General features: G+C 50.3%; 5 protein-coding genes, 3 long non-coding RNA genes, 1 other non-coding gene and 2 pseudogenes across 41 annotated transcripts; 6 read left to right on the top strand and 5 right to left on the bottom strand.

The window, feature by feature from the left end:
• Window positions 1-10,645: 10,645 nt before the first annotated feature.
• Window positions 10,646-59,309, bottom strand: DYNC2I1 (dynein 2 intermediate chain 1). Of its 10 annotated transcripts, XM_072776783.1 has the most exons (26): window positions 59,162-59,192; window positions 51,807-51,860; window positions 50,289-50,667; window positions 49,261-49,332; window positions 48,735-48,826; window positions 46,451-46,759; window positions 43,625-43,701; window positions 40,643-40,697; window positions 36,423-36,500; window positions 35,467-35,683; window positions 34,196-34,298; window positions 32,054-32,183; window positions 30,429-30,540; window positions 29,436-29,524; window positions 28,197-28,326; window positions 23,569-23,741; window positions 22,627-22,789; window positions 19,939-20,052; window positions 19,785-19,846; window positions 19,312-19,363; window positions 16,564-16,624; window positions 15,809-15,908; window positions 15,493-15,624; window positions 13,556-13,779; window positions 11,905-11,971; window positions 10,646-11,307 (listed from the first exon to the last, which is right to left on the bottom strand). In XM_072776783.1, the coding sequence occupies exons 4-26, from the start codon at window positions 49,274-49,276 to the stop codon at window positions 11,050-11,052; spliced, it is 2,814 nt and encodes a 937-aa protein (XP_072632884.1). In that variant the 5' UTR covers window positions 49,277-49,332; window positions 50,289-50,667; window positions 51,807-51,860; window positions 59,162-59,192; the 3' UTR covers window positions 10,646-11,049. The 10 variants fall into 10 exon arrangements, 9 of the variants coding, with proteins under 9 accessions (XP_072632884.1, XP_072632878.1, XP_072632880.1 ...); XR_012007752.1 differs by lacking the exons at window positions 11,905-11,971; window positions 49,261-49,332; window positions 59,162-59,192 and adding exons at window positions 14,306-14,485; window positions 52,219-52,343 and having other exon boundaries at window positions 10,646-11,224; XM_072776777.1 differs by lacking the exon at window positions 49,261-49,332 and having other exon boundaries at window positions 59,162-59,262.
• Window positions 59,310-68,507: 9,198 nt separating this feature from the next.
• ESYT2 (extended synaptotagmin 2) lies at window positions 68,508-150,812 on the top strand. 3 transcript variants are annotated; one of them, XM_072776787.1, is made up of 23 exons: window positions 68,508-68,946; window positions 98,851-98,892; window positions 99,744-99,878; window positions 103,037-103,113; window positions 107,294-107,366; window positions 107,604-107,693; window positions 115,260-115,315; window positions 120,946-121,066; window positions 123,524-123,700; window positions 124,702-124,784; window positions 126,164-126,212; window positions 127,303-127,392; window positions 127,857-127,952; window positions 134,146-134,208; window positions 137,394-137,468; window positions 138,633-138,719; window positions 140,442-140,591; window positions 141,699-142,084; window positions 143,502-143,600; window positions 145,096-145,227; window positions 147,071-147,176; window positions 147,831-147,880; window positions 147,975-150,812. In XM_072776787.1, exons 1-23 carry the CDS (start codon window positions 68,635-68,637, stop codon window positions 148,018-148,020), a joined length of 2,595 nt encoding a protein of 864 aa, XP_072632888.1. In that variant the 5' UTR covers window positions 68,508-68,634; the 3' UTR covers window positions 148,021-150,812. The 3 variants fall into 3 exon arrangements, with proteins under 3 accessions (XP_072632888.1, XP_072632889.1, XP_072632887.1); XM_072776786.1 differs by lacking the exons at window positions 68,508-68,946; window positions 147,831-147,880 and adding exons at window positions 98,506-98,739; window positions 130,544-130,645; XM_072776788.1 differs by lacking the exon at window positions 134,146-134,208.
• Window positions 150,813-156,596: 5,784 nt separating this feature from the next.
• On the top strand, window positions 156,597-220,753 carry NCAPG2 (non-SMC condensin II complex subunit G2). Of its 13 annotated transcripts, none has more exons than XM_072776794.1 (32): window positions 156,597-156,704; window positions 157,731-157,842; window positions 158,107-158,226; window positions 160,379-160,449; window positions 161,657-161,845; window positions 162,192-162,306; window positions 163,982-164,136; window positions 165,680-165,814; window positions 169,048-169,142; window positions 170,605-170,674; window positions 173,964-174,050; window positions 178,992-179,087; window positions 180,416-180,541; window positions 189,048-189,227; window positions 189,597-189,674; window positions 190,712-190,864; window positions 193,518-193,740; window positions 193,984-194,081; window positions 195,733-195,906; window positions 198,120-198,190; window positions 199,115-199,268; window positions 199,384-199,557; window positions 201,071-201,187; window positions 201,279-201,419; window positions 201,832-201,931; window positions 204,941-205,128; window positions 206,786-206,926; window positions 210,949-211,052; window positions 211,789-211,889; window positions 213,399-213,498; window positions 217,748-217,828; window positions 220,299-220,753. In XM_072776794.1, the coding sequence occupies exons 4-32, from the start codon at window positions 160,420-160,422 to the stop codon at window positions 220,348-220,350; spliced, it is 3,528 nt and encodes a 1,175-aa protein (XP_072632895.1). In that variant the 5' UTR covers window positions 156,597-156,704; window positions 157,731-157,842; window positions 158,107-158,226; window positions 160,379-160,419; the 3' UTR covers window positions 220,351-220,753. The 13 variants fall into 13 exon arrangements, 11 of the variants coding, with proteins under 11 accessions (XP_072632895.1, XP_072632897.1, XP_072632898.1 ...); XM_072776796.1 differs by having other exon boundaries at window positions 158,115-158,226; XM_072776797.1 differs by having other exon boundaries at window positions 157,731-157,824.
• Window positions 220,754-240,019: 19,266 nt separating this feature from the next.
• On the top strand, window positions 240,020-966,333 carry PTPRN2 (protein tyrosine phosphatase receptor type N2). Of its 4 annotated transcripts, XM_072776804.1 has the most exons (24): window positions 307,425-307,457; window positions 384,026-384,201; window positions 386,066-386,179; window positions 443,894-444,007; window positions 505,305-505,407; window positions 512,700-512,853; window positions 533,617-533,977; window positions 551,226-551,429; window positions 552,636-552,676; window positions 556,141-556,499; window positions 569,909-569,995; window positions 586,858-586,937; window positions 721,546-721,610; window positions 856,914-857,126; window positions 877,787-877,981; window positions 902,535-902,682; window positions 916,649-916,722; window positions 923,237-923,314; window positions 934,618-934,737; window positions 935,737-935,903; window positions 941,998-942,051; window positions 944,271-944,335; window positions 957,608-957,681; window positions 964,734-966,333. In XM_072776804.1, exons 3-24 carry the CDS (start codon window positions 386,158-386,160, stop codon window positions 964,803-964,805), a joined length of 2,850 nt encoding a protein of 949 aa, XP_072632905.1. In that variant the 5' UTR covers window positions 307,425-307,457; window positions 384,026-384,201; window positions 386,066-386,157; the 3' UTR covers window positions 964,806-966,333. The 4 variants fall into 4 exon arrangements, with proteins under 4 accessions (XP_072632902.1, XP_072632903.1, XP_072632904.1 ...); XM_072776801.1 differs by lacking the exons at window positions 384,026-384,201; window positions 386,066-386,179 and adding an exon at window positions 240,020-240,263 and having other exon boundaries at window positions 307,407-307,457; XM_072776802.1 differs by lacking the exons at window positions 384,026-384,201; window positions 386,066-386,179 and adding an exon at window positions 240,020-240,263 and having other exon boundaries at window positions 307,407-307,457; window positions 551,229-551,429.
• LOC140605539 (uncharacterized) lies at window positions 246,723-250,774 on the top strand. 2 transcript variants are annotated; one of them, XR_012008187.1, is made up of 3 exons: window positions 246,723-247,381; window positions 248,400-248,599; window positions 250,031-250,774. It is a non-coding gene; the product is annotated as an uncharacterized lncRNA (long non-coding RNA). The 2 variants fall into 2 exon arrangements; XR_012008188.1 differs by having other exon boundaries at window positions 248,521-248,599.
• On the bottom strand, window positions 470,329-481,457 carry LOC140604961 (uncharacterized). Its single transcript, XR_012007756.1, has 3 exons — window positions 481,281-481,457; window positions 471,670-471,871; window positions 470,329-471,370 (listed from the first exon to the last, which is right to left on the bottom strand). It is a non-coding gene; the product is annotated as an uncharacterized lncRNA (long non-coding RNA).
• Window positions 562,790-569,244, bottom strand: LOC140604957 (uncharacterized). The gene is made up of 2 exons (XR_012007755.1): window positions 568,705-569,244; window positions 562,790-565,008 (listed from the first exon to the last, which is right to left on the bottom strand). It is a non-coding gene; the product is annotated as an uncharacterized lncRNA (long non-coding RNA).
• Window positions 725,262-728,195, top strand: LOC140604960 (ER membrane protein complex subunit 2 pseudogene; annotated as a pseudogene).
• Window positions 966,334-992,092: 25,759 nt separating the features above from the next.
• On the bottom strand, window positions 992,093-993,110 carry LOC140604962 (vesicle-associated membrane protein 5 pseudogene; annotated as a pseudogene).
• Window positions 993,111-1,021,870: 28,760 nt separating this feature from the next.
• DNAJB6 (DnaJ heat shock protein family (Hsp40) member B6) lies at window positions 1,021,871-1,095,370 on the bottom strand. Of its 6 annotated transcripts, none has more exons than XM_072776806.1 (10): window positions 1,095,218-1,095,370; window positions 1,064,885-1,064,975; window positions 1,061,722-1,061,831; window positions 1,059,211-1,059,270; window positions 1,058,359-1,058,469; window positions 1,047,412-1,047,543; window positions 1,045,158-1,045,299; window positions 1,044,520-1,044,590; window positions 1,028,642-1,028,854; window positions 1,021,871-1,023,313 (listed from the first exon to the last, which is right to left on the bottom strand). In XM_072776806.1, exons 2-10 carry the CDS (start codon window positions 1,064,947-1,064,949, stop codon window positions 1,023,231-1,023,233), a joined length of 987 nt encoding a protein of 328 aa, XP_072632907.1. In that variant the 5' UTR covers window positions 1,064,950-1,064,975; window positions 1,095,218-1,095,370; the 3' UTR covers window positions 1,021,871-1,023,230. The 6 variants fall into 6 exon arrangements, with proteins under 6 accessions (XP_072632907.1, XP_072632909.1, XP_072632908.1 ...); XM_072776808.1 differs by lacking the exon at window positions 1,095,218-1,095,370 and adding an exon at window positions 1,095,101-1,095,119; XM_072776807.1 differs by lacking the exon at window positions 1,095,218-1,095,370 and adding an exon at window positions 1,094,740-1,094,799.
• Window positions 1,039,069-1,039,175, top strand: LOC140605568 (U6 spliceosomal RNA). The gene has a single exon (XR_012008208.1). It is a non-coding gene; the product is annotated as a U6 spliceosomal RNA (small nuclear RNA).
• Window positions 1,095,371-1,132,871: the final 37,501 nt, after the last annotated feature.

A 1,132,871-nucleotide genomic window follows, 5' to 3' on the forward strand; every position in this document is an offset into this window, starting at 1 on the left:
CCCAGGGCATGATCCTGGAGACCTGGGATCGAATCCCACGTTGGACTCCCGGTGCATGGAGCCTACTTCTCCCTCTGCCTGTGTCTCTGCCCACCCCCCCCCCCCCGTGTGTGTGTGTGTGTGTGTGTGTGTGTGTGAGAGAGAGACTATCATAAATTTTTTAAAAAATCAATTAAAGGAGATGCGATCCAAACTGGAGTTCCTAACGACGAGGGTTAATGAGGTAGAAGAACAAGTGAGTGACATAGAAGACAAGTTGATGGCAAGGAAGGAAGCTGAGGAAAAAGGAGAAAAACAATTAAAATATCATGAGGATAGGTTAAGGGAAATAAATGACAGCCTCAGAAGGAAAAATCTACATTTAACTGGGGTTCCAGAGGGTGCCGAAAGGGACAGAGGACCAGAAAGTGTATTTGAACAAATCATAGATGAAAATTTCCCTAACCTGGGGAGGGAAACAGGCATTCAGATCCAGGAGATAGAGAGATTCCCCCCCTAAAATCAATAAAAATCGTTCAACACCTGACATTTAATAGCGAAACTAGCAAATTCCAAAGATAAAGAGAAGATCCTGAAAGCAGCAAGAGACAAGAGATCCCTAACCTTTATGGGGCAAGGTATTAGGATAACAGCCGACCTCTCCACAGAGACCTGGCAGGCAAGAGGGCCGGCAGGATATATTCAGGGTCCTAAATGAGAAGAACCTGCAGCCAAGAATACTTTATCCAGCAAGGCTCTCATTCAGAATAGAAGGAGAGATAAAGAGCTTTCAGGATAGGCAGAAATAAAAGAATATGTGACCACCAAACCAGCTCTGCAAGAAATATTAAGGGGGACTCTGTAAAAGAAAGAGGAAGCCTTAGGAAACAATCCAAAAAAACGGGGACTGAATAGGTATCATGAAGACACTAAACTCATATCTTTCAATAGTAACTCTGAATGTGAATGGGCCATTTTAATGATCCCATCAAAAGGCACAGGGTTTCAGACTGGATAAAAAAGCAAGACCCATCTATTTGCTGTCTACAAGAGACTCATTTTAAACATAAGGACACCTCCAGCCTGAAAACGAAAGGTTGGAGAACCATTTACGAATCAAATGGTCCTCAAAAGAAAGCAGGGGTAGCCATCCTCATATCAGATAAATTAAAGTTTATCCCAAAGACTGTAGTCAGAGATGAAGAGGGACACTATATCATACTTAAAGAATCTGTCCAACAAGAGGACCTACCAATCATTAATATTTATGCCCCGAATGTGAGAGTTGCCAAGTATATCAACCAATTAATAACCAAAGTTAAGAGATACTTAGATAATAATACACTTATACTTGGAGACTTGAATACGGTGTTTTCTACAATTGATAGATCTTCTAAAAACAACATCTCCAAAGAAACAAGAGCATTAAATGATACACTAGACCAGATGGATCTCATAGATACTTAACAGAACTTTACATCCAAACTCAACTGAGTACACATTCTTCTCAAATGCACATGGAACTTTCTCCAGAAGAGACCACATACTGGGTCACAAATTAGGTCTTAACCAATACCAAAAGATTGGGATCATCCCCTGCATATTTTCAGACCATAATGCTTTGAAACTAGAACTAAATCACAAGAAGTTTGGAAGGTTTTCAAACCTGTGGAGGTTAAGGACCATCCTGCTAAAAAAATGAAAGAAAGGGTCAACCAGGAAATCAGGGAAGAATTAAAAAGATTCATAGAAACTAATGAGAATGAAGATACAACCATTCAAAATTTTTGGAATACAGCAAAAGCAGTCCTGAGGAGGAAATACATTGCAATACAAGCATCCATCCAAACACTGGAAAGACCTCAAATATAAAAGCTAACATTGCAGCTAAAGGAGCTGAGAAGGAACAGCAAATGAAACCTTCCCCCATCAGAAGAAGACAGTTAATAAAGACTCGAGCAGAACTCAATGAAATAGAGACCAGAAGAACTGTGGAACAAATCAACAAAACCAGGTGTTGGTTCTCTGAAAGAATTAATAGGACAGATAAACCATTAGCCAACCTTATTAAAAAGAAGAGAGAAAAGACTCAAATTAATAAAATCATGAATAGTATTTTGATAGGGATTGCATTAAACATGTAAATTGCCCTGGGTAACATTGACATTTTCACAATATTAATTCTACCAATCCATGAGCATGGACTTTCTTCAGAGAGTTAGAACAAATTATTTTAAGATTTGTGTGGAATTAGAAAAGACCCCGAATAGCCAGGGGAATTTTAAAAAAGAAAACCAGAGCTGGGGGCATCACAATGCCAGATTTCAGGTTGTACTACAAAGCTGTGGTCATCAAGACAGTGTGGTACTGGCACAAAAACAGACACATAGATCAATGGAACAGAATAGGGAATCCAGAAGTGGACACTCAACTTTATGGTCAACTAATATTCGATAAAGGAGGAAAGACTATCCACTGGAAAAAAGACAGTCTCTTCAGTAAATGGTGCTGGGAAAATTGGACATCCACATGCAGAAGAACGAAACTAGACCACTCTCTTTCACCATACACAAAGATAAACTCAAAATGGATGAAAGATCTAAATGTGAGACAAGAGTCCATCAAAATCCTAGAGGAGAACACAGGCAACACCCTTTTTGAACTCGGCCACAGTAACTTCTCGCAAGAAACATCCACGAAGGCAAAAGAAACAAAAGCAAAAATGAACTATTGGGACTTCATCAAGATAAGAAGCTTTTGCACAGCAAAGGATACAGTCAACAAAACTCAAAGACAACCTACAGAATGGGAGAAGATATTTGCAAATGACATATCAGATAAAGGGCTAGTTTCCAAGATCTATAAAGAACTTATTAAACTCAACACCAAAGAAACAAACAATCCAATCATGAAATGGGCAAAAGACATGAACAGAAATCTCACAGAGGAAGACATAGACATGGCCAACATGCACATGAGAAAATGCTCCGCATCACTGGCCATCAGGGAAATACAAATCAAAACCACAATGAGATACCACCTCACACCAGTGAGAATGGGGAAAATTAACAAGGCAGGAAACCACAAATGTTGGAGAGGATGCGGAGAAAGGGGAACCCTCTTGCACTGATGGTGGGAATGTGAACTGGTGCAGCCACTCTGGAAAACTGTGTGGAGGTTCCTCAAAGAGTTAAAAATAGACCTGCCCTACGACCCAGGAATTGCACTGCTGGGGATTTACCCCAAAGATGCAGATGCAGTGAAACGCCGGGACACCTCTACCCCAATGTTTATAGCAGCAATGTCCACAATAGCCAAACCGTGGAAGGAGCCTCAGTGTCCATCGAAAGATGAATGGATAAAGAAGATGTGGTCTATGTATACAATGGAATATTATTCAGCCATTAGAAATGACAAATACCCACCATTTGCTTCGAAGTGGTTGGAACTGGAGGGTATTATGCTGAGTGAAGTAAGTCAATCGGAGAAGGACAAACATTATATGGTCTCATTCATTTGGGGAATATAAATAATAGTGAAAGGGAACAAAGGGGAAAGGAGAAAAAATGAGTGGGAAATATCAGAAAAGGAGACAGAACATGAAAGACTCCTAACTCTGGGAAACAAACTAGGGGTGGTGGAAGGGGAGGTGGGTGGGGGTTGGGGGTGACTGGGTGACGGGCACTGAGGTGGGCACTTGACGGGATGAGCACTGGATGTTATTCTATATATTGGCAAATTGAATACCAATAAAAAATAAATTTATTTTAAAAATTGAAAAAAGAATAAATTTAAAAAAAGGAAAAGGACAAACATTATATGGTTTCATTCATTGGGGAATATAAAAATTAGTGAAAGGGAATAAAGGGAAAAGAAAGAAAATGAGTGAAAACATCAGTGAGGGAGACAAAACATGAGAGACTGCTAACTCTGGAAAATGAACAAGGGGTAGTAGTAAGGGAGGTGGTCCGGGGGTTGGGGTGACTGGGTTATGGTCACTGAGGGGGGCACTGATGGGATGAGTACTGGGTGTTATGCTATATGTTGGCAAATGGAACTCCAATAAAAAATTTTTTTAAATAAAAAAAAAGAACGAAGAACAATCAATCAATCAATCAATCAATAAAAATTTTAAAAATGGGCAGCCCCGGTGCTCAGCAGTTTAGCTCCACCTTCAGCCCAGGCCCTGATCCTCGAGACCTAGGATTGAGTCCCACGTTGGGCTTCCCTACATGGAGCCTGCTTCTCCCTCTGCCTGTGTCTCTGCCTCTCTCTCTCTCTCTCTCTCTTCTGTGTGTCTCTCATGAATAATTTTTTAAAAAGATTTAAAATTTAAAAATATTAAAAAGATGTCTTTTAAGTAAAAGTCTTGAGTTTGCGACAACCAGATGGTGCGTCCCAATACTCTGGGGAGACCCTGTTATCATAGATTTATAAATATCATATCAGCATGAAGCTGAACTATCAAGATTCCAAGTTCTGATGGTAGCTTTTTAATTGCCTTGGGGTTGTTTTGCTTGGGGTCTGTTTCCTGTTCTCGAGGCTAATTCCCCCCTGTCCATGCATAGGGCAGGACCGTGCTCCCCCACACTACACCCCTGATCAGCACTCCAAGGGCAGACGGGAGACCCCTCCCCAGCTGCACTCACCCTCCCCCACGTGTGGAGGCCTCCGGGGCATTCTTGAGTCAGGCTGAATGCCTGGTGTGCTCAGAAAACCCAAGAACTGTACAGACAGGCTTTCTATATTTCTCATCTCCATTCCTTATTCCATTTGGATTTCTTATAGCAAAGAAACCCCTTCATGTATATGGAATCAACAGTTTATAACATTTTCACAAGGCTTTTTTGGGACTACAGTCAATGATCAGCAACACACAATAGTGGCCCAACTCTACATGACAATCACTAGACAAACTGGACACCCTCTGACATGTGTACACATCTGCATGGAAAAGTACTATGTTTTAGACTTGGACTTGTGTACTTTACTTCCCCTCTCTAGTAATAGTAAGAAATGACATGCACTTTAATTTGCCAAAAGCAATGCTTGTATTCTGGCAGCAACATGCTACTTCTATTACATAGTAAAGTGAATACCAGAACTACAAAGGCAGGAGGTGTAAGTGAATTTTTATAGGGAAGGGAAGTTGTCAACTAGCAGCAAATGAAGAATGAGTAAGGAAACTTCTTGTATGGAAGTTACTTGACCTGACTGTGGGTTTTCTGAGTATTTCACATTACTGCATATCAAAAATAGAAGATCTTTCAAAAAAATAAGTAATCACCCCCTTGATATCACCCTGAACAGACTGGATCCTGGTGGGTGTCTTTAGAATCACATTTCTTAGAGGAGAGCTCTGGGTTGTACTCTCCTTGCAAATGTGTGCGGTTTGGGGATCGTACATGCAAGCTCTGCAGTGAAGCCCAGGAGGTGGAGTGGAGGGACGGCCGGAGATGTGCTGTCCTGCAGGGCTCACTCTCTCACAGCCCATGTGCCTTCTGCAGATGCCCAACCCAGAGCATCCGTGAGGAGTGTGCTTGTGTTCAGAGGGCTCCAAGCAGCACCAACAAGCCACCGAGTCTGGGGGAGCAGCAGCCTATGCCCACGTAAGAGCTGCAAGTACACACGTCCCCAGGCCCAGCCACGGGCTGGGGAGACCCAGGAGAGGTGGGGACCTGAGTTGGTGACCTGTGCCAGGTCAGGGGCATCTCTCCAGGCTTCTCTCCTGGACTCCTGCCCTGGGCACTGGCAGATGCATGGCCCTGAGACCATCCTCCTGGTGACTCCTGGTGCCAAGCTCCCCGGGGCTGGGACCTTCACGATGTCTGTCTACAGAACAAGCCTTAACCTGTCAGAAGGCACACTCTTCAACAGGATGCCTAAAGTCCACAAGGCAGGAGACAACAGGTGTTGGGGAAGACATGGAGAAAGGGGAGCCTCATGCACTGCTGGTGGGAATGCAAGCTGGTATGGCCACTGTGGAGGACAGGGTAGAGGGTCCTCAAAATGTTAAAAATAGAGCTACCCTACAACCCAGCGATGGCAATGCTGGGAATTTACCTCTCAAATACAAAAACACTGATTCAAAGGGATACATGAACCCCTATGTTTAGAGCAGCATCTACGATAGCCAAGATATGGACACAGCCCACATGCTCGTGGACTGATGGAGATGGAAGATGTTGTATGTAATACAATGGAATATCACTCAGCCTTCACAAAGAATGAAATCTTGCCATTTGCAATGACATGGATGGAGCTAGAGGGTATTATGCTCAGTGAGATAAGTCAGAGAAAGACAAATACCATGTGATCTATCTCATATGTGGAATTTAAGAAAGAAAACAGATGCACAGATGAACATATGGGAAAGAGGAAAAGATAGGAAGGAGAGAGGGAAACTAGCCATAAGAGACTCTTACTGAAAGAGAACAAACTGGGGCAGCCCCGGTGGCGCAGCGGTTTGGCGCCGCCTGCAGCCCAGGATATGATCCTGGAGACCTGGGATCAAGTCCCACATCAGGCTCCCTGCATGGAGCCTGCTTCTCCCTCTGCCTGTGTCTCTGCCTCTCTATGAATGAATAAATAAAATCTTAAAAAAAAAAATGAAAGAGAACAAACTGAGGGCTGCTCGAGGGAGGAGGTGGGGGATGGGCCAGACTGGTGATGGGATGGAGGAGGCACCTGTTAGGAGGAGCAATGGGTGTCGTATGTAACTGATGAATCACTGAATTCTGCTGCAGAAACCAGGATTGCACTGAATGTTAACTACCAAAAAAAAAAAAGGACTCTCTTGGTACCCTCACAACATAAGGGATGATCATACAGCTAGGAGGGAAAGAAAGACAGGGTCCCTGGTAGGGATGGGGGAAATAGGTGCTAAGTTCAGGACGTGGCCAGGAAAGCAGATCACCCCTGAAACGTGGTGCCAGGGCCTGAGGCAAGGCTCCATCAAGACAGAAACCCGAAGTCCACCCTACAACAAGGCAGCAAGCATCAAGCAACAAGTCACCTGCTGGAGGACAACAGAGGGAACCCCAGCTGAGGATGGAGCAGATGCTGAAGCAAGGCTCTCACAAACAAGCACTATCCCCCAAGACCCACAGGATCTATGAGAGAAATTGGTAGCAACAGCAAATCCCAAACACATCCAGCCCCGATGAGACTGACTCAAGCCCCAAGGGAAAGAAAGGCCTGGCAGAAGAGAAGGCTGGCCACTGCCAGGCCTTGGTCTCTACTGTCCTACACCAGATATGCCACTTCCAACAAAAAAAAAGAGGCCTACACAAAAGGAAGAAAAAAATATGACAGTGATGTGACAATTAGCCGACTAGTTCACAGGGAGGGAACTTAAAATAACTATGATCAACACATTAAGGTTTAAAATGGAACAAGTGGACAACACACAGGATCAGATGGGTAATTTCTTTTTTTTTTATAAATTTATTTTTTATTGGTGTTCAATTTGCCAACATATAGAGTAACACCCAGTGCTCATCCCTCAGATGGGTAATTTCAACAGAGAGATGGAGACTATAAAAAATTAATGTGATGTAAATGCTAGAAAAGAAAGACACAGCAGCAGGAAAAGAATGCCTTCAGTGGGCTCATTCTTAGACTCAACACAGCCAAGGAAAGAATCCATGAGCTGGAAGACAGGGCAAGAAAGTTACCCAAACTGGAACAGAAAGAGGGGGGAAAAAGAAAAGGAAGAAAAAGGCAGGATGGTTGTGAGATAATATCATACAATCTAATGCATACATTGCTTGAATCTGAGAAGAGAGAACAGGGAAAAGAAATATTTGAGGAAATAATAGCTGAGGACTTTCCAAAATTAATGACAGACACCAACCTGAAGATCCAAGAAGTTCAGAGGATGCTGAGTAGGGTGGGGGGTGGGGGTGGGTGAGGGGTTGGGGGGCAAGAAACCCACACATCATATTTAAATCGCTGGTAAAATTAAAATGGAAATCCTGAAAGCAGCTGAGAAGAGGCCTATTACTTACAGGGGACAAAGATGAAAATGTGGGCATCTTCTTTTCAGAACTGGCTGACGATTGGGGGACATCTGTACTGAATGAAAGCACCAAACCCAGGAAGGGACTGCTGCACTCAGTGGGGATGCATCTCAGAAAAGGGAGCCTGGGAGCTCAGCAGGGGAAGCGGACGACTGTTGCTTTCAGCTCAGGTCCTGATCTCAGGGTCATGACATCAGGCCCTGGGTCGGGCTCTGGCCTCAGTGGAGAGTCTGCTGGAGAGTCTCTCTTCTGTCTCTCTCTCATAAATAAATTGTTTTTAAAAAGTGGAGACGGGCAGCCCGGGTGGCTTAGCGGTTTAGCATCGCCTTTGCCCCAGGGCCTGATCCTGGAGCCCCGGGATCGAGTCCCACCATCAGGCTCCCTGCATGGAGCCTGCTTCTCCCCTCTGCCTGTGTCTCTGCCTCTATCTCTCTCTGTGTATGTCTCTTATGAATGAACAAATAAAATCTTTAAAATAAATAAGTAAATAGTGTAGGAGAAATAAAGACTTTTCTAGACAAACAAAATTCTTAGGAACATTAAACGCCCAGGAGGAAGAGGGGGGTGGGTGCCCTGCGCCACCCACCGGGGGTATGATACAATCTGGGGCAGACTCACGTTAAACACATGCATGTTGTAAGCCCTCAGGCAATCACCAGCAACTCATTAAAAGAGATATTAAGTGCTTAAGTCAACAGACATAAGATGGAATCATAACAAAAATGCTCCATTAACTAAAAAGGAGGGAAAAAAAGAAGAAAAATAAAATTCGTTTCCTTGACGCTGAAAGCACACTGATGGCGGACGCAAATGCTGACCTTGTTGCTGTCTGTGGAGCACCTCCCAGTGAGCCTTCTGACTCAGGTAAGTAGGTCTTTTATCAACTCAGGGAGTTCTTCCTACAATTGTTTATTGTTACTTCTTTTCCATTTGTTCGTCCTTGGAAACACTTAGAATTCCTTGTCTGGACCTCAGGTCTTCCACTGTTTCCTCAGTCTGTCCCTCTGCACATTGCTGAACCATCATTCCTTGTGGAAAATACACACTCATCATCCTCAGTGTGGGTTAACTCTGTCTCTAGCACTTAATGTTAAACCTGGTTTCTCCTGTGGCTTTCTAGTCCTTCTCACAGAAGCCATTTCTCCTCGTAGCCTATCATTTTGCCATTGTTTGCTGCTTGCCCATTTTTCTTCCTCTGGCTGTCTGCAGAGCTCTGCTCTTTCTCAGTCCTCAGGATGAGATCCCTTCGTCTGCCGTGTAATGTATTTCACAGCACTCCAATCATCACGAATAATCTACTGCTCCTCGGAGTCTGGCTGCCAAGAGCAGGGTCCAGCGGGACCTTCCCTCCTAGACACTGGGGTCAAGTGTACACGATCCCAGCCCAAAGCAGACACACTGGCCCAGAGCCACTGGACTCAGATGGGGCCTCCTCTTCTGTCCTTTTGTCTCCAGATGCTCTAAACAAGCTCTTCAAACAGCAGTTCCCACCCCAAATGGGCTTCTCCAGTATAACTGCTGGCAGGGCCCTTCCAATCCCCATGCCCTCAAGGATAATTTTGACAAAATTGTATGTTGGCATTGATCTTCCTCTTGGTGTTTCCTGGTGTTGGGGCCTCCGTGTGGAGGGGAGAAAGGAGGTGCCACTGGTGGGCATGGGAGGGCTTCGCCTGTGGAAGCAAGAGCAGCCACTGAGGGAGGAGCAGTTCTGCAGGGATGCAGCAGAGTGCACACAGGAGTCTTGAGTCTAACACCCAGGCTTCAACAGGAGGACCTTGGTCTTTCAATCCACTTTTCAGGCAGAGTCCAACGATGCCACATCTCGAAGCTGCTCCTAATCAGTGGGCCAGTCTTTGGTAGCCATGCTTTGTCTCTTCTGCGTCTTCTTGAGCCTCTACTGGGATTTAGAAGAGTTAGTGTGGCTGCTAACTTGATGCCCTCTTACTCTGGAGGCCACTGGAGGTTACTGGTTATCACTAGAGAAGCAGTTAGACTGCTCTCAATTCCACTGTAGGTCAGATTTCACAAATAAGGACCTGAGGGCTGGTGGTGGATAAGGGGCCGAGGGGCCGGGCCTGTTTCCAGGATTAAAATCTCCACACCCAGCTACGTCAGATGGCAATCTGACAGTACTCTGCTATGCATTAGCGAGAGCCACATGGACCCCTCACCCAATGGCCATGCGTTCCTTTCTTCCTTCTTTCACCATAGGCTGAGTGCCTACTGTGTGCGAGGCAGGCACACAGCCCTTGAAGATGATAGTGACAAAAGAGACACGTCTCTGTCCACAGAGCTCCCGGTCCAGTGAAGGAAGCAGAGGTCAGCCTCCTGGACACCAGTTCCATGGTGAAACACTCATGCTGCTGGCCAAGTGGAAGCTCAATGTGGCCAGAGAAGACAGAAGCCCTGCCTGGACCCTTGCTGACCATCCCACCCTCACTGAGCCAGGGACACTGGGTGTGGGACAGGGGCCATCCCAGACTTTCTTGGATCTCATCTCAGAATTCAAGAGAATTTATTTATTTGTGTTATTTTTATATAAGGACATTTTAAAATACTAAAACATAATGTAAAATGTGTCTGACATTCAAATAATGTGAAAGAAAAACAAGAAAGTTTTAAGAAAACACGGTTGACAGAGGTCATTTCAATGACATCACTCCTTTAATTTACACCTGAGCATGTCCTTTTCTGCAGGACTAAGAAAACTGTTCATTAAAATACATTCATGGTACATAGTTTAAAAAATAAATGTGCTAATATTTTAAAGCTATTCAAAGAATAAGTAAAAATATTCTCAGAGAAGAACATAACCGACATGACTATTTCCTCTCAAGTTCAACATACACTAAAATGTTTGTTGTTTCCATTCAAAAATAGTGATTTATTTACTGGGAACACTGAGGTAACATTCTTATAAAACAAGTTACACACAGAATCCACGCCTTCTATCTACATCAATGTACATGCCCTCAGATAGAGCTGGTCTCTCCACAGGAGTCATCACCTGGCCCTGTCCCCCACAATGAGCACACCTGCAGCCCCTCCCCTACAGGGCCTCCTGCAAGAGCCGCTGCAGCCTCCTCAGCTCGTCGCGCACGGGGGCCACCCAAGCCCTCCTCAAGTACTGGATGTCCACGCTGCCAGAGGCTCTGGCCAGCACCAGGGCCAGGAAGCTGCCGCTGGTCTTCTCCGCTTCACCCACGACCGTCATGGCCACCAGTCTGAAAGCAAGAGGCACAGCTGTGTGACTGTGAGTCTCCCAAGTCATCCATCCTCCAAGGAGGGAGCAAAAAGGAAGAGAATTCTGAAAATTTCAGTGTCAAATGAAAGGTTAGGCCAGAAATAAACGTATAAAAACCTATAGAAACCACTTAGAAAATGCACTTCTGTGGCTGACCGTTTGCGAGCCGACCGGCCACAATGAAGGACACGCCAGGTCAATGCCCCAAGCACTGGGGCCCTGTCCAGCCTATGCCTCCCAGTGACAGGGATGCAGGTGGCCCTACAGTGCCCGGCAAAAAGCCTGAGGCCAGCCTCACAGCCCTGACTTTGCCTCCGCCACCCCCTCACTGCCACCTTCTCCGTTCGGGTCCAGTCTCCAACCTCTCCCCTCCCAGGCCACCGGCAGACATGCAGAGGCATGCACCCCGTGTGCGCTAGAGGCCTGCTGACTGGTCAGGGCCAACCCCACCCCAGTCCCCACACGGCTCCGATGGGCAAGACTCCTGGGACATGATCTCCCGTCTTCCTCTGGTCACTCAGAGGATAACTCTGAGACCTGGCTCAGTGGCATCCTCCCCACCCCGAGGTCTCCCCTAGCCCCTGACCGTGCCTGATTTGGTTGGGGGTCCCCAGCATCCTGGGAATGCCCGTCACACACTCATCCCACCTTACAACTCACCAAGGAGCTAAGGCCTGTTGTCTCCTTGCAATGACCAGGGGCCATGAGCTGCGAGTCCATGACTGGCCTAGGACAGGAGTGGTGAGCCCCTCAGGGGTGCCAGCACTCACGGGTAGCAGGGAACCCCGCTGTGGCCCCCCAGGGTCTGAGCGCCCGCTGAGGTCCTGTAGACTTGCCCCACGGTGCAAGGCTAGCACGGCACATCCTGACGGGGACCAGGCCCCTCGGAGGTAGCTCGGCACACACCCACCCACAAGCCCGCTCTGGAGTGCCCCACACGTTCAGGGCAGCTAAGCCAACCAGGAAAACTTACCATCACAGAGGGAGGCAAACCAGGGGTGACTCCTAATCATAGCGTCATGCTAAGGGTCACTGGAGGGGGTGGGAGATGGGTCACGGGAGGGGGGGGGCGGGCATGGGGGAGGGCACATGATGGGATGAGCTCGGGGTGTTACAGGTAACTGACAAGTCCCTGACCGCCACCCCAACAATGATACTACACCGGCTGTGACTTAAATTTTAAGTGATTTAAATTTTAAAAAATTACAAGAGTCACCTCAACACTGTTCAACTATTCGTGTCAAATACAGGTCAAACTTAGTTGCCACAAACTTGGGGGCATGAGTACAGGTGACAAACACGAAAGGCCCCCACAGTGACTGCAATGCATGCCCAACATGGGCTGCAGAGTCCACGCAAGCACCAAGAAGACACGCTAAGAGCACATGTCGGCACCACAAGACCTCTTAGGCGCTTAGTAAACACTTGACTAAGTAACAGGCAAACTTTTGGGAATGAACTGTGTGTGCATCATGTGCTTCTATGGGAATCACAGTCTGGAGTTCGATGATGTACTGGTCTAATAACTAGAGTAACGTAAGAATAATGAGTTCTGGACCTAAACAACTGCGGTTCTTGTTTTCCCAGGTCTTATTGGTGTGTCCCCACGTTCTGTCAAACCATGCCCTGGGTTTGATCATGGCTTGTCCTCTTTCTTCCACAAAGTGGAAGATGCTGGCTGGCCTCGTCCTCCCCAGGTCATAAGGAGCCTCCATTTCACAGCAGGAATATAAAATTCCAAGGAAGAAAATAGGTATAGAGACAAAGTGGGGACAAGAGAGAGTCCTTCATAGTGAAAACTCATTACATATTTCAACTTTGGATTAAACATAACAAAATGGAATTATTTAAAGCATCAAGAACTACTCACATGAGTGTGTTTCACATTAAACTGTGCAGAGGCTGGGTGGACTGTGATGTTGGTGTAGGGCCGACAATGACACTGACGTGAAATTAAGGGAATTACTGACTCCCGTGGAGCATTTCTTTTTAGAAACTAGAAGGAAGACTCTGTATGTTACTCGGCCAAATACTGAATTTAAACATCTAGTAAATGAACATAACTAAGGAACTCACAAAAAGTGTTTTCAAGGGAAAATAGTAGAGTGTGAATTCTCTCATTCAGACTTTTCCGGATGGGATATGAAATAACATTTTCTAAAGTGGTTTTCAAAATATTAAATATGTAACTATAATAATAGTTAAATTTAAACATAAGTAACCATGTCTTAAAGCATAGTTACCTTACACATGAGACCATCCAGGATGCTTCTGAAAGGATCTGCCTATGAGGGCACATCATGGGACTCACCTGTCTGGAGAGATGAGCTGTTTGGCCACAGGACCCAGGTCACTTTCCAGCAGGTCCCAGATATAAATACAGGATGTCTCATCCTGGGCCAGGAACACAGCAGGTCTTGTCAAGGACCAGCGGAGGCCGGTGACCGCGTGGCCCTCGGTGCTGTCGTTCCACTGCAGGAGAGGGCACTCGGAGGTCAGCTGGTGTAACCGGATGCTTCCATCTGAACAGCCGGCCTGGGAACAGGGGTGGAGATGGTTGGTCTCCATTCTCTCTTCCTTTTCACTCAGATTCAGTAGCGGCAGACACTTCAGAGCATTGGCTCTGTCCTCACAAACCATAAGGTGAGCACTCACCCTGGAGATGCTGATACACTTTGGACCCCTGCCTCCTTCCCAAACAGTCAATACTGAACTCAGCAAATATAAAAACAGGTGTTTATCTTTAACAAAGTTGAATTTTGCTAATTCAACCATCAGCCATTAAGACTGGCCCTGAAGAAATCATTTATTTACCCACCTTTTAAAAAAGATTATATAAGTGTAAACCATTACTGTGGTTATATATTCCAGTTAGATTGAGATTTTTATAAAACAAAACTTGGCTGGTTTAGTAAAAGCCCAAATTTTTAGCTTAGAGAAGCTTAATTACTATTTAAATCATTCTCTTTAATCCTTCACACCCTTCCTCCAAAACAGCAGTAGCAGGAGTTAACAACCACGAGATGGCCTGTGTGCTCTAGGGTCGAGCACATACACATACAGTGCGGGCAGAACAAGCCGGGCCTCCCGCTGCCAGGCGAGTGGAGGGAGCACTAAAGGTGCATGGCCAGCACCGAGTCTGTCAGTGGGTATGGAGCTGTGTCTGTCCACATCTTGGTTTCTTGGTATTTTTCTACTGACGGGAACCAGGACTGCTTGGAGAAGTGGCTGATCCCAGAGTCTGCTGTCCCAGAAAGCACAGAATGAGGTCAGAAAACACGAGAACCAGCCTGAAGGATGTGCCCAGGACAGTCTGGGCGGCAGGGCAGAGGATGTAACACAGTGAGGAGAGGAAATAGCCCTGCGTCCACTTCCTGTCCTAAAGGCACACAAGCAGGCCTGCGGAGGACAGAGGGGAGGCCTTCCACAGCTGATAACGTCACACTTAGGGCAAGACTAGAAAACCACCATCTGCCAATCACCCAAATGACGGAGGCAGCCACACCTGGATGCCAAGCTCAGCAACGGACTCTGGGGAGCTGTGCAGGGATCTCTCTCTCTCTCTCTCTCTCACACACACACGGGAATCAGACAGGGAATGCGGGGACCCCACATGGAGGGAGCTGCGGAGAGGGCTCAGCACAAACCCAAATCCAGTCGGGGGGAAACATCATGCAGACTCAAACTGAGGAGCACTGTATGCCCTTCAAAAACATCAAGGTCAGGAGAGACTGAGGCACTGTCCCAGAGCTGAGTGAGCTTATGCCCTGGCTGTGATTTTATTCTAACCCAGAACATCATCGACCCACCCATCAGAGAGCGGGGGCTGCGCCGGGCCTAACTTCCTGGTGGTCGCGGCCAGACTGCGGCTGCAGGACAATGACCCTGCTTTAGAAAACTACACCAAACCATTTAGGGACAGAGTGGCATTTCTGCGACTTCCTCTCAGATGGTAAAGCACGTGCATCCACACAGACTGGGAGGGTGAGGACGGAGCCACAGAGGTCAAGTGTGGTGTGAGGGGCTGGCGATCGTAACTTCTCTGTAAGCCCAAATTATGGGAAGATAAGGAATTTTAAGGCCCATTCTACAGCCACGTGGAATGACCTGCATGAGCTGCACAGAGGACACAGTCTCCCACACCGCCCATTGGCACCAAAGTGATCAACTTTAAGAATAATCCCCAGAGATCACAGCCGAGTTTTGCTGCCCAAACAGAAATGGTGCTTCAACCAACAGCTTCTTTACCAAGAAGACTGGTTCTCCAAACGGTGAGAAGTCAATCACGTTCACTCGGACGGGTCTCACATCGTGTTGCTGAGGTTTGTACAGTTTGGGAGATACTCTCAGATCTTGCCTGGTGCCGTGACTTATCAGACCCTGGGAGCAAAGAAGAGCAGTGGTGACCATGGAGAGTGAGGCAGGAGGTGGGACAAGCATCTGTTCTTGATACAATGGTACAGCATTGTCGTAACAGAAGCAAACAAGAAGTTAATCTTCAATGAAGATATTTGCCAAGCGACCAGGGAAGGAAAATGAATTAGAGTGAGATTTCAAGTCTTACCATGTCTGTGCCGACAATGAAGTGACTAGGGTCTGACGGCAGGAACTTCACATTCAGGGTTTGTGTGCAGCCCCAGAACTCACAGCCCTTCTGACACAGGCTGTAAAGTAACAGCAAAGATGAGCAGATGTTTGATCCTAACCCAAATTATGTGTCAAGCGACTAATGGTGATGTACAGTTTCAGCGCACGTACAGATTCCTCACTACGACCCAGACCTTCTAAGAAGAACCATGCTAATACAACAAATTCTCCAAGGGAAAATCGTATGCTGGTAACCCCCAACAACAGATGGCAAAAGAAAAGATGCTTGGGAAATAAATTTACACGGAATATATAAATACCACAAGCGATATACGAATATTTAATATTTGTGTCACATAAAGTGATAGGAGTAAAAGCAAAAATTAAAATTTCTGAAGAAACTTTCATATTGAGGTTTGTTTCTTGAAACTTACCTATTTAAGTTCAGAGTTATGTGAAAACTTGGTGAAAAATAGTCAAATTGTACCAATTTATAAGATAGAAATTATTTTAATCAAAGAAAATATTGTTAGCTCTATACCTGGGAACTGTATTTACTACAAGGACTCATTAATATTAAACTAATTTAGCAAAAATAATGTGAAAGGTTGGATTTTTCAGCACGCAGCAGAACATCTTCTGTTCATGCAATTACTTAATGTCACTTCCTTCTGTGGGAAATCGGTCCTGTGAGAGGAGGGGATGTCCTGACCCAGAGCAGCACAGGCTTACCTGTCGCTCAGCTGAATCGTAGTGCTGTGCACCAGCTTTATCCTCCCTCCAGGTATCAAGCCTACGAACAGGAAGCCATAAAGAAATGTACCTCTTAATACAAGTTAAATCAGAATCCAACTGGAGTTGCCTGAAATTGTTTTTCATTGTTTAAATATCTGTGTTAGGAAAAGATGCCAAAATGTGGCCCATGAAGTGTTCCCTCCCTCAAGCAGGCACGGTTCCTGCAAACTGAACTAGAAGAAAGGAGTGTGAAACCAGTCAAGACTCCTTTACATTTTTAGATTTGATAAAGTAAAATAATGGCAGTATGCTAAGCAAAAAAAAAAACCCTCCAAACCCCAAGCCCTCAAGTCCCAACAGGAATTCGTTGCTGTAAATGCCCACTGGAGGCCCCACGCTGGTCAGAAACTCCCAGGACCTCCCTCCTCACTATGCGAGGCATGCCCGATGGGCCTGCTCCTCAGCACTGGCACCCCTTCCCTGGACTCCTAACCCCAACCCTCAGCCCCTCACAGGCTTTGCCTCCGTTGTCTGTTCCCAACAGACTCCTCCTTTTGTATAATCACTGCAAATGAGGGAACTAAAAATTTATGCATATGGAAACCCAAGTTCTGGGCAAGGTATTGCCTAGAACCGTGGGAGTGGGGAGACCGTAACCACACAGGTAAATTCCACTGGCAATGGGGCGGGGGGCGGGGTGATTCCTCACACATGACCAGCTCCAACACAGTCTCGACTGTGATGTTGAGTACTGCTGTTGCAGACTTGAAGCCACCCTCCCACAGGAGCTCCAGGGCTGAGTCTCCCCACGTCACAACCTCACCTGGGAAGCCTGCCCTGCCCTTGGTCCTCCGCGGAGCAAGGAAAGATGGTGAATGATCAGCTCTAAGTGTGACCTGAGTTACACACACATGAGAGCTTGGAACTACCCCCATACACTCCCATGGGCACGTAATGGCCAGCACCCCTCCACTGAGTTCTGGTACGAATTCATCCCCTCTTTTCCCAAAAGCAAAGTGGAAACATGGTCAGAGTTTGGGTAAGTGGTCCTGTAGATAAAAGAAGTTTTTATACAACAACACTTCACAACAAACTTTCCACATCACTACCAAGTATTTTTATGCAAAATGATTTTGTCTCTATGGGAAGATCACAAACTAACCATGGAAGACACTCTAAGTCCTCATCACCATCTAAAATTCCTAAGAAACGCCCCGGTAATGGCCCAAATGAGCAACAGCCCTGGGATGTGCTTGAAGGCCACAACGTCCTCGGGCCCAGGGCATACACCCGGGTGAAGGCAGGTGAGCCTGAGCCTGACTGTGAGCCCAGGGCCAGGAGCGCCTCCCTGACACCCACCTGCTCTGACGCTCCCAGGGTCTGGGGCCCCCAGAGGCTCCACACACTCAGGACAATGGTCTTGTCATGAGCAGACTGGATGCTCGGCCTTACATGTGTTAGCAGTGAAGTCAGGGAAATGACCCCGCCCCGTTCTCATGGCCAGCCGGGGGCACAGTCCACCGGCACTGGCCCTGACATGCAGCACTGGCACCTGCTGCGTCCCGTCTCTAAGTCCCTGATTTCTAAATGGTGGGAACAAGATGCATGTTGGCCAGGCTGGTCCCTGGAAAGCCAGCACTGACAGCTCATGACGTGAGGGCAAGTCAGGGAACGCCAGACCCGAGGAAGACTCAACAATTCCCCCAGATGCATCCTCCCTGGAGCGGGGCCTGGATGCCACGGCCCAGAAGCAGCAAAGTGCTGGAGCTGCCACCCACAACTGAGGCACAGCAAGGAGCAGACTGGGTCCACAGGGGACTCCTCTCAGGCCAGGGCCACCTGATTTTCTAGCCTTTCCCACGGGAGCTGCCTGCTGCCAGGAACTAGGCAGTCCCCAGAAGCCACAAGCTCCCAACAAGCCCCCAAGACGCAGTCTGACCAGTGCACCCCCATCCGGCATCCCGGACCAGTGCTAACTCTTCAGCATCTCAAAGGGGAGTTCAGCTGTGAGAATCTGACCAAACCGCTGAGCCAAGATGGACCCCAGCACTGACCCTTCACCTATATCCGCCTCATAATCATACTGAAAATCACACCCAGGGATGGGGACATCACATGCTAACTAGACACATAGGGTATGTAGCAGCATAAAGAAGCATGACCTGTGAGTGTGCCCTACACATTTACATGTCACCCTTTCCCCACCAGAGTTTCTTCAAAGCCGTGGCCAACAGCTCCTGGGGAGCCAGCCTGAGGACCCTCCACCATGCATCCCAATGCTCTAGCACAGGCCCCAGCAAAGCCCCGAGCTCCCTTCGGGGCTCCTGGCCATTTCTACCGCTCTCAGCACACACCGCACTTCTGACATGAGGCCCTCCCAGCGCCCTGCCAGCACCACCTGCGCTGATGTCCCAGGATGAGGGCTCGGGCCCAGGGTGACTGACATGTCAAGAACCAGAGGGAGACAAGCCACAGTGATTGTGTGTCAAGCACTCAGGACAGAATAACACACACAGACAGGCAGGACCTACAAGCCCACAATGATGCGAAAGCACCGTGAGCTCCAAGGAAGGTCAATGAGTCATGCGGAGGTGCCCACCCAGCGGCAGGTGAGGTTACATGACACTCGACTGTGGCGCTCATCTTCAGGCAGCTTTGTGCTTGTTTTCAGAGTGGTTGTCGGGATCTCTAACCTCCACTCACTGCAAAACACTAACTAAAATTAAGTCTTTATGTCACACTTACCTAAGTCACTCACTGAACCTGCGATATCTGCCCTGGGTAATTCCACCACCACCTAAAACAGAACATTGACATATTACCATGCATCAGGGGTGACGAGGCCACAGCCTGATGATGTGCAGGTCTAACCAGGGCCGCGTGCTTTCATCAGTACTAAAACACTTCTCTGCTCCAGAGAAGAGACTGATCGCTGACCTCGGAACTAGTATTTTCAATGTCGTGAATCCCTTTCTTTGACCTCTATTCACATCTCTTCACTCAAACCAGTGGCCAGAGCCTCAGTGCTACCTTGAGAGCCCCGCCCCCTCCCCAGGCCCCGCCCCCAGGAAGTCATGCCCTCCAGGCATGTCATCCTGTCATCAGGTCACCGTGTCATCGCAGTCCCACCAGCAGGTGCCGACCCGGCCTGGACTGCCACAGGGGCCAGCGGGCAAGGGGCGCAGGCCTGGTGTGAGCCCAGGGCACGGCCTACTCACCCAAACGTTGAGCACCCCACTCTCATCCAGGGAAGCAATGTGGAAGGACAAACCTGACATTTCTAGTGGAAACAGAAACAAGAATGGCTTATGAACAGGAATCCACGGTTCACAACCTGCTTTAAGGATTTTTACAGAAACGAAAGTCGCATACCTTCTTGCATAGAAAAGGGGGAAAGCACAAAACTCTGTTTTTTGTAGACAGACGTGGAGATGGATTCTACCGCTTGGATGGGACTGCAGTGATTCACAGAGGTCAGGACACCATCTAGGGTCAAAGCACACAGGACCGATGAGGGAGTCAGTCACAAGCACGACTAATGCTGCGTGGGGTATGGCCACCCTGACGCCACAAGCAAACCACGTGTGATCATGGCACTTAGCGTAACTGTGAGGCAGAGACCCCGGACCTCAGCACACCCGGAAGGAGACAAAGGACTGATCATTCCAACAAGTCCCAAGTCCACGGGCACCGAGGGCCGGAGGAAGTGAAGGCTCTTGTGGGGGAGGGGCCGAGGTTGAACAGAGATACTAGCACCCGCAGAGAGAAAATCCACCTTACCGCGCAGGCCCAGGGTGTGGGGGGCTCAGCAGCTCCAGAGAGGAATGGAGGAAGGCTGGCAAGGGTGTAGACACCCACCTGCCTGCCCGGGACAGAAACGGCACTTCACAAACTAACACCACAGAGCTCCTGTGACCTATAAGAGCCATCCACAAAATGTCCAAGAGGAGGGAAAAATCAAGACAAACCACATACAAAATTGCAGAAAAAAGAAATACAGGATGCAAATCAAGGCACTGAGATGAAAATTCTCCTCCCCCAAACCTGCGCTTAGCAGAGCCCAGAAGTCACGACTACAGACGAAACCACACCTGTTCAGACACTACCTGAAAATGCTCTCAACGCAAGAAAACAGACACACCTGACACCAGACCCAGGACGGACAGGATGGGGGGGCTGAGGCTGAACCCCGGGAAACAGACAGGGGAGGACACACCTGATACCAGATCCAGGACAGACAGGGATGGGGGGGCACAGGAGGGGCTAGGGCTGAACCCCGGGAAACAGACAAGGGAGGACACACCTGACACCAGACCCAGGATGGACAGGGATGGGGGGAGGGGCTGGGGCTGAACCCTGGGAAACAGACAGGGAAGGACATACCTGATACCAGAACCAGGACAGATGGGGATGGGGGGCTGGATCTGAACCCCGGGAAACAGGGGAGGACACACCTGACACGAGATCCAGAATGGATGAGATGAGAGGGCTGGGGCTGAACCCTGGGAAACAGACAGGGGAGGACACACCTGACACCGGACCCAGGACAGAAGGGGATGGGCGGCTGGGGCTGAACCTCAGAAACAGACAGGGGAGGATAAGACTGACCCCAGACCCAGGACAGGGGAGGGGACAGGGGGGCTGGGGCTGAACCCCGGAAAACAACACACAGGGAAGGATAAGACTCCAGTTCCTAGAGCTGGAGGAGGGGCCCTGGAGCAGCATCTGGGCAGCCCACGTACTGGGAGGAGCACAGAGGAAGTGAGCACGATGAGGGGAGCACACTGGGGGAGCACAGGAGGAACACAGTGTGGGGAGCACTCCAGAGGGAATCACAGTAGGGGCAGCCACCAGAGGGAGCACCGTAGGGGAAACACACTGCGGGGAGCACAGTGATCCATCAGGAGCACTTACAACCACACCATAAACGCAATCCTCTATGACAGCACCCAGCCCTAAGGTACCTCTAAACCCCTGTATCCTCAGCAGCAGCATGTCTTCCCCAAGGAGCCCCCCGTGTGGTGCACGTCACAGACCCCGACACCAGAACCCTTCACAGGGACCCCGGGGAAGGATGGTCCCCGTGTCTCCTGCAGGACAGCCACCCCTGCTGCAGCTCAGCCACTGAGAAACTTCCAGGAGCCTGAGCCCCTGTGAGCCTCTGCTTCTCTTCAGCGACTTCCCTTCAAAATGACCCTCCCACATCCTCCTCCTCCAGGAAATAACGTCCCTCCACTCTGCTTCCCGCACTTGCCTATAGATCCCACTGCATGCCTGTCCCGGGTTGCGACCCTCTGCCATTCCCAAATACATCCACCTGTGGTGGTACGATAACTGGCAGCTTTAAGGCTCAGTATAAAACACAGCTGTGCATGAAGTGAGCATTAAACACACATGCAGCAGATGTGTGCTGTTGTCATTGGAAGGGAGAATGGAACAGAAAGCTTAAAGGGCTACGAGCCACAGCCTGGGAGAAACACTCATCTGATGCAAAGGTTATCCAAAAAACAATTTTTTTTAAGGAAAGAAACTTCTTAAGAAAGCAACAATAAGGCAAAAGCAATCACTCCTTAAAATGTGCAAAAGATCTGAAGAGACACCTCTTCGAAGAAGACACGCAGGCCTGGGTGGTGCAGTCTGTTGAGTGTCCGACTCTTGGTTTCAGCTCAGGTCATGATACTGGGGCTTGGGGTCGAGCCCCACGTTGGGCCCCCTGCTCAGCGGGGAGACTGCTTCTCCCTCTGCCCCTCCCCCAACTTGTGCGCGCGCGCTCTTTCTGTCAAATAAATAAAATCTTAAAAAAAAAAAACCCTAAAAGTTATTTGACAGAGGACTTATTTAGAGTCCAGATATTTAAGGAGAAGGAGCATTCTAATCTCTGATGGCCACAAGCTGAGCACTGCCTCGTAGATCCTTGTTCTTACTATTCACTCAATGCCTCTTTTGCTCCTAGGTCAGATCTCCTCCTCTGGGGTGATCTGAATGCACAAATGCATACGCCCCTCAGCTCTGTCGCAGCTTTTCTACAAGATGCCTGATGAGCAGGTGGGCATCACTGACCAGTAGAAAATGTTGCCATCCTGAACGTCCAGAAGCAATCACCCAGCTTCACATACTGGTGTATTCTGGAATCTTCCCGTAGGTCCCACAGGATGATGGAGCCATGCGCTGTCCCAGCAAACAGTAAAAAGGCTTTAAAAGGGCTAAAGCAGCAGCAGGTGACCTAGAATGACACACACAGAGGCTGAAGGCCACAGTCCTAGGGGAACAGCCCTCCCACACCCCACGGTGCCCCATGTGCTCTCCACCCGGGAGCTATGGGAGTGGATGTTGGCTCCGCGGGGAAGGTAGGGAGGACAAGCTACACCGCGGGACTGGAGTTCACAGACATAGTGCCACACACATAGCTGGCACGGGGTGTGCACGACCATCCCTCTGTTCAACCCACGTAGCCAGGCCCAGGATGGCACAGCCATGTTTGTCAAAACCTGATTTTTGAGCCTCAAAACCTGTTACCTGTAAAACTTATTCTTCTTCTTTAGTGAAAATCAGTGACTCTGAGATCAAAGAACATATGAACAGGAAAATACAAATATGTATTTTCCCAGTCCAAAAGGAAGCAAACCTAGGGGCTGGAAGAAGCATGAGAGGCCTCTGAAGACCTTCAGGCCACAGAGAAACCCCTAAGATACCACAACTCAAGTCATGGAGGGCAAAAAGGCCATCCTGGGGCCCCAGAGCCACAGCAAGGGCGGCCAACCTCTGGACGTCTGTAGCTACACTGATGCCCACTAGTGCCCTTGGCCCCCCAAAGCTGTGATAACCTGGAGTTCTTCAGTCTGAGCTGAGTGTTGAACTAACAATTTCCAGAGTCAAAGCAGATGGAACAGGGCCGAGCCGGGAAGTCCCCGGGGTCCAGCGCTGCCATCGCCTGGCACCCCACCCACCCCTCCCACAGCCCGGCCCCATCTCGGGGCCCCTTAGACTCTCCTGCAGCTGTACCTTCGACTCACACAGCAAGACCTTCTGGGGCCCTGAAGGTTGCCGGATGTCCCACACGCACAGCACGTGCCTGCTGTCCAGCGCAGGGGCAAAGGCCGCTGCAGGCAGCCCGTGCACCGACACCACCATCTGTCTCTGCACCTGGGAGGCACATAAGCAGGACACTTCTCGATCTGGGGGTAGAAATGAGGAAAGTGTTTCTGCACGTTAGTGTTTGCCAGGAGCCATGTGATGTTCACACACTTAGCAGTCAGATATGTCCCGCTAATGACGAAACAAGCAGAATTCTTTCAGGGAGGCCTGGGCCAGAGGCAGGCTTTCAACAAGCGGCCACCACTCCCCTGGAGAAGCCGAGCGAGCCTCAGGGTTTTCGATGCCAGCGCAGGCTGCACCTCATCTACTAGCTGCTCCCAGAAGACCTAGTGGCCCGGAAGCCTTTGTCAGGGGTTCCTTGATCCCATGGTCTTCACACAACGAGGCCTCCCCCAAGAGCCGAGAGCCCCCCACCCCCACCCCGTGCTGTCCTGGGAACACGAGCATGATGCACAGCACCCTCGCTGCCTCAGTCAACAGGCTAGCATTGGCCGCCCCCTCTGCAGCACGTGTCCAAGGAGGGCGGAAAAGGGGGAAAACAGGACCCAGTCCCCCAGTTGCAGGTGAGACCCACTCCTCACTCTGTCAGGCAACCTGTCATCTGATCTCACTTCCTTCTGTTACCTCAAAATTCATGTCACTGAAGGGGCACCTGGGGGGTCATCTCAGGGTCGTGAGATCAAGCCCCATTGGGCTCTATACAGGTGTGGAGCCCACCAAGGATTTTCCTCTCCCCAACCCCTCCCCATCACCCTGCTTTCTCTGGCTCCCTCTGAAAATAAAAATGCCTGTTACTGAAACACAAAACAAGCGCAGTGCTGACACAGGGAAGCCAAGCCCGCCTCCCAAGGAGCACCGTCCCATGTCCTTCACAAGTGACTCTAGGTGCACAGACACCACCCAGCCCCCTCTGGTCTTGGGAGCTGCGCTTCCTCATCAGCACCTGGAGGAGGGTAAGGTGGAGTGTGGGAGCGAACAGGTATACTGTGAGCTACAGATACAATCACCGCTTTTCTCATAGAGTAACTCCTATCTTTTGAAACTAAAACGTTCTCAAAGAATACAAGTTTTTTAAATTAATAATGCCACATTTGTTGATGTCAAACACAGAGGGAACAATTGTGAATCTACATCTCTAAGCAGTGGGCAGCGCAGAATACGCAGCTCTAGCCAGGGCAGCAACACCTGGGTTCCCCCAGGCCAGGGAGCGGGTCTCAGGGGCCCCCGACTGGAACACGACAGCCAAACTCTCCCGTCCTCCGAGGACCACAATGTGCCTTTACTGAATTCAATCCTAATACTGTGTAGCTGCCACCATCTCACTATAGAGTTTTTATTTACTGTCAGTTCAGGCACTGAATACAGTTTCATTCTTCGTACAAGAATACCTCTGTCTCTCTGTACATACAATACAGCAAACAAGTTATTTAATAAATTAAAAAATACCCTTCCTCTCCTTCCAAAGGCAAGCCAGTACCAGGCTGTGGCAATGACCTCACCAGCCAGAACCACAGCAGAGAGGTGAGCAGGTCAAGAAGCATGAATCTGACCATGTGAACATACTTTGCTCACAGCAATGTAAACGGTTGCATGGGGGCATGTGGGTGGCTCAGGGGGTTGGGCCTCTGCCTGGGGTCCTAGGATCAAGCCCCACATCGGGCTCCCTGCTCCCTGAAGCCTGCTTCCCGGAGCCTGCTTCCCCCCTGCCTCTGCCTGCTGCACCCCCTGCTCGTGCTGCCTCTTTAAATAAATAAATATAAATCAGGGACATGACAGGGATGTCCACTGCTATTCAACATAGTACTAGATGTCCTTGCCTCAGCAATCAGACAATAAAAAGAAATAAAAGGCATTCAAATTGGCAAAGAAGTCAAACTCTCTCTCTTCGCAGATGACATGATACTCTACATAGAAAACCCAAAAGACTCCACCCCAAGATTGCTAGAACTCATATAGCCATTCGGCAGTGTGGCAGGATACAAAATCAATGCCCAGAAATCAGTGGCATTTCTATACACTAACAATGAGACTGAAGAAAGAGAAATCAAGGAGTCAATCCCATTTACAACTGTACCCAAAAGCGTAACATTCCTAGGAATGAACCTAACCAAAGAGGTAAAAGATCTATACCCTAAAAACTATAGAACACTTCTGAAAGACATTGAGGAAGACACAAAGAGATAGAAAAATATTCCATGCACATGGATTGGAAGAATTAATATTGTGAAAATGTCAATGTTACCCAGGGCAATTTACACGTTTAATGCAATCCCTATCAAAATACCATGGACTTTCTTCAGAGAGTTAGAACAAATTATTTTAAGATTTGTGTGGAATCAGAAAAGACCCCGAATAGCCAGGGGAATAATAAAAAAGAAAACCATATCTGGGGGCATCACAATGCCAGATTTCAGGTTGTACTACAAAGCTGTGGTCATCAAGACAGTGTGGTACTGGCACAAAAACAGACACATAGATCAATGGAACAGAATAGAGAACCCAGAAGTGGACCCTCAACTTTATGGTCAACTAATATTCGATAAAGGAGGAAAGACTATCCACTGGAAGAAAGACAGTCTCTTCAATAGATGGTGCTGGGAAAATTGGACATCCACATGCAGAAGAATGAAACTAGATCACTCTCTTTCACCTTACACAAAGATAAACTCAAAATGGATGAAAGATCTAAATGTGAGACAAGAGTCCATCAAAATCTGAGAGGAGAACACAGGCAACACCCTTTTTGAACTTGGCCACAGCAACTTCTTGCAAGATACATCCATGAAGGCAAAAGAAACAAAAGCAAAAATGAATTACTGGGACTTCATCAAGATGAGAAGCTTTTGCACAGCAAAAGAAACAGTCAACAAAACTCAAAGACAACCTACAGAATGGGAGAAGATATTTGCAAATAACCTATCAGATAAAGGGCTAGGATCCAATATCTATAAAGAACTTATTAAACTCAACACCAAAGAAACAAACAATCCAATCATGAAATGGGCAAAAGACATGATCAGAAATCTCACAGAGGAAGACATAGACATGGCCAACATGCACATGAGAAAATGCTCTGCATCACTTGCCATCAGGGGAATACAGATCAAAACTACAGTGAAATACCACCTCACACCGGTGAGAATGGGGAAAATTAACAAGGCAGGAAACCACAAATGTTGGAGAGGATGCGGAGAAAGGGGAACCCTCTTGCACTGTTGGTGGGAATGTGAACTGGTGCAGCCACTCTGGAAAACTGTGTGGAGGTTCCTCAAAGAGTTAAAAATAAATCTGCCCTACGACCCAGCAATTGCACTGTTGGGGATTTACCCCAAAGATACAGATCAGTGAAACACCGGGACACCTGCACCAATGTTTCTAGCAGCAACGTCCACAATAGCCAAACCATGGAAGGAGCCTCGGTGTCCATCAAAAGATGAATGGATAAAGAAGATGTGGTCTATGTATACAATGGAATATTCCTCAGCCATTAGAAATGACAAATACCCACCATTTGCTTAGACGTGGATGGAACTGAGGGTATTATGCTGAGTGAAATAAGTCAATCGGGGAAGGACAAACAGTATATGGTCTCATTCTTTTGGGGAGTATAAAAAAAATATTGAAAGGGAATAGAGGGGAAAGAAGAAAAAATGAGTGGGAAATATCAGAAAGGGAGACAGAAGATGAGAGACTCCTAACCTTGGGAAACGAACAAGGGGTGGTAGAAGGGGAGGGGGGTGGGGGTGACTGGGTGATGGGCACTGAGGGGGGCACTTGACGGGATGAGCACTGGTTGTTATTCAATATGTTGGCAAATTCAACACCAATAAAAAATAAATAAAATATATATAAATCTTTAAAAAATAAAAAATGCATGGTCATGCGTGTTAATGGCAGCTTGGCTCCCCTCGCTCAGCATCTGGTGCTCTGGGGCCAGCTGAGGTCTGAGGACCAGGACCCATTAAGAGCAGCTCTCATCTTTAAAAAAGAAAAAAAAAAAAAAAAAAAAAAAAAAAAACGGCAGCCCAGGTGGCTCAGGGGTTTAGCGCTGCCTTTGGCCCTGGGAGACCCGGGATCGAGTCCCACGTCAGGCTCCCTGCGTGGAGCCTGCTTCTCCCTCTGCCTTTGTCTCTGCCTCTGTCTCTCTCTGTGTCTCTCCTGAATAAATAAATAAAATCTTTAAAAAGAAAAAAAGCGGCTCTAATATGGCTCACTGGACACCCACTGCACACTCCCTTAGGCCACTCCCTGGGGCCCTCCCCTCTGAGAAACCGAGTAATAGGACTGAGAAAGACACAGGACCTGCACTACCCACAGTAGCTCAGCCTCTGCTCCCTTCCAGGACAGCCTCCCCTGACCTTTGGCAGTGCCTGCAGCTCTACTTGAGAGCCAACCTCACGCTTCACTGCAGACACTGAACGTGTTCTGTATTCAGTAGACCCCGTGACGTGGGCACAGGACGCAACAGGAGGGGTCACCACTTTACCATAGGTGCCTGCTATCAGACAGACAGCACAGCAAGGACAGGCCCTTACCCTGAAGGAAGGGCAGGCTGGTGTTCAGCTGGGAGGAGCTGTCACTGATGGCCAGGGTGCCGTCCACTGCCCCGGGGCTCCAGCTGGGCTCTGCGGCCACACGGTCCTCTTCCAGCAGAACAGCAATCACCTGCATTTCAAATACATTCACTTTGATAAGAAACACAAAGCATGTATCATGACCTACACATCTCTTCATTCCTGACAATGGCCACTGACCTCCAGGACATCACAGAGATGGACAGAATGAAAGGATAATGTTCTTTCTGAAAGTAAGAGACTAACAGGTAAAGTTCCATGAACACAAACTCCACAACAGAGTCATTATTTAATGTTAAATGTCATTTTTTATAGTAAATGCTCTGCTAAAAATAACAGGAGGGGAAAACAGCCGACACCCTGGTTTCTTGATTAAAGAAGAGGTATAAACACTGCCAGGCACACACCAGCACCATCTTTCCCATGTGGCCACGGCAAGGACAAAATGAGCAGTGCCTCGCTAGAAGGGCTCTAACAGAGTCAGGTGCACCCAGGCAGGATGGAGGCACCAGCATGGGAGGCTGGGGCAGGGGAGGAAGCACAGCTGGGAGGTCGAGGTCAACCCTGACCCCACTGAGCTCCAGGCCTCACTCATTCCCATGCCAGCCCCATTTCCCAAGTGCTGTCTCCTCGTAGCTCCCCAGGGACTGACCCTCCAAGGGGAAACTATACGTCAAAGCATGATCGCTCCATAAAGCGCAACTCTCCGTGACACAGCACAGGGACAAAGGGGCCACCACGTGTGCAGAACATGGACAGAAGAACAGGCTGCCTCCAAATCCACAGGTCAGGGTCCACTCATTGCACATGGCAGACAACTGAGGACAGGGGTATTGGGAATGCTGATCCTCTGGACAGACACACGGAAACATGGGGGCCGAGTGTTCAGAGACAGCTGGGGGCGTGTGGCAGGAGTGCAGGGCTCGGACAAGGCCACAGGCACGAGGTGATAACCAGCAGCTCACATGAGGTTCCACAGCCATTCCCATTATCTTGTATTTTGTGAATTTCCACCATCAGCTAAAAATCATGGATTTGCTCATTTCTAACGCCTGGTGCATGCCTGCCCTGACAGCATGCTATGCCTGTTTCTTAGTCTGTATTTATTTCAAGAATGTATTTGGTATTAAAACACAGAATCCAAATCCACAGTCAGCGTTGTGGGCCAGTGAGCGTGGACAGACATAGGGCAGTGCGTACCTGGCAAGCAGCGCGAAGGAAGCTGGCCAGCCTGGGCGTGTTGACCTTCGGGGCTGCGGCCACCTCACGGACATCTCCACTCCCGCTCCCTAGAGAGAAAGGGACTGAACCCACTGAGCTGACCCTAACGTCATGTCTTACACAACTCAGGGACCAAAGAGCTGTTACCAACTTTTCCCTGGAAGGAAAAGCCAGAGAATTTACATTGTACTCTCTAGATTTACCATGATGCTTCCAAAAGCAGCTACATCTTGTTTCACAGAAGGTCTGGACACAGAGTCCTACTCACAAGCACTAAGTTAAAGGCATCAATTCAATCACTTTGCAAGCGTTTGGTGGGGGTAGATCTGGGGATCTTCTGCACTCAGGGTGTGGTCTCCCACAGGAAAAGGAGCGCCAGCGTCCGGGGCACACAGATGAGTCCTCAGATAGGCTGGCAGGAGGACAACGCTGTTGTGCAGCAGGATACCATGCACTCCTGGGGTCCACTCTTTGCACAGAAGTAACATATCCAAACTGTGCCTGACACATGAAATTCTCTATTAATGAGCACAGGCCCATTTCAAAGTGCTTGTTTGGGACACAGACGCCTCTGTGTTCAGGAATAAAGTGTTATAAACCCCGGTCAAGGGGTGCTGGGCCTTTGGCTCCAGTCATGACCCCGGGGTCCAGAGATCGAGTCCCACATCAGGCTCCCCGCAGAGAGCCTGTTCTCCCTCTGTCTGTGTCTCTGCCTCTCTCTGTATCTTTCATGAATAAATAAATAAAATCTTAAAAAAAAAAAAAATAAACAGTCAAGGGACACAGTGGGCCTCCTGCTCAAGCTAACATGGGTGGCTCCTGAACACAGGTCTGCTCTCATGGAGAGTTTCGGGGGCCCCCCAGCCTCATGCTAACAACCACATGGAAACCAAACGGGTACCACACGGTACCCGTGGGGGAACACACTCAACACCGGCACCAACACAAGGACGCTGCACTGTGGGTGCTCACCCCCTGACACAGCCGTGCCCTCTCCGGGGTGCTGCGTCCACACCCCCCTGGTCTCAATCTCTTCTGTCTGGATGTCTCGGTCAACATTATCCTCATTGTACTGAACATAGGCCTTAAAGAAGAGAGAGATGCAGGAATTAGCACCAGGTTTCAACTTCAGAGCAATTTCTCATCACTGGAAAGAAAAAACAGTTAAAATGATTAAAGTTAATAATGTGTCTTCTTGCCTCCATCGAAAGTATTGTGGTATAAATAACAATCATGCAAAGACCACTTGTCCTAAATGCTGATATCCACAGGCCCAATTTTTGAAAGTCTTCAAAAAGTCACACTAAACTGTTGGGTAAAACCTGGACAGAGCAGTGGAGAGAGCGTGCTGAGGCCGAGGCAGACTCCCGAGTCCCTGAAGGGAACTGATCCAGGCACGACTGCAACAACCAAGGCTCCACGTTAAAACCTGACGTGGGGCTGATGACAGAGGGCTGCGGGTACGGGGCCTGTGCCCCTCATCTCCGCCCCAGGGGAACCCCTAGACTCAGCAGGAGGTTCCAGTACGAACCCAAGGACCGGGGGTGCCTCCCTCAGACAGCGCTCCTCCCGCCCCCGCATAGCCAACAGCTTCCACCACCCCTACTCCAACTTCACAGGGTCCTTGGCTTCACAAACTGCTTTACGCTTGCTGCCTTCCTCCTGGAGCTCTTCATCTGAGCACAGACCCCCTTCTTCTCATGGGGGATCAAGGACCCTGGAGACCTCCACTCACACAAGGCAGATGCTCCCACATCCCTGGTCTGAGAACACTGCCACCTCACCCCCCAGTGTTCTAGTCTCTGATGACACACTCTGGCTTTGTAAGACCTAAACACAACATTTCTTTATTCTTTTTATTTTTTTAAAGATTTTATTTATTTATTCATGAGAGACCTAGAGAGAGGCAGAGACACAGGCAGAGGGAAAAGCAGGCCCCATGCAGGGAGTCCGATGCGGGACTCGATCCTGGGACTCAGGGATCACACCCTGAGTTGAAGGTAGACACTCAACCACTGAGCCACACATAACACAACATTTCTTATCTCAAAACGGTACATGCTTTCATAAAGATGATTTTGTTACTAATAGCTCCGCGATGAGCAACATGCGCAAAACAGCAAGGTAATCTTCCCTAGGCCAGGAGGACCAGCTCTGAAGCCAGGGCGTGTCGGCTTTTGGAGGTCTGCCCTGTCAACTCTGTCCTGCTGAGAGTCTTACACCCGCATTGGGGACAGAAGAACACTGTACGAGAGGACTCCCGACTTTAGAACCTCTACGGTCTTGCTGGAAGATGGACAGCCATGCAACTAATGCCTAGGATACTATGGGGAAGTACAAAGTGTGGAGTGCCCCAATCCACCCCTGGGGGAGTGGGCATCTGCCCACACTCAAGCCTGTGTGGCATCTGCGGGTATGTGCACAGTCTCTCCATGTTCATGAGCACCACACAACCAAGGGGTTCTCTTTCCCTCAGGTCTCTACCCCCTACACCGTTCCCCGGCTCTAATATCCACAATAAGATGCAGAACGGCATAAGCACACCTTCCTGCACTTTACGTGCTTTTTTTCACTTAGTTAACACACCTTCCACTAACCTGCTTGGTGTTTTTTTTCCCAAAATTTCTGATGTACATGTCATACTCATTTACTGGCGGTAGATCCAAGAGAGAGAAGGTAAATGAAAAATCCAAGTCAATAAGCCGAAGCAGTTTTGTACTCCGCGTCCTTTAAAATAAATTGGAAATGACAAAAGTTAAATTAATACTATGCAAAGGAAAAACAAGGAGAGTGTAAGGAATCTCATGATCCAATCAGGTAATCGTCAAGGCCCACTGTGTGTGTGGGTGTAGGTCTGAGGTATTTAATAGTTGCTGACAATAAGACAGTCAAGCACACACTACGAAGCAATTATAGGATGAACCAAACTGTTGAGTATTCTAATTCCATGCACCTAGTAGCAAGTGCACACCTAGAATTTTCATGGAAAGCAACCACCTCACTTCATGGATTGACATCGTGGTCAGAGGCTCACATTCTGTGATGTCACCTGGGTCATAGCCAGGTGCATGCTGTTCTCTGGGCCGCTCCTCTGAGATGACGGGACAGGAAGTAGCCAAGCAGCCCCCGACACAGCTCATCGCCCCCTGCCCAATGGGCCTGCCCACACACTGCCTGCCCGTGCGTGGCTTTCCTGGGCCTCACACTGCTCCTCGGCCACTGGAGCTGGGCTCTCCGTCCTTCTGGCTACCCTGATGTGGCATGCCCAGGGACCTCTGCCTGGCCAGAGTGTTTTCTCTCTTTCATGGACTGTGATTTCCACAAGCTGGGGCTCAGCATGCATGTGGGCAATGGTCCTCCACCACTTGGGCATCTTGCAAATGGGATCTGCTCCCTCTCTCCCTGTGTTTGCTCCCATCCTTGGGTTTTACCAAAAATGCCATCTTCCCATAATCTTACTCTCTGGCCACTGTCACCATCCTCCCAAATCAGTCCCTTCAGTCCTCCACATGTAGTATAATTTCTGACCTGAAATAATTCACATAATACACATACGCACCACGTATCATAATATGGCAACATCCCAGGGTCTGCTGCCCAGCGCCAGGTGACCTGCACCCACAGAGGGCTCCCCCTGCCCCTGACAATCACTATACAGAACTTGGTAACGATCATCTTCATGCTTTGCAAAATACAGTTTTATCTTACATTTATATATGCCTAAACATCACACTGTGTGGTTCTGATGATCTCTGAGTTTATAAAAATTATGTTAAACTATATGTAGTTTCCAAGACTTGAATGAGGTGAAAGCAAAAACAAAACCCAGCCATAGAGGCAAAAAACTGGCTTTGCTACCTCACTGGGAGGCCCAAAATATGAGGACAACAAAAATGATATGAAAACTTACTCTTATTATTCATGATTCATTTGTTCATTAAGCAAAGTTTCCTGAGGACCTACTAAGGCCACGTACTGAGCTACATGAAAACCATTTAATTTTTACATTTACTCCTAAATCATATTTGAGTTTAATATGGCAGACCCTTGACTTGAGACTGTATCCTTGACTTTTATAACCTTCTGAGCTGTAAGCTCAGACCATGACCTCTGGCTGTCCTGGCCCAGGACTCAGCTCTACTGCTCACCAGATGTGGACCTTGAGCCCACTCTCATCTATGAAGTGGGGCTCTAGGAGCCTGGTGAGCAGTTAACCCAGGAGGCCCGTGCCCAGGGCACAGGGGGAAAACCGCATGTCATGTTTTCCCAGCTCCTAGTCCTCCTGACCCTTACAGCTGCCTCAGCTTCCTCATCGGAGAAACAGATGCAGGGACACTGAGCTCACCCTGGGCTCGCCCTAGGCTTGCAGGTGTGGAGCACAGGTGATGCTGGCTGTGCCTCGACGGGGAGCAGCAGCGAGATGTGGCGAGTGCCATGCTTGCTCGGTTCTGGGAGGTGCGGCCCTGGGAGCCTGCCTCTGCCACCACAGAGCCTGACGCCTGGGCTGACCAGAATCTACAAACACTGAACACCACGTGGCAGGAGACAGCAGCGCATGCTTACACTGTTACACCATATCTGAACATGGACAAGTGTAGCACAAATTTAAAAATCAGGGATGAAAATAAAAAGAAAAGCTCTATTTTTTAACCTATGTCAAAGTCTATTAAAACTCCATGATAAAAAAAACAAAAAAACAAAACTCCATGATACCCCTCACAAATTCCTAACACACCTACTTTTGCTTAAGGGCCTGAGTCCGACTCTTCTGACGGCGTGAGGCTGTTGCAAAATCCACGAAAATTCCACAAACAGGGGCTCTGCAAGGGGAGCTGTTTGCATCTGTACAAAAAAGAAAGCTATTTTGTGAAGCTGAACTATTTCTTTCAAGCAGGAGCTGCTCTGGCTATAGAAACACTGGTTTCACTCTAAGCTAAGGGCACTCGCCAGCTCAGTTCCGTTGCCTGTGCGGTGGGCACAAAGTCCAAGGGTCCTGGGTCGCCTGGCTGGCTCTGTTGGAACAGGTGACTTCATCTCCTGGTCATGAGTTTGGGCCCCATGTGGGGCGTAGAGATTACTTAAAACAAAACTTTAAAAAAATGAGGCTAATAATCATCCTGCCTGAGCTTTATTTGGATTATTACATCGTATTAATTACTAATAATTAGTTGTATTAATCACTATTTTACTAGGTAATTTAAAGCAGTGTCTTATCTAGTAATATTTTTAATATTACCCTATTTGACTTTTGTGCTATATTTAATGCTATTTTATCAGAATGTCATAGCTTTCCCTTTAAGCAACTTTAAAATACTCACTTCCATTCTTTTAATTTAATTTTTTTATTCATGAGACAGAGAGAGAGAGAGGCAGAGACACAGGCAGAGGGAGAAGCAGGCTCCATGCAGGGAGCCTGACATGGGACTCGATCACGAGACTCCAGGGCCACACCCCGGGCTGAAGGCAAGCACTAAACCGCTGAGCCATCCAGGGATCCCCTACTCACTTCTATTCTTACACGTGACTTTATCACACCGCAATGCCAAGAATTTTTGAGAACACATTTCTAATTTCGTACAGGATATCCTTGAGGAAGAAGGGCCCACTAGGGAGCGCTCATGAGACATGTCCAGTGGGTCACATTCCTCACTGCAGCCACCGCCCACATCTGCTCTGAGCCTCCCGCCAGCAGGGTCCTTTTCCTTGTGAAACGCAAAGACGGTGGCACCAGAAAACAGGAGCACACAGCGCAGACGGACCGCTCCAGGGCCACTGGTTCCTGCGTGGGTGCCCGGGAATGATGTGTGCTCACAATCACCTGCAGGCAGCAGGCATGAACCCAAGCGGGGAGGCCACGCGCAGCTTCTCCACCCTGCACACTCATTGCCAGAGTCCTCTCTAGCACCGTTGCAGGAGCACATGAGACCCGCATCTCTGCCCGATAACAGTGACTGTCCACAAGGACTGTGCAGGCGTGGCGCCCTCTGTCCTGAGACACAGATGCATGTACCTGTCTCTGAGCTCCTCTCACCCTCCAGCAGACCTTGCTTCTGCGATAGTCTGTAGGACAACTCGCCAATCCTTTCGTTTTCTGCATTAATGGCTTTATGAATTTCCTGTATCTCCCTTTTTCTGGCCAGAGGAAGCTCTTCAATCTTCTCTTTCAGTTCCAGCTCGTTAGAGCTATCATCATCTCCATCACAAACCTCAAAGTCATCTTCATAGTCCTACAAACAATAATCACATTTTTGGAACATTTAAGACAAACTGGCTTTAAAGCACACACATTTGGAACAAAACATACAATTTAGAATTTAAAACAGACAAAACCTCATTATGGCTAAGAAAGATTTTCATAGTTTACAGATGTCAACGCCACTGAGTTATAAATCTCTATAAGCTACTAACTTATCCTCTGAAAATGAACCACACTGTATAGATTTATGTACACAGACAGCCATTATAACGATAAAGTGCTCACATTTTTGTGCTGAGGCTGTGACAGTGTGTGTATATATAAACACATTTACAAATATACATCTGGAGATCCCTGGATGGCTCAGCGGTTTAGCGCCTGCCTTTGGCCCAGGGCATGATCCTGGAGTCTCGGGATCGAGTCCCACGTTGGGCTCCCTGCATGGAGCCTGCTGCTCCCTCTGCCTGTGTCTCTGTCTCTGTCTATGTGTGTGTGTGTGTGTCTTTCATGAATAAATAAATAAAATCTTTTAAAAAAACATATACATCTGTTCCAACAGACACATACATGTTTGGATGCAGTGCCCTTAATGGGCTAAATTGTAAAACCATGTAATCACACCACATTGGTAATAACCCTAAATCAAACAGACATGGAATATTAAGAGCAACAAAAAGAAAGAAATATCAAGCTATGTAGTTACTATACTTAAGCAGATTGTAAGAACAAATTATTTTTAAACTCGGAAAAATTTTAACTTTTATACAGACTTCAAAATCATCTTCAAAACAAGCTGCATATTCGTCAGCCCCAGCATTTTCTGAATCAATGTCCTCCTTTTCAATTTCCTAGAGGTAAAAATCAAACACGTAAAAAAATCAATCATAAATTTGAATCTTGCAAATAGGCTGGGAAAATGTTTTCTAAGATAAATTTAATATTGCTAATTTTAAAACGTATTTATAAAACTAACATAACCCGGGACACCTGGGTAGCTCAGCGGTTGGGCGTCTGCCTTCGGCTCAGGGCATGGTCCCGGAATCTGGGATTGAGTCCCACATCACGCTCCCTGTGAAGAGCCCACTTCTCTCTCTGCCCCCCCCCCCCCGTGCCTCTCATAAATAAATAAAATAAAATAAAAAAAACAACTAACATAATCCAACTTCAACTTCTTTAAGAAATGCCATGCTAGCTAGTAGATATGACCATAAAGAGAAAAAAGTTCATGAATTTATCCTTTCTGACAAACCCTAGAACTCTGACAAAAGCTGTAACAGGAGGGTCTTAGCAAGGGCAGATGAGCTGTGCCCCTCAGAATCGGAGCACACCCCCACCACCTCATTACTCCAGGCCTGGGGATAGCAGAGGTTCACTACGTCAGGCTCTGGAGGTGTAGGGAGGCTGCATGGATACCCTACAGCCATGTCGTGCAGGGGTTTTCAGCAAAACTCACAGCATCTTGCTGCTGAATCCTGTTTCAGTGACCCGGACCCCTGACACTGACACACACACACGAGGGGACTCTGCACCACGTCCAAGGCTGCATCCCCAGTGTGTGCCAGGCTCCTTGCCGGGGGTGGCAGAGCTGACACATCACCTCTTTGCAGAGCTAGAGCCCAGGCAGGGATGATGACGACAAGGTGCCACCAGCAGCAGCTCAAGCACCCTTCCTCCGTGGCATTAAGCAGATCGGATACTGATTGGATCTGGTCTGTTATCAAAGATCTCCTCCTAGAAGTAGTGCCACTTCTGCAATCTCCCTGGTTTGGTGTATATTTCTGGAAATAATCTGCTACTTGACTCTGTCTGACTGATAACAAAGCACATGTTTTGAGATGTGTCTAGTTAGTCTCTTCAATTCTCCTCAACTTTCCTGAATTTCAATACAGAGCAATGATGAAAAGGTTGGTGAATCCCTCAGCTGGAACTATGTCCCTGCCACGCTCCCTGCAAAACCTCCTGTGTCCCCACAGAGAATGACTGTGGTGTCTGTGTGCACACAGCGAGTCACACCTCCTCCAGGCTGGAACCAAGACACCTTCAACACCACCCCAGACTCTCACATTACAATCTGCCTCCCCTTTGTGCCAATACTCTGCTGTCTACAAGGAATAATAATTACCCTGAAAAAAAGGTACGAGCAAAGCCAAGAATCACTAGTAAAAGCGTATCTTTGGAGAGGAGCGCCAAAACACACTCTCCTCACCACCCTTTTTTGTTTTCCTTGCCTCCAAGCAGCTTCCAGGGGGAGGCGCCAGTCAGCCAGCAATAACCCAGTAATCCAGAGCAGCCCCAGACCTCACCTGGCCCCCACAGAAGTGCTGCCCTCAGTGGTTGAGGACTGGGATTTTGGCCCTGAGGCATACAAACACGGTCACCTAGGGCAAGTAACACCTGTGCCTCGGTTTTCTCTTCTGAGAAATGGGGACAGAACAGTACAGTGGTCCCTCCACCAGGGATGCAAGCCAAGACCCCCAGCAGATGCCTAAAACTGTGGATGATACCAACTCCCAAAAACACACTACTATTTTCCTACACATACGTACATATGATAAAATCTAATTTAAGGTGAACAACAACTAATAATAAAATACAACAGGGCAGCCCGGGTGGCTCAGCGGTTTAGCGCCGCCTTCAGCCCAGGGCATGATCCTGGAGACCCGGGATGGAGTCCCACGTCAGGCTCCCTGCATGGAGCCTGCTTCTCCTTCTGCCTGTGTCTCTGCACCTCTCTCTCTCTTTCTCTCTCTCTCTCTCTCTCATTGTCTCTCATGGATAAATAAAATCTTTAAATAATAATAATAATAGTAATAATAATACAATTATGATAACCTGTAGTAAAAGTTCTATGACTCTGGTCTCTCTCTCTCTCAAAACATCCTCCTGTCCTGCACTCACCCTTTTCGGGATGATGTGCACTGATAAGATGCCTATGTGATGACATGAAGGGAGGCGAGGGACGAAGGCATGTGACGCAGCGCTAAGCTACTGCTGAGCTTCTGACAACGCGTCAGGGGAGCATCATCTGCTCCCAGACCACTGCTGATCATGACATCTGAAACTGTGGGGAAGGGGGCACCACTGGACCTAATTCCTAGTGACAGCAGCTGATAAAGTGACCCAGCAAAGGAAGCATTATTTCCATTCCTGTTGTGGTTACTGGCATGAGACATCAATACCCACAACTATTCAGTGGATAAAACTGGGGACACCATGGTACATTGCCATGAAGAAAATAAGGAGCTTTCCACGTATTCAGAAAATCATCCTGCATATTATAGGCTTCTCATAAGGCTGAAGACTTAAAATAAGATAAACTCAGTGTTGATGCTCTAAAACATAGGACCTAATTATAAGCAAAAGTGAGCTGTCAAACACATTCAAGAATCCTTCAGGGGAAAAATATATCACATATTTTCCTCTGCTGGCAAAAAAAAAATGTAAACTATATCTTATTGATATTTTTATATTGATTACCTGTTGAAAGAATATTCCAGAAGAGCTGCATTATATAACATGTTATTAAAATGAATTTTGTTTCTTTTTGCCTTTTTAATGTGATTAGAGAATTTATAATCATAAATGTGGCTCACATTATAACTCTAGTTAACAGTGCTCAACCAGAGCTCACAAGAATTAGAAGACATAAGGAAAACACTATAAAATCTATATATTTTCATCCAACAACTTCAGTTCAATAATTTATCCCCAAAAGGTGTGAGGCAGATCTGCATCATTTGAACAATGAATTGAGAAAAACAGGAGGCTGCATGGGGTGGGGGGTGAGGGGGGTACATGTGCAAAACAGAAAAAAGGCATCACTAAGTCCCAAATACATAGACTAACATACAGTTGTAAGTAAAAGATAGTATAGCAAAAAGATTACCTAGGAAGAAACTGTTTTAAGGTTAACTTTTTTCCTTAGCAGCAGCTTTACCTAGATGATGAGTGATCCACCTCCCTCCCCCAAAACTGAAGGAATAAAACATACCCACATCGGAACAACACATGCCCTGTGATCTACTTGACGTAAAATTCCATGTGTTCGCATATAGAATAGAGATACATAAAAATATGGCACAAAATGTCAGATGATTATCTCAAGGTCACGGGTTTCAGATAACTACCAAAGAAAATGACAGAACAAATTCTTCTTCAGAAGTAATAACCCAAAGTTGCTTGCCACATAATAACAAAACAACAAACGGGAAAATGGCTGGATGATAATTAAAACCTAAGGCCCACTACTTTGTAGTTCCTAAATATGCACCATGAGGACTATTGGCATGGTACTAATGATGATGTGCTCCGAAACACAGGGACTGGGAATGGCCCTCCATCCAAAGCAGACGGCTGCGGGAGGGTGGACCACATGTGGGGAGCCGGTGTTGGTAACATATGGACAGAATGTGCCCACAAGGTCATCGGACACTGGGTTTCCTGTGGGAAGACTTTACCACAGAGGCAATTTCCTCACTTGCCAGGTTTCTGACCTCTTCTGGAGACAGCCGTGGTGATCCCTGTGTCCAGGAGCTTGCTCCTTCCCCTACAGGGCCTAGTGCACTGGTGGGAAATGCTGTCACTCTATCCCCTAGTGAAAGGCAGCCCAAGTCTCTACAATCATAGAATCTCCGTTTCTCCCTTTAACTCTGTATTTGGAGGCTTTTGTTGGGTATGTGTTCATTTACAACTGTGACATCTTCCATCATCACAAAGGTCCTTAATTTCACTAACCTTCTGTCTCAGGGTCAATCCTGTCTCACTCTAGTGAAGCCACTCGAGCTCCAACACAGCTGCCACGTGATGCTTTATCTTGTCCAGTTTTCTACTTTCAATCTATTTGAGTCTTTTAATCTAAATACGTCTACTATGTCCTCAAGTAAACCCATCTGCAGGCAAAGCCTATCTCAGGCTCTGCCTCCCAAGGGAATCACACACTGAGACTCATGGATAATCTGGCTGCATAATAAAATTAACATAAGTGTCTTACCTTCCTTCTTGAGTCTTTATCTTTTCCATTATTTCTTACTAAATTCTCTGTATACCTAGAAATTATGATCAAATTCAAAATTAATTTTAAACAAAGACTTGAAACATGAAGCATTTTACATTTCAGTGAAGGCCCTTACCAATATCTGATGTCACTAAGGGCTGCAATAGCCTGGCAAACTTCTGAAGCATGTCTCATTAGAACTGCAGACACTAAAGTCCTTCTACATGTTTAGTATTTCAGCAGCAATTCAAGAAAGAGAATATCCTCAGTAGAAAGAAGAAACTATGTGTTTTAACGAAGTTGTATGTATGTATGACTCTCTATCCTTATGAGTTCTAGAATACTCCTGTAATTTTATTAGCCAATCCCAAATATTATTTTACATTTAACATATTTGTATTCCTAAGGGAAAGATTTAACTTAAAATACGTTCTATTTTTAAAGATTTTTGTTTATTTATTCGTGAGAGACACACAGAGAAAGAAGCAGAGACAGAGCAGAAGGAGAAGCAGGCTCCCTACAGGGAGCCCGATGTGGGACTTGACCCCAGGACCCCAAGATCACACCCTGGGCGGAAGGCAGGTGCCAAACCTCTGAGCCACCCAGGCATCCCACATTCTATTTTTTAAATCAGATTTTCTACATTGGTGAGGGCCTAAAATTTAGGCTCTCAGAATTCCAAACCGATTCTCCATTTTCTGAAGACACAGAGAAGTGAGAAGCCCTGTGCAGCCCAGCAGGTCTGCAGCACAAAGTCTGGGAACCTGCATCCCCAGTGTAAGTGCTAGCTTTGCTCAGACTTCAAAATTCAGGCAAAGTACTTTTAACTCGAGTTTCCCTGATTTGAAAAGGAATTATCAAATGTGGTTGTCATAATAACAAATTAAAATCTAGAGAGTTTACACTCAAACTCTACTCTGTAATCTTCATCAAAATAAAAGGAAGGAAATAAATAAATAAATAAATAAATAAATAAATAAATAAATAAATAAATAAATAAATAAATAAATAAATGGCTTCCTGGGATCCCTGGGTGGCACAGTGGTTTGGTGCCTGCCTTTGGCCCAGGGCGCGATCCTGGAAACCCGGGATCGAGTCCCACATCGGGCTCCCGCTGCATGGAGCCTGCTTCTCCCTCTGCCTATGTCTCTGCCTCTCTCTCTCTCTCTCTCTCTCTCTCTGTGACTATCATAAATTTTAAAAAATAAAAAAATAAAAAAATAAAAGGCTTCCTCACAGCAAAGGAAACAATCAACAAAACTACGAGGCAACCTCCAGGATGGGAGAAAATACTTGCAAATGTCTTATCTGATAAAGGGTTAGTATCCAAAATATATAAAGAACTTTTAAAACTCAATACCCCCCAAAATTTCAATTTAAAAATGGGCAGAAGATATGAACATTTTTCCAAAGGACATCAGATGGTCAACAGACACATGGAAGGATGCTCAACATCTCTCATCATCAGGGAAACGCAGATGAAACCATGATGAGCTATCACCTCACACCTATCAGGATGGCTAAAATCAACAACTCAAGAAACAAGAGGTGTTGGGAGGATGTGGAGAAAGGGGAACCCTCCTGCCTTATTGGTGGGGATGCAAACTGGTGTAGCCACTGTGCAGAACAGGATGGATGTTGCTCAAAGTTAGAAATAGAGCTACTGTATGATCCAGTAATTATATGACTGGGTGTCTACCAAAAGGGTACAAAGATATGGATCCAAAGGTGCATATAAACATGCGCCCAAAGTTTATAGCAGCGTTGTTCACAACAGCCACACCACGAAAGCAGCTCAAGTGTCCCCAGGCTGATGAACAGAGAGAAGATGTTGTATATATACACACTGGAGTATTACCCAGCCACCAAAAAGAGTGAGATCCTGCCATTTGCAACCACATGGATGGAGCGAGAGTATTATGCTAAATGAAATAAGTCAGTCAGAGAAAGACAAATACCATATGCTTTCACTCATATGTGGAATTTCAGAATTGAAACAAAGAAGCAAAGGGGGGTAAAAAAGGGAAGCAACCAAGAAACAGACGGTTAACTCTGTAGAACACACTGCTGGTCACCAGAGAGGAGGGGACGGGGGTAGGTGAGACAGGTGACAGGATTGAGGAGTGGTGTACGGAAGTGCTGAATCCCTACATTCTACACTTGATACTGGTATTTCACTGTGTGTTAAGCAACTGGAACTTAAATTAAAACTTCCGGGCAGCCCTGGTGGCGCAGCGGTTTAGCGCCACCTGCAGCCCGGGGTGTGATCCTGGAGACCCGGGATTGAGTCCCACATCGGGTTCCCTGCATGGGGCCTGCTTCTCCCTCTGCCTGTGTCTCTGCCTCTCTCTATGTCTCTATGAATAAATAAATAAAATCTTAAAAAAAAAAAAAACTTCCAAAAAAAATCTAGAGCTTATGTACAAAATGAGAATTTACCCACAAACTCTCATTTGTAATCTTCACAAAACAGGTGCTGTTATGAGACTTTTGCCAGTGAAGAAACAGCTCTGGAGGGCTGCCCAACATGCCAAGTAGAGGCAGGCATGCCATTCCTGCAGGTTATTAAAGCTGCAAGGCCAAAGAAAACACATTTCATTTGTGCTCTGACTTACAGACACTGGTTGGGGGGCACTGGCTGGCAGAAAGAGGAGCCAGGAGCCCACCTGCAGAAACTGTACCCTCTCCAGCCATTGAGTTCAGCAAGGGCAGGGGCCGCCTCTCACATATGCACACCTCAAAGTGAATACTGATTCTCAAGTTTGTGTGAGCAAATATAAAAAAGGCAAAGTAGGACTAGTAATTTATAACAAGTTCCCAAGCTCCTCTAGTGCACCTAGAATATAACTTGGAGGGGCTGTATCAAGACTAAATGAAGTATATCTATAATTCACTCTCATTCACTGGATATAATCAGGCCCAGTAAGAAAAACTCATTTTAAAGCATTCTATGAGAAGCACAGTGCACAGAACAGTCACCAGAGAGCGCATGTTCCTTCCTGGCTGCCGGCTGGATCTCTCCTTGAACTTGCACCCCGATTTCTGTGCTCATTGTTCTATGAAACAAAAAATTCCATGATGCTCATTAGTATATCATAATGAAGTAACTACTAATAAACTCCGTAAAACAAGCATGGACTCAAAATTTAATAAAAGCATCTGCACCACAGGAATCTTCTGAAATAACTGTTTTTACCAGCTATCTTCAGTAAATTACATAATGCAAGGAAGATGAGTAAAGGCATACTAAAAGGTGATTATACATTACCTTAGTAAAAGACATCTATGCTTATCAATTTCACATTACTTCAGATACATTTGACTAGCTCCTCATACTGCTTAAAATTATGAACTTTCACAAATAATGTGGCTATTTCATAGATCCATCTACCTATAGAAAATAAAATTCAAACAACTGATCTATAAATTCTACTCTGTAATTCTCTTGAATTAAGTGAATTTGTAAAAATAAAATTAAAACCATCAGATTGCAAAACAACATATCTAAGTAGGTCATTTAAAAAGAGAAGCATCGGGCAGCCTAGGAGGCTCAGCAGTCTAGCGCCACCTTCAGCCCAGGGCCTGATCCTGGAGACCCGGGATCGAGTCCCACGTCAGGCTCCCTGCGTGAAGCCTGCTTCTCCCTCTGCCTGTGTCTCTGCCTCTCTCTCTCTCTGTATGTCTCTCATGAATAAATAAATAAAATCTTAAAAAAATAAAATAAAAAGAGAAGCATCTGTGAAGTAAGTGCTGGCAGGAAGCATAGTCTGGAGGAAGATCATGAGGCCAGAGTGTGACAGGTAAAGAGCCCAGGGGGACCAGAGGCATGCCTCCCAGGAGCAGAAAAAGCTCAAAGACCTGGGGGCCGATCCATGAAGAGTGCAGAACAGAAGAAAGTCAGTCTGAAGGGCATATCAAAAGCTTTAAAAACAGTTAAAAATATTCAAATAGTTTCTTTGATCTATAAATACTTCTAGGAAGTTATTGCTATAAAACAATCAAAGAATAAATAAAATCTTTATAAAAAAAGGGGGGGGGAGGGAACATCTGGGTGGCTAAGCGGTCGAGTGTCTGCCTTTGGCTCAGGGTGTGACCCTGGGGTCCCCGGATCGAGCCCTGGGTCAGGCTCCCTGCTCAGTGGGAAGTCTGCTCTCCCTCTCCCTCTGCTCCATGCCCTCATGCTCTCTCTCTCTCAAAATCTTAAAAAAAAAAAAAAAAATCATATGAAGAAAGTGAGAGAGAACCCAGGAGAACCCAATCTGCAGGACCGGTCCTGGTTCATACCTGTGGCCTGGCATAGTTATTAGTAGTGCCCCCTTGTAATTTATGGTCCCCTCAGCAGCAGTCACATCCATCACCAGGCTAACACACTAAGTTAAAAAGCGTATTTTGAGCATCTGAAAGTCAAGGCAAAGAAAGATGTGGAACACATAATGCTCACTAGTCATTCCTCATATACTCCATACTTATTTATTTCCTCATCATATGGTTTCTCCAATGGAATATAAGCGCCACAAAAATAAAAACTTCTGGCCACAGCTGGGTCCTCAGCACGTAGAACAAACACTGGCACAGAGAAGCTACTCCAGAAATATAAACAAATTATTGAAAGAAAAGAAGTTTATCGTCCATGAGATTATGTTACCCCTTATGGAAGGAGCACTCTTGAGGGCAGTAGCTTTATTAACAAGGGGCCCTTCATACATCCAGCCACAATAAAAGCCAAATGTGTAAACTGTGACAAGTCTCAGGAAGGCATTTCTGGGGGAAACCAAACAGAATGTTCCTAGTGACTAAATTGGATCCAGGGAATGTAAAATAGGTAAGTTTAATGGAACGTTAGTGGTAGGATCTAGGTGGCAGAAACTTGTCAACTTTGCTGTTGTTTAAAAATGTTCATGACTAAAAATTGGGAAAAACACACTAAAAAGACCCTGTTATAGGGAAGGAGATTTAAAGCACAAGAGGACACATGCCTGTTTGTGAGGGTCCATTCTCACCTCCGGCCTCCCTGTGCTTGGTCTGGTGATAGGTCTCAGGTGATAGGGTGGGGGTGCAGCCCTGCCCAGAGGGAAGGATGGGCAAAGGCAAGGAGGCGGCAGGTGCGGGCATCATTTACCCGCTCAGCAAAGAGCCAGCCAGGGTGGGCACGAGGCCAGGCAGCAACTGCAAAGATGTTTCAGGACATCCTTAACAAACGCTCCTCAACACACACGGACACACACTTTGATGGATGGCCCCACTCAATCAGAGGCCCCAGGCTTTGGCCCCAGAGGCCTGACTCTCCTGAGCCTCATGGCACCTGACCCTCACTTTGCTTCCACCTGAAAGGAAGCACCAGCAACAAACAGGAGAATGAAATCGCTTCCCTTCAGAGTCTGGAAAAACAGAACAGTGGAAGTACATATGTGAGCACGGAAGATACACCAGTAGAGGAAAACATCAAGCAACTGCAGAAATTACGTCAACATATGTGGGAGGAAAATTAGACCCTTTGCAATCAATAGTTTTATTTTTGTGTCTGTTGGTATTGCAAACTTACACTACTAATTCTAATTCAAACATTTTGCTATTTTGTTCATTTTTCCACTTAATATCATCTCCTTTTTTTAATGGTTCAAAATTTCAGTATTATCATAGATTTCTGAATATACATTAAAAGTACATTCACAATATAATCAGAAAATCTGACTTCCTACTAGATCAGCAATTTCTCTACACTGATCACATTGCACAGACGTGAACCAGGTTTTTGCCCTGTGGTCTTAGGGGCCTACAGAGCCGAAGGGGCATCAGAAACGGTACCTTGGACTCCCTTTTCTTAGGCTCTTCTCTTGTCAGCCTCTCTCTTTTATCGGTGCTACTGTGGTGCCTCTCTTCATCTAAATGAGAGCCTTCCTTGTGGCGTTTATCCTTGTGCCTTTCTTCCCCTTTCTTGTCTGAGGACGAATTACTTTTTTCTTTGGCATACTTGTCTCTTTTTTCCCTTGTGCTGCTTTTTTCTCGATGTTTCTTTTCTCGATCTGGTTCTTTCTGCTTCCTGTGTCTCCTTTCACCTTCTTCTTTATAAAGCCAATACTTAAGAGGATTGTCTTTACTGTCGCCGTACTGCAGCTTTGAACAGGACATATTGAAAAACGCATGAGCATCCGAGCCATGGGTAGCTGTCCTTCACACATGCTACAATCAAGGCAGTGAGGCTGCATTGCCCCTCACTCCACTACCCTGACTCGGAGGATGGCCTTCTGGAAAGAAAAACCCACTGCTGGCCATGCAACCCACAGGACGGTGGCCACGCTGCACACCTGCCTCCCCCAAAGGAGGAGGGAAGGATGGGCAATGGGCATCAGGGGCAATCTCCCCTGATGTGGAGAGGCACATCCAAAGTCCTCAGCATGGCACATGTGCCCCCTCCCCAACTGTGAATGCACCCTGAACTCCACCAGCCACAGTCCTGCCTGTGAGATGTGTGGCTTCCGCGAGCAGAGCACCACGTGCCCTGCCAGTCCCTGATGTTGGTAGTTCACATGGAGATTCTTAAAACTGGGCACCACCATTCAGTCATCTCTGTATCCCCGAAACCACTGTGGCCACTCAGGAATGACTGGGATATCCACCCCACAGTGACACAGGGCTCTTTGAAGAACACGCTGCTGATACGTCACATTTTTGGGTCAGACTCACGGTTTGGGGAGCATTGCCAGTGTGCCTCAACAGAATCCCAAATGGAACTGCCCTTTCCTTCCACCCAGGGCCTTCTCTACTCACAGCCAACAGTGGGTCTCTGCTCCCTCTGCAGCCACCGGGTGCTTACCTCCTCCTTGGCTCAGCACCCCCACTCCCGCCACCCCTCCTGGGGCCACCCAGCAGCTCTGACTCCTCTCCTGCCCCCGATGCCCACCCACCCTGTTCATCTCTGCCAGGATAACCTCCCATGCTGGCAAGCTCCATGGCCAAACTCCTCAGTTGTAAAGTCAGATTACTACTACACACTTGTCACCAAAATAAATTCTATGGAGATTAAAGATTGAAGTGGTAAAAAAAATTTTAAGGACCCAGAATAAAATACAAGCAAGCATTTACATTACCCTGATGGGGGGAAAAGGCTCTTTAGCATTACGTTAACAACCAAACAATAAAAGACAGACCTGACTACTTCATAACTTTAAACTTACTCACAAAACAAAGATTTCACAAGTAAAATTTGAAACAGAAATAACTAGCAGAGAGTTTATCTTGAAAGTACTCTCAGAATAAAATGCTCCATGAGGAAAGTAAACAAACGTACAGGGAGTAACTAACAACAGGGCGGTAAACCCTTTCATAAAATGCTAAGAAGTACTTTGTTCTGAATCAAATTAACAAAGATTAAAAATTATGACCATGCCGGTGGCTGCTTAGCTCAAGCTTATCATCACACTTTGATGATATAAATAATCACAGCTGGTCTGCAGTGCAAATGGAGTAAATTTACATTTACTTTCATCCAGTAAGTTCATTTCCAGAAATTAATCCATAGGAAAATAATTATGAATAAATGCAAAAACTTTGCATTGTAAAGACATCTGTGGGGTAGACAGATGTCTTTACAATAAAAAAAAATCAGAAGCAACAGAAGTGTCCAACAAAAGCAGAGGTATCAAGAAAACTAGGACACATCTGCATCAGTGAGTGTTGTCTTGTGCAGCCATTAAAATATTATCGAGAAAAAGGACTTAGAAAAATGCTCCGTGTATCCAGATTAAAGTTTATAAAAGAGTAAAAATCCAAAAGTGGGTATATATGTACATTTACAAAAATGCATACATAAAACCTACTTTGTTAGGATATATACTTAAATATTATCAATAATTGTCTTGGGGTAGAACTTGTTTTTATTTTCTTCTTATTATTTATTCATATTTTCCAAATAGCCCAAAATCACCATGTATTTCTCCTGGAAAGAGAACAACATGTAAGGAAAGTGGCTGAGAATTTCCTCAGACTTTGAATCCTGTGTGACAACACTTTTCAAAAATGCTCCTACTAACAATGCGTGAATGGCCTCCACTCTACAGATGCCAAGGACCCCTCCAGCTTGCCCACGTACCTTTCTTTCTCTGTATCGTCTTTCTCTCTCCTCGTCCCCCCTCTCAGGGTCTTTATCTCTCTTCTCCTTCTCTTCTGTTCTCACTTTGCTTACTACAAAAACAGAACATTATTTTTAGCATTTCCAAACTTGACCACATCATGATGATCTTCTAACATCTTGCATTAACAATGTACTGTATGTTAGTTAACACATAAGAAAACATTCTTCCATTAAAACACATCCTCCAATATCAAGCATGGAAAGTTCTAGAATCTAATAAAATGGGCTAAAGAGGGAAATCACAATGGCAACAGCGACTGAAGCAACCTGGAAAATATAGAGTGACCCCCTGGAAACTCAAGCCCACACACACATGCCTAGTCCACTATGAAGAACCAGCTCAGTTGCCAAGTGCTCGGAGGCAAAGAAACACCTGCCTCGGAGACAAAAGGGGAACTGCGCCAGCCCCACAGCCTCCTCGAGCCCACTAAGGGTACAGTAGGTGGAGGTGGCCCCTATGAGAAGGAGGCAAAGTGCAGCCCACCTGCCAGCACACACATCTACCCACAACTTGAGATCTCTCCCTGATGGTGAAAGGAGAGCTTCACTTTTGAATCTGTACAGACAAAAAAAAAAAAAAAAAAAAAAGTCATTAGACTTAAAATGAAGAGAATCAACAATTTAAAAGATGAGGATGAAATTAAAGAGATCATTGAGACACAGTTCACTCCTTCACAAAGTGCTAGTGGAGCACTGACTGCTATTCTGGGATCCTGGGACTCAAGAGATCAAAACAACAGGGCAGGGAGCAAAGGGCCAGGCTCTGCTGACTGCGGAGGAAAAGTGGGGTCCCACTGACCCCCAGGTTTTCCTGCCTGACAGAGGGAAGGATGTAGTTGCCATTGACTAAAATGGGGGAGGTTATGGGGAAGCAGATTTGTGGGAATTCCAGAAGCTGTCCAGGACCCACTAAGTTTCCAACATCTATCAAACATCAAAGGACAAGAGGATCTGTGAGCCCGGAATTCAGGGATGAAACCTAGGCTGGAACCAAAACCTGGAAGTCAAGAACAGATGACCAGCACTGCAAATTATGAGAAAGGGTGCAGTCACTGAGGGAGGGAGCAGCCACCGAGGTCCACAGAACAAGGCCACACGTCACAGCAGGGGAGGCTTGGAGGAGATGCAAAGAGGCACAAAAACAGACAAGGAGGGAAAGGGACATCAGAGAGCCTAATCGTGTAACTGTTCGCATAAATGATACAGTGAAGGAACAAGATCAGGTAGCAAAAAAAGAAGATCTGAGAACAAAAACAATTCTATTAGAAATACACATGAAGAACATCAAAATACTAACCCTACAAACAGGCAATGGACAGTAAGAGAGATGCTGTGAAACATGCCAAGTGGTGACCCCGTGAGCCCACAATCCCACCCTAAGTCCCTCTAACCCAACAGCAGTGCACACATATACTTCGAGAGCCTCACAGGACGCACACCGTGGACACACACAGAGCCCCCCCCAGAGACACACACAGAACCCCCAACCCTCCCCCCCACAGGGACACACACCTGCCCACGTCTTGCCCGCCCGGTCCAGGAGCGGCCGGCCCAGCAGACTCTGGTGGACGGCCGTCTGCCGGAGCTCCTCCTTCCTGGCCCTGCGGTCTCTGTCCTTCTCGCGGTCTCTCTCTCTGCCGTGAGACTTGTCTGCATCCGGCTCCCAGTGTCTGTCCTTATGCCTCTCTCGGTCCCGGTCCCTGGAGTCCTTCTTCCTGTCCCTCAGCTTCTCTGGGTCTCTGTGCCCGAGAGTGTTCTCCCTGTCGCCGGGCCGGTCCCAGGCCTTGCTATGCTTCTGATCTTTGTACTCAGGGACGTCCAGGTCTGCCTCCTTATGCAGCCTCTTTTCCCTGTGCTTCCTGTCATCCTTGGGACTGCCCGACGGCACCGCCTACGTCAGAAGAGGAGAGTGAAATGCAGGGTACAGGTCCCCCTCCCCAAGGGTCTTCCCGCTCCCACAACTGCTTCCCCCAGATACGTGGGCCTGGGAGGGGGGCTCTGAACGCAGGGCCGGCCCGTCCCCCCCAACGACCATGGGGCACTGAGGCTGGTCTGAAGGTCCCAGCCCCACAACCTAGGACAGCACACACAGACTCCCGCAACAGTTTCGGGGGTCTTGGTCTCAACCAGTTAACCTTAAAATAAAACCGCCAGTGGCTCTATCCCAGGAACTGGGTTTGTGCGGGAATAGCGGAGAACTGCAGTCTGCGACAGCAATGCCATGGCACGACCACAGGTGATGCTGCAAAGACAGGAGGCTCTCGTACAGAGGGTAGGGGGACTCGGAGGGGCTTCTAGCGGCTACACGTCCACGAGTGTAAACCGGGAGCCAGGAAGCATCTGGCTTCCCACCACGAGCTGCTGCCAGGGCAGGAGGAACCTCCCTCTCTCCATGGGTATAGCCCAGAGGCCTCCCCAGGAACACACACGTCCCCCTTCGGGTCTGCAGCCTCCTGGCTCTAGTCCAAGGGGGCTTCTTTCACACGTTTGCACAGCCCAAAGTGCCTCCATGCACACCACACATGCACACACTCACAGAGACCACACGCGTGTGCACACACCACATGCACACACCCTCACACCACACAAGCACACACATGCACACACTCAGAGACCACTCAGAGAACACACACATGTGCACACACCATACACACATCTACACATGCACACACACACACCACACAAGCGCACACATGCACACACTCAGAGACCACACATGTGTGCACACACCACACACACAGCTACACACACACATATACACATATGCGCACACTCTCACACCCAGAGACCACATGCATGCACACACAGACACAGATGGCCCGAGCCCTGAATCAAAACAAAAACCTGACAGAGCTGTGCACCGCTAGGCTGAGCAACCCTGTGCCTCCACAGTTCCGACCTAGTAACCACAGGCCTTTATCTCATCTCTGGAATGAGCCACATATAAGCAACATTGAAAACAAGGTAAAACTACCCAAGAAACCATCCAAGGTCCAAATGACCCCAACTCAGATCTTTAAAATTCGGTACCGAAAGATGTCTTCTGAGCTCATCTGCTTTCCAAGTATCATCTTTTGTTCTTCTCTAAAAAGAAAAGTATAAAGTCAGAATTTTTAAAGTTTAAAAAACTACTTTTGTACAGTCTAGTGAGCTGCTTTTTCATTAGGCCATTTAAGTCAATGGCAATTAGGTCTTGACATGCCAGAAATCACTACCTTCTAGAAGAAAAGGTAATAGTAATACAAATTAAAAAAAAAAAAAGTATTCCCTAGTCCAAAATTACCTATAAACAGCTACAGAATGTGTTCCTCTGGCTACTTCATCAGTGTACGTAAGCCACACTCCTGCCTCCCCGTGTCACCCACTCCCAACAGTGCTTCCGGAGGCCAAGGGAGCAGATGCCCTTGGAATGTCCCTGCCTGGCAGGCCTCCCCCCACTCACCCCCAGGTACTGAGCACGCAGCAACATGACTCCTCCGTCAGCACACATATAGTCCACCTGCCATGCGCAAGACTTATTTAGATAATGAAGGAGCTCATTAAGCAAATTAAGGATATTTCCTGTAGACAAAAGGCAGATTTATCCAAGTTCTCTCTTTTTCCCTTGGAGAAACACTGCTTTGAGGGTACAAAATAAGTAAAATTTTCCTAAGTTTCAGATTTAAAGCAAATGTAATACAAATGAAAAACAAAAACTTATTCATGGATAAGCCACCAAAAATCATCCTCGTGTTGTAGAAATCCGGGAAACAGAGTTCGCAATAGTTCATAAATACACCTACTAGAAATAAATAAAATGCCATCAATTATAAGAACCTAGCAAATACATACCATAACCACAAACTTTACTGTTATCTACTATAACAAGAAAACATATTTTTTTATAAATTTGTTGATTTAACAAAATGGGACCTCAGTAAGATATGGTATAAGATGATGAGCAATCAGCACAGCTATCACAGTTTCTGAAGATTGAAATTTTCCTTCTCTAATTCACTGCCCTGGGTAGAGGTTTAATACAGGACCTTTTCCAATCAAATGGTCCAGAGCTCGTTTGCCATGAGAGAGACCCCTACAGCGTGGAAGGGCACCTCCAGGGCCCAGGGGCAGACCTCCTACCACCTGTAATTACATTACTTTTGCTGGTAAGTAAAAACCATGAAGGCAACAGCTCTCTGATAGACCACAGGATCTTCCTTCTGCCTCTTGCAAGATCAGAACAACGGCCTTGCTCAGCCCTAAAGCTTTTTCTTTTTTTTACTTTTAAATGTTTTATGTTATAAAAAAAAAATTGTTTTATGTTGTAAAATAACACACAGTTCTCGCATGTCCTATCACACTCCCGTGTCACACCTACCTTCAGGAATTCTATGTACATAAGTACTTCAGACAAGGAGCCTTTTGTCTTTTTCACCCTACGCCTGGCTAAGGTTTTTTAAAGACCAAGTCCACCAGCATTTCAGCCCCTGCCCAGTGGACCAGAATTTAATTGGTTTCTCCATGTACAGAATAGAAAGGCAAAGTCAGGAGAGCTGCCTATACATCACAGTCTTCAAGCTACAGAATTACTCAGTCCACACACAGACAAACCTGAGAGGCCAATGTCCACACCAGGTGACCCCGGGGTGCGTGTCTGCTGTGTGTAAGATAAGCAGCGACTCCCGAAAGAGCCCCAGTACAGCCGCCGGCACCTCACATGAGCCATCTGGTGAACGGGCTGAGTGAAGCTCTCTGGAGCACTGTGCAGGGAGTCTTGGACAGCCTTCAAGGTGCTATCCATCTGCCCCTAGAGTATAGCAGGACTTCAATGGCATTCCCTGCTCTTCTCGTCCACTTCATGCTGACAGCCCAAGAGACCCAGGAGGAGGGTGTGGGAGCTGGGCACCTCGCCCAATGTCCTCTCAGGAGGCAGGGCCTGCAGAGTACCTCCTCCTGGGCCATTGCCCTTTCCCCTCATTACATGATGTACTGTTTATTCTCGAGCCAGACTCAGGTAGGAAAGCCAGAGCCTCATTCTCTGAGTCATGCTCCAGGCCTGTTATCTCCAGTCATCCCTCCAGCCCCACTTCCCTGTTCCCAAAAAGCAGGTTCCCCAAAGCACATGGATCCCAGAACACTGCGCCTCAACTAAACAGCTCAGCCACCTGGATCTGCCTCCAAACCCCTCAGTGGATGTAGTTTCCACCAGTTACACCCACCAACCCAGGAGCTTCCAGGGTGTCCTGGACGGGCAACCCTGTGCAGCCATCCGATGCCCTCAACACCTGCACCATCTCAGCAGAGCAAACGCTCACGCGCTTGCCAAACATTAAAGCTAAATGTCAGTTGAACCAGTTAGTTGCGTGTTAGCAAATGCTTAAAAGTGTTGTTTTGTTTTCCATAAATTCTTTGAAAATGGCTGCCCCAGCTCCTGATACCTGGGGGCTGAGCACCCCTGCCTTCAGTACACTAGTTGCTGGTCGCAGCGGCTGGGCTGTATGCCAGGACTGGTCTAGTGGGCAGGGTACCCACATTCCATTCTCAGATCAGAGGCAACCCATCACCAAGTCCTACTATTTCTTCTTGTAACATGTTTTCTAAAGTGAAAGAAATCCATAGTCCCTGTCCAGTCCAACTGCCCTAAACCCAGCCCAGACCTTCACGTAGTGGAAGTCACATGTTGTGTATCTGCAGCACCACTCATCCAACCCAGGGGTTCTTGTTTAGAGCGCCCAGAGGTGATGTCCTTCGTGACATCAGCAGGAATGCCCAGAACTACAGGCTGGAATGAGCAGGGATACTGGAGGCCACAGAAGGGTGGCCGCCCAAGCCCACAAAGTGACTGACTAGTGTATTTGCCTGAAGACCCAAAGGGGGGAGCTGGCTCTCACACAGCTCTGGGACTGAGACATAATCTACCTCTATCTTATTCAAAATTATCCCTTATGCGAGAAGATGTTTTATATTATCAAATTCGATTACTTAGGGGTGCCCAGATGGCTCAGTGGTTGAGCGTCTGCCTTCGGCTCAGGGTGTGACCCCAGGGTCCTGGGATCGAGTCTCGCATTGGACTCTCCGCAGGGAACCTGCTTCTCCCTCTGCCTGTGTCTCTGCCTCTCTCTGTGTGTCTCTCATGAATAAGTAAATAAAATCTTAAAAAAAAAGAACTAATTCAAAGGGATACATGCACCCCAATGTTTACAGCAGCATTAGCTACCCTAGTCAAATTATGGAAGCAGCCGAAGTATCCAATGATTGATGAATAAAGAAGATGTATATATACACAATGGAATATTACTCAGTCATAAAAAAGAATAAAATCTCGCCATTTCCAAAGATGTGGATGGAACTAGAAAATATTATGCTAAGTGAAATAATGTCAGTCAGAGAAAGACAACATGATTTCACTCACATGTGGTATTTAAGAAACAAAACAGGGATCCCTGGGTGGCGCAGCGGTTTAACGCCTGCCTTTGGCCCAGGGCGCAATCCTGGAGACCCGGGATCAAATCCCACATTGGGCTCCTGGTGCATGGAGCCTGCTTCTCCCTCTGCCTATATCTCTGCCTCTCTCTCTCTCTGTGTGACTATCATAAATAAATAAAAAGTTAAAAAAAAAGAAACAAAACAAATAAGCATAAGGAAAAAAAGAGAGAAATCAAGAAACACTCTTAATTATGGAGAACTGATGGTTACCAGAGGGGAGGGGTGGGGGGATGGGTTAAATTGGTGATGGGATTAAGGAGTGCACTTGTCTTGATGAGTGCTGGGTGATGTATGAAATTTTCAAGTCACTATATTGTACACTTGAAAATGATTTAACATTGTATGTTAAATACAGTAGAATAAAATTTTTTTAAAATTTTTTTCACTTTTAAAAATGAAAAACAAAAAACAAAAAACACTTCCTGTTCTAAGCCCAAGGGAAGACAGTGCTTCAAGAGCTATCTCCCTCTTTATTTAAAACAATAAAAGTTGTATGATTTCAAAATTAATTAAATTAGAAATAACAAGCAGATGAAACTAACAATAAAGTTGGAAAAATCAGAATATAGAAAAAAAAAAAGTCAAGGAGATGGAAAACATGAGCCATGAATTCAACATCTAACATGAGACTGAATCAGAGTTCAAGAAAGAATGGGGGAAAAAGAAAGAAGAAAACGTAGAATACAAAAAATGTCCTAGAAGTAAAAGTAGACTTGAGTTTTCATTTTGAAAGGGATACTTAAGTGTTGAAAATAATGAATGAACAAAAGATCCACAATACACATACCGCCACATGTGTCCAGAAAACCAAGGACTAAATCTTCTGGGGAAAAAAAAAAAGTTACTTTCAAAAATATCTCATCAGCCCAACTGGTTGACAGAAGATTAAAGAATGCCTTCAAAGTCCTGAGGTAAGTATGGGGCACATAGGTGGCCCAGTCAGTTAAGAGTCTGACTTTAGCTCAGGTCATGATCTCAGGGTCCTGGGACTGAGCCCCATGTCAAGCTCCCTGCTAGGGGTGTCTGCTTCTTGCTCTCCCCCTCCCTCTCTGTCTTCCTTCACTCATGTGTGTGCTCTCTGTCTCTCTCTCTCTCAAATAAACAAATAAATAAATGAATTTTCAAAGTCCTGGAGAAATTAATTCTGATCCTAGAATTCTATGCTAAGCCAAAGTTTCAAACAAGTGTATTAGTATAATAAAAAAACTTTCTTAGAGTACAGTTTCCTCCCTACATATTTTAGTTAAAAAGGTACTCGAGGGAAAAAAAAAAAAGGTACTCAAAGATTTACTCCAGGGAAAAAAGGGAGGATTTCAAGACTGCTGATGATAGTGGATCCAAAAAACAGTACACCTAACCCAAAAGTACAAAGAAAAGAAATTCCCAGAAGATAGCTCTGAGAAGGTCTAGAAAAAAAAATTAGCCATAATTAGAACAGAAAGTCAGCAAACTCTGGAAAGAATTTTTTAAAGCAGATTTTATTAAACAGATAATAGGGCAGCCCCGGTGGTGCAGCAGTTTAGCACCGCCTGCAGCCCAGGGTGTGATCCTGGAGACCCGGGATGGAGTCCCGCATTGGGCTCCTTGCATGGAGCCTGCTTCTCCCTCTGCCTGTGTCTCTACCTCTCTCTCTCTGTGTTTCTCATGAATAAATAAGTAAATAAATCTTTTAAAAATAAATAAATAAACAGATAATATGACTGATTAAAAAGCTAAAATATGGGATCCCTGGGTGGCGCAGCGGTTTGGCGCCTGCCTTTGGCCCAGGGCGCGATCCTGGAGACCCGGGATCGAATCCCACGTCGGGCTCCCGGTGCATGGAGCCTGCTTCTCCCTCTGCCTGTGTCTCTGCCTCTCTCTCTCTCACTGTGTGCCTATCATAAATAAATTCTTAAAAAATTATTTAAAAAAAAATAATAAATAAATAAAAATAAAAAGCTAAAATATGTAAGTGGTAAGGTTAAGGAAAAAGGCTTACATTTTGCCAAAGAGAAGGCAAACACGACCTACAGGAAAATCAAAGGACCACTTAAGAAAGGCAGGGTCCAAATATGAAGTAAACTACATTAAGGAACAATTTATTGAAGGCAAGAAAATCTGATCTATTGACTCTGTTCCCAGGAACATAGATAGTTCCTTGAGCAACACAAGCTGAGGGATACAGGACCACATTTTCTCTATCAGCCTATTCGCACACCTTACTTAGTTCTGCACTGAATATTGCTTATACAACCATGGTATTATAGTATGCACAGACTTTTTAGTTCAAAAACGTACGTATAAAAAAATCAGAAAACGCAAGTTAACAACGACTTATGAAAACATAAGGGAATGGTATAGAACGTGACAGAGGCCAGTAAGCTGGAGGACTTAAAAGATAGATGGAGGGTGGTAGTGTAGGGTAGAAAGTTCCTAATCCTAACCAGCGGGACGTTCAAAGATACTATCTAAAGTGGACATAACACAAAATAGAAACAAAGAACCTTATGTAACATTGTCAAAGTAAATGATAGAAAAAAACAAAAATAATAGGAAAGGTAGGAAATGCAAGGGAACTAGAGCCCTCACCTTTTAGTGTTCATCGATCAGTACACAGAAAATAGCAAACAGGAGTTAGTGAGCCTGAGTTAAGCACTTTTGTACGCACTTCTATGACACTGATTCGATCCTCATAAACGCCCCCGTAAGTCGCTACAGTTATTCCCAAAGTCTCCAACCAGAAAACGGTGTAGTCAGTTTCCCCACAGCAGAGAAGCAAGCTCAGAAGCCAGAATTCACTCCGCCACCGCCACAGCGACCTTCCAGGCCCACAGGGCCTCTGCCTGCAGCCCACCTCCAGGTGAGGGCCCCTCAGACCCCGCGGGGGCGGGGGTACACAGCACTCAGCCCCAGGAGGGAGGAGGAGCCCCCGCAATCAGCCCCGAGAGGGCAGAGGAACCCGCACTCAGACCCTGGAGGGTGAGGAGCCCGGTTCTCAGCCACCGCACTCAACCCCGCACTCCGCCTCTGGACTGCAGGAGGATCCCTGCACTCAGCCCCCGCACTCCACCCCTGGAGGGCAGGAGGAGCCCCGCAGTCAGCCCCGGGAGGGCAGAGGTGCCCCGCACAAGCCCCGGGAGGGTGAGGAGCCCCGCACTCAGCCCCCACACTCAGCCCCGGGAGGGCAGGAGGAGCCCCGCACTCAGCCCCGGGAGGGCAGAGGAGCCCCGCACACAGCCCCCGACTCCGCCCCTGGAGGGCATGAGGAGCCCCGCAGTCAGCCCCGGGAGGGCAGAGGTGCACCGCACTCAGCCCCCGCACTCAGCCCCTGGTGGGCTGGAGAAGCCCCACAGTCGGCCTCGGGAGGGCAGGAGGAGCCCCGCACTCCCCCCCTGGAGGGCAGGAGGAGCCCCGCAGTCAGCCCCGGGAGGGCAGGAGGAGCCCCGCACTCAGCCCCCGCACTCAGCCCCTGGTGGGCAGGAGGATCCCCGCACTCAGCCCCGGGGAGGGAGGAGGAGCCCCGCACTCAGCCCCCGCACTCTGCCCCTGGAAGGCAGAAGGAGCCCCGCACTCAGCCCCTGGTGGGCAGGAGGATCCCCGCACTCAGCCCCTGGAAGGCAGGAGGAGCCCCGCACTCAGGCCCGGGGAGGGAGGAGGAGCCCCGCACTGAGCTCAGGGAGGGGAGAAGAGACTCCTTCCCGGCAGCACCGCGGTCTCTCCGCCCCCCCACCCCCACCCCCACCCCCACGCCCGCGGGCCCCTCTGAGGACTACAAGCGTTTGGCCGCACGACTCCGGGGAACCACCGCGACACCGCCTAGCGCGCGACACCACCACGGCAGGAGGGAGGCCAGGACACCGACAACCGTGCGGGTGTATATATATATACAGGCCAACGGGAGACCCCCGGGCCCGCCCCGCGCGCCGCCCGCTCGCACCCACCTTCCCAGGCTCCATCGCAGCTGGTAGGCCCGGGAGGCCCGCCGGCGTCCCCGGCTCCTAGCAACTGGCAGGCCCTGGCAGCCGAGCGCCGAACGACCGCGGTCCGGCATGCCGCGCGGCGGCCCCTAGCGCGCTCGCGCCACTTCCAGCTCCGTGCAGTTGGCAGGCTCGAGCAGAAGAGCGCCGAGCCATCGCTGTCCCAGAATACCCCGCGGCCGGCTCCTAGCAACCGACAGGCGAAGCGAGGGAAGGCGGAGCCATTGCTGACCGCGTAGATTACCCGCCTCCCCACCGGGTCTGAGCGGCGGGCTGCGGGCAGAGACCCATGTGGGCTGGGAAGGTGGCGGGGGCGGGGTGAAGCCCCGGTCAGCGTTCGGTTGGCTGGAGGCGCTGGGAACCGAGCTGGGCTGACCCTCCGGCCTGGCTGGGACGTCCGGAGTTACGACAGGGAAACTGAGGCACGGCTTCTGAGCCGCCTGCTACCTCAGCAGCTCCCTCGGTTCCTGGGTGCCTGCATCCGCAGAGCCCACGGACCAGGTGCACTCAGGTTCTGGAGCAGCATCAGGAACCGTCTCTCGTCCCACCTCTTAGAAGCAAGAAAATTAGGCACCCTAAACTCGATTGAGCAAATACACAGTAGATTGGGAGAAGAGATTTTCCTCTCTGTGCGCTCGGCACCTGGGAGTGTTTGCCGGTTTCGCAGGATGCTGCGGATCCCAGAGTATCTGACAGTTGGACGCACGGTTTCACGGTTCTTTATCTAAGACGAGGGAACTGAGACGTTGAGAGGGCTATTCTGCATTCCAGGTTTATTTTACCAGAATTATTTTATTGGAAAGTTAATATAAAAGTGCCCTTGAGCCTGCAGGCCGAGGAGGGTGGCCCTGTTCGGACGCGGGGCGGTGTGACCTCGGTTACCGTTTCCACCACCTGTATGGCCCAGTCACCACAAGTGTGACTGAGACTGCACTTAGGTTCTCAGGCACACACGCAGGGTAGACTCTCAAATCATAGTAACTGTCTGCCTTCCTGCAGATAAAGAATGTATTCTGCAGATGTGATCATTTTGAATCACATGGTATTTGACCATTTACCTAACTTCTAGCCTGAGAGACACGAATAATGGATGCAAAGAGCGTTTGATATTCCACTGTACTCTGGTCCCTGGCATATCAGTGCGCCCTTTTCATTCTCGCTCACGAACACTCCTGTTAGGAAGAACGTAACAGAAAAGATCAGTTGGAAAGGCAGTTTCAGTGATAGCTGTGACACGGGGAATTGCTCCAAGTGAGCCCCAGACTCATTTCTCATGAGGCCATTCCCTTAATTCTCGAGCATTCGTGTGAGGTAGACATGTTACTGTTTTTCCAATGAGGAGATGGAAGGCCAGAAAGGTTAAGCACTTGCCTAAACTCACAAGGCCAGGGCAGCCCCGGTGGCGCAGCGGTTTAGCGCCGCCTGCAGCCCAGGGTGTGATCCTGGAGACTCCAGATCTTGTTGGGTCGGGCTCCCTGTGTGGAGCCTGCTTCTCCCTCTGCTTGTCTCTCTCTCTCTGAATGAATAAATAAAATAAATCTTTATTTAAATAAAAAATAAACTCACAAGGCCAGAGTGTGGATGTTCTGACGCCAGAGTCCACACTCTGTCAGCCCAGGAAACAGCTGACTCTGGGAAAGCCTCGGACCCTGTGGAACAGGAGGCTGAGGTCATGCACTCCACATGACCAACTTGGGTGTGGCCCTGAGACCCTGCTCTGCTCCCCCAACTCCCAATGCAGCCAGACTCCTTCCCAGATCACTCGGTGCTGACTCTGCAGCCCCGCTGTGTGCTCACTCCCTGCTTCCGCGGCCACCAGCTCTCCTTCACGAGCATCCTCAGATGCATCGTGCTCACAGGCTTGGTGGATGCTGTGTCCTCTGGCTCATGTCCCCACCACCAGTGCCCAGTACATGGCTACCAGCCCATCTTTCCTCACACAACCAACTTCTAAGTAATGCATTTGACAGTCCCACTGCATCCTGTAATGTTCTATTGTGTTCGTGTACTGGGTAGATGCCTTCCTAAGTTCATCTGATGACCTGGGAAGCTAGAGACAGGAAACTACATAAACACTGTCTAGACCTCTGGAGGCTCCTAATTGCTAGGACACAGAAACAGGCAGGCAGCTGCCCAGAAAATGCAAAGCAAGGGTGTGAGGGATGGCTGTCTGGAAGAAAGAACTGAGGTCAGGAAGGACGCATAATTTCCCAGACAGACAGGCTGGGAAGAACAGTCAGGGCCCAAACGCAGAGACAGGAAGGGCTCCAGAAAATAGGGTGACTGTACCTGTAACCGTGCTGCCAGTGGGAATATAATGTGAGCCACGTACATCATTATCAATTACCTAGCAGCCATATTTTAAAACGAAACACACAAAATCAAATTCAATGATGTATTTAGCCAAATACACACAAAACATCATTTTATCATATCGATTTAAATATTGAGTTATTTTACATGCTTCTTACATCATCTTCAAAACCTAGGGTGTATTTTATTCTTGAGGCACAGCTCAGTTCAGACCAGCCACAGTTCAGGGGCTCACACCCCCATGTGCAGCAGGGCAGGTCTGGAGCGCAGGGTACATGCGTGGAGGTGGCAGGGTCCTAGAGAAGCATGAGGCGGGCAGAGAGGACGCTGAGAGGAGGACATGGCCATTTGGGGAAGGGCATTGAAATGGCATGAGGTGAAGACTAAAGTGCTGCTGGGTGGTGGGAAGAGAATGCTGTGTTTGAGGCTGAAGGACAGGGCTGCGGCCAGCCCAGGGTGGGGCCTCCTGGTGGCTCCGCTCCTCTGCCCTCCCCCAGCCACCTGTGCCCCAGGCCCTTGGAGCCCCAGCGGCAGCACCTTGCACACCCTCCCCTGTTCACGCTGGTCCCACGTGTGTGGTAGATTTCTCCTACATCCTTTTTCTAGAATTTAAACATGTCTGTCCCTCTCCTTTGCTGGACTGTAAGCCAGTTTATGATTCTAGATTATGATAAAAACAGAACCTTTTTTCACAGTAATAAGCAACTTTGTCACAAGAGTCAAGAACTTTCCTTTCCCAGCCTCTTTGGTTTTGGAGGTCAGGTAGAGCTGGTGTCACTCCCAATGTCCCATATACGGCATGCTATAACACCTGCCTGTGGGATTAACTGGGATTAACTGTGGAGGACATGGAGTCCGGTGGGCCCCTCACTGGCTATGTAAACCAGGTGGTGTGTTTCAGCACCTCGTGCTTCAGCCAGAACCTCAGGAACCTGGGGATCATGAGGTGACCCTCCTGTACAGCAGCCATGAGCATGACAGGAGCAATCACGTAAAGCACCCAGAACAGCACTGAGTGCAAATGCAGCACAGGGCCTAACAGGTTTACCACTGCTACCAACAGACCGGCACTGGAGTTATAAACACCTAGGGCAGGTGAAAATAGGTGGGTGCCAGAATCAGGGCCTTCCTTCACAAATGCATAAATTACCTGCTACTGCCTGGAACCCTAACTGGAGCCCTTCCTTCAGGAGTCCTGCCCCTGGCATCCATGCCCTGCCCTTGGGTGTGAGCAAGACCTGTTGAGTGTGACGGGATCAACTCACAGGGCCAGGCTACTGGTCAAAGGGGAGGTAATCCTATGTGGGCCACTCCTACTGTCTGTGAAGAAGATGAAGAGGCCAGAGGGGGCATATGTAAGGAACATAGGTGACTCCTGGCTGTCACCCAGCAGAAGTCAGGGACCTGTCCCTACAGCTGCAGGGAACTGGATTCTGCCAACACCCTGAGCGAACTGGGGAGGGGATCTCAGATGACAGTCTCCAGAGGTGACCACAGCTCAGCCAACACTTGCTTTCACCTAATGAGACCTGAGCAGAAGCCCTCATGAAACCATGCAAATATCATCTGCAATATCGAAAAAAAAAAAAATGGAGTGGGAGGGACACCTGTGTAGCTCAGTTGGCTAAGCGTCTGCCTTTGGCTCAGGTCATAAACCAAGGGTCCTGGAACTGGGGTCCCCACTTGGGACGCCTGCTTCTCACTCTCCCTCTGCCTGCCACTCCCCCTGCTTATGCATGTGCTCTCTCTCTCTCAAATCTTTTTTTTGAAAAAATACATCGTAAAAAAATCCTAGAATGTGGCTTGTGACTTCTAGATGGCTCCAGGTGGGTGCTCTAACACGTACCATCTAATTCAGACTCCCCCCTCCCAAGAACATCAGGGCTCCCCCTCACCTGCACAGAGCTGCTTCTAGGGCTCCTGAGGGCTGAGCTGTATTCAGCAAAAAGTGTAGTCATGGAAATAAGCATAAAGTATACAAAGGACTAACTCGAGGAAGGAAATACCACAAAACGTTTCACAGAAATGGATATATACAAGTTGTTTTTGAAGGATGAACAGGAGTTTTGCATCAGGACAGAGGGCGAAGGGCAGGTCAGATGGAGGAGGGATGAGCAGCAGTGTAGACCCTAGATCAGGAGGACAGGTGAGAAGCAGGGTCAAAAGTGGACAAGAGCCTGTCCCGCACAGGAGCCATAACTTCACATTAGAGGCAAAGGAAACATAAGGAGGGAAGAGATTCAATCAAACCTGCATTTTGAATTGGACATTTGATAGAAATATGAACTTTTACCAATGACATTTGAATTAATTTCATACTTAGAGAAGATATGCAAGTACAAAGCACTCCCCATCTCCGTTGCCCAGATTCCCACCGTGAACCTCCCGGCACATTCACTCCACTTGTCTATCATCTAGTATTCATCCGTCTACACACACACTTACCCATTATCGTTAGACTTGTTCTGAGTCATTTGACAAAGAGCTTCAGCTATGATTACTCATCAGTCTGAAATATTCCAGTGTTTGTTTTCCCAAAACAAGGACAGCCTCTGCTCCACAGCCCTCCCAGTCAGGGCGTCAACATAGATACAGGTCTGTTGTCCAGTCCACAAGAGCCCCTTGTTCACTGTCCCCAAAACATTCATTTTCCTTCAGATCCCACAGAGGAACATGTGTCCCACATAGTTGTGTCTCTTCAGTCTCTTACGATCTGGGATAGTTCCTCAGTAAGAACACAGAGGGGGGATGCCTGGGTGGCTCAGTGGTTGAGCGTCTGACTTCAGCCCAGGGTGTAATCCTGGAGTCCTGGGATCGAGTCCCACATCGGGGACTCGCATGGGAGCCTGCTTCTCTCTTTGCCTGTGTCTCTGCCTCTCTCTCTCTCTCTCTGTCATGAATAAATAAATAAAATCTTAAAAAAAAAAAAAACCACAAGGGGACCCACACTGTATCTGTCCCCAAGTCCCTAGGCCATAGTTGGGTCAAACTTTCTCATGCTCTCCAGCAAAATGCCCCAGAAATGCTGCTCTGTTCCTCTTTCCCTTAGCAATTGATAAGTATCTTGTAGAAAGGATTCCAGTATTATTCCTCATCAAACTCACCTACCATCCTCAGCCTTTGTTGATGACTTGCTCTTGTACTACAATGACAGCTCAATGATGACCTTCCACTTCTTTCACTCTAATGATTTATTTTCCGTGCATTCCTCACTCACTCATTTATCTACATCAGAATGGACTCATGGGTTCCTGTTTTACTCCCTGGCTTGTAATCTGCCAATCCCCATTGATTTTGCTGTTCAGGTTGTCCCAGACTTAAACAGTGAGAGTCCTTCACGTTGCCTCCATGTCCTTTGACAGCACATGATTCTTTGAGCATTTTCTTACCTCCCAGCACAACAAGATATTCCAGGCTTGTCTTGTACTTTCACTGCTCCAGCCCTGAAGTCAACTATTTCTCCAGAGATCTCTGGTTTCTTATTAGAAAATGGTATTTAGAAGCCAAGATCTGGGAGTTACTTTGCTTATTGGTCCTGGGGTACCAATGCTTCTGGACACTCTCAGTAGACAGCAATAGAGAACATATAACATAAGCTATAGACACACTAATACAGACAATCTGAAACTATTTTTGGGTCTCTCTACATGTATATCAAACACATGAGTTTATACCTCCTCCAAGTTCAGCCCAACACATGAGGGTTCTTTCTGGACTCTCCCTTTCCACACTTGTATGGTCTTCTCCAACAGCAAGAACCCTGGCTCTCATTATCCTCAACATTATGTGCTGACTTGCTAATATAACCAGGCTGAACAAAGTCCACCTGTCACCCCAGATAGGCCTGCCTCCTCCATGGTGGGGAGGGGAGTTCTCTGTGGACCTTTTAGAAAGGGCAGGATTAAAGGACTACCAGTCAAGTAAGAGATTTTTGTAATGATCTGAGCAAACAAGAAAGGACCAAGCCTTTTCCAATTCTTCTGGTCACATAGCACAGAAGCCCACTCAAGTAGCTCCAGTAATGAACGTATGGTTGTGTCACCAAAGGAGAATCTCAGAAAAGATTGGCATCTTGGTGAGCAGTATGAAAGGAAGAGAGCAAAGTATGCTCCCACGGTCTACAATGAAACGTACGGGGAGGTGAGAGTGAAGGAGCTAGGGCAGGTAGTTGGTAAGGCCCAGACTCAGGCGAAAGGCGATGTGAAACATAGCAGAAAGGATTCAACTTCAACAGAAGGCAGCTCTTTTCTTTGAAACTGGAAAGGTTGAGGGCTGAGACTGACACTTTATAGTTTTCTTACATCACTCACAATGACGTTCTTTCCTCTGAAAGTAGTACCTTTCACTGGAGAAATGTCAGCACAGAAGGTAAGGAAGGAGGTAACGTGGAGAGCTTGCAGGAGATTGGGAGGTTTAAAAATACTAGCAGAAACCCAAGAACCAAGCTGCACCTGTTGCTAGACTCTACAGAATGAGAGGGCTTCTGGCTCGCTGGGGTGATTAGGACAGGAAGGGGCCAGGCCAGGCACTCTTGGCGGTGAGGGCAGCTCAGTGCTGTGCACCGCAGACATGTCTCTTCAGGGCACCTCACATCCCTAGGCCACGCAGGTCAAATACTCTACTCGCACCTCCACTCAGAGGTGCGAGATGTTTTACGTGGCTTGTGTTCCTTCAAATCTTTATAGGATGTGAGTCTACTGCTCTCTGCAGGAAAGACCGCAGGACAGAAAGGTTCATGCCCCTTCCTGTGTTCAGAAGGGAATTAAGTGTCTGGAGTTTCTAACAGTCTTGAGTGAGACTTGGTGTTAGGACATTTAGCTGTTGCACAGGAAAAGGTTTGAGATAGGCCATTTTCTACACTTACAATTTAGTGTAATTTGGGGACAAGCAAGAAAAGAGAACTTCTTCCCTTGCTTGAGGTTTGCGTCCCTGCCCAAAGTTGGGTGTCCAAGACCCCAAGGCAATGTTTCTGGTAGGAGATCCATCGTCTACCTCCGTGGCCACCCGCACATAGACGCACAGGTAGTTACACAGACGGAAGACGGGGGCGGGGGTACCACTCACCCAGGCGCCCAGCCAGCCTGAAGACAAGACAGACACGACACACTAATAAAACAGGCTGCTTGAAGCACTGCGGAGACGGCGGCATGCCCTCGAGGCATGCACAGGCGGCCCAGCCTCGGAAGGCCCGCGCCTGGAGGACTGGGCCGCTGCAGGGTGGTCCCTGACCATGCTTCCCCCTCCGGGCACTGCGGCGGGGGTGTCCCAGGGTCGCCACAGACACCAGGGTCCCCACGGGGGTCTGGGCCGACCTCGGGGACACGAGGCGCACAGGCGGCCAGGGCGGGAACTCAGGCCGGAAGGTGTCCTGTGGTTTGTGGGGCCCTCCCAAGGGTAGGAGGGCAAACTAGCTCTGCGGTACCGCAGAGGGACCTTGGTTGGAGTTCCATGCGCCGAGGACTAACTAGCGGGGAATGACCCCGGGTTTCCTGGACAGTCAAGGACCCACGCGGTGTGCGGGCGCCTCCAAAATCACAGGGGACCGGCCTGCGGGCGTGCGCGCGCCTCCGCGGGGATCCAACCTCCAGGACGCCGCTGGGTTCCAGTCCCCGGGCTTCGTGTTCTGTACGCCAGAGCGGAGGGGGAGCAGCCCACGGACCGCCCCACGGAAGGGGACGTGGCCACAGAGGGAGGGCGACGGCCCCGCGGAGGGAGGGAGACGGCCCCACGGAGGGAGTGGGACGGCCCCACGGAGGGAGGAGGACGGCCCCACGGAGGGAGGAGGACGGCCCCACGGAGGGAGGGGGACCGCCCCACGGGGAGAGGAGGACGGCCCCACAGAGGGAGGGCGACGGCCCCGCGGAGGGAGGGAGACGGCCCCACGGAGGGAGTGGGACGGCCCCACGGAGGGAGGAGGACGGCCCCACGGAGGGAGGGGGACCGCCCCACGGGGAGAGGAGGACGGCCCCACGGAGGGAGGGCGACGGCCCCGCGGAGGGAGGGAGACGGCCCCACGGAGGGAGGAGGACGGCCCCACGGAGGGAGGAGGACGGCCCCACGGAGGGAGGGGGACCGCCCCACGGGGAGAGGAGGACGGCCCCACAGAGGGAGGGCGACGGCCCCGCGGAGGGAGGGAGACGGCCCCACGGAGGGAGTGGGACGGCCCCACGGAGGGAGGAGGACGGCCCCACGGAGGGAGGGGGACCGCCCCACGGGGAGAGGAGGACGGCCCCACGGAGGGAGGGCGACGGCCCCGCGGAGGGAGGAGGGCGGCCCCGCGGAGGGAGGGGGACCGCCCCACGGAGGGAGGGGGACCGCCCCACGGAGGGAGGGGGACGGCCCCACGGTGCCCTCACTGCCCGCCCCGCCCCGCCCCCCGGGAGCGCGCTGGGCCCGACGTCCCATTACACACTGAGGTCCTCACGGGCAAAGGTGCGCACACACCGGGACGCGCCCTGCTCGGGCCGCAAGACCCACCCGCCGAGCTCAGCCCGCCCTTCGGGTGACGTCACTCGTAGGCCCCGCCCCGTCCCGGAAGCGTCAGCAAGTCGGGCCCGCCCCCGCAGCCAAGGGATGGGCCCTGGCGCAGGCCCGCATCCAGCGCCGCAACGGCGCGCCCCGCCTCGCCCGCCTCAGGTGACGACTCTCCGGGCCGCCTCAGCGGCGCCCCGCCCGCCGCCTCCCACGTCGGCCCCACCCGCTCCCGCCTCCGAGGGCGCCCGCCCCGCCCCCGTGATGACGCCACATGCTGGCCCCGCCCACCCGCCGTGGGTACGCGGCTCGGGTGCAGGACCGCGTCGCCGCCCCCCCCCCCCCCGTACGGCGCCCCACCGGGCGATGACGTTCACGTCGACCCCGCGTTTACTGTTGCCTCCGGGGACGGGGGCGGAGCGGCGCCCGCAGGATGACGTCACCCACCAGGCCACGCCTCGCCCCGCGTGGTGATCCCCCTGCCCCGGGCCGGGGCCGCGCCCGCCGCCGCCTCGCCCACCCTGCGTGCTGACGTAGCACGCCGCCTGCGGGCGGAAGCGCGGGCGGGCGGTTGCGGCGGCCGGGTCCCCTCAGAGGGGCGCTGGTGCGCGGGCCGAGGCGCGGCGGCCGGGTCGGGACGCGAGCGCTGCGCGATGAGCGGCGCGGGGGACCGCGGCCCCGAGGCCGGCGCTGCCCGGGCCGAGCCCCCGGCAGCGGGGCTGAGCGTGGACGTGGCGGGGCTGCTGGCGCAGCTGGCACGCAGCTTCGCGCTGCTGCTGCCGGTGTACGCGCTCGGCTACCTGGGCCTGAGCTTCAGCTGGGTGCTCTTGGCGCTCGGGCTGCTCGTGTGGTGCCGCAGGAGCCGCGGCCTCAAAGCGACGCGCCTGTGCCGGGCGCTGGCGCTGCTGGAGGACGAGGAGCGCGCCGTGCGCCTGGGGGTGCGCGCCTGCGACCTGCCGGCCTGGGTGAGTGCGCCTGGTGCCCCGGTGCGCCCCGCCCGCCCCCCCCCAGCCGTGCGGTTGCGGGGACCTGCGGGTGTCCTGAGCGCCGCCAGGCTCCCCGCCCCCGCTGTCTGTCGGGCGTCCCCGCGGCCAGGGCCGCGCCCGCCCCTCCCCCGGGTCCGCAGACCCCCACTCGCATCCCCCGGCCGGCAGCCCGGGCAGGCCCGCTTAGGGGCGGGGGGCGGGGGGCGGGAGGCGGGGGCGGCTGGCCCCGGCCCCAGGCCCCGGCCCCGCTGGCAGTGACTCGCGCCTCTGGAATGTGCCCTGGGAGGCGGCGGCGGGAGGTGCGCCCAGCGTCCGGCCGGGTCCCGCCGCCCCTGCCCCTGCCCCTGCCCAGCCCTGGGACCGTGGGCGCTCGTGGTCCCGGGGAAGGGAGCGGGGGGACGGTCCCCAGAAGGGGGCTGCGAGCCCTTTCACTCTTCCTCTAGGAAGCTCTGGCTCTGTAGGGTGGACGTGACTCCAGCCTGAGCTTCGGAGGAGGGGTCAGAGCTCTTGGGCACTTGCACGGACAGCGAGAGTCTTGTTAATTGATCATTTTCACCCGGGAGCTTGTGTGCACAGTGGATTTCTGCAGCGAGCACAGGCATGCACTGGCTTCCCCCCTTTTTCTGCTCACTCCGAACTCTAAGCGGGAGTTGCTGTGACAGCTTCAGATGCAGGAAATCGTGGTCACTTTACGATCAACGGCGTTCCCCGGAGGCTTGGGGTGACCGTGGCGTGACACGGCCGGCCAGTGAGGCTCGCAGGGGTGGTGGTTTCTTGGCGGAGCAGAGCGCCTGGAGAGGAGCGGCTGTTTCCAGCCCCGAGACCCTCGCGAGGTCGGGCGTGGGGTGTGAGAGCGGGGTCAGCCGGGGGCCAGCCTGCTCGGTACCACCTAGCGGGGCAGGCCACACTTTCTGTTTCCTTCGCGTAAAATCAGCGAGTCACACACACGGTTTGAAGTGAGGCTCGACAGTAGGAGCAGCCTGCTAGGAGAAAGCGAGCATTCCCGTCTTGGCAGTACTGGGACGTTGTTCTGGGGCCCCTGAACTTCAGGGTGCTGTCTTGCTGTGAGTGAGATGTGTCTGCACGTCTTCGTGGTGCGTCATTGACAGCGGTGATTCATCGTAGGGTGGACGCTAGGAAGTCCTGAACCAGTGGGTACCCACTTCCTAAGCCGCTCTGGTCGTGTCCATCCCTAAAGTAATTTATGCAGGGTGTGGACAATCGAGGTAGGGTGACTACTCCGAGAAAGAGCATGTACACTTTTGAATTAAGGGGGGCGGCTGGGGCGGGGGGGGAGGCTACCGGGATATGAAACATGGATCTCATTTAACCCTGTGAAAGTTCTATTAGGCCTTGATCCTATAGCTTGTATATAAACCGTGTTGTTACTCATTCTACACTGTTTTCCCGGTCAACAGGGAAAATGCTTGACAAGTGTGGATCGGTGGATGAGGACTGGCCTTTTGTCCAACAGTGTTAATTGGGCCCCGTAAAATTAGACCAGGGGTGAAGGGAATATTATTGAAGAGTTTTTATAGAAATGAAAGAAAAAAAAAAAAGAAATGAACAAGGACGATTTTCCAGTGAGATTTTTATTTGAAATATTAGAACTGGTATGAAGTCTGCCCCTTTCCTACTTTTACGGCTGTCCATAAATGCTGACTGGATGGCTGCACATAATAAGTAGAAACTCAAATCTGGCATATGCAGTACTACTTAACTGTTTTGACAGTTGGTCTTTTATTGCTCTCATACTTTGATGATTAACATTTAAAGCAGCCAGCTTCCTTATTAGGCAGTTGTGTACTCTTAATGTACAAGCTTTTCTTTGGGGAGAGTTCTTTTTCCTGTAGTTATTCTGGGAAGTCCAGGAGAATTTATCTCTAGCCAAAACTGAGTTTGTGTGGGCTAAGAAACGAACAAGAGAAAAGAATACACTTTGGTCTCAAAAAAAAAAAAAAATACACTTTGGTCTCATATGAAGGAGGACAAATATTTTTTATTCTTAATGTTAATCATTGACTTACACTTTAATAAAATTTGGTGAATACTTGTAAAAAATAGTCACATAGCTATATAAGAAACCACGGTTTACCTCTTTTAAACAGTGGTTGCCACTTTACAGTTAGCTCTTAGAGCAATTATGTGCTTCCAGAAGATGTTAGAGACCTCTTCATGCTGTGAAGGAGATGTGGATGCTGCTTTGGTGGTGTTTTTTTGTTTTTTTTGTTTTTTTACTTATACTGGTGCTTCTGCTCTAATTTAAAAAGGAGGAAGACTGTTGCTCTGAGTTATTTGGTCTAAATGCTTCATGAAGTTAGAACAGAATGCCTCAAGAGTACTAAACATAGAGTAGTAATGTCTGTTTTTTTTAGTTTGAAGTAAAAAATGGATTTAGAGTTAGGATATATGTTAATATATCAACTTGTATGCTCTGGTTTTAATAATACTTGTTTTAGATTAATAGTCTGTATTTCAAGATGGGAAACTATAGAGCTAGTACTGAACTGTAAATAAATTTAGGAATTAGAAATATATGGGATATGTTAAATTAATGTTATATTAAGTATATTTATATACTATAGCTCTCTATCTTGTAGAGAACCAAAGAACCGAAGTATGAAAAACTGAGTAGTAATGTGGTATTCTTGTTAGGCCTAGTGAACCTTTTATCTTTTCTGTAGACTTTCATGATTTCTACACTGATCCCAACATTTAACTTAGAATGATATCACAGATGTTGTGATTATGCTAAAAACCGTTGAATTGTACATTTTAAATGAGCAAATTGCATGGTATGTACATTATATCAGTAGTGCTATTAAAAAGTGTTATAGATATTGAATTTCTTTTAAAAATAAATGAAAAGGGTAGTTACAATACAAAGTAAGCCACACATATGCCCTTGCTTATGGAATTCCAGCAGAAACTATTACAACTCTTTTTAAATTTCATTAAGCTTTTTATTTAAATTCTAGTGTAGTTAACATATAGTGTTATATTAGTTTCAGGTGTACACTATATTGTAAAACTGCTATAACTTTTAAAAATTATTGTTCCCAGAACACCTGGGTGGCTCAGCAGTTGAGCGTCTACCTTTGGCTCAGGTGTGATCCTGGGGTCCTGTGATCCAGTCCTGCATCAGGCTCCCTGCAGAGAGCCTGCCCCTCCCTCTGCCTAAGTCTGCTTCTCTCTCTGTCTCTTATGAATAACTAAATAAATCTTAAAAAAAATTATTGTTCCAACTTAAATTTCAAGGCATTTATATTTTAGAGAATGTTTAATGAAAAGTGTGGGCTTATGAATGAAAACTAGCAAAATAAATTTTTTTACCTTAACACTCATGTTACCATAAATATTGGCTAGACAAACAATTTTGATAAATGATGCAGAAATCATGCAGAGATATAGATAGCTTAAATGTGTGTTTTTCTGTGATTATTCTAGACTTTGATTCAAGGTATTGATACATAATTATGTATAAAATTTTAGGGTATAGATTGGTTTTATATTAGATTCATTTTATCATAGCATGATTTTAGAATGTTGTTGAGTCTTTATGGCTTTTAAAATATTTTATTGATTGATTGATTGATATTTATCTATTTACTAGAGACACAGAGAAAGAGGCAGAGACACAGGCAGAGGGAGAACCAGGCTCCCTGCGGGGAGCCCGATGCAAGACTTGATCCCAGGACCCTGGGATCATACCCCGAGCTGAAGGCAGCTCAACCACTGAGCCACCCAGGTGTCCCATATTATTTTATTCTATTTAAATTCAGTTAATTGACATAGTGTATTATCAGCTTCAGATTGTTATGGTCTTTTGTGTTAAGTTACTATCTGTTTTGGTTTCCATGACACAGTGCTACCTCAGATGAATTTTCTTTCTCCATTTAAAGATCTGGGCACCTACTGTATGCAGAAGTAGAAGAGGTCATCCTGCTTTCATGTGTGTGCTGTCTTTCAGATAAACACAAGGCAAGATGTGATGGCCCCAGTGCCCTAGCTGTCAGAACAGAGGATAGGAGGTGTTTAGTGGTGAGGCAGTGCATATAGACAAATTTTGTGGACATTTAAGAATAGAGGAACGTGACATTATACTCTATGGAAACAGCACAATAAAGGTGCAGAAGCAGGAAATCAGGCATATCCTGTGGCGGGAACATCAGAGCTCACCTGGACTGTCCCATCTGGAGGAAGCTGTTTGGAAGGAAGGTGATGAATTGAGGCTCAGGGGTGAGAAGCAGATGTATTCCATCCAGCTGGGGTGCACGTTCTCAGGGCAGCTCTCCCAATTCACAGGGAGCCTGTATTGGGCATAAATATAAATAACTGCTTTTTTAAATTCAGTGTTTTAGCATGGGAGAAAGGGGAGATAGTGATGTATTCAGAATTAAGCTTCTGAAATCAGAAAGTAGAAACCCCTGTGCAGTGGGAGTGGTGTTCTCTTCTTCTTTTAGCTGCCAAAAAACAAGCCAAGATTATTGCTGGATTGTTGTGCTTTGCCCCAGGAGGTAGCTGAAAGTACCCAGCCACCTTCCCCCAAATAGACCATTCTCTTTTACCCTAATGATCTTATTGTGCTTATACTGAGTCACCTTGTGTTCTTTTGGAGTTGGGTGGGGCACAGTTCTTACATAAACAGTATCAGTGGTTTCTTTTGTGTGGAGTCATTTTTCTATTACACGTGTTTTACTTGAGAGTTTTCTTGTGATCTTTCTCCTGGTTACTGACTTTTCTTCATTTTTCTTAGCTGTTACAAGAGTCTAATTTTTCTTTTAAGGAAACCATTTATTTTTTTATTTGTTCCTGGAGTAGATTACATTTTAAGGAAGTAGTAGTTCAATTTACATGTAGGGATTAGAAATGAGCCTTTATGGATTCATCGAGTTACTCAACCCACATTTATTAGCATTTGCAATGTTCAGGTCTCTTGCTGGGTGATAGAGATGAACATGTGTAAGACAGGCCTTAAAAATTCAAAAATTTACTAGCTGGTAAGAGCACAGATCTGTGTGTAAATCTAGTTTTAGTCATAGTGTGCTTTTGTAGTTCTTTTTTTTTTTTAATAAAAGTAATACAAGCTCATTTTTTTTAATCCTGGAAAAAATCTATTAAAAACATCATAATTCCAAACCACCCATAATTGTAGTTTATGGAGAATTACAACAACCTTGAATGGAATTGTTATTGTGATTTTTTTTTCTGTTTGTGATAAACCATACTGAAAATAATTTGTTCAGGAAAATGTGGTTTAGATTTTAAGTTTTTTTTTTTTTTACTTTTAACTATGTATGGAAAAAGGAAAGGCAGGCCTTTCTTAGGTCTTTCTGTTGGTAAAGTGGTATGCTCATTTTCTTAAAAACTCTGCCATTTAGAGCATTTTGTACATTTCCTAAGGTAAATCTGGAGTTGTTTTTTTTTTTTTTAAGATTGTATTTATTTATTCATGAGAGATAGAGGCAGAGACCCAGGCAGAGGGAGAAGCAGGCTCCCCACGGGGAGCCCGATGTGGGACATGATCCCCCAACTCCAGGATCACTCCCTGAACCAAAGGCAGACGCTCAACCACTGAGCCACCCCGGTGTCCCAAATCTGGAGTATTTAAATCAATGCATTTGATAATTATTTATTTTTTAAAATTTTATTTGAGAGACAGCGTGCGTGCATGCACGCACACGAGCAGGGGGAGGGGCAGAGGGGCTCAATCCCAGGACCCTGGGATCGTGAACCCAGCCAAAGGCCGATGCTTAACTAAGTCACCCAGGCACCCCTAAACCAATCTATTTTAAAACAAAGATTTTATTGGTGAGGATTAAAACTTTATTCTAGGTTTTGTTGAACTAGCTATGCATAGAAGTCCAGTTTTATGCTCTTGCTGTCTTTGCCTGCTTTGTGAAAGGCAGTTTTATGATTATTCACAATGGACACCTCTGTGAGCCCACAGTTCAGCACCTGGCGGATTACAGCAGGGTATGCAGACGAAAGTATCAGTGCAAAATAACAGCACATTTTGAATGCACCCGTGTGTCAAGAGCAGTGCTTTGTTTCCTAGTGACTACATATGGGAATTGGCAACAGCCACACCCAACAGCAGATGTGGAAATACTAACCTGACAGTTCACACTGTGCTTTCCTTTTTGTTATTTGCAAGATTGTCATTGAAGTTGAACTTAAAGTTCTTTTCTTTACTCAGTGAAGTTCCTCTTACCTATTTTTAATGAACACACAGTTGTGTTTTTATGTCCGCAAAACATACAATCTTTCTAGTATGAGAAGAAAGCAACCTCATTGTAGAACATTTCAAGCTTTGGAGAAGCGTCAAAAGGAAAAAGTCACCTGCATCCTACTAACTAGTGATGACCACTATTAACCTTTTGATGATTTTCTGAACCTTTAATGCATATGGATATGTGTGTGTGTTGTATCTTTCTTCATTGTGCATTATGTTGTGGACATATGTCATTATTCAGAATATGACTTCGGTTATTGCGATATTACCTATTTAATGGGGATGCTGGGTTTTATTTAAATGATGTCTGATAGATTTCAAAAACAAGATTGTTAGATATTATCTGGTGAGAAAGAAAACTAGAGTTTGAGACATATTCAATATTCTGTTCTTTTCAAGTTATAAAATATTTATTTGAGCTATATATCAGATCTGTTCTGGGACACATGAACTATTTCTGAACTCAGGAGAATAGCATGATCATTTTATATAGAGAAAACTCACTTTGGAGGCCCATGTTTCATATGGTGTTGATGTTCAAATGCATAGTCGATTCATCCAGATGCCCTCGTATGTAAATAACCTTGAGAAGGAAAGCATTCCCCTCACGAGGAGTCACAACTTTTCAGTAGCTTATTCTTTGCTGTGTTGGGATATTAGTTTGTTAACAGGAAGAACGTTTTAAACTGAAGTAGCGGCTTCAGGTAGCAGTGTCCTGATGGCTACTGGAAGGTTGCTGAGAAGACTCCCTGGGTTGTCACTAGCCATGTGACCAGTTAATCTGGCAGCCCTTGGTCACTGAGTGGTGTGTGGCACGACCATTCCCACACGTGAGGGCGTCACTACGTGGGCGCATGCTGGAGAAGCAGATTCTGGCCCTGGTAACTGAATCCAGTCCTTTCTTAACTGTGCATGTGGGCAAGTCGGCCACACCTCTTAGACCTTAGGTTCCTCCTCACTAGGTAAGCATTGAAATGAGCTGTGAAATGAACATGGTGTGGCTATGAGGCTGGAATGAGGAAAGGCCCAGGGAAATGCTGGGCCTGGGAGGGCAGTGGCTGCCCAGGGTGCCCTTGAGCTGGTGACTTGAGTGGCTCCTGCTTCCTAGCAGTTGCCCTTGTGTTGCTGCCAGTTTCCTGCTGCCTGAGTCACTTCTCTTACCCACTTCAACTGAAAGGGGGCAGATGAGACCTGGAGTTTCTCTTTGTTTCTGTTTGCTGTGGTTTGTTTGTTTTGTTGCTAAGAGTTTATCTACATTAATGCTTTGTTATTGTTCACACTGGAAAGTACTACTACTAATTTCTCTCTCTTCTCTGTACTTCTCTAAAATGATAGCCAAGGAACCTATGTTATTAATCTGCTTCCCTCCTGGTGTTTCCTTACATGCTACCCTGAGGACATGGTTCTGCTTGAAGCAACTGCCCTGATGCAGTAGATAACCATAGTTGCATTCCAACCGTATCATGTTGTAAAGTTGGTTCATTCTCACACTCATTCCCTTCCTCTTGTGAATAAGTGTTGGTTAATGACTAAAGTGGGGATTTGAAAATCTCCTATTTCTGGGTCAGTTATAGTATCTGTGGAGTCGTTCCCTTCTGTTAGCATCTGAGGGGTGATATGTGTTAGGTTTCCCTAAAATAAGGTAGAACTGTGCAAGATAAACCTGATAATGTGGGAGGAGAACATTGTCCAACTTGTTTCATGCCATAAATACTGCACTGGAGTACATGTTATAAGCTGGTTTTCAGTTACGCTGCTTACATTCTAAGATACCAGCACCAAACTGCTAAAATTATTGATCTGAGCAATACTCTTATTTTCTATTTTCTTAATAAATGTTGCTTTCATATTTACTAAAGCATTTAGTTAAATTTGCTTTGTCCTGTACTTGTGTGTAGAATTAGGAGTTTGAAGACAAGGACTTTTAATATTCATTAGAGCATCTAGCAGAATGCATTTATATATAATTTACTTGGTAAAACTAGGGAATTTTTAGAATAGTGAACTACTGGTTGCTTGTTTCATTAGGACTTTCTATACCCAGTTTGTACATTGTTACGTAATGTCCGTGTTGCCATTATTGTATATGTTTGAGGTGAACTGTCTACTGAGTTAATTTATTATGCTTCTGCTATAAGTATTTAAATGGCTAGCAAATGAATACATGAGATCTGTTAATAGTTTCTAAGTTAATGTCTAAGTACTGGGTTTCTTTTTTTTTTAATATTTATTTATTTATTTATGAGAGACACAGAAGGAGAGAGAGGCAGAGACACAGGCAGAGGGAGAAGCAGGTTCCATGCAGGGAGCCTGATGTGGGACTCGATCCTAGGACTCTAGGATAACGCCCTGGGCCGAAGGCAGGCGATAAACCACTGATCCACCCAGGGATCCAGTACTGGGTTTCTAAAAGCAAAAGCCCAAATGTAACTCAAACCATAATTCAAACCATTGCTTTCTGCTTTCCACCTATATCAAATCTCCCTAGGCTCCCTCTCAAAAGGATGCTGTGATTGTGTTATGGCATACCTGGCTTATCCAGGATAATCTCAACTCAGGATCCCTAGTTTGTCATGTCTTTTTTGCCATATAAGGCAACACTCACAAATTCTAGGGATTAGGATATATATATGTATATCTTTTGGGGGGCCATTACATACGCTACCCTGTGTCTTGGGATACCTGGCAACCAGGATGGCTAAACAATGGTAATTGTGGCTCAGCCATAGTTCATCAGTTCTGAAAGATACTCCCAACCCCACCCCCCACTTCCTATCTGTGGACTCATCTCATAACCATGTGTCATTGTTGAGTTCAGCATGCTCTTTCCTTCTTAGGGCATAGAAAATAATGTCTGTTTTATAATTGATCTCGTCTTGGATTCAACACTATGGCTATTCCTGTTCTCTCTGTGGCTGAGAATTATGTGTGGTCTTGAAGAGATGGTATAAGTAGAAACAAATGGGAGAAAGAGCTGAGCCTTTGGAAAAAGGGTGGCCTACAAGTGGCAGTGCTTTTGCATTGTAGATGACGAGACAAGCACAAGAAGCAGGGCCTTGCACTGTGTCAGTGTAGACATTAGGGAAGCATCAAAACATTTAAAAGAGTGGTGTGTCTCAAGTTTAAAAGGGGCCTGTACAGGGTGATGTATGAAAGTGTTAAATTACTGTATTGTACCCCTGAAGCTAATAGGACACTGCATGTTAACAATTGGAATTAAAAACTTTTTTTAAAAAACACTTTTTAAAGCAATTAAAAATACTTTAAAAAAACAAAAAATTAAAAGGGCATGTGTAACAAGATACATTTTGGAGTGATATCCAGACAGACCGAGAGGACAAAGACTGCGGTTGGTCTGAGCATGAGGAAGGAAGGAGTGCCTGAATCTCAATGGAATCACATTGAGAAGAAAGGAAGAAGAGGCGATGGAAAAGTGAAAGATGACTCCAGGTTACTTGCCTGAGCTCCTGGGAGAGGAGAGGATGTTGCCATTATGCCAAGAAGGATATATAGGAGCAGCAGTTTGGAGGCCTAGGGCTAGGGACAGGAGATTATTAATTTTGTTTTATAAACATGTCAGGTGTAAGAAGCCTAGGGGAATTTCAAGAGGTATTATCCAAACATCAATGAGAAGTAGATGAGATCAAAGAGACACATATCAGCATGTGTTCAGCTCACAGGCGATGGGTGGCTGAAGTCATGCTTGAAGAGGGAGATGGAGGAAGCACATGTAGATAGCATAACAGGAGCTGATGGCCTGGGGCACACCCTTGGTGATTCTGGAGGAACTCAGAATGGGAAGGTAAAGAACACGGTTAATGCATTTAGTGCTTATACTGTGTGCTTATCTAATGCTCTATGTAGAACTCATTTAACCCCCACAGACCTGTTACCCTCATTTTACAGATGAGAAACTGACACCATGCTAACTCTTGAGAGGTACTGTGACTTGCCTTTGGTCCCAGAATCTGAAGTGACAGGGACAGAATATGAACTGGTACCTTTGCTAGCTGTTGCTCCATTGTTTTTCTGCTCTCCACTTTCTCTTGATAATAGTGAAGAAGATACTGGGGATTAGACATTGTCTTATCTAGTCATTTTGATAATTTCCACTTTTCAGAGGAGGAAGCTAAGGCCTTAGGAATTCAGCAGTTACCCACAGTCACACAAGTACCAGAGTGATGCTGGGCTATGAGGTCAAGTGTCCCTGCCTGCCATACCCTTTCCACTGCTCTCAGGGCCCAGAGAGCTGGGCCCAGGCACCTGCAAGGGTGAAGGTGGCCTTGCTGCCAGTAGAGCACACTAGCACACTCTCATGGCCTGTCTCAGGAGCAGATTGGACATTCAGTTTATATAGCATTTTTATTTTTATTTTTATTTTTATTTTTATTTTTATTTTTATTTTTATTTTTATTTTATTTATTTATTTATTTATTTATTTATTTATTTATTTAATTAATTCAGGATAGACATAGAGAGGGAAAGGCAGAGACACAGGCAGAGGGAGAAGCAGGCTCCTCAAAGGGAGCCCGATGTAGGACTCAATCCTGGGTCCCCAGGATCATGCCCTGGGCTGAAGGTGGCGCTAAACCACTGCGCCACCCTGGCTGCACAACATTAACATATTTAATTATTACGTTAGGGGTAACAAGTGGACAAGGGTGTATATTTCAAATGTTTTTGATCTATGCAAATATTTGGGACAAATAATAGAAACATTCTTCGTGGTCTTTGTTTCCTCCTTACATTTCCAAGTTTTTGTATGGGATCATTTTCTCCTGACTATAGAACTCACTTTCATATTTTTTTTAGTGCAGGTCAGCCAGCAGTGACTTTTCTGTTTGTGTTTGTTTACAGAAAAAAATGAGCAAATAATACAGAGTTCTCATATTCCAACCTATATACAATTTTTTTTGAGATTTTATTTATTCATAGAGATGCAGAGAGAGAGAGAGAGAGAGAGGCAGAGGGAGAAGCAGGCTCCATGCAGAGAGCCTGACGTGGGACTCCATCCAGGGTTTCCAGATCACGCCTTGGGCTGTAGGCGGCCCTAAACCGCTGCGCCACCGCCACCGGGGCTGCCCCATACAATTTCTTATATTAACATATTGCATTAGTGCCGTGTATTTGTTGCAATTATTGAAGCTGTTGATTCTTTTAGCTAAAGTCCACAGTTTACACTAGGAGTCTCATTTATTTTTTTAAATTAATTTATTTAGAGAGAGCATGCACACATGAGTGGGTAGGAGGAGCAGAGGGAGAGGGATCAGCTGACTCCCCCTGAGGGCAGAGCCCCATGCGAGACTCAGTCCCAGTTCCTTGAGATCACCACCCCAGTCGAAAGCAAGGGTTGACACTCAACCTACTAAACCACCCAGGCGCACCAAGAATCTCTCCTTATTTTGTAGAATAGTATCATTGCCCTAAAAAATCCCTCTATTCCCACCCTCTTCCAAGCTCCTGCGTGGTTATTGGTCTTTTTACTGTCCATAGAGTTACCTTCTTCAGAATGTCAGGTAGTTGGAATTACGTAGTCTGTGGTTATCTTTATTGCAAAAATATTTCAATAACAAAATTAACTTTTAAAACATGTGCAGTTCGGTGTCATTTAGTACCTTCACAGTGTTGTGCAACTATCACCTCTGTCTGGTTCCAAAACATTTTCATCACCCCAAAAGAAACCCTGTGCCCATTAGCAGTCCCTTCCCATTTCGCCCTCCCCCTACCCCAGCAGCTGCTGATCTACTTTCTGTCTCGTGATTTTCCTATTCTGAATATTTCCTGTAAATGGAATTATACAATATATGACCTTTTGTGTCTGCTTTATTTCATTTAGCATTATATTTTCAAGATTTTATCCTAGAGTATACACCATTTCTTTTTATGGTGAATAAAACTCCATTATATGGATATACCACAATCTGTTTATCATTTGTTTATCATTCCATCCATTGATGACCATTTGGGTTGTTGCTTTCTTTTGGCCATTGTGAATTGTGCTGTGAACATATGTGGACAAATTTTTATTTGAATACCTGTTTTCAATTTTGGGGGGCGGTATATACCTAGAAGTGGAATTGCTGGGTTTGACTTTTTGAGGACCTGCCAAACTGTTCTCCACAATAGTGGGGCTATTTTACATTCTAACCAACAATGCGAAAAAGTTTCAAATCCTCTACATGCCTGGCAACGCTTGCTATTTTTTAAACTATTTATTCGACTTTAAAAAAAAATATTTATTTATTTATTTATGAGAGAGAGAGAGAGAGAGAGAGAGAGAGAGAGAGAGAGAGGCAGAGACACAGGAGGAAGGAGAAGCAGGCTTCATGCCAGGAGCCTGACGTGGGACTCGATCCCAGGACTACAGGATCGCGCCCTGGGCCAAAGGCAGGCGCGCCAAACCACTGAACCACCCAGGGATCCCCTATTTATTCAACTTTTAACCAATGGGCACTTACAAAACTTTTTTTCTTTTTAGTAATCTCTGTGCCCAACGTGAAGCTCAAATTCAAGACTCCGAGATAAAGAGTCACTTGCTCTACTGAGCCAGCCAAGTGCTCTGAACACTTGTCATTTCATTTTTTGTCTTTTTGATTATAGCTATCCTGGTAGATGTGAAGTGGTATCTCATTGTGAGTTTATTTGCATTTACATAATAAGAAATACCACCTTTATGTGATAATGTGCATTTCTTCCCAACTCCACTTTTTTTTTTTTTTTTTTTTTTTTTTTTTTTTTAAGGGAAAGCACTTAACTCCACATTTAATGAGTTTTTTGGGGTAGTTTTAAAATTGGCTATGTTGAGAATATTTACATACTAGAGTCGGCAATCTCAGAACTGGTCGTAAATGTGTAACAGCATATCACTGCTCTGAATGATGTTCCCCTCTTCCAGACAGGGCTCACCTGTCCTTTAAAGGCAGAATGGGAACAGGTCACCTTAATCTAATAAGGTTCTGAGTTAGGCCTAGGGCAAGTTGCAGGGAAAAGCTCTATCTCGTCTGATCTCATCCATTTTCAGGCATAGCTCCCCAAATGTTGTAACTAGAGACATGCTGTGTTGACTAAGTCCCTCTTCATTCAATCTTAGGGTCCACATTATGCTTTCTCAGTATAAGGAACCTGCCAAAAGCTCTGTTTTGCTTGTTAGAGGCTAGTTCCTGGTCCTGAGTAGTTTAAGAATTTGGCAAACACCTCAAGGGTAAAACTATAAGAGTAAGTTCACTTCCCTCTGCCAAGGATCTTGGACCTGGGGTCCTCTTGCTCAGCTGACCCCACCCAACTCCCTATTCTTGACTCTGGTCTTGTGGGATTTCCATTACTCTGGCTTCTCTGCTTCTTAGGCATGTTCTCAACCTTTTAGACCACACCCCTGGGGGAAGACAGCCTTGGAATGTCAACTCACCACTGTAGTGCCTTCTCCCCTGCATTTTAGCCCCTCTGGCCCTTCTTGCTTTGGCAGATTTCCAGTGTCTTCAAGTGCATATATGCATATGTGAGAATGTGAACATGTGTGCTGAGTGTGTTTTCATCTGGCTTCTCTCATTGGTCTGCTGCAAGGTACTCCTATCCTCATAGCTTGAAGCCAGTGTTATTTTTAGGGAAAAGTGGGTTTGTGAACTCCTAGTATATTGCCCTGTGAAAATTAGAAAAAAAAAGTATTTTGTTGACTGTGTGATTTGGAAGTGGGATGGGAAGATAGATTCAGGAGAAAGGGATTAGGGGTCAAGTTTTTTTATTTTTATTTTTAAGATTTTATCTATTCATGAGAGAGAGAGAGAGAGAAAGAGACAGAGACACAGAGAGAGAGGGGGGCAGAAAGATAGGCAGAGGGAGAAGCAGGCTCCCTACAGGGAGCCCAGTGTGGGACTCAATCCCAGGACCCCAGGATCACGCCCTGAGCTGAAGGCAGACACTCAACTGCTGAGCCACTCAGGCATCCCATAGGTGTCAAGTTTTATTCATATAATTTTATTTCAAAATGTTTTCCTGGGTAAATATTTTACATTTATGTGGGTTTCATGGTACTTTTCCCCTCAGCTTTTTATTTAAATTCCAGTTAACATAAAGTGTAATATTAGTATCAGGTGTAGAATTTAGTGATTTGTCACTTACATATAACACCCAGTGCTCATTACAACCAGTGCCCTCCTTAATCCCCATCACCTATTTAACACATCCCCCCAATGACTTCCCCTCCAGTAACAGTTTGTTCTCTATAGTTCAGCTGTTTTCTTGGTTTTCCTCTCTTCCCCTTACCCTACATTGTGTTCATTTGTTTTGTTTCTTAAATTCCACACAAGAGTGAAATCATATGGTTTTGTCTTTCTCTGAATGACTTAACTCACTTAGCATAATATCCTCTAGTTCCATCCATGTCGTTGCAAGTAGCAAGGTTTCATCCTTTTTTTATGGCTGAATGACATTCCATTGTATATGTTGAGCATCTTTTCATGTGTCTGTTGGTCATCTGGATGTCTTCTATAGAAAAATGTTCATGTCTTCTCATTTTTAAGCTGGATTGTTTGTTTCTTGGGTGTTGATTCTTCTAAGTCCTTTATATACCTTGGGTACTACAGGGTACTTTCTAAAAAATTTTTAAGTAGGCTCCATGCCCAGTGTGGGGCTTGAACCCGTGACCCTGAGATCAAAAGTCACACGCTGTACCAACTGAGCCAGCCAGCCATTTCAATTTTTAATTGAAATTTAAAATTTATTTATATATTTACTTACTTATTTTAAATATTTTATTTATTTATTAATGAGAGAGAGAGAGAGAGAGGGGCAGAGACACAGGCAGAGGGAGAAGCAGGCTCCATGCAGGAAGCCTGATGTGTGACTCCATCCCCGGACCCTGGGATCATTCCCTGAGCCAAAGGCAGATGCTCAACCTACCCTGCCACCCAGGCATCCCTAAAATTTCATTTTTAAATGAAAATACTGTTAGCACTAGGTGTGAGACAACCTGTAAATTTTAAACGGTAGAGCTTGAAGTAAACAGATAGAGAAAAATCCAGTTTGGGCTTCACTTATTTTACCTGTGAAATGGTACCTGACAAGTTTGGTAAACTTGGGAAATACCTGTCAAACATGACCATTGAGTGAATTTATGTTTTCATGGGTCACAAGCACTGTTTCATTTATTTTATACTTTATAGTTTCAGGAGGAGGACAGGCTGAAGACACTGGTAATGTGAATTATAAGTAGAGGAGAAAAATGGATTTTTAAACCTTGACATGTGTCCCATTTGTATATAAGGAGGGGAGGGAAATCTGGCTGCCCTACAGAATAGTTTGGCTAGCACTGCCTCAGGGGAGCTTGCCTGGTGTATGCTCTGGATGTGGAGTCAGGGTCAGAGTCCAGACCTCCATGGACCCCAGCTCAGTGGCTCTTGGCCAACATCAACCTAATGGGGCTCAGATCTTTCATCTGCAAAGTGGTGAGGAAGTGCATTGGTTGATCTCTCAGGTCCATGCACCCTCTTAAAAATAAAAATGTACCAGGAGCAAAGGATGGGAGTGGAAGAGTAAAGGGGTGAGGTGATGAAGGAGTTGGGGTTGAGGAAGGGAAAGAGTAGGTTGTGCTGGGTAAGTATAACCATTGGTTGTTAAATATACAGCCTATGATGCAGTAAAACAATTTATTCATGTATCATTATGGCCTCACCAAATAGCTCTGACATGTATACAAGTTTGTAACTTCAGAAACAAGTTAGGACCATAGTGGCATGACTGTGTTCCTGCTTCACTAACGGTTAGGCCAGGCACCTAGTAAGGGCACATAGATCACTGATATGTCCTTGTTTGTTGGCTTATCCACTGACAAGGAACCTTCCATCAGGCTACTGTCTCTAGGCCTCTGGAATTACATATTTGGTTCTGATATTATTTGGGGAAATATCAGAATAAAATATATGAAGTATGGTAACACTGTATATTCCAGGGAATAGAATATTCATTTCCTTTTTATTTTTTAACAGCTGTATTAGAGATATAATCCACATACCATACAGTTCAGCCACTTAAAATATACCATTCATGGTTTTTCCATGATTGTGGAGCTAAAATCACCAGTGTCTGATTTCCATGATTGTGGAGCTAAAATCACCAGTGTCTGATTTCCATGATTGTGGAGCTAAAATCACCAGTGTCTGATTTTAGGATGATTTCGTCCTCTGTTAAACTCCACACCCACAGGGCACCCAGGGGGCTCAGGTCATGATCCCAGGATCCTGGGGTTGAGCCCCATGTCTGGCTTCCTGCTCAGTGGGGAGCCTGCTTCTCCCTCTACACCCCCCCCTCATGTTCTCTCGCTCTCTCTCAAATAAATAAACATCAGCAAATCCATGCCCACTAACGCTCATTCCCCGTTCCCTCCATGTTTCTCACACTAGCCCTAGGCCACTACTGATCCATTTTCTGTCTCTATAGACTTACTTGTTCTGGGCAGCCTGAGTAAAGAGTCAGTACGTGGTTTTTGTGACTTTGACTACCTGTGTGATAGAGAGGTAGATAGATGATAGAAAATGAGAGGTGATAGGTGGTTGATAGAGAAGTGGTAGATATTATACCCACTTCCTGATTTTGAGGGTGCTCTGCAGTTGTAGAAGATCCACTCATTGTGGAAACTGGGAAAGTGCACACAGGGCCTTATGGTGCTTTTTGCAATGCCTGTAATTATTTCAGAAGAAAAGAATGGGGTGCGTAGGGGGCTCATTCGGTGAAGCATCTGCCTTCGGTTCAGGTCATGATCTTAGGGTCCTGGGATCAAGCCCCACATCGGGCTCCCTGTTTAGCAGGGAGGCTGCTTCTCCCTCTCCTTCTGCCTCTCATGCTGGAGCTTGCATGCTCTCTTTCTCTCTCCCAAATAAGTAAACTAAATCTTTTTTTAAAAAGGTAGAGATTATTGAAGATGCTCTTGGGATCTAGTTATTGTTTCTGCGTATAGTTACACATATAGAGTGAATAAACAGCGATCTTATCATTTCTGTATGTAATGATGCACATATAGTGAATAAACTAGTGGGTTTTCTGGGGAGAATTGGAGAGAGCCCAGGATTTGATCAAGAAATATACATTTTTGTGATTATTTTCTCCAAGATTTCCATCATTAAGTCTCTTATATGGAAAAGAGACTGATAGAGTAAGCCTGTCTTGTTTCTCCCTGGGAAATCCTGTAACATCAAAATGGAAGGTGTGGGTTTTTTGGGTCTTGTTTTTTGTTTTTAGGTGTTTCTGTCACAGTTGATGACAGGCATAATGGGAGGTGTATCAGAATCTTGGTTTCAAACATCTAGTAAAAATGATATTTAGGAAAAAAGTCCTAATGTTTTCAGGTGCCTTATTATTTATTGTTCTTCATTGCATACCAGTAAGGAATAAAAAGAGAGAACAAGTAGATTTTGGGTTTGTAAATATCTTTGACTTCATTTTTATTTTTTTAAATTTCATTTTTATAATGCTTCAAATATATAGTTTGTGTGAGAGAATAAAATTAAGCTCTTAGAAATATGTAAACCTGTTTCTTAAAAATGAAAAATTCATAGTAAAATTTCAAACATGTAATGACTTCTGAGTCCATGTAGATGTTTGGTATTCCTGTCAGTTCCATACTCCAGGGGATTTTATTTTATTTATTATTTTTTTTAATAATAAATTTATTTTTTATTGGTGTTCATTCAATTTGCCAACATACAGAATAACACCCAATGCTCATCCCATCAAGTGCCCCCCTCAGTGCCTGTCACCCATTCACCCCCACTCCCCGCCCTCCTCCCCTTCCACCACCCCTAGTTCGTTTCCCAGAGTTAGGAGTCTCTCATGTTCTGTCTCCCTTTCTGATATTTCCTACCCATTTCTTCTCCCTTCCCTTCTATTCCCTTTCACTATTATTTATATTCCCCAAATGAATGAGAACATATAATGTTTGTCCTTCTCCGATTGACTTATTTCACTCAGCATAATACCCTCCAGTTCCATCCACGTTGAAGCAAATGGTGGGTATTTGTCGTTTCTAATGGCTGAGTAATATTCCATTGTATACATAGACCACATCTTCTTTATCCATTCATCTGTCGATGGACACCGAGGCTCCTTCCACAGTTTGGCTATTGTGGACGTTGCTGCTAGAAACATCAGGGTGCAGGTGTCCCGGCGTTTCATTGCATCTGAATCTTTGGGGTAAATCCCCAACAGCGCAATTGCTGGGTCGTAGGGCAGGTCTATTTTTAACTCTTTGAGGAACCTCCACACAGTTTTCCAGAGTGGCTGCACCAGTTCACATTCCCACCAACAGTGTAAGAGGGTTCCCTTTTCTCCACATCCTCTCCAACATTTGTGGTTTCCTGCCTTGTTAATTTGCCCCATTCTCACTGGTGTGAGGTGGTATCTCATTGTGGTTTTGATTTGTATTTCCCTGATGGCAAGTGATGCAGAGCATTTTCTCATGTGCGTGTTGGCCATGTCTATGTCTTCCTCTGTGAGATTTCTGTTCATGTCTTTTGCCCATTTCATGATTGGATTGTTTGTTTCTTTGGTGTTGAGTTTAATAAGTTCTTTATAGATATTGGATCCTAGCCCTTTATCTGATAGGTTATTTGCAAATATCTTCTTCCATTCTGTAGGTTGTCTTTTATTTATTTTTTTTTTATTTTTTATTTTTTAAATTTATTTATTCATGATAGAGAGAGAGAGAGGCAGAGACACAGGCAGAGGGAGAAGCAGGCTCCATGCACCGGGAGCCCGATGTGGGATTCGATCCCGGGTCTTCAGGATCGCGCCCTGGGCCAAAGGCAGGCGCCAAACCGCTGTGCCACCCAGGGATCCCTGTAGGTTGTCTTTTAGTTTTGTTGTCTGTATCCTTTGCTGTGCAAAAGCTTCTTATCTTGATGAAGTCCCAATAGTTCATTTTTGCTTTTGTTTCTTTTGCCTTCGTGGATGTATCTTGCAAGAAGTTGCTGTGGCCAAGTTCAAAAAGGGTGTTGCCTGTGTTCTCCTCTAGGATTTTGATGGAATCTTGTCTCACATTTAGATCTTTCATCCATTTTGAGTTTATCTTTGTGTATGGTGAAAGAGAGTGGTCTAGTTTCGTTCTTCTGCATGTGGATGTCCAATTTCCCCAGCACCATTTACTGAAGAGACTGTCTTTTTTCCAGTGGATAGTCTTTCCTCCTTTATCGAATATTAGTTGACCATAAAGTTGAGGGTCCACTTCTGGGTTCTCTATTCTGTTCCATTGATCTATGTGTCTGTTTTTGTGCCAGTACCACACTGTCTTGATGACCACAGCTTTGTAGTACAACCTGAAATCTGGCATTGTGATGCCCCCAGCTATGGTTTTCTTTTTTAAAATTCCCCTGGCTATTCGGGGACCCAGTCTCCTATAGTAGTAGTAGCTACTGCTGCTCTTCCTTCAATAGTAGAACAAAGCTGGATTGATTCCGTGTGGTATATAGAACATGTGCAGTTAAGTCAGTGCTATGATTACGTATGTATCTTCTGGTCCGTTTCAGTCAAAACATAAGCATATAAATTTGAATAGTAGCATTTGATTTGAATTTAAGACCAAAAACAACCAGATTGTCTTAAATGTGTTAGTGAAGGAGATGAGAAGACATGTTTCCTATTCTTAGACTCATTTTAGTTTGTAAAATTGATGTAATTTATGCCAGAACCTCAATTCTAAATCAAGATTATCACATAATCTGTTTGACTTTTCTTTAACAGTTGCAGAAAGAATGTCTAAATGACTTTAGAATTTTGTTAAATTATGCTTCTAGCCCTTGAAAAATATCCATGGATCTGCATCTGTATGTAAGGCATTAAATAAATCTCTTGACATTAGTATTTTGATAAAGGGTATCTAATTGTTGTCTGGGTAGAATTTATGAAGTGCCCCTGTTTTGACTCTGCCATTGAATATTAGCCCTGGCTTAAATTCTCCCATGCATGCACTGAAACTTATGCCCCTCTCATCCTTCAAAAATAAATGGATGAACAAATAGTTCATCTAACCAGGGCAAATAATGCTATGTGAAATTACAGAAGGTAAAATTTCTCTAATGTATATATTAGTGAATTAGAAATAAGAATTGGTTTTCAAATGATTTAGACAGCTTGGTTAGTTATAAAAGATGTGCTGGGATAAACTTAGCTTTTTAGTTTGGTTTTACTTTTTCCTGATTTACAAATATAGGTAGTGATCATTCATATAATAACAATAGTAATGCATTATTGTAGATAAACATGCTTTAAGCAAACATTTATGTATGTTAATACTTCCCCTCTCTGCCATTGCTTGAGCCAGAAGAGTGTCAAGATCATGGAGCTGAGGTGTGGTCCATACTTGTGGCTCTCCATTGGGGTTTCAACCAGACTTCCTTTGTCAGCAGCTAGTTCTTATTTCAAACTGTTAAGAGTTTAAGACCACAGAAGAAAGCAACAAATTTACTCCATTAGGTATGTGGTGAGCATAATAAAAAAGTGATTACGTTACTGCCTTTGCTCTAAGGTAAACACTGCAGGAATATTAGTGCTTCTCAGATTCCCTGGTGAAATTTCTTGTTAATGTAAAAAGCACCAAGGAGAGAATTTTAAAAATGTTTCCTGGTGGGAAAAGGCCCTTAAACAAAGGTGGATTTTCCAGCATGGCCATTGTATTTTAATGTCTTTGTGCAATATTATTCCTTCTAGTGTATGAAATCACACTGTTACACAGTAGTCCAAATCCACGTGAAGTGGACCCAAACTACTGAGAAAGGTACAACTGTTTGGACTTTGAGAAAGGTTAATTGCCTTCTTTACTGCGTGAATTAGTTGGTTGCCTCCCTTTTATGTAGACAAGGAATAAGTAAACCCAGTTATTTTGTAGTTTCTTTTTACCATCTAAATGACTAATTTGACCACTGTTAATATTTCATTACAGGATTGTTAGGTTTTGAGAGAAACATTCCTCTCTCATGCTTTTAACCTTGAATATTTTCTTTGTAGAGGTGCTTTTAGGATAAAGCACCCCAGTATCTTAGAGAAAATTATTGTATTAAGATTTCTTGACTCCAGTTTTTAGAATTTGCATCTGTATGGAGCCTCTGGGGAAGGTGGGAGCAGGGCAGATTGTGAGGAAAGATAGAGGTAGTTTACAATAACCCTTCTGGGAAATAGGTAAAGAAGTTCAATATAAAAAGATCGGAGGGCACAAATTTATGTTGGTACCAGTTTCACTGGAGTCATTTTCTCTGGTATGTTCAACAGCCAATCTGTCAGAATGCTCGGAGCTCCTCACTGATATGTTTACCAAGAGGTAACATGTACACTGGAAGATACTGATGACTTACAGTTTAAAATTTTTGAAATCCTTTCATTTGGAAATTTGTCCAGTGTTAGTACTTAATACTTTTTCTAATGCCTTTTTTTTTTTAAGATTTATTTATTTATTCATGAGAGACACAGACTGAGAGAGAGAGGCAGAGGGAGAAGCAGCAGACTCCTCACAGGAAGCCCAATGTGGGACCCGAACACAGATCCCGGGATCACGACCTGAGCTGAAGGCAGGCGCCCAACCGCTGAGCCACCCAGGCATCCCTCTAATGCCTTTTTTCCCCCTCATAACTATATAATAGAAAGAAATTGTGATTTCTTTCCCCCCTCCAGGTTCCATGGAGAAGTCCCCAGGTCCCCTCCACTTATCTCAGCAGGCTATACATATTTTGTTGTCTGTGTCTGTCAGGACTGGAAAGCACCGGCATGGAGAATTGTAGATGTCCACTTGATCCAAGGTCAAGAGAGTGAGACCAATTTCTGACATTCTTGTACTGGTGTCCTATACTTCCATCTTTGTTGATAGCAGTTCCAAATCCTGGATTCTATACACTGGGTCCTTGGACTCCTTTTGGTTGGTTTGTGAGTTAACCGGAAATTTTCTGGGTAATTTTAACTTGCTGCAAGTCTTTTTCCATTTGCATTGATTTTAAAATTAAGCAGTATGCAGACAAGACAATATTAAACATTTGAAGATTTTTAGTTAGTATCTCCCCAGCTTATGAACTGTTTGAGTGCAGCTCAGATCTATTTAAGTAAACCTGCTGTGTACCCCCAGGCAAAGGTATGTGTTATTACTTAAAGGTTTTCTAAAAACCGAGTTTCTTTTGTGATATAATGAATAAAGTATAGGCATATCATGTTTTCTTAGAATCTGTGGTTGTCCTGTTATTGCCTAATTTGATCTTATTTTTGAGAGGTAAATGTTAATTTTAGATAAGGAAATTGCTGAAAAGTCTTTTTTCAGTTTGTAGGCTTACGTAGAACTCATTGCATGGTGTAGGAAGGTTGGTGTTTTGGGACTGCCTATATGTGGGTGGCTCTCACTTGTGCTGGATGGCTGCTGAGGAAAGGCTGGCTTGGGTTTATGCTGGTTGGGACCTCCCCCAGGTTCCAAAGGCACACTCAGAATAGCTGTATCAGAAGGACTGAATTCCTTTTTCCTTTGCCCCGAAATAGTGAAAGAATTCTTTCACTGGAACCAGTCACCGCTCCAAGTAAGAATTTAGTAAGTTTTTGGTATTGGGCATGGTTTTGCTATTGGTTTTTATTTGTTTTTGAGTAGTGCCTAAAGGACAATGCAAAAATGAGCAAAGCTCAAATCTTTCTTAGGATGAGGAAGAACGTGAACATAAGTGAATTTGATGAACTTAATTGGCCAATTTCCTGTTTGAAGTTTAATGACATTTGGTTTCCAAAATGATCACTTTATTCATTTATCCTTTTACTTAAAAATATTACATCAATCATGCTTCAGGTGTCATAGATACATATCTTCATATTTTCCCAGAGCATGATTACCTTATTATAGATTTTTTTTTTAATAAGGGAAGGAGTCCACAACACTTATACTGTATGTTTCAGTGCTGGTACCGTGAGTGAAGTTTAAAAGGACACCCCACACTCAGTGTGCTTCCTGTGTAGTTGCTGGTGCCCAGTCCTCTGCCAGTGCTGGATTGAGCACTCATGTTCCACACAAGTGCTAAGTGTCCACATTGTCTTCAAGGGGAGTACTGTTTGAAGAAAAAACTCAGTCCTTTAATTGAACTTCAATTTTAAGTGTTAGCCTACATTATTTTTAATGCTCAGAAATGGGGAAAAAAGATACAGTGAAAAAAGTTTAGCTGTGCTCTGACTTGCAGCACCCTTTGTACTTCAGCAGGTGGGACAAGGAGAGTCTCTTCCCTCCAGCCTGTTCCCCAGTGTCTTTGAACAAATTAGTCATCCTCTGTGAGTCTGTTTCATGACCTATTAGATGGAGCCACTGATGGTTCAAAGTGTTGGGAGGATTAAACAAGATACTGTATGTTCTTGGCACACAATTAATGTTCTGTCTTTGTATATTTGGTTTAATTTTTTTTAAAACAAAACAACTTTGGTAATATCAACATCATATTAGAATCCAAAATATGTCTTTGTTCTTTTTAAAGATTAAAAAGAGATTTCTTGTGTAGTGTCAACTTTTAAATATAGTCAAAACTTAAGTAACCATACAATGATTCTTTCTAGTTTGTAGAGATAACATAAATAATAAATACAAAAACTTGTTTTTTAATTGGACTTAGAAAGGAAATTTAAGTGGCTGTTGTGTTTTTTAAGTTCAAAGATAAGATTTGAAACCAAATGATGTGTGTTCATAGACTCTTCTGTGATATAGGAATGTGTTTTCTATTTTCTCTGTACATTCCAGTTTTTATCTTCGATGTTTTTGCTACTTTAAATTCTGTTTGGTGGAACATAAGCAAATGTTTATGAATATGTATTAGTGAGAAGCAGATTTTTTGACTTAGTAAATAGAATTAAAATTTGGTAACAGATTTACTTTCTTTAATTCTGATATATTTTTCTTTGACACTTTGAAATAATCCCTTATAAATTAGAAGTCTCAGAACTATTGAGTGCTTTGGGATCCTACTACAAGGAGGTAGCTTGACTCTCAATGCTAGCTAGTTCACTTGCATTGAGGGCTTATTTGTACGGGTGGTTTCTCCTTATATTTTCAGAATAGATTGGGGGTACTGCAGAAGTGTTTCCTTGAATGCTAATCTTCCATCATTTCTCTACTGAACACTCTAGCATTGACCCATTGCTTGTAGAATAAAATCAGCACCCCTTTGCACAGCATTCAGTCTGGGCTTGACCTTATTTTTCAGCTTCAGCATTTACCATTCCTCCCATCTCCAAATCCAGCCAGTATAAATTGCATATGCTGTTATTTCTGCATAGAATAGTCTCTTTACATAGCAAGCCCCAACTGATTTTTCCAAACCAATATTACACACTGTTCTTCCCAGATTTCTTATGGACTCTTCCAGGCAGCATCAGATAAATTCCTTGGGCTCCCAGATCTTCCCTCACAGACCAGTGGTTACACCTTTCCACACCAGCCTACTCCACCATCTGTGAGCTTCCCAGAGACAGGAGTGTGTCTAAGTCTATGGTAGTATCCTTAGCTCTGAGGACGGAGTCAGAAGTTAACTGGTCAAAAAATAGCTGCCTCAGCCCATGTCTCAAAAATGGAGTCTATACGTGTGCAGTAGTTTGAGAAATAATAGCATGGTGACAGAAATGCAGTAACAAAATCAGAATTCACACTAATCAAACTGTATTTCTGTTCTGGTGCATGATGGTGAGTTAGAGAAGCTTTATTACATAAATTTAAATTCTGTGGACAATTTGTGGGACTGTTGTGTGTTTTGCAGGAAAAGTCAATAACCTTATAGGGTTACTCTTTTTTTTTTTTGTAAAGATTTTATTTATTCATGAGATACACAGAGAGAGGTGGAGACATAGGCAGAGACAGAAGCAGGCTCCATGCAGGGAGCCTGATGTGGGACTCGATCCCAGAACTCCAGGATCATGCCCTGGGCCGAAGGCAGACACTCAACCCCTGAGCCACCCAGGTGTCCTTGGTTACTCTGTCTTTAAGTACCACAGGGTGAGTAGGAACTTGTTAGCATACCATTGGACCCAATTTGAAAAATACCAGTGAAGTTAAAGAAACCAAATAATGTTAGAGAAGGCACATGACTTCATTGTGGAATGTTTTTTGCAGAAGTCATTTTATATTTAATAAGTTGCTTAGAAATGGGATTGCTGGGTCACAGGGTAAATATATTTGGGATTTTATCATTACTGTTTAAATATCATCGCCCTCTCATGCAAATGTTAGGTAAAACCAGTCTTTAAATTACACTTTTCTTAGTCTTGGGTGAAATACTGGGTCTAGTGATTGTGTTTTATTGTAAATTGCTATCATGCTTGCTGAACTTTGCTATCAGCTATTTCAGGACTTGTACTGTATTTGATGTCCTGAGTCCAGATAAGTAGATCACTATTAAATACAAAATTTTCTACTTCTGACTTAGTACTTCCTATAATTTAAGGCATATAACCTGAGTTTTGAGCTTTACTCTTCAATGGGAGTCTGCCCTACTGAGAACTTGATGGACTCTGGGTTGACTATCTCCATGCCACTCTTTACATCCCTCAGTAATACAGTGGTCAACAGCAGGGGCAGACAGATCTGATTTTCCATCCCCTTTCTGTCACTTAGTAGCTATCCTGTACGTTGGAGGTATTAATGATTCCTATTTGTAGATTTGCTGTTTAGAATGAACTCAGAGCATTAGAAGGAAAAGCTGACCGGGGTTGGGGAGTGAAGGAGAGGCAGAAATGGTGACTCTGAGATTTCTGGTTTGCTCAATTGGGTGGATGGTTAGAAATAGTTCAGGTGCAATGCAGGAGAGAAAATTAACACAGGTCCCATATATGTGACTTGGGAGATGGAAAGCTTCATGGACTCGTTGAGACAATTCCTCAGTCTACTCTGAAGGCAGTTGGATGAGAAGAAGGAAGAAACGTGGACACATGCACTTCTGCAGCAAATATCTGAGGATAATGGGCGTGGATCCATGTCCTGGGTTGTGCAAACTAGTTGTGTCTACCTTATAGTCTACACATACACACACACACACACACACACACACACACAGAATTAGCTCAAATAATGTATTTTGATAGCTTACCACAGAACCTGCCACACACATAGTAGCACATAGTACTGCCTGACTAAACTGGTTACCAGTTACTTTTATTATTTCAACCAAGTATACTTGGGTTTGAAAACTCATAATGCCCTTAACTCATCTTCCAGAAACACGGATGGACAGAGATTTATTATCTGTTCCTCAGCCATCCAAGGGACGGGGTCTTCAGCATCTGCCTTCCTTCGCCTTCTTCAAACCTTTTATATGAAAGGCTTTGAAGGGACCTCAACCTTATTGACTACCTCATCATATGATCTTAGCTTTCTTGGATTTGTGGACTCTAAAAATCTGATGATTTATCTTTAAGTAAATTTGTATACATACAGCTTTGTGTGTGTGGATTCCCAGACAGGATCCTAATCTTTGAGCTTTAAATTTGAAGTGGGTGGAAAATCTAGATTAGTCAAAGCTTTCTATGTGTGAGGCATTGTACTTAGGATAGGTGGTTATGGGCTTTTAGAACTTAGCAAGAATTCAGTTCTTCGAAGAAACTAAGGAATCCTAAAGAAAAAAGTGAAAACTGCTATAAATACATTTTACCTCTCAGTAGTAGAAAGAAAACCTTTTGCACCTACAGAGAACGTTTCTCTGAAGTATGTGTGATTAATAGATGGCTCTCTACCAGTCAATGAAAAGGAACTGACCATTTACCTCCTCCCTGCTCACTGGAGAAAGATGCAGCCCATCTGGCCCAGATGTGTCTGGGAAGACCTGAGTCTATCCCGTCTCCTGGTTATTGAGGGATATCCATCTATAGAGGTGCTGGGACCAGCCCCCCAAGAGCCTACCGTGTTCTCAGTAGGGATGGACATTCTGATGTTTGCCTTAAGTGATGATTTGCGGCATCACAAGCTTAGAATCACAGCAGGTGAAGTCATTGTTTTCACAGATGGTGTTTCACTTGTTTACTGGGGATAAGGTATAAATGAACATATCCTTTCACTTCCTAATATTTGGGAACAAAAAAAGATCTGAAAACAGGTAAAAGGAAGTCTTAAGTGACAGATTAAACTCATCTTGCTATAACTTGACATTGGGAATATTTCTTTATGAAGCAGAGCAGCAGTTTAAGATTTCTAGAACTGAGGCCATATCTCCTGTGCAGGCCCCTCTCACTGACATCCTGGCATCATCTGCAAGCCCATGTGGTCCTAAGGATTATCTTGATGTGGATCGCTGCTATTTTTATTCAGTGTGGAATGATACAGGATTTTAATCTAAGTCCAACACTGTATTGAGGTTTTACCCTTCACATGACATTAGAGAAATTTACAAAAAGAATTTACAGTAATTTCAGTAATATTCTAAATAGCCACAAATATAGATGTCTCTGAAAAAGCAAAGTCCACACAAAGAGTCAGGAGTGTTGTTATTAGGTGGAGTGTTGAGCAGTCGGTCAGTTCTGAGCAGCCTCTCTTTAGAGCATCTCTCTAGAGACACTTCTTTCCTTTGTACAAGTATGTTCTGCACTGGGCCAGAGGGAGGGGTTGGGTACACAGAGTGATTGTGACAAATGAAGATTTCTGGACAGAACCTGAGTGTGACTGTGCCATGGGGCTGAGGAGTGATTGTGAATGGTGACATGTTTGCGAAGTTGTTTGGAACTGAGGTGAGCTGATTATAAGGGGAAATGGCCGAGAGGGGAAGTTAGGAAAAAGGTAACCAGTAAATAAAGAAGAATATATTTCTGCACAAAGGAGCCATTATTGTTTGGTTGAATTCCACAGGGCTGTGATAAAGACAAGATTTGGGCATGGCAAGTCAGAAAAAATGATTTGAACCAGGTCTTTGATCTCCCGATTGATAAACATGTAGGAGTTTATGGCCTTCAGTGAGGGTAACTGAAATGGAGCTCCTGTGTTCCTAGAGTTCTAGAGCTAGGCAAACTAGCATCATGTGTGGCTGGGAAGCCGAGCAAGGCCTCCCTGTGAGTGGGTGTCAGCAGGTCCGGCATCACCAGGAAAGGCAAGCCTGCCGTGAGAATTGCCGACTCTATCGTTTGCCTTGAAATTGTAGGAGAAACACACCTACAGTGAAGGGGTTCTGGCTCTCCCCTGGTAGGTGCTCTGCTTGTGCTTTTGGTCCTTCCTGTTGCCATTGTGGCTAGTTGGATTCAGAGGGACAGGGGCCAAGGGAAGACCATCTCTGTCCTGTGAGGGAGCAGCAGAGCACACAGCCTGCAGAGGAGCTGCACACACTTCATTTTTGTACCCCGTCCAGTCACTCTAACACGCCCCCAGATTTTCAGCTTCTTTGCAGAAAGTAGTTCCACAGTGGTTTGTCCTCTGGATTTACACAGTCTTTGCCAGCTGTTCTCTTCCCTAAGTCATTGCCTTCTTGAATATTATCCCTCCCAACTCTCAAGACTTTTTCTTAATTCTGGAAGGTTGCCTTCCCTTTGGTTTTGTCCCAGGATGGAGTCAAGCTAACTGACTTAGAAGGCATTATTTCTGTTCCCTCTAGCCCACCCTCGTGGTTTGGGTATCCTGAGTCTGTGACATGGAGGGGTGGGCTGCCCAGGCACGTGGACAGACACACAGGAGGAGGAGGAACCTGCTGTCCCCTCTCGTGGGGCAGTGATGTGGCCTCCCCCCAGGAACCAGCTGTGGCTGCTGCTTTGCTCCTCAGGACGAAACATGAGAGCACTGTCTTCCTGGGAACCTCCCTGCCCCCTGCCACCCTGTTTTTCTCTGGCCAGCTCCTCTGAGCTAGACTGTGGGGTGGGGGGTTTGTCTTTCACTGGCTGCTAGTGTGGCAGTTCTCGAAATCAGAATGTTTCTCAGACCATCTCTCAGTCATCCTTACAGAACTGCCTGTGACCCATTGTACCTCTAAACCAAAAATATGGTTTTCAGAACGTTGGTATGGCCTGTGTGGTATTCTTTCTTTGAGGAAGTACCTAGCATTTCTCAGAGGAGAACTCCTTACCCAAAACAGCTTTAGCCTTCCTCTGCACAGGGTTTTTATTTTAACAGCAAAGAAAATACCTTTTCATCTTTTTTTTAAATAAGTTTGTTTCTCTATCTGTAAACACTCATTTTCTGCAGTATACAGGCCCTACTCACGGAGAACTAGAACTATAATATTCATTTAGGAGATGGTGTGAGAGGAGCCAGTTACAGAAAAGCATCTGCTGGCTGGTTTGGGCCAAAAGAGGAAAGTAAGAGGGAAAAGTGGGTTCTTGAAGACTGAGAGCATAGATGTTTGGATACAGATGGCAGTGCTGGCCATGGAATGGAGAAGCATGTCTCTTCAAAAGGAGGAGATTACAGCGGAATACTCTTCCCAATGTTAAGCTTCCTTCTGGACCTCAGAGATACAAAGAGGGGACTGTGGCATTGGTGGTCACTAGACTTTTCTGCCCCAAAGTGGTGTTGGGACATAAAGAACCAGAGTGTGACACGTTTCAGTTTCTCCTCAGAAGCCATTGTGCAGAACTTCAGAGGTGGGCAGGTAAAGAAGTATTATCTAAACAAGCATGCAGTAACAATATCAAAGCCTGTGTGACATTTTATGTACAGTTGCTGGGAGTCCATAAGTCATGTGTATGTTTTTTTCTCTTAGGTTCATTTTCCAGACACTGAAAGAGCAGAATGGCTAAATAAGGTAAGAGTAGAATATACTAAATACCAGATTATCAATGGGAGTTAGATGAGTTGCCATCTTTCCATTTTGGGGAATTTGGATGTTGACAATATGTGAACTCATTTGGACTTAGTGGGCTGGCTCCTGCTCTCCAAAACACTGAGTCATAACTAATATATTACTTTCCTAAATGGTGAAAACTGTGTCTTTAATGCGAAAAAATTGATTATATATTCATAGCTGTGTTTTTGGTCTTGTGTCTACTTCCCTGGTTGGCTAGTCCTCAAGTCTATTTTATAATGATCACAAGCACAATTTTTTTGAAATACTACAAAAAGGAGTATAACTCCCAAGAAACTTAGTAATTAATAATTATTTTTAAAGGTTATTTTTTAAGATCATATACTTTGAAGTAGATGTTTGTCCCTGTATTTTATATGTCCTTAGAGCTACAGAGGAGGAACTAATTAATGTTTGCCTTACAGCACCAGAAGTTAGTCCATTATTAAAGAAAACTCATTAATGTTTACTAAAAAAAAGCCTAAAAAAAAACAGATCTGTTTTAGGTTTTTAAAAATGAATTGGAACCACAAGGCTTTCTGATTTTTTTCCTAAGCAACTTGAAATGTACTAATATGCTTATAGGGAGTGCTTACCCAGAATAACTAATTCCTGTAGCATATTAGTTTTTTGTTGAGGTCCATTTTTGAAAATCAGATCATGTTATTTTGCGTAACAAAAGTAGACACTCCCCCCTCTTTTAACTTTCAAAAATTCTGGTAAACTATAGAGGTGTAATTTTTCATGATGACATAAGTACATTATTATGTATTAGAGCATTTTATTTGACATGGGTTCTTTCTTCTTTACAGACTGTAAAACATATGTGGCCTTTTATTTGCCAGTTTATAGAGAAGTTGTTTCGAGAAACTATTGAGCCAGCTGTGCGGGGAGCAAACACCCACCTTAGCACTTTCAGTTTCACAAAAGTTGACGTGGGCCAACAGGTTGGTTTCTTAAGTATTCTCAGTTGTGCGTATGGTAGAATTGGTGTGAAAACTTAAAAAAAAAATATTAAACTACTTTATGGGGATCCCTGGGTGGCTCAGCAGTTTGGCGCCTGCCTTTGGCCCAGGGCACGACCCTGGAGTCCCGGGATCGAGTCCCGCATCGGGCACCTGGCATGGAGCCTGCTTCTCCCTCTGCCTGTGTCTCTGCCTCTCTCTCTCTCTCTCTCTCTCTCTCTATGTCTATCATCAATCAATCAATCTTTAAAAAAAAAAAAAAAAAAAAAAAAAAAAGGAAAACTACTTCAAATTACTTTCTAGAGAAAAACCTGTTCCTGAGGAAGGCCTGGCAGGGTGTCTCTGCAGCTTGTCCCTGTGCTACCTCATGTGGGACACCCTCCCCTCACTTGTACTCATTCTGCCCCTGCTGTCTGTGGCCAGTTCAGTCTCCTTGGGCAGTTTCTCTCAGTTCCCAGTATGTCCTTGTACCTTACAGCCTTCTGTCAGAATTACCTTTGCAGTTTTTCACAATCTGTCTCATTGGAAAGGGAGTTTGTATGTGAATTCATACTAAAAGTTTAATAATTGACAACAAACTTAAAGGCATTTACCCCTCAGGACATTTAAAATCAGCCATTAAGGACTCTGGTGCCAGGCTTGTAGAATCACATTAACGATGTGGATGAAGGGAAAGATAGATTTTGTTATTAGAATCATACAGAAAGAAAAACTGGGGATGCCTGGGTGGCGCAGCGGTTTAGCACCTGCCTTTGGCCCGGGGCGCGATCCTGGAGACCCGGGATCGGATCCCACCTTGGGCTCCCGGTGCATGGAGCCTGTTTCTCCCTCTGCCTGTGTCTCTGCCTCTCTCTCTCTCTCGTATGACTTTCATAAATAAATAAATAAATAAACAAACAAACAAACTAACTAACTGCTAATTCCTAAACTACTAGTGAAAGCCTCAAGACAACATCTAAATTAGTTGAGCATAGCGGGCTTCCTTTTTTATTTAAGTCAGTGTTTACAGTGATTAGCAACAGCAAACAGTGATTGCTGCTTCCTGGTTCAGTGGAAGTCGTGTGATTTTTGTCTCTGTATCATGTATTAGATTGTATTGATTAGATTAAAACAGGTAACATTTTTCTTAACTGAGGTATAATTGACATGTAACATCGTATTACTTTCCAAGGTAGCATTGTTTTGTATGCCTAATGAAAATTCAGAATTCAGTATTACTTTTAAATACATACAGTTTACACACACTTAGTGCTCGTTCAGTAGACCCAAACAACACACCATTGCCATGTGCTGTAGTTTAGATTTCCTTGCTTCACACCATTAGGGTTTTAATAAATGTGGCCAGGAGTGTCTGACCTGGTTGTTGTGTTATGTTGTCAGTGCTCCTAGGTCCATTCCCATCCTTTACTCCCTAGGCCATCTGTCACCTTCCTCCAACACCAGATGATTTTCTGTGTGCGGAGAATGCTCCATCTTATCTGCAGTTACTCAAAAACTGGGGTCTCCACTGTAGGCACATGTTGTACTTAGCCATCTTTCCTCTTGGCTGTGAGGTGTCCAAATACATTAGAAGCTCGGGATCTGATCGTCCTCTTGTTGAAGCGCAGAAGTGCCTGCATAACCTAACACTTACCTTTCACATGTACTTTACTTTCTCTGACCTAAAACAATAACAGCAGATAGGAAAACACAGTTATAGGTAGAATGTTATGTGAGCATGAAGCAAGAGTTGACAGTTTTTCTGTAAAAAGCCAAGTACTATATGTTTTAGGCTTTGACAGCCACATGAAGTCTTTGAGGCATAATCTTCTTTCCCCCCATTTGTTTTATAATCGTTTATAAATATAGAAGCCTTTCTTAGCCAAAGGCTAAATTTAACCTGCCGGCCATGGTTTGCAGTCCCATAATGTAAGATGATATGCTTGTGTTTATGGAGATTTAGAATTCTAACCCCAGCTGGATTTGTTTTAGGGAGAATTATGTTCATTTTCTATTACACACTCTGAGATTATCCTTGGGAAATAGGACGAATGTTAAGAGTAGTGCTGACTTATCAGAGGCAGCATGGCATCGTTACCAAGTGCCCCAGTATCTTACAAGTACAGGTGAACCTGGGCTCTCTGAGGAAGGAACAGGCTAGAAGGACATGCAGAGCCCCGAGCAGGGTGCTTTGTACACACCTGATGTCAGCGGGGTTCTGTTGCCTTCAGGTGTTCACTCTGTTGAGATAATGCCCAGTCATCTGGAGTGGGGTTGGCCTTGCTGCTTCTCCTCATCTCATATGTCATGTTAAGGGGATAAAGGGAATATTATCTAATGCAGACAGTTAAACTAAAGGTCCTAAGCCCCTGTACCCCATTTTCACTCCTCAGCATAATGATTTGAACTGTGTTCATTGTGATTCACCAGGGAAAAGGCTGGGAACCTAGGGCAGCAGGAAATGTAGATGCACAAAGACTTAGAAATTAGTCCTCCAGCTAGTTGAGGGGTAAGATGTTAGGGCACCTAAACCTCATAGTAAGCTCTAATACTCCAAAGGGAAGGCATTTCTTCAGCTTGAATGTTTGATGCTCAAATGTGAGGTTGAGAACCTCTCTAGAAGCAATCTCAAAGTGCTAAAATGAGAATAGGTTTTTGAAATGGTATTAAAGCTGGGTCCTTGAAACATGGCGTGTATTATAATCTGCTGTTTCTTCTTACAGTCATGTGATTTTTGTCTCTGTATCATGTATTAGATTGTATTGATTAGATTAAATCATACCTACAGCATTTTTTATTTCATTCAAAAAGCCCCATTTTGTGAAAATTTTAAGAAATGAAAAATTATAAGACCTAAAGGGGAAAAAAAGCTATGTTTCAAACCATGTCAGGACAGAATAGAGGGAAAAGAGGTCTGACCTCTAAGCGCTCACACACCAGACACATTCCCTCTGTCCTTTGATTTCACAGTAGCCTTGTGAGATAGATGCCATTGTCACCCATACTTCACAGATGAAGGCCTTGGAGAACGGAGGCCTGATTACTTGTACTTTGAAAGCAGAAGTTTAATTCCTATAGCCCAGGGCTAAGTTTGTCCTCATTTCTATGCCATATTGCAAGGTTTGGGGTTTTTTTTTTAAATAAGCTGCCTCTTGTTTCAGCCTCTTAGGATCAATGGTGTTAAGGTGTACACTGAAAATGTGGACAAAAGGCAAATTATTTTGGACCTTCAGATTAGGTAAGTTTTTACTTGTGTTATATTTATGTCATAGGTAATGACATACAATGTCATTTAGCTGTACCCATAAAGTGGAGGATATAATGAGCACATTTCTTACCTGATGTTTGGTGGAATTTGACTAAATTGTTGAAGACCCAAATTTATTTACTTTCTGTGTCTTAATTCTTGATAGCCTAGATAATTGCCAACATAAGCATGTTAAATTAAAAAAATTAAAGACAGGGCGCCTGGGTAGCTCAGTCGGTTAAGCATCTGCCTTCAGTTCAGGTCATGATCCCGGGGCCCTGGGATCGAGTCTTGCATCAGGCTCCCTGCTCAGCAGGGAGTCTGCTTCTCCTTCTGCGTCTGTACATGTGTATGCTCACTTGCCCTCTCTCTCTCCCTCCCTCCCTCTCAAATAAATAAATAAGTAATCTTTAAAAAAAAATAATAAAGACACTACAAGAAAACTACAGGCCCATATCTGATGCCAAATTCCTCATCAAAATACAAGCAAACTGAGGGATACCCGGGTGGCTCAGCGATTGAGTGTCCTTTGGCTCAGGGCATGATTCCGGAGGCCCAGGATCGAGTCCCACATCAGGCTTCCTGCAAGGAGCCTGCTTCTCCCTCTGCCTGTGTGTGTGTCTCTCTGTCTCTCTCTATATCTATCATAAATAAATAAAATCTTTAAAAAATAACTAGTAAACTGAATTCAGCAGCATATTAGAAGAATTATATACCATGACCAAGTAAGATTTATTCTCAGGGTGCAAGGATCCTTCAACATATGCAAATGAATCAGGCATACATTAATAGAATGAAGGGGAATGATCAACTCAGTTGATGTAGAGAAAGCATTTGAGAAAATTCAGTTTTCTTTCATGATAAAAACAGTCAACAAACTGGGAACAGAAGAATAAAAGGTATAATAAAGGGTAAGAGGTGTGTGGCTGGCTAGTTGCAGGAGTGTGTGATTCTTGATCTCAGGTTCATGAGTTCCAGCCCCACTTGGATGTGGCAATTACTTAAATAAATAAATACTAAAAAAAAAAAAAAAAAGGCCTATGTGAGAAACCCCCAGCAAATATCGTTATCAGTGGTGTGAGACTAAGCTTTTCTTCCAAGATCAGGAGCAGGCATGCCCACCTCCATTTAACATGGCCCTGGAAGTCCTAGCCAGAGCTGCTAAGTAGGAAGAAAAAGGCAAGGCATCCAGGATGGGAAAGAGGAAGTAAAATTGTCTCTGTTTACAGGTGGTATGATCTCATATGTAGAAAATCATAAGGATTCCACAAAAAAGCCTCGGAGAACTAATAAATTCAGCAAAGTAGCAGAATATAAAGTCAGCACACAGAAAATCAGTTATGTAACAATGCACAGTCCCAGAATGGAGTCAAGGAAAGTCTTGTTTACTTTAGAATCAGAAGAGTAAAATTTGTAGGAATTAATCAAGAAGGTGAAAGACTTGTACAAAGAAAACTATAAAACACTGCTGGGAGAAATTTTAGAAGACGCAAGTAGATGGAAGGCATCCCATGTTCTTTGTTTGGAAAACTTAATATTATTAAATGTCAACACTGAAAACAGTCCATAGAATCTGCACAGTCCGTATAATCACATGTCAGGTAAGGGTTTAATATCTGAGGGTGTAAAGAACCCCTAAAACTCAACAGCAACAAACAAGCTGATTTGGAAATGGACAAAAGGTCTTGAATAGTCATTTCTCCAGAGAAGATATACAAATGAGCAGTAAGCACATAAGATCCTCCCCTCATTACTAATCAGGGAGATGCAAATCAAAATCATGATCTACTTCCTCATACCCATCAGGATGGCTACTGTCAGACAACAGAAGGCAGCAAGTGTTAGCATGGACATGGATAATGGACCCATGTGCACTGTTCATGGGAATATAAAAATGGTGCAGTTTGCTGTTGAAACAGAATAGTTGTCCTTCAAAAAATTAAACATAGAATCACTGTTAAGACCCAACAATTCCACTTCTGGGGCTATACCCAGAACCAAAAACAAAGTTTCAAAGAGATAATCCGTACACCCACATTTGTAGCAGTTCGTAACCATTAAAATGTGGAAGCAACCCAAGTGTTCATTGACAGGTGAGTAGATAAGGAAAATGTAGTCTGTACGTGTAGTGGAATATTACTCACCTTTAAAAAAATCTTCATGATGAACACCAGATGATTAAAATAAAAACTTATAAAAGACTTTGTGACTTTGGGATATTGCTAATTAATACCATCCTAACGCTAAAGAAAATAGAAGGAAATTCTGACACCTGCTGCAATGTAGATGAACCATAAGGACATTATGCTGAGTGAGATAAGCCTGTCATAAAAAGACCAATACTGTATGATTCCACTTAGATGAGTACTTAGGTTAGATGCATAGAGGAAGAAATTGGAATGGTGGGCATCAGGGTGTGTGGTAAGTTGCTTCACAGGGATATTCAGTTTTATAAGATGAACAAGCCGTGGAGGTGATGCTAGTGATGGTTGCACGATAAGGTGAATATGCTTGATACCACTGAACTTAAAAATGAGTAAGATTGTACAACATACATTCTGTGTGTTTTACCACAATAAAAAGTAATTGAGAAAAAGATTGACAGTCTGCCAGGTGCCACACCTGGCAGATAAAGGTGGTTTTGTTTAGTTCTTGTCCTCATTCTTTGTGCACTTGCTCATGGCTTCCTGCATCTCTCTGAGGCCTTAAACAGCTGTGGAAGGGGAGCTGCTGAGGTGTGTCAATTGACAGACTCCACTCATAGCTTTCTTTCTTTTGTCCTTGACTGAGGATCCTTTTGTTTTATAATGTCATCTTTGAGTTTCTAAAGTATATATATATATAGTAAACGTACAGAGTTTATACCAGTGACCTTTACTTTAGAAAAGAGCATTGACTGCCTCTAATGATCTGATTGAAAAATCTGTATCTTTAAAGTATCAGGTATTACTACAGACACTGTTGTCATCAGTGAGATAAAAGGAAGCCCTATGTCTTCAGCTTGGCTGTACCCTGGGACTGTCCACTAGGCTGATAATGAGCTTCATGAGGATGGAAACTTTGTTCTCTGGTTCCAGCACCAAGGGAGGATTTCATACACATTTATTAAATAAACATTTGAATGTATCAGTTAATGGACGCCATTGTGAAGACGCAGTCTGGCTTTCATGGTTTTAGCAGTCATAACAACATATGCAGATTATGCTGCTCAGATATTTATGTCTCTAAAAAAAAAAATCTGCATTCCACTTTCTTCTATGTTCCAGGCTGGAACTTTAATTAGGTTATTGGCAGTGGAGATGGGGGAGGAGTAGTTGGCAGATACTAGGAAATAAAAAGATCAGGTCTTAGGGTGAAGAGGAGAAAAGTTTTGAGATGGGTTTTTAACAGGTGATTTTATCAGATACATCCAGAGTCATGCTCAGTAAGAAGAATCCATAGATGCTGGCGTTAACACCAGGACATAAATATTGAGAGAATTCATCCCAGATGCCTTTCATTAGTATTTTACTTGTGTGTTTAGATATTCTCTTTGCAACATCTCTCAAACTGCCCCATGTTCTCAGGAGCATGGTGTGCTGCCTTTGAAGGTGGGAGTCAAATCAGAGATCCTGCACAAAACATAGATGATGTTTCACGTTCATACTGAGAATAGCAAGCCTGGCATTCAGCATCATGCTCTGTTCTTGTTTCATTTGTTTCATTTTGTATTAATGACTGAAATTATTTAATCATTGAGTAAAATTGGTGCCCCTAAAAGATGCATCATTTCTAACCTTTGATGTCACAGAGCCCTGGAACACTGTTGGTAGTTTTCTCACTACCAGGGAGCATAGGTGTAAAATTTACTTACGGTGAAATATAATATGAGATTTTCTTTAGGTTTTAAACAAACTCAGTTGTTTATAAAACAAGTGAAAACTACATTCCATCAAGAAACAGATCCAGAAGTTGCACTTTGAGAAGTGACATGTGTAATTGGTGTGGCTGCATCGAATCTGCTAGTGGGGATGCCTGCGATTCTGGGCAGTAAGATACTCGGGCATGGGCCTCAGGTCACAGTTTTGCCTGTAGGCTGATTTTGGTTGTTCTACTATCATTTTACTCAGATTATATACCTTGCATGTCTGTGGTGATTAAGAGACAGTAATACAGAACTTTTTCTGGCTAGTTTTGTAGGAAACTGTGAGATTGATTTGGAGATCAAGCGATATTTTTGTAGAGCCGGTGTTCAAAGTATACAGGTAAGGTTTTTAAAGTTTCATAGTCTTCTGAAATTCTGTATGCTCTGTTCAAAATGAAAACTGTGAAGTTTTTATTAACTCAGAATTTCTTTGAAGTTAAGTTTTTTATTTGTAGGTTATACTTGAAGTCAGATGCTCAGAAGTCACTGAGATGACCATGTGTCCTCTTTCTTGCATCAGTAGGTGGCCTGTGGGTTTGTCTTATGTGACATGTTCTGATTTCTCGTTTGAATTTAGATTCATGGTACAATGCGGGTGATCCTGGAACCGTTGATTGGAGACATGCCCTTAGTGGGAGCCTTGTCCATTTTCTTCCTTAGGAAACCAGTAAGTCAACATTAAGTTCATTTTTCCAATTAACTGACAAAGATATGTAAGGAGAGAAACATAGTCTGTCCTTCTCTCACTTTTCCCTTTTCTGTTACATGAATCCTGTGAGTGTTTTTATGCTTCTTTATGCTCTTAAAGGAGGGCTTCATCTCTTAATAGACAGCTTTTTTTCCCCCTGATTATAAAAGTAGTATGTTTCTTACAGGAGATTTGAAAACATAGATTTTTTTATTTTTTTTTATTTTTTTTTATTTTTTTGAAAACATAGATTTTTTTAAAAGTGTGGGTTGTAACTAACATTCAGCTCCTATCACTGAGTGTGGTTTATAGATATTTGCTCATCTAATCCTCATTAACTCTGCAGTTGAATACTAATGTAGGTTCCTTTTACTGACCAGGAACTGAGAGTCTAATTTGTCAAAGTTACAAAACCAGTAACTCCAGGACCCCAGGCTGACAGTTGCTATTCTCATACTAACCCATAAATCTCCTTGGCAACCCCCACGAACAAAGGCTGCCATCATTCACATGCATTGTCTTTCTGTCGTGGTATGTTTAATGAACTACATAGTACATGGTTTTTAAGATTCATAAAGGTTTTGGAGGGCTTTTTGACTGAAAAAAAAAATATATATATATATAATATTTTTAAGTAGGCTCCACATGGTGTGAAGCCCAGTGTGGAGCTTGAACTCATGACTGGGATTGAGCCACCCACATGCCCCTACTGAATTATATCCTAACACTTGGATACACGATAATAATCATCACTTCACATTGCTAGGCATATATGTATATTCCACATTTTATTATAAATAGTCAATACTTATTACTCATTATTAATTCAAAAATAAGACAACAAAAATGTCTTTCCTGCCTAGTCTCCTCCTCACCTTGGCCCCTCCCACTCACCTGGGTGGCTCCTTACCTACCAGGCTCCTCTGATGTGGCCTCCTGCAGCCTCTGACTGGCTTCCTGCCTTGACTCTGTCGTCAGTAGACTTCACTAGAGTTAACCTCCCAACGTGCACACGGACCATAGGGACCATCTCCTTCTTGCAGACAAGCGTCATAATCTAGGTGGGGTCTCTCTCCAGCCTCATTTCCTGGCACTGCTCTGATGAGCATCCCAATTTCCAGCCACAAGGAAGGATCATAACCCAAGGATTGTACTGACCCCCATCATTGCTCATCACCTCCCTTTGTCTTTTCCTCCTCCCAGAACACTGTCTTCATCCCTTTGTGCAGTCCCTTCCAGAGACACAGGAAGTCAGCTTTCCCCATATTCCCCAGTGCCATAGTGGCCTCTATGTTGTGGCCTACTTCTCATGAACTCTTTGAAAGCTACAGCCAGATCTGTCTCCATACAGTTTAGTAAATATCTGATGGATGAATTGATCTGTATCTCAGTTATCTTTTCATAATATACCCTTTTTGTAACTTCTGTGAGTCCTTTTCTGGAGGTACCATTAACATCATGTATAGTTTAAAAAGGGAATATTAATTTTTATAATTTGATTTAAATAACTTAATACAAATTATTGTTAGGTTTTTAATATACAAGTTTGCTTAGACCAAACTACAAGTCGCATTTTTTTATGTGTAAAACCACAAGACTTTCGTGTCTTCACTTTGTTACCTCTAAAAGTATTACTCTGATTTGCTTTTTATTGCTTAAATAACAGGCTTATTTTGAATGTATTTTAACTACATAAAACACAGTAAAATTAAAAGGAATAAAAGAATTTCTTGTAAAAATTTAATTACAATTTTGAGAAATGGAGAGCTTCATAAAAGATTTAAAATTCATGTTTCTTCCCCCTCACCTACCAGTTGTTTAAAAGCCATTATGCTTAAGAAACTTCCTTCAGGGCAGCCCAGGTGGCTCAGCAGTTTAGCGCCGCCTTCAGCCCAGGGCCTGATCCTGGAGACCCGGGATTGAGTCCCACGTCAGGCTCCCTACGTGGAGCCTGCTTCTCCCTCTGCCTGTGTCTCTGCCTGTCTCTCTCTCTGTGTCTCTCATGAATGAATAAATAAAATCTTTAAAAAAAAAAACTTCATTAATGAATATAAAAAACTAATCTTTAATAAATGGCTAAGTATTTTTGATTTACAGAGAATTTTTAACAGTTAAAGACCTTTTTTTCAGTTCAGAAAATAATGAAATCTGAGTCTTTAAATCTCCCTCAAAACTTAGTAGTACTCTTCCTTAGGTTGAGTCCTCCATAGGTATATTTACTTTAAAAATAACATTGCCATGTAACTTCCAGACAAAATCTTAGTGTCAGAAATGGATGAGGCTGTGAAAAGTTCAGAATTATTCATTTCCTTATATGGTAAGTAAAGTCACCACACATATGCTTTGAAGAGAAGGGAATTTTTTTTTTTTTTCAGTTATTTTCGACTGGAAAATATGAGAACAGAACTCACTACTGGTTGCCAAGTAATTCTTCCTCACCCAAAGGAAAATACAGCTACAAAGATTTGGGGTTTTTTGGCTATCCAGATGATTTAGAAATATAGTGTCAGAGACTCTTATGAAACCTTTGCACATTTTTGTTCTTGTTGATTTGTTTCAGTTAGGTTTGATGATATGCTACTTGTAAAAAAAAAAAAAAATTCAAAAGTTATAAACTTTCAGAGCACAGTAAAAGCAGTATATATGGTGGTTCAGTGACAGACTTGGGTTTCTCCAGCCTGGTCTTCCACACCTGGATTTTCTCTTCTGACCATGTGCCTTGTGCTGTAAACAGTTTGTTTAATCTAAGACCAAATCTCCTCATCTGTGACATGGGGACCACATGTCAGTGGGCATCTCCTGTCTGTGACACGGGAACTACATGTCACTGGGCATCTCCACATCTGTAACACGGGGACCACATGTCAGAGGATGTCTCCCCACAAGATTAAATGTTAGTAGGTATAAAACAGTAGGTGCCTGGTGCATAGTAAGTCCTCAGGCTTTTAAGATATTAAGTATTTTCCTACACATAGGTTTAGCATTCTGGTGGGTCTTAACATTAGAAGTCAAGTTTTGGTTAAACAGAGAACCTTGGGTAAAGGTTCTGGTAAGGGCCAGAACAAGCCAGTGTCTCCCTTTGGGCGTCGCAGGGAATTGGTCACTCACTCATGCTAACCTGACTGTTGTTGAAACTGCCTCTGGCATACACTGGGAGAGATGTTTCAGAATCCTCAGTTACTTGTTAGGTCTATTCCAGGATTACAGATTAGCCTCAAGTAAATCCAGGAGGTTTCTTCCAGAACTCATTCAGAAGATGATCCAGGGCATGCCCATAATGTGTTTATCCTAAGACAGTCCTCCCAGCCAACAGTCTGAACCACAGATTGCATTTCTCCATCTGTAAAAATGGAAATATCTTTATTTTACAGCGACCATGAGAAGAACTTGAGTTCTGTTTGCTACACATCCAGCAACTGAGATACTTTGATCAAAGGACAGGAAAAAGGAAAGGCTTTATTTAAATGAAAATAGCATGTATTGCTCTCTCACGAAACCTACTGGAATGCAGAATTTGAAAGCCTTTGTGACTGTCACACAGGCCTGATAGGCCCTTGCTGCATTCTTTCTTCCCTGTGAGACCAGCTTCCTCTGGTCCTCCAGTACACATGCCAAAAACAGGGCTGCCAGTGCACTTCCTGCCTTCCGTTCCCTGCTCCATTCCCCACTCCAGCTATGTCAGATATAGACTCCTAGACTGGCTGGGAGGAGGAAGGTTGCAGTGTTTGGATCAGGTTCCCGGAAGCCAGTTCTACAACCCTATGTAGACGGCAACAGTGAGGTGGAGAGGCAGGGCTGGGCAGACAGGTCCACCAGGGCCTGCCAGACTGGGGAAGGTCCCAGACTTAGACCACACATTAAGTCATCTGGGAGCTTTGGGGGTATTTATCCTGCCAGGTATTTGGTATCTTTCATTATTTTGGATAGTCTTGCCCTACCCCCATTTGGGACCGGGGAGCTCCTCATTGCCCTGGCCTGTACTGGGCTTCACGGCTGGCGCCCTTTCAAGTGACCTTGCCTTCTCCTTTTGCTTGTGTCTTTGGTGGGTCTTATGCAGGAAAGAGTCTGCACACCCACCTCCAGTAATACAGGATCTGTAATGGTCAGGACTTGAGATGGTGTCTTCTCCTATCCCCCAGCTGCAGTGAGCCTTCTCCTCTGTGTCCCTGTTCCCAGTGGCTTCTCTTCCTTACCATGGAAGGTGGAGTTTGTGTCCTTCCAGCAGCACCCTCCCTGCTGTTCCCTCCCTGGCCTCACCCCTGCTAGAAGTGTTCTCGGTAGTCTCTGTAGCGCGTGCTCGCTGCTCAACCCACCAGGGCAGGGCAGTTGGAGATGCCCTGTGTCTGGATTTCAGAGGGCTTACCTCTGGCTCACCTGTACTTGGTCTTTAGTGATGACGATCCAGCTGGAACCTCTCAGCTGCCCTGGGGTAGCCATAGTCACCCTGTAAAAAAGAGTTTTGGGCGGGTGGCCCTGTCACTCAGCTTTCCTGTGCATTCAGCAGTGGTGCCTTTCCAGTTTTCAGCATCCTAGGTGGAAGCTGGAAGTCCCAGGAGTTTCAAAATAAAAGCATTCTTGACCTTTACCACCAGTGAAAAGTGACTAATTGAAAAACTCTGGAGAAGGGTGGGAGCCTCTGGTCTGTACTGTACAACTTAATGTACCTGGAACACCTGGTGTATAGTAAGTGCTAAAATAAACAGTTGAACTGTCCATCTCCCTCCGTCCATCCAACCATGCATTGATGGAAAAGCAGAGAGGAGATGGGATGTCTGTGGTTTTCATGAAGTACACAGATTCATTTGTGTTGTTCAGTTGAGTTGTAACCACACTACTGCTTCCATTTGTCCTAGAAGAGCTGCAGCAGCCCAGAGGGGTGGTTGGGAAACATCTCACTGTCTCTTCAGTTTGTCCCAGTGCACTTAAGGTGGGGGCAGGGGACCTGGGGGTGCTGCTTTTCCCAAGTATTGCCTCGCTCCCTGCCCTCTCCTGGCTTCCCCCTCTTTGTGCTCACTTTCCAAATCTCTCTCACTCATCCTCAGGTACATGCACACTTGTTCTCACGTGTGCTTATACTCATCCTCGTTCTCACACATGCTCACTCTCACATGCTCTCACACACTGGCTCACACACAAGCTTGCTCTCCCTCCTTTCTCACTACCCCTCCTCTGTGGCTCTGGACTCTTCTTTTCCTCCCTCCCTCCCCTGTGCTTGAGCTCCTCCCTCAGGCCTCCAGTGGCCCCTTCCCTGGGGGCTCCTTTCTTGGATTTGGATCTCTTCCCAAACGCAGCTGACTCCTGTTCTAGCCTCCCTGGTGTTGTTTCTCTGAACTTGGGTAGCATTTAAATGTATCTCCTCATTTTGACAAGGGTCATAAAAGGAAGCCCTCTTATGTTAACAGTTTGCGCACCAGTCCTGGAATCACCTGCTGCTTCACAATCCCTTGGAAGATGTATTTAGAGATCATGATCAGGGTGCTGGCTGGCCAGTGCTGGTTGCCCCAGACTGCCATTGCTTCCACACCTGTTCTTGGGGGATGGGGGGGGGGCATAAGGGCACCAATATGAGTTTGTACTGATATTTGCAATAAATTTACATTTAATTTCTCTTATTCTGAAAAATCTTAAGTCTTTTAGGACTTACTAAAAAAGAATTTCCAGTTTTGGTCTATCCAAAAGAATCTTGACTCTTCTAGTTTGTATTTATTTATAACTGTGTATTTCCCAAAGGGATTTGAGCAGTTTTATTACTGTAATTATATGGGTAATTGAGATCATGCAATCTCAGCATTTTTTTCTACAAATATAAAGCACAAGTAATTTTATTATGTGTAATACACACTTTGACAAGAAAGCAGTGTTTCCAATCAAGCTTTTTTTTAAAACCCATCTGTATCCAATAAATAGAATCTTATCTTAGCCAACTGTATAGGAATTATTCTAATACCCAAATACCCACTAGAAAATTGAGCAAATAAAATACATATGTTGACTGAATGGATAGAATATGTTCCACTGATACCAGGAAAATGCAAATTGAAACAGGGATAAAGTACCATTTTTAAACTACCAAATGGACTGATTTTTAATATGTTTTTGGTGAGAGTATAAAGAAAGGACATTTTTACATTTAGGGTGGGAATATAAATCAGTACAGTATCTTGTTTATTAAGGCAATTGGGTAGCATTTGTGAGCATAAAAAAATGAACATGTATACAATGGAATATTACTCAGCCATTAGAAATGACAAATACCCACCATTTGCTTCGACGTGGATGGAACTGGAGGGTATTATGCTGAGTGAAATAAGTCAGTCGGAGAAGGAAAAAAAATTATATGGTCTCATTCATTTGGGGAATATAAAAAATAGTGAAAGGGAATAAAGGGGAAAGGAGAAAAAAATAAGTGGGAAATATCAGAAAGGGAGACAACATGAAAGACTCCTAACTCTGGGAAACGAACTAGGGGTGGTGGAAGGGGAGGGGGGGCAGGGGGTGGGGGTGACCGGGTGGCGGGCACTGAGGTGGGCACTTGACAGGATGAGCACTGGATGTTATTCTGTATGTTGACAAATTGAACACCAATAAAAAATAAATTTATTTTTTAAAAAATGAACATGTAAGGGCACCTGGCTGGCTTGTTCAGTGGAGCAAGACTCTTGATCTCGGAGCTGTGAGTTTGAGACCCATGTTGGGTGTAGAGATCTTTTAAATAATCTTTGGGATGCCTGGGTGGCTCCGTTGGTTAAGCATACGACTCTTGATTTTGGCTCAGGTCTTAATTTCAGGGTCGTGGGATCAGTTTGAACGTCGCATGGGGCTTTGGGCTCAGTGCACTCTGCTTGAGGTTCATTCTCTCCCACTCCCATCTGCCCTCCCCCCACACACAGATGTGCACTCATGCTCACTCACTCTCAATATCTTCTAAAAAAAATACAATTTGTTTATTTTAAAATTTTTTATTTATTTGAAAGAGAGCACAAGTGGAGCAGGGAGAGGGAAAAGCAGACTCCCTGCTGAGCAAGGAAACCAATGTGAGGCTTGACCCCAGGACCCTGAGATCGTGACCTGAGCTGCAGTGAGACACTCAATGGACTGAGCTACCCAGGCACTCCCAAAACAAAAATTTGTAAAAAAAAAAAAAAAAAAAATATATATATATATATATATATGTCTTTGACCAAAACTTTTACTTTTTGAATGCTAGTTTGCATGTGCTATAAGAATGTGTATATAAGAAGATATTAACTGAATCCTTACTTATAATAAAAGAGAAATTATAAATATTCTAAGTGTCCATTAATAGGATGAAAGGTATATAAATTACTTGATTTTATCAGAGGGACAGATGCTATCAAAAACACACAAGAGAGAACACTCTGCGTACCAACAAAGGACAATGACTTTGATATTTGACAAAGTGAAAAAGGTGTAGTAGGACAGTGTTATGAACTCATGCATTTTGTTTATAAAGAAACCTGTATGATTTGATTTGATAATTGGAAATAATTTGGAAACTTAATATTTTGCCCTTTTCTTAAACAGCTTATAGAAATTAACTGGACAGGACTGACTAATCTTCTCGATATCCCAGGATTAAAGTAAGTATGATCTCATGCCCTAAGGTTAGCTTGTTGATGGTGTAATGTGTGTTTCTAGTGTCATGAAAACACAGAATGGGCACCAAGCAAAATCTGTGCCCCTCAGGCCAGCCCTTGTGTGCGACTCAGGCGAAGAGATTTGGGTAGGCTCCACACTCTTGACTGCATCTGGGACACTGGAAGGAGAGTGAGTGAGGGGGTTCGACAGCATCACTCACCCTTCATTTTACTTTTCCTTCATCATGAAGCATCTTTCCAGCTTTTGTTGTTTCTTTTCATTTTTATTTTTTAAGTAGGCTCCACATCCAGTGTGATGCTTGAACTCACAACCCTGAAATCAAGAGTCACACTGTGAACTAAGCTAACCAGGTGCCCCAAGCATTGGTGTTTGAGAAAAGTAGCAGCCTTTTAATATCCTTCAAGTTAATTTTTAAATTTGTTTTTTCTTATTTTCCCAGAAAAATGAAACTTCAGAAGTGAATTTATGAAAAAAAATTTTTAATCTATAAAAAAATAATAATAAAAAGAAGTGAATATATGTTTCAGAACTAGCCCTTTGGATTCTTTTCAGGCTGTGCTACTGCCTTGCATGCCTCCAGAAGCTCCTCACAGAGGGGTAAATGTAGGTACCAGACCTAGAATGTATAGGTTGGGTGTGAGAGCTGAGAAACCTGGACTTTCTGCCTCACATCACTGGAATCTCTTCATTATTCTGTTGGAATGTCACATCTAAAACATGAGGAAATTTGCCCATAATAAACTTAGGAGACCATGAAGGTCACATCCCTGCTGTGGGGAAAGTGAAATCTTCCTCAGGTCACAACCATCATCTCACCTGATGGAAGGTCCCTGTGTGCGGTGAACCTATTAGTTGTTGCCAAGCAGAAAATTCTGGAAACCTGCTTTTGCGGTTTACTCTTATATTATTTGAAGGTTGGAATACATTACTTATTGGTTACAGTTAACTATGTTCCTAGTAGATAACTTGTCTAATTGGATTTTCTTTTTTTCTAAACTAGGTCAGACACTAGTCTGTTTTTTTTCTGTTCCCATGTGTTTGTTTAGGTCCCTAAAATGACCGCTAGAAAGAGCTTTATTTTGTTTCATCATCAGGGAAAATTTAGGACTTTAATAAAATGAGGCATGGTCCTAATAAAAAAAATATTTCTTAGATATTGTGGTTTAATGGACATAGAAAGTACTGTTCATCTTGAAAAGATCTTTACAAAGAAAGGACAACTTAAAGAATTGTTGAAGTATTCATTAGGATACTTGGTTGCAAGCTATAAGTCCAACACAAGTAGTCTTTTTTTTAAAAAAGTAAATGAGCAGGGAGTATTTGGCTGCCTCAGTTGGAGGAATGTGCAAGTCTGAGATTGAGGTCCAAGGCCCACATTGGATGTGGAGATTGCTTAAATAAATAAACATTTTTAAAAAGTAAATGAGTAAATAAATACTATTTTTTATTCATTTATCCAGCATGTAGGTATTGAGTGCCTGCTATGAGCCAGCCACTTTTCTGTGCTGTAGTGTAGCTGTGAACAGAACTGTCACACCTGCTCTTGCAGGGCTCCTATCAGACTGGCTTCTTCCTAGCTGGTGTCACTGAGCAGTCTGGAGCACTCTCTGGGTGAAATCAGTCACAGGCAGGCATTGTTGTCCATGCGATGCCCTGAAGACTCCCTGCCCAACTCTCGACTCTGGTTTTCTCTGCGTGGGTTTGTTGTTAAGCAGGCCCTTACTGTGAATTAGCAGCTTCTACCTTCTGTTCTTCATGCTTAGCAACTTCAGTCTGAAAAGAACCTTCTTCTGCTCGTTCTGGCAAAAGTCTCAGAGCTGACTTGTTTGTCCACCCATCCTTGGACAAACCCTATGATTCTGATTATTAGGTGTGGGTCTCATGCCCATCCCCAGAGGAGAAACAGGGGCACCAGGAGAAACCAAGGAGGAACTTTCACCATTACTTGCATCTGTGAGAACAGATGCTGATTAGCCAGCAAAACAACAAACCTGCTGTTTAGTGTAGAAAATGTTTGAGGTGGCTCAGTTGATTAAGCAGCTGACTCTTGCATTCAGCTTGGGTTATGATCTTGGGATCCAGGGATCAAGCCCTACATCGGGCTCTGTACTCAGCAGGGAGCCTGCTTGAGGACTCTCCCTCTCCCCCCGTAGACTTTCTCTTTCTCAAATCAATAAATCTTTTTTTTTTTTTAAATGTGTTTGTTCTGCTTTCCTGTTGTATGCATCATGGGAGGACTGAAAATAAATGCAAGCTTGTCAAGCAGCTACCCTGTAAATAGCATTATATTAGTTCCCTTAGAGAGTGAGCCAGAGGGCGTATTTTACCTTTGGCAAGCCTGCTGCTGGGGGAGTCCATCTCAAATCATTTATTTAAAAGAGAGAAACCTGGGTGGCTCAGTTGGTAGAGCATGCAGCTCTTGATCTAGAGTTTTGGAGTTCAAGCCCCATGTTGGGCATAGAGCCTACTAAAAAATACAAAATACAGTGAAAGGGCTCCTGGGGGATAAGTTAAGTGTCTGACTCTAGCTCAGGTCATGATCCCAGGGTCCTGGGACCCAGCCCCATGTTGGGCTTCCTGCTCAGTGGGAGTCTGCTTCTCCATCTCCCTCTGCTTTTTCATGCATGCTCTCTCTCTTTCTCTCACAAAAATAAATCTTTAAAAATAAGGTAAAAGACAAATTATACACACTCACACATATATGTCTATACACATGGAGAAACATATACACTCAGTTGTACTTAATGATAATGACAGATTCTCTTTATACAGTAATAGCTTCAAGCTATTTTATATATAGATTTCTATGCACATATATAAAATATATTTAGTATGTAGAGAATTATATATGTCATTAAAAATATATACTCATGTATATTATAAATTTGGAAGGAAATACACGCTAGTTCGAACCAGAGCTATGATATAAAAGGTATATATAAAAACATCCCCTTTAAATAAAATAATATATTTATATAGGATGTATATAAACAAAATTATGTAAAATTTATGTAATAAAAGATATTTTATATTTATATAAATGTTACGTAATATATACATATATACTTAAAACTTGGGCTGTGCTTTTCTCACTTAAAGACTTTCTAGCAATCACTGCTATGGCAAATCTTACAAGAGTAAATATTCGGTAACTTTGAACCTAACAGATTTTGCCCTGAGGGTTACAAAATGAGCATCTATTTGCTGTATTCATTGATTAAAAACAGAACCCCGGGGCACATGGGTGTTTCAGTGGGTGATGCGTCTGCCTTCAGCTCTGGTCATGATCCTGGGGTCCTGTGATTGAGCCCCACATGGAGAACCTGCTTCTCTCCCTCTCCCTCTGCTGTGCACTCGCTCTCTCTCCCCCTGCTGTGCTCTCTCTCTCTCTCTCTCTGTCAAATAAAATCTTTATGAAAAATAAAAACATAACCCAAGGTATTATGAAGTAGCAACACTGCCTAAATTACTGTACTTCACCATAAGTTGGCTACCCCTATCAGTGAAGAGTCCTAAACTCCGTGCTAAAGGTATAGGAAGGGATGAGAATTATGGGAGAAACAGAAATAAGGGCTGCCCGATGGGGCAGCAGTTTAGCGCAGCCTGCGGCCTGGGGTGTGATCCTGGAGATCCGGGATCGGGGCCCACATCAGGCTTCCTGCGTGGAGCCTGCTCCTCCCTTTGCCTGTGTCTCTGCCTCTCTCTCGCTCTCTCTGAATAAATAAATAAATCTTAAAAAAAAAAAAAAAAAAAGAAACAAAGAAACAAAGTGATGAGCAGGCAGTTCTGAAAGACAGGCCTAGATACAATAGCTGTTTCTGACCATGACAGCAGCCAGGACCAGCAGAGGGGCCCGCTAGATGTTGGGAGTGATTAGGAGCAGCACTGCAGCCCTGACGCAGCTCTGAGGAGGCTGGTGGGTGTGCAGTAGGGTAGAAAGGTGAGCAGGAGTGAGGCATCAGGATGGGTCTGCTGCTGCTTTCCTGGGTGTTGGGCCTCAGTCTGTATGGCCAGGTGGTGGTGAGGTGGTTGGCCTACCACCAAGGCATTTGAAGCATATCATCATCAAAGGATCTTGTGTTCCAGCAAATTTTTTAATATAAACAAACCTAGTATTTTTGGGAGGAAATGACTAAACTGAGAATATGCTTGATCTTGAAGCTCTGAAGGCCCACCTCACACTACTGCTTAATGGGCATATATCTGACTATCTGCCAGCTGAAATCCTCTCTGTCTCTTTAGAGTATTAATGTCTAATTAACTGACCTCTTCATAAAAGAGCAGTGTTTTCTGTGGGGTTTTGGGTATTTCAGTCTTTTTTCCATCTTGAACTGAAATGTCCTAAGTAAGGTAAGACCTCTTATCTTGTTACTGTGTTTGGATACCCAGCTTCCAGTAAATGTTCAGTTATTACTGCAAGACTGTGCCTTTCACTCTGTCCCAGTAGGTATTTCTCTGTGTTCACATCTCAGAAGTATGGGCGGGAAGTAAGATTCTCTTCAAACTTCTCAGTTCTGATTAAAAGTGTTCTTCTGGGATCCCTGGGTGGCGCAGCGGTTTGGCGCCTGCCTTTGGCCCAGGGCGCGATCCTGGAGACCCGGGATCGAATCCCACATCGGGCTCCCGGTGCATGGAGCCTGCTTCTCCCTCTGCCTGTGTCTCTGACTCTCTCTCTCTCTCTCTCTCTCTATCATGAATAAATAAAAAATCTTAAAAAAAAAAAAAAAGTGTTCTTCTGCATCAGTGAAACTTCATTGATGTGTGCTTTCAGAAAGTGTCCTCAATGCTCACATTTACCCCAAAGAATAGCCCAAAACATGTTTATTTTCTACATTTTATTCATGTTACTGAGTTCTCTGTGCAGTGGCAAATAGAATTTCAAAATTGTGACAGTATTCAGTTCCCAAATATAGTGTGAAGAGAGAATAAACTAAATTATTCTACTTCTTTGGGGGATCCCTGGGTGGCGCAGCGGTTTAGCGCCTGCCTTTGGCCCAGGGCGCGATCCTGGAGAACCGGGATCGAATCCCACGTCGGGCTCCCGGTGCATGGAGCCTGCTTCTCCCTCTGCCTGTGTCTCTGCCTCTCTCTCTCTCTCTCTCTCTCTCTCTCTCTCTGTGTGACTATCATAAATAAATAAAAAAATTAAAAAAAATTATTCTACTTCTTTGGGAGCTGTGAATATATAAGGGGAGAAATTTAATGTAAGAAACATGGAATGAGTAGGGAAGATGTTTGTTATGGTATTCCTTGCAGTTTTTTGAACATTTGAAATATGCTAAAAAGAAATGTAATGTGTCTTAGTCAATATTAAGTCAATGATGAAGTTATGTAGGAATATATGAAACATTATTTAGAATATTATGAAATGTAGCCAGAATATTAACTGCGTGTTCTCAGCTATGTATGTATCCCACATAATAGTCACCGTAGCCATATTGCAGCTAAAGTATTGAACTGCTTGTTTTAAATATTGTCTTTAAGAAATTAGACAATTCTGTCTTTGTAAATGGGGTGTTGTTATCAGTTTGTGCTAAGTTAACTGTTAAAGTGATAACTAGTGTTGCTATGCCTGATAGTTGGTTTGTTCTTTTTACTTCCCACCTGATAGTGGTCTGTCGGATACTATCATTCTGGATATAATATCAAACTATCTGGTGCTTCCCAATCGGATCACTGTTCCTCTTGTCAGTGAAGTTCAAATAGCTCAATTGCGGTTTCCTATACCAAAGGTAAGTATGCTTGAGCACTCATTAACGCTTAGACATAGACACAAAGAAGCTTATCACATATTCGGGTATTATAACTTCCTGTGATTTTCTCTCTCTCTTTAGATGTATTTATTTGAGAGATCACAAGCAAGGGGGAGGGCAGAGGGAGCCCAATTCCGGATCCCAGGACTCTGGGATCATGACCTGTGCTGAAGGCAGACACAGTCACTCAAGTCACCCAGATGCCCTCTCATGATTCTCTTAAAAGTGACCTTGCCACTAGGATCGTGATGTAATAGTTTGTCCTATCACACTCCTTAGAAGGTTGGCCAGTATGCATCTCAGAGACTTCAGGGCAATTCTTGAACCCCAGCCGTGAACATCCAAGGTGCTTATGGGGATTTAATTCTGCAAATGTTACTGCAAGTCATGAAAGATCACTGTGACAGCTTAATTATCTCAGAAAACACATACTATTTGTGTTATCAGAACATAACAGCTTAGTCTAAGTGATGGGCACTTTGTATAATGACTGTTTTCTCTCAGCTGTGAGAGTATGGTTTACCTCTGGAGTCATTTCATAAGCACCAGGGCAGAGACAGTGCTTGTGTTACAGCTGCCCTGGACAGGATGGAAAAGGCAAGGCGTGGATCTCAGTCACAGCCCTGGAGTCTAACAGCAGCTTTGCTTTTTGGGCGTATTATTTGGCGTGTGTGAACCTCAATTTCTTCATCTGTAAATTGGGGGTGATGCTTAGCACACACAATTAGGTCACAGATATTGGGGTTGCCTTCAATTGCATAAACTACATAGCCTCAAAGACAGTGAGAACTTTCTAGTCAGGGACAGAATTTCTTCCACTGGTCAGAGAGGAGGTGCTTGGCGTGCATGGACCCTCACAGGTTAGTGAGAGCATTACCCTTAAAAGTGAAACCCCCAGGGGTGCCTGCATGGCTCAGTCTGTTAAACATCTGATCCTTGATTTCCACTTGGGTCATGATCCTCAGGGTTGTGGGATCAAACCCTGCTTCAGGCCTGCTTAAGATTCTCTCTTTCCCTCTCCCGCCCTTTCTTCCCTGCCTGTCTGTCTCTTCCTCCTTCCCTCTCCTCCCCCACTGCCTCCCTCTCCACTCCCCTTAAAAATAAAGGGAACCGGAGCCGGGAGGCCGCAGGGGGCTCTGGCACCACTGCTCTGTGTCTGCTGCAGACCCAAAGGAGGAGACCCGTGTGTCCCTGGGGAGGCCACTGGGTTGTCCCCGAGGTGGGAGGGAGGTTCCTCCTGCCTTGGCAGCAGCTGGGAAGCCAGCTGCTTCCCTGCTCCCTCGCTGATTGGGTCAGTACTATTACCTGGTAATTTTAAAAGGGTTTGTGGAGGACAGTGCTGCCCTGTGCTAATGTTACCGCCATTGTTTGCCCTGAAAGAAGTGTGAGTAAGTATTTTTTATTTTACCAATTAAACATTTTAGGGAAAAAAAAGTTTGCTTTAAACTCCATGAGTAGGGACACCCGGGTGGCTCAGCAGTTGAGCGTCAGCCTTTAGCTCAGGGTATGATCCCAGTCCCGGTGGGGAGCCTGCTTCTCTCTCTGCCTATGTCTCTCTCTCTCTCTCTCTGTGTCTCTCATGAATAAATAAAATCTTAAAAAATAAAAATAAAAATAAACTCCATGAGTAGTATAGTATGTATTTCAAAGTTTTAGTTTCCTATCTGTAAAATAAATATGACGACAGTACAGTTGCCCCTTGAATAACACGGGTTGGGCCACTGACACCCTGAGCAGCAGAAAATCTGCATATAACTTTCGATTCTCCCAGAACTTAAGTGGTAGTAGCCTAGTTTTGGCTAGAAGCCATACCAATGACAGAAACAACACATGTTTTGTATGTTATGTACTATTCTGTATCATAATGTCAGCTAGAGAAAAAAATGTTACTAAAACTATATAAGGGAGAGAAAATTTATAATTGTGTATCGAAAAAAATCCATGTGTAAGTGGATCTGTGCAGTTCAAACCTGTTTTGTTCCAAGGTCAATTGTTTTTCATGGAATTGTTGTAAAAATTGAAGTCATGAGTGCCTGTCGAGGGCTTAGTAACACTTGAGACTTCCTGTAGTGGTGCTTCTCAGTGACTGTCTTATTGAAATGGATGGCTGTTGGGTGAGCCTTGGGGCTCTGCAGCTCAGGCTCCTGGAGCACACACTCCCCTGGACCCTGCCAGAAATCTCCCAGGAAGCTCACACCTCACCCCCCTCCCTGGTGTGGCCTCCCAACTCAGGATCCTATTACTCGAACACTGTCATCTCGCCCTGCTTCGTCTCCCTCAGCACTGCCACCTGACACATTGCACATTTACCTTATTGCTCGCTGAACAGGAAAAGGGTCTTTGTTTCATTCTCTCTCCGTTCTGTGAGCATGCAGTCATTGTTCCACGTCTGTCAGATGACCCAGCAAACCATCCACACATTCTTCTCCTTTTCAGGGTGTTCTAAGGATACATTTTATTGAAGCTCAGGATCTTCAAGGGAAAGATACTTATCTTAAGGGACTCATCAAGGGAAAGTCAGACCCATATGGAATTATTCGAGTTGGCAACCAAATCTTCCAAAGCAAGGTCATCAAAGAGAGCCTCAGTCCAAAGTGGAATGAGGTATATGAGGTAAGATATGTCCAGTGGCATCAGTTAGCTTCTCCGCACGTTCTGATTCCACTTCTGTGACACAGGAGTGTGGTTGGTTTAGAGGGTAACAAATCATTTTTGCTTTAACTTCCCATCTTTAAAGTATTGTACCTCTGTCCCTACCTTACAACGTTCTTGTTGTACTAACACATAAACAACACATAAATTTTAAACTTTAATTGCATTAAACTGTCACAGTAAATAATTGACAAAATGATTTCTGTGGTTGTTAACATATGTAACCATTTACAAACATGAGATTATGTTTTGTAAATTCTCATTTAATACATGTAGACATCTCTGTGTCAGTACATAGAGATGGACCTGACCTGTCATTGCCATTCACTGAGTAGATCCCATCATTTCTTTACCCAAAGAGATCTTGGCTGTCCATGTCAGCATTGGAACCACTGCTGTTACCAATGCGACGTGAAGGTAGTGTTCTTCACTTGACCACTTTTCTCCAGATCAGCTTCTCAAAGTGGAATTGCCACCTCATTATGCCTTTTTTTTTTTTTGCAAAATTTTTCTCCAGAACAGTTATCCACTTTATACTTCAGCAGCTCCCCATCTTCCTGATTCTGTTTATTGCTAGATGTCTTACTCTCTAAGTGGTGGTAAATGGAGCACCACTTGTAGCTACCCCAGGAGCAGCACTTGACCAGAGCTGCTTTAGGACTACAGAGATGTGCCAAGCCTGTACCATTCGTGGGTGCTGCCTTGGGACTTCATTTCGGAGCAGTGGAAACGCAATCCCAGAAAACTGGAAACAGTAGAATGTTACTATGTGAGCACGTATTTCATCACGATTTCCCATGGGAAAATCTGTGTGTCAAACCAGACACATTGGTTTGACGATGATGTGAAAGTGCTTTACAACTACTTGCATGAGAGAAATACACCGTGCTGTTAACTACTGTCATCATCAGCTGCTGCCAACGCTAGTAACAATGTGAGATAACTACTCATTATTTTTTCAGGCTTTAGTCTATGAACATCCTGGACAGGAATTAGAGATTGAGCTCTTTGATGAAGACCCAGACAAGGATGACTTCCTAGGAAGGTAAACCCTTTGGGAAGGACAACACAGGGTACCTTTCTTCTGAGTGGTCACACATAAAACTAATACAGCTTCAAAAAATAGGCCTATGTATGTGTTGCATGTATTTTTACGTGGCTCTTAGGTAAAATGTTTGTTTCACCTTAAATTTCTTAAAGTATGTTTTATTCCTAAAACAGCTTACATTTAAGGACAAGAAGGAAAAATTCTACATCTCTGTCTGTCACAGCAGCTACTGGCCACATGTTGCTATTTAAATTAATCAAGTAAATAGAATTTTAAATTCACTTTTGTAGTTGTACTGCCCCCATTGAAGTGCTCATAAGCCACATGTGGAGTGTGGCCCTGATGCCTGTGAGGCTCTCCAGCTCTCACACCATGCTGGCAGCTTCACTCTAGATTGAAGAAACGAGTTTTTAAACTTTTTCCATTTGTTGAGTTATTTAGGGAGCAGGAGGGATAGTAATTTATACCGTGCCTACACATTGGAAAAATAAATTTGCTTACTTAGAATAACCAGTACAGCTAAAAAAGATATTTTAAAAAATATATCTAACCCTGATGTTTATTACTTAACTGAATTTCTTGTAGCAAAAAGAAAAAGGGATAGATGACATTGGACAGATTTGGCCTCTTCAAGAATAGCCTGTGCATTATGCTGTGACTTCAGAGTTCATTCATTAAGAGGTTTAACAAGGAGTGACCGAGAGCTTATAAGCAGGGCAGTGACAGATCAAATGTACATTCTAATAAAGCCACTGTGTGGCCCAGAGGACCAGGGACTGAGACTGGGGGTTGTGGCGATAGCTCAGGAAAGAGCTGGGTGGGCTCACCTGGTGTAGGGGCAGGTGCTAGAGCAGATGGAATGCCGTTTTCCCATCCTCATCTCCCGCTTCTGCAGGGGGAGCTCCAGGCTTTGCGGTAGAGCAGGATTCTTAGGGGAAATGGAAGGGGCTCTCAGTGGAGCCAGAGGCCCCTGTGGGGCTCCAGAGACCCGATGGTCCAGGGCTATGGAGCGAGGATGGGAAGGCGGCCCCAGTGACTGCCCTGTAGTGACGACGAATGGCAGCGCCGAGGGGCTTGCAGACATTTTTGGCACATTGTAAATAGCTACATTGTGGGGCAGACCGCAGTTTTTACACCTGATCCTGGCTTTGCCAAACTGAGGATCCTCACCTCCCAGAGACTCACCCTGGCTTGTTTCCTTACTTCTCTTCATAGTTTTGGGATAAGTATGAAGAGCTGGAAGAAGTCTTTTCTTGATAAACTGTAGCATTTTGATGCATTTCCGGAGCACTTTTTGTAGACAAATGTTTAAGGTTATTTCAGTTGTAAGAAGTGTGTTTCTATGTTCTAAAGTTGTTGTGTTGTTATTTCTATAGTCTTATGATTGATCTTATTGAAGTTGAAAAGGAGCGCCTTTTAGATGAAGTAAGTTTTCTTTGAGTATTATTCTATTTCATGAGCATTGATAGACCTGCTGCCCCCACACAATGTTCTGAGAACTTAGGCCTTTTAGTAAAAACAAAGTGAAGAGAAATAAGTTCAACAGCTCAATCAGATGGTATGTACTGAGTGCCCCCCATGTGCTAGAAATTCATAAGAGTACAAGCACAGACCTACTATTTCAGGCAGGTGTGTGCTTCCTTTGGGAGTCAGGATAGAGGCTATGAGAAGCCTCCTAAAAGTGGGCTTTTTAAAGAAAGCTAGAGTTAATAACAGCTAGCACAGTGCAGTTGGTGAGAAATGGTCACGTGAAAGCTGCCTATAAATACAGTGAGAATTGACAGTAAGCAGACACTACTTTCAAGATATTGCTATCAGAATAAAAAATATTCTTAAAAAAGAAAATTTTGAGGTGGCTTCTAAAAGATGGATATAATTGGGATAAGTAGGCCATGATTAACCAAGTAAGTGTTGAGGTCCACTGCTTTCAGAGTAACACATTTTCCTTCCTCTGCACTCAGGGCAATCTCTCAACACTGAGATTTGGGGACTATCTTTGATTAATTGCTTTGTGGTTTTTAAGCTGAAACAGTCGTGTGCTATTTTATTAAGTAGTATAGTGGTGGTTAAAAACAAGCATGTGAACTTTTTTGATAATGAAATTCCGTATTTGGGATCAGTGTTCTATTATCTCCTGGCACATAAATTCTATTAAATCTATACATGGAAGCCTGATAATACTGGACTGTACTAGAGGACATTTGAATCTTGTGTATAAATTAGGGATGAAAATAGTATTTATTCTACAGTGGTTCCCTTCATGTAAGTAAAGCATTGAGCACGGCCCCCAGTCAGCAGGCAGTCCTGGGCTGGTTCCAGCCTGATGCTGCTGTGTCCTCTGGGGCCTTTGGCTCATTGGAAGGACACAAAGTGAACTATGGTAGGCCTTGGTCCTTGAGTACTAATCCCCAACTGTCCGTGCCTCACGTGAGAAGCTCTTGATGTTTGTGGAAGCTGCTTGACTGGAAAGATTGACTCAGGAGTACTTGTGTGAACGTTTGCATTCTCTCCGCAGTGGTTCGCCCTGGACGAGGTCCCCAGAGGAAAGCTCCACTTGAAGCTGGAGTGGCTCACGTTAATGCCAAATGCTTCAAACCTTGACAAGGTGCTGTGATGTGTTTCCCATGACAACCACCACCCTTCATAGCTAAGAGTAGTTTCTTCAGGGCACTTTGCTACTGGCTTAAAAAATAACAGCAGTAATTTTGATTACTGTGCTATAAGTCACTACAGTCATGTCAGGGATAAATTAAAGATAATGGAATTTTTTTTGAAAGACAGATTTACAGGTCATTCCCACCTGTTTTATGAGATCTTCATGCTTTGTGCTTGATACATTATGGAGGCTGTGGAGAGCCACAGATTATCTTGCTTTCTTTAGTTGATTCATACAGATTCTTGTCATTAAAAGTATATTTATTGTGTTCATTCTCTTTGTGTTGCATGTATTGGATGATTTATTTCCCCACCCCCTCTTATTTTCTTGAGCATTGCAGACATAATCAGGTAGAAATAGTCTAAAATCTTATGGAAATACACCTGCTGAGGCTTCTTGTCCTTTCCTCATAGGTGCTAACAGACATCAGGGCTGACAAAGACCAAGCCAATGATGGTCTTTCCTCTTCGTTGCTGATCTTGTATTTGGATTCAGCAAGGAACCTTCCGGTAGGTAATGCCATGGGAGCTCCCTTGGGTGCTCCTTTCCTGGTAGCAGATGTTGCTGCATTCAGCCACACTGTGTCACCTGTTACTATTCCTGTGTTTTCACTTCACTCCCACCTGGAGAGCACCAAAGGGAAGGGATCAGTGTGTATTTGCTTCACGACTATAATTTATGTCTATACACTTTACTGATTTATCCAGATGTTCAGAATTATTTTTACTCTGACATGTTTTATGAAGACATCTCCGTCACATAGGAAAGGAATGTTCCTTGTAGTTAGAGGAGAAGATATTCTGTAGAAACTCACTAATTATTAAAATAGAGTTACCTAAAGATGGAAGCTGTCTCTAATTGTCATGGAAGTAAAATGAAGCAGCTCTGCCTACAAGCCCAGAGTCCATCCTGGCTGTAGTGTGGCAGGATGACAGACAGGCAGCCTGGAAGAGCAGGGCCGCGGAGTGCAGCCTCTGGTGTTCCCCCCTGGTGCACACTGTCCTGGTCATCTGTCACACTCAGCTCCTGCAGCTCAGAGCAAGTGCCCCTACTCATTTGCATCATAACTGTTTTGCTCTTAGAAAAAACTGTGAAGTACAGCTTTTGAAGGTAATGACTGTGGGGAAGAAAAATCATACTATTTTCATTCACGTGAGCACCACACTTTTTTTTTTTTTTATTAGAGTTCAGTTTGCCAACATATAGCATAACACCCAGTGCTCATCCTGCCAAGTGCCCCCCTCAGTGCCCGCCACCCAGTCACCCCAACGCCCCGCCCACCTCCCTTTCCACTACCCCTTGTTCATTTCCCAGAGTTAGGTGTCTCTCATGTTTTGTCACCCTCACTGATATTTTCACTCATTTTCTCCTTTCCCCTTTATTCCCTTTCACTAATTTTTATATTACCTCAAATGAATGAGACCATATAATGTTTGTCCTTCTCCGATTGACTTATTTTACTCAGCATGATACCATCCAGTTCCATCCATGTCGAAGCAAATGGTGGGTATTTGTCATTTCTAATGGCTGAATAATATTCCATTGTATGCATATACCACAACTTCTTTATCCATTCATCTTTTGATGGACACCGAGGCTCCTTCCACAGTTTGCATATTGTGGACATTGCTTCTATGAACTTTGGGATGCAGGTGTCTCGGTTTTTCACTGCATCTAGATCTTTGGGGTAAATCCCCAGCAGTGCAATTGCTGGGTCATAGGGTAGCTCTATTTGTAACTCTCGGAGAAACCTCCACAGAATTTTCCAAAGTGGCTCTACCAGTTCACATTCCCACCAACAGTGCAAGAGGGTTCCCCTTTCTCCACATCTTCTCCAACATTTGTTGTTTCCTGTCTTGTTAATTTTCACCATTCTCACTGGGAGCACCATACTTTAAACTCACTATTTAGGATAGTGTGACCATTATATAAACATATCGTTTTGATCATTTCTCCTGAGTGCCAGTTCACTTATTCAAGAGATGGCCATTCTTTATTTCATTGTGTCAACCACTAGTTTTGTGAAATTTGGTGAAAGAAAGACCATAGACTATAGCCATAAGGTACAGGTTGTTTTCCTCCCAAAATTATAATAAATTCTCACCCATCCAGGTGCATTTGCATGTAATCTCCCCTTGTGCTCCCCTTGTTGACATCTACTTGGTGGAGACAGATAAGAAAGCAGTGTGTTCACTGCCCTTCATGGTTTGCATCTGAGTGTCATGTTGGGCTGTTTTTACCTCACCTCACACAGCTAGATTATCTCCTTTATCTCATGAAATGCCCTAGTTTCACTTAGCACCTTTCAAGGTTTTAAAATTGTGTTTTACTTACATTTAGCTCAAAAAGAAATAAATGTACTTGGTGCATCTCTTTGTTTTAAAGTTTTTAACAAAATATTAAAAATGATCATTTTTTTAATACCAAGAAGATGTAATTGAGCACTGTGTGTAATTATATGTGACTGTACTCTTTCAGTGAAGAGTACAGGTTGACTGATTTTAACTTTACAAATCCTTATTTTTTCTTAAAGTGTTACTTTTTGGCCTGTCTTCCAGTTAACTCTGTGACTTTTTCTGTTATAATTTCAATTTGGGGAAAGTTGTTATTTAATTTAACCTTCCTACAGAATTTCTCGTACAGCAGAACTTTGTTTATAATCATAGTAATGTTTGTTATAAAGTCTTTTATAATGCCTGATGGAAGTGAATTTGTTGTATATTTTAGGATACAAAGAATAGTAGTAGTGAATTGGCAAGAAAGAATTAGGCCTCTTTCAAACTGTATATTTTGTCACGTTAAATTGAAATTTGAATAACATCACGTAAGCAAAACAAAAGCAAAAGTGAATTTATTAATCTATTAAGATGGCACTTTGTGCATGAAGTATGCTCTGGGTGTCAGAGGCAAAGGATCTTTGTGAAACCACTGCCCTGTTGGGTGTTTGTTTTAAATGGGAGCATTTGCCCACCGGTCCTCCTGCGTTTCTGTGGGATGCTTTGACTCTGCCGTTGCACTCCTGTTTATTACGGCTTCCTGTGCGTTCATTGACCGCAATCCACCGTTCTTTGCTTTCTCCTCCTGTTTCTACTCTCCTAAGAGTATCTACGAGGGAAACTTTGGGTGTGGCTACTTAAAAGAGAGGCGAGCGTCGGGACTAGTGTTTTGTGAAAATACTACCTCAGTCTATAGAGCACTATTTGTGAGTTCTTCAGTGTTCTTTCTTCCTTTTGTTTTGATGGAGACTGCTAGAATGTGGGCTGGAACTTCTAATGCCATCAACGCTCTGGTGGAATGGTGTGGCATGCTTTTTAAACTTTCTTGCATGATTTCAGTTACTGTCCGTGTGTTTCTTTTGTGCTTGTTTTGTAAAAGTAACACTGCTGTAGCCAACTTTGGTGACTGCATCTGATGATGAGATGAACAAACCTGGTGAGTCATGAAGAAGCCATAGTGGTTCATCTCAGTGTGAGATGTAAATATTTTTTTGCAAGCTTTCAAAAAACTTCCTTAAATCTACTTTTTCCTCCTGACAAAACACAGGAGTGTCAGAACTTGGCTTTCCCTAAAGTGCAAGCCTTGGCCTCACGGATAGTCAGGACAGAAGTCCACCTGTTACCCTGGAAACTTACCTTCTCCCTCACTTTTTACCCAGAGCTTCTACGGGAGAAAAAAGCATATTGGGTTTGGGATTCAGCTTCTCTTAAGGAACTTACAGAATTTCCAGGAGTGGATAATTGAACATTTCTAACCCTTCTCTGGGAAGCTGATTCCGATCTCATTATGTCTGTTTCCTGGGGCCTTGATTCCCAGTACTGTTGGTGCTTTTAGCTGACAGTTATTCTTCCTTGCTTTGAGGTCAGAGAAGGTCACCAATGGCTTAGTCATCAGTCTAGAAAGTTATTCTTTCCAGACTGATTTAATTCAATAAATAGTGAGGTCCTTAAAGTTCTTTAGCCTTTGGATCTAATAGTGGTAGTGCTTTGCATTTTTGAAGGATTTCCATTTCTATTTCCACGTGCATTTTCAGTTTATTCTTATTAAAAAAAAAAAGAAGGGTGGGGCAAAACTTGAAGACTAGGTGTTCTGTCCCATTTTATAGCCAGGGAAGTAAAGACTCAGACCCTGAAGGCTTTGCTGAGCTGTGGAGAGTCACAGAGGCAGGAAATGGTAACCATGGATGGGCTCCTCATTCTTGGCTTGTTCCTGTTAAAGGCATATTAAAAGTCAAAATGAGGCCACTGATGCATATGGCAACCATTCTCTGCCGTGTTTTTATAAAATGACTTTGTTTTAGGCATTTCTTTAGTGGAAGATGGTCCTGTGAGCTGTTGCTGCTGCAGAAGCTCCAAACTACAGCAGCTTTCCTCAGTTACTTCTCATTCTCTAACTCTTAGGAAATATTTCTGACCTTGTGTCAGGATTTTTTAATTGCTTTACATGATATTTAGCTCCTACATTGCTGGGTTATCAAAACTAGCTTTCCTCCCACATTTTCAAAATCACATACTAGTACTGCCTAACGATTCAAATATAGGCATTAACAAAATGTTTTATAAAATAAATTTGAAATTATTTGATTGCCTTTTTTCTTTTTTAAACCCATTGGTGTTCAGTGTGAAATTAAATCATTGCTTTCTCAATTTTCCCTCAAAGGCCTGATACCATTGGTATTTCTAATAAAGGCCAGCTCCATGAAGACTCTTAGCTTCTACCTATTGAGAATACTTAATTTCCAACCCCAGGCATGTGTTACCACCACTGAGGCCATCTGCAAACCCTTAGTGTTACAGGACTTTCTCCTCTTGGAAAGAGCTTCCTGACAATATAGACTGTCAGCACTTTGCCTCTTTCTTTTGATGAAATTTCAGGCTGAATTTGAACCTGGAACATGGAGGGTGTTCTCTGGCTCCCAGTGGCTGGCTTTACAGCCTGAGACTTAAATGGTAGCATACGTTTGCTAAGCACCTTCCAGGGGCTCTACCTATATGGCTCACTTAGTCTCAGGCCCTCATGATCACTTTCAGACAGCACATAGAGTGTGAGGGACTGAGGACAGACCCAAGGTCACAGGCAGTTAGTCACAGAGCGAGAATTTAAGCTCAGCTGTCTACTCCTTCCTAGTTTAAAGTATATTTGTTATCACTTCAAGTTTGTAAGCTCATAGAGCTGTCCATGGAGCTTATCTGAGATGAGTGTTCTATATACTTTCTACTTTCTATATAAATATGCTAGCTGATGTGAAGACTACTGGGTGTGATGATGCCAGGTGCCATCTCACTTTTAAAAAGTACAGGTGGTATTACTTTAAAATCTTTTAAAAACAAAGCAGGGGCACCTGGCTGGTTTAGTTGGGAGAGTATGTGAGTCTTGTTCTCAGGATTGTGAGTTCAAGTCCCGCTGGGGGTAGAAATTACTTAAAAATCTTTTAAAAGTGCAGGTAGCTGTTACAGTGAATAGCCCATTGGCAGAATATGCAGTGACACCCAGGGCTCACCGTGGGCTCCTAGTGCAGCGGTGTGATCTGGCCTGCCTGTCCCTGAAGCCTATACAGCTTTACACAATCTCACAGTGCTCCGCTAGCACCCTGACCCACACCACGGCCTCTCTCCTCATTTTGCTTTCACTGATGCATGTTAGAATAATATATATACTTAGCCTAGATCACATCCATCCAAAGTGAAATTCAGAAAGGTTTTTATGACACCTGAAGATGGTCAGTCCTCACACCTCAGGGCAGTGGTTCCCAGCCTCACCTACCCCGGCTCCTGGGGATCTGATGGATCCCATTTTTAAAGCTCCACAGGCCACCTCAGTGTTCTGGCCTTTATGTCACATTAATTCCTTATGGCCAAATTTTTTTTATCTTCTCACCTGGCCCACCTGGCCACAGGAGGCAGGGGGAAGCCAGTTGTCCATCTTTCTTCATTATGAAATCTGTTTAATGAAAACATAATAAAAAAAGCAGTTTGTCATATGAAGTCCATAAAGGAGCTTACAGAACAACTTAGTCACCCTCTGTAAGCCAAGAAATCAATTAATTAAAAAAGTCGATAAAAGTAGAACAAAAAACCCATAATAGAACTTTAAAGCCAGGACAAACTTTTGAAGTGATATGATCAGAAGATGCCTCTGCATTTGATGCTTAGGAGAGAATGGGAGTGAAGTGGAGAAGGCCCACACCTGCTGTGGGTTTGCACAAAGAAGGAAGTAAAGTTGCATCTGCTAGGGTAGGATATGATCTGACTTGTGAGCAGTTTGGGCATTGACAGCCCATTCATTTGTAGTTCAGATAAAACCTGTAGTGTATTTATGGTTGATATTTTAGGGTTTTATTCAAGTAAAGGATAGTAAATAAAACCCTTTCTTAAAGTGTCCCTCCTGGATTTTTCAAATCCCAAAGACAAGAGGGCTGGGAGTAAAAAAGAACAGTGATCCTAAAGGATTGTAGTAATCATAGAGGAAATGTGTTTTGATATTTATAGATTAAAGGTTTATTCTCAGATGAAACCTTACTCATAAAGAAGGATTTTATGTGCTAACAATCAGTTTTATTGTTTTTTTTTTTTTGTGTGTCATTCTTGTTGGTGGTTTTCATTTAAAAATTTTTTTGTTCTCATAAATTTTCATGTCATTAACCTTACAAAACTCATTGCATGTTTTATTAACCCTTGGTATATTCATTTTCTTCTGACTTGAAAGAGTAACCCATTAGAATTTAACCCTGATGTCTTGAAGAAGTCTGCAGTTCAGAAAGCTTTAAAGGTAAACTAAAGCTTCCCTTTGAAAAGTTAATTGAAACATATTGAAAGAGATGATGCTTTTTAACTCTCATGGGTCTATTGACAAATTGCCTCCCTACTAATGTAGTAGTTAGTTATCTAATTAGATGCTTTTTTTGTTACCCAAGAGTTGTTAGTTAGAATTTGTCAACTGTGAAAATAAATTTTATAAAGTACCAATATGGTAAACTAGACTTCTGTCTTATTGGCCTTAGGCAGCAGTATCTAAGGTGGTTTTAAATCATCTGCATTTTATTTGGATTTGAATTTGTGAAAATGGAGAAAGAGAAGATCTGTTTAAAAACTTAACCAATTTCTAGATTATGATTTCAAGATATTCCTTCCTTGTGGAGTGTGACTATCCATTTAGAAATCACCTCTTCCAATATGCTGAGTTAGGGCTGTCTCTGAGTTGGTTGCCTCATGGCTTTTGGTGCTGCTGAGTTTGGGTGACAGATCTTTTGAGAAGCTTTACATTTCGTTAAATGAGGTATATTGAAAACTAAGCTCCACTCCCTAAAACAACATGAACATGTATTTTCTGGCTAAATTGTTTTCTATGACTTACAGTGTTTTATTTCTGTCTCTCTGATTTCTTTGAATGTTTAAGGCTTAAATATTGGGGAGGGGGTGGATTAAATGTAATTGTCTTAAGAAAATTCTATCCAAAGGAATCAGGAATGGCTTTTAATCAGCTTCATCTAGAAGAATAGTTCAGTTTTAAAAGAGAGGAAGACAAACAGTGTCTACTTTCCAATATAATATTTATTAAGCCCTTACCTACTCTGAGATGAGGTGTGGCCTAGCAGTGAATTACTCCTTTATAGTACTAGTTGGCACAGCAGTTGAAGTAACTGCCCCAAATACACTGGAAGGAATTAGATTGACAGTCTCTCTTCACCATTTCTGTGATATTGGAGGGTCATTGGCCAGTGAGACACTATGGTTGGAACGAAGGCTCTAGGTCATGTCTTGGTGTGAACACTTACCAATGTGACCTATGGCAAAATGTTCAATCGTCTGTTAGACACTGGTAATGATACGATCTTTTTTGGAGTATTGAGTAAGATTATGCATGTAAGAGAGCTTAGTGTAGCTATTGTTAGGACATCATTTCATTTAAACCTAACAAGGCTTTGGAAACTGTATTGTGTACATTTTTTAGACATGAAAACCAAAGTTCGAGTAGTTGAAATATGTAGGTCTCAATCAATTGCAAACAGCTGAAATATAATTCAAGATAGTCTAACTTAAAAACTCATGTTTTCGAGGTATCTGACTGGCTCAGTGAGTAAAGAATGTGACTCTCAATCTTGGGGCCGTGAGTTCAAACCTCCTTTGGGCGTGGAGCCTACTTAAAATTTAAAAAATGCTAACAAAATAAAAATTCATGTTTTCATTATATTTGTGTCTCTGACTCATGCTCATACATTTTAAATATTGCATCACGGTAGGAGACTTAGTGATTTAACCTTATTTCATGGAATCTAAAACATCATGCATTTAAAAATACACCATTATTTTATGTACTACTAAAAGAGGAAAAAAAGGTCCAGTTAAGGTTTGGTAGTGCTTATGTTTATTAGAAGAATTTTTAGGTTTAAGATAAATACAGATTTTTGTTACATCACACACAACAAAAGGAAAATAGAAGTAAAACAAATCAGTTAAAGTAAGAACAGCTATCTCACAATTGGGACCTGCTCAAAAATAAATATATAAAGTTACCAATTGTAAGTTGCATTCTGTTTTCAAGAGAGGTTAGAAAGTAAAAAAAAAAAAAAAAAAAAAAAAAAAAAAAAGTGTGTCTCAGAATTGATAAGGTATAGTAACTCAGGAATGAATGCCTGCTTTTTCAGAGATGAAGTAACTTACATTAACTGTGAAGTAGTTTCTATATTAAAGCAGCTGATTTATCAGAAGGTGCAATATCTTAAGTAAGACAATTTTATTTCCCTATAACAGAATCGTGACCCAGGGCTCTGCCATTCTATACCTCTAGCCCAAAGTGGCACTGTGGAGGGCGGTCGGGTCGCCCCTCATTGAAAGCCGGACTGTTACCTGGCCACATCCAGCTGCATGGGGAGTTCAGAAATAGAATTTTCAATTACAGAGCACTTGTGCTCTGCTGGAACTCCAGGGTTCCAGTATTAAAGGAAGGATTTAGGAGAAAAGTTAGTATTCTCTACCAGCAGTCTATAGCTTTGGATATTTTTTTTTAACAATATTTATTTCATTTTGCAGAATTTATTTACATCAAAAAGATGAACCAGAAAATAAATTGTCACAGTATGTTTGGGCTAATAATATTTTATTTTGGTGATAATATGAATTCGATGCCTATTTTTATCATTGCTGCAGTGTTGAGGATCGACTCTGAAATTGTTTAAAAAACATTTTTATGACCTAATTAATTCTCACTAACACAGATATTTAACTACATCTTGTGGGGCTAAGTTATAAATAAACCTCATGTCCCATATATGTTGTGTTTTACTGTGTTCTGTCACCTGTTTGCTAAAGTATGCTTCTTACCATTTTTTCTCATTCCGGGATATTTCTCATATTTATATCTGCTTAATTTAATGCAATTCTAGATTGATGTTTATTCTTCCAGTCAGAATTAACTTAGGAGCTGGTAAGCAAGATTTAATACCTGATAGCTACATGTTTGCACAGAAGGTACTCAGTTAAAAACATGAAGACGTCTCTGATACTTTGTAGTATTTTTATTATTCCAACCAGGGAACTGTTCTGAATTGTACCCTACCTTTGCCCTTCCTCATGCTTTTCTGTTTCCATTCGCTGCAATTAATCATCCTCTTATCCCAGTAAGATAAGTTTTGAGAACTGGAATTAGCATTAAAGATTTTTTGGAAGATTCTGTTTTTCCAAAATAATTTGCTTTAAAAATGAAGGACTTTAACATTTAAAAAATGCATACAAACAGGAATTTTTTAAATTTATTTCATGGTAGATACAATTATGCTTCGGGATATACTCAGCAACTCTTTTCCAATTAAATTATTCCCAGATATTCCTTGTAACTGAAGTATCAGAAATAAATAGAAGTGATTATTAATATGAGCCAATAATCTCATTTTCAGTAAGCCCCATTTCAAGATGTATGCTTACTTATTTTCTCTTTTTTTTTTTTTTTTTGGATAGTCAGGGAAGAAAATAAACAGCAATCCAAATCCTCTTGTGCAGATGTCAGTTGGACACAAGGCCCAGGAGAGCAAGGTAAAGCTGCCCACTAGTTTTCTGGGATGTGACTGTTGCCGGTCTCAGATGAGAACTGTTGTCAGCTGGCTGATGGTGTGGGCATGAGATCATTGATTTCCATATTTTCTCTTGTTTTCTCAAATCAGTCATCTCATAGTTAACCATACTTCTTTATTGGTCAACACATTGTTCGTTTTTAAAAATAGCATTAAAAATACATGTTTTTTGCTTAATTTTGTGAGTGAATGACATAGGATAAATTTCTGAGTTTCCTTGGAATGCTCTTTTATTTTGTTGGAGAGATAGTCAGCAGTCCTTAAAATTCAACAAACACAATTCTGCTTAAGAATTGAGAGGGCAGGGATCCCTGGGTGGCGCAGCGGTCTGGCGCCTGCCTTTGGCCCAGGGCGCGATCCTGGAGACCTGGGATCGAATCCCACGTCGGGCTCCCAGTGCATGGAGCCTGCTTCTCCCTCTGCCTGTGTCTCTCTCTTCCTCTCTCTCTCTCTCCCTGTGTGACTATCATAAATAAATAAAAATTAAAAAAAAATTGAGAGGGCATTGCTGTTGCTGTAATGCCTTCCACTTTCCTAATATAAGAGAAAACATTTTGTGAATTATTTAAAGCTACAGGCTATTCACTTTTTTTTTTAAAAAAAGATTTTATTCATTTATTCATCAGAGACACAGAGAGAGAAAGAGAGAGAGAGGCAGAGACAAGGCAGAGGGAGAAGCAGGCTCCATGCAGGGACCCTGATATGGGACTCGATCCTGGGACTCCAGGATCACGCCCTGGGCCAAAGGCAGGCAAACCGCTGAGCCACCCAGGAATGCCCCCATTGTTCACTTTTAAATGTTCACAATTTAGGAAGCTTCCTGACTTACCAGCATTTTGTAGTCCCTGAGGAAGAGGTAGGACAGCGACCAGACAGAGCAATTGAGGTCGTCACTGGGATGGGCACACAGTTCATTCCCCTGACCCACTCTGAAAACTTTGGACTGTACCCACCTTTGAACACTTTTCACAATTAATATGTAATATCACATGTTGAGTAAATAAATGTCTTGGAATTTAATTAAAGTTATCCTAAGTTTCCAAACACAGTAAATGAATAAACACAGTCTCAGTAGCCCTTTTCTGCAGAAAATATCACAGAGCTGATACTTGGTTATTTCTTTCAGATTCGATACAAAACCAATGAACCCGTGTGGGAAGAAAACTTCACCTTCTTCATTCACAATCCCAAGCGCCAGGACCTCCAAGTCGAGGTATTTTATTTGCATTTTTAAATAGTTTCATTGAAATATAACCAACATACAAGTTGCTGCACAGATCTAAAAAGTACAGTTTAGGGGACCCATCACTGTAATGGACACGTCTTTGTCAGATTTATCCCTAAGTATTTCATACTTTTTGACATGTAAATTCTTTTTTCAAATTTCAACTTTTGATTGCTTGTTTCTAGTATTCGAAATGCAACTGACTTTTGTATATTGATATATTATTGTACTGAGTTGTTCGCATAACTTCTTATGGATACTTTAGGGTTGTCTTCAATCTGGCAGTCATGTTTTCTGCTAATAGTGTCCTTTCTGCTTCTGTGTTTCTAATTTGGGTGCCTTTCATTTCCTTTTCTTGCCTGTCACCCTGCTGTGGCCCTCCCACCTCTGGAGTGAATACCCCTCCACCTCCTTCCTGATCTTAAGGGGAGAGCCTCAGAGTTTCACCATGAAGTCTCTTAGGAAGTTTCCTTCTACTCCAGCTACTAACTAGTTTGCCGAGTGTTTTTTTAATGAATGGATGTTGAATTTTCTTAAAGGCTTTTCTACAACTATTGAGATGATCGTATGGTTTTTCCTTTTATGTTTGTAAATAGGGTGAAATATGTTGTTCATTCTCAAATGTTAAACCTTCCAAACCTATATATGGGGATAAGCTCCACTTGGTCATGATGGTCATAGGCGTGGAGCCTACTTAAAGAAACAAGGAAAACTGTGGGAAAAAAACAACCTAACAAGAATAGTACCTGTTACAGAAATAATGCTGAAAGATTATTTAGGAGACAGAAATTACCATGCATTTATTTATTTTTTTAAAAGATTTTATTTATTCATGAGAGACAGAGAAAGAGAGAGAGAGAGGCAGAGACACAGAGGGAGAAGCAGCTTCATGCAGGGAGCCAGACATGGGACTTGATCCCTGGTCTCCAGGATCCCACCCTGGGCCGAAGACGGTGCTAAACCCCTGAACCACCGGGGTTGCACATTACCATGCATTTAAGTGGATAGTGTGAATTTTCGAAACAAGCAGGTAGATTTTGAATAGAGAATGCTTAAAAGGTACTTAGAAATGTTTTTCTCAAAAAAAAAAAAAAAATGTTTTTCTCCAAAAGCAAGTATCACCAGTAGAAACTTGGTAGACACATCACTATGAATGTATATTTGTCATCGTTTTCACAGACTTTAAGACGTTTCTCCCTAATCTTCAGATTTGAATAGATTAATTACTCTCTATTAACTCACGCTTCTAGTGGATTCCTTAAACACAGTATTGTCTCATGCTCATTGTAACTGTGTGATCAGGAGGTAGCAGGCACATGGGCTTGGGCACATTGTAACCTCACTCGTCACAGGATTCTGAGGGGTGGCCATGGTGTCCGTCGTTTATGAGAACCTACTTAGAAATGGCGGAAGTGGGGATCCCTGGGTGGCGCAGCGATTTGGCGCCTGCCTTTGGCCCAGGGCGCCATCCTGAAGACCCAAGATCGAATCCCACATCGCACTCCCGGTGCATGGAGCCTGCTTCTCCCTCTGCCTGTGTCTCTGCCTCTCTCTCTCTCTCTCTGTGTGTGTGTGTGTGTGACTATCATAAATAAATAAAAAATTTAAAAAAAAATGGCGCAAGTGTTTTTTAAAGATTGGATTTTAGACATTTATGCATTTTCTGTCTTTACCTTCAGAGCTAAGTGTGTTGTGTCTTGTGTCTTGCAGGTCAAAGATGAACAGCATCAGTGTTCTCTGGGGCATCTGAAGATCCCTCTCAGTCAGCTGCTTACCAGCGATGACATGACCATGAACCAGCGATTCCAACTCAGTAATTCAGGCCCCAACAGCACTCTAAAGATGAAGATTGCCCTCAGGGTACTGTCGTCTTCTGCATCATGTCCAGGAGTGGATGGGTTCGTGAGCACTGCTCCCGAGTGTGGTAACAGGCATGGGACACTCGTGGACGGTGATCACGCACTTGTCTGGGAAGCAGGGAAACCACTGCTGGCAGCATCTCAGTGCCCAGGGGACATCCGCCCAAGTTGGTATTTCCAGATTGCTTAAGCAGACCAGATTAAAATTTTAAAGGTCATTCAGGAGAGAAAATTTACTAAAACTCTACAGGGTGGTAGAAACTACAAACAAAAATTTTTTTTGTCCAAGATAGACACTGATTCTTGTGTGCCTAAGGAAATACTCAAAATAAATAAAATAAAAATGCTAAAACTCACAGATTTTTAAAATGCAAATTAAAAAGAAGAATCCACTTTTAAAAAAATTAAAGCAAACTTAGTCTGTGGAGAATGCAGTGTACGTGGTCTCTTTCCACTTGGCCCCAACTCTGGGGATCAGCATAGTTTCTCCAGAAAGGCCTGCAGTGTCTCCAGGACTTAAATCATAGAGCCCTTTGAATCAAGAACCCTTTCTCTGCAAATCTGACTTTCCGTAAGAAGAAATGCAGACAGGCCATGAACATAAAGCTGTTTGCCGCAGCTTCATTTTATAAAAGTGGGAAAAGGTGACACTGTCACAGTAATGCCAGAGTGCAGGGTTTGTGGAATATAGGCTCTGCTCAGTGAGTGTGAGTATTGCACACTTGACATAGGAAAGCCAGCAAAGCAAAGGGTCCGCATGCTCACACGAGCCTATGAGCATGAGGCCTGCTCCTGCATTGAGGCTGGTGTGTATGGAGGCCACTGGGGAAGATGTCCTTGCCTCTCATCCTCTCTTGGGGGCACTCAGCTCAGGTTCACCCATCAGGGACATCGCTTCACAACTGTGCGAAAATGTGTGCAAATGGAAGAGGCTGAGGAGAAATACAGAAATGACATTTCATGACGAAAGTGTGATCCTTTGATTAGATTTCCTTTTCTAAACTGTAATACGGCATTGCTTCAGTAATAAGAATTGTTGAACGTACTGACAGGTATCAGGCTGTCCTAGTGTCGCTGATTTTAATTTCATTTTCATTTCCACCTCTAGGTACTCCACCTCGAAAAGCAAGAAAGGTCTCCCAACCACCAACACTCAGCTCAAGTAAAACGACCTTCTGTTTCTAAAGAAGGGAGGAAAGTGTCTGTCAGATCTCATATGTCTGCATCACCAGGTTCTGGTGACAGCAGCACGGCCCCATGCACACCAGTTATTGGGAGCAGTGATAAGCCTGGTGTGGAAGACAGAGCCCAGCCTGTGGAGGCCAGCCCCCAGGGGCCCCGGGACCTGGGCAGGAGCTCCTCCAGCCTCCAGGCTGGTGCCACCTGCTCCCCAAGCCACATCTCCGTCAAGGAGCCCACCCCAAGCATCGCCTCTGACATATCACTGCCCATTGCCACCCAGGAGCTTCGGCAGAGGCTGCGGCAGCTGGAGAAGTAAGTAGACACCCTCTTTGTTCTTGTCAAGTCAGAGTACATGTCTCTCATGCTGCAAGGATGGAACATCATCTTAAGTTAAAAGAACCTACAGTGGCCTTGGTTTTTTACTCAGAGTCTTTGACTTTTAAAATAAACCTGCCATTTTCTAGGACCTAATATTTGACTCATTTAAGGATCAGGAAGCAGTGGGATAGCATGTTCCATGAATAGGAAAGGGTCTGAAGCCACGGCATTTCTGTCCTCATACCAGGAAGGCAGGACCCTAAGCTGATGTTTGCTGTTAGCACTGTGATTGTATCTGTGCTCCCAGAAAGAGTCCTGTTTGCTCAGCATGGCGCCACTAGCCCTATGTTATCTAGTCTCTGGATGCATATTTAGGCTCCAGAGTCTTCAGAGGAGGAGGAAAATAGCTGACAGTTGTCACAGGCTTCAGACCTTGGCCTTTAGCTTTCAGCAGAAGGAATAAATGTGCACTTGGAAGCTACTATTTCTGTTCTTATTCTCAGAGGTGTGTTGAGGAATCAGAAATGGAGGCAGAGATAAAGGTTGTGCTCCTGAGTCTAGAGGAGAGAGTATGCAGGTCTGTGACCCACACTCAGCACGATTTTCTCCTTCAGACTTTCTTGGGTCCACTATTTGGGGAAAAGAAAAAAAAAAAAAAAGCCAGTCCTTTCTCTCTTGCTTTAAAAGGAAATAGAATTTTAAATAAGAAAGTACTTTTTCTGGGGCACCTGGGTGGCTTGGTCAGTGAAGCATCTGCCTTTGCCTCAGGTCATGATCTCAGGGTCCTGGGATCAAGCCCCACGTCGGGGTGGGGGGCTCCCTGCTCAGCATGGAGCCTGCTTCTCCCTCTGCCTTTGTCCCTCCCCCTGCTTGTGGTCTCTCTCACACACGAAGGCTCTCTCTTTTTCTCTCTCCCCAATGAATAAATCTTGAAAAAAAAAAAAAGAAAGTACTTTTTCTCAGGAGCCAAATTTGGGGAGCAGCTGGGATTTTCCCAGCTGGGCGTTGCATCTTGAGAGTCTGTGCCTCACCCCTGAGAGAGAAAGCCAAGAGGTGGTGCTTCATCCGGGAGGCTGCCCATAAAAATCAGAGCAAGCAATGTGTGTGGGGCTCTGAGAACACATATGTAGGTTTGGATACAGATAGGCCAGACGTTGCTTTGCGGAGACCAAGGAATTATTAGGGGACCTCTGAGTCTCATTTTTACCATGGGCCTTAACTGAAAATGCTGTCAGTGCTGAATAACTCAGTTATATTGAAACCTTGTTTGAAACGTGAGCTCAGCTGGTTGATTCCAAGTTCAAAGTTTAAATTATTTTCAAGTCCATGGGTAATTTGGTTCCTTTTTGTGCCAGGGACACACACCCCTCAGTCCTGAGGAGAGCTGTAATTCTCTGCTTTGCTTCCCCAGTGGGATGACCCTGGGGCAGTCGCCCCTGGGGCAGATCCAGCTGACCATCCGGCACAGCTCACAGAGAAACAAGCTGGTGGTGGTCGTGCACTCCTGCAGGTGAGCTTGGGCACTAAACAGGTTGCAAAACACTTAGTTGTAGCCTCACCAAACAGGTGAATTTATTTTATCTTTAAAGAACAAAGTCATTAGATTATAGCATAACCGTAGTATTCAGTGTTGTGTTCTTGATATTTGTTTCACAAGTATTTTATATTCATAGCCATTTTGGTTGCTTTGAAATACATTCTTGAGCTGCCATCCTGGATGTTTAAATTGTCCTATTATGTATAACAAAGTAATGAACATATGTTTCTTTAAGTGTCTCTTTGGAATTAACTTTTCAGGAATAAGTGTATATCAATTCAAAGGATCCAGAAAACTTTATAGGATCATGTTGGTATTGCCAGTTATCTCTGTAGACTGTTTCTGGAGCAAACCAGTTGACATTGGCACAGAGTGTACAGGCGTGCCTTTCCCACCCCCAGTCAGGAACAGTTCATTGTTCAGTGTACTGATCTAGTAAGTGTAAGGACATGACAGTGTTGCTTTAATTTGTATTTGAATGGGATGCCTGGGTGGCTTAGCCGTTTAGTGACTGCCTTCGGCCCAGGGTGTGATCCTGGAGTCCCGGGATCGAGTCCCGCATCAGGCTCCCTGCGTGGAGCCTGCTTCTCTCTCTGCCTGTGTCTCTGCCTCTCTTTCTCTCTGGGTCTCTCATGAATAAATAAGTAAAATCTTAAAAAATAATAATTTGTATTGGATTAGTGATGATGATATGAAGCCAAATAAATAGTTCTCTTTTAGGAGACTTGTCCATCCCAGGAGAAGGTATGATGTTAAGGTGTGACATAAATATTTGCATCTTCTAAAAGGCTCTTAGAAGCCCAGGAGTTAAAGTGAGTGACATTTAGAAATACATATATAAATGTAGAGTTTAGTTTCATACCTGTTTATTGGCACTTTATTCATTCTTGCTGTGAGATAATTACTTTCACCAAATAGTCCCCTGACTGGATTTCCAAGGTGATCAGTAGGTGAATAATTTGAAGTAGTTGTTGATCATTAAATACTAGACTGTGTTTGGCTCAGACCAGTTGTCCTAGGACAAGAGCAGCATGAGTTGCACAAAGGAGGTGAGGGGTTTGGGTGAATGGAGGGTTTGTGGGCTGAGCAGCCCAAGCAGCCACACCCGTGGAATGTGGGTGTCCTTGCTGGGGTGTCCCAGCGGGTGCTTCCTTTAGCTGTGAGGCCCACCATTCTCCCTCAGGAGAGATGACAGCCAGGGTAAGTACCATGGAAAGGGAAGCAGCACATTCTGCTCTGATGCCAGCAGAGCTAAGTGTCAGAATGTCCTCCAAATACTGGGCTCAAGAAATGGAGGCAGAAGTCACCTCCGCCAACAAGCGAGCAGAGTATGAAGACAGGAGCACACTTTGCTCCTTTGTGCTGCTCAGCATTTTAGATAAATAGGAATTCAGAATAGTTAATTTGAATGTGACACTACCATTTTCCTAGATTCTAATATTTAGTGTTCTCTGGTTTGTGTCATAAGAAATCTCATTGCCTTCTCTGAAGATGGCTCTGACCCATATGTCCGCATGTATTTGTTACCAGACAAGAGGAGATCAGGAAGGAGAAAAACACACGTGTCAAAGAAAACACTGAACCCTGTGTTTGACCAGAGGTATGGTGTTCACTGGTGGGGGGAGGGGGGCAGGAAGGCTGGATCAGTGCCTCTGAGCCCCTGATGCATTCAAACCAGTGCTCTGTCGGGAAGTATCAATAAAAAGTCACACTAGCACCGTGGCTAAACTAAGAATTTAAAAATAAGTATATATTAATTTTTTTCTTCAGATTTTTATTTAATTTCTAGTTCATGGACATACAGTGCAGTATTGGTTTCAGGAGTAGAATTAGGTGGTTCATCACTTATATACAACACCCAGGGCTCAATTTTAAGTTTTATTATAAATAACAATAATTAACCTATAACATCTTAAAATATTCTTCTGAAAAACAGCTAGTTTCTAAAACAATAAAAAAAAATAGTGAAAATAAATAAATGGCATTATTTAACATTTTTGCAGATCTCTTTAATGCATGTCTTAATAGGGATCCCTGGGTGGCGCAGCGGTTTAGCGCCTGCCTTTGGCCCAGGGCGCGATCCTGGAGCCACGGGATCGAATCCCATGTCAGGCTCCCGGTGCATGGAGCCTGCTTCTCCCTCTGCCTATGTCTCTGCCTCTCTCTCTCTCTGTGTGTGACTATCATAAATAAATAAAAATTTTTTTAAAAAAATGCATGTCTTAATGAAGGTCCTATATGCTTTTGCCATCACTTTGATGTGCTCATCTCCAGAGAGGGCCTTGGGGGCTTAGGAGCCTCAGGAGCCACATTTAAATAAGCCTCAGTCTGTACAAACTGGGTGCCTTACATTAGAGTCTCCATAGCTAAAAGTCCACCAGCATTTTGGGAAATAATAAAGTCAAATGGTGTCAATATCTGTCACTTCTGTTTACATTTATCTGTAAAAGGACTGGTCCTTTATCATATTTTCATGCCAACAGCTCTGTTTAACCAACAGAGACTGACAGGTGTGGTGCACCTGGGTGGCTCCATGGTTGAGCGTCTGCGTTCGACTTGTGACCCCTGGGTCCTGGAATCGAGTCCTGCATCAGGCTCCCTGCATGAATTCTGCTTCTCCCTCCTCCTATGTCTCTACCTCTCTGTGTGTATCTCTCATGAATAAATAAATAAAATATTAAAAAAAAAAAACTGACAGGTGTGCACCAGATTCTGGTATCAGTGTGTCTTGACTGTGTTCTCATGAAGCCCCAGCATTTAAGGTTTCAGAAACCTGACCTGCCAGGTTCCTAGCTACTCTAAATCCGTGGACAAGCCGGCCACCTTCCAGCCATGTCCCTGTGGGGCTGGGGGCTCTTTGTCCCCTGGTTTACTAGAGACCCCACCTCACAATGGCCAGACACCAGCCAGCTTTGAGGATGTGGTTCCCTGCAAGCATTTTGGTTTGCAGCCTCTGACTTCAGTCATTAGAAAGTGCACTGGACATCTGTTCCCTTCTGTGAAGCTCTGTCACATAATACCTTCCTTCAGTTCACTCACCCAGGCTTTGTAATCACTGTTCTTTGGTTGTTAGACCTGGATGAGAGAACTTGTCTGCACTCCCTGCCATGCCCTGTAACATCCACAGGCCCCATCGATAGGATGATGACGACGATGGAGGCTCAGGTGTGGATGTTCCAAGAACACCCCTCCCCACACATGAGGGCCTTTCCCCTACTTAGAGTGCTACAATCGTCACCTCACATTTGGAAAATAATGGGAAAAATTTGTTTTTGAGTCTTTATGAAATGCCAAATCCAAACATTGAACAAAACTCAATTGTATAATAAAAACCAGCATAAGATTCAGAACTGTCTCATAAGCAGAAATGTCATTTTTAGTCATAGTAAAATACAACAAAGTTAAGGGGAAATTTAAGGAAGGTCCTCTTTTTTCCATGTCAGCTTTGATTTCAGTGTTTCATTACCAGAAGTACAGAGGAGAACGTTGGATGTAGCAGTAAAGAACAGCGGCGGCTTCCTGTCCAAAGATAAAGGGCTTCTTGGCAAGGTAAGTTTGAAAACTATCCTTGGTTAATTCCTATTTTTTTATAAATAGTAAACACTTAACCAAAATGCATTTTTTTAGACCATACTTAAATAAGTGGAAAGGAGTGAGCTCCCTGTGTGATTAATGCTTATTTATAAAATAATAGACAATAAAAGACTGTTGTCTTAAATCTGAGTACATTTTCAAGATTATTTTATTTTCAATGTTTTTACATATTTTTTTTAATGTTTTTACATATTGATAGCATATATTCATCTAACAAATTAGTGGCTTTATTTCTCTGAACTTATTCTAGTTTTTGTGTAAATTCACATGTAACTCTTACACAAGATTGCATATTCTTTAATATTAAATGTACACAGAGGTCAGGTTAGGAAAGAGGAGTTTTCAGCTATCGATAGCAGTTACCGACTGTTCATACCAGCTGTGCTGCCATGAGTGGCATGTGAGCCAGTATCCCAGTAAACTATCTGCACTGGTTCTTATCTGCATTTGGAGTCTGCTGGATACGGGGTGCAGCCCTTGGACCCAGTGACCTAGTGTCTCACACACGGAGGAGCAGGTTCCACTGCGGCAGGAAGAAAGGCCGGGAGGCTGGCGGAGGGTGAGTGGGGCTGCTCCACCCACTGCAGAAGATGTCGTTTGCCCCCATAGGTCCTGGTGGGTCTGGCATCCGAAGAACTAGCCAAGGGTTGGACCCAGTGGTGAGTTCCCCGCACAGACAAGCCTGGTGTGTTTGCTGCACAGCACTCTCCCCAGCTGACCTCACTTCTGTCCTCATCCCCTGTGCGCCCCTAGGTACGACCTCACGGAAGATGGCACGAGACCCCACGTGGTGACGTAGTCTGTGCCGATGTGAGGAGCCTGCTGCTCTGTGCCCTCCACCCTCCCACACGTGTATCAGGACTACGTTTATAATTTCAGTGTATTTAGTTACATAAATCTTAATAGTTTTATAAGCCATGTTGACATTTTAGGCATATTTGGCCAATATTACCGTTAGATTTTATATGTTTAATTTTCTGTAGTATTTCACCAGTTACTATAGTATGTAAAGGGGTAGCAGCTCATTACTGTGTCTCATAGAGCTGTGTGTCTGTAAGTCATGTCTACTAGGAAGCAGGTGTATGTACATGCTTTACTGTTGCCTTGTTTTGTACACACTGAGGTACATTATGCCATGTAAATAGACTATTTTTTATAATCTCTACATGCTGGTTTGAATTCTGAAGAAAATGGATTAAGGAAATATATTTTTTTCTTCTAAAATGTATTAAATTCTTATGACAGATAATCATTTTGTCTTTGCAGGATAAAGTTCTCAGTGACCAATTTTATGGTGTTTCTTTTTAAAAAGAAAAGCTGAAAGATTAAATATTAGTATACTTCTGCCCGTCATGAATGATAAAAGTATTCAAAATATTACCAGTTTCATGAATGTAAAGATGTATTATTGAGAGTTAGTTGAAGTGCTTATAAGGAAAAGTGTGTAACTGAGTAATACAAAATACTAAGAGCATTGTCATGGTTCATAAATCATGGTGCACTAATTTGAAATTCTTTATGTAAAATGAAATGTCTTAAGTTTATTTTTAATTGCTTGATATAACTTATTCCTAAATAGTACACAAATACATAATTATACTTCCTAAAATATAATACAGATTTTCCATGTTAGCAGTTAGGCTGCCTGTAATAGTCGGTCATGAGCTTGTTGATTTTCAGTGTTGTCCCAGCCTGTGAAAACAGGCTTACGGGATCACCATAAAGTTTGTGGGCTAGATCTGAGGAAGCAGGTAGGAGGTGGTTTAAACACCAACAGCTCATTGATTTATCCATCAGTGTGACATTGTACATTGGACCCCCTGCGCGGCGCTCAGCTTCTGGGCCCTGCACAGAGGGCCAGAGGGTTCCAGCATGGCGGCTATTGACTTGTAAATAACCTTTTCCTGGGTCTCCTCATTTATGCCATGACTGACCTCAGTATTGGGATATTGTTATATCGTTTTTATTTTGTAATTTTTTTTCCTTTTTTGGATTACTGTAGCATGTTTTATATACTTGAGTCCCAAACTTCTTGGGGGATGAGTTTCTGCAGCAGTGTTGTAAGCTGTGCACGTCTACGAGAAACGGATGCAGAGTTTTAAATATTTTAAGCTGTATGATGCAAATGACTTCCTTAGCCATAAGAACATTCTAGAATCATATCTGACTATATTGGGGGGATAGAGCTTTGTGACTGAAATTGGAGATCTTACCATAAATCGTCTCATGGACTCATGGACTGCTCATATGACCAAACATACCAAAGTGCCTGTGGTGGACGCTGATTGTTACTTCTGCACACTTCTGCCTTCCAGCAGATTTTTAGGTTTGTTTTGATTTACCCTTGGAGCCAGGGGTTTATTTATAATGGAGTCTATAGTTCACAACACATTTCATGTAATCATAAAGACTAGTATAATCTCATTGTTTCCTATTTAATGAAGCTTCACTATAAAGCCTCACTATAAACCATTTCCAATGTTAATGTACAGGAGGAAGTTTATTAATATTGATGCACACATGAACATATATGCACACAAAAAATTTAACAGGTATTTTAGTAGCATGATAAAGGCAGGTAACTCCTTACTACATCTAGTTGCCTGCTCATGGTATTAGATTTATTGAAGATTTATTTGTTTTCTTAATTGGTCTGTTGAAAGGCTTCTGGCATAATCTATTAAAAAGAGAACCACTCACTGAAATTCATCATACCAATAATTTTTAGCAACATCCTAAACATTTGGGTTTTGCAATCATATGCTCACCTATTTGGTACATATTTACTTTATGGAATGCTTAATTTAAGCAGTTAGGCAAAATAAATACAACGGAATAAATACAACGGAAGATATAAAGCTAGTTAGCATGACCCCTGCCTTGTGACGCAGGGACAGGGAGTCTGGGAACAGACCCATCTGCAGGTCCTGAGGCCTTTGGCAGCAGGCTTCATTCTGTTTAGAAGGAGAGAGAGAATGGAAAGGGATGGTTCTAAAGACATAAAACGTTTCCAGATGTGATTCTGTCTTTCGTGGCAAGATGAGCATTCAGTGGGGAGCTCTTATGCTCTTTGGGGATGGGTGAGAACCCACTGTTGAGGCCACACCCAGTGCTGCAGGGTGAGTTCTCAGAATGTTCATCACTGGTTCTTAATCATTGCTTCATCCAGGAAAAGGGAACATTGACTTATTTATATTGAGCCAAACCAATGGGAGGAAAATTAAATGGATTTTAATTCTGTGAGTGTGTACACGTGGGTGGTTTATCCTGTGCCTTAAAGTATGGAAGTGCTGGTGGTGTTTTCAAATCTCAGATCACAGCTGTATTCACTGCAACTTGTGTACTTGGAGAACTCATTCTACAGACACACTTCATTGGGAGGTCAGCTCTTCAAGGACTGCAGCTCAGTGCAGACCAGTGTGTGTGTGTGTGTGTGTGTGTGTGTGTGTGTGTGTTTATACTCGGGTTATCACCCGCTGCAAGTGGAGAACGGCAGAGGGTTTTTTATTATTATTAGAAAATGTCCTTTTTGATCAACTAATTTTACATGACAATGCATGTATTTATTCAATAAACTTTTGTGTTAGCTCACTTGGGATTTGTTTTTCCTTTGTGTTTTGAAATGAAGCTTTAGGTGTGGGATCTAATAATTTGAGAAGTAGATGCAGTATGTTATTCATACATGCTAATTGTGAATTCTTTCCTTTTCAAAAGAAGGTGGGATGGTTGACATTAGCCCTCACATTCCCATCTGGAAGCCCTCGGCCGGCCCGCTGGTGCCTGCGGCCACGCCAACACATAGGCCTCCCCTCTGTGCTGTTGGTTGCCAATGAAGCTCACATACCACCTCCACCTTGTAAGTGTGGACGGATACATGCTTTGTTCCTGTCCCATTTTTGGGATTCACTCTACATTCTGCTTATAGCACTGACATGCTGTGGTTTTGTGTATCTGCAGTGTATGCCGCCGGGCCTCGTGTGCCTTCCACACGGTGTCCTGTCCACCTGTCAGGTCTGCCTGGGAGCCTGAGATGGAGACCTCTGGCCCCTGTGCTGCTGTTCCCATGTGCAGATACTGGGTCCCTGCATTCTGCCAGAGTGCACCCACTCGGCTCCTGTCTCCTGCCTGTCAGCTCCGTGCAGCAGCCGGAGGGATCTTTGAAAACACGTCTCTGTTGCTAGAATAAAAACCAAGAGCATATCAGGCCATGGGACGCCCTCACCTGTATTTCCTTCCACACTGCCGCTCGCCATAATGCTTCCTCCCATTGCTGCACACGTCCACCTTGTGCTCCTTCCCACCTCTGTGCCCCCAGCGCATTCGCACGTGGGCCTGGCCAACTCCTGTTGCCTTTGGGTTCTCAGCCCAGGGTGCGTTTCCTGGGCCACCCCTCACAGCACCCCCCATTAGCCTCTCAGCACCTCATATGCATGCTTAATATAATCACCCCAGGGATCCCTGGGTGGCGCAGCGGTTTGGCGCCTGCCTTTGGCCCAGGGCGCGATCCTGGAGACCCGGGATCGAATCCCACGTCAGGCTCCCGGTGCATGGAGCCTGCTTCTCCCTCTGCCTGTGTCTCTGCCTCCCTCTCTCTCTCTATGTGACTATCATAAATAAAAAAAAAAAAAAAAAAAAAAAAAAAAAAAAAATTTAATCACCCCAGCTGCCTGTGAGCCCGGGGGCAGAGGTTGGGTGGTGGTACGTCCTTTTCCAGCTCTTAAACTGCTCTCAGCCCATGGTAAATAGCTGCTGGATGAATTACTTCTCAAGTTTGGCAGACCTTGGCTGATTTGTCCTAAGTTTCCATTTAAAGAAAGACACATATTGACAGTTCTTAGTAAAGCCTAAAGAGAAAGGTACGATGAACATGAAGAATAGATAGTATTGCAGCAAAAAGCCAACAGTGTAATTATCTGAAACAATTGAGCACAAAGGTGGGAAAGGAGCAGAGAAGTCTGCCTTTAGTTTGTGTTCTGGAAATCCTGGGTGATACGCTATGAGACGAAAAAAAGATGATAAATGGGAGAAGTTGTTTTCAAAATACGAGATTGTCTACCTGTAAAATCCAAGAAAATATCTGAAAACTTATTAAAACAAGTGTTTAATAAGGAGCCAGTCATGAAAACATACAAAGCTCTGTGTCTCATATACTATTACCAGCTACTAGACAATATAATGGTGGGGGCCTGGCTGGCTCAGTGGGTCCTGAGCTGGGGGTTGTGAGTTTGAGCCCCACATTGGCTGTGGAGATTATTTAAAAAAATGGAAAAAATAAAATATAATGGGAAAAGTCATGCAGCAGCCTTGGGACTCTGCTAGTGGTGACTGCAGCGAGAGGGGGAGCGTGCAGCCTGGGTATAGAGCACCCCCAGGCACCCTCATCTTCAGGGAACTGCCCCTCCATGACCTGTGTGGCTCCTGGGAAAACTATCAAAAACCCTCAGTGGCATTTATGCAACATGGTGGTTGCATGGGGCAGGGATATCAGTCAAGAAACATGAGGCCAGCCAAAACAAGGGAAGTCTGGAAAAGGAGTTGCACATGGAGGAGGGCGGGGTGCACCTGCCGAGCTGGGTGGGGCCCAGAGAAGCCCAGGGCCCAAAGAGTCACCACGGGTGTTCTGTCCTCAGTCAAGGAAATCCCTCCAATCCTTAGCTCCAAACAGCCAGCTGGGCAGACTTCAGAGGCAGCTTTTAGATAATTTGCCCAAGAAAGTTGCTAAACCAGAAACAACAAAGTTAAGGAGGAGGGTTCTTACAGAGTTGCCATACTGTGTCCAATTTTCTTTGTATTGTTTATTTTATTTTATTTTATTTTATTTTATTTTTATTTACTTTTTATTTTATTTTATTTATTTTATTTTATTTTATTTTATTTTATTTGAGAGAGAGACACAGGGATAGTGAGAGAGCACCAGCGGGGAGAAGGAGAGGCAGGAACACCCCCCCCCCACCGCCCCCCCCCCACCGTGAGCACGCTTGCTCACTCGCTCTCTCAAATAATGAATCCATAAATCTTTAAATAACTAGATCATTCTTCGTAAAGTGAAATGCCCTGACAGCCCATTACATCAGTTATTCTTTTACTAAACTGTCCTATTATCACAAATATTTAGACCATCCTTTGCGTTTAATTATGCAGTAACAGCCAGTAGGATGATAGTCCATTTTCTAGCTCATAAATGGACAGGAAATTTTCCAAAAGAGTATAGGACAGAATATATGACACGAAGTGAGTTAACAAGTCAGCATTTATTTGGATAAAACAAGACTAATCTAGGAGCCACATATAATCAGTACACTTGGAATTAATGTACCCAGAAGGTTTTGAAAGGCAAATGTGACTTTTCCGTCACAAGACTTGGATGCATGACAGTAAGGGATCAGGGGCCACAGGTGTGATGACGCTGCTGTGGCTTCACCGGGGTGCGTGCCTTCCTGGGGTGGTGCAGGGAGGGACGCTCACCAGGGTCCCTGCCAAGCCCAGTGGACGCTCATCTTCCGATGCATTCGGTGAGTGCCTCCTGTATGCTGGAGTGTGGGGAACAGTGTGGGGCCTGCCCTGGGGGGTGCACAGTGACCCATGCCAGGCCCTCACCCACCATCAGGGGCTCTAATCAATGAGCCTGCGGGACCCAGGGCACTCTGGGGGGGGAGGGGCGCTCTCGGCCGCCAGGGACACCCAGGCAGCTGAGCCTTGCTGGGCCTGTGAGGGCAACGGGGGCTCAGGCCCCCAACCCACCCCAGAAGGGGTGCAGCGAGGCTGAGGACTGGCTGAAGGGGCTGGCCATCCACCCACAAGTTTTAAAAGGAGAAGGAAGAGGGAAGACATTTATAGCCAATCTCTGGTCAGTTAGGAGTGAAATTTTGGGTGCGAGGTGGGGGTTCATGCTTTCTTCCACCCATGTACCCAGGAGGCTTCAGCAGGGGACACTTCACCTCTGCACCCTCAGGGCTTCCCCAGAGCTCATGTCCATGCAGGCAGGTGTGGAGCAGAGAGGACAAGTGAGCGCCGCGAGGTCCCAGTTGCTACTGCTTTTCCTTCCAGGGTTGTTCAAACACATCCACAGCCACGTTTCCCAGGTTCAACATTAGAGATGCTACAGCGTAAAAGCATGAAGAGGAAGGGAAGTTTCTGCGGCCTCCTGGTGAGTCACCACCCCACCCTCTTTCTTGGAATCCAGACTCAAGACTCATCTGCGGGTTCCCCCTGGGCTGGTGTGCCCGGGATGCCTGTGAAATAAATGCTCCTGGCGTCAGCACCAAGCTGATGATCTGACCAGTGGCCTCCTTCTCTTTAGATTATTTTCCCAGTTCTGAATATGATGATGAAATGACAAATCTTGTGTTTTCTTATGAGGCAGAGACTATTTCTGGAAGGATAACCAGGAAACTGGTAACAGTGGTTCCCATTGAATTTGAATAATTCATATTTCTTACTTGCTCAATACAAAATAATTTTTTAAAAGACTTTATTTATTCTTAAGAGACACACAGAGAGGCAAAGACACAGGCAGAGGGAGAAGCAGGCTCCCTGTGGAGAGCCCGATGCCGGACTCGATCCCAGGACCCCGGACTCGATCTTCAGCTGACCTAGGGTCAGCTGAAGGCAGGTTCTCAACTTCTGAGGCACTCAGGCATCCCTACAAAATATTTTTTTTAATAAACCTGAATTTTATCTTCAGCCTCAGTTTATATTGCCTTACCATGGGGTCCAATGTTAATCCTCCACCTCTTCTCATTACCACATGGTAAGGTTCTCAAGAGACAGATCACCCCAAAACTCATTCACTCATTTATTCTGAAAACATTTTCTTTAGGCAACTAAAATGGGGTGGGGGGGGGAAGCCTGGCTGCTCAAGCAAAGCATGAGATCCTTAGTCTTGGGGTGGTGAGTTTAAGCCCACGTGGGGCACAGAGCCTACTTGACAAAAACATACAGAAGCAAGGCTGCCAGACTCACTGCAAGGCTCTAGGGCTGAGTAGGCTGTGGTGTTGACACAGGGGCACAGACAGGGCTGTGTATGTGTGGGGTGCTCCAAGGGCTCAGGACAGATGGGAAGGTGTCAAGGGTTTTCAGGAGGCCTGGCTTCATCCATGAGGAAAGGCCCACTGTGTGTGTGAGGGAGCCAACTCCGGTCACCGCCTGTCCCATCCCAGGTCATACAGATGGTAGTGAGGGGCGCAGCCCAGTGCCCAGATGGTGTGGGTCCAGACCCCCACCCCAAAGTGTCTGCTGCTTCTTCAGGAGGCAGAGCCACCAGAAAGAGGTAATGGGGTGCTGCGAGATGGAGCGGAGATGGGGCAAGGCTTCCGTGGCCGGGAGGGGCAGCTGGATTTCAGGTGTGGCTATCTGCAGGTTGACCGAGGGGTGGGCAGTGAGTGGGGGGCTCCTCAGCTCCCAGATGGCAGGTGGTGCCCGAGACAGGGCGACAGCATCAGGAAGGAGCCCAGGGTGCCCGGGGCTGGGAGGAGGTGCTGCTCTGCGGTGGGAGGGGTGGGCCAAGGGAGGGGTTGGTGCTGGGGTGACATGGGGAGGGGGTGCACAGAACTTCCCAGGCTGTCATCGGGCCCTTCCCCTTGCCTTGTGGCCGCCAAATTCCCCACATACCAGTACCCTGCCTCAAAGCCCAAAATTTTATATTGCTCAGTGCAATGATAATAGTTTTGATTCATTTATTCTTTTAATAAAGCACGTGATTAAAATTTGACTTTTTAAATAGATTTATTTATTTATTCATGAGAGACACAGACAGAGAGAGAGGCAGAGACACAGGCAGAGGGAGAAGCAGGCCCCCTGCAGGGAGCCCAATGCGCGATTCTATCCTGCATCCCAGGATCACGACCTGAGCCGAAGGCAGGCGCCCAACTGCTGAGCCACCCAGGAGTCCCTGTTTGACCATTTTCATTTTTCCTGGAGTGGCAGCTGGAGGTCTGCAGCTATGTCTGTGGCTCGCGTGGTGCCTCCACCCGACACCCCTGGGCCAGGACAGCCGCGGCCACTCGGCCTCGCGGAGGCTACATCAGGGGAGCAGAATCCCCTCTGGATCTTTCAAGCCGGAGGGAGCCACGTCCTCATGGGGGACCAGGTAGGGTGACAGCAGGTTGGGCTGGCCGCGGGGCCCCAGCTCCGGAGAATTCGGATGGCACTGCACGTTTATGATCATGGGGCCATCTTAAAGTCCATCTTTACTATCACGTTGAGATCGCAATCACTTCAGCTGTTTAAATCAATGATAAAACATTTAGACCTGAGACTGAAAATGCCAGACCTGCGCAGAAGCGGGAGGGGCGTGGCCGGGAGCGGGGGCGTGGCCGGGAGCGGGGGCGTGGCCGAGGGCGTGGCCGCGGCTCCACCCAGGCACGCTCGGCTCTCGCGAGAGCGGCGCGTGATGACGCGCGGGCCGGCAGGGCGCGTCCGCGGCGCGGGCGGGCGGGTTTGAATCTGGTCGGAGCGCGGGAAACGGCGGCCGTCCTGGGCGAGGTGAGCGCCGCGGTGCCGGCCGGCGACGGGCCCGGGGCGGGGGCGGGGGCGGGGGCGGGGGCGGGGGTCGGGACGCGGCCGGAGCCGGGCGGGGCGTGGGCCGCGTGGGCCGCGTGGGCCGTGGCCCGAGCCCGCGGCTGGCTGGCGGCTGTGAGGCGGCCCCGGGCCGAGGGGAGGGGACCGTGGACCGGCCTCGGGGAGGACGCGGCCCGCCTGCCCCGGCCCCAGCGCCGCCCCCAGCTCTGACCCCGGAGCCGCGCTTCGGGAGCCTGTCCGCACGCGTCTGTGAGGACCCGAGGGGGAACGGCCGGCTCGGGGCGGGGCGGGGGGGTCGGGGGCGTTGACCCGCGGCGACCCGCCCCGTCGTGTGCCGCCGCCCCCTCCTGTGTGCCGAGCCCCCAGCGGCGGACCGGGCTGCTCCCCGCCGGCGCGGCGTCCCGCGGGAGCCCCAGGGCACAGCTGGTGGCGGGGAGCCGAGTCCCGGAGAGCCGGGCCGGCCCCCGCCGGGAGCAGAGCGGCCGTGCGGTCCGCGCCCTGGCCTGCGCCGCCCGGGAGTGTGGGGTTAGTCATCACCTCTGGGCGGGTCCGCCCCGCCGCCGGGCCGACGGGGAGCTGCTCGCAGCTCGCAGCCCGCGGAGACCTGGCTGCTGTCCGTGACCACGGGGCCCTGACTGTTCCCGCCGGCGCCGCTTGCAGCGGTGCACGGGGTTCTGGTCCCTGCCCCCTGGGGCTCCGACTCAGTCTTGCAGACGGAGCGCTGCCAGCGGCTGTGAGGGCAGCGTAGGATCCCCCGGGGCCCCCCCGCCGAGCCCCGGAGCCCCGGAGCCCCGGGCGGGGGCTGCACACAGGCCCCCCAGCGGGTGGGTGGAGCGCCTCGGAGCGCCTCGGAGCGCCTGGCGCACCTGCCCTGCTAACAAGCTCCCTGGTGGCCGCGCCGCTGTGACGGTGATGGTCTTGTTAGAGGATGGCGGCCTTCAGGATTCAGCAGCTGAGGTCAGCCTCTCCCTTTGTGTTTTTTTCTGTTAGTACCTTCTTTCATTGACTCCAACACTTTGTGTTCCTGTTCTGATGGAATCAGCCTCCTTTTTCTGAGCTGACTCAGACCTGCCTGAGCATCGTGGTAAGGAAAGGAGAGAAGGTGAGCCTCCTAGAGCCTTCGTTGCTAACGTCGTTAGTAACGTTATGTCGATACTATCCTTGATAAAGTAATAGTTATTTTTTAGATATGGTAATGTTTGTGTCATAATATTGTTAGAAGCCGTTTACCATAGATGTTATGGGATCTTTTTTTGTTTTGTTTTGTTTTTGTTTTTTTTAAATTTTGGATGTTAGTACCAAATTACATCTTGTAGGAAAAGTTATATTTGCAAATTCAAGTTTCAGTATGACTGTTTTCTGCTAGGGTTACAGAGTAAATGCCATATGAAAAACAGTTTCATCTGTCATGGAAAAGCGAGAGACATTTGTACAAGCGGTGTCTAAGGAGCTGATTGGAGAGTTTTTGCAGTTTGTTCAACTTGATGTAAGTTTTAAGTTTAGTTTTCTTATGATTTGGTTGTTTACGTCCACAAATGAAATATAATCCTCTCAGTGAATCCTTAGGGACCAAAGTTTATTCAAAAAAAAAAAAAAGAACTATATTCAAATACACCTGCTGATGGGCAGCGATGCACACACTGTATTTCCTGCTTCTTTTAAGAGACTTGTAAGAATGCTAAGTGATGTAGCACAAGGTGCTTCTATTTACTTAAATATTTATTGATCTCTTGCTTTGTGCGTGGCATGAGGAAGACAACTTTTTTGGTCCTCAGGTTATTTACAGTGTTGTGGTGGATCCAGGTGTGTAAGTATAGCAGCGTAACAAGGCTAAGCTGGGGCAAGGATATGGGAGGGGGCCCACATTCAGCCACGGACTGCTTCCTGTCCCAGTGGAAAGGGTATGGAAGCTGTGATTAAAGAGTAAACAAGTCAGCCAGTCAAAGAGGGATGTGGGGAAGGACCTCTCCAAGTAGAGGAGATAACTTTAAAGACCAGAGAAGATACACTGTGTTTGAACTTGAAGATATTTGGTAGGGCTAGGGCATAGAAATGCCAGGTCAGGCAGGAAGAGGCAGGGGCTGAGATTTGGATTATGACAGCCCTTCTTTACCATGTTATCCTGAGAGGAATGGGGGCTTGTATACACATAGGTGGAGAGTAGTGAAGAGGCTGTGCCCTGCACAATGGTGGTTGCATTAGGAGATATGGGTGCCTTTGCAAGCTGTCAGGTTGCAAGGTGGTGGTGCTCTTGACTGGATGTAGGCCACGGTGGATTCCAGGTTCTGACTTGTGGTGCCTTTCAGTAGGAAGAAGGCAGGTTTTAGAGGGACGATAGGCTCCATTTGGGACATTTGGATGACTGCCAGGGGGATGTGCACACGATGACCAGTAGGTGGATCAGTAGCTGTACCTAAAGCCCAAGAAAGAGGCCTGCATAGTGACAGATTTGGGTGTCCTCAGCGACACTTGGAAGCTTCAGTCATGGGAATGCAATGGGACCATCTGTAGTGTAAGAAGAGAAGCCTAGGACAGAACCTTGAGGAACCCCAACAGTTAAGGTATCAATTCTAAAACACTTGTGACTTTGGGTCAGAAGATGCATGTCATTTGTTTTGCTCATGCAGTGAAAATTAAGTTAGTAGTAATTAAAAAAAAAAAAGTAGTAATTAAGTAGAGAGAAACCTAATAGAAAATTTATTGCTAGCAACATTTATGAAGTTTTTTTTTTTCTTCTTTTTTAAGAGATTTTATTTATTTATTCATGGGAGACACAAAGAGAGGCAGAGAGAGAAGCAGGCTCCCTGCGGGGAGCCCGACGCAGGACTCTATCCCAGGATCCTGGGGTCACAACCTGAGCCAAAGGCAGACGCTCAACCACTGAGCCATCCAGGCATCCTGGAATTATTTTTAAGAGGGAAATGAATTATGATTTCATATTGTAAAATAGTACCCTGTAAACAAAAATAGTACAGACTCACAGGCAGCACATCTCAGAAGTGTCTGTTGAGAGCACACTATTTAGATGTTATATAAACACTTGTTTTAGTAGGAGTGTAGATGATATGTCTTCTGTTATGTGTGCAATACACGTGTGGTTTAAAGTTTACAAGATTATTGTTGCAAACTTTTGTCATAGTATTAACTACTATCACAAACTAAATTGATGATGATGAAGCTAGTTAATATTAATTTAAAATCAAAAGGCCAAAATAGCAACATCTGGGTAGCACAGTCCCTACAGGATCAGGCTGATGTAGTGACAGGGCGCCCTTTGAGATCCTTGTCCGCAGCTACCCCTGGTCACATGCCCTAGTGCCTTGGACTGTTGCTCAGCAGCACATATCTCAGGAGGATGCTGAGTTAGTCATTGTATTCATAGTCATTCCTTTTAGCTTATGAGTAGCAAGCCTTATTAACACTTAATTATTTAGTATCTTAATCACCGTGTAGCTATTAGTTAAACACGAAAATGAGAAGATGTAGGATTATGCATCACTTGTTTTCTTCGAGTTGAATGATATGAAATGCCATTCTGTAGGTCAGAATAGTTGAGTGTAGGCAGCTGTTTGGTGGCATATCCTTCAGTTTGCACTTCTTTGATGATTTGGTTAAATTCATTTTATGCGTTTTGACAGGAGCTGCATAAGTGGTGTTTTGTCTTCCTCAGTGGAGGCACATGATGTCCGTTTGTCCTGTTATTGCTGAGGTTAGTTTTAATTAGTCACTTAGGTTGGGGCTATACCAGATTTCTCCACTGTCAAGCTGCTGTTTCCACCTTCGTAATTAATAAGTGATCTTAATTGGGGAAGTAAGTTGAGATTAGGTAAATACCCTGCTCTTCATCAGACTTGTACCTTCTGGTTTTAGTGTCAATTGATGATTCTTGCCTGAAACATTTATTACTATAATGGCTATTATAGTATATAGTATAGAAAATTGTGATTTTCTAACCCCATATTCCTTCCATATTTATTCATTGGTGATCTATAGCATGCTGATGCTGTTTGTTATTTATTTATTTATTATCAGTTTCGTTTCACTGGTTCTTACTTTATTGATTGGGTTATAATCCATTACGGTCACTTGATTGGTGCTCACATTGGCTGCACACAGTCCCTTTAAGATGAATGCTCTACCCCTTTGGTAATGGTTTCTATTTGCTGTATCAGGGAGTAAGCTCATCAGCTCAGAGTGAGAAGAAATGGTTGGCTCGGGGGTTTTAGGGATAGTTGAGAGGATCCGATATAATCTCATTGGTTAAAAGAAGAGAATGATGTCTAGAGATGAGTAAGAGGGGGTGTTGAGGGTCCAAGTTGGGTTAGAGATCAGCAACTTCAAGTATACTCAGTTGGCTTGGCTGTGTTGTTGTTCTTGTACAGCTCCAACATACTTTGTGCCCTGATGATAGGCCTGGAGTGGTGGACATCTGGATGGATTGATTTTAGAGAGGATATTTCTAAGTGGGTAAAATTTTTAAACTCCAAAGACTAGGTTACTAGGGCTGAATATATAGATGAGAAACCTGCTACTTTCTTATTTTACTTTTTGAATTTACTTATTACACAGAGTGAGAGTGTGTACACACAAGTGAAGAGAGGGACAGAGGGAGAGAGAGAAGCAGACTCTACGGGGCTCCATCCCAGAACCCTGGGATCACGCCCTGAACCAAAGGCAGATGCTTCACTTACTGAGCCACCCAGGTGCCCTGGCATCTGCTACTTTCTGTCTCATAATTCCTGTACTTTTCCACTTAGGAAAAGTATTTCAAAACTACAGCTCAACTCTTGAAATGGTCATTAGCTTAGCACTTAATGAATGCACTTAATTTAGCAAAACTTCCTTTTGATGCCATTATAAAGGGGATAGAACTAATTTTTGTAATTGAAATATAACAATTGCTATTTATTTTGCAGAAAGATGCTTCTGACCCTTTCAGCCTAAATGAATTACTAGATGAATTATCAAGGAAACAGAAAGAAGAGCTATGGCAAAGGCTCAAGAATTTATTAACGGGTGTATTGTTAGAAAGCCCTGTGGCTGAGTGGCAGACGTTGGAAGTCCAGGGTGAAGACATTATGGAAACAGAGCATGAATCAAAAATGGTAGTAGTAATTTTTCAAATAGAAAATCTGTTACCTTTAATTTGTTAAAAAAAAAATATTGTATGTAATTGAATTTTAAGTGATGAAAAAAGCTAGAATTTAAGAAAGAATATTAGGAGTATGTTTATTATAGTTTTACTTTAAACAATTCTGCCCATTATTAATCTGCTATTCAATGTTGCTGTTCTCTTTAGACAACTGACCTGTATTCAAATTTAATTTACTTTTTAGAATAAGCTAGAAGTGTGGGTTAATTTTTATAAAGTTAGTAACATTCACGTTTCTTTTTAAAATTCTATTTTAAGTTGATTTTAAGTCACTTGAATTTGAATTTTTTCATTTGTAGAAAAACAGCATAGAAATAATTCATGCAATTACATGTGTGGTTCTTGCTTCTGTATCTGTAATAAATGAAAGTGAGAACTATGAAGACTTACTGGAATGTGCAGTGATGTTGAATGGTGAGTTGCATTTGTGATATCATGGCATGTTTAGAGGTGGGCATCTACTGGTTCTCTATGGAAGGAGCCAGTCTTCATGTAGAAGCAGAAGTATTAAGGTGTAACTTTGCTTTTAAGCTCTTTTACTTCAGCTAGAAAAGGAGCAAAGAAGTATTCTTTTTTTTTTTTTTAAGTTTTTTTTTTTTTTTTTTTTTTATTCATAAGTGACACAGAGAGAGGGGCAGAGACACAGGCAGAGGGAGAAGAAGGCTCCCTGTGGGGAGCCTGATGTGGGACTCAATCCAAAGACCCCGGGGTCACACCCTGAGCTGAAGGCAGATGCTCAACCCTTGAGCCACCCAGGTGTCCCAAGAAGTATTATTTTAAGGGCTATCCTGATGCACTGATTTAGAATGTAAATTACTGAACAACTGACTGCTGTTCTCAGATTTTCCAGTACGTCTTATTTGACCTATGGGACCAGTGGTAAGAGCTTATTAAGGAAAAATGGTCAGATTATAAATTCCTCAGTTGGTGATTACTGCCAGAAAGTTTCAGTTTAACCAAGCATTTGTGACGCTGCATCATTTTTTAAATATGTTATGAAAGTGACCTGAGAAATAGGTGTTGACAATTAGGGGAACTTTACTATTAAAATTTGTATCATGGTGCTTTTCAGATTTTAATTAAACTGTAAAACTGTAGTTTCTAATTTAGGAGGAGCACTAAGAATTAATGAGAATATCTAATTATAAAATACATAAAACTATTTTACAGATATAAAAGATGCAAAAATGATTTTAAGTAATGAGAAGAAAAATCACCTAAGTGTCCTCACTTTCACATTGTAATTAATTCTGTATGACACGCTTTCCCATCAGACTTTGCATTCTTAGTGCTAACACTTAGATGTATGTAGATGTTTTATTCAGAATTCTTGCATTGAAATACAATGTCTGATTAAGATGTTAGCCCTAATCAGTATATAAATAGTTCCCAGTGTTTTGTGAATGTAACCATAGTTTATTTTCAGTCTCCAAATAACTTTTATAAATGATTAGTGCTGATATTGTAGTTGTTTCTAACTTCCCATTAATTCAGGAATTTAACGTGTATGTAATGGCATTCAGATATCTATGGATTATAATTATGAACATATTATTAGTATTTTCATTTCATTCTTGAGCTTTTCAATTAATAAAAGCACTGCAGTTTTTGTATTCATTTTAATAATTCTTTTTTTTTCCATTTTAATAATTCTTTTACTGTTTTTCGCCAGTGAGCCAGAATTTGAGGCCAACTTATGAAGGACAGTTGTAGTGGGTTACTGGTCACCACACCTGACCTGGGTTTGGTGTTGAGTATTACCTGTGGGTGTTGTAGTGCTTACGTTTGGGTAGTATGAATACCTGCCTCTCTTAAACGAGGAGTTTGGACAGTGTGACCCTTCTGAGTCTTACAGTACTAAAATTCTGTATTCTATTGGATCTGCTTTTATAACAGTAGTTAACAGTTTTTTACAAGTTATTATCATTTGTATTCTATAAATAATGTATATAAATTTCTGGCAAGTTAGATGTAAACTAGTGTTTGCTTAGCAAACCTTTGTGAGTCATGGCACTTTACACTATTGACTCTGAGCTAATATTAGTTTATAGTAATTTACTAATTGAACATTTACTGTGCTCTGTTTTAGGTATTTTATATGCATTACCTGAATCTGAAAGAAAGCTGCAGAGTTCCATTCAGGATTTGTGTGTCACGTGGTGGGAGAAAGGTCTGCCTGCCAAGGAAGATATGGGAAAGACTGCTTTTATCATGCTGTTAAGGAAGAGCCTGCAGACTAAAACAGTATGTTTACTTTTTAAAATAGTGCATGTGTTTATACCAGTTATGAATTATGTTCACTCATAAGTGGCCTGACTGCAGTTGCTTCCTGGGTTAGGGTCTTTTTTAAGATGTTTGGGGGAGGGCAGCAGGCAATGGCTCCACATTGCAGTTTCATGCAGGCTTTCTCCTCTACCTTCCAGGGTGTGTGGTCCTTGCCCTCTCTTACCACTTCATGGTAGCAAGGCGGCTGCTCCACCTCCACTTTGTTGTGTGAGTTCCAGGCTGGAGGAAGAGGCAGGGAAGCAGCAAGGGCCAGACCTCAGAAGTTCTTAACCTATAGCCACATCTATCTGCTGCAGATGGGATTTTGAAGGGTTACATTGCCACTGTTAGCAAAAGTGGATATTTTTAGTAGCGAAGAAGGGATGAGATAAGTGGGAATGGCTGCCCATCTTAGTGTGGTCCTCTGAGACTGCATAGGATTGGATGTGTGTGGTGAAGGGTGATGGGGCAGGAGTGGTAGAGAAAGTCCTTGGGCCCACGTGGAGGCACCACACCTGTAGGATGTGGGGTCGTGTCAGACTAAAGCCTAGACCTAAAGTTTTAGAGAGCAGGTTTGAGGATTGGATTTAACTTGGTGCATTTCTCAGCCTTTCATCTTTGGTGTGCAGTTAAGATATCCAGAAAGAGAACTGTTTCTGTCCCCTGATCAAGAGAACAAAAGATATTTAATGTTCATCTTAGAAAATTGGGCAAGTGAAGAAGGGAAAATGAGGAAAATGAAATCCTCTGTAATTCCACTACCTAAGGAATTCCCATTTTAGGGATATTTAGGAATTTCTCTTCCTCTTTCTTCCCCTCATACCTTTACTTTCTTATGGCAGATTCTTAGAAATGAGATTCATGGTTAGTGGGTTTGACCTTGATACCCATTGCCAATTTCCTAGCAAGCTTGCACTTCATCACACTCCCACTATCTGGGTCTGTCTCACCATGACCTCCAAGGAGCCGCCAGTTTGATGACAGAAAAGACTGTCTACTCCCACAGTTTGTCATAGGATTGTCATTGTTGGTTTATCTTTTTAAAAACTGTTTTTAAAAAATCATTTTTCCTGTCTTTCTGTTTAGCTTTTATTTTTTATATTTGTTTGTTTGTTTATTTATTTATTTATTTATTTATTTATTTTCTGTTTAGCTTTTAAATCAAGACTTTACTTAATGTCTCTAGTGTTTTACACCTGTGTGGTAGCATGTGGGCGCCACTAGCAGCACAGGGCTATTTAAGTTTCACTTGTAGTGAGGAAAACTAAACACCAGGTCCCTCATCGCATTGGTCACACTTCTGTGCTCTGTAGCCTAACAGGGCTGGTGGCTGCTGCACTCGGCATTGCAGAAACCAGATAGTGCTGCCTATTGGTGCTTCTGTTTGCTTTTGCCATGGTTTTTTCCTTTTTGATGAATAGAGTTGTAATTATTTATTACATAAAGTGTTCTTATTGTAAATTTGAAATGTGACCTTAATTGTTTATTAAAAAACTAACATTTTTCTTTATGTCATTTCTAGGGCACTGACATATGTCGGCTTTGGCGTATTCATCAGGCTTTATATTGCTTTGATTATGATTTAGAGGAAAGTAAAGAAATTAAAGATATGCTACTTGAGTGTTTCATAAGTGTTAAATATATCAAGAAAGAGGAGGTAACCAGGTTTTTTCTCTTTTGGTGTTTCTGTGAACTGCTTTTTAATGGTTGTTTTCCCTGAGTTCATGTAGTTGCTTTTGTACCACACTCAGTGTTCTAATGAAAGAGTCAGCCTAGCTCTCGAGTTGTTATATTTATTGCACATTTTTACCACATAGTAGTATTATGCATACATTTTATAAATTGTTGCTTATTTCATCATTAAATCAGATGGTAATAGGTGGCTGTGAATCCTAGGGGAGCTGGGATTACACTTTAAATTAAGAATGGGGATCCCTGCGTGGCGCAGTGGTTTGGCGCCTGCCTTTGGCCCAGGGTGCGATCCTGGAGACCCAGGATCGAATCCCACATCGGGCTCCTGGTGCATGGAGCCTGCCTCTCTCTCTGCCTATGTCTCTGCCTCTCTCTCTCTCTGTGACTATCATAAATAAATAAAAAATTAAAAAAAAAATAAATAAATTAAGAATGATCGGGGATCCCTGGGTGGCTCAGCGGTTTAGTTGCCTACCTTCGGCCCAGGGTGTGATCCTGGGGTCCCGGGATCATGTGCCACATCGGGCTTCCTGCATGGAGCCTGCTTCTCCCTCTGCCTGTGTCCCTGTCTCTGTCTCCCTCTCTCTCTCTCTCTCTCTCTGTATCTCTCATGAATAAATAAATAAATCTTAAAAAAAAAAAAAGATTGAATGGGAGATGGGCTAGATAGGTGATGGGCATTAAAGAGGGTACTTGCAATGAGCACTGGATGTTGTGTTTAAGTGATGAATCAGACCAGAAACCAATATTGCATGGTATGTTCACTAACAAATTTTTTTCTTAAAGATTTTATTTATTCATGAGGGAGAGAGAGAAAGAGAGAGGCAGAGACACAGGCAGAAGGAGAAGCAGGCTCCATGTAGGCAGCCCGACTTGGGACTCGATCCCGGGACTCCAGGATCATGCCCTGGGCCTAAGGCAGGCACTACACCACTGAGCCACCCAGGGATCCCCTCACGAACAAAATTTTAAAAATAAGGTTGAGAAAGCACTTCCCAGTGGATTGAACGTGACACTCTGCCCTAATCCTGGCTAACTGGCATATACTCAGAACCATCATCACATAATATTCTCAGATTTCTTTTTTTCTGCCATCCAGTCAATCCAAAGAGCAGCTTCTGGCCACTGCTGCATGGTCCGTTTTGGTGGTCATTCCCACATGAGGCTACTGAGCATGTGGACTGTGGCCAGCAAATTATAACCTTCATGGATTCAAAACTTATTATGAAAAAGAATGTAAAATGGCTCATTAGCTATTTTTATATACTTATTACATATTTAAATGGTAATAATTTGGTTATGTTGGCTTAGGTAAATATATTATTAAAATTAATTGAATCTTTTTTCCTTTTATTACTGTGGCTATTAGAAAATTAAAAATTGGGGATCCCTGGGTGGCTCAGCAGTTTGGCGCCTGCCTTTGGCCCAGGGCGCGATCTTGGAGTCCTGGCATCAAGTCCCATGTCAGGCTCCCAGCGTGGAGCCTGCTTCTCCCTCTGCCTGTGTCTCTGCCTCTCTCTCTCTGTCTATCATGAATAAATAAATAAATAAATATTAAAAAAAAAAAGGAAAATTAAAAATTATGGAGTGGCTTGTATAGTTCTCTTGAACAGTTCTGACTTGTTATCTTAGGATTCGGATGTAGTCCTTTACTGAATGTGGACTATATTCCCATGCTAGAAGTGCAAAGAAGAATGTTTATATTACAGAAAATAGCCTTTGTTTGGTCATTGCCTCATACATACATGAGGCAAAAGGAGGAAGTCGCCACTCCTCCCTGAAGTAGGTGAGGAAAGACTTCTTGGATTTGAGGTCCATAAATGAAGGTCCTACAGCTAGTCAGGAGCAAAGACACGGTTTGACCTTGCTTTGCTTGCTCGAGCATACCCTCTCCAGCTAGAGAGGTTAAAAGGGCCATATGTGGTCACTGATCATACTGACCAGATCCCTGTCTGCTCACCTACTAGATGGTGGCCTTAATGAGACTACTTTGAACCTTGTGTTTCCTTCTGTAAAATAGGAAGCACAGTGGTTCTTTGTCACAGTTCCAGAGGGACAAAGTGCCGTGCATACATGCCTAGAGCCATTAGCATAGCGCCTGGCAGGTTCTGAGCACGTGGGAGGTATTCCAACTGCTCATTGCTGTTACCAACTCATCGTCGTTGGTAAAGACGCCTCAGGCCTGTGCCCTCAGCACCTCCAGGACTGTGGTAGAGTGTGAGGCTCAGAGCCAAGCAGCAGAGGGGGCCAGACAAGTCAGTTCCACTTACAGTGACTTGTACATAGTGGGTGCTGACCTGCATGTCAGCCTGTGTGTGTGTGGAGGTGCAATTGGTAGTACAGGCATAAACGTATGTCTCTTTTAACACTCCCCCTTTTTTTTTTTAAATAGATGTCTTTTGAATTTATGATATCTAAACTTAGTTTCCTAATGAGTCCTTACTTTGGTTAGTTCATTCTGGATAAATGACAAATATCTTGTGCTATCATGTCAAGTACTTATAGTAAATACTTTTTAAGTATTAAAAAGTATTACCCATGCCTTTTGCAAGCATGGGTGCCCTGCTATTTATATCAAAGTGTGTTGCATTTCTATGGGATTCCAGAGACAGTATTGGTGGACTGGTAAGCAGTAAAGAGGTGAGGGTATTGTTTTCAGGAAAAGTTTTAGATATATTTTATGTGCTGTATAGAGTGTAAGTATCGTATTACTGCTTTTTAGGGCCATGTGTCATCTAGTAGTATGCATATAAACTAACACGGGGACTGTGTGTATTTGAAAATTCTAGTTTGGCAGATACTAAGCCTCTTCACAAGTCCTCACTTTTCTCATTTATAAAAGATGAAATGAAGGATTCTTTGATCTTAGCTAATGTAGACAGAGCCAGAATGAAATGTTTGTGGAGCATTTACAAATTGAGCTACTGAGCAGTATGGGACATGTCTGTGCAGTCCTGTGGCTGAGCACAGGAGATCAGTGCTGGACCCTCCAGAGGGGAGATCCTTTTGTCGTGGCCCTGCTCCTGAGCTCTACCCTAGACTCCAACACCCCCATTGAGGCCCTGAGTTGTAGTTATATATGCTTCCTTCACTGAGAATAACAGACTTTTCTGTTACTAACATCCAAGGAATTGTTTCCTTTTTAGTTATCTGAACTTTTTATTTGGTTGCAACATTGTATCTTATTTTTTTTTATAGGGAAGAAGATTTCTTAGTTCACTCTTCATTTGGAATGTAAATTTTATTAAAATGATCCACGAGACCATTAAAAACCAGTTACAGGGGTTACAAAAGTAAGTATTGAGGGCAATTGGTATTTTGTGTTGTCTTGATGATTTTAGAATATGGTATTTGACCTGACTTTTAAAGTTATATTAATTGGGACACCTGGGTAGCTCAGCGGTTGAGCATCTGCCTTCCGCCCAGGGTGTGATCTTGGAGTCCCCGGATGAAGTCCCACATCCAGCTCCCTGCATGGAGCCTGCTTCTCTCTCTCTGCCTGTGTCTCTGCCTCTCTCTGTGTCTCTCATGAATAAATAAAATCTTAAAAAAAAATAGTTATATTAATGTATTGGAAGCTTTAAAAATTATCTCTTAGATTATATTATTTGTGATGTACTGTTTTTACTATGTGTTGTTTTTAACTACATATTATGTATTATTGTATCACTGTATAGTTTTTTCCCCGCTGTAGGAAGTCATTTTCAGTAATGACATTTAAGTTAAGATTTTAACTCGTGGTCGTTCTTTAAATAGTCAAAATATTTACCAGTTAAATCTTAGTCTCAATTGCAGTATGGACATGGACACGGAATAAATTCCAGGTCACAAGTACTTCTGATACCATTTTTTTTTTTAAGATTTTATTTATTCATTCATAAGAGAGAGACAGAGACACAGGCAGAGGGAGAAGCAGGCTCCATGCAGAGAGCCAGATGTGGGACTTGATTCTGGGTCTCCAGGATCACACCCTGGGCTGAGGGCAGGCGCTAAACTACTGAGCCACCCAGGGATCCCCTTCTGATACCATTTGAATGTAATGTCTACTTTCCTGTTTACTGTGGACTGAGCTATGTGGTTGGGTGGGAAGAGTCCTGCAGTCAAAGAGTCTAGGGATGCATGCACAAGTCGGAGCTCTCAGCCTCTTAGAACCTCACAGCAGTTGGAGCTGTCACGGTGAATGTTTGAATGTTTTCTGTTTGCCAGGTGTAGGGTTCAGTGCGTAATCTGCTCTGCAGCTGAGTACTTAGTGTGCATTTTCAAATGGAATCCTTCAACTGTTGAGGTGGGCTTGGTTGCTGAGTTTCCCTCTGTCAGGCAGCTAGCTTTGGTTAAGTACTGAGCTGAGATTTGACTCTGACTCAATGACAGAGCTCCTGCTGTTTGCTAGAATGCTTTCTCCTCCTGTTTCCCTACTGGCAGAATATTGGGGTTGAACTAAGGGGCTCAAACTCATGACTTCGAGATCCAGGAGTCCCTGGCTCTGTCAGAAAAACAAAATAAATAATAAACTTTAAAAAAAAAAAAGTGTAGGGGATCCCTGGATGGTTCAGCGGTTTAGCGCCTGCCTTTGGCCCAGGGCGTGGTCCTGGAGTCCCGGGGCGTCGGGCTCCCAGCATGGAGCCTGCTTCTCTCTCTGCCTGTGTCTGCCTCTCTCTTTGTGTCTCATGAATAAGTAAAATCTTAAAAAAAAAAAAAAAGAAAAAAAAAAGTGTAGTGGTTTGAACATGCATTAACTTTCTTTTTTTCCCATAGATCTTTGATGGTATACATTGCAGAAATTTATTTCAGAGCTTGGAAAAAGGCCTCAGGAAAAATATTGGAGGTATTTTCATTTTATTAAATGTTAACATTCATTTTTGTTGTATTCTAGTAAATAATAAGTTGTCATGGATAGTCATTTAATATGTGTTGATGCTCTTTGTCAAAATAAAGTCAGATAATGAGACTCCATGGGATGGAGACTTCATTCTCATTCCCACAAATGTTCATGCTCAGTCTGAGACCCAGGATTCCTGCCACTCATTGAGATGTGTGGTTTGAGTGAAATCAAGATTTGCCCCATATCATTTTGGTAGGTTTATTGGATCTGTAATGTCCACCCACCTGTAGCTGCCATGCACTGGGAATGTGCCTAGTCTGAGTTGAGACGTGCTATAAGTGTAAGAAACACACCAGATTCTGAAGACATAGTGGGGGAAGAAGAATGTAAAATATCTCATGGGATCCCTGGGTGGCGCAGCGGTTTGGCGCCTGCCTTTGGCCCAGGGCGCGATCCTGGAGACCCGGGATCGAATCCCACGTCGGGCTCCCGGTGCATGGAGCCTGCTTCTCCCTCTGCCTGTGTCTCTGCCTCTCTCTCTCTCTCTCTCTCTCTCTCTCTCTCTGTGACTATCATGAATAAATAAAAAAAATAAAAAATAAAAAAATAAAATATCTCATGATTGTTGTTTTAAAAATACTGCTTGCATGTTGAAATGATAGTGTTTTGGCTATATTGGGCTGAACAAAATACATTACTACAATAATTTTGCTTGTTTCTTTGTTTTTAATATTGCTATGAGAAAGTTTTTATTTATGATTTTATTTACTTGACACAGAGAGAGAGAGAGAGAGAGCACAGGCAGGGTGAGCTGCAGGCAGAATGAGAGGGAGAAGCAGACTCCCCACTGAGCAGGGAGCCTGAACTGAAGGCAGATGTCTAAATGACAGAACCTCCCAGGCACCCCACCACTAGAAAATTTAAAATTGAGTTTGTGGTTAGGGTTCTGTTTCTGTTGGGCTTTTTTGCTCAGGAACCTCAAACTACCTCTTTCAGTTACATTATTGTTGAGAAATTAAAGACATTTGTTTTGAATTACGGCTAACCTTGAATGACTGTGGAATATCTATCTGCATTATGAAGATGTGGCTGTGTAATTCACAATCACAGTAAGGCTCAAAGGCTCTTTTGGAAAAATATCAGAATACTTTTTGTCAATATCCTTTGTGTTTTTCTTATACTAGTCTGTCAAACATGTTTTCTTTCTGAGAGTAAAATTTTTAATCTAAGTCAGAGAGGGGAGCAGGCCCTGAGCTGGTGGGTTGGGGAGAACTTTACTGATCTCTGGAGCTTCCTTCTGTCCACTCTGCTCCTGTGCAGCTTAAACTTGCTTTATCACTGACTTCCACTTCTAGAAGAGGAAATGATCTCTCATATCCCCTGCTGACAGCATCTACAGTCATTTTGCAGTGTAAAAGTTTTTGGAGGAAGGGACAAAACCAGGACATTGCTATACATTTTTGCAGTTTTATTATTCATGACATTTGTTCATAGGAAAGAATATTGGTCCCCCTTTTCTCTAATAGTGGATTTATTTGTTTGTTTACTTAAAGATTTTAGTTATTTATTCATGAGAGGACAGGCAGAGACACAGGCCGAGGAGAAGCAGGCTCTCTGCAGGGAGCCTGATGCAGGGCTGGATCTTGGAACTCCAGATCAACTGCTGAGCCACCCAGGTGTACCTCCAATAGTGGTTTTAAAAATAAATGTTGGGCAGCCCGGGTGGCTCAGCGGTTTAGCGCTGCCTTCAGCCCAGGGCGTGATCCTGGAGTCTTGGTATCGAGTCCCGCGTTGGGCTCCCTACATGGAGCCTGGTTCTCCCTCTGCCTGTGTCTCTGCCTCTCTCTCTCTCTCTGTCTTTCTCTGTCTCTCATAAGTAAATAAATAAAAAAAGATAAAAAATAAAAATAAATGTTTGTAGGGGTGCCTGGCTGGCTCTGTTGGTGGAATGTGCAACTCTTGATTTCTAGTTGTGGGTTTGAGCCCTGTATTGGGTGTAAAGATCACTAAAAATAAATAAATTCCGTTTAAAAAAAATGTAATAGTTGCACACATAATTGTTTGATCGAATCTGTACTGAATTTTAGTGCAGCTCTGTACTTCTCAGGCTCGGCTTCCCTCTTCCTCCCTCCCTTCCAATTTTTCAAGCAAGTTCCAAATAGGACATCTCATATCTATGTGCTTCAGTATGCATCTCTAAGGAATATGGTTATATACGGCCTTTAACATACTTAACAAAATTAACATTTTCCGGGTATTTTTTTTAAAACATTTAAATTTCTCTGCTTTGTTTCAAAAATGTCTTTTTATAGTTTTTTTAGGGAAACAGGATCCAATAAGTCTATGGCATTTCCTTGTTACGTCATTTAAATCTCTCAGAGCATTCCTCCCTCTCTCCTTTTGTGTTTTTAAAACCTGTGCCCCGCATGAATATGTTGAAGAAACTGGGTCGGTTGTCCTGTAGAATGTCCATATTCTGATAGTTAACTCTAAAGGTTCAACTTTTGTGGCACAAATACTTAGTAGGTAGTGCCATGTATCCCATGTCAGCGTGTGGTTCCCCGTAGGTAGTGATGCTAAGATTAGTGGCTTCAGGTGAAGGAAGTATTTTCAGAGATAATAAAGGGGGCTAATAGTAGTAACAGGCTTTCCTAATGTCCTTCCCTAAAGCCATGGGAACCTAGGGCTTGGAGGCAGAGTCCAGGGTAACGGACCAGAGGATCCGCAGGGGATTTCGGCTGCTCCCTGTGGTTGGGTCTGCCTTCTCTGCCCAGTTCTGGAGGTTGTAGGTGTTGTGGGCTAACCGAAGAGCTCCCTACAGCCAACTCCCTACTGCCCTCCATGGAAGCCCTGAAAGATGTTGTTTCAGGCACTTTGGAGTCCTTGTCCCCATCTTGAGGGTAGTTCAGCGTCAGCTCTGGGGAGGCTCTTGGAACAGACTCAGTCCCTAGGTCGTCTGGTTCAGGATGACTCAGAAGAGAGGCCCTCAGGGCATGCTCAGGCTCTGAGCCATCTGGCTTGAACTAGCCTCAGGTGGTAGGGAGAAGCTTGCTGTGCCACCTGGCACAGATTTGGTATTTCATCAAACAAGGTAGAAGAAACCAAAGGAATATCAAAACTAAAGGGATTCCAAGAGGTATAGATTTGAAATAGGAGTGCTCTGAGTGAGGGATCCTGGTGCTTTCCCTCATGATCTAGAGGACCCGTGGAGCCGCCTCAGCAGCTACGCTCCCTGTCCTGACCTCTGTCGGAGCACGTGCGCCAAGTACTAACAATGTGTTTGCCATTCCAGACCATTGAAAACAGCTGCATCCAGGACTTCATGCACCACGGGATCCACCTTCCACGCAGGTCTCCTGTGCACTCTAGGGTGCGTGAGGTAAGCAAACCATTGTGGTGCTAGTCATGGATTTTTTGATAAAGCTGATAAGTCCTAGCTTTGTTTTTAGATTATTGTTTTTGTTAAATTTAAAAATTAAGTTAACCCCTCTCATGCATCAGCCTAAAGGACTTTCTCAGAGTCTTAGTATTTGGTATCTGGCAGTTTTAACTAGAAGAAAGGTATGTTATTGAGAGTCAGAACTTTTTTCAAATAATCTTTAAATTCTTTGACATAAAAATGTTCAGAATCATTACTGTCTAACTGCCATACCACTTTTTCAAAAACAATATTTGGAATTATTTTTATTACTTATTTTCATATGTTAAATTTTCATTTTGATATTCTGTAAACCAAATGGAATAAATGTTTGGATAGTTTCTTGTGTGTGTTTTTTTTCTTTTTTAATTTTTATTTATTTATGATAGTCACACACACACACACACACACACACAGAGAGAGAGAGAGAGGCAGAGACACAGGCAGAGGGAGAAGCAGGCTCCATGCACCGTGAGCCCGACGTGGGATTCGATCCCGGGTCTCCAGGATCGCGCCCTGGGTCAAAGGCAGGCGCTAAACCACTGCGCCACCCAGGGATCCCCTCTTGTGTGTTTTTAAAAGCTAATCTCAGGGGTGCCTGGCTGGCTCAGTCAGTAGAGCATGTGATTTTTTTTTTTTAAGATTTTATTTATTTATTCATGAGAGACACATAGAGGAGGCAGAGACACAGGCAGAGGGAGAAGCAGGCTCTTTGCAGGGAGCCTGATGTGGGACTTGATTCCCAGACCAGGATCACGCCCTGAGCCGAAGGCAGATGCTGTACTGCTGAGCTACCACGGCATCCCCAGAGAATGGGATTCTTGATGGCAAGGTCATGAGTTTGAGCCCCATCCATGTGTAGCATAGAATTTACCCAAAACAAATTTAAAAAAATTTTTTAAAGCTAGTCTCAGAATTTAGATGTGAATTTTATACTTACATTGTAAATGATCTGACTAAATGAGGCTTTATTTTCAATGTCTTAATGACACTGATAGGTGTTTGATAATAATAATGATCTTGGCAGATGGAATTGGGAAATGTGGTCTGTTTAGGACACAGGGTCAGTATCCTGAACCAGGAGTGATGCCTTGTGTGTTTGCTGTTAGTTTTGGCAACTGTGTATCAAGAAGCTAAATGAATAAAGACTTACCTTTTTAGTGTAGTGAAATTACTATTATTTATAGAATGTAAACATACATTAATTATATTAAGCTTGAAAGGATAAGGAAACATTTCTTTACATTATTGATACTTTACTTTGAGTTATCCAAAGATAAACCCAGAGATAAATATATCTAGTTGATGCTTGACCTCCAGCCCCAATGACACACAATCCTAGTGTGGCTTCAGTAAGTTGTAGGTCAGCTTGGGTCATTTATTTGGTGTTTCAGATTCTCTCTCTCTCTCTTTTTTTTTTTTTTTTTAATATATATTCATTTATTCATGAGGGATAGAGAGGCAAGATTCTCTTTAATCATAAAGAATGATAGCATGTTAAATTAGATAAATTTGTGATGTTGATTGCTTCCTTCTTAGTACCAAATAAGTTAAGACTTTTTCCCCTAAGGCTTCTTTTGATATTTGATTTTCTGCTCTGGTAATCTGAGTAATTAAGATATTATAAGTATAGATATCACTGATTGGTAAACTATGGGAAAATACATAGAATTAAAAGGAAGAGCATTAATTATATTTCACTTTTTGAATGCAGTATGTTCCTGGACTTTTAATTCTTATTGTTGCTTACAACACATTGTAGCTTCTTCCTCAAATCCCTTTTTTGGGTAAACATCACATTTCTATAATAAATTATTTTACTGATATGTTGAAAGAAGGTTTAGGAAATGCTTCAGACATTTGAAAGTAAAAATCCCTATACTGTTGATGAAAATCTTCTAACATTAGGTATTTGGGGTTTTTTTAAGATATTTTTTATTTATTTGAGAGAATGAGAGCACACAAGCAGGGGGAGCAGCAGAGGGAGAGGGAGAAGCAGGCTCTCCGCTGAGCAGGGAGCCTGACATAGGGCTCCATTCTGGGTCTCTGGGATCATGACTTGAGCAAAGGCAGATGCTTCAGGCAGACTGAGCCACCCAGGCACCCCTAAAATTAGGTGCTTTTAATGGTTGCCTAACTCTGGGAATATATACTAAAGCCCACTGAATTATGTACTTTAAAAGAGTGACTTTCATGGTTTGTGACTTATAACAATAAAATTGTTTAAAAATCTTCCTGTACACATTCAATGCAATCCCTATCAAAATACCATGGACTTTCTTCAGAGAGTTGGAACAAATAATCTTAAGATTTGTGTGAAATCAAAAAAGACCAAATAGCCTGGGGAATATAGAAAAAGAAAACCAAAAAAAAAAAAAAAGAAAAAGAAAACCAGAGCCGGAGCTCATCACAATGCCGGATTTAAGTTGTACTACAAAGCTGTGATCATCAAGACAGTGTGGTACTGGCACAAAAACAGACACACAGATCAAGAGAACCCAGAAATGGGCCCTCAACTCTATGGTTAACTAATATTTGACAAAGCAGGAAAGACTATCCACTGGAAAAAGGGCAGTCTCTTCAATAAATGGTGCTGGGAAAATTGGACAGCCACATGCAGAAGAATGAAACTAGACCACTCTCTTGCACCATACACAAAGATAAACTCAAAATGGATGAAAGATCTAAATGTGAGACAAGAATCCATCAAAATCCTAGAGGAGAACACAGCCAACACCCTCCTTGAACTTGGCCACAGTAACTTCTGGCAAGATACATCTATGAAGGCAAAGGAAACAAAAGCAAAAATGAACTATTGGGACTTAAGAGAAAAAGCTTCTGCACAACAAAGTAAACAGTCAACAAAACTAAAAGACAACCTACAGAATGGGAGAAGATAATTGCAAATGACCTATCAGATAAAGTGCTAGTATCCAAGATCTATAAAGAACTTATTAAACTCAACAGCAGAGAAACAATCCAATCATGAAATGGGCAAAAGACATGAACAGAAATTTCACCAAAGAAGACATAGACATGGCCAACAAGCACATGAGAAAATGCTGTGCATCACTTGCCACCAGGAAAATACACATCAAAACCACAATGAGATACCACTTCACACCAATGAGAATGGTGAACATTAACAAGACAGGAAACAACAAATGTTGGAGAGGATGTGGAGAAAGGGGAACTCTCTTGCACTGTTGGTGGGAATGTGAACTGGTACAGCCACTGTGGAAAACTGTGTGGAGGTTCCTCAAAGAGTTAAAAATAGATCTGCCCTATGACCCAGGAATTGCACTGCTGAGGATTTACCCCAAAGATATAGATGGAGTGAAAAACCGAGACACCTGCATCCCAAAGTTCATAGCAACAATGTCCACAATAGGCAAACTGTGGAAGGAGCCTTGGTGTCCATCGAAAGATGAATGGATAAAGAAGATGTGGTCTCTGTATACAATGGAATGTTACTCAGCCATTAGAAACGTGATTCAACGTGGATAGAACCTGGAGGGTATGATGCTGAGTGAAGTAAGTCAATTGGAGAAGGACAAACATTATATGGTTTCATTCATATGGGGAATATAAAAATAGTGAAAGGGATTAAAGGGGAAAGGAGAGAAAATGAGTGGGAAAAATCAGAGAGGGTGATAGAACTTGAGAGACTCTTAACCTTGGGAAGTGAACAAGGGGTACTGGAAGGGGAGGGGGACAGGGTGACTGGGTGATGGGCACTGAGGGGGGCACTTGACAGGATGAGTGCTGGGTGTTATAGTATATGTTGGCAAATCGAACTCCAATAAAAAAAGTTATACAAAAAAAATCTGTAAGGAGCATTTGTGTGGCTCATTCAGTTGAGTGTGTGACTCGTGGTCTCAGCTTTGATCTCAGGATCATAGGTTCAAGCCCTGAGTTGAGCTCCAGGTTGGACATGGAGCCTACAAAATAAATAAATGAATGAATAAATGAATACCTACCTACCAACCTACCTTTCTGTAAAGTGAGTATACGATTGATACCAAAACTTGATAATATTTTACACGCAAAAGAACTGTAGTATAATATCACCACCGTCAATAAAATTTTCTACATAAAAAATTAACAATCAGAAAATAATCCCCAGACTGTAGTTCGTTTAGGATAAAGTTGATTCAGGTTCAAACACTTAAAGTATAACCTATTGTTGGATAGCTTAACTTAGTTTTTATTTTCCACTTATCACTAATAGAATTTTAGTTCTAAAGAAGAGTGGTGAATTAAGGAATTTTGGCAAAACTGAGTTGCTGGAGACAAGAGTCTGAAGAGTTATGGGAAGACTGGCTAGTGAAGAGGGCAATAGGACAAAGTAGTGGATGCTGAGTGTACAGCCCATCCTTTGATTGTTCCTAAGCTTGGGGATGATCAATATCTAAGTTAAGCTGGTACGGTAAAGGCCCACGGAGCAGTGACACCCATTTTGAGATATATGCATGTTTCAGATGCTCTTCAAGGTTCTTCGAACCAGACACTTGTAGCCAGCTCATTTTGGAACCAGAAGGGGCTATAGAAACCATTCAGGCTGACTCCTTTACACACACTCCTCCTCCACTTCACCTTGAAGGTCAGAGGTCTCTGAACTCATTTTGAGGTTATTTGACTTTTGGTAGAAGGGTAGAAACTATGACCCAAAGTCATTGATCTTTGTTTCTTCATAGGCTTCTTTCCATGTGATTTCTCTCATGTGTTTAGTACAGTCAATATCTATTGTTATATCTTCTCTTAGGGAAGAGTTGTCAAGACTTGTGAAGCATGAGGGCCTGTTTTGGTGTAGAGGACAACCTGCCCTCTCTGTTCAAAGTAGGATCTTAAATGCTGTTTTTGAAAACATTACCTTTCTTTCTTTCTTTTCTTGGATCTCAGGTGCTGAGTTATTTTCATCATCAAAAGAAAGTTCGTCAGGGAGTGGAAGAGATGCTTTACAGATTGTATAAACCCATCCTTTGGAGAGGACTAAAGGTACACCTATTAAATACTCCATCCATGTTAAGAATGTGCTCATTATGCTTTTGAATTTATTGTGCTGTAATTCAGGCTTGTGATAAGGCAGTATAAATGACACTGGAAGCTGGGGGCTTTCTGAAGTTTGGGACACTTTTTTTTTTTTTTTTTTTTTAAGATTTATTCATGAGAGACACACAGAGAGGCAGAGACACAAGCAGAGAGAGAGAAGAGAGAAGCAGGCTCCATGCAGGGAGCCCAATGTGGGACTTGATCCCCGGACTCCAGGATCATGCCTGAGCCGAACATAGACGCTCAACCGCTGAGCCACCCAGGCATCCCTGGGACAAATGTTTTATTCTTGTATTAAAAACATTTTTAGGCCTATTAGACTGGGAATCTGAATTGGTTTAGTGCAGATTCCACAGTAGGAAGGGCATTTGTCATGCCATATAAACCAGCAGAGGTGTTGAGGTTCTGTATAGCTGAGCTGGGCCATCCTGGCTCTCAGAACCTTCTGCTGATGACTGAGACACAGAATCACAGCTGTCGGGGAGTGATGGAATTAACATGAATGATTTTCTACATGGTAAACCTAGTGTTTCTGTTTCTTAGTGACATAAGATGGGCTTTGAGATGAGGAATTGGGTCTTTATTTTTTTTTTTTAAAGATTTATGTATGTATTTTAGAAAGAGTGTGTGCATCTGTAGGGAGGGGCAGAGGAAGAGAATCTCAAGCAGACTCCCACTAAGCAGGGAGTCTTACCCCGGGCTCAATCTCACAACCTATGAGATCATGACCTGAGCTGAAAGCAAGAGTTAGAGGCTTAACCAACTGCACCACCAAGGTGCCCCCAAAACATGTGGTTTGTACCCTCCTTCCGTCTTTCTTTTCTTTTCTTTTCTTTTCTTTTCTTTTCTTTTCTTTTCTTTTCTTTTCTTTTCTTTTCTTTTCTTTTCTTTTCTTTTCTTTTCTTTTTTTCTTTTCTCTGTCTTTCTTTCTTCCTGTCTTCCTTTCTTCCTTTCTTCCTTCCTTTCTTTCGTAGGCTCCACGCATGGAGCTTGAACTCATGACCCTGAGATCAACACCTGAGCTGAGATCAAGAGCCAGATGCTTAACCGACTGAGCCAGCCAGATGCCCCCAGGTCTTTTAATATCTGTCCTTACTGAGCCAAGGGTTTGGTTTAGCCCATGGATTGTCTAAGTTTGGTCAGTTTAAAGGTTGTAATTGTCTTTAATATGTAAGTAAGTCTATATTGAGATACTTAGAACCATTTAGGAAATCTATATTGAAGCCTTTGAATGTTTGCTCTTTGGATTCTGAAACACTCTTTCCTTATTCCAGGCCCGAAACTCTGTGGTCCGGTCAAATGCTGCCCTACTGTTCATTGAAGCATTTCCTATTAGAGATCCAAATTTCAATGCTATTGAAATGGATAGTGAAATTCAGAAACAGTTTGAAGAACTCTATGTATGTATTGCATGTGACTGAGTCCCCTATGATGTCAGCTATGTCTGGGCCTGTTGTGGGTCCTGGCCCCCTCCTCCCCCACCCCCACCACTCCATAACTACCTGTGTGCTGCCCTCTGATGGCAGGCTTTCTAGATCTTGACACTTCATAGAAATCCATGTTCTTCCTGGTGCCTTCTCTCACAGTGTGGACCCAATAGTTTTATTCTTTTTGTCACCTTTGGAACATCTAATTATTTATTACTCTGTATAATTTTAAATGTTTTCCCTGTCTTCTTGTGTCCCCAGCACGGAGGCGGTATAATATGTAATTATAGTAGATTCCCAGATTTGATGCTACTTCTCTATAATTGTTATCACTTTTGGCAAGCCACTAACTTTTCTGTCTTTATCTGTGAATCGGGGATGTTGGTATTGCCTGCTCTCAAGTTGTGGGGTAGTGTGGATGAACAAACACTGGTGATGTTTTAAGGCAAGCCTGTGAATAATGCCTGCTGCAATAGATTTTTCAAACGACTGATTTTTCTTTTTTCTTTTTTTTTTTTCTGACTGATTTTTCAAATGAGACTTTAGAGCATTAGGATGCCACATTTATTTCCAAAGATACATGGATCTTCTTCATCCGGCTGGAAAGTGCTATCCTCTGTCTATTCCTCTACCTTCCCTTACATTTTCAGGGCTTCCTAACACAAGCTAAAAAATATTATTTATTGTCCTAGTTAGTAGAATAAAATTTTAGGAAGTGATAGCAAAAATGCCATGATAAAGGTGGTTAACCATGGCATTCCTAAAATACTTCCTTTTGTTGGTTTGTTTTTTAAGGTTCAGGATTTTTTTTTTTTTTTTAAGAGAAAGGGAGCTAGCACGAATTGGGGGAGGGACAGAGGAAGACAAGAGAAGCAGACTCCCTACTGAATGCAGAGCCTGACATGAGGCTCAGTCCCAGGACCCCGAGATCATGACCCAGCCAAAGTCAGATACTTAACTGACTGAGCACCTTGCTGCCTGTTTGTTTTTGATTTAATGAAAAATCTCAGGCATGCAACAAGTTGAAATAATAGTATAATGAATATGTATAGACTTGGCTCTTTGTATGCACATACATATATACATATGTGCACACGTGTGCATATACGTACATACACACCTCCATACAGACACACATCTAAAATGAACAGTCATTGGTATTTTGCTTTAAGTGCCTTATTTGCATGTATATTTATGTAAAATTCCCCTTGAGAATCATTAATTTTGTGGGGCTAATGTTGGTAGGCAAATCAAAGCTAGATTTTGGTAGTTTTTAGCCAAAAAATCTATGAAAACGTTTATTTTTCCTTTTTTAGTAGAGATTTTATTTTATTTATTTGAGAGAGACAGAGAGAGCATGAGCCAGAGGAGGGGCAAAGAGGGGGGAGAAGCAGTCTCCCTGCTGAACAGGAAGCCTGACTTGTGATTTGATCATGACCTGAACTGAAGTCAGGCACTTAACTGACTGAGCCACCCAGGTGCTCCAACTTTTGCTCTTTTTAACTCAGGTGTCCAAATCTGTGAACCACTGTTGTTTTTAAATGTGTAAGTGTCTGCCTTGGATGTGGTGATGGAGTGTGTGCTGCCAGTTTTCTACAGTACCTGCCATTTCACACATGCACAGGGAGGGTATGGCCCCCATGCTCCTGAGCAGAACACGTGCAAGCAAACTATAGATATCTTGCTGGGGACCTCCTTAGCCCTAGTGCTGGGCAGCAGCACACATAGCGATGGAGAGCATGGAGCCACACATTTTGTTTTGAATCCCACTTAATAAGTTTGGTCTTCATCAAATTGCATAACCTCTCTCTAGTCCTGTTTTTTCTTTAAAATTAGAAATAATATTCTGTAGGATTGTGATAAGGTCTCAATGAAAAATTGTAAGTGAAACATTTAGCTTAGTCCTAGCATTAAGATGACTAATGGTTATAGGTAAAAGGGATTTAGAGTACACTTATCTTTATAAGCACCGAGTAATATGTAGAATTGTTGAATCACTCACTATATTATACACTGGAAATTAATAACACTATGTTAACTACACTGGAATTAAAATAAAAAAATATTGTATAAAAAATGACAGTGGTTGTTACTGTCCATAGGATCATTGAAAATATGTAAAGTGATGTGATTATCCCATATAATATGAGGAGCATATTGGTGAATCCTATGTCTCTTGTACTAGAAACAAATGAATTTCTAGAGGTGTATAGGGAGCTGTTAGTCTCTTAGAGAAGTAGATGCCGTCAAGTACGTGGTATCTTGGATATTCTTAGAATATTGGCTAGTGATTGGTGTAACTATAGCTCTTTCTATTCCATTAAAAATCCCTTATGTTGTAAGTTGGAGAAATCGTACTGTGAGAACCTCATAGTTGGTAGAAATATTGTTTGAATAAAAATGTTTCCAAACTACAGAGGTTCATATAATTTTAGCAAATGTGTGATATGTACATGTTAATAAGTTTAAGAGGCAGGACCTATGAAATAATTGTTTTACAATGAAAAATAAATTAGGGGGATCCCTGGGTGACTCAGTGGTTTAGCGCCTGCCTTTGGGCCAGGGCGCGATCCTGGAGTCCCGGGATCGAGTCCCATGGCAGGCTCCCTGCATGGAGCCTGCTTCTCCCTCTGCCTGTGTCTCTGCCTCTCTCTCCCCCTATGTCTATCATGAATAAATAAATAAAATCTTTAAAAAATAAATAAATAAATAACGATGTGGAGTACTTTTAAAAAAAAATGAAAAGAAAAATAAATTATATATAGGAATGGAGATTCTTTAAATTTTTTTTTTTTATTTATTTACGATTGTCACACACACACACACAGAGAGAGAGAGAGGCAGAGACACAGGCAGAGGGAGAAGCAGGCTCCATGCACCGGGAGCCCGACATGGGACTCGATCCCGGGTCTCCAGGATCGCGCCCTGAGCCAAAGGCAGGCGCTAAACCGCTGCGCCACCCAGGGATCCCGGAATGGAGATTCTTAATAGAGAAAATACCTAAAAGAAATGCCAAATCTCTGTTAGATTCTAACAGGTAAGCCGTATTAAGACTAGAATGCAGTCATCTATATTCAGATTAATCATTGTTAATTTTGTTTTTGTTTTGTTACCTATTAAAAAATAAAAATTACCTAATGTTAGGAGCACCCAGCTGGCTCAGTTGGTGGAGCATACAACTTTGGATCTCAGGGTCATGAGTTCCAGCCCCAGGTTGAGTGTAGAGATTACTTAAAATCTTTTTAAAAAAATTATTAAATGATATTTTATTTGAATAGAAAGGAAGAAAAAACTAAAAGATGATTGAAGTTAAATGTTTTTTCAGAACAAGAATTAAGTTCTAAATGATTCCTCTAAGTTTAACAGATAGAAAACACCAATGGTATAGTTGTTTAAAATTATGTATTTCTGGGCAGCCCTGGTGGCCCCGTGGTTTAGCGCTGCCTTCGGCCCAGGGTGTGATCCTGGAGACCCCGGATCGAGTCCCATGTTGGGCTCCCTGCATGGAGCCTGCTTCTCCCTCTGCCTGTGTCTCTGCCTCTCTCTCTCTCTCTCTGTGTCTCTCATGAATAAATAAATAAAATATTAAAAAATAAAATTATGTATTTCTTAGTGGAGATGGGTTTGTGTATTTCAAGTAGCAAAACTTAGCAGTCTCATAAAAATGAGATATCAATGTCTAAATGGGTTTTTAAAATAATAGTTTCAAAATTGAACATAATAATAGTCTCTGCTCCAGCAGAAAATGACTGGTGTGTGAGCAACATATCCTGTGGAGGCTGTGAATCACTTCTGGGGGTGAAATGAACCCGTGGGCAGTCATCAGAGCTTTAGGAGCTGAAATAGTTTCCATCAGCCCTGCTCTGCAGCAGGGCATTTTTTGGAGGCATAGATTTCTGAGTATTTGAATCCCAAAGTATTATTTTTTTCCCCTAACACCTAATTTGTAGTTTGGCCAGATCAAGAGAATTTTTTTATGTTCAAAATCATTTTTTTCTAGGACTGTTAAAATAGTCTGTATTGTTTTCTAGCATCAAGTGTTTCTGAAACTTTCAGGATGTTTTTCTCTTTTTTAAGAGATTGGACAATAATAGTCTCTAAAGTTCTTTTTTTTTTTTTTTTAAGATTTTATTTATTTATTCATGAGAGACACACAGAGAGAGGCAGAGACATAGGCAGTGGGAGAAGCAGGCTCCCTCTGGGGAGCCGGATGCGGGACTCCATCCCAGGACCCTAGGATCATGCCCTAAGCCAAATTCAGATGCTCAACCACAGCCACCCAGGCGTCCCCAGGATGTTTTTCTGTGTCTTGATTTTTTTCCTCCCCTCTGCTGAGTTTACCAGGAAACTTAGTCTATTCGTTTGAATCTTAGGCAAATGAAGCTTTCTTAGTGTAATCTCTTTATTTTCTTTTTCTTGATGCCTGTTCTTTCCTAGCTCCTTTTAGGAGGCAGTGCAGTATAATAAAGAGCATCTGACAGGCCAGATGATAATGAGGGTAGGTCCGTGGACCATGTGGTCACAGCTATGGGCTGCATAGAAGTGAGTGAGTGTGGTTTGTTCCAGTAAGACTGTGTTTGAGAACACCAAAATTTAAATTTCATGTAATGTTCACATGTCACAAAATATTATTATTCTGTTTTTTTAAGCATTTAGAAATGAAAAATCATTCTTAGGCATTGTGGACCACACACAGATGGGCCTGGGCTGGATTTGGCCTCCAGGTTGGCTGAGAGTTCGTGATCTTGTTGGATCAGGTACTGAGTAAATGGAAACAAGTTTTCATGAGGACTGATAAAGGAGATAATCCAATACGTAAGAGCAGTGATCATTTCCTGGTGTCCTCCATGTGCCTTAGCTGTTCTTTCATACTTTTGTTCTGTTGGTGTTTCTCAAACTTGAGTAGTGTAGAGAGTTTCTTTTGAAGTTCAAATGTTGAAGCGTCCTGTGAGCGTGTGGGTGTTGAGACACAGTGACTCTCCTGGAGAAGCAGCATCACAAGTGCCCACCCTGAGTGACTTTGGCAGTCCTGGGATTGTTTGGGGATACAGAGATGAGCCCAGAACTCGTATGAGACTGTGTGCTAATAAGCTAATTATCCAGAGTATATTTTTGAAGAATGACATTGAAAGTAATTCATAGGAAACAAAATCTATAAAAGAACTATCCAAAGATAGTTCTTCAAATTCCAAAAGTTCTCTCTCTCTTTTTTTCCCCTTTTTTATCTTGCTGTTTGTTTTTTCTCTGATGACCTATTACTTTTCTGTCCTTACTTTTGAGAAGAGTTGGGTGATGAGGTGGTTGGCAGGGGTTTTTCTCTAGTTGGGTAGGCATTTTCCTTTTTTTTTTTTTATTTTATTTTTATTTTTTTTTATTTTTATTTTTTTTGAGTTAATTTGTTTTTTTTTTTAATTTATTTTTTATTGGTGTTCAATTTACTAACATACAGAATAACACCCAGTGCCTGTCACCCATTCACTCCCACCCCCCGCCCTCCTCCCCTTCTACCACCCCTAGTTCGTTTCCCAGAGTTAGCAGTCTTTACGTTCTGTCTCCCTTTCTGATATTTCCCACACATTTCTTCTCCCTTCCCTTATATTCCCTTTCACTATTATTTATATTCCCCAAATGAATGAGAACATATAATGTTTGTCCTTCGACTGACTTACTTCACTCAGCATAATACCCTCCAGTTCCATCCACGTTGAAGCAAATGGTGGGTATTTGTCATTTCTAATAGCTGAGTAATATTCCATTGTATACATAAACCACATCTTCTTTATCCATTCATCTTTCGTTGGACACCGAGGCTCCTTCCACAGTTTGGCTATCGTGGCCATTGCTGCTAGAAACATCGGGGTGCAGGTGTCCCGGCGTTTCATTGCATTTGTATCTTTGGGGTAAATCCCCAACAGTGCAATTGCTGGGTCGTAGGGCAGGTCTATTTTTAACTCTTTGAGGAACCTCCACACAGTTTTCCAGAGTGGCTGCACCAGTTCACATTCCCACCAACAGTGTAAGAGGGTTCCCTTTTCTCCGCATCCTCTCCAACATTTGTTGTTTCCTGGGGTAGGCATTTTCCTTGTATGGTAAGTGGCTTGTTGTTTTGCACAAGTGGGCAGGGCTTGTCAGCAGATCGGGTTCCCTTTGGGTTCTGTGGCTGAGGGTTACTTGAGGCCAGTGACCCCATGATAGGGGAGGGGCCTTTCCTCCTGGTGGCTTTTTTTTTTTTTTTTTTGGACAGGTCTGAGCTCTGGCAGGGTATAGGAATGTCTGATCTGGTCACAACCTTTTCTGCTCTTTCTATGAAATCTGTTTTTACTTTCCTTCTTGTAGAAATCTCTAGTTTTAGGGGCACTTGGGTGGGTCAGTTGGTTCAGCATCTGCCTTTGGCTGGGGTCGTGATCTTGGGGTCCTGGGATTGAGGCCCACGTTGGACTATGCTCAGTGGGTAGTCTGCTTATCCTTCCCACTCTGTGCTCTCTCTCTCTCTCTCTCTCAAATAAATAAAACCTTAAAAAAAAAATCCTTTGTTTTCAATGTTACTATCTCTACTACTTTGTCATTTTTGTCAGATTTGGGGAGGAGAGGAAGTAGGTGCTTATTCATCTTAACTTGAACAGCTTTTTTCCACTGATTACAGAGTAAGAATTATTTGTGCTTTTAAACTTTTATAATAGAAAAATTTGCACATAATAGTAGAGAGCCTAGTATGATGAACCCTGTGTACCCATAATACAGTTTCAGTAATTACTGGCCCAAGCCTAATCTATTTCTTCTTTGTTTTTTTTTTAAAGATTCATTCATTCATTCATTCATTCATTCATTCATTCAGAGAGAGAGGCAGAGACATAGGCAGAGGGAGAAGCAGGCTCCATGCAGGGAGCCCCGACGGGGGACTCGATCCCGGGTCTCCAGGATTACACCCCGGGCTGCAGGTGGCACTAAACCGCTGTGCCACAGGGGCTGCCCTTCTTCTTTGTTTTGAAGCAGATCTGAGATATATCATTTTAATTCTTAAGTATTTCAGTAGAAATTACTTAGTGATATTTATTTATTTATTTTTAAAGATTTTATTTATATATTCATGAGAGACACAGAGAGAAAGGCAGAGACACAGGCAGAGGGAGAAGCAGGCTCCATGCAGGGAGCCCGATGTGGTACTCGATCCTGGGACCCCAGGATCACACCCTGAGCCAAAGGCAGAGGCTCAACCATTGAGCCACCCAGGCATTCCAGTGGCTTTTTTGTTTAAAAAGGATAATCATGCCATCATCACAACTAAAGAAAAATGATTAATTGAAGTTATCAAATATTGAGTGGTGGCTTAGTTTTTTAAACACTTAAAAATTTTGTTTTTAATTTTTAAGTAAACTCTGTGCCACATATGGGATTTGAACTGAGGACCCTGAGATCAAGAGTCACACGCTCCCTTGACTGAGCCAGCCAAGGTTCTCCTGGGTCATTGTTTTTGAGTGATATTTCAAACAGTTTTTCCTGTTTTGTTTGAATCTGTGTCTAAGACCCACGCATATGATCAGCCAATATATTGGTAAGACCTGGTAGCCTCAAGTCTCTTTCTCCTTTTGGCTTGCTATTTTTGTTGTTGTTGAAGAAGCCAAATTATTCTTTTGTTTCTTTCATTCTGGGTTTTATAGAACATAGCCCTGTGGTGTTGTGTTCCTCTGCCTTTTGTCTTTCCTGAATGTCAATAGGTGTAGAGTTGATCGATTATTTTTGTGGGGAGTTTGTTTATTGTGTCAGATTCTTCATGGGGCTGTTGTATACTTCCATTCAGAGATAAACAACATAAAAAAAGAGATAAACAACATCTCGTTTATTTTTGTATTTTTTTAAAGGGGAGGTGAGGGGTAGAGAGAGAGAGAATCTTATGCAGGCTCTACACCCAGCATGGAGCCTGACGGGGGGCTCCATTTTACAACCCTGAGATTATGACCTGAGCTGAAACTAAAAGTTGGACATTTAACTGACCGAGCCACCTAGGTGCCTCCTCTTTTTGTATTGTTAGCAACCACTAATGACTATTTCTTGGATTAATTCATTACAGGTAGAATTACTTTATTTTGGGCTTAGTGCATTACAGAATTTTGGAAATTCAAGAGAGTGGTTTACATGGACTGTGCCTATAGGATCAGCTGAAGTCTGCATACCTCACTGAATGTGGTATTTTAGGCTCTGCTGTCAGCAAAGTCCTATAGATGGGATTGACAGATATGGCACCACACATGTCTGGATTGTCCTCTTTAAATGCTCAACTATAGAAATGATAGTTGATATAGAATGATAAATAGAAATGATATAGAAATGATAATGTGTGAATCTGTATAGGACCAGTATTTCTGTAACTTGAAATGACTGCTTCTTTGTGAATGCACAGAGTGCTAATCTGTAAAGCCAGTGTTGATATTAAGGAAACTGATTTAAGATTTTAAGTCTTTTTTTCCCCTGCAACTTATAGAGCCTATTAGAAGATCCTTATCCGATGGTCCGTTCTACTGGGATCCTTGGTGTTTGTAAAATAACTTCCAAATACTGGGAAATGATGCCTCCAACCATTCTTATTGATCTCCTCAAGAAAGTAACTGGGGAACTGGCATTTGACACAAGCTCAGCTGATGTGCGCTGTTCTGTCTTTAAGGTAGGATTTAAAATGATAAAGCAATATTTATCATAGAATAATGAAAAAATACAGAGAAAGAACAAATTTTAAGTCACTTGTAATTCTGCTTTATAGATATAACTCTGGGCACTTGTAAAGAATTGTAAATGTCTTCTACAAAAAAGACCTACTGGAAATAATACCAGTTTTTGATGTATGGCCAGGATGGGTAGGCAGTGCTTTTAAAACAGGAACTGTATATAGTAATTTTTTTAAAAAATTAATAGTTAAAATTGACTTTTTTGGTGTACCATATGTACTTTTAACAAGAACCTACAAAACTGTCCTTTCTCCCATCATCTAGTTTCAACAGTTGTCTAAAATACATCTCCTCTTGTTTCATCTTAGGCCAATCCATTGTCTCCCACTATTGGTTACTTTGAAACAAACCCTGGACATTGTATCAGCTCATCAGTAATTATTCAAGTATGATGATTAAAACATAAGGTCTCGTTATAGTTAATGATAATAATATTGTATGGTGCAGATGGTAACTACACATTTTGTGGTGAATATAGCATATGTATAGAATTGTCCAACTACTATGTTGTACACCTGAAACTAATGTAACATTGTATGTCTATACATACAGTGTCAGTCTATACAACTGACTATAATTCAAACAAAAAAGAGGTCTCTTTAAAAAATTGTTTTTCCTAATAAGTGGACAAATGAAGGTGGAGTATATCAGATATTCATATTGCTGCCTGGTCTGAGTTTGGGGAGGTCACTCAAACCACCTGTCAAAGGTACACATGTCTGTAGGCATGCATCATGAGTGCCCCCGGCGGGTGTTCTGTAATCTCTGGTTGTCATGTAGGATTGAGTCAAGAAATAGGAGAATTCATGGGCTACTAAAAAAATGTGAAAGGATTGTTGAATCCTAGCTTTGGACACAAATTGGCTTTGGAGCCCTCCACCAGCACTTGTTCTGTGTTTCTTTCAACTCTGAAATCCTTTAAAGTTTGGCTAAGAGCAGTACCTGGGGAGCTCAGTTGTTGAACATCTGCCCTTGGTTCATGTTGTGATCTCAAGGTCCTGGGATCGAGTCCTGCATTGGGCTCCCTGCAGGGAGCCTGCTTCTCCTTCTGCCTGTGTCTGTGCCTTTCTCTCTGTGTCTCTTGTGAATAGATAAAATCTTTTATAAATAAATAAATAAATAAATAAATAAACAAACAAACAAACAAACAAACAAATAAAATTTGACAGAGAAAGCATTGCAGAATTATTTCATAACTGCTTTAATTTGTTTGGGTGGGACAAAAGATGAGCTGATTATCAGTGTTGAAACTATACTAATTCATTAGAAGTTTGCTTTTTATATGAAACAGTTTTATAAAAGTTTCCTGTCGGTATATTTATTTCACTAGTAGTTCACTAATAAAGATGGAACTGAGTATTTTCTTAACTTTTTATTGTTTATATTCTAAATTTGAATTGTTTCTATTTCTCCTTTTTGATAGTGTCTGCCGATAATTTTGGATAACAAATTAAGCCACCCACTATTAGAACAGCTTCTGCCAGCACTGAAATACAGTCTCCATGACAATTCAGAGAAAGTGAGAGTGGCTTTTGTGGATTTGCTGCTGAAAGTGAAAGCCGTGCGGGCTGCTAAGGTAGGATAGGCAGGACTTTATCATCGAAGATGTGAAATTAAGAAGTATATTCGTTTTCATCAGCACAAAGACAAAGCAATTTTAATTCCAAGAGTTTTATTAATCATGTTTAAACTAGTGGATGTCTGGTATGTTCTGCCAATTTATTTGTGTCATAAAATTTTGTTTTGTGATTTTTACTGAAGTTTCTAGAAATATCATCAGTGTATTTTCTTTCTGAAAGACATTAATGTAAAGCAACCCCCACCTTAAGTTTTATTTTTTTAATTTTTATTTTATTTATTCATTTATTTATTGAAGATTTTATTTATTCATGAGAGACAGAGAGAAAGAGGCAGAGACACAGGCAAAGGGAGAATTAGGCTCCACGCAGGGAGCCCGATGTGGGACTTAATCCCAGGACTCCAGGACCACGCTCTGGGCTGAAGGCAGGCGCTAAACCGCTGAGTCACCCAAGGATCCCTTAAGTTTTATTTTTATCATATGCATAAAAGCTTTTGTTCAAATACTGAAATGCTTGCCACTCAGCAAGGACTTAAATATTACTAGGAGAATTCCCTTCATTTTATAGAAGGAAGGAGTAATTGTGCTGTGATGTACATTTAACATCGTGTAAACTTTGACAGTGAGGGTGTGCTCCCTTAGCTTGAGTCCAATTTAGCTTTTGTCTCAAAGTATTAGATTTTTTAACTTCATTTGTTAATGCTATGTCTTTTCTTCCTCCACATAGTACTTTTCTGACATTGACTTTAAAATGCTATTTTGTCCCAACACAGAATTTGGGAAGAACCTGACATGTCCAGTAGTCTCGGGTTAACCATATAGACCTGTGCTGTGTTCACAGAATGAAAGAACGCTATGTTGCAAGCAGTGTAGCAAAGCAGGTGAATGGTGAATCCATGCATTGGCCATTTGGTCTTGGGTTGAATCTGCTTCTGTGGTGGTTGTGAATTTGCACTGCATAGTTAGGTGCACTGGAGTGTGTTGGCAAGTGTTCTTTGCTGGTGGTGTTGTTAGCTACAGATGTGCTATTCAGGATTACAGCTCAGTATACCCAATAGCCCATCTGGACTGACACGCAGGCAGGAGGGGGAACAGGGAAGGTAGATCCTTCAGGTCAGATCCTCAGACTCATCACCCCCCTTCTCTTAAACCTTGAAAGCACTGCCTCTCACCCTTGAGTAAAAGTCTCCAGTCACCTAATTGCCAGCCTTAGTTTTGTAGTTAGTTGGCTAGACGCTCTACTCTGAAGCCATCTGGCTCTGTGGGGCAAGGGCTGATAGAGAGAGGTAGGCTGCCATACCATCCTCTCTGTTTGACTTACTGCTGGCAGCACTGTGGTGCTCTTTGCCTCCCCAGAACCAGCTGAGTAGACTGTGGGACTTGGACTTATTGTCTTTACTTCAATTACTTTTTTGGAAATACTGAGAGGTATGAGTGGAAGTATCCCAGGAGGTTTCCTGGGTAAGTAATCAGTAGTGTCAGATACTCAGAGATTTCCTGGAAGGGGAGGTATGAATATCTTCATCTGGATTTTCCATAGAGGTCATTAGGACTTTGGCAAGAACAATCTCAGTGAGAGTAGAAGCCATGCTACTGTGTGCTGAATTATAAGTGGGGTGAGGAAGTGGAAGTAGAGGCAGAGAGAGGTCCCAGGTGGAAGGAAAGGTGAGCTGCAAGGAGTCAGGAAATTGAGTTTTGGGGGAGTTTTGGGGGGTGGTTTTTGTTTTAAGAGTTGAGATGACCTGAAAATCTTTCATTGCTGATGAGAAAGATCAGTTGAAAGTCCTGGAAAGGAGACAAATTGTTAGAGCCAGGTCCTTGAGGAGAATGCATGTCAGTAATATTATCCCCATTATACAGAGGAGGAAACTACCAGGCATAGGTATTTGCACCGGATTGCCAGCTGAGAAGTGACTTAGGACAGAATTTGAACATTTCACCATTAGAATCTATTTCTACTACTATTTTTCTCTTGTCTGGAGTGTCTTGCCTAGAAGTTTGGCCCTCTTCTTTAGGCAGTAGATGACTTTGAGGCTTTTGAGCAGAGGGACTATAGGACAGTTGTGGTCAAACAGCAGCTGTAAGGTGGGCTAGAGGAGGCTGGTGTGGTCCTCTAGGCAAGCTGGCCCTGCAGAGGGGGAGGCCACACTGTGCCAGAGGGTTCCGCCCACTGTGGGATGCAGACCAGGTACCTCTGGGGGTCAGGAGTGATGTCTCTGTGTCTCCGACTTAGGGAATGGCATATCCGCTGTAGCTTTCTATGTCCAAACTGTTGTCAATTTTTCTATTCACTGTTCACATTAATGGGCCAAAGCTTATGGTGTTTTAGGAAATTTTTAAATTTTATGACTGATAATCACAGCTATCATTTGAAAGTTTACAGCAAACATGTTACTAACAAGTTGTAATTAACCCTCCCAAAAGTGTTATACTTAGGTACCTTCTAATGTCAGTGCTTCTTACAATATGAATTTATTCTAATTTCTCTACGGAAGAGTCACAGATTCTGGTATAGTCACTTGAAATGAGTTCTCTTGAATATAAAAATTAGTTCCTTTTTGACTTTGCTCAGGAATTTTTGCTTAAAAAGTGTTTTTAAGACTGTAGGGACAATTGACTATTTCCTTCTGTGTGTGTGCTCCATACATAGTTTTGGAAAATATGCCCCATGGAGCATATTTTGGCTCGTCTGGAATCAGATTCCCGGCCAGTGTCTCGGCGCCTGGTGAACCTTATCTTCAACTCTTTCCTGCCTGTGAACCAGCCGGAGGAGGTGTGGTGTGAGCGCTGTGTCACGCTGGTCCAGATGAACCATGCGGCCGCCAGGAAGTTCTATCAGTATGCCCATGAGCACACCGCCTGCACTAATATAGGTATGGGACACCTGCATCTCAGTGCTTGTTATGTTGTCTCCCTAAAAGCATAAGCAATGCTATGTATCCTCAGCATTGGTCATTTTAATAAGCCTCATGCTTTAGTGCATTTCTTAATGATTTCCCTTGAAATAAGACTCTCGATGGTTTGGGATTATAATTTTACTATTAGAAAGACCATTTTTTTGAAGAAACATACGATTTTTATGTATGTTTATGTAATGATTATCTTAAACATTTTAGCAAAGCTGATCCATGTGATTCGCCATTGCTTGAACGCCTGCATCCGGAAGGCAGTGCTTGAGTGCCACGAGAGCCATGAGGAGAGGGAGAAGGAGAATGTGAGTGTGGTCCGGTTTGCCCTGGCTCAGCCATGCCTGTGGCCATGTTACCTTTGAGGCAGACAACACCTCTGTGCTCCATGCTTAGAGACAGGCAGAACGCTAGATGAAAGCTGGCATTTCCATGGACTGTTATGTTGGCAATATTTTTATTTCCCATTCCTTTAGTATTGATAATTCAACTAATTATTTTAGAAGATCATAAATAGTGTTTTTGAAATAATTGTTCTATATCTTTTGTAGTTCACTGTGGAATTGGGGCAGATTTAATTCAGAGGAAAATTTATTACTGGTAACACTCCCAAATATTCTTGGCCTTAAGCTGTATATTTTATTCTGGCTTTGATGTAGCATACACCTGGATTGGATTCTGGATGTTACCATATTTTATAATTAATGAGTATTATTATTGTTCTTAAGGACTTACCCATAGCCACTATTGTGAGATTCTACTAGAAACATCTGGGGGTTGAATATCTAGGAATGAACTTTATTTAGAATTGCCTTTTAAAAAGTAATTAATTGGGGCCCCTGGGTGGCTCAGTCAGTTGAGGATCCAACTCTTGATTTTGGCTCAGGTCATGATCTCACAGTCCTGGGACAGAGCCCCAGTCCGACTCTGTACACTGGGAGGTCTGCTTGAGATTCTCACTCTCCTTCTCCCTCTGTCCACAAACATGCCTGTATCCTCTCTTTCAAATAGATAAATAAATCTTTAAAAAAAATAAAAGTTTAGAAAATAAAACGTAGTTAATCAAAAGGACTGGTTAGCTGCTATTTCTTCAGAATCCAGAGTGACCACTTATAAGAAATTTAAGGCTTAGACATATATTACTTATAAGCATCGTAGTCCCTTTTCAGGAAGTTGTCTGTAGTGGTTGTTTTCAGGTTGTCAGACTGTCTTGGTACAGTCCCATTGTAGGACTGGCTAACAGACCCCATCCATGTGTGTCTGAGCTCGTTGTGTTCTAGGGCTTATGTTCTGTGTAGAAGACTTGGCCAGAGCGCATTTGTGGTTTAAGTGGAGCATTCAGAAGAACATAGTGATTATTGCTTATGGCCAGCATAACCTCAGATATGAATGCTATGTTATTTTAGAACAGTGATTGAGTGGGAGTTGGTCATCATCAGCCCTCACCAGACCTGCAGAGTGAAGTGGCTGGCAGACAGCCTGGGGTGATCTGATGGTCCAAGTGTGTAGCTGACTCTCAGTAGCAGTCACATCTAGGTAAATTCTTCCCTCCTCCCCCAGTCTGTTCACATCAAAGTTTATGGCAGGAAGTAACATCTTTTTTTTTTAAAGATTTTTTAATTAATTAATTAATTCATTCATTCATGAAAGAGAGAGAGAGAGAGAGGCAGAGACATAGGTAGAGGGGGAAGCATGCAGGGAGCCTGATGTGGGACTCAATCCCAGGACTCTGAGATCACGCCCTGATCCAAAGGCAGACACTCAACCACTGAGCCACCCAGGGGTCCCTAGAGATTTTCAAGTAGAGGATAAAGTCATTTTCATGAAATGAAAATAGACTTGATAATCTTTTATGTTTTTGCTTTAAGTCTGAAATTCTGAGATGTACTTTTAAAGATAGAGCTGTTGTAATAATTGTTCTGATTTAATTCTTTCACAATCAAATTATTTGTGTCTTAGGTTCTGGACAAAACACTGTCTGTAAACGATGTTGCATCCATGGCCGGTTTGCTAGAAATCATTGTGATTCTCTGGAAAAGTATTCACAGAAGTATGGAAAATAATAAGGAAGCCAGAGTTTATACCATTAACAAGTTTGCCTCTGTGCTTCCTGAGTACCTGAAAGTCTTCAAGGTAAGCCTGCTCACACTGTGGGTGGGTATATTAAGATTACATTTGTGCAGTGTTAGCAGAAGTGTTCAACACACTTACCTGGCAGGACCTGGTTGGTCATCTGTAAGGGCAGAATGCTGAGCCAGTACATACCTGGCAGGGTAAGTGGCCTCTTGCCGTTTTTGCAAGTGGAGGCCATGTGTCCTTCTGCTCTATATCTCCAGCACTCAGGGAAACGTGGGGTTGAATGCTCAGTTTTCCTGTCTTCAATGGTCTATAACACTATTTGAGAATCTAGTTTGATTCGCTGGGAATTGAGAAGGAAGAGTTTGCAAACACAATATCAGAGTGGCTAAGTTTCGTGGGCACTTTCAGGCATTTGATGGTGTAAGCAGATGGGCTTCTGTAGTGTTTGAGTTGCATCTGCAAGTAGAACCATGCGTGTAACTTCTATTTGGATGAAGGAAACTTGTTTCTTAACTTTTTACTTCTGAGAGAAGTTCCTATTTCCAAAACAAATAGAAATAAGACTGAGCGAGAGATGAAAATGTACTCCCAATTATAAAGCAACCATGGTTTAAGTATAGACTATAAGGATCCTAGGTTTTTGTTTGTTTGTTTTTTTAAAGATTTTATTTATTTATTCATAGACACAGAGAGAGAGGCAGAGACACAGGCAGAGGAAGAGAAGCAGGCTCCCTCCATGCAGGGAGCCCGATGCGGGACTCAATCCTAGGTCTCCAGGATCACACCCCAGGCTGCATGCAGGCGGTGCCAAACCGCTGCGCCACCAGGGCTGCTCAGGATCCTAGGTTTTATGAACCATCCTTCTCTTGGTGAATTGTACTTTGGGGCTCTTCCCAAACTGCTTATGTGACCTTGACCCCTTAGCTTTTCTGAGCTGCATTTCTGTGACTATCAAGTCTCTAAGCTTCATTATGTCCCTGAAATGCAACTCTGACCTATTCAGGAAGGTAAATAATCTAAATTGCCATTATTAGTACATTTAAAAGCTTAAATAATTACATTGGACTGAGAAAACAGCACTATCTCAAAATTGTCAGACCAGAACACAGAAGTCCATGGTATATTGGATGAGATGATAGATGAGCAGTGTGGCCTGCAGGTGTCTAGGGACCCAAGGAAGGCCATTCATTTCAGATGATTCTGGCAAGTGGTCGTCTCTGCCCTCAGTTGCTCTAAGGACATTGTGGTCTTCTTTTTAAGTGAATAAACAGTCTAAAAGCCAGACAGAGTGGAATTAGTGGTGATTTTCAGTCTACTTTTGTAACTATAAGAAAACATTTTCTGTATTGGGACTTGGGGCGGGGGGGGAATGAGTCCACTCCAACCAGATGCAAAGTGCAGGTCAAATTTCAGTGTTGTTTCTGCTTTTGTTCCATGTATGTTTTCAGGAAATTTGTAATTTTTTTTTTTTCTCTGTTAGAGTCCACCATCTCTTCTCTTGCAAAACAAGGATATTTTCTATTAAGTGTTCTTGATTGAGCCTGGTTTACTCTTTGTTTTAATGGGGAATCACAGTAACACTGGTGTGGCTATAGCTTATTAAGTGCCACTGAGGATGGGGTGCTGTGGTGTGCCTCACTGGGTCCTTCCAGCTGCGCCCTCCGCTTTTGCAGAGGAGGAGGTGGACCTCACTGCTGCCTCTTCCTCGGTGCTGTTTCAGCTGGTAAAACTGTGGAGTCTGGTTGGACCTAGATTTGGCTTGGTACCTCCTAAGCCTAAACATTTTCCATTGTACTATACTGTCTTTCCAAAGATTTTCTGACTATTTTATGGAAAACTTTTTCTCTGACTAGTTCATTCTCTTGACATTTATGTTCAGGATGCCAAGTGGACACAGTTCATTTTTTTCCCCCTTTCATCAGTATTATTTCTATAATAGGAATCAGTGCCTCGATAGCAAAGAATTTGTCTATTCTGTTTACGGATAAATTCCCCGAGATCTAGGTTGGCAATTCATACACAGTACATGCTTAAATATGGTCACAAATTAATAATACATCACACACAGTGGTAAAATGTCATTTAAAACTTTGAAACTGCTTCTCAAATATGAGGCTTCCCAGTAGGTTTGTTTCCCATGACCACTGACAGGAGTGCTCTAGTTCTTACTGAGTGTCTCTAAAGGTAAGTTATTAGGAAGTTAAATGGACATCTTTTGAAAATGTCATTGCATTTAAATACCTTTTTTCCCCTTTTTATGCTTTTAGGATGATCGCTGCAAGATCCCTTTATTTATGCTTATGTCCTTCATGCCAGCCTCCACGGTGCCTGCATTCAGGTATTCTCTCTCTCGGGAGGTAGTGAATGGGAACCCTGCATCCCTGTGCTTGGTTATTAGTGTGGCCTTCAACAGATTGTCATGCTTCAGTTTTAAGTTCACAGTGGTGGCGGGAAAGCAGCAGGATACATTTTCCAGCGGGCTCTGGAGTTGCTAAGGAATATAGAAGAGGCTACATGGAATTCAAGCAGTGTGCTTCCAAGCCCAGCAGGCAGGGCCTTAGGAGTCATGCTGCCTGTGCGTCTGGCATGACGCGGGTGCAGAGTGTACGTGGGCTCGGGGCCTGGCCTGGAAGGAGGAATGTGAGGAACCAGGTGGTTTTCTGTCAGTTACACCTGAAGACAACATTGTGGAGACAGTGGGTTAGAGAAGATACATTATTGAAATTAATTGTATCTGTTTTTCCTTACTTTTTTAAAGGTGGCTACTAGAAAATTTTAAATGACATAAGTAGCTTGCTTTTGTGGCTCATGTTGTATTTTTTACTGGATGGTGTGTTCTAAAATGTTGGTTACTATCTCAGTAAAAATGGCTCAGTTTTATTCATATTTATGGAAAATATTAATGTTTTGATGCTAAGCAAAAATCATTCTCCAAAAAGTAGGAGTCTTTGCTCTGGAGTCTTACTCAGATGACAGAGAAAAGAAAAGCCGGGGGTTTTATGGAACTGGCATGTCCTTGATGACTTAATACTCCTATGGGACTGCCTTGACTTCCGTGTTCCTGAAGCTGCCTCAGATTCAGTATTTCCTGTTGGAACTTACCCTGTGTAGTAATTGTGGGGAAACTATGTTTATTCCTGCAGTGGAGAATATCCAGGAGTACCCTTAGTTTTTAGCTTCCTTATTTTTTTTTCACCTTTTTGCAATGTGGGAAATTGTTACTGAAATGTTAGATCTGATTTTATGTATTTGACGTTTTTAGCTGTGGTGTGATTTCCACATTAAGAAACCAGGAAGAAGAAGCAGCAGACAAGCGTTATTGTACTTTGTTGGACTGTCTCTGCTCCTGGGGACAAGTGGGACACATTCTGGAACTTATCTGCGACTGGCTGCCAGAAGAACAGCCCCAGAGCAAGGTGTATTTCTGTCATGGTTCTTTAAAATTGCTGAGTGAGGATATGTGTGTTAGAAATCATATGCTTTCCTGAGAACATGTATTTTAATTGTTACTTTATCGCTCTGTTTTTTCAGAGTAACTCAGCATCTAAACGGAAGGTGAAAATCCATGATACACGCCCAGTAAAACCTGAATTAGCTCTGGTTTACATAGAGTATTTGCTGACCCATCCAAAGAATCGGCAGTGCCTGCTCTCTGCTCCCCAGAAGAAACTTAACCACCTTTTGAAAGCACTTGAAATGTCAAAGGTAATTTTATAGAACAGATATGGACACTGAAAGTTGTCCATGTAATTAGTAGGAGTGACAAAATAAGCTCTAAATTTTTCATACTTAAGAGTATAAAATTTTTCCGTCTGGAAAGGAGTTAAGAGTTATCTATCCCTCCTCCTTCAATTTGCAGGCGGGGACGTGACACTCAGGTGACTCACTGGCGGGGCAGGGGAGGAGCCAGCTTACAATTTGGGCCCTTGGATAACCCTGTTTCTCAGAACACGCCAGTCTAAAGGAAGACTTCTTCCTGCACTTCCCTTGCTGTACTCCTGCACATTGATGTGGGAATACTAGCTTCTCCTCACAGTCCTTGGCAGGCTTTTCTAGGAATCTTTGAAGAGTGTTTCCTATGAATTCAGCATCTCCTTCTTTCTTACTGGCTCTCTGGCCGTCTCCTCCAGGGTCAGCCCTCAGAGACAGCATCTGTGACTGCTGCTAAATTTGGTCATGCCAGAGGCAGAGTATCCAGTGCTTAGCATCAGATGGGGAATGGGAGGGAGAGATCTGAAGGAGGAGAAGGAGGCTCACAACTGTCCAGGAGAGGAGATGAGCCAGGGCTGGCTGCCCCGCATTTGTAGGCAGAGCTGGGATTTTGCCCATGGACAAGGCTGGGCACTGGCTATGCTACTGTGCAAAAGTAAGGCTGCCTGTGGGTTTTGGGAAAGACGGATGGGTGCATTCCCCTGAAGGCTTTGCTAGGGGCCACAGATGACATCCCTACCTACTAATGCCGGTGGGACCTCCTCCCTATCTGTGTGACAACCAAACACAGGCTTTCCCAACACTAAGGTGCTCCTCCTTTTAGGGTACAAGGTTACAGAGCCATGAGCACGCTGAGGCTCTGACCCTGCCTGGGTGGTGACAGCATTGTTCCTGGGAGGAACTGCCTTTCTTTCTCTTCCTTTTTTTTTTTTTTTTTTTTTTTTTAAAGATTTTATTTATTTATTCATGAGGCACAGAGAGAGAGGCAGAGACACAGGCAGAGGGAGGAGAAGCAGGCTCCATGCAAGAAGCCTGATGTGGGACTTGATCCCGGGAACCAGGATCACACACGCCCTGAGCCAAAGGCTGATGCTCAACCTCTGAGCCACCCAGGCATCCCTCTTTCTCTTCCTTTGATGGTCTCCTCCCTCTCAGCCTCCTGACTGGGAGCAGGTCAGAGTTTGCCCCAGGGGCAAATGCTTTGTGTGCTTGATCCTGATCAATAACTGTTAGGAGTTTTTATCTTGTTCTTTAGAAGGAAGGATCTGCTCCTGAAACCAGGAGTACACTGTAAACTAACTAGAATTTAAATAAAAACTCAAAACAAAAAAAAAAATAACAGGAGGATCTGTTGGGGGAGGGGAGGAAAAAGGGAAAACCATTTCTCAGATGGTTTTGTGGTTTAGTTAAATCACCTCCGATGGCAGCTATGTGTCAGGTTCTCCAGATGGTCCTCAGTGTACACATCTTAGTTGGAACATGGCCACATAAGTGTTTTATTTTGTAGGCAGATCTGGAATCGATTTTGCAGTTGCCAGGTGGGAAACCTCACAACTTTAGTGAAGCCATGGCTCTGCGAGCCTTCAGCCTCCACTGCCGGCTGAGTGTCCACCTTCAGCACCAGGTGAGTCTGTCCCCCACTGCCTGACCACACATGAAGCATGTTGACAAAGCAGGGTCCGTTACTAATTTCTCTCTCTATTGTTATTGGACAGTTCTGCTCACAGGGGAAGGTTTACCTGTCTATTTTGGAAGACACTGGGTTTTGGTTAGAAAACAAAGTTCTGTCTTTTATCCAAGATCAAGAAGAAGAATATCTCAAGCTTCATAAGGTGGTTTATCAGCAGATCATCCAGGTTAGAAGTCTGACCACATGGAAGCCTTCTCTTCACCAAGTTTGAGACGTGCTTCCAGATTTTATTTTCTGTTTTAAAGTTATAACTTTAGATAGTAATATTGTTCTCCAATACTCACAGCATCATGCAACATCCAGAGCTTGTCTTTTCCCAAAACATAAGCATGAAATAGGTTTTCATTCATGTTTGTGGAATGGCATAAAATGAGTTTCCATATTTCTTATGGAAATAAAAATGAGAACTAATGTATCTTTTTGAAAATTCCTTTGTAAAATATCTTTATAAATACCTGCTTTAGGAGATAATTAGTAATACAATAAGATATTAGAAGCTTTACCAGGCTGAATTTATTCTCCTTTTTTGGCTCTCAGTTTCTTGGTAAATCACACCAGCACATCTGTGTCTCTTACAGACCTACCTGATGGTGTGTAAAGATGTTGTGATGGTTGGCCTTGGCGATTACAAGTTTCAGATACAGCTTTTACAGTGGAGTCTCGGAATCATGCAAACAGGTATACTTCTTTCATTAAAGGACTCATTTAGAGCATTCAGTCATCAAACCAGTCATTTCCACCTCCTTCGCTTTGCTAATTGGGACTCTTTTTTTTTTTTTTGGGGGACTCTTGATTTCAGGAGACAGATATATAACACAAACTAGCTCGTACCAACAAAGGAATTCATATGCTGCTGCAGCTGGGAAGCCCAAGGGTGTTTCTGGTGTCAGGCAGTTCCTCTCCCAGATTCTCCGCTCAGTGCTCTGCCAGGTGGTGGGCGGGGGCAGTGGCAGCTCTGAGCCTATCTGCTCACCACGTGGGGAGTAAACCCCCCTCAGGACCACTGGGAAGTTGCTGCTTCCCTGAGGGACAGGGTGACGGTGGGACCCACAGGAACGAATACCAAGGGGTCTGTGCTCAGTGTGGTGAGTGAGTGAGGGATCACCTCCTTCCAGGGGCCCTGGGGCCAGATTCTCACAGCCAGTGGGGGAGTGATCCAGGCTTTGTCTCCCATCTGTCAGCAGAATTCAGCTGAGAGTGCTGCCATATGACCCCACTCTCCTCGACTACCTCCCCCTGGGTATAGAACTATTTCTGAATTGCTCTCACTGTACATCCTGATGCTATGTCTGGTGGTTTCTGCCTGAAGAGGTTGAGAATGATGTCATCATTTGTAGATTCAGTGTTGAGGTTTGAACATAGAGCTCTTGAGTCGTGCGTGGTGGTACTGACCCCGTGCAGGCAGCCTTGGGGTTTGACAGGGGGTCGTGCTTGGGTGGTGCTGAAGCTTGGGTGCCAGCCCCTCTGCTCTGCCGTTCCAAATATGCACTTCTTGAAATGCACCTGAACTGCAGGGGAGATTGTGGATGAGTTGTTTAAATACCCACAGGTCGAAACTGAACAAATACTGTTTCAGAATCTGGCTTTTCTTCATTAAATCTTGTATCACTTTTACTTTTGTTTTTTTTTTTACTTTCTGTTGTGAAACATTTTTGACTTAAGTTTAATGATTGAAACAATGAAAAATGATTTGTATTTTTTTAAGGTTTTATTTATTCATGAGAGATAGAGAGGCAGAGAGAGAGAGAGAGCCAGAGACACAGGCAGAGAGAAAAGCAGGCTCCATGCAGGGAGCCCGACATGGGACTCCAACCCGGGTCTCCAGGATCATGCCCTGGACTGAAGGCAGCACTAAACTGCTGAGCCACCTGGGCTGCCCTGATTTGGTTTTTTTTTTTTTTTTTTTTTAACTTCTAACTTCATTTAGAATTTAGGAGTTGTTTTCCCCTAAGGACTGAATCTACTCTTAGTATTTATAAAATTTGTAATTCCAAGGGTTAGCTGGAAGTTTAGATCTCTGATGTTGCCAGTTTCATTACGTAAGGGGTATCTGTTCCCCCCCAAAAAAGACCCTAAGCTGCTGACTTTACCTGAACCAAACTGAAGTGCACTTTGCATTTATATATTCCAACATTTAGAGGCTTCCCAGGGGGAATCAACTATGGCCATCCTTTGTAACCCTGTCACAAAATAGGGTTATACTTAGCAACTTAACAGGGTGCCCCCAGAGTCTGTTGTTGATGGGGCTCTTTGCTCTACTTGACAGAATTCTAATAAAACATTTAAGTTCTAAAACCAGTCACATTTATATTATTATTGTTATAATATGACATTTTCCATGCTAAAGTGCATATTTAGAGGAGGTTCCCTTGAAAGGAGCGGAGTCCCCACACAACCCAAATATAAAAATCTAAGCTCACACAAATGCAGGTGTTTCAGCTATGTACATTTTGAAAAACAAACAAACAAACAAACACACCATGTGTTCTGCAAAATCAGTGACTAAAAAGTAACGGCTGGTGGGAAAACACAGTCTCGAGCAGGTTGTTAAGAGAGTGCTGTGTGCCAGAGCACTAGGAGATGGTTATCCTGGCAGAAAGCCAGCCTGTTTAAAAAGGAAGGTTAGGGGGATCCCTGGGTGGCTCAGCGGTTTGGCACCTGCTTTTGGCCCAGGGCATAATCCTGGAGACCTGGGATCCGGTCCTGCATCGGGTTCCCTGTGTGGAGCCTGCTTCTTCCTCTGCCTGTGTCTCTGCCTCTCTCTGTGTGTGTGTCTCTCATGAATAAATAAATAAAATTAAAAAAAAAAAAAAAAGAAAAGAAACAGTGAAGATGCTTGAGAAGCTTCCTGGAGGATGAGACCCCTGGCTATGGCTTGTTTATTTATGAAAGAGAGAGAACATGCGAGTGGTGGGGGATGCACAGAGAGAGAATCCCAAGCAGGCTCTACACCCTTAGCACGGAGCCTGACATGGGTCTCCATCCACAACATTGAGATCATGACCTGAGCCTAAATCAAAAGTTGGACACTCAACCGAGACTCCCTGCCACACATACTCACCCTTCCCTGGCTCTGTTTTTACAGCTCAACTTAAAATCAAGATGGTATAGAATCTGAAATGAAAATTCAAGATCTCTAGGATGAACTGGGATTAAGCTCACATGTGGAAAATGCTTTACCAAATTGATGCAACTATACACACACGTAGTAAAGGAAGTGATTCAGAAGAGAAAATCAGTACTAAACTACAAAATGTTGGAAATTTAACACAGTTGGCCTATGACATTTGTAAATCACATTTGAAATCTCTTGGGCCATCCCTCTCAGGCTTGTGCCAGTAGAGCTGGTGTGAATATTGCCATTACCTAAGAGAATGAGACACATTCTCTAGGCCCGGTGTTCCAGGGGCCACACTGTCCACATGGGTAGTAAGCCCACCAGTGATCAAGTTAAATAGATTGTTACTGTTGTTGAAGGTATTGCTGTTCTATTTAAAAGGAACAAGTTTTTAAATTTTATTTATTTTAAAATTTATGTGTGTTAAAATTTAGATTAATCTCATCAACCTGATATTGGCTTATCAGTAACAATTTAAGTTATCATGATACACATGTGTTGTGTGAAAATGTAATAATTTAAGCTAACTTTTATGGTTAGATAACTGATGTTTCCAATATTCTTTCTAGTGAAGGGCTTCTTTTATGTGTCATTACTTCTTGGCATTCTGAAAGAGGTAACTGGAAGTTCCTTGAAGCAGACACCAGATTCAGGTGAAGAAGTTGCCACGCTGTTTGATATGGTCCAGAAAGTATTTCAGAAAATGTTGGAATGTATGGCATGGAGCTTCAGGAAGCAACCAGAAGAAGGCCTACGGGTACTCACGCCCTCCCAGTCATTAAACCATGCTCACCCAGAAGGCAAGGATGCATGAGGATGTGTCACCTCACACACAGGCTCAGCCAGCACTTGCTTGTGCCATTGGGCTGTTGGGTGGGTCGCACCCCCATATGGGAGACGATTACCAGGTGTCGACCTTCTTCAGTGTGTGGTGCAGTCAGAGAGGTGGTGCTGTCTGCACTGGGGCAGGATGGCTAGGAACCCACCTTTGACTCTTAATCTTAGAACAGGTTTTAATAAGCCCAGGTAAGCAGGCCTTCTGCCAGAGAGGACAGGAGACACATAACACATTACATCTGGCTTGTGAATGCTCAAATGTTATTTCATAGTTTTCCAACTAAAATACACTTTTGAGAATGCTGATTTTGATTATATGTAGATAACAGGGACTTTATACTACTTTCTATCATAGGCTACCCTCTCATCATGTGTCAGCTTCCCCCTCATTGGGAGTGAGAGCTGCAAAGCTGGAGGGGCCATGGTTCCCTTGCTGATCAAAGCTCCTGTGAAGTGGGACTCCTGAGTAGCCAGTTCATGTGGCAGATACTGACCCATGTGCCACATTTGCTTTCCTTCTGAAGTCATCCTGTCATCAGAGGGTGTCTGTTTTTTGTTTTTTTTTTTAAGATTTTATTTATTCATGAGAATACCCAGGAGAGGGGGGGGGGCAGAGACACAGGCAGAGGGAGAAGCAGGCTCCATGCAGGGAGCCTGACGTGGGACTCGATCCTGGGTCTCTAGGATCACGCCCTGGGCTGTAGGTGGCACTAAACCGCTGAGCCACTGGGGCTCCCCCATCAGAGGGTGTCTTAAGTAGTGGTTTATTTTTTTTTTATTTTTTTTTTAATTTTTATTTATTTATTTATGATAGTCACAGAGAGAGAGAGAGGCGCAGAGACACAGGGAGAAGCAGGCTCCATGCACCAGGAGCCCGATGTGGGATTCGATCCCAGGTCTCCAGGATCGCGCCCTAGGCCAAAGGCAGGCGCCAAACCGCTGCGCCACCCAGGGATCCCCTTAAGTAGTGGTTTAAAAATGCAGATTAGCTGTTCTTTTTAAGTGAAGCTTTAAAAAATGCTGAAGTGGGAGGATGTTTATGAAACATTGAAGACTTTCAATTTTTTTCTGTTCTTAGCTGATAGAAGGTGATGGAAGGTTGCTGGCCATGTTTTCCTAGCTTACCAATTCATCTTTGAGTTAATTTGAAATGTTTCTGTTTTTGATGAGTTGGTTCAAGTGTCTTATCTATTCAGTTTGTGCCAGAATCTTTTACTTTCTCACCAAATCTTTTACCATTGGCTGTGCAGTTCCTCTCAAAACACATGGCCTCTTGGTTTTCTTTTATTGTTAGTGGTATTTCTTTATCTTTTCTTTATTTATGTTATTGGTGTGTCTATTCTTGGCATTTTTTTTCTTTGCTTTTGGGAAAAGAATGGTGTAAAAGTAGCTCCCAGTAGGCTTTGGTCCTGTCTGTCCTTTTGTAGCCACAGTGCCTGAGAGATCTGAGTCAGCAGTGGCAAGGGCAGGAAATAAGATTGGGGATTCCTGGACCCCTAGGGAGGACAGTAGGAATGCTTATCCTATAAGATGTCTTTTTTTGACCACTAAAAAATGACTGGTGTGTTTTCTCCTAGCTTCTTTATTCAGTTCAGTCTCCTCTTCATGAGTTTATAATGACTGTTCAGTCTTGGCACATGGACACACCCGTCCACCGGGGCATGCTCTCAACTGTGATCGCTGCATCTGTGGTGGAGATAAGTCACCAACTACGAAAGGTGAAGTCTGTTTATTCTGAAACCACCCTGTCTGTTCCTGACTGTACAATATGCTATTCTCTATTAGCAGCACATTGTCATGTTTTCCCAAGTATTTTTTAAGAGCTCAAAGTTTAGTAGGTGTCCTGCTCCTCCAGCCTTCACAGTCCTCTCACAGTTCCAAAGCTGGCTGGTGACTCAAGTCATGTGACTACTGGGGACATATGTTAAGGGTGTTGTCATCTTTGATTAAGACCAAGCTAGTACTTCCATTGTGAACTTTTTTTTCCTTCCTGCATTTTATTTTTTTTTTAAGATTATTTATTTATTTATTCATTCATTCATTCATGAGAGGAAGAGACACAGGCAGAGGGAGAAGCAGGCTCCATGCAGGGAGCCCAATGTGGAGCTCGATCCCGGGACTCCAGGATTATGCCCTGGGCCGAAGGCAGGTGCTAAACTGCTGAGCCACCCAGGTGTCCCTCCTTCCTGTATTTTAGAGATCTACCTGAGTGATATATTTAAGACTTCCCTGACAAGGCGAAAGCAGCCATCGTCAGTGGAGCAGGGTAAGGATGGTGCTTGCCCTGCAGTTTGGGGTAGTTGCAGGTTTGACAGCTTTGCTGGAGGATAGGCCTTACGTTTCTTTTTCATGTCTAAACATAGGATATGTGAACTTTAGATATGAGTTTAAGCACAAAACTTATTCATTCCTACTCTGTAAAGGACTGGTGTTTTCCTAGCAGTTACATAGTTTTTACAGTTAGCCTAATTGGGTAAAGATTGACATAAACAAAATGTTAATTCATGTGAGAACAGAAAGCTCTGTTTCTTCAGTGAAATCCTCGAGGATGGAGGGAAGGCACAGCGTAGTGACTTAGAAGATAGAAAGGTAATGATAAATGTTTCTCAGTATGAAAAGATGGAATCTGATAGTCAGTGGCATTGTATTATATAAATTCTGTATTATATAAATAATACCGTAAGACCATGAGTATAAAAAAGCCAACTAAATTCCTAAAACATTAATAGAATTTAGGGCTCTCCTTAAAGCTTGGTTTAGGAAACTAGTAACTAGATTATATATAGAATAAGAACTGGAATTTATTAACTCCATTGAGCCTTATAGCTAACAACTATAAATAAATCAGTGGCCCCTGCGCCAGGCCTGACTCACCAGTGACTCTGTTTTTTTAAACGAACTTATATTGTACACAGCCACACCTACTACTTAGAGATTTTCTGTAACTGCCGAGCTGAGTAGTTCTGACAGAGCCAGTATATTTTACTACTTTATGGAATATATTTGCCGACCTCTCTTCTGTATCCTTAAAGATTTGTGTCCTTGTTCCAATCATGAGAAGTTAGCTCCGTGGTGGACTCGTCCCTTTCCGTTAGTTGGCATGTATGTAGGAGCTTTGTTGGTAGGTGCAGACGCACTCAGGACTGTTATGTCTTTTTTTTTTTAAGATTTTATTTATTGGGATCCCTGGGTGGCGCAGCGGTTTAGCGCCTGCCTTTGGCCCAGGGCGCGATCCTGGAGACCCGGGATCGAATCCCACATCGGGCTCCCGGTGTATGGAGCCTGCTTCTCCCTCTGCCTATGTCTCTGCCTCTCTCTCTCTCTCTCGTTGTGTGCCTATCATAAATAAATAAAATAAAATAAAATAAATTTAAAAAAGATTTTATTTATTTATTCATGAGAGACACAGAGAGAGAGAGAGAGGCAGAGACACAGGCAGAGGGAGAAGCAGGCTCCATGCAGGGAGCCCGATGTGGGACTAGATCCCGGGACTCCAGGATCGCGCCCTGGGCCAAAGGCAGGCGCCAGACCGCTGAGCCACTCAGGGATCCCCAGGACTGCTATGTCTTTGTGATGCAGTGGCTGTCTGATTGTTCAGGAGATGGCTCTTCTTCCTTGTATTCTCATTATAGTCTGCTCTGGCATTTGTCAAGGGTACCTAGCATCCTTTTTTTTTTTTTTTTTTTTTTTCCTATGCTTTTACTTTTAACCTGTTTTTCTTTCCTTTTTTTTTTTTTTTTTTTTTTGGTATATATATATTTTTTTTATTGGAGTTCAATTTACCAACATATAGCATAACATCCAGTGCTCATCCCGTCAGGTGCCCCCCCCTCAGTGCCCGTCACACAGTCACCCCATCCTCCCACCCACCTCCCTTTCCACCACCCCTTGTTCGTTTCCCAGAGTTAGGAGTCTCTCATGTTCTGTCACCCTCACTGATATTTCCCACTCATTTAACCGGTTTTTCCATGTGTTTCAGAGTGTTTCTTGTAATCACCACATGGGCAGCCCTTTTTTTCTTTTGGTCCAGTTTTACAGTCTCTGCCTTTTACCTGAGGTGCTCAGCCCATTTGATTTTAATGAGATCTTTGACATGTTTGGGTTTAATTTGACCATTTCAGTGTTTGTTTTCTATTAGTCTCCCTACTTTTCTTCTTTTCCTGCCATTTGATGGATGAAATGTTTGTAGTGTTCCATTTTATCTTCTCTGTTGGCTTTATATTGTCCTTTGTATAGTTTTAGTGGTTTCTCTGGAGATTTTAGTAGGTTCATTTAACTCACCAGTCTCCCTACAGAAATTACAATGTCCTTGTGCATAGTAAAAGTCTTGTAACAACGTTCTTCCAGTTAGCATTCTCCTCCGTGCTGTATCTGTACTGTATCTTACTGCTACATATGCTAAAAATCTCAGGATATATTTTTTAAAATTTATTTTGTTTTAAATATTTTATTTATTTATTCCTGAGACACAGAGAGAGACAAAGGGAGAAGCAGGCTCCTTGCAGGAAGCCTGATGATGAGCCCAATTCAGGACTTGATCACAGGACCCTGGGATCATGACCTGAGCCAAAGGCAGAAGCTCAACCACGGAGCCACCCAGGCATCCCCATCCCCCCCCCTTTTTTTTTTAAAGATTTTATTTATTCATTTGACAGACAGTGAGGGAGAGGGGGAGAGAATCTTAAGCCGACTCTGCACTGGGCTCAGAGTCTGACATGGGCTTGTATCCACTGCCCTGAGATCATGACCTGAGCCGAAACCAAGGGTTAGATGTTTAACTGGCTGAGCCACCCAGGGACCCCAAGATACATTTTTATTTTAACACATCGCTAATTATTTGTCTATCAGAAATGCATTTATAACATTTAAGATGTAAAGTGTTTTAATGAGAAACAGCTATTTCAAACATAATGATGATTGACTTTGATATCCACGTTAGTATTATGAATCCTCCAAAGGGCATGTGGAAAGGCTCTTTAGGACTACAGTGTAGTTAGACCTGAGTCGAGTCCCCTGATAGCCAAGTGGTAGGTGAGAGACAGTAGTGGGATGTATGAGGGAGGAGGTGATGGGGGTAGAGTGGGGTCAGGAAACAAAGACATAGCTCCTCGCATCCCTGGCCCCCACCCCCTCCAGAGCACGGTTCTGGATTTAGATTTTCCAAAGAGCCATTTGCACGTGGAGTTCATTCACCACTAATGGGTGACTTTAAACTTGTAAGGTTGATGATGAGGGGCATAAATCTAGGCAGAGCCCCTACGTGGGTCCAGGCCAACGTTACTGCCCTATGGCTGGTTCTCTGGAGGACACTGGCAGTGCCTGGGGCGGGGGTGCTCCTGGCCAAGGACACTGCTCAACATTCTGCAATGCATAAGGTGCCCCACAGCAAGGAATTATTCAGTCCAGGATGTTGGCCATGCTGAGACTGAGAAAACCTGATCCTGGATGAGTAAGAATAGCTAGTTAGACTTGCATAAAAAAGCATTATTTACAGAAAATACTACATTAAAGGCTATCTGACAAAAGGCTTATTGATTGTGTGTATCTTTTCATTTCCAGCTGATGAATAATATACCCCTATCTACAATAATAGATTAATCATAATAATTGTGCTCATTTCAACAGTTAATAAAAACTATTCTTTTGAGTTTTTGGATGAAAATCCACAGCAGTAGAAAACAAGTCATTAGCTCTGTCTCAGTCTCAATTTAGAAATTACTGATTTGGAACTTCTTTTTAGATTTCTAATATAGAAGAGCTCACCCTTCCTGAGGGGCTGTCAGACCTCCCACCATTTTCAAGGTGTTTAATAGGAATAATAATGAAGTCTCCAGATGTGATCAGGTAACCATGCTCCCTTTATTGCTTTGAGATTCTTCTTGTGACTGGAAGCTCTCGGTAGATTTTGCTGTATTCCTTCAGCTCTCAAAAGTGCTTTTTTTTTCCATGAGAAAAAGGTTTCAGAGAATTTTCTCTCATCAGCAATTAAAAGTAGTTGCATTATTTAAAAATTTTGCATTATACCTCTACAAAGAGAAATTCTAACTTTCTTTCAAATACGTCTATCTGAAAAGTCCCTGGTTATGCTTACTAAGTATACCCCGAATGCCTGATGAAGTCAGTGCCCTTGTGGGTTCTTTGGGCACATGGCTGTTCCTGTGTCACTTGGTTAGAACTCCAGGGCTTGTTGTGGCAAATCCAGGACTGGTGGCCTAGTTGTCTGATACCCGAGGAACTGTAATAGCAGGTCTATTCAACGAAAACTGGAAAATCATCATACTTAGCAGCTGTGAGTTGTTTTTCGGTGATACTCAATTTTTTGTGCGTACTGTGTGTATACAGAGTAGCTGTTTTCAATGACCAGAATGTCCCTGTTCCCCTTCTAAGAAAGCATCATCAGATGTTAATATCTTACCTGTGTGATAGTGAGAATTACGAGAAGAGTTGAATCAACTTCCCATGTTACCTGAAAGCTAGAATTCATGGTGGTTGATGAATCTTAACGATCTTAGTCTTTCTATAAAGTATTAGGATTTATATACTATAGAATAACTCCAGATGTTTATTAATTTGTTTGCAGGTCATTTTTAGATGAATTAAAGGTGTGTGTTACTTCTGATGATATTGAAGGCATTGTGTGTCTCTCAGCTGTTATGCGTATTATTTTGGTTATTAATAAAGGTAGGTTAAACTTTCTTTCCTATCATCTGGGTTATTGTTGGGTGTGATCCCACACAGAACTGTTATAGGGATGTTTAGAAACTCTGTTCCATGCTTGCTGCGTCCCCTGCCAATCAGACTCCCTCTGCTCACTAACCCTGCTCTGGCCTGGAAACAAGTCCTATCCACACCTGTCTCCCTCCCCCACTGGACTGATTACATGTCCCTCTCTGTGCCTCAGAATTGAAGTTCTATTGATTTGTCATTTGTTACCTGTGCTTAAAAGTCTGAATTTACTTTTGCTAATGATAGTGTTTTGATCTTAATTCTTTTTTTTTTTTTTTTTTTTTTTTTTTTATTCATAGAAACAGAGAGAGAGAGAGGCAGAGGCAGAGGGAGAAGCAGGTTCCATGCAGGGAGCCTGATGTGGGACTCGATCCAGGGTCCCCAGGATCAAACCCCAGGCTGTAGGCGGCGCTAAACCGCTGCGCCACCGGGGCTGCCCTTGATCTTAATTCTTAACATACAAAAAAAAAAAAAATCTTAACATACTTGTTGTTCCACTTAACCTTATACCTGCCTGTTTTGAATATCCCACCCAGTTGAAATAGTACTGTGAAAATAGTTGGAGACGCCTCTAAAATGCTCACCTCAGTATAAAGTGGAGTAATGTCCCTGCATATTACTGTTGAGTTTCTATATTTCTTACTCAGTTTTACTAATGTTGAAATAATTTTCTAAGACATAACATATTGACATAGCATAAGACATAACAGAGAGTGCTTCTATCGCAGCAAGCTGTCCCCATAAGTCTGATCGCGTGGCATGTCTACTGAATTAGGATACTACTTTGTTACCCAGGGCAGACATCAGAAAAGACTTCTTTTTTTTAAGATTTTATTTATTTATTCATAGAGACACACACATACAGAGAGAGAGAGAAAGAGAGAGAGGCAGAGACAGAGGCAAAGGGAGAGGCAGGCACCATGTGGAGAGCCTGATGTGGGACTCGATCCAGGGTCTCCAGGATCACGCTCTGGGCTGCAGGCGGCGCTAAACCGCTGCGCCACTGGGGCTGCCCAGAAAAGACTTCTTTAAGGGACTGTCTGAGCTGAGGTCTGGAGAATCAGGGAATATTCCCTACAAGAGGGAGTGATGGTGGGGTGCTGATGAGCACCTAGTACTTAACTTCATGCCGCACAGATGATGACACTGAAACGTGGTAGTTGTGATCTGTGGCGGAGGTACAGGTGAGGATCCAGTCTCTGATGGCATAGACAGAACTCACAGGATCATGTCTGCTGGAGCTGTCCCTCAGAGCTGATGAGGTGCTTCAGAAAGCATCTATTTGACCTTCTCACATCCCTGTTGGGACAGTTACTGTTGCATAGGTCACTGGGTAGATAGACTTGGAGGGTGGGGAGGCTCCGTCTTCCTGGATTTGACCTACATTGATAGAGTATGCTTGTGTTACCACCACAGTAGCCACGTTAAAATCTTTTCTCTGCTTTGGTTATAACTTCCCTGTAGGTAAACAGAAGAGTTCAAAAATGAAGGATGTTGCAGCCACTGTTCACAGAAAACTGAAGACATTCATGGAGATCACGCTGGAGGAAGACAGCACAGAGAGGTAAAGCACTAGATGCATTGGATGGATGTTTTTAAGAGCTGTGGGTACTCCACAAGCACATTTACAGCCAGGCAGTGAGAAAACAGGATTATAAGGACAGAAACATCTCTTTTGGAAAACTCCTTGAGCATATGTTTAATTTACTTCCTAATTTTGTTTTTAAAAACAAAAACAAAATTGTCATCTGATAAATATTACTCCAGAAAAGGCATACAAACTTATTTTATATGGTTTTTAAAACTAGGCAGATTAGGGGGCAGCCCTGGTGGCACAGCGGTTTAGCGCCGCCTGCAGCCCAGGGCGTGATCCTGGAGACCCTGGATCGAGTCCCACGTCAGGCTCTCTGTATGATGCCTGCTTCTCCCTCTGCCTGTGTCTCTGCCTCTCTCTCTCTCTGTCTCTATGAATAAATAAATAAAATCTTTAAAAAAAAAAACAACAAAAAAATAAACTAGGCAGATTATTGTGAGTGGTTTGCTGTTTTTGAAACCGTGGGCATTTCTAGGACATAATTGCCCAGTCCCCAGGCATCCACAATGAGGATGGGGAAGGTCCCTCCAAAACTTTGAAGAAATACTGGTCATTTCTTGCTTCCTGGGTGGCCTGTTGCTGCCACAGGACTGCTCCGAGGAAGATGTTCACTGGGCTCCTCCAGCCAAGTGTGTTTATTGTTGCATTTGCTGTTTGACATGCAATATGGCTTTCTATAGACACTGTTGTTACCTGTGTTTGATTCTCAGACCAACTGCAAAAACAGTGTTTTTCGTGCTGTTCTATGAACCTCATAAAGTTAAGTGTTATAGAGCTCTGAACTAGGTAATAGTTTTAGGTATGCCTGGGAAAGTAGCCACTTTTTCTTAGCTACTTTCTCCTTTGAAGAAAGGCTTCAAAAACCCTAAATTGCTAACTTATGAACAAGGACTGTTTTAGCTCTTTCTTCCAATCTGTACACCTTTTATCGCTGCATTAGCTATGTCGTCCAGTGCAGTGTTGAAAAGCAGTGATGAGAGGGGACATCCTTGACTTGTTCCTGATCCTAGTGGGAAAACAGTTAATTTCTCACCATTAAGAATGATGTGAGCTGCTGATATCTTGTGGATGTTCTTCATCAAGTTGAGGACGTTCCCCTCTATTCCTAGTTTATTGAGAGTTTTTATAATGAATGGGTGTTGGATTTTGTCAGATGCTTTTTTTGCATCTACTGATGTGATCGTGTGCTGTTTCTTCTGTAGTCTGTTGTTGTGATGGATTATACTAAATGATTTTTGAATGTTGAACCAGCCCTGCATACCTAGAATGAATCCCACTTAGTCTTGGTGAATACTTTATACACTGTTGTTATTAATTGTATGCAGCTGATTGATGGTGCTGTGAAGTTCAACTATGTTCTTAATGATTTTCTGCTTGCTAGATCTGTGCATTTCTTTCTTTTCTTTTTTTTTTTAAGATTTTAATTTATTTATTCATGAGAGACAGAGAGAGAGAGGCAGAGACACAGGCAGGCAGAGGGAGAAGCAGGCTCCCCAGAGAGAGCCCAATGTGGGACTCGATCCCAGGACCCCGGATCACAACCTGACCCAAAGGCAGATGCTCAACTGCTGAGCCACCCAGGCATCCTGAGATCCATGCATTTCTGATAAGAGGGATTTTGCCTCATATCTTTTGTGATCGTGATAGTAGGTGCATATGAATTTAGAACTCCTATATCTTCTTGGTGAATTGACCCTTTTATTTTTATGGAGAGTCTTTATTTCTAGAAATGCTTTCCCCATAAAGTCCACTTCGGTATTAAGACAACAGTACCAGCCTTGTTTAGTGTTTCCTGAGTGTTTGTGGCATTCCAGTCAGAAGGCAGAAACCAAATAGTGACTAGGACAGGGAAATCTCTATGTCGGAAATTCTTAGGAAGGTGTTTTGGTATAACAGGTTATTGGCTAGTGAAGGTTAAAGCCAACCTTAAAGCAGAGAGAAAATGCAGATGTGAGGAGCAACTGTGCTCCTAGGGAGAATGCACACCCTAGGCTGAGACTGCTCCATGGATGGAGAAGTCCTGAGGCCTTCTGATGGGACTCACTGGATTTCCGGTCTCCAGGGGGCAGGGGAAGGGCCAGGGGAGCTGCTGGAACCAAAGCTGGAGCCTTCTGCCAAGCCTGTGAGCTTCCATGTGCTGTTCCAGGCAGGTAGCTGCTGGCTAGATAGCCGCCCTCGGGAGCCCAGTGGGGACAGTGGCCTAAGAGTCTCCTGGAGAAGGCTGGGCCTTGCATGACAGGGCACTGCAAAGTCTGGTCTCTACAGTGGTCAGAACTGGGAAGAGAAAGTCCCCACCGACCAGGTCATTGACTAGGGCACTGGAGTAGGTAGGGGTTTGCATGACCTCAGTTGTGAGCAGAGGGAATGTATTCAATTATATACTTCATCCTAAAAATTAATGAATATTTACCATGCGGTTTTAATAAAGGCAGGTTTGCCACTGCATATGAGATGGAGAAACCCAACAGATTCTTAGGTTTTATGAGCTTGTTTTATTTCTAGACATTTTTGGGGGAGAGGGGCGTGATCTTCTGATTTGGAGGAAGTGAGGAATGTTTGTATATTTCAGAAAACACATGGGAATGTAAATAGTTTTACATTTATAAAATCACACAACCTATAGGGCAGCCCCGGTGGCTCAGCAGTTTAGCGCCACCTTCAGCCCAGGGCGTGATCCTGGAGACCCGGGATTGAGTCCCACGTCGGGCTCCCTGCATGAAGCCTGTTTCTCCCTCTGCCTGTGCCTCTGTCTCTCCCCCCCTCCCCTGAATAAAAAAATAAATAAAATCTTTAAAAAAAAAAAAAAAAAAGAATTAGGGGATCCCTGGGTGGCTCAGCTGTTTGGTGCCTGACTTTGGCCCAGGGTGTGATCCTGGAGTCCTGAGATCTAGTCCCACATCGGGCTCGCTGCATGGAGCCTGCTTCTCCCTCTGCCTGTGTTGCTGCCTCTCTCTCTCTCTCTGTCTGTCTCTCATGAATAAATAAATAAAATCTTAAAAAAAAGAATTATATATAAATAAGTTATTTTCATAGGATGTGATAACAATCTCAGAAGTCCAAGCAGTTTTTAAAATATTTTATTTATTTATTTAGAGAGCGTGAGCTGGGGAGGTGGGGACACAGAGGGAGAGAGAGAATCTTGAACAGAATCCATACCCAGTGAGGAGCCCAAGGTGGGGCTCGATCCCACAACCCTAGATCATGATCCGAGCTGCAGTCAGAGTCACACTGAGCCACCCAGGTGCCCCAGAAGTGCAAACATTTTACAAGATTTCTTTGTTCTTAGAAATACCATTTGCAAGGATAAGTTTTTTGGGTGTAGAATGCTGTGTGTGTACTATTGTGAAGATGTTAGAGAACAAGGCTATTTGCTCCTTATTAGAAATTTCTTTTATTCCCACTTGCGCAGGGTTTTAAGGTAAGTACTTAAATCACATTAGTTATATTGAGAGGGAAAGAAAAGCCTTAGAAGTTCAAAACTTGGGGCATCTTGAGTGACTCAGTCAGTTAAGCATCTGACTAGGTTTCGGCTCAGGTCATGCTCTCAGGATCGTGGGATTGAGCCCCACGTTGGGCTCCCTGCAGATATTAACGCTGATACAAAGATGGCAAAAAGAGTTCTTCCCTTTAAGGAGGGAACATCCAGTAAAAATAGGACTAGATCATGAAATTTGGGCTTCCTATATGTGCGAGAAACATGCTGTAGAAAACCAGCATCTAAAGAAAAATCATTCTAAAATAGACAAGATTTAAGACTAAATACAAAAATACTACTGATTTAATGCTGAGGTAGAGACATTAAGGCAAGTTAACCTCTTTTAAGACTCTGGAAACCCTTTGATCCAATTAATATTTTAGGCAACGGGGCATTAATTCAGAAGCCCTGTTTTCTTTTTCTTTCTTTCTTTCTTTTTTATTTTTTTTAAGATTTTATTTATTTATTTATTCATAGAGACACAGAGAGAGAGGCAGAGACACAGGCCGAGGGAGAAGCGGGCTCCATGCAGGGAGCCTGACGTGGGACACGATCCCAGGTCTCCAGGATCACACCCCAGCCCTCAGGCGGCGCTGAACCGCTGCGCCACTGGGGCTGCCCAGAAGCCCTGTTTTCTTGACGAATGCACTACTTTTCTCTCCAACACTGTTAGTATTTTGTTAACTGGTCTATTGGGTGCTAAATAAAAAATGCTTCTCATTGCATTTTAATTGCCTCACCCAGTATAGCATACTATAAACTGGACATAATTTCTCAAGAGGAACAGCATACGTTTGCCAGCACAGTGGTGCATTTAAATGCCAAGTATGTTATATTTATTACTTTCATAAATAGTATGGAAATAGCAATAAATTTATAATTAGAAATTTTAGAAGTATAAATATTTCTTATGGCTCAGGTTATATCATGAATTTTTCCCACCAAGTAAATGGACTGTAATCATAAGCAAATTACTTGCCAATATTAATTATGCCTGTGTGTAGGCAACTTGTATAGTGTCCAGCGTAAACCCCCAGCATTAAGCCTTGTTATTAGAACCTGAAGGGAAGGGGTTCTCCATGACAAAATCACCTCTGTTTGGTTATCAAGCATTTTATTCTGCTGCATGAAATTTTAATAGCCTTTTTAAAATGATTTTGGGACAGGATGCTTTTTTATACCTCATTTAGAGGCAAGCTTCAGTCATCATCAATGCCCAGTGGACCTTGGTATAGATAATTTAAAACCAGATGTAAATAAAAACAGGCATTGTTTATCTTATTAATTGTTTTTCTCGGAAAATTTATTTTGTCTGCCCCTCCTGTGGCTGTGGTCATGTTGGATATTCTTCAGCGCATGAACACACCCTGCTGGAGGCCGTGGGGCCTGATGGTGGATGGGGTCAAGTCTCAGCTGCTGAGAGAGATTTAAAGACTTTGAGAAAAAAAAAAAAAAAAAAAGACTTTGAGAGCTCAGGTAGGCAAGCACCTCACTTGGCTCCAACATCTCATCACAAGAACCCTGGCCCAGGGAGGTCATTTGGCTAAGGCTTGCTGCCGCTCGCTGTTATGATAGTGACCTCCACAGGCCTGTGCCTCTCACTGTCCACCATCCTGCCTCTGCGGTGTCACGAGGGCACGACAGAAGAGCCACACATGTAGGGTAGCCCAGCAGTTAGAAAGTCAGAACAGCCATTGCTCAAGTAACAGGGTGGGGGGCGCAATCAGACCATTAATAATATGATCTTCAAAGGAAAAATCAATTATACCACAAAAGGCTGAATTAGAACTAAAAATCCTAAATTAAAAATGTCTCTGATGCACTGGAGAGATGTCATTGTTGGGACTCAGATTCCAGATGGTCTGAAAGATCACGTGGTAGGAGAATCTCAGGACACAGGCCTATGGATGAAGAGGAGTCATGGGGTAAAGACAGGTGAGAAATAGACCCAAAAAAAAGCAGTCATTTAACAAATAGTAGGAGAAAACTTCCCAGAGCTGAAGAAATGTGGAATTTTAAAGATTCCTTTTTGTTTCTTTCACTAAATTGTGGATGGGATTAATGGAAAAAGAATCACACCTAAGTAAGTCTGTAGATAAAATTATCGAATTCTGGGGGTAAAGAGAAAAATCGCAAAATCTTTCTAGGTTTGTGCTGCCCCTGCTATGGCCGTTTTTTCACATGTGGAAATTGAGCAGGTGAAGCATGGCGAGTCTGACCTGAGATGTGGCTAAGTGTAAAGTGCACACCAGGTTCTGAAGATAGTATGAAAAAAGCAGTGTAAATTTTGTTATTTTTATGTTGATTACAGGCTGTTGTATTTGGGTATCTTGAGTAAAATAAAATATATTAAGATGAACTTCACCTTATATTTCTGATCTCTTTTAATGAGGTGAGTAGAGAACTTAGTTCCATGCCTGTTTGTACTGATATGAGGCCAAGCTGTTGTAGACCAACCATGGGGTGGGTTAGTCTCCACGAAGGGCAGGACTCAGACACTCACTGAGCAGGGAGTCAGCTGAGACGTCCCTGGGGACAGAGATTGGTATTTGTGTGTAGGGCCCACATCCCCTCTGAGGGACATGCTGGGTACCCTCGTGGTCACCAGGTGGTGAAGGAGGAAGGTGGCACATACTTGTAAATGCCTGTGTGAGGACTGCTCCGAGAGGGCTCCTGGCATATCCTTGCAAGGCATGGTGGGGGAGCAGCTAGAGTGGGCTCAGTCCAAAGCTGGTTCTGTGGGATAGGGAGAGCAACTGTCTCCTGGGACAGGTGTGGGGGAGGGCCAGGGAAGTGAGGTGCGTTGAAAAGTGATTGAAGTAAGTGTCAGTGTAATAGCTAGTCTTGGGGAAATAGTTTCCATTTGTTTTGTGTTTTTGTGGAAGGAAATAAAGCCCACAACTGTGAAATGTACTTATCATATTTATGAGTCTGCTGTGTATCTGAGTCGTGGTTTAATCCTCACAAATGAGAGTACTTCTGAGAAAATAAATAGGAGGTCACCTATAGGAAACCTGGCCTGGTGTTTTGTTTGCACGAAGAGTGCTTTGGGTCTCTGTGAACTGCTGTTGGCCGCAGGAGCAGTGATGACGACTCTGTCCAAGTGTGGTTTCCTCTGATCAGGATTCTTGCTCCATTTACATATGAGAAGCAATTGGTGAAAGTTACTGAGTATTTCAGCTTTCTCTCTCAGTGTGTATTCAGTTGCGAAACGTTTCTAGGTTTATTTTGTGAAAGTATATGTTAGGTTATCTTGGTCGCTGATTTCTGTTAATTGTCTTTCTTTGTGTTTTAGGTTTCTCTATGAATCATCATCAAGAACTCTGGGGGCACTTTTGAATTCATAACTAAGCCAACGTCTATGATTGTGTGAAAACAGAGAAAAAGGACTTAGTAAAAATGAAATGAATGTATATTTTCCTAGGTTTTTAATATTAATAACCCGTATCATAGGGGTGGGATTTATTTGGGGAATTATAAGTAGGAAACTCAGAGGTTCTTACGCTTTTGCCAGGTGCCTGCATAAATAATATATTTAATATAAAGGACTCTAGGTATCATTGGTGCAGTGCAGAAACCTGTGGTGCAAAAACAAAAAAAAAGTTTTCTAGCAAACATGGTTATTTTAAAAATTACTTATATATGTGCTTGTGTGTGTATACATACACACATATATATGTGTGTGTACATATATATATATATATGTAAAATGTTGCTTGAAGCTATGAGTAATAAAGCGATGAGAACATCTGTGTGTGTACCTTATTTAAAAATATTATATGGGAATCCTTGGGTGGCTCAGTGGTTTAGCACCTGCCTTTGGCCCAGGGTGTGATCCTGGAGTCCCGGGATCGAGTCCAGCATTGGGCTCCCTTCATGGGGCCTGCTTCTCCCTCTCTGCCTGTGTCTCTACCTCTCTCTCTCTGTGTCTATCATGAATAAATAAATAAAATCTTTAAAAAAATATATGAAGCTTCCCTTTTAGAGACAATAGTTGAATTCTGCCAAGAGTAGAAGGTGTTAAAGCAGAGGGAGTGGCTGTGCCAGATGTAGGGAGAGGAGCCACATGTGGGGTCCTACAATGGCCTCCCTTCCCCTTCTGGTCTTGATGCTGTTTTACTGGATGTTAGGATGGGCCCAGTGGCTCTAAGTATGAGTGACAGAGAACAGAGTCCTTCAGCCTGGAGGTGAATCACTGTTATTTTGTCTTTTTTTTCTGAGAGCTGACATGGTGCCAGTGGAGGACCAGCCCATCGTCCAAGACCCTGGCTTTCTGCTCCCAGTTACCAGGTCTGTGAGTCCGTTAGCCACGGGCCCCGTGTTGTGGTAGAGCAGCTACCTGTGATAGATGGGACATGAGACTTTAGTTGCTTGCTCATTCTGTCCTCTGCCCCCAGCAAAATGGTAAAGAAACACCAATTTCACTATTTCTCTAAGAAAGTACCATAATTAATGGACTGCTTACCATAGTTAAAAGCAGTTAGGGTAAGGTTTTTCTGAGATAGCTGAGAAGTGGGAGGTGAGGGTTACTTATTTTAGCTTTTTTTTTTTTAAGATTTTATTTGTTCATGAGACACAGAATGAGAGAGGCAGAGACCTAGGCAGAGGGAGAAGCAGGCTCCATGCGAGGAGCCTGATGTGGGACTCCATCCCAGGACCTACTCTGGGATCATACCCTGAGTTGGAAGCAGAGCTTAAGTGCTGGGCCATCTAGGCGTCCCTCTTTTAGCTACTTTTGAACATAAGACTTTTATTCTGTATTGGCAAATGTGATTTATTCTTTCTTTTTTGCCCTTGCTCGTGTTTATTTTAGTATTAAGAAATGAACTGAGGGGCTCCTGGCTGGCCCCATTGGTGAAGCATGCCACTCTTAATTTTGGGATTGTGAGTTTGGGCCCCATGTTGGGCCCAAGATTTTAACAAAATCTTTAAAAAAGAAAAGAAATGAATTGAGGAATGCTCTGTCTTTCTGGATTCCTGGAAGAGTTTGTGTAAGATTAGAAATAGTTCCTTGGATTTGTTATAATACTCAATTAAGTCTGTCTGAACTTGGTGTTTTCTGTGTGGGAAGAGCTTGGTGTTTTCTGTCTTTAATTAAACATTTAATTAGCTTTTTAAGTATATATATGAGTTTTCGGAATAGTCAGGTTTTCTCTTTTACCTTGTGTCCGTCTTGATGGGAGAAATAATCCAATTTGTGAAAAAATAATTTCTCTCCGGCCAAAACAGTTGATAAAATCCTAATCTAAGTATAAATCCTAGAGGAATCCTGTGAATGCATGAGGACGCTCAGAGCATCAGTGTCTACAACAGCTGGTGGAAGTAGTGGGCAAGGCAGGTGGAAGTAGTGGGCAAGGCAAACTCTCCAGAAGTAGGAAGTAGTGGGCAACAGCTGGTGGAAGTAGTGGGCAAGGCAAACTCTCCAGAATGATGGGCAGCCTGGGTGGCTCAACAGTTTAGCGCTGCCTTCGGCTCAGAGCATTATCCTGGAGAACCAGGATCAAATCCCGCATAGGGTTCCCTGCATGGAGCCTGCTTCTCCCTCTGCCTGTGTCTCTGCCTCTCTCTATCTCTCTGTATCTCATGAATAAATAAAATCTTTAAAAAAAAAAAAAAAACTCTACAGAATGAAATCACACTATGTTAGTCTGTGACTTGTTTTTTCCCTCGACACCATGATCCTGAAGTGCCCTCCCCATCCCCACCTCGTCATCCCTAACAAAGCAGAAGCCACGTTCCCCCACACCCCTCACATAATATATCAATATATTATTAACATATTGATAACATCAATAAGCAAGGAAAATAATTCAGAATGTTGAGTATGGGAGAGAAGGGTAGATAGCATGTAAGATTCTTTTTTTTTTAGCATATAAGATTCTTCAAAGCAAATGCAGAAATAAACTGGAAATAGATATTTGTGTGCTCGTTTTACGGCTTATAACCTTACACACATTATATTCTTATGTATTCACTATTTAACAACGTAAACAGAAACAAATGTAAACAATCAGATGTAAGGAAGAGAAAGCAAACATATCTTTGGCACAGGACTTGGAAGCATTCAGATACAGATCTCTGCACCTGTGATCACCACTAGGCCAGCTCTAAGAAGTGATGGCCACACACAGTGAAGATGCCAGAACCACTGTGCAGACAGTGGAAGGAGGCTCAGAGAGCTGCCTGTGTCAGTGTGGGCACTGCTTAAGGCAAGGTAACCCCCTGTGGGGCTGTGTTCCATGGGGGGACACAGCCCTCGCTGAAGCCAGATGTCTACCCTGGGGGCAGGCCCCCAGGGCCACACAACAGGCCAGTAGTGGCTCCCTGGCTGACAGTAGGATAGCCCGCTGAGGAGCCAGGCTCTTGGACAGCCGTGGCATTACAGGGCCGGGAACAACAGGATCCGGTGGTAGCAAGTGAACATCGGGCAGGTGGGTGCAATGGTCGTAAAGACAGCGAGGCTAGAGGGCTTGTTCCTGCCCGGGGGAGTCCGAGGGGATCTGAGGGGGGTCCTGGATCAGTGTCCCACAGTAGGTGGGCATCCAGGGCTCTGGTCAATCTCTACCACCTGAGGAAGTCTGGGATATAGCCAGAGGCCTCTCAGAAGTGGCCCCCAGTGAAAAATCTCAATCCTTGTCCAGGTTCCAGACTTAAGCTGTGAGTTACCAAGGGGCCAATTCCCCAAAAAAGAAGATGTACTTAGTCTCTCCCCAAAGTGGCCTGTGACTGCTCTGGGACTCTACGAAAAGGTGATCCCCAAATATTGTGAAGTCCCTGGGTCTGAGCTGACCTAAGTGGGGAGCAGCGCTGGGCTGCAGGTCATAAATGGAGCCTGGCCAACTGACCCACAGGACATGGATGTGCAGAAGGCTACACAGAGGCCTCAGAAACAGCCCTGCCCCACTGAGCCAGCAAGTGAAGCATGACATGTCAGAGGAGTGGTGGAAATGGTGCCATCAGGAAGACCTGAGGAGGATAAATGGATGGAGCCATCCCCCTTCTCTTTAGCTCACTGCTTGGCTCCCACAGAGCCAGATGGATCCTGGAAGACGAGTGTGGATGCTGCCACCTGGTCTAGGGTTAGCAGGTGGCCTTGGACTTGGCCTTGGTGGGTTCTGGTGGGCAAACATCTCTTCCATCCTTATTTGGAAAAGAATATGAGGGATTCTTCACATATGAAATGAACAAAAATATATATAGTTTTCCCCTAAACTCATGGTAACCTTCTCACCCTCAGTCCAAAGAAATCCTACGTGGACATGTTGCTGGAGGCCAGCCAGTCCCACGATTCTAGGGCATCATGTTGGATAGGGCCGTGTGAGCAAGAGATGGCTGGGTGTGGGGCCTTGCGCACTCTGTGGTTGGGAGGTAAGTCTTGGGCGATTAAGGATATGCCATGTTGTGCTTTTGTTCATACACCGCGGCCTGGATCCCTCATGGCCAGTGAGGGAAGAGGAAATTGGCTGTGCTAATGTTGTGGGTGTAAGCCCAGTTGAGTAGGTGTAGTCCTCCCTGTGGACAGGGCAGGACTCGTGCCCCACATGGATCAGCCTCAGAGGACAGTGGTGAGGGTGCGTCCTCCTGAGGACACAGCTTATGCTGGTGCACATGGCCATCCACCTTCAGTAGCCAAGCCCCTTGGGGTGGCCAGGGTGCAGCAGCCGGGCCTTCTGGAGGCCCAATTGGGGCGGTCTCCCGGTGCAATACATTGTGTACGAGCTCAAGTGGAGCCCTGTCTCCATGAGCACAGCTGAAAGGTGGCCAGCTGGTCAGAGGCCAGAGGTGTGTGCATGGACGTGAGTTGGCCAGGCAGGCAGCAAGAAGGAACGGAAGACCTGGCACCACCTGTTAACATCCAGCAATAAGCCTCCTACCACCATGTACGCACAACCGGCTTCACACCACAGTCCAACAGCAAAGCACCCTCCAGGGATTAGGCAGCAAACAATGGAGACGACGTGACAAGGCCTGATTGGTCATGTGACCACCTCATTCATCAGACTCCCGGGGGGCAGCACGAACACCAGCCCCAGGGCAGGGAAGGGGACCCCCTCGTGCGGAGGCTATCCAGTGCTGCCACCACCCAGCAGCCCTGTTAGCGGACCATCTGGCAAGCTAGTCAGTCCCCTATCTACAGATCCGTGAAGACAGGTGGCTGTTCTTTAAAAACTGCCTTAACACAAAACAGTAAACTAGAAACTGTTCCTCCAGGAGCACATGCTGGCTGAAGGCCCTGTGGTCGCACCTCTCAGGCCCACATCCTCCGGACCTTCTGCCAAATTTTTTAGCCAACTCATGTCTGAACCACACCTCTTTGTAAAATAAAGGACATTTCTGAAGGATTAATCTCAGCAGAGGTGTCTTCATTCTCCTGCTAACATGTTACATTATGTGGCTTTTCTGTCCCGTTGCAGCCATTTTTGGTGTTTCTTTTCCAGGAAGAGGAAATTTTTTTTTTTTAGGAAGAGGAAATTTCCCAGTTTACATTTCCCCATAGATTCCTGGCACCAGCATTTGACAGGGAGTCCTGTGTCCCTTGGGGACATCTCTTCAGCCTGTCACTCATGGCACATGAAGCGCCTCCCACTGCTGACACAGCAAACAACAAATGTGAATAAGCTGCCCGAATGTATTTGAGAAGCTCACGCAGAACCGTTTCTAAAGGGTTCTGGATCTCCTGCCTCACAGACTGATGGGTGCAGTGTGTAAATGTGTACGAGGGGCAGACATGAGCCAGGCTTCCAATTCCTGCCCATGAATCAACTCACACAATAGAATGGACTCTCGCTCCATGACCTCTCCAGGTTCCACTGAGGCAGTCTTCACCCCAGCTCCTCGGTTGCCCCCACTGAGCCTCAGGGACCCCACAGTGTGCTGACCCCATGCGTCATGACCTCCATGACTCTCTACTCTCATCCAGTCCTTCCACGCCTGGGATGGGGCCCAGAGGGAGGAGAGTTTCCTCTACTTACGCGGTACATTGTGGCCATGCCAATTTGGGCCTGTCCTGAATCTGGTAGAGGGGCTGAAAGACCATTGTTAAGTTTCTAGGGTAGATTGTTTTACAAGACATAAATTCCTGGGATAAACACAGTGTGTGGATTCATGCCTTCTGAGGGGCCCCGTGGTATCTGGGTAATGGCCACACATTACGTGTTCTAACCCCTGGAACCTGCCCATATTACCACACATGGCAAAACAGATGTTGCAGATATGATGAAGGTCGAGATCTTGAGTTGGGGGAGGTGATCCTGGTCTACCTGCAGGCACTGATGCCACATCCCAAGGGCCCTTATCAGGGAGCCAGGCAGACTGGTCACACGCACAGAAGGCAGAGTGACCACAGGGGCTGATATGAGGGATGTAGCCACGAGCTGAGGACTGCAGGCAGCCAGTGCAAGCTGGCAGAAGCACGGAAGGGGCCTTCCACTGAGGCTTCAGAGGCAGCGTGGCCCCACAAGACCTCGATTTAGGCCGGTGAGACCTCTGGCTGCTGGCCTCCAGAACCCTGAGAATGCATTTGTGTTTTAAGCCCCAAAGCTTGTGGTACTTTGTCGTAGCAGCCACAGGAAATGCACACAGGTGTAGGAAACTAGGATGTTGGGCAGCTTCCCCAAAAAGATGCCAGTTGCATTGTGCTGCACCCTTGTCCTTGGCCACCCGCTCCTAAGGCTGTTTCTGCCAAGTGCTCGAGGAGTGGAGCAGGGTCTCCTGGCCAACACAGGGAGGCAGTCCTGCATCTGAGCTGCCTCCCCAGTAGGAGACCCTCCTGGAGGGAGCTTCTGGTCCCCTTCTAGGGCTGCCTGGACACTGCCCGGTGGTGCTCTGCTTGTGTTCAGCTGTGGGTGACGGGAAGGGACCATGAGATGCACGTGGCATGAGGAGAAATGGCCTAGGGCCAGCACTGTGTGGTGGCCGGAGCTCTGTGACCCCCTTCTTGCACCCATTCCACAGCCCCCCTGGGTGTCTGGCGAGGGTCTCCTGCGGGGTACCCTGAGGATTAATTTCTGAGGGTCCATGGCAAGCCAAGATAATCTTCTCCAGAAGGAAATAATCACGGCCAAGTGCCTGCTGGTGCTCCAGACGAAGGCGCTCCGGCTGGCGTCATGCTACCCTGTCTGCAGCAGCGTGCAGGCCCACCTGTGCAGCAGCCTCTGCCAGCTGGCTTTAGGGCCAATGGCAAAGCAGTCTGCCCTGTGGCTGGAAGACCTTGTGCTTGGAGGGCGTTTAGGGTTATCCGGGACCTGTAAGAATGTGCAGCTCCCGATCCTGAGAGTTTCCAAGGACTACTCTTCCTTCTAGGTGCTGGGCTGTGCCAGCTCCTGTGTGTCCACACAGCTCCCCACGCCAGTCGCGGGGCCCTCCCACGTTGGGGTCATGCCCACCTGCTTCTTGGCTTGGCTGTGTGTTGTACTCTGGCTGTGGCATGATGCGGGCGTGACCCTTGCTGAGTTCAGACTCGGGCCTGTGTCCTGCGTTTTTGCTGTGGTCATGAGGATGTTCCTGCCCTCCAAGACACCTCTGCCTCCTACACCGGCCTTGCTGGAGTGTACAGGTCATGGAGCGGGAGTCACCACCTGGAGGTGTTCCAATCTTTGAGGACAGGTGTCTGAAATTCTAGAGAAATTGTTATTACTTTTTAAAAACCTGAATAACTTACATGTGGTAAAACTCACCAATCCTAAGTTTACAGTTTCATGAGTTTTAAAAAGTATATTCAACCACACAACTCATAGCCCCCTTCCGATGAGGACCTTTCCATTGCCCCAGAAAGTTCTCTCCTGCCCTCAGTCCTGGAGGTTCCTGTCACTGGGTGTTGTTGCCGGTTCTGGAGCTTCATGAAATGAAATCACACAAATGTATTCTGTGTCTGGCTTTTTCCCTTTTTGCACGTCTTTATTGTTCATTCTTTATCACTGAGTGCTATTCGATTTTATCAAGATACCACATTGCTCACGTGTAGTATTGGTTTTGATTTAATATCTTTGTAGGGAGGGGTTGCTCAGAGACTTTCTCTTTGCTTCCAGCTTCAGAACCTGTTCTTCCCACGGCAGGGGTCTAATCTGTAGCTCCCAGCACTAAGGCTGACATCCCAGGGGTATGCTCAGTTACCCGGGAAACGACATGGGGTGTGTCTGGTGGGCCGTGGTGGCAGACCACAGTGACACCCTGGCTCGCCAAGGGGGCGCATTAGCCCATAGTGCTGCCGTCCCCAGAAGTGTTAGCGCTCGCCCTGCCCAGGCCCAGACTGGTGCTGATGGCCGTCCTTTAGCTCTCTCTGGAACAGTGCTCAGCACCCACATGCACAAGCATGCTCCCATGGAGGCACGCCCGGGGAGCTGGTCATGGGACCCTCCCAGGGCACGTCAGCAGGCCTCCGGTGCTCCTCTGTTCTCCCCACCTTCCCCTGGCCCTGCAGCACACTCAGTATTCTACGGCACCGAGAAGGACATAGGTTTTTTGGTGGCATCCTGTACAGTGGGGGCAGCTGGATGTCACCCAGGCCCTCACTGAATGGAGGGAACCAGAGGGCTGTCTTGCCCTGAGCTGTGCTGTGGTGGTGGAGGGGGGCGTCTCCAGTGCACCCAATCATGAAGAAGAATAACCATTAATATTATTATTATTTTGTGCTCCAACATGCTGGAACTTCTCCATCAGGCCCCTGGACTCCATAAAGGCTGTCTCTTCCGTGGGTGATTAAGGTGAGACACTAGAAAACTTTTTTTCTGCCATCGTGATGATGTCCTGCCCCATTTTTTTTTTGAAGTTTTTAATTTTAATTCCAGTGTAGTTGATGGACTGTGTTGCTGTGTTGGTTTCAGGCACACGGTACAGGATTCAGCAACTCTACAGGGCACTCTGCTCGTCCTGATGAGGGCTGCCTCCAACCCTGTCACCTGTTTCCTCCACCCCCACCGCTCCCCCTGCCGACTACCAGGGTGTTCTCTGTAGCTAGAGTCTGTTTCTTGGTTTTCCTCTCTTTCTCCCTCCCACCCCCATCTCTCTCGCTCTTTCCTTTGCTCCTTTGTTTTCTGAAATTGCACATATGAGTGAAATCATGTGGTATTTGTCTTTCTCTGACTGACTTATTTCACTTAGCACAATACCCTCTTGCTCCATCCGTGTAGTTGCAAATGGCAGGATTTCACTCTTCTTTATGGCCAATACTCCATTTGGTGTGCATGTACATACATATATCATATATCCCACTGTGTATCCACACACCACATCTTCATCCATTCCTCGATGGATGGGCACCTGGGGTACTTCTGTAACTTGACCATTGTAAGTATTGCTGCAGTAAACACAGGGGTGTATGTATCCCTTTGAATTAGTGTTTTTCTGTGTTTTGCCGTAATACCCGTCATGCAATTCCTGGATCACAAAGGTAGCTGTATTTCTAACTTTCTGAAGCCCCTCCTTCCTGTGCTCCACAGAGGCCACCCCACTTTACATCCCCACCAACAGTGCAGGAGGCTTCCTTCTCCACATCCTCCCAACACCTGTTGTTCCATGGGGTTTTGATGTTGGCCATCCTGACAGGTGCGAGGTGGGATCTCACTGTGGTTTTGATCTGCATTTCCCTGAGGCTAAGAGATGTTGAGCATCCATCCATGTGTCTGTTGGCTATCAGATGTCTTCTTTGGAGAATGTCTTATACCCATTTTTGAAGAGAAAGAGCACATGTGCAAGTGGGGTGAGGGGCAGAGGGAGAGACTCTTCAGGCAGAAAGTGGTCCAGTTTCACTCTTCTGCAGGTAGCCGTCCAGTTTCCCAACACCACTTGTTGAAGAGACAGTCTTTCTGCCATTGGACATTCTTGCCTCCTTTGTCACAGATTGATTGACCATATAATTGCGGTTTTATTTCTGGGTTTCTTTTTCTGGTCCATGGATTATGCCCCTGTTTTTGTGCCAGTGCCACACTGTTTTTTTGTTTTTTGTTTTTTGTTTTTTTTTAATCACAAGAGCTTTGTAGTATATCTTGAAATCTGGGATTGTGATACCCCTCTCTAGCTTTACTTTTCTTTTTCAGGATTGCTTTGGCTATTTGAGGTCTTTTGTGGTTCCATACACATTTTAGGATTGTTCTAGTTCTATGAAAAATGATGTTGATGTTTTGATAGGGATTGCATTAAATGTGTAAATTGTTTTGGGCAATATAGACATTTTAACAATATTTGTTCTCCCAGTCTGTGAGCATGGAATGCTTTCCCAGTTGTTTGTGACATCTTCAGTTTCTTTCATCAAAGTTTTATAGTTTTCAGAGTACAGGTCTTTCACCACCTTGTTTGAGTTTATTCCTGGATATTTTATTATTTTTGGTGCAATTGTAAATGGAATTGTTTTTTAAATTTCTTTTTCTGCTGTTTCATTATTAGTATATAAAAATGCAACAGATTTCTGTACATTAATTTTGTATCCTGCTTTACTGAATTCACTTTACTGAATTCATTTATCAGTTCTAATAGATTTTTGGTGGTCTTTAGGGTTTTCTAGGTATTGTATCATGTCATCTGCAAACAGTGAAAGTTTTACTTCTTCCTTACCAATTTGGATGCTTTATTTCTTTTTGTTGTCTGATTGCTTTGGTTAGGGCTTCCAGCACCATGTTGAATAAAAGTGGTAAGAGTGGACATCCCTGTTGTGTTTGTGACCTTAGGGGGAAAGCTCTCAGTTTTCCCCTGTTGAGTATGATGTTCACTGTGAGTTTTTCATAGATGGTCTTTATTATATTGACGTATTCTCCCCCTGGACCTACTTTATTGGGGAGTCTTTATCATGAATGGATGTATTACTTTGGCATATGCTTTGTTTGCATCTATTTATTTATTTTTTTATTTAAAAATTAAAAAAAGATTTTATTCATTTATTCATGAGAGAGACACACACAGAGAGAGAGAGAGAGAGAGAGAGAGCGGCAGAGGGAGAAGCAGGCTCCATGCAAGGAGCCTGATGTGGGACTTGATCCTGGGTCTCCAGGATCATGCCTTGGGCTGAAGGCAGGTGCCAAACCACTGAGCCACCCAGGGATCCCCTGTTTGCATCTCTTTAAATGATCATGTGGTTTTTATCCTTTCTTTTATTGCTGTGATGTATCATGTTGATTGATTTGTGAGTATTGAATCACCCTTGCATCTGGGGAATAAATCCCACTTGATTGTGTTGAATGATTTAAAGATTTTATTTTATTTTATTTTAATTAATTAATTAATTAATTAATTTATTTATTTATTTATTTATTTGACAGAGAGAGAGAGAGAGCATGAGTGGGGGAGCAGCAGACAGAGGGAGAAACAGGGAGCCTGATGTTAGGACTCGGTCCCAGGACTCTGGGGTCATGACCTGAGCCAAAGGCAGACACTTAACTGAATGAGCCACCCAGGTGTCCTGTGGTGAAGGATTCTTTTTAAATATATTGCTGGATTGAGTTTGCTAGAATTTGTTGAAGATTTTTGCATCTATGTTCATCAGAAATATTGGCCTGTTGTTCTATTTTTCTTTGGTGTCTTTACCTGGTTTTGGTATCAGGGTAATGCTGGTCACATAGAATGAATTTGGTAGTTTTTCTTCCTCTTCTACTTTTTGGAATAGTTTGAGAAGAATAGATATTAATTCTTTAAATGATTGGTAGAATTCTGGGGCACCTGGGTGACTCAGTCAGTTGGGCATCTGACTATGGCTTGGGTCATGATCTTGGAGTCCTGAGATCGAGCCCCATGTCAGGCTCCCCACTCAGTATGGTGTCTGCTTGACCCTCTCCCTCTACCTTTCCCCTGCTTGTGCTCTTTCTTTTAGATAATGAATAAATTAAAAAAAAACCCTAAAAACCTAAAAATAAATATTTGATAGAATTTGCCTATGAAGCCATCCAGTCTTGGACCTCTGTTTGTTGGGAATTTTTTGATTACTAATTCAGTTTCATTGCTGGTTATCAGTCTGTCCAAATTTTTAACTTTTTTCTGCTTCAGTTTTGGTAGGTTATATGTTTCTAGGAATTTATCCATTTCTTCTAGGTTGTCCAATTTGTTGGCATATAATTTTTCATAATAATGTTACAATTGTTTGTATTTTGGTGGTGGTGGTTGTTATTTCTCCTTCTCCATTTGTGATTTTGTTTATTTGAATTCTCTCTCTATCTCTTTCTCTCTCTCTCTCTCTTTTGAGTCTGGCTAGGGGATTATTAATTTTCTTGATCTTTTGAAAGGACCAGCTCTGGTTTCATTGATCTGTTCTATTGTTTTTTTTAGTTTCTCTTTCATTTATTTCTGCTCTGCTCTTTATTATTTCCTTCCTTCTGCTGTTTTAGTGTTTTGTTTGTTCTCCTTTTCCTAGCTCCTTTAGTTGTAAGTTTAGATTGCTTGAGATTTTTCTTGCTTCTTGAGAGAGGCCTGCTTTACTATAAACTTTCCTCTTAGAACAGCTTTTGCTGCAGCTTGAAGATATTGGATCATTGTGTTTTCATTTGTTTCCATGTAATTTTTTATTTCTTTGTTTTCTTTTTTTTAATTTTTATTTATTTATGATAGTCACAGAGAGAGAGAGAGAGGCAGAGACACAGGCAGAGGGAGAAGCAGGCTCCATGCACCGGGAGCCCGACGTGGGATTTGATCCCGGGTCTCCAGGATCGCGCCCTGGGCCAAAGGCAGGCGCCAAACCGCTGTGCCACCCAGGGATCCCCTATTTCTTTGTTTTTTTGGTTGACCCATTCATTGTTTAGAAGGTGTTATTTAACCTCCATGTATCTGTGGTCTTTCCAGATGTTTTTCTTGTGGTTGGTTTCTAATTTCATAGTGGTCTGGTCAGAAAAGATGCATGGTGTGACTTTGGTCTTTTTTAATTTGTTGATGCTTGTTTTGTGGCCTAATATGTGGTCTATTCTGGAGAATGTTCCATGTGCTAATAAAGAATGTGTATTCTGCTGTTTTAGGTTGGAATGTTCTGAATATATCTGTTAGATCCATCCAGTGTTGCTTCACTTTAAACGATCAACATTTGATTATTGTTAATCTGGATCTATTATTTTACTAGGAGTTACAAAATGCTGATTTTCTAAATATGTCTTTCTTTCTTATTGGTCACCTGGGCATCTTCTGCAAAGAACTTTCCTTCAAAAATCATTTGACGCCTGAGTGGCTTAGTGGATGAGTGTATGACTCTGGCTCAGGTCATGATCCCAGGGTCCTGAGATAGAGTCCCACAGTAGGCTCCCTGCATGGAGCCTGCTTCTCCCTCTGTGTGTCTCTCATGAATAAATAAATAAAATCTTTAATAGAAAATCATTTGGTTACCCTGAAACATTATTCATGCAGAAGTCAGGATAAATGCTTTTATTTCTTTATTTTCCAATTTTTAGGAGAATGAGTTGGTGCCCTAGCAGCTTTTTTTTTTTTTTTTTTTCATGAGAGACACACACAGAGAGAGGCAGAGACCCAGGCAGAGGGAGAAGCAGGCTCCATGCAAGGAGCCCAACATGGGACTCGATCCGGGGACTCCAGGATCATGCCCTGGGCCAAAGACAGGCGCCAAACCACTGAGCCACCCAGGGATCCCCATCCCTAGCAGCTATTAAAGGGTTATTAATGCTTTCTTAGTATCATTGTCAGCAGTGCATTTTTATAAATCTGGCAAATTTTAATCCATTGCACTCGTGGTTTTTTGTTTTTGTTTTGTTTTGTTTTTAAATGCTCAGATTTTCATGTCTTTGGCCAGTAGTAGCCTTTTTCAAGTTTGTTTTTGTGGCCTTTTGACATGACTCTGGTCTTCTTTAAAAGTTTCCACACTAGGAGCATCTCAGTTCTGGATTTTTGTGAGACATTCTGGTGTGGCTTTGAGATTAAATCTGACTTCACATTTTGGTGTAGCCTCTCATTGTCTGTGAGGCTTGGGCAACTTATAAAAACTTTCTGAGCCTCACTTTATCTCTAAAATCTGGATAATAATGCTCATCTCACATCAGTGAGGTTATAGATATGAAGTGCATCTGAAACATTTCCCCTTTCCTTATTTCAGAGTATATTTCTTGACATCCCTCCTATGCACTGTAGTGTTTTGCCAAGTAGGTGGTAGCTGTGTAATGAAGCTTACCGACTGATAATTTACACATGGTGAGGCCATTAAGGTAGTGCTCGGGAAGGTGTTATTAATATCTTAGAGTGTTGTGTGAGTGCATGGCATTCAAATTGGGATTTCCTCTCTAACTCATCCCCAAAGCTACTTGGTTTTCAAATGATACCTGTTGGGAATTAGAGTCTAAATCAGATGTAAGTGCCCATCACCCAGTCATGGGCACTGAGGGGGGCACTTGATGGGATGAACACTGGGTGTTATTCTATATGTTGGCAAATTGAACACAATAAAAAATAAATTTATAAAAAATATAAAATAATTAAATCAGATGTAAGGCTGTGTTGGTTTGGCTCTGCCAATAGGTATCATTTGAATTCTGATTTGGGACTAATCCACCACCCCATGTGGTCTTAGCTCTGTTCCATTTGGTCAGAGAGATACTTGCCTTTCCAGAGGGGACTGTAGTTTAATTAATTGAGGCTTGTAGGGTCTTCTATAATCCTTAGGCGGAAACACAAATTGTAAATGAGGAGGCTCTCTCATTACAAATGAACCAATGGAGTCTCACTTTGTGGGAACTCGAGTTCTGAAATCCAAATGGCAATACTCATAGTTACTCTAATTGAATGTGGCCCAAGGACCCTCAAGCTGGCACATTTAAGACACATCAGATTGCAGATGGTTGGCTTCCAACCTGGCCCAGAGCCGAGCTGGTCAGAGAACTGACAGGAGGCCCAGGCTGTTTGTAGCCCTGGTCTGAAGCGCTTGGCCAGACCAGATATTTTCTTTGGCACAGTGGTCCCTGTGGGTCCAGGGGCATGAACTCTGGCTGATAACCTGGGGGAAAGCAGGTAGTTGGAAAAGGTCTCCCAGAGGTGAAGCAATGTCCAAGGCTGGCTTAATCTTTTTTCTGCAACTGGGAGACTTTCAGCCAGGTCCTTGTACGACTCATCCATCTAGAACATGCTAGGAAAGCACCATAGGATATGGATGTCCTCCAGAAACAGACTGATTAGCCAGCTTGTTGGGAGAATGTGACTTTCTGTGAAGCTTAACTTTTGGTCAAGTTCGCTAATGGCACATTGCTTCAGATGTTCCCTGATGCATCTCCTTCTGACTCTAAATTAAAAACCAACACTGATTTAAACATGAAGCCCCTTGTGAAGCCAAATGTCTCTAGCATCACCACCCTAAACAGCACCCAGACAGTGTCCTGGGCAGGACACTGTCCTGGGCAGGCTGACCCCTGCTCTGGAGAGCACTAGATGCTATCACAAGGACTGGCTTGTGATAGCCAGAACTTTCTCACCAAACTGTCAGATGGTGAACCAGGAGGGCTGGCAGCGGTGGGATGTTAGACTCTGCAGCGAGATGCTATGGATCTGATGTTTTCACTTAAACTGGCTGTAGAATCTTAGGAAGATGGTTGGGATCTCCTCAGCTTGATCTCCTCACTTGTAGAATGGGGGTAGCCACAGTGCCCATCCGTCACTGCAATCACTGTCTGGCCTCTTGCTGGTGCTTTATAAAATTGGGCATTTCTCTCATTATTATCTACTCATGACTGTTTACTGGCAATAAAGAATCTGAGGCCAGCTCCCTCACACAGGTCTGCAAGCCTATGAGCAGAGGACTGAGAGGCATCCAGCAAACCTGGCAAAGCGAAGGGCTGCATGGGAGGCAGGGAGCCTGCAGAGCCCAGGAAGACCCAGATGCAGGCCTGGGGATGTCACTTGGCTTCAGGAACCAAAAGGCAGTCCCCGGGGGCCAGCACTGCACGTTTCTAGCTCATGTCACTATGATGACCCAGGCTCCAGGACAGAGCATCTGCCTGGGCTTGTTCACACCTGAGTTGTTACCTGGTGGAACATCTTGACAAACACACATTTGGTGGGAGAAGGCCCACAAAGACAAATAGGACTGCCGTTGGCCAAGGGAACGGTGCCTGCAGACAATGTGAGCTGTATGCCACACAGGGTCAGCCGGCCCTCCTGCCCCCTGGGCCTCTGATGACTGGCAAAAGGCCGGTAACACAGTATCCTGTGTGCCCAGCCCAATTCTTCCCAGTTCTGGGGTCTCAGAGCAATACTGGGGATGCGGGTTCCCTTCCCCTGCTCTGGGGCTGTCCCTCCTGGGGGACAGAGAGGTGTGCTGCGGAGGTGAGAGGAGGCGGGTGTGCTTGTGACTAGAGCTCAGGAGTGGCCAGTGCTTCCCGGTGACAGAGAGCTGTGTGGGCTGCCTCATGTGCAACAGTGGGGGTGGCAGTGGTTGGTTCTGGCCCTCGGGTGCCTCTCTGGGGCCAGCAGCTGCCTTTCCTCTCAGGTGCCACTGGACCGTCAGATGACTCACACGCTGTTCACAGTTCAAACAGACACCCGGGTAGCTAGCTGTGTTTAAGTGATGAGAATGAGCCAATTACAAATGGCCAATCTGGCAGTTTTAACTGTTTTTGTCAATACTTCCAATTTCATCACAGCTAACCAAACTGCTATGACGTTCAGTAAGGGCCAAAGTGCATCTAATAATTGAGGATGTGTGCTACCCCATATTTGGGTGCCTCCATTCACACAGAATGTGCAGAAGCGGTCTGTGCTCACCCTGAATCACACTGCAGATCTCTCCTCCTTGAGAAAGCCATTCCCTGTCGAGTGGGAACCCAGGGAGCACACTGAACACTTGGCTGTCCCCTGAGGGACAGGGTAAGGCCGGACACAAGCCCCGCAGTCAGCGACTGAGCTCTCACCATCCCATGGAATCCCCCACAGCTGACCACCTTCTCAGTGTACAATCAGAGGCCCAGCTGCCCCGCTGGGAATATTCTGGTCCTAAACGGGTGTCAGTTATTCTGTGATGTCAACTCTGATGTCTCCCAAGTTCCTGACCGATGCTGTCAAAACTGTCAGGTTGGTTTGATCTGTCACCGCTCAGCAACATTCAAGGTCACAGAGCTGGCACAGGCGGCCTCAGAACTGAATCCTGACCTCCCAACCCCAGGCCCCATGTTCTCCCTGGGAGTTCCACCCCACTTATCTCCTCAGCCTAACAGGAGGTCCTCAGAGAAAGGTGAGGATCAAGGGTTGTGTCTGAGCTTGCAGGTCTCCGTGGATGAGGGACTGACCTATGAATGCGAATATATTCTCATGTGACCTGTAAGGTGGTGCTGCGCAGAGCAGACCATGGCACACTGTGCGTATATATCATCAAGAGTAAGTGTGACACTAACGGACTAAGGAATTTCGTCAGTGAAAGCCGCGAAGTATAAGTGCAGGTAGGGATGCCGCTATGTAAAGGGCTCAGGAATGAGCAGGTGTTGGAAATGCTGCAGAGCTGTACACACAGCAGACAGGTGCATTCGTGTGCCTGGTACCGCATCCAAGCATGTTTTCACACACACACTGGCTCACGCACACATAGCACACACGAACATGCACGCACTTCCACATGGTGCAGTCATATGTGCACACGGGTGCACATGGATGCACATGCCCACACATGTGCTCACAAGGACACGCACATGCTGCCTCCTCGTGTGTCTGGGTCGTGCACTGAGGATTCCTGTGGTGACCATCTGCCTGGCCTGTGCTCCAGAAAGAGCCATGCACAGCCCTGTTTTAGATCAGAAAGCTGGGCTGCCCCACACTGAGCCCTGGACCCGGCCTGTGCTCCTTGGCTCTGCTGTCAGCTGCTCCTGTCATTTCAGTGGCGTGGAGATCTCGTGGCATGTGAAGCAGAGCCCAGCACCTGGGAAGCCATCCACAGCGCAGTGGGTTTTGTGCTTCCTCCAGTATTTCTTTTCTTTTTAAAATTTGCTTAAAAAGATTGATCGATTTTAGTGAGTCAGCACCAGGGTGGGGGAGGGGCAGAGGGAGCCTCTCTGGCAGACTCCCCTTCCCCCAAGTGTGGACCCCAGCCTGGGGCTTAATCTCAGGACCCCGAGGTCATGACCTGAGCCAAAACCTCAGGTGTATGCCAGGCCCTGCTGGCAGGCCAACTCTGCCCCCTAGGCACCCCTCTTTGCCTTCCCTACTCTGCTTCTGTGCTTCCACTCTCCCCTTCTCGGGCATTGACCTCTAGCTGTGCAGACCCTGCAGGAACCCCAGTGCTGCGTCCCTTGGGGTGAAGCAGGCTTGGGGGCAGGAGACCACCGTCCAGAGCCAGCAGACAATGAGAACACCCCAAGCTCTTCCTGGGGGGGCTCCTCAACGATGCCAGGGATGGTCCCCCAGGATGCAGGCTCAGGAGGGGCCCATGGCTCCTCCATGTCCTTCACGGGAGATCCTGCCCAGGGTGAGCGTCCCAGTGAGCTCCGTGTTCCGGTGGGCACAGGTAGACCCAGCTGGTGCCCTCTGCAGCTGGACCGTGGTGACTGTCACCTACAGCAGAGAATGGGTAAGTCCACTTCTGTCTGCTGACAGGTCCCTGGGTACCACACAGTGACGTCATTGACCCGTCACCTGTAATACCCGCATGCTTCTGCATCACCCTGTGGGCCTGTCACAAACATGCTTTACCTTCTGGTCCATCTAGATCCTATTTTCCTTCTCGTTGTTTCTGTGGCAGCTGGCTCTCTGTAGTCCGGGCAAAGGTGGAGCAGGAGGACGATGGTTGCTCCTGCTCTATCCCCACACAGTGGACCAGCGCCCTCTCTTGGGGGCAGTTCCCCGGGCCTTTGGGTGACAGAGTCCCTGCCCATCAGATAGAGACAGAGAAGGAGGAAGTGCTTTCTCAGGCACAGGAACAGAGGGTTAAGCAGGATGGGATGAGGAAGGGCCCTGGCGTCAGCAAGGAGGTAAACGCCGGGGCAGTCAGGCCCACGATCTAGTCCCAACTGTAGATGGCTGGGGTGGAGCCGAAGCCACCTCACACTCTACCCCACCTGCCCAGACCAGCCTTGTTGGGGTGATAAGGGGCAAGGAGGGAGAGGACACAGGGAGGCTGGCCGCTGAGAGGCAGGCGGCAAAGACAAACGTGCATGGTTCATGCAGCAGGAATGAGCTTGACCCAGGCCAGTGGGACCCTGGGGGTGAGAGGAGAAAGGAGCACTGACCCAGGCAGGGGGACAGTGGGGGTGAGAGGATGAAGAAGCACTGACCCAGGCCAGTGGGACCTCAGGGTTGACAGCTGGAAGGAGCTTTTTCCCAGCTAGCAGGACTGCAGGGGTGAGAGGAGGTGCAGGCCTCCCCAGTGCTGAGTGGAGCAGGTGGGGACTGGGACGTCCAGGGGATGGACACACAAACCACACCGGCACACAAAGCCACATACATATGACTCTTCCTGGAGACACTCACACTCACACTCATACTCACACGGCTCCCTCTGATGCCTCAAGCACCCCCAGGACCCCTGCAGCCCTGTCCAGGTTTTCAGGGGTAGAAGGCTCCTGGGAGGAGCTCCACAAGCCCCTCCCCCCCCCCCCGTCCGCTAAGGACCCCTGGACGGTGTGGGGTGGGGTGGGGGGCAGCGGAGACTGCAGCAGAGCGCCTGGGGCCGCAGTGTCCTCCCCCCAACTTCCGCCCCGTGGCTGAGGACCCCACACCCCCAGACCCGGCTCCAGGCCCCTTTCTTGCGGGCCCGTGACGCTGGGCACTTACACCCACATTAAAGAAAACTCCCTGTGGGCACCAGCCACGTCCCTGCGTGGGTCAGCGCGGGTGGACACCTGCCCAGGCGCCGAGCGGAGCAGGGCCGGGCTGGGCCGTGCGGTTCTGTCCCTGCGGCCGCGGCCTGGCGGGGCAGGGGTGCAAGTGGAGGGAGCCGGGTGCGCAGGGGGCGCCGAGGCCGCTCGGCTGCAAGGTTGGGGGGGATCGCGGGGGGGGGGGGGCGGAGTGGGCGGGGCCGGGCGGGGCGGGGGCGGGGCCCGGAGAGGGCGGGGCCGGGCGGGGGCGGGGGCGGGGCCCGGAGAGGGCGGGGGCGGAGCCGGCGCGCGCGCGCTGCAGGGCGGGGGCGGGGCGGGGCGGGCGGCGCTGTCCGGTGCTGAAGCGGCGGCGGCGCGGGCAGGAGCGGGGAGGAGCGGGGAGGAGCGGCAGGAGCGGAGCTCTGCAGAGTGGGTCCCGCCGCCCCCGCCGCGCCGCCATGGACTGAGCGCCGCCCGCCGGGCCGCCGACATGGGGCCGCTGGTCGCGCTCCTGCTGCTGCTGGTGCCGCCGCGCGCCGCGCCCGCGCCCCGAGCCCGGCCGCTTCCGGGGCTTCTCGGTGAGTGTCTGGGGTGAATGGGGTGTCCTGGGGCGGGGGGGGGGCCTCTCGGCGAGTGGGGGTCCGGGTGGGGGAGGGACGGGGTGGGGTTGCTGGGAGAGCCTGGGGCGCAAGGAGGGGGCTTCTCGGCGACGGAGGGGGGAGGGGAGGGGAGGGGGAGGGGCCTCCGGGCGGGGGCGGGGGCGGGGGCGGGGGCGGCGCGGTGGGTGACGGGCGTGGGGAGGGGTCTTCCTGGTGAGTGAGGGGGCGAATGGGGGCGGGGGCGGGGGGCGGGGAGGAGGTTCGTGGGCGCGCTCCGCCCCCCCAGCGCCTCCTTGTGCTCGCCGCAGCGCCCTGCCTCAGTTTCCTCCCCGGCGCCCCAGCCCTCGAGGGTTTCCGGCCGGTCAGCCCCCGCGGGCGGCCGGGAGCCCCGGGAGGCGCGGGGCTGGTCTGGGGCGGCGGGGCCGGGCCGCGGGGGCTGTGGCCTGCGTGGTCAGCGCGTGACCTCGGCCGCCCCCAGCCTCGCCGCCAGACCGGGCCGCCGTGAGGCCGCGGGGCCGGGAGAGGTCCGGGGTCCGCCCCCTTGCAGGCGCACCTCCGGCCGGGCCCTCCCCGCACCCTCCCTGCACGCAGGCTTTGCGGAAACGAGGCGGAATGATGGGTGGTCGGTGGGTTTGGACAGGTCTGGGGCGGGCCGGGGCGTGCCGAGGGCACGGGGCTGGGCGGCCCGGCTGCTTGGGCCTGGGCTGGCCCTGCCGGGCTCCCGAACAAAGGCTGCGAGGAGAGCGCAGGCTGCGGGGCCCGGGCTAACGCAGACCAGTGCCCTGGATGTCCGCCTTTCGTGGGGCCTGGCGGGCGGTGTGGGCCCAGCCGGAGGGCGAGCTGCTGATCGGAAGGGACGCCCCGCTTACCCCACATCCGGGGTGCTGTTGTCAGTCCCGTGCCCCCTGAGGGCGCTGTACCAGCCGGGTCATTCGTTTGGGGGGGGGGGGGATCCTGGTCTCCAGGACCCTGCCCCAAACTGGGAAGGAAGGTTGGTGGGACCTGGTGTGAGAGCCTTTGGTCAGCTGGCCAGGTGCAGCGGCCTCAGGCCAGGGAGAACCAGGCTCAGTGGTGTCTTCTAGGAGGGCGGCTCTGTGGGGTTTGTGGGACCCTGTCCTTGACTCTTCTTTCTGTGTTAGAATTCCAGGTCAGAGCATTTTGCTTTAATCAGAGAAAGGAAGAAGGGAGAGGTGGCTGAGGGAGGGAGCTAAGGAAAACCCAGAATTGGAAGGCTCTCAAGAGAAGAAAATTAACCTATCATGGACGATATTGCACAACAAAGCAATGATATCTTGGCTCCAGGCTGCCTCATTTTCCCTCCGTGCTGATACTGCCAGGGAGTGTCCTGCATGTGGGCTCTGTTTGGGGCAGGAGGGCTCCATAGGTCTTTCGGGTCTGCTCAGGGGCTCCAGCTGGTGGGGTTAACCTGCTACTTTCCCATGTGATTGGAAGTTCCCTGGCAGTTCTTCAGAGAGCAAGCGCTAGGTGTGGTCTTCCTGTGTGGGGATCCAACCTGGTGCGGCACATAGCTTTGTGCACCCATGTGAGGCCCCCATGTCCTATGCACCCTGAACGCGGCTCCCGTGTTCTCAGGATTCATGTACGGTCTCCAGAAAGTGCAGGGGGAGCCGTGATCACCCCTGGAAGGTATATGTCGCCATTGTTCTGTTCCGCAGCCGTTGGGATTTCGTCTGTGGTCACACTCAGTATGTTGGTCCAAATCACAATGAAATGCATAGTGACCGTGATCCGTCACCTGGAGACCTTAGTCTTGGCCTCAGCTATGCCATTGGTACCCTGTTTATTCATTTAGCTCAAGTCAGTGCCTAGGGAACACACCGTTCACAGAAACCTGACTTTCTGCTCCTGCCTTGCACCTAACCTAACTTGTAATGTTGTAGGTTAGAACAAGGGGTTCGATACCGCTGAGGCCTGAGACCAGGTCTTGCTGTACAGGCTGTCGTGCCTGGAGCCAGACAGGGAAACCAGGATCAACAGTAGTAAGAGCGAGTTTGTTCTCTTTGTTCTGAGCCACGTCCTGTGACACTGTGTTTGCACAGCAGCTCCTGGCAGCATCCCGGTGCCGTGGACACCCCACCTTTGCCCTGTCGTCCAGGGTACCCTCCCCTGTAATCGCTTTAGCTCCCTGCTCGTGCCCATGCGTCCATGTCATTCTGGTGCAGGAGACGTCTTTGTGACAGTTTCCCATCCATATCAGCCGCACGGGGTGGGAATCGTGGCATCCCCGTTAGAGAGAAGATCTGACGTTGCTTCCAGTCAGCATTCCATCACTGTGTCAGGCCCTCGTCCAGGATAGCGGAGTGGTTTTGTTCCATCTTGGGGGCTCCTTGGCTCCCTCCCCTTGCCTTTCTCTGTGGTTTCAGGGCCTCCTTTTGGTCAGGTGTTCAGGAAGATGCACTTCTGATTCAAGTGTAGGCTGTTGGTCTTTAAGCCACGCTTCAGTCTTGGGAAGCCAGTTCATGAACCAGCTCCAACAGCCCCTACACTCAAGAGCAATCCTATAAAAGACCCTTCTCTTGCTAAAGAAATAAGGACCCTATTTGCCAAAGGACAGAGTCAACCTTTCATGCACATTTTTCTGGAAGAATCCGAAGTCAGAGGTTCGCGGTGTCTCTGGCTTAGAGGAAGGTGTTTCGTTTGTGCCCCTGGGCCTGATTTGCCCCGTGTATTTGTCACTCCCAGTGAGTCCCCTCAGAGCTGGGGAGGGGGCAGCAAGGAGCAGGAGGCTTGCTCTGGGAACTAGATAGTGAGATTGTTTACTTGAAATCAAAGTACCCTTGCTGCTGCCAGAGCACCCATCCACTTTGTGTCCTTGGGTCCATGGCTCTTGATTCTGTGGTGTGTGTGGTGAGGAGTAGCCCTCCCCTCCCCTAGAGCACCCCCTTTTCTGGCTGCGAGCCATCTTTGCCTGCTCTGTCCCCTGCTCTGGCTCCTCCAGCATCTGTAGCTCCTGTTCCCATGCAGAAGGGAACCCGGGCTTCTGTGGAAGGGAGCTGGCGGACCACGGGCTTCTGCAGGGCCAGGTGCATTTAGTGCTGCCCTCTCCCGCGTCCAGAGATGCAGTTGCACGTGTCAGACTCTGGAGGAACGTGCAGGGAATAAAGGAGGTTTTGAAATGGCTTCCTCTCAGCCAAGCTGTGCATCCCTGCATCTTGCAGCTCTTCTTTAAGAAGCCACTCTGCGTTTGTCCCTGGTTCCCAGGACCTTGGTCCTGGTGTGCACCAAGTAGTCCAATTTTTGGTAGTTGGCTTTATGGCCTCTTTTGTGGTGGTGCCAGGCCCTGTGGCGTGTGTGTGCAGAACCTGCATAGGCCCTAAATGTGCAGACCTGTTGGGTCTCTGGCTCCCGCGCAGAAGGGTAAACCCAGGCCCTTGCTGGGGAGCTTGACAGCTGACAGCAGTCACTGTTTCCTTTACGTGCTAATAATTGCTGCATTCTCATTTTATTTTGATCTCCTTTTGTCTTCTTCTTCTTCTTCTTCTTCTTCTTCTTCAAGATTTCATTTATTCATGACAGAGAGAGAGAGAGAGGCAGAGACACAGGCAGAGGAAGAGAGAGAGAAGCAGGCTCCACGCAGGGTGCCTGATGTGGGACTTGATCCCCGGTCTCCAGGATCACACCCCTGGTGGAAGGCAGCACTAAACTGCTGGGCCACTGGGGCCGCCCCCCCCCTTTTTTAAGGCAGGCAGTATTACCTAAATTGTGAACGCAGTGATTTTCCCCCCTTTTTAAAAATTTTTTGAAAGTCGGGAATATGCGTTGAGGAAGAGGAGAAGTTTGAAAGAAGGATGGGCTTAGCTGAGTGGTCCTTGTACATGGTGTTATTAAGAAATGTTTCTGTTGGGGCGCCTGGGGGGCTCAGTGGGTGATCCCGGGGTCTTGCTCCATGGGGAGCCTACTGGCCTGCCTCTCCTTCTGCTCCCCCCTCCCCATGCTCACTTTGTTCTCTTTCCCTCAAATAAATAAATAAATAAATCTTAAACAAAACAAAACAAAACAAAGGTTTATATGACCATGATCTCTTGGAACATTACATTAGAATATCAAAATTCCTGATGAAAAGATGTTTGTGACTAGATGTAACCCAAACTAAAAATAACCCTTTGGCTGAGGGTGGCATACATTTAAGATACTCTGGATATATGTACATACTGCGAGTTCAAGGATTCTTTTATGTGTGGAGAGGCAAAAACCAAAACATAAAAACCTTAAGAAATGGGCAGAAAGGGTCTGAATTCAGATGTATCCTAGTAGACGCAGGCCCAGAGAGGCTCACTTCACAAGAACCTGTCTTATCGTTACTGACAAGATGTTCCGTTTCCTGAGAGAGCAAACAGCTGAATCCATAGCAGATAACTCTCTGCTCCACATAAAAGCACCTGGCAGCTGTTTCCACATTAGTCTAAATTGACCTTCATGAGTATGAACCCAGCTGGACTTGTTTTTTTTTTTTTTAATTTTGGTTGATAGGGGGCCAGAAAAGCCAAGAAGCAGAAAATAACCCCGGGCACTTTTCTGGTGGCTGGAAACAGTTACTTGTTGAAGGAAGAAGGAAGTTTTTTTCTCTTACTTCATGCTGTCCAGCAGGTTGGCCACAAGCGCTATCTAAATATTTAGGGCAGGAAGTGAAAGGGGGTGCGGTTCTCTTGGAAACACCTCTGTTCACTTGTTCAGTGAGTCTTTTGTTTGTTAGTGGCTTCTGGCTGATGAGTGGACACGCCCCTGTAAGGGGAGGGCTCTGAACTTTGGACGGGGGGGGGGGGGGGGGGCGGCAGCTGATGTGTTTCTGTCCTTCTATAAAGCGATTGTTGTGTGTGCTCCATGTGAAGAAATAAGTAAGCTCGGTGACCATCGCTTGGCCTCACGTCTGCAGGAGGAGGTGGAAAACAGGGTGCTGTGGCTCTTTCCTCCGTCCCCTCAGCTCCTGCCCATGGTTCAGAAACTGCAGGGATGCTCCCGGTCAAGACATGGGGCTGTGAGGGCCGTGGAATGGGCGGGGGTGGAGGGGGTGGGGAGGGGTTAGTCAGCAAACAGATTGGGGCACTTCCTCTTTTTATTTTATTTTGTTTTTCACTTTCTCTTTTTACATTTAATTAGAAGTGAACGTACAGTGAAATGGAGCTTTTTGTTTTGGTGGATTGTTCCAGGTATAGATTCTGACGGCAGGCGATAGAACAGCCCCTTCCAGCCAGCGTGGCTCTATGCTCTCCCTTTGTGGGGACAGCCTGCCCTGTCCCTTGAGCCCTTGGCAACCTCTGGAACCCTTCACGTGCCATCACAGGTTCTTGCCAGAAACACCCCGATAAGTGGGCATTTGCATCTTCCGTTTTACAGATGGAAAGACTGAGGCTTGTGGTGGCCCAGCAGAGTGCCGTGAGACACTTGGTGCTGGGATTGGATCCTGGGCCCGAGTCTCCTCCTTGTAGCGGGCAACCCCAGGATGAGGCAGGGATGGCTCTGGGATGCAGAGCCCGGCAGGAGGGACTCGTGCACTCTTGCAGCAATGCGTCTCTGTAATGCCACGGGGACAGGAAGGTCTCCCTCTTACTGTTGCCGGGTCAGAGGGGTTTCCACTTGTCAGGTTGCCTTTCCGAAGGAGCTTCAGGGCCCGGGGGCTCTGTGGGCCTGTTGGACAGAATTTGAAATTGCTCTTTGGTCCAGAGTGGTGGGGCTGGGCTGACTCTCTGGCTTGGCTCTTGCCTCTTGCTCCAGGTGTCAAGTTCCAGGACCTGGTTGGCCTCTCTGAGGGAGGCTTGGTGCTCAGATATGGAAACTGGATTTTGGATGCCGTTGGCCTCCCCTGGGGCAGGAGTGCAGGGGCCACCGAAGTGTTCGCGGCCTTGTGTGCTCATGGGTTTCCTTGTCTCCGTCAGTCATCCGTGTGGTAATACGACACTGGGAAGCAGACCTGTGACAAGAAGAAGCCTGCTTCAGACAAAGGGGTGAGGGAGGGGTTGTTCTCATGAGAAAACTGTACGCAGAGTCCACCTGAGCTGGACATCGAGTGGCGCCCAAGCCAGGGAGACCTTCAGCCGCTCCGTACTTTCCAAGGCATCTGGTAGAGGAAGGGACAGGATTCCTGCGCACTGACCACCCCCCCCACCCCGGCACACGGGCGTTCTGTGTCCCCGTGTGTCCTGAAGGGCCTTTAGGCTCTGATGCAATGTCTGTACATGAGGTACAAAGGGTGTTTTTTTTTTTTTTTTTTAATTTTATTTATTTATGATAGTCACACACACACAGAGAGAGAGAGAGGCAGAGACACAGGAAGAGGGAGAAGCAGGCTCCATGCAGGGAGCCCGACGTGGGATTCGATCCCGAGTCTCCAGGATCGCGCCCTGGGCCAAAGGCAGGCGCCAAACCGCTGCGCCACCCAGGGATCCCTTTTTTTTTTTTTTTTTTTTTTTTTTAACAAAGGGTGTTTGGAAATGGTTTGTTTGGTGGAAGGGGTTCTCAGAAGGAAGGCCGACCTGGTTTCCAAAAGGAGAAGGACTTCATGTTAATGGCGCGAGTCGGTTTTGAGTCCAGCAGCGAAATGCGGTCAATTTGTCAGGGGACAGAGCTGCCAAGAAAACTGGCCACGCGAAGCTGATGCTTTTCCATTTGGGGCAGTGGCTTCAATGCAGTGCAGAGTGGTAGTTACGCTCAGGTAGGGCCGGAAGCTGGCGCGGTGAGTCGCGTGTTCCCTGACACAGCCCGTGTTTAGTGGTGGCAGGCGAGGCACCAGCGGGAGCTTAGTGCTCAGGGCCACGCAGGGAGTGGGGTCCAGCCTGAGGAGGGGCGTGGCACCGTCTGTCCGTGCGCCTTCCCCATGCAGGCACATTCTCTCCTGCAGAAGCACACGTGCTCTTACCAAAATAGACCGCACGACTTCCTCAGTCTCTCTCCATTTTTTGCCTAAAAACAGGTCTAGGTTAAGGTCACTCGTCTCCCGTCTAAGTGTTGTATGAGCAGCATGTGGATCAGCTTATAAGTCCACATGGGAAATACCGAGGATGGGTGTCCGTCTGCGTGACCAAGCCTCACCGTGTTCCCATCCTTGATTCCGTGAAATAACAAACACGGAAAGGAAACAGGTGATTTCTGAAAACATGGTGGGGATGAGTGGATACGGGTCCAGAACACAAATTAAATGATAAGAGATAATGTTTCCATGCAGCACGTTGGCAGACTGAGGGGTTGCTTGTCTTCCCAATCTGGTAGTCCTCACAGTTTGCACTTACATTAGAGGTCAAGGGGGAAAAGTCAAGGGAAAAGAAAGGACTTCACCTGTAATTTTTCTGAATTTATACCATGAGCAAAGTACCGAATTCTTCATGTTTTTGAGAGGATTCTATGAGATGGTGCAGAGTCCTTGGTAATGGCAGGCCCAGCTGTTACTATTCTTGCAGGTTCCATTTTTTTTTTTCCAGTTAACGTTGGAGTTTGGTGGCCACACAGGGTGGAATATTGTTATTATTGAAAATATTAATACTGTGGTGAGTCCGAGTCTCAGCTAAATTGACTATTGAGATTTTTTAAAGCATTACCAGTACACTTTATTTTTTAAAAAGATCTATTTATTTTAGAGAGTGTGCATGTGCACACATGGGGTGTGGGGGTGAGCGAGAGCCAGAGACTCCCAAGCAGACTCCCCACTGAACTCAGGGCTCGATCTCATGACCCTGAGGTCATGACCTGAGCTGAAATAGAGTTGGGTGCTCAACTGACTGAGTCCCCCCCCGGTGCCCCACCACTGTTACATTTTAAATAGTAATATCATTTAGGTTTTTTGATAAGCATGTTTAAATAGCTAAACAGTTTGGGGGCAGACCTGATCATGTTGTAATGAGCATGACCAGTGGTGAGAGCACCTTCTAGCATTTATTTCACATCATCCCTTCAAATAGCAGAAAGCCCTTGAATAAAGGAACTGGCTTGAATGGTACTTGTGCATGTTTCTTACATGTTTGAGTGGAAACTAGAGTAAAAACTGTGTGTACTCCCTCAGGTACACTAGAATTTGCTTTTAAAATATTATGTAATATTTGATAAGTGCAAAAATCAAAGCACTTCTTTAGTATATTTGATGCGTTTAGGTTGCATTGTTTTTAGATGTTTGGATTTTTGTCTTATCACCGAGGCATGAAAAATATTAGGACTCACGTGGTCTTGTAAAAGCATCGAGGGTCACACCGGAGTGTCCCACCGCGGTGTGCGTATCTACCTCCCACAGCCGGGGACAGCAGGTGCACACAGTGAGGGGGAGACCCCAACAGCATCCCCTGCCCTGGAGCCCCCGTGGGGGACAGCAGGTAAGTACTGTGATGGGAAGACTCTGATGGTGTCCCCTGCCCTGGAGCCCCCATGGGGGACAGCAGGTGCACACTGTGAGGAGGAGACCCCAATAGTGTCTCCTGCCCCGGAGCCCCTGCGGGGGACAGCAGGTGTGCACTGTGAGGGGGAGACCCTGATGGCGTCCCCTGCCCTGGAGCCCCTGTGGGGGACAGCAGGTGTGCACTGTGAGGAGGAGACCCCAATGGCGTCCCCTGCCCTGGAGCTCCTACAGGGGACAGCAGGTGCCCCCACTGTGAAGGGGAGACACTGACAGCATCCCCTGCTCCTAGAGCCCCCCACGGGGCACAGCAGGTGCACACTGTGAGGGAGAGGTCCCAGTGGCTTCCTGGAGCAGTGTGAGGGCTGAGTCTTCTCTTGCCCCACGCAGGCCTCCCAGGTCTGCACCGTCTGTACTGCTACCCGAGGCCTTGGGGGGTGAGGACGAGCTCAGCTGTGCCCTGGGCTCTTCCAGAAGAGGCTGTGGTGGCCACAGGGGTGGCGTCCCAGGGGTGGGCCAGCGCCTCTGGGGGCTCAGACTCCGGAAGCTTCTCTCTCCATGGGCCCTGGGCTTGGATGTTGTGGTTTGAGGCTCAGCTGTGGGCCTGCCAACCGAGTTCCCCTCCGCAAGTGCTCTGACTTCTCAGGCGGCCTTGGTGGTGTCCAGCAGCCGCCACCCCCTGCTGTGTGTCCCGCCCTGCCTGTCCCTGTACCTGGAGCCACTCTCCCCCTCCCCTGCTAATGGGGCCCTGCTGCCTGCCCAGGGTGCAGCCGGGGGTGAGTCTCGTGGGCTCAAGGTTGGGCTGGCCTGTGGGATGGCTGGGGGGGCCCATGGTTTGGGTTGTTACCATCCCGTGCGCCCTTTGACCTACCTGGGGCTGCTCATAGTCCTGGGGAAGGTCTGTGGCCTCTGAGGCTGGGCTTTATTCCATTATTTGCTCCCTGTGTTTACTGGGCTCTTCCCCGCAGCTTCTCTCTTAGAGAAAAGATGAGCAAAGGCTGTTCCCCTGCTCCTCTGGCCTTTGTGAAGTTCCCTGGATGTTTGTGGGCCACCAAGGAGGCTGGGAGTGAGCCACGGGTGCCTAACACCTGGGCGCCACTCTGCTCCTGCATGACCACAGCCTTGACATCCACGTGCAAGGGATGGTGCACTTGTGTTCTGTTACTGTTGGTGAACTTCTGTCATGTGCAGCTTGTGTCAGCAGCACCTGAGTCCCCAGACTCGGGCTGCCTGAGTCTCCTGGCAGGAGTACCTGTGGGAGGAAGTGAGCAGAGGTGCCAGTGAGGTGCATGGGTTGGGGGCGGCCGGGGCAGCCCCACGAAAGCTTCATGCTGGGGGGCCAGGCTCTGGGACCTGCCCAGAAAGAACCGCCAGGTTCTGAGCCCCAAGGACCTGTTAATGTGTGTTTCAGTTCCCGTGGCCTGGAAAACGCTTCAACAGAGGGCTTTGTAACAATTGAGCTGGAAAAGGAAAACTATGATGTCAGAAGGAAAACGGTGCAGAGGCTGAACTGCCTCCTCCAGTGGACCCTGTCCGGCAGGGTGCTCAGGCACGATGGCTGGCTTCTCCCCGGGGTCACTGAGCACATCTTCTTGGCAGCGGCCATGCCGGGCCTTGGGTCTCCTGTTTGCTTGTTTTGTTTGGAGCAAGAAGCAGGGACTTCAAGAGAGCTTAGTAAGTGTGGATGTTCAAAACCCAGCTCTTTTTTTTTTTTTTTTTTGTATATTTTTTTATTGGAGTTCAATTTGCCAACATATAGTATAGCCTCCAGTGCTCATCCCATCAAGTGCCCCCCTCAGTGCCTGTCACCTAGTCACCCCATCCTGCCGCCCACCTCCCCTTCCACTCTCCCTTGTTCATTTCCCCGAGTTAGGAGTCTCTCATGTTTTGTCTCCCTCACTGACATTTCTCACTCATTTTCTCTCCTTTCCTCTTTATTCCCTTTCACTATTTTTTTATATTCCCCGAATGAATGAAACCATATAATGTTTGTCCTTCTCCGATTGACTTATTTCACTCAGTATAATACTCTCCAGTTCTACAGAGGATGCTGTTTAACATGAAGTTCTAATTGCTCGGAGTCTAAACAGAGGGAAGCATTCTGACCACTTGAATAAAGAAACCTTTCAATTTTTTTAAAAGAATGACTGTTTTACTTTAGAGAGAGTGAGAGAGTGAGCCTGAGTGGGAGGCACAGAGGGAGAGGGAGAGAGAATCTCCAGCTGACGTCATGCTGAGTGGGGAGCCTGACACAGGGCTCGATCTCACAACCTGACATCACAGCCTGAGCCCTGAGCCAGAGGCAGGCACTTACTCGACTGTGCCACTAGGCGCCCCAAGAAACCTTTTTAAGTAGAAATATTATTTTTCAGAATAAAGATTAGACTTTTAGTTTAGCCCCCTAAGAAGCGAGATCTACTTCTTTTCTTTTTTTTTTTTTTAAAGATTTTATTTATTCATGAGAGACACACAGAGACACAGGCAGAGGGAGAAGCAGGCTCCCTGCAGGGAGCCTGATGTGGGACTCGATCCCATGACCTGAGGCAAAGGCGGCAGATGCTCAACCACTGACCCAGGCGTCCCTTATTTTCTAATTTCTATGACAATTTCCAATAATTGTCCCTTTCTCACATATAGTGAACTTATATTTTCATTTATTGTTGTCATCGAGGATGGGGGTCCATGTGTGCGGATTGAGTAACTAGAAATGAGTAAGGTATGTTGCTGGTTGCTGGAAACTATCATTCACACATGGGAAGCCAACGTCTAGGAGGATGGACCAAGGCAATACCCAAGAACACTGTGGGAATATGAATAATTACTGGTAAAAAGCATTCAGACAAAAGAGGACCAAATGTTAGCGACGACATGAGATCTTGCTTCATTATGTGTATTTTGTCTTTTTGGGAAGTAAGATGCAGTTCTGAAAGAACATCTTGATTTAGTGCTATTCTGAGAAGATAAAAATGTGCAATCAGGCTGAAAATTTGGGTATTTATATAGATATGCATGTTCTCATTTTTCAAAGGTTTTGAGGGATTAAAATATCATTGTGAAACCTATTTTAGGATAGTATCAGTGCATTAATGAAGAAGTCATTAGTTAAAAAGTGATGTTTTTGGTCTCAATACTGTTGAAGAGTATACAGTATTTGTTGAATAATTAAATATTCTTCATAAGAACTGTGAAAGAACACCAGACATCTGGGGTAGATTTAAAGTCAAGCACGGTAGAAAAAATAATGTTCTAGACTGTTAGAGGCGATCTTACATAAACTAACATGTGTCACAAAGATTGTGATTAAACGGGTACTCACTCCAAAATCAGAACCTTATTTTGGAAGACTCTTCCTTGGTCTGGATGTATCGTTATTGTGTTCCTGTGGTTGTAGTTCCTCCAGAATTATCAAAAGACGCTGCTGCTTCTCCATGTCAAATAAGTGAATGCTGGAAGGAAGGACAGGCTCTGAAGAAGGGGCAGAGGGTTGTTCTGACTTGCAGCCTGGAGGATATGCAGGTGGGGAAGCTGGTGGTGTCATGCTGTCATCTACTATCTCAAGTCACAAGATGCTGTTAGAACAGTGCCTACTACTGATGATAATATAGACAAATCCACATTTGGAAAAGTCTGGAGGATGATTTATGATTTTTTTAGCCACCTTCTGTTTGGGTCTAATTAAGTTTGCTCTGCTTTTGACCTCAGCGTGTGACTAGGAGAAGAAGATCACCCCACCATCTGTGTCTGTGGTCGTCAACAACGCGTCATCTCTTTGCAAGAATCCGTTCAAATCTCTGCTGCATATCGAGTTAGTTAATATGGGTCCTCTGGTCCGTTTCGGCCTCACCAGGCACAAGGCAGTACAAGGAGCTGCTGTGCATTGTGAGGACCAGAGGAGGGGCTTCTCTCCTCCTTCACCAGACCTCAGGGGACCTCCTAAGGCTGTGGGTTAGTAGACACGTATGGAGTGTGCTTAATGATGAGTCAGTGTTGGGATGGGCTTATCCCAATACATACACTCATTGACTCTGCTGAATAAGTAAAACAATCACAGACTTTTACTTATTTTTTATTTTTTAATTTTTTAAAAGACTTTTAAAATTTATTTATTCATGAGAGATACAGAGAGGGGCAGAGACACAGGCAGAGGGAGAAGCAGGCCCCTCACAGGGAGTCCGATGTGGGACTCCATCCCAGGACCCTGGGATCACCACATGAGCCAAACGCATATGCCCAACTGCTGAGCCACTCAGGATCCCAATCACAGACTTTTAGAGCTGGAAAAGGTCTTCTGGTCCGGTGTCAGCAAGTTATCAGTACGAAGTGAGGAGATTCAGATTGAGGGACGCCAAGGTCGGGCGGCCTCCCAGACTGACCCAAACAGAGGGACCGAGCAGGGACATCTTCATGTGACAAACGAATGTGCTGGGTGTGGGGAGCCCTGGCTACAGTCAGGAAGGTGGCCTCATGATTCTTTAGGGCCCCTCTGGTTCCTCTATGGTCAGACTCTGTTTTCAAAAGTGATACTGAGAAATGACTATCGTCACAAATAACATCATCTTATCTTGAAAATGTCTTAACTGTATCTGGCCTCATCAGCACTAAAAGCTGATGTTTACTTTTTAAAAAGTTTTTTCATTCATATTTTATTTATTTATTTGAGAGGGAGACAGAGCACGAGTGGGGGAGGTGCAGAGGGAGCAGCAGGCACCCCCACTGAGCGTGAGGCCTGATACGGACCCGAACTCAGGACCCTGAGGTCATGACCTGTGCCGAAGGCAGAGGCTGTGCCCACTGTGCCCCCAAGGCACCCTGAAGGCTACTGTTTTCTGCATTTCTAGGGCACAGATTCCCTTTCTCATCCCCTAGCCCATTTCTCTGTAGACGAGCATAAAACGTCAGTGAAACACGATGGAATGTTGGTTATCCGTTGAGGCATCTGTACCAGGAGCAGTCATTCATTCATTCCTGTCCCGTGTTTTTATAAAGCTAAGATGAGGGCAGGAAATACATTCCCAGATATAAACATCAGATTTCCTTTCTTTTTCTTTTTTTTTTTTTTTACTCTTTGAACTTTATTTTATTTAAAAAAATTTTTTTTATTGGAGTTCAGTTTGCCAACATTTAGCATAGCACCCAGTGCTCATCCCACCAAGTGCCCCACTCAGTGCCCATCACCCAGTCACCCCCACCCCCCGCCCACCTCCTCTTCCACTACCCTTTGTTCGTTTCCAAGAATTAGGTGTCTCTCATGTTTTGTCACCCTCACTGATATTTTCACTCATTTTCTCTCCTTTCCCCTTTATTCCCTTTCACTAATTTTTATATTCTTTGAATGAATGAGACCATATAATGTTTGTCCTTTTCCAATTGACTTATTTCACTCAGCGTAATACCCTCCAGTTCCATCCACGTCGAAGCAAATGGTGGGTATTTGTCGTTTCTAATGACTGAGTAATATTCCATTGTATACATAAACCACATCTTCTTTATCCATTCATTTTTCGATGGACACCAAGGCTCCTTCCACAGTTTGGCTATTGTGGACATTGCTGCTATAAACATTGAGGTGCAGGTGTCCCGGCGTTTCACTGCATCTGTATCTTTGGGGTAAATCCCCAACAGTGCAATTGCTGGGTCGTAGGGCAGGTCTATTTTTAACTCTTTGAGGAACCTCCACACAGGTTTCCAGAGTGGCTGCACCAGTTCACATTCCCACCAACAGTGCAAGAGGGTTCCCTTTTCTCCGCATCCTCTCCAACATTTGTGGTTTCCTGCCTTGTTAATGTTCACCATTCTCACTGGTGTGAGGTGGGATCTCATTGTGGTTTTGATCTGTATTTCCCTGATGGCAAGTGATGCAGAGCATTTTCTCATGTGCTTGTTGGCCACGTGTATGTCATCTTTGGTGAAATTTCTGCCCGTGTCTTTTGCCCATTTCATGATTGGATTGTTTGTTTCATTGGTGTTGAGTTTAATAAGTTCTTTATAGATCTTGGAAACTAGCCCTTTACCTGATACGTCATTTGCAAATGTCTTCTCCCATTCTGTAGGTTGTCTTTTAGTTTTGTTGACTGTATCCTTTGCTGTGCAAAAGCTTCTTATCATGATGAAGTCTCAATAATTCATTTTTGCTTTTGTTTCTCTTGCCTTCGTGGATGTATCTTGCAAGAAGTTACTGTGGCCAAGTTCAAAAAGGGTGTTGCCTGTGTTCTCCTCTAGGATTTTGATGGAATCTTGTCTCACATTTAGATTTTTCATCCATTTTAAGTTTATCTTTGTGTATGGTGTAAGAGAGTGGTCTAGTTTCATTCTTCTGCATGTGGATGTCCAATTTTCCCAGCACCATTTATTGAAGAGACTGTCTTTTTTCCAGTGGATAGTCGTTCCTGCTTTGTCGAATATTAGTTGACCATAAAGTTGAGGGTCCACTTCTGGATTCTCTATTCTGTTCCATTGATCTATGTGTCTGTTTTTGTGCTAGTACCACACTGTCTTGATGACCACAGCTTTGTAGTACAACCTGAAATCTGGCATTGTGATGCCCCCAGCTATGGTTTTCTTTTCTTTTTTTTTTTTTAAGATTTTATTTATTTATTCATGAGAGACACAGAACGTGCACGAGAGAGGCTGAGACACAGGCAGAGGGAGAAGCAGGTTCCATGCAGGGAGCCACATGGGACTCAATCCCGGGTCTCCAGGATCACTCCCTGGGTGGAAGGCAGCACTAAACCGCTGCGCCACCCGGGCTGCCCTATGGTTTTCTTTTTTAATTCCCCTGGCTATTTAGGGTCTTTTCTGATTCCACACAAATCTTAAGATGATTTGTTACAACTCTCTGAAGAAAGTCCATGGTATTTTGATAGGGATTGCATTAAATGTGTAAATTGCCCTGGGTAACATTGACAATATTAATTCTTCCAATCCATGAGCATGGAATATTTTTCCATCTCTTTGTGTCTTCCTCAATGTCTTTCAGAAGCGTTCTGTAGTTTTGAGGGTATAGATCCTTTACCTCTCTGGTTACGTTTATTCCTAGGTATCTTATGCTTTTGGGTGCAACTGTAAATGGGATTGACTCCTTAATTTCTCTTTCTTCAGTCTCATTGTTAGTGTATAGAAATGCCACCGATTTCTAGGCATTGATTTTGTATCCTGCCACACTGCTGAATTGCTGTATGAGTTCTAGCAATCTTGGGGTGGAGTCTTGTGGGTTTTCTATGTAGAGTATCATGTCATCTGCAAAGAGGGAGAGTTTGACTTCTTTGCCAATTTGAATGCCTTTTATTTCTTTTTGTTGCCTGATAGCTGAGGCTAGGACTTCTAATATGTTGAATAGCAGTGGTGAGAGTGGACATCCCTGTCTTGTTCTTGATCTTAGGGGAAAGGCTCCCAGTGTTTCCCCACTGGGAATGATATTTGCTGTGGGCTTTGCATAGATGGCTTTTAAGATGTTGAGGAATGTTCCCTCTATCCCTACACTCTGAAGAGTTTTGATCAGGAATGGATGCTGTATTTTGTCAAATGCTTTCTCTGCATCTATTGAGAGGATCATCTGGTTCTTGTTTTTCCTCTTGTTGATATGATCAATCACATTGATTGCTTTATGAGTGTTGAACCAGCCTTGTGTCCCGGGGATAAATCCTACTTGGTCATGGTGAATAATCTTCTTAATGTATTGTTGGATTCTATTGGCTAGTATCTTGTTGAGAATTTTTGCATTTGTGTTCATCAGGGATATTGGTCTACAATTCTCCTTTTCGGAGGGGTCTTTGTCTGGTTTTAGAATTAAGGTGATGCTGGCCTCATAGAACGAATTTGGAAGTACTCCATCTCTTTCTATCTTTCCAAACAGCTTTAGTGGAATAGCTCTGGTTTCTTCTTTAAACATTTGATAGAATTCCCCTGGGAAGCCATCTGGCCCTGGACTTTTGTGTCTTGGGAGGTTTTGGATGACTGCTTCAATTTCCTCCCTGGTCATTGGCCTGTTCAGGTTTTCTATTTCTTCCTGTTCCAGTTTTGGTAGTTTGTGGTTTTCCAGAAATGTGTCCATTTCTTCTAGATTGCCTAATTTATTGGTGTATTACTGCTCATAATAAGTTTTCAAAATCATTTGTATTTCCTTGGTATTGGTTGTGATCTCTTCTTTCTCATCCATGAATGTTATTACTGTGAGTCTTTTCTCTCTTCTTTTTAATAAGACTGCTAATAGGGACGCCTGGGTGGCTCAGCGGTTGGGCGCCTGCCTTTGGCTCAGGTTGTGATCCCCGAGTCCGGGATCGAGTCCCGCATCGGGCTCCCTGCGAGGAGCCTGTTTCTCCCTCTGCCTATGTCTCTGCCTCTCATCTCAATCTGTGTCTCTCATGAATAAATCAATACATCTTTAAACAAAATAAGGCTGCTAATGGTTTATCTATCTTATTAATTCTTTCAAAGAACCAACTCCTGGTTTTGTTGATCTCTTCCGCAGTTCTTCTGGTCTCTATTTCATTGAGTTCTGCTCAAATCTTTATTAATTGTCTTCAACTGCTGGGTGAAGGTTTCATTTGCTGTTCCTTCTCCAGCTCCTTTAGGTGCAAGGTTAGCTTTGTATTTGAGTTCTTTCCATTTTTTGGATGGATGCTTGTATTGCAATGTATTTCCCCCTCAGGACTGCTTTTGCTGTATCCCAAAGATTTTGAATGGTGGTATCTTCATTCTCATTAGTTTCCATGAATCTTTTTAATTCCTCTCTAATTTCCTGGTTGACCCTTTCATTCTTTCTTTCTTTCTTTCTTTCTTTCTTTCTTTCTTTCTTTCTTTCTTTCTTTCTTTCTTTCTTTCTTTTGACCCTTTCATCTTTTAGCAGAATGGTCCTTAACCTCCACGTGTTTGAAATCCTTCCGACTTCTTGTGGTTTAGTTCTAGTTTCAAAGCATTATGATCTGAAAATATACAGGGGACAATCCCAATCTTTTGGTATTTGTTAAGACCTGATTTGTGACCCAGTGTGTCGTCTATTCTGGAGAAAGTTCCATGTGCACTTGAGAAGAATGTGTATTCAGTTGCGTTTGGATGCAAAGTTCTGTGAATATCTGTGAAATCCATCTGTTCCAGTGTATTATTTAAAGCTCTTGTTTCTTTGGAGACGTTGTGCTTAGAAGACCTGTTGATTGTAGAAAGTGCTACATTCAAGTCACCAGGTATAAGTGTATTATTATCTAAGTATGTCTTAACTTTGGTTATTAATTGATTGATATACTTGGCAGCTCCCACGTTCAGGGCATAAATATTCATGATTGTTAGGTCTTCTTGTTGGTTAGACCCTTTAAGTATGATATAGTGTCCCTCTTCATCTCTTACTACAGTCTTTGAGAAAAACTTTAATTTATCTGATATGAGGATGGCAACCCTGCTTTCTTTTGAGGACCATTTGAGTGGTAAATGGTTCTCCAACCTTTCATTTTCAGGCTGGAGGTGTCCTTACGTCTAAAATGAGCCTCTTGTAGACAGCAAATAGATGGGTCTTGCTTTTTTATCCAGTCTGAAACCCTGAGCCTTTTGATGGGATCATTAAAATGGCCCATTCATGTTCAGAGTTACTATTGAAAGATATGAATTTGGTGTCATCATGATACCTATTCAGTCCCCGTTTTTTTTGGATTGTTTTGTAGGGCTTCCTCTTTCTTTTACCGAGTCCCCCTTAATACTTCTTGCAGAGCTGGTTTGGTGGTCACATATTCTTTCAGTTTCTCCTATCTTGGAAGCTCTTTATCTCTCCTATTCTGAATGAGAGCCTTGCTGGATAAAGTATTCTTGGTTGCATGTTCTTCTCATTTAGGACCCTGAATATATCCTGCCGGCCCTTTCTGGCCTGCCAGGTCTCTGTGGAGAGGTCTGCTGTTAACCTAATACTTCTCCACATAAAGGTTAGGGATTTCTTGTCTCTTGCTGCTTTCAGGATCTTCTCTTTATCTTTGGAATTTGCAAGTTTCACTATTAAATGTCGAGGTGTTGAATGGTTTTTATTGATTTTAGGGGGGGGGGATATCTCTATCTCCTGGATCTGAATGCCTGTTTCCCTCCCCAGGTTAGGGAAGTTCTCAGCTATGATTTGTTCAAATACACTTTCTGGTCCTCTGTCCCTTTCGGCGCCCTCTGGAGCCCCAATTAAAAGTAGATTTTTCCTTCTGAGGCTGTCATTTATTTCCCTTAACCTATCCTCATGATATTTTAATTGTTTTTCTCCTTTTTCCTCAGCTTCCTTCCTTGCCACCAACTTGTCTTCTATGTCACTCACTCGTTCTTTTACCTCGTTAACCCTTATCGTTAGGACCTCCAGTTTAGATTGCATCTCATTTAATTGATTTTTAATTTCTGCCTGATTAGATCTAAATTCTGCAGTCATGAAGTCTCTTGAATACTTTATGCTTTACCTAGAGCCACCAGTAGCTTTATATTTATAATTGTGCTTCTGAATTGGCTTTCTGACATTGAATTATAATCCAAATTTTGTAACTCTGGGAGAGAGGACTGTTTCTGATTCTTTCTTTTGTGGTGAGTTTTTCCTTCTAGTTATTTTGCTCAGTGCAGAGTGGCAAAACAAGGTGTACTGGAAAAACGAGAAAAAGAAAAAAAGGGGGGGGGAACAAATAGAAAACAAAAAACAAGGAGGGCTATCCTCTGATTCTATATACTGTAAGTCCCTAGACTTTCCCTGGAACTTTCCAGCAATGCTGGGTCAAGAACTTACCGTGTCCTTCCAGCTGGTCTTCTGGGGGAGGGGCCTGCTGTGCTGGGAATTCTCAGTTGTGTGTACCTGGGGGAGCTGCCCAGCCAGGTGCACGGATCAGTGGGAGCTGTTTATACTGTGAGGCCCCTGCTCCCTGGTGGCCCCGCTCAGTCCCAGGTACAAGGTGACACCAGGAGGAACAACAGTGGTGGTGGCCAGCTCTCCAGCTCTGGAGTCGGCTCCCGCAGTAACTACCGCAGTCTCCCAGTCCGCAGGGGCCTGGATGCTCCGGGGGTATGGGTCCCTATCTGCACAGCTCAGGGCTGCCCAGCGGCAGGAGTGACCTCCTGGCCTCCGCCTGTCCTGGGGAGATGCAGGATCCTGGGCTGCGTCCCCCGGCATCTTGGGCTCCGGGGCCTGTGCCGCCCGAGGTGCTCCTGGGCCCCGCCAGGTGCATGCTCCAGGCCTTTAGGGAGCTCGGCCACGGTGTGTGGCGCACCTCCTCTGTTAGTGTCCCTGGAAGCCAGAGGGCATCCCTGCCCCTCCTGGAATCCTGCCCGAGTTCCCTGTCAGCACCTTTCTGTCTGGGAAAATTGGTAAAGCTCCTGGTTCTACGCGACTGGGCTTTCCTGTCCTGGAGGCTTCTCCACCTGGCCTTAGCCCGGCTCCTCACGGGGGCCCCCTCCCCCTTTTTTATTTATTTTTTTCTGTCTTCCTACCTTGATAGAAGTGCGAACCCTTCTCACTGTAGCGTTCCACCTGTTCTCTCTTTAAGTCTCAGGCCGAATTCATAGGTTTTCAGGATGATTTGAAAGGTATTTAGGTAAGTTGGTGGGGACAGGTGACCAACATCAGATTTTCTTGCTGCTGGTCATTGTGCGTCACTCTAACCTCTGGAACAACCCTTTAACATTTAGGTTCCTAGCCTAAGAACACTTCCAAATAAGTTAATGACGATTCTTCAGCCTAGGCAGTGTCAGGGAGTGAGATTTACTTTTCAGTTGGAATAAAATGTAGATCACTCAGAAAATATAAATTCTCATTTGCCGAAGAACAAGTTCTGAAGCCATTTCAGTGGCAAAGATCCCGGATAAAGTTCTGTGTCCAATAGTGGTGGACGGTGGCTTTGAGTAACCACTGAGAACATAAGAGAATCCGGGCCAACAGGAGGAAATACAAGAAAGGTCAGAGTGAAGACTTTGGGGGTTGACACCTAAGACAGGAAAGAGCAGCATGTCAGTCAGTTCTGGGGAGGGACCACAGGGGTTCCTGGTGTGCCTCCTGGAGGGGAGTTGGGGACCCAGTGGGCTGCACGCTGGGAGGGATGGTCCAGCGAGACAGGCCAGCCATCCTCGCAGGGCAGACACCCGGGTATGGGTCATCGTAGTTGCCGGTTGGGCCCTTGGATCCATAGCCACCAGAACCCGTCGACTTTGGAAGGCGATGGCATCATTAAGATTTCCTGGCAGCTCCACAGTTTTTCATGTTGATGCTCGGGACCAAACAAAATGACATTCTGCGGGGAATTCAGACGCTTATCCTTTGCCCAGTTTCTTCATTCTATGAACAAAGAATGCCAGCTTCCCACTGACCTATAATATTAGGGAAGAAAACCTCTGGTCAGTACTGTGGGCTGAGGACCTGCTATACGTCAGGCACCATTCTGGGCATTGGATATGCAAACATGGACAAGGCAGTGTTGCTGCCTTCCAGAACCTTCCCTGCGTTTCCTCCCTCCAGAACCTTCCCTGACTCCAGAAAAATGTCTGTCTTCTAGAATCTCCCTGCCCTCCAGAACCTTCTTTGTCTTCTAGAACTTTCTCTGCCACCCCAAACCTTCCCAAACCTTCCCTGCCTTCCAGAACCTTCCCGGCCTTCCAGAACCTTCCCTGCCTCCAGAAGCCCACCAGGACCTTTCTTATGCATCTTTAGTGCTTATTCTACAATAAAAATTTTAAAGTTAATTTACTTAATTCTGGAGAATATTCAATGCCACATATCCTGTTTTTGGTTTGGGAAGTTCTTCTCTGTGTGGCAAGATTTTGGTGAGTGAACACTACATTTTTTATTCCATGTACATTTATTTCATTGTGTTTCCTAGTTCTTGCCAGGAAATGGAAGCAGCACCCGTGAAGTTGTCTTTTTACCTTTGGGGACCTGTAAACAGATGCTTTCTGTTAGACGTTTTCCAAGACGCGGGCCTCATCACAAAGTGTAATGTGCAAATATTTTACGAAAGGATCACAGAATAAAGTGAAATGCTATAGGGAACTGATTCTAGATTGAAGACACATGAGCTGGGTTGTCGGGTCCTGCTTGAAAACACCGCCTGAGAAGCTCAGGATGTCCTGGCTGCAGGGCAGTGAGCACTGGGGTGGGTCCTACGTCGTGGCCTTTCTCCCTCTCCTCTTCCTTGTTTGTGGTGCCTTGGCTTTGCGTGGGGTAGCTGCCCCAAGGATATGACATCATGGGTGTGGTGCTGTGAGCTGTTTCCTGGCCACAGGCTGCGGCTGACCTCGGTTCTATGATGAGCGTCAAGGCTTGAGGTCCTTGTTGTCCTCAGTGTCTGTGCTGGGGGGCGGTGAGCGCAGGGGCTCATGTCTGCGCTATGGCATGGCAGCCGGGAGGGGCCGGAGGTCATGGGTCGTGCAGCCCGAGGGATAGTGGGCAGGAGGAGCTCTGATGCAGGCTTGACGGCTGGGCCATGTGGCAGGGGTGGGGGTGCTCAGGGGGCCCTGCTGTCTCAGTCATGACCATCTGGGCCTGGGGTCCAGGCTGTGAGCGAGTGAGTGCAGCACTTGACTACTGGATTGGGGGGCAGATTCGGGGGTTTCCTCCTTGGTGACCTGGTGGCTCAGAGCCCCTGAGTTTGTGGTATGTGGGTCCCTGGGCTGGGGCAGCACCCCTCAAGGGGTAGGTGGAGGGGCGTGGGTCCAGGACTGAAGTGGGGGCAGAGGCGGGAAACCCAGGACACCTACTTTATGATGCGTGAAGGCCTCGGACACTGGGCTCGCCGTCCAGTTTCTGTAACCCACAGAGAGGAAGGAAACGTCGCCCTGAGGCAGACACTTCTCCATCTTCTGGAGCCACCTCTGCCCTTTTGTCCCAGCTTCCCCTGTGTGCAGGGCTGAGGTGCGAGGTATGGTGAGGGTGGGAGGAAGGGGGACACAGTGTCCCGGTTGGTGCGTATGTGTATGCTCAGGAAATCGAGAAGGAGCGTAGGGGCGGCGGTGGGGCTGTGGGATTGCTTGTTGGGATTGCTTGTTGCTGGGGAGCGGGAGGGCGGCCAGGCCCTGGGAGCCGGAGAAGGGACAGGCGCCCATCCTCCTGGCCTTCTGTGCTGAGGCTCTGGCTTCCCCCTTTTCTGTTCCTTCATCTCCTCTACAGTGTGACTGATTGCATTGCTTCTATTATAGCCAGCGGCCTGGTACCTTCTTTGTGGAAAGCGAGGTGGGCGGTGCACGGCTGTCCTGCACCCACAGGCTCACCAGGCCACCCCGTATCCAGCCGTCTGCCCCAACTCGCAGCCGTGGACTGGCATTAGGTTCTCAAGTGGCAGGCAGTGGAGTGAAGCACGTCCAGGGTCGCCCTGCGTCTCCCCGAGGCCCCAGTGGGCTGTGTTTCCAGGAGATGTGTGGTGATCTGGTTCTGGGAGGTCAGTGCACATACCCTGAGAGGCCTGGTCTGCGACCCAGTGGCCGGGCGGTCCCCCCGGGGAGTGCACCGTGTGGATTGCTTGCACTGAGCGTGTGGAGGCCCAGACCCATCACCCACTGAGATCTCTGATGCTGCAGGTCGGGGAGTGACTCCTTCCCATCAGGTCAGATTCACTTTGAAAGACTTTTTAAAGTTCTGAGATTTTTTTTTAATTTTTAATTTATTTTTTAAATTTATTTATTCATGAAAGACGAGAGAGAGAGAGAGAGGCAGAGAGGCAGAGAGGCAGAGACACAGGCAGAGGGAGAAGCAGGCTCCATGCAGGGAGTCCGACATGGGACTCGATCCCAGGACTCCAGGATCACGCCCTGGGCTGAAGGTGGCGCTAAACCGCTGAGCCACCCGGGGATCCCCCTAAAGTTCTGAGATTTTATTGATTTATTTATTGTGTTGTGTGTGTTTTTTTTTTTTTTTTTTTTTTTTTAAGTGATCGCTCCACCCAACCCGAGTTCAAGAGCCTCACACTCTTTCGTGTGAGCTGGCAGCCTGCCCGGTTAGGGGTTGTTGATAGCAGCTGGTAGGTGTGTATTTTTAAGTATTCTAAATTGGAAATCTAAAGATTTGGCAACTTTCTGTAGGTTCCTTTGAAATTAAAAACAAACAAATATGGTTACTCATCTATGAAATCAAACAAAAATAGAAACCATTATTTTATGGAGTATTCTTTTCTTTCAGTTTTTTTCACAGGCAGAGGGAGAAGCAGGCTCCCTACAGGGAGCCTGATGCAGAACTCGATCCCAGGACCCTGGGGTCACGCCCTTAGCCGCCTGCAGGTGTCTCAAACACTAGTTTTTATTAATGAGAGTCACCCTGTTGAATGCACACATCAGCAGCAGTCGTGGATGGAGCTGGTTGTGTGTCCCTGCAGGATGACCTGCACCTCGTCCTGCGTATCTGGGATGGCGTTGGGCCTGTACGCTGACACTGCTGCTCCTCCCTGTCAGTGCCCTGTCCCCTGCCTCTGTCCTGCACACGATACCTCCCATGCCTTGTTCTGGAGGCCACGTCCATGCCTGATGCCTCCAGCACCTCCCGTGGGTTGATTGACTTGGATGTTGGGTTGCCTGCTTTGGGGGGTGGGCCAGCTTGTGCATCACATGGCAGGGACTTGTGCATTTGTCAGATAATGAGGGAGCCTGCAGGTCTGGAAGGAGCCCGCTGCGACTCAGCCTTGACATTTTACATCGCCATAATGAAAAGCCTTCCTAAAATAAGTGCTGCCTGCGTAATGTCTAATATATTCTGTTTGGAGGGTGGAAAATGCAATCGCAGGCACAGCCCAGTCTCAGCCAGCCTGTTTGTCATGGTGACAGGACGGCCTGTTGTGAGCTCAGGAATTTTCTGGCCTAGGAGAGATTGGAATAAACACCATAAATATCCAGGGAGGTGCAGTGCAAGTTACATTTCATTCATTCGTTGGATGAAAGCCATTTAGCTTTCTTTAATTCGTTATCGTTTCTGTGGTTTTAGTGTTTGCCATCGGACCTCCCATGATGTCAGGATGGTCAGGGAACCCATGGGGACCAGGACAGCTAACTGGGGAGGACAGATGTGACCCTCCTATGGGGTTGTGCCCACCCACCTCCCACCAGATAAGATGCTGAGGAAGATGTGCTGCAGACGCTTAAAGGGAGGAAGCCGAGGACCTCAGAAGAGCCCTTTATATCAGCAGCCTGGGGCCCCTCACTTTTAGGCACTCAGGGTCCTTGGGTCCGTGGCGTTTTGGGGCCATGCTGGCCACACTGCCGGGCCAGCGGTGCTGGGGCTGGGTGCCCCTGCTGACCCTCTGGCTCCTGCTCTCCAGGTGCTCAGGAGCCAGAAGGACCTTCTGATGTTTGTGGACAAGCAGGTCACCAATCTTCAGCGCCAGCAAGGCTGTTCATAATCCCAGGGAGGGGCTTTATGGGGGACAGGAGGGAGGGTGGCTGGGATACAGGAAATGACCTACGGGGACAGAGCGGTGGCTAGGGAGTGGGTCCAGAGCCTGGAGATGTGGGAGCCTCCCAGCACCTCTGTGCCGCAGCCTCAAGTGTGAGGGAGCAGTCATGCTGAGGCCCGCGGCAGGTGTTTTGGTGCCTTGTGTGGATGTGAGCCCACGGAGGGGCCTCCTGGCACCCCAGTACCCAGTGTCCATGCCCAGCGGGTTCTGCTGTGGCCTGGGGGTCCTCATTGCACCAGGGTCCAAGGGGAGCTGCACCCACGTGCCCATGGCCCCTCAGCACCGGACCAGGTGGAGCCCGACGGCCGCTGGGGTTGGGACTGGGGTGGCCCCATGTCCCCCCAAGGCTGTGCCTCGGCCTCTACGCTGTGCCCCTTACATGGAAGTGGCTTCCCTTGCTCCTTCCTGACGGTCGGTGTCAGTGGCCCAAGTGATGCCCTGTGAGCCATGGTGCTGCAAATGCCATTGGATCCTGGGCCTGAGATGCAGGTGTAGCCAGGCTGTCTTTGGTCCTGGGCCCCTGGCTGTCTACCCCACCCTGTGCCCTCCCTGCAGTCTGGTTCTCCAGGCCTCCTCTGCCTCCCAGAGGGTGTGTGCTTGATACAGCTGCAGCTGGGCCTGCACCAAGGGTCTCCGGGGCTTCTCATGGGTGCACATCCCACCAGGGAGCTGGCATGCACACAGAGGGGTGTTGGGCCCCCGCCTGTCCTGCGGCCCAACCCTAGCACGGCCTTCATCCTCCTCGTGTTCCTTGCTGATACAGGCTGGGGAGCCCTGCTGGGGCCTGGGGAGCCCTTTCCTCACTGGGCCCCACCTGTCAGACTCTTACCTGCCCTGCAGACAGGTGTGTGCCGGGTGAAGCTCCAGCGGGACAGCTCCACACACACATGGGGACTAGGTGGGAGGTGAGGGGATGAAAGTGGGTGTTCCCGGTGTGCTCAGGGGTTGGGCCCTGGGGTAGCAGGCTGGCAGGCACCCTTGCCTGGTCTCTGGGTGTGCCAGCCCGAGGCTACAGGCTGCTTGTCTTCGCTTGTGACCCCCAGGCCTCACGGAGCACAGGGGTATCCCCACTTGTGCCCTCCTGGTGGGGTGCAGCCGCCTCACCTCTTACTGGGTGTCGATCATATTCACCACAAAACACACCACCGTACAACCCCGGGTTCCACTTGTGGGAATTTGCCCCACGACCACTGGTGTGGGGAGGACGCTCAGTGTGTCTCTCCAGGATCTTTGTTGCTGGAGTCATTGTTATAACACGAAGAGCAACGTCATGTTTTGTAGCCGGAGGCTGGGTAAGTGTATCAGATTCATACAGAGAATCTTGCAGTTGTTAAAAAGAACAAGGTGGAAACTCTGCAGAGATCTCATTAGTAACAGAGTGACTGGCATCAGGGCTGCGTTCAGGTTGTCTCCTGTGACATGCAGGACCAGGTGGGAGAGTCTGCGATGTGCTTCAGATGCTCGGGCACTGGCTTCAGAGCCCTCAACCACCATAGTAAATATGCAGGTGTGAACTCACTGCCAGGCTTTAAAAATATGCACTGGATCCTGTAAATAAGGAAGGCCTCTTATTTAAAAACAGGAATCTTGGGGGCACCCGGTGGCTCAGCGGTTGAGCGTCTGCCTTTGGCTCAGGACATGACTCCAGGGTCCTGGGATGGAGTCCCACATGGTCCTCCCTGCATGGAGCCTGCTTCTCCCTCTGCCTGTGTTTCTGCCTCTCTCTGTGTCTCTCATGAATAAATAAATAAAATCTTTAATAAAAAAATAAAAAATGAAAACAGGAATCTTATCAAAGACCCCACCCACCGTCTTTTCAGTGTCTTAGGAGCTAAGAGGAAGGTGGGTGAGACTGGGCCTCTGGAGGCCCTGCAGGGTCATGGGACCCCCTCCCCTGTAGCCACCCCACTCACCTGGGTCAGGCCCTGGCACGGAGGGTGGCCTGAACCTGCCCGGATGCCCGAGTGTTGGAGGCAGGAATGCACGTCCAGGGTCCTAGTTGTGCTGCCAGGAGCAGCTGAACGCTGTGTAATTAGCTCTGTCTGGGAGAGATCTCTGTTGTAATCGAGTTGTATTTCCAGGGTTTTTCGGCCCAGTCGTGTTCTCTGCTTGTACCAGCGGGGGGTTGGCACCGTCTCACCCCAACCGCAGATTAGGAAGCATCAGGGTCCATTTGCAAACTCCTGTGTGAACCCACTTGAATTTTGTGGTTCTCTGACCCACCCCCGTGTGTGTTCCATGTTGACCTTTCCCCTACCAGATGTGAAGAAAAGGCCGCTGGTGAGTTGTCAATGCTGGACGATCAGTCCTCGAGATTCTTCGTCCAGGAGGCTTATCCTCTCTGGGTGTCCCCTGCCCCTGCCTGTAGCTGCGTGTCTGTAGGCCTGCTTCCACGGCAGGGGTGTCGCGTTCCCTCCACCAGACGCCACCTTCGTCTGCAGGTGGCAGCGGGCTCCGTGCGCGTGTGGCGCGGCCTCGGTGGGCCGCTTGTCTGCAGCCTGGAGGCCGCTCTTCCCGGAGCAGAGACGGGACTTCAGCCTGTGCCGGCACTGACGCAGGGAAAGACCGGGAAACACTGCATTTCTGCAGGACCTGATCTCGGTATAAAGGCTTTTTATGTCTTTGGTTCAGTGTTGAGTTGATTCACTTTGTTCACATGTGGAATGTTGAGCCCGGTTCCGTGATGCTCTGGGATGGGCCCCCAGCAGTGCCCGTCATGGCATGGATCCCGAGCTGCCTGTCGCTCTGTGGATCCCATGGGGTGGGTGGCATGGAAGGCACACTTCGTGGACTGTGAAGGCCGCGGGGACCACTGGGCCTCTTGTTGTGTGGCTCCGTGTGCTCCCCAGGCCTCCAACACATGGGCCGTCTGTGTGAGGATCGGTGCCAGCCTTAGGAGCTGCAAGGACTGTTTGTGACCAGGGGCTTTAATGTGTCGCTGACTGTGGGATGCAGAGGCGCTGTTGTGGCGTGGGCAGGCCTGGGGTTGTTGCGCCTGCTTGGCTCTTGTCTGCTGTCATCATCCCTGTTGGTCTCACAGGCGCTTCTCAAGCAGAGGGAAGGTGAACATGGGCCATGTACTGTGTCCCCAGCCCCGAAGACTTGCACCAGGCTCATGAAACCCCTGGAGTCGCGCATCCGTGGGCTTGTTTGCTTCCACGTGGCAGCAGGGAGAGGGAGGGACACGGAGGCTGAGGTCTCACACCTGTTGACCATATCTTGGGGCTCTGAGGCCTGGGACTGTCCTTGAGTCTCCTCTGTTGTGACTGAGCTCTCACTGCCCCCCTCCCCCCCCGCCCGGGTGTTAACCTAGTAGCAGCATCGGGGACACCAGTGATCTCAGGCGTGTCTGCTGCCCCTTGAAGGGGTCCTGTCTGGCATGGGGCTTCTCAACTGACATGTGCCCGAGTTGAGGGGGAAACATGCAAAATGCAGTTTCTGATTCAAATTTGGACCCTCAGGGCAGCACTTTTGGAGCCACACTTTTTTAAAATTAATTTTTTTTACATTTTTAAAAATTTAAATTGAATTTGCCAACATACAGTATAACACCCAGTGCTCATCCCATCAAGTGCCCTCCTCAGTGCCCGTCACCTGGTCACCATATCCCCCTGCCCACCTCCCCTTCCTCAACCTTTTGTCTCCCAGAGTCAGGAGTTTCTTATAGTTTGTCTCCCTCTCTAGTTTCCCCACTCTGTTCCTGTCCTTTCCCTTATAATTCTGGGGCCACAGTTAGAAAGCAAGGTTTGGATTAATGTTAGAACCAATAAACTAGGGATCCCTGGGTGGCGCAGCGGTTTGGCGCCTGCCTTTGGCCCAGGGTGCGGTGCTGGAGACCCGGGATCGAATCCCATGTCGGGGTCCCGGTGCATGGAGCCTGCTTCTCCCTCTGCCTATGTCTTTGCCTCTCTCTCTCTCTCTGTGTGACTATCATAAATAAAAAAAAATAAAATAAAATAAACCCCAATAAACTAAGCAGTAAGAGCCTTGTTATTTGGGGATCAGGAAAAACATTTCCACTTGCTTTAAAAGAAAAAAATGAAATAACACTAAGCCCTGCTGGTGTGTGTGTGAGGCCACTTGGTCTTCTCTTTAAAAAAAAATCTATTGTACAGATTTTGGAGGTTGTCCTACATTCCCCAAATTACTAAAGAAGGTGGAGAAACCACTCCCAGACATCTGCCAGAGGCCAGTTTTCCAGGCAGGTCTTTACCTTGTGCACTGGAGGTGCTTGCTTTCCTACAGCGATAGGTGTTGCAGATTTATAATTTGAAAGAGTCCCTGAAATGTTAGTGAGACTTGTTGGGGTTGTTACTTCTAGAACCATCTGAATATTCTGGCTTCCAGGGACTATGGGAATAATCATGCTTTCCTGATCCCCTTAATCTTTCTGAGTTTTTGAGATTTATTGACGTAGTCAAGTTTGTGAGGGTGGGGGGATTTAAGACCAGAACCTAGGGCTCCTGACACCCCAGCCCATTCACAGAGCTCTGTGTGCAGGCTGCCTCCGGGTGCCAAGATTGTGAGGCTTCTCGATGTGGACGGACCGGCCATCGCGTCACTGACCAGGGCCCAGGCACAGCTGAAGGGACGCAGTGGTGACTTTAGGTCAGGTGGTGCGGAGGTCAGGACAGCGGACTTCTTGTAACAGGGCATTTGCAGCAGCTCTGCATTCATTTTTTGGCGAGCCAGGTCTTCTCAGCTCTGCCTTTGGGGATGACGCGCAGTTGCTCCCTGTCCGGTTCTGTTCTCAGAGGGCAATCGGTGAATTCCTGTAAGAGCCCCGTACTCTTTATGCTGAGCGTGGTAGGTTCCCTCCACTGGAAGCCAGGTGAGGACCTGTATCTCAGGGCCACTGTGAACGTTAGATGAAATGCTTCGTCCCGGGCAGGCAGTGGGCAAGGCCGGCCATTGCCCATGCTAGGCTGACAGTTCTACTCTGAGTCACTTCACAGTAAATGTCAGTTCCTCTTTCATCTAACCATTAATTAGAAAGAAATGCCTTTATTTTGTCCCCTGGATAGGTCAAAACATTCCCGTGCTCCTCCGCAGGTCTCACACATCATCAGAAGCCACACGGTGTAAGAATCGACACGTGCCCCCTCTGGGAGCTGAACGTGGGGTATCATACACCCTGCTCACAGCAGCAGCACTCAGTGGGAGCAGCCCGGGTGTACTGCTGGGTGACGGGATATTGCTCAGCCTTAAAAACAGGAGGAAGTTCTCACACTTGCTGCACCATGGACCAGCCTTGAGGATATATTATGCCAAGTGAGATAAGCCAGCTCCAGAAGGACAAATACTGTATGATTCCACTCTCTCTAGAAGGTCCTAGAGTCGTCAGGGGCCTAGAAACAGAAACTAGAGGGAGAGGGCTGGGGGGTCAGTGGCCTAGGCCATGGCTCAGCCACGGGGGTGGGAAGGGGTGTCGGGGTGCGAGGTGGGCAGGACTGCATTTGGTCTTAGGGGCACAGTTGGCACTGGGCTGTTGCAGCTCCCACACGGAGGCCTTGCTGGCGGTCACCGCAAGGCCAAGTGCGGGATGTGGGCTGGGCAACTAGTGCCTTACCCATGGAGCAAACAGTGGAGGTGTCTGTCTGCAGGAAACGTGGGAAGAGCAACTCAGCCCTGTTCGCTTCTTTTATGTGAGTAGTGGGATGTTGGGCGTCAAGCAGCTCTGGGCGCTCATGTGGACTGTGCAGGGGTGGGTGGTGCAGGGTGCACACTGATCGAGCAGCTTCCTGTAGGGACACAGCAGAGCACGTAACAGGGAAGCAGGGCCAAGGATTCTGCTCTCTGAGGAAGGACCACGCTTCTACCGCATCCTTAGTCTTTTGGAAGAGAATAAAAATACAGAAACGGAAACTGGTGTGATCTCTGAAACACCCATGTTTGTGGACCCACTGCTGCGTCCCGGGCTGGGCTGGCAGCAGATGCATCCCTACCCTTAGGAAGCCAAGTTTCCCCGACCTGCTGGGTTTAACGTCCTACATCTTGTCCTAAATTCTGGGTTTAACGTCCTGCATTTTGTCCTAAATTCACCACTTCCGAATTCAGGGGTAGCCTCTCCACCATCTCTCCTGCAGGCGCCCTTGGTTTTGTGTCTTTCCTGTCATCTCATGGTTTTGTTGCTCTGGATGAAGAGCTGCTCATATTGAGCCTTGGGATCTGTCTGTCTTATGGAGGCAGCCTGCTGATTCTGGGGTCCCTTCCACTCCCAGGTCCTGCCCTGGAGCCCCCCACACCCCCAGGGCCACCAGCAGCCAGACCCCGGGGCAGTGGGGCCTTGGGGGGATGTGGCTCTTGTTGGGAGCTGCTCAGGAAAACCTGAGGCGTCATCTGAGTGCGGGCTGTGTCTGAGCACCCTGGCTCGACAGACAACCCCCAGCAGCAGGGACTCCAATTCCAGGTGATAGTCTGCAACCAGGAGATTCCACCGGAGGATGCGGCCCTGTCTGTGCTGAGCCCCTCTGGCACATCCCCCCACAGTGCAGTCCTAGGTCCCCAGGGCTCGTCATGGGCAGCTCGTCATCCTGAGCAACTGGGGAGAGGGCTCGGGGGTGGGTGGGGCAAGAAGGTCCCCCCGGATCCCCATCCAGGGCTCACGATCCTTCTGGACCAGAGATGGAAGCACGTCAGAGCTTCAGGCTCTCAGCTGTGGCTCCAATCAGCCCCCGGGCATCAGGCTAGAGTTAAGGGAAAGAATTAAATCTCTCTCTCTTTTAAGATTTATTTATTTATTTGAGAGAGTGAGGGTGCGCAGGCACATACGGGAAGGGCAGAGGGAGAGAGGGTCTCAGGCTGACTCCAGGCTGAGTGTGGGCCCGACGTGGGGCTCGATCTCAGGACGCTGAGCTCACGACTGGAACCAAAAGCAGGAGTCAGATGCTCAACCAGTGGCACCACCCAGGTGCCCCAGTCTTGTTCATTTTTAATTATGTTCTTCCCGGGGTCTTATTGGAAATCCCGGTAGGCCTCCGAGCCCTGCGTGAGTTTGGAGGGCGGTGGTGGGGCCCCTCTTTTGGGGGCAGTGGCTTAACTGTGGGGACATGGCCAGGGACTGGCTACCCAGCTGTTCCCTGCTGCCGGGCCCTTCGTGGCCGGAGGCCAGGTTCAGTGCTGTTGTAACTGATAGCAGGCCTCATTCTGTGCCATCTGGGTTTCCTCCCCTGGAGTCTGTAGGCCTGTTGGCCTGTCGGGAATCTGCTGCCCTTGCATTAGTCACAGAGGAATTGGACCCAGAAAGAAATCTCCTGGAGGGGGAGAAGCAAGGGGTCCGTTTTGTGTCTCTGCCTTCCGAGTGCACACATGACTTAGAGACAGATTTTATGCTGAGACGAGAGCACCCACCCCGTAGACCTGCAGCAGGGAGAGGCCTGGGCAGGGGTGCCAGCGTTGGTCTCGGCTGCCGTTGCCTGGGTGCCACAGAGCCACAGGTTGGCCAGCACCCTCCTGTGCCCCATCTCAGCCCCACCCAGGTCCGGCCAGCCCTGTGGGTGGAATGGGATGGGTCTTCAGCTGATGTCAGGGGGCTCATTTGCTGCCAAACGGTGGTGGGAGGGATCATGCCCGAGTGACTCACTGTGGGAGGTCCATGTCAGCTTTGGTTCCAAAAATAAGATTCTGTCTTTCGTTAAACAAAAGCCCGAATCATTCACGTAAACATTATCTACCTATCTACCATTCTCCCCTGGAACCCTGGGGCCTCTTGGTGCAGGCCAGGACTGGCATTGGACAAAGGGAACCTACAGATCAGCCTTAGACTCTGTCCTCAGGCCTCTGTCCTGGTGCCAGCTTTCTGCTGCCCGCCCAGTGTCAGAGAGTGGCTCTACGGCAGATGGCTGGTCCTTCTCCAAGGGAAGGAGGCTCTGCTGCCTTGAGGAGGAGCCAGGGCAGAGGGTCCCATGAGGCCCATCTTACTGTGTACAGTCCTAAAGCTTCCCTTCCTGGTTCAGCCCCTTTAGTCCTGTTGCTTCCTAGGTGGTGGCCAGGGCAGTGACCACCTCCTCTTGGTCTGGGTGTTAGGGAGGCCCTCAGCCTGGGGGCCTCTGGGTTCATGCCAGCTACTTGCTGGGCTTCTCCCTGGCTCCTGGGTACCCAGTACTGTGGGTGGGCAAGGGTATGTCCTGCTTTTTGAGGGCATTTTGATTAGTCTTGATGTACGGTCCTTAAAAAGTGTCTACAAAATACTGTGGGTGGAGCAGTGCCGCTGGGCAAGACATTTGAGGCAGCTTCATAAGCCGGACAGGGCCTGTGGGCATCCAGCCCTGAACTCAGCTTTCCTGGGAGTACTTTTCATCAAAGGGTCCTTGTGTTTCCAACATGATTCAGCTGCCTGACCCGTCAGAAAGTCACAGGAGTGTTTTTAAGGGGCTCTGCTCTCCAAGAAAAGTAAACGGTGATAAGTCAAGCAGTAGCAAGGAGGTTGACTTTGCACAGAGCTCAGTGTGATGGGATTGAGTCTCCACGTTGGGGTGCAGTGTGCAGGGAAGAAACCTCTGCGGACAGGGTCACTGCCTGGGGTCTGCAGATAGGAAAAGCAGGCATGAGGGTAGCACCCTGAACTTCTGGGAGCTGCTCAGTTGTGTGCCCCACAACTTGGTCTGGATTCTGTCACCTGGGAGGTGAGGGCACTAGAGACACCTGGGCTGCCTTCCTGCCCAGCTGGTAACCACGCTTCTCATTCATACCCCCTGAAGACACCTCACTGGATGGCGATTGTGTGATGATGGTGGCCTCAACGTTAGAATACACGTGAGCCCTCATGCCTGCTGGCTGCTGGCCCCGGAGGCAGCTGGGCCTCTAGATGGGGCCAGTGGCTGGGGTTTCTATCCAGGATCATTCTGGCCACTTGCTTTCTCTTTAGTTGGCCTTCTAAGTGCCTCAGAGATAATGCACTTGTTATAACTCGGGGGACAGAAGCTGTGTCTGTCCAGTGACCACTTGCTCATGGAGAGTGACACATGGACTCACCTGTAAAGGCATTTACATGTTGCTGGCAACGATTTATGACAAGGTTAGAGACTGTGCTCAAAGTTCATGCTGCAAAGACCTCCAATCTCTGGGGCAAGTGGAAACCTGAAAATGCCAGGAAGTTCTCTATGTGCTGAACTGACGCCAACTCCTCTATACCTGGCACCCAGGAGGGTGAACTAAATGACCACAACTCCTTCTTTCTTCTCCCAGAGGGAAACAGATCCCTTGTTTCTTGTCAGTGAGCTCCTTCACCATCCGAAAGTCCCCCTCAAGACATGAGGTAGGTTGGATGTTAGTCTCCAGCCACATTGCGTCCACTCCCAGGTGCCAGGGAGGGGCTCTGTGTGCAGCACTCTTGCGATGTACTGGGTGTTAGGGTAGGACCTGGAATTCCTCCTGGCTGTGGGTTGACGTGCGACATTTCTGAGTCTCAGTTTCCTCAGAAGGAAATTGAGGACTGAGGGCCTACCCTGTAAGGCTGGGGAGAGTAAAGAAGACAACGTGGAGCACATCACAGACCTGAACTACTCGGTGGGCCACAGGGTCGCCGTCAGTGAGCTAGTCATTTGGGGTTCAGTTGCCGGCTGCTCACGGCCGAGCATTTTGGCAAAGGCCTGGAGTGCAGATGTTGCAGTGGAAATGCTTTGTCAATGGTGGTGACACAGTTGTGTCTCGATAAAGGGAGCTCTGATCTTCCTGGCAGCCAAAGCAAAAAGCCCCCAGACTCAATAGGTGACATAGTTGGTGCAGGTTGCTCCAAGAAAACATTACAAAGAAACTGGACATGCGGGATCCCTGGGTGGCGCAGCGGTTTGGCGCCTGCCTTTGGCCCAGGGCGCGATCCTGGAGACCCGGGATTGAATCCCACATCGGGCTCCCTGCATGGAGCCTGCATCTCCCTCTGCCTATGTCTCTGCCTCTCTCTCTCTCTCTCTGTGTGACTATAATGAATAAATAAATAAAATCTTAAAAAAAAAAAAAAAAAAAAAAGAAACTGGACATGCACTTCTGCTTGGGCAAAATCCCCTCCCCTGGACATGCAGTTACCAGTGAGATTGTGAGGAAGCATTCACAGAGTTGGCCTCAGGTCAGACCTGAGCCCTGTGTGGGGGATGTGTGTCCAGCTGCACAGAGGAAGACACACAGTGAGGGTGGAGGGCCAGGTCCAGCCTCAGCGGCCTGCTCCCTTGTCCAGCGGGCCCCAGTTCACCTGGCTGAAGTGGTTCCGGGCGTCTGCCCACATTTGGTTTACAGCCCTCATAAGAAATTACTGCTAAATTACATCTTGTAAAACGTGAGAGTCTTAGAGGAAAAAGGAAAATAATAAGATGCCTGGTGCCAGAGAATGTGCTGGTCCCTCCTTCACCGTGGCTTCTTACTTCCCCATCGAGGGTCTCGCATTGCTACACCCCTTTGTTCGCCAGCATGAGGGGTCAGTAAGCGGTTCCATGGATTAAACTTTGAGATGGCCCCACAGGGGTCAACCTGGGACAGACCATATCAATCCTGGGAAGCCTGTAGAAAAGAGAAAGAAATGATGCCATGGAGCGTCTGCATAAGGGATGAGAAATCTTCCTGGAGTTTACATGTAATCTGACAAGTTATTTTGGGGACAGGTGAAGTGTTTGATGAACACTGACATGGACTTAGCCAGTGGCTGTGCCCTGCTCTTTGGACCATCATTGGTTCAACTGGGTGTTGGCTCGGTGGTGGCAGCATGAGCTTGGAAAGGCTGTTGATGGAACCGTGTGTAACACCTGCCTGTCTTGCCTCTGGAAGGTTCCTCTGGTTCATGTCCAAGTGTGGTGATGAGAGCCAGACAGGAAGCAGAATGATTGTTCCCCAGAAAGGCAGCTGACTTCATGTTTTTTTACATGTTTTTCTTTGTCTAACTGCTCCCTGATGTTACCTACTGGATAGAGGGTTAAATACTGAGATTTGGGGAGTTAAACTATTTTTGTTTAATTCTTTAGAAGGATGGTGGTGAGATAACTTTAGAAAAAATTAAAAACTTGAAAAAGGGACTGGTCAAATTCCCAAACAAAGCTGACTAAATAATGAGGAGGCTCCTGGCCTTGGTGCTGAGGGGTCATGACCGAGTTTGGGGAGATGGGCTTTCTGAGCAATGGCGAAACAAGCCTAATGGGAGATGTTGGATGGCTTTGGACATTTGGATTGGGCAGCTGAGACAGCATGGTGTGTCCTCATCTGGGGCATGGGTGGCTGGGGGCTCCAGAGTGAAATCTGTACAGACCACTTGTTAAGTGCTGTGTTTGTAGAAAACCCCAACCAACCCCTTGCCTTTATTCCTCCCTGAAGAAGATGATGCACCTTGTTTGAGGTCTTGGCACTTGGAGTGCCTTCTGGGGAAGGTGGGCGCCAAGTGTGGGGTCATGAGTTCCGGTGTCTAATGATGAGCATTGTGTGGGGTGGCGGGCTGCACTCCTGTCTTAGGGACAGCCTCTGAGGCTGTTGAGAAGTGTCAGATATGTCAGCCCTGCGTGGGGTAGTCTTAAAGCTTAATTGTGCCTCTGGCGGAGGAGGGGTAAGCTTCCAGATAGGACATAGAATTGGCTCCTCACGTTAAGGACTGGGTGAAGGATATCACTAACTTCCTCAGGGGGTCCTGATGCCTTCCTCTGGTGGGCTCTCTGAGGCCACTTACAGATCTATACGTAAGGGTTTGTCCCCCTCTGAGGCATGTTGGGCACCCTGAACAGGGCTTGATGTGGCCTATGAGCAGGGCTCTGAGGATTTGTATTCAGTATTTCCTGGTATTTACCACAGTTGCAGTTAGGCCTCATACACATAAAATGTGGTTTTGGATAATGCAGCACTTGACGTAGGCTCATGTTCGTATTTGCAGAGCCAGTCTTGTAATTTTAAATTTTCTGCCATCTTGGATAGAGATGATGCAGTTACCCTCAATCCTGTGTTTTCATCACATATCAGGAGGTTTTCAGTTGCCATAAAAAGGGATGAAAAACAAAACAAAACAAAATGCCCCATTTGTAGACTGCAGACCTTTTGGAGGGTTTTATGAAATCAAACCGACGATCAGCGAGGAGCATCTGAGTGGTGCTGGTGCTCAGGCCTCTGAGCTGAGGACTACCTTCCCTGTGTCCCGTCCACTTCTTCACCTCTTTTCTGAGTGACCTCCATGGGTTGAGGGTGGGAGAGGCTGTCCCTGGTGAGCACGGCCAACGTGGAAGCATCAGCTGGGAACCTTAGCTACACCCTCATCTCTTCAGGTCTCATTTTTCTTGTTGGAAAGTGGATTGATGAGACCACTGTTCCTAAAGCAGAAGAACCTGTTCTTCCTTCAGATGAGCGGTTTAAAATGTGCATGTCCTCCAGGGCACGGAGCTCATAGTCGGGGGGCAGTCACCATAGCAGGGGGTGTGCCCCTTCCCTGTTGTGGGTCCCCTCCTGGGCCGTGCCCTGCAGACTCAGGGATCCATGAGCTCTGATTTTCAACAATGGTCTGGCTCTTCCTTTCATAGAGACTTCTGGAATTCCACAGCAAAATCCTCAGCAGTGGGAAAGGGGCACCGGTTTGCTATCAACATGTTAGTATTGAATAAAACAGAATTTTGAAGTTTTTCATCATTAACATTTGATAAACTGAGAAAAAAAAAGTAATATTAGGAGAAGAACAATCTGGTATGCGGAGTTTCCAGCAGCCTAGGCCTGTTGGGTTGAGGGTGTGGCATGCGCAGATCCTCGTTCCAGTGATGCATAGCAGAACCATAAGGTGGGTGGCAGGGAGGCTCCTCTCACAAACCTGACCTCCCGAGGCATGAGTCCCCCTGTTCCTCGGAGGATAGAGGGTGTATGCAGCCTGGCTCCCTGTTGCCCTGAGGCCCAGTCTGTAAACCTGTGGTGTAGATGAGCTAGTGCAGCCAACCTTCATCACAGCCTGGGAAGCCTGGCCGTGGCCAGCTCCTGCGGTCTGCGCCCGGGCCCATGGGTCTTCTGTCCAGATGTGATGCCAGGGACCCAGGGGAGGAGGACCCTGCAGAGTGAAGGGCCAGCAAGAAAGCAGAGAGGAGAGGCGCGTCCGGGGCCAGCCAGGATCCTAGGTGTCCTCAGGCTGTGGGGGACGCAGGTGCCCAGGCGTGGACCTGTGCCTGCTGGTGGATGGTACGCTGTGAGGTTTCCCAGGTGCCTCCAGCAGATGAGGCAGGTGCATGGAGATGGCTCTGCCCTGAACCTGAGCCCGAAGGAGCCGCTCCCTGTGCTCAGCCCCTCTCCTGGAATGGACACCTGGCTGCCTTCTCTGCTCTGCCAGGGGCCTACCTGCAGTCGGAGCTGCACTCTGCAGGACACGATGAGGGGCCTGTTGGGACTGGGGAGGCAGGATCAGGTGCGCGGCCCGGGTCAGTATTCCAGTGTGCAGTGATGAGCTGCTCATGTTTATCTATCCATGGAGAGAAAGTGCATACTTTTTTAATTTTTATTTTTAAATATTTTTTTCATTTATTTTAGAAAGAGAGAAAGTTTGGGGGGGGGGGCAGCAGAAGGAAGGGGAGAAGCAGACTCTCTGCGGAGCAGAGAGCCCGATGTGGGACTTGATTCCAGGACCCTGAGGTCATGACCTGAGCTGAAGGCAGACACTTCACTGACAGACACACAGACGCCAGAAGAGCCGGATGCTTTAACTGACTGAAGCACCCAGGTGCCCCGTAAAGTGCTTAGTTTTAAAGGAGAAACCCCAAGGATATTTAAAAGACAAGCAGCAGCAATCCCACCAGTTTGCAGGGTAAATCTATGGTAATCAAATGTGCACAACCAATATTACTGTTACTTGCAGTGAGTGGTACTTCAGACATGAATAAGATGAATAATTTACTAATCCACACCTTAGTGCATTTGAATATAAATTTTAAATGATTCTCTAGCTCATTAGAATTCATAGCATATTTTTAGATGAGATTTAGAGAAATAGTTCATGAGAAAATGTGCTGCTGTTTAACCCAATGTAGTTCTTTGCAGTTTCTAACTGTGGGGAATTACAGCCAACACTCAGAGCATTATTATCCATGAAACATTTCTTTTTTTTTTTTTTTATATCATGAAACATTTCTGGATCTGTAATTCAGTTTCTTTAAGAACCTTGAGAGAGCAAAGCATGATGATCTCCAGCTGTACTTGGAAAGACTGACCTGTAGGGATGAGGTTGCTTCCTGTCCAGCAGGTGAGCAGGCTCAACTCAGGTGTGAGACCTGAGGGTGTGGGCTGCCTGCCCGGATGCCCCAAGGCTGTGGGTTGCATGAATTGCCTCAAATATGTTTGCTTGTCTGTCAAATGGGAATAAAATGCCGAGTTCGTGTAGTTGCTTCCTTTACGAGGTGAGGATGTAGAGCGTTGACGGGTGCGCAGTCAGTACTCACGGATGTTGGCAGGCCCGGCCACTCTGCCTCGTCATTCTGTCCTCAGGTTTGGGTGGTGCGGTGGGCATGGGCACGTCCAGAAGGGGTGCAGAACAGACTCAGCCTGTCGCAGGGGACGGCACCTGCTGCTGTCCTCACTGCACGGGGCATGGGGAGATTCAGCTCCTGTGGAACCTGGGCAGCCTGGCGAAGCATGAGTCTCCGCGGATCGAATCCATCACATCTATTAATTGATACAGATATGGTGAAATATGCTGGACACCTGCAGGATCGTGAAATACGGGACGTGGTGCTTCTCTGGAGACGCAGTGACACCCCGATTAGTAATGCAGACACATGAAACAACTAGACTCAGATTTGAGATCGTACCCTGACAGGTTTCCACAGGGAGACCGAAGCACAGTAACGGCAGCAGTTGCTAGGAGAGAAAGTACTGAAAATAAAATGTTTATGATTGTGTTCATCGATTGGTAAACAAAGTAGAGTCTTGAAAACAGCTTCAAAATGGGATGCCTCGGACAGCCTGGCCGTGAAACAGACGCAAGGCTCCTGAAAACCTTGACACCTGTGTGACTGTGGTTGCCGCCGTGCAGATCCTCATCCTCATTGCCCCAGGAAGACTGCAGGTTGCCCTGGTGTCTTACTCTCTTCAGGTCTTGGGAGGCCAGAGATTTGCTTCCAATGCTGGAAGAAATGAATCTTGAACAAAGCCACTATTTTCTCTCTCCAGGAGGATGACATTTCAGCATTTTGGAAAAGCAGTTCTTTTTTTTTTTTTTTTTTATTGGAGTTTGATTTGCCAACATATGTATAGTCCCCAGTGCTCATCCCGTCAAGTGCCCCCCTCAGTGCCCATCACCCAGTCACCCCCACCCTCTGCCCACCTCCCCTTCCACTACCCCTTGTTCGTTCGTTTCCCAGAGTTAGGAATTTTCTTGTGTTTTGTCTCCCTCACTGGTATTTCCCACTCATTTTCTCTTCTTTCCTCTTTATTCCCTTTCACTATTTTTTATATTCCCCAAATGAATGAGACCATATCATGTTTGTCCTTCTCTGATTGACTTACTTCACTCAGATAATACCCTCCAGTTACATCCACGTTGAAGCAAATGGTGGGTATTTGTCGTTTCTAATGGCTGAGTAATATTCCATTGTATACATAGACCACATCTCCTTTATCCATTCATCTTTCGATGGGCACCAAGGGGTCTTTCCATAGTATGGCTATTGTGGGCATTGCTGCTATAAATATTGGGGTGCAGGTGTCCCGGTGTTTCATTGCATCTGTATCTTTGGGGTAAATCCCCAACAGCGCAATTACTGGGTCGTAGGGCAGGTCTATTTTTAACTCTTTGAGGAACCTCCACACAGTTTTCCAGAGTGGCTGCACCAGTTCACATTCCCACCAACAGGGCAAGAGGGGACCCCTTTCTCCACATCCTCTCCAACATTTGTGGTTTCTTGTCTTGTTAATTTGCCCCATTCTCACTGGTGTGAGGTGGTATCTCATTGTGGTTTTGATTTGTATTGGAAAAGCAGTTCTGCTGCTGGAATTGGAAGCAACACATAAAATGTGGGAGGTCAAGGGGAAACTCGCAAATATTACAAGGAAAGGAGCATTTGTAGATGCAAGTGAAGGGACAGTCATATAGCAGAGAGCTAAGTAAGACATGACCTGATAGTTCTGGGAAGGAAAACAAGTAATATGGGGTAATATGGCCCAAGTATTTGGATTTCTACGCATGCAACATGTTGGCTGGAGAGCCCGGAGCCGGCGGGTGGCTCCATAGGCAGGTGGGAGGTGGCCTGGGGCCCCCATGTCCCCCGGGGCACAGTCCGCCCTCCTCCCCGGCCCGGCCTGGGCCTGCACCTGTGCTGAGCACCCCTCGGCCCTCCCCTGCCATAGGCCCCAGTCTGCTGGCAATGGGAGCCCCGCACCGAGGAGGAGGAAGGATGCCTGGGGTTTCCTCCTTGACTCTCTCTCCGTGGTGACCTCCCTACCTGCCGGCGGCCCTGGGCTGTGGGTCAGGGCCCCCGTGCTGTGTTGCTGCCAGCCTAGGTCTGCTCCTCTGCGGTTTGTGCGGCCCCAGACACTGCACACCCCCTGTGAGGACTCAGTTCCCCTATTGTCACTTGGTGCCTTCTGAGAGACATTCATTTCCCTGAACCATCTGTCTGCGGAGCAAATGCCTCAGCCTGGGTGGCTGCAATGGCACATTGGTTCCTCAGCTCTGGGCACTAAGTCCAGGGTCAAGGTGGCCACAGATTTGGTGTCTGGTGTGTGTCCTCCGGGCTTGCAGATGCTGCCACCTTGCCTGGTGTGCTCACTTGGCAGATGGGGGCAGAGCGGGCTCTAGTCCCTTCCTGTGACCCGGCTGGACTCTATCCTGGGATGCCAGCCTGCATGGCCCAGTCCCCACCGAGAGGCCTCACGTCTGAGACTGGGGTGTGAGGCTGGTTACTGTGTCCTCCTGGGAGCTTGGGAGGAACCAGGCAGGCCATCCAGAACTCTATGAGCCCTGACCTGCCTTCCTGACTGCTGGATCCAGCACGTCTCTTCCTGGGTTTGATCTCGGCTGACAGGGGTTCTCAAGTCCAGGATGGCCCGGCCGCCCAGGTGGCCTCCTCTGCACCTGTTGTGCAATAAAGACTTGGCCCAAGCAGACTCGCTCATGCACTTTTTCTCTTATTTGCTGTGTTCTTGAAAATGACAATGATATTATGAGCCCTATCAAAGCCTCAAATCTAAAATCTTCTGTTTTATTCAGCAGGCCTCTGTTCATTTACCCAGCCCTGGACCCTGACCCGCAGTGAAGAGCTTTCACTGAAAAGGCATTTCAGACATTTTGGCTCAAGTTTTCATGTTGTCATGATGATGACGACGATGATGATGACGGTGATGATAGTTTTATGATTAATATTTTAATTGACCGGATCAATGAGATTTTGGGCCTTAACATCACCGACAACAACAACAAAGCTCGTCTGGGGCTGGTTTGGGCGTGTAGTTGCTTTAGAATATTCTAGCCTTTTGGGTGAGCTAAAATCTAATTTTCCTGTTCATCTTACCTGATATGAAACTGGGCTTTTAGGTTCTTCATGTTTGAAATATTCTTTTTTGATATAAAAATAACAGAGGCTCATGGTAGAGCATTAGATGTCTGTAGAGAATGAAGAAGAGAAAAACAATAGCACCATGTGTAACCATGATATTAGGGTTTGGTGTGTGTTTCCTGTCTTTTTTAATGCTTGGTTAAAGAAATTAACATGGGGAGGCCCAGGTGGCTCAGCGGTTGAGTGTCTGCCTTTGGCTCAGGTCATGACTCCGGGGTCCTGGGATCAAGTCCCACATCGGGCTCCTGCATGGAGCCTGCTTCTCCCTCTGCCCGTGTCTCTGCCTTTCTCTCTGTGTCTCTCATGAGTAAATAAATAAAATATTTTTTTTTAAATCAACATGGTTGAGGATGCACAATATCTACCATACATGTCCTGCTTCTTTCCTCTTACATCAGGTAAGCAGTTTATCAAGTAATTGAAAAGCTCTTCATAATCTCATCTTTAGTGTGGTTGCCTAATGGCTGTCTTCATATGTTTTGAGTAAATAACCCCTGTATGTCATGAGAAAGGGCCGATCCCCCGGGACATCCTCAGGGTTCCTCTGCTCTCTCTACTGAGCATCAGCCGTGGGAGGCCAGGTTTCAGAGGCAATTGAGTGTTGGGAGAAATGCAACGAGGATACGAGGATACGGGAAGCACCCGGCCAGGTGCTGCCTCTAAGCTCGCATCGTAATCAGCACCACAGGGGCTCCTGACAATCATGATATAGGTCCCAGCAAAGCCCTGTTTTACAGAGAGTGAAACTGAGGCCCAGGATGGTATGAGTCATCCCCCCAGGTTTACACAGCTGGACAGGGGTACAGTGGGGATTTAAATCAGCCCATTGTTTCCTGCCAGACTATTTGCCAAGAGTATTAGAGGCCGAAGCTGCCTTTCTCTTTGACAGCATCATAGACAGAGGGCGGTGAGCCTTTGCTTCAGGTGCCTGGGAGCTTAAATACTTCCCTGAATGTGTGAGCTAGAGCTGCCAGGAGGAAACCCTTGGGGCCTTGAGCACCAGATTGTGAGATTGTCTGGGTGGTGACACAGGGATGCGGGGGTGGCTCAGGCCTCTGAGGGCTTGCATGGGTGCTCAGCACTGACAGGGAGTTGGGTCCGTGTTGGCGAGTCCCGCCTGTTCCTTAAACCATCAACATGAAAGCTTCTGCGGCCCACCCGCTATCTTGGTCTGTCGTGCGCTTCCTGCCTGACCTCGGGGCAGGAGAGATGGAGGGACTGTGGCTCCTGGTCTAGCAGCACGTCTTTGCTGATGAGCCATGCGGACCCGTGGGATGTAGGAAGAGTGTCTTGTCTTCAGGGGCTTGTGGCACACTGGACATCAAATTCATGTTGGGAAGGCTGCCAGTGACGTTGGGCAGTGACTCGGCTCTGGCTTGGCTGGTGACAGCCACGCTGGCAGAGAAGCATGTCCTGGGAGGCGGTTGTGGCCATGGTCTGGGTGCACCTGTCCTACAGATCCATGGGGGCTCTCAGGAGTGCGAGGGTGGCAGGGTGGGCGGAGCCACCTTAGCGAATCCACTGGTAAGCTCCCTGCCCCTGCCCCTGCCCCTGCCCCAGGGGGCGGGGGCGGTGAGGACCCCACAGCAGGCCCTGCACACCGAGGGGATGGGCAGGGATATCTCCAGGTATTTCTGGGCAAGGTGTCCCTCCAGCAGGCTGTCTGCTGCACGAGGGAGACCAGCCAAGGGCACAAACTGTGGGAGCCCCATTAACTGGATGTAGGCAGTGGGGGGTTTGTCATTAGTATTGTTGCTTGTATGTTCGGTCTGTGTGCTCAGCGTCTGTATCGCGGGAGGAAATTCCAGAGACATCTTGCAGAGAGCCCGTCGGGGAGCCTTAGGGAGCTCGCAGGGAGGGAGCCGTGTGACGGCCGACTGGCATGTCCCTCATCGCACGGTCCCATGAACCCCTGGGTCCCAGGCGCTCCTGTGGTCTCCACAGCAGCTCAGTGTCCACAAGGAGCTGGTGGGACTGCAGGGTCCCCGGGACAGAGGCCCCTCAGGTGCACAGGGCATCACCCAGCACCTCCTTTTCTGAGGACCTGTCCCAAACACGGGGTCCAAGTTTGTGGATGAACGTGTCCCTTTTTCTTCCTAACTTTGTAGTTTTTAATGCAGCATAAACTGATTCTCAGAACAGAATCAGCGTGTTTATGTGATCGGTGAAACGGGAGGACCCAGACTGCTTTGGTTTTTTGCCTTTTCTGTTCCTGTAAGAGAACAACCACCATGAACACTTGGGCTTCTCAGGCCCTGGGTGAATATTTGTGCAGCAGGTTTGTAAGGATGGGTCCCGGATGGTTCTAGAAGGGGTGGGGTGGATGGTGCCAGTGGCCTTACTGTGTTAGTTGCCAGCATGTATGTGATTCGGTACATATTTGTATAAAAATGAGATAAGATGTGCTGGGGCCTAATCATGATCTCTTATTATCTACTACAGGCTGGGGCGGCCGCGTGCTGGGATTGAGCTGGTGTTTTACAATTGTTTTCATGTGATAAAAACTTCCTTAGTTATTTTTCTGAGGATGATGTTTTAATGGCTCATCGGTTTTGTGTTTTCCTGAATCCTCTGCGCCTGTGAGGGCCTGGCCCGGGCTCTCGGGCTTGAACGTGGCTGAGGACTGGAATCGGGGTGGGGGACCCTTCCCTGCCTCTGTTACAGTCCACAAGGCAATTGCAGCAGCGGGTGGGGCAAGGCTGGAGACAGTTGGACGATGTGGTAGGACTGGGAGGGAGCGGGAGGGCCCGAGGCCCGAGTGTTTGAGCAGGCCTGTGACCCAGCCACCCCTGGTGAACGGAACACGCAGTGTGCTGGCTCCCGCGAGCTCTGGAGAGCCACCTGGTCGGCGGCCCCCGGACACTGGATTCACATGGAGACCTAAGCTTCATGGGCCAAAGTACGGCTTAGGGCTTCTTGGTCTAAACACAGTCTTGTTTTTGGTGTTTGTTTTTGTTTGTTGTTGGCCTTTTGGCTTGAGCTGGAGTTGGAGTGTTTCCCATGGATAAGCTTGCATGCTCATCATGGGGAACACAGAGGTGAAACAACCTGAGGGTCGCTGGAGGGGATGGGGTGGGGATGGGTCCCTGGGTGTCAGGCATGGAGGAGGCATGTGACAGGATGAGCACCGGGTGCTGCATGAGACTCTACCTCTGATACCAATAATATGTAATATGTTAATTAATTGAATATAAAGAAAATAAAAGAAAAAGAAGTGCTTACTCAGTTCTTGGAGCAGAAGAGAGAGACATGAGCTCCATTTGCAACTATAAAGTTTCTTATTGGTTTTTCCTTTATTTTTTTCTCTTTTAAAATTTTTAAAAATTGGAATGTGAAACAGCTTCAGATTCTTTGGCTTCTGGATTTAGTTGCTTTGGTCAAGGAAATAGTGGTGCTTGACCTACGAAGACTGATTGTGTCCACACAGGTTGGTTGTCCTGTGCTTTCCCTGCTCCTGCAGCAAGTGCTCTCACATGCATGCACATGAATACGTACATTTGGAGGTGACTCAGCCACATGGTCCCCCCACAACGCCAGCAGGCCTGGGCTGCTGTGAGTGAGAGCTGCCATCGGGAGCTGGAAGGAAACTACCTGACTCTGGATCTTTTTACCTTTTCCCCTGAAAAGGGGGAAAAAATGGGGATTTGGGTGTAAAGTCTGTCTCAAGAATATGTGTTTCTTTTCCTCTGCTTCCAGCTCTTCGTGGTGGAAATTCCAACCACTGTATTCTCTCCTTCATTCTGTGTGGTGATCACTTTCCTTGTTCACAGGATCCTCCTTCCCTCTGGGGCCTCTGGTACAGGGGGTCCCAGGGGGTCTCATGCACCTGCTGACCCCTGGTACGGGGTCCTAGGAGGTCCTGGCTGCCTGCTGACCCCTGGTATGGGGGTCCTGGGGAGTCCCATCCACCTGCTGACCCCTGATATGGGGGGTCCCGGCCATCTGCTGACCCCTGGTATGGGGGATCCTGGGGGGTCCTGGTCACCTGCTAACCCCTGGTACAGGGGATCCTGGCTGTCTGCTGACCCCTGGTACAGGGGGTCCTGGGGGGTTCTTTCACGAGCTTCAGGGAAGCCCCATTCAGATGTCCCTAGAAACTGGGGTCTCCTCAGGACTCATGGACGTTCATTTCCAGCCCTTGAGGAGGAAGCCTGGTGTGAGCAGTTGGCTTGAGCAGAGCCTGGGGTCCGTGGCAGCCACGTCCAGAGGGGAATTTGCGGGCCTGGCCCTGAGGGTCCCTGGCTTTTAAGCCCCAGATGTATGGAGCCTTCAGGTCAGCATGCTGGGCTTGGGATGGTGTTTTAGGGCGACATGTCTCTGTGCTGTCCCAGGGGCCTTCTGTGAGGCGTGGCCTCTGGGGACGGCGTGGCTGGAGGCTGTAGCTCAGGATCTGGGAGGGAGTGATCCACAGAGGTGTTTGCTTGACATGAGGGTGGATGGGGAGGCCCCTGAGTGGGGTGCTCTGGACTGAGCAGGAGAAGAACTTCAAAATCCCCATAATACATCTAATTATACTAAATAGTAATTAAACATTGCATCTATTAATATTCGCATCCCAAGAACTTGAAGGCTCCTGGCAGGGGGGTGGGGGGACTGGGAGCAGCAGGTGTCACCCCCTGAGGACACAGGAGCCGCGGCAGGAGGAAACCTGTCCCCGTTTCTGCTGAGATGTGCACACAGCTACAGAGCAGGGTGGGTGCCAGGAGGGAGTTCAGTCTCTATGTCCAATTCCTCCCTCTTTCCTTCCTCAACCTGGAAGGATCCCCAGGGCAGAAGGTTGGAAGTGCAGGCTCGCCACACACGCCTCCGGGGGCTGAGGCTGTTGTCCCTGCCGCTGTCCCTGCCAGTCCTGCTCCATGTGGGGCAGCTAGGTGTTGTTCCCGGCGGGGACCTGGCTTCCCAGACAGCTCGACCTTAGCCCCAGACCACGTCCCAGGAGTAGCTCTTGTCCTGCAGAAGAGCGGCGGGTCTGGGCCTGAGGCTGGAAAGGCCCCAGGCTCCCCCGCCCCCATTCCTGAGGTGCTGCGTAGGCTGATGTTTGCTCTGATGTCCTTGCTGATGGTGACCAGGCTGACACGGGCTGTATTTCCAGAAGTCACAGGGGCGGGCACCACATCCCCCTTCGGAAAGGCAGTTGGATCCTGCAATGTCCATCCCGAGCACGCCCATGCTCTGTTGCCTGCTCCTGGCACCACCTTCTTTGCTCACACGTGCCTGTGTCTGCCCAAGAGGCCCCTTCCTCTCCCTCCTTGTGGTGGAACCTGAGGGGACGCTCTCTTGCCACGACCTCATTTTCCACCCGGGTCCCCTCAGGCTGCTGCTGTGACAGACCCCACAGACAGTGGGCTGGAGAGACAGCTGTGTGGTCTCAGTCTGGGAGCCAGAAGTCCAGGAGCAGAGTGGCCGGCCTGGCTCCATCGGGGACTCTCAGGGGATCTTTCCGGGTTCTCAGCTGCCTTCTGGGGTGGTTGCACCGACCCTTGTAGCCGCGCCACACCGAATCTTTGCCTTCCTTTCCACCTGGAGTTCCCCACGTGTGTCCGGGTCTCCCCGGCTGGGAACACGGCCTTGTCGGGTCGGGCCCACCCTGAGGACCACATTCACTTCAGCGCATGACGTCTGTGGGGCCCTAGCTTCCACCGGCGGCCGGGTTCTGAGGTGCAGGGGACTTGGACTGCAGCCTGTGCATGTGGGGGGGGGAACGCAGTGAATTCAGCCTGTGACCCCCAGAGAGGTGCTTTCGCATCTCACGTCCTAGGGAGATGTGTGGCAGCTTCTCTCTGGCCCTCCTCTGCCTCCCTTGCCCCGTTGCGCGGCCTGCTGCTGCCACACACCTGTTCCCACCTCCTACCACCAACTCCGGGTACCACACTCCTGGATCGTCCTGGCCTCTCCTAGTTGGTTCTTGCCTGTGCTGTGTTGCCCTTGTTCCCCAGAAGCACACATGCCTCCCTCATTCTCATCTTGCTCTTCTAAGGCCTCATCTTACAGTTTTTAGACACCGGCAGCCACCTTAAGCTGGAGACTCCCAAATCTGAGTTTTGTCTTGTCCTCTCCCCTCAGCCCTTGGCTACTCTTGGTGTCTGTGATCATCTTTTTTTTTTTTTTTTTAAGATTTTTTAAAGATTATTTATTTATTTATTCACGACAGAGAGAGAGAGAGAGAGAGAGAGAGAGAGAGAGAGGCAGAAACAGGCAGAGGGAGAAGCAGGCTCCATGCAGGGAGCCTGACGTGGGACTCAATCCCGGGACTCCAGGATCACACCCTGGGCTGAAGGCGGTGCTAAACCGCTGAGCCACCCAGGCCGCCCAGTGTCTGTGATCATCTTAGACACAACCATTCAAGGGGAGTGTGTCATTCATCCCTACCCAGCAGCCTCTCTGTCCTCTTAGTCTCCACATCCATTGCTATGGAATTGGATCGCATGGAACGAAGGGTGAGGTTGGCTAGAAGGAAGATCTTGTGTGATGAGCAGTGTTAGGGAGGAGGAAAGTGGACGCTGAATTCTGTGCGTAGAGCTTGCCTAGTGGGTGCTGTGCCAGGGCCGTTCCCTCAGACACCACTCACCCCATTCTGTTCATGCCCACGGTCAGCATCTCCTGCAGCACATCCTATCTCGTTGATGCACTGTTGGCGGTGAGGGCAGGCTAGAGGATGGTTCACTTGGATGCACACGGGTATGTACCCTCCCAGACGGTACATTATCCTGATGTGGACGGTCCTTTCTGAGCCATTACCCATCAACGTATTCTTCACAGTTGTCTGCAGATCGATTTTGGGGTTGTTATAGCTTCAGTATTTTGCTGGGTGTGAATAGGCCTTGTGGTTAGAGTCAGAAGCAGAGGGGAAAGCCATTTAGTAGGAATGGTTGGCTACCTGGAAGCAAGAGGCCTGGTTCTTTGTCGAGCTCCACAGCCTGTGGGGCCCCTGTGTAATCGGCCCAGGGGCTCTCTCAGGACCCTCTGGGTGGTGGCAGTTGGACTTTATTGGCCATTAGGGTAGTGGTTATGGCATAAGGCATGATTTTTGTCAAAAGCATCACACATTCAGTTAATTCACAGGGACCCGTGCTCTGCGGAGCCAGGCCCTTGCCTGCCTTCCCCACCAGCATCCCCATGTGGTGCTTGAGATGCTCTGCAGAAATCTGCTTTTTGTAAAACAAATGAGTCAAAGGTTTTGTATCCTTTCTTTGAAGGACGTAGAGAGCAAATGTGAATGCATTTCTCCCTGGGGCAGGGCGGCTGTGTGCAGCAGGGTCTCCCTTAGCCTGGGTGTTGCTGACAGAGATGGGCCTCTAGCGGCTGCCTCACAAAGGAACAGCTCCGGGACGGGGGCGAGAACTCGGTGGGCCTGACTCGTGTGCGTCTGTAAGCGGCATCTGAACTTGGAGTCTAGATCCTGCTCAGTGGCCAGTGGGTTCACACCTGTCGCTGGGTGGGGGTGGGGGTGGGGGTGGGGGGAGAAGTCACCCATGGAGGGTGGGGTCTCTGGGCCACAGTGCTGAGTGGGCGGGAGGTCCACACTCTGGCTCTGGAGACTCTTGCACTTGATGCTAATACTCTGCTCCTGTGAAGATGCCGACGTGTTGGGCTCTGAGGGCAACATGCACCTGTGACACGTTCTGTCTGGGGCCGAGAGGGTCACAAAGCCGCAGTCTTACACTAGGTGTGATGTCAGGAACTGCGGGCCGTTCACAGAGGAGGTGTGCAGTGTCCAGATTGGGCAGGTGGGTCGCTTGCTTTATGTGGTTGGCAAGTTTCCAGTGAGGGTCAGAGCGCAGACTCCTGGGGGGCTGAGGACACCCAGCCCCCATCTCTGGAGGGTTAAGCAGCTGTGCTCCTTGGTGGTTCCATGGAGAGAAACCCTGCAATCCTGTCCTGGTGGGGACACAGGAGTTTGGTTGAGTTCTCTTGTCCGTGGAGCTGAGGGAAATCCTTGGGTGGGAACGGCAGCGATGTCATCGTGGTCTGTGTGGCGGTGTCTGGTGAGCCCCGGCTTTCCCCAGAGCATGCCCCCCACTCCTCTGGCAGCCTCATTACAGGTGGGAAACCAGGAGAAGCTACAGGGCTGGGTTGGGCAGAAACGGTCTCTGACCCGGTGCCTCTGTCTGCGTCTTTGTATTTCTGTTTCTGTTGGCTACACATTTTTTAAAACAAGGAGCTGCAGCTTTTTTAAAAATGTAAATGCTATTTTAGGTGTGTTGCTGCCATCCCGCAGAACAGCTAGAGGCCATGATAGTTCAGGGCGGTGGAAGTCAGGAACCGCTGCTCCCAGCGGGGCCCCTGCCCCTGCCCCTGCACCTGCTCCGTGGGCTGTGCCTGAAGGATGCTCTGCTGGAGGTGGGAATCCGTGTCAAGCCCCTGGGGCACACCGCTCTGGAAACCACCTCCTGGAGACTACGAATAATTTCCTCATAGCAGGAACGCAGATAGGAGATGTTCCCCCCAGACTGATGTGAACACTAGTTTCCATGAAGGACTGAACTGCTTGGTTCTTTAATTTCGGGGTGAGGACGTATTTCGTGGTCGTTTAAGCAGCTCTCCCCCCACCCTATCCTGCACCATTGCCCCCCAGCCATAGGGCGTGGCGGGGTTTCGTTTGAGACTCCAGACTACACGTCCTGCAGGGATGGGAGCCCCCATCGTGTTGTGCTCTCCTCGGGGGCGGCGGGGGGCGGCCTCACAGCTGGATGTGTGCTCCTTTCTGGGCTGTGGTGTTTTGTAAGAAGAAAGGTCAGTGTTGAGCTGGGGCCGCCCAGGCATCTACGAATCGCTGCGTGTGGCCTCAGGGAGGCCCATCACCTGCGGTGTTTTCTGTGGTCCACGGCCTTCCTGGGACTCGGCGTCTGGCAGGGGTGGCTGGTGCCATCCGCTGTGAGGCAGAGGATGCGGTGACAGTGGTGATTTAGTTTGAGGAGCCCTGCTGCGCTGGCCTCACCTGCAGCAGCCAGAGGAGGCAGTTGGATCTCCCCCAGCCGTGTGGCTCTCCCACTGCATTTATGGGGAGACATTTCGGGAGCACTGAGGAAGGAGCCCTCTTCTCCTTGGGGACAGTGTGTGGCCACTGATTCTTGAACACTGTTAGGACTAAGTTCCAGAACCATCCAAACCAGTGCAGAGACTGGTGCCTCTAAGATGCCCAAAGCCATCAGTGTCACACAAGGAGGGTGTGTAGCGGGGTGCAGGGGTTAGTGAGTCTGGAAATGAGCAGGACCAGGTCCTGTCTGGCTTGGCCTGGAATCCCCATCCCTGAGGCCACGACTCTGACTTCAAGGCAGCTGGAACCGACTGAAGGTATTCCAGCTGGAGAGTAATGCAGTCCCTTTTGCATTTTATTTTATTTTTAAAAAGATTATTGATTGATTAACGAAAGAGAGAGAACATGAGCAGAGAGGAGGGGCAGAGGGAGAAGCAGCCTCCCCAGTGAACAGGGAGCCCGACGTGGGGCTCGATCCCAGGACCCTGGGATCATGACCTGAGTCCCCCAGTCGCCCCCACTTAAGCGTTTTATAAAGATTGTTCTGGAGACCAAGTGGGCAGTGAGAGGAGCCGGGCAGCAGCTGGATGGGAGGTGGTGGCGGAGAGAACGGACTGCTGAGATACCCAGAACGCAGAGGTGATAAGATTGCTGATTGTTGGGAGGTTAAGTGCAGGGTCGTCCTCTGGAAGGTCCTGCGTGTGGCTGCACTTGTAGGGAGGAGGTGCTGCTGCCCTGTTTCCTCTGAGGCCCTGGGGGCTGCCCAGCACAATACAAGGGGATTGGCAGAGGGATTAAGGGGAAATACCTGAGAACTTGAGTGCCTGTGTCAGGTGTGTGAGGTGCTGAGTGAGGTGAGTCCCCCTGGGCTCTACCTGTGGGCCACCTGGGCTGGGTCCAGCAGCTCGGGGCTTGCTGTCGCCTGTGCCAGGCGGGCTGCCTGTGGGTGCGGGGTTAGCCTACAGCCCATGTTCACAGGGTCAGTGAAGACACGGAGGTGGTGGGAGTGTGGAGGCTGTGCCTCCAAAGACGCTGCCAAGGAATGGGGAGTGATGGTCCTGAGGTGAAGGCAGTGCAGCAGTCATGGGGGCCTTCGGGTGTGGAGACCATCCTAGCCCCGGGGAAACAGCCCTCGTTTCCGGCAATAGGATTGAAAGAGGTCTCGAGAACACGAAGGGCAGGCCCCTGACACACAGAGCCTTGAGGCTGCCCCTCGCTCCTGGAGGTTGGCAGGCCCTGGGGGAGGGCAAGCGCGTGGCGCCCACTTGGCTGCCTGTTCTGTTCACTTGTCTGTCTGCCCGGTGCATGTCTGCTCCATGCCCTGTGGGGTGGGCATGCCTGGTGCTCGGGAACCTTCTGAGCTCATGGGGACACCCCTGGGTGTTGCAGCCTGGGTGTGGCAGCCTGCTGTGGTGAGCATGGCCGGGGGCAGGGGGAGGGGGGCCCACCCAGATGGGGAAGGTGGGGGAAGCCTTCCACGCAGGCCCGGGGCAGGCAGGGAGGAAGGTGCCACAGAGCCTGAGCAGAGGGTGCTGGGGCCTGGGGAGGCCACTGCCCACAGTTGGCTGGGGGGAAGGGTGGGGGGCCTTGGTGCTGGGCAGGAGGGCCTGTGGCTCTTAGGGACGCAGCTGGCCGGCACTGGGGGCTTCTGTGGTCCCAGGGAGTGCGGCCGGAAGGGAGCAGACAGGCCAGGGCCCAGGATGGGTTAGGAGGCCGTGTGGCAGCAGATGGTGACGGAGGCTGAGGACAGGCCTTCAGAGGGGCCACTGCTGTGGGCCGGGCCGTGACCATGGGCCGTGCTGCTGGACTGCACATCTGGGGATCTTGGCAGAGTTTAGAGGCATATTTAGGATCCAGGTTAGAGCCGTAGATGTGGAAAGTGCGCAACGTGCAAAGAAGAAGAATCAACAATAGAGTGTGGGCGACACTGACATTTGGGGGGTGGTGGATGGGAAAGGGCAGAGGGCTCGAGACCGGAAATGGGGTTGGGGAGTGACTGCGGGGGTCATCAGGCCTTCACCTAGGAGTCTGCACAGGTGGGGAGGGGGCAGCTTGAGACCCCAGGTGCATCCGGGAGGGGTCGGCACAAAGCAGTTGCCTCGAGTGGGAAGGGTTCCTCTAATGTTGTGATGTCACGCTGCCAACAGTGGCATCACCGGTGGGGAAGGTATGCTTGGCGCTCCGCCCAATTGGGACCCCTGCTCCCCACCCGCCCACCCTCTCTTGGCACTCTTCTTTTCCGTTCCCACATTTCCTCGTCACCTTTACTGTGCCAGCATCTTTAATTGATTGATTAAGACAGAGTGCTGAGGGAAGAAAGTATGGATGGTACGGTGTGGATGGCATTGCTTTCTTCTGATAATTTTCCCATTGACTTGCTAGAGACTTTCGTGATGAAAGAAAGCAGGTCCAGGAGGTCCCTGAGCCTTGGACGTGCCACAGACAGTTTGGGCAGGTAGATGATTATTTTCTTTGGAGAAGTCAGCCATGAACAGTACATTCGTGAGGTATTTTTCTGCTCCAATCTTCATTTTCTTTATTTTAAAAGAAATTGCATATTTTAAAGGTAAATTTTTAGACTGGCATAACTTTTAACCCTGAAATTCTACAGAAAGTGTCTCTATTTTCTTTTTGACTAAACAGATGGGGCAGACTGGTTGTCTTATGTTCTCTTTTCATAAATATTTTCAAATCATTTCATTAATTTCAAGCGAGGAAGAAGCAAACACAAGTAAACAGGTGTTTGCTTGTTGCTGGGAGATGTGTTTTGCAAAGTACACCTGATTCTTCTTGCCTTTGCTTCCATGGCTTGGCCTCTGGGCCTTCAGGGACCCTGACTGTCCCATGAGTGTGGCCCTTGCTACTGAGATGATTTCTGGGCCAGTGGGGCCTAGGGCTCATCCTGGCCATGGGGCTATCCCACCCCTCAGGGAGGCCCAGCTGGATGAGCAGGGACAGCCCTCCGTTGTGGGCTGTGCAGGTTTCATGGCTTTGCAGACCTCTGAGGTGCGCCTCTGCAGGCCCCATGCTTGCAGGGCGTCCTCCTCACTGCCCTGCAGCCTGTGCTCCCCAGGTGAGCCCTCTCGCTGGCTGCCGGGTGTCAGGGAGGTCCCCGCGGAGAGGTGGCCCTGGGAGGGCAGCTGGGGTCTACGCAGCGATCCCTCCTGGGGTCAGGCTCTGACGGCAGGAGATGGTACCATGGTTCTAGCTTCTGCTTCTTGTATCTGAGTTTCTGAATTCAGGTTTATCGATGAACTGCGTTTGGTAATTTAAAGGTGAGCCAGACCTCTGGGGTCTTCCTGTGCTAATGGGTAGAGTGAGTACACAATGAAAATCACATCTCTCAAACTTGGGAAGAAATCAGGATTGTTTCCTGAACCTCTTTTATCCGGTGATGTTTATAAATCCAGGAATTGATAATATGTAGAACATTTCATATTACAAAGATGGTAACGTTCCTTGGAGAAAATTTAAAGCATGGGTAAGCAAAGAAGAGAATAAAATGCTTATATATTCCCACTGCCCAATGTAGAGGACCATCGGCGAATTTGGTGCTTTTTACACCCCAAATGTTTGTAGATAGCTTGTAGCAACATACAGCGTTCTTGATGGTTTCTTAACTTCCGTTGTGTGTCCATTCTATATATATATAAACATATTTTTAAAGATTTTATTTATTTATTTACTTATTCATGAGAGACATAAGAAAGAGGCAGAGACACAGGCAGAGGGAGAAGCAGACTCCATGCAGGGAGTCCGATGTGGAACTCGATCCCAGGACCCCAGGATCATGACCTGAGCCAAAGGCGGATGCTCAATTACTGAGTCACCCAAGTGTCCCTAAATATATTTTTTAAACACCTTTTTTTGTTTGTTTCAAATCTTAAATTCCAATTAAGGAATTAAGGGAGGCCGGTGTTGCAGAGTGGCCGGAGGCAGCGACGCTCTTCTGCAGGCCTCATGTTCTAAGATGTTTTGCTGTCTTCCGGCTATGTCCCTGAGTTCCCCCAGCACCCCTGTGATGGAAGGAGGGGTGGTACTTGATCCTTCAGCGAATTTGGAAGCGGAGGTTTCTCACTCGCGTTATGTGGGTGAGAGGTGGTTTGTAAACATCTTTCTAAAATCTTAACACATGACACCTTTACAAAATCTGGAAGTCTTTTTTTTTTTTATTTTCATTTTTAAGTAATCTCTATACCCAGTGTGGGGGCGTCAAACCCACAGCCCTGAGATCAAGAGTTGCCTGCTCCACCCACAGAGCGAGCTGGGCGCCCCTGGAGCTCTTTTTGTAGGACTTTAGCGTGAGGGGAAGGGAAGCAGCGCTGACCCCACAGCCTGACAGCCAGGAGCTGACTACACAGTTCTGTGTGGTGGGGAAATTGGAAGATGTGTGAGGTCACTTCAGGACGGAACTGGTTAAAAAGTTGGTGTGCACGTGTAGAGCTCATTATTTTGTAGTGATTGACATTGATGACAGTAAGAAATATCAAATGCAGGATTGTTTACAATGTATTAAAAGCAGTTCATAAAATCGCGTGCACCATGTGATGGCAGTTCTCTGACACATGCCAGGAAAGGTGCCTGGAAATAGGGATGTTACCTCTGGATGAGGAAGTAACTAGTACGACTTCCTTCTGAGGATTTTCTGCATTTTCTTAATTTTTGAGACTTATATGACATGAAAAATCTCTGATAATAGTTTCAGTTTAAGTAAACAGGTGCTCAGAGAATGTGTAGTTTGTCCATGGACATGGGACTGATTTCTGGCACCTTCTACCTCTAAGCAGGAGCCCTTTCCAACAGTTGAGGTTGGATTTTTGGTGTTCAGTGCCATCATTTCTGTTTCCTTGTCATCATGGTGCCCACTATGACCCTCCTCAGAGGCCTGCAAGGAAGGGAGAGCTTCCATCATGGAGAAAGCCGAGCTGCTGGGTGGGGACAGCTCTGTCCTGCACCCCGCAACCTCTTCGGCCTCTTCTCCCTCTTTCTCAGCCCCCCAGCCTTGCTGCCCCCCAGCACCCTGCAGGTGTGCAGCCACAGCTCACACACAGATGGGAAGCGTCTGTTTAGTAAATTTGCACAGGATGCACAGCTGGGAATCCAGAAACATGTAGGCTGGGAACGGGGTCAAGGGGGATGTGACCTCCCAAGGGAATGAGGACAGACTCCAGTTCTTGGGGTTGGGAGGTTGGTGGTGGGAATGGTCAAGATGGTCTGAAAAGAAGACGGCTTGTGTTGTCACATGAAGTCAGGTCCATGGTGTGATGGGGCCTGGGAAGGCCCGGGGCAGAGTCCAGGTTCAAGGGTGCATGGCTGCCCATAGGAGCATGTGCTATAGGTGAGGCTGGTCATGTGCTCCTGTGATGCCTGAAGCTGGGGCAATGAGAAATGGGGACTCGGGGGACAGCGGTGGGCCAGGCAGACACAGAGCCACTCACGGAGCTGTGTGGGACCCTGTTTTGGTTCCCGCCCATTTCTCCAGGCCAGCTTTCTAGCCCCCTGTTGGTCTTCTGAGGAGTGTGCACCGCTTCCAATGAGCCAGGGCCAGCGAAGTATTTCTGTGAACAGTCAGGGCTCTTGGGGCTCCTGGTGTGTATGTCTGTCCCAGCTCTGGGACTCGGCTATGGCAGGACGAAAGCAGCCATTCACCAGGGTGAGCAGGGAGGTGGCTGTGTTCCAGTAACACTGTGTTTACAACAAAAAAACAAGGCCGTCTCGCCTGCCCTGAGCAAGCCACTTGTTCTTCTGTCAGAATGTGCTAGAGTTGAGTGCTCTCGCAGACCTCTGGCAGCTACATGGACTCTGACTCTGGTGATAGGAGGGGAGAATCAGAGCGATGGGGAAGAATGTTTGTGCCCCCAGGTGGCTGTGCCAGTCCTGAAGCTCCGTTTAGCTCTGACATGTGCGCCCTGTTTCAGCACAGATCCACACAGGCAGTGCAGAGAGCAGGGAGGTTAGGTGGGCAGAATGGTGTGAAACCATATTATGTGACAGCTGCACATGTTTTAGTTAAAGAAGAACGGATCCAGACATTGGAAAGTCTGCCCTGTGGAAGAGGGGAGAGGGAGAGGAGCATGCATCCACTGGGAGATAATGTAAGCTTGTCACTCTGGGGGGTGTTTTGTTACCTCATTTCAACATGGAGAGGTTTTGCTCTGTGGAATGCCAAGTATTGGGAGCATCTGTGATGGAAGCTTCCAGGAGATAGACGTATACTCAATAGACTAAAACCTTAAAATAGAGCTGTCCCAACATGAGTTGCCCCCTTGGTCATGAGGGATGTTTCTATCCGGACTGGTTGTGTCCCTCAGAGGGTGGCCTACCCAGGGATGTGGCTTCTTTGGGAGGCAGGTGTGGCTCCATCAGCCACAGGACCTTCTCCTTGGGGATCACTCCAGAGCTTACAGCTGTGCCTCTTACCCACACATAAGAGTAGCTAGTGTGTGTGTGCTGGAGGTGGGAGGGGGGAACCCAACAGTTTGGAACAAATCTGTTCTCTTCTAGGATTCCTAGATCTGGGCTGGGGGAGGACCTGAAAGAACAGAACCTTGCCCTTGGATTGTATGGGGTTAGCCACAGGGATGCCCAGCAGAAGGCAGGCTGTTCTCACACTTAACAGCTGGCCCGGTAGTCACATTCCAGGTGGAGGAGCCATGAATGCCGTCTTCAGATACTTGGAAAACCAGTGGTTCTCAGATGTTAGAAGGCACTAAGCATGCATCGTTTGCTTGGCCACAGCAGAGGACAGAAAAGGACCTGAGAATAACACAGATTAAACTGGATGAGGGGGATCCCTAGGTGGCGCAGCGGTTTGGCGCCTGCCTTCGGCCTAGGGCGCTATCCTGGAGACCCGGGATCGAATCCCACATCGGGCTCCCAGTTCATGGAGCCTGCTTCTCCCTCTGCCTGTGTCTCTGCCTCTCTCTCTCTCTCTCTGTGACTATCATAAATAAATAAAAAAAATTAAAAAAAAAAAAACTGGATGAGGTTATAGAGGGAAGAGTTATTTTCACAAGGAACTGGTGATGACTTTCCCTGTGAGGTCTCAGGTTGTTCCACGGTTGAGATCCCACCTCATACCTGTCAGGATGGCCAACATCAAAACCCCAGGAAACAATAGGTGTTGGGAGGATGTGGAGAAGAAGGAAGCCTCCTACACTGTTGGTGGGGATGTAAAGTGGGGAGGCCTCTGTGGGGCACAGGAGGGAGGGGCTTCAGAAAGTTAGAAGTAGAGCTATTCTGTGATCCAGGAATTGCACAATTAGGTGTTTACCCAGAACACAGAAAAAAACTAATTCAATGGGATACATGCACCCCTATGTTTACTCCAGCAGTACCTACAATGGTCAAGTTACGGAAGTACCCCAGGTGCCCATCCATCGAGGAATGGATGAAGAGCATGGTGTGTGGGTACACAGTGGGATATATGTATGTACATGCACACAAATTGGAGTATTGGCCATAAAGAAGAGTGAGATCCTGCCATTTGCAACCACATGGATGGAGCAAGATTATTTTTTTTTAATTTTCTTTTTTTTTTTTAATTTTATTTACTTATGATAGTCATACAGAGAGAGAGAGAGGCAGAGACATAGGCAGAGGGAGAAGCAGGCTCCATGCGCCAGGAGCCCGATGTGGGATTTGATCCCGGGTCTTGAGGATCGCGCCCTAGGCCAAAGGCAGGCACCGAACTGCTGCGCCACCCAGGGATCCCTGGAGCGAGAGTATTATTCTAAATGAAATACGTCAGCCAGAGAAAGAAAATACCACATGATTTCACTCATATGTGGAATTTCAGAAACAAAACAAAACCAAGAAGAAAGACAACAGCCCCAGACTCTTAACTAGAGAAACCAAACTGATGATCACAGAGGGGAGGTGGGTGGGGCCGGGTGAAACAGGTGATGAGGATTAGACTGCATGGACTGTGATGAGCCATGAGATGGTCATGCATGGAATTGTTGAGTCACCGTATCATACACCTGAAACTGTCATGATGCTGAATGTCAGCTGTGCGGGAATCAAAAAGATGGGAGAAGTTCCCCTGTGATGTCCCCAGTTGCCTCTAGTTTCAGATCAGTGTTCAAGGGTGTGTGTGTGTCTTGGTTTCCAGTGTTGGGGGCAGCACATTGCCATGTCTTGTTGGGGGACAAGTGCTCAGAAACAGTGGTAGAAACACTTTTTATCTCATTATTTATAAACAAACCCAGAAAATTGTCAGTGCAAGAATTCTTACATCGGGCCACGGGAGTAGGTTTTGCTTTTTAATCCTCATTATGTTACCATGTACATTTAAACATACATCTAGTCTTAACATTGAACTTAACTCGTGATGTCTTGAGCCTGGGGTGTTTTCTGCGTTTGATGAGTCACTGAACTCTACGTCTGAGATTAATGAAGTCTCTATGTTGGCCAGTTGGATTTAAATTTAAAAAAATTGAGCCCAGTATAAATGTAAAAGTTAGTTTACATATAATTTTTCTTTTTCTTTTAAAGATTTATTTACTTTTGAGAGAGAGAGAGAGAGAGAGAGAGAGAATGCTTGTGCCCTGGGTGGGGGGTGCAGAGAGGAATCCCCAGCAGTCTCTCCTTGAGCACGGACCCCAACGTGGGACTTGATCCCAGGACCCCAAGGTCATGACCTGAGCTGAAACCAGGAGTTGGATGCTTGACCGGCTAAGCCACCAGGCGCCCCAACATATGATTTTTAAAAAAATATTTTATTTATTTATTTGAGAGAGAAAGAGAGAGAGAGAGTGAGTGCGAGCAGGGGTGAGGGGCAGAGGAAGAAGCAGGTTCCCCGCTGAGCAGGGAGCGGGACATGGGGCTTGACCCCAGGCCCCAGGATCATGACCTGAGCTGAAGACAGATGCTGCACTGATGGAGACTCCCAGGTGCCCAATTTTTCTTACATAATTAATTTGAAATAATTGTGCCACTTGTCATTTGGGATGAGAAAGAATTTGGGTCCAAAGAAATAAACTGCAGAGCGTTTGTGATAGTTACTTAATGATACAACCATTACTGATATGCTGATCCTGGTTTTTATTTTTTATTTTATTTTATTTTATTTTTTATTTTTTTATTTTTAAAAAATATTTTATTTATTCATTCATGAGAGACACAGACTGAGAGAGAGGCAGAGACACAAGCAGAGGGAGAAGCAGGCTCCATGTAGGGAGCCCGACATGGGACTCAATCCCAGGACTCCAGGATCACACTCTGGACCAAAGGCAGGCACTAAACCGCTGAGCCACCCAGGGATCCCCTATTTTATTTTTTTTAGATTTTATTTATTCATGAGTGACAGAGAGAGACAGACAGACAGACACAGAGGGAGAAGCAGGCTCCATGCAGGGAGCCCGGTGTGGGACTCGATCCTGGGTCTCCAGGATCATGCCAGGATCATGCCCTGGGCTGAAGGCGGCGCTAAACCACTTCCCTAATCCTGGTTTTTAGATGAATATTATTTCTAAAAGCCCATGCCCTTGCTTCATGCGGGAGATGGAGAGCTGTGGGCTCTGGGCCAGGTCTGGGGGGAATCAAATGTGTACATCATCAGGACCCCGCTGACCTGCGTGGACCTTGAAATAGGACCCATGCCACGTTCTGTCATGTGATGAGGACCAAGTGACCTCCATCTCCCCGGGAGGGTCCTGAGGTCACGTGATGGTCACAGTGGGCCTGCACCCAGGATGGCTGAGGGTCCAGTGAGTCGGCCCGGCACGACGGAGAGGCTCGTTGCCCCATAAGCCACGCACCTCACGTGTCCAGGCAGGTGTGGCTGTCCCGCCCATGGGCCTGCCCCTCAGTGACCCTAGATTTCACTTTGCCCTGGCCTCCCTGAGGCTCCCCATGGGCGTGCGCATGACCGTCACCCCGGGGCTCCCTGCAGCAGCCTCCCTGCGCCCGGTCTGATGGTGTGGCCATCCGCACTCTCCGTGTTTGATGTTGGAGGCTCTAGTTAGAGACTGGCTGGGGCTTTCCCGTATCTACGGAAACAAGCTCAGAAATGCTTCTTAATCCCACAGAACAAGTCAGAAGATGCCCTTCTCTTGAGGATATTATTCCATTTCAGGAAACTGAAGACAAACGCCGAAGGGCCGAGCGAAGGGTCACTCAGTACACGTCACAGATCAGATGCATCAGCAAGTTGTTAACAGCCATGTCCTAACTTCAGTGAGCCATGCTGGAAACACCGAGGTAGTAAAGCAGGAGTGTCACGTGTTGGCAGCACGGTTCCTGGTAATCGGCTCCTGCACCTTAAAAATAAAACACAAAGTTATTGTAGATACCCTGAACTTGGAACAATTGTCATTCATATATACATTCTTGTGTATTTATTAACACACACAGTTAGGAACTTGAACTCAAGGAAGTTACTCAAGATTAGAATCTACTTTTTCTGAGGGGTGTCTGGGGGGCTCCATCGGTGGAGTGTCCGCCTTCAGCTCAGGTCACAATCTCAGGGTCCTGGGGTCGAGTCCCGCATCAGGCTCTGTGCTGGGCGGGGAGCCTGCTTTCCCCTCTGCCTCTGCTCCTGTGCGCGCTCTCTTTCTCTTTCAAATAAAAATAAAGTTTATAAAAAGAAAGGAATTTAGTTTTCCCTTATTTTAGAAAACCGTCAGAGAAGCCACTGGCTGGCGGGTGGCAGCTGCAGGCCGTCCCCCCCGTGGTGCTGCAGTTCCATGTGGGAGAGGCTGATTTTGCAGGGGGCCAGCAGGACAAGGGTCAGGATCGTGGTCCCTGCCTCAGACACTAGCCATGTTCTCAGACACAAGAGGATGTGTGTGTCACACCCCATGGATGCAAATGTCACCTGCAGGGACGGAGCCAGCAGAGCTGGGTGGGGGGGCACTGCGGTGACCCAGTGACCAGCCTGGTCCCAGGGCCCCCTTTCCCCCCGAGACGGGCACCAGCTCACACACGTGCGTGTGGCTGTGTGGCTGGCAGAGAAGAAAGCCTGGGCCCTGAGGGGGGAAATTTGACCTGCTACGGCCCGCAGGTCAAGGTCAGGGAGGTCGGTGCTAAGGTGCAGTGAGTGGGTAGTGTGTGGCCCCCACAAGGGAGTAGGGCCACGTGTCTGCTGCAGGGCCCGCTCTCTGCTCTCCTGGGTAGGTGGCCACACAGCTGCAGGGCCTGGGACCTCGCTGGCCCCATTGTGACCGGCCTGGGTCTCAGGCCCCCCAGCAGCAGGCCCAGAGGCCACTGTCTTCCTCGCCGAGGGACTGGAGCGCACTGGGGTCACTGCAGCAGGGGGTCAGTGCCTGCAGGGGACAAGAGGCCAGATGCCCTGCTGCTCTGAAAGCACAGGCCTCTGGGGGCTGGTGAGGGGTAGCCTACATCATGTGACTTTGCCGTGCGTGTGTTGTAGGGAAACCCTGGGACCCTGGCCCGGCACGCAGAGAGCTGCACGTGCTGCCACTGAGCAGCCTGGCATCCCTACCTGATGCCTGTGTGATGGCATGAAGTCGGTGTTCGATCCTGGGAACTGGTGGTGACAGACCGGCCAGCACTGGGGAGGTGGCTCTGGGGACAGGAGCCTTCCTGGGTCCGGCTGTCACCCTACCTGCCATGGTGGAGCCCACCGTCCGGGAGCTTCCCCAGTGGCTGCGCATGGCAGGAGCGACGGTGGGCTGCTTGGGGAGCACTGGACTGCTTGGAGAAGACGTGGCCCGCAGACCCGGCAGGTGGCGGCCTGGGCCCCGGGTGCCTGTGGGCGGGTGCTGGCTGTCTCGGCCTCACCAGTGCCGGCTGGTGTTCTGGTGCATGCTGTGGCTGGGGCTCCCATCACCTGGGCACAGGCCTCTGCAGAGCTGAGTGGACACCTTATACAGAGGCTCCTTTGTCCCTCGATGGCTGTCAGCTCCCACCCGCGGCTCCCAGGAGCATGAGCCCTCCCTGCCTGGGCAGACACGAGCCCAGCGTCTGCCCCTCTGGCCCTCGGGGGGCTGCCCTCGCCCTGGCCATGTGGGTGTCCTGCTGGAGGAGGGGGGCTGCTGCCACCGTCGGGCACCCGGCCCTCTGCCTGCACGTGGGGCCACCTCCTGCTCTTAGCAGGGGGCGGGTTAGGGGCCCAGCACAGGGAGGGGGCACATGTGCCGGGCATTCTTCCCTTGGAGGCGGGTCTTTCCTCCATGCTGCAAGGACGCCTATGCCCAAACGTCTTGTAGCTGCTGAACTGAAGGCTGATACAGTTGAAATGTGGGCTCCCATCTGGGAGCTGGGGCTCTGGTGGGTGCTGCTCAGCCTCCTGTCCCTACAGGCTGACACCGGCTTTGAGCATGCTGCAGGTGTGCTGGTCACTATGCTGAGTTGCAGGGCCCTCATCTGCGAGGCGGGGCCCTTGGTGGGAACTGGGCAAAGTTGTCAGGTTGTGTGGTGTCTACTGGGGAGCGCTCAGTGGGAAGACGGAAGGGACCCTGTGAGAGAATCCACGCATGGGAACACTGTTCCTTGTGAGAAATTGCCTTTGGGATGAGGTAACCTTGTCTTTGCTGATGTGCATGTGTGCAGAACCCGCTGCTGGCTGGCTGTGGTCGTCGTCTTATTTGGCTACGATACTGAACCATTTCTGGCTTAGTAGCATTATTGGTTCTCAATTTTAGGAAAATCTCCTGAGAGTTCTGGGTTCTGAGAATCTTCCAGTGGCTTTGAGGAGATGCAGCCACTGCCCCTGTTCCTGGGGCCCTTGTGACAGAGACGGTTTTGTTATCTGCTGAGAGAACCTACTTCCCCTCCATCCTTGTCTCCGTGACTTGGTCACAGATCCTCCCTATTCTGCTCTCAGGCGTGGGCTCCATCCCTGTGCTTCTGCAGAATCCTGGGTGGGGGGGGGGCAGCGGGGAAGAGCAGGCCAGGTGTGAGGAGTGTACCTGGGGGGCGAGGAGTGTGCATGGCGGGGGAGTGAGGACCGTGCCTGGAGGGGCAAGGAGTGTGCTGGGGCATGTGCCTGGGATGGCTGGGCCCCAGTGATAGGGTGGTCATGCACCCTCTGTGGCAGCGTCACAGCCTGGAGGGGACTCTGGGCACAGAAGGGCTGGCGTGGGGTCCAGGCAGCGGGGTGGGGGGTGTTTCTGCTCACAGGGGCATCTCCACCGCAAAACACAAATCCCTGAGCACCTCAGGAGGATGGGAGGTGGGGGGGAGGGGCCTGGCTCCTGCAGAAGTGCTGTGTTCCCTCTGTTTACAGGAAGAGAAAGAGGCGTCGAGACGGTGACACAATCTTGCTTAGTGTTCTGGGAAAATAAGGAAGAGAACAGAATTAGACCTAAACAGGGCTGGTATGTGTGTCTGTGCATGTGGTTGTGAGTGTGGCTGTGTGTGTGTGCCTGAGTTAATGTGTGCATGTGTGTGGTGCGTGTGTGTGCATGACCGCAAGTGCGCTTGTGCGTCCTGAAGCTGGCGGGAAAGCTGTGGTGTGACGAGTGGGGTGCACCCAGCTTCCCAGCCGAGTGCCGGGGGTTCAGCCAAGGGGGCAGCATGAGCATTTTGTGAACATTGCCTCAGGTTCATGGGAAGGGAGGGTAATGGCCTTAGGACTGAGGCACTCGGGTTTCTGCCACCAGGCATGAAGGTGCCCACCCAGGATCTTGCTTCCTGCATGGGACGGGCTGGCCCTGCAGTGGGCTTTGGTCCTGGCAGCATTCACGAGCCCGACTGTGAGACGCAGTGCCAACAAATTGGGTTCAGGGCTGCACCCAGCCTGCGGGGGTGGGGAGTGGGTAGAGATGGAGTGCGTCTAGCGGAGACCCCGGGGCGGGGCAGTGTGTGCCACATAGATGAGTCTTTCTTCTGTGGTTCACAGTCACAATTAGTATTAGGAGGCGGCTGGTACTTAAAATGAAATGTGGCCTCTCATGACTTAGAGCAAATAACAACATGAATAAATCCATAAAATTAGCCCAGCCTGCTGGAGCAGCACTGCTGACCGACACCTTCACGTGCAGCGACATCTGTCTGATGCGGTTGTCCCGGGTCCCCGGGTGCATAGGGTGAGGCCCCTTGGCAGCAGGCGGTGGTGCCGGAGCCGGGATTCAGGGCTTCACTGTGCTGCCGTCTCGTTCCTGTTGGGTCCAGCTGCCAGCTGTGGTTAGCGAGGCTCGGAGAGCGAGTCCAGGTTTCTAGCCGCGCCCTCTCCTCGCAGGACCTGTTGTCTGTGGCTGCCACGTGAGCAGTGCGGGGTCGTTCGTGTAAGTGAGTCAGGCTCGAGCGGGGGGCCTTCTGTGGGCCCTGGAAACGCCCGGAAGGATCCTGCCACGGAAGAGGGATCGTGCGGTGTCTGTGAACCTGGGCGGAGGGAGGGGCAGCAGGACCTGACACTGCAGAGCCCCTTAGGCGTCTACCTCCTGTCCTCCCCGCAGACCGTCCCCGGGCAGCTGAGGGGTGTCTCCAGGGCCCACAGCAGCTGGGCTCTGCTGCTGGTGACACTGAGCCTGGCCGAGCCCTGGGCCCTCGCAGGAACAACACTGGACGCAGCCTTGCTAGTGCCCGGGCGACAAGCTGGCTGTCGGGCAGGTCCCGGCTGCTTTCCCTCCGGGCCTCCTGGGCCTGGCTCGGGTCGCAGGTGAGACAGGAGTGGGAGCGAGCAGCTCTGGGACAGAGCTGTGCGGATGTGGCTGCGGTGGACGGCTCAGGGTGGCTCACGGATAAGCAGGGGTGGACATGCGCTCCAGCCACCCCGAGGCGTGGGAGGGTCTGTGTTCCAGGGAAGCCGTCCTGGCTCGGGGTTGCGGTCCTGGGTGGCCCGCCGAGGAGCGGCTCCTGGGACGTCTCCTGGGGGACACGGAACCATCAGCTCTTGCTCTACAGTGGCTGTGATGGCAGATGACCTCGTGACCTCATGGTAACCTGTCCCCGGACTCCATGCCTCTGGTTCCGGAGCCACATGTGCTTTTGGGCCTTGCCAGCCCTTCCTTGTTACAGAGAAAGCTTCCGACTCTAGGGGTTTTAGAGCAGGTGAGTAGTAGGAACTTCATGGTGATGCGAGGGATGGATTCCTCCAGTGGAGATGCCCCTACCTGCCGTTCCTTCCTGTGCATCCGGCTCCGGGCACCTGCTGTGGGCCGACCCGGGTGCACAGAGGAAATGGCAGAGGATCGAAGGACGCGGTTATGTGGTTCCTCTTGTCGGGAACCTCCTGGCCGGCAGAGGAGGGTCGGCCCTATGTGGACAGTCACCGCAATGTGCAGGGCCGGTGGCCAGTGCTCGTGTGCTGGTCGGGTTGGGAGAGTCCACGGCCTGGGTGCGCTGAGTGGACAGTCAGAGTTCGTTAGGAGGCGCCGCGGGATGCAGGTGCTTGTTGGGAATACACTCTCCGCGTTGCTAGAGACCTAACGTGCTCAGAACACATCCCGGCTTTGTCAGCAGGGGTGTGTGGCCAGAGCACCCGGCAGCCTCCGGATGGGGGGCATCCGAGTCTCGGCCTCCCCCTCCCCTGGGTCTCCATTGCACCCTTCCTGTCCGGCTCGCCCTGTTTGACATCTGCCTTCTCGGACCCTCTGTGGTGGGTACAGGCATTTGGGGTCACACTCCCCATTCCTGACTGTTTCTGGAAAATGAGAGGCCCCTCCCCGCCTCCTCCTTGCGTTCCTGGCAGTACCTGGGGCCGTCTGTCCACGTGGGGCCTCATCCTGGGCATTAGGCTCAGTGCTGGATGGGATGACCCAGCGCTGTTGACAGGGCTCCGTGGGGCCGAGGATGTGTCTGCATGGACGCCCTGTCCCCCAGCCCCGCTCCCTCTGCTGCTCCCCTGGCGGAGATAGGAGGTTTGTGAGTGTGTCCTGACGGAGAGGCCAGGCCGCGGACACGTGTGTGTCCTCTCATGGACTCGGAGCAGGTTCCCGAGTTCAGCTTTATCTCACAAGAGCCAAACCCAAAGGGCCATTGGGTGGACGCGTGGGAGTCTGCGGCTGGGACGGCCAGGGCAGCGGCACTTACCCCTCTCTCGCTTGTCCTCCCCAGGCTGCTTGTTCCAAGATGACCTCTGCTCATCGTCTGAGACCTGTGTGAACGGTAAGTGTGTGGGGCAGGTGTGTATCCACCCTGCGGGCCTGGGCGGGCTGGCCACGTGGGGCAGACATTCGGGGTGGGTTCCTTTCCCCAGCACTCCTAGGGTTGTGCGGCCGAGACCTCTCTGGCGTGGTGGATGCGCGCCACATCGTTTGCAGGCAGGGGGGCGGGAGGGTGTCAGTGTCACGTCTGCGAGCCCCCAGGACTTCCTGCGAGTTGCCCACAGTAGGTGGGGGTCTGGGGCCCTGCCCGCCCGCAGCCCCTTGTGTGCCTCTGGCAGAAGCCACGCGTCCTCTACACCCCTGGTTCCTTCCCTCACAGGCACAGACAGATGTGCTCGGGGTTCTGGGTTTGCAGGGCTGGTGTCCCCCCAGCAGCAGGGTCGGGGGCAGCCCCAGGGCTTCCTGCTGCAGTGGCCTGGCCTCTCCAGGCAGCCCTGGCATCCTGTTTGCTGGCTGCAGGTCTGGGCGCCGCCAGTCCGTGGCGGCCCTCACCTGTTGGGGGAGGACTGAGTCCGACACCTGCTCGGAGTTTTGCCTGGCACTGCGGTTCCTGGACCACACGGGTGTGCAGCTGCCTTGGGTTTGTGGGAGGAATGAGTGTGACTGGTGTGGCCGCTCCACTCCTGCTGTGCTGGTCTCTCAGGTCATTTGTGGGCGTGTTGGGCTCCCTGCTGTGTCCTGGCACAGGTGCCGCTCACTCCCCCAGGCGTGTGTGCAAACGAGGCCGTAGGTGGGGCCCGGTTTACAGGGGCCCGGTCCCTGGAGGCTATGCACGAGCCACAGGTGCCGTTCACTGTCTGGCTGCTGGGGGCCTGGCATGGGGCAGCCCTGAGGGTCCAAATGCCAGTACCTGCTGCCGTGAGTGTCCCAGGAGAGGATGGGCCTGTGCACCTGGGGTTTTGGGGCTGCCGACGCTCCTGCTTTGTCCTTGGGACGAATGGCTACAGCTCTGCACGGTGCTGTTCTGTGTGGTTTGGGGGAGGGTTTAGGGAAAGAATTCTGTGCAGATCATGGTGCCGGTGACCCGGGCAGGGGGGTGGGGGGAGACAGTGCGGTCAAACCTCCCTGATGGTGGACGCAGGGGGTCCTGCTGGCTGGGTGCCTGCGACCCTTCCCCGTGGTCGGGCCTCACCCTCAGCCTTCCACCCCCACCCTGGGGGTGGCTTGTGAGTTCACCTCATGCAGCTTTTATTTGGAGATGGCTTTTAAGAAATCTTGTTTTTAAAAATCTGCCACCTGCCCTCGGTGAAATTCGATTATGAAGGAAGCAGATGGGTGTGTGTTTAAGTTGGAGACGTAAGTGGCCCCAGCATAGTTAGAACTACAGTTCTTTTCCCATCCCTCGTTCTCGACAAGAGCTGGCCTCAGGTCATGACACTGTGGGGGTTTCCTTCCCTGCTTCCTTCCCTGCATGGAAGCATGTTGATGTCATGCAGGATGATGGCTGTGACTCCTGGGGTAGATGGCGTCTGCTGTCTTTCTCTACAGTTTGGGTCTGGGAGGCAGCAGGGCAGGAGTCATCTGGTCTTAAGCTGTGTCTCTGAGTAGCTAAGAGGGAGTGAGAGGAGGACGAGGCGGCCACTGCATCGTCCAGGCCGCTGGCTGCAGGGCAGACAGGTGTGACCTCACAGCTCTGGGGGCATGGGCGGGCCACCCTGTGGAGTCCAGAATGTTCTGTGGCAGACACAGCTTCCCTCTCTTCCTCTCCACTCCTCTCCTTTCCTTGGAAACAGAGATAGGTAAGCCTGTTAGCCTCAGAGATGCTCTCCAGTGTCCCCCAGACTTTCTGAATCACAAGTCAAAAGGTTTCATGGGATAAGATACTTTCTAAAGAAAGACAAAAGATGAACATACTTACACCTCCCAGGACGGTTACTGTCAAAACCTAAAATAGAAACAGGAAGGACTGTGGGTGAGGCTGTGGGGAAATCTGACCCCTTGTCCCCTCGAGCACCATTGGTGGGAGTGTAAGGCTGCGCCCCTGCCAGCAAGGGGTGTGGACGGTCCGGCAAAGTCTGACGTAGGGTCACCATGCGATGCCCTAGAGGGTGGCAGGCAAGGACTCATGTAGTCATGTGCATACCCGGTGTCACAGTGGCAGCGAGCACGGCAGCCAGGAGAGGGGCAGCACCAGTGTTCAACGCAGTAAACACAGGGCCATGTGCACACCGTGGGTTCGTGTCAGCTTCGAAGGGGAGGGATTTCCAACACCTGCTCTGACATGGATGCACCTTGAGGAGCTCAGGGATATAAACTAGCCTCGAATGGTGCGTGCTCAGGGGCACCTGGGGGCTTGGCTGGTGGAGGGTCTGCCTCTTGGTTTTGGCTCAGGTCCTGATCTCAGGGTCATGGGATCGAGCCCCGCGTTGGGCTCCCTGCTCATCGGGGCATCTGCTGGAGATGCTCCTCCTCTACCCCCCTCCCATGCTCACTCTCTCTCTCAAATAAAAAATTCTTAAAAAATAGCGGGGGTGGGGGCAGATGCTCTGTGATTGCATGTCAGCGAGGTCCCTGGAGCTGTCCGATCCATTGAGGCAGGTGGGCAGCAGGGGCCTGGTTGGTGGGGATGCAGTTTGTGTCTGACAGGGACAGCATTTGAGTTTGGGGAGATAGAAGGTTCTGGAGATGGCAGAGGTGATGGTTGTACAACCATGAGAATGTGCTCAGTGCTGCTGAACTTAGACATGGATTCAATGCTGCAGTTTAGGTTATGGATGTTATGTTATCTAATGTCACAATTAAAAAAGAAAAAAGATAACCAGACTGGGAGAACCATTATTGGTAGACCAGAGAGTCTCATTCTTGCGAAGAACTCCCACTCCTTATGAGAAAAAGGCAGAGCCCTGAATAAGAAATTGGGGCAAAGATGCAAATGGTGATTTGCGGAAGAGGAAATGAAAATGGTCCATGTGTTCAATGGGAATGTTTACCCTGAAGATGGTTTAGGGAAATTTAAACATAAACCACACTCAGCAGATTGGCAGATTAAAAAGATAAGTGACGCATCCAGTGCTGGTGAGAACGCGGGGAAGTAGGCACACATTCCCCTGGAGTATGAGGTGGTCACAGTCTCTGCTGTATAATCTGGTGATGTCCATTAAGTGACAAATATAATAATATCATAGCATAATATATTATGATAATACAATACAAAATAATATAATATCATATAATAATATAGTAATAATATAATATAATTCAGTTTGTTTTGGGGGAGTCACATAAATAAAAGCAAAGCTGTGTGCCCGTATTTGTGGTGGCAAACCCTGTGACACCTGTGAGTCCACTGATAGGGGAGAGGTCTGAATTATGGACGGGCTGCAGCTTGGGAAATTATGTAGATACTTAAAAATGATTTAAATATCTGTTTGCTAACCAGGAAAATGTCTTAAAAGCAATTGTCAGAGCAGCAGTCATGATACGATCCTGTTCCTAGGAAAGCCTGTGTCCATGCCCCTCGGTGGATGAACAGAAGGGAGCTTTGCTGGCCAGGGTGCCGCCAAGCGCTCAGCCCCACAGGGGCATCAGGTGCAGGCTTGGAGCTGGGCCGAGTCCAGAGAGAGGGTGGCCGGGGTCGGTCCACAGCCTCATTCCTGCAACGGCGCTTCCCGGGGCATGGAAGCTGGCCCCTGAGGGCACAGGCTGAGCCCCGACATGTGAAGGGGCCTCCTTCCCGGGACTCCTTCGTTTTTCCTCCTCCTTCTGTGTCCTTTGTTTCCTTCCAAAACTTTCTTGGGCTGTGAAGGAGGACGACCAAATAAATGTATTTGTTGAAAGTGCTCACAACACTTTTTTTCATTTTCGTGTTTAGTGATCATGAACTGGGCCTGTCAGCAGAGGTGCTGATCTCCTGGGTGCCCCACAGGCTCCTCTGGTTTATGGCTCTGGAAAAAATAGGATAATAGGAAGCTTTAATTTGACACCAGGAACAATGACAAGTATAGTCAGCTTGGAGAGATTAGGTAGTAGCAGGAGAACCTACGCCCCGACCCTGGAGAGGCTGGGAAAGCCTTTGGGATCCAGACACCCCTGAGGCCCTGGTCCCTGTGGGATCTGGACACCCTGAGGCCCTGGTCCCTGTCCTGTGGGGTGTGGACACCCTAAGGCCCTGGTCCCTGTGGGATCTGGACACCCCGAGGCCCTGGTCCCTGTCCTGTGGGGTGTGGACACCCTAAGGCCCTGGTCCCTGTGGGTTCTGGACACCCCGAGGCCCTGGTCCCAGTCCCGCGGGGTCTGGTCACTCTGAGGCCCTGGTCCCTGTCCTGTGGGGTCTGAACACCCCAAGGCTCTGATCCCAGTCCTGTGGGGTCTAGACACCCCAAGGCCCTGGTCCCTCTCCTGTGGAGTGTGGACACCCTGAGGCCCTGGTCCCTGTCTTTTGGGGTGTGGACATCCCAGGCCCTGGTCCCTGTCCTGTGGGGTCTGTTCACCCCGATGCCCCTAGCCAAGGAGGTTCTTGGGTACAGCTGGCTCTGTGGGAAGGGCTCTGCTCACCGGGAACCCAAGCTTGGTGCTCAGATCTGACTCCTCTGGGTCATTTCAGGGAGCCGAGCAGCGGGTTTTATAGAATGGATTTTAAACATCAGCTTTGTGGGAACCATTTCACTTGTGTTTTGGAAGGAGGTAGTCTGTCTTGACTGTTTAGGTCATAAGGCCACACTGTGGAGCTACTGGCTGTCCTGACTGCGCTCCTAGATGCCAAGGACATAGACTTGATAATGTTTTTGTCTAGATAGACAAAAATTCTGGATAAAGGTGTTGGGGAAGGGCAGCCCCGGTGGCGCAGTGGTTTAGTGCCGCCTGCAGCCTAGGGCGTGATCCTGGAGACCCTGGATCGAGTCCGATGTCAGGCTCTCTGCATGGTACCTGCTTCTCCCTCTGCCTGTGTCTCTGCCTCTCTCTCTCTCTCTCTGTCTCTATGAATAAATAAATAAAATTAAAAAAAATAAAGGTGTTGGGGAACCCAGCAACATCTGTGAAGATCATTTTAACGGCAAGATGTAGAGGCCAGATCCTCAGGGTTTGACCTTCACTTGCTTTTCTTGGGCAATTCCTGAGCATGGTTTTGGGGGTTACCAGGTGAGCTTTGTATGGCAGCCCGTTATTCAAGGCTAGGGGACGTCTGCCGAGAAGTCTCCTGGCCTTGCAGAAGTGATAACTCGTGGCCATTCAGTTTTAATTTTATCCAGTTGCTCAACAAGTCCGTTCTCCCTGGAGGCCCCTGGGCATGCCGTGGTTGCCATGGTTGGCATGGTGGGCATGGTCACTATGGTCACTGTGGTCCCTGTGGTCGAGGATGCGAGTGAGACTCGTCCTGAGACCCCAGAAATGAGGAAAATGTTTAGGGTCTGAATATTCTAAATCCTTCCCTTGGGGGCAGCCTGAGGGCTCTCAGTGATCCCCGAGGCCCTTGGACCCACTGAGGGGCCGGTATTTCCTTGGCATTTTCCTGAGTCTCAGGGGGGAAGCCACACTAAAGGGCTGTGTGCCCAGGGTGGCTGCTTGACCTGCGTTGGATTTTCTTAAGTGTCCTGGGGGCTCCTCTGCCTGCGGAGGAGAAAGAATTTCTTTCAGGAAGCACGACTCTCCGCCATGTGCCTGCTCCTCCACGATGATCTGCCCCCATGGAAATGAGAGCAGGGAGGAGGTTGACCCGACCATGGGGCTGGGGGACTGCCTCTGGACATGAGCAGGGGGTGCAGGCACCACAGCTGCCCCCCAGGGGCTTCCTCTCACCAGGCCCCAGAGGGAGGGCTCTGTCCTTGCAATGACCTGCTGACCTGTGGGAAACCCCACATGGGCCTAAGTCCCCAAGGCCTTGCGTGTGACTAGGCCGCAGCCAGCTGAGCAGAAAGCGGGCAGGCAGGGGCTTTGTTGCCGGCTCAGCACCTCTTGATGCTTCTGGATCCCTCCAGCAGACAATGTGGACGTGCCCGTCTGCCCGCACCAGCTGATGGGCTCACCCTGTGCCTGGGCCCCTCCTGGACGCACGTCCTCCTCCTCCTTTCGGCTTCGTTAGTCACCTGCTCTCACTTCTCATCCTTTGATGGAGATGTGCTCACGTCAGAAGCTTTGAAAAAATGGAAAGTAGCAGGAAAGCAGAAGGCATTTCCGTCGACAGTGTCTGCTTGTGGTTTAGCGGCACTGCCTGCGGCCTTTACCCCATGCTGCAGGTGCGGGTCCTGGGTTGTCAGTCGCCCTTCCATCTCCAGCATTTTCTGAAGCTGTGCACAGCCATCTGCAAACCTGCTTTGTACTCTGTGCTTGTGCTGGGAGCCCCCGAGTATAACATAGCCTTAAAAAACATTTGCATCTTTTCTAATGTTTAAAATATGTTCACATATCAAAGCAGAAGAGAGCTTTGTGCTTGACGTTTTCTTTAGTATTTTGGCTGTTTTCCAATGAGATATTCTTACGAATCAGATCAGTGCATCGTGGGCTGTGGGGCTTTGAGGGGGGGAATCAATGATTATACCTTCAGAATCTGTTTTTAGGACATAGCATCTGTGTTTGCTTGTCTCCCATTTAGGGTTATTGGCCATGGACCCAAGTCCACTAAAAAAGAATTCAGAAACCTGCCTTCATAGTAGTTAGGTCACCGGTACGGCTTCGTGTAAACGCATTTCTAGAACCTTCTCTACGTGGACATGAGGGTGGCACTTCTGGAGCTCTGACAGCTCTTCTCCAATGGCCAGAATTACCTGAGTTTGCTCTGTGACTTGTGTGTCCTGTTTGTTTCCTCCTTGGCCTTGGGTCCCCTGGTGCACAGGTCCCGCGGTTCCTGCCAGCTCTTCTCGGCAGTGGCGTCTGTGTCTCACCTGTCTCGCCCTCCTGTCTGCTCCTCGGGGCCCGAGACCCACCCGTGGGGTGAGGTCAGACTCCAGAGGCCAGCCTGGGTGTTTGAGGTCACAGCCAGGTGGCTCCAACATCAGGGGTGCGTGGCAGCAACCGCCCTGTATGTGGCTCTGTCTCCGTTGCCCGCATGCCGTCCGGTTCCCGTGTGCCGTCACCCTTGCTGTCCGTTCGTGCTCTGACTTGCCTGCCTTCCACTGCTCAGCACCAACACTATGGCTTGTCCTGCTCACGGCACTTGGCACTTTAACGTCCCTTCCAGACTGAAGATTTCCGAGAAGCCCTGGAGTGCTGCCATCCTGCTGCTCATTGCTGTGTGCATGTGGGCACACTCACGGCTCTGCTGACCCTGTGCCTTGAAGTGCAGGGGGCGGTGATGGGCAAGGGCACGACCCTGTGTCAGCCTAGCTCATGTCTGCGGGAACATGCCCAACTGCTCTTGCCTGCTGTTTCCTCCTCACCCTGCCCTCATTCTCCAACTCAGGCACCTGCCTGTTCCTGTCACTGGGCCTCCTTCTGTCCAGGCCACAGTTGGGGCACAAGGAAGTTGTGAGCTCACTCTCCCTGCTCTCGGGGTAGCCGATGCTGGTTGGGGCTTGGAACTGACTGCTCTGCTCAGAGGGCATTTCTGTGACTTCCTTGGGGACCCTGCTTGGGGCCAGACGATAAGACTGCATGAGTGTGGGCCTGATGACGGCTCTCGGGGGAGCCGCAGGGAGGGGGACGCCTGAGGAGGGTCGTGCAGGTGGTGGCTCCCATGTGCAGTGCAGGGGCAGCCCTCCCATGTCCTGCTCCGGTGTTGGGTCTTTCTTGCGTGTTGGTTGAGCCCCAAGGGTGGAAGCGGAAGGTGGGAGAGTAGGGCTCCTGCGCAGCTCATGTTTCTTCCCGGACGGTTTCCATTTGGTGGGTGACCCAACGGTGAGTCTTTGTTCAGGATGGGGTCTGTGCCGCTGCCACTGCCGCTGTCACATCTGCCCGCTTTCTGTGGTCGAGCTGCTGCGAACCTGCGATCTGTGGGGTTCAGAGCCAGGCAGCGACACTAACTGTCCTCTCTCTCTGATGCATTTTTAGGGGTTGGGTGTGGGACAGTGGGGCCCTTTCCTGCAGCTCCTCCAGCCAGAGCTGTTAAATCTATTTAGATTTCAAGCAATGTGTAGAAAGGACATATTACGGAGATTTCAAAGATTTTTGTTTGTTTTATTTTACTTTAATAGAGAATTTGGCACACTTAAAAAAACCCAACAATTCAGATACTTATGTTTGTCGGTTTGAAGCTGAATAGCTGTTTGGAGAGTAGGAAATTAGAACCCAGTGTTTGAGGAGCCACCACACACATATTATCCATAAAATGCAATGCAAAATTATCTCTCAAACTACATGGTGATTGTTTCCAGAACTTTCTCACATGCCTCAGTTTTCCGGAGACATGCCCGCCACGAGGAAGCACCTTTGGGGACCTGAGAAGGATGTCACATTGTGAAGTGAACTTAAAGAGAAAACTTATTAATTTCTAATTAATGTGTTGTTTTCTAGCTGACACATGCCATGGACTGAATGTTACCATGGTGGCACCAGGACTCTCCTCTGTCAGGAAGTCCTCCTGGTTGACCTAGAATCCCCTCCTCCTCTCTGAGAAGGCAGCACATGCCCCAGGTGATTGATTACCCACTGCTCATGTGCTCCTGAGGTTGGGGAGTGTCTGTACTCTGGGGGCCAGGAAGCCACCTGACTGCAGGCACCAGCGGTGTTGGCAGATCGAAGGAGGTTGTAGAGATCAAGGAAGGGACAGGAAGGCGTAGTCCTGTGCTCAGTCACAGTGTATAGGTTCTCACAATGTATAGTTGCATCTGTTACACAGATTTTTAAAATAAAAGGTTTTATTTATCCCCTGGACCACCCCCAGAGGGATCCATCCATCTCTCCTGCTCTCCTGGGGAACCCCCTCACCAAGCCCAACTCTGTTGATGTGAAAAATGAAATGAAATATATTGGTGAAAAATAAAAAGGAAATAAATCCTTAAAATAATAATAATAATAATAATAATAATAATAAATAATAATAATAATAATAAGATTTTGTTTTCCTAATGGTAACCTATAAAATCTGGAAATAAAGACTAAAGGACACAAAAAAACTACCCCAAAGATAACACCATACCTCATTCTAGTTCTTCCTTTTGAGCACGATGTTTTTGTTGTTCTGAAATGTTCAATATGGGGACGCCTGGGGTGACTCAGTGGTTGAGCATCTGCCTTCAGCTCAGGGCATGACCCCGGGGTCCTTGGATCGAGTCCTGCTCCCTGCAGAGCCTGCTTCTCCCTCTGCCTGTGTCTCTGCCTCTCTCTCTGTGTCTCTCATGAATAAATAAATAACATCTTTTTTAAAAAATGAAATGTTCAATATGTATGTTCAACGTGCTCCAATCACGTATGTGAGTGCCTGGTGTGCACCGCCTGGTGGGAGAAGGAGAGCATCGTTATTAGTGGAGCCACTTTGGAATTATTTTGATAACAGAAGATGGAAGCAAGTCTCGTTTATAAAAAGAGAAAGTGTTAATCACTGGGGTCCTTCCCCTGCTTTTAGGTTTATCACATGTTGCTTCAAAAATAAATTATGCCAATAGTGTATGGACATATTCTCCTGGAAAATGAACGCTTTGGAAATACATCGACCCCAGGGGAAAGATCTTCCTCCGTATCCCTTCCCTCGGCCAGCCATCACCCCACCTGCAGGCAGTGGTGGTTACCAATGGCCGCGTGCCCCACCTGGCTGACGTCCATGCCCCTTAACATGGAATGTGCCAGGCGCTTGCTCATGATAAGGGTCCAGCAAGTGCAACTCACTGGTCTTGCCCCCTGGACTGTGCTCAGTGAATTTATTGCCCAAACAACACGTACCACCCAGGGGCTGTTCCGTGGGCAGGGTCATGCCCCCTCGTCCTCACGGGAGGGCTGTGGGATGTGGGCTGATACCACCCTGCGTGACCAGGAGGCTTGTGGTGCTCCTAAATGCCGATTAATCAAACCTAAAAGGAATGGAAATTAATTACTGAGTTAAACAGTGTGAAGCAAAATTTCATCTGGCTTATTAGCAGGAAGAGAAATGCAGTTTTGAGCCTCTGCATTAATCACTTGAGTTAAGCTGGATTCAGCTCCATTTGTGCACCTGTGCACAGCTATAGTGTTTCCCACCCGTGCACAGCCTTGGACGTGCGTGTTCCCACCTGTGCACACTCACACGCAGCATCACAAATACGGCCCTGGTTAGTCCTACTGGGTATGTCTGTGTAACTAAAATAACCAGTAGTGGGGAAATAACGTGGGCGCGTATCGTTCCAAATAAGCAGTAATAGCGGGTTTGGGGCTGGGTGTGTACCTGCAGCTCAGCCTCCTGCCCCAAGGCTGGGTGTTGAGGACGTGGGCTCTGGTGGATTGTGTTTCTGCACATCACGGTTCTGAGGACTGGGGCCCCAGACACCTTCCCGTCACACTGCCTGCTGACCCTCACGGAGACGTGTCTGCATCTTGCAGCTTGAGGCGGTTAACCAGGACCCAAGATGGGCCCACAGGGTCGCGTGGACTTTGCCGTCACCATTGCAGTGGCTCCTTGGCCCGTCCCCAACGTGCCATGGGGCCTGCCACAGCTCCTTGTCGCTCTTGTCCTTAGCTACTGGGAGGCCCCCAGGATGCTGCCCACGCACACCATATAGCTTACATGTACCACCTGCTGGCCGTGGCCTCCTTCGTCATTGCCTGGACCCTTCTCAGGATGCTTCCTTCAGCTGAGAGGCCGGTGTCATCCAGAGCCCGGCACCTGCTTTCCTAGCTGCTCACATGTCATCCTGCCATGGAGTTCCTCCCGCTTCCCCTGGGAGGCCCCCCCCACAGAGGTGGTGGGGCATAGGGGGGCTGCCCAGGGCCCGCTGGTTGCTGACCTCGAGGACTGTGGATATGCACATTTCTAGGACATTTCTGAAATACTCTTTTTCCCTTGTGTCCCCAGTTTCTAGGGTGATATACTAGCTCATTGAATTACCTCCCCAGTCTCCACTTGTGAGGTTGGGGTAGGACAGTCAGCTGTCTGGCAGAGGAGGCCCGTGTGCATGTTTTCCGGGGCACATCCAAACCCAGAGCCACTGAGGGTGTTTCTCCAGGGGGAGTTCTTGGGGAGTGCCGGTTACACTTGTGTTTCCTGCAGCATCCACAACCCGTAGCCTTCACGCTGTCGCTCCAGAAGCTTCATCAGCGTTCTGATGGGTGAGCAGATGCCACGTAGGGAGTCTCCAGGTACACCAGGCCCCCTCTGTCTGGTTCAGAGTTTGGGTGATGCATGGTCAGCTGTGCATGGGCGACACGGCCGAGGTCCATGAGGACTGTGACCACCCCCCACACTTGCACTGCCTGCCTTTCTGGCCCGAGTCTGTGCTCTGAGGTCACTTTAGTGTTACGGGTTCTAAGGATGCTACCAGCACAGAAGGAAGGAGATGCTCTGCTGTGAAGGAGCACTCGGTGCCTCAGGGGACAGACCAAGCAGATTTAACTAAATCAGAGCCAAGAATTGTGAATAGTCAGGTTTATATTGCAGTCGTTTCTGCTTTGCAGGTTTTTTCTTTTCCTTTCAAATGCTTAAAACAGTTTGTTTTTGTGATACTTGCAGCCAACCTGATGTTTATTTTATTTTATTTTTATACAAAAGGATTTATTAAAAAAAAAAGGATTTATTAAAAAACCAGTAAGACACTACTACATCATGACGCTGTCACACTGGGCTTTTAACACAAGACTTGCTCTACAATACTGGGGGGAGGGGCGTAACACACAAATTGATTCGGAAGCATAGCAATTAAGAAATAAAACAATGTAAAATTAACATCAGAAGCAATAGCTCATTCTTGTCCACAATGTCACCGTCACCATGAGGGCCGGATGGCTTGGGCTCTCTTGAAGCCAAGACGGTGGTTCCATCAAGTCACTTAGGGCCACACTGGATCTTCCGAGTGGGTGGCTGTGCTCCCCACAGCAGCCTGAGTCTGTGGTCTGTGTGGCTGTCAGTGCTCAGAGCGGGGAGCTTGGCTTCCTTTCCTCCCCCACCCCAGAGTCTGGTTGCCATGGAGATCAGAACACCCTCCAGAATGGGGGGGCTTAGTGTCCTGCCTTTTCCCACATTTTCCCAGGGCGCAGTGGCACCTATCCGTCTCTGACACGGTGTGTGCATTCATGTCCGACCACAGGCCCCATCTGCTCTCCTGAGGGCCGGCCCACTTGTAGGCCGTTCCAGGAGTGGGGTCATGCGGGCCAGCTGGGGGGACACCCACATGGATGCAGCCAGTCCCAGCGCAACGTATGGACAGAGAACAGACACGGGTTGTGGCAGGAATGGTTTTAGAGTTTTAACGTATCTTCAAGGCTGTTCCTCCTCCCTTACTAGGATGCTGAGAATAGAATTGTAGTATTTAGAGGAATCTGCTAAAGGCTGATTTATTTATTTTTTATTATTTTTATTTTTTTATTTTTATTTATTTTTTAAATTTATTTTTTTGATGTTCAATTTGCCAACATATAGAATAAGACGCAGTGCTCATCCCATCAAGCGCCCCCCTCAGTGCCCATCACCCAGTCACCCCCACCCCCTGCCCACCTCCCTTTCTACCACTTCTAGTTCATTTCCCAGAGTTAGGAGTCTCTCATCTTCTGTCTCCCTTTCTGATATTTCCCACTCATTTTTTCTCTTTTCCCCTTTATTCCCTTTCACTATTTTTTATATTCCTCAAATGAATGAGACCATATAATGTTTGTCCTTCTCTGATTGACTTACTTCACTCAGCATAATACCCTCCAGTTCCATCCACGTCGAAGCAAATGGTGGGTATTTGTCATTTCTAATGGCTGAGAAATATTCCATTGTATACGTAGACCACATCTTCTTTATCCATTCATCTTTTGATGGACACCGAGGCCATATTGTGGACATTGCTGCTATAAACATCGGGGTGCAGTTGTCCCGGCGTGTCATTGCATCTGTATCTTTGAGGTAAATCCCCCACAGTGCAATTGCTGGGTCGTAGGGCAGGTCTATTTTTAACTCTTTGAGGAACCTCCACAGTTTTCCAGAGTGGCTGCACCAGTTCACATTCCCACCAACAATGCAAGAGGGTTCCCGTTTCTCTACATCCTCTCCAACATTTGTTGTTTCCTGTAAAGGCTGATTTAAATTTGATTCAGTTTTGCTGGAGGTGTTGGGGGGAGACATGAAATTGGCATTAGGGATCAGAAGCTGTTGGGGGGCTCAGGGGGCTCAGTGGGTTGAGTATCTGACTCTTGATTTCAGCTCAAGTCATGACCATAGGGTTGTGAGATCGAGGCCCAGGTCAGGCTCTGTGCTCAGCAGTGAGTCTGCTTGAGAGTCTCCCTCTCCCTCTGCCCCTATGCCTGCCTCTGTGCTCTCACTCTCTCTCGCCCTCTCTCTCTCTCTCTCATGCTCTCTCGCTCAAATAAATAAATCTTAAAGAAAAAAAAGTTGTTGATATTTTCAGATACAACCAAGAAGCTGGATGAATGATGAAATCAGTGGTTGTGCCACTTTGAGAAGCCCCAAAATTCTTTATCCTTAGAGCAAAATTTTACACTGAACTTTGGGTCTAAAGATTATACTTTAAAAAAAAACCTTAATTTTTGGTGAACGGGAGACTGTTAGCCCTGTTCCAGTGGTCAAGGTAGTGGTGTGTTGGTAAATGTCCAGCAGCCAGCATCGAGGGGGCAAGGAGGCTGATTTCCAGCCAACATGATGCCACTACAGGTGCTTTGAGAGGACATGTGACATTCAGCATGTGGGGCCCTGGATGACCCTTGGCATCTTGGGGCATTGATCTGGAGGAGTTTGGAAGCAGTTTCCACAGAGGCTGGGCTCCCAGTGGAGCACCAGGTAAGGGGCAGGCAGCCATAGGTCTCTGTTCACGCTGACGCAGGTGTTCCTCACTGCTGCTCAGCTCAGGAGATCAAGCTTGGCTTGGGACCTGCCGCACTTTCAGGGTGCGAGTTTGTGAGCTGTTCCTCCTGGATTATCATCCCACTGGTCTCTTGTGTTGCTGAAGCATCACTAAGCAATAATAATAGTGTGTTTGCATGGGTTATACGTTCCTGAGTGTTTTCACATCTGTTGTTAGATTTCAGCAACATCACTGAGCAATTTTTTTTTCTCCCTGAGGCATTTTTGTTCTCATTTAACAGATGACAAACTTGGTCCCTTGGATGTTAAATGTGGAGATGCAGGGACAGAATCCCATTAGAACCCACAGTTGACCCAGCCCATGGTTCTTCTGACTGAATCATGTACCTTAACAATTCACGTTCTAGGTTCACCATGAAGATCCACATTCTAGGTTCACAGCGAAGATCCACATTCTAGGTTCATGGCAAATATCCATGTTCTAGGGTCACGGGGAAGATCCATGTTCTAGATTCACCTCAAAGACCCACCTTTTAGGTTCGTGGTGGAGATCCACGTTCTAGGCTCACCATGAAGATCCACATTCTAGGTTCTCTTTGAAGATCCATGTTCTAGGTTCACAGCAAAGATTCACATTCTAGGTTCTCTGCAAAGATCCATGTTTTAGGTTTGCTGCGAAGATCCATGTTCTACGTTCTCTGTGAAGATCTATGTTCTATGTTCCCTGTGAAGATGAATGTTCTAGTTTCTCCACAAAGGTCCACACTAACCATTATTTGCCTCTTGTGAACTCTTTTTGAAGCCAACAGAAGAGGAAACAGTCATGTGTGGGTTAGATGAGTGTTGAAGTGTGAATAACCGCATGCCCAACAACCTCTGCAGGAACCTCCTAACTCTTGCTGCCTCTGCAGGCTGCCTTATAACTGAATATCTCTGTTTGCCTGAAAATGAATTTCAGGGGCACCTGGGTGGCTCCACGGGTGGTGTCTGCCTTTGGCTCAGGTCTTGATACTGGGGTCTTGGGATCAGTCACACATTAGGCTCCCTGCAGGGAGCCTGCTTCTCCCTCTGCCTGTGTTTCTGCCTCTTTCTGTGTCTCTCATGAATAAATAAATAAAATCTTAAAAAAAAGAAAATATATTTTATTGAGAGTGAGTCAGGAGTCTCCCTGGACAAGTTCTGTGGCCAGGCTTCCCACCAGCTTGGGGAGGTTCTTGGTTATTTTTACATTTAGAAATAAAAGTAAACAAAGGTCTTCCCTCTATTCATTTGGCTTGAAATCCATATGGTTTGTGTGGTTTTAAACTTGTTTTCAGAACTGGAAGAAATCTCAGAGACTGGAAAGTGGGTAAAGGTGCACGTGTGAGGCAGGTTCACACTGCTGGAGGAGCCGGAGGCTTGGTGGTAGGTGCGATGGGAGCCAGGGGGCTAGTCCGGTAGGCCTCCTGCACATGCCGGGAGAAGGCCCTCCGCTCTGCGGGCCCTCAGCATCTTCCATGGTGGAGAAGAGCTGTTCCTTGGCTTTCCTCTGACCTCAAGTCCTGTGCAGTAGTATGACGGGGACAACTTACTTTCCTGTTTGTGCCTCCATTTTGGGGAACAGACAAAGCTCTCATATTTTTGCTGAAAATAAGACTGATCATCTGAAAGAAGAGGAGCGAGTGAGGAGGGAAACCCTACGGCCTGAGGGCTCTCAGCATCAGCAGCTGATGTGGATGGCCCTGCGGGCTCCTCTGTCCATGCAGAGCCCAGGTCAGCTCCAGGCAGAGTGTTGGGTGTCTGAGCAATGTGACGTGGTGAAGAGACTGCAGCTAGTACAAGACGATGGACGCGTTCAGGTAGTGATCACCTGGTGCCCTGGCTCAGGCGAGCGCTGGCCTTATCAGGATCGAGGATGGCCTTCAGGTTCCTCCCAACAGGGATGAATGGAGCGGGAGATGGTGATGCTCTGGTCACCGGGTAGGTCCTGTGGCCAGTGGTCTACCCTGGAGTCCCTGAGGGTGGGGTGCCGCTTATCTGGGAAGGAGAAGACTTTCCCCCCAGCCCCCCACCCATGTCTTCTCTGCTTTCCCACCAGGAGGCATCCCAGCTCATCCCTCGTGTCCTCCGTGGCATGCACTCAAGGTGTGTCCTGCCGGGGGTGGTGGGGGTGGTGCGACTGGTGTCATCCTTTCCCTCCCACAGTCTCTGGGCATCTGTTTGCTCCTGAACACTAGTCTGGGGGAGTGGGCTGTGTTCAGGGCGTTCCCAGGGTTTGGCAGCTGTAAGAAGACTGCTGGGAGTGCCTTTGTGTGGGCCTTTGGGGACCCGCTGACCTCGTGAGCTGGAGGGGGGTGCTTAGCTCAGGAACCACCTGAAAGTTTCCTTCATTCAGGTTAGTTGAGAGTCTCGAAGGATGCAGAAATGTAAGAAATAAAAGTAAATACGTAAAAAGTAGATGGTCCCATGAGCCACTAGAACCACACCTCGTTGTCTTTCAAGTCGTCTCTCCTGCTGTTCAGTCTTAGTGTTCCGGCAAAACAGAGCAAATTATCCTTGTTTTTCCAGTTGTTGAAACAAAACATTATAACCATATTTGACGATAATCTGTGTCCAAATAAAACTCTCCCACTTCGACTTTATTACTTTCCAACAAGTCAGATCCCATTGTGATGGTCGGGAAACTCTCCATTCCTTATGGTTTCCTTTGGCTAGGTCTCTGCCTCACCTGCTGTGTGGCATGAACAAATGTTCTTCGGCTACTCCGATGACCTGGGTAAGAATTTACTTTTCTTGTTTGTTTCAAGGAACAGAAATTCACTTAAGCGTTAATAAGACCACTGTGGGTGACGGGGGAGCGGCACAGGGCTAGTTGCCATGTCACAGGTGCTTGAGTCATCGGCTTTGTCTGTTAATCTGATTGGCTCAGGTCGGTCTTCAGACTCCAGCCACTGAGTCACGTGTCTCCTGGTCCAGTTGGGTCAAAGTCGAGGGGCTCTTGAGCTGCTCACACCCCCTTTTCCAGCAGGGCTTGTAGGCTTCTCTCTACCAACCTTCTGAAAGTGTATCAGCAGTTCATATTTTGTTTCTTCATTGTCTGAAAAGAAACACAAAGCAACTAGAATCAAGCTTCATACCTTTTTGAGTCTGTTTATTGTGAATTCACATTTTCACTTTCTTAACCTGAAAGCACATGCATATGTGTACCGTCATGCACACTGTGGTCACCATCTCTGGTGCACACATATTGGCCTGGAGGTCAAGAACGTGGGGCCAGTCTGGGATACCAGCCTTCTTCTTGAGCTTCTCTATTCATGTCACTTCCCCATGAAGATGCTGGATTTCTCACCTGTAAAGTGAGGAACTTGGCTACATCGGAGGTTATCAACCTCGGTTGCCCATTAGAAACACCTGGAAGCTTTTCAGTAACACTGGTGCTCGGACATGGCCTGGCAGACTTGAATCAGAGTCTCTGAGGAGTGGGGCCTGGGCATCCACTTGCTGTCTTTTCTTCCCTTCTTCTTTTTTTAAGCTCCCTGAAGTGAGCTCCAGTGTGTAGTTAAGTGGAGAAGCACTGAGCTGCGTGATCTTTAAAAAACCTTCTGGCCCTAAAAATTCCATGTTCTCTGCACTAAAATGCCAGCTGTGCTTTGTGCGATGAAGCCAAAGGCATGGGGGAAATTCAGTCTCCTCATTATTCCTTCTGTGGTTTGTTAGCAAGAACAGCACCAGCATAAACGATCTTTCTCTGTGGACACACAAATCAATGCAGATGACTAACTTGTCATTTAACAAATTGCAGATGACAGTGTAAAATCGTCTTAGGTAAATAACCAGAGTCTAATTGAGTGATGGCTTTCTGGTTTTCATTTTTAAGGATATTAGTATAAGACACAGGAAGACTATGAAAAAACTAGCAGTTGTTACTGATACCTGCATGGTGTTTCACAATTTATAGGAGATTTTGTATGCTTTATTTCACTGGAGGCACAAAATTCCAGTTGTATCTTAGATTGGCTGCTTGTCAGCCTGTTACTCTGTCAGCTGGAAGCAGGACAGAGTAGTGGGGAAGCAGGCAGGTGAGCAGTTGGCCACAACATAATACAACATAACAAGACCTACAAGGTCTTTAGCGGTAGAATTAACCAAGTTATGGAGGCCGGTGACTTAACATATATCATGTAAAGTGAGGAGATAAGCTCTGTGTTTGCTTTATGGGATCCTTTTGATTACAACATAGATGTGTCATGCTATGGGAAGACTCCTGGGCAACAAGGGAGAAGATCTGGGTTCCAGGCCTGAAACTGTATTTCTAGGCTGAGCAGCTGAGCACACACGACCAGGGCCTCCCTGTGCCATAGGCTCAGGAGGTTGGAGGTGCTGCCCAAGTCTAGCATATGCCTGGCATGTAGCCGGCTCTTAATGAGCATGTCCTGGAGGCTGTTGGACACATACTCAGGTAGTGTCTGGGGCAGTGGACTCGGTAATGAGCATGGGCCATGGGGGTCCAGCAAGACCAAGAACTGAGTCTCCTAGGGACTCAGAACTACTGCCTCCTTCTAAGCCCCAGTTTGCTAGTGAGGATGATAATATCTTCCTTGTACAAAGGTGAAATGGGGTATTGCCAGTAAAATGTTGAGTATCTAGTGGCAAGTACTGGACACTCAGTGAGTGTGGGTAAAACTGTTATGACAATAAATGTCCACAGTGAACATCTGTCTATGGACGGAGAAGCAGCACACAATGGGTGTGTATGTGAAGTTGGGTTAGGGAAGCTCTGTGAAGGGGAGGGCAGGAGCGACATCAATGAGAATCAAGACAGACTCAGGGAAGGGGAGGAAATTGTGAAGGCTGTAGAGACACCACTGTGTCTCTTCACAGCAGTTTTTTGAGGTGGGCGCTCATAGTATCTTCCCATGATAGGCGAGGAGGCCCAGGGTAGTTTAGGAACTGCCCATGATCACACCACTAATTAGTGCTGGAATCAGGATTTGTACTTGTCTGTAATCTGGGCTATTCTACAGCCTAAGAGACTCTTAGAACTTCAACTTCCTTATGTCCAAAATGGGGATAATACTCTTTATCTGAAGGTTAAGTGATAAAGAGCATAAATGGTTTCGCATAAAACCTGGCACACTGGTGATTTTTAATAAATGGCACAATAACTCTGATGATGATGGTGATAATGATGATGGTTACGATGGTGGTGCTGATGGTGATGATGATAAGAATGGTGATGGAGATGTTGGTGATAGGGGTGGATGATGGTGATAGTGGTGATGATGATGGTCACGATAGTGCTGATGGTGGATGATGATAAGGATGGTGATGGAGATGTTAGTGCTGGTGGTGATGGTGGTGATTGGGGTGGGTGATGGTGACAGTGGTGATGACAATTTGATGGTCATAGTGGTGATGATGGTGATGCTATTGATGCTGATGATGGCAGTGGTGATGATGGTGATGACAAGTGGGATTAAGAAACTGGGAGAAAGTGGAGGTAGGAGATGATGGGTTCACCTGGACTCTTGGACTTCCAGTTATTTAATTCTTTATTGAAGGGTGTGGTCTGATAGTGCCTGCTGGGAGGGAATTGGAGATCTTGTGACAGGATCTGGTTGAGAGCATTGGCTGCCGTGAGTGAAAGTCTGCACCACTTTTGAGAGGTGATCGATAAGTTCACCCAAGCACCTTCAGGAAAGTCTAACAATTTGTTTAATGTTTGGAGAAATATGGGGAGGGTTGTGATTTAGGTATGGTGGAAGGTGGTCCAGCTTAGGGGCTCTGCTGTGTGGACACAGAAAGGAGAGTAGCTGGGGCGCCTGGGTGGCTCAGTCTGCTGAGCATCTGCCTTTGACTCAGGTCATGATCTTAGGGTCCTGGGATCAAGCCCCATGTTAGTCTCCCTACACAGTGGGAGTCTGCTCTCCCTCTCCTTCTGTGTGCTCCTGTGTTCTCTTTCTCTCTCTTGAATAAATAGATGATAGATAGATGATAGATGATAGATAGATAGATAGTAGATGATAGATAGATAGAAAGGAAAGTAGGGAAAGGTGTGAGTGAGTCAAGTGGGGGAAGCACAGACGGTCCATGCATCTGGGGAGGAATGCACATTGGAGAGGCCGTGGCTGTTCTACAAAATTGGGGAAGATTTTCACCCAGATGCTTGGTACCTCAGTTAGCTAGAAGTCTAATATGCGACTAATGAGAGAATTAGTTGTTTTTCGTGCAAGTCCTAGATACACTACTACTTTTCAGACTCAGTAACTCAGATTGGAGTAATTTATCCTAATGAAATGTTTTAAAATACAGGGTTGAAAACTAATGTGTAAGGATGTTTAACAACTTTCCTTATAATGTAGAAAAACTAAAACCACTCGTGTGACCAGTACCAGCTGAGATGAGTTGCAGGAGAGCTGCCGGCAGCCTGCAGAGCTGGTTGTGAGGGCTCCGCATGGCCCAGGGAGCATTCGCGATGGAGTGCGAAGTCTGATAGGGGAGGCAAGGGGCGGCCTGCAGTTTGGTGAGCTCAGCTATGTCTAAAAATGAGTAATTATACAGAGAAGAACATTAAAAGAAAACGTGTCTATAATGATTTTTTTGTTCATGCTTCTCTGCATACTCCAATTTTATGCTGTAAGATTTTATTGCTCATATAATGAGAAAAAAAAGTCATCAAAAACTGGGAATTTAGCAACTTGGCAACTTGTGCTTTTTTACAAGGGGATCTCTTAACCTTAGGTGAAACCGCATGGCCTTTGGGGACACTCGTCCTTGTAGGAAGTACTGTGGTTTCTTGGCAGCGCGTCGGGGGGATGAGGAAGCTGGTGCTCCCTGTGTGCAAGGAGGTTCCTCCCCACAGCCTCTGCGGAGAGTGGGGGTCTTTCTGTCCGCCTTCCCCTTCCCTGCCCCCCTGCTCAGGGCCCGCCCCCCGCCCCCAGGCCTGCCGTTCTGAGATAGCCTGCCCCTCAGGCGCTGTGTCTCTCACCAGCCTGCAGGGTGGAGGGTGGAGTTCGGTGGGCAGCTGGGAGGGGTGTCTGACGTCCTGGGGACCCACCAGGGCCAGCGCCTCTAGCTGCACAGCTCCTGTTTGTCCTGAAGAACTTTTGTGTGCAGGTGGCTGGATGTGGAGAATGTCTGGACTCCTGGCAAGAGCAAGAACACGGATGTCTCCTGGGGTGGGTGCCTGGCTGGTCAGGGAATGCCCCAGGCGCCTGGGGCTTGGTCCCCTTGTTGCTGTGAGGGGTTCTGTGAGGGGAGGTGGAGGGGGAGCCGGGGCCCCAAGGGACATCCTGTGGTAACGGGGGGGCACCCGCAGGCAGTGGGGTCCTGGGGACCCTGGCTGCAGGGCTTCTGTGCGACCTTTGTGCACAGAGAGAAGGCCTGAGCACTGCTGGTCTCGGCAGGATGGCGTGGACCCGGCAGGCGTGGTGTCCTAGGGCCACAGGGACTCCAGGTTGCGTCCTCTGTGCTGCCGTGTCTGTGGGCACCTCCGGCGAGTCGTGTCCTGCTGTCTGTCCTCAGGGTGTTCCCTGGAGGTGGAGACATTGGAAAGTGTGGTCTCCACAGTCCTTGTCACCTCGGATGTGCGGTGAGCGCAGCCTGGGGCGGCCAGGCGGAGGCCGTGCTGTCGCCGGGTGACAGCCTTGCTCTGTCTCCCCACGGGTGCTGCTCCCTTGTGCTCACACCCCTCCTGCTCCCTGCATATCCCCCCCTCCTCTCTAGCTGTGAGCATCATCTGCCATTGCACGCACGGAGCCCTGGTGCCCCCAGAGCTAAGCCACTGGCTAGTGATGGGGTGTGATCTGGATCTGCTCTGTGCCAGCTCAGGCAGACCCGAGGCCGCTGCCAGGGTGTGAGGCTTTGGGAGCAAACCCCAACTAGGGGCACAGGGGGAGCTGGCAAGACTGGGTTCTCTGGGCCCCAGGCTGGATGGTCAGGCCTATCTGGGCTTGAATCCCAGGACTGCCAGCCAGTTAGCCTCTCTGGGCCTCCGTTTGCTCACGTGGAAGATGGGGCACCCCGGGATAGTTGGGGTACGGGATGAGGATGAGTTGCGGGGCTCCCCCCATGGCTCCCGCCCTCACCTGGGGACATGTGTGGGGTGGCGTCTGAGTAGGAGAATGTGACAGCTCCTGGTCCTTGGGCCACACCCTTGTCAACTAGGTCAGAATTAGAGGTGAGGCCCGAGCTCCACAGGTGCCCACAGAGCTATTTCTGGAGTCGCGCTGGGGCCCGGCGCTGCCGCAGGAGAGAGGTTGGAAGCGGCGCCAGACAACAGGAGGGGCAGGCAGGCTGACGGGGTTGGGGGGCTGTGCCCAGAGAGTCTGCACTGGGGTTTGCTTCATCCAAGTTTAGAGGTGGAGTCACAGCGAGGCCAGGTGCCAGGGAGAACCACCCCCCGAGCCCACTCACTCCCCCTTCCCAACCACTTCTTCCAACTCCCAGATTCTACAACCAAAGGAAAGATGTGAAAATCCACCTGTGCAGAGCTGGGGGAGATTGGGAATATTTCCAAATGGAAGCAATTTAGGTACAGATGTGTGAGGCTGTGCTGAGAGGTTCAAGATGGGAGTAATGCAGTCCAGATGATGCAAACTGTGAGTCTGTTCTTACCATCCCTCCTGGGAGGCCCGGGTCAGGTACTTGGGAGGGGGTTAGAGGACATCCGTCCTTGCGGGCTCACTGTGGGGCTGCCAGCACCCCCCCCCCCCCGGCCCGTGTCAGTATCTCTGCTGTTGGGCCAGTGATGTGGTGGGAGCTCCTGCAGGAGGGACCAGCAGCAGCACTGAGAGCTGCCAAGGTGCTCATCGTTGGTGATTCCAGAGACGTTCTGCCGGAGTGGAAGTAGGAAACAATGATAATGAGGATTTTGCAGTCAGATAGTGAGGGCTTTACGAAGTGAAGATTCTGGGAAAGGATTCAGGAAACTCATCATCAACCAGTTACAGTTCATCTGGTTCATACTGAAACAATAGGGCTTACTAAGTCCATCCTGTATGTAAGATATGTGGATCTTGTTAGGTTCTTGAGTCAAACAATTCAATTATAAGATGATATTTTTATTTTTTATAAAATTTTTTATTTTATTTTACTTTATTTTATTGTTTTTAAGATTTTATTTATTCATGAGAGACACAGAGAGAGGGAGAAGCAGGCTCCCTGTGGGGAGCCTGATGTGGGACTTCATCCCAGAACCCCAGCATTATAACCTGAACTGAAGGCAGATGCTCAACCACTGAGCCACCCAAGGTGTCTCATTTTTTTTTATTTTTGAAAAATATTTTATTTATTTATTTCAGAGAAAGAGACATCGTGTGTGTGTGAGTGAAAGAGGGGCAGAGGGAGGGGGAACCTGCGCTGACCCAAGACTGGGCACCATCTCACCACCCTGAGATCGTGATCTGAGCTGAAATCAACAGTTGGATGTTACCCAGGTGCCCCAAGATGACATTTTAAAAAAATATTTTATTTATTTATTCATTAGAATACACAGAGAGGAGAAAGAGAGAGAGGCAGAGACACAGGCAGAGGGAGAAGCAGGCTCCATGCAGGGAGCCTGATGTGGGACTCGATCCTGGGTCTCCAGGATCATGCCCTGGGCTGAAGGCAGTGCTAAACCGCTGAGCCACCAGGGCTGTCCTCAAGATGACATTTTTAAAAGTTAATTGGGGAAAATTTAATAGTGACTGGATACTAGAAATTTATTAAGGAACCATTGTTCATTTTGCTAGATGTGATCATGGGTTTGTAGTTACATCTTTTGAAGGTAACGTATGATGTAATAGGTCTCCTGTGACTGACGCCAGGTCCTCCCAGGGGCAGGGTGGGAAGCAGGAGTAAGATGAATGAATGTATGTCATCACTTTGTCCACCCACTTCGGTGTGTGCTTGAGACTTCGTGTGCATGTCACCAGGCTGGGTGCTCTGGTCCTAGGGCAGTGGGTTTTGTTTCTGCAGGATGGAGTGGTTGCTCCTAGGCAGCTCCCGGAGGTGGGGGCGAGGTGGACCCAGAAGGGAGTGGAGCCTGGCCACCCGTCTCTTGTGTCTTCCCAAAGTGGGCTCTGCACACAGCAGTGAATAAAGGGGTGGGGACCGCATTCTTGACACTCTGCAGGTGGGGCTAGGTGATGGCCACGGGCAAAGCGTGGGAAGTGTGAGTGCTCGCCCATGGAAAGGCCTTACCGATTATGTTCATGGATGAATTATCTATGCTTCTGGTGTTGGACGCATTGACAGGAGTGGGGTCTGTTCCTGCAATTCGTTTTGACGATCTGACGCGTGGCTGCACTTCTCCTGTGGCTAAAGATAAATAGAATTGTCATCTTTGGCATTTGGTTCACTCACTTTCCCCTGTTCACTTGCTACTCATCGAACACTCTTGAGTGAACAACGTACCAGGTATAAGTGAGCGATTGGTGCTGTGGCTGCAGCGTGTTGCTGCAGGTAAGTGAGGGTGGCCGTTGCCACAGGGTGGCCTCTGGTGGGGAGTGGCCCTGGTCTGCAAGCCAGAGGGTGACGGCCAGCTTGTATGTCTGATGGGGGGCAGAGAGGGGCAGGAGGCTTGGCCGTATGTTGCCATAGTTATTTGTGTGACTCTTTCCCCAGGAGGCTCTGTGCTGTGCTTGCCCATGCTCTGCTCTCCAGGGAGCACCCTGGATGTGGGAGGAAATATGTCAATATTTTGTGGTTGAAGAAAAGGAATAGTTTTAAAGACAATTGTATCATCATGTGGGAGTGTTGTGCTGTCCCCACCATGTGGTTCCTAGGGCAGCTGCACCATGCAGTGATTGTGTCCCCATGGGGCTGGCTGGTCCAGGCTGGGCTCTGAGTGATGGGCATCTGGGAATCTCTGAGCCCAGCTGTGCTGGGAGGGATGAGAGGGCAGTGCTTGAGCCAGCAAAGGGAGAGGTGGTGTAGGTGATGCAGATGACACAGGGAGAGGTGATGCAGGTGATGCAGATGACACAGGGAGAGGTGATGCAGGTGATGCAGGGAGAGGTGATTGCAGGGAGAGGTGATGCAGGTAATACAGGGAGAGGTGATGCAGGTGACACAGGGAGAGGTGATGGAGATGATGCAGGGAGAGGTGGTGCAGATGATGCAGGGAGAGGTGATGTAGGGAGAGGTGATACAGGTGATGCAGGTGAGGCAGGGGGAGGTGATGCAGGGAGAAGTGATGCAGGTGATGCAGGTGATGCAGGGAGAGGTGATGCAGGTGATGCAGGTGATGCAGGGAGAGGTGATGCAGGTGATACAGGGAGAGGTGATGCAGGTGATGCAGGTGATGCAGGGAGGGGAGATGCAGGGAGGGGCAGTGAAGGCCTGTCTCCCTGGGGTGGGCAGCCTCTGGCATCTGCCGGCTTCAGGTGTGCACCGTAGTCTGGGTGAATGGGTCCCCGGATCTAAAGCACAGATATGCCAAGTTGGGGCAAGGGTGTGTTCTTTGATTATTTCCTTAGTGGATTGTGATTCAGTAAATAAAATAATTTCTTCCCGACACATCAACCTGAGGTACCTGTTAAAACCACTCTTGTCACAGAGACAAGCAGCTTTAAGAATGTTACTCCGTCTCTGTGTCTTGTTTCCGTTTCTTGCCAGATTTACATAAGGATTTCCCTTTTCTGTGTGGTTTTACCTCAGGCAGAGGCACCATCTCCGCTGGAAGCCTCACTGCACACGCAGGCTTGCCACACAAGTGATCGTGGGCCTCTTGGCTGGGACTTCTCAGTGGTTTATCACAGTTTGTATATTTGCCCATCGAGAGACTCTTTTTGATTTTTACCTCCGGCCCTAGACCACAGCCTCCTCCCCAAGCCTCTGCCCTCTGCATCCCCTGGAGCCACTGCCATGGCCATGATGCAAGTGTGAGGACTGGACGCTGTCGTTTGTCGCACTTGCCTGTCCCTTTGATCCTCATTCCGCAGGTGGGATGGTACGTGTTGGGCCGACGGCCTGCTGTTTGCTCCGCTGCATCCGGCTGGGACCTGGGTGGGGTGCATGGAGGCCCGGGTGCTGCGGGCCGCGGGGGTCTCCGAGACTGCTGCGTGGGAGCATGGGGCACTTTGCTTCTCATCCGTGTATCTGGCACATTGATGGAACGGTTTGCACACGTGTCGGCATTACCGTGCTGTCTACAACTGGAACACGATCCCCAGGTCTGTTAACTGCCACCTTCCCGGGAGCCACCCTCCTTCACAGGGCTTCTCTGCGAGCTGGCCATTCCGAGTGACTGCCACCCCCGTGCACCCCATCTGTGCTTCCTCATCCAGGGCTCTTGTCACAGTCTGGATGTCACCGCATCGTCTGCCATCTGGAACGTGAGCTGCAAGGCTGGGGGCCTTGCCCGTCCTGCCGTCTGTGTCCCCAGGTCTGTTCGGCCACCTGCCGCCAAGTTGGGGCAAAGCACCTGTTAGTCAACAGTTAGGATTTATTTCGTGTGTATGAGACACATTGCTTTAAATTTCCTCTCAATTAATTTGACCAAACTCATGCATATAAGTGGTTTTAAACATTCAGTCCATGGAAGGCGACGATCAAAGCAATAGACCCCGCCCCCCAGGTCCCCTGGGTCCCCCAGCCCTGAGAGCACTACTTGTCCATCTCACCGCACGCTGTCCCCTCTTCTTGTGGGCCCCCTGGCCCTTCCTCGTGGAGTTCTGCTGAGAAGCCCAGCTCATGGCTGCCTCCCACAGGGACCCCGTCCTTCCCCGTCCACTTCCTAGGCCATTTGGCCAACACTGTACTTCACCGTGAAGCCCTAACACCTGTCTGTGACTATGGCTGCAGGTGGACCTCGGGCAGGTTTCTGACATCGTGGCTCACTGGGGTGTCGAGTCCTGTGCCCTCAGTGGGGGCTTTGTCAGCTCAGATGGTCTCTGTCTCCCTTCACTGTTGCCCCAGTTGTGCCTCTGGGGGTTTGAGTTCCAGGGGCTGCTCTCTCAGTTTCATTTCTAAGCTCCTGGTTGCTTTACCCGAGTGTCTTATCCTTGTCCGTCTGGCCCCTGCTCCCACCCTCCGCTTCTCAAGTCCTGTGCCCAGAGTGTTTCTTCTTGGAATCTGGGCTCTTGGGCTCTGGGCTCTGGCTCGAGCTCCGTGTGGGCCCTCCTCCCGCACCAGGTGTCAGGGGGCTTCTCGCACAGTCTGTGAGCGGCAGGACATGGGCTGCAAAGCCAGGGCCCGGCTGGGATGGGCGAGGACCCCACTTCCTGCATGTGGAGCACAGGGCTCAGGCTGGGCCGAGGGGGTGAGGGCTGCGCAGCCCCCGGGAGGTAGACCGGGCACTGTGGTTATGCGTGGAGGGCAAGTCTCACCCTGTGGAGCGAGGCCGTGGATGCCCATGCCTGATGCCAGGACTGGCCACGGGGCTTTAAGGTGTCAGTGGGGCATGGCCAATCTGCACCCCAGGGCCCTGCCCCTCAGGGCATCTGCACCAGCTGAGGTCTGCTGACCCTGGGGTGGCAGGGGCGTTGCCGTGGGCACTCCTGGGACTTGGTGGGGGGTTCCTGGGGGCCTGGAGAGCACAGGCATGGTCAAGGTGCAGACAGGCTGCAGGGAATTCCAGCAACGTGGAGACAGGGAGCAGAGAAGAGCACGTTCTCCTGACAATGGGGGAAATTCCGGTTTTGATTCTTTGCTTGATTCTTAGTGGCTCATGGGTGGGGCTTGTCTTCAGGTAGAGAGGGCAGGTTAGGAGATGGGGGCCAGGCTGAGCTGTGGTGCAGAGCCTCTAGCGCCACCTCCTGGCCCTCAGGGCCATGAGACATCACCTGCCCCTGCGCTGGCACATGTCCCCTTCTGCTGAGGAATAGGGGGGGTTGCTCAGCTCTGACACCACGTCCCCTGCCTGCCCCCACTATCTGCTGGGAGTGCTTGCATCCCTAGGAGTGGGCAGTGTGCCCATGACCCCATGGGCCTGCTGCCCACTGTCTCTGCCAAGCCCTACTTCAGAATTTCCCAGCTACCTGTCTGGGACAGAGCAGCTGTCATCACGTCCTGCAGCCCTGCTGACCACTCACATGTGGGCACCGTGCTTTGCAGTGTCTGCCCTTGAGTTCTGCTGAGAAGCAGTGGAACCCTCACCTGCCCCTCACCCTAGGCCTGGTGGGGGTGGTGCAGCATCCCTACCAGGATCTGCAGGAACCAATTCATCTAGAGTCCGTGTGGACTCCTGAGAATATTCCCCATAAGTAGTGCACTCAGTTCTCGGTTATCCATCCTGACATGGAGAAAGCGCAAGTCGAAACACAGTGTTAGGGGAGATGAAGCCTCCTGATGTAAGTACTTCGCCTCTTGTGACCATTAAGTTTGTTTGCTGAACATTGTCTTTGACGATGAGGATGGCATGGGAGGAGGCTGGATACTGCGTGGAGGTGAGATCCAAACAAAAAATTTCTAATCCCCACAGACTTCTCTGTTTGCAGAAAGAGGTAAAAATGTGTGATACAGACTAATAATTATTAAAAGTCATTCAAGAGTGATTTTGTTCTATGTGATCCTGTTCTCAAATTATAACTGATTTTTCGAGATTGAAGTTTCATAAAAAATAAAAATGTACTTTGTTTTTCATTTGTTTCCATTTATCCTGAGGCAGACCCCCTTTCCACTAGTGTAGAAGGCAGCACATCATCCTGCACCTGCAGAATAAGGGGCTTGTTTGCTTATGAAGCAAAATCCAAAGGGCGGAGTTTTATGCAAACTTTATTTACTTTTTTTCCGTTCTAAGGGTAATATTCTTTATTAAAGAGAAACTGTCCAGAAGAGCAAGAAAACAAAGGGATTCATGGTTCTGTCACTTGATACAACCATTGTTGCTTGCTTTTTTTTTTTTCTTAAAGATTTTATTTATTCATGAGAGACAGAGAGAGAAAGAAGCAGGCTCCATGCAGGGAGCCTGACATGGGACTCCATCCTGGGACTCCAGGATCACACCCTGGACTGAAGGTGGTGCTAAACCGCTGAGCTACCAGGGCTGCCCACATTGTTGCTTTCAACCTCTTTTTTTTCCTAGTATTTTTACACTTGGACATGGTTTATGCATTTATAAACATAATCGTTATTAGAATTCTGTCTTGGAATTATGTAATAAATATTTTCCCATGTTATTTCATGTTCTTTTTAAATATAACTTTCACCAGAGTCGTTTGGGGCCATAAAATTAATGTGAAAATCAAAATCCCCTTTAACTGGAAGATTCATTCACCATTGTTTTAAAAGATTCATTTATTTACTTGAGAGAGAGCAAGAGAGTACACATGTGTGCACATGCCAGGGGAGGGGCACAGGGAGAGGGAGAGAGAATATCAAACAGATTCCCCACTGAGCACAGAGCTCGATGCAGGGCTTGATCCCAGGACCCTGAGATCACTCCCTGAGCTAAAATCAAGAGTAGGACACTTAACCCCCTGAGTCACACGGGTGCCTTTGGCTCACCGTTTTGTGAGGAGACTTTTGTTGAGCAAGTGTCAGTGCCAGACTTCTGAGTAACAACGATGGGAAAACACTCTGCTGACCTGCTGACTGCACCTTATGGGGAAAGAGGAAAGTTGAGGCGTGGAGCCTTAAGGATGGGGAGAAGGAGAGCAAGCTCTAGAGGGAAGTTGTAGGCAAGCATTAACTTAGCGTTTGCAAGCTGTGGTCACTGTCTCACGGACTCCTCCCTGATCTTATGCTGGTTGTTTGTATCCGTGCTCCTCCCCCAGGGCAGGGGAGTTTCCTATCTCGCACGATCCAGGGCAAGGACATGGAGGCCAGTCATTTGGCTGCGCTGCAGTGTCTTCACTGGTGCAGTGTGAGAAAATGGAGGCTTTCACGGTCCTCAATTGTGTCCAGACAATCCTCCATTGTCAGTAGGGCCATGGTAGGTATGCTGTACACCCATAAGTGCTCACTTTAGAAGAAATGAAATGTGTAGGACAAGTTAATTGTGGGGACAACATTTTAAAAATATCACCTTCCTTTCAAACTTCCAAAGAATTGATTAATCCAGCGGTAATTAGACAGCCTTGGAGCATAGACACACACACACACACACACACACACACACACACACACACCTTTCCAATTCTCTATTGCAAAGAGCGTTGGTATGCAAGCTGTAAAATTAACACACATTCAGATGATGCAGTACAGTGCCACTCAGATATTCTTAAACAATTCCTACACAAAATATTAACTAATATAATCCAGTAGCACATTAAAAGGATACTATGTCAGAACCAACCATAGGCTCATTCCATGAATAAAGAATGATTCAATAGTAAGACATTAATACAGTTTACCCTATTGATAGGTTAAAGGAGAAATACAGGTGTTTATTTACAAAAAGATTTGAGAAAATTCAACATCTGTTTCTTGATAAAGATTCTTATTAATAAAATAGGAAGAGATGGAAAATTCCTAACAGGAGAAATTTTATAGGTAGGGAGAGAAACTGATAGAGCAAGTGTTAGAACCCAGCATAATGACACAGATTTCAGCATTCATATGTGCATACACGTGTGTACATGTAGCTATAAGCTATCAACTGTTATTTAGCATTGCTTTGGCAACATCAACCCATGGCAACTCACCCTTGCTACTGGGAACTTTTGCTGCTGGGCATCACCTGGGAGCTTTTAAGAGCTTCCATTGTCTCCATTCTGCCTCAGGTCACTGGAATCAGAATCTCTGGGATTGAGACCACTGTATTAGCAAATTCAATAAATATGAAAAATTTAAGAGGTATAAAACCAAAAGGAAGAGACAATATGATCATTATTTCCAGGTAATATGGTTATATACCTGGAAAACCAAAATGAACCCATTAAGTAACTATTGCCAGTATTTGGTGGGGCGATTGGTTACACATTTAATATGGAGATGCAGAGCTTTCCTATATATCAACAACCAACAGAAAACACAATGGGAGATGCTTAAACCATCTGGAAATAATCTGGAGGATGTGCAGGTCATGTATGGAAACCCTCTCAAACTCTGCTGAGGGACTTCTGGTCTGAGTATGGTGACCAGCCTGCAGTGGACTTTTACCCTAAAGCTAATAGAAAAGCTGGATAAATGACAGAAAATTACCTGTGGAAGATACCAGCGAGGTACAAAGATAGCCATGGTCGCAGGAAGTAGAACCAGTTCAGGTGACCCACTGTCATTGCATTTGCCAATCAATAATCAATGCTGGCAGAGGGAGGGCAAGAGAGAAAGCAGCTGCTGGAGGTTTCAGAGTGGTCGTTCAGGGCCTGCCAAGGTGTGAAACTTCTGGAGGACACCCTAGGCTTTATGTAAGGACCTCTGGAAGGCTGGGAGTACCTACAGCAGGAGAAAGGATGGATAGAAAGGACCCCATCTCCAGTCGGCCTGGCTGCAGAGGCTCGGGTAATCTGCCCCGCACTGCTGGCTGCCAGAGATGAAGACTAGCTCTTTATGGGGTAAGATCAGCTTGAGTCTCTTCTGTGTTTCACACACAATATCGGCATGTGGTCAAAACTGCCCTGCCTGGGGAGTGACGGGACTGAGAGAGACCAGCCAGACAGCAGAGACAGATGCAGAGGTGATGCAGGTATTGGAGTCATTAGGCTCTGACACTGAAATAATGGTGATTAATATATTCAAAACAAGTTGATCAGTGGAGAATTTCAGAAAAATACAATCATCTATAGAAAAGAACCACATGGACATTCTAGCCCTGAAAAATGCACTACCTAGATTTAGGAATACGATCTCTAGGGTTAACAGCAGACCAGACAAAGTGAATGTGAAGTAGGTCAGAGGCCATATCCAGAGAGGAAAGGATGGAAAAATACAGAGAAGACATATGGACATTGCAAGGAGGTAATGTACTGTGGATTGAAGTCCACAAGGGGGAGGAGACAAGAATGGGGAGAAGCCAGTTTGAAGGGGCAAAGCCTAATAGGTTTCCAAAATGTGTGAGAGACATCAAGCAAAAATTCAAGAAGCCTTATGAACCCTAAGAAGAACACACACACTCATACACACACGGGAACAGTGTAGAAAAATTGCTGAAAATGAAAATTTAAAAATAAGACCTAAAAACAGAAGAGGCACATAGCCTCCTAGGTTATGAAAGACTCCATGGCAGATTGCATATCTATCCCACATCTTCCTTTTTACCTGCACACATACCTATTGCGAGTGACCTTGTGTGACAGATGGCCCTCCTGCCTACTGTTTTATCCTGGGCTCAGTTGCTAGTGTGGCCAGTCTGAAGAGGAGGAACTAACAGAGGTGCTGGTCTTGACACTGGGGACCTCTCCTGCTCACAGGATGGTCGTTTGAAGTCTGTGGATCCTTCTGCATTTGGGAGCTGACCTCCACAGGAGGGGCAATGAGAAGATAATGGAGGAATATCTAAAGAACTGAAACAAAGTAGCTGCCAACCTAAAATTCTATACCCAGATAAATTAACTTTAAAAAGAAGGTGAAATAAATGGATAGATTATCTGTGGCCTGAGAGGGAAGCATGGTGGAGAAGAGGTGAAGAGGGTTGAGGAGGTAGATGCATGGGCAGATCCAAAACTCCTTCTGAGAGGCATGAGGACAGCTGGATAATTGGCAAGACAGTGTTTCTGGGTAGGAAGATTTAATATTATGTCAGTTGTCTCCAAATTACCTTTATGTTTAAGCAATTATGATAAAACATGAAAAAATTATGTTAAAATTAAGGAAGCTAGTTTTAAAGTTCATGTTGAGACATATGTCTGAGGCTGAAAGTTATGAGGAAAGTTACAAAACAGTTATGTTGTTTGTTGGGTGTTGACTGACCATCCCATGCAGCACTGTTTTGTGATGATGGGGTGTTCAAACCCAAGTGGTTGTGATCATAAATAGGCAGACAGATTGAAGGAAAAGAATAGAAAGTCTAGAAATAGACCTGAATGCATATGGGTATTTAGTATATGATAATCATGACATTTGAAATCAGTGGGGGAAAAGATGTATTATTCAGTAATGATTTGGGGACAACTGGCCAGACATTTGGGAAATACAGAGCTGGGTTCCTCCCAAACTCCTAACCCCAAAATAAAATCCAGATGGTTCAAAGATTTAAAGTATAATGGGATTTTATAAGTACTAGAAGGGACCTTGGGGGAATTTTTAATAATTTTGAGAAGGAATAAGTATTTTAAGCAAGACAGAAAACCCATTAGCTATGAAAGTTTAAAATACATATACTTTTAGTTCATCATTCCCACTCCTACGAAATTACATGATGAATATGCTTAAGTGTATGCATAAGGAATTAAATGTAAAATGATTCTTTGGAACATTGTAATAGAAAAACCATGAGCATCTTAAGTATCCTTCAAATTATGGCTCATCCTGAAGCTGGAACTGTATATGTGTTGATTTAGAAAGACCTCAGAACATTTCAAATGAAAAATGAAGATGCAGAGTAGTTAGGATCCATATGAGAAAAAAAATGAAATTGGAACTAATTTCTTGTAGAAAAAGTCAAGTCCTATATGCTTAAGTGTGAAAGGCAAAATGATAAAGGCTTTACGATGCAAATACAATGATTTTGTGACTCTGGTAAACAAAGATTTGGAAACAGGACCTAAAAAGCACTAACCACAAAAGAGAGGAAAGCTAATTCTATTACATTTAAATCAAGAACATCTCTTAATTAAAAAGACGCTAGAAAGAGAGTTAAAAGACAGGTAACAGAATGGGAAAAGAAATTTTAAAAATCAATCGATTAGCTAATTAATTAATTTTGAGAGAAAGAGGGAGTAGAGGGGGGAGGGCAGAGGAGTGGGAGAGAGTATCTGAAGCAGGCTCCACTCCCGGCTCAGAGCCTGACCAGGGCTCGATCTCATGACCCTGAGACAATGATCTGGGCCAAAATCAGGAGAGGGATGCTTAACTGCCTGAGCCCCCCGGGCACCCCAGGAGAACACATTTTTAACACTTACCGCCAACAAAAGTCTCACACTCAAAATATATAAAGAATCCTAAGAAATCATTAGGAAAAGACATACAGCCAAGAAAAATTGGCATAATGTTTTAACAGGACCTTCTACAGAGAAAATCCAGTGATTGAGAGATACATAAGATGGTGTTCACCGTAATTATTAAATTGGAGGAATGAAATTGAAGCCACATGAAATAGAGTACATCAGTTGCTCAAACTGGCAAAAAGTCGAAGTTTACAAATTTTGGATGTTTCTGAGAGTTGAGAGCATGAGAACTGGGGCCTGGTGGTGGAATGAAGGCGGAGTAAACAGGCAGGATGTGTCCCCGTGTGTGTGGCCAGTGTGTGTGTGTCCCTGCGGGAAGGTGTTCGGGACGGTGCCAGTAATCAGCAGGCAGAAGTCTGCAGCCTGGGTGATGGAATAGGAAGAAAATTTATATTTCTTGCAAATTCTTTTTTGTGTTTTTGCTTTTTTTTTTTTTTAATGGGAAAAGAAGTCACTTTGGACTTCTACAATGCATATTAAAACCATGTAATTTCAAATATTTAAATGCGATGCAGCTTCCCTGCATATATCTCAGTACAGGCCTGGGTCTTGCATTCCTGAGTCGGGCATCTGTCCACGGCGAGGCCAGGGTCTGCATGGGTTCTGCTGCTGGGGCCGCTTCGGGACATGCTGGTGCGTGCTGCTGGGGTTGAACACGGCAAGACAATCTGTTGGAAGGATTTCTGGAACACGAGCTAAGTGTGCCCTTGGTGTTGCTCTTGGCAGTGACGTGGCGTTGCTCTTGGCATGACTTTGCAGGGTGCTCAGGGGGCCAGAGTTCGTGTCTGAGCTGCACCATGGGACCCGTCCTGAGAGAGACAATGTGCCCACCCAGGGTCAGCTCACTGTGATCGTTTCAGCACATGGCCGAGTGGCTCTGTCTACACTGTAAGCTCTGCACTGGTCTACAGTGGGTGTTTCTCCTTGTTCTGAGCAAAGGAAACAATTTATTGAATTAGCTTACTGTTTCTGCATGTCCAGCAGACAATAATGAGTGTGTTTACAACTAAGAAGTAGTTTATGTCTAAGTTCCTTTTTTTAAAAAAATATTTTATTTATTCATAAGAGACAGAGAGAGAGAGAGAGAGAGGCAGAGGCACAGGCAGAGGAAGAAGCAGACTCCATGCAGGGAGCCCGATGTGGGACTTGATTCTGGGACTCCAGGATCATGCCCTGAGCCAAAGGCAGCTGCTCAACTGCTGAGCCACCTAGGTGTCCAGTTCCATTTTTTAAAAATCTGTTTTTATGGAGGTTCGATTTGCCAAGATACAGTATAACATCCAGCGCTCATCCCATCAAGTGCCCTCCTCCATGGTCTAAGTTCCATTTTAAGGGAGAAAAACTAATATACAAAGATATGCTTGGGTCTCCTCATGAGTTCACAGGGGACCCTGCTGTTTTGTGCGGGGTCAGGTGCGGTTCTGCTGAGCAGAGAGGGGTTCTCGGAGAGCAGTCTCCTGAGTCCTTTCTGCCTCCCAACAGTCTCTGGTGATGTGAGATGAGCAGACATTGCCGATGCACTAGCGTGGCTCGTGTTCATTGAGCACCTACGATTGTAGACAGTAGAATTGTAACGTAAGCAGTGGGCTAGCCTTTCTCTGTGATGGACTCTTCAAGGAGACAGGCAGAGAAGAAGCTTGTCACCTGTCTCCTCCCTGCCTTGTCCCCAAGCTTTGCAGTGCTCGTTGCCACATCCTGAGGTCACCTGGATGCTCCTGAGTCCAGGCAGTGATCTGGGTGAGGCCTGGTGGCCAGGGAGCCCGAGAGAAACTGCTACAGGCTCACTTTCGGGCATGTTCACACTGCCGACACCTTCGTCACCTCCCAGCCATCGTCTAAATCACACGCATTTGAGTTTTCCTTTTTGGGACATTGTAAAGCTGGAGACTATAAGAAGACGTCACCTGGTCACAACTGTATTGGCCCCTTGGCGTTCCTCCCATAGGACGTGAGGGTCCCAGGGATGAAGGTGAGGATAAGCTGTGGCTGGGGCATGAAGGGGACACGGCCTGCAGGTCAAGCTTGTGCTCAGCCCAGCCCTTCACCCCGCTGTATGACTTGTGACACTGCTGAGGAAAACCCACGGCTTCACAAGGTGAGCACAGACACGGGCGGTGGTAGGTGTGTGTGGGAGGAGAAGGTGGCAGATACCTGTTGCCCTCATGGGAAAGGTGTTAGAAACTGGGCCTTCTGGTCACGTATCTGGAGGCGGAAGAGAGGGACATGTGCGGTGATCATACTCCCCTGCGCTGCCGTCACTTGGCCTCTCTGCCAACGTGGCATTGGAGGCGGGTCCTAGCTCTGCCATCTTCATTTTAATTCCAGCCATAATACAACCTTGAAAACCTAATAACTTAGGAACAAAAGGAGATCTTAGTGTTTCTGTTTGCTGGGAAATCACAGAGGGTTACATGACTGCAGAAGTGAATTAAAGTTCACAAGTGTAGTTAGTTTATTTGAAGGAGGCTCCATCCCAGCACAGGGTCCGGCATGGGGCTTGAACTCAGGACCCTGGGATCAACACCTGAGCTGAGGCCAGGAGTTGGACACTCATCTACTGAGCCCCCGGGTGCCCCCTGGTCATGGGTTTACATAGTGCTGAGAACTCGCACCTCCTTAGTCCCACCATCTAGGTTGCCAGCGTGTGGAAGGCAGGTCTCCGCCAACGCTGCTCTGCTTTACTACATGACTGCGTGGCCGAATTTCAAGAAAACTGAGCCAAGAAGAGTCCCATCCCCTGATGCCTGTAACCTTGTCAGGTCAGGCTCCAGCTCCACTCACTTGCCACATGGACATGGCGGGGCCCATGTGTGTCTCTGCCTGGGGGGACCGGAGGTGTGAGTCCGTGTGTCTAACCCCAGGGGCGGCCGAATGCACAGGTGTTTGCTTTCCATGTGTGGTGATCCCAGGGCGTAGCCGACTTGGGGACCATCTCAGGATGTGGTACCCTGTGGGACCCTGTGGGTGTGCAGCTGCCATCAGAACTGTGGAAACATCACGGTTCCAGGCTTGAATGTTCTGGTGATGGGTGATGGGGAGGGTGAAGATCAGAACACGATTTTCTACTAGAACTTCCAGCAGCGTGGCACACTGCCTTACCCTGTGACTCTGCACCCAGCACCCACTCCAGGCAAACAGAGGCTTCGCAGAGGCACCTGTCGGAGGTGGGGCCTGCTCATCCCCTGTTCGTGCTCCTCCCCTGCTCCTCTCCTGCTCCTGCTCCTCCCCTGCTCCTGCTCCTCCTCCTGCTTCTCCTCCTGCTCTTGCTCCTCTCCTGCTCCTCCCCTGGTCCTCCCCTGCTCCTGCTCCTCCCCTGCTCCTGCTCCTCTCCTGCTCCTGCTCTGCTCCTCCTGCTCCTGCTCCTGCTCTGCTCCTGCTCTGCTCCTGCTCCTGTTCCACTCTTGCTTCTGCTCCTGCTCTAGCTCCTCCTGTTCTAGCTCCTCCACTTCTCCTGTTCCTCCCCTGCTCCTGCTCCTCTCCTGCTCTGCTCCTACTCCTGCTCTTCCCCTGCTCCTGCTCTAGCTCCTCCTCTTCTCCTGTTCCTCTCCTGCTTCTGCTGCACACTCAGCGCAGCTGGCTACTTGCACTTCATCTGGAAGATTCCTGTGGACTTTGGGTTTAGCCTGGATCCAGACAAATTGGCATTGTTACATAAGACCCTGTTATCAGGGTCTCTGCCTGAAAATCACACCCTCCTCTGAAGCTTGCCTACTCACTGGGGCGAGAGGGGCCTCTGTCCAAGAGTTGGGGGTGGGAGTGGTCAGCAGACACTGTTAAAGGGCATCAAGCTTTCAAATGCAGGTCAGGTCAGGTTTTAGAGGAAACATGGATGTAGGTGTCTGGTGGGAGCTTGCTGCCTGTAGGGAGGGCTTGTCTAGAGGTTGAAGCTGTGGCTGAGCTGGGGATGGGGTGGGAAGGGACCTGGGGTCCAGTTGCTTCACCTCTACCTGGAGCTGAGCATGTCTTGCAAGGCTAGTGACAGAGTACAATGGCTGCAGAACCCTCCGCCCATCCCTCAGGCCAGTGCCAGGTGGGAGAGGACTCGGCATCCTGGCATCCTGGCGGGAGAGGACTCAGCATCCAGGAGGGAAAGGACTCGGTGTCCTGGCGGGAGAGGACTCGGCGTCCGGGAGGGAGAGGACTCCGTGTCCAGGAGGGAGAGGACTCGGCATCTGGGGGGCAGAGGACTTGGTGTCCAGGAGGGAGAGGACTCAGCATCCGGGGGGCAGAGGACTTGGCATCCTGGCAGGAGAGGACTTGGTGTGGGGTGGGAGAGGACTTGGTTGTTCAGGAGGAAGAGGACTCGGCCTCCGGGTGGGAGAGGACTCGGCGTCTGGGAGGGAGAGGACTCAGCGTCCAGGAGGGAGAGGACTCGGTGTCTGAGAGGGAGAGGACTTGGCGCCCGGGGGTCAGAGGACTCGACGTCCTGGCGGGAGAGGACTTGGCATCCTGGTGGGAGAGGACTGGGTGTCTGGGAGGGAGAGGACTTGGCCTCCGGGAGGGAGAGGACTTGGGGTTCCAGCAAGAGGACTTGGTGTCCGGAAGGGAGAGGACTCGGTGTCTGGGTGGGAGAGGACTCGGTGTGGCCAAAAGAGGACTCAGTGTGGGGCAGGGGAGAACTCAGAGTCCAGGTGGGAGCACTTCGAGAGTGAGGGGTAAGCCTGCTGTAAGGGTGCCGTGATGGGACCCTGGGATGTTTGGGGCATGCAGGGTGCTCCCCCACCTGCGAGTGGTTGCACTGTCCACCGCACTGCCAGTCACCCTGGCTGCCCTCGGACTCAGCACCTGGGACCTGACCGGGGCCTCACACACTCGGGATGCTCCGCTGCAGTCCAAGTGACTGTGGACTACTGGGGTCATTTCTGCTGAGTTTGACTTTCAGGAAGGGACCCAGGGGGTGGGCTTTAGGGAGATGGTGGCTTGCCAGGTGGGGACAAGTGGCTGCTGATGCCCAGTGACAAAGAGCTTGCCGGAACATGGCCTAGATACTCTGCCTACCCCCTTGGCCTCCAGCTCCCCGGTAAGATTGACCAGGTGGGCAGGGAGCAAGGCCTCGGTTCATAAACATCTGTGGGAAGAATCTCATTAATTCTCCCTTGATTCATTGGATCCTTCCCCAAGAAATTCAGTTTGTGTATCAGTTTGTTACCAATCGGTGCCTGGACGTATGGACAAATCAGGCAAGAGGTGACTGAGGCTGTAGATGCCCTTTGAGGTGCTGCTGGAGGCGCAGCATCTTCTGTAGCATCAGTACATAGATTTCTGGGCTGACGAGGACCAATCTGGCCCATGATCTGGATCATCCTGTAGAAACAGTAGTTGCTTACAGAGGAGGATTAAACAGAACAACTATATATATCTCCGTCCTGCAAGGGCTCTGTTCTGCTTTAGTGCTTATGTTTTATATTTTTGGGCCAATGCCTTTGACACCTGGTTTTTTTTTTTTTTTTTTCTCTTCTAAGTCCCCATGCCTGGAGTGGAGCCCAGTGTGGGGACTGAACTCATGACCCTGAGATCAAGACCTGAGCTGAGATTAAGAGTCAGACGCTCAACTGACTGAGCCATTCAGGAGGCCTGACACTTTGTATTTTTAGCGATTTTTTAACCAACTAATGTGGGAAGTTTGTGTTTGGACCCTCTCCTCTTATTGTCTCCCGTATGGTGGGAACAATGGAAGTAGATGAAGTCTGTTTTAATTATTTCAACAATGGAAATGTATTATTTTGCTTTCAGATAAAAAAATATCGTAGATACATTTCCTTCCATGCCTTTTTCATATGCAGGTTTCTTCTAATTAAAGCATTTTACACAATAAAAAAGGAAACATGCCAAATGGTGATTATTTGGGCAGTACAGAAAGGTGTAAGGAGTAAGATCGAAATCACTCACTTTATCCTAAAATACCAAAATAATCATTGTGAATTATTGTAACTGACATTTGAGTGAATATCCTTCCAGATACTTTTTGGGACACAAAAATGGAATCCTATAATTCTCTAGATCTTTCTTGTCCCTTGTAAAAATACAGACTCCTTTACCCTGGTCTGCTGAATAGTGTTCCATGGGCAGGTACTGAGAGGTAGTTCCCATTATATGGAAATGTGGATATTTACTGAACCAATTCTCTAGTGATGAATTTGAGTAACGGAATACTAACCATTAATGAGATCTGTCCTAAGCCCTCGTGTATTTGCATGTGGAAGGGAACGGGTGGAAAATACTGTGGGTTTCAGTGTTCTCTGTTCTATTTCAGCCCCTTTAACCAGCATATGATGAGGTTCTCATCTCCTGTTTGGGGAAACCATAATTCTCAGTTGTTTAACTGTATCAGGTGGCCAGAGAATGGTCTCTATCATTATCAATGTTGAGTGAGTCTGCCTGGTGCTAGACCCTAATGTACTCATTCATGTAAAGTCTATGACCCTTCCTAGGTACCAAGGTCTCCAATTTGGAGCCTTTATGGAAAGCATCTAGCTCTTAGGAGTAGGACCTGAAGGTGTTTGATGTCTCAATATCAAGCCCTTGGAACATGTTTGAGGTGGTGTCTTTGCCGACAAGAGAGAGTTTTCTAGTATGGTTCTTCACCTTTGTGGGCTGTGGCCACCATGTATCCTGGTAGGTTTAATGTGTATTCTTTGTTCTTATAGACTGAGTCTGGGGAGAGTGTCAGCTCACAAGTGATGACATGTTGGAGGGCAGGAAGTTGTCAGGACCCAGTAGGATTCATGTGAATGCATGTAAATGAAGCTGTTTCCTAAGTGATTTAATACATTATGAGAAGGAAATGCAGATTGTGCTATAGCATGACACCACAGAGTCTGAAACTACCCTTCCTGTGGTTCAGTCCTGGTCACTCCCAGGACTCAACATTTCCACCTTCGAAAATGAGCTCCAAAAGATCTAGCCTCCCTGTAAGTGCTGTGAGATATACCACTTAAGTCCAGAAGGCTTTGCATATTGGGTAGTTCTATTGTTAGGCTTTCAAAACACATCTTGCAATTAATATAGAATTATTTATGTATCCTATACTTTCCATATCTATTTAACAGATATTTAATATTTAATATCTATACTAACACACACTAAGAATTGGTACTTAAATTCCCCTAGAATGGGGGTTGGCAAATTATTCCTATAAAGGGTCAGACAATAAATATTTTTGACTTTGAAGGCCATGTAAGGTCATTGTCTCTTCTTCCTCCTCTTTTCTTCATCTTCTTCAACCATTTAAAAAGGCCCTATAAGGAGAGACCAAGGCCAGGGTTGGATCTGAGGGCTGTACTTTGCTGACTTATGGTCAGAGTCTCTCCTACAGAGTCATTGGCAGTGGAAGTTCTGCTGATCCCTGTGTCACTCAGCTGAGCAGCCTCACCAGGGTTTTAAAGGTTGTTTTTTCACACAGAGTGTATTCATATTTGGCGATTTCCAAGAACATTTATGGTCATAAGGATTCAGCTACAGACTTCTCTTTGGGCTCAGATGACCTAGTTTGCAGCAGAGCAGATTTCCTGCAAAGAACAGCTAGAAAACCTGGATAACAAACATAGGATTGAAGGCACTGGGCAGCTGCTAAAGCAACCAGGAGTGGGGAGACCTAGATCCAACAGAGATGGGGCCAATAGAGAGCCAACATCTGCAAGCTGCTCTTTCCCTCCATGCATTTGCAATTCTTGGAAAATGAGGCTGAGAAACTGGGGAGGAGTTGTTGGGGAAAGGCATGGAAAAGAGAGAAAGCAGCAGAGCATTTTGTCATCCCACTCAAATGTGTAATTCTTCAGATTGTGAGGAGAGGTAGATGCAGGAAGAGAGTCCAGCACCTATGGCTTTCTCCCCTGAGGCATTTGCCTAATTCTTACGTTGCATGGCTGAAGGCTAATCCAAAGGATTCAGAAAGCAGAGAGAATTTTTGGCAGTCTCATGATGCCAAAGAGAGAAAACTGGAATTCCAGAATTTCTAAGAAAGGGAGGTCAGAGCCCACATCCTAGGTGTTCTCTGAAACCCTGGATGAGTTATACCCAAGGTATGTGAATAAACCAGAGATAGAATAACCCTCACGGTGATGAGGAGGGTTAGGCCTTGATTGAATTAAGCAAACTGGCCCTACTCTGGCTGGGTGACCAAGGAAGAAGGTAAGAAGATCAAGTCGGTCAGGGCCTCTGCAGGTTCATAGATGATGTCTGGTATTCAGTTGTCAAGAATAAATGGCCAAGACCAAAACACAAACACAGATAATAAAGAATTCTTGTAGTTATTGTGCTTATCACACTTAAATTTTAAAGTAACTGTGATAGCCATGTCCAAGAAAATACATGACAAGACAGAATATTTTACCAGTGAAATGGATTCTTTTTTTAAAGAGAGAGATAGTGTGTGTGTGTGTGTGTGTGTGTGTGTGTGTGTGTGGTGTGTGGGGGGGTAGGTTTGGAGGGGATGAGGGAGAGGGTGAGATAGAATCTTAAACAGGCTCCAGACCCAGCACAGAGCCCAAAGTGGGCCTTGATCTCACGACCCTGAGATCATGACCTGAACTGAGGTCAAGAGTCAGACACTTAACTGAGTCACCCAGATGCCCCAAGGGAAATGAATTCTGTGAATAAAATAATCAGATTGAAATATAGCACTGAATGTAAAGATTTAGTGATGGGTGTAACCAAAGATTAGACATGGCTGAAGAGCAGATCACTGAAGTGGGAGTAGGTCAGTAGGAAATAACCAGGCACAATGACAGCCCAGTGGGCTCAGTCAGAGGAGCGTGTGGGCTCCTTGATCCTAGGCTTGTGAGTTCCAGCCCACATTGGGTGTAGAGATGACTTAAATGAATAAATAAATAAAAATTCAGAAAAAAGAATAATAGAGTAAAGCTGATAAAAACTCTAGAAAAAAGTATGTGAATGTGGGATATGCTTTTAAGGTCTAGTATGTGTGTCCTCTAAGTGGAGTCCTGGAATAGAGAGAAGCCAGTGCAGAGACAATGTCTGAGGAGAGAATGTCTGAGATTTCTTTTTATAACTGAAGAAAGTTTACCAAACCTTGGATATTAAAAGAGCTACTAAATAGCCATTATATAGGCCCGGAGAGGTTGACTATTGGCAGTTTCATGTGGTTCAGCATCATAGAATGAATTCAAATCAAACCACACCTTTGAATATCACAGCAAAATGAGTAAAAAACCAAAGTTGAGGAGAAAATCTGGAAAGCATCCAGAGAAAATATCTGTCGACTCAGAAATATAATGCTCACTGAGATTATTTTTCAAATATAATGGTGAAATAAAGATACACCCAGACAAAACCGGAGATGTTCCACCAAGAGAAGACTCTCACAGAAACATCAAGGGGGGTTCTTCTGACAAAGGAAAATAGCTCCTTGTGGAAGTGGGAAATGCAGGCAGAAATGCAGAGCAGTGAGGGAGGCAAGTAGGCTCCCAGGTGCTGACAGGGTGGGAGCGACGTGTCCTTAGGTTCTAGCACGATGCTGGGTACAGTGTGTGTTGATGCTGTCATGAGTCAGGGGTCCTGTTGTGATGTCTAGGGTGGTCACAAAAACCATATGCTAGTAAAGGGAAACAAGGAAGTAATAAAAATACTCAATCTAGAAGGAGGCGTAAGGGAGAAGATAAAAGGAAACATAAAGCAGGCAGGACAGATAAAAAATCAGTGACAGGATGGTAGGTACCAATGCCGATACACCAGTAATGGCATTGAAAAGAAATGGGTGGGTGGGGGGGGGACGCCTGGCTGGCCCTGTCAGTGGAGCATCTGACTCTGATTTTGACTCAGGTCATGATCTCAGGGGTGTGAGATTGAGCCCTGTGTGGGGGGCTCCGTGTTGGACATACAGCCTACTTGGGATTCTCTCTCTCTCTCTGTTTAAAAAAAAAAAAAAAGAAAAAGAAAAAGGAAAAAAATGGGCTAAATATTTCTTTTTCTTGTCTTTTTTTTTTTTAAACAGAGAGAGACTGAGGGTTTGGGCAAAGGGGCAGACAGAGAGGGAGAAGCTTAAATAGGCTCCATGCCTAGTGTGGAGCCCCACGTGGGGATCAGCTTCACAATCCTGAGATCATGTCCTGAGCTGAAACCAAGAGTCAAATACTTAACTGGCTGAGCCACCCAGATGCCTCTGGGCTAAATATTTCAACTGATAATTAAAGATTGACATTCATAAATTCAACTGTATTATGTTCTCTTACAAGAGGCCATCTTAAATGTTGGGATATACAAGACATGAAAATAAAAGAATGGAAGAGGGTACCCTGAAAACACCTAAGAGGACTGGCATAACTGTACTAATATACAGAGTTGATTTTGAGGGGAAACATGTTTAGAGATAAAAGAAATCAGAATAGAACATAGGAGTCTGTTGAGCAGGAACACACAATATCATACATTTAATGCCTCTGATGTAACTTCAAAATAAATAAGGCACAAAATTGAGAGAATCAAAGGAAAGATGGAAAAAATGAGCACAGTTACACATTAGCATATCTTTCTAAGTAATTGATAGAACAAAGAGACAAGACAAAACCAACCAACTCATTAAATATGCAAGAGATTTGGAGAATAAGGCGAGCAAACAATGTGACACCCACAGAACACTGCACCCGCTCAAATAGAACACGCATTCTCTTCAAATGGACGTCACCATAGATCCTGTAGATCCTGTAGGTGTTAATAAGACAATGAAGGAATATCATGAACAGTTTTGTCTATAAATTCAGATAGAGTGGCAAACTTAGGTGTATGTATATTAGGTGTGTATTCCAAACAGAAGTGCAAACATAGATACATGAGGGCTGTGTACAGGAGCGCTCCTGGTAGCTCCATCTCTAACACCCCGAACTGGAACATGTTCAATGTGTCTATCATTTATGTACAGAGGGTGTGTAAATAGATGTGTTCACACAGCTGAATACTATAGAGAAGATACAGAAGAACAGCCAAAGCGTCACATGCAACAGTATAGATGAATCTCACAGACACAGCATGGAGCAGAGGAGCTGGATGGAAAAGAGGACCTCAGAGCATGATTCCACTTACGTAGGGTTCAGAGTTGAGGTGGAACTTGGGTGCTGTTATTCAGGGTGACGGTGGCTGGTGGGGATGGGGAGCGTGCATGTGGGTAGAGAGCTGGGCTCCCATGGATGTGGCACTCTGTGAGGACCCATCTGGCTGGATGCCTCTCATGTGCACACTGTTTGGAAGGCATGTGGTATTTTAATGCTCATGAAAATATTTCTCTCACTGTGGTTTGCATTCATAACACTCTAGACACATTCCGTGGGCTGTGAAAAATATTTTCCTAGCTGATCCCCATAGGGAACCTTGCAAAAGGAGACTCTGAGTGTTCAGTGACCTTCCCGCTCCAGGGAGGATGGCCTGAGACAGACGCACCCTAGCTCCAGCTATCGTGGGCGTCCCCGCTCCCGCCCCCAGCAGCCATGGCCTGAGTGAGAGGTTTGCTGTTAGTGCCGTTCCCGAGCCGGGTTCGTGCAGACACGTACTTAGGGAACATGGCAACGCCGTCTGAGCACCTGTCCCGTGCCCTGCCCAGGCCACCGTGCAGACGCTTCCGCATAGCACTGCTTTTAGGCTCCAGGGTATCCCTGGAGAGCACACACGATGATGACCTCCCCGAGCTGCGTTTTCTCTCCTCCTTCCTGTTCCATGAAAGGTACGCACAGTCGGGGAATCTGGGAAATGCACCGGTTACATCAAGAACATTCCAAGGCCCTGGGTGCAGTAGTTGGCTCAGGAGGGGTCATAGGACCCACGCTGATCCAATCAGAATGAATCATGGGAGTTGGAGAAATCTGGCGAGAGAGCCCTCTGTCTCCTCAGGTGGACAAGGAGGCAGGTGTGAGAGCACGCAGGTGCGCCCGAGCCATTAGGTGACTCCCGAGACACACGGGCAGATGGGGGAGAGCGCAGTGCTCTGGTAGCCTGGCGGAGCTGTCAGCCTTGGCCCCCTGGTGTCAGCCCTTTTCTCCAGTGCTTTGGTTTGAGTGAACCAGCATGTTCCTGATGTCAGGCTGGTGCTGGTGACTTCCCACGCCCTGATTGTTCCATGGATGAAGATTCTGATTAGCTCCGACTTGTTCAAGACCACACCACTGACGGCGGAGCCAGGAATCAGAGGGTACGTGTGTCTCAGCCCCATCCTTTCCCACTAAACCGTGTCAGCAGACGTGGTACTGGCACTCATGGAGCGGCTCTAGCTCGTGGGTGTGGAGCCCTCCCAGGACAGCTGAGCCCATGTGAGCCTGCAAGGTGTACATGGCACTGAGCGTTCTTACCCCTGCAGGTCTCGGAGGCCACGACACCTGCTGGCAGGGGCTGGTGAACCGGCCTTGCTGCGTAACTGAGGCACTTACCATCAGTGTGATTGTCCTGCCTGTTGGGTCCCTTACGGGGTACAGTGGTTGGAGCAAATTCCGCATTGCATGAGACAGCTTCTTAACCTCATGTTGTCTTAGGGGCTGCTGGCGAGGTCTGGGGAGCGGGCCTACATCTCTGCCCTCTGTGGATCCTTCATATTCGACCCCCTTGCTTGTCTCCTTCTAAGTGATTGCTTTCCTGTGGAGGTGTAGGCTTGCCATTTCAGACCCCGTTAGCTCCCAGTCTGTGGCATACTATGGGAATCTGCTCCTGCATCAATTTGAATTTAAATCGCATTTAGTGAAAAACCAGAAAGCCAGTCTACCTCCATCTTTCCGTACATTTGCATGCTTGCAGTTCTGGACTGGAGCATTTTCCTCTTGGTGGACTCTGCTGTTTGGAAGGGCACTTTGTGCCCTGAGCCCTGGGCAGCATGGGAAAAGGTAGCCGGGATAGGACCTTGAGCTGGAATGGGGTGATCCCGGGGAAGCCGAGGTGCCTGTGCAGTCTGGAGAAGCTGAGGACCAGGGCTGAGGACTAGAGCTGATGGACAGCGGCTGGGACATGGAGATCATCACGGAGCTGGGGGTGAAGTGTAAGCCTATAGGGCAGGAAGCTGGGAGAGCAGGTGAGTGCTGGAGCGCCTGGGAGCGTCACATCAGAGGGCGGCATCCAGAGTGTGCATCAGGACCCTGCTAATCGGCCTCCCTTGAAGCTTCTTGGTGCACGGCCACCTCCATGGACCTGCTAGAATGTGCCATCGGTTTGGATAGAAGTGTGTTCTTCCTGGAGACACTGAGCAGCCTGTCCTGTTGTGAGAAGGGGCAAAACCAGGTTCCAAGTGGTTCTGGTGCTGAAAAGCTGTCCTTCCCATGGGTAGACGCTTGTCCTTGGCATGGCCCCTGGAACCCACTGCAAGGCACAGACTGGCTCAGGAAGCAGATTCTTTGGTAGCAGAGCAGTTGTATAACATTATGAGTCATTAACAAAAGAGCCAGAGCTAGGAGTCAGGGTCTCGGGTCCCAGGACAGGCCTCACTGCCAAGCGTCACGTCACCCCAGAATGATCCCATCTGATCTGGCATCTGTGGAAGAGTCCAGGTCCTACTCACCGGCTGCTTTTCTTGCCCCTGAGATGTGCTGACACCAGGTGACGGAGCAGGGGGTTGGGCGGTGAGTGCAGGACATTTTTTGTTTTTAACCATAGTTCCTTTTATTGCTACAAATCATTACTGCTATAGAAAACAGTTGTTTTTCTTAGAAAAGACCCCGAAAGAAATGATTAAGTAAAATGCAAACACAAATAAACTGAATTTTCCCAGGAAGAGCAGGAATGACAGTCACAACTGAACTGTGACTCCCACAGGCCACTCAGGGGATCTACTAACTGGACATCATCTACCTTGGCAAAATGGAGCATGGTGAACTAGGAGCACATGACGGGTACTGTGTGCCATCGAAAGGAGTTCTTAAAATTATTTTTTTTAAAGTTCTTAAGTTCCAGTTAGTTAATGTGCAGTGGTGATATTAGTTTCAGGTGTTTTTAAAGTGATATTGATAAAGAGTGTTCCAAGGACATAAGGCAACACTTAAGAAATGATGTTAAATGAAAAAGGCAGCTGTAGGATTATAGAAATAATGCGATCTCAAATGTGTAAAGAGTGTGTGAATGGGAAAGAAAGGAACTGTGCCAGAATGTTCATGGCAGTTCCTCCGATTGGTGGTTATGAATAATTGTAGTTTCCTTCTCTCCTTCTCTGTATTTTCTGTGTGTCCAAACATTCTTTAAAAGAACAACCTAAGCGACTATCCAGAAAGGCTTTTTAAGGGTCTCGGCATTGCTGCCTGTTTCTGAGCTGTGGAGAACAGACTTTTTGGAGCTGAATCATACCTTTCCTTTTGTATACCCAGCACCTCATGCTTCCTTATTTAAAAAACTACTTTTTAAAAATTTTGGCCTGAAATAAAATGCTCGGTGTCCAGTCTTGTGGGAGCCAGTTTCACAATGGCTCCCGTGTAAAAGATTCTCAGTGGGTTTGTTGGGTTCCATAGCACCGCACCTAACCCGTGGTCAGAGGTGAAGAGAACACTGAAACTTGGAAAACAAACAGAATTTAAGGCAGATTAGATATGGAGGCATTAGCTAACAAGGAGCAGGATTTTAGCCTCATTCTGATGGTGAATCAGGGTAGAGCTCCAGGGCTGCAGCCACAGACCCGTTCTGGCCTCTGTAGCCCTTCCTCCGTGTGCACTTCTCAAGCACATGTGCACGTCGTCCCAGGAAAACCCCTGTCTCACCCACACCCCAGACCTCTGGCTGCACACCTGCTCTCTCTGCACCTGCACCTTCCCTTCCTTACCTGAGACATCTGCTTGGTCACCTACTCAGTGCGCCCCCTCCCAGAGGGTTTCATGAGGCTGCCCCCGTGCACTCGGATGCACCTCCAGGTCCGTGTCTGTCTCTTGTGCAGTATTTTGTTGTGACAATATATTTCCATCTCTCTCTACCACTGTGTCAGGCAGGTTTCCAGAGAAACAGAATCAATGAGGTTGTGTGCACACCTGTGTGTCTGTGAGGACAGTTATTTTAAGGAATTGGCTCATGTGATTGTGGGGCACAAGTCCACCACCTGTAGGGCAGGTCTGGGTCTGTGAACTCAGGCCAGAGCTGATGTTGCCGCACGAGGTGAACTTCTTTCCTGGACACCTCAGCCTTGCTCTACAGACCCTCCACTCGCTGGCTGGTGCCCACCCATGTTATGGAAGGAACAGTGGTGGTTGGTGCTCACAGGTGCTCACATTGGAACACAGTGGTACAGCCACACCCCCACATTAGTGTTCACTTAAACAGCTGGGTGCGGGGGCTTCTCCAAGCCAACCTCTGTAACCATCATCTGGGACCTGTAGCTGCACCTGCAGTCCCTGGAGGATGGAGGGTGGCAAGAGTGCCAGGTCTGTCATCACTCTTGGTCTCCAGCACCCATGGTCCAGCTTTGCTCCTGCATGGAACGCAGCGCTCTCCCCCATGCACAGCCAACGCATTCTAATTACAGATTCTAGGAGTAGGCAAGTGTTGATGGGCAGAGTGAAAACAATGCCCCACTTTGCTCCTTGACTGAATCGCATTAGAGTACAGGAGTCATTGATAGGGCTTCTTGTTTTATCGGTGCTTCTCTTCCACTTGGGCCACAGTTTAATAAAGCCACATGGAGAATGGGCTGCCTAGTGAGTAGAGCTGGTGATACCACCCATCCTGCTGCCTGGGCCTCTGTGTCTGCATGGGATGTCTGTGTGGGGTGATCAAGTGGGTGTCCATGTGGGTGTCTGCGTGGGGTGTCCACATGGGGACACTGTGCACAAGGCACAGGGCACTCCTGGGCCACATGTCACTGCATCTCGCCTTGTGAACACCATTCGGTGTCTTGAGGTGGGAGAGACAGCCTGTTTGGTCAGTGTGGCATGGCCATTGGGGCGTGGCCATTGGAACGTGGCCAGCGGGGGGTTGGCCCAGCAGGTGGCTCCCAGGGCGGCCTTGCCAGGTGGAAGCTCCTGGATGTTGAGTATGCTCTTTATGTCCTCCAGCTTCATTTTCCTCATCCATTAAGGCAAGTAAGAAATTATCACCTCACGGGGTGTAAGGGTGACATAAAATAGAACAAAGTATCAAATACACAGACTCTGTACATCCCAGCAGTTTTTATAATTAAATTCCCGTCTGGCCTCAATCATCTGGTCTTGGCAGGTGTGTGGCATTTGTGTAACCTTGTCACCTAGAGGGGTCACCAGGCTCAGCTCCAGGACCTGCTCCAGAAGGCATGCGGGGCCAAGCGGAGTGCTCAGTGATGAGTCAGAGTTTGGGACCCGCTGATGGACAGTGAGGCCCCTTGAGGGGGATCCAGTGAGATACCTGCAGATTTTACTGCCCAGTGCCCCAATGTCCTCAGGGTTCTGTAGGCCCCTGGGCAGGTGGGGCCCGTGGTGTTGGGAGAGCAGCCTGCCCTGCCCAGGCCTGTGGTGGGGGGGGACCCAGCCCACAGGAGAGACGCGGGTGCACTTTCTCCCTGCTGCTCCCTGTTAGCTCCTCGCTTACCTTGGCATCTCCAGAGTGATGACAGAGAATGATCGTGGGGTCTCACGTGCAGGTTAAGAAACAAGACAGAGGAGCAAGGGGTCAGCAAGGCATGGTCAGTGGGGTGTGGTCAGTGGGGTGGTCAGTGGGGGCATGGACAGGGAGGGAGGAGGAAAGTCAGGGGGAATCAGAGAGGGAGGCACCGGGAGAGAGTCTGGACTCTGGGAAAGAGACGGAAGGTCCCTGGGGGGATGTGGGGGGGATGGGTCATGGGGGGGCTTGAAGGGTGACCGGCATGTGGGAGGGGACATGATGGGACGAGTCCGGGGTGTTGCAGGGGAGTGATGAATTCCCTGGCCTCTACCTTGAAACAAAATGAAAGAGAAAAGAAGACAAAGTGACAGCATGTGGGGTGAATTTGCACAAGGAGCTGACGTGGGGTTTCTTGTTGCACTGGGGTGACAGCACAGAAAGAAGCTCCGCCGGGTTAGAGGGGGCTCCGGTGGGAAGCTGGCCTGTGCCCCACGGCTGCCCCATATCATGCGGTCCCAGGAGCACCCAGGGCCACCAGTGGGGGGGGTCTTGCCTCCCCACCTTCTGTGCAGGGGAGACCCCTCCAGCCCTAAGCAAGCGAATCGCCTGTGCTCCCACCTCAGGCCCCACTCCGTGCTGCAGGTGGCATTTGCTGCTCCTCTCTTCCTTTTCCTGTCTTCCTTTTATTCAGAGTTCTCTGAGACGTGCCAGGCTTTGTGTACGCATCAGAATTTTCCAGCTCCTTCCATGTCCATATTTGTGCTTGGTGAAGTCTGATGGCTTCTGCAGCTGCCACCGAGGGGATTTGCCAGTACCTCTGCACGTGTGTCTTCCCCTGTCCTGTCCCACACGTGGGGATGCTGTCCTTGCAGATCCCAAGCCTGCTGCAGGTTTTCAACATCATAGATTGTTCTCGGTGACCCTTGAACCTCTTGTAGGCCAGCGCTGACCCGGTTGTCCATCTTGGAGGCAGGGCTCAGCCAGCTTCCAACAAAATTGCATGTTAACGATGCTTCTTTTGTAGGTTCTCTTTGGATAGTGGATTCTGTGGGGTTTGTGTGACGAACCCTGATTGCTGACGACTGAACTGCCTCTGTTAGAGTGACGTGGTTGGCAGCCTTAGCACCTGTGCTGTGGAAGATTGCACCCACGCCCCCGAAGAGGGAGGAGGACCTGCATTGTTGGTAGTTAACATGGCCTCATTGCTCTACTCCAGACCTTAGGGATTATACTGATTCTTTATTTTCTCCACAGCTATTGATGAATATGTGGCAGTAAAATGTTTGATCACTACTTCTAAATGTAAGAATTTTAGATTTCAGTTATCTCCCATTTATATCAAACAGAACATATGGCTCTCAGAGCAGCGCAGAACATATTGGAGAGAAACACAGCAATTTGCTCCACTATTCAGCTTTATTTTTTTTTTCCACTTTCATGGAAACCATAAGATTGTTTTTGTGTTTCAGATCAAACATGTTTTTGAGCAAAGAGTACATTACCCAGCTGTCCTAAAAGCCATTACTTATCACTGTTCAAATTTAATCTGAGCCATCTGTTACATTTCTTTCTTTCCATTTATTTTTGAGGCACATCATGGGAAAGCTGCTTCTTGACATATCTCACTTGGAGAAATTACAAAAAGGAAAATATGTCAGAAACTTTAGATAACATTTTGTCGATGCATTTTGCATAAATAATGAAAAGTTATATTCCACTTAGGATTCAATAACTGTGCTCTTACTCCAACTTAAATCTGAAGACTTCAAGAAACAAAATAAATCTTGTATTAATATTTCTTAATGGGTTGGGTCTCAAAAATAGACAACAGGTTAAATTCCTCCTTTTAAGGGGGCTGCACAGCCCGGGAGCAGCTCGGAGGGGCTCGGGCAGAGGAAGAGGCTCTGTGCGGAGGGGGCTGCGCAGCCGGGAGCGCGAATCCAACAGCGCAGGCTCCGGAGCACAGGGTGCCGGGACACAGCCCAGGATCCGGCCTCCCCCCAGGACAGGCAGAGGCCGGGAGGGCCCAGGACAGCAAGGACGCTCCTGCCCCAGCTGAGCAGATCAGCGGCCCTGCCCCGGAGCCTCCAGGCCCTGCAGACGGAGAGCTCCCTAGTTCCTGCAGGGGCTGAATCCAGGTTTCCAGAGCTGGCCCCGCCACTGGGGCTGTTCCTCCTGCGGCCTCACGGGGTAAACAACCCCCACTGAGCCCTGCACCAGGCAGGGGGCAGAGCAGCTCCCCCAAGTGCTAACACCTGAAAATCAGCACAACAGGCCCCTCCCCCAGAAGACCAGCTAGAGGGACAAGTTCCAGGGGAAGTCAAGGGACTTAAAGTATACAGAAACAGAAGACTCTCCCCCGTGTTTTATTTTTTGTTTTTGTTTTTGTTTCTTTTTTTCTTTTTGATTTCTGTTTGCTTCCCCCACCCTTTTTTTTTCTTTCTTTTTCTTTCTCTTTTTCTTCTCTTTTTTTCTTTTTTTCTTCCTTTTTTCTTTTTTCTTTTTCTCTTTTCTTTCCTTCTTTCTCTCCTCTCTTTTTCTCCTTTTCCCAATACAACTTGTTTTTGGCTACTCTGCACTGAGCAAAATGACTAGAAGGAAAACCTCACCTCAAAAGAAAGAATCAGAAACAGTCCTCTCTCCCACAGAATTACAAAATCTGGATTACAATTCAATGTCAGAAAGCCAATTCAGAAGCACTATTATACAGCTACTGGTGGCTCTAGAAAAAAGCATAAAGGACTCAAGAGACTTCATGACTGCAGAATTTAGATCCAATCAGGCAGAAATTAAAAATCAATTGAATGAGATGCAATCCAAACTAGAGGTCCTAACGACGAGGGTTAACGAGGTGGAAGAACGAGTGAGTAACATAGAAGAAAAGGTGATGGCAAAGAGGGAAACTGAGGAAAAAAGAGACAAACAATTAAAAGATCATGAAGATAGATTAAGGGAAATATTATTTGAAAGAATAAGATAGATAAACCATTAGCCAGCCTTATTAAAAAGAAGAGAGAGAAGACTCAAATTAATAAAATCATGAATGAGAAAGGAGAGATCACGCCAAGGAAATACAAATGATTTTAAAAACATATTATGAACATCTATACGCCAATAAATTAGGCAATCTAGAAGAAATGGACGCATTCCTGGAAAGCCACAAACTACCAAAACTGGAACAGGAAGAAATAGAAAACCTGAACAGGCCAATAACCAGGGAGGAAATTGAAGCAGTCATCAAAAACCTCCCAAGACACAAAAGGCCAGGGCCAGATGGCTTCCCAGGGGAATTCTATCAAACGTTTAAAGAAGAAATCATACCTATTCTACTAAAGCTGTTTGGAAAGATAGAAAGAGATGGAGTACTTCCAAACTCGTTCTATGAGGCCAACATCACCTTAATTCCAAAACCAGCCAAAGACCCCACCAAAAAGGAGAATTACAGACCAATATCCCTGATGAACATGGATGCAAAAATTCTCAACAAGATACTAGCCATAGGATCCAACAGTACATTAAGAAAATTATTCACCATGACCAAGTAGGATTTATCCCTGGGACACAAGTCTGGTTCAACACTCATAAAACAATGTGATTCATTATATCAGCAAGAGAAAAAACAAGAACCATATGATCCTCTCGTTAGATGCAGAGAAGGCATTTGACAAAATACAGCATCCATTTCTGATCAAAACTCTTCAGAGTGTAGGGATAGAGGGAACATTCCTCAACATCTTAAAACCCATCTAGGAAAAGCCCACAGCAAATATCATTCACAATGGGGAAGCACTGGGAGCCTTTCCCCTAAGATCAGGAACAAGACAGGGATGTCCACTCTCACCACTGCTATTCAACGTAGTACTGGAAGTCCTAGCCTCAGCAATCAGACAACAAAAAGACATTAAAGGCATTCAAATTGGCAAAGAAGAAGTCAAACTCTCCCTCTTCGCCGATGACATGATACTCTACATAGAAAACCCAAAAGTCTTCACCCCAAGATTGCTAGAACTCATACAGCAATTTGGTAGCATGGCAGGATACAAAATCAATGCCCAGAAATCAGTGGCATTTCTATACACTAACAATGAGACTGAAGAAAGAGAAATTAAGGAGTCGATCCCATTTACAAGTGCACCCAAAAGCATAAGATACCTAGGAATAAACGTAACCAAAGAGGTAAAGGATCTATACCCTAAAAACTATAGAACACTTCTGAAAGACATTGAGGAAGACACAAAGAGATGGAAAAATATTCCATGCTCATGGATTGGCAGAATTAATATTGTGAATTGTCAATGTTACCCAGGGCAATTTACACGTTTAATGCAATCCCTATCAAAATACCATGGACTTTCTTCAGAGAGTTAGAACAAATTATTTTAAGATTTGTGTGGAATCAGAAAAGACCCTAATAGCCAGGGGAATTTTAAAAAAGAAAACCATATCTGGGGGCATCACAATGCCAGATTTCAGGTTGTACTACAAAGCTGTGGTCATCAAGACAGTGTGGTACTGGCACAAAAACAGACACATAGATCAATGGAACAGAATAGAGAACCCAGAAGTGGACCCTGAACTTTATGGCCAACTAATATTCGATAAAGGAGGAAAGACTATCCACTGGAAGAAAGACAGTCTCTTCAACAAATGGTGCTGGGAAAATTGGACATCCACATGCAGAAGAATGAAACTAGACCACTCTCTTTCACCATACACAAAGATAAACTCAAAATGGATGAAAGATTTAAATGTGAGACAAGATTCCATCAAAATCCTAGAGGAGAACACAGGCAACACCCTTTTTGAACTCGGCCACAGTAACTTCTTGCAAGATACATCCACGAAGGCAAAAGAAACAAAAGCAAAAATGAACTATTGGGACTTCATCAAGATAAGAAGCTTTTGCACAGCAAAGGATACAGTCAACAAAACTAAAAGACAACCTACAGAATGGGAGAAGATATTTGCAAATGACGTATCAGGTAAAGGGCTAGTTTCCAAGATCTATAAAGAACTTATTCAACTCAACAGCAAAGAAACAAACAATCCAATCATGAAATGGGCAAAAGACATGAACAGAAATCTCACAGAGGAAGACATAGACATGGCCAACACGCACATGAGAAAATGCTCTGCATCACTTGCCATCAGGGAAATACAAATCAAAACCACAATGAGATACCACCTCACACCAGTGAGAATGGGGAAAATGAACAAGGCAGGAAACCACAAATGTTGGAGAGGATGTGGAGAAAAGGGAACCCTCATACACTGTTGGTGGGAATGTGAACTGGTGCAGCCACTTTGGAAAACTGTGTGGAGGTTCCTCAAAGAGTTAAAAATATACCTGCCCTACGACCCAGCAATTGCACTGTTGGGGATTTACCCCAAAGATTCAGATGCAATGAAATGCCGGGACACCTGCACCCCATTGTTTCTAGCAGCCATGTCCACAATAGCCAAACTGTGGAAGGAGCCTCGGTGTCCATGGAAAGATGAATGGAGAAAGAAGATGTGTTTTATGTATACAATGGAATATTACTCAGCCATTAGAAATGACAAATACCCACCATTTGCTTCGACGTGGATGGAACTGGAGGGTATTATGCTGAGTGAAGTAAGTCAATCGGAGAAGGACAAACATTATATGGTCTCATTCATTTGGGGAATGTAAAAAATAGTGAAAGGGAATAAAGGGGAAAGGAGAAAAAATAAGTGGGAAATATCAGAAAGGGAGACAGAACATGAGAGACTCCTAACTCTGGGAAACGAACTAGGGGTGGTGGAAGGGGAGGAGGGCGGGGGGTGGGGGTGATTGGGTGACGGGCACTGCGGGGGGCACTTGACGGGATGAGCACTGGGTGTTATTCTGTATTTTGGTAAATTGAACACCAATAGAAAATAAATTTATTATAAAACAAATTCTTCCTTTTAACTGTGATCCAATTGAAATTTTTATGCAAAGACCTAAGGTGAAATTATAGTATGCAGTGTATGTACTAATGTATCACTAATTGGTAATGTGACTGGTGAGTGTGTATAACTGGTTTATTTTTATTCCAAAGCCTGGATGAAAATCTGAGCCACACAGGCTCAGGCAATACGGTTTTGTCACTCCAGCAATGAACTTGGATTCACTTAATTTTACCACAGGAGGACCTTGGCAGAATTGGGCACGTGGTTGCCTTCTGAAAGCTGCACAGGTTTTAGAAATTATAAGAAGATAATGGGTCAACTTTCTCTGCATGACTCTTTTTGGAACCTAGGGTACTTTATTTGTGAGAACCGAGGCCCCATTGGCCATGACACGTCTGTGACATGGCCATGCTGGGGACAGGGCCACAGCTCACTAACCAGAGATGGGGCGGGGATGGCCTCATTCCACTTATGGTCATGACAGACGCCCTTGCAGTGCATATGTCATGGTCGGGGATGCAGGGGAGGGAGGCGAGGGCCATGTGGCAGGGATTATTTTTTTGGAAAGCCCGTTTGGTTGAGAATGAAGATCCCGTTTTCATGATTTACACAATCCCCAGTCTTTGGGAAGGGAAATCAATGAGATTATGCCTACACGTGTGAATTGATTAGGCATGATACCCGTTGGCCTCCTCTGCCTGGAAATATCTCTTTAATTGAAAGCATAAGACAGCTTTGCAAATAGGCTGAATCTTATTTGCCTTCTAGGAAGAGGGAGAACTCGAGCTGACTCTTCAGCAGGACGCTCCCACCCTTGGAAAGAGGAGCTCAGGGTTTGTACTCTGAAAAGAGCCGTTGAGGGACCAAAGGCGCAAAGGTCTGAGGGAATGCTTGGCAGCAGGACCACTGCCCCAAGGGTTGGTTTCCCGCCGGTGGTCTTTCCTGGGCTTCTGCTGCCTCTCCACGGGCTGTGCTGGGTCCCAGGTGAGCTCACTGCATTGTGAAGAGAAGCCAACAGTGGTATTTTGGGGGAGACGGTGCTGCCCGTGGTCCTTGCTCACTTGCTGAAGTGCTTGTATGCAGATGTGGCCAGAACCAGTTACAAGGTCGCTCTTCCCTTGGAGACATTTTCCTAGGAAGTTTTTTAATTCCGGTAGAGTTGACGGACTGTGTCGCTGTGTTGGTTTCAGGCACACGGTACAGGATTCAGCAACTCTACAGGGCACTCTGCTCGTCCTGATGAGGGCTGCCTCCAACCCTGTCACCTGTTTCCTCCACCCCCACCGCTCCCCCTGCTGACCACCAGGGTGTTCTCTGTAGCTAGAGTCTGTTTCTTGGTTTTCCTCTCTTTCTCCCTCCCACCCCCATCTCTCTCGCTCTTTCCTTTGCTCCTTTGTTTTCTGAAATTGCACATATGAGTGAAATCATGTGGTATTTGTCTTTCTCTGACTGACTTATCTCACTTAGCACAATACCCTCTTGCTCCATCCGTGTAGTTGCAAATGGCAGGATCTCACCCTTCTTTATGGCCGAGCATAAATACTGCTCATATTCCCTTGCAGATGATACACCACATCGTTCTCCATTCATCTATCAATAAACACTTGAGCTGCTTTCCTAGTTTGGCTGTTTTAAATACTGCTGCAGTAAACATAGGGGTGCATTTCCCCTTCGAATTAGTGTTTTTCTGTGTTTTGCAGTAATACCCAATCATGCAATTCCTGGATCACAAGGGTAGCTCTACTTCTAACTTTCTGAAGCCCCTCCTTCCTGTGCTCCACAGAGGCCACCCCACTTTATATCCCCACCAACAGTGCAGGAGGCTTCCTTCTTCTCTACATCCTCCCAACACCTGTTGTTCCTTGGCCATCCTGCCAGGTGCGAGGTGGGATCTCACTGTGGTTTTGATCTGCATTTCCCTGAGGCTGAGAGATGTTTTTTTTTTTAATTTATTTTTTATTGGTGTTCAATTTACTAACATACAGAATAACCCCCAGTGCCCGTCACCCATTCACTCCCACCCCCCGCCCTCCTCCCCTTCTACCACCCCTATTTCGTTTCCCAGAGCTAGCAGTCTTTACGTTCTGTCTCCCTTTCTGATATTTCCCACACATTTCTTCCCCCTTCCCTTATATTCCCTTTCACTATTATTTATATTCCCCAAATGAATGAGAACATATAATGTTTGTCCTTCTCCGACTGACTTACTTCACTCAGCATAATACCCTCCAGTTCCATCCACGTTGAAGCAAATGGTGGGTATTTGTCATTTCTAATAGCTGAGTAATATTCCATTGTATACATAGACCACATCTTCTTTATCCATTCATCTTTCGTTGGACACCGAGGCTCCTTCCACAGTTTGGCTATCGTGGCCATAGCTGCTATAAACATCGGGGTGCAGGTGTCCCGGCGTTTCATTGCATTTGTCTCTTTGGGGTAAATCCCCAACAGTGCAATTGCTGGGTCGTAGGGCAGGTATATTTTTAACTGTTTGAGGAACCTCCACACAGTTTTCCAGAGTGGCTGCAAGATGTTGAACGTCTGTCCGTGGGTCTCTTGGCCATCTGATGTCCTCTTTGGAGAATGTCTGTGCATGTCTTCTGTCCATTTTTAAACTGGATTATTTATTTTTATTTAAAGGTTTTTATTTATTCATGAGAGATAGAGAGAGAGAGGCAGAGACACAGGCAGAAGGAGAAGCCGGGCTCCATGCAGGGAGCCTGATGTGGGACTTGATCCTGGGTCTCCAGGATCAGGCCCCAGGCCAGAGGCAGCGCTAAACCACTAAGCCACTGGGGCTGCCCTGTATTATTTATTTTTTTGGTGTTGAGATGTATCACATATATATCTTAAATATTTTATTTATCCATTTTGACAGAGAGAGAAAGAGTATGAGAGAGAAGAAGCAGGGGGAGGGACAGAGGGAGAAGAAGGCTCCCTGTTGAGCAGGGGGCCTGATGTGGGGCTCTATTTAGAGTCTCCGGGATCACAACCTGCGCCGAAGGCAGACGCCCAACTGATTTAGTCACACAGGTGCCCCAAGTTGTATCAAATTTTTATATATTTTGGGTACTTACCATTTATCTAGATATGTCATTGCAAATATCTTCTCCCATTCCATAGGTTGCCTTTTAGTTTGTTGATTGTTTCCTTTTTATTTTGCTCTAGTTCCAAGTTTATTTTTTGCTTTTGTTTCCCTTGCCTCAGGAGACCTTTCTAGAAAAATGTTACTATGGCTGATGTCAGAAATTACTGCCCATGCTCTATTCTAAGATTTTTATGGTTTCAGGTCTCACATTTAGATCTTTAATCCATTTTGAGTTTATTCTTATGTACAGTGAAAGACAATGGTCCAGTTTCCCAACACCATTTGTTGAAGACACAATTTTTTTGCCATTGGACATTCTTGCCTCCTTTGTCACAGATTAATTGACCATATAATTGTGGGTTTATTCTGGGTTTTCTGGTCCATGGATTATGCACCTGTATTTGTGCCAGTGCCATATTGTCTTGATGACCACAGCTCTGTAGTATAATTTGAAGCCCAGAATTGTAATACCTCCAGGATTGTTTTGTTTTGTTTTTTCAATATTGCTTTGGCTATTTGGGGTCTTTTGTGGTTCTATACACATTTTAGTTCTAGTTCTGTGAAAAATGATGTTAGTGTTTTAAAAGGATTGCATTAAATCTAAACGTTATTTGGGGCAGCGTAGACATTTTAACAGTATTTGTTCTCTCAGTCTGTGAGCATGGAATGCTTTTCCATTGTTTGTGACAACTTCAGTTTCCTTCATCAACATTTTATAGTTTCAGAGTACAGGTCTTTCACCTCCTTGTTTAAGTTTATTTTTGGGTATTTTATTATTTCTGGTGCAATTGTAAATGAGTTTGTTTTTTAAATTTCTCTTTCTGCTGTTTCATTATTAGTATATAGAAATGCAACAGATTTCTGTACATTAATTTTGTATCCTGTGACTTTACTAATAAATTCATTTATCAGTTCTAATAGATTTTTGGTGGAGTCTTTAGGGTTTTCTAGGTATAGTATCAGGTCATCTGCAAACAGTGAAAGTTTTACTTCTTCCTTACCAATTTGGATGCTTTTTTTAAATTTCTTTTTGTTGTCTAATTGCTTTGGCTAGGGCTTCCAGCACCATGTTGAATAAAAGTGGTGAGAGTGGACATCCCTGTTGTATTCGTGACCTTAGGGGGAAAGCTCTCAATTTTCCCCTGTTGAGTGTGATGTTCACTGTGAGTTTTTCATAGATGATCTTTATTATATTGAAATATGCTACCTCTGGACCTACTTTGTTGAGGATTTTTTTTTTATCATGAATGGATGTTTTACTTTGTCGAATGCTTTTTCTGCATCTATTTAAAAATGATCATATTTTTTTAATCTTTTCTCTTATTGCTGTGATGTATCACGTTGATTGTTTTGTGAATATTGAACCACCCTTGCATCCAGGGAATAAATCCCACTTAATTGTGGTGAATGATTTTTGTTTTTTGAAGATTTTATCTGTTTATTCATGAGAGACACACAGAGAAAGGAGAGATGTAGGCAGAGGGAGAAGCAGGCCCCATGCAGGGAGCCCGATGCGGGACTCGATCCTGAGACCCCAGGATCACGCCCTGAGCTGAAGGCAGATGCCCAACTGCTGAACCACCCAGGCGTCCCATGGTGAATGGTTTTTCAAAATGCATTGTTGGATTTGGTTTGCTAGTATTTTGTTGAAGATTTCTGCATCTACGTTCATCAGAGATATTGGCCTGTTCTATTTTTCTGTGGTGTCTTTATCTGGTTTTGGTGTCAGGGTAATGCTGGTCTCATAGAATGAATTTGGAAGTTTTCCTTCCTCTTGTAATTTTTGGAATAGTTTGAGAAGAATAGATATTACCTCTTCTTTAAATGTTTGATAGAATTCGCCTGTGCAGCCATCTGGTTTTAGACCTTTGTTGGGAAATTTTTGATTACTGATTGAATTTCATTGCTGGCTATCAGTCTGTCAAATTTTTATTTCTTCCCGCTTCAGAGTTGGTTTGTTTCTAGGAATTTATCTATTTCTTCTAGAAATTTTATCTATTTCTTTATAGAAATTCTATGTCAAATTTGTTGGCGTATAATTTTTCATAATTATTACAACTGTTTTTCTATGGTGTTGGTTGTTATTTTTCCTTTTCCATTTGTAGTTTTGAGTTCTCTCTCTCTCTCTCTCTCTCTCTCGTTTGTTTTTTGAGTCTGGCTATAAGTTTATTGGTTTCCTTTTTTTTTAATAATAAATTTATTTTTTATTGGTGTTCAATTTGCCAACATACAGAATAACACCCAGTGCTCATCCCGTCAAGTGCCCCCCTCAGTGCCCGTCACCCATTCACCCCCACCCCCCGCCCTCCTCCCCTTCCACCACCCCTAGTTCGTTTCCCAGAGTTAGGAGTCTTTATGTTCTGTTTCCCTTTCTGATATTTCCCACACATTTCTTCTCCCTTCCCTTATATTCCCTTTCACTATTATTTATATTCCCCAAATGAATGAGAACATACAATTTTTGTCCTTCTCCGATTGACTTACTTCACTCAGCATAATACCTTCCAGTTCCATCCACGTTGAAGCAAATGGTGGGTATTTGTCGTTTCTAATGGCTGAGTAATATTCCATTGTATACATAGACCAGATCTTCTTTATCCACAATAGCCAAATTGTGGAAGGAGCCTCGGTATCCATCGAAAGATGAATGGATAAAGAAGATGTGGTTTATTGGTTTTCTTGATCTTTTCACAGAACTAGGGCCTGGATCCATTGACGTGTTCTATTGGTTTTTGTTTTTGTTTTTTTAGTTTCTTATCGTTTATTTCTGTCCAATCTTTATTTTTTCCTTCCATCTGTTGGGGTTTTGTTTTTGTTTTGGGCTTTATTTTTTTTCCTAGCTCCTTTAGGTGTAAGATTAGGTTGAGATTTTTCTTGCTTCTTGAGAGAGGCCTGCTTTACTATGAACTTTCCTCTTAGAACAGCTTTTGCTGCAGCTCAAAGATTTTGGATCGTTGTGTTTTCATTTTCATTAGTTTTTATGTGATTTTTTATTTCTTTGTTTTCTTAGTTGACCCATTCATTGTTTAGTAGGTATTATTTAACCTCCATGTACCTGTGGTCTTTCCAGATTTTTTTCTTGTGGTTGGTTTCTAGTTTTATAGTGGTCTGGTTAGAAAGGATGCATGGTGTGACTTTGGTCTTTTTTACTTTGTTGACACTTGTTTTGTGGCCTAACATGTGGTCTATTCTGGAGAATGTTCCATCTGCTAATGAAAAGAATGTGTATTCTGTTTTAGGTTGGAATGTTCTGACTATATCTACTACGTCAATCTGGTCCAGTGTGCCATCCGAAAGCACTGTTTCCTTGTTGATTTTCTGTTTGGATGATCATTCCATTTATCTAAGTGGGGCATTAAACTTCTCTATTACTGTATTTCTATGGATTACTTCCTTTGTTTTGTGTATTGGGGTTCTCCCCTGTTGATTGGATAAATATTTACAGTTGTATCTTCTTGTTGAATTATCCCCTTTATTATTATACAGTTTCCTTCTTTGTGGAGATATTTTGGATGAAATTCTGTGCACGAGAGCATGACAATTAGCAACATATTGGGCTTTCAGCGAATCCCTGTTGAATAAATAACAGGTAGTAAAAATCTTTGACCGTTCATTATGTTTGTCTATACTGGTGGGAAAGGTCTTCTCCTTCAAAAATAACCTTTGGAAAAGAGTCTACTCCTTGCTTCTAGATTTGGAGATGGTAAAATAATGAAATGCTAAGCTTCCAAAGACATTATTTGCAATCTTAGAAATCTCTTGTTGGTGAATATTGGCAAACTAAAGCAATATAGTGGGCTTGTTAATTGTACTGTTTACTTGGAGCGCTCAAGACAAATATATCATTTTAATTCTGCCTGGCAGTGCATTGCTGACTAGCCTCCTGGCATGAAGTGGAAGCGGGAGTTCTGTGCGAATCAGTATCAATTCTTCAGGAATAATGAGGGAAAGAAAAAGCTGATGCTCATTTGACTTTCCACTTTAACAATGTTTTTGTGCAGCCCTGCATTTTTCTGAGTCTTAAGGGCTCCCCAGTGCCCTTGATATAGACTTCCTGCATCCACGACGCGTAATTAAAGTAGAGAAGGGATGTTGGCTTGTTACAGTGTGTGTAATGTTTGCAAAACAGCTGTTTCTGAAATGGGGCCTCCTTGGCCAGAAGGGCTTCATGTTAAGAAAGATTCTTAGGCTTGTGCTGTCATCCTAGTGATGTCTCCAAGTGGTGGAAGTGCACAAAGATGCTCACTGGGAGTCGGTCATGGGAACCATGTTGCCCAGGACATGGGCTTTTAGCCCGGACAGTCTTTCTGTCAAAGCCCGGCAACGTTGCAGGTGTGCTTGGATGCAGGGCTCAAATAGAGTGCTGTGCAAGCTGGCCAGAGAGGCGGAGTCGCTCATGGAACCAGAGCCAGACCATCCCTGCTCTGCCCCACGGTGCAGGACCTTTCCCAGGACCACCACGCTGACACTGGGCCAAGTGATCGCTAGTGACCAGTGGGGGTTACAGTGGCTGGAACTCTCCTACTGCTGGTTGTCAGTGGATACGGGTGTGAAAACCACTAACATTGGTTTAGGAGGGTGGGACTTAAACCATCAGAAACATTGAGAGTTAGTGTTCCAAGTCTCCTTTGGACTGCACTTGCTGTCTTGTATCCTAACTCGGAGATCTGAAGTGAGCATCTTTTCTGTGACTGGGTAAATTGTCATGCACTTTTCTAAGTTTGGATCAGCTTCCATCAATTTATCCTTTGCATGTTGAATGTTGTGGAGTATTCTCTGAGTGTTCCTTTAATGTATTTTGGCTGGTTCCATCTCCTCTCTGCATCCCTTTCCTCACAACCACATCCCTCATTTATGTGGATGACTTTTTACTGACTTCCTACAGCTGCACAACTAGCGTCTCTCAGATGAGGCTGTGTCCATATTCACCAGGCCAGCCATGTCTTCTCCAATTCCACTGGCCTTTGGTTCCAGTTTCACTTCCTATATTATGAGCTTTTACTTCTTTTCTTCACTCTCCTCTTTCTTGGTTGGTGCCCTCTTTCTGAGTGTCCATTCCTGCGAAGCATCCTGTGGTTTATCAGTGGAAGACAAGGAGCCAGCACACCTGCCTGCTTTGCGGGCTGTGTGTGAACAGAAAGAAGCAAGCATGGTGACCCATCACTGACGATCTTTGGCAGGGGTGCCGTGACTGGCCATGGTACAGTGCTGTATGCACACGGTGATTTGTTGACTGAGGACTCTCTCCATCTGGCGACTGTCCCGGCTGATATCCCTTGAGAACTGGAATGTGAACCGCACTCTTGGGTGCTGGTGCTGGGTAGCTAAGCTCTGGTGACTGTGCGTGCTCAGCTGGTGGAGTGAGTATTGCCTTATGCCCACCTGTCATAGAAGGGCCCCAACCTGGCTGATGACTGAGTGTAACTAAACTGTATACATATATCGACAGTCTCAGGACAGCTTTGATGTGTCATCAGGTTTGGGAGACATTGATGTATGGGATCTCATGTTCATGAAACCACTGGCAGAGTTGATCTGGAAGAGAAGAGAGCAAGAGCTCAGTGGACAGTGATTGCTGCTGGAGATGTCAGAGATGGAAATGACAGGAAAATGTGCTCCAGGGCATGGCCCCAGAGGGCAGGTGCAGGAAATTCTAGCTGTTACAGCTGCAGCTCTTTGAGGTGACTGTCCAGCTCCTACGGATCATGTTCTCTCATTGAAGAGCCTCGTAGAGGCAGTTTCATGAGCTACTCTGAAGTCGCCTCTTGGTGACTAAGTCTAGGCTAAATCACCCGAATTAGTTTAATTTTCCTTAAGACTTTTCTCATTTATCAGGCAAGGAGCCTGGTGGAGGGTCTTTGATGCAGGGTGTCCCCATGTGTGGGATGGCGATGAGCCACTGGAGGGTGGGGAAGAAGTTGGCAGAAATAATTCTGAGGTGGGAACTGGCTTGTGATTTGTGTTGAGAAAATAGGGCAGTGTTGTCTTTACTGCTTTTGGAATTGATACGGGGAGCTTGGTTCCTGCTTCACGGAGTCGGAGAATGAATCTCGTGGACAACAGAGAGTCAGTAAAGCAATAGAGGTTTATTAAGCAGAGATACAGAGAGAGCTCTCAGGAGTGAGCAGGGTCCCGACACGGTTGCCACCAAGGGCTTATAGGGTCAATCTTTTATAGGAGGCTGACGGGGGACTGTAAACTTATCAACATCGGGGTGGGATCTAGAACAAACACGTTGGGCTTGTAACAAACAAGATGGGTCTTTGTAAATACCCTGAGTGCAAACAAGGGCTTCCTGTCTCCTCCATAACATTTATTCTCTACATCTGAGGTCTCTGTGATCACTTAGGAGCTCTAAAAGGGGGAGACTCCCTAACACTGTGGCGCTGGGGAGCCAGGTTTATTTTTCTGTTTTTACTGTCTTATCTCTGTTTCCTTGGGATAGATAGGAGCCTGACTCTGGGCCTTTCGGTGTCCTTGGGGCTTATGGGAGCCCACAGATTTCTGGAAGCCTGACTTTGTGCCTTCCCCTTATCTTTCCCTGCCTTGCCCTATTTGCCCCTAATTCATCCCTACATCAGAATCACTCGGGGAGGTTTTAATGAAGCTGGCACTGAGGCTGCCCCCAGACCAAAGACGGAGAACCTATGGAGGTGGGACCCAGGTGGCTGGTGTGTGCAGCAGGGGCTGAGGAGCATGATGGAGGCTTTGGGGGCCAGCGTGTGGGGCCTGGGGGATCCCCCAGACCCTGCGGCAAAGCACTGGTCGTCTACCCAGCTACAGCAGGTGGGTTTCTTGGGTCGATGTGCTGGAGGGTTTTGTTGTTTGGCTCTCATTCATTGGGTTTCCAGCTGTTTGCCAATGTAGTTGAGCGGTCAGAGGGTAATCAGAGAGACAAATGAATTAGGAAAGATGAAGTGGAAAGTGCAGGTTATAGCCATGCAACCAGTTGGGAAAGTAGACTGAGCTGCTTGGCTTCTGTTGCATGGAATTATGTCCAGAGCACCCCCCTCCATTTCAGTCCAGGCCAGAGGGTCTCTTTCTTGTCCCTCAAATGTGGATGACTAATAACGTTCTCCTCCAGCAAGTTGGTGGCTATTCATCAGTGTGATGGATTTGGGAAGGATGGATATTGCACTGTAAGGCTGTCCCTGGTGGATGCCTTGCCCATCCCCCCGACCTGCTTTCCACCGCCCTTTGCCGTGCTGGTGGGAGCCCCTGAAGCAGCGACCATGTCGGTGTGGCCTGGGCAGGGGAGCAGTGCAGTATGGACAAGCGTGCTGCACTTCAGACCTCATGGTGAAGGCTTTTTTGGCCAGAGAAAGGGGGTGGCTTATTCTCACGGAGGATTCTCAGTGGGTGGTTCTGATGCGTTACTTACAGCCAGGAGAATGCCGCATCTCTTCTGCAGTCCTTTTGCTCACACATGCAATTACTGGAGTGAAATTTGGTCTTGGAGGATGTGATGAGATTCTATTTTAAGGCTAATTCTCTCTGTGGTGAAGCCTGAATGGCCGTTGTTAACGCCCTGCTACCCTCCCGGATCTGTCCTTTTGGGCTCAATGGCTCAACCCCTTACCTTCTTTTAAATTTCTCCCAGGTGATCACCCCAGTAAGCTCCTTCATCTTACCCTCAGGGTTCAGGGCTGCCCTCCTGACTTATGCGTGGCTGTGCGGGTTGCCTCCCTGCTCAGGGGTGGGCGGCAAGTTACTGGTCCATGCAGGCCTCGCTCTTAACAGAGCACTCTGGCATCCTGCATCACACCAGATTTGCTGGAACATGGCTTACAGCCCTGCACACAGTAGGGGGTGGGAGGGAGTGGGGGGTGGTGGAGGCTGGGGCCCTGACTTCAGGGTCAGGTGCAGCCAGGCAGAGGAGGGAAGTGTCAGGAGCAGCAGGTCCTCATGGGTGCAGCACTGGCCGAGCCTGACAGGCAAACTCCCAAGTTCTCAGGTGGCCTACCCCTCACGTAGGGCTCAGGGATGAAGGAGAACCTCATGCACCCTGAGCTAGTAACTCATCTGAGCTTTCTGTGGGAAGAATCTCCTCACTCGCTGCTGCAGTGACCAGGGGTGCTCCAGCTGTGGCCCTGGCCTTGGACATGCTGCGGGTGTGCAGGCTGGAAATGACAGAGGTGTGGTCGTCGCCCCTTCATCAGCCTCAGGTCTGGATCGGGCAGGAGGAAGGGGGCAGCCAACTAGAGGCACGTTAGGCTCATTTACATCATGTTTGCTCAGAGGTGCTGTTTTATTTCAGGTTTGTGTGTATTGTGTTCGGAGGCTAAGCGAGCTGCATATTTATAGGCACTGAGCAGCTGGGCTCCCCTCCTCTGTCTCCTACCCCCTACAACTTGTTACAAACAAGAGACAAAGGGTGGTTTTGATCCTGAGCTACACTTTAGGTGCAAATTTGTCTGTCTTGCTGTGGATTATCCACTAGGTCTTCAGCTAGCTGTCGATCTCTTAGATTGCAGTAAGAAAGCAGATGAATGCTCTGTGGGCCTCGGAGAAGCAATTGCCCTTGGGGGGAGGCCTGAGACCCATGGAGTTGTTGATGGGCCTTCCCTGGGTCTGGGCGCCTGTGAGCCCATGTCGTGTGCATAGCACCCTCAGGAGATGGGGCCATGGTCTTCCTGGGTCGCAGACTCCCTTACCCAGGGTCACACAGACACTGTCCAGGCTGGCTGTTCACCCCCCAGGAGCTCTGCCCTGACCTCCAGGGCAGCAAGAGAGCCTGTCCCCTTGGGCGGGGGGTGCGGGCAGCTGGAACTCTGCGGGGAATCCTGACCTTTGTGGGTGAGGCTGGAACCTTGGGGTGGTCCCGACCTCGGGCGGGGGCGGGGTGCCGACCTCTGGGAGAGCTCAGCTTCCAAGGGAGCCTTGACCCCAGAAGGCTCCTAAGCTCAGGGCATCTCCTCACCTTGGGCTCCTGGACGGGCAGCAGGAGCTGGGGGGTGGTTTTTCCACCCCGTTGACTGTTGGCTGAGTTTTCCAACATGAGGTACAGAGTGCTCTGAATGTCAGGGGAGTGAATCTGTGTTATCTCCTGACAGCAGCCCTTTTTAGCAGGGCGATCACATCTCAGGGACCAAGAGGGGCTCTCCTCAGGCTCCCTTGGGCCTGCACCTGGCATAGATCTGAGGGTGATGGCAGTGGGTGTCCAGGCAGCCTTGCTGTTCTGTTGGGGATGGGAGTGCATTGGGAGGGAGCAGCCAAGCGGCTAGGGACACCTGGGGGCTTGGCCCACACTCTTGGCAGCAGAGGAAGCTTGGCCTGCAGCAGGCTGACTGACTGCCGTGTCTTGCCCATGATCTTCTGATGCCTCGGTCCTTGGAGAATGCCCAACATCTGCCAACCTTGCATAAAAAGCAGTGCCTGTATTTTTAAGAATAATGAACTTCCTGGTACCAGATAGGATTGTTTTATTAACAGACAATACACTAATGAGTTGCTGGTCTTTTGGCCTGAAAATAGTGGCTTTTAGATGCTATTTAGAGTTGTTGACAAATGCGAGGTTCCTAACGGCTGCTATGGCAGGACACTGTGGGGGCCCCTGGGGTGTGAAGTGTGAGCCGACCCATTCATGGCCACACTTGCACATTCAGTGGCTGCAAACCACCGTTGCTGTTGACTGAGGTCTCGTGGGCACAGACCTAGCTGGAAGCTGCCCTGCCCTTGGCCTCGTGGTTCTGGGCATCTGGGCCTGGTCCCAGGCAGGCTCAGGGTTGAGGACATGTGGCGAGGGGTCGGGGAGCACATTCCTTACAGAGTACTCCTGCCAAGCTGCTCCAGCCCAACTTTGTGTAAGCCTAAGGAAGTGTAACCTTGAAACCCAAGCCTGTAAGAGGCTTTGTGGATGACTCAACCAGTTTGAAGTGGTTTCTTGAGGATGTCGAGGACTGGCATCAGCCTCCAGTATGAGGTCTGACTCCTGGCCCCTTGAGGGCAGTGCAAGCCTGGCAGGCTGCTCGATGGTGAGCACAGCAGCTGTGGCTTCTTATCCCATATGTGCTGTTTGGAGGAACGATGACAAGGGGTGACTTTTCAGGACATGGAAACCTCTCTGGGAAGGCGGAGCCATGAGAGACCCAGAGCCAAGAGAAGTACGGTTCTGATTTCAGGGTTATAACCATGGGCTTTCAGATGTCCTCATGCAGGGTTAGGAAGAAACAGCTCCCCCTCCCAATGGAAAAAGCTCCAAAGAAATGCAGGAGGCAAGAATAAAGTTGAGTTTTCATTGTAGTGTACATGTTGTTGGCTGGCTTACCACCAACTCCACAAACTACTGAGTGTTTGCTCTATGGAAAGGTTATGCTGAATGCTGCGGAAATCAAGGAGACAAATGCGGTCTCGGGAGAGCCCACAACAGTGAGGAGAAGATGGTCTTGTGTGTACGAGGACAGCCCAGGCTGCCAAATCGCTGAGGCATGACACCATGCAAATGGCTTCTCACACACATTTCTTGTCTCAAAGGCCCCACACCATCACGTGGGGACCTGATGACCCAGGACGGTCACATGCCTTTTCTGTACTCCGTGTGTCTCTTCTTAGAAGGACACAAGTCATTGCATCCTGGGCCCACCCTAAATCTAGGGTGGTTGCATCTTGAGATGCTTGACTAATACCAACTGCAAGCACCCTGCTTCCAAGTAAGGTCATGTTCTAAGGTTCTGATCGAACACAAATTTTGTGGGGACCCTATTCAACCCATCACAGGGCCCTCTTCCCAAAGGAGTAAAGAGCCACTGACATTTCTGTTCTCACTTTAGGTTTAAGGACACAGATACTTGGAGAGGATGGTCTTGCTCGGCGCCTTCAGCCTGTTTGGGAGCTTCTGCCATTTATTGTCCACAGTGCTTCCCAGGGCCGAGGAGCCCTTGCTGGAGCTGGAAGTCAGAGGGCATCTACTCCATCACTTCCGCTCTGTAGGAGTAGGGAAACTCGTTAGTCTAGGATTACCTGGCAGGACAGTGATGGAGTCTGGTGTTCTGATTTGTGCTTGTTTGATCCTGCTGCACCTTCTACCCCAGGGGACAACACCCATGTTCTCATCATTGTATTAGGGTGATGCTCTGATGTTGGGAAGTGAACTATAGAAAGAAGATGGCATGCTGGGCTGGGAGTGCCCCCCAGAACATGCCTGAAGGTGGGAGGGGTGGGCCAAGGTGATTTGGCAGTGGGCTGTGTTTTTCTTAAATGATGCTGGATGGGTAAGGTATCCAAAGACCTTGACAGTCATCAGCAAAAGCACTCCAATTATGCTTGCAGCCTCTAGGGGAGGTCCAAGATGAAATTTGGATCCTGAACCTAGTCAGAAGACTGCTCAGGTGGGCATCTGGAGTGGTGGAAACCATGTAGACACGCTCCCCATCCTCAGGAAGCTCTGGGAAACTAGTGCATGGCATCTACTCAAAAAGGCAACAGCTTTCTTTCTTCTTAAAACTGGATTTTTTGACAGGCGATGTCAACACATTTTTCTCAGCTCTTGACTTCAGTTCTTAAAATATTTCTCAGATCCTGCAGGAAATGTTCTGAATGTCTGTACCTCTGCAAGGGCCCCTCTTTGTCCCCAGCACTGGCTTTGGAGGAGCCCTGAGCCATCAGCCGGCCAAGCCCCTGCCCTTGGGCAGGTGAGGAAAAAAGCCAGCCAGATGTTACCTGTTCCTGAGACCTCCAGGGATGTCCTTGACCTTCTGTTCTGCTCAGCCAGAGGATTAACTTGTGACGCTTCCTAAACTCTTGTGCACAGCCTGGTCTCAAAGCTTGAACAGTTCCCTCTGGGCCTTTTCCAAAGTATGGAGGATGGCAGCAAGGGCAGCTGCAGGAGAACCTGCCTGACTTTGGTTGGTTTGGTTTTAGCTGTGAGCTGCCATTTTCTTTTGTGTGAACGATGGTCTGTGGCTGTCCCCACATTGCACCTGGATGAGGCCTCGGTCCTAAGGATGAGGGCTTGCTGTCAGCCTAACATGTGGCAGCAACTAGAGAACACATGCCTACCCTGCTGCCCATCCCCATCCAGCCCAGCCTGTGTCCAGCCTCCCACTGCTCAGAAAGGGAGAGTGCTGCCCACGGTCCCGCAGCTGAATCATGGCAGAAGCCAGCTAAGAAATGGAGCCCTGTGTGTGGTCTTCTCACACACCCAGGTGTCTCCTCCCAGGCCCTTTGACAGGTTTTCTTACTGATGACTCCTAGCCAGCAGTGCTCATAGCCAAGGGACGTGGGGACCATGTTAAACATATCTAACCAACGGGCAGGCACATGAACGCTCTCTGCAGGAATGATGGGCAGGCTCTGGTCAGTGCCCCTCTGTGGGGTGCCCCACAACACATCCCCTTCTCAGGTGTGGGTGACCTCTGTGGAGGTCGGCCAGTTTTTCTGCCTTGCTGGTGTGGCCCTGGTCATTTCTTCAGAAGCCACAGCAGTGCAAAGGTGCCAGGCCTGGCTGGAGCAGAGCTCGGGTTCGAGTCATAGGTGCATCAGCCCCCAGCCTGGGTCAGCGGCCCTGGGTCAGGAAGAGGTGGAGTGTATGATCTGTGCATGTTTCTGCACTTACCTCACGTGCCTCACCAGGCCCAGGAATCCCTAATCATGGGCAGAGTGGCTGGTTTCCAGCTATGGATTTTGCCCGGCCAGTCCTGAAGATCTCCCATTTTCAAGAGTCCCTTTGACCATGCAGCAGGCCTGGGTGAGCCCTCACCTCTTCAGGGCCAGAGAGGTATTTTCAGGGCCACCACAGGTTTTGTTAACTCGAAAGGATTGTTGCTTGCAGAATGAATCTGGGGGGTAGGGGTTTGGAGGAGAAGCTGGTTGCTTACACATAGCCTTTCCTTCATTTCCTGCCATTTCGTTGTCTTGGGAGTTGCATGAGCCAAGAGGAGTCGTCATGCCAGCACTAAGTGGAGTGATTCTCAGTCGCGTTAGTGAGGCAATGAGGCAAGATCCGAGTCTTTGATTTTGTCATTTGTAGTTTTGCTCATTCTCAAATGCCTTCCAGGTGTCAGGTACCCTCTTGGTCTGTGTGGTGACCCTGACATCGCCATCCAGCCAGAGCTGCTGAGGGAGCAGGCCAGACATCTCAGTCCTGACTGTGGACAGAGGATGTGGCCCTGGGCAGCACAGTAGCCAGCCGGTGGGCCACTGCTTCTTGAGGGAAGCAAGCTCTGCACACTGTCCAGAGATCAGGTGTTGGCCTGAGCACAGGCCAGTGTATGTGAGTGCAGAGGGTGGGCACTGAGATGAGGCCCGGCGGGTGGGAAGGAGAGTTTGAGTCAGGTGCTACCCCTGCAGGAGGCCTGGAGAATGGAAATAGTCCCCTGGGGCCAGAGAGTAAACCTAGGATGTTCATCCACTTGTGGAGATGCCACCCATTCACTGTAAGATGGGAATTCTGAGTAAGGATGTGTAACTTCTGAGCGCTGTGATAGTTAAGACTGCATGGTGAGGGAGATAGGATGATTACCTTTTGATGCTTTTTTCTTTTTTACTTAAAGAGGGTAAAGTGATTGCTAGAATGGGTGGTGAATATGGAGATTACCTCTGTATCTTCTAAAATAACATTGTTAGAATTCCAAACTGTCTTTCGTATCTATAGGAATATACAAACAGATGTACATATTACTGAGGAAGTCCAGTGTTTATGCCAGCCGTATTTTATGTAAACATATTGGACTTTCGGGACACCTGCCCAGCTCAGTGGGTGGAGCGGGAGATGCTTGATCCCGGGGTTGTGAGTTTGAGCCCCACATTGGGTATAGAGATGACTTAAAATCTTAAACAAAACACAAAAAACACTTCTCACCTTTGATCAAAATCTGAAATTTTAATCTGACTCCCCTTCTTCCTCCATCTTTTATATTATCACCATAGTCAAACTGCAAAGACCTGGTTATATGTTCAAGTGTAGTTCAGCAAACATAGGGGAAACATTTATATTATGCAGTTACCTTTTCTTATCACTTAGACTTTTTTTGAGGCCACCGAATTACCCATTTTATTTAATTTTGACATATATAGTAATAAGTATCATTTTGCAGAAATAAGTAATAAATATCCACTTCCTCCCAATTTCACTCAAAAAGAGAAGAGCTTCCTGTAAGATGTTGATGAACAGGGTAGCCCGGGTGGCTCAGTGGTTTAGTGCCGCCTTTTAGCCCAGGGCGTGATCCTGGAGACCCGGGATCGAGTCTCACATCAGGCTCCCTGCATGGAGGCTGCTTCTCCCTCTGCCTCTCTCTCTGTGTCTCTCATGAATAAATAAGTAAAATCTTAAAAAAAAAAAAAAAGATGCTGCTGAATGGTTTTCACAGAGGGGAGGCCTGTGGGCTCCTGCCCTCAGGGACTGATTGCTGCTGCTTTTTAAAATTCTATTTGAAGCGTTCCACTATGGAGGGAGCTACTCTAATCCAAGCTACCTTAACATGGTGTGGCCTAGGAAGAGGAAAATTGTGCTTTATTCCTTTCGTTTATTAAAATTAAAAATATGTATAAACATATTCTTATTAATTTTTTCATTATTTTATTAATATTTTATGATGCCTCTGATGGTATTTTGCTTTCAATCCCAAAGATACTGTAAGGATGTGTTTTGGTTTCAGCCTGGGAGTATTTCCATCTGGTGTAGAAGACCACCAGATGTCACTGTAACTGAAAGAATAAAATCTCAGCGTGTTGGTGCCTTTGTCATTCTGTCTACGCATGTTTCTTTCCTGTTCCGACTTCTCAGGCAAGGAAGAGCTCTAGGGAGCATGCATACACGTCCTCATGGCCGCTAGTTTGTGGATGTTGTGGGAGACATCTTGCTTTCATGCTCTTGAAGGCTTGTTTCTTAATAAATGCATTGTGAATTTGTTCTCCGTTCCTCTCAGCAATGTGATATTTTAGGATCAAGGTTTTGTTGAACCATGAGCACTGGCTCCCAGGTCAGGGTCATGGTGGGTGCTGTGCCTGGGCTCTTGGGGATCTTTGGTCTTACTCTGGGCCCAGGACCCAGAAGGTTGAGCTCGTCCCAAGTCTGAGAGCTCTGGGGGGCTGATGGGGAGGGCTGAGGGTGTGCACTTATGTGCTTTCTGGGGCAAGTGGCAGAGTGTTACCTGAGGGCAAGGACTTGTGCACTGTGTACTTTGTCCATTCTGTGTCTGTAACAGTGTCTGCAAAGTTGAGCAAAATCCCTTTGCCTAAAGTCCCGTCTGTGCCTTTCTGAAGCTTTGCTGTCCAGGGTGTCTGATAGCAGGCGACAGAGACAAACCTGTAACAGAAACAAAAACCAGGAATGTGGTCTACCTTTTTAAGATGGAAAGGAATACAGATTTGGTTGAGGTAAGAAAAGCTCATGCAGAGAATAGCAGATGCTGTAGAACTAGCTAAATCCTGCTTTGCAGCAGGGAGAATTGTGTAGGTAAAATACTGTTCATTAGAAAAACTCTTGAAAGTTGTTTGCTGCCTGCCAATTTTGGAGGCAAGCCCGCAGCACATTGAGTCTCAGGTAGGCAGGCGGGTGGCGAGAAGCATTCCCTAGAGGCCTGTCCTGGAGCTGCAAGCTTTTCAGGTGCTCTCAATAAGGAGACCTCAGCCCGTCGGAGTCAAGCCCAGAATGCTGGTTTGCAACCCAGTGAAAGATTTGGAGGTTTTACTCCAGGCCATGCAAACTGCAGCCACATCTGCTCAGCTCCCAGTGTCTGCTCTGCCGGAGGGACGTGGGACAGGCGCACCCCCAGAGAGAGGCCTCATGGCGCCCTTCTGGGCAGAGAATGCAGGGCCACAACATAGTGCCTTGCCGCTCGAACAGGGACAGGTCCCACTAGGTGGTCAGGGCAGCAGTGGGATGTTGGATGTCCTGCGGCAGAAACTCTGTGTAGGGAATACAGCCAACAGATGCCTGGAGCAGGGCCTCCTGGGGGGATCTGGACATGTCTTCATCCAAAACCTCAGGCCTGTCTGCTGCCCAGGGACAGTGGCAGCAGCATCAGCAGGTGCAGGAGGGACTCTTCCTTGGGAGACCGACGATTATGGATTGTGTTCTGTCCTCGGGCCTGCTGTTGGGTATCATCGCTCTGATGGGATAAAGTACCTCTAGTGGTGGCTCCTGTGTGTGCTTTTGGCTCACAGCATTGCTTGTCCCAAGTTCTCCTTTGGTGACTCATCTTGACCTGCTTTGTAGAAACTCCCGTTTTATTTTTCATTGTGCTATTAGATATCTATGACTCTCCCAGCCCCAGTGTTGGGACATCGCATTTATAGTGAGTAAAACTGACGTTTAAAATCTTTGGTGGGATTTGCTTCAACGTGGATGGAACTGGAGGGTATTATGCTGAGTGAAGTAAGTCAATCGGAGAAGGACAAACAGTATATGTTCTCATTCATTTGGGGAATATAAATAATAGTGAAAGGGAATATAGGGGAAGGGAGAAGAAATGTGTGGGAAATATCAGAAAGGGAGACAGAACATAGAGACTCCTAACTCTGGGAAACGAACTAGGGGTGGTGGAAGGGGAGGAGGGCGGGGGGGTGGGGGTGAATGGGTGACGGGCACTGAGGGGGACACTTGACGGGATGAGCACTGGGTGTTATTCTGTATGTTGGTAAATTGAACACCAATAAAAACTTAATTTATTAAAAAAAAATCTTTGGCGGGGGGACGCCTGGGTGGCTCAGCGGTTTGGCGCCTGCCTTCGGCCCAGGCGTGATCCTGGAGACCTGAGATCGAGTCCCATGTTGGGCTCCCTGCATGGAGCCTGCTTCTCTCTTTCTGCCTCTCTCTCTGCCTGTGTCTCTGCCTCTCTCTCTGTGTCTCTCATGAATAAATAAAATCTTAAAAAAAAAATCTTTGGTGGGGGTGATAGTACACTCGGATTAAGTGATTTTTGTAAAATTGACTCTTCTTATTGTCCCAGTGGCACCTGTCATTCTGGAAGGTCTAGAGGACTGACATGATCAATTAGACGTAGGTCACTGTGGGCTCTCCCCCGTCCCTCCGGGTTTTGTTCTTGTTTTCCCATGTGTCTCGTCCATACTTCTCGGGCGTGTGCAGGAGTACTCACAAATGTGAAGTCACAGTGAACTTGGTGACTCTTACCTGCATTTTAAATGGTCTTACATTGATTAGTTGAATTGTTATGTTAACCTAAGAGGTAAGGCAAATACCTTTCAATTTGCTCCCTTTCAATTATTGTTGATTTTTTCCGAAGTTCATTGTCCTAGAATCAGAATTTCAGAACTGGGAGGATCCAAAAGATGTCTCAATTCTGTGGTTCCTGACCTGTTCCCATCGCCCACTGCTGTCACTCCAGGCCACCCGTAGGTGAATGTGTTGTGGTGAATAAACTCTCTCTCTCTCTCAGGAGTTTGAGCCTCATAGGAGCTTGCTGTGGCCACAGGTTCTCAGAACTGCTGCCCGGGAGAGCCCAGTCTGTCTGCGTGTTGCCGTCCGTCCTCGTGCACAACCAGGCAGGAGGGGGCTCTTCTTGGTCATGCTGCTGTCGGGCTGTCATGCTGGAATTACTTTTTTAAAAAACTGGTATGAAAAAGGAAATTCCCTAACAGGTGTTTTTGTGTAATTTGTTTTGTTAGCACAAAAGGCTGCTTCCCCTGGTTTGCTTGGGAGGCCCTTTGAGCACCATTGCTGGGCAGGCCTGTTCCTGTTATGGGCCTGGATGTGGGTTCTGCCCTGCTTTGCCTCCTCTGTGCACACTGTGAAGGCACCACGATGTCTTCATGGGAGAGGCTTTACCAAAACCTCTGAACAGCCTTCCCAGAAAGGGGCAGAATGCCTGTCTTGTCTGCCTCGGGTAGGGTGCATGTAGAACATTCTGGATCATGGCAAACATGTCAGGGACAGTAGCAGGAATCTTGGTGACCCCACATATTTGATGGAGATGCTTGAAATCAGGACTGGTGTAAAAGGACAGATGTGTCTAATAAACAACTTTGACTGCTCTTCAGTTTTTCTGGGTGATACGCTATTAGGGGCTATAGTGTGTCTCCCTCCAAATTTTACATTTTGAAATCTTCACTCCCAGTACCTCAGAATGTGACCTTATCTGGAAATAGGGTCATTGCAAATACAGTCAGTTAAGATGAGGTCAGTAAGGCAGACCCTGATCCAAATATGACTGATGTCCTTCTGGAAAGGGGCCATTTGGATGCAGAGACAGACACAGAGGGATAACGATATGAGGATACAGGTAGAAACAGCTTACTCTGCACCAAGCAGAGCAGCCTCTCCAGAAAGCAGCCCTGCTGACACCTTGGCTGGGACTTCCAACCTCCAGGACTGGGAGAAATAAATTTCTCCTGTTCTGAGCCCTACTGCCTGGGACTTTGTCATTGCACCCCAGGGAACTAACACCAGCTCTAGCTCTTGAGCTGAGATTTAGCCCCTGGTCTATTTTGGGATGTCAGCTTACCTTCTTGCTTCTCTCCCAGCTGCCTTTGGGTCTCTGACCTCAGATGGTCACCTTTTCTCACTAGCTCCTTGCCTTCCTGTCCTACACCCAGAAAAACTCAGCTTTCCACTTGAGTGGGGAAAAAAATACTCACTTAGTTTTGGTCCAAAAGCATCTCTTTTATTTTTTATTTTTTTGAAAGTCTGTGCAACCATTCTTAAAGTGACAAGAGGAGGCAAAATCAGTGAAGTTCCCGTGGAAGCAGAATTAATGGCCTGACAAGATTGCCACATCCATCCTGTGGTGTTGGGAGCTAATCTCTGAGAATTTTAAAGTAGATACACACAGAGTCATGTGTTTTGGAAGGAAAGAGAAGTTGCAGATGAGGCTGCAAGGCCAGCCCTGGAATCTCCCCGGCATCCTTTGACACTGGATATGAGGTTGTGTGGGCCTTGAAAACATGGGAGTGGGGAAGCCTGGCTTTTCTTTCAAGTCACAAGCTGTGACGTGGCACCAGGAAAAGGCAGCGGCCACCTGTGTCCTAACACATACTTCATGTCTGGCTGGTGAAGACCTGAAGGCCCCATGCTGGGACCCAGAGGGGAGACCATGGATAATCCACTTAAATGCTGGGTCTTGAGAAAACCCTCAAGTTTGCCTATTTCTTGTTTGGTGAAGGACTCCCCATTTCTTTCTTTTCTTCAATTACTGCAAACCCTGAAATTAACCCAGAATCTGCAGCCATCAAGAGAAGATACTAGTGGGTGGCATACTGTAATTTGATGAAAGGAACACTTCCCCTTCCACACTTTTAAAACTGGAATTTGGACATATCACGTGTTTCATCTCTCCAGTGGCCCATGCATGATCGCATGATGCATGTAGTCTTCTGTATAACAGAGCGTCCACATGTGTGCACGTCCGCCTGGCTGGCAGAGATGTGGGGTGGAAGGGGTAAGTTCCCTCTTTCCACCTGTAATTATCTTTCTGCTTCAGATGGCACCTTGGCGCTAGTGCTGCACATGCTGAATACACTTGGAGGGTTGAAATGAAAAAGGCATCCGTCATGATACCCTCCTGGGAAGCTGATGGGATGGAGACTACAACAAGGTAATTGGGTTGCAAGAGAAGCATCTGGTTTTCTGCCTCTTTGCAATAACTGTAGAGGTAGTCAGATGGGAAAGGAATTTGGAGGTGAATAAACAACCGGTGCTCTGAATTATACTCTTGCTCAATCACCTGAAACTTACAGGAGGAAGAATGGGAACTCTGGCATGCTCTACCCCATGTACAGCCTGAGACACAACCAACCGCACTGCTGGCTGGGCTCTCAGACTGGAGGCCAGGCCATCAATCCACTGTGCATGAAGCCTTGGAAAGGAATTTTATCTTTTGTTTTGCATGGTTTTTCAGCCAACCTGAATTTGGCCATGAGATAGTAAGGTGTATCGTAGAAAATGGCACTAATGGCAGGCAGTCACTGAAGATCGTATTTTAGTTCTCTTGTGAAGGATAATTACTTATTATCTCAGGAAGGACCTTGTACTATAATTATATCTGCAATTACAAGATGTGAAAATTCCAACTAATTTTCTAACAGCCCTACTTGCAAAGTGTCATTGCGAAGACACCCGTGCCTGGGAAGTTCAGGCCCGTTGTTGTTCTCTGTTGGCCCCCATAATGCCGAGGGAGTGGTAGTTTAGGCCAAGTAAGGGGAGATTACAGTTATTACAAGACTGGGGATCGCTAATATCTATCCACAAAACACTAAATCACATAATCTCTAATTACATGCAAATATTGTCTAGGGCTATTCAGTAGTAAGTCTGAGAATCCTTGGAGAAGTCCAAGCTCAGTTGAGGAGATAGTTTTACAAAAAGCAGGCAGAAGGGTTCTGGGAAGATGACAGAGCAGGAAGCACCAGGTAGATGCCTCGTACCTGGACAACAGCTGCACTGGTAACTCTGGAGTCTACTGAAGGCTTGGACTTCCAGGGGAAGCCTTGGACAGTAAATTGGGGTTAATTTTGGTCAGTTTCAGCTAAATTTCAGTTTAGTGCAGGAGCAGCTACCTGTCTCCCACCCTCAGTCCCTGGCAGGCAGCTGTGAACGCATTCTGGAAACATTTGCACGTGGCTTGTGCAAGCCGGGGTGGGTAAAAATGCTTTCAAATACTGAGTGTATGTGTTCTAATGACTGATTCTGCTTCTGATCACAATTCTGCAGATAAGGAGGGGGTGGCCACTCTTGCACCTCCCTCTGTTCCAAGTCCCTCCCCCTCCAGCTTGTGACTTACACGGGTTTTAAAGGGCCAGTGCCCCACTTTTACTCCCTTCACCCGTCACTTTTCACCTTTTGAGAGACAGACATTAAGGGCTAGAACATTAGAAAACAAGACATATATGGGGAAAATATATTATACCTTTGGCTGATCCTTGGCACAGAGATAGCCCACAACAATAAAAAACCCAAAAACTATAACAAAAAAGTAACAAAGTCCAGTGAGTCTTGGGGAAGGAGAACATGATTTCAATAATTACCACATTATTAGATTCAGATGTCCAGTGTTCAACAACAACAATGATGGCAACAACAAAATCACAAGACATACAAAGAAACAGGAGAGTATGGCCATTTCAAAGGAAAAAAGATAACTTAGCAGAAATTCCCTGAAAAAGGTCTAATGGTAGATCTATTAGATAAAGGATTTAAAGCAACTGTCTTAATGGAAGATGCTTAAAGAACTTAAAGGAAGATGTGGAAAAAAGGAAAATGATGTGTGAACAAAATGGAACTTTCAAAAAGAGATAGAAAACATAAAAAGAAATTATGGAGCTGAAAAGCACAGTAACTGCAGTGAGCATTTTACTATAGGAATTCAAAGGCTGATCTGAACAGCCAGAAGAAAGAAACAGTGATTGTGAAGGCAGGACAATGATAATTACTGAATCTGAGGAACAGCAGGAAAAACATTTGAGGAAGAGTGAACAAGCCTAAGGGACTTGTAAGAATCTAGGGAGACCACTGTGAGAATACCAGTAGAAGACAGAAGGGCAGAGAGAATATCTGAAGAAATAATGGCTTAAAAATCCCTAAATTTGATGAAATACATAAATATAAATGTACAAGGTCAATAAACTCCTAAGTAAGATGAACTCCAAGAAATCCACACTAAGACCCATTATCATCTAACAGTGAAACAACACAAAAAGTGAATCTTGAAAGCAGCAAAAAAAGAAGCAAACTGTTGCATATAAGGGATTGTCAATAAGCCTGTCAGCAAATTTCTCCTCAGAAACTCTAGAGGCCAGAAGACTGTGGGCCCATTTATTCAACATCCTGACTGAAAACAGCTGTCTACCAGAGTTCTATATTCTTTTTTTCTGTATATATATTTTTTATTGGAGTTCGATTTGCCAACATATAGCATAACACCCATTGCTCATCCCATCAAGTGCCTCCCTCAGTGCCCGTCACCCAGTCACCCCAACCCCCCACTCACCTCCCTTTCCACCACCCCTTGTTCGTTTCCCAGAGCTAGGAGTCTCTCATGTTCTGTCACCCTCACCGATATTTCCTACTCATTTTCTCTCCTTTCCTCTTTAATCCCTTTCACTATTTTTTATATTCCCCGTATGAATGAAACCATGTAATGTTTTTCCTCCTCCGATTGACTTACTTCACTCAGCATCATACCCTCCAGGTTCTATCCATGTTGAAGCAAATGGTGGATATTCATCGTTTCTAATGGCTGAGTAATATTCCATTGTATACAGAGACCACATCTTTATCCATTCATCTGTCGATGGACACCGAGGCTCCTTCCACAGTGTGGCTATTGTGGACATTGCTGCTAGAAACATTGGGGGTGAAGGTGTCTTGGTCTTTCACTGCATCTGTATCTTTGGGGTAAATCCCCAGCAGTGCAATTGCTGGGTCATAGGGTAGCTCTATTTTTAACTCTTTGAGGAACCTCCACACAATTTTCCAGAGTGGCTGCACAGTTCACATTCCCACCAACAGTGCAAGAGGGATCCCCTTTCTCCACATCCTCTCTGACATTTATTGTTTCCTGTCTTATTAATTTTGACCATTCTCATTGGTGTGAGGTGGTATCTCCTTGTGGTTTTGATTGGTATTTCCCTGATGGCAAGTGAAGCTGAGCATTTTCTCATGTGCTTGTTGGCCATGTGTATGTCTTCCTCTGTGAAATTTCTGTTCATGTCTTTTGCATATTTCATGATTGGATTGTTTCTTTGCTGTTGAGTTTAATAAGTTATTTATAGATCTTGGATACTAGCCCTTTATCTGATAGGTCATTTGCAAATATCTTCTCCCATTCTGTAGGTTGTCTTTTAGTTTTGTTGACTGTTTATTTTGTTGTGCAGAAGCTTATTCTCTTAAGTCCCAATAGTTTATTTATGCTTTTGTTTCCTTTGCCTTCATAGATGTATCTTACAAGAAGTTGCTGTGGCCAAGTTCAAGGAGGGTGTTGGCTGTGTTCTCCTCTAGGATTTTGATGGATTCTTGTCTCACATTTAGATCTTTCATCCATTTTGAGTTTATCTTTGTGTATGGTGTAAGAGAATGGTCTAGTTTCATTCTTCTGCATGTGGCTGTCCAATTTTCCCAGCACCATTTATTGAAGAGACTGTCCTTTTTCCAGTGGATAGTCTTTCCTGCTTTGTCGAATATTAGTTGGCCATAGAATTGAGGGCCCATTCCTAGGTTCTCTGTTCTGTTCCATTAATCTATGTGTCTGTTTTTCTGCCAGTACCACACTGTCTTGATGACCACAGCTTTGTAGTATAACCTGAAATCTGGCATTGTGATGCCCCCAGATATGGTTTTCTTTTTCAATATTCCTTAGGCTATTTGGGTCTTTTCTGATTCCACACAAATCTTAACATGATTTGTTCCAACTCTCTGAAGAAAGTCCATGGTATTTTGATAGGGATTGCATTGAACATGTAAATTGCCTTGGGTAGCATTGACATTTTCACAATATTAATTCTGCCAATCCATGAACATGGAATATTTTTCCATCTCTTTGTGTCTTCCTCAATGTCTTTCAGAACTTTCCTGTAGTTTTTAGGGTATAGATCCTTTACCTCTTTGGTTAGGTTCATTCCTAGGTATCTTATGCTTTTGGGTGCAATTGTAAATGGGATTGACTCCTTAATTTCTCTTTCTTCAGTCTCATTGTTAGTGTATAGAAACGCCACTGTATTGTATTGATTTTGTATCCTGCCACACTGCTGAATGGCTGTATAAGTTCTAGCAATCTTGGGGTGGAGTATATTGGGTTTCCTATGTACAGTATCATGTCATCTGCAGAGGGAGAGTTTGACTTCTTCTTTGCCAATTTGAATGCCTTTAATGTCTTTTTGTTGTCTGATTGCTGAGGCTAGGACTTCTAATACTATGTTGAATAGCAGTGGTGAGAGTGGACATCCTTGTCATGTTCCTGATCTTAGGGGAAAGACTCTCAGTGTTTCCCCATTGGGAGTGATATTTGCTGTGGGCTTTTCATAGATGGCTTTTAAGATGCTGAGGAATGTTCCCTCTATCCCTACACTCTGAAGAATTTTGATCAGGAATGGATACTGTATTTTGTCAAATGCTATCTCTGCATCTATTGAGAGGATCATCTGGTTCTTGTTTTTTTCTCTTGTTGATATGATCTATCACTTTGATTGCATTATGAGTGTTGAACAGCTTTGCATCCCGGGGATAAATCCCACTTGGTTATGGTGAATAATCTTCTTAATGTACTGTTGGATCCTATTGGCTAGTATCTTGTTGAGAATTTTTGCATCTGTGTTCATCAGGGATATTGGTCTGTGATTCTCCTTTTTGGTGGGGTCATTGGTTTTGGAATTAAGGTGATGCTGGCCTCATAGAACGAGTCTGGAAGTACTCCATCTCTTTCTATCTTTCGGAACAGCTTTAGCAGATTAGGTATTGTTTCTTCTTTAAACGTTTGATAGAATTCCCCTGGGAAGCCATCTGGCCCTGGACTCTTGTGTCTTGGAAGGTTTTTGATGACTGCTTCAATTTCCTGCCTGGTTATCGGCCTGTTGAGGTTTTCTATTTCTTCCTGTTCCAGTTTTGGTAGTTTGTGGTTTACCGAAATGCATCCACTTTTTCTAGATTGCCTAATTTATTGGCATATACCTGCTCATAATACGTTTTTAAAGTTGTTTGTATTTCCTTGGTATTGGTTGTGATCTCTCCTTTTTCATTCCTGATTTTATTAATTTGAGTTTTATCTGTTTAATAAGGCTTGCTAATAGTTTATCTATCTTATTCTTTCAAATAACCGACTCCTGGTTTCGTTGATCTGTTCTACAGTTCTTCTGGTCTCTATTTCATTGAGTTCTGCTCAAATCTTTATTAACTCTCTTCTTCTACTTGGTGTAGGTTTTATTTGCTGTTCTTTCTCCAGTTCCTTTAGGTGTGAGGTTAGCTTGTGTATTTGAGTTTTTCCCAATTTTTTTTGAGGGATGTTTGTATTGCGATTTATTTCCCTCTTAGGACTGCTTTGCTGTATCCCAAAGGTTTTGAATGGTTGTACCTTAATTTTCATTAGTTTCCATGAATCTTTTTAATTCTCATCTAATTTCCTGGTGGACCCATTTATCTTTTAGCAGGATGCTCTTTAACTTCCATGTGTTTGAGTTTCTTCCAAATTTCTTCTTGTGATTGAGTCCTAGTTTCAAAGCATTGTGGTCTGAAAATATGCAGGGGACAACCCCAGTCTTTTGGTATCAGTTGAGACCTGATTTGTGACCCAGTATGTGCTCTGTTCTGGAGAAAGTTCCACGTGCACTTGAGAAGAATGTGTATTCAGTTGCATTTGGATGCAAAGTTCTGTAAATATCTGTGAAATCCATCTGTTCCAGTGTTATCATTTAAAGCTCTTGTTTCTTTGGAGATGTTGTACTTAGAACATCTGTCATTTGCAGAAAGTACCGTATTGAAGTCTCTTACTATTAGTGTATTATTATCTAAGTATGTCTTTACTTTGGTTATTAATTGATTGATACACTTGGCAGCTCCCACATTAGGGGCATAAATATTTATGATTTAAATATTTATGATTTATGATTGTTAGGTCTTCTTGTTGGATAGACCTTTTATGTATGATATAGTGTCCCTCTTCTTCTCTTACTACAGTCTTTGGGATAAATTTTAATTTATCTGATATGAGGATGGCTACCCCAGCTTTCTTTTGAGGACCATTTGAATGGTAAATTGTTCTCCAACCTTTCATTTTCAGGCTGGAAGTGTCCTTAGGTCTCAAATGAGTCTCTTGTAGACAGCAAATAGATAGGTCTTGTTTTTTTTTTTTTATTTATTTATTTATTTTTTATTTATGATAGTCACAGAGAGAGAGAGAGAGAGAGAGGCAGAGACATAGGCAGAGGGAGAAGCAGGCTCCATGCACTGAGAGCCTGACGTGGGATTCAATCCCGGGTCTCCAAGATCGCGCCCTGGGCCAAAGGCAGGCGCCAAACCGCTGCGCCACCCAGGGATCCCGATAGGTCTTGTTTTTTAATCCAGTCTGAAACCTTGTGTCTTTTGATGGGATCATTTAGCCCATTCACATTCAGAGTAACTATTGAAAAATATGAATTTAGTGTCATCATGATACCTATTCAGTCCCTGTTTTTGTAGATTATTTCTTTGGGTTTCCTCTTTCTTTTACAGGGTCCCCCTTAATATTTCTTGCAGAGCTGGTTTGGTGGTCACATATTCTTTCAGTTTCTGCCTATCCTGGAAGCTCTTTATCTCTCCATCTATTCTGAATGAGAGTTTTGCTGTATAGAATATTCTTGGCTGCATGTTCTTCTCATTTAGGACCTGAATATATCCTGCCAGCCCTTTCTGGACTGCCAGGTGTCTGTAGAGAGGTCTGCTGTTAAGCTAATATTTCTCCCCATATAAGTTAGGGATTTCTTGTCTCTTGCTGCTTTCAGTATTTTCTCTATATCTTTGCAATTCGCAAGTTTCACCATTGAATATTGAGGCGTTGAATGGTTTTTATTGATTGAGGGGGTACCTCTCTATCTCCTGGATCTGAATGCCTATTTCCATCCCCAAGTTAGGGAAGTTCTCAGGCATGATTTGTTCAAATACACTTTCTGGTCCTCTGTCCCTTTTAGCGCCCCCTGGAACTCCAATTAAACGTAGATTTTTCCTTCTGAGGCTGTCATTTATTTCCCTTAACTTTTCTTCATGGTCTTTTAATTGTTTTTCTCCTTTTTCCTCACCTTCCTTCCTTGCCGTCAACTTGTGTTCTATGTCGCTCACTCTTTCTTCCACCTCATTAACCCTCGTCATTAGGACCTCCAGTTTGGATTGCATCTCATTTAATTGATTTTTAATTTCTGCCTGATTAGATCTAAATTCTGCAGTCATGAAGTCTCTTGAATCCTTTATGCTTTTTTCCAGAGCCACCAGTAGCTTTTTAATTGTGCTTCTGAATTGGCTTTCTGACATTGAATTGTAATCCAAATTCTGTAACTCTGTGGCAGAGAGTACTGTTTCTGATTCCTTCCTTTGTGGTAAGTTCTTCCTTCTAGTCATTTTGCTCAGTGCAGAGTGGCTGTATGAGCAGGCTGAGTCATAAATATCAACCATGACCTAAGTAAATTTCACCCTAGATGATTCTGGCGAGGTCAAAGACCAGAAATTGAAAACAAAGATCAGAATGAAATAAAAACAAAAGGACCACTAAAGTGAAAAACAAATTTTAAAACAAAGTAGTAAAAAAATAAAAGGCCAAGAATCCCAAAGAGAAGTAGAAAAAAAAAAGAAAAGAGCAAAAAGCAAAAGTAAAGAGGAAGAAAGAGGAGAAAAGAAAAAAAAGTGGGGGTACTGGAAGATGGTAGTGGTGATGAAGTTGTAGTGGAGGGAGAATGTAGTCTACCTTGAGGGGCCCTAGAGGAGGATCCTCTTGGTTCTGAGTATATTATGATGTGTATGTTAGAAGATGCTTATTCCCAAATTTATATAAACCAGAAATACTTGTAGAAAGCCCCAACAGTGACCACCAAAACATAAATGAGATAAAAGAGAGGGGCAGAATGAGAATGAAGAGAGAATATAATCTCACAGAATGAACCAGCATGGTATACCACTTGATTCTGGGTGCATGCTGGTCATGTTTTAGAATGTATTAACTTCCACCATTGTAGAACAAAATGAGGCAGAGAAAACAAACAACACAAAACAAAACAAAAAAAACGTATCTTGGATGTCTCCCCAAGTTAAGGTGAGTATTTTTAAGGGAATCTAGAAGTGGAAAATATATCTAAGACCTGTAATTGTAGAAATATGAAAGTCAAAAAGGAAGAAACTTGTTAGAAGTGGAAACCCTTCTCTCTGTAGCTTTCCAGCTGTCCTCTGTTTAAATCTCAGGTTGAATTCATAGGTGTTCAGGATGGTTTGAAAGTTAGCTAGGTAAGTTGGTGGGGCCAGGTGAGTTGAGGACCCGTAGTCCTCCACCATCTTACCCCCTAAAATCCAGAATTCTATATCCTGCAAAACTTTCCTTCAGAAGTGAGGGGAGTCCTCCACCACCTTGCCCCCTAAAATCCAGAATTCTGTATCCTGCAAAACTTTCCTTCAGAAGGAGGGGACTTTCCCAGGTAAATAAAGGCAGAGGGGGTTCATGACGAATATACCTGCCCTTCAAGATATGCTAAAAGTAATCCTACAAGGTGAAATGCACGCAGACAGCAGACACTAGACAATAACTCTAAGCTGTATGGAGAAATAAAGATCTCAGAAAAGGTAACACATGAGCAGTATAAAAGCTAGTATTTTAACAGTGGTTTGTTTTCTACATAGTCTATTTTATTATTTTATTTTTATTTTTTAAAGATTTTATTTATTTTATTCATGGGAGATGCAGAGAGAGAGAGGCAGAGACACAGGCAGAAGGAGAAGCAGGCTCCATGCAGGGAGCCTGACGTAGGACTTGATCCCTGGTTTCCAGAATCAGGCCCTGGGCTGAAGGTGGCACTAAACCGCTGAGCCACCAGGGCTGCCCATTTTCTACATAGTTTAAGAGACTAATACATTTAATGGAAAAACTCCAATTACCAGTATAAAAGCTAATACCAGTAAAAAGTAATAATTGGTATTACTATAACTTTGGTTTTTAACTCTGAATCTTATTCTCTACATAATTTACACAATGAATGCATTTAAAAATATTTTTTTTGGCATATAATATATAAAGATATAATTTTGTGACAGCAGCTGAGAGGGTTGGAAATAGAGCTATAAAGGAGTGGAGTTTTTTTTTAAATTTATTTTTTATTGGTGTTCAATTTACCAACATACAGAATAACACCCAGTGCTCATCCCTTCAAGTGCCCTCCTCAGTGCCCGTCACCCATTCACCCCCACCCCCCGCCCTCCTCCCCTTCCACCACCCCTATTTAGGAGTGGAGTTTTTATATAATATTAAAAGTTAACATATTATAAGTTCAACTTAGAATGCTATAATTCTAGGATCCTAAATGTAATCCCCATGGTATCACAAAGAAGATAGTTCTAGAATATACACAAAAGGAAATTAAGAAATTTAAGCATTTCACTACAAAAAAAAAATCAACTAAATGACAGGAATGCAAGACGTGAGGGACAAAGAGCTATAGGTCACATAAGACAAATAGTATAATCACAGAAAGAAATACCTCCTTTTCAGCCATTACTTTAAATATAAATGTATTAAACTCTCCAGTCAAAAGACAGAGAATGGCAGAATGGATAAAAACACATGATCCATCCGTATGATATCTACAAGAGACTCACTTGAATCCAAAGACACAAATGGGTTGAAAGAGAAAGGGTGCAAAATTAGTTTCAACGCAAGCAGTAATCAAAGGAGAGCAAGGGTGCCTATGTTTATTTCAGGAAAATTAGGCTTTAAATAAAAAGTTTACAAGAGACAAGGAAGAACATTGTATGTTAAGAAAAGTTTCAATAAAGCAATAAGATACAACAAGTATAAACATGCACCTAACGACAGACCATCAAAATCTACAAAGCAAAAGCTGACAGAGTTGAAGGGAGAAAGTGGAACAGTAGTTGTTAGACTTCAATACCCCACTCACAGTAATAGATAGAAAAAAGCAGAAAGAAAATGAATAAGGAAACAGAGGACTTCAATACACTATAAACTAACCAGATCTAACAGACATTTTATAGAACCCTCCACCCAACAGGTACACACATCCTCTTCTCAAGTGTGTATGGGACATTTTCCAGACCATACGTTAGACCAGTTAGGTCTCAATCAATTTTAAAAGATAGGTATTATATAAAGTATCTCCTCCAGCCACAACAGGATGGAGCCAATCACAGTGGAAAATTCACAATATCGTGGAAATTAAACCATATACTTTTAAACAACCAATGGTTCAAAGAGGAAATCACAAAGGAAATTAGAAAATACTTAGAGAATGAAAACAAAACCACAACTTACCAAAACTTATGGGACACAGTGAAAGTAGTGCTAAGGGGGAAATTTATAGGTACAAATTGTTACATTAAAAAAGAAGGATAGGGATCCCTGGGTGGCGCAGCAGTTTAGCGCCTGCCTTTGGCCCAGGGCGCAATCCTGGAGACCCGGGATCGAATCCCACGTCGGGCTCCCGGTGCATGGAGCCTGCTTCTCCCTCTGCCTATGTCTCTGCCTCTCTCTCTCTCTCTCTCTCTCTCTCTCTCTGTGACTATCATAAAAAAAAGGATATCAACAACCTAACTTTATAACTAGGGAACCAGTAAAAGTGTACACTAAAAGCTAGCAGAAAGAAGGAAATAATAAATATTAGGGCAGAGGTGAGTGTAACAATAGAGACAATCAATGAAATCAAGTTTATTCTTTAAGAAGATGAACAAAATTGACAAACCTTTAGCCAGATGGACTAAGAAGAGGGAAGACCAAATTACCAAAATCAGAAATGAAAATGGCTGATTCTACAGAAATGAAAAGGATCAAGATGATTCTATGAATAATTATATGCCAAGATGTTGGATAATCTAGATGAAATGGACAGATTCCTACAAACACAAAACCTACAAAGACTAAATCTCAAAGAAATAGAAAATCTGATTAGACTTTTAAGTAGAAAGGAGGTTGAGCCAGTAGTAAAAATCTCCCAATAAAGAAAAGCCTCAGACCTGACAGCTTCAGTGGTGAAGTCTACAAGCACTAATGTCAGTTCTCTCAAACTTCTCCAAAAAAATCGAAGAGGAGGGAATACTTCTAACTTATTCTGCAAGGTCATTGTAGTCCTAATACCAGAGCAAAAGATACTAGGAAAGAAAGCTATAAACCAGTCTTCCTTAGGAACCTTGATGCAAAAATGCTGGCAAACTGAATTCTACAGCATTCACAGGGATTTATTCCTGGAATGCAAGGGTGGTTCAACATGGGAAGCTCAGTGTATTATTCCACCACATTCACAGGGATTTATTCCTGGAATGCAAGGGTGGTTCAACATGGGAAGCTCAATCGGTGTATTATTCCACCACATGAACAGAATGAAGGGAGAGAAACGTCACATGGTCATCTCACTTGATGCAGAAAAAGCATTTGGCAAAATTCAAAAACATTTCATGATAAAAACAGTCAACAAAATTTGGTTGACTCTTGAACAGCATAGATGTGAGCTGCCTTGCTCCACTTATATGCAGATATTTTGGACAAATACAGTTTCATACTGTAGGTGTATTTTTTCCTCCTTATGATTATTCTCAGTAACACTTTCTTTTACTTTATGTGAGAATAAAGTGTATAGCATATAAAATATGTGTCAAATGATTGTGTTATCAGTGAGGCTTCTGGTCAAAAGTAGGAAATTAGTAAAGCTTTTGGGGAATTAGTAGTTTTACTCATTTTTCAACTGTGTGGGGAGTTGGTGCCCCTAACCCCCATGTTGTTCAAGAGTCATCTACCTCCACATAATGAAAGCCATATAGAAAAATCCACAGCAAACATAATACTCGATGGTGAAAGGCTGGAAGCTTTTCCTTTAAGATCAGGTGCCTACTTTCATCACTTTTATCTGGCATAGCACTAGAAATCTGGTCAGAGCAATTAAGAAAGAGAAATAAAAGGCATCCATATATAAATCTGTATGATCTAAAGACTCTCTTAAAGAAAGTGTTAGATCTAATAAATGAATTCAGCAAAGTAGCAGGATACAAAAGCATACAAAAAACAGTTTCATTTCTCACATAAGCAATGAATAATCTGAAAAGGAAAATTTATTTTTTTAATTTTTAAAATTATTTATTTACTCATGAGAGACACAGAGAGAGACAGAGACACAGGCAGAGGGAGAAGTAGGCTCTCTGCAGGGAGCCCGATGTGAGACTCGATCCCAGGACCTCGGGATCACGACCTGAGCCGAAGCAGAACACTCAACTGCTGAGCCACCCAGGCATCCCTGAAAAGGAAAATTTAAAAACCAATTCCATTTATAGTAGCATCAAAAAGAATAACATACTTAGGAATTAACCAAAGAGGTGAAGACTTGTACAATGAAAACTATAAAACATTGCTGAAAGACATTAAAATAGGAGATATAAATAAATGAAAATATATCTCATGTTCATGAATTGGAGACAATATTGTTAAAATGCCAATTACCCAAAGTGATCTATAGACTCAATATGATTCCTATCAAAATCCCAATGACGTTTTTTGCAGAAATAGAAAAATTTGACCTAAAATTCAAATGACATTTCAAGGTATTCTGTATAGCTAAACAATCCTGAAAAAGGACTAAAACTGGAAGACTCCTACTTCCTGATTTCAAAAGTTTGTGGTAATCAAAACAGTTGTAGTATCAGCATAACGATAGATATATAATATAGACCAGTGGAACAGAATAGGGAGCCCCAAAATAAACCCTCATATGTATGGTCAAATGATTTTTGACAAGGCACAAGGAGCATTCAGTGGGAGAAAGGACAGTCTTTTCAACAGGTGAAATCTGAAAACTAAATATCCAGATGAAAAAGAATGAAGTTAGGACCTTTGCTTAACCCCACATACAAAAATTAATTCCAGATGGATCTAAGACCTAAATGTAAGGCCTAAAACAATGAAACTCTTGGAAATAAACAAAAATCTACATAAGTAGATTTAATAATAAATAAATAATCAAAGGCATAGGTGACAAAAGAAAAAATAGACAAATTATGCTTCGTGAAAATTTTCAAAAATTGTGCATTAAAGGACACTGTCCACAGGGTAAAAAGGTAACCTACAGAATGGGAGAAAATATTTGAAAACCCTAGGCGATGAGGGGTTAATACCTAGAATATACAGAGAATATGTAGAGAACCTCTACAACTCAACAACAACAACAACCCAATTCAAAAGTGGGTAAAGGACTTGAGTACACATTTCTACAAAGAAGATATACGAATGGCCAAAAAAGCACATGCAAGTCTACTCAACACCACTAATTATCAGGAAATGCAAATCAAAACTGCACTGAGGTACCACGTCATACCCATTAGGGTGGCCACTCTCAACAAAAGAGAAAACAGCAGTACTGGCAAGAACGTGCATTGTCAATGGGAACGTCCCACCTTTGGTGCAGCTGCCTTGTGAAATAGTGGACATTGCTCAAAAAGTTAAACCTACAATGACCAGCTGTTTCACTTCTAGGTTTGTACTCTAGAGAATGGAAAGCAGGGTGTTGAAGAGGTATCGGTATACCTTCGTTTGCAGCAGCATTATTCATAACAGCTAAAATGCAGCAGCATTTTGCAGCAGCATTATTCATAACAGCTATAATGTATATTATATATATATACATAACCCTAGTGTCCAGTGATGGATGAGCGGATGAGCCAAATATGGTATATCCATACAAGAGTATTTTTTGGTCTTAAAAAGGAAGCAAATCTTGATGCTTGCTGCCACATGGATAAACCTTGACGTTATGCTCATGAACTCAGCCAGTCACGAGAAGACCGATTCTGTGTGATTTCGCTTCTGTGAGGTACCCGGAGAAGTTGAGACCATAAAGACGGGAAGTAGGATGGTATCCCTAGGGGTTGGGTTGGGGGAAGAATGGGAGGTCAGTATTTAACAGGTGTAGCGTTTCAGTGTAAGAGGCTGAGAGGTGTTACGGGCATGGATGGTGGTGATGGTTGCCCAGCAGTGTGAATTGTTTAATACCTGTGAACTGGACACATGGAAGTGGTTAAGGTGGAGCATTTTACGTTGTGGGTATTATGCCACCATAAAGGCAGGAAAAACAAACAACTGAATCGATGATATCATTATAACGTACTGAGATATGCAGGTTTTGAGAATGGATTTTGATGAATTGCAAAGGCAACCAGGCCGTTAGGGTGGAATTGATTTATTTGCATAATCTGATACAAGAACCATAGGTAAAATGGTCCTAAATGATCTTGAGTGGCTGGTCATTCATTAGCAGACATGTGTGGGTGGAGGGAGAGCATGAATGAGAATAATGAGTCCTAATGACTGCATTGATCCAACTGGAACTGGCTGATAAGGCGTGCCCATCAGTTAGCATCCCTGCCCACTCCCTCTCCTACCAGGCAGTGAAGCCTGACTTGAAGCCGGTGATGACTTATTTGAAGGTCGTGAGGAGCCTTAAAAGGGACGAGCTGGTCGGTGCCTTGCATCCCCAGCGGTAGGATGGGATTAATAAGACGGATCTCCAGCGGTAGCGTGAGGCCCACCTGTGGCCCGGTTATCCCTGAGGCAGAGGGGAGTGAGCTTGCCCACATGTGCCTGGCGCTGCCCCAGCACACATGGGGGTCCTCTGCGACAGGAAGCTGGGGTGGGAAGACCTGATCAGAAGCCACAGGTCTGAATTTCTGTGGTTTGGGACACGGCCTCGGCTACCTGGCCTCTGGTCCGCAGCCTGGTGCGGGCAGGGCCTCGGGGAGCAAATGTGGTGTGCCTGGGGTTGCCTGGACACCCTGCGCATGTCCCTTGCCGGCCCCTGGGACTCCGGGCCATCTCGAGTGTCCTGCGCTTCCTGTGCTCACCTCTGCTGCCCTCAGGTTTACCTGTAGTGGGCACTCCTCTGTGGCCTTGCCAATGTGCTTCTCCCTGCCATAGACGGGTGGCCCCTCTGGTCCCGCTCAGGGCCCTGGTTAGGCCAAGCTCCATATGGAGAATGGAACGAAGAGCTGGGGGAGCTGGAACCTGGGTGCAGATGCCCTCGGGGTTCGGGGTGCTGTCCTCATGTGTGCACATCGGGGGAGTTCTGTGGGGCTGGTGGCTGTGACAACGGAGGGCCTGGCAGCTGGGAGGGCTCTGAGGTCAAGATGGGTAGTTACCCCCACCTCAAGTAGAGGCGGCCTGTAGACTCATGGACGTGGGGGGCAGGCAGGTGGTGGGGACCATCTGACCATCTGACCTCTGAAGTTTGAGCAGTGTGTCTGTACTCCAGAGCTTCCGGGCTTCCGTTGGGCCTGCAGGTTGCACGGTGTCCTGTCCCAAGTACACTGGCTCCGTGAGCCCTGGAACAGGCTGGTGCCAGCGGCAGGGACACCGCACTGGGTGGCGTCCTTGCACTCGGTGGCCTGCAGCATTTGGCTCCATGCCACCACCTCCTGTGTCTGTGCTGTCGGGCCTCCCCTCCACCAGTGCTTTGGGGTGGCCACTATACAGGAGCACTGGGCACTGCAGGTGCTCCCCAGGGGCCGGGCCAGGGTTTGGGGTGGTGGTGAGGTGCTGCGGGGCTCAGGGTGCCAGGGGGTGGGGTACAGCCATGTGCAGGCTGCTGTGCAGCCCAGCAGTGGGCTGGGTCCTAGGTGCCCGCCCGTGGCCAGGTGGGCCCAGGCACCCGGAGTGGGGGAAGCAGGTGTGGTGAGAACCACGTGCATGCCCCCCTCCCCTCCTCGTCCCTCCCCACTCTGTCCCTGGAGCGGGGTGGGGGGGGCGGGGGGAGGGCAGGGCTTTGTTCCCACAGCTGTGCACGGGTCCCTAATTTACAGGTACCTACTTTAGCGAGGACCTTATTGCTCTTATTTTAACTTGGGAGGAGTTCATGGCCTTTCTCCTGAGGGTGACTGTGTGTCTGTTCCTCCGCACTGAGCGCTCCTGAGAGGAGCAATGTCCCTTGGGTCCTGTGGGCCCGGGGCCCCAGGACCTGGAGCATGTCCACTGTGGGCCACACCATGCATCGCAACCATCAGCGCCTGGCTTGGGCCTCCCGGTGGTCACTCATGTCCCACTTGGCCTCCCCTTTCCTTCATACCTGCCTCTGTTCCCTGCTGCCTCTTGCTGCTGCTCCATGCTCTTCTTTGTCACACCGTGTTTGCTCTGTGCCCATCTGTCCCTGCCCCCAGGGCAGCCTCGGTCCACACTGGAGCTGTCCGGTCCATGCCATGGCAGCCATAGAACCAGTTGTGGGAGCTGCAGGGACGATAGCGGGTCTCCGGTGAAGCCTGGAACGGTGTTGCAGCGACGCTCCCAAGGCCACCAGCCAATTAGCCTCAGGAGATTCATGATGCGGTCCTGTGAATTTTGGGGAAGGATTTAATTTATTCCAGCAATTATCAACCGAGCCCCTGTCACGGAAGATACCGGGATTCACAGGTGCCATGGCATCATGTGCTGTCTCCAGGTGTGCGTCCTCCTGAGTGCCTCCTAGACCCTCATTCTAGCCTCTGCAAACTGGCCAGAGTGGAGAGTGTGGGGTTTCCCCCGATGGGGCAGTGTGGGCATGGTCCTGGGTGGCCTGTGTTTTCTGCGCGATGCCCCCTGTCCTTGAGCAAATATGCATGGGCCGAGCCCCCAGGTGGGCCTACTGAGGGTGGCCCCGAGGTCCACGCGTCCGAGACACGAAGAAGCCAGGTCAGCCCGGGCGCCTGGTCCTGTGAGGACAGTGGTCAGCACTCTCCCCAGGTTGGGCTCCAGATTCCTCCAGGTCCCGTTGGCACTGCTTTTGGAGTGAGGGCCGCTGTGCAGACTCCCTGTCCTGCAGCTCAGCCTCATGTGCTGTGCCTCTCTCATGCCCTCCCCTCCTGGGCTCCAAGCACATCCTTCCCCAGGCATCTGGCTGTATGGCAGGTATGCCCGGATGGGAACGGCCTGCAAGGTGTGCTTCATGCCCCAGTTCTGCAGTCCTAGGTGCACCCAGGGTCCCTGCACATCCCATCAATACAGGCACCGGGCCTTCCACCACCTGCCTCCTGCCGGCCACGTCAGGCCACGACTTAGAGATCATTTTCTCCATTAAAATACATTGAGGTGTTTTGCTAAACACGAATTTTTCCATAAGAATTTACTCTTGGCTGTTAAACTGGCATTTTCTCCCCCTACTTGTGATAACAACGGCTCTATAGAAGAACGCGTTTGTGACTGTGATGTGGCGCATCGGGACCTACAGCGTCACGTGGGCCCCAGGGACACCCTGGGCCATGACCTGCCCCCTGCGAGTGCTCCCGTCACCACCCTCAGCCTCTGCTCCCCAAGGACCCAGGTGCTTCCCTTGTGGCAGCAGAACAGGAAAGAGGCTCTAGTCTGTGAAAGGTTCCTCAGCACCAGGGGATGGGATGCCACAGAAATGAAACAGAAGAGGACTGAGGTCTCTGGTCTGCACCTTTCTGTGCCCCACGGGATGGAGCTTGGCCTGCCCGACTGGTCGGGCTCCCAAGAAGCGGTGAGGACCTTGTGAGTTTGGGCAGCCTTGGGCCACCTAGAGTCCCTGCCAGCCGCAGCACTGACCCTGGTTCCTGCCCCCACCTCCCCCATTCCCTGTTCTGCCGCCTGTCATGCAGTATGTGCAGAAGCCACCCCTCTGTGATGCACACAGCAGGATGGAGTGCGTACAGAGGGCTCCAGCTTCACTGCTTGCTCGGCTCTGGCTCAGAGGGTGAATATCCTAAATCGGGGTATTTTCCCAGGATCTGGGGGAGGGGAGCCACTGGAATGGGGGTGATTGCTGGATTGGCGTTTGAAGTGCTCACCCTGCTGCACCCTGCCTGCGTTTGTGGCTGGGGGTTGCCACCTCATCTGGTGGCCTGTGACTGGTGAGGTGTGTCCCAGCAGCTAGAGAGATGCCGCTTGTGATAGGAGATGGGGAGCTTGTGAGGACAGTGTTTCCAGTTATTCTTCAATTTGGTATTAATTGAAACCAGACATCAGAGGTTAATGTAGTTTTGTTGTTTTTATTAGATTTGCATTGACTTGGCCCATGGGACATTATGTCAAGACAGCTTTGAATCTCAGAGAAATGGACTTGAGAGATCATAAAGTGATCCTATTGATTTTTATGGTTGTTATTTTGTTGTGATATGAAGAAATTTTCCTGGGAGGGTTTTGAGGTGTCGTATGTCTGATAAACACAACAATACACCAGACTAAAAACAAAACCAAAAATCTGTGCAAACCTGAAGTAGGGAGATAATAGGAAAACATGTTGTTTTCTGTCCAAATAAAGTAGCATATGAGTTCATGCTCCTTTTAAAAATGTGATGGATTGATGAATTGGTCCAAAGGTGACCAAGATAGTGGCTTCAGGAGGAATATTAATCACTTGTGTTTTTTACTTTGGGAAAAACACATGAAATTGGGGGGAACTGTTTGGCTTTTTCTCTCTCTTTTTTTTTTTTTTTTTTTTAGAGATTTTATTTATTTACTCATGAGAGGCACAGAGAGAGGCAGTGGGAGAAGCAGGCGCCCTGCGGGGAGCCCAATGTGGGACTTGATCCCAGGACACAGGATCATGCCCTGAGCCAAAGGCAGACACTCAACCACTGAGCCACCCAGGTATCCTGAACTGTTTGTTAAATAGAATGTTTAAAGGTTAAGTTTTGGGCTGTTGGAGCAAAAGATACATTTTTAGGATGTTTTCCCTTCTGGCCCTTTGCTTTCTGGAGTATTTCCATGAAAAAACCTATCACACTACCAACTCTACTTAACTACCTGAAATGAAGGGAAGTACAGGTGCAATGCAGATGTGGTTTTATTTTTAATCAGATGTGTTATAATCAAAGCAGATTTTTAATATTACAGATAGTTTGAAATACTGGTCTGGCAGGTACTGATGCCTCAATCTCATCCCGTCAGGGCATCCCCCACCATCCCCATACTGTATCTTCCCCTCATTATGATCCTTTGACATTGCTCCCTGGTGGGATTAAAAGTTTGGAGGACTAACTGCCTCACTTGCTGCCCCTCTTGCCACAGGAGCCCCAACTAGTGGCCAAGGGAGGATGGTCGGGTATAAATGGAGTGTGATTACCCCTTGGTGGGATGGTTCTGATGTGCATGCTCACAGATTCTCCATGGGGTAATTATGCTCCGGGCACCCACAGTGATTGCTGGCTGGACAGCACATTCATTATTGGAAGCCTGACCTTTCTTGTCTCCCTTCCCCAGTGTGGTAATTTCTTATCCTGCTTCCAGGGAAATGGAAACAAGGACAAAAGTTTGCCCATCCAAAGAGCTTAATGTGATTGCCTGTAATGATACCACTATCACCAATTCTCCAGGCACACACAGTTCCCAACTGGCTTCTTCTTGCCTCCGTATTAAATATCAGTAGGGAGCCCGGGATCATCAGACACTTACAGAACGCCTATGATAAAAGATAGGAGCCTCCCAGAAAACACAGAGAAGACGAAATGGCCAGACTGTGGAAACCAAGCAAACAAATAAGATATTTATAACTCTGGGAAAATCAAAAAGGAGTGCAAGAAAGGAATACTAATCAGGGTATACTACATGGCCTAGCTGGGAGTAGCATTTACAAAGTCGTAATGTTGTAAGGGTCTAATATTAACCTGATAGAAATTGTAATAAAACTGAATGGGACTATAGAGAATGTGTGTGTGTGTGTGTGTGTGTGTGTGTGTGAAAGAGAGAGAGAGAGAAAGAGAACTGGATATATTTGTGATTGAGAGGTAGGTTCCCATCTTCATAGTGTAGGAAAAGTCAATAGAAAATGTCTAAATCTCACATAGATCAGTGGAACAGAATAGAGAATCCAGAAGTGGACCCTGAACTTTATGGGCAACTAATATTCGATAAAGGAGGAAAGACTATCCATTGGAAGAAAGACAGTCTCTTCAATAAATGGTGCTGGGAAAATTGGACATCCACATGCAGAAGAATGAAACTAGACCACTCTCTTTCACCATACACAAAGATAAACTCAAAATGGATGAAAGATCTAAATGTGAGACAAGATTCCATCAAAATCCTAGAGAAGAACACAGGCAACACCCTTTTTGAACTCGGCCATAGTAACTTCTTGCAAGATACATCCACGAAGGCAAAAGAAACAAAAGCAAAAATGAACTATTGGGACTTCATCAAGATAAGAAGCTTTTGCACAGCAAAGGATACAGTCAACAAAACTCAAAGACAACCTACAGAATGGGAGAAGATATTTGCAAATGACATATCAGATAAAGGGCTAGTTTCCAAGATCTATAAAGAACTTATTAAACTCAACACCAAAGAAACAAACAATCCAATCATGAAATGGGCAAAAGACATGAACAGAAATCTCACAGAGGAAGACATAGACATGGCCAACATGCATATGAGAAAATGCTCTGCATCACTTGCCATCAGGGAAATACAAATCAAAACTACAATGAGATACCACCTCACACCAGTGAGAATGGGGAAAATTAACAAGGCAGGAAACAACAAATGTTGGAGAGGATGCGGAGAAAAGGGAACCCTCTTACACTGTTGGTGGGAATGTGAACTGGTGCAGCCACTCTGGAAAATGTGTGGAGGTTCCTCAAAGAGTTAAAAATAGACCTGCCCTACGACCCAGCAATTGCACTGTTGGGGATTTACCCCAAAGATACAAATGCAATGAAACGCCGGGACACCTGCACCCCGATGTTTCTAGCAGCAATGGCCACTATAGCCAAACTGTGGAAGGAGCCTCGGTGTCCAACGAAAGATGAATGGATAAAGAAGATGTGGTTTATGTATACAATGGAATATTACTCAGCTATTAGAAATGACAAATACCCACCATTTGCTTCAACGTGGATGGAACTGGAGGGTATTATGCTGAGTGAAGTAAGTCAGTCGGAGAAGGACAAACATTATATGTTCTCATTCATTTGGGGAATATAAATAATAGTGAAAGGGAAAATAAGGGAAGGGAGAAGAAATGGGTGGGAAATATCAGAAAGGGAGACAGAACGTAAAGACTGCTAACTCTGGGAAACGAACTAGGGGTGGTAGAAGGGGAGGAGGGCGGGGGGTGGGAGTGAATGGGTGACGGGCACTGGGTGTTATTCTGTATGTTAGTAAATTGAACACCAATAAAAAAAAAAAATAAATAAAAAAAAAAAGAAAATGTCTAAATCTGAAAACTTGAGAAGTAGCAATGTAAGTGTATCATTCAGAGAAATGGAGATGAATACCAGAAGATTCAATTAATTGCACTGAAAATGTGTTCCTGTAGGGAACAGGGCAGGTGTTGGAGAGTTAAGAGGTTTGTTGGTTTTCCTAACAAATCTAGATTTTTCAATTTATAGGCAGCATAATGTTGAAAAGTAAATCCTAAAATAAGAGGAGTTAACTTTGACAACAGTAATGACCACAAAGCAAACAAATACAATATATGTGTTCTTTTTGTTGTGGCGGCAGATGTGTCAGGAGCCTCTGCCAGCAGAAGTCATGGCTGCTGTACTTGTACTGGCAGAGGCCTGGTGGATGCTCAGCAGGCCTCAGCTCTTCCGTGGAGCTGAGGGAGTGGGGTGGCAGAGAGGGAGGTAGGTGGCCAGACTGCAGCCTCCACCCCTGTAGAGCTGTTGGGGGTAAACACAACCTAGTAATGGGACACCTTCTATTTCTGATAGGATAATATCTAGTATTTATTGGGCATGATGTATTTTGCTGTTCCGTCTGCATTTTCAAAACAGATTTGTTCCGGTGTGACCGATGAGTTGGGGGAACACATCGAATATGAGGCGAGTTTTGGGTTGGCTTGTGCACGATGACTGATATGTTTCTAGTCTGGTTAAATATTTACAACTAGATTTGTAAGTTTGACCACCTCCCCTCAGGACCCTGGGAACTTAGTATAAAACGTCCACGCTAAAGAATCCTTGAGGGGTCTGAACTCCCCCGACCTCAAAATCAGACAAGTCTCATCATCATCTTTTACGGTTCTTGGCCTTGGTGTTGGATGAGTGAGGACCTCCCCCGGCGTCTTGCTCTGTCACCGTCCTGTGTGTGTGTTGCTTCACGATTCCCAGGGTTTCCTTACTTACAGACCACACCATCCCATGTGTGCGTTTTAAAGGGCGCTTCGTTTCGTCTCTACGTGTGGAGCTGCTTATATTTCATGGTTATACTTTTATTCTCTATTTGTTTCTCGTATCTTTTTGGTTGAAAGGGCCTCCAAAGGCTCCTCTCCTCTCGTGGGTGAGGAAGCCAGCCCTGAGAAGAGTGGGGTGCTCTTAGGAGGCAGAGGCAGGGAGACATTGAGAGATGGTTCCCACGTGGCAGAACCGAAGCCCAAAGTCGTGTTTTGGGATCCTGAGACCAGCATCTTCCTTTCAGTCTCACTCCCTAACTTACCCCTACGAGTTCCAGTGGTGAATTGCTAAGATGTGAGAGTCCCAAATAATGCAGCATCTGGACCTTTTCTGGGCAGTCCTCTTTTAAACTGGGACACAAAAAGCTGTCCCTCCAGGAAGGAGGGCAGAGGTTCTAGGACAGGCTGGGGAATTGGGGCTGCGGGGCCCGTGTTGGGCCAAGCGTCATGCTCCGAGGCCAGGCCTGCTGCTGACCCTGCGGGAGGTGTGGGAGATCCAGCTCTGCTGCATCTGTTAGTGGGATGAGCTTCTGCAGCCTGGGGTTGAGTCCTGACCACCCCCCGCCCCACACACACAGATGCTGGGGCGGAGTCCCCAGGCCAAGACTGCAGAGACAGCAAGAGGGACACCTGAACACAGCAGAGTCAACTCAGTGAGCTCACCCTTCCTGTGCTCACTTCTGAAGGACTTTCAGTTTGGGGCCATTTTGCATATTTGAAAGAAAATATGTACTGTAACCTTTATCTCAAAATACTGTCGTTCTATGTTTCAAACAGTTTCTTTTTTGGTGAAAAAGCTCAAAAGGCCTTTGATACTGACAGAGAACCAGCCTGGTTGGGACGAGAGTCTCTCCCAGGGCCCTCGGCCCTGTGGGCCACAGTGACTTGCCATATAACCTGAAGTGGGACTGGGCTGTCCTTCGAGCAGGGTCCCCAGGCTGTCCCCACGCTGTTCCCAGGCCATCTAGAGGCATCATTTAGCCTCCCCTTCTAAGAATTTGGGCAATTTGGTCCAACATGTGGAGTGCAGGTCACAGCCAGCCTGAGTGTGAAGGGTGTCTGGGAGGGAACCGCCTTCCCACGACACTTACCTGGGACTTGCCGGAACCACCTGGGCAGCTTGAGACTGTCTCCTCCTGGGCCCTTGGCCAGAGGGTCCAGAGGTCTGGGGCGGCCAGTGATGGGGACCTGGCCTCCCACCATGGATGGCCAGACAGGAGCTGAACTCTCTCAACTTGTAGCCCGGGGGCGGGCCTGTGGTCCCACACCCTCCTCCCGGCTCAGACCAGAGGGGCAGATCCCTCCTGACCCGGTGCCATCTCGTGGCCACGTCCTGGTATTGCAGCCCGTGGCCCGCGCCACCCAGCGGGTGATGGTGGTCCTGCCTCAGACCTTGGAGACGCCTAGGAACAAGGGAGACCTGAGGCTGCCTTGTGCTGGGGGGCAGGGGGTGCTGCTTGACAGTGGCAAGGGGCATTGCTGGGGCCGGTGGGGTGGCTGGTCTGAGGCTGCAGGGGCACCTCAGGAGCAGCGTCCTGTGTGATGGCTGCGGCATGTGTTGCTTGATCTGCTTGATGCTGACCTGGCAGGAGGGCAGGACTGAGGAAGTTCCACTGATGACCAGGTCCTGGCTTGGGCCATAACAGTGTGGCAGGTGGCATGGGCTGCCGTCCAGGGCAGGACGGGATGTTGGGGCCTCGGGAGGTTTCGGCTCAGGCCAGGCAGAGGCAGCACCCACCGTTTCTCTCCGTCCTCCATGGCCTTCGGGTCCTTCTCATTCCTGCAGGAAGAGTTTCCTCATCCTCCCATCTGTGCCTTCATGGTCTTCTTCCTGTGTTCTGGGTGGGGCAGGACTGTCACCAGGCACAGCAGGTTAGTAGCCCTGGTACCCACAGGAGGTGACCAGGCATGTGGCCCCTCCGTGTGAATGGAGAGCCCGGAGCCACTCCCCCAGCACAGCCTGTCGCCTGTCTGCAGGGAGTGATGGCCACATACTCCTGCTTGGCCTGTTGCCTGTCCCTGCCACCCTGAGCTCGGGATGGGGCTCTGCCCGGGGGATTGCCCACCGTCATCAGGTATCCTCTGAACTGCTGCCTCCTCCCAGAACGTCCCCTGCTCCCACTGGCTCTGGGGTCTCCATCCCCAGTGCTCCGTGACTGAGGTAGCTCGGTTGGGGCTCTGTGGGCCCAGCTGGTCCTGTGAACTGCTGCGGGGCCACCGGGGGGTTCAGGGGGAAGAAGAGATGGGAGCAGAGCTGTGAAAGCCCCGGTCTGGGTTAGAGCTGGGGGGGTAGGGAGGCACTGGGCTTGAACCCAGCCGGCAGGACCTGGTGGAAGATGTGGTGGAAGGTCCCTGATGTGAGGAGCTGGCGCCTTGGGGCTGTGTGGCACAGTCACACACCATGACGCCACTGCTCAGGGTCAGACAGTTGGGTGCTAGTGACCACCCTTATGGTGACTATAGCATTTGCAAGGATCACCCCCTAACCTGTGAGAAGTTGCTTTGAAAAACAAGAAACTTCATTTGATGAAAATTACATTTGGAGAATTTGGTTCCCAGGTCCAAAATCTGCAGAATGAGAGACTGCAGCCCCCAGGGGCACCAGGCAGGGGCCCGCGTGTGCTCAGGGACCCCTGCAGCACCCGACGAGCCCTGCCCTTGTCCCCTGGGAGCCGTGTCTGCATTGTCGGGGGTCCCCTGGGCGCCCCGGGTGCTCTTGTGGGACAAGCTGCACTGGCTTCCTGAGGGTGTGCTCAGACAGGGTGCCACACTGGCTTTCTCAGCTTATCGCCACAGTGTTTAGGTTTCTCGGAGGTCTGCAGGAGATCTGAACTCAAGGTTGGGGCCAAGAGAAGCCGTGTTGTTGGAGTATGAACACTCACAGCTCCTGTGTTGTCCTGGTGTCCTGTTTGGGGAGGACCTTCATGTGGGAGCTGCTGTCAGGGGCAGGCATGCTGCTGAGGCCTGGGGCGAGCCCCCCTGGGGTGTGGGCGGTCTGGGGGCGTGGCTGAGCTGCATGGGGACCTGGGGACGCCCTCAGTGACCCATGGGCACCTCACCACCCTGGCAGGGCGCTAGCTGTAGGTCCTTCCGTGTGAAGGGTCCTGAGCTACGAGGTTTAGGTAACTGCAGTGGAATCACGGGTGTAGGGAGAGGATGGCCGCCGGTGCTGGGGGGCCCCTTGCATCCCGCTGCCCCCTCCTGTGTCCCCCCACCATCCCCCCCAGGTCCCTCTACCTCGTGTGGTCCCTGTGAGCTGGTCTGGTTCCCATGGGGTAGGGAGGGTGTCTGACCGTGGCCTAGGCCCACCACCTCCAACAATTGCTGAGGCAAGCCCCTGCTCCCCTGGGGCAGGCTCGGGAGCTGCCAGGTCAGGTGGGTGTCCAGGGGTGGGGGAGAAGGCACGCTGCCATGGCACACATGGGGACAGGAGAGGGAGGCAGGAGGCCGGCGGGTGGATGGAAGTGCCATGGCATCAGCTGCGGGAGAAGCATCCAGGCTGTGGGGCTGGCCAGGTCCCAGGCCCCAGCTCTTCCCCGCCCCAGGTCGTCTGTCTGTGGAAGCTGAGAAGACGCGGCAGGAGGACAGTGTGGGGGCCTGCGCCTCCCTCCCTGCTGTCCTGCTTCCCTTGGGAGCTCTGAGGGCCGCCACGTGCACTGACCATGGGTCCCAGGCAGGTCCTCTTGAGCTATCAGCCGCTGGGACCCAGAATTGGATTAGTGAATATGGCATCTCTTTATTTATATGTGTTTCCCATTTATCGATCTCGCACAGATGCCGTTATGTTTAATTTGCTTAACAAAAGGAGTGTGTGTTTCATAATTCAGAGGCGAACTGTGATGATTCACACATGCTTCAGTATCTGGGGGGGAGGGGCTGCCTGCGCCTTGATGACTTCCATTGCTCAAAGACCAGACAATTAATTGAGATGCCACCACAAACAGAAGGCACAATACATCTCTCTGCTAGTGAATTCACTCTTCAGAGCTTAAATCTGAAACAGGTGCCATTTCCAGTCATCGTGCACTTTGCCTTGCATGGCTGATGAAGGCAGGGATGTGTCACCCGTGTGTTTTCTAACGTCTGTATGGATTTTTTTTTAAAATCAGGTAAAGCAGGTGTGTCTAGGAATTGCTAACCAAGATGCGGGAAAGCTTGGTGGCATCACTTAGGCTCTGTGTTCACCACCTGCTTCCACCTCTGTCCCCACATGTTCTGTTGGGAAACGCTGGGGAAGCCGTCGTCATTGGCTGTGTCTTCATCATGTGGGGTTAATATCCCATCCCTGCAGGATCCAGTCACCCTTGGGGAAAGCCCGTTCCTTCAGGTCTGCCGTGGCTGAGCTCGGCAATCAGGATGGAGAGTAAAGAGAAGTTTAGTAGAATCTGGATGCAGTCTAACAAAAAAAGATATATTTGGTCTTTGTGTTGAGTAACAGACTTTGGTTTTTAGACTAGTTTGAGGTTCACGGCAAAACCACGTGGATAGGGCCAGTTTCTCTCATACCCCTTCCACAGCACGCCTCTGTGTGGACACGTGTCATTGTGCATTTGTTGGAAACCCGCAGGGAGTGAACCTGCGTGGTGACCCTGGGCTGTGGCGCATTGTGGGTCTCAGTTCTGGCTCCCAGGGTCCTCGCTGTCTCTGAGTGATGAGTGTCTCTCATACGCTAATGTGATGGCCTGTGGCTGTGCCCCGATGGCTTCAGGATGGGAGCTTGTCCCCAGAAAGACTGGGGGTGATTAAAGGATTGGAACTCCCAGCACCACCTGACCTCCAGGGAGGGGAGGGGGAGCAGGGGTTAGATCAGTTACCAGTGGAATATTACTCAGCCATCAGAAAGGACAAATACCCACCATTTGCTTTGTCATGGATGGAACTGGAAGGTATTATGCTGAGTGAAGTAAGTCAATTGGAGAAGGACAATCATCATATGATTTCACTCATACAGGGAATATAAGAAATAGTGAAAGGGATTATAAAGGAAAGGAGAGGACCTGAGTGGGAAAAACTAGAGAGGGAGACAAACCATGAGAGACTCCCAACTCTGGGAAACAAACGAAGGGGTGTGGAAGGGGAAGTGGGTGGGGGATGGGATAACTCAGTGATGGACACTTGACAGGATGAGCACTTGGTGTCATACTATATGTTGGCAAATTGAATTTATTTTATTTTTTTTATTTTACTTATCTATTTATTTTTTAAAAGACTTCATTTATTCATGAGAGACACAGAGAGAGAGGCAGACACACAGGCAGAGGGAGAAGCAGGCTCCATGCAGGGAGCCCAATGTAGGACCCGATCCTGGGTTGCTGGGATCACGACCTGAGCTGAAGGCAGATGCCCAACCACTGAGCCACCCAGGCTTCCCAAGGCAAATTGAATTTAAATAAATACCAATAGCTAATGACTTAATCAATCATGTCTATGTAGTGAAGTTTCTATAAAAAAATCCCTAAACCCAAACTGAAGGGATTCAGAGAGCTTCCTGGCTGGTACACCTGGAGAAAGGGCATGAAGCTCTGCACCCACCTCCATACCTGGCCCCAGGCATCAGCTCCATCTGGTGCTCCTGAGTCATATCCTCTGTAATAAATAAGTGATCTAGTAAGTCACCTGTTTCTCAGAGTTCTGTGAGCGACTCTAGCACATCACTGAACCAGGGCATGCTGGGAACCCCTGATTTATAGCTGGTGGTCAAAGCTCATGGGATAGCCCAGACATGGGACTGGTGTCTGGTTGTGGTCACCCACAACCTGTGACTTCAAGGCCTTTGTTGCCTCAATTTCAAAGCCTCTGATTTGAGTATCAGAGTAGTGGTAATGATAAATGTTTACGGGCTCCATAGTGTCAGGCCAGGCGTGGGAACGTTCCTCCTCACAAAGCTCCTTGTCTGCTTGGGATCATTTCGCTGCTCTGGGACGGAGAAGGGAGGGAGCCCCGACTGCGAGAGCCTGCGGCGGTCCACACCAGGGTGAATCTTCCAGACCCCCTTACAGGCATGTGGCAACAGTGGACCTGGCAGGGCGAGTGTGCGTTTTGGAAGGCGTTTTCCCCGAGCCCTGGGGAAGGTGCTCATTCACCCCAGTTTTGCTCACAGATGGGACATGAGCCACGGTGACATACTGCCTTCCCTGAAGGGAAAGTCGCAGGGGAGGGAAAAAGTGTTCATTCCATCCAGGAAGAGTCATCTCAGAGGCTGCATGGGCCATGGGGCCCTGCTCGGGGTGGGGTGGGGGGGGTAGTGCACGGCGTGCTGCTGGTCGAACTCCGCAGGATGCAGCCACATCAAGGCCACCAGGAGAAGCCCAGAAGCCACTGCAGTATGAGAACGGAGGGTGAGGGCAGAGGAGAGAAATGCTCTCTGTGTTCTTGCAATACAGGCAAATATTGGTATGATTAGGTGCACTTAAATGCACATTCTTTATTCACAGAAAAATTTCTCTTCCCCTTGCCTTGGTTTGGGGGAGTACGACAGGCAAGTGGGAGAAACACATTCTAAACTCTCATGAACTAACGTACCACGAGTCCACACTGACAGCTGGAAAGAAGGATGGGGTGGGGTGGAGGCTAATGGTCCCAGACAAACCCTTCCGTTGGACGTTTGTGCTTAATTTAGTAACAGACATTTGTTGGAGGAGAAGAAAAACACTCATTAAACTAATGAAGTATCAACCAACTGTGGAGAATATGAATAGATGAGAGAGCTCCAAAATTGCACGTGAGGGGCATTTCAGTTCCCCCCAAACCATATTTAATGATCTGGTAATACATCCCACTATGAATATAGGAAATAAGGAAAGACGACAATAGGAGGTTGCTCATAATGTCATCTGGGTCACAGACGTCAGCAGCTGTAGATGCGGTGCTGAATCCGGAGCTTCAGGATGCAGCGCTGAGACGTGCTTCTCAGCCCCGTGTGGTCCTTGGCAGGTCGTACGTGTACATTTGGTGATGGGGTTGTTTCCCTTCAAGGTAGGCTGAGGATCAAGGGATTGTTTTAATCACCGGCCAGGGCAGAATTGTGACCCAAGACACCTACTTGAACAGATTCTCGGGAGCCAGTGCCTGCGGGCTGCAGTCCTGTTCAGGTGCTGAGAAGGTTTCTGCATAATCGTCCTCTCAGATGGAGGGATGAGTTGGGGTGAAGGGCTGCCCTCCAGAGTTGGGGGTCACCATGCCCAGACTCTGCTCTGGGGAGTAGGGCCAGGGCCCACCCCAACCCCCTGTCAGCCCAGCAAGTGCAGACAAAAGGAAGAGATGGGGATTTGTCTATCAAATGTGGGGGAGGACACTTTGAAGCACACTTAATCTGGGGAGAAGATTTTGATAAATAGGGAGATCTCAGTTTTCAGGAGAACAGCCTGAAGTTTCTGTTCCCTTCAGGTGGTGCTGGGATGGCCAGAGTTATCATCCTAGCCCCTCCCTGTGTTAAGGGTGTGCTGATGAAATGGGGGAACGGAGTTATCTCTGACCCGACGGTCTGAGGTCTCCTGGGGGTTTGGGGGTGACCCCGGATGTCATCACGTAATAACTTCAGCCAATGTGGCAGGGCCTCTGTTACCTGGAAAAGGACATTTTTTTGAAACTTGAAAATTAAAGATGGGATGACTTGACGTTATAATCACCGAGAAAAATGCTATTATGATCTTGATAGTAGTGTCTCTGACGTTCTGTTTACCGAGGATGTTTTACATTTGTGTGGGAAAAGGTGGGTTTTCCATCGGATCACCTCCCAGCCGCTCTCTGTGGTTGCCATACAGAGGCATGTTTTTTGTGGAAATAAACCTAGACGTTGACTCTGTTTTGGTTGTTTCATGTGTACTTTTAGTGTTTCCTCAAATCTTTGGAAAGCTGAAATTTCATCAGAGTAAATTTTCCTGGGTGCAGTTAAAAAAATTTCTCTGTGGCATCTTACTTTAGTTGAAATGGAACAAAACCTGATCGTCAGAGCTGCCCGCATTCAGCAACTTTCTGTAATTATGGGACTCCAGTGGTGTTGGTCTATGTGGACAAAGTTGAGGTTCTTGTCTGGGTCATCAGAAGAGAGTAAATGGTCTTATCATTACCATCCTGAGGCCCAAAGGCATCAAGGAAGCAAAGAATAGGAAACTCACAAGTAAGAAATCCCCATTCAGGAAAGCGAAAATACTGAATGGAAGCTGCTCCAGTGAACCCCAGTATTTTAAAGATGTGGAGGTGGGCAGCCCCGGTGGCACAGCGGTTTAACACTGCCTGCAGCCCAGGGCGTGGTCCTGGAGACCCGGGATGGAGTCCCACGTCAGGCTCTCTGCATGGAGCCTGCTTCTCCTTCTGCCTGCGTCTCTGCCTCTCATTCTCTCTCTGTGCCTCTATGAATAAATAAATAAAATCTTAAAAAAAAATAAAGATGTGGAGGTGGTACTTTTGAGAAGCCAGACCCGCTCAGTGCTTAGTTGATACCATCTACCTGTGTTTGGTTGGACTCTGACTCATGAAAATGCCTTCTGAGCATTAGTACCTCAACGTCTGTACTTTTGGTACCTTTTACAATAAAGGCATATTCAAGAGTTACATATAATCATATTTGGTAGATCAAATTATTTTAAACATATGATGGGCCTTCCCTATGCGTATAGAGTTTGTGGTGATTTTTGATAAAAGGAAGATTCATTTTGTCCCATAAATGCTCCTCTGGCTCAATCCCTTCTCCGAAGTGGGGTTCCACTATTCAGAACTCATTTGTGTTGACCTAAGCCATGATCTTCCCCATTATTTTCATTGTGTGCTTTGGTTTATATTGCCGAGATTTTGGTCAGGGAACCCTCTCCCCTCACCATAGGGGACAGGCTTAGCTTTAACTCTTCTCAGTAGGAAAAGCTCGTGGACATGGGATCATTGCTTCTGTAGTCCTGAATTCATGATTTTATGGCCCTGGTCCCAGAAAGTTGGGTTCTTGCTCCCACTGTTGTTTGTCTCATGAGTTTGAGATCCATATGAGGATGGTCAGGGGTCTTCTCTGCTCTCTGGGCTACCGTGGATCTTCACAGCGAGCATACTCCTCTGCTTTGAAAATTTGTGGTGGTGCAGACTCTTGGCCAGGCTTTGTCCTACATGGTGACTTCAGACACTGCTCTGTAGGTGATATCTGTGGACACATACACATCCCACAATGTTGAGTGAATAAAGGCAGAGTGTGTGATGGTGGCCATGCATAAGTCACTGGCATAGAACGTGTGGATGATCCATGATAGAGCAGGGGGTCCTTTGGGGTGAACTCTGAAGATGTTTGGGGCTGGAGTTTGCAACAGAAAGCTATGGTGCAAAATGGAGAGCGTTTTCAAACCAAGGATTCCAGCAAAGATGATTCCTCCAGTGTGCTCAGACTTTCCGGATAATAGTGATTCTTTTATATTGGAGGATTTAAAAATGTTAATGACCATTGCTTGTTAGCGTCTATGCATCTCTTAAGGACTTAGACTTCTGCTTCATGAGAAAGAAGATTCCACTTGAGACAGTGTACGCTGCCACAGCCCCCATGTCCTGCCACCCAGGGCCAGGTTAATGTTTTCGTAAATTCCCATTCTTCTGGCACTTGAATGTAGATTGATGATACCTTTCTTTCTTCACACTCAAAGTTCTTCTGTGACCTTCTGTCTTGATAACTCTATTGAGAGTATTATTTTGACTCTTGAACGTCAAATTAAATTTTTAAAAAAGATTTTATTTTATTTACTTGACACACACAGAGAGAGAGAGCATGAGAAAGAGCATGGGCAAGCAGGTAGAGGGAGAAGTAGGCTCCCCATTGAGCAAGGAGCCCAAAGTGGGGCTCGATCCCTGGCCCCTGAGATCATGACCTGAGCTAAAGGCAGATGCTTCACCAACTGAGCCATCCAGGTGTCCCTTCAAATTAAATTTCTGATACTCTGGCTACTTCACTTTTAACAATTATTTCTTGGATTCTCTGTGGGATATTTAGCATCTTTGATTCCATGTAATTAATAAGAAAAGAAAAGCATGTACTCTACCAAGTGCTACACCTTAAACTGGTAACTCCATGGGCTCTTCTTCGAAAGGTTGTACTTCAAAATTTTAAGTGCTTGTTACTTTCTATTCTTTGATGAGAGTGATCCTATTTATCTCGTTGCTGTGTTCTGAAGCAAATACTGGTTCCATAGATTAAATCAAACAGGTAGATTCAGTAGTGGAAAAGCAATGCCTTGATCTATCTGTCATTTTGCCTATGATCACGTTTTTGGAAAGAGTTATAAAAATAATTCTTCAAAGCTGTTTAATAAGAATTTTTTAAAAATTTATTTTATTTAAACAAATTTTTTTTTTGCACGTTGTTTTTTTTTTAATTTTTTTTTCATTTATTTATGATAGTCACACAGAGAGAGAGAGAGAGGCAGAGACATAGGCAGAGGGAGAAGCAGGCTCCATGCACCGGGAGCCTGACGTGGGATTCGATCCCGGGTCTCCAGGATCGTGCCCTGGGCCAAAGGCAGGCGCTAAACCGCTGCGCCACCCAGGGATCCCAACAAATTCTTTTTAAAAAGATTTTATTTGTTTATTTGATGAGAGAGAGCATGCATGAGTAAGGGGGAGCAGAGGGAGAGGGAGCAGACTCCCCATTGAGCAGGGAAACCAATGTGGGGCTCAATCCCAGGACCCTGGGATCATGACCTGAGCCGAAGGCAGACATTTAACCCACTGAGCCCCCCCAGGTACCCCAGTTTAATAATTTTACATTAGGTCTGTCTTTTGAACTCTGGTCAGATGTTCGGTTCAGGAGATGTGTCTTCCAGGTGCCCTGATATATTACCATGCACGTTAATGTTCTCCATGTAGCCTGCAGTGATAAACACTGATACACTAGGAGGGTGTTCAAGGGAGTGAGCGTTACTTATTAACATATTCCTGATAAACCTGAAGAGCTCGCCACCACAGGGAACCATCTGCCCTTCTCAAAAGACAAACATACACATACCCAGGACCCAGCAATTCTGCTCCCAGATACCTGCCCAGAGAAATGAAACATATGTCTGTAAAATTTATTGTTTGAGAACTTTCAGAGGAACTTTCTTCTTAACAACCAAACTGAAAAAAGAGAACGTCCAACAGGAAGACAGGGTTCTAAACTGTGGTGTGTCAGTATAGCGCAATGAGGCTCCACGCTAAGTAGAAGCCACTGTGACACAGAGCCACCCACACAGTGACCTGGGCTGGAAGCAGGACCCACGTACGAGTGCAGAGGAAGCCACTTACACAATGTGTCAGCACGGGCACGACTAGTGTGTAGTAGGAGAGATAGGCCATTTCCTGGCTGTGCTGCTGACAGGAAAGAGACACAAGGAGTCTTACAGATGATGGCTTGATAGAGGAGGGGATAACGTGATGTGTGTATTTGCAAAAGTTCACAGGACTGTGCTTGGACGTAGATTTCTACTATATGAAAGGACGTAGATTTCTACTATATGAAAAACTGGAAAAACGTAAACAACAAATAATAATATCAGGAACCCATGTGTCTGTTTCTCCAACTTGTTACCGGTGGAGTTTTCCATCTTTGTGGTTTTAGCTGCTCTGGTTGGGATGCGGTGGGATCACATAGTGGTTTTAACTTCCATTCCCAATGGCCCAATGTAGTGTGGCCTTTTCTCAACAAAAGAGCTTGGCACACGGGCACCTCATTCTGATGCATTTGCTCCATAGTGGTTGGGTACTACCCGGTGCAAGACAGAAGGCCAGGGGCAGCCTGGGTGGCTCAGTGGTTTAGTGCTGACTTCAGCCCAGGGTGTGATCCTGGAGACCCGGGATCAAGTCCCACGTCGGGCCCCCTGGATGGAGCCTGCTTCTCCCTCTGCCTGTGTCTCTGCCTCTCTCTCTCTCTCTCTCATGAATATATAATAAAATAAAAAAAAAAAAGAATGAAGGCCAGGCTGGCTTGGGAGGCAAACCTTGGAGCAATAGGTGCATTCCTCACCACACTCTGGGTTCCCAGGAGCCTGGCCTTTGCCTAATGGGGCCACCCTGAGTTGTGTCTTTCTAAAACATGGTTGTCATTCGTCTGGATGTTTCCGAATCCTGTTTTTCCCTTAGCTCCCATTTGTTGGGAGTTGGCTACAGTGGAGTATAATTCTCCATCTCAGAGATAGACAAATCACATTAATTCAGCAGGCAACAGCAATCTCTAAACCAAAACAAAAAAACAAAAAAACAAAAAACAAAAAAAAACAACAACCAATAACTGTGCCAGGAGAGACAGACTTTATTTGATCAGGTGGTACCTGGTGTATTTTTTACTCTGAGGAGATGAAGGGACTCTTAGTGAATATACGTATGTTGCAAAAATGATCTTGCAGCCTTTGGGTCAACTAGTTTACTAAAAAGGAATATATTTTTCTTTAAATCAATATAACTTGCTGAAGATGAATGTATTTAAGAACATGGTGGGTAATGCTGTGAAATTAATGTCATTCATACTCAGTTGGAATAGAAATGCCTTCAACCTTTTAGCAAAAGCAAGAGCAAATTATAGCAAAAATTTCATTTCAGAAGTCATCTTCATTTAGAATAGGCTGGGCCCCGAGGTCAAGTCATCAATTTTGATATTCTATTTCCATAATGCGATTCTGCAGTGTATGTGCATTATGATGGGAGCCACATTTGCTTCCATATTAGTTTTATAAATGGCTATGTTAATAGTCTTTTATAGACAAAGCTGCCTTTGGCTCCTATCAGCACAAGTTTCTTTTGCGTGAAAATACTTGATTTAAGATGCCCCTGGGTCTAACTCCTTGAGGTTCTGCTTTTGCTGAGCACCGGGCCCTGACTGCCCACCTGTCAGTGGACTTGGTCCAGCTTCTGCCTTGATTTTCAGTAGGACTGTCCTGACTGGTTCTCAGTGTCTGGAGCCACCAAAAAGGCACTGTGTTTGGGGAATTTGGGCAGCTCCCACCGCCTGACCGCTGACTGAATGCTGGAGGGGCTATTTTTGGACCCTGGCTCACCGCACAGCTGTTCCTGTGTGTAAACAGTAGGCAAGGCTCAGTTCTTGTATCTTCACTTGCACCACAGATTCCTTGTCCTAAAATCATAGTTTCTCTGTGAAGGTCTGGTGGGACTGAGCGCCGGGAACAGCCCAGGCACTGGGGATGGATGGTGCGGCCCCGGGGTGGGGGGGGGGGAGGTGCAGAACCCTGTCTTCCCCTCCCCATGAAGCTGCACTTACCGGACGTGCATCTCATGGTCCAGCTGACCGTTGCCAGATCCTGGTTCCCTCTCAGGTCCTGATCGAGGATGGGAGAGTTTGGCGCTTTCTCAGGTGGGCTTGTTGTCTGACATTTGCTGTGTATGGAATTTTGTCAACTTGATATTTCTCTGATAATTTATCAGCCCGAGGTGTGACACTGGCAGGAATAAGAAATTTTTCTCAAGGTTTGGGACAAAACAAGAGCTATGAAGCATCAAGATCTGGTTATTTAAAGTGAGCACTCTCAATGTGTGCTACCTGAAGCTCCCATGACAGTTAGGGGACCATGGTCTGTCCTGGCTGGAGGCGGTGGTGGTTGCTGGGTCCCAGGAGGTCACCAGAGAGCTGGGTTCTTGAGTCAACACACAGTGTGAAACCTTGTCCTGTTACAGTAGTGGATGCAGCGTGTTCCTTAGACAAGGAGCAATCTTGATGTGGTTACCCCCCACCGGAGGTTTGTGCTATATTATGATACATCGGTGGCTCCTGATGTCTGCCAGACCTGGTTTGCTCCTGAGTGTGCACCGTGTCACTAGGTTGGTTCCCTGGGGTGCATCTAGGAGGGAAGGTCAGACTCGCATTCGGCCTCTAACAGCGAGAAAGTGGCCCCGTGTCAAGTGTCCGCCACTCGCTCTGTTTTGCTGGAGCTCTTGGCTGTAGCTGCCCCGAAGATCGCTGGGGTCCTCAAGCCTCTAACATGAATTCAGGCTGTGGAAGCTGCATTTCCACGGGAAGGATGTGGATGTGCAGAGGGCCCCGGGGCGGGAGAGGGCCCCTGGCGGGAGAGGGTCCTCTGATGCCAGGAGGGTGTTCCTGGGGCGCTTTCCCACTCTCAGGGCAAAGCCTTCTCAGAACCTACCTGACCTGCCACTGCCTCCACGCAGACCGCCCCTCTCATCCTTGCCCCAGAGCAGCTGGATGGGTTGGTGCATAGATGGCTCCGCAGGACTCACACACAGCAAGCGTGCTCACCATGCGTGTGATGTCCTGGCTCGGTGTCCGTGGCCCTGCTCCCCCTGCTCCCGAAGGCCCCAGGCCCCTTCTGGATGAGCACCCGTCAGGCCCCGTGACACGGGAGCGCAGAGACCTCCTCTCACGCAGTCCTTGCCTTCTGGGTGGTGTGTGGGCTTGGAGGAGGCTTGGGGGAGGCCTGTTGGAGGCCACGTGGGAAGCGTGCCCAGCCCAACCCACCGACAGTGGCCTTGCCAGGGGGTGCCATGCCCTCTGGCAGGAGGAGGCTTCTCCTGAGTGCCGTGTGGTGGCTCCCGAGTGGCAGGGCCGTGTTAAGTTGGATCTTCGGGGTCCCCTGCGGCCAAAGTTTATCTCTGTCATCCTGTGTGAACTTGCCTTTCCTGGCAGTGCCCCCGGACCCTCCCCGTCCAGTGCGGCCTGTTCACACGCTACGTGGGAGAGAATGGCTGCCGGGCCTGCGACAGCCCTGCAGGAACTGCTTTGCTCGTTGCTCTCCTTGAGACTTCTGGTTACTTTGCAGGTTTCTTTCCCATTGCAAGGCCCCTGAAGCAGGAGCCAGCTGAATGGCAGCTGTGCTGGGACCTCCGGTGACCAGAGGCAAAGCGGAAAATCCAGGTGAAGGGCCCTGGCTGCAAGGACAGCTGGCTGTGAAAGGAAAGTGTCCTTGAAACGAGTCCCACCAGATGCGGCGGGAGGAATGCCCACGACGGCATGGCCTCCTGTCGGTCAGTGTGTGCTGGTCACGGAGGTGCTGCTGAGGCAGCACGTGCAGAGAAACGAGGGCTGTGGGCACTGCGCAGGGTTGCTGTGGGAATTCCTCATGATTGCCAAGCAGCAGAGGCTGGTGTGAGATATTGACAGCCGATGTGTGTCCTGCTGCTTCTTCCAGTAATGATCGTGCGCGCCTGTGTGTGTGCATGTGCACATGTGCCTGTGCGAGTACATGTGTGCACCCACAGAAGCTTCATTCATCAAGGAGATGACTCTGCTCACTGCCACTCGTCATGGGTTTTCTGCCCGGGTAGATGCCGCTCCGGGCAGGGCAGGTGTGTTTCCCAAGCACTGCAGCTGGTTGACCAGAACTCTGAGAATCATGGAATAGATGTACCATGATTTCTTATGTAAAAAGATGGGGAAGGATGGGAGGAGAGAAAGGAAAAGTCACACTCTGTGGGTTAGAAGGAGCTTAAAACGTCTCATTTTTCAAAAGTGCCAAGTCTAGCTGCTTGGAGCCCTGACAAATCCCCAGTGACCATTCCAGCAAGTGGAGACTTTTTTTTCTGGTTGTGGGCCTCCCACAAGGCGCTTCCAAGGGGGCATTTCCACCCGCGTGCCTTCCGGTGCCTTCTTCCTTTCCCCAGTCCTCACTGACCCAGAACTGGGGTATTGCAGATTGCCCGTGAGGGGCAAGGGATGATGCATGTGGGGATAAATCACCCTGAACCGACTCCCCCTTTAGGACAATGACAGGAGTGTGTTTAAGGTGAACACAGAGAAACACGGACTCAACAAATCTGTCACCATAGCCAGCACTTCAGCTCTGGCTCTTGTTCTTTCCTCGTAGAAGTCAAGCCTGTGAATCTACAGATAATAGTTCATGGCAGGGGTGTGTATATTTAAAGATAAATGTGTCATGGTGATCTGTGTGCAGAGAACCCAGACAGCGGGTGTCAGAGGCGGGCCCCCACACATCAAGGGCATGGGCGATGGCTTCTAGCTGTATGGGCAAAGCTCAAGTGGCTGGATGCCTGAGCAGGGAATTATGCATGGTGAGCCTTTTGCACGGTCTTTCAGTGTGAAGTTTGATGTTTAATTGAACATCTACCCAGCTTTAATACGAACTTCTTTATTAAACTTACATGTGACTCTGCCTCTTTACTTCTATTCTCAGATCTTGGGCAATATTTAAAAATTGATTTGCTACAATCTGGAAGAATGGAGATAAATTCCTAGAAACACACAGCCTTCTAAGCCTGAATAATGAAGAAATAGAAAATCAGAATAGATTGATTATAAGTAATGACATTGGAGCACTGATTTAAGAACTTCCCCCAAATAAAAGTCCAGGACCAAGTGGCTTCACAGGTGAATTCTACTAAATGTTTAAAGAAAAGTTAGGACCTATCCTCCTCAAATTATTCCAAAAGATGGAAGAGGAAGGAGGGCTTCCAAACTCATTTTTTGAGGCTGGCATTGCTCTAATTATGAAACTAGACAGAGCTATCACAAAAAGAGAACTACAGGCCAATGTCTCTGATGAACATAGATGTAAAAAATCCTCAATAAAATACCAACAATACATTAAAAAATATCATTCACCACAATCAGTGGGATTTACTCCAGGATTATTTCAACATCCACACCTTAATCAACATGATTCACCACATGAATAAGATGAAGGTTAAGAATCATATGATCATCTCTGTGAGACACAGAAAAAGCATCAACAAAATTCAACATCCATGCGTGATAAAAACTCTTAACAGAGTGGGTACAAAAGGAACATTTAAGTATAACAAAGTCCACATATGACAGCCCATAGCTAACGTCATAGTCATACTCATCATACTCAGACAAAGCCTTCAGTCTGAGATCAGAGACAAGACAGGGACGCCCATTCCTACCACTGTTATTAGACATTGGACTAGAAGTTCTAGACACAGCAATTAGGAAATAAAAAGAAATAAAAAGCATCCAAATCGGAAGGGAAGAAGAGACACTGTCACTATTTGCAGATGGTCTGATACTGTAGACAGATTCCACCCAAACACTATTAGAATGAACGCATGGATTCAGTAACACTGCAGGATGCAAAATTAACACAGATAAACTGGTTGTGTTTCTAGATGTGATAGTGAGCTCTCCGAGGAATTAGAAAAACAATCTCATTTATAGTCACATCAAAAATAATAAAATATTTAGGAATATATTTAACCAGGGAGATGAAAGACCTGTACTCTGAAAACTGAGATATTGATGAAAGAAATTGAAGAAGACATAAATAAACAGGAAGATACTCTGTCTTCATGGATTGGAAGAATTAATGTTAAATCTTAAATCATGGCAGTAAAAGGCCAAATAACTAGTCTATAAAGGAATACTCACCTTCATTAGTAGCCATTGCAAATCAATAGCCACATGCAAACGAAAGGGAGTTATCACTTCATATCCATCAGTTTGGAAAAATGAGGAAATCTAAACACAGAGCATTGGTAGGGAGACAGGAAAGGAGGGGTGTCTGTCCGCTGCTGGGGCATGGGGAGAGGCGCACGTGTCCAGCAGCAACCTGGACGATTCATGTGGTGAATCAGTGCTTGGTGCTTGGTGACTTCCAGAATGTGTTCACCGTGACCCTGTGTCCTCCGGCAGCGCCCCCCGCCCCTGGCTGAGAGTGTGCCCCAGATGTGTGCAAATTCTCGGGGGTCCTGTAAGCTGCCCCTGCGAGTACAAGGTGGTCCTCACAACACCGAGGTAGCAAAGTAGAAGAGACTTCTCACAGCTTTTTATTTTATTTTATTTTTTTTAATTTTTTTTTTTATTTATTTATGATAGTCACAGAGAGAGAGAGAGAGGCAGAGACACAGGCAGAGGGAGAAGCAGGCTCCATGCATCCGGAGCCCGACGTGGGATTCGATCCCGGGTCTCCAGGATCGCGCCCTGGTCCAAAGGCAGGCGCTAAACCGCTGCGCCACCCAGGGATCCCTCTCACAGCTTTTTAAATCCTGTATCAATCCATGTAGGCCTGGAGTATGAAAATATATACCTCTCCTCTCTAGAAGCTTTTTGAAAAAACAGTGTGCCTATCATCTACTCTCTGTAGGAAAATACAGCATACTTGCCAACCTGGAACACGGAACAAAAATAACATCTCACACTTGCAAATGTGTTATTTTCTTACAGAATTAAAAGGAATTTTTCTTACACAGCTGAATGCTCCCTATAAACCAAGGCACTAAATATCTTAGTCTTATTTGAATGTGATAGCAATGTACTTTGAGATGTTATTTAAGGAATCTGGAATAATTTATTCAAACTGCAGACCTAAAAAAAAAAATAAAATTTAAAAAAGAAAACCCTGCAGACCTTACCCGGTTATTGTCATGACAGTGTGATGACAGCAGGAGAAGGCAGCTTTTCCTAAGGCTATACTTACTGGGGTCATTTAATAACAGTTCACCTCTGAACCCTGTTGCGGCCCTCTTAGATAAGTCCTGGGCTCCCCAAAATTACACACACAGGTGCTCTGAGTTTCACCAGGTATGAGGCTCTGCATGCTCGAAGCACTTTAAGGAAAGGTTTAGCTCTTGTAAAGGTTTCTGATAATATTGTAGAACTGTCCTTCAGAAGGGGCGTGTCTCACGCACACACTTTCCAACAGTAATTATGTGGCTTTAAAGTGGACGAGCCTGTCATGCTCGTTACACAGCAGCGACCCAAATCAGCATCACACGAGACCTGGTCCGATGGGCAAACTTGTCATGTTACCTTAGTTGGCAGCTCTGTAATTACAGATAAAGTAGGAGAGTTGTTCCTTTGTGTGTGTCCAGTGATGCTGCTGATGGAGCAGCGTTACACCAGGAGCACCCGGGCTGGGGGCTCCTTCTGCCTGTTTCTGCTTTCCAGCTCCATGGACATGGTGACGTTTAGTCGGGGCTGGGTGGCCGTCAGCTGGCTGGGCGTCTGGGAGGCGGCGGCAGGCTCGGTGCCACACTCGGCTCTCCAGGGCCCTGGGCCAGGTGGGGGGTGATGGCTTCCACACCTCTCCTGTCTGCAGCTGGATCGTGGTTTCATTGGAGGGGTCGGTGGTGGTACAAATAGGGATGACCTGTACGCAGAGAGAGCAAGTGGAGACCAGACACTGGTGAGAGGGAGAAGGAGCCTGAGCACCAAGCAGGGAGGTGAGAACGGAATTGGATGGACGGGGAGAGGTCAGGAGGTGGGCCCAGGGCAGGCGCTGGATGTGCTCCATGCTATTGCTGAGAACATGCACTGGATGGCCCTGATGTGGACGCCGGGAAGGCCCAGTTTGTGTCGTGGCCCCAGGATGACCAGACATCAGTAGGGCGCAGGTCGTCTACCCCGCCTGAGGGTGCCTCCTTCCCACCAGGACCCAGTGGGGTCCCTGGTGAGGCTCAGGGGGCACCAGAGGCCAATCTCCTGGTGACTTTGCATCCACATCTGCACCAAGACCCCTCCGGAGGGTCCCCTAGTCTGACCCTCCCTACGAAGGGTCAGGACCCCGCTAGGCAGTGCCTGCACTGAAGTAAGACCAGCTCTGATATCAGAAGCCTTGCAGGAAGCTGCTCTCCAAGAGCAGGGCTCCCTTGGCCTGAAAATTAGACCCCAGGCCTTGGAGTATCCCAAGTAGCTGGAATCCTGTTGGAGGCATCCGTGCCACCCTGGGTGTGAGTGGAGACTTGGCGTCCCTGTCATCCTGGTGTAGACGAATGCAGCTGGTGGCCATTAGAGGTTGCTCTGTGGAGAGCTGGGTTAGTGAGACCCCGCATGGGTGCACTTACCCTTGGACGCTCCACTCCTAAGTGTCTTACAGGTCATGGGGTCTGAGGGGACGTGCCCACCTATTAGTGAATTTCCTTTATATTAAAAACTATCAGAGAAAGGAAAGCAGTTTCACCAGGCTCCTTGGTTAATGAGAGCAGGTTGCATGTTGGGCGCTTTCCTTAGGCATCTGGGCTCTTGCACGGCCTGCCATTCTTAATCATATTTTAATTTTCAAATAAATTGCTTTCATTATCCTTTCATTTACAGTACTGTGTGTGCATCACTGCTCATTAATGTTTGTCAGCACTTTGCTGCAGTGGGTCTTTAAATAGCCATGGCTACAGTGCCGTAATTAAGGATGATCCATGTTGGTTTACAGGGATTATTATTTTTTGTAGTCTTTGGGAAAACAGCCTTAGAGGGCTGCTGAAATTGGGCCTTGCAATGGAAACACTTGAAGGCCACATGAGGATGGGAACTGTCCTTGACCTTGATCTGGAGAAGGTTTCCATGGTTCCCCTGGTCCTTTCATCAGAAGGTTCATCTGGTGTGTCTGGCACGGCTGGCGTCAGGCACGTGTTCCTGGTTGTCAGCCTCACCGAAGATCTCTTGCCAACACGAAACCAAATTAAGTTGTTTTTGTAGATCCATTATTAACTCATTTCCCCTCAAGAGCTGACCTATCCAGATTGGAAACCAAGATATTTTAAAAGTGAAGAGCTTTCTACTGGATATGCTTGTTTCTAATGAAATTTTGGGGTGTCGGTAATGTATTTCCATCTCTGCGTGGATCAGTTTGGACTGTTGGGGTTCTGGGGTGTGGGCTGGTCAGAGGCCTTCCATCGCTCTTCCTGAAGTGGGGGCATGTCTTCTGTTCAGTTTTTCATTCACTCACTCAATTTTTTTTTTCTCTTAAAACACTGCAATAAAATAGACCTATGAAATGTACCGTCTTAACCATTTCTAAGCTCGCTGGTCAGGGCACTAAGTGCGTTTGCACTGAGGTGCGACTGTCCCCGCCATTATCTCTGGGGTGTTGTCATTGTCCCCAGCTGAGACTCCATCCCCATCAGACACTGCCCCCAGCCCCCTCTCTATACCCCGTGTCTATGGATCTGACAGCTCCAGGAACCTTGGATTCTGGAACCACGCAGCCTCTGTCCTTTTGTGTCTGGCTTGTTTCATGAGCACAGTGTCCTTCAGGTTTATCCGTGTCATGGCAGTTGTCAGGACGTCCCTCCTCTTTTAAGGCTGGATGCTATTCCATTGGGTGGATTCAGCACGTTCTCTTCACCCATCATCTGTGGACATAGGTGTGCAAGTGTATCTTTGAATCCCTGCTTTTGATCTGATAAATTCTTATGAGGTCATTTCTGTGGGCCAAGCATTGTGGGAGATGGGACCCAGCCTTCCATCGTCAGAAGGACTCAGGTGGGCGATCAGGTGATTCCAGATGCAGGGCTCACAGGGCTCACAGGGCTCGGGGTGGGGGTGGGACAGGTGATGCTGAGGTCAGAGGAGAGAGTCCTGGGGGAGGGAGGCACAGCCCCCACAGCGTTCCCAGCCTCACACATTGAGGTGGATGGATCAGCTCCCAGCCTATGTGGTGGATAATTGGCCCAGACTCCAGATGGTAGTAGTTGTTTCTAGTAGTGAAAAGTTATTTTAAATACAGAAATGTGCTTTGTACAGAATTGAGTTTCTTCTAATAAATTAGTATTTCCTAAGACTTTGGGCTCACACCTCTGGGCTGGCTCTCTGAAGCCTATTTCTCCTGAATGACCATGCACTGGGGAAGGTACACGGAGGCAGCCGTGCTGCTTCACAGGAAGACATTTGGGGGAAGGACAGGCTTTCAAAACTGGGCCATTCAGCCGGCGGGACGTACGCCCACCACCCTCTGCCCACAGTGGGCTCCCTGACGTGGAGGCCATGAGGGGTTGGACAGGCCCTCCTGTGTCTCCTGGACTTGGTGGCCGTGTTTCCTTGGCGTTCCAGGCCCTTGGGATCTTGGGATCACCCGACTCCATTGTGCCAGTACCGGTGGCTCGCTAGGTCACGGTGGTCAGTGAGGACAGCATGGCCACGTGGGCATCGCTGTCTAGCCACGTTGGCAAAGGACCAGGTCCTGGTGGGCCCAAGGGCAGGACTTGGATTTGGGGCTGGGGGCCGCAAGGCCTTGCGGAAGGATGCGGCTCCTGGCCCTTCCCACAGGCCACCCCTCTGCCAGGCCCCATGTGTCCTGCCAGTGAGAACAGGGCCAGGGGCAAGGAGTGGAGGAGGCCCTGGGTTGGGTCACAGGAGGTCAGGGTGTCCTCCTGAGGCTCATGCGGGGGCAGGCCCTGCAGGTGACCCAGACTCCAGGCTCTGGGGGTGTCCAGGTGGCTGGGACCTGGCTGTGCCCCACGCCAGGTTGGAGGGCACAAGTGTGGGTGACTTGGAAGGTGGGACCTGCATCCTGAGGAGCTTCCTGAAGCCTGTGAGAGGCGAGGGGCTAGGGTAGGGGAAGGAGGGGAGGAGATGGAGCAGGGGGAGGAGGGGAGGGGTGGGGAAAGGCAGGGGGGAGGAGGGGGAGAGTGGAGCAGAGAGGGCTCCCCACACAGTGAACCTGGCTGATTCACACGCCCCCATGGGCTCCCTTCCTCTCCCCTCCTTCTGTCTCTTCATCTCCATCCCTCCCCGTCTCCGTCCCCCCCCATCTCCGGTCTCTGTCCCCCCTCCCAACCTGGGCAGTAGCCCTTCTGTTGCTGGAGTCTCTGGGTGCAGGGGTGAGGGATGGATGGCTGCCAGCACCCGTCAGAGGACGACTAAGCATCTCTTTCCCCTCATCCTGCGTCATGTGCCATTTTCCTTCCGTGCTGCTCGCAGCCCCCATGCCAGCCTCTTGGTTCTTGTCTGAATAGTCGATGGAACGTTAGGGGCTGATAAGAGGAGCGGCAGGTTACCTGGCAACGGGCTGGAGCGCAGGGCTGCTGATGGGGAGATTAGCCGCAGATAAACCGCCTCCTTCCTCCCCTGCTGCTTATCTGTGGACCCACAGCAGACACAGCCCGTGGGGTTGGGTGGGGCCTGAGCTCCTGACTCTGAGGCCAGGGGAGCCCTGGGGCCTGCCTGCCGGGGAGGGGGGATGCACCCCTGGGGATGCTCGTGTGGGACCCTCCCTTGACCTGGCCCCAGGTGCCTGCTCAGCTCGTAGTGGGGGCTGTATCCCTCCGGTCACCTCTGGGAACAGAGCATAGCAGGCATCCTGGAAGTGGAGCTGCTGTGCTCGCCCGACCTAGGTCCTGCAGGAAAGCAGGGCAGGCTTGGGGCTTCACAGCGGAGGCACTTCAAGTGGGCATGCCACCTGCAGAGGCCTGCACACGGGCCCGGGCTGGTCTGGGTGCTGCCTCTTCTGTGTCCTAACTGGGTCGTGCTCCCAGCAGCCTCCCTGGTGTGGGTGGGAGGCTTGAGGCCCGGCTGTGGGGGAGCACGCCTCCTGACAATGGCCCAACACTGGACTTGGGCGCAGAAAATGCATTCAGACCACTCGGCTCCTCCCATGATGTTCAGAAAGAAGCAAACACAGCAAATGCCAAGGCCTCACCGACCAGAGAGGCTGACCAGCAGAGGACGGTTACCCAGCACGGCCACAGGGCCAGCTCCTCCTGCCCAGGGTGCTGGGAGGCCACTGTGTACCCAGTGGCTGGACCTCCTGAGGCTGCAGCTCTGGGCTGGGAGGGCTGCTCCGCTCTGGGCCCTTGTGCGCCGACGGGCGCAGTGACAGCCTTTCTTGGATCCAGGGACCTGGGTTCAGGCAGCTCATGGCCCAGGTGCTCCCTGCAAACAGCACTTGAACCAGGAGAAAGGCCCCCAGGAAATACCTCCTCCCGCGGGTACACCATGGGGAGCTGGGGCCTGGCGTCTTCGGGCTGCTCTCGTCCCTGCCATTTGCTCCATGGTGTTGCCCCGTGGTGAACACAGAGGACGGCGGCGACCGTGGGCGTGGACCCTGAGCCCCGCCGTGGCAGCGAGAGCACCAGTTCTGGCCAGCGGCCCGTGGCACTGTGATGTCCCCACTCAGGCCCTGACTGTTGTTTCCTCCTGTCGGTGGGCACCTGGCTGCCGGAGCATCCTGGCAGGGTTGTGGGGTGGGGGTGGGGTGCCTCGGGCAGCCTGCTCGTCCCCGACGCAGGCCCATGCTTTCTCATCTACACAGCATGAGGGCCTTAGGGACGTGCACACCCTGTTGTCTTCTACTGGAAGCAGAACCCAGTTTATTCTTGAGGTGCATGGCCCAACCTGCCCACCTGCTCCCCGGGGCCATGGGATGAGCCGACAGCAGGGCCATGGTGTCAGGAATGAGCTGCGGCCGGCAGAGCCTGGAGCACGAGGGGGCCAATAGCACAGGATGTGAGTGTGTCCATTCGCATGTGCATTCCTGCTCACACCTGCTTGGTGACAGTAAGAGGGGAGCTTACTCGGCGGGAAGGGCTCGTGCTTTGAGGCTCAGCATGATTCACGTTTGTGTATCAGTAAGGGCAGCCTGCGCCGGCTGCTCTCCCTGGGAAGCCCTGGGGCCCAGAATGTTCCATCCTGGTGATTCCACTGCTCCAAACGCTGCAGGGCCAGCCTCCTCCCAGGGGTCAGAAATCAGAAGTCAAAATGCAGCTGCACGTGACAGCAAGGCTGTGTGGACCTGATCCTGCTTGGTTCTCCAGGCAAGCAGCAGCAGGAGAATGTTCTTCTGGGCATGGCTGCGTGGACATCTCAGCATCCATGGCGGTGGCTGCCGGGGACAGGGGCAGAGGCACCTTCTCTTTGCAACACCAGAGGCTCCTCTGCTGCGTCCCCGCAGTTTTCTCCGCGGCCTGCATCTGAAGGCTGGAAACGAGGTTCTCGAGTCATGCCGCGCATGCTCCCCAGATCCTCATGAGTTCAGGAAGCTGGTTCCGAGTGATCGTTCTTGGAGGGCTTTCGAGAGCCGACTGCACTGTCCCCACCTAAAGGTGTCCCATGCAGGTCCCCAGTGCCTAGGGCAAGCTGGGAGGCGTCCTGGCATGCTGAGTGGAGCTGGCCTCTCCCTCAGCCACAGACCCTGTGCTCTGGGCCGTCCTGTGTGCAGGCACTGCAGCTCGCAGGGTCCCGGGTTGTGTCTGGGTCTGGGGTCTGGGGGGCCAGGGTCTGCGTCCCACCTGGAGCTCAGCCGGGGCAGCATCTGTGGTAGGTGGGCCGCTGGGTTCCTCCTCCGCGGGTGTGACTTCAGGCGATGGAGGACGCTGTGGCCAGAGCAGGTGTTTGAGGGCAGGATGATTCCAGGAAGCTGCTTGTGTGCCACAGGGTCTGTGCAAGGCCTGGGGCTCCTTGCCAGATGGGGCCTGGCTGCCTCCCGGTTCCCGGAGCCTCACAGGTGCCGCCACCGTATGCTCTGCGCCCCAGGCCAAGCACCGTCGGAAGATGGAGGTGCCACCGCCGCCTGCACCCTGGCCCCTCCTGGAGCCGTCGTACTGGGGCCTCTCTGGTCTTCACTGACCACTGAGCGGGCAGCCTGGCTTCCCAGGCTCCTGTGCGACCAGCCAGCCGACACTCCCAGAGCCCCTTGTGTCAGGTCCCAGGGGGTGTCAGCTGGATTCACCCCTGATGCAGAGGCCGTGAGCAGTTGTTTACTGTTGACATAGGGACATGTTGTCGGGGGTCAGACGTGAGGTGGCCCTACTTCTCCGTGACAGGCTGGAATCGCCGCCCTGTCACACCAAGAGTCCTCGGAGCAAAGCGCACTGTCTCCAGGGGCTTGCGGCTCAGACAGCCCTGGGCTGCTGGATGCCTGCCCTCGGCCCCAGGAGGCTGTGGAAGAGCAGCTGGGAGCCTGGGGCCTCTCAGCCCCCTCAGGTAGGCAGTGATTGTGTAGTGCCCTGGCCTTGCCTCCTCCAGAAAGCCCTCTTGGATCAACCCTGACTTCTTCGGCACATCGGGCTCTCTCTGGGCATGTGCAAGTCTCTTCAAATGTGGGGGGTGGTGTTTCCCTGAATTCCGGTGGCTGGGCCCGGCGTGTGGACAACAGCGTAGGTGGGCGCAAAACCTATGCTCATGGTCTGAGCTACAGTTAATTCGAACTCGTCTGAGATTGGACGTGGACACTGCCCCCAGGCGCACCTATCACCAGCAGGTGTAACTGGTCTCAGGAGCCCACGCAACTGCTCCCTGTGGACGTGGCCCTTGCCACGTGGGCTGGCTTCACCCTGTTCCTCTCTGAGCACGGGCTCGTTTAACTCTTATTTCCAGTTGTGTTTTTTGTGGAATTTTTAAGTGATTTTCCTGTAACGTAATTTAAATTTCACCACATCAACCTTTTTGAAATGTACAACTCACGGTGCTAAGGACATTCCTACTGTTGTTCCACAGCTGCTGCTGACTTTCCTCTTCAGAACTCCTTCCGTCTCCCCCAGCCCAGGCTCTGTCATCATTAAACACTGATCCCTCTGTGTCCCCCCGTCCCACATCCTCCTGCCCCAGCTCCTCTGCCGCGTCTGTGAGTCTGACACTCCGAGGGCCTCAGGGGTCAAATTGCACAGCATCTGACCCCTTGTGATGCTCACTGGGTGGCAGGTGGCAGGATTTGCTCCCTTCACAGCCTGAATAATGTTCCGTTCTGTGGACGGACCACGTTTTGACAACAGACAACTGTTCTCCTGTTGCTGGACACCTGGCCGCTCCTGCCTCTTGGCTACTGTGAATAGTGCTGTGGGGAGACAAGTCAGTCCGCAGTCCCTCCTTTTAATTCTCCTGAGTGTAAACTCAGAAGTAGAATTGCTGGGTCATGTGGTTTGATTCTTTTTAGGAAATGTGAAATGCTGTCTCCCAGCAGCCGCACCACTTATATCCCCACCAACAGTATGCGAGGATTTTTGTTTTTTTAATTGCTTGCTTTTTATTTATTTACTTTAAAGATTCATTCATTCGTTTCTGGAGAGAGCGCGTGTGCATGAGTGTGAGCTGGGCATGGCTGAGGGGGAGGGTCGAGCAGACGCCCTGCTGAGCAGGGAGTCCCGGGTTCGATCCCAGGACCCTGAGGTCACGACCCGAGCCGAACATACAACTGACTGAGCCACCCAGCTGCTCCTAATTATTTGCTTTTTTAAGGAAAAATCACATTTGTCTAGATGCTTTACCAAGATTGTTAGCCTCTTACACTCTGGGCTTCCTTACAGCTCTTGGTTCTTTCAGACACTTGTTGGGGCATATGTGACCCATGGTAGCTCTCAGGTCTCTGCCTTTGAGTTGATTTCACTGGGTGATGTGAAGGCAGCTGAGCAGTGACACAAGTTCTCGGCCCTTGTCTCATTCTCTGCCTTGAGCAGAGCTGGCAGTGTCTAGGCTGCAAGCTGTGCCGACCCAGGTCTGAGCAGCAGGCTTGGCCCGAGCACCTGCGGGGGTTCCCGTGTGGTCTGTGCATCAGTTACTCAGGGTGGCTCACCGCCGCCAGAGAAAGTCCGGGACTCCTGCTCACACCCATCCGCATTGCGCGTTTGGGCTCCAGGCTGCCAAGAGGAGCTCTGGGAAACCCTAGGGGCACTGACCCCACAGCTGGTGTAGGGGTGGGGACCACCTTTGGGAGGGCCCTGAACTCTCTGGCCGGGGTGGCATGTCATGGTGCAGAGAGGTCCACCCCAAACTACTGCTGGCATCGTTTGGCTAAAAACAGCTGTGTGCTGGTCCTTCCAACTCCTTCCTCAGGGCCTCAGCGGGTTATGTTTTTCTGATATGGGCTTAGGTGTCTGGTCCTGCTTCCTCTGCCCAGGCTGGGGGCCGGCTGGCTCAGCTGCACAAGAGACACGGCGTTTTAGTAACAGACGGCGAGCAGCCCTAGGCCAGCCTCCCACAGACTGCGTGACCTGCAGCAAGTCACTCAGCCTCTCTGGGCCCTGGTTTTTCTGACCAGGGCAGGAGACCACCAGGCAGCGTACTGGGGAAGCCAGGTTTACCTGGAGGGGCAGGAAGGCTGGGGTCCGAAGGGGCCTTGGAGTGCAGGCTAGAGAAGAGGGATGCGTGGGCCCGCACAGCAGCACACCCATGCCGGGGTCTCTGAGCTGGGTGAGGTATCTGCCTGCAGATGGAGGCCCTTGGCCTGGTTGTGAACCTGTGTGCACCTGTGTAAGAGTGCAAGCGCATGGGCTTGTGTGGGTGTGAGCATGTGTACACATGCAGGTGTGCAGGAACGTGTTCACCCTGCCCCTGCCTTGGGGGGCACCACCACCCTCTATCGGCGGGGCTCCAGCCAGCTCGTGGGGCTGCCCCACTGGGTGCACACAGGGTCTGGGCCATTGTGGCTTCTCTGGAGCTCCCCAGGCGGCCGTGGCTGATGAGGACCCGGTGCTGCGGGGAGGTGGCCACGAGGGGTCACTGTTGCTGCTTCATCCTCGAGGCCAAGTGGGATGGGGGGAGCGGGTTGCGGTGAACAAGGTGTGAGATACACTGTACTCCCTAGATGGCAGCTGTGGGCGCTCAGATACCAGATATGGCAGTTACGGCCTCGGGGTCAGGCATGGGGATGGGGCTCCCTGGAGCACGTCTCAGCCTGTGTGAATCCCTGGAATGTTCCAGGAGGTCCCATGGTCAGACCTGGGCCTGCTTCCTGGGCTTCCCATGCAAGCTCACGGGAGCTGTTCTAGACAGAGCCCTCTTGCACCTTTTGTTCCGCGGGGGTGGCCGCCGTGTCATAAGGTGAATGAACGCATTTGGTGTTTACTGGATATAGTATGTTGAGAACCTGAATGCATGTCACAGGCCATCATTTCTGTGATTGTGGAAAGAAGCCAGGCTGGTCCCTTCACTAGACCCCTGAAAGCTCTTGTTTTCACCCCTGCAAGGAATTCTGCATATGCAGGATTTATATAATGTTCCCCCTTGCCCAATAATAATAATAATAATAATAATAATAATAATTTTTTAAAAAGACTTTATTTATTCATGAGATATACACAGATTGAGGCAGAGACTCAGGTAGAGGGAGAAGCAGGCTCCATGCAGGGAGCCTGATGTGGGACTCGATCCTGGAACTCCAGGATCACGCCCTGGGCTGAAGGCAGGCCCTAAACCACTAAGCCAGCTAGGGATCTCAATAATAATAATTTTTAAAAAGTAGTCTCTACACTCAACGTGGAGCCTCACGCAGGGCTTGAACTTATGACCCCAAGATCAAGACCTGAGCTGAGATCAAGAGTCGGAAACTTAACTGGCTGAGCCCCCCAGGTGCCCCTGCCCCATAATGTTTTGAATACCACCTCCGGTACACCCTCACTTGCAAAGGCTTTATAATTGTGACACCTGGGATCCCTGGGTGGCGCAGCGGTTTAGCGCCTGCCTTTGGCCCAGGGCGCGATCCTGGAGACCCGGGATCGAATCCCACATTGGGCTCCCGGTGCATGGAGCCTGCTTCTCCCTCTGCCTATGTCTCTGCCTCTCTCTCTCTCTCTCTCTCTCTCTGTGTGACTATCATAAATTAAAAAAAAAAAAATAATTGTGACACCTTTTCTGCCCCTCCCTTCTTATTCCGAGAACATTGTTCTTAAGGTTTCCAGGAAACTGAGATAATACATTTACACATGTGTATTGTTTACATGAATAAACTATTTACACAAATTATTGAACAGGTATATGCATTGCAATCATTTCTAAATGTGCCCTAAACGAATTTTCCCACCCTGAACCTCTAAAAACAGTGATCACATTGTGTTTCTGAATTAGCTAGTCTTGTTATTTCTTCCTAGAGGAATGTAACAAAGTTGTATAAAAAATAAAAACAGGTAAAGACATTAGAAAAAGAAGGAGAGAGGATTAAGTATCATGGGTGCAAAGAACACGGTTACTTCCTTGAAAAAATACTGCCGGAGCCCGCATGGTGAGAGGGGTCAGCAATGAGGCGAGAGCAGGCAGTGAGGCCCCAGGAGGCAGAGGGTGGGTGGCTGTGGGCCTGGGGCTGGGGGTTCCTCCTGGGATGGGTCTTTTTGAATGAGTCTCTGATGATACCGTGAGGGGCATCTCAGCAGGTATACAATTTAGGCTCCTAGGCTTTTTTTCTAGAATGTACTTTAATGTAAGCCTGAGGCGAATTGCATAAGGGAAAGTGAATAGAAGTGTTCCCTCCTGTAGAGACCTAAACCAGTCTCTTCAAGCCCATGGCCACCTGGAGGCCTGACACTCAGCAGCCCCCACAGCCACAGCGTCCTGAGAGCAAAGGTCCAGGGTCTCTGGACGTGAAGGCCCTTCCCCAGAGCAGGAGTCCACTAGGACCACCTCCTCCACATATGAGATTGGGAATGGATGTGCTGGGGGAGAACCAGTGCCCTGAACCCAATCAGAGTTCACAGAGGAGGAGGAACAGGGTTTGTGTGTTTGCTGAGGAAAGGTAGAGGCGCATGCCCTCATTTGCAGGCCCCACCATGAGCCTCCTGGGCTTGGTCTCAGCGATCCCTGGTCCTTTGTCCAGCCAGGTCATCTGCTGGGAGATGTGGACATCTAAATCAGTGCGAGATTTCAGCAAATTAGAGAACTAGCTAATGGTGTTATAAGTTTCTGTGGGCATCTCAGCTTCTTCTCAGGCAGATGGAAAAACACCAGTTAATCAGTCACAATTAGTTATTGAGCCCACAGTGGGTACAGACTATGGTATCAGATGTGGGAGCTATAAGAGGTGGAGCTGCGATGCCTGCCTGCAAGATCCCATAGAGCCCTGGGGTAGAGGAGAGTGTGAGTGCCAGAGGGATGTGCAATGTGTGTGCACCTGTGTGTGCACTGGTGTGAGCCATCTGTGTGTACACCTGCATGAGCATCTGTGTATACAGTCTGTGCGTGCAGCTTGTGTGTGCACGTGTGTGTGCACCTGCGTGTGCAGCCTATGCATGTAGCATGTGTGTGCACCTGTGCATGCACCTGTGCTTGCAGCATATGTGTGCACTTATGTGTGTACCTATGCATGCAGCTGTGTGTGCACCTGTACATGCAGCCTGTGTGTACACCTGTGTGTGCAGCCTATGCATGTACCAATGCGTGCACCTGTGTGTGCAGCCTGTGCATGCACCTATGTGCATATGTATGCACCTGTGTGTGTACCTGTGTGTGTAGCCTGTGCATGCACCTGTGTGTGCAGCTTGTGTGTGTACCTGTGTGTGCAGCCTGTGCGTGCACCTGTGCGTGCAGCCTGTTCATGCAGCTTGTGTGTGTACCTGTGTGTGAGGCCTCTGTGTGCACCTGTGCATGGACCTGTGTGTGTATCTGTTTGTGCAGCCTGTGCATGCAGCCTGTGTGTGCAGCCTGGAGATGCTCAGCCCCGCACACCAAGGGAGAAGTGGTCCGGGATGAGGGCACTGCCCCAGGCCCCCGACATTATTTAAGGGACATTGATGTTTATGAGTGAAAATGACATTTGGCAGTGGGACTAATGCTCCAGGTTTGTCCTGGTTACGACAAACATACAGACAATATCATACAAGCTGTTTTCTCCCATTTTTCCAGAAATCTAGCAAAAACCCCCATTGAGGTTTCTCTTTCTAATGGAAGATGCTAGCTACCCAGTTGTGGTCAGTGATGCTCAGGGGGTGGGGGTGGGGGAGTAGCACCCACTTTCTTAGCACCACCACATCCCCTCTTTATCGGTGTTTAAGACCGTGTATTCTCCGGTGTCTGGAAGCAGTGAGGCCCAGTCTTCTGCTCTGTGAAACCAAGGGGGGGAATCACCATTCCAGAAATTTGGACTTGGGAGCATGGCCTTAGAATTCCACTGAGGTCAGCAGGTTTGGGGGTTAAGAGTATGTGCCCCGATCTGTGGTTCATGTGGTTGTTGCCCACGCAGGTCTGGAGGTGATGCCCCGAGGAAGGATGCAGTCACCCCCTCCCCTGCCCAGGGGCCGTTGGGTAGTCAGCTTCCTCAGCTCTCTAGGTGGCAGCGAGACAGCTCATTACTAATTTGGAAGAACTCACATTGTGTGGGCCATCGTCAGGGTGTCCCCTTGAGCCCCGGAACCTCTCTGCACCATGGACGCATGGAAGGGGCTGTCCTGTGGCTGGGCGCATTGGCATCCTCTGGGTTCATTTCTGATGGGGCCGTGGATCTGTCCTGCTCTCTTGTTCTCTGGCGGCCACCCTTGCTGACCCATGCTCCCCTGGACAGGCAGCTCCTGTGACCCCATGACTCCTGACAAAGTGCAAAACAAGCCGTCAGGCCTCAGCAGCTGGCGGAGGTGGGGGGCTGATACTGCCCCATGCCCTCAGGCCTTGTGGACCCTGCTTGACCTGCTTCACACCTGGAGCTCTGTCCCTTGGTCCCGGAGGCCGAGGGACTGGGTGCTTCTTGCCGCCCCCCCCCCCCGAGCCTGCTGCCTATCTCGCATCCTCCCAGCCCCACACAGGCAGCCCTGCTCTACGGAGGTTAAAGCTCAGCCAGATGCCACTTTCTTGGGTGAGGTCAGGGCCCCTGCCGCATGCTGCCCTCTGGCACATCCCTCTGTAGCTGGTATCGCAGTTACAAGCAGATAGTTTGCATGTCTGCTTCCGCCCCAGATGCAAGACTTGCAGCTGTTCATCTGTCCAGTAGATGGGAGGTGGGAGCAGGGCTGTACGTTTCCTGGGGCCGGAGTACCAGTAAGAGCTGTGTGGGGAGGGACAGGATCTACCCTTTGGAAGGGGAGGGAGTGTTGCAATGCGCAGCAGATGGGGGCCTGGAGGTAATGAAAAGTATGTTGAGAGTGTGCACAGTCATCCCGAGGACACAGAGAAAGCTCGTGGAGTTGTTTGTTGAGAAGTAAATATGGAAATCCGGTTAAAGTAGGGAAGTATTAACAATATCTGATTCTCAGATGTACTCATGATGTTGGAATAGTAGTATCCTTGGTTCTTACATGCGGTTTGGCAATTAAAAAATTGGTAGAGGTGGTCCATGTGTGTATGTGCGCACACACATCTGTAAATACATGTCACATGTGCACAGCACAAAACATGGAAACAGACACATCCATGCAATACATATGTAGGCAATGTGCACACACATATACATGTGCAGATGCAAACTTACATGCTCATGAAAATAACGCACACATGTATGCAGGTGCACAATACACTGTATATACACATGTAGATGCACGCATGCACACACAAACACATCCACACGTGTGCATCTACACTGTGCTGTATTTCTAAAGAAAATCATCTTTGTGTAAAAGTGGACCTAGAAAGTTCTAACTACTGTTGTTCAAGGGTCAACTGTCCAGGACGTTCTGGAAAAGATGCCAGTGGAGATAGTGAACTGATCAGTGGCTGTTGGGGGGTGAAGGGGTTACAGGGATAAATAGGTGGTGCACAGAGCACTTTCAGGGAGTCATGCTGTATGACACCGCAGTGGTGAACATGCACTATCGTGCATCTGTCCATAGAATGTACACCGCATAGAACGACCCTGCTAAAAGCTGCAGACTTCGGGTGATGGTAACGAATCAATGTGGGCTTATCAGCTGTGGCTGAGGTACATCCCTGGCAGGGGCTGCTGATTATGGGGAAGGGGTGCATTCGTGAGAGCAGGAGGCATATGGGAAATCTCTGTACCTTCCCTTCAATTTTGTTGTGAACCTAAAACTGCTTTAAAAAAATAAAAAAATAAAAATAAAAATAAATAAAGTTCATTCGGGGCACCTGGGTGGCTTAGTCAGTTGAACATCCAACTTGTGATTTTGGCTCAGGTCGTGACCTCAGGGTCATGGGATGGATCCCCGTCTTGGGCTCCCTCTCCCTCCGCCCCTCCCTGCACTCAGGCACACGCACTCGCTCTCTGTCAAACAAATAAATTAATTAATTTTAAAGAAATTTAAAAGAAATTTTTTTTAAATGTACCAGGGAAAGGTGTGACCTACCTCATCAGCTAGGCTGTGGTCTAGCAGCAAAGAGAATTAATAGTTTAGTTTCAATGTTCAAATCATTAAAACCAAATTTTTAGCTAAAACTAATTTTAAAAGCACAAAAAGATCCTATGTATTACATTATATATATGTGTGTGTTTTAAATACCTATTTAAGGGAAAGATTTCAAGAACATCCAAAAATATTTTTCTGAGAACATATTTACAACATTGTGCAGCACAGACCAAATTGAACAAATGATGCCTTTATAATTCAGAAGGGAGTTCATCCGCTTGGGATACCCCGAAATAGGCAATGTCTGTGGTGGTTCTTCTCTGGTGAGGACGGCCACCGCATGTCCGGAGCCGGATTTCTCTTGCCCCCGAGGCCTTGGTCAGGATGCCAACCTGTGAAAGTGGGGTCAGGCCATCTTACTGGTCTAGTCCCCATGCACTGTGGTTCTGCCCTGGAGACCCTCCATCTGCAAAGGGAAGAAAACATGTCAGGTGCATTCTAAAGAGTTCTTCATTTTTCTCTCATAAATGTGCCATCCACAGGCACAGAGTTCTTTGCACAAGGTAAAATCAAGGACCAGAGCCACGTGCTGTGTTTGTGCGGAGCAGGTTGCCTGTCATGGGTGATGGCAGGAGGACAGGGCCCTCCCTCGGAGATAATGAGGGCTGGGACTCCCTCTGGCTCACGGTGGCCATCCTGGTGGTGGAAGCTAGTCCCTGAGGCAGAGGGTGGCGCCGTTGACCCCAGCGTGGCAGAGGTGGCTGCAGGAGCTTTGACTTCCCTCCGCGGCCATTGTCTGCCTGCGCCCAGCAGCGTGCGGTCGTCCTCCCAGAGCCACTGGGTTTTGCAGAGTCCCCTAGAAATCCACGATGTGCGCCCAGTAGTTGAGGTGATTTCCTGCTAATTCCACGGCCCTGATCGCCCTGAGCACACACGTAATATCAGACCAGTAATTACCCAGTCAGCCTGGCGTTGGGCAAATGTGTTTCTGCTAATTAAACTTGTTGCATTTGAATGGCTTTCTTCAGCTCTACTTGGTGCAGTGAGACCGTGGTAAACAATAAAGATGTGTTTCCCCTTCCATCCAGGCCTGAAACTGCAGATGGCTGCCCTGTGGATGAAGTACTGGCCCTTGAATTAGTCTTTTGTGTGTATGAAAGACAGTAATTAGGAAGTTTGAACCCCCTACAGGAAGCTTATTTCAAAGTGAACAATTTGCCGAATAAAGACTAATTGGGGCCTAAATTAATTAGAAGGTGTGGTTTGAAAAGATGATGAGCAGAGTCTGTCATTTTAGACAAATGGAAGAGAGCTAGATAAATGGGTCCCCGTCCTGGAGCACCTCTCCTTGGCCACCTTGCAGAAGGTTCCCTGGGAACTGACCTCGCTGCCGTCCCCAGGTTGCCCCCGCCCACTCCTGCATGGCAGACAGCCCTTCCACCCCGAGTCCTCACAGCTTCTGAAGATTAATATTTATATTTCCTGGGTGTCCTGTTTCTCATCTGGAAAACCGGCCCTGAATGTTATTGATTTTTTTTTTTTTTTTTGTCATGGGACTGTCAGCAGCAAAGCTTCGGGTCAGAGAGGGGACAGCCAGGGGCAGGAAATGATGAAACATGAATGGTGGGGAGGGCCAGGGGGAAGGAATGGGAAAGTTGAAGAGAAAACGCAAACCCTCCCGAATGCACGTCCTCTTCTCTCTACCTTTGCAATTGTGTTTTCCACGATGGTCTCTTATTGAAGTAAACCGTCACCTTCCCAGTGCTCTGAATTCTGATTGAGTCGTGTGACTTTCTGGGGCCTCGCTGCCGTGCATAATTAGATATATTGCAAGGATGTGTTTAATACCTTTCTTCTCCCTGAAAATGAAATGTCACTTTCCCTTTCTTCTCTGCTTCCCTTCTCCGCAGACGGAGTGTTCGGAAGGTGCCAGAAGGTTCCAGCACTAGACACGGACCAGTATGAAGTGCCGCCGGTGGTCCTGCAGCGCCTGACAGCCACCCTGCAGAGGCTCTCCCACACAGGTAGGCTGGCCTGGCCGAAACCGTGCCCTGGGACTGGGCCAGGCGCCCGGGCGCACCTAGGGGGCCTCGTAGGTGATGAGGAATTACAAGGACTGACTCTGCCCGGGTTGCAATGGAGAAGAGAGGGCTGGGAGCAGGCCGGCTTGTTCATGGAAGGTTCCGGCAGGAATTGGAGGAGGCCCCGTGGGCTGCTGCATGGAGAGGAACCATGGTGATTCTGTCATGCTTCAGGGGACGGGCTGGCAGCCTGTTCAGCGCTGCTAGACGGTGCCCGACCCTGTGGCTCCTCAGCCTCCAGAAAACCAGTTTGCCCCCAAGTACAGTGATTATGCAGGTTTTTGTTACATGATTTTGTCACAGGAGATACCTGTTCCCTGTTAACTTCAGGGCCTGCTAAGAAGATAATTTTAAAAATGACAATAATCTAAAGATTATCATGCATGTTTATAACATGTGTAATTTATATCATGTATGTCATCTGTAAAATGGAGGGGAAGCCACGTTGTATCCGTACGTTACTGGGACCTGTTCCTACTCTGTGCGGCCTCCCTCCTGGGCCCCAAGAGCTGGGGCAGGAGGTCGACGGGAGAGCGGCGGGGGCACAGCTCCTGTAAGGCGAGGTTGCCCATCTCACGGTCAGGGGCCAAGAGAGCCACGGCCGTGCCCCTGAGCCTGCTTTCCTTCTGCATCACATCCTATGGGGCTTATCCGTGGCTCCATAATGAAGACAATCTGTGGTCCAGTAAGTTTGGGAAACAGGACTTGTTCTGTTCATAACGTACGCTGGCCGGGTAAGATGCTGGAAAGTTCTGCGGGAAAGGGTTATGTTCATCCAGATGCACTCGGGGGCCTCCGCTGGTGAAGCCTGTGGTTTTGTAAGTCCAGGCAGTCCTACCACCTTTCCCACCAGAAGGGCCTTGGCTCCACAGGTCAAGGAATGAGCCTGGAGATCCCGCCAGCTGCCAAGGGTGTCTGTGACCATTATATGTTGCAGAACTGGGGAAATAACTACAGGGTGGATTTGGTCACCTGACCCCTGTAAGCCTCTGCTCTGACCGGTGGACCAGGGCGACGATTTGGGTTTTCTGCTCTTGGTGTCAGTTCGGAGTTGGTGCTTGGCAACCATGGAAAATTCTCATTCTTTCCTTCTCCCGTGTGCACAGTCATCCTGACGGAGGCCACAGGTCCTTTTGGAGAAGGTTGGGAGAAGGATAACAGTGGGAATGTATGGCTCGTGTAGCCTTCAGGGGACCTGCCCTCAGCTCCCCATCATCCGTGGGCTCTGGTCTGTGAGATGGAGTTGCCAAGTCTGGAAATAGCTGGAAGAGCTATGACTCTGTCTTGGTGATTCAAGCCAGGCCTCAGTTGAGTAGATCTAGAACCTTCCTGTTCATGCAAGTCGCTAAGACTTCAGGAGACCATCTATCTGTTCCTGTGTAACAGTGAAAGGTTGGGTCTCAATGTCCCCCCTCAAGCAGTGTGCGGAAGACCTGTGAAGCTGGGGACCCACTGGCCTTGCAGCTCAGTCCCCTAGGGGCTGGACTGTGTCTTTAGTGTCCACGTGAGTAGGAGCCACACAGATGCTACTTTGTGGACGTGGTTAAACATGGAGGCAAATAGCTTTTTAATTAGTGGATTTTCTTTTTTTAGAGCTGGTTTAGAGTTACAGAAAGGTTAAACAGTCGGAATATACTCCCTTAGCCCCACTCCCGGGAGATTTCCCCGTTTCTAGCATCTTGCCTTGACGCGGTGTGTTTGATGCAGTCGATGAGTCCGTGCTGATATAATTAACTAGCGTCCGTGGTTGACATTAGGGTTGGCTTTTTGTTTTGTACGCTCTGCGGGTTTGCACGAGTGTCCAGTGACATGAGCATCATGAGGACCCTACAGAGTAGTGTCACTGCCCTAAAAGTCTGCCCTGTTTGTTCCCCCCACCCCCAATCCCCTCCAGTCCTCTGGTGGCTGATCTCTATGCTGTCTCCCTAGTGTTGCTCTGTCCCGAGCGTCATGGAGTTGGAGTCACACGTGTACGAGGCCTCTTCAGACTCGATTTTTTTCACTTCGTCCTGTGCGTTTAAAGTTCCTCGTGTGCCTCCATTTTCATGGTTTGACAGCTCATGTCTTTTTAGTTCTGAGCAACATCCCATTGTCTGGAGGAGTGGCCTTGGTAATCTGTCCACCTAGCTCAGGGCGTCCTGCTTCCTTCCGTGTTTGGCAGTTGTGAATAAATCTCTGAAGTGTCTGATGTGGAGGTGTTTTCAGCTCCTTTGGGTCAATACCAAGGGGTACATTTCTGGTTCATATAAGGGTAGATTTACTTTTATAAGAAACCACCAAACTGTCTTCCAGAGGAAGATGTGGAGGGGTGGTGGGCGGCAGGGGGCGGGGGGGTCACTAAACCTCCTGGAGGCTCAATTTCTCCATCTGGTAATGGACAGTCTAGATTGCCCAGCCCTCCCCTGGGTCACAAAATCCTCCCCTAGGTCACCTGGCCCCGCCCCAGGTCGCCTCGCCCCGCCCCACGCTATGACACTTAGTTCTGCCCTGTGACATCTGTCTTGCTTTAGAACCCCTTCCCCGGTTCCAACTTGAACCCCTCTGGTGGGTCCTGGAGCAGGTGCGCAGATTCCTCGGGAGCCACCTGGCGCTGCCCACAGAGGCTGGGAGAGGTCTGGTGGGGATGGGGTTCTGTGTTGGAGGTGGTAGGTTGCTTCTGCGGCAGGTGTCACCAGAGGGCATGTCAAGTGATGGACTGGGTCACGGAGGTACCCCTCCCTCCATTAGCTTGTTCTTGGGTGGCACATTGCATCTCTTTTTGTTGGCTTGGGAGTCATGTCCCAGTAGGGCCAGGGCGTGAGTGTGAAGTGGGCTTATGGTCTAGCCTCCTGGGAGTGTCCTTGTGCTTTTCTGAAGCACACTGTCCTAGAAATTTCTGGAATGATTTTGTAGTCCCTTTGGGCTCCCTGGCAGCTTCTTGCCCCAGCTGGTTTCCCCCCTGCCCGCCTTCCCGCTGAGGGCTGGATTCTCCTCTGTGCTTCCAGCCTCCCCGGTCAGTGCCCTGGGGAACCGTGGCCCACGGGGCTTGGGGTGGACTTGCCTCCGAACTGTGGCAGGTGGGTGTGGCCCCAGGCCTTGGGCTGGGCCTGCAGTTCTCACACGTCGGATGAGGGCTCTCTGGGAAAATCACAATGCAACTGGAGAGGGTGAGGTGTGGGCATGCATCTCAGTTGCTCTTCATGAGGAGCTGGAATTGGAGTCCTGCTACAGGGCAAGACCGGGAAATTTCCACAGGCCGCCTCCCTAGGAGCCCCCCCTGCCCCCCTTCACTCTGAGTCCTGTCTCTTCCTTTAGCAGACCCAGGAGGGACAGGGAGACAGAGGAACGGCACTTCCAGGTGGCAGGACGTTGCCCTGCCCCAGGCTGAGATCCCTCTGGCTCTGCTCCCTCATGTGACTGGGTGCCCCTGGCTTCGTCTCAGCCCCCTGCCCAGCCAAGGCCTGGCTCTGGCAGCCGACAGGGAAGTGGCCCCAGGAGGCCGGGTGGCACATACTCTTCACTGTCTTGCTTGGGGCCTGCCTACCTGCTCGGCCTACACCGTGGACCATCTGAGCTTCCTGATGCCGTGTGAGCCTTGATATTGGCTTCAACTGTTCCTATATCACCAGTGGAGGCTCTTGGAGACAGGGGTGTCTCCTTGGAGCCAGGGGGCACAGCAGCTAAGCGGGGTGCAGAGCTACACCCACTGAGCATCAGCCCTGGTGTGTCACACAAAATAGGACATGAGCACAGTGGCCGGACAGCCAGGCCTTTGGGGATGGCCCTGACCTAGGCCTGCTCTCTCAGCACTGTCGGCCTCCCCACTTGTGACCTCTCTTTCCTGTGGCTGTTGGTTTCCCTAGACTCGGAAAACTCATCCTTGGAACTTGGAAAATGCAGGTTTAAGGGCCCCCATCCCAGTGGTTCTGAGCAGGGCCTGGGAGTCTGTCTTCAGTGAGCATGGGGACAACCTGTGCCCAGATGGCTTGGTCCTCCCTGGCCCTTTGCCGTGTCTTAGCCCTCTGCCTGGACCATGTCCGAGGGCCCCCGTGCTGCTCCTGTACATGAATGGGGACAGGTCCATGTCAACCCGACCAGCATGAATTTATTTATTTATTATTATTTTTTTAAATTTTTTTTTCCAGCATGAATTTAAAGTTGGGTAATTGTGACCCTGGATTGCTTTGCCTGATGTTTGTCCTACAACAAACCTTAGTGTGAATGCAGTTCGCTGCTGCTCAGTGGGGGGGTCACTACCTCCCCTCCCATCGACACCTGTGTGCACACACACACGTCCATGTACACGCATGTGTGAGTATAGTCACGCATACGTGTGTGCATGCATGTACCACGACATGAACTAATGCACACACATCCATATGCACACATGACCACGACCACACACATGAGCACTGGTATGTGCACACATGGTCACCTACGTGTGCACACATGTACCACGACATGGGCTAATGCACACACATGCACACACGCATGCCCACACATCCATCTGCACACACATGGCCGCACACGAACACTGGTATGGGCACACAAGGTCACCTACATGTGCACACATGTACACACACATGCACACATGTATGTGCCCCCACCACTTTGGAATCCCTCATCTACTGCTTGCTTCCAGCAGCACCATATAATCTGGACTCTTTCTCTGATTTTTTTTGATCAGTGGTGTCTACTATCTTCTCCAAATGTTCTTTGGCTGTTTTGGGTTTCTCACCCTGGTCATGAAAGGCTCACTACGGGATGACACTCTGGAGGTGTTGGGGAGTTTAGGAAGGAAACAACCTTTAATCCTGCTGGTTTCCTGAACTTGGTTAGCCTGATGTGAGATGGTTTTTAGGGAAGGAGCTTTCTGAGAATCCCTTAAGATCATTCTACCCAGGCAGGTGCCTTTGAAGTAGAGCGGGTTGCGAGTTTTACACATTAAGGCTGCTGTTTGGTGACATGGTTTTGCCGGTCTCATTGATGGCTGCTTGCACTGCCTTTGGGGAGCCTTCCTCATGAAGAAGGAAGGGAAAATGTGATTTAATTGTGTAATTTTCCTTTTCCATGTAAATACATACATCAAGGAAAAAATATGTTCACTTTCTGTTTACCATTCTTGTGTCCTACAAGAAGGGTTCTTTTCATTGTTCTCTCATGTATTAAATTTTTAAAAAATACATTTCACTTCTTTTGACAAGCCATTAAAATCCAGCATTTAAATGTCACTCGTTGGCACATAATTTGCTGTCATGAAAACAACTATGGATTTATTTCCTGGCAAGAATCTCCTGTTGTATTGAGCTGTACGTCAAAACCAATAGGAAAATTAAAAAAAAAAATCTAACTCAGTTTTATAATTCCTTAAGAGAGAAGGAGGAGAGATCATGTAATGGTGTGGATCACCATGATGACCACACTTGATGACCATCGGAGGAGCTGGCTGCTGGCCCTGCGTTACACACACGCTCTACACCAGGTTGCTTTGTGCAGCAAGTCGGTTAAGCTGAGCTTTGGCTGGCTTCTTCATTTTCCTCCTTGATCCATCTCTGCGTGCAGCCAACCCCCACTTACTAACCCGTCCTGTCTTGTTCGGGAACCTGCACTCTGCCCCAGTGGTTGGGGCAGAGTGCAGGTTCCTTTCTGCAGAGTGCAGAGTCCTTTCTGAGGCCTAGCTAAGGCCCGCCACCCCATGTTCCAGGAAGATGCGGGGCGGGGAGATGGAGACGTGCCCGTGCAAGGCATGTACAGTTGCAGAGCTGATACTTGTCCTTCCCAGGACATCCACACATGGTGAGAAGCTGGTGGAGGGGCCCCTGAGTGTGAACGACAGGAGGTGAAGGGAGAGGCCATGAGAGGGCCAAGGGGACAGAGGGGCAGCTGGACTGTTAGGTCCAGGATGTAGAGAATACTCCTAAGTCAGGAAGAAATAAAGTCCACTCAGCCTCACTAGGAATCAGAAAAATGGACGGTCAGATCGTAAGAGGTTGTTTCATTAACTATAAGATGGCAAAAATGAAAGAACCTGACAATCCCAAGTATTGGCCAGAATCTAGGGCCCATTGGAAATTCTTAGGCACAGTGGATTGCAGCCAGTTTGGAAGCTGTTTTGGCAGCAGCAGAAGTGATGAAGTGAATGTCCTGCATCCCGGCTGTCTGCCTCTAGTTATGCACTCAGATTATATATCTGCTCCATCTGCACCGGTCATTGCCACCTCAGTGGTGATATGGACCGATGGAGGTAACCTACCCGAGCACCCATCAGTCAGGATGCGATTCCACGCTATATGTAACCAGGGCCAACAGACCGGAAGCACATGTATCAGCATGCCTGCATCGCACAAACATGTTGAGCAAGTAAAGCGAGGTTGTACCAGACATGCAGAGCCTAAGACTACGTGAAGCTGACAGAGGAGAACCGCACCATCAGTGTTTAGGAGAAGTCACACATGTGGCCCATGTGGAAGGGAGGAAACACGAGGCCAAGTACAACGTGAGGACAGCTGTCTCCTCTGGGGTGAGGCAAAGAGAGAGGTTTGGGCAGGCAAGGGTCTTGAATACAGAGCTTTCCATCTTACCTAAAACAGTGGTGAGCACAGGCCATTTATGAGGTTATTTTATTCCTGTTTGTGTGCACAAAACACTCGGTGATACAATAACTAACAAGGCTGACAGCGCACAGAAGATATTACAGACCAGGAACTGATGAGGGAAACAGCAGAAAACAAGGAAGGGCTAAAGAAATCATAAAAACATCAAGGAGTTAAACAAACAGCTGGGGTCTTCGACATGACTTATAAAGCAGAGAGACCCCTGTTTGACCAGGATCAGGAGTAGGTGCCCGACAACGGAGAAAGAGGCGTCAGGGTAGGTGGGCTGAATGTGGACATGACAGGAGGATGGGCTCAATTGCTTTGCTCTAAGTGTGTGAAAAAAAACAGTTAATAACATAAACCAGTAAGAGTGACTCAGAATGATGTACAACACCTGACAGGCCTAAAATCGCTTAAAAAGTCACATATGCACATTTTCAAGAAGTTGGTTTAGTGAATTCAGTGAACATTATCTATATTGTGGGGAATCCATTCTGTTCACAAACTATCCTCTCATGACAGAGGACCAGCCACATGTAGAAGAGGGCGCATGCTGTGGACACACACAGCCTCCAGTCTGTGTTCCTTTATTTTATTTATTTATTTTATTTATTTTTAAAAAGATTTTATTTATTTATTCATGAGAGACCCAGAGAGAGGCAAAGACACAAGAAGAGGGAGAACCAGGCTCCATGCAGGGAGCCAGATGTGGGACTTGATTTCGGGACTCCAGGATCATGCCCTGGGCAGAAGGCAGATGCTCAACCACTTAGCCACCCAGCTGTCCCCAGCCTGTGTTCCTATAAATATACAGGTAGCAGCCCGGAGTCTGCCACAGCCTTCGTGCAGTTCAATACTGACCATCCTCTCCTGTTGGGTGAGAATCCTCCTGAACCACATTTTTCTCCCAAGTCCGTATTTGCTTGCAGCCTCTCCTCCTTGTCTCTCATGCACCCCTCCCTCCTGGAGGGCTCTGCGATCAGAGGCGAAGTGAGGAGTCTTCATTTAATGGAAAGTCCTTCCGAGACAAACATTTTCTCTCTAAAGAAGTAGAAATAATAGTCCAAGGGAGCTTGGTGCATGGTGGGCCAAGGTTGGCCAAGCTAAGAGGAAATGCGCATCAAATGCACGGCCCGCAGTGTCATTCACACGGCCTCTCCACTTTCCCGAAGCATTCTTGGTGGATTTCCTGTGAACAAAGGGCTCCCCTGGTACATGTCAGTGTTGGTTTCCAGATTATTGATACCAGGACAAACTTGGGACAGCTGAAGACTTAGCAGCCACTTCTAAATGTTGATCATTTGGAAATAAAGAGAAAACAGTTCTATAGTCAGAAGGGAAAATATGATAGATTTTTAAAGCTTCATTTTTCCTCAGCTCCTTAGAGCTGTGATGCCAGAAACTACATGGTTCGAGCCTATTCCTCTAGGAACTCCATTTTCAGAGAATCTGCCTTTCTCCACCTGCCGCACTTCCACCGTGGTCTCTGGAGGAGCAGAGTAACTGGGAAATGTGTGTCTTTGGGGGCAGAGAGCTCATATTTTCTGTGCTATTCTAGGGCGTCCAGAATGTTGCTGCTGGCCACACTCCAGCTGTGCACCTGCCCCCTCCCCCCACAGCTCTCCCTGTTTTGTCCAGGAGGCTACTGTCCTCCCAGGAGCATTGGGTGCCCTGGGGATTGACCTCGGTGCCCATGTACCACTGCATGCCCTGTCGGCGGCCTCCAGAAGGTAGACACAGCTAATTCTGGACGATGGGTTAGGAGGGCTTGGAGTAGCTGATGGATTCATCTTCCACATGTGGGACTGTGGAGTCACCTCCTCCGTGGTATCTGATAGTTGCTGAAGAAAGCTGGTGGGATTTGATGACTACCAGCAGACCTGGCCCCAGTCCGTGTTACGGTGGAGGTGCAGTGGCACACGCACACAGGCAGGCAGGGGTCAGTGGGCACGCACCTGGTTCTCAGTAAGGAGAGGGGGGATGTGGAAGGAGCTGGGTTCCATGACCTGTCAGAGTTTGTCTTCTCCCACTCTCCTTTCATCCCCCTGGTTCTCAACTCCAGCCTGCCGTCCCATCCTGTGTGGTGGCATCCCCGCAGGGGCTCGTCTACACAAACCTGCGATGTTGCGCGTTTGGGAGCCGATAGTGGATAACTGCATGACTGACTCTCCGGGCAGAATAGATGCAGGAGACAGGAATCAGTCTTCCTGGGCTTGGATGCACTTCGCTGACACTGGACGGAACCTTTCATTACCTGGAAGACGTACTACACATGTGGGAATGGAGAGAGAACGAGGACCTGCTTGTCCTTAGGGGGCAAACCAGAGTCATTCTCTACACGTATTTGAGAATCAGGGTTTTGCCTTTTAGAAGATAATGGATATCAAGAAATATATCCTTTGTTATGATTAAAAGGTAGATTTCTTAACTTTGGACACTGTGAAGGCTTGCATTTTTTTCTCATATAAGCTAGAGATTTTGCTTTTTAATTTTAATGCATGAAGCCAGATAGCCTCATCCCTGTTAAAACTATGAAAGTGAAAGTTTCGTTGAGGGTGCTCTTGAGCATTAATGGAAACGACCTCAGGAAGCTGCTGGCATCTGCTTTAGAAACCCTGGGTGAGGACCGTCTCTGCCTCGGCCCCATCCCGCTGGAGGGTTAGATGCACCCCCGTGAGGACTGTTTCTGCCTCGCTCCCCACCCGCCGGCGAGGGTTAGATGCACCTCCGGGTGAGGACTGTCTCTGCTTTGGGCCCCCTCAAGGAGAGTTAAATGCACCCCCGGGTAAGGACCGTCTCTGCCTCAGGCCCCCCTGAGGAGTGTTAGATGCACCCTCCGGGTGAGGACTGTCTCTGCCTCGGCGCCCCCAGAAGGGTTAGATGCATCCCTGGTTGGGGACCATCTCTGCCTCAGGGCTCCCCTGCCAGGAGAGTTAGATGTACCCCTGGGTGAGGACCGTCTCTGCCTTGGGTCCCACCCTCAAGAGGATTAGATGGACCCTTGGGACAGCGGTTGAGGCCTGGACAGCCTGGGAGCCCCCCCCCACCCCGCCCCGGTGGGTAGCACACTCTGCGTGTGGAGAAGCAGGAAGCAGGGGGCCCATGGGCTGCTTACGTGTTACATGTGTCAGGGGCCGGCAGCCATGAGCCAATCAGGCCTTTGTCTGTGAGGTAGTTGGAGCCTCAGGTGCGGGGTTACCTATCTCATGGGACAAAAGCCTTGGACTCAGGTGGCAGAGAATCACCACGGACTCTGGACCTCTTGGCGAGAAGGGTTTTATTCATCTTCTTTCTCTCCCTCATTCACCTCTCTCATCTCGACTAAACTTCTTGTGATTTTGTCGGTTTCTGGGGGTGATCTCTGGTCGCAGGCGTGGATGTGAGGCCATGTGAAGAGGCCATGAGGAGAGTTATGATGAAGAGCAGACATGCGGTGTGGATGGAACACTCGCAGCGCCGGGATCTCCTGTGAAGAGCAGTCACCAGGCCCCTCCAGGATCTCACATCTCAAGACAAAGGGCAGGTGCATGAGCACCTTGGGGAAAATACTAGAAACTACCCAAAACCTGGTTTGTTTGCCAAGACTCAGGGCAGAGGGTCCCCAGACCTCAGGGAATTAAGACAATGCAAAACAGAAGCACACGCACACCTGTAGGTAAGTGCAGTTTCGTTCTTGACTATCCAAAATCCTCGAGCTTGAAGACAGTCGTCCACAGTACCAGTGACAGAGCTAGGTCCTCGCCAAGGAGGTCCTTGTGGAGGTCAGCAGGCCGACTGGGTGGCTGCAGGAGGAGAATTCCAGAACGCATATAGAGGGAAGCTGCTATGTGACCTAACAGAACAGGATGGGGATGGACACCCACCCCCCAAGAGGACACGCTTCCCGCTCCTGGCTCTGTGGTCACCACTCCTGGCCAATTGTCCAACAGTTTATCCTCCAGCTTCCTTAGGGGTCAGATGCCCCTTCCCCTAAACACTTCCCAGTAAACCCCGTCCAGTCGATGTGAAGCATTTAGGGGATGCTCCCGCCGTTCCTGGATGTGGGGACGGACAATCATGGATGTCAGGAGCAGGAGGGTACGGTGCTCCACCAGGCCACGTGGAAGGGGCTCACTGGTCAGGGCGTGGAGTCGTCGCAGTGGGTCCTGAACGTCATCAGGGCGTGTTCATGCTCTCGGTTTCCCTGAGCGCTAGGAGTGGCTTCTGTGTGACGGTATGGAGGGCAGATGGCGGCTGAGTGCACGGACGCAGCAGCGACGTGCATCCTCCAGAGGCCACAGCAGATCAGCCTAATGTTGGCTGGGCTTCCTGGCTTAAAGCCCGGTGTCCCCCTGCGGCACCTCCCAAGGGCTGGTGCCATGCAGACGGGGAGCGAGGCGCCCCGTTCTTATGTGGTGCCAGCATCCTGCTCACACTGACAGGGTCACGAAAGCTGTCATGCCATGTGCAGAGATAGGGAGAGGGCAGGGGTCCCGAGGAAGGCAGAGAGGGGCTGGTCCCACCTCGGCCTGTAGGGCTCTGCAGGAGGCCCCTGGTCCCCAGGCCATGCCGTCGGCTGCCGTTTCTTGCCACCTTTCATTACCCCGTGACACCTGGTCCTTGGTCTTCCTTGTTCCTCAGGATCCCGACGGGGGTGTGACAGTGGGCTGAGTGCAGCGGCGGGGAGCCTCGCCAGGACAGCAGGACACGGGGCAAGCACACCCGAAGTGGCGAGTGCTGGCGGGGAGGTGTCATCACTGCTTGGCTGTTTCCAGGAGGGTTAGGTTGGCAGTGGGCACGGAAGATGGTGTGGAGGCAGGTGCACAGAGAGGGCATGGTAGGGAGGCCAGGCGTGAATGAGGTATAGACTCCTCTGGTAGCCTATTCAGGGCTGCTATGTGTGCACGGGTGCCATGTGTATACCGGTGCTGTATGTATACAGGTGCCATACATATACAGGTGCCATGTGTGCACAGGTGCCATGTGTATAGGTGCTGTGTGTGTATACAGGTGCTATATGTGCATAGGTACCGTACATGCACAGGTGCCCTGTGTTTACAGATGTCACATATGCACATGTGATGTATGTACACAGATGCCATATGTATGCTAGTGCCATATATACACAGGTGCCATACATATACAGGTGCTATGAAGCCTTCAAAATCATTCCTGTGTGCCGGCCTGGGCCCTCTCCGAGTTGCTTGGGGACATTGTGCTGGAGCAGCGGGAGAGGACGTGAGCTACTCAGGGAGGCGTGTATGGGGAGAGGCGGGAATCAGTGACCACTGTGGGCAGGGGGGTCAGGGCACTCTGCGGGGGGCTGGGAATTGGGGCCGAAGATCCAAGCCTGAGGAGGGCTGCCAAGCTGCGTCCCCTATGCGGTCATGAGGAAATGTGCTGACAGGTGTAAGGATCTTCAGTGTGGCTGTGGTGTGGTGACCAGGGGCCCAGGGACTGCTGGGGCCAAGTCCCCTCTCCGTCCTAGCTGCCTGTGTGATGCTGGGCTTGCATGCACTGTCCTGCGCCGCCGCCGTCCGCTCAGTAGGAGTGGGACTTGCAGGGACGTGCAAGAAGTGCTGCAACTGTCAGCTGGCCATTTTTTGGGATTATTACTCCTTTAAGGCGTAGCTGGTCTTGAGTCCTGTGGGCTCAGCTTACATGTGGATTGTACACATAACACCGATGAACACACTTGCACACATGTGTCCATGTGCTGGGGAGAGTCTAGAATGTCTGTCATGGAAACACAGTTTGGATTGGCTCTTCTAAAAAAAAAAAAAAAAGGAAAGATTTTATTTATTTATTAGAGAGAAAGAGCTTTAGAGACAGAGCAAGCACAAACCGGGGGCAGAGGCAGAGAGGGATGCAGGCTCCCCGCTGAGCAGGGGGCCCCAAGACAGGACTGGATCTCAGGACCCCAGGGTCATGCCCTGAGCCAAAGGCAGGCACACACCACGGAGCCCCAGGTGCCTGGGGATCATCTGTCTAAAGCATATTTTAAACATGTGATTGATTAACATATGACCTGATTTTCATTTCCTTAAATGAAAGAATGTTTTAAAAGCAGAACAGTCATTCTGCAGAAAGTGCTGTTTCAGTTTTTGCTTCTCTGTGATGTGGACTCAAGGACGCAGTTGGTCGAGGTAGCTGCTTGAGCTGCATTTCGGTCCACGTCTCTCCCTGGTTCCGCCCTGGTGTCAGGGAGACTGTGGCTGAGCCCGTGTGTGCCCTGGTGCCATCCCTGAGTGCCCGCTGCCAGCTGGCCCCCTGCCCACTGCTTTGTCCTCCCGCCTGGGGGTCTGGGCAGCCAGCTCCATCCCCTGAGACGGGCTCGCTGTCCTGCTGTGGAGGCAGCACTGTGATGAAGAGTCTTGTAGGGACGAACATAGGATTGTAAACGGTAGGAGCTGATGTGGTCTCCTCTGCATACACGGTGAATACGGCCTCCAGGGGAGGGCACACCCATCTCCCCTTGATTTCCGAGTCTTTTCCTTCCGGGGGCTGAAGCCGTGCTCGGGGGTGGGTAGAGAAGGGAGGCTCTGGTCACTGGACGGGCCACCTGTGTCATCGCGTGTCAAAGTCTGAGCTTTACGGATGTGGCCAGGGACCCCAGGCAGCCGCCTTTGCCCCCAGCATGGTGCTGACTCTTCCACGCCTGCCCTATAGCCCCACGTCTGCCCCACCCTCGATGTCAAATATGAGATATTCCCTTTCCCTGTTACTTTGGTAATAAGTCACTTTTCCCAAGACACAGAGAAAGGCTAGTGAGTTGGTTTGTTTTTTGGGATGATGTGCTTATGATGCGGGTGGGAATTTTTGTTTACAAACAGAAAATGTACCTGAAGCTTCATGGGGCAGATCCCAACCCTTGTGCTCCATGGGTGTACACAGACGGAGCCAGTCCTGGGGGCACTTGGACCGCCCATGATAGGACGGTAGTTGCAGGCTCATTGGGACCTTCCGCAGGCTTCGCAGGGATGGGCCCAGAGGCCAGAGCCGCGGCTCAGACTCGGCGCCCCTGACCTCGTCTAAACCTCACCTCACACAGGTCTCTTAAAAGAGGTGAGTTTCCACGAGGCCACGAATTTGGGGTCACTGCCAGTGGCCGGTGACCCAGGGGCCCCACTTCTCTCCCCAGGAGAGGCGAGAGGCGAGTCCACAGGGCCGACAGAGACCCTTTACGTCTCAGGAGAACTAGGATTTACTCTGGTTTATATGTCGTTGACCCAAAGCCTTGATGGAGATGCGCTTCTGCCAGGAGCCTAGATGGGGACGTGGCCCCTTGAGGACGTGCTGCCAGGATGCACTGCTCATCTGGCACCTGTGTGGCTCAGAGGAAGGAACTAGGGCAGACTCTCAGGTCAGGGGAGCCCAGCTCCAGGACCCCCTGCTCCTGGCCTGCCTGCCAGTCTGGATCTGTTGCTTCCTCTGTCAAATTAGGAGAATTGAAAATTAAACTTACGTGGTTGGGGGGATTGTGGGAGATGAGGGCGTCACAGGACTTTCCTACAGGTATCTCTGTGCACATGGCTGTGGCCGACCTCTGGGTTTGTTGGTGACCCATCCTCCCCGAATGAACCTTCCGGGATACACTCAGTTTTCTCACTGGACCTCAGTGTTTAGGAATGCGTATTGCCCCCATGTCCTTTGTGTTTCCAAATCCCAGAAACATGAGATGCAGGGTAGAAACAATGGGTGTGAGCACTGGTTGTGTCCTTACATTAATGCCTGGTTCAGGGCACTCCCTCGGGGGCCTGGGGATGTGGGGTTCTGGGGACCTGGGGGTCTGGCAGTCTGGAGGCCTTGGGTTCTGGGGGCCTGGGGACCTGGGGGTCTGGGGACCTGTGGGCCTGGAGTCTGGGGGCCTGGGGATCTGGGAGCCTGGAGGCCAGAGGCCTGGGGGCATGGGAGCCGGGGGTTTTGGAGGCCTGAGGTCCTGGCAGGCACTTGCCACAGGAAGGGCTGGGCAGCCGGTTCTCTGGGCATCCCCACGCCCCCGCATTCCCTTTCACCCCGACAGGCTTTTATTTCTGTAGTTTGAACCTGGTAGTTAAACTCTCTCTGCAGAAAGCGCTTCTTCCGTTGTTCATGTTTGGGCAAATTTAAAGATTGATAATGTCGTCCTCAGAAAGCAAGAGGCTTATGATTTTCCTCCTGTTCCGTTAGTCAAGTGGCCGGGAGGATCCAGCAGGGTGGAAACACCAGAGGCCGGCCTGGCCTCCGCGGGCCTCCTGCCTGCCTGCTCTTCCTCCTTTGTTGTTCCCACACTCCTTTCATCTGCTGCTCCTCTTTTCATCTGCTCTGTTCTCCCTTTATCTCAAAACCAGAATGAAAGGCCTTCAAAGGCTGAGTTTCAAAACACATCCCCCAGAGAGGGCCAATTAAACACATAAAGATGGTCCGTGTGCAAAGACTGGAGTCTTCAGGGTCACAAGATTATCTTGAGTTTGCAGGTGGAGGGCCCCTGCTGCGCCCTCCTGGCCTCACCCTCCCGGGTCCTGCTCTGCAGACTGTCCTCACGCCACAGGCTGGGGACCCCATCCCCACGGGGCCGCTCGCAGCATGCCCCTCCTCCTTCCAGGCTACGCCACTCTTAGTGTCACTTGGCTGGTTTTAGAGCTTGGGCTTTTGCACGCGGAGCTCCAGCTTCTGGCAGGGCCCCCGCATCGGACACAAGGCAGGCAGACACGGGGCATGTGGGCCTCGGGTGTGTGGCGTTCTCACGTGTGCACGTATACCATCTGTGGAGAGCAGACTGACCGACAAACCCAGCCTCACACACCTTCAGCTGTTTGCAAGCACCTTATTGTTTGGTGACGTGGGCAGCTCGGGCTGTCAGGTCACGCAGGGGCTTGTGCAGCTGGGTATGCTGGGGAAGTCAAGCACTCAGGGGAGCTCCAGTCGGGCAGCGAGTGGCATGGTTTTGGTCACTGATTGCATCAATTATTGTGATTTGACCTTGACCCTCATCTTCAGGAGCGAGCTGGGAGGTCACCTATAGGAGGCAGGTGGTCCCCGCACTCGGTCCCACTGTTTTATTTGTGAGGAATTGCCTTCTGGAAGGGTGCTCCCCTATCTATCTTCCTTCCTTCCTTCCTTCCTTCCTTCCTTCCTTCCTTCCTTCCTTCCTTCCTTCCTTCCTTCCTTCCTTCTTTCTTTCTTTCTCTTTCTTTCTTTCTTTCTCTTTCTTTCTTTCTTTCTTTCTTTCTTTCTTTCTTTCTTTCTTTCTTTCTCTTTCTTTCTTTCTTTCTTTCTTTCTCTTTCTTCTTTCTTTCTTTCTTTCTTTCTTTCTTTCTTTCTTTCTTTCTTTCTTTCTTTCTTTCTTTCTTTCTTTCTTTCTTTCTTTCTTTCTCTTTCTTCTTTCTTTCTTTCTTTCTTTCTTTCTTTCTTTCTCTTTCTTTCTTTCTTTCTTTCTCTTTCTTTCTTTCTTTCTTTCTTTCTCTTTCTTTCTTTCTTTCTTTCTTTCTTTCTTTCTTTCTTTCTTTCTTTCTTTCTTTCTTTCTTTCTTTCTTTCTTTCTTTCTTTCTTTCTTTCTTTCTTTCTTTCTTTCTTTCTTTTCTTTCTTTCTTTCTTTCTTTCTTTCTTTCTTTCTTTCTTTCTTTCTTTCTTTCTTTCTGATTTTATTTATTTGTGAGAGACACACAGAAATAGGCAGAGACACACACAGGCAGCGAGAGAAGCAGGCTCACTATAGGGAGCCCGATGTAGGAATCCGGGATCATGCCCTGAGCTGGAGGCAGACACTTCATCGCAGAACCCCCCGGGCACCCCTGCCCTGTCTTTCAGGAATCATCACGGGGAGGCTGGGGGTAGCAGGGGGCTTCCTCTGGCTGCCCGGGGACCCCGCAGGAAGGTGCCTTTGAGCGGGACATGGGGCTCTCTCCAACACTGGGCTTCCTTTCCCTTTGCTGAACCTTCAGAGAAGGCGTGGGACCACTCTGCTCTCCTCACATGGGCGATCCCCCTGCGAGGACTCTGTGGGGGGACGCCATCCAGGGACGAGCTGTTGGAGCCACAGTGGGAGGGGGGAACAGGCCAGAGGGGAAGGGGGCTGACAGGTGCGGCCCTCCCTGCATGCGTGTGTCCCCGGGTCAGGGCCTCATGGGATGTGACCCCACAGGTCAGCGAGGAGGGGCAAAGGGTGCTGGGAGGGGTAAAAAATCAGAGACCTGAGGAGGAGAGAATATTTGTTTATTTTTTCCAGCTCAGTGTTGGAGCCAGATGTCCAGGCATGGGGTAGGGGTGCTGTGGGAACCTGCCGGTGCATACGCCAAGTGCCCGGGTGGGGTCGGCTGCAGGGCCAGCTATATTGTCCTTCGAAGTCACTCAGAGGTGCCTCCTGGTGGTGTTCCTGGTTGGGCGGGGGGCCTGCTGTGTTGAGGTGACACGTGGAGCCCACAGTGCCCGTCCCATCGCACCCCCGCTCTCGCCCCTCCTGGGGTCCTGCGCTGTGGTTACCAGGTCTGGCTCCTCTGGAGAGCAGCGTGGGCTTCGCGGACTCAGGTGGACCTGGGGGATGACGTGCATGTCCAGGCTGGGCACTGAGCGGGTCCCCTGACCCAGGACACGGTCACCACGTAGCCGTCCCACCTGGGGGTGGGGCTTGGGCTTCTCATGGCTCCAGTTGCTCCTGTGCACATGTGTCCCAGGAGCCACACAGGCACTAGGGCCAGTGGGTTTGGGGGGCACTGTTTCAACGCCAGACTGCGGGGTACTGCATGTGTGTGTGTGGGAGGCTGGGGCTGCCACAGAGGCTGCTGGGCCTCTGACTGCTGGGCGGCAGTCAGTGTGGGCCCCCCGCAGCTGGCTCCCTGTGCCCCGGATCAGAACCCGGCGTGCATCAAGTCTCTGGAGCTCTGAGCACGCTTTGTGCCAGGACAGCGGGAGCTTCGAGTGGCTGTGGGGGTGGTTTAAAAGGAGGAGGGGAACCGAGAGGCCTGCAGTGGGGACAGCGTGGAAGGGAACTGGGCCTGGGTGAGGATCTCCTAGGGCACGAGTGGCTGGGAGGCCCCTGGGGAGGAGCTGTGCCTTCCAGGCTGCAGGAGCTCTGAGGGGGGAGGAGGAGAGCTGTGTTCCTGGGGATCCCACAGCAATCCTGGGGACTCTGCCCTCCGAGAGCAAGAGTAGCAGAGTCAGAGGGGCGGTTCTAGGGCTAAGGTCAGGGCGATGTGGGCGGGTGAGGCCATGTGTCCTGGAGTCTCCGGATTCAGGTGAAAGCCCAGGTCCACCCTTCTCAGGACGTGGATGGACGGCGCCCTGGGACGCTGCTGTGCCCTGCCTCATGTGACCTCGGAGGCAGTGGCGGACCCCCTGAGCCCAGAGGCTTTCCTGCTGGGTGGTCTGGCTGGTGGGTGGCTGTGCCCCTGGCGGTGCCTGAGGGGGGGCAGCTCAGAGGCTGGTGGAAAACAGCACCTTGCCTCTTACCAAAGAACAAAAATTACTCACTATTAAATGCAATTAGCAATTTTAAATTATTAATGGTGGTAAAAGAATGTGTCTATTCAACAAGTAATTTGTTGTAATTTTTAGTAATTGAAAGTAATTTCTAGCAATTAAATCCCAATTTAGTGCATTTTCTGGGTGATACCCTTGTTCCAGGGGGTGCGTCTGATTGTACCATTGGGCGCTTTTCTCCAGGCACTTTGTTCAGGAAAATGCGCCGGGTGAGATATTTCGGGCGAGTGAAGTAACCAAATCTTGGAAGTACGGCGGAAATCCAGAACTGCCACGGGCCAAGGCCCCAGCACTGCGCTTGGCTTGCGGGTGGGACTGTGTGCCATTGGGGGGCCCAGGCCTTCCCCCCCGCCCCCGCCTGAGCTGCCACCCCTCTGCTGACTTGCAGGGTCGCCCCTGGGAGCTGGACCCTGTGAGGAGCCCACTTGTCCAGCAGGGCGCGGGGTTGCAGTGAGCTGGCTGGGGCAGCAGGTGGCCTGCGCTGGGGGCTGGGGCTGGGAGAGAGGGCAGTGGCTGGACACCAGGCTGCGTGGGGTGGACCCTCGTGACTTGCCCCCTGAGCTCTGGGGGCAGGTGTGCTGGGAGAGCTGGACCAGGGAGTTAACCTAATCACAATGGATTTGCATGTGAAAAGCAGCCCAGAGACTGTCTTTGTCTTCCACCGAGGGGATCTTACCCCATGAAGTCTGTCATCTCCTTTGTCAAGTAGCAAATAAATGTTCTGACTAAATTCTTCAGAAATGAAATGACTTGGTATATCTGGGAATGTGCTTTATTCCCCTTGCAAATTAGTCCTTTTAACCACGCACAACGACTGCCCACTGCCCAGGGTAGTAATTGAAACCGGAGAGTGAACGGCCTTCCTGTATTTATCTTCTGTTGGAACGGTGTGAGTGTTGCCCTTGCCTCTGTGCACGATGCTGGCTTCTTGGGGGGCGGTCCAGGACTTCCTGGGCAGCAGCCCTGTCCCCTAGGTGGACGGGGTTGTGCACCCAGCCCCTCCCAGTCCCTGGGCCAGCGAGGGTGGCATGTGTGTCCCTGAGGTCCCTGTCCCCACCCCTTCCCCCAGGATCGCTGTGCGCTCAGGGCTCCCCTGCACTGTCTTCCTCCTGTTGCCTGGGATCCTCTGCCAACTCCGAAGTTCCCTCCCGGCCCCTGGCCTGAGCTCCTCAAGGCTCAAGTCCATGGCGGCTTCCGAAAGTCTCCCCAGGATCTCACGTTGGCTCCTGTGGTGAGTCTCACTTCCTCAGACTAGGATCCTATTTATAGCAAACACTTGGAATGCCTCCTCTCCTGCTTTAATATGAAATTAATAACAGAATTCCCAACATGCGACGATTTAAAAAAATGAATATATTGCTAGGATGTAAAGAGAGCTGGAAGGAAGACAAATTAGCGTAGGCCAGCATGCATCTTGGGCACGTGCATGCACTGTGTAGACACGGTCTCGGCTGGAACGAGATGCTGGCCTGGGATCCCAGGGGATGGCAAACTCAACGCAAAATGATTCCCAAGCGTGCTGTGAGGCCCAGCACCATTTCTGGGCTGTGATGCATACTTGGTACAGGACGACGGGGAGGAGGGATCTGTGTCCTGGAGGCTGCAGTCCTGCTTGAGATTTCACGTGGGGACTGGATTCTGGGCATGCACCAGGGCCTGTGTGTGTCCTCCCTGTGATGTGCTTCCTCCCGCCGCCAGGAGCCCTTCCTTCCTCCGCTCATGTTTGTGGCTGGGCTGCCGGCAGGCAGTGATGGGGATGCCAGGGCCACCAGGAAGCCAAGCTGGTTTCACTGGGCAAGTCCGCTCCATGAATTACTGCAGCAAGAGGGGTCCTCCCACCCCAGAAAGGCCGCAGGTGCGGTGCTCCCTGTCCTGGATCGTTTGTTAAGGGCAGTTCTGTGTGGCAGCCCGGGAGCTCGGGCAGGCTCTGACCTTTTCAGTATCTGTTGACTCAGTCTTTGAGTAGAAACAGCAATTTCACCTGCCAACGTCTCTTCACGCAAAACAGTTAGGGGGGTGCAAGGCTAGCAAAGGGCAGTAGACTCCCCTTCTACAAAGTTGAGCAGAGAAAGCAAAGGTAAAGACTGAAGATCAAGGACCAGCCTGTGCTCTCAACATAGAAACGAAGCAAAGACAAAAGAGAAGAGGTAATGTGTCTTTCATGAATAAATAAGTAAAATCTTTAAAAAAAGAAAGAAAGAAGAGTTAAGAGCCTGTGGAAAGGCCCACAACCCTTCCATTCTCTCCACAAATGCTAAGCACGCAGTTGCATCTCATTTTTTCCAGCAGATGTTTGCTCACTGCCACCATGTGCCCACCTTGCATGCCAGTCCTTGCAGTGGGCTAAGGAAAGGTGACCTTGGGCTGGCGGGGCTCCTTCTGGTCCCATGGTGTCTTGGGGCAAAGCATTAAACCACCACCACCACCACCACCACCACTACCCTGCCATCCTCCTCTGTCCGGTGAGGATGCTGAGACACGGGCCATGGAAGGAGGCATCCCGGGAGCTGCCCGGCCCATACAGGCTCGCGTGGACCAGATGCGAAGCCTTGTGTTAAACCACGGAAGTGTTGGGGTTAATTTGTTGCCATAGTGTCACCCAAACCTGACACGGAGGAAACTCACAGTCTAAGGGAGGCTGACTTACATTGTGATGGCACTGCAGGGCGATTGGAGCAGAAGCTTGGCATTCATGAGGGAGCTGTCCTCAGAGATCCCCAGAATTTGTGAATTCACACTGAGGCAGTGTGTCCTCTGTTCCTTAGTGGCTGTAGTGTGATGTGAGAAGTTAAGGGAAATTTGGGATCATTGGATAGTTTTATAGAGTAGGACTAAGCACTGGCCCCCGAGCTGGGCAGGCTCATCCCCAGGCGGTGATGCTCCCCAGGCTTCAGTGTCCAGGGGCCCCTGACCTCTGGCTGCAGACGTGTCTCAGCCTAGACCCTTCCCTCCCCCAGCATGAGTCTCCTATACATGCACCCAGGACTCCAGGACAGATAGTGCAATTGGTCCAACAATCTAAGAGCTGAGCGTCAGAGCCCTGTGCACCAAGCTGGTCGTCACAGGTGGAGACACTCCCACAGCTGTCAGATGCCCGTACCCCCTCAGACCAGCAGACAGGACAGGGACAGACCTCAGTCCCTGGGCTGCGCTGGCATCAGAACACCTCTGATACGTGTGTGTAGGGGGGTGTCAGCAGTGCTGGTGGTGGATGTGGGTGTTCAGACCTGTCCCCAGAGTCATTCCTGGAGGACACAGTGAGGAGGGCCCAGGGAGCGGCCAGTTCTCTCATGCTTGTAGCTGCTCCCGGACACTCGCTCCCCTCCTTGCTTGTGTTTGAATGTCATTAGCGGGCCGAGCAGAGGCCTGTGCCTGAGAGGCCGTGAGCTGTGCTCTTGGACGGGTCATTCTGGGCTTGTGACATGTCCGGTCGATGGATGTGCATTCCGTGACCTTTCAAGAAGTTCAAGAAATTCACTGGGCATGTCCTTAAAAGGTACCTATCTGGGGATCCCTGGGTGGCTCAGCAGTTTGGCGCCTGCCTTTGGCCCAGGGCGCAATCCTGGAGTCCCGGGATCGAGTCCCACATCAGGCTTCCTGCATGGAGCCTGCTTCTCCCTCTGCCTGTGTCTCTGCCTCTCTCTCTCTTATCTGTGTCTATCATAAATAAATAAATCTTTAAAAAAAATAAATAAAAGGTACCTACGTGTGTGAACAGTCCAACTGAGCCATTAACGTTTGTGGAACTTGGCACGCAAGGACCCACCCTCAACGTCTGCAGAGATGCCTGAGCACCTGCCATCCACGGTCACCCCCTGCAGGCTTCAGAGGGGCCCGGACTTTGATCTGTCAGGTCTCCTGAGGGCTGCCCTGGTTGGTCCAGGCTCCTCACGGCCAGTTATACCTTGACCCGCTTCCTTGTGACATTGCTGTGAGGCCAGCTCTCCCGGCTGTTCAGTAGGGACAGGCAGAGTGCTGGGATGCAGGTGTGTTCAGAAAGCACACGTGGTCGTAGAATCCTGGCTGGAGGTCCAGGTGGATGGGGCAGGTCCTCTGTCCTGTGAGGTTGGCTGGCGGCTTTATCATGGACCCCTCTTCTGGGAGGGACAGGGGCCCAGGGATTGGCCCTTATGCAGCCAGTCGTGGCCAGGACTCCCAGCGCTGCTGCCCTGATGAACTCGGGCCCCTGTGGCAGTGAGCCCGTGGACTGGGGTGGTGTCTGAGAGGAGCACCCACGTCCTTGCAGGAGGGCAGCTCTGACCGTCACCTCTGGGGAGTGTGGTGCTGTGCTCCATGGGTCTCACCTTGGTCCGTCCCCTGCCGCTGGCCTGTGGGATCAGCCCGGGCAGCACACACCACAGCCTGGCCTCCCGTCCCTGGCCTCCCGTCACAGGCCTCCCGAGCATCCCTCCTGCAGGCTGGCCCCATGTCTCCTGTTGCGTTGGCCCCAGCTCGCCCCCTGTGTGTCCTGGGTATCCAAGGGTCTCACCCTGCACTGCTGTCCATGGGTGACAGCCTTCCTGCCCATGGCAGGTCCTGGTCCAGGGCATGTGGGCAGGGCCGAAGGTCCTATGAGGCCACACACAGGCCGCAGCTGCAGCCCTGGGTCTATCTCATGTCAGCACAGAACGGCCACAGCCTCCTCAGGGGAAGCCCGTCACCTCCCATGCTCAGAGCTCTGCCACTTGGGCCCGAGACAGAGAAGGACGAGAAGAGGCCGTTGTGTACGCCGCCCGCAGACTGCGTCCCCCGCTCTGTGTGGGAAGCTCACCCACGGGCTCCTGCTGCCCGGCCGGCTGTGTTCTCTCGTATCCTGTCGGCTCGTCCTGCCAGTGGCTGTTTTGCCGCTTGTTTTCACTCCCAGGACAGAACGTTCTCTCCTTAAAGCACCAGCTGATCTCCTGTTCTCTCCCTTCTCTCAGGGACTGAAAAACCCAATTTGAGTTTGCTCAAATAGCTTTAAAATCAGAGTTTACAGAACATCCTCCTTGCACACGAGGCCTGCTGGGTACAGCGTTTTGAAGGCTTCCATGAAGGAGTACGTAGACACGGTGGGTTAGTCACAGCTGCTCTTCATGGGGAGAAGCCACGGGGAGGCCAGTGGGGCAGCTTATAGGTCAGAAGAGGAGGTAGATGGTCTGGGAGCCCTGGACAGGCCCTTGGAGGGGAGGGTAAGCGTTGCTGCCCTGTGAGCGTCCACTGAGCTGCACAGCAAGTCAGTGCCCGCCTGAGGCCCCAGGGAGGTGGGGGGGGCGTACCTGTGCCTCTGCATCCTTGTGGGTGCTCCCCCACCCCCCACCGGCCCCATGTCACTCCTACCGGGTCTAACAGCCAGGGAGTCTCCCTGTCCTCAGAACCCAGCCCCGTACCCCCCAGGAGGAAGGAGAGGGACACACGCCTCTCTTCTGTTTCTTCCTTGAGGTCTTGGTTCTAGAGCTGGAGCAGGGCCTGGGGGCTCATGGGCTTGGAGAGGCTGGAGCGAGGAACAGACGTGAGAGAACTGGGATCCCAGTGAACAGGCCGTAGACACCTTCGAGAGGCCGTGATATGTCATCTGGAAGGATGCTTCCTGCGTGCTGTCTCCCTCGGGCAGGGCACCTCTGCCCCCTCCGGGCCTAACAGCCAGCCCCTGGGGAGGAGCCGGGCAGCCGTGCCCCACAGCAGGCACTCTGGTTCTCGGCTACATGTGCTAGGCTTTGGAGGTCTTGACGTGGCGCCTTTCTAGGGGTGTGCGTGGCCCCTGTGGAGCCCAAACCTCCTCCTGCCCGTCGTCCCTTCATTCCTGTCCCCCATGCTCGTGAGACCAGGCTGCAGGTGGGGCCCTTGTGGGCAACACATGTGCAGTTCAGGCTGCCTGCTCCAGGAGCACGCGTGAGGGGACGGCGGGAGCCCTGGGGCCCCCACGGTGCGCGGACGGCATGGCTACAGCAGGATCAGGTGCCAGGGCGGCAGGGAGGGGAGAAGGCCCACCTGTGGCTGGTGCAGATGCCCTTGGGGTGTGCGGTGGCAGCCCTTGTGGTGGGCGGTGCATGGGGCAACGGGGGCCAGGCTGAGGAGGCTGCTGCAACGTCCTGAGAAGCGTCAGGTTGTGGGGACCTTGGAGTGCGCAAGTGGTGCCCGGTGCGTGAGTGCCTCGATGCCCCATCACCATGAGGGGAGCATGAGCAGAAGGCTGGGAGGCCTGCCCTGGACGTCCCAGCCCTGCTCCCCCACCACAGCTCCACCTGACCCTGGAGGTCCCTATGTGCCGCACACCGCCCTGCACGTCTGCCCCGAGGGACTTCCGCAGGCAGGGAAGCTGACATTCTGGCCTGAGGCCTCGCTGGGAGGGCCCTCCCCAGGACACGGGGCGGGGAGGCTGATGGCAGGGCTGGGCGGGGTTCAGGAGGGTTGGGAATGACCTGCAAGGCCAGCACCGGACACTGAGTGCATGTGGGCAGAGGTGCTGGCGCCACGCCGGTGTCCCCACCGCGTGTCCTCAGGCTTCCCGGTTGTTCCCACATGTCTGAATGCTGTTGGTCCTCTGGAGACTGGGCTTTGACCACGGGCACCACTGGGCCTCTGGGAGGGCAGGGCCCGGGGGAGCCAAGCCACACATGGCGCTGAGCAGCCCGCAGCTTCGCCCACCTGCGACCGGAGCTAGAGCTCGCAGGTGCAAAGCCCAGATGCCACTTGGAGTGGAGGGACAGCCAGCGACAGTGCTGGAGCTTCCCAGGTGAATGAGACCTGCACATGGGCAGCTCGGCCCCGCCCACCTGCCTGTGGGTGGGCAGGGTCCTTCCTGACAGCAGCTCTGAGGATGCCCAGGCCCGGGTCATGGGGTCACAGGGGTCACAGGGCGAGAGAGCACCAGCCGTGGCTGCAGGGCCTGCCTACTGCCCTGAGGCCCCCGCAGCCCCACTGCCCTAACCTCACCTTGGCAGGTGGTGTGTGTGGGGGGGTGTGCGTGCACACATGTGTTTTTGTGTGAAAGTACATGTGGAGGCATGTGTGCACATGACTGAGTGCGTCAAACCATGTGAACGAGTGTGTACATGTATTTGTGTGTCAGTGGTATGGGTGTGATGTACCTGCTGTGCCTCAGTATCCCCCCATGTGCCTCAGTGTCCCCTGTACCTCAGTGTCCCCCCTGTACCTCAATGTCCCCCGTGCCTCAGTGTCCTCCATGCCTCAGTGTCCCCAAATGCCTCAGTGTCCCCCCTGTACCTCAGTGTCTCCCTGTGCCTCCATGAACCCCCGGGCCTCAGTGTCCCCCATGCTTCAGTGTCCCCACGTGCCTCAGTGTCCCCCCTGTACCTCAGTGTCCCTCACGTGCCTCAACACCCCCCCCCAGCACCCTCTCGTCCTTGCCGGACGCTGGTAGGATTTGGACAGCCTTCCCTCCAGTTGCCCTGGGGAAGGGAGGAGCCGCCCCTGGTTCCACGGCCACTGCTTCCCAGGGTCCCCATCCCGCTGTCACAGCCCCTGTCCTCGTGCCCTCCCAGAGGCATCTCCACCCACCGAAGCCACCCTGCTGGCCCACTGAGTACCAGCGCCATCAGGGAGGAACCCACTGTCCGCAGCTCATGGAAGTGCGGGCGTGCACGTTGCGTGCGGGCAGCTTCTCTGGGGCATGCAGCAAGGGCTGTGGGGCGTGGGCTGGCCCGGGGCTGCAGGGCATCCTGCAGGGCCCACCGGCCGCCTCCTGGCTGCTGCCCTTGTGTTCAGGGAGGCAATGGTGGGGATCCACGGCCTTCCGTCCCCTCCCTGCCCATGCCGCTGAGCACCTTCTGTGCTGGTCTGGGCTGTGGGTTTCCACGCCCGCCTTCTCCCACAGTCAGGACGACGACCCATGTGCCGGTGCCACGAGGGTGGGGTGTCCGGTGGTGGAGGCTGGGCATCCCCGCAGACCCTGCCCTGGGTCAGGGCCGTCTCGCCGCGATCGACTCCCAACGCTGCAGTGGGACAGCTGGTGTGTATTTGTGCGTGAGTGTGTTAGGAGTGCAGGGATTTGAACCTCAGTGTAAGAACACGTAAGAGGGAATGTCAGGGTCATCTTTGCGTGGAAATCCTGAGAGCTCACGTGTCAGCTTCACAGCCCTCCTGGGCTTCGGTCAGCGGACTGTTTCTTCAGGTTTTCAGGAAGAGCTATATCCTGCCGGGGCCATGGCTTCCCTCATCTGTGATTTATGACAGTACATGTTCCAACACGTTACTGACAAATTATTTATGAAGCAAAGTTTTGTATATAAAACCTTATTCCCCCATGGAATTATTTATTACACTTGAGCTGTGCGCTGAGGAGACAATCTCAGGGGAAGTGACAGGAAATCTTGAGCCAAGCCAGCAGCAAAAATGGGAGGGCAGCTCCGGGCAGCGCCCTTGCTTCAGAGCCCGCGGTATTGAGAATCCACTTTGGTGAGTTTTGGGACCTCTGGGGGCTGCCCTGATGTGTGCCTGGGAGCCCACAGATGGAAGAAAGGCGTTTGCCTGGTAGACATGTAGGCATTCCAAATCTGTTGGGCACATTATAGTCTCCTACACATGTGTGCACATGCATGTGCATTCACACACAAAGACATAACCCCATGCAGACAGACACAAATGCACATGCATGCAACACATGCACACACATGCAGAAAACACACATACATGCATGCCCATGCACATACAAATGCACAAACCTGCAGATACAAAGACCCTCATGCAGTCCATATTCATGCAGATCGCATGAACACACAAATGCACATGTATGTTACACACAAATGCACACATGCTTACATGCACTCACACAGATAACATGCAACAAACAGGTGTGTACAGAGATGCACACATATATGCCCCTGCACACACAAGACAATATATGCACAACAAGCACACATGCACAGGCATAGACACATGAAGACACAAGTGCGCACATGTACAGCCACACATATGCTCACACAATGTACATGTATATAACAGACACGTGCATGCACAAACACATGTACACATGCAAATGCATGCACACACATGCTGCTCTTTGGTGGAGGTTGAAGGAGTGCATCGCCCTCATCCCAGCTTGGGAGGAGGTGGGATCAGCAGGAAGGGGGTTGCCACTCCTCTTGGGACTCTTGGGGGGGTCCTCCTCACAGACTTTCCAAGCCATGAAGCATTTCTCATTATGCAGTTTCTGAGGTGAGAGAAATATTCTGCTCTGACTTCCCACGGGGGTATCTCTGCTCTTGGTGAAGACAGCCTGATGCCGACATTCTCAAAGCCAACGTAGGTTCTTCCTCTTGCCTCCTATGGGGTGTCCTGGGCTTCGTACTGCTTCCTGCAGCATGTGGTGGGGGCGATGGAAGGCACGGGGTCACAGACTGCTCACCCTCCCTGCGTTCCCCGCATCTGCTTCTCAGGGTGTCAGCCATCTACCGTCCTGGTGCACTGTGGGCCATCGTCTACTTCCCTGAGTTCCCCTGGAAGTTCTGTGTCCACCAAGCTGAAGCCCGTGATTGTAGAAGTGCTCTGCCTTGGAAGGAGCAGGCACAGAGGGGGCCTTCCAGAGCGCAGTGTGCGCAGAGCTGCTTCCCGGAGACCTTCCCGGGTACCCCACTCCTGCCGCGTCCTGCTTACCGTGTTGGAATTATTGCGTGCCCTTTACTACATCCCATGCCATCTCCTTCCCGACTGCAAAGGCCAGCGGGGTGCTCCATGTGGGGCTGCCGGCGCCTGATCGTGGGAGAACCCTTGTGGTGGGGGCTTCTGGTTCACACGGCACGTGAAACCACATCTCAGAGCATTTCCCCAAAGTTTCACAAGATGCAGGATGGGCAGGCTGGAACAGACAAGTACATAGGAACAAGGAAAACCGGTCCTAGGAAGGATAGACCCACAGTCCACTTGGGCCACTCCTTATCCTCCTAACAGGATGCAGGACCGTCTTCTGTGTGTGGCCACCAGGAAGTCCCCATGGGGCGCAGAGCAGAAGCCCAGTGGACAGCAGATCCATTTCCACCATGCAGGAAGTTTCATCAGGGTGTGGACCATGGGAAGCAGATAAGGTCTTCTGTGAGAACCAGGGCAGGGAGGAGGCCTCCCTAGACCAGGGCACCCAAAGGCAGCTTCCCCTCTGGGGTCTCTACCAGGCCGCATGTGGGAGGCTGACAGGGACCCGGGGCTGAGGTCAGGGGCACCGTGAGGAAGCCATCCCTGGAGGCAGGGACTGAGGTCCTCGGTGGAGTTTTGGGAACGGGCCCCCAGCAGAGAGTGGCTGAGACATGGAGCATGGATGCTCAGCAGAGTCACAGGGGAATTCTGAGTGAGAAGGGCCTCGAGGACGGTCCTCATGGACAGCTGGTGCCTGACCTGGGGCCCCTGCCCTGCCTGCGGAGTAAAAGCTTTCTCATGAACGGCTCCAGGTAGAAAGGAATGAGGTGGCTGTGATAAAATATTTGTCCTGGCAACTTCTGGGCTTTGGCTAAAGCAGGGCTCAGAGGAAGGGCCACGGCCTTTATTGCCGACACTGCTTTCTGGGCAGGGATTTTCTCAGCACAGTCAGGGACTACCGGTGGAGGAAGAGTCATTGCTGCCCCAGCAGGAAGTTGCGGATGATGCCCGCTGACCAGGCCAGGCCTGGCGAGGTCAGCGAAGACCCACTAAGGCCCCGGTGTTCTGTGGCCCAGCGAGGTCAGCGAAGACCCCACACATGCTCCCGTGGTCCATAGCCCTAAGCATATCAGCTCTTCTTCAAGCTTCTCATCCTTATTCCTGTTACCTAATGACCCTGAATGTCTGTGCTGTTCTGGCATCACATTTGTGACAAACGAGGGAAGTGCAGAGACAAAGCACATCTGTCCCCTGAAACTACTGTCCTTTTCAGCAGCCAGGTCGGGTCACCGCTGACACCCAGGTGGGCGTCCAGCCGTGATGGGGAGATAAGGGCTGAGACAGCGATGGTACAGGTTAGCCGTCAAGAGTTGTCTCCACATTACCTGAGACACGCAAGTTAGTAGTGTGTGGGTGACGTGTACGAGTCAAGAACTTGGAAAAAGAATGAGATGCACTTGAGGAAAGCATAAAAGGGCTCCTGGGTGGCTCAGTCAGTTGAGTGTCTGACTCTTGATTTCGTTGGGCTCAGGTCATCTCAAATGATCTCAGGGTTGTGGGATCGAGTCCCTGCATCAGGCTTTGCACTGAGTGTGGAGCCTGCTTGGGATCCCCTTTCCTTCCACCGCTCACTCCCCACTCATCTCCCTTGCTCTCTCTCTCTTTCTCTAAAAAAATGAAATAATTAACAGAAATTAATGGATGAGTTAGTTATAGAGACTCAGTAGAATTAATGAATAATGATAAAAGCCAGTCCTTTAGGATTCTTTAGGAGGAAAAAACAAGAAAACAAATAAACTGTCAGCCTAATAAAAAAAAAAAAGAGAGAGATGACACAAATACATAAAATTAGGTGCAAAACGTTATTAAAAATAGAATAGCGTAATAGTATTAAAGAAGATGATTGCAACTGAGTACTTTGTAAGCACATGAAGATGCATTTAAAAAGTTTGAATGAAATAAATTCTTGTTTTAAAGAAACAAGTCATAAAATCCCAGTGGAGACGACGTAGGCTGCCTGAGCGACCACAGCTGCTGGATTTGCTCCGGGGCCCACTGGGCCTGTCGGTCCTACAGGTAAATTATTTCAAGTCTTCAAGAAATTGGTAATTTCAGTGCCATTGAAAGTATTCCAGGTGATAGATAGATATTGGAAATTTTAAAGTCAAGCACTTTTGTTTCATAGTCTTTTGGTAAAACAGCAGAATCCAGAAACAGACTCAAATACACATAGAATTCGAGTATGAGAAGGATGGATTTTTAGATCTATAGGAAGAAGACAAATTGTTCAATAAATTGGGTTGTAATTGTTTTGGGGGGAAGTACCCGAGTTCTTATTTTTTTTTTAAGCAAAAATGAGTTTTAATTGGACCAATAACTTAAATGGATGACTGTTGTAGTAGAAAGTATGCATTCGATGTATTGGGGGAGCTTTATAATTGTGACCCAGAAGTGAGAAGCCATCAATGGAAAGACCAGTGCATTTGATGATACAAAACTTAAAAAAAAAAATTGAACAGAAGGAGGCTTTATATAAAAAGCTGCAAGAGTAGAGGACTGGCAACAATGCAGCCTTTCAAGCAAGGGTGCCTTATACCAACAGACGTGAAAAGCAGGACAAGGCAGTCAGAACGTGGCCGATCGCCAGCACGCGGGTTTCAGAAACAGGACCTGAGGGATCCCTGGGTGGCGCAGGGGTTTAGCGCCTGCCTTTGGCCCAGGGCGCGATCCTGGAGACCTGGGATCGAATCCCACATCGGGCTCCCGGTGCATGGAGCCTGCTTCTCCCTCTGCCTGTGTCTCTGCCTCTCTCTCTCTCTCTCTCTCTCTCTCTCTCTGTGTGTGTGTGACTATCATAAATAAATAAAAATTAAAAAAAAAAAGAAACAGGACCTGAGTCACCTGTACATACATAAGACATTCAGCCTCACTCATAACGGAAGAGAAACAGACCAAACAACCATGAGATATGAGCATTTACCTAACAGATCAACAAAAGGAAGACTTGGGGAGGGGAGGGGCAAGACGGCGGAAGAGTAGGGTCCCCAAATCACCTGTCTCCACCAAATGACCTAGAAAACCTTCAAATTATCCTGAAAATCTACGAATTCGGCCTGAGATTTAAAGAGAGACCAGCTGGAATGCAACAGTGAGAAGAGTTCGCGCTTCTATCCAGGTAGGAAGACGGGGAAAAAGAAATAAAGAAACAAAAGGCCTCCAAGGGGGAGGGGCCCCGCGAGGAGCCGGGCTGAGGCCGGGGCGAGTGTCCCCAGGACAGGAGAGCCCCGTCCCGGAGGAGCAGGAGCTGCACCGACCTTCCCGGGCGGAAAGGGGCTTGCGGGGAGTTGGAGCAGGACCCAGGAGGGCGGGGATGCCCTCGGGCTCCCGGGGACACTGACAGACACCTGCGCCCCGGGAGAGTGCGCCGAGCTCCCTAAGGGCTGCAGCGCGCACGGCGGGACCCGGAGCAGCTCGGAGGGGCTCGGGGGCGGCTCCGCGGAGGGGGCTGCGGGGCGGGAGCGCGAATCCAACAGCGCAGGTCCCAGAGCACAGGACGCCGGGACACAGCCCAGGATCCGGCCTCCCCCCGGACAGGCAGAGGCCGGGAGGGCCCAGGACAGCGAGGACGCTCCTGCCCCAGCTGAGCAGATCAGCGGCCCCGCCCCGGAGCCTCCAGGCCCTGCAGACGGAGAGCTCCGGAGTTACTGCCAGAGCTGAATCCAGGGCTCCAGAGCTGGCCCCGCCACTGGGGCTGTTCCTCCTGGGGCCTCAGGGGGTAAACAACCCCCACTGAGCCCTGCACCAGGCAGGGGCAGAGCAGCTCCCCCAAGTGCTAACACCTGAAAATCAGCAAAACAGGCCCCTCCCCCAGAAGACCAGCTAGACGGACAAGTTCCAGGGGAAGTCAAGGGACTTAAAGTACACAGAATCAGAAGATACTCCCCCGTGGTTCTTTTTTTCTTTCTTTTTCTTTTGTTGTTGTTTTGTTTTGTTTTGTTTTGCTTTTTGATTTGTTTCCTTCCCACACCCCTTTTTTCCATTCTTTTTCTTTCTCTTTTTCTTATTTTTTTTCTTTTTTTTCTTCCTTTTTTTTTCTCTTTCACTTTTCTTTCCTTCTTTCTCTCCTCTCTTTTTCTCCTTTCTCCAATACAACTTGCTTTTGGCCACTCTGCACTGAGCAAAATGACTAGAAGGAAAACCTAACCTCAAAAGAAAGAATCAGAAACAGTCCTCTCTCCCACAGAGTTACAAAATCTGGATTACAATTCAATGTCAGAAAGCCAATTCAGAAGCACTATTATACAGCTACTGGTGGCTCTAGAAAAAAACATACAGGACTCAAGAGACTTCATGACTGCAGAATTTAGAGCTAATCAGGCAGAAATTAAAAATCAATTGAATGAGATGCAATCCAAACTAGAGGTCCTAATGACGAGGGTTAACGAGGTGGAAGAACGAGTGAGTGACATAGAAGACAAGTTGATAGCAAAGAGGGAAATGAGGAAAAAAGAGACAAACAATGAAAAGACCATGAAGATAGATTAAGGGAAATAAACGACAGTCTGAGGAAGAAAAACATACATTTAATTGGGGTTCCCAAGGGCGCCGAAAGGGCCAGAGGGCCAGAATATGTATTTGAACAAATTCTAGCTGAAAACTTTCCTAATCTGGGAAGGGAAACAGGCATTCAGATCCAGGAAATAGAGAGATCCCCCCCTAAAATCAATAAAAACCGTTCAACACCTCGACATTTAATAGTGAAGCTTGCAAATTCCAAAGATAAAGAGAAGATCCTTAAAGCAGCAAGAGACAAGAAATCCCTGACTTTTATGGGGAGGAGTATTAGGGTAACAGCAGACCTCTCCACAGAGACCTGGCAGGCCAGGAAGGGCTGGCAGGATATATTCAGGGTCCTAAATGAGAAGAACATGCAACCAAGAATACTTTATCCAGCAAGGCTCTCATTCAGAATGGAAGGAGAGATAAAGAGCTTCAAAGACAGGCAGCAACTGAAAGAATATGTGACCTCCAAACCAGCTCTGCAAGAAATTTTACGGGGGACTCTTAAAATTCCCCTTTAAGAAGAAGTTCAGTGGAACAATCCACAAAAACAAGGACTGAATAGATATCATGATGACACTAAACTCATATCTCTCAATAGTAACTCTGAATGTGAACGGGCTTAATGACCCCATCAAAAGGTGCAGGGTTTCAGACTGGATAAAAAAGCAGGACCCATCTATTTGCTGTCTACAAGAGACTCATTTTAGACAGAAGGACACCTACAGCCTGAAAATAAAAGGTTGGAGAACCATTTACCATTCGAATGGTCCTCAAAAGAAAGCAGGGGTAGCCATCCTTATATCAGATAAACTAAAATTTACCCCAAAGACTGTAGTGAGAGATGAAGAGGGACACTATATCATACTTAAAGGATCTATCCAACAAGAGGACTTAACAATCCTCAATATATATGCCCCGAATGTGGGAGCTGCCAAATATATAAATCAATTATTAACCAATGTGAAGAAATACTTAGATAATAATACACTTATACTTGGTGACTTCAATCTAGCTCTTTCTATACTCGATAGTTATTCTAAGCACAACATCTCCAAAGAAACAGCTTTAAATGATACACTGGACCAGATGGATTTCACAGATATCTAAAGAACTTTACATCCAAACTCAACTGAATACACATTCTTCTCAAGTGCACATGGAACTTTCTCCAGAATAGACCACATACTGGGTCACAAATTGGGTCTGAACCGATATCAAAAGATTGGGATCGTCCCCTGCATATTCTCAGACCGTAATGCCTTAAAATTAGAACTAAATCACAACAAGAAGTTGGGAAGGACCTCAAACACGTGGAGGTTAAGGACCATCCTGCTAAAATATGAAAGGGTCAACCAGGAAATTAAGGAAGAATTAAAAAGATTCATGGAAACTAATGAGAATGAAGATACAACTATTCAAAATCTTTGGGATGCAGCAAAAGCAGTCCTAAGGGGGAAATACATCGCAATACAAGCATCCCTCCAAAAACTGGAAAGAACTCAAATACAAAAGCTAACCTTACACATAAAGAAGCTAGAGAAAAAACAGCAAATAGATCCTACACCCAGGAGAAGAAGAGAGTTAATAAAGATTCGAGCAGAACTCAACGAAATCGAGACCAGAAGAACTGTGGAACAGATCAACAGAACCAGGAGTTGGTTCTTTGAAAGAATTAATAAGATAGATAAACCATTAGCCAGCCTTATTAAAAAGAAGAGAGAGAAGACTCAAATTAATAAAATCATGAATGAGAAAGGAGAGATCACTACCAACACCAAGGAAATACAAACGATTTTAAAAACATATTATGAACAGCTATACGCCAATAAATTAGGCAATCTAGAAGAAATGGACGCATTCCTGGAAAGCCACAAACTACCAAAACTGGAACAGGAAGAAATAGAAAACCTTAACAGGCCAATAACCAGGGAAGAAATTGAAGCAGTCATCAAAAACCTCCCAAGACACGAGTTCAGGGCCAGATGTCTTCCCAGGGGAATTCTATCAAACGTTTAAAGAAGAAACCATACCTATTCTCCTAAAGCTGTTTGGAAAGATAGAAAGAGATGGAGTACTTCCAAATTCGTTCTATGAGGCCAGCATCACCTTAATTCCAAAACCAGACAAAGACCCCACCAAAAAGGAGAATCACAGACCAATATCCCTGATGAACATGGATGCAAAAATTCTCAACAAGATACTAGCCAATAGGATCCAACAGTACATTAAGAAAATTATTCACTATGACCAAGTAGGATTTATCCCCGGGACACAAGGCTGGTTCAACACCCGTAAAACAATCAATGTGATTCATCATATCAGCAAGAGAAAAACCAAGAACCATATGATCCTCTCATTAGATGCAGAGAAAGCATTTGACAAAATACAGCATCCATTCCTGATCAAAACTCTTCAGAGTGTAGGGATAGAGGGAACTTTCCTCAACATTTTAAAAGCCATCTACGAAAAGCCCACAGCAAATATCATTCTCAATGGGGAAGCACTGGGAGCCTTTCCCCTAAGATCAGGAACAAGACAGGGATGTCCACTCTCACCACTGCTGTTCAACATAGTACTGGAAGTCCTAGCCTCAGCAATCAGACAACAAAAAGACACTAAAGGCATTCAAATTGGCAAAGAAGAAGTCAAACTCTCCCTCTTCGCCGATATGATACTCTACATAGAAACCCCAAAAGTCTCCACCCCAAGATTGCTAGAACTCATACAGCAATTCGGTAGTGTGGCAGGATACAAAATCAATGCCCAGAAATCAGTGGCATTTCTATACACTAACAATGAGACTGAAGAAAGAGAAATTAAGGAGTCAATCCCATTTACAATTGCACCAAAAAGCATAAGATACCTAGGAATAAACCTAACCAAAGAGGTAAAGGATCTATACCCTAAAAACTATAGAACACTTCTGAAAGAAATTGAGGAAGACACAAAGAGATGGAAAAATATTCCATGCTCATGGATCAGCAGAAGTAATATTGTGAAAATGTCAATGTTACCCAGGGCAATATACATGTTTAATGCAATCCCTATCAAAATACCATGGACTTTCTTCAGAGAGTTGGAACAAATCATCTTAAGATTTGTGTGGAATCAGAAAAGACCCCGAATAGCCAGGGGAATTTTAAAAAAGAAAACCATATCTGGGGGCATCACAATGCCAGATTTCAGGTTGTACTACAAAGGTGTGGTCATCAAGACAGTGTGGTACTGGCACAAAAACAGACACATAGATCAATGGAACAGAATAGAGAACCCAGAAGTGGACCCTCAACTTTATGGTCAACTAATATTCGATAAAGGAGGAAAGACTATCCACTGGAAGAAAGACACTCTCTTCAATAAATGGTGCTGGGAAAATTGGACATCCACATGCAGAAGAATGAAACTAGACCACTCTCTTTCACCATACACAAAGATAAACTCAAAATGGATGAAAGATCTAAATGTGAGACAAGAGTCCATCAAAATCCTAGAGGAGAACACAGGCAACACCCTTTTTGAACTCGGCCACAGTAACTTCTTGCAAGATACATCCATGAAGGCAAAAGAAACAAAACCAAAAATGAACTATTGGGACTTCATCAAGATAAGAAGCTTTTGCACAGCAAAGGATACAGTCAACAAAACTAAAAGACAACCTACAGAATGGGAGAAAATATTTGCAAATGACGTATCAGGTAAAGGGCTAGTTTCCAAGATCTATAAAGAACTTATTAAACTCAACACCAAAGAAACAAACAATCCAATCATGAAATGGGCAAAAGACATGAACAGAAATCTCACAGAGGAAGGCATAGACATGGCCAAGAAGCACATGAGAAAATGCTCTGCATCACTTGCCATCAGGGAAATACAGATCAAAACCACAATGAGATACCACCTCACACCAGTGAGAATGGGGAACATTAACAAGGCAGGAAACCACAAATGTTGGAGAGGATGCGGCGAAAAGGGAACCCTCTTGCACTGTTGGTGGGAATGTGAACTGGTGCAGCCACTCTGGAAACCTGTGTGGAGGTTCCTCAAAGAGTTAAAAATAGATCTGCCCTACGACCCAGCAATTGCACTATTGGGGATTTACCCCAAAGATACAGATGCTGTGAAACGCCGGGACACCTGCACCCCGATGTTTATAGCAGCAATGTCCACAATAGCCAAACTGTGGAAGGAGCCTCGGTGTCCATCGAAAGATGAGTGGATAAAGAAGATGTGGTCTATGTATACAATGGAATATTACTCAGCTATTAGAAACGACAAATATCCACCATTTGCTTCAATGTGGATGGAACTGGAGGGTATTATGCTGAGTGAAGTAAGTCAATCGGAGAAGGACAAACAGTCTATGTTCTCATTCATGTGGGGAATATAAATAATAGTGAAAGGGAATATAAGGGAAGGGAGAAGAAATGTGTGGGAAATATCAGAAAGGGAGACAGAACGTAAAGACTGCTAACTCTGGGAAACGAACTAGGGGTGGTAGAAGGGGAGGAGGGCAGGGGGTGGGAGTGAATGGGTGACGGGCACTGGGGGTTATTCTGTATGTTGGTAAATTGATCACCAATAAAAAATAAATTAAAAAAAAAAAGACTTGGGGTTCCGCCCGGTGCTGGGGGGAGGGAGGTCCAGATAGTCCACCCGCCACTGTGAGGCTGAGCCGGCAACTCCCAGAGGAGGCTCTTCCCTGTTCAGTGTGAGTCTCCCTGGCACCTGACCTCGTATGCCTCCACCAGGAGTCCACCTGTGCTACCTGCTGGTAACCAGGATATCCTGGTGGGGACCTCCCAGCATCGCCGTGTGGCCAAGAGCTGGCGGTGGGCGTGGCGTCCATCCATGATTGCAGATCCCTAGGGGCTGCAATCCAGAGCATAGCCCCAGCCTTCATTGTGTTCTTCTTTCCCTCTGTCCCCTTGCCTTCTGCCCTGCCATCTGGGTCCCCTCAGCCACTCTGGATGGATCCCCTTTCCTCCCACCCACATGAGGCCCCATGCGAGGCTCCCTCACTTGGCCTGTGTTCTCTTTCTGCCTGGATGCCCCAGCTCACTGTCCGAGGGTCTCACCTTTGTGCTCCCTTCGGGGGGCAGGGGGGTTTATCTCAGATCCCTCCCGACAGTTTGGACACTTCAGTCCTGAGGGAGCACCCCTCACCCTGCAGCCCATCCTGCTGCGAGTAGCTGCCCGGGTGCCCGAGGCATGGGGTGGACCGCCCTTGCCTGTGCAGACCCTGTCTTTCTCATTCCATGAGCCCCCGGCCCTTTGTTTGCCCGTTCCTGTTTCTGTCTGTATTCTGACTTGCACCATTTCCCACCCATAAGCTACTGGAATTTAGAACTGCCTGTGGTTCTGTCAGGGTGCAGATTTAGAATTTAGAACTGCCTGTGGATCTGTCAGGGTGCAGATCCCGGTTGGGGCCTCATCTGGGCATTCCTAAGGGAAGGGCAGGGCCTGCGCTCCTGCTCATGGATCTCTGGGACACGCTGAGCAGGAAGGACACATAGGGTCTACTTTGTGTACATGTGGAGCCGGAGAGTCCCCTTTGACAAACTCGCTCTTGGCTGGAGCCGACCTGTGTTTGGGCAGGACGTCAGTGGTGGGAGTGGGTCCTTGGGCAGCCTCGGCTCCTGGGAGGGCTGCGTGGGCTGGGCAGGGGCTGGGCAGGGGCTGGGGAGGCAGCAGGCTAGTTGACGTTCCCCAGAAACCCCAGGTTAGTCAGTGTCACCCTGGAGATCTCAGGCTAGTCGGAGACCCCAGGTGGGAGGGGCTGCGATGGAGCGAAATTCAGGGGACGCCTTCCTCCAGGTTACCAAGGGCCCGGAGACAACAATGATGGGTGGCGGGGGCAGCGCTGGAGTGGGCAGGGAAGGGAGGAGACTGTCGACCCAGGCTGCCTGGTGAGCTGGGGGGGCGGGGGGTGCCGGGTCTGGTGTCCTGGGAGCCTGCCGACCTGCTGCAGAGGGCCTTCCCAGATCATGTTTGGGCAGGATCTCCGGGGACAAAACAGGACTGGATCCTGCCGAGGCTAGAGTGCGTGGCCCACACCCGGCATGCCGGGCAGATGCTTTCAGCCCCTGGACTCTGAGGACAGAGGCGAAGCTCTGTAGGATAAGACTTTCAGGGTCCATGGAGCTGACACAGGCAGGAAGTGAGTGACAAGCTGGCGTCCCTATGCCATGGGCACCTGGGTGGCCAGGCCAGAGGATGCCTGTGTCGGGACCCGGCGATGCCGGTGGGTGTATTGTTGCATCAGCGCATCATATCGCAAGCTGGGCTGGCAGATGGTGGCGGGCATCCCTCTGAGCATATTCGCAAGCATGAAGCCTGGGTCCTGGGAGAACGGGAGTCCAGTGCCCCCCATGACATGCCTCCCACGTGGAGCTGCTCCTGCCATCGACAGTCTCCCTGGTGGTGGTTCGGTCACTTGGGGCCCAGCTTGGCGGAGCTCTGGATGCTGTTTCCTCACCTGAGAGGATCGCTGCTGCCGGCTTGTGAGGCGCCTGCTGTTGTTTCCGGGCTTTGTCCTCCTCTTGTTGCTGCGGGGCTGCTCCCGGCCTCCGTGGAGATGCCCATCATCGTGCCCTCTAGGTCTCCCTTGAACACGAAGCTGTGCCATAGGAAGGATTCTAAAAGTCTTAGGTTGTGAGCTTCTCTGCCATTGAACATACCGTCCTGCCATGTGGCCCCGGTGAGCCCCTTGCATGGTTTCTGGCTTGCTTTGTGACATTAAGCATCAGTGACAACCGTGACCGGTGGCATCATCAGGGTGATGGGAAACAGAGGTGCCATCCCGTCCTGTCTGCTGGCAAGGACACAGAGTGGAGGCCGCCAGCCCTTCCCTTGGTCTGTGTGTGTTAGACCCTGAGTCCCAGGAGGGCAGGTACTCAGTTGGGGGGAAGCTTGGTCACCTGGGGGTACCTGACAAGCGTCCTACATGCATGATGACATGGAGGCGTCCACAAGGTTGTCTTCTTGTGGAGACTCTGATCAGGAACTCTCCAGGGGACCAGGATGGCCCATGGCTGAGAGCAAACAGCACAGACACATGTGGAACCATGATCACTACACCCCCAAACTACGCATGTGGAGAATGAGCTGGTGGTTCTAACAGGTTGGGTCTGAGTGGATGTTTAACCTGCCATTGGGGTCACGAGGCCGGTGACTGAGACTCGACTGGTAAGAGGCCTGCCTTGGTGCACTAAGCAGGCTTCCTGAGATACCATCTGCCCAGGGTCATTGGAGCCCGCCTCCTGGGGCACAGCCCAGGCAGGGGGCAAGGGAGGGGGCAGATGGGGGTGAGGACCCAGCACCACCTCTGACCCCTGGGGCGGTGGTGTTTGCATTGTCAGCTCATCTGAGGCTTCAGAAAGGGGAGAATCCACCGGTTGCCTGTGTTCCCACAGCAGGGGCTCCCCTGGGTCTGCCCCGGGTGTAGTCCCTTCTTCAAGCCCTGGGCACTGGCCAGGACCCACACGTGCAGCTGTGGGGGAGGGTCAGTCATGCCCCAGGGGCCCTCCATGTACGCTCCAGGGAGCCCCACTGCTGCTGGCCTTTTCATAGGGAAATCCTCACCTTGGGCCGGCTCCGTGGACAAAGCGTACACTCCCGTCTGTGGCATGTGTGCACCTGTGCAGGCATGTCCGTGTGTGTTTGCGTGTGTATCACGGCGGGCTCTGTCCCAGCAGCCTCTCTGTAGACGTTCCCCTGCAGCTCAGGGCCTGTCGTCGTCACTGCATGCAGCAGATGTGTCCAGGAAATGGGTCTGAGTGATGGAGGAGCTGAAGGAGGATGGCTTTCCAGGAGTTGAGTCCCTGCAGTCCCTCCCTATCCTGCGTGGTTTGGGGTCACCCACTCCTTCCTGAGTGTGGGGTCCTGGGCAAGTGGGGCTGTCATGTCCTGAGCTGCCTCTGTAGGAGAGGTGAGGCCATCAGATTTGGGGGAGCATGTATGGCTGTGGTCTTGTGGCCTCTGCGCTGTTGCTTTAGGGGCCTTAGTTTGCCCTTTTTTGAACCATTTTTCTCAATCTCTTCTTCTTTCCTGGAGGCTTTTTTTTTTTTTTTTTTTTTTTTTAATTTTGGAGAGAGAGCATAGCGAGGGGCAGAGAGAGAGAATCTCCAGCAAACTCTGTGTGGAGTGAGGTGCCCAATGCAAGACTCGATGTCATGACCCTGAGATCATGACCTGAGCTGAAACCCAAGAGTCAGCCACTTAACCTACTGAGTCCCCCAGGTGCACTTTTTGGGAGCATTTTACAGGCAGATCCTGTCTGCCTGTCTGGACACATGGCAGTTTCCCTCCAACATCAGACAGACGCACGGTCACCGGAGTAGGAGGCAGGGGAGCAGGGGAGGCAGGGCCAGTGTCCTGGTTGAGCCGGGTTGGGGTCCACCAGGTGCCCCACAGACCAAGGGGGACAGTCCCATGTGATGTTAAGCTTTGTATGGTGTTCCTTGTGAATGCAGCACACATGATAGCCCCAGGGCCTGCTGAGAGAAGGAAGAGGACAGTGTTCTCTCTGTTCCCAGAAATCCAACCTAAAGAAGGTTCTGTGGTCTCCTTGTGGGGATGGTCACAGACTGGCTGAGTCGCCAGCTTCGTGGTCAAGCACCTGCCTCAGTTCCGAACAGCGTTGGTACACGGGGCTGGGTTTAGGGGATCAGAACGTGAACTTGGCCAGGAGAGATCTGCAACATCTGGTTAGAGTATTGGAAGCAAAGAGTCATATGTTTATCTTAAATTGTCCCAGGATTAGTGCTTAGTATGTATTTAAAGCACTTGGCAGTGGGGGGGAGGCTGGGGGGCTCAGCAGTTGAGCATCTGCCTTCAGTTCAGGTTGTGATCCCAGGTCCTGAGATCGAGTCTCACATTGGGCTTCCCACATGGAGCCTGCTTCTCCCTCTGCCTGTGTCTCTGCCTCTCTCTGTGTCTCTCATGAATAATAAATAAAATCTTAAAAAAAAAAAACAACACTTAGGAAAAAAATAATTCTTGTTTGTTTTTTTTTGAACAGGTAAGTCCTATTAAGGAAATGGTGCCTTCTGCATACCGCATCTGGTTCTTAGGTTCCGGAGGGTGGATATGGGATTTTGGATTGAATTGCCTCTCAAGTAGCCAACCTCAGGTTTAGGGAGGAACGACCAGATTTCCCTAAATAATCGGTGTCCATTTGAAAAGCGGTTTGCTTCTCCAGCACCTCTATCTTTCACATCATCAGGAAACCCCAACAGCGCAGGTTGGCCTGGAACAGAGAGAAGCGAATTGGGGCACGTGGCTCTGGTCAGGGAGCCCTCCATCTGGTGGGTGCTGGGCAGTCATGGGGCTGGCCTGCCGCTGGCCGTCTCCTGGAGACAGGCTGGCGGGGGACTTGCTAGCAAGTCCATGAGTTGCTGGGGGGTGTGGGTTGTCGCCGGTTGGGATCAGGCAGGCAGAGGTGAGGTGGGAGTGGCAGGGAGAGCTGGGGATGCTGAGCCCGAGGATGCTGAGCCCAGGGATGTTGAGAGCCGGGGATGCTGAGCCTGGGGATGTTGAGCCCACGGATGCTGGGCCCAGGGATGCTGAAGTCGGGGATGCTGGGCCTGGGGATGCTGAGCCCGGGGATGCTGAGGCCGGAGATGCTGAGCCTGGGGATATTGAGCCTGGGGATGCTGGGCCTGGGCATGCTGGGCCCGGGGATGCTGAGGCCGGGCATGCTGGGCCCAGGGATGCTGGGCTGCCATGGCAATAGGGAAGCCGCTGCTCAGCCAAACAATACAGCAAGCCTCACTCTCCATCAGTCTTTTATGTTTTGAGAAATAAGAGCATGATGGGAAGTGAGAGGAGGCCAGACTGCTGGATTGAGGATGAGTGTTTGCAGGCGGGGAAGCTGCCATCCTCGCCATGGGGGCAGGTCTCCTCACCTCCTCCTGGGTATTCATCATGTGTGGGTGGAGGTGCCAGAGCCCAGGAGTCCCGTGCTCCTACACTCACAGGCCATGTTCTGAGTCCGTCAGTGTCTACACACAGTGACAGCAATAATGTCCACGTGAAGAGAAAGGCGGTTATTTCCCAGTTCACTGCTGGTGACTGTGAGGTCCCAGTGACAGTGACTGGGGTCCTCCCTCCCCACGTGCGGGATTTCCTTCTGCCTGGGGTCTGTGTCCCTGCTGTGCCTTGAGGTCCCGGGTGTCCACGAGATGATGCCACGCCACCCGGGCCTCGTTACCACTGCTCTGCCCTCATGCCTCTGCTGTAGTCGAACTTGATTTCCACCAAGATTTCAGCGCTGCTTTAATCTCTGTACCTGTTATAATCCAGTCACAAAGTATTCACATCACTGTCAATATTTCATCTTCTTTCAGGAAAATTTCCCACAAGCATTTTATTAACAAATGAATTGTTAATTTTTCCCCTACCAGATAGCATTTCACAGAAATTGTCTTTCCTAAACCACACAGTTCACAAGGCAAATTTATAAGTGGCTGAAAAATGATACAAAATAGTGGTGTCAAGTTGTAAGAAAATACCAGGAGTACAGCTCAAAAATTAAATGTGTTTTGTGTCACATCCAGAAAGAAACAAGAGTGAAAACTGTAAGAATTCAGTTAGAGTCATAAAGATAAGCTTGTCTCTTATTTTTAATTTATTTCTTTTTAAAGATTTTGTTTATGTATCTGAGAGAGAGAGAGCAAGTGAGCAAGAGCAGCGGGAGGAGCAGAGAGAAGCAGACTCCCCACTAGGTAGTGAGCCTGAACCTGGGACCCCAGGATCATGACCTGAGCCCAAGGCAGACGCTTCACTGATGGAGCCCCCCAGGTGCCCTGAAACTTCTCTTTTTTTGGGCAGCCTGGGTGGCTCAGCAGTTTGAGCGCCTGCCTTCCGCCCAGGGCGTGATCCTGGTATCCCGGGATCGGGTCCTGCGTTGGGCTCCCTGCGTAGAGCCTGCTTCTCACTCTGCCTGTGTCTCTGCCTCTCTGTCTGTCTCTCTCTCTATCATGAATAAATAAATTAAAATATTTTTTTAAAATCTTAAAAAAATATTTTTTTCTATGAGAATCTTTCGTTTTCTCTTTCTTTGCAGATGCATGAGTATTTGTGCGCATGTGTGTGTGCATGCTATGCATGCATGTGGTGTGTGCAGTGCATATGTGTGGGATGTGCCATGCATGTTGCTGTGTCTATGTCGTGTGCATGTGCTCTGTGTGTATGTATACCATGCATGCGTGTGTATATATACTGTGCATGCATGTGTGCTGTGTGCATGCAGGAAAGAGCAGAACATAGCCCTCTCTGTTTTATAGAACTTCTGCATTGCTTTGGTTTTAGTTTTGTTCAATACACATGCATTATGCCTTCAACATATGAAAATAAAGGAAAATAATCCATGATCGTTAGAAACTATAGATAAGTGGAAACTAGAGAATGTCTGCATGGACTTCTCCGAAAGGTAAAGGCTCCTGGCACCTTGCCCTGTCTGCACCTTGGTGCGGAGCTGGGGCCCGCCACAGCTGCCTTGGACACTATCTGTTTAACTCACCTGATGGGGTGAGCATGTTCCGTGTTATTATAGCATTTTCATGAATATTTTAATGATTGTGAGACATTTTGAGTTGACATATGATAGTTCATGTAATATTTTATTTACTGTCAGGCATAGAAACAATTTTTTTACTTTTATAAATAATATTCACTACACTTCTCAACATTAAGTTTAGAGAATGTGTGCATGTGTGTGTGTTTCCTGTTTACACCACACTGCATGGGAGGCTCTTGGCGTGTCTTGTCAAATTAGGGTAGAATTGTTTACAACTCAGTAACGAGCGACTGGTAATGAATGCATGTTGGTCACCGCTGACCAGCCGCCTGGTGGGGACGTCACAGAGGGCTTGCAACAGGCTGTGCTGGGCCCTTCCCAGCCCCGAGGACTCTGGTAGTTCTGCTCCTAAACCACAGCCCAGCTGGCCCAAGAGAACCCTCTTCACGTTTTCAGTTGTGTACAAGTTACAAACCAGAGGCTTGCAGGCCGACCCAAATCACAGGCGGTGGTGTGCACATGTGTGTGCAAGCATATGTGCAAGGGCACGTACACATACATGCATGCATGTGTGTATGTGTGCAAGCATGCATACAATGACATATGTGTATATGCGTGCATGTGTGTGTGCGCAAGGGCACGTGCACATATGTGTATGTGTGTGTATGTGTGCAAGGCCATGTGGGTATATGTGTGCGCGTGTGTGTCTGTGTGCAAGGGCACATGTATATATGTGTGCATGTGTATGTGTGCAAGGGCACACACATATATGTTCACACATGTGTCTTGTGCAAGGGCACATGTATATGTATGTGTGCATGTGTGCAAGCAGTGTGCAAGGACATGTGTGTTGTGCATGTGTGCAAGGGCACATGTGTGTGCAAGCATGTGTGTCTGTGTAAGGGCACATGCATATGTGTGTGCGTGTGTGTGCACAGTGTGCAAGGGCACATGCACATACGCGTGCGTGCACATGTATCTGTGTGCAAGGACACATGCATATATGTGTGTATGTGTGCAAGCATGCGTGCAAGGGCACATATGTATATGTGCACAAGGGTGCATCTGTGTGCATGCATGTGCATGCATATGTTTTTGTTTTATTTTGTTTATTTGATCTTACGTAGTGTTTTAGGAATTTTGAGTTCATTGCAAACATATTAAATTGTTCAAACAGAAATAACTCATGGGTTGTCTGGAGAAGGCAGAGGCCTGGCCCACTGAGCCTGTGCTCCTCTGGACAAAGGTGGTGGCCCTCGCCGGCCTGAGCCTCACTGCTGCCTGGTGACCGTAGCTCCGAGGCACACACGTGTTGGCTCCCCGCTGTCGGGAGCTGGTGGCCCTGGCCCCGTCTTGGTGAGAGCCAGAAAGGGAGTCAATATTCCACCTTTGCTTTTAGCAGGATGTGCTTGAGCCCCAAGATGCAGGAGGTGGGTGCAGATGCTGGCAGATGCGGCGCCAAGCCAGGCTGACCTCACAGACCAGGTGCCTGAGTCGGGAGGAGGTGCTGGTCCCACCCCACAACGCCCTGTGCCTCTTAGCCTCTACAGGCTCTTGACTTGGGCTCTGGATTCAAGATTTTACCTTAGAAGCATGTCAGGGCATTGTCCCTTTTCTCCCCTTGCGATGATCCCTCATCCTATATCCTTGGGAACAATGTGTTGTCATTTTATGAAGTAAGTTCATAGTTTCCTCTGCTGGTAGTAGTTGTGGTGATAGTATAGTTTTTCTCCCTTTCCCCTGGTGCTCGTCTCTGGGTGGGCATCTCGTGCGCCCACCCCGGGGCATGTTGTTGCGCTGCCGTTCCCAGCCGTGAGCCTTTGGGCATGTTGCTTCCTAGGCATGTGTCCCAGGGTGCCCATCTAGACAGCCCATGTTCGCCCTGTGCAGTGGGTGCCCCGACAGGCGTGTCAGAGCTGTGGGGTGGCGCAGGTGCGATGTGCATGTCCTGTGTGATGGGCCCACTCTCCTGCCGTCCCCTTGGAGCTTCCTTTGCATTTCCTGGGGAGGCTGCCAGTGTCTGCCCCTTTGTGCCACGCAGCCCTCCCTTGAAGGAAACTCTACGGGTCATGGGCACCGCCCTCCAGAGTGGTGCCTACACGGCTTCTTCCCACCTCAGCCCCAGACAAAGTCCACATTTGCCTCGGAGGCCATCCATGTCTTCCGGCCCCTGAGAGCGTTTCTCTTTGCGGGTACTTGCTGGCAGGTGCTCCAGGCACCGAGCAGCAGCAGTGGCGTGCCGGGGGCTGCAGTGGTCAGCGTGCAGGTCTCTACCCTCCTGCGATCACCCCACACCAGGAACGGCTCCCTGACCACTCCCTCCATGCCGCAGGTGCTTCCTGGCTCAGGCCTGGCCCCAGGCCTGGTCCCTCTGCTTGCTTCTTGAAAACGCTCCCCATTGTCATTGAAGCCGTGCTGTTGACGTCACTTTATTATGATCCATCAGCACACGTGGTGCCTCGCCTGCCAGCTCAGTGGGGCTGAACCACTAATACAACCACGGACCATCACTGCCCTCTGCATGTAAGTCCTTTAACATAGTCAAAAGAAAAAGGCAAATGCTTGAGGATGTGAGTCATCTGACTTTGGGGAGTCTGCTGGACAGGATGATGTGGGGTGAGCTGGAAAGCGCTCAGGCTTCAGATTCAGCTTCTGAAATGCAGTGACCCCTGCCTGAGGGTCATGTGCACCCCTCCAAGGAGATGGCGTTTTCCTCAGGAGGACACATGGGTCAGAGTTGGGAATGGTCCTCGCCAACTTCCGCATTTACAGATGGAGACTCAGGTGTGAAGGGTGAAACACCTGCCTACGGTCATGCCATGTGGTAATGGCAGCATCTTGGCTCCAGGTCTAAGCCTGTGTCTCAGTTGTCTTGGGGTCTCTGACGAGATACCACCAACCTGTCTCACTGTCGGGAGGTTGTGAGCACAGGTACGCGTCCCGCGGCCAAGATGCGCGGGGAGGGCCTCTTTCCGTCTGCAGACAGCACCCTCCTGCCACAGCACTCATGGGGGACGAAAGGCTCCCCCTTCCTTACTCTTCTTGTCAGGGCGCCTCTGCCGTCACACTGGCTCTGCCATCACAGCCTCAACCATACCCAGTCCCCTCTGAAAGGCCCACCTCCCAACTCCTGCTACCTGCTGTCCTCTCTCGTGTGGGTCTGGGGCACCACCCAACGCACCTCTCAGGCACCAGCAGACTCACCCCAGCTTCACAACGGCGTTTCTGCACCAACGCTGCCTTGTCCCTTCCTAGAAGATCTGGCTTCAGCTCACGTGAAGTGTTCGTGTTTTGCTGCACAGACCCAGAGGCTTAGAAAACGTGTATTTTAAGTAAGTCTAATAAATCCATTGATCACCTGCAAATGCAGCCTCGGCTGCAATACTCATTGTTAATGAGTTTTAATACCACACCATCTACTGGATGATGACATCATGTGGCATTCATTGCAGCAGGTGGAGAAGGTGTCTCACAGTCCCGCGTGGCGCCCTGATGTACCTGGAAGTCATGTAATGGGGAACCACTTTCCAGGGAAGCCTTTTCAGTCTAACAGAGATGGCCGGGTCCAGGTGGTGCCCATGGAGTGGGTGGCTCCGGCGCCCAGTGGGTGACGAGGGGGACTGCGCCTGGAGAATGGACTGCGCGTGATGCCATCCCGCTGCTTCGTGTTCTGGGCGGCCAGTTGTCTGCAGCCACTGCGCAGCACTTCCTAGAGCAGGGAGCAGTCAATGGTCTGCGGGACTCCCACGCCCTGAATGTGGACATGCGAGTTCCATGCAGGTCTGCTCTCAGTCCAGGCAGGAGGCTCACTAAGCCCAGTGCACACACCTGGTGGGTCAGGCCTGTTCCCAAGAGTGGACATGTTCTGTCTCAGGGGATCCACGCACATGTGCTCTGACACCTGCTGTCTGCCAGCGTGATGAGGACGAGGCCTCTGACGTCTTGATCAGTAAAACCCAGCTGATCCTGAGTCCCTGTCAGATGGACAGGGTTCAGTCCCATTTAACCAAGCTTAGGAGGTACTCAGTACTCAGTCCTAAGGAGAGACAGCTGCTCAGGAGGTACTTAAGACTCAGTACTGCCTCATGCCAAGTACAGAGTGCTGTGTAGGAGGTACTCATGACTCAGTACTGCTTCATGACAAGTACAGAGTGCTGCATAGGAGGTGCTTAGTACTATGCAACAACGGCTGCTCAGGAGGTACTTATGACTCAGGACTGCTTCTTGCTGAGTACAGAGTGCTACATAGGAGGTGCTTAGGACTCAGCAGTACTTGGTCCTCGGCTGAATCTGCTACTTAGGAGGTACTCAGTACTCAGAAGTACTCAGACCTAGACTTAAGTAAGCTTGCTCTCTCTGTGCAGGGACCTGGCCTCCTGGGTTCCCCAGCTGAGACCCCAAGGCCTCTGTGGTGAGTATGGCTGTGGCCTGGCCTGGGCTACAGCATGACCTGGACACATGAGGAACCAGCTCTCCATGGGGCTTTTCCTCTCACGAAGCAGCAGCAATGGCTTTCCGTGTTCTTTGCTCTCTCATTACAGGGCTGAGGCTGGACACAGATCACATGGGAGGCCACACTGTGGAGAGCTTTCACACAGACCAGGCAGGAGAGCACGTTGAGCTGCGCTGGTATAGACACTGAACCGTGTGTTCCTCTTGCTTTAATTCTGAGGAGGAGACACTTTTTGTGCTCTGACTCTGGTGTGTGAAAGCCCAGAACTTTGCTGGCGCTCAGCTCTCCTTGGAGGCTGGGCTTCTATTGTAGCAGCCCGTGCTGCATGGCGGAACGTTCTCGGCCCCACCTCCGGGGCCAGCAGGTCTTGTTTCCTGTAGGGAGTTGAACCCCGATGTCTACTCCACTTCTGACCCATGGGGCTGAACCCATCTCCTGAGTAACCGTTGTGCGGACATCTGGGCTGCATAGGACCTTGAGCCAAGCAGGTGGGGGGGTTTGGCTCCAATTGCAGCTGGGGAGATGTGTGTGCAGTTAGCTGGGGCGAGGCAACGACAGGGCTGGGGAAGGCCATGGAGGCTCAGTGGGCAGCCCTGCATCTCTGTGGGCTTGGGGGTCACCGGGGCCCCCAGGCCTTAGGATGTAGTTTGGGTCCAATCAGAATCAATGAAGATCTGAAAACAAACAGCAGCCAAAACAAGCAACCGGCTTTGGCAGGAGGAGAACACAGGGTCCCTGTGAGACCACGTCTCGTGTCTAGACCACGACGGGAAAGGGGTGGGTCAGACGCTGGAGCCCCACGGGCCTCTCCTTTCTCAGGTCACTGTGCTTTTGTAGGATCATGGGAGTCATATGGATCGTTCCCTGGACGCTCAAAAAGTGTCCGCATATATTTCCTTAGTTAGCTGGGGGAGGGAATCAGGCGGTGACGTGTCACCAGGAGTGCCGAGGGTGGGCAGACGTTTACCTGAGTCCCTCCCGGGCTGAGGCATGACAGACGGAGGCAGACAGGGCTTCCTTTCCAGGTGGAGCAAAGCCAGAGGGAGCAAGGACTTCAGGACGCGAGATCATTCAGGCCAAGTGTGCTGGGATGATCCGTCCTTCCAAGGCTGTAGCAGGGGAGGTGAGAGATTTTAATGAAAACATAAAGTTTGTCAACACATCTGAGGGGAAATATTGCTAAAGCTGGGGCTGTGGGGGCACGGTCGGGGGGGAGGTTGAGAATCGACCTGGCGTTGGAAAGATTTATGAGAGATCACAGCTGGGGAAGCTTTGATGGCTGTGCGGGGAAGGAGGCTGCACAGGGAAGGAGGTTGTGCAGGGACAGAGGCCGCACCAGGAAGGAGGCCCTGCCGGGATGAAGGCTGCATCAGGAAGGAGGCTGCACTGCATGGGCAGTTCCAGGGCCTTCCTGCACCGACCACCCGGCCCGACCCATCGTCCACCTCCCGGAGGCCTGCGGTCACCTACGGCGCCTTCCCAGAGCCTGGCGGTCAGGTTCGTGTCACAGTGCAGCCAGCGGGGCAAGGGGCCTGTCCTCTCTCTGGAGACGGCCTTGCGCCCCATCCCGGCACGTCCCCTCTTCAACCCTGCTGACCGCCCTGCCTGGGTCCCAGGGTGTTGCCTCGGGCCACGTGTTTCCAGCCTGAAATGTTGGCCCCTTCTCATGCTCTATGCCCACCCCTCACCGCCTTATGGTTCCAGGGTGGTTAGCCTGGCTTGCTTCTGCCTTGAAGCCCCTGCCCTGCTTGCTCCCTGCCCCTCACACTCCAGCCGTTCCTGCTGACTTCTTAATGGGTCCTGTCCACTGTGCTCGCCTATCCACTGTGCTCACCTGTCCACCGCCCTTGTCTGTCCACTGTGCTCACCTGTCCACCGCCCTTGTCTGTCCACTGTGCTCACCTGTCCACCACACTCACCCTTTCACCGTGCTCACCTATCTACACTCTCACCTGTCCACTACGCTTACCTGTCCACACCCTCACCTGTCCACACCCTTACCTGTGCACCCACTCACCTGTCCACTGTGCTCACCTGTCCATACTCTCACCTGTCCACCATACTCACCTGTCCACACCCTCACCTGTCTGCCACTGCCCATCTTTCTTTACCCACCACCAATTTGCTTTCTTTTCAGCACTTACACAGACCAATGTTTTCTTATCTGTGAGTTTATGATTATTGCGTCTTCCTCTGTGGGAATGTACGTTCATCAGCAGGAGCAGGAATTGGATCCTCCTTCACACTCTGGTCTCCGCCAATGGGAGCTTTGAGTGCCGAATACACACCCGACTCCCTCTACTTTATCCATTTATTTCCAAATATTTAGCAAATTCCCATCAGGTATAAAGGGCTGGTGCAGGTCACGAGCACACAGGGTGAACATCAAGTTTAAATTTCCTAACGCTGCTTCAGGGGGTTCCTTTTTTGATGAACCTGATGTTCTAGCGGTGACCAGTAACAGTGATGGCATTTACTCTGCTGCTGCGGGGGTCCAAGGTGAATTCACATCCTGTTGAGATCTGGCATCTTGCAAAGTGCATATTACAGCAGAGTGGACACCCTGGATGTTTAATTAATTGGCTTTTAAAAAATGATTTCATTTATTTGAGAGTGAGCATGGGGGGAGGGGCAGAGGGAAAATCAGGCTCCCCCTTGAGCAGGGGCCTCTCCCCAGCCCCCAGCCCAGTGTGGGACTCAACCCCAGGACCCCGGGATCTTGCCCTGAGCTGGAGGTAGGTGCTTCATCGCCTGAGCCCCACAGGCACCCCTGCACTGGAATTTTAAACAAACATACCTGAGTATGCAATGTATTAATGTAACATACTTTAGTTTTCAGAGTTTGCCCTGGGAAGATGTGTCTTCTTGCTCAGAACACTTATGAGCCTTCTCTGGGCTCTTTCTTCACTGACATGGGTGTCTCTGCATCTCCCAGGCACGGGGCCTCTGCTCGTGGGTGGCAAGTCTGTGGGCAGTGGCGTCAAGCTCTCTGGTGCCAGGTGGGGCCCAAGGGGTGCACCCCAGCTCCGCAGGCTGCTTGTCACACTGCTTCCCATCTGGAGATAGCTGTGAACGTGTGCCAACCGCACTGGTTTCTTGCGTGGTTTGTAAACTGTCTTTGAAAACATTTTCCAAAGAGGCTGGGGCTCTGTGTTTGGAAGTGTTGGGTGTGTAGGTTCCGACGTGACTTACAAACAAGTCTCCGTGCCTCACAGTGATGCTTCAGTCTGTTCCAGGGGCTGTGAACGGCGAGTCAGCCCTACCCGGGCACCTGGTGCCCTGGCCTCTGCACGGGGCTCATGTGCTGGGCCTCAGGGACGGCCTGCTCGAGGAGAGCCCTGCTGACCCCTGGTCTTCCACTTCACACCACCATGTTGAGAGGACCTCTCTCTGCTGCCAGTCCTCCTCGTGCTGCCGCTCACCAGGACCCTCCTTAGTGGAGGTTGAAGGACGCACACTCTGGTGTTGTTCACTGGTGTCACTCTGTGGTCTTCCTAGCCATGTCCTCAGATGTGCTGCACACCCCCACCTCATATTATAGCCCCGACTGTGTTCACGCTCTGCTGAATGACCAACTAGCAGTATCCCTTGTGAAATAAAACGCCAACTGACTCGATTTTTTATTTCTCCCTGGGTTTTATCGAGTTAGAAGTAACTCCTCTCCCTCACCCCCGGAAGTCTCCTCCTCCCAGTTGTCTCTGTCTTTGGTTTCCTCCTCCACCCTGCACCGTCTCCTCATGCTGGCAGAGCCCTCTAGATCCTTCTCCCAACACTGACAGAGGACTATCCATGCCCCTTTCCTTGGACAGACGCTCCCCTCTCCATCCTCCCATAGCTCCCCTCTCCGTCCTCCCATAGCTCCCCTCTCCGTCCTCTCATAGCTCCTCCCCTCTCTGTTTTCCCATATCTTCTCTCTCCATCCTTCCATATCTCCCTCCTCATCACTCTCTTGGACTCTTGTTTTTCTACATGGTTTGAGGAGTGCTTTCGAAGGCTGTGGTTGTCACATGATGTTGGGGGCAGGCTCTCTCTCTCTGGGTGTTTGCTTGGGGTGGGTGACACCTCCTGGAAGTTCCTAGTGGAACTATGATAATTCTTCCAAAGCTGTTTGTTTGCCCCTCTCTGCACTCTGCTCCTTGGCCTGGCACTATCCCTCCAAAGGGACCTGCCACTGGTGGGCGTACTTGCCAGGCTGCAGGCCATGACCCAGTGAAGACTGTGAGAGTTTTAGGGTGTTGCAGCTGGAAGTTCTAGAAAGTAAAGTAGAATAGAGGGAAGAGGAGAAAGCAGGACCAGCTAAATACGAACTGCAAACCAGTGTTGGGGGAGTGATAACAGGTGCTTGTACTGGGTCTCACCGTCAAATGCACACCTTCTCCTGACACGGCTAGGAGAGTTGAAAGCCGTGGTCTTACTTTCTCATGGGAAATTCAGACATCTTTGTTGTGTATTCTGTTGGTCATTGGCTAACTTATTTCTTGCCCAGAAGCAGGGCCTCTTCCTCTAACCTGCTGGTCTGCCAGCTTCACGCTTGGCCCCCGTTGACTCACCTTCCCCCTTCTGTGTCCTTTGCCTCCATCCCCAAATCAATCCTGTTGAAAAACAAACCCAGGGTCTATGCACAGGCTGGTGTGCCCCCTACCTCGTCCTCCTTTGGGATTCCCTATCTCCCTTGGGGCGGCCAGGATGCCTGGCTGCCGGCCTTGACCCCTCCTCCTTCACTCCTGCATGGAGTGGATTGTTTGTCCTTGGCCGTCTTGCTTCCGGAAACTCTTGAACTCTGAGTTATAGCCACAGTATCTCTGGGGCAGGCTGTGTTTACACCCCCTTCCTCTCTCTCTACTTCCTTCCATTCATTATTCACAAATCATGAGGATTAAACAAGAAACACTTAGCACAGGGCATGGCCTGGCCCAGCATTAAGGCTCAGTCGGTAGATACTATTATTTTTTACAATTTCTATTATGTTCATATTGTTATTTTTATCACGCTTGTAGGACACAGTTGGATATTTATGTCGAAAGCTCTTGTGGCTCCACAAGAAAGCAGAAGCCCTTCCTGGTTGGAAAACAGGGCGTCCTGTGACTGCACACTGTCCCCTGACCCCTCTTCTGGCCCTCAATAGACTCACAGCCTTCCCACCATGTCACGCCCTGTCCTCAGGGCACACCACATGACATCCTAACCTTCACCTCTTCTCCTGCTCTCCGTTCTTCTGAGATCCTCCCCAGCCTCGTGCCATCTGTTAGAATCCTATTTCTCCTTCCTGCCTTGGTTCAGAGACCATTTTTCTCTTTGAAGCTTTTCCTGGCTTTGCACCCCAAATGAATCTCTTCATTCCTCTATTTTCCTGTAACTGTTTACTTGTAACTTTATTGCGTAATTGCCACACTCTGACTAAGTTCTGAATGAATTATGTACCTGTCTGTGTCAGCACTACACTACGACGGGTAAGAAGAGGTCAGGAGTCATGTCCGTTCCCAGGTGACATGTGTCTGATACAGAGCATGAAGAATGGGGCTGGAGGAGGGAAATCACATGGTGTGTGACATCTCTGGACTGGCTTTCTCACTCAGCACGCTGTTCTGGGGACCCGTCCAAGTTGTGGCTGCATTGGTAGTGTAGCTATTGGTCTCGTTGCTGAGGACCACTCCACCATGGGTGCAGCCGTAGTCTTTTGACCCACTTACCCATGGAAGGACATTTGGTTTGTTTCTGACATTTATATACAAGTTTGTATGTGACCATGTCTCTGGGGTAAATGGCGAGCTGTCATTTGCTGGTTTGTGCGAAAAACAAATGTTTAGTTTTTAAAGAACCACCAAACCCTTTTCCAGAACAGCTATGTTGTTTTACAGACCCACTTGAAATGAAGAAGTGACCCCATTTCTCCACATCCTTGCCAGAATTTGGTGGTGTTACTTTTATTTTTAGCCTTCCTGGTAGAGTGATGTGGTGTCTTGCTCTAAGTTTAAGCTTGCATTTCCCTGATGGCCAACAACGCTGGACAACTTTTCATGAGCTAATCTGCCATCTTTTGGGAAATGTCTCTTTGTGTCTTTGACTCTTTTTCTAATTGACCTTTTAAAATGTTCACTTCTGAGAGCTCTGTGTTCCAGGTCCTGGTCGCTTCTCAGCTGCGTGGCCTGTCCTGGTCCTTTGTGTGAATATTGGGGTGGTCCATCCGGTCTGCCATCTTTGTCCACGCTTGTTTGGTGCTGACCCAAAGGATGCTTTGCCTGCCCTTGGTCCCAAAGATTTTCTGCTTTTTGTTCCCTAAAATATTCATTGTTTTATGTTTTACATTTACATCCATTATCTGTTTGGTTACTTTTTTTGTGTAAACTGTGAGGCTGATGTTGAGGTTTCTGTTTTTGCCCCTGGGTGTCCAGTAGCCTCCACACCATTTTGTAAAAGATAATCTGTCAAACATTAGGCTACTTTTGCACCTTTGTCAAAAATCCATTGGGCATATTTGTATGGGTCTATTTCTGAGTTACTTTGTTCTATTGATCTGTTTGCCTCCCCAATACTATGCAGTCTTGATTACTGTACCTGCGTAACAAGACTTGGCATTAGTAGCATGATTCCTCCTGCTTTATTTTTCTTTTCCCAAATTGTTCTGGCTACTGTGACTTCCTGGCTCTTCCATATAAATTGCTTGTCTGTATCTGCAAAGAATCTTACTAGGATTTTGACAGGAATTGTGTCGAACTGCTATACCAATTTGAGGAGGATTTTCATCGTTATTATGTTGAGACTTCTGACTTGTGAACATGGCATGTCCATCATTCATTTAGATCTTTGATTTCTTTCATCCGTATCGTAGAGTTTTTAGCACTTGAGTCCCGCACATGTTTGTTAGATTTATATCTGAGTATTTAATTTCTTGAGAGACTATGAATAGTATTTTAATTTCAGTGTCAATGTGTTCATAGCTGGTATGTAGAAAAATAGCTTATGTGTTCTAGGAGTGTTTTGAAGATTCATTGGGATTTTCCATGTAGAAAATCACATCACCTGGAATTAGATAATTTTATTTCTTCCTTTTTGATATGCTTGCCTTTTCTTTCTTTATCTTGCCCTGTTGTCCTGGATAGAACTTTGAGCTATGTTGAATAAGAGCAGTGAAGAGGAGGCATCCTTGCCTTTTCCAGATCATAAGTGGAAAGCCAGTTTCTCACCATTAGGTATGATCTTAGCTGTAGGGCTTCTGCAGATGTTTATGATCAAGTTGGTCAATTTCCCCTCATTTCCTATTCTTCTGAGAGTTTTCATCCTGAATGAGTGTTGACTTTTTTCAAATACTTTTTCTGCATTGATAGGATCATGTGCTTTTTTTTCTTCTTCTTTAGCTTATTAATATGGTGGATTACATTGATTTATTTTGGAATTTTGAACCAGCTTTGCATTTCTGGAATAAACCCCATGATTTAATAATTATTTTAATATATTGTGGGGTTTTGTATACTAATAATTTCCTTAAGAATTTCTATATCTGTATTCATGAGGGATACTGTTCTATGGGTCTCTCTCTCTGTCTCTCCTCTTTGGTCTTTGTCTGCTTTTGGTATCAGGTTAATCTTCACTACACAAAACTAATTGGGAATTATTTCTTCTTCTTTTATATTCTGGAAGTGATTGCATAAAATTCATATTAATTCCTCCTTAAATATTTGGTAGAATTATCCAGTGACATCATCTGGGACCACACATTTCTTTTTGGGGAGGTTTTAAATTATGAATTCAATTTTCTTAATAGTTGTAGGGCTATCAAATTATCTATTTCATATTGGATGAGATGTGGGTGTTTGTGTTTTTTGAGGAATTGGTCCAATTCATGTAAGTTGCCATGTTTATGTGCATAGACTTATTTGTTCCCTTATGAGGTCTTGCAGGGTCTGTATTGATATCGGTTTCGTTGCTGATACTGGTAATTTGTGATTGCTTCATTTTTTCCTTTGTCGGTCTTGCTAGAAATTTGTCAATTTTACTGATCTTTTCTGGGAACCAGCTTTTGTTTTCACTGACTTTCTCTGTTTTTCTTTTTTCTGATTTGAGTTATACCAATTTCTGTTCTTTATTATTGCCTTCATTCTGCTTTCGAGTTTATTTTACTCTCCTTTTTCTAGCTTCTTGATTTGTACATTCAGATGATTGATTTGAGACTTTTTCTAATGTAAACATTTAGTGCTAAAGAGTTCAGTCTTACCACAGCTTTTACTGAGTCCTGCAAAATTTTGGTTTGGCATTTTCATTTTTATTCAGGTTAGTGTATTTTTTCCCTTGGATTTTCTTTGGCCCGTGGATTATTTAGAAGCTTTTTGTTTAATTTCTAGGCGTTTGGAAATTTTCTTCTTATAGATATGTTATTGATTTCTAGTTTGACTCCACTGTGATAGAAGAATGCACCTCAAATGATTCTGATTCTTTTAATTTTGCTGTGATTTGTTTTATGGTCCAGGATATGGTCTCAGTCCGTGGTTTGTGGGCACTTTAAAAGAGTGTGTGTTCTGATCTTGTTGGGTGGAGTGTTCTATAAATGCCGATTAGAACTATTGATTGATGGTGCTGTTGAGTTCTTCCCCAGCTTTACTGATTTTCTCTTTATTTGTTCAGTTGCTGCAAAAGTGATGCTGAAGTCTCAACTGTAAATGTGGGTTTACCTATTTCTCCTTTCAGTTCCATCAGTTTTTGCTTCACATATTTGCAGCCTTGTTGTCTGGTGTATATGTATTTAGGATTCCTATGTCGTCTTGGTAGATTTACTCTTTTATCATTATATAATGTCTCTCTGTCCCTCATAATTTTTTTAATATATTTTTTATTTATTTATGATAGTCATACAGAGAGAGAGAGAGAGGCAGAGACACAGGCAGAGGGAGAAGCAGGCTCCATGCACCAGGAGCCCGATGTGGGATTCGATCCCGGGTCTCCAGGATCGCGCCCTGGGCCAAAGGCAGGCGACAAACCGCTGCGCCACCCAGGGATCCCCCTCATAATTTTTTCTGATGAGTAATTTATCTGTTATTACTGTAGCCTCTACTACTTCCTTTGATTGATGCTTGTGTGATACATCTCTTTCCAGCCTTTACTTTCAGCCTGTCTCTAGCATTATATTTGAAGTGAGTTTCTTATAAACGACATATAGTTGGATCATACCTTTTTAATCCACCTAGTCAATGTCTTTTCACTGGTATATTTAGCCCTTTTACATTTATACATTATTGATATACATTGGTCCTTTTACATTTATAATTATTGGTATGTTAAGGCTTAAATCTCCTATTTTACTATTCTATTTTTTCTCTGTTTTATTTTTTCTGCACTCCTTTAGGGTTATGTTGACTTTTTTTTTTTTTAAGAAATCCATATTGATTTATTTATAGTGTTTTTGAGTGTATCTCTTGATAGCCGTTTTAGTGGTTGGTCAAGATATTGCATTATATATACAAAACTAATCACAGTATACTATCATTGTTTTACCAGTTCGCTTTATGGCTCTTCCCCTGTTTATTATAATTATCTTGAATATTTCCTCTGCATATATTTAGAAGCACAACAGACAGTATTGTGTCTGCCTCAGTTGTCACACATAATTGACAAAAGTCCAGAGAAGGAAAACTCATCGCCTTTACTTTCATTCTTTTCTCCTTCCTCGTGTTCCAGACTTCCTTCTTCCATCTTTGCCTTTCTGTTTAAATAAGTTCATTCAGCAATTGTTTTTGGGCAGGTCTGCTACAAACAATGCTCTCATTTTCCCTCTTTTGAGACTGTCCTAATTTCCTTGTCAGTTCTGAAGGATGTTTTTGGTGGGTATCTGGGTAGATTTTGGGATTCGGGGCTGGTGGTTCTTTTCTACCAGTGCTTGAAGGATGTTGTGTGATTTCCTTGTGGCCTCTGTGGTTTCTGATGGGAAATGAAATCCTTTGTCATTCGGATTGTGTTTCCCTCAAAGGTGTAAGGTATCATTTTTCTCTGGCTGCCATCAAGATTCTTTCTTTACATTTAGTTTTCAGAAGTTTAACTGTGTGTCTTCGAGGAGATTGAGTTTACTCTGTTCAGGTGCTCAGCTTTGTGGATACTTAGATTTATATCTCTTGCCGTAGTTGAGAAGTTTTTAGCCATCATCTTTTTGAATGCCCTTTCAGCCCTGTTGTCTTTGTTTCCCTCCCTGAGACTGATGATATGAATGTTAGATCTTTTGTTATAGTCTCACACTCCCTGAGGTTCTGTCCATTTCTTTTCCAGATTGTTTTCTCTCTGTTGTTGGAATTAGGTAATTTCTGTTATTCTCTCTTCTAGTTTATGGATTTTTTCCCTCTGTCTCTCATCCTTCTATTTAGTGCATCTGCTGCATTGCTTATTTTGGTTATTATATTTTTCAGTTACATTATTTCCATTTGGTTCTTTTTATATCTGTGTATTTACTGAGACTTTCTATTTCCTTGTTAAGCCTTCTAGTTTTTTATTTCTTTCAAGTATGTTCATAATTGTTCATTGAAGCATTTTTATTATGGCTGCTTTACGATCTTTGGCAGGTAATGCTAACATCTTCAAGCATCAGTGTTGTGGCTACAGATTGAGATATTCCCCGGTTTTGGTATGACAAGTGATTTTCTCTTGAACCCTGAACATTTTTTGTATTCCATTATGAGACTCTGGATCTCATTTAGGACTTGTGTTTTAAAGCTTTTTCTGACACTGCTCTGCCAAGGCCTGGGGAAGGGGTCTCTGTCACTAATATGGGGGTAGAAGGAAGTCTAGGTTCTCCACTAGACTTCGGCTGACATCTGAGGGAAGGGGTCTTGTCCATATGCTGGGCAGGGTAGATGGTGGGAGTTCGAACTCTGTATGTGGTCTCCACTGGGGCTTGACATGGGGGTGGGTGGGTATACCACCCCTTCCATACTTGGCCATTCTGCTGACCCTGGCAGGGTCGGGGGAGATCAGGGGGCCTCATTCCAGCTTCATACGAGAGGATGCCCAGGGTCCCCTGGCCTTTGTTAGCTTGGCTGTGGGTTGGCTTCTGCTTTTTTGGTGATGTTTGATGGGAGTAGAGCTGTTATTATCTAACGTGTGCCATGTTTGTCTGGCCCCCTGGCTAGGGAGAGGTGACCTGTCAGGGCTTCACCTGCACTTGGTATTCCCAGATTGCTGACTCAGCTCCAGTGTGAGGGGCACAAGGTCCAGAGGGCAGCCCAGGGAATGCTGCCTGTGTGGTTCCTCGGATTCCATGGGAGTGCAGCCGTCCTCCCTTCACAGCCTTCTGTGCACGAAATCTCCAGGGATCTCATCGTGCCTGGTGGGGAGGGCAGGGAAAGTACATCTTCCCATCTCCCTGTAAGCAGGTCGTCTCTTCCCAGTATGCCTTAAAGATGAGTCCAGAGAGGGCATCTGACCCCCAGCCTACGCGTTGCTTGGAATCCAAATGCCCAGTTTCTGCATGCTCCCAGGAAAGCTTAGAAGCCAGTCTAGGGGTTCAGGGTTGCCCTCAGATTGCCTGTCTGTAACACTTTTGTCAGTTGGCCAACTGTTGTGACTGAGCCCTCCTCACGGACCCCAGAATTGACACAGCTAGACTTCTGTGCTTCTTAAAAAATACATATATATCATTGAGGTTTTGTTATTTTAAATTTTAAAATGAAAGGTTTTTTATAGGAACTTCCTTTTTGTGCTCTCGATTTTTTTGGTTTCCTGATGGATATTAAGACCACCCTTTGGGAATGGCATGTTTAAACTATGCTTATTTTCTAAATCCACAATGCTAAATATTATGCTAATACTACAAATGTGCTTTCAATTGAGAATACTCCTGGGAGGGAACCAATGGTTAACAGCCACATAAGCGTGCATTTCTTATGGGTGGTTTTTAAGTTGCTTTTGGCAAATGGAAGATTCTTGCTTATTATTAAGTACATTTAATCCCAAAGTAAGCGTAACAGTGATTGTAGGGCTGGGTCTCCCTGCAGCAACCTGTTCTCTAAATGCCATATTCAAGCAGAGCTGCTTGGAACAAGTTGCCATAGGAGGCCGGCCTGTTTGCTGAATTTTCTCATCAGCTTCCCTTTTGGGTAATGCCACAGAGCCTTTGAGACTTAGAAATGTTCCAACTGTTTGAATCTTGCCATTTGTAAGTATGAAAAAAAATGTTAGATTTACATTTGAAAAAAGAATTCAAGTGTGTTCGTGAAGGCGGCTTCTATCTGCTGAGCCCTTCCTTCCCTTTATTCCCCAGAACATGTGTTTCTCAGCAAATTCTGGACTACCCTGCACTGCACTCACACACACAGGCACTGAGCTGTCCTGATCTGAAGATTTTGGTAATGTGTTTTTGAACAGGGCATAAAAATATATCTCTGTAATTACATGATATTTAGTGATTAGATAATTATGGATAATTGCACGGGGTAGTTCTAAGTGCTAAAGTGTTACCATAAGATCTAAAATGTACAAATTGCATAATAATTATTCTTGGGAGTTATTTGGTAATTCTGAGCATAATTATCATGTGATCTGCAGTGCATGTAATTAATGCGTAATCACATGGATTTTGCCTTCATAACTACTTCACTCTTGTTATAAAGCTCTTTGTCATAACATTTGCGTATAAATATAATGTAATTGGCTCCCAGATACAGCACATTAAGCCCTGTGATAATTGCCTTCACAGTAACAATATTCTTATTTCATCACAATTGTGTGGCTCTTCGGCAGGATGGAGTTAGAATGAATTGCCTGAGATTGGCCGTGAGTGGGCAGGACAGTGGCTGAGCACATGTGCTAGGAACCTTTCTGTGAGAAAGTCTGTGTCTTTCGCTGGGGTACATTCATCTTGCAGATGAAACGACACCGGCTCAAGGCCTCCTTGCTGTCCAGCCACAGACACTACTGAGCCTCATGTTGTTCATCTAGTAAAGTGCCGGTCTTATTTCTGGGCCAGATGTCTCAGAAGACGGGGACTTGTATGAGAAGAGACCTTCTTAATAAACTGCAGTGAGAGGGAGCCCTGGGTTGTTGATGGCATTGAAGACAAACTTTGAAATGGCAGAAGTTTATCCTGAGACTGAAATAAGACCTTTGGCTCAACTTCTGGGTTGATAACACAGCTTTTGCAACTTCCGCCAGGCTTTAAGTGGCAGGACGACTACACCCAGAACATGATGGCCCAGGAGCTCTCAGATCTTCCCCAGACCTACCCGCGACACCTGGATACCCCTAGCACAGCCAGGTAAGCAGACGTGGTTATGTCTCCAGGCTCTCTGCCTGCAGCCTGCATCTGTCAAGCTTATTTTGTTTTTGTTTTTGTTTTTGTTTTTGTTTTTGTTTTTTGGTGAATTTTTGTGTTCTTTTTATTGTTTTACAAGTTTATTCATTTTTTTTCCTTGTTTGTGTATTTTGGGTTTTTTTGGTATATTTTTTATTGGAGCTCGATTTGCCAACATATAGTATAACACCCAGTGCTTATCCTGTCAAGTGCCACCCTCAGTGCCTATCACCCAGTCACCCCATCCCCCTGCCCACCTCCCCTTCCACTACCCCTTGTTCGTTTCCCAGAGTTAGGAGTCTCTTATGTTTTGTCTCCCTCTCTGATATTTCCCACTCATTTTCTCTCCTTTCCCCTTTAGTCCCTTTCACTATTTTTTATATTCCCCGTATGAATGAAACCATATAATGTTTGTCCTTCTTCGATTGACTTACTTCACTCAGCATAATACCCTCCAGTTCCATCCACATTGAAGCAAATGGTGGGTATTTGTCATTTCTAATGGCTGAGTAATATTCTGTTGTATACATAGACCACATCTTCTTTATCCATTCATCAAGCTTATTTTTATTTGAATTTATTATCTTCTGGTGTAGAGGGTCCAGAGGGTTGGAAAGTCCAAAGAGGAGCTGTTGGGTGCTTCCCTCTTCACCGTGTCCTAGCCCGGGAAGCAACCTGCCCTGGCATGACCCTTTACTCAGATGCCGTCCTCATTGATGGACGTCCCAGGGGCCCTTCCTCTCCCTTTCCCAAGACCCTTGGAAAGCCCTGCATCTTCAGAGACTTGGCCGAAAGCAGAAAAGTCAAGATTTCTCGTCTCCCATTTCACTGGGAAAAAGGAAAAGGAAAAGGGCCTTCCCCAGACACTTAGGGCAGTTTGGAAGGTCCATTGTTTTCAGAGACTATTCTGAAAGTTTAGTTAGAAAAATCTCAGTAACACAGAAATGAGGGTATCTGCCTGTAGCTCATGTTCTTCTCATAAGTGAAGCAACTAAGCCAAGAAGTTCGTTTGCAAACCAGTGAGATGACGTGAGTGGATGCCCATGAAGAATTCATGCGCACTGAGGACACATTCATTGTGTTGACCCCCTCACTAGCCAGGCGAGCTCCTGGAGGGGAGAAGGCATATCCTGCTTCTTGCGCCCAGCCTGTCCACTGGAGCGCCTCCTTTGTCGGAGGATGTGCTGTGACCGCCCATGGGTGTGTGCAAGACTCTCTGTAAGAAGAAACCACCACCAACCAAAGTCAGGCTGTCTTGAATTTCTGTTTCTGTCTCGTGTGATTGCATGCTCTTTGCATGGTCTTTAAATCTCACTTGGGCGTTTCTGTGCTGCCCACTGCTCCTTCCTTCCTCGTGAGGGCTTAACTTCACTAAGTGTGAAGTGCACTGTCCTGGGTGACCTTGAACTCCACAATGAACAAAGAATGGCTCCCGATCCCACCAAGGAATAGGGCGTCACTCAGGGACCCGTGTTTGCACACAGGTGAGGCCACTGGATGGACACGTAGGGGCTGCCTTCTTACCGGCATCAATATTGTGATTTTTTTGGCTGGGTACAGCATACTTTATTGATGCTACATGACAAAGTAGGGCTCCCCAAGTCCCTCCCCTTCCTCAGGGGGTCTGGGATGTAAATTGGAGGTCAGGAGATTCTCAGTGTGTTGGGGGATTAAGTCGGGGCAGGGACTCCCCAGCAGCTGAGGGCCTCTCTCCTCTTCTTGTGCCTCTGCTGGAGGTGGTGGTCAAGGGGGCTCTTACTCCATGGAGGCCATGTAGACCATAGGGTCTACCACTCAGGTGCTGTGGTCAAATTCATTGTCGTACCAGGAAAGGAGCTTGACAAAGTGATATTGAGAGCAGTGCCAGCCCTGGCATTATAGGCCCATTGATATGTTGGGGGATGGGGACACAGAAGGCTAGGCCAGTGAGCTTCCCATTCAGCTCAGGGATGACTGTGCCCACAGCCTTGGTGGTGCCAGAAGAAGCAGGGATGATGTTCTAGGCAGCTCCACGGCCATCACGCCACAGCTTCCCGAAGGGGCTGTCCACAGTCTTCTGGGTGACAGTGATGGCATGGATCAATGGCCAAGAGTCCCCCCCCAATGCCAAAGTTGTCATGGATGACTTTGGCTAGAGTGGCCAAGCAGTTGGTGGTGCAGGAGGCATCGCTAACAGTCTTGAGGGAGTTGTCGTACTTCTCATGAATCATGCCCATCGCAAACATGGCGGCTTCAGTAAAAGAGGTAGAGACGATGACCCTTTCAGCTCCACCCTTCAAGTGAGTCCCAGCCTTCTCCATGATGGTGAAGACCCCAGTGGACTCCACAGTGTACTCAGTACCAGCATTACTCCATTTGATGTTGGGGGGATCTCACTCCTGGAAGAGGCTCTGACGTCAGGCACATGGAGGTTGCCGCACTGCAGCTTTATCGGCACGAGCCATGCCCACAGTCACTTCGGAAGCCTGCCTTGGCTGCCATTAATGCCTTTGGTCTTGGAGTCCGTTTTTCTAAAATTAGTGCTGCATTCCTGTTTTCTCTCTTTTTATTTGCTGCTTCGTTGATCTGGCTGCCCTTTAAAAGTCCACCCTTTGCATTCTTCCATTTTTCCATGCAGCCTTCCTGGGAAAGGCAGGTGGCAGTTCCTCCTGCCCCCGGGGGCCCTGGCATCTCTCCTCTGGGGGGCGGGATGAATGTGCCTCTCTTGTCTTCAGGGTTTGCATTCAATTCGTGACCATCACTGTTTGGGTTTGCAGATATTTTTAGAGCACAGGTTGAGTCATTATTGGCAAAGAAGTCACTGCTGTCTATCACCCTGTGTGCATGGCTGCCTTCTGCCCCCCTGGCATCCCCGCCGGTGCTGCTTCCGGCACAGAGCCCCAGTACCTGGCCCAAGCCTTTCACCAGGTTGACATTTGGTCGATATTTGCTGAATCAGTGAAGAAAGGAGAGAATGAATGAAAACTACTGGTGACTTTGAATTATTTATGGGTAACTCCGCCACCCATGAGCCCTTCCTTGCTTTTTTCACTGCACAGGGCAAACGCATTCCGCTTACACTCTGCAGAGCATTCTGGATAGGTTGTGGGTGTCTGCAGTTGGCCAGAAACACACTCAGCATGTTTCCTACCAGACAGCTGACCTTTAGAGGAGTGAGCTTGCTCGGATAAGGCTAGAACCATCTTCTGAATGCCCAGCCCTACTCAAGCTGACAGCAAGTGAAAGCCAGGGAGTGGGCCCAGAGGTAATTAAGGAACTGAGGGGAGGCGTTGGGAGTCATGAGAACATAGGAAGGAAGCTAGCCCTCTGCTGACACTCCCATGGGCAGGAGGCCAGTGTGTATGTAGCTCCGGCGAGGTCCCACGGGGCTGTTGTTAACCACAGTTATCATGACTGAGAGAGGAGTGGCAACCAGGTTCACCATGTGCTCTCTGTGAAGATTTTGTTCCTGGTTTGGGCTTTTTTCCTTCAACAAATTGGGTGACAGCTGAAAGCCTCTCTATTATTTGGAGCCAGAGGCCGATGCCTGCAAGTGCAAGAGGGTAGTGAGGTCCTACAAGTAAAATATTTTTACTTTTCTTGAAGTGGAAAATATGTACTTATGAAGTTTTGATCGACTTCAAGCTGAATGACAGAAGAGAGCCCCATTTGTAAGTTAACTGCTCCAGGGTTGACAACGGGTGTGCTCATCAGTGTTCCATCTCACAGGGTCGTAAGCAAACCCACCAGCAACAGTCACCCCAGGAAGATGAACAAGACAAGTTAGAGGCACGTTTATGAGGTTAGCAACTCATCCTGGGGGAAGACAAACTACCGGAGAAGTGAACTGACCTGTTAAAATTACCCTGACCCACAGAACATGGGATCCATCCAGGCAGTGATGGCCCAAGAAATGCTAGCCATGCTTTGAGATCAAAGACCTGTGACGTCCTTATTGGCACACCTGTGAGGTCTGATTACGTGTAACTTAAAAGGCATGGGAAATAAAAATAGGACAACTTTATCCGATTGAGATAATTAAATGCAAATAAGAGGATTTTCTGTGAGTCCCAGCTTTTTTTTTTTTTTTTTTTTTAAGATTTTATTTGTTTATTCATGAGACACACAGAGAGAGGCAGAGACACAGGCAGAGGGACAGGATCCCTGTGGGGAACCGGATGCGGGACTTGACCCTGGGATCACGCCCTGACCTGAAGGCAGATGCTCAATCGCTGAGCCCCCCAGGCATCCCTGTAAGTCCCAGCTTTTATGAAATATAGACAAATACCACACCTAATGTCAGTGATCCGTTCTTAGAAATCAGACTTCCTATGTGAACAAACTAGCTGGGATCCTGCTCTCCATTACTTTAAGTGGAAAATCTATAATGAGTTACACACCCACCTTAAGCCACGTTTCCTGAAGTATGTCAGAATCACACCAAAGACCTAGATGTAAGGAGCAGACTGTCATGTTTATATAAACTACTCAAGACACTGTTTCCTGGTCCCTGAAGGTAGATACTGTTATTAGCACATTGAGCATTTTATTTGTGCTAACACAGCCTGCAAGACATCTACACAGACCAGATGCACAGGTGTGGATGCACAGATATGGACACACACATGGACACACACAGACACACACACGACCCTGAGTGGGACAAACCCCCTGCATTCTCAGGCTTCAAGCTGTGCCCCCACTTCTCCTGATTTGGGCTCTAAGGCCTACACCCTGTGCCTGGGGAACCAAGGCCCTCCTGTCTGCACACCAGAAAACCTTGTTTCTAGGATCGTCATGAGACAGTTATCATAGGTGGTACACGTATAAATAAAAATGAAAATCAAATGATTACTTAAAAGTTAAATCTCTCCAAATGAAAAAAAAATCTCCACAGAAAGGACAGGAAGAAATGAAAAACACGGCAGGTGAGTCCATGCCCTTGTGTGCACTGATTTTCTAAAACTGCGTCTGGACGTTGGGTAAGCTGTGCTGCCTTCCTAGCAGCCTGGGGATATTTTTGTTCAACGTCAAGGCTACTTCTGGCAGATAATTAAAAACAATACAAATTTTAAAACCCGGTATTTACTTATGTGAAGGTCAAATGCATTTTAGTATGTGAAGAAACCCACCCACGTATATCGCTACGTAAATGTCAAAGCTGTAATTGCTTACAATTGTTTATTATTCAAAAATCAGCTGCCACATTGGGGAGCATGCACTACAGAGGGTACGTTTGAGGTTGTGTAGAGTTGCCATAGGAAATGTGCCCAGTTCTTTGTACACAAAGCAGACTTCTGGTTGTCAAAGATGCCTAACAGAGGCTGGGAGAATTATTTTCTATATTTTTAAGATTTTTTTTAAGATTGTATTTATTCATGAGAGACACAGAGAGAGGCAGAGACACATGTGACAGAGGGAAAAGCAGGCTCCATGCAGGGAGCCCCGTGTGGGACTCGATCCCAGGACTCTGGGGTCACGCCCTGAGCCAAAGGCAGATGCTCAACCACTGAGACACTCAGGTGCCCCCCAAACTTACTTTCTTTAAAAAAGAAAGGAAATAAGACATTCTCCTTTCAGACCAGTCCATAATTCGATCGCCCCCACTACACCACAATTACCAGTTTTGTTATGCTGAACTCACTTTCACTGACAATAGTTTTTAGATTTCAGAGGACGTGTCATTTAATAGGTTAGTAAGGTGAAGTGCTGGTGTCTTGGGCTACCCCTGCGTGGACTTAGAGGTTAATGGCTGTATCTGTGTTCACTCATTCGGTCCATGTGAACTCACAGCGGCTGCTGAGTTAAGCTCTGCATAATTCTGGGCTTGGAGCAGAGAGCAAGAGCACGTGGAGGGACATGACCTTTCCCCTCAGGCAGCTTTCATTCTGGTTTAAGGACATATAGCAACAAAAAGCACACGTTAAATAAGGAAAGTGTTTCCAGCTGGTAATAAATGTGATCCAGACCGTGATTTCAGGGACGTACTAGACGGGGACCAGGACGTCGTGGAGGGTTGGCAAAGGCATGTGTGGGCCACAAAGGGCACGAATGGCCTGGGACGTAGGACGGGGTTGGACCTTTTCCCCGTGAGTGATGGGACCTGGTGCACTTGCTGCAGAGGCTGCGGGGCTCCAGGCAGGGGTGTGACAGTAGCAGCACCTGCACCCTCTGCCACACGGCCACCCACGCATGGCCACATGTGACCCAGGGAGGCAGCAGTGCAGGCGGGAGCCAAGGGTAGATACGGGGCATGTTTCCAGGTCCCATGAAGGACGGTGTCCATGTGTGAGCACAGAAGGGAAAAGAGAAAGGGGAACAGTGCAGCCTGCAGCCCCAAGTCTGCTGCTTCCACAGCGCACATCTATTGCCTTTCAGTTCTGGAGGCAGAGGCTCTGCCCGGGCATCATAGCCTCAACACCTTCTCTGGGGCCAGGCCACGAATGTTTTCTTCCTGGTGCATTCTGTGGCTGGATGTCTCTCTCCCCGACATTACTCTGACCCCCACCCGGCCTCTTTTAATGCCCTGTGATCACATGGGGTCACTAGGTAGCCCAAGGTCTGGGAGCAGCACGTCCTGCCACCTGCTGGCCCTGAGCTGTGGCACCCCACTGTTGGCAGGGCTGGGAACGGTCTCTTGGGTTTGCTGTGTCGCAGCTGCAGACGCCCAGCCCTGTCCAGGGGTTTCCCTGCTCCGTTGTTGTGGCGCCCCTGGATGGCTGTGCATGTGGGGTGTTCCCCTGGGTGTTGGGCAGGACCCGGGAGCTCCATCCCAGGGCTCTCCTGCACCGCGACGCATGCCTCCATGGCTGGGGAAGGCCCACCTGCCCTGTGTGTCATGAGGTCAGTGGGGGTCAGCTGTCCGTTCTTCCTCGACCACACTCAGACCTCAAACCCCCTTCCGTGGAGACGTCCATGCCCACGGCTGCGCGAAGCCCTGCTCTCTGCTTCTCAGATTCCCGTTGCACTGACAGTGAGATGTCTGTCAGCTTGTGTCGTGTCCAGTGGGTCAGAGGGGCCACGTTGAGAATGTGCTCCAGGCCTCACCTGCCTTTGGGGTCACTCAGGTCCCCACAGCAGCTTGGGGGGCGCATGACAGATCCAAGCCCATGGGCAGGGGGCACCAAGAGGGCAGGGACTGGCCCTCTAGCCACCAGGTGAGTGTCCTCACTCGGCCCCCACACCATCCGCATGCATTTCACGTGAAGCTGAGGCCCAGGCGGCTCATTATTGTGAGCAAACATATGACCAGTTTGTGGTTCTCTTTTGTTTTTCAGGACGTCAAAGAAGAGCGTGGATCAGGACAGGCGGTATGGCCTAGAGGATGACCATGCTCTGGCCAAGGCCGTCCAACGCTACCTGCAGGCCCTGTCCCAGGCTGTGGCTCTGAACATGCGCCCCAGGACAAAGCACGACCAACCACTGACTCAGGTGACTCTCATGGCTTATTCTGCAGTCTGGGGCATGTGCAGGTTCCTCTGGCATGCACGGGGTTTCTCTCCCATGTCCCAGGCTTTGGGTGGTACACGGAGGGCCTGGCACACACAGACATGTCCTGGACCCCTGTGAGTCACACACACATCAGGAGCCCAGCAGTGGCTGTTCCCCCACCCCCCAATCAACACTAGGCCAGCCAGTGGTCCAGGCCCCAGGGCGGAGGGGGGGGAGGCTCCTCAGGGTGTCCTCTTCGGGATGAGCCAGGGAGCTGTAGGAAGCTCACCACTAATCACAGACGTGAGCCCTGGAGACAGCAGAGAGGGTGTTTCCACCTTCACCACCTGGACTCGGGCAGCAGTGGACACAGCTCTGTGGGGGTGGCTGGCCGTCCCTGAGTGCCTTGAGCCGTGCTGGGTCACACTGCATGTCCATCCTGGGGACACCAACCGGGGCAGGCATCCCGTGTGGTGCGGAGTGGCTGGCGCCAGGTTCCTGGGTAGAAGTTCATTCTGTCCCAACACTGAAACTGCCCTTGAGCCATTTCAGGGTCTTCAAAAGATCATTTTGAAGAAACAGAATGACAACTCTCAGTTAGCTTCTAGGCTGGAAGACGACCGCCTGTGACACTGGGGTTGCCAGGTTTTGACTCACCTGGAAAGAGCAGGCACAGGGTGCTGGCGACCGTCAGAGCCCGCGGCCCTCCCGCATCCCAGGAGGGGGTTTGGGCAGCATGTTGAAGTCTAGAGTGACCGTGGGCATGTAGGGTATCTGCTGCAGTGTACACCTTCTGGTTTCAGTGTTGGCCACTGGGGGTTGACCTATTTTCCTTCCCGCAAGTGATGCTTGGTGGACGAAGGTCCCCTTCCTCTGAGGCTTCATCAGAAGGTGGTCGTGGCTCCGGAAAACATGGGAGAAGCAACATGGGTCCCTTCGTTGATGATTTTCCTGCCAAGAAGCCACAGAAATGATTGAAGCCCACCCGGGGCTGGGATTCTGGGTAGTGGCCACATAAGTTCCTCATAGAGGGCGCAGTGCCGATGAGGCCTCAGAGTTGCCTTCTTGTGGGAGTGTTTGCTGAGGGGGGATGTCCAAACCAGGTGCATGTTTTCCTGGGTGCTGCGAGCCTGTGGGGTGAGGTCAAGGTATTGTGGGCTGGGAGCTCCTCCTGAGTCACGTTTCTATGCTGGGTCATGGGAACGTGTTTGCCCAGCTTCCACCGTAATATCGAGGCCTTGGGTCCCCACAGGTGAGCTGCTGGCGAGAGAGAGAGTAGGAGAAGCCGGGAGGGCCCCTGTGCCTGGTGTGAGCCCCTGACAGCCTGGACCCTTGGCCAGCTTCCCAATGTGGACCTTAACGCTGAGTAAGCTGGGTCCACTTAACACTTTTTTAAAATGTTAAGATTTTTTATTAATTCACTGATACTTTCTATGAGCCAGATGCTCCACTGAAGGCTTGGGTGAAGGTTGGGATTGTTAGGACCTCTTCCTGGGGAAGTTGGCAATGGACGTGGTGGGTGCGATGCCAGACACCCTGGAGCAGATTCAGACCTGGATCCCACCCATGTGGTGTGGCCTCAGGGCTGCTGCTTGGCCTCTCTGCCCCAGGACCTGGCTTGCAAGTCAGGCTGTAACTATCCTATGGTCATTGTGAGGATTTAGCAAGATAGAACCTGTTGAGCTCACAGGGAAGGCCTCAGCTAATGGTCGTCGTTACCTCTCATCATAAATGGTCTTCAGACCCACGGGGAAAGTGGTCAGGAGTCTAGGAAGCATAAGCTGCTCCGTGGTGGGGCCCCCATCTCCTGAGGAGAGCTGAGGACACGGCTGTGCCGACAAGGCCGCTTCCAGCTACACCCTGGCACGCAGAACCCACAAGCTCTGCAGGTCTTGCTTGTTGACTCCACCACACACTGGACCTCCAGTGTCCCCCCAGTCCTGAACATGGGTGACTCAAGTCCATACAAATGTAAAATCATCATTTTGTTGGCCCCGTTGCCCTTTGACATGTCTTCGTTGAAAGGGACATGGACCTTCGTGCTCAGCCCTGGCTTCTGCTGGGGTTCCTGGGCTGCTGCAATGAAGACATTGCTGCGTGTCCCTGTGTGTCAGACCTGGACGTGGCTGTGGCAGATGGAAGGGCAAGGAAGTCATTCATTAAAAGTTCCCGAGACCCAGAAGATTCAGAAGATGCTTGAATGATAGGAACCCGCTGAAATCTGCCTGTGGGATGGTTTACCATGTTCCCCTGACCTTCTCTTGGACCTTCTCTGCTGGCTCCAGGACAGCCACTCACCTCTGTGCCTTGGGACCCTGGTGAAGCCCCATCAGCTGTCCCCGTCCAGTGCAGCTGTCCCCGTGCAGTGAGAGCCTCAGTGTCCATTCTAAACCCAGCACCATGATCCTCTGTAATGTGGTCATCTACTCACTTAGCCTCACACTAAAATAGGAGAGTCCAGTTTAGAATAGAATTTGCTCCCTGGACGTGGAGGGGTGTGGGCAGCGCCTGGGTTCTCTGCCATCTTGTCTTGCTGTTGGCACCTGCTACGGGTGACCTGAGAGCATGACGTCGGGATCAGATAAACTGCACCAACTGTGAAGCCTTGGGAAGTGGGGCTTCTGAGACTCTGGCAAGGTCTGTGCCGCAAGTGTTGGGAGCAGCTGTGGCAATGCCATGGGAGGTGCCCAATGGGAGCTCCTGGGGGCTCCCAGGGTAGAACCAGGGCGTGACCTCCCAGGTAGTAAATAACTGCCAGCTCTGCCTAGTGGGTTCTGGTAGGCCTGGGCGTGTGTGTGAATCTGTAGCTTCCTTACACTGGCCAGTAGGATTTGCTGCGGTGTCTTTCCAGGCCTGGCTCATGTACACTGTGATTCCACCACTGAGTGTCTGGATGCATATCCTGGGATTGCTCCTGTTTTAGAAGAACGTGTGACTGGTGTCTTTGCATGGACCCTAATTCCTTTGAGAGCCTCTGACTAAGATGTGGGGAGGGCTGAGCTCTGAGGCTGTGGGGCCCTTGCCTCTGACTCTACCCGAGGGCCACTGGAGGCATAGGGAGGGGGTATCCATCCCTGCCTGTGCTCCATCTCAGGAGAGAGAAATGGGAGAGAGGGACTGGCGCTGGTCTTACCACACATTTCATCCATTTGACACGGCCAAGTTTGGCTTCCACAGTGCCCAAACACCCACCCAGTAGGATGGCCACACACCATGGTTTGTCTGGACACTTTTCCTCACAGATGTCCCCGGGTGAATCATGAATAAGTGGTTGTCCTACCACATGGCCATTTTAGCACCACAGTCACAAGGACTATTCAGAAAATGAGCACTTGGGGGAAAAAAGAAGAAGAAAAGAAAATGAGTACTTCGTGGCATTTTTGGCTTAGGCTTTTTTCTTCTATGTTGAGATAAGTGCTTTTCAGTATTAAAAAATGCATGAAAACTTAGAACTTATTATTTTCTCTGTCCAGTGTAATCTCTCTAATGAATAAAGCCTGGATAAAGTATGAGAAGTCCATAATCAGATGTTACCCATCTACACAAAAAAGCGCACTTTTTTTTTTTTTTTTTGCCACAAAAGTATACCCAGTTAAGGCTTTGAGCAGTGTTTTCTGATTTCTGCCCTCTCAAGTGTTGAAAATCTTAGTTGGAAATTTCAGCTTTATACACTCAGGATCTTTCAAGGTGCAACCAATTTCCAATGAATTGTTTTATAAATAGTCTTTTCTTTCTGTGTTTCTTTTTTTCTTTTTTTAAGATTTTATTTATTTACTCATGAGAGACAGAGAGAGAGAGAGAGAGAGAGAGAGAGAGGGAGAGGCAGAGACCCAGGCAGAGGGAGAAGCAGGCTCCATGCAGGGAGCCCAACGCAGGACTCCAAGCCGAAGGTGGCGCCAAACTGCTGGGCCACCAGGGCTGCCCTCTTTGTGTGTCTTCAAAGATCTAACTCTAGCATAGAGAGAGAAACATTGTGAATTTATTACCTTCAGAGGCATTAATACTCTTTACTTCATAACAGAAGCAAAGGGAGTAGAACAGCAGTGCTGCTCTGTTTTCTCACTCAAGCAGCATCCTTGTTCCCTGGGTGTTGTTGGGGTGGAGGCAGCTCCTGTCTTTATGGACCACAGCAGCATTGGTTAAATGTCCTTGTAAGTCACTCTAGAGAACACAGTAAATTCTTAACTTACACTATGCTGTAGAGGAGATTAAATCCTAAAATCATTACTTGGAAACTGATTTATTTTGTAAACATTGTCTCAGCATTTTTCATGTTCAATAGGCTGTGCTTGGAGCTGGGATTAGAAAGATAAACCCTAGTCCTGCTGCTGGGACCTCACAAGTCCTCCCAGGTAAGGGAGACACGCAGGTACAGTTAAAGGTGGAGCAGCAAGGCAGTGCAGGGAATACTCAAAATAAAGAAGGCCTGTGAACCAGACGAGTGGGTCAGTGAGGGCTTCTTGGGATGGGCACTGGAGGAGCAACTAGAAGTCACTGGGTAGACTCAATGTGCAGAATGTCAGGAGACCCCCCAGTCCCACCTGAACAGCATGAACAGGCCAGGTGAGCGACCAATCCTAGCTTTTAGAAAACCTCTTGGATTGCTGATGATACAAAGAAACCCAAATGAACTGAATTCCAAAAACTAGTGAGGTCATTCTAGGGGAGAAGAGGCCCCACTACTTTTATATTGGCTGCAACAGCAGGAGGGGAACCAGCTGTAGGAGGGATGGGAAGAGCATGGCCCCAACTTTAAGGAACCACTGACAGTGCATGGAGACCGGCATGAGGGGCAGGAGCCCCAGGAGCAGCTGCACAGAACACTGGGTGTACAAGAAGACAGCATACTGCAGGGGGAGACTGAGAACACCAGACCCTCCTGAGCACTCTTCAGCAGCCCTCTGGAGGCTTGGGACAAGGCAGAGTAGTAGGATAAGTTGCACTGATGGGGAGTAGAAAGGTGGGGCCCACAGAGCAGTATTGGCTATAAATCAGAGATAGCTCCCATGGTCATAACAGTGGCAGCTGTCTGCAAAGCATAAAGCCATCCTCAGAGTCACACTAGGGCTGAGGTCCCAGTGCTGCTGAAGAAAAGGCCTGATCCCATCCTCAACATAACTATCACCAGTAGGTAACTGAATCTGACTCTGCAACAAAACCAACACCTATTTCAAGTACATCTCACATGAATTCAGCCCCACAATAGCAGACCAACAGGAGAAGGATCTGCCCTTTCCCAGGGATAGACATTACTTCCTTCATTCTCTATTATTCTTCATATAAAACCCAGCTTACAATCAAGAACAGGGAGATGCGTGAAGGGACAAGATGTGACTCCTGGTCAAGAGAGGAAAGAGGCAATAGAAGAATACCCAGATGTGACTCAGGTGTTGTAATGATTAGGAAACGATGCTTTAATAATGAAATATATTAAAGGATTGAGTGGGGAAAGTAAAAAAAAAAACATAAATGAACAAATGGAAAACTGCAGCAGAGATAGAAACAATAAAAGAACACCAAATTGGGATGCCTGGATGGCTCAGTGGTTTAGTGCCTGCCTTTGGCCCAGGGCATGATCCTGGTGTCCTGGGATCGAGTCCCATATTGGGCTCCCTGCATGGAGCCTGCTTCTCCCTCTGCCTGTGTCTCTGCCTCTCTCTTTCTCTCTCTTTCTGTCTCATAAATAAATAAAATCTTAAAAAAAAAAAAAGAACACCAAATGGAAATGCTGGAATTGAAAGCAATAAGATCAGAAATAAAGAATTCATTTGATGAGTTTAGTAACAGACCAGACACAGTAGAGGAAAGAGTCTGTGAATTTCAAGTCAGATCAATAGGAATGATCGAAAATGAAACATAAGAAACATAAGAGGTCCCTGGGTGGCTCAGTCAGTCGAGCATCTGCCTTCAGCTCAGATCATGACCCTGGAGTCCTGGGATTAAGTCCCGCATCAGGCTCCCTCCTCCACAAGGAGCTTTCTTTTCTTCTCCCTCTCCCTCTGCCTGCTGCTCTGCCTACTTGTTCTCTCTCTCTCTCTCTCTGCCAGATAAGCAAATAAACAAATAATCCTAAAAAAAGTAAAAAAATGAAACAAAACATCCAAGATACATGGGGCAATATTAAATACTCTAACATGTGTAATTATAATCCCAGAAGGGAAAGAGAGAAAGAGATGGGATAGAAAACGTATTTGAAAAAATAATGCCTGGGATTTTCCCAAAATTGATAGAATATAGCAAAACATAGATGCAAGAAGCTTAATGAACCCCAAGGAGGGTAAACAGAAAACAAAATCTAAGGAAAACCAAAGTAAAGAGAAAATCCTAGGGGTATTTCAAAGGGAAGAAAAACATATTATATCTTGGAGAATAATTATAAGAATGAAGTCTTACTTCTCATTAGGAGACCAGAAAACAATAGAACATCTTTAAAGTATTGAAAGAAAAGAAAAAAGCTGTCAATTTAGAATTCTATGTTGTTCAGAACTATAGGTGAAACAGGGAAAATCTTTCTCTGGAAGACCCCTACTACAGAAATGCTAAAAGTATGCCTTGGCTTTAAGAAAAATGATGTCATAGAGAAGCCCATATCTAAAAAATAGAATGAAAATGACCAGAAATGGTAAATTTTCAAGTAAATATAAAAGATACAAATACATAAGATGTACAAAATTTTGATAAAGATTATTGGATATTTAAAAGAAAATAATAAAAATTATTGTGAGGTTTGGGCACCTGGGTGGCTCAATTGGTTAAATGTCTGCCTCCAGCTCAGGTCATAATCTTGGGGTCCTGGGGTCGAGCCCCACGGCAAGCTCCCTGCCCAACAGGGAGTCTGCTTCTCCCTCCCCTCTGCTTCTCCATGCTGCTCATGTGCTCTCTTGCTCTCACTCTCTCTCAAATGGATAAAATCTTTTAAAAAATTGTATTGTGGATTTTATAGCTTATGTGGAAGAAAAATATATGGGAACAGGAGCATAAGAGTGATTTGTGAGGTCCTCTAATATTATATGAAAGTACATTGTAATAAATTAAATATATACATTATAACTTACATAGCAAGCATCTTTAAAAATAAGCAAAAATAGTTATACCTAAAAGTCAATTCAGAGATAAAATGGAACGCTTTGTTTATCCATATGAAGAAAAGAAAGGAGGAAGTAAGAGAGAAATGAAGACCTTATGAGCTGAACATAAAACAAATATCAAGAAGGTAGACTTAAGTCCACCCATATTGATAATTTTTTTCCATATTGGTAATTTTATCATACAAATGGACTAAGCCCTCCAAATTAAAAGCAGAGAATTAATAAAAACAGAAAACAACTGTATTCTATTAAAGCTAAAGCACATATAATTAGAAAGACATATATAAGTTGAAAATAAAAGATGGAAAATGTGTACAATAGAAACTCTAAGTATCAAAGTTGCTATGACTTAATTTTAATCAAAGAACACTTCAAGACAAGAGCGTAATCAGAGATAGAGCAGTTAAGAATGACTAAATGATCAATTCATTAAATGACATAAAAACCTTTTTATGAACCTAATGTCAGCACTTCAAATACATAAAACAAAAATATGAGAAAATCAAAAAGAAAATCAAACGACTATGCCCGTAGTCGTTTTTAGAGATTTTAACTCTCCTCTTTCAAGCACTTCCTTTTTCAAAAGATTTTTATTTTTATTTTTATTTATTCATGAGAGATAGAGAGAGAGAGGCAGAGACACAGGCAGAGGGAGAAGCAGGCTCCATGCAGGGAGCCCAATGTGGGACTCAATCCTGGGACTCCAGGATCACGCCCTGGACCGAAGACAAGTGCTTAACCACTGAGCCACCCAGGCGTCAAGAACTTCTTATACAAGTAGATAAATTAACATTAAGGATATAGAATATTTGAACAATACCATCAAGCAACTTAAACTAATTGATATTAATAGAATGTGTCTAAAAACTGCTAAATACACATTAATTTCAAGTATACACAGTATATTTCCCAATGTAGATCATGTCTGAGGCCATAAAATAAATCAATAAATACCAAAGGATTAAGATCATACAAAGAAAGATAAAGGAAAAGAAAACTTCAGATCATTATCCCTTAGAAATACAGAAGCAAGAATTCTAGGCAAATTTTAGCAAATCAAATCCAAAATTATATAAGAAAGGATAATACATGGTGGTACAGGGAAGTTGTATACATTTGAAAGTTATTCAGTATAACCACATTAACAAGAAAAGGAAAACTATACAATAGTTGTAAAAGATGCATTTGACAAAAGTCATCAATTTCATCAATTTCTGATGAAATGAAGAGGACTGAATACTTTCTACTTAAAATCGAGAATTAGACAAGGAGGACTGCTCTTGCCTCTTCTGTATTGGAGAGTTTAGCCAGTGCAATAAAGCAAGAAAAAGAAATAAAAAGCATCCAGATTACATGACCGTCTTTGCAGAAAATTTGGTGGAATCTACAAAACAACTAAAACTAATAAATGAGAATGGCAATGCCATAAAATGCAATGTAAATGTACAAAAATAATTGTATTTCTATATACTATCCATAAACAATTTGATACTAAAATTACAAGAAGCCATTTACAGTAGCATGGAGATTATGAAACAATTAGAAATGTAACAGAGTATGTGTAAGGCTTTGTATACTGAGAATTAAAAAAACATTGATGTGAGTACCTGGAGAAATTCTAAATTAATGGAGATATATGTCAAAAAGCTCAAAAGTGTTGAGGTCCCCCTAAGTGATGTATAAATGCAACACCAAAAAGTGTAGTCAATAAGAGAAGAATTCATAAGTTGGACTTCAAAAGAACTAAAAATTTTCTTCTTTGAAAGATCCTGATAAGAGAATGAAAAGACAGAGGATAGGCTGGGGGGAAAACTTTGTGAATAATACACCTGAAAAAGTACTTTTCTCTAAGATGTATAAAGAGCTCTCAAAACATATTAAAATGAAAAAGAGGAGGCAAGTAATGAATTGAGCAAAAGGTTTGAAAAGGGACTTCACCAAAGCAGATAAATGGTAGCAAATAAACTCGAGTGGAATGTTCAACATTATCCATCAGAGAAATAAAATAAAACCATCTAAGGAGCTGCCACCAGGCACCTGCTAGAATTTAAATTTCAGTTGAAATTTAAAAGAGCGTCCATACCACGTGTTGGCCAAGGGGTGGAGACATGGAACTGTTACCCACTGCGGGCTGAGATATGCCCACTCCATGATGCAGCCACTGTCACACTCCTCTCCAAGAGCCATCAGAGCTTTGTCCATTTGAAAACTGAACGTGAAAATTAACAAGACAGGAAACAACAAATGTTGGAGAGGATGTGGAGAAAGGGGAACCCTCTTGCACTGTTGGTGGGAATGTGAACTGGTGCAGCCACTCTGGAAAACTGTGTGGAGGTTCCTCAAAGAGTTAAAAATAGACCTGCCCTACGACCCAGCAATTGACTGTTGGGGATTTACCCCAAATATTCAGATGCAATGAAACACCGGGACACCTGCACCCCGATGTTTCTAGCAGCAATGTCCACAATAGCCAAACTGTGGAAGGAGCCTTGGTGTCCATCGACAGATGAATGGATAAAGAAGATGTGGTCTATGTATACAATGGAATATTCCTCAGCCATTAGAAACGACAAATACCCACCATTTGTTTCGACGTGGATGGAACTGGAGGGTATTATGCTGAGTGAAGTAAGTCAGTCGGAGAAGGACAAACATTATATGTTCTCATTAATTTGGAGAATATAAAAATGTGAAAGGGAAAGGAGAGAAAATGAGTGAAAATATCAGTGAGGGTGACAAAACAGGAGAGACACCTAACTCTGGGAAATCAAGAAGGGGCGGTGGAAGGGGAGAAGGGCGGGGGGTTGGGGTGACTGGGTGATGAGCACTGAGCGGGGCACTTGGTGGGATGAGCACTGGGTGTTATATGTTGGCAGATTGAACTCCAATAAAAAAAATTAAAAAAGAAAAAAGAAAACTGAACGTGAATAGTCACGGCCGCTGTAACAGTAATTCCTAACAGCTGGAGAAGCTTGAATGCCTATCAACAAGCGAGTGAAGAAACAAGTGGCATGCGACTCAGCAGTTGAGATGGATGAATTATTGATGTGTGCCATAGCTCAGTGACTTTCCGGATCATTATGCTGACAGACAGAAAGAACATGCACACGCTTATAGTTTTATTTGTCCGCAGTGTGAGAAAATACAAAGTAGTGTAGGGGCGATGGAAAGGAAATCGATGGTTGCCCGAGGGTGAGGGATGGACACGGTGGGAAGGAAGTGTTAAAAGGGGAAGCGTGTACTCTTTGGGTGATTTGCATTCACTGCTTTTCCTCTGCTGATGGTTTCATAAGTATATGGTTGTGTTAAAACAAGTGTGTGCTGTTTATTGTGTGTCAGTTACACCCTAGTAAAGATGAAAAAGAAAAACAGCTGCGCCAGCCAACACAAAATATTGGGGAATTTTGAACAGATACCTCATTTGAAAAGACATGTAAGTGGCCAATAAGGGCATTAAAGGTGCTAGACATCATTATTCAGTGGGGAAAATACGGCGTAACACTGAGAAGAACTACTACTTCCTGTCCACTGGATTGGCTAAAATAAAAAACTGATACCAACTCTTGGTGAGAATGTAAAGTAATAGGGGCTCTTGAATTAGGGGAAATATAAATTGTTACAGCCACTGCACTGGCAGATTCTTTACAGTTGAACACCCATCTGTCTTGCGACACATTAGAGGAAGGACAGGGTGTGTTCGTGGCAGCCATCTCCTCAGGGCCCCGGCCTGGAAACCAGCCAGGCATCCTCTGCTTCCGAGGAGGTGCCTCCTTAGCAAATCCGATCTGGGGCAGAGGTCAGGGTTCCCTCCTGCCCTCCTCTTAGCCGTGCTGCTGAGACTAGTGTGTGCCAAGGCATGGAGCCCCGAGGACCGAGCCATATCCATGATGTTCATTTGGTTAAAACTTGCCTTCTCATGCCGATCTGTACCAATCTTCAGTGGGGAGCTGCGATCTCATGGTGGAGCGCTTCCCAGGTTTGTCCCACTGTGTCGGGAGGGGTGAAGCAGAGTTACTAAGGACTGCCATCCCACCCCACGCACTCAGCACTGAGCTCTATGGGCGGACAACCTACCTGTCTCTGCACGTTTGTCTGCCCACCTGGCAGGTGTGGAGCATCTGAGGCGTCAGTCAGCAGGGCGGGAGACCAGGTGGTGGCCACAACGTGGTATGTTTGCCCACACACCATCTCTCCCAGACCTGTGGCCTGACCCCATCCTGGCTCATGCTTCCACCTTCTGTCCTGTAGGACCCCAAGCCAGGTCCTGCCTAGAGCGAGGCAGCCAGCCCGGCCCTCCCGCAGCTGCCCTGCTGGTGGGAGAGGACAGAGCAGGAAGCCACGAAGCAGCTTTGTGAGGGGTCATTAGTCCTTGCTTTTCTTTCACGTTGGATCTGTGTGTGCAGAAGATCTTCTTTTTCTGTCCTTAGTTTTGATCTAACTTCCCATGTGACCGTGTGAGAGAAGCTTCTCCAGTGTTCTCTGACATTTGTCTGCTTCTCTCGTCTGGACTCTTGGGAGCAACTGGACAGACGGAAGAGCCTCAGCCTTGCAGTGTCAGGCTGACTGCACTTTCTGTAGACTTGTTCTTTGTGAGGATTGAAGTTCCCAGGGATGTTTCGTGGTTTATAGAGGGGGACGTGGAGGCCGAAGAGGCAGTGACATGTCCACTTTCAAACTCTTACCTGGTGGCAGAGCCCTGAACTCTCATCCAGAGTTTCATGTTTAGTCTTTAAGCCAACAATAAGGTCACCGGGTTTCCTCCTTCATACTCCATGGAACAGCAGGTCTGTCCCTTCCTCCAGACAGATCGAGGGTGAGTCTGAAGCCAGGTGCATGGGCTATGCCCCAGGCCCACTCCTCACTTGCCAGGACATCAGCTTTGTCTCTGTAAAATGCTGTGGCTGTGTCCACACCATAGGGTTGTTGAGAGGGTCAAAAAGAATTAAAACACATAAAACCAAAGAACAGCCTGGCAGCAGCACTCCAAGAGCAGAAAGCCCTTTGCGATGACCCGGATGTATCCTGGCAGTCACCCCCGGCAGCAGGCCTCTGACTCCATGCCTCATGCTCATCCCCGGGGACAGGACTGGGGATGCAGCTCTCGGCCTCAGTCCACTCCAGGTAACTTGTGAGCTGCTGTGTGTGAGGCTGTCTGGGCAGGTGCTGGGAAGGACAAGGTGCAAACTGGGTAGCAGGCAAAGTGGCTGTGACAGGGAGGAGCGGCAGGGTGGGTGGGGTAGGGAGGAGGAGCAGAGGTGTTGGCTTCGGACCACCTGCTGTTTCTAGGCGCATCCCACACACTCCTGATTTAAAACCCACAGCTCATATTACCCTCAACTTTCTGCAGAATTCACTGGTCCTGAGTTTAGAACTGAACATCTCTTCAAGCACATGGAGATTGTGAACTCTGTAAAAAGTGCCTGGGGACGATATTTTTAAGTGAAAGCTCTGGGTCTCAGCTGCAGAGAAAGACAGACCAGTGTGAGGCTCCCCTAAAGGCAGACATTTCTTTAGTCCTGGCAATGGTGCTCCTACGTGGGGCAGGCTGGCTGCTTGGAGCCTGAGGACCTGGGCAGGATAGCCTTCTCTGTGTTGGAGGAAGAGGTGGGGGGGAGGGGAGGGAAGGAGAGAGATGGGGAGAGGAGGGGAGGAGAGGGGAGAAGACAATGAGGGAGAGAGACAGAAGCAGAGACATTGACAGGGAGGAAGAGACCAGAATCTTCCTCTAAGGCCCAAGCACAGAAAAGCACAGCAGGGTAATCCCTTCTTTACACTGATGAATTGGAGGTGGGGGCCCCTGGCCCCCATGGGGATGCCAAATCTTGCCCATCCAGTGGCATGTGGGTCGCCTCAGTAGGAAGCCTGTGGATGGTCCCAGTGTTGTGGGCCTTGCTACTAGCAGCGAGCTCATCTCGATCAAGGGGCTTGTCAATGCTGCCTTCAGGCTGTGAGACAAATGGGGGACACTGCTGTGTGGTCAGAGGAGGCCTAGTCTATTTCCTAATTTGTTTTGGGTCCCCAGCCTACGAGCATACCTGCAAAGCATTGGAGACCAGTGGAGAGACAGGAACCTCGTGCACTCCAGGTTTGCAACGTGAGGGTGGCTGAGAGCCTCCGGGCCTGCCTGGCTGTCCGAATCCATAATTGTACTGACTGGGCCTGGAGTGGGCAGGTGCCGGGAGAGGAGGGAGGACTGATGTCTGCTCTGGTGCCCGGGTACTGGTGAAGCTGGGAGGAAGGGGAGCTTCATGCCCATTCCAGGGGTGGGCAGAGGGGTGCCGGGTGGGCTGTGGCTCTAGAAAGGGCATCAGCCGGCTCCTCACAGCCGCTCTGATTTCCCTCTGACATCCAAGTCGATATGACTGGACCTCCTTACAAACAGACTTTGAATGTTACATAGTCTGTGACCTAATTCTTACTCCCGTCTGCGGTTTGTCTGAGACCTTCTTTCCCCAGAAGGTAGTCCAGAGATGACGCACCACATCCTGGTGCTGGTGATGCTGCTGATGGAGATGATGAGGGTGCTGTGCTGAGGGTGCTAATGGTGGTGCTGCTGATGGAGGTGATGGGGGCACAGTGCTGAGGGTGGTGCTCGTACTGATGGTGATGATGTAGGTGAGGGCGCAGTGCTGAGAATGGTGACGGTACTGATGGTGGTATTGATGTAGGTTATGTGGGTGTAGTGATGCTGAGGGTGGAGATGGTACTGATGATGGTATTGATGTAGGTTATGTGGGTGTAGTGATGCTGAGGCTGGTGAAGGTACTGATGATGGTGTTGGAGGTGATGAGGACGCAGTACTGTGGGTGGTGTTGGTACTGATGGTGGTAATTATGGAGGTTACGGGGGTACAGTCATGCTGAGGGTCATGACCGCACTGATGGTGTTGCTGCTGATGTAGGTGATGATGGCGCAGTGCTGAGAGTGGTGATGGTACTGATGGTGGGATCATTATGGGGACTGTGTTTTTCAGAGGTAATGAATCGTGGTGGTGGTGATGATGCTACCACTACACGTGGATCACCTCCTCCAATTTGTGTGCTGAGCCTGGGGACCCACCCGTTCACTCCCTAATCCTTGGTCCTGCTGGAAGGAAAGTAACTGTTTCCTGGGTTGGACATAGTGGGAGGGGGGCTCAGAGTGGCATGCGGAGGCCACTGTGCTGGTGGATCAGGCTGTCCCACAAGAGCAGTATGCCCCCAGTTTATTCAGAAGTTGGTTCTACTCCTCTCCTGCAGCCTCACTGTGGGTAAAGGACGTGCCAGGATGAATGTCATTTCAGGGCGACATTTGCCGGGCTGTGGTGGCTGTTCTCAGCTGCCTTTTTTTTTTTTTTAATTTTTTTTCAATTTATTTATTTATGATAGTCACAGAGAGAGAGAGAGAGAGAGAGAGAGGCAAAGACACAGGCAGAGGGAGAAGCAGGCTCCATGCACCAGGAGCCCGATGTGGGATTTGATCCCAGGTCTCCAGGATCGCGCCCTGGGCCAAAGGCAGGCGCCAAACCGCTGCGCCACCCAGGGATCCCCTCAGCTGCCTTGATCAACGTGTCCTGTGCCAAGGATGCCCTGCAAGATTTCTCTAATGGGTGGCACAGAGAATAATGCACCGGAGTGGCCCTACCATGTGCCGGGAAGTGGCCAACTTTTGTCCCTTTATGTTGCTGATTTCCAGGTTTGGGCAACTACGGTCCTAAAGGGGTTTTAGCATTATTTTAGGGAACCTGACATCATCGGTTTGTTCAATTCAGACTTAAAACATCTTCCAAAGGGGGAGTGGCTTCTGCTCAGTCAGTCCGTGACTTCCTACTGTTTTTTTTAATAATAAATTTATTTTTTATTGGTGTTCAATTTGCCAACATACAGAATAACACCCAGTGCTCATCCCGTCAAGTGCCCCCCTCAGTGCCCGTCACCCATTCACCCCCACGCCCCGCCCTCCTCCCCTTCCACCACCCCTAGTTCATTTCCCAGAGTTAGGAGTCTTCATGTTCATCTCCTTTTCTGATATTTCCTACCCATTTCTTCTCCCTTCCCTTCTATTCCCTTTCACTATTATTTATATTCCCCAAATGAATGAGATCACATAATGTTTGTCCTTCTCCGATTGACTATTTCACTCAGCATAATACCTACTGTTTTAAAGTAAAGGAAAGTCCCAGAAGGTAAAGTGAGTAACAGCAGTAATCACAGTAGGAGCGGTTGCCACTGGCTCTCCCGGCAGGCACTGTGCTGGTCATCCCCGTTTTGCAAATGACCCAGAGGTTAAATAAGTCACCCCAGCATGGTTCCTGGGGCTTGTGAGGTCAGAGGTGGGATTTATACCTGGGCGTCCAGCCCCACCCGCCACTCTCTCTTCTAGGACCTGCCACCAGCGTGAGCCTACTCTTACTGTGAGTCTCCCAGCTGCCAGCGCTCCTACATGTAGGGTGGGGGCCCTGCCTCTGGGTCCCCTGAGCTCCCCTGAGGACACTATCGTGCTGTCTGTCCTTTGCAGAAGACCCAGTATGACCTGTAGAAACTGATGTTTCTCTGTTATTTCTACAGCTTGCCCACGGAAACACTCTTTTCCCCACTTCTAATTGGGTTCACGGATAAACAGACTCCAAAATAGACTGTTTGTCCCCATCGACTATATGGGTAATGTTCTCAGCAATTTGTTGTGCACGGTGCTCAGCCTGGTTTGTCCCTTACCTGGAGCCTTCCTCTTGGACCATAATTAAAGGCCCTTTGAATGGAAGCTGCGGGTTAGGCTGCACCCGTAGCAAAGAGGAGAGATGCTGGTGGGTACATTAATGAGGCACTTGAACACTCTCTGTGGCCCCCAGCACCATGACCTGACGGGGTGTTCAGAGGCAGCCTCTCTAAGCAGGAGTTGCAGCTGGGCTCAGGATTGACACTTGCACACAATTTGTGGGAAACTGCTGGAGGGGCTATTTGTGTGGTAGCATTTTATTTTCCTCTCCCTTTCCCTAATGAATCTCACTTCCCCCTTTTCTAAAGGAAAAACGGTTGATTTTAGCTGGTACTTGGACAACTTTAAACCATTGCGATGACCAACACCAAGGAAATACAAACGATTTTAAAAACATATTATGAACAGCTATACGCCAATAAATTAGGCAATCTAGAAGAAATGGACGCATTCCTGGAAAGCCACAAACTACCAAAACTGGAACAGGAAGAAATAGAAAACCTGAACAGGCCAATAACCAGGGAGGAAATTGAAGCAGTCATCAAAAACCTCCCAAGACACAAAAGGCCAGGGCCAGATGGCTTCCCAGGGGAATTCTATCAAACGTTTAAAGAAGAAATCATACCTATTCTACTAAAGCTGTTTGGAAAGATAGAAAGAGATGGAGTACTTCCAAATTCGTTCTATGAGGCCAGCATCACCTTAATTCCAAAACCAGACAAAGACCCCACCAAAAAGGAGAATCACAGACCAATATCCCTGATGAACATGGATGGATGCAAAAATTCTCAACAAGATACTAGCCAATAGGATCCAACAGTACATTAAGAAAATTATTCACCATGACCAAGTAGGATTTATCCTCGGGACACAAGGCTGGTTCAACACTCGTAAAACAATCAATGTGATTCATCATATCAGCAAGAGAAAAACCAAGAACCATATGATCCTCTCATTAGATGCAGAGAGAGCATTTGACAAATAACAGCATCCATTCCTGATCAAAACTCTTCAGAGTGTAGGGATGGAGGGAACATTCCTCAACCTCTTAAAAGCCATCTACGAAAAGCCCACAGCAAATATCATTCTCAATGGGGAAGCACTGGGAGCCTTTCCCCTAAGATCAGGAACAAGACAGGGATGTCCACTCTCACCACTGCTATTCAACATAGTACTAGAAGTCCTAGCCTCAGCAATCAGACAACAAAAAGACATTAAAGGCATTCAAATTGGCAAAGAAGAAGTCAAACTCTCCCTCTTTGCCGATGACATGATACTCTACATAGAAAACCCAAAATCCTCCACCCCAAGATTGCTAGAACTCATACAGCAATTCGGTAGTGTGGCAGGATACAAAATCAATGCCCAGAAGTCAGTGGCATTTCTATACACTAACAATGAGACTGAAGAAAGAGAAATTAAGGAGTCAATCCCATTTACAATTGCACCCATAAGATAACTAGGAATAAACCTAACCAAAGAGGGAAAGGATCTATACCCTAAAAACTATAGAACACTTCTGAAAGAAATTGAGGAAGACACAAAGAGATGGAAAAATATTCCATGCTCATGGATTGGCAGAATTAATATTGTGAAAATGTCAATGTTACCCAGGGCAATTTACACGTTTAATGCAACCCCTATCAAAATACCATGGACTGTCTTCAGAGAGTTAGAACAAATTATTTTAAGATTTGTGTGGAATCAGAAAAGACCCCGAATAGCCAGGGGAATTTTAAAAAAGAAAACCATATCTAGGGGCATCACAATGCCAGATTTCAGGTTGTACTACAAAGCTGTGGTCATCAAGACAGTGTGGTACTGGCACAAAAACAGACACATAGATCAGTGGAACAGAATAGAGAACCCAGAAGTGGACCCTGAACTTTATGGTCAGCTAATATTCGATAAAGGAGGAAAGACTATCCATTGGAAGAAAGACACTCTCTTCAATAAATGGTGTTGGGAAAATTGGACATCCACATGCAGAAGAATGAAACTAGACCACTCTCTTTCACCACACACAAAGATAAACTCAAAATGGATGAAAGATCTAAATGTGAGACAAGAGTCCATCAAAATCCTAGAGGAGAACACAGGCAACACCCTTTTTGAACTTGGCCACTATAACTTCTTGCAAGATACATCCACGAAGGCAAAAGAAACAAAAGCAAAAATGAACTATTAGGACTTCATCAAGATAAGAAGCTTTTGCACAGCAAAGGATACAGTCAACAAAACTAAAAGACAACCTACAGAATGGGAGAAGATACTTGCAAATGACGTATCAGATAAAGGGCTAGTTTCCAAGATCTATAAAGAACTTATTAAACTCAACAGCAAAGAAACAAACAATCCAATCATGAAATGGGCAAAAGACATGAAGAGAAATCTCACAGAGGAAGACATAGACATGGCCAACATGCACATGAGAAAATGCTCTGCATCACTTGCCATCAGGGAAATACAAATCAAAACCACAATGAGATACCACCTCACAGCAGTGAGAATGGGGAACATTAACAAGTCAGGAAACCACAAATGTTGGAGAGGATGCGGAGAAAGGAGAACCCTCTTGCACTGTTGGTGGGAATGTGAACTGGTGCAGCCACTCTGGAAAACTGTGTGGGGGTTCCTCAAAGAGTTAAAAATAGATCTGCCCTTCGACCCAGCAATTGCACTGTTGGGGATTTACCCCAAAGATACAGATGCAGTTAAACGCCGGGACACCTGCACCCCGATGCTTATAGCAGCAATGTCCACAATAGCCAAACTGTGGAAGGAGCCTTGGTGTCCATGGAAAGATGAATGGATAAAGAAGATGTGGTTTATGTATACAATGAAATATTACTCAGCCATTAGAAATGACAAATATCCACCATTTGCTTCGACGTGGATGGAACTGGAAGGTATTATGCTGAGTGAAGTAAGTCAATCAGAGAAGGACAAACCTTATATGTTCTCATTTATTTGGGAAATATAAATAATAGTGAAAGAGAATAGGAGGGAATTGAGAAGAAATGGGTAGGAAATATCAGAAAGGGAGACAGAACATAAAGACTCCTAACTCTAGGAAACGAACTAGGGATGGTGGAAGGGGAGGAGGGCAGGGCGTGGGGGTGAATGGGTGACTTGCACTGAGGGGGGCACTTGACGGGATGAGCATTGGGTGTTATTCTGTATGTTGGCAAATTGAATACCAATAAAAAATACATTTATTATTAAAAAAATAAACCATTTCAATGAATAAAGTGACATTGTTTGAGACATAAAAACCATCTCAGAGGTGATGTCCAGGCTCCTTTGATGGAAATTGAGTCTCAGGAGGTCAACAGATTTGCTCAAGTTCACATATGAGAACAGTGACGAGAGCCCCTATCAACCCTAGTTTTCGGATTTTTGACTTGCTACCCCCTAAATCCCTCTTGGAAGACTGAACCCACATATCTTTGAAAATAGCCAGACTGGGAGTCTGAACCATGTGGCTTAAATTCAGTGATGGCCACACATCTTAACTAGATCCCAAGGTCTGCTCACCACTGACTTGACATTGATCTTGGCCCCCAGTGAGGTGCGTTTAGAAAATGTGAATGGGCAAGATTTTAAAAATGTATGATTCATGGAGCCATTGCAGACCACAAAGGGGACTCTGAATAATCCCGGGACAGCTATAACTTCCCTGAGAATCTTCACGTTGGAAATGTCTATGTTGGAAATGTCTATGAGATTTTGATGGTCTCATAGTCGGAAGTAGAACAGTGAAATTCCTAACATGTTTATGGCTGTTCCAGGGTGAGGACCACTAGGCCTCGATTTGTCTAATAGCAAGAGTCTGATGAGAAGGTCCCCTCCTGGGAAAATGGACTCAGTGAATGAGGAGGGTCTACAGGTGGGGACTCCGTAAGAGGCCGTGCTGGTTGGATCGTGGACTTCGTATCACATCTAGTGGTTAAAAGGGAGACAGAAAGGAGTTGGAGTGAAGTGAAGACCATAAGGCAGAGAGGTAGGTGCTTCTACTGAAAGACAGAGTCAGTCACGGTTAGAGAGCTATTTTTGCAGCAACAACAAACACCAGGGCAGGTGACGGCCCTGGAGAAACCTTTCTCTGCATAAGAGAGAAGGCCATGAAGAGATGCTCCACGTCGTTAACTGTCGGGGAAATGTGAACCACAGCCTCATTACGCCACCCCATCACTCCCACTGAGGGCTGCAAGGAAGCAGATGGCTGATGACAAGTGCTGGCCAGGAGCAAGGGATACGAGTCTTCACACTTTGCCAGCGGGAGCGTAACGCGGTGCACCATGTTGGAATCATCCTGGCGTGCAGAGATGCCATACTACCTGGAAGTTTCATGTCTGGGCATAAATCCAAGAGAATTGGAAACATGTGTCCCCCCAAAACTGGTAGATGGACGTTCATAGTAGTATTATTCCTAATGGCCCCCAATGAGAAACCACCCAACTGATAGAAATCACCCCGACTGATAGAAAACGTGCTTTCTCTGTCCAACAGTGTTTTTTTCAGCCACAGGAAGGAATGCAGTACTGGGTGTGCTGGGAAAGGCCACATGGTGTACGAGTCCGTTAACATGACCCGTCCCAAACGGATGACTCCGTAGATACAGAAAGTGGACAGGTGGTTGCCTTGGGCTGGGGGAACGGGGACGAGTGCGAGGTTTCTTCTGGGGTGATCAAAACATTCTGGAATGAATGACCGTGTGGTGCTCTCACTACCTGGATATACTGAAAACACCGAGTCGGGTATATTTTGTGGTCTGTGAATTCCGTTTCCATAAAGCTGATGTTAGGAAACCAGTGCCAGATGGATACGGGCCTTGGAGTTTGGTCTTTTGGGCCTAAGGATTGGGGTGGGCATTTCAGAGATGCTGGTGCCACCTGGAGCCTTGAGCACTGAGGTCAGACGCCCTCTCATGTGGTTGACCCGGAGGCTTACCTGCTGTGTTTGATCCTTGGCCCTGCAGGGTGAGGATCCCCGTGCGGACGGCGTTCTGACCTTCATGGCGCAGACCTCTGCCCTGACTTATGCTCCAGGGCCCCGAGCCAATCACCCCGGGGGCCGCCCTTTATGGACCCGTGGCCAGCTGCAGCCTGACGAGCTCAGCCCCAAGGTGGATGGTGGTACTGACAGGCAGAGCCTGGTTGCTGCACTGAGCACCTCTGCAGCTCGGAAGTCCCCAGCACCCCACAGTGAAGGCGACCTGGGGCCCCAAAACATGCCACGTGCACCCTGGAAAGCAGCAAGGGTCCTTTCGTCCCCGGAAGCCCTGCAGAAATGGCCTTCACCTCCAGGAGACCCCAAGAACCCCCCTGCCTTGGGCAATGGTAAGTCAGCCTCCCAGCCCCCTGGGTTTTTGTTGTTTCTGTTCCTCTGGCTCCTGCCCAGGGCCAGTCCTTTGTACTCTGCCCATCCTGGAAATGGCTTGTGATGTGGCAGCGTTGCCCCCTGGGTCCTGGCTGAAGCCAGTGGGGTGTGAGGAAGGGCCACCCACCCTCCCGTTCTCTGCTGCTATAGCAGAGAAGATGGACCTAGTCGTACCCGGCGGGGTGGCGGGGGCACAGGGGGCAGGAAAGGGCCCTTCCGGGGTGGCTGAGGCACGGCTGTGTGGGCCCTGGCCCTGCAGTGTCCGTCTCATTGCTTCACTGATGAAGGTGCTGCAATAGGGAAACATGGCCAGATATGGCACCCAGGCCATGTTGGCTACAGAACGTTTTGGAAAATGGAGCATGACGGTGTTTGGATTCAGCATAGGTCACGCCCACACTCCTTCTGGTCCAATGCTGGCCACCTCAAAGAGTTATGGTTGTTTCCTGTCCCCAGAAGGACCCAGTCTGAAGCTAACACCACCCACCCACAGTGAGGGCACCATTCAGGCTTTCAAAGTGACTAGCTTTCCATGCCACTCCTTTGGGGCTGTCATGCAGGTTATGCCATTGCACCCTGTCCAAGGAAAGGGGTACGGACTGGCTCCAACGGCTCCATCTCTGGTGTCTTTATCTTCTAGCAGCCTTGTTCTAAGACCATAAAATAGAAAATGAGACTGATAAAATAGGTCTTTGTCTTTGAAGATACACAAATAATAAAATTGAGCAGAGAGAAGGGTTTTTAAACTTCTAAAAAATGAATCGAGAATCACATTAACACCAGCAGTTGGTTTTCTCTAAGTGACGCCTTAATTGGATTTGCTCTGGCAGTCATCTTTTAAACCTATGGCTGCTTTTCAGCTAAGTAGGTCCCTTGTTCTCTCTCTCTCTCTCTCTCTCTCTCTCTGTCCACAAAGCCATGATGACACCTTCTAAATGGAAGGAATGCAAAGTCATAATCAGAGGGAGGCGCGTGTGGCCGTTACCAGTGCTTTCTTCTCATACTCGTCTTGGGAAAGAATGCAGACTGTGCACTTGCTTATAGGACTTGTTTGCCCATGAGTGCACCGCTGGTGCGACAGGTGCTCCTCTGAGGAAGGCTGCCACCTGGACCAGCACCTCTCCCTCCTCTGGGGGCTGCTTCTCCTCTGCGTTAAGCTGTGTGCTGCTCAGAGGAATCCCTTTCCCTGGCCTGCTGCCTTCTGCACCCTCCTAAGAACCAGACTCTCTTGGGGGTTGGGGGGGGCATCATCCGCTGATTTGGCTTTCCCATTGTCATTGCACCTTCCATCCCCCTGACTCAGCCTCCCCTGACGCCCCTGCTGTGAACATGCTGCAGAAATTCACGCCCAGCCACCCTCTGGCCACCCACCCACCAGCCACCCTCCGGACACCTTCCGGCCACCCACTGGCCACCCTCCGGCCAGGCAGTGGCCTCTGTGCCCATGTCTAGGCCCTCTCCGTGGTGCTGACCACCCGTGTACTCTTGAGCTCCAGACTTTCCGATAGGGGCTACTTGTCTCTGTAACCACCCCTCTCTGTCTCCTTTCTATCTCCTATGACAAAAAACCCCCACTTATCAGCTACTTCTGTCCTAATTACTGGACATAGGGAGCCCCTACCGAGGGGACTTAAGTCCATTAGAGAGCCAGATGTGTTCATGGAACGTGGCGTACTCTGTGTGTCTGCTGCTGCCCGGGGTGGGGAGGGGGAGGGCTTCCTGCCTCCCTGTTATTTTGGCACCTCCCATTCTTCTTGGTGTCTCCCAAGGTGCTGACCTTTGAGAACATAGTCTCTGAAAACACTCTCCACGCTCCTCTGACCCTTATTAACTGCATTTTTTTTTCCATGCTGACTTGCAATGTTGGTTATCTTCTTATGTACATGGTCTTCCCAGCTGCACTGTGTGCTTTAAAAAGAGACATGTAAAGTGTCAATCATGATGTGAATAGAGAACCATAAGATGAACCTTGTGTGCTGCATCCTGGGGCTTTAGCAAAGGGCAGCTCCTGCTCTCTCCTGCTACTTCTGTGCACCAGCCACCATCCCCCCCTCAGCTAGTCCCATCTGTATCTCAGTACCACATTGCAGGAAGCTGAGAATGCATGTACAACCCTAACCACAATAGTCTTACCATGTACTAAAATAAGTACTAGTGTCTTAATATCATTACCCAATCAGCAGTCATGTTTCTTAGTGGTCACGAATGTTCTTCACAGTTGTTTTGTTTTGGTTTTGAAGCAGGATCCAGAGAAGAGAGCCATTGAAGTGGCAGGTCTATAACCCTGCAGAAGGGTTCTCCCCTTCTTCTTCCTTTCCTTACATTTTTTATTTATTTTATTTATTTATTTAGTTATTTTTCTAACAACATTTTTTTTAAAAACACATTTTCTCGTAGAGTTTTTCACATTCTGGATTTTGCTGATTGTGTCCTGAGATAACACGTACCTTGTTCCTTTGCTTTGTACTTTGTGTGAACCTGGAGCTGTAGGGGCTAGCCCAGAGATTTGACCGTGGTGTTCACTGCCCAGCAAGAAGGCTTCAGAGGCCATGACAATGTGCCCTTCTGTGAGGAGGACACAGTATCCTGTGGTTGTTTTTTTTTTTTTTTTTAAGATTTTTAAGTTTATTTATTCATGAGAGACACAGAGAGAGAGAGGCAGAGACATAGGCAAAGGGAGAAGCAGGCTCCATGCAGGGAGCCTGACGCGGGACTTGATCCCAGGACCCCGGGGTCACACCCTGAGCTGAAGGCAGACACTCACCTGCTGAGCCCCCTGGGCGTCCCTTCTGTGGTTGTTTTAGCACCTGTAGCCAAGGGCTGCCCGACCTTGCTGGCAGACTTCGCCTTGGTCGTTTGAACGTGATGAGCTTGTGGCACCGTACCTTCCCCAGAACACATCTCACAGGGTGTGGCGTGCGGTCATTTGATAAATGCTTCTCTCCCCTCGTGGACTGTCAGCTTCGGAAGATGGCACACCCTCCCCTGTCCCTGTCTACATCCCAGCACCCGGAGCCTGTTTGCTGAGTGAATGAGCCAGTAGGTTCTTCCATGTAAACAGCCTCATTTGATTTTCATATCACCCTTAAAATACCGTATTATTTTCAGCCTCATTTTGCTGTTTAGGAAGCTGCAGCTCAGAGGCTAAATGGTAGCACTCACCTCGATGTCAGGTCATGGAAGACAGAACTGGGGTCACCCTGACATCAGGTCACTGAGAACAGAGTTGAGGTCACCCCCATGGTCAAGTCACCAAAGACAGAGTTGGGGTCACCCCGACATCAGGTCACTGAGGACAGGATTGGGTCTCCTAAGAGGCAACTGTATTAAATATAGATTTGAACACAGTTTACTTTGTTTCTCTGGCTAATTGTACCTGGATTCTAAAGCTGTAAATAACCTTTCAGCTGCACAGTTTAGCTTTCTCTGCTGTGCAGAAGCATGTACCTCATAATTATTGAACTCTACATTGAAGCTAAGTATGTACTATATTGAATTAAATGAATTTTTTAAAAAAGTGTGTGCTGTCCTCTAGTGGGAGTAGCATAGAGAAGATCACGTGGCAAGGTGTCCAGTGTCGGAGGGTAAAGATTTCTCTTCTTACATATTTAGTGGAAAAGACCACCTTTCCTCTAAATTTGCAGTCCAGAGGCTTCCTGAAAGTAACTCTCTGCCTCAGTGCACTCCTGGGATTTAGCTGTTCAGGGAGCCGACCGCCTGGAGACCTCCGGTGCCACTGGCCAAACAGCCGTGGCCCTGTAGAACGTGCGTGCCGGTGGATTCAGTGCCTCTGGGCACAGCGTCTCCATGGGCCATTCTCTGCAGAAACCCTGTTTCTCTGGAAGCAACTGCCGGCATGTCAGAGGGGAGGGTTCCACAACCCCTCAGGGTGGTACGGCCTGGCCGGCTGGGTGTCCCAGAGCCCTGGGGCATGGCTACCTGGAAGTGGGTGGTGCTGAGGGCCAGGAGCACCTGTGTGACCCCGCAACGAGGCTGCTGTCTGCAGCACGGTCGAGTCCTACCGCAACACCAAGTTCAGGTTTTGCATTGAACCAGGGGAAGACCCCACATACCCATCACCAAGGAAGTGATGGAGAAATCCACCTAATTTGTGTGGCAAATACTCATTTGGTAAAAATTTTGGGTAGAAAAGAGGCTCTCTTCCTTCAGTCACTTGTTAGCGACACCTTATCCTCTTAAAAAGCTTTACGGCGGGGTAAGCCTGAAAGGAAAGGAGACAGCATGGGGCAGGGCTCCCAAGCATGGTTTAAGCTTCCCTCGTCTGGCCTTGGCCATGAGGGACAGAGCCCTGGTGGCCGCCCACATGCGAACTCCTCCATAGACTGTCGTCTGTGTTTCCGTGATGATCAGATTGCTGTGGAAATTGGTTTGTTAGAGATAATCTGTTGTGCTTTCCACCCGTTACAAAAGAACAAATGGTTACTGAGCAGAGTATGAATAATGGGTGTGTAGAAAGAAGACAAAAGTCGCATCCGTGTCTCATCTGAGGTGAGGGCCGTCACAATGGTATGTCCACCCCTCTAACCTCTGTGCACTTGTGGCCCAGGACTAGTCCTTCCTCCAGCCAGAGACTACCACTCAGGCAGGTCCTGGGAACTCTGCACATCCTTACATGATAAAAATGGACCATCTTAACCATTTTAAGTGTACAGTTGAGCAGCATTAAGGGTATTCAAGTAGTTGTACGACTGTCACCACCATCTCTCCCCAGAACATTACATCACCCCAAACTGGACTCCGTCCCCACTAAACAATGACTCCCTATCTCCCTCCCCCAGCCCCTGGCATCCACCCTCTACTTTCTGTTTCTATGGGTTTGATGACTCTAGGGACCTTGTAGAAGTGGAATTGCACAGTATTTATTCTTTTGTGACGGTTTCATCTCACTTAGTATAAAGTCCCCAGGGTTCTTCCATGTTGTAGCAGGTGTGAGAATTTCCTTCCCATCTAAGGCTGAGTGATAGTCCATTGTATGGATAACACCATATGTTGTCCGTCTACTGATGGACACTTGGACTGCTTCTACCTTTTGGCTATCGTGAATCCTGCTGCTATGACATATTTGAATTTCTAAATTAACTTTTGCATTATAAAATTTGCATATTTCAGAAAGATCCAAATAGTACAGAGTATACAGAGTGAAATCTGAAGTGTCCCTCCCCATAACCGGTCCTTCTATGACTGCTCCATGCTCAGATGTAAATGCCTGTCCTGTGTGTCTGTGTCTTTCAGATTTCCCACCAAAACCAATGATCCATACATGTACCCATACATCTGTGTTTCCACAAATGGAATCCTAGTGTTGAAAGATACTGGAACTTGCCCTTTGAGTTTTGGATAGTTTGGGTGTCCCTCTGTGTTAGTATTTCTCGACTTGCCTCCTTGCTGGAGGATGCAGTGTCCTTCATATCGCTGCTCCATTGTCCAGTTAATGACCTTGGAGCATGCTTGTTTCATTGTACATAGTAGTTAGCATTTTGCTGCATCTCTAAATGTGTTTCCATTACACTTTTTATGGAGGCACCACAGTTGCTGTATGTATGTACCGTAATACACTTAAATTGGTTCTGTATCTAAGCTGTTGACCCTTGAACCGTGTGGGGATTAGGGGTGCCAACCCCCTGTGTGGTTGAAAATCTGCACATAACTTTGGACTCCCAAGACCTTAACCACTAATAGCTTATTGTTTACCAGAAGTCTTACTCATCACATCAACAGTTGATTAACACATATTTTGTATGTTCTGTATATTACAGACTGTATTTTTGCAATAAAGTAAGCTAGAAAAAAAAAAGGAAATGTTATTTAAGAAAATCATGAGGAAGAGAAAATGTATTTACAGTACTCTGTACTATAAAAAAATCCATGGATGGTGGACCTGCCCAGGCCTAAGCTATGTTGCTCAAGGGTCAACTGCATGTCTATTAAATATATATTGTTGTTGATCTTTGCTCTTCATATAATGCTGTATTAACATCCTCATGCATAAATCTTTTCAAACCATAGAACCTCGATTGTGGTTTTTACCAGGCTCACTGGTCACTGAGTTTTAATGAAGCCCTTTAAAGTCACTATTTTCCCTTTTTTAAAACAGACTATTTTTTTTTTTAGAACGGTTTTAGGTTCACAGCAAAGTGAAGTGGAAGGTATAGAGATTTCCCATATAAATTCAGGCTTCACACATGCAGAGCCTCCCCCATAAACAACATCCTCTAATCTTCTACCAGTGTTAAATTGGTTACAACTGAGGAACCTGCATTGACACGTCACTATCACTGTAGTTAAGGGTTTCATTAGGGTTCACTCTTGGTGTTTTACACCCTTGGGCTTGCACAAATGTACACTGACATGTCCATCATGATAGGATCCTACAGAGTAGTGTCACTGCCCTAATAGTCCTCTGTGTCTCCTGGTTCATCCCTCCCCATCCCAGTCCTCCAACCACTGATCTTTTTACTGTCTCTGTCTCCATAGTTTTGCCTTTTCCAGAATGTCTTAGAGTTGGAATCACACAGTGTGTAGTCTCTTTAGATTGGCTTCTTTGACTTAGTAATATGCATTTAAAGTGTTTCCATGTCTTTTCATGACTTGACATCTCATTTCTTTTTAGCACTGAATAATATTCCATTGTCTGAGTGTACAAAAGTTTACTTTATCCACTCACCTACTGAAGGACATCTTGGTTGCTTCCAAATATTGGCAGTTACAAATAAAGCTGCTGTAAAATAAACATCCAGGTGTGAGTGTTTGTGTGAACATAAGTTTTCAGCTTCTTTGGGCAAGGAATGTGGTTGCTGGATGTAGGAGTTTTATATTTTTGTGTTGTACAATTAGGCTTGTAATACATTTTGAGTTAGTTTTTGTGAAGCATGAAGGCCTGTGTTTAGATTTAGTTTTTTTGCATGTATATGTTCAGCTGTTCCAGCAACATTTGTTGAAAAGACTATCTTTGCTCCATTGTATTGCCTTTGCTCCTTTGTTAAAAATTAGTTGACTAGTCTTATGTGGGTCTGTTTCTGAGCTCTCCAGATCCATACATCTGTTCATTTACCAGCGCCATACTGTCTGGATTACTGTAGCTTTAGAATAACTCTTGAAATTGAGTAATGTCAGTCTTCCATCCTTTTTCTTCTTCAATATGGGGTGGCTATTCTGGGTCTTTTGCTTCTCCATATAAACTTTGGAATCAGTTTGTCAATATCCACAAAATAATTTGCTGGTATTTTGGTTGGGATTGCATTGAATTATAGATCAGTTGGGAAGACCTGACATCTTGACAGTATTGGGTTTTCCTATCCATGAACATGGAATATCTCTCCATTTATTTAGTTCTTTGACTTCTTTTGTCAGAGTTGTGTAGTTTTCTTCATATGGGTTTTATAAACATTTTGGCTAAAGTCACTCTTCCAACTCAAGTCTCAATGATGACAACTAAATAATTATGCAAACCACCTGAGGGGATGATGATGCATCATCTACAATTTTCTAAACAGTTAACTGGAGCTAATGACAAATAATATGCAGTATGCCCACTGGTAGAAGCTCCCAATCTAATTCTTGCTCACTGATAATACTCAAAACACAACCACATAGGAAACAAAACTTCTAACCAATCTGTTGGAATTTTTTCTTTATCATCTTGATTCTACATCTTGTGGAGCCTGGACTAGGAAATAGGATAATTTAATTCAGAGTATTGCTCTACGAACTTTTGGTCTAGGTATTTTGTATGCTAGCTTCTTCCCAGCATGCCTTGTTGTTTCTCCTAATCAGGTGTCTTACTACATTATAGTTTGAATGGCCAAGGTAATGAGTTCTCCACCCCCCCCCCCCAACCTGTACTAAAATGGATTCTGTTGTGCTGATATGGAACATTTACTGGGGCGGAAGTCTGAAGGCCTTTCTTTACTGGCTGTGCAGTTTTCTATGTGACTCTTAGCAAGTTTACTCATGAATTCACTCATTTGCTGAACACCTGCTGAGTGCTAGCCAGTCACATAGCCTTTCTTGTTCTCTTCCTTCATTCAAGATAAGAGTGTTGTGATAAGTATATTTTTAAGCCTCTTCCCATTTGAACTTCCCATGATTTTGAAGTCCTGCATTTGCCAGTTGTATTGTTAACTTTTCTATTTGTGTTGATGGTGGGAGTCCCAACCTGAAAATTCATACAGAGCAAAGAGTATACCCTGCATCCCTCAATCTCAGGAGGGTACTGAACCAGGTCTTTTCATAGATTATAATATTGAAAAACCAGATTCAAGTGCTTCTATCATCCTGGAGAATATATATCCACAATTTTGCAGTCATTTGCACTTTAAAGGAAGTACTGCTGCCTTTTTCATTTTCTAAAAAAAAAAAAAAAAATCCATCCACATTTGAGTGAAGACCAGTGTTGCTCTAAACTTTTGGTTAAAAAAAAAAAAAAAACAGGACCAGATTGATCACTTAGTCACCGGAGTAAAGAGTCTGCTTCTCGGAGCCTGCTCCATGAGGAAGTGTCAATAAATTCTTCATCCTGGCTACATGCCTTTCCCTGGGGTTTATCTAGGACACAAAGAAGAAGGCACCTGTGTTACCAAAATACCTCTCGTTTCAGTGGAATTTAGTCTCACATTTGGTATAAAATGCCTGAAGCTTTTATTTTAGCTTATCACCATGTTGTGGGGTCAGCAAATAGTCTACTCTTTCCCAGGGTGGAGGAGAAGCAGAAGCAGGGCAAGGGAGTCTCTGGGTATCAGTCTGTGGCTTATGCAGCAGGAAAATGGCTCCTCTTATCTTGTCTTTTGATCCCACCCCACCTGCCCAGTATCTTTGAAGTGGGAGGCACCTGAATGGGGGTGCTCAGCTGTGCAGGGAGAGCAGCTGGTGTGACCAGGGATCCTAACTCCACATCGCCCCAATCCCATGCCTTCCTCCTTGCCTCAGACACCACTTTCCTTGACTTCTGCACCAGCAAAGATTCACTGTTCAGATTTGAAAGGAGCCTGGGGAGTCATACACTCTGCTCCCATATAACAACATATCTGGTAGATGAACCTACAGCCTTCCCTTAAGCACTTGTGACCTCATTGCTTCCCTGGGAGGTCATTCCATAAGGAACCTGATGTGTTTTCTAGAAAGTTCTTTATATAGAGTAGTATGGAGTTAAAATTTGCCTTTATAGATGGATAATGGGTAGGGCACCTAAAGATAACTTACTACAACCATTATTCCTGTTGCTTTCCACCAGGAAGGCCTCCTGAAACAACACAGAACAAGTGCACTCTCCTTGTTGCCTATCAACCCTCACATATAATGTCAGCTTCCTGACACATTTCCAACTGAAAACTCTGGGTTAGTGGAGACCACTGAATCTAGTGATTTTTACCTTCCAAAGGCATAGAATGGGTCTCAGGAAAGAGCTGAAGGGTCAGAGGCAACCTTCCCTTTCTCTCATGTGAGAATATCAGTGGCCCCCAAAGAGCGGAGCCAGGGTGTTGAGTCCCCAGGGCACTGTGGGGTAGTGACTGGTTTGGATGTGATCATAAGTTGAGTTCTTAGCTACAGATATGTATTAACTGTGCACACTGGTCCTCCACCAGATAGAGCTACTAGGAGGGAATTAACAACTCTTGCCATTCAGAGGGTGTTTCTATGACTGGGATCCAAATATTCTGCTGGTTAGCTTATTTGGCTAATGTAGAAAAAATTCAGTTAGTACTCTTGGCCATCTCTGTAAAGTTTTTTTTTTAATTATTTATTTATGATAGTCACAGAGAGAGAGAGAGAGAGAGAGAGAGAGGCAGAGACATAGGCAGAGGGAGAAGCAGGCTCCATGCACCAGGAGCCAGATGTGGGATTCGATCCCGGGTCTCCAGGATCGCGCCCTGGGCCAAAGGCAGGGGCTAAACCGCTGCGCCACCCAGGGATCCCATCTCTGTAAAGTTTTATATCCTAGTCTGGCATTTGCCATCCAGCACATGTCCAGGCCACCTTCCCTTGTCATAAGTCAGTTACCATTTTGAGTATGAAGGTTTTTATTAATAGGAATTTCAATGAAGCATCCTTTAAGAAGGCAGTCGGACTGCCACCACCAACTGAAGTGACACAGTTAATCCAAACCTAATTTGATTTTTTTTGTTCTTTGTCTTAGTATTACATGTTATAGAGAGACTGGGTGATGGTGATGATAGTGGTGGTGGTGATGATGGTGGTGGTGGTGGTGGTGGTGATGGTGATGGTGAAGTGATGATGGATGATGGTGGTGGCAATGATGGATGATGGTGGTGGTGATGATGATGATCATGATGACAGTGGTAATGATAATGGTGGTAGAGATGATTCTGATGATGATGATGGTGTGTGTTTAGACATGGCTACATTGTATACTTGCATATATGCATGGTGATAAAGGCATTTAAGAGCAAGAGCTGTTATACATGAACCACATCTTCCTTGTTAAAGCAATTTTGTAGTGAGATTATCCACACAACATTGCTTATTCGCTAAAGCTTATAACATTTTGTCTGAGGGACCCTATTAAGACATATAATTTCAGTAGGTCAGGCTTGTAGCAGTTGTGCTTGTGGGTTGATCTCTTACTCCAGGACTTACATATTTGATGTCCTGACATTTGTGTAATTGCTCTGCTAGAGCCCACTTGGAGCATTGAAAGCTACTTAAAATGTCATTATTAGCTGCCCGGGTCTCAGAATTATATGGTGCAGTTGATGGAACAAAAGAATGTTCCACTTTGATGCACGTGGTATTTGATTGTGCTCTGGGCCACGGTCCCTCTTCAATCCACCAGGGATAGCTGGACTTTTTAAAAAGGATTTTTGATTTCTGTTCATCTTCAAATGATTGACAGTGGATGCCTTTGAGATAACTCAGTGTGGTTTACAGAGGTGGCATGAGAGATGACTTCTGATATGCGTTAATTGTTCTCATCATAAGCTGGTCAGCCACTTTGAATGTTTTTAAAGTTGTTTTTCACTAATGAAACCTGAAAGGTTTCTTTTTTGGATGAGAGGAGACAATTTTGGGAGTTATATTTTATTATTCCATTTTGGAGACAGATACTTCATATTATAGCCATTCTAAGAGACCCATAACAAGTCTTCCCTGTTCTCTGATCTTTATCTTAAAGAATATGAGTTTTATCATGTGGGGATCTATTCCTGTTCTTCTCCAGATAATGAGAACAGACTGAAGGAAGCTGAAGAAAAAAAGATGTATGGTAACAATAAGAATTTCTCTGAGTTCTTAAATGTTGGAACAGATTATTAGAAGAGGGACACAATTTCACATTCACTGTATTAGTGAATTATTGGCTTCCCACCTCCCCCATCTTCCAGACCCTGCATTATTTTTCCATAGCTCCTGTCAGCACCAGATATTCTATGTATTTGTGTTTTCAGTTGCTTATTTTCTTTCTCTTCTGATGTGGATGAATGTTTCATGAAAGCTAGGGCTTTGTTAACTGCCTTATTCCTGCACTTGAAAAGTAGCTGTGCATACAAAATGTGCAAGGGAAGAAGGAAAGAGAGGATCTCCTGAACTCTTCTGTTTAAATTCAAGTACCTCTGGGGGGCATATATCACTGATTATCAGTAACCTTAGTGAGACCTGGAATGAGTCACCCATACCACGAGCAACAGAGAGAGGCTGCCTGAAGAGCAACCTGGGTGGGTCAGTGAGGGCAAAAGGGAGGGGCTGTTTGGACACCTGGGGACATGACCAGACCTTGGACTCCTACTCAGAAGATGCACAGAGAGTTAGGGGTACAAACCTTGCCACACACAGGCAGGGATGTGAGAGTCTAGCCTGCTTCACAGCTTCATCCAAGGCCAATGTGCTGCAACCCAGGATCTGAATCATCACTGTGATCATTCTTCTGGCCCCTTTACCTGGTAGTTCCAGCCCAATAATCCCATCAGGGTGTGGTCTTACATCTGGAGACAGTAGGGCTCTGAGAGGAAATGTTCTGCCCAGGTAGACAGTAAACTTTGACTCAGGGGCTTAATTTAGTCTGCAATGTTGCCACAGGGAGGTATGTGATGTCCTCTGCCCACTGCCATTAGGTGCAGAGTGGGGGTATGCAGGGATTCCACCTTGAGGAGCCCTGTTAGGATAGATGGGGGTGGTCTGACAGAGACTGGGCATGAATCCTTGGTTAAACAAGGTGCTTGGGAATGGAATGTTTTTATCCAGTGATTTTTCTGGTTGAGTTTGCATTCACCAGAAACATATTTTTGATTCAACACTTGTTAAAAGTTTCTCATAAATGTGTGGCACCTTGGTGAATATCTGGGGGCATTGTGGTGTGTTCTTCAGCACACTGCCCCCCTCAAAGGAGGGGGGCACACAGGGAGCATCACCCCACTGTGACAAGCCTTGGCCACCTGCTGCATGGTCTCTAATTTTAGGTGTTGCCTTTTCTCACCTTCTATGCCATCACTGCAGCAATGCAGGCCACTTGAAAGTGGATGTGTTGATACTGCTAGAGATATAATAAACAGCAAAGACCTGTGCTTGCTTTTTAGTCTAGGTTATTGTCTCATGTTTTTTATTGACTTTCTATTTGAAATACATTCTTGGCATTTTTAATGGAATAGTTTTGCTCAGGGTAATTCAGACCCCAAAATTATACTGTAAGACTTTTTTTAAAGACATGATTTGGGTTTATCTTTTTTTTAAAAAAATCAGCAAATTAATTGGGTTACCTTCATTAGAAATTATAAATAATAAGAGGTGCTTAGGTGACTCAGTCAGCTAAGCATCTGCCTTCAGCTCAGGTCATTACCTCAGGGTCCTGGGATCAAGCCCCATGTCAGGCTCCCTGCTCAGCAGGGGGTCTTCTCTCATTTCCTCTGCCACTCCCCCTGCTTGTGTGCTCGTTCTCTCTCTCTCTCTCTCTCTTTGTCTCTCTCTCAAACAAATAAATAAAATTTAAAAAATTATAAATAAGAATTTTTAAAACTTTATTTTAGCAAAAGCCAAGTTTTATATTTTTATATTTTACAAGTTTTGTAAATGACTTTGTCAGATCTAAGTTTGTCAATTTAAAATTTGATTTCTTTTAAAAAAAAGATTTCATTTATTTATTTATGAGAGACAAAGAGAGAGGCAGAGACATAGGCAGAGGGTGAAGCAAGTTCCATGCAGGGAGCCTGATGCAGGACTCTATCCCTGGACCCCGGTATCACGCCCTGAACAGTGGCAGATGCTCAACCACTGTGCCACCCAGGCACCCCTAATTATTGATTTCTGAGAGTAAAATTTAAACGTAGATTTAAAGTTTGGAGGTTGTTTGGTTGAATTTCAGGAAAGACATTTGCCTACAGATAGGGTAATAAGTGACAGTTTGAATAACATGTCAATTCAAATACTTGTCTGTTTTAGGAGGAAAGTAAAATGACTTCTTGAGTTGTGCTGTCCTTTGATGTTCTTACATGGTCTCTATGGTTGGTCTATCCCATATATTAAGTTTGCTTAATACTCTCCAGTAGACAAGTCTCTCTGGCTTCTAAAACATTTTGATATGTATGTGTGAATCCTATTGTAGCTCTGCAGCAAACTGCCTTTAATTCATTATCCTTTCTCATAGTGATTCTTACTCAAGGTTCTGAACACAATAAGTACCCAGTACCAGTTAGTGAAGTGAAAAGGTGAACGGATGGGTGAATGGGGGAGTGGATGGGTGGATGAGTGGATAGATAAATGGGTGGATGGGTGGATGGGTGGCTGGATGGGTGGGTGGGTGAATGGATGGTTAAATAGACGGACAGGTGTATGGATGGGTGAGTGGATGGGTAGTTGGATGCATGGATGCATGGATGGATAGATGAGTGGGTGGATGGGTGGATGAGTGAATGGATGAGTAGTTGAGTGGATGGGTAGATGGATGGGTGGGTGGATGGATGGGTGGGTGGATGAATGGATGGGTGATGGATGATGGATAGATGGGTGAGTGGGCAGATGGATGGCTGAATGGATGGCTGGATGGATGGCTGGGTGAATGGATGGGTGGATGGGTGGGTAGATGGATGGATGCATGGATGGGTATATGGGTGGGTAGATGGAGCCTGGGGTCTGATTTTAATAACTGAGGTCAACAGTTTTTTAAATGAGGGTTAATACTTAGGAGAGAACCATCTCAGAAAGCATAATCCTAAATTGAATCTTGAAGAAACTGGGAGGCAGTAGTCACCTGGCAGAACTAAGCATTCTGATGGACAGGGGGTGTGTTCTCTGCTTTTTGTGTGTGGATTATGCTGAACTGTAGCTAGCACTCACCATGGACATCCAGGCTGTGTATGTGCAGTGGACTGTAAGGGATGAAAACCAGTGGAGGGCTAGGTTATTCCTGACCATCGCCTCATCATCATAATAATAGTTCTGGCTGTTAAGCACTTATGGTATGCCTACCACTGGATAAGTGATTTCTATGCCTGCCTCACTTGTCCCCATCATACATAAGGGGCCTGAGCTCCAGGGAGATCTAGGGGCTAGTCCAGGACCACACAGTGGGAGAACTAGGGGAGAGAGGAATCCAATGGCAGTGCCATCAGCTCTTGGCTTCCTGAAGAATGTTTGGGGTGCAGTGTAGTGCTCTTTCTCCTAAGTGGCCGCAGTGCACGCCCCACCAGAAAGAAATCCACATTTCTTCATGTGAATCCAGCTCACCAGCTCAATGGATGTGATGAGACCAAGGAGAATTTTGAATGTGCCCTGAGAAACCAATGTCTCAGCCACAGCTGTAGCCAATAACAATCCTGACAGAAATCCTGCCACAGAACACCCCACTCCCTCACCACACGCACCCCTGCCCGTTCCTGCAACGCGGGGACACAGGGATATGGAGAACGTGGTGTGTGGTACAGGTGGGCACAGCAGCTGGTGCAGGAAGGAGGCAAGAGGCCTTGCCCACTGAGGCAGACAGGAGGACAGTGCAGGCCGCATCTGCTCCCTGTGTGGATGACATTGGTCATGAGCCCTACTGCTGCGGGCAGGGGCTTCTATTCCACTTTCTCAAGCCAGGTAATTCCAGAAGCTATGGAGGGCAATGTATGTACCCTGGGATGCGCAGATGCCAAGAGCGTTGATGTGTGTACGTGTGATGGACACGTGACACATCCCGGTCACCTCTGAGGGTCCCCGCCCCCGCCCCCTGCTGGCCCCACCCAGTCTGGAAGTCCCCTCCTTCCAAGAGGATCATGTGTGCTCTTCGGTGATGAAATCCCTTCTGGGCTCATCCCTGTTTTTGCATGCATCAGCTGCTCATCGTTGCTGACGCAGATGGATGGCGGGCCATTCATCCTCTCTCCTGTTGGTGGACTCAGGGGCTTTGAGAGGGTTTTCTGTTTGCTTAGCTGTTGTGAAAGAGTCTGCTTGACACGGTCTCCTGGGCATCAGTGGTGGACAATGGATCTTGAACCCATTTCTAGGTGTACGGAGGGCCACGCTCACTAAGTAACTGCGGACAGGACATCCTGGGGGCTGTAAAGCTTCCCCCTCCCGCCACCTGGGGCAAATGAGGCCTCGGCTCCACGTCTTCTCCACAGTTTGTTCTCAGTCTCTTAAAATCGAGTCATATCAGCAGGCAGCAGGCATGAAATATGGTTTTAATTAGCCTCTCAGGGATTGCTCATAGTCCTGTGCACTCGCCATGCACTCCCGGGCCACTTGTGTTTTCTTTGCTTATTTTTGGGGTGTTTCCCTCTTTATTATTGATTGTCGTTATGGGAGTCTTTAAATATACATTCTGGACAAGAGTCTTATGCCAGAGATTTTTGTTTCATCACCTTTTAAGAACGTATTTCCTTTTTTTCCGTTGAAATGCCTTTGAATTAGGGAACCTCGTTGGAAGTAGTCTGTGTAGAGTCACCGCTGCACACCGCATGGGAAGTGCAGACCAGCCTTACAGTAGGTGGTTAGGTCCTCCTCCTGGGCCATGAAGTTTACACCAACACGTCCTATAAAGCCCACCTTCAAGAGATTGCCCCTCCTTGTGGGGTCAGCTGCCCTCAGGGGCATTGAGGGAGGGCAGGCTACGGTCCCCGCACCTGCCATCACCATGCAGCTTTTCTGCACCTGCTCCAGGCCTGTTTACAGCGGGCATCACCCTCCTGGTCAGCCCAGCCCCTGTCATGTGGACACGTCTTCCCCTCACCCTTATGCTTGAAGGGCATTTTCACTGGATACCCACTTCTGAATGAAATGTTTTTTTTTTTTTCCTTTAACACTTCAGATACGTCATTTGTGTGTGTATGGTCAACTACGTGGGCAAGATGATGTCAAAGACGCCATCCCCACAGGACGTGTACTGTCTCGGGCTCTCTTTTGCTTTAAGTCAGCCATGGCCTGCACCCTGCCCCTGCCCTGCCCTGCCCTGCGCCCTCCCTCCCGCCCTCCCAGTGCCCTTCCCGCGCCCTCCCTGCACCCTCCTCGCCCACCTCCCTGGCGTCCTGGGCCCTGGCTGCCACTGGGGGTCTCCTCCACCTGCTGTTCTGACAGTCATCCTGTGCTTCTCCTTCCCCCTCTTCTTTCTGAACTGCATTCAAGCCGCAGCTTCTGAAGTTCATGGTCTTCACCAGTTTCGGGAGTTGCCAGGGTTGGTTGTTCCCCTTCAGTTCTCTGGCCACATTCTCTGTCCCATTTCCTTCTTGCTCCATTTGTCTATCATGCCTGATATGGTTCTGCAGGCTGCTGATGTTCTGCTCTGTCTTCCTCAATTCTTTTATTCTTTTAATAAAGATTTTATTTATTTATTTGAGAATGAGAGAGAGAGAGAGAGAACAAGCAGGGTGAGGGGCAGAGGGAGAAGCAGGCTTCCCGCTGAGCAGGGACTGGATCCCAGGGCCCCAGGTCATGACCGGAGCCAAGGGCAGACACTTCACTGCGGAGCCCCCCAAGTACTCCCTTTCCACCTGTTCTTAGATAATCAGTCTCTTCTCTACATTCACTAACCATCGCCCTCTGAGGCCCGTCTGTGGCTGGGCCCCTCCAGCAAGTGTTTAAATTGCACATCTGTGCTCATCATGCATAGAACCTCCGCCACTTGCCGGTCGAGCCCTGTGTCCCTGCTGACCTGGCTAGTGCCCCCAACACCCCTGTTTGCATCACTCGTTTATCTCCTTGCCTCCTGGTTCCAGTGCTGACTGTTCCTTGCTGGTGTCATCTGTGCTCACCTTTCTGTGTCCCCAGAAGCACTGATCCAGAGTCTCCTGAAGGACCTGGGAAAGCCGCCAGTGCATGCAGAGGGTGTGAGCCCCCCGGACCTTGGCAACATGGCCCACATGATTGCTACCGCCATGCAAGGTGTGGGTACTGACCTAGAGCTTCATGGTGCTGAGAAAGGAGTCCCAGGAAAGCCAGAAGAAGCCATGCAGGGTGGAGACAGTCCGCCAGGTGAGCCTCTCAGCCTGGGTTATGGTGGTCGGTGGGGTTGGGGGGTGTGCCATGACGCTGTATTGTGCAGGGCCTGGCTCACCAGGCCATGAAGCATTCCCTCTGCCGCCAGGACATGGATCTGTAGCAACGGGGTTTACCTGTTTGAACGTCCTCCTCCAAAAGCTGTCATAACAGGTGCAGCCTGTGAAGCAGTTATGTTGGAAGACAAATCACTTTTGGTGCTGAGGCTCAGAGTCAGGGACACACGGGAGTGATAGAAAGTGTTTCTGTTTGGATTGTGCGAGTGGGTAGAGTCGAATATTTGAATAATACGTGAAAAGGCTTCATTCAAATGTGTGCTTGAGGCTTAGCCTCTGAGGCTGCTCCAGGGACAGAGCAGAGCAGAGACTGCCCCTCCACCCCAGTCCCCCATGCCCGCAAGCGCTTGTACAGCTATGGGATCCCTGGAGCTGAGGGCAGAGCAGGGCTGAGCACGGCCTTGTCTCTGCCTCACTGCTTCTTGGAGTCACAGGAACCAAATGAAAGCATCTGTTCAATGCCTGGCACGCAGTAGGTGCACAAACATGTGTGCCAAAGCACAAGTGGAATGGCGCATGGCTGTGTCCTCCATCCCTCCCCCTGGCGACAGGCTGGCCTGGGGCTGGAGGCGGGGCATGGAAGAGGAGCCAGAGCTCCAGCAGGACCTGGTAGTGCTAGTCACTCAACAAACACGGAGGCGGGTGCCTCTGTGCTGGTAGGGGGATCTCACCGGTGCCTGGGCTCTAGGGCTTCACCTACACAAGTTCCGCACCGACGGCACCGCTGATGGAATATTTAGAGAAACAACCGTCATGGCAAAGTAATGGGCTCTGAAGATGTCCTAACCTGCGGGGTCTGGTGTAGATGCCTTGGTCTGCTCTTCTGGAAGTCGTGGTGGCTGCGGGCGCCGTGGGGACCAGCGGAGACCCACCGCTGAGGGTGGCGCACAGCTGTATGCTGCTCACAGTGAATCCACGTGTTGTAGCTGGTGAGGCCCTCGCCATCCATGACACTGATGGAGTGCTGGTTGTGCTGTCAACAGGAAAGTGCTCCTTCCTGGTGGCAACCTGGCTGGCATTGCTCTGCCCACCCTTCTGTCCCGGACCGTTGGGTCCTGCGGTGTGCTGCTCCACCGACGGTGGTGTTCTCCACATGGGTTCTGATACATGCTTGTGTCTTTCACAGGTGACCGAGTGCCCGACGGGGAAGATGCACGTTACAAAGAGGTATGCTGGCACGTGTCTGCATGTTGGGCTCACCCTAGACCTAGAGCTGTCCTGGTGACCTTTCTGTTCACACTTTGGGGACATGTGCATGATTCAAACGTGTGTTAGTTGGTTGGGTTTTTTTCAGAAAACCTTGGAAAAACTCGGACATTTCTAAATTAGGGAAAAAGCATAAAAAGAGCATAAAAAGCTGTGTGCATTTCGATCTACTCATGTCTACTTTCAGATTGTGTAGTAATATTTACCTGTTGTAGAAATATGGAAAATAGGGTTAATACAAATGAAAAAAATAATATTCCTTAGAATTTTCCTCCTTGGGGACATGGGCTGAGACCATTGCATCCCCACTTACATCTTTGAGATCATCCCATGAGCCCTGACACCCGAAGTTCATTTAGGTCAGACCTTCACAGGCCCTAGGTCATGTAGACCCACGGTGTCTCATGTGGTAGCCACCAGCCCCATGTGTCTATTTAAATTTAAATTCATTAAAATTAAGTAAATAAAAATGCAGTTCCTTAGATGCGCTGGCTGCACTCAGGTGTTCTTCATAACGTGTGGGTGGGATGGTCCAGATAGGGGATGTCTCCTACTGGTCAGGAAGGCCATACAGAACTGTGCTCCATCATGGGGGACACCCTCACAGGGCTCTATGGGCGCTTCCCGCTTGGGAACCTTCGCTCCTTGGTAAGGATGCGGAGTAATGACAGTGGTGTGATGTGGTTCCACGAACCCCTCTCTCGTAGTGTGGGAAACATGTCCTGGTGAGCACTTCTCTTTCCAGGTCATCTTAGGGGTTTTTGGTTTAGTGCCTTGAGTACATAGCAAATAAGAGCTCTGTGGTCCTCTTTAGCATCTCCCGGAAGTGGGGTGCTGTGTCTCGGTGAGGAGGGGACATGGCAGTTAGGGGGAGACGTGGGCCACGCTGGCCGAGCAGCAGGAGCCAGGGCTGCGGCCGACACTGATTCCGCGAACATCCTGGGGTTCTGAGGCCCCTACCTTCACATCCTGAACGGGTTAGATTTTGATTCATTTTTCTGTTACTTGGGGTACATTTTTAAGCAATTTTTTGGAAAGGGCATCTGAGCATCGTATTTTCTGAGCTCTTGTTTGTTCATTAACATCTGTTGTTTCCTCATCTCATGGAGCACAGTTTGCGTGAAAACACCACTGTCTTTCCTTCCAGAGCCTGAGGACGGGGCTCTGTCCCTCCCTGCTAACTGGCACCATTCAGGATCCAAACTGGAGCAAATGTTTTTATCAAAATACTATTTTCTTTAAATATTTCAAGACACAAAAGGAAGAATGAGGTCCCATTTCCAGTGAGCAGGGAATAATTTATTTCCCTTTCTAGTGCTTCCTTGTTTCCTAAAAACCTGTGATTGGTGAGGGTCCGGGGATCATCCTCTCGTCTCTCCGTGTAGCCTCACTTCAGAGGTGTGGTCTCACAATGGGAAGGAGGCACCTGCCGAACAAGCATGACGCCTCACTCTCGCTAGCCTCCGGAAGTCTCTGTCCTGTGCAGTAGCGGCCCTATGACTGCCTGCTTCCCGGGACGCAGTGCCGGAGGCTCGGCTCATGGGCGCTGTGCCCAGGTAGCACCCCGGTGAGAACTCTGCTCACCATCGGATCCGCCAGCCTCAGCCTCGGTGATGTGGGGCGGACGAGGAGGCCCTGTAAGCCCCGAGGTTGAGGACTAGACATGAGTCCAGGATGAGCCTGTGGCTGAGGTGGGGAGGGAACGTGCACTGAGCACAGAGCCTGGCGCACCGTCTGCTCCAAGCATGCGGGACAACGGTCCCCTTGTGCAGGAAGTGGAGGTGAGGCAGGGAGCTGCTCTGGGGAGGGACTCAGGTCCCCCAGGGGCCGTAAGGATGCACGTGTCGCCGTGACCGTGCCCTTGGGGGACAGGCAAGCCAGCTCCTAGCACAGGGCATTGGGAGGACTTGAGGGCCAACGGCTGGGGTGTCTGTGCAGCCATGGCACCGGGGGGATGTGATCCTGTGTCTCCGGGTGAGGACGGCAGCTCCAGATCCTCAGGGCCTTGGTACTTAGCTTTTGGGTGGTGTGTTCTGTGTGTTTGTTTACAGATTTTATTTATTTATTAAAGAGAGAGAGGGAGGCGGAGAGAGAAGGAGGGGGAGAGGGGAAAGAAAGAGAGAGGGAGACAGGGACAGAGGGGGAGAGGGAGAGAGAGAGGGGGAGGGAGAGAAAGGGAGGGGGAGGGAGGTGGGATAGATAGGGAGAGAGGGAGAGGGAGAGAGAGGGAGGGACAGAGGGGGAGAAGGAGGGAAAGAGAGAGGATGGAGGGAGAGAGAAGGGGGAGGTATAGATAGGGAGGGGGAGAGAGAAGGAGAGGGAGAGGGAGGGAGAGAACGAGAGAGAGAGAGAGAGAGAGGATTGAGCGAGGGAAAGAGAGAGAGGGACAGACAGGGAGGGAGAAAGGGGGAGAGAGGGAAAGAGAGAGGGAGAGGGGACAAGAGGGGGAGAGAGAGAAAGGAAGAGAAGACAGAGAGGGAGGGAGGGGGAGAGAGAGGGAGATAGGGAGAGAGGGAGGGACAGAGGAGGAGAGGGAAGGAGGGGGAGGGAGAGAGGGGGGAGGTAGATAGGGAGGGGGAGAGAGAAGGAGAGGGAGAGGGAGGGAGAGAGAGAGGATTGAGTGAGGGGGAAAGAGAGAGGGACAGACAGGGAGAGAGGGAGGGAGAAAGGGGGAGAGAGGGAAAGAGAGGGAGAGAGGGGGGAGAGAGGGAGAGACAGAAAGGGGGGGAGAGAGAGTGTGTACGAGCAGGGGAAGGGGCAGAAGGGAAGGTAATCACTCGCAGAAGCCCCACAGAGCTGAGCGGAGTCCAATGTGTGGCTGGATCCCAGGACCCTGAGGTCATGACCTGAGCCAAAAGCAAGAGCCAGGCGCCCAAGCCCCTGGGCTCTGTAGCCCCCCGGGTGCCCCCACGTGGGCTGGCTTTGAAAACATAGATGCCAAACACCTGCACTGATTTTATACAATGAGATTCTTTATGAAAGTGTATGTGTATGTGTGCAAGACAGAGACCGAGATGGAACAGAGAGACAGATACAGAGACTGAGACAGAGATATAGAGATGGGACAGAGAGACAGATGGAGAGACAGAGATGGAGAGACAGAGACAGAGATAGAGACACAGAGATGGAGATGGATACAGATGGAGAGACAGAGGAGCAGAGACAGAGATGGAGGGACAGAGACAGAGAGATAGGGACAGAGACAGACACAGACAGACAGAGATGCAGAGACCCACTGGCAGATGCACTGCAGAGTAATGCAGACATGCGAGGCCCTTGTCCTCCCCTCAGCTGAACATGTCCCATCCAGATGTGATTCTGAATGTGGCCATGAGGGTGCCACCCCGCCCCTGCCACCCCGCTGCCCCCCTCCCAGGCTACCCACCAACTCCTGAATGTCACCTCACTGAGCCTCCTTTCTGCAGGTCCATCGTTTGAGCCTTGAACTCGGAGACCAGCTGCTGGATCCTGGATCCCAACTCTTTCTGGCCACCCCCCTCCTCTCAGAGACAAAGAAGTCAGAGACCCCACAGACAGTCCCGACATGGGAGGAGGAGGGCGCAGGGGTGGAGGACGTGAGGAGTCAGACCTACTCCAAGGAGCGGCTGGAGAGCCCACATCCTGCAGAGTCCAGATGGGGCAGCTCCAGCGAGTTCCAGCCCTGGATTCTGGGGCCCCCACAGGATGATGCCCCCCTCGATGCCCAGGGACGGCCTGGTGAAGGCCTACGGCTGGAGGTCAGGCCCTCCCAGGAGGAGCTAGGCTACATCGTGACTGGGAATGAGTAAGTGGAGACTCTGGTTCTTTCCTGGCACCCATGACGGCAGGGGGGCGGGGGGCTCTTCATCTGGAGACACGGGATGCATTCCGGGTGTCATAGGGGCAGGGGCAGCCGGGATCCAGCCCGTCCATCACTAGAGTGCGACCTATGAGCCCAGCTTGAGGGGATTCTCCACAAAACAAAGCCACTCCCAGCCTTGTACCCGCAGCCTGGACTGTGGAGCCCGTGGACGCGGCTGCCCCTGGCGGTGGCTGGGCCTGGGATTGATGCCCGCGTGCTGCCTCCATGCCTCTTGGAACCCCAGCCAGTTTTATCTGTGTCACATGAGAGCTGCCCAGGCGCTGGGACTCACTCTTGGGAGGATCTGCTCGTGGTAATGGGGTTCTCCTCCTCCTCTTGGTTCTGAGCTGCTTGTTTTGAGGGCCCGTCCCCACCCTGCATACCCAGCAGGTGGCGCATGCTCAGCCCCGTTTTTCAGGTCCTCTCCCTAATGACTCCGGCTTCTGACACTCGGTAAAGACAAAACTGTGTTTTCTTCAAGTAACAGAAAACACTGTTTCAAAACGAAAACATATCTGGCTGTACACATGCGAACGTGTGCGTGTGTGTGCATGTGCATGCATGTGTGTGTGCATGTGCATGTGCAGGTATGTGTGTGATGTGTGTGCATGCTCGTGTGTGAGCACACATGTGTTGGGTGCTGTGCATGAGTGCACTGTGTGCTGTGCATGTGTGTGCTGTGCTTGCACACACGTGTGCATGTGTATGTGTGCACGGTTGTGCACATGTGCATGTGCAGGCATGTGTGTGATGTGTGCACATGTGTGGTGGGTGCCGTTTGTGTGTGCAGGTGTGTGTGCATGCACACATGTGTGTGCAGGTGTGCAAGTGTGTGCATGTGCACAGACATAGCTATGTAAGATCCTGCAGTTGCGTGACAGTGTCTGTGGTCCAGCCATGTCCTCCTCAGCAGCTTTGAGTTGCCCATGTCAGTGACTATGCAGAGCATAGGACTCCCACTCACAGTCCCTCGTTTCTCATGTTGGTTCTGCACACCCTTGTTCTGTGCTCACACCTCCTGACCAGTCCCTCCACTGATGTGCAGCACTGGTCACAGTGCAGATGGTAGGTTTCATCATTAGCCAGAACTGAGTTCTGCTCCTGGGCGGGAAGTATCTTATTTTCAGCTCAATCCACAGACCACATATCAAAGCCAGCATAAAACTCAAGACTTCTGAGCTCTGGGTGTGTTTTTACTTGTGTGTTGACAGAAGTCCTCAGAGCTGACACCTCAAGCTTGCACCAAATACCGACTCCATTTTCCCGAGTACACACCCCCTAGTCTCTGAGCTCTCTGTCTGGGTGGGGAGTCCTGTGCACCCATCTCCGTGGTCACACCCCCATCCCAGGGTGGGAAATCTCAGGGGTGGGTGCGTGTACCTTCCAGGGAAGCATGATGGGAGCTCGGGCATGTCCTGTGGGGGGCACAGCAGAACACCCCTCGGCTCCTCATGAATCCAACTATCCTAACAACAGTTACTTATTCTAAACTGTCAAAAGCCCTTTGTGGACTTTTTCCTCCTTTGGGAACTACTGTACGTGTGTGTGCACAGCCTCCCTGGGAGTCTTCTTGCCCCAGGACACCGGTCCCCATGTTCCAGACTCCCAAGGGCTCATCCGCTGTGCAGGGAGGTTGCTTGCAGGGAGACGCAGCTGCCGCTCCAACATCTGGGGCCCGGGGTCTCTGCGGCCTCATGAGGGCGGCAGACGCCCCACATCAGGGCCAGGAGAGGGGGTCTCATAGTCTGTCAGACTCTTCCAAGTGGCAACCGTATGTTGCCATGGACAACAGCAGATGGTGCCCTTAGAGCAGTCCAAGCCCTGGACCTCAAGGCGACTCTCAGAGGGATAATGACCGAGTTGTGGGAGGTGCCAGCGCTTCTCAAGTGGAGCGACCACCGCATCTGCCTTTCCTCTTGCTCCCTGGCTTCCTGGAGGGAATGAGGCCACCAGTAGGGCAGGTTTGTCTTTGCATTCAGAGTTTATTTTCCTGTCGCGTCCTCCTGGGCCAGAACCTGGGGACTTGGATGCTTACCTGCTACAAGCCTGGGTCAGAGAGAAATCATTATCGCGGCTCATTTCCCTTTACTTTTGCACCCTCAATTGGATGGAAGATATATGGTGCTGATAACATGGCCTCACATCAATAATTCTGTTTGCTCCCTCCCTTCAGTGGAGACAGATTGAGGTTTCCGCTCTGTTATCATATCAGTCGGTGATGTGGGATTCTCTGGGACAAGATTTCCCAGATCTCAGCTTCAGCTTAATGAATCAGCTGTTAATTGACAAGAATTTGATGCCGTTCTTTAAAAAAAAGGACCTCCATACACCTGGTGGTCCTCGTACCCGTGATCTGCATGCTGACCCTGTCCTCCCCGTGGGGGCTCAGACCGGGCAGCAGCTTCCCTTGGACCGGGCAGTGGCTTGGCTCTGCGCTGCTGTCTCTTCCGCCTTCTGACAGAGCGTCGCTTCTCCTGCTGTGCACGATCCTGCCCTCTACCCCCCGGGGGACCCTTCAGACTGGCTGCAGGTCCAAACGGCCGCCCCATCCTCCAAGGCTGATTTTATAGGTGCTCTGAATTCAGAAGAGATGGCACACGGAAGGCGAACTTGAAGCCAAGGGACCCATTTGGGTCCTGGCAAAGGAGAAACCACTTTTTATGCCTGATGAGATGCTCAGGAGCGTGTGGCTCTCCTGGTATTGGGGGTGGATTCGTGTGGATGGACATTTGCGTGCAGAAGACTGGCTTTGGGGAAGCGAGTGCCTGTGGGGTTGGGGGTGGGGACTAGGCGGCTGCCAGGCTGATGTGGGAGACAGTGACTACTGTCCTCAGGGTGGCAGCAGCTCGTGTGGGGACCACGAGAAGCCCTGCACGGATGCACCAGAGGGCCTGCTGCGTGGTCCAGCTTTGGTCCGCAGTTGCCCTTCAGCCCCAGTGGTGGGGATGGCCCGGCTGCTGGTGTGGCAGGGGGGAGTTGGGGGGAGGTGCAGGGCAGTGGCCCCTGGGCAGCTCCCTCACCTATCAGGTGGCGCCCCGAGGGCCTCTGGGAAGAGTGGTTGACACAGAGAGCCTCCTGGCTTCAAGCAGGTCGTGGCCGAGGGTGGCAGCCTGGTGGCAGGGAACAGAGAATGCAGCTGGCCTGGAGATAAAGGAGCTTCAGTCTGGGGAGAAGGTTGCAGGCTGAGTGCCAAGTCCGGCGAGGGTGGTGAAGAGGGTGGCCCTCATGGAGGGGCCCCAGGCACCTGCCAGTTATGAGGAGACCCATTGGTTCCACATGTTCCCTGGGGTTTTCTTTCCACCACATACCCTGATGGAAGCACAGATATCGTGACGAAGTCCTCTGACAGGCTGGCTGCAGGTGCCTAGGCAGCCATCCTGGAGCCACCCACCGTGTCCCTAGGGCCTGGCTTGTCTCCAAGCACGTCATCCAATGGCTCCCCTGGCCTTTCAGGTTCATATTTTTCATGAGGCAGCAGATGGCCATATGTCTCACTCTTTCCGATGCAGGACTTCCAACAGCGCAGGAAGACAACAACCCAGGCCCATCCTTGTCCTATCTGCCCTCCATTTGCTCCCACCCCTCATGCCACTTTCAAACAAACCCCACTTTCTTGGAAGCATCTCGGGAAATAGCTCTGAAATATAAGGAGCCTCCTTTAACCTACCACAATGCCTCAGTAGCGTCAGGTGCAGAGCCCGTGTTTAGCTCCGGTGTCACATCCACATCACAGCTTTGTTCATTGGTTGGCATTTGACACCGGATCCAGATACGTTTCACCCCCTGCCTCAGCTGTCTGCTCTCTGGTGCCCCTGACTCACAGGCCTGCTTTTGCCCCATTGTCGAGGTTCAGGTGACGTGTTGGATTTCGATGTCTGTTATGGGCTGGGATCCTAGAACTGGAGGGAATTTCAAACCAGTCTGACCTCTGACCATGGTGGGAAGCACAGTGAGAAATGCCATGGAAATGCAAATACGATGGGTGTTAAAGACAAGTCCAGGGCCTCTTGGACCAAATGGGTTCCTGATTTGGCTTAGCCATGTCTCGCCAGTCAGGAGATGCCTGAAGAGGTGACACCACACCAGGAAGGAGCTCTTTAATGGTCCCAGACTGTGGACCCCCCTTTCCCACATCTGACACTCTCTGTTATGGCAAAAGGTGAAATGGGGGGGTGGGAGGCTGCACAGAGGAAAAGGAACGATTGGAACTGCCCAGCCCACTCTGACCAAGCCTGGGACCTGGACACTGTCCACTCCGGAGTTGTCCTCTGTGGGTTCTGCAGCTCTGCTTGGGGGCTTAAGATGCAAGAGGGCCTCAAAGGGTTCTGGTGATGCTGGGACTCCATGGGCCATGCTCATATCTGATGGGTCAGCAAGGGGGTCACCACCAATACTTGTCTCTACATCTGTGTCTACACCTACATCTCCAGGGTATATCTGCACTACACCACATCCACATCCACATCTACATCCACATCCACATCATATATCTGTGTCTGTACTGAACTGTATCTCTGTCAGCATCTGCATGTCTATACCTATATCGGGTATAGACGTGTGTCTACACCGGGTCCGCATGGTCTACCTGGGTCTACATCTGTGTCCATCTACATCACGGATCTCAATCAGCATCTGCATTTCTGTATCTATACTTATGCCCTCATCCAAACATGTGTGTCTCCTAATCACGTGTGTTGGTATCAGTACCCACATCCACACGTGCACCTCCCTCTGTGTCTACACCTGTATCACCCCTGATCTACCCTTAACCTTCACATCTGTGTTATCTTTTTCAGCTGTGTCCGCTCCACCTCTGCCCATATGTCTGCCTCCTCCTCGTGGCAGGCAGTCATGTCTGCCATCTATAGCCGCACGGCCTGGTTTGGTATCGGATTTCTATAATTGCTGGGGAAGTTTTGCTTTTCCTATTCAGGAAAAGCATCCATAGTAGGAATCCCCGGGGACCTTCAGAGCTCAACCACAGCAATTGATTTTTGAAAAGTGTCATCTGCTTTATAAGTTGACCTCCAATTAAATCTGTCTGAGTTAAGCAGTTTAAATATCACTCCTATATAGGAGAGAGGAAAAAGGAGAAACATGAAAAGAGATTCGCTAGGCTGTCAAAATTGAAGTAAACTGCAGATGACGAATGAAGACAGAAGGAAAAGGAAGAATTAGAGAAGGTAGTGTCCTCACGTAGCTCAGTTGTGGAATATTGGCTTCCCTGGGACTTTAATGACTTAAAAAAAATAAAGAAGAACGTCTTTCGGAAGAGCTGGCCATGGGTTATTGAATTCCAGCACAACCTCCCGGATTCTAGTTACGTAAAGGTCCTGTTCAAGCTTTTGATGGACTTGTCTGGTTGTTACTGCAAGCTCTGTAGGGGCGGGGGGCAGGTGGGGGAAGGAAATCATGTCAGGAGGAGCGTGGACACCTGAGGAGCTGAACTACAGCCGTGGGAAGGTGGACGCCATCAGTGCGGGGGAGGCTGGTGAGGCTGCGGGGCCCCAGCAGGGGTTTGGGTCCTGGCCCCCCGCAGATGCAGGACACCGCTGGAGGTCACGCCAGCAAGTGGTGGGGTTGGGGTCCCCTGTCCCAGATGCTTCTGCTGCCGAGTGGAGAAGGGATTATGAGAGGAGGGTGCAGAGGAACGGAGGGACAGCAGGCGTGCTTGGGCCACTCCCCCAGCTCTGTCCCCCCCTCCTCACGCTCTCTGCACCATGAGGCTGATCTGCAAAATGTCACCTGTGCTTACGAACTGGCCCAGATGGCTCACTACGGCTTTCCAGACAGTTTCACCAATGGGGCTTCAGGCGAGGTCCAGCGGGCTGCACTGCCCTTCCCCCCCCCCCCATACCTGCCCTGATGAGTTTTTACCATGAATGGATGTTGCATTTTGCCATGTGCAATTCCTGCATCTACTGGGAGGATCATAGCTTGTCATCCCTCATCCTACTGGTGTGCTGGGTCACCTTGTCCAATTTGCGGATGTTGAACCATCCTTGCATCCTTGGAATAAACCCCACTTCATCACGGTGTGTGACCTTCTTCCTGTGTTGTTGAACTCATTTTGCCAATATTTTATTTGTAGATTTTGCATCTGCGTTGCATTGGGGATCTTGTCCCGAGCTTTCTTTCCTTGTGGTGTCCTCATCTGACTTTGGTATCAGGATGATGGTAGCCTCATAAGATGAGCTTAGAAGTGCTCCTTCCTCTTCTGTTTTTTGGAAGACTTTGAGAAGGCTTGGTGCTGATTCTTCTTTGGACATTTGGTGGAACTCGCCTGTGGAGGGGGCCATCTGGTCCTGGGCTTTCCTCTGTTGGGAGATGTTGGTGTACTGGTTCAGTCTCTTGTTGGCATCTTCAGATTTTCTCTTTCTTTGTGGTTCAAGCTCGGTTGGTTGGGTGTTTCCAGGAATTTATTCTTTCTTCTTGGTGGGAGGTCTGTTCACATATAATCGTTCCTAGTCGTTTTCTTACAACCTGTTGTATTTATGTCTCTTCTTTCATTTCTGATTTTGTGAGAGTTCTTTTTTCCCTTGGTTTGTCTATTTTATTTATCTTAAAAAAAAACAGCTCTAAGTTGCATTTATCTTTTAGATTGTCTTTTCAGTCTCTATTTCATCTGTTTCTGTTCTGATCTTCATTATTTCCTTCCTTCTGCTGACTTTGGCCTTCATTTATGCTTCTTTTTCTACTTCCTTGCATTGTAAACCTAGGTTGTTTACTTGAGATCTTTCTTTTTTCACAGTGCTGGATTCGTCACCATAAACATTCCTCTTGGACTCTGTTCTGCCTCCCACCCATTTTGGTGTGTTACATTTCCAGTTTCACTTGTTTTGGGTATTTTTTATTTCAGCTTTGACCCATTGGTTGTTTAGCAGCATATCATTAAATCTCCATATATTTGCGAATGTTGCAGTTCTCTTCTTAATTGATTTCTAGTTTTGAACCATTGTGGTTGGAAAAGGTGTGTGGTATGATCTCAATCTTCTTAAACTTAGTAGTATTTGTATGTGGACTGTCATGTAATCTGTCCTGGAGAATGCTCCACATGCTGGAGAACAGTGTGTATTCTGTTGCTACTGGGTGGAAGGTCCTTCATGTTCTCTTAGGTCCTTCTGGTCCCTGCTATTATATTGCTGTTTCTCTCATCAGATATGTTGGTATGTTATATATTTAGGGGCTCCTGGGCTGGGTGCATAAATATTTTTCATGTTTTATTCTCTTGATGAACTGACCTCTTTATTATTATATACTAATCTTTTTTTGTCTCATTACAAACTTTAGCTTATATTCTGTTTTGTGTAAGGAAAGTTTGTCTACTCCGTTCTTCTCTGGCTCCCTTGTCATGGACCGTCTTCCTTCGTCCCCTCACACTGTCTACTCTGCTCTTCTCTGGCTCCTCAATCATGGACCATCTTCCTTTGTCCCCTCACATTGTCTATCCCACTCTTCTCTGGCTCCGCTGTCATGGACCGTCTCGTCTTCCTTTCCCTCACATTGTCTATCCCGCTCTCCTCTGGCTCCCCCGTCATGGACCATCTTCCTTTGCCTCATATTGTTTACCCTGCTCTCCTCTGGCTCCCTCATCATGGACTATTTTCCTTCCCCTCATATTGTCTACCCTGGTCTCCTCTGGCTTCCTTGTTGTGGGCCATCTTCCTTCATCCCCTCACTGTAAGTCTGTCAGTGTCCTCATTGCTGAATGGAGTCTCTTATAGGCTGCATGGAGTTGGGCATTGTTAAGTTTTTTTTTTTCCCTATCCATTCAGCCACCTGTGTCTTTTGATCGTAGATTTTAGTCCATTTACATTTAAAGTAATTACTGATAAGTATGGGCTTCATTTTGCCATTTAGTAAATTATTTTCTGTCTGTTTGGCAATTCCTCTGTTCCTTTCCTTTCTTTCCTCCTCTGTGATTTGATGATTTTCTGTAGTGTGTGCTTCCATTTCTTTCTTTTTCTTTTGTGTACGTATTAAAGGCTTTTGCTTTTTGGTCAGTATTAGGCTTACATGAAATACTCTATGTCTAGAACAGCCTGTTTCAAGCTGATAACAGCTTTGAACACATACTAAAGCTCTACATTTTTGTGCTATCTCCCTCATTTTATCTTTTTGATGTCAATACACTTTGTGTAAAACTAAGACATTGTATACTTAGATTTGTGTTAAGCTGTTGGCAATTTTCCCCCCAAAGTTGAGAGAAATAAATATACTTGAAGTTGTTGGAATACAACAGTTTTTCACCAATTGATTTTTTTACCTATGAAGAGTTGGTGGCTATCAACAGCTTTGCTAGTAAGAGTAATTCAGGGTTACTGGTGCCACCACATGAATTTGAATGTGCTCTGGAAGCCTGAAGGCTCAGCAGTCAGAAGAATCCGTTTGGTTGCACAAATGACCATGAGCTCACTCACTCATTCTCCAGAAAACATTGGGCTTTATTTCTCTGCAGGAAAGAAAGGTGGTACTGAATTAGAGTTGGGATTTTGAATCATGACAGCTCCTGTCTCATTTCTCCTCATCAGAAACATCTTTTTTCTGCACTGGGGAGAATTGCTATGGATTAGTAAAAGTATAACTAGCTTACAAGATTATTTAAATAGAATGAATATCATTACTCATTAATAACAATATATGTGAATCGCTGGAATAACGGGAATCCCATGAAAACCTCATTCTATCCATTGGTTTCAAATATCTCATCAAAAAAGATTGTATGAAAGTTGACTGTTATCATTTTGCAATCCATCATCATCTGGTTCCTTAACCTTGGGTGAATTTTTGAGTGAATAATAAAAATAATCCGAAATCAGGAAGTGAAGCAGCAGAAGGATAAAAGGTCAGCCTTTGAATGTAGAGTCCTAGGCACGCATGTGTGGTTGGTAGGACTGTCTGGGCCCATGAGGAGGAGACGGGAACACCATTGCAAAAGCAGGACCTGGAGAAATGATGGGTGCAGGCACTCCTCAGTTTAGTTAAAAGGTAGAGCACAGGTGAGGATGTGGCCCTCACCTGGGCTTGCCCATAGCCTGGAAGCCCACATCACAGCACTCACTGATGAGTAACATGTGGGCTTTGGGGCTTACTGGTGGCATGACCTGGGGCATGAATTTAATTTCTCTAGTCTCAGTTTCCATCCATCATTTCCAGAATGAGGTTAATGACAACAGCTTCATCACGAGTCTGTTGTGCATGAAGAGACACTGGTAAGAGGTCTTAGCACAGGGGTGAGTGTGGGGGAACCCTCACAGACTTCCACGGCCCCTGCTGTGTGTGGCATTAAGGCCCTCATGAAAAATGGGTGTACGGTCACTTCTCATCTGGGCATCCCATCACGTGAATGGTGTAAATGCTTTAGATTTTCTCCTATTTTGCTTATTTAGTAGGTCCCTAGGGGCATCTGATTCCACAGTCATATTAACACATTGCTCTGCCTCAGTGAGAAAGCCTTAAAGGAGATTGCATCCAGATTTCGAGAACCCTCTCTGCCACTAGATGTCGAGGCTGGCAGTGAGGACCTGAGCCGCCAGTGCTGCATGCGTCTCTCCCTCCACAGCAGTGTCAGGTGTCCAAGTAATCAGGGTGACAGCTGTCACAGGCACACAGATGCAATTGTGTGTGCCATATCTGTCCATTGATTTTTGAGATTAACTCCAACTCCTTTCTAAGGAAGTTCAGATCATGAGATGACAGATGATGGCCATGTATTTTAAAAATAAAATAGAAAAAAATAAAATAAAATAGAAATAACTGCATGCCCATTTTGAGGACACTCAGCACCATCTTAGTGGTCTAATTATTGACCAGACCCTGTATTGTCGTAAGCCATCTGTGCTCCGTGCCGCGGCCCTGACAGCATGCAGCAGCAGCCCAGGAGAGGGCCAGGGCCTTGTCGTGGAGGCAGGGGGGCTCATACATGTTCTCTGAGCCAGTGAATTTCATCATCTTTAAGGCTGTTTTAAATAACCTTGTTACGAGAACGAGTGCTAACTGTGCATTATGGAGTGAAGGAACATGGGGGTCAGGAGCTGGTCATGAGATTGGAGTGGGGCTAGGACTCATGGTAGAGCGCCTCGCGTCCCCATCACATCGTGTCGCCCTTTGATTTAAAACAGGCTAGAGTGAAGACTTTATGGGATCCAGTAGGCGACCTGGTTGGTTCGTGTTCAGGGTGGGGTGGTAGGCGGTGGATCAGATGTGATTAAGGCCTTTGCTGCATCTGCAGGGGAGTAGGAGTAAAACACGGGAAGTAGTTGAGAGACCTTCTATGGTAAGTGGTGGCCTGGGTGCTTCCGAATGGCAGCAGAAGGCATTTTAGGAAAAGGAAGGAGCCCCCCAGGGCTCTGTGGTTAGAATTGGTGAGGCCTGGATGTTGGCCAGGATGAAGGGAGGAAGCACTCTGTGGCATTGTGGGTATGGAGCATGCAGGGGGCTGCAGGAGGGGAGCTGAGGGTGCCTGGGAGGAGGGGGCAGGCAAGTGGGCCTACTAGTGCCTGTGATCCCCACAACCTCACTGGTTTTAGGGCCGGTGACCCTCTTGGTGAGAGGTGCGTTGTTTCCTACACACAGCTGCACACACATCCCCCTTCATGTACGCTGCAGCCTCTTGGGTCTGTGCATGTGTGTGCGCAGACCTGGGGTCCTAGGAGTCTCACCAATTGATGCCCGCTGTCCCAGCCCATGTGGAGCTGCCTGCCGTGCTCGTCTTCAGTGCAGGGCCAGTGCAGGCTTGCTTTTCTGAGTGCAGGCTCGGGGGGAAGGCTGTCTGGGTGACCAGGGTTTGTGGCCTCACAGTCACTGGGAGGCCCCTGCACACCAGCCACTGACCATGGCCTTGGCAACACGCAGGCACATGTGCAGGCACAGCATGTCCTGAGTGACCACAGGAAGAGGGTGGCCTGACAACCGTTGAGCAGGGGTGTCATGGAGGAATGGGCCTGTCGGGGGCACCCTCATGGCATATGCGGCAGCAAACCGAGCCTCATTTCTCCTACTCCTCACCAAGTAATTGTCACCTGGTGGGCCATTTTCCTAGACCCACCTGTCATTCATGTCCGGGCTGTGCACCTGCTGCCACCCCTTAACTGAATCTCTTTGCTTGGCCACATACGGGTACTCCTCCCCTCCATTCAAACTTCTGGAGACAGGAGGGCACGGGGCTGAGACCTTGTAGCCCAGTGTTCTGTGCACACCTGTGCTCTGCTTGCTGGATGCTTGGGGCCCAAACCTCCATCCAGCACTGGGAGGCGCCCTGCCAGTCCCCGGGGACATCCAGGGGTGGGGCGGGAAGGAGTAAGTGAAGCGTGGGCCATCAGCAGGAGCCAGCACATACACGTCACTCGGGGCACTGCCAGAGAGCATTTGCGGGGTGTCTGCCTGGGGACCCGGGCACATTCTGGTAGCCACAGCTTCTGCAGGCGTTTCCCAGCCAAGACCCCCTCCACACAGACAGGATTTCTCCGGGCGGCCCCTTAAGCTATTTCATTCAAGAGTGTTCACATGCCTGACCCGGGTGGGCCCCTCTGGGCTCACACAGTGACCCTGGGCATGACCCTGCTCGTCTCTGTTACTGTGAGGACAGCACCCAGTTGCAGCACATCAGGCCCTGTGGTCTCTCGGGCGATCGTCAAGGTGACACGTGCAGGGCCTTCTGTCAATGCTGCATCTCGGACCCCTGCTGCCCCGTGCCCACTGTGGGCTGGACAGTGTTTCGGGACTGGCACTGCCTGGGTGCAGATCACGCTCCTTCCTGGGGAACAGGCAGTGGGAATGGGCAGGAAAGGAATACGGCAGGTCCTCCTGCTCCAAGGGCGACAATTATTTTTTGATTGTCCTCTTGTCAGCTACGTGGGACTCCTTTAAGAACTTACATTTTAATGATTTTATTTTTTTATTTTCTGTAAAGATTTTTATTTATTTGAGAGAGAGGGAGAGAGAGCTTGAGTGAGCAGAAGCAGGGGGAGGGGCAGAGGCAGAGGAAGAAGCAGGCTCCCGGCAGAATAGGGACCCAACATGGGGCTCGATCCCAGGACCTGGGGTCATGACCTGAGCTGAAGGCAGACACTTAACCCCTGAGTCACCCAGGCACCCCCATTTTAATGATTTTAAATGTCAAATTTTTGACATTTTCCTGTGTACTCACACATCTGTGCTGTTAACACATCCATCACGTCTGCTTGTGTTGGTGACCAAAGCCTGAAGCCCACACAATGAAATGAAAGCCTTACTGTCAGCGCTGCCGTGAGTCCACACAGGAGCCGGCCTCTCAGTTGGGTTGTGGGGCTGTGGAGGGAAGATGAGCCCCAATGCAAAGGCCTCAGTGGCCGCTGTCCTCATGCCCAAGGTCAGCGGGGCCCGGAGCGGAGAGCCGCCAGGTGGGCAGCAGATGCAGCAGGCGCAGGCGGCAGGCTTGGCTGTCAGAGTGTGGTGGGGCCGGGCCTCTGGGGGCAAGCCGGGAACTGAGGGGGTGGGGTTGGAGTGGGGGTCCCTGAGGCCAGGCCAGGTCCTGCGTGGGCGTCTGGGCTGGGGGATGTATGCTCAGAAGTGTCCACCGGCCTCGTCAGGCCCATTCACTCTCTTCTGCAGATGCTGTCCACCCACCCTGTGCTGGACCTGGCCCTGGGGACAACAGCCTTCAGAGGCGCTGTGGGCAGGGGCACTGGAGCTGTGGCCTCGCTCTGGCCCTGCTGGTGCTGCCAATGCCGACATCATAGAGGAGGGCTTGGTGTGGCTGTGGGTGGGACTTGTTGTAACCTGGATGACACTGCTGACCCCCTCTCTGAGTCCCCACACATCATACGGCTCTTCCCCTGCACGGCTCCCTGAGGCTCTGGGGCCTGGGACTCATCCTCCCAGAGCACACCTGCCCCCCTCAACAGGGTCCCTGCAGAGTGTCCCCTGGTCTCCCCGTTTACCTCTAAATGTATCCCATCAGGTCTCTGTCCTTAGGACATCACTCATTTTAGAAACAAGTCCATTTAAAATTGTGTTTCCTTTGCATCTTTGAAGCCCACCCTGGATTCTCAGCACCTGCTTCCCTTCCATCTCCTTTCCCCTCCTCCACCCCCCCCCATTATATTTTTTATTGAAGGCCGAGCTGAGCCATTGCAGGATCATGGGCCCATTACGCCCCTAACAATTCCATTTGCACTGTATTGTTTGTCTCATTGCTTGGAAATTCAGGTGATTCATCATGCCTGAAGAAGCACCTGATCCCAGCTGCCCCAGGAGCCTGGTCACTATGTGACAGGAATGCCATAGGCGCTGAGGCGGGGGGCGTGGGGGCACGCGGCTTCTCAAGTGTTGATGAGTTCCATTCTGTGACGCTGCCCCCGCTCTGTCCACAGCCCCCTGAGCCCAGGAGATGGGAAGGAGCTGCTGGTGAGCGTCGCGCGTCTCCTGGAGGTGCCGATGAGCGTCTTCGCAGACATCACGTGAGTGCCGGGCACGGGGTCTTGGGGTTTTATTCTCCACGCGCATCAGGTTCTGTTTCATAAATTGGTTTGTAAGGGAAAGAACTGTGTGCCTGGGGTTCTTGTTAATTATATCAGGGAAGCTGTTCAGGAGAGAACCAGGAGAATTCTAGGTGGGTTTGGGGAGTTATTTGAGCACAGATGATACAGGAGCATAATTGTAAAAACTATAATCTGGAGGGGCAGTGCCCACCGGAGCTGTGGTTCTCAGCCCTGCTGCACCTAGAATTGCCTGGGAGGCTCTAGAAGTTTCCAGCCTGGGCCCCACCCCACTGCAGATGAGTCAACCCAGGGAATGGCACGTGTCCACAAGAAGTCAGCACTATGGAGTACCTACAGTGTATGGACCCTGCCATGTGCTCCCTGTACCGGGTCACCAGAGCACAACCTGCCTCTCTGGTCATCAGCGCACAGGTTGTAGGCAGATTTGATGACACTGGAGGCTTGGGGTGCTGGCCCGTGGCACGTCAGCCATGAGGGGCCACTGCCTCCACATTTCTTGAGGAATGCACAGAATAGGAGCAGGTGCCTGGGAGAGGAGCAGGTTGGTGCATAAGTGAGTGCAGGTGTGGACAGACCCGCATGTCCCAGGTAGGGGAAGGGGGGTTCTGGATGTGGAGGTCAGTCCAGAGGGGAGCGTGGGGATGGATCTGTGTGTGAGCCAGGACCATTCAGGCCTGGAAAGAAGAGGCTCAGCTGAGTTGTCTGTTGATGTGGATGGCTGGCCTGGGGCCTTCAGTCCTGGAGGTTCCTCTGACCATCAACAAGTCTTGCCCACCCACCTCGCCACCAGGGCCTCCGCACACCCTTCCCTGCTGCCATCAGCTCCTGTGTGGTTCATCCCCTTTGAGTAGGAAGGAGCCAGAAGCTGGGAGAGAGGAGCCAAGGCCAGTTCTGGACTGAACAGGACCCCAGCTTCACATCCTGGGCTCCTTGCAGCCGACAACTGTCCAGCCCATGTCCACCTACTGAGGGCAGTTGGCCCACGTCTGCCCTGGCAAACATGACCATCTGCATACTTTCATTCAACAAACATTCATGGAGCACCATGCCAAGGTGGAGCAGAGAGCTGACATTCTAGCAAAAGCATATGCAGAGTGGAGCTGGGAAAGGTCAGGTAGCCCTAGTCCTCGTGGAAACAAGGGATAGAGGCTGCGGGGCCTGGGGAGCAGGTGCGCGGCCAGGAAGGCCACCCACAGACAGGAGGGACAGGTGCTCTGTGCGGACAAGCAGGGCAGCTCAGGTGGCCCCCGGTCCTTTGTGAGCCTGTCCTTCTGTGGGCTGGGAAGCCACCAGGAGCACCCACCAAGGGAGCATGTGTCCAGCTATGTGAACAGTGAATTACAAGGATGCAGTGGTGGCCCAGGGACTTCTAGCTGAGGGCTGGTGATGCTGACCCCATACCAGGTAGACGCTGTGGGTGTGGGCAGTAGCTGTGAGGTTGGGAGACATCCATTACCCTGTCTGGTAACACTGCATGCCAGGCGCGTGGGAGCCACTCGTATTCCCACCTGTCCTCCCTGATGCTCTCGAGAACACCCTGTGTCAACGTGTGCTCCTTTCCATGCAGAAGTCCCTGCCAGGTGTACTCATGCATCTAGGCACTGCCCATCCCCATCCGACCCTGCGGAAGGGGCTTGGCTGTTGGACACGGGCACTCGGCGGCTTGCAGCCCTTGGCAGCCCATACAGGTCCTGTGCCCGGGGCATGGTCTCTACAGTGTGCAGTGAACAGGATTGCACAGGCAGAGCCAGGCCGGACCTGGTGGCACTGGCTGGCTGTTCCCTGCAGAGCAGAGGGAGGTCTCCTGAGTGTGCCTGCACCTCCCACGTGGCCAGTCGTCTATAGCGTCCACTGGTGACCTGAGGTCAGGGGTCACGGTAACCCCTGGCACGTGTTCACATCGGGCACCTAGCGCCATGACTGCGCCTGCAGCAGAGTGAGGACTTGTGGAGCCAGGCCTGGCCTCCACAAGTAGGGGTGCGCTGCTCACCCCTCGGTCCATGAGTAGGAGACGCCAGGTCTGGCCCCTGCCTCCATGGGCTCAGGAAATGCAGCTGCCACGGAGGGAGCAGGCAAACAAATGAGAGCCGCCACCATCAAAGGGACAGAGGTTGTGGGAGCCAGGAGAAGGGGTAACAAGACACGTCTCCAGGAGGAGCTCGGGGAGCAGCCAGGGTAGCCCAAGCATTTGGACGATATTGCTACAGCTTAGGCCACAATCGAGAAAGTTTGATGCAAAGTAATCGGGCAGAGAGGCATTAGTGTGAGCTTTGGCGGGGCTGACTTGGTGAGGCTGCCAGGGAGGGGATTCGTTGAACCATCATTATTTTCCCTTTGCCGTCGGTGCCAGCTGTGCCAGGCCTGGTGCCTCCTGGAGGCGGCGCCTTGCCGCTGCTCATTCCTTAGACATGCCCGTATGTTCATGCAGTGGCCCAGCCCTGTGCTACAGGTGTCGCAGGTTGGGGGGCGGGGGGAGGTATGTGCAGAACAGGCGGGAGCGTGTGGGCTGGGGGTCTCTGAATGTGCAGCTCTCCAGGCCGGGGAGGGCCACCGCGCTGGGGCCAGGCTGGGAGTCGGGTCAGGTCAGCCGCTGAACAGCCCAGGTCCAGGTGGTAGCCATGTGTCTGTGCCCCTAGGGCAGCAGCAGTTGGGCGTTTCCCACTGAAGGAAGGGGTCACCACAGACAAGGAGACACAGTGTCCGAGGTCCAGAGGACATTTAGCCCTGGATGGGGTCTGGATCCCTCCTGATTCTACACGACCCACCTGCCACCTCCCTGTCCTTGTGTACTTAGCCAGAGCCTCAGGGCAGTGGCTGGAGGGCAGGAGGGCAAGTCAGGCTCCTGGAGGGGCTTCCGATGCAGGCTGGGGGATGGGGGGTGCCCTGTGGGGTGTCTGGTGGGGCGTACCCCATGGGGTGTCCTGTGGGGTGCCCTGTGGGGTATCCAGTGGGGGGTGCCTAGGGCAGGGGCACCCTGTGGAGTGTCCTGTAGGGCGTCTGGTGGGGGGTGCCCTGTGGCACATCTGGTGGGAGCTGGCTGCACTCCATCTGTCCCTGGCCCGTAGCTGGCTCTGCTGCTTGCTTACATGTCTCAGCCCTTTCCCCCTGCACCTGTGTCATGTCTGAGGATGATGGGGACACAGGCTTCCAGGGAGCACTTTTGGGTGGAGCTGGTGACCCAGCAAGTCTCCTGCCGCAGTCTCTCCCTGGTCAGAAAACAGGGGGCTTCCTCCGTCCCATGGGGACCTGACAGCATCACCCGGTCTATGAGCTTGTGTGAGACAGTTCCGTAGCTCTCGGGTGAGCAAGACGCCCAGGGATCCTTTCCCCAGCCCCGCCCAGCACAGGGAGTCCCCAGTGTCCCCTGCCGTCGTGTCTCTCACCCATCACGGGTCCTCCAGGTGCCCGGGGCTTCTCTGCAGCCCTAGTTCTCCCCGTTACTGTGGGTGCCGCAGCTCTGGCCTGTCCTTACTGTACATGCACATGCACATGCGTGTGCTTGGTACCAGCTGTGCTCCTGGGCTCAGTGCACAGGCCAGAGGGGGCCTGGGGCCTCGGGGAGGGGCCACTGCATGACCCACACCGGGGCATCCACGGACACGCTCTCAGGGCTGCCGGCCATTCCAGGAGAGGAGAGGGGCTGCTGCGCAAGCTGGCGCTTTCAGAGACCGTCTGCATTTTTATGGAAGCACCAGTGATACTTAATATGTTTTGTTAATGGTTATGTAGCTGTCAAGTAAATTCCATTATTTCTTATTACATCATTAGAGACCATTAAAACCGCATTAGCATGCTGATGTAATTACGCCAGCAGACACACCACAATCTCACTTATAATTTTATAATCTAATCATAGCTGTCCATGGCGGTTCTGATGGATGGCGGTCCGCTCCCTCCAGGCCCGTTGGGTGGGCGGTGCTTCGGGGATCCATAAGGAGGCTCCGTGGTCGGCGGGTGCGGTGCGGTGTCCACACTCCTCCTCAGGGGCTCAGCAGAGAAGGCTCGGATCAGCCTGGGGCACTGCGGGAGAACAGCCTGATCCTGTGATCAATCTTCCTCCATCTCTTGGTGCAGGAAGCAGTTTAGTTTCTCATCTGCATGATCCATGGACTTGAGGAAGACATGGCATTCTTGTTTTTCAAGATGGTTGCTGTAGGAGCGGTAGTGGGGACGCACAGCCCTGAGCCTTCTGGTTAGGGCCTTGGTGCACAGGGCCAGGGCGGGTGTCAGCCCAGGTCGGGCCCAAGTCCCAGCCATGCAAGGCCTCTTAGTCCTTCCTTCCCAAGCCGCCCCCCCACACACCCATCCACTGGTGAGAGGATCCGTGGGAGTTTCTGTTCCCCAGGGCAGAACTTGGCTTATTTGGCTGCCATCTTGTCTCTGATGAATGAAGACTTCAGAGAAAGGGTCAGGTTGGCCTTGACCCCACTGTGTTGCGGCCCAAGTGATGACAAAGTTTTGGATACCTTGGGGAGTGTACAGGGCACTGCAGTGACAGAGGCAAGGCTTGGGATAAACGAAGATCACCCACGGCCAAGTCCCCAGCAGTAAGGCCTGCAGCCCCATGGGAGGCCCAGGGGAGGGGATTGAAGCCCTGCCAACTGCCCGCTGCCTGCCTGTGCTGCTGATTGCAGGGGGACATTCTCACCTTGCTCCGCTTGCTCCAGGGTGTTTTCCGGGATGCTGCCTTAGGAAAGCAGAGATGGAGGGCCTCCTGTTCTGGAGTCTGGTCTTCCCGGAGCAGGAGCACGGGCTGTGCCCTGTGTACACGCCACAAGACCGCCAGGGTCCCTCAGAGCGCTACACATGGTGCCCCATGGGCCCTGGGGAACGTCATGGTGTGTCAGAGCTGCCCTGTCCCCCGCCCCGCCCCCTGTTAGACTGAAGACGAGAGTGTGGGCAGGGCGCATGGGCAGGTGTGTTCACAGCTGGCAGTTGTCGGGTGACAGAGGGCCTTTTCTCATCTTCAGTAAATCCCTGTGCTTCAGGTAAAGATGTTTATATTTAAAAGATTGGTGGAGCATCTTTCCTATTGAGAAATGACATCACAGCTTTCGGGAGCAGAGTTAAAATGCTTCACCTTTCTAAACCTCAGCCTCCCTCCCTGTAAAATGCGGATGGTCAGGGTGTCCTGTGGGCTGTGATGTGCAGTCCTGCTCTGAGGAGGCCCCCACGAATTGCATAACCGGTTCTAAGGCTGGCAGGGTCTCTGTGCAGATCCTAGAAGCAATCCCAGAGCCATAGGCCCTGCCTGCATGTAAGCATTCGGCTTGACAGGCCTGTACCATTTTGCTAACATTATCTCCATTGTTATTAAACTTCCCAAACTCCTAACTGTGAATAGATTCGGTTGTCAAGAAGAACCCACTCAGTCCCATTTCCCAGGCTTGTGCTGACACTTCGAGTGTGAAGCGTTGGGTAGGTGGTGGAATCATGTGTTGGACTGCACGTCTCAGTGTTCGGGCTTCTTAAGAGACACCGTGGTTCCTTCTAATGATCCTCTGACCTGGAAGCGTTGTGCCTTCATCTGCCCCAGGAGATGATGCTCTCCTTGATGGCGAGGCTGGGGCCTCTGAAACTCCGTGATGTATCTTTAGTGTCTACAATGGTGTCAGGTATGTGACAGGCGCTCAGTAGTTGCTCAGTCACTGAGCGAGCAGTGGATGAATGAGCCAGTCTATCAGTGTGGGCTGAGTGTTTAGCCATCTTTCCGCTGCCCTGAGATGATGGGCGAGCTGCTGAGTGTTTAGCATCTTTCCGCTGGCTCGTCTGCAGGCTGGGCGTTGTGGCCCCTGCAGAGAGCTGTGGGATGAGCGCTAGGCATGTGCAGGTGCCCAGCGCTGGGGGGAAGGGTGCTCTGTGTACAATATGCTACAAAGACATGAAAATTATGTTTAAACCATGAAATGTGTAAGCACGTGAAAGCAGTTGTGCTTATACTGAAATAAAACTAAACACCGTGGTAAAATATGGATTTTACTTATTGCCTGTGCTGTGAGTGCCCGTTATCTCTGCTCAGCTTCACCCTTATTTCTCTCAGGAGGACAAAGTAAAACTTATTTTCGCTCTCCTGCTTTCCACTCTTGAGTCAGAGATGCTTTGGGCCTGCTGATGTCCCCGAGGCTGTGCAGGAGGCAGGTCAGGATGTGTCCTGAGAGGACGCGTTAGCATCTGGCAGGAGGCCAACCTTCTACTCGGGAACTAATCTCCGTGAGGAAGGATGGGAGGAGAACACAGTGTGGCCTCTCCTAAGTGACGAATGCAGGGACTCTTTCCCTCATGGAAACCAGCCCCAGTGTCGCATCACTTCATGGATTAGGAGATGATGCTCAGGTGAAGGCTGGGCAGCCAGCGGCTTTGGTGCCCAGAGAAACAAAACTGAACCAAGGAACGGAGCGGAGTGAGCGTCGTCAGCACCAGGAGGTGCTGCGGGTCAGGGCGGGATGCAGCAGGCTGGCAACCCTGTGTGTCGGGTCAGGATTTCCCGCAGCGCTGCTGGCCCTTGGCCTGGTTCCTGGGGCCAAAAGCCTCTGTCCAGATTTTCAGGTGCTGCCTTAGTTTCTGAATGTTTGTCACTAATAATTCAGTTGTTTATTTGTCTGTTTAATTCATGAATCCTTAAGCACCGTGGGAGTCGAGGTGCAATGGGAGGTCCATCCCCACATGCCCTGGGCCCCACAGGCTTGCAGGCCATGCTCCCTCGGGTCACCCGGGCCCAGCGGGCACCACAGCTCTGCTGCTGGAGCTCCACTTCCTGTGACCAAACGTATCACCTCCCACATCTCCCAATTGGAAAGCAGTAAATCGTCCTGGGACTTACAGACTAAATGCTTTAGGAGTCCAAAGTCACAACGTGAATATGGAATATTTCTGTTTTCTTCCAAATACTTCATGGGAGTGCAATGTGAGGCATTCTCTGACCACAAAGAGGAATTCCCAAGCTTCACCTAACCACATGTGATTGCACATAAGAGGCGATCTGTGCAGCAAAGCAGCTGCTCAGGCCTCAGGAAAGATGGAGCATCGTGATGGTACGTTTCGGTGAAGGCTCGTATCACGTCGTCGTGCGATGACTCCTAAGCCTCCACCTCCTCATACAGAGAAGAAATGACCTGTTCTCTTGTCTTCCCTCCTGGTCAGCCTTCAAATCAGATATTTTGGAAAGCAATGGCCTAATGTGTGTGCAGAAAATACAGTAATGGAAAGTATGCTTTTGGAACATTCGCGTGGATTACTTTGCTATTTCATGGAATTCTAGAGCTTTTGCAATTTGACAGGGAAGGGATTAGCTATGTGAGGATGATGCCGTAGCCACCAGACATTTTTCTGTTGGTTTTCTCTTGGCGGCTTGGGTCAGTCCAGGACCGGACTGCGGGCTTCTCTGGGGTTAGGGGCAGTGGAGGAGGATGAGCAAGGTTATTCTCAGAAACAGTTGAGGGTCAGTACAGGCCTCAGGGAAAGAGGGCAAGCAATGTGGGTCTGGACCCAGGAGCCAGGAGGGGCCCTGGCGGAGGCAGCACAGCAGGGTGGGATTATTAGTGGTTCTCTACAAGCTCTCAGGGGAGAATCCAGGAATCTCTTTTCCCACGGAGGCATCTCTGTTAGAACTGGACTCTGGGGCAAGTCCTTAAAAACCCATGGTTTTAATTCATCTATAGACTGAGGGCATTGCAGGTGAATTGCTTTGGGTCTAAATTATGCCATCACGGTGCTCAGCTCTCCACCAACACACCCTCCCTCTGTGTACACGCGTGAGGCCAGCAGTGGCACGGGGGTGCCTCTCCCGTGCCTGAGCATGGAGGCTGGTTGAGGGGCTGGTTTAAGAAGCCCCTCAGACCTGTGTGTGTAGACGCAGAGATCCTCTTACTCTTACGTGGCCTCAGTTGGTGTTCGGTCAGACACAGCCAATCTCCTAGATGACTGATTTTGTTTGCTGACTTTGGGACCTGTGTTAGCATTTTGTTTTTTTGTTTTTAAATTAATAATAAGGTACAGAATGAGCAACTTACCAAATGTATCACCCGTGGATGAGAAAAGCTAATGTAGAAGGATTCTTAAGCCATAGATAGGATTTTGAGGAAATGTCTTATGTTTGCATTGCTATCAGGGTGCTCCCTCTCTCTGTACATATGAATATGTAAAATCCATCCGTCATGTATCCATTATCCATTATCCATCAGCCACGGTCCCTCCATCCTGCCTTTCCTCCATCCTGTCCACCTATCCATGTTATGGGTTTTGCTCCAAATCCAGGATCAAACAGACAAAGCACAAGCCAAGGTGGAGCATGATAGTAAAAAATGTTTAATTAAGTATTCCATCAGGAGTATTTTTTTTTAATTTCTAAACATCTTTCAGGAAAGTGCATTAGTTGAAGATGCAGCATTTACTTTTCTGTTAGTTGTAAAAGCTTCAACATTAACTCTGTAACTGTTTTTTGGTGTCAAACAGGCTTTGCCATCTTCTATAATCCCCAAACGTTGAGAGGGCCCAGTTTCCTGAGGCTTGTCTCTATTTAAATTTAAGTACAAAGGGCTGTTTAGCCCATCTTTACAAGGAAAACTGTCATCATATTTGTTGTATTCACGGTAGACCATGAAGGTCAACCTGATGCAAATAATCCTGTTCACAGGGACATCTGGGTGGCTCAGCTGTTGAGTGTCAGCCTTCAGCCCAGGGCATGATCCCAGGGACCTGGGATCAAGTCCCACATCGGGCTCCCTGCATGGAGCCTGCTTCTCCCTCTGCCTGTGTCTCTGCTTCTCTCTCTCTCTCTCTCAGTCTGTGTCTCTCATAAATAAATAAATAAATCTTAAAAAAAAATCCCGTTCATGTATAACCTATTGCTGCACAGGAGAAGCAACACCCAGATTAAGCAAAGTAAGCAGAATCCTTAATTGATGGGAATTTTTGAGTTCTACATTTTGGAAATGGTGTTTAAAAAAAGAGAGAGAGAGAGAAATAAGATTTCATCAGGGAATCACTTGCCTTCCTCATTCTCCACTGAAACATTGGTGTGAGCACAGGGTCCTCTGACTCGTGTGACTAGGGTCTCATGTAATTACAATGAGCAGGTGGACGATCTCTTCAAGATACAGGATCCTCAAGAAGACGCATCTGTCAGCATGTTGACACCATAAAGGCAGAACACCCAAGTATGCAAAACGACTCCAGCAATAAAAGCAGGAAAAGAGGATTTCTGAAGTCTCCATGTAAAGAAAACACCGTGTAGGCAGAGCTCTCACTCCCAGCACTTGGGTTAGTGGGGTTTTGTTCATTCCATCATCTTCAAATGATCAGGTGGGAAACACCAGAAAACCAGCAAAATATGTCAATATTAAGATGCTCAAAGTTACTTCTGTTCTTTGTTAGCCTGTCCTGGGACCATGAAACAGGAGTGATTGTCAGTGTTATGACTGATGCATGATTGCATATGGGATCTTACAAATACATAACCACGTGTTATAAATACATAAACATCACATATGATTGAAATTATAGTAACTTTCAAGTAGAAACATTGAGTCTTACACAGCCTCAGGACCCCTTGGACTTCCCTCTAACACAGAGGTGACTCCAGCTGGAATGGTGGTGATGAGACTTCCTTCATCTCTGCACACGCACGTGCTCTGCTTGAATTGGTTAAAGGGAGTTTTGAATCAGTGAATGAATTTTGAATCAGTGAATGGTGCAAGATCTCAGGGAGATACCTTTTCTTTTCTTTTCTTTCTTTTTTTAAAGACTTATTCATTTATTTTTTTTCTTATAAGTTTATTTTTTATTGGTGTTCAATTTGCCAACATTAGAGTAACACCCAGTGCTCATCCCGTCAAGTGCCCACCTCAGTGCCTGTCACCCAGTCACCCCCACCCCCCGCCCACCTCCCCTTCCACCACCCCTAGCTCGTTTCCCAGAGTTAGGAGTCTTTCATGTTCTGTCTCCCTTTCTGATATTTCCCACTCATTTTTTCTCCTTTCCCCTTTATTATGCTGAGTGAAATAAGTCAATCGGAGAAGGACAAACATTATATGGTCTCATTCATTTGGGGAATATAAAAAATAGTGAAAGGGAATAAAGACTTATTCATTCATGAGAGACACAGAGAGAGGGGCAGAGACACAGGCAGAGGGAGAAGCAGGCTCCCTACAGGGAGCCCGATATGGGACTCCATCCCAGGACCCCAGGGTCACGCCCTGAGCCAAAGGCAGATGCTCAACCACTGAGCCACCCAGGTGTCCCAGGGAGATAGATACCTTTTCATCTTGTTTCCAGCTTGATGGGGAATTAACTCCTCATAACAATGTTTCTCTGGGAGGGGCCTCTGCAGCATCCCTGGGGACCCACATACCCCCTATGGTTTCCTAGGCTGAGACCATGGAGACTCTCTCTCACTAGAGTGGGAAGGGTTTATGTCTGGGCAGGCGGGTTCCACCCGTGACATCTCTTCCACCACAAATGGAAGCCCCTGTCACAGGAAGTGAGTTGGGAGGCCAGAAAGCCTGCGGTCCTACAGGAAAATGGCCTCCAGTGGCACGTGTGCTGTCAGAGCAAAGCACCTCATATAGGTAATGTACAGTGCACCTGCCCACTCTGCCCATGGCAACCCCACCAGACCCATCACGAGCTTGCCATCCTGGAGCCGGAGGGTCAGGTGAGAAGTGACTGACCTTCCTTGTATCCACCCTGTCGTTCCAGACGGAGGATGACCTCCTGGGTTGTGAGGCTCCATGGCCAGTAGCAGTGCTGTGAGCCCACGAAGGCCCAAGGTGTGGACCTCACCAGAGGATCTGGGGGAGCAGCAGACCGCTCTAGACGGATAGGGCAGAGGGTGATGGGGTCGGTTTAGAGGACACCCAAACACCCCTCTAGGTATGTACTAATATCCTCACCTTGCAGGTTATCGAGTGTCCAGTGCTGAGAGCACACAGCAAGGAAAGGCAGGTGCCAAGAGGGTCTCAGGCCCCGACTCTCTCTACAACAGTATGTGTAGGATATGACAAGGAAACAAGGTCACGGATGTGTGTGAACATGCTTAACACAGACCCCAGAAGACACGGTGCTCCCCCACTGCTTGTGATCCCATCTTTGCGGATATATGGTAACCCCGAAATCTGTGCAGTGCTCCCGTGGTCACGTGAGGACAGGCACAGGGGGGCAGGGAAGAGCCCTACTGTCTCATACACTCCCGGCTGAGCTTGAACTGCAGCACCCACGTTCCTGTGTCAGCCCACACCGTAAACACGCACTTGTCACGGTTACTGCCACATTTTCCTTGTCATCGTGCCTTCTGTGGGTGATTTCCTGTTGGAAACGGCCCGCACGTGCACATAGTGTGTCTTACGTCCTGTGTACGAGGAGGCTGGGCCGTGCTTTCTGCAGAAAACGCCATTATGGGGTAGCTGAGGTCAGGCCTGAATGACAGGTGCTACAGGAGGTGGGCTCACTGCTTCCCAGGTAGCAGCATCTGTCAGTAAGCTGTGGTTGTACGGACACATGCAGAAGCCTGGGGCACACTGATGGGCTGGTGGGAACATGGTCGGACGCCAGCAGGCCCAGCCCGGGCTTCCCCGTGTTCCCCTAAACCCACGCTTGTGGTCACCTTGTAAGACAAACTCTGCAAATAACAAAAATGTACGGGAGCATGTCTCCAGCGGTTACAGGGTGACTCTGACCGAGAATCTGAAAGCCAAGGAATGAATGAGTATCTCTGTTTTGAAGGGAAACATAGGTTTTCCCTTATAATCTGACATTCATCTTTCTTTGTGTCCGTTTCAATAATTTCTTCCCAATCTAAACAGTTTTTTTGTATCTGTAGAGTTGGCATATGGTGCTTGCATGAGAAACTCTCATTTATTAAATCATTTATTTATAATAAATGTAACAAATACATAAATAAAATAATTTATATTTATTTAATAATTTGTTTTTTAAAAAAGACAACTCTGTTCTGTCCAACTCCAATATCAGGTGTTACATTTCCTTTTCAGAGACTTTGCAAGGCTTTGGGCATCGGTTTTACTTTTTACTTTCTGGTTAAACACAGGAATTGTCCTTTCTGCCATGTTATGCATACGGGACTGTTCCTGTCAAGGATTTGAAGAAGTAGCTCTGAGCAAAGGGTCGGGACGGCCCAGGCCACGCGGCCCGGGAGGGGGACGGCCGCAGCTCCTGGCGCTCACTCCCACTCCGTAGCCTGTGTGCATCCTGCTCAGGCGGAGCCGCATGCAGAAGCCTGGGGCACAGGGAGCCCTGCTGACTGGGTTTGCGTGGCAGGCATCCCCCTGGTGGAGGAGGCCCTGCTGCTCACCAGCCTTGCACACAGGTGTCCTGCAGAGCATGGAGGGAGGCCTTTAGTGTTGATAGCGCCCAGGGCCTAGGAGAGGATTCTGCCCCCAGTAAGAGTGCGGAGCTGAAGAAGGAGGTGTGAACATCTCTACAGGGTCTTGCCAGCCTCCACGTGGAACGGACGTCCTGACTGAGCCCCGGCGACCACAGAAGGGTCTGGAGCATGCCTTCCCCGCGGGGGGTGTCACCTCCCGGGGAGAGAACATGGGACCCGATGAGGAGGAGCCCCACCTTGGAAACAGGCACAGGTGCGTCTGTGGCATTAATGTGTCATGGACAGAAGCTGCTGGGGAGCAAACGTCTGGACCATTCCACTAGGGGGTCGACGAGGAAGCTGGATGGAGAACCCCGTCGAGGAATGGAACCCCAAGGGGGAGGGGCCATGGTGGCACCTCATGCCGGGTGTTTGGATGCACAGCTGTCGGATGCCCTTGGGCACGGTGCTGGCGGCTGGTGTCCCTGATGGTGCCAGGATCTGGAAAGGACGCCACACCCTCTCTGTCTCTGTCCCTGGAGGGCACGGGGGCCCACAGCACAGCCGATAGGCTGCCCCTGAGTGGCTGCTGTGACAGCAAGGTTCCAGGAGGTCCACCGTTTGCTTCTGAGTTCATCTTTTTTTTTTTTTTTTTAAGATTTTATGTATTTGAGAGAGAGAATGAATGAGCAGGGGCAAGGGGCAGAGGGAGAAGCAGACTCCCTGCTGAGCAGGGCACCCAACATGGGGCTCGATCCCAGGACGTGGGATTATGACCTGAGCCGAAGGACGATGCTTCACCGACGGAGCCCCCCAGGGCACCCCAGAGTCTATCCTCTGGCTCCCAGGAAGGACATGGAGCACCTCACCCAGGGGATGCGTACTCCATCCTTGGGGCGACGGCAGCACTTGGCATGGCGTAGCCCAAGGCGCTAGTTCCCCCAGGACGTATCCCTGACGCGCTGCACCCACTCTGAGCTCTTCCGTTTGTTTCTTGACACCATCTTCCTTTCCCTCCTGTCACCTAGAAGGTCGCTGATCTCATTGTTCCTTGTCACTGCCTGCCCAGGGACGCCGAGCTGGCCTCAGGCTGTACCTGCTCCTCAGCTGAGCCCCCGGGGAGCACGGGAGCCCTGACGGCCAGAGAGGAGCATGCCCAGGGGCTCACACCTACGTGCACTCCCACTCGCCCTCACCCCTCGGCCCTGCCCACCAGTCTCACCGTCCTCTGTCAGCCACCACGTCTGTGTGCTCTGTCCACCCTCCGCCGGGATGGGCCTGTGCTTGAGGGGAAAGGGTAGGCAAGGCATCCCTTCAGGAATTAGTCACCAAGTCATTTCTGCGTAATCTGGCTGCTGCCTCATCCCCACACACAGGATAGAGGGTGACGGTCGGCGGTATGTTGCTTTTTATGGCTGAGAGCAATGTAAGGCTCATAAAAAATAGCAGCAGAAGTACTGAGCTGCAGCAGCGCCACCCCCCCCAGGGTCTAGTGTGGCACTGGCACGTTGTGGGGGGCATCTCCACCCGCTCACCTTGACGGAGGAGGCCCAGCAGAGCCGGGCGGCAGCATTCTTACCATTTCTGTGTCTGATATTTTAAGCCCTTTCCCAACACAGTCCTTCTTCTCCTCGGCCTGTTTCCTGGGGCTTCAGCCTTCACCCCAGGGCCGAGGAGTTCCCCCACCCTTCCCCAAGGAGAGAGCCTCTGCGCCCTTGGGGCTGGGATGAAGCCTGGGTCTCCACCCGCTATTTGCAAACAGCTTTGGGCTCAGAAAGCACCCAGGAAGGCACTGGACTGATGGGAGTTCCCAGAGTCACAGAGCAGAAAGGGGCGGACCACTGGGAGGACTGGCGCTCCGTGCTGGATCCTGCAGGCCCTCCAGGCGCTGCAGCGGGGGATTGTGGGCTCTCACCAACGTCTACCACACAAACTGTTTTGGTTTGGGGATCCGACACTCTCCAGCTACGGGTCCCTGGCACATGACTGCCCCTGGGGCTCGGCTGCACTCCTTCAAGGGCTTCACATTTTAGAAGGGAAGCTTGGTGTGCTCCTGTGTGGTGGGCAGTGGGGTCAGAGGGCTGTGGGGACACGTGTGGAGCAACTGACCACGGCCGAGGACAGTGGTCCGTGCTCAGCCCTGGACACCCGCCCTCTCTTCCCTTCCTGGTGCTGCAGGATGCGCTCCCTGCCCTGGCGCAGTCAGGCTTCCCACGGCAGCTGCTGCAGGCAGGTCCAGAGCCCCTTGGCCAGAACATGCCTCCCCATATGGCCGAGGGAATGGAGGCCAGAGCTTTAGAGGGCAGAGGGGGGGACAAGAGTGACACAGGACATAGAGGTGTGGTTGAGGGGTCTGGAAAGAGACTGCCGTTTCCATGTCAATGGGGGTGTTGGGGAGGGTGTTGGGGAGGGTGCAAGGCCCCGTCGTGCCGTTGGGCTGGACTGCGGAGCCTCTCTGAACGTGCTCTGCACGGTAGGTTTCCTTCCGTCCCAAGATTCTCACAAGCCCCAGAGGCGATGGGCCAGGGCTGGAGGGGGGGGGGGGCAGCGAGCATCACCAGCACTTTTGTAACAGCCTTGGTGACAATGATGCCAACATTCGGGAGTGCTCCCGAGAGTCCTAGGTGCATTCGCAGGGGCAGGGGTGTCCTCCCGCTGTGCAGGGAGAGGGGGGTGTGACTGCACGCTGCTCCCTGACCTGCAGCCTCTGGGGTCTTCAGAGAGGCCCCCTGGCAGCTGGGGGAGGATTTAGGTCCAGAGGATTGCTCGGGATTTCTCAAATGTGTACGATGGATTAGAGATGCCCCCCCACTTGAGGTGTAAACTGAGGTCAGGTTGTGAGGCCGCTGAGACGGCAGGTGAGGCCTGTTCAAGTCACTGAGGCCCCTCCCAACCTCCGTGTAGAAGCAGGTATGTGCCCTTATGACTCAGGCACAGCCGTGGTCTGTCCTCCCACTTGGGTGTGAGGTGCTGCCACAAACTCCCCACAGCCCCCAGAGCCAACCGTGCCAGGAAGCCGGGAGCATCCTGTAAGATCCCTGGTGCTAGATGCTCAGTGCAGCCATACCTGCCAGGTGGTCTTGGGGAGGGTCTGCCGAGGTCAGGGCGTGATGGTGGTCAGGGCCTGACAGTTGATCAGGCCGCAGTCAGAGCATGATGATGGTCAGGCCACAAGAGGTGCTGAGGGGCGCTGGGGCCTCACTCACCGGGCGGCGGGAGAGGCGGCAGGAAAACCACCCACGTGAGCCACGGAGGCAGAAGCAGCCATGGTTCCAGGGCCTGGGGCTCCCACTGGGAATGGGAGGAGGGCAGCCTGGCGATTGGGGGCTCTAGAGGGGCCTGGGACCCCATGTGCCAGAGGGCAGGGATGGCCATGGGGATGTGTGGGGCCAGGACGTGGCTCTGCCAAGACGCGAGCCAGGGTCCAGTGGTTGGTGCCGGGGACACGCGGGGAGGAGGGATGTGGTCGTCAGCACTTTGTGACCATGCAGACGTTTCTTGTGCAAGGAGGTGGAAGAGAAGGTCTGTGGGCTGGAATGGGTGGACGCGGAGCTGCGGGAACGGTGCCAGGGGCCCATCCGAGGTCTCGTGGGCCTGAAGCCACACTGGGCCTTCTGTGGGAAGATGCATCCTAGGGCCATGCTGGTGGCGACTGGGCAGCAGAGGGTCTTCCAGGGGCAGGGCCTTGGGCGGCAGGCTGGGCACGGGGATGTGAGCCGGACCGCCGGGAGGAGCAGGTGCAGGGCAGGGACCACGATGACCTGGGGGTGGTTCCCGAGGCCAGAGCAGGGCTGGTGGGGAGGGCAGGACATCCTCTTCCTCCGGTCTCCCTCCCCTCCCTCCTCCTCCCTCTCCCTCCCCTTCCCCTCTCCCTTCCCCCTCCTCTTCCCTGCCCTTCCCCCTCCCTTTCCATCCCCTCCCCTCCCACCCTGCCCCCTCCCCCTTCCTGTTCTCCTCCCTCCTTCCCTCTTCTCTTCAGATGAATAAAATTACTTAAAAAGTAATATATTTTTTAAACTGATGTGCAACATAGTATTTAAGAAGCTTTGAAAATTTTAATCATCCTTATCTGGCAATTCCCTGCTAGTTATTTTTATAGTAAATAGTTCTTAATGACTGATAGGTTTTTAAATGGTTCCTGTCAAGAGAAATTTAAAAACCCCAGTGTCTTTCCTTCCTGCTTTTCATCCCTGCCACTCCCATGGGGGCCGGAAACTCAAATCTGTTTCCATCACAATTTTCCCTTTTCTGCTTGTTCTTGGTGGTTTGTTGAGGGTGATCTGAATGTTTTGTAAGTTGCTGTGTGTGGGTCTGAGAAGCACCACTTACCGGTGGAGCTCCCGGAATGTAGGGGGGAGAGTCACGGTGCCCAGGACGCTGGAGCCTGGCCGAGGTCACGCGTGGTGTGAGCGGTGGCTCTGACACATGCGTGCCATGTTGCGCTGGGAGCAGCTCAGGATGCTGGGGCTGTTCTGAGCTCCTCTCTCTTCCTCTCTTTCAGTGTTCTGGGCCCAGCGGTGACCTTCAGGGTGAGCGCCAGCATCTGGAACCTGACGACAGCAGACGTGGTGCAGGCCACAGGTAAGGCTGCTCCACGCACCCTGTGGACAGGGAGGCCCAGTCTCCCCAGATCCCCATTGCCACCGTCCACAGGCCTGGCTGCGGGGCGGGGGTGTGTGTAATGAAGACCATGTGGGCCCTCTGAGATGGAGGGGCAAGGGTGGGGGAGCAGGGGCCGCGGCGGCCCTGTGTGAACAGAACACATGCCATTTGCTTTAGCCCCATGTCCCTGGTGTCCCACCGGTGCATCTTCTGTCAGGGACCTGCACGGGGCAGGAAGGATGGTTTAAACAGACAGGGAGCTGCATTCTAGCTTCGCCCTCGAGGCCCTGGAGATTCCTGCGCACCTGCCTTGAGACCCAGCAAGCCACCTCCAGTGGGATGGTGTTGGCCGGGGTGTGGGCAGCTGGGGGGCTCCAGCTGCTAGAAGTCGGGCTGTCTCACCTGCTTTGGTTGCTGGTGAACTTGACTTGCCAGATGTCTTGGTGCCCTTCATAGCTCTTTTCCTGAAAGTGATGATGTTGGGTCCCAGTCACGTCTGGTAGAGGGAGGATTCTTACCAAGTTGCCTTTCCTCCAGGAGGCTCTGTGGAGCGCCGAGGGCCCCAGGCTTCCCTCTAGGGTGCTGTGTGACCATCAGGCCGCGGGTGTCGGGCTAACTGACTAGGAGTATGGGGGCAGCTTGATGTGGCCTCGGCAAGGGAGGCCAGCCACATTCATTGCAGACACGCTGCCTCCCAACAGGGAGTGGGACTCGGTGTCAGCAGCTCCGACCCCTCATGACCACGGGCTCCATCCTTCCCTCCGGCATCCGTTTTATGGTCCTAGCTGCTCAACAAGAGATTATTGAACATGTTTGAGGCCAAATCAGTTACCGGCGTTTTCATGCAGAAACACAGAAACACATTCACAGCTGTTGTGTCCATGGCCATTCCTCCCAGCGCTGGGCAGTTGTGCTGTCAACATTGGGTTCACTGGCCCGTCACATTGCGGTGACGAGCAGAACACAGCAGAAGGAAGCCTTTTCCTCTTTGGTACCCATGGTGACGTGCACTCACTGAATAGCCTTCTGTTTATTTCATTGCTTTCTGGGGAAAACAAGGTCCGTTACCTAAAATCTAGTTTCTCAGTTATTTTAAACGTGTTCGTGATGTGCACCGAGGTACTGGTGCTGACGGGATGTTCCCCATCGATTGTATGTTTGAACATCATTGCAACAACTTTCCATACACTTGAATCAACTGAATTACAGCATGTGCTTGTATGGGCTCTCGTAGCTGTGCACGCTGTAGCTCATCAACCACGTGCAAAAGGACATATATACCTAGTCTCAAAACTTAGTTCTCTTATGTTGTGAATCCTTTTATGATGTTAAGAACATAGCTGATGCCACGTAGGAGAAAGAGGATGGAAAGTACATTTGTGACCATCAGGGTTCTGTGGTTTGGTAGTAGATATGCCAGTGCATAGCAGGTGCCACGTGCCAAGTCCCTAGGGGAGTGAATGGGTCCCAGGAAGAGAACCAAGCTCACCAAGCATGAGGCTTAGTCACGTGTTAGCAGGAAAAGAACTTTGGGTAGTTTCTTGTTTCAAAGACGACATGGAGCCCTTGTTGGTGCGAGCGGCCCAGTGGCACTGATGGGGTGGACGCTGTGTGCTGGGGGCTGCAGTGGTGGTGGTGGGGCTGCTGCCTGTACACCCAGCGCCACGTCTGGTCCCCTCTGGCCCGACAGCCCCACGAGGGGCACAGAGGTGGCACAGCCCTGCTGAGGGGACGTACAGGGAGTTCTTGTGCTAATCTCGTGCAGAATGGAACAAACAGAATGAATAGGGGTGCAATCAACACCACATGGCTCCTGTCAAACATGAAAGCCGTGTGCCTGAGGGATGGATGCAGCTGGCCTTCCGTGAGTGATGTGATTCTCTTCTGGACATTCTGCTGAATTTGTGAACCTGGGCATGAATACATGGTGTGCCTGAGGTGTGCAAAGGCAGTGGGTGCCTCCTGGCGAGGCGCCCCTGTGTCGCCGGGTGTGCAGGAGCGCCCACTGTTCCCATGTTGTGCTATGTGTGTGTCGGGCATGTGGGTTTGTAATCAAACATCTGTATGCACCACGAAACGGTCGTAAGTGGAGGCGTCACACCTGGTCGTGCCCTGTAACCTTCCCAGCCGCGCCATCTCAGCGTCTTGGGCAGGACAGAGAAACCCCTTCCTACCCCGCATTTCCTTGGTCTTTCACTCCAAGTAGTGTATTTCTAATCGGTTTTTGCATTTCTCCTTTGAGAGAGGGATTGGTTAAGTCCCGTCCTAGGAGAAGTGCTTCCTTCCCGTCGGCAGCAGCACAACACACCCCGTGACCCTGGGCCCCATCTTCCTGCCGGGAGCCACCTGGTGGGCTGCCCTGCCTCTGAAATCACCTGTTCCTACAGCCCCCCTCATTTTCCCGTTGAGCACCTGTAGGGTTAGTGAGTCTCCTCTCTGCTGTGCTGCTGTCCTGCTTCTGATGGATGCATCGTCTGCACAGAACAGGGCAAGGCCGTGTCTCCTGTGGCATCTCTCATGGACACTAGCTCGTGGCTCAGCTCTGGACTCTGAGGCTCTGGGAACGTAGGTTGGGGGCTCGCCTCCATACAGGAATGCTTTAAGACACATCAAATATGGGCTACAGAGTGGGAGGTCAGGCAGCTGTGCCTGTGTGCAGGGTGTTCGACCCCAGAGCCCTGTCCACAGTGAGTGCTGCCCAGCCTTCTGGCATTTGGGTAAAGGGGGTGGGCATGTTTATTTTGGAAAGGATGATGGAGTCGCACCTGGCCCAGTGAAAGGAGCCCTTCTGAGATGCTTAGTCTGACCATCTAAACTGTCTTTCCAAGCGAGCCTTGTGCTTCAGGCTTCCTTAGGTTTTCTCCCAGGGGAGGCACTGCACAGGCCTAGGCCGTGTCAGCACCCAGAGGACAGCAGCCTCCTCAGGAGGAGTCGGCCTGCCTTCCAGAGGCCTGGATGCAGTGCCAGGTGCCCAGGGAAGGGGCCTCACCAGGTAAGGCCACCCAAAGAAGCTGGCCTCAGGTGGGCGACCAGGAACAACCTGGCTCTTAGGTGGGTGGGGAGGTGAGGACAGGCAGCCACATGAGGGACAGGGCCAGCGCATGGGGCCCACCTGCCAGGGACAGGGTGGGGGCTGGAATCCAGGGTCAGTCCTGAATCAGGCTGTGTAGTGTGGGGTGTTGTCCTTAGCACCTACAGGGAGCCCTCAAGTTTGGCTTACCTGTGGCTGAGGGAATGTGCTTTCCTCCCGGTGATGGCGGGCTGGCCAAGGGCCCACGGGCAGAGAGGGGGACCCTGGGTGGCACACACACCGTGTGCCATCCACTCTCGGCCCCGGTGAGCACGTGGGGCTGCATGGTGCAGGTGTCACTGGTCGGGGGGGTGGGGGGAACCCATCTGCAGTAGCTGCAGTCCCACTGTGGCTGGATCGCATGCCCTGTAAGACGGGCTGGTGGCCCTCGGCAGGGGGGGGGCTGTACTCCTCCAGGGAACAGGCAGGGTGCTCTGGAAATACTGGGGCCCATGTGCCAGGAAGATCTATGCTCGCCTGCAGGTGAATGAGATCCCTGTGAAAGATCTGTGATGGTAGAAGTTCTCAGGGACTGTGCACACTTCTGAGATGTGACTCCTTCCAGAGCAGAGCCTCAGGTCATGGCAGCCGGCGGGGTGGGGGTTCTGAGGTGCCATGGGGAGCTCCCAAGAGGCCCGATGTGCCCGTAGCAGGAAGGATGGGACAGGCTCACCTGTCATTTCCAGTGACGTGGGCCTGCTGCTCAGACACCAGCCTTGGCTGAGGGTCCAGGGGCACTCGGGGGGGGGGGGGAGGGTTGCTCCTGTTTGTGCAGCAGCTTCTGGCAGGTTCCAGCTTGAGGGGTTGCGAGGCCTGGCTGGCCTGCGGGGTCCCAGGTAGTGGTCAGGGTCTGCCAGTGAGGCTAGCAGGCAGCATGCTGCTGGTGGTGGATGGCACGGGAGGGTGAGGCCACTGTGTCAGCATCTGCTAGGCCTGTGGAACTCCAGAACGAGGCGTGGGGGAGTGGCCACAGGTGGCGGACAAGGACACAGAAGCTGTGATGCTGGGAGATGGGTGCCTGCCTGGAGGCAGGACATAGAGAGTGAGGTGCACTGTGCAGCTGGAGAGGGTCCTCCCGGGAGGGGGTGCAGCCTGTGCTCCGGCTCCGGCCGCTCCGTCCTATGTGGTTGCTGCTCTGCAGGAAGTGCTGAGCATCCATGGAACTGACAGGTCACAAATTCCAAAAGCAAAATGTAGGAAGAGGCCTCTCATCCCTTTGAAGATCCTGAGATGACACATTGGTCTTGTGGGGCCCGGAGAACAGAATTGTGTCCTTCAGGGCACTGGTGAGGCTGGGAGTGGTGTGCTTTCCCTGGGGTGCTGCCCTGATGAGGGCTTCCCACTGTTTCATGAGGACGAGAGCAGACAGATGGAGTTGGGGCGCCAGTCCTTGTTCCTGGGGAGTGCAGAGCGGGCGATGGGCGAGGGGGCCTGGACAGGGCACGGGAATGATGGGCCTCCTGTTGCTGCGGAGAAGTGAGATCATGGAGTTGGCCACAGAGTCGTCTGGGGCCTCAGGAACCTGCTGTGGTCACAACAGGGCGTACTCTCCTCTTCGTGCGGGCACAGCGACCTCTGCTTCTGTGCACGGGGATGTCAGAGACGCCCCTCTCCCCTGTGCTGGCCGTGTCACGTGCCGCTCTGCCCACCCAGCAGGTGTGGACGGGGACCTCGCTTATGGTAGGGGCTGGCTTTCCTCCTGACGTGGGGACTGGCCTATGCGGACCTGGGGTGATGCGTGGTGTTGGGAGTGATTCGTGAGCTGCACATGCACAGGTGGTCGCCTGGCTTCCTGGGCACATCAGGACTTGGGTGCCGACATGGAACCACCACAGGGACGCAGCAGGGTCACACTGTGGGGCAGATCCAGAAATGCGCTTCCGGGGCTGGGGGTGCTGGGGAGGCAGAAGTGGATTCGGGGGTTGGGGGATGCATTGGGGGTGCAGCAGGGGCAGGCAGGACCCAAGGAGCCACCCAGGGTCATGTGCAGGGCACCTGGCCCGACCTCAGCCACAGGCCAGGTCCTGGCCCTGCCCCTGCTTCCTCCCTGGGCTATGGGCCAGCATGGGACCCAGGCAGGAACCTGCCCTGTCGGTGAGACACCTACCCAGGGTTAGTGAGTCCCGTCATCTCAGGGTCAGTAGATCCCCTGAGTCAGCTTCGCAGAGTCCAGTTTCCTGCGCACTCGCCCCCCAAAGTGACACCTACTGGACGTCAGCCTCGCACCAGGAACCGTGTAGCAGCAGCGCCACTGGCTCAGTGAAAGTGACTTTGCCCTTGTAGAGGCTCCCCCCAGGGAAGGTGGAAGATGAGTAAGTCAGCGGTAATGGGACATGGCATCATGGGGGGGGGGGGGTGACATGTTGAGTGTGACGTGGCAAAGTGGACGCTGAGGGGACAGTGTTACATCAGGTAACACAGCACAGCCAGTCCAGCGTGTGCCCCTGCCATGTGGTGCTGAGTCTGAATGCCTCATGCGCAAGGATGGAAGCGCGATGGGGTGATGCCCATGACCTATCCCATCGTCGTCAGGAAGCACCAAGCGTTCTGAGAAGGAGCCGGGCAAAGGCGAAGGGGTGTCTCTCAGCCGAGGCAGCCAGCCATCCTACCTCGGGAGGCGTGCAGGCCTGTCCTGGAAACCCGGGCTGTTCGTGGGCTGAGGGGGCCGGGGGACCTGACCCCGCGGGGCCAGGGGGTGCCATAGGGCTGGTTAGCAAGGGGGGCCTGAGAACCAGTGCCCGCCGGCTGCGGCCTCCAGGAGGCAACTGGGTGAGGGCGGGAAGGGCGCTGGCCCCTCCCTTGTCCTGCACAGCCAGGTAACTGCTTCTGGCACCTTCCCAGCATTCACCGGGAGGAGGTGGTACCAACAGCACAGCAGCCCCACTGGACAAGCCTCCCAGAGCCGCGTTTCTCTGATTAGAGGCCAGTTCTCCTCGCGGTGTCACCCCGAGCGTAGGGGAGTCGATGTGGCCGGGGGTTCCATGGGTTCTGTGGGCAGTCACAGGCGGGGTTAGCTCTGCTCGGACCTGGGGACAGTGCTCCAGCAGGGCCGGGGTGGCATGTAGACCAAACACGACAAACCATACTGTTCGATCCACACTCGTTTCCTCCCAGACAAAGGCCGACACAGAGTGACATGTATGCTCCGTGGGAGGAGCGCCTGCCCCCTGCAGATGGCTGAGTGGGTCACAGCTCTGTGCCCCAAAGTCCCCAGGGGTCGGTGGTGCTCACTGGGCGTTGGCGGTCCTGGACGCTTCCTGCTGTTGCTCCAGCTTCTGCGTGCTTGCCGCCCCTTTGGAGGGTGATGGGAGCTGGAGCCCCAGCCTCTCCACCTACGGCTGTGAGAACGGCCCACCTACCTCGCTGGCCCAGCAAGCCCCTGTCTGCCCCCACAGCTGCGAACAGGTACCTGGGGGCTTCCCAGGCCAGATGGCGGGGGTGGGTCCCAGAGGTCCCTCCTCCCCCGCCGGACACACAGTGCTCAGTAAATGTGCCCACCCTACTCCCCAGTCTTCACCCTGTTGGTGGAAAGTGGCCGAATTTAACCAGCAGGGTGTATGTGGAACCCAGTGTGTGGGGTGAGAGCTTGATCCTGTTGTGTAAACCCCCAAAGCAGGATGGACATGGATGGGGTCCAGGAGAAGGTGCCTCACCTCCCAGCTCTGGTGGTTTGGGAGATTCCTAGCTTCTAGGTGCCCTTGGTGAAATGGGGAGCACACTGGCCTCGCAGGGCAGGGTGGGTCAGACAGGGCGGCCTGGCCTGCTCGAGCTCCAGCACGGCCCATCCTTGTGATGACCTCTCTTCCCTCCATGGGGAACTGCAGCTGCTGCATTTGTAACGGAGGCCAGTGTTTGATCGTGGACAGTCAGGATGGCACTGGTGAGCACTTCATGGCGAATCTGCGTCAGCACAGGTGACCCATGCGTGTCGCCAGTCAGCTCTGTGACACAGCCCTCCCTGGACGGGTGATGCCCTGGGGTGCTCCCCCGCACTACGGCCTTTAGAGCCTCTTCCTGATCCACATCCAAGGGCTGCGTGTCCGGTGGGACTTGGGCATTTATGTCGTATGAGCTGAGAAGCTGCGGGTATGATGTGAACCTGAAAACCTGAACAGGGTTGGTTTGTGTGATGTGCCAACCAGGCATGAGGGAAGGGAGGTCACAGCTCCGGGAGGCAGTCCTGGTCCCAGGCTCCGTAGGCTTGACTGGGGTGACAGCACAGATGCTCAGGGTGGAGACCCCCAGGATCAGTGGGAAGAGGCTGGATGTGCAGCGAAGGAAGCAGAGACCCAGAGGGTGGCCCCAGCATCTGGGAGTGGCTCCCTGGAGGAAGGGGGGCTCTGGGAGCACACAGCAGGTCACCATGGACGGCATCTCTCTGTGGGCAGAACGAAAGTGCAGACACACGTGTGGATTACAGCCACGTGTGAACAAAGGGAGGGTGGGGCAGGCCCGAGGCCCAGGTGGATGAGGTGGTCGGACCTCACCTACCAGGAGGGATGCAGGCACCTCACAGTCAGCCAGCTGCGCCCCATCCTGGATGCGGGAGGGGGTCAGCGGGTTGGTGGCCATTTCTTGTCGTTCCCCTAAATGAGGAGATAGAATCGCAAATGGGGGGCAGTGGTGATGGCAGCTCCTGTGCCTAGTGGCCCGGATAAGACCGGACAGACCGGCCTGAGCCAGCCAGAGGCTGCAGGCTCGGAGCTGTCCCCGCGGGGGCAGCTGTCCTGTCATGGCCACTGTGTCTGTCTGCAGCTCGTCTTTGTTTCTGAGCATTACCAGTTCTACAGACACATGCCAGATAAACATGAAATCCCTGAGTGTCCAAATGGCACTTGCCAGAGGCACGCGGCCACCATCTTAACAAAAGGTGCTGACGTTCCTGGTTTTCCATATGTTGGGCAGTTGTTTCATGTCTTCACTTGAGAAAACTCTGGCCTGTGAACAATTAAAGGAGGAGCTCTGTGATGGTTCCGGGGGTGTTAATACAGTGAGCACTGTCGGCCACGTCCTCAACTGTCAGAGTGACTGGGTGTCCTGGAACAACCCTTCAAGTTAAAAACAGCCGACACGATTTAACTGAGGTTAATAATGATGCTGGAAAATTGAATGAGCAGAGAAACCAATGTGGCAGACTCCTTCTCCTGCGGTACTTCATTTTGTGGAGAACTGACCCAACCTGTGGCCCGTGAATGTACCTTAGCTGACCCCTGTGACCCTTCGCAGCATTTTACAGGCCAACCCAGCCCTGGGCCCACGGCTGATGTGGTTCTGTTGAAAATGGTGCACTCTTATAAAGTGGTTTTCCCAGTGCCTGCGTGTGGCCCACGGAGGTGGATGGAATGAGCCCGTTTCCCATGATCCTGGGGAGCTGCAGGCATGGCTAGCTGGTGGGAGACAGACTTTGCGCCATTGCACACCAAGGTGTCAGTTGTTAAGATGTGATGATCCATATTTATGGAGCATTGTTAAGGGGATCCACCTGAGTCTGGGGGAGACTGACACCACTTGGGGGACAATTAGCAGCTTGAGGGAGCCCGCACAGCTGTGCAAGTGTGGGCAGGTGTCCCAGCTGCGGTAGGCACCACGATGGGGGTGCGGAAAGGCCGGGCTGCCAATGGCTGTCCTCTGTGGACAGCTACAGGGCAGGCAGGGCTGGAGAACCCCAGGAGGAGTGTGGCTTGAATGGGTGCTGGCAGGTGGGGCTCAGAGCTCCAAACGCAGGCAGGAAGTGACAGCAGTAGGATTTGGTAATCGAGGGGATGGAGGAAAAGACAGCAGTGAGGGTACAATCAGGAAGGAGTGGCTGCCAGGCCCCCAGCTCCATTCACATTGAGGTATGGAAGCCACGGTGGCCCCATGAAGGGATGGGAAGGGTCAGGGCCTTGGTGCCTGCAGAAGAATCTGTTCTGGAGGCACAGGTTGTGTGTGAGGCCTGGTGCGTTCAGGTGGACACATCAGACCCCACAGCCTGGCCTGTGCAGGGGCCTCTCCCTCTGGCCCCTGAAGGTGTCTGAACACTTGCATCCTGGAGGAGAGCATGTGCATATCCCCAGACCACACTCCCCATGGAGGCATCCTCCTTCCCTCCCTCCCATGGCCACCCAGTCCCTCTGGACATGGGTTTCTGTGCTAGTGTCCTTGGTGGGAGTAACGCCCACAGAGGCAGGTGCCTAGGAAGGATCCAGTGGGGATGCCCTGATGGCGGCCACCCCCTTCACGTGCACCCCAGCTGGGGGGTCCCTCTCAGCCTAATTTGGAAGGGAGTCTCACGGGGTCCCCTGCTTGCTTGCTCTGGGGCATCTTTCAGTCTTCCTTGGTGGGCTGGAACACTCCTTCCGTGAAAGGGGACTTATTTATATGCAGCTTTCTGGAACATGCCTATTAGGTTTAATGCCTTTCTTTCACCACATTCATCAAATTTAATCTCTTTATTGGTTTATGATAAGGCACACTAAGAAAATGTGTTTTCTGCTTTGTCCTAAAGCTCATCCCTCTGCCGAACTCCCTGTTCGGTGTCAGACGCCACAGTTGGCCCTGAACATGATCCCCTCCTCCTGTACTATTTCCACTGATTGAATAGTTGAGCTTTGGCAGCAAAGTGATGTGAAGAGGAGACGCACAGGCCTCCCCGTTTGTCCTCCAGTTAAGCCCAGACGTAGCTGAAGGGCCGCCCTGAGTGCCGGGCACTCGCCTGGCAGTTACCCGTGGGGCATCTGGCCTGCCGCAAGCTTGCCTGCACCCCTGCTGGTTGGAAGCCTACTGCCCTAGTGTTCTCTGAGGTTCCTCCACAAGCAACCATACGTCTACCCAGCCACAAACCCCTTCCTGGGTTAGTTCATGAAAAGCACTTTCACTGACCTTGTTCGTCATTGAAAGGGTAACCCACCCACAAGATGATAACCAGAGAGCAGAGCCGTGTTTGTAGCAGGTGACATGCCACTTGGGATGCTGGGAAGTAGGTGTGTATGGGGTCAGATGGAGCAAATGATTGCAAGGTTTGTGAATCAGGCAGAGGAGGGTGCAGCCCCCGACACAGGCGGGTCTCAGACCCCCCGGTCCATGCCCTCCATCCTGGCTGGTGGCTACCTGGGGAGGTGTGGCCCCAAGGGGACATGCCTCGAGGGGGCGGCCATCGGTGCTGCCAGGGACAAGTTCTCTGCAGGAGGCACCCAGGTGTGACAGAGAAGTGACAACACCCACCCCATGACCACAGGCACAGGCTTCCCCCAGGAAGTGTTTCTGGCTGTTCACCAAACTTCATATCATTTGTGATTTAAAAAAAATTTCCCCCAAATCACCCACAAAAGCTGTAGCCGCCGTGGCTTTTAGAGGAATTCAGGGAAGGCTTTTCCACCAATGCTCACGATCTCGTCATCATCCTCAGGATTTTGCTCCCTTCTGAAAAGAGTGTCAGAAACCAACGAACAAATGAATCAAACATCAAAGGAGATCACTTATGATAAGAAAATGTTATGCATAATAAACATTAGCACATGTTTAACAAAAAAATTTCCTCTTGTAGAAGTCATTCCCATGTTAATTTAATCCTGCTGTCTAAGATAATATAATCTCTTTGAAACAGCCTCAATTCTAGTGCCCAGGGACCTTTCCTGGATCAGAGGCTGAATTTCCATCACCTGATGAGCTCATCTGATGTGACAGCCTTGGATGCAGACGGGGAGTCTCCTGTCAATAGCTTTTCGTCAGAGACAAAGAGAGGCAAATGTCTATATTCATTTTCTCTCCTCATGCATGAGTAACACCAGCTCTTTCCTCTTCCTCTGTCTCTACCTGGTCATCATTGCAAATTTAAACTTCAGCTTTTGTGTTTCAAGCTGGCTGTGCCTGCAAAGCTGTTTATGGACGCCTGGCAGGCTTGTCTATCTGTTTAAGTTCAGAGTGTTTTGACATGTAAATTTACATGAGGCATATTTAATCAGTCACAATGATATGCTAATTGGATTCATCTGTGAACTGAATAAAAAGCACATTTGAAGAAAAATGAAGTGCCTTATTACCAGCTGAGGCACTTTGTAATCAGTGCTGTGAATCATCAAAATGTGAAGATAAAGGTGCCAGGTATTTGCTGGGGGGAACATGCTGGCCCTACTTCAGGTGAGCTTTTCTGGTGGCCCTGGCACATGGACAGGGTTCCATGTGTGCATAGTGACCACAACAGGCATGTCATAGGTCTTTTCAGTGCTGGCCCTCAAGATCACTCTGAATAACTGCACACCAGAACGACTGGTAAATCCGTTGAGTGTGCAAGCATGTACAAGCATGTGGGTAAGTCTGTAAGTGAATGTGAACATATGTCTGAGTGTGAGCATGCTTGTGTGCAAGAGTGTGCGTGCATACAAATGTGTGTGTACATAAGCATTTGTAGGTTTGTGAATGTGTCTGCAACTGTGTGCACATGTGTGTGCAGAGGCATGTGTATGTGGGCACATTTGAGTGTACAAGCATGTGCGAGAGCACGTGAGCCTGCTGTGAGTGTACACGTGCGGGCAAGTGTGTCTGGCCATGCAAGCATGTGAGAGTGCTGGCGTGTGAGTGTGGTGTGAATGTGTTTGAGTGTATGTAGGTGTGTGTATAGGTTTGTGGAGGCATATGTGTGCAAGCATGTTTGTTCACCTTGTGGGTGTGAGCATGTGTAAGCACATGAGCTCCCATGAGCTTGTACATGAACACTTGTAGGTGTGTGTGTGAGCATGTGTGAGGATGTTTATACACTGTGAGTGAGCATGTGTAAGTACATGAGCTCTTGTGAACTTGACATGAACACTCGTAGGTGTGTGGGTGAGCATGTGAGTGTGCGAGGATGTCTGTACACTGAATGAGCATGTAGAAGCACATGAGCTCCCGTGAGCTTGTACGTGAGCACTTGTAGGTGTGTGTGTGTGAGCATGTGTGAGTGTGTGAGAATGTTTGTACACTGTGTGGGTGTGAGTGAACATGTACAAGCACATGAGCTCCTGTGAGCTTGTATGAGAGCACTCATAGGGGTGTGTGAGCTGTGTGAGTGTGCAAGGATGTTTGTACACTGAGTGGCAATGTGTAAGCACATGAGCTCCTGTGAGCTTGTAAGTGAGCACTCATAGGTGTGTGTGAGTGTGCGCGCAGGCCCAAGTGTGGAGGAAGGGGCCTCCCTCCCTGCCCCTCCCCAGGTCCGGTCTCGGCTCAGGAGCGAGTGTGAGCGGGCCTGAGGTCAGGCAGCCCCGCCCCGGCCCTCCGACCCGGCTGCTGCCCGGTGCTCTGCTCACCCCGCCTTCATAGCCTCGGCTCGGAAACCAGCAGCAGGAAGTGAACCACCCAGGGCTCCTGGGCCCTGTTGTGCCCGACGGGCGTGGGGGGCTCAGCGACCCTGGATTCTTCACCCCATGGGCACACGTTTCCTCGGTAGTGCTGTGCACGTGGCACGCGCAGCATGCGTCCTGTGCAGGGGTGGAACCCCGGCAGGCTCCTCAGAGGGGAGCCGTGGGTGTGAGTGGCGGGTCTGGTGCAGCTGCGCAGCGATGCGGTGGGCGGCCACCGCGTCTCCAGCGTCCTCTTCCTGCCGAACGTGAGACCTCCCCTTGGCCGGCCAGCCCGCGGGGCACCAGCGAGCGGGGCCAGCAGGGCCGCGGGAGGCAGGGCATGGTGGCGGGTCTTACCAGCCTGGCCGCAGAGGGAGGGTCCGGTCACCTGCACCGCTCGCAGGGCCGAGCAGGGCACCGGGTACAAAGCACGGAGCATGTGGGTACTGGAAAGGCCTGGAGCGAGGAGTCGGGAGCCCGGCCCACAAGCGAGCTGGCACTCGCCGTCCTCTGTGCACGGCCAGAGGACTTCCTGGAGGCGGCCGGCATGAGCCTCTGAGGTCAGCATGGAGAGACGTGTCCACGTGGACGTGAGCTTGCTTCCACCGCGAGGGCTACAGGAGCCTGAGCCCAGAGGTTGAAGGAAGCCGTCCACAAGTGGTGATGGCACGTAATTTAGTACAGCTTTTGTTCTGTGAATTAGTTTTCTCTAAGTGAATGTAAAAATAAAAGCATAATTGCTTTTAAAGTGAATGACCCATGAAAGTCTGCATCCGTTGAATGCTTGTGCTCTTTCAACATAATTCTGTCAACAGTGTTTTAAACGGTAACTTAGGCCACTTAAGAAGTAAATTGGCTTGGACATATCTTTTCAGAAATGTGCTTGTTTTAGGAGTTGGGCTGCCCTCTGCTCTTTCTTCTTTTTTGGCCTAATAAGGTGGGATGGTTAACAGTGGGCGCTGCGTGCCTGGACCACTGTCTTCTCTTAACTCCTGCTGGCACTGAAGGCAAGTGGACAGTGATGACTGAGCACCGGGTGTCCACCCACAGGCAGCGCTCTCTGAGGTGCACAGAGGGGTGGCCAGTGGCGTGGTAGGAACCATGGACTTGGCCAAGCTCCCCGAGGAACTTCAGGGTCAGCAGAGGGTCCGGGCCAGTGAGTCCTGGCTTCTGGTCCATGGGTCAGGAGGAGCAAGGAAGGAGACAGGGCAGGAGAAGGCGAGGTGTGGGCAGCCTCCCCAAGAGGGGTCTCCGGTCTCTGCAAGGGCACCACGGGGATCAGCCTTGAGCTGCCCAGGGACATGGGGCCTGGGGACAGCAGGGCCGGGAGGGCAGAAGGTGAAGTGCAGCAGGCCCAGTCACTGTAGAGCCAGAGGGCTCTTGACCGGAGGCAGCAGGAGGAAAGGCTGGAGGGGTGACAGGATGGCAGGCCTGGGGTGCTGGGAACGGAGGGGCGTCCATGGAGCCTTGGCGTTGGAGACCTGAGCTGGCGGTTGTTACCCCTTTCCACACCCACTTCCACCTCCAGGCATGATAGGAACAGTGTCTGCACGTGGCAGCGGCTTAGGCACGCCAGCTGTCATCATCAGCATGGTGGCCAGTAGACGAGCTTCTGATTCACACTGGACCCCAGAGACGGAGAGGGGCCACCCCACCACGTGCAGAGCGAGACGGAGTGGTTTCTATCCCCGAGGTGAGGGCGGGGATGCTGCCAGTAGTGGGAGGGGTGTGCACGTCACACCGGGTCGCTAACGTGCCTACACGTGAACTGTCACATCTGCGGAGCCAGGAGCCAGGCACGCTGCCCCGCCGCTACAAGGACTGGGTCTGAGAAAACGAGGGCCGGCAGGAGAGACCCGGCAGCCCCTGGGAACATAGTGCGTCCTCCTGAAGCTCCATGTGGCCGGAGAGACAAAGCTGCCATGTGCATCCCTCATTTTCTTCCTGGGCTGAGGCCCACCCATGAGGGGAAGGAAACAAAGCACCTGCCTTGGCTCATCTCGTTACTAAATGTGGTGCTTGTTTTCCGGCTCCGATTCCAGTGGCCACGACACCTCCCTCTGCGTCCCTCAGAGGGACACCTCCCTCTGCTGTCCCTCAGAGACAGTGCCCAAGTGTGCGGGGTGTGCTCTGTGTAGGGCAGGCACCCACCAAGCACTGGGGGATGAGTGTCCTCGGAGGCTCCACACGCAGGGGCACCAGGCCTCCCCGCCACTCCCCTCCCTCGTTATTACTCTGCTTACTGCCCCGCAACTGATCTGGAAGGATTAAGGATAAATTAAAAGGAAGCATGTGACAGATGTAGACGGACCTCCCAGCAGGTGGGTGGTGGGCGTGGCACGGGGGGCGCACACTGCGGGAGGGCAGAGGCGGTGGAGGGATTACTGCTGAGAGGTGCGTCCCCACCTTCCTGGGGTGGGGGTTTGGGAAATGTGCTGTAGGACACCCGAGAGCTGAGATGCACCCCTCGCAGAAGTGTCTGCTGGAGGAACCTGCCACAGGGGGACCACCCCCAGGTCCCCAGGGCCAGTGCCAGGGCTCCGGGACCTGATGCTCTGCTCCAGGTCGGCCGCCACCAGCCTGCCCACCATCAGCAAGCCTTTGCTCTCTTGCTTGTCAGGCTCAAGATGCATCAATAGGAAGATTTCAATGCACTGACTCCGACACCTGCTCCCGCCCCCTCCCCTGGACAAGTGGCTGTGGTGCCAAGTACCCATGCATCCCCATCTCTCCTCTTCCATCAACCCAGGCCAGGAGCTGGGATACTGCAGGAGGCGTTACCCAGGTTGCTGGGACCTTTACTGCCAAAAAGTGAAAAATAGGAAATAAGAATTTGAACATCTTTCCAATTTATGTTTTTTTAATAAAAACCTTAATTCTCCAGCCGTGTGGAGCCTCGTGGCATGGGGACTAGCTTAGCTTTACTCACTCGTGGCATCTTTGCCAGAAACATATGCACCCTTGCTGCACATGAAGTGACTGGTTTCTAGAAAGCCCGAGTCATGTCCGGGGTCTCCAGTTGTGTGTCAGCCATTGGAGGGTTTAGCCTGAGACCCCGGTCGCTTTGGGGCTGATACCCGTGTGTGTGTTCACCCCTGGTGGAACCACAGACCTCGCTTTGTTCTTCAAATAGGGACATTTACTGAAAAACCCCCCAATGATCATCCAGCTGGATCTCAGTCATGTCCTAGGAGGTCAATGGGGTTTCACTCAGCGTCTCTGGCTACCCTCCACACCTGCCATCTTCTCAGCTAGCATGCTTCTTGGAGTGGCTTCCAGGTGGTCCTCGTGAGAAGGCCCAGTCCTCATGAGAAGGCCCAGTCCTCGTGTCTTGTCATGGTCAGGCTGGACATTGTGTGCAGAAGAGGACGTCATCTGTGCCGCAGTGAGGCTGGTGATCAGGGACACGAGCAGCCTGGGCGCCTGGCTGAGGGAGCCCCTGTGCTTGTCCCAGAGTGGCCCTGGGTCCCTGTGGAAGCACAGCCTCCTGCCCCATTGCAGCCTGATCCACGTGTTCCTGTGGAATATGGGGTGCGGGGCCTTCTCACAGGGACTGGAATGCCCTGCCCCTCCTGCCGTGGCTGCCCCATCTGCGCCCAGGGTGCAAATAATGTAGAACTGGCTCCTGAGTGTTCCCTCTGTAGTAGGAACCGGGACACGTGTCAGATGCTGCTGTTTTTACTGTCTGTGGAGGTGAGGCCTCTGAAGGGCGAGGGAGCAGGACTCTGACGGATGGAGCCTTGGAGAGGACCACCCCCTGCCCCCCCACCCTACCCCCTGCTACCCCCACCCCCTCATCCCCCTGCCCCCTCCTCCCGCGCCCCCACCCCACCCCACCCTGCCCCCTCCTCCAGCTCATTCAGTTCCCAGGCCCTCTTCCTCCCTTCCTGTGTGTTCTGCCTCCGGTCATCTTCCACTCAGCCAAAGGCTGCCATGCACATGGCATTGGCTCTTGGTTTGTAAAATCCTATAACTCAGATAAAGTTACTTTACATTTCCTGATCTTAAGCACCCCACAGGGTTGCTTTGAGGGTTAATTTCTTTTATAACTGTGGTGCCATGACATCCTATAAAAAGGTCAGGTCTACTCTGCTGACCTGTCATTGCCAGCAGTGCTGGGATCTGTTCCATCCTCCACCCACTGCACCACGTCTGCACCTAGTAGGTGTTCCACACACCTTCTGAGGGAGCGACAATGAATTAATAGTGCAGGTTTTACATAACAGTGAAATACCAACCCCATTGTGTGCATCCTGCCCCCCCGGGGAAATGTCCTCGTGGAGTCAATCCTGAGTGGCCTGCATTGTAGAAAGGCTTGTTCACTCGGCTGCCCTGGGATTTGGGACAGAATTCCATGAGCAGGTTTGTACCTGCCCCATTTCATTGCCAGTGATCCTAGCTGTGCTCTGGAGCCTGTGTCTATTGTAGACAGTGTGGGGGTGAGGTCAGACCCCTGTCCCCGTTGCCCAGATGCCACTCCTCCTGTGTGGAGTTTGCTGTGGGGGACACAGTCTTGTAGATGATTGATTGTTTTTGTGGAAAAGCTTAGCAACCTTCATGTCAGGCAGCAAGAGTGAAAGTCCTGCTCACATCCCCATGCTGCATAGCTGGACACCCTGGACACAATTAGGAAGGACCACAGTCTTGTCTGCAGAAGGTAGTAAAGCCTTGCATTTGTTCACGAAAATCAGAGGAGAGTTTTCCCCTTACAGGGTGGGTGATCCTAACTCTCTGAGGCCTTGATCTCAACCCGCTGGGGCCACGAAGAATGTAGCTTCCCTCGCAGTCTTCCACCTTTCTCACAGCTGTGGAATGGCCAGATGATTCACAGACCTTCCAGAAACTTCATGGGTATATATTTTTGTTTCTTTTGTACAGAAATATGGAATTTACCAATGTGGAAACTGCAAACTTTCCTTTCAGTAATGATAACAGAGCATAGGGGACACTTGGGGGGCTCAGTGGTTGAGCATCTGCCTTCATGACCCTGGGGTTCTGGAATCGAGTCCTGTACTGGGTTCCCTGCATGGAGACTGCTTCTCCTTCTGCTTGTGTCTCTGTCTCTTTCTGAGTCTCTGATGAATAAATAAATAAAATCTAAAAAAAAAATAATAGAGCATAATATAAATCCATTCCTAGGTAGTCTGTTAGAATCTGTTTTCCAGTATTGTGTCAGCCACCAATCTGCACACAGCCCTCCTCCTTGTCCAGTGCAGTGGCGGCAGGTGTCCATCACCGTCGCCCAAGGCGTCAGTCAGAGGTCCGTTGGGATTCTCAACCAGCAGGTGTTTCCTAAGCACTTACTGTGTGCCCCAGCCAGCCAGGGGCACAGGGAGCAGCAGGCCAGCAGCATCCCTGTTCCCAGTGAGTTTTCCTTGAGGAGGTAGGAGCAACAGCAAGGAACCGTTGAGCAGCACGTGGTCCACAGTGAAGGGATGTGAGGAAAGTATTAAGAGCAGTTTGCATAAACCCAAGTGTTGGTATCTGTTCGGTATTATTTACAGACCCGAATCTTACATTTCTTTTGGCCTTTGTCATCCCCGCAGTGGGAAGGGCCTAGCCTCTCCCGCCTGGCACCCACATGGTCGCAGGTGTCTTGGGCTCAGTCTACAGTGACTTCTTGCTAACTGGAACTTTAACGGACCAGAGCTGCTCCTACATCACCGTGTGCGGTATCGGCGGGTGTGCTGTTCCTCCCCGGCCTCTTCATGCCACAGGTTTGCAGATCCACTCACTTGTTTCTCTGGATGTGACGTCTCCGCGCAGTTTAGGTGCTTGGCGGGTGTGCTAGGCTGCATCCTGCTAGCAGAGAGGGATGTTGGCATGTGGTTCCAGGGACACTGTGTGAGAAGGAGTTGGAGATGGATCAGATGAAGATGAGATGGAGGAATCTGAACTCAAAGATGGGCACGAAGGTAAAGACAGTGGTGAAGCTGAGGATGCTGAGCTGTACGATGACCTTTACTGCCCAGCATGTGACAAATCTTTCAATACTGAAAAGGCTATGAGGAATCATGAAAAATCAAAGAAGCATCAGGAAATAGTTGCTTTGTTAAAACAACGGTTGGAGGAGGAGGAAGAAAATTTTTCAGGATCTCAACCTGATGAAAATCCATTGAATGCCAATTCTGAGGAAGAAATAGAAGATGTACCAAAACAAAAGCTTTCTAAAAAGCAGAAGAAAAAGAAACAGAGGGATCCCTGGGTGGCGCAGCGGTTTGGCGCCTGCCTTTGACCCAGGGCGCGATCCTGGAGACCCGGGATCGAATCCCATGTCGGGCTCCCGGTGCATGGAGCCTGCTTCTCCTCTGCCTATGTCTCTGCCTCTCTCTCTCTCTCTCTGTGTGTGACTATCATAAATAAATAAAAAAAGAAAGAAAGAAACAGAAACCAGCACAGAATTATGATGATAATTTTAATGAAAATGGAACTGAAGAAGGAGTAAAGGTTGAATCAGAAGATACCAATTTAAATCAAGACCGTGCCAAAGAACTGGAAGGTAGTCCCCAAGCAAATAGCAGTGTCACAGAGACTGTCCAACTCTGTGATGATCCAAAAAGTGAAGCTAAGAATGCTCCTAAACCCAAAGGAAAGAAAGCCAAAGATGCGAAAAAATCTGTCAAAGTACCTGCTGAACCACAGACACAGACAGTGAGTGATGTTCTTATCAGCTGTACAACCTGCCATAGTGAATTTCCATCCCGGAATAAACTTTTCAACCATCTGAAAGCCACAGGTCATGCAAGAGCACCTTCATCATGTTCTTTAGGCAGCGTAACAAGTAGTCGAAGCAAGAAAGAGATACGTAAAAACAGAAATTCTGCCAACACTTTTTCTTTTTGATTGTCTCTAGATTTTGAAACCAAAAACTGAACTGAAATCATCTAAAGAGTTAAAATTTCGGTGATCTGCAATTTATTGCATTGTGGAAGATTATTTTTTATCTTGTAAAAACATTTTTTTGTTTAATATATATTTCTTAAACATTTAATTAGTGATTGAATTCTACTTTGCCGTCTGAATTGACTTGAATGTCTCAAAACAGGTAAATGCTGTAAAAGTACACATTCTTGATTTCTGTTGGCTCACGTGGACAGAAATGTACAGGGAGAATTAAATTATTTTAACATATACAAAAAAATGTCAGAATCTCGGGGTTTTAATTGCATCCCCTCCTAATACAGATGTCTTTGTTTCCACATTGATCTCTCGAAGGCTTAATACAGGTAATATCTAGATACAAAGAACTCGAACCATGAGATTAATAAGAGCGCTGCAAGACACAAGAATTAATAAAGGAGCGAGACGTGGGTTGAAAGAAGTCTGTCTCTTCAAACATGGACTTAATCATTTGTCAGAGGGGACGCGTTACAGGAGAGGATGCTGACCTTATAAGAACCAAACCCACCTAAACTCAGATCCTTTTTTCTGGGCCCAATTATATCCTCAGGTGTCTCTTTGGCCATGGGTTTCCCAAGAGGATAAATATTGACTATTTGCAGTTTTCTTTTTTTTTTAAGATTTTATTTATTTATTCATGAGAGACAGAGAGAGAGAGAGAGAGGCAGAGGGAAAAGCAGGTTCCATGTGGGCAGCCTGATGTGAGACTCTATCCTGAGACTCCAGGATCATGCTCTGAGCTGAAGGCAGGTGCTTAAAAGCTGAGCCACCCAGGGATCCCTATTTGCAGTTTTCAATTGTTTCTTTATGTCAGTGGTATTAAGAACTACTTGGGGGGGGGGGAATTTTTATACAGGTAATGTATTTTTATTCATACTTTTAACTTCCTCTAATAATGAATAGGTCTATTTGAACTACCCCGGCTTTTCTGCTGTTCCTGAAACATTCCGAGAAAGTGCCCCAGGGCCTTTGCACTGCTCTTCCCAAAGCCTGGGATGCCTCCCCTTAGATATTTGCATAGCTCTGTACATAGATTGGATTTTCAGCTATACTGTTTTCCTTCCCTCTGAAGAGTTTCCTGTAACATTTCTTTCAAGGCAAACCCACTGTTGACAGAATCCCTTATTTCTTTGTTTATCTGTAAAAATATTTCTCCTTTACTTGTGGAGGATGATTTCACTGAATACAGATTTGCTAGGTTGGTGCGTGTCTTTTAACACCTTCAATATTTAATTTCATTCTCATCTTGCATGGTTTCTGAAACAAAGTCAGTGGAAGTCCACCTTTGCATTTTGGTAGGTTAGGTGTGTTCTCCTTTGGCTTATTCAAGACTTTCTCTTTGATCTTCTGCAGTTTGAATATAATATGTCAGGATAGACAGGGGGTGGGCGGTAGATTTATTCAGATGGGTGTTCTCTGAGCTTCCAGCATCTGTGGTTGAGTGTCTGTCATTAGTTTTGGGATTTCTCAGCCATCGTTATTCAAAGTGTTTCTCCTGCTCCTTCCTTCCTTGTCCTCCTGGTAGTCCCATCACACATGGGGCAGACTCCCGGTAACCTGCCCCACAGCTCACAGTAACATCCCCCTGTCCTCTTCATATCTCCCCTCCCTGAAAGGCACTTGTGGAAGTTTCTGCCAACGTCTCTCCGAGCTCCCTGGCTCTTCTATCAGCCATGCCCAAGCCCACCCATGAGCACATCAAGAGCAGTCATCGTTTCTGCTGCAGCATGTTTGATTTCCAGTATTTTAACAACTATTTATTGGATTTTCCATTTCTCTGCTTACATTACTCGTTGTTTCTACAGGTTGCACACTCTTTCCAATAGAGCTCTTTGCATAGTAGTCACCGTGATTGTGAGTTTCAGGTCTGATGATTCGAAGATCTCTGCCATGTCTGAGTCTGATTCTGACGCTTGCTTTGTCTCTTCAAAATGTTGTTTTGGCTTTGCCTTTTAGCACACCTTATGATTTTTGTTTAAAGCCAGACGTGGGGATCCCTGGGTGGCGCAGCGGTTTGGCACCTGCCTTTGGCCCAGGGCGTGATCCTGGAGACCTGGGATCGAATCCCACATCAGGCTCCCAGTGCATGGAGCCTGCTTCTCTCTCTGCCCCTCTCTCTCTCTCTCTCTCTCTCTCTCTCTCTGTGACTATCATAAATAAATAAAAAAAATTAAAAAAAAATAAAGCCAGACGTGGTCTACCAGACAATGTAACGGGTACATACATGGGCCTTTGGCTTGAGGCGTGTGTGTATCTGGCTGTGTGTGCTGTGGCCACGGCGGCAGAGGCTGGGATTTCCTCTTGGGTCCTTATTTTGTTTCCCTCCTTTCCTGTGGGTTTCCCTAGGTCTGAGCTGGGGGTTCTTGTAGCTGTGATTCCCCATAACTGTACAGGAAGGTCACTGATGTGGGGGGGGGGCAGCCAGGGCTCATGGCTTTTGAGTGACCAGCACCCTGAGGCTGTGAGCTTCCCGTGTGCCTCTTGGGCCTCTCTACCTGAGAGGATACAGGTGGGCTGTAGGGGCTGGAATGAGCCACATGTGTGCAGTATCTGTAAGGTTATAAATGATAAGACCTTGTGTTTGTGTTTTTAAGGTGTGCTAAATGTTATACATTTATACACACTCTGTATATGTAAACACCTTGCATTACATATAGCATAAGATTTTTTCATATAAATATGTAGTATTATATTTGAACAATAATCCTTTGTTAGTAAATTATGTATATTACAAAAATAAAGATACAGCTCATGTTTTATCTTTTTATATGGTATCGTTTATTGCACAGAATTTGTTAGAAATTAATCTTATCAAAATTGATCAGTATTTTCTTTAGAGTTTGGGCTTTTTGGGTCTCCATTAAGGTAACTTTTTCTACAGTGATGTCAGTAAAATTGCCAGTATTCTCTTCTAGAATTTTAGTCTTTAATCCATCTGGAATTTTTTTGCTGTTAATGTGAAATAGAATTTTATCTCTTTCTACTTAGTCTACTTTCCTGGCACTTTTCCCTGAATGGTTTAAATATCCTCCCTTCCTTTGGCGGCATCACACCTGTTCTGTGACATCACATGTGATGTCATATCTGATGAGTACCCCAGTCCCACATGCAGGTTCTATCTTCCTAGCTTCTGAGTTTTACTCTGTTGGATGTATTTATCGATCTTCCCAATACCATGCTTATCAAGTTTGTAAGAAAGACTGATTAGATTTTTTAATCATTTATTTATTTATTGCATATCTTAGTTTGGACAGAATTGGCTTATATACAATATTAGGTCTTCCTATCCATATACATGGTGTCTTTAGGTTTATATTGCCATTTATTTAGTTATTCCTTTGTCATTCAACAAAGCTTTATTATTTTTCCTATAAATTTCTTAAAATATTTTGTTTAGTTTTTTGAAGTACTATAACATGAGAGTGTATTGTTTTTAAATTAATTTCTAGTCATTTAAAAATAATTTTAAATCATTTTAAATATTTGTTAAAAATAATCTAAAATTATTTTGGTACAGGAATTACGGAAAACAGTATGGATGCTCTTTAAATTTTAAAAATAGAGCTTCCATATGATCCTGCAGTCCCATGTCTAGGTATTTATCCAAAAAACCCAAAATGGCATTGTTGAAGAGATAACTCACCCCTGTGTTCATTATTTGTAAAACCATGACATGGAAACAGCATGTGTCTGTTGATGGATGAATGGATAAAGAAAATTTGTCCTACACACACAATGGAATATTACTCAGCCATTAAAATAGGGAAATCTGCCATTTGCAACAATATACGTGAAGTTTGAAGGTGCTATGCTAAGTGAAATAAGTTAGGCAGAGAAAGACAAATGCTATATGATCTCAGTTATATGTGTAATTTTTAAAAACCAAACTTATAAAACAGTAAAATGATGGTTGCCAGGGGCTGGGAGGGGCGGTTGGGAATGGGGAGATGTTGGCCAAAGAGTACAAACTTCCAGTTATAAAATGAATAAGTTTTGGGGATCTAATATACAGTGTGGGGACTGTAGTTAATAATACCATGTTGTGTGCTTGGAAGTTGCATAGACCGTCGATCTTAAATGTTCTCACCACATGAAAATGTGACCTGTGAGGTGATAGATGTGCTCACTTACCTTGTGGCCATCATATCACAGCTTGCAGTGCACCGAATCTTCACATTGTGTACCTTAAGCTTACAAAATATTATATTTCTTTTTAAAAAAATACTATATTTCAATTATATCTCCATAAAGCTGGGGAGATAATAAACAGTTTAACAGCTTAATTTTAAAAAAAGAAATGTACAATTATTATTTTATAATTAGTCATGGCTGATAGAGAGGCACATTGTTTTCTGCTTTGACCTTGTGTCTTGCACCTTTGAAGGAAATTCCTATTAGTTATAATTGCTTGATTATAGGTTCTATATGTAGGAAAGCATATCTCCAGCTTAGAGTTGTTTTTGTTCCTTCAAATCCTGTATATCCGTTGTTGTTTTTTTCTTAATTACATAGGATTCTGTAAATAGAAGGAGTGATGGCAGGTGTCAGTGTCTGTGTCAGACCCGAAGAAAAGCTCTTTCAGTATTCCATCCTGACAAAGGACGATCTTTGCTGAAAGACTTGAGTAGATAACCATTACTAGATTAAGGATGTTGTACTCCCAGTAACTTAAAATTTAAAAAAAGCTTTTTTGAATGGATGAAATGCTTATTCTTGAATCCTGAGATGTTATTTGGGTTTTCCTCTCTTTAATCTCTTAATAAAGTGAATAACATTGATAGACTTTATTTATTTATTTTTTATTTATTTGAGAGAGAGACAGAGCATGAGCAGAGGGAAGAGGCAGAGGGAGAGGGAGATGCAGACACTCCACCGAGCAGGGAGCCCCACATGGGGCTCCACCCCAGGACCCTGGCTCATGACCCAAGCCGAAGGCAGGTGCTTCACTGACTGAGCCATCTGAGCGCTCCACATTGACAGACGATCTGATGCAGATTTTTGCCTTTCTGGGGCAGACTGTTTTTGGTCATGAAGATTTGTTTTCCTTCATTGGATTCAGTTTGATAATATTTTGGGGGGATTGAAATTCACTCATTTTTCTTGTCCCGTTTTAGTACAAGGTAACACTAACCCCATAGGGTACCTTGTGCCTTCAGCTGGGAGACCCCTGCCCAAAGCAGGGAGGGGCTGTCGCTCTGAGGCTGGCTGTCAGGGCTTGCGGCCCTCCACGGGTGCTACGGCGTGAATGCTGGTGTCCCTGGCTAGTGGCTTTGTACAGTCAGGTTCTGTTCTTTTTGATTCGATTTTGGTATTTTTGGTGTTTTCCTCCTAAAAATCATGCATTTCATTTCTGTTCCCTGATTGCGTTTGTGCTATTCATGGCATTCTTTCCGTCTGTAAGTCCCTGCCGTAGAAGCTGTTATGTCCTTCTTCATTCCTAAAGTACTTATTTCTACCTGTTTCCATTCATGATCATCTTGATAAGCTGTTTCCGTGTTTTACTTATCTTTTCAAATAACCACTTTTATGTGTTTGTCAGTGTTTTTATTGTTTTTCATTTTATTACTTTTTTGCTATTAGTGTCTCTTTCAGATTATTATATCATCTCGATTTCTTATGGTGTTCTCTTGTTTGCTTGTTCTTTTGAATTTTCCTGAAACTTCTTCATTGTGGGTTGTTCCTTATGATGTTTATGGGTTTTTTAAATTGTAATTTTATCTTTGATGCCTTTTCTTATGAGAATCCTGTGGAAGTCCCGAGAACCCTCATTATTGAAAATGTTCCTTTAAAGTGATTTTAATTGGAGTGATTCTGACTAGACTATTACGTTAAGTATAGAATGATTTTATCATACTAGGGTGTGACACTCCTGTGTGGTACAGACTCTAGGTTTCTCTTTCTCATGGGCGATATTTTTATTTTGATCCAGAGGCTAAAGAAAAGATGGGAGGGGAAGGGCAGGTTGGAGGCCGTGGTTGGGAGTCGGCCTGGCTCGCTGCCATGGAGCCTGCTGCCCACGAGCGGGTGTCAGCCCCGCGCACATAGACTCTCCACTGGGGCAGACACCACCTGCTCCCTAGCCTGTCTCCGTGCATGCTCATCAGTCCAGCCTTGGTTTGCTCTGCGTTGGGCATCTGGGGGATTCCCTCCCTTCCTTGCAAGTTCACTTGTGTATCAGAGTCTTTGTTGTGTTGTATTTGGATTTGGCATATTGATGCATTTGACACTCATGTTGTTTTTGCTGTTTGCTTCCATCTGGAGTCCCTCTTGACTCTATGGTTTCAGAGTTAGGATGCCTGTTGATGACAAAATTAGAGCATTTCAAGGTACACACTTTCACCACATGGATTCTTAAAAAGACCCCTGTGCATCTGAGATTTTTCCAGTCTGATCTCAGCCTTCTGGTTCTCCTGAGCTTACTGTGTCATCTGGGCCATGTGTTCTTAGTCCAAAAGAAATGGTGACTAGTTTAACAAGAGTCACTAAATAGATCCCAGCTTTCAGTGATGCCATTTTGTTTGACGGAGACAGCAGAGAAGAGCTCTGTGTCGATTCCAGGTGTAGGTATATAAGCCCCCTCCCTGGAAATGGCCTCTATGTGCCAAATGTTGACCATCCCACGGTCGATATCCTGCCTCCACTGCCATCGGTGTGAGAGCCCCCAGGAGACCCAGCCTCTGCGGTGACCCCAGACTCAACTCGGGCCCATCAGGGTTTGGGAGGGCGAAGGAGCTGGGATCAGGAATCCAGCCACCTACCCTGACTCCTGGTCCCTGGGTCCCAGCCCCTCGGGGATGGGGGACATCACAGATCAGAGACTGCAGAGGCTGCAGGGCAATTCTGGCTCCAACTACTCAGAATTAGCCAAACTTCAGGGGTGACGACACCAACCCTACAAGGCTACCCCCACTCAGACACCAGCTGCAGCTGGTGGGGTTCCCATGTCCCCCTCAGGCTTGAGAATTCCCTAGGCTGACTTGCAGAACTCAGGAAAGCTCCATCTATGATCACAGCTTTGTTTCCTGTTACAAACCAGGAAAGAAGAGACACATAGGATGACGTCTGGGTGGGTCTCGGCATGATGCTGCCTTGTGCTCTCCCTGTGGAGCCCGACATCCTGTTTGCCTAGCATGTAGACTCACAGAGGTTTGCAGGGTCCTGCCCACCAGGGAAGCTCACTTGAACCCGTGTCCAGACTCCTGCCCATGAACCAGCAGCCGAGGGATGAGTGTGGTCTCCAGGCCCCTACCTGGGGGCCAGGCTGCCACCATGTGGCTCAGAGCCCCAGCTTCCATCTCATGGTCCGTATCTCTGGTGTGGCTTCCCCACCTCGAGCCACAGAAGGAGACACGTGACTCCGTGTTCCCTATCCGACAAGGCTGTGCCGGGTTCCACTGGCAGGCCAGCCCCCACCCTGTGAGTTTACATCCATGCATACTCAGGGTTCTGTACACTTGCAGGTGTATAGACTTGCTGCCTGCTGTCTTAAGTGTCCAATATGACCCCCACCAGGTCCGAACTAATTCTAACACACACAAAAAATGCTAAGTATGCCCTTGGGTGCTCTGTACATACAACTCGAAGCTGTGTAAGCTGCGTCTGACACTTCTGCATTCATGTTTTCAGACAGAAGAACTGTTATTGTAGACTTTCTTCCATTATTCTGATGTGCCCTGCCATCCTCAGACTTTATTTTAACCCGAGGTGTGCATACCTGTGTATGCACAAATGTACCTGGCAGCCGAGGCACAGAAACCGAAGCCGGTTTGGTTCCCCAGCATCCCCTTGATGATGGAACTAGAAACGCTCACTGTTTTTTTCTGGAAATAGTTATGGGTTCCCAAATTAACTTGAAGGTGACCTCAGCACCTGGAAGCCCCTAACTGTTGACTTGTAAGTCGTCCTGGGATTTTTGCTTCTCATCGGTGCTGCAGGGAGATTCAGAGTGCCAAGATCCCTACCTGCCCGATGACATGACAGGCCCTGCTGCTCTGTGGTCCTTGTATCTTGTCCAGTGTCTACATGACAGTTTTGGAAGAACTGGTCCAATAAATATTTTCAACCGTAGGCACTTACAGGGCCTTGTTTAAAAGATACTAATATATGCTTTCAGTTAATTGATTCATAGAGCTACGTTTTATACACATAAATAAGTGGATTATGAGTTTATTCAACAGCCCGGTGTTACCTCCTTGGGAGCTGAGAGAAGTCACCTGTTATGTGGCCCCATCACATCATGTCTACGTGAGACGGGATTTCCTGCCTGATCTTGGGGTGCATCCAGTGGGGGCTGTGTCCCCATGAACCATGGTGTAGCTGTGTGCTATGACCAGGGTGGTGAGCAGGAGGAGCCCGGGACACGGTCTGCTATGAGGTGCCCTGGGCTCCCTCTGGGTCTCCTCTGAACTAGCAGAGGCTGTGCTTCCTCGAGGTGACATCCCACACTATTCTGTTGTGAGCTACCAGGGCCCACCTGGGTGCGGCATCTCCCCCACGAGGGAGGGTGCCAGGGGGCAGTACCCATCCTTTATCAGGGCCCACCTGAGTGCAGCGTCTCCCCCAGGAGGGAAGGTACTGGGGGGGGTACCGCCCTTCATCAGGACCCACCTGAGTGCAGCGTCTCCCCCAGGAGGGAGGGTACTGGGGGGAGTACCCACGCTTCATCAGGGCCCACCTGGGTGTAGTGTCTCCCCAACGAGTGAGGGTCCCAGGGGGCGTACCCACCCTTCATCAGAGTGCACACACCCCCTCCCTGGCCTTTACTCATGGGAGCATGTGATTACGATGGGTACGAGTGCCCCTTGCTCCGCTGGAGCTGGGTCCCGGAGCCTGGCGGGAGCAGGAAGGCCCCGTCGGCGTCGGCCCCGGGTCTGGGGATGGGCCCCAAGGCTCCATATGGCCCGTTTCTCCAGAAACATATCTTTGTGCACATCCTGCCTCAGAAAACATCCAAAGGTCCCTTGAAATTGAAAGCTCAGCTGCTCAGAGCATCCTCCTGAATCAAGAGTAGGAAACAAAGGACATGGAGAGACTTCAAAGGTTTCTGGGGCCTTCGGAGCTTCCAGCTTCAAAGCAGACTCTCTCTTTTGTAGTTTTACTCCAACGATAATTAATACATTTTAAATACCGTCCCATAAACAGCTCACCTTCTGATTTCGGTCCCCCTATCCTCCTGAATGATTTAAACTGTTTTCCGGCTTTGTCACTTTTTAGTGGCTCCTGACCTTTTTCCTTTTCTTTCTTTGTTTTTTTTTTTTTTTTTTTTTTAACAAATGAATAGTAACATCCACTGAAGATTAAAATGCCTTTTGAAAAGTTTATGTGAGAATGCTATTCCTAGAAAAAATCCTTTGCTGCTTGCCCTTTTTATTTCTTTTTTCTGAAATCAGGAAAAGCATTAATTTCCCAATTCCTAAAATGCATCATCATTATATTTCTCCATTTCAAAGATAAACAGAAGGCAGCAGAGAGCTTCACAGCACGTGGACACAGTTCCTGCCCAGAGAGGCAGGGCTGCTGCAGACACTCTGGCGGTAAACACCTGTCTTACAAAAATGAAGGGCATTCCTGAGGGGGTTACTGTTTGCGGCTCTACCCTGTGGTGAGACCTGTCCTTCCTTGAAAACAACACAGACCCCGCACATCACATGTGAGACCTAGTAAGCGCAGAGCACCAGGAAGAATGAGACAGGTGTCAGGACAGGTGTCGGGACAGCTTCTCCTCTCCAGGACCATGGTGGTCTGTCATCAGAGAGTCTTCTAGAATGGACACTTGCTTCTGTTAGTAAATTTGGGAAAACTGGGAGCATGTTGAAGACAGCAGTGGCCCCTGTGGCTGAACAGTGGTGTTTCTGCATCCCCTGCTGTGGCCTTTGGGATTTAACGTCATCTTTGGGGGGTCAGCATGTGGTGCAGACGACCTGAAGGTGTGATGTAACACGCATCCTTCTCTTCCATCTCCACTTCAGTGCACACAGAGCAGTAAAGAAAGACTTGCAGCCCAAGAGCACCCGAGGGTCATAGGGATGGCCCGGGGTGCCCCTAGCCGGCCCCTAGCACTGCTGACTCTAGATGGCTGAGGTGCTGGGCTGAGATGCTCGGGGCCTGAGAGCCACAGGGGTGCCCTGTGTCACAGTTCCCAAGCCCGTGGGTCTGCCATTAGGGTGTCAGTAGGGCCCTTGGGGAGGAGATTTTCGTTGCTGGCAGGGCTTGGATTCTTTCTTGTAGATGTACCTGTCTTTACCTGGCCATCTTCCCCATGTGTCCCTGACCCCATGCTCAGGCGGACACCAGTCATCTTGGATCAGACCCACCCAATGACCTCACTTTACCCTGTCACCTGTGTAAAGATCCAATTTTCTTGCAGCCTCGGTGACAGGAACAGCATGTTCGGGTCCAGCATGCCTCTTGAGGGGGGCAGCATTCAGCCCAAAGCAGAGCTTCAGCTCTGTAGTCACAGAGGGCACAGGACTGTGCTCTGTCCTGTTCATGCCACTTGGCCTCTGGGAGGATTCCTTTCTGTACTGTTCTGCCTTAGATAGTACCTGGCCTCAATTAGAAGGTAAGAAGGAACAGAATATTCCCATTTTCATCAGATACTTTCTGCTTTGGGGGGAGTGCCGAGGAGAACCACGTGGTCTGGTTATTGCTCACTGCTGGGTGGACCCAGGGAACTGAGCTCCAACCCTGGGATTTATGCTCACTCCCTGGGGGCGTCTGCTGGGGGCCAGTGGGCACAAGCTCTCAGCCCTTCCCAATGTCCATGCCATGTTGTCCAGTGCCGCTTGTCCACCTCTGCTTGGACCTGAGCTGACAGTAGGTCCCAGTGATTTGCCCTCTTGAGCAGGAGCGGAGGCTGCTGTGATAGGGCCGTCAGTGTGCAGTCTGGTTTCTCCATCCTCTACTGGAGCATTTTTGACTCTTCTTAAGGGATGAGGACGGGCCAACTGCTTTGAATTCATAGCCCGATGCTCTGGTTTGGATATTACGATAGCTGTTTTCACTAGGTTGATTTTCAACAGGTGACCTTTGCAATGTTGGCAGGGCTATAGCCTCGTCCCTCTCAGAGGTCCTGGTCGCTTAAGGCAGAGGGAAAGACGTGGCTTTCTTCTTATGGTTTGTGCTCACTCCCCTTTGTGGGTTTTGGATGCTTCCCCTACACGGGTGCTCACTCCATGCTGGTGCTACTGGCTGCCGCTGCCCCTCGCTCCATGCAGGGTTGGCCCCTCCCTCCACCCAGGTGACGCCCCTCCCTCCTACCCAGGTAATGCCCCTCCCTCCACGCAGGTGACACCCCTCCCTCCACGCAGGTGATGACCTGGGGCAGGACACAGGGCTCTGGGGAAAGAGCAGCCCTTCAGTCAGTGTTTCACCAGTTCAGGGCCTGCCTCCTAAGGCTGCAAATGTTCAAAACTACTTGTTCCTTCCAAAACTCCAGTCTTTTCTTCCCCAAATAGCATCAGTTAATCTAATTCACTTCTCTTTTTCTTGTTTTTAATTTCCATCCTATGCCTCACAATCCTTTCTGTTTCTAGGCTGTGTTGGTATCCTGCCTGTTGTTTTTTTGCCTGTTTTCTTCTCTCTCATCTGGTGGCTCTCTTCAAGGATTTGGGGTGGAAAGTGGATCAGCAGGTCCTGCTGCCGCTTCATGTTTCAGCTCCCTCTCTTCACTTCGCTTCTTAGTTTTCATGTTTTTAACTTATTCCATTCTCCTCCTCCTTTGTCCTTCAAACACATTCTTCACCTGTTTTTGTTCATGTAGGTTTTCAAGAGCCTCTCCTTCAAAATAGTGTACCACATAACCTGATCCCTGGAGACTTTAGGGGAAAAAATCCAGTAATGACAGATGTTTTCGTGGGGTTTCTAGTCATAGAAATGTTAAGAGAATTTTAATATGATCAGGAAAGAAGACGTCTGAGTGGGGAGACCAGCTGGTACCCTGGGACCCTAACACTGGGAGGAGACAGCAGGGTGGGCAGACCAGCTGGTATCTTGGGGACTCTAACACTGGGGGAAGATGGCAGGATGGGCAGACCACCTGGTATCCTGGGACCCTAACATTGGGAGGAGATGGCAGGATGGGCAGACCACCTTGTATCCTGGGACCCTAACACTTGGAGGAGACAGCAGAGGGGGCAGACCACCTGGGACCCTGGAACCCTAACAGGGAGGAATTAGCACAGGTCACATTGGCTAGTACAGTGGATCTCTAACACTGGAAGTAAGGAGGGGCTACAGGGACTCCTTCATTCAGCCATGTTTTTGTGATATGCTAGTTATTTCTAAAAATGTTCTCTGCCAGAAGCTCAAATTGGATGTGTTCTCTGTTTAGTTTAAATTTTTAAAATAAAATTGAAGCTTCCAATCTTAGGACTACTGGAAAGTTGAGATTTTTAATGCTTCTTTGAATGTAACCAGCTCAGAAATGCTGCAAATTTCTTGGGTCTGAATAAAAAGACAACACCATGGGGTGGGGGTGGGGGGGCGGTGGTGGTGGTGGTGGTTCCATCCTGATCATGTCTACATCCTCCTCCTCCTGACTTTATGGGTGCTGTCACATCTGACTCTCTCGATGAGTTACAAATGTGCCAGACATCCCTAGGAGTTAAAACATCCCTAGGATGTTAGGACAACCCTATGGTTAGGACATCTTCAGTGATTAGGACATCTGTGTGCCTTAGATATCCTTGGGTAATTAGGAATACTTGAGTGGTTAGGAAATCCCTAGGTGATTAGGACATCTCTGGTAGTTAGGACATCCCTAGGTGGTTAGGGCATCCCCAGGTAGTTAGGACATCCATAGGTAGTTAGAACATTCCAGGTAGTTAGGACATCCCTAGTGGTTAGGGCATCCCCAGGTAGTTAGGACATCCCTAGATAGTTAGAACATTCCAGGTAGTTAGGACATCCCTGGTGGTTAGGACATCCCTAGGCAGTTAGGACATCCCTGGTAGTTAGGATATCATTGGTGATTAGGATATCCCTGGTGGTAAAGACATGCTAGGTGGTTAGGATGCCCCTGGTGGTTAGGATATCCTTAGGTAGTTAGGACATCCCTGGTGGTTAGGATGTCCTGGGTAATTAGGACATCCTAGTTGGTTATCTTGGTGTAAGATTTGTTTACTCTCTAATAATAAAATTATGGCTTTGTATTGTGGGCTGTAATCACTCGTGATATATTTCACAGGAATAGCATTGTTTGTTTTATTGGAGAAATGCACTTCACAGCCTTGGTTTCAAAATGGTATTTTTAAAAAGTGTGTCTGGTTGACTTACACACCTAAGAACCTTTAGAGAATAACACAACAACTGTGAAAATATGGAGCTAAGCAAAAGGGAGGTGATGTGAGAGATCGCAAGCTGTATAGGGGGTCACCAAGTGGCGGTGAGGGGCCTGTGTGTTTGGATCATAGTTGCCTCCAAATTTGTTGCTCAAGTTTCTGACCCTGTTTCCTTAGCTCTGAAACTCAGGGTTTGACCAAGAGCGATGACTCTTATATGATGTCCCTGGAGCCCCAGGGGTCATTGCTGGGGCCACAGAAAGTCCTGAGACTTCCCACAGCTGCTTCTCCTTCCTCCTATCAAGGTCTAACAAATACCTGGCCTTTTATGTCTTATCTGTTGAAAATCCTGTCCCATGAGTTCATTCTACCTGAGTTCCTGTTACTCTTGGTGGAACCAGTGGATGAACTGGCTTCTCGGGGTCCTTCTCCTTCTGCATCGCTCATTTGTCTCCTGCATGTTGCTGTGGGTTCCAGGCTTGCCCATGAGCAGTTCAGATGGCCTGTGGGGAGCCCAGATCAGGGCTGTGTTACTGTGGGAGCTGCTGGGCAGCTGCCGACCTCCTGTAATTAGCTGCCCAGGCTGCCGCCTGAGGGTTTTATACCCCCGGCCTGGTTCTGTTGCCCTGTTGGGGCTGTTCAAGGACCTTGGGCCTGGGCATGTCTGCTTGAGGGGGCAGTGGGGTGGGGGGCAGCGCCAAGTGCCCACAGATGGCAGCCCGCTGTCACCCACGTTGCCCCTCCTAAAGGCATAGGCCCCCAATGTGGGTACTGCAAGCCAAGTGCTGAAGATGCACCTGACTGCGGCAGATGTTACATGGTGGAAGCCAGACACAGAAGCTCACAAGATTAACGGGGTGGTCGAGGAGAATGACAAGCAGGCATGTAACACAGCTGCAGTGGGGTCCTGGGGACAACATGACTGCCTTTCTGGGGGGTGGTGTAGAGGGTGCTCGGGAAGGTCTCACAGCGAGATGGTGCCGGGCTGGAAGGGCCCAGTGTGCTCCAGGCATCAGAGAGCTGGGGCAGCTGTGGGGATGCCCTCAGCAGGAAGCACACGGGTGGGGAAGAGTCTGGTCATGGCAGCTTTGGCCCCACGTCCCGGAGGTTTGGGCCTGACCCTGGCAGCAAGCAGAGTGACCAGTGGGTCCTGTGTAGGGAAGGTCCATGGTGTCCCATTGTCAAACCCCTGCTGTGGTGGCTTTAATCCGAGATCATGCATGACTCCGTCCGGCAGGCACCGTGCCCTGTGGTCCCCATCACCCGTGTCTGAGGACCAGGCCAGCCCCACCCTGTCTTCCAACAGCTCACCCTCTCCGTGTGCCCCGTGTTACGTGCCATCTTCAAAAGGGCCACTCATCAGACCAGGCCCCTTCCCCTTGAATATGTGGATGTGCAGATTCCATCATCCCTGGCATTTTACCTAAAATTAACATTTTTGGGAAATACATCAATAGGAGGGATATGGACTCTCATTTTCCCTAAAAAAGACACTGCTCCAGATAGAACCACGAAGTCTAAATAATGTATCATCTTGGGAGAGCCAGTGGAGTTTCTCCCACCGCCCTGGCCCCCGTTCCCACCTCAATCACTATGAGTGGCCTCGACAGTGCGCAGTGTGTGTGTGTGTGGTACAGAGAGACAGCTGTGCTCCCGCGGCCGTGGACAGGGACTCAGGAAGCTGCCCCTCACAAAGTGACCACCTTTGAAGACTCATACTCACTGTCAGTAACAGCTGCTGCCGTTGTTATGAAAGTGATAGAAGGTAAAAATAAGACCCAGACAACAGGACTAAGCCAGGGCGCAAATCCTGCCCTGGACGTGCCTCATGTGCAGCCCATGCATTTGTGTGGCCTGGAATTGCAGACCCAGCCTGACCCTTCCTGAGGGTTCACCTTCTGAGAAGGGGATGCAGATGTGCAAACCATCATCCTCCCAGAGCGTGTCTGCATGTGTGCACATGCTTCAGTTTCTGTGAGGTTATGAGAAGGCTGTGCTTGTTCCATGTCCCAAGGCCTCGTGTACAAGTTGCACTCTTGCAGTGACCAGACAAGCCCACAGGCTGCACAATCCAGGATCTGAATATCCAAACCATTGTCCGGGGTGTGGTGGCCACAGGGTGGGCGAGAAGCCCTCAGACTTGCGGGTGAGTTTGTGACCAGTGCACTATCCCAAGGGGTAGTTGGAAGCAAAAGCCAGTCCAAGTGTATTGTCCCTTTGAGATTTTTGTCTGCATTTCTTAATATGTTAAAAATATTTTTTAGACCTTCAGTAGCAGGGCAGGTGAGGGTGTGGCTGGCTGCTGTTCTGCATGTCAGTCTGACCAGTACCCACCAGCCTGACGTCTCTCGGTGGGTTGTGGGCAGGCACATCTCTGCCTCTGGAATCATGCCTCCTCCGGGTTCTGCTGGGCTGTGGCAGGCTGGGCATGTCTCTCCGCCTGCCAGTGGAACCAGAGCACTCACCCTCAACCCCTGGGGCACAGTCATGGCAGGCCCTGCTGCCCTGCGTGTCTGGGAAGAGAATATGTCGTTTCAAAGCCACGCAACTGCCACCAGTAAGGCAAGCAGGTGCCTTGTAGCACCCAGGCCCCACTAAAGCTTTGTGTTCTCGCTTTGTTCTTGTTCTGCTTTTAGGTAAAAGCTGTTTATTGAGAACCTAATGTGTGTAAGGGCAATGGCAGGAATGAAGGAAACAGTGGAAAGCCACTTGGGTCAAGTCTGAGAATGACTGAGTTTGCTGATATTCAGTCCTGGGGGCCTTCTCAGCCCTGGCTGCCAGCAAGGGGTTTCATCCCCTGCGTGGTGCTGAGGAGATCTGCAATCCGGTTTCCACTGGTCATGGTTGCCTTAGCCTCTGCCCCCCAGACAGGCACTCCCGGGGGCCATCAGCCGGGCCTGGGAAGGCACATCTGTCCCAGTTGTGCCCGTAGATGCTGGTGCATGTGCAGGGATGAAGGCTGCAGGGATGAAGGCTGTGGGCCATGTGGGGTGTGTTTGTGCCGCTCAAATGCTGAGTCCAGGTCACATCGTTATGCCCCTTTCAAGTGCCATTGGCAGTCTTTTGGCAATTAAAGAAGAAATCAAATGCATGTGTCTCCCTAGGAACCTTTGGACTCAGGAGCCAGCGAGCAGACATGTCAGTCGAGTGGACTCTTCCGTGTAGCCAACTCTTCCTCTAATTGATCTGCTTCTGGGAATGAGCTGACTAGGGGTGTGCCCAACCTAGCTGGTCGGTTATATCCAAGCCCAGAGCCCATCCAGACTCAAGGGCTCTGGGTGCAGGAGCACCCGGTGGCAGCAGGTATTCCTCCATCACCACCTGCTTTGCTGGCGCACTCTCGGGTGTTTTCACAGAAGATGAAAGGGGCCCTTATGCTTCAAGGGGAACTGCTAGGTGTGAGCATGTAGCCGTTCCATTAGAGGTGCGGGTTGCACCTGCCAAATACAAACCTCTAGTACCTTGCTGCATGCATACACGTGTAAGCGTGTGTGTGCACTTGCGCGGGGAGTGGCATTACTTGGGGAAGGCAGTCCTGGGATGGAAATGGAAGGCCTTCTTACTAACCGCAAGACTGGCTCGTGTTATGAGCACACATACCCACCAGGTTCAACTTCAGAGAAACTCAGCCCTCACTCCTGCAGCCTTGGAGATGCTCTCATCTATTGGTGCAAATCCCAGGGCAGTGGGCGGGGCGTGGAGAGGAATCACTCTGCGTGCCTCTGCGCCGTGGATGGAGGGGATAGGCCCGTGTGTTGGAGAGGTTCTACTTATTTGAAATTACAGAAGTTCTTAAAAAATTAAAAAGAAACATTAGTTACTACAAACAAACAGAACAGCAACAAACATCCCCAGAAGATGTCAGAGAGGTGTCCCCATGAGCCTGAGAGCGTGCTGGGCTGACAGTGTGGACGTGGGAGGCAGGATCATCCTCTCAGGAACCAGGGCTTGGCTGTCCAGTGATCAGTCTGTTCATCAGTAATGCATCACGGGGAAACAGCTGTTGCTTTGGCAGGTGGACCTCCATTTATCACCATGTGCTTTATGCTTTATGCCTTTTTACTTACTAGAGATAAACCTATGTGGAGAAGGAAGTCCCTGATAACTTCCCACCGATGCCTGGGAAGCAGGGTATGCCACTGTGAATGGGAGATGCTCAGGGTCGATGGGATCTGGGCTGTGCGGGCTCTCGCAGGGCGCTTCCTGGTCAGCTGTCCATGGTGGCAAAGACCTAGGGAGCAAACTCTGCTACTGAGGGCCAAGGTTCCGTGTCAGGCCTCTCGGCTGCTGTGACCAGACCGCACATGGGGGCTTGTCAACCATGGGTGTTCGCTCTCACGTTCTGGAGGCTGGGAGCTGGAGATCGGGGTGCAGTGTGGCCTGGCAAGGGTCATGGGTACAGCTTCTTGCTGGGCCCTCCCCTGGCGGGAGGGAGCATCCAGGGTCGTTTCCATAAGGGGGCCAGCCCCATTTAGGAAAGCCACTCCCCATGATCTGATCGCCCCAAGGCCTTGCCTCCTACTCCCTCAACCCTGTGGGTTAGGACCTGAACATGGCTTTGGGGGGACTCAAACCTTCCGATGGCCCCAGGGCCCAGGGGGCTCCATAAGCAGGTGGGATGTGGTCATCCTTGCTGCTGTGCTGTCAGTAAAGTCAGACGCTAGTGCTCGGCGATCTGCGCAGACGGGCTTGACCTATCTCTGTCGCTAAAGCCCCTGGGGGGCGATGGAGCTGAGTGGGGAGGTATTCTTGGGTTCATAGCACACCTGGCCACGGGCTGACCACAGAGGCCTTCCCACAGAGGGTGCCATGAGGATGGAGGGTTCAGAGCTCATGGGGAACGTGTCCTCACACTCTGGAGGATGCGCACAGTGAAAGGGTCACACCCCTTGGGTCGGTGCCAGAGCATGCTGGTCTCCCCGAGTCTGCCTGTAGCTCTCCTGCCAGCAAACCAGGACTGGTGCTCTGGGATTCCCATCACCTGTCCCCCTGCGGAGTGGGAGGCCCAGCAGGTGTTCATGCTAGGCCTGCAGACAGGGCAGGGGCATCGACCACCAGCCTGCTCTGCACGCCTGTCTCCCTCCCCCAAGGGGACCCCAAAACAGTGCCTCACTTGGGCTACAGATGGTCTCCAACCTGGAGGCTAGCAGACCCTGGCCCACAAGCCAGGCACCTGTTAGGGAAATAAAGCTCTATCGGAAATAGTGTTCCCAAGGCTGCCCGAGCAGGAGCCCACTCTGGGTGCTGGAACCAGAGAACACAACTTGTTTACAGTCCTGAAGGCTGAGAGTCCTGAACAGGGTGTGTCAGGGTGGACACAAGCTTCTCCTGAGGCTTCGCCCCCTGGGATGTGGGTGTCCATACTCTCTCTGTTCTCCTGGGGTCTTTTCTCTGCGTGCAAAGACCTCATATCCTTTTGTGTGTCCACATTTCCCCTACTTAGAAGGACCCCAGTCAGATTAGATTAGGGCCCACCCTCACTTGACCTGAACCCCCTTGTTGTTGGAGGCCCAGTATCCAAACATAGCCACGTCCTGGTGTATTGGGTCCTGGTTAGTGCTTCGGCATATGAATTTTGGGTTAGCGGGGGACACGATTCATCCCATAATGTCAGTTTAGCAAATTAAAATATGGGATGCCAATTAAGTTGAATTTCAGTTAAACAGCAAGTTATGCATAGAACAGAACATACGTATCTTAAAAAATTGCTACTCATATGAAATTGTGGTTTGTCTGGAAATGTCACTTTATCTTGCCGCCCTGATGAGAACATAGTCACTTCTCTTGTGCATCTTTAGCCTCTATTTTCATGCACCAGTGGCCAAGCTGAGGCGCAGAGGCTGATCTCAAGTCCTTTGAGAGTCCATGTGAAAGCCACCACCCTGGGAAGCAAGAATATGGAGCTTGTAGTGACTCCCAAGGACCAGGGGTTTGGGCTCAGAACAGAACCCACAACAGTCCATCCATGCAACACTCAGTATTGAGTGTGTGTCCCCCTAAAGCATTCAGATTCGGTGGGGGGCGGAGGGGGAACCTCAGGGCCTCCACTCTACCATTGGGAATACATCCTCCTGCTTTCTGTAGGCACCTCCTGACAGTCTCTCCCTTGAATGTACATACTTGGCTTTGACCAACATCCGTGATTGAGTTTCCCACTGTCTTGTCCCAAATTAGAAAGCGTTATGTCCACCAGTGATTATCACAATTTCTTTCTTTCTTTCCCCACTTACATACTGTTTTCATTGAAGGTATTTGTTTAAACTTGTTTTCTGTTATGCTTCCTGTGGCGTGGATCCCATCCAGCTCTGTCCTCACACCTGCTGCACTCTGACAAAGTAAATACAAGGCATTTAAAACCTGAGAAGCCAAAGGGTGTCAACAAATTGGAGGAAATTTAGAGAAAAGCACAGAAATAGTTAAGAAGCTGGAGGATTTTATCTGCCAGAAAAGCGTAAATGAGCCAAATGCATTAGCCTTGGCCAAGGGGTGACCACGACGGGGTAGAGACACTGCCAAGAATTTTAAGTGTGGCAATCCCAAGGACAGAGAATTATTTTAGAGTTGTAGAGTAAATTGAATCACCAGGAGAGAAAGGAGCTGATTGTGCAGATGTCCATGGAGGAAGAATCCCTCCACATAACTTTGGGTCTAGCCCGGGGTGGGGGGAGGGGGAGGAGAAGAGACGGGCAAGCCCCCACCCCTACCCCAAGATGCAGCAGGAAGTGAAGGCAAGGGAAAAGGGGGTAATTGCAGTGTTGAGAGGGAATGCACCTGCCGTCAGCAGGCAAGACTCGGGGTGGCTGCCTGCACCTGTCTCCGTCCCTGATCCCCGGCCAGTATCCGTGTCTGCCTCAGTCCTCAGAACACACTGGCCGGGCCAGGCCTGGGAACCTCACCAGCTGCATCAGAAGGCCCGATGCCGTGCTGGTCTTGCCTCGAGTGGTTGTGGGGCCCACTGACCACTGACTGCATGCCTGGTGCAGGCCCCGACCGCGGGCAGCCACCTGCCCCTCAGCCAGGCCCCCTAACTCTAGAGGAAGAAGGGGCAGAGGATGGGTAGGGAAGTGTGAGGACACACAGCTCCACCTGGCTGGCACCTGCGGCTCGACCATCGGGGGGTCAAGCAGTGCCCTGAACCTCCACACAGAACCCGCCGGTATCTGCACTTTGGGCTCCCCCAAGGACGCCTGCCTGACTGGGGGACAGGCCATGCTTGTGTCCGGCCCTTTACCAGCTATGTCTTGTTGCTCAATTACTGTCCATGCATTTTAATGTGAACTCACACAGAATTGAGGCAGTTACTGCAGAAATGAGAAAAACATAAACTGCTCTGGGGCATTTTATTTATTTATTTATTTATTTATTTATTTATTTATTTATTTATTTATTTTTATTGGAGTTCAATTTGCCAACATATAGCATAACACCCAGTGCTCATCCTGTCAAGTGCCTCCCTCAGTACCCGTCACCCAGTCAGGCATTTTATTTTTCTATTTTTTATTTTTTTAATAAAATAATTTTTTATTGGTGTTCAATTTACCAACATACAGAATAACACCCAGTGCTCATCCCGTCAAGTGGCACTGAGGGGGACACTTGACCAGTCAGGCATTTTAAACCAAAGCTGAACCCGGACAGAGCCACAGCCCTTTGGGAATCGCTCTGGCCAGCTCAGATCACAACCCTTTTGTTCTCTGAGGAGCCGGTTCCTTCTGGGATACACTTGTCCGAAGGTGCCTGTGTTCTTTGGCAAATGCATTCTTCTGTGATTTCAAAGCAAGAAGTGCATTTCAAGAAGAACCATCCTGCTCTTTGCCATAGTGTTTGTTCACATTATTAATCTGATTTAAGTGAAAATGATCCTTTGTATTGCTTTGCATATATACACACTTTTTTCCCCCGTTTAAAATGGAAGGTTATGCCAAACGCCGTGTTTTCCTTTCCTGTAAAGACGTGTCGGGCTGTTTTAATACAGATTAGTGGAAGTGCGATAGAGGAGCTCCGTAGGTGGTAAGACTCAGTTATCATTTGTATGATTAGTTTCACCTTGTAGCTGTGTCTCCGAAAATGCAATTAACAGTTTCATATTCAGCATAGCTAGCTTTTATTTCTGCTGCATGCTGCGCAACATTTGCATCATAAAAAAAACTAATTGGTAAACACAGTCTTGCCAGCTTCTCTGGATCCACCCAAGTCTCTTCCTGTTAATTGGCTCAGCTCCAACACACACGGGATAGGATTTCAAAGGATGCCGCAGATCGGGAAGCCTTGGAGCACTTGTGTTTCACAGAACCGACTCCAAGGAGGCCAGGGAAAATATTTTAAATTAATGCCGAATGCCGGCAACTTGCTCTGTCCAGGCGTTGCCACGGAAACCATTTTGCCTGCTAATCTGATGAGGGTGTGTGTGTTCCCTGGGACTTGTCCCTGGTGACCTTCAGGGAGGAAGTGGGCTGCAGAGACTCTTGCCCCTGGCGGAGGCCGAGCCACAGCACCCGGAGCTCCCTTCACAGTCCCTAGACTCGGTTCCGCGTCTCTGCCCTGCTGCCACTGCCCTCCTCGTGTGGCCTCAGGGGTAGTGCTGTGGTGCCACACAAGCCATGTGTGTGGCTGGGGAAGTGGCGGAGATTCAAGGGGCTCCGTGTGGAGGTGCGGAGACGTCACCGTGGAACTCCTCCCACGCCTGCCTACCCACCGGGCCTCCTCCACCTCTGCACCATCCCTTCCTGTCCCCTCCCCTCCCCTCCCCTCCCTCCCCTCCCTTCCCACTCCTGAGCCCTCGGCGTAGTCACATGGTGCCTGCAGAGGAGCCTTTCTCTTCGAGAGAAATCAACACTGTCTGATTTGTTGGTTGTTCGCTTGAATAAAAGCGTTCCTGGATGTGGTTGCTGTTCCGGGTGTCATCCCCACAGGGCTCCTGGGGAGGCTTGGGTCAGAGCTGGTGTCCTCGACACTGCTTCAGCTGCCGCCCCGGAACCCACAAGGACAGAGACCGAGCTTGTCCAGTGATGTGAACAAGGTTTCACTAGCCAAACACTTGTTTTTCCCCATCGCCTGTCCTCCTCCTGTCCTCCCCCTCCTTCCCCACCCTCCCCCTCCTCCCGTCCTGCCCCTCCTCCTGGACCCCAGGGTCCGTACTTTCTGTCTAGATGACCAGGCTCTACTGAACAGACATGTCTGCCTCAGTGTTGAACGTGTTGGGGACTATCAGACGCCCTGTGATAGATGGACACCTTTGGTTCCTGTTTTGAACTCCTACAAGTAGATAGTTGCTTAATTGCCAAAACCCCCTCATATGTTGTATGCTAGTGGCAAAAACAAAAACAAACAAAACAGCTCTTTTTAGTTAAAAAATAACAAAATGAACCACTGGTGAGTACAGAGAAGATGGCAATGGGGCCTCTGAAACTGGATTCCAAATACGTCCCTGGAGAGCAAGGAGGGAGTGGGGCAGGGGTGCTCACCTGTCCTCAGCAGGTAATATAGAGCAGTGTGAAACAGAGCCTGATTGTACTGGATGCAGAAGTGGGACAGACTTCCAAGGAAGACCTGCAGGTGCTTCCAGCTCCAACCACTCACCCTGGCCTCATCCTGGGACACGCACTCCTGGCTTCAATCCTGAGCCGCGCCCCATTTACCACAAATTATCTCAAATACCTTCGATTTTTTTTCTTTTATCACCAGACTAGAAATCTGTTTATTTAGGATTTGGGCTTACAAACCAAACCAGCAAACAAAACAATGAGCACCAATGGAAAAACGGTAGCTGAAGGTATTGTAGCTTAAAGAAGTAGACAGACCTGGGGTGGGGGGAAGGAGTGGTCAGAGCCACCAGCTGCCCGCAGGGAACCGCCTGCTGCCTGCTTGGGTCCTTGGGGCCAAGGACTGATTTCCTCTGCTCTGTATGAGCCTCCCTTTTCGACTTCCCTCAGTGTGACTTGCAAGATAGAAGGGAAGGAGAAGAGGAACAAATAAGAGAGGAAGAGGGGATCCCTGGGTGGCTCAGCAGTTTGGCGCCTGCCTTTGGCCCAGGGCGTAATCCTGGAGCCCCGGGATCGAGTCCTGCATCAGGCTCTCGGCATGGAGCCTGCTTTCCCTCTGCCTGTGTCTCTGTCTCTCTTTCTCTCTCTGTGTCTATCATGAATAAATAAATAAAATCTTTAAAAAAAAATGAGAGAGGAAGAAAGTTATTCTGGAGTTTGTGTCCTTTTAAAAATTAGGAAGTGAAAGTACATTTTTGAATTTTGCATGAACACGGCAGCCTCAAATCTGTGCTTGGAAGAAAGGAAACACTAGATGTTTGGCGGTGGGCAGTGGCCGTCATGGCTGCTTGCCCATCCTGCTTGGTGGTGACTGATGAGAGCCTGGATGAGCTGGGGAGACCCGGGCCCAGCATCAGTGCCAGCACTCGCCCTCCTTGGTTTCTGCCAGCCCCGTGGGGTCCTTCCCGGCTGGCGGGAGGCTCCCCAGGGCGGGTAGGACCCATACCCCCATAGTGGGCATCCTGCCTCTTGGTCATGGACTGAACAGTGAGCTCCCCTGATGGGCGTCACCTGCAGGTTCCTAGGGATGTGTGTGTCCCTTCTGGATCATGGCTGAGAGGACAGACGTGAGCGTGCCTGGCATGGCTTGCATGAGGGGTGCTGGGTGCGTGGACTGTCTGAAAGCTCTGATTGCCATGGACTGAGCCAAATGTTGAACTCCCGATACGATGATATTAGTGGGGGCCCTTAAGGAGATGATTAGGTCTCAAGAGTGGAGCCCTTGTGATGGGATCCGTGTCCTTAAAAAAGAGGAAGAGACACAAGACCCTGCGCTGTCCCATAGGGAAGAGCATGATGAGAGGGTGGCCGTCGGCAGGCGGGAATGGGGCCTGTGCTAACAACCAGCCTCCTATGTCGTGTGAGATGGACGAGACTGCCGCATGGGCCCAGTGGCTGTTACTGCGGCCTCTCCTGTGCTCGCAGCCAGAGCGAACACTCGCAGGGGCCGCGCCACACCTGCTCACAGAAGCCTGCCCACCGCACCTCGGCTTAAGTACATGATATACTTTAAAAAGTCTCCCTCTGCTTTTTGTGCATCTCGGTAATTCCTCCCTTACTTTAAAGTCTTCTGCCGTGGATTACTGAGCATTGTAGCCTTTCTGCCTTTGAAACAATGCCACCTAAATCACGGAGGCATCTTGCGTCAGCCTGGTGACTCCGGGGGCGTCTGCATGCCGCGTGCCGTCTCCCCCAGCCTCATCGTCACATGTCCGTTCTTGGATCTTTCTCTTCTTCACTCACCCACTTAGCAGAATTCTCAAACATCTGTTTTATGGAAAGTGCATAGGAAACACTATGAGAACACACACAAATACCTGAGCCAAGGGCCCCAGGCTCCCGCATCTGCAATTGCTGGGGGAAGGTTCTAGAACAGTCACCCAATAATCATGTAACAAGTGAGCTTACGTGAAGCAGAAGCAGGAGTGACTTTCGTTATAGCCTCGAATTCATCCACAAGCAGTTAAAAGCTTTTGTTCTCTGCCGCAGGTTTGGTTGGAAATCCTTGGTAAATCATTTCTCTTGGCATCGTATCCTGCAAGGTCACCCACGTTAGTGCGCATGGCGGGATTTCCTTTCTTTTTTTTGGGGGGGGGGTTTCCTTTCTAAAGGCTGAGTCATACTCCATTTATACGAAGCCACATTTTCTTCATCCCTCCGTTCACTGACAGACATCCAGACCGTCTCCTTTTCTCACCTGCTGTGACCAATGCTGCGGTGAATGTAGGCACAGACACCCCTGTAGATGGCAATTTCGTTTCCTTAGGGCAAGTACCCGGCGGTGGCATTGCTGGGTAGTGCCACTCTTAGTTTTCTGAGGAAACTCCATCCTGCTTCCCGTGAAGGCTGCACCAGTTCACACTTCCACCAACGATGTACAAAGTTCACTTTTCTCCACCTCCTCGTTACAATAAAACTGGGGGTTGGGGGTGGAGATTATTCTTGCCCATATCTTCATTTTCTCTTGAGATTCAGTGGAACTTCTTGGGGAGAAGATCCAGGTTAGACAGAGGGCTGTGGTCTGTTCACACTGCGGGGCCTGACCTACCCTGTGTCACTGTCACCATTTTGTAAAGTGAGTTCCCGTAAGGAGCACAGCAGACAGGCTGCAAGGCATGGGTCCTACTTTTGTTTTTGCGTTGGGTCCTATTGTCTCATTTCTTTCCCTGCCTGTGTCTCCTGAAGAGCCCCAGCACCATTATGCTCCTTTCCCGGTCCGTGCGGTTTTCCATTGCTGAGGGCGCTTATTCAGGTTCCGATGATGATACAATTGTTCCGAGTTTCTTTTAAACACGTGCTCCCTCTTCTGGTTGGATGGATGCTTCAGACTGGAGTGGAACCAAACACGCGTGCCTCCCTAATTTAGGATGTCGGTGCCTTCAAATACTATTTGCAGTAGAGGGTTTCCAAACAAAGATGATGCAGCAAAGATGATGTCCCAGCAGAGACAATAGCTCCATCCTTTTGTGAGCCCCCCCTTCTCCGTGTGTCGTGGAGAAGCAGAGGCCCACCTTGAATGTTGTTTATGACATCGGAGGCACCCGTTTCCTTGAGCGATGACATGCAGTGGCATTTCGTTTGGTGGCGACACCATGGGGACCCCCACAGTGGTCACTCTTTGGTCATTTTTGAGAATACCACGGCCATCATCTTCCATGATCGCGTCTGTGTTCCCAAGTCGATGAGCCCCTAAAATTTTCTGCCTATAGAAGTGATTTTTACTCAGAGACGTTTTGAAAGTGGGGCTGGTCCTCCCCTTTTGGGGCTGGCGAGGGGGGACCATCTGGGGCTAGAGGTGCTGGCCCTCCTTGTCTGAACACACCCTGACCCTCAGCATGGCACCAGAGGGCCCTTTGCCAATGTTGGAAGTGAGGACTCTGAGTCCTTGAGAATGCTCAGCATCTGTTCTTTTCACCACAGTTAGGGCGGCACAGACATCAGTGATTCAGCAAATACTTTTTAAACACAGACTTCAGGTTAAAGCATATATGCCTCTCTGACAGGCACCTAGGTAGGGATGTCAAGTTACCCTGGAAACTCATGGATCTGGAATAACTTTTCCCTAATTGACGCTAAATAAATGAGGTGCCATTTCTCCAAAATGCAAGTTTTCAGTATTTGTGAAACTCGTTGTTGAGGCAATGGGCCAGGGTCACCATGGACCGTGGACCGGAGCAAGCTTGGACGTTGGTGGGCATCACCCTGAGGTTTGAGTGAATCCTCTGTGTGAGGCTCCGCCCTGCACCCCCACCCGAACTACTGGCCTTGGGATTCTTTCCAAGGATAGAAAGTCCATGTGTGCGTCGCCTGGGAGGCATCCAGAGCTGTTAGACTTCAGGAAGACGGGGTTCGCCTGTCTGGGGACCTGTCCTGGGCTCCGCGGAAGCACAGGGTACGAGCCAAGCTGGGGGGTGGGGAGCAGTGACAGAAGGAGACCCCCATCCTTTTCCAGCCATCCCGAGACTTCCCCGTGTGGGCCTCGGGCGATGCTGTGATGCAGAGGGCGGCCCTCCCTCACCTGCACCTCCGACCACAGCTGGACTCAGAGATGGAGCCGCGAACAAGTAGAGTTGCCCTTGCAGAGGCTGGTGGTGCAGGAAGTGGAGAGGAAGGGGACAGCCCGGGCCCCACAGGCGGCAAGCCACCTTCAAGGTCAGGTGGGGGTCAGTGGCGTGCCACGGTAGAGGGAGGGCGCCCCCTCAGTAGGAGGATGCCAGGTCAGAGAAGGCCGTGGCGCCCCTTAAGTAAAGAATGTGAGAAGTCAAGGTCGTGTCAGGTGTACCATGAGGGGTCGTCAGCTGCATTCCTAATCCCAATCTGGAAAGTGGGATCCAACACCTGGTGCTGGGCTGTGGTCTCCCCTGGAGGTTTGACGAGAGATCTCTGGGTGGTGCCTCGTCAGCGTGGTGGGCTGCACCTGGGCAGGCGCTGCAGGGACGACGGGGAGGACTCCCGGGCACATGGGAGGTGCTCGGGGAGTGCTGGGCCCTGAGCGGGTGTGCCCTCTGGCCAGACGTTAATCGTCCCCCGACTTTTAGTAAGATGTGAAGAGTGGACTCACCTCAGACGTTTGGTGAAGATTGCCCAGTCAATAATCATTCACAACCACTGAAAACCCATTTATCTTTTATATGGTTAGTGCGGCGTTACCTAGTGGGCTCCACTCCCTAATGCCGAGCTGACTTCGTCTACGTTTGAAGTAAACGTAACAGCAAGCAGCTATGGACGGAGAAATCCCTGAGCAGCGCTGGACTCAGAGGCGCGGTGGCCGCTCACAGGACAGACTGCATGTGCCTCCAAAATGCTAGACTCCGGTTAGGTTGGGACACGCTCCGTGGTTAAGGACGGTGCCCGCAGTCTGGCCACGCGATGTGTGAGGCCCGTAGTCGGCTGACCACAGACTGGGGACATGTCGTGGGAGGCCTGGAATCCAAGGGGCACCCGTGGACCACACGGGCGGGTCTGCAGGCCTCAGCCTCCCGACGGCTCCAGCTCTGATGGAGGAGCTCACAAACCACGGTGAAGGGAGAAAATCTGTGTCTTCACCTTCAGAAGAAGGTTGGGAATGTCAGTGTTCTTGACAAACTCACCGAGCACCGTAGGAGAAGAGGTGCTCATGGCAGGGAGGGGGTGCGTGAGGGGCATGGTCTGACCACAGACATCGGGAGTGCCTGCCATGGGCCAGGCCTTGCAGACGGATGAGGAGCCTCCCGCGGCCGTGAGGGATACAGCAGCACTGCATGGAGGGCAGCACGGTGTTTTTCTTCCCTTAAAATGATTTCCTTTGTTGTTAGGGTGCAATTTGCAAAATAAATAAAAATCAGTGGAAGACGAAAAGATTCTAAACCTTCCTTGGACAAGATGGCACCTGAGGCATCTGGACCTGGTGCTCCTGGCGAAGTCGGGCAAACGTGCCGTGGGTGAGGGAGTGAAGGCGCGCGTGATGGGCCGGGGCATCCCACATCTGCTCCGGGGTAGTCACCTGGCATGAGGCCAGCACACAATTCGGTCATTGTTGCCCTGGACTCATGGATTCATTTGTCACCTAGAGGTGCTTGAGCATCACGAACGTGCGAAGTTGTGCACACACGCCCACACACATCACGTTTGAACAGTCTCCTGCCCAGTGTCCCTCTTCCTCTTGTGCTCCTATTTGATCCCTTCACCACACTGGGAACAGTGTTCGATGACAACAAGTGTTGGCGCCCGTGAATCCTGGAAGCACCACACACAGCATTGGAGTCACCATTCCCTGTGTACCCATCTGTGAGGCTGTGGGCCCAGGTGCAGCTGGAGAGAGGAGAAGGAGACTTGGACATGGGACACCGCCTGCCTCCCCGTGCCCCGTGCTCCCCCCCACCCCCATGTCCTATGCCCCGTCCCCCACTGGGAGGGTCCCTGCCTCCCGCCCCACACCCGCATCCAGGGTCGCCACAGGTCACTCGGCTCCCTGTGAGTTCCCCCTGTGATGGGCTGACTGGTGTGTCCCCGAATTCCTGTGTCGAAGCTCTGACTTCCAAGGTGCAGGAGCGGGTATACGTGGAGATGGAAACTTTGAACAGGGAGGTACGTTAGGGCCATGTGGATGGACTGCAGGCCGATCTGACCCATGTCCTCCTCCTGAGAAGAGGAATGTGGCCATGCAGACAGAAGAGACCATGTGAGGACACGGGGACAGAGAGACAGCCTGGCCCTCCCATTGGTCTTGGATGTCCTGCCGAGAACAGAGGCGAGCCTGCTGGGTGAGCCACCCTGTCCGGGCCCTCTGTTACTGTGGTCCAAGCTGGTAATATTCCCCTAATGGTCATATTCCCCTAAGATACCGTGATTGCATGATAGTCCTTGAATTTTCACTGCTGTGTCCTGAACAACTTGCAACCTTGGTGTTCCCTCTTGGACAGCAGTGACTGCCGGGTGGCACACGGGCAGGTTACATGTCTGTCTATGCCTGAGGAAATGACTCCAGCCTCCTTCTCTTGGTGAGACCAGACCAGAGCCTGCTGACCTGGGAGTAGCCCCCGGCCACACCCTCACCTCCGCTCCCATTCAGGGAGCCACCGGGAGAGACAGTGGACACAGAAGAAGTGTCCAGAGAGGGAACAGGAGGGTCAGTGGTGTGGCAGAGACAGCGTTTCCTTTTGCTGTATTTGCCGGGAGCAGCCCCTGCAGGCACCTGGTGTCTGGGAAACAGGCTGGGACGGCGGTTTCACGTCGTGGTGCCTCTGTCTGACCACAGGCCGGTTTGGCGCTCCAGCCACACCACGCCCAGGAGGGCAGGGGCTCAGGCTGTTCTTGGAGAAGTTTGTAAAAAGCTATACATTCCTGGTCACTTCCATTCATGGTGCTCAGGTCACCTCCATCTCGCTTCAAAAAGGAGAACGGTGTTGATACAATAACCTCGCGTGGACCATAGGTCGCTCATCCTGTCACAACTGTCTCCCAGCAGCTGAGAAGACCAGCCGGCCACTTGGTGCGGGGCCCAGGGGTGAGGACGATGCATAGGGAAGTGCCTCAGCAGGGAGGGTTTGTGGGGGCAGCGAGTGCTGATGTCGGAAACAGCAGAGGAACCTGAGAACGAAGGTGGAAAGCGCTTACCTGGCCATCCTCGTCCAGCCTTGTGCTGAGCGCTCAGAGGAAACTCCAGTTCAGGTCCCGCACAAGGCCGTCTCAGCCCCCAGGGTCCGTGCATGTGTACGTAGAGTGATATGAGTGTCCGACTCAGGCGGCCCACTGCTGCATGTGTTCCCGTCACCCACACTTGTACCCAGGAGTGTTCCGGAGTGCGGGCACCACCCGCCGCTGCCATCTGGCCCAGCATGTGTGGCACAGGCATGAGGACGGCCCCAGTGCCTGTGGCTGCTCCCCAGCTGCTCCCCACAATGGTGCGTGTTCCCGGCCTTGTTCCGCAGGGGCTGCACTTGGAGCCTCCTTCCCCTCCTGACACCTGCCCCACCTCTGACCTCTCCGGGGATGGCCTGGAAACCAGAACGCCTCTTCTCGTCTTATTTTCTGCATCTGAAGTGGATTCCATTAGCCCTGCTCTTTTGTTTTCACTCAGTGCATTCCAAACTGGCAGAGGCCCCTGCTTAGTGACCATCCCCCCGCTGTGTGTCCTAGGGGGAGGCTACTCAGGATGATGACAACTTGCTGTGCTCGTTATCATAAGGCTGCACTAACCTTCAGGACCTGTGGGTCCCCAGGTACCGCGCTCAATGGCAGCTGGACGCTGGACCCGTTTGCTCTGGTTGGACGTTCACTGGCTCATGGGGGTGAACAGGAAGCCACATGTCCCCGCATCTCTGCTCTGCTGCTTGTGCACCATGGGCAGCTGGCATGTCCGTGGCATGTCTTCTACCTGAGAGCTGTAAACCCGCCTTCACATAATCAGCATCATTGCAGGAAGAATGGAAGGAGGTGTTTCAGAGGGAAACCTTGGTAGCTGGGGTGATGATGCTTCTAGAACCATTCCTTGAAAATGAACTCAGGGTCACCAATGTGCGATTTACATTAGTTGGCTGGAAGGACACAGCTTACTGAACCTCTGCGGATCAAAGATCGTCATGAATTTTTTAAAAATGAGAACACGTTTAGGGAGAGCGGAATGTAAGCAGCATTCCCCGTACAAGCATAGCGTGTTATGTGGTCTTGAAAATTAAACTGTCAGCGAAACGGTAAGATCTGCCTATTTCTGTTGTTTCGGAGAAATATAAAGGAGTGGCAAAACTACGTGGAAAACCATGGTCGGTGTTTCTAGTTGCTTTTTTCCTGTGTTAAGTGAGATGTCATTCACAGCAAAGAGGTACCTGCTCACAACCCTTTACGGACGTACACCTGTCGGCTCTGTACCTGCTGCTGAGAGAAGTGGCCCTCTCCGTGGACGTGGACAGTGGCGGCACACAAGTGCAGACGGGCGTCCCGTTATGGGCCATTCTGAGTGTGGCTTACACAGTGCCAGGGCTCTGTCCCGGGCCAACGGCATCAGCGGACATATCCCCCACTACGACCCCTGAGGACGTACAGCATGGGCCTGCAGCCCCACCAGAGCCCTGCATGCTCTTCTCAGGCACAAATGTCACTAACATGCTCTTTTTTTTGGTGACAAAATCCACTCCCCCACCCCCCGATTGGACACCGGAACCGTTAACAAAATAATCTGTAATTTTTCCAAGGATCCAAGCCACCAGGCATCTTAAACAGGAAGCTAAAACCCAGTTTCCCTTCAGACTTGATTTGTTCCGGCTCCATATGGATTTTCTGGGACTCGGTAAAATGAGAAACATGGACCAGGTTTTATAAGGTGCTGACAACTTTCCTCTAATGATATGAAGGCAGCAAATGATTTCTGCAGTTTATAGAATTGTAAATGGAGTTGGCTGATTAAGTCGGCGAGGGTGATGAAATTAATAGATCCTCTCAAAGTAATTAGACAAGCAAGCTATTCTTAAAGAGTGCGAGCGAGCCTGGAGAAATTTTATTCCACTTTATCAATGACCTTAGAAGTGCTGGGTGGGGTGAGGCTGATAAGCACAAATTAAACACTACGGTGGCCGAGGAAAGAGGCCTTCGCAGTGGAGCATGGACAGACCTAGTTAAGGCTTTCTCCCCCAGCCTTGGACTTTCTGGGCAGGTGTGACGGGGTCCCACGGACAAGGCTACTTAACCACAGACATCTATGCCCTACGTTCTCAGGCTGGGAGGTCTGGGCACCGGCAAGGCCAGTTCCCCCTGGGGCTGCACTCCCTGGCATGTGGTCAGCCAGTGGTCCCCGTCCCTCTGTGTCTGCGCTCATGAGGACACCTGTCCCACAACCCTGATGACCTCATTCAACCTTCGTGACCTCTCTCAAGACCCCATCTCCAAACACCATCACATTGGGAGTTAGAGCTTCAGCGTATGGACCTGGGGAGGGGACACCGCTGAGCCCGCAGCACAGCCTAGATGTGGCCCACCGTCTGTCCTCCATCCTGCCTGTGCCGGTGACTCCCATGGATAGGAACCCACAGGTGCCAGCAGGCACCCAGGCGGGGTGGACCAGGGCATGCCACCTGTGTGCCAGGAGGGCTGGCACCAGCGGCTTGCAGTGGAGCATCTCCATAGGGATGGTGGCCAAGGCCCGGGTCCATGAACTTGCAGAGGCCCCTGAGGGGCCCTGTCCAGCTCCCCGTTGACCCTCAGGTCTCCCTGCAGCCCAGCCCTCATGATCCAAAGGCCCCTCCCTGAGCTGGCACTGGGCTCCCAAACCTGCCAGCGTGTGTCACTGCCCTTCATGACCTGTGTTCACTCCTGGGATCGGCCACGAGCTCCTAGGAGGTGAGATGGGCAAGCAGATTCTGTGTTTGCTCCACTCCCAGATTCCTGTGCATTTGGTCAGAGCCCTCATACACCACGTGGTCTTTTGGGTTCTTTATTCATCTGCTGACACATATGCTGGGCTGGCATTACTAAGCTCACTAGATGCCAGCGACAGTGCTAGGGACCTAGGACACAAGGTGATCAGCACCAAGGGGTTTCGCGTCCACCGTTTCTCCTCAATGCTGTCAAGCGGCCACTGCATGACCCCCTACACCATCCACCCTGGGCACTGTCCGGGCCGTCTGGCTTTCCCCAGGCTGCCATTATGAGAGCTGCCCTGTGAGCAAGTGAGCACATGCACCATCATGTACCATGCACAGGGCTGCGTGCTGCCTCTGGTTGTGGGAGGTCATTCCCGGGGGTCTTGCCCAGGTGGGTGTTGTTTGAGGGAAGCTGACCTCGGACAGTACCCTCCCCCCACCGTCCCCTGTGCTGCGGGGCATCCCCTCTGCCAGCCCAGCCAATATTCTGGCCCTGGGTTGCCTCTTCCACAACTGGTTCAGTCCAGAGGCAGGCGGCCGCCCTATGGCCGCTGTCCTCACCCAGTGGTGGCTAGGAGAGGAGCACGGGTCCATTGCCCACAGAGACCACAGACAGGATTCTTACAGCAAATGAGTAGTTTCCTGGAGGTGGCCGTGAAAAGTGGCCTCAGGATAAGAGGAAGCCGTGATGGTTTCTAGACGGTTCTCAGTCTCAGCTTTAGACACATCATTGTATCAACCTGAGCCACAGACCCGAGGTGCTAGACCTGCCGCGGCCTGGATGGCAGCACCAGCCACGTGAACCACTTAAAGTAGAAAGTCAGGCCGTCCACCGGGCCAGTCACAGTCCAAGTGCTTCGTAGCCACTTGTGGCAGGAGACGCCCGTTCTGGACAGGATGGCGTGGATGACACTCCACCACCACAGGAGGCCCGGTGTACAGCGCTCTCGGACGCCACGGGCAGAAGCGTGTGGCCCACTGCCTGAACATGAAGTATGGCTAGTAAGGAGGTTGAGGCGCAGAGACATACGAACACTCGTGTTTTGAAGGGTGTAAATGGTGGAGATGAAAATAAAAGGAGTGACGTACACAGTAGGTTCCGAAAGCACTTAAACTATGAAGGCCAGAGATGCGTCCCTGGGCACGTAGTCCACGCAGGGACTTCTGGAGTCCGAGTGGTTCCTGTCGGGGGACCTCACATCTAGGGTCCATACCCTGCTGGAGCGCCAGTGCCCAGGCCCTGTCGGGGTCACAGCGGGTTGTGCCCTGGGCTTCTCAGAGCAATATCATGGGAGGGGGCTGTGACAAAGGACATGCCCTGCCCCTGACCCCACGGCCTTTGCATGTGCTCCTCCCAAGGCTACTGACTGCCCACCTGCCCTCTGCCCCAATTCCTGCAGCCTCGGTAACACCTCAGCCTCTGCATCCCAGCCTGATGGCCCCTTCCTCCTGAACTCCTCATGGCCCCTCATGGCCCAACAAGGAGCTCCCAGGCCTCCCTCCCACATCCTCTGTTGGCGGTTTCACGGTTAGCTGTCTGAGTAGCCGTTTCCTACCTCCCCCAGGTCCATGTGTGTGGGTTCACTGTTCGATGGCACAGGATAGACAACACAAGCTTTCACAGGAGGGAAGACGGGGGGCAGGGAGGGGGGTCAGGAGCAGATGGACTCCGGGACCGCCCAACTGACCCTTGTAACGGACGCAGACACTGTCAGCCTGCAGACTCGCCAGAGATATGCTGACTGGATGCCTCACTGACAGTTGGGGGTCCTGCTGGCAGACACGAGGTGCTCGTCTGAACCAATCGCATGAGCTTCATCTGGCAGAGGCGTGTGCTGGGGAAGAAGGAGCGGGGGGCGGGGGGCACGGGGCTCTGGGAGGAGGGGCAGGTGTACACCCCGCCCTCAGGGGGCCCCTCACCATGGTTTTCCCCAGGGTGGCACAGAGCAGCTGTGGGGGCCTGCTCGCCCTTTGCAGAGGGAGGCTGGACGGGAACCCAGCAGGGCTGGGCCTGAGCTGCCCCTTCCTCAGAGCACAGGAGCCCAGGGGCTGATGTAGGACCGGGCCCAGGAAGGAGGTCCTGGGTGCCCCACAGGGCGTCTGGGAGTGTGGAGCAAGGCCGGGTGAAACACGGGGGGCAGGTGCCGCTGGCCTGTGGGGGTAGCCCTGCCCTCTGTGCTGTGCAGCTCCTCATGGTTTGGCCGTGGGAGGTAATGCATGTAGGCCAAGTGAGAAAACACAGCCACTGTGCACAGAAGTGTGCGTCCGTGTTGGGTGAGCTTCGTCAAACAACAGACCAACAGGTGTTTCTTAGTCATACTTTTGAAGGACAGGTTCCACTTTAAAGGGTTTGTTTTACGTGAACTTGAGTACATGCCACAGAAGTTGGGTTTTGTGGGGTGGCTTTGCCTCTGTGCATGCAGGTGTTCCGTGTCGAGTGTGTCCTGGTGTCAGGCAGGGACCTGTGGGCCCAGGCTGAGCCCCGCACTGGCTGCTCCTGCTTCACGGGCTGAGAACCGCCCGCAGCGTTGGCACAGGTGGTCTGGGGCTTAAAACCACGCAGTAGCTCCCGTCCTGAGGTGTGGGAGTTGCTGCCCTGTGGGAATTTGGGATCCTGGCTCCAGGTGTCTGGGTGTCTAATAAATGCTGGTTGAATCAAGGGGGCATGTTCATCTCCCAGCTGTGGCCAGGCTGACATGAGTCCGTGGAAGGCAGGCAGCCTCAGGACAGTCTGGAGAGGGTAGAGTGTGGTGAGGGCAGAGACCGACCGCCCCACACTGTCGAGTTGGGAGCACGACCATTAACATTAAGAGCGAGGGGTCAGGTGTGTGCATAGAGCTGAAGCCATTGGCCCAGGAGCGTCTCGGGGCAGGTGGGCTCTGCACCCTCTCAGGACTCCCCGGGCCTTCCCATCTCACGTTCCCTCCAGGGACGCAATGCTAGTTTTCCATCAGCGTGTTTGTGTTTTTGTCAATTTTAAGGACAGAAATATTAGGAGGCTTCCCTGGGCTTCTTATTGAAATAAATTGGGAAGAAGACCACGGTAGGCCATAACTGCAGCCAGGAGAGCCAGTGGAGAGAGCTCGGAGCAGGTGCCTGCCCTCATGCTGCATAATTACATTTCCCTCTCGAAGCAGATTATTGGTGGCCTGTAGCAGAGCGTTGCTGTGCTGGAAATACTTAAAGAGGCTGAAAATGTCAGGCTCGTTCTGCTGGTTTCAAAGAAATACCTACACATGGTTCAGTAATATTGTGAGCCTAACGATAAATCACGCAGATCACCATGTAGCGCTCATGTGCATTCGTGGCGATAAAACCAGGTCCATGCGTGTGGAGGCATGTGACAGGTGCTCATCACCGAGTGCTGGCAGGGCAGCCGGGACAGTCCTCTCCTGGCCATGGGTGTCTAGGGGTTCTTCCTCTGGCTCTGGAGATTTCTGCTCACTCCCGTGTGTGGGCAACACTAGTCTCCCCATGGCCGTATGAACCTGCAGGCCTGGCCTACAGGGGCAGGGAGGGAGATGCTATCCGATGGCCAGGGAGCCCCCATACCCCCACGTGGCCCTGAACAGGGGAAGTTCTGGCCTATAGGATGGCTGGAGACCTGCACACGGCCCTGAGCAGAGGCAGGGCTGTGGGAGAGGTCAGCCCTCCTGGCTGGGAGGCTTCCGACTCCGTGTCCAGGCAGATGATGGAGTGCAGTCCTTCCTGTGTCCCCTGCACATTTGCCGGGAGGCTGCAGGTTTCCTGCTGTGCTTCTCCTCTGCAGCTCCCTGGTCCTGGGTGGATACATCACAGAAATTCCTTTTCTGAAAGGAAAACAAAATTGATGCCCATGGTGAGCACGTCGGCTCCAACCAGGAGCAGGGATGAGCTTGCAGGTCTTTTCTGCAGATGCTCGTTGCTGCTCAGATCCTACTTTTGTAACTTCACCAAGTCATACCCCTAGGGTAGAAAACCTGGTTTCTTCTGCGGATGTGATCGTCACAGGGACTGGTCCGCCCATACGGGAAAGCTGCTCTCCAGAGAAATCTGAATCTATTTATGTTTTGGTAGAAAATCTTTGAGCAGACCATCCTACTTTGTGGGAAAATGAGTTTGAGCTGCTGTCAGGTGGTGGAAGGTGTGGTGCAGCATGCAGTGGAGGCTCGGCACCCAGCAACCATCTTCCCGGGAGTCGGGAGGGCATGGGCCCCGGCTGCTCCGCCTGACATGCAGAGGGCTGTAGGGATGCATCTGCCACCCCTGCACCGCACAGCGCCCCGAAGGCATCCACGTGGACTACACAGAAGATACTCTGATGCTTCCTAAGTGACGACCATTAAAAAAAAAGGAAAGGATCTTCTAAGTGGAGCTGTTTGCAGTCATGAGACCCAAACTCCCAAGCTGTCCAGGGAGACCACCCAGGAACCCCACTGATGCTACCGTGCCTGACCCAGAGTGCCCCAGCTTCCCCCGGCCTCTGCCTCGGCCCACGCCTCCCCTCGGGGTCTCAGCTGGGGGACCATGAGCCCTGAGCAAGACAAACGCTGCCTGAACGGTCTTTCCAGGGAGGACGCTGGCAAGGGGCTTTCACTTCAGCTCCTCTGTGCTGTGTTAACATGTTACTAAAACCTCACATTGGGAGCCATGGTTTCGGAGGTGCTGCCCTTTGGAATGGAGCCCTGCTGATGCAGATCCCAAGAGGACGTCTTCCACGCTGGAGAACCGGGTCTTCCCCTGGACTGCCCTGAAGCTCAGAGGCCGCCCAGGGCTTGCCGCCCGCGGTTGCTCCCAACCCCACGCTCAGGCCAGCCAGGGACCCAGAACTTCATCCTCCGTGGCCCTGTCCCCTGCAGGCGCCCACGCTCGCTGGGGAGCCCGTATTGCGGCATTGTGTTGTCTGCTAAAATCAATAGAACGCTGTGCTTTCTGCTCACCGTTCCCACCTTTATGGTGGCCTTCTTGGGGCGGTGACACAGTTTCCATCAGAGTCGTGATAGGCAACTTGCCCATCACATTAATGTATGGCGTTCAAAGTGAGACTTCCAGAGGCTCGTGTCACAAACGATATCTTGGGTAGCGTGTGGGTAGGATGGAAGCGTCCTGAGCCACCACTGCACTGTGTTCACTCATTTATCCTGAAAGCCACCTCTGGTCTCCAGGACACAGGGGATGCAGCCTTCTGCCAGCACGGAGCTCTGCAAGGTCACACACACACACACACACACACCCCCGCCAGGGGCCCCACTTATGTCCCCTCTTGCAGGAACCTGCTCTCCTGGCCCAGGCCTTGCGAGATGGCACTCGCTGGCTCTCCTGTGAATGGATCCATGCGCAGCCCCAGGTCCATCCCAGAAGCCAGGACGCATGCTGTCTCGGGCTCCCGCTAGGCCTCAGGTGCTCAGGAGACCGAGGCTCCCTGACCCTGAGCAAACGCAGGGCAGCACAAGAGCCGCTGCTTCTTAGGGGGCATCCACAGAAGATCAGAGGTTGAGCGGGAGGCTTCCTGTAAAGCTGGTGACAGTGGAGATGCCACGGAAGAAGGGATCCTGCATTCAGTGGCTGGGCCGCCACAACCTGCAGCAGCAGAACCCAATAGAGTCTGTTTCTGCATAGGAGACGGTATCTCTGAAAGGCTGGCAGTTTCCACCTGGACCTGAGTGGTGCCCAGTGCGTTCCTTGCACAACCGCCTCTGGGGTCACAGTCAGAATTCCAGTGTTTGGATGACAGAGGATGGAGGGCAAGCCTGGTCAGGTGCCCCTGGCTGTGTGCTGGGCTCTTCAGGGACGCGCCAGGTTGTCCTCAGAGGGAGCCTCAGCCACCTTGGTCCAGGTGGTCAAGCCAGGTGTACACAGAGGCACGGGCACCTTGCCCTCCCAGTGGGGTAGCTGCGCCTCTGAGGAAAGCGTTGGTGGGGACTCAGTCCTCCAGGAGCAAGGGACCTGTCCCTGACGGCTCTACAAGGCCAGGGCTCGCATAGCCGGGTGTCTATGTTGCAGGCACCCAGGTGTCTACACTGCGAGCACCCAGGTGTCTACACTGAGCATCCGGGGTGTCTGATGCAGGCACCCAGGTGTCAGGCATCTATGCCATGGGCACCCAGGTGTCTACACTGCAGGCACCTGCAGGCATCTGCAGGCATCCAAACGCCTCCTGACTGTGGGCCCATCACACCACAGCCAGGGGGTTCCCCGGACTCCCAGGGGTCCATGCACGGCTTGTGTCTTTGGCCCCTGCCACTGTCAGATGGGCTCAGTGGCCACAGACACAGAGTTGAAACCTGCAGCTTCCTGTCATTGACCAGAGGCTCTGGGGTCCCTCCTCACTCCTCAGGGGAAAGCCCCTGGTTCTTGATGAACATTCAGACCAGGCTCTTTGTTCTGCTATGTGTGAAGGTGACCATTGGCCCCCCTGCCTGTCCTTGCCCCTGCGGGTGGCTCGGCAGAGCGCTAGGGTCCGGGTCCTGAGTGCTCGGTGGTTGGCACCGACTCTCTGGGGAAGCAAGAACCAACTGGGCACCCTGGGAGCTTGCACCACCCCTCCCACCCCGTCTTCACTCCCCTGTTCGTTCAGAGAACGTGGGAGGACGGCTGTGGCTGTTTGGTGGCTGAGGGACGTGATGCCATCCAATGACCTCTTCATGCACACGTGTTCCTACCACAATGAGGAGCATCACCTGCAGCCCACAGGTGTATGACGGCCGGGGCCCCAGAGTTGCAGTGTGGCCACAGCCAGCACGTCCCCAGGCCCCTGCTGAGGTCACAGCTGGCCTCACTCCCCACATCTCTGAGGTCGAGGGGCTCCTGGGCCTTCCCCACTGCTGGGCCTGTGGTTCTGGAGCTGCCACAGCCAACCAGCCCCCTGGCTGCCACCCGACTGGGGCCTGGGGGGCAACCTCCCTTGCCAGTGCTGCTTCATGGGCTGCGGGTCAGCTCCTGACCTCCAGGAGAGGCCTGGGCTCCGAGGTCGGCAAGAGTGGATTCCGAGCCATCCCAGTCACCATGTGGGAGGTCTGCTGCCCTGAGTCACTCTTGGCACTTGGCCTGGTGGCCTCACCCACATGACCTGGAAGGCAGCCTTGCGGTGCGTGGAAACCCCACTGGCTGCATCCCACACAGAAGGAAGAATTGAAGTGAGTAGAGGGATAGGGCCTCTGAGACCACAGTGATGGATCTGAGGGCGATTGGATCTTAAACACAATGCATATTCCTGTCTAACCGAGGGGTCCTGTAGCATGACCGCATTTCTCATCTCTAATCATGGCTGCTTCCTGTCAGTATCTCTTATTTCTTTCCCATTTTGAGTGACACAGTGTGATATGTCTAATGACAACTAGAACAAATTCTGGTAATGAGGTCACCTTGGGCCCGTATTACTGTCTGACTGCTGTTTTCCATAGAAATTATCTGTGAAAGCACACCACGTGCTCGGAATAACTTTCTCTGCACGAGTGTGGGTGTCAACAGGCAGATGTGTTAGAACTTGCAGGAGACAAGTGGCTGGTGCTGGCCTCTCCGGTACAGACCCATAAAAAGACAGCTTTTGCCTCATTGATGGGGAAGTGATGGATTGTGGTTATTTAGTTTCCTTTAGGTGCAAGATTTTTATGCAGATTGTGCATAAATGTGTGGTTTTAAAGTAAAGGGGGCTCAGAATGCATTATTTTTATACTGAGGTTCAGAAATGCAGAAAGGATTATTGTAGTAGGTTCTTGGTGAGGCTCCTGGAGCAAAGGGATGATGTGGGCACCTGGGTGGACTGGCAGGACGTGGCAAAGGGAAGGGAAATGTAGGCATCGCAGTGAGGAGCTGGGCTCAGGAGGGGCCACAGACCAGGAATGGGGTCAGAGGTGCCAGGGGCAGGGGACATGAGGCTGTGTCTCGGCAGAGAGGTCCAGGGGTCTGAGCAGGGCAATGTGGGGCGTGAGGCCAGCCCTGTGTACCTGGTACACCCTGGCACCTGCCTTATCAAGGAAGAAGGTGGGGCCTGTGTGTGGAGACGTGCCGGCAGGAAAACCAAGTTCATGGAGAAGTAGCCAGAGGACCTGGTGCTGTTGCTGATGAGGATGGTCAAGTGCTCTGGAACTGGCAGGAGGTCAGACACCCGTAGGGATATGAAAAGGAGCACCATCACAGTGCCGGGTCCCCTGGGCACTTTGGGGGCCGTGTGCTCTGCAACCCGAGTCCAAGCCGCCAGATTCCCAGCTGGGGCCCAGGTCCAGATGGAGCTGAGGGCATGGAGGGTGGCCTTGGATAAGGAGTCCTCAGAGGCAGGTGATGCTCTTTAGACGAAGTCATCATTAGCTAGACGTTGTCTTCTGGGTAAAGAGGAGATAAGACACGGGGCTTAGAGCCTGTCCACAGATAATCACACGTTGCCTCTGTACCTGGACTCACAAGTTTTCTGATCTCGTAGGACACGAACTCTGTTTTCTGATCTCGTAGGCCCTGCGTGAGTCAGGAGGAGTGACCTGGCACCTCGTTAGCGTTCCCGTCAAGCTGGGGGATGCTTGCGCAGTGCCTCAGAGGCGGTACCAGAAAACCCATCTGTGTGGCAGAGCGTCTACGCTGTTTGCACCGGGGCCTAGCCTGCACCTTTTGAGTTAATGAACTTCATTATATCCAGTCTCCGTCCCTGACCAATGGTCAGTACCGTAACCCGGTTGTGTTTTGTCCTGAGGCACACACACACACGTGGGTACGTGCATGAGCTCCCACACGCATGTGCACACACGCGAACACCCTCCACACCCATGCAGGCTGGCTGCTCCAAGCCCTCAGTCCGGGGCTGCAGGCCACCCAGGGGCTGTACGGCCGTGTGTGGCTGGAGGTAACTGAACGGGAGAGCGGGCACAGCCTTTAGAATAGTAGTTGCAAACTTTTGCTGCATCAGAAACTTCTGGAGGTTTTGTTGAAGTAGTGACTGTGACTCCTTCCTCTGCTGGCCAGGGCTCAATGGGTCTGGGGTGGGGCCTCCTTATTTGCATTTCTGACAGCTCCCAGGTGACACCTGGTCTATGGGCGACCTGCAGAGAACCACTGCTTCACAAAACCCTAAATTGCTTCCTTTGATGAAGGAGCTATAATTATATTAACTTGAGGTCTTCAAATCATAACTTGTGCTGTTCTGAAAGTGCTGTGAATTAATTAACTTGGAAATGGATCACTCGTGACAACCAAATGCAATTTTAGAGCAAGTCTTGCCTTATGTGGTAGATACAGGTCCTGATAAGCTAGGAGTCAATAGAATTTTATTGCAGTGAATTATTAAATTATTTGATATTCTGAATTTATTTTTAATGTGGGTGAACTACATTTAAAAAAAACCAAAGAAATGGAACAGCTCCTTGTAAGTAAAGTAAAAGGGAAAGATTACTTTTAAAACAGTAAAGAAATTATTGTTTTTTTAAAATCTCCTAGTGTATCTATGACCAGAGTCAGATTTTTTGTACATTTTTAAATTTATGGTTTTGGGGCACCTGTGTGGCTCATTTGGTTAGGTGTCCAACTCGTGATTTCAGCTCGGGTCATGATCCTCAGGGCTGTGAGATCAAGCCCTGTGTTGGGCTCTGTGCTGGGCATGGAGCCTGCTTAAAAATTAAATAGATGACAGATAGAGAGGTAGATAAATAAAATAATTTAAAAAGGGGTACCTGGTGGTTCAGTCAGTTGAGCATCTGAGGTTTGAGCCCCACACAGGGCTCCGTGCCAAGCATGGAGCCTATTTAAAAAATAAAATAAAATTTGTAAGCTGGTTTCTTTGGCATGAGTTTCATCTGCACTAGAACAGAGCTCTTGACACCATTGGAAGGTTTCCCCATCCTCCATCAGCACACATTACTGCCTCACGGGGTCTCCCTGGATGCTACTGCCTGCCAGGTCCTCTTATGAATCTGTGTGAAGACCAAGAGATATAGAGGTTCTTTTTAAATTTTGAGGTCACCCTTGGGGTAAGAGCCCATTTATCCCCTAGACTTTGGTGTGGGGAAATCCTTCTTGCATATGACTGATCTAAACTTGTGGTGTCTAAGGGCAACACTACAGAAAGGTATGGTCGGTGGTAGCTCTGTGCATCCCTGGTGTAAGTGTAGGGGCCTTGAGCTGCCCCAATCCTAGTGCTTTGACCTCAACACCTCTTTCTGCCTCTTAGGCTGGCTTCATGGGGGGAACGTTTTTCTTGTCTCCATTATTCATATAAATATAGCACTGACATTTCATGCAATTCAGGTCTCCTTGTAGAAGAAAACTCTCATCCCTCTGCTTTGACCAAAACACGAGAGGGCCTGGTGTAAGGGAGGGAGATGGGCTCTGTGGGAAGGTGGATGTTGGCTGGCTGTACCCTGGCGTCCCCATCAGTGCAGAGGAGACTGTTACCTGTCCCCAGAGGCACCATACCAGTGCCCTCACGTGGTACGTAACACCTGCTCAGTCCTACAAGTCTTGCTTTCCCCTCCTCAAAGAGCCAGGGTTATGTAGTTTGGTTTTTGAGAAAATTTGACAGATTCTAAGATATTTGAAGAATATTTTCCCCAGAAGTTGGCATAAAAAGAGCAAATCATTTAAGAGTTTTCCTACCCAGAGGCAGAGATCCTGGATAAGTCTCAATGTCCAGCCTCATCCATTGGTTTAAGAGTCACAACTAAAAAAAAAAAAAAAATAGTCACAACTGCGTAAATTGAATCCTCTGACCACAGTGTTTCATCTTTTGCAGAAAAATCTCAGTGATGTGGTAATAACTCTCACCATTTCCACCACTGCTGAATTTTTACCAGGTTATCAAAATGTGATGGTCATTGAACTTTAATGAAAGTAGGATTATATCACATAGGCTAAGAAGCACCCAATGATGATTTTCACAGAACTCTCCAGAAGCTCTTTTCATCCATTGAGGAGATATACTGCATTAGTTATCTAGTACTATATGTCAATTTACCCCAAAACTTGTCAGCTTAAAACAATAGGCATGTTCATGTCTCGCAGCATTTCTGAGGGTCAGAAATCCAAGAGCTGCTCAGTTGGATGGTTCCAGCTGAGAGTTCCTCCTCAGGTTATTGTCAGGCTGCAGGAGTGGGCTGATATCTCATCCGAAGGTTGACAGCAGAAGAAGCCACTTCCAAGGCAGCGCCCTCACACATCTGTTGGCCAAAGGCTCAGTTCTTCACCAGGTGAGCTTCTTCAGAGGGATCTCCATGACAGGATAGCTGGCTGCTCCAGAAACAAGTGCTCTAAGAGAGAAGAGCTAGTAGGAAACCATATGACCTTTTATGACCTAGTCTTTTCCATGTTACTCTATTCATTGAACTTTAGTCATTAAGTCCAGCCCACATTCCCAGAGAATTTGACTCCATTTCTTGATCGGAGCAGTTTTAAGCAATTTGTGGGCATCATAAAACCACCATGCATACCATTGATAAGGGACCTGGAAAGGTAATACTACTCTGCAGTGAGACTATCAGGATTAAGATGCTGGCTTTTCTACATATTAACCAAATAACCTTGGACAGCTTACTTCAGATTCCTCAACTGTAAATTGTGGGTTATAAGAGAACCTCCTTCATAGGATTATGATGAATTTAAGTATGATATAAGAACTTGGAGAAATGACTAGTATGTTGTGAACACTCAGCAAAAACAGTGTTGCTACTGATATCATCATCACCATCATCGTATTATTATCATCACCATCACCACTACTTCTTCATTACCATCACCATCATCACCATCACCACCATTTTCATCACCACTGCCATCACCATCATCATTTTTTATCATCACCATCACCATCATCACCATCACCATCGCCACCATCACCATCATTGCTATATCTATTGTTATTGCTGCTGCAATGACAATTGTACAAAGAGTGTTTTTCCAGATATTTAAAGTTCTCAAGAGTGGTGAATTTTCCAGAGAAAACCATGGAAGTAAGGATAATATTTTCTAAACTGTACCTTATAGTTAACATGTACCTCTGTTAGGAAAGAAATACCCCGTAGAAATCCCCACTATTGGGAGAAACATGTATCCCTGACGACATGAGCATCCTGTGAGACTCAGGAGGGACTAACCCCGAGCAAGCACAGTCCATATTCTGCATATTAATAATAGCACCCTCGGTGCCCGTAGGTAGGCAAGTCAATGTACTTCTCTGACGTTCAGACCTGCTGTGTATCATAGAGGTAAAGTACCCGGCCCTACAGAGCGGTCGTGAGGATCAGGGTGTCGCAAAGCATAGAGCCCGGCACACCTGACTGTTCTTTCTACAGCAGCTGTGCTATGGGGGACAGGGGGAAGCACATTGGTCCCTCAGGGAACCATGAGCTAGGCTTCAGGCAACCCAGACACACTTCACCAGGGGCAGCATTGCATTACACCCTGAGGGAGGAATGGAGGAAAGGACAGGAGGGCTGTTGTGAAGAAAGGAAGGAAGAGCACGTAGTCCCGTAGTCCCAAGGCTGGTTGGAGGAAGCTGCGGGGTCGTTCCTGTTTTCTAAAGCACCAATCCTTGAAAATATGTAAGATGTGATCCGCTTTCACCTTGGAGGCATTTAACTCTGGTTTCTATTTTCCTGGGTTTGTGACCTGGACGGGTTTGTTAAAGGGGCCAAAATTAAGACCTTTTTATTATTTTCACAAATGAATGAATGGGCCACCTTGCCAGAAACAAGGCCACGGTGGGTGGTATCAAAAGCTTCTCAGGAAGAAAAGACTCAGTTCTGGAGACTAGTTTCCTCAGTAGTCTGTGATTGTTCCTTGCTTGGGACGTGGGGACATCAAATGTTTTGATGCATATCATCCACGAGGAGAGTTTTGGCTCTCGAAAAAGGAAAGTCAAGAAAAATGTGAGAATGTAACAAGTTTTCATAAGACCATTATAAAGCCTGATGTTGTAAAGTCAAGGAGAGTGGTTTGCACAGCAAGAGGGGACTCTTCAAAGTCCCCCCCCCCCCTGTGAGGGCATGGCATGGGCAGCACAGGGCAACGCGATGTTGCTTGCAGCCTTCCTGGGAGCCGCCGTGCCCAAGGGCATCCCCGTGGCCCCCCTTGGCTTAAGTAGTGCTAAGAATTGGGATCTGCCTGACCTATCATTGACCTCTGTTTTTTTAAACTTGTTTGGGATTTAATCTTGCAGGTTGTTCATGTGAAACACTGAGAGTCAGGATGGGGCATTTAACCTACTTACAAAAGTATGGGGAACCCGGGGTCTGTTGCCCTGCTGCATCTGCCCCGGCTGTGCCTGGGCACCCCCCACCTCAGAGCAGCAGGTCTTGCTGCCACAGGGAGCTTTAGAGCATACTCAGGTCTTGTGGATGCTGATGCCTTTCACCACTTCCCATCCTGATGTCCAGCCCTGACCCTGCACCACAGCGAGCACGGCACGCACATACCTTGACACCCCCTCCCCCTGCATCTACTCTTGGATAGGCAGTCAGCTCATCCCCACTGTGGGCTCCAGGACTGCAGAGCATATCCCAGAATCTGCTCAGTTGGCCTTGTGCTTTAGACGCCAGCCAGAGAACCCCTCAGCAGGGTTTTCCTGGCCTCCAGACCCAAACAACCTCCTGCCACGTACCCCTAGCATGTCAACCTCCCTTACTCAACTTAGGGCCCTGTCATGAGCTGAAGTTATCTTGTTCACTTATCCATCTGCTTGCTTAGGATCAGTATTGCCAGAGATGAGACACTCCATGCAAGCTCCATGAGGGCAGCCACTTCCCCTGAGGACCCCACTGGGCCCGGTGCCTGGAAGAGCACCTGCTCTCACAGGTTCTGTGAATGTGCTTCAATTATGCATAGTTCATGAGTTATCCCACTGATTAATTATTAATTAGATGCAAGGACAGTTAGCCTGGCTTGTACCCTTGCATCTACCTTATTTTCCATATCTACAAGTGGTTTTGGGGATAACTGCTCTATTTGTTGCTATATTCATAATTACATGCCTTTGAAGTTTGGTGAAATCTGTAACAGCTCACAATGTATGTTACCTTTGTTAAAGACCTCAGGTTTGGTTTAACTGGCTTTTCCTAAACCTGGTTCTGATAATTCTGGGGATTCAGCAAAAGCCTTCCTATGCTCTAGTGACAGTAAGGTGCTCCCACCATGGTCACATAGTTTAAACAAGATTAAATAGGTTTAGATACAATTAAAAACAAAGTATTACTTAATTTTTTTGTTAATTTTATCTTGAGCATTTTATCTGAATACTTGTCTGCTCCTTGGAGGCTCAGCTCAGCTCAACACATTTGTTGAGTGCTTGAGCCTCATGTGTGCGAGGCGCCACCCTGTTGCTCTGTGAGACCCAGGAGAAGTGAAGTGGTTGGTGGCCTGGGGCCCTTAGGACCTGGTTGGGGTGAGTGTGCTGAGGACAGCATCGAAAGCAGAATGTGGGGCATCACATGAGGATGCCCACCAACTGCTGGGGGCAGACCTGGACCGCCAGAGACTGCGTGGGAGGCCCTGCAAGGTGATGTGGCCCTGGGGAGGGCTCGTGGCTGGGGTCTGACGCCCCAGACAGGAGAAACAGAAGGGCAGAGGCACAGACAGCAGCACAGCGTGTTTGGGGACAAGAAATGGCCCAATTCAAAGGAGGCTGTGTGTACAGGAAAGGCCCAACCTGGAGGACCCTGGTTTCCAGGTCTCGTAGCTTGAGAAGCATTAGCAGCTGATGGGTAGCCATGGAGGACTCCAGATCAGAAGAGCCTTGGCATCAGAGCTCTGCTGGGGGGGAGGGGGCATCTGTGTACCCATCAAGTGGCAGAAGCCGAGCTGAGCTGGCCCCTGACTGAGGATTGGTCTGACTGGTGTCATGTCAGGCGGTGTGTTGGTGTTGTGGCTTTGCTTCCCACCCAGCCTTAGAATGGCGAGGACACTGGTGACAAGTGTCAGGTCAGTGAGGACCCCCATGGCTCAAGGTAGTGAGGACCTGGAGTGTGCCGCTGTATCACTACCAGGCACTGGCTCCTGGGTCCCTCAGCCACTGCCACCTTTTCCCTGCCACCTGTCAGGACAGATGTGCCTCCTCTGGAACTCGGAAGGGAATTGGGGGTAGGAAAGTGAGTAAGAGAGCAGGTGCTTGGAAGTGGTGTGTGGACAGCAGTGTAGGCAGAAGGGGAGCCGTGGATAGGCCTTGGGGACAGATGCCAAGGTCAAGGCAGGGGGCAGGGGGGAAGCAGAGAACGTGAGGCGTGCCAGGACTGAGGCAACCTTCAGGTCAAGGTTTAGGAGGACGTCAAGGCCAAGTCCATGCCTTTACGTGCTGGGCTCAACCAGAAACACCTGTGCCCTCTGCCCTCAGCCAGCCCGGCCTCTGGCTCATCACCAGCCCTGTTCCAAGGTTGTGTGTTCCAGCTTTCGGACCACAGTTTTACAAGCACCCTAGACCTTCTCCACAGATCCATCTGTCCTGCCTCTGGTCTCCCTCAGCACCTCCCACTCCGCGGGGAGGGTGAAAGCATATGAGGGAACAAGGCAATGAATGGAGGGGGAGTTTCTGTGCTGCTGGGAGCCCTGTCTGTGGCCAGATCATGGGCCTCTGGGCTTCCTGGGCACTCCCAGGCCTCATCTCCCCCGCTGCCAGGTGCTCACCTGTTCTCACCTGTTCTCTCCCCCACCTCCTGGACGTCATTATTCCACCTGCAGCTCTGCTCTTTCCACACTCCCCTCTCTGGTCAGGCTCACTCCCGGCCCCCACCCCTGCATCCCCGACCAGGAGCCTCCGAGGTCTGAGGTCTTGCTCAAACAAGCTGAGTCTGTGATGGCTGGATCCAGACATGTCCACACTGAGGATGGGAGGGCATCTCTCCTGCACCACAGCGTCAGGGCCTCATGCAGACTGGGAGGCCCTGCACATCTCCCTGCCAATGGGGGGCTCCGTCCTCACTTCACCGTCTTTGTCTTCTCAAGGTAGCCCCCCGAGCTCCCATGGTAGGGCCTTGTGGTTGTAGCACTCGCTACCCCAGAGCTATCTTACAGACTCACAAGCACATCAGAAACCTGCTGTTTGAAATGCTGGACGTTTTTCTGGGAGTTGAGGAGAAAGCCCTGTGGGAACACCTTCTTCATCAAAACCCTGGTGCCAGCTCCGTATCTGGGCGAGAAGTGGTTGTCAGGTCTCACAGTGAATGTGCCGCTCAGTGTTGATCCCCTGGAAAAGCTCGCTAGCAAACCTCCGAAATGGGTCTCTGGCAGGTTCACACGTCGCGAGGCCACTTTTCATTCTGCGCTGTCTTCCCCAAGCCGATTATTTTCTCTTTGTTATTTTACGTTACCATTTAGAAAAACTACATACAGATTTTTTAAATCTTACAATGCCCTATCCTGTCTTGCACATTTGCACTTGCCCCCAGCCTGAGGCCTGGGCACCTGGCACTGGCACACGCCGTCCCCACTCCGTCGTTTGCTGCTCGCTGCGATCCTTACAGAACAGACCGTGCCTGGGGCTCCGGAGTCTCGGATGTGGGCCGGCTCCTGTGGCCTGGGCAGGTCTTCTCTGTGAAGCCTGATTGTTCTGTAAAGTTATTGTAAATGACTATGTACATAAATATTGAAAACTGATTTTCCTTTAATTAGGACAATGATGTAAGGAGTCTGGAGACACATCCAATTTTCACACGTTAAGTGAGTGTCTCCTCGTGGTATCTCACCCCTTCCTCCCCCTAAATGCTGTTTGTTATTTTCCACGTGTAAGTTTTCTGTGATTTCCTGTTTTCATCCTCTAAACTGTGTCTGTCCATCCCATCGGCCCGTCAGTCCCTAGGATGCAAGGTGTGGCTGTCTTCTTTGGACCTGCTCCCCTATTTGTGACCCTGAAACAGCTGTGGGTGGGGAGTTCACCTCTGGGGGCATCTCCCCCTGCTCCCCCTCTCTGGGGCATCTACCCCCTGCTCCATCTCCCTTGGGGTATCTCCCCCCTGCTCCCCTCTCTGGGGGCATCACCCCTGCTCCCCTCTCTGGGGGTGTGGCTTCCCCTCCCTTGTCCCCCAGCCCCAGGCCTGGAGTTCTGGATGCAACCTTGCCTGCCACCCACGAGGAGCATTCCTCTGGCCCTGGCCTAGTGGGTGGCTCTGCTTGGCCCCGTTGTCCCGCCGTGGGTGCTCTGCTCTCCTACTGTGAAATTCCAGTGGTTTCCCCCAGAGGGACCACAACCATCCTCTGTTGTTTGGCTGGTGTCAGTGTTCTCCTGTCCTGACCGTTTGTCAGTCAGCAATTTAATGCACCGCCTGGGTGCTCCGGCTTCAGCCTTTAAGATCTGCGGCATTATTTGCTGCATTCTAGGTGTCTCTCTGTGTGTCTGTCATCCCTCAGAAGATGCACATTTGAACCAGCAGAGAAAAAAATAGCATGATTGACGTGACTTTTGACATGATTTTTGTCAGGACTTCGGCTTGCCATTTGCTGGAGAACCTGTTCTAATGAATGCCTTTTACACTTGCAAGCTGTGCAATCTTGCCACACGCTCCCTTTTCTCCCACCTTGATAACCAAATGCCAATCATCGGGAAGAAAATTATGCGACTGAATGAGGTAGCATGCAATTTACCCTCTAGAAATTGAACATTTACTTTAAGTGGTAAAAAAGGTGTTTTCTATACCTTGATATAAGTTTGCATATAAATCTCTGCCTCCATATTTCTAATTCGTGTATACGGAAAGCATATCTTTGCAAATTATCCTTTTATTTCACTAGAGTGTTTAAAACACATTTTGAGATTGCTTCTGTACACATGCAGTTAATAAGTTAAAGTACAGGAGAAGGTATTTTCACTTTGCACCTTCCCGGGGGAGCTCCCTTCCTTTCCAGCTCAAGTGGCAGCGTGTGTTGCCGCCGGCAGCGACGGCCCGGACGCTTCCTGGAGGCTTTCATTACTGCATTCCAATAAAGTGTTGTTTTTTCCTTTCCCACCTTTTTTCTTTATTGGCTTGGGATTTGTGTCTTAATCAAAGTGTGCAAGAAATGTACTTAATCGTCAGACATGGTGACACTTTTACATGGTGCTCCAGTTAATTAATGCGGAAAGTTGCAGAAGAACGCGTGATTTTCCATTTACATCAAATGAGTTTGCTGTGATTAATGCTATCATAGGAAATACCAAAGGAATTAATAATGATTAGGCCATTACTTCCAAGTGGTGTTGAACATTCCGAGATCTTTACTCATCACAACAAGAGCTTTAAGAAAATCCACCCGTGTTGGCTTCTCTGCTGTGATGTGTGCCTGTTGGACGTGTAGGCTTCTGTGGAACGGGTCCCTGGACTCACCAGGTGATGTTCGCTTTCCAGTTCCTTTTTCTTCCCAAGATTTTCAAATTCAGGTTTGTGATGGGTTAAAAATTTTTTCAGTCTTCTTTTTATTTTTTTTTTTTGAGGAATTGATGCTTCATTTATTCATTCTTAAACATAGTACAAATACAAATGTGTACTTGTGTACAAGGCCTAGAGTTATGTATTCAAGGGTGATACCAAAGATACATGTAGTGTGGCTATATTCTTTGAAGAGCAGGCAGGGAGGCACCCACATAAAAGGTGCATTACAAGCATGTGTTGGTAAAGCTGGAACAGAGACACTCAGGGGCCCGGGTAGGAATAGGAGCATCTCTGAGAGCTCACGGGAGCCAGGAAACCTCAGCTGCTCCTGGAAATGAGGAGTTTGCCAGAGACAGAGCCGAAGGAGGTGTGGAGTTGAATGCCTCGGAGACAGGATGACTTGGAGTGTGTCTGGAGCCCAGGCTGTGTGCACAGACAGGCGTGACCAGGAGGGACCACACAGGGAGCCCCAGGGATGGAGTGGGCTCGGAGCCTCCTTTACTCACGGTGGGAGCAGCAGTAGGGGTGCGTGGGGGGCAGAGCCACGTGTGCACCTGCCCACTACATGGCCAGCCCTGCAGTGCCTGGGGGTCCCTGCACGTCAGAGACCCAGTGGAGCAGCACCCAGCGCAGCAAGCAGCTGTCCTGGTGACAACCTGTGGACCCCAAGTGGCTTCCTGACTCTGGAAACCAGTTGGTTGTAAAGGGGAGGGAAGCTTGCTCTCAGTGTCATGGCCCTCCAGACGTGTGGTGTCGATAGATGCTTGGTCCTTCGGGCCTGTTGAGAGCGCCTATGAATGGCACGTGGACACACTTGGAGATGGCCGGCCTCTGTTTTCCTGACTCAATTGCTGTCCCGGTTCACAGTGCTTCTCCTTTCACAACACTGAGCTCTTGGATGGGAGTTGACACCTCCCTGGTCTGTCCCTGTATTCGTTGGCTCTGGTTCCCTGGTCCTTGTGAGCAGAAGACCTAGAGCACAGTGGTCTGCCGATGCGTGGACTGGAGTGGGCGCCGGCCCAGCCTGCTGCTATGGCACCTGTCTTTCACTGTGTGTGCCCTTGGTGCTGGGTGGTGGCAGAGGGTGGCCTCTCATAGCCCGTCCCCCATGTTCTCTCAACAGCTGAGCTGGGGGACCTTCACCTTGTGAAAAATTTGTTTGTTCGGTGCCTGTGCTCTCCTGGGTTGGGCCTGTCCCTGCCTCTGGACTCACTTCCTATTGCCTGTCCCTCTGGGGTCCCATGGCTGTGACACTGCAGAGCTGCTCCTCCTCCCCACCCCACGGGCACCCCCCAGAGCCTTCTTCTCTGTCCCCGAGGAGCTCAGGGCTCCCTGTACTTCTACTTGGACACCTCCCTGCCAAAGCTGCCCAGTTCGTCTGCTGCCCAGGCACCTGCTGCCCTTGATGACGGGAGCCGCAGGTCAATCCTCCCTCCCCTCCACACCCAGGCTCAGACCACACACTCAACCTCTCTGCAATCCCTTCCTGGGCCTCCACGTTGCCATGGTTACCGTGGGTCTCCTGAGGCCTGGCAAACCCAGACCTCCCCAGGTGAGCCTGTCAGCAATCCTGCCTGCCCTTCCAGACCTTTCCAACAACGAGGGCAATTTCATTTCAGGATTTAGAAGAGAGGGAGAACCTGTGGACAAACCCAGAGCAGAAGGTGGGAATTGTGACTGGGTGGCAAGACAAGGCATTCTGCTTTCACATGCAGCTTCTGGTGAGGGGGGAGCAGGTGGGGGTGCAGCGCAAACTTGTAATCTAGCCTGGATCAAAAGCTTAAACAGCGTATTTAAAAGGAGATCTTCCATGACTCATGGGACAAAGAGGTGTCCTGTTTTTTCTCCGGCAGCTTCCATTGAGCTGAAGAAAGCGCCCACCTTCACAGGGCAGCCCCACAGGGGTGAGCATGTGAGAGACCCCACTTTCAGCCCCTCGACATTCCCTGTGACACAGGATTAGTTCCCACGTACGCAGATCACCAGTATCCACTTAAGGTTTTCCTCTCACTTTGTCCTTAACCTTCTTATTGTGTATGTGGAAGTACAATGGCCCCAGGAATTCATCTACAAGACACCAGCACGACTTCTAGCCTCCATCCTGGGCCGGCAGGCTGGCCCCTCCATCTCGCTGGTGCTGCTGGAGATGCAGAGCAGGAGTGCCGGCATCTGGGGGCCAGGGTGGAAGGCTGGCCCCGGTCCTCGTGGGCAGCGCTGAGCCCCTGCAGCCTGGGGACACTGAGACTCTTCCCAGCTGTGTGCAGCAAACACGCCTGGATGGCCATGGCTGCCACGCACCCCTCACTGCTCACAGTGTCACTTCTCGCTTGTTCTGCTGCGGGAAAGTCAGCGGAGACGCCCCAGGGCGTGCTGGGCTGTAAGTGGACTGAGGGCCGTCCAGGGAAGTTCTGAGCTCGCAGTGTTGCTGTTCCAGGGCTCTGCACTGGGCCCAGACCACGCTGCCTCTTCTCACTGTGAAACCAAATGGTGTGAGGGAGGCAAAGACACCGTAAACCATGAACTGCCACCTGGCTGTCTTTAAGGCTGACTCGAAGGGGACGCCAGCATGGACAGCACTAGGCAGCGGGTTCCTCACCCTGCCCTGCGGCTGGGTGGCCCTGGGTGTGAAGGGCTGACAGCAGCACTGACACCACGTGGGGGAGCACATGACAAGGCATTGCAGTACCACCGTGTGTGCTGTCCCCTCCCTGCATAGGGGGAGAAACTGCCAAGGTCAGTGGAGTCACTGCTGCAGCCCCCGCCCCATGTGCCGTCCACTTACTTGTCACTCAGGCAGCCTGCGTCCTCAGAGCTCTGGGTGCTGCTGGTTGTCAGGCCTCAACAAACACAGGAGCGGCTGGCTTCGGTGCTCTGGGCGAGGAGCTGTGGCATCTTCACTCTAGTTATCTTTGTGTTTCCTGATAACTTATCCCAAGGTCAATTTGTCTTCAGTGACAGGCCAGACAGCCACTGTTCTCAGTTTCCACTCTCTTACTCGTTGATTTGTCCTGCTTTCTCTCTATTGCTCACAGCTTTCTGGGGGGAACTAACACCCCATGAAGGACATATATTCAGCTTGTACCATCTGGTCACTTTGGGATCAAGTAAGCACGTGTCTCCACCGTGGGTGCATTTGGCCCTCGAGGGCAGGTACCCACTGCTCCTCGGCTGAAACATCAAATTGCAGTTTTCCTAAGGTCTCACCAACAGGAGCAACTAATGCTGTTTACAAATCCAAACTCCTCAAGTGAGGTATAAACCGCCCTGCAGAGACATCCGCCCACACTGCCCAGTCCTATTTATAATCATCTGTGTTCAGGGGAGAAGCCCTGAGGTGTTGGAGGCCTGAATGGCGTCTGGATAACCACGGGGCGACGGCACAGGGCACAGCCATGTGACATGGTCCTTCCCACCTCAGTGTCACCTGCACTCATTGCCTTCTGTCTCACACCTGGCAAAGTGCTGAGCAATGCTGCAGAACCCAGACCACTCGGTGAACCAACATCCTTGGCAGCTGTAGGATGCATCGGGGGCACCAGGCTGTCATGCCATATCCTTGCTGGCAGGGCCTGGAGCCCTGAGTGCTGTGTGACAAGCAGCAGCCCTGGTAATGCATGCTCAGCTCCTCATCTGCTTTTATTAACCACGGGCCCCTGACACTAGGGGGGCAGCAACCCCGTGCCCTCATCCTCACTGCCAGAAGCTGTGAGTGTGTCACCTTACATGGCAAATGGGATTTTGCAAATGAGACTCAATTAATGGCCTTGAGAGGGGAGATTGTCCACACAGACCTAGTGTGATCACAGGTCCATAAAGATGGGAGAGGGAGCAACCGACAATAGTGGGAGACATGACCATGGGGGAAGGATGCAGCCAAGGCACCCAGGAAGCATCCAGAGGAGGGCAGGGCAGGGCACGGGGTCTCCCTGAGCCTGCAGAGGGGAGCCCATCCTGCGGACACCTGCAGGCCCATGAGTTTATGGCGATTTGGCATGGCAGCCGTGGAAAGCCAGGACCCATTCAACTCAGGACCATTTAGAATTCAGTCCTTTTAGAAAACGATGTTGATGTTGATGAGGATGAGGAGGAGCCGCAGGAGAAGGAGGAAGAGCTGCCAGGGACCAAAGCGAGACCTTGCTCTCCCATGGGAAGGCAGTAAGCCATGAACAATGGATCTGCCAGGAAAGAACGTGCTTTCAGAGAAAGGACATGCTTTCAGAGAAATTCGTCAAGTTGCTCTAGGCCATGGGGCAGGTCACCTTGGAAGAGAACTGCTGTGAGGACCCCGTGGGGTAAGCTGCCATCTTCCTGTGACCCATGTGTGACAGGAGCCCCGCGTCTGGGTCCCCATGTGTGCAAAGCCACAGGGCCGTGTCCACACATGACCCAGAGCAGGCTGGCTCCCGGGGTTGCCAAAGCGCTCGGCACAGCGGAGAAGACAGAGGCTCTGCGAGTGTTCGGGGGTTGTGGAGGCTCCATGGTCTTTCTTTGGAGATGTTTTTGGAAACATACCTTTTAACTTGTTGGTAATAGGGGGACTCCTCTAGTCGTCGTTATTTTGAGAGAGAGAGAGAGAGAGAATGGGGCAGGGAGGGGCAGAGACAGAATCTCAAGCAGACTCCATGGCCTGCATGGAGCCTGATGGGGGCTTGATCCCCTGACCCTGAGGTCATGACCTGAGTGGAAATCAAGAGTCAGACACTTAACTGACTGAGCCACACAGGTGCCCTGGGGTGGGGAAGGGGGAGGCTCCTGTTTTTAAAGCAACAGGATCTTCTAAAAGTCATTAAAAAAAGGCAGTATGTTATTTGGGCATTGGGACACCGCGCTGGGTGTGAGCAGAGATTGGCAGCAATCTAGGAGAGAGAGAGATGGAGAGACAGGACCTCAGACCACGACCCCTGTTGGGCTCTGACCTTGCCTGGGCCCCCGGGGACCGGGTATGGGTAGGAGTTGACTTATGTGGGAAGGGACCCAGAGCTTTCCCTCCATGCTAGTATTGATCCCAGTGCCAGCTTCAGCACTTCAGCTGTGTCTGGGGGTGATGAGGTAAGTCCTGGTATTTTCTACTAAATGCAAATGTGGCATTATGGGTGACCATGTGCCCCAGTTTGCCCAGGGCAGCACTGGCTGATGCTGGTACCCACTCTCAATGCTTCCCTCTTTGGAAGGTACATTGTGTTGTGACCCTATTTGCAGAAAACAGAGTGCCAGCTGCCAAATCTCACACCCACAGTGTGGCTAGGAGACGGGCAAGAGGAGGACATGCCCCTGTAGCTCTCCAAGGAAGAGAGCAAGGCCCGGGGACTGCATGGCTGCAAGAGCCGTGGTCAGCTCACAGGTCTGCCCCAGGCTGGTGCTGATGGCAGCAACATGTGTCGAACGAAGGTGGTCGGCCCCAGATGCTGGTGCTGTAGACTGTCCCCCACGCCGTCTGCACCTGCCCCCTGCACTACGGCCTACACACAGGTCCTGAAGGGATCGGTTGGCCAACTTAATTGATCCTTAGAGTGGGATGCTTCAGATTTCATCAGTTTATATCCAAATTGATGAATTCACCTCAACTTCAAATTGTCCTCAAGTTTTGCTGTCTTGACGGATTCAAGTGATCCTCCTATTTGTCCTAGTGGCAGAGCCACAGGATATTAGGGCCAAAACCATCTCTGTAGCTTAATAACCACCCAACCCAGTAGTTCCATCTCTTGCTGCACTTAGGAATTATTTGGGAGGATTTTTTAAATGTTGAGATCCAGGTCCTACCCCCAACAAGTGAATCAGACTCCAGGCAGTGGGACCTGGCACTGTACCAGGGGCACTGTGCACACAGGGGCAAGATCCCTTGTCTGGTCTGGACTCTTTACAAATGGGAGGATGTCCAGGGACCAGGAGTCAAGCGTGGGCACTGGGGAGCCAGCTAGAGCTCCCAGCACTTCTCTCCCACACTCCCCACAGTGTGCGGGGTAGATGGTTGAGTCCCATGGGAGATGGTGCCACAGAGAGTCCCTCAACAGCCTCTTACTGGTCAGGAATAAGATCTGGGAATCATCTTCATCCAAAAACACATATAGTTTGAACTTAATCAGAGCACATGACATATATATAGGACTTAGTAGTAGAAATGATGGTTCATCAGTGTCACAGCCACCACTCAACTGGAAAGGTAAACGGAAGCCTCCTAGTGACTAGAGCTAATCCTGACTTGGCATCCTGAGTGTGGCCCCGACGTGCCGTGGTGCTCAGTGCAAGTAGCTGTCGGTGTGCTTCCAGAAGGAGCTTGAGAACCTGACCAACACAGCCTCAGTCCCTGGGACTTCTGCCCCAAACTGGAACTGTTTTCACTTGAGATGGCCCAGGTGTCATCAGAGCACGTCCTCTGAGAAAACATGAAGCAATTAAATCCAGGCTATTGGGCTACCTAGCAACAGAACTGATGTCTATAACACATAGACCATGTAATTCTTCTTAAGAACTGAGTCTTAACCACAGCAAAGTCTCTGCTTAGGGAGAAATAATAAAACTGAATCAACTCTTAATTATTGTAGTCCTAGAACACAGGGACGCCCTCAATGCATAAAATCTGCAGATCGCAGAAACATCTTACATGGTCTTTAGTTGCGACGTGCTCCAGCTCACTATCCCAGACGACAGAATCATCTGCTTCTGTTCTGGTCGGCGCCTCCGCCGGAGCCCGCTGTAGGGAACGGCATGCTGCTTGTGCTGCCACTTTCCCCACGTGGACACACAACAGTCAGCAGGTCGCAGGCAGTGAGCATGGGTATCTGTGGAGCACCAGGCCAAGTGGTCGGTATTGAATGCATGTACCCTCCGCCATCCTAGGACATGAGCACATCATCCCCATGACAGGAAACTGCGGAAGGGATGGGTTCAGTAATGGGTCAGAATCACAAGGTCATTCAAACCGTGCGACGTGGGACCAGGAGTGGTGTTGGGTCTGTGTGTCCGCACAGTCCCTGCAGTCCGTGGTCCCCAGATCAGGTAGTTGAGATTGCCCGAAGCAAGGCCTGTGAGGTGAACTCTTGCAGACCTTCCTGGGCTGTGGTTGAGATTCCCCTGGTTGCTTATTTCAAACTTTTCCTTTGACATTGTCATGGGGATGTCAAAAGGCAGGCCTCAGGAGCCGTTACTATTCTAGTGGTTGCCATCTGAAAGCCTTCCCAGAGGGTTCTTCCCTCACCGTGTCAACACCCGTTTGTTGAGTTCCTACTATGTGCAGGCTGTGCCAGGCTCCAGATGTGGACGGATCTGTAAAGACACCTGGCTCCAAATTCCAGGAGCTTAGTCTCAACATACGTAAAATAACCCACGCATCAAATTCTGCCTGAAATGTAAACACCCCTGAGTGTCAGCATTTCATCAGTTTGCCCTCTGGTTTCAAAGGACAAAACTTATTATTGAAAACCAACCTGCTGGTGATGGAGCTTAAACATTCTGCTGTTACTCCGCTGCATTCCTCTGCGATTGCATTAAAGCCAACACGGAGGGACTGGGCGCTGGGAGGTCATGACCTCCCTACTCGTACACATGTGACTTAAAAACAATTTTAATTCCAGTATAGTTAGCGCACTGTAATATTCACATCAGGTGTACAGTGTGGGGATTCAGCACTACTGGACACCGCCAGATGCGTCACGACAGGTGTGCGCTCCGTCCTGTCACCTGTCTCACCCATCCCCCACCTCCCCTCTGGTCACCAACTCTGTGTCCTCCGTAGTTAAGACTCTGTTTTCTGGTTTGTCTCTCTTTTTTTTCCCTTTCTTCGTTCATTTATTTTGTCTTAAACTCCACATACGAGTGAGATCATAGGGTATTTATCTTCCTCTGATAGACTTATTAAATGTGTACATTTAAATTCAGATCTCATCCTACTTACACCATGATTTCCAGTCACAACCAGAAAACACACAAATATTTTTGGTTGTTTATGCTAATGCACCAACAAATTTTAAAGTGTGTTTTTTCCTCCCTCAAGTACCAAGAAAAATAGAAGACATAGGGATCCCTGGGTGGTGCAGCGGTTTGGCGCCTGCCTTTGGCCCAGGGCGCGATCCTGGAGACCCGGGATCGAATCCCACATCGGGCTCCTGGTGCATGGAGCCTGCTTCTCCCTCTGCCTGTGTCTCTGCCTCTCTCTCTCTCTCTCTGTGACTATCATAAATAAATAAAAATTAAAAAAAAACTTTTAAAATAGAAGACATAATGATTAAAAAAAACACACACAATGATCCACTTCTTTCTCCTTAATTTATTAAACCATTTAATAAAATCCTCCCATGAGTGAGGTGTCCACTGGGGCAGGCTGAAGGCTCTGGATTCCCACTACACAGTGTCTATACCCACAGGGCACCATGGGCCTCTTTGTCAGGAATACAACCACTCAGCGCTAGCTCCACCTTCCCCTCCCTTAGGTCCCCAGTACCACCATTGCACTGTCTGTCTCCATGGATTTGAGGACTCCAGGCCCCTCACATCAGCGTATTTTTACAGTAGCTGTCCTTTGGTGTCCTTTGGTAGTCTCTTTCTCTCAGTGTAATGTCCTCAAGGTTTGTCCGTGTTTAGGTGGGTGTCAGGATTTCCTTCTTTTTTAAGGCTGAATAGTATTTCGTGTGTGTAAACCACGTTTTGTTCATCTATTCCTCTATGATGAACACATGGATTGCTTCCACCAGCAGCTGTTGTGAATAATGCTGATAGGGACGTATGTGTACAAATACCTTTTTGGGTCCATGCTTTCCATTCTTTTGAGTATATACTCAGAAGTACGATTGCTGGATCGTGTGGCAGTGAGTGTAATGGGGGGAGAGCTGCCATCCTGTTTTCTACAGTAGCTGCACCATTTTGCATTCTCACCAGCAATACACAAAGCGTCCAGTTTCTGCACACCTTTGACACTTATTTTTTTCTGTTTTTTTTTAAGAAAAAATATCTATCCTGAGGGGCATCTCATTGTGGTTATGATTTGCATTTACCTAGTGATTACTGATGTCCAGTACCTTTTCAGTATCTATGTGTTTGTTGACCATTTGTATATCCTCTTTGTAAAAACATCCATTCAAATCCTTTGCCCATTTTTAAAATTGACTTGTTTGGGTTTGTTTGTGGTTGTTGCATCTAAGAATCTTTATATATTAATCCTTTATAAGACACGTGATTTTTTTAATAATAAATTTATTTTTTATTGGTGTTCAATTTGCCAACATACAGAATAACACCCAGTGCTCATCCCGTCAAGTGACCCCTCAGTGACCGCCACCCAGTCACCCCCACCCCCCACCCACCTCCCCTTCCACCACCCCTAGTCCGTTTACCAGAGTTAGGAGTCTTCATGTTCTGTAAGACACGTGATTTGAAAATATTTTCTCCCGTTCTGTGTGTTGCCTTTTCACTTTCTTGATACTGTTCCTTTATACACAAAAGGTTTTGACTTTAATGAAGTCCAATTTACTTATTTATTCTTCTGTTACCTGCGCTTTTGGTGTCCTATTCGAGGAATCATTGACAAATCCGACATCATGAGACCTTCCTCCTATGTTTTCTTTTAAGAGCTATAATTTTATCTCTTACATTTGAGTCTTTGGTCCATTTGGGGTTTGTTTTTTAATACAATGTAAGGTATGGGTAGAGATTTATTATTTTATTTGTGGATATCCAGTCATCCCAGCACCATTTGTTGAAAAGACCGTCCTTTCTCCTTTGAGTATTCTTGGCCACCTTGTCAAAAGTCTTTTGACCTATACGTGACAGTATTTCTGCACTCTATTATATTCCATTGTTCTGATCATCTGTCTTTATGACAATACCTCACTGCTTTGGTTAATGTTATTTTGTAGTAAGTTTTGAAATCAGTGTGATTTTAAGGTTCCTTTGAGATTTTATGTGAATTTTAAGATAGACTTTTCCTAAGTGGGGCACTTCAAAAAAGTGGGGAACTGCAAAACATTATTTAGAATTTGATAGTGATTGCACTGAATCTGCAGATTGCTTTGGGTAGTATTGACATCTTAACACTATGCAGTATTACAATCTGTGAACATGGGATATCTTTCCATTTATTTGGGTCTTCTTTAATTCTTGCAGCAATGACTAATTTTGTAGTTTTCAGTGTACAAGTATTTCACTTCTTTGGCTAGGTTTATTTACTTAAATAAACCTAAATAAATAATTTATAAATAAGTAATTATAAATAATTATTATAATAATTATAAATGTAATTATAAATAAATTACATCAAATACTTTTGATGTTATTGTAAGTGGAGTTTTCTTAATTTCCTTTTCAAATTGTTCATGGTTAGTGTATAGAAACAACTCATTTTGCATATTAATTTTGCATCCTGCAACATTTCTGAATTCATTCATTGATTTTAATAGTCTTCTTTGTGGAGTTTTTAGGGTTTTCTACATATAGGATCATGTCATCTGCAAACAGATAATTTTACTTCTTCCTTTCTAATTTAGATGCTTTTCTTTCCTTTTCTTGCTAGTGGCTCCGGTAATCACTTGCAATATTATGTTGAATGGATGTGGCAAACATAGACATTCTTGTCTTTTTTCTGATCTCAGAGGAAAAGTTCTCAGTTTTCCCCCATTGAATGTGATGTCTACTGTAGGTTTTTCTATGTGACCTTTATAATATGTGACCTGTAGTGTGTGAAAGTCTCCTTCTCTTCCTAGCTTGTTGAGTTTTTTGATCATGAAAGGTGTTGAATTTGTCAAATGCTTTTTATGCATTAATTGAAATGATTGTGTTGAGTTCTTTCCCCTTTTCATTTTGTCAAACTGGTGTGGTACATTGATCAGCCTTTCATATGTTGGCCATCCTTGAATGCCAAGAACAAATTGCAGTTGGTGATACTGTAGAGTTCTTTTAACAAACTACTGACATTTGTTTGCTGGTATCTTGTTGAGATATTTTTTTTAAATTTAAATTCAATTTGCCCACATATAGTACCTTAGTTTAAGATACAGTTTTCAATAATTCATTAAGTGCATATAACACCCAGTGCTCATCCCATCACATGCCCTCCCTCCTGCTCATCCTTCAGTTACACTGTCCCACCCCACCCTTCTCCCCTCCAGCGACCCTCAGTTTGTTTCCCAGAGTTAGGAGTCGCTCATGGTTCATCTTCCTCTCTGATCTTTCCAGTTTCCAGTTTCCAGTGGTCTCTTGCGCTTTCTTATATTCCACATATGATAATTGTATTTCTCCAATTGATTTGTTTTACTCAGCATAATACCCTCCAATTCCATCCATGCCAATGTAAATGGTAGGTATTCATCCTTTCTGATGGCTGAGTAATATTCCTTTGTATATATACTGCATCTTTATCCACATCAGTATTTATGAAGGATACTGATATATAGCTTTCTTTTCTTGTAGTGTCTGTATCTGGCTTTGGTATTAAGACAGTGTTTGCCTCATAGAATGAGTTAGAAAGTGTCCCCTCCTCTTCAATTTTTGAAAGAGTTTGAGAAAGATTGATGTTAATTCTGCTTTAAATGTTTGGTAGTGTTCACCTGTGCAACCATCTAATTCATGGCTATTTGTTGGTTTAGAGGTCCCTGATGACTGATTCAATCTCCTTGCTAGTTCCAAGTCTGTTCAGATTCCTGTCTCTTCATGATTTTGTCTGGATAGGTTTTGTATTTCCAGGAATTTGTACATTTTATCTAGGTTGTCCAATTTGTTGACATACATGTTCATGGTATTGTCTTATAATATTTATTTTTTACTCTACCTTTGAAGGTATCAAATATTACTATTTTAAAATATTACTTAATCAATTTGATTATTTTTAATTTTTTATCTGTGTGTATTATAAATATTTTTCTCCAGAGATTGTTTCACCATAGTCTGATTCATTTTCTATCCTGTAGCTATACGTCCCTTTAAACCTCTTACCCACTCACTGCCCAGTCTTTGGTTTATGGGATTCATCCATATGGATCAATACTCAAGTCCCAGATGCCAAATGTAAGCACTTCCTGAGCACAGGGTTGAAATGCACTGTTCTGCTGTGGAGAGTGAGTGGGGATTGGTGTGGGGACACTGCAGATTCTGGGGCACACGTTCAATGAGTTCGTGGGATCTAAAGTTGCCTTGCATTGTTCTGGTCTCCTGCACGAATGTCCAGCAGGCTTAGAAGGATGAACCCCCACAGCTATTCACTAACCCTGCAGCCTCTCACTCGCCAAGACAACAGTTTCAGACACACTTGTGTTCTCTGAGGGGCTTGCTTATCTCCTTCTTACATCAGGCAGGATATTCCCTGTTTTCCATCCCATTCCTTTTTAGGGAACCATTACTAAAAACAGAACAAGCTCAAATTCAGGTTTTCACAAAGGGTCAATCAGATGTTTTAGCCAGGAAGCATATTTAAATAATCCTTTTGGTTTGTGGCAATGGAAACATTCTTTTTGTGAATCCTTGACATAAATTAGTCACACAAATTAATTCCAACTCACTGGCTCAGGAGCTGAGATAAATCAGGCCCCGTATATAAAAATGCATGCTCTGGGAAAGTAAGGTTTTTATTAAACACTGAAACAGTGACCCCTGACCCTGGGCTGTCAGCCTCCGATCCTCAGGGCTGCCAACTGGACGTGCACTGGGGCAGGAGGGGCGCCAGCTCAGTGCCGTGCTGCTGTCAGGGTGCCGAGGCTCCTCTGTGTGCTTTGCTGTGTTACACGCCTGTCCTGGCGAGTGATCGGAACAGGCTGATGCACATTGATGGGACCCTGAGAACCTGCTGGGACCCCGTCTTCACGCACCTGATCCTCACACATCGGGGCCCTTGCATGTGTCCATGTCCGAGGAGAGCTGTGTTCTTCAGCAGCCACTGGCCCCTCGTGGGCCCCCTACCTGCCTGAGACTGGTGTGCAGCCTTGCTTACACCAGCTCGCATAGGACCCTCCCCATCGACTCCATACATGAACCTGGGTGTGGACAGGAGCTGGTCCAGCCCAGCCCCTGAAGATGTGTCTTCCAGCTCTTGCGTGTTCCACGTGCCCTCTCTGCTCTGATGCCCCTGCTGCCCCGTGCCCTGCACTCGGAGGACTCCCAGAAATGCTCTCAGCTTACAACCAGGCCTCTTCCTCCGTTCTTCTCATGAAGTAGTAGGCTGTTGGCATGGGGGAAGACCAGTCATCACACGCAGTCGGCGGGATGCTCGTAGGGCCAGGAGGACCATGGCAGATGCCACTGTCTGAGAACGTGGCTATCAAAATGTGCATGTGTCCTCTGTGGTCTCCTGGGTTTCTGCTGACCCCCGGAACTCCTTAGAACTTTGCAGAGGCCAATTTAGTTGCTAAAAATTGTGCCAGCTTCTAGACTTTCTCAGAGGTGCTGTTTGGGACCCTGAGCTGCACGAGCCCCCAGGTCAGCCCCTGCGCGGAGCTGTAGCACTGACCTTCCTCTCCCTTGTCTTTCTCTTCTGAGTTCGGCCCTGTGCTTAACACAGAAATGATTAGGGGTTGTGTAAAGCTGGAATGTGGTCCCGAGGCCGCACCTTTGGATGCAAGGATGCCCCCGCTGCATGCTGTCCAGAGCCAGATGCGTGGCAGGCTTGAGGGCCCCCTTTTTCCAAGGACCTGAGAGGGGCCCAGGATGCTTTCCTGAGCTTTGCCTTTAGAGGAGTTGAAATGGTTTAAACTTGCTGATGGGGCCTCCATCACCTGATTAGACCTGGAGGTAGCTCCAGCCAGGGAGGATGTAAAAGCCTTTCGTGTAGGGCACGCGGCTGCAAGAAATCTTAATAATCACAAACATGGGATCCCTGGGTGGCGCAGCGGTTTGGCGCCTGCCTTTGGCCCAGGGCGCGATCCTGGAGACCCGGGATCGAATCCCACGTCGGGCTCCCGGTGCATGGAGCCTGCTTCTCCCTCTGCCTGTGTCTCTGCCTCTCTCTCTCTCTCTGTGACTATCATAAATAAATAAAAAAAAAAAATTTAAAAAAAAAAAATAATAATAATCACAAACATAACTATTCTTCTGGATGTTGTACTTGGAATTGCTTTTCTCTAGCAAACCCCTTGTGATCTGGCATAAGTTTAGGACATTTTTGGCAAAAGGGGGGTTGTTTAATTGGCAGGGAAGCAATGTGCCTGGACAGAAGATTCTGGACTACCACGTCATTCCAGCTCATTTCTAGTTGCAAGACAGAGCAGCATTCATGCATGTGCTGCTCTTGTGCACAAGGCTGGCTGCAGTGAATCAATATTTTGGAATATACCACCAGAGGGGTGGTCTTCTCATTGAAAAAAGAGACTTACAGTGACGACCCTGCGGCATGCCACCTCCTCCCACAGCAGACATGAAGATAAAAAAGCAGTGCTTGGTGAAGCCAAGGAGAATTCTCCAGTGTTTAGATTTTAAATCTATACTGTGATGTATTATTCTTTTACTTTATTTTAAAATATAGTTTTGCAGAAATAAAATGATAACTGACAAGCATAGGGGACATCTAAACGCCTCGTCTGCCAGGTCAGGGCCTGGGCATTTCGTTTATTCCCGTTGCCATCCCTCCCAACCCTCGTCTAAAGGTCCTCTAGGCAATTAAGAATAAAATAACAATTTAAGATCAAATGTGCAACATTCACTTTTTAGCTCAGCTGCTAAAACTTGTTCACTGTTGCTGGAACTCCCACTAATGTGGCATTTTTAAAAATAAGAACTCTTTGAACTGCCTTTTAAGAGCATTCTCTAGATGAAACTGGTGTCACATGCTTGTCTTCAAAGGGCACACACATCCCGGGTTACAGGGGACGCAGATGAGCACTTACACCTGGGATTTCTGCTTCCCCAGCACGACCCTCCTCTGTTCCTTCAGTGACAACACGGCCCCTTCCATCCTCGTGCTTACCTTTCCTCCTCACAGCAGATCTTGCCTGGGTGACCCTGCTGAACAGAGCTGCCCCTACCGCCGCTGGGTCCCATGTGCACTGGGAGTCCCTGATGACCGTCAATCCTGGGGGGCCATGGAGGATGTGGGGCACCCTTCTGAGGACTGGGTGTAGCCCAGAAAACAACAAAGCTGGCGGTCACAGAGGGAGAGAGACCCCCGAGGAGTGCCTGGTGCAGGGAAGGGTGTCCTGCTCTGGGCTGCGCCAACACAAGTCCATTGCCCCTAAAAGAGCAGGGCCCCATGGGGGCATTCAAGCAGAGCTATGTGGCAGGAGAGATACAAGGTCGTTTGGGCAGGACGTGATTCTTCCTCCCCTTAACCTGGGTCTGTACCCCCTGGAGGCAGGAGCACCTGGCCCCACCCTGGCATCCAGAGGGACCCTTGGGGTGCCCCAAGTTTCCAGGGACAGTGGTGACTGCAGGTGTCAGGCAGGGACCCAAGGTGGCTGTGCGGCTGCAAACAAACCTGGCAGGAAGGGAGACGCACAGAGGAGTGGAGCTGCATGAGCTGGTCAGGCTGTGTGCGGGGTGCTGGGCTATGTGGATGTGTGTGCCCGGCACTCCGGCCCAGGTTTCCCCATGGTCCGAATGGCCAGGGGCGGCTCCAGACCCAGGGGTGTCCCGTCTCCCTGCCCCTCCTCCCTCAGCTTTGTATGCAGGTTGGAAGGGCTGGTCCGAGCAGGTGGCATCCAGCAGCATGCAAACTGCAGACCCATGCACATCTGTCCCAGGGCAACTGCACATGCGGCGTCAGGTCTGGCTGCAGTGTCCAAGCAGGAGACACAGGGACCCCACCCAGAAAGAAATCTGAGCATGCAGGGGCTGGCCTCGTGTATCCTCCGGCACGTGGCTGGTCGCCAGTATTCGCTTCCATGTTAGTCTCACCGTCTCTCGTCCCCTCCCCAATCTCTCCGTCTCTGGCTTTGTCACCGAGCCCTCCCTGCACCCCCCCCCACCCCGGCCTCCAGCACGCGGCGCCTGCTCCCTCCTCTGCCTGCCAGGCGTCCGGCCTCAGTCGCGCCAGAGCTGCTGTGGGTGTGGAGCGAGGTCCAGGCAGCAGACTGCCCCGTGACGAGCTTCGTGGCCGGCCTTTGCTGGCGCCGCTGCCGCCTCCCTGGACTCCCGCCCGGGTTGGTTTGCCCCCTGCACCGCGACTGTAGCCTGTTGCAGGGCGTGCTGAGGCCGCCGGAGCGCGGGAGGGCAGGCCTGCGGCCACCGGCGCTCGCGCTTTGAAGATACACGGCGGCAAGTCACGAAGCGAGACCTGACCCGGACAACCTGAGACAGGGCCTCGGAGGAACAGGATCAGCCCCGCAGTGAGCTACCAAGTGCCGCTGAGTCAGCGTGAGGAAAGGGCACCGAACTTCTGCAGCGCCTCGGAAGAGCTGGGCCGCAAGCCGCCTCTGCCAGACGCCGGTGCCCCGGGGCTGGAAGGCGAGCCTGCGGGTCAGAGAGAATGGGCTCAGAGATGGGAAAGCGTGGATCGGGAGACTGTGGGAGGCCAAGCCGAGTGTGGGCTCGTCAAGTGGTGTAGACGAGCTCAGCAGCCGGCAGCGCCGCCAAGCACACCCTACGGGAACTCTCTTTGACCAAACAGGAGTCAAACCAGCCCAGCATTCCTGCTTCGGTCCTTGTGGAGGTGCAGCTCCGGATTCCGGCACCAGGAGCGGGTTGTGTGGCCGTAGTTAAACCAGAGTGGGATCCTCACCATGATGAGCCGCGCAGAGCCGTGCCCATCTCTGCACACAGCGGTCATGGTCTCCGGCTCTGCGCTGACCCCAGGACGGAGCCCATGGGTTTGCTTTGCTGATGTTACAAATCCTCAGTGACACGGTGACTGTGCAGTTACCTCTTTTGACCAGAGAGATTCTTGGTGAGGAGTAAGATTCTAATTTCCCGAACGTCTTAAATAAAAAAGGTTTTATCATAGTCTTTTCAGACCACAGCTACCGCCCCTGAACTGTGTGTTTTGTCCCCGAATTAAGGAATGAGGCTGGAATGTGGGGCAGACCAGCCTGGGGCTCAGGACCCCGGAGGGTCTTCTTGGGGGGGCCCTTCTGGAACCCATGTGTGCTCCTATTGGGAGGTGGGCCACTGCACACAATACAGCTGTCCTGGGTGAAGGGGTCCGCCAAGGTCAAGCACCCGGGCATAGTCCCCATGAGGAATCAGAGCCTGAGTGCATGGAGGGCAGATAAGACACTTTTCTATTTTATTTTATTGCTAATAAATGAGGAGCCCCTCCATGGGCAGGAAATGGAAACGGGGATGCAGAGGGGCCACCTGGGGGTCTCCCGTAACCGTGGCTGCCTGCCTGGCTGCATGCTCCTTATTTCCTGGCTGCGCCATTGTCACAACAAGTCTCCGTCATTTCTAGAACCCCATCTGGAAAACAGAGAGCTCCGGTGAACGTGGACCTGGTTTGCCTTTTATAAAATAGCTCTCAGGGAATGGCAGCTGAGAACACGGGAGGGTGACGCTAGTGGCAGATGTTGTCACCATCAGAACTGGAGTCACGAGGCCCAGAGCAGACAGAGATGCTGGAGAAGTGGGAGGTCCCAGAGCGGAAGTACAGCCAATGATGCCAAATGTGAGCGAATGTGAGTGTGAATGCTGCAGGCGAGGAGAGGGCCTTGAGCCAGCAGTGGCATGTCATACGCTCAGGGGCTGGGCGTCCCCCAGGGCTGGAGGTCACGGCCGGGACAGTGGGTCCCGACCCCGCGGGCCTTACAGCCTCGGGGAAGATGGTGAGGAAATCACTCCGCTTGACATAGGCATGGGGAGTGTTAAATACTTAATCTGTGGAAACATAAACTTCAAAAATATAGTTTTTTTCACTAATGCATAAAAAGTTGGTGATCCACACACTAGAGAATCAGGGCTGGTTCTAGCTCAATTCTTTAAAAGTTTCGCTCTAATTTAAAGTTGGTGAGGAAGCCGAGAGGGGCTGGAGGTGCTGTAGGGAGTGTGATCCTAGCAGCCGCTTGAGATGCCAGCGCCCTGGAGGCCGGGAGGCAAGGAGGCCGGCTGCTGGAGGCAAAGGTGTCTGGGAGCATGCTTGGTCATGCAGTTGGGGACTTCGGGATGCATGATCTTCGGGGGCCATGGGGTGGGAGCTTCTGGGCCTGCGGGCGGCACATGCGTGAACAAGTGAGGTCTGTGTTCAAGGGTCCCGAGGGGGGAGTGGTCCACATGGCCACTACAGGGGTCCTCCTGCACAGGTGACCCCGACCCCGGGAGATCGGACATGTGTGTCCATTAGCCTCAGGGGCTTGGCAGCAGCAGACAAACATGCAGCCAGGGCCAGGGAGCCGTGGGCAGCGGAGGCCCTGATGGGGTTTGGAGGGCACTGGGGAGATGATGGGCTCCATATCCGAAAGACCCAAGTGGCATCTCCGGGGAAGGGGGTGGGAAGCAGAAGCTTCGAACAAAACAACACACTAGAGGTAAGGGTGTGTCGGTGACAGGCAGAGGCCTGGACAACACAGGACAGGTGCCAGGGGTCGCAAGAGCTCAAGAATGTGGGGTGTGGGCCTGGGGTCTGGGGCACAGTCTCTCACAATAGCACATCCAGCCCGGCACCAGAAGGAGACCCCCGTCTGTGCTCTGATCCAAGGACTCTGTGACTTCCAGAAACACTGGAAGGTCCCCCAAACCATGAACCAAAGTGGTCTCGTTTTCTTGAAAGTTCCAGAGACCCCTAAAGCAGAGAAGGAAACCTTCCGCTCGGCAGCAAGAGATAGCAGGCTCGGGATACAAATGCCTCGTGGAAGCCCTTCTTGACCGGCCATCATTGCCGTCAGTGTGTAGGGAGGGTCAGGGAGGCCTTGGCTGGCGGAGGGGTTGCCCAGCCCACAGGGGCTTGAGTCCCACACAGAAACCACTCGGGGAAAGCACACAAGAGGGTGTGGAGGCCACCCTGTGACAGAGGCGCCTCCTCCCAGGGGCTGGCCCGTTCAGGGCCCCACAAACACATGGGGTCAGGCACCATCAGCCTGTGGGAGACAGACCCAGCCCCCAACCTGCCCCCGGAGCTGCGGGGTGCATGGGGTCCACACGTGTGGCTGGCTGGCCCCCACTCACAGGAACAATGCAGAGGGAAGGGGTCCTGACCAGTGACCGGCAAGCAGGACTCCTTCACTGGGTTTGTCCTGTTTCCAGCTCACAGGATGGACTGTGGCACAGTCATCAACAACATGTTCCGTTTCCGCTGTAATTATACCGGGCAGGGAGAATGCACCTGTCTCCTCAATAGTGTTTTAAGAGTTTGGTTTTCCAGCAACACTGGAAATTTGCTTAGATGCAGTTTGTCCTGGGGCATGGGGCCCCCACAGAACAGCCACTGAAGGAGCCCCCCAGACCTGTCCTACTTGGGCGAAGGAGCCCTGGCTCTGGGCCCCCCATCCGTCCATCCCTCCAGTGTGTGCCAGGGACACTCGTGGCTGCTGCACCTACAAGCATATCTGGGGTTCGGCCCCAAGCCTATAAGCTCCTGGCCTTCCTTGCTAAAACAGAGAGAGGTCAGAAGAGAAGTGACTGGTTCTTTTCTTCTCTGGCTCGGTTTCCACCGAAGGTATCTCTCCACACTGTGGCTGCTGTTCCCAGATGTGTATTCTTCCTATAAAACACGAGCAGCTATTCTGTGTGGCGTTCGGCAGAAGACCCCCAAGCTCTCTGGTCTCTGGGGAAAAGGGAGGAGAGCATGTCTGTCTGCCCCCCAGGGGCTCACACTGTGGAGACGGACACACAGCCACAATGCCAAGCAGACAGCCCTAGGAGGAGCTGCGGCACCGGCCCACGCCCACCATGCACCAGAAACGTGCTCTTCCACCTGTTTGGGATCTGAGCTTAGGGCACCCCTGGGGCCACATTCACTGTATAATCTTGGGTTTTGAGCCAGAGATCTTCTAAAACGTGTGCACACATCTGATGTGATGAACACTCGTTATCAAGGCCTGCACATGTGAGCTCTGCATGGAGTTGGTGCCACATCCTCACAGCCATGGGGGCTCCCCTGGGATTGAAGGGCTTCTTGACCAGGCCAGGGTGTGACCCCGGTGATGCCCCAGGAGGCCAGGCTTGAGATCCTTTGTTGACGGCTCTCTTCACCACACTGTCCTTCAAGCTGGGCCAGGCAGGCAGGGCTGCCTCCCCGATGTGACGGCAGACAGACATGTGGCAGCGTCAGGCCCAGCCCGCTGCCCACTGTCTTCCATGTGACACGATGAGGCCCTCTTGTCAGGACAAGCCTGTGTCTGCCTCAGCCTCCCCTCCCTGACTCAGTGTGTTTCTCTGTCCCCTTGGTCAGTGTCCATCTCACCTGTCTCTCCATCCCGCATGCCCCGGTAGTCAACCAGCTGCCAAGCCATGAGCCATGACCGTGACCAAGCATCCCCTGTGTGCTCTCAGGCAGGCAGAAATGCAGGCCCGCTGGTGGAGCATACACAAGTCCATGTCCTCAGCTGTAGCAAGATTAGATATGGGCCCAGAGGATGGGCCCGCCTGCATCTTTGTGCGTGGCTGGAAGAAGTCCAGAATGACTTGTGGGCTCCCATGCGTCCCTGGGAACCACATAGCATCAGTGTGGGATACGTCTCTCACCCCAGCAGTACCTGTCTCCAAATGCTGGGCACCGGGAGCCTCTTGGGCAGCAGAATAATAGAGCAGCTGGCCCAGAGCAATGGGTGGGTGCCCCAGGCCGTGCCATGATCCCTGCTCCTGTCCTAGACACCGCAGCACCACACTTCTGAGCTTGCAGGGTTCCCGGGCCCCATCACTCGTGGGACCAGCCGGGAGAGATCCTTGATGATGTCCTGCCTCCCGCCGACAGACCCTGCCAGCCAGGTTGGGGGCTGGATGGGTGCTGGATCATGAGAAGGAGGTGCTGGCAGCTTACCCTCAGGCCGTGAGGGGAGCACTTGGGCTCTCGCCACCGTCTGTCCTGCCTGCCTCCTTGCAGATTGCCCTGTGGCCCTGCTGGTCCCCAAGCCCATCAGATCCACCCGCACCCCTCTGCACCTCTGCTCACATTCCCCTTTGCCTGGGAGTTCTGTCCCTTTCTGGCTGCACAGCTGGGGTTCAACTTCTCCTCCCACCCTGGGCCACTGCAAGGACAGGTGAGCCTTCCCTGCTCTGAGTCTGCTCAGCGTTCATTTTCTGCTATTTTGTGTTGTTGCGTGTCTGCTTCACCACCTGTCTCACCTCCTCCACCAAACCCTAAGCTCCATCAAGGTGAGACCCACACTGTCGGTCCCCCTGCAACATGCATAGCCCCACAGAGTGGCCATCAGAGCCACATGAGCAGCCTGGGGACATGGCCTCACCATCATCCACAGCTCCCTAGTACACTCAAGAGTCAAAGCCAAGTTCTTTACTGAGATTGAAGCCCAGTGACGTGGGTCCCAACCTCTTAGACCTTGCACGGCCTCTCCAGCCACACTGGCCACCTTGATTCGGGAACATAGAAGGCCCAGTTGTCTTCCTTATACTCACCTGGGAGGCTCCTCCCCAGATGTCCACGTGGCCCGTAACCTGCTCCCCAGATGTCCACATGGCCCACAGCCTCCTCCTGAAACATCCACTCGGTACATGCCTCATCATCTTAGCAAGGGCTCCCCTGGCCACTCTACCCAGAAGGGCAATAGCTTTCCCCTTCCCTATTTCCTATCTGATTTTTTTCTTTATGTTCATTATCAATTTTTATTTATTTTATTATCTGCCTTCCCTGCTAAAATGTCACCTCCATGAGATCAATATTTTGTCTATTTTGTTCTCTACCAAAGCCCCAGACCCTAAAACTGTGCCTGACACATAGATAGCGATCAGGAAATCAGGAAAATAAAATGGTCAATTAGTCTTGTTTGGAAAACCTGTTGAGTACGTCAAATATTCTATTTTCTGTGGGTGCCATGTTTCTATAGTGACTGGGCCAATCATTTTCTTATATTTGAATATTAAGACTTAAAAGCTGTGAATGAATCTTAGTATTTGTAAGAAATACTGTTAGAAGAAAAACTGAGTATTTTGAACATCATCTCCTTCCCTACCTCTCTGTGGCTTCCAGTAAAGCTAGTATGCTGACTCTGAGTAAAGACAGTCTTGTCGAATGAATATAATTTGTAGGAAAGGTGCACGAGTTTTTTGGTTTCCAGATACGTACACTAGCCCTTCCTCCCCATGTGCGTCCTTCCATGAATGTGTGTGGATATTTATGAGAAGGAAGGCCTGCATGCCCTCTGGGTTTCCAAACACTTGATCTTTTGCAGTCTTGTTTTTACAATCAAAGATCTGTCACAGCAGCAGGAGAAATTAAGAATCTCCTATGTCACAGACAGAATGGAGTGAAGGCAGGGTGCCCGGGCACCGTCTTGTTCCTTCACTGGTTTGCTGAGGGCTTGGAGACACTTGGCCCTGTGCTTGGTGCTCTGAGGATGGCACAGGAAACAAAAGCCAGCAGGGCTCACAAACTTGTTAGACTTAGCATGAAAATGGGTATTCTAGAACTTCCTCACAATTGTGCATTTCTGTCTGTGCCATGACTGGCAGAACCACAGCTAGTGGACAAGCTGGTACAGGGAGACAGGCAGAGAGGGGCTGGGCAAGCCCATCGTGCAGGAAGCCAGCCTGCCCTGACATACCCTGGGTCTCTTGAGCCGCATCCTTCTGGGGGCTGCAGTTGTGAGCACCCAAGCAGGGTTGAGCCTCAGCAAGGTCATCTGTGCTGTTTGTTTCATGGAAATGTCTGTGCCACTGGTGTCTGAGTCATTCAGTGATGTTGGCCTCATGCTCAGTAGTGCCTTCAACACATATTCTCTGTGCCAGGCACCACATGAAGAGGAGGAAGGCTCTGTCCATGTTTGAGAAAACTTAGAATCTGGAGGAACAAATAAATAGGAAACAACGCAGCACAACTAAGTCAGTGGAGCTTTAAGAGAAAAAAAAACTTGAGATGAAATTTGCATCACATAAAATTGACCATTTTAAAATGAACAATTTAGCAGCATTTAGTACCGCTAAATGCTGGCACCTCTAACCAGTTACTAAACATTTCTCCCAAATGCATCTTTTCACTTTGAACCTACTTATATCTCTGGATCTAAAGTGGATCTTAGAACACTGGACCAGATGAACTGAATAGATATCTTCAGAACATTTCATCTTAAAGTAGCAGGATATACAGTCTTCTCCAGCGCACATGGAACATTCTCCAGAATAGATCGCATTCTGGGTCACAAATCAGGCCTCAATTGGTACAGAAAGATAGAGATCATACCATGCGTGTTTTTAAACCAACAACACTATGAAATGTGAAGTCAACCACAGGAAAAAAACTGGAAAGACCACAAATACATGGAGGTTAAAGACCATCCTACTGAAGAATGACTGGGTTAACCAGGAAACCAAAGAAGAAATAAAAAAAATACATGGAAGTAAATAAAAATGAAAGCATGATAGTCTGAAACCTTTCAGATGTAGCAAAGTCGGTCTTAAGAGGGAGATATATAGCAATACAGGCCTACCTCAAGAAGCAAGAAAGACCTCAAACACACAACATAACCTCACATCTAAAGGAGTTAGAAAAGGAACAGCAAATAAAGCCTAAAGCCAGCAGAAGAAGGGATATAATAAATATGAGAGCAGAAATAAACAATATAGAAACAAAAACAGTAGGATGAGTTATCAAAACTAAGAGATGGTCTTTGAAAGAATTAAAATTGATAAAACTCTAGGCAGATTTATCAAAAAGAAAAAAGAAAGAATCCAAATAAAATCATAAATGAGAGAGGATAAATAACCAATACCACAGAAATAGAAATAATTATAAGAGAATAGCATGAAAAATTATATGCCAAAAAACTGGGCAAACTGGAAGAAATTGACAAATTCCTAGAAATCTACAAACTACCAGATCTGAAACAGGAAGAAATAGAAGACTTGAACAGACCCATAACCAGCAAAGAAATTGAATCTGTGATCAAAACTCTCCCAAGAAACAGAAGTCCAGGGCCAGATGATTTCCCATGGGAATTCTTCCAAATATTTTAAGAGTTAATACCTATTCTTCTGAAACTGTTCCAAAAAATAGAAATGGAAGGAAAAATTCCAAACCCTTTCATGAAGCCAGCATTACCTTAATTCCAAAACAATAGACTCCACTAAAAGGGAGAATTGCAGGCCAATATCCCTGATGAACATGGATGCAAAAATTCTCAATAAAATACTAACAACTTCAACAGTACATGAAAAGAAATATTCACTATGATCAAGGGCTGTAGGGCTGGTTCGATATCTGCAAATCATTCAATGTGACACATCAGATTAATAAAAGAAAGGATAAAAACCATATGGTCCTGTCAATAGATGCAGAAAAAGCATTTGACAATATACAGCATCCTTTCCTGATAAAAACCCTCAACAAAGTTGAGATGGAGGGAACATACCCCAACGTCACAAAGGCTGTATACAAAAGACCCACAGCTAACATCATGCCCAGTGGGAAAAACTGAGAGCTTTCCCCTACAGTCAGGATCAGGACGGGATGTCCACTCTCACCACTGCAATTTAACATAGTACTAGAGTCCTAGCCTCAGCAATCAGGTCACAAGAACAAGAACTGAAAGGCATCCAAATTAGCAAGGAAGATGCCATAGTTTCACTATTTGCAGATGACATGATACTCTATGTAGAAAATCCAAAATACTCCATCAAAAAATTGCTAGAACTGATACATGAATCCGCAAAGTCACAGGATATAAAATCAACGTACAGAAATTTGTTGCATTCCTATACACCAATAACAGGCAGCAGAAAAAGAAATCAAGGAATTGATCCCATTTATAATTGAACTAAAAACAATAAGATACCGGGATGCCTGGGTGGCTCAGTGGTTGAGTGGCTGCCTTCAGCTCAGGGCATGATCCCAGGTGCAGGGATCGAGTCCCACATTGGGCTTCCTGCAAGGAGTCTGCTTCTCCCTCTGCCTGTGTCTCTGCCTCTCTCTCTGTGTCGCTCATAAATAAATAAATAAATTCTTTCAAAAAAATAAGATACCTAGGAATAAACCTAACCAAAGATCTGTTCTCTGAAAATTATAGAACATTTATGAAGGAAACTGAAGAGGACACAAAGAAATGGAAAAACATTCATTCCATGCTCACAGATTGGAAGAACAAATATTGTTAAAATGTACTGCCCAAAGCGATCTACACATTCAATGCAATCCCCATCAAAATACCACCAGCATTTTTCACAGAGTAGGAACAAACAATCCTAAAAATTTGTATGGAACCACAAAAGACCCCAAATAGCCAAAGCAGTTCTGAAAAAGAAAAAACTGAAGGCATCACAATTCTGGATTTCAATCTGTATTATAAAGCTTTAGTCATCAAGACAGTGTGGTGCTGGCACAAATAGAGACACATAGATTAATGGAACAGGTGAGAGAACCCAGAAATGAGCCCTCAACTCTATGGTCAATTAATCTTCAACAAAGCAGGAAAGAGTATCCAGTGGAAAAAAGTCTCTTCAACAAATGGTGTTGGGAAAATTGGGTAGCCACGTGCAGAAGGCTGAACCTGGAACACTCTCTTACACCATACACAAAAATAAACTCAAGATGGGTGGAAGACCTAAATCTGAGACAGGAATCCATCAAAATCCTAGAGGAGAACACAGGCAACAGAGTTCTTTCACCTTGACTCCAGAGCAACTTCTTATTAGACATGTGGCCAGAGGCAAAGGAAACACAAGTAAAAATGGACTATTGTGACTACAGCAAGATAAAAAGCTTCTGCACAGCAATCAGCAAAACTAAAAGTCAACCTACAGAGTGGGAGGAGATATTTGCAAATGACAGATAAAGGGCTGGTATCCAAGATCTATAAAGAACTTATCAAACTCCACACCCCAAAACCAAATAACTAGTTAAGAAATGGGCACAAGACATGAATAAATATTTTTCAAAGGCATCCACATGGCCAACAGACACATGAAAAAATACTCAACATCACTTGTCATCCGGGAAATACAAATAAAAACCACATGAGATACCACCTCACTCCTGTCAGAAGGGCTATAATTGGTGAGGATACAGAAAAAGGAGAACCCTCCTGCACTGTTGGTGGGAATGCAGGCTGGTGCAGCCACTCTGGAGAACAGTGTGGAAGTTCCTCAAGAAGCTAAAAATAGAACTATGACCCCCAGCCATTATACTGCTAGGTATTTACCCAAAAGACGCAAAAATATAGATTTAAAGGGATACATGCAACCCGATGTTTACAGCAGCAGTATCAACAACAGCCAAACTGTGGAAAGAGCGCAGATGTCTGCCACATGGATGGATAATGAAGATGTGGTCTGTATATGTACAATGGAATGTAACACAGTCATCAAAAAAAAAAAAAAAAAAGAAATCTTGCCATTTGCAACCACATGGACGAAGGTAGAAGGTATTATGGTAAGTGAAATAAGTCAGTAAGAGAAAACCAGTATGATCTCACTCCTATGTGGAATTTAAGCAACAAAACAGATGAACATCAGGGAGGGGGATAAAAAGAAAGAGGGAAACAAACTGTAAGAGACTCTTCACAATGGAGAACACCCTGAGGGCTGCTGGCAGGAGGTGGGTGGGGATGGGCTTCATGGAGGATAGGGACAAAGGAGGCACCTTTGTGAGGAGCACTGGGTGTCATATGGAAGTGACGAATCCCTGAATTCTACTCCAGAAACCGATACTGCACTGCATGTTCACTAGCTAGAATTTCAGTTAAAAATAAAAATAAGGTGGGTCTTAGAGATGGTGTGTGGTTGGATTGTACTTCACATCTGTCCTGGCCAGTCTATCTTCTGATTGGTGGGGTGATCCCTTTACATTTCAGGTGAGGACGAGCCCCTCCCTCCATGCTGCTGGATCTCCTCTGCCTCACACCTGTCCTCAGTCTGTTCATTGTGAACAGTACAGGAAACTCTCTGTACTTGTTAAAGTTGTTCTCTTAAGTGAATACCATGGGACTTAAAACTAATAACCCAAATTTACAATAACCTAGTTGGAATTAATACCAAAGCTTCAAAGCCTATAAAGATTTAAATCCTACATGGCTCTGTCCCCCCAGCTGTATATTGTTATTGTGATACGTGAACTCTTTATCAGCTGTGCACCCATTAAAAAAAAAGATTATTTATTTGACAGAGAGAGTCCAAGAGTGTGAGGGCCAGAGGGAGATTTTGCGGTGATCAAGGAGCTTGATGGGCAGGCTTGATCCCACAGCCCTGAGATCACAACCTGAGTCGAGAGCAAGAGCCAGACACTAACTGCCCCAGCTGCATGCCCTTTAACTTAGATTCATAGTTCGTGTGTCATGCATTTGTCTTTTAGATCATTGAGACCACAAATCCCTTCCGTTTTTATCTAGGAATGTCTTGACTTCACCTTCATTTCTGGAGAATGGTTTTGCCAGATACAGAATTCTTGGATGAGCTTCTTTCTTCTAGCACATTAGATATGCCCTCCCAGAGCCTCTAGCCAATGGCCTCTGGTGAGGAAGCAGCCGTCAGTCTGGTTGGGCCCCTGGAGGTGACAAGCCACTTCTTTCCTGCTGCCTTCAGGATTCTTTTGTCTGTGGCTTATGACAGTTTGATTATAATGATTCAGTGTGGATCTCTTTGATTTTATCCTTGAATCTGTTGAGCTATTTGGATATGCATGTTTATGTCTATCATCAGATTTGAGCTATTATTGGCCATTTTTAAAAGATTTTATTTATTTTATTTGACAGAGGAAGAGAGAGAGAGAGCACACACAAGTAGGCAGAGCTGCAGATAGGGGCAGAGAGAGAAGCAGGCTCCCCACTGAGCAGAGAGCCCCATGCGGGGCTCAATCCCAGGACCCTAGGGTCATGACCTGAGCCAAAGGCAGACACTTCACAAACTGAGCCACCCAGGTGCCCTGTTGTCCATTATTTCTATCATCAACCAGGAACCTGAAAGAGGTTTCCTTAAAGTCTTGGAGCCAGGAGGGGGGAAGTACTCTCTCAGCCTTTGCAGATTGGTTCTGAGCTAGTCACTCCTTCAGCACTGTGCCCAGCCACCCATAACTCTGCCTTCACCTTTGTGTCCCATTGTTTAGAGCCCAAAGGTCAAGCGAGGCCAAGACTAGGATCCCTCCAGGCCTCTCTGAGTGCATATTGGCCCTGGGCACGCACGTCCTACTCCGAATTCCCCGGGGTGTGCGGCAGCCCTCTGAAACCTGTATAGTTGCCCTGCACCTTCCTCTCGGCCTCCTTGCCCAGCTTCTAGGTCTCTGCTGCTTGGCCTTCCACCATCTCTGGCTCTGGATGGAGCAGTGCTCTCAACATGTACTTCCCAGAAGGCCAATCCAGCTCACAGGATGCAAAATAAAGCTTCATCTCTGCACCGGTCCCTCGGGGAACCACCAGACACTGCAAACATGCACCACTTTTCTTGAGAACAAAGTCAGTATTATCCCTGGTCCCAGCCAGCAACACCTGGAGTACAGGCCACTGTCTACGTGGCCACTGCTGAGCTGGTGAGGGTGTGGAGAGTAGGTGGGTGAGCAAAACACTGTGGCCCTTTCTGCCAGATTACGGTGATCACTTCCTTTTATGACCGTTCCCTTGGTTGCTGTCTGCCTTTTCCACTAGATCCCCATGTTCTGAGGAGTTGATCCTATCCATGTTTGTCACCAAAATCATTACTTCAGTGGGGGGACAGGTCCGTGGTGCCATCAGGTTGATGGAAGAACTCCTAACAGACCCATAAGCCCTGCCCATGTCCCCACAGCCCACTCGGCCCACCTGCAGCTCTTGGGTCAGGTCCTGGCATCTCCGTGGCTCAACAGGGACAGCAGGCCCAGGCCCACAGATGGCCAGGGCTGCTCAGGAGTTCCCTTCCTCACAGAAGCCCCCAGAGTATGCGGGATGGTCTGGCGTGCGTTCTGCAGGCTCACAGAGCACGCATCAGGATGGTCCCATTGCCTGTGGGTGCTTATCCATGCACCTTCAATAGCATCCCTTCCGGGCCTCGTGTCCCCCTGCCCCAGCCAGGGTGCTTCCTGGGATCACCTGCGACAGACCACTTGTGGCCATGTCCCTGTTTCATGTGAAAACCCAAACTAAAACAGCCTCTGCTTACAGCCCTTCGTGTTGAATCCTCCAGTGGTGACATCCCCATACCTGTGGCTTGCGGGTCACCCTTCACCAGCAGCCCTCAGTGGAGCAGGCACTCACGCAAGGGGCCTGGGCAGCTGCAGCAGTTGGCCTGTGCCTGGTTCTCAGGGTTGCGAACCCTTGCTTGCTGTGTGTGGGCCTTGGCATCTGGGTTACGTGTTAATAATTAAAAGTGTCTCATTTGTATACAGATATGTCATAATCCTTACCTCCAGGCAAAAATAGGCCCGTGTGAAATGGTGTGGAAAAAATAACTTGAAGTACTCTTAGTCTCTGCGGCTTCACTCAGCACATAAGCAATATTTTCCCTGCTGATTGAAGAAATCTTTCTCCCTAAGGACTGACTGGATCGTACCTCTTTTTTCTTTTTCTTTTCTTTTTTTTTTTTTTTTTTTTTTTTTGCATGTCTTCCTGAGAGAAAGATCTATAAGCTCTCCCAGGAGGTGTAAGCCAACTGGAGGGACGTCAGCTGAGTGGTTTGGTTACCTCACAAAATCAGAAAAGTTGATTTTTTTCACATCTCCCAAGTGAGTCCTGAGATTGGGAGCAGCTGCTCCTTCACCGTGTTCCTCTGAGATGTCATGGCTGACTCTCCTCACCTTTCCTGTCGTCGTCTAGCCTCTTGCTGGGAGGTAAGGTTCCTCTCTGCTGGGGCTTCGGTGCCCTGCGCTGAGCCTCGTGACCCAGGGACCGGGAAGCAGGAGGCCACAGCAGGCAAGGTGGGCAGTAAAGGTACAGACCACCCATCTGCAAACAGCTTCTTCGTGGCTTTGCTCCCACCTGTTTACTGGCTGCAGTGACCAGATGGGGAGTGAGGGCTGCGGACCTGGGGGCAGGCCTAGGTCGGGAAGCAGTAGCAGACGCTTGTGTGGGGGAACCTGTGGTGCCAGTGGGCTCCCGGGCCTCCTCTCCCTGGTCCCCCGCTTCTGGCACATCTCACACCCTCCGCCAGCCGAGTGCACGCTCCTCGCTATGGGAGCTGCCAATTGGAGGCCCGTGGAAACTGGTTCTGGCTGGCTGCTCTCCTGGTGGCTCACGGCAGAAGGCGGTTCAGCTATGATTTGACAGGAGTCGGTGTCTTAGTGAATTTTCCTCTTGACAGGAGCCTCTGAGAGCAGAAAGATCGTCGTAGAGCCTGTGAGCGCTCCAGCTGAGTCCAGATGTTTGGGCTGCCAGGATCGTAGGACAGGAGACACGGGGGAAGTTAGGTGGCCTAGGTGGCCGCGGGAGCTGTTTCTGTTCCTGACAAAGAGCATCACACCAGCTCTCTGCGGGCTCCAGGCCAGAGGCCGGGGGTAGGGGGGGGACATCAAGAGCTCCTAGGGCTGCCAGCAACTGGAAGAGGCAGACTGGGAATCACTCCCAGCAGATCAACCCATGAAGCCCTGGGGCTGGCACACAGCATTGGGATGCATGCCTGAAACGAGATTGCAGAACCTTCTAGAATGCAGTAAGACCCTTCCTATGCATCAGCCTACCTCCCACGGTCATTCCTGGTGCCCTGGGTCCTGGGGGGAAGCCTGGCAGTGCCGCCCCTCACAGAGGCCATCCTCTGCAGGTGGAGCCCCTGAAGCCAGGCCATGTGGTGCCAGTGGGGCAGTGTGGGGCCTGGGGGGGCATCAGCAGGGCTGGGACCTGGGAGTGGGGAGAGGACAGCTTGGAGCAATGTGAACTCCGCAGGTGCAGGGACAGCTCTGCAAAAGAGCATGGTTTCAGGGCCCATGGGGTCCAGGGAGGCCTGTGGGCTGTGTCGGGGAAGGGGGCTAGCAGGCTGCCTGGCCGGTGGTGGTTGTGAGCCTGGATGTGGTCAGCACCCCGAATCTTGAGCTGGAGGGGAGGGTGGACAAGGCTGCTTTGAGGGACTACTCAGGCGGAGGTGATAGGCTGGAGGGTGGTCTCGAGTTCCTGGTATAAAGTACAGGTTCTGTGATGAGAAATAGGATGCTGCACAAGGAGTCACAACACCATCTCCTTGGGGAAGTCCAGCGTGTCTCCTTTCTCTTCTCCAGCTTAACACGACAAGCGCTTCCTGGAAATGCAAGCTCTTTGGAGCCTCAAGACTTCCAGGGAGGGGGCAGCCAGGAGTTCCTGTCCTGTCCTGTCTGAGGCTGGGGGTGGTGGGTCCCCTGTTGGGACAGGAGCACAGCTGGGGAGGAGCCATGAGCTTGGGGTCGAGACGCTGAGCTGAGCCACATGTGTGTGGCCCTCTGGGGATGGTGCAGCCACTGGGCCCTGGGGTCGTGGGTATAGAGTACCCCATGGGCATGCAGGACCCTGGCGTGATGCTGTGTCTCCCCTGTGTCTCCATTTACGTGCGCCCCTGGACTTGGCTGTCCCAGTCCCATTGCCCGCGTTTAGTCCAGGTAGGAAGTGGACCTGCCCTGCAGAAGTGCCCCCAAGGTGGCAGCATCTCAGGACACACTCGGGTCAGTTGCCCAGCCGGCTTGCGACCAGCCACGGTGGAGAAGCCAGAGCTTGGGACAGGGCTGGGGGCATCAGGGCCCTGGTCCTGCCCTCTACGTGCCCTCTACCATAGAGCTGGGGGCCTTTGGACTGTGGGCTGGGGTGACAGGAAGAACTGTCTGGAAATGGTTGAAGGGCCACTGGATGTCATCGTGTTGCTCCACAGGGTCCCTCACAGCTGACTTTTCCCGAGGCGGTTCGAGCCCATCCACAGGGCCTGTGAGGACCCCTGAGAACATGGGGTCCCCTTGCAGCCTGGCCATGGCCTCATGCTTCCCAGGGGCCCCATAGCAGACAGCAGATGCTGCCTGGGTTGTTGCACGACAAGGGGACAGCAGAGCCCGACTGCCAGAGCAGGAGCCATGGTGTCTGAGCCCTGGTCACCTGGAGCTGGCACCCTAGCCTTGCCTGGGACTCCTCTCCACTTCTTGGGATGCCGTGTCACTCAGCCACTGGCAGGGGACCCAGACAGCCAGCACGCATTTGGAAGGATAGCTAACCATGACGTCGCCCAAGTGTGGTGAAGACGGTTTCTGAGACTCTGACTTGAAACACATTGGAAGTAGTCACCTCTGGTCCTCAGTCTCATATTGAGCCCCCTCAGGAGGGGCTCACATCATGTCCATGAGAGCAGAGCAGGGCTCCCAGGGGGCCTGGGGAAGCCGCTCTGTCTGCCGCCAGCCCAATGCCCCGAGCACAGCCAGAGCAGTGTGTCCCGCACATGGTGGTCCCCTTAGCCGGGGCAGGATTTGGGTCAGAGCTGAGGGAATTGGGCACAGCGGCCCTTGCTCAGCAGCACGTCCCACTCCTTTCTGTAGAAGGACTATGGTGGTCATCGGGGGCTCGGCTGCCTGTGCGCGTCACAGAGCATGTTGTGCTCCAGGCTCAGTGCCAAGCCCTGGAGATACCACCCTGCATGAGACGTTCTCGAGTCCTGGGCAGCACACTGGGGCAGATGCAGCCCACGTCTGACTGGGGAGAGTGCATGACAGGGCTGCCCTGGTGGCCGTGCATGGGCCCCGCGTCCTGCCACCGCTGTGCCCCTGGATCAGGTAGCCCACACATCCTACATTTATCTTCGCTCTCAAGTGGCCTCTGGTCCCTACAGGGAGCTGCTCTCTGCTCTTCCTCCACAGAAGCAAGCCTCTAAGAGCCTCATGTACCTACATGCCCGGAATAGTGTGCAGAGCCCGGGAATGGGTCGTGGGCGTGTGGCAGAGGCCAGGGTGGGTGCGTCCCCAGGTGCTAAGGGGCCCCTCCTCACAGGCTCATTGCTCTTGCCAAATGCTCTCCTTCGCTGTTTGTCTCTGGGAAGAGTTGTGTGTTTTTAGACCCAGTCCCTGAGTTGGTGGCCTTGGTGGAGCTCCGTGGGAGCTCATCAGCAAGTTCCAGGGGACAGGAGTACATCGACTGCTGGCCCTTGGTGCCACGGACCGGAGAGAACACAGGCCAGGCCAGGGCAGGCAACCGCGGGATGACGGCAGAGCTCCAAGAAGTGCGTAGAAGGGATGGAAGAGTAACAGCACCCACCTGATCAATGACAGGGTAGGAGCTCGCCGACACGTGGCAGGTCCAGGGGCTCCACCCTGGAGACAGCTGGTCTCCTCCCTTGGGGCGCCCACATGAGCATGTTCTTGGACTCCCACTGGAACCAGACTCAGGGCATGCGTGGTCTCCGCCCCCCATTCACCAGGTGGGCCGAGGGCCACATCAGAGCACCAGCTCTGCACAGGCCTCAGGGAGACCGCAGTCCAGGACCCAGAGGTGCCCGCAGTCCCTTCACAGGACCTGTCTGTCCTGGAGGCTCCCTAGGCAAGGTGAGCTGTGATTGGCGCCCGTAGGCATCGGTCTGGGTATGGACGGCAGGAGTGGCAAGCCGAGCCCACCCTGTAGCCCATCACTGCAGCTTCCGGGTACCCGGCGGTGCTCAAACCAACGTGTCTGGTGTGATTGAGGATTATGCCTGCTGGCCAGTAACCACCGCTCCGCTCTCCACCTCTACAACCTCACTGCCATAGATACTTCGCGTAAGTGAGGTCACACAGCTGTCATCACTCAATGATGACAGACCACTCAGCGTGATGTCTTCAGGGTTTATTTGCGTTGTTCCATGGGACAGTATTTCCTTCTTTAAGACTAAATGATAATCCCTGGCATGTATGATGTGCACATAGGCATGTACGGCGTCTTCTCCATACGTTCTGCAGTTGGCAGACACGTTGTACGCTTCCCCATCTTGGCTGCTGTGAATGATGCTGCAGAGAATGTGGGGGTGCAGATTCTCCTTCCAGACCCTCATTGCAATTCTTTTGGGTAAATAGCCAGGATTGGAATTGCTGTCGTGTGCTAATCTGACTTTTAATTTGTTAAGGAGCTTCCACACTGTTTTTCCCAGTGGCCTGGTCATTTTACATCCCTACCAGCAGTGCACAAGGGTTTCAGTTTATCCATCTTTGCCAACACTTGTCTTTTTTGGGGTAATTGCCATAATTAGAGGTGTGAGGTGTACAAGCACATTTTAAATACCCAGATACAGAAGTAAATTGCAGGTTATCCCTGAAAGAATGCAGGGCCAAGGAGACAAGAGGTCAAATTCTATGTCCATTTCTACCAGAAGCTGTAGGTCACACTGGTGCTAGATGCAAGGCCCCTGGACCTTGCTTCCACTATTCTGTGATTATCGGTTTTGGTAAATTGGATTCATGACCATCCCTTCACTGCAGATGCAGCTCTGCCCATGGAGATTTATTTTATTTTATTTTTGTTTTCCTTTCTTCTTTTTTTTAGATTTTATTTATTTATTCATGAGAGACACAGAGAGAGAGGCAGAGGCAGAGGGAGAGGGAGAAGCAGGCTCCCTGCAGGAAGCCCGATATGGGACTCAATCCCAGGACCCCAGGGTCATGCCCTGAGCCAAAGGAAGATGCTCAACTACTGAGCCACCCAGGTGTCTCCCACTGAGATTTCTGATCCTTGGTGAGCTCCACCCAACATTCCCATTAGCACTTAGGGAAGGACCAGTGCCAAGTGCCTTAAGGCAGCCCTGGCCTGGAACTTCCACAATGATGGGAATGTTCTAGATCTTTGCTGTCTAATATGACAACCACTGGCCACTTGTGATGTTTCTAATATAACTGAGGAGCTACATTTTTTATGTTATTTAATTGTAGTTCATTTAACGTGGATCCATGTGGCTGCAGAAATAGCAGTGCAGCTTTGGAAGGTTCACGTTGTGCTCACGCTGTCATCATGGCCTTGGAGAGCCCAGCCCGATTGCCTTCAGTGCCCTGTGCCCATCCTGACATGGCACTTCTCTGTGGGCCACACCCACAAATGTACGAACTCTTTGTTTCACTGTTAGAAATGAAATCATTCTGCCTAAGTGCTGAACCCCCCCCCAAAAGGTAGTTATCTTTATTAAAATATTATCACATTTGGCATATCAGAAAGATATCTATCTTTGATATTAAATAGAACTTTGGGGAAGAGAGTTACCCATAATTCTGTCAATTTGATACAACTTGAATATTTAATCTTTAATGTATTGATATGGCAGGTCTACCATTGAAAATGGTGGTATTTGGTGCAAGACAGATCCAGGGTCAGATCCTGCCTCTGCATTTTGTCGAGTGGCAGTGAAAAGATAGATGACCTCCCCGGGTCTCCCTTCCCCATCTGTAACGGGAGGAGGAGCACCTATGCTACGTGCCTGGCACACGGCAGAGCATGGAAGGTGGTCTGCATGTACAATGGCTTGTATCTCACATCTGTCCCCACCTACCTTTCTTGTTGACATGGCTGAGCAGTCATGTTAGGACTTGTGGCCATAGTCACTGGGCAGACCCAAGTGTCCCTGAGAACTGCCCCAGGTGGCACTCATCTGCCCATTGCTGCACACACATCCTTCTCTTCATCGTGGTTCCCAGTTTGTCCTCTGTGTTTACCCGCATTTTCACCTTAGTTGATATGGGAACCTCAATCCTGTGGGTGCTCCAATTTTTCTGAGACTGCCAATGCCTCAAAGCAAAGGAAACCTTTCATAAGGCACAGTCTGCCACACGCTTGGTGTCCTCCCGTGACAGGCCCACTCCACGGCCACCACCTCCATCCACAGTGCTCTATCTCACAGAGAATGGCTCTTGTCTTTCAACAGCTGGGGTCAAGTTATGAATAAAATCATATCAAAATAGTCCTACCGTGCATTTCACTTCAGATCTGGAAGATTCCATATATCACCGCTGTTTCCAAATTTTAGCTTGATAGCGTCAGAGGAAAATAAAGCAAGCCAGTGAGAGAAGGAACGTGTGTCAAACAGTTATTAAGGCCCAAGTCACAGCGGTTGTAAATGGTGCTGCTGAGCAAGATTGCTGCTGGGCTCGCATCATCAGGTTGTGAGGATGTGGGTAAAGATGAGCTAGAGATGCATGGGACTTGCAGACAGACTCTGCGGCTTCCTGAGACATCAGTCCCTCATCTTCTAGCTCCAAGGGTGATGGGTGGTCAGTCCCTTTCAAGCCAGGACTTACCCCGAAACTCAGGGGGCTGTGCCTCCTTCTCTCCATGAATGGGATTGGTGACAAGAACAAAACCTTTGGACTAATGAGTCCAGCTCCTCTCTGGTTTTTTAAGCATTTTCTCCCAAGAGTAGAAGATAAAAGCCTCAGTGTCCAAGTCACCCCAGAGCATTGCACTTGAGGTGTGAAGCCACTGGGCGCCGATGGCTTTATTCTCTCATCAAACACTCTTCATCGGGTTCCAAGGTAGATGATGTCAACTGAATGGGAGCCCACACGATCTGCTCCAGAAATCAGGGATCAGTGTCTTCTCTCTCCTTTTCCTTTCATCATCAATGACCTCGGGTTCCCTCATGCCCAGGTGACAGGAGATCCTGCGTCCCGCTCCACAGTCTTCTTGGGCTTCAGTCACTGACACATGACTAATCCAAGCTCATGTTCTGACTGCTGTCAGGGGCCTTCACAAAGAACCAGCATCTGCTCTCAGGTCGTGGAAGTGCCAGAAATGCTTCCCACAAGGTGCCTGGCTGGATTCTGAAGAATGACATGGGATCACCTAGCATGGGGGGTTAGCATGGGTGACGGAGGTGGGAGGACACCCTGCAAGAGGCAGGTGTATGCAGAAAGACCCATAAGTGAATAGGAGCATGGTATGTTTAAGTCATGTGGTGGGTGCTGCTGAAGGATGGGGTGAGGAGTGTGTGATGGTGTGCGTGCTGTGCCTCTGGTGATTCTGCACAGGGTTTCATGTGAGCGGGTCCACATTTTAAACACTACGCCCCACCCCCCATGGCTTCCACATGAGAAGAGAGGAAGGGTGGGTAACCAGAGAGCTATTGGCAAGACCCTCGGGAGGGCTTGTGGATGACTGGATGTGCAGAGGAGGGACGGCACGTAGCTGGCAGGTTCTGGTCTGGGAGGCATGGGCGGCATTGACACCCACAGAGCCCATGATCTCGTGTGTTGTGTCCTCAACAAAACAGAGCTAAGCTGGTGACTCTCAGGACTTTTTAAATTAGCTGAAGCAGAATACCTTTTCCTCTCAATTTGACTTTGACATACTGTAGTCGTAGCTGCAGTAAAATTCACCAGCGACTATTAAGCACCTCCGTGTAAGAAAATGTGGGGTAAGTTAAAGCAGGAGAGCATGTTTGCATTTACTGTAGTTAACAGGTTTGCTTTGGGAAGACAAAGCCTGTGTTAAAGTAGATGTCACACAGGGTCAGGATAACCAAATAGGTGTAAAGGGGGAAAAATAGATACTAATGAGTATAGACACCAATAACTCAGTTATTTCTAATTTTTAAAAGAATTAATGAGGTGTCACTAGGTCCCTATGATGTTCTGATCAAAATGTCCAGTATGCAAAAAACAAAACAAAACAAAAAAACACTAAATATATGAAGAAGCAGGAAACTGTGATCCATAAAAAAAAAAAGAAAGAAAGAAAGAAAGAAAGTGGTCGACAGACACAGACTCTGGACTTCAAAACAACTCTTACGGATGTGCCCAAGAACGTAAAAGGAAAATATGGGGGCGCATGGGGACCTGAGCAGAAGAGCAGACTCCACAGAGGGACTCAGAGGTCTTAGAAAGGAAAAGCACGTGTCAGATGGAAGGTTCACTGTGTGGACTATGTGGCAAAAGAAGGGATTGGCAAACTCCACGTCGGGCAGGCAGAAACCATCCAACCTGATGAACAGAGAAAAATACAGAAATCGTAAAGGGAGCCCAAGTGACCTGAGGAGTGGCAAGTGGACTCCCGTGCCAGTAGCAGGGGTCTTGGGGGCCAGGGAAAGAGCTGGTGTGTGGCCGCCCCCAGTGGTGGGAGACAAACCCCGGGGAGCTCCGAGCCAGATGGACAAAAACATAGTGGTCTGAGAACATCTGCCTCAGGCTGCTGTGGCCTGAGAAACCCTTAGAAACTAGAAACCGCCCAGAGAGACACACATTACTTCCCAGGGAGCGGCAACAGGGACAGCAGCTTCCCCTTCTCCCCAGAAACATAGAGGCCTGGAGATAGCTTAACATCTCTAATGTTAAGAAGCAAAGCTCTTCTTCCAAATACGGGTGGAGTGAGTGGTGTCTTGTTCACACATAGTGAGAGGACCTGCAGCCTTAGAGCATCACCATGCACAATGCTACAGGGGGCTCCGCTGGCCGATGGATGCAGCAGGTGCAAACAGGACCCACGGGGCGCAGTCAGGAGCTCGGGAAATGGCAATGGCCTGGTGAACCAGGCTGCAGGTGGAGCTTTGGGCTGCAAGAAGGTGAGGTGATCCTCCTGGGAAGGGGCCCGGTGTGGGTGATGCTGTGCACGCCTACTGAGCCAACAGGCTGCAGGAGACTCCACACCTGAGGGGTGGGCGGGGGAGGGGGCGCACACAGGAGCAGAAACAGGAAAAAGCTCAGCTTTATTCCTTTAAAGAAACAAAAATAAAGGTGGAGTATTTACTTCAGTGGAAAAGGAACCCTGCATGCCCAGGACTTCCGAGTGCTCGTTTACATGCAGATGATGGCAGGATAGTTGCATGTGCAGAATGCTTCTGTTCAGACTCCCCAACCCCCATCCCATCACTCTTTGCAATAAGCGTAGGAGCTTCTCATGTTTACTGTCCATAGCCCTTCATACTTAAAGTCTTCTCACATTTGATATTCTTTATATTAAAATCAAATAAATCTTAATATTTGGTTGAGAGGCGCCTGGATGGCCCAGTCAGTTGAGCGTCTGACTCCTGGTTTCCACTCAGGTCATGATGTCACCCTCGGGGGGATGGTCTGCTTCAGGTTCTCCCTCTTCTTCTGCCCCTCCCACTCTCTAAAATAAATATATGAATCTTAAAAAAATAATATTTGGTTGAGGCAAGAATCATCAATGCGTCCTGAGACGAGTGGGTCAGAGCTTGAGGGGCACCAGGGAGAGTCCCAGCACAAGACGTGTGAGCTACAGTGGGAACATAACACTGACGGTGCAGAGACCTGGCAGCCAGCTTCCTCTGAGGGCGGGAATCCCATCCCCTGCAGGGGGACCGTCAGCCTGTGCCTCTTGATGTGATGCATGGAGAGTGACATGTCCCACTTCTGCATTGTTCTGCCCAAGTGCAACCCCTGCGTCTGATAGGAGGCAATGAGACAAACTCAAAGTGAGGGACACTCTGTAAAATAACTGATCAGCACATTTAAAAAATTTCAATGTTACAGGACGTCTGGGTGGCTCAGCAGTTGAGTATCTGCCTTCGGCTCATGTCATGATCCTGGGGTCCCGGGATTGAGTCCCGCGTTGGGCTCCCTGCGTGGAGCCTGCTTCTTCCTCTGCCTATGTCTCTGCCTCTCTCCGTTTCTCATGAATAAATAAATAAAATCTTAACTACCGGAAGACATGAGGACCAAATGCGAGGCATGATCTTGGCTTTGGTTTTGTCATAAACCATGGTGCTGGGATAGTTGGACAGATGTGAATAAGTCATGTTGATTGGGTATTAGTAGCATATCAATGTCAATTTCCTGACCTCGGGAAGGTCCTGGGTCATGCAAGAGATGCTTCTGTAGGGATGTCATGCTTCAGAGTAATGAAGTTAAAGTGTAAATATCATTATCGAGGGAATTCAGAAGAGAGCATAATGCAACAAAATGTTACATTTGGGAAATCCAGATGAAGGACATGCAAGGTGCTAGCACAATATTCTTACAACTTTTCTATAAATCTGACATATGTCAAAGTAACATTTTTTTTTTAATCAGGTGAAAAAGTCACTTAGAGCAGCAGTAGAGAACCATGGCTCACTGCAGTTTCCTACCAGAACTGGTTTGTGTGCATACAGTGCCGAGCGCTGCCCTGCAGCCAGTTTTTACCAGATCCTGGGTTAGTCCATGGCAAGCTCCAGGCACTTGTGAAGCGTAGTTTGCCAAAGCTTAAACTTTCAACAGTCTTACGACTTACTGGAAATAATCCATCATACGTAAGAGTAAGAGTCCGTAGAATCACCCATAAAACAAAAGGGGGAGGAGTCTCATCCGTGGTTCATTCACGCCCCCCCCCGCCCCCGCGAGCCCCTGCGAGCCCCTGGAGCCATGTGTACTGTGCAGGAGTTGAGCTCGGGCCCCACACAAGTGCAGATGCTTCCTGAAGACAGGATGGACTGAGATCAGCTCCCAGCCCAGCTGGCCTTGGTGAGCTGCCTTCCTAGTGTTTATTTGGAGGAACGCTGCATGTCGCATAGACAAGCAGACGAGAGTCACCCCTGTCCTGGTGTCCTGTGCAGGCCTGAACCCGCATGCCCTTCTCAGAGATGTGCCTGCCAGAGGGCACAGGAGCCCCAGCTGCTTAGGACCCAGGTTGTATCAGGGATGGTGTCTGCGCTGGGCCGGTGCTACTGGCAGCCATGGGCTCAGACGGTCCGCCTCTGGGGAAGGGGCTCCCCTAAATAGACCAAAAGTCACATTTGTGTCCTAAACTGAGCAGATGACACCAGACTGGTGCCCCTTTCTCAGCATCGCGGGGCACAACTAGTGGGTGGGCGGGTGATCCAGGGAGACAGGAGGCCTGGGCGTGGTCACCCCACCAGGCTGTTGCCCCCTGCAGGCACCAGAGGGCAGGTCCGGGTCAGACCTGCACTGGGGTGTGCACTCCCCGGGAGCTCACGATCGCAGGGCCTGTGGTAAAACGTAGCTGGGGTGATGCCCAAGCAGCCCTGGCACAGAGCGTGTCCGTCTGGGCTTGTGGCTGCTTCCCGGGGGTCCACACTCTCGTTCCCAGTGTGCGTGAGGGGGTCTCTGCAAGCCATGAGCTGAGAGCACCTTCACACACAGGAGACGCTGGGAAGGGCCCAACCTCATCACAACCCCATGAACTCGCAGCAGAACCGAGCAGGAAATATTCGCTTGTGCTCAGGGTAAACATTTGCATTTGGCTTCCTGCCCCTTACATCCCACCCACCAAGCTTGCCCGCACCACAGCTGGGCCTCCGCATGCAGTCACTCGGGGTCCCCGGGTGCTCCGTCCTTGGGGCTCCGCGTCAGGAGCACTCTGGTAGTGGGACCCCAGGAACCAGAGTTCCAGACACAAGTGGAGGCACCACTCACCGGCCTCTCGCCCACAGATGGGACGAACGGTCTCCAAGGTGGGAGGCTGAGAATGTCCTTTCCAGGGCTGAGGAGTGGGCAAGAGAGGGGGGCGCAGTGTGCTCCAAGGCTGCTATCCAGAGACCCATGGCCACGGGCCAGACCCGTAGCAGGACGGGGACTGAATTGGGTGATTTCTAAAATCCCCTCTTGCTCTCTCCTTGTTTCTATGGAGCTGTGGCTCTCCCGTGAATTCAGAGTTTGAGGCAATGCGTGTAAGGCTCTGACACGCTCCCTGGCACATGCCGCATACGAGTGGTTTCTCGTCCTCCGCTTACCGTGGCTGCGGTGGGGGGAGGTAATGGCGTGGCCTGCCGCACATACACGGACAGCTGGACGACGATGGATAGCACGCCATGGGCGGTACATGCGATACACAAAGGAGAAGAGACCCCTCCATTGGTGCTGCGTGTCCTCCAGAGCTCGGCAGAGTCTATGCCAGGATGTCCTGGTTACACTGCGGGTCCTGACAATCATGAGATGCTGCTCCCAGCTCCGGGAGAAGAGGCTTTAAGATTAGGCAGCCAGGGAACAATCTGTGGGCGCTCTGGGTGCAGAAGGCTGCAGACACCTACCTGCTCCTCCACCCTTTCCCACTTCTTACCATCGTTTCGTGTTTTCCCAGTGGCTCCAGAGCGTGACAGCTAGTGGCTAGCACCTCTGATGCCTCCCTGGCGCTGACCACACTCTGGCTTCCCCCCATCCCCCGGGATGGCAGAGTGGTTGGGAACGCAGGGGGATCTCAGCAGCCCCTGCCCCCGGGTCAGAATCTGCACTTTTGCCATGTCCACGGCCATTCCTGTGCACTCGAGAAGCACCCCCCCAAGGTGCCCCCTGGCTTCCACTTGCCTCCCCACCCAGGTGGGGCTCCGTCCAGCCACAGGGGCGTGGGGGAACTCAGCCACTGGAGGGCATGTGGCCTAGCTGGCCTGGGCCTGGCCTGAGCTGCTCGGGCAGTTTGCGTGCTGCAAATAGAGGCATCCTCCTCAGGACCCTGTGGGATTCTGGGAGAGGTTTAAGCTCCTAAAAGTGAGGCAATGGGCACAGGTTCCCTGCGTCTTGACTACGTTGCCTGCTGCATTTGCCTATTAGAAGGTGGGCTGCAAAGTTTTTGTCACCTAAAGAGCCATGAGGATTACAAATGTTAATGACGCAAAATTGGACAAGCTGGATGGTAAGCTGTGGAGTGGCGGGCTCCTGCCGGGCAGGGCAGGCCTCACGGCCAAGGGTGCATTAGGCTTCCTGCCCTGGCGTTGCTGGGACAAGCCAGGGAGTCCTCCCCATAGCCCATGTGAACTCAAGCCCATCTTCCTGCTGAGCTCCCGAGTGGAAACCACCATGGCCTGAGCAGACCGCTGCCCAGTGTCCAGCTCCGATCCCTGGGGTGTCCGAGGCCATCCCGGGATGGGGGTTCCAGGGTCAGGCAGTGTCCAGAGGGAGCAGCTGCCTCTGCCAGACCTGCTGTGGTCATGGCTGGCCCCTCTGAGGCCCCCTCCATATAGCCTTAATGATGGGGTGTCCAGCTCTCCATCCTAGTGGTCCTTCCCTGCCACGGGCCAGGGGGCCCCTAAATGGAATTGAAACCATATTCAGGTGGTTTTCTTGACTTAAAGCATGAGATTTCACATCATCCTTTGCAGTTCCCTCTCGTTGGTTTGTTTGGATCCACTGATCTACCTGTCAGGGCCATTTTACAGAAATGACCTGTGTTCCTGGCTTCTCATCTGTTGGGTGAAGGAATCAGGGGTGAGACCCTCAGAAGTGTGATGTTCATTGACTTTGGCCCCCGGATTTTGTGCAGGATCTTCAGAGGTTACTTTCTGGCCCCAGTTGGGACCAACTGGCACATGCAGAGGAACATGGATAACATCCTCTATGCTTTTTCCAATCCAGTGTGCTTGAACGTCCCACACTGCGCCTCCCATAACACATGAGCTTGGCTCCACACGGCCTATGCCGGAGCTCAGGCAGGTCCAGCCCCAGGTGTGGATGGTCTCTGAGGTGCTGGGGAAAACTTGTCCTGCCCCAGACTCACCCCATTGACAATTCCTTGGTCTTGAGCAGCAGCATGAGTGGATTGCCGGCAGCTCCCATCCCTGCACCGGCTTGCAGGGTGACTCCCCTTATGTTTCCGGTTTGGGTTAGAAAACGTCCTGGGGGGTGGAGGCCACTGTACTGTTGTGCACTTTACAGTGTTAGGATAAACATGAAAACCCAGAATGATGTTTATAGACCTGTGTGGAAACACACAGTTTAGGCTAAAACTTTACATTAGACCCTGGTTACAAATAAATGTGTTCACCTGAGTAAACGGTCTCTGGGGTCTTTATTCAAATGGCTTTAAGGAGATGAGGAATGTGTTACGTGCCAGCGATAGGCATCCATGGGGAAGGCTGGTCCCGGGCTGGCTTGATACTGGCGCCATCATTTGTAATGTATATTTTCATTTTGCTCCGAAGCAGAGCAAATAGATTTTTGTAAGCCAGTGACCTTACGGATTAGCTGCGTTATTTGTGACTCAGTGAAGCAGTCAGTTGAAATATTGAAAATGTTTTCCCAACTCAGTGTGATTTCAGCGTGGGGTGTGAGGGCATGACATCGCCCCTCCTGATGAATAGGGAAGACCACATGCCTTACATGGTTTGAAAGGGACAGAACCTAATCTTAGCACACATGCTGCTCCCACTCCCCCGGCGAAGAAAGCTCACCGCGAGAGAGCCATCAAAGCAGAATTGCACATGGCAGTTTGTCGTCACCAAAGACTATGTTCATCTCGCTCCAATCGGTACTTAGCAGGGCTACAGGTCCCTGTGTGGGTCCCACCAGTACTTCCCGGGGGCATCCTGGCACCGCAGAGGGGCATCCTAGCACCGCCGCTGACCTTCAGCACCACAGGCCCGTGGACAGGTGCCCCCTCTCTTCCTGCCGTGTTTGGAGGCCCAAGGTATGGCCCGCAGAGGGGGGCCAGCCACAGCTGTGCCCTTCTGCAGGTGGCCTCTCCTCCTCTGCACCCTGTCTCCTGGTTTCTAAGAATTAAAAAATCCCATAACACGATGTTACGCACAGAACACCAGTCAGCTGAGTAGGAAAATGATAATCACGCTTCAAACTCCTACTGGCCATTCCTTTGTAGTAATGATCTTTGTGCAATGGGATGCCCTTTACCTGCAGGTGTCAGGGCATCTGAACTTCAAATAGAAACAACAGACTCTTAACCCTTGTGTTTGTGGGGTTTTTTTTAAATAGGTTTTATTATCAGAGTAGCTTTATGTTTACAGAAAGATCAAGTAGCAAGTCAAAAGTGCTCTGACGTACCTCCCACCTGCTCATGGGTTCCCTGTCACTGACCTGTTGCCTACTGTAAGACATTGTTTGTCCTGGACAAGCCGATCATCACGCATTATTATTGATAAAAGTCCATAGGATACATCCAGGTTCAGTCTTGCTGTCGTACGTTCGGAGGGTTTTAATAGATGTGGGAGGAAGTGTCCACTATTACAATGTCACTGCCCTAAAAATCCTTGATGTTCTGCATGTTCATCCCCCCCTCCCCTGATCTCTGGTGACTCCGGTCTTTTTACCATCTCCATGGTTTTGCCTTTGCCAGAATGTCTTAGAGTTGGAATCACACAGTGTGTAGTCTTTTCAGATTGGCTTCCTTCGCTTGGTAATATGCGTTTAAGGTGCTTCCATGTCTTTTCATGGCTTGATATCAGCTCACTCCTTTATCATGCTGGATGACATTCCGTCGTCTGGATGGACAACACCTTATCCAGGATCTTCTGAAGCCCATCTCGGTTGCTTCCAAGTTTTGACAATTATGAATAAAGCTGCTGTAAATATCCACATGCAGGTATCTATGTGGGTATGTTTTCAGCTCCTGTGGGTAAATGACAAGGAACATGGTTGCTGGATCATGTTGTACACGTGTGTTTAGTTTTGTCAGTAACTCCCAGCACCTGTTCCACATCCCAGCCGCCATGTGTGAGTGCTCCTGCAGTTCCACATCCTCACTGGCACTTGTAGTTGTCAGTTCTCTGGATTTTGGCCATTGTGATAAGAGTGGGTTGTGCTGGGGGGCCCATAGCTGGTATACTGACTCAAGAACATGCAGATTCTGACCTGCCACATGAGGGCACAAGCCCCCCACATGGGGGTGGCAGGTGGCTCCCTTAGCATCCGAGCTTCTACCTTGGGAAGTGATACCCAGGAGGTCATGTTGATTAAAGATACAGTTTCAGTACACCCACACTTGCAGGTCCCAGAACAGGAGGTGCAGTGCTGGAGGGAGGGCAGGCAGTGCCCGTAGCCAGCAACAGGAGATGGAGAGCAGGCTAGCAAGCTCCTTCTATCTACAAGGTGGCCGGGATAGAGGTCACTTACTCTTTGAGGCTCAGCTTTAAGTGCTTATTTTGAAATAAGCAGAACCTTGGTCTTGTGTAAATGCCCCAACTCAGTGTGGGCAGGTTGTCACACTGGAAAATGCCTAGACAGGAACTCAGAAAAACAGTTGTTTTTCTCATCCCAATAGTGGTGTCTCGTTAGTTTAATTCACATCTTGCTGGTGACACATGATGTGGAGCAGCTTTCCACGTGCTTATCTGCCATCTGTGAGCCATCGTTGGTGATGGGTCTGTCCATATCATGAGCACATTTTCCACTTGTGTTGTTTGTTTTCTTATGGTTGAGTTTTAAGAGGTTTCTTGTGCACATGTTGTAGGATTTTTATTTTGTGTACATGCAATTCCTTTGTCAGATGTGTCTTCTACAAACATTTTCTCCTATCTTCTAATTTGTCTTCTTTTTTCTTTTTAAGATTTTATTTATTTATTCATGAGAAACAGAGAGAGAGAGAGAGAGAGAGAGAGGCAGAGACACAGGCAGAGGGAAAAGCAGGCTCCATGCAGGGAACCTGATGTGGGACTCAATCCTGGGTCTCCAGGATCAGGCCCTGGGCTGAAGGCAGCACTAACCCACTGAGCCACCTGGGCTGCCCTAGATTGTCTTTTTATTCTCTTGACCACTTTTCATGCAGAGCAGTTTTTAACTTTAGCAAAGTCCCATTGACCAATGTTTTCTTTTTTTTTTAAGATTTATTTATTTATTCATGAGAGACACAGAGAGAGAGAGAGAGAGAGAGAGAGACAGAGGCAGAGACACAGGCAGAGGGAGAAGCAGACTCCACGCAGGGAGCCGGATGCAGGACTCGAGCCCAGATGTCCAGGATCACGCCCTGGGCTGAAGGTGGCGCTAAACTGCTGAGCCACCTGGGCTGCCCTGACCAATGTATTCTTTTATGGATCATGCTTTTGGCGTTGTATTTAAACACCACCCCTAACCCAGGTCACCTGGATTTTTCCCCATCCTCTCCTCAAGGACCTTCATAGTTTGGCATTCCACATCTGGATTTAATCATGAATTTGTTTTTGTGGAAGGGGTGAGGTCTGTGCCTAGTTTTGTTCGCCATGTGGGGACATCTACTTGGTCCCATGCCATCTGCTGAAGACCATTCTTCCCCCTATGACTTGTCGTGGCCCCTCCGCCCTAGGCCAGCTGGCCAGGTATGTGGCAGACTCAACTTCTGACTTAGGAAGATGTCTTGATCAAACGGGTATCTTGCTCAAGAGGTTATGGGAGGCTCCAAACATTTCAGGTCCTGAACATTCGAAGGGAAGAAGAAATAGGCCGGACCCCAAACCGCTCTCAGTCCACTGTGGTCACTGAACATGCCCCCAGCATTGACCCCAACACCCCCTGGGGTGCTCTCACTTGGCCACGGGCCTATGAGGTGCTGACACGGGGTTGCTGACTCCTCGACGTCCTGGATGAACTTGGTGCCAGGCTCATATTTTTCCTGAAGGAGATTTAGCAGTTTCTTCTCTTTCTTCATAGTAATCTATTCAGAGTCTTTCTTCAGTCTTTGGCAGTTTAATAATTTATGTCTTCTTTGTTTATAGTTCAATTCCTTAAGAATTCTGAATATTTATACATAAGTAATATTATTAGCTTGTAACTCTAAAATTTTCACTGTATCTTTGGTTACATTTCCTTTTTCACTATTAATTTTGGTAACTTTAAGACTAGAGGTGTTTTATTTTTCTCTGGATTAGACTTCTAGGAAGAGTTTATATATTTTTCTCCTAAAATCTTGCTCTTGGATTTATTCATCAGTTCTGGTTTTCTTTTATAGTTTATACATGCTATTTGTACTTATTTCTGTTCCTTTCCTCAAGTTCTACTCCTTAGTTTGAACACCTACTTTGTTTCCCTTGTTTCTTCGGTGATGAAGGAAACATTGCCATCCCACCCCTACCATGATGAAGCTTTGGTTGCCTCCCTCCCATAGCTCAGATTTACCGTTTTCATATCATTATTTGCTGAATATTTTGAAACCATAGTTTTGATTTCTTCTTTAACCTAAGAGTTATTGAAGAACGTATTTTTTAATACCCAACTGCTTGGACAGTTTTATTTTCTGTGATTACTAATTTTTAATTTTATTAGATTACCTATATAAGATTTACTATTTGGAATTCAAGGCCTCCTTTGAAGCCCAATACCCAATCATCTATATTTTGTTTCTACACCATAGAGTTTGATCTGTCGCTACTGAATTGTCTTCTGTACGTCCTCCATGTGGGTTCAGTAGACTCATGTCAAGTATGGTCTGCCATTTATTAGCTGTGTGGCTTTAGGGAAGGTACTTATCTCCTGGAGAAAGCTCAGTCTTCCTCCCTCATGCAATGGGACAGATGAAAGGCCCTGTCTTGAGGGGTGTGTTGTGTAAGGCAATGAGAGTGCTGGGCACAGTCCTCAGAATATGGGAAGCCATGCATATTGGCTGCCATTGGGTTTTCTGTCTGTCAAGCCAGGGGAAGCACATACTCATTTCAACAGTTTGTTTTATTTCTTGGCATATGCACTGTACCTTCATTTTGTTTTTTTTTTAAGATTTTATTTATTTATTCATGAGAGACACAGAGAGAGAGGCAGAGACACAGGCAGAGGGAGAAGTAGGCTCCTTGCAGGGAGCCTGATGCAGGACTCGATCCCCAGACCCTAGGATCACGCCCCATAGCCAAAGGCAGATGTTCAACTGCTGAGCCATCCAAGCATCCCTCATTTTAGATTTTTTTAAGCATTAATATACAATTACCCTATTTATTTCATGTAAAAATAACTTTTGTATAATTGTATGTTGTCTTGGTATGAATAGCATGGTCCTTCCTTTATTTCTTCCTTTATATTTACCTTATTTTTTCCCTACTCCTTAAATTTTTAACCTTTCTGACCTGATTTGTTTAGATTTGTTTCTTGTAGATAATACTTTTGACTTTGAGAAACACTTTGTCCTGGGAATAAAATTTAACCTGTTTACATTTATTTTCATGACTACACATGTTTTTAATTCATCATCTTGCTTCCTGCTCTCCACTGCCTGTGCCTCTTTTCTGTTTCTTGTAGTGTTTGTCTTCAGTCACGTAGATCATGTTGGGTGTCAGGTTGTTCTCAAGTGATTTGGAATGTGCATTCGCCGTTGTAAGCTCTTCAGACTTTTCAAGCAGTTTGGATCCACATATTCTAACTATGAACTTCAAGAGGAAACAGATTCTCTCATCTTAGAAGGGCCCTTGAGGGTATCTGCCTCCTCCCGTACTTTGTAATGTGAGGCTGAGTTTAACCTCATGTTTGCCATGATCACAGGGTGTCTTTCCGAAGTCTGTGCTGATGCTGATAGTTTGGAGGCAAAAACTGAGGACCATACGCTTTCCGAATTTGGAAAGAGGACTCTGGTGGGGAGGTTCCAAGCCTTATGGGAAAATTGTCAGAAAATGCATTGATGAGATGTGGCTGTTTATCCAGGTACCTTTTAATAATAATAATAATAATAAACCTTCATCAGATGTCACAGAGATTTGCATTGGGAAAGTCAATTACACAGTGAAATTGGTGGAAAATCTTATTATTAGGAGCACCTCGCCCCAGCTCTACCTGCTTACTTTAATGTCTAGAGATAAATGAGAAGGAGATAAATTTCTATTTTTCCAAAGCACCACGGTCCCTCCCTTCCCCGTCACTTTTATTGAACATAGCAGTTCGCCAGGACCCACACGCTGAAAATTGCTGCAGATAAACATTGTATTTTAAATTACTACAGGCAACCAGGCAGGCTGGAAAAAATCATTTGAACAAATTGAAAACTGAAATGTTGATATCAGATATTAAATTAATGTAAGTGAGATTGAAACAATATCTAATTAAAATAATTTGAAAAATGACTTGGAAATTGAAGCTGACATTAGCTTTTACCAGCCTGTCATTATTATTACCGCGCAGCTATGCTGCGTTTTCACAGAAGCCCTGCCTGCTCTCGGGAGACTTCACAAGACACTGGCAGATAAAAGTCTCATTTATTTACTCAGTTATGGCTGGAACATGGGGGCGAAAGAACCTTTCTTGGGGACCCGAGGTGTGGAGTTTGACAAATTGACCTTTCAGTTTCCAAGGAGAGAATGCCTTCCAGACCCTCTGCTCCAATATGGTACCTTTCTTTGCATTTGAGGCTGGAATGTGTTCACTGCCTTCCATTTATACAAGGCATTAAAAAGAAAAATAAAATCAAGTTTGGAATGGCAAAGAAAATGAAGCAGGAGCTTCCCTGCTGTGGTGACCAGTGGCAAGTGGGCAGATGTGTGGCCAGCAGCTCCCCAGCAGGGTCCATGCAGGGACAGCAGAAGTGTACACCCAGGAGCTGTGCGGCAAGTTGGGGTGAACGTCTGTAATGAGGCACCCTCACACCTCCTGAATGCAAATGTAGCAGCACTGACGATGCTCCTTTCATGCTTCTCTAACATCTGCTTCGAGAACTGTCCTTACATCTGTTTCATGAATAAAAGATCATTAAAGGAAAGGATTGTCACATGGGCACACACGCTCCTTCAAATCCATGGTGGAGTGAGGCGAGAAGTGGCCTCAAGCTCAGACGTCCTGACTTTGCTTCCTGCAGAACGTGGCAGCACCAGGCAAATGCCAGCCCCTCCGAGGAGATGAGTTTGCTCGTGTGTTAAGTGGGTACTTTGGGGTACAGGCTTTAGATCCAGCAGTGTGCCCCAGGGGTGTTGAAGACAGACGGGGTGTGAGGGAAGTGCAGATTGCGAGCAAGGGAGAGACCCGGGTCCACAACCACAGTGCTCTGCAGAGAGGGTGTATTGGCTTTTCCTCTTCACAGTCCAAGCAAGAGTTCCTACACAAATTGCATGAAAACACTAAATAATCTGACAGTTTCATGCACATTTATTTAGTTATGTTTAGTGTAATATAAAATTGCCAAATTATTTAATGTTTTACACACCTTAGTTTCCCACAAGGTTTTGCTCAAACCTGCATTAATGTTGTTGCTGTTTCATAAGCATAGAGGTTGAGGATGGGGTGGGAGCTTCTCAGAGAATTGCTGGGGTCTTCCTGTTTCCGTTGCCTTAACAGAAGAACAGATATGGAGCTGACCCCTGTTCAGAAAACAACCCAAAGGGCAGCCCCAGTGGCGCAGCGGTTTAGCGCCACCTGCAGCCCAGGGCATGATCCTGGAGTCCCGGGATCGAGTCCCACGTCAGGTTCTCTGCATGGAGCCTGCTTCTCCCTCTGCCTGTGTCTCTGCCTCTCTCTCTCTCTCTGCATCTCTATGAATAAATAAATAAAATCTTTTAAAAAAAGAAAACAACCCAAAATGCTGAATGCAAAGGTATAGATATCATTTTAATCATAGGTATCTGGCAGTATTCAAAGTCTTAGAGATCCTAAACCAAGTAAATACCACATCCTGCTAGGACCATCTCCCTATTTTCCTAATAGGGAAACCATAGCGACCCCTCCTACCCTCCATCTGACCTGGAGGATGTGAGGTTGCAGTGCTGTCACTGGGTGTGCCCTCAGGGCACTGACCACAAGTCAACACTCACAACAATGTGCTGACCACATGTACACCTCCTGCATGGTCTGTAAAATCTCAAGCAAGGAATTTCATTTAAAGTGGTTTTGAGTTGACAGGGCTTCCAGAATCCAGAAGGAGGAAATGCAAAGGATTCCCACAGTTAAAATACCAAGAAGTAGGAGTCCACAATAAACAATTTCGGAACATGCCAGAGAACAAGATACCATGAGGGAAGAAAACGGAGAGAATGAAAGAAATGAAACCTCAGATGGTGTGAATAGTAGATGCAGAACATAAATTCATGTATTTTAGTCATCTAAAGAAATACAAGAGGGAGATAAAGTGAGTCCTCAAAATAGCAAAAAAAAATTTTTTTTAAACAATAGAATTTTTCAAAATGAAAGATATACTAGAAATTCTAAATTCAGGAGGTGAGTTTAGTGACAAGTTAGGTAACAAGTTGAAGAGGGAAAAAGAACCAGTAGATAGAACCGAGAAATTATCCAGAATGCACCAGAGAGAGAGATAAAAGGAAAATATAGAGAGACAAACACACATTGAATGTGAGTTTCAGGAGAGGGGAGTGAGCTGAGGCCATATTTGAAGGTAGAATAGCTGAAGAATGTCTGTGCGGATGGAAGACAGCCATCTGCAGATTCAAGAAGTCTGTCGGAGTGAAAAGGGTTCAGACAGTGTAAGTGCAGGATGTCAAAGAAAGACTTCCCAGCAGCCGAGAAGAAAGACGGCTGTCCAAGTGGAGTGACTGTTTCTCAGCAGCCAAAGTGGAAGCAGGGACAGAAGAGCAATGTCTTCGTGTACTGAGGGTGGAACAGTCATCAACCCAGAGATGTTCAGGAGGGGCTGTCTTTCAGTAAGGATGGCTAAAATGAGGAAAGAGGTGGGGAAAGAGAAGAAACCAATTTCCGGCAAAAACACAGATGCACATTGGGCATCCCTGGGTGGCTCAGCAGTTTAACACCTGCCTTTGGCCCAGGGCATGATCCTGGAGACCCGGGATTGAGTCCCACATCAGGCTCCCTGCATGGAGCCTGCTTCTCTATGTTTCTGCCTCTCTGTCTCTGTCTCTGTCTCTCTCTCTCTCTCTCTCTCTCTCTGTCGATCATGAATAAATTTTTGTTAAAAATGTTCTGAACAATTGAATTTCTAACATGAGAAAGACAGTTAATGTAACTGACCACATTAATGGATTACAGAATAATCAGGTTTTGTGATAGATTTTGATTAGAAAATATAACATTCATTCATAATAGAAATGCTTTAAAATAGGACAAGTTTGTTAACTTTATAAAAAAAAAAACCTACAGAAACATCTTCCTTCATTGTGAAACATTGAAAATATTCCCTTCAATGGCAGAAATACACCAAGGATGTGAGCTGTCACTGCTGTGAGGTTGTACATGGGGTGTTACTCTGAAGGGCAGCAGGTGGTGGGTGCCTGGGGACGGAGACTCAGGACCCAGATGACGGGAAGCCCACCTTCCTGAGGCTGAGGAACTGATTGGGGTTGGCATTGCAGATGAGAGAGGATATTTTGGCAAATTTTGGCAAATTGTCCTGGGAGGACTGGGTGTCCAGTTAGGACATACACAGGATCAGTTCCTGGAATTACACATGAAGGCAAAACAAAAAATCTTTTACAAGAAAATACGTTTATGATCTTGGGATACAGGAGAATATTTAAACAAGGTACCCAAAGTGCAAACCATAAAGAAAATGACAAATTCGAGTGTATTAAAACTAGGATATGTGTGGGCACCCAGTGTGGCTCAGTGGGTAAAGCACCTGCCTTCAGCTCAGGTCATGATCCCAGGGTCCTGGAATTGAGTCCCACATCAGGCTCCCTGCTCAGTGGGGAGTCTGCATGTTCCTCTGCCCCTCCTTCCACTCATGTGTGTGGACCTGCACGCATGCTTGTTCACACTCTCTGTGAAATAAATAAAATCTTTAAAAAAAAAACTGGGAAATTTATAAAGCCAAACCACAAACTGAGATAAGCTAGTAATAACCCATATACCTGACAAAGTGTTAGTATGCAGAATGTCTACAGGACTCCCACAAAGCTAGAAGAAAAAGACAATTCAATAGGAAAATGGGCAAAGAGGCAAACAAGGATTTTGCACATGAGGAAGCACGAATGGCAAATAGCACACAAAAGACACTGATACGTAATCAAAGGAAAGCTCTGTGTAAGCGCTGTGAGACAGTGCTGCATCCACCAAACTGGCAACGGTGTTGAAATCTCACGTGCTGGCTGGGTTGGGGCGGTGCAGAGTCTTACAAGCTGACCAAGGGACTGTGGATTGATGCTGTCACAGTGGGACATGTATTCCAGCGATTCCACTGTAGAAAAGCCTGTCCGGTGCTAGAGATGCGAATCAGAATGTTCACGGTGGCCCCGGGTGGGAAGAGGAAGGAACAACTGGGTTGTCCATTGGATCCGATGTTTGCATGAACATAGATGATGGTTCTCGGGGTGCACCTGGAGTGGCCCCGCGGCAGGGAGCACATGCGCACCACATGCACACAGTGCAGCCCCGCGGCAGGGTAGAAATGCAGATCACGTTGCCTCTTGCCTGGGAAACATAAGTTAGCAAAGAAAGCTGGTCAGAAAGGGGCGCCTGGGTGGCTCAGCAGTGGAGCATCTGCCTTCGGCTCAGGGCATGACCCCGGGGTCCTGGGACCAAGTCCCAAATCGGGCTCCCCGCAGGGAGCCTGCTTCTCCCCCTGCCTGTGTCTCTGCCTCTCTCTCTGTGTCTCTCATGAATAAGTAAATAAAATCCTTTTTTAAAAAGCCAGTCTAAGAGAACATACATGTCATTATTCCACTTTATTATATTCAAACCCAGCAAAACTGATCAATAGTCACATGTAGAAAAGTCTACACAAAAGGAAACTGTCACCCCAGAATTGAGGGGTGTCAGGTCCCTGGGGGCTTGTCTTCAAACCGGAGGTGAGTGTGTAGGAAGACGAGCTGCTCTGCAGACACCCCTTCCCTGGGGTTGGACTCGGTGGCACAGACTCTCTGGCCGCCTGTCATCTTTCCCTGGGACGGATGAGTCCCAGCTCCCTTGCCCGGTGCCCCTGGAGAGCCGAGAAGTGGAGGGAGCACCCGTTTCTAGCCAAGGACAGGACAGGGAGCACCACCCCTTCTGTTTTCCCCTTAGAATCAAGATTTAACTCGTTTCTCCTGTGGTAAATAATTGTCAGGACAGCAGTTAGCTTTCAGGGTTATTTTAATTCTTCCTGACAGTTTGCAAAATTAAATATCCAAATGTTGTGGTAACACATTACTTTCAGACAACTTGAGTTGAAATCAGCATCAAAACATTCTCCTGTGCCTCACGTTGCCATGGCCTGTTACACAGACATGCCCCAACCATCAGGCGGGTCACAAGGGCCAGAGCCAGCACCCTGTGCCCACAGTGGTCCAGGAGTGCTCGGACGGTGACACCCTGGTTTGCTGTGTATGCAGACGGTTCTGTGTGGCCGCGCGGGAGATGGGAGACCTGACGGTCTAGCAGCACATGAGGACACGTTTGCCTCTGGGCTCAGTCCTGAACCAGAGCTGACGGAGCGGCAGGTCCCATCAGAGAGTGAGGGGATCCCAGGAGCACATCCTCAGTGCCTTTTTGGACGGATGCATTGGTTCCAGAACTAGAATGGCGGGGGAGCAATCAGGTGCCAGTGACAGCAACAGTAGCGATGAGGCATGGTCATGGTCATGGTGCACTTGCTCATCCATGCCACAGATCGCACGATAGTTCCTCAGCAGGTGGTCACTGGCATCCTCCTGTGCACCTTGCTCTGCTCTGGGCACCTGGCCTGTCCTACACACACAGCAGATCCTGCCTTTGTTGTGCTCACATCCTAGCGGGGGAGGCAGGAAGAAGGGATGGGTGGGCAATCCAAGCAGCTCACACGAGAAGGGGGCGCCCTGCGGGTCCTGGGCCCTGGGAACATACAGCACACCAGCAGTGTGGACCCTAGAGAGTGGGGATCCCTAGGGACAGAGGAGTAACAGAATGACCTGCACTGTACCGGGGCCACGAGTCCATGGTGCTGCCTGTCAGAGGGACCATCATGCTGGAGGGACCCAGGCACCTGCACGTGGAAGCCCCGTGCCAGGTTTCTAATATTTAAATGTCTACATCAAGTCTGTGAGCTGTTACTAAAGTTTGATCTTTGTACTTTGAAAGATGTATTCGTGATATATATATATTCATAATGAAAAAATGATGTTTAAATGTGCATAGAGGTATATTTTTAATCTCTGAAAATCAACCAAATATAAAAGACAGCTGGATCATGCTCTGATCACACATGTGTGGTTATTCTCTCACTGCGCAAGCGGAGTTTGGTGGGTAATAACCTAAACATGTGTAGTTGCTAATTAGTGCGTATTTATTTATAAATGTCTCTTCTTCCCCTTATTTCAGAAAATCACTAATTATATTATTTAGCAAGATTTCATAAAATCTATGCATTTAGACAGAAACTATCCAAGCATAATTACGAAGAGTATGAAACGTGAAGGTGTTTTCATCAAAAATACAAAATGCATATGAAACTGAAATTAAAATTGGGTGTCTATCTCCAAAAGGGTTCTTTTTCCTTAACAATACTCATAACGGACAAAAGTATAAAACAAGATATAATAATAGATAACAAAGCTTTAAAGATGTTAATAAAGGTGAATCTTTGATTCTGTATTTTGAGAATTTCGTCCAGTGGCAACCATTGGAAAGGAGCACGGTTTGTGCATGTTACGTGTAGACGGACACACATACAAAGTGGTAAGTAATAGGAATCATTTGGTAGTGCAGCGGCTTCTCTGCCACCATGTATAATGGCTCAAACCTGTGGCTTACCCATGGAAAATCTCGGAACCACAGACTGAGATGCGCAGACGAGCATGTGGATGCTCGGCAGGGCTGGGAAATGACGCTTCTTTAGACAAGAATTGGATGCTTTCTGGCTCCAAGAGCTTTGACAAGTTAATTAATGTGTGTCTCTTTCCATCCAATGTTTCTATGGTTTAGACCCTCCCCAGCCCCAGGCCCCGGCACTGGGCGGCAGTCACATGCTGCGTTGAGAGGACAGAGGCAGGAACATGGGGAGCCCGTGTGTCTGACCCCTCCCAGGGGCCTCGCAGGGCAGACTCGAGCCCCAGCCCCAGCCCCCCTGGTGGGGCCAAGCAGAGACAGGACAGCCAGGGATCCCAGGGCACACAGGCCACAGTGGGACACACGGGAATGGGAGGCAGGGCGAGGGCAGCAGGTGCAGCCAGCCTGTGCCCCACACCCACCCCAGGGCACCTGGCGGGCAAAGGAGAAAGATCCCCTCCTGGAGCACAGGGCTCACTTCCTGTGGGCGGGAGAGGATGCACACGTCCCCTCAGTGGGAGAGGCCCAGCCTGGGTCTGCTGCTCAGGTCAGAACAATCCAAGACTTTGAATGAGCCAAGGACATGTGCTCAGCCCCAGAGCTCTCTCAGGTACTGGAGACAGGACGCAGCATGTTTGCAGGGCTCATGAACAGCATGGGTGCTCCAGACAGGGTTCCTCACGAGAAAGCTCCAGGGGTGAGGCCGGGGATTGGCATCCAGGTCCTGGGGCAGGCTGTCCTGCTCTGCGCCTCCTCCTCTGTCTGTCGTGGCATCGGCCCTCCCCTGCCCCACGGCGCCCTGGCCCTACCTTCAGGCCCCTCTCCCGCCCTCCCACAGGGACAGTGACCCACAGGCCCATGGTTGCTCCCAGGGGCCACCGCCCACCTTCCCTACATGTCAGGGCTTCCTTCTTCCACCGTCAGGCTCCTTCCTGGGCGCTAGGCCCTTAGTAGCTGGGCAAGGCTGGTGACGCTGAAGCCACAGCTCTTCTCTCTGATGGAGAGCCCTGGGCTCCTGCAACAGGGGCCTGGCACCAGAGCCTGAGGACTGGGCCCTGCCCTGCGGGAGGCGCACACTCTGGGCCCCAAACCAGACGCAGGTCAGGGTGATGAGGTTCTCCTCCCTGTGGTCTAACTGGTCCCTCACTTGTGAGGGTCGCTGCATCCACCTCCGGGGGACCACTGGGCACACAAGCATTGTAAAGGCCCTGAGAAGGCGAGCAGGTGTGTTTACGTGTGCTTCCCTAGCCTGTGTGATCTGAGACGCCACTTGTCACCAGCACCCGTTTCCATCCAGGGGCACGCCCGCGGGATCTGGAGCTCACACAGAGGCACTCAGCCGGCGCCCTAAGGCGGGAGGGGAATATGGCCCATGGGGCCTCCGCGGCTGACTCTGGCAGCTTCTCAGAAAGGGCATTCATGGAGAAGAATGGACGGTAGTTAAACACTGACATTTTCTATTTTTTTTCTGATTCCTGAACAAGAAGACGCTCTGCCTGAGAAGACTGGGTGCGGAGCTATTTCCAGGGCGGTCCCCTCACCCCATGACACTTCTCTGCTCCCATCGAGCACAGGAGGGTGTGTGCAGGGTGGGGAGTGCCTGGGGGGTGGTTGGGGCACCTGCTGCGCCGGGCGGGCCTCGTCACCTCCCTTCCTGGCTTGGGCTCCAGCTAGGGGTTCCGAGGAGGGAGTCAGCCCTAAGGGAAGGGGACAGTGACCGCCAGGCCGTGCTGCTCCACAGGGCCAGGCCCCCAGGTGGAGGGGCCCTGAACTACCCCGATGCTTTGGCCCCTTCGATGACACCTCTATGGCTAAAAACGTGTGACAGAGGGAATGAGGGTTTCAAAAGTGGAAGTAGGTCCGGGGGCAGATGTGCGCCTTGGAGCAGGGGCTTCAGCTCCGCCAGCAGCTGGGCTCCACCTCAGGGGCTGCTGGGCTCCCTGAAGGGATCACCATCCTGCTCCCACCCCTGCCCCATCTTTCCCATGGAGCGCAGCCCTCCGGTCCTCCTGTCCCCATTCGGATCACAGGAGACACCTGCACACCCTCTCAGGTAAACGGCGGGGCCAAAGAGAAAGACGAAATCACCACACCGCCGCTACGCGCTTAATTACATGGAGTGCTGCATACATTGTCCAGCACAAGGAACTGTTCTGATAAATTAAAACACTAATTAAATAGGCTATTGCAGCATTTTGAGAACATTGTAGGCTTCGGCTTCTCCGGGTAATTTGCATATCCTTCATCTAGCGAATTTAATTTTAAAGGACTTCTTTTTTTGTTTGGAAACCCTTTTTGTCTCCCGTGAAGATAAAAATGGGCTTTGTGCGTCGTTCTGGGCTTTATGAAAGTGGCTTCTCCCAGGATCTCTGCCCCCCGGCCCCCTGGCCAGCCCGGCCCTCCCACCCAGGGTCTGTGCCAGGCCCTCCAAATAACTCGGAGCTGACATTTGACAGAGCATCTGCTGGAAGCGAGGCTTTTCTTTCTCCCATCAAAAAGCTCTAGCCAAAGACTGACAAAAATGGCAATGTCACTGCAGCATTCCCAGAACATGGTCCCTTGGGTACACAGCCTCATGGAGGAAGCACTGGGGCTGTAGGGCAGGTGCCCAGGGATGCAGCGCGGGCGTGAGGCAGAGGATATTCATGTCACCATCGACCCTGCAGAGGGGATTCTGGAAGGACATCCACGTGGCTGGGGGCACCCAAAAGGAGACCGCAGATGCCCCCGGATGGCATTGAGAAGGATGTTGAGAGCCTGGGGGTGCAGATCTCACCAAAGACTGCGGGGTCTGCCCACTTCGGGCCCATCTGAGCTAAAAAGAGGCAGAGAAGGGCTACATGCAGGATGCATTGAGCGCCTTGTGCAGGTGCCGGAAACAGGAAGGGTCCGCGGGGCTCCACTTCTCCATCATCTCCACCAATGAGAGATTTCAAACAACAGGACAGAGTGAGTCCAGTGTTGTCGACGGGTACTGACCCCAAGACCGTGAGGGCACAGAGACTGGAATACAGGTGCACAGCCCCCAGCCACCCCGAGGCCCACAGACCTGGTGGGAAACCCGCCCCGAGGGCACCCCTGGGAATCACAGGGGACAGGGCCCTGGAAGGTGGTGACCCCGCAGCGTGCTGTTGGCTCTGGACGACGACCAAGTGAACCCTGGAGGCTGCCGCGTTCTGGAATCAGCAACAGGTGGTATACACGGCCTCAGATTCCGGGCACAGCATCATGATGGCCTTGAGGGCCCTGGGGCCAGGACGGCATCAGCAGGACACCCGCTGCTCGTAATAGCCTGTGGAAGATGTGCAAAAATGTGCACAGAGGAGTATTTGGGGGTAGATTCACCTCTTCTTGAACTACCGGAGCCAAATAGAGAATCTGAGGGTTAGTATAAACCGGAAAGATGGGTCCACAGTGCGGGACACAGTGCCTGGGCCTGTCCTGGTAGCGTCTGCATGCGCACCCCCGAACACATGCTCACATGGAGGAGAGGCCAGGAGGCCTGCCTGCAGCAGGGGTGGGTGACCTCCTCCTATATCCTGAGTGAAGAGCCTGGAGGATGGAAGGATGGGCTGGATGTCGCAAAGTGAATTATAATGGGATAGACGTAATGGCATGACCGGGGTTGGCAGTGATGGGTACACCCCCTGTCCTGTCCTTTGTGAGTACGCAGCCCACGGGGCGCACTCATGACTCTCCCAGACTCTTTCCAGATAGCCCCTGAGCAACCCCGATCCCGCAGGACTGACCCTGGCTAGGCCACACCGGAAGCAGTGTGGTCATGTCTGGAGGCCCGTCCATGGACCTTGGGCGCGCGCATCCTGCCCTCCGAGAGTGTCAGCTCACCAGGCTTGCCCACTCACCACCCGCCCAGCCCCTGGCACACCACCCGGCCACACATGCAGAGTGCCAAGTGGCTGGCTGGGGGCAAAGTTTAGAGGACAGACAGTGATGGTCTCCCACAACACCTCATGCTGGCTAACCCTAAAGATCAGCTGGTGATAGGGAGGGATGCACATTTTTAGGAAATATAATTACTAGCCCCACCCCGTGATTTTCTTACTCAAAGGTCTGCTGAGGCCAGGAAACAACGCTTTTGTGAAGACCTGAAGTTGAAGCATCTCAGGACCCCAAGGCGAGGACCCTGCAGTGGGCGGGGTGGGGCGGGAGGCCAGGGTGGCGGCTCTCAAAGCAGGCGGCGCTCAGGCCAGGGGTCCCAGAGACCGTCTGCTGCTGTTCTGGCCACACCTGAACCCGGTCACCCGGCATGCCACCCACGGAGGGATGTTCGCTCGCCTTGGGCCTTGGCAGTGAACAACAGCAGTGTCAATCGGACGGCATGCTGAGGACGGGAGGCCGGAGATTATTGGCGTTTCAGAACGATGGGCAGCCAGGTTCTGTAAAGCGATAGTGGAACTGCTGTCTCACACTGACCCTGACACCGGATGTGAGTGTCCCAGGCCCATCCCGTGAGGGGAACCAGAGCCGGGGCGGGGGGGGGGACGGGAAGCGAAGCCCTGGTTCCGGACCACCACCGGCTTCGCCTGCAGGCCCTTTGCCCTCTTCTCCCTGGGGTCCCGCCCTGCGGTACAGCCAGCCATGGCCCATGAAGAGCGGTCAGTAGGTCACTCCAGAACCGTGGGTGTCGCCTCAGCCTCTGCCCCTGAGAGAAACTTTCTTGAACAGGTTTTGCTTGGACTTTAAGGCAGAGGCCAGGGAAATGCTGGTGGATGAAGAGCGGCTGTCCCGTCCATGCCCAGTTTGGGGCAGCGGCTCTGGGTGACTTCAGTGTCCTTCTAAGGCTGGAGACGATGCTGGACCGCAGAACCAGTGAGGCCGGCGCCGGGTGCCCAGCAGAGGCAGCAGGTTGGGGACATCCCAGGACACAAGCCCCTCAGGGGCAGGGGGAGGGAAGTGGTGCCAGTGGGGCACTGGGTGGGGAGGCTGATGCTCCTGGGTGCCATGGCCAGGCACAGGGGTGTCCAGGGTCTTGAGGAGGGCCCTGCCGGGAGGCTCCCCACACCTCAGCACCCTGGCTCTGCAGGTGGCCGGCCTGTGCTGCTGCGGTGTCGGGTGGCCCTGATGACAGGTCCCCTCCCCTCAGTCTCAGGCCATGGGGTCCAGGTGGGTCAGCCTGCAGGTATCCCTTTGGAGATATGGGGACAATAAGGGTCAGACGAAGTCACCAGGGTGGGGCCTAAGCCAGCAGGGCTGCAGTCCCTGGAAGAGGGAGGAGCCCCTCCATCTGGGGCAGACCCCCGGGAAGGGTACTCAGCCCAACCCACCCCTCAGTCCCCTACCCAGACACGCAGCACCCCCGGGCTCTGGGAGATGCTTGGGGTCCGCGTGTCTGGTGTGAGCCTGCGCTGCTGGAGTCTGACCTGCCCGTGGCTCTGGGCAGTGCCACACTCAGGACTTCCTCAGTTTCCCCATCTCAGATGGAGACCGAGCCATCTAGATCCCAGTGGGTCTGAGGATGAGCTGAGGCTGGGCAGCGCTCATGCCTGGGGGCTGGCAGTGGTGGTCTCACCACTGTGTTTATCACGGACTTGATGGTTTGGCCTTCAGGTTGATTAGTTCAGGAGAGCGAAGCATCCCACTCCTCTAGAGAACCTTTAACACGCGGGAAGCAGCGGATTTACCTGATCTAGGTCGTCTGTCTCATTTGCTGACTGGTTTGAACCAAGTGAACTCCACTTGGCAAGGTCAGGGCAGCTCCAAGAGGCTCTGGGCCAGCGGGTCTCCTGTGTGCGCCACAGTCACTGTGTGAGCACCTGCAGGCTGCCCAGAGCCTGAAAAGCAGGAGCTTTGCCCAGCAGCCTCTGGAGTGTCACAGCCCACCCCACCCCCCCGGTTCCCACTGGGTCTCGGGCACCCTTCCTTTGCTTTAGGACAAAGCCAAGCAAAAGGACCGTAGCGTGATACTTTCCAATCACCCGATCGCTTTGTATGAACGTGGGGCTGTCTCAGAGCCATCACCTGGGGCAGCTTCGCAGATGCCAGACACACATGTGAGCACAGCCCCAGGTCAGATTTCACTGTCCCCCCACCCGCACGCTGCCTGTGCTTTTCCGTCCATTTCAGTGACGCCGCATTTCACTGAGAGCCCATCAGGTGGCAAATGCCCCTTCCAGAATGTTCTGGAGCTGGTTGGAAGGTGGCTGCTGGCAGGCATGGGAACGCATAGCCCTTCCCTGGTGACCCCTAATGGCCAGAGTGTGGGCAGCAACGGCTCCCCAGGCCACACCTGCCCACGACACAGTGATAGGTCTGACATGAGGCAGGGAATCGTGGCGCATCAGGCCCTTGCCTGGATGTGAACACAGTTCTCCCCCCCGTGATGGAGCCTGTTTTCTCTGTTCACTGGGGCTTCACTGCCATGTTCTCAGTGGTTCTGTGAGCCAGTTGTGATGCATAAAATTCCACACACTTACATGTACGTGACACTGAAATCAAAGGGACCAGGTGCCCGCATGTTCACCACGTTTTCCTGTTATCTGCCCACTCGAACATGTGCATCACTGTTTCCAGGCAGTGAGAACATGGTAACGACATGGCACCCAATGTTTCCTGGCATGTGGGGACCCCACCCAGCACAGCTTGAAGACGCACACAGACATGGGCAGGCATCCTCGGGAAGGCCTCCCGGCACCTGGCGTCTCAGCCTGCTTGGACAGTGATCTTGCTTTCAGTGACCTGAGGTCAGCACTGCACTTCTGGCACAGGGAAAGGGCCTGCCCGATGGCCTGGGGCCCAAGGAGCACCCGGGCCTGACAGACTGGCAAAGCTGTGCATCCACCAGAGACACGAGGGGAGGGCTGGTCCGCAGTAGGGAGGGTCCGCTCTTCATCCTGCAGACAGGGGCCTGGGCAGGAATTGAGGCAGAGAATGGCTAGCATGGGACATCCTGTTCGTGTGGGTGGGGAAGGGCCTGCAGGGCACGTCCCTGGTCACTGTCATACTCTGGGGCAGATGCACTCCTCAGCCTGCGCAGCTGGGGGAGACTGACCACCCGGCCCCTCTGGGAGCTTTGCTGTCGCAGGTCGGGTTGCCCAACATGCTGCGGTTGGATGACTGCTCTGGGGCTGACCCCTAATGTCTGTCACTGCTCTGCGGCCATAAATGGAGCAGATTTTAAATTCCATTCTTACGCATTTTCTGTTCCTCAGCCTATTTAAGAGTTCACTATTATTCCCCCCAAAGTAGCTTGCCATTCAGTAAAATGTTCCCTTTGTTCACAGAAGAACATTAAAATCTATTGCTTTGTACTCTCTTAAGGGGTGTTCTCCTCCACTGGGACTGCTGCCTCTCTCTCCACCCACCCCTTCTGCTCCCGCACACCCACGTGAGGGTCTGTGTTTGCCTCATTCTCTTGGCGCACGGATAATCACCTGCATGTGACAATAACGTTCGTTTGTTCAAAGGGAAAGACTGTCCACGCGAGACGAGAGGAGGCCCCTGGGTGGGGCAGGCGGGCTGACGGGATCTTGGTCGTTTATTCTGCGAGATGTGATTCTGTCACCAAGATCAATGTAGGCAGAGGACAGTCAGGTGGAAGTAATCGGTGTTGTCTCCCTCCTGTTCGGCCTTAACCACAGTGGCAGGGCGCGCCGCGTTCTGAGGGTCTGCAGTAAAATCCTATTTGTCCTGCTTTTCGTTTCCAAGATGACACAGGCTTTGCCTAAAAAACAGTTTCTACAGATTCGTAAGCCAAGGTCCACTGCTTGGTGACACAACTTCTTCTCGACAAGGCGGGGGCGGCTGGGTCTGTGGTGTTGGCGTGAGCATGAGTGCATTTCCATTTACATCTGCTAATGGTTTCCGCAGCAACTTTCTCTCGCGCTGATTTGGAGGGTAATTCGTCCACTGCAAGTCAGCCTCATTCTAAGTCAGGAGCGCATGAAGACAAAGCTTGTGTGGGAGCTAAGTTGTCACAGAATGATCCTGGTCAGGCTGCAGATTAGGGAAGTGAGCTGCCCCGGTGCCACGGGGTGCATGCACACAGTCCAGGCAGCCTTCCCTGCGAGCTCGGGACGCTGGCTCACGGGGCACGCTTCCCAGTGATAACACACCAAGTAACCAGCACATCATCCTAAAATAATGCACAGTCCTCGCCACAGTCCCGTGAGTTCCCGTGATGGCGTTCAGTGCCAGGGGTGCAGGTTCGTGGGGAGGCTGACCGGCGTCCACCCCGGGGGACTGGCTGCAGGCTGGCTCTGCGGGTGATTTAGGCTGTCCCTGCAGCAACTCCATGGCGCGTTTCTCAGTGGAGAGGACGTGCAGGGCGTCTTGAGAACCATGAGCTCTGCACGCTGACCCTGTACCTCTTGGCTTTTCCTAACAGTTAACAACAAGGAGAAACTGGAAGCGGCGTCCGGACTGAAAATTCTTCACGTTGGAAGCGGGTTGGTGAGTAGCGGAGGCGCTGTCCTCTCAGACATGCGTGGTCGGCAGGCGGCCAGCTGCTGGGGGGCCTCCCGTTGCTTGAACACCCTGATCCACAGCACCAGTGTGTGCAATGCCAGTTTTGGTTGCATTTGAAGCCATAATCCCGCGCGTCCCTGAGCAGGAGCCGTCCTGGGTCAGAAAACGCTGAAATGCAGAGAACGCAGGCTTCCTCCTTCAGAGGTTTAGTGACCGCTGAGGTGTGGACACAATCCAGCTGAGGGCGGTTCTCCTCGCAGGGAGTTGTTGTTTAAAGACACGTTGGGGTGAGGGCACTGTGCGCGTGTAGCTGCCTCTGGGATGTGACTTGGTCTGTGACGTGGCAGATGTGCCCTCATGGGGCCGAGTTGGTTTTGGGAAGAGTCGCTTGACCAAACACTCCATCAGCCATCTGAGCTGGTAGCAATGCCCCTGGAACCCTGGAACCCAGGCCGCTGCCCGCTCCCTCTCCGTCTTGGGGCAGTGTAATGAATTGTGGGTGGAACGGCAGACGTGATTGCCCACAGGAGCAGCACCAGCCACGCGTCAGGCGGTGTGGACCCGAACCAACATGGGCCATTGCATTTGAAATTTTAGATTTCAGGGCACTCGTGATTACAGGTGATTAGCCGTCCCGGGCAGCTCATTTGTGAGGGCCCGTCGCTTACAAAGCCATGGTGAACCACAGCCCCAGGGAGATCTGTTCCATGGTCGTGAGTCCTGGTCTTGAAGTAAGGACGCACTTCTTCACAGATGGGCTCGTGTGCTCGCAGGCAGCAGGCAGGTCGAAGAGCCTTGCGGGGAGGCACCTGGTGCCGGGCACTGGTGTGCCAGTTACGTGAGGCGAGGAGTCAGGCGGGTCTGGTGGAAGCCCGTCAACAGAGGCTTGGTGGGACCAACCCACCCCGTGCCTGGTTCTCTCCCAGCCTGCCCGCCTGGGCGGGAGGCGAGCCTGTGTCAGGCAGGACATCTCATCCCCCTGTGCTCCAGGCTTGGCACGTGGTGAGGGGCCGAGCCGGGGCAGGGAGGAACCGGCCAATGGGATGGACTGTGGGCACGAGATAGAGGAGTTCGGAGTGTGCCTGGGCAGCGTGAGTGGTGTGGGTGGGGCTCCGGCGGTGCCCCAGACCCCAGCCTGGGGGGGTCTGGCACCCAGAGGTCCTCTCCTGAGGGAAACACAGCCTCCTGCAGCATCAGGAAGGAGAGAGGCCACGTGAGGGCTGAGCCCATGGGCTCCTCCAGGTGAGCACAGCTTTCCCGGGAGCCCGTTGCACTGGCTGCTGGACACCGTGACCCCCACACTTTGGTGGGAGGAACACCTGAGCCCTCGCGAGGCCTGTTGAGGAGGAGCTGCCCAGACCCGGAGGATCTGGGCACTGTGGCTGCGTGTCCTTGCCCCGCCCCTGCATCTTGGCCAAACCCTGCTCCGTGAACAACCCCTGTCCCCCAACCCCCGCCGCTCACCTGTCTGCCCTACACGACCTGCCCGTCTGAGGGACCTGGGGCCTCGTCCTCCTGCCCAGTACTGGACGGACTGCTTTGGCCCCACGCAGTCATGCCCATCCTCTCCCGTCTCCGTTCTCACCACCCGACTCCATGTCCTCGGTGTCAGAGGAGGTTGGGGTCACTGGGAAGGGTGGCTGAGGCGCAGGCCTACTCACCGCCCCTACTCGCCGCCCCTCTGCTTCCACGGCCAGCCAGGGGCGCCATCCCAATATCCACTCCCAGACCCGTCCCAGGTCCCGGGCTCAAGGTGGAGCCCCCACCGCCCTGGTGCTGTGCACATCCTCCCTCCAGCCCACCCACACCTGGGCCTGTGTGAAGGCACCAGACCCCTGTGATCCACAGTGACCAGCGCCTGCTCGCGTCAGGTCTTTATTCCCCTGTTCACTCTGGGGTGTGCAGGTTACCCTTGTTCCGGTGCTTCCCCGTGTCCACAGAGAGGCGCCGACGCCGCTCCAACCAATGCACAGTCCACTCATCCATAGGATATGAGCCAAGTGCCTCCTGTGCACTGGGCACGGAGCAGGACCAGGTCTGGGCAGTGAGCAGGGACCACCTCCCACCTCCCACCTCCCAGCCGTGGGGCTCACCCCTCCCCGAGCTGGGGTCCACTGAGGGTCTCCCATCACATCCACTGGGTTCTGTCTTGGGTGAGCAGCCTCTTCTGTCCCTTCCCTGGACGGACTTCACACCGGGCCTCGTCTGGACGGTCCCTTGGGCTTCCTCCTCGCTGCCCCCACACCCGGCCATCCCTACCGGGGCCCCTCCCGTGACTTGCACAGCTCTCTGCCAGAGTCAGGACCTCCTCCGTCCATTCACCCCATCAGCAAACGTGGAGCACGGCAGCGTGTCATCGGGAGTGTCCATGCGTTAGTGCCAGCGCCAGTGTTCTTCAGCGCCCATGTCCCACGTCCCTGGGACCCTCCCCACGTCTCTGGGACCCCGCCCACGTCTTGGAGACCCGCCCCCCACACCTCAACACACTGCCCCCCACATCCCCAGGACCCTCCCTACATCCCCGGGACCCCGCCCTCCAAATCTCTGTGCTCCCCCCACGTCTCCATAACTCCCCACATCCCCAGGACCCTGCCCACATCCCCGGGCCCCCACCCACATCTGTGTGCCTCCCCCAAAGTCTTGGGGAAGCAGGTGAGCTCCTGGCTTTCCCGCCCCCTCCTTGCTGATTCACCAAACTCACTGCCGCAGACCCTGGAGGGTCACTGCCGGGCTGTCCTTTCCAAGGACGCTCACGTGCCCAAACTCCAAGCACTCACTGTGACGTGTGAGAGGCACCTGCTCCGGCCTTCCCGCAGACCAGCTTTCTACAGCCAAACACAGGGCTCCTGGCTCATTACCATCGGTGTGCAGATTTGCGGGGGCCTTTCCCCCGCCACTATGTGAACCACCCCCCGCCCCCAGGCCTCTCTGGTAGCTCTGACCCCACATCCCTGCACAGCAAAGCCCAACATCGCTGGTGCACGTTTCCCACATGCGGCACCTCACGTGCTCGCCCTGGTGCCCCTGTCAGCACCTGGTCTCCACCAGGAGTGGAAGATTCTGCCCTCAGAGTCTTTGGGCCTCTGACTTGGGGTCACCAGAGCCACCATCCCTTCTTAGACTGAGCTTCCTGTCCTCTTAGCCGTCCAGCCTGCTTTTTGGAACCGTGAGCATGCTGAGGGCCCCGCTCTGACCCCTGGTCTCTGATGGGTCCCAGGCACAGTCGTCTCGGTCTTCCCTGAACTGCCCCCTGAGGGATCGCTGGGCCCCGGCCTTGGCTTTATTCTCCTTCGTGGGATGCTGGCCCCAAATGTAGCTCTGCAGACTGACACAATCACTATGTCTCTTAGCCCCACACTTTTGTCCTTAGAGGGTGAAACAAGGTACCAGCCATCTCTGCCCCAGGCCCCACTGGGTGACAGACACAGCATCACCGTTGGTCACTAGCACTGTCCACGCACTGGATTGAGCCCAACTCCAGGAACTGGACTTGCACTTGGACTGTTTGTGACGATGACTGTTCAAACTTGCAGAAATTGCCCTCCACTCGTGCTGGATGGCCGCCCTTCTCACTAGGGGGCAGAGGGGGTTTGCCCAGGTGGGGGGCTGGGGGAGATTTGGCGGGTGGGGGTGAGGAGGGCCAGTGAGCCCACCACCATGGCGCTGCCTCCTTCCTTTCCACCCACCTGGTCTGCTGCCTTCTCTGGTCCCTGAGTGGCCAAAGCCTGACCCACCATCTTCGGGGGCGTAAATACCCACGCCCACGCACTGGAACCTGGCTGTGAGGGCCCCCCACCCCCGAGAGCGCTGTTTGTCCTCCCTGCAGCCCCAGGGCCTTCTGTGTGCCAGAGCTTTGGAGACCACCTCTCCAAACGCTTTCCCCTACCTTGACCCAGAAAGCTCTGGGTGGGGTCTCCAGCCCAGGACCCCTGCATCCCCCTGGGCTTCTGTCAAACCAACCCGTGTTCAGAAGCCGCCCTTGACAGAGACACAGGTGCTCAGAGATCAGGAGCCAGTTTTGGAAACTGAAAATGGGAACAAATGGGGCAAGTGGAAACATTTTTTTAAAAAGCAAACAATGTGTGTTTCTTGGATGTTAACCACCTCGTGCAGCATTAAGCCTGATTTTGGTGATTCTGGGTTTTTGAGTGTTATCAAACGTGAGCATCTCCACAGCTTCCTGACTCTGAAGTGCACAACGCACACATGCGATCACAGCAGAACAAGAGCCCTTTAAGCCAAATGGCAATATCTCAAAACAAAATGTAACGGAAATGGACAGATGCACGCACACTACCCTGATAGACTGGGGCTATTTTGATGTATTTCAAGATCTAATCTCTGACATCTTGAAAGTGTTTGCATTTTCTTCAAATTTACAAAGTCGGAGGTTCTGAGAAGATGGCGAAGGTCTCAGAGCTTTACGATGTCACTTGGGAAGAAATGCGAGATAAAATGAGAAAATGGAGAGAGAAAACTCACGAAACAGTGAGCAAATTGTGGAAGTTGGAGAGGAATTAATTAATGAATATGCTTCTAAGCTTGGAGAGGATATTTGGATCATATATGAACAAGTGATGATTGCAGCCCTAGACTATGGTCGAGATCACTTGGCATTGTTTTGTCTTCAGGAGTTGAGAAGACAGTTTCCTGGCAGCCACAGAGTCAAGAGACTAACAGGCATGAGATTTGAAGCCATGGAAAGATATGATGATGCTATACAACTATATGATCGAATTTGACAAGAAGATCCAACTAACACTGCTGCAAGAAAGCGTAAGATTGCCATTCGAAAAGCCCAGGGGAAAAATGTGGAGGCCATTCGGGAACTGAATGAATATCTGGAACAATTTGTTGGGGACCAAGAAGCCTGGCATGAACTTGCAGAACTTTATATCAATGAACACGACTATGCTAAAGCAGCCTTTTGTTTAGAGGAGCTAATGATGACTAATCCACACAACCACTTATACTGTCAGCAGTATGCTGAAGTTAAATATACCCAGGGTGCACTTGAAAACCTCGAACTTTCAAGAAAGTATTTTGCACAGGCACTGAAACTGAACAACAGAAATATGAGAGCTTTGTTTGGGCTTTACATGTCAGCAAGTCATATTGCTTCTAATCCAAAAGCAAGTGCAAAAACAAAAAAGGACAACATGAAATATGCTAGTTGGGCAGCTAGTCAAATAAACAGAGCTTATCAGTTTGCAGGTCGAAGTAAGAAGGAAGCTAAATACTCTCTTGAGGCAGTTGAAGACATGTTGGAAACACTGCAGATCACCCAGTCTTAAGGTTTCAGACTCTTTCACATTACATTTCACAACTGCACAGTTGAACTTATTGGCCTGTGACTTATTTACTAAATGCCTTATTTACTAAGTGCTATTTATATACTAATTTTTGTTAAGAGGGCAATTGTAAAGAAAGTTTATATAAACCTAAAAATGCCTTTTATTGCTAAGCAGGAAGATGGAGGAAGTCCATGGAAGAGAGATTTAACAAGATTCATATTGATTGTACATCATTCTCTTCATATCACACATATAGAACTTCTCTTAAATCACAATGTGATGTAGAAATCCCATAAATAAATCTTGTGATTTATTAAAAAAACAAAAAATTTACAAAGTCGTATTTCTTCCAAAGGAAACCTACCACGTTACAAGAAAAGCTGAAGTATTTAGGAGAAAAACAACATAGGAGGTTGTCACCAGGAGGGCAGCTCATGAATGCATCTGAAATAAGGAGCCATTTTCTGGATCTTGGTCGTATGATGATATCCAGCTACCAGATTAACCTGCCCAACATCTCAGAGGCGGACCCTCAAAGAGGCTCTGCATCGCTCCCAGGCAGCACACGTCACCGCGCCACGGTCCTGGTTCACGCCAAGTGCCGCGGGTCAGCCACAGAAGGGGCTGCCCTGACTGCCCTGGGGGGTAAAAGCACCCCATCACCCAGCAGATTTGGGCCAAACAGGGATGGCCATCTGCTCAGATTCTAAAAAAGGAAGTCTTTCCGTCTCATATAGGGAGGGAAAAGTTTTCCTCAACCTCCCAGGGGCCCTGGCTGGGTCTGACCGTGTAACCGACAGACAGGTAAGCAGAAGAAAACACCCAAGTATGTTCAGGACAACTTTCAGGAGACTTGGGAATGTAGGAAACAACCCAAAGGAATGGCGAGAACTGAGTCTGTGATGCTGGATTTGATGCAGGGTAGACAGGTGTGGGGCCCACGGAAGGTCCAGGAGTGTGTGGTGAGGGCAGAACATGGGGAGACGAGGGAGGCCCGTCAGCTGGGGCGCTGCTCAGGGTCCCTCAGTCCAGGAGATATGGGCTCTCCCTTCCTGTGGGGCAGTGAGGGCACCTGTGTCGTGAGGGTCTTGGGACCTGCTTCAGGGCGAAGTGTGATCATAGCTGTCCTGCTCTGGCACCGTCTCCAACTCCTTCAGCTTCAAATACTTACATGTCAGGCACTGTATTTTGGGGCAGCACGCCCTGAACCCCATCCCCACTGCGCTGTGATGTTAGGTGTGTTTTTTTTTTAATTATTTTTTTTTATTTTAAATAAACGGAGTGGATGTGGGGGAAGGGAGGGGCAGGGAGACAGAATCTCGAGCAGACTCTGCGCCCAGCATTGAGCTGGACACAGGGCTCAATCTCATGACCCTGAGATCACAACCTAGGTCGAAATCAAGAGTTGGATGCTTAACTGAGCCACCCGGGTGCCCCTAGGCATGGGGTTTCCATATACATCTTAAAGAGACCTGGGGTGTGAGCACCTTGATGAGTGAGGTGAGGAGGTGGGGACCCCAACCCGACAGCTGCCCCCACTGTGTGTGTGTCCCCTGTTCCTGTCGCTTCTCAGGCACAATTTTGTTCAAGGAAGGATTCCGTGGCCAAGACTAGGTTGATTCTAAAAGTTCCCTCGGAGTCTGTGAGTCTATAGTTGTGTTCCCACTGCTGGAGTGAGTGTGCGCTCACCACATGACAGTCGGTGCTGTGCAGCATGGTGCAACAACCCTCCTGCACCATTGCCATCCAGTTGCTCCAAGTCCTATGGGAGGCACGTGGGCACGAACCCCTGGTCCAGGCCACCCCCCCAGAGGCCCTGCTCAGGGGCTCTGATTGGACTCAGGAGGTAACTTGGCGTGGAGGGACCTTTGCCCACAGGGTGAGGAGAGCACCAGGTCAGCTTCCCCCAAGAATAGGTGGGGGAAATCTCCATGGGACATCAGGTTGAGGGGAAACTGTCCCCCTCTGCATCGTTGGTGGCACAGGCACCTGCCTTCATCACGCCTGGTACTGACTTGCAGGATGGTTGACCCAGCTCTTGACATGTTGGCCATGACCTTGCCAGCGGGTGGCTGGGAACCCCATGAACACACCACCTTTGGCCCTGTGGGGAGTGGGGAGGTGCGGGTCGTGGTGGCGCTGTGATGCATCCTAGAGCGCCATCAGGAGCACTGATGGAGCTGCTCCAGGGCCGCTGTTTGGCTTCTGTAGTAAATGGCAAATGTGCTAAGACTCCTACTCTCACCCCATAGAAGGTCTGTGCCGTCCACACAGTGGGTGCCTCCGCGGGGTGGGGCAGTTGCCATCATGAGAGTTGATCTCATGGGAGCTTTGCAAAAAATTAAAACTGAACCAAATATGAGACCATAGGAAGGTAACTAATTACATGGGAACAGGCAAACGGACTGTGATGATTCCCTTACTCGTTCTGAGGACTCGAACCCCTAACCATAGCGGCCGCGGGTGTGTGCATGTGTGGGGCTCAGCGTCGAGCAGAGCTGCTGGGACTCCAGGCAAGTCCTCTCCCTTTCTAGAAGGCTCTTCGGGCTGACGTTTGACTGTTTGAGTTGTTATGGGTTCACAGGGAGACAGAAGGACGGTGCCAAGATGCCACGTGTGCCCTGGCCCTTGAGTCTCCCCACACCAGCGCCTCTGTCACTGCGGGCTGGTAGCAAAACCAGAAGGTGGATGGTGGCTCAGCATGTGCATAGAATTTTGTGTGTGTGTGTGTCATTTTATCTTTGATGCCACTTCTTAAAAATTTGATTAAGAACAGACCTGCGACTAAAGTAAATGAGGACATGTTTGTGCTTAGAGATACGTGAATGCCCCAGCGGCTCCATGGGGCTGAGCCAGCCCCTCCTCACCTGTCAGCCTCGTGGATTGTCATAGAGAACACTGATAGTGACCCAAGTCACCACATGTTTGTCAATGTCTTTGTCTGCTCGGCATCCCGCACAGGAGGGGCCCCACGAGTAATTTAAAGTATCCCCGGTGCTTGGATGGAGGCACGTGCTTGAAGTCCAGGGGCCAGAGCCATGGGTGTGGGTGCATGCCGGGGGCCAGCAGGGTGGACCGCAAGCACCTACCCAGGCAGCGGGAGCCTGACATGGAGGCGGTGGGTTCTGGGGGTGCTGCTGTCGGAAGAGCAGGAGCTGCGGGCCCTGGCCTGTGAAGGGACAGATGGTAGCATTTTAGGATGGGCGGAACGAGTGCGAGAAAATGGGGCATCGGGGTGGACAGGGCCTCTCGGGAAGATGCTGGGAGTTCACTCTGCAATGCTGCTCATGTGTTTTCAAGAGTCCGTGATCCTCCTCCTCCTCTGCACGTGCCACAGCTCCCGGGGGTCCTCTCTGCCAGCCCGCGGGATGAGGTGTCCTGCGACTCCATGGACAGGCCACGGGGGCTTTCACAGCTGCCCCCAGACCCTGTCGTCACTGCTGCTCCTCGTCCCATCCTCATCTTTCTTAGAACTGAGGAAAACCACACAGATGTGCGTTCAATATAATCAGTGGCACCTGACATGTTGACAAATACGAGTTTCTCATGAAAGAATGTCTTTTCCTTCTGAAATGCGTGTAAATACCACGTCATGTGGACCACGGATGTCGTTTCAATACTTTCCCTGATTTAAAGGCAGGAGAGCCGCCCTGTGATGTGGCAGTTGCTATAGTGACACATTCCGCTTTTATTGAATATCAGAGTAAACAGTCACCTGAAGTGAAGTAGGTGGCATCTGGCTGTGGCGGCCCCACACCTCGGCCAGCCCGACTCGGCGCTTGGCCTCTGCTCGCACCGGCTTCAGCGGAAGCGGGCCGGCCCGGGGCTCCTCCGAGCTGTTGCCGAGGCTGGGATTCGACGGGGTCCCCGCAAGAAAGGAGGGCCCAGGCCCATCTAAATAAAGCGTAGAGTTTCCCTGCAGCTGCATCTACAGAGCCGGTTAGTGTGTCCTCAGACGTTACTTTTCATTTAAAAACTAAGCTCTGAAGAAACTCCCGAGAGTCCACAGGGGGAAATAGTTCAGACACCGTTTCTAAGGCTCAACAGGTAAGATTCGCTTGGAGGAGAATGAAGACGATGGGAGGGAATGGCCACCCACCGGAGCCTCGTACGGCCCCTCAGGACAGCCCCGCAGCAGCAGCTGGATGCAGCTCCTACGCAAGGCAGGGAGAGGCCAAGGGACAGAGGTGGTGAGCCGGGCGGTCCCACTCGCACACCTGCGTCCTAGACCCTGGGCTGCGCCACACAGGCTCTGAGACCCAAGAGGCCCCAGGTTCGCCCTCTGGTGGAAGGGACCTGGTGGCTCCAGCCCCACGGCGGACAGCTTCACGCTGCGTCTGGCCCTGCAGACAGACCTGCGTCCACCTGAGATCCTGCCCCTCAGGGGCTTAGGTGGGAACGGAAGAGGAGCCATGCGTGTGCATGCTGGGGCCACTGCCACAGGGCACCACACACCAGTGGCTCCCACGGCCCTGGGGCCTGACGTCTCAGTGGCCTGACCCGGGGCCCTGGGGGGATCCCTTTGTGCTTCGTCCGCGTCCCGTGGATAGCCTCCTCGGCCTGCACGCCGCTCTTCACGTCCAGTTCACATCCCCGTTCACAGGGATGCCTCTCGTATGGGGTTAGGATGTCTGTACCCACCCTGTGTCCAACGCGGGCCCCGCCCCATGCCCTGGGAGTTGGGACTCTGACACACCCTCTGGAGGGACACGGGTCGTCCCTGACAAGCTGCTAATCCCCCTCCCCACTCCACCCGAGGGCTTGGGCTTTAAGAAGCTGCTTTCCTGTCAGGAAGGGTCTGGCACGCGCCCTCCGTCCCCCACTGAAAGGACACAGGGTCCCTTGGCGCCTCGGAGCGCAGGGCGCCCGTCCCCTCCTGCTGCCCCTCCCCGTAGGGGCTGTCAGAGCACGGTGTGGCTGTGTGATCTCATGTCTGCGCCGTGTAACTGTGCACTCGAGAGTAAAAACGGTGTCTCCAGCGTGCCGCACGAGGCCTGACACGCAGCAGAAACTCCGTAACCATGCCTTGAGGGGAGTTGAGTCGTGAACCCCGCTGCAGGGTAGATGCCCTCGTCAGCTCGCTTGGCGCCTTTCTGCTCTGTCCTCCGTGCATCGTCCAGGCTGCCCTTCCCAGGGCTTTGAAACCTCCGCGGAAAACACAGGACTCCTGGAAGGATTCCTCCCTCCTGTTGTGTGCGCTCTGGCCCTTGTCACAGAATCGCACAGGACGCTCTGCTGCACCACAGCTTCTCTCCTGCTAAGCTGGGCTTCATCTCCATGACAACTGATTTGAATACCTCCTCTATGCTTAATCCACGGGTGGTTGGGGTTTTTTTGTTTTTTATAAAAAGGTTCGTTTCATCCACACGAAATAATTAGTAATCAATATAACACAAAATATAATCAAATGTGAAATTTCAAACACCTCTATCGAAACATACGTGCAGTCGAGGCGATGGCTGTCGAGGATGGCAGAGGCGGACATGACTCGCAGTGCTCCGCTTATCGGTAGGTGAGCACATGTCCCCGTGGCCAGGATGAGGTCCCTCGGAGCACGGCCCACGTCTCCGGGCGCCTCCCCCCAGCCACGCTGACAACTGTTCACCACCAGTAAGTGCAGGAACCCGCATCTGACCGGTGATGAAGGGGGCGAGGTGGCCAGGGCTGGAGGACGGGTCCCCGCGTGTGGGGTCGTGCTCAGCATCCAGGGGGCAGGTGCACACCGCCTCTCCTCTCATTCCCCCGGGTCCTGGTGCACCGTCCACACCAGCGTCCGCAGTTCCACTCCAGGCCCGAAATCCACACAGGGCCATGCGGTCCCGCTCTGTCTCTGTGCCCCAAGATGGAACCTCGTTAACAAGCTCTGGCACCTGAGCACCCCTGATGTGTCACCCCACAGCTGGCCTGCAGGATGGGACTTTTCACCTGCTCCCATCCTGCATGGGACCCACAGCTGGCAGGTAGGTCCTGCCACCCACCAGGCTCTTGCCAGATCATGACCCCACTGACCTGGGGGTCAGTATCCTGGGACCACTGTGACAGAAGGCCCTAAACTGGAGGCTTAATGGACGAATTGACCTCTGCCCATTGTGGAGGCCAGAGCCCACCATCCAGGTGTGGGCTGGGCTGGCTCCCTAGGGCTCTGGGGAGGGTCCTTCCTTCCCCCACTGCCCCCACCACCCCTGGCCCTGCCGCCCCTGCCCCCAGTGCCTCTGCCTCTGCTGCCCCTGGTGCTGCTGGCTGGCCTTGGGGGGGCCCTTGGCTCACAGACCCAGCCCTCCAGCCCTCCCCCTGTGTGTCTGCCCTACAAGGATGCCTATCACTGCAGGCTGTGCCCGTCCTACCCCAGAAGGACCTCATCTTAACTGAAATGCATTTCCAAAGACTAGTTTCTATGTAAGGCCTCACTCACAGGTACTGAGAGTTATGAGTTGTACATACCTTTGTTAGGGGGACACATATTAGATCCAAACCACCCTGAAATCACAGATGTCCCCCACCCTCTGGACTCCAAGCCCCAGCACTGATCCGTGGCTGACCTACAACTGAATTTTTCTCCTTTTGGGGCTACAGTACTTTGCTTTTCTGGTTGTATGAACAGACCTCACCTCTCTGGCTAAATACATTTCCCTGTTAATCCAGTTTGACCCCCAGACCACACGCACCCCAGACCCACTCCTGTCTGCTGGTGCTGACACAACTGGGGGGATCCAGGGCCCGCATGGGGATGGTCCTCATGGATGACACTTGTCCTGCGGAACTTTAAGGAGGAAGAGATACCCAGAGCCCTCTGATAATTCCATATTTTCAGGTAAACATGAGCAGTAAATCTAATGTTATTTTTATTAAATTAGCGAATTCTTGTACTGTCCTATTGTTATCTTTTCTTGTCAAGATTCTTAAAAGTCATAATCTCCTTAGTTTACCCCTCAGGCATATGAGCACCTGCTGTACTCTATGACAGGAAATTTCTTTTTTTTTTTATATGAAATAATTTTTAGCTGGAAGGTAGGGTAAATGCTTACATAAAATTTTCACCTGCAAAGTCCATGAGCTACAAGTGCAAAACCTTAATTTCCCAGATTCTGAGCAAGCTGCCCCTACTAGGAAGTGGGGCAACTGATGGAGGAGCGCTGGCAGTGCAGCCTTGGGCTGATCTGGTATTGTGCAGGTGTGTCCATGTGCCAACTGGACATTCCTCTTCCCGGGCACCCTATGCAGTCTGGGCCTGCCGTGCACTAACTGTGGGCCAGTAACCAGGGATGAAGAAGGGAGGGGTGCGTCCTGCTGCTCCCACAGGACATCTCAGCTCCCTGGACGCTGGACATGGGCCCCAGCCTGAGGGCTGCCCTCCCCGTTTACACAACGTGCTTTATCATCTTGTGTCAAGGGTTCCTCCAATTTGCTGGGGCCACAGCACCAAGCTACCCAGCAGGCAGGGGACATGGGGGGCCCAAGCCCCCGGCCCCCAGCCACTCCTCCTCAGTTTGCATGTGCATAACTTTTCCTTTCCTTCCTGTGCAATGAAGCACCGAGTTAGCAGCCAATTAGAGTTCACAAGGCTTTTTATGGAATTACAGCTGTTTTTCTTCATGAGAACATAAAGCAAAAGGATATTCTTTTTTTTTAAGATATTATTTATTTATTCATGAGAGACACAGACAGAGGGAGAAGCAGGCTCCCTGCAGGGAGCCCTATGTGGGACTCGATACCAGGACCCGGAATCATGCCCTGAGCCAAAGGCAGACACTCAGCCGCTGATCTACCTGGGCATCCCCAAAAAGATAATTCTTGAGAAGTAACTTCATTCCTTTGACAAGCACTTAGACTTAATGCCACACTGAAATAGAAACATCTTTCCTGTCATATGCCAGCACCGTGCCCTGTCCTGGGCAGGACGTACCACAAATGCTGGACACCAGCCTGAGGGGTTGTTCCCCCACCCACCCTATTAGTTTCCCGCAGCAGCCTCAACACCGCATGTGGGGTGCCTGCAACACCTGGTGCTCGTTGTCTCACAGCCCGGAGGCCTGGAGCCTGAGACCCGGGCATGGGCAGGGTTGGTTTGCTCTGAGGCTGCTCCCCTTTGCTGTGTGGGTGACTGTGTCCTCACTGGTCCCCATCTGAATGTGTCTGTGTCCTGATCTTTTCTCGTGAGGGATCTGTGCCCCGCACAGAATGAGGGAGCTCATTCTAACCTAGTCATCTCTCTAAGGCCCCAGCTCCAAAGAGGCCACATTCTGAGGTCCAACGTATGGTTGGGGAGTGGGGGGCAGCTGGGCCTGGAACACCAACCCATAGTCAGATCTGCTTCGTGAGTGTCTGATTAAACTTAGGGTGCCTTGTGCGTATTCGCTCCAAAAGACAGCATTTCAATAAGCTGACTTCTGAGAAACATACCCATGCTGTGTTTCTAGTGTTGAATGACTGTCAGAAAAGGAAAACATTGTACCAAGCCAATGAGGGAGATAAAAAATAAATAAGAGTGTGCATTTTTAGAAACACGATGGGTTTCTGTGCACAAACCCATCAAATCTGCAGTTTGATCTAACATCCAGCCGTAGCCATTAAGTAAAAATTACCACATGGCCCAAATAAATTAAGTCTCAGCAGTGGTGGTGTTGAGGTGGGAAGAGCCAGCTGACCTAAGCAGCGGGGTGGCTTGGCCATACTTGGCCTCCTTCCTCCAGCGCGAGATGTAGACACGCCCCGCTAGCTTGCGGGGGAGGGGGGGTATGGGGGCCCAAAACATTCTTGACATTAAAACAATGTAAATCGTGTTGTGATTTTATTTCCTTGGCAAAGGGTTGCCTGTTTCTTTGTGGCTTATTTACTGATGGAAGCCTTTTCATTTTGGCATACAGCAGGTAGAGAAATGAATTTATTTTAGAAATGTCAGTGCTGTTTTATGATGCTGCCTTCGGCAGCGACATAAAAGGGACTGATTGTGAAACAGCTAATTTACAGATCTTCTCTAAGTGAATGCAAACAAATTCTGGTCCTCAAAGCCCTGCTAATATACAATGTTCAATTTTTAATTTCCAGTCCATCTTAGATTATGGGGATGAAAAACAATATTTAATCCCTCGTTAACACATGAATAAGCGGAAGCTGTCATTTTCAACCAGACAATAACGGGATTATCTCAAGAACTGTCAGTTTATGTGAAAACATTATGTTGCCCAAATTTTCATAAAAATTAGCGGTGGATAATATTCAAGATCAGAGCCATGGAAAGAGGAAAGTCTGCATTCATGGTAATAAATATTCATATTTGTCTGCTCAGGAGATGAAAATCTAATCAAGGGGCTATTGATGCGCTGGCTTTTTTTTTTTTTTTAAACCAAGATGTTTTATCTAAATTGGGTTTGATATGGAAATGAGTCTCACTGGAGTCCTTCAGGCCATGAGCACGTGGGGATCACGGGGTGGGGCGTCCACGGGGTCAGGTGTAACTGCAGCTGACCACGGCCAGCACCCACACCGGACATGAGCACCTCGCAGAACTCAGGGTCCTAGGCATTGAACAGGATGCAGTGTTCTGGTCCCTCCCTTTGTTTTTTAAGAAAAACACAATATGATTTCATGCCAGTTAACTTCTGGCTACTGCAGGGTTAAAATCATCTGTGTTTTTGCTTTTGTTGACAATTACCATAAATCAGAAGACACTCCGCATGAAGCTTAATGAAATATGTATGATTTTAAAAAGAAAAGATAGTAGCTGCAGGATGTTGTGTATCTGTGTGTGTCCCTGATACTTTCTGAAGACGACACTTTTCCCCCACACGTCAACAAGCATGTGGAAAATCTGAATAAAATGGCCATGCGTTGGCAAACACGGGGCAGGTTGGCCCATGAAGGCATCCCGATCCTGGCCCCGCCAGGGTCACTCTGTCCTCAGCAGGTCTGAGTGCTCCAGGCCACGACCAAGCCCCTAGCACCCGGGTGGTCCTGAGGCTGCAGGCCCCAAGCAGAACAGAACCATTTGCAGCCCTCATGGAAGTTCCTAGAGAGCAGGAAAATGATGTGCCGGCTCATCCTTAGCAAAGGACCAAATACGCCCTTTAACGCAGCAGGGACACGATAACCATGTGGCTTCACTGTGTATCAACGTGTCCTACTTACGTACACGGGACTTTCTTTAGATCAATGCGATCTGTTAGAGCAGGGAATTCATATATTAATGTTGTTTTCAACATATATGTTGATGTTGTTTTCAATTACAACCCTGACCTCTGTTTCCCATTCACTTGTATCCCCACCCTTTCAGGGGAGCTGATTTAGGGGACGGTCTGGTTATTTTGGATAAACACATGGACAGCATTCTCTGGATAGAAGTTTCCTCCCACGGCTCCTTCTGTACTGGGGCAGGAAAGTCAGGAAGACCAGAAACCCTTTCCTTCCGTGTGTGTTGCTCACTGCCTCACCGTGTCCCTAACACGGAGGTCTGAGTCCTACAAGAGCTGCACCCTGTTCCCTCCCTCCCTCTTCCTGCATCGTCAGGACCTGAGGCTTGATGTGGGGTCCACAGATACTTCATTCCTAGACACGTGTAGGGATGGGCATGAAGAGGGGGCGGAGGGCACGCTCAGGTCTCCTGGGCTCCACCTGTGGTTTGCCGACATCCCTTCCCATATGGACAGGGAACTAATGAGTCTTTTTTGGGAGAAAACATTCCTCCTAGATGTCAGGTTTGGTGTGTGTCCCTGCCCACCACTGTCGTCCTCAGGGGTCCCTGGAGTCAGCTCCACACATGCCTGTGTAGACGCTACCCCTCAGGTATGGGGTGCTGATGTCTGTCCCCGACTTTCCCCCCAAGATGCTCCTCCACCCTAGAACCAGCTGCCTGTGTCCTGGAGCCCCCGTGCAGGCTGCCCCAACCTCCCCTCGCGCTGACCTTCCCTATGTGACCCTGGTCGTCCCCACAGGTGGCAGGTGAGACGTGTGCTGCACCCTTGTCTCAGGGCATCATGCTGTGTCATCCTGAGAGACGTCGGACCAGATGTGTGCATGTGGGGATAGGGGGAGAAAGAGAGGAAAGCCGTGGGCCGGCCTGCCGTGTGGACACCAGCCAGGCCCTGTGCACTATCCGCAGGCCCCGGAGTCCCACCCGAGTCCAGGGGCCCGGACCTAAGAGCAGGATGCCTGGTGCAGAGGATGCATGGCCAGGTCCGTGGACAGCAATCGGCCTCCCCCACACTTTGTTCCAACTCTTGACTCAATGGCCAGTGTGCGTGGGACCAGCGCACAGACCACCCAAAGGACCAGGCCCACTGCCTCACCCGCCACAACCTCCCGTGTCTGCCTGTCGCTTCATGTGTCTCCTGCTTCCACACAAATGAGAACAGCAGCTATGGGGGTGGAGGTCAGGCAGCGCTCACACCGTCCACAGCTGTGCGAGGGCTGGGACATGTTCCTAGGGAGCTGGGCCTGAGGTGCTGGCGGGCTCCCTGCAACAGCCAGGCTTCCTCTTTCCTGCCGGAGAACTCACTCACGAGTGTGCACACGCCCAGGTGTCCATGTGTTTGCAGGCTCTCTGTGCACCGGCCCACCTGTGGCCTGCACTGGCTGTGTAGGGCTGTGGGGAGAGGGACCCCGTATAGGGAGGAGCAGAAGGATGAGGGATGGAAGGACCAAGGTCTCATGGCTGCGTGGGGAGTGGAAGGTGTAGTCTCGTGAAGGAGAATTTAAGTAAATATTTATTTAAGTTAAATAACTGGGATTATCTGCAGTGGAGCTAATGTTCTATCATTTTAAGGAAAAGGGTAATACGCCACAGCAGAAAAGTGTTAGGTTTTAGACACACAAATGAAGCAACTGTCCCGGGACTGCCACTCGTGAATTCTGCATCCTTGGTGCTGAGAATTGTTTCCAGCGCCGATTCCGCCCTCAGCGTCCACCCCATGCAGCGCATCCGAGGCCATGGCCAAGAGGGGCCTCGACATGAGGGTCTTCCCACAGGACTGTCTCATAGCTCACGTGGGCACTCATCCCTGCAGCCTGGCTCCCCGCGTGTGGCTGTGGAAGGAGGGGGACTGGGAGGCGGGCGAGGGCAGCTGGAAGTGGACGTTAATGGCTGGGAATCGGGATCTGTTGAGTGGAGCTTGAGCCAGTGCATCCCCAGACAGAGAAACAGCCAGCATAACTCGCTGCGGTTTGCCACAGTGCAGACCCCACGCAGCCCCTGGACCCCACAGGGAGCCCCGGCAGCAGTGCCACCTTCCTTGGGTCCAGGCAGGACCCGCCACCCCTGAACCCCCAGGCCCCCCTGAGAGGCCGGCGTGCTGCAGCCACTAGGATCACACTGACATCTCTTACCCCCTTGGGGGCCTCTGTTGGGTGGTGGGACCTCCACACATTGGCAAGGGGTTTGCCAGGATGGACAGAAGGGGCCACGGGAAAGATGTGCAGAAACTGGAGGAACACACTTACCACCAGTCTCTGGAAAGCCTGGTGGGGTGGCCCCACACTCTGGAAGTCCTGGACGGCTGCTCTCAACCAGACTCACATCACCCCAGCAGGAGGACAGTGCCCTGCCTGGAGGAAGGGTATCCGAAACTGCTGACGGGGATCTCCCCATTTTCTGCTCTAAGTACTTGAGGCCCAAAGGAAGGAAGTAGCATCTCCCTCTGGCCCACAGAAGCCTGTAAACTCTCTGGTTTCCTCTTGTTCGAGGAACTGGGGAGTCCCTGAAGCTCCTGGGAGAGCACTGACCGCACTCATCACCAGCCTCCCAACGAAATTCCCAAGACCAAAATCCTCATCTCAAAAATGAGTGGAGTGATTGTTCATTTTCCAGGGACCCTGCCCTTGGCAGGAGGATTTTCTGCAGGTTTTTCTACTTATTTATATATGTGTATACATGTGAGCCAGTGCGCATGTATGAGCACATGTGTGCATGTGTGCATGAGCCTGTGAGCATGAGCCTGTGTGCTTGTGTGTGAGCACTAGGCATAAGCCTGTGAGCATGTGTGCATGTGTGTGTGAGTGTATGAGCTTGTGCGCATGAGTATATGAGCATATGTGCATGAGCATATGAGTGTATGTATGAGTGCATATATGTGAGTGTGTGCGCAAGCATAAGTATATGGGCACGTGTACACAAGACTGAGCATGAGCATGTGAGCACTTGTGTGTACATGTGTGTATGAGCGTGCACGTACAAGCCTGTCAGCACATGAGTGAGGGTGTATGCATATAAGTGTGTGTATATGTGAACATGCATGTATGAGTATATGTGCACGAGCCTGTCAGCACATGTGTGTGCATGTGAGTGTGTGTGTGAGTGTGTGTGTGAGTGTGCATGTATGAGCATGTGTGCAGGAGCCTGTCAGCACAAGTGTGAGTGTCTACACATGTGAGTGTGTATATGAGTGTGTGTGCAAGCGTGCATGTATGAGCATGTGTGCACAAGCCTGTCAGCACATGTGTGTGTGCGTGTGAGTATGCATGTATGAATGTGTGCAAGCATGCATGCACGAGCCTGTCAGCACATGAGTGTGTACACATGTGTGTATATGAGTGTGTGTAGAAGCATGCATGTGTGAGCGTGTGTGCACAAGCTTGTCAGCGCATGTGTGAGTGTGTGTGCATGAGAGTGCATTGCTCTACTTCTGGGAGCATACCCAGCTGCTGCGGGCCGACTCTGACAGGGCCACATTCTATGCCTTTCTCCCTGTCTCCCAGACCCCAAAGCCTGCCTGTGAGTGAGTCCAGAAGCTTCCAAGATAAAAATGGGGCCTCGTTGAAAGAAGAGAGTTGTGAAGTTATCAGCTGCAGGAAGACACTCCAGGGGGAGCCAGGCGAGCAGAAGCAGAGAAGGGAGCTGGGGCTGGAGTAAGTACGGGAGGAGTAGAGGAGAGCGCAGTGCCCAGAAAGCAGGAGGCGGTAGTCGGTTTGAGGACAGAGTGAAGTTCAGGACACCATCACTGACAGACATTTGGTGAGTGTGACTGTCCTGTCACCTACTAGCTCGCCAGCCTATGGGAGGGACACTCTGTACCCTTCATTCTACAGAGTTCAGCCCACCAGACTCTCTGATTTGTTAGGGCTGAGGCAGAGCCTAAGAATGTGCTCTTCCAAAGTTCTCCATGATGTTGCGACCTGGGGCCCTACTTTGAGAACCCCTGCTCTGAACTTCTGGGTCTTGCCTGGTGAAACAGAGGGAAATTGGTGCCTAATTCAGAGGCCGCTTGTGTCCAGTGATGTCTTATGTAGTCAGCAGTGCCATGTGGCACATAAGAGAACAGTTCCCCCCCCCCCCCCCGCACAGAGGTGTGCTGCCCCTACCCACTTGCACTGAATGAGCCCCTAGGTAGGGCATATTCTCAGAGCCCAGGCTGACCTGTCCTACCATAGCCAACACAATGTATGCTCACCAAGATCTCCATGAATATCTGTTGGATGGTTGGGTAGATGATGGGTGATAGATGACAGATGGATGGATGGACAGATGGATGAGTTGGATGTGTGGATGGATGGATAGATGTATGGATAGATAGATAGGTCAATGGGTAGATGGATGGGTGGGTTGGTGGGTAATGGATGATGAATGGATGGATGGATGAATGAATGGATGGATGGATAATAGATGGTTGTATAATGAATGATGCTTTGGTGGATGGATGCATGGGTTGGTGGGTGACGGATGGATAAAGAATGGAAGGATGAGGGGACAGTGGAAGGATGAATGATGGATGATGGATGGGTGGTTGGATGGAAGGATGGATGGATAGGTGGATGGGTTGGTGGGTGATGGATAGATGATGGATAGATGGATAGATAGGTGGGTGGAAGGATAAATGATGGATGGAAGGGTAGATGATAGATATGCTGGTGGATGGAAGGATGGATGATAGATGGGTAGATGGTGGATGGATTGACTGATGGACGATGATGGATGGGTGGATGGTAGGCTGATGGATGGATGGTAGATGGTGGATGAATGATGTGTGGTTAGATGGGTGAATGAGCTGTTCATCTGGATGCCTCAGAGTTCATTATCTAGAGCTATCCTTGAACTTAAAATCTTTTTCTATATGCCATATTTTTCTTCTGTTTAAAAAATTATAGTCATTTCTTAAAATTGGTGGTTTTACTGAATTACACCAGAGAGAATATAGGTATTGGACAAGTGCAGCTCTGAAATTCATGGGACCAGTTTCCTCTCGGGGTGGCTCTCATCTGAAGGCAGGGACTTCTCTGGAGCCAAGGACCCCATGGAGTCACGGGCCTCAGTGTGTTGCCCTGCAAAGATGTGGTTCTATCATGGAAACAACCCATCATGGGAACAAACAGGTGCACTGTAACCCTGAGAAGAAACATCCCTCGGCACACTCCATCCCTCAACATGTCCTGCAGGAGTCACAGTTCAGAGGAGTTGCGGGTCCCATGCTCCCCCATCACTTGGCCATGAGTGGGTCACAGTACAGTGCCAAGGCGCTCACCTGGTCACATCTGGAGAGGAGCCGTTCCCACACATGAGCGCTCGAGTCACTGGCATCTGAAGCACCAAGTGAACCTTGCCTGGTTTGACTACATCGCACAATGGTTGGGAAGGTGCAGAGCATCCTCTTGCCTTCTGAAGCCCGGGATGGTGGGCACATCCTACCGTTCCTGGACGTGTGATGGTTGTCGCCGAGACCCAGCTGACCCCAGGAGGGCCGCTGGGTGCTATTCACAAAGTGGCCACCCAGAGGCTGTGGCACCAGTGGTTTGTGCCCGGGGGTCTAGCCCCCGGCTACCCCTCCCTCAGTGCCTCCAGGGCTCCTCCTTCCTTTGGCTGCCCTGGGGTGTAGAGAGCATAGGCCCCAGGATGAGATTTAGGGAGAGTCTGGCAGTCTGTCTGTCTGTCTGTCTGTCCACATGAGTGCTAGCGCCCAGGCTTCCCCAGCCTCTCCATCCGCTTTATGTTTTTGAGATTTTCCATGTTGATTTGTGTAAGTGACCTCTGGTGATGTGAGCTTTTCTGTCTTTTCCCCCATGAGGATACCACCCACTGTGCTGTGAGCAGGGCTGTGGACGCATGTCTCCAGGCACACGGGCTGCACCTTCTCTGGGGTATGAGACTTGATCTCAGCTCCCCCGTGTCAGTGCTGTGGCTGCAGGGAGCGGGGGGGTTGCTCAAACACTGAGAAAGGTCCACAGAGATTAGAGCGGGTCATGAGTGTGAGTGAACACATGTGCGTGTCTCTGCAGTTGCGCTGTGCGTGTTTGTACGTTTGTGTCCCTACACAGGTATGTCATATGCATGTGTGTAAACAAATGTGTGTATGTGTATGTGGGTGTGTGGGTGTGTGGGGTGTGTGTATACATGGTGTGTGGTGCGGCAGGGGAGTGTGGTGCATGTCTATGTGTGCTCGTGGGCTATGCATTAGTATGTGTCTGTGTCTTACATGCACGTGTGACACATGTGGTGTGAAGTGTATGCACACTCAGTGTACCTGCTGTTCTCTGGCACTGGGTGTGTGGGCAGGGAGCCCCGGCAGGTGCAGGGGGATGGGAGCCTTGGCCGGGGAGGGCACCCACAAATGACTAGTCCTGCTGCTTGTAATGCCTCTGTCACTAAAACCACGTTTGGATAAAAGGAAGGGAAACAAAAATGGCAGAAGCAGAGCCTCTGACTCAGTTTCTAGCACCTGTCCCACGGGTTGCTGCAGAGACGGGGAAGGAGGTGGATGTGCGAGGCCTGCAGTCCATGGCCCAGCTGCCAAGTGGCACCCCACCTGCCCCGTGCTCTGAGCCTCCGGTCCTGCTGCGGCTCCGGGTCACCACGGTCCATGCACAGGCTGCCCAGGAGCAGGAGACAGGTGCACGAGGACAGACACAGGTGAAGCCTGAGTTCCCACAGCGATGCTGGGAGGACAGTAGCACAGGGGCCTCACCAGCCTTAACTGAGTGGTTCTGACAATGTCTGGGCATACGACGCAAGCCTCCCTTAGTCTTCTCTTGACAAGGCTCTGTGCAGCAGGGCCAGGCCCCCACATGGTGCAGGACCCAAAAATCACACTTGCTCTTAGAAGCCAGAGCACCCGTCAGCTTTGGGGCCCCCAGAGCCTGATCTGCACACCAGGAGGGAGGCTTCTGGGGGGGGCACCCCAGCTGCAGACCCCCCAGGATGGCAGCCCAGATCTGAGCTCAGGGCTTAATCACATTGTGGAGGCAGCTCCTCACCCCCTGCTCCAGCCCCAGGGCCCAGCTGTCATCTGGCCCTGGAGTCACCACCTCCAGGCAGCAGTGGGTGGGAAACTGCTGTGAGGACCCGGCAGGAAGGAGGTGTGTGGGGACCATGCAGGATGCATGTGGCCCCCGTCCCATGGCTGAAGGTTGTCCGGGGCCACGCCACCCGTCTGGGGAGCTGGGACCCGCCAGCCGTGCATCCAGGAGACCAGTGGCATTCTCATCTAGGGACCAGGCTGCTAACCTGCCCACTCCCTCCAGGGGCTGCCTGCGTGGGAGACCCCTGGTCTGGGTGTTTGTGCTGCTCCCTGAGTGCATGTGTGAGGACATCAGTCCACCAGTGACCCATCATCACCTGTGTCACCTCTGAAGAGCCCGTCCCCAAATATAGTCATGTCCTGAGGGGCTCGGGGGGGGAAAGGACCGACTGTACCAGGGCTGCAGATCATGCTGTGGCTGCCCTGACACTTGCCTTTGGAAGAATCGTGTTTAAGTTATCAGAGTTTTGGGGGCACCTGGGTGGTTCAGTGGTTGAGCGTCTGCCCTCGGCTCAGGGCGTGACCTCGGGATCCTGGGATTGAGTCCCCCATTAGGCTCCCCACAGGGAGCCTGCTTCTCCCTCTGCCTGTCTCTGCCTCTCTCTCTGCATCTCCTGAATAAATGAATGAGGCCTTAAAAATATTATCAGAGTTTTAGCTAATATTATTTTCCTTTAGAAACTACTTCGTGTATAAAGCTGTGTTGGGCACAGGTCCAGTCCCACTGGCCAGAGGTCAGATGCTGGGAGGACTGGCCCAGCATGACGACAGTGGTCCCTGTCCAGACGAGAAGGGAGATTGTCGGAGGCATCCTGACGTTTCCTGCATGTGCTCTCCAGAGTGCCGGCTCTGGAACATTCCAGGAAGAGGGCCTCTTGGTACCAGAAGCATGGGGAGGCCCTGGTGGGACAGCTCAGTGCAGGTGGACTTACAGCGGTGGTGACCTGACTGCTCAAGCTCCCCTGACCCCAGAACCTACTTTTCCTGTGACATTTCTGGGGTCACGCACTGGGGAGTGTGGGTCAGGCCTGGAGGACAGCAGAGCAGGCCTGGAGCTCAGCCCACTCGGGCACACGACTACCCTACCATCTCCTAAGCAAGCAGCCTGTGTCTGGGGCCCGGGCCCCAAGTCCGAGCTCCCTCCTGGCAGCGTCTGCTTCCGAGGCTTTCACAGATAGCCCACCGTGGGAACACATGGCTCAGCTGGGGCCGTCTCTGCCCCCCGCTTTCCCTGTTCAAGGAAGAGGCTGCTGTGTCTGCACAATGCTGCCAGTGAGCACCCCTATGCGTCACCAAGCGACGCTTCCTTCCCGGGCCACGTCTGAACCACGTGCTTCCCACCTGGTTAAAGCTACACATCTGTGTAAGCTTTGTGATCCCTTCTTAAAAAGCATTTTGTGTGCACAGAAGGCTCTGCACTGCTTTTTTTAGCCCATTTGTGAGTATTAAATATTCATCTGTTCCATAAGGCATCTAATTGTTAACCTTGGGAACCATGATTGACAAAATGGTGAGTAAACAGCTTCTGTGCCAACCACGCACATGGTGGGGGTTCATTCTCCAGGCACGTTCAAGCTCGGTGACAGGTACCTGTTAGCTATCTGGGTGCCAATTCATGTTCTAAAAATAGAGGTGAATATAAAACAAAAATGGAAATTCCTGGATCCTGTCCCCCATTAGTCTATAATCTAGTGGAAGAAATAAAATAAATGCCTTTTAAAAATTGGTAAGCAGTGAGTGTGTGATGAGCTAGTATACCCATGGAATTAAATAAGAAAGTCTCTGTTTCCAGAAGAGAGCCTGTGGCCTTGGGGCCTTCCTGACAGAGCAGATCCTTACACTGCCACTGTCACTACCTTATGTCCCCCCAGAGACAGGCTGAAATCCCAGCCCCTAACCTTGGAATGTGACCTTATTTAGGGACAGGGTGGCTCCAGGTGTCAGTGAGTTGAGATACGGGCCTGCTGGAACGGGTGGGCCCTTGTTCCTAAGAGGCCATGGCCACACAAGGACCCAGACTCACTGGGAGATGCACCTGCAGACCGGGCTCTCCAAGGGTTGACCACTGGAGGGGCAACACGGGGCAAGAAGGCACCTCCGTGGTGCCTCAGAGGGAGCGCCACACCAACACCATGGTTTCAGACGTTGGGCATCCACACTGAGCAGATTTCTGTTGTCTGAGGGACTCTGTTAGGGCAGCCCCTGCAGTAGCGGGACGTTCCCACGCTGACAGTGCCCATTGGAAGAGGCGGGGGCAGATGGTGGGACCAGGGCTTGGAAACCACGTGGGGCCCAGCAGGCAGGTGAGCAGGCCTGTCCCAGAACAGGGGGCAGTACAGGGAGGGGATGCAGCAGCTTCCAAAGGTCGTGCAGGCTGTGCCTCAGGAAGTCCCATGGCTGTGAGAAGCCAGAAGGGTAGGAGGCAGGGACCTGTGGGCATGGAGCAGCCAGGACCTGCTCGCACAGGACTCCCTGCAGCAGGTGTCCATGTCCTTACCTGACTTGCTCGTTAGGAAGGCGTGAGGATTCTTGGGATGCCAGGGGCCTGGGGAGCCTCATGCCACGTTCCTTGCCGTGAGGAGGAAGCGCCAGGCCCCAGGTCCCAGGGCTCCGTGCTCCTCCTACTCCCCAGAGCCTGCTGAACCCCCTTAAGAAAGGAGAGATGGGTCTTATGTTCTCCTGCCTGTAGCTCTCTTGAAGGAGCCACCTTCAAGTATCCATCTCTGATTTTTAATTAACTTTAGGCTGATCCGGCTGAGCCAGTTCTGGACTCCAATTTCAACAACTATTGACTGAACTGCCTGGTCAGTTCCATGAAAAAATAAAAATAAAAATGAGTCCAACCAGCCAGTTGCTGATTGAATCGATCGGCCCATGCCGGCAGATGATTTGTCAAGCCACCTGCATTAGAGGGCCATGAATGCAGTCAGTTTGTATTTTACTTAAAGGATGTATATTTATATAAATGTAAGAAACTGTGTGCTCAGTGCACAGAGCAATTGTCTACGTCTACCATGTAATTATCTCAATGCGATTAGTGAGTGAGATATTAAAGCAGAAGATTAGATATTAAAAGGCATCATTACAGCACAGAAATGAGATTTGCATAGAGCAGTATCTCATTCGAAACCAGAAATGCACTCACAAAACACACAATTAGGTATCTGGAGACCCAGCCTTAAAACAACCGGATAGGAAAACAAAGTTAAAAATTCATTACTAGGCCCAAAAAATATGAACTCTTCCATTTTTAAAAAAATGCAATGTTGTAGATCTCCAAGAAGTGAGTGAGTGATGATAACTGATGTGTGATTGTTTTGCAAAATAGCACTGGTCTCCTATAGGGAGAGAAGGAAGGGCGTGGGGCAGGGCCATGGCTCGGGGGTCACATCAGTGTCGTCACTAGAGGCCTCTGTGGTCCGTGGCCCTGGGCCCCGTGAGCCGAGCAGTACAGCCTAGCTCTGTACAGCTTGACTGTACAGCCCAACTGTGTACAACCCGACTATGCAGCCCGACTCTGTACAGCCCGACTCTGTACAGCCTGACTCTGAACAGCCCAACTGTGTATGGCCCAACCGTGTGGTGCTGCCCTGCCTCAGGTGTCGAGCATGTGCTGAACTGGGCAGGTAGTCCTTCCTCATAGGGTCAGCAGTGAGGCAGCTTCCACAATGTGAGGAGCCCCCAGCGTAGAGCCGCTGTCCATCCCACAGACCACCCCCGAAGGCTGGGACCTCTCTGGGACCTTGTCTGGGCCACATTGGGACACAGACACCCCACTCTAGCAGGGGGCCCTCAAGCCTGAGCCAACAAGAGTCATTTGCAAGCTGCTGTCCCAACCAAGGCTGTATTTAGGGGGACACCAGTGGACTCAGAGTGTCAACAGCATCTCTCTCATGCTTAGGACAGGGGCGGGTGGTTGTCACGTTGACCCAGACACCGATGGGCTGGGACAGGCAGGGGCAGAGTGGTCAGGCCTATGTGGTGGGGCAGGCTCCGCCGAAGCAGAGCCAGGGGGCTGGGGAGGTAAGACGGCAGCCTAGAGGGGGAGGGGAGGGGGAGGAGAGGTATGCTGCCATGGTCCAGCCCAAGTGTGTGCAAAGCAGTGACCGTGAGGCCCGTGTGGTGTGGACTCAGGGAAATGTTGACCTCGACCTTCCAGTCCCTGTAGTGGCCAGCTGTCCAGGCGTACGCCCTCCTGCGTCCCTCTCTCCCCCCAGCAGGGACGGGCCAGCACGCCGTGCCTTCCCCGAAGCGAGGCGATCATGCTCGTTGTTCAAACCACCTCCCTCTGCTCGCAGAGACTCAGAAAGTGCATGGAAGATGTTAGCAATGATTTGAAGCAGCTCTCAAAGTCTAAATTGAGGGGATTTGCTAAATGGTCGTGTGAATGCATAAGTGATTCAGACTTTTCTTGATTTATAAACTCATTTTCAGTATTGGCATTTTACTAGACATCTCCACTCAGACTCGGACTTTGTGGGGTGGGGGTCAGGGCCTGGGACTCTGTGGGTTAGGGGTGAGGGTGCAAGGGAACCTGCTCGCCACCCCAAGGATCTGGACCTTGTGGGTGGGGGTCAGTGGGCAAGGGGCCGTGCTTGCCACCCCGAGAACTGGACTTTGCTCTGAAAGTACCGGAAAGCTGCTGGTGAGTTCAGTTTAGGGCTCGTGTTCCCAGCATGGTGGACGATGGATTGGGGGCAGATCTGGAGACAGCAGAATTCATTGGAAGCCTGCTGGAATGACCCAGATGAGGTCTGAATCAAGGCTTCAGTCGCATCCACACGTGGACAATGGAATAATAATAACAGTAAATCTCAGGACTTTGTGGTGATCAAAGGATCACTGCTCTGTGCCTAGAGCTGTGCCTGGTGCTGAGGACACCGTGCTTCTTTCTGCTCAACAATGAGAAGGATGCGAGCTTCCTGAAAGCAGGATTTTGAGTATCTGATGCACTGATTTTCTACCTCGTATACAACCTTCTACATAATTTTGTGATAAATGAATAAATGTATTCTTTGAAGATTTTATTTATTTATTATTTATTTATTTATTTATTTATTTATTTATTTATTTATTTATTTGATGGAGAGAGAGAGGAACAGAGAGAGCACAAGCAGGGGTGAAGGGCAGAGGAAGAAGCAGACTCCCCGCTGAGCAGGGACTCAATCCCAGGACCCCAGGGTCAGGACCTGAGCCGAAGGCAGACGCTTCATGGACTGAGCCCCCCAGGGACCCCATAAATGAATAAATGTTTTTTTTAAAAAGGGTGACCGGCTTCTCCAGCAACTGCAGTTCTCTGTGGGCAGAATCATCATGGGTGAGGAGACAGCTCTGATGGAACACGAGAGACAGTTCTGGGCACAGTGCAGAAGGAGCGCCACACGTGAAGTCCCTTCTCTACGTTAGTTTAGGGAATGCGGCAAAGAGTTATTTTAGACAATATATTTTTATTTTTAGCAATTATAAACAAGACCTTTGAGCCATTGAATAACCCCTATAATAAGTCTTGTAATAAAATTGGAAGAAACCAGACAACATGTGCCACACAGAGGTTGGCTGCTTGTCCACCAGACACGGGTGGGCGAGCCACGCAGGCGGCAGTCCAGGGGCGCGGGCCACAAATGGAATGGGTGTCCTTGAGCAGACGCGCCCGAGTGAAAGGAACTTCCTGAGTGAGGGTCGTTCAGAGATACTTTCCTTGCCGTGTGGGGCACTTGACAACAGTTTGTGCCCTTTAAAAAATTGTTCATAGTTACATTTCTAAGCACCTCAGGACTTTCTAGTTCAGCATCTTCCCAAGTGATGTGTTTACTGTGCTTAATAGGTGTTAAAATCACAGTGAAAACACAAGAAGTTCTGGTCCTTTAGAAAAATAATTAATGGACATCAGACAAGGAGAAAAAAATCTGTACAGCTGGTGGCTACGAGACAGATGAATGCCACAATTCAGGAGGCTCAGCTGACCTGTCCCACCTACGTCCGCGTGCACTTTGGGGCACTCCGCAGCTGCCAGGGCCGCCAGCACCAGCCTGGAAGCACAAGTGTCGAGGAGCAGTCCTTCAGTGTCTTGAGGACAAACTATCAAACCAGCCTTCACAAAAATAACGAAGCGCACGCAACCATATGACTCTCGCTAAAATACTGATTATTAAAGTAGTTCCTAGGGCAAAATGCCTTCTCTGCCATCACATGATGACATTTTTAAATGCTGCTTATTTCGTCTTATTCTCCTCTTGTAAAGCCAACTTCCCAGATGTCCTACAACATACACGTGTGTACAGTGGCAGGCAGATACATTATCAATAAATCAATAAATATTAGCAAGTGCTCAGAAGTTACAGGTAGAAAGCATTTGAAACTGAGCCAGATGATTTATAGTTAACTGAGGATTGGGATTTTTTCTTGTTCGTGTTTATATCTCTGCTGTTTGTGCAACTTCATGTCTGAGCTAGACTGGAGGAGGAGGCAGAGACGGGCCTCCACTGCCCACCTACCCCCATCTCCTGGTCACCCCCTCCGGCAAGCTCGACCCCGGAGCCGCGGCTTCCCCTCAGCTCAGCATTTGCAGACAGCGGCGCCCCAGGGGAACCACCCTCCATCCCGGGAAGCCACGTGTGGGACCCTGGAGGCGGGCTGGACCCAGGTGGCCCCTCGCACATCCCACCCTCGTTCCGCTGGGCCCCGAGCAGCACTGCAAGATCAGGATGTGGGGCTCTGGAAGCTGCTGCTTCGGGGGGTGGGGGTGCAGGTGGACGAGGCTGAGGCTGCATCCCGGATAGGACAGGGGACCATTCGTAGAGCACGCCCGGGGACACCTCCCTCAGGGTGCTCGGGTCTTCCCCACACTCAGGGCCCGCGCAGCCCGGGCCGCCGTCCCCTGCTCTCTGCTGACCACAGCGCTGCTGCTGTGAGGCCCTACGCTCCGACTGCACGACCCTCACCCTCAAGAACAGCCTGCAGGCCCCACAGCCATGCCTGGGGCTCCTCTCCTGACCCATCCCCCCCTGGTCTGCTTCTCGTGCTTCCCCAGCAACGACCCCACTCCGCTCTGCGGTCCCTTCCACAAGCCACTCCTGGTGACAGTGACACAGCAGCCCCCGCCCCCCATGACGGGAGAGGCAGAGCTCAGAGGCCTGCAGACCATGCCGACCGCTGCGCCCCTGGACAGCAGCGGGCCAGCCGGCCGCCCCAGTGCTTTGCCAGGGGCCTGGGGGCTGGCCTGCCCCTGTGCCCCTCGTCTCCCTCCTGCCCAGAGACAGGCCCTGAGGCCCACACTGGTCACCTCCTCTTCCTTCCAGATCCTGCATGCTGGACTCCGTGCGTCCAGCCCATAAGGCAGCAGCTGGACGCGGAGATACTGACTTCCTTACTTGTATATGATCAGCCCTGTCGCACGCCGCTTCTTCCCGGGATGGTGTGAACATGTAGACAGCAGAGCCGGAGAAACATGGGCGCAGGCAGACTGGGGAGGGGGATCGTCCCATAGCTCGTACCCTGCCTCCCAGCCCCTGCAAGCTGCTGCTGGACACCAGGCACAGGCCCCATGCGGGTCATCAGTGAGCAGTGTCAGGTGTGGGCTGACAGGAGAGAGGACATCATGCATGAGTCCCCACGTATCTGTGACCACAGATGGGGCAGCTTAATAGCAGATGTTCATCTGCTCATATCCTGCACGCGAAGGGGGGGTACCTCCCAGACCAGGTGTCACAGGCCTGGTTCCTCCCGGGGCCGCTGTCCCTGGTGTGTGGACTCCGTCTTCTCCCCATATCCTAGCGTGCCCGTTCCTCTGTGCATATTTGTGCCCTGACATCCTCTACTTACCAGGACCCGGGCACAGGGTATTAGGGCCACCTGTGTGGACTCGTTTTCACCTGACTGCCTCGGTAGAGACCTTGTCTCCACCTAAGATCACATGCTGAGGTCCAGGGTTGAGGGACCTGGCTCAGCCCCTGACGTGGGGGAACACCAGCCATGACGGGCGAGAGTCCCCACACAGAGCTTGGGCCCCATGCTGCTTCTGTCCCATCTTCCAGGCCTGTCTCCAGTGACACATCACCCATGGAGGTGGCTCAGCTGTGACCTGCGGCACAGGGCTGCCCCCACCCCATTGGGAAGGGGTGGCGGGTATGGATCTCGAGGCTTTCCCACTTCTGCAACCACAAAGAAAACTGTGCATTGAGGTGTTTGGGGATGAGAAGGAAGCCAAATGAAGCAAATTCCCCTTCCAGGACCCCAGCCAAGCCCCCCGTTGGCCAGCTCCTCTCTCCAGGGAGAGGTCCCTCCCAGCAGACAGCCTCGTCGGGGGCAGTGGCTGTCGGGGGGTCCGATTCTGCCTCAAGTCCCCCTTGGGTCCCCCTCAGGCTGGCCAAAAGGAGTGGTCTGGGCCCACCCCCAGGAGCTGGTCAGGGCAATGCGGGCGTGCGCACTCACAGGCCCGGGTGAGGGAGGAGCAACGTCTGTGGCAGCAGGGGGTTCACGGCCCTGTTCTTGCCTCGTGTCAGCCGGGGGCTCCCGAGGACAAGCCTGGGGATCGCTGCCCCACCTGGCCTCACAGTGATGAGAGTGCCCTTCAAAGCAGATGGGGATCCCTGGGTGGCGCAGCGGTTTGGCGCCTGCCTTTGGCCCAGGGCGCGATCCTGGAGACCCGGGATCGAATCCCACATCGGGCTCCCGGTGCATGGAGCCTGCTTCTCCCTCTGCCTCTCTCTCTCTCTCTCTCTCTCTCTCTCTCTCTGTGACTATCATAAATAAATAAAAATTAAAAAAAAGAAAGAAAAGATTCAAAGCAGACGCAGTCACGGTGAACAGAGAAGGCATCCAGGGATGTGTCTACCCTTGCAAACCAAGTGCTTAGCATCAACCGCCTGAGCCCCACATTTCAGTGCTTGGCTGTGGGTGGCCCCCTGGTCGTTCAGAAAACACTTGAACCCTCCTTTTGAACCCCCAACCCTGCCTGGGAAAATATGCTTTTTAAGATAGTTATTTAAACATTAAAGAGTAATCATCTTGGTGGGGAAAGGAGGCTCAGTTCAGAAATCACAGGATTAATATTTCGGGAGCTGGTCTGAGGCCTAGCTGTCAGGGGTGCGTCCACAGGGCTGCCTCAGCCCAGCAGCTGTCATCCTTCTCTTTGAAGTGACAGCTGCATGACACCTGTTGTCATATTGTTTTCGACAGAGATACACAGAGTAACTCTCTAAAAACATGTTAGTGCCTTTGGGTGAAAGCTCAGGTAATCGGACAAAGAATTAGCAGATGTCTCAGAACTATTTTAACAAAATACTTCCTACGTGAGTACAACTTTCCTTGGTTCTGTTTGCCATAACCCTGAGGTAGTTTTAGCATAATTCAAAAATCCAGATGCACAGACAGGCAGCATTCAAAGCAGAGTTGACTCTATAAAATCTGGAAGCTTTAAGGTATAGTTTTCAACACAAAACATCCAACACAGGAGGTTTTGTTTGTTCACTGAGCAGTTACACGTCCTGTTTAAATTACAGTTCTGGCACCAAGCTCACTGGCCAATCTTTTAGGGAAGCGGATGTTGTCCGGACGGAGGCGGGTATGCATACCAGAGGCACAAGAGGAAAATACTTCGTTCAATTATAAATACATGAGCACTGAGGTTTGGTGCCAAAGAAAAGAAGATCTGCAGCACGGGTGCCTGCTTTTCGTGAGCATGAGATGCGTTCACAGCAGAGGCTGCTGGGGAGCACGCAGCCTTTCCTGAAAGGGTCTCTGTGTCCACAGAGACCCTTTTGCTTCCATCCCAATGGGAGAAAGCAAACCCCGAGGGCACCTTGTGGAGCCCCCATAACACCACCTCCCCACCCACCCCCACCCCGTGTCAGGCTCCCACCCTGCTGCTTCCGCATACCTGCCTCAAGGAGGCACCATGCGGTGGGTCTGCCCACACAGCAGGCAAGCCTGTCAGCCCTGCCTGAGGATGGACTCACGGGTTGTGACCCCGACTGGGTTTGCCTCCTACTATAGAACACCAGGGCCACTCGACTCAAGCAGATCTGTGGGTGGGATGGAAGGATGGCCCCTCCATCGCCAGGACCCGATGCGGGGCGGGGATGGTGGGGAAGCCCAGCAGGTGGGCTTCAAGGGTTCTATGTCAGTACGGGATTCATTCGTGAGCTGTGTTGGCGGGAGTTTTCAGACACATGTTACGATTATTTTGAGAAGTTAAGGGATAATTTGGATTCTCAGTCAATGCTCTTTGTATTATTTAAATAATGCATGTGCTTATTAAGCATTAGCTACCACCCCGTGGAGGGGGGACCCAAAATGGCCTCATTAAGAGGATGATGAAAAGACTCTCTTTAGGGCCCTTTCCAGGGCTTGGTAATTACCACTGGCGTTCATTAGGCAAAAGGGAAGGGAGAGGCCTGCTGCCGGGGTGTGTGTGTGTGTGTGTGTGTGTGCAGGAGACTGAGCTGAGGATGGGGACGAGGGGAGGAGCCTGCGGGACGTCCTGTCCCTGGCTTTGTCCCCTGCCAGCCCCACCTCTGGCCCTGCAAGAACTTCCCTAGCTAGGGGCAAACCAAGAAGAGTGAAGAGCTACAAAACCCTGACACAGAAGGCGTATTTCAGAGGTGACTGCTCCCTTTCCCAAAAGAAGAAGTGCTTTTAACAGGCGGGTCCAGCACAGAGCTGCTCCCGGATGCTGTGCGAGCTTACCCCAGATCCCCCGTCTACCCTGGAAGGCAGCCTCCTGCTGCCTGGGCCCCACCTAGACCTAGCCTGCCAATCCCTGTGCACCTGGCAGCCCACAGCATGCAGACCATGTGGTCCCCCAGAGGGGGGATGAGGACCAGGGTCTCCCCACAGCCCCCGCAGTGAAGAAATATGATGAAGCCCAGCCCAGGCAGTTTGGGCAGGGATGGCTCCAGACGTGGTGGGATGACCGCTTCCCTGCAGAGCACAGGTGAGGACACCCAGCGTGCCACTCAGAGTCATGCCCCTGCGCAGGGCAAGACCCTTAACTGGACGAGGTGCCCCATGTGGGGAGTGGCCCACGGTGGCTTCTCAGAAAATTCCTACAGATACACTTTGCAGCTCCTGCTCCTGGAGTGGAGAGAACACGCCGTCTGTTTATTACTATTCCCCCCACCTTATGTGCTTTCAAGCACATCTGATCAAGGAATTCATTTAAACCAAGAGCATTTGAACAGAAGGTGGTGTGAACTAAAGTAAGGGAAGTTCACCCGCCTGGATCTGCAAGACCGTTGGAGGCACAGGCAGCCGGGCCGGGTCTCACCAGGAGGCCCCTCCAGCCCTCATACTGTCCCCCACCCCTGCCATCTCCCTGCCCTTTTGGGCCCAACATGCACCTAGGAGGACACAACAGTGGGTGCACTGCCCGTCCAAGTGGACGGCTCCGGGAGGGACACGGACACCTGCCACTCCCCCGGGCGGTCTGGAAGGCGGACGATGGCTAGAACTTAGGAGGAAGTGAGTCATCAGGGGGCTGAGGCTGGAGGGCAGCAGGAGGAGACCCGGTACCTGGCTGCCCCTCCAGGTTGGCACCATGCAACAGAAGGAAAAAGGCAGCGTTATTAGAGCTCTCCTGCTACACACAGCTGAGGTCCTCTGAAATGATGCTTCTTCCAGGCAGCAGGTACTAGGGCTAGCCCGGGCTGGCCGTCCCCGGTGCCAAGTTGAGTTCTAACATCAGGGAAGCCACTTGGCAATAACCAGGGGGCCAGCTGGCCTTCTGGACGACTTAGCTCCATGACCTGGGGCAGGTCTGCAATGTCTCAGGAGCTCCCGGTGGCTTGGCTCTCACACGAAGGGGTGCCTGCTGCACACCCCCAACCTGGCCCACCCTTGTCTCCAGGCTGCCCAGTGGGAATGAGGTTCAGCCTCAGTGAAAGGACCCAAAGAGTCACCCATCACCCCAGAGACCTCTGTCTGTCCAAGGTCGCAGGGTTCTGGAGACCAGCCACGCTGGCCATTGGCCCATCCGCTGACCTCGCCCCGAGGAACCGCAGCCAGGTCAGAGTTGGGGTCAGGGTGGGGGTCGACCTCGGGGCCCCATGCTATGGACCCCTCACTAGGGAGAGCGGGGCCTGGATGGTGCCCCCTGGGCTGCATGGATCTGGCCCAGCGCTGCAGCTCTCAGGTGTGTGAGCCCTGGGCAGGAGAGGCAGCCTGCGGGTGACCCTTTGGGAGAGAAGGCTCAGCACCGCCTGCCCTGGGGCCAGAGTCCCGGGGCAAGCTCTGGGGCTCCGCTGGGGCTACTGAATCCAGTGTATCATGGAAGCACTTTGCAAGCCTGCACACGGCCGCTGGTGTAGTCATCATGGCAACAGCAGCCCTGGGTGCTGGCTCTCCACACAGCTCCTTGACTGGCCCAGGAGGACGCCCTGGGGAGGCCCACCCTGCTCTGGTGCCCCTCGAGGTCCCTGGAGGAGGCCGGGGGTGGGTCCCCATTGCTGATTAAAAAGCTGAGGTCCTCAGAGCATCGCGATGGCAGAGGCAGACAGCATCCGGTGTGCTCAGGGCAGGCGGATGATGAGGGTCTGGGTTTCCATGATGCAAACTTAAAGGCCACCCGTCCCCAGGCTGCCACCTCCTCTTTGTCTCCCACACACTGGCCGCTCTGCCTCTGTGTCTTCACCTCATCCCCAGGACAAGGGACAGTGGCTGTGGCTGTCCCAGGGGTCGAGGTCAGCCAGTGCCTCCCCCTGGCTGGGGATACCCCCCTCCATGTCTGGGCGTGAGTTTGCGGCACCAAAGATTCGCCCTCTGACCTAGTCCGTCCTACCCTCCATACCTTGGTGGTCGGTGCTGCCCTTGGTTCAGGGGGTATTTACATCTTTTCCTCTATTTCCTCTGAAACATTTACGATCCTGGCTTCCCATTTAGGCTTTCATGTGCCGGGGTTGGTGTCCGTCCACATGGGGAACCACAGTCCAGTCTGACCTTTTGTGGCACAGGGACCCTGACGGGTGTGCTCCTGCCTTTCCCACTGGCCCCGACCCCCAGAAACCCTGCCCGAGCTGCCAGCACTGCCATCAAGTTTCCAGGGACACGGGGCCTCACCTGCACCTCTGCTGTGTCTCCTGGGGCTCCTTGCCCTCCCTGCATGGCCCCTGTAGGGTCAGGACAGCGTGTCCTGGTGTCCCAGCCCCCGCTTCTCCTCCGTCTATTTTGGACAGAGCACCGACCACTGGTAGACCAGGAAGCCAGGTGTCCAGGCCTCCCGTGGAACCACCAGTCAGACCACCCAGGAACCCACAGAAATAATACTAATAAATTGAAGAAGCAGAGTCATCAGGGGCGCATGGGAATGGGCCCCCTGTTGCTCCCAGCACCTCGGAGTGACCGGAGAACCCGAAGGGGCATGTGGGTCCAGCCAGCAGCACCTGGCTGCCCCTGCACAACGGCTAACCCCAATGGGCCCCCGAGCCCAGTGTCCCCTACAGGACACTCTTGGGACTCATCATAACACAGTGATGCTGTGTCCTGGCAAAGAGCATGCCTTCCTCATCTGGCTGCGTTTGTGGTAGAAAGGACATGGCCCCAGTGGCCCAGCTCCTGCCTGCCCAGCCCTGCCTCCCAGCACCCTGGCCGCGGAGGCTCCCCACCTTTCAGCCCACCTGCTGGTCCTCCTTGTGTCTCCCCTGTCCGTGGACGCTCACTGGGCGGCCCGCCGGGAAGCCACGGTAGTAGCATCAGATCAAAAGGGTCCCTGACAAGGGAACGGGTTACAGGGGTTGCCTGGAAAGAGTACGGTAACTGTCCCACCCCGTTCATCAGCCACCAACACCCTTGGCATCAGACCTCGGCCCGCGGTCTGTCACACCCCAGCAGAGGCTTCTGTTTTCCAAGAACGAGGCCTACGGAACAAGGAGCTGCGCTTATTAGCTTGTTGTGGAGCATTGAGGGGAAAGCCCGAAAGGTGTTTACGGCAGCTACCGCGCCCTCGCTGCTTCTCCGACACCTGCGCGCCACGCGCCGCTCTGGGCTTAGCTCTGCCCTGGGAACCTCGATCCCAGCGGCCGGGAAGGGGGAGCATGCCAGTTCATGGCGTGGGGCGGGGGGCTCTGGCCCGTCAGGGTTCCAGGTGGAGGAAGGTGGGGATGCAAAGCAAGGAGGCAGGGTGCCTGAGCCGGAAACCAGCCTCTAAAACCCACACGATGGCCCCCTCGGGACCATTAATTCATTAATGCTCCCAGCCACCGCAGCATTGTTTTCTTGTAATTATACACACCTCGTACGCTTGCTTTTGAAGACATTAATTGCATGATTAGTTTTATGACTTCTTCTGATTACCAATTAAGTCACCTTTTTTTTGTATTTCATACATACCATTAGAGTTTATAGTGCCGTTTTTAATTTCTCACCTAGCAGGGGTTCTCACACGTTGGAAGGCTACATTATCCACTCAATAAACAGAGAGAGTTTAATTTTCTGTGCAAAGTATTGGTGTGGACCTGGGAAGGTGATGTTTCTGATATTACACTATCAAGAGTGACATTTAATTTTACAGGGAAAAATCTTGTTTTTCACTGTCATGACGATGTTCACAGAACATGATGTTAGAGAAGAGCGCCAACCAGACGCGGTGATCCTGGGTTAGCTTGGATGGAGTCATCACACCCCCTTCTCTGGGGAAGACATTGGCACACACTCTGCTCGTGGTTTCTGTATGCCCTGCATCCCCCGAAGAGGAATGTGGCCCCGCGGGTGCCCACGTCCATGACCACGGTGCCCACCGCACCTGCCGGGCAGGAGGGAGGCTCTGCATGCCGCCGCTGACAACCCAGGCAACGCTCTGCGGGGCCTCTCCCTGCGTCCACCACGGCTCACAGAATGGCATTCAGGCCCTGCTGTACATTCACGTTTCAAGATCTCTTCTCTTCCCCCAGGAAAAATAAGAGCAAATAGATCTGTAATCAACAGATGGTCAGGTGGATGAGATGCCTAATTGGATTGCACTGAAACGACTCCATAAACGGGGCTGTGCGGGCAGCGGTGCAGTTTAATCGTGTGATTTAGCGGCATCGATTCACAGCTCCGTGCACAAAGGGGCCGGTGAATAATGCCAGTTATAATGCGGTGTATGGGTTGGAGACCTTCACGTTGACTTAAGACATATGTGTGGTTCCAGGGCCCTGAGAGCCATGCCGCTCCGGAGGGGTCACTGCTCCGAGGTCTGAGATACTTTTAATTGGATGTGGCTAGAGAAAGAAAGTTCCAATCTCAGTGTTGATCCTTAAAGTATCGGCCTGACAAAGCGTCGTGTTAGGGTGAAGAAGGTGGTGGGGGCACATCCACACAGTGCCCCCTGCGTCCTGGACACCCTGCAGCCTGACCCAGGGCAAGGGGTGCCTGTGGTGACCGAGAGAGTGGCCCACACCCTAAAAGCCGACTTTTTCATAATTTGTGGGAAACATACTGGGGTTCCTTGAGCACCCTTTTTTTACTCTGAGCTTTACTTCCTTTCTTCTGTTAAGCTGCTGACTCATTGTCCCGCAGGCTCCTGAATAATGCATGAGCAGGCTTGCTCTCCAGGGCACAAAAGTCCCAAGCCAGAGCCAGGGGTCGGTTCAGGGGCCTCTGGGGAGAGGTTATTACCATTCGTAAGGGGCAGTTCCCTGCCCCAGATGCATATGTGTTCTGAACCACTTATTTAGGGATTTTTTAGGAGAGCTTTGTGCTTGTGGGGGGTGAGGGGGCCCCTCACCTGAGTTCCATTTAAAACCTAAAAATTATAAGTTTAAAAGAACTATGGGGAAAGAGAGGACTGCCCTGTGACGTGGGCCTCGAGTGTCCAGGCGTGACTGCCTGAGTGGGAACATCTGCCTGCACCTGGCGGATTCCGTGAGGCACCTGCCTGCCGGCTGTGACAGCAGAGGAAGCACAAATATGGCAATGACACTTTGGGACCTTATGTGCTGTTCAGACAGTATCTAAGGGAACTTAAAAGTACTACCCCCTAGTCCCGGCCAGCGTCCTGGGCCGTTTCCTACAGAAGGGCGTCACTAGGTCTCAGAGAGCCCGCTGTCTGCACCCTGTCTGGCCTGCACCGCCTGGGGCATGGGGTCGGCAGTGGCAGTGAGAAGGAGCAAAGGGGGGCTGGGTGTGAGCTGGGGCACCTGTTGTAGAAGCAGACGGGCAGCGGCTCCTGGGGGGACCTGGGCCCTGGCTGGCCACCCACCGCTTGGCTGACATCGCTCCAGCTGTTGTTGGTCTTCCCTCGGGGACAGAGGACGGCCAACCCTGGGCCCTCACTGCATCAGGAAGGGGACCCATTCTGATTGCAGGGAGGGGTCAGAGGCCAGGCCTCTGCCCCACAGCCTTCCTGGGGGCCAGTTCTCCTTTGCTGGCCCCTGGGCCGGTTGGAGACGAGTAGCAGCCAGGCTCATGGTGTTTGTCTGGAACAGCATCGCTTGTGAACCGGAATGGCCCTCGTGCTGGCACCCCGCCCTCCGGGGTCTACAGACATCCAGTGTTCCAGCTGAAGCGGGTTTGCAGCAAAGACAGTGCACTGTCTGTGCCCAGAGCAGACCCTGTGCTGGTAAACGCATGTGTGCTCCTGCACACGTGCACACTTGTCCACGCGCTGCCATGGCCCACGCAAATTAAATAATTAAACAACAATTAGGTAGGTGCCAATCTGCCTGTGCTGAGTGGGAATCACCGGCTTTTGGAGAGGGTGTAATCAGAAAAGCTTGGGGTGATCAGAGGCAACTCCATGAAGACATTACAATTTCAGTGGCTGCTGGGAAGAGGAGAGGGGTATGTACAGACATAATGGAGAAGGAGACACATTTCAGGCAGATTTATCCAAGTGCTCGGCAGACAAGCACCAAGGGGCTCACATGCCCCACGTCAGGCAGGGCAGTGAGGATAAGGTGAGTGGGACCCAGGGCAGTGGGGGCATGGATACAGCCCTGGGGAGTCGCAGGAGGGCGTGCACGGGGGACGGCTGCGTGTGCCGGGGAGTGGGTACAAGGTCACTGGCTAAGTCAGCACAGAGGACACCAACAAAGAACAAGAAAGGCCTAGGCCCTGAGTATGCACCTGGGGTGGTGGGTGCCCAGCATGCCCGGCGTGCCCGACGTGGGATGTATGTATAGGGAAGAGCCGACTGCTTTCCCTCCAGCTGGCACCCATTAGCCTGCACTTACCCAAGGGCATGGTTGACCGCCCGCGGTCCTTTAGCCTGGCCCAGGGACACCCCGAGGAAGCATCCATTTCGTGGGAGAGAGGGAGGGAGGGTGGGGACGAGGTAGAGGGCAGGTGACTGAGGGGTGGATGGGGAAGGGGTGACCATGCAAATGTACATTTGGAGGCATTTATTGGGAAGTCTGTGGAGCTAGACCAGTGGTCCAGGCCAGCACCTGTGTCACCATAGTGACCACATGCTGCCTTCTGTGTCTCGGGTCAGGAAGTGCATAGTTCTGTTAAAATGCTTACTTGCTTTATGGAATACTTACATAGAAAACTTGGGAAATGCAGAATAATAAAATCTAAAAACTTAAAACCAGTGTCATTCTGCCCCCTGGACTTACTTGCCACATGGTGTTTCTTACAGAACATCGAGGCACAGACATGGGTGCTTCCAGCAGCTACATCAGAGCACCGGAGGGTACCATCTAGCTCTTAGCGCACAGCCACATCAGATAGTCTCACATGCTGTCTGGAGGAGCGTGGTTCTCTGTTCAGTTGTCCCTGCTATCTAACCCCTGCCACTACTGGGTGTTGCCAGGATTGCAGTTTCAAATCTGGCTGTAGTTGTACTTACACACGGCTTATTACATGATATCGCCTCTAGGACATAAGGACCCTGCTAGATGTGCCCACTCTACTAAGTCTCTGCGTCCTCAGCATCCAGTCCAGTGCACGTCCACCCCGACCATGGGCAGTGCCCACCTCAACCGCGGGCAGCGTCCACCCCAACCGCGGGCAGCACCCACCGTGACTGCGGGCTGTGTCCACCCCGACCACGGGCAGCATCCACTCTGCCCCCAGGCCTGTGAACACACCCTCAGCAGCACGGGGGGTCAGACTTTGCTGCCCTTCCTGCGATTCTTCAGGGTAAATCGTGGCATCGTATCATTGCTTGAATTTATGGTTTTCATCTCGCATGGAGTTAGCATATTTATCGTACTCTGGCATTTCCTGTCCCACGTGTGCGAGTGACCCTCACGCGTTGCTGCTTACGGTGGATGTGCGGGGCCCTTGGCTCACCTGTCACAAGGCTTGGAGTTGCAGACACTGAGCTCTGGTGTCCCCGTGTCTGCCGTTCCTCAGGGACCTGCCGACCGCTCTCATGTCTAGAGCGTCCAGGTTGTACTCAAGCAGACAAATTCTACTCTTTGTCCTTCCCGTCAACAGCCCACGTTGTCCCGCTTCCACAGTCTCACACACCCACAGCATCTCTGGCTGCCACAGCCGGTGCAGTGAGGGTCAGGTATGTGTTGTGCCACGAAGACCTGCGTCCTCCCGCTGTTTCAGTGTTGCCTGTGGCCCCATCACTGATTTTGCCTAAAACAGCTTCAAGAAGGTAGAGAGAACGTGCCGGATATTTTTTCTAAATCCTTTCGGTGTTCACTCCACTTGTGAGACGTATTATTCCCGTTGGCTGTGCTGACATGTCCCCAGATGCCGGTCCCTCAGGGATGCGTGTCCCCATGCCGATGCTCATCCCATGTTGTTCCAGAAGCTTCTGGAAGCTCCCCAGGCTCACCTCCGACCCTGTGGCAGTCTGTTTGGCTTCCCCTGACTGGTTGGAACTCTGCTCCTGGGGTTTCCCTGCCCTGTTGTCACGTCCAGGTCCCCGCAGGGCTTTGCCCCGTCACCATGTCCCCGCCTGTTCCTCTCCACATGTCGTGAGTCCTTGCGCCCACCTGTGTCCTGGCGCCTGAGGCCCGTGGGGAAGCCCCGCTCATGACGCCCTCCCGCTGTGGGCATCCTCTCAGCCATCTGTCCATGTCGCTGGCTCCTCTCCGCAGACTGGCCACTGGGAGAGCAAGGATCAGCTCAGCAGTCACAGCTCCCAGGAGATGCCCACGAGCCAACGTGTGTTTCAATCCACTTTACTGGGGTGTGAGTTACTCTCCGTAAAGTTCACCAATTGGCTGGTGGGCAACTGCGAAGTGTCAGACCACAGGACTGGCTATGAGGCCTGGTGACGGCCCCGGGCATGGCCACAGAGTCATGTGCCCGCCCTCCCTCTTCCTCCCCACCCCGGCCCCTTTCTGCTCTGACTTTCTCAGACTCATGCAGTTTCAGAGACACTAACAACTTGGTCCTAAAACTTCTGCGTAAGAAGGAATGCAAAATACTGGCTTATATGGAGGAAATCCCATATGTGCTCCTTAGGTTCATGTGTGGCCCCTCAGCCTGACCCCAAAACATGGGCTGCACAAGCACCATACCGCTGCTCATGTCCAGTCACCTTTATGACCCAGCCATAACACCCCACCCCTAGAGTCTCGGGTGAGTGTCTTCTCGCGTCCCTTCTGCAGAATCTGGGTGGATGCAGCCTTTCCTGACTGTTGTCCATCTGTCCCGTCGGGGGAGGCCATGGTCGCTCTTCTCCCTGTGAGTGTCGGCGTGGCCCCAACCAGCTGGTTCTCTCCTTGCCTTTGCTGCTGGGGGGCAGGGAGCCACAGAAATTGCCCCCACCCAGCCCTTAAATCAGCCCGATGCCTGCATGAGACACATGCGACTGAAAACTAGGACAGATTGTGCATCCCCCACCCACCCATCCCCCATTATTCCTTTTTTAATGGCGATTTTTGTGGTTACTGGGAACAGAAGCCACAAATCTCCGGGTTTTAGGAGAGCTTGAATGCATCCATCACCCAGGATAAAACTTGGACTTTGTGGGCATATCTGTCCACTCAGCTGAACCACTGAACTTTCTTGCCTCCCACCTGCTCCTCAAATTCATATTTAAAATAAAAACAAAACTATTCTGTCCCCCGTTTACTAAAAGGCAGCCATCCCTAACAAGCCCAGACGGATTAGCGCTCCTACATCGGCGGAGCCCACTTAGCAACGCGTGAAACCGTCGCAGCCCAAGGTAATTTGCAAAACGCAGTCGCCTCTGATCAATCTGAAATAATCCTCCTGTTTATAAAACAGAACATGAGTCACCGCCCCAAGCCCGACGCCAATTACACCGGTAACACGGTTTCAAAGTGGCGCCCGTGCTGCCGAGCCGAGGGCCAGCCAGGCGTCCGCGCGGGCCCGCCGTGCCTGTGCAGCCCCTCGGTGCCGCCTGGGAGCCACTGCCGAGGAATTAATCACACGGTCACAGGAGCAGCTCTCATCCCCGGGAATTAGCGGGGGCGCCAGACGCCGTGAATGTGCCGAGCGCCACTGATAAGCCTGCCGGGCGCTGGGCGGCCGCCATCCAGACTCGGGCAGATGCGGGTGGGAGCCGCGGAGACGTCTCCTCCCCGGCGTGTCAGCCTGCGCCACTCCAGGGAGTGGGTGCCACCGCCACCCGTCGGGGATGCCCGGGTGTCAAACCTCCCGGTCGTGGTGTCTTTCAGCTCTGGGAACATTCCTGCCCCAGTCCCGCGGGGGTGCAGGCGGCCCCAACATGGGAGCGGGACTGGGGCTTCCCTGACCAGAGCAGTGGCGTCTGGCTGCCCTGGGTCACACCCTACACCCCGGGCTGCCCGAGGGCTCCACCTGGCCACTGTTGTCCCAGGGCCAGGAGGACCCCGATGCAGAACCCCTGACAGGTGGCTGTAGGACAGCGCGACGCCCTCTGCGTCCAACCAGGTGCAGGCTGTTGGAAACCCACCCCGTAGCAGTCCCCCCACCCCGGCGCCCTCGTCACCGTTGCTGTCCCTTCCTCACCCCACACACCCGAGCTGCCCACCCCTCCCTGGCTGTCTGGCTCTTCCCTGGAAACGTCGGCCCGCACCAGTGAGACACTCGGAGGAAACAGCAGCCACACCGGGGAGAAAGGGCTCCTTACCCCGCAGGAGGCCCCAGCGCAGCGGGTCAGCTCTGGGGCGCCTCACCTGTCTTCATGCTTGTCCCCCAGTCACCGATGCTGGGACAGAGCCCCCGGCGACCCTCCTCCCACAGTTGGGCTCACAGCAGAAAGGATGGGTCTTGCCTTCTCCTTATTTACTTTGGAAATTCCAAAGTTTTGAATGGGTTGAAAGAACAGTACAATAAGCATCCATTGTTCCTCAGCTAGACTCACCCACTGTGAGCCTTCAGCTCCCTGGTCTTATGCTCCATCATCTGTCCATTGGTCTGCGTGGGACATCTGCGTGTACATGTCTCCAAAGAACCTAGACGTGCTGCATCACCCCCAGGACAGGTCAGTGCAGGGCGCCATGTGCCCGGGGACTCGGCACAGGGTCCCCCCACTGCCTTCCTGTGTGTCGTCCACGTCCCAGGCCAGAGGCAGAGCTCTCGTCTTCACCTCTCCTGCCTCTGTTTGCTCCCCGCGCGCCTCCTGCCCATCTGTCTTGCTCTGTGGTTGGCCTACTGGTTCTGCCGCGAGTGACCCCCCGGTCCAGGCCCCTGGTCCTATCACGTTCCTCGTGGTCTAGGTGTGCCCATTCCCCCACTGATCACACTCAGGTGGAAGGTTTTGGTCTGTCATGGGCTCCCCCTGTCATGTCAGAGGCACGCCCAGTGCTGAGGGCAGCGACACCTCCTCACTCCGTTACAACGGTGACCTTTTTCCTGGGTTGTCAGTGAACCATTCGGAGTGACTTTGAGGCTCTCTTGTCCTCAGCAACGTTTCCCACATGCCTGTTGGAGCCGCTGGAAAGGAGAGGGAGCCAGGGCAGCCTGAGCAGGGAAGCCAGGCGTGTGGCACTGTGGCGCTCAGGGCGAGGCCACCCACCAGCAGGGACCTTGAGGCACCTGGCAGCCGATGTGCACACATAGACAAGCCAGTGGCAGGCCTTGCGCCCAGGGGAGCTCTCCATGGGGCGGGGGGCAGGGGGGCCGGGCGGCAGGGACCCTGCAGACCAGGAGGCCATCGCTGCTGGAGAGGGCTGGCGCCAGGGGGCCAGCCTGCAGCATCTCTGGAGGAGCGGTGCTCAAGAATCAGGGTGCACCCTGAGAGGGGCAGGGAGTGGTGGTGGTTCCGTGGCCTGGGGGGCCCACATCTGGGTGAGGCCGCGTCAGCCCAGGGCCAGGGCCCCGACCCCAGGCTGGCGCGCATGGAGGATCTGCACAGAGCCTGTCCCCGTCCTGTGGGGCAGCAGGAAAGTGTGCCTGGCCCCTTCTTCGTCCCGTCCGTCATAGAAACACCATCACTGACCAATCTCTGCTGCTGTTTGCGCCTTTTCGTGAGTCCCCCGTGAAAGTGACTCGCCACTGGACCTTCCTTGTTGTTCTTGCTGGAGCCTCTAAAGACAGCTTCCCTGGTGGTATTTTTTTTCCCCCGCATGTGCCTTTAGTGCCGCATTCAAGCTCCCTGCTCACACGTGTGGACTCCTTCCCAATGCTGACCTGTCTGACCCCAGCGGGAACCCAGGTTCCTCATTCCTACAATTCCTCTTCCCAAGCAACTCTGTGAACCACCAGGAAGCCAGGTGTTTGCTTTGTGCGCCGACCGATTGACCGAACAGGGGCTGGGCAGCATGGGGCCCACAGGGGCTGGGCAGGGTCCTGGGATGCTCATGTTGGCTTTAAACAGCTGCTCTTTGTGGGAGATGGTTTATTGCGGACTCTCTAAAATACGTTTCTGGGGAAACAAATTTAGTCGCCCTTATTAAAAATGTATCACATATTTCAAATTAAAGCTCCGCTCACGAGCACGCTGTGCCTGGCTGCATCTTATGCTGGCATCAGCACACAGCATGACGGGAAGTGCTCTGAACGCATTTGAAATTAAAATTGTGTTTAGTTTCAAGACGAGGATGTAATCAATTTCCTTTAGAAAATAATAAAAACCGGAACGCGTAAAGAAATGTGGTTTGAAGACATAGTGATGCTATCTTTTTACTGAATTCATGACGTTATTTTATTTTTTTATGATTTTATTTATTTATTCATGAGACACAGAGAGAGAGAGAGGCAGAGACACAGGCAGAGGGAGAAGCAGGCTCCCTGCAGGGAGCCCAATGTGGGACTCGATCCCAGGACCCCAGGGTCACAACCTGAGCCAAAGGCAGATGCTCAACCACTGAGCCACCCAGGCATCCCTGAATTCATGACTTAAAACAACTCACCCTGCAGATCATTTTCCACTGAGGGCCACACAGATGAAACTGGGACCTATCAGTCAGCTTTCCACCGAAGCCTGCCCTTCAGTCCAGACGGGGACACCACCCCCCAGAGACCCCAGCAGGTCCCGGGTAATTTGTCACCCATTTTGCAGGAAGGTGGTTCTTGGCCTTAGTTGTGTGTTGGCCAGGCTTCATTTGACTTCTCATGGCAGGTATTTAATTATTCACGTGTGCAGTAAGTGGGGCCTCCCGTCAGGAGCTGCATGAGCTACTAGAGCGCCTTTCCCGTGCCCCATCCTCCAGCCTGGGGGTGCTGACCACATAGATGTCTGCTGTGCAGGCGGGTCAGGAGCCCAGGGTCTGGCTTCCTGCGACGCTCAGCCTGTGATGGGAGGGGACTGACAGCACCCAGGTCGACATCCCATCCAGGGACGGTCACCATCTGAAGCTCAGAGGATCTGCAGTGTCCGGATGGGCACCATATGCCCACAGCTGCCCCGAGCCCCTGCTAGGCTGAGTTCCCCGACCAGGACCCCGCTCTGTCCCCGCATAGGGAGGGAGCCGAGAATTAATCCTGTGAGAAGGGTGGAGGCACATCGTGGGTAGAAGGACTTACCAGGCCTACACGTCATGGGTAGTTGGCGTGCACAACCCACAGCAGCACCCTGACACCCGGAGAGACAGGCCGGCTCCCTGTGTCAGGGCAGCCCTCTGTGCTTTGACCACCAGCTGCCGTCTCCCTGCAGGTCTGGAAGCAGCCGAGCCCCTGGGGGAGGCAGCTGGCCCTCTGACTCGTGGTCCCTGCATCACTGCCATGAAGCACTCGTGGGTGGTGCCGGGCTCCCAGGTTCACATTGTGCTCCCCCTGGCATCGTGGCGCAGGACACACGCGGTGGTGCTGCAGCCAGTGTCAGCCAGGCCCTGAGCTCAGGATGCCATGGCACCGTCCCACCTACAGCCTCGTCACAAGGCTGTGGAGTCATGCCCATTTCTTGGATGCGGAGCCTGTGGCTGTTGGTAGCTGTGCACTCGCCCTGGGGCACTCGGTGGGGAGGCGGCGAGGGGGTTGCATCTGTGCTCATCATGCAATCTTCACTGTCAGGGATTCTCCTCCTAAAACGGCAGAGTCGCTCTGCATTCCTTTAGCAAGAACACCCTAGCAAGAACACCCAGGTGCATCCACCTGGCCCCACGTGCACCCCGCCTCACGGTGCCCAAGCCGGCAGCGACCACACCCAGGGAGGCGCCCGGACATCCTGTCCTTCTCTGTGTGAGCCACTGGGATGGCAGATGCCAAGTCTCCCTTGAACCCAGGATGTTGGAGTCCCAGCTCCCCCCTGGATGTGGGAAGACCATCGGAGGAAAGAGGAAGTCAGGGCTCACATAGGGCAGGTACCTCACCACAGGGTGTTACTCGAGCCTCCATTTCCCTGTGGGTCTCCTTGCTTTTCCTGCCTGAGTGACGCACACCGGGCCTGCAGGGGCACGGGTCCCACCCTGACCTGGGAGCGGTGCAGAGGCCGACAAGGCGGCAAAGGCACAGAACCAGCGTGCTGGGCCCTCCGTGCCTACTAGGTTGACTGCCCGCCCAATGGCCTCCTATGGGCACCTCCAGAATCTGGCCCCGCACTTCTGCCCCGTGCTCCTGCCCCGGGGCCACGAGCATCAGCGCAGGGTCCCTCCCCAAACCTTCAGCCTTTATTTCCTCTTCCAGAAAAGGCGTGCGATGACCAGGCTGGACCGTGTTTTCATGTTTTGCTTAAGGAAGGTAACGGCCTTGTACCTAGGAAGACCCTGTAAAAACCCTTCGGTTATTCATTTTAAAGTACTTTTTGTGTATGAAATCTGGTCAAAGGATGCTTGGATCACAGATAAGACAAGAACCGTCGCCAGAGAAGAGCAGCTGCGTCTGGGCGGGAGGTACATCTCCCAGCAAGGCCCAGCACAACCCTTCCCCTGAGGCTCGAGCTTCTGGCTGCAGGTAGGATGGGAAGGGCAGGCTCCCAAGGTCGTAGATGTGGGGTCGGGGTATCTGCAAGGCAGGGGGGGCAGCCAGGGCCTCACCCTGGAACGCTCGCCGGCACACGTGCCTGGAGGAGGCCAACTCCCAGGACAGAACATCTTAGCGTTGGCTCAGGAGCAACCCAGCGGGACCCTCGGTTCTCAGAGCCCCCCTGAACATGTGCCTGGCCCCCCTGCCCCACACTGGTTGGGCACCGCACAAACGGCTATAGCCTGGCCCGGTGGAGGTGACCCCAGCCCTGCATGGCTGCCTCGCCCTGGCACGAGCCTCTGTCCACGGCGTAAATAGTGCCTCGTGGCCAAGCTCAGGCTACCAGCGCTCTAACAGTGGGTCTGCACAGCATCCGTGTGTCAACCCGTGGGCTTCGTGGGGCATGGGCCGGCACCGGCACAGCGCAGTAGGCGGACTTGGTCCTGTGGCGTTACCCAGCCGTGCACACCCTGTGGCCCGTCCTGCAGGTCTTGCCTCTGCACACTCACTGCACGATCACCACATGCCCAGCAGGTTGCCACTCCCGTCCTGCATTCCAGGGAAGAGGAGACCCAAGTGCCCGGGGTTGGCTGGTGCCCAGCAGCACGCCTGCAGGTAGAGCCCAGCCCTGGGAGCCTCGCTGCAGGTGGCCACAGCCCAGGGTGGGGGTTCTGGGGGCAGTCTCCACGCTGCGCAGGGTCCTCTGGCACCTTCTGACCCCCCACGCCGTGCTCTAGAAAGCTGCCTCCCCATTCCTCCCTCCACCCCACTGTGGCTCTCAGTGGGCCTGGGACAAGCACTCCCAGCCCTGGATCCACACTCACCTGCCTGGTGGGACATAGAAAGTACAGTGCGTGTGCAGGCTGATGCCCCAGGTGGAGTCTCAGCCTCCCCAGGGACCTGGGTGCAGCTGGTGTGGCCACGTTTTACAGAGGGGTAAACTGAGGCCTCGGAACCCCGAGCAGCTCACGCCAGGCACTGGGTGAGCTGAGAGCATGAGCTGGCTGCTCTGAGGCCGCCCGGGCTCCCTGGGGGTCTAGGTACAGCTTTTCACATCATATTGTGTGCTTGGGGCTCACCCCAGCAAAAGATCCCCCTGGAGGAGCCTCGTGGGGCTGCCGCGATCACCACTGTCCCTCTGAAATAGTGAGAAAGTAGGGATCCCAACCAGAGCATCATGGCTTGGGGGAGGGCAGAGCAGGGCTGCGGGCCCCAGGGTCGCAGGTTCTGGAATGTCAGGGAGGGTCCCTGGGTCACAGGTGCCGCCTTCCTCCCCATGGCTCCCCTGCCCCACCCCGGGGTCCGGCGCACAGCCCGCCATCTGGGAGGACCACCCGCAGAACTGACATCCCTGGGCTCTCGTGCTGGGGGAGGTCCGCGAACCCACTGCCCTTGCCGCCACCTGAGCCTTTCTTCAGCACTGTGGGGCACACCGTGGCATCTCTGCGCCCGCCCTCCATGGCGCCTTGCTTCCAGTCTGCTGGATGAGAGAGGCTACAGGGGCACCATGGGGGGTGCTGAGCCCCACACACAGGGTCTTGTCAAAACTCCCCAGGGAAAGGTGGTTCCAGACGACTGTGGGGTCCGTGGGCCTGACCAATGTGTGGGCTTTCGTTGGTTTACACTCTTTGGAAACATTGATATGTGCTCAGGTTGGATTTGGGGCAATACTTAAGTGTGAAAAGTAAGAGCCAGCCAGCTCACCTAGGGGAGGTGGGCCCTCAGGGTGCCAGTGGCCTCTCACGGTCAAGACCAAAGGCTGGCCGAGACCAAAGGCTAGCCTCGAGGGATGACCTGGGCTGCGTCCTCCTCAGTGCAGGGTGCCTGCCGCTGGCTGAGTACTCAGTGGTGGGAGCTGCATCTCGTCTTTGAAATGCTCAGAGGGGCAGGGCCGGCTGGCACGGACCTCGGTGCTGCTGGTGGGTCGCCTATCTTAAACATGGGGTGTATGTGGCACCAAGCTTCCTGCAAACCGGCCTTGGCTCGCTCCATGTCCCATGGTCTCAGGGGTGAGCCCTGCTGCTCAAGCCACGCTGCAGCCCGTGTGCAGGCCACCCGGTCCTCCCCCCGCTGTGTTGGGACTCACCGTTCTGACTCCCAAGGCTCCACTCCTGGCTGTCACCTGGACGGCGGGACATTGTGTACGTGGTGCTGGTTTTGGCAGGCACACACCTAAGTGCAGCTGTCACACCTGCTACGGCGTCATCCTTAGCGCCAGCACATGGGATCCCTAGGTCAGGGTTACGTTAGCCCTCATGCACATGGGAGGTGTATGCACGGGTACCATTCTGTGCCTTCTGTCCGCGCCCGAACCGTGGATGGCCCAGAGCTTTCCACAGGGAGGCTACTTTCCATTTCCTGGCACCTGGAGACCCCCGGGAGCCCTAGCGATCGCGCCTGGGAGCGAGACAGGGCAGCCAGCCAGGCACTCCTCTGTAAACCCCCAGAGGCCCAAAGGGCTCCCAGCTCCCCGCGAGCACCTGCCCCCAGGGTAAACTGAATCATGGGCAGCGTGGGGACGGTCTCTCCACTTGTGCTCTTGACGTGGAAGCCTTTGCCATTCGCACATTTGGTTTGGAAGCCAACTTGGCGTTTTGATGTATTTGAGAGGATAATCCATTTACCAGCAAACACATGATTTAGTCACGATCATGTGACTGACACAAAATCCAAAGTAATAGTGGCTTGAACAACAAGAAGTTTGTGTTCATGTCTCGGGGAGAAAGAAACCTGCAGCAGGCCATGCAGCTGGGTGGAATCTGAGAGCCAGAGATGCCAGCCTGCGGGGTCACGGCTCCCACCTCCTGCCCTCTGGGCCACCCGCCCACGGGACTAGCAGGGGGTGGACAGAGCGCACCTCCCTCCCTCCCACAAGACTGTGCGTGCAGTTCTCACTGCACCCCACAGGCCGGAGTCCAGGCTCACATCAGCCACGAGAGCACCAGCAGGTGTTGATGCCCGGTGCTTGCGAGCCAGCTGGAGACCGGGGTTCCTAGGAGGGGAGGACCCCAAGGCCTGTACACACCTGCCACCTGATGGTCTGCTGCCCGAGTGGCCCCGGCCCCGGGGGGGTCCTCCAGAGGTTTGCCCCCCACCACTACCCACTCCACGCAAGGTGGAGGGTATCTGGGGCTCGGTGCTCATTGGCGGGCCTGGGGAGCCCCCATCCTGGCACAGACATGCTGCTGGCCTGCGAACCCCTGACCTCCCCTCACCGTCCAGGACAGAGGGCAGCCTCCTCATCCCACCGCAGTCTTACAGGGCCCAAGAGGCTATGCTCACGAAGCCAGCGACAAATCCCCGGGTCAGGACTAAGTGGCACTCACCCTGCCGAGCACACCTGTCCCCAGGAAGCCCACGCCTGCAGGAACAGGAGGGTCACTCAGTGTCTCTGCACTTAATGTCTTAAGACAGACTTGCTGCGTAATGTTCAGCTCCAAAGCAAATAACCAGCCATAACCCTGATGGGGAACCACCTCCCAAGACCATCCCTGTGCTGGACAGACAGGTGGTCAGCTTCCACTCCGAGCACAGCTGGGAAGGCAGGGCGCTGTGCACAAATGCCGGGAACGGACGGACAGAAAGTCTCCCTGGGAGGCAGAGCCGTCCCAGTTCCCGGGAGTGCGGGGCCGTGGACTCCATCTACTCAGCATTGCTGGGTCCGTCCATCCGTCCATCTCTAGAGAGGGCAGGGAGAGAAGAGTGTGGTGCTGTCGCCTGTCCCTGCCCCATACCCAGGCCCCCAGGAAGAAGCAGAGGAGTGAGGGCCTGATGCTCACCCTCGGCCCTGGAGGAGCAGGCTGGTGAGCGCTTCAACCACGAGACCATTTCCACCATCAAAAAGAGCTTGAAGTCTCAGGACATCAGGCCGCTGAGGGTTCAAGGCTCACTGGACACCCAGGCTTCAAAAAATTCAATGGAATGCTAGTCGTGGAGTGAAAGAAAAATCTAGAAACATAACCTGCCCTCAGCTGTCATAGAAACTTGATGCGCTAACCGGTAACCTTGGGAGTTAGGTGCCTGGGACCTTGCTTCCAGACACCCTGGGGTGCCCAGGGCTCCAGTTCTGGGCGGGGTGTCTGCATCAAGCGGGTAGTGGATGGAACCCAACCATCTGAGTGGAGCCTGGGTCCCTGCCCACCTCATGGCCTCGGGTGAGCTGACCAATGCCTCTCATGGAGGGTCGTGTGGCTCTGACAAGGCCACATGTATAAATTCCTGGTGCGTGGTGGGTGCTCACTACATTTTGGGATCTCTTCCTTCCACACGGCCCTGAGACACAGCGTCTGATGCCACTGCCCCTGCACACAGTTGCTCAGAACACATCTTTGCTCTCACCTTTCCTGGTCCCACATGTGAAACGATGAATTACCCCAAGATGGCACTCAGGGATTTTGGAAACCTCAAATGCAGGAATACCCCATGGGGTCTCTGTGAACACCTCAAAATCTCCTCCATGTGGGTTGGCCTGGCTTCAGGTCAGAGTGTGCATGCGTGCATGTAGGTGCCTATATGTGTGTGCATGTGTATGTGCAGGTGCATGAATATGAACAGGTGCATGAATGTTCTGTGTGTGTGCAGGTACATGAATGTGTGTGTAGGTGTATGAATGTGCTTTGTGTGTGCAGGTTTGTCTATGTGAATGCATGTGTGTGGGTGCATGTACATGTACATGCATATATGCGAGCAGGTATGTGTGTATGAATGCATACATGTATGCATGCATGTGTGTACATGTGCACATATGTGTGTGCTTGTGTGCGGGTGCATGTATGTGTGCATGCATATATGTGAACAGTTGTGTGTGTGCAGGTTTTTGTATATGAATGTATGCTGTGTGCATATATGTGCATGCAAGTATATATGTGCATACTTATGTGCACATGCATGTGGGGGTGCATGTATATGTGCGTGTGCATGTGTATTCTTGTGAGCTCACGTGTCCAGGTCACAGGGAACAGGGCATCCCACCCCCTTCCCTCTCTGCCCATCCAGCAAACTGCCCTGATACATGTCAATGCTGCCAGAGACCGTGGAGAGAGAGAATTTCTGATGGCGGGTGCACCTGGTCTGCTCCGGTTTGTGTGTTGGAGGCCCAGTGCCGAAGGCTCCTTGCTACCTCCCTCCTTACAGGCCCTGAGCTGGGCCCACAGCCCTCTTGGTGACTCAGGCCATACAAGGAGCCCTCCTGGTCCTGGAGGCGGGGTGGCTGGAACTGGGTCCCAGGGCAGAGCAGCTCGGCCAGGCCTTCTGTCTGGTGTCTGGTGGCCTCAGATGGTCCTTACATGTGGGCATTTCCTCCCTGTGTCTTTACACTGTGCCCCCCCCCACATGTGTGTCCCTGTCCATGTCCCCCCCTTGTGGGGACCCTCATGATGCTGGATTTGGACCCCCCCTCCTGAGCTCATCTTCACCCTGTCATCTGCCAAGACCCTGTTTCTTTCCAAAGAATGTCACGCTCAGGGGGCCTGGGGCTCAGAGGATCCACATCATTTTGAGGGGCCATGATTCAGCCCATAGTTCCTACTAGGCCTTGGACGTTCCCTGTGTGGTAACAGTTCTGTACATCACTCCACAAACACTAAACATCACTGGAACAGCAGAGCCCTTGGCCTTCACCTTGCTGACCTGGACCACAGAGGGGTCGTGGACCAGGAGAAATGCAGCCGTGGGACCCAGAGAGCCCGGCACCAGAGCCGCTCTCCCTGGATGCTCTGCAGGATGGTCGCATCCGTCCCCTGCTGGGCAGGACCCCACACAGCCAGCCAGTCCCTCCACACATACCTGCGAGCTGCTCCAGGCATGGGGCGGGTGGGTAGGCTTGGCCATCAGAGGCCCTGGGAGGAAGAGACGTCGTCTAGCCTGTGCAACAGCCACGAGCCCACAGGGTGCTGGCTCCTCCTCCCCACACTCCCTCTGCACAGGGCCTGAGGAAATCATCCCGGCCGAGAGCTCGCCGTGTGAGTGCCGCCTGAGTTTAGATCCTGTCGACGGGGTGGCCACATCTCACATGCACAAGCGTGTTTAAGGTGCACAAAGGGCTTCAAGCATTTGGAGACAAACAGAGGAGGTTTGGGGTTGGAAATGGTGTCAGAAGGCCTGTCTGCCCTGCCTGTGTGGTGCCAAGGCTGGATGCTGGGTCCCACCCACAGAGAGGCACAGCCCCTCAAGCTTGCCAGGTGCTTGTGGAGGTTCTCACTGTGGGTCCCCAGACCAGTACCACCAGCACCCCCCAGGAATTGACGGCAGTGCAGAAACTCTGGGGTATTCCAACAAATCTCCATGACCCCCAACTCACGATCAGGTGCCCGAATCAGTGGAGAGCACACATGAGGTGTAGGAGCTACCCAGGGACAGACCCAGCCCATGGTGCAGTCACTGCGGGAGCCAGGGACTGCATCTTCCCTGGTGGCCACTCCCCTCTGAGGGGGCACAATGTCCATCTGGGGTCAGCTTCCCCCTCTCGAAACACCCACTGAGCCATCCCTGGCCTCCCGTCCACCTGGCTGACCCATGTCCCTCAGTCCACTCCGTCCCGGCAGCATGGTTGATGCCACCCCCTCACCCCAGGCGTCTGCACATTCCTGCCTGAGCCTGCCGGTTGCCCTGCCTTCTGGGGCGACACTCACACACTAGTCATCGGTGTCATGTGGAGTTTCCTAGTTGGGCTCCCAGGCTTCACAGGTACTCTGCAGTCACCTCCTAGGTCCATGAGGAACTCGCTAGGCAATGAGGAGTGGGACCTGCATGAAGACAGCCTGTTGTCTCCACAAGAGGTGACCCAGCAGGGCCACCACTGCCACGTGCCATGTCTCATCTCCCCGTCACATCCTGCTTTGCCGTCCTAAGCAACTCTCTGGTGCTTTGTGTCACATCTGCTGCATGCACCAGGAGGAACGAGACCCAGGCTGGGAGCCCCGCCCACCAGAGCCTCTGTAAACCAAACCTCAGCCAAGATGGGGGCCGTGCAGCTGCTCCCAGCTGCAAGGGCAGGTCCAAGGCCCGAGGCCCTGTGACCCACTGAACCAGCACCCGGCTGCCCCGAGCTCCACTGAGACCTGTCAGCGAGCAGGGAGGGGTCCCTCCACCTGAACCCTTACCCCTGGGCCTGGGCAGTACAAGACAGGGGCCTGCCCTGTGTTGCCCTGGTGTGCCCCCGCCTGGCAAAGGTGCGTCTTGGGAGCAGCTGCTCTGTGCCAGCCTCTCCTTCTAGAAAGGCAGTGGAGGCGCTGCTCAAGAGCTGGTCCTGGTGGGTCTGGGGAGCCATCCTCACCTCCAACCGGTTCAGTTCTTCGTTGGTGGCACCTTGCCTCAGCACCCTTTCCCCACAAAGAGGCAGCTCAGAGTTTGGGGTTTTACTTAAATAAGCTATCTAGACACAGATTCTTAAGATCAAAGAACAAAGCAGAAATGCCCGAGCTGAGGGGTGGAGGGCAGTGGGAGACTGGCGTCCTGACCGGCTGCTCCCTGCACGCGGCACCTCTCCGCACGCGGAGCCCCTCTCCCCCCACCCCCCGCCAGTGTCTCCCCACCTCAGTCCGTCCTCGGGCACTGGAGCCTGTCGCAAACAGCGGGCGGTGCGCGGGGTCGCAGATGGGCTTAGGCCGGGTAGACGCGGCCCGCGTGCTACCCCGGGGCCCATCCCAAGAAATCCACTCGACGTCTCTGAGCTCAGTGCATTTCCCGTCTCGGAGGCAAGCAGAGCCTTAGGTCACAGCCTGGGTGCATTTACAGTCAAAATGTGCAAATTCGGTCATCCACAAATTACATGTCATTTTATAAGGAGCTGATCCTGCTCTGAAACAGTGTAAGTCCGTTGTATAAATTTTCAGGTATACAAACGTACCCCTCAGAGCAGAGCGTGTTCTTACGGGGAAGCTGTGGCAGTGGTGGACACCCTCTGGCCCCCGGGCCAGGCTCCCGGAGCCCTGCCAACCTCCCTGACCTGCTCACGCCTCTACCCCCTCCCGACACCCCCAGCGACACCCATCTGCTGCTGTCCGTGGCAGCCGGTGGCACTCTAGCGGCTCTGGGCGCACACACAGAAGTTGGCAGGAAGACCTGCACCCCAGTTGAGAGGCTGCAGGTGAATGACCCCAGGTGCAGACTTCCCGTGGCCTCCGGCGACACTGTGACGTGCAGGCCTCGGGGCCAGGAACGGGCAGCATGTGCCCTGCGGCGTGAAGTGGAGCCTCGCGTGTGGGCATGAGGCCAGCTCGCATCTCTGCCCCAGTGCAGTGAGGACGGTGGACTGCACGGCCACTGCCGGGCCCCCTGCTCCAGAACCTCGGGCCCTGGTGCGGGGAGTGCTGAGGGGCGCTCTGGGCTGGTGGGGGAGGCTGCTGCCCCACCTCCGGGAAGCCCCAGGGTGTATGTAGGCTGGGAGCTGCCATCCAGGGCCCCGGCAACCTCAGGTCCTCCTGTGTGGCCAGTGTTGAAAGTGCCTCCACGCTCAGGCCATGGAGGAGCCATGCCTGGAGGGGCAGCCACTGCTGCAAAACAAGCTTACAAAGACTTGCAGACCATGTGTTCTGCTGGTTCATGGAGGGGGGCTGTTTTCCACGTGGTCCTGGAAGGTCCTGGAAAGTCAAGTGAAGGCCAGAGCTCAGGACTGGTCAGGCCCTCATCAGGGCTGTGGAGGATGGGGGCTCTGGATTCTGGGGTCCGCCGGGAGGATAGGGGGAGCTGTTGGGGCAGGTGAGGGCATCGGGAGCCGCAGTCAGACCTGGTAAGCTTGGAGTGTGGATGAACCCCCAAGGGAGGCGCACAGTCCAAGGGACGACCCTGCTTGCTGGGGCCAGGATAGCAGTCGGACGAGGGAAGGCCCGTGGGTGTGGGGAGAGGGGCGCGGGAGGGGGTCTGAGACCTCCGTGGGGGCCGCCAGGGGGCTCAGGAACAGTTTTGCCGCCTGGTGGACACACTGACCAAGGCTGGGGCTGTTGTCTGTGTCCTGAGTGTACTGGGAGAGTGGAGAGCTCCTGTCCTCAGGTCCCCGCGCTGACGCAGGTGCGCTCGCCGCAGGGGCCTCTAGAGCGGTCAACGCACAAGGCTCCACTGCTAGCTGGGTGTGCTGTGTGTGAAGCTGTGGCAGGTCCAGGCTCACAGGGCCTCCAATGCCTCAGGGGCCCCCTGAGCACCCTGACAGCTGCACCCCGCTCTGCAGATGAAGGGAGGGTGGCAGGGTGCACTCACGCGTCTGCTCTCTGGGGGCAGGGGGGCACACGGATGGCACCAGGTAATTAGCCGAACAGCAGAAACTGACTGTTGGGTGTGTTCCCAAACTGCAAGAATGCTGGGTGGGGTGAGGACCCGGACGGTCCCCCGAGGGGTGTCTGGAACCCAGATCATGAGGACCTGGTTCCCCCAAGGCCTCCCTCCGGGGCATGTGGACGGCTGTGTTTTCCCATGTCCTCACATGGTAGTCCAGCCACGTGTGCCTGTGCTCCTTGCACGAGGACACCAGTCCGGTCAGGGTCACCCCAGTGACCTCATTTCACCCTAATCACCCCTGTAAGGGCCCTGTCTCCAAACTAGGTCGCGTTCTGAGGTGCTGGGAGTCAGGGCTTCCACAGAGGGATCTGGGGACATAGTTCTGCCCTTGCTTCCTCTCAGGACCCCGACCCATTCCCAAGGGGGTGGTTTCAGCATGTTCAAGCTACCCCCCAGTGGTGATGTGCAGGGTCTCTTCCCAGAGCAGAGGGCACCGCGCGGCGAAGACCACCCATGGGCAGTGAGCACCGGCTCTCCCGCCCAGCTCTGCTTCTCCGGGTTTAAATGTTCAAATAGTTTAAAAATGATCCACCTTTGAGCCAGTTTATAGACCTTTCTGACCAGAGCGGGTATATTTTGTCTGTGAAAAACAAACCTCGTGATGCTTGTTTAGCAGAGTTGATGGGAGGAGGAGTTGCAGCAGGGAGCATCAGGGATGTGCTCGGTGCCCGAATGCTCATGTTCCTCAGGCTCCATCCTCATCATCATTCCCAAAGTTGCCCCAGTGCCAGCCCCCTGCACCCTCGGGCTCATCTGGGAAGGAGAGAGGGAAGCCCCTGAGACAGACTGGACATGGTACATCCCACCTGCCCACCAGGGTCTGTGGGCCCCACCAGCCACAGGCACCTTGGGCGGGGAGCAAAGGCACTGGTGACCACGGAGAAGCAGGTGGCCGTGTGGCCAGCAGTCCCAGGAGCAGACTGGACGTTTGGTGCATTAAATCAGGACTGACCCAGGACTTGGCTCCCACAAGTGGAGAAAATGGGTTGGAAAGGGAACCTGAGCCCCGTGATAAGGTCCCAAGCAGCGAACTACCCTCGGGACGTTGTCCGGACAGGCGCCTGGCTAGAAGCCGAAATCGCCTGTTCCTCTCCTCAGATCTGTGGCTGTCTCGGAGCGAATGCTGGTTTGCACCAGAGCTCTGTGAGCTCGGCGGCGGTTGGACACCTGTCATCTGACACGTGTTTTGAGTGCATCCCCGCAGAGCACCTGCATGGCAGGCAGGCGGCATGTGGGACCTGGGGCCAGCCACAGGCTGACATGCCCTCTGCTCACAACCCCCAAAGCGACGCACCTGCCTGGGGATGCAGTGAGGGCCAGGAACAACAGAGGATGATGGGAATCTCGATGTAATGCGAAAACTTGGGATAAAATTACTTTGATACTAAAACACCCCCAGATCTACTAAAACAGAGGTTGATAGAGAGCAGAGCGCAAAAAACCACACCAATTTTAAAAATAAAATAGACGACTTCAGAGCCACAGCTGCCTGCTGTCAGGCCCTCGGGGCTGCCGCTGGGGCTAGGGCCATGGACCTGGGGAGTCTCTGGTGGAAGAGCCCAAGCTGCTTGGGGCCCTGCCACAGTCAGAGGTCAGGCCATCTGGCAGCTGGGGCCCCTGGGGGGCAGCTCCAGGACCCTCCCCCTGGGAGTGGCTGTCTCTAGCTGCCCTGGCCTGCCTGGGGCCGGGCAGGTTCCCAGGATAGGGGGCTGTTGGGGCTAAAACTGAGAGATTGTATACATGTATGCACACACACGTATGTACTTCCACATGTTTATACACATGTGCACATGCAGACATCTGTCTAGACATGTGCATGGGTGCCTCCTGGGCACTGGGATGGCACCAGGACTGACACAGAACCACGTGGGCTTCACCGTCCGCCTGGACTGAGCCCTGGAGCCTCCACTCATGTGGGGCAGGCTCTTGGCGCTGAGCCCTCAGAACCCCAGCGTCTGGGAGCCTCTGTGTCCTCACGTGGCGGCAGAACTGGAAGGAGCACACCAAGTGCCCTGGGCCCTGCCGCCCTCTTGAGCAGAGCCAGGCTCCCTGGATCCTATGTGTGGGGCCACCCACAGTGGGACGGCCTGGGTCCCTCACCTGGTTGGGTCTCTGCCTCTCCCAGGGTGGAGTGGCTTCTGCTCTGCTTTGCAAAACATCCTCCTTTCACTGAAGTTAAGTGGTGGAGCTAATTAACAAAGATTTACCTCCTACTTCCTACTCACTGTGTCCTGCCCCTTGACTAGCAAACAAGCCAGGAGGCCGCCCACTGGCACCAAGCATAATCCTGCCGCACCTGGTGTGCCGGGGATTGCATGTCTGGTGCCTGTTCCCTGCATCTGCTTTTCCTCCCTGTTGTCCATTTAAATTCTCTGCATGTTTTCAAACCTTATTTCTCATTTTCCTATTTTCCTGAACTTTATTCTGGCCTAATTTGTAGGAAAAATCTGTCTTGAATTTATAACTAAGCTATTGAAGAATAAGCTACCTTTCATTCCTGATGCGCTGACATCTATTTCTTTCAAACCTTGAATTGCTGGGTTTTTTTCCTTTGCTTCTTAAAGAAACAAGGCCTAACAAAGACCTTCCAGGTGGATAGTAAAAGTACTGCAGGGGAGGGAGATTAATGATTTCATCATTAGAGAAACAAAGATGTTCCTTCTTATGGAATCTGCACGTGTCTGGTTTTAGGGAGGACGTATCTGAGAGCATTGATCAGGCTGTGGACTGTGTCCTGTGCCATTTGTGGTGGTTTTCAAGAGCTGGAAGAGGGGATCTCCTCACCTCCTGGGATAACTGGGAGCCCCTGGTCCCTCTGGAGCCTGGGACGATGGAAACAAATATGGGAATAGGAATGTGAATCCCAATAACGTCTCCCACAGGGAAGAGGGAGGTCCTGCCAGGGCCCCACAGTGGGGAGAAAATGAGTCCTGTCCCCTGGGTGGGCTCAGACATGGAGCTGGGTGGGGCAGGGGAAAGGTGGCACCAGACCTGTCTGAAAAAAAACAGCACTGTGAAGAGTCAGGATGCCTCCACATTGTGACTGGGTGATGGGCTGTTGGTCTCAACTATGTCCATGGACCACCTGATGGGGTAAGGGCTTGAGGGGAGGAGTGTGCATTGGGTGTGCACACACATGCACCTGAGCACTCACTGTGTGCGGCATGGCCTCATTGAGAGCCGTTTTGCTAGGAACTTAAAATCCTCTCCAGGAGCAAATTCCAATGTTATGAAATTGTTTTGGGAGTTGGGGTAGTTGGAGTTTCTAGGCACTAGCAGACCCTAACAGTGGGAGCATCTCCAGCAGGCTGTCTCCGCATGATCAGGGATGCGCACTACTGAAAAACCCAGGCTTAAAAAAAAGAAAAAAAGAAAAACCCAGGCTTACACCTGTGTCTTAACAAATCCCAGCCCACACAATTCCTTATTCCCATTAACAGGGGTCTTTTATTTCAACTCTTAATTACATTGAGGATACGCTTACCACTCACTCTCGTGCATGTTTACACCAAATAATGTCAATAGCTTCCCTCAAGTAGCTTTTAGGAGGAAAATGTGATTGGCAATAAAGAAATCACACCAAAAGGAAAAGTTGGCTTGTCTTTCTGTCATGAAAAACCTGCCCAGGATGCCCGTTAATCACGCAACGCTTCCTGATTTCAAAACCTATTTTGAAGCTACAGTAACTAAAACAGTACAGTAGTCGAATAATAACAGATCAATAGGCCAATGGGATACAACGGATGACCCTGGTGCCCAGGTATAAATCCACACATATAGGACGGCCAATCTTCTGTAAAGGAGCCAGGAATATACACCAGGAAAGGAGAGTGTCTTCCGTTAATGGTGGGGAAACTGAACATACATGAAAATCGACTCAAAGTGGGTCAAAGTTTAAATATAAGACCCAAATTGGAACGCCTGGGTGGCTCAGTGGTGAAGCGTCTACCCACACAGTTCAGGGCATGATCCCAGGATCCCAGTATCGAGTCCCACATTGGGCTCCCTGCAGGGAGCCTGCTTCTCCCTCTGCCTGTGTCTCTGCCTCTCTATGTCTCATGAATAAATAAGTAAAATCTTAAATAGAATAAAATTAGATAAAATAAATATAAGACCCAAATCTATAAAACTCCTAGAAGAAAACATGAGGGAAGAGTTCATGACTCCCATCTGGTAATGATTTCTTGACATGACACCCAACAGCACCAGCAACAACAACAAAATTGGCGAAAGCGGTGAGCTATGTCTAGTTGAAAAGCTTCTGCGCAGCAAAGGAGACGATCTATAGGGTAAAAGGCAGCCTACGGGGTGGGAGGGGATATTTGCAAACCACACACCTGATCATGGCTCAGTATCCAAAATGCATAAGGATCTTTTACAATCAAAAGCAAAAAAAATAAAGAAAGAAAAAAAATAACCTGATTAAAAATGGTCAGAGGATTTGGGTAGATTCCTCTTCAAAGAAGATACCCTGATGGCTGACAGGTGACTGAGAAGATGCTCAGCATCACTGTTTATCAGGGACCACATATCAAAACCTCACAGCTGTCAGGACGGCTAGTGGCAAGACGACAAGAGACAGTGGTGTTGGTGAGGGTGAGGAGAAGGGGGTCCTCAGGCACTGCTGGCAGGAGTGTGCACTGCTGCAACCCACAGTGGCATCTCAGAAACCTAGAAATAGACCTCCCGTGTGATCCAGCAATCCCGCTCTGGGTGTTTACCCAAAAGAACTGAAATTAGGATCTGGAAGAGTTCTCGGCCCTCCCACGTCCCCTGCAGCATTATTCACCAGCACCCGCACGTGGGGATGACCCTGGTGCCCACCGTGGACCATTGCATGGAGAGGACGTGGCCTGTATGCATGGCCAGAGAGTGTTCAGCCTTGAGGAGGATGGCATCGGTGAGGCTTGGGGACTTGGTGCCAAGTGAAATAAGCCACTCACCAGGGCCAAGGCTGCGTGATGGAATGGACACGAGGGGCATCGGAAGTGGTCCCACCGTCGACGCAGAGAGGGGGATGGCCACCCGGGGCTGCAGGGAGGAAGTGGGGAGTTACTGGGCCTCAGCGGGTGCGATGGGTAACTTCCAGGCACCCACTGCACACCAGTGGGCTGAGAATCAGCAGCAGGAAGAGGATGGATCCCGCGGGATGTGCCCTCGCCACACAGAGGACCCCCAGGGAAGGAGGCAGACCCACTGTGACATAGAGGCTCAGGCCCCAGACCCGGAACCCAACCCCAGAAGCTCCAAGGGACTGCGGCCCTTGCGGTACTGCGACGCCAGCCCAGCAATGCCATCTTGGGCTTCTTGCCTCCAAAGCCGTAAAACAGCAACTGTTTTTATTTTTAGCTATAAAAAATAAAAAAGATCATGCGAGTTGTAACAGCATTCTGGAGGGACCCCACGGAGCCCAAGGGCCGAGCACTTCCCCGTGCACCCTTCTGGGCCGGCGGTCTCCTTCCTGTCCCTGGTGTCGCCGACCTTGCTTCTCCTTGAGCACCCAGCAGCCACTTGCTTTCTGTGGACTCCCTCACACTTCACTTGGAATAAACAGGATCGAGTCCCTCAAATGCTCGCCGGGAGTCAGTAATCGTCGGCATACCTGTGAGATGGTGGTTCTGCCCTTCTTCCGAGATACCATTTGTTTTCAAACAGCCGGGAAAACATTTGTTTTGTGCTGCACCCCGTCACCCACAGGTTTCTCCAGCCAGTGAGGCGGCGATGGGGATTTGCGCTTCGTTCATGTGGAGTCTGACATTTAAAAACACCTGTGCGGCTGCCCCCACAGGGGAGCGTAACGCCTCCCTCTGACGGATTAACAAGTGACTCCCACGCCACATCCCCAGGAAGTCAAGAGCCCTGGTGCATAAATCACCACGGTTCTTCCTAGAGACAAGGAGCACCCAGGAGGCCGGGCGGTTGATCCGACTTGCCGCCATCACCCAGAACAAGAGAAGCAGAGGGTCTGGGGAGGTGCTGAGCAGAACCAGTCATTGCCCCATCTCGTTTCAGTCTCGGGTTTAGAAGTGACTGCCACCTATGTCACTTAATTGGTTTAGATGCACAGGACATGCTCCAGCAGCCCAGGGACACCCCCATGAGGAGCCAGCTGTGCCTTGGGTTTTAGAATGTTAAGGTCATTTTTAAACCCTCTCTCTTGAACAAAGTACTGGTTAAATTTTAAATGAACACGGAGTAAGTAAGCTGGGAAGCCAAACTCTTTCCACGGGGGGCTCCCTCATGACGGGCCTGTTATCCGGGTGTGCTCACCGGGGCTGGGGACTGGGGGCTGTCCCTGGGGGGCCTGGCTCATCCCGGAGCTGAGACCACAAGTAAGCAGAGGGACAAGGTACCGATGGCGTGTGAAGGAGCCGCCACCAATGCCCCACAGGCAGGACACCCCCAGGCAGCAGAGAGTTCTTTGCCCTGAACTGACTGGGCAAGATAGCAGGGGGCCCACCCGGACCACAGACAGAGCTGGGCCAGACGTGGCAAAGCCAATGACCAGAACTTGCTGGGCACTGAGGGACCTCGGATGCTGCGCGTCCCGGGCCGGGAAGCTGACAGGTGTTCACACCACAGTCGAGGTGCTGATCAGGAACAATGTCTGCTGTCCCTGCAGGGAGGGACCGCGGGAAGTAGGACACCAGCAGAGGTGGGAGCGACTGCTGGAGCTCTGAGGCCGTGCTCTGCCACCCGAGCCAGCAACGAGCAGGGATAAGTGAGCTCAGAGGTCAGCCAGGGGCCGGGGGCAGGACTGGCTGTTGTGCAGTGGGGACGAGGAACCAGAAGCCCCTGGGTTTTAGGCTGAGCCCCCTGGGTGAGTGATGGCCATGCCATATGCTGAGAGGGCTGCGGTCAGCTCTGGAAGGGCCATGGGCGGCTGCGCCTGGACGGTCACCTTCGGGACATTCTCACAGGCTCTGGGAACAGTGGACAGACTCGATGCCGAAGATGTGCACCCCAGTTGTCTTGGGGGCCCAGGGAGACCCCAGAACCCAGGCCAGCAGGCAGCTGGGTCCCAGCCCCTGTGCACAGTGTGCCTCTGGACAAGACGCTGACTATCCCTCTTCCCGTGTGTGTCTGGTGCCATCACAGGACCTTCTGCCCAAACCACGCTGTGCTTCGTGTGAGTCTTTCCACGCTGTCGGCCGGCCTGGGGGCATCGAGCCATCACAGGCCTCTTCTGAAGGGACAAAGAATCAGGGCTGAGGACAGGTCACGCAGTGGAGAAGGGTGGGAGGGTGAGGAAGGTTTGGGGAGCCCCTATGCGGGAAGTCTCCGGGGCGAGAGCAGCACTGTCCCTACGCACAGCGAGCAAGGAGGGAGGTTATGCCAGAGGCGGGACCCTGCAGGGGTGCAGCTGAGCTGACGTTCCTCCTATGTAGCCTTCCGGAGGGAAGAGCCAGCATGCTGGCCATGGAGGCCACCATCTGAGACATGGGATGGAACAAGCGCCTGGGACCCGGGGCAATCACGGGGAGCATGATCCCAAAGGGCTGGAGGTCATGGGCTGTGGGTGGCATCTCTGGACATGTTGTCATTGGGGATGGGGCAGAGAGGAGGCCTGGGGAGCACCTGGGCCTCGTGGTCAGCGTGGTGGGCTGCCAGCTTCGTGGCTGCATTCCCAGGAGACAGGCTTGGGATAAGGTGACACTGGGTGAGAAGATGTGTCCCTGCAGACAGGGAGTAGGGCGACAGTCCCCCCTCGACTCACAGCCTGCTGGTCCAACGTCTTGTCTTCAGGAACGTCAGGTGGGGAAGAGTCGTACTTTACAGCCTGGGTTCCGTTCCTATATCTGCAGCAGGAAGGAGGTGATTAATAAGGGGAAAGTGAAGCTCTGATTATAGCTGTAAATACTTCCCCTCGGCATCATTAAGATGAGGGACGGGTTTTGTGAGGAGGGGGAGAGACGGGGCGGGCGTTCTCCAGCTGGATGTGATGCGTGTGTGGGGATGTGCACCGGCACGTGGACAGGATGCCGCCAACTGGGGCACAGAAGGAGGATATGGCCCCAGGGCACGAGGGTGGGGAAAGGCGCTCCCCCCACCCACCACCCCGCATCTCCCGGAGGCGACATTGCAGGGTTGTCTCAGGGGCAGTTTCACTTTCCGAAGACAGGAAGGTAATTCCTAAAAACAAGGCAGGAACACAGACCTCGGGTCACAGCCCCGAGTTCACAGTCCTGAAGGCTCGAGGGGCCCCTGAAGGGCACTCGCAGTACAAACCCGCAAAGGGGACCAGTGAGGATGGAGGTGAACTGGACCCAAAGAAGGAAGCAGAGATATGTGGAAACATTTTTGCACAACGATGAGGAGGCCAGCACGGGTGGGTCTGGCCCCAGGCTGTGCTCTCAGGGGTCAGGGTGATGGGACCTCCTCTCACCCCGGCCAGCACGGTTCCTGGCCGACGCCTCAGTGTCTGTCCCCTGGGACCCCAAGGATCCTCTGCCCGTGAGGCACCCCCTCCCCCACACATCAGATGGGGTCACCCCCTCCCCCACACATCAGATGGGGCCGTCGGGCACGCCCTTGGTGGCAGTGGGGTGGGGGGTAGGCAGGTGTCTAGCCGCCAGCCTTGGAAGGGGTATGAAAAGCAGACAGCCCCTCAGTGCCTCTTGTGAAATAGCTCCGTGCATGACCCTTCTGGAAGGTCTCGGCTCCCCATATGAGGACCCTCATCCCTGACGCTAACCGGGTCTGGGGTCAGCACCTCTGGAGGGGATGGCTAGGGGTCCCAGTCCCAAAGGGAGTAGGGAAGTCACGAACCCAGCTGCTGCCTCTGCCTATGGGCTGAAACCCCAATAGAATGAGACCTGAGGAAAGCGCCAAGTCTATGGCCAGAGCAAGAAGAGGGCCAGAGAGATGCCTCCACCGCAGGCATGAGCATGACGCCCACCCAGGGACAGTTCAGCCCGCTCCTTGTGCCAGGAAGACGAGGCTCACAGGGGCTGGAGCACGGCCAGCAGGTGCACATGCGGTGCAAGCAAGTGCAGCTGCAGAGGGCCCAGGAGCCGGGATTCCCAGGACTGCAGTAACCTCGTCCTAAAATATGGGGCCTGTTCTGGGTGATGTGGGAGAGAGGGGATGCCACACAGGGACAGATGTGGGGATGGTTCATTTTCAAGGGAAGGGATTTGGAAAATCACCCCTGAGAGCTCAAGCTAACAGGTGAGCCAGTGAAACACCTGTGCCAGGCATGCAGGAGAACTCGGAGAACTGTGTGAGCCCAGGGCACCCAGGGGTCACCAGGTGTATGTTCCATCAGGGGGCCCAGGGGGATACCGGGCGTACATCCCGTCGTGGGGCCCAGGGTGCCCAGGGGGTCACTGCGTCCCGTTGGGGAACCCACAGGGTCCTTGGTCGTACATCGTGTCAGGGGGCCCAGGGCACCAAGGGGGTCACCAGACGTATGTCCCTTCAGGGCACCCAGGGGATCACTGGGCATATATCCCATCAGGGGGCTCCTTCCACTGTTTTCGGGTCTCAAGCCTCACCCCTGGCCCACTCAGCAGCTCTGCTGTTATGTTCTGCAGGGAAACAAAGCCATGGGTAGGACCACATCCCCTTGCAGCCAGTGGAGGACCAACGAGCACTGGTCAGTGGCCAGGTGGCAGCTGTCGGACATCCCAGGGGTGGGCTCTGAAGCTGGGCTTCTTAACCTCTGTCAGTGACTCGGGCAAACATGAGGTCAGTACTGTCGCTCATAGGAAGTGAGGCAGGGATGCTGAGCCCGGGCACCCTTCCTCCCAGGGCCTGACCGCGTCCTCAGTGAGACATTCTGGGGGCTGATTCTACATCTTGCCCGTTTGCTGATTCCGCGTCACACGTGCAGTTTCATACCGAGGGTCTCACTGCTCCTGCATGTTACACAGAAGCTGGAGGATGGGCATCCTCTGTGGGGCTTTTTCTTATTATCCTGAGTGAAGAGTTTGTGTTGGTGTCTTTCTCTCCCCTTGTTTGTTCATCTGTTTTGTGTCTTACATTCCACACACAAGTGAGATTATGTGGGATTTGTCTTTCTGTGACTTACTTCACTTAGCACAATACCCTCTCGCTCCATCCAGGTCGTGAGTGGGAAGGTCTCATTGTTCCTCACGGCTGAGTGATGTTCCAGTGTGTGTGTGTTGTGGACACATATGTGTGTGTAGGTGTCGCATCTTCTCTCTCTGTTCATCAGCCCGGGGACACTTGGGCTGCTTCCATGGTGTGGCTGTTGTGAACAACGCTGCTATAAACGTTGGGTGCATGTACCCCTTAGGATCCATATCTTTTGTACCCTTTGGGTAGATACCCAGTCGTAGGATTACTGGATCACAGAGTAGCTCTACTTCTAACTTTCTGAAGCCCCTCCTTCCTGTGCTCCACAGAGGCCACCCCACTTTACATCCCCACCAACAGTGCAGGCGCCTTCCTTCTTCTCCACATCCTCCCAACACCTGTTGTTTCCTGGGGTTTTGATGTTGGCCATCCTGACAGGTGCGAGGTGGGATCTCACTGTGGTTTTGATCTGCATTTCTCTGAGGCTAAGAGATGTGCATATGTCCATATGTCTGTTGGCCATCTGATGTCTCCTTCGGGAAAATGTGTGCTCACGTCTAGTTTTTTTGAGAGCAAGAGTCTCTCGGACCCTTCTGTGCCTTCCCAGGGCCGGGGCGGTGACCTCTACATCTGAGTGTGGGACTAACCACCCAGCTGACCTGGAGCCACCAGCCCAGGAATACCACTCGCTCGTGGAGGAGCAGCACCATTTGTCAGGAGCGTAAATACACCCGGGCTGAAACCCCATGAGCGATGCCGCTGTGCTGGTCAAATGTGTGAGCCATCAGCAGAGAGGAGAGTGGTTTGCTTGGCGCGCATGTTGATAGGCAAGTTTGTGGGGAGGCGAAGTGCTGTAGCACTTGCGGAGAAGCTAGTGGCCAGGGCTCTGTCCTGAAGCTGGCGGTGATATTCATGTCTTTCTGATGGAAAGTGATGGGATGTGCCATCCCCTCTGATTTATATGGCAGCTGTATTCCCAGGCCTGAAAGGCATGTGTTTATTTGCTCATTCAGCGTGTTGGGCACTGTCTGCAGCCAGGCCAGGTGGGCACAGGCCTGTGTGGCTCCATCCACATCTGCCCCTGCCACAGGCTGCCCCCCCCATCCCATCAGCATGCTGACTATGTGCAGCAGTGGCCCGTCCAGCGTGTGGTGCCCTGTGCCGTTCAAAGCCATGATGCTTCCAGGGCAAAGCAGGAGTTTTCAGGGGGCAAAGGGGTAGGACCCTCACGGAGAGGCCAGCCTCCACCTTCAGCCCTGCATCGTGGCTGCAGGAGCATCACCACATCATCAGTGACGCCCCTGAGAGCCCCACATCCTTCGCCCTTTTTGCCCTTTGACCTGGGCAGATGAGTCGCCCGGAAGCCTCACCCACTCAGGCCCGATTGGTATCTCAGTGACAACCTCTCATCCTTGTGATGGGGGGGCAGCTCATATTTCCAGCCCCTCAACCAGGTCACCACCCCAGGGTAGGATGGGCCTACCCGAGACTGAGTCTCAGCCTCAGCGGATCCCCAGACCCTCACCCCCTGAGGTGCAGGGATGCGCAGATGCTGTTGTCTGGAAGGAGCTGGCACCTGACCGTCTGATGGTGTGCGTGCTGATCAGAAGAAGGGGGTGGGTTGAGCTGGGTGGCCAGCATGTGGCCGTGGTGGGAGGCCCTGGCAGGAAGCCTGGACCTGCAGGACAGGCAGCTGCTTCTCACCCAAGGAAAAGGATGATCGGCCTCAAATAATTTGTGCATCAGGAAGAAGCGTCACCAGCAGCCACGAAGCCCCGGAACTTTGGGCGGCAGACACTGAGCTCCTGGCAGTGGGGTCTGGAGTCCTAATTTGGGCAAAGGGAAGCCATTGAACTTTCATAGATGAAAGCCCTGGTCTCTTGTAGGTTAGATGCACCAACAACTTAGGACCGTCCTCCCCAGGTCTTGTGCATGCCCACCACACCCTCCTGCTCCCTGGACAGGGAGTCCCTGCCCCACAATGGGACGTGGACTTGATGCTCTCTGGTCACCACTCCAGCGGCTGCACTCCCATACCCACCGGCTTCCCAGGGGCGGGACACAGATACGGCGCCAGGTAGCCCCTGAGCAGAGCTCAGCCCTCCGTCTGGACCGGTGGCCTCCTCTGGGGAGAAACCAGGGCAGAAGCGAGCAGACGGGGAGAGGCCACTCGGCCTGGGCATGGCACCTGTGGGGAAGGGGACACTGCAGGGCAGGTGAGGCCTGTCAGCACCACCAGCTGGGTGCTGCACAGACAGCGTTGTTCCTACGACCTACGCAGGGATCTGGGTCCAGATGGTGGTGTCCCCCCCCCCCACACGTAGCCCTTGAAATCTCTGTGCCAGGCACTGGTGGGGGCACACGTTTCAGTCCTGCTGTGTCTCACCTGTCTTGGAGACTGAGAAGATAGGGAGAGGGACAGGAAGGGGGCCTCAGTGTCACAGGTGCCGACCTCCAAGGTGTGGGAGACACATGGGTCCCACGGCTGGAAGGCTGGGTGCTCTAGCGTCCTGGGGCCTCGGCCCCTCCCATCTCACCTCCTCCCCTGGCCCAGGAGCTCGTGGGTGGGGACCCCTCGGCATTTCCTTTGACAGCTATGTGGTGGAAAGCCAGGCCCCACAAGGGAGGCGTCATTGTCATTAGTAACATCGTGAAAGTTGCGTGGAGCCGGGTTCCCTGAACGAATGTGAGATGGGTGGACCTCGGGGATGGGCAGAAGGCGCTTGTTCAGGGGTGTCTGGAGCTGTGCCACGTCTCCGGAGGTGACACCTACCTGCCTGGCCCCGTCCTGGAGGTGGCACTCAGGGCTTCCAGCAGGCAGGTGAGGCCTGCGCCCAAGCCTAGGCCCCACAGACATCTGGGTGAGCTCGTGGCCTGGAATTCCTCGGGGGCCGATGGCAGGGCGTGAGCGCTCATGACTCCTGCTGCAGTATTCGGAGACATTTCCGCTGGGAAGGTTCACAGGGAAGGAGGGGTCCTGGGACCGCGTGCTGGTGAGCTGGATGCAGCCGCCACCAAAAAGTCCTGGGATTTCCAGGGTCCTCAGGCTGCTTCGGAGTAAATGACACAATAAAAAATCCAAAATGCATTGGGCATCGGTCTTTCCCTTTCGTGCTTTTACTGTGTGTGCATCTGAGCCACGGAGACATGAGACCCCAGCGTGGGGAGGGCAGCTGGAGAGCTGGGGCCGTGGCCCGAGCATGGTGACCGCCGTTCCCTCGGAGCGGGAGAGCCTGTTTTCACGCAACCACACCTGCAAAGCCTTGGGGACCAGGCTCCTCGGGGGGACAGTCCCTGCGTCCGCTGTGCCGCCTGGAGCCATCAACATGCATCCCCCCGGCCCCTAGGGGGGGGACCCATGTCCACACCGCTCATTTGGGGTCAGTTTCTCACCGCCTAGGCTGGCAAGCAAATGCACTTTCCTCTTAAGAATTGGAAAAGCACCCAAAGAAAGAAAGAGGAGATGGGCTTAGCAGCCATGCTCTGAGGCCGCCCCAGGCCCCCACAGCCCCAGGGGCACACACGGGCACCCCACACCAGCTCCAAGCAGCTCGAATCTTATCTCTTACTGGACTTTGTTGTTTTCAGAAGGAAATCAGCTGTTGGCCACTGTCCTGTGATTTTCCCAAAAACACCAGACAAGTCGCCACAGAGCAGGGGTCTCTCCTCCCATCAGAACCCCAAGACCACCTCCCGGCCGATGATGTGAGACATTTAAATATCCTCACGTAGCTCGTTGGCTGTTTCGTTCGCTGTTGCTATTTCTGTGTGTAATCTTTGTGAGTTGGCTCGTAGGGAATGTGGGCTCTGTGAGGAGCATGTGTTTCATTGCCAGCTCCCCACCCCCCAGAAGGGCTTTCCCAATGCAAACACCTAATAGTGGCGTGTGGAGAAAGGATCTCATCAGGCTTCGTAACTTCTGCCAACGTCATAGGCAAAACAATGCTTGATTTTTTATTTTGTAACGATGACAAAGTCACACGTCTCTACAAACTCACTTCTGTTTGTGTGTCGTCTTCTGTGATTTACCTGATTGTACTCTGCACAATTTTTCTTTTATTTTTTTTCCCCCCACCGATTTGTAGGAACCATTCGTACGGCAGTTGTATTCACTGTTTAAGACTCCTGGATTTTTCCAAATAGCTTGGGTATTGTGATAATCAAGCCCCAACATAAGCAAGTATTTTATATTTCCTCCCAAGCATTTCATAGCTATTTTTTACAGTTAGATTTTTTAAAACTTATTTATTCATGAGAGACACAGAGAGAGGGGCAGAGACACAGGCAGAGGGAGAAGCAGGCTCCCCACATGGAGACCGATGCAAGACTCGATCCCCGGACTCCAGGACCATGCCCTGGGCCAAAGGCAGACCCTCTGAGCCTCCAAGGAGCCCTTTACATCTAGATTTTGATCCGATTGTTTTATGTGCTGGGGGTTCACCTCATTTTCACTTCTCAGCTGTGCTTACTGGGGAGTGGGTTCTTCGCGCATGGGTGTGAAAGGCCACACTCGAGTGCAGGATCCGCTCCTGGCCGTCTGTCCTATCCCTCATGTCACATCACCTCCTGCTTTGTCACATAGCTCAAGATCTGCGCGTGGGTTGCTCTTTCTGTTTCCCCCAACTTCTTTAGGCCAATCCTAAATGTTTATTCTTCCGGGACCCGAATCCAAATGCTCTTCAGAACCAAAGTACCAAGTCATGCACTCACACTCAGCTCTAGAATCTCCCTGGACATGTGTCCTAACTATTGACATTAGGAAGTTATTGGCCTGGCTTCTCATGACAGAAATGTTCCCATGGACAAACGACTTGTTCTGGGTTTTGGGAAAGCCCTTTCCCTGATGCCGCCTTCTGTGGGCATGGCCACCCGTCCTGGGAATACAGGCCACAGAGCACAGGTGCCCCAGAGATCCAGGGCCGGGGGCAGGGGACAGGCCTGTCAACAGGCCTTGGTCCCTGCAGCCGTGTGGGCAGCGAGGCTGGAATCCACAGGGCTGCCCATCAGGCTGGACGCCCCAACAAGGTTGATGCTGCCACCAGAGTCCAAGGGCCACCTGGAGACAGAGCTCCCACTTCTTCGGGGCAGGTGGGTCCTGTTTCTCTTCATGACTTCGCCTGATTCGATGAGGCCCACCCATGGTGTGGAAGTCCGCCTACTTTATGTTGAGTTCACTAATGTCGGTGTTAACCTCATCTAAAAACTCCCTTCGTGGCAACATCTCAACTGGGGTTTACCAACTATCTAGGTCCCACTGCACCTGTATGTAAAACTCCCCATCACGCCAGCTGCGCAGCCTCTGTCATCGTCCTTGCTGGGCACACAGGCATCGCTGCTCCTTAAAGGTGCTTCCCCGTGGCGGCAGACCCAGCTGTTGGCTCCCCTTGCCCCCCACCCAGGGGCAGAGTTCACCAGCCCCCCGCTGCTGACCATGAAGCCCCCTGCCAGGGCCACCTACCCTGGAGAGTCTGCAGCACAGTGGAGGGGCAGGCAGGTCCCACAGCTGGTGGTCAGAGCACACGCTTCCCTGCACTGTGTGCTAACCCTGCCCTCTGCCCCTGCTTACTCACACAGGCAGGAGGTTCCTTCCACGCTGTCCGCATCCTGATCAGTCAAGGTCAGAGGCCAGCTCCCATCCCCCGGCCCTGCTGCCCAGGTCACCCCTCGCCAGCCCGGCTGCTGCCTGATTTAGTGTCAGGGGAGGTGGTACTTGGCTCTGAAAGAAGGGTCACCTGTCAGTTTGACAGGCTCTCGAAAACATCCTGACTCCATTACCAGTCTGGCCCTTGGCACCTGGAACCGACACGGGGCAGGGGCATCGACCCTGCGGCAGCGTTGCCTGTGGACAGCAGAGGAGGGCCTGCGGGCTTGCTCTGCCATCCGAGCCGTCGTCTGCCCCGGGGCCGGCCCAACCTGCGTACTTCCTCCTGCCAGGATGCGGCCTAGGCACCCAGGGGCCCTGGGGTCCCACCAATTCCGGGTCTGAGTCAGCAGGCTGAGGCTGGAGGAACGGGGAGGGGAACGAGGGGGAGAGGAGACAGAGAGGAGGAAGATGGGGACCCACATGTGGCCAGGGGTCCCTGTTGGGTGAGTGGGGCTCAGCTGCATCCATGGTGGTGCCCAGAGCCTTCTCAGCATGCCGCCCGATCCTGTCCCCCTCAGTCAGGACATTGGGACCCCACAGGGGGGTGGGTGCCAGGGCCCCTACCTCATGCACTCCAGGCTGCCCTTCCCACGTGTGTTGAGGGCTTGGGAGCCATTCAAGCCAGAAGCCACGTACCGTCTGAGCCTTAGCTGCTGCCAGAAACTATTGATGACCAAGATTTTCCTGGAGGAAACCTGTTACTGACTGGATCGGTGAGCTTGGGCGTGGACCTGTCGGGCCCTGAAAGTTCTGAATTAGCAGAGAGCCCATCATAGGGATCGTTTTGGACTCTGTTACATCCACGCAGTGGTGCTCGGCAGCGGCACCTGTGCACTCCTGTCATGCTGAGCCAGTTCTGAGGCTGAGCAAGCCCCACTGCGCAGGCCGCACCCCCAAGGCATGTCCAGAATGCTCCGAGGGTTCCAAGTGTCTCACTGGAAGTTCTCATTTTAACACTTCCCTGCGACACAGTCACAGAAGTCACGCTGACTGCCTGTAGGAGGGGGAGGTGGTACACACTGCGTTCCATCTGTGGAGAAGCCAGCTGATTCCACCACTGGGTGCCCTGCTCCTGAGGGAGAGGATTCCATTTCCTTCCTCCTGTTCTGGCCTCTGACTCCTCCGAGCTGGACGCTTCTGCGCGAAGAGGACATGCTGATAGCTGACGAGGTGTCGTGAGGTTGTTTCCGGGGTAGTCGCTTGCTGCGTCGTTTTTTGGGGGACAGAAACCAGAATCTGTCTCTCAGGGGGACGTGACCTGGGCATGAGTTCCTCCCTGTGTTTCCGCTGTTGCTGTGATGATTGCAGAGGACACAGCCTGGTGTCTGTCACCAAGCCACTGTCCCTGCCGGGGGCAGGGGGCGGGGGACGGTGTGCAGTCCTGACACTACCTCCCATGATTGCGTCTCCCCTCCTGGTGCTGGCTCCTGCCCTCCCCGCCTCTGGTGCCCAGCTCGCCCCCTTGCTCAGCTGGTTGGAGCACTGGGGCCTGGGTCTGACTCCAGCACGGACCAGCTGATGACACTGGGTGCGACATCTGCATGGTCAGATGCGCAGGTGCTTGCCGGCAGTGCCTTCCGGCCGAGTCAGGACTGGCAGGGTGTGCATACAGGCCACTGGGGGGATGGCCCCCTCACCATCTCCTCCTTCCCATCTTTCTTCTCTCTGTCTCCTCTCCCCCTCGTCCCCCTCCCCATTCCTCCTCCTTTCAGGAGAGGTTTGTTCAGTTCAAGCAGGGGAGGGGGGAGGAATCAAAGCCCCCTTCCCGCCTGTCCAGGACTGTGCTCCCCGAGCGAAGCCCCCCTCAGAGAGGCGGCTCTGTGTGACATCCTGGAAATGGGGACAAGCTGAGGGTCCGTCCCATACTAACGTCCTGCAAACCCAGCGTGCCCTCCGTCCCTGGGGCTGCTGGACTCTCCGGTCTGGGCACTGGAGCTGTCCTGGAAATGGGGCCACCATCAGCCATCACCCGTGCCCCCAGAACCCGGCCAGCTCCTAGGGCCACGCGTCTCAGGCATTGTACCTTCTCTGCCTGTTGCATCCCCGTGGCGGACAAGGTGGTGTCCATGCAGAAGCAAACAGCTCAGAGGTTCTGCTGGAGGTGAAATCCTCTGAATTTTACACCTCGAGTCTCCCACTCCCGGCAGCCACCAGCACAGAGGAGCGGCCGACACCACTCGGCCCCTTGGAGTGGCGTTCCTGCCCCAAGTGGGATGAGCTAGGATGTCACTGTCCTGACAAATGGAAGCATGCAGAGGCCGTTTCTGTTTTCATGGGGCATCCCTCCAGGCCCAAGGGGCTCTGGCGTGTGAGAGAGTGCCGCCATCACCCCCTCGGGGTCCCCACCTCGGTTTTCACTGAGCCGCCTCTGATCACAGCTTCCAGAGACCCTCAGGTGCCCATGAAGCACAGCCCGGTATTGGGCAGCTACATGGAGGGCCGTTGGCTCTCACGGCCCACAGTGCCCCCGTCAGCCGGGCTGCTCACCTCCCAGAAGACCTGTCCCCCAACCCACCCGTCCCAAGGATGCCTGCCTGTGCCAAGGTCCAGCCAGCCCACCTCCTCTGCGACATCTCGGCCTCGGCAATTTCTCCTGACTCAGGCCGGCTTCCACAGCTGGGGTGTTGGGCATCCCATGTGCACCCCGTGTCCGACACAGAGCCCCCAACGCCAGGCTGGGCACTGACCTGGAGGCCACGGGGCCCCGTCCTGCTAAAGTCACCCCACCTGGAGCTCTGGTGGCATCTGGCTGAGCAGAGTCACACTGATGCAAGGGAGCCTGAGCAAACCCAGCTGACCCCTGGTGCACCCCTGGGCCCGGGCTCCCCGCACCTCTGAGGCATGTGCCCAGGTCTTGAGGGCACCCACAGGGCTGAGCTACTCCGCTATGGGTGGCCAGCAAGCCGTGACCTGCTGCCTCCTTTTGGCTCGCCAGTGAGGTCCCAGGGCCCCCTGGGGTGGTTCTTTTTAAAATACAGGCATAGTTATGCTTTGTAGCTGCTCATGTCCCTGCTTGTCTTTGTTGTTTGATTTTCACCTCACCCAGTTTTATGGGTCCTACTTTCCTGTATTGTATGCGTCTTTCTGGAATAACGTGAGACATAAATGAGAAAACAAGTCGCCAGCGCCCCATGTGGCCCTTAGGAAGAGCTGCGTGGAACTCCGGGTTGGGGTTACAAGGTCTTCCACCGCCGACTTTTGCCCAGACCAGTCCAGTCATGGCTGCTACCGTCACAGGGGCAGGACGGACATGGCCTGGGCCTACCAGGAGCTGCTAGTTGAGGATGACGCCGGCGGCTCCGGGTGAGGATGCCCAACTGCTGCAGCCCCCTCCTGTGGCGAGCAGATGCCCTGTCCTCTGAGAGACAACGTGGGCAATGCGGGGGTGGGGACGGGAGCAGGGCCCGAGCTGTTGGGCAGGGGCAGGACCTATGGCTCCAGGCCCCCAGCTTTCTTTTTTTTTTTTTAAATTTATTCATGAGAGACACAGAGAGAGAGAGAGGCAGAGACACAGGCAGAGGGAGCAGCAGGCTCCATGCAGGGAGCCTGATGTGGGACTCAATCCTCGGTCTCCAGAATTACTCCCTGGGCTGAAGGCAGGAGCTAAACCACTGAGCCACCCAGGATGCCTCAGGCCCCCAGCTTTCTGAGACACAGCATCCCCTTGGGGAAGCAGGAGCCATCTGTTTGCCTTGCTCACGACTCCTCAGAGCTTCTGCAGACTGTGCTCTGTCCCTCGTACCTGCTCTTGCCGCTGCCGTCCACCCCGGACACCGGGAAGGCCATCCTGGAGCGTGACCAGGAGCTGTTCGTTCTGAAGACCCAAGAGCCAGAGAAGAGGGAATCCAGGGCCTGTTTTTGTTCTGCTAGAAACACCAGACAGAGGCCTCACCAGGAATTGCCAGGAAGACCCGACGTCCTGCACGGAGCCTCCGCTGAGTCTGAACTGGCATTAGCTCTGTGACCTCCAACCTGCGGCCTGTGATGCAGGTCCCCAGGTTGGGGGCTGGTTTGGTGGGGGCCACGCTGCCCCCCTGAAATGCACAGGCCTCAAACGTAGCTGGCCAGAGAGTGGAGACCAGATGAGGAAGTTCCAGCAGGTGATGCAAGGGAGCAGCCAGAGATTGACGGATTCATCTGAAGAGATGGTCAGCCAGTCCTGGGAGACCTGGTGGGGAGACCTGTGCTGCTTTCTGGCTCCTGTGCTCTTCATCACCTGCTCCTCCTGGAGGGAGCACATCACCACTGCAGCAAGCTAATGCGAGAGATCCTGCTGGTCTTAGCTTCTGACCTCCCTCCAGCCCACAGTCCCAGGACCCCCGGCCATGAGCGCTCTAGACACCACAGCCTGGTGCTTGGCGGCCCTGCCGCCCAACATCATGTGTCCCGTTTCTCCACTCTCTTGGGGCCCGGCCACCACAGCCACCCAGAAGGTTCTGTTTCAAGCACACTGTTCTCTTTTAAAATACAGACATGCTCAGGAAGGTGGGCATGTCAGGCTATGGCCGCGGGAGGTCTGAGCGTGGCCATCCGTGGGGACAGACCATGGAGCCTACAGAGCAGAGCCCAGGGAGCATGGTGGCAGCACGGGGCGGGGGGGAGGGGGAGCTTGTACAGCAGCCCCACCCCCACCCCACAGGCAGAGCAGGACCTTCCACTGGCCAGGCCCTCCACCTATACATACTCACTGGCTGCTCCTGCCCCAGAGCCTCATAGACCTCATCCTCCCAGGCACCAGGCTGGTGGGGTAGGGAGTGGGGGATCAGCAGATGTACCTGTGGGCTCCAGGCCTCATCTCCTCATCCAGGCTGGAGATGTGGGGACAGACTGCATCATGAGAGCATTGTGACCCCCCCATGGGTGCTGCATGCAGGCGGGGGCATCTAGGCCTCACACCGTCATTACTATTCTGTCTCCCTAGACCCTACTTCTTTCCAAGACACAAAGCCTTCCTGAGTCTCCTTGGAGGGAATTCCATTCTCTGTTTCTCTTTCTCCCTCTATCTCTCCCTCTGTGTCTCTGTCTCTCTCTCTCTCCGTCTCTCCCTCCATCTCTCTCTCCGTCTCTGCCTCTACCCTGACCTTGGCCGCATGATGGGCCTCCTGCCACGTCTCTTCCCTGCAGCTGTGAGCTCCTGGAGGGCTGCCCACATCTTGCTCAGCGTGAACCCCCAAGCAGCACGAGGCTGTGGGGCTCTAGTAGGCCCGATGGAGCTGGGCAGGAAGGGAAGATGCGATGCCACAGGCCAGTGGGAGGGCTGGACCCGCCATGGGATCCTGGGTAGTGCAGGTGGAGCACTGAGCCGGGGAGGTGGAGGCCGTGTCCCCATAGTGCATCTGCTGGTGCCGGACAGGTGGTCCTGAAGCTCAAGGGCCGCTTGTAGAGCTGATGTTTCCACGGGGATGGTGGGGATGGCTCCTCATGTGCGGCCGGGGCTGGAGGGCTCACCTGCAGGGTGGCCCGTCTACATGGCTGGCTGGCGGCTGTCTCTGCAGCTGCCTGGACTCCCTGCCAGGGTGGTAGGAGCGTCCAGGAACAGGTGTCCAGGTCCACCCTTCATCCTCTCGAGGCCCGGAGCCTGGGGGTGCAGCACTTCTGGGACTCAGTGGCTACTTGGCGAGGACAGAGGTCCCGCTTGGGGCGGGAGAGTTGGGATGAGTCACCTCTGCCTTCGCCCAGCAATGCTGATACAGCTGGGCCATGGGGTTGGGGTGGCCACAGGGTCAGGGTGTCTATGGGGTCAGGGTGGCCACCAGGTTAGGGTGGCCGTGGGATCGGGGTGGCTGCCGACTGTCCCCACACACATCAGTCTGGTGTGGTAGCTCTGGGGTAGCCCGTGGAGGGCAGGAGGAGCGGTTCCAGAGAACCCCTGTTGTCCGAAGGCACCTCCTCCACCCCCAGGGTTTGCAACCTTGTACGAAAAGCGTATCCCTGGAGGAGAGAGTCCCACCTCCCAAGGTTCGAGGTTCCTGTGAAAGAAAATGAGAGAAATGAGCTGCCCACATCCATGATTCCCACGTTCTTGGGGAGCCCGGAGCCTGGTAGCACAGAACCTCACTGCTCAACAGACAGAGCAAGAGGAAAGCTGATGTTCCTTCAGCACAGAAGATGCTTAATTGAAAATGTGGTTCCTCTCCATATTGCTGTTAAGGATACTTAATTAGCATTACCACGTTGGCTGTGACGACATGATGCGTTCTGTGACGGATCCATGTGAGCCAGCAGAAGCCTCGAGTTCTCTCTGCAGACTGGCTGCTCGAAGGCCAAGCACAGCTCCAGGATGTCTCTGAAATTCAGTTCATGGGTTAGAGAAATAGAATCAAGGGTGCCAGAGCTCCATGCCTAAAGGACGGCTTACATGGGACTCAAGGACGTTTCCCCAAAGTAGGCACCCACCGAGGCCACAGTCTGCATGAGATCCCCGTGCAGCTCACCTGGTGCAGGATGTGTCTGCAGCCGATGGGGGCCTGCGGCCTCTGGGGCCCGCCCACGGTCAGCCTGTGGCCCCTGCGATCATGGCGACGCCGCCCCCTCCCTTCCCACCGACTCCTTTGACTGGCCTTCAAGAAAACGAGCCTGCCTCTGAGATCTCGCTGAATCACAGCTGGGATGAGCACATTTCCTCCAGACCTTGTGACTCGTGCGCGATGGTTCATGTTGGCCATGAGCTCAGGCTCAAGTTCTGAGCCCAGGGTTTGGCAGCTGCGTGGGATGGGTGCACAGCCTAAACAATCACGGGAACTCCTTCTTTCTTATTTTTATCAATGTTTCCCCCAGACCTGATTTTTTTTAATTACATGCTTTTCCAATGTATGGGATGTATTCATGAAAGTGATATTTTTAGAATAAGATATAAACAAATACTAGTGCACAGATAACTGGGTATGTAAGTAAGCCTCCTAACGTTGGTGACTGCTGGAGGAGTTGGCCATTGGGTATGCATCATGCCCGTAATGTTTCCTGGCAAGGACATTAACTAGGGCAGCATGAAGACCATGAGTGGTGTTTATTCACTCAACAAACAGCCACTGTCTACCCCCTGCTCGGGGGGAGATGCCAGCCGCAGCGGTGTCTACATGTGACTAGGCCCTGCTTCTGTCCGACCTCTGCTGAAGCCTCAGGGTGCACCCAGAACCCCCCTGACCCACGTGGCCCCTTGGGGGGCTTGTAGGAGCAAACGTCCTGGACGCCTGCACTCGTAAGCATGCCCTTGACGTGGTCAGGATGCACGTTTGCGTTTAGTTTTCTGACCTTCACGTCTCCGCAGCTGCTGCGTCATCCATTACACCTCAAAACCAACACAAGCAGCTTTCCGGGACCTGAGCAGAGTGGCTGGGGGTGGGGTTGCAGGAGGAAAGGATGGCTGGGGGCCCGACAGGGCGAGTGGCACCATTGTTGCTCGGATTGCTGGCAGCTCATTAGCACTGCCCCCCCCTTCAGATTAGCAGTAATTAAACTGTGAAATCAGAGCAGTGCCTTAAGCCCAGACACCATACCAGGCTGTCAAGAGGGATCGCAGGGGATAAATCACCGGCCCGTGCACAGCGTCTCCCTCTTGGCACGGGCAGGGCCTGCGGGAGGCAGAATAATGAGGACATTCAGCCTCTCCTCTCGGGTGGACACTGGGCAGGCGAGCTTTCAAAGTGTTGTCATGACGATGACGGGGCATGGGCAAACTTCCTCCCGCGAGCCGCGGTTAATGTAGACGGTCGTGAAAAATTATGCCAACATTATGGCCATTTCTTGTGTGCTGACTGGCACACGTAACCTCGCACCCAGTGGCACCATGCAGTGGTGACAGTAATTGTGCCTTGACAGATGGGGCCGGGATGCCGGGAGATGTCTGAGTCGCAGACATGCGCGTTGGGCGAGCTGAGCGATCCCTTCCAGTGAGCGCCTGCTTTGTTCCCCGGACCCTCGGTAGGTGGCATCAGACTGTGGGTGCCAGGAAGCGTCTCCAGCCACGTCTCCTTGTTTACCGGAGAAGAGACCACTAGTAAGGCAAAAACGCCCCCCTTGATAGAATGAGCGAGAACAGGATGAATCAAAGTGTTTTTAGATTGTTTAGATTGTTAAAGGGATCAGTACGTACCATTTCCAAGTGATTATTTTTTTCATTAGTGGCTTTTCTCTTGACTGAAACATTAGGGGTACAGCCGGGGCTGGGACAGGGTAGCCACCCTCTGTGGCTCATTGGCCTCTGTGGCTCCCCATGAGCCCAAGAGAGTGCCGCATGTGTGGGTCACGTCACCTAGGAAGATGACCCCACTAAACTGAGTGGCGCAGGTGCCTTGTGCCAGGGACAGAGTGTGTCCAGGCCAAAACCATGCTGTCACCATGCTGGGGTCACCTGCTGGGGTCACCCACTGGGTCCTGATGAAGGCAGCACATGTGCGCTCTGCACGTGCATGCCGTGCCTGAGTAGATGCGCTAAGAGGTGCAGATAAATGCAGAAGAGCTGCTCAGGGGAGCTGATGACAATTTATTTACTGCAAAATGAACTAGCAGGGCTCGTTTTCCTCACACATCCAGGGGCCGGACTTGTGGTTCTGAGGGTTCAGAGAAGTTGTACAGATCCGCACACAGAGGCCATAGCCAGCAGCCAGGCAGGTGTGCCCACATGTAGGGCCACGTGGTCTACCACAGCCAAGGTACAGACGCAGCCCAGGTGCCCCCAACAGATGAGCAGAGAAAGAACAGGTGGGACACAGCGTGGAGTACTACGCAGCCATCAAAAGGAGTGAGATCTTGCTGGTTGCAGTGATGTGGATGGACCTAGAGGGTCTCATTCTCAGTGAAATAAGTCACTGAGAGAAGGACAATTACCAGATGATTCTACTCATGTGGAATTTAAGGAATAGAACAGATGAGCAAAGGGGGAAACAGAAGAGAGAGAAAGAAGCCAAGAAACAGACTCTTAACTGTGGAGAACACACTGCTGACACCAGAGGGGAGGGGGGAGGGGGGATCAGGGATGCAGGGGGGATGGGGATGGAGGGGAGATGGAAGGGGTGCAGATGGAGGGTGGTGGGGGGTCAGGGATGGAGGGGGTAGGGATGGAGGGGGGCACCTGCTGTGTCACGCGCTGGGTGGTGTATAAGGAAGAGCTGACTCACTATTGTACACCTGAAATCAACACAACACCGCATATGAACTAATGGAAATTTAAATACAAATCCTTAAAAATGTAGGCGGGGGCCTCACGCGTGAGGTCTTTTTTGTTGTTGGTTTGTTAAACGAGGGCACATGCACAGTGGTACACCTTTGGCGAGGGCGGGACTGGCTGCCTCGCTGCCACACGTGGTTGCCAGAGCCATCCTGTTCTGGGCCGGCAGGGATGGCACGTGGCTCGCCCTCCGTGGTGTCGAGTCCTGGACGCCCCTCCGTGGAGCCCGCTTGCCAAGTCCACCCACCTTCCCACTTACAGCATGGCCAAGGGCCAGGGATCCACGGCTGGAAGCCGCTGCTTAGGTATGGGGGCACCGTGCTCGCCGCCACTCCCTCCACCCCCTTCTACTCCTAGAAGGAACTGGAATCTGCAAGGGTGAGGAACTTCTCAGCTCACCCCCGAGTCCCAGATACAGAATGGAGCAGGGCGCTAGTGTGCGAGAGCGGAAGGAGGACTTGTCTTGAGTTGGTGGAGCTGGTGAGCCTGGCTTACGCACCCACTTGGCGCCATCAGTGTTCCCGGGCAGGTACACGGAAGCCTTCACGACTCCCTGCACACATCCTGTGAGGGGTCATCCCAGTCGTGCATGTGCAGAAGCACTCAAGCACAGGCATGAAGCGTGAGCTACCCCAGGAGGTGCTCACCCTGAGGAAGTGGGCCCTGGGTGGCCAGCCCCATGCTCACCGAAAATACTGTAAAAACAAGGGAAGCCCGCTTGTGCTCACACGCCAGCACCGTGTGTTTGTGCGGGTCAGTGGTAAACAAACATGAAGGTGATCTTTGAACTGCCAAGTGCTCACTGGGTGCCACCTGATGCCCAATGTCACCTGAGCCTTACTGCATCAGGCAGAGCAGGTTGCCTGTCACCCCTGCCCTGTAAACAAGGGAGGCCCCGCCACCTGCCTGGAGCCCTCGTCTACATGGGCAAGTGGCAAGGATCCAGGTGCTGTGTGCCAAGGCCTGGCTGGTTACCAAGTAGAGGAAAGAGGAAGGGCGCATGGTGCCACCATCAAATGTTGTTGGGCTTAGGGGACCCACCGGGGTGCAGACAGAACCCAGGACACAGGGGGGCTCCTTCCAGCACACGTAACCCAGAAACGGTTCTTCTCGTGCTGGGGCCCCCATCAGCTGATGAGCAAGGGACGGGTTGTACGTCACTCTGGCTGCAGTGGGGTCCATGAGGACATGCTTCAGAAAGCTGGGAAGGAGGCTGGGGTGATCCCGGAGGGTTGGGGGCAGAATGTCACGAGCCACTGAGGTTTTGTGGGCTCAGCTTGTGTCACAACCAAATGCCAAGGATCTCGTGTGAATGGCTGGCCTGCTGTGAAGCACAGCAAGCACAGGACCCACAGCACGAGGCTACATGGACAGACACACACTCTGCACATGACGCAACATCTCCCTGGAGTAGAAGCCCCCTGCAGAACTGTGGTTGTGTCCACTGCTGTGTCTGCCATGCAAATGCCAACTGACTGGATGGACAGATGGATGGACGGACGGATGGACAGACGGATGGATGGTTGGATGGATGGACAGACAGATGGATGGGTGGATGGACTGACAGATGGACAGATAAATGATTGGATGGATGGACGGATGGACGGACAGGTGGATGGATGGATGGATGGATGGATGGATGGATGGATGAACAGATGGATGAATGGACAGAGATGGACTGACAGATGATTGGATGGACGGAGGTATGGATGGATGGACAGACAGACAGATGGACAGATGGATGAATAGATGGACGGACGGACAGATGGGTAGATGAATGGACGGACTGACGGATGGATGCACAGATGGATGGCTTACATGTTACATGTTACAAATGGCCACAGCCTCTGCGGAGACCCATGACCCCTGACGAGCCTGCCTCTCTCCTGATCCCAGGGCTGAGGGCGCTGGGAGCACTCTGATGCCCTCCTCCACGTCACTGCCCGTCCCAGGTCCACACCCTTCCCCTTCACCCAGCAGCTCACCAGCAGCCGAGGGAGTCCTGAGGACGTGCATGCAGCCATCAGGGAGATGGGGGCTATCCAACCCTTTCCTGAGAGTAGCTTGCTGGGGGGCAGCTCAAGCCCCATGACACCATGGGGGTCAGAGTGGACTCTGTTCTCCAAGTCCAAGAGCAGCCTCACCCACACCCCGTGCAGTTCTGTTGTGGGGCCTGGGGTTCAGCTTCCCCGGGGGCAGGAGACAGGACCTCCTGGGTCCAAGTGCAAGCTCCCCGCCTCCCTGCTGATGATCTCCAGGGCACAGGATGCTCAAGGCCCTCCCCCCAGCATCCTCACAGCTCTGAGATGTGGAGGCTTGAGAGAGGCAGCGGGTCCCCATTCCCTTGGCCAATGTCTGGCCGGAAAGGGGGCAAGAGGGCAGGTCAGAGATGGCATGAAGGTCACACAGGTTGATTCTCTAACCCTCCCAAACTCTCTGGGGAGGACAGTCTGAATAGCTCCCTGTGGGTCACAGTGAGGAAACAAGCACAGCCTGCTGAGTGGCTGACCACCCTGCTTTCCCATTAAGGCATCTGGTGTGGCCTCCTGGGCCCATGGCTCATGCTGCTGACATGAATCCCCCAGAGGGTCTGACCTACCACCCCAGGAATGCATCTGGGGGCCTGGGGCTCCAAACCCAGGAGAGCCTCAGACAGAAGAACCGAGCTCCCAGCCTCCCCACCCTGTCAGCCACCATGACCCTGTCCCTTCCTGTCTCTTTGTTGTGGTAAAACATGTAACATGAAACCTGTGCTCTCAGCCATCTCTGAGTTTAGCATGAGGCACGTCCACAGTCGTGCCACCACCACAACCATCACCCCCAGAACCTTCCCTCTCCCACCTGAAGACACTAAGTGCGGCCCCCTCCCCGCCCCAGGCGCCCCCACCCTCTGCTCTCTGCCTCAATGGGTCTGACAGCAGACCCGGAGTCACAGCATTCATCTCTGTGTGGCTGGCTTATCTCAGTGTCATGTCCTCAGGGTTCATTCATGTGGTAGCAGGTGTCAGGATGCATAATACTGAGTAATACTCTGTATGCAATGGACGCATGGGTCAGTGGACACGTGTGTTGTCTCTCCCTCCTGGCTGCTATGAACATAGGCGAGCAAATATCTACGTGAGTCCCTGCTCTCCACTCTTTGGGGTGAATGCCCAGAAGTGGGATTACTGGGTCGTGGGGTAATTCTCTCTCAAATTTTTAGAGGAGCCTCCACAGTGTTTTCCTGGGTGGCTGCACCTGTTTGTGTTCCGGCCAATAGTGTGCAGGGATCCAATGTCCCCACATCCTCCCCAACACCTGTTCCTATTTTTCGTTTCTTAATAACAGCCCTCTGGGGCGGGGGGCTACTTCTCCATCTCACAGGGTTACAGCTAAAGCCACATGGTGCCTGGGTCATGGGGAACCTGGGAAGGTCATGGGGTAGGTCACAGGTTAGGTGTTGTGGTTTGTCTGAGGTCTGAGCCACAGGATTGTGCCTGTGTAGACGCCATCCACGTGCATGACCAGGGCGCGAGAACATCAGGGACCATGCCCTCCATGGGCATGCAAGGTCCCCCAGCAGCGCCTCCCACCCCACAGCCGAGCAGCCGAGCAGGAGGCCACCTTCCTGCCCAGGACATGAGGGCCGGGGCTGCCCTTCAGCCGGCTCTTGTACATGACCCTGGAGGAGCGGGCGGAAGAACGTGCGCCAGGCCCACCACCCAGGCGAAGAACTAATGCCTGATGGAGAAACCGACCAATGAAGCCCACTAAGGCTTTAAGAGATTTTAATCTGCGGGCAGATGGCCGTCCCAGGGCCACTGGGGCACCCACCCCTGGGTGGGTAATGGGGGGCCCTCTTCCTAGCTCTGGGGCTGAGATGAAGGTTTGGAGGGAGCCTCTGCTGTGCTGCTGCAGGACGGGAACCAGCCCCCAAGGGGCACCGACCCCACCCAGCCTGGCCCACTCGAGGATCTGTGCTCCAGGGTGGCCACACAGCTGGGGTTACAACCTGGCACAGCCAGAGCCACAGCCACAGCCACAGTGACCAGCAGCTGGGGAACCCCCTCCAGTCCAGACCTATGGCTTCTGGGGAGCTGAGCACTCAGCTGCTCCCCATCTCTGTGCTGAGCAGCAGGTGCTTAGCACACAGCAGGTGCTCAGCACACAGTAGGTGCTCTCTCATTGGAAAACGGGAGGGAGGACAGGGACGGCAAAGGTGCGCCCACTCAGGCCACAGCCTGCAGAGGCAGACCAGAGTGAGGCTGTTGACTCCGAGCGTGTGGCGCCCCCTCCTCGGTCGCATGACTGGGCAGCCGTAGGATCGGGGGAAGGGCAGGGTTGTCACCTCAGGCCTGGCCGAGGCGCCTGCTCCTATGGAGGTGCTGTGGCACGCCACCCCCTGGACTTGCCCTCACAGTCCACTTCCTGGGCTCTTAATGGTTTTCCCAAATTGCAGTTGAGATGTTAGAAGGCACGTATCCCAGGAGGTCGCCTTGGGCTTGGACCACTGAACGACGGGAGCGAGGCCAGGAGACAGTGAGGGCACTGAGAGGGTGGGGCGGCAAAGCCTTGGTTATTCTCCTTCAGGAGGTTGGGAGTCAGCCCCTGCCCGGACAGTGGTGGGTTCAAGGGCACATGTGCGGTTCCGTCTGCATTGTGAACATTCGGGAAGTCTGGGGTCACGTTTGTGGAGCAGGGCCTGTGTGTGTCTCTCTGGAGGAGCGAGAGTGCTGTTCTCACCCCCGGCCATATGCCCCATGTGGACGGGCCTAGAGGGACCCCCTGTGCCCACGGCCGTAGGAGACACCGGGCAAGTGGGGCGTGAGCACTGTTGGCAGGGCAGTCACAGGAGCTCGGGGGCCATGTGGAGACCCCTGGGGCAGCACGGGGTAGCCGGCCCCACAGCCCCCCCGGTTCCTGGAGGGCGGACTCGTGCATGCACACAGCCCATGGCCCAGGGCTCACAGCTCACGGCCCACAACTCATGGCCCAAAGCCCATGGCCCACAACTCACAGCCCAAGGCCCACGGCTCATGGCTCACAGCCCACAGCACATGGCCCATGGCTCACGGCCCACAGCCCTCGGCGTGGCAGCTGGTCTTCATCCCCGGGACCCCACCTGGCTTCCAAAGGAATGGACGTTCCTGCTGGCACTTTGATGTACATGACCTGCAGGGGCCTGAAAGCTGCCTGACAGGTGTGCCTGGGTCCCCGAGGGTGGGGCAGGTCAGGAGGTGCTCCCTGGGGCCGGAGGGGTGGGGGGGATGTTCTGAAGGACACGATGACCTTCAGCACAGTGGCTGGCCCAGGTGCCCATCTCGGCATACACGTCATTTTAAAGTGTTTTTTTTTAACCTCTGAGTCACAAGTCCGGCATATGCAGACCTCAGCATGAAGTCATGGGCCAATGAATCAGTGCTGAGGACGAAGGGCCCCCCACCCACCCCCGGAGCTGGGCATCCCTGCTTCTGGTGGAAGGAGCCATTTGAAGGGCGAGCTCCTTGCTTGCTCCAAGTCCTTTCCTATTCCCGCGGTAGCTGTGGACAGGACGGAACACTCGGCAGAGAGCAGACTTCCCGGGGCACAGGATCAGCTCCACCTGGTGCTCCATGGGCACAGGGGCACGTCCAGTCTGGGTACCAGGCACCCAGCGCACTGCACGCAGCCAAGAACTAGGAGAAGTCACGATCCCAGATGAGAGCACATCAGCCCTAGAAACCTCCTCAGCCCAAGGAGTCAAACCCGCTGCGCCCATGGGATGGGTAGTGCACTGGCGCCCGTGTGACTGTGACCCCAGGACTCAAGTCAGGAGCCCCTCTGCACCTGGATTTCCCCACACTCACTGCACCATCGAGCTGCGTGGCATGTGGGGCCCTGCACCCTCCCTCCCCCCGCCCTAGAGACTCCAGGACGCTGCCTGTTGGCCTTTATGAAACAACGTCCAACTTAAAAATATAAATAATATGTCCAAGTCATTGGTAGCCATGAGCCTTTCAATGCAATTTAGCCCTGGAATAAGCACAGGAGAAGCAAATAGAAGGAGCTTGGTGGCTGCACTTGCCTTCGGACGCACAGGTGAGTCGGCCCTGGAGATGGGACTTGGGCTCCGTGCAGAGGACACTCACAGAGCCTGTCCACGCTCCCTTGTTTCCGCTGCTGGGAGTTGGGTCTGAGGAGCCGCATCGGTGACCAGGTCTGTGATGGTGTCAGTGCCCTGAGGCGCATGAGAGCTCACTCCAGAGTGGCCACACGTCTGCACCCCACACACAGGACAGGCCCAAGGGGGCTGGAAACAGTTGTGAGTGGAGGCCTGAGTTGCTCCCTTTCATCCTAGAAATGTGTGTCCTGCGCTTGGGCTACATTCAGTGTTTGGATAGTTTCCTGGGAGAGGCAGTCAGGGAGCAAGGAGACGGGCTTCTGTCACAGGTGGCAGAGAGCTGCACAGAGAGGACACAGTGTGGGCCAGACCTACCCACGAGACTGCCGTGAGAGGGCAAGGGCACCGCAAGGTGGCCCAAAGGCTGCATGTCACAGGTTTACAGGCCAAGGAAGAGTAGCACAGGTACCTGCCTTTCCCTCTCCTGTGAAGCTCAGCTGGCGTGACCTATGAAACTTTGAGAGTGAGAGAAAATGCTAAGTATGAAGACTGAGGAACGGATCCCCACCCCCCGGATTATTCCCCACGTTGGCATGAGGCGGGAGCTGGCGGGCCAGGAACCAAGTTCGGGGCTGAGCAGGTGCAGCCACGAGGCCCCTAGGGCAGGAGAACCACTGCCCATGATGTGACGCAGGGAGTCCAGTAGGGATCGTGGTCGTGCTGCTCAAAAGCCACATCTCTGGGGCCGGTTGGGGTCATGGGAGTGGAGAAGCCCTAGAAGCCACTGCGTGTGCGTCAGGGGGATGGATCCCACGTCCCTCAAGTCGGCCGGCAGCGGGCAGTGCGGAGGAGTCTGGATGAAGCTGCCATGGGCCAGGCTACTGTCTCCATGGGCCCGACCAGAAGACACAGGGTGTGGAGGGGCAGAGCCCTGGACACCTGCCCAAGACCAGGGGCTGGACGGAGTGGGGGGGCATCATGGGGACCCAGGGGCTGCAGCTGCCCTCAGGCAGGGACACCCGGGCTCTCTGGCCATCCCCGACGTGGCTGTCGTGCTGCCTGAGCCCACTGCCCTCACATCAGCGCGCCATCCCCAGAGCCCACCCACACCAGCCCCACAGGGGAAACGGGGCCCGGGGGCGATGCCCAGCTCAGCCAGGGGCACGGGCATGTGACCCCCACAAACCCGTGGACTCCCTGTGGGCCCTCTGGGGCCCATCCTTCCTGGCTGGATGCTCCCCGGGACGCACAAGCGAAGGCTCCCAGAGCACAATGAAGCACCATGGGCCACGGTCTGCGTACAGTCCACGGTCAGCACACAGTCAGCGGGTAATCAGAGCCCTTCCTCCCACCAGCAGGCCCACTCCATGCCGGTCACCTCTTAGACGCGCCGCTGCTTGGGGGTCCCAGGCACTAACTCCCCTCTGGGCTCTAGGGCCTCAGCTCTTAGAGGGGGTGTTTCCACTCCCAGGGATCCCATGTCTCCTTAGGTGTCCTTCCCCCTGCCTGGCCTCACCATGTCACCTGGTCCACCACGGGGGAGGCCGCGTTGGCAGTGGGCGCGCGACAGTCCCTCCTGGAGGGTTGGGGGTCTGGCTCCGTTCATGCCCAGTTGCCCACCTGGGTCTCTCCACATGCCTTACTGGGCATCCCCACTTCCTGCCAGGAGCTGCAGGCCTGCCCCCACGCCCGGCCCCTGGCTGTCCATGCAGCCCAGTTGTGTGCCCACGGCGACCTCCTCCGGCAGCCGCGATCTGCGGTCCTCCTTGGTCCCTCTGTGTCAGCTCAGGAGCAGCAGGATGGGAGGCAAGAGCCATCTGTCTGTTTGCCTCCCACCCCCCGCCCCCCCGGCCTGTCCCGAGCTCCCACACACCGGAAGAAGTGCGGCCTGTGGGTCAGCGTGCCGATTACGCGCCCTGAACACTCTCCTTTACCGCCCACCACTCTGTCACCACTTTGAGGAACGAGGGTCTAAGGTCACGGTCACTGCCTCCCGCTTGGGGCAGGACTGCACTGAGGACACTTCTGTGATCCCCCAGCGCTGTGCTCACTATGGAAACACCTTTGGGAAATACCGGTGTTCCAGAGAATTCCACTCTAGAAAAGACACACGTAGCTATGTCGTACCCTAAATAGGCCTTACATTGGCACGATGCTTTGCATGTTTTTATACGTGTTTTTGCTTGACGCTACTGTGGTGACGCCGATCTACCCACCAGCTGTCAGAGCTGTCGGGCCAGCCGTCCCTGTACCTGGGCCCCCCGAATCCCCACCCTGGCACTGCCGGAGGCCTGCATCCGACTCTGCCACCATGGGCCGTGTTGGGGGCTGCCCAGATGTCGAAGACGCTCCTGTTTTTCTGCCAAACAAATGGAAACGATTGCGCGTTTACCAAACCCCCCCGAGACGCGGACACTGTGACTGTGAAGCTCTGACGAGTGATCCACTTCCCAAAGGAAGGTTCTCTGGAAATGCTCGTCGGCAGCTCAGGGCTAAACAGTTCAAAAATAACAAACCTGTTAGAGGTCAGCACTTCCCACTACAGCTTTTCTTGTCTCCTCAAATGACTAGAAGGTCTCAGGCTCCTGTGGATCATCTTCCTGGCTCGTGGGATCGAAAACGTCAATGTTTGCAATTTCCAGGAAGAATTCTTCCACAGTAAAACTTTATAATGTTAGACGTTGCTAGTGTGGACGCAAACCTACTGCAGGCTTCAGCACAGGCCTTGAATTCCACGTCAGGAGTGGTTCTAAGTTTTATCCTCGACTATGGTCAGCCTCACATCACGTGTGCCCCAGGAAGTGGGGCTGCATCCTGGAGGAGACAGGGAACCAGCAGGCAGGGCATGCAGTGTTTCCGGGGCCTGCCTGACCTCCGGGTGCTGGTTCTGAATGCTTCTCCTGGGACCCGTGGGGAATAGGACCGTCGCCTGCTGTGTCCTCACGACCCTGGATGACTCCTTACTGCATGGCCAACTGTCCTGACCCCGAAGGTCACCGGCTGCTGGGAGACAAATGGGGGCTGGAGCAGCCGGCTCTCCGAGGATGTGGGTCAAGGTGTGGGCCAGCGCGAGGGTGGGCAGGAGGGCTGTGGGGCTGGGCCAGGGTGGACGTGTGGACGCTGTACTAAATGGACAGGTGCTCCCGTCCTGGCATGGATGGTGCCTCAGTAACAAGGCGTCAGCGTGAGTGTTGACTTCTGCCGTCAGCACGCAGCAAGCAGGGGCTCAGGTGGTGAGGGCCTGGAACTGGGATCCGAACCCGGATTTTGGTGGAAATGGAGCTCTTGCTGTACCGATCATGTTTATGGTGCGCTTCCTTCTACAGCCCCATTCTGATGGCATGAGGGAAAACATCCTGATGGAAAAATAAACTGATACACGGTAAAAAAGTCATCTTTATTCGTGACAGTCCAAGTCCCCTCCAGGACCCTTTGTATCTGCAGGGACCCTCTCAGCGCCCCCCTTTCTCTCCGAGGTGGCCCTGAGAACCAAGGAGCCCATCCTGCAGTCTGGGCCCAACACCTGGGCCCCAGAGGAAGCTGCAGAGACTGTGTGTGCTGTCACCTCCCCCGTGCACAGGTGCCATGACCATGCAGACCCAGGAGCCCAGTCGGGGTCCCAGGACTCCTGGGTGATGACCAGGCCCGTCCAGCTGCCCCCACTCCCCGGAGACAGACCCGCCTCTGGTTACCATGGTTCCCAGGCCTCTGGCTCACTGCCTTCGTGCTCATTTGTCCTCTCGGAGCTGGACGCTGGTGGCAGGAGCAGAGGGGGAGCGGGGAGCAAACAGCACGACTGCCCCTAAGGGGCCCATGTGGTCTGACAGGGCAAGAGCTACATGCGGGGAGGAGTCAGGCAGTGACCCCAGGGGCGGGGTGGGGTGCAGGGCCAAGCGCAACCCTGGAGAGGCTGCCGTGCTGGGCCTGACCTCTGGGACTCACAGGAACCTGCTGCCCCATCCTCCCGGGAAAGGGTGGGATTCAGGGGAATCACCACGCTGCAGGGTCAGCACCCTCGTGGCTCCCTCTGCCTCCGTCCTACTGGTGACCCCCGGCCTCCCCATGTGGGTGGGGCAAGTCCTTGAGTGAGTGCAGGCAGGGGCGAGGGCCAAGAGGGAGAGGCAGAGCCATTGCTGGGAGCTGGGGAGCTGGGGTTCATTGGAACACATCAAAACGGGGTTGGAAATCTTGTGAGGCCAAGTTTTCCAGCAGGACTCAGAGCCCCGCACACGTGTGATGGGCTCGCTGCAGCAGCCATGTGTGTGCCCTCCCTTTCTCGTCCTCAGCTCCTCCAGGAGGACATGCGGGAAGACTTTCTCATCCCGCAGGCACCCCCGTCCTCTGTGTGGGGTGACGTTGACAATGAAGGGCTCGGTGCTGCTGCACTACCCGCTCGGAGCCAGGGTGGGCCTCTAGAACTGTAGCAGTCGGGGAGCGAGGGGGCGGCCTCTCCTGCTGCAGCCGCCCCCCCAACTCCCCACCCCCACCCCGGATCCTCACCTCCATGGAGGCCACCCTAGGAGAGGCCGCAGGGCCCAGCTCCAAGCGGGGCTGGGTGGCGGGCCGTGGCGGCAGCAGGGAGTGGCTCCGACGTGCCATCCGCAGGGTGCACCCCCCCCCCCAACTGCATGATGCCTCTGTGCTAAATTGTTTCTGACGTTTAATTTAAATGCCCAGAGCCTTCCTTCAAAGCCGCCCCCGCTGTGCACAGGGCACTCACAGTATGGATTTTTCCTGTGGGCCCATCTCCCTCATTGACCCCACCCTCCCCCTGCCCAGTGCGCACACACAGGGCCGCAGCCGTCTCTTTAGGCTGGATGTCACCTCCATGCACCCCCATCCCAGAGCTTCCCTCTGCATGTCAGGATGTCTCCATCTGCAATTTGTAACCGAGAAAGAAATCAACCCACCCGTATTGCTGCCACGCAAGAGCCCCCGAGCCCATTACCGGGCGTTTGGACCGCCTGCTCCTCTTCCCACCTCCACGATCAGCCAGGCGCAGCCGGCCTGGCCACACGGCAGGTGATCTGCCCCCATGCAGGTTGGGGGTTGGGTGCCTGCTGCCAGTGATGTGTTCGGGAACCTCTGACCCAGTAACCCTTCCTGTGCAGGCAGGAGACAGGGCCCAGGACTCCCTGCCACTGAGAGTGGGCTCCATCCTATCCAGCAGGACAGTCAGGCACCCTTGCACCCCAAGCCCCCAGCACCCCAGACCTGGAGCGGCCGCGTTTTGCACCACAAGCACATGGCGCCTCTGCGAGTGAGATTTCATTTGGCTCCGTCATCTCAGAGACACTCTAGAACGCTCAGGTTGTAGCTGCTTCTGCCCTGAGCACCTCCACACCCTGGCACACCTTGGGCTACTGGGAACAGTGGGCTGGACACCAGCCAGGAGCCAAGGAGGGTACTCCAGGAGTTGGACACCAGGGGCATTTCCAGCTGTCAGATTCTGTTTTCTTTTTTCTTTTTCTTTTTTTTTTTTTTTTTTAGGATTTTATTTATTTATTCATCAGGGACACAGAGAGAGAGAGGCAGAGACACAGGCAGAGGGAGAAGCAGGATCCCTGCAGGGAGCCCAATGTGAGACTGGATCCCAGAAATCCAAGATCATGCCCTGGGGCAAAGGCAGATGCTCACCCGCTGAGCCACCTAGGTGTCTCTCAAATTCTGTTTTCAAAAGAAATGAAGACATACCCCAATAAATGGACATTGGATGAAATGGAGTGTGCCCAAGGGTCTGGGACCCCCAGAGGCCTCCCTCCGCCCTTGCCCTCTTACTGGGCCTGGTGGGACTGGCGGTGACACAGCCAGGAGCCTCCTTCATTTGCAAGTGTCACTCATCCAGACTGAGGAGTGGGTCCCCAGAGCAGGGTTGCCTGCACACGGCTGAGCGCTTCCCTCCCCTGGACCTGGAGGCACCATCAGCAGGTAGGGAGGAAGCCACATCCCCTAAAGGCAGGAACCCTTCCCCTGGGCTCAGCGCGTGGCAGGACCTGGACCCACTTAGCGCCTTGCTGCAAACCACGGGGCCCACTAGCTGCGGGACTCAAGGTCTCAGGCACCATGGAGAGGCCAGGGCCCAGGGGTGGATCCTTTGGCCGAGGTGGCACAGCAAGTCGCAGCAGAGGGGTGGTCTCCCGCACCCTTCGGGAATAAGGGAGTCCTGTTGGCCTCATCAGCAAGGAGAAAAAAAATGCACACTCAAATTATGTGTTTATACAATTGTAAATAAAAACTTCCAATGACGCAGAGTGTGGGAGCCAGCGTAGCACAGGGCTCTGATCTCTCCCACAGTGATTCTCAACGGTGACTCTGACACTTGAAACACCAAATATCAGACCATTTTGTTTAAAATAACAAGGCGTGGGTGCCCGAGCATGAGCTGGGTCTCCTGCAGACTGCAGCATGGGCCACACCAGAGGCGACCCTGGGCCACCGCAGCCCAACCTGGAAGCTTCCTCATTCCTGAACAAGGCAATGTCAGTGGGGAGAGCTGTTGGTCGGGTGGGGGCTCTGTCAGCGGGTACCCCACCCGGACAGGGATGTAGAGATTGGATGTGTGTGCGAGTGAGAGCTCAGGCTTGGACTCCCTGCTCTGTGAGCTGCCCCCTGCTCTGTGTCATCAACACCCAAAGTGCATCCATCTTTGGTTTTCCCACAAACACCAATATGGTGGCACTAGGGGTGGTGGGTTTGCATGGTGACGGAGGCGAGCGTCTCCAATACTTGGTATTTGACCTGGTAACAGCCTTGTGGGGTCAGCGCTTGGGAAGGAAGAGGCCCATGTCCCAGAGCTCGGGGAATTGGGTCAGCCACCCAGGGCTGGGGTGTTAGTGGGTCCACTGCATCCACAGAATTGAGGAAGGATGATCGTCCCCATGCTCCTAGATGCCGCCCTCGGCTTCCTGCTGGTACCTGGTACCCTCAGCTCTTTCACAGGATGCCTGTCTCCTCCTCTTAGGAAAGAATGAGATGGAACATGGGAGGTAGCATGGCGGCCTGCAGTCCCAGGTGCGAAGAGCTCACAGCACTGCGCTCTGCAGGGCCATGGAAGGCTCTGGAAGCAGGCGTCAGGAAGCAAGGGGGACTGAGCACAGGCGGCCGTGCCACTGACACAAGCGGTACGAGTTTGACAGCCGTCCCTGGGGTCGGCCCAGGCCGGCGTGACAGCTGCTGCTTCTCACGTTCATCTTGAGCTGCTATTGTGTGGGCCACGCAGAGACGTGGGCACAAGGCCGGCAGACAGCCCCAGGGCACCTCCACTTCCAGCTCAGCATGGCTCAGCTGTGTGGCCCCGGGCAAGGCACGCACCTTCACCCCAAAGGGCTTTGCAATAAAACACATCCCTGGGTCACAGGGGCTGGGGGGCATGTAAAGGTCAAGATCCTGGGAGTCCCTCCCTGAGTAGGACGTGCCTACAAAAAGTAACCTGGTGCAAAGCGAAGCTGCTCGTTCCAAGGGCTGAAGGCGGCTCCCTGCCCTCCCCTTGCCCCTTCTGCTCCCGACGCTCCCCGTCCTCCTCAGTGGACGCCAAGGTCTACCAGCGGCGGCGGACAGCTGGACAAACAGTCGCACTCTGACTTGTGAATGCCTCAGGGGTCTGCCCCGACCCCTTCACAAAACTAAAAATGACATGCACGAAACCATGAACCTGGGTCTAGAAGGAGCAGAGCCCTCCTCTTGCCCAAGATGACTCACACTGATGCCTAAAACACCACACACCAAGTTATGTCATTTTAAATAGCACAACGTGGGTGCCCAAGCACAAGCTGGGTCTCCTGCAGGCTGCACATTGGCTGCGCCAGGCGACCCTGGGCCGCCACAGACCGAGCCTTCCGTCTTCGCAGCTGGGCTAGCCATCTTCTGTTTGGGCTCAGAGCAAAGGGCACGCCAGTGACCTTCCTCAGAACCCCAAACCCCACACCGTATCCCCAACCCCACATGTGTGTGTTCCCCCGCCCTCTGGTGGCTCTGCTGCCAAACCTCCTGCAGCAGCTGTTCATGCCCAGTGCGTCCGTGCCCTCGTCTCCTGGTGCTAGAAACACTTAGACCCCAAAGGTAATAGGAGGAAGTGCTGGCTTTCCTGGCGCCCACGCGTGTACCGTCTGTGCTTCACGCGTGGGACTCCCACGGGTCCGTCATCAGCTGGCAATGATGGCCTCGTTCCAACCGATGCAATGAGCAGTTAATAGATTTTTTTTTTTAAGTAATGCAGTTACTAAGAGGACTTCATAGTGTGTAAAAGGGAAAGCTTTTATGGTGAAATGAAATTTAAAATCCAGAAGAACAAGCGAGGCCTTTCGCACAGGAGATGCAGGAGGCTGGGCCAGGGCCTGGGTGGCCAGCCCCCCCAACAGCACTTGTGAGCAGGGTCCTCACTAGGGCCACGCACATGAGGGTAAAGAGCAGGGCCTTCTCCTTTCTCGCCTGGTGTCCATGTGAGCCAGGTCCCCTGAGGCTGCTGGCCGAGCCTGGCCCGCTGGAGCCACGGGGGTTGCGCGGCATCGAAGCCTCTCAGAGTTCTGGCACCGCCTGAGACGCAGGGAACCGCTGGAGTCCGCAGTACTGTTGGTCAGTCGATGCATGGTGTCCTCGGCACATGAGCAGGAGCCCTTCTAGAGATTCCAGGTAGCCTCTGCAGGACTCACAATGCATTTTTACCGGACATTACGGCCAGTTCTGCAGCCAGGAAACTCTAGATGCACCAGGAGATAAACGCACATGTCCCCTGTCTGCCACCCCGGACTCCCTGTGGGAAGAAACAGGTTCCACCCTGACCTGCTTTCCCTGGGGACCCCCATGCCTGTCGCATCTTCACTTCCTAGAAGCTGAGCCCCGGTAGTCCGCCGTCCCCAGAGCCCCGCCAGGTCCAAAGCTCAGGCACAGCCTGGACGTGATCGCCGACTACCCTGTGCCTCTGGCTCTCCCTCATGCTTGCAGACTCCCTGGGTGTGGGCAGGGCTGACGTCATGGGGGGATGCACCCACCCCCAATACCCAACTGTATGGGGCAGTGGCGGAGGACTCGGGTTTCCTGGTGCTTCCACGGCGCAGAAGGGGAAAAGGCACAAAGATGAACATCAGGGCCAGACTGAACGTGTGCACCGGGGCCTCAGGAGATACTCGTCATGTTAACTTTTTAGGCGGTTGTGTGGAGCTCATGCCGCTGGAACCGGGCCTGAGCCAGCCTATGTTCATCCCAGGTGCCTGGTGTGGTGGTTCCAGAGCAGGTGGGCCACCCTGGACGCGTCCTGCAGCTTCTGCCAGGGGCAGCTGAGGTTGAGGCACATGCCCTCCATCACCTAGAAATGCCACCTCCGGTCTCACCAGGAGGGAGAGGAGCTGTTGTTCCTGGGAGAGCCACTACCACGTGGCTCCAGAACCCATGTGTGTCCACCTCCCCTACTACCCTCTTCTTTTCTCCAAAAGTGGAGAGCCCACACTGAAGCAGATGAACAGCAAAGGAGACACAAAGAACAGGAAGCTGGATGCGTCATGAAGCGTGGTGCCAGGGGTCCCAGGAAGAGGCCATGTGTGCCTCACCTGAAGGTGGACACTGCATTACCCAAATGCACAAGGCTGATGCCCTGTCTTCACTTGGGCAGCCACGTAACAAACACACACTGATTTGCCCGCAGTCCAGGGGCAACAGGCCCACCCCAGCATGCCGCAGGTTGTTCCCCACTCCCCCACCCACGCCGCGGCCTCTCTCCTTGATGTGCAGGGAACCATCTTCCCCCCCGTGACCCCGCTCAGGGCTGTCCCTCTGGGTGAGCATCCCTGGCATCTCCTTGTTTCCTGCCACATCGAGGGCCTACCCAATGACCTCATCTGACCCTAAGGATCTCCTTAAAGGCCCATTTTCAAATACAGTCACGTTAGGAGGTCAGAGTTTCGTCATCAGGACTTGGGGGACACAGCTCAGTCCATAGCACTCTCTAAAACAGCAAGGCCCATGCTGACAGGCTGGCCTTCCAGCTGACCGTGCCGTCCCCTGGCGGTGGTGGCAGCGGCAGCTGAGGGGAGCCCAGGGGGCCGGTGAAGATAGGCCATCCATGCCTCGCAGGGTCATGGGAGTCACTCCCACCAGAGACGCTGGGACAGTGCAGGAGGCCCACCCCGCACACCCAGGACCCCACGTCGCCTACCAGGCATACCACACTGACAGCAGTGTCCCAGGCCCCCACCCTACACAGCTGTCACCACCTCCTGCTATGAGGCCTGTGTGAACTCCGGACCGTCGTGTCCTGACGCTTGCTGATCATGATCAGGGTTGATGTCAATACTGTCCTGGGTGCACGTGTCCCCCAAAGTCCTCTGACCCACATGGGTGTTGGGAGCTCCCCAGCGGGTGCTTCTGGGTAGACAGGTGAGCGGAGGACTCATACTGCATGTCTCCTGTCGGGATGACATCAAGATGGGCACACGCCACACATACCACCTGCCCTCAGACCTTAGAACCAGCCCAGGAGTCACGTCAGGTTCTGTCATTTCAAGTGTTTTGAGGCCATTGGATCTCTTTGCGTTTCTCAAAAATATTTTTTTAAATAGATGACCGTCGACTTTAGCTCCAGCTGCCCCTTTAGAAGAGCTCACTTTGGAGCGCCGTCTGCATCTCTGAGGGCAGATTCAAAATCTCATCTGCAAACCCAGCTCACACACAGAGTGCATTCCGTGGCTACCGTCTCGGTGGGAGCACGAGCTCCCGGACAAGATGCAAACTGCCGTGCTGGGGACCTGGCAGCCCTTTCCAAGCAGCCGAAGCCCCCGGCACAGGCTGGGGATTGGTTCCACCCAACTGACTTGTCGGTCTATTGGTCCAATGACAAGTTTGATGGATTCTCCAAACTCCGTCAAGAGTTGCTTGGCCTGTTTGGCCACCACAGCCAATCTTGCTGCAAGTGTTCCACATCCTGTGGTGGCAGGTCCCGGGGAGCAGTGGTCAGTAGAGGTGGCTCGACTGCGCAAGAGGCGTGCCTGCATCCACCAAAGCCGTCTTCAAGTGATGCCCACGTGTGCTGCCTACTAGCAGCATTGGAGATGGGGCCAGCGTCGGCGGGGTGCCGGGCTCTGTGCTGGGTCCATCAAGGTCGGCATGCCTGAGGCACTAAGTCAGCACACAGTCTGGGGCATGGTTGGCATCAGGTCTCGAGCTTCCTTGGGGAGATGACTCCTTCATGGGCCAGTGTGTGGCTTCTATTTGGTAACAGGGCATATGTGTCCCCTGGGAAGCCATGTGGCTGGTTCCCATGCCAACGCGGACTGGGGAGGGACATTGGCTGACAGCCGACCACCTTGGGTTCCCTGTGGCCGGCTGACCTCCTGGCCCTGTGCTCAGCGTCCCCTACCTGGCGGGGTTGGGGGGTGATCGCTGGCAACCCACGTGGCTCTGGGTCATCATGACAGCACTTTACTACTATTTCAAAGCTAAGTGAAAATGTCTGTTCCCTGTGTATGTACAGCCTCGTAACATTTCAATAAGACAGGAACAGAGTTAAGAATAGAAAATTATGTATTCGGGGAGTCTCGGCTGAGTCACCGTTTAGTCACTGGGATGTTGTTAAAATATTTGTACATCTCTGGGAGTGGGAGATGTTGGAGCGGTCTTTGTCTCTCTCCCCCTTTCTCCTCCGCAGACCCAAGCAGCTGCAATCCACTCCAAAGATATACCAGTTATTAAAGTTCTCATGTTGCTGAAGTGGGTTAGAAATGGTTTTTAAAGATTAAGTTGGGGGATCCCTGGGTGTCTCAGCAGTTTAGCGCCTGCCTTCGGCCCAGGGCATGATCCTGGAGACCCGGGATTGAGTCCCACATCGGGCTCCCTGCATGGAGCCTGCTTCTCCCTCTGCCTGTGTCTCTGCCTCTCTCTCTCTCTCTCTCTGTCTCTCATGAATAAATAAAATAAAATCTTTAAAAAATAAATAAATAAAAATAAAGATTAAGTTGTGTCTTCCTGGGGGAAAAAAAAGGAAAACCGTTTGCAGAGCGTTCTCCTCTATCCACGACATTGCTGAATGCTAGAGACACCGAGATGAGTGACACAGAGTCTCTGTCCCCAAGGACACCCCATTAATTAACTTATTCATTCCTTCGGCAAAGTTTCATTGAGCACCTGTTACATGCAGATGCTGAGCTGGCAGCTGCCCAGTCTGTACCATAAACAAGGAGCTGCCGCAGGATGCCCTCTGCAGTCGTAGGCCTTCCTCCGCGGCACAGAGATGGCAGGATGCTGCCAAGGTCAGCCGGGCGTGCTTCAGGGCGGACTGCAGGGAGGATGATCCGCGGGGCAGGGTCTCGAATGTTAAAAGTGATGGACGAGTGGGTGTTGCTGGTAAGAGTCGCATCGGAATGAGGCGACACGGGACTGTCAGTGCCACCCTGAGGGGGATGTGGATTTGCAGGCGTGCCCAGTTGAGGCACGATGGCCAGAGGCTGGGGAGGCGACTCTCAGGTGGGCTCGAGGATGTCCAGCCACGTTGGGAGTTCAGATGTGTCTGCCTGGGGGCAGGGTGGGGGGCATTTGCTCAAAAAGGAACATGAACAGACTGGCATCTTGGGAAAACTTTGGGAATCAGCTAGAGACCAGGGAGGCCGACACAGGGAGGCCAGTCGGGGTGGCGGTCCTAACTAGGAGGGAAGAGTGAAGCCGGCCTAGAACACCCTGGTACTGAACAGAGAAGACACAGAAGGAAGCACGCAAGCCATCGAGCCAGCCTCACCTCCCGACAGCGATGCATCCGCCCAGAGCCGCTGAGTCTCGTGCAGCGTGGAGGGGAGGGGAGGCCCCTGATGGCCACGTCCACTCCGGCATAACTCTCAAACTGATATCGGCACCAACAAAACACAAGTGAGGATGAAGCGCGATGGAGTAACACGGTTGACCAACCGGGCCTGTGAGTCCTCGTGTGCAGCCACGAGCCCAGCAGACAAGGTCCAGTCTGCCCGGAGCGACACAGTTCTGGGCAGGCAACCTATAGGCCAGGCGCCCCAGAGGGAGGGCCGTGCTTCCTGGCCTCGGTCTTCTGCGTCTGCATAGCTGTCCAGGGGCCTGCCAGGGGCGAAACCCACGACGCCCTGGATGGTCTGCACTTGTTCTAGTTTGTTTTTACACAAGCCAAGGTGTTTGTATGTCGTGTAGGGAGGGGGGGCCACATGCGGGAGGAGACTACGGGGCTGCAGGGGAGCAAAAAGATGATGGAGAGGGGGTGAGATCGCCATCAGGAAGCAGGGGCCCAAGGGGAGCTTGGGAGAAGCCCTGAGGGGAGAGATGCTCTGGGAGCCGTTAGGGCGGGAGACAGTGGGGGGAGGGGGGTGCTGAGACCAAGCCACCCTGAGGGCATGGCCATGCCAGGGGAGGCCATGCCCAGGGGAGGCCATGCCAGGGGAGGCTATGCCAAGGGGAGGCCGGGGCGCGGCCACAGGGCGGGATTCAGGCGGCCATCCCTGGCTCCAAGCAGGCTGACAGCGCTGTTTCCAGGGACCCCGCGGATCCTCCCAGGCCTGATTACCTCGTGTGCATTCCCTGGGTCGGACCCTTTATTGGAAACGGTCTGCAGCATTGCAGGGAAGTTGAGGGAATTTCTGATCCCGAGTAAGAGAATCACAGCAGAAGCAGGAAGGCCTGACCTGGTTCCAGGGGAGCTCTGGGCGCTTGGACCCCAGGATGCTGTGACCCCAGGAAGAGCCATGCCCAGGCTCCACACGGCTTGCCTCATGGGGCCCACATGACCTGCCCCACGGGGTCCAGATGGCCTGCCCCAAACATCTACATGGCCTGCTCCACAGGGTCTGCATGGCCTACACTGCGGGCAGGGCCCAGACGCCACAGACCTAGAACCTAGAACTGCTGGACCGTCCCCTGCCCTGGGTGACGTCATGTGTGTGACGTAAAAATAATTTCCCCAAATCTTCTGATAACCTGACCCTCGAAGAAGGTGGACACGTTTACCCGGTGGCTTCAGGAGCCTTGAGGAGTCAGACATACATCCTGCAGTCTTGTAACGCATGTACTTTGTTTTCTTCCAAAGGAGAGAGAGGGAGGGAGAGACCTGGCGCCTCCTCCAGGGTGTCCCCCCGGCCCAGGGCAGCCTGTTCCTGCAGAGTGCCCACCCATCCCAACCCATGGCGCCCCTGCGGGGACCACAGCAGTCACAGGGGATAGAGTCTGTCCCACACTCAGATTTCCCGAGCTTGGCATTCTAGCCAAGGGCCGAGGTCACAGGTTTAGCAGTAGCAGCCACTCCTCAGGGAGGAGCTTTCTAGGATGAGAGTGCTGGAGGGTTGAGGTGGGGGGCTGCCCAGATGGCTATGCGTGGGGTCCCCGCAGGCCTCTTGCCCAGGCTGGACCTAGATCAGTGCCCAGAGTCCCTCCTTCAAACATTGGAAGTGGCAGTGGTGGGCACTTGAAAAGTGAAATACTCTGTGTTGTGTCTGGTGAAGCTTGTACCCCAGGAAGACTTGTGCGTCAGGGTGATGCCCAAGCCTCCCGTCCCTCCCATGTGCCTCCCTGTCTGTGTCCATGGCCCTCGTAAGGTGACACCCGGGACCTGTCATCTGTGCTCTGGGGACTGGCTGAGCCGCGGCTGTGCACACCGAGTCCCTCCCGGGCTGAGCCCCCTCTGCTCCCAGGGGAACGGGGGACAGGAGAGCCATGATGAAGGCACCCCTGCTCCTGGGACCTGCTTCCCGGGGGCCCCCAAGAGCGTGTGCTGGGGCCTGGAGGTCTGCACTAGCCTGAGCATTCGGTCCTATTTGTCCTGATTTCATTAACCTCATACAAGAAGCAGGTGAAAGCAATTTATGCAAATCCTTTTTTTCAATCGTCTAAGACTTTTACCTTTTGATAATAGGCAACCGGCCGGAGGGAGAGCTGCACACAGGCAAGTTTTGAGGGCCCAATTTAAAATGTGAGCTCCCTCTTTTTTTTCCCCCTCACTTCTTCAAAAGCTTTTCTGAGGATAAGATAAGAGTGTAATCCCTTAGTTTGGTACAAATGTTGTAAGACTTTGTGTTTCTAAAATCCAATTTGAATTAGCCTTGAACTTTAAAGCTGTTTTGTCTACCGAACCAAAAGATACCGTGTGACACCATCATAGCATTGTGTGATCTCCGTCCCTCCCCTCCGACCCCAATGGGTGCAGGCCAGGAAAATCATCCAGAGGCAAATGTCACAACTTCAGAAAGCTGCAGCTCTTGCCTCCTTTCAAACAAGATTTTCTCAGCTTCCCTCCCCATGGACTTGAGGAGTCTTAACATCTGAATAGCTAGCTGTGGGGTCAAGCACACATGCACAACCTTGGCCTTGCTCGTTGGGAAGACCCCTGGGAGTAAGCGGACTCTTGCCACCCAGGCTTTGGTGCAGGGGTGCGGGGCAGAGAACACACTCACCTGACGCAGGCTCCCGCACTGAAGACATACGTGGGGGGCCTGCATGAGCCTGTGGCCCATCCACGGGGCCAGCCAGGTGGAACAAGGGCCCATGGGATCCCCAGGGTGGAACCCCCAGCAGAATGGGGAGGGGTGACCTGCTGGGCACTAGACACAGCCAGAGACCCAGGCTGCTGCCCTGCAGACCTCGGAGATCATCCCTGGGGTGCTGGCTGGAGGGTGGGGCAAAGGCTGGGTCAGGACTGCCCTGAGGCCCCTCAGCACCACTCCGCCTCACTGTCTGCTTCTCCGCCTGTCAAACCCTCTCTCAGGAATGCCTAATCCAGAGAAGCCCCTTACTTGCTGTTTTTCCCACTCTTCTATCCTTTCTTTCTTTCTTTTTTTTTTTTTTTGTCTTTATTCTGGTAAAATTATACATGACCTAAAATTTACCATTTTAGCCATTTTTCAGTGTAAAGTTCAGGGTATTAAGAACATTTGCATTGTTGTGCGACCATCACCGCCATCATCTCCAGGATGTTGTCATTGTCCCCAGCTGAGACACTGTCCCCCAAGTGTCTTTTTCTGCTTTAGTTGCCAGTAGCCACCCTCATCCTGTCAGCAGTATCTCTTTTGATTTGCATTTCCCTGACGACCATCCTCACTTGGGCATCTCATCCCTGTGCTCTCTGTCCAATTGTACATCTTCTTTGGTGAAATGTCTATTTGAGTCCTCTGTCCATTTTTGAGCTGGGTTGTTTATTATAGGAGTTCTTTATATATTCTGTATACTAATCCCATAGTAAGGATATCATTTATAACTGTTTTCACCCATTCTGTGGTGTGCCTTTTCTCTCTCTCCCATGGCATCCTTTGATGCCTTAAAGCTTTTAAGTTTGATGATGTCCAATTTGTCTTTTTTTTTTCCTTTTATTGCTTGTACTTTTGGTGTCATATTCAAGAAATCATGATAGATTCAATGTTACAAAGATTTTCCCTCCCTATGTTTTCTTCTAAGATTTTTATATTTTTTTCCTCTGACCTTTAAGTACTTGATCCACTTTGAGCTGATTTTTGTCTCTGGCATGAGGTAGGGTCCAGCTTCTTTCTGTGGCATGCAAATGTCCAATTTTCCCAGTATCATCTACAGAGAAGATTGTTCTCCCCCTCAAAGGTTTTTTTCAAAGTCAGTTTATTTTTGTATAGTATATGGAAAAAACAAGTAACTTTTAAGTAAAAGGAAGTTTTGTTTCAGACTGTATATTTTTTTTTAAGATTTTATTTATTCATGAGAGACAGAGACAGAGACAGAGACACAGGCACAGGGAGAAGCAGGCTCCCTGGGGGGATCCCAATGTGGGACTCAATCCCAGGACTCCGGGGTCACACCCTGAGCTGAAGGCAGATGCTCAGCCACTAAGCCACCTAGGTGCCCCCAGACTGTATATTTTTTAAATTACATTATGAAGTTCATTTTAGATGATCTTAAAAATACTGATAATCTATAAAGCCAAATATTGACTTTGCCCCATTTAACATATGAGGAGTACTTTCTAATTTGGCTTAAATGAATAATGTGGGAAAAAGCACCACTCATGGAAAGTAAACCCAATGGTATGTCATGTTTAGTTTGGGAGCTGGATACATAATACAGGGTCATTGAAATTTAGGTGTTATGGCCTCGCTATTAGACAAAAGATACTTTAATGATCTGATGCTTGAAATTTCTTACGTTTTCAAACAGAAAATTTTTAATATTTATCATTCCTGTATTTTGCTTATGAATTATAAAATGAGAAGTTTTAGCAACTACTTGCGAGTAAGCTTCTGCAAATAAACACACTTCAGTCATGGGAAATCTAAATCCTTACTAAATTAGAAGCCCGTTTGGATATATTCACCTTTAACTCTTCAGTCCTGAGTGCTGGTTTTGAAGCATGAGCATCACCTGGGTGCACCTTATGCACTGGGGCAGGATGAGGTGGGACAGGACGAGGCAGGACGAGGTGGGTCACGACAGCTGTGGGGAGCCTGTAGGAAGGCGGGCTGCTTCCCGTCTCACCCAGCACACTTCGGGCCGCTCTACCCCCACCCCGCATCCGCTCAGTGCTCCTTGCAAGAGCTGACTTCACGACATAACCCTGGGCCTGTCGTGCATCCTCCAGCCAACACAGGCAGGCGGCATTGGGGGCACCGGGAGCTGCTGCCCCAGAGCTCAAGGCCAGACACTCAGAGGCCTGAGCTTGCAGTGGTGGGAATGGGGGTGGGAGCAGCTGTCTGGGAAATAAAGGCTGCGAGGTGTGGCAACTGCAGGACAGGACGAAGGGAAGGAGGGCAGAGGTCAAGGGCCTCCAAGGGCTGGTTTGGGCTAGGTGCCACCCCCCATGGGCGGCTGGGCCAGGGTAACACTGCCGTGAGCTCCGTGGGGACTGTGTCCTGAGGGGCGGAGGGGACACAGAGGGAGGCGTGCAGCCAGCGCAGCATAGGGGAAGCCCAGGGACCAAGACAGAGAGTGGAGAGCAGCCCTCTGCTACCCGGGACCCCTGCAGCCTGGCCCAGCCCTGAGATTCCAGCCTGACAGAGGCAGCTCTTCTTTAAAGAGGATTACTTTTCTTTTCTTTTGAAATTCTTATTGTATTGCTTAATTTATTTTATTTTTGTATATTTTTTATTGGAGTTCAATTTGCCAACATAGAGTATAACACTCAGTGCTCATCCCGTCAAGTGCCCCCCTCAGTGCCGTCACCCAGTCACCCATCCCCCCGCCCACCTCCCCTTCCACTATCCCTTGTTCGTTTCCCAGAGTTAGGAGTCTCTCATGTGCTGTCACCCTCTCTGATAGTCCCCACTCATTTTCTCTCCTTTCCCCTTTAATCTGAATAGTCCTTAATTCAACCTTGAATTTCCAGCAAATCTCCCATCATTAACCAGAACCAGGTGGCCATCCAAATGAGGAAAAATCCGGGTTTATGGAGATCTTTGGGATATGCTCTGCGATGCAGCAGAGGCATGACATGTGCCTAGTGAGCCGTCTGATAGAAGTGGTGTGTGTGAGCCAGTACAGCGTGATGCATGGCTGTCTGCCCAGCCCCCTGCAGGGGTCTTGCACATCAAGAAAGAGTGTTCAGCCCTGCACCTCGTGCAGGTCACATGCTGGCCCAGGGGAGAGAAGCACCCACCTCCCCGCGGCCCCTCCGGATCCTGTCCCATCCCCACTTCTCCTCTCCAGGACAAGCTCTGGGTCGAGGTGTGAGCTCCCTGCCGACACTGGTGACCCCATGCTCCCCTCACCGGAGACACAGCCTGGCACCCCACAGAAGCCTAAACACACTCGCCCCCTGCCATCCCTGCTGCATTGGGTTCCACCGTGCCCACGTCTGTCCCTCCAGTGCCTCTCCTGCTCCACATGCAAGAAGGTCGGTTCTCTTCCTGCTAGGGCAGCCACCCTTCCCGTGGTCAGACCTCAGCCCCAGCAGCATCCCCTTACCCCCGTTGACTCACCCTCTTCTCAGTGCCTCGGTGTCCCTGCCATCCTCGGAGCCCCCGAGGGTCCCAGGCAGACTCTCCCCCGCCCCTCAGACAGCTGAGGCCTGCATTCCCAGCCCATCCAGGAAAGTGTTGAAGCCGGAGACCCCCAGGCCCTGGCCCTCCTGGAAGCAGGGTGCTGTCCCAGGGCAGGCCTGTGTAGCGCAAGCCGTTGGGATGTGCTCCTTCAGACCTGCGTGCCCCCGACCCCAATGTGCTCACCATTGAAAAAGCCCATCAAGGCACAAACTGACTTCTGCCCGCAAAAACGATAAAGTATGATTCACTCTTATTGGCCAAAACCAAGTCAATGTTCTAAAAAAAAACATCCAACAGATTATTTCCTGCTTTTTGGTGATTCTTTCTTCAGTTTTCTCCTGTGAGCTTTGCAAACTGGAGAAACCTCTTGGTGGGGGGGGGGGCTTGTATCCCCCCAACACCTCATTTCCAGTGAGGACTTCCTGTTGACTCTCCCTCTGGATTTCTGGCTGGCTGTAGATACACGTAGGCATCACGAAATTGCTTCGCCAACAGTCCCATCCTAGCGAACTTTCCTATGCCTGCACTAGGCCCCGGGGCTGCCCCGGCCACAACTGAGCACGCACACACACGTGTGTCCTCTCATGGTTCTGGACACCATCGGGAAGTCTGAAATCAAGGTGTCGGTAAGGCCCACTCTCCTCAAAAGTTCTAGATGATCTTTTGGGGGTTTTGTTTCTTTTTTTGGTGAAATCATTTAAGATTTATCCTCTCAGCACTTTCGAGTATATAACACGGTATTATTGACTACAGTCATCATGTAGTACATGACACCCAGGACGTGCTCATCTTACAACTGAGATTTTATACGCTTTGACCAATGTCTCCCTGTTCCTACCCCCTCCACCTGCCCCTGGCAACCACCATTCTATTATTTCTATGAGTCTGACTTCTTTTTTTTTGGATTCCACATATAAGAGAGTTCACACAGTATTTTTTTTGTTTGTATGACTTATGTCACTGAACATAATGACCTTAAGGTCCATCCACATCATTGCAAATGGCAAGATTTCCTTCTTTTTCATGGCTAAGTAATATCCCACTGTTTGGATACACATTACATTGTCTTTGTGCATTCATCCATCCCTGGACACTTAAGTTGTTCCATGTCTTGGCTTGTTGAGAATAATGCTGCAGTGAACACCAGGGTGCAGGTGTCTCTTCCAGATACTGATTTCAGTTCCTTCAAATAGATGCCCAGAAGTGTGAGATTGCTGGATGACATCGTATTTTTAACTACTTGAGGACCCTCCATCCTGTTTTCCATAGGGGTCATACCAATTTACACTCCTGCCATCAGTGCCCAAGGGCTCCCTTTTCTGCACATCGTCACTGACACTTGTTATTTCTTGTCTTTTTTATAAGAGCCATTCCAACAAGTGTGATATTTCATTGTGGTCTTGATCCACACTTCCCTGATGATCGGTGATGTCAAGCACCTTTTCATGTTCCTGTTGACCATCTGTGTGTCCCCTTTGGAGACATGTCTGTTCAGAAGGACCTTCCTTGTGTGTCATGGGTTCTGGTTGTTGGCAGTACCTGGTGTTCCTTGGCTGTACCCCTGCGGTCCCTACCTCTGTCCTTGCATGGGGCTCTCCCAGCACCTCTGTCCTCTTATAAGGACATTAGTCGTATTGGATCAGGACCCATCCTATGACCTGATCTTAACCAGCTACATCAGCCACAATCTTACTCCAGATAAGGTCATGTTGTAAGGTACTGAGGTGTCTTAGTCTGTTTGGGCAGTGGTAACAAAACACCGCAGACTTGGAGCTTCAACAACAGCATTTACTCCTCACACTCTGGAGGCCCAGGTCCCAGCAGATCCATTTCTGGTGAAGGTCCACTTCCTGGTTCATGGACGGCATCCTCTTACTGTATCCCCGCCCAGTGGAACAGATCTCTATGAGGACACTCATCCCATTCCTGAGGCTCCACCTCATGACCTAATCACCTCCCAGCAGACCTGCTTCTCGATGCCACCACCCCAGGGCAGAGGGGTGGGGTAAGGATTTCAATCCATGAGTCTTAGGGAGACACGAACTCAGTCTGCAACTTGAAAGTTAGGACTTCAACCTACGTCTTCCTTGGAGGTGACACATCTCAACCCATGACAGTAATTCAGAGTGCTGTCTGCTTTTGTACAGGGGAGAGAAATTCAGGAATACATTCTAGTATTTTAGTATTGTCTCCAAACGGATAGGAATACCTGCCAGCAGTCACCAGCACCACTTCTGCCCCCTAGCCTGAGTCCCACCCCGGACCTAAGACAGTACAATGATGCACACAGGGCACTGGGCCTGCTCGACACTGAAGGTGTTTGGGACTGGCCCCCACCACGCTTGAAAGAGTCCATCATAGGAATGATTTTCTGACCCCCAGACAAAGGTGTTGTTCTTTCCTCTGGGTTCCAGAGGAATTTTGTTTCCCCTAGCATTAGCTCCCGCTTCCCACGCCTCAGGGTCATTGACACAGACGGCCATATGCCTGCCTCCCTGGACAGACAGATCCTCGGAAACAGCTCCCCTGTCTTACTTACCTTTACAGCCTGCGTGTCTAATAAATACAGAATCAGTAAAGGTTTGATCAATAGGCACCAGTGAACCGATCAGCTGACGTGCTGCCTCCTGTGTGATATGGGCAACACATCTCTCATCCAGTCACAATGAGGAATGAGGGAAATAGGTAGAAATTTCCAGAAGGCAAGTTAGTAAAGGAGGTTTTTCTTGGGAAAGGAGGTTTGTGACACCCACCCAACCTCGCCTGTCTGCCTCATCCAGCGCGGCTGACGCACGAGGCCCCGTGGAAGGAGGAATGGGAGGTGGCCCACTCACCCTGGCAAGTTTGCTTCTCAGCGTCGAGGCACAAGTTCAGTCCAGAGACCCACCACGGTCCGTGGCATAGAAGAGAGACCAAGACCAAAGAGCTCTCATTCGCATTCTAGAAAACGTTTCCACCAGCCCCCCATACCTCCCTGCTGCAGCCTACCCCCACAGCGAGGGGCTCCCATTCCCGTAGCCGGCGTAGCCTCTAGGTGCGCTCTTCTCTCTGCCACCCTTTCCGCGGAAGCTTTTACCTGCTGAGAACCAGGCAGTAGGTGGGAGGTCCTCCTGCGCCCCAGAACAAGAGGTTGGTCCCCCAGATGGGACTGGCAGTGGAGGTGGCTGTACCAGGCTGCCCGGTGGGATGCGGGCAGCACAGTGCTGGAGTTGGAGACGACAGCCTGTGCTCCCGCACGTTCCCTGCATTCCCACTGGGGGGTGCTCTGCTCCCCAAGCCTGGAGAGAGGGGTTTGTGGGGGGGCCGGTCTCTCACCTCCTTCCCCGGAGTGGATCCAGAAGAAACACGCGTCTGTAGAAAACCTTGCCCGAGCAGCCCCAGAGCTAACAGTACTCGGCCTGTGGAGCCATTTAGCTTCCAGCCGGGTCTGTGGGTCCTGGGGGAGTGAGCATGTAAAGAAGGCTTTCATTAATCTCTTGTTTTATGTAGCAGCCGCAAAAGCAGAGAAAACGGGTTGTTTTTAAAACAGCCTCTCTCTCTCTGTCCAAGTGATTATCTACAGAATTAGCTGATAGCTCAGAAACTCTAAATTTATTTGCCAAGTTCATTCAAATTACTCTGATCTTATCGCCCTTCCCAAATCCCACACCCACTGCAGATTCATCTTTTGCCGCCTCCTCCCTCCTCTGTACAATGGCCCAGGAGGGGTTCCAAAAGCTAAGTGGTTGGTAGTTACGAAGGAGAAGCCGCCTGCGGAAGAGTCAGGGCCCAGCGGCCTGTGCCCAGGGGCTCGGCGCGGGTTCCTGGGAAATGGGGGCGGGCCGGTGGCCACCGGCAGGGAGCTGGAAATGAAGTGGTTGCGTGTGTTCCACAGTCACTCGGAGGAACAGTGACAAATGGCTTCATATTAACATCCTAAAGTCACGCAGTGGCAGGAGCGATTAATTGTCTTCAGTCCTGAAGGGTCTGGCCGCCGGGGCCGTGATGAATGCCCGGCACTCCTGAAGGCTTCGTAGCAGGCGCCGCGTGGCGAGCGCGGCGGGGGCGGCCCGGAGCAGTGGGCCGCGGCGTCGGGAAAGCCCGGCCCGGTGGGAAGCACACGGAGGAGAGGCTGCGGGCTCCGGGAGCGGTGGCAGGAGGGCTCTCCCTCCGTTCGGAGGAAGCTCCGGCTTCGCACTCGGGTCTGGGCCCAGGCACCTGCTGGGAGCTCGTGACCCGGTGACTCTGGTGGCCTCCGTGCTCCCGTTTCTGGGGAGCCAGCTCCAGGCCACGTCCAGGGCGGCAAACCCCCAGGTTTGTGGAGGCCACCCTGCCCTGCGGGTCTCACCAGCTCAGAGCCAGAGTGCAGATCACTAGCTGCTCTCCTGCTCCACGTGGTCATGATCAAACAGACCACACGTTTTTACACACACGTGTGTGCGCGCCTTCTCAAGGTCTCAGGGATCCGGCTGATGGCACCGTGGATCATGGCTCTGACTTCTGGTGTTCCATGCAGGTGTCCTGCACCCGTGTGTCCACCCATCACCTGCACTTCCTCGGAGGAGACCTGGGGTGTCCCTCCTCGGCCCCCCTCAAGGTCACTGCGGTCACCCCCCACCTAGGGCTCCCAAGGCCCGAAGGTCACAGGGCTGTGTGGCCCATGCAGGCTCCAGGGCTTTGTTTTTCATCCCTAGTTTTTGGAGAAGTCCTCTTGGAAGTTGGTATCTCAGATTGTTTTAGGTTGAAAAAATAAGAGAGAAAACCTGAGTATTTAACCCCAAAGTTCATGAGCACTGCTCTTTGGGCGTCACCACGTTGTGGCTCCTGGCTTCACCCTCTGGGGTACCCAGCCTCCCTGGGCTGCCCCTCATTTCCCTCCAGGATGTGACCACAGCACAGCCAGGTCGGGGGGCCCATTTCTTTCCACCTTGGCGGGAGTCAAGGAAACCATTCCCCTGCACGTGGGGCGCCACGTGCCAGAGCCTACCCTCTCTCCTGGAGCGGATTTGCTCCCAGTCACCCATCAACCTTCTATTGAGCCAGAGCCAGCCTGTTTCTGCCATGGCTGAGATGCAGGGGGGTCAGGCAACCAGCTCCCGTCCTGGAGTGTCAGCGGAGGGGTCTCCGGTCAAACTTGCAGCCCGCAGAGCCGAAAAGCAGCAACTTCATGGAGGGCTATGGGCAAGTGGAGCGGACAATGGCAGCCTCACCCCTGCCCCCCCACCCTCTACCCTCCCCACTTCCCCCCTCCCTGTCCCCTATCCCTGTCCCCAGGGCCTCCTGTTTCCTCTGCTTGGGCTCCCTGGGGCTCCCTGGCCAGCAGAGCTGCTCCCTGGGACCCGGGGCCCCTCCATCTCACCGGCCGCTCCCCCCGCCCACTCTTCTCACTTAACTTGTTTCTCTCCCCACCTGCGTGTGAGGCTTTTCTCGAGAAAGATCACATTAAGCAAAGCGAAACTTCATTCATTCAGAATGAAGGTGACACAAAAGACACCAGATATGTCTTATTGGAAAGCTAGACACACAGAGTATTTTTAGGAGAAACACACGAGGCCTGGTGATGAGTTTCCATGGGAAACGGGCTCGCGGGGCTCTCACACCACTGCTGCCGGTGAGCACTCCCGTTAGAGTGGAGGCCGGCTTTCTTGAGGTTGTAGGGTATTGATTTTCTCAGGAAGAAAATAGTTTGAAGTTGTACTCAATAGCAATTATGTACCACAATCTCTAAATTCATGAGCTTTTCTATTTTTAAGCCCTGTCGGGTGCCCTCCAGGTCCCAGGAACGGGAACACGCATCTCAGTTCCCAGGGCCTCCTGTGGTCACAGCCCATGCCCTGAGATAGAGGAGCAGCCTGAGTCAGGCAGCCTGAGGCCTGTCGTCAGTGATGGTACGAGTATGTGGAAGCGATGGTCCTATCCTGGCGTCTGTAGTGCCTCAGTGGGACCCGGTCACGAACATAGGTTTTAAAAGTATTGCTATCCATTTTTATTTTCTTAGCACTATAGTGTCACTTGTGAGATGTCTCAGAGGGAGGGACATGAGACTCCCGGCTCACCAGAGGACGGCCACCATCTGGCTATCAGGAGCAGGATCAGAAGAAATGCTTTGGTCTTAAACCCTCTTGGACTTACACCCCTCAGCACATGGAGTTCTACCTATTTCTGCATCTTTCATGAAGGGCAGTTGCCCTCGAATGGGCAGCATGGCTTTGTCACCTGCTCTCATGGATGTAGCCCTGGGCCTGCATTGCGGGGCCACCAGGAGAGCAGGCCAGGCATGCATTTGCAAAGGCTTGGGGTGACTCTGGAGCCCCAGCAAGCACACGTGCTCCGATCCTGGCTCTGGAGAGTGTAGCGCAAGCGCAGGGTTTTCAAAATTGAGAAATTTTACATAAAGAATCTGGATGTCTGACACTCACTTTAAAAAAATAAAATCAAAAGTTGTGAGCAGCTGCAGGCCGCCTGCCCTCCTGGTATCTGTGCCGAGCAGAGGTGGGGCCCTGGGGCAGGCAGGCACCCCCAGTTCACCCTGCCTTGTCCTACCACTACATGTCTGGGGCTGGCCAGGCCCCTGGGAGTGAGGTGGTCCCAGACCCTGATTTCCACCCTGCTCTGCCCCAGAAGGATTTAAGGCATCTCTTAGAAGGATCATGTGCACCGATGTCAGGATGAAATAGTCAAAGGAGGAGAGAACCATGCCCTCAGGAGTCGGGAAGGTGCCAAGGCAGCCAAGCCATCTGGCAAAACTGCAGCGTCTCAATGAGGGAGACCTGCTGGAGGGTGGGCAACCTGGCACCAGTGGGTTTGCCTTCAGTTCTAGGCCCTGCCGTCCACTGCAGCCTGGGAGGCAAAGGAGAATCAGAAGTAGAGCAAGGCAAATGGGAGGGCAGACAGGGGCCACATGTACCCCAGGAAGGAAAAGAGGAGGTTAGGGGCCGGGATTAGGGCCTTCCCATCATCAGGTGGCCACTTGTGGCCAAGGGCATAGCCTCCTGGCAGCTGCAGAGGGTGAAGGATCGCAGTGCACACTGGTAAAAAAGCCTTATTTCTGGGCCGTAAATATGGGCTCTCTAGGGTCTGGAGTTTCAAGTAATAACACAAGTGCCTGTGGCTCCACTCACTGGAAGTGGTCAGGCCGAGTGGCCTGAGCCCCAGGGACAGTGTTTGCATGGATGTGGGGGTTAAACAGATGATGTTGTGTCCAGAAAAGATAAAATCCAATGGGTCTGTGAGGTCATGGGAGGAGACAGAAGCCTGCGAGGCCCAGAAGTCTACCTGCGAGATGGCACACAGCCCCCCAGGCCCAGTTTGGTGATGCCGGGAGTACTGAGGGCCAAGTGATGCATCCTTTGGGGGGAGGGGGCATCCTGGACCTTGCAGGACGTGAGCAGCATCCTCCACCCCGTGGACACCAGCGGTGCCCCCAAAACTGTGCCCGCATATGGCAGATGCCCATGCAGCTGCAGAAGCACCCAACAGTCCATGTGGGTCGGCATCGGATTTTGGCCCAGCAGTCAGGATCCCTGCCCCTGCCAGCACCTTGTACGGGGTCCCCGTAGTTCATCTGCGCAGTGGGGCTCAGAGAACAAGTGGGAAGTCAGAGCTCTGTCACTGCCACCAAACACAGTGGGACGTTGCCCAAGAGGCCTGGGCATTGTTCTTACCCAAGAGAAATGGACAAAATGTCAGCAGTACTGAGGCAACAGACATCAAGCAGAATAACAATACTCTTGGTTTAACGTTCGAGGGGATGGGGATGACCAGTGTTTACTCTGCGCAGGGAAGCCCTTAATGAGCACACAGGTGAAGAGGGAGCCTAACCTGCTTGGTGTGGTAACATTGCGGCACCCGGGAGTCTTGTTTCCCGCCCCCATTTGGAAGTCAAGCAAGAGCAACAGAATGTTGGGCTCAGGGGGGCCCCGTCCCTCCTGTCCCCAGAGAGGTCAGTGGGCGGCCCATTTTCTCTGGATCTCGGCTTCCAGGGGGCTCAAGCACCTTCCCGATTCCTCCAGCAGCCTGAGCTGGGCTCTCCCAGGGGGCCTTGGTGGGAGGTGTTGTGTGAGCCCACCATCATCCTCGGGGAGACCGGCAGCAAGGTGGCAGGTAGGACCTGGGCCCGTGGCACCGACAGGGCAGAGACCACAGCTGAGGCCCAGAGCCCTGGGGACCGGGTGCAGATCGTGCTGAGTCAGGGTACCCGGTAGGGAAGTCAGTGCAGGTGGGTGCACGATTGATCATGTGCTCACAGGTGTGAAAGGCCGGGGGGTGTGCCTCCAAAAGCCACGAGTGGGAGAAGCAGAAGCCCGTGTTTACCTCGCTGTAGAGATGCTTCTTGGGTGCCCCCGGCCCCGACGATGTCCAGCCACCCGGCACGGGGATGCTCAGTGTCCATATGGTTCACACTCCTCACCTGCCTGTGTCTGCTGCCGCCACGCCTGCCTTGGCTCCTCTGGGGCCCAGAGCAGAACTCACCTTGCATGAGATTGCATCTCCCTCCCTCCTCAGCGCCTTGCCACTGCCTCTCATGATGTGACGCCACATTGGTGCAGGCCCAGGCCCAGGAGCACACCTGAGGCCTCAAAGTGTTGTGTCCAGGATTGCGAATCCGAGAAACCACCAAGTTGCTGACACCGATGCAAACACACGAGGATTTATTTACAAGCTCTAGCTTGGGTCCAAGTGTACCCGACACAGCGGAGCAGGGACTTGGACCCCGAGACTAAGAGGCGTAGCAGCTTTATAGGGGCCAGTGGCCGATGGGATACGCAGAAAGTTGCACAGTCCTGTCGGTCCACACGCAGGTGGCCAATTGAATAACATCTTACCCTATAGTATCCACTTGAGCTGGCCTATTACTTTGGTCAGAATCGGCGCGCAGTTTTGGCGGGCACAAGGCAGGGTTACATGGTTATGAGCCGATTTCCGATTAGGGTGTGCCCTGGGCTTGACTAGGGTGAGGCAGCGCCTTAAGCAATAAGCAGGTCATGTGGGGGTCACACAGGAGGTGGCGGGTGCAGCACAAAATGGAATCAGTCCTGCTCTGCTTGTCCAGGGGTAGGGGATTTTTGTTAAAATTTCCTGGGTCCCACAGAAGGAGGCTCCACGAGGCAGGTGTTCAGGGAGGCCACAGCCTCCTCTTTGAGGCTCCTCCAATTTGCTCCCAGCTGAGGGTGACTGAGGGAAAACTTCCCTTCCTTTGTAAGGAAGGCAGTTCCTTTTCCCACGCAGCCCCGGTGCTGATGCCAGACGTCGTCGTTCGGTTTGTTTGTCGTGACTTGCCACTCTGGGCTTCCAGGCTCTTCCCTGTATCCCAGTTATTCACTGTCCCAGGCCACTTAGGGGTGGCAGGGCCCTGCCGTTTGGGACTCCCAATTCCGTGCACATCAGGATGATCAGAGCAGTGCGTGGGGTGCCCTGGGCCCTCAGAGCAGGTGCATCAAGCCCTGGGCTCCCAGCCCCATGGGTGAAAATACTGAAAGCCTCCGTGTCGCTGCGTGTCTGGCACCATGACAAACCCCCTGCAGTGTCTACCGCAGATACTTTCCAGTCCATGTGCTTCCTCTCATGGCCAGGGCTTTCGTTCCTTCTGGAGGGGGGCGGTGCTGGGGAGAGTGGCTGGAAGGACTGTTGGAGGTCAGGGTCTCATTTGCGCTTTTCTTGGGCATAAAAGTCAGCGGCTCCTTGCTGACAATGCGCCCGCCGGGAACTTCTGAACAGAACAGGAGTGTAAGGGTGTCATGCTGACCGCGAGGTGTGTATCCAGCCCACGGCTCCAGCAGCCCCAACAGCACATCCCTGGGGCCCCTGCCCGCTACAGGATGCATGTGGAAGCCGCAGTTGCTGCCAGGCCAGGCCAGTGTCTGCGTGGAGGGACCAGGTTGCGGTCTCGGGCCCCAGGTGGACTCCCCTTGCCCTGGAAGGGGGTCGCTCGCAGGGGACAACGTGTGACATCCAGGCGCTAGTAGAGCAAAGTGGATGGAAAAATGTTTCCAGGTCTTTTTTTTTTTTTTTTTTTTTATGATAGTTACAGAGAGAGAGAGAGGGAGGCAGAGACACAGGCAGAGGGAGAAGCAGGCTCCATGCACCGGGAGCCCGATGTGGGATTCGATCCCGGGTCTCCGGGATCACGCCCTGGGCCAAAGGCAGGCGCCAAACTGCTGCACCACCCAGGGATCCCTGTTTCCAGGTCTTAATGATAACTTCTACTGAGCTGCACTTGGTTTGTCATTAAGTTGTGACCGGGACCCGTATTATGTCTGATATAAAGGATAGAGGAATTATATGCCTACGGGTGATTATATTGCATTGTTTGGTTTATGAGCCTCAGTGAAAAAAGTCCCACAGAGAGAATTACCCATCACAGCCACCTTTAAATGTAGACTGACTTGCTGTAAAACGTGCAACAGGAGAGAGCTGACTCTGTCCTGCGGCTTTGCACACTTCTGAGCACAGGGGGCCTGGGCCAGCTGCGGCCACGTCAGACGTGGAGCAAAGACCATGAGCGGTCCAGGCTCAGCTGAGAGCTGTTGGGGCGTGGGGCATGGGTGCTCTGGGCTCATGGATGACCCTGGGGGTTTTCAGCCACTCTTGAACCACGGCTGCCTCGGCGGCAGTCTCCAGGGGTGTGGGGGGGGAGAGGCAGGCCATCCTAGGTGGTCTCTAGGGGTGTATGGGGAGGGCCGGGCTGTCCTAGGTGGTCTCTAGGGGCGTGTTGGGGGACCAGGCCATCCTAGGTGGTCCCCAGGGCTGTGTGGGGAGAGTGGGCCATCCTAGGTGGTCTCCAGATGCATGGGGAGGGCCAGGTCATCCTAGGTGGTCTCCAGGGCTGTGGCGGGGTGGGGGGGGGCAGGCCATGCTAGGTGGTCTCCAGGGCTGTGTGGGGAGGGCCAGGCCATCCTAGGTGGTCTCCAGGGCCATGGGGGGTGGTGGGGACCAGGCCGTCCTAGATGGTCTTCAGGTGCATGGGGAGGGCTGGGCCATCCTAGGAGGTCTCCAGGGGCTATGGGGGGCTGTGCTGTGCTAGGTAGTCTCCAGGTACATGGGGGCGCCATCCTAGGTGGTCTCCAGGGGCATGTGGGGAGAGCCAGACCATCCTAAGTGGTCTTCAGGTGCATGGGGAGGGCTGGGCAGTCCTAGGTGGTCTCCAGGTACATGAGGAGCACTCTAGTAGGCACATGTCTCAGTTCTGAAGGACCCTGAGTCTGCTCTGGAAAGGACAAAAGGACAAAATGGGTCCCTTCAGCCACAGGACCTGGAGATGGCTGCAGAGCACCTGACTGCATCCCGCCTGGTCCCTCTGCCTTCCCAAGAGGTGCCAGTAGGCAGACAGATGGGACAACTTGAGAACTGACTGCTCCGCCTGAGGGAGCAGCAGAGGGACTGTGGGCCAGCAGTCCCAGGAGCCAGGAAGTCCCCCGATGGAGCCCCTCCCTGAGCAGCCGTCAGACTCTCCTACACAAATGCACACTCCCTTTATCAGGGCTTGCTCATTCTCTTCGTATTTTTATTTTTTTAAAGATTGATTGATTCATTCATTCATCAGAGACACAGAGAGAGGCAGAGACACAGGCAGAGGGAGGAACAGGCTCCAGGCAGGGAGCCTGATGTGAGACTCGATCCCAGGACCCCAGGATCAATCCCTGAGCCACCCAGGTGGCTTTGCCACAGGCTGGACTCACGAGTATTTTGTGTTTCCTCATTTTTCCAGACTTTCTGGAATATATTCAGGGTGTAAAAGCGGTTACATTCTTTTCCTTAATTTTAGTTTAAGGCTTTCCACAAAGAGTTCCATCAGCAGCCATCTCCCAGGACCAGTCCTATTCCAAAATAACAGCTCCCAGAGTAAGGGCCCCTTGGATCCCCTGCGGACACCCCTTCCTCGTCTCATGGACACGCACCCCTCCCAGAGACAGGAACTGGCCATGGTCACCAGGCGGATGGGCTCAGCAGGGCAGGGCCACAGGGGGCCGGTGACCTAGAGTGGATGGCACTGGTGTACACATGTTGCACTCATTCTGCAGAGACCCATTTTTAAAACCACAGGTGTGTGGAACTGATAAAAAGAACAAAAGCCAACTGTCTTTTTTCAAACACAATTATTATTAGTGAATTGTTACTCAAGCAGGATTATTATTACTTTACGGGGAAGCTTGGAGGGTCTCATGGGGTGAAGGGGACTGAGCCTGCCCAGGAGCCTGAGGCCAGATGTGGCGTCTCCCTTACACTGTGTGTGTGTGTGTGTGTGTGTGAGCGTGTGTGTGAGGTGCTGTGCGTGAAGGTGTGTGTGTGTGTGTGCCATGTGTGTACATCTAGGTTGACAGCATATATATCTGTATGATGGTGAGTGTCTGTGAGACACGGCTCCTGCAGGGGACCATGTTTACACGGATGTAGATGGCATGTGTGCACATGTGTGAGATGGGACATACGCGTGTGGGAAAATATCACAATGGTGTCTGCATGTAATTGATATGGGATGTATGTGGGAGTGTAAACTGTTCACTGGTGTGTAGGTGATATGTGTACACACCTGTGTGATGGCGTGCGTGCATACATGTGAGGGGAGGACAAACCTGGACCGTTCAACACTCTGCAGCCAAGGGGCCTGGTGCTGGGTTTTTGGTGAGTGGTGAGTGAGGGACTCTGAGCGCCCCTGCTCCCAAGACTGGGCTGCATTCAGGGACAGAGCAGCAGGGGGAGCGGAGAAGCAAGGGTGCTCTGGAAGCACGACCACGTGTGGGGTGGGGGTCAGCGGAAAGAGGGCAGCCAGCCTTCTGTGGGTGTGAGGAGGGCAGGCCTGTGGAGCTGGTGGTGAGAGAAGGGACATAAGCAGATGTAGGCAGATGGACGCGGAGGGGGCTCGAGGAGATGGGACGCGGGGGGGTGGGGCCGCAGCTCGGGGCACAGCAGCTGGGGGGGGCCGCGGGCCGGGTGGAGCGCATCAAGGCTGCTGAGCAGCAGGAACTGCCCCACAGGGGGCAGAGGGCAGGGAAGCTGAAGCCGCAAGGTGCACGTGGGGTGGGGGGAGTAGCGCAGGGAGGAAGAGTGACTGGTGTGCCGGTGAGCAAGCTGAGACCAGGCCTCCCCTGGGGCACCACTGTTGTGGAACAGCCTTGCAAGAAATATTTAGTGGTCAGCAGCGATCTTTCCTTAAAGGCCTTATTTTATTGTTTTAAATTCTCAAGAGGGGGTGCCTGGGTGGCTTGGTCGTTTGAGTGGCCAACTTAGGGTTTGGGCTCCAGCAGTGATCTCAGGTTGTGATCTCAGGTCGTGGGATCGAACCCCGTGCCGGGCTCTGTGCTCAGTGGGGAGTGTGCTGGACCTTCTCTCTCTCCCTCTCCCTGTCCACCCCCCCAGAACCTGTGCGCACGCTCTCTCTGTGTGTCTGAAAAATATATAAATAAAATACTCAAGTATTTTAGAGAGATCAGGATGCTGGCACGGGGTGATCCAGTTAAGCAACAGAGTTTGGGGGAAACCAGAAGTAAAACATCATTAGAAAATATGAGACTAGATTTCTAGTTTTGTTTGGGCATATTCCAGACAATTTTAATGGGAATTTTAGATAGGATGGAGAAAGGCTGAAGTGAACATAGAATAACTTCCTAAAGGGTTTGAATTGAAAGATGGTGGGAGATATATATATATATTATATTTTTGCTGAAAGACATTTTGTTGCTGTTTTTTAATAAAATAGTTTCATGTTAGGGCCAATGGAGAGGGTGTCACCTCTATTTTGTAAAATACTTCAAATTTTCGGACTTTAAAACTTCCAGGTCAATCTGAATATGAGCCAATATGAGAACTAATAATAAAGGCCAAGTAATTTGGTAATTTTTTTCCAAAACATATATATATATATGTATATATATATATATACATATACATATATATATATATATATATCTCAGATAAGTTTATAAGAAACTTTAAAAGCCGTCTCAGTACGCTAAAGCATCCTATTTAAGATTATATGCTAATTTTGTACCATCCTTGCTAAAATGCCAACATACAGCATCTACAGAGAAGAGCTGAGTATTTTTTATTCACTAGGCTATTTGGTAGCTATGGGTGAATTCATACGGAATTCTGAAATACCGCTACTGAACTTTTTTGAGGGGGGTGGCTGACCCTGAACCTTCTGGATTGCTCCGCGTTGTATTAGAATGAGAAGCGTCCAGCTGTTTCCAGCGCTTGTGCCCCGTTAGATCTAAATGCTCGGGCAGCCCTGGTGGCTCAGCAGTTTAAGCTCTGCCTTCAGCCCAGGGCGTTGGAGACCTGGAATCGAGTCCCATATCAGGCTCCCTGCATGGAGCCTGCTTCTCCCTCTGCCTGTGTCTCTGCCTCTCTCTCTCTCTGCCTCTGTGTGTGTGTGTGTGTGTGTGTCTCATGAATAAATAAATAAAATCTTTTAAAAAATAAAATAAAATAAAATAAAATAAAATAAAATAAAATAAAATAAAATAAAATAAATGCATGGACGCATATTTGCGATACAAAGTCAGGGGACAGCACTCTACAGTGGTTCCCCCTCTGTAGACTCCAGGTAACAATGCCCAGGCCGCCAGGCAGGGCCGCTCTCTCCTTTAACCCCAGCCTGTTTTCACACATAAAAGCAGACATCAGAGTCGTTCCTGAAAGTATATGTAAACAGCACAAAGCTGAATTACATAATTGTGAAATAAACATCACTTGAACTGCTGTTCTACTTTTAACTCCAAGCCCATTTAAGGGAAAAAAAAAAAAAAAACTTTTCCCAAACAATTATATGGACCAGCAGCATGCAACTGACAGAATTCCTGGAAGAGCTTTTGGGCTGAAAAATAGCACAAACCTGGGCACTCTCCATGGCAGTATTTTGTTTCCCATCATCTGGAAATAATGGCAAAAAAAAGTCAGATTCTCATTCACAGAATGAGTTTTTCCTACAAACATTCACTCTAAAGAATTTTAGCTCAATTTTGTAAAGAAGAATAAAACCTAACCGTAAACATACTACACACACACACACACACACACACACACACACACTGAGCACCAACTCTTAAATATGTATATTATAGCATTATTTTTTAAATAACTAAGGTTAGATCTTTACAAAGAGGTGGATGGAAAGTGATAGGCTTTCTAGATTGTAGGGCCTGGGGGTTAAGCACCAGATTAACCTGAACGGCGGCAGCGGTCTGCAAACATGTGGCCTCAGGAGCAGCCCAGCTCCCGCTGTCCCAGGAGCTACCAAAAGCAACACTAGTCTCTGCAGCTTCTCTTGTTCTCACAGGAATTGTCATTTCAAAGTTTGAGAGAGGAAGTCTAAAAATTCCTACATATTTGTTAACGGCTCTTTCAAGCATAATTTTTTTTATTTTTTATTTTTTGCATTTTGTTGCATACATTTTGTTGTTGTTGTTGTTGTTGTTGTTGTTCTTTAATAAAATAGTTTCACATTAGGGCCATTGGAGAGGGTGTCACCTCTATTTTGTAAAAGACTTCCTATTTTTGGACTTTAAAACTTCCAGGTCAATCTGAATATGAGCCAACACGAGAACTAATAAGGCCATAGTAATTTGGTAATTAAAAAAAAAAAAGACTATTTTTCTGTTTAGAGTACAGAATTCACATTTTTTGGAAATAAAGTAAAAATATTTGAACCAATAATTTTACTATTTCTCAATTCCTCTCAATTTTAAAGTGAAGGGTAAATATCTTAAGGCTGGTAACATATGAAATGCAGCAAAAGCTTATCCTAAAGAATCTCTCCAGTTGTTGAATTTGATTGTCCCTGCTTCCAGCACACAGGGGTGGGTGGCATGCAGGTCCTTCTCCCCACAGTGGATTTGTCTTCTTTCATGATGAATAAGGACTTGCCATTAGTGCCTAACCCTTCTACAGATATTGCCCTTGTAAACAGCTATTTATTGACAATTAATGAATTTCAATTTAGAGTCATCTATACTAACCTGTGCAAGTATCTTCTTTTTAAAATTATCACAATGACTATTTTCTCTAGGAAGCTGACCAATTAAAACATCTGGCTTTTCAAAATTCACTCATTGATATTTTTGAAATGTTATTTTAACATTTTACTATGCATGAAAATACCATATATGCATAACTACAGTATTCAAAAGAACCTAATTTCATTTTTATAATTTAAAGTCATTTTTATAAATGGATTTACAAATCGGAAATATTTTAAATATGATTTGCATATAATTATTACAAATTATTGTTTTATTTGTTAAACAAAATTAGTTTAGATTTTCCAAAGTCAAGTGGGTATCCCAGAGGTATTTTTTTTTATCATTTTCTATCTAACCATATTATTTAAAATTCCTGAAATAGGTGTTGTTTTGCTTTATAATAATCATGTTTCCCATGACTGTCTTTCCCTATTTTCTTTAAAAGTACATTTTCTTTGATAATTTAGTACATTGGAAATTTATCCTAATCACTTAAATATGTGATATATAGTATTTTGGTGTTTCCTAAATTGAAAATGAGATACTTATCACAGAACATTAGGTTCTACACATAACAAATGTGAACTGCTCTTTTAAAGAGGTATTAGCAGGATCAACAAATCATTTCAAACTATTTATATTGTTTAGATATTTTTTAGATCTTGGGGAATTTTACATATCCTATATTTTTTATTCATCAGCCAAACAATCCTAACTTCTATATGAATAATGTACTCATTTATCATGTATAAATGACTTCCATCAACATGCCTCTCAAAAACATTTTGTTATCATGTTCAAAAGTTTTCTCTGTAAATGTCACTGAAATTGAAAATTGAAATTTATTATTAAATGAGATCTAAGCTCTCATGACCAAAAAAAAAAAAAGAAAAGCAAACCAACCCACCAGCTAACATCATTCATCCTCCAAAATATTAGCTGAACCTAGTCTCACATGACTGAAAGGACACTTTTCTAAAGTATTTTCAAGAATTAAAAGACACATTTTTTTCCTGCCCTGGAAATAAAAGATTTTAAAACAAAGGAAAATAGAATGAAAATCTGGTGGATTAATTTATCAGTTTCTGAAACAGTAGAACTAAAAAGATCAGTACCTAAAACACAAATACTTCCTTTAATGAATTCCCTGGGAATCCGTTTACGTGGAGCTCTGAGCGCGGGTTCAGCAGCCCTGCGACGATGTAGGCAGAATGGCCGAGAGGGGGAGGGGAGGGCAGAGGCGAGGGGGGGAGGGGGGGAGGGGGCCCACCCAAAAAGACCCAAGGTCAGGGAGGAGATACACCTCTGTCCCTGTGGACACCTGCGTGAGAGTTCAGGGTCCACCTGACGCCTACACAGGGTACCACCTGCCCACCCATCCTTCCTGAGAGCTCCAGAGAGACAGGTAGGTTATTAAATTCAGATTAAGTCAGGAATGTGGGGCTTTGATGTTGCAAGTGAAACCTTTGGGACAAGTGAAACACTAGCCCGATAAAGTAAGTGTAGCCATCTACTCGGGTATTACGTCATGTCATGTTTGCCAGGGCACAGACCAGTCCATGTGGCTTTGAGCTGCGCTCTGTGCTGGTTCCAGCTTCTCCTGGGGTCGCCCACGCTCTGGCCACCCCGGGAGCCCTGGACGACGCAGCCAGCACCTCCTGTGGCCGCGGGAGAGCCGAGGTGGCGCTGGGGTCCCACCACCTCGGTGATTGGGGGGCTGGACACCCCGGGGCTTCACACCTGCTGGCGGGGAGAGAAACGCGAGGCGCCTATCGGCCCGGGGTGGCCCGCGCGCAGGGTGGCCGCCGAGGCCGCGTCCTGGGGACCCGGCTGGCCTGCAGCGCGCACGGCCCAGCGGCGGCGGCTTCCCGGAGCCTCTGTGCGCGTCTCGGCGGGCAGGCAGCAGGCGTGGGTTCCCCTCGGTGCCCGCGGGGCGGGCCGGGCGCCCCCTGAGGCTGCACGCGGAGCCCGCCGGCCTAGGATGGAGGCGCAGTCGCCCGGCCCCGAGTCCGCCCCGCGAGGCGCCGCGCGGAGTCTCAGTGAAGGCAGCGTCGTCAGCGCCACTCCCCCGATGTCCCAGGGCTCCGAAGCCGCGGCGGGCGGGCCCGGAGACCAGGGCCGAGCGCCCCGGTGCCCCTCGGCGGAGCGCGGGGCCCGGGCGCGCTACCCCCGTCCCCCGCCCCGCGCGGCGTCCCCAGCACCTTGGAGGCCGGCCCTGCAGTCCTGGAGGGGCCTTCCCTGTCCTCCGCGCCCCGGCTCTGAGACCCCCACCCAGGACTGGGGAGGCGCAGGAGCTCTCTGCACACGCGCGCGCGTGCACACACACACACACACACACACACACACACAGGCGCGCGCGCAGGCCGTTGCTATGGAGAGGCCGGTTACCAGCGAGGCTGAGGGCGACAGGTCCCCTCCTCCGGGCCTCCCTTCCCTGCCTGCGGCCCCCCTCCGCCGACCTCCACCCTCGCCCCGCCGGAGCTTCCGGGGCCCCTCCCACCTCCTCCGCGGCCCCTGCCTGCAACCCCTCCGCTCCTCCTTCCCTTCCCAGGGCCGAGCCAGGGGTCGCCCCGGAGGCTGGAGAAGTGCGTGGAGGCCTGGGGCCCTCGGGTGCGCCCCAGCCCGGAGGAGGGCAGCGAGGAGAGACGGGAGCCACCGCTACTCGGGTCTTTGCCCAGGGCGCAGTGCCGGGGCACAGGTCTCGGGATTGGACCACCGGGAGGCCCAGCGGAGGTGGGGGGGTGTGGCAGGCTGAGACCCAAGACCCGAGGGCATTTGCTGGGGGTCTGCAGGCCTTGCCCTGGCTCGAGGCTGCGGAAGCCGGGGCCTCCCGGCACCTCCCACCCTACTGGATGTGTGAGGCGGTTGGGGTGCACTGTGGGTGGGGAATCCAGGAGAAGCCCAAGTCTGCCCATTCGGCCTCCCCTGGACCTCATTCTAGAAGCCTGGGCCACCCTGCCCTGCGACCAGCGAGGCGACAGGGGCCTGCAGGGGCTGGGGTGGACGCGCCACCTCTTAGCCCAGGCCCTCTCTGAGCGCTGGCTCTCGGCCACTGTAAATACCAAATCAAAGCAGAACCCAGGCCTGGGGTCGTTGGAAGTGAGTCCTTCAGACACTTTTAGAGGCCAGTGGGGACTCCACTCCCATCTGTGTACGACCCCTTCCCCTGAGCCCCAGTCCAGGCAACCCTGGAGAGAAGAGTGACAGCAGGGCAGGTCTGGGGGCAGTGCGGGAGGGGAGGGCAGGGCCCAGGGAGGGTGTCTGGTGTGCCCTGGAGGGGAGGGAGCGTGGCTGCGGGGGGGGGGGGGGTGTCTCCGGCTGTGGGCTGAGGAGGGGCTGCCGTCTCCAGCTGTCCCGAGCCCAGGAACAATGGTGAGGCAATGGGAGAGGGAGACAGGGAGGGCGCCAGGGTTTCCAGAAAAGGAGAAACTAAAGAGCCCTGCGCAGACTGTCATCTGCATGTGACAAGGTCTCTCCCCACTCCTTTCTTTCTTCCCCTTGTTCCTGCAGCTGTAGGCCGCTGAGAACGCTTTATACACACAGATGTTGGGTTTCAGCTCCAGGGGCTCGGCTGCTCGCCCCGGGAGGTGCACACTGGGGTGCCCCAACCTGTAGCTGAGACAGGGGTCCAGGGCTTGGAGGGAAAGAAGGGGGGCAGTGGGGTGGCTGCATGCAGGAGGCCATCCTAGAGCCCAGCGGGCCTGGTTGCCCCCAGACTCCAGCAGGGCCCAAGAGCAGTGATCCAGGCCAGGCCTTTGACCTGGGGAGCAGGAGGGCAGGTGGACTCCCCGTTTTCACCTCCGCCTCAGACCATCTTTTGGAGCCGATAGCCTGCAGTGCGCCTGGACCAAGAGGTGGCAAAGTTCTCACTCCTTCCGCGGCCTGCAGGGTGCTTTGTGCGGGAACTGGAGACCTAAACACTTGAGGGTAAAGGGGGAGGGCGGGCATTTCCTCCCCTGTTTTACCAGCGTGATCAGCCTGCTTCAATTTGGAGAGACAGCAACCACCTGCCCCCCCCCCCCCAACCATGGCAGAAGTGGAAGAACTAACTCGAAAGAGCGGTTTGCCATGACTGTTTCCCTTGCAGTCTCGACCCCCCCGGCCTTTCCCGGGCAGAGGTCGCAGGCCATGCGTGCTGCCGGTTCTGGCCGGCCCCCTCTGCCCGAGCGCTCCCCCGAACTTGCCGGGTTTGGAGTGCACTCGAGCGGTGCGAGGGAGGACGACTGGAAAGAAAGAGCCGGCGAAGGCCCGGGCGATGTACGAATGACTGACAAAGCCGATGTCCATTCATAGTCTCGGGCGGGAGACGGTGTTCCGAGAGCCGCGGCCCCTTAGCCAATTGCTGTCAGCAACATGTGGGGGGGGGACATCGCTATAGCAACCGGTGGCTGGGCCGCGAGCCGCGCCGCCGCCGGCCGGGTGCGCGCGGGGCCGGATATAAGGCGGGGCGCGGCGGCCGCGCTGGATGGAGCTGCGCGCGCGGCCGGTGGCCCTGCGGGGACCGTCCCGCGTCGGCCCCGCGCCCGTCCTCGCCGCGCCCCGGCCCGGAGCGCCTTGTCCCGGGGCCGGGCCAGAGCGGCGCGCTCGGAGCCCAGCGGAGCGGCCGCGCAGAGCTGCCGGCGCCCGCGGGCTCGGAGCTGGTGCCGCAGCCGCCGCGGGAGCCAACAGCGCACCGCACCTTTGTCTACGCCGGCCTCCCGAGAAGTTTGAAGTCAGAAGCAGGATGGACCCGCTCGTCTGTGGCTCCGGCGCAGGGAAACGGCTGGCCGTGGTGATGGCGCCGCCGCTGCCCGCGGCCGCCTCGCCCCGAGGCCGATCGGCCGGGAGCACGCCCCCCCACTCTCCGGCTTGGGCGCCGGGCACCGGCCCCTCTACAGGTAACCGGGAGCTCGGGAGCGGGGCGCAGGCACCGGCGAGGTAGTAGGAGAAAGGAGAGGGGCTGGGGGAAAGGAGGGAGGAGGCAGGAGGGACCCACGGAGGGCTCGGCCGGGCAGCCGGGCAGCTGCGGTGGGGGGGGCGGGGTGCGGAACCAGAGCCTGTGGAGGGTGGAGGGTGCGCTTGGGGGCTTGGATGGGCAACCTGGACGTCGGAGAGCCCAGTGCAGGGCTAACTCAGACTCAAAGCAGGACACCTGTCAAAGGCTCTGGCTGGCAGGGGAGGTCTGAGGTCATCCCCTCAGTGGGTCTGGGTGGGACATCCCAGGCTGACGGGGTTGGTGCTGCAAGGATTGGGAGGGGGGTGACAGCTGTCCCGTCCCCCCACACACATCCGCACCTTGGAGAAGGGCAGTATTGGCTGGGGCCTTCCCTCCTGGACTTGCTGGGAGCCACTTGGGCGGTTCAGATCGTCAAGACAGAGGGGCGTGGGGGTAGGGGGAGCGCATGCTGATGTGCAGAGGTGTGGGAAGAGGAGAGGAAACTGAGGGAAGAGCAGCCAGGATGGAGGGGCACCACCGGGGGGCATTTCCCTCCCAGCCCATTTTCGGGCACTCCTCACTGCCTCTCTGGGTCCGGGAGCAAGCCTGTGTGCAGTCGGGGTGTTTGGGATGGGGTCGCAGGGAGGAGCAAGCAATGGGCAGGTGGGGCCGTGGTGAGACTGCAGGATCTTCTGAGCACTGCCCCCCCCCAGCACTGCCCCCCAACCCCGCGCTGGTTGGAGACTCGCCTTGGTGTGGCCACCTCCCCTCCCCAAAACAGAACCTGCGCTTTCTCAGCAACCCCCCTCCCACCCCTAGGTGAGGCGGCTGCGTGCTTGCAGAGAGAAACTTCTCAAGGAGGGACATCATCGCCTGCCTGCCTTAACTACCTGTGTGGTTCTGAACTGCAGCCTCCTCGAGGTTCTAGAGAAGTCTCCCTGGAGGAGTCAGGTGGACCCCAAAATTAGAGGTGGAAACCACAGCGGAACTGGCTTTTTAGGACCCGAAAGGGTCTCCTGCCCTTTTGTGTCACCAGTGCGCTGACCTACCGCAATGCCCGCTGGATGGTTGGGGGATCTCTGGCACAGTTGCCAGGGCTCCCAAATGCACACGCAGGGGTCAGCGAGGACCCTCTCGGCGCTGGTTGCCCCACGGGGCTGGCCCTGCTGTCCCGGCCTTGCTGCTGATCCCCTGCCCCTGTGCGTCCTCCCACTCCGGCTCCCAGTTCCCTGGGCTAAGTCCACATGTGGCCGTCCCTGTTGGGCACCGGGGGCCTCTCCTCCTGGGGTCCAGGGTGCGGTGTGTCCACGTGGTCTCTGCCCAGCCAGCGTTCCCTGAATTTAGACGCGAGCAAAAGTGCGTCGTGGTGCTGAGTTGTGTGCAGGAGGGGGAGGGACACTCATTTCTTTTTATCAACTCAAGAGGAAACGCCCCCCACCCAAGCAAGCACACCCACTCAGCTGGAGCAGGCTTGGCCGGGGCGGGGGCAGGGGCCACAGCGGAGACGTGCCTGGCAAGCCTCTGCGGCTCCCGGTGGAAGGATGCAGGCATCGTTAGGGACACCACCCGGTGCCCAGTGGCCCGAGTGCTTTGTGGCAGGGAGTCTGGGCCACGGCATTGTCCCCCGGGGAAGGGGGCTGGGGACCTCTTGGAGAGCCTCGTGCCTCGAGTGCTTGTGGCTCCCAGGAGCCCTCGTCGGGGCCCTGCAGCCTGATCCCTTGGTCCTCTGCGGGATTCCTGTAAATGAGCTCGTGGCAGGGACCCGGCAGGGGAGGTGAAAGAAACTGCAGCACAGCTGCGCTCCACCACGGTGGGGTCCTGACCACCAACACCCCCCACCCCCACCCCCACCCCCAGCCCCAGGGCCAGGCCGGGGACGCTGGCTGGAGCCTCTTGGCCTCGGAGCCAGAGGATGGGCGAAACTCCAGTCCTGGAGAGGGTCTGGTCCTTGCTGGGAGGACTCCTTCCTGGAGACCTCGGCTCCTGGGAAACACCTGACCCCGAAGGCGCGCCAGCGCGCGCGTCGGAGCAGGCCTCCGGGAGCGGACTACCCGCCCGCGGTAAACACGGAGCAGGAGCGTGTTGGCCGTGTGTGATGTGTCTGCGGTGGGAATGCCGCGGAAAACGGGAAAGATGGCTAGGGTCAGGGTTCCTCTGGGGGCCCCGCGTTCCTGGTCTGTTCTCAGCTGGTAGCTCTCTCTTCTCCCCAAGACAATTTGCTATGTATCAAGCTCTACTAAGAATTAGTTCACACAACGGTGGTTTTCCCCCTTTAAACATAAATATCGTAAATCTTCCCTGATGTCTTAAAACAGAGTAGTTCCCCAAAACTGGTGTTCTAGGAGTACTTAAAGATGGCAAGTAGATAATTTATTATCTTTTGCATATTTATTTTTGTGTCTGTGCCTGAAAAAAAATAAACAAATGTCTTATTTTAAAATAGGGTATCCCCTCTTATTTTCATTTAGGAATAATTATTTCTTGGGCATTCTTTTCTCTTGCCTATATAGGCCTTTTTTTTTTTTTTTTTTTTTTTTTTGGCTACTTGAATGGCAGATTTGCAAGTACAATTTCATCTGCGCTAGGAACAATGGCTTTCACTTGCACAAAGGATTTCTCCCACCCTGGATTCAGACCGAAATGCCTCTTGCTCTGATAATAGCTTCTGAAAAGATTTTGTAATGCAGAGAATTAATACATGATTATTTCCGCCTGACTTCTCTCATTTATGAGAATTCTGTGGCAAATTCCAAATTAAAAATAGTTCAGTTAACAGCTTTAAAAAATACTTTTAAAATATTTTAAGACATTACCGCCCCCCCTCTCCCATATTTTTAAGTTTGGTCATTCCCATGGCCCAAAAACTATTAAAATTTTTGATCAGCCTTAAAGTGATAGCTACTATATTTTAGTAAATACATCTTAGTAAATCTATTTGAAATTTCCAAATAATCTTAAAATTTTTCATCTGGGAAAGCAAAGACAGATTTGTTGTAGCAACTCATTAATAGTGTCTAAAATCAAATTCTAAATTTTACAGGGAAAGAGAGCATTACAATCATAGTAACCAAAGTGCAGAGGAGCACAGCATGAGGCTGGGTTTGCAAAGCCAAGTCCTTAGGAATGATACAAATGAAAACATGCACAGATTAGAAGTTTCATATTAATGAAATTAAATGCCTGTGCCCATAAGTTTTGGATACAAGTGTATTTTACAATTGAAGTCAGTGGCTTAGGTAAGGGACTGCTATTGTTAACTGTTCACTGGGCACAGGCTTGGAAACATGCTCAATGTAGCTCCTGGTCCATAAATATTTGTTACCGTGAAGTTTTGTGTTTGTGTGGCTGCCTTAGTCCTCACAACCGCATTTGAGCATAAAATGTTCTCTCTCTCTCTCTCTCTCTCTCTTTCTTTTTTCCTCTCTCTTTTAAGCTTACCACATGGACAGCTAAAGAAAAAAAGTTTTGAAGATATTTTGCCATAAATGGCTCAGAAGACAATGTAAAGGAAGCCCCATGCACGCTTCACATTACAAGCACAGATCAAAATAGTTTAAATAGGTCAGGACAACATCTGTAGATTCTAATTTCTAAGAGCAACTCCACAAATTGTCTCTGTGGTCACATTTATCTCAAATCACAGCTTCTGCAATATTTTATATTCTAAACTCAAGAAGTTGCAGGTGGAAATGTTTGAGTGGAAGAAATATGCAATATTGTACTGCAGTTTTCTGCCAAGATACATATAACCTGATCTAAGGTTGACTTCATTATTCCTGATTATTTTTAAAAATCGTACTTTTCCTGCATCTGGAACTTAGCATTAAGTGCTTGTGTGTGCAACTCCTGCATGCTGGGGTACACAGCTACCGGTGCTCCTGTGTGACCTCTCTGCCACTGTACAGAAGGAGGTGTTCCGCTTTTAAAGGATGCCTGACTATAAATGTCAAAGTCATAAATATTTAAGCATTATTTTCTTTCAATTCCAAGCCAAGACTGACAGGATACCTCTAATTAGTCGTGGGCTCTCTGCAGGGCCCAGCCCCAGGACAAAATTTGGGGAAGGCACAAATAGTTCAAGTTTCTCAGCCTTGGGGGGGGGGGGCAAAGAGGGGGGAGCACTGAGCACCCCCCTCCACCCAGGTCACACTTGGAGCAGGACAGGATCAAACTCACTTCCCAGCACATATCAGGCTGGTGGTTAGCAGGGATTCCAAGTTTTGTTTGTTTTCTTAATTCCACAAAAAGAAAGGAGATAAAATAATCAAGTTATTTAAGCTCAATCACTATGCCAAAAAGGGGAGTTCACTTTCCTTAATTTTTATTTTTTTGAAAAATTTGTATAAATTTTCGTTTCTTCCGGGATTCTTAAGACCAGACTAGCAACCAGCACCAGTTTTTCCTCTCACTGGGCCCTGCGGCTCAGCGCTAGGTAGGTGGGCACCCACTGAGGTGCGGGCTGGGAGCGGGGAGGGGCAAGGAAGAGAGACTTTTGGTTCCAGCGGTGGCACCCAAGGCCGGCAGGAGGGAGGGTTCCGAGCTCCGCAGGGACTGGCGACCTCAGCATCACAGCCAGGACGGGAGGGAGGGTGCATGGTGTCCCTCTGGCTCACACCCTCCGAGCCCCCACCCCCCTCCACCCCGAGCCCATTCTTGGGTCACCCAGAGCTTTCGCCATCAGCAGCCTCAGCGACCCCTCTCCTGACTGCAGGAGGAGCCGGAGCCATCCCCCATGAGCTGCGGGATGTCAGCCAGGGTGCCTCCCTCCTGCCCGGACCACGGTCACCCTTCTCTGCAGGACAGCTTGGAACTAGAGGGGACCAGAGAAAATGAGACTCTGTGGGCAGGGGGGTTGCGTCCTGTTCCTCCCCGCCTCCCCTCTTCCCCCAGCAGCACCTGGGACCCGCAGGGGTGGGGTCCGGGGGAGCTGGGCAGCGAGCAGGGAGGAGGGAGAGCGGGATCTCCAGAGGAGGGACAGTCCGCCGCTCTCCTTGACATTTTTCTTTGACCTTTGAGTCAGTTTCTCGCGCTGAGGAAGGGGCAGCCGGCAGGCCCTGTTCCAGTCCCCGTGCGTGCCCAGCGCATCTTGGGCCACCATGACCGATGACCCGTCGGTGCCCCGGCCACGGTGGGAAGAGCTTCGGTGCGGCCTCCAAGCTGCATGTCCAGCCTGGGGTCTCTCCTTTGCCCCCGACCTGGGCCAGGTTGGTGTGTGGGCAGGGCCTGCCACTTGTCTCCGTGGCCTCCCGCCCGGAATCGCCGGCCGCCCTGTGCCCCTCACACGGTGAGCGGCCGGGCACCCCCGGCCCGGTGGTCCCCGGTCGGGTGCGCACTGAGCGTCCACCAGAGGCCGGGCTGGCCAGCACCCGCGTGTGCGCTCCGCGTCGCCAGGCAGGAAGGCCCAGGAAGTCCCCGGCCCGGGCGCGGCAACCACGTGAGCGCGAGGGGTCCTCCCGACGCCGGGTTGGCATCCCCCGCGCTGGCGCCCGGCCCAAGTGGGGACACGGGGACTTCCAGTGGCTGCCCCGGGCGGGCTGGCGGGACGCGCAGCGGCGGCCAGGCGGACCGAGCCGGGGCGGAGGGACTCGGACGCCCCTGTCTCGCCGCGCCGCCTCCTTTGTTGTGCGCGCTCCGTCTGCCGAGGCGAGGCTGCCCCGCGGGGGGCGCGGGCGGAGGGGGGCGAACAGTCTTACTGGAAAGCCCCTCACGGAGGTGTGCCTCCGGCCTCTTCGGGGAGCAGAGGGGATGGCCACCCAGCCGCGGAACGCAGACCCGGGGCGGCGGGGGGACCCTGGCCCGAGCCTCGCTGCGCCCTCGGGCGCTAAACCGCTGCGGGACAGGGGACGGGGACGCAAGCGAAGCATCGAGGGGCCGGGGCCGGGGCCGGGGCCGGGAGCTGGGGAGCGGGATGCCGGGGCCGGGAGGCCGGGGCGCGGGGACCTGGGGCCGGGGAGGCCAGGACCCGGGCGGCCGCGCTCCCTCCGGCACTGCGGGGCCTCGCTGCGCCGGGCGGGGTCCGCGCGGTTTATTTACGCGGGCGGGGACAGGGGTGCGGAGGGAACGGGGGTCGGCGGCGGCGGGCGGCTGGTCCGCGGCTCCCGGAGCCTCCACCTTCTGGGGGCGGCCGTGAGGGCGCGGAGGGAGGGGCGCGCGAGAGGGGGGAGGGGAGGGGTCCCCGCCGGGGGCTACCGCGGGGCCCGCCACACAGGCCTCCCGCAGCCCTGCCGGCGCCTCCCGCGCCCCCGCCCTCCACCCCGAGCCCTCCCTCTCCGTCCCTCCCCCTCCGCCTCCCCTCCCCCTGCGGCTCCCTTCCCCCGCCAGCCCTCCCCTCTCCCAAGCCCCCCCCCTCCGTGCACCTCCCGCCGTTTGCCAGCCTCGCCGCGGTCCTCGGAGCCGCGCATCCAGGCAGGAAAATCCAGCGCCTTTTCTCATTTAACCCGCGTTTCCATTAACTCAGTCCCGGCACCAGCTAATCCGCTGCACGGAAGGCAAAAGGAGGCTAATTAATGACCAGCTTTTCCAGTCAAGACCGGCGATAATTGCTTTGGTGGCCTTTATGATTACAAGATAAAAATGGTCCGGCCTGACATAGGAGGCCCTGTGTACACTCGGGGACGGGAGCGAACGAGCGGGTGGGAGGCTGGATACGGAGCAGAAGATTACTAATAGAAGACACATAATGAACAGGCCGACCAGGCATTCATGGGGAAAAATCCATTTTGTTACCACGCGAAATTAGGTGGTGGAAAGGAGTTTGCTAATTGTTCTCGTCTTGTAGCAAGCTGGGATGAGGCGGGGCGCACGTCTCCATTCAGGTCCCCAGGAAGGCTGGAGGGCGCGCTGCCCGAGGGGCCCTCCTCCCTGCCCTGACTGTGGCCAGTACACCTGCCAGAGCGGACTGGGAGGCCAGGCACCTGTCGCCCGTGGAGCCTAGGGAAGCACACCTGGAGGCTGTCCCCTGCCCCCAGGGCAACGGGAATCTGATGGCTGGTCTCCTCAGGCTCCGCACCATGAGAAGGGGACTCGGGACCCTGGGGTTCCAAAAGCCTTGCAGCTCCCTCAGGGAAAAGCACTCGGTGCATGGTGCCCTTGGGGTCTGTGTCCCGCGGGTGCGCGCAGGGCAGGTTGGTGGGGGTGTCGGCAGCAGGTTCCTCTGGAGGTGGCCCCCCTGCAGTTGTCTTCAAGAATGCGGATGTGAAGCTTAGGAGAACCTGCCTACCCTGTGTGCTGTGTGTTGTAGAGTTGTTTGACTTTTCTGTGCTCTAGGCACCCCCCCCCCAAGACATTTGTGGTGTGTGCTCGGGATAAACTGCTGTATTTTCCTCACACTTGTCTAGAGGAAGGGATGCGCACTTTTACTTAAGGCAGCAAATCAGCTGCCAAAGGCTTGACGTTGTTATGGTTAGAAAAATGGTGTCCATAAGGGAAACAAGTGATACTTCCAGATCCTTTTGAGAACATTGCAGTCTGTAGTGTGCTAGTTTGAGGGCTGCTGTTCTGAATGGTCTGATGGCAGCATAGTGCTGGGCTGAGCCTGACACTTATGTCTCCTTGGAGAAGGGTGGTCTTTAGGAGGTCCTAATTTGTTAGGTCCTAACATGCACCTTCTCTCTTGTTCTTCAGAAAAGCAAGCTCAAGCTTCTACCGCAAGGAGCAGAGCAAGAGGACTCGACCCCGTTCATCGTGCTCACCCTGGTCTCTGTGGTGGCCATGGTTGGGGTCCTGCTGGCCTCGAGTGTCATCTACTGCCTGCGCCACACATCCCACTCCAGGCTACAAGAGAAGCTTTCGGGAGTAGGGGACCACTCTGGCCCAGATGCTACAGCTGCCTATCAGGTATGGGTTTTGTTTGTCCCCTCTGTTCCCAGCGGTTCATTTATTCATAGTTTGCAGCTACTCATCAGCATTCGTGTAAACACCCTATAACCACAGGTTTACTGCTTTGTATGAATCCTACTCTATTCTCGGCTAGTCTCCATGAGTCGTGAGAACAGGTTGCTCAATAGAAATGTGGAAAAAAGTACAAAACATGAATTATGTATGACCTGTTATCTTAGTTTGGCCACTATTCATGAAAGATGCCAAAGTTGCAAGATAAATTGGTTATGTAGACATTTGAAGATGTCTCTTAGATCATCAACTTCCTCGGGTCTTATACGAAAAGACCCTTTGACCTGGCCCATCACCACCCCCCACTATTATTTGGATAAAGTGCAATCCAGTGCTGAGCGGTGGGAAGTACACCAAGGACGTCTCCATGAGAGCAATGGTGGCGGGTGTGTGCTGAAACACGCGACCATTCCACACACACCTGGAAACAACTCAGAAGCCCCTGAGAGTGTGAGGAAGGCGGGTGCAGCCCAGAAGGGACAGTGAAACACTCACAGAATGTTTAGGAGTTCTGTAGCATGCACTTCACATTTAGTGACATCCTAAAGCAATGAGAATGGGCCAGCCCACAGCACATACAAGTCAGGTGACAACAATCAGTATCGTTCCCATTTGGGAAGGTAAAATACTTAATTATCATTTTGAAAATTCAATCAGTATATACTTGTGAAATATCTTCTCTCATTGGGCCAGATTCTTTGTTTTTTCTAGTCAGGGGATTATGATGTATGGCACGTCTGTCTTGTAAATAATGCATCACATTTTACAATAACATATAAGTTGAATATTCAGTATCACAGTTACACAGGGGGCTCCCAAGCTCTTCCTAGAACCACCCTCCCCCCATACTGTCTTGCCAGGTGCCCCCCCAGAGCTTGTCCGAGCCGGCTGCTTTTGCTCCGCTGGCCACCCTGGCGCTGGCCACCCTGGCGCTGGCCCACAAAAGGAGTTGAATGAATTTATAAAATCACTATGCTTAAAAGAGACCAAGAGATAGCTTCCCCCTGGCCCTTGTTAGAAAGTTCTTGGTATCACCACTGAATAGAGAAAAACTCTGGTTTTCTGGAGGAGGTCGCAAGGCAGGTCAGTAGGATCTTCTCTTATAAAGAAATGGCACTTTCGAATGTGTGGGAGATGGCATTTCAGCCTCAGTGCACAGCTCTGCTTCAAAGCAAAAAAAAAAATAAAAATAAAAAAAAAATCACGTTTGAAGAAGCAGCCCAGAAAAAAAAAAAAAAAAAAAAAGTCACATAAACTAGTAAGAATTTATCCAGAAATTCTATTGAGCAAGACCATCAGTGTAGGATGCCGGGGCTTCTAGGCTGTGTCTGTGCCAGGACATAAATAAATTATCACACCAGTTCTGTTCTGTGTGCAAGAGACGGGAGATCACACAGGGGTGGATTTTTAGAAAGCATGGCATCCTTTGATATACTTTGAAATTCAAATATAAAATATTGATAGAATGGAAAGGTTGGGCTTGCATGCAGAAGTGACTAAGTTTGGCAAGAATGCAGGTTGAAATTGCATACTTAGAACCGAGTTTGTGATAATTAACAGAAAAAAAATCTTCCCGGTGACAGCTCTAATTAATAGTATCTGTAATTAAAATCATGCCCTTCCAGCAGGAAAATTGTTTGAATTTCTTAGAGTGACCTTTCTGCTGTTCCTCCTGGGGGCATGGTGGTTAAGTTGATATTGATTTTATAATGAGCTCTGGTTTGTTTAATAAGAATCTGTAATCCAGACAATAAATGAAATGTGTGCTTTTCTTCCACCCAGATTAATAAAAAGAGGGGGGAAAGCACAGAAAAAACTTTTGCTTTAAAAATACAATCTAGGAAAATTTGGAAATGAAATTATTACAAAGATTTTCTGATGGGCGTAGTTTCCAAATCACCATGAGATACTTTTAGGGAACAACTCTGGTTAACTGTAGACGTTTGACCCAAAGTGGACTCTCTGCTGGGGAGATGTTACTGCTTGAGCTGTTGAGTTGTTTGGGTTTGTGGCTCGCAGAGCAGGACTCAGCAAATGGGGATGGGATTTCAGGACTTTTACCGCTAGATTTCGCTGAGTCATGGATGAAGGCTCTCAAAAGTGTCAGTAGAAATAGAGGGTGCTTACATTTATGAAGGGAGCAGGTATTAACTCAGGAATGCATCCATCCTAACCCTGGCTTTTCTAGAGCTACCACCGTCTGGGTTTTTTAAAGTATTGCAGAACATAAAAACAGTCTCAAGAAAAGTTGCTTTGACGCTTTCTTCATTTTTCAACCATTGAACTTTTCTGCACTCTGCTAATCCTATAATGCAAGTGAGATTTGGATAAACCTCCTGTTAATTCCCGACACTGGGTAATGAGGAAAACTGAGCAATTTAACATCATACGTTATTTCATACTCAAACTTTCCAAGAGACAGAGGTTGTTTTTTTTTTTGTATATTTTTTTATTGGAGTTTGATTTGCCAACATATATTGTAACACCCAGTGCTCATCCCGTCAAGTGCCCCCATCAGTGCCTAGTCACCCAATCCCCCCACCTACCTCCCCTGCCACTACCCCTTGTTCGTTTCCTAGAGTTAGGAGTCTCTCATGTTTAAGACAGAGGTTATTGTGTACAGAGGTTAAAAGCCTGGGAGTGAGGAGCTGTGGGTGGCAAAGCATTAAGTTTTACTTACATCAGATTATCAACTTACCCTTTAAATAGAGGAACTGAGTGTTCTTATCAGAACATGAGGAGCCTGGCTCTGGTCAGCAGTGAAGACGCGGGGAGCTCAGGGCTGGTGGCCTCTGGAGCAGGAGTTCTTCCCAGGGAGCCATGGAGGAGAGCCCGTATGTGCCCAGGTGAACAGCCAGCAGTGGCCTCATTGCAAGGGAGCTCAGGTGGGGAGGCCCCCGTGCAGCAGACCCTTTGGAAGGCCCTGGTCCTTGCCATCCCTGATAATGCACACCTTCTAGATTTTACCCTCCCAGGCTCCTGGCAGCCGATGCAGAGCCCCCACGTGCTCATAATTCACGGTTTGTGGCTTTGGGTGAGTTACAGGGCATCCGTGGAGTGTTCCAGAATGATCAGTGGGCTTCTCTTAAAATCGTTTCGAAACAGTGAGTCATTTGCATTATTAGGTCCCAGTGCAAACACGCTTAAACATGCTTCCTCTTCTTCCTAAGCATGAAGCTATTTCATAGACAGAGTCAGCATCTCAAAGCTTAGTTTACACGTGTACTTGTGTGATACTTTGGTCACTCTACCTATTGGAAAATCAAGTATTTCTTGATAGACTCTTACACTTTGACACTTACCCAGAGATCAGTCTTATCAGATAATCTGTTGAAGTTTCATTTCCTTGAGCCTGAAAGAATTGGGTGTATTAACTTTCAGAAAAACGGAAGCACATTTTGAAAGGACATTTCTTTTAACGACGGCTGCCAACTTTTCCCCGTTGTGTTACTTCATGTTATTTTTTCTCCTAAATATATAAAACATAACATGCTTGGATTAAATCTGTACTTCATTATTTAAAAAGATAATTTTCTTACTTTTATTCCCCCCCTCCACACACACACACTGGCATGTTAGCACATAACATCAGTGTCATGTAGATACGTGTGTGCACGTCTACAGCACCTGCTCGAAGCTGGTGGGGTTCGGGTCGGTGTGGATGGAGGCGTGGAGCTGTGTCCCGCATGGGATGGGCATCTCCTTGTGGGGAAGTCCTGATTCTGGGGAAGGCCGTTGGGTGACACTGCAGAAAGAAGTGATGGGGTGGTTAGAACACATCCCCCTCCTCTCTTGGAGTCTCTTTGAATGTTGCCTCCGTTTCTCTGAGGCTTTGATCACCTTGGGGCAGCCCCATGCTCCCACCCTGCCTGTCCCCAAGTGAGGGCACAGAACCCTGCGGAAGTTCCAGCAAGCGTCTTTTGATGGTTCACTTCACAATACCCAGCAGGCTTCCTTGTCCCTGGGAGGCCCTTGGAAGCAGACCCAGAGGAGAGCATGCGTTTGGGTGCAGGGCAGCCTGCACACTGGCTGTGGGGCTCACCCCACTGGCTATGCAGTAGGTGCGTGGTGGCAGCTGCTTGGGGTGCTTCCTCCGCCCGGGCTGAGGTGCCCTGGGGCCCCAGCCTAACTCCGCAGCCCAGGGCCAGGGGAGAGCCTGTGCCTCACAGAGGAGGGGGCATGTTGCCAGCTGGCTTATTCCTCTGCACATTGGATCAAGGGACCTTCTTTTTTTAAGGCAGTTGAATCTTTTGTAAGTAGCGCGATCACTAGTTAGAGAAGTGTTGTCCAATTTCAGTAGAAAACGGAGTCTGCTGACGTTTCCTTGACCCCCACCACAAACTCCTGAAATAGCCCATTTCAGTCTGAAAGCATGGCCTTTCTTTGCTTTACATTTAAATTTTCAGGTCAAAATAACTTTTTTCTTTCTTTCTTTCTTTCTTTCTTTCTTTCTTTCTTTCTTTCTTTCTTTCTTTCTTTCTTTCTTTCTCTTTCTTTTTTTTTTTTCAACTTCCCATCAAGCAAAGTCTATCCTGCTTCAAAAACAGAAAAGTACCCTCAAGTATCATTAAAGAACTTAACGTTTTTATCCCAACTCAAGCAAGCCTGAGAATTGGGATTCTGGCTCATTTTGCCTTTGCAGGAAGCTGTTAGCACCTGTGGGTCTGTAGGGAGAATTCTCTAGAAGCTTTCCAGACACAGAGTCAATGGCTCATCTGGTCAAGGAGAAGCTAGGCTCCTGAGGGGGGAGGCCTTGTCCTGGGGTGCTGTGCACCCCGTGATCCCAGAGAGAGGCCTGAGCTCCACTGCAAATTAAGTAAAAGCCGTATTGTTGCCTGAAGGTGCCACATGCCATGGCCCTAGTCACGTGCCAGCCTCAGGGAACCAAGCAGGCCCTTGCTCTGCAGAGAGGAATGCCTGTGCATTTTGCGCCTGCGTGCAGTTTCAAGTGAGGGCCAGCAAGCCCCACGGAATCTTCTAGATTCCTTTGCACTCTGAGTCTGAGTGCCATTCCGCAAGGCATGAATCTCTAGTGCAGCCTTTCTCATAAACCTGAAATTCTCAAAGATGCCGTTTCCAAAAGCCGCAAGCGCGAGCCCATCCTCCAGTCTCTGCCCAACGTGTCTCCTCAGAAATAGCTCCAGAGATTTGGAAATAAGTCTAGAGGAGGCGGAAGCCTGGAAAGATTGCCAAAAACATATCTAAACACCAAACTGAGATATGTCTCTGTCCTAATATAGCAAAGCCATCTCCCTTGATCAAACGATAATAATTAGATCAGACTTAATTGAAAATAACAGACCACTCAGTGAGCTGCTTGGAAGACAAAAGCTTAGGATGGCTGGTACGCAGCATCCCAAGACCTGGATTCAGGGCTTCCTTCCATCACCGTGTTGCCGGGTTCTGTTGCCGTGTTGGTGGCTGGTTAGCGGATCTGGATGTGGCTTGAATAACTGTCTTTTAAGGAAGGCAAGCGATGGGGGGGAGGGCACACCAGCTTCACCTCCACTGCGTCGGGCCACGTCCCCAAGCGTGGGTCATGCTGTCTGTAAGGGGCCCTGAGGGGCCAGGGGCGTCCTGGCGGGGCTGCCGAGGGAGGGCCCAGGTCGGCGCTGGTAACCTGCTCCAGTGCTGGTGTCTGTGGAAGCCAGAGCTGCTTCCATCCCTCGGAGGCCGTGGGAGCTCCTTCGAGGGCACCCTATGTGCTCAGGGGGCTCCTGGGGTCAGACCCTGGGGTTCCCAGCTGGTGCCCACAGTTGCCTGCCAGCACCCAGGGAGATGCTCTGACAGCAAGCGTCAGATCAGCTGTGACTTGTCCCAGTCCCCCGCCGGTGGGTGGCGCAGCTGAATTAGGGTGATTTACACCTTCTGGGCCCCAGGCCAGCGCTCTTCCCACTGCCCAGACTATGTCATGGGCCGGGGGGCCCTCACACGCAGAACCTGTCCCTGGGCTCAGACTTGATGGGCCCTCTGCCTCTCTCTGGGTGTACGTGGCCCCGGGGACTTTGGGAACGTCAAAGTCACATCTCAGCTCAGTCTCTGGCTTCTTCAAGGCAAGGAGTCTGCCATCCGACCACAGGAATGACACTGAGACCACAAGTGATGACACTGAGGGGGAATGCCATCCCTGTCACTGTGGCCACTGTCTCCACAAAGACAGTAGGGCATGGAGGACATCCTTCGTGGGCATCCTGGAGGCAGGATCAGTGTGGACGAGGCAAGTCCTGGCCCAGGAAGGCCCCCAGCCCGTGAGCTCCTGTGGGGGACCAGGTCTGTCTTCCCGGGGCCAGGCCGGCTCCCCTGCACTGCGCCAGCCCTGTGGGGGAGCCACCTGCATGCCTATCCTCTGATGCTGCCCTTCCTCCTGGATCTCCTGCCTGCACCTACCTGCAGAATGGAATGAGAGGAGCTGTGGGATCTTCGGGGGCTGCCCGAGGTCACAGGAGGTCACAAGAGTATGGATGTATATAAGGTCTGAGCAGTTACTTGTGGTGCTAGTGGTGCCCAGACTCATTGCTGGCGGCTGGGGATTCAGCCTAAGCGCCAGGGTCCTGGCAGGGACACCTCCCTTCTGGATGTGTACTTCTACCTGGTCCTCTGTGCCCGGCCCCGATTCGGAGAGGTGGGCACATCATCTACACCAAAGCTGAAGACAGTCTGCAAAGGAAGCATGTGCTTCAGGGACATCCAGACGTCTGTGAAGGTGGCTAGGGTAGGGTGCAAAGGGGTTATTCTGCTTCTCCCCCATCTTCCCAGGACCAGCGAGCAGCAAGGCCAGCCCTCGGATGCAGCCCCGACGACAGGGGGATGGGGGTGCAGCCTGGCCCAGGTCACTTCCATCCACCCTGCCCACCTCCCACGCCCCGGGCCAGCGCAGGGACCCTGTGCAGGGGAGCCGTCCTCGTGCAGGCAGCGGCATGTGCCCAGGGATGGATGTGTTGCCCTCACATTGTCAGGGGCAAGGCCCTGAATCACAGGGGTGCTGGCAGGAGAAGCTGCCAGAGTCAAGTGAAAGATGCAAAATGGGCTTCATGGGGATTGAGGCGAAGATGGCAGGAGCGGGGAGAAGGCATTCTCAAGGGCAACCGCAGGGACCAGGTTGCACCACCCAGTCCAGGCCCCGAACACACACACACACACACACACACACACACACACACGTCCCCTTCAGAGGGGCTTATGTCGCCTGGTTTCCCTGCAGGGGGCAGGGCCTGGATGGCTCCATATAGTCAGGCCCTCCCTGTGGGAGAATGATGCCCCCAGGCCTGCAGCCTGACACAGGGACAGCCTGGGCTCGGCCACCTGGCGTAGTGTCCACCTGGCGTAGAGTCCGGCCGTCAGGCCCTGCATGCATGCGCCAGGAGGCTGGTGCAAGGACCTGCACTCTGACCCAAGCCCCCAGGGGGCCGAGGAAGTGTGTCCCAAGCCCAGTGGCATTGTCCGCAGTGCAGTGCGTGACCTGGCAAATATAGGCAAGCCCAGTTGGGCCCCTCCCGTGGCAGGGACGAGGGGAAGCCATCCTGCAAGTATGGGTGGGGAAGGGCCCTCTGCCTCTCTCTGGGTGTATGTGGCCCTGGGGACTTTGGGAACGTCAAAGTCACATCTCAGCTCAGTCTCTGGCTTCTTCAAGGCAAGGAGTCTGCCATCTGACCACAGGAATGACACTGAGACCACACGTGATGACACTGAGGGGGAATGCCATCCCTGTCATCCCGGGAATGCCCCTTGAGAGGGCCCAGGCCATGTGTTTACACTCCCACCCAGGAGACTCGGGCCGATGACTGTCATCTCCATATGTCAAGGAGGGACATTCAAGGTCATGAGGGAAGGATCCAGTCAGCCCGCAGACTCCCAGAGGCAAGGGCCCACTGGTGCGCATGCGTCCTCACCTCACACTCCTCCACGGCCCCCCTGTGCCCCACTGCCTACCTCCCACCCTGCCCTCGTGCAGATTCAGGGTCGGTGGCATGTGGGTCACCCCCAAGGAACACAGTGCCCAAGCCTGGGAAAGGCTGGATGGCCGAACGCAGAAGTGGCGCCATAGGTCTCTCTCCAGAACGCTCATTTCTTCTAATGAAAGAATCACATTTTCTGCCACAAGAAGGTTGGCGAAGACCTTGCTCACACATAGGACCAGCTTATACCTGTGTGAATCCTGTGCATGGGATGGAAGGGGAGCCTGGGGGGCCTGGGAGGGCTTCTCAGAGGAGGTGAGGGAGAGAGGCACTCAGGCGGTGATGTGGTCTGGGCAGCATCCCAGTCGTGTCTTAGGCAGCGAGCAGTATCAGCTTTTCCTCTTACATTGGAGAAGCTGCATAATTGGATTTCTCTTCTCCGCCTAATTAGTCATTCTTAAACTTTGTTCCTCAGAATATTCCAGTCTCCACTGGGGCTCTCTGCTTTGGGAATCTTGCTGATAATTAAGAATGGAATCTTGGTAGGTCATTTGTCTATTAACCAGGACAAGATGTTCACACAAATGATCTCCAGGTAGGAAGGTGACTTGTGCAAAGTATTCAGTCGGGATTTTTGATGGTGAAAAATAAACAGCCAGGATGTGAGGGCACTGAGGCCGCGACCCCTGCCACCCCACTGACTGCTGGGTTGATCCGGTGGGTCTGGCCGCCGAGGCAGGTGTCCCCTTCCTCCCTCCCTGAAGCCGTGCTGACTGGAGGGGACCCCCTTCCCCAACAGAGGAGGACCTCGGGCCCTGGCACACACGTGCGGTGGTGCTTGCTTGAGAACACAGGGCTGTCCAGTCCCGAGACTCCAACACATCCAAACAAGGTGCTGCCAGTGTTTACCTTTCTTGAAGAACATTGAACGATTTTTAAATTTAAGCTTTAAGAATAAAGCAAGCAGCCCGATTATGTGTCTGGGTGTGTGTTTGTGTGTGTCTGTGTGTATGATTATTTGGGAAACAGGGGAAAGCAGACTCAGAGACGCTGTGATTAGCAAAGAAGGCCAAATGTTTTAAAATGCGTGATTCCATATGGTGTTTGGAGAATACGAACATGAGACGGCGTTGGGCTTGGATGGACTTGATGGCTGGCGGAGTTTGGGTGGTAAATGCTGGGGTTGCTAACTGTGCAGGAAGTCAGCACCCATGCGCAGCCAGAGGACTAAGGTTCTTGAATTAACATCAGAAGTCGGGATTTGTTCTGTAAGTAAGCATCGTGTCACTTTGGTTTTCTGTGAAGACAATGGAGCAGAAGGATAACCCAAAAGGGGGTATGCCTAGAATTGCACCTTTCATAAACCAGCACAGAAACCAAGAGGGGGGAAGTACAGTATGGACTTGTTTGCAAAACCAAGTAATGGGTGGGAAGGGATGCCCCACCCAGCTGGCATGTCTTGGGATGGTCTCCCCCTCCCCAGTGTTGCTGTCCTCCACCACAGTCAAGGACAGTGAAAATCCTGAGCTCAGTGGCCCCAAACTTTGAAACCTGAGGGGAAACCAGGACCAAACTTCAGACCGTCCTGTTGGCCCTTTGAGCCATTGCTCTGTGGTCCTGGTGTATCGTGAGTCTGTGCATCTCCGGGGGACACAGCTGCCCCCATGAGCCTGGTGCCCTGGAGCCTCCCGGTGCCTCTTCTCCACCAACCCTGGTGCTGGCTCTGCTCAGCCCTCGCCCTGAATCACAGGCCGGCACCCTGGCTGGACTCATGCGACGGCCACTGGAAGCCCCAACCTCCTTGGAAGGGCAGCACCTGTCCCCATCCTGGACCTGTCTCGGATCCTCATGAGCCCTCTGAGGCCAGCGCCCTTCCTCCGCATCATGCCGGAGGAGGCAGAGATGAAGCTGAGGTGGGAAGGGGCTGGTGGGGGTCACCTGAAGCCACCCAGCTCAGGCCTCCTCAGGACCCTCTTCGGCCTCGTGCAGGCAGGTCGCCATTCAGAGTAGTGTCACATGGAGTAATTGGGCCCTGGACATGTGCAGTCCCTAAGCAGAGAGGCAGCTGCTGGGGGCTTGCCCCGCCCCCAGGCCCTGCCCCCAGACCCTGCCCTTTGGCTTAATTAGGCAACGCTGCAGAATGCATGCATGTGAATACCTTTTGTGTCCCTGGCCAGCTCCTCACAGCCCCTGGAATATCCCCTGTGCTTTTCTGTGTCTGAACCTTTGTGCGGACTATGCCCCTCACACTGAAAGCCCTCCCACTCGTCTTTATCCTTCCAGATCACTCCCATCTGTCAGCCTGCCCAGACCCCACACCCTCACCGAGCCTTCTCTCCTGGCCCTGGGTCATCCTGCCCAGTTCTCAGCACCAGGACCCTTTGTTTCCCCTGACCTTGCCCCACGAGTCTGTGGTCACTTCTCCGTCACTGGTGGTTGCATCTGGGCTTCTTTCTGCACGGCGGCCGGCAGGCCTGGTCCTGTCCCTCCCCATCACATGCTCTGCGAATGTGAGGACACCCTGGTTTCCCTGAAATGCCAGATCTGTGTGATGAATGCACAGCGCCCTGCAGGGGACCTTCTGGTGCTCAATAAAAGCTAATCCATATGTTGCACTAAGCCTCAGTTGTGAGCGGGGCCAGTTCGGGGTGTGCTGGAGGCTCCGTGAGCCGTCCCTGGTGATGTGCAGCATCTGGGGGGGCGCCCCTCACAGGGGAGCACCGGGGTCAAGTCCTGCAGGTGTTGCCCAGCATGATGGTGGCGATGACGACAAGGGATGATGATTCATCATTACCTTTCAGCAAGAAGAAAGGACAGTGGCAGACGTTTCTTATAGAAAACAGCTCGCAGCCCACTCTGCCTGGCCAGGCCAGGAGGCTCTCAGGGTTTATTGGTGACGGATGGACTTGGCTACTCTAACTGGTCCAAATTGGGACGTGCGTGTGGGCCACCCAAGACTGGCCCTGCTCACGGAGGTGGCACTGGATCTGTGAACTCTGAAGGCATCGCAGACTCCTGGACAAGATGATAACTTAATGGTAGGAGGGTGGCAGGCTGCAGCGGCCTCCAGGCCTGGGCTTCGTGTCTGTGGTCAGCCCTGCCACACACCTGTGGCCAGGTGGGGCTGTGCGGGGCTGTGAGGGCTGCTCGTCCGGCGGGAACTGCCCATCTCCAGGTCCTGTCCAGCTCCGGGTGACAGCGCAAGCGGTCGGGGCAGAAGCCCTCGGTCCCTATGTGCTGGTGGAGAAAGACGTTTTATGGAAACAATGGCTTCCTTCCTCTGACTTGAGCCTGATGCTTATCAAGAGCAGAGCTGAGAGAAATGAGCATGCCTCTGCTCTTAAAGGAGAGGCGGCCTCCAAGAAGAGTGGGTTTGGCAGCCCCGTGGGGTTCAGGCCACCACATGTGGGTGGACAGAGTGGCGCGCACTCGCCAGTTGCCTTTGGGGCCTCTTCTGTGGGCTGTGTGCCACCTGCCAGGGTCAAAAGACTGTAGGAACCTTCCGAACTTGCTAAAGCTCTTGAGCTGCTGCCTGCCAGTGGTAGTCGGTACCCGGGGGTAGGATACCGCCTTCCCCTCTCTGCAGCTGGACATGATGCCGGCTCCCAGGTGGCCCTTCTGTCCAGGGCAGCACACCAACGGTGCACCCCACAAGCAGGCATCTACTGCAGCCTCCCCCCTGTGCTTGACACCGAAGGAGATGGAAAACACCGGAAAATGACTTCCATTCTCAAGTTTGGGAGGTGAGGTGTAGTTCTTGTCCTGGTAGCTGGAGAATGACGCGTGATGGCTGTTACCTAGGGCCACCCTGGGGGGTCTGGCTGCATGGGGGCAAGGAGTGGAGGGAGGAAAGAGGGAGGAGTGGAGGGAGGAGGGACGAAGCCATGGCGCCAGGGCCGGGGGCAGAGAGTGGAAAAAAGCGTTTTTTTTTTTCCTTCTGACATTGGATGGCTCAAAGACCCTTCTAAATTCACAAGAGTGTTGAAAAGTATTTTCACTTCTCCAACTTAAAATGTGCCTTTTTTATTTTGAGAAGACGTCTTGCAAAATGGGATAAAATTACTCCCTATTCCTTGGCAAACAACGTTTATCGCGGAGCTGTTTGGGTTAGTTTATGAATGTTGTGGAACCCAGCACTTAAAATAATGCAGCTGCACATTGGACCAGAGGAGCGCCGTCTGCGGCCCGAGCATTAGGAGGGTGTCAGTGGTGGGGCGGGCGGAGTGAGCGCCCGTCCTGCCTGGGGCCCTGGAGGGGCATCCCTCCTGGGGATCTTGGGCCGGACTCCCTCGTCAACACCACTGAGAAGCCCCCCGGGGGTGGGGAGGTGGCGTTCCAGGATGTTCCAGGATGAGCAGCGGTGGCCATGCACCCAAAGCCAGGTCCCATGGGTGAGCTGTGAACCAACTGAGCGCCCCCATCCCAGGAACAGTTGTGGCTGTGGCCAGATGAGAGGTGGGCCTCCCTGGGTTTCTGCTACGGCTCCGACTTCCGAGGGAGGGGGCAGGAGGGCTCTGTTTGTCACCCAGGAATGGCTGTGGCCGTGTGTGCCCTGTGTGCCCCCCAGAGCCCCCCACCCCGTGTGCAGGGGATGCTGAGAGAGCCTCTCCAGCCTGCACTGGGCTTGGCGCTCACGTTCCTCCTCCTCCTCCGCAGCACCAATGATGTATGTGATTTACGGGGCGGGCGGGGGGGGGGGGGCGTGTGTCGAGCAGCTCTTGTAAACCATCTGGGAAGTCCCAGTGTCAGCGCCATCGCCCCATGGCCCAGAGCACAGCAGTCCCTCCTAGGCCATATCCGTATCCACGGAGAGGTAACAACCCACCAATGAAACCTGAAACCGCCATGGACAGACACAGGTGATCACACGGGACATTTCCCCGATGTGCCTGGTTTTCTAACGCAACCTTATCACCACTTTGACAACCTGGGATGTCTCCTCCTGCACTTTAACCTACACGTAGTTTCTAACCATTTCACTTAGTCTTCTTCATATGGAATGAAGAATTTTATGGATTCTAAATGCACCTTGTTCTGGTGTTCTTTACTACAGAAGTCGCACATGCTTTATTTAAGGGGGGAAAAATGAGCAAAATAAAAAAGAAAAGCAAAACTGCCTGCCTCCCCACCCCCACCCCCAGCAGAGCCTCCACAGGTCCAGACCATCCTGCGTGCACGGTGCCTCCGGGAACCTGTGTGTTTGCTCCAGAATCAGAGGGTCTGGATAGAGACCTCCCCATGCTGTGTGCTCTGTAGCCCCCACGCCTCACCACAGCATGCGGACCCCTGCCCCCCATGAGGCCTCCCTGTGGGTGCTTTGTGTGCCATTGTCGGTGCTGTATTTGTGGGAGGCTGCAGTGCCCTCTGAGCTGGAGACAGGGTCCCTCCCCGGAGAGGGCTGGTTCCTTTTCAGAGTGCTCGCTCAGTGTTTTATGCAGCCTGGAAAGTAATTGGCCTTCCCCCTCCCCGGCACACCCTAATGAGCCACCCCTCCTGCTCTGGCGGCTTTGTGCAGCACTCCTCAGTTCTGCTCTGTTACCACAAATTATGCTCTCCAAATAACCCTAAAACTCCAGCCACCCTTTGTGTACACACTTAGGCAGCGCGCGGCTTTGTTCCGATTGTTCCTTGAAAGGTACAAAGCGGTTTTTCTTAAGCCTTTGTCGTCTTGGTCTTTCTTTTGGCAGAATTTGGGAATGACAGGTCTTTTCTCTTGGAGCGATTCCCACTCTCTGCAATTTTCCCCCATCAGATAAAGATTTGAGAAGTGAGACATTTGCATTATTATGTGTGTGGATGGATTTCTGCCCCCAGAATCCTATTCAACTTATTTTTTGCAAATTGTGTTACAAAGAAGTAGAAAATACTTTGAGGCTCTTGCAGAGATACCCCAGGGCCTGGGCTTCGAGGGCTTTACAGGAGGTGGCAGCCATGGGGTTGAAACGTGGCCTGCAGGCCCGTCTCCTTAGCCTGTTCCCTGAAAATGTGGGGCTGTCTGGGCCCCAGCAGACCCCACGCTGACCCTGCCCAGAGGGGTCCTGCCCCGGGCCCAAGAGTGCGCCGGCTCCAGACATGCAGGAGGCAGCCCTGTACTGCACAAAGGCTGAGGTTTTGAGTTTCCTCAGAGAGTCTGTGGTCACCCGGGCACAGGCACGAGTGTTCTCGCCGCTCCTGACACATAAGGAAACTTTTGGCCACTTTAAACAGCTCGGCACAAGCTTCTCATGTCTAATTGGTGATTGACCCTTCCGTTTTAGAAATCCTGTTACTCTGGTTTCTACAGAAAGGGTAGAGAGGGAGTCCCCTTGTTGAAGACGGTGGTCAGTGGTCATGCTGGGTTCCACCTGGCCCGTGGGGCCGTGACCCGGCAGGGGTGGCATCCGGGCAGTGGGGCCTGGCCTGGTGTCCTGACCCACTCTGCTCCCGGTGGTGAGGGGGTGCAGTGCTCAGGGCCGCATCCACACCCGCCCCGAGGATCTGCCCGCCAGCTCTGCATGACTCTTCCATTACCCCACCTTGCAGTTCGTGAAATGGAGACACAGAGCCGAGCACCTCATCCAAGTCACGCAGCTGGAGACAGGGCAGTCCAGACTGCACAGCTCTGGGTGTGCGGTCCTGGCCATTGGCCCCTGGTCGCTGCGGCAAATGGGGGGTTCATGTGGACTGGGGTCTGTGTCGGACCTGTGTTCTCTGCCATGGATTTTCCCCAAGATGGGAGTAGTCTAGGACACGTGCTTGTTAACCATGTACGGCTGCCCTGGGGAGGTCACCTGCAGAACCATGTCATCTTCTCATTATTGTGCGTGCACCCTTCTCCACAGGAACATGAAATGATTTGCATCTGTTTTCCTCAAGAACCTTCTTCACACCTGGGGTGGGTGGGTAGATAACTAAGAAGGGACAGAGCAGAGATGCGGAGATGGTCGATCTCTCCAGGAAGACCTGACACCCATCTCCAGAGGCAGACGTCCCGAAGGCACAGAGCTGCACGCTCCGAAAACCAGTGACTTCCCCTTTGCTATCTGGAATCTCTAATTCACGTGTGCAGTGGCGTTTCCTTCTGTGTCGGATGACAACAGAAACCCGCTTTGGTGAAGCCCCCGGGGGGAGTGACTCAGGACCCTCACTGAGCACTCTCAGGGCCAGAGGGACGCACCCCAGGTGCGTATAGGACGCAGCCTGGAGTAGGTCTGGATCTTGGGTGCTTGGGGCGGCCCAACGACAGAGCCATTTGAAGGGGATTACGTGACTTGTGGGTCGACCCCACATGTGGGTTTGTGACCTGAAGATCCATGTGATGAGACCTGCCTTTCTTCCTCCTTTGTGATTAACTGCCTCTTGGTTGTTGAATCCCATGAATTACTACGTGAAGATGGTAATTGTCTCATAAACGAGGTGGTCAAGCGGAATGCTCAGGCCCAATTTCATTAATGTGGTGCTACCCCGAGCATCATTGAAACATGAGAATGGACTTGGTCTGGACCTTAAACATTGTTTATTTTTTAGTGAGGGGCTGGAAGGCCCTGCATGAACATCCTTTTCCAGCCAAGTGAAGGTACGTTTGGGGAAAATCTGTGCCATGCAGAGGACAAGGTGTGACCCACACAGCACGTGCTGGGGTCCCAGAGGCAGTGCTGGGCTCCAGGGTGAAGGGAGTTGAGACTGTGCTGGGTCCAGGCCCTCGTTGCTCCCACCCTCGGTTCATGGCATGCGTAACCCGGCCCCAGGAACCTGCGTTCCTGCCAGGATTCTGAATGATACAGATTTCAGAGCAGCATTGGGTGGGTCCCCAGGTTCCTTCCGGGGCGCACTTGCATTGTTTATGGAACATTGCCCGTCCTCCTTTGCACAAATGAAACGCTCCCTGTAGATGGCCCCAGCCCTATGCTCTACACTCACCAGATCGTTCCTTACAGAGTGTTCGCTGGGAATGCAGCGTTTGTCAGCGGCTGCGTGAGTTTCTGCTCTGTCCCGCATGGGCCCCCCCGCAAGCTGATGGTGAATACAAGGCAGTAAATGCAGGGAAGCAGTACAGGGAGTGGGAACAGTGCTGCGGACTTCAAGTACAGTTTAAATCAGTGTTTATGCCTAAACCATTGCTGGGTCACTGCCTATGGGGTCCAAAGGATCACATCCCCAGGTGTTTCTGTGTGACTGCAATCGCCTTTTTTAGGTATAAATGAGACTTTTACATGAAGAGTGTGGTATTGTCCAGAGGCCAGCAGAACTTTCTGGTCAAAGGGGAGGCTGGGGAAGCCAGACGGCTCTGCTAAGAGGCTCATATCTGCATAGCACAGGACCCTGAGCCTGAGCCTGACCCTGACACTGACCCTGAGCCTGAGACTGACCCTGAGCCTGACCCTGGCCAGACCACGACTAAGTCAGCTCATAGTCTGTATCTTGTCTTTTAAAAAGAAGTTCCATTGTCCTTAGGACATTTTAATTTTAAAGCAGTGCAGAGACTGGTTAGAATGCAGAATTTCTGTTATTCTTTTACAAACCATAATCAGCCTCAAGCACTAATTAGAGGACACATGGTGATTCCCTCAGAGAGCGCAGCAGGGGAGGAGGGTGCCGTCTCCTCCTGTGAAGACGTGCACTCGCCCCCTCCCCGAGGCAGCAGGCCTGGCAGGTGTCCTCCCCTGGTTGGATGGACGGGCATGGCGTTGTTGTGTCGGCCTGGAGGGAGACCCCAGGGGCTGGGGCTGGCCCCCCACAGCCACGGAGTTGCCGGCACCCCCACCTTGTCTCGTGCTCACACCTGCTGCAGCAACCCTGTAACGAGGGACCAGCCTCCCATTCTTTCCCCAGTCCTAGGTTAGGAAGATGAGGTGGGGGAAGGACACGGTTTGCCCAAGGTCACAGGAGTGGCCTCCTCAGGGCAGAGAGCAGACCCCAGACCACAAAAAGGGCGGAGCAACCCCTGAGAGGAGGGGCTGGTCACGGATGAACCTTGGGCATGAGAAGTGGTGCCTCAGCCACGGCGGGTTGCAGGCAGGTGCAAAGGGCAGGTGGAGTTCTCTTTGGACACGAGCAAAGCCTGGGGGTACTGAGGAGTATGGGGGAGGGGGCTGACGTGAACAGCAGCATCCCTCGGAGCCTCCACGGCACAGATAACCACGCCTCCGACTGCATTTCTGACCAGATGGACCGTTCACCCCGCTGTTCACCTCCTGCTCCCGAGAGAGCTGACTGCAGCGGGGGCCACCACCCGCAGGCCCAGCAAAGACCTGAAGCGCGGTCTCTGCAGAACACAGAGCTCCAGGTGGGGCCCTCTCCCCTGTGCTCTGGCCGCCAGGATGCTTTAGCCTCTCCGGCGCCCCCCGGCATCTCAGCACACCTGGCAGATCCACGGCGCCCCATCCTGGAGGCCCCCACCTGCCGGCTCCTGTCCCCCGAAAGACCCAGCAGACAGTGTCCATGTCATTGGTGCTGTGCACAGGTCCAGGAGCCAGGGAGCTTGGACTCGGCTGGTCCTCCTAGACGGGTCTTCCTGGCACCTAGGGACAGTGCATGCGTCGCTGGAGCTGAGTGATTAGTGCTTGCTGTTCACGGGCTGTGCAAGTTCTGAGCACCTGAGCCCTCAGATGAGGAAACCAGGACTCAGAGAGGCCAGGTGGCTTGCCCTAGGTCACACAGCCCTCAGGTCCCAAAGCCAGAACCATGGTCAGGCTGTCACTCAGGTGCTATCAGCAGGTGGATGATTTCCCGGAATCCAAGGAGAAGAATCAGCTCAGGTCTCTGGAACCCTGGTTTCTAGGCGGAGCCTCCCCCTGAGACTGCATTCAGGGCCCTGCCACACATGCCCGAAGGCACAGACCCTCCCCCAGCATGTGCCCCCTCCCCGTCCTTGGGAAGCCCAGGAGCATACTGTGGGTGGCTGCCCACAGAGCAGGGCTGCAGGGGCTGCACAGGCAGACTGGCTTCAAACCCTGGAACCCATTTCCAACTGAACCCTTGTGTCAGGACACTCCTCGTGTTGGCAGCTCTAAGTTCAGGATGCACAGTCAGTCCAAAATCCAGGTCCACCTGAGCAGGTGGCCCCAGCTGTGACCTGATGTACAATGTAAAGGATGTGGGGATGAGGCCCAGCCTCTGCATGGAGGCAGTGGGCTTCCTTGGCCCAGGAACGCTCCAGCTCTGCGGGTGAGGTGCCCCCGCAAATGGCACCCCCCACCCCCGCCCAGCCACGCTAGGGCCACCGCCACACTCTCAGGCGTGCACGCTGTTGGATATGGGCTGGGGACCGTTTCTTCTTGGAGCTTCCTCTGTTTTTAAGCATTTTGTTTGTTTAAAGAAAGACATACAAGCACTGAGTAGGCATCAGAGCGCCGGGCCCCAGGTCCCAGCCCTGCAGGGCCCCGCAGAGCGTCCACAGTCAGCCGCCACATCCCCTGTCCCAAGAGGAGGTCTGAGCACACGACCAGATGCCTCCCCAACCCCACAATGCTGTGCTCCCTCGACAGACACATCAAACTCACTGAGCGCTTGCATGTTCGTGTGGGCTGAGAGCTGTTCTCATTTTTGTTGTGCGAACCCGCACTGTTCTGATGATCGACTGAGGACTTTCCCCATGGCAGCGCAGCACGCACGTCTTCGGGGACGAGACTGGTACCTGCATCTTCAAAGTGGAAACAGGCAGGCTCGGGGCTGTGCGTGGGGGCCCACCCTGCACATCCTCCTCCCAGGGTTTGTGGTCGTCCTCCTCTTTCCCTCCACAGGTGTGGGGCGGGCACGTAGCTGGTGTGACCCCAGCTGCTGTAAATAAACCCCAGCCATCCATCGGGAACCTTCCTCCGCCAGAGGTGCTCCTTCCTGGAGGACATGTTCTGAGCACTTCTGGCTGTGCTGCAGGTGTCCTTCTGCTTCCATTGGACTCACTGCTGACTCTTGCAGGTGAACAGTGTTAAATAAACCACAGTAGTGAGTGCAGACATTGCATTTCGGGTGCTTTCTAACAAAATCCAGTAGGATCCTGCGTGCGTCCATAGAGAGAAGTGGTGACCAGAGCCACCCACCTGTTGGAACCCCCATTGTGTTGGAGGCGGGAGTGTTAAACAACCTCATTGTCTGAAAACCACGTGTGAGCCAGCAAGCACAAGGATGAAGGGGGCACCCGCAGACGTGCAGCCCGGTGTCCTCCTCCTGCCCTTCCGTGACCCATCATGTGAAGTCCCCCGGCCCTCTGAATGCCCACAGCCCTGCTCCTCAAGACCTGCTGCTCTGCCAGGAGGAGGGTCCCCAGAGAGCACCTGTGCTGGGCTGTGTGCACCATCTGGCTCCAGGGAGCTGCGCTGAACGGGGTTTTTCCTCCAAGGTGGCAGCCGCCTCAGGAGGGTCTTCAACGCCAGAGGAAAGGGCAGCTGCGTGAAGGGTTCCGCGGGCCTTACCCTGCCCTGGGGCACCTGAACTGGTGGCACAGGTGACCCTGGGCACCCCCCCCCCGGGAGAGGACACAGACACGGGAGCCATGCAGCTCCCCAGCATGGGAAGCTGGGAAGAAGAGGATTCTTCCCAGGAATGCATTTCTGATTCGTCCCTTGGGCTCAGCTTCTCTTACAAAGTTTTTCTTGCTATCATTTTATTTTGGTGGCTCAGGTTCCCACGGTGGATTCAGGGGGCAGGAGGATGGAATTCATCAGATCATGACGCAGGAGCATGTCCAGGGTGTCTTGCTAGTGAGATGGGGAGGTCCCGGCCAACCCACCCTAGGTGACAGCGGCAGCTGGTGTGCAGCTCCACTGGGTCCCTTGTGTCTGAGCGCCGCCACCCGCCAGTGCCGGGTTCACACGCCACCTTGCGTGGGGACGGCCCGACCCCACAGTGACCCGACAGTAGCTTCGTTCACCCGACATGCTGGGGTTTTCCTTTAAACCTGGACACTTTGTCTTTGGGATATTGTCAGAGAACCAATCCTTTCCACTGAAGCACATGCTTTGTTGTCCATACATGACATTCTCTGCTCGTTTTCATATGGGCCCTCATCAGTTCGGGTGTCGTTGGGGAAAAAAGGGAAGAACCAAAGAGAGGTTGCAGGGTTGCTCCTGAACACCCGAGCACAGCAGCAACTTCAGAGCACCCTATAAACCCCATCTGTCCCTCCACGACCACGATCCTAACACGGAAGGAAAGACGGCCCCATCTGCACATACGTTGCCTCATTCCGAGGATAGTGTAGCATCCCCACCCCGGTGGGTCCAGCGCCCTTTTCACTGTCTATGTGTGTGCACTGTGTGTGTGTGTGTGTGTGTGTATGCTGTGTATGGGTATTCGTGTATCTGTGCAGCTGGGGGTGTACATTCATGTGTGTGACATCTTTGTATGTGGACATACATGTGTGTATCTGTGTGTATAAATCCATGTGTATTTGTGTATATGATGTGCATATACATGTGTGCATCTCTGTGTGTGTATATCCATGTGTGAGATATCTGTGTGTATCATACATCCATGTCTACTATTGTGTGTACACATGCATGTGTGTGTATCCGTGTGTGATATCTGTGTATCTGTGTGTGTCTACTATTGTGTGTGCATGCACACATGTGTGTATCTGTGTGTATGTACACCTGTGCATGTATGTGTGTGATATCTGTGGGGGGGGGGCATGGCCGCAAAAGAGCCATGTGGCCCATAGCGTTTGGGTGGGGCAGGGCTGGGGGCACGTAGTAGCCACAGGAGCAGCACTGACCTGCCTTCCCCGTCTCCCAGGAGCTGTGCCGGCAGCGCATGGCCATGCGCCCATCCGAACGCCCAGAGGCCCCGCACACGTCGCGCATCAACAGCGTGTCGTCCCAGTTCAGTGATGGGCCGATGGCCAGCCCCTCTGCCAGGAGCAGCACATCGTCCTGGTCCGAGGAGCCCGTGCAGCCCCACATGGACATCTCCACCGGCCACATGGTCCTGGTAAGGGCTGCGGTCCTCTCCACCAGGAACCGCAGGGCACACGCCTGCAGGAGGGGGAGTGAGGGTGGGCATGCAGGGAGGGGGCTCCTGCCAACACACGTCCCCTGATTCCCACCACACACCCAGGCCGTGTCAGAAGCCATGGTGACAACGTGCTGGCCACCGAACCCGACTGGTCAGGCAGCTGCCGGCGAGATGAAACCCAGTGTCAGAGCGCCTCAGGCTTGGTCCTCTGGGCTCAGGGGAGGGTGAGCACGTGCACCCGAACACACCTAATCATGCATGGGATTCTGCCCTGGTCATTTTGTTTTCAGTGTGGAATTTGCATCAGTGAGCGCCTGCTGTGTGTGCTGCTGTCGCTCAACCTCTGATCCACCAGGACACAATCATGGTGTCTTCCCCTCCAAGGCAGATCACCAGGTGTGGTCGGGGAGGCAGGGGGGTGTCACTGATTCTACTTAACAGTGAGGGGGACAGAGGTAGGGGCTCAGAGCCTTGCTGGTTTGCAAGACACCCCCTGGAGGCCCTGGTGTAGACAGGCCACCCTCCCCCAGGCCCTGGTGTAGACATGCCCCCCCTGGAGGCTCTGGTGTAGATGCATCCCCCATGGAGGCCCTGGTGTAGACACGCCAACCCCCCCAGCTCCTGGTGTGGACACACCCCCTGGAGGATCTGGTGTAGACATGCCTCCCCCCCCAGCTCCTGGTGTGGACATGCCCCCCTGGGGGATCTGGTGTAGACATGCCCTCCAGACGCCCTGGTGTAGACACCCCCCCCCGCCTGTCCGGCTCCCTATCCTATCTTTCCCCAAACTGCGCGTTGACTTCAGAGGGCCACGTGTGGAGAGGTGGTGCATAGCCGTGCTACACAGTTGCTGTTTGAGTTATGCTAAGAGGTGTCCATCTCACTGGCTGTCTCCTGAAGGCTCCTGGGTCCTTGGGCCACACGCATCTTCCTGTTGGTGCTTGTAAAGCACAGCCCCAAGCTATTAGCCATGACTGTCCTCCTGGAGACAGGCTTCCTGGGGTGATAGGCAGAGCGTGGTCTCCCCACTCCTGAGGCCGCCATCAGGGGAACCCGCACACAGAGCCCTGTGTCCTCGAGCCCTGTAGGCTGAAGCCCAAGATCAAGGGACCACAGCGTGGGAGTCTGGGGAGGCCCCTTCCCTGTGCATAGCTGCCCCGTTCTCACTGTGTCCTCCTGGCTCCTGGGGGGCAGGTCTCGGGGCGGCCACTTGGCGGTTTGCCACCCCAGCCTTGCGTCTCACATCCTGACCCGCAGTGGGAGCACGGTCTGCACAGTGACATGCGTTGGGGGGCCTCTAGGTACTTCCTGCCTGTGCACCCGTCCTGACATTCTGTCTTCTGACCCAGCATGATGGGCGGCGTCAGGCACTCTGGCCACCCTGTGCTGACCACCCCAAGCACCTCCCCTCGTGGGGAGCCCCGGGCCCGGGGTCCCCGCGGGGAAGGCCACAGGCACAGTGTGGCCGGCCCAGGGCCCATTCCATGTTGCCTGGCCGTGTCCTCCAAGGCACCCGCTGCAAACCTGCGTGTGTCAGAACCCCAGGGATGCGCCAATGCCTGACCTTCTACCTCATTAAGGCTACAAGGGAGATAATTCTTCGGTGATCAGTCAGCCCAACTCTCCGTGAGGGAACGTTCATGTTTATCAGACAGCAACATGATGATCTCCCCAAACTACATGCGAAGGATTCAAAGACCATCAGATAAAATACACGAGGTCCAGGTGAATCCTAGGGACCAGCTGCTCCAGATATGCAGCTGCACCATGGACGTCATGCACCTGTGACACCTCAACTTACAGACGTGATGGAGTCCAGGGCAGGGTGGCAGCAGGAGCACCCCATAAGGTGGAGAGGAGATGGCCAAGTTATCTGGAAAACACACTCCTCACCAAAACCTGTGGCCAGTGCGCAACAGTGCAACGTTTCCGTTAGCAAAGGATGGAGAGCGTGTTGGAAGGAACAAGTGCGAGGTTAGAAAGGCAAAATGGACCCGACACGCTAGAGCACTGTCAGGGGCAGCAGACCTGGGGTGGGGCTGACCTAGAAGCAAGGCTGACCTGGGGGTAGAGGTGACCCAGGGGCGGGGCTGATGGGGGGGTGTAGGGCTGACTTGGGGGTGGAGGTGACCTGGAGGCAGGATTGACCCAGAGGTGGGGCTTATCTGGGGGCAGGGCTGACCTGGGAAGCAGGTTGACCCAGGGTGAGGGTCACCTGGGGAAGGAGCCCCCACCTCCCAGTCCCCAGCCCCCTCTTGGTCTGGTTACTCTGCTGTAGAATCCAGGGTTTCCTGCCTGGAAGCCACAGGAATGGAATTCTAGAAATAAACGTTGCAGCCAGCAAGTGACCAGAGAGAGGAAGCAGGCACTGAGGCTTTGCATGGAAGAAGGGAGATCAAGGGCTGACGGGTCAGCAGGGGTCAGGGGTTGCAGGTCACCCACTACTCCACAGTGACAGCACTGGTGATACTAGCCTGCTAGGCCTGGGTAGCCTTCTTGGGGAAGAGGCTGAGGGGGGAAGGATTAGTACCCCTGCTCAAGGGGTCCAGGGTAGGTGGATGGTCCACCCAGAGGTAAGTCAGGGGAGTACATGCTGACCGAGGCCCAGAGACACCACAGGGTCAGGGTTGAGAGGAAAGGCGGGGGCAGGGAATTAGAGGGAATTCTCTGGCAGCCATGGGGTGAGAACGTGGGGAGGGTCATGGCTGCTCCCAGGGGCATCAGAGCTGCCCTGCGGGGGCACCGAAAGGCTCACGGACACCCCCACCTTCAGCCCAGGGATGGAGGGGGCAGTGGATGTGGGCCCACCTGCTCCTGGAGCCTGCAGAGCGTGGGACCAGGTGGGGAGTGTTTGCAGGAGGGTTGGGACCCCTGGGAGCCAGGCCCTGGGGGGAAGCACCTGTGTCAGTAGCCTGGCTGGTGCCTGAAGGAACGTTTGCAAGGGAGCACGGTAGCGTGTAATCAGGGCCAAGGGCAAAGTCTGAAACACGCAACCCCATGCAGCCTACCTTGTGAAGCATTACAAACATCCTCATACCTTGAGTGTCTGAGGGCAGAGCTGCTGGTAAAGGATCATCTTTGAGGTTAGTATTTTTGTTTTTTTAAAGATTTTATTTATTTATTCATAAGAAACCCAGAGAGAGAGGCAGAGACACAGGCAGAGGGAAAAGCAGGCTCCATGCAGGGAGCCTGATGTGGGACTCAATCCAAGGACCCCGGGATCACACCCTGAGCTGAAGGCAGATGCTCAACCACTGAGCCCCCCAGACACCCTGAGTTTAATTTTTAAAGAGGTCTGTTTCCACATCACACTTGTCCTCAGAAGTTGAGCGTGGCGGCCCTGTAGATGCTGAGATCAGGTCAGCGTCCTGCGAGTTGCTGAGAGTTGCTGATGGCCGGGAGCCTGTGGAGAAGTGGCATGAGAGTGAGTGGACACAGAGGAGCCACAGGGCTCGGCCGCCCATCCACCACACTCTTCTCCACTTCTCTCCTGAGTGCGGGGAGCGGGAACATTGAGCAAAAGCTGGCTTGCTGCTGGCTCCGTTAGTTATGGTGTAAAGATAGATGACCTAACCCAGGACGTGGGTGCTGGAGAGCATCTTGGTCCCTGTGGGAGGTATGGATTTCACCTCATAGCACCCTTGCCTTCCCTGCATCCTTGGACACAATGCAGCAGGAATGAGCATCCTGACCGTTTAGGGGACAGCCGCCATCCGGAAGCCATGCAGTGGGAGCCGTCGTGCACCCCGTTTCACAGATGGAGACCACGGGACTGAGTGGTACATGCAAATGACTGTCCCAACCCCAGGAAGAAAGACGAAAGGCCTGGCGTCTTTGAGAACAGAGGGAATGAGCTGCAGCAGGTGTCAGCTCAGCAGCTGACTGAGGGCTGTGGAAGGCCTGCGAGGGCTGGCGAGCACTGTGCCCACAGTGGGGACCCCGGCGCTGGCAGAGCCCTGCCTCGCCCATGTCTCTGCCTCCTGGGTGTCCCACGTTCCTTCTCCAGCCTCCCCAACCATTTCCGTCCCAGCGGCCTCCTGGGTCAAGTGCTCCTTCATACTCCCCAGGCCCCAAGTCCCCTGCTTACCTGGGAAGGCTGGCGGCAGGTGCTCCGACTGCAGGCTGGCACAGCATGGCCTCGGGCAGCTTACAACCAGGACCTCATAGTCTTTCTAAAAGGATGCAGTTCTGTGAGGCTCCTTCCCTCCCTGAGGCCTGAATGAGCATCATGGCACTCTGGCCGCCATCCTCACCGTGAGGTGACTGCCCCTCAATCCCCACCCCGGAGCCAACGTTATTGTCAGGTGTTTGCTGCTTGGAACGGAACACAGTCCTTCATGGGACCCAGGGTCTGAGAGGGGGCTCCATAGGAGTACATGACTCTGCTCTGCATGTCTTGACAGACCCTTAGTTCTCTGTTACTCCATTTACAGTCACCTATGCTGCTAGGGGTGATTTAGGCAGTTTTCAAATTTCGCCACTTCAAACACAGCATATGTGAAAATAATCCCAGGCTAAACGTCTAGAAGACCCTGGGTCATTGAGGATGCAGTTTCATTTATTTGGGGAGGTATCAGCAAACTTCCTGCCAAACGTTTGACTGATGGACATTCCTACCAGCTCGGTAAAACACGGTGCCTGTACCCCAGATGCTCCCCAGCCTTGGGTATGGCCAGCCTTCATCTTTGCTGCTGATGTGTGGAAATGATATTTTAAAGCAGGTTTTTTAAGATTTTATTTATTTATTTGAGAGAGAGAGAGAGTACAAGCAGGGGGAGCGGCAGAGGCAGAGGGAGAAGCAGGCCCTCCATAAAGCAGGGAGCCCAACATGGGGCTCGATCCCAGACCCTGGGGTCACGACCTGGCTGGAAGGCAGACACTTCACTGACTGAGCCATCCAGATGCCCCTAAAGCAGTTTTAATTTACATTTCTCTCATTGTACATAAGACTGAGCAACTCTTCCAACATTTGGGAGCTCTTACTGTTCCTCCTGAGAACGGCTTCAGAAGTGTCCCCTCGGGGCTGCAGGGCTACCGGCCTCTGAATGTGCACACGTTCTGCGCATTCATGCTGACGACAGTGTACGGACCTCGGCACTGTAGTGAAGCCGAGGTGCTCTTGTCCCCTGTGTGACTGACTCTTCCACCTGTGGGAGGGGCTCTGCTAGCGATGGATTTGGAGGAAGTTTCAGTACGAACCACAAAAATGAACCCTCCGCAAGGTCCCCCTGGAACAGAGACATGCATCACCAGGTTGGGAGGCTGGCAGGCTCCAAGCCTCACGACGTTTCCCGTGCACACCAGCATTGTGAGGTGGGCCAGGAGTGTCGTTTCCTATTCTAAAAACAATGTTCCTGGTGACATGAGTGGGGAGGGCGCCCCCGAAAGTCCCGAGTGCCTGGCTGCTGCTCGGTCTTCCTCCCTAAGGACCTGTCCTGGGGGCTGGAACAGCAGAGATGGACTTCCTCACGATCCTGGAGGCCACAGTGCTAAGATCCAGTCGTGCACAGGGCTGGTTCCTCCCGGGCCGCTCTCCCTGTGTATGGGCGGCCGTCCTCTCCCTGTGTCCTCAGTGGGTGTCCCTCCGTGTGTGTGTGTCCTCATGTCCCCTTCTTACCAAGACACTGGGCACCCCAGGTCAGGGCCCATCCTAGTGACCTCGTCTTACCTTAGCTACCTCTTTAAGACCCACCTCCAAATACAGGTATGCCCTGAGTCCCAGGGGTGGGGGCTTCCACGCAGGAAGGTGGGGACGCTGTGAGCCTGTGACAAGTGCCGGTGCCTGAACTACCCCATGTCTTCTGTAGTTGAGCCAGGTGCCAGGCCCTGGTCTTTCCCATCGTGTTTCCCATGCACTGCAGGGCCTGAGCAAGCGATGACACTGCCTGTGCCCGGCTCTGCAGCCTGCACACCCCGCACCCTGAGAGCTGCGCAGGGCCCCAGAGATGGGCTGGCAAAGCATTCATAGCTCCTGCTCCTTCCAGGCTCACATTCCCTGCCTCCTGCCCCCAGCCCCTACCTCCTGCCCTGGCCCCACCTCCCAGCCTGTCACTGTTACTCTGGGAGAAGGCAGCTCTGCAGGAGGCCACCTGGGAAGGGAAGTAGCCACTGGGCTTTAATTCAGTAACAGCATGTGGCCGCCCTTACATAGGGCCTGACGGTTTCCACCCATGAGCTAGGCCCTGGGGACAGGTGCTCAGGGCAGGAGGGACAGGCCAGGAGCACCTCCTTAGTGGAAGGGGTGCGGGGGGGCTGACCCAGCCAGATGTTCTGGGAGCTGAGCCCCGGAGCCAGGTGCTCTGCACCAGAGACGTTCCCGACCCCCAGGTTCCCTGCTGTTGGGGATAGGAGGGACGGTGCCCTGTATCCGCACCGCTCTCACAGTGCTGCTGCCCCTGCCCCACAATCGTTCCTGAGGCACCCGAGGCTCCTTTGGCAGCTGGGACATTGGTGACTCTCAGCAGCTTGATCTTGACACAAGCAAAGAGTGTCAATTCTGTTGTTCAGTCTTTATAGGGACGCGTGGATTATTTATTGTGTTTTTGATGGAGGAATGTGATCTGCTGTGTTGTTTTTTAACATCTGCTTTATTATTTAAAGTGCTAGGATGAGGCTAGAACATTTCCCCTGCTTGTTAGACCTTCTCGTAGTATGTAAATTGGGTAAAGCAGAGTAAGTGAAGTCAGACATACAATTATATTCGTTGAATTAAGTTAAATAATCAAACACTGCATTTGGTAGTTAGCGGGTCTAGGAGCTCATGTCTATGAGAAATCAAAATCGGTGCCCAAAACAGGACATGGAGGGTGTTCATTCACATATATGTGAGCAGGAAATACTTTCTGAGCATCCAGGGACCTACTGGGGCTTCCCTGATATCAACCTGACAGGATAAGCCACAGAGAGATGCTCACATCTCCCCCCACCCCCATCCTGGCCTGTTCAGTTGCCTCTAGAGGGTGCAGAGGAATGCACCGGCAGCAGCACGGTTCCCGGCCCAGGATGGAGCAATGTGATTGTGTCTGTGCAAACGAACGCAAAAATTTAACGCTGTCTAAAACGCGGTTCTTGAAATTGCACAGAGCCTGTCGTTCCACAAATAACTCATACGCGGACAAGCATCCATTGAGTTTGCTCATTTTTGTGTCCTTGGCATCGAGCACACAGCCCTTGGATATAGCAGGCATTGGATAAAAATCGTCCACATGCCCGAGTGAAGTAGTGATGAGTGTTTCACTCCGGAGAAGTTTACAGTCCATCTGAGGAGGCGTGGACGTCTAGAAAACGCTGGAACATCCGAAGGCCAAGTCATGCTCTTTTGCTGGGAAGATTTCTTCATTCCCTGTGAAGGTGTGCAGTGGACAGGGAGGCTGAGGGGAGCTGGCCCCGAGGGTACTGACTGGGCACAGTCTTGGTCAGAAAGGAGCAGCTGTTTGGGGTGAGTGGAAGGCAGGGTGGGCAACAGCACAGCTCCTGGGAGCCCTGCAGCAGTCCCTAGGGCCGCAGTCTGTAAAGGACTAAGTAGCATGAAGCCGGGCCACACCCAAGCCAGACTGAGCCACCACGTGCAGGCTCATGCCTGATCCTCACACGACGGCCGTGGCTCCTTGAACAGGAAAATAGGGAAAGCGGCATCCACTTGTCCACTTACCCATGTTTGTCTGCTAGGAGGTGAGAGCACATGTGACAAACAAGCTGGGGACCCACAGGGTCTAGACCACTGCGCTCTGACGTGTTTGCCTGAAAATGTTCTGGCAAATCCTCCTGCTGGCATAGTAGACTAGCCAATAGTCCAAGACTCGTTAACTGTTTCTCATTACTTTAAAAATCCCATTATCTGTGATGCCGCAGCCATTGAGGAGGCAGTTTGTGGCCAGCACAGCGGCTGCCATGCACATCCTTCCACTTTCCTCCAGAACCCACTCCCTTGTCCTGGGGTTTCCCTGGGCCCGGTCTTGGTGCAGACCTGTTCTATTCCTACTTTCGCTCCAGCCTGACTGAATTCCTCCATCAGAGAATCCCTGTTTTGCATTGGTCCTCAGAGTCCAGGTGGCTCAGCGGTTTAGCACTGCCTTCAGCCCAGGGCATGATCCTGGAGACCTGGGATCGAGTCCCACATTGGGCTTCTTGCATGGAGCCTGCTTCTCCCTCTGCCTGTGTCTCTGCCTCTCTCTCTCCTCTCTGTGTTTCTCATGAATAAATAAATAAATAAAATCTTAAAAAAAGAAAAGAAAAAACCACCATGCATTGGTCCTCAGAAATGACAGGCCATTCACAGCCAACAAGTGACCGTCTGTGCTCTCTGCTCTTGTAGAAGCATCTGGGGCACGTGTGCTCCTGTGCCCTTGCGTCTCTTCCACGTGTCCTCTTTTTGTACCCCCACCTGCATTCCAGGGGCTTCCCTCGGGGCTGTTGTCCAGTTTGCACTGTTTCTCTTCAGCAGCGTCTAACTGGTATGCAATCCACCCATTGCATGGATGATTGCAAGGAGCATCATTTTCATTTAAGGTTGATCTCTTCGTTCTTTTTCGAAACTGCCCGCCATGCTGTTCTTCTCCGTTGATCCCCATTGCAATAGCTTCAGTCTTCATAGATGTATTATTTGTGTTTCTGCCTAATGCTCTGTCATCTAGGTTCTTCTGAATCTGATCCTGCTCTTTGATGTGTTTTCTGAGTTGCTCATGGGAGTTTGTTTCTGGCAGGTTCTGTGACTTCCAGAATTTCATGAAACCATGCCGAGGGTGATCACCTCGAGAGAGGTTCTCGGGTTACTTTGCCAGACACTTTGGGCTCCCGTGGAGCCGGACCATGTTCATATTGGTTCCTCTCCTGGAGGCCTTCAGACCACCCACATATTGTACGGTTGAGCCTCAGTCCTAGACGAGGCCTGTGGTGCAAACACTTTCCCATCCTGAATCCATGTGGAAACAGACATTCTTTCTCATGCCGCAAGCAAGCCCTTTCCCTGGGGACAGGGTCTCACCAGGGCTCTGGTGTGCAAGGAGGGGTAGGGGTTGTGGACTCCTACATCCACCTTCTACCTTCTGCCCCCAAAACCCCACATGGACAGGAAAGCCAACACCTGGGTTTGAGGTGCAGGAAGTTGTGTGCTCTCCCTTTCTCGGGGGCTTGAGAGCCTTCAGGTCACAAGCTACCCATGTCACTGTTGTCCTCATCCTGGATTTCAGAGGATTTCCCTTCATCTTATGAAAATCTGACTGTGCCCTTAATCAGTGTTTCTACACGTCTTGTGGGGGAGGCTCTTCAGGTCGCCCCATTGCTCACGTCCCTGGGAATAGAAGACTTACAGAGAGTTAAACAAAGGGAACAGGGGATATGCCCTTTGATTTTGCATCACCTTGACAGCCGCACGTGAGAGCCAGTTTCATGAGACCTATACCGGTGGCAAGCTCTTGTCAGAGGAAGCCAGGCAATGACGTCGTTCAGACTGGTTCCCACACATCCCTTTCCGTGTGCAGGCGAAGGGGTCACCTTGCATCAGGAGGTGCTCACTGCCCCATGAGTCCATGTTGAGCTGTCTGCAGGTGTGCACTGCCAGGAGCCTTGGCCAGTGGGCAGGGTGGGCAGCCGAGTGGACCCTCAGTGCCGATGGCCAGCGGCCGCGGACGGGATCCAGGTGGCATCCATGTTGTGGCCACAACAAAGGCAGCTGTTGGCAGGGGTGGCCCCAGGTGCTGGAGCTGCATGCACGGGGACAGAAGAGCAGGCGGGATGACATCTGACAGCACAGTCTCACCTCACCCATCAAACCTTGAGGACTCGTGGGTGTAGGGTGCGGGCAGTCTGCCGTAGGATTGGCAGTTAAGCTGGAGAAAGGTTAAAAATATATTTGATAGTCTTATGTCTAACTGTTCACCCTAAGAAAGTGAAGATAATTTCTGATAGATCGCCTCCCTTCTCTTTTCTACCTCACATGCCTCATGTCAAAGGCATGGAATGAAGAACACTTGCCACCCGGCACCTGGCTGTGGTGGCTGACGACCAAGCCTCACTCTGTGTCCTCCCCACACATCAGGGTCCCGCTGCTGGGAAGCTGCAGGAAAGTAGAGGAGGCTCTGGCCTCGTCCCTCTGAGTGAGAGGGGACGAGAGATGCGGGCTCTTGTATGAGCTTTATGAGCTTTCCAGGCGTTTGTGCCGTTCATTCTGCCCCATTCCTGTTTACTCCTCACAGCACGTAGCCTATTGTTTCTAGGAAATTAAAACCTGAAACGTCCTGGATGCAAGGGGTACTTTTAGAATTTTTGTGAGTCTGTCCTGATAACGTGCTGCTATAGGATCCAGCATCTCCCATCCAAACTCTAGGAGAGAAAATTCGTGTCTGTGGGGCCGGCCGACATTGCCCAGGCTGCACTCGCTGGAACTCTCTTCTCCTAAGCCCCTCAGCAGGGAGTCATCGGGAAAGTCATTGTTGTTGGTTCAGGGCGCCCAGGCACTGCCCAGGGAAGACCTGCCATCCTGTGGTGGGGGGGCGGCCTGTGCTGCTAGGCAACCACCCTGCTCCTCTCCAGGGTCTTCTGTTAGCCCACCATTGTTGTCTCTGAGTGAAGACGCTGTCCCCAGGGCTGCCTTGTCAGGAGGGGGAGGGCGATGGTGTTGGGCCTTTGAGAAAATCGGCTCCTGTAACAGCGGCCTGGAAGTGGCCATGTGAATTTTGTAGTTGACCATCCACGTGGGGAGGGGGTGCCCGGTCACTCACACGCACAGGCCTGCTGGCACACAGCCTGCGGCCATAGCTCTTCAAAACCCGCTCCTCAAGGGCTTCAAGACAATGGTGCTGCCCGAGTCATGGAAGCCAGCGTGGCCAGAGCAGACGGGGGACCCCGGTTCCTCCATCTCACCACTCCGCCCTGAGTGTCGGCCTCAGGAACCTGTGGGTGCACAGGTGGCTCTGGGTGCTGCCCGCTTTGGAGACCCAGCTTCTCTGCTGGAATTTAACAGGAGGCCACTCCAGGGCTTGGTTATCTTAGAGCTGCATTTCCGTGACTTGTTTCCTCTTGTATCCCTGCCTTTCCTGGCAGTTCTTTGGAACCCAGCATTGGTTTCTTGTTGACTTTTGTATCTTAATGGAATTTCTAAATACCCTGCAGCTTTAAGGATTTCTCATATGTCAAAGGGACATGGCTGCAGCTGAAATCAAAGTCTTCTTTTCTCATTCTAAAGATCACGTATTAATTTATATTGACAACGATTTGTTGTGAAGCCATTTGCAAGCACATTCTTTCAAGTTGTTCGAGTAATTTATAAAACAGAAGTAGAGGGTTGCCTGGCTGGCTTAGCGGTTGAGCATCTGCCTTCAGCTCAGGGCATGATCCCAGGCTCCTGGGATCAAGTCCCACATCAGGCTCCCCATAGGGAGCCTGCTTCTCCCTCTGCCTGCGTCTCTCTATCTCTCATAAATGAATAAATAAAATTAAAACAAATAAGCAGAAAGGTAACTTTGTCCGACAGTTTGCTCTTCCAGTTAAACTCTTCTGACTTCTGTTTACATCAAAGCGTTAGAAGCAGTAACTTCCTTTGTTAAAGTTAGCATCAGTTCCTGTGCTAAGGTGGCTGTGGTCAAGCTTGGATTTTATGGATGGAACGATTTACTTACTGCCAAGCACAGGGGTTTAGGAGATGCGTGAGGAGAGAACAGGGGTGGAGAGCAGCTGGGGGCCGCATTGTCTTTCGTGCAGATCCTCTGATGCCCATTTGTCTGTCAGGTGAACATGTTGTTGGTAGAAGCTAGACTCCTTAGCAGCGAATTCTTACAGTTGTTTTGAGAGTTCCAAATGTCATGGGTAGACATTTTAAACTCCTAAAAATCAGAAATTAGTAGAAATACCACAAAATTGAATTATCTTTTTCTTTAGACTTATGTTAATTGTAGGGGCTGCCGACTAGCAGACAGACATTTAAAAATCACCACATTGTCCGTTGTGGGGTTGTGGGGAGGGGGTGGCGGTTGTTGTTACTGTCTATAGACCAAAATTACAAAAAGAAGAGAAACACACAAAAGATATTTGGTAAAGGCAGGTGGTCTGGATGAATAATGTTCCTTTCATTAACATATTTCCCTTATTAACTGTATAATTAATTGTACATAGCCCAGGGAAGCTGTGGAAATTGCATTTTGAGATGTATCAAAGCGGACTTATGCTTCAGACTTGCATGCAATTTACCATTAATGAAGCCAGAGATGGAAGCCTCAAATCTATAATTATTACTTACTATTTGAATGACAAGCAAAGAATTTTATCAGCAGAGTTTTAAATGAAAGGGGATTAGCAGCTAATGTTGAAATTGTTAATCTTTCTTATGAAAATAATTTCGAAGAAAATGTTTTAGTGGAAAGAGAGGTTTGAGGGACACATGTGCCATTAAAGCAGCCACTTTCTGCTACTCTGTATGAATTTGTCCCTGTTGACAGCAGGGTGCAAATATTTTTGAAAGTGAATGAATATTTTATAGGCTCCAGAGCTGCTCATGCATTCCAGGAATGGATTATGTAATACTTCCGAATATCCCAGCAAAGGTGAGAGAGTCTGTAAGCCAGCCAAGGGAAAGGAGCCACAGCTGAAACAAATCAAAATATATGAGACTATTCTAAAATAAATGGAAACTTGTCTAATAGTAGAGAAACCTGCCTTTCCCCACTTCTGAGTGCTCATTTAAGATTATAAATAGTAAATATTGTTAAATGGAGCCCTGGTATCTGTTCATCCAGGAGGATTTCCTCCTTGGCGATGCTGCCGTGGTTCTGTCACCTTCAACTCAGGTGCCCCCACGCAGGGCCAGCCTTAATGCCAGGGTTCGCCAAGCTGTCGCCCATTCTCAAGGCTGGGACTCAGACAACAAATATTTATTGACCACCAAGACTGTGCCAGGCTCCATGCCAGCAGTGCAGAGACTGTAAGGAGTGAAATAATTGGCCTCTTGGGAGTACCTAAGATGTATCTTATATTTATTTCTTTGTCCTGATTTTTCCCACTGAGCTAATGGCATGGACTAAAATACTAAGTTGGTAGCACCATCTGGTTAGACCCAGTGTCGCTATGAACAGGAGGTTCACTGTTCAGGTTTCTAGAAGCCCAGGAAGCTTGGTGTGGAAGGCACGGTCCCTGGGCTTCAGGCTCTGCTGAAGCCATGTGCTGACAGGTGGGCAGGTGGCCCCCAGGGGCTCCCTTGTCGTTCCCGGACAGCTCTGAGCTGCCCTCTATGCGGCGCCCAGGGAGCCCAGGCAGGTGGTGATCGGAGATACTGAGGTGTTCTCTCTTTGCTTCCTAAAAATGCTCATTTCCTCAAACCTGTTGCCTTCTTGGTTTCCACCTTTAAAATATTCTTAAAAATATGTTTTGGTGCACTGATGCCATCGTTCTGCTCCAGTTTACGGGTCTCCCTGGAATTGTTTAGTGTCATCGGGGAAGCAGGTCACAATGGCAGTGATGACCCAGGGCACCATGGCGGGCCCTCGTGGGCTGCTGGCACTGCCATGCTGGCGTCCATGGGTGCCACATGATTGCACACCTTTGTCTGTGTTTTAGGATTACCTTACTCATGGACACATACATCAGAGCAGTCCAGGTTAATATAGTTGTTTGATTTTACATTTTGAATTTTGGGTTAAGCCCTTGGCTGTTAATTTTCTGCGGTACTTTGGAGGCACTGCCGTGATGTCGACAACCAGGTAGTGCTATCAACTACCTGGGCATTTCGTCCAGGCGACAGAAGGACAAAGGTCAATGGAAACACCAGGAGTGTTGATGGAATTTCTCAGATTTTACCTCAACCTTTGACTTGGGGTAGATGAAGTCTACCTTGCTTGACCAGATCCATAGGCCCTTGCCCCACTGCAGTTGAACCAGTCATGGAATATTTTACAGACTGAATGATTATAGAAATTCAGGCATATAGGGAGAACAGCTTGGATAATCAAATGAGCAATCTCTATCAAATAGACTAAAATCCTCTAATTTGCTCCGTGAGTGAATCCTGGCAGTTCTGCCTCTAGAATAGATGACACCCCCACCCGCATCTCCGAGCCCCCCCCGCCCCCCGGCCCTCGCCGGTATGTCTGAATGTCAGCCCTCAGGCTCATGTGTGGATGGCCCCTGCCTGGAGCGACAATGACCTTTCAAAATCGCTGTCACCATTATGTGCCCCTTTGCTGAAAACACTCTGGTGGCTTCCCACTGCACTCACTGCAGGCCTCAGATGCCTGCAATCTGCCCCCCAACCTGGGGCCCAGGCTCTGGCCACTGCCCCGCCTCCCACCCCTGGCTCAGGCTGCCCTGGCTTTCTCTCTGGTTCTGGACTGTGCCAGATCCATTCCCGCCCGGGCTCTCCACCTGGCTGCTCTGTCTCCCTGTGATGCCCCCAGGGGCTTTGTGTCATGAGCCCTTCCTGTCCTGCAGGATGTCCTCAGGACTCAGCCCTGCAGAGGGGTCTCCCTTCCTGGGATCTGACCCCCTGCTTCCCGCACCCCTCACTTCTTTGTTGTGTGTTCCTACCACGTTACTGTTATCTTTCTAATGTGTGTGTTTATTTTGTATGTGGTCTGTTCTCCACCTGAACAAACCAACCCCATGAGGACAGAGTCTTTGCTGGGTCCTTGGAACACACCAGTGCCCTGGCTCTTCCGACATGCTAACTACGTGAATAACAGAGGAATAAATCACTAACCCACCAACACAGGGGCAGGAGTCTGAAATAGTGTGGCTCGGGTCTGTCTTCTATAGTGAGAGGGGGACTTCAGCTTTCACTCATGATGTCAAGGACCCTCCTTGCCCTAAATTTAAACATCAGTACCCATACACGTGTGGGAAATAAGGTATAATTCTCTCGATTATTTTCCATTGCTTGTAAGTATTTATCTTTGTATGTTAAGCTGTGTACACATAACCTTAATTTCTAAGATGTTAAATGAGGTAAGATTCAGAAAATTATTTATAAAGCTGGTGGAGCTCCTTGGAGAGTGACATCCTGAAGCCCAGAGCAGCGCACTTGCTGCTGCCGCATGTGGCTCCCCCCTCGGTCTCTCTGCAGAGAGCGAGGCGCCCGCATGCACATGTGGAGCACTGCGTCATGCTGCACGGCGCCCCGCAGGAAGCAAACCTCCTCCCTCTGTCCTGCTTAATAAGAGGAGGTGCAAAGGACCAACCTGCTTATTTCTTGAAGTTTATTCATCAGAACCTGTCCGGGACAGATTGTGTTCGTTATTAACACTTGCCATCGAGATTTCCGTCATAAGTCTTCAGAAAGTCGTGGTTTTCTTTTTCTCCACGTCTGTCAAGTGACGCTTAGTGGAAGTCACGCACGTATTCGATGAGCGGGTGTCATTCCCTCAAGCAGGGGGGTCTTCCCAAGGAGGCCGGGCTCCATCCTGCACCCAGGAAGCCCATCCTGCCGCTTGGTTGCTCACTCACTGATTCCGGGAAATGCCCTGCAGTCTCTTTCATCCCTGGTCAAGACCTCGGTATTGTTAATATAATTTCTTGTGACTCTGGACTCTGTTCTAGCTGTAGAAAACCAAGACCCAAGACTCTAATAAAGCTCCCAATTAGTTAAAGTCTGCATAACTCAGATTCAATTTGTTGTCACGTGCCTTTCACTGGTGGCTTTGCAGAAATGCACCTTGCATTCTCTCTGACCCTCCAAAAGCTCAGGGAATGCCGGCCCCAGACACTCCTGCCCAGGGGGGCTTCCCAGTCGTTCTTTGAAAAACATGACATTTTCTTTACAGCTTTTATTTTCCTAGTTCTTGCATGTGTTTTATTTTTCAATTACAAAGAAGGATCCTTAAATACAACAGAGAATTCAGTGTTCACAGCCTCAAAGCCAGCATGTTTTATTTTCTGTCCATTCTGCCCGTCGTTCTGTCACCATGTCCACTCCCCTCTGCGCCTGAGCTGAGTGTGTGAGCCAGGCACTCCCTCTCCAAGCCTTGAACTTTTCTCCACTGTGTCCACAATTTTATCTTCCCGTCCGGACCCCAGTCTGCTTGGTTACCCTGTGAAGCGTGGGAGTGCATGGCTAGGTCGTGGGGAGAGAGCCCTGAGAACAGCTTTCAGGGACTCCTGGGCTGCAGAGACTGCGTGACCCAGGGAGCTTTCAGAGGGAAAATTTGGGGGAAATGATGTCAGTTCACACTTGCTGGTGAAGCTAGTTCTGCTCACATGATGCTCCTGCAGGTCAACTTCACCGGGATAAACAAGGCGAGTTACTCACTGCAAATATGCGTGGAACATTTGCCTCCTCAAAACGAATTTCCATGGAAACGATTCTTAAAATGCAATAAAAAGGAGGAGAACCACGTGGCCTTTCATTTATTCCTCACGCATACTTCTTTAGGTTTTTTGTACACATGACCCAGAGGCTGAATGCCAAACTGTGTTTGCTTTTCCCGAGTCAACTCCGTCTTGACAACACAGGAACATGCTTTGAGTTGGCCTTTTCTGGGTCTGTGTTTTTTGCCGTTTTAAAGGCAAAACATTGTCTATCTGCTGTATGTTTGCAGAGCCGGAGCAATGCGTATTGTAACCACCAATGAGACCATCAGCCCCGTGGCAGGTGAGAAGAAGTGCAGAGGTTGGGCACGTGGAAGAGACACGCCGGGCAGGCAGATGGTGCCCTTGGCGTGGGGCCTCACCTCGTTGCTCTGTCATTTCACAGTCAGGGGCAATTTGAATATAATCGTGTGGTTTATGATTCCTGTTTCTAGCAAATCTTTTCTAAGCTGAGAAAACTACCCTCTGATCATTTAACTAGATCCGTCCTCCTCTGAGTTTGAATGTGCTGTTTTGAATTCCTAATTTTGAATTTCAAGTATCTTCAGATGCCCCCTCATAATGTTAATGAGTAACATATAAAGCGTGTCAGATGCAGCGCTGTGCACACGGGCAGAGCCTCTTTCCTTACCAAGCCTCCAGCTGATACTGCGGCTCCCAGGCTGTAGAAGCGAAGTCAGGACAGTGGACCCTACCAGAGTTCTCCTTTCCTCTTTTCGTATTTACTGCTCAGAATTCAAACCTCTTACTGTGGGAATTCAAACATTTAACATAAACATTTCCCTTTAATGTATTAATGAAGACAGCTGGCAATGTTTATTTTTATAGAGAGAAAAAAGGCCCACCTTTCCCCCAAATGGCAGCAGAAGCAGCTTACTCCCTGCTTTTAAAGGCATTAATCTACCTCTACCTGATTTTAAAGCACGAGCCTTCTGGTCTTCTCATGAGGAAGGGAAAGGTAAATGGGTTGTATTCTTCACTCTGACAAAAGGTTTGATTGTCACATCCATAAAGTCATGTAGTAATGGGCATCAAGGTAAAGAAAGGAATGGGAACAAAGCTTCCCTCATAAAAATCGGGTCTTCCAAAACCCCAGCTTTCTTTACAATACCTTTGCCACAATGGCCAGGTGTTTCCTTCTGGCAGCATTCTCATAAAATGAAGTTTGACTGGGATGCTTTCTATTTGCTTCATATCTGAGGACCCACAATGCAGTAGAGGTCTCCAGACACTTGGGAGGACACTGTTTTGTGCTAATGTTGACAGTTTTCGTAGATATTGACTGAGGGGACGTGACGCTGGGCAGATGCCATTTTGCTTATTTCCACGTAGTCCTCCATCCTCGTGAGTGTTGGTATTCCATGAAAGCAACGTGTTTCTACTGTTCTCTTTAATGATGATGAATCCACCTGCACTTCCTAGCGCCTCACCCCTCCACTGCTGGTGGTAAGGGATGCCAAAGTAGCATATCAATTCTCTGACATTTAACGGAGCTAAACTTTGCTGTTCCTCGGGCCCAGCCAGCCGCTCCACGTGGATTTGGCAGAGGGCCTTTGGAGGCTATAATCTGTGTGGCCCTGGCCCTGCGGCCTGGGTACAGACAACCCTTGACAAGCCTGCATGCTCTGTTACCGTGGCACCGAAGGGTGGACATTGGCTTGTCGCAGGTGGTGAAACAGAATCGTTTTAATAAGTGGGATTATTTCCTTAGTGATCCTGGAAACTGGTCCCTGCTGTTGACACTAAACATAAAACGGTGCCCGTGAAACAGTCTCCAATCACGCCGTGGTCTGAGGGCGCCAAGTCAGAAGCACCACAGGATTAGCACCCTCTTTCCACACTGGAAAATATCTTTTTAATTAGCAGCTTGATTTCACACCTGCCCTTAGGCTAGTGTTTTCCAGTGACACCTCAAGACTGGCCATGAAATACCTCCCTCTCCAAGCAGTAATCAACAAAAGGGAGCACGTAGGAGGAGGGGGCGAGTTCTGGAACCATCCGTGATTTCATGGTCGAGTGGGTGCAAACTCAACACGGCAATCTGAGCACGTGTTGGTTCTATCCACACAATGCAGAAACTGAGTTTTTTAGGAAGACCACTGTCCCTGGTAAATAGAATACAACTGTGAAGCTATGAACTACGTGCTTCAATGGAGCTGCGTGTTACTTACCTCTCTGGTAGTATTTACGGTGGTGTCGCTACACTCACAGCGATGGCGCATCCCCAGCAGTGGCGCCTCTGCAGCTGCTCCTGGACTTCTGCATTCAGGCTGCACTACATGGCTGCTATTTCTGGAGATTCACTGGTCATATTTCATTAGGTAACAGGAAGCATTCTCCAGAACACGCAGTGAAGTCACAGAATACAGAAGAGGATTTAAGAGATTCCCTCTTTTTCTGATGAAAAGCTGAGACCCACCATGATCAGCATCCTTCCTGCTTGTATACACTTTATAGTTCAAAAGCAGCTTCCCATAGTGACCCCGTCAACCCTCAGAACCACCTTCAGAAATACAGACTATGATCCCCATGTTAAGTAACAGTAAGCTAAGGGTCAGTGAGATGAGGTGGTTTGCCAAAAAGTAGCTGTGTGGGGAGCGACCCTTTGTGTATTACACTGTTGAGAAGGCTTGCAAAATCAAGTCTGGCACCTGCTCCATTTTACTGCTTTCCAATTCAGCAAAAGCTCCTTGAGGCTTTCATAAAGGCTTTGTGGACGGTAGCTAAAATCATCTCCTGAAGATACAAAGTGCTCTTGTGATTATTAATAAAACCTCATCATGCTCCAGAGCATCCCAAATGCCCCATAGTTCTAGAAATTGCTTTCTTAACCTCACAGTGCTGACAATTTGATCAGAAAATGCTGCAGAAAATATTTAAGCTATCTTGACAAATTTGTGGACATGTCTCCAAGCAGTAACATTTTTGTCCCAAAGGTTTGGGATTCTGTGTAACATCATCCCATTAAATGTGGAGGCCACTCAGTTTGTCTGACACACGGACACTCTGTCATCTGGTAGCACATAGTCCTTGTGACCTAGAAAGTGCTTATAGTCTCCCTACCAACGGTGTAGTAGCATGAGCTAGAAAAACAGGTACAAGATGGGGAACTGGACTCATGAGGGAGATTGAGCAGAACCTCTGACTGGGTTAATATCTCATAAAATAGGGCTTATGAAAGCTGGTGTCATTCTTACTGGGCAAAAAAATTCAAAAGAAATGCTGGTTCATCTTCAGCCTGCTGTAATTGCTGATGCCATGGAGCCTGAGGCCAGTATCAGCCAGTGTGTGCCAGTTACAACTCAGAAAACCCACATTCTGGGACCTGTGGGCTTTTCCCCACAGTTTATCTGGGGATTATCTTTTCTGCAAGCCCATTAACTCTAGGTTCCAGGGAAGTATCAAAATTCAAGAAGGTTTAGACAGCTCCCCACTCAGGACTCATCTAAAACCAGCTTGAGTAAAATCCCCCTGATGGAGTTCTTCCAGCCAAGAACCTTTGCACAACCTCTACCTCTGTCACCACAAAATATTAGGGTATAGTGAGCAACTCTAAAAGATTAAAAACATGCTTTCAAATGTTCCTTAAAAACCAGCAGTAGCTATCAAAATTAATTGATCTAAGCTCTTCAAATTGAATCAATACTGACCACCAACTCTTCATTTCATTTACATTTTCAGAGTGTGCATCATGGCAGGATCCCACCTGCATGTGGCCGGTTCCCTTCTACTACTATAAACTAGTACTATGAACTAGTATTTCTTGTATCCCAGGGCTTTTTTCTTTAAGTTTCAATTCAGAGGTACAAGAGCCTGGAATGGGGGCTGTGTAAAGTAATGTGGGTACCTAACCAGCAGATGCTTACAGCTTCTGGTGCAACAGGTTCTAGAACATCCCTCATCACACCAGTGACAACACCTATTACATCCCAAACAAGAGGCACTTGCCGAGTGCACAGAGTTCACACGATGACAGAGAAGGACTGGAGGAGACAGTGTGCAGCCTACACTCAGAAGGAAGAATAGGAGGGTTGTGGGGGGGGAGAGCTTTCTCAACTGTTGTGGTGCCTCCAAGTTCCTAAGGGTGGCATTACATCAGGGGTGCCACAAGGCATTAGAATGTGGCAGCACCTACTTGGCGTGGATTATAAAGATGCTAGCTGGATAACCCAGAAAGGAAGGAGGTGAGGAAATATACAATGAAACATTCCAAAGTCCTTATGTTACCTTTTGGGGCAATCCTTCCAACTTCAGAAGATTGGAAGGCAATTTTTTGGATAACATCATTGACATAAAATGTTTATCTGTAGTACAAATTAGTTCTAGAAATTTCCAGGTTATGAGCAGTCATCTAACAAACATTGATTATGGGCCCAAAGCACATGCCAATGAGACATTGGCTCCATTCCCAAAAATCTTAATCTCTTGAGAGGAAGAACATCCTGACACCCCCAAGCTATAGCGCAAAGCAAAACGTGATTAATGTCACATAGTTTTTAAAATAGTAAGTGTCCGACAAAGAGGGTGGGGTTGTAGGAAATGAGGATCAGAGAGACTGGCAATAGGCACATCCCAGACTCACAAAAGAGGTGGTGGCATTTGCACTGACCTTAAAGTCAGGATAGATTAATTACAGAAGAATCAGCATAAACAAAGTGTAAAGGATGATGGTGATGTGGAGTGGTGTGCAGTGGGGGTGGGAGGGTGTCCCAAAACATTGACAAATAGTCCTATTGATATAGAAAGGAGCAGGTTAGTAAAAGCTTGGACAAAGGACTGTGCTAGTCTAGGCTCCATTGGTGGTTTTTCAAATCAATGGTGTCGGGACCAGAAGTGGTGATCTGGTTGCTTTGTGAATGAATTGAGAGGTGGATGTGAAGGTAGGGGTGTGGGGAGGAGGCTGCATCAGGGAGTCAAGACAAAACAGCAGTGTCCCAGGCAGCAGACACAAGCTTTGGTACTGCACCTTGCTGCTGGGGGCTTCAGGCTAATGGATCTAGGCCTTGGCTCCTCCGAATATAAGATGAAAGTTTCATCTCAGCTTCTTTCCAACTCAGACAAGAATGTCCTAATAATATGGATATTGTCCAAAGCTGAAGTGATTGGTGATCAGCACTGAAAAAAAAAGAAGAAAAGCAGCCCACACGCGTGCCAAGAAGAGTAGGGTTTATTGAAGCCTTTTGGTTAGCTCTGGGTAGTGGAGTTATTAGTAGCTTTTGTTTTCATTCTGCTTACTTTCATTTTCTGTTCTTTTCTCTGAATGCTACGTGTATAATAAAAATGTGCAGTTTATTTAAAAACTATACCCTCCCGGGGATCCCTGGGTGGTTCAGCGGTTTAGCGCCTGCCTTTGGCCCAGGGCATGATCCTGGGGTTCCGGGATCGAGTCCCACATCAGGCTCCCTGCATGGAGCCTGCTTCTCCCTCTGCCTGTGTCTCTGCTTCTCTCTCTCTGTGCCTCTCATGAATGAATAAATAAAATTAAAAAAAAAAAACTATACCCTCCCACCATCACTACCATTCTCACTCTCACATACACACACATATATAAAACAAAAGTATTAGAATGTCAGTTTTTGAAACAGCTCCAGCTACATGCTCACTCTGGGGGAAAAAACATGAGTAGTGTTTCATCACATGTTAATTTACCTAAGTATTCCAGAAGGTGACTATGTCTGAGGATGGTACTATATCTGTTGTAATTCACACTTCTCACACCCTGGAGAGGCAGGACCTCCCAGGATTAAGCTATTGTGGCAGACTGTTTTTGTTTTTGTTTAAAACATTATTTTTCAACCAAGGCCTAGCTTCCCCACAGACAACATGAAAATATACTCTCATGTCACAGGTGAAAGCATCTTATCCACAAACATGAAAAAGGAAAGTCGCCAAAACCTTGAATGGGGAAATTATATCAGTTTAATATCATAAATGATATAAAATATTAACAGAATAGATCAAATTGAGATAAGCAGAACATGACCAGAGCAGCACGTGCCAAGAGAAAGAGTCATCTCAAGTTTAACACAATCAAGTGTATCTTTATGTGACTTTGTTCACAATCTTAAAAAGCCCATATCTACTTTCCTCCCTCTTACCACCCAAGCTTGCTTACTACAGTCCTACTTTGCATTTACTGCTATAAATTTAGAAATTCAAGTGAGCTTGCAGCATGATTTAACTTCCCATTGTGGAGGTAAATGTGAAAATGTAAACACCTGCCATTTACAGGGATTAAGGTGACATCCAATGCCCCTCTTACAGACGATAGCCCATCTTGAGAAAAGTAACTATAGAAATGCTGAAACCATACACTTCAGCCAAAACTATCCCTCCCCACCAGACCCCTCACGCAGCATATCTTAGCTAGACAGATATTTCACAAAACTTAAATGCATTATATCAGGCAAAAATGTCCTTATTAGAATAATTTTGTGGGACACCTGGGTGGCTCAGCGGTTGAGTGTCTGCCTTTGGCTCAGGGCATGATCCCGGGGTCCTGGGATCAAGTCCCACATCGGGCTCCCTGCAGGGAACCTGCTTCTCCCTATGCCTACATTTCTGCCTTTCTCTGTGTGTCTCTCATGAATAAATAAATAAAATCTAAAAAAAATTTATATTCAATATTCCATAATGATTGTCTCAAACAAAAAGCAGTTTACAGTTGATGTTTTCTGGGTTGGAGCCACTTAAATTCACTTCCTCCTCTTGTGAAGAACCCAGAGGGGCTGTCTGGGTGGAGGTCACAGCATAGGGCGCTGGCGAGGAGGGTGGGCAGGCTCCTCTCCTTCAGCTTACAGCAGCTGGAGGCTCTGTTCCTGAGGATGGCATGTGCCTCAGAGGGTCATGAGTATGTCACAGAAAAGCGTTCAGTGAGTGACTCGTGTGGCTCTCTGCCAGCTACACAAAAGGCCATCCACTGGTTTCCTCCATGGCTCCAGCAGGGGCCACAGAGGATAGGTGACAGAACCCGGGGCCCGGCTTCTGGTCACAGCCCATTGCTGGCCCTCCTGGTGATGTGGGCAGGGTGTCCCCATCACCCCCTACCTGCTGAGCTAGGCAGAACCTGCAGGTGATGCCTTCTCACCCACAGCACCCACCCAGGGCAGCGGCTTTCCATGATTTGCAGACCAGCATGGGTAGAGTTGGTATTTGTTAAGTGAAAAACACAAAACAAGTCAACTCTAGTCCAAACCGTGGTAAGAGCAGGAAGCCAACGAGACCGATGTGCGTTCCCTTCTCCGGTGTCACCAAGCCCAGAGCAGCTGCCAGGGCAGAGATGGGGCAGGCCCAACCTGGCCAGGTGCTCCCCAGAGTGAGAGGACAGTGAGGGCCGGCAGGGGCTCAGGGGCTCAGGTACCAGTCCCTGACACAGGTGCCTAACCATAGGGACCTGGACCTATATGTGCGTGTATTATTCTGTTTGTGGATACAGCTGAACACCTGTGTCCATACCCAAAACATTGAAGACCCACGAACAAGGTGTCCCGGGGCAGGACCACCATTTCCATCAGGCTGGGGTTTGGCTTTTCCTTAAAGTCATGATCATTTCTCAGCCGCACAGATGGGGATGGGCAGGGACACACAGACAGGGCCAGCCAGCACGGAGGTCTTTGTGGGAGGGAACACTCTGGAAGCGTTTCCTTGTCTGCTTCTGGTGATCACTACTGATAGACCAGGGTCCAGAAAAATGAAGATCCGTGCAGCTGGGGGTCAGGCTATCGGATTCCGTTGTTTTTGGTGTTGTTATTTTACCACTACAAGCTGTTTAACATTTTGCACACATCTGAGCAGTCCTGTATATTAAATACATCACACCCACTGGATTCAGAAAAGTGGGTCAATTATAAGACGGCTTCTGTGTAGACACGTTACCTACACCAGCTTTGGGGGAGTTGCTGGGATCTGGTCTACCCAGTGTCCTCCTTTTTCACAGTCAGCTCATAATTGCTGACAAGGCCACATCCCCATATCAGTGTTCTTGCCACCCAGGCTCTGTACCCAGAATGAATATGTCACAAACACCTGTGAACCAAACAGCAAAATATGTGAAGAGCCTTTCCCACATTTGTGCATCTGGCTGGTCTGTGTCTTTCCTGGATCTGGAAGGAAGCAGCTTCCTAACTCATGCACTCGGGAGTGAGGGCTGTGACCTCTGTGGGCTGCAAGCATGTCCCAGGTCATGCCAGGGACCCGACGTTGCTGTAGGCAGCAATCCCTGACCCTCTGCTTTCCATTTCAGGCCTACATGGAGGACCACTTGAACAACAAGAACCGGCTAGAGAAGGAATGGGAGGCACTGTGTGCCTACCAGGCCGAGCCCAACAGCTCGCTCGTGGCCCAGAGGGAGGAGAATGTGCCGAAGAACCGCTGCCCGGCGGTGCTGACCTGTACGTAGCCAGTGTGGGGCTCCTGGGCCATGGTGGGGTGGGAGATGGGGAGGTGGGTGCTGGGTAGGGCTGGGCTGTACCTTCCCATTCTCTCTTGTGTCTCTGCTGCTGTTCTCGTGGCTGTGAGGCTGTCCCCGGCCTAAAAATGGAATCAGTTTCTTCCGTAGTGGTCCAGTAGCACAGCCCAGGGTTGAGGATGTCGACATCCCAACCAACACTTGCTCTGTTTGCCATTACTGCATAATTTGAGAGTCATTTCTTAGTCTCATTGAGCCTCCTCTCTGCCTGTAATTGGGATCCCCCCCGTTGTCCTTGAGATCCTCAGGCCCTGAGGACAGCAAGCACAGCGCCTATCACACTGCGGGCACAACGTGGGTGGTGGTGGTAGCAGTGACCTTGCAGCCGCACACTTATCCCAACACGCGTGTGGAGGACCCCCTCCCCAGCTGGGAATCACCACAGAAAGAGACACAGAATGACGCCAGTTCTTTAAAGCCTGAGGCCACCTGCATGGAGTAGGAGACAGGCTCATATCATGTGTGGTGTGTTCCATAAGCGACATCCAGATGGACAGGCCCACAGAGGATGCAAACAGACCAGCTCAGCCTGCACCTCCCCAGCCACCGGGGCTCCTTCCCCTCTCGTGTCGCTTAGTGATTAAACTCAGCAACCTCCGTTGTTCTAGCAGGTTCCAGGCCGGGCCTGCACTCTGATTAGTGCACAAGCCCACCCTGCAGAGAGGAAAGGGTTGTGAGCTGTGTTTATGACCCGAGTGCTGGACATCAACAGACACTCACCGAATGCTGACTGCATGAGCAGCAAACGTGCATGCGGAGTTCCCCCGTGGCCATCCTAGTGACTGCAGACAACACGTACTTGTGCATGCCTCGAACATTACTCCATGTTTGTTGTCGGCTGACAGCTTGGGGGGCACATCAAAGCCACGCTCTCTGCAAGATCGGGATCCACGGAGGGGAAGGGTGCCCCTCCCCTCCCGCTGTGTCCCACACACTGTGTCCAGGCCCTTCAGAGCTTGGTGCCCCCCCAGAGCCGGGGCACAAACCTTCTCCTGACCCCCCCCCCACCTGGCCCCGCAGAGGCCAAGATGGATGTTCTGACGGTAAATGGCGGGGATCTGATCCAAGTTTACAGGTCCACAAGATTAAAAGCTGGCCCCTTGTGTTGCCTTGGACACTAAGAGGCACTGCAGACCCTTGAAAGCTGAATGCATGTCTGGGCATGATTTTTTCTAACAGTTCAGTGGGGATTCAGGCCAGGGCCTCTGCTTTCATGAGATCTGGGGGTTTTCCCTGAAGAGCTTTGAAAACAAGAGCTTTTATATCTAGAAAAAAATAACAAAAACCTGCAGTTGACTGACATATTTATTAAGTACCTACTGTGTGCATGGGAGGGGGGCACTGACAGATGCTGGGCTGTGTGATGATCTAATGGGCCTGCAGATGACCTGGGCTGTGAGGGGGAGGCCTCCACCTGTGTCTTGAACACTTGCTGTTCAGGGCAGATGGATGCGCAGCAGGCTTCGCTGGCACATCTCCTTGGGTCGGTTGCATACGTGGACCATCAGGCGCCCTGTGGTTAAATGTTAAAATTTAGAGCCTCTCCCTCAACAGTGCAAATGCAGACCGCGGTGGCAGGTGCCCGCTGGCTAGGCCCTCAGTGACAGCAGAGCGTCCTGCCCCATGGCCCCAGGAGCCCTGACCCCCGCCCTTTGACCAGAGCCTCCTTCTCCTCCTCGTGGTGCTGGGGTGAGGTGGCCGGCACCCCCGCCGCAGTGGCCTGGCCCAGGGCTCCTCACCATCTGGGGTCGTGGAGGGACCCTTCTGCCGGTCCTGGAAGTCAGGGCTTCAGAAGCATTCTCGTGATGACCCCCAGGGACCCCTGTGCCCTCCACGCCTCCACCCTGTCCACTTGTAGGGGGAGCCTTCCCACGGATTTCAGCTGTGCCCCTTCCCAGGCGGGATGCAAGGGGGACGGCATGGACCTTCTTGGTCTCGCCAGGATCCACCGGAGGTCACTGCCTGCCCTTTCTGAAATCCTGCTTCCCGTGGTCAGGCGCTCACTCTGTGGTCCAGAAGCGGCTCTGTGGTGGACGTGCAAGGTGTTGAGAAGAGTGGGTTCCCTGTACCCCCGGCCCCCACAGGTCCGTGCTAATGTCCATCGGCACAGAATGTACTCCTCCCCGGTGTCCCCCTGCTGTTGCCGGGGGGGGGGGGTCTGTGGGAGCCAGCTGCCCCTGCAGCTGCTTCCTGCGCTGAGACCCCCAGCTCCCCCATTGCCTGATATAATGGGGCCTTGGATGCATTGGGCCAGGACCTCCGTGGCCGGGCCTCCCGTCCTCCTGCTTCCATGCCTCCCCCTGCGAGGACGCGCTCCTGCAGTGGTTCCTCCACGCAGGAAAGTGCCTGCTTGAATCCACGATGCATGCCCATTGGCATCCACAGTCTACCAGCTGGACTCTCGGGGCTTCCCGCTGCCCCCGTGCCCACCTCAGATGCCTCTCCTGCCTCCTGGAGCTCAGCCCTGCAGGTCCTGTGGGAAACTCAAAAGGGGCCAGGACGTGGACCCTGCCAACCCGACAGCCTGGACCTCCCAGCTACTTCTCCCAAACTATCTCTTAAAGGAGAATTTATGAGGCGATTAACTGGCGCTGTGTCATCCCAGAAGTTTAAAGAATCTCAGGCGCTTTCTAAATGTGTTTGAATTTTTAACAAGGATTATGCAATATTCTGCTCATCTGCTCTTTAAATTAAGAACAGGAATATGGTGCTATTTTGGTGCATCATCTTAAACAAAAAATACGTATATACATATATATATTTTTTTTTTAATTTTGTGTGACAAAGACAAGACCAAGAAATAGGTGGAGACCCAGGAATACGTAGAGGGGAGAGCACAGAGCGAGCAGCTCAGGACGCAGAGATGTGGAGACAGAGTGAAGGACACCCCACACAGAGCTGCCCCAGTTTGGCTTTTTGGGGCTTTGTGCTAAGTGACCCCTGCTCAGCCTGGCAGCGGGGCCAGGCGGAGGTGAGGGCAGACCCCGAGAGCAGGGCAGCGGTAGGCTCAGCCACTCGTGAACACTGCCCCCTGAGCAGAGCAGGTGCTGCCCCTGCCCGGGGAGCCCGTGTGAGGCCTATGCCCCGAGCCCCTGGGGAGGCGGGCATCACCCCGCACTTCATAGATGACAACCCAGGGACTTAAACCCATGCCCGCTGCTGGGGTCCATGTGTGCTTGTGCCCTCACCCGGGTCGGAAAAAATGCGCAAAAATGTCAAACTTCCTCAGAGATGAATACCCCAAATTCACACATGACGCCAGAACTTTGAGCCCTGCTTCCCTTAGAACACACGGGAAGTCCTTTCCTTCCAAACAAGCCTTTGATTTACAAGGATTTTTCTCAATGAGTCTCTGCAGTCTCCCCATGGAGGAGGGACCTGGGTCAGCCAGGGACCCTGGTCTGCCGGTCACCAGGGGTCAAGGGATGCCTCCCGGGTCTGACATGGGACCTCTGCCCTCATGTGAAGGGCTCTGCACACACGTCACCCCGATGAGGAGGTTCCTGGGCCCAAGACACTCCTGCACTCCTGACACAGCAGCCGTTGTGAGTGTCAGAGCTGCGAGTCCGCTGGTGCGAACAGAAGATGACCGGCCAACCGCTGCATCACAGGCCAGAGGAGGCAGAAGTGGCTTTTTGGGGTTTGCAGCTTTGTCTTTAAGGAATGCCAGGAAGAGGCAGAAATGGCGTTTCAGGAGACAAGATGTGGTCCTGGCAGGGCCGTGTCCCGAGGGGCCTAGGAGGGGTGTTCCTCCCTGTCCCCACCTGCCCCAACTCCGCTGCCTCTGAGAACAGGGCGGCAGTGACCGTCGGCACCAGTGAACCCCTCAAAGCTCATTACTCGTTCCCTGGAGCAGAGCCCAGCCGCCCCCACGGCTCAGCGTTTGCCACCCAGTGCTGCATAAGGGCCCAGAGTCGGGGGGCCCAGGGCAGGTGCAGGGCCGGGGCCTTTGACGACGGCCGGCAGCTGGCCCAGCCTCCTCTGGACAAGCGCCATTTCCTGGGCCAGAGCGATGCGCCGTGGCTCCTCCGAGGGCCTAGGGCAGCAGGTGTGGGCTCGCATCACAGGCCACGAGGTTGGCTCATGTCTTCTGTCACCGGGTCCCCAAGCCCCACCCGTCCTTGCAGACGTGCTTTAGAGGCGCTCTGCATTCCTCTCTGGCAGCAGATCCTTGTTCAGAAACAGGAAGATTTTTCAACGTAGAAGCAACCCTGTCTCGGCTTTCTGCTGTCCACACATTTTATAAACGTTTACGTGTCTCTGAGTCATCTGTAAAAGCACCTCCGCAGGTCCACGAGGGGCGCTGCCCCACACAGGCCCCATTCATGCAGACGCAGGCCCATGCCGGGACGGCCGGTGGCTGTTTGTGCTGCTCCTTGAGTGCTCGCACAGCAGCCACGGGGGAACGAGCGGCAGACTCTGTCTTCACGAGCCTGGGGAGGCTCTGGTTGCATGTTCCCCATGGCAGGAGAAGAGCCAGAGCTGGAGAAGCTGAAGCAGCTTGCTCGGGGCCGGCCTCCTGACCCCCAGCCGACTGCGCAGCAGCCACACCGACCGGGGCGGTTCCTGTGGGCAGCCCTGCAGCCCTTTGCAAGCAAGGGACATCACGGGCGTGGCAGGGTTTTCCTCCACATGCGTTGCTCTGGAAGTTCTGAAACGCTCAGGGAGAAATGACTGCAGGGTCCCTGACACACCACCACCCAGACTCCTGGCTGCCAGTCAGGACATGGCTGATTCTGCTCAACGTGTGTGTATCCTCTGTTTGTTTTTTTAGCTGAACTATTTCAAAGTTTTAGGCATCGTGACACTACGTAAAAATGTTAGTCTGCGCCTCCTAGGAGTGAGCGCGTTCTCCACCGTTACTGCAGCCCTGTTGTTACAACCAAGAACGTGAGCTGTAGCTCCCCGACAGCACCCAATCCCCGCCCATCTTCAGGGTCCCCGGCGTCCCGGGCACCTCCCAACGGCCATTTGTTTGTCTACCATGACCCGACCGAGGCTCATCACCTTTGGATTCTACACCTCCGTAGTCTCTTTGAAACAACCCCCGTTTGTTTCCTGATGTGACTTGTCCTGAAGGAAGCTGCTGTCCTACTGACCACATTCCCATTCCCGTGTCACAGATGGGCCTGTTGGGAGGCCAGCGGGAAGCTCACCTGCCAGGTGCAGGCCCGCTGTCCCCTGCCCACCCCCATTGTGGCCACACAGCCAAGGCACAAGGCCCAGGGACACCGTGAGGTTGACAGCATCTGGGCCAGTCTCCACGTGGCTGCCGTGAACATGAGCAGTGAGCGTGCTCCTGTGTCCTTTCCTGGAAGTCGGGTGGTCAGTGAGTGGTGTCCACCCACCCCCTGCCAACCCTGCCCCCTTCTCTGTGCCTCCTGGTCGCAGCAGAACCATGATCCAACCCGTTTGGTCTACACTGCCTGTTACGATGCCTTCACTCACACCAGCAGAGGTTCTGTCCCCAGTGAGATCTTTAGGTTTTAAACAAACGCAGTGAAGAAGACTCTTTCTGTCACCAACCCACTGAAGAAGTCAGCCTGCCTGATGCTGATCCTGTGAGGTTTGTGCCCGCATGTGCCCCCGTCCTGACGTGCGTCTGCACACAGCTCCCTCTCCTCAGTGCCTGGCTCTCCTCTCCATACTTGGGATATTGGTGGTTGTGCCTCGGAGTGTGATACTGAGGATTTCCGTCTCCCTGTGGCCGGGCTCCCTTCCAGAGCCCCTGGCACAAGGTTCTCTCATCTGCTTACAAGAAATGTCCAGCCAGTGTTTTCTTTCTTGGCAGCCTAACACTTTCAGAGAAGTTGGCCGCTCTGCACTCAAGGTCACCATCCATTTAGCAGATTTTTTTTCCTTATTAGAATTCAGTGCAGGTGAGAAGTGGCACCGGTGCCTGGTGGACTTCTAGAATGCAGATGTCAGCAGGGAGTCTGGATTTAAAGCTGCACTTCCCCTTCCTAACCCCATGCTCCCCTCCTTCCTTCCCCCTCTGCTTCCCCCCACCTCTGCTCCTTATCCACGTCACTCCCATTGGCCTGGAGGGCCCCCATGCCCATGGCACAATGAGGTGTCCAGCAAACGGTGGCCTTCCTTCAGCTCAGAGGCTGACCTCACCCACACGGTGCCTTCTGAACAGGGTTAGGAGAGCATCACCCACCTGGCCACACGGTCCGTAACAGGCGGGGGAACCTGGGATCACAGAGCCCATTTGCTTTCAGGAGAGGCCCTGAGTCTCCAATGGATTATATGTCAGTTTGCTGAGCGTAGCCAGCAGAGTAGTGGCCCCAAGATGCCCATGTTCCAGCCTCCCAGATGCTGTTACTGTGTCCTTGCGAGGGAGGGGGATTTACGTGGCAGACAGGACAAGGGTCTACTGATCAGTGGACATTGACTTAGGGCAGGGGTGCGTGCAGGAGGAAGGCCAAGGGGAGAGGCTGCAAGCCAGGAACATGGGCGCATCTCAGCCAGAGAAGGCAAGGAGGCACCTTCTCCCTGGACCCTCAGGACCAGCCTGCCTGCACCTCGATTAAAACTCACTTTAGGCTTCTGACTGCAGCCGTGTAATGAGTGACTGTCAGGTGTCTGCAGCCAGATGTACCTGGCCTGTCCATGCCTCTGCCCACCATGCTCTCCTCACCCAGCTGCCGTAGCTCCCACAGGGGACCGTGGAACCGTGTCTCTGTGCAGAGCTTGTGATGGACTTGAAGGAGCGGCCACACCACCTGCACAACTGTCTGCTGGCCCAGACAATGGCCTGGTCCCATCCTGAGGGGCTCTTCCAGGGTCTCAGGTGTAGATGGTCTGGGGGATAACTTTGTGCCTGACGGAGCGGTCACCTGCCGCAGTATCAGCTGAGCTCGGGCCTGCAGGGAGAACCCAGGCCGGTCCCTTGGGACGTGGAGGGCACCCCATCTCCCCAGTGAGCAGCATCCACCCAGACACAGTCTCATCCTGCCCGACATCCACCTGCTTTCCAGCAGCTCACTCTCCCTGGTGGCACTAGGCCAGCCACGGTGCTCCCGTGGGTGTGGGGTGCTGGCCACTCAGGCCCTGCTGCAGGGACAGAGGAAGCCACTCCTGCATCTGTTCCATGTTCCTCCGACCCCAGGGCCACACCCCTGGTCCCTCATAGAGGGCTTGTTCTGTGGGTCTGGATGTCTGGATGCTCCCCCCCACTACCCGTCATGCTTTAATCTTCTGTGGTGCTTATCAGCAAGCTTCCTGCTGAGCCTTCTTCTTCCGCTTTCATAGAAGTATTCTAGTTGGCAAGGCCTGGGGATGATAATGTCTCAGTGTTACCAAGGTCAGGGGTCACTGTGCCAGCCCAGGTCCCCTTCTGGTGTCAGGACTATCCCTAGAGGATGACAGCTTGTGCCTGCCCCACCCTGGCCAGCACAGAGGCAGGTGGGATGGCCTGTGTTCTCAACAAAACACAGCTCTCTCGACTCTGAATACACGTGATCACCCATCGCCCACAGGCTGCAGGAGCCGCTCACTCTGCCACCTGTAGATTGTGCATTTCCTCAGCTCAGCCACATGTGTTCCTCGTGTGAGTAGATGTGAAATCTGTGTGCCCCGGTTGCTGGTCTCACCGGCTGTGCTGGGTGGTGTCTGTACTCTTGTAACTGCATGCAGACCGTCCCCGCCAGAAGCTGGCCTCATCGCCTCCCTCCACATTGGTCTCCGTGCCTGACATGACACCCTGCATGGGTGCTGTGCACACGAGGCCCCAAGACCAGCATGGGAAGGGCACTCACACAGCGCCCACTCCTCCCCTGGGACCCGGCTCACAGGCGCCGCAGACATCTGCTGACTGAGTGCTCCCAGCGAATCTTGATTCTTTCCTGCTGGCAGGACCCGTCTTAATCATCCGGGTTCTTCTCTCAGAACCTGGGTCAGAGGAGGCGAGACAAGCCTGGTGCAGGGCAGGCCAGCCAGTCGTGAGGAAGCCAGAGCAGGAGGGAGACCCAACTCTAGGTGGGGGGGCCCGAACACTGTGAGACCACCGACCTCGGTGGAAACGATAGGCTTTGATTCTCAGTCCTGGAGTGGGATGCTCCAGCCTCTCTACTCAGCGTGCACACACATCATTGTCCTCCACATCTGTCTGTGTCCAAATTCCCTCTTCCTGTGAGGACACCAGACACCTCCACATGGGGTCCCATCTCAGGTACTGGGGGCAGGGATGCCAGTGTATCTTTTGTCATGGAGACCAGGGTTACACGGCTCAACTCTTGCCCACCAGGGCTGGATAGACAGCACCAGGCCATGGACACTGGAACCACTGGAGTCGGCTCCTGCTCATGCCATGCTCCGCACACCAGCCGTGCCCATTTGTGCCCCTTCCTCAAAGCTGTACAGTGGAGGGTGAGGCCAGCATGTGGTCGGAACTGCCTCCAGCATGGGTGTCCCGCTGTGCACCTCCTCATCCTCTGCACAGTTATTCACCTGCAGAGTATGCGGGCAGTCCTATTTGGGGATATCTCTGGGAGCTCTGCCAAGGTGTGAATGAAAGTGTTGAAGCCACGAGATGGGAGACTGGCCCTGGTGACCAGCCACTGCAGGCTGTTGGGGGACCCTCAGACGTCCTTCTGCTGCGTCTGGGGCCATGGGTGCCCACATGAGCCTCTGTGCCGGGTGACGGGCAGAGAGACAGAAGGGATTGCACTTTCACCAGCTCTGGATGCAGGAGGGTGCGGTGAGGCTGGGCCCCAAATGCAATACCATGTGCTGGTCCAAGGAGGTACCGAGCGGAGCCCTGTTGCTTTCTCTCCTGGAGGTTTGATGATCTCTGTCATTTGAGCTGAGAATGTCCAGCAGCTCACTGACTGAGGAAGGGAAGCCCATGGGGAGAAGCTTGAGCTGGCCCTTCCAGAGAGGACTTAGGCTTCAGAGCAAGCATGTGTCCTAATCTCACTGTGGTCTTCAGCTTCCCAGAGCTATGGAGGGTCCCACTGTCTGTGAAGCCACTAGGTCCTGAAGCAAACAGTACAGAAATGTATGGCTTTGCTCTGCTATGACGAGTCCAAATCAGCGAGGACCGTCAAGTGTGTAGACAGCGAGGATCATTAGAGCAACCTCAACAGCTGGTAGACTGATGGGAGCGGAGAGCTCCAGGCTACGTGCCTGCAGGACACCAAACCACCTGTGGACCCATGAAGTCAGAGAATGGTGGTCGCAGACACCACTGAGCTTCTTTCTCTGAAGTTAAAGACTCGGAACTCTGACCCCGCAGCACAGAGCGCCAGTGGGTCACTCACCACACCATCAAAGTAAAGGAAACAGCATCCAGCCAACCTGAGAGAGGGTCAAGACCCCTGGAAAGCCCCATGAGGACATTAGCAAAGCGCTCAGGTGAAGATTTCCCTCGTGCGGAGCCCATGTCCTCCAGAGACCCACGCACACCCGATCCGTAGGCACTCAGCGTCCAGGAACTCATCTGCCGTGGGGTAAAGATTGCTGACCCATATCCATCAATTCACGTGGCTTGAATGATGTAACCAGGATGCCTAAAACAACACCACCCTTCGTGTTACCAGACACAGTAGGGACAAAGGAAGCCTCCATGCTCCGTCCTTGGGTTTCGGGGGATGTGTTCCAGATGACGGCACATGTGGGGACGTGCCCACTCGTGGTTCAGCCACAGCCATCTAGAAGCATCCAGTCTATCTTCTCGTGTCCTTTGTCCCACTGATAATCAAGAAGAAATTCTAGAACTTGTGTCTTCTGTTGGCATTTATGAAAATCCTTTCATATTCACTGATGACACAGCGTACCATAAATAAATTTTGCCAATTTAACTGACTTTTGCTCAGTGAGGTATGTGTCCAGCAGTCGTCTTGAACTTATGCCACATTACAGTGCACGCAGCATCATGGCAACCCCGCAGGCCAGAGACCCTTAGCCTACATTTTGGATGACACCTCTGACACTTCCAAATATTGAATAATTTACCCAAATACCACCTGGCTAGCAGGTGGCAGCGTTGAGATTCAAGCCCCGGGTTCTTAGCTACTGGCTGCATGGCCTTTGCCGAGACCATCAGTGGGTCTTCCCGGGACTTGGTTTCTTCGATCTAAAAGGGGGACACGGCCCCTGTTCTGAATGCACAGCATTCCAGGAAGAAAGAAGATGTGTGAAACTACTTGTAGGGCATGTGGAGTGCTGGAGGAGCTTGGAATGTCGCCCTCAAACAAGGGGTTGAGGAAAGGACCCTGCACCACACTGCCGCATAATCCAATAAGTTTCTTCCTGGTGGGTGTTTTTCTGCTCCCCCCACCCCTGGTGACACTCACAGTCATGGCTCTCACAAGAGATGACTCCATCTGAGGCCCGGATGCAGACAGGAAGATTCCAATTTTCCATTTCCCGGCTTCCCAGCAAAGTCTCCAAGGCCCTGAAGGACACACACCCTCTTCAGCTGAAGTTCAAGCACCCAGGTGTCTGCAAACCCTGGCTGTGTGGCTGGGGCATTGTCATTTGCTGCCAAGGCAGGCGTGTGTGTTCACACTGGCCGTCCCAAGGAACAGCACTTAGTCTGCTGGGCACAGGCAAGGGAGAGGAGAGTTTGCTCCCGAGCCCCACCCCACCCTTACCTCTAACCTGCTCCGACGACCTTGAGTGAACCTGCAATCCTGCCAGGCCACCCTGCCCACCCTTTGCCTTACAAAGACTCAATCTGACATCAGCTCGTTGGCTTCCGTATCAGCTTTTGTGAAAAAGATGAACAGGACAAGTGAACCACAAAACAGTTGAGAGTTGCCCACCCCATGGAAACACCCCCTGGGCCGTCCCTGCCATGTGAATGTTGCTCTGCCACGCTCCGACCCTTCCAATGCCACTCTAGGTGTTTCAGATGGAAGTTCAGATGGCCCAATATTAAAAACAAAAGAAGTTCACTGTTAATTTTGAAATCGGCGTGTTGCCACAAAATCAAGGGCGTAATGGGAAGGCAGCAGAACTCTGCAGCTCTGGAAGCCCTTGTCCTAGGCCTGCAGGACATGAGCTTCAAGGATAGCTGTCCTCACAGCCAGGCTCAGGTGCTCCAACAGCCCATCCCCTCAGCCGCCAGAGTGCCAAGCTCTGAGTGCCAAGCAAAAATGTTAGATTGCGTTTTTATTTCACCAAGATGCCCAAATTTGTAAAGTGTTTTCTTAATTTTCTGACTAGGAAAGTCAACTGGCTCTTGTTCTCTTGGCTAGGTGCTTTCAGGCCAGGCAGTGCCATCCATCCCCTTGGAGGTAGAGGGTGCCCAGCAGCCCCCAAGCCTGCACCTGTCCAACGGGGTGATGTTGGCACCATCTCGGCGTGCCCCTGAAGCCAGAGGCTGGTGGCTGCAGTCCTTCCTCCCGATACACCTGCCGTCCCTTGGCCAGTGACTGTTCTTTGTGAAAGGTTCTCTGACAGTCAGGATGGGTCCCCATTGCCACTCTCGGCAGTGCCTGAAGTTGGCTGTGCTGACCATATTCCATGGAGCAGGGCCCCTGGGAGGCCATCTGGAACCCTCTGGAAGCAGCCAGAAGCTCTGCTTTTTTTATTCCAGAATTCTGTGTAGGCCGCAACAGTAGACCTGGTGCATCCTGCTAGAAGGCAACTGCTTCTGAGCAGCACATCATGGTTCCCATCTTGAGGTATGCATAAGGACCCCGCCATGGAACTGGGCTTCCTGAACTTCATTTGGGGTAGTGTGATGGGGTCCCAGCTCATTCCACTCACCGGACAACAGGCCAGTAGGCCAAGAGGCAGGGTGTTGGGGTAAGGAAAGCTGCAGACCAAGATGACAGCCTGGCGTCCTGAAGAACCCTCCAGCCTCAGTACAGATGCCGACATGGGAAGGGGGAGGGCTGGAGTCGAGTGACCGATGACTGCAGACATCCAGGAGTCAGAATGGGTCCGGGGAGGACGGTGAAACTTCTTTGTCCTTGGTCGCCTCATCTCTGGGAAGAGGAATCCAGCTGCGATGCTCCTGTGACTTGGATGGGGCAGCTGCCTTCCATACTTCCACATCTCCTTGGGGGAACATGGGTCTCGGGTAGGGGCGGTTTGCCCGAGTCTCAGCAGAAGCCCTTCCATGGCTAGCATGCCGGTGTGCAGGGCTGAGCCAAAGTTTCCAGGCTACCGGTCACAGCAACAAGGGAGCCGGGGGCAACGTGGAACCAGGTGCATGGAGCTCTCCCGGTACGTTTGGTAGCATTTGTGACGTGTGGGGATGTCAGAGTTGACCAACTTTTCTGGTAAATCTTATTTCAATTTCCAGCCACTGGAAATTGTGCCAATTTTCACTGCCTGAGCAGTAGGATTCTGTATCACTATTGACGCCTTAGGGGAAGGCCTCGGCAGCTGCCATTGTGATTTCTGAGTGTTTGCACTGCCTTTGGGTGGGGTGGACATGCGTATATGAGCACCTGTGTGCTCCTGCTCGTCTCTGGGTGCTTCTCCTCTACTGGAGAAAGCTAACGTCGGTATCCCACTAAGACCGACAGGATGATGTCCAGGCCAGTGGACTCACCCAAGTTTCCAAGCCCCACAGTTGTTAAAAAAAAAAAAAAATTAAAATCTCCTAGAGAAATGGAAGAAACCTGAGGCACAGCCATGTCCCCATGACTTCCTGCCCCTGCTGCCCAAGCTGCTCTCAGGTGGGGGCCTAGAAGCGGATGCTCTGCTAAGATGTGGGTTGGGGGTGAGACACGACCCCGTGCTTCCCTGGCTCCTGAGGCTCCAGCCAGCTTGTCTTCAGTGTCTCAGAAGAAAAGAAATGGGTATTGTGTGTGGCGCCCAAAGGCAGGGACCAGAGCAGAGGGCAGAGTTGAGCGTGCTGCCATGTTTGGTGGCCCTTGGTTCCCAGCTGCACCTCACAGAGGACAGAGACAGTGACCGCAGCCCCAGAGACAATGGGAAGAAGGAGGGGCTGTCAGGGCATCCCCCACCCCACCCCGAGCCTGTCAGCAGGAGGAACCAGCACCGCCCTGCTCCCCGCACCCCTCCTCAACGTCCCTCAGGATGCGGCTTAGAAAGTTCCTGAAGATAGGCAAAGTCACTGTCCACGGGGAGGTGGTTGTTCCAGAACCAGAATTAAGAATAATTCCTGTGTCAAACTCCAAGCTTTGACAGCCCCACTCCCTTCACCCCCACCAATGCATCCAGTCGCCACCTCAGTTGAGCCGTCATGCATGTTGGAGGCACGTGGGTGCGGAGCCTCCCCCCTGCACCATCTCTCTTCCTTCTTTAGCTACTTTGTCTTTTTCTCCTGTTTTCCCCCGAATAGTCCTATAATCTCCTGATTTGACCATTTCCAGAGCACATGAGTGTATGTGGAGAACAGTTGCCTGATATCTTAATACTCATGCATTTGCTATATGCCTCCACACGTGTCTGCTGGTTACAGGGAAATCCTAAATAAAATACTGCAGAAATGGGATGCTTGTGTGGCTTAGCATTTAAGCGTCTGCCTTTGGCTCAGGGCGTAATCCTGGAGTCCAGGGATCAAGTCCCACATTCGGCTCCCCGCAGAGAGCCTACTTCTCCCTCTGCCTGTGTCTCTGCCTCTCTCTGTGTCTCTTATGAATAAATACATAAATCTTTTAAAAAAATAAAATAAAATACTGTAGAGGAACGCCTGATCCTGGTTTGAGGATTCTGTGTAAGAAAAACATAACAATACCTCAATTCTGCAGGTGAAACCTATGCGCCCTGTTGCTCCACCCGTCACGGGGAAGGAGCTGGATGGAGGATGGAAGGGCAGGGACAGAGTCCCGGGCAGGGCCACTGGGGTCACAGCGGGCAGCCCTCGAAGCGTATTCAACACCTGCTGTTTCCCTGAGTGGCCCCTCGTGGACACAGGCCTGTATGCAGATCTAACTTTATGCCTTTGGGGTTGCTTGCAGATGATCACTCCAGGGTCCTGCTGAAGTCAGAGAACAGCCACAGCAGCTCAGACTATATCAACGCCAGCCCCATCGTGAGTACCTTCTGGCGGGGCCTGCTCCTGGGGCCACGAGCCCGGGGGATCTCAGCAGGTGACTGGGCTCAACTGGAGGGTTAGTCTCAACTAGGCAACTAGTGAACCGGGTAATTAGTCTTAACCAGGTGACCAGCTTCAAGCAGCTGGCCTGGGCTGGGTCCTCCCCAGGTGGGAGCAGCCCTAGGTCCGCTGGCTTGAGGGGCCCAGCCATGGCTGCAGCTGGTTTACTGCTGTTTTACTGACTGGAACCCGTGACTTTTAGGAAAATCTGTGGTGGGTTGCATTCCTGTTTTCTAGACCCACTGGTTCCTTATGTATTCAGGAGAAATGGAAGAAATGAGACCCAAACTGTGCCCTTGTTAAAGACCTGGAGGGTCCAAGGCAGAGTGCATAGGCCAGTCCCCAGGGGTGTTTCCAGGCAGGCCTTCCTGTCAAGACAAGCAGCAGCCATGCACAGGACCATGCCTCCTGGGGCCGGGCTTTCTGTTTCTGAGAACAGAGCGCCCGGGAGGAGACCCCATGACCCCCAGGCACTGGCTTCCAGAGAGTCCCCTGCAGCCCACACCTGGAGCAGTGTCCCCTGTCATGAACCCCACGGGAGAGCAATAGGAGGGAAAGTCAGAGCACCCTGACAGTGACCAATCCCATCTCCAAGGTCAGACCCAGGCGCCAGCCTGGCTCTTCCACGTGGAGCAAGAATGATTGTACATGGAATGAGCGTCCATCCACGGGATGAGTGTGTTAAGGAGCATGGTTGGTGGCAGAGACTTTGGGAGCTGGTGGGGCTTCTGCAGGAGGCTGACGTGCCCCCACCCCCTCCACACCCTGTAAAGTGTGTATGTCAACCCTGGTCATCAGAGAAGTGTCAGGATGTCTCACCAAATCTCAAGTTTGCATGTGGTAGAGCCAGGTGTGGAGGGTTCCAGCCCTGGGAGCTTGCTGGGGGCACGTGGGGGGCTGGGTAAGGCAGTGAGTCATACCCCGCAGTGCCCCAACAACCCCACCTGCCCCAGAGCAGGCTTTCTGTGAGAACATCCGCCACCTAATCTCAAGCAGCTGCTGCTGCTGCTACTAGAACATTCCTGTAGCCACTGGTTAGATTTGTATCAGGTGTGTTCTTAGGAGTCCCTATGCCAGGGTCGGATCCCTTCTCCCAGCCCCTCCCATGCACAGCGAGAACACAGTAGCATCCTCACTGCCAGAAACTGGGTTAAGGGCTGGTCGGCTGCCCCCTCCACACTCCCTGAGCCCAGAGCTCAGCTCCTGCAGTGATTTTTAAGGAGTGGCTCCATTAGGTCCAGCGTAGGAAACCCCAAGGGCCAGTCCCATCTGTGTTCCCGAAGCTCTCATCCAGAGCCGCCCTGTCTTTCTCAATAAATGCCCTGCTGTGCTTAGTATTTTTCCATTAATTCTGATTCAGAAATCAAGCCAAAGCCTCATTCCATGGGTAGGGCATCGTCTCTGGTGAGGCGGGGAACTGTACGTGCCTCAATGGGGTCCCCACGGGGCCGTGGTGATGGCTTGCAGATCAGCCCAGAGAGCCATGCCCTCCTACTGGCGGCCTCATCTCAGGCACGAACCATGTGACAGGGCTGGGAAGGGAAGCAAAGCAATTATTTTCAAGTGTAAAAGATGAACGTCCAGGGCTGGGGCATGCCCACCCCACCCCCCATTCATGGGCTCTAGCTTCCTGCTGTCGGTCACCCCCAGCTGCAATGCAACATCAGTGCGGGAGCCGCGTCCTCCCCGGGGGCCATTCAGCAGTGAGGGTGCTCCAGAACCTTCTGCCATCCCTGCCACCCTTCCCTTACGGGAAACGCAGGATGGCGCCCCCCACCCCGACCCCACCGGGCAGGCACTCGGTCCGGAGGCGCTGCCAGGGAAGAGAAGAGATTTAAGGCAACCTTTCTTTCCCCTTCATTCATGCCACGATTCTCTTTTCCTAATTTGGGTTGTGAGGATGAACCGCGGTACATCCTCTTTCTGAAATAACCGAAGGTGCCGTGATAACAAGCTTCCTAGCAGCATTCCCAATGCAAAGCTAACAATTATAGCCCAAGAAGACCCTGGCTGCATGGAATAAAACTACAATAATTACATCTGTCATATTTGTACAAGGTCCTCATTAAATTCCAGGGAAGTCATCCAGTGGTAAATAACGTGCAGTCTTTGCTTTGAGAGCAAAGGTCACCAAAGTAAATGGGAATTCTGTTTTCCTGCACAGCATGTGTGTGGGGCAGCCCATCAGCACCGCCCAGGCCTGCAGCCTGGCTGTTCCTGAGGATGCATCCAGGCACCCCAAGCAGCACATAAATGTCCTTGCCAGGGACAGGCCTGAGATGCCCCCACCCCTTGAAACCACACTTCTCCTTCATTCCTCTGTTTATGGAGGGAGGGGAAAAAATGGTTTGACATTTTAATTCAGAATGTGGGTAGGTGTACGTGGGCTCCTCACGAAAGGGTGACCGGTTAGATGTCCCGAATATCAGGAGAAATTGGCCAAATATGGGGGCCAGCTTTCTGGTTCTCAGGAAGTATTTGCAAGCAGGCATCTATGTGTGTGTGTTACATTCTGTAATTTACTTAAATCTCAATTCAGAAGAAAATATGAAAATAGCTTCAGCTCCTAAGTCAGCCTCTTTTGCTGTCGATTACGGAAGCCACCGTTTCTCAGTAAATTCCTATAGGAAGACTGGACATCTAGAAAATAACTTGTAACTTGAAACCTCTGGCTGATAGTCACTTGTTTTTAAGAAAACGTTTGGTGAAATTTGCTCTAAATGTCAGAAAAGGCAGGTGCAGGGGCAGGCAGATAGGACGAGAGAAGGAAAACATGCACGTTTACTCCCTGAGATTTCAGAGTAAGAGCATGTGTGCCCCTCCCGGGGTCACAGTCATGGCGAGGTCATCGGGCTGGACAGAGCTGCTCTCCCCGCAGGACATGGCAGCAGCCCACCTGCTTCTCTGCCGAGCTCTTTAAGCCTCAGGACGCAGGTCCCTGGTCTTGACATGATGAATGCTCAAGTTTAAAAACCTTTTTTTCTTTGTACTACTGGGGAAATCATCGCTGAGTGTTTTTGTTTTTGTTTTTAAGATTTTATTTATTCATGAAACACAGAGACAGACACAGGCAGAGGGAGAAGCAGGCTCCATGCAGGGAGCCCGATGTGGGACTTGATCCCAGGACCCGGGGTCATGCTCTGAGCCCAAGGCAAATGTTCAACCACTGAGCCACCCAGGTGTCCCTATTGCTGAGTTTTTAATGCAGTTCAGAGTTTCTAAAAACCACTCATACCTATTTAATAAATGCCATTCGCAACTTAGAGCAAACGGCTAGGTGTGAGGTGTTGTGTCGGTGCGTTTAAACATTGACAGGAACACCCTTTTCCCATACCCTGCCACGTAAGAACCAGCCAGCCACAGGGACATGGGATTCGACACCAACAGTTTCCCTTTTTCTGAGGGAAAAACAAACAAACAAACAAACACAGTAAAAGCAAAATTGTGTCTTCATCATACTTGGGACCCGGCACCCTGTGGCCTGGCATGACACGTGGTCCCATGGGGAGGGTCCTGTCTGACGCAGTTCCCCAGGGCGAGGCGTGGACCCACATGGGCTTTCACGGAGAGCCTCAGGGTTACACACTCCCATGGGCATACAGATGAGTGTGCACATATCTGCACATGGAATCTCAGAGCCAGCAGGCCCCAGAGGTCCTGCAACTGTCCCGCCACCCACCCCGCTCCACCCTACAGGCACTGGGTCTGAGGACCAGCGACAGGAGTTTATGTTTGGGAATGTAAGGGAAGTGCAAGTAAAGAGCATTGTACGCAGAACAGGAAAGCCATTGGGGGTGGGGAGAGAGGCAGCCTGGGGCTCTGGGAGCTGCAGCCCCATGTTCCCCGCCCAGGGTCCATGTGCTGGGGTCCCGGGCCGGGGTTCCTGGTGGAACAGGTGGTGTTGGTAGAAACTTAGCTCATTGCCTTTCATTACACTCATCTTGCCTTGGAAATCTTAACCATAAAGCCTCTGTTCATTTAGTTAAATATATGCTTTACTTTTTTCCGGCCGAAGATTGCACCAAACAGCGAGAGGGCCACGTGCACCGAGTGCTTCCGCCCAGAGTTATTTTCTGTTCAACAGAGTGTGCACAGGATGGAATAATTCTAATTGTCTTTGAATCATTGTTAAATTGATGACACTTTGGCTGCTCTGTGATCGTTAAGGTATCTACTGCCCCACACGTGGCCGCCGGGGGCTGCAGCCGAGGGGGCTGGGAGGGCGGCAGCCTTGCCTGGGCTCCAACGGGCGCACGCAGCTGAGACCCCCCCACACTAGGCTGCCTTGTCTTACCCTCCCAAAGGCCTGCTCATGTTTTTACTATTAATCACATATTTCTCAGCTTGAAAGCGACTAAGTGTGCTGCTATGAACACACTAACGATTTTCAAATGTGGTGCTCTCTAGATTGCTCTGGGCGAGAAAGAAGAAAACCAGATTTGAAAAGGAGGTGGGGTTTTTGCTCTTTATGCAGAATTGTTTGCTAGAAAGAGATGGGGTTGTTGTAAATAGCTGTCGCCCCCAAATGCGTATTTTGAAAAATCAAAACTCCCTTCTTTCTGCTAAGCTTTTTCTCCTGAAACATTTTAATTGGGGCTTTCAGCCAGAGTAACGTAATTTTACCTGTATTGTGTTTGTTGTGGTGCATTTGGAAGCGAGGTCCAGTTTTAATTGGGAATCGCTAAATTGGAGACAGAGAAAGCATTTCCCTCCTCCCCTCACCAGCCAGCGTCCCACCGTTGTCATGTGGGAGTGACTTAGATGCTCTTCCCATAATGTGCGTAATTATAAGGTGCGACGCGCACCCTTTTATGCTGACAGCCATCCTCTCGGGAAGTGCTGGTGGGACACTCGCGTTCCAGAGACGGTGCCTCTTTCGGGCTGCTCCCCGAGGCGGTGCAGGGCCATGTGGTTTAGGTGGCTGCGGGGCGCACAGCCCGTGTCCTCGTGTGTCACCGTAACACCACACATGGTTGAAACCCTCTCCTCTTTCACTGTATTGGGAAATGTGTTCTCCACAAGTGTCTTTAATAAGTACAGAGCGTCTTACACCTTTAATCAAGACCTGCTAGCAGCAGAGTGGATTCCGGCGCCAGATGGGAAGGAATCTGGTCTGACAGGTGGGCAGCTGCCTGGCACCTGGGGGGAGGGTCCCGGGTGGGGTTCCTGCATGAGGCCCCATCTGCCCATCTGGGATGGGTTCTGCGGTCTGTCCAGGCTGCCCAATAGGGATGAGATGCTGACGCCCCTGCACTCCGGACCACGGTGGGGCCGTGCGGGGCAGCGCCCTCCATCTCACGGCTCTCAGACCGCACTTCCACCCTACTGCCGTGTCCAGGGTCTGTCCCTGGGCCCATTTTCCTTCTTTTCCCTGCTTAGACGGTCTTTGCGTTGAATGTTGTAATTAAGGTGTTTAAGGCCAGCTCCTGTGAGGCTCGCAGGCTGCTTGTAATCAACCAGCCAGGAAACCCACAACCACGTGCTGCCTTTGGTGCATTGTTGGCCCCTTGCCCAGCACAGTGGCCCCAGAATCAGGTGCGACCTGCTGGAAGGTGGGCGCATCTCCCCTGGAGTGCCCGCACACCACGTTCGCAGACCCCGGGTGACCCGGCAAGCCAGCGCCCCTTTCCGGGTAATAGAAACAAGCTCCCGCATGAGAGGAGCTAACTCTTCGTGGGAGGCGGAATGCACTCGTTCATTAATTCTTCCAGGAGCCCGAAGGGTGGTTCAGGGGCCTGGACCCTGACCACAGAGAGCCGAGGTTGCATCTGTCCCAGAGGTCCTGTGGATTTGAACCCTGCACGTGGCCTATAGTGGGCGTGCAGGCTGCTCACACTGGCAGGCAGCTGGGGTCAAGGTTCATAGCTAGAGTGGAGGCCACTCATGCTGGCAGGTGCCCTGAGTAGAGGCCTGTGGCCAAGATGGAGCCATGTCCAGAGGGAAGGTTGCTCATGCTGGCCTGTGGCGTGGGGGAGGCCAGTGGCTGGGGTGGAGGCCACTCATGCTGGCTGTAGCTGAGCGCTCTACAGCCGCTGACCCCAAAGAAGCAGACCCCTGGTGGCACCCTGCCCTGTGCACCCGCACCCGGCCTCGGCCCAGCCTATTGGTTTACTGGCATCTGGTCTCTTCAGTGGCCTGGTCTCCATCTTGGCTTGTGCTGCCTCTGCCACTCCAGTATCAGGGATAAAGAAGGCTCGCCAGTGCGGTCACAGGGCTCCAGGTGCAGGGCCCCCGGGGCCCTGCCTCAAAGCCCAGCTCCGTTGGAACCCCAAGGGAGAGCAGGAAGGCCAGCCTGCCCTTCTCACGCCCACAGACCTCTCTCTGGTGCTGACACGGCTGGCACTTGGCATATGCGACATGCCACCTCCACTTCCTCCATAGCCCCTGCTTTCTTTCCTGGTTTTTACTAGTTTTTAAGCTGATCTTTGTGCCTATCATCTAATCCCTACAGATGGATCACGACCCTAGGAATCCTGCCTACATCGCAACCCAGGGCCCACTGCCTGCTACCGTCACCGACTTCTGGCAGGTGAGTCTTTTGTAATCAAAACTTTTTCTGAAAATGGGATCTTGATAAATTGATCGTGAGTAAGGCCATGGGTTCAATGGTGTAAATTTAAACTTGTTTATAGGTGGTGCTCATCAGATGTTACAACCTCAGGATGTATGGGAGTCCTTTAATGTTTTTTATTATCAGTCTCTTGTTTTTCAAAACTGGAGTATGAACGTTCCCTCCGAGACATTGAATGCTCTAGAGACTCTTGCTTTTCTAACCACTGTACAATTTTCTTTCATGAAACGTAAAGAAGTGGTGTTAATAAGCGTTTAAGTGATTGTATTACATTCAAATGTGTCCTTATCTGTTGTTCTCTCCTATGAGGGGAGAGAACAGTGCTCACGTTAGTTTCTGTTCCTTGTCGATGCTCTTTAATGCATTCAAAAGGCCAAGCGAGTGTGTTTTGTCTGGCACAGTCCTGGTCGCCTGGACCGAGGCTGGGACGCCAAGAGCGTGAGCCACTAGGTGCACAACTGGGAGAGGGAGAGGCCTCCCTTCCTGCCCCCGCATCCTCCTCAGGCTTCAGCCATGCTACAGGGCCAAGCGGGAATGGGCTTTGAAGGTGGCACGGTTGCACACTTGCCCCCATGTGTCAGGCACGCCGCTGGGCTTCCGCCCAGAAGAGCCAGCAGGGGACAAGGCTGAGAGAGCAGCAAAAGGTAGGGTGGGGCACCTGTTAGGCCCAGGACAGCCAGCCCTGCACCCATGGCCATGCAGACAGAGCACCTGTCAGGCCCAAGATAGCCAACCCCACACCCATGGCCACGGGGTGAGGCATAAAGCCCAGGTGGTTCCAGATCCCCAGTGGTGATGTCAGTATCTGGTGTGGCAGCTCTGAGAGTAAATGCCTCACCCGGCTGAAGGTGCTCCCCTGCTTCCCATTCCCCAACTTGCCAATCAGGCCTCTGAAGCCTCTCCACCCATGGGAGGGCAAGTGTTCCTGTCTCCACCGTGCGGACGGCCTGAGCAGGGAGGAGGGGGGTCCAGAGACGTCGGGAAGGGCTCCGAGACCATCTAAGTATGTCGACGCATGCATACAGGACAAGCAGAAACCAAGGTTGGGGCACATCTGCCCAGCCCCTGGCTCTTCCTCATGGCCTTGACACTCCCGAAAAAAAAAAAAAAAAAAAACGAACCTCAGCGTTACGTTGTCCAGACCTGTGATGGTGGCTCAGAGCCCTTCAACTCTGGCATTAGAGCCATGTGGGGACGGGCTGTCCCACTACCCTCAAGGCACCGACTTTCCTCTGTGTCACACCCAGCAGGTTGTCCCTCCCAGCCCGGGGAGCTCAGCACCCCTGGGCCATCTGTTCACGTAGGACCTTCGTGCTGAGGTTCTCCAGACACTTGCAGGAGCCCACCGAGAGACCCCGCTGCGTACTCTGCCACTCACTTGTGCTTCCCTGGCCTCTGACACTCAGGAGGAAAGGGCACAGAGGGCTCCAAGCTGTGTGGCAGAGCAGGGGAGACCCACAGGATTCCAGCTGGCCATCACACGGCAGGCACTTCTCCCGGCTGTCGGGGCCAGCCATCACCTTGCACGCATGGGGCTCTCTAGGGCACTCAAACACTGGACAGTGGAACGGTTGCTCATATCCACCAGCGCCAACTGCAGACCAGGTCCATGTTGAGGACTGTGTGTGTTTTGACAGTCTTTGCCGTTGCAAGACATCGAGGCTTATGCTTTGCCCAACGCCATGTGGTTTGCAAGTGCAACGGCTGCAATGCTTTTCTTGCCACTTGTTATGGACAGATGTGGCTGTTGGGGTGAGTCATCGGGTCAGGGTCTGCGGTCCATAAGGTGGCCTCCTGAGGGTCTGGAGGTCTGATGTCGAGGGGCACACGTCCATGGGTGCAAGAAGCCATCTTTAAGTGAAGTAAGGTGAGAAAAATGACCAAGCGCAGGACATCAGGAGCCACTGCCGGCATTGGTCACGCTGCCCTGGAAGGATACCACGGGCATCCTTCCACGTGGCAGCAAGTGTCCCGGGACAAGAAGGCTTTGCGGGCAACAGCCTCGCCCTCCTGGGTTATCATACACAACAGCACATCGGGGCTGCTGAGGAGTCCCATCGGAACTTTGTCTCATCCAAATGCCCTTGACCCAGACGCCACAGCCTTGAGGAATGCGGGGCACGACCTCTCCCGGCTGCGTGCCGTAACCACAGGAGGCCAGCAGCCTGAGATTCAGGCATGGGCCGAGGGGCTCCACCCAGAGGCTACGCGGGAGAGCCTGTTCGCGCATGTGTCTCCAGCTGCTGGTCATGGCCAGCCCTGCTCAGCATCCCCCAGTTCACAGACACATCACTCCTACCTCTGCCCCCATCTGCATGCTGGCCCCCCACAGGGTGTCTGCAATTCTGTACTCAAACGCCCTTCCTCTTGGAAGGTCCTGATCATTAAACATATGGTCCCTCTGGCCAGCGTGGCCTCCTCTTGGGCACACCTGCAAGGCCCTGCTTCCATAGGTCACAGCCACAGGTTCCAGGTGCGTGTGACGTTTGGGGACATGATCCTGCCTGTTACAGAGGCTCAGAAAAGAGCATTGATGGAGGCTAATACTCTGCTGCTGTGACAGATGCGTGGGCATTGTGGGAATCCAGAGAGGCCACTGGGCCGGGGCAGGGGGGTGAGGAGCCAGGCAGGAGTGGGAAGCAAGCCAGGCCTGGCGCATCCAGATGCAGAGGCTTCCAGTACTTCTACATTGACTTCCAGGAAGGAGCTGACACCTGGGGCTGCCTGCAGGCACCCAGAAGCTCTGGTCGTCGTCCTTGATGAGCTGCATGGGGGTGGGGGAAGTCAGGACAGGAGGGCAGAGGAGGAGGAGGAAGTGGTGAAGGTCAGCTGTCCACGGGCCTCACTCCTGAGGCTGGAACCAGGGAAGACGTCCCCATCTGTGTAATGGGTGCTGTGTAACTGCCCTGAGAGACACACACACACGTTGGGGTGGGGGGTGGGGGGTCTTTGTCCAGGTCATGCAAGGAAAGGAGCAGGAAGAGAAGGAAGTAACTCCGAGCACTTACTGTATGTGACCCCTGCACCGGCACTTTGGGTATGGGGACCTTGGGCCGTACCCCTGAGAACCCCCGAGGACCTGAGCCCCAGGGTCCCCCCGCCACGAGGTCTGAGCAGAATCAGATCCAGGCAGACAGGAAGTCCAGGGTGGGCGCCAGAGGAGCAGAGTTCTGGAGGCGGGAGGAAGGTGGTGATAGTTGCCAGTGGACCAGTGCCACTCAAGTCTGCACTTACAAATGCCGAAGAGGGTTCATGTCATGGTGTGTGTGTTTTACGGCAATAAAAGCAGGTCACAATCCGCATCCCGCTGACAGCTGGTGCGCGGGGCCTCGTGATGTCCCAGGTCTACACAGCCTGCTGCAGGCCGCAGGGTTCCCCTCAGCTCTGTGGGACTCAGGTGCGTTTTACTCCGCACATTCCTCAGAAAGGAGAGAAGCACCGTGCTGGAGGCGTGGCTTGCGGGCATGCCCACTGGGGTCTGATGGCTGGGACAGTCCACGTGCACAGAGGATCGCCCCGTCCCTGGCCAGGTAGCTGTGTTGTGCTCCATCCCCGGGCCTGGAGTGTAGACATTGTCTCAAGCGGCCACGGGGTGAGCTCCGTGCACCTGCCAGTGTTATAGGCCCACGGGGCAAGTGCATTGCCAGGACGGCCTCCATGGAGGATGGACATCTCTGTGAGGCATAGCAGGGACCATGGGCCATGGCCAGGCCATGACCGGGCTACAGGAGGAAGGGACAGCCCTGGGGACTTGGCCCATCACTGCCATTCCTGCCACAGGTTCCTATATCCCAGAACAGAGCTGGAGCTCCTCCTGCCGCCCCGTCACGCCCTGTCACCCACCTCATCCTCAGGGACCCTATTTGAGAAAGGAGGTCACCCCTCCTGTCATATTCCATGCGCTTCCCTCGGTGGCAGCTTTACTCACCAGCACAGGGGGAGGGGTCCCTCCAAGGCGGGAATTTCTTCTAACCCAGAATTCAGGCAACAGGGCACCAGGTTGGGGTCCATGAGGGCTGTTTACAGATGCAGAGTATAGCTGGGTACTAAGTCCCCAGGAGGTCACAGCAACACCTCAGCCCAGGAACCGTGCCACACCCCACTGGACATGCACAGGACACCATACCCTGTTCTCCACAAGCCAAGGCAATTCATGGATCTCTGGGCTTCCATCCTGCTTGACGGGTGAGCTCTTTGGGATGGAAACCTTGGCCCAGTCCCGGGGTCCAGCCACTGCCTGGGGATGCCTCACGTACACCACTATCAGCATGTCACCAAGAAAGGCCGCCCATGGTTCCACATCCCACTTTCCAAAGGCGTGCTGCTGGGAGGCTCCCAGGAAGCACACTTTCTCTTCTCCCACGGTGACGGGCTTGGTTTCAATAGTGCTTGTATCTCTGTGTCCCTCGATGACCAGCTCCCACGGCAGGGGAGGGGGTGCCAAGAGCACAAGCAATCCCCTCCAGGCACCTCCTCGGGGAGCAGAGGCAGAGGTGGGGCAGGGGCAGGAGGGTAGGTGTAACAGGCCCGAGCAAGCGGCACATACAGCGTGGCTACACACCTGCCCGGGTCTGGTCTGGAGACACGAGAGGGAAGGGGCGGCCGCCTGAGAGGGGTTGCCATCAAAGCCCCCCCAAGCAGACCCGGTCATGCAGAGGCACCCGGGGCCCCAGCGTCCCCCTTCCAGCTGACACCACACAGCCTCGGGGCTCCAGCCTATCCCCGAAGCCCTGTTCCTGTGATGCTCACCACGGATCATGGGTCAGCCCACACTTGCTCCAGTCACACATGGAGGGAGGGACGAGTGTTTGGGGACTGTCCTGGTTCCAGGTCACTGAGCCTGTTAGCTGACGGGTCCGTTGGTTTTGAAGCACGTTGCTGGATTACATCAAAGGAAGTTCAAGAACTGGGGAGAGTTAGTTCCTTAGGAAAAACGTAATTTGTGATTTCCATTGTGCGAGCACTTGCACACGCCCAGGATCTTCCAGGACGTTTGACTTCAAATACTTTGTGTTGTTGCGTTTCTGGCACATGAACCCATCAACCTTCAAGGAGGGTGGAAAACCTCTGTCCTGCCGCCTTACCCAGCCTGGGGCTGCAGGACCGGCCATGAGCCCACCTGGGGAGCCCACCACGGAGCATGCGCGTCCTCCAGGCAGACATCGAACTCAGGCCCAGGCAAGTCGTGCGTCTTGTTCAACAGACACTGTGGATCATGGCTGAAGACATCCTGGCTGCTTGTGCCTAAACGTGTCCTTGGTTCCCTTGCACCCTCCGTCCTCCCTCCTCCTCCCCCTCCTCCCTCCCCCTCCTTCTCTCCTCCTCCCTGTCTTTCCTTCTCCTCCTCGTCCACCTGCACGTCCCTTCCCTCCCTCCTCCTCCTCCCTCCTCCTCTTTCTTCCTCCTCCCTCTCCCTCTTCCTCTCTTCCTCCCTCCAACCTCCCTCCCTCCTCCCTGTCCTGCCTTCTCCTCCTCATCCACCTGCACCTCCCTTCCTTCTCCCATCCCCCCTCCTCCCTCCCTCTTCCCTCTTCCTCTCTCCCTCCAACCTCCCTCTCTGTCCCGCCTGCACCTCCCTCCCTCCCTCCTCCTCCTCCTCCTCCTCCTCCTCCTCCTCTGGGATTCATAGCCCCATCTGATGCATTGGTATCAGGTTCTCATCTCAGAAGGACAAGTGACAGCCTGAGTGCACTCTAAGGAAATGTCTGGATATTTAACCTGACAGGTGGGTAGGGCCGAGGGACTGCGAGGGGCCCTAAGTGGCAGTGCTCCCTGGCACCAGGGCAACTTCCTGGACGTGAAGGCCTATAACGAGTGCCCTGCGGTGACTGCATATCCAGCCTGGAAGTATATGGCCTGGCTCTGGAGTCCCCTGAGGGATGTGTTTACATGCAGCCACATGGAATCTGCTGGATGCGCGGCAAGTCCAGACACCTTTGCAAGCAAACTCCTACCAAGTTCCAGGGACACAACAAGGATTTCTTACGTGGATGCTTCCTCCTTGCCCTGGGCAGAAATGCTTCTGGTGGGAAAGGATTTCAGAGGTGGAGGTGCCACTCGTGGGCTGTGCAACTGGTCTGGGTGCTGGGTGCCCTCACCCCTGCCCTAGTCTGCTCAGCAGCCGAAGTCAGCACAGCCTGCATGGACATGCGCTTGTTGCCATCACCTCATCTCTAAGGGAAACCCATGCTGACATACTTGTGTCCTAAAAAGCAGGTCAGGTGGGTGTGCAGAAGACGTAACAGAGGTTTCCTTACCCATCCCCAGTTCGACAATCCTCCTCAGAGTGTGTGGTTTGATGCATGCCCACGACCCTCTGCAGCCTCAGGAGGCTTGCTACAGTGCACCCAATGGGTGTTTGAGGCAGGGGGAGGGCAGGCTGGGGGTCCCCACTGCAAAAGGCATCACAGACACTTGTTCTCTCCTCACTTGATCTATTTCTGACCCCATGAGAGCAGAGTGATGTCAGTGAGCTCAGAAGGAGCAAAATGCAAATGTTATTAAACCTCATTAACTGACTCCTTATTATTTTAAAATATGAGTCAGCCTCCTCAGGGCCAGACTTCAGATTATCTCCATTCAACCTATAAAAATAAGTCTGCCGCAGAAGCACACGGTACAGTAAGGGTTGCAGGGGGATGCGAAGCCTACTCCAGGGAAGAGCCAGCTGCCTCACATACCAGCAGCTCCAACAACGCAAATGGTTTACGTGCTTAAAAAAAAAAAAATAAATAAAAAAACTTAAAAAAATAAAAAAGCTTTTCTGCCCATTAAGCAGGTCCTGAAAGAACTTCCAGGCATGCTTTGACAGCACGTTCTTTGAGTTTTCTCTTTTTAAAGAAATATTCAAATAGTCTCTTATTTTTTTAAAAGATTTTATTTATTTATTGAGACACACACACACACAGAGACAGGCAGAGGGAGAAGAAGCAGGCTCCATGCAAGGAGCCTGACGTGGGACTCGACCCTGGGTCTCCAGGATCACACCCTGGGCTGAAGGCGGTGCTAAACCGCTGAGCCACCCAGGCCGCCCCAAATAGTCTCTTTTAAACATACGCATTGTTTTCAACTGAGCATCCACTGTAATAAATCACCATCCTGGCTGCCGTAGGAGGTGGAAACGGTGCCCAGACCAACATCTGGTCTTCTCGGAGATGCCAGCCTGGTGGGAGAACGACAGGAGCACATGATAAGGACGGTATGAGGGAGAAAGGGATGCATCACAAGAGGTCTAGGTAAAGGAAGAGGCTTCATGCCCGGAGGGACCAGGTGCCTGACACAGAACATGGCCTGGGCCGCTGGCAATTTCGGAGGGGTCCTCCTTCCTCTCATCAGGTCTCAGCAGGGCTTTGAAAGAGTCAGGTTTGTTGAATAGTTAGCACTCAAGAAAGACTCTGGATGAACAAAGTGAGGTTTCTTTCCACCTACCTCAGTCCAGTTCTTGTGTGTGCCCTGGAGCTGGCATGCCTGTGCTCGGGCACCGCTGGCAGCAAGCACAGCTGAGGCGGGAGCCAGGCTGAGCTGCCTGGGGTCGCTACACGCGTGTCTGCCGGGAGCTCTGCAAACAGTAGCATCTCTTCTGTATGATTTTATTAATGATACTTTCTTTCTCCAGCCTATACTGTAAGAACATAGCAGACAACACGTGTATAACAGATCAGATACTAGTCAATCTGCTGCATATGTTATTGGTAAGACTTCCAGCGCCTCTGGCCCTTAGCAGTGCAGCTTTGGGGAGTTGGAGGCTAAGCATGCATTGCGCCGCGCAGGGGCCGACGCCCTCATCCCCGCGTTGTCCAGGGGTCAGCCATATGATTTCCTTGAGCTGCCCTAACCATTTACCACAAGCCAGGGGGCTTCAAACACCAGGTGTGTATTCTCTGAGAGTTCTGGAGGCCGGAAGCCTGCAATCAAGGTGGCGGTGGCTGCGGTGTGCCTCCTCTGAGTGCTGGGAGGGGCATTGTCCTCTCAGTGTCTGGGGCCCCTCGTAGGCCTGGGCCATGGCCGTGTCACTGGCTTTCTGCCTCCTTCATCCCCAAGGCTTCCCACTGCGTATGGGTCTTGGCACAGGGTTTCCCTCTTCTTATAGGGACCCCGGTCATGTTGGATTAGGGCCACACTAATCCTGATTAAGCGACATCAGCAGAAACCCCCTTTCCAAATAAGGTCACATTCACAGGTCCCAGGGGTTAGGACTTTAACATATATTCTTGGTGGGGACAGAATTCAGCCCATAACAACAAGCAATATGGCATTTCTTTTCAAGTCCATAAACTTACTCAGTTGGGTCGAATAGCAGCCAAAGCACCCGAGCCACTGGGTGTTCACTTACCCTCCAGCTTGGTGCTGAAAACCACGTGGGTCCCTGTGGGCAACGATTTGGCATGGAGAGTATGTCCTGAGCGGGCTCCTGAGCATCGGCAGCAGGTGGTGGCGTATGACACCAAGCAGACCACATCCATTCCTGCAGCATACCGTCGCCCAGAAAGAGGCTGCCAGGGACCAGAAACACCAAAGGCCGCCTTGGCTCCTGCCCCTGGCATTTGGGCCTTCCGGGGGGCTCCTGAGGCATGGCACTGGTGTGTCTGAGAGGATGCTCAGCAGAAAGGGGGGACTGGCGGGGCTTCCCCGAGTGCAGCCCTGGTGTGCTTCAGGGCCCCAGGATCCCGCTCACTTCTAATCTGTTGATGGCTTCGTTTCCATCAGGGATGGGAGCACCTGCTTCCTGGGTGGGAACTGACCCACTTGATACCCGATGAGGGGAGCTATGGGCAGGGCTGCAGACGCCTAGGGCCGCAGGATGCTTGTCCCCACCCCATGCTCAGCAGCAACCTTTACTCACCTCTGAGTCTCCTGACTCAGTGCTGAGCACTCTGGAAACCAGGAGATGACCAGAAAAGTGCTATAGGAATCACCATGTCTGGCATTCACACATTTAGCTCATTCGCTCAGCAAACCTCCTCGATTCTGAGATCCAGTGGGGCCTCTGGGTGGGTAGCTGCTTCCTAGAAGAGAAGGATTGGGGTTTCCCAAAGACGAGTCACACAAACAGCCCTTCCTGGAGGGATGCTGCCCTGGAGGAGAGGAAGCAGAGAAACTTGTCCCTGTCTTGAAATTGAACTGTGGAGACACCTGGATGGCTCAGCGGTTGAGCATCTGCCTTCAGCTCAGGGTGTGACCCTGAGGTCCTGGGATCAAGTTCCACATCGGGCTCCCCACAGGGAGCCTGATTCTCCCTCTGCCTGTGTCTCTGCCTCTCTCTCTGTGTCTCTCATGAATAAATAAAATTGGTTAAAAAATAAATTAATTAATAAACTGATCTGTGGCGTCCTGGAGCCCACCAGAACCCACAGTCACTGTGCTCAGCCTGTCATGAAGATCAGCTGGGGGCACGCGACCGGTGGTAGCCAGAGGGAAGTGCAGGGAGGACACCCCCGGTGCCCTGCATACCCACTCAGGCCCTGCACGTGGACACACTCAGAGCCATGCCTGGCCTTGTAATGTTGGCGCCCGAGTGGGCCACCTGTTTGTTTGATTTACTAAATCCCCCTCTCTGCTCTTAGATACAGTGACCTGAAAAGAAATATCCCCAGGAGTGCCTTTGGGATTGTTTGTTTAAATTTTCATTTGGATTTAATCTTAACTGAGTCTTCAGAGAGCTGGGGCGGGCTCCTGCATGGAGGGACCGGGTGCACGGACCAATGAGGCAGGCTGCCCGGTTGGGAGGACCCCTCTTCAAATGAGGGGCTTCCTAATGTCACACTTGGGTGGCACACGCAGAGTGTTAGATGATTAGTTTATGGTCTAGATCATTGTATTTTTATTACACTCATAAAATCTGTGTTTCTCCTCATTTTCGTAATGGCTTCAATGAGCTTCTCCACCTTCTAAAGACACATTAAATTGTTATGTTCTGGAAGGGCCAATTTAGTGGGGCTGGCTTGACAGCCTGCAAGCTGCAAGTGAGACGCATGCTTTGAATTCTCATCTTGGCGTTGGCTTTGCACTAAGGATAAATGAAGGTGTACGGGTTTGGGCATAATTTGTATTTATTTGCGGGCTGTTTCATAAACACCAGCAACCTCCATGGAATTCCAGCACAAACAGGACACGATGCGGTGCCGAAAAGGCATCAACTATTCCTATCACATGGGTGTATAAATCAATATTCAAGGGGGAAAACATCATAGACGTGTCTCTCTTTAAAATATAATTTAAAGGGGGCTATTTAATAATGTGAACTATGAGGGAAAAGCATTTTATATTTGAGATGTGGGGTTTTTTTTAATGACAAGATTTTAATTGAATTGTTATATCTGTCTTTAAAAGACACAGACGCTCCCTTAGATCCTAAGTTTACATCTAAATGCGGTTGCTTATAAACATTGCCATGGAGTCACTATAACCTGCCACGGAAAAGCTGACTCCTCTTCACTCTATAATTTAATACGTTAATACAAGCCTGTGGGGCCACCTCAGCATGCCCCGTAGGATGAACGGTGTTGGGGGTTATGCTCCAAGTATGAGTATGCAGGGCCGCAGCCCCAGGGCCAGGAGTCAGACTGGCAAGGAGGGCCCATGGAGGCCTCGGTGGCTGCCCTGTCTACCTGTGGATACATGTCCGTTAGTTCACCATGTCCGGGAGATGCTCTGCAGGGAGCTACCATAAATTATTAACTGGATTCTGTTTTCAGAGAAGAGCACGGCTGTGTTGTGTGCGCGTAAGTGAAACCCCAACCCTGAAACTGCTCCCTGTAGCAGGAAAGCCTTCCAGTAGGACGGCAGCCTCACAGAGCAAAACGGTTTTCCAGTCATGCAGAATCAGGACAATGACCAAAAGACGATCACATTGACCAGGTTCAGCCCGCACAGAGGCGCAGAGGGGCAGCCGTGTCCAGAGCAGTGCCCACCTGAACGCCCACCTGCTGCTGGGCAAGCACCAGAGTCTGGGTTGCCTGTTTGTTGTACAGAGTTCCCTTCGCCAAGGTGGGAAGCCAAGCCACAGAGTGGGGATCGTAAAAAGTCCTAAAAGGCAAGGGACGAATCCATGGTGGTGCTGGTGGTGGTTGAACATCTCATGGGATGGGGAAACTCTGGGGCCAGCATATTCAGAGATGTGGGGCCCGCTGTGGAGGGAAGCTGTCTGGTGAAAGAGGTGTTTGCACGGAGCACAGCCGGCCTGCATGGCGAGCACGGGGGCACACGTGCTGTGTGGGGACCCACCCATCACACTGTGGCCGCGGGCCTTTCTCTGTCTGCAGATGGTGTGGGAGAGTGGCTGCGTGGTCATCGTCATGCTGACCCCCCTCTCGGAGAACGGTGTCCGGCAGTGCTACCACTACTGGCCAGATGAAGGCTCCAACCTCTACCATGTCTACGAGGTACTCCCCAAATCGCCTGCCTGTAGGATGGCAGAGAATAGAGCGTCCCCTCCTGGAGCTGCCCCCGACCCTGGGAAGGCTGTAGATACCCAGACCCTCCAAACAGCTCTGGTGGAAGTAGTGTGGTCTTCATTTTTTAAATTGTATGATTCCAAATCCAGACAGAAAGAACCAAAAAAAAAAACCATTTACCTTCATATTACATTTACGGGGAGGCCCACTGAGCCAGGCCCCGAGTGATGGGCCATCAGTAGGTCTGTTTTAGGAAAAGCCCTGCTGCTACATGGAGAACTCTGGGGCCCCCACCTGTGCCATGCCTCCCGCGGCGTTCAGGGCTGTGTGCCTGTAGGTCTGACCTTCGTCGAGGGTCACCCACTGGCAAGCTTACTGCTCCTGCTGGACTTTCCACCCACACCAATGATGTCCTGAGTGAGCTCGGGCAGTTCAGCCCACGCCAGCATGCACCCGTTGTTTTTGCATTAAAAATTAGTCAGCATGCCAAAGTCCCTGGGTGGAAGTGTGAAGATTAATCCTAAATCACACAGTCGTGGCTTTTAGGCCGCTGAGAACGGGCTAGACCCTGAGCAGCCCGGGTCCCCCCATCTGTGAGAATCCGGTGGTATCCCCTTCACCTCTAAGTGATACCACCTACTGTGGGATTTCAGTTACAGTGGAAGCCACTAGGGTTTTTGTTCAATAGGGCAGCTTTTCTAGAAGGTTTATATAGCTTAGAGGTACGAAAGATGAAAGCTGATGTAGTTGTGGGTGGTAACAGTTTTCTAATAGTTTGGCTGGTGCACCAAGGTGACATTAAAAACCACAGTTATCTTTTGCTTAAAGCATGTTAGAATGGAAACAGTGGGCAGGGCCACTAAGCAGCTGCTGACCCGCAGGCCAACCTCAGGCCATCCTCGCAGCCCTCGCCCTCCGCTCCCTCATGTGGCCCCTGTACTCAGACAATGCTTTACATTCCCGATGCCCCCCTATCCTCCTGCCCAGGTAAACCTGGTGTCTGAGCACATCTGGTGCGAGGATTTCCTCGTGAGGAGCTTCTATCTGAAGAACCTTCAAACCAATGAGACACGCACCGTGACCCAGTTCCACTTCCTGAGCTGGTATGACCAGGGAGTGCCTTCGTCCGCGAGGTCCCTCCTGGATTTCCGCAGGTATGACAAACAGCACGCTTGGCAGGGTCATGCGTTTATGAGAGTGTGGGCATCAGGTAGGAGGGAATGTGGTCTGTCACCAGACCTCCCATGTCTGAGAGGCCATTTGCTGGAAGATAACGCCCTCTGTTTGAAATTTACGTGTTGTGACTATACAGCTGATCCTTGAACAACACGGGGTTGAGACACCACCCCACACACACAGCTGAACAGGCATGTTTAACCTTCGACTCCCCCAAAACTTAACCACGAATAACCTACTGTCGACTGGAAGCCTTGCCAATAACATCAAAAGTCAGTGGACATGTATTTTATGTGTTCTGTGTATTATATGCTGTATTCTTACAATAAAGTGCACTGGAGGAAAAAAAAACTGTGAAGAAAATCACAAGGAAGAGAAAATACATTTTCAGTGCTATCCTGTATTTATCGAAAAAAAATTCCCATGTAAGCAGACCAGTGTGGCTCAAAGCCATGCTGTTCGAGGGTCACCTGTATCCACATCATATATAGGAAAGCGGAGGGGAAGGAGAGTATACTAACGGTGCATATTAACTGCAAGATGTTTTCTGGTTGTGGAGGCGTTAAAATGGGGGGGAGGAGTGCGCAGATACCTTAGAATTATATAAATGTGGTCATTATTTCTGATAAGATTATTTGAGCAGTAGAGTCCCAAAGTTCATGCTTCATAGCCTGATGAGGAAAAGGCAGATTCTTAGTTTGGATACTATGTGGTTGGACATGATAACGAGCCTCGGTGACCTTAGACCTCAGGGGAGAGCTGTATGGAGTTAGCACACGACTGCAGATTTTAGTGCAGTATCAAAGCGGACAATTGAAAACATCCCACCCCTGTTCACACTAGGGTCAGCCCATCACCCCCAGAGGCTGTCTCGGATTAAAGTGGGTTTATGGAACTGTTGAGAGGGATACTGAGCTCCATCTTCCGGGAAGATACTGACCAGGCAAAAAAAAAGGGGGGGGGGGGTTAAGATGGAAGTTTGTCCGTTGGATGCGGTGATCACAGTGGTCGGCGTTGGCTGTTGCACATGGTAAAGAATGAGCAACCGCCGAGAGGGGGCAGGTGTTGGGCAGCAAGGCCTGTAGAGCCTCTCTCACGTTTGACCGATGGAAACCTGCCCCATAACAAACGCAAATACCCAAAACAAGGACGAGGAAATAGAACTCACCTTAATCCAGTATCGTGCGCAATCACAAAGTGAGGTGTGCCTGAACAGTTACCCATCCCTGAGTCTGCAGCTGTGTCGCTCGAGGGAGTGGGGGTTCAGGCTTCCCTCTGGATTTCTGGAATTTGTGTGTTAGACATTCTCAAAGTTATCGTGATACTGTTTCTTTTGCCTTTTAGTCTACTTTGAAAAGCAAAACAAATGTTTTATTTGAATAGTTTTTTGGATCATAAAGCATGTGAAAGAGCTCACGGAGAGACATGCATGAGGCATCACAGCCATGGTGCACGTTCGGTGACACCCCCTCCCCCCCCCCGCCCCAGCCCTGCTCCACCATCTCAGCCTCGAGAGGCAGAGCACGCACAATGCATCAAGTCCTGAACGCATCCCCAAACACTGACTACACAGAGCTCCCTCTCAATCCATCCCGGTGTCCTGGCTATTATATACCTTTTCTTGATACAAATTTATTTCAAAGACTCTATCTAAAAATCTTAACCCAGGGCACATTTCCTGAGATAGAATCTTCAAGAAACAGTCATTACTGGCAAAATGGATGCGGCTACAAAGATAGCAGTTCATCTTAACCCCTGTCTTTACGCTCATCCAGTGTGTTTGTACATATATGCATATGGGTGGATGCCGAAACCCATATCCATATATGGATCTGAACAATACACAACCAACCCTCTGTGCTTACAACCTGTCATGAAGAAACACGGACTCCCTGAGTTCCCTTTCCCCAGAGGCTTAGGAGATAAGGCTCCAAAAGGTTTTTATTAAATTGGAATTTGCAAGTCTGCTAGCACCGAGAGCCTGGCTTGCTTGCCATACTTGGCAACGCCCAGCATCCAGGCCGGCCTGCCTGCCGTGGACAATGGGCGTGAGCAGGCGCGTTCTCAGGAGCATCACACGCAGGCACAGATTGCCGCTTTGCGGTTTTCTGTGTAAAAGAGCCACCCAAAGTCCAGCAATCGGAAAGGGGCCTCGGCTTCCGAAGACACTGGTCACCCTCCCCGCAGGTCTCTCCCTCCACCCCCGCCCCAAACGCTCGCCCAGCCTCCCCGTGCTCTGGCCAGTGTGTGCGTCAGGCATTGAGACGTGTAATTACACACTTCTGGAGCCCAGAGGGAGCATATTTACACTTTAAAGAGAAGCTGCTAAAGCCAAGAGATAATTAGCATCACATGTGAGGGCTTTGCTTTTACGGATTCTCTCGATCTTTCTGTCTCTCTCTCTCTCTCCCTCTCTCTCTCTCTCACTTCTTGCTGTGTGCAGCGGCACTCACAACGCTGATCCCTGTAGACATGGACAGACCCTTACTTTGCCAGCTAATGAGCGGTGGCCAGTGTCATTTTTGTGATGTTGCAGCTAGTAATATGAGCCCAGTTGCATAGTCACAAAAGTGATCATTGGAGGCTGTGACTCTGCTGCAGGGCAGTGTGGGAAGCCCCCTGTCTGAGCCTCTAACGACCTCTGACCTTTGCTTGCGGTTGGTTGCATGACGGTCCTTCTCACTCAGTGACCCGTGGGTTGGTTTGTATTACTAACCGTTCTTTCTCAGTGAATTCCTCCTGTTGAAATATATATAATATCCATTTCTCTTCATGTTTTCAACCTTTTGCTCACTGCTGATTTGTGCTAATCGCGTAAAACAAGACAGCTGTGTATTGCTCATCTCCATGAATAATCTGCATCTCTATCTGGGGTCAACCAGGTGAACGCTTTTGTTGACTATGTGATGCTTTTTCTTTTCTCTTTGTGATGGTTTCCATTGTAATAAATACCAGCACCTGATTCTTTGTGAATTAAATTCTGAACCCCGGCAGCACATGGTATTTGCACCGCGTGGCTCCTGGATGGCTGTGGCTGTCTGCACATGTGTTGAGCTGGGGCGGGGCTGGCGTGGAGCCTCCCTGGGTCCTGCCGAGGCAGCCAGTCTCAGCGTGTTGGAGGAAATACTGTTTTAAATGTTGTATGACGCAAGGGCAGGGAGCACAGGAGAGGAGGGTGGCTTGCAGCCAGAGATGCCAGGACTCCTTTGTGGGCCGAATCTCTTTGCCAGGAACGTGACCCTTAATGCACTTGACCTGAAATGGGACTGCCCGGCTGTGCACGGGCTGGTCTTTTTTTTTATTGTGCTACTTTTGTGCTTGGCCCCATCAGCAAAAATGACCAAAATCTGGGGACTGAGCAGCGTGTGAGCAGGCACACATTGAGGTTAGCCAGTCCGGACATGGCCTGGATGGCCGAGAGTGAATGTAACAGGATGGTGGAGGTGCTCACCTAAAGCCTTCAGCGCCTGACAGCTTTCTAGTAAAGTCTTCTGTGTGAATGTCAAAGGCCCTACAGAAATAAAGCCGCCCTTGATCTAGGCTGCCCCTGACCTTGCTGGATTCTGCACATGTACACATGCATGGCAGGTACATACAAGGCACACACAGGATGAGTGTGTGCACACACAGGCACACATAGGGTGAGCACACACATGTACGGGCACACTGCATATACACACACAGGCACATACAGGGCGAGTGCACACAGGAAATAGCACATGTGCACACACAGGCACACACAGGGCGAGTGCACACGGGCACACAGTGTATGTGCACACACAGGCACACACAGGGTGAGCGCACACAGAAACACAGTGCGTGTACACACACAGGCACAAGGTGAGTGCACACGGGCACACGGTGCATGTGCACACACAGGGCGAGCACACACATACACAGGCACACAGTGCATATACACACAGGCACACACAGGGTGAGTGTGCACAGAAACAGTGCATGTGCACACACAGACATACACAGGGCGAGCACACAAACACAGTGCGTGTACACACACAGGCACACACAGAGCGAGCACACACATACACAGGCACACAGTGCATATACACACATAGGCACACACAGGGCAAGCGCACACAGGAACACAGCACATGTGCACACACAGGCACAGGGCAAGCACACACAGGCACACAGAGGGCAAGCACACAGAATAGTGCGTGTGCACACACAGGCACACACAGGGCGAGCACACATGCATAGGTACACAGTGCGTGTACGCACACAGGCACACACAGGGCGATAGCCCATGGGCACACACGGCCTTGGTTGAGCTGGTGGGCCTCAGGCCACCCACGTATCAGGTACATCCTAGGGGTCTGGCGTCTATGTTGTCAGACCTAAAGCTCATGTTGCCTTTACAACGTGAGTCAAGAATGGGAGTTTTAAGATTTTTTTTCCTTAATTTTTAAGTAATCTCTACCCCAACCTGGGGCTGGAACTCACAACCCCGGGATCAAGAGTCACACGCTCCAGGGATGAGCCTGCCAGGCGCCCCAAAGAATGGGAGGTTTTAGGAGAAATTCGTGGATGTATTTTCCAATCTGTTTTATTCTCCAAGGCCCCAGAACCTTTACAGCATTCTGGCACGCCGTTGATTTTAGCAAATTTGCTTGTACTTCCTTCACTTTTCCCCCAAACCCCAACATCGTGATGTACGTTGGAAGTAAGAGAAAGCTCCAGCAGACATAGTGATGTGGCCGCAGGGACACAGAGCAGCTTGTTTTACCCACATTTCTGGGTCTGCTCATTTTTAAGACATTTTGGGTGGCCCGCAAGCTGCAGATGCTGCAGGAGGCAGCCAGGGATGGCCTGCCGCCCTGGGGGGCGACGGTGTGGCCCATCTTAGGGGCACTCACACCCAGGCTCCCGTCCTGCCATTTGGGAGCATGTGGACCTCACTCTGTAGGAGAGTTGGAAACAACCAGCTGTGCTCTGGGGGCAGACGTGACGGTCCCCGCTGGGCGCCCAGGCCCACTGCCAGCTCCCTCCTCCCTGCTGCCTGCCATCCCTCTCAGCTCTGGGCCTTTGAGACCGATGACAGCATGTGCACTTCCCGCTGACCCCTTGGTGCCGGGTGGGCAAATCTCCACAGAGAAATGGGACGTGTTCTTGTGTCTGGTGCAAGGACAAAGATTTTTTTCTGCACCGTCATTCTAGTTTTGAATTTTGCCTCGTGTCATACATGGTAGAAATTAACATGGAGCATTTTAGAACACAGCCCTTGCACACGTTTTTTTTCCATTTACTTTTTTCAATTCAGAAATATCTTACCAAAAATTTTCATGTACATTGCAAACATGTTTACTGGTGTCACTGGCTTTAAAAAATTTTGGGGAAAAAAAACAATTTTGGAGCTTATCCAGTGAATTTTAAATCAGTGCTTTGTTTTGATTTGGGGCTTGTTTACAAAATAATCTATGCTTATTGTTAATTTTCATAAATTCTGGTCTAAAATCTGCATAACAGAGTTGTTTGTAAACATATGCAGATTTATACAAAGGAAGGACTTGTCTCTGTGGCTTCTCCACAATTCAGAGCTGCGACCAAAAGAAAGGATCAAACAGACCTTTAAGATGCAGTTTTGAGACCATAGAGTCATATTACATATTACATTCCAGTAGGATGTCTCAAATGTAAGAAATTTTGAGCATAAATTGCAACACTTAGCAATTGTAGCAAAGCATCTAGATACTCATGTCACCACCCAACAGCCAAGTGGAGCAGCAGCCCAGGAACAGCAGCCTAGGGTAGAGGGGTTGGGGGGAGGCTGGTGATGGAGGCCCCGGGTTCTCACCTGGAAAATGAAAGGGAAATTGTGAAAATGTCAGAAATGTTTTTAAAGCTCTGTTTAATACTTTAATATCGAAAAAGAAAAATAAATCTCTGAAAATGTGTGTGTAATTTTGATTCGCTTTGTCAAAACAGGCTATTATTACAATACAAGTGAAAGATACAATCTATTTGTTTTGGCTTAGGAGTTATTTTGCAAAACGTAAGACAAGGAAGACAAGGGTCGTAGTGCATGACTGTGATTTCTGTCTCTTTCTGTTTCAGAAAAGTAAACAAGTGCTACAGGGGCCGCTCTTGTCCAATAATTGTTCACTGCAGGCAAGTACGACTTTTACGTGGATTCACCAGTGTTCGCTACCTCAGAAGGAGCCACAGTTAAATATGCACGTCGAGCTTTCTCACTGCTTCATAAATGCACCTTCCTGGCACTTCTGAGGGAAAGCAAGGACACAGATGGGGTGTTGGCGGCAGTTTGGCCACATGCCGTGTACGTGCCGCATGCATGCTGCAGGCTGGGCCTGCACAACCTGCCTGGCCAGGCGCCACGTGGGTACTGCCCACAGGGTACTGCCCTTGGCTGCCCAGCGCTCCGGTCCACCCACCGCGTGCCTGCTCGGGCCTCCTGCTGCCCCCGCCAGAGCCCTGAGACGGTAGTGCTGACCAGTGGCGCGGTGGCAGCCACGAGCTGGCTCAGCTGAGGTGTAGAGCCCGGATGCCAAGACACGCTTGGGGCCCATTAGCCACAGGGATGGCCCCAGGTGGTGCGTGAGCCTGGCCTCTGGGTACAATCTGGGGGCTCCTCAGGCATGTCGCACCCACACCCATAAGCAGAGGTCTGCTCATAACTCCCTGTCCAGGTGCCCCCTTCCCCCGGGGATCACCCCCACCACGCTTCACGCCCACTGTGCTTGGGTAGAGAGCCACACTCTGTGCTGTGGGACAGCTGTGCAGATGTTCCTTCCTGCTGAGATAGAAAGGAAATCTGTCTCCAAGGATCAGACACCAGGGCCTGTGCGTCAGGGTGTGCGGCATGGAACTATATCTGTGGAGGGTGTGTGTGTGTCGGTGTCTGTAACTGCAGGTGTGTGTATCTATCAGGTGTGTATGTGAGTATGTGTGGGGGTGTAACTGTGTGTCTGTTGGGTGTGTGTCCATATGTCTGTCAGTGTGTGTCCATGTGTGTGTCTGCTGGGTGTGTGTCCATGTGTGTCCATTTGTGTGTGTCTGTGTGTATGTCCATGTGCTGGGGCATGTGGCATGTCTCTTTGTGTGTCTGTGTGTGTCCGTGTGCAATGGTGTGTGTGTCATGTCCCTGCCTGTGTCCGTGTGTGTGTGTCCATGTGCTGGGGCATGTGGTGTGTGCCCATATGTGTCCATGTGGGAGTCCGTGTGCTGGGGTATGTGGCGTGTGTCCGTGTGTGTGTCCATGTGTCTGTGTGTGTCTGTGTATGTGTGTCCATGTGCCGTATCCCTGTGTGTATCTCTGTGTGTCCGTGTGTGTGTGTCCGTGTGCTGGGGCATTTGTCTGTGCTCTTGCATGGTCTGTGCCAAGGACCCAAGCAGGCTGCGGGCCCTGGGAGAGTGGAGGACCCAGCCCAGGGCACAGGCGTCCCTGTGGCCATGGCGGTCGCTGGGTGTGGGTTGGCATCACAGCGGCCATAGAAGCGGGTGGCGGGGACAGGGTGGCAAGCGGGCTATGCACAGGGACCTACAGGTTGGCCTGTCCCGGGAGCTCCTACAGCCACTGCTCCAAGGGCCCTGTAAAGCCTGTGAGCCTCTGCCCAGTGTCCAGGTGCTGCTCATGTCCTTCTCCACCCTGACATGGAGCCCCTCCAGCCCAGGAGCTGCACCAATTGTGTCCCCAGCTCCCAGCGACTCACAGCCTGGTGGCAGGCACACTCCCACGGGACATGTTCTCACATGGGGCATGCTCCTCCACGGGGCACACTCCCCCACAGGGCACACTCCCCCACAGGGCACACTCTCCCACGGGACACACTCCCCCACGGGGCACGCTCTCACGGGGCATGCTCTCACACAGGCCACATGCTCTCACACGCCTCACTAAACATAGCCTTCCCAGAAAGGAGGCTCCCTGCCCTCTGCCCAGGGACCCCGCAGTCACAGCTGCGATGACCTCATACCCCACCAACGCGAAGCCTGGACACAGACATAGCCAGACTCATCCTTTCTTTATTCTGATGAAATTTGCCAAAGAGGGAGAGAACTGGAGACCAGAGCAAATCGACATGGTCACCATAGCTCATCCACACTGCTGCTGCTGCTGCTGCGACCCCTCCTCCTCTCCCTCTCCTCCCCTTCCTCTTCTCCCTCCCCTCCTCCTCCCCCTCCTCCTTCCCTCCCCCTCCCATCCTGTGATCCTTCCTCACCCCACACTCTCTTTCTCTCAAAACTACACCTTCCTCTCCCCTCATGAGCCCCACTTAAACACAGAGGGCCACATACTGTCGCCGGCTTTGGTGGGCATAGGGTTCGTGTGGTGGATGGTGTTCTCACCTCTCCTCTTCCGTTGGCAGTGATGGCGCAGGCAGGAGTGGCACATACGTCCTGATCGACATGGTTCTCAACAAGATGGCCAAAGGTGAGGGGCAGAGCGTGACTGCTTTGTTGCAGCTGAGCTGGGACGGCGTTGCTGTGGCAACCCGGGGGGGGGGGGCGGCGATCCTCTGGGCCTTGGAGGAAATTAGCCCACTGTTGTCCCCTTCCTGGGTCACGTGAGCACTATTTGCAGTGAGCAGGGTATTTCCGAGGCTCTTCTGCTGCCCGTGTGGCGCTTGGGCCAAGCGCACGGTAGGTGCTAGCTGAGTCCCCGCTGCATCCATAGGGCTCACATCTCAGTCAAGGCGAAGACGGCCTTCGGATCTTTGGGTGCTGTGGCATCAGGCGTTTGATAGGAGCCTTCCCTGTTACTAAGGCTGTGTCTGCACACCTGGCACGGCCTTATCTCCCTGAATGGCCTGGTAAAGCCCTGAACAGCCTGGTAAAGCACACTTGCACCTACGCAGCCTCTGCACAAATGGGCCTTCCCTGCTGCTCACGGCACTCTGGCACTTGCATGGACACATCCTAATGAGAAGACAGGGTGCACGTCCAGCAGCAGTGCACACAGGGCTGGCCTGGGAGCTTCTCCTGGGGCAGAGTCTCACCCTCTGGCCCTTCTGCTTCCGTGGAGGTGTGGATGCTGGGTTAATCCAGCCTCCCAATTGTGGTCCCTGGACCAAAGCTGTGAGGTGTCTCTTTAGAGACAGGAAGCATGCTCCACGGTCACATTTGGGGAAAAACTCATATTTTGGACAGTCACACGCAAATTACCATGGCAACCAAGGAATCCCACAGCACTTCTAAGCCTCTCCGAGAAAACTGCTTCTCCCCAGTGCACGTCAGCATCCCATGGGACTTGCACGGACATCCAGCCGAGGTAGGCACGCCTTCCATCTCTCTCACCCACAAACATGACGTTCTCTCCACCTACACATGCACGTACACACACACACACATACAAACACACGCCACTGCACGTCCTCACAGACAGGCCCCTGCCTTCCAGAATACCCATCCTTCATCCTGTGCCCAGAAGCAGATGCTGATTATAGAAATGAGATTCAGTACATTTTCGCACAGCTGTTGGCGACTCTCAAGCATTTTCCTTACTGCCTTTTCTGGTTAAAAAGAAGGAGAAAAGTAGGACACATCTCTAGACTGAGGATTTATTTGCATGCTTTAAGATACAAGCGTAGCCCACCACTTTATGCGTGAGGACCAGCACCCTTGACCTACCTAACGCCACCCAAACAGCCACTGGAGGACGAGGACCAGACCAGCTGTGCAGCCCACACCCTGCTTTGTGTGTGCAGCCGCCCAGGCTGGCCGCTGGGGACAGCAAGACATTGGCTCTGCACCATCAAATCTTATTTTAAGCACCCTAAATTAGCTGAGTGCTGGCAACACGCAAACAAAGAAACCAAAGCAGAAAGATGAATGATCTGATAACTGTTTTCAGTGACGTACTTTGGTTTTAGATCATAACACAACCCTGACCTTTTTAATTACAAGTTTCCTGTCCATTTAATACCTCTGTGTCTGTGTCAAATGGCATCTTTTCCTTGGCAAATTTCCAATTATTGGGAGTTTAGAGCTCTCACAGGAATTTATATTTCTCCCCCTATACCTGCCGGCCCTTCTGCTTGTTGCACATGTAATCTTTCCCTTCTGTTAAACCAAAATTCCTTCCGAAGGACACAGACCGCCATTCGTGTTTAAGACGACCCCTGTGTTGATGACCAGCAATGTGACACAATAAACCCCGGGTACGCATTTGCATCAGAATGAAACCGGCTCCCCCGCTGGCAGCGGGGTGGACACCGCTGCTTTCTCAGTTCTGTGGGGGTCACTTTGGTGTCCTGGATTTTCAGAGGTGCAGGCCGGCTTCACAAGAAGCAGCCGTGCAGAAGAATGTTCTGGCCCGAAGAGCTAGCTGGGGGCGGGGCTGACTTCATTGTCCGAGCCCTAGCCTGCCATTGACTGGCTCCACTGTCACATGGAATGTCAGATTCCACTTCGGGTGTGGGCAGCGTCCAACAATGGAGCGCAGCCGTGTGGAACCAGCCCCAGAAGGCAGGCTCCAGGCTGTAGCTGAGATGGGTCACCCCCATCCTGTTCTTGACCTGCTCCCCTCTGCCCGGGGGGTGTGCAGTGTGAAATCCTCTGACCTAGGGCCTAGGCCGGTCTCAGGAGAGATCAAAGGGCAGGCGGCCCCTCGCCGGCTGAGGTGGGTCTTTCCCAGGCCGCCACACTGCGCCACTGCCCAGGGTTTTGTTCTGGCGCCGCAGACCCCTCGTTCATCAAATGATCAAAGGCCCAAAGTCTGGGCTCGAAACCTTTCTTCCCATTTCCTTTTCTTAGAAGGAATGAATTGCATGAGGACCAAAGAATGCCTTTCCAAAGCTCTCCTGCACGGACTGCACAGCCGCCGAGCCTCCAGCCCTGCCCCGAAAGCCGAGATCGCTCGCTGGGCCAGCTGCTGCCACAGACGCAAACCCCACTCATTCACACAGGCTCTTGGGGATTAAGGCCTGCATCCTATTTAGAGGCCTCTGAGAGTGAGCGAGGCGTAATCCGGGCTCTTTCTCCGCTGTCTAGTTTATTAGCAAGCAGACAACAATGCAGTCGGAAATCAAAGCCCACGGGCTCATGCTCTCTGCCCAATCCATAAAACCCTCCTGCGCATTTCTTCCGTTGCCATGAGTGCATTTCTCACTCGCAGTTGATATTTTCATGGGCGCCGTTTCCGGGAGTGTGCTCGTATGCTCCTCTCTCATGGGAGAACGTGGCTCAAGTGTAGCCGTGATGCTTCTGCAGCCAAGACGTTTTCCAGAGTTGTGCCTTGGAAATCTGTGTCCGTGACATCTCCTCCGCCAGGTTTTTTTTTTAATTTTCGTCGCAATTTTTTAAAGGAATGGTAGTGAGTGGGAAGTCGTGTGTGCTGGTTCACAGTGAGGCGGCGGCAGCTAGTTGGCCATGTCACTCTCAAGGGGGCCACTACAGAAACCCGCCCCCGAGCCTCAGCTGTGCAGCACTGAGGCACTCGCAGCCTGAGGCACTCGTGGCCTCCCGCCTTGGGTGGTGTTCAGGAAGGCCCCGAATGTGCTCACAGAGGCCTGTTCCTTTGTCTGTCAAGGGCCTTGGGCCTGGGGGCCTCACAGTACAGGCATCACCTGCCCCGCCGGTGCACACAGATGTGCCATGCTGTGACCACGCCGTGGGAACGTGGGCAGGTGTGCATGCCCAGGCAGCCATGTGTCTAGCACCCCAGTAGGCCTCAGCAGCCCGACCTGCTGTCCTGTTCTGTGCCACATGGGGCACTTCAGTCAACAGCTGCTCATGTGAGGGGATGTATAGTCTCCCTCCTGCCCGCTGTGCTGAAAATTCCTGGTGCTGGGACGTCACGAGTGCCATCACATGGCGTGTGTCCTTTTGGGGCGGGATTGGCTTGCTTAGCATCATGTCCTCAGGCTCACCAGGTCGCCAGTGGCAGGACTTCCTTCCTTTTCAAGGCCAGATCATAGTCTGTCGTGTGGAATTCCTTTACCCATCACCCCCTGACGGACACTCAGGTTGCTTCCAACCTGCAGCTATCATGTGTGATGTTGCCACGTGGACGCACAAGTACCCTTGGAGCCTCAGCTTCCATCTCTTCTGGGTACAGGCCCAGCGTGGACTTGCCAAATCACGTGCCAATTGTATGGTTAACTTTTTGAGGATGTGCGACACCGTTTTCACCAGCGGCTGCACCATTTTACATCCCCAGCAACAACAACATACAAGGGCTCTAATTGCTCTGCGTCTTTTCCAACATTTACTATTTTCTTGTTTTGGAAGTAGCCATCCTAATGTGTGGGAAGTGGTGTCTTGTTGTGTTTTTGATTTGCATTTTCCTAATGAGTGTGATGCTGAGCATCGTTTCATGTTTGTTGGCTATTTGGATATTTTCTTTGAAGAAATGTCTATTCAACTCATTTCTCCCTTTTTTTTCCAAGTTGTTTCCCCATTTTTTAATTGGACTGTTTGCTTTTTGTTGTTACTGAGCTATAGAGGTTCTTTATATATTCTGAATATTAATCCCTTACAGATATGTGATTTGCAAATATTTCCTCCCATAGAACAGGGAAATTCTGTGGGAGAAAATATTTTCATTCTCCTAATGATGTCCTTGGTGCACGAAAGCGTCTAGTTTTTATAAAGTCCCATTTGTCTATTTTTCCTGTCGTTGCCTGTGCATTTAGTGTCCTATCCAGGAAATCTTTTGCCAAAGTCAATGTCATGAAGATTTTCCCCACGTGGATCACTATACTGTCCACCTGAAACTAATGTAACACTGTATGTTAACGATGCTGGAATTAAAATTTAAAACACAATAAAATTTAAAAACACAAATAAGGAGACACTGCAGACCCAGGACAGCCTGGAGGCGGTGACTAATAGCTCAAGTCCATAAAAAACGGCCTCCAGCAAAACTCCATTACAAAAGATGGGAAAGAAATAGAGTGGAAAGAGTGAAAAAGTAGAAGCAGCAGAGCCTGAAGAATTTGTGGTGGAAAAAGTGCTGGGACAACATGTAGTGAATGAGAAGAATTTTATAACCAGGGACAAGCCCATGTTGTTTCTGGGATGCCATCATTTTCGGCGACTTAAGAAATAAATCATTTAGGGGCACCTGGGTGGCTCAGCAATTGAGCGTCTGCCTTTGGCTCAGGGCATGATACTGGGGTCCTGGGATGGAGTCCCACGTTGGGCTCCCCACAGGGAGCCTGTTTCTCCTTCTGCCTGTTTTCTCCTCTGCCTCTCTCTATGTCTCTCATGAATAAATACATATTTTTAAAAATTAAAAGAAAAAAAATCAGTTAAACTAAAATTTTTCCTGAAACTGAAATTTTTCCTGAAATTTGAAATTAACCTTTCAAATTTTGTAATTAACCAATTTAAATATAATGTAAACAGTTTAAATCAAACAATTTAAAAGCAGCCATGTCAACCCATATCCATATTTACAGTCATATAAGTGCAAGTTTATTTGTAAGGTCCCTTAAAGGAGCATTTTATCACCACCAACAACCTCCCCACCTGAAGGACAAACCCAGACAAGTCCTGGTGTATTTTAATTAGGTGAGCAAACTTGGTTACATGGACATTGAAAGCCTCCTTCTGGTGAACCATTCCTTCCCAAGAAGCTGAAAGTCCCTGTGCTGCGTTGACAACAAAGTCACAATTCGTGGACCGCCCAAGGAGTTGCACATGGAAACCCAACCATAATCAGATGGTTAGAAACGTTGGCAGTTTCACCTGCTGGAATAAATGGGCAGACAGACTTCTAGAACCCACGTTCTTGACCTCCATGTTTTTTCATGGCCCCAACTCATTCCTGATATGCGAGCTGTCTTCTCAGTATTTGAGCTACTGGTTCAGCAGAAACCAGGAAAAACAATAACATTGTAGTCAGAATGGTATCAAACTGTATATTGTTTATTGTAAATACTGGCCCACAGGGGGTCAATAAATAGTTTTACATTCAAAATAAACACAGGAATAAATAAAAGCAGTGACATTCACATGCCTGTCAAAGTATCACCGAAACATATAAAGCAAAAAAGGGCAAGTTTTCTCACCTCCTCGCCTTCATCTGCAGACGGGATGAGTCTTGAGTCTGTAGTGTGCATCACTTTAGACCTTTGTATATGAGCATGTACAACTTTTATTTATTTAGCTTGATTAGCGATGTTTTCCCTAGAGCACTTTGTGACCAACACGGAAAATGCACATGAGAGTAATTTTTTAAAACCTGTCCCCAACTTTGTTTCTTATGCATTTACATTTAAGGTGGTGATGTACAATGGCTCTGTGCGCTCTAACACTTGGGTTAGCATTTCTCAGGTGCAGACAAGTGGGCTGACCTCCCCCAATGTCACACAGCATCAGGTGACCTCCCTGGGATGTGACTTCACAGCCTGTGTCCTTGATAGCCACGCTGTACTGTTGCCTCTTCCCTGCCAACCAACAGACCCACCCCATTTGTAAAGCCCACAGCAAATTGTCTGGTGTAGGAAACGTGGATCAAACCCACAATGAGCTATCATCTTATACCTGTTAGGGTAGCTGTTACTTTAAAAGAAGGAAGGGAGGGAGGGAGGGAGGGAGGGAAAGAAAGAGAAGAAGAGAAGAGAAGAGAGAGAAGAGAGAAGAGAAGAGAAGAGAAGAGAAGAGAAGAGAAGAGAAGAGAAGAGAAGAGAGGAGAGGAGAGAAAAAGAAGAAAGAAAGAAAAAAGAAAGAAAGAAAAAAGAAAGAAAGAAAGAAAGAAAGAAAGAAAGAAAGAAAGAAGAAAGAAAGAAAGAAAGAAAGAAGAAAGAAAGAAAGAAAGAAAGAAAGAAAGAAAGAAAGAAAGAAAGAAAGAAAGAAAGAAAGGGAGGGAGGGAGAAGAAAAGAAAGAAAAAGAAAAGAAAATTTCCCCCCACATTTTCTCATAAGAGATGTTAACTTTTAATAGCAGGTCAAAATAGGGGCATCTGGGGGGCTCAGTTGGCTAAACCTCTGACTCTTGATTTCAGCTAAGGTCATGATCTCAGGGTCACAGGATCAAGCCCCACATTGGGCTCCACCTTCAGTAGGGAATCTCCTTGGGGTTCTCTCTCCCTCTCCCTCTTTCCCTCCCCCTTCTCTCTCTCTCTCTCTCAAATAAGTAAATAAATCTTTAAAAAAATATATCAGTTAAAGGTAGAAGGTGGAATATTAGCTTTGGGAACCAAGAGAGATGACCAAGCAGAAAGATTAAACAGATTAGCTGAGTATCCTGCCCGTACACCATGGCTCACTCTTATAAGTAATGATATCAAGATGACTTTTTTTAAAAAGCTTTTAAGCTTTTCCCAGCTTTAGTGAGATATACTTGGAGTAAAACACTGTATAAATTTAAGGTACACCGCGTGGTGAATCGACAAATATGTGTGTTATGAAACGATGGCCAAAGTAAGGCTAGTTAGCACCTCGTCTGCCTCATGGTTGTGATTCTGTTTTGTGGTGAGAACTTTAAGGTCTGCTCCTTCAGTGACTGTCAAGTGTGTAATCGTGCTGTGAGCTATCAAATACCTTTCCTAACTAATATAGTTCATGGCTCCTTCAGCTTCTTGAAAGCTGCTGCTCCTCCAGAGATGCACTGCGCAGTACGTAGCCATGAACCCCACGTGTCTACTCAAGTGAATTAAAGTTTGGGAATCGGTACCTCCATCGTGCTGGCCACACATCTCGCGCCCAATGCCACACATGACTCATGGCTGCTACAGAGGGTGACATAGCACCTCTGTCGTCGCAGGGAGCCTCACGGGGCCATGGGGCTCTAGGGAACTGCGCTGAAGGTGGGCATCCCCAGGTACCCGCCACCCCATTTTCTCCAGCCCCACAGCAGCAGCCTCTGGACTCATCCCCCAGCTGGGTTCTGACCTCATCTGTTCTCCACACAGCATCCACACGGCATCTACTTGGCGTCTGAAAGAGCAAGCCCTCAGAAGCCTTGCTGACTCTTGCATCTCACCACTGCGGCCTCTGACTGTGGAGCTCGGGGCCTTTGCACATACTGCTCCATGGCTCCCCAGCTTCTTTCTCCTCTCATGGATCCTGCTCTGCCTCATGGCCACGGTCGCCATGCCACGGTGACCCTCTTGTGGCAAAGCCACAGAAGTGTTGTTTCAGCCTGGCATTTATTGAACACCTTGCCAGGGTTGGTGTCAGGGAAGGGATGGTGAACAAGGCAGGACAACCCTGTCATCCTCCCTGAGGTTCTCCCCTATGGGGAGAAACAGACAGAGCCCCAAACTGCGGTCTGCAGGGCCGTGAGCACCAGGAGTACCCTCACCTGGGTTGCAGGGCCCTGGGAGGTACCTCACTCCCCACCCGGGGCAGAGCCTTGAATAGGGCTGTGGACTCCTGTCTTTGGAGCAGAATGGGACATGAGGCTCCTGTGTTCCAACACCTTGTAAACTGAGGCAACAGAGCTCAGACGTTTGGTGATGAGCCAGAGGGCCCCCCGCCGACCAGGTCAACATAGATCCCTGGTCTTTCTGCAAATGGCAGAGCCGAGGTCGAGGCACTAGAGGGCAGCCAGAGCCCCAGAGTCAGCACTGCAGAAACTCAGGCAGCAGGAGTGGTCGTGAACGTGAACGCGGGAGCAGGGGAGGGGCCCGAGGAGCCTGCACAGGGCCCGGGGTGAAAGGACACCCAACCTGGGTCAGTCTGGAGCCACCAGGGAAGCAACAGTGCAGGGTCTGGACAGGAGAGCTGGGGTGTGCAGTCTTCCGTCATCTGCTGTCACCACATGTTCGGCGCTTCCCACACCAAGCTGCCCGCATATGGGTCAGACAGGGTCAGAGGCGGCCATGGAGCTGGGACCTGGCCAGACTGGGCAGGGGAGAGAACAAGACACCACGGGCCGGGTACTCCCAAGATCCTACAGTGGCTTCTAAATGGTCTCTGGCCCAGGGGCCGGGCAGCATGGACGAGCAACGCGGGGCTGGGTGGACAGCTCAGGACACAGACCTGCCAGCGGGTAGATGCAGGGCCCGCTCCCCCAGCCCTCCTGGGTCAGGTCTGCTCCTGGGGTCGCCCGCAGTCCCCTGCCCAGGCCGGCCAGTCCATGGGGGCACGTGAGAAAGCACAGACCAGCTCAGCCTACCCTCACTCAGTTGGTGTTTAGGCCCAGCCCTTCTGGGGACCATGGGCACCAGCAGCCAATCCACCTGTCCCCGCCCCCCGTCCCTGCAGGCATCACCACCTGTCTGTCCTGCCGGCCCCACGGGCACCTACAGAGCCTGCACACATGCCCGCTGGCACCGCAGCCTGCCCTCTGCGGGGCCTGGGTGTCTGCCCCTGGCCAGGAGCCTCTCCCTGGAGACCCCAGCGGCCCCAGGGAGGCTGCCTGCGCCCGGCCTTCTCGGAGCTCCTGCTCACTTCCTCCCCACACAGCCAGGGCGTGTCCCGTCCTTGTGGCAGGGAGTCCCCAGCACAGCTGTCTGGGTTGTTGGGCAGTGGCAGCTCGCATGCTGTGCTCAGTAGGATCCTGAGGCTTCTCACGGGAAAGGGCACTGTCTGGCTGGGCTGCAGTACTGGGGACAGTGCTCTATCCCACTGAATTAGCGACTCTTTCTAAGGGCCTCCCCCCAGTGCCCTGGGGTGACCTAGGAAGGACACACCCCATAAGTGCTAACAGTCTGGCGCTGTCCTGACTACCTCCAGGCTCTCTCCTGAGGGGTGAAGGATCTGATCTCTTCCTGAGGCTGCAAGGAGTCAGAAGAGGGCCCAGTGCTTCACCGTTGGCACCCCGCCCCCCCACCCCCCCAGGCCGTGGCTCTGAGCCCCCCCCCCCGCCACTGTGGCCACGGCTCTGAGTCAGAGGTAGCCCTGAGACCAGAGCAGGGATGGGCCGGGGACCCTGTGGCGCCGTTCCGGAGTGTCCCCACCACTCACAACCGACCGCTGACTGACTTAGTATCACAATCCTAGCAAGCAGGGGACTGTGAGCCATCCATGCCAACAACATCGCTTCCCAGAATCTAATTCTGGGCATTTCTAAGCGTCGGTTTGACTTTCCTGAGTGTCTGACTCTGGCTCTGCACTAGCCGCCCTGGCTGGCTGGACGTTACCCTCCTGGTCCCGGGACAGCCCGTCAGACGTCCCCTCCTCTCCCACCCTTCCCCTCTCAGGTGCTGGTCCAGAGGGCGTTACTCGTAGCATTTCATCCAAGGGGCGGGTTGGGGCGGCCACCCAGGAGGGAGGGCGTGTGTCCCCAGCCCTCTCCTGTGGCTTCCAGCAGGGACGGTCCACAGGGTCCCAGCACACAGAGCAGCCCTCAGGATACAAGAGCTGCTGGAAGAGGTTTTAACAGCTCCAAGGAGGGGCACCGGGGGGCTCAGTCAGTGGAGCCTCTGCCCTCGGCTCCGGTCATGATCCTGGGGTCCTGAGATGGAGCCTCATGTCGGGCTCCCTGCTCAGTGGAGAGTCTGCTTCTCCTTCTCCCTCTGCCTCTGCCCACCCCCTACTCATGCTCTCTCTCTTCTCTCTCTCTCTCTCAAATAACCTTTAAAAAAAAAAAAAAAAAACAGCTTCAAGGACTAAAAGAAAGTGCCCTAAACTGCCTTAAAATGAGAGAGGTTTTATCAGAGTCTGGATCCCACACTAAACCCTCAAGACTTCTTTCCTGAAGGACTAGGCCTCGGTCTCTGCCTGCTGCCCCAGGGTCCACCCCACACCAGCGGCTCCAGGATCTGCGACTCCAGCCATAGGAGGGAGCAGCCTTGGGCATGCCTGGAAGCCAGTGTAGACCGTAAATGAGCAGATTCTCCCTCGGGAGAGCCCAATCTCGGAATCCGAGAGCTCCTGACATGCTATGGGTGCTGAGAATTCTTTTTTTTTTTTTTTAATTTTATTTATTCATACTCTTACACACAGAGAGAGGCAGAGACACAGAGGGAGAAGCAGGCTCCACGCAGGAAGCCCGATTCAGGACTCAATCCCAGGACCCCAGGGTCACGCCCTGAGCCAAAGGCAGACGCTCAACCACCGAGCCACCAAAAGGCCCGGTGCTGAGAATTCTAACAGCTGGTGTGGCACCGCGTGAGACCCTGCAAGGAGCCTCAGGCCGGGGAAGAGGAGCACCTGAGCCCCATCACCAGCCCACGGGTGGGGGACAGTCCCACAGAGCCCACACTCGGGGGCCTCTGCCCAATGGCCCCCAGGGTGCTTCTGACCAGACTGGCTAGAGAGAGGCAGCACCGAGTGTGGGGTGTTGCAAACCGTCTCCCCACCCCCTCCATGTAGGCTTTAACCTTCCTACTGCAAGCCCATTCCTGGAAGAGGCCAAGTCCTGTGCGCCGTTGCCCCTGAAATGTGCATGTGGCCCCAGATGCCTGGCCTACTCCAGAAGCAGCAGGGCCTCAGTCCTTGGCCGCCGTGGGGGACCCCACACCCCCTGACCCCTGGACCCGCTGGCCCGGCACCCCCTCATCCCCATCTGCCCACTGGGCAGTGGGGCAAACTCACCCTTTGTTTCAGGCTGTCTCAGGGGCACAGGTTCCCTTTATTTCTATTTACTGTTTTCAATCCATCATTGAACTTTATTTTTCTTATTTAAATTTCAGTGACCACACAGAACAGTGTTGGCTCCAGGGGCAGAAATCAGGGATTTGTCCCAGTGCTCCTCTGACAGGTGCCTCATGCGTGCCCATTCCCCATGCAGCCCAGCCCAGCCACCTCCTCCAGCCGCCCTCCGGGTGTTCTCTGTCTCACAACTCTCTTCCCGCTCTCCTTTTTCTTCCCCTTCCCCTGTGTTCATCTGCTTTTGACAAAACACCGTTAAAACGTCCATACTACCCAAAGCAACCTGCACATTTAACGCAATCCCTATCGGCTACCACCAGCTTCGTTCACAGGGCAGGAATGATCCTAAAGTGCGTACAGGACCAGAGCCGACCCGAACAGCCGAGCAGGAGGCATCACGAACCGGACTCCGAGGTCTATTACGAAGCGGCTGTGATCATCAAGACAGTGTGGTCGGCACAAAAACACGCAGAGCAACGGAACAGAACAGGGGAAACGTGGGCTCCCTTTAAAACAAGATTAGATGTGTTGAGGCCTTGCTGTCAGCTTCCCAGGACTTGAGTCCTGTCTTTTCCTGGAATGAGTTTCTCCGGGGACCCCACCTGCCCAGCTCCCTGAGGGTCCATCTGGCTGCTCCAGGGACAGCTTTCTCCTCCTCCCTGCGAAGGCCCTGATGTAACACGGGGGAAATGTGTAACGCTCCTGCGCCCATAGGGTGCATTCCTTACCTGGAAGGTTCCTATAAGGCCACCATATTGGCTGGGAGCTCACGAGGGGCTGAGCACCATCCCCACAGCCTCAGGAGGGGCAGGCGCTCCATCCTGTCTGCTCAAGGACGGGGACTAGGGATTGACACGGATGCAGGCGGCCATTCCGCCATCCCTCCTCCCCCGGGGGACACGTTGCCAGAGACACCTGTTCCCTTTGTGCTGGTACGTGTGGTTCAGCCTTGTCTCCTCCCACCACCTCCCCTGCCCACCTTTGTCCCTCTCTACCTGTCTCACCTGCTGCGCCCGGAACACATCACTGGCAGCTCGGGCGCCACCCGAATACGCCACTGAACCACAGGACTTTCAAACTTATGACAACCTTGGAAATCTTCACATTAATCTCCTGGCTCTGTGCCAAGGCAGCGATGCACTCACTCAGATTGTGCAGATGAGCAGGGCCCCTTCCGCCTGGAGCAGCCTGGCTGCCGATGATGGCAGCCACCTGCTCTGGTGACCAGGGACACACCGTCCTGCCTAGACAAGCAGGAGCAGGGGCAGCTCCACCCTGCTGTGAGTTGAGATGATGCGCAGAACGTGGCACCTCCTGTGGCACGTGGGTTCTCGTCTACCTCGGAGGCAGCCACTCACTCCCACATTTTGCATTTTCGTACTGGTGGATGTGTCTCAACTCTTTGTCTGTCTCCTAGAAATAGAAGAACAACACACGTTGAATTAATGAAAAGGTCAAAATTTCAAACCCAAATAGTATTATTTCTGTGAAGCTCAGATCCCCTGTTGTGAGACGATGCTCCGTGGGGAAAGGTCTGTCAGTGAACGCATCCAAGGGCATCATTACCTTTCCTTAGCGTTTGAAACCCTCATTGGATGCCTCGTCTTTAAAGGCCAATGTAATATAACATTTATTAGTCTAATTTCTCATGACTCGAAAATTTTTTTAAATCCTGTGCAGTTAAAATTAAAGCTTATATGCTTCCTATTTCAAAAACATTCTTGGAAACGCCACCACAAGGGGATCCCTGGGTGGCTCAGTGGTTTAGCGCCTGCCTTCAGCCCAGGGCATGATCCTGGAGTCCTGGAATCGAGTCCTGCATCGGGCTCCCTGCATGGAGCCTGCTTCTCCCTTGTCTGTGTCTCTGCCTCTCTCTCTCTCGCTCTGTGTCTCTCATGAATAAATAAATAAAATCTTTAAAAGAAAAAAAAGAAAACGCCACCAAAAAAAAAAAAAAAAAAAAAGAACACTAAGTTGTAGCTTCTAATGGTGATGAGCATGGTCAGTAACCTAGATGAGCCCCTGACAGAAACACCTCAGGCCGCGCTCCTGAATGGATGCACGTGGGAACTGCTGCCTGTCAGGCCTGCTGAGGGAGGAGTGTAGTCACCTCGACTTGGCCTCTTAGCCCGAAGCGAGCCCGGCTACAGGAGTGGGACAGACTAGAGCGGTCACCTTGTGTCTGAGCTCACTGCCATCTGTGTGTTATCTGTTGCAGGCGCTAAGGAAATTGATATTGCCGCGACCCTGGAGCACTTGAGAGACCAGAGGCCAGGCATGGTCCAGACCAAGGTACTGTCCACCAGTCCTCGGGGACCGCGGGGCCGTCAGGGGCGGCCAGTCCTCAGGGACTATGGGGTCACCAGGGGCAGCCAGTCCTCAGGGGCCGTGGGGGCGTCAGGGGCATCTCTCTGAGGTTGCTTCCGAGCAAGGCAAGAGAAGGGGACAGGGGACTCCCACACGCAGGTCCCAGGCAGGACACAAGGGCCCCTCCTGGGAGGGAGACCAGTGGTTCCAGCAACCACCCTCATTTCAGCACAAACAGACACAGTAGAGTCTTCAGCCTGTGGAGCCTTCCCCCCACCAGATCTGGGAGGGGTGAGAGCATCACATCTTTATAAAAAGAGGTTGGTGATCGGGGCACCTGGATGGTGCAGTCGGGTAAGTGTCTGACTCCTGGTCTTGGCTCAGGTCAGCATCTCAGGGTCGTGGGATCGAGGCACACTGGGCTCTGTGCTGAATGCAGGGTCTGCTTGGAATTCTCTCTCCCTTTGCCCCTCCTCCCCCTACATGTGCTCGCTCTCTTGCTCTCTCTCTCTCTCTCTAAAATAAATAAATCAAAAAAAAAAAAAAAAAAGAGGTCAGCGATAAACCCCAGCACCTTGTCGTGGAATGTTCTAGATTCACTCGTCATCCCGCCAGCCTCCCCCACCTCTGGCCCTCGGAACCACAGCTCTGCTGTGTGGTCATCAGAGGTCCCTGCGGGGTCCTCAGGGCCTCCAATGCCTCAAAGTAGCTGGTCTGTATACTTGATGCAAAGGACTTATGTGCAACGAAAGTAAACACAAGATTGCGGGGTGGCTTTGGGTTACGCAGAGCTAGCAGCAAGGGTGGCATGATGTTCCTCCAGCGTTCGGAAGATCCCGCGTCCACGTCTGTTCCCTGAAAGGGCTGAGCCATAAGATACCAGTCTTGTCTTCCTCAGGGTACTCCTGACGCCTGGTGCTGCTAACACCTGCACAGAAGACCAAAGTCAGTAGCAGAAGCCCTCGCAGAACTGCTACTTCCTGCCTAAGGGGACTTGAAGCCTTAAACAAGCGCTCCGGAAAGAGGAGCTGGCCTCAGGGCCCGAGGATGGGCTTTGGCCTGGTTATCCCGCCCCCGGGGTCTCACTGTTCCCCCCGGAGCATACCAGCGGCCCCCAAGTCCCCCCTCTGTCTAAATCAGGCATAACCCGGTCTGAGCTGGGTGGGAGAGGAGACAGCCGAATCCACACATTCTGCTGAGAACATCGAAGCCACGCACCTCATAGGGCTACGCTGCGCATTTTGAACTGGAACCATAGCTCCCGGGGCCTTCCCCAGCACCATGTGCCTGCCCCATCCCCCCCTCACAGGTTGTTATGAGAATCACATGTGATTAGTGTGAAGACTTTATCGATGGTGATACACTTTGTTTTCTTAGGGCTTGTTTTTTAATTTGCAATTTTGTAATTATTTTAGACCTGCAAAACACTTGCAGAAATAATCCGCGTCATTGGCAGACGCCCTCAGTAGGCTCCCCCTGCCAGCGTCACCACAGGAGATGGAAGCCAGGAAGCCATCATCAGTATGAGCTACTGACTCAGGCATCGGCCATGTCCCAGCTCACCCGTGTCCCCAGTGAGCCCTTGCTGGACAGGACCGCCCCCCCCCATGCATTCCGTGGTCATGTTCTGCCCCCCAATGCATCTCCCTAGTGGGACGGCTCTGTGGCCTCAAGAGGTCTTGGAGAGCTGGGCAGGCATGGCTTGGGGTTGGTAGACTGCCCTGCTTGGGTTTATCTGACGTTCTTGTGATCGTTCCAGTTGTTCCTGTTGGGCAGGAACATCCCAGAAGGTCGCACATGACCCTGTTTTCTCTCCTTGGATTGCTCGGCTCAGGGGGCATCCACCCAGTTATTCCTCTTGGTAATGGGCAGTGTCCTGCAGGAGAAGCTTGGCACTGCTCATGTCTCTCTGCTGTCCCGCTGTCAGACTTCAGCAGGTGACTCTGCCTCGGTGACAACCTTTGGGTCTTGTGCCAGGGAGGGTCCACCCTGTACACGGACCAGTTGGCGGAGGCCCCGTGGGGTCCAGCACGGCAGGGTCTGGTCACCACCCCTGAAGGGTTGGCCGCACCTGGTGGCTGAGATGGCGGTGGGAGAGCAGCGCCACCTGTCAGCAGGGGTGAACCACAGATCCTGCATCTGCCTGGATCCTGGTGCTGCCTGGATCCTCTACTGACAACCTGCAGGAAACCTCAGGTGCCTCACCTCGCTCCCTGCCCCGGGGTGCGCCTCCAGCAGGCCTCCTACACCCCGGCCAGTGCAAGGATGCCCCAAACACACTCCGGGGTGGGCCTAGCAAACTACAGGGACGGTGCCCGACTCAGCGCAAAAGCCATTCGGGCCTCTGGTCTGCGTCCAGTTTGATAAAACAGGCCCTGGTGCCCGGGGGGGCCGCCAGGCCCTGCCGGGAAGGAAGATAAAGCTGTAGTCGTGACCACTGTGTGTCACAGAGCTGCTCAGGTTAGTGACTGACTGAGTGAATGACCAAACATTCACGCTATAGCACCTTGGGCCAGATTACTTAGCTGTCGCTTGTCCCCCAGATGACAGAGCACCTGCCTCCCCAGCCTCCCTGCAGGAACCCACCCTCTTCCTACCGGTAGGGGTTTAAAAGTTGTCCTACGGTGTGTGCGTGGAGGTAGGTCCCGAGATTTTCACATCAAAGCTGACATCCCATCCTAGTTTATGACAGCTTCACCCAACATGACTCCAGGACACCGAACTTTCCCTAAGGTTCAACTTAACAAAAGGAGAATTTCTGTGGGAAACGATAGTGCCGCACGGCCCAAACACTCTTCCATAGAAGCCAAGAGAAGGTCTCCCATGGGCCGTTCATTCAAACATGGTGGTCAGGTTGCCCCACATGAAGGACAGATGGTGGGCTCCATGGACCAGGACCCAGCGGAACCCTGACCCCAGCACACAGCCTGACTGCACAGCCTCATCCGTATGTTCAGAGAAGCCACCGACAGCTGCTTTTCCCCCTGGACACAAACCCTTGGCCGAACAAAACATGGACATATCACACGTGTCTACCTGAGGACAGACACGGAAGACATGGCCCTGGCCACGCAGCTGGCATCTGTCACGGGGATGAGACTCCAGCAGAAGGATGTGTCCCCCGGTCTCCATCGCCACGCATTTGTTAGCCTTGAGCATCCGTCGTCCACCGCCTGTGTCAGGGGACAGGCTCCCCCGACCCCCTGCAGGGCATCTCGGGAGAGATGTCTCCTTAATCAAGGCCTGAACGCTCTCCATAACGACATTCCCTCTTTTACGTTGGTCATTCTTAAAAATGAAAGCTCATTGACCTGTGTGTCCCCAGGAAGCGGTGATGTCTGATTGGCCGGGGGGTGGGGTGGGGATGCGCACGGTGTATACAGGCAACGTCCATGCCCCCTGCACCTCCCTGGCTTGTTTCTGCATTTGGATTTCACCCTGTCCATGTTCCACTCCACAAGCACGTCTCCCTAAGGCTGGACTCACCTTCCTGGAGACAGGGCACCGTCCCACATGTGTTCACACCTCCCCATGGTCTGGAGCGGCAAGTACTGATGGAAATGAGTGTAATCCGGTGCAGAGCCCTGGGCCCCGCCCCTCGCCCTGCTCCATCACAACCCACCTCATCACTTTGAGATCATTCCCCTCCATCCCTCCTTGTGTCTGTGTCCCCTGTGCACCTACGTGTACATGTAGACGTACATATGCACACATACATGCATGCATACATACATGGATGCACGTGTATAGACATACACATGTGTGTGCACTTGTGCATATATGTGTGCATTCACATGTGCGCACCTGCATGTATGCACACACAGTCCTGCATTCATGTGCACGTACATACACGTGTGCACACACTCATGCATGCACAGATGTGTGCATGCATGCAGGTGTGCACATGCATACACAGTTGTGCATCGTGTGTGTAATGCACATACACGTGCATGTGCGTGCAGTCATGTACATGCACACATGTACATATACGCACTCGTGTGTGCACATGTGCACACGTATATACTCGTGCATACACACGTGCACACCCATGCACATGTGCACATGCGTGCACCTATCCCTGGCCTGCTGTGCTAACACATGTCAAGGATGGAGCCAGGGCTGGTCCCTGTGGAGGACGGCTGCCCCCGGGGAACAGAGGGCATGCTGTCTGGACCGGCCTTATGGGAGAGGCAGGAAGTGCTGCCCCTGAGGGGTCGTTGGCTCTCCATGGAAGGCAACAGCCACTCGCTCTGGCTCCCCTTGAAATTGGGAACGATGAAAGTACTGTGGGTCCAGCCAGCCCTTTGTGCGAGCCATGAGGATCCAAACAGGAATCTGAGTGTAACTCTAAATGCAAACACACACACACGCAGCCTGCCACCCCCAACACCTCCAATGACCCTCGCAGCCGCCACCACAAAAGCATGTCAGGTGCAGCGTCTGCCCAGCCTTTCTTTGAGGCCCACCCAGACAACTGAGGGGCCAGCTCAGATCTGTCAGCGGAGGTGGTGCCACTGAAAGTGGGGGTGCCCGGTCTCCACCTGTGACCAGTGAGGCACTGGCACCACCACGCCTCGGAACTACCACTCGTGGACATGTCTCGAGGCAGGAGCAGGGTGGCTGATGAGCCCTGACTCATCGCCGACCGGCCCTGAGGAGCACCACACGCCTCTACCACAGGCCCTTTGTCACGGAAACTGCCCCCCGCCTACAGCCGATGCACCCAGAGCCGCCTCCTGTGGCAGGACCCAGAGCCATGAAACCTGTGCATCCCAGAGGCCCATCCACTCCAGGGGACACACGATCAATACTGTAACAATTTAAGCCACGCCTCCTGTCATGTGTCACACATCCTGCGAACACACAGTGTCTGGATGATTATGATCAAGGCACAGGTGCAAGTCTGCCATCTGCTTTTGCCACTTGACCTTGTGGCACACACATTGCCTCCCTGCCTCCCCACCAGGTACTCTCGACAGCTGCATAGGATTCCAAGTGCGTGAACGCACAACTGTCTTCATACTTGCCCACTTTCCCATAAACGTTGTCTTGGGATGGACTTCCGGTGTGTCTCAAGCTGGAAGCAGGCATATGACATATGACATGAGAGTTCCAGGGGGTCTCTTTTCATTTTTTTCACATTTCAAGTCATCACAAAGCCTTGGTCCACCCATTGGCAAGCAAGTGTTTTGGGAAGAAATGGTCTGGTGTGGCTGTTCACACGTAACAAACCCGGATCCTCCAAAGGACACATCCCCTTGAACGAGCTGTTAGCTGGAGAGACGGCGGGGCATCTCTCTGAGGTTGCTTCCGAGCAAGGCAAGAGAAGGGGACAGGGGTCTCCCACACGCAGGTGCCAGGCAGGACACAAGGGCCCCTCCCGGGAGGGAGACCAGTGGTTCCAGCAACCAACCACATTTCAGCACAAACAGACACAGTAGAGTCTTCAGCCTGTGGAGCCTTCCCCCCACCAGATCTGGAAGGGGCAAGAATATTCCGCTTTTGTGGGGTGAGCTGTGCACCAAGGCCCAGAGCATCAAAGAGTGATTGCAGGATCCCGGTGACACGCCGGGGCCATGGTGTGCACAGTGTCCTCGCGTCCTCTTCTCATGCACATCTGCACAGTGTGAGCGCAGGGGCAGCCCCGAGGACCCTTCCCTCCCGGCCTCGGGCTCTACCCCTCACAGCAAACCAAGGCGGCTGCCTCCCCCAAAGGACACACACTGGTAGCTCGGGACATTTCTCCCCACAAAGGGGCCGGCGGTACGGGCGGGGCGCTGTGGCTGGTCCTCTACCCCCCTCAGCGACCCCAGCCCCTGGTAGAGGCATGTATTAGTCCATGCAGGTCATCGCTTCAATGCCAGTGCGAGGAGCATGCCAGAGGACACAGCCTGTTGTCCCAGAGTAAGCATTGAATTACCCCACCGTTCTATTGTTTCTGCTACTTACTGGGTATCCAGTGGACTTTGGTCATGATTTTTGGATCTGGAGCTACTCTGCCACTTAAATTGTCAAGTATTAAGCCATCAGTGGGGCTTTCCTTGCCCAGAAACTCCCAATCGATGATGGTGGCCATCATTTGCCAGTCCTGGGCTTTGCTGGTATGATTGAGATGTGCCCACAGCCCACCTGGAGTTTCTCGAGCAGCGTCGGGGGTGTCGTGTGGCAAGTGTGTGCAGGGGAATGGTCTATGACCCTCCCGTTGCTGAGGCCTCTGCTCCCAGAGGACAGAACAGTCCTGACACCGCCCTCATGTCTACCTCCTGGTCTTGCAGGGTTTGGCCTGAGGCAGCTGCCCTGTCCAGTGTGTGGCTAGGAGCACACGTGTGCACACGCACGTCTAAGGCTGGCCACGCCGCGGGTGAGGTGGGGTCTCCTGGCAGATGGAACAGGGTGGGGCTGATGCCCGTGACAGCGAGGACACTACCCTGCTCCCTTTCCGAGGGGCGGCGGCATGGCGGGTTCCACAGCGGGTCTGCAGGCAGCTGGAGGGGAGGCTGGAGCTCAGAGCGCCAATGTGGCATCTGCCCCAGGCCTGCGCTCCACCGTGGTCATTGTCACCGCGCAGTCAGAGGGTGCCAGGTGGGGGCTCCTGCTTGCTGGGGCCTCAGCAGCTCCTCCCGGTAATGAAAGATGAGCCTTTCCTACATGACGAATTCTAATCGCCATCAACATGGGGTATTTTTTTTAAGATTTTATTTATTTATTTATTCATGAGAGACGTAGAGACACAGGCAGAGGGAGAAGCAGGCTCCATGCAGGGAGCCCGATGTGGGATTCGATCCCAGGATCCTGGGATCACTCCCTGAGCTGAAGGGAGACACTCGATCACTGAGCCCCCCAGACGTCCAACCCGGGGCCTTATCTTGCAAACCACTGCCCTCTCCTTTCTGTGGAGATACATGACCTATGTTGTTTTTGTTGTTTTTTGTTTTTCTGAACTATTTCTTTCTGCAAAATAACACAGCAGAGCTAAAGGGCGGAGCTGAGAGGAAAGTGGCCCCACTCACCTCTTCTTCCCTTTCTTGTCCCTCCAGGAGCAGTTTGAGTTTGCACTGACGGCTGTGGCGGAGGAGGTGAACGCCATCCTCCGGGCCCTCCCACAGTGAGCGTCCACCTCCACCACTGGCCGGGAGGACCCCACACCCCTGGCCGTGTCTTCGGTGCCCCTGCCTCATCGCCATCACCGTCAATGCAGTCTACCGGGTACAATGTGCATCTGTGTTCAACCAAATCATAATTGGGAGAGGTTTGTGGGATCGTCCAATCACAGGGACAGTCACTTTTTCTGTGTTCGCTTCCTTGAAAGAAAAATTACTTTTCCTTAAAGCACATACTCACCTTTTCCATTGCAAACTGTGTCGTAGCAACGACGCAGTCCTATGTGCCCTGGACTGTCTCCAGGGAGCGCTGAAGGTTGGGTCAGCTGTGCAGGGAGGGGACCCAGGGAAAGCTGGCCGGGCACCGCCTGAAGACCGAGGGCACCGCAAAGACGTGGCACTTGTCTTTAGGACGACTTATCACTGGGAGGAACCCCTGGCTTATTCAGGAGCTAGAGCAACAGACTGTTACTGCTCTGCTGCTCTGGGGTAAATACTAATAAAACCGTCACTGCTCCCCTTGTGCTCCCCACGCTCCCCGACGCCCACTCCCGGCACTGTTGACACCTGCCCCGGGATGGGCAGGGGCCCCAGGGCACTGCCTCGCAGGCTGTCCACCCCAAGTGAGGCCTCACATCGGCAGCCAGTCTAGAGACACACTTATAACTTTAAAATATGGGTTTCCACATTGCAAAAGCAGATGCAGCCAACAAACTCTTTCCTTGGGGGTAAGTAACCAGAATCAGGGGAGCCGGTCTGGCAGGTCAGAAGCTCCAGGGCCCCCGAGGAGCATGACGAACCCCCGCCCCCATCAGACACGTCTGCTGCCCTCCCAGGGTGTGTCCTGGGCCCTGTGGCTTCCAGAGCAGACCCTGGGTACCCCATTCCCAGGAGGAGACGCAGGGTGACATGTATGTTTCTGCTTTGCTGGGTGTGACATCATAGCACCAGGGAGAAAAGTGGAGATGGCAGTGCCGGCCCCGGGCCTCCTCCCCAGTCACCTAGGTCAGGCACTTGTGCAACTCGCGCAGACACGAGCATCTAGGGGTGATTCCGATTTGCCCCCCACCCCCCAGAGACGGAGGAACTCATTTCCCTGGGATCGGGACGACAGTTTCCAAGGAGGCGTGCAGATAGCTCCGGATGCTGCAGCTTCCGTTTTAGGAGTGGTTATGAGCATATCCCGGTCCCTTTCCACGTCCTGCTTCCTGCGCACATTCTCTCCGCCCTAAATAGATTCTACGTCCCAAAAACCAGTAGCCTTGGGAGAGCGGCCTGTGCCTGGGGAGGAAGATGCCAAAATACTGTTTGTGTCTTTAAGTGGTACCGTCATGTCATCTGCTCTATAGATCTATAGTTTTTGCCAGAGTTGTTTCTCCCTATCTGGAATCTAAATAATGAATAGAAACTAATTTATCTGAGTATAGGAATCATATACCTACTTGTAATTTCTAACTCCTTATGTTTCGAGAGAGATCCTCCAGCGTGAGATATATGAATATATTTAATTGTGTCAGATTAAACTTTTGATTTCACACTTGAGTGGTCTTCATTTGGGGAGTACAGAGCAACTCTCCCTGCCCATCCTTTGCCCCCAGATGTTGGGGAGCAAGTCCAGGCCTGAGAATATTCCACTTTTGTGGGGTGAGCTGTGCACCAAGGCCCAGAGCATCAAAGAGTGATTGCAGGATCCCGGTGGCACGCCGGGGCCATGGTGTGCACAGTGTCCTCGCGTCCTCTTCTCATGCACATCTGCACAGTGTGAGCGCAGGGGCAGCCCCGAGGACCCTTCCCTCCCGGCCTCGGGCTCTACCCCTCACAGCAAACCAAGGCGGCTGCCTCCCCCAAAGGACACACACTGGTAGCTCGGGACATTTCTCCCCACAAAGGGACCGGCGGTATGGGCGGGGCGCTGTGGCTGGTCATCTACCCCCCTCAGTGACCCCAACGACACAGGGCTGCATGTGTCAGCTTGTCTGGGAATTAGGTAATGGCTAACTGTGCCTGCCGGCGTGAGGCTCTCCGCGTCAACCTAAGCACTGGTGTGTGTTTCTCAAGAGATCAGCCCCCCAGGTCTCGCTGGGGGAGCACCCAGCTATAAGGCCTCTTAGGCTCCCCTTTCCTGAATCAGCCTCGCGTTCAAACCCTGCCTGGGTGCAGACTCGTGCTCCCCACACACTGTAAGTTACTGACGCTGGGGTCACTGATGCTTCACAGATGCAGGCGTCACACAAGGGAGGCTGCTCACGCCAAGCACGTGTCTGAATGGGCACGTGGCAGGCTGCAGAGCCATGAAACAGTTCCCTCCCACCGGGAGCATGCAGGAATGCTGCACAAAATACTAATACGTGGCACACACCAGCTCTAAAGACAGGACGTAGCTGGGACTGGGGATCGGTGTGGGCAGAGTGTGGACATCCAGCCGCACCAGGGCTGAGGGTTCAGAGCCGCCCACTCAGACCCTGCATGGTGGCCCTGGGAGGCGGCGTGTTCGAGAGCTGTGTCATCCCTACGTGTCCACTGCAGAGGTGTGCTGAGCTCGTCCTAGATCTGCACCTGCCAGCACAGAGTAGTAACACACCATGCCCCCTTCACAATCAGGGCCATGTAGCCCCGTCTTCTCCACCACCCATGATGATTGTCTGGAAGTCAACATAATGAGAGATGAATCCCCAGACTGTCGCACCTGCTGATCTCTGTGATGGAAATACCCTCCCGAAGAGTGATTCCCACAAGGGAAGGGCAGGGAGTGGCCAGAGTGGCCAGAGACTCCAACACAGCTGCTGGAGACAGGGGAAGGCAGTCAGAGTAACTGGGAAGTGGCCCCTCGTGTGTGAATATAAATTTTTGTTTAACACAGTGTCATTTTGGGAGGATCCCTGAGTGGTTCAGCGGTTTAGCACCTGCCTTCAGCCTAGGGCATGATCCTGGGATCAAGTCCCACATCAGACTCCTACATGGAGCCTGCTTCTCCCTCTGCCTGTGTCTCTGCCTCTGTGTGTGTGTGTGTGCGTGTCTCTCATGAATAAATAAATAAAATCTTTTTTTTTTTTTAAAAAGTGTCATTTCAGCAGCTGTATTTAACAACCAGGTTGTGAAACCCCTTTCAGCTGGAACCAGCCAGCGGTGGCACATCCCTGCCCTGGGACCGGACAACCAAGGGTGGACTCTGGACAGTGGCCAGCACAGCTGTCCTGCTGGAAGAGAAGGGTGCCATGAGAAGGTGTGGGGCCTGGGGTGCCCCCTACAGCACGGAAAACCCACACAGAACAAGTAGGGTTAAATGTGACGTGAGCCCAGTGGAGCCCTCGGTGCCAAGCACCAGTGAAGGCAAAACCACTTGGTGGACAGCCAAGTCCCCAGACAGACATGCCCCAGGGCATCGCATGGCTCCCCACAATGACAAACACATGAGGACCAGGACCACAGCTGCAGAAACATCTGATACGGGGAGAGATGCAGGGACATCTGATGGGGGAGAGATGCAGAGACATCTGATATGAGGAGAGATGCAGATAACACAATACAAAAAGGCCATAAAAGGAGTTTGGATGTTTCAAATGGCACATGGGAATAGTGCGGGGGAAAGGAAGCAGATTTGAAAAAGAATCCAATGCAACTTCTTTTTTTAAGATTATTTGAGCGGGAGGAGGGGCAGAAGGAGAGGGAGAGGGAGAGAATCTCCAGCAGACTCCACACTGAGCACAGAGGCCCCCCTCCACCCCTGTGGGGCTCAAACCCACGACCCTGAAATCGGGACCTGTGCCAAAACCATGAGTCGGCTGCTTCGCTGACCGAGCAGCCCAGGTGCCCCCCCAACAGCTTCTGGAAGTGAACTCCAGAGCAGCGATCATCTAGAAAGTGGGGAAGGCACGTTGAGGTCATCCGAGCTGAGGTAGACACCTCTGCCTCGGTAGCAACAGGTTGGGAACAGCAGAGGACAGAGCCGGAGACCCCTCGTGAAACGAAAACGTGCAAGAGAAGTCATGAAACGGGATGGAGCCCACATTCTGGAAGGAAACAGAACAGGCATGAGGACTCCCTGCAGACCCTTTGCTCCAGCACTCAGCCGGCAGGCGACCCTGCAGGAGCCCCTGTGACCCCAGGGCCCAGCCCCCCGCTGCTGCGACACCTGCTGGGGTCCATGTGATCACAATGGCACTTCCTTCTGGACTGACCTGGGACGTGCGTCTCCTGGTCATGGGGAGCGCTTTCTTCCCCCTGACCATATCCAGCACTTAGTGTGCACCAAGTGTATACTCTGGCAGAAGGCAGCTAAAGAGAACGATATGTGCACTCACCTGGCCCCAGACCCTCACCAGGGGGCAGTGAGCTCGGTGCTGGAGCAGGCAGGGCACAGTGAGCACTGAGTCACCCACCTTCCAGGAGGCTCTGCATTCACCCGCCTCCCCCCCAACCCCGTTAAGTCTGGGCCATTCTAACCAGTCCCCTCTCCACACTGTGGGCCTCACCGTTGAGCAATTCAGGGATGCATTTTTATGAAATTGTTGCTTGAGACTTTTTTTTTTAATAAAAACTGTTAGATGTAATTTTATAGAAAGGAAATGGAACAGCTGTGTGCTTCAATTCTATAACCTGAGCAATTCGGGAAACACGTCGTTTCTCTGTGCTCTGGGTACTGGAACCAGGGTCACCTCGAGTCCTTGGAAATACTCATCTGTGTGCTCACAGGCACACCTGCTGCGGGGTAAGGTCCCAGGACCGTAAGGGTACTGGGCTCACAGCTTGGCCGTCTTGTGCCACACTGAGCTCTGCTCCAGCCTGGCCTGCACCCCCACACACACCCTCCATGGCCAGCTGCACTCCACCCTCACTGGCCGGACCCACGCGGCTTTGTCTCACAGGCAAGCAGGGGCATGTCACTGCGGGCACAGCCTGTCATCCTCCACTAAAGACCCACGGTCATGGGGGCTGGCGTAGCCCTGTCCACTGACCCCAAGTCCACTTGCCGCAGCACCCACCCAGGGCCAGGTCCTGTAGGGGGGCTGGGGCAAGTCCATGTGCTGCCCCCTGGCTGGAAGGAGCATCTGCTTCTGCAGTGTCCCAGGTGACCGCCACAGGTCGCCAGGCCCTTCCCAGGCATCAGGGGTAGGCTCGGGGACTCCCGCAATGGGACCTCAGGTTTGAGTGTAGGAGGCTGTATGTTCCTTTTTTTTTTTTAATTTTTATTTATTTATGATAGTCACAGAGAGAGAGAGAGAGAGGCAGAGACACAGGCAGAGGGAGAAGCAGGCTCCATGCACCGGGAGCCCGACGTGGGATTCGATCCCGGGTCTCCAGGATCGCGCCGTGGGCCAAAGGCAGGCGCCAAACCGCTGCGCCACCCAGGGATCCCTGTTCCTTAGAAAGTTACCTTTGTGCATTCAGGGGCTCCTCGGGGACTCTGTCGCTGGCCAGCTGCCACAGCTCAGGTCATTATGCTGGAGTCCCAAGGCACAGCCCCACGAGGGGCTCCCTGCTCAGCGGGGCATCTGCATCTCCCTCTGTCCCTCCCCCCACTTCATGCACACTCTCTCTCAAAGTAATAGATAAAATCTTTAAAACTATATTTCAAAAAAGAAAAAGGAAAGTAGTCTCCATGCTCTCAGAGCTGCTCTGCGAGCCCTCTGCTCTGTCACTGTCTTTCTTGCCATTGTTCTCACATTCACTCCGTGGGGAAATGACAGTAATATTTTATGTGATCTGTGTTGTGTGCTTTATTAATCAAGTAGAACAGTAATAAAACCTTCGTAATTAGTGGAATAGGCATTAATTCAAAGATGTTTATTGGAATAGAAAATTAGAATTTGATGACACCTTTGTTCCTACACAGTGGCTGGGTTTCCTTTTATTTAGGGTATTTGTTTAGGAAATGGCCTTGGCTGTTTGTTAGACATACGGCGATTTCGGGCAGGTGCCCTCGACCAGGGGCGCCATCCCCTGCTCGGTGCTGCTCCCTAGGGCGGGGGTGAGGGAGGGACGCAGCCCGCTGCTCCCTGGACACCGCCCCCTGGAGCAGGGCAGCCCCCGGTGATGCTCACACTGCGGCCAGGCACAGGGTGTGTGCGGGGGCCACGCTGCACAGACACACACGGGGACACACACGGGGACATGCACGGGGACCGGTCCCCGCCCCCCGGAGAATCTGCAGGCCTGAGAACCACCCGGCACAGGTGGCCTGGCAGCCTCCAGGGTCCGTCATGCACCTTCTTGGGCTGCCAGGGTGTCAGGGTGAAGGAGGCAGGTGGGATGATTCTGCTCTCCCAGGGCCCTGCCCTCCCCTGCTCCCCACCCCCTCACACACACCTGCCCTGCACGCAGCCGTCTAACAGGTGCGCTCACACCCGTACACACCCACCCCCGCATGCCCCTGGGAGGTTTAGACACAGGGCAGCCCATCTAATGCAATCACCTGGAGCAGAGATGTCCCCTGCAGGGGCTCCAGGCCGCAAGCCTCTCTGGGGTGCCGCTGAGTGCCTCCCCTGCACAGCGCTGCATCATTCCTGGTATGAGGTCCCTGCACCGGCTTCCTGGAGAATGCGGGCACCGCAGGGCGGCTCCCAGGCTTCCTGCTCCACAGGCCGCTCCCTGCCTCCTCCAGCCTGGAACTCCTACAGCCCTTGGCCCCAAGGAAGGACTGGAACCAAACCACTGTCTGGAGGGCCCTGGCGGGGCCAAGGGGGTGGGTAAGGTGGGGGGAGAGGGTTGCTCTGCCCTCTGGCAATGCACCCCCCCCCCCCGCCCACAGACCCCGCCCACTGCCCCCACCACAGCCTGCCGTGCCTTCCCTTTCCCTGGACACCTGGCCCCGAGCGCCCCTCTGCCCACTGCCCACCTGGCAAAAGTGGCCCCATTTTGTTCTTCGACTACACAGAGTGTTTGTGCCTCCTGCCCCTCGTTCCCTACACAATCTCATTTTCTGTCCCTAGCACTTATTCAACCAGCAAAGTTGGTCCAGGAGCAGTTCGCCCGCAGGGCCTTTGACCGCCTGCAGCTGACCGTGTGCTCCGGTGGCAGCCCAGGGGCAGGCCCCCCAGGCTGGGGGTAGGGGATGGGTGGCCTGCATGGACACCTGCTGTGACCGCCCTAAACTAGGCGGCTAGTACAAGAAGGGAAAGTGAAGAAGCAGGTGTGTGGTCACCGTGAGACCCCCTGGACCCAGCACGTGGCTGGCAACTAGAGCAGGATCCTACTGGAACTCCCACCAGAACCCCCTGGGCTGGTTCAGAAGTGAGAGGAGGTTCACATGGACCCACTGCCGACCCCAGCCCAGCTTACTGGAGACCAGGGCCACTCCCATGGGTCCTTGGGTTGGGAGGTGATGGGAACATAGGCTTCACCCAGATGGGTCCCAACATGCCAAATCATGCACGCAGGAACAGGGTAAGGAGCTGCTTCTGACCCACCCAGGCTAGCCTCTCTGTGCCTTCCCAGGTTACCCTCTGTGGCCTATCCCCTCTCCCATATCCCCACTCAGCATCAAGCCTGCTCCAGTCCCAATCCCAAATCCTCCTGGGAGGCAGGGGAGTGACAAGGTCCACTCCAACACGCCTCGGAATGGAGCTTTGCCCACACCTGACTCCCCGAGGCCCTCTGAGCCCACTGTAGCACTTTCTCCTTAGCCGGGCCTCAGGGGCTGGCGGTGCTACTCCCATTGTCTTCTAGGATTGCATCACCAGCCTGGGCATGGCTGCTTCTGCTCACTCGTCCAGTGGGAGTCCCGGGACCTGGCCCCTCTGACGTGGTAAGCCTCTCAGAAGTGCTGATTGAACCACTTAGGCCCACCTCTGACACCTGCAGGGCATCCCAGGACACAGCACTGGCCACCCTCTGGGTGCCCCGAGACCCAGCAGCCCTCTCCTGGCCACCCCTTCATGTAGAGCATTTGATGGCTCCCTCTCTCTGTCTCCGTCTCTTTGTCTCTCTATGTCTCTCTTTCTGTCTCTAAATCTCTGTATCTCTGTGTCTGTCTCTCTGTGTCTCTTGTATCTCTATGTCTATCTGTCTCTGTATCTCTCTTTGTCTCTGTGTATCTCTGTCTCTGTTTCTGTATTTCTCTTTGTCTCTGTCTCTCTGTCTCTGTCTGTCTTTCTGCCTGTCTCTCTCTGTCTCCCGCACATACACATCACTCACTAGTTTTGTCCTCAGAAGCGGCGGCCCAGCAGGTGTGGGACTCCCCAACCCAGCAGGTGGGGACCCCCTGGCCCCTCCAGGGTCTAGCTCACACAGGAGAGGCCCAGGAGGAGCCCTGACTTGTGTAAGAGGAGGTGGTCACCCGATGTAATCTCTCCTGGAGAAGCAAGCTCTCTCTTTATCTGAAGGGGGAGGGCGTCCTTTTGGTTTGGGAACAAAAGTTGCCTTTCACAAGAATTGTTTGCTAAAATTAAGCCTTTGTTCACCAGACATTTTTAGACTGAGTAATTTTCAACGAAAGCCTATGATAAGTAATCTGTTTTATTAGCAAAAAAAAAAAAAACCCTTGTCAAATTTGTGCACGGATCAGGTGAGACCCCCTCCACGGTGGCAATGGCTCTCCTGGAGGTGGCAGTGCATGGCCTGTGTGGGCAGGGACGACAAAGGCCCGGGTGGTGCGCTGGCCGCAGGAGCATGGCCTCTGCCCTCAGGGCCCGAGGAAGGAACAGGTGGCTGTGGGAGGGGCCTGGGGGGCAGATGGTGACGGGTGTGGGGGCCTGCCCTCCCCAACCAGGGTCACAGCTGCCTGGAGCACAGCCCTGCCACCACCTGCCATGTGGATGTGTGTGGATGCCCTGACTTCAGTGGGTGAGGGGTGGAACAGGAACACGGTGATGACAGTAGCGAGCGCTTGCCCGTGTCCACTGCTCTATGCCCAGGACCCTCATGCCTGTCCCACGGGGCAGGTGTGCTTATTACCCATACGTTACTTAGGGGCACACTGAAGCACAAAGAGATGGGCACACCCCAGGTCGCATGGCCAGTTGCTGAGGACAGGTGTTCAGGCCACCTGCTCCAGACACATCATCCTACTCCCAGGTGGTCCAACAGTAAGCGCCTCAGGAGGGGTAAGTGCCAGGACTAAAGGGCACTAGGGGTCCCTTCCCTAGAAGTGAGGTTGGATGTGACTTCCAGAATGAATGACAGCTCGCTGGAGGCTGGTGTTAGCAGGGGAGGGAGTGGGGAAGAGGGACCTTCAGCAAGTGAGCAGGGCCACTGCCAACAGGAGGACAGGACATGCACTACACAATTGCAATCACGGCAACGAAGACATATCCCCTGGAAACTAGACAAGTCGGCAGCAGGCATGTGACCAGCCTGAAGACGCGAGCACGTGGGCCCAGACTTCCTAAAGCGGCTCTCATGCAGGGAGGCGTGGAGGATGGGGGAGGGCGGGCTGGGGCTGCAGGTGCCTCACCTGCAAAGCAGGGTCAGTAAGTTCCATCTGTCTGCCCAGGCCACGTAAGTTCCTCCCTTGACTGCCCTGCAGACGGCAAAGCTCTGGGGACACACTGAGGTCCTCCCTGAAGACAGGGTCGGTGAGGGGCAGCAGGCATCCTTCACCAGGTGCGAGGGAGCAGCACAAGGTGAGCCTGGTCCCCAGGGTCCATCCCTGGGCGCCTCCTACCCACACTCAGAGCTACCAGGCCCCTGGGAAGCGAGAGGGGTCCCGAAGAGAAACGGGACCCACACAGTCCGTGAGGATCCCCGCCAACCTGGCAGGCATGAGCCCAGGAAGCACACCAAGCTGCCCGGGGCCGGATGCCATCCGGAGCCAGACCAACCGTTTCCTGACACTTCAGGAAATCCCCACCTAGACAGTTTCCTCCCAGTCCCTTTTTCTTTCCTTCTTTGAAAATTAAAAGCATGAACTGCTGCTGAGAAGCCTACAAAAAAAGCAAGAGACACATTTATACAAAACCTCACAGGTGAAGCCACATACATTCGAAAGTGCAAGCGATGTGTACATGAACCAGTGCCTTTCACCTCGAGAGCCCTTGAGGGGTTCGGACGTCCCCCCAGAAGCGCCCCCGACCTGCCCCCACGAACCCTGCATTCACACATCACATCTGACCCATGGGGCCCAGAATCAGGCCAACAGTCTCATTCTCCGCCACTGCGTTCTGCTTTGTCTCATTACTGACGGTTCAGCAGCATTGCTGCTGCTACTAGAGCTCTCCACAAGCGGCCAGAACCTCGACACCATCCGTGACATTGCATTTATGGAAAATACGCTCTAAATCGTCAGACAACACTTCCCACTGGGACGCGAGACACCATCTGCATTTTTAAAATTTTTATTCAAATGTATTTAAGCCTAAATAAATTCAAATTCTTTAAGCTAAAACAAAACCACTAACCCTATGGTTCATCCATTTCTCCAGCCCTCCAGCCCCTGCCTCTTGCCATCACCAGTCCACTCTCCACATCTGTGAGCTCGGTCTTTGATTCCACGTACAAGGGAGACCACGCAGTGCTTGTCTTTCCCTGACTTATTCTGCTGAGTGTAATGCTCTCAGGGTCCATCTGTATCGTTGCAAATGGCAGACATTTTCCTTCTTTTTATGGCTGAGCAACATTCCATGTTATCTATATCTTCATCCATCAGTGGGCACTGGGGTCATCTCCACATCTTGGCTATTGTGAGCAATGCTGCAGTGAACGTGGGGTGCAGATATATTTCCTAGATCGTGTTTTCATTTCTTTTAAAGACTCAGGACTGCAACTGCTGGTTTATAGGGTAGTTCTATTTTTAACTTTCTAAGCGACCGCCATGCTGTCCTCCAGAGCGGCTGCACCAGCAGCGCACGAGGGTTCCCCTTTCTCTGCATCCTCGCCAGCACCTGTTGTTTCCTGCCTTGTTCATTTTAGCCATTCTGTCAGGTGTGAGATGATAGCTCATCATGGTTCAATCTGCATTTCCCTGATGATGAGCGATGTCAAGCACCTTTCCATGTGTCTGCTGGCCACCTGAGGTCTTCTTTGCAGAAATGTCTGTTCATGTCTTCTGCCCATTTTTAATCAAATTTTGTTTGGTTTGCTATTGAGTTGTATGAGTTCTTTGTGTATTTTGGATACAAACCCCTCACCAGACATATGATTTGCAGATATTTTCTCCCATTCAGTAGGTTGCCTCCTCACGCTGTGAATGGTACCCTTCACTGTACAGAAGCTTTCTTATTCTGATGTTGCCCCAATAGTTTATTCTTAATTTTGTTGCTTTTGCTTTTGATGCCAAATTCAAAAAAATCATCACCAAGGGGCACCTGGGTGGCACAGTTGGTTAAACGTCCAACTCTTGGTTTTGGCTCAGGTTGTGGTCTGGGGGGTCATGATCTCAGGGTCACAGGGTCAACTCCCATGTCAGGGTCCATGCTCAGTGGGAACTCTGCTTCCCTTTCCCATCTGTTTCTCCCTCTGGCCCTCCTCCCACTCATGTCCTTTCTCTCTTCCTAAGTAAATAAATAAATTTTTTTTTAAGATTTTATTTATTTATTCATGAGAGACACAGAGAGAGAGGCAGAGACACAGGCAGAGGGAGAAGCAGGCTCCATGCAGGGAGCCCGATGCGGGACTTGATCCCGGGTCTCCAGGATTAGGCCCTGGGGCTGCAGGCGGCACTAAACCGCTGAGCCACCCAGGCTGCCCATAAATAAATCTTTAAAAAATGAAATGCAAGAGCTCTTTCTGCATTGGTTTTGTGTGCTGCAGGTTTGCTGAATTCAGTCATCAATTCCCACAGTTTTTGGTGGGGTCTGTAGAGTTCTCTCTATATAATACCACGTCATCTGCAAATAGTGACAGCGCTACCTCGACCTTTACAAGTGGGATATGCCTTCTGTTTGTCACCTAATTGCTCCAGGGCGACCTCCAGTTGAATAGAAGTGGTGAGTCTGGGCATCCTCATCCTGTCCCTGATCTTAAAGGAGAAGCTTTCAGCTTTTCACAGTTGAAGAAGACATTAGCTGTGGGGGTGTCATATATGGCCTTCATCATGTTGAGATACATTCCCTCTATACCTGCTCCATTGAGGTTTTTTTCATAAAGGGATGTTGAATTTTATCAGATTTTTTTTCTGCATCTAGAGATGATCCCATGATTTTTTTTATGCTCCATTTTGTGAACGTGGTGCATCGCACTGGCTGATGTGTGGATGTCGAGACATCTTTGCATCCCTGGAATAAATCCCAGTCGATTCTGATGAATGATCGTGTTGATGTATTCTTTGTGTGTGTGTGTGTGTTGATGTATTCTTGAATTTGGCTCACTCATATTTTGTTGAGGACTTTGGCCTCTATATTCATAAGGATATTGGCTTGTAAGCATTGTCAGCATTTTAATTCTTTGGAAACTTGTACTCCACAAGTGGTACATGTAAGAATTTGGGATTACCCAAAATGTTAATTTAACTAAAACAACCCATTTCCTGACCATTTCACTCAGTGGAAGCTACTGTCGCAAAAGGCTCCATCCCCTCTAATAATAATGGAATTATGTGAATAATTAATATGGGAGTAATGTGCTTCCAGGTTCCGTTGTATAGTAGTGGTTTCAATCCCCAACAATCCCGCAGAGGGCCCGCTACTTCTCAAGTCATGGCTTGGGTTCAAAGCACACCAATTAACAAAGGTCTGAAATACATGGAATCTGTGGCAAACTGTAAAGCTTCTTGAAATAAAGCACAAGGTGTAGAATCTCTGGGTGTCCTCCAAGCACCTCAACCTTTTTTCTAATGGTGAGTTTCCACTTGGCCAACAAAAGATGGAACTCTGAATATTTCAACGTGGAAGAGGGAATCCAAGAGATGGCAGAAACGGGTCACTGCTCTCCTTCCTGCTGTGGAATTGGTGGCCTCCCCAGAGTGGGAACCTTTGTCCGTGAGTGTGTGGAGCGAATGCGCCCGAGCTGGGGGTGGGCTCTGCTGCAGTTGGCTGCTTGCCATGTGACTGTCTGCAGAAGGGGACACACCTGGAGCAGCCCTGTCACTGGATGGAGGCAGGCAGGGCAGGCGTGGAGTACAGAGGTTGATCCAGGGACAGAGAGGAAATGGGGATGAGCAAGCAGAAGGGAAGGCAGCAAACAGAGGTGAGATAATGCAGAAGTCGGGGTGGGCAGAGCATGGCACAGGGGACACAGGCACTCCTGGGACAGTGTCAGGTACAGAAGACGCAGGCATCAGAATTTGTTGATTAAAAAGACTGATGAAATCAGAGAACTTTAGGTCTAGAAGATCTTTCTGAGGCCATCTATGTCCACGTCTTCCTCTGCCACCTCACATGTGCATACACACACGCACACACGTATGCACACATGCACATGTACATACATACACATGGCACACCTACACACACGTGCACAGATGGAACATGCGGGCCCACAGGGGCTACAAGACTTTCCTAGGTGCTATCTGGGAAGGGGGAGAAAATCTCACCTAGAAATCACTAGAATCCCACGTACCCAAGCTACGTGCACACTGTATGGATGTGCAATGGCCTTCTCGCCTGGCCTGGGACCCCATGTCCGACACAGCAGCTCACGGGGTAGAGGGCTGCTCAGCCAAAGACTTGCTCCTACCGAAGGGAGCTCAGCCACACGTCCCCAAGGGAAAGTGGCCACATCCACCAGCCAGTGCAAGTGGCCCTTCTGAACTGCCTCTTCTTCCCCATGCCAGCTCACCTGGCTCGCTGCCCCAGACAGCCCCTGGGCTCAGGAGGCACCGTGTCACCCACCAAACACAAGAAGGTCCATCGGGGACTGCGTAGTACCTGCAGCATCTGGTGGCATTTCCAGTCCGTTGCCACTTTACAGATGACAACACTGAAGCTCTGTCTGGGTCATGCAGGTGGCAACACACAGTGCCACCACTGGACTCGGGTGTGTCCCCGGGGAGGCCTGGCCCATCCACGCCCATTGCTGGTGGTTGGTGACTTAGTTCCCAGGCGTGCCTCTCACACCCAAGAGAAGTGAAGATGGGGTGGCTCACTGCACTCCTTCCCGTCGAGCAACTGGGGCACGTCCTCTCCATCAGAACTGTCCCCTCTGTGCGCTCTTCCTGGCAGAAGCATTTCTATCCAGGTTCGTGGTGTTTTCTTTTGGAAGAAACCAAGAATGTGCTTCCCGGCTCACATCCTCATGGAGCCATCTCACTTTTGTGCAACATGCAAACTCCAGGGCTTCAGAAGACCTAATGCTTCTGCCGCCCCGGGAGGTGGAACGCTAAAGCCCCGGTTGAACCTTTGTCTTCTGCCCGAAAGCACGCTGGCCAAGAGCGACCGCAGACCTCGGGCACCTGCGCCCCGCCTGGCGGACCCGGCCCCCTCCGCCGGGGCGTAGCCGCTGGGTGTCTGGGCGCGGGGCCTGGATCCTACCGGGTCTCCGCCCCCGCTGGCTCCCCCACTGACTCTGGGGGTCACCTCCAGTCGAGGCCCTGATATGAGCGGTTAGTAACTCCACTCACTGTGTGTCCTGTGCTGCAGGAAGGCCGGGAGAAGGCCAGGGTGGAAGGGGGGTCACCTGGCGGGGGTGCGCGGTATCAGGGTGGGTGGCCTCACACTGGCCGCCTACCTTTCCTAATTCCATAGGCCATCGGGACCGACCCCCCCCGCCCCCCACCCCGGATTCCTAGGTCTGCCGAGAGGCCACGGGGCGGGGGCCGAGGGAGGGGCGCGCCAGGGCTGCGCGGCGGGAGGGCGGGGAGCGCCCGTGGCCCCGCGGACAGGCGCGGAGGGGGCGCCTCCTGGCTCCCGGGCGAGCGGGCTGAGCGCGGCACGGCACGGGGAGCCGCAGGGAGGCCAGCCCCCCCCGCCCCGCCCGCGGAGCCCGGCCAGCCACCCCGTTCCCCTAGCCCCGAGCGCGCCCCCGGCCGCTCTGCGCCTGCGCACCGGGACCGCCCCGCCGTGGCGCGAACCCCTCCCCCTTCCCGCGCGCCCCGCGGGGATCGTCCACACCCTCCGCGTCGCGGAACAAAGAGTGTGGGCGGCGCCCAGGCCCTGCGGACGGCTGCGCCCCAAGCTGCAGGGGCGCGCCGTGAGCGTGAGCGTGGGCGTGGGCGTGGGCGTGAGCGCGGCGTGGGGGCTCTGGCGGGCCGCCCCAAGCTGCCTGGGGCCTGCCGCGTGCCCCCGCCTGCAAGTCCGTCCTGGGGGCGTGGGGGGGGGGGGGGTTCCCGCGGCGCAGGTGCGGCCGAAGTGCAGCCTCGCCCTTGCACCTGGAAGGAAGGCGCTGGAGCCCGGCCGAGGCCGTGGGGACTTCTCCTGGGAGCTCCCTGGAGGGGTCACCCGAGACCGCTGCGCAGTAAAGCGGGCGTGACGGGGGCGGGGGGCGTCCTGGCCAAGGGAGGCCAAGGGTGCCGGTGCGTCCCTCGTGGGAGCCCTCCTGGGAGCTGCAGGCCCAGCCCCCGCGGCCCCCCTCCTGGCCTAGGGCTCTGCATTCGGGCGAGTCCCCAAGGCCCTACACCTGCCCTGACCTGGAGCCCTTGGAGCTCCCGACCGCACAGACACTAACTTCCTCGCTGTACCGAGGTCGCAGACAGGGATGGAATTCTGTCCCTTTCCCGACAAGCACTGCCTCCCTGGGCGACGGAGTCCACCCTTGTTTCTAACGCTGGGCTGTGGGGAAGGTTAGCCCGGTTTCCCTGGAAGTTACCATTCTGGGTAATTATAGAAGCCGACTGGTGGGAAGGCTACACGGAAGGCCTGCAACGGTGGTGGAGCCCAGGAGGCCCCAAGGGAGACTGGGTGGGCCTCACCCTTCCCTCTGCACGAAGCCTGCGGAGCGCATGTGGCTCTGGCATGGCAGGGGGTGGATGGACAGCTAACCAGGAGCAGTGTGGGGAGGATGTGAGCAGATGTGAGCAAACTGGTATACAGGGTTATAACCGCATGTGAAATAACCAGGAAGAAAATCACAGGAGGCCCTGTGCAAGCGGAGAAGTGTTACTTAAATCTATGGGATCGTTCCGTGCGGCTAGAGGTGAGGAAGGGATCACCCACCTCACGCAGTCCTTCCTGAACATTTGTCTCGGAGCTAAAGCTGCAGACCTTCCACGGAAATCCACTGCCCCGCAGACTCTCTGTGACAAAACGAACTCGCCGTCCCAAAGCCTTGTGTTCCAAATAAAGGACATCCCAAGCGCCCAGGAAGGCTCCCCAACTACCCCTCCACCCATCCCCACACCTCATGGCCTCAACACTCGGCTCCCCGACCCCCCAACCTTCCCAACCTCCCCTCTGGCCTCTGCCCCTAATTCACAATTCATGTCCCACGCCATGGCTCCCAAAGGCAACCGGAGCACATCACCTTAGCTGTCAGCGGCTCCCCCTTGTCTGATAACAGGCAACTGAGGCCCACATAGCTTAGGGGACTATGGGCCGGCAGGGGGCTCCCCATGCTCAGCCTGCTCCAGCCAGGCTGGACCCCAGCCAGCCACCCGCCTCTTCCGTGGCTGTTCCCACACTGCAGGTCTTCCCAGCACCTGTGGGAACCCCGTGCTAATCCTCCAGGGCCCCAGCCAGCACCACCCAGGCCACCACTAGTGGCGCCTGTGCACACCCGCCCCCCACAGAGGCACATATCCCCCCAGCCCTGCTGGGCTGTAACTGTGGGGATTGCATTGTTGATGGTGGGACCCCAGTGCTGCACGTAGTGGGTGGCCGGTGAATGTCTGAAGGTGGGGAGCCACATCGTCCTGCCCTTCCCCCACATTGGCATCCACTACCTTTAAAACTGTTATTCTATCCTGCCTGTTCCAGAAGGATCTGAGGTAACTTCGATCGAAACTTCACAAAGACTGATTTCCCAAGAGTCCTGGATTAGCTGAGAGCCAGAGGCTTAAAATTATACATTCACCCGTTCAATCAATCAGCAAATATTTTATTCAGCTCTGAGTGCTGAGAACAGGTTCAGTCCACACGGGGCCACGAGTTTCCATGTCCAGCTTCACCCTAGGCCCCTGGGGGTGGGGGTGAGCTAACACGCTTGCATGTGGTCCCCGGAGGAAGGTGGGGAGTAGCCACTATCCCCTGAGAACCCATTCCCCCACTGGCCCCATATCACCTCCCCAGCCCTAACCCTAAGAACACTCTTCAAAGGAGCTGCTCTGTCCAGATCATGAGCTTGTACTTAGACGGCTCGGGGTCCAGGGGGAGGGGATGCAGAGGCCCTGACTGCCACCCCGCCTTGGGACCTGGGAAATGCAATCTGCTTCTTCAGGACTCATACCTGTCACCCTAAAGAGGAAGTTGAAGTGGATGCCGCCAAAGTGTGTCTCAGCTCTGGAATTCCAGAATTCTGGAATCCTGACGCTGCAGCTCACACAAGAGGACTGAGGAAAACCGTGTGGGGGAGGCAAGGATGTTCCCGAGCTTAATAAAGACTGCCAAAAGCATTCGGCGTGGGACCCGGCCCGCAGAGCCCTTAGCCCCAGCCCTTCAGACCTCTGCGGAGGCCACGCACGGAAAGGCCCCAAGGAAGCTTTGGTCCTGGCCTTGCTGGGAGACGTGTCCTGGACCCTCCCGTGTGAGACTGTGTAAGGACAGGGGTGCAGAACCATGGACAGGGGAGCAGAACTCCTGCCGTGGCACATTCCTGCACCAGGAGACACCTGCTCTTCACAAGGCCAGGCTGCCATGCGCTGTGGGAGCCACGAAGCAGGGTGAGGAGGTGGGGCTGGGGGACCAGCGGCCTCTTTGGGGAAGGGTCCGGGCAGGACTGAGTGGGGAATGGGGAGAGCTTCACAACCCAGGACGGGAGCATGGGGCTGTCCTGCGGGTGTGGGTGCTGTGGTGGCTGCATGTGGGAGACGGAGGAGCAGGGAGGTCTCCTAGAGCTTTATCTTGAGCAGCTCAGGGAATGGGGTCAGGATGGAACGCTGGTCTGGAGGCCCTGTTCTAGAACAGTCTATGACTCCACGTGTTCACCTTCTTTTCCCGTTAAAAAGGCTGCCGTTCTCTCTGCCCACACTTACCAGCCCTCCTGGTTTCTCCTGCTCTCTGTGGGATCCACCCTAGAGAAGAAAATTAGGCAAACTTGGTCTTTGGTGGCCCTGCCCTGCCACAGTCAGCCATTCTTCATCCTGGGTGCCAATGGCACAGGGAAAAAGCCAAAGATAGGGCTTGGACTGGCCTGCTGGTCCTGCTCAGCCCCCCTTGTCCAAGGTTTGCGTCCTGCTTCCTGAACCCACCGCTCTCCTCATCTTCAGTGACTCCTCCCAGCAGTCCTGGGCTGCTCGGCATTTCCTAGAAGCGATGTGGCAACGTGTGGAAGTGTGCCCACACCCACATGGACAGGCCTTGATGGACAGAAGAAGAAGACACACAGCCTATGCACCTCACACTTTGGGCACAGGACTGCCCACAAGCAAAGGGAGCCCAGCCACAGCCCCAGAACAGCCCAGGCTCCCCCAGCAGGCCACCTGCTGCCCATGAGACATCCCCGCTGGCAGACACCGGGGCTGGTGGCAGCTGCCCGTGGCTTTGACACACTTCAAGGGCAGTTCCCAGCTTCCCTGCTGCCCCTGGTGCTCTGGACGGGGCGTTCAGCACCTACATGGCGGTCCTTAGCTGGATGCTGGAGCACTCCATTAAATGATGGCTCAGGAGTCATCTTTATTCTTAAAGAATATGCAGCTTTTATGAGAATGGTGTTGCCTGGTAGCAGCTCTGGGTGAAGACATCACAACAAAAGACAAGTACAGAACCATCTGTCCTATGAATATGGAGGGACTGGCTCTCAGCAAAATGCCAGCACAGACTCCAGCGGCCTACCGCAGGCATTGCACACCATGACCAAGTGGGATTTACCACAAGGAGGCAACGCTGGCTTAACACCCAAACATCAAATAGCGTAATAATATCTCCTATCAGTAGAATAAAAAAAACAACTATCACACGATCACTCCCTGTACATAGAGAAAAGGCATCTGGCAACATCCCCAGGTCTTCTCATGATAGACACCCTGAGGGACGAGGGACAGGAGGAACCTCCACCTTGCAGGGCATCCCTGGGAGCCACCGCCAATGTCACACCTGACAGGGAAAGGCTGCATGTGTCACTGGCGGTGTACAACAGAGGGCAGCTGGCTGTGCTCCCCCCGACCCGCCATAGCACTCAGGCACACAGCAGGAGGGATGGCAGCATGGGCACACCCGACCTGGTGCTCGACATTTATAGCCGCATGACTCAACAACCAAAGGTGGACCAGCCTTCAGCCCACTCGGGCAAAGGAGCAGAACGTGGTCCGGCTGCACAACAGCATGGAAGAGTAGTGACACCTGCTACCACGTGCGTGGATCTTGAAAACATTACCCCAGACAAAGGGAGCCAGACACAAAGGCCCGGGCCGCGTGACTCCATGCACACTGAGGGTCCAGCAGGGGGACGCTACGGAGACCAGGAGGAGGAGGTAGGTGCTCGGCACTGAGGGGCACAGGTGGGCGGGAGTGACAGCCGCAGGATTCGGGGTTCTCCTTGAGGAGACGAAGATGCCCCCAACTTGTGGCAGCTGCACAGGTCTGAGAAGATAGCGGCTACCAGCTGCTGTGCGCTTGCAGTGGGTGACCTGGTGGGTGTGAATTAGATCCCAATCAACCTGGTAATGTTAGAATGCACCTGAACCCACCCACAGGGTGACCCACCCGATTCCCAGGGCTGCTGGGACAGGCATGACACTGGACGGTGGCCAGATCTCCACCACAGCCTGGGGCCGCAAAACAGAGGGGAGGCATCAGCAGGGCTGAGTCCCCCCGGCCTCTGGTGTCTGCTCCCACCTTTGATGTTCCCTGGCTCATAGACATGTCACCCCAACCCTTGCCTCCACTGTGACGTGGTGCCCCCTGGGTGTCCACGTCCCTCCTCTTCCAAGGATGTCAGTCATTGGACTTAGGACCTGGTCCAGTACAAGCTTGATGGCACTTGCAAAGGCCCTATTTCTGAATAAGGCCAATACACAGGCATGGAGGTTAGGACTTGAACGTATCTTTTAAGGGCACAAAATCCACCCCCCAACAGGCTACAAGAATTTGCCTTTATGGCACATTTCATTGAATACACCTTCTTGGCCTGGGGAGGCAGGGCTGGGAAGCAGTTGCCTGTGTCACTTCCAAGGGTCCTGCTGACCAACTGGCTTATGTTCCTCATTGCTTCCAGTATTATTTCCTTTGTTTTCATTAATTTATTTTGTGTTTAATTGTTCAGGGTTTGGGGGTTTTTGCTTCAGGTTTTCATTCTATAAACACAGAGCACTAGACAAGCACAGTGTTTATGAACTACTACATAGTTTCCTTCCTTTGTCATCATGGCTTTGACCTGGGCATCCACCTCAGACAGGATGGTTGAAGGGCCAAGTACCCCTCAATGTGGAGGGGAGACCACAGTCCCCACGCCCACGGCCAGAGCGTGGACATCGCTTCCCAGGCCCCCGTGCACTTGCACAATCAGAATGAAGCGGGCTCCCCACCCCAGGCCAGCCAACCCCAAATGCTGCGCAGCCTCTGAGCACCCCCAGGAGGGACTTCATGCAGACTGGCCCCTCCCTCCCCAGCTCAGCCCACCTTTCGTCGCCTTTACTTGCTTGCATGTCTGCTCCCCTTGAGGATGAGACGCTCCTGATTGGAACCAATCACATTTACTTCCCAGACGCCCAGAACAGCTCACAGAGGCTCTCCTCTGCCTCAGATATGCAGACCCCCCACCTCTGCTCTCATCCAGGACTCACATTCAGCGCCCCTCATCCCCGTGGGACCCTGGGCTGCTCTGATTCCAGACAAGCCATGCTGAACCCAGTGAGCTCCACTCCTGCTCTTGGACCCGAGGGGTTCCCCAGGGGGTCCAGAATGCAACCCCTCCACCATGTCACCAGGCACTGCATCCTGGAGACGGGGTCAGACCCTAAGAGCCACCTGGAACCCTGCACTCCCCAGAGGCCAAACCGGCCCTGGGGCCAGGAGCCCCCAAGGCCCCTGAGCAGGTGCCTCTGCCTCGCGCCAAGGGACACGGTAGGCAGCAGGAAAAGAGGACTTGTGGGTTCCAGCATCAGCCCCTGCTTGACTGGGGCGAAGGAAAACAGTTAGAAGGTGGAGGGGTCATTAGCATTTGTCAGTAAGAAGCAATAGGAATTTCTAAGCAGCGGCATCTGGAAGAGCAGAAGAGATCACACTTCAATCACCACAAAAACCTCTGCTCATTACACACAATCATTTTTAGTTATTAATAGACACTCGCTAGACACTGACATTTCACACATTTCCTCCACAATGCGTTGGGGACACTTCTGGCGTTCAGTTTATCATTTTCATCAGTGTCTTCCACGGATTGACCGCCCGACCCCAAAAATCTCACACTGTCACTCATCATAAGTGAATTTATCAACATGTACGTAATCGGAATACACATGAGAGTTTTAACTGTTTGCATACGAAATTACTTCATTCTTCACGCTTCAAAAAAATTCAATTTTGCATAATAAATGATGATAAGGTCCAGTTGACAATTACATAGGTGGGAATTGTGTGAGGAGATGCCTGGAATTTCAATGGGCTGAGAGCGTGTCTGGAGGCTGCTCTCTGGTGCTGGGGGTTAACTCAGAGCCCCTTGCCCCCACCTGGGGCTCCTGTCCCCCACCTGAGGCCCCCTGCCCCCACCCGAGGTTCCCCAATCCCCACCCGAGGCTCCCACCCAAGGCCCCCCAACCCCCACCCAAGGCCCTGCCCCCACCTGAGGCCACCTCCCTCACCTTGCTGCTGGCATGTCTCCTGTTTGTACCTCCTCCTGTGACACATCCTCCAACTGGCTTAGATGCACAGTCAGGCGAATATTAAAATTAATTAGGCTATTACTGTACTGCAGAGGAACAGCAGCTTGTCAAAAAAAATCTTGCAGTGACCACCCCCCCCCCCCGCACAAAAGTCAGCGACCAGCTTAACCCTACAAGGAAGACCCCCCAGGACGCTTGGGGTGTGGACTCTTCACATCAGAGAAGAAATGAGAGCAGGGTGTGTTCTAGGCTTTTCCAAGGACAGCCAGTGTCCACCACACATGCTTCAGACGGAAACCAGATTTTACATCTGATTACAGCGGTTCAGGGATTGTGCTGCGATGTGGCTCCTTAATGAGATGCGTCCCTCCTGCCCTAACCCACACATGCCGTCCATGTAGGGCCCACAGAAACCATTGTCCCCTGCTGCTGTCACTCTTCCCCAACTTCACTGTGACGCACTTGAGGGTCAGAGGCCCCCAATGGCTCTGAGGCTGACTGCAGCCCCCCAGGCCCTCGGCCCCACAGCCCCGCAGCCCCCAGCCTCCAGCCCCGCAGCCTCCCAGCCCCATAGCCCCACAGCCCCCAGACCCCCGGCCCCCAGCCCCGCAGCCCCCAGGTGCCTGCATCACAGCCACTCCCACCACTGGGGCGGCCACTGGGAAGCACAATGATCTGAGAGCCTCAGGAAAACCGTCCTCCACTCCTGTTAAAACACAAATCCATATACTGTGACATAATCCTTAACCCCCTTTCCCACTGAATATCTACAAAGTTGACTGGCATGTTCTCACCTTAAAAAGTTCCTATAATTTTTCCACCCATGTGGCAGCGTGTGACTGCCTTGGAAACGCGAGGCTGTGCGGGGCCCCCACACCCCACCATGGGAGGGACGCCTCCATGTCGGGCTCAGGGGCTACATTCTGGGTGCCCGTGCTGGAGGCTGCATCCTCCCGAATCCACCGCCAGCCCGCGTGGAGTGCCAGCCACTGTCATTGCCCCGGGAGTGTGAGAGGATCCCTGCCCGCCCGCCCCCATGGGTGGCTGTGTGGCCTCAGCTCCCGCTGTGGGGCGCTAGCCACAGTCCCGCCAATGGCCTGCCCCCAAAGGCTTTGGGAAACCTTGGGTGGGTGGGGGAATCAGGCTCATTCCCAGCATTTCCACAGCAGGTGCAGAAATAAATGTCACCAGATTCACCAGATCCAGAAATCCACCAGGAGAAGGGGAGGACGAAGCACCTGCCTTCAGAATCTGGCCTCGCTGGATAAATAAGACAATGTTGCATTGACCCCACAGAACAAGATAGTCCAGGAGTATGTGTGATGGGAGGGTGCACCTATATACTACAAGGTACCTCCCCCACTGCATCTGACTCAGTGTGACAAGGACACATCCCAAGGATGGATCGCCAGGGGCTCCCTGGAGCAGCTGTCCCCACTCCCACCCACACAGCAGGGCGGGTGACCTGGAGTGAATCCCAAGTGCATCTCAGTTCTTGCTTAGGGGGACGCACCACACCCGGGAATGCCAGATCCACTGTGACACCTTCCACACGACAGCCCCTCAGTGACTTCCCACTATGACACCCCCACTGTGATGCACCCCATTACGCCTTCCCTGTGATGCCCCCATGGTAACACCCCCTTGTTATCCCTCCCGGGAAACCCTGACACACACATCAGGGTCTGGGGCATGTCCCCAAGATGAAGCCGCCATCCAGCTCCCCTAAGTATTGGCCTGCAGGACCCCAGACCCCGCCGTGGTCCCCAAGGATTCCTTTCTGTTAGCACCCGCACCCAGAGCCCCCAAACCCAGGACACTCAATGCCCTAGGGTGAATCCACACAAGTGTTCAATTCCACTGCTCCAAACCACTGCAGCCTCCACGGGGGCTCTTATAAGGGATCAGTCATAAGAAGAGGAGAACAGAACAGACGCGGAAGGTGGTTAGCATGGGTGCAGTGGGTGCCATGGGTGCTGTGGGTGATTTTCTTTGTTTATTCATGAGAGACACAGAGAGAGAGGCAGAGACACAGGCAGAGGGAACAGCAGGCTCCATGCGGGGACCCCGATGGGGGACTCCGTCCCACGACCCCGGGGTCATAGCCCTGAGCCGAAGGCAGACACTCAACCGCTGAGCCACCTGGGCTTCCTCAAAAAAATGAAGTTTTTTTAAAAGAGAGCACTCATTGTATCCATGAAAGAACAACATTTAATACAGGGAATGAAACAATCCCGGTGTGTCAAGCGCCTTGAGCGCTGAGTGATATTTACAGTGTGATACTGTGAGCTCAAGGAATCCTATGGTTGTGGGCTCCGGGGCGGGGGGCAGGGCGGGGGTCGGTGGGAAAGGGAGGGAAGTGAGAGCAAAGGCTTCATAACAGGAGCCAATAGGGAAACTCAAGAATGGCAACATAAGGGATCCCTGGGTGGCGCAGCGGTTTGGCGCCTGCCTTTGGCCCAGGGCGTGATCCTGGAGACCCGGGATTGAATCCCACGTTGGGCTCCCGGTGCATGGAGCCTGCTTCTCCCTCTGCCTGTGTCTCTGCCTCTCTCTCTCTCTGTGACTATCATAAATAAATTTAAAAAAGAAAAGAATGGCAACATAAGCTTGTTATTTACAAATACAGAGTAAATAGCAGGAGAAAGGAAAGTTTCCTGCCTCGTTGTAAAGCGGGATGATTTTGTGAAACTATGTTCCTGCATTATTTTGATTAAAAAGTAAGTGGCCGAGGTCAAAAACCACCTGGAGAGATTTGGGGGCAGCGGGGGGGGGGGGGCGGGGTGCCCCCGGGGAGCAGGGGTGGGGAGACCAGGTCATACCCCCCCGTTCTTCTGCCCCTGCCGCCATCCCCTGGGCGTGGGAGCTGCTGGAGCCACGGCCACCACATGCCCTCCCCTCAGGAGCAGGTTTTCCCAATGGGCACTGGCATGGGGTCACCCCATCGTCCTCGAGGCCCAAAGGAGCCATGGGAGGTGGGGGCGGATGTCATTTCTCTGTGTCTGCCCCACACTCATTTGGCCCGGGCTTAGTGTCCCCGAGGAGGCGTAGACGGGCAGCTGCCCCTGCTGTGATTCTCTCTGCTGGCTCGGCACCGCCGGGCCACACGTCTGTGTCTGCGTCCTCGGAAGCCTGGCGGCACTCTCCACCCCGAAGCCTTGGGCATGTGCCCCGGCTGCCTCCCCCGGAGCCTCCACTGCTCAGGAACACGGGCTTCCGGGGCCCCTTGGCCATCGGCAGGCTCTTCTGTGCTCCCCCTCCTGTTTCTGGGGCCACCGGGGAAATGGCAGCGCCAGGGGTCCCCACGCCGTGCGCAGGAATGGCCCCCCGGGTCAACAGCGCCCGGGCCTCTCGGGAGCGGCCCACGCGCCACAGTGCACATGGAGCCCTGCATCCAGCCAGAGGAAGAGCGGCGGAGGAAGGCCAGGGTGGCAGGTCGCCTCCCAGACAAAGCAGCGGAGGAGCTGAGTCCTGCCAGGCACAACGCAGTGTCCACCACGGCGGCGAAGGTGCAGGAAGCACACGCAGGCAGACAGCTGTGCGCTGCAGGCGCATCCTGGAAGTCCCAGTGGAGCACAGGCTGCACCTCCCCACGCTGGCGCCCGGCGGGCACCAACCAGGGCACCCAACACGGAGCAGGGCCCGTCGGAATCCCTCCCTCACCAGGGAGCCGAAGTCAAGTGGGAATGCCCACCATTCATTAGTCACCCTGTCTCACCCGTTTGTCTGAGCAACAGTAGAAGCAGAAACGGCCGCAGGGCGGGTGTTTGTTGGCGGAGGAGTGCCAGGCTCGCCCAGGTCTCGCTCCCGCGCAGCCCACCCAGCCCTCCCTGTCACCTGATCGGCGCGGCCCTTTGTCACAGTGGAAAAGCAGACGGGAATCTGCCGGTTTCCCTCAAGAACTGTGAGTCTTTGGAGGAAAGGTCATGCTGGGGCCCTTTGCAAATATATGCTAATAACCATGTGTTAGATGAGCTTTATTAAAATTAAACACTGTGTGTCCAGGTGGATCTACTGGAGACATAGAGTCTAGAAAGACAGAGAGGCACGCTGCCGGGCAGTGAGCCAGCCCACAGCAGACGCTGTAACCACACAGTGGCACTCCAGGCATGTGTGGCCATGTCCACACGGCCAGCGGGCACATTCCTGGTAGGGACGCCTCCGAGTGGCCACCAGCATGCCAGAAGCTGGCATACAGTCGGAGCAGGGCGCAGTAGGAGCCAGGCCTCCAGCGGGGGTGGCCGCCCTCGGCACAGTGTCCCCAGCCCCCTCGGCATACGGCACATTGGGCTGCGTTAACTCACAGGCCAGCCCCAGTGACTTATAATAACCTGCCCAGTCTGGACCAGCTGGCCTTGGCTGCATCGATGACAAAAGTCTGCTAACCAAATCCATGACAGATCACATCCACAGAGGTGAATTTTGCCTTATTTAATTAAAAAAAAAAATGTAATGACTTAAGAAATTAAAGTAGTAGAACTTCTGCCTCAGAGCCTCAGAATGGGTCCTGATGGGACCTTCACCCGGTGTCCTCTCAACCTGCAAAGGGGAGAAGCGACTCACAATGAGACGCACGGGTAGAGACCAGGAGTGTCAGCACAGATGCAGCGAGACCAGTTGGTTCCACGAGGATGGGAGTGGGTTGGGAAGCTGAGGGGAGCTGGGCGGGAGGGACAGCGCCCCAACCCACACAGAGGTCCACACGGAGAGCAGTCCCCTACCTCGCCTCTGCCCAGGGGTCCTCAGAATTCCATCCCGTGTCACAAGCTCAATATCGCTCAACCCCCACGACCCCCTGCCAGCAGGGCAGCCTGTACACAGCAGGTGCTCAGGAAATGCTGGAGGAGTGGATGAGCACATACACAGGGAGGAGCCTGTGGGGACACTGGGAATGCGGGGAGCACTGGCCGTCCATGGGGCGGGGAGAGAGGCCTCAGGAGAAACCAGCCCCATGACACTTGCACCACGGCCCCCCCCACCCCCTACCCCGCCTCCAGCACCGAGAGGGATGAATTTCCCACAATTAAGGCCCTGCTTGTGGGATCTGTTACGCGGCCCTGCAGATGAACACCGGCCCGCAGGAGAAAGCCATTCATGGAGGCCTCCCCAGGGCCATCGGGGCCTCAGGGCAGCAGAGAAATTAGGCACCTGCCTCGGCTCCCCCTCCTGCACGGTAGCGAAGGCATCCCTCAGAGTTGTGCCTGCTCCGGGGAGAACGAGCAGTGCATGTGGGCGCAGTGGGAAGGGCAGGCGACCATGTGGGGGCACAAGTGGGAGGGTGGGGGCCGAGCCTCAGCGTCCTAAGGCCAGGGTCAGGGAGAGGGGCAGTCGAGGCACCAGGGCTCCCAGGCCATCAGGGTGTCCCCGCGGGCCCACGAAAGACGCGGAGACCTGCTATGAGCCATCCACCACCTGGACCCCCCAAAATGTCACCACCACTAAAGGCAGCAAAACGAAGTCTGAAGGACTATTCTGGAAGGAAGGAAGGAAGGAAGGAAGGAAGGAAGGAAGGAAGGAAGGAAAGAAGGAAGGAAGGAGAAGAGACATGAGCAGTAACATGGTTCGTGGGATCTTTGATTTAAACATTTAAATAGTTTAAAATATTTAAAATATCTTAAATTTTAAAAAAAATAAAATATCTTAAATTATTTAGAGCAATTCCTACAAAGGAGATTACAGACATAATGGCAAAACTTTGAACACCGCTGGATCACAAATAAAAGTATCATTTTGAATTTCCTACATGTGATATTTTCATTGTGGTCGTATAGATGTTCACCTTTGTTCTCAGGATACACAGTATTTCCAAGCGTCACGGGATGCCTGGGTGGCTCAGTGGTTGAGCATCTGCCTTTGGCTCAGGGCGTGATCCCAAGGTCCTGGGATCAAGTCCCACATCGGGCTCCCTCTGGGGAGCCTGCTTCTCCCTCTGCCTGTGTCTCTGCCTCTCTCTGTGTGTCTCTCACGAATAAATAAAATCTTTTTTTTTTTTTTTTTTTAACCAAACAGCAGCTTTTACTGAGCTCCAGGTAGGGCTGGCCTGGCACAGCTAGTGCAGCTAGTGCAGCAGACTGGCCCCTCAAGGGCCAGTCTGTGGTGTGATAGGAGATGCAAAAGTGCACACATCAGAGTTGCTCTTCATTGCTCAGCTGGGTGGCTCAGATGGGAGCAAACGCCAGGGTTCTCTGGAGACCAGAACCAGCCAGTGTGGCCCCTCCACCTATCCTCAAGGCCCAGCTGGGTCAGCCCCCAGGCCCTGAGGCAGCGCCGGCGTCCTGGGCGTGTGGAGTACTGCTGTCCCCACTGCTCCACGGGAGAAAGATGACCAGTAGCACAATCAGGATGATGAGCAGGCCAACGCCCACCACCAGCCCCAAGTAGATCTGGCAACGGACACTCTCCCAGCTCTTCTTCTGAGCCAGGTTTTTGGTTGTCTTGCTGAAGGCTGAGCTCATGTGCAGCAGTTGGTCTGAATGCAGCTCCAGCTCGGCCAGTTTCCCATCGCGCTCCAGGACCTTGTCGAAGTTGTTGAGCAAGATTTCTGTCACCTCATCCGCCTGCCACTGGCATCATTCCAACTCTTTCCCTGCCATAGCTGCAGCCGCCACCTCGCCAGCCAGCAGGGTTCCTGTGTCACTGCGCAGCCGCGGTGCCAGATACCCGGGCTAAATAAAATCTTAAAAAAAAAAAAAAAAAAACCAACAAGTGTCATAATATCTGCATCTCACTCTCAAATGGCTCAGCCAGTAAAACACATGTAGAGGAGCACACGCGTGTGCACACTGGACAGATGACACACGTCAAAATGGCAATAGCAAATCCAGGTGGAAGTTAAGATGTTCCTGTGGGTTTGCAATTTTTCCAAATAAAAGTTGGAAGAAAAGAATGCAAATAAATAGATGACATTTCTGGGGAGAGATAAGCAGGAAGGAAGAAGCCTGTGAGGAGAAAGAGAACCTGCCTGAGTCTGTGGGGTGAGGTGACGACTTCAGGGTCAAGAGCAGTGTGTATGAGGATGACTGTTTGGGGCAGGTTTATAACCAACAACAACGTCAGGGCCAATACCATGGGGGAGGGGCGAGCGTGGCCCCGGCCTCACGGGCCTCACAAACCTCACAAGCCTCACAGGTCTCACCGTCCCCACGGGCCTCATGGGCCTCACGGGCCTCACGGTGTTGGAAGGAAGCCAGGGCTCTGGGGCAGCGGCGGGAGATGCAAGGCAGCTGTGAACAGGACAGGAGTCCAGGGACTGGAGGCCGGAGAGCACGCCCTGGCCACCTGGGAGGAAAGCCCACAACAGGTCACACAAGCTAAGGTTGTAGACAAAGACCCCGGGCGTCCACTACTGCCTGCAAGGTCACTGAATTGAATCATCAGGTAAAATGGAATCTCCAATCAGAAGTTTCTAAAAAGCACAGTTTATAGAAACAAGTATAAAAGAAAATAATTTGAGACACTGAAAGCAAAGAGCTCGAAAGATAAATCGGGAAACACCGAGTCTGTGCTGCCCAGGGGGTCAAGAGCCCGCGTTCCAGAAGGGAAGCCCCACATTCACCCCACACTCGCCACCCAGCGCACCAGCACCAGAGTGTCTGCAGCCCGCACGCTCCCCCAGAGTGCCCTCGTGGAGATGTCCTAGCTCCTCCCCGGGTCTGGCAGCCCTTCCTTCCTTCCAGTCTTACTGTCTGGCCCTCACTTCCCGGATCCTGGGGGGGCTAGGGGGGCTGAAGCAGCCATCCCTCCAGGTGGGGGGAGCATGACCACGGGCCAGAACTCTCCCTCGCCTTGTCCCCTGACTGGGCTCCAGCCCCCCACTCCTCCCCCTGCCTGGTGGCTCTGACCCCCACCCTGCAAACACCAGCTCCGTGCCGGCCACCACGCAGGCCTGTCCTTCCGCGCTGCCCAGAGAGCCCGCGTGCAGGCCCTGCTCCCAGGAAGGAGCCCAGGAGGTGAGAGGGGAGGACGGACACACTGCTGTTCCTGCCGAGACTGGTTTCTGGGGACGCCACGGAAATGCTGGTGTCCCCGCCTCCTGTTGCACATGCACAGGCACATGCAGATGTAAGCAAAGGTTCTGGGGACAGATGGGGCAAGGGTGGCCCAGGGGTTGGACAGAAGCCAAGTGGAAAGCACTGGGCCAAGCTGTGGGGAGGGACGGTGTGGGAGCCGGGGGTGATGGCGGCACAGAGCCCCCACTGACCATGCTATTGGTTCAGCGCCCGAGGCACAGACCCCAACTGCGTCCTTGCTGTTGCCACAGACCTGGACTTCATCTCCCGTCAGTCACGCATCACCTGAGGGGACTCTGATAGCCTCTCGTCCTCCTTCAAACCAGACTCTTCCCTGGGGGGATCTGAAAGGGACCCCCCACCCGCTGACCAGCACCACATAGACTGTGGCCAGTCCAGATGGCACCTTCTGAGAAGTGCAGAAAGCCCCCTTCTCCTGGTCCCTGAGCCTGCAGGAGCTTGGGCAGGTGCCCCAAGGGCTCCCCAGCCAGGACGGCGGGTGCCGGTGCACCTGGGTCTTGGGTCCTGAGCCCACCCGGCCTGGGTCTCCTGCTAGAGGCTCGCAAATCTGTACCTTCTTTTTTCAAGTTAGTTTACTTTAGTGCAACGTGATTCACACACAGTGTCACGGGAGTTTCGGGGGTGCACACCTTCCCCATCAGGAGCTGCGGGCAAGACAGCCGTGTCCGTAGGTCCCAGGTGGCACTTGAGGAGAAGCCGTCCTCCTCACAACAGCCCCGTAGAGCTGGGCCTCCGACAACGCCCACCCTAACCCCTGGGCCCCAATCACTGAACCCGGCTGGGGAGCATGGGTGCTGCCTCCTGCGGGGAGAGAGGTAAGAGATGGCCGGGACTTGTGCTGGAACCTCGCAGGAACCGCTGGGGGACGATGTGTCTTGACTGCGGGGGGTGAAACCACACCCGCTGGTGCCTGACATGGGGCCTCGGAAACCAAAGGGCAGATCGGACCCAAGCAGCTCAAGCCACTCGTCATGGACCCACTTCTGCAAAATCCAACCAAAGGGGATAATCTGTGAATGATTGTGCCAGACAGAATGGCGGCTTCCAGGGCGTGCGCCCCCACCCTTCCCAGTGCAGGGAGCACCGGCGTGCCTGGGCAGCGTCTGGGCCCTGCCGCCCCTGGCCCTGAAACACCGTCTGCGGCTGTGAGGTTTACAGAGTTCGCTGGGTTCTGGGTAAGACTTTTGTGGATTTTTGCAGACCTAGTGATTGCTCCCATGAGCCAGTTTATGTTAACATGATTCCAGTTAACAAACATCCAATTTGACTCAGGGAGAGAAGCACAAAGGGCCAAGGTGGTGGGACTGTGTGCCTGTCCTCCCACTGCACCCCAGCCTTGGACGCCCTCTCTGGGGCACAGGGAGCCCCTCTTCAGTGCAGGCCGGTCCTGGAGGCTCTGGTTACCTCGGAAGACCACAAGCTTGTGTGTCCCCATAGCGAGTGCCCCGAAGCTGGCAAGGCACCACAGAGAGCAGACCGGGCTCCGCGGGAGGAGGTGTTGGCCACGGTGGGTCTCGGATCCTGCGCTCTCCAGGCACAGTTAGCATGGCCTGGCCTGCAGTCCACTGTCCCCAGGACGACCAGTCCTCGGGCTTTGCAGTCATGGCATTCAGTTTGGGTTTGTGCCTGCTGGGCAGCGTGGGGGGTCCCATTATGGGAAACCCAGGGCAGCTCCAAGGACCCCGGCACACCGGGCAGGAGTGCCAGCCATAGCTCTTGCTGACCCGCCTCTGCACAGATGGGCTGAGGCCGGAGAGGGATGCAAGCAAGCCCCAGGGGCCCACTCACCCCCCCCCCCAGTCCTCAGTCCTCTGAGGACCCCGCATGAGGGGCGAGCCAGCATCGTCCGGGGGGCAGACCCAGTCCCCCGCTCAGCCTGGATCGCCACGCTGAATCGCAGCAAAGGGAATGAACGTACAGAAAGACGGCAAGAACCCAAGCAACTGAAGCAAATCAGACCCAGTAGGTCGTCCTGTCCCCCTGGAAGGACACTGGGCCCTGAGGTGGCGGGCCCTCCGAGCAGAGCCTCCAGCCCTGCACCCCCTTCCAGGTGCCGTTGGGCCCCCCTTACCTTGGCTCATGCCTGCCACCTGCCCCTGCTCCTGACACCTCTGTCTCCTGGTGGTCACACGATCCCAGGAACAGCATCTGGGCGGTTGGAAAAGCATTTTCCATAATGCGACTAAAAACAGCCCCAAACAGCCCTGGTGGCGCAGCGGTTTAGCGCCGCCTACAGCCCGGGGTGTGATCCTGGAGACCCGGAATCCAGTCCCACATCAGGCTCCCTGCATGGAGCCTGCTTCTCCCTCTGCCTGTGTCTCTGCCTCTTTCTTCGCTCTCTCTGAATGAATGAATGAATGAATGAATGAATGAATGAATGAATAAATAAATAAATAAATAAATAAATAAATAAATAAATAAATAAATCTTTAAAAAAAAAATGGCCCCAAACATGCCAAAGTCTCCACCAGAAACGCCCCTCGTCCAATCTTGGTCTCTCCGCTCTGCTGAAGACACTCTGCGGCCTCGGCCATGTGACCATCACCACCACGCGCGGCCGGCCCCTCGCCCCACGCAGCTTCCTTCCAGCTTCCCTCCGTCGGGGCGGCGGCGGGCAACACAGGTCCCTTCCTTCCAGCGCCATCCCTCTGCCTGATGGGTCTGACAGGCCAGAGCTGACACAGAATTAACAACGGTTAATAAGCGTGATGGTCTGATAAACTAACAGGCCGCGTTTCTGTAAGAGGATCACGGCTCCTTGACGTGCCGCCTGCTTGTTCTGGCAAATACAGGAATGCAGGCACATCCCAGGTGTTCAGGTGAGCCGGAGGGGTCACTCAACACCTGCAGGACAGTCACAGTCCGCGGCCTGGATGAATTAAACCTGACTTTTCTTTGTCTTATTTTCACAAAAAGAAAACTATGAGGCACAAGGCTTGTTTCTTACATCACTTCCCTGCACGCCGTGTCTAGCAGACGCACTGGCGCTCACCCGACGTGCAGCGTCGTGAGCGAGCACAGTCACCCCAAGCCTCAGAAGCCCCCGCAGCCCGTCCCCGCCGCTGCTGGTGGCCCACCTCGTGGGGTGGGGTTGTGCAGGGCAGGGAAGGCAGATGCCAGGCAGAACCGGGCACCCCGCACCGCCCCGTCTCCTCCCTGGGATTTGCCACTGCCCTGGGGGAGCCGTCCTTGTCTCACGCCACCCTCGAGGCACAGACTCCGGGAAGTGAGTCCTCCAGGCTCTTCTCTTTTGCTGCCTTTTAAATTCCCAGAGGGTGGCTGCCCATAGCCGACCATGGATCACCATCGGGGCAGGACCTGAACAGAGAAGGCCACCGGGGTTCTTTGCGAGAACAGCACCCGAGATTCTGGAAATGAACACCCGGACTTTCCCTCCAGAGAATGGAGGGAAAGAGGGGAGGTCAGACACAGCCGGGCAGCCTGGGAAGGAGCCGATCCCGGCAGCGCCTCCCTCCTGAGTCCCTGCCTGCCTGAGATGCTGGCCACTGCCCCAGCTGCGGCTCCGGCAATGTTCCCATTGGGGTGACACATGTTTTCACCCAACGTGCTTTTTCACATTCTGGAATAAACACTTTGCGTCTTTGAGATGAAGCTCTTTCTCTCCCCTTCCTCTCTTTTAATAACTGTGGGCCCCTGGCAGCGGCAAGAAGTTCCCCACGGCTGAGGCAGGTAATAACAGGTGTTTCTGATGGTCCTGACACCGAGCTCAGCGTTTCTCCAGAAAGCTGGCTTGTTGGTTTAGTGGCGTTTGAGCCCCAGACTGACACTTGTGGCTCTGTCCCCCTGTGAAGGCAGGGCTGAAGTGCTCGGGGCGCGCAGCTCTGCCCGGCACTCGCCCATGCTCATCAGCACCCATGTTACCTCCGGCTCTGAGACGTGGAAACAGCAGGACTTGGCCCTCCTGCTTCCTGGCTTGGTTACCGTGGTGGTGGCCAGGCTGTCAGGACAGTGCCTGGCCTTGCCTCTGGCCCGCAGCCCTCCTGGGGGGCCTGGGTCGTCCTGGTGGAGATGCCCACCCTCTGTGCCAAGGGGAAGGCAGCACGGCCCCCTGCCCGGCCCTGCCGAGGTGGACATGAGCCAGCAGGTACTGGGAAGGGAAAGGGCAGGCAGGGGACTTGGCCCCCCACCCCCTGAGATCAGGGTGGCGCGGCATCCACGTACATGATGGCAACACGGGCGGCAGGGAACCAGGCCCCCCAGAGAAGGAGCACACAGCCCCTGCACCCGAAGACTTGGGGGCTCCACGGGGAGCACTGTGCACACTGCGCACCTGGCCTTTCTCAGCCAAGTAGTTTTTTGCCTCTGGGGGCGCAGGGGGCAGCAGAGGGTGCCAGGGAGCAGAGGGAGGGTTCCATCTGGGCCCCCAGCCCCTAGCACAGCAGGCCTAGAGGGAAAGTGCCCAATACTCAGAAAATGCCATTCCTCATGTTTCTATCCCACTTTGTCTCTGATCGCAGGCAAACAAGAATGCCCCCAAAGGGTCATGGAGTTCAGTGAAAATCCTACAAGCTTTTCCAGAACAAATAACAGACACTGACCCCTGGCCCCTCTTTGCATGAGAATTAACATCAGCAAGCCCTGCCTCACTAGCAGCAACTGGGCTTCATAAATGCCAGCTTCTGATTTAAAACTCGGAATTTTTTTTTCTTCTTAAGAAGCCAGAAGAAAAGGGGGCACTCGGAGCTCATCTGCATTACAGATCAGGCCTCTTGGAGAAAACCAACCATCCATAATTCATTACGTGTTCCTGCAGGGGCTGCAGACGGCCTGAGCCTAGCAACAGAGTCCTGGCAACGCGGCGCAGCCAATCCGCGGGGGCCTGGGCTCCGCCGCCGGGAGGGGCCGCCGACAGCCCGGCCGCTCGGGCATCTGCACAGGCCTTTTCATGAGCGATTCCGTGGGTGGGCCGGGCTCCCCCGAGGAGGGATGGCAGCCTGAGAAGCTGATCCGGAGGCCAGGGCCAGGCCGGCTCTCGAGAGCCGCGGAGCCCCGTCCCGCCCCCCAGGACCCGGCCGGCAGGGGCCTCCAGGTGCGGTGGGAACCTGGAGGGCTCCGCCCAGAAGCGTCCCCCATGCGCCCCAGGCGCCGGCAGCCTCCCCATCACACCAACAGCCCCTCAGTCCTCACATTTTATCAAGCCGGGGCACAAAGTGGTGCCCCATGGACCCCCAGCTCTGCCACCACAGAGGACACACAGGCGAGGGGCCCCAGAACCCCCTGGACCCCCTGGAAGCACCCCCACACCTCCCGGAAGGGCCCCCCCAAGCCTCCCATGGAGCCCTCACCCCAAGGCCCTCACACCCCCCAGCACCCCCTCCCACGCCACCCTGGATGCCACTGACTTCCATGAATAGAAAAGGTGGAGCCTTGCTTTTGAAATAATGGGTTCGGGGTTCATTTTGTCTTTAGAAAGCCTCCTTCCGGCAGCCTTCCAATCTTGGGCCTCCTCTGCTAAGCTGCCCCCCCAGCCCCACCCCCCCCACCCTGTGCCCCAGGAAGAGCACTGTCTGAGCCTCCAGCCTCCACCCCATGAAGCACGCACCCACGAGCAGTTTAGGCCGGGCTTCCGGGTGCCACTCTGCCCACACTCACCTGGCCTATCCTGTCTGCGGTTCTGAATTCCGCTGTAGCACATGCAGTGACACACAGGAACACATGGGAACATGCAGTGACACACAAGAACACACGGTGACACATGGGAACACACGGTGACACATGGTGACACGCGAGAACATGCAGTGACACACGGCACCACCTTTTCCTGCTTTCATGCCAAAGTAATGAGATGACACCTCGTCCGCTGTGGCCGGAGCAGGCCATGTGTCAGTCGCCGTGAAGACTTCCAAAGACGCAGCTCTTCGGCAGCCAGGCCACACGAGGCGGAGCCGCACTCACCTCCCCGGACATAGACGCGAGCCGGTGGCCAGAGCAGCTCGTGGTAGGGCTGCATTCATCTTCCAGGTAAATGAAGAGCTTGCTGGTCTGCCCTGGGGCGGGGGGAACTTGGCCTCTGCACAGCGCCCCCACCCCCCGCCCCGCCAAGCCCTCCGTGTCCCTTCACGGCCCACGTGGTGCAGACAGCGAGAGCGAAGCTGACAACGTGCTTTACAGACCCTTCATGCTACATCTGGGGACCCACTGCCCAGTTCTGAGCTGCACTGAATCTGGATCAGCGGGAGCACGGGCAAGCTGCCAAGAACGAGAAGGAAAAGGCAATGTCCTTAGGGTCCGCCTCCCGCCCCCAACACCCTCCCGGGGCGGGGTCCACCTGCCGAGCCTTCTTGAAAGTAGATTGCGTGAGAGATTATCCCCTCCTTCAGACTCATACTGACGGTCCTTCCAATCCTGCTGGAAAAATCATCTCATCTCTGAAAACCCAGCGCTTTCTTCTTTGTCTGAAATGGGTACTTTCTCCTCAAGTCCCATGGAGACATCACCTGTGGTGACAATTGAGAGTGAAGACCACTCTTACATTTCTGCAGGGTCCACGTGGGCCCCACAGAGCTCACCCAGCTTTAAAGACACCCAGACAAACAAGCATAGCCCAAAGGTGGTCCTGAACACGGGCATGCAACAAGCTACGGGGTTTTGAAACACAAGGATGCGACTCTGCTTCTCTGCCCTGGACGTCTGCATGAAAATCCCTCTGGTTTGTGGGGCTGGAGCAACTGTGGCCTTGAAGGGTTGGTCAGGGACACCTTCACACAAGCGCTGGGGAGAAGCCCTCACTGTCACACGGCCACTAGCATCACTAAAGCTAATGCAGTGCTTTTCCACTCCTATCAATAAAACAGTATAGCAGAAACCCAAAGATATCAGCTTTAAAAAAATTTTTATTTATTTGGGATAAAGAGAAAGAGAGAAGTATGAGGTGGGGGTAGAAGGAGGGGGAGAAGCAGACCCCCACTGAGCAGGGAGGCCCATGTGGGACTCAATCCCAGGACCCCGAAGTCGTGACTTGAGCCAAAAGTAGGTGCCCAACTGACTGAGCCACCCAGGCGCTGCAAAGATTATTTGCTTTTTAAGTAATTGTACATTTCTAGTTATCACGCTCTGTGCTCCCTTAAAAAAGACCAAAAAACCCTGAAACACAGGCAGGAACCTAATTCCTAACCAGCCATCGTGCACGTCACCATGGTGAAGAGAGTTTGGACACGCTGACTCCACGATGAAAGGTATGAGTATGAGCACCGGCAGATTGGGCCGCGGCCGCTCAGGAAACACGAACCACGTCGCCTGAATGCTCTCAGCCGTCCCCACGGCCTCTTTCTAGCCATGGGACAAGAAGCAGGAAACCACAGGAGGCGTTCTGGAGGCACAACTGCTGCCCAGCCATGACCAGCAGCCCACGTGGACTCTGGGTCCCCACCGGGTCACGTCAGTAGGCTTTTTGTGACCATGACGTAGGGCTGGGTCAGCACCTCGGGAGCCCCCGTCAAGCGTGGAACCCTCCCAGAGAGGGCGGCCCCAAGTGCCAGCCTTCCAGAGAAGCTCTCCAAGGACTTCCATGTCCCCACCACATGCCTGTCTGAGCTCGTGCACACACACGCACATGCACACACACCGCACACATGCACACTCATGCATGCACACATGCATTCACACACACACACTGCATGCACACACATACCATGCACACTCACACACGTACACGCGCATATGAACACATGCATACACCGCATGCACACATGCACACTTGCACACATGTATGTGCAGAAGTGCACACAAGCGTGTACTTCTCTATCAGCTGGCTTTGTCACACACAGAGAGTATTGCTGCCCCAGGCATGAGGGGGACAAGCGGGGCATGTGTCCCCCGACTCACTCCACTGTGACACCTCTGAAGAGCAGGACCTCCATGTCAGGTGAGACGGAACGCCCGCTGTGTGTAGGGTTCCACCTTCATGTGTAATGAACTTGCACACATGGGAAATACGCCAACTAGTTGGCAGGGGATGCGACTGTCCCCATGCATTTCCCACAGTGCTCCCTGGCTGGCGAGGTGACCCACAGTTCTTACAACTGCTCAACTTCCCTGCTTCCCAGCTTTTCTGAAACAAGCATCTGCACTATCGTGGAAGTGCCATTAGCAAGAGCTGGAGTGTCGGACCTTCACCTTCCGTCAGAAAGTTCTAGACATGAGCACCCAGGACAGAAGCCAACAGAAGCTTGCAGAGGAGCTGGGAACCTGGCACATGGTCCACCATCCTAGTGGCAGGTGCCTCACGGGCGGGGCTGACCCCACAGGCCTTGCTCCGTGGTCTCAAGTCGTATGTTCTGAAGAGAAGCCCGTTGGAGAGAAAGAGGCTGGGCACGGCTGCCCGTCTGCACCTCCTCCCAGAACTGGGGGAGCGGGGGGTGTCTGGCCTCAAGGCCTCACCCTTGCAGGAGGGCCGCCTACGGTGGGGGCCTCATGCACATGCACGGTTGGCACTAAAGGAAGTGATCTTGCTGGCCCTGTTCCTGCAGGTGACCAGGTCACCACTGATCCAAATGCAGATTTTTCTTCCTCCCCAGGCCCAGGGCAGGCCATGCATCCCAGAGCCAGCCTCCCTCCCCTTCTTCCCTGTCCTCCCCTTCCTCTCCATCCTCCCCATTCTCCTGCTCTAATTCTTCCCCATGCCCTTTCCTAGAGCACCGGGGCCTGCCCCTAGGAGACTGCCTGCTGTGCGCCCCACCAAGGGCCACCCCCGCCTCAGCCCCAGGGACCTTTTCCAAACACAGACGCTAGGACTCAGAAAGTGTCTCAGACGGGGGTGTTCTGCTCTGACCTCTAGTTCTTGCTGCCAGCCAGGGGGATGCTGGGAAAATGACCCTTGCCCCCAGGCTCGGCAGGAGCCCAGGGTCAGGAGAGGTCAGGAAGAAGAGCCCTGAGCCTTTGAGCCTGCACCTTCCCCATGAGGCTCAGGAGTGCCATCGAGTGGATCTGAGTCCTGTCGCCTGCCCCTGAAAGCACACAACAAACGACAGGGCCCAGCTCACATGCAACAAGATGAGTCTCGACTTCCTGACCCAGAAATCAGAAAGGAAAGTGGAGAAATTAAATTAAACAAATCGGCACAGAATCAGGGGCACCCACTGGAGAGGCGTAATCAAGACTCTGAGCCACAGATCAGGAAGGTTTTGATTAAGGAACAAATTGCCAAAGTATGTTTAAGGAGCTTCTGGGCTCCTCCCTCCCCCAAGTGCTGCGATTTTCCTCCCAGCGGCTCCCAGCACCAAGCAAACGAGGGGTGACACAGGATGAGCAAAACCCAGGGGGCAGCCACCTCCATCCCTCACCCTGGAAACACAAAACCCCCCACGAGCCCAGGGACTCGGGTTCCAGGGGGACAGCTGCCTGCAGGGGGCATGTTGGAGCCTCCCAGTCGCACCCCCCTTTCTGGCAGGTTGTGCCAGGAGCATCTTCAGGGTCAGGGACAATTTACCACCAAGTCCATGTCCCACTCATCCTAACCATCGGGGACATGCGCCAGGCATGAACAGGACATCTCTGGTGCAGACCTGTACAGACAAAGGCACGGATAGGAGACAGAGGGCCTTGCCGGGACTGCGGCTTCTGGACCGCGGTGGGGCCGGGTGAGCTGGCCCAAGGACAGAACCAGGGACACTGGGGGACACAGAGGGTGGGCCGAGCCACCTGTGCGATTCCTTCCACCTTGAGCTACAGGAGGAAGACCCAGCAGACACCTGAGCCTCAGGGCTCAGGCACGGTCTCCACATACGGAATTCCTGCCCTGTGGCGGCTCCATGCCCGGCACTGAAGTACATGGTGGGCACAGGCCACTGCCCTCAAAGAGCCAAACCCACCTGCGGCGAGGCTTCCCCAGCAAGGGTGGCGCTGGCCTGCTGGGCAGAGGGAGGGGCATCCCGAGCACATGAGGTGGGGGTGACACGGCACAAGACCAGAGGGGCACGGACGCCAGAGCATGGGAGGTGTGGGGAGCATGTCCATGGTGGGGATTGGGTCTGTAGGGGGAGCATGTCCTTGGGGGGAGCACATCCTCAAGGGGAGCACAACCTTGGGGGAACATGTCCTGGGGGGAGCACATCCTTGGGGGGAGCCTATCCTCAAGGGGAGTACATTATAGGGGGCACACCATAGGGGAGAGCATTCCCATAGGGGGAGCACTTCCATATGCAGGAGGGCCAAGACCCTGAGAGGCACGGGGTTAGCTGTTACTGCACAGCCGGAGGGGCCATGAAGTCCTGGGGGGGCATGAGAGGATATATTTGACCCCATGGACCAGGATCAGGAGGCTGGGCATGGAGAGCTGCCTGATGCCCAGATGGGGCATGACAGGAGCTCGCAGCTCAGAGCCCCTCTCCTGGACTGAGGACAGTCAGACAGCTGGCCCAGGACAGGCTGGCCCAGGTGTGGGGTTGTGGCCCACCACCCGCCCACTCCCCCCAGCTCTTCACTCACCGTCTTGGGTCCATTGGTGCTCACCCAGCGCCCTGTCCCCATCCCGGGCTATAAATACCGCAGGGGCAGCCCAGGTGGCTCAGTGGTTTGGCACCTGCCTTCAGCCCAGGGCGTGATCCTGAAGACCCCAGATCGAGTCCCATATCAGGCTCCTTGCATGGAGCCTGCTTCTCCCTCTGCCTGTGTCTCTGCCTTTCTCTCTCTCTGTATCTCTCATGAATAAATAAATAAAATATTTTTTTTTTAAAAAAAGAAAGAAATACTGCAGGCCCGTGGCGGAGCTCCAGCCTGGCCTCCGAGGTCAGTGACTGCAACATGACTTAAGGACTGGCTGACACCACAGCCAGACGGTCATATCTGACCGGTTCAAACCTTTCCAGAAAAAAAACAAAAATGTATGTATTCAGTAAACCAGATGCCATGATACCACAAGCGAGGGAACAGTACTTTAACTTCCATGGAGATGGCCTGTCCCTTGCGACGGACGCTCTAGGCTTCAGGGTCTGCTGGATGGGACGCCGGGCCCAGCCCCTCACAGTGACAGAGCTTAACCCGCCACTGGGTGTATCCCAAAGCCAACATGTAAGGCCCGGGCACCCAGCGTGGAGGGTCAACGAACCACCATCCTCACCTGCAGCCCAGACAAGGGGACAGGGTGTGTGGGCGCAGGTGCACAGCCACAGTCGGGTCTGCTGTCCCCCAGGGTCCCTGCTCCTGCCCCTGCTCTGTAGCCGCCAGGGCCCCACCCACCTGGATTCCTCAGGAGAACCTGGCAGGTAAAGGCCCAGATTGCCCAGAGAGCGAGCTTCATGGTGCCAGGGACCCCCGTAGGGTCGGTGCAGGGCCCTACAGGGGGCGGGGGGATCTGCCTTCTTTTCCACCTTTGTGTGGAAAACATCTGATGATGTTCCATTATTGAACACAATCAGCTTTTAAAAAGAAAATTTTGGAGTCCCTGGGTGGCGCAGTGGTTTAGCGCCGCCTTCAGCCCAGGGCCTGATCCTGGAGACCCGGGATCCAGTCCCACGTCGGGCTCCCTGCCTGGAGCCTGCTTCTCCCTCTGCCTGTGCCTCTGCCTCTCTCTCTCTGTCTCTCCTCATGAATAAATAAATAAATATTTTTTTAAAAAAGAAAATTTTAAATAATTAAAAATATTCAAATCTCTCCTTCCATCCACTCTGGGTTTCAGGGCTCACACAGCAGGAGCTCAAGTGGGGACAAGGCCTGAGGTGGTTCTTCCCCTGGGACGACACCTGCCCCGGCCCCCAGGCCTCAGCTCCACTGGCTCAGACCGGCCCGCGCTGGTCAGACAGCACAGCCAGGGCTCACAGGCCCACCAACCCCTGAGGTCCCTCACTGGGGTCTGAAGGCTGGAAGCGGGGCCAGGGTGGGGGGCACCCCTGAGGCCGCTATCCTGGCTCCAGGATGGTGGCCTTCCCCCTGTGTGCCCTGGTGTCTCTCTCCTCAGAGGGACAGTGAACCTGTGGAGGACCCACACTGGGACCCCAATAACCTTAATCACATCCCATACATCGGTATGGGGGGGTCAGGGCCCCAACCCATGAATCGGGGGACACAGTTCAGCCCATAACCCCCACTGCGCAGGCTGAGTTCGGCTTCACCTGTACAGTTGCTCACCTGGATCTCTAGGCCCCACTTCTTCCCCACAGACCCACCCTGGGGCTCCGACAGCTTCACTGACCACCCATCCCCTGCATCTGGAATTCTGAATGGCCCCCAGGATTCCCCATAAGAGAAGGAGGCTGGCAGGGGCACTCTGGGGGAAGAGAGGATACAGGCAGAGGCGCCCCACAGGAAGGGGGACACTGGCTGACAGGAACATGGGACTCCGGGGACCTCTTGGCCCAGGAGATGCTGTGCCCACAGCTTGGCTAGTTTTACTGACACTGGCCTTTGCTGCTGAGCAGAGGTGACATCCCTATGGCCTGCAGCCTTCTAGGACCATCCACGTGCCTGAGCTAAGAGACACGTGAAAGCTTCCAGGATATTCTGAACCACTAAATCCAGGGAGGGGAGTGAGCTGCACCCTGGTTCTAGAACCATCACGGCCTTGCATCATCTATAACACAGGGCTCCAACGTTTCAGCCTATTCAATCCTGTTCACCCCTCCCATGTTCCATCCTATTGGCACCTGTCTCCTGGCGGCACCTCTTACACCTGCAGGCTCCATGCCACCAGTCCAGCCTCCCAGGGACATTCACGCTGCTTCTCCACCACCCAAATCCCAGGTGCCCCTCACCTCTGGCACTCCCAAGAGCTTCCGACTGTGGATGGTTTGCTCTGCCCACCTATGGATCAACAGCCTCGCTCTGGGACCCTGGCTCCTGGAGGGGGGGTTGGCAGACAGGACCTCAGAGAGCTCCGTAATGCCCCCTTACAGAGGTGTGGCCACAGCACCGAGTGAGGGGGCTGTCACCACAGGTCCTGCCCTGATGCAGGCTCGCCCGCACTCCTGGGGCCCAGAGGGCAGGACCGAGGTCTCGCTGCACCCACCCGTGGCTCCCGTGGCTGCGCACGCAACTAGCCACCCTCCCAAACCCACTGAGGCACAAAGCCTCAGGGCCTGAAGTCATGACCCCCAATCACCCCAATCACCGAAGTGTTGAGCGTGAACTTGCGGGCATCCGGGTGGGAAGTGCAGCCAGCTGTTCATTTAGACGCTGGTAAGTTCACACTTAGGCCCTGCTCCCTGGGTCCTGGGTAAAGGACAATAAAAGGGGGCGCCTGCCTCCGAGGGAACACGTGTGCGCACCCCTGAGCAACTGGACGGACCAGCACAAAGCAGCGTGTAGGGAAATGCGAAGTTCAGGCTTGTGCCAGGAAGGACAACCGCGGGATGATCACCGCACCCATGGGCAGGCGGGAGGCGGCGCCCGCAAGCTGCCCCCGACTCACGCCCCTGGGATTTGTTCCCGCTGATCCCCCACCCGCGCTGGGGCAGGACGGCTCCGGGCCCCCTCCCTGCTCCAGGCAGGCTCCCACTTCCCATCGGAGCCAGGGCCCCAGCCCCAAGTAGGGGCTGTCGCCGCGGCTTTGGATGACATTTGGCAACGAACCGCTGCACAAACACCCCCTCTGGGGTGCCCTGCCTTGGAGAGGAGCTCCCGTCTCCACCAAGCGCCACCTCCTAGGACCTCGGTGGCAGCATGTCTGCTGTAGCCCAACCCTGGGGAATCCCGTGGAGATGGAGCAGCATCCCAGGGACGTCACCCCACCCCTGGAACCTAGGGACACAGCAGGCTCTGGGCAGGAGGTGCGTCACCAGTGTGAGCAGGGGTCCCGACCACTGGGGGCTGGATCCCATCAGATCCCATCGCAGAGCCCGTGGAAGCCTAGGATGGTCCACGCTGGGCTGGCAGAGACGTGGCAGGAGAGGCCAGGGGAAGTGAGGCCACCACTGCCAGAGGGGCTGCCGAGAAAGCTCGGTCCACCCGCGAGGTTGGGACCCCGACCGTCAGCCCTGGGACCTGCAGACCCCACAGGGCTGGAAGCGGCAGGTGAGCCCAGCAGCGCGGGCGGATCCCACAGAAGGTGAACAGAGGACGCCGGATGAGAGGCCCACACCATCCACAATGCCCCGAAAGAACAAACGCGCACAAAGCTCGCACGTGCTGTGGTGGGAGCGGCAGTCACAGCAGCTGCGGCGTCTGCTCCGGCCCTGGGGCCGGCACGTGTACTGCCTGGTGTGTGTGCTGTACGTCCATAAGGAATTCTCTGGAAGACGTGGGCCAGGGGCTCCCCCAAGGTCTGCATCCCCCGCCCATCACTGCCACCAGGGCGCACAGCTCGCCCAAGCCTGGTTCTCCCCACGCCGTGGGCTCCCGGAGGCCGCAGCCACTGGGTGGGCCGCTCCCCGGCCCTCAGCCCACTCTTGTCCCCATTACGACAGTAGCAGATGCCAGGGGTGCGCAGGGCCTCCACCATCCCCACAACACAGAGAGAAACGTGGAGAAAAGGAAGGAAGCAAGCGAACCACTGGGTGAATCCCTACAGGATGGAATCCCTGAAGGTCAAGTTATTCCCAGACGGGAAAACAGTGCTCTGGGACACCTGGGTGGCTCAGCAGTTGAGCACCTGCCTTTGGCCCAGGCCATGATCCTGGGGTCCCGGGATCGAGTCCCACATCGGGCTCCCTGCATGGAGCCTGCTTCTCCCTCTGCCTGTGACTGCCTCTCTCTCTGTGTGTCTCTCATGAATAAATAAATAAAATCTAAAAGAAAAAAAAAAAAACATAAGTTAAGGGGTGTCTGCCTGGGGGGCTCGGTTGGGTGGCCAACTCTCAATTTTGGCTCAGGTCATGACCCCGGGGTCCTGGGGTAGAGCCCAACATTGGGCACCCTGCTCAGTGGGTTGTCTGCTTTTTGCTCTGCCCCTCCTCCAGGCGTACTCTCTCTCTCTCTTTAAAAATAAATAAACAAAAATAAACAAACAAACAAATAAACAAACAAACAAACAAACAGGGGATCCCTGGGTGGCTCAGTGGTTTAGCACCTGCCTTTGGCTCAGGGTGTGATCCTGGAGTCCCAGGATCGAGTCCCACTCTGGGCTCCCTCCATGGACCCTGCTCCTTCCTCTGCCTGCGTCTCTGCCTCTGTGTGTGTGTGTGTGTGTGTCTTTCATGAATAAATAAATAAAATCTTTTTAAAAATAAATAAATAAATAAACAAATAAATATCTTTTTTAAAAAGAATGTAAGTTACAACCAAAGAAGAAAATCACACTGTTCCACTTCCCTACAACATCTACAGCAGCCTAAGTCCGTGACCTCTCAAACAGGCACGTCCCCCGTTGCCTAACAGGTTGTGCCTGCATCATGCTGACAGTCGACATGAGGCCAAGGGTTAGGTTCTGGAGACCTGAGCAGTGCTGGAGGCAGGTGTTCCCTCCCATGGCCATCTGCGCACCCCTGACAGGACCCTGCAGCCTCAGGAGACACTCTCTGTTGTCCTGTCACCGACACCATGGAGCAGCCACCAGGGCGACCCAGCCGAGTGCGCAGCGAGGAGTGTATAGCCCCGAGACGGCCACACTGCCTGCCCACCTGGCCCCACTCAGCCCCAGTCTGCAGAGTGTGGCCTGGACTCTGATGCACAGTCCCATGCCCTTGGCCGCACTTTTTCCAGGGCATGGGCTCCGCAGGAGACAGGAAGCCTCGCGACAGTGTGAGCAGCCAGGGAAGAGCTGTGACAGCACCACCCATACTGCACAGTGAGCAGAGTCACGAAGGAAAGGACACTGGCTTCCCCCAGGGATACGTGCCAGCTGGAGCAGAGCCTCTGGAGATGAGCCCTGAGCACTGATCACCAATCACTGAGCATTGAGCCTGAGCACTGAGCCTGAGCACTGAGCACTGAGCCCTGAGTGCTGAGCCCTAAGAACTGGGAACTGAGCCCTGAGCACTGAGCCCTGCACCCTACACCCTGAGCCCTGAGCACTGAGCCCTGCACCCAGAGCCTGAGTCCTGCACCCGGAGCCCTGCACCCTGAGCCCTGCCCCTATGGCTGTCAGGGGCTCACCCCACATGCTGCATCCCTTCAGGACACCAGAGAGAGAGGCCCAGTGTGGTGTTGCAGCCCCAGGCTGGTGCCACGTGGCCACCACAACTCAGAAATGTCCTGCGCAGCCTGGAGGCCCTTGGAGGCTCAGGGGGTGGGGGGGACGGTGGCAGCCTTCCCCACGTCCTGGTGTCTGGTGGTGGTGGTGGCAACCCTTGGGTGCAGCGTATGGCACCAGCCTGTGCCTCTGTCGTCCTGGGGGAGCTGGGGCCACCCTGCTGTGACCTCTGCGGCTCTGTCACTCTTATTCCATCTAAGGCCACATTCAAATTCTTGGGGTGAGGGTGTCACCCGATCTTCCTGGAGGACAAGATGTGCCCCACCACCACCAGGAGACCAGAAACAATCCCACTCCCAGGACACACAGCAGAGGCCCCGGGCATTGAAGGCCCGCTCTGACCTGGGCCTCGTGAGAGGAGGTCTACCCGTCAGACCACTTCCGGCCCTGAAGACCCTGAACATCTCATCGTCACCGGCTGCACTCCCCACTCAGGGCGTGGCCGGTTATGCTGCTGTAAGCTGCTCACGAACCTCACACACCTGGTGGCAGGCCAGGCAGGGGCCCGGGGCCCTTGGCTCTGCTCGCTGCCCCGTCTGGTGGCCTCCAAGCTCCCAGGCCCTCTCCCACAGAGCTCAGACTGGCCCTGCCTGATTCCATTCCTCCTCCAGGGCCTGGGCCTAGCTCATCATACCCCTCCGGAGGCAACAGCTTTGGAGAGTAGCACACTGGAGAGTATAGGTCAGCCTGGATGCCACGTGTGTGTGTGAGATGCTCGGACTGTGGCTCTGGCATGCACTGGGGCTCACAGGACACGAGCATCCAGGGGGTTGTGGGAGCTGCATCCCCAAGTACATGCCCTGGACAGCAGCTCCTGAGAGCCTCCCCAGGAACCAGGAGGCCTGGCGAGGGACCCATCCGACCGTTTCACGAAGGGAATTCCCTCCTGAGACCTCCAGTGGGGGCACCTGGGGGGCTCAGTCAGGGAGGCATCTGTTTTGGGCTCAGGTCATGACCTCGGGGTTCTGGGATCAAGTTGGGATCGGGCTCCCTGCTCAGTGGGTAACCTCCTCCCTCTCCCTCTGCTGCTCCCCTCCTTATGCTCTCTCACTCTCTCAAATAAATAAAATCTTTTTTTAAATTAAAAAATAATAATTTCTAAAACCATGAAACATCCAGCAGCATCCAGGGTGCGCCTTCTTCCCCAACGGCCACCAGACTGCGGGAGATCTACGGCCGTGATGACCTGTCGTGGCCCCAAGTTTCCTAACCCTGCTCCCTTTGTGCAGATGAACTGCTGGGCTTCAGGCTGATGCCTGAGGGCAGGGAGGCCGTACACCAGCCACACAGACTCAACGGTGTCCGTGTGACAGCGCCCTGGGCTCTACAGTTCCCCCAGGAAAGTCTGTACTGTTCCACCGGGAGCAGGAACTCCTCCCTCGTCATGAGGATGGTTTCTGGACATTGGCATCATCTGCACAGCCCCGGAAGGGCCCTGTCACCAGCAGAGGGGCAAGAGGTGTCTGGCGCCATCACCAGGCTCCTGCACACGACCAGGCCTGAGCCCCCGAGCGCGCGCACCCCGCAGGCTGGCGTGTTAGCACCAGCGCTCGATGACTCCAAATTGGCAGACTCTGCTATAGACCCATGGGTCTCATACGTCCTGCACCAACTCCTTCCACCCTGAAAAAGGAGTGTTTTCACCTAAGACGACTGGACAAAAGGAGGGGGGCAAGCACACATGCCCTGCATACACGCCGTCCCGGGCATGCTCGCCACAGTTCGTTGCTTGCAGACATCAGCGCATCGAGACGGAAACTGCGTCATCGGAATCGAATGCAGAGAGAAGAGACGAGATTCTCAGTCTGGGGACATTTCTGAAATCACTGGTCACCCTTTCCCCGCGCATCTCTGCAGATGGTGTGTGATGGATGAGGAGCCCTCTGCTGCTGCCGCCACTGCCGTGTCACTGCCCTGGCTGCCCAGGCTGCGTCATGCCCGCGTGGCTGCTCAATTTGAGGAAGATTCCTGCATTTTAAAATCAGATTTCAATATCTTGCACGTGATCGTAGTGAGTTCTTAGTAAATGGCTTTTAAATTTCAAAGAACGGGGCAGACCTGGTGACCTAGTGGTTTAGCGCCGCCTGCAGCCCAGGGCCTGATCCTGGAGAGCCTGGATCGAGTCCCATGTCAGGCTCCCTGCATGGGGCCTGCTTCTCCCTCTGCCTGTGTCTCTGCCTCTCTCTCTCTCTGTTTCTCATGAATAAATAAATAAAATCTTTAAAGTAAAATAAAATTCAAAGAACGATGAGCAGGCGTTAAATACGCACACATGCCTGTCACAAGACTCTTAATCGACTGCTGCAAAAATTTTTTTTAAAAATTAAAAAAAAATCGACTGCTGCGTCAGCCTGTGACAAAACCCTTGACCTCTGATTCCGTGATGTCCTGTGGCAGCCATAATGCATCACTATTCACATCAGATTTAAAACTTTTAGAGTGGGGCAGCCCCGTTGGCCCAGCGGTTTGGTGCCGCCTGCAGCCCAGGGTGTGATCCTGGAGACCCGGGATCGAGTCCCTTGTTGGGCTCCCTGCATGGAGCCTGCTTCTCCCTCTGCCTGTGTCTCTGCCTCTCTCTCTCTCTCTGTGTCTGTCATGAATAAATAAAATCTTTTAAAAATAAATAAATAAAACTTTTAGAGTGTTAACCTGTGTCCCTAAAAGCAGTGATAAATTCTATATTTCAGAGCATGACCATCTCATTCAAGGGATCTTAGACTCTGAAATGCTTCCATGCTAATGACTACCATTTACTTTCTGCAGTTTCATCTAAGATCTGACATTTGAGATGTTCTCTGATTCCAACTCTTCCTAACCCAGCTGCGATAAATATAACCGGTGCAGAGATTGCAGGGTCACTTCCGGCAGATTTGATCTGTAGCACTGTCCGGGGGAGAGGCCCACGCGAGGAATTCTACATTCACCCAGTGATCAGCACGGGGCCAGCCCTGTTGCCCTCATCTGACAGCAGACGGTAGCTCAAACACCTGTAAACTGTGGGGACGCTGTGCAAACACTGACACTCCCTAAATCCATAGGCAGCCTCCAGATCCGGAATAACATCGGTTGTCCAGCTCTAAGGAGATATATTTAGCTGGCAAATCTGATGCATGCTGACATGTCCCTGGACACTCAGTACTTACAGGTTTGTCAGTGCAACTAAAAATGTAAAGAAAGCATATTTAAGAGCCCATAAAAGATTAATTTCTTTCCAGACCACGCTTTCATTTTTTTTAGGATTTTATTTATTTATTCTGAGACACACAGAGAGAGGCAGGGACACAGGCAGAGGGAGAAGCAGGCTCCCTGCGGGGAGCCCGATGCAGGACTTGATCCCAGGACCCCGGCATCACGCCCTGGGCTGAAGGCAAGTGCTCCACCAATGAGCCCCCTGGGCATCCTAGACCATGTTTCTATTTCCTGGCTCCTACTCTGGATGGCGAGGTGCACTGCGACTACGATGGCCTCTCTATCCCGAACCCATTGAGAACACAAACGCCGACGGGGGGAGCACAGTGCAGAGTGTGCACATGGCCCAGGGCTGCCCTCACCCAAACGAAGCCTGCCTTTTGTGACGCTGGAAGCCCGGGCGTTACTCCCATACCTATTCCTACTTTCAATTTCAACAGTTTTAGGTAAAATGCCTTCAGTTAATAAAGCTGAAACCAATAATAAGAGGTATGTGTTCTCCTGGCCTGGTGGGCGACCACGGACAGTTTTCTCGGGTGTCAGGTCCTGTCTCTGCTTAGATGGGGATCCTGTTCTGAGAGCGAGAGGCCCCGGCAGGTGCATGAGAGTGGGCATTCCACGTCCTCTACAAGTGTGGGGTGGGGGAGGCCAAGCAGCTCTCCCCTGAGTGTGACCAGGACAGGGCAGCTTGGGTCTTGACCTCGGTTTCTTTCCCCTTATTTATGTCTTCCATCGGCGTCAGGTTTTGCTTCAGTTTCAATGACGATTTGGCAGGAAGTGAAGGACGGTAGAGGACACGTGGAGCGTCTCTGATGTCCCGCAGCGTCGGCGTGCCCAAATGAGGACAGACACAAGCAGACTTCCACTGTTACTAGGATATTACTAATCGTAAAGCCCGGGTTGTGAACCAACCCCATTTCACACCAGGGGTTTCTGAACAACTCCTGGATGGGTCTTGTCAAGCACAAGGATGGAAGGGCCCCTGCATCTGCTCTGGGGCGCGGGCAGGGCTCTGGTCCCCACTGGGGAGATTTGACATCTCCTCCCTACCACCACTTAGCAAGGGGCAGGCGCACAGCTCTGGGGGCGCTGGAAATATTAACAATAGATTTTATTTTTCCCCATTAGCCCAGGAAGCCACACGAATTACCATTTGTCAGATGTCACTGGAGTGAAAACTGAAAATATTATTGGCATGTGGGCGTAGGGGAAAAAATCCCAAACTTTTGGTACAGCCTAATTTTATTTTCTCAAACTGTGTTCTTGTGAGTCCTTTGATGCGTTATTTATATGGTTATGAGACTAGATGGTAAATGTCCAACAAAAATAACTCCCCGCTCTCTAATCAAACCAATTATTTTACTTTACCTAGGGGACCGCACACGGGCTCAGGCCCCCACCCCCTCCAGCCCATTTTAGTCTTGATTAATTGGAACATGAAAGGTTGAGACTAATCTACTCTGCTGCGTGTGTGCATGCGTGTGTGCAGGTGTATGTGCATGCATGTGAGCATGCGTGCACGCATGTGCACACACACACCGGTCAGGGTGGTGGTGGCAGCTACCCAGTCCCAGTTTCTTTTATGGAGGCGCCCTCCTGTGGCCACAGGAAACATTGCACCACAAAACCGGGAGTCACAACACACCTGCAGGCTGACCTCCCTTGTGAGCACCTTCGTGAGCACCTTCGGTAAAGAGGAATTCCAACACTGAGCTACAGAAATACAGGGAAGTTTCTCCGAAAATACCCGACTTGGGGTTTTAAACGTTAGGATGTTCAAGTATAAGCCAGGGAACCCATGTTTTAAGAGGAAGTTCTGAGAGCAGGGTCCGCATGCCATCTGGTCGGCCCTGAACACATCACCAGGCACCAAGTGCTCATAATGCTGACGCCCGTCCCCCTGAGGTCCCTAAAGCAGGTCTGGAGCACTGAGGTCTGAGGTCCAGGCCTGCTGAGACTCCCCCTTCCCACCTCTTTTGGCCCCGGTGGCGCCAGGCACCTCAGGGCTCATGGCTGCGTGACCCCAGGCTTGGCCTCAGTCTCCGCATGGCCTCCTCCTATCCGTATCTGTGTCTCATGTCTTCCTCTCCTCACCTTAGGACACCCATCACTGGATTTAAGGCCACCTTAATCCTCGTGATCTCAAGATCCTTGGCTGAACGTGCCTGCAAAGACCCAGGTTTCACACAAGGTGACCCTCACAGGTCCCAGGGTAGGAAGGGGATGTACGTTTCTGGGGCCACCATCAACCCCTGCAGGTGACATGGGATCTCGGGGAGGGGCTGGGCAAGCAGGCAGCTGGGGCAGAAGGGGGGCGGGAGGAGGGCACCTCTGTGGCCCAACTGGTCCTCTGCCCAGGGAGCTATTGATTCCTCCCTCCAACCACTCTGCTGTCAGGGCCTTTCTCTGCAGAGCAGACCCTCCTCACTGCCTCTATCAAGACCCCAGGCCCTGTTCAGGGCCCACCTGAGGTGGGCAATATGGGACTCGCCTGAAGCAGGGAGAGCAGCCTGCCTTGTGTAGGTCAAGGTCTGTCTTCACAAGGTGACAAGCAAGGGGCTGTCCCCACTCTAACAGGCCGATGACTCTGGGCTGGTTCCTCACTGGCTGCTCCCCAGGTCATGGTCCTGAGGGATGAGGGACAGGAAGGAAGGACTCGGGACTCCCAGAGCCAAATGTGACAGGAGAGCCTCTCAGTGACAGTCAATCATCAGGCCGAAAGATCTGCTGAGTGACAGGTGACCACTGTTCACCACAGATGCGATCCTCAGGTTAGGCCCGTTCTCCACTGCTCACTCAGTTGAGCCCCTGGGCCTGGCAGGAAAGCAGCAGCCCGCCGTCCTCTCCTTGGAACAGTCTGCGCCTAGGCCAGGCTGGCTCTGCTGGGCTCCAGCCACACCACGTGCTGTATTCAGCACCCACTCCAAGCTCTAGCTGTTGCTGGAGGCTGCCCCAACCTGGCCCACACTCCTGCCAGCTTCACCTCCTCCTGTTTCACCCAAACCCCTCCCCTTCTGCGGGTTTACCTCTCTACCTCCAGCCTGCACCCCAAGCCTTGGCTTAGGCTTCCCCTTGCCTGCACACAGGTCTGGCTGCCTCTGCCCTCCAAAACCCACCTGTGAAGCTCCTCAATAACCCCACCAGCATGAGCTCCTCTGAATTCCTTCTGTACTGTCTGAGCCCATGGCCAGAGCACAACAAGGGTAGGGCTGGAGGTGACTTATCCTGCCTGTGGACATCACCTCTTGTCCCCTCTGCAGGGTGGGGCTGCAACACATACAGTTGTGTTTGACACATGTTGGACACACAGTGTACATTAGACAATGGATGGACAATGGGTGGGTGGATGGATGGATGGATGGATGGAAGGATGGTTAGGTAGATGGATGGGTAGATGAACAGATGGATGAGTGAGTGGATGGGTGGATATATGGATGGATGGATGGATGGATGAGTAGCTAGGTCAGTGGGTAGGTAGATGGATGGATGGACAATGGGTGTGTATATGGATGGGTAGATGAATTGGTGGATGGGTGATGGATGAGTGCATGGATGGATGGATATGGATGGGTGGGTGGATGAGTGGATGGATGAGTATGGATTGGTGGATGGATGGATGTGTGGGTGGGTGGGTAGATAAGTAGATGGATGGTTGGGTAGATAGCTGGACAGATGGATGGGTAGATGAATGGATGGGTGGATGGACAGATAGGTGGATGGGTGGATGGGTAGATGGGTGCGTAAATGGATGGATAGATGGATGGATGGATGGATGGATGGATGGATGGATGGATGGAAGGAAGGACAGAAGGGTAGATGGATAGATGGATGGGTGAATGAATGAGCATACAGGTGGGTTGGTGGGTGGTAGTCGGTTGGATGAATAGATAAATGGGTGGACAATGGGTGGGTGTATGGATAGTAGATGGATTGGTGGTTGGATGATAGATGAGATGAACTGATGGATGGATGCATCAATGGACGGAGGGTGGATGGATGGGTAGGTGGATGTGTGGGTGGGTGGATGAGTGGATGAATGGATAGTGGATGGGTGGATAGGTGGATGGGTAGACGAATGGGTATGTATTGGTGGATGGATGAGTGTGTGGGTAGGTGGATAAGTGGATGGATGGATGGGTACATGGATGAGTGGATAAATGCATAGGTGGATGGATAGATGGATGAACAGGTAGATGAATGGATAGATGGATGGATAATGGATAAGTGGATAGAGGGAGGGTTAGAGGGAGGGAGGGCAGGCAGGCGGGCTCCATGGATGGGTACATGGGTGGATGGGTGGACTGACCCACTGTTGGTGGCCTCTCCTCCACTAGACCAATGACAGTGGGGCTCTGGAAAGAGCTAGTGGCAGAAGCTGGCCCAGGAAGAGAGAAGGGTGAGCTGGTTTCCAGCCTTTGTTAGTCATCCAGAAATCAGGCCTGCAGTTCCTCGGGCCTACAGCTACCCTGGGAAACGAGAATGTGAGGGCAGCTATGTTGCTTTTTCATTTTACTTGTATCACCACTGAGTTTTTCCCAAAGGCTTTTAACATCTCTGGTCCCTGAGAGCAAACTGATATCCCTTTCATGGCTCAGCCCACACTCTGTTGTCACCACTGGGGCCCTCCATGCCCTCCTATGGGATGGGGTGCGCAAAGGCCAGAGCTTTCGCTGAGCCTCTCAGGCCCACCAGGCCAGCCCGGCACACACAGCTACCCCAAGTCCTGGGTAACCCTCATTAAGTACACACACTCCTGACGATCACCGGTATCCACACCCCTCTGGACAGATTAGGTAGCCTAGATTCAGAGTGTCTGGGACTGACTTCACTGGATGCAACACAAGAAAGATCTTAAAGTCTGCACATTCATTGGGGGGTTGGAAAGAAGAAGTAGTTGGCTGTCACGCCATCCCCAGCAGGGGGGGTGGGGGGGGTGCACACAGCACCAAGTGGTTCCTCAGAGACCTGGGAAGGAAAGACGGGTTTATTAGGCTTTTCTGTACAAAGTGCACTTCATGGACCCAGAGTGGATCCAGGAAAATTCATCTTTACAGGATCCCAAGCAAGAAAGCAGAGGGAGAGACACTGGACGCACACGGGGAGAGATTGCAGCGTGCGGGTTGCTCTGCAGGAGCAGAACGGCCGGCTCCCATCAGGCCCAGCTCTGTGGACTCCAGGAAACCAACATGACATCCTGGAGTCTGGGCTCTCCTCTGTAAAAGGACAGGAGAAGCAGAGCGTCCTCCATGCCCCCATGCCATACACCTCCCTAAGAAACATGGTATCGCAGCCCACACGACTGCCCCAGGAGGGGCAGGCTCTGCCCTCTACCCACTGGGCCCGGGCCTGCTGCCCTGGGATCAGGAGGGACACAGGACACAGCCAGGTGGCAGGCAGCCCCAGGGGTAGGCAGGGGGATGTACGGTCCTCCCCAAACCAGGCCCTTGGCCAGGAAAAAGCCCAGGATCTCTGGAAGCCCCACCCCATCCTCCTAGAGCCAGATGACTGACTGCTGCCCCGTATATCACACTCATTTCTCAGGAACGGGAAGATTCATCATCCTGTGTCATCCAGGGTCACCCCGTGTCACTGCGTAATGGCTAGTCAGTCAGAGAAACAATAATTTTCATGCCATAAAAACTGAATTCTGTTTGTTCGCTAAGAATGAATGGTGCTGACCAAGCAAAACCTATAAAAACCCCTGAGTCAAAAGGTGAAGGGTTAACGCCAGCTGCTGCCAGGCTGTGGTTGGCGTGCCTGTAGACAGCCCAGGGTGCAGCAGGCCAGGCAGGGCCGGGTGGAGAGCCACCGCAGAGAAGGCAGCATAGTGGCTCCAGTGACACGGCCCATCCCTCCTAATGTGGCCACAGTCCAGTATCCAGGAAGGGGGCCCCCTGCTGCTTCGGCGTTCCCCAGAGGAACAGTCCGTGCAGGTCTGGGACACATCATGGCTACGGGATTACTTCCTAACTGGTGACAAGATGCTGGGGCCACTTGCCGCCTGGAGCTGGTGCTGAGATTTCTCCAAGGAGCCATGGGTCAGAGGCACAGACACACCTGTTGAGGCATGCCCAGAGCCCACCCAAGCCCACACCGGCACCAGGCACCCACCTCAGCGCCCATGCCATGCCAAGGCTCTGTCCTCGCGCCTCCCCACACATCCTCAGTGGGCACGGCCCTGGCAGGGCTCCTGGCCACCCACCACTCGATGTCTGCCAGGAACCAGGTCACCCACACACTTGGATGAGACGAGGATGGGAATGTCGGGGCACCAGGTGGCACCCCAGGTACAGACAGGAGAGAGTGTGACACCAGGGGTGACCTGCACTGGTCATCAGCTATGGGCTCAGTAGGGGCCAGGGGACCTCAGGCACCTGCACCAGTGGCCTCCTTGGAGGGGCAGCCCGGCCCAGCCTCATTCTTGCTGTGGCAACATGGGAGTAACACAGCCCGAGGGGCCGGGCCCGGCAGCAGGTTCCTAAGGGCAGGGGTAGGTGGCCCTCAAAGGAGCCCCGGGCATGTGATTATTAAGGTCACGGCCCTACCTGTCTCAGATGGCACCGTGTCACTCTCCGGGCACTGGGTGTAGCCACCCTGGGCCTGTCTGTGCAAGGACTTTAACATAAATGTGTGAAAATCCCTGTTAAAAGGGAGTTTGTAGGGATCCCTGGGTGGCGCAGGGGTTTGGCGCCTGCCTTTGGCCCAGGGCACGATCCTGGAGACCCGGGATCGAATCCCACGTCGGGCTCCCGGTGCATGGAGCCTGCTTCTCCCTCTGCCTGTGTCTCTGCCTCTCTCTCTTTCTCTCTCTGTGACTATCATAAATAAATAAATATTTAAAAAAAAAAAAAAAGGAGTTTGTAGCTAAGAAAGGGTACTTGAAGCCTTGTAACCTTAGCTGGACCTTTTAAAAAGATATTTCTAGCACATATTATAGATGGACAGGAGCTATTTATTTATACCTGTGATGCCAGTTGTCATTAAAATGTTTTCCATGGCTTGAAAAAAAAAAAAAAAAAAAAGGGAGTTTGCAGGCGTGATCGTCCTAACCCAGGGGCATGGGCTGGCGGACAGCCGTGGGTGCATGTGGGGCCCTTGGCTGGGACCACCTCCCAGCCCACACCCACAAGCTCCAGCCAGCCCCACGCGGCCCTCCGGGTGAGGGTGCAGCAGGAGGAGGCTGGCTGGGTCCTGCCCTCCGGCACCGTCATGTCTGCCCAGCACCCATGCAGCCCCTCCGAGAGGCCACCAGGCACCGGGCCTTCAGCAGCTGCCCTGAAGAGAATTGGGTCAGCCTGGGCGCTGGCTTCCCGGCCTCTACACAGCAGCCCCACTCTGAGGGGGTGGAGCACACCCCACACGGGCAGGGGTGACGGGGTGAGCTCACACGCTCTCAGCACAGGCTGGGGGCCGGGTTGTCCCATGCTCCCCTCGCAGCCTGGGAAGCAGCACCTATCTTGCTCTCCAGGCCCGTGGGGCCTCTGTCCAGAGGGAAGCGCGGTCGTAAGCTGCCCGCCCCGCCGCAGGGCCTGGTGAGGACCAGGGGCCCGATGGCCGATGGCAGCTCGCTCTGGGATGACTGGAGGACACCCTCCCAGGGACACTTGTCCCGACGAGACCAGCCGTGGAGCGCAGGGAGGGTCACGGGCCAGGACTGGGCTTCCCCCCTTCCCCGGTGCCGACAGCAGACTCCCCATGTGAGGATCTGCCATGAACCCCCAAACCAGACGTCCCCTTGGGAGAGGCTCTTTCCTGGGGCCCTGTTATGGTGTGTCCTGGAGCCCGGGACACACACGGCCCAGACATGTCCCGCCTCCTCCAGCAGCTCCCGCGCCACCAGCCAGGCTCCTGGGCTCACAGAGCTTGGTTTGGTGGGAGGATGGCCCGAACATAACACCGCATCTCACGGTGACCTCCGAGTCCAGCCTCTTGCCCCGGGTATCACTTTATCTTTCACGGTTGAAATGACAGACAGCAACGGTCTTTACTTTTAATTCCTAACAACAGTGCAACTTGCAGATGTGAGGAACAATGTCAAGTGAGCGGGACCATGTTGCGTTGACATTTTATTTATGTAACACTTAAAATACATCACACCTTCCAGGGCACGTGTCCCACGGTAAGCAGTCCACAGCAGTCCACACCGCCACCCCACCAAAGCCAAGCAAAGCAAACTTCCCTGTAACAGTCACCTGAAGACCACGAAGGCTGCACTCATCTCTGGCTCACACGCCCGTGACACGGCCACAGGGGGCTGGGCGGGCTAGACACCACCAGACCCAAGTCACCAGCACCCCTGGATCCCGTGCAAGCTCTGCCCCAGGGCCCCTAAGCCAAGTGGCGTGAGCAGGCCCACGTGCTGCGGAAGCGGCCCAGGCAGGGCACGTGCAGGAGGGTTGAGGCAGCTCGGGATCTAGTCAGTAGAAGGGGTTGAGCAGCAGCTGATCATGCAGAGGCATAAGCACGAAAACCGCACAGAGTCTTGCTGGGCAGGGGGCAGGGAGGCAGGGGGAGCAGGGGAGGATAAAAAAAAATCGTTTAAAAAAACCGATGTTTGCAAAGGTGTCAATGTTGACAGACTGAAGCATTTCGTTCCCCTTCCTGGTTCACGTCTCACCGTGAGAGGGCGCGTGGCCCTAAGAACCTCGCCTGGCCTTCCCCAGCACCACCCAGCCAGGCGCCGAGACGCACGACCCAACAAAATTCTGTAGGCTCCTGTGCAGACACTAAGATGAACTATGGGTCCGAAGAAAGAAGATGGGGTTCAGCAAAAATCAAAGCATATTTGAAGTCAAGTTTGGGCTAGAGATTAAAACCACGATAAATATAAGGAATGACTTTATATCTAAGTGATTCACCCGCAGGGACCCCACGGATATGGCCAGGGCCCTGTGCAGAGCTGCTTCGAAGCCTAACCCCCATCCCCCCGCCCCTGGGCGTGAAGGACGAGCACCTGGCAGCTGCGCCCTGACATGCCAGTGCGATCCCCGCCCCGTCACCCTGCCCTTCACCAGTGCTAGCTCCAGGAACTCTACCGCCACAAGTCATTCCGTGAACACACACTCGCTTATCTGCCTGCACCCGTCGCAGCTCTAAAGCTCTACGCGCCTCAGGAGCTGGTGTCGTGGTTGAAGAGTTGAAAAGGAGCTGGGTTCTTAACCACTCCTGAGGAGACACTATCGGATTTAGTGCGGAGACAAGCAGGGACAATCCAGGCAGGCTCCACGCCCGTGCCACCACCACCCACAGCCATCGCTCCCATCTCCTGCCGTCCCTACGCTGACTGATCATCACCAGCGTCCCCGTGCAGAGAAGGTGTGGTCTTGGGACAGTGGCCAAGCAGGTGCCGCTACCTAACGCGTGCGCACTGCCGCACGGAGCCAGCCTGGGCGCCAGCGAGGCCGCGAGTCCGTCTAGTGGTTGCCTTTGGTCGCCTTCTTCTTCTTGGACTCCTCTCTCTGCTTCTGCTTCTTCCTCTTGCCACCTTCTTTGAACCCTAAGGAAACACGGCTCGTGAAACACTGTGCACAACAGCGGCTGCTTCCCCACTAAGAGGCAAACAGGTTTCCAAATTCTCCCCCGTGTTTAAAAAAGACACAGTGAGCGCAGGTGCCTCCACTCGTCTCCAGTCCACGTCTGAAGCTCAACAAAACCATGAGCTGACTTTTTAAATTGCAGAGGAGCCTCTGACATTATTCGAAGGGCGTCACAGCCATGCAGGCGGCAACGTGCAGCTCACACGCCCCTCGGCTCACGCTGCTGAGTTCTCACATCTGCCCTTGGCAGCCCCACCCCGCGCCCCCTGGAGACCCCACCCCCCACCCCGGGGATGGGCTCCCTGCAGCCCTGGCCAGTCCAGAGTCCCCTCTGCAGGTTCTGGGCTCTCCATTCCCATTTCTCATGTAAGGACAAGAACCTTTCATTTTCCCCGTGCTGTATGTTTAGCCTGTGCTTGGCTGAAGGCGGAGGAGAGACAGGTAAACGTGCACCTGCTCATCCCCCAGAGGGTTCATCCAACAGCCCCGGCTCCAGTTGTGCAGAAATAACTTAGGGCCCTGTGCTCACTTGTCTCAACAGCGTGCTGAATGATGAGCCAGCAGATGGGCTGGATGCTGGTTGCAGGGCAAAGAGCCGTGTTTGATGGGACAAGGGACAGAACCAGCCCAGTCGCTGTGAGGCTGGGACTCACGCACGCCCCCGAGCCTACTCAAAGATCACCTGGAAGCACCTCAGGGTTTTTAACTACGAGGCCATGTTCTGGAGCATCACTTCCCATCCAGATGGGACACAGACGCAGTCATCAGATGCCACGGGGGCACGACACTTGTCCGTCTGCAGAACCACAGTCCCAGACACGTGGGCCCAGTTCCTCAGACGCGGACCTTCAGCCAATGCACAAGGACCCCCAACACCTGCCCCAGGCCTGGCTAATGGCCTCACCACCTACTGCCAGGTGGACGGTCTGCTGACCCCGTGACAGCACCAGAGACCACACACACCTCGAAGACAACAGGCCTCCGATCCACTTGGTCCTCACGCAAGTGACACAGGAGGCCCTACATGCCCCACTCCTTCACCCCCTGAGGCAACCGGCCACTTTCCCCTGTAGCTCGTGCACCTGAGGTTCCACACGGCCTGCCTGTCTCACCCGGAGGCTGTGACACCTGCCAGATGCTAAGTCATCCAAGGCTGTGTGTTTAGGAAAGCTGCCTCAGAGTTCTGAACAGGAGGGAGAAGACAGAGGGCTAACCCACCCGGCAGGTGAGGGTGTGGGCATGCAGAGGGCTCACCCACAGCCGCACCCAGTGGCGAATCCGGTGAACAGACCCAAACAGCCACAATGGGGGCACAAGAACAGCCTCCAAGGCACCAAACAGGGAACCAGAGCTAGTTTGGGGACATGTCCCTGGGTCCTTTCTCAGATGTGATTACACACGGGAGGTGTGAGGTGACATCAGGATGGGCCATTCGGTCCCGGGAGGGTCTTCTGTGGAGAAACCTCCAGAGGGGATTCTTCCCTGGATGGGCTCCCAGGCTGGCTGTGAGCAGGGCAGCCAAGCGCCAGTGGGGTTCAAGGACACACAGGGAGTGGGGTTCAGAGGCTTCACGGGTGCCTTCTGGGGGCGTGGCCGACTGTGGGGCTGAGGCATAACTTCTTAGAGGGAGGGCAGCCCCCTCTCCCCCTACCAGATCCAATTACGTGTAAAATAACCCAAGAAGAAAAAGAAAAACCTGCTGACTTCCTGCACGCCCCTGCACTCCCCTGACTTTACCGAGCTGTCATCTCCTGGCCCGACTATGACAACCAGGAGGAGGAACAGATGGACCCAGAGGAGCACGGGGGGCCCAGGACCCCCTCCTGCCTCCAGGACACAGCATGGGAGGCCTCCCTGGCCTGGCCTGAGTGCACTTGTCTGGTCATGAGATCCTAACCCCTGACCCTGAAGGGACCCCGAAACCCCCAAGCACACATCAGGCAGAGCTGGGCTCCAGCCATGGTCACCACCACCCTGGCCCCTCCCCAGGGAGCACCTGCTGCCCAGCACAGGGCCAGGAAATACATTTCTCATTAAAACACCACTTCTAGGGGATCCCTGGGTGGCTCAGCAGTTTAGCGCCTGCCTTCGGCCCAGGGCGTGATCCTGGAGTCCCGGGATCAAGTCCCACATTGGGCTCCCTGTGTGGAACCTGCTTCACTTTCTCTCTGTGTCTCATGAACAAATAAATAAGTAAACCTTTAAAAAAATAAAATAAATAGATAAATAAAATACCACTTCTGCTACAAGACATTTTTAATTTTATGATGACCAAAAAATAACTTGGGACAAACTAAAGGAATTCCAGCACAAATGGCAAGATTCTGGGGGTGTGGAGCTGATGCACACCCCCCCAGCAGGTCCTCTGCAGCTGGGGCATGTGGGGGACGCCAACCAGCCTGCGGCCACAGGACCACACCCCAGCACCACCTGCAACCATCCCTCCTGCTTGTTCCCTCAGAGGCCCAGGGCTCTCTGGTCACAACAGACGCAAGTTCCCGGAGGTTTGATTTGCCCCAAGAGGCGGCTCTGACAGCCTGGGATGGTCTTCAAAACCACACAAGGAAACAGGTGCTGAATAAGCAATCCTGCACTTGACCCGGCACACTTCTCAGGGTGCTGCATGTGCACCCAGGGCTCCAACCGAGGGAGCCAAATGCCCGGTGCTCGCGGACGGCCGGGAGCAGGGGCTCCATCGCAACCTGGCCGGGGATGCCTGTCCGAAAGCAGGCAGCCCAATTCCCAGGTCCCCACCCCCCAACACACCCATGGCACAAACCCAGGGTCACCTGCTCTGCCCCTGACAGTGCGGCGGCAAAGCAAACCTTCACCCAGGGCCCCCTTCCCACACAACAAGGCGGTAACGTGACTAAGGGGACAGAAATGCCTGTCGGATGTTAACGATCTAAAACTACAAGCCAACAGGACGGCAGCGCCAAGGCCGGGCCTCCGAAGGGCCATGGGGCACCAGCAGGCACGGGGCGGCTCCACAGGGAAGCAGGTTCCTGCGGAGTCTATGACCGGGACAAGGCCATGCCCCCTGTCAGCCGTCACTGGGATCACCAGGTCCACTGGCCGCCTTCCAACAGGCTCACGCACCAAGCATCGCTCACAGAAGGAAACATTGGAAAGACTCGGTGAAAGTTCTGGGCAGAGAAGCGTGTTAGGTTCATCAGGTAGTAGCACTAGAGGGACAGCCCGCGAAGCCGCCCAAGGCCACCAGCCGTGTGGGCACTGGGAGCCGAGCCGCTGCCACCGCCGCCTCCGCTGCCCCCTCCTCCCGTGCCCCCTGTGTCCCAACAGCCCCCCTGTTGGGCTCCGTGGGTGGGGCCCCTCCATCTAGTGGCAGCTCCAGTGCTGAGGCGCGAGCGGGGGGCACCTGAGCAGCTGGGAACCAAGCTCCTCCATGCACACTGTTCTCCAGAAGAATCCACCCCCAAGCTGGAGGTGTGAAGCCCCTACAGACGACCCTGGGGCCCATGGGCCATCCTGCCCGGGGTTGGCAGTGTCCAGGTCTCCAGGGACCCAGCTCGGGCGGAGCTCCCGGGAGGAGCCCCAGCACCCCTTTACTGCTGCCTGGCGCCCGGATCTGCAAAGCAGAACCGAGAGCTGCAAACGGTTGGTGCAGAGAAGCGAAGCACCCTGCTGGCAGGAAGAATGCCCTGAGGGGGGTGCTCCCACAGCCCGGGAAGGCATTCACCAGCTTTGCGTCCCACTTTGTGATTTGGGGCCACGTACTAGGGCCCTCGAGCCAACAAGCGGCCTCACCAGGAAACCCCAGCCCCGTGCTGGACTCGGGATGTGCCCTCTGGGCACATGGCGCTGGTGACGGGCCCAGGTCCTGCCCCAGATCCTGGCCATCACTGAGCAAGACCACAGAGAGGGTCGGAGGCCTGGCCACACTCCTTGTTCTCAGGAACTGGGGTTCGGACCCGGTACGCAGGTTGATGGCGTCCTTCCAACCAGACACTGCTCATTAAAGACCATCGTCCAAATGGTGATTGGTTCAGGCAAACTGAATCCACCACGTGCCCCTTGCCAAGACCCCTGGGTACCACGCGGCCTCTTACCCAGACCACACAGTGCCAAGAGCTGACAATCAACTGGGGAAATGTCCACATGCCCACTCAAGGAGGAACACATCCTCTGAACTTGCACGACCTTGCAACCCCCCAACGTTTCACCCCACGACGAGAAGGCCAATGCCTCCAAACTGTGATCCATGTGTTTGCTCAGCACCACTCTGTGAGAGCACAGCCCCGAGGACACTCTGGCTAGGGTTCAAAGCCCCAGGACGCCCAGTGTCAGGCAGGGGACACCTGCCTTCCGTCCTCAGCAAAACCCACCACGTGTCTGTCTGTCCCTAAGAACAGAAGAAGCGTGAGGGGCCAACTTCCCGGGAGAAGGTTCTGGGGGAGGAAGGGTCCGACAGACCTCGGCCTTATCCCCGGATGCAATGGGGTGCTCCGCCGATGCCCAGAGGCAGCCTTGCACATACCTCGCCATCACCCCGATGTCTCCTACCGCCTAGTACACGAGGGTCACCGTGGCCACTCCCGGGGCGGGGGGGTCAGCAAACATGGGCACAGGTGCTTCCCACTCATGAAAAGTCCAAATAAACAGACCGGACCTCAGAACACAGGTCGAAGCCACAGGCACAGCCAACCTCTCAGAAACCATCCAGAACTTTCAATGGGGGAGACTCTTCGAAGACCCTTTGGGGCTTTATAAGAAATTAAAGAAGCTGGGGGAGAGCAGAGCCAGGACTCTGGAAAGATGGGGTCATTAGCATCCAGAGTGTCAGAGGTGGGAGAGGAATCCCAGCCAGCGCCCCAGGGGAAGGTGGCGCAGGATGCCCAGGGTGGGGACGCTCCATTCTGTCTGCAACCCGGGAACCAAGCATGGGTGAAGGCACGAGCGGCAGGAAGCGCTGTGAGGTTTAAGTGGGGGGCGGCCAGGGGCCTGTGTCCTGGCCACATTGCAAGAGCCCAAGCACCAAGTGGGAAGTGACAAAAAGGAACATGGAAAGTAGAAGCAGCACCTGGCATCCTCTGCCAAGACAACACACTCCGTACCGTCGTGGAGGACTGGCACCCCGTTTTAATTGGGGAACCTTGCAGGAGCCCCAACCACTGCCGCCGCGCTCCAAGCAGCCCCCGTGCCCCCGCCCAGCCCACCCCTTCAGGTCAGTACACAACAGCACAGGAGCGATTTCTGTCCTCTCTGGTCCCGGGAGGGCAGGGAGGCGTCCCTGCGGGGAAGCTCTGCCTCGGTTTCCCTTTGCACACCTGCAGAGAGCAGTGAGGGGTCCCAGAGGCTGTGGGTGGCTCGCTGTCGGCCTGGCTCATCCTCTTCAGCGATGTCATGAGGCTCGGGTTTGGGCAGGGAGGCCGGCCTCTGTGCCCTCGGCGACTGGCCGCTGCTGCCGGCGGGCTGGGAGGGCAGCGCACTCTGGCCTCTGCGCTGGCACTCCTCCAGGAACGCGAGCTCGTCCGCCACACCTGAAAGCAGAGGACGGGGCGGCCGTGAGCTCACGCTGCGCCACCCTCCGCCCCGACCTGTGGCCCCACCTTGGGGCCACCAGAGCTGCAGCCTTCGTGCTTCCGCCAGAGGAGAGGGAAGACGCCGCCCAGCCTCAGAGAGGAGCCAACGGGCCACGCCGTGCCTCCACGCACAGGGCGCACAGGGCGCACAGGGGTGCGGCAGAGGGAGAGGGAGAAGTAGACACACGCAGGGCAGGGAGCCCGACACGACATGGGGCTCGACCTCAGGACCCCAAGATTACGACCTGAGCCAGAGGCAGATGCTTCACTGAGCCCCCGGGTGCCCCAGTCCTTTAAAAAAGTGGAAAAGTTTTGCACATTAGTTAAATACCAGGAATAAAATCAGAAAACAAATTGTAATGGTCACTGAATGATTCCAAGTTTCACTGCCTGAAAGCTTTTGAGGAGCAGGCGAGCACCTGAGAGCAAGGAAGGACGACGATGTCAGGGTCGCCGTCTCTCCAACAATGGGCCTGGGGAGGTCCTCCCCTGTGCCTCATACCCACCCTGCCCCTTAGAGGGAGGACGGGGCATCTACCATCCAGGGGACAACTGCCACCGAACACCCTGAGTCCCGAGAAATAGAGAGGCCACCTCCATCCAGGGCAAACCCCGGGTGCCTCCCCAAGCACAGCACAGTCTCATCCCTTGTTCTCCGGATGCCTCCCCAAGCACAGCACAGTCTCATCCCTTGTTTCCCCCTTCCCACGCTGGGGAGCACGCTCCAGGACGGTCCTAAAGTGCAGGGTCAGGGCTGCACACGAGCACATGGGCCTCACGGTCACGCACTCACACCCAGGTGCCAGGCTGGGCGCCTCCCCCGCAGCCCACCAAGGTTATCCTGGAGCACACGAAGGCACTTCTCATGGACCCAACTTCTGAGCTGCCAGGACTAGCCCCCAAGCCCTGGCACCAATTGTGCCCACACCCGGGGCACTATAGCCATGCTGGTGAGAGATGGTGGGCTCTAGGGTGTCCCCACCCACACCAAGCACAGAAATCACTTGAGAAACATGAGGTCTTGGGGCAGCCCATGCCGTGCAGCCTGTGTTTTAGAGGTTCTCCAAAGTCAGATTTGGGTTCCCCGGCGGGGGGGGGGGGACCTGAAAACACCCAACAGCTCTGGACACAGTGGTGCCACACAGGTGCACTCCGTGTCCTCTGGCACCTGGAACCCCCACCCCGCAGCCAGGCCTGGCCAAGGGCCTATATCCAGCTCTTGCTTGGGCACCACACACAACCCACCTGCTGGACAAACCCGAAGGTTCTGGAGCAGCTTAAGCAAACTGTCATCCAAGTGGGGAGAGGGCACCTGGCGGCCCCGAGCACGTGGCCTGGACAGATGTTTCCGGTGAGGACCTCTAAGCCTCAGAGTTAATCCAGTCACCGAGGGGACACAGATGCTCTGGAGCACCCTGTGTCTGCCACGGGAGGGCAGTCAGTGGGGTATCCATGAGCAGGGCCAAGGTCAAGGCCAGAGAGCCCTCATGGGGAGCCCACCTCTCAGGGGTCTGTGGTTTGATGTCTGGTACGGTTTTTTTGGCAAATAAAACAAAATTATGACTTGCAAACACATGCAGTAGGAGCCGTGGAGCTGGTGTTAAGGAATCACCGCTGGACGGTGGCTTGACTTCAAAGCATCTGAGGGGGCAAGTGGCATAGGGTGGGCGCCCCAACTGTGGGCCACCCTCAGGGAGGGGCTGGTGGCCACGGGGTAACCCCTGGCCCCTGGATGTCACCCAAGGCACAGGCTCAGCTATGTCCAGCTTGGAAGGAGGTGGGAAACCTCTGCAGGCCAACTGCCCCCTCCTGGCCCTGACCCCATCCCATCACCCCTAATGCCCCATTGCCCACAGCCCACAGTGAAGTGCTGCGCACTGTCCGCCCCAGTTGGGGTCACTGACCTCTCTGTGCGGGCTTGGCTTCATAAGCGGCGAGCCCGGGGTTGGCGGAGAGGGCACCGGGAAGCATGAGGGGAGCCACCGCCTGCCCAGCTCACTTGCCTGCCCAGCTCACTTACCGCACCTCGGGAATGCTCAGATCCGAGTGGTTCAACCACGCGATGGAGACAAGAGTGGCATTTCTCCTGCCGCCCCCAGAAGCACCCCCAGAAGCACCCGCTGCCACCATGGGCCACCTCCCCATGAAGAGCAGGGAGCCTGTCTGGGTGCAGACCGCCGGCCTGGCTTCCCTCACTTACGGTGCAGGGGGGACACTAGCTCATGGAGACAGGCCAGGCTCCCCCAGGGCAGGCCAGTCGTGCCCCTCAGTCCAGGGCCATTGTGCCCACCCCAGCCCAGGACAGGCGCTCACACCACACTCCAGGGCCACGTGATGCTCAGTGTTGGCGTTAAGCTCAAGAACATCCTGAGAACGTGTCCAACATGCAGCTTCCGGGGCAGGCATAGCACATGGACAGCTCCAGGTGGGTGAAGGCGCCGTGGGTCCAGGGTCTCTTGGGCTCTGACCACTCAGGGCGGACCCCGGGGACCCCGGGATGGTCCCAGGGATGAGGCCACCACCCTAGCTGCCCCGCCTGCCCGCCAGCTCCGCCAGAGGCCTGCACCTCTCTGCCCTGCCCTCTTGGGCACACCGGAGGGCCCCTGCAGCTCGGACCTTGCCCCACGATGCTCCTGCCCTGCAGCCCTGGACACAGCCCCTGCGTCCAGAACCACTGTGTGATCAGGGCATGCCCGGGCCACAGGGACCCTTTCGGAAACAGTGGTAGGATGTGCTGCTGACCCACGTGTCACAGTCTTCCTGACCCTTCCAGGGACACGGTGACCACTATGTGCCCCCAGGTCCCCACACACCGTGGGCTCCTGAAGTCCTTGGTCTGGAGCAGAGACGACGGAGTCACTGACCCCACAAAGTTCCCACAAAACTTTACAGGGGATCAGGTACCAGGAAAAATAATTTAGGGAAAGAGGATGGAGGAAGGAAACGAGAAGCAAAGACTCAATCATGGTCTCACCCAAAAGTCTTCACTGGGTACTTCCTGCAAGGACGCACTCAACCCATCACATGCAAGGAACGCCGCCGTGGGTATGGACAGGCATCTGCAACAGGAGGCCACCATCCCCCACCTGCTGGTGGGAGGACATTCCCCCCTCCTCCCCACCAAGGTTGAGTTAGGTTTGGTTAGAACCAAGGCTACGACGGACTTTGACCCAGGGCCAGGCCATCCCTCCTGGTGGAGGCTCTGGTCCTCCGAAGGTGGGAAGCCCGCACTTCCCAGGCTGAGCGCTGCAAACTCCCCAGTGTCCCTCAGTGCCCTGACCTGTGCCGCCTGCCTCCCACCCACCGCCCTCCTATCGCTAGGGCTGGAGCATGGGGAGGGGGAGCCAACAAGACACAGGAAGGAGAGGGACAGACGAATATCTGGAGGAATGTCCATGCCCAGGGTCAGATGGACCATCAGGACCCCAACTGTCCTGGCCTCGTGGTGACAAAATAGGGAGCTTCTGAGGGAGGAGTGGTCCTACAGGATTGGACCCAGCCTTACCTCACCCCAATTTTAAAGCAGCCTCATCTCCTCTCCCTACACACTATACCTAGATCCAGCACCTGCCATGGAAGTCAGTGCCCGGGTGGGAGCACACCTCCCCCCAGCCCCCTCTTCAGAGCGTCTGCTCCAGCAAGACTGACCAAAACCCAGACCAAAGCCCAGTGACGCTGAAGAGCCAGGTCGGGGGAGTTCCCACTGCCAGGCCAGGTCCTCAGGCAGCAGCCGCTGGGTCAGATGGCCTGGGGAGGGGTCACTCACCGAAGCCATGATGACAAGCACAAATCCCCACGGTGCCCTGGCACAACCTACAACCCTCTGAGATAAAGCGGGTGATCACTGCATCCCTACCTCACCCCCTAAGCCAGTGTCATGCTTCCTGAAAGCCACGGCTTTGACTTCTTCCCACGCCGTTTCCCACACGCTCTGTACTAGCTCATTATTCGCTAAACTCTTCCTCTTCTGTGGCATTTACGACCACTGTTCAAACAACTTGAGCTGGTCGGTTTGTACTGAATGAAGGTAATAACAAATTAGTTGGAAAAAATAATAAGTCACATCTAGTTTCACATCCCATTTTGGTAGACGCTCTGCATGCCTTTTTTCTTGTGCATGAATTAACTGACCTTTATGTTGCTCCTGACAGTCCAAGCATCTTTTTTCATTTGGAAAACTAAATATACCAGAATCAGTCCTGCCCTTAGCACCAAGTTATAAAATTTGAAAACAAACACATGGGCTGCCAGTGTCCCAGGCCAAAGCACACTGAAATCATCGGGAAGCTATGAAAGGAATGTTCGGCAGCTGCTCCGTGTACACAGCCGTCCTGTCAAATGCCTCCGTTCTTTCCCCAAATGGAGTCCAGATACAGTGAGCGGCATGCTGGCTTGATAATATGCAAATGAAAACAAACTTCCATAGATAAAAACAGGATCACTTTTCCCAAATAAGTACAATCCAAGAGGCCCTGGTGCTGGCCGCTTTCTTGCGAGGGCAGCGTGTCAATCCCATACTTACTCAAATCATGAATACTGCCAACATAACGTGAGATTACACAAACATCCAAAAATGTACCTCTGGCCCATCGGGGGACTCCTTCAAAGCTCAGGGCCTGGGGACCAGCGTGGGACGCAGCTCCTGTTATTACAGCCTCAGAACACGGTGCCATGATGAGGTCAGGGCCGCCCACCTCGTGCCCTGCAAATCCATAGCACGGAGGACCATCGGCCAGTGGGCAACAGCCCCGAGGAGGGCAAAAAGAGGTGCGGGAAGGCCACAGGGAGCAGCACAGACTATGATGTGACCGGGACATGGTACCAAGTGGACCAGAGGCACAAGACAGATTCTACAAGGTCTCCTAAGCCAACGCAGCCTGAGCACCAGCCAACAGGTGGACACGTGACACAAAGACAATGTGCAGGCCACACCCAGGAGGCAGACAGGTGTGCTGGCTCATTAGGGGAGGCAAGGACTACTTGTCAAAGTAATGGGACCCCGATTCCATGAAGGGAAACCATCATGGGGATGCCCAGCCTTGGCTGGGAGGGGCTGCGGTGCCAGGAGCAGGGAGGTGCCCACAGGTCCGGGGCTAAGGCCAGGAGCACACACAGGAAGTTCCTGCTGGGGCCCTGGCACAGAAGATGAACAGTGCATGGGACCCCACGCCAGGGGCCACTACGAGGCAGCCTATGAGGGTGTGGAGGCCCCAGTGCCACGGGCTTCCCTCCAACTCTGAGCACGTATCAGAACTCCTGACCGTGTCCCCATATCCCCATGCCGGCATCCATGACCTGCCGGGCCGTGTGGCCACAGGGCCTGGCAAGCAGCGGAGGGTCCTCGACAGGCCCCTGCTGGGACCTCAGATGCTCGGCAGCAGTGTAGGCCTGATGATGTCGGTTACGGCACAGGGCAGCTTAGCATCCTCCTGAGGCCCACGCAGCTCCAGCTCTGGATCCCTCCACAAGCAGAAGCGCCCCCCGGGGCACGCACATGCGGGTCCCGGAGGACTGGGCTGGAACCCACAGCCCCAGCAGCAAGCGTGCGTGTCACAGGTCCACCCGACAGGGCTGCAGGGGCCTAAACACGGGGTTGTCACGATTACCCTGTCACCACACCCTGTGGTGTCCGGGGGGTCATAGGACAATTGTGATGGACACTGAAGTATACAGGGGCATGCTAGGGCTTCTTCACTCTCTATCTGGGCTCATCTGGAGTCAAATCAGCCTCTTCCCTGGAGCCCACCCCCTCTCGAGGGGATCCTGTCTAAACCCCCGCTGCAGGAGGCTGCCAGGCCCCGTGTACACCCTGCCCAGGGCAGCAGAAGATGGAGATGATGTGCAGAAAGCAAGCAGTGTGGAAGGTGGAAGGCCAGCTGTGCCCAGCCGCCCTGAGGCCCCTGCAGTGACCCTGGTGGAGGTCTCGGGGCCACACTGCCCTAACTCTAGCTGCAGCAGGGACTTTAGAGGACGGGGTCCGTGTGGGCAAAGGGAAGGAACCTGCCACCTAAGCGGTGACTCATGTGGAAGGAGCTATAAACGCTACCCTCCCCACCAGGCTGGACCACTCTCTGGCCTGGCCTCATTAACCATGGGTCTGGAGCAGGCCTCCTGCCAAGACGAAGGCAGCGGACTTGATTAACAGTAACTAAAGTCTATCCTGGAAAGACACCTTATACAACACAATGAACATTCTATTTCCACAGGTTTGCATATTCATAAAATCTGGTTTTCCTGAAGACATGCAGTTCAAGCCACAAATTCCTAGTTTCTACTCAAAGTGACTCAGTGTTCTATGAAATACATCTGTTACATCTTTCAAAAGCCTATTTTAGATGAAGCATCTGTGCCACAGACTCCTGCAGTTGTTTTCATCACATCTCACACCATGAGTAGCCCCCAGGGGCTACCAAGCACTCCCACCCCCACCCAGCCCAATAGGAAAAGGCTCAAGTGGCACCAGTCCCCAGCAAAGTCTCCCTTCGCCAGGGAATCACTGCGGTGCCAGGGGCCCAAACTCGGCTCCTGTGTCCACACCACACCAGCCGTGAGTGAACATGACTCACTAGCAACATTCCCATGAGATTCTCTATAAGAGAAAATGTAAAGCAAAACTAAAGGACATACGAATTTTAAAAGTCGGTTACACAGAGGACCATGAATGCATGTTACAGGCATTGCACTGGGCCCTGCTGTGCACAGTATGGCACACTGGAGGCACTGAGGCACTTCTCTCAGGTCAAAGTCCACCCCAGGCCATGCCGCTCAGAAGGCTGAGCCTTTCAATTGCACTTCCAACCCTGGCATGGTCCATGGGCAGGCCCATCCCTGGTCTGCCCTGTCACGCTGTAACTGAGTTGAGAGCCAAGGTATTCCCTCTTAAAAAACCCATCCTTAATGGAGTTATTCACTATAGGGAGAATTATGATCTGTGATCTTAAAAAACAAAACAAAACAACAACCAAAAAAAATCCGAAGGCAAATTATTAAGAAATCACAACTCACAGTGGAGAAAGGACAGAAGACTTTCATGTGAGAAAATAAAACTGAGACTCCATAACTTCACTTGAAAATTCTAGATGGGTTAATATTTTAAACGTCTATAGAAGGTAAATATACAGGGACAGAAATAACTAAACCAGAAAAGGAAAAACCCCAGCAAAATAAAGTTCACAGAATCGACTAGGCAAAAACTTGCAGTTTCTGAAACTTCCTCCCAAACAGGTGCTTCATATTTTCCAGGCTGTTTTGAATGGAAATAAAAGCACAAAAGACTTAAAATCAGCAAAAATGAAGACTGTTTTATACATTGAACTCAGAAGTCATTTTAAAAACTCACATTTGTGAAAAAGGCTGTAAAGAAAAATTCAGACATGCTACTCACAAAGAGAATGGGAAGAAAAACGACTAAAATTAGGTATCTGGGGCAGCCCTGGTGGCGCAGCGGTTTAGCGCCGCCTGCAACCCAGGGCATGATCCTGGAGACCTGGGATCGAGTCCCGTGTCGGGTTCCCTGCATGGAGCCTGCTTCTCCCTCTGCCTGTGTCTCTGCCTCTGTGTGTGTGTGTGTGTGTGTGTGTGTCTATGAATGAATAAATAAAATCTTTAAAAAAAAAAAAAAAAAAAAACTAGGTATCTGGGGATACCCGGTTGGCTCCATAGAGGAGCATCTGCCTTTAGCTCAGGGTCTGATCCCGGGGTCCCGAGATGCAATCCCACATCAGCCTCACTGCAGGGAGCCTGCTTCTCCCTCTGCCTGTCTCTGCCTCTCTCTGTCTCTCATGAATTAATAAATAAAATATTTTAAAAAATTAAGTGTTAATAAACAGGAAACTCTAAAAGCTACTATTTCTAGAAGGACTAAAATAAAACAGGTAAACATTCACGGGGAAAAAAAAAAGTCTCTCAGCTCAAGTGGACCACCCCTCCCTAGCCTCAATGGGATGGACATGCTCAATGCAACAACTCACTCAACTGACAAGGAGAAAAACAAATCAAACAGCGGAAAATTTTCAAGACCTCAGTAACTGGAAAACGTGCCAGGACCAGAGGACTTGACAGGCAAGGCACTGATTCTCGTGGGGACAGAAGAGCAGACTGCTTCTCAGTGAAACAAAGATCCAGGCCACACTGTCCTGCACACGCTGGACCCCGGGGACTTCAAGTCACAGAATCCTGCATCAGCAGCCAGCTTTCTCCTTCAACAGGATGGAACGGCAGCACATAACCCCACAAAGCCAACCACTAAAACCAGCCTACTGGGAACAAGACGAACCACCCCTGTCAGTATTCATAATTAAATAAGACAAAATGGGGGGACAGGGGCTAAGAGAAAACTAGTAGGGCTTTCTATCTATAAAAAATAGGCACCTTTAAAAAAAGAGTAAGCTAATGGACGCCTGGGGGGTTCAGTCGGTGAAGCATCTGATTCTTGGTTTCAGTCCAGGTCATGATCTCAGGGTGGTGGGGTTGAGCCCGTCATTTGGCTCGGCGCTGAGCATGGAGGCAACTTGAGATGGCCTCTCCCTCTGCCTTTCTCCCACCTCTAAAATAGAATAACCCAAGAGTACAGTGAAGCGACCAGATGAAAGGCAATATAAGAACTTACTTTCTCAAAGACAACAACCAATTAGGAAAGGATGGGGAGGAGCTGGCGTTGACTGCCTTTCACCTAAGACAGGTTGGAGGAGGAGCTGCCCTCCTCCACGACAACCAATACAGGGTACTCCTGGCATAAAATACCAGAAGAGAGAGGAATCCCATAATAGCCACACGTCTAACAGGAATGCGCAAGAGCGGAATACGGAAAGAAACCTGGGGAAAGGGGGTCCCTGGGTGGCTCAGCGGTTTGGCGCCTGCCTTTGGTCCAGGGCGTGATCCTGGAGTCCCGGGATCAAGTCCCACATCGGGCTCCGTGCATGGAGCCTGCTTCTTCCTCTGCCCCTCTGTGTGTGTGTGTGTCTCTCGTGAATAATTAAAATCTTAAAAAAAAAAAAAAGAAACCTGGGGCAAAGTCCATGTAAACTAAAGGAGCAGAAATGTGTGAAAGCACAAGAAAACAACAGAAAACCGTGCTGTTAAACCGAGGCCAAAACAGAGACACCTTTCTGGGGAAGAACGAAGTGACTACACAGGCCGATGAACCACAGGCTCTGCAAGGAACCATCCCCTCAACGGAGCAGGCCAAGGACGAAGCAAGCACAACGGGAACCTCCAGAACCCCCCCACCTTGAAGAGCACACCTTATACTCCAGCCAATTAACTGAAGAAATGCACATTTCAGAAATCATTAACAGTCTTTATAGGTTATGTGAGGAAGCCATTGACGACGGAAAAGTGGTCTGTGTAAAGTGATGCCATTTTTCATGCACACATTTCAACACAAATATTCAACTTCTAGAAACCAAATTTAGTGTTACTCCTCCTACTGGAACAGTTTGGGTTAAGAACCGCAAACCTTATGGGGAGAAAATACAGCAACATTCTGCTGGGGTTCACAAGACAATCAGGCCAAGACCACAAGGGGCTCAAGAGGCACACCAGCACATACCACGCGTAGGCTCAGCTGTCCAACCCCTGCTTGACAGAGGACCATGGGAACGTTTCCTCACGCCTTCCCAATGCCCTAAAACACATGATTGCAGCTCAACAGACTTTGCATGGACCCTTCAAGTGGTCCAAGGGACACGGATGAGAGAGAGACAAGGAGAGATGGTGGACAGGACACACTGAGCCCACTGCTCATTCTCTTCCAGCTTTGGATTTAATGTTATCAGTGCCCTGGCAACCTATCAAGCAACCCCTAAGTCTCAGATAAGAGGTCATCTGCTCAGGCTTGGGGTTGATGAGCAGCCACGTTCCTAACCTAGGGGCGGGCACAGTGGCTCGGCAGCCTGTCTTCACGAGGCCCTCAGCATGTCCTACCTGCCACTTCAATGCCAAAGAGGGTCAAGTATGCCACGGAGGCAGTTGGAGAAGATGTTGACTGAACATCTTTGTTCTGGTGGTTCCAATTTCTCTAGTATCTTTGTTAACATGTGTAAGTATATGGTGCACATAACATTGTATACTCATAACATTCAGGATGGAACCGATTGATACTGGAAAATACTAGTACTTAGTACCTTCTTCAGGGAAATTCACCTCTGAATGATAGGCTGTAAAGTCACTAGATGCTCACTTCGGCAGCACACAGACTAACACTGGAATGACACAGAGAAGATTAACATGGCCCCTGATCAAGGAGGACACGCAGATTCGTAAAGTGCTCTGTAGTTCAATGAACCCAAGGGAAAGGAAGGAAAAATAAGACAAAAACAGAAAAAGACAAACTATAAGAGACTCTTAACTCCAGGAAACTGAGGGTTGGGGGGGCGGGGGGGGCAGGGGGCAGTAACTGGGTGATGCGATGAGCACTGGGTATTATATGCAACTGAAGAATCACTCAACTCTACCCCTGAAACTAATACTATATGTAACTACCTTGAAATCAAATAACTAAAAATGGGGGGGGGGGGGGGGAAGAGGTGCATGGGTGGTTCAGTTGACTGCTTTCAGCTCAGGTCCTGATCTCCTGGTCCTGGGATCGAGTCCAGTATCCGGCTCCCTGCTTAGCAGGGGGTTGGGGGGGGGGGCTGCTTTTCCCTCTCCCTCTGTGCTCACTTCTCACTCTCAAATTTTAAAAAAATAAAAATGATTTTAAAAAAAAACTGTTTAGGAAAGAAACACAACTAAGACTTAGCACATATGTTGAGAATTCTGTACATACAGGAATATTGGTGTACTAATACTCAAAACCATCATTAACTCTATTATTATGAAAAACAAAATGGGGAAAATCCCTGAGAAGCCTCACACAGGTTTTAGACTCCCCCAAGTACTATGTCACCAAGTGCTTGTCTGGGGACGGCAGGAGGACAGTGCCAGGAGCCATCTGCTTAGGCTGTCATTTCCGCCAACATGTCCGGCAGCCTCCATTAAAGACAGAAATCTAACCAATATCCTATGATCCACCCAGCGCTGCCGAAGCAGCTGGTGCACTCAGTTGTGTCTATGGGCAGGAGGGGGGTGGTGGGGTGAGGGAGACAAGGGTGCAGAGCAGAGGGTCATGCCAAGTAAGGGTTAGCAAGTAAGGTGGTCTTCCCAAAGCAGGAGAAAGGAACCAATCAGACTCTGCAACATCACTCCAGCTCAAAGGGCCTTTGGCAAGGCTCCCTGCCACCTGCTAGGAAAGGCCTGTGTTCTCCATGTTCTATCTTTGTGTGGAGTGCTTTCAGTATCAGGATGCAGACTCCAGCAGTCAGCCAAAGAGGAGGGTGGGGTGGTGAGATGGAGCATGACGGCAAGACCCACTCTCCTGACACACATCAAGCCCGTCTGTAATAAACTGCAGTTTACTAGATAAGGAAACTCAACGTTTACTATTCAGGGGTCCACACAGCAAAGAAATATCATAAACCAAGATGCACCCCAAGCCCTACCAAACCAGACCTGGTCATTCCTTGGCATGAAGGACCAAGGGACGATGCTCCCCAGGTCAAAAAGGAGGAACGGAGAGGGACAGCAACCCCACCTCAGGCTCAGGAAGCAGTGCCCCCAAGGGCCGCGATTCTCGTTGCGGTTGCACTGTGTTCCAACAGCAGGAAAGGATCAAGAGTGCAGTCGGGGTTCCCCAATAAATGAGTCACCCACCCAGGTAGTCTGAGATTGCCTAACACAAGGGCAAGAAGACAGTATGTGCCACCCAAGGGCGAAGAGCGAGCTGATGGGCCTCTTGGTAGACATCCGCTTCTCCCTAACAAGCAAAACTCCGAAGTCCCAGCTAGTTCTGGTCTCTGGAAATCAGTGATCACTGTGACTTCCAGATTTGATTATACTGTTAAGAACTGTTAAAAAAAAAAAAAAAAAGAACTTGTAATTTTCCCTCCCCTGACCCTCTCAAAACTCAAGATGTAGTAACTGAGCCAAAAGAAAAGTATCTGGCCTATAGCAGCCCCAACTGTTAGTCATACTAGAGAGCCAAGGTCTACATCTAATTAATGAAACTCACAACTCAACTCACCACTGATGAAGCAAGAACAGAAAGTCATCCACATGACCAGACTGGGAAAAGGATCGAAAACCAAAGTGAAGCATTATTACATTGAATATAAGGACACAGGAAATGCTGGAGAATAATTTAAGCCAGTGTTTCTTTAAGGACCTGCATCATTTAATCACCCAATGTGCAAGTACTGACCACCTCAAAAACACCTAAGATGTAACAGAATCGGATATCTGCATTTTTTTTAATATAAGCCATTGAGATCATATATAGGTCAACCCCTCTTGACCACACAGTATCAAGTGTTCAAATTTACTAAGCTATTTTGTGCTTGAATACCTCCAGAGATAGTAACAACTACCTCCACCCTGTTACTGAGCGTGCGGATGGCTAACTTTTGTCACTACTGAGAAGCAACAGCAGAGACAATAAAACCAATTATAAATTACTGGATTCTCTTAAAATAAAAGCATATTCAGTAACTTAAGTAATGCTTCAAAGAAAAACAAGAATAGCAGTCCCTGAAGAAGGCAGTGATAGCTAGTAGGTAGGTCATCAAGGAGCAATTTTAAATGTTTAGAAGATAATAAACAGAAATGACAATTGATTGGAAACATGCTATCCCCCCCCAAGCTTTGCCATTCTGTATGGAACAGACTTCAACAGACTAGGTACACAAATTCTAAGAGTAACTTTAGTAAAATGTAAAGCTAACTCTATAGAGTTAGAGCCTGGGTGGCTCAGTGGTTGAGTGTCTGCCTTTGGCTCTGGGTGTGATCTCAATGGTCCTAGGATTGGATCCAACATTGGGCTCCCCACAGGAAGCCTTCTTCTCCCTCTGCGGGTCTCTCATGAGTCAATAAATAAAATCTTAAAAAAAAAAAAAAAACCTAACTCTACAAACTTCCACAATCTATCCTTGAAAGAACTTCACAAAAAAGAAAAAGAAAGAAAGAGAGAGGAAGGAAGGGAGGGAGGGAGGGAGGGACACACAAATCACCATTCATGTAACACTGCATATAAAGTTACTGGATTTTCCAAACTCACATCTGGGTCCTCTGGAGCTGTAAAGGGCAGGAACATGAGGCAAAATCCATCTGAACTCAATCAAACCAACAGAGGAATACGGTGCGGGGGGTAATACAGCAGCCTTGACATCCCCTCAAGACTTTGCTTTGGAGAATTAAAACCAAAGATGTCCCATCTTCAAAGACTCTAAGGATTCCTGTCCCCCAAAACATGAAGCACACACAAAACAGGACATAGATCATGTGAAACAGACTGTGCACACTGGATGCAGGCCCTTCAAGGCAGGCACTCGCCCTCCTGTTTACAGAGGCATCCAAGACTCCAGAAACACAAAGAAATGCAGAGACCAGCATGTGACCAAAACCAGCAAAATGTGCATCACAAGCTCTTCTTGAGCATCATTCCTCATGTGAGTGATGTTGCTGATTGATGCCGGGAAGATGCCTCGTGGCTCCAGGCTCAGGGGTCAGTGACTACCTTAAATACCTCAGCAACAGCCAAGTTCTTCACCCTATCCACAAATTTATAATGAACACTCCCAGCAACAACACAAGTACAAAACAAAGGTGATGTTCTCAAATGCCAATGAACATTTGACTGGGATGCTCCTCACAAAGAAATTTCAGCAGAAAGCCCCTTTGGAAGCCAGGAACCTCGTGTCTGTACCATTCATAGTGAAGGAAGAGGTGCACCCAACAGTCTCCAGTACCACCCCACCGCCCCCCAAGAGGCTAACAATGGCAAACCACAGTCCCAGTGTAATGCCTCCCAGGAAGCTCTACTGGAGGATTAGACAAGACTTCTCATCAAGCACCTGGTGTCCCTACGGGACCATCAACCTGCTCCACCCCACAACCCTTTAATGACAACTATAAAATTCCACATCTGTTTAGTTCCAAATACTTACTGCAGTTTCTCAATGACAGAGAGACCATCTATTCTAACAGCATAAACAGAAATAAGCTTTCAAATATCAGAATTTCAGTTTGTAAACTTCCATTTTACAGGAGCCCTTTCTGTGTGACATACCTCCATGTCTCTCTTATCTAGAGGTGGAGAGCTAGGACAGCTATACCTTTCATGGCTTCCCTTAGTACAACTGTCTTCAAGAACTTATACTTAATTCTGTAGTGCTTTCTTTAGAATAAATTTCTAGGAATCTTCTAAATTATTATTTGTTGTCAACAAAAATACATTTGATTCTGTAAAGACTGTATGGTATTTGGGCAATTTCCATATGCCTTCCGATCGGGCCCGCTGAGAGAAATATGTCTGTCGTGAAGGAACCACCCTTGCTCCTGTCCTTCTGGCAGGACCATACTGCTTACCCAAAACAAAGCTAAGTACGGTTGTTCAAATGCAACTCAAGTCCAGTTTAACATTCCTCTAGCTGGAATTCTAGTTGTCAATGGTTGGCTATGACAGATTTTACACGTTGAAAAACAAAGAAGACCTTTATTTTTGTTCACATCTATGTCACCCCATTACTTTGCCACATGTATCACATTTTTAAATGAGCCAGCATCAAACTTACCCTAGAAAACTAGAAACTACTTGGAAGGAATGAAAAAGTTATATAGCTATTTCTTCCTTCCCCATAAAAATGTTACCATAGGAGAAGCTTCAATAAATTGCTAATCATTATATAACATAAATAGAAAAATCTTCATAAACCCTCCAAATATACTGAGGAAAAGAAATACATATAACTTTGTATTGGCATCCACACCTCGAGGAACAGAAGTAACAGTAATGAAGTGACACTGGAAGCCCAGGCACAAAATCATACACAGACACAAGAAGGCTACAGGCCCCACTCAGAAAAGAATGCACCAAACACATTCGCATTTATTTTTTTTTTAAGCAAATGACAAAGACCCAGTTTACCAGCTTTACTTTTTTTTAAACCTAAGCTTAACATTACATATTTAAACAATTGTCAAATCTTACTAAGTTGCCAGCGTTCATGCACAACTAGAAAAACATCCTCAATTTATATTAAACGAGAAATGTATTACCATTAATGCATTAATATCTCTCACTACTAAATACTGAAAAAATTTGAAATTATTTTTGTGGAAGATTCATCCTGGCAATGTTAATTTCACAGCAGGCTGACTCTACTTGGCTCACATTTCAAACACAATGGAAAAGCAGGTCCGTGCTGGTGTTAGTGTACGAAAGAGTCACGGCCACCTTGGATTATGTTTAATAAAAAAGCAAAGTGCATACAGAGATTTACAACAATTTTTAAAGACAAAAAAAAAAAAACAAAAACAAAAACAAAAACAAAACAAAACAAAAAAACCCCCCAAACAATGGTCCTATTATGTGGTCCCAACAATAAACTCAAAAGTCTATGACAAATAGGGCTCCGATGAGCTGTGTATAAATACTTTAGATTAGGTACAGTTATACTGAAAGTTGAGTTCGTTTGAAATCTTCAAAAAAAAGCGTTCCTGTCAGTCCTCAATGGTGCCCGTTACAGCTAACATTTCTGCTACACGCGTGCGTTGTTACTTGTTATCCAAGCGTAGCAGCTGCTCCTTACCATTTATCGTTAAGGACTTTAACTGGCCGTTCTCTTCAACTTCTACTCTTTCTTCACCATTCTCCACAATTCTGAAAGATAAATTGCATTTCAAACTGTTTTTAAAGTCAGTACACACAAACTTAAACTGTTTTAAAAAAGCATAATTCCCAGTGACATAGATCAAATCACAAATTTTGAGGGTTAAAATACACAGCTAAAAGCAACCTGATAAGACTTCTTTCTTAAAATACATTTATTCTAACAGATAAAAGCTCTGTCTCAGATACTACACAACTGAACACTACATACGTGCACATGTACCAATAATGAAAACAGTAAATGTTTACTGGTTTTTATCATTCTAGCAGTGCTAAACCAAAATTACTACGTATTACTATGTTACTGTGTATTTTAAATGTGGCTCTAAATAAAGACTACTTCTCATATGTAACATTAAGCAGTTTAAAAGGGAAAGCTCTAATTCGGACACTGAAAGTAAAAGATCCCACCGGTGCTAGATTTAACATACAACCTGTACTTCGTACTCGGGGGCGGGAGGGGTTGGCAAAGGAAACATGGCACCATGAAACTTCTACCTACTTATTTAAAAAGTGTATCTAAAAAAAAAAAAAAGTGTATCTAGATAACCACTGTACCTCTTTGTAGTGATTTTTCTGCCATTAACCATTTTAGTAGAAGTGGATATAGATTTGAAGTTGCCCATCCCACTACCACCAAATGTCGTGGAAGAGAACGAAGTGAGGCCCCCGTGACCTGGCGATGCGAAGGAAGTAAATCCTGTGGGAAGACAGGAAGATTAGAGACCAATATGTCCATTACTAATATAACACAAGTATGAGTAACAGGAAAACCACAGGGCAACAGAGCAAACCAAGGAGAGCCGAGCCGAAGCAGAGCGGCCACAGAACCATGAGGAGGAGGGAGGAGGGCAGGTGCTCCTCTGGATGTTGGATAACAGGATAACCCCCCACCCCCCAGGCATTCCTGGGTTCTATTTCCTCTCCTGTCTCCCTTACCCAGCACTGTCCTGAGCCCACTGGCATCTCACCCTAGTTACAGGCAACCAACTCGGCACTACACACCACAGAGGAGTAGGATGGCAATATGTGTTATGTTGCAGGACAGAGTAGCTTCGCCAGCACAGAATGCCAACCCAACCTGCTTACCTTCTCCTTGCAATGGGACCATGTAAGGGGTCAAACTCTGAATTATTAAAAACCTCAAGTAATTTTAGAAAGAATATTGCCAACCATTACTGAAAAGGTACAGATCTACATAATTCATTTGTGGACAACATTCTCATTTATGGCAATCACACTACGATGCTAAAATCCCTGATTTCCACAAGTTACACTAAAGCTAACCAACATACTGAGACTGTTTTACTTACTTCAAGAGCTTACTACTTGTCCCACTTTGAAAATATTCACATAAGAACAAATCCCCGGGGCAGCCCCAGTGGCACAGCAGTTTAGCGCCACCTGCAGCCTGGGGTGTGATCCTGGGGACCCGGGATTGAGTCCCACGTCAGGCTCCGAGTGGAGCCTGCTTCTCCCTCTGCTGTGTCTCTGTCTCTCTCTGTGGGTCTCTCATGAATGAATGAATGAATGAATAAATAAATAAATAAATAAATAAATAAATAAATAAATAAATAAATAAATAAATAAATAAATAAATAAATAAAATCTTTAAAAAAAAATCCCCATACTCCCTTCAACAAGGCTCCTGGAAGGTCTGCACCCACACATACCTCATGACCCATCAGCCACACATTTCTTAAATGATGTACTATGTTGTTATTTTAAACCAGCTTTCTTGGACTCCCCCTTAAGCCTGAGCCAAGTCCACCTTCAGCATACCACAGATGTTCCCTAACAAAAGGGTCTGCTGTAAAGGCCACCTACAGTAGCCCTCCCTACTCAAGTCCAATCAAACCAACCATTTACATCCATGGTGCTAACACAGCACTTGAAGGGGAAGAAAACTGTGAACTTTGTGTTGCAGGGCAGCCTTCCTTAACAAGCACTGCCAATTCCTACCATGTAGCACTTGAAATTAAAATCAGAGCATCAGAAAAAACAAGAGCTCCTCTTGAGAGGAACTATACGAAATGCAAAGAAAAGATCCTTAATCTTCAGGTAAAATATATAATTATACCATGCCACATGTATGTTGCTCTGATAAGCTGCCTTTTCTTTTTAAGGACTTTATTTTTCTTAAGTAATCTCTATACCAAACGTAGGGCTCACACTCACAACCCCAAGTCACATGCTCTACTAAGACAGTCAGGTACCCAGGTGAGCTGTTTTTAAAAAGACCACTGGCCACTGTGTGTGGGCAGGGCAATCTCAATCAATCTCTCTCTCTCTCTCTCTCTCTCTCTCTCTCTCACACACACACACACACACACACACACACACACACACACACAGATTGTAAACCCCCTACCAGTGGACTCCATGTGGCCACAGACACCCACAGACTGGGTGGTGGGGGAGTGGCCAGAAGGGCTGTGTTATAGACCCACCTTCTGATCACATCACCCTGGACTCTCTTAGAATACCACTGTTTTGATAGTTGCCAAGGTTAGACAAAAAAGGAATTAAGAGAGACTGTGTACAAGTGGGTTTTTTCAGTTATTTACCCCAAATCAATTCCTTTTAAACAGAAATTTCATTAAATGTTGACCTTAGAAGTGGATTTTCAGGTAAAACATTCCTGGGAACATTGGGGGGGGGGGGGGGAATGTAGGTTAACAAAGCACAGACTATACACATAAAACTACACCATGACTATTCTACAAAGGAATAGACTCATCAAACTGCTCTGAAAATGTATCAGCATTAATGTCTGTTCAGATATTGGACATCAAATCTAAGGATTTAATACCTGTATCAAAAGAAGAAAACCCTCCTCCAAAAGACGGAAATCCACTGAAGGCGGAGAAGAACGACCCCGTGCCTCGGTTCCTGCTCCCACGGGGGCCTCTTCGGCTCCCAAAGAAGTCCTCAAATGGGTCTTCTAAAAACAAAGACATAGTTTGTAAAATCTTTATATTTTTTTCATAGGAGCACTGCAGTAAGGAGAAATGGGTTAATGCCTTATAACACATTATTCCATCAGAAGCGTAGCTAAAGAGAAACCAAAGTTCAGATAATCAGCAGCTTTACTCATTTAATTCAACTACAGCTAGAATATATTAAAGGAGTAAATAACCAGACTATTGATATAATCACTCTATATACAAATATAAAAATCAGATCACTAAAGTGCACATCAAACTCAGAGAGCTGTGGGGTTTTTTTCTTTCAAGATTTTATTTAAATTCAAGTTAGCACATATATACCATACTGTTGGTTTCATGGAACCTGGGCTGCCTTACTCAACATAATTCAGAAATAAAAACAAAAATGGATTATTCTAACATTTGTTTACATAACACATGGAGGTTATAGCAAGTGAGGCAAAATTTGACAGCTGAGTCAAAGGGTTTAAGAATTCCATTTACTTTCTTGTAAGACAGACGACAAAAGAACATTTTAGAAAGAATTAAAGTCAAGGGGATCCCTGGGGTGGCTCGGCGGTTTAGCGCCTGCCTTTGGCTCAGGGCGCGATCCTGGAGTCCTGGGATCGAGGCCCGCGTCGGGCTCCGGGCATGGAGACCGCCTCTCATAGATAGATTCATAAATAGATAAATAGATAAATAAATAAGATAAATAAATAAATGGATAAATAAATAGATAAATAGATAAATGAATGAATGAATGAATATTAAAAAAAGAATTAAAGTCAAATCTGAATAAATGTTAATTGGCAGACATTAACAACAATGTGCTCTATTTAAACAGAAGACTGGGACGCCTGGGTGGCTAAGCAGTTGAGTGCCTGCCTTCAGCCCAGGGCATGATCCTGGAGACCCGGATGAGTCCCACATCAAGCTTCCTGCATGGAGCCTACTTCTCCCTCTGCCTAGGTCTCTGCCTCTCTCTTTCATGAATAAATAAATAAAACTTTTTAAAAATTTTTTTAAAAATAAAAATAAAACAGAAGGTTTACAGCTAGGCAGCGTGTTCCTATTAGAGATACCAAAATGCTCCTGAAAATAAAAATAAGATTAGCCCTGATATTTTTCTGGTTATCAGTTAGTGAGCTAAAAAACAAAGAAATTATACAAACTTTTAAAAAATGCACTGCAGCTCTGTGAATTCATTGGTGGATTTTCAGAGAAATAGAGTAGCTCTGCATGAAACAAAACAAGGAACCCCAGTGGAGGGTAAGAAAAAAATGCATGCCAAACAGAAACACACCCCAGGCAGCACAGAAACTACAGAATCAGGGTGGTGTGTTCTGAACCATCCGGCAAGAGTGACCGAAGCATGAAAGCTCATACAGTGGGGTGGAAAAATGAAGGAAAACAAGAGTCCACATGACCAGGCACCAGGTAATGAGGACTGGCCCCACGCAGATATGGAGGTTCACGATGCAAGAGGGCACAAACACAGAGACCAGAGATGTGGCCCCTCAGGGAACACTGCCTCAATCCGCAAAGATGCACAGGAGAGCCAGGGTAAGAACAGATGGCTGGGCAAGGCAGCTTCCAGCAGGTCAGGATAAGGCCAAGGAAAGAGTGTGAGTACAAAGCCTTGTTCTCGGCAGATGTCGGCTGGTCTACTTTATTTAACACTACACATCTAGGGAGATGGGCCTGAAGACGCATTTAGAGAAACTGCTTACTGCTGCCCTCCTGAAAGCTCTAGAAAGGAGATGTCAGGGGCAGGAGGATGGCCTATGTGCAATCCCAGTAGAGAGACATGGCCCCATCGGCCCCCGAAGAGACAGCGGGAGTCACAGAGGGTACAAGATTAGGCTAACTTGTACAGGTAACTGCTGCCAAGTCAACCCCCAGACCCCTGGGGTGGCAACTTCATTCCCATCTTGCACACTAAATGCTGCCCTTCACAAAATAATTTTATGAAAACCATTTATAACCTACTTTGTAAATGGGGCCACACTTACAGTTCCCCGTAACAGAAGTATGAATAGAAGTTCATCACCGAACTTTACTAAAGCAGTAATACTGTGAATTTCTCTGGAGACCTTATTCAAAAAAACCCAAGCAGTCTGTTTAGAAAGCACTCTTTTCCTTAATACCACAGCTTACACACCCGCAATGCCACATTTTGTCAGTTACCCTGATATCCACCACTCACATGGAGAAACAGAAACATGGCAAATGCAATTTAAGCTCATTGTGTAATTTCTGACGACGGAGGAGGAGGAGGAGGAAGGAGGAGGAGGAAGGAGGAGGAGGAAGGAGGAGGAAGGAGGAGGAGGAAGGAGGAGGAGGGAGGAGGAGAGGAGGGGGGAGGAGGGAGGGGGAGGGGGGAGGAGGGAGGGGGAGGAGGGAGGAGGGAGGAGAGAGGAGGGAGGAGGAGGAGACGACGACCACCACCACCACCACCACGACGACGACCACCACCACCACCACCACCACCACAAACGATGTATGTAGCCTGTTTCAGATTTCCAGGACCCACACAGGAATCCCCAAAACTACGCTGCTCTGCACCCCAAGACTTCATTCACAATAAATCCTACCATGTTTGTCCTCCTAACATACTCAGTCATAATATCAGCAATCAAACCCTCAGCACTGTTCACTGTTCAGGGGCCACGTGGAACCACCACCAAACACATGGGCCCAAACACACTCTGCTAAATGAAGGCCTACCACCAATACATGAGCCCGTTTTTTTTTTTTTTATTTTTATTTATTTATGATAGTCACACACAGAGAGAGAGAGGCAGAGACACAGGCAGAGGGAGAGGGAGAAGCAGGCTCCATGCACCAGGAGCCTGACGCGGGATATGATCCCAGGTCTCCAGGATCGTGCCCAGGGCCAAAGCCAGGCGCCAAACAGCTGCGCCACCCAGGGATCCCCGAGCCCGTTCTTCTGAAGCTACTTCAAAAAGCTGGTTTAGAAGGAGGGGTAAGGCCGGTCACTTTTCAGTTTGTATTTTCTTTTTTTTTTTTTTTTTTTAATTTTATCTTGGGATGCCTGGGTGGCTCCGCGGTTGAGCATCTGCCTTTGGCTTAGGGCATGATCCTGCAGTCCCTGGATCGAGTCCCACATCGGGCTCCCTGCATGGAGCCTGCTTCTCCCTCTGCCTATGTCTCTGCCCCTCTCTCTCTTTCTGTGTCTCTCATGAATAAATAAAATCTTTTAAAAATAAAAATAAAAATGTATCTTTTATCTTATTTTATTGTTTCTATTAATACAGCATAATGCTTTCCTACGATTCAGGTAGTCATTTTAGTCTGTAAACTTTACCATCTTTCAAATATTCAAGTTATACAAGTTTAACCCTGGAAATGCAAAGCCTCAGTTACAACAGTCACGGTGACCTGAAGAAACATATTTTTAATATCGTGCAGATGTTGTTACAAGTTGCCACTGTGAAATCAGTCAAATCTTTAAGAGATTATCTTGTTCTCTTTCATTTTTTTTTTCTTGTTCTCTTTCAAAAAGCAGTTAAGGAGTATGTACCATGACCTTTCAAAATCTTCAACCCCAAATTAAATACAATCAATTTTTAAAAACTCTTCAACCCAGCAATTCTATTTCAGAGAACATCACTCATCTCAAACATGGAAATACAGCACTGCACTAAGAGAATTCAAAGCATTAATTATGTACTAAAATTTGAAAATAACCAAATTTTCCAAAAGAGGAGGTGGTAAAATAGAGCATTTTAAATGCACATTTATATGCACATTTTTAAATGGTCATTAAAGTTTGGGCTTTAGAAAAAGGCAGAAGAGGGTATCCCTGGGTGGCGCAGAGGTTTGGCGCCTGCCTTTGGCTCAAGGCGCGATCCTGGAGACCCGGGATCGAGTCCCACGTCTGGCTCCCGGTGCATGGAGCCTGTTTCTCCCTCTGCCTCTGTCTCTGCCTCTCTGTGTGTGACTATAATAAATAAAATTGGAATACTGCCTGTGTTTAAAAAAAAAAAAAGAAAAGAAAAAGGCAGAAGAGAATATTTATGTAACACACTACAATTATAATACACAAAAAATGTTAAAGTGGATTTTTTATTGGTAGCGAGACAAATGTTGATTATCCCTCCTTACATTTCCCAAATTCTTGAGTATGTTATTTTTGAGATTAAAAGGCCTAAGTAAAAAATAAAAATAAAAAAATAAATAAAAAAATAAAAGGCCTAAGTATTTTATTAGATTTTAGAAATAAATTGTAGTTAAGACAATGTAACATAACCATATACACTATCAAGTATGATTTCCCTTTCAGCCCAATGGGCATATAAACCACAGCCTGCTGAGGTGTCTGCTCAAGGCCAAGGAAATGTGGAGCATGCAGAGGAGGAACAGACCCCTGAACGATGAGAGGTTAGGGGCGCTGATTCCCTCACACAGTCAAAAATCTGAGTTTAACTTTTTTTTTTTTTTTAAGATTTTATTTATTTATGGGCAGCCCCGGTGGCATAGCGGTTTAGCGCTGCCTGCAGCCTGGGGTGTGATCCTGGAGACCCAGAATTGAGTCCCACATCAGGCTTCCTGCATGGAGCCTGCTTCTCCCTCTGTGTCTCTGCCCCTGTGTGTCTCTACGAATAAATAAACAAAATCTTTAAAAATATGTATTTATTTATTCATGAGCCACACAGAAAGGGAAAGGGAGAAGCAGGCTCCCTGCAGAGAACCCAATGCAGGTCTCGAACTCAGGACCCCGGGATCACACCGAGCCAAAAGCAAATGCAACTACTGAGCCACCCAGGCGCCCCTGACTCTCCAAACGCTTATCTGCTAATAGCCTACCACTGACAGGAAGACTAGAACACTAGCCTAGAACACAGGGGATTCAGATTCTGTATGTTGTGTTACACCCCGTATTCTTTCAATAATGTAAGCTAGAGAAAACCAAATGTTAAGAAAATCGTAAAATAGATTTACAATACTGTAATCTATTGAAAAAAACCTACGAAAGTGGACCTGCGCAATTCAGACCTATACTTACAAACATCCGTTTCAACCACATGCGACTCCTTAGTAGACCGCCAGGAGTGTCCCCTTTTTATTTTGTTATGGAGGTTTGTGCACATGTTTTAATATGTTAAGCAAACATCTTTGTTTTCTCGCCTCTCCTATCCCCTACCATGTAACCTAAGACACACACCTATTATAATATTTCAGGATCTCACCTCCCTATCAGAGGAAAAAGTGTATTTTGGGGCACAGACAGGATAGCTATCATGTTGGGCAAAAAAGTCAGCCTGTGCTATTGTCTTTATCTGGAGTTTAAGTGTCGTAACTTAAGGCATTGAGCACAGGTATCAAGTTTGGGGGGGGGGGGCTAATTTCACAGGTGATGACATTAATTTCACATGGCAACCTGAAGCGGCCCAGGATGCTCAGGTCTTTGGTTAGTTATTACACTGAGTGTCTGTGAGTGTGTTTCTGATGAGGTTAACAGATCAGTAGAGTAAGCAGCACATACTGGCCTCCCCTGCAAGGGTGGGCCTCGTCCAATCTGTTCAAAGGCTGAAGGGAACAAAGTAAGAAAGAGAATTCTACAGACTGATGGGTTTTCAACTGGTTTTTCCCGCCTCATGGCCTTTGGACTCCAACTCAGACGCAGCTCTACGACCCAGGCCAGACCAACAAACTACATTAAAGCTAAGGATCAACAGAGTCAGGACACTAGCTTCCCTTGGAAAAGGAAGCTGAACACAGGGGGCCTCCCGGGGAGTGTGACTCAAACACGGCATGCAGATCTCCTTACAGGGTCCACACCTGTGGTGGGATGGCCAGCCCTGCTGTTCTCACGGCCCAGAGCCCCCTTCTCCAGAAGCCAGCCATTCCTGCTCCCTGCCAGGGGGTAGGGCTAAGGGACTGAATGAAGGCAGTCACAGGAATAAAGGACTCCAAGTCCCTACAAAGGACACAGTAAACAAGTGAAAAGCCAAGGATCATGAGCAGAGCATCCACCCTCACTTGCCAGCATAATTTTAAGTGAAAATGAACTATTTCCAAATGCCAGTTCCATATACTAAGAGCAAAAGTTCTCAAATAAGTACAGAACCATACACTGTTACCATAATCTGACCAGAGCACTAGGCCTCCTCCAAAGAGAAACAAGTGGAGAAGCCAGAGGGGTAGCAATACTCCCTGACCCCCATCACTCCTCAGGACCATGGGCTCTGTGGTCATGACACCAACTATAGCGGGAAACCAGTCTAACACGATGTATTTATGTGGATTTTTAAGTCTAATTCCTTGCCTTCAGTCAAGTTATGTGTGTGCAGGGATGCCCAAGGGTGGAGTCTGCCCCTGAGTAACTAGAGGGGGCACCTGCACCTCTCCCACCTCTGACTTTGACATTCTCTTAGCACATCTTACTTCAAACACTTCCCCCTTCTTTCTCCTTCCAAAATGTGCTGCTTCTAAAGCAGACAACTCTTTATGGAGAAACTACATTATAGGATGGATTGTGGCCCCTCAAAATGATGTAGGTCCCCTGAGCCCCAGGCCCCCTGACCGTGACCTTCTTTGGAAGGAAAACAGGGTCTTGGTGGATGACGGGGTAAAGATGAGCTCAGGAGGGGGGGCGGTCCAAATCCAGCATCACGAGGGTCTCCAAGGGGGGGGGGGGGCGGTATGGACAGGGACACACACACAAGGGGGCACAGTGTGAAGACACAGGGAGGAAATGCCCACACGCAAGGACCATCTGAGGCCATCAGACACCAGACAGAGAGCCTGGTGGAACAGACAAGCTCCACCCTGGGACCTGGTCCTGGCCACCCCCACGTCTCCAGGACCAGGAGGCATGGGCTCCTGTTGTCAGTCCCCGGCCTGTGGGACTGCTGCAACCACCCCAGGACACCATCCGGGCCTGAAAGCACTGGCTCCTGGATCTTGGTGAGCGTCATTCCTCCTAGAGCTACCCTACCCCACCCCACCCCACCCCGCCGCTGCCTCCACTCCCTCCAGGCCAGCCCTGGTGCCTGAACAAGGACCATCTCAGACACTAGTCAGTGGGCACAAACATTTTATTCCATACGCACTTCCCGCCGGCCACCCTGCCTCACTGCTGCGCAGGCAGCCCCTCCAGCTCTGGCCCGCTGTCCTCACTCAGCAGCTCCTCGCACTCCTCGCTCAGCTCTTCCTCATACCCTGGGCTTGCCTCATCCTCACTGGACACAAATTCCAGCTCCTCACTCAGCAGCTCGCCCTGGCCCCGGCTACAGCCTTCACTCGGCTCATCTTCACTATAGATATCAAGCTCCTCGACAGAGATCACATCCAAAACCTCGCTGTTCTCTTCGCTCTGGGAGTCTTCGGCCGAGTCCTCAAACCCGGGGTCCAAGTCCTCACTCGCCACCTCCTCGAACCCTGGGAGAGCAAAATGACGGGCTCACTACGTTAAAGTCAGAGCTGGTTCTCAAAACTTAGCTATTTCCCTCCTCAATAAAATTCCACTTCCCTCCAAAAGCCCGCTTTCCCTGAGGTGACCTGCACGATCCTTTCTCCGTGGCCAAGGATTTTTTCACAGACCAGGCTTACGAGACTGATGCCGTTATGAAGGGAAAACAGGCTAACCTGAATGGGCTCTCTGGACATGGTTTTAGGTTTTAAAGTGTGCCCCTCACTATCCACCATGAGAATAAGAGTAAATAAAAATGTGAAGTTATACCCAGACGATTCTTCCCAACAGTATTCCTTCTGGGGCTCTAACAACTATGAGATACTAATACTAGTTACTCATCCATCTGAGAATGTTGAGTAACAGTGCCCTGAAAGAAGTAAATGATGAGCAGATCACCCTAACTCAGATTAATGCAATCCCTTCCAATTCACATTTGGACGAGAGCTAGCTCTGGCATGCTCAGGATTTGGGAAAGGATTAGAATCGGCTGCCCACAAAGGTACGGCTTGCTCCCTGGATCTCAGGGTCAGCACTGTGTGCAGGTTCTGGAAGCCCCGTCACTGCCTCTCTGGTTGGGGAGGTGGGGGGCAGTTGTGGTTGCCAGGGCTTCGGAGTCAGGAGGCCCCAGGCCCAAGCGCACCCCCAGCATGTGACAATTCTCAGCGGCTGGTCCTTCAGCACAGAACTGCTTATACTCCATCCAACACCCTCCACACCTCAATCCTTCCCACGTGCTCGCTCACCAGCTCTCTCAAGTTTTGTTTCCTTTCATTTAGGGAGTCTGAAGTCAGACATGGAATTTTATGTTCTGATACTCGGCAAAGGGCTTAGCTTTTGACCTACTTTTCTTGGAAGGCAACAAGGAGAGGAGGGGGGACAAGTGTGAAAAATTAAGACTAAAAACAATGTGCTACTACTACAAATGGACATCACAACAGAGCTGAGTAAGTAGCATGTAGATGCTGGTTCACGCCAAGTAAACTACTGCCAAAGCCGAAGCCCCCAGCCCTACATGGAGACCCAGACTACACATACCCCCCGCAGGCTGTACCGTGACTTCATACATGTAGTAGCCGTGGAGAAGCTTCTTTTCCTGTGTGGAAATCCTTAGAGCCTGAAAATGGAAGTCCCCTAGAACACCTACAAGAACGGATTGAAGAAGTATCACTGCCACACTAATCATGGGCAATATACAGAAAATGCCTACTGTTAAAATTTCAGAATCTAAACCAGAGCATCTCAGTATCTAAACCAGAGGTCCCAGAGGCTAGAACTACAGTAAGACTAGTTACCTCTTAAACAGGACTGAGTCCAAAACAAGAAATTTCCACCAAAATGTTCCTTGTGTTCAATCTCCACGAAGTTCACATGTACATAAAGATTTATACGTGTGTGTATATACATGTGTGCGTGTGTATATCTATATATAGATATAGTGATGGTGAGGGGCACACTTTATATGTGTATCTATATATAGATATACACACACACACACACATCTCAATTTAGATGTGAAAGTCAGGAGATTTAAATAGCTAATAGTGGGTTAAAAAAAACCACAATTCCACAATTACTTCCTCCTTTACACCTAATAACAATCTTCACTCTAGAGAGAAGTGCTCAATGAAAGTCATTTTTACTGAGAAAGCTTGGCCTGTCAGACCATTTTCCCAAGGAAAACAAAATCTGGTTACAATTCAATCACTAAAGGGCTCTTCCTCAAAACAAGTCATGAGAATATAAAGCATGCCTGGCCTCAAGCTCCAAGGTCAGCCTACTTTGCCACCCCCACCCCACACTGCAGGAGAACCAAAACCCTCAGGGGCAGAAGATCCTCACTTGACCACCAGGAGATTCACCCTATCCAAACAGGACTTCACCCCACACTGCCCTGCCTCCCCGAAAATACCACATGTGAAGTTGGCTAAAGATTGAGATAAGACACAGAAATAATATTTTTTTTAAAGATTTTTATTCATTAGATTGGGGGGGGGGGGGGGCGGTGGTGGCAGGCAGACACACAGGCAGAGGGAGAAGCAGGCTCCGTGACTAAACCGCCGAGCCACCCGGGCTGCCCCACAGAAATAATTTTAACACAGGAAACATTAAATTCTTTGTATTTTCCTTACAGTAAGATTTCCTACATACACGAAAGCCAAGTCAAGGATATACCTAAGAAATATCATACATTTCATAAGTTAAAGGGGAGCCTTCCCGATCCATCCTCTCTCATGTCTATGGTAGCAGTATGAAAGCAGAAGTCTTCAAAAGACTAATCTCCTTTCCACCCCTACTTTAGCCTCATTACAACGTCTGTGGATGAAAAAGCTCATCTATGCTGATATGTGTTATATTACTACCCATCTCCCTCCATCAGCTACTCTTCAAGTCAGGCCATACCGCGGTAAAAGATAAGGAAAATCTCTATGAACCCCCACCTGAAATAAACTCAAGGGCCACACCACTGAAAGGGCCCCATACCTACCAGACGTGGCAGTGAATTACTCTCCTTCATGTTTAGGATGGGCAAGGGTCCACCGGTTTCTCCCCCATTATGTGTAGACAGAACCTCTCTTCTCATTTCCCTCCTGGAGGGGCGCAGGTGGTGCTCAGGCTCTCTGACCAGGCTCCAGACCACAACAGACAAAAACACAGGTTGGGTCCCCCACAGGGAACCAAGACAGAAATGGCTGCGCCGGACACAGTGAGCCCTGGCCTCCCGTGTTTCCCAGCACCCCAGACAGCTCTGGAGACGGACAGAGAGCTCTCTCAACAGGCAGCACACACCCGCTCCACATCATGCCTACGCCGCAGATGAAAACCTGGCATCCGGCATCAGTGCCAAGATGTGCAGTTGATGGGAAAATCCATTCTGCAACGAATCATCAGCTGGAACACCACGATCTCCTTTCGCAAAAACTACTCTTGGCAAAGAGTATCTATGCTGCCTTGTTCTAAAGACGTCTTTTCACACAAACTGTGAACTCAACAGTCACAACATACCACAGTGGGAGGAAAGAGCCAGTGTCCTCTGAACAAGATCTGCTACAATACCCAGTGACTCCCCAGAGCAACTCGGGGCAAATTCACACACAATTCCATGCTCAACAGCCAACGGCACTTCCAAGGCCCCAGCATCTGCATCCTTACCATTGTCTGAGGGGAAAAACGGCAGTTAATTAGGGCCATACATAGTGAAGAAAATGAGTATGTTCAAACCTTTATTATTGCAATGCGCATGGTATTGAGAATCATCTTCCAGAGAGGAGGAACAGGATGTTAGAAACCCACACTGCTTAAACAAAGGCAAATACGGTGCCATGATGATGGAACAGAAAAGGCTATCCATCTCATCAGAGTCATGGACACGCCAAAGGAACAATGAACTTACCAAAGAAGTCAAAGGAAAACGGGTCCCTTCCACCAAAAAATTCCCTGAAGACATCATCTGGGTTACGGAATGTGAAGCCAAACTCAAATGGAGTGTCAAAATGAAGTCCACCTACATGATACAAACACAACTTTTAGTTTATGAATTCTGGTGTTTAGTATGCAGTTACTTATCTACAGAACATTCTATAAAATTGGGACCTTAATGTAAAAGAAAATGGCTCATCCATTCATGGATCTGTTTTGCCACACAAAAACTGCCAGTGGCTGATGGGGAGGTCAGAGCAGCATGGCCACCAGCACTTTCGCACCATCTCTACAACTGCCACCTGCACACGGATAACGTGGTTTTCTCTTCTGTCAGGAAGCATCATGCACACCAAACATAGAAACATTCACTTGCACTCATCACCCGGGTCTGTGCTTAATCTGCAGCACTGACCTCCCAAGGCCCGCTGTGGGGCTGAGGGTGCGGGCCATCATGGGACATCTCCTGACACATGCACCTGTGTGAGGCCGCCACCACAGGCAGCAGGTCTGTGGGTATGTGTGTTTGTTACACCCTGAGAACATTTTGACACAGGGTCAGGTAAGTGATGTGGGTGCACAAACTCAGTGCGTTGGAGCAGCGCTGTAGCGGCATCCAGGGCTACAGAAGGGAGGTCAGCACACATGCGGCCGCTACACGCGGCCAGTCCTCCCCTTCCGTTGGTGTGACACCCTGTCACATGGTGAACACACCCGATGCAAGGAAAATGCAATGTCCAACCCCTTGTGGAGACCAAGACCTCCGGTGGCCAGATGGCCTCCTTTGCTCACTACAAAGCCAAGAGAAAAGTCAACTTTTACGTACCTCCACCTCCACCATTTAGTCCTTCTTTGCCGTATCTGTCATAGATGTCCCGTTTTTTTGCTATAAATTTAAAAAGGAGAGAGCATAAGACCAAGGTCTTTTTCCCTCAGAATTCACATATTTCCAAAGCTATAAACCAAGAAACCAATGCAGTTTTCAAGGTTTCAGTGTTAAGGAGTTAGGCCTCCCTTACTTTACACAAAAAGGGGGAAGAAAAAAACAAAATATATCTCCTTACAAACTCAGTAAAATTTTTAAATAGTGTGAAGTTTAAAATGTGATTATAAAAAAGTGCTTCTAAAAAATAAAAAATAAAATAAAAAAATAAAATAAAATAAAAAAGTACTTTCAGCCTACAATGCAGAGATGTGGCTCACACATACATTAAAATCACGTAAGTTATAAAACTATTCCAACTCTCGAAGTATACCGTCTTACAACCAAGTCCATTTGGAGGGGGACTAAGATCTGCGGCACACAGTGGACAGGATGGGGCCTTGGTAGGGCAGGAAACAGATGTACTTAAAAGCCAGATGACAGGTGCTCCAGTGGTGCAATCCGTTAGCACGTGGTACTTGTAAAAGCCAGATGAAGAGCCAACCCCAATCCCGCAGGCTTAATCCCCTTGGAAGAGCAACAGCCCAACCAAGCCTTGAAGATGCTCTACTGTCCTCTGTCCTCTTGACTCTCTACCTTCTAAAACAAAGAACTGCAACTGCAGCGCTTAGAGACAGACACCTTTTTTTGATACTTCCCCCCAAAGTATTATTTATTTTACTGTGTGGTAAAATAACAAGAGTTATAGGGGAAAACAGGTATACAAACCACTGAAAGTCAGTTCGGGGTAACCAGAGCGCTAGTAAGAATGGTAAGCACACCTGTGAAGGTAACACCTATGCTGGAGGCTGCATAAGAGACATGAAAATACACTCTCCCTCAGAAAAGGGGAGTAGGAGGAAACAACAGCGTCTTTATGAGAATTTAAATGTTCTCTTCCTGACAAAAATCAAGTCTGGGTTCAACCTAAAAATAGAGAATCAGCTGACTAAAATAACAAAAACAGTTTAGGTTTCCTCCTCCATTGTTTTTAATCATTCCTGGTCTGTGAATCCACAAATCCAGAAGTGTTGATCAGCACAAACAAGGACCAAACAAGACAATAATGACACGGAGATCCCATAGTGCTCCAACTCAGTCTGTTCAGAAGCTGCAATCAGGGTGCCTGGGGGACTCGGCAGTTGAGCATCTGCCTTCAGCTCAGGTCATGATCCCAGGGTGGAGGGATCCAGCCCTGCATCAGGCTCCCTGCTGAGCAGGAAGTCCACTCTCCCTGTCCCCCACCTCTGCTCATGCTCCCTCAAATATCTTTAATTTTTTTAATTTAAAGATTTTATTTATTCATGAGAGACACAGAGAAAGAAAGGCAGAGACACAGGCAGAGGAAGAAGCAGGCTCCACGCAGGGAGCCTGATGTGGGACTCCATCCCAGAACCCCAGGATCACACCCTTGGGCCAAAGGCAGGCACTAAATAAACTGCTGAGCCACCCAAGCATCCCTAAATTTTTTAAATCTTAAAAGAAGATAAACCCGCTATCAGTTTAAGATCTTAAATGCCACATTTTTAAAAGACTGCAATTATCAGTGTCTATGTGTTTCCTAATAACAAGCTGCTCATGAAATAAAACATCTGGGACTTTCTTTAAAATAGAAGAAGAGACGTATTCACAAATAAAGATGCTCCACGTGTTATTAGCAGCAGTGGAAGGCAAGTGGCGGTTAAACAGATTTCCTCTAAACTCAGAACTGCCTCTCACTGACGATCCTGCCAGAAGGATATACTTGGAGGAAGCACCCACGCCCTGCAGCCAGTAAACCTCACGGGTGACCCTGACCCCCTGTGGATACACTTGAAGGAAGCACTGATGCCCTGCAGCCAGTGAACCCTACTCCAACCTTCTGGGTACCCTGCCTTGACTCACACCAGGTCATTCAGTGCTCCTTCCTGGCAAAGCAATGTCAGTACATTTCCAGTCTTCTAACAAACCTCCACACTGCTCTCCCAAACCCAGGGCCCACACACACTTTTCTTCACCAAGGACCTGCTGATTGAATCTAACAGCTCACCTTCCACTTGATTTGTGAAACCAGGCTAATGGATCGGACTTTTCAAAAGCCTACACTTTCCAGTATCTATGCTCTAGACCCAGGGGCGAGGGAAGCAACACCTCAAAGTCTGGAGACGCAATGACCCAGATGGAGTCCTACACTCTGATCCATCCTGTCAGTCCTCAGATCAGTGTCAGTAACTGTTTAAAACAGCCATCCTGAAAGAAACTGATAGAAGCAGGGTACCCACAGCACTCACGGGTAACTGTATCAAGGATCTGCCAGGGACATGGGTCAAAGCTTCACAAGGAAAGAAACTTTTCTCCATGCCCAAACCTCAATTAGCCAAATCCATACTCCACTAAGCCCTGGGGAGAGTCCGAGCTCTGGGTAGGTTAACTCACCATCTGATAACACCTCATACGCCTCAGCTACTTGCTTGAATTTCCTCTCTGCTTCTTCTTTATTTTCAGGGTTTTTATCTGGATGCCACTTTAGGGCCAGTTTCCGGTACCTTGGAAAGAGTAAAAGGGCACTGGTCACTTCCACGTGCAGGTCACTTCCATGTGCAGAAATCCAACGGCTATGAAACATCACGAGGTTCATAAACCTGTGCGATGAGGGTCAATTCAGGAGTAAAATCTCCCTTTCCCCCACCACAAGACAAAGAAGTTCTAAAATCCACACAGCACAATACAAAACTGAGAGATACAAAAACATGGCAACATTTGAGGATCAATGTGTGCAGGTGAACTCCTGGTCGTGCAGCTGAGAGAGCAGAGGCAGAAGGCAGCCTTGGTAAGGGGCCAAGGGTCCAGCACCACAGCCCTGGTCCCCAGCCTGTCGCCTCCCACAGCAGTGTGGCAGGGGTGGGCTGTAGCAGCTCCATTTACAAAGCCACCCCGTTCTGTGCTCAAGACTCACTGAAGCCTCCAATTAACAGTAACAATTACAGGGATTTATTTTTTTAAAAAAATCCTTTTTAAATACGATAAAAAAAATCTCTTCTACTTAACTAAACATCAGCACCACATATGATATGAGGTGGGGGCGGGCTAGCGGGGGAGGGGTAGGCCCTGCAAAAGCTAACATGAGGAACCAGGCAGTCCTCCTCACACCTGCAAGTTGTTAACATAAGGCTGTTGTGGTTCAATTTAACATTTTAATCAAAAACCTTGGCTTGAACTTCTTAAAATCTGGTTAACACTGGACTCTACAACACTAAAACAATATTTTATCTTTCTATCACCATGGACCTCAACATGCAATAAGCAGACCAAAACCCCTGAAATGCAACAGATCCTGGGCAAAAATTGACAGACCATGTAAAAGACCAAGGAGAAAGAACGGTTCATTTGCACTAGTGTGCTCTTTGAAAACAAAGAATGTAGCAGAATCCAGGGTAGCTTTATCTGTACAGGTTTTATGAAAGACTACTCAATCTTCTTTGGATTCCAGGCACAATCCATGAAATGGGAAGAGTATCGGATGTCTTTTAGCATCAGCCTCTGGACTGAAGTGTGACTTCACAGCAGTACTTGAGCACCAACGCAGGCAGGCTAACCCGTGGAGCGAGGAAAAGCACAGGGCCTGGGACACAGAGCCAGGTAAGATTGTAGGTTCCTCAGGAGAAATGGTGAGAGAGAGCAGCCACACACAGTTACTCCTCCAATAGAAGCTTTTCTGGTCACTACGCATGAACAAAGCCTAGAATCCACAAAATGGACTAAAAACATGCACCACTCACAGGTGCAGTTCTGCTCATTAAAAATAAATAAGGGGGGATCCCTGGGTGGCGCAGCGGTTTGGCGCCTGCCTTTGGCCCAGGGCGCGATCCTGGAGACCCGGGATCGAATCCCACATCAGGCTCCCGGTGCATGGAGCCTGCTTCTCCCTCTGCCTGTGTCTCTGCCTCTCTCTCTCTCTCTCTGGGACTATCATAAATAAATAAAAATTTTTTTAAAAATAAAAATAAAAATAAATAAGGCTAAATCCAGCCTAAGTTAGTATTAATTTAACTGCACACTTAATGGGAAACCCTTACTCTATTTACAGGAAATAGCATTTCCTAAGTTCATACTTCAAAGCATCCTGAAGACGCTGATCGACCCCTATTCTCATAGGTAACTAAACCAACTACTTTCTGTGTTTAGAGTAACAAAGGCATGTTTTTCCAGTGGTTAATAAAAATAAAAATACTGTGGACATACTATTCAGGAAGAATACGATTATTTCCAACTAGCCACTGTTGCCCACGAGCTGTGAGCAGAACTGTTAACAGAAGTGAGAAGCCCCAAGGCCCACTGGTGACAGCCCAAAGGCACTTCCTGGGGGCCCACCTACTTGAATTTCCTGGCTGAGGTTTAACACAAGGATATTCTGCAAACAGCTTCAGGTAGGCTGGCTGTAGCAGTCAGGCTGCTATCTTTAGCATTTTTCAATGAAATATTTGATTCAAACCCCTCAAATGTGGGATACCTGGTTGGCTCAGTTAAGCATCTGCTCTCCATTTTGGCTCAGGTCATGATCCCAGGGTCACAGGACCAAGCCCCGTATTGGGCTCTGCCTGTCCCTCTCCCCCCTCCCTGCATACGGGCTCTCTCACTCTTGCTTGCTACCAAATAAATAAATCTTCAAATAAAAACCCTTAATTTCCATCTGAGATCTATGAAGTCTATCTAATAGTATAGACTTGTGTATTAATAAAAATGTTTGGGACGCCTGGATGGCTCAGCGGTTGAGCATCTGCCTTCGGCTCAGGGCGTGACCCCAGGGTCCTGGGATGGAGTCCCACATTGGGCTCCCTGCAGGGAGCCTGCTTCTCCCTCTGCCTGTGTCTCTGCCTCTCTCTCTCTCTCATGAATAAATAAATAAAATCTTTAAAAAAACATTTTTTTAATAAATAAAAATGTTGGTTCCTATAACAAATTGAAATTATTCCAAGCTGAGTTTTATTAGTCTCTCCAAGCTAAAATCTGTTTCATAACATTTCTTGCTACACATGAAGGTCAAATGAATTAAATCCAGTTCACCTTGGCCACCTGTGCCCTCAGCCTTGCCCTGTACAGGCGCCAGGCCTGGTCACAAAGGCATGGATGGGTAAGGCTGACAAACCGTACCATGGACCAGATGGGTTCTAGTGGTACAGTCAGGGACCACATGACAAGGATTTTTTAAAGCAACTACACCAAGGTGGTTATAACACCATACTCTTAAGAGTGCCAGGTGCCAACTCAACTCCATTCCAAAAATCCAATGTCAGAGTTCTCCAGGATTATCTCACATCCTCAGTAAGTCTGATCTACTTTAAGCGGCCAACAGAATCCATGTCCCAAGGCAAAGTAACAGGAAACCAGGCAACCTTCTTATTCCTCAATGACAAGTGACAGGATGGCCTAGGTCCCAGAAAGCAAGAGTTAATTTGTTAACTACTCTGTCTGGAGGTAAAATTACACAGCAGCATTGAAAGAGTGTTATACTACATGGTCCATTTCGATAGATAAAAAGTTACAATACCCAAGTACCAGTGCACAACGGATTTATTATTTCATAAATATGATTACTTACGCCTTTTTAATATCCTCAGCTGAGGCATGTCTCTGCACGCCTAGAACTTCATAGTAATCCACCATGTTTCAACAGGCTGTTGGAGTGAGTCCTGCAATTAGAAATCCATGGTCAATGACAGGACTGCCAAGGCTGGGTTCATTGTGGGGGGAAGGAACTCCGTGGGGTTGGGGGGGGCTGGAGGGAAGACGTCACCTCACCTGAGCACTAACCACTAGCCTGTCAGACTGGGCCCTTGTCTGGGAACAGATTCCAAGACTTGTGCCCTAAGACCCTTCTAGATATAGAATAAAAAACCCTGAAATAGCCTAATAATAGCTGCCTAAACTAAAACAGAGGACTCTGAGGCAGACACTCAGGGCCCACTTGACCACCAGCTGACAGGCCCTGTGTGAGTATCTTGTTTTCCTGACAAGAGCTGTGCTCAGGGAGCTTTGGTTACCTCCTTCATTCAGTGCATTCCCAAGCCAGCCATTGGGCAAGACTGCACAGCCACCAGAATGAACACATTGTCTCAGCGATATGGGACCCACACAAAGACTGGGGATGAGCTACAGTAACCCCCCATCCCAAAGTCCCAGGGAAAGAAAAAGAAAATGTCTGACAACACAGCTTTATCCCCTGGCTTCCAAGTTCCAGCCATCCACCACACACATAGATTGCTGCCCTGTTGTCAACACTAATTAGAAGGTAGCCTTACAGGGTGCTTGGGTGGCTCAGTGAGAAAAGCATGTGCTTTCAGCTCAGGTCATGATCTCGGGGTCCTGGGATCAAGCCCCACATTGGGCCCCCTGTTAAGCGGGGAGCCTGTTTCTCCCTCCTCCTCTGCTCCTTCTCCTACTCATGCTTTCTCAAATAAATAAAATCCTTTAAAAAAAAAAAAAAAAAAAGGGCGGGCAACCCTGGTGGTGCAGCGATTTAGCACCGCCTACAGCCCGGGGTGTGATCCTGGAGACCAGGGATCGAGTCCCACATCAGGCTCCCTGTGTGGAGCCTGCTTCTCCCTCACATGAATAAATAAATAAAATCTAAAAAAAAAAAAAAAAAAAAAAGGCATCCATACAGATCACGCCTTCGGTGGCAAACTAACAGCAGAGATTGGCCTCACAGTTATCCACATCACTTCACAGGGCAGGAGAGTGACAGTCGGCTCTGCCTGTGCCACCTCTAACAGGGCTGGGCCCTGGAGCCCAGAAACCAAGGACATGCTGCCTCTAAGTGAAAGCTAATGAGCTTACTTCTTTAACTCTGACTAAAGCAATTCATTCAACCACTGACCAGACACCTACCAAGAACAGGCCTATCCTCTCTGATGGTCACGCTACCATCACCCAGGAAAACAGGCCCTACAGTCAGGCTACCCTGCCCACAAGAGAAGCTGGGCTCCCCAGAAACATCCCCAGAAACTGTACTATCCCCAGAAACTGTACTATCAGACTTCAGAGACATTCTGACTCCAAGCGAGTATCTGCAGTTAGTCTTCCTGAGGCTGAACGAGGTCAACTAGCAATTACTCCCACTGCTCAAAACAAGATGCATACACAATTGTGTCCAATGTTTGGGAAGCAACTCATAGCAAAAAAAAGTACCTGGTATTACATAACGGACATGTACAAGTCAAGCAATTACAGAGAAACTGTATTTAAAGGGTCAGAAAGTAGCGCCTGGGTGGCTCAGCCAGTTGAGTATCCTGACTCTTGAGTTTCTTGGTTTTGGCTCAGATCATGAGCTCAGGGTCGTGGGGTTGAGCCCTGCTTCCACTTCCTCTTCAGCCAGCTCAGCAGAGACTCTGCTTGGCCTTCTTCTGCCCCTCCCCCTCACTCATATTCACTCTAATAAATAATCTAAAAATAAATAGAAGCAAGGATGCCTGGGTGGCTCAGCGGTTGAGCGTCTGCCTTTAAATCAGGGCATGATCCTGGAGTCCTTGGATCAAGTCCCGCATCGGGCTCCCTGCCTGTGTCTCTGCCTCTCTCTGTGTCTCTCATGAGTAAATAAAATCTTTAAAAAAAATAAAATAAAATAAATAGAAGCAGCACATGAAATCTACTCACTACTAGCCCAGGAGCTCAACACATGAAATAACTGAAAAATGCCACAGGAGGATATATAATAGTTGCCCCCTCATACCTAGAAATGTTAAAATCCAACAAACATAGTTGAAGAAGAAAGAAAGCTGAGCTGCCAGAAAGAGACGGCTCAAGTGCCAGAAACAACCATGGAGTTGACACCAAAAGTGGTAATCCTGAGTGGGGGGATGAGGAGGCCTGTGTTTGCAGGACAGGATTTGCTTTTGAAGCACCGGAAGGAGTGGCTGCACTGAAGATCCAGCCCCAACCCTTATATTGTGGCTCCCAAAGGGCTGTAATTACAAGAAAGGGGGAGGAGAGAAACCGCCTCCAACCTGCTACAAAGAGGTGACGGCCCCCCCAGGCGGTGAAGCCCTAGGGCTCAGAGAGGCGCAGAAAGGATTCCCCTTCACTATCCTGTGATGCTCCACACACTGCAGAACCACCAAGTGTGACCCCAAGATAATGAGGCAAACACAGGGGCACCTCACACTACAGCTTTAAAAGCTAAGTCACAGATCCCAGCAGAAAACACAACCCCTGCTCAATAGGAGCTGACCAGGAAAGCAGCAGGAGTGAGAACACCTCCCAGAATCTGAAGCTAAGAGCTTGAAATGGAACATAGAAAAAAAGGCATTCATAAAATAATCACAGTAACCAGTGGAAACCACACTGGAGAGGAGGTCAAATCTGTTCTGCAAAGGATGAAATCATTAGCCTGGCCGCTGCAATTTAAAAACAAATTAAATCGAGCTAAAGAGAGTTGGTGTAGTGGAAGTGAGGCGTGAGGAAGCCATACAGGCTCGCACACAGAGTCGGAAGGTAAAACACAATTCTAAGGACAAGCAGGCTGAGAGCAGAGAGGAGACGAAGATCACGTGATGCTGAACCTGGCTCCTCATCTCCAGAGCTGACAAACCCACAGCATGCTCAACTCTGTCTCCCAGCTGGAACTAAAGTATGACAAATTGTGTAAGGCGCACAACAGGAGGTTCTGATACATGCAGACACTGTAAAGTGATTACAGTCAAGTGAACTCACATACCCATCGCCTTAAACAGATACCACTTCCTTTGAGAAGTGAGGATAGGAAGAGCTCTGTCAGCAAATGCCAAGCATTCGGCAGGTTACTAGCCACCCAGGCTGCACCACAGTCTCCAGAATGTACTTGTAACTTAAAGGCCATACCTGTTGACAGACACAGCTCCCCGCTTCCCTTCCCCAACCCATGTTTCTTGGGGAGCTCAACGTTTGTAGATTCCACACATAAGATCATGCACTATTTGTGTCTGGCTTATTTTGCTTAGCCTAACACCCTCCAGGTCCACCCATGTTGTCAACACCACCAGCGTTTCCTTCCTTCTCAAGACCAACTACCATTTGGTTCCACAGGGTCCCCTGGTTCTGTGGGAGGCAAGCCGAGCCGCACGCTGTGGCTTGGGCAACAAGAGCAGAGGGGCACTGAGAGAGCCAACAGAAGCCCCCCGTCCCAGGAGTATGGAAGGCATAGAAAGGAACACATCCCAGAGCAGCTCAGGGGTCCATGGAAGCCGGCAAGTCCCAGCTCACAAAAACAGAGCAGAGTGCTGGCCACGAGGGGCAGGGGCTGGGACAAGTGGGGAAATGCTGCTCGAGGGGCACAGACTCACAGTGAGGATTCTGTTCTGGAGCCAACACTGTGGTGAATACTTCAGGGCTGCCAGAAAACTCCATCTTAAAAAACGTTCTCCAGATGCCTGGGTGGCTCAGTGGTTGGGCATCTGCCTTCAGCCCAGGGTGTGATTCCAGAGTCCCAGGATCAAGTCCCACACCAGGCTCCCTGCACGGAGCCTGCTTCTCCCTCCATTTATGTCTCTGCCTCTCTCTCTGTGTCCCTCGTGAATAAATAAAAATTTAAAAAAAAAAACAAAAAAACAAAAAACAAAAAAACCATGTTCTCAGCACAGGAAGACCTGGTAACTGATGTGACAAAGTGGCTGGTGACCATACTGTGATACAGAATGTCTCCAGTCAACCACATCTCAATAGACTAAAACTTCTAAGTGTTCTACAAATATTAACTCGTTTAAATACTTCAGTAAAAAAAAAAAAAGGTAAAAAAATAAAAATAAAAATAAAAAAAATAAAATAAAAAATAAATAAATACTTCAGTAAACACAGTAACTGTAAACAAAAAAAAATCAAAGACATCCTAAAATTGAATTTTGTTTTTCAAGTTTTAGTAAGATACAACCAAACATACCACAGTTTAAGGTATACACTGTGCACCTTAATTTCACTGAATTCTTTTAAAATCTCCATTGTTCCAAGAGAAAAATTCAAACTCCCATGACATGAAGGGTGCACAAGGCAGACACTAGGAAAGTTCGCACAGCACCAGGACTCTAGGAAGGATCCACTGGGGTAAGAGATTATTGGGAACAAGAACTTCGAAAGGATAAAATTGCAATACTGCCATAAACACAGCCTCAAAACATCCAGAACGAAAAGAGCATTACGAGGCAAACAGAACTTTCAGGATGGAGGCTGGGGAGGAGGAACTAACGTGAAATGGGTACAGAGTTCTGATGCAGGAGAGAAGACGTGGCACTGGAGGCACGACACTGTGACTGCCCTTTGATGAGTGCACTGAGAAATGGTTAACAGGGTACATTTTAGGTTTGTAAAACATAAATGATGTTAAGATTTACAAATAAAATTAGGTTTTTATAGATGTTATAAGTTATTTATATATTGTTTTTATAAAGAAAACCTTCTGGGCAGCCCGGGTGGCTCAGGGGTTTAGCGCCGCCTTCAGCCCAGGGAGTGATCCTGGAAACCCGGGATCGAGTCCCATGTCGGGTTCCCTGCCTGGAGCCTGCTTCTCCCTCTACCTGTGTCTCTGCCCCTCTCTCTGTGTGTCTCTCATGAATAAATAAATAAATAAAAATCTTTAAAAACAAAAAATCCTTTTATAGAATAAAAAATAAATAAAATAAATAAAATAAATAAAACCTCCTCCTTTCTATGGGGGAGGGGGGACAGAGATACAGGCAGACTCCCAAGCAGGATCCACACCCAACATGGAGCCTGACCACAGGGCTCCATCCAACAACCCTGAGATCATGACCTGAGCCAAAGTCAAGAGTCAGATGCTTAACCAACTGAGCCAGGCATGCCAGAAGTTTAAGTAAACTCCACCCCCAACGTGGGGCTCGAACTCACGACCCTGAGTCATATGCTCTACAAACTGACCCAGCCAGGCACCCTAAATAAAAACGTTTTTTTTAAAAAGACACATGCAGGACACCTGGGTAAGTAAGCTCTGCAGTTGAGCGTCTGCCTTTGGCTCAGCGTGTGATCCCAGAATCTGGGATTGAGTCCCACATCAGGATCCCTGCAGGAAGCCTCCTTCTCCCTCTGCCTGTGTTGTGTCTCTGTGCTCTCTCATGAATAAAAAAATAAAATTTTAAAAGAAAAAAAGAAAGAAAAAGAAGATCCACGTTCTTGAGGCAGCTGGCTGGCTCATTCGGTAGAGCATGTGACTTTTTTTTTTTTTTTTTAAGATTTATTTATTCATTCATGAGAGACACGGAGAGAGAGGCAGAGACACAGGCAGAGGGAGAAGCAGGCTCCATGAGGGAAGCCCGACGCGGGACCACCCCAGCAGGCGCCAAACCGCTGAGCCACCCCAGCTGCCCAGATCTCAACCTCTTAAGTTCGAGTCCCACACTGGGTGTAGATATTACTTAAAAATAAAATTCCTAAAAAAAATAAATAAATAAAATAAAATTCCTGGGATCCCTGGGTGGCGCAGCGGTTTGGCACCTGCCTTTGGCCCAGGGTGCGATCCTGGAGACCCGGGATCGAATCCCACGTCGGGCTCCCGGTGCGTGGAGCCTGCTTCTCCCTCTGCCTATGTCTCTGCCTCTCTCTCTATCATAAATGAATAAAAAATAATAATAATAATAAAAAATAAAATTCCTGGGCACCCCTGGTGGTGCAGCAGTTTAGCTCCACCTGCAGCCTAGGGTGTGATCCTAGGGACCTGGGATCAAGTCCCACGTTGGCCTCCCTGCATGGAGCCTGCTTCTCCCTCTGCCTGTGTCTCTGCCCCTCTCTCTCTCTCTCTGAATAAATAAATAAATCTTTAAAAAATAAAATAAAATAAAATTCTTATTAAAAAACTTTTTTTTTTTTTTAAATTTTTTATTTATTTATGATAGTCACAGAGAGAGAGAGAGGCAGAGACACAGGCAGAGGGAGAAGCAGGCTCCATGCACCGGGAGTCCGATGTGGGATTCGATCCCGGGTCTCCAGGATCGCGCCCTGGGCCAAAGGCAGGCGCCAAACCGCTGCACCACCCAGGGATCCCTAAAAAACTTTTTAAAAAGAAAATCCAGGGGCACCTAGGTGGCTCAGGTCATTATCTCAGGATCTCAGGGTCCTGGGATAGAGCCCCACATCAGGCTCCCTGCTCAGCAGGGAGTCTGCTTCTCCCTCTCCCTCTGCTGCTCCCCCTACTTGCACTGTCTGTCTCTCAAATGAATAAATTTTAAAATCTTAAAAAAAAAAAAAAAGAAAAGAAAAGAAAAAAGAAAAGAGGGGATGGATCCCTGGGTGGCTCAGCGGTTTAGCACCTGCTTTTGGCCCAGGGCATGACCCTGGAGTCCCGGGATGGAGTCCCACGTCGGGCTCCCTGCATGGAGCCTGCTTCTCCCTCTGTCTAGGTCTCTGCCTCTCTCTGTCATGAATAAATAAATAAAATCTTTTTAAAAAATAAAATTGAAAAATTTTTAAAAAAGAAAAGAAAATCCGTGTATTTTTATCAAACATGTGCCCATTTGGCAAAGCAAAGCTTAAACATCTAAGCTTTGGAATGCTTACAAAAACAATGGAACAAAAATGGAAAACATGATCACAAAACCAGAAACAAAAGACTGGGGAAACAAAACTGGTTTTCAGAAAGCCCTTGGGCCAAAGATCTCATATAAGAAATTAGGATGTGTTTAGGTGAAATATATCAACTTGATCACGTAACGAAAAAAAAATTACAAGGTAAAGTATAACCTCAAATACAGCAGTAACAGTTCTAGAGGTTGGAAGGTTAAGAACTCAGAACAGACTTGAACTTGACTTGCCATTTAGAACATCAAAATATGTACTTTTCTCAAATAGATTTCCAGAATTTTTTTAAATTACAAATTAGAGAAAATTATATTGTGACTATTTTCTTGCAATTCCTGCGACTTAACCTGAAAACCCCAATTAGCTATGCCAGACACGTAACAAAGGATATTGCGGGGGAGGAAAGGCTGCCTCTGCCCTATGGACCTTTAGGAGGGCCTAAGAGCCATGTAGACAGGAGCCAGGTCAACAGGAGAAAATCCATTGTCATAGGTGTGGGTAGGAAATTCCAAAGACTAGTAAGGCAGCAGGAAGCTTGTAGGAGCTCAGGAGAGGGGCAGGTCTGAGGGCACAAGGGGGAGGAAGGCGACAAGCAAGGAGGAGAGAAAGGTTTGGAAGCCCAAGGTCGCCGGTGCCCATGGAGTTGCTTAGGTGAAGGGGAGTCCCTGGGGCACCTGGGTGGCTCAGTGGTTGAGTCTCTACCTTTGGCTCAGGTCGTGATCCCAGGGTCCTGGAATCGAGTCCCACATCAGGCTCCCTACAGGGAGCCTGCTCTCCCTCTGCCTATGTCTCTGCCTGTGTCTCTCATGAATAAATAAAATATTTTAAAAAGGGGGGAGGGTCCCTGTTAACCGGCTCAGCCTGATGCAGGCTCTCCTTTTCTATGTAAATTTAGGCCACAGTGGGGGAGGCAGGGGGCTTCCCCACCACCACCACCCCCGCATCTGCTGGGTTTTGAGGACTCCAATATAACGTAATGCCAAAGTGGCCCACCTTTAAAAAAAAAAAAAAAAAAAAAAAAAAAGGTGGCCCACCTTGGGGCAGCCTGCCATGAGCCCCTCGGTATTAACTGGAGAATGTACCAAGAACATTGTTCACTGAAACACAGCTTCTGCTGTTCTGTTTGAACATGTTCAACATAAAACATAAGGTATTTGTTTGAAAGGCAATCAGTTACACAATATAGGAGTGAGCACCCAATTTTAAAAGTTTCCTCTCTGGCAGTTTCAACATTAAAAGCACACCGGTTGGCCAGTGACAGCAGCCAAGCTCAGGCTCAAAATTCCCAGCTCCAAAAGACCAAGAAGCACAGCAAGCATCCACCTCCAGGAAGTAAAAACCTGACCACCAGCCACAACACAGCAAGAGCAGTCGGAAAGAGCAGACGAAGCAGCCAGCCCCTAGCATCTCTACTTCCAAGAGCGAGTAAATAACTCTGCCAGATCCCGATCCCCTCTAAGCTCCAGCTGCTGCTGCGACCATCTGCGGGGCACCCCGAGAGTGGCCAGCAGGAACAGGACTTGTCAATCCACTGTTCCCAACATGGAATGAGACTAGGCTCCCACTCTGTAACAGCTGAACCATCACCAGAGCCACACGTGGTCAGAGGTCATCTGGTGTGTCAGATGCCACTGCTAAGATGTCCTTGGTACTGCTTCAAAGCTGGGATTCAAGTTCGGCGGTTTCTCTTTATTTGCACTGATGTGGTGGTTTTTGTGCAAATGAGGACGGTAGTGTGGCAGCAGGATCGCCAAGGCAGTCATGCAGATGTGAGTGGGGACATGGCCTCAACCTGCTAGGTGGTATAGGCCCTGGTTACTTTACCTAACATCCCTCAGGGCAGTCACTGGGACAGGGAGAGCACATGAACCCCAGCAGTTAACAGGACCTGGGAAACAACAATTGAATGACAGCTATTTGTCCCTCCAAAAGAAAGCTGCCCCTTAAAGAAAATGCAAATGAACTGAATGAGACCAATCATCCGGAGAGTCCAAAGCCTCAGCTCCACTGTCCCTTCAGCAAGCGGCTGTTGGTACCTCCGCCCAACACCAGTAGCACGACTAGCAGCTCACTTAGGAAGGTCAAGAGAAAAATCTTTCCCCGTTAACACCCAGCAGACATTTTCAGAGCTCGTGCAGTTTGACTCTCCAAAGCCCTCAGCACACAGAGGCTTTCCAGCCCTGTCCCAGTTCTGGTTTGCTCTCCCAACAAGCCTTGTGAACACAGAGTGGGGAAGCTAGGGTTCAAAACTTCTGCTACTCATGTCTTTTCATCCACTCCTATTGTGCAAATACCATCTGTTTCGCAATGATTCCCAAATATAAGCTCCAATCCTAGGTCTCTCTTTGGCACTTCAGACATGAATAGACAGATGACTACTTGACATAGCTACTTGGCCTTATGACAGACATCCCAAATAGAACAGGACCAAATTTCACTGGATGCTCCCTACCCTACTCCTTGTCATTCTCTAGTAAATTCTGCCTCCCACTTCCACGCTGTTAACTGGAAAGTTTTGCTCCCCTCATCACTGCTATCTACCCCCTCCACCTCCCAACACACACACCCACACAAAGTAACCACAGTTCTGTCTGGTGTGTCTGCCAGCTATCTCAAACCCCTTCAACTTTTCTCTATCTTTAATGGCACCAGCCTCTCCTACTGCTGGAGCCTCTTAATCATATCCTCTTCTCTCACAGCCAAAGTAAGCTATAAATACACAGGAGCTATCAGAGCAGACACAATATGGTGTCCAGCACTGGACATAACCAGCTATAAGGACATGGTCAGCTCCACTGGGGATTACATGGAGTGAGACTTTACTTCACTGGCTAATACTAACTCTGGGGCAGGAAAAGGACATGACGAGCCTAAGACATCCTACTGAGCTCTTCAAGTACAAATGATAGCAAAAATTATAGGCCTGGTCACAAAAAAAAAAAAAACAAAAATAAAAAACAAAAAACAAAAACCACAGTAAAGACTAGAACTATAACATCTTGAGGTGACTAAGAATAAATGGCAACTAAACACTACCTGGGCTCTGGGATTGGTGTGTGGAGCAGGGAAGGGACATTAGTGGATTACGGGCAGGGTATGAATAGAGATCAGAGTTAACAGTATTGTAGCAATGCTGACCTCTTCGTTTCAGTGGACAGTACTGTAGTTACATGATTAAGGAAAGTCAGATGAAAAGTAAAAAGGAAATGCCCATACTGTCTTGAGGACTCTGCTGTAAACCTCAACTCACTCTAAAGTTAAAAGAAAAAAAGTCAAAGGAAAGTAGGACCAGGTCAAAAAGACCTCAGAACAAAATTGATGGAGAACTCACAGACCAGAGGGGAATCTGACCATCAGAATGACTACCATGCATTTAAAATACACATACCAAAAAAGAAAAAAATAATAAAATAAAATAAAATAAAATAAAATACACATACCAGTAAAAGAATCAAGGATTTCCTATGCTACATGTCCTGTACAAACTACAATGGCAACAAAGTAATTGCAGAGCAACATTCTTTTTTAAAGAATTCTGGGGGCACCTGGAGGGCTCAGTGATGAAGCCATGAAGCTTCTGCCTTCAGCTCAGGTCAAGATCCTAGAGTCCTAGGATCAAGTCCCCTGTGAGGCTCCCTGCTCAGCAGGTAGCCCGCTTCTCCCTCTGTCCCTCCCCCTGCTCATGCTCAGTCTCAAATAAATAAATAAAATCTTAAAAAAAAAAAAAAAAGAATTCCACCTAACAAATACAGAAAAAATGCTAGAATTAAAAAACTATCATTCTGAAAATAACCTAGTGCTTTTCAAAGCATAGACTTGGGCCAGCAGAACCAGTATGTTCTTGTTAAATAAAAGGACTTATTTTTTTTTTTAAGATTTTATTTATTTAAAAAGAGAGAGACACAGAGAGAGGGGCACAGACATAGGCAAAGCGAGATGCAGGCTCCTCGCAGGGAGCCCAGTATGCGACTCGATCCCAGGACCCCAGGATCACGACCTGAGCTAAAGACAGACTCAACCACTGAGCTACCCAAGTGCCCCAAAAGGACTTTTAAAGTAACCTAGTTTCAACTCTGCCTCAAAGCATCCCTACTACATGGGGCAGCCCAGGTGGCTCAGCGGTTTAGCGCCGCCTTCGGCCCAGGGCGTAATCCTGGAGACCCAGGATCAAGTCCCACATCAGGCTCCCTGCATGGAACCTGCTTCTCCCTCTGCCTGTCTCTCTGCCTTCTCTGTTTCTGTATCTCTCATGAATAAATAAAAATCTTTAAAAAAAAAAAAAAAAAAGCATCCCTACTACAATAACTACTAAGAAGCCCAAACTTTCTCTGTCAATAGTTATTGGATTCTTTACACTGAAAGATGGGGCCTCCAGGGAGTTGTCACCCTTTGGTCCCTGGTTCAGGTTACACAACGCATGCTCAATTTCTTTTCCACACAGAGGTCTTCAAACATTCAGGGGCTTTATCTTCAATTTTTCACTCTCAACTAATACAGATTTACATTTCTTGACAGTTCCTCCTTGAGCAAGCTCCAAGGCTGCAATTTCTGAGTACCCAGAATGTCACCAACAAAAATGTAAGGAGACTACTGCACTTCTCCTCTGAACCTGGATCATCAGATCATCAACTCTCCTAGGACACATACCTGAACTCAATAATCAACATAAGTTGAGTTATGTCCCTGTGAGTATGTGTTCACTGTCCTGCCTCCCATCATGGCCGCTGTGCAACTGTGGTTCTTCAGACACATGAGCTTCACAGCTTGCCCCATAAATTCCACCTTGGTGACATTGGCCCATTGTTCTAATCAATCAAAACCTTTTTTTCTTTTAATCAAAACCTTTTTGATAGAATTCTACCATCAACATATTTACTCTCAAGGAAAACAATGATGTAATTCTGAATGAATTTAATCATACAAATTTACTATTTAAAACAATTGTAGACTAGCTCTGGGAATAAGTCACGAAGTTTAGCAGACAGATGCATGAACAAGTTAGTCATGGACAGTTAACACAAACATGCGAGGAGCATGGAGGAGAGGGTATGGAGAGTGCAGACAAAAAGTGTAAAAGAACACTGCCACTTCCTGAAGAACTGGAAACAGAAAGCAGCTCCCTGTGCAGAGGCAAAATTATCTCCAGCTGAAGCAGCAGCATATGCAGTGACGAAACTATGAAAGCACATGGCCCACTTGTGAAGTGACAATTTAGTAAGGCAAGACTTTTAGTACAAAGCTTACCTCTAGGGCTCAAGAAGAAGACACTATTCAAGAATAATTTTAGAGCATGCCAAAGAAGGCAGCCTGGATGGCCCAGTGGTTTAGCGCCTGCCTTCAGCCCAGGGCGTGATCCTGGAGACGCGGGATCGAGTCCCACATCCGGCTCTATGCAGGGAGCCTGTTCCTCCCTCTGCCTATGTCTCTGCCTCTCTCTGTGTGTCTCTCATGAATAAATAAATAAAATCTTAAAAAAAAAAAAAAAAAAAAAAGAACATGCCAAAGAAATAGGACTTTTTGACTATAAGCAAAGGAATTTTTAAGAAATGGTCTATTAGGGGAATGCCTGGGTGGCTCAGCGGTTTGAGCATCTGCCTTTGGCTCAGGGCATGATGCCGGTCCGGGGATCAAGTCCCACATCAGGCTCCCTGAGGAGCCTGCCTCTCATGAATAAATAAAAATCTTAGGGAAAAAAAGAAAAGAAAGAAATGGTATATTAGAGATGTATTTGAGAAAAATGACTTTTAAGTACAAGATGAGTAAACTTCTAAAGAAAATATGATTGTGTGGTGTTGGGGAGATCATTAAAAAAATATTCCAAATGAAATGCATTTTCTGAATCAGAAAAACGACAGTAGGAATGGAGTAAAGTAGTGAAGGGAAGTGAGATTCAGGAACCTGTTACGGGTCACCCTCTAAAGCAGCAGGATTTCATTAATAGGATTCCATGCACAACCACTAACATCTCATGAAAGGTTTTTTTCAACTTCTACTGAAAACAGAATTTTAAAAACTTTTTCATCCACATGTTTGTACTGGTGACGCTGCATTTGGTTTAGTAATAATTCAGGCTGAATCATTAGCCTAATCAGGAGGAAATATGTCCCTGTCTTGTGCCAGGCATTACAAGTACCTATGGAGTCACGACCACAGCCGTGAGCAGCTCAAAGGAACAGTCAATTGCCCAAGGTTTCCATCAGTTCACATCCCCAAGTTTGAGGGTAGAATTCTCCCGCCTATGCCAAACTGTGCTGTGAGTGTGGGAGCCAAACACTTGATGCTAGAAGGACATTTCTTACATCAACACTACCTTTTCCGTTTTTATCAAATGCCAAATAGATCAACCAGTTTTACCATAAACTCAAAAATATGGGATCCCTGGGTGGCTCAGCGGTTTAGCACCTGCCTTTGGCCCAGGTCATGATCCTGAAGTCCCAGGATCAAGTCCCACATCGGGCTCCCTGCACACATGGAGCAGGCTCCTCCCACATGGAGCCTGCTTCTACCTCTGCCTGTGTGTGTCTCTGCCTCTATGTCTCTCTCATGAATAAATAAATAAAATCTTTAAAAAAAACTCAAAAATATGCTCTATAAAGACAATAAAAATGAAAACACCCTAAGGCCTATAAATAAAGATCCAAGAAGCCACTTAGACCCTGGGCATCTCCTAGGAACCTGCAGAGTAGACTCAGGTCCTGACACCACAGCATCCAGCATGCAGCATCAGCCACAGGCTGTGTAACCCACCCCCTGCTCACAGCTTCAGAGCAAGTAAGGGTAAGAGGATTAAGTTAAACTTAACAAAATCCACAGATTATCTGTGACTATATATATAAATGCCACATACAAATTTGTATCTGTAATTTCCCTACAGAACACGGTATTTCAAAATATTAACAGCCTTTTCTAAAACAATGATAAATCCATACACTAAACATATGGCTGACTGTATAATACAGGATAAAAGAAATCTGGAAAATTAGAAATACTATCCAATTCCAAAACAACTTTAACTGCTGCTTAATCACGAGATGTGCAGATAAATAGATTTTATATACAATTTCCCTACCCACAGATAAACTAATTTGAATCTTTAATCCATTTTTCCTAAAACATCAAATACATCCATTTATTCTCAAAAAAAAAAAAAAAATGTGTGTGGCAACAAAACCTTTAAAATGGCCTTCACCAGGATGCCTAGGTGGCTCAGCAGTTGACTGCCTGCCTTTGGCTCAGGTCGTGATCCCAGAATCCTGGAATCAGAGTCCCACATCGGGCTCCTTGCAGGGAGCCTGCTTCTCCACCCTCTGCCTAGGTCTCTGTCTCTCTCTGGCTCTGTCTCTCTCATGAATAAAATCTTAAAAAAAAAAATAAAATAAATAGGGATCCCTGGCTGGCTCAGCGGTTTAGCGCCTGCCTTCAGCCCAGGGTGTGATCCTGGAGTCCCGGAATCGAGTCCCACATCGGGTTCCCTGCATGGAGCCTGCTTCTCCCTCTGCCTGTGTCTCTGCCTCTCTCTCTGTCTCTATTAATTAATTAATTAATTAATTAATTAATTAATTAATACACAAACAAAATGACCTTCACCTCTCTCCTAAAATCAGCCAACCATCCCTGCTCCCCAGCTACAACTGCCAGGGAGTGTGAGAGGGGCAGTAAGGCCTCGCTATTGGGCTGTCACCTAGGACACACACACACACACACACACACACACACACACGAGTCCCACCTTCCCCATCCCATCTCCCATGTGCAACTGCCATTACAGAGGCCAGGCAACACCAGAAAAATGGAAGCCCTGGGGGTGGGGGGATGTGTGTGTGACACATGCCCCCTCATGTGCCTTCTCTTCACAGGGGTACCCAAGGACCAGGGAGGAACATGGTGCCTACCCACCGCCTCCCACTACCTACAGATGCTACCTGGAGAAAGCGGCTTCTCTCCTGCATCCAAGTGCCAAAAAGGAAGCATATGTCACGTGAAAGAGCAGACCATGTACACTAAAAGCACAGGTACCCACAAAGGCCTTAGGCAGGTTCCACTGGGCCCAGGAAAACTCTGAAACCACACTGCCTCACGGCGCAAACTGTTCCCAACAGGCAGCCATTAACTCTGACGTCATTATGATTCAATACAATTAGAAACTCAGTCCCTTGATCACACTGGCCACATTTCAAGGGCCCTGCAGCCCCATGTGGCTACTGACCTCCGTTATGGAAAGCATGGGCAGAGAACAGAGCTCTACAAAGCACAGGGCTGGTCTAAAGCTGCCTAACAGAAATCAATTCAAGCTTAAAGGGAAGTCAGATGAGGAATGGGAAGAGAATTCAATTCTCTCACTACATCTTTCCTAGTGGATATTCTGATATTTCCTAGTGGATATTCTTCTCTCATGACCCACTAACAGGACCTACTACTGTATTTTAAGGAAGCTAAAGAAAATGAACACTTTCTACTCTCAGTTAAGAACAAATGCTTCTGGGATCCCTGGGTGGCGCAGCGGTTTGGTGCCTGCCTTTGGCCCAGGGCGCGATCCTGGAGACCCGGGATCGAGTCCCATGTCGGGCTCCCGGTGCATGGAGCCTGCTTCTCCCTCTGCCTGTCTCTCTCTGTGTGACTATCATAAATAAATAAAAATTTAAAAAAAAAAAAAAAAGAACAAATGCTTCTGGGGTGTAGGGCTGGCTCAGCGGAAAGAGCATTCAACTTGATCTTGGAGTTTTGTGTTCGAGCCCATTTTGGGCGTACATTACTTAAAAGAATACAAACTTAAAAAATGCTTAAGACAATCAGTTTGTTAATCTGTTTAAATGCCAAAAAAAACATGTTAAGTGAAAAAAATTAACTCCATCTCTTTAGAAAACCCACTAACCTAATCCTCATTAAGAAACTAGTCCCTCGGGATCCCTGGGTGGCGCAGCGGTTTGGCGCCTGCCTTTGGCCCAGGGCGCGATCCTGGAGACCCGGGATCGAATCCCACGTCGGGCTCCCAGTGCATGGAGCCTGCTTCTCCCTCTGCCTATGTCTCTGCCTCTCTCTCTCTCTCTCTGTGACTATCATAAAAAAAAAAAAAGAAAAAAGAAACTAGTCCCTCAAAGGAACTACTTCTAATAAACTTAATAACCCTCAATGTCAAGACTTTCAGAAGTCTAGATCATTGGTACCAAAACACAAGTGAGTACCACATCAGTAGGAAAATTAAGTTATACCTCCCCAATACACATCATGATATGTATTAAAAATTACATACCTAAACTATTATGTACATTAAAACCAAAAATAGGGACACCTGGATGGCTCAGTGGTTGAGCCCCTGCCTTTGGCTCAGGTCGTGATCCCGGGGTCCTGGGATCCTGGGATCAAGCCCATCAGGCTCCCTGAGGGGAGACTGCTTCTCCTTCTGCCTATGTCTCTGCCTCTCTCACACAAATAATTAAAACCTTAAATAAATAAGTAAAGTTTCCAGGCAGCTAGGGTGGCTTTGCCATTTAGCACTGCCTCCAGCCCAGGGCATGACCCTGGAGACCCAGGATCAAGTCCCACATCAGGCTCCCTGCATGGAGCCTGCTTCTCCCTCTGCCTGTGTCTCTGCCTGTGTGCCTCTCATGACAGATAAATAAAATCTAAATAAATAAATAAATGTATGTATGCATGCACGCATATAGGTTTCCAATGACAGGATTAAAAATATTTGTAGGTGCTTGCCCATCAGTATGGTTTCATACAGTAATTATGAATATCTCAAGGTACATCTATGGTGAATGTATCTACAGCATAGGAGACGGGGTGGTAGTTATAAGTGTAGACGTCATCCCTAAGTCTTTCAGCCCCTTGACCAGTTTACCAGTATCAGACTAACAAAACAGTTGAAAGCAAGTTACTATGAAAGTGTTCTTGCCCCAGCACCTACACTACAAATGCTGCAAAATCTATATATGGAGATGATGGCTGTGCCTGCACCAAGCGGACTGTGTCTCTCTGTGCCCAGTTCATCTCAATGGGTATGTGAGGGTGTCAGGATAAATCCATAAGGTCAACATCTTTTGAGATAAACATATAGGTTTCATACATAAAACAGACCTATTTTACTTTCTCTCCTCCTGAAACCTACATAAAAATTTTGCTTAAAAACACAAGAACTGGGCAGCCCCGGTGGCTCAGTGGTTTAGTGCCGCCTACAGCCCAGGGTGTGATCCTGGAGACCGGGAATCGAGTCCCACATCGGGCTCCCTGCATGGAGCCTGCTTCTCCCTCTGCCTGTGTTTCTGCCTCTCTCTCTCTCTCTCTCTCTCTCTCTCTCTCTCTCTCTCTCGGTCGGTCTCTCATGAATAAATAAAATCTTTAAAACACACACACAAGGGATCCCTGGGTGGCGCAGTGGTTTGGCGCCTGCCTTTGGCCCAGGGTGCGATCCTGGAGACCCCGGATCGAATCCCACGTCAGGCTCCCGGTGCATGGAGCCTGCTTCTCCCTCTGCCTATGTCTCTGCCTCTCTCTATATATATATATATGACTATCATAAATAAATAAAATTTAAAAAAAAATTTAAAAAAAATAAAATAAAATAAAATAAAATAAAACACACACACAAGAACTAAGCAAAATTAATTTAAATGATTTTTAAAATATAAAAAAAAAAATACAAGAACTTCTAGTTTCCAGCCCAGCACATAAGAACCAAAGTAGTCACCACGCCATCCTCATGAGTAAAAGGTTCAACTGAGAAATCAATAGCTCTTTTGACATCTGCCAACAAAAGTATGTCCCCACACTAGAAACACAGGTGGACAAGACCACAATTTGCACAGTAGACCCCTCCACAGGAAGCAGTGAAGGGTAGGGACATTGAAGTGTCATTAGGGTGGACTGCTAGCAGCTTCGTGTGGACAGGAGGACAAGGCTGAGTTAACATGCCCTCTGAAGTTTCACATCCAGGAGCTCTACCAAGCCCTCCCAGGAAACATGGGAACAAAAACACGCTGGTGCTTTAGGCAAGGGAAGGGGGAAAGAACCATTTAAAAATACCAAAATTTCCTGTTCTTCTCGAGATCTACCGTCAGAGGAAACCATTTTACCAAAGCCCAACCCACCTGGGGGCAGGGAAATACCCGACTGTGGTCCTGGCCTCCTGTCTGGCCTGGGTGGGACATGATGGCGGCGCGGACTGGAAAGCACCAGTGAAGTGAGCCGACAGTAGACTGACACCTACTGGGGGGGGGGGGGGGGGGCGGAAACCACCCCCTTCCCCCACCTGGCCTCACATGGCAAAGACCTGTGGGTGGCGGTCCTCCTTGGGCTGGTACATCATGCCCACCCTTAAACATTACAAGGCACACTAAATGGTGAGACCCAGTCTGACAAGCCTAAGCAGACACAGCAGGAAGACTGGAATCATCAAACCAAGAATTTGGTAAAACTAGGATTATTACACTAAAAGCTTAAATGCCAAATGTAGACCCTATGCTAGAACAGATGAGGAATGCAGGCAGAGGTGAAAATTCTAGGAGTCAAAAAGAAATGCCAGGGACCAAAAGCCCAGTAGAAATTAGGTGAGCTCATTATCATTAGTAAACTGGACCTGGCTGGGGAATACAACAGAAGGTTAGAAACTTATAACACTGGAAAACAAGGGGGAAAGCAGGCAACAGGATACCAACAAGCTGTGGGACAGCTTAGCAGAGTGCAGGACAGGTCGAGGGAGTGCCAGAGCAGAAGGAAGAAGTGGAGACAGTGCTCTGAGGCATCAACCAACCCTGAAGCAATAAATGACTGACAATTTTCTCCAAATTCACATCAGGCACCAAACCACACATCTGAGATGAGATAACACCATGTGGGATAAATGCCAAAAAGCTGTGCATCCACATATTGCACTGAAACTTCAGAAAATCAAAGACCAAAAAATCTTGAAAGCAGCCAGAGGGATTTAAAAAAACACCTTACCTCTAAGGAAAAAACTGTAAGAATGGCATCCATGCAAGAAAGAAAGGAGTGAAGTATTTTTACCGGGGGTAGGGGACCAACCTCCAGTGCTGCAGCCTGTAAAACTACCCTTCAAAAGTGAAGACTTTTTCTGACCAACAATTGAGGGTACTTGTTGCCAGTAGATCTGCCCAACAAGAAATATTTGAAGTCCTCCAAAGAGAAGGAAAAGGGTAGGACAAAAACTGATCAATGCAGATCTATGTAATGAGCATCAGAGAAAAGTGGATATAGGGGCGGCCCGGGTGGCTCAGTGGTGTAGCACCGCCTTCAGCCCAGGGCCTGGTCCTGGAGACTCAGGATCCAGTCCCACATCGGGCTCCATGCGTGGAGCCTGCTTCTTCCTCTGCCTGTGTCTCTGCCTCTAAGTCTCTCATAAATAAAATATTTTTTTAAGTGGATATAAAATAAAACTTTTTTTTAATGGTTGGGTGTTTTTTGGTTATTTTTTGTTTTTTAACTTTCTTTTAAGACTTTATTTATTCATGAGAGGCGCGGGGGGGGGGGGGGGGGGGCAGAGACACAGGCAGAGGGAGAAGCAGGCTCCATGCAGGGAACCCAATGTGGGACTTGATCCAGGGACTCCAGGATCACACCCCGGGCCGAACCAAGGCAGGTGCTAAACCACTGAACCACCCAGGGATCCCCTGTTTTTTGTTAAGATTTCACTTATTTATTCATGAGAGACACACAGAGAGAGGCAGAGACACAGGCAGAGAGAGAAGTAGGCTCCTGGTAGGGAGCCCAATGCGAGACTCATCCCTGGGATCAGGACCTGAGCCAAAGGCAGATGGCTCAACCACTAGGGCTCAACCACTGAGCCACCCAGACTTCCCAACTTTTTCTTATTCTTAATTGGTGCAAAAGAGAACAGTTCAAGTAACAGCAACAACATATTATGTATGCTTCTGTGCAAACCGTGCTCCCATCTAAATGAAATGAACACAACTCCACAAGGCAGGAGGGAATTAGGAACTGCAGTCCTAAGGCACCTACACTACCACAGCATTGTAGGGTCACGTGACTGTGCACTTGTTAGTTGTAAATATACACTGCAGACTCCAGGGCAACCAGGAAGAATTCTAAAAAGAATTCTAAAAAGAATTCACATAAAATGTTCAATTAAAACTACAAAATGCAGAAAATGTGTACAAGACAAAAGCAGCAACAATGAGGCAAAAAAGATGAACAGTGACAATTTTAGAGGTTAATCCAACTGAATCAACAGTCACTGTGGACCTCAATGGCCTGAACAAAGCACTCTCAAATCTGGACACAATCTCCTGTGACTGACCCATCCCATTCTCAGCCCGCCTTAACCAATCACCAAGAGCCACCAGTTACCGCCCCTGCCTCCCCACCCCATCCCCTCCCCCCTTTCACCTCTCCCCACCTGTCTTGAGCCCACCACAGAACCACCACAGCTATACAGCTATAACCACAGTGGGCAGGGCTGAGACCCATGCAAACCCTTCAAGGGTTCCCATTTAACAAACTTTACCGATTTCTGGTCTGATTTGTACTTTTCATGCCGATCATCTTTACTTTTTTTTAACATTTTTAAAAATTGATTTGCAAGTGGGTACATGTAATATCCACAAAACCCATAAGTTAAAAATGCTAATTATTTTTTCTAAAACAACTTGGATGCAGTAAGTTTCATTACTTTAGTAGCAAAAACCCATCACACCCATCATCTTAGATGGAAAACGGCATCAAAGGCTGGCATCCAGATTTCATCCTCTGTGCAAAGCAGACTTCACTTCCTGTCTGCACTCTGGCCTGAGTGTATCCTCTGCCTGGAACTCTTGCTCTGTGCCCCTCACAGGTGCACTCCTCATCCATATCTGAAGTCAAGGTTACCTCCTCACCTGAGGACACACTTATGAGTAGCCCTCTTGACCGTGGATTGGATCTTATATAACATTTATCACTTTATCATATCCATAGGCTCCTTGAGGGCAGAACCCACACCATGTTACCTTTATGAGCTCAGTAATCCACTCCCTGGCAAATTACGAGGCTTACTGAATGGGTACAGAGTTACTCTGCACTACAGAACCTCAGGAAACTACCAAAGTTCCTTCACATTCCAACAGGTGAGTAAGCTGAAAACTCAGTATCTTATACTCAGTAATATAAATGCTGGTGCATAAAGAGTTTGTATTCCCTAATTAAATCTTCCAACGGTTTCATTTTTAGGGAGACTTATTAGCAAATTAGCAAACATTCTGATTGGCTGCCACTTAGTCTATGACCATGATATGATCTTTTTCACATTCCGTGGGTCCGTAACACACTGAGGACTCTACAGAGACCATCACTAGCTACTTTCCTAAGGTCAATTTTTTGTGCTAAAGCTGGAAAGGCATTTCTAAAACCATTTCTTCCCAATCTGTGTTCAGCCAAACAACATGTGTATGACTTGAATGCACCTGCTGCCTACAAGGCTAAATCGAGGCAGTGAAAGCCATTTAAAATAGCATCTATTTAAACTTTAAACTTTACGTAAAGCACCCAAGTTGAATCTGAGGAGAACATTATAAGGTATAAAAATATACAAAGATAACAATGTATCCTCATAAAGGTATTAACTACAGCTATAATCACACTACACTATACAAATGTGCAACACCTACACATACACCAAAAACATACATTACATACTAATTTTATCTCAAAAAAAAAATTCAGGATTAAATGACCAAAATAAAAAAAATATATGTAGTACAAGAAAGAAAAAAAATATGGAAGCAGAGGCAACAATAGCAGAATTAAGGGTCAGCTGGAAAGCAGGCCACAGGCCTGTACACCCAGCTTCCAGGGAAGAGGCCCTACAGTGGCTCAGACACTGGCAGGGCAGTTTCAGAACAAACACGTACAGGCCAGTTTCCCCTTTTACAGGGCAACAGGCACTGTGGATACGCAAACACCCTGACACAGCTAACACTTGAGCCCATCCTGTGTCCAGCATGTGCTCAGGCACCAGGAAGCCAGGACCGCTGTCCCTGTTGCTGTGTCAGGAAGTCTGAGGTCCAGAGTCATGCACCACAGTGGTGGCGCACCAGGAGTCCAAATCAGCCCCAGGCCCACCATGCAGAGGCCGCCCTCGTCACCACCACAGTGCCACACAAGTATCTCAAGAGGTCCGGTGTAGGAATTTCTACCTCAGAAAAATGTGTAAGACACTGCCTATCTGGGTTCTGGGGAGGCTGCACCAATTTACACCCTACCCGGGCTCAGGAGCTCAGAAACAACACCTTTCCAACCGATTAAGTGAAGCCCGCTCTGTTCTGCATCCACAAAAAGAAGCAACTTTTCATATTCAAGAGCTATCTGATGTGCTTCCACTGAACGACTGAATCTGCATCGTTTGCCCATTTTTCTACCTAATGGTTGGTGTTTGTGACTTTTTAAAACCAAATCACAGAGACCACTAGAAGCCAAGCTTTGTCTCCTAATATCCGTTGCTTCAACATGGGAATACTCATCAAGTGGGTACATGTTGCTAGGGCTGAAAAAAGTGGTCAGTCAACTCAGAGTGCTCCTACCCACGTGAGATGGAGGGCAACTCAGACTCTGAAATGAGTCAGGGAAAGCACAGGGCAGGCACCAGAACCAGCCACACAGGGGCCCCAAGCAGCAGTACCATACTGCGGTCCACTGTGACCTCATATTCGTGGGGAAAGAAAAACATCTAATTGAGGATTCTTAGGCCTGATCCAGAAGATGCTATCTCCCCTAATACTACATGAGCCTGTGAATTTGCACTTTAAAAAAAGTACCTCAGGTAGGTGATCCATACAAATATTCACGTAGAATGCAAACCTGGGGGGCGCTCAGTAGGTGAGGCATCTGCTGAATCCAGTTGTGATCCAGGGATCCCAGAGATCAGAACTCTCTACTGGGGAGGTGGGGGAGTCCCTGCTCAGCGGAGACTCTGCTTCTCCCTCTGGGCCACCCCCCCCCCCATGCTCTCTGAAATAAATTTTAAAATCTTAAAAAAAAAAAACAGAATGCAAATCCAAGGTTGCCGGTCTACTTACCAGAATGAATTCTGACTAAACCAAATTGGCAAAATATTAAAATGTTATTGCAGGGAATCCCTGGATGGCTCAGTGGTTTAGCACCGCCTTCAGCCCAGGGCGTGATCCTGGAGACCCGGGATCGAGTCCCATGTCGGGCTCCCTGAATGGAGCCTGCTTCTCCCTTTGCCTGTGTCTCTGCCTCCCTCTCTCTGTCTCTCATGAATAAATAAAATAAAATCTTTAAAAAAAAATAAAAAATAAATAAAATAAAATGTTATTGCATACCCAACATATGCCAGGTATCATACATTCTAATCTCATCTTCTCATCCAATTCACTGTACCCAAATGATCATGGACTAGTTTCTCTCTGGAAAGAGGACTTCCCATGTCACCTAGGTTATGCGTCCACAGTCCTGTCAACAAGAGACGAGTTGTGTGGTCTTTGGCTCCTCTGAGGATACAGCTGCGGAGTAAAATCAGTCCTCACAACATACCAGCCCACTAAGTGTGAACACCTTCTCCTTTCAGCTTTTGGATTAAGGGTCTCTCTCATCTAACTCCTAAGTGTCCAAGCCTGCCCATTAAGACTCTCACTTTTTCCATGGAGACTACAATCACAACAAATGAATGAAAGTATAAACATACTCAGTACCCAAGATGCTTCCTAGGAGTGAAGGCTAGTAGCTCAAGTACCCACTTCCCTATAGTTGCTTGCTACTTGAACCCACATACCATAACCTTGATACCAAAACACAGGTCTGATTCCCAAAGTGAAGTCAGCTACCATCATCTCTTACAATTACTCTACAGAAGAATTAAGCCATCTTTATTTACAAGTTTTATTACTAGAGCATTCTGGACTACAAGCAGAATTCTGGGTAAAATAAGTCTCGTCATTTTTCCTAAGTGTCTGAAATTTCCCCTTTACTATCAAGAGAAAAAATTACGTAGAATATCCATCCAAACTGCCTTTACTGACTTCTATTTCTATGTATCATTGAAAAAGTACCAGAAAGGCACTTTACAGGTTCTCGAACCTCTTGGTTACCTTCAAAAGCTCACCTTATTCACTTTAAGACTTCCTCTGATCAATCTAGCCACTTCATTCTTCTCTAAATACATGATCTCTAAGGATACAGCCCCTTGAATCAAATACTCCTCAACTGGGATGCCTGGATGGCTCAGCGGTTGAGCATCTGCCTTTGGCTCAGGGCATGATCCCACGGTCCCCGGATCGAGTTCCATATCAGGCTCCCTGCATGGAACCTGCTTCTCCCTCTGCCTATGTCTCTGCCTGCCTCTGTGTCTCTCATGAATAAATAAAAAAATCTTTAAAAAAAATATTCAACTGCAGGCAAAACAGTCTGCAGAAAAAGAAAAGTTCTAACTACAGAAAGAACACTCTTGCTCCACAACAAAGATGTAAGTGAAATATAACAAATTATCCAAGGACACAGCTAAGCCAGTACAAAATTACTATCCCTCTCCAAATACCACCTTCCCCCACCTGGCCCCAGAAACTAGCTGCAGAAACAAATGATCTGCAGGGGATAAGGCAAAGATGAGGAAACAGCAATGAAGGTTGGCCTCAGAGAAAAGGTGGGATCAGATCCATCTCGATATCCCCTTTACCCAAAGAGCTTCATGTGATTTAGGAGGCACTGCTTGGCTTCCCTGTACTCTCGTCCCTGAAACTTCTCTACTATCAGCTTTGACTATAAATACATCAGTTATCTGATGAGCTATGTGAGGTGCTCCAGGAGGAGTTAGCTCTAAAAAAGCAAGTTTTCTGCACAGCCTAGTTGGCCCCCTTCAGTTACGAAACCTTGGTTTTGCTTTTTCTAAAGGAGAAAAAAAAACTCAAGAATGTATGTGCCTTGCCCTGGCGGCCCAGCAGTTTAGTGCCGCCTTCAGCCCAGGGTGTGATCCTGGAGACTCGAGATCGAGTCCCACGTCAGGCTCCCTGCATGGAGCCTGCTTCTCCCTCTGCCTATGTCTCTGCCTCTCTGTGTCTGTCATGAGTAAATGAATAAAATCTTTAAAAAAAAAAAAAAAAAAAAGTATGTGCCCAACATGACTGCTATATGTTAGCCTCTCAGACCTCTACAGACTATCCCTGAGTCAAGATCCTCAAGCCTAGTGGATGACTTAGACCCCTCCACATTCCAGGATGTTGTTATTCCATATCCCAAATACTGGCCAACTACCACGTAAGATGTTACTGGGCAGAAGTGACCATCTTTCCATAAGACCTTTCGCAAATACCTCTTCACCTAACATCTAAGAAACCTTGCTCTGCTTGCAAAACAAAAACCTCCTTTGTTCCTTTCCAACCTATGAGACTAAATGCTGAAAATGTTCGGGAAGGGAGAAAACCCTCCTTGCACAATGCCTTTTCTTCTTATCCACCCACAGACTGCCGCTCATTATACATTGTTATAACATAATTCCAGCGAAAGGTCATATATATCCATTTAACACATTTCCTAGCTTTAGCTTAAAAACCCAGCAAATCAAAATACTCATTACTTCTATTAACTCAAAAAAGAGGTAACTGTAAAGAAACCATTTTTATGGGGCATCTGAGTGGCTCAGTTGGTTGGGTGTCTGCCTTCAGTTCAGGTCGTGGTCCTGGGGTCCTGGGATCGAGCCCCACACTGGGCTCCCTGCTCAGCAGTGAGCCTCCTTCACCCTCTCCTCCCCACTCGTGCAATCTCTCTCTCTCAAATAAGTAAAATCTTTAAAAAAAAAAAAAAATTAAAAGAACATTCTCATTTCTTTCTTAAGATTTTAAGTAATCTCTATACCCAACATGGGGCTTGAACTTACAACCAATCCAAGACTAACAGTCACATGCCCTATGGACTGAGCCAGCCAGGCGCCCCAAGAAACCATCTTTTTAAATGTTTATTCTTGTATGGCATCAAGCTAATTTAGGGCAATGCAATTTGCTTAATGGAATGGAAGCAGGCAAGACCTTTAATAATAAATTAATAAATCTGGAGAAGTTTCCTATATGTCACTTTGTTACGTGAGAATTCCCAGAATACATGGCTGGGGGACGGGAGAGGGGAGGGAATTGGGTTGCACACATGAGATGGGACACAGTCGTGAACTATTACTGCTTATCACAGACCATCTACTTACCTACGGAGCCAATATGCCATCAGCTATTCCTGAAATAAGCAAGGACACTATTTCCATTCAACTCAAGATCTGAGACCACTGATCGCCAAAACCAGTAATCAACAACTATTAGACCCTCACAGACATAACTAAGCTCTTTTTGTTAAAATAAACAGGACACATAGCAAGTACACAGTCCTGGTACCTGTGAACTCAAACGGAGTACTTTCGCCCCCAACTCTCCTGAAGTCTGGATTCCATTATGAAACACGAAGTGTAAGCAGGACAAAGATCCACCCCAAATCATGTTTTCTCAGCACTGTGGGCCTTAGGCACAAAGAGAGCACAGAAGTGACGATTCCAGGCCTACCCTAAAGAAACACACAGAAGGCCCTATAACCACCTGTGCTGGTGAAAAGTAGAATGAGAATTAAAGGGTACAAATCACATGCTACCTGAAGAAATTAGCTTTCCAAATACAACTGATCCTTGCAACTGAACTTAAATATCCTAAAATAACTGGAGTATTTTGATAAACAAATACAACCAAACACAAAAACTCCTTGCAGCTCTACTACCTCACAGTCTTTCACAATGGCTATTGTTTGTTTTCTTACTTAAGACTGATGTCAGGGTAACAGTTTTCAGAGAAAACCAAGCTATGCCCAAGTAAGAGACTTCTGAAATAAGGTATTAGAGGTATATAAATAAAAGATTCCTCTCCATTACGGCATAAAATGCAATCCTTAGAAATGTAACTACCGGGATGCCTGGGTGGCTCAGCGGTTGAGCGTCTGCCTTTGGCTCAGGACGTGATCCTGAACTCCTGGGATCAAGTCCCACGTCAGGCTCCTTGAACGGAGCCTGCTTCTCCTCCCTCTACCTGTGTCTCTGCCTCTCTTTCTGTGTCTCTCATGAATAAATAAATAAAATCTTAAAAAAAAAAAAAGAAACCTAACTACTTTATAATTTTTTTCAACATTTTTCAGTAATCTCTACATCCAACACAGCTCCAACTCACAACTGAGACCAAATGTTGTGCACACCACTGATGGAACTAGCCAGGTGCCCCGTTTATAATTTTTTTCAGAAATTAATTTTCCCCACCTTAAATATGAAGTGAAATAATAGTAATAGTGAAGTATTTTTTTAAACTTACTTTTCCTAAGCAGGATATTAATACAAGGGGGGATCCCTGGGTGGCTCAGTGGTTTAGTGCCTGCCTTTGGCCGGGGGCATGGTCCTAGTCCTGGAGTCCCAGGAGTCCTACATCAGGCTCCCTGCAGGGAGCCTGCTTCTCCCTCTGCCTGTCTCTGCCTCTCTCTGTGTGTCTCTCATGAATAAATAAATAAAATCTTTAAAAAACTAAATGGTCAAAAAAATTTTTTCTCCAAACTGAGTTATCCATAAGTCATTTTCTCCATTTAGGCTTTAAAATAGTCTTTCCAGGGCAGCCCCTGTGGCCCAGCAGTTTAGCGCCGCCTTCAGCCTGGGGTGTGATCCTGGAGACCTGGGATTGAGTACCACGTCGGGCTCCCTGCATGGAGCCTGTTTCTCCCTCTGCCTGTGTCTCTGCCTCTCTCTCTCTCTCTCTCTCTCTCTCTCTCTCTCTCTGTGTCTGCCATGAATAAATAAATAAAATCTTTAAAAAATTAAAATAAAATAGTCTTTCCAGGGCACCTGGCTAATTCAATTGGTAGAACATGTGACTCCTGATCTTAAAGTTGTGAGTTCAAGCGCCGAGGTCAAGGTAGAGATTACAATTAGTCAATCGTCCTTCCATTCCTACATTATAATTTCTACCACTATTCTTATCTTCACCAACCTTGCTGTTCTTCTCATTTACCTCCTGAATTTCAAGTTCTCACAAATCTTATTTATCAAATAGAAACGACAGCATTTGTTAATTCCTGTTGGCCACTGTCCCCATCCTAAATTCCCTAATAAACCTGCAATTACGCCTATTTCACCACTAGGTGGTGTTCTGAACAAATTTAAAGCAAACCAGAGTTCTCAGACCACCCCCACTCTAAATTTTAGATTTCCAAGAAAAAAAGCCTTTCTAATTTACAAATAGAGGCTGATTCCATTCACTTAATCCTTACCATCCTGCAACAGAAAAGGCATGCAATCACCCTCAACCCTTAACTAACACAGCAGATGACCTGTAATGGGCAGTCCCAGCAACTGTGGAAGGTAACAGAACATCACCAAGGTAACAGTAGTACACTGCAACCCTGAAAAGTGAATTTAAAATAACTCACTAAGGGCGGCTGGATGGCTCTGGTCAAGATCCCAGGGTCCTGAGATCTGGGATGGAGCCCCAGGGCAGGCTCCCTACTCTGCTTCTCCCTCTGCCCTTGCTGAGCTCACTCTCTCCAATAAATAAAGCAAGCCTTTAAAATAAGTTAAGTAAATAAAATTATAAACTTACTGAATTTTAAAGTGCCCTCTTAAATAAAACAAACTAAAAAATATGCAAACACCATCCCCTGCCCCAACCTGGTTTTTGAGTTTGCGAGTCAGAAACTACTAATGGTAGGGAGTAGAATCGTTTTAAAAGTGTCCAAAACAGGGGAGCCCTGGGTGGCTCAGTGGTTTAGCGTCTGCCTTCGGCCCAGGGTGTGATCCTGGAGTCCTGGGACCGAGTCGCGCATCAGGTTCCCTGCATGGAGCCTGCTTCTCCCTATGCCTCTCTCTCTCATGAATAAATAAATAAGATCTTAAAAAATATACATCCTTTAAAATAAATAATAAAGATGTCCAAAAACAAAGTGAAAACAGAGGAAAATGGTTCTACTCTTAATATTTACACCTACGAAAAATAATGGGCTTGCTGAAAGACAAAAGCTATTGTGTGCCACTTAATTGCAGGTGTACTATCATTCCTCGTCCATAATTTAGTCTTCAGAATATTAAACACCGCTCTCCACCCAGCCCTCCGGATAAGTCTGTCCCGCAGCCAGAAAAACCTCTCAAATACACCAATCTCAAATCAAGGAAACAAATTTAAAACACAGATTTTTTAAGTGGGTGCTGAACTCCTGTGAAATCCCCTAACTGCTCCTTAAGTCCCAAACCCTAAGCAACAAGTTGAGGCTTAGGCTCAGCCCACCCCACCAAGCCAATGTACTTCCCCAACTCCCATGCGCCTTATCCAGAACATTCCACCACTTACCGGCTACTATGCATAAAAACCACACATCCTTTTGTTACACAAACACGCAAGTACTAACCCCAAAGTAGTTAAAAGTGCACATTATGAACTTCCCAGGGAACCGGGGGTTGGGGTATCTGGGAGACGCGGGAGGGAAGCACAGTGCGGAAACATTTGGACCCGCATCATTATTCGACACGATTACAGCAGAAAAGCAGCAACAAGTTCCACGGGCTTGCTAACCCCTCCTCTCGCTGGCAGCCGACTAGTCCCGGCCAGAGCCGAACCTCCCCCCCCCCAGCCAACCCCGGGCTCGCTCGAAGACCTTCCGGGACCACACGGTAGGCCACCTACCCTCCGTGCCTCAATTGTCCCCTTCCTTGGGCACAGGCTGACGTAAACTTCACTCCTATAAATCATGACACACTCTGAAGCAACAGACCAAACCGGCTGTTTGGGTGAGATCCGGGCGTTTTGCTCATCCGAAAACTTTTAAACAATTAGTGGGAAGTTCCGGGAACGCGGCTTCGCGTCTCCCGGAGCCGCTTCCTGGTCTCCGTGTTCGGGGCGTCCTCCCCCAGACTGCCACCCTCTGCAGACCTACCTCGTCTCTGGCTTTGGGGTCATCCACGTGGGGCTTTATGAAGAGTAAAAACCTGCCTTCCCGCGGCGGGGCCCCCGCCCAGCCCGCCCCCCGCCCGAGCCCCGGCCCAACCGCCGGCGCGGGGCGAACCAAGGGCGAAGGCCGCCCCGACCCCGGGGCCCGCCCCCGCCCCGGGCCGCGACTCCTGACCCCGGCCCCGCCCCGGGCCGGGCCCCCGTGCACCCAGCCCGACGCCCACGCCCGCCGCCCGCCCCCGCCGCCCCGGCCTCACCGCCGGCCCGGGCCCCGCCACCCCCACCCGCCGCGCCCGCGCCCCCGGCCCCGGCCCGGCAGCCCGCAGACACCCCAGCCCGACGCTCACCTCGGAAGGCCGGCCCCACGGCAGGCCCCAGATCCCCGACCCCGGGCCCGAGCCCCCCGCCCCGGCGCGGCCCCACACCGGTCCCAGGCCCGCCCCCCGCCCGAGGGCGACGCTCACCCAGGACAGGGAGCCGGCGGCGGGCAGGAGGCGCGGCGGGGCGGCGGCCCGGGTCCCCTCGGCTCCGGCACAGCGGCGCTGGCAGCGGCGGCGGCGGCGGCTCCTCGCGCTTTCCTTTCTCTCCTTTCTCCGACAACAAACAGGAAGTGCGTCACGCGGCGGCGGCACGGCGACGTACACTTCCGCCCGGCCCTGACGCCGCGCATGCGCCCCGCCCCGCCCGCGTTCCCGAAGGTTCGTCGAGGCCCGGCTTGGGCGGGGGTGGAAGGGAAGGGCCAGCCGCGGCGTCCCGGCGCCCCCGGGGGTGCTGTCCCGCGCCCACCCCACCGAGCGGCGGCCGTCACACACACTCAGCCTGGGCGGCCGGTCAGGAGGCCGGGCCCGCGCCCGCCGCCCCCCGCGACAGTGCTCTTTGTCGTGTCCCCTCTAGTAGCAGGAAAACAAGGTGACCGCGGCTCCGGGGACCGCAGAGCCCCTCCCCCACCTGCAGAGCCTCCCCTGCCCCCCTCCTGGAACTGACCCCCACCCCCACCTGCAGACCCTCCCCTGCCCCCCTCCTGGAACTGACCCCCATCCCCACCTGCAGACCCTCCCCTGCCCCCCTCCTGGAACTGACCCCCACCCCCACCTGCAGAGCCTCCCCTCCCCCCCTCCTGGAACTGACCCCCACCCCCACCTGCAGAGCCTCCCCTCCCCCCCTCCTGGAACTGACCCCCACCCCCACCTGCAGAGCCTCAGCTGCCCCCCTCCTGGAACTGACCCCCATCCCCACCTGCAGAGCCTCAGCTGCTCTCCTCCTGGAACTGATCCCCACCCCCCACCTGCAGAGCCTCAGCTGCTCTCCTCCTGGAACTGACCCCCACCCCCACCTGCAGAGCCTCTGCTGCTCTCCTCCTGGAACTGACCCCCACCCCCACCCCCACCTGCAGAGCCTCAGCTGCTCTCCTCCTGGAACTGACCCCCACCCCCACCCCCACCTGCAGAGCCTCAGCTGCCCCCTCCTGGAACTGACCCCCATCCCCACCTGCAGAGCCTCTGCTGCTCTCCTCCTGGAACTGACCCCCACCCCCACCCCCACCTGCAGAGCCTCAGCTGCCCCCTCCTGGAACTGACCCCCATCCCCACCTGCAGAGCCCTAGCTGCCCCACTCCTGGAACTGACCCCCACCCCCACCTGCAGAGCCTCAGCTTCTCCCCTCCTGGAACTGACCCCCCACCCCCACTTGCAGACCCTCCCCTGCCCCCCTCCTGGAACTGATCCCCCACCCCAGCATCCTCTTGCTTTCATCCAAGGCAGTGCCTTGTGCCATCTCAGGGAGCGCCTCCGTTTTCCTGGGTGTCTCCTGTAGGTGTGGAAGGTGCACACATTGTTAGACTTGTGTTTGCTTTCTTCCTGTTACTAAAGGAGCAAGAACACAGGGAAGAAGGGCTACCGCTCCTCCCCCAGCTGATCTAAGGCCTTGAGATCTTTTAACTTTCAACACTTTTAATTTGTAACATCTGATTAATAATCTTCACTATAGGCATCTGGAAGGCTTAATGAAGGAGCAGTGGCTCTAGTTGTTGCTACTCTGGAGGCTCAGGGCAGGCTGCCCCAGATGGCCAGTTGGTCCTGGAGATCATTGAGCTGAAGGCCTTGGAGACCCTATAGCTCAACAGAGCTTTTTGCCCCTCCGGTAATTACAGGGAAGAATCTATATTGGGACTGAACACTGGTTGTTACCAGACATCAGCTTTATCTGAGTGACCCATCAAATGGCAGAACAAATGTCTATTTAGCAAAGGTGTGCTTATTTCTTCCCTTCAAAGTCCAGCCTCCCCCCACCACCCCCACCCCACCTTGCTCAGGATGATGTATAGACCTCATTTTGTCCAACTGCCTGGAACCTCCATGTCTCTGTGGCTTCCCGGTGTGTAAGCTACTCAATGTGGGTTTTTCCTGCTAATCTACCTCATGTTAATTTGATCCTTCATCCAGGTAGAAGGACCTTCAAGAGAACAGGAATTCTAAAAGATTGCTTTATGGTGTGCATAGTCTTTTCTTGTGTTTCTTAAACACTCCTTGTATCACTTATAGTTTTAATTAAGTGACCAGTTAGCATAAGAAAACAAAAGAATTCCTCTGAGTCAATTTCCTATTCTTTCTTTTAGAAGGTAAAGTAATATAAACGGTCAAAAGGAAGGAATCACATGGTATTTGCTTTTGGTACGGACACCTGGTGATAAAAGATAATCTTTAAGACTGGAATTTCATTCAGGTGTGTGCACAGTTTGGCACTGTCACTGTAACTATACACCAGCCTGCTGGCGGGAGTCTCCTGTCCCCTCCAGTGCTGGTGGTACTATCACATGACATTTCACATTTAAATAAGTCCCTACAGCAAGTATGAGCTCATCTTGAAATGCAGACAGGACAGAAGCATGAATTTTAAATAGTAAGTGGCAGGCTAGCCACAAATAACTTTTTCATCCTCCCTCCAAATATATATATATATATTTATTAAAACATCTGTCGGGCAGCCCTAGTGGCTCAGCAGTTTAGCGCCGCCTGCAGCCCTGGGGTGATCCTGGAGACCCTGGATCGAGTCCCACGTCACGCTCTCTGTATGATGCCTGCTTCTCCCTGTGTCTCTGCCTCTGTCTCTATGAATAAATAAATAAAATCTTCAAAAAATAAAAATAAAAATAAAACATCTGTCATTGGGCAGCTCGGGTGGCTCAGCCACTTGGCGCCTGCCTTCAGCCCGGGGAGTGATCCTGAAGTCCCAGGGTCAAGTCCCACATCGGGCTCCCTGCTTGGAGCCTGCTTCTCCCTCTGCCTGTGTCTCTGCCTCTGTGTGTGTGTGTGTCTCTCATGAATAAATAAATAAAATATTTTTTTAAATAAATAAAATCTTTAAAACAAAAACCAGAACCATCTGTCATCGCAGTGAGCTGTATTATCAGAAAAACCAAGTAAGACAAAACAAGGCTCCTGCCCTGATGGGATCACATGGTGCTCTGGCTGAACAGGAATAAGCACCCTGAACATTAAACAACACGGCAATATTTAAGTGACTCTTAAAAGAAAAAAAAAGAAAAAAGAAAAACTATTTTAAGTAAACAAGAGGAAGGATCTTTCAGAATAAGATGGAGGGTTTATTCCAACATTAGTGTTACCCCAGATGGTGGTGCTACTGGAAAGTCCAGTCCAGGGGACGATCACCTCAAAATGGAACGGCAAAGATTTAAATTGGGGTGAAGGACATTTAAAGCAGAATGAAGAGGCAAAGTGCAGAAACACAAGGTCTGCCTGCGGAGATGGTGCACATGGACTTTAACCCCCGAGGATGGGAAGTAATTGCCAGAGTGGACAATAGGACAAGGGCTTTACTCCTTATCTGGTGGGAAAGGGTACCCAAGCCCTCCTGTACTGTGGTTTGCAAGATGAGTAGAAGAGAGTGGGGAGACTTCCGTGACTTTGTTGTCTCATCTGTAAAATGGAGCTAATAGGCTTGTGGTGAGAGTTGATAGTATGTGCACATTTCAGCCTAGCACACAGTAATATTCAGTAAATGATGGCTCTTCTGTGTCACGCCCTCTTTGAGAAACTAATAGTCCAAACTTCCTAGAAGAAACATGCAAGTGATAGCAGGGAATCAACAAATGTCAGGCTCCAGCCACGCCCCCCCCACACACACACACCCTGCCACGCAGGGTCTGAGAGCCCTAGCCCAAGGTCCTGAATGACCGCTGGCAATTTTTATCAAACTAAAATGTACATTCTATTCCAGAACAATATTCCATAGGAATTTCCCTAAGGTGATATATTCAGGAAAGAAAGAAAAAAAAAGTATACATACAACGTTTTTGATCACAGCTTTGCGGACAACCGGCTCCTCCTCACCAGGAAATGCCAGGCCCAGCCATAAAAATAACAATGTCATTCTATTTCTTGATAACAAATATAACATTCCCAAGATACATGAAGATAGCGGGTAAAATGTGATACCATCTTTACAAGATTATATCCGTGTGTGTGTGTGTGTGTGTGTGTGTGTGTGTGTGTGTGTGACAGAGGATGAAAGTGGACTTAGTGGCCTCCATTTTCACCTCAAACCTTCCAGCTGGTCCTCAGCTCAGGCGGGAGGCCCTAGAGCAAAGCATCCCCCCGTGGGAGCCCCTGAAACTATCCCCTGGATCCTAAGGCCTGCCCTGGGCCAGCGGGCCCCTTGCAGAATTGACTCCCAGACAGGGACCCTCTGACCCTCGCTGCTGCCTGCACGGACTACCCTCCTTTCCCCCGTATTTTCCTTCTACAAACCCAGAAGCACTTCCAGCATTTTGTTGAGTCTTTGGGACCCTGGCGCATTGTCTTCCCAGCGTGGGCCTCCACTGAAATAAGTCCTTGTTTTGCCACCATCGTCTCTGCCTTTGGGTTTTGCCAGCGTCACGTGGCCAAGCATGGTATGTTGGGGCCTCCGGAACCAGGTACTCCCGCCCCCTGCGCCCCGGCTCTGCTTTGGTTAAGAGGCTACCTTGAGGAGAAGAGCACGGTGCGAAAGTTCACAGGCTTCCCTGATGGCAGTGGGCAGCCAAGGACGGGGGCTGACGGTGGACACCTTGCAGAGCGGGCAGGGCCCGTGATGTGATGTTTCCAGACTTCATTCCTTCTGTGGCATCTCAAGAAGTCCCGGAACAGTATTACCTCTGCAGCCTATGGTTCCCTTTGCAACGTAAGGGGCTTTGAGGGATGGGCGAGAGCCAGGGTTTGTACCGCGCGAGCAAAGGATGCCTGCCCGGGGTCCCTAGGAGGCCAGCCTCTGTGGAGGAGACTCAGAGCGGGTTGAGACACCAGAAGAAACCACGATGCCGACAGCCGTGGAGATGCTTCAGGACTCCGTGAGGGCAACGGTGAGGCTTAGTGCTTGCCCAGATGTGGTCGGGCCAAGGAAAGGGAAATCAAGTCAAAGTCACCAGGAGGAGGTACCATAGTTGACACGGGTCATTGAGGGGAAGAGCCAGTTTCGCGGGAGAAGAGAGTTAAGATATGGGCCCTGAGGAGGGAGCGGTGGAAGACTGTGTCACCAGTTATCGCCTGGGGCTTCGAAGACTGAAACTGTTCAGAGTTAGCAGGACAGTGAGGTAGGACCAGGGTCCCCAGCAAGACAATATGGAAGGGGGGGGACAGCTTAAGACAAAACAGCACAGACATCCTGTTTTACATCTGAGACGGCACCGCACACACGAGCATTCTGTTTTGCAGTCTTTGCAGAAATGACTTCTGCAAAACACCTTTAAATAAGACAATTAACCACAAGGCATTTGTCCATATTGATGTGGGAAACAAAGGCAGAATTAAATGTCCTTAGAAACTGCTGCCCCCCCCCAAAAAAAAAAAGAAAAAAAAGAAACTGCTGCCCACTGACGAATACTCGAGACAGGCAGAGTATAAGCTTCTCCCAGGAAGCTCCTCTCTTCAGGCTGATGCCTGGCTAGAGGGAAGAGCAGCCTCAGTTAGCCCACAGCAAGGCCTCTGGGATCCTGTGAGTCTTCTTTAACATATGAAAGTCCTTTTGGAACTCCCCTCATCTTTACTTCCCCAACCCCAAAAATCTATAATCAGGGGCCCCTCACCACCTCGGGGCAGCAGCAGCTCCTTCTGCCCAGGGTCCCGTCCCCTGTGCTTCAACAGAACCACCATTTTGCACCAAAGATGGCTCAGGAATACTTCTTTGGCCGTCGGCTCCAGACCCCACCAAACCTCACCTAAACGCGTTCAAAAGTGACATCACCAATCCTGGATGGGCAAGGGGCAGTGAAGACATAAGCCCCCCCAGGGGGAGGTGGGCAGCAAAGGAAAGACCAGCAGCACATAGATGTTAACCTAATAGTGACCAAAGCCCTGATTGGCACGATCCCATACACCCTGGTTGCTTAAGATAGTTCCACAGAGAGCTCACAAAAACCCTGAAACAGCGGCAGTCCGAATGGCTCAGAGGTTAAGCGCCGCCTGCAGCCCAGGGCCTGATCCTGGAGACCCGGGATGGAGTCCCACATCGGGCTCCCTGCCTGGAGCCTGTTTCTCCCTCTGCCTGTGTCCCTGCCTCTCTCTCTCTCTCTCTCTCTCTCTCTCTCTCTCTCTCTGTGTCTCATGGATAAATAAACAAAATCTTAAAAAATAAAAAAATAAATAATAAGAAGAAAAAACATAAACTTAGAAACTCCAGTGGCCACCGTCTCCCACTCCCACCCCCACCCCCGCCACTGCTGTTGGGTGGGCCAACCTTTCATTCCTGGAAGCAGCTGGACCAAGAACCGCGGGCACTAAAGGCAGACACTTCCTGCAACAGAGTAGAGGTCTGAGAGCCTCCTCACTGGGAAGACGAGGAAGGCCCTCAGACAAGAGGAGACCTCCCCAGAGAAAGGCTTGGTTAATATTATCAGGTTGGTACAGGAGAGCGAGGTGCTATCTCACGGAGCCAAAGAATGGATCTTGTGGACACAGGAGCGTGAGCAAAGTGACAGACCTTCATTATGCAGAGACACAGAGACAGCTCTCAGGAGGGAGAGGGCCCCACACGGTTGCCACCGGGGGCTTTTAGGGTCAGCTCTCTTTGAAAGCCAACCAGGGAACCCAAACATTATATGCTGATATCACCACTGAGTAGGGACTGGTGATAACATCTTCAATGGCTTACTTCTTCTTTGGCATCTGGTTGTACTTTGTCCCTCACACATGACTGTCATACAAAGACACCCTCCCCACCCACACCTGGGGCAGGGTGGTTTAGAGTGTTCCCTTATCTCTGGTGTCCTTATGCCTTGACATTGGGGGGATTTCTGTGAGCCTGATCATACAACCCCCACCTATCTCACCCTCCCAGGCCTCAGGCCTATCTGTCCCTCACCCACAACCAAAGCCAGTGGACAGGAAGATGCTGGAGAGACAAGCAATAGGTAAAGGAGTTCCTTCTCAGAGGAGGTCTCAGGTGCAGGACGATTAACCTTGGAAAAGAGGGACTGACATCTGTTCCTTCAAAGCAGCCAGGAATGAGGAAAGGTGGACACAGAGGTGGGACTCCTGGTGACGGCAGGCAGGGGACAATCATCACGGGTGCTGGGGGCACCAGACCGAGGAACAGGCGTGACAGTCGGGCAGTAGAGAAGTTCCCTGGTATTCTGGAAGGAAACAGGAATAGAGAGGAACTCAGTGGGTCTTGAAGCGCTCATACTGCCATGTGTCTGGGCCAGCTGGTTTTTCAGGGGCGGGAGAGAGCAAGGACTAACCCAGAGGCCAGGGAAGGAAAGCCAGCTGCCAAGTGGTGGCCACAGTGGTGTGACACCTGAATTTACTCCGTGCCCTGAAGAGACTGGGTGCTGGGATCGAGTCCCACATCGGGCTTCCTGCATGGAGCCTGTTTCTCCCTCTGCCTGTGTCCCTGCCTCTCTCTGTGTGTCTCTCATGAATTAAAAAGAAAAAAAAGACATATTGCTAACTGGAAAAAAGCCAAAAGAGTGGCCAGTGTGTATGCCCTGCTACCTTTTGTGTGAAAAAGGAAAGGAAGAACCAGAGCTCCAGTTGGCTTAGGGAGCTCTGAGATCAAACCCTAAACATAGGGGACAGGGGTGGGGGAGGGAGGGACCAAGGATGGTAATGAGACTTCTTCCTGAACGTTTTCTCTAGTTACACTGTTAAACTAGTGAACATATCACCTATTGAAACTTTTCCAAAACCATTTTAAAAATAAAACATTAACGGGATAGATCTGTATGTAACCACAGGAGCTCCAACACACATTGTCTAGCTCAGAACAGAATGTACCATATGATGCCATTGTGTACAAGGAGTATATGGGGGGCAGCCCGGGTGGCTCAGCAGTTTAGCTCTGCCTTCAGCCCAGGGTGTGATCCTGGAGACCCAGGATCGAGTCCCACATGGGGCTCCCTGCATGGAGCCTGCTTCTCCCTCTGCCTGTGTCTCTGCCTCTCTCTCTCTCTCTCTGTGACTATCATTAAAAAAAAAAAAAAAAATGTGGGTGAGATGTGAAGCTGGTTGCTGATGCTTATTGTCTGAGTCCTGTACTGTGGGAAGGTACCCACATGGAGTCAGTAGGCCCAGGAAAAGAGGAGCTGAGTAATCTTCTCGTGAGGAGTCCTGCATGTGGTCATGCTAAGTATTAGCTGGAGGTGGTTGCGTATTTCCTGATACTTTTTTTTTTTAAGATTGTATTTATTTATTCATGAGAAACACACACACACACACACACACACACACACACACAGAGAGAGAGAGAGAGAGAGAGGCAGAGACACAGGCAGAGGGAGAAGCAGGCTCCATGCAGGGAGCCCGACGGGTAACTCAATCCCGGGACTCCAGGATCACGCCCTGGGCCGAAGTGGCCGCTGAGCCACCTGGGATGCCTGCCTCATGACACTTTACTGAGGGTGTCACACTCTCCTCATTAATTGAGCAGAAAAGTTGAAGACAAAACATGGAAAGGACTAGCTTCCACAAAGCCAGCACACTTCTCCCCGCTCAGACACCACAGCACACAGCGTCACCCCTGCACCTAGAAAAGTTGGAGCCAAAAAAAAAAAAAAGAAAAGAAAAGAAAAGAAAAGAAAAGAAAAGAAAAGAAAAGAAAAGAAAAGAAAAGTTGGAGCCCCTGACAATGACCAGGACGCGTGGTGCCATGGAAGGCCTTCCAGGGGTTCTGCTCCTGGCTCAGACGACCTGCTCATCACGACACAGACTAGTATTAAATATGGATAATAGTAAGTGCTTGTCACAAATCGATTCTATATATTCAGCATTTCTATAAAATGGATATAGAAACTACACACCCGGGGATCCCTGGGTGGCGCAGCGGTTTGGCGCCTGCCTTTGGCCCAGGGCGCGATCCTGGAGACCCGGGATCGAGTCCCACGTCGGGCTCCCGGTGCATGGAGCCTGCTTCTCCCTCTGCCTCTCTCTCTCTCTCTCTCTCTCTGTGTGTGTGACTATCATAAATAATAAATAAAAAAAGAAAGAAAGAAACTACACACCCCAACATCTAGAAACAAAACAACAAAAGAAAAGCACACTGCTAAAATTTCTCTGTAGGTTTTTTTTTTTTTAATTTATTCATGATAGAGAGAGAGAAAGAGGCAGAGACACAGGCAGAGGGAAAAGCAGGCTCCATGCAGGGATCCCAACATGGGACTCGATCCCAGTACTCCAGGATCGCACTCTGGGCCAAAGGCAGGCACTAAACCGCTGAGCCACCCAGGGATCCCTCTCTGTAGGTTCTTATTAATTCCAATTGCTTTCTTTGATCCCTGTGTGCTAATACCACAGCAGTCACATCACCAAACCACGCATTCGAGGAATTCAGGTGGTGAAAATGTCCATTAATTGCTTCATTATTTGGTTCATCTTGCTAAGTGGTTGGCCTGCACACTATGTGCAGCTACAGTGACATTCTCAGAAGATGTACCATATTTATACATTGGAGTGCCTTGAAGACCTAGACGTCAATTTGAAACAGAAGACTTCTGGAAAACAATACAAGGAAAGTCTTTAAGACTTTCATCAGCAGAGATTGTGCAGGACACTAAAAGCATCTGTCATAAAAGAAAAAAAGATATTTTGGACTTTATTAAAATTTAAAACTTTTGTTCAGAAACCTCTTATGAAAAAATTAAGAAAACAAACCAGTTGCTGAGAAGTCCACCTCCAGGAGAAAAATCCACATTGTTTCCCACCTCATGCCCACTGGGACAGCTATCAAAAAACCAGAAAGTGGGTGTTGGTGGGGCCGTGGGGAGAGCCGACCCCTTGTGCATTGGGTGGGAATGGGCAATGGGAGTAGCTGCTGTGGAAAACAGGAACCTCCTCCCAAAAAAAGTTAAAAATAGAATTACCCTGTGAGGGATCCCTGGGTGGTGCAGCGGTTTGGTGCCTGCCTTTGGCCCAGGGCGCGATCCTGGAGACCCGGGATCTAATCCCACATCGGGCTCCCGGTGCATGGAGCCTGCTTCTCCCTCTGCCTGTGTCTCTGCCTCTCTCTCTCTCTGTGACTATCATAAATAAATAAAAATTTTAAAAAAATTTATAAAAAAAAATAAATAAATAAATAAAAGAATTACCCTGTGACCCAGCCATTGCACTTCTGGGTGCGAACCCAGCGAATGGAAGTCAGGCTCTCTGGGATCCCTGGGTGGCGCAGCAGTTTGGCGCCTGCCTTTGGCCCAGGGCGCGATCCTGGAGACCCGGGATCGAATCCCACATCGGGCTCCCTGCATGGAGCCTGCTTCTCCCTCTGCCTGTGTCTCTGCCTCTCTCTCTCTCTCTCTCTGTGACTATCATAAATAAATAAAAATTAAAAAAAAAAAAAAAGCCATCCAGGGCAGCCCGGGTGGCTCAGCGGTTTAGAGCCACCTTCAGCCCAGGGCGTGATCTTGGAGACCTCGGATCTAGTCTCATGTCAGGCTCCCTGCATGGAGCCTGCTTCTCCCTCTGCCTGTGTCTCTGCCTCTCTCTCTCTCTCTCTCTCTCTCTCTCTCTCTGTGACTATCATGAATAAATAAATAAAATCTTTAAAAAAAAAAAAAAAGAAGTCAGGCTCTCGACGAGTAATGTGCACATCCATGTTCATGCAACAATGGTCACAGTAGCCAAGACGGGGGAGCAACCCAAGCGTCCACTGACACATAAATAGAGAAGCAAAAGTGGTCCATCTGTACGATGGAATCTGGGATCCCTGGGTGGCTCAGCAGCTTAGCACCTGCCTTTGGCCCAGGGTGTGATACTGGAGTCCCGGGACAGAGTCCCACTCAGGCTCCCTGCATGGAGCCTGCTTCTCCCTCTGCCTGTGTCTCTGCCTCTCTCTCTCTGTCTCCCATGAGTAAATAAATAAAATCTTTAAAAAAAGAAAAGAAAAGAAAGGAAGAAAATCCTGCAGCATGCTACGGTACAGATGAAATTCACAGACTTTGTGCTCAGTGAAACAAAACGACAAATACTCTATGATTTCACTTCTACGAGGTCCCTGGAGCCATCAGATCCCCAGAGACAGAGAGTAGAGGGTGGGCCCCGGGGGGCTTGGGGAGAGGATGGAGTTAGTGTTTCATGGGAACAGAGTTTCAGTTTTACAAGATGGAAAGAGTCCTGGAGCTGGTGGTGGTGATGGTTGCACAGCAAGGGGATGTATTTAATGCTGCTGAGCTGTAGGCTTCAAAATGGTTAAAATGGAAAAAAAAAAAAAATGGTTAAAATGGTAAATTTTATATTATGTGTATTCTACCACAAAAAAAAATGGAGAAAAAAAATCTAATGTGTGATCTTTCAGGTTTGCCCACAGGCAATCATGAGGCTTTGTCCCTCTCACAGATTTCAGTCTTCACTCTGGAGCTGGCCCCATGAACAGCCCACCAGACCCTATCCGGGCCCCAGAAAGTCAGCAGGGGAGGCAGAGCCAGGCAGGACTCACAGAGGAGGCAAGGCATTGCCAAAATGAGTTACAGCTGCCTATGGAGTAGTGAGATCCCCATCATTGGAAACATTCAAACAGCAAACTGACATTTGTCAGGGAATTTGAGAGAATATTGAAGCAATGAGGACTGCACTGGAAGGAAGCCAAACATCTTGAAAATGCAGGATTCTGTGGGTGATAACCTCCATCCGTGGGTTCCCAGAGCCCCAACACAGCCAGCTAGGTTCCTTTTCCGCTCTGCATTTCTTTACATGACCAACATTTCCTCTTTCCCACATGTGCCAAGCCAAGCAGAACCGCTGAATGGCAGAGTCAGGCAACTGATAAGGACTTTCGAAGAGTACCTCTCCTGCAGGGGACGTATTCACAGCTCCGTGAGCATGAGAGAAAGCCGCTCAGGTTTGCACTTTCAGAAAGCCATCTCTGGTGTTTGTGGAAAGCCCATTTTTTGGATTAGTGACATGAAGCACCTAGCTCAGCACCCATAGTCATGATCACAACCAAGTAGGACACAATCCCGATTCTGCTGCATAGAGCAACCTCTGGATACACTGTTCTCCAGCTTTGGAAGTACCTCCTGAAGGGAATTGCGACCGACAGATGCGTGCACACTCAGGACCTGGATTCTGACATAAGACCTAAAGTTCTGCAGAGGCCCTGGTCAGTTCCGTTCTCTCTCTTCCGTGGACCACAAAGAGCCAGCTCTGTGATGATGCTGCCCCACCCAGCAGGGCCATCAGATTTCTAGCCAGATGGGGCCGTAGACACCAGCAGATCCAGATCCAGATCTAGACAAGGATGCCAGGCTTCAGAGACACTGAGAAAAGGATCTGCTCTCCTTGGAAGCCCCAGGCCCTCACTCCCCACACTTTCCCTCAGGATGGTATAGAAGCCATGATTGCCTGACTGCCATGAGTCTCCTATGCTGGTGGGGGCATAGGAGTATGTACAAAACTGGTTTTTCTCTGTTAATCTGTCCTACATCAATTTTATTATTAGACCAAAGAACTTGGAAGAGAATAAGGAAAATTTCCCCCTCCCCTGCAGAATCCATTTATAGATGTTCCCCTTTGTCTCAAAATGTCTTTCAGTTTGGTTTTATATGTAGGATCCAGGCAAGATCCATGCATAGTACTTGGTTTCATCTCTTCTGTCTTTTTATTCTAGAACAGTCCCCCAAGTCTCCTCCCCTTCTCTTGTTTTCCATGACATTGAGTTTTGCAGCCCTACAGGTTGCAGGATGCCACACACTCAGGATTTGTCTAATCACTTCCAGATAGACTTAGGTAAATATTGTTCCGCAAGAGCAGCTTGTAGATGTGACAGGGGCCTACTGGGCCCCATCTTGTTCTTCTGCTGCCAAGGAGAGCCCAGTGTGACCCCTTGGCGGGTGGCTGGTGACCAGAAGACACTCCTGATTGCAAAAGTACAAGTTTGGGAGGGTGTGGCTGATTTTTACTTTCTTGTTTACCATGCTTGGTGTTTTCTAGATCTTCTGCAATCAACAGGTCCTGCTTTTATAATTCTGAGGGAGATGTTTCCAAAAGTTTCAAAGAGGGAAGAAAGGAGGAGGAGAAGCCCCTGGGTCCACAGTGGATGCCGGGCTTGGGGTACGAGTGGGCATTTACTGCGGGGGCGCCCGCACCACGGTCCCCTCAGCCTAGAGGTGTGGCAGTTGTCTTGTGCCTGAGCCCAGAGCTGCCCTGCTCCTCGGCCCCTGTGTAAATAAATCCTCCTGGGCTTCTCGTCACTGCAGCAAGCCTTTCCTTATGGGACACTGATGGAACCAGACCCTCCTCCTGCCTGGTACAGCCCAAGCTCTGCAGAGTTGGCTGCTCCTCCGGCCAGAGACACACCACGTGGACCCGATCCCCAGGGAACCTCTGGGCCTCCACAGCCAGACACAGAGTGGGCACTCCGTGAGCATCAGTAGCTCGATGGGGTGAAAATGTGGATGGACCCATTCTTGGATGGACAAAGAGGCTAGTTTCTTGTGCAAGAGCCTTGGGGAGCTCCTTACCATTTGGGGAATACTGACAGCCCACATGGGGCCAAGAGGATGGGCTTGTGCAGCATGGGGACGGGGGGTCCAGGATATGGGGGCCAGGGTGCAGCTGCTGAGAGGACCAATGGGCCTGCGGGCAGGGCAGGCCATCAGGGGCGCTCCCATGGGGCGTGCAGGACCCAGGCCCCGCCTTCCCGCCCAGTGCCAGCCCCTGGTGTGGGCAGGGAAGGGAGCGCCTGCCAGAGACACTGCACGGTCTTCCAGGGCCAGGTCATTTCTTTGTTCTCGGCTTTCCTGCTCTTGGATGCACAGACGTGTGTCCCTGCAAGTGCACCTGCCCGCTCATATCTGCGGGCTCCTCTCGTTCTGTGCCCTGGGATGCCCAGACAGTGTGGGGATAGGGAAGAAGCAGCTGGACATCAGCTTCCAGTGGTTTAAAGATGTGCAGAGATCAAACTTCTCTGGTTGGGCCTTGACAATTGGGCCCCAAAAGCCTCCCAGATAGAACCCCAATGTGGGTGAGTGCACCTCGCAGCGTTGGCTCACCCCGTCCTGCAAGCTGTTAATAGTCTGTGGTGCACCTGCCAGACATCACCAGTGTGAACCGTCGACACGGCCTTTGTTATTTATAGAAATGGCAAGGAAAAAAAAAAAATGGCAAGAGGCTAGGGACTGTGCACATCCATCTGCCCTCCTTACAATAGCATCAGACGTCCAGAGCCATTCCAAAAAGGCCTAATCTGTGAATGTCACTGATGGTTTATCAGACACGATGACAGCAGAAAAATAGACATCGTCAAACAAACAAGAATTGCAATTCAGGGCAGCCGTGCTTTAAGAAGAACTCTCATTTTCTTAATCTGGTACTTTTTCTGCAGAGTAACAAGAGTTTCAAAACTGGAAACTCATGGCAATTATGCCACTCATTCACAAGACGTGAAGTTATAATATTCTTGTTGTTACTTTGTCAGAGTGGCTGCCACTCTGTCCAGGCCACGTAGGTGCTCTCACTGGGCCCAGTTATCCACAGCGACGCGGGACAGCACCTTCCTTTCTTTCTTATCTTCGGCCACAACTGCACAAAGCTCAGCAGCACCCAAACCAGCTGCACTGTCTTCACCTTCCTCGGCCAATCTCCTTGCTCACTTGGCAAATATTTGTGGCATTAGCAGGGCTCAAGGGTCAGGACAATAAAATCAGAGGACCAAATTCCGGTTGGATGACATTTAAATAACTTGCGAGCACAGGAGTTGCAGTTGAGGCCATGAAGGAAGTCAGGCCTTTGTAGGAAGGCGGGGCTGGCTTCCCTGGACAGTTGGCAGAAGCAGGACGGCCCTCCAAGCTCTCCATCCACTGGTGGGCCACTCCTGCCTCCTGGCAGGATTCTCTCTGGCCACTAGGGAGCCCAGGGGACTGGGATGGAGACCTCAGCCCACTGGGTTTGGGAGATCATGGTTTCCAGAGTGGATCTGTTTGGGACTGCTGTGTCCCCCAGTGACCATTGTCCCTTTGTGCACAGAATTAAACCCAGGGAGAATGAAGCCTGCAGCCCAGCATCCCTGGCACCGAGCTCAGGCCAATGGGATGAGGCTTAGCACTTTCTTTAAAAGGTAACATCGACAGGACATTCTTTCTGATTATTAAAGACATTTGAGAGCCCAGAAATAAACCCATGCATTACGGAGTCAGTTAATTTACGACAATGAAACCAAGAATATACAGTGGGGAAAGGATAATCTCTTTAGTAGATGGTGTCAGAAAAACTGGACAGCCACATATACAAAAATAAAGCTAGACCGCTATCTCACACCATACCCAAAAATGAACTCAAATGGATTAAAGACCTGAATGTAAAACTAGAAACCATAAAAACTCCTACAAGAAAACATTGGTGAGAAGCTCCTTGACCTGGGTCTTGGTGATGATTTTTTGGATCCAGCCTCAAAAGCAAAGGCAAAAATAAACAAGTGGGACCATATCAAACTAAAACCTTCCACGCAGCAAAGGAAATGATCAAGAAAATGAAAAGGCAACCTACCAAATGAGAGAAAATATCTGGAAATCATGTGAGATCTCATAAGGGGTTAATATCCTAAATATATAAAGAACTCATTCCATTAAATAACAATAAAAACTTTCAATTAAAAATTGGGCAGAGAAAATAAAATAAATAAAATAATAAAAAATAAATAAATAAATAAATAAATAAAATAAAATAAGATAAAAATTGGGCAGAGGATGTGAATAGATAATTGTTCCAAAGAAGACATAGAGATAGTCAACAGACATACACAAAAATACTCGACTGTCACTAATCTGCAGAGAAATGCAAATGAAAATCACAATGAGTGCAGGAGGCTAGAGGGTGGGTTAAATAGGTGATGGGGATTAAGGCGGGCACTTGTGTTTTTTTTTTTTTTTTAATTTTTATTTATTTATGATAGTCACACAGAGAGAGAGAGGCAGAGACGCAGGCAGAGGGAGAAGCAGGCTCCATGCACTGGGAGCCCGACGTGGGATTCGATCCCGGGTCTCCAGGATCACGCCCTGGGCCAAAGGCAGACGCTAAACCGCTGCACCACCCAGGGATCCCAAGGCGGGCACTTGTGATGAACACTGGGTGTTACTTGGAAGTGTTGAATCTCTGTATTGTACACCTGAAACTAATATTACACTGCATGTTAACTAACTGGAGTTTAAATAAAAACTTAAAAAACATTTTATTTTAATTAAAAAAAAAGGGGGCACCTGGGTGGCTCAGTCATTTAAGCACCTGCCTTTGGCTCAGGCCATGATTCTGGGGTCCTGGGGTTGAGCCCCACATCAGGCTCTCCACTCAGCGGGGTGCCTGCTGGTCCCTCTCCCTCTGCCTCTGCCTCTCCCCTGCTTGTGCTCCCTCTTTGTCAAATGAATAAAAAGTTTTTAAATCTTTAAAAAATAAATAAAAAATAAATAAAAAGGTAGCTAGGAGGCAGACAAGGGCGGGCAGCCAAGCGAGGCCGTGGGGTGGGAACAGTCCCAGGCTGGAGGGTGCCCAGAGTGGAGGTGTCCCAGACCACCCAAGAGGACCAGTACCTGGTGGTGCTCAGGAGAGGGACATGGCCGCAGAGGCAGGACGACTGCGTGACAGTCTGTCCTTGCCCTCACCTCCAGAAGTCCCCAGAGTCGCCATCCTGCCTCTTGTCAGGCTCGTCCTGCGGCCTAGGGACTAGAGACCCTGCAGGTGATGCTATTTAAGCCAAACTTTCTGCCCAACTCTCTGTCATCCTAAAATCTCAGTTCCCTTTAATGAATGCAGCTGTGCTGGCGACTTAGCCCTTCTGTCCATCCGTAGAAATGAATCCCAATTGGTGATGGCAATTTAAAGCATAGGGCAGTCAGCTGGCTCAGTCCATGGAGCCTGTGACTCTTGATCTTGGGGTTGTGAGTTTTAAGCCAGCATTGGACGTAGAGATGTCTTAAAAATAGAAAAATAGGGACACCTGGGTGGCTCAGTGTTTGAACATCTGCCTTTGGCTCAGGGCATGATACCAGATTCCCGGGATCAAGTCTCCCATCGGGCTCCTTGCATGGAGCCTGCTTCTCTCTCTGCCTGTGTCTCTGCCTCTTTCTCTCTCTCTCTCTCTCTCTGTGTGTCTCAAATAAATAAATAAACAAACAAACAAACAAATAAATAAATAAATAAATAAATAAAATCTTTAAAAAATAAAAATAAAATAAAATATAGGGAGCACTTATGGAAGGTCAGTGTCCGAAAAGGGCAAAAATACATCAGCAGGAAATCCTCGAAATACATTAAGTCCAATTCAGAATTGTTCAGTTCAATTCAACTCAGTTAAAAAAAAAAAAAAAAATTCAACTCAGTTAATGTCTGTAGATGGTAAGAGGTTGTCTTGTGGTTGAATGGAGGCATGGGGGGGATGTGGGGGAGGACAGGGAGGATGGAGGATGGGGCAGGTGGGAGTGGGGGTCACAGGGGACAGGAAGGGGGCAGCCTGAGAGTGGGAGAACCTGTGTGGTTCCAGGACCATCACTGAGTTCATGAACACAGGGACAGTGGGTGCCCCTGGCCGAGATGACCCTGTGCCCCGAGGACACCTCTGTGGACTCCAAGCCAAGCAGCCTAGAGCGGGAAAGCACCATCCTGGGTGCACACACTCCGAAGGCAAGGGCAGCAGGGACAGGGCTGAGGGGAGGGTCCTCGGGGGTCCTGATCAGGATATTATTTGAAAACAAGCTGGCAAAAAAAAAAAAAAGAAAGAAAGAAAGCTGGCTGCACCTGGGACTGGTTACAGTGAGGTCATGCTGGGTCAGTGAGCTTGGCCCGCGGCTAGAGTCCTTGGAGGAAGGGACAGACTCCTCCAGGGTTGCCGGGTGAGAACCGGGGAGGCAGGCGGGTGCAGCCATGAGTCCTGGAAGGCCCAGGCGAACATGGAGGAGGCAAGGATTCTGCTCTGGGCCCCACAACTTGGGCTCAGAACTGCCAGGGGTAGAAGTTCTGCTGCCCCAGGCATCCCGGTGGCGCTGGAGCTGGCACAGGGGCTTACAGTCTCCCCCAGAAGGCTTGGCCCATAGAGGGCGGGATCTAGCTGGGACACCTTGGCACTTGCCCTAGGCCTCATCTGCAGCCCCCCCACAGGCTGTGCCCAGCCCCGCACACGGGCTGGGGACTGAGTTTTGAGAATTTCCTTTGTGCACCTGTGGTTGAGGCAGAAGCAATTTACCCAAATGCATGGATTTCTACCTTGGTTTTTGCTCTTGAATCTGTTCCTGCATAGGGACTTGCTGAGTGTTCCTTCCCACCCCAATGGCCTGCAGAGCCAGGGTCTGTCACCACTCCTCCTTTAGGACACAAGCTGTCTCAGAGCACGGCCCCAGGGTCTGATACAGCGAGACATGAGATGCTCATACAGGAGCTATCTTTAATTGTATGAAATTGCTATTTTATTATGTGAAAACTCAAATGATGGTAAAAATCTGCCAAATACATTTGCCATTTTAGACATCAAAAACCATCAAACGGCAATTTCATTGGGTTCTACCTAATATATAGTGACTAGGGTCACTGGGTGGCGCAGCGGTTTGGCGCCTGCCTTTGGCCCAGGGCGCGATCCCGGAGACCCAGGATCGAATCCCACATCGGGTTCCCGGTGCATGGAGCCTGCTTCTCCCTCTGCCTGTGTCTCTGCCTCTCTCTCTCTCTCTCTCTCTCTCTGTGACTATCATAAATAAATAAAAATTAAAAAAAAAAATATATATATAGTGACTAAAATGTAAGTATGACTTTTAAAATTTTTATTATTTATTTATTTAAAAGATTTTATTTATTTATTCTGAGAGACACAGGGAAGGGAGAAGCAGGCTCCCTGCAGGGAGCCCAATGTGGGACTCAATCCAGGACTCAATCCCTGAGCCAAAGGCAGATGCTCAACCACTGAGCCACCCAGGCACCCCTAAGTATGTTTTTTTTAAATTAAGCCAAACTTTAAATAGTATATATTTTGTACCAAGTCATGAGACAAAGTGTATGAGCACTGATTCACCCAGAACTATGCTAACACAGACATCTGTCACCGCACTGCTGCCGATGAGCTGCACCACACTTGCAATCACCACCCAGGTGCCCCCAGAAACCTCCTGCAACACTCTCATCTCCAGGATCTAAAGGTGTCAATCTACTTATGACAGTTAATTTTTAAGTTCAAATAATCCACTAAAATACAAAGAGGAGAGAGAGGAAACCAGTCGTCAGAGTATCATTAGTTATGCCAAATGAAACCACCATTAACATTGTGATGAGCATCCCTCCTGCTTTATCTCTTTGCTTACAAAACAAATATATCTGCTGGGGAAGGAAAACTTTTCCTCTACCCTCTTAGTTCCTGTTCAGGGAAACTGCCAATTAAACCAATGAGACAAGCCAAAGAAATGATAGACTTATATCCATCCGTGTAAGTAACTCCAAGAGAGTTTATGGAAAAACTGGCCCCCAGGAAGTGGTTAGAATTTGGGGGTAATCTGCTATCTTACTAGGTGGAGAGGAGGTCCACCTCCAGGAAAACACAGAGTTCTGGGAAAGATAAGTGGGCCTGTAGGAGAATAGACAGCAAAGAAGATGAGAATGTCAGTTTAGGAGGTTTCCTATCCTGGTGCTTTGCCTTCTGACTTGCCTTCTGACTTGTCCTCTCTGACTTATAATAAGTAGATATCTGGGGCAGCCGGGGTGGCTCAGCGGTTTAGCGCTGCCTGCAGCTCAGAGGGTGATCCTGGAGACCCAGGATCGAGTCCCACATCAGGCTCCCTGCATGGAGCCTGCTTCTCCCTCTGCCTGTGTCTCTGCGCCTCTCTCTCCTCTCTGTGTAGTCTCATGAATAAATAAATAAAAAAAAAAAGTAGATATCTGATCTTCTTCCTTTTGTGGCACACAGAGCTCCAGAACAACTCCCCCCTCCCGGATTTCCTAAGAGATTTTAAGGAGACAGGTGATTTTTGATCTACATAACAAAGCTCCTGCCAGTCACAACTGAGCTTCCTGTTAAGAGGTGAATTTGGAAAACCCCTAAAGATGGGGGTGGGGATGGGGGCCTTGTAATTTGAGGGTTGGAACTTTAGTTTTGCCTCCACCTCCCTGGAAGGGGTGAAACTGAGTTCAGACTGAGCCTTTAACCTTTTGTGATATAACACTATCTCCGGGTAAATGATGTTAGAATTGGGTTAAACTGTAGGACACCTAGCTGGGCTCAGAGAATTGCTTGATGTGTGGGAACCCCCCCATCTCCGCCGCAACGTTTGGTGACCATGATGTGGGAGAGACTTTTAGGGTTCGAGGCCAACAGCCAAGAGAGAATTCTTGAGATGTTTTTGGTGCAAAGAGGTGGTTTTATTAAAGCAGAGAGTCTTCATAGGCAGGAAGACCTGCTGCCCTGGACAGTGAGGGGCAGCTGATTATATACTTTGGGGTTGTGGGAAGTAAAGATGAAGTTCCAAAAGGATTTTCATATGCTAAAGAAGACTCACAGGATCCTGGGGCCCATTATAGGCTTTCAAGTTGGGAGGGGATGAGGGAGAGGGTAAGGGATTTGGGAGCAAGGTCCCCAGGACCCGGAGGGGGCTAGCTATTGCTGGGAAAGTTTTTTTTTTTTTAAGATTTTATTTATTTATTCATGAGAGACACACAGAGAAAGAGGCAGACACATAGGCAGAGAGAAAAGCAGGCTCCATGCAGGAAGCCCGATGTGGGACTCAACCCTGGGACTTCAGGATCATGTCCTGAGCCAAAGGCAGACGCTCAACTGCTGAGCCACCCAGGTGTCCCTGGTAAGGTTATTACTGTCTAATAAACTCTGAGGTCTGAGACCCCTCAGATGTGTACTGGTGGATCATGTGCTTTGGGGATGATCGCCAATACTATCTTTGGGGGTTGAGGGATAAAGGAAATTTCTAAAGGAATGTTTATATGTGAGAGGAGATATACAGGATCCTGAGGGGTAGACTAAGTTTGCCTGTTGCCCTCAGCAGAGTTTGGACATTGAGGCACCCAAGTCCCTCAGGGAGGGTCCCTCTGCCCATTTCAAGGACATGCCAATGGGCTACAGGCAGGAAGGACGTTTAATAATTCCTCTTCTGCCTCTGTTTCCCACATCAACAGGAGTGTTGGGGAGTGAGGTGGACAGAAGGGCCAGCAGTCATCAGAGAGTGTTGTGTGTGACGGGAGTGAAAACAATAGCTTCTCTTTACGCCAGTCCCCAGATTTAGGACCCGCTCTAACCCAGTGCGACCTCACCTCAGCATTTATATCTGCAAAGAGCCCATTTCCAGATAAGCTCCCATTCGGAGGCCCTGGCTGCCCATGGATCCCAGGGACCCTGCGCAGCCCTGCGCTGCGTCTCATGGAGCTAATACCTGGCCAGACCGGTGAGGAGGGAGAGCTCGGGGCCGGGACACGGGCGGCCACCTGGAGCCTCAGACCCCAGATCTGGTGAACACGGTACACACTGTGGGTCCGCACACTCTTGTGAACCTCTTGGGCCCAAACATGGTTTGGAATTCTGACTTTTCCCACACTTTAGAAAGATTACTCCATGCCCCGACAGTCTGTGGCAACATGTCTGAACGTCTACACCGGCTATAAACAGCCTCGGGTCACCTGGGCAGGTTCCACGACCGATGAGCTGTGAGAAAACATTTTACACGTCAGAGCTTTCTGGCTTTCACCGTCGCAAGTACATGATCATAGAGACACGCACACGCACCCCAACACTGCAAGCCCATGAGGGTGTCACGAGGACCAGGGGAGAGAGACCAGGATGCAGCAGGGTAAGCCCTGACCCCTGACCCCGGCTTGGCTTTTCTTTCTTTCTTTCTTTCTTTCTTTCTTTCTTTCTTTCTTTCTTTCTTTCTTTCTTTCTTTCTTTCTTTCTTTCTTTCTTCCTTCCTTCCTTCCTTCCTTCCTTCCTTCCTTCCTTCCTTCCTTCCTTCCTTCTTCTTTCTTTCTTTCTTTCTTTCTTTCTTTCTTTCTTTCTAAGGAGGCTCCACGCCCAGTGTGGGGCTTGGACTCAGGACCTCGAGGCCCACAGGTACGCAACAAGCACATCACCAGCCTCACAGCCCCAGAAAGAGCCAGGTTGCCTCCACCTGCCTGGTGCCGCGGTTCTAGAGATCTAGGTTGACCTTGATACACTCGGGCCACTGAGGTCTTTTCTTTCCCTTCACTTTACATTCCCACTGTTAAGTTTTATTTATTTTTTGTTTATTTCTTTTTTTAAAAAGATTTTATTTATTTATTCATGAGAGACAATGAGAGAGACAGAGACAGAGGGAGAAGCAGGCTCCATGCAGGGGGGAGCCCGATGTGGGACTGGATCCCGGGTCTCCAGGATCATGTCCTGGGATGAAGGCGGCGCCAAACCGCTGAGCCACCCGGGCTGCCCATGTCCCTCTGGTTTAATAAAATTACCTCTTGGCACCAAAGACCTCTCCAGAATTCTTTCTTGCCCGCATCCCACCTATGTTTTTCCTACATTGTCACCTCTGGCGCCAGTGGTGGCCGCTGCTCTAAGCCCACCCCAGCGTCGACTGAAGCCACTTCTTGTTTTCGGACATTTCAGGTGTTTTTAGCTTTTCTTCCATTGTAATATGTTCTAGATCCACCTTTTGAGGCCAGTGAGATCCTGAACGGTCCTGAAAGGGGTGGAAAGCCGATTGCAGGCTCTAGGGGGGAGCACAGGCCACAGTTAGGCCTTTTATTGTGAGATACTTTGTGACACGGATTGTGGAAAGCTGAAAATACAGCGGCCGGTCCATAGAAATGTAGATTAATGGTGCCCAGCGGAACGCTGCTGCTTGTTGTTAAACTTCCACCTGCAAATTCATACCAGAATTCCTCCTTTCTCTACTGTGCACCATTCTTGGAACTCTTCTGAACCAGCTATAGCAGCTTAATTCGTGAGTGAAATAAAATGTTGACACATATTCACTTTATATCTATATATGATTATGTCCTCTTAAAAATTATCTTTTACTATCTCCTAAGGGTTCACTTCTAAAATAGAATTGTTGGAGGAAAACAAACACATTTTGCATCTTTTTTTTTTTTTTTTTTTTTTTATGATAGTCACAGAGAGAGAAAGGGAGAGAGGCAGAGACATAGGCAGAGGGAGAGGCAGGCTCCATGCACCGGGAGCCTGATGTGGGATTCGATCCTGGGTCTCCAGGATCGTGCCCTGGGCCAAAGGCAGGCGCCAAACCGCTGCGCCACCCAGGGATCCCACATTTTGCATCTTAATTCATGTCGCCATATTGCCTTCCCTGCAAATAGCTCTGCTTCACACCCCCACCAAACAATGAGGAGAAAGCCTGTTCCCTCCCACTCTTTGCTTTACTCTCTGCAGTCTGATAGGTAAAGAATGCCACTGCTTATATTGTTATGATTGTGGTACTTTTTTTTTTTCTTAATGGAAAGTGATGTAGGAAACAAACACAGAAGAGGAATTATTAGATGTCCTTACTGCCTGCAGCCCACTGACAAGTCCTTGAGACAGGCAGCGGGACCCTCCTTGAAGGGGATACTGCCTCCGTGTTAATACTCTGCTGAGGGCGACAACAGGCAATCTTAGCCCGCCCCCCCAGGATCCTGTACATGTCCTTTAAGGTATAGACATTCCTTTAGAAATTTCCTTTATCTCTAAATCCCCCAGGATAGTGTTGACAACCATCCCCCAGGCATATGGGCCACCCATAGCCATCGGAAGGGTCTCATGCTTCAGGTTTTATTAGAGGATAACAAATGACCTTTTCCCAACTGCAGCTAGCCCCCTCATGGTCATGGAAACCTTACTTCCAAATTCCTTAGAGCCATACCCTCCCTACCCGCCCTCCCCCCCCAATTTGAAAGTATATAACAGCCCCTCCTCACGACCTGGATGTGGCTCTTTCTGCCTACGGGTCCTGTTCCTGTGCTTTAATAAAATCAACTTTGTTGCCTCAAAGACATGTCCAGAAATATTTCTTGGCCATCGGCTTCGAACCTCGACATCTTTCCTACATCAGAGAGTATTTTCTTAGCTCCAAGTGCCAGACAGTTCTCCCATAGGCTTTATTGGTGGTTCTCAAACTGTAAATGTAAATTGGAATCACCCAGGGAGTTGTAAAAACATGACTTTCTGGCCCTCCAACCTCCAGAGTTTCTGACTGAGTGGGTCTGGGGTGGGGCCTGAGACGTACATTTCTGGCAGCTTTCCCAGAGGTTGCTGGTCCAGGGAACCTCATGTTGGGAACCACAGTTCTCAGTGTTCTGGACGGGGAGTGACTGGGGTGTAAGACACAGCCTCTTGGGAAGTGGGCCAATGGGCTGGGCAGGCCCGGAGTTTGTTTGGGACCGAGATGGAGGTTGATGGGATCAGATACCAAACTAAGACATTTGCTACACTAAGCTGAAAGACATTTGAGACACAAGAGATGGAAAGAGAAAGGCCTTCTTGGAGCTTTCCTTATCCAATGACGAGGGGTGACCTCTCGGAAATAAGGCTGCCAGAAACTCCTCCTCCGGGCAGATCTACCCCCAGAAAGGAGAGCAAAACCTCTGCCAAATCCTTTCCCAGAAGAGTTGTATGGCCTTGAAGGGAGATGGAAGTCTACTCACAGCCACGTAGATAGACATTGTCACACACTGTCTCCCGTTCATTCTCCTGAAAATCATTTCTCTCTCCAGAGAGGCATTTGTTGCCCCATACATGCCTTCTTCCTTCTCCCCTCCACCTACTGACATGGAAGGTAAGCCCCCAGTTCTAATCACCCCCTTTGTCTTACTCATGTCTGAGTTCTCCTGTGGGTACGTATGTTTGTTGCACGTGGAAATAAAAGAGGTTTTTTTTCTTCTTGTTAATCTCCTTTGTCAGTTTAATTTGCTGTGCCCCAAGGACTGAGCCTGGGAGGGTAGAGGTAAAAGTTTTCTTCCTCCTCCCCGAGATCAAGAACTTGAGCTCATGGGCCATGGTCAGATTTTAGTTAGCATCATGCACACCTGCCTAAAACCCCATCCTGAAAAGCACCCCATGGTGCTGACATGTAAGATCATGATCCCTACCCTAAGGGAACTCACATCCCGCAACTCAATTAACAAAAAGTGCAGTTCCTCCTGGAGGGTGGGTGAGAGCAGTGACTGGGCAACATCTCTGAGGGAGCTTGTCAGGAGGCCCAGACCAGCCCAGGCTGGAGGGGTCACCTCAGAGCATCCATATTCTCACCCCTTCTAGAACCCCGAATTGATGGTCATATTTGAAGGTCCAGGCATTTCTCGATTCTGCTGAGTCCTGGAGGCACAGATGCAGAGCTCCCTGGGATGAGGCTTGTCTTGCAGAAGCTTGCACACCCACTCACTCTGGGCCTGGGGACACAGGATCTTAGGGGTTGCGTTCTTGCCTCCTCCCATTTTATGAAGGCTTCATCTGTCGGCCCTCTGACTAAGGGGCTGCCCAAGGGGCCGCAGGATTGGAGGCAGCAGCCTCCCCGTCCTCAGTCCCTCACCAGCAGATTTAGGAGTTGGAAGAAGGCAGGTGGAGGCCTCAGGGAAAAGGGGGAGGGGCCAGGCCTGCAGAACCAAGGGCTGTTGCTTTCCCCGCAGTGCCTGGGGGCAGGAATGTGGGCGCCCAGGGCGGCTGACTTCCTCTTCCTTCTGCCTGGTGCCAGGAACTCATGACCCAACAGAAGGAACAACTATGCTCAGCCTGGTGCCTTGCTATTGCTCTGTGCACAAAGCAGCCTTGCCTCTCACATCCCACCAGGTTCCCCCAGTGCACCCCTACACAAGCAGTTAACGGGGCCTCTTCTAGCAAATTCCCAGGAACTAAGAGGAGAATGTAGACACCATCCTTATCTGTATCATTCTCCCATTGACCAAATCCTCTTCTTCCAAATTCTTTTTTTTATTCATTCATTTCATTTTTTTAAAGATTTTATTTATTTATTCATGAGAGACACAGAGAAAGAGAGAGAGAGAGAGAGAGAGAGAGAGAGAGAGGCAGAGACACAGGCAGAGGGAGAAGCAGGCTCCATGCAGGGAACCTGACATGGGAACAGATCCCAGGACCCCAGGATCACGACCTGGGATGGAGGCAGATGTTCAACCACTGAGCCACCCAGGTGCCCCTATTCATTCATTTCAGACAGAGAAAGAATGAAGTGAGGCAGACAGAGAAGCAGACTCCCCACTGAGCAGGGAGCCTGACATGGGGCTTGATTCCAGGACCCCGGGATCATGACCGGAGCCAAATGCAGATGTCTGACTCACCCAGATGCCCTTCTCCCAAATTCTTTACTTGCCACTCCAAATCCCATATTACCAACAAATACGTTCTAGAAGCTTCATAATTGAGATGATTTGTAGTTTTATAAAACATTATCTAGAACAATGTTGGAATACTCTGCATGTCTGAGGCTCTTTTTAAAAAGTCTATCCTTAAAAAAAATAAAAAGTCTATCCTTGAGGAACCTGGGGGGCTCAGTTTGTTGAGCATCTAACTCTTGATTTCGGCTCAAGTCATGATCTTGGGGTTCTGGGGTCGAGCCCCGCATTGGGCTCTCTGCTTAGCAGGGAGTCTGCTTCTCCTTCTCTCTCTGCCTCTCCCCCTAGCCCCAGCTTGTGCTCTTTCTTTCTCTCTCTCTCTCTCTCTCAAATAAATAACACCTGTCCAGGTACAGAGCATCCCCACCGTGTCCTACCTCCCTCCTGGCAAACATACATAGACTTTGTGTCTGTACTTTTGCCTCTTCTGGACAGTTCATCTGAAAGAAATATCTTTTTTCTCCCATTTATTTATTTATTTATTTATTTATTTATTTATTTATTTATTCATTCATTCATTCATTCATTTTTAAAATATTTTTTTATAAAAGATTTTATTTATTTATTCATGAGAGAAACAGAGAGAGAGAGAGAGGGAGAGGCAGAGACACAGGCAGGGGGAGAAGCAGGCTCCATGCAGGGAGCCTGATGTGGGACTGGATCCCGGGACCCTAGGATCATCCCCTGGGCTGAAGGCAGGCGCCAAACCACTGAGCCACAGGGATCCGCTTTTTTCTCCCTTTTAAACCAATTTAAATTTTGTTAGGCACGACAGCATCACCATACATGTGAATCACTAGCTCACATCAGCGGGTGATGTGTTACTCAGAAAAGTATACACAGCCTTTGACCCAGCAGGTCTGGGGCTCACTGCTCACACATCCACACAAGGGGGCACGGTTGCATGTGCTGCACGTGTGCTGAGACATCACAGCAGCAAAAACTGGAATCCGGAAGTGTGGAGGCGGAAAAAATTAAGGCCATTCCACCTTAAGTTCAGCGTTAGCACAAGTACAGCCATCCCAGGCCCCTGTGAATAAGCTGAACTTTACCTTGCTTCAGTTACAGGAAAAAACAGCCTAACACCTTTGAAAGCCCCTATTAGAATGAAAACAGAGCTCAATGCCCTTGAAAGCCCCCTATCAGAATGTAAACAGAACTTGAGGAATTGCTCCACCCCTTCTGGAGGTCCCCTAGACCAGCCCATAAAACTCAGCTAGAACCCACCTCGGGGGTCCAAGTCCCTGCTCCCCAGTGTCGGGTACACTTGGACCCAAGCTCGAGCTTGCAAATAAACCCTCTTGTGTTTGCATCGGTGTCGGCTCCTTGGTGGTTTCTCGGATTCGCAATCTTGGGCACAACATTTGGGGGCTCGTCCGGGATCCGAGAGACCTCGCCCCAGGACCCCATCCGGAGGGTTTCACGCATCGTGAGCGCACTCAACTTTTTCTACCTTTTGCGCGCATATTCTCTGAGAGCTCTAAACTGTATTTTCACCTATAGGAATTCCAATCTGTATTAGGTCGATTATGGCTTAGGCAGACACGCTGGTGGGCCAGCGGCCGGGGGGTCTTGAGTCGTCCCTTGCCCCCGCCGGGAGGACGGGGTCCTCATCTGTAAGGAGGGCCAACTGCCAGCCCTTTGGGATACTTTCTGTTTTGTCTCCGCGGCCGCACTGGAATGTTTGTCTGTGTTACTGTGTCCTTGTTAATCGTCTTTACTGTCTGTGTCTTGGTGTGGATTGAGGACATAATGGGGCAGACACAAACCACCCCCCTGTCCCTTATGCTCTCCCACTTCTCGGACGTTAGAGAAACAGCTCATAATCTGAGCACAGACATACGGAGAGGGAAATTTCAAATTTACTGCATGTCAGAATGGCCAACCTTTGACGCAGGATGGCCCCGAGAAGGAACTTTTCACCTACCTATTATCTTACAGGTTAAGGCTGTGATCTTCAGGGATAAACTGGACGGCCACCCTGACCAGGTGCCCTACATCCTGGTCTGGCAGGACATGATCAAGAATCCCCCTCCTTGGCTAAAACCAATTTTACCCTCTGACGAGACTGGCGGACAGCCAATGTTCTATTGGCCGTTCTCCACCAGTGATTTATATAATTGGAGAACCCAGAATGCAAAGTTCTCTTATAATCTGAGAGATCTAATCGGGCTTTTAGATACTGTTCTCTTTACCCACCAGCTTACTTGGGACGACTGCCGACAGCTCTTGCAGGTTCTCTTCACCACCGAAGAGAGAGAACAAATTCAGGTGGAAGCCCGGAAGTCTGTCCTGGTTGAGGACAGACAGCCGACTCAAAACCCAGACCTCATAAACGCTGCCTTCCCCTTATCCCGCCCCACCTGGGATCACAACTCGACTGAAGGTAAGGAGAGACTCCAGGTCCACCACCAGACTGCTGGCAGGTCTCAAGGCTGCCGCGCGCAAGCCTACCAATCTGGCCAAGGTCTATGGTGTGAGACGGGGTAAGGATGAGAGTCCAGCAGCCTTCTTAGAGAGAGTCATAGAGGCTTTTAGGCAGTACACCCCTATGAACCCAGAAGTCCCGGAAACAAAGGCTGCAATTATCCTGGCCTTTGTTAACCAGGCCGCTCCGGACATTAAAAGGAAATTGCAGGGGATCCCTGGGTGGCGCAGTGGTTTAGCGCCTGCCTTTGGCCCAGGGCGTGATCCTGGAGACCCGGGATCAAATCCCACATCGGGCTCCCGGTGCATGGAGCCTGCTTCTCCCTCTGCCTGTGTCTCTGCCTCTCTCTCTCTCTGTGTGACTATCATAAATAAATAAAAATTTAAAAAAAAAAAAAAAAAAAAAGGAAATTGCAAAGAGTAGGGAGACTGGGAGAGAAGAGCTTGCAGGACTTAGTAATAGTGGCAGAATGAGTCTATAATAATAGAGAAAGTCCGGAAGAGCAACAAACCAAACTAAGTGACCGGCAGACCCTAAACCTGGCCAAGATCCTGCTGGCCACAACCATGGACGACCCGGAGGCACCTCAAGAAGCTGGCTTCAGGGACAGGTAAGGAGGATGGCCCTGGTTCCCCATCGGGAGCGCCCTAAGATGAACAAAAACCAATGTGCTTATTACAAAGAAAAGGGCCACTGGGTGAGAGACTGCCCTAACAAAAGATCTAAGGCCCTTGCCAAGATCTTGGAAATGGAGGACCTGGACAATTAGGGGAGTTGGGGTTCGGCACCCCTCCCCGAGCCCAGGGTAACTCTCAGAGTGGAGGGGCAACCCGTTGAATTCCTAGTGGACACTGGGGCACAACATTCGGTTTTATTACAACCCCAAGGGAAATTGGCAAGAAGACTTGATGGGTGCAAGGGGCCACGGGCACCAAACAGTACTCATGGATGGACTACCCGAAGAGCTGTGGATCTCGGCATGGGCTGGGTATCCCACTCCTTCATGGTCATCCCTGAGGGTCCCTACCCGTTGTTATGTCGGGATTTGCTCAGCAAGATGGGGGCACAAATTTGCTTCCACCCCAAAGGGGCAAAAATCCTAAACAAGGAGGGGAACCTGATTCAGGTGCTTATCCTGAGTTTAGAAGACAAATATCATCTCCACCAAACACCCTCAGCACCAATGACTGACATTGACCGTTGGATGCAGGAATTTCCCCAAGCGTGGGCAGAAACTGGGGGAATTGGGCTGGCCCGGCACCTACCCGCCATATACATAGAACTAAAGCTGGGGACAGACCCTGTCAGGGTCCGCCAATGCCCCATGCCTCTCGTCTCCCTAACCCAGACTGGGACCCCAACCTGCATGACTGCATGACTGTCAAGAAATTTTGGCACAGGTGCACGGAATCAGCTGATCTCCAGGACCAGCCACTGCGGAATGCGGATGGCAGCAGTTTCATCCGAGAAGGAATCAAATATGCGGGGGCAGCTGTAACCATGGAAACGGAGACCCGATCGGGGGCACCGACCCTGCCGGACACCCCAAATTACACTGATGCTGACTTAGACTGGATCAAATGCTTGCCCATGACCCAGTTGCTTGAGTGGCTGGTGGAGGGCTGCAGACTCCAGCATCATCCTGCCAGAGGAACTAGGACGGCGAGGCCTATCCAGAATGCATCGGAGTACTCCTATGGGAACAAGGAAGATGGGAGACCTCCTATGACATGCAAAGATCACTATTAAAGACTCTCGAGCAAAGATCGAGCAGATTGTGACAAGCTGCCACGCATGCCAGTTAACTAATGCCACCGCCCATGGATCTAACCCGGGCACCCGCCTCCGAGGGGACTGCCCAGGAGCCTACTGGGAAGTGGACTTCACTGAGGTAAAACCTGGAAAATACGGATACAGGTATTTACTAGTGTTTGTAGATACATTTTCAGGGTGGACAGAGGCATTTCCCACCAAACATGAATTAGCACAGACTGTGACCAAGAAACTGCTGGAAGACCTCTTACCGAGGTATGGTTTTCCTGTTAGAATTAGATCAGACAACGGCCCAGGATTCATCTCTAAGGTAACACAGGGAGTCGCACTAGTACTTGGGGCAGATTGGAAATTACATTGTGCATATAGGCCCCAAAGCTCAGGACAGGTAGAGAGGATGAACAGAACATTAAAGGAGACCTTAACTAAATTAGCCCTGGAGACTGGTGGGGACTGGGTGACTCTCTTCCCCTTCACCCTATATAGGGTGAGGAACTCTCCATATAAGTTGGGACTGACCTCCTACGAGATCATGTTCGGTCTTCCTCCACCTATTATCCCCAATTTAAAACTGAGGTGCTTGCTGAGTTTGATGATCACCAACTCCTTTTCTCCCTCCAAATGTTACAACGAACCCATGAGCAGGTGTGGCCTAAGCTGAGGGCCCTCTACGAGACTGGGCCACCCCTGGACCCCCATCCATATCGGCCGGGTGACTGGGTGTATGTGCAGAGATACCAACACCGGACACTTCAACCTCGCTGGAAGGGACCCTACATCGTGATCCTGACCACTCCCACCGCTCTCTAGGCCGACAGGATTACTCCCTGGGTCTACTACACCCACATCCGGCCAGCTGACCCACACGCTGTTCTCAAGGACTTTGTTCCAGAATGGAAAGGCCAACCAGAGAAGGATAATCCCCTAAAGCTAAGACTGCACCGTTCTCACTTATTTCCCACCTCCAAGACTCCCTAGTCTGAGTTTGTCTTTCAAAACAGAAGGGATTAGACTTAGTCTTCTTACAACAAGGGGGGTTATGTGCTGCCTTAAACATGCAATGTTGCTTCTTCCCTGGGATGTAAACGGGAATGAGAACAGCAACAAGGTTGGTTCGAATCCTGGTTTAATCATTCCCCCTGGCTCACTCTGTAGACCAACCTGGACCCATGAATGGGGTCCTTCCTTAGGTTCCTCTGAGATGGGGAAATGTGGAGGCCGAGAAAATTAAGGTCATTCCACCTTAAGTTCAGCGTTAGCACAAGTACAGCCATCCCAGGCCCCTGATAATAAGAGCTGAACTTTACCTTACTTCAATTACAGGAAAAAAACAGCCTAACGCCTTTGAAAGCCCCATATTAGAATGAGAACAGAGCTCAATGCCCTTGAAAGCCCCCTATCAGAATGTAAACAGAACTTGAGAAATTCCTCCACCCCTTCTGGAGGTCCCCTAGACCAGCCCATAAAATTAAGCTGAAACGCACCTTGGGGTCTAAGTCCCTGCTCCCCAGTGTCGGGTACACTTGGACCCAAGCTCGAGCTTGCAAATAAACCCTCTTGTGTTTGCATCGGTGTCGGCTCCTTGGTGGTTTCTCGGATTCACAATCTTGGGCACAACAGTAAGAACTCGCTACTGAGGAATCCACAGAACCATCTCGAAGGGCTAAGTGATGGGAGTATGTGTGGCCCTTGGAAAGAACGTAGATCACAATGCTCTGACTGGGGACGTTGTCTGACTGTCATAAGGATCATGTAGTTATGTGTCATAGGAACAGGAACATATTTTACAACCTAGAATAAAAACCAAAGCAAACAGAATGAAACAGAGACCCACAGGCAGAAAGATCTGTAAGACCACCGGGGATGCTTCCCTGTGCGCCCCAGGGCCGCCAGAGCATCAGTGGGTCCCGGAGCTGGGTGATCACAACTGTAAGCAGACAGGAGTGTGAGGTTCTGGTGACTGTCACTGAGGAGTGTGTTTGGTCTCCAGGACCAAGCAGCTTCCTCCGCAGGCAGGGAGGGTGGTGATGGATTCATCGCCCAAGGAGCCTTGGCTTCCCCTGGCACCAGGTAGGACCCAGAAGCTCATGGGCTGCCCCAGCTCCCTTCAGGACTTGAAGAGCACCCCACTCTTCTTTTTTAAAAATGGAATCCTCTCTCTTTTTTTTTAAGATTTTATTTATTTATTCATGAGAGACCCAGAGAGAGGCAGAGACACAGGCAAAAGGAGAAGCAGGCTCCTTGTGGGGAGCCCGATGCCTGACTCCATCCCAGGACTCCGGGGTCACGACCTGAGGGGAAAGCATACATTCAAGCTTTGAGCCCCCCGGGCGCCCCTCACCCCACTCTTGTAGGACAAAACCCCAAACCTTCCCATGGAGAACCTTGTGTTGGGGACCAAACCGTGTCCCCTAGACCGTGTCACACGTTGGAATCTAACCACCAACCACCGTGGAGCAGGTCCCTACCGGGGGGCCAGGTGAAGGGACGTCGGTAGGGTCACTTGGTCATCACTGAGGGTCTAATCCCGCACGACCGCTTGCCTTACACACGGGGACGCGGGCAGGGAGGCGCCAGCTGTGGGAGGGCGCTGCGAGGCCCCCGGGGGAGGCGGCTGTCCCAACCATGACAGGCCTGCACCCACCGTCGCCCGGCCTGGGGAGCCAGCCCTCTCCATGCAGGGTCTCGGGCCGAGGCTGCGTCTGTCGCTGTGGGAGGCGCCTGGGCCAGTGTCTGCGTGGGGGTGGGCAGGTGCCCCGGCCCCACCTGCAGACAAGCCCGTGCCCTGGGCGCTCACAGGACCACCGGACGGGGCTGTGCTCACCGGCGCGCAGCTCTGCTCCTCCAGGGACCCAGCGGGCCCTTCCCGCCAGTAGGGCCGGGCCTCTTCCCCTTGTGCCCGAACCACGGGCTCCCTCTGCGCCCCCGGGTCGGGCGGTGGAGGGTCGGGCTGGTGGGCGGCTCACTCGCACCGCCTCCCCCTGCCCGCCCCCTGCCCGGGACCCTCAGGTGGGGGCCCCACAGGGTTTACGGCTGTCGGGTCTCGGCTCACATTCGGTCTCGCATGTTCTTGTTGGTTCGTGTTCTCTAACCCTTTATAAAAACTAGGACGACCTTCCGACGACATTCCGAGGCTCCCAGGCCGCCCGGGCCTCTGACCGCCTCTGGCCGGAGCGCAGATGGGAGGCTTCCCCCTGGAATTTGGGTTTGGGAAGGACCGGAAGGGATTATCGTCGGAAGTAAAGGGGAGGCGCAGGGATGCAGCTGGGGTGTCCTTCTGAGGCAGCCGAGGAGGCCTCCAGCCCAGATGGAGCTTGGCCTGCAGGCCACCCAGCAAAGCCCCGGCTGCCAGCCCCAGGGCCGGGTGCGGAGCCGGTGCGGAGCCAGGCGCCAGGCGCGGGCCGTGGGGCAGGGTTCTCCAGCCTCTCCGGCGGGAGGGACTCATCCCCGCGGAGACACTCGGGGGCGCAGCACTGAGCTGTCCCGGGCGCCGACTGCAGAGAAACACAGGCAGCTCCCCGGATGCTCACAGCAGCGGCCGCAGAGCCCTCAACGCAACACCTGCCGCGCAGCCAGCCCCTCGCCCAGGGCGGCTCGGCAGTAGCGGGACTCGACCCCTGGATCCCGCAACGCTCAGCGGAGTCGCAGACGCGGTCCTGGGAGGTTATGTGCCGAATGCTCCGCGTAACGGTCTCGAAGTGACACCACTTTGGAGATGGACAAGGACTGGGGGTGCGGAGAGGACGTGGGAGGAGGTGGGGAGGCCGAAGAGGCCCCGGCAGGGCCCTGCAGGGGCTGCACACACTGTGCTGGTGGACGGTGAACCTACTCGAGGGTCAGAGGGCAGCACGGCCGCACACATGTGCGGACACACACGTGAAGACACACTCACTGGAGAGCAGCCAAGCCCCCACCTCGGCCGTGGTGGTGGCAGCTGCGTTCCGGGTCAGCGTACTGTGTTGTGACAGTCGCAAGGTGTTGCCACTGTGGGAAACTGGACCAAGGGGACGGGCATCTTGGTATTATTATCTTTTTAAGTTTACTTAAATAATTTCTATACCTAATGTAGGGTTTCTTTTTTTTTTTTTAATTTTATTTATTTATTCATAGAGACACACAGAGAGAGGCAGAGGGAGAAGCAGGCTCCATGCAGGGAGCCCGATGTGGGACTCGATCCCAGGTCTCCAGGATCACGCCCCGGGCTGCAGGCGGCGCTAAACCGCTGCGCCACGGGGGCTGCCCTAATGTAGGGTTTCAAACCCATGACCCAGAGACCAGGACCTGAGCTGAAATCAAGAGTCAGACACTTAACCCACTGAGCCACCCAGGCGCCCCAATAAAACTTTCTTTTAGGTAAACTCTACCCCCAATGTAGGGCTCGAACTCAGGTCCCAAGAGGAAGTCGTGCGCTCCTCTGACTGAGCCTCCCAGGGACCCCTGGGTTATTGTCATGACTGCATGTGAAGGTACAATTATTTCTATAAAAATGAAAAACCCACAAAACCATTGCATGAGGTTCCCAGGGGCTGCCACAGCCAAGTACTGCAGCTGGGGGGGTTGGAACAACACAATGGATTTTCTTCAGTCCCAGGCCAGGTGTTGGAAATCCATGCACATGTGAGGTCAGTCTCTAGGATTCCCATAGGGTCCGTATCCCAAGGTTGTCCTCAGCTTCTGCTTGGCCGGGAGACCTTGGATCGGGGCCCCAATCTCTGCCTCTGCCTGTGTGTCTGCAGCTCATCTCTCTCCCGCCTACCAAGGTCACCGGCCGCCGTTGGATTTAGGGCCTGAGCTCATCCAGTGTGACTTTAATTTAATTGCATCCGCACAGACCTTATTCTCAAATGAAGTGCCATTCACAGGTCGGATCTTCACCATATCCTCCTGAGGGGGCAGCATTCAACCCCTGACAACCGGTGTCAGGGGCATATGTACCCAGTAAAAATGGCCTGTTGTCCCTCCCAGGCTCTATCCTTGCAGATCAGAGGCTGCTCCTGGTGGTGCACAGCCCTGGGCCTGGAGTCTGCCTAAGTCATGCAAATTCGTGCACACAGTGGACTTGGGCTGTAGATGAATAGAACGTGTCCTATAAATGCATGATGCAAAATGTGTCGGCCATTCTGATGGACAAGATGCAAACTCACATCTCTTCAGAGATGGGGAGGGAGGAGGGGCAGAGTCAGGGGGCCGGCGTGGGGGGGAGAAGCAGACTCCCCAGGAAGCGCGGGGCTCAATCCCATGACACCAAGGTTGTGACCTGAGCCCAAGGCAGCAGTCAGATGCTCAACCACCCAGGCGCCCGTCCTTACAAACTCATTGTATTTTATTTATTTATTTATTTATTTATTTATTTATTTATTTAATATTTTAATTTATTCATGAGAGACAGAGAGAGGCAGAGATATAGGCAGAGGGAGAAGCAGACTCCCTGCAGGGAACCTGATGTGGGACTCGATCCCAGCACCCCGAGATCAAGCCCTGAGCCAAAGGCAGACAGATGCTCAACCGCTGAGCCACCCAGGTGTCCCCAAACTCATTTTTAAATGTTACTGAATTTATAGTGGAGTTTGGGTCCCTCGGAACTTTCTCCTTCCATAAATGACCAGATTACAGCTGCATCTACCTGACAGGCCATGACAATTCCTGATGTTAAACATGGACTCCGACTCCATACTCAAACACTGCATGAGCCACACTCCCTGTGTCCCACAACCTCTAAGGTAAACATGGGATGCTCTAGCTCAGTGACATGGGCTCCTGTGGGGCCTTGGACCCAGAGGGCAAACTGTGATGACAACCCAGCCACTTCCCATGGGGGTACTCCTGGCCAGTAGCCCGTCTCTCACCATGGTTGCAACTAGAAGTCCTGCCACATCAGGATGACCCACAGGTAACAGGTTACAGGCGCCTCTGGCCCGAATGGATGCCCCGCCGGGGAGGGATGTGTCTTGCTCCCATTAAACGACCCTGGCAGAGCTACTCTTGTGTATCATGGCCTTTAGGGGATTTGGGCTGGAACAGGTCTCTGAGTTTTGTGGGGCATGGAAATGGGGATCTCTGGGAATCCCAGCGTGCCAGCAGGGAGACGGGAGGCATCGTGCCCTGGGCTGGGGCTACTGGGGGCTTCCCCAGGAGTGAGTCATAATCTCAGTCAGTGAGCAGAGAAGCACAGCACCTCGGTGCCCCTCCCCCCAGAAGGAAGCACCAGGGGCTTGAGGATCTTCCTGGGGCAGTGGGCGGGGGAGGGGGGGTGTCACTGATTCAGGGACCAGGACCTGCACCTGCAGCCAAGGGGCAGATCTTGGAGTCGGGGCCCCTGTGTAAGCCGGGCTTGGCCTGGGGGACTGAGGGGGGTGCCACAGGAGCCCAAGTGTCTCCTTGGAAGATCAAGGGGTTTGGGGTGGGCAAGTGCCCTTCCCAAGCCCTGAGACTGCCGACTGGTTGGAAACGACGGTCCCTATGATGTCTTCTGCGGCGTGAGAGGGCGCAGCGGTCATCTGAGGGCTCCGGGGGCCAACACCGGTCACTGTGTCACAGCGGCCCCGTGGCTCAGGATCTGGTCCTCATCCAAGGGCTCTGGGCCCCAGGCAGCCAGGCAGGCCCCTGCGACCCACCTGGGCGTCACCACCTCCCGACCATAGGTCACTTCCAGCACCATCCCCCTGTCCCTCCCTGTGGCCTCCCTCCACCCCCCAAATTCCTATCACTGCCACAGGCTGGCCCCATGCACCGTCCACACTACAACCCGTGGCACTTTCCACATGTCATTCGACAGTTGATGTGGGACCATGTGCTCAGCATCCATGTGTCCTGGCAGCCAGGGGCACACTGCGGACCCCCACATGCCGCCACTGGGGCTGCGCACTGAGCAAATGACGGAGGGAACCCGACGGAAGGTCTTGTTGACAGCTGAGCAGGACACTCACCACGACCAAAGGCTGGTCTTTGCGACTTCTCAGGGGTGACCCCTCACAGAAGGGCCCTCCAGATGTTTCCTGGGGGCGGACCACACACCCTCAGGACCAGGAGACAGCGCTGGGGGCAGGGAGTCCAGCACCAGCTCCATGAGCCCGGCCCTCCCTGCTCAGAGCCCAGGGAGGATGAGCTCACCTGGGCCCCCACCCAACCGTTGACTCAGAGCCTCTCCCGTGG

This window comes from Canis lupus, chromosome 15 (assembly GCF_048164855.1).
Source record: "Canis lupus baileyi chromosome 15, mCanLup2.hap1, whole genome shotgun sequence".
Taxonomy (NCBI): Eukaryota; Metazoa; Chordata; class Mammalia; order Carnivora; family Canidae; genus Canis; species Canis lupus.

Excerpts from the sequence above, each read along its gene's own strand:
- DYNC2I1 (XM_072776776.1), bottom strand. The coding sequence starts at position 52,266 with ATGTGTGCTGACGGAGGAGTCATGTTGCTGCGTGCTCAGTACCTGGGG. Across the intron at positions 19,364-19,784 it reads GTGGGGTGCTCAACGTTTGG|GTGGTGGTGGAATTACCCAG; the intron begins GTGAGTAGGCCG and ends GTTCTGTTTTAG. Across the intron at positions 16,625-19,311 it reads AGGTTCAGTGAGTGACTTAG|GCTTGATACCTGGAGGGAGG; the intron begins GTAAGTGTGACA and ends TCCTGTTCGTAG.
- ESYT2 (XM_072776786.1), top strand. The coding sequence starts at position 98,521 with ATGGAGAAGCATGTCTCTTCAAAAGGAGGAGATTACAGCGGAATACTC. Across the intron at positions 99,879-103,036 it reads AAGTTGACGTGGGCCAACAG|CCTCTTAGGATCAATGGTGT; the intron begins GTTGGTTTCTTA and ends CTCTTGTTTCAG. Across the intron at positions 130,646-134,145 it reads CAGTCTATAGAGCACTATTT|AGTAACCCATTAGAATTTAA; the intron begins GTGAGTTCTTCA and ends CTGACTTGAAAG.
- NCAPG2 (XM_072776789.1), top strand. The coding sequence starts at position 158,149 with ATGGAAAAGCGAGAGACATTTGTACAAGCGGTGTCTAAGGAGCTGATT. Across the intron at positions 165,815-169,047 it reads AATATATCAAGAAAGAGGAG|GGAAGAAGATTTCTTAGTTC; the intron begins GTAACCAGGTTT and ends TTTTTTTTATAG. Across the intron at positions 193,741-193,983 it reads CACCGCCTGCACTAATATAG|CAAAGCTGATCCATGTGATT; the intron begins GTATGGGACACC and ends TAAACATTTTAG.
- PTPRN2 (XM_072776801.1), top strand. The coding sequence starts at position 240,176 with ATGGGGCCGCTGGTCGCGCTCCTGCTGCTGCTGGTGCCGCCGCGCGCC. Across the intron at positions 569,996-586,857 it reads AGCGTCTTCGCAGACATCAC|TGTTCTGGGCCCAGCGGTGA; the intron begins GTGAGTGCCGGG and ends CCTCTCTTTCAG. Across the intron at positions 942,052-944,270 it reads CCAATAATTGTTCACTGCAG|TGATGGCGCAGGCAGGAGTG; the intron begins GCAAGTACGACT and ends TTCCGTTGGCAG.
- DNAJB6 (XM_072776806.1), bottom strand. The coding sequence starts at position 1,064,949 with ATGGTGGATTACTATGAAGTTCTAGGCGTGCAGAGACATGCCTCAGCT. Across the intron at positions 1,047,544-1,058,358 it reads GTTTTCCTTTGACTTCTTTG|AAGACCCATTTGAGGACTTC; the intron begins GTAAGTTCATTG and ends CTTTGTTTTTAG. Across the intron at positions 1,044,591-1,045,157 it reads AGAAAAATCACTACAAAGAG|AATTGTGGAGAATGGTGAAG; the intron begins GTACAGTGGTTA and ends TTTATCTTTCAG.